The 1112219-nt window shown below is 33.7% G+C and overlaps 19 protein-coding genes, 6 long non-coding RNA genes and 1 pseudogene across 59 annotated transcripts in view; 15 read left to right on the top strand and 11 right to left on the bottom strand.

Annotated features, from left to right (window-relative positions):
- Positions 1–125247, bottom strand: part of LOC141454028 (uncharacterized) — a 772684-nt gene extending 647437 nt beyond the window's left edge. For 4 of the 9 annotated variants that reach the window (XR_012458371.1, XR_012458372.1, XR_012458373.1 and 1 more), the window contains exons 1-2: positions 95075–95838; positions 92545–92841 (exon numbers count right to left, since the gene is read on the bottom strand). Coding sequence is in view for 3 of the 9 variants with exons in the window: in XM_074127800.1 (XP_073983901.1) it covers positions 123411–124035 (625 nt within the window). In the remaining 6 variants the exon portion in view is untranslated. Of the gene's footprint in view, positions 1–57931; positions 59095–92544; positions 92842–93529; positions 95048–95074; positions 95839–123410 lie in introns of those variants that run through there. The other 5 variants (XR_012458375.1, XR_012458374.1, XM_074127800.1 and 2 more) reach the window with 5 other exon arrangements.
- Positions 125248–137304: 12057 nt separating this feature from the next.
- On the top strand, positions 137305–147813 carry LOC141454130 (uncharacterized). The gene is made up of 2 exons (XR_012458454.1): positions 137305–140761; positions 146870–147813. It is a non-coding gene; the product is annotated as an uncharacterized lncRNA (long non-coding RNA).
- Positions 147814–151995: 4182 nt separating this feature from the next.
- LOC141454328 (otoancorin-like) lies at positions 151996–156279 on the bottom strand. Of its 4 annotated transcripts, XM_074128441.1 has the most exons (8): positions 156022–156279; positions 154982–155181; positions 154733–154888; positions 154514–154659; positions 153959–154079; positions 153767–153883; positions 152702–152753; positions 152505–152630 (listed from the first exon to the last, which is right to left on the bottom strand). In XM_074128441.1, the coding sequence occupies exons 1-7, from the start codon at positions 156110–156112 to the stop codon at positions 152727–152729; spliced, it is 858 nt and encodes a 285-aa protein (XP_073984542.1). In that variant the 5' UTR covers positions 156113–156279; the 3' UTR covers positions 152505–152630; positions 152702–152726. The 4 variants fall into 4 exon arrangements, with proteins under 4 accessions (XP_073984539.1, XP_073984543.1, XP_073984540.1 ...); XM_074128438.1 differs by lacking the exon at positions 152702–152753 and having other exon boundaries at positions 151996–152630; XM_074128442.1 differs by lacking the exons at positions 152505–152630; positions 152702–152753 and adding an exon at positions 151996–152202.
- Positions 156280–158259: 1980 nt separating this feature from the next.
- On the bottom strand, positions 158260–165997 carry LOC141454623 (heparanase-like). Of its 5 annotated transcripts, none has more exons than XM_074129063.1 (9): positions 165976–165997; positions 164587–164755; positions 163456–163664; positions 162371–162541; positions 161940–162168; positions 161680–161810; positions 160869–161050; positions 160060–160298; positions 158260–159251 (listed from the first exon to the last, which is right to left on the bottom strand). In XM_074129063.1, the coding sequence occupies exons 2-9, from the start codon at positions 164715–164717 to the stop codon at positions 159095–159097; spliced, it is 1449 nt and encodes a 482-aa protein (XP_073985164.1). In that variant the 5' UTR covers positions 164718–164755; positions 165976–165997; the 3' UTR covers positions 158260–159094. The 5 variants fall into 5 exon arrangements, with proteins under 5 accessions (XP_073985164.1, XP_073985163.1, XP_073985161.1 ...); XM_074129062.1 differs by having other exon boundaries at positions 164587–164758; positions 165976–165993; XM_074129060.1 differs by lacking the exon at positions 165976–165997 and adding an exon at positions 165452–165930 and having other exon boundaries at positions 164587–164758.
- Positions 165998–166034: 37 nt separating this feature from the next.
- On the top strand, positions 166035–168247 carry bigmax (helix-loop-helix-leucine zipper transcription factor bigmax). Its single transcript, XM_074129067.1, has 6 exons — positions 166035–166125; positions 166215–166274; positions 166369–166580; positions 167023–167190; positions 167275–167388; positions 168000–168247. Exons 1-6 carry the CDS (start codon positions 166092–166094, stop codon positions 168072–168074), a joined length of 663 nt encoding a protein of 220 aa, XP_073985168.1. The 5' UTR covers positions 166035–166091; the 3' UTR covers positions 168075–168247.
- Positions 168248–169045: 798 nt separating this feature from the next.
- On the top strand, positions 169046–176636 carry LOC141454621 (E3 ubiquitin-protein ligase UHRF1-like). The gene is made up of 13 exons (XM_074129057.1): positions 169046–170002; positions 170122–170265; positions 171505–171537; positions 171659–171804; positions 171873–172228; positions 172396–172579; positions 172671–172884; positions 173766–173977; positions 174046–174189; positions 174272–174428; positions 174541–174762; positions 175845–175943; positions 176405–176636. Exons 1-13 carry the CDS (start codon positions 169853–169855, stop codon positions 176549–176551), a joined length of 2208 nt encoding a protein of 735 aa, XP_073985158.1. The 5' UTR covers positions 169046–169852; the 3' UTR covers positions 176552–176636.
- A 2234-nt stretch (positions 176637–178870) lies between these two features.
- LOC141454627 (uncharacterized) lies at positions 178871–202612 on the top strand. Its single transcript, XM_074129068.1, has 10 exons — positions 178871–179051; positions 184995–185149; positions 186702–186934; positions 187613–187688; positions 198909–199023; positions 199103–199269; positions 199349–199584; positions 199724–199911; positions 202003–202174; positions 202265–202612. The coding sequence occupies exons 1-10, from the start codon at positions 179020–179022 to the stop codon at positions 202388–202390; spliced, it is 1500 nt and encodes a 499-aa protein (XP_073985169.1). The 5' UTR covers positions 178871–179019; the 3' UTR covers positions 202391–202612.
- On the top strand, positions 191036–194634 carry LOC141454625 (trypsin-like). The gene is made up of 7 exons (XM_074129066.1): positions 191036–191153; positions 191245–191324; positions 192605–192696; positions 192875–193010; positions 193097–193210; positions 193357–193527; positions 194365–194634. Exons 1-7 carry the CDS (start codon positions 191099–191101, stop codon positions 194593–194595), a joined length of 879 nt encoding a protein of 292 aa, XP_073985167.1. The 5' UTR covers positions 191036–191098; the 3' UTR covers positions 194596–194634.
- LOC141454624 (transforming growth factor beta regulator 1) lies at positions 194034–198837 on the bottom strand. 2 transcript variants are annotated; one of them, XM_074129065.1, is made up of 9 exons: positions 198510–198837; positions 198237–198433; positions 198048–198159; positions 197693–197800; positions 197475–197617; positions 196435–196577; positions 195721–195952; positions 194877–195079; positions 194034–194583 (listed from the first exon to the last, which is right to left on the bottom strand). In XM_074129065.1, the coding sequence occupies exons 2-8, from the start codon at positions 198384–198386 to the stop codon at positions 194906–194908; spliced, it is 1062 nt and encodes a 353-aa protein (XP_073985166.1). In that variant the 5' UTR covers positions 198387–198433; positions 198510–198837; the 3' UTR covers positions 194034–194583; positions 194877–194905. The 2 variants fall into 2 exon arrangements, with proteins under 2 accessions (XP_073985166.1, XP_073985165.1); XM_074129064.1 differs by having other exon boundaries at positions 198237–198422.
- On the bottom strand, positions 202606–212128 carry LOC141454622 (glucose dehydrogenase [FAD, quinone]-like). Its single transcript, XM_074129058.1, has 4 exons — positions 211964–212128; positions 206423–206645; positions 205607–205777; positions 202606–205510 (listed from the first exon to the last, which is right to left on the bottom strand). Exons 2-4 carry the CDS (start codon positions 206628–206630, stop codon positions 204021–204023), a joined length of 1869 nt encoding a protein of 622 aa, XP_073985159.1. The 5' UTR covers positions 206631–206645; positions 211964–212128; the 3' UTR covers positions 202606–204020.
- Positions 212129–213791: 1663 nt separating this feature from the next.
- On the bottom strand, positions 213792–237290 carry LOC141454410 (cAMP and cAMP-inhibited cGMP 3',5'-cyclic phosphodiesterase 10A-like). Of its 4 annotated transcripts, XM_074128588.1 has the most exons (15): positions 236896–237288; positions 236008–236103; positions 235824–235928; positions 235397–235506; positions 234299–234472; positions 232092–232228; positions 230990–231153; positions 230776–230909; positions 226220–226332; positions 223711–223954; positions 223105–223260; positions 221390–221556; positions 221168–221291; positions 219935–220083; positions 213792–217315 (listed from the first exon to the last, which is right to left on the bottom strand). In XM_074128588.1, the coding sequence occupies exons 1-15, from the start codon at positions 237131–237133 to the stop codon at positions 217129–217131; spliced, it is 2298 nt and encodes a 765-aa protein (XP_073984689.1). In that variant the 5' UTR covers positions 237134–237288; the 3' UTR covers positions 213792–217128. The 4 variants fall into 4 exon arrangements, 3 of the variants coding, with proteins under 3 accessions (XP_073984689.1, XP_073984690.1, XP_073984691.1); XM_074128590.1 differs by lacking the exon at positions 219935–220083 and having other exon boundaries at positions 217081–217315; positions 236896–237289; XM_074128589.1 differs by lacking the exons at positions 219935–220083; positions 221168–221291 and having other exon boundaries at positions 236896–237290.
- Positions 217391–233533, top strand: LOC141454414 (uncharacterized). The gene is made up of 3 exons (XR_012458710.1): positions 217391–217975; positions 218251–218352; positions 232520–233533. It is a non-coding gene; the product is annotated as an uncharacterized lncRNA (long non-coding RNA).
- Positions 237291–238065: 775 nt separating the features above from the next.
- On the bottom strand, positions 238066–329275 carry LOC141454409 (uncharacterized). Of its 2 annotated transcripts, none has more exons than XM_074128587.1 (20): positions 329024–329275; positions 255524–255785; positions 252972–253098; positions 251774–251939; positions 249959–250205; positions 248886–249006; positions 248627–248764; positions 247609–247820; positions 246433–246599; positions 246220–246348; positions 245855–245962; positions 245615–245779; positions 245331–245537; positions 245069–245236; positions 244804–244980; positions 243269–243379; positions 242969–243175; positions 241443–241610; positions 241178–241306; positions 238066–239559 (listed from the first exon to the last, which is right to left on the bottom strand). In XM_074128587.1, exons 2-20 carry the CDS (start codon positions 255637–255639, stop codon positions 239438–239440), a joined length of 2985 nt encoding a protein of 994 aa, XP_073984688.1. In that variant the 5' UTR covers positions 255640–255785; positions 329024–329275; the 3' UTR covers positions 238066–239437. The 2 variants fall into 2 exon arrangements, with proteins under 2 accessions (XP_073984688.1, XP_073984687.1); XM_074128586.1 differs by having other exon boundaries at positions 245069–245224; positions 329024–329273.
- Positions 329276–331668: 2393 nt separating this feature from the next.
- pHCl-1 (pH-sensitive chloride channel 1) lies at positions 331669–632255 on the bottom strand. 11 transcript variants are annotated; one of them, XM_074128591.1, is made up of 19 exons: positions 631921–632254; positions 520637–520673; positions 439716–439801; positions 425336–425437; positions 416560–416700; positions 410523–410611; positions 408397–408461; positions 406849–407069; positions 404923–405005; positions 402886–403026; positions 394467–394526; positions 390888–391040; positions 390563–390777; positions 380627–380677; positions 372686–372715; positions 370424–370528; positions 347608–347649; positions 346168–346307; positions 331669–344783 (listed from the first exon to the last, which is right to left on the bottom strand). In XM_074128591.1, the coding sequence occupies exons 4-18, from the start codon at positions 425425–425427 to the stop codon at positions 346176–346178; spliced, it is 1620 nt and encodes a 539-aa protein (XP_073984692.1). In that variant the 5' UTR covers positions 425428–425437; positions 439716–439801; positions 520637–520673; positions 631921–632254; the 3' UTR covers positions 331669–344783; positions 346168–346175. The 11 variants fall into 11 exon arrangements, with proteins under 11 accessions (XP_073984692.1, XP_073984694.1, XP_073984693.1 ...); XM_074128593.1 differs by lacking the exon at positions 347608–347649 and having other exon boundaries at positions 331669–346307; positions 631921–632255; XM_074128592.1 differs by lacking the exon at positions 372686–372715 and having other exon boundaries at positions 331669–346307; positions 631921–632250.
- On the bottom strand, positions 393241–393356 carry LOC141454845 (U2 spliceosomal RNA; annotated as a pseudogene).
- Positions 494612–499666, top strand: LOC141454413 (uncharacterized). Its single transcript, XM_074128602.1, has 3 exons — positions 494612–494751; positions 499254–499388; positions 499478–499666. Exons 1-3 carry the CDS (start codon positions 494701–494703, stop codon positions 499628–499630), a joined length of 339 nt encoding a protein of 112 aa, XP_073984703.1. The 5' UTR covers positions 494612–494700; the 3' UTR covers positions 499631–499666.
- Positions 509391–514361, top strand: LOC141454332 (uncharacterized). The gene is made up of 3 exons (XM_074128443.1): positions 509391–509546; positions 511873–512007; positions 512091–514361. Exons 1-3 carry the CDS (start codon positions 509496–509498, stop codon positions 512280–512282), a joined length of 378 nt encoding a protein of 125 aa, XP_073984544.1. The 5' UTR covers positions 509391–509495; the 3' UTR covers positions 512283–514361.
- A 21172-nt stretch (positions 632256–653427) lies between the features above and the next one.
- Positions 653428–676698, top strand: LOC141454451 (fatty acid synthase-like). Its single transcript, XM_074128687.1, has 35 exons — positions 653428–653590; positions 655151–655303; positions 655718–655888; positions 655984–656184; positions 657558–657796; positions 657958–658188; positions 658606–658806; positions 658894–659025; positions 659106–659342; positions 660449–660638; positions 660744–660973; positions 661146–661447; positions 661526–661679; positions 662339–662449; positions 662539–662641; positions 662720–662977; positions 663359–663526; positions 663636–663787; positions 663876–664031; positions 664297–664539; positions 664633–664832; positions 664904–665119; positions 665595–665667; positions 665752–665919; positions 667316–667495; positions 667577–667778; positions 668859–669051; positions 669412–669533; positions 669618–669729; positions 671216–671360; positions 672194–672452; positions 672529–672809; positions 673166–673384; positions 673705–673941; positions 676065–676698. Exons 1-35 carry the CDS (start codon positions 653452–653454, stop codon positions 676266–676268), a joined length of 6582 nt encoding a protein of 2193 aa, XP_073984788.1. The 5' UTR covers positions 653428–653451; the 3' UTR covers positions 676269–676698.
- LOC141453917 (uncharacterized) lies at positions 670019–670570 on the bottom strand. The gene is made up of 2 exons (XR_012458307.1): positions 670456–670570; positions 670019–670380 (listed from the first exon to the last, which is right to left on the bottom strand). It is a non-coding gene; the product is annotated as an uncharacterized lncRNA (long non-coding RNA).
- A 1161-nt stretch (positions 676699–677859) lies between the features above and the next one.
- On the top strand, positions 677860–678586 carry LOC141453918 (uncharacterized). The gene is made up of 3 exons (XR_012458308.1): positions 677860–678028; positions 678113–678215; positions 678314–678586. It is a non-coding gene; the product is annotated as an uncharacterized lncRNA (long non-coding RNA).
- A 5109-nt stretch (positions 678587–683695) lies between these two features.
- Positions 683696–695372, top strand: LOC141453915 (uncharacterized). 2 transcript variants are annotated; one of them, XR_012458306.1, is made up of 17 exons: positions 683696–683940; positions 684024–684223; positions 684313–684522; positions 685431–685503; positions 685580–685747; positions 686733–686912; positions 686992–687193; positions 687887–688079; positions 689036–689148; positions 689225–689336; positions 690069–690207; positions 690377–690635; positions 692056–692336; positions 692413–692631; positions 692919–693155; positions 694390–694592; positions 694951–695372. XR_012458306.1 is itself a non-coding variant. In XM_074127542.1 (16 exons), the coding sequence occupies exons 1-16, from the start codon at positions 683773–683775 to the stop codon at positions 694540–694542; spliced, it is 2907 nt and encodes a 968-aa protein (XP_073983643.1). In that variant the 5' UTR covers positions 683696–683772; the 3' UTR covers positions 694543–694878. The 2 variants fall into 2 exon arrangements, 1 of the variants encoding a protein (XP_073983643.1); XM_074127542.1 differs by lacking the exon at positions 694951–695372 and having other exon boundaries at positions 694390–694878.
- A 595-nt stretch (positions 695373–695967) lies between these two features.
- Positions 695968–700816, top strand: LOC141453916 (tRNA (cytosine(72)-C(5))-methyltransferase NSUN6). Of its 3 annotated transcripts, none has more exons than XM_074127545.1 (9): positions 695968–696123; positions 696436–696573; positions 697364–697470; positions 698457–698661; positions 698774–698930; positions 699740–699938; positions 700020–700310; positions 700414–700572; positions 700688–700816. In XM_074127545.1, exons 2-9 carry the CDS (start codon positions 696501–696503, stop codon positions 700721–700723), a joined length of 1227 nt encoding a protein of 408 aa, XP_073983646.1. In that variant the 5' UTR covers positions 695968–696123; positions 696436–696500; the 3' UTR covers positions 700724–700816. The 3 variants fall into 3 exon arrangements, with proteins under 3 accessions (XP_073983646.1, XP_073983644.1, XP_073983645.1); XM_074127543.1 differs by having other exon boundaries at positions 700675–700816; XM_074127544.1 differs by having other exon boundaries at positions 696061–696220; positions 700675–700816.
- A 1224-nt stretch (positions 700817–702040) lies between these two features.
- Positions 702041–718914, top strand: LOC141454557 (uncharacterized). The gene is made up of 3 exons (XR_012458788.1): positions 702041–702461; positions 717347–717468; positions 718204–718914. It is a non-coding gene; the product is annotated as an uncharacterized lncRNA (long non-coding RNA).
- Positions 718915–932161: 213247 nt separating this feature from the next.
- LOC141454646 (uncharacterized) lies at positions 932162–937440 on the top strand. Its single transcript, XM_074129105.1, has 3 exons — positions 932162–932339; positions 932447–932628; positions 937177–937440. Exons 1-3 carry the CDS (start codon positions 932252–932254, stop codon positions 937399–937401), a joined length of 495 nt encoding a protein of 164 aa, XP_073985206.1. The 5' UTR covers positions 932162–932251; the 3' UTR covers positions 937402–937440.
- A 72218-nt stretch (positions 937441–1009658) lies between these two features.
- On the bottom strand, positions 1009659–1010441 carry LOC141454450 (uncharacterized). The gene has a single exon (XM_074128686.1). It carries the CDS (start codon positions 1010439–1010441, stop codon positions 1009659–1009661), a length of 783 nt encoding a protein of 260 aa, XP_073984787.1.
- A 79533-nt stretch (positions 1010442–1089974) lies between these two features.
- On the top strand, positions 1089975–1099411 carry LOC141454346 (uncharacterized). 2 transcript variants are annotated; one of them, XR_012458643.1, is made up of 3 exons: positions 1089975–1091710; positions 1092588–1092773; positions 1093660–1099411. It is a non-coding gene; the product is annotated as an uncharacterized lncRNA (long non-coding RNA). The 2 variants fall into 2 exon arrangements; XR_012458642.1 differs by having other exon boundaries at positions 1090062–1091710; positions 1092588–1092731.
- Positions 1099412–1112219: the final 12808 nt, after the last annotated feature.

Here is a 1112219-nt window from a genome sequence, read left to right as displayed (position 1 = left end):
TGTAGCTCTAACTTACCACTAGCTCAATTTGTAAAAGAGATATAAGGTGATTAAATTTCCTTGATATTTCTAACAGCTGTAACTCCTGTTCTATTGGTGTAATCTCTGCGAAAATATAGACAATAATAGTACTTAGGTACATCTTCAATTGTGCAGAATTCCTACTTTCTAGCTGTATTTATAAAGGAGATATAAGGTGATAGAATTTTAGTGTTTTACATTTCCTTGATATTTCTAACAGCTGCATCTCCTGTTCTATTGGTGTAATCTCTGCGAAAATATAGGCAATTATAGTACTCATCTATCTCTTCATTAGTGAACAATTCCTACTTTCTAGCTGTATTTATAAAGGAGATATAAGGTGATAGAATTTTAGTGTTTTACATTTCCATCAAATTTCTAACAGCTGTATCTTCTGTTCTATTGGTGTAATCTCTGCGAAAATATAGACAATAATAGTACTTATGTACATCTTCAATTGTGCAGAATTCCTACTTTCTAGCTGTATTCATAAAGGAGATATAAGGTGATAGAATTTTAGTGTTTTACATTTCCATCAAATTTTTAACAGCTGTATCTCCTGTTCTATTGGTGTAATCTCTGCGAAAATATAGACAACAATAGTACTTATGTACATCTTCAATTGTGCAGAATTCCTACTATCTAACTGTATTTATAAAGGAGATATAAGGTGATAAAATTTTAGTGTTTTACATTTCCATCAAATTTCTAACAGCTGTATCTCCTGTTCTATTGGTGTAATCTCTGCGAAAATATAGACAATAATAGTACTTATGTACATCTTCTATTGTGCTGAATTCCTACTTTCTAGCTGTATTTATAAAGGAGATATAAGGTGATAAAATTTTAGTGTTTTACATTTCCATCAAATTTCTAACAGCTGTATCTCCTGTTCTATTGGTGTAATCTCTGCGAAAATATAGACAACAATAGTACTTATGTACATCTTCTATTGTGCTGAATTCCTACTTTCTAGCTGTATTTATAAAGGAGATATAAGGTGATAAACTTTTAGTGTTTTACATTTCCATCAAATTTCTAACAGCTGTATCTCCTGTTCTATTGGTGTAATCTCTGCGAAAATATAGACAATAATAGTACTTATGTACATCTTCTATTGTGCTGAATTCCTACTTTCTAGCTGTATTTATAAAGGAGATATAAGGTGATAAAATTTTAGTGTTTTACATTTCCATCAAATTTCTAACAGCTGTATCTCCTGTTCTATTGGTGTAATCTCTGCGAAAATATAGACAATAATAGTACTTATGTACATCTTCTATTGTGCTGAATTCCTACTTTCTAGCTGTATTTATAAAGGAGATATAAGGTGATAAACTTTTAGTGTTTTACATTTCCATCAAATTTCTAACAGCTCTATCTCCTGTTCTATTGGTGTAATCTCTGCGAAAATATAGACTATAATAGTATTTATGTACATCTTCAATTGTGCAGAATTCCTACTTTCTAGCTGTATTCATAAAGGAGATATAAGGTGATAGAATTTTAGTGTTTTACATTTCCATCAAATTTCTAACAGCTGTATCTCCTGTTCTATTGGTGTAATCTCTGTGAAAATATAGACTATACTAGTACTTATGTACATCTTCAATTGTGCAGAATTCCTACTTTCTAGCTGTATTTATAAAGGAGATATAAGGTAATAAAATTTTAGTGTTTTACATTTCCATCAAATTTCTAACAGCTGTATCTCCTGCTCTATCGGTGTAATCTCTGCGAAAATATAGGCAATAATAGTACTCGTACTTATGTACATCTTCAACTGTGCACAATTCCTACTTTCTAGCTGTATTTATAAAGGAGATATAAGGTAATAAAATTTTAGTGTTTTACATTTCCATCAAATTTCTAACAGCTGTATCTCCTGCTCTATCGGTGTAATCTCAGCGAAAATATAGGCAATTATAGTACACATCTATCTCTTCATTAGTGAACAATTCCTACTTTATAGCTGTAAAAGTAAAGTAAAGTAATCGCCTATTTTTTCAGGCGGGGCTTAACGTCCAACTACCAAATTAGGTGTCGTGGACGGAGGCGACTAGCAAACATACTCTACTGTGAAATCCTTTTATTAAACATTAAATAAAATCCAAGGCCTAAGACCGGGAATCGAACCCAGTACCACAATACACATTAGCTTCGCAGGTCTCGCCTCTAACCGCTCGGCTACCGTGGCGCCTTTTATAGCTGTATTTATAAAGGAGATAAAGTTTGGGTTTGTTACATTTCTACAATATTTCTAACAGCTGTATCTCCTGTTCTATTGGTGTAATCTCTGCGAAAATATAGACAATAATAGAACATATATAAATCTTCAACTGTGCACAATTCCTACTTTCTAGCTGTATTTATAAAGGAGATATAAGGTGATAAAATTTTAGTGTTTTACATTTCCTTCAAATTTCTAACAGCTGTATCTCCTGTTCTATTGGTGTAATCTCTGCAAAAATATAGACAATAATAGTACTTATGTACATCTTCTATTGTGCTGAATTCCTACTTTCTAGCTGTATTTATAAAGGAGATATAAGGTGATAAAATTTTAGTGTTTTACATTTCCTTCAAATTTCTAACAGCTGTATCTCCAGTTCTATTGGTGTAATCTCTGCGAAAATATACACAATAATAGTACTTATGTACATCTTCTATTGTGCTGAATTCCTACTTTCTAGCTGGATTTATAAAGGAGATATAAGGTAATAAAATTTTAGTGTTTTACATTTCCTTCAAATTTCTAACAGCTGTATCTTCTGTTCTATTGGTGTAATCTCTGCGAAAATATAGACAATAATAGTACTTATGTACATCTTCAATTGTGCAGAATTCCTACTTTCTAGCTGTATTTATAAAGGAGATATAAGGTGATAAAATTTTACTGTTTTACATTTCCATCAAATTTCTAACAGCTATATCTCCTGTTCTATTGGTGTAATCTCTGCGAAAATATAGACAATAATAGTACTTATGTACATCTTCAATAGTGCAGAATTCCTACTTTCTAGCTGTATTTATAAAGGAGATATAAGGTGATAAAATTTTAGTGTTTTACATTTCCTTCAAATTTCTAACAGCTGTATCTCCTGTTCTATTGGTGTAATCTCTGCGAAAATATAGACAATAATAGTACTTATGTACATCTTCTATTGTGCTGAATTCCTACTTTCTAGCTGTATTTATAAAGGAGAAATAAGGTGATAAAATTTTAGTGTTTTACATTTCCTTCAAATTTCTAACAGCTGTATCTCCTGTTCTATTGGTGTAATCTCTGCGAAAATATAGACAATAGTAGTACTTATGTACATCTTCAATTGTGCTGAATTCCTACTTTCTAGCTGTATTTATAAAGGAGATATAAGGTGATAAAATTTTAGTGTTTTACAATTCCATCAAATTTCTAACAGCTATATCTCCTGTTCTATTGGTGTAATCTCTGCGAAAATATAGACAATAATAGTACTTATGTACATCTTCAATAGTGCAGAATTCCTACTTTCTAGCTGTATTTATAAAGGAGATATAAGGTGATAAAATTTTAGTGTTTTACATTTCCTTCAAATTTCTAACAGCTGTATCTCCTGTTCTATTGGTGTAATCTCTGCGAAAATATAGACAATAATAGTACTTATGTACATCTTCTATTGTGCTGAATTCCTACTTTCTAGCTGTATTTATAAAGGAGATATAAGGTGATAAAATTTTAGTGTTTTACATTTCCTTCAAATTTCTAACAGCTGTATCTCCTGTTCTATTGGTGTAATCTCTGCGAAAATATAGACAGTAATAGTACATATGTACATCTTCAATTGTGCAGAATTCCTACGTTCTAGCTGTATTTATAAAGGAGATATAAGGTGATAAAATTTTAGTGTTTTACATTTCCATCAAATTTCTAACAGCTATATCTCCTGTTCTATTGGTATATTCTCTGCGAAAATATAGACAATAATAGTACTTATGTACATCTTCAATAGTGCAGAATTCCTACTTTCTAGCTGTATTTATAAAGGAGATATAAAGTGATAAAATTTTAGTGTTTTACATTTCCTTCAAATTTCTAACAGCTGTATCTCCTGTTCTATTGGTGTAATCTCTGCGAAAATATAGACAATAATAGTACTTATGTACATCTTCAATAGTGCAGAATTCCCACTTTCTAGCTGTATTTATAAAGGAGATATAAGGTGATAAAATTTTGGTGTTTTACATTTCCTTCAAATTTCTAACAGCTGTATCTCCTGTTCTATTGGTGTAATCTCTGCGAAAATATAGACAATAATAGTACTTATGTACATCTTCAATTGTGCAGAATTCCTACTTTCTAGCTGTATTTATAAAGGAGATATAAGGTGATAAAATTTTAGTGTTTTACATTTCCATCAAATTTCTAACAGCTATATCTCCTGTTCTATTGGTGTAATCTCTGCGAAAATATAGGCAATTATAGTACTCATCTATCTCTTCATTAGTGAACAATTCCTACTTTCTAGCTGTATTTATAAAGGAGATATAAGGTGATAGAATTTTAGTGTTTTACATTTCCATCAAATTTCTAACAGCTGTATCTCCTGTTCTATTGGTGTAATCTCTGCGAAAATATAGACAATAATAGTACTTATGTACATCTTCAATTGTACAGAATTCCTACTTTCTAGCTGTATTCATAAAGGAGATATAAGGTGATAGAATTTTAGTGTTTTACATTTCCATCAAATTTTTAACAGCTGTATCTCCTGTTCTATTGGTGTAATCTCTGCGAAAATATAGACAATAATAGTACTTATGTACATCTTCAATTGTGCAGAATTCCTACTTTCTAACTGTATTCATAAAGGAGATATAAGGTGATAAAATTTTAGTGTTTTACATTTCCATCAAATTTCTAACAGCTGTATCTCCTGTTCTATTGGTGTAATCTCTGCGAAAATATAGACAATAATAGTACTTATGTACATCTTCAATAGTGCAGAATTCCTACTTTCTAGCTGTATTTATAAAGGAGATATAAGGTGATAAAATTTTAATGTTTTACATTTCCTTCAAATTTCTAACAGCTGTATCTCCTGTTCTATTGGTGTAATCTCTGCGAAAATATAGACAATAATAGTACTTATGTACATCTTCAATTGTGCAGAATTCCTACTTTCTAGCTGTATTTATAAAGGAGATATAAGGTGATAAAATTTTAGTGTTTTACATTTCCATCAAATTTCTAACAGCTGTATCTCCAGTTCTATTGGTGTAATCTCTGCGAAAATATAGACAATAATAGTACTTATGTACATCTTCTATTGTGCTGAATTCCTACTTTCTAGCTGGATTTATAAAGGAGATATAAGGTAATAAAATTTTAGTGTTTTACATTTCCTTCAAATTTCTAACAGCTGTATCTCCTGTTCTATTGGTGTAATCTCTGCGAAAATATAGACAATAATAGTACTTATGTACATCTTCAATTGTGCAGAATTCCTACTTTCTAGCTGTATTTATAAAGGAGATATAAGGTGATAAAATTTTACTGTTTTACATTTCCATCAAATTTCTAACAGCTATATCTCCTGTTCTATTGGTGTAATCTCTGCGAAAATATAGACAATAATAGTACTTATGTACATCTTCAATAGTGCAGAATTCCTACTTTCTAGCTGTATTTATAAAGGAGATATAAGGTGATAAAATTTTAGTGTTTTACATTTCCTTCAAATTTCTAACAGCTGTATCTCCTGTTCTATTGGTGTAATCTCAGCGAAAATATAGACAATAATAGTACTTATGTACATCTTCTATTGTTCTGAATTCCTACTTTCTAGCTGTATTTATAAAGGAGAAATAAGGTGATAAAATTTTAGTGTTTTACATTTCCTTCAAATTTCTAACAGCTGTATCTCCTGTTCTATTGGTGTAATCTCTGCGAAAATATAGACAATAGTAGTACTTATGTACATCTTCAATTGTGCAGAATTCCTACTTTCTAGCTGTATTTATAAAGGAGATATAAGGTGATAAAATTTTAGTGTTTTACAATTCCATCAAATTTCTAACAGCTATATCTCCTGTTCTATTGGTGTAATCTCTGCGAAAATATAGACAATAATAGTACTTATGTACATCTTCAATAGTGCAGAATTCCTACTTTCAAGCTGTATTTATAAAGGAGATATAAGGTGATAAAATTTTAGTGTTTTACATTTCCTTCAAATTTCTAACAGCTGTATCTCCTGTTCTATTGGTGTAATCTCTGCGAAAATATAGACAATAATAGTACTTATGTACATCTTCTATTGTGCTGAATTCCTACTTTCTAGCTGTATTTATAAAGGAGATATAAGGTGATAAAATTTTAGTGTTTTACATTTCCTTCAAATTTCTAACAGCTGTATCTCCTGTTCTATTGGTGTAATCTCTGCGAAAATATAGACAATAATAGTACTTATGTACATCTTCAATTGTGCAGAATTCCTACTTTCTAGCTGTATTTATAAAGGAGATATAAGGTGATAAAATTTTAGTGTTTTACATTTCCATCAAATTTCTAACAGCTATATCTCCTGTTCTATTGGTGTAATCTCGGCGAAAATATAGACAATAATAGTACTTATGTACATCTTCAATAGTGCAGAATTCCTACTTTCTAGCTGTATTTATAAAGGAGATATAAGGTGATAAAATTTTAGTGTTTTACATTTCCATCAAATTTCTAACAGCTATATCTCCTGTTCTATTGGTGTAATCTCTGCGAAAATATAGACAATAATAGTACTTATGTACATCTTCAATTGTGCAGAATTCCTACTTTCTAGCTGTATTTATAAAGGAGATATAAGGTGATAAAATTTTAGTGTTTTACATTTCCTTCAAATTTCTAACAGCTGTATCTCCTGTTCTATTGGTGTAATCTCTGCGAAAATATAGACAATAATAGTACTTATGTACATCTTCAATTGTGCAGAATTCCTACTTTCTAGCTGTATTTATAAAGGAGATATAAGGTGATAAAATTTTAGTGTTTTACATTTCCATCAAATTTCTAACAGCTGTATCTCCAGTTCTATTGGTGTAATCTCTGCGAAAATATAGACAATAATAGTACTTATGTACATCTTCTATTGTGCTGAATTCCTACTTTCTAGCTGGATTTATAAAGGAGATATAAGGTAATAAAATTTTAGTGTTTTACATTCCCTTCAAATTTCTAACAGCTGTATCTCCTGTTCTATTGGTGTAATCTCTGCGAAAATATAGACAATAATAGTACTTATGTACATCTTCAATTGTGCAGAATTCCTACTTTCTAGCTGTATTTATAAAGGAGATATAAGGTGATAAAATTTTAGTGTTTTACATTTCCATCAAATTTCTAACAGCTATATCTCCTGTTCTATTGGTGTAATCTCTGCGAAAATATAGACAATAATAGTACTTATGTACATCTTCAATAGTGCAGAATTCCTACTTTCTAGCTGTATTTATAAAGGAGATATAAGGTGATAAAATTTTAGTGTTTTACATTTCCTTCAAATTTCTAACAGCTGTATCTCCTGTTCTATTGGTGTAATCTCTGCGAAAATATAGACAATAATAGTACTTATGTACATCTTCTATTGTGCTGAATTCCTACTTTCTAGCTGTATTTATAAAGGAGAAATAAGGTGATAAAATTTTAGTGTTTTACATTTCCTTCAAATTTCTAACAGCTGTATCTCCTGTTCTATTGGTGTAATCTCTGCGAAAATATAGACAATAGTAGTACTTATGTACATCTTCAATTGTGCAGAATTCCTACTTTCTAGCTGTATTTATAAAGGAGATATAAGGTGATAAAATTTTAGTGTTTTACAATTCCATCAAATTTCTAACAGCTATATCTCCTGTTCTATTGGTGTAATCTCTGCGAAAATATAGACAATAATAGTACTTATGTACATCTTCAATAGTGCAGAATTCCTACTTTCTAGCTGTATTTATAAAGGAGATATAAGGTGATAAAATTTTAGTGTTTACATTTCCTTCAAATTTCTAACAGCTGTATCTCCTGTTCTATTGGTGTAATCTCTGCGAAAATATAGACAATAATACAACTTATGTACATCTTCTATTGTGCTGAATTCCTACTTTCTAGCTGTATTTATAAAGGAGAAATAAGGTGATAAAATTTTAGTGTTTTACATTTCCTTCAAATTTCTAACAGCTGTATCTCCTGTTCTATTGGTGTAATCTCTGCGAAAATATAGACAATAATAGTACTTATGTACATCTTCAATAGTGCAGAATTCCTACTTTCTAGCTGTATTTATAAAGGAGATATAAGGTGATAAAATTTTAGTGTTTTACATTTCCTTCAAATTTCTAACAGCTGTATCTCCTGTTCTATTGGTGTAATCTCTGCGAAAATATAGACAATAATAGTACTTATGTACATCTTCAATTGTGCAGAATTCCTACTTTCTAGCTGTATTTATAAAGGAGATATAAGGTGATAAAATTTTAGTGTTTTACTTTCCTTCAAATTTTTAACAGCTGTATCTCCTGTTCTATTGGTGTAATCTCTGCGAAAATATAGACAATAATAGTACTTATGTACATCTTCTATTGTGCTGAATTCCTACTTTCTAGCTGTATTTATAAAGGAGAAATAAGGTGATAAAATTTTAGTGTTTTACATTTCCTTCAAATTTCTAACAGCTGTATCTCCTGTTCTATTGGTGTAATCTCTGCGAAAATATAGACAATAATAGTACTTATGTACATCTTCAATAGTGCAGAATTCCTACTTTCTAGCTGTATTTATAAAGGAGATATAAGGTGATAAAATTTTAGTGTTTTACATTTCCTTCAAATTTCTAACAGCTGTATCTCCTGTTCTATTGGTGTAATCTCTGCGAAAATATAGACAATAATAGTACTTATGTACATCTTCAATTGTGCAGAATTCCTACTTTCTAGCTGTATTTATAAAGGAGATATAAGGTGATAAAATTTTAGTGTTTTACATTTCCATCAAATTTCTAACAGCTATATCTCCTGTTCTATTGGTGTAATCTCTGCGAAAATATAGACAATAATAGTACTTATGTACATCTTCAATAGTGCAGAATTCCTACTTTCTAGCTGTATTTATAAAGGAGATATAAGGTGATAAAATTTTAGTGTTTTACATTTCCTTCAAATTTCTAACAGCTGTATCTCCTGTTCTATTGGTGTAATCTCAGCGAAAATATAGACAATAATAGTACTTATGTACATCTTCTATTGTTCTGAATTCCTACTTTCTAGCTGTATTTATAAAGGAGAAATAAGGTGATAAAATTTTAGTGTTTTACATTTCCTTCAAATTTCTAACAGCTGTATCTCCTGTTCTATTGGTGTAATCTCTGCGAAAATATAGACAATAGTAGTACTTATGTACATCTTCAATTGTGCAGAATTCCTACTTTCTAGCTGTATTTATAAAGGAGATATAAAGTGATAAAATTTTAGTGTTTTACATTTCCTTCAAATTTCTAACAGCTGTATCTCCTGTTCTATTGGTGTAATCTCTGCGAAAATATAGACAATAATAGTACTTATGTACATCTTCTATTGTGCTGAATTCCTACTTTCTAGCTGTATTTATAAAGGAGAAATAAGGTGATAAAATTTTAGTGTTTTACATTTCCTTCAAATTTCTAACAGCTGTATCTCCTGTTCTATTGGTGTAATCTCTGCGAAAATATAGACAATAGTAGTACTTATGTACATCTTCAATTGTGCAGAATTCCTACTTTCTAGCTGTATTTATAAAGGAGATATAAGGTGATAAAATTTTAGTGTTTTACAATTCCATCAAATTTCTAACAGCTATATCTCCTGTTCTATTGGTGTAATCTCTGCGAAAATATAGACAATAATAGTACTTATGTACATCTTCAATAGTGCAGAATTCCTACTTTCTAGCTGTATTTATAAAGGAGATATAAGGTGATAAAATTTTAGTGTTTTACATTTCCTTCAAATTTCTAACAGCTGTATCTCCTGTTCTATTGGTGTAATCTCTGCGAAAATATAGACAATAATAGTACTTATGTACATCTTCTATTGTGCTGAATTCCTACTTTCTAGCTGTATTTATAAAGGAGATATAAGGTGATAAAATTTTAGTGTTTTACATTTCCTTCAAATTTCTAACAGCTGTATCTCCTGTTCTATTGGTGTAATCTCTGCGAAAATATAGACAATAATAGTACTTATGCACATCTTCAATAGTGCAGAATTCCTACTTTCTAGCTGTATTTATAAAGGAGATATAAGGTGATAAAATTTTAGTGTTTTACATTTCCTTCGAATTTCTAACAGCTGTATCTCCTGTTCTATTGGTGTAATCTCTGCGAAAATATAGACAATAATAGTACTTATGTACATCTTCAATAGTGCAGAATTCCTACTTTCTAGCTGTATTTATAAAGGAGATATAAGGTGATAAAATTTTAGTGTTTTACATTTCCTTCAAATTTCTAACAGCTGTATCTCCTGTTCTATTGGTGTAATCTCTGCGAAAATATAGACAATAATAGTACTTATGTACATCTTCAATTGTGCAGAATTCCTACTTTCTAGCTGTATTTATAAAGGAGATATAAGGTGATAAAATTTTAGTGTTTTACATTTCCTTCAAATTTCTAACAGCTGTATCTCCTGTTCTATTGGTGTAATCTCTGCGAAAATATAGACAATAATAGTACTTATGTACATCTTCAATTGTGCAGAATTCCTACTTTCTAGCTGTATTTATAAAGGAGATATAAGGTGATAAAATTTTAGTGTTTTACATTTCCATCAAATTTCTAACAGCTATATCTCCTGTTCTATTGGTGTAATCTCGGCGAAAATATAGACAATAATAGTACTTATGTACATCTTCAATAGTGCAGAATTCCTACTTTCTAGCTGTATTTATAATGGAGATATAAGGTGATACAATTTTAGTGTTTTACATTTCCTTCAAATTTTTAACAGCTGTATCTCCTGTTCTATTGGTGTAATCTCTGAGAAAATATAGACAATAATAGTACTTATGTACATCTTCTATTGTGCTGAATTCCTACTTTCTAGCTGCATTTATAAAGGAGAAATAAGGTGATAAAATTTTAGTGTTTTACATTTCCTTCAAATTTCTAACAGCTATATCTCCTGTTCTATTGGTGTAATCTCGGCGAAAATATAGACAATAATAGTACTTATGTACATCTTCAATTGTGCAGAATTCCTACTTTCTAGCTGTATTTATAAAGGAGATATAAGGTGATAAAATTTTAGTGTTTTACATTTCCATCAAATTTCTAACAGCTATATCTCCTGTTCTATTGGTGTAATCTCGGCGAAAATATAGACAATAATAGTACTTATGTACATCTTCAATAGTGCAGAATTCCTACTTTCTAGCTGTATTTATAAAGGAGATATAAGGTGATAAAATTTTAGTGTTTTACATTTCCATCAAATTTCTAACAGCTATATCTCCTGTTCTATTGGTGTAATCTCTGCGAAAATATAGACAATAATAGTACTTATGTACATCTTCAATAGTGCAGAATTCCTACTTTCTAGCTGTATTTATAAAGGAGATATAAGGTGATAAAATTTTAGTGTTTTACATTTCCTTCAAATTTCTAACAGCTGTATCTCCTGTTCTATTGGTGTAATCTCTGCGAAAATATAGACAATAATAGTACTTATGTACATCTTCTATTGTGCTGAATTCCTACTTTCTAGCTGTATTTATAAAGTAGAAATAAGGTGATAAAATTTTAGTGTTTTACATTTCTTCCAAATTTCTAACAGCTGTTTCTTCTGTTCTATTGGTGTAATCTCTGCGAAAATATAGACAATAGTAGTACTTATGTACATCTTCAATTGTGCAGAATTCCTACTTTCTAGCTGTATTTATAAAGGAGATATAAGGTGATAAAATTTTAGTGTTTTACAATTCCATCAAATTTCTAACAGCTATATCTCCTGTTCTATTGGTGTAATCTCTGCGAAAATATAGACAATAATAGTACTTATGTACATCTTCAATAGTGCAGAATTCCTACTTTCTAGCTGTATTTATAAAGGAGATATAAGGTGATAAAATTTTAGTGTTTTACATTTCCTTCAAATTTCTAACAGCTGTATCTCCTGTTCTATTGGTGTAATCTCTGCGAAAATATAGACAATAATAGTACTTATGTACATCTTCTATTGTGCTGAATTCCTACTTTCTAGCTGTATTTATAAAGGAGAAATAAGGTGATAAAATTTTAGTGTTTTACATTTCCTTCAAATTTCTAACAGCTGTATCTCCTGTTCTATTGGTGTAATCTCTGCGAAAATATAGACAATAATAGTACTTATGTACATCTTCAATAGTGCAGAATTCCAACTTTCTAGCTGTATTTATAAAGGAGATATAAGGTGATAAAATTTTAGTGTTTTACATTTCCTTCAAATTTCTAACAGCTGTATCTCCTGTTCTATTGGTGTAATCTCTGCGAAAATATAGACAATAATAGTACTTATGTACATCTTCAATTGTGCAGAATTCCTACTTTGTAGCTGTATTTATAAAGGAGATATAAGGTGATAAAATTTTAGTGTTTTACATTTCCTTCAAATTTTTAACAGCTGTATCTCCTGTTCTATTGGTGTAATCTCTGCGAAAATATAGACAATAATAGTACTTATGTACATCTTCTATTGTGCTGAATTCCTACTTTCTAGCTGTATTTATAAAGGAGAAATAAGGTGATAAAATTTTAGTGTTTTACATTTCCTTCAAATTTCTAACAGCTGTATCTCCTGTTCTATTGGTGTAATCTCTGCGAAAATATAGACATAATAGTACTTATGTACATCTTCAATAGTGCAGAATTCCTACTTTCTAGCTGTATTTATAATGGAGATATAAGGTGATAAAATTTTAGTGTTTTACATTTCCTTCAAATTTCTAACAGCTGTATCTCCTGTTCTATTGGTGTAATCTCTGCGAAAATATAGACAATAATAGTACTTATGTACATCTTCAATTGTGCAGAATTCCTACTTTCTAGCTGTATTTATAAAGGAGATATAAAGTGATAAAATTTTAGTGTTTTACATTTCCTTCAAATTTCTAACAGCTGTATCTCCTGTTCTATTGGTGTAATCTCTGCGAAAATATAGACAATAATAGTACTTATGTACATCTTCAATTGTGCAGAATTCCTACTTTCTAGCTGTATTTATAAAGGAGATATAAGGTGATAAAATTTTAGTGTTTTACATTTCCTTCAAATTTTTAACAGCTGTATCTCCTGTTCTATTGGTGTAATCTCTGCGAAAATATAGACAATAATAGTACTTATGTACATCTTCTATTGTGCTGAATTCCTACTTTCTAGCTGTATTTATAAAGGAGAAATAAGGTGATAAAATTTTAGTGTTTTACATTTCCTTCAAATTTCTAACAGCTGTATCTCCTTTTCTATTCGTGTAATCTCTGCGAAAATATAGACAATAATAGTACTTATGTACATCTTCTATTGTGCTGAATTCCTACTTTCTAGCTGTATTTATAAAGGAGAAATAAGGTGATAAAATTTTAGTGTTTTACATTTCCTTCAAATTTCTAACAGCTATATCTCCTGTTCTATTGGTGTAATCTCGGCGAAAATATAGACAATAATAGTACTTATGTACATCTTCAATAGTGCAGAATTCCTACTTTCTAGCTGTATTTATAATGGAGATATAAGGTGATAAAATTTTAGTGTTTTACATTTCCTTCAAATTTTTAACAGCTGTATCTCCTGTTCTATTGGTGTAATCTCTGAGAAAATATAGACAATAATAGTACTTATGTACATCTTCTATTGTGCTGAATTCCTACTTTCTAGCTGTATTTATAAAGGAGAAATAAGGTGATAAAATTTTAGTGTTTTACACTTCCTTCAAATTTCTAACAGCTATATCTCCTGTTCTATTGGTGTAATCTCGGCGAAAATATAGACAATAATAGTACTTATGTACATCTTCAATTGTGCAGAATTCCTACTTTCTAGCTGTATTTATAAAGGAGATATAAGGTGATAAAATTTTAGTGTTTTACATTTCCATCAAATTTCTAACAGCTATATCTCCTGTTCTATTGGTGTAATCTCGGCGAAAATATAGACAATAATAGTACTTATGTACATCTTCTATTGTGCTGAATTCCTACTTTCTAGCTGTATTTATAAAGGAGAAATAAGGTGATAAAATTTTAGTGTTTTACATTTCCTTCAAATTTCTAACAGCTGTATCTCCTGTTCTATTGGTGTAATCTCTGAGAAAACATAGACAATAATAGTACTTATGTACATCTTCTATTGTGCTGAATTCCTACTTTCTAGCTGCATTTATAAAGGAGAAATAAGGTGATAAAATTTTAGTGTTTTACATTTCCTTCAAATTTCTAACAGCTATATCTCCTGTTCTATTGGTGTAATCTCGGCGAAAATATAGACAATAATAGTACTTATGTACATCTTCAATAGTGCAGAATTCCTACTTTCTAACTGTATTTATAATGGAGATATAAGGTGATAAAATTTTAGTGTTTTACATTTCCTTCAAATTTTTAACAGCTGTATCTCCTGTTCTATTGGTGTAATCTCTGAGAAAATATAGACAATAATAGTACTTATGTACATCTTCTATTGTGCTGAATTCCTACTTTCTAGCTGTATTTATAAAGGAGAAATAAGGTGATAAAATTTTAGTGTTTTACATTTCCATCAAATTTCTAACAGCTATATCTCCTGTTCTATTGGTGTAATCTCGGCGAAAATATAGACAATAATAGTACTTATGTACATCTTCAATAGTGCAGAATTCCTACTTTCTAGCTGTATTTATAAAGGAGATATAAGGTGATAAAATTTTAGTGTTTTACATTTCCTTCAAATTTTTAACAGCTGTATCTCCTGTTCTATTGGTGTAATCTCTGCGAAAATATAGACAATAATAGTACTTATGTACATCTTCTATTGTGCTGAATTCCTACTTTCTAGCTGTATTTATAAAGGAGAAATAAGGTGATAAAATTTTAGTGTTTTACATTTCCTTCAAATTTCTAACAGCTGTATCTCCTGTTCTATTGGTGTAATCTCTGCGAAAATATAGACAATAATAGTACTTATGTACATCTTCAATAGTGCAGAATTCCTACTTTCTAGCTGTATTTATAAAGGAGATATAAGGTGATAAAATTTTAGTGTTTTACATTTCCTTCAAATTTCTAACAGCTGTATCTCCTGTTCTATTGGTGTAATCTCTTCGAAAATATAGACAATAATAGTACTTATGTACATCTTCAATTGTGCAGAATTCCTACTTTCTAGCTGTATTTATAAAGGAGATATAAGGTGATAAAATTTTAGTGTTTTACATTTCCATCAAATTTCTAACAGCTATATCTCCTGTTCTATTGGTGTAATCTCGGCGAAAATATAGACAATAATAGTACTTATGTACATCTTCAATTGTGCAGAATTCCTACTTTCTAGCTGTATTTATAAAGGAGATATAAGGTGATAAAATTTTAGTGTTTTACATTTCCATCAAATTTCTAACAGCTATATCTCCTGTTCTATTGGTGTAATCTCGGCGAAAATATAGACAATAATAGTACTTATGTACATCTTCAATAGTGCAGAATTCCTACTTTCTAGCTGTATTTATAAAGGAGATATAAGGTGATAAAATTTTAGTGTTTTACGTTTCCATCAAATTTCTAACAGCTATATCTCCTGTTCTATTGGTGTAATCTCTGCGAAAATATAGACAATAATAGTACTTATGTACATCTTCAATTGTGCAGAATTCCTACTTTCTAGCTGTATTTATAAAGGAGATATAAGGTGATAAAATTTTAGTGTTTTACATTTCCATCAAATTTCTAACAGCTATATCTCCTGTTCTATTGGTGTAATCTCGGCGAAAATATAGACAATAATAGTACTTTTGTACATCTTCAATAGTGCAGAATTCCTACTTTCTAGCTGTATTTATAAAGGAGATATAAGGTGATAAAATTTTAGTGTTTTACATTTCCTTCAAATTTCTAACAGCTGTATCTCCTGTTCTATTGGTGTAATCTCTGCGAAAATATAGACAATAATAGTACTTATGCACATCTTCAATAGTGCAGAATTCCTACTTTCTAGCTGTATTTATAAAGGAGATATAAGGTGATAAAATTTTAGTGTTTTACATTTCCTTCGAATTTCTAACAGCTGTATCTCCTGTTCTATTGGTGTAATCTCTGCGAAAATATAGACAATAATAGTACTTATGTACATCTTCAATAGTGCAGAATTCCTACTTTCTAGCTGTATTTATAAAGGAGATATAAGGTGATAAAATTTTAGTGTTTTACATTTCCTTCAAATTTCTAACAGCTGTATCTCCTGTTCTATTGGTGTAATCTCTGCGAAAATATAGACAATAATAGTACTTATGTACATCTTCAATTGTGCAGAATTCCTACTTTCTAGCTGTATTTATAAAGGAGATATAAGGTGATAAACTTTTAGTGTTTTACATTTCCATCAAATTTCTAACAGCTGTATCTCCTGTTCTATTGGTGTAATCTCTGCGAAAATATAGACAATAATAGTACTTATGTACATCTTCTATTGTGCTGAATTCCTACTTTCTAGCTGTATTTATAAAGGAGAAATAAGGTGATAAAATTTTAGTGTTTTACATTTCCTTCAAATTTCTAACAGCTGTATCTCCTGTTCTATTGGTGTAATCTCTGCGAAAATATAGACAATAATAGTACTTATGTACATCTTCAATAGTGCAGAATTCCTACTTTCTAGCTGTATTTATAAAGGAGATATAAGGTGATAAAATTTTAGTGTTTTACATTTCCTTCAAATTTCTAACAGCTGTATCTCCTGTTCTATTGGTGTAATCTCTGCGAAAATATAGACAATAATAGTACTTATGTACATCTTCAATAGTGCAGAATTCCTACTTTCTAGCTGTATTTATAAAGGAGATATAAGGTGATAAAATTTTAGTGTTTTACATTTCCTTCAAATTTCTAACAGCTGTATCTCCTGTTCTATTGGTGTAATCTCTGCGAAAATATAGACATAATAGTACTTATGTACATCTTCAATAGTGCAGAATTCCTACTTTCTAGCTGTATTTATAAAGGAGATATAAGGTGATAAAATTTTAGTGTTTTACATTTCCTTCAAATTTCTAACAGCTGTATCTCCTGTTCTATTGGTGTAATCTCTGCGAAAATATAGACAATAATAGTACTTATGTACATCTTCAATTGTGCAGAATTCCTACTTTCTAGCTGTATTTATAAAGGAGATATAAAGTGATAAAATTTTAGTGTTTTACATTTCCTTCAAATTTCTAACAGCTGTATCTCCTGTTCTATTGGTGTAATCTCTGCGAAAATATAGACAATAATAGTACTTATGTACATCTTCAATTGTGCAGAATTCCTACTTTCTAGCTGTATTTATAAAGGAGATATAAGGTGATAAAATTTTAGTGTTTTACATTTCCTTCAAATTTTTAACAGCTGTATCTCCTGTTCTATTGGTGTAATCTCTGCGAAAATATAGACAATAATAGTACTTATGTACATCTTCTATTGTGCTGAATTCCTACTTTCTAGCTGTATTTATAAAGGAGAAATAAGGTGATAAAATTTTAGTGTTTTACATTTCCTTCAAATTTCTAACAGCTGTATCTCCTTTTCTATTCGTGTAATCTCTGCGAAAATATAGACAATAATAGTACTTATGTACATCTTCTATTGTGCTGAATTCCTACTTTCTAGCTGTATTTATAAAGGAGAAATAAGGTGATAAAATTTTAGTGTTTTACATTTCCTTCAAATTTCTAACAGCTATATCTCCTGTTCTATTGGTGTAATCTCGGCGAAAATATAGACAATAATAGTACTTATGTACATCTTCAATAGTGCAGAATTCCTACTTTCTAGCTGTATTTATAATGGAGATATAAGGTGATAAAATTTTAGTGTTTTACATTTCCTTCAAATTTTTAACAGCTGTATCTCCTGTTCTATTGGTGTAATCTCTGAGAAAATATAGACAATAATAGTACTTATGTACATCTTCTATTGTGCTGAATTCCTACTTTCTAGCTGTATTTATAAAGGAGAAATAAGGTGATAAAATTTTAGTGTTTTACATTTCCTTCAAATTTCTAACAGCTATATCTCCTGTTCTATTGGTGTAATCTCGGCGAAAATATAGACAATAATAGTACTTATGTACATCTTCAATTGTGCAGAATTCCTACTTTCTAGCTGTATTTATAAAGGAGATATAAGGTGATAAAATTTTAGTGTTTTACATTTCCATCAAATTTCTAACAGCTATATCTCCTGTTCTATTGGTGTAATCTCGGCGAAAATATAGACAATAATAGTACTTATGTACATCTTCTATTGTGCTGAATTCCTACTTTCTAGCTGTATTTATAAAGGAGAAATAAGGTGATAAAATTTTAGTGTTTTACATTTCCTTCAAATTTCTAACAGCTGTATCTCCTGTTCTATTGGTGTAATCTCTGAGAAAACATAGACAATAATAGTACTTATGTACATCTTCTATTGTGCTGAATTCCTACTTTCTAGCTGCATTTATAAAGGAGAAATAAGGTGATAAAATTTTAGTGTTTTACATTTCCTTCAAATTTCTAACAGCTATATCTCCTGTTCTATTGGTGTAATCTCGGCGAAAATATAGACAATAATAGTACTTATGTACATCTTCAATAGTGCAGAATTCCTACTTTCTAACTGTATTTATAATGGAGATATAAGGTGATAAAATTTTAGTGTTTTACATTTCCTTCAAATTTTTAACAGCTGTATCTCCTGTTCTATTGGTGTAATCTCTGAGAAAATATAGACAATAATAGTACTTATGTACATCTTCTATTGTGCTGAATTCCTACTTTCTAGCTGTATTTATAAAGGAGAAATAAGGTGATAAAATTTTAGTGTTTTACATTTCCATCAAATTTCTAACAGCTATATCTCCTGTTCTATTGGTGTAATCTCGGCGAAAATATAGACAATAATAGTACTTATGTACATCTTCAATAGTGCAGAATTCCTACTTTCTAGCTGTATTTATAAAGGAGATATAAGGTGATAAAATTTTAGTGTTTTACATTTCCTTCAAATTTTTAACAGCTGTATCTCCTGTTCTATTGGTGTAATCTCTGCGAAAATATAGACAATAATAGTACTTATGTACATCTTCTATTGTGCTGAATTCCTACTTTCTAGCTGTATTTATAAAGGAGAAATAAGGTGATAAAATTTTAGTGTTTTACATTTCCTTCAAATTTCTAACAGCTGTATCTCCTGTTCTATTGGTGTAATCTCTGCGAAAATATAGACAATAATAGTACTTATGTACATCTTCAATAGTGCAGAATTCCTACTTTCTAGCTGTATTTATAAAGGAGATATAAGGTGATAAAATTTTAGTGTTTTACATTTCCTTCAAATTTCTAACAGCTGTATCTCCTGTTCTATTGGTGTAATCTCTTCGAAAATATAGACAATAATAGTACTTATGTACATCTTCAATTGTGCAGAATTCCTACTTTCTAGCTGTATTTATAAAGGAGATATAAGGTGATAAAATTTTAGTGTTTTACATTTCCATCAAATTTCTAACAGCTATATCTCCTGTTCTATTGGTGTAATCTCGGCGAAAATATAGACAATAATAGTACTTATGTACATCTTCAATTGTGCAGAATTCCTACTTTCTAGCTGTATTTATAAAGGAGATATAAGGTGATAAAATTTTAGTGTTTTACATTTCCATCAAATTTCTAACAGCTATATCTCCTGTTCTATTGGTGTAATCTCGGCGAAAATATAGACAATAATAGTACTTATGTACATCTTCAATAGTGCAGAATTCCTACTTTCTAGCTGTATTTATAAAGGAGATATAAGGTGATAAAATTTTAGTGTTTTACGTTTCCATCAAATTTCTAACAGCTATATCTCCTGTTCTATTGGTGTAATCTCTGCGAAAATATAGACAATAATAGTACTTATGTACATCTTCAATTGTGCAGAATTCCTACTTTCTAGCTGTATTTATAAAGGAGATATAAGGTGATAAAATTTTAGTGTTTTACATTTCCATCAAATTTCTAACAGCTATATCTCCTGTTCTATTGGTGTAATCTCGGCGAAAATATAGACAATAATAGTACTTTTGTACATCTTCAATAGTGCAGAATTCCTACTTTCTAGCTGTATTTATAAAGGAGATATAAGGTGATAAAATTTTAGTGTTTTACATTTCCATCAAATTTCTAACAGCTATATCTCCTGTTCTATTGGTGTAATCTCTGCGAAAATATAGACAATAATAGTACTTATGTACATCTTCAATTGTGCAGAATTCCTACTTTCTAGCTGTATTTATAAAGGAGATATAAGGTGATAAAATTTTAGTGTTTTACATTTCCTTCAAATTTCTAACAGCTGTATCTCCTGTTCTATTGGTGTAATCTCTGCGAAAATATAGACAATAATAGTACTTATGCACATCTTCAATAGTGCAGAATTCCTACTTTCTAGCTGTATTTATAAAGGAGATATAAGGTGATAAAATTTTAGTGTTTTACATTTCCTTCGAATTTCTAACAGCTGTATCTCCTGTTCTATTGGTGTAATCTCTGCGAAAATATAGACAATAATAGTACTTATGTACATCTTCAATAGTGCAGAATTCCTACTTTCTAGCTGTATTTATAAAGGAGATATAAGGTGATAAAATTTTAGTGTTTTACATTTCCTTCAAATTTCTAACAGCTGTATCTCCTGTTCTATTGGTGTAATCTCTGCGAAAATATAGACAATAATAGTACTTATGTACATCTTCAATTGTGCAGAATTCCTACTTTCTAGCTGTATTTATAAAGGAGATATAAGGTGATAAAATTTTAGTGTTTTACATTTCCTTCAAATTTCTAACAGCTGTATCTCCTGTTCTATTGGTGTAATCTCTGCGAAAATATAGACAATAATAGTACTTATGTACATCTTCAATTGTGCAGAATTCCTACTTTCTAGCTGTATTTATAAAGGAGATATAAGGTGATAAAATTTTAGTGTTTTACATTTCCATCAAATTTCTAACAGCTATATCTCCTGTTCTATTGGTGTAATCTCGGCGAAAATATAGACAATAATAGTACTTATGTACATCTTCAATAGTGCAGAATTCCTACTTTCTAGCTGTATTTATAATGGAGATATAAGGTGATAAAATTTTAGTGTTTTACATTTCCTTCAAATTTTTAACAGCTGTATCTCCTGTTCTATTGGTGTAATCTCTGAGAAAATATAGACAATAATAGTACTTATGTACATCTTCTATTGTGCTGAATTCCTACTTTCTAGCTGCATTTATAAAGGAGAAATAAGGTGATAAAATTTTAGTGTTTTACATTTCCTTCAAATTTCTAACAGCTATATCTCCTGTTCTATTGGTGTAATCTCGGCGAAAATATAGACAATAATAGTACTTATGTACATCTTCAATTGTGCAGAATTCCTACTTTCTAGCTGTATTTATAAAGGAGATATAAGGTGATAAAATTTTAGTGTTTTACATTTCCATCAAATTTCTAACAGCTATATCTCCTGTTCTATTGGTGTAATCTCGGCGAAAATATAGACAATAATAGTACTTATGTACATCTTCAATAGTGCAGAATTCCTACTTTCTAGCTGTATTTATAAAGGAGATATAAGGTGATAAAATTTTAGTGTTTTACATTTCCATCAAATTTCTAACAGCTATATCTCCTGTTCTATTGGTGTAATCTCTGCGAAAATATAGACAATAATAGTACTTATGTACATCTTCAATAGTGCAGAATTCCTACTTTCTAGCTGTATTTATAAAGGAGATATAAGGTGATAAAATTTTAGTGTTTTACATTTCCTTCAAATTTCTAACAGCTGTATCTCCTGTTCTATTGGTGTAATCTCTGCGAAAATATAGACAATAATAGTACTTATGTACATCTTCTATTGTGCTGAATTCCTACTTTCTAGCTGTATTTATAAAGTAGAAATAAGGTGATAAAATTTTAGTGTTTTACATTTCTTCCAAATTTCTAACAGCTGTTTCTTCTGTTCTATTGGTGTAATCTCTGCGAAAATATAGACAATAGTAGTACTTATGTACATCTTCAATTGTGCAGAATTCCTACTTTCTAGCTGTATTTATAAAGGAGATATAAGGTGATAAAATTTTAGTGTTTTACAATTCCATCAAATTTCTAACAGCTATATCTCCTGTTCTATTGGTGTAATCTCTGCGAAAATATAGACAATAATAGTACTTATGTACATCTTCAATAGTGCAGAATTCCTACTTTCTAGCTGTATTTATAAAGGAGATATAAGGTGATAAAATTTTAGTGTTTTACATTTCCTTCAAATTTCTAACAGCTGTATCTCCTGTTCTATTGGTGTAATCTCTGCGAAAATATAGACAATAATAGTACTTATGTACATCTTCTATTGTGCTGAATTCCTACTTTCTAGCTGTATTTATAAAGGAGAAATAAGGTGATAAAATTTTAGTGTTTTACATTTCCTTCAAATTTCTAACAGCTGTATCTCCTGTTCTATTGGTGTAATCTCTGCGAAAATATAGACAATAATAGTACTTATGTACATCTTCAATAGTGCAGAATTCCTACTTTCTAGCTGTATTTATAAAGGAGATATAAGGTGATAAAATTTTAGTGTTTTACATTTCCTTCAAATTTCTAACAGCTGTATCTCCTGTTCTATTGGTGTAATCTCTGCGAAAATATAGACAATAATAGTACTTATGTACATCTTCAATTGTGCAGAATTCCTACTTTGTAGCTGTATTTATAAAGGAGATATAAGGTGATAAAATTTTAGTGTTTTACATTTCCTTCAAATTTTTAACAGCTGTATCTCCTGTTCTATTGGTGTAATCTCTGCGAAAATATAGACAATAATAGTACTTATGTACATCTTCTATTGTGCTGAATTCCTACTTTCTAGCTGTATTTATAAAGGAGAAATAAGGTGATAAAATTTTAGTGTTTTACATTTCCTTCAAATTTCTAACAGCTGTATCTCCTGTTCTATTGGTGTAATCTCTGCGAAAATATAGACATAATAGTACTTATGTACATCTTCAATAGTGCAGAATTCCTACTTTCTAGCTGTATTTATAAAGGAGATATAAGGTGATAAAATTTTAGTGTTTTACATTTCCTTCAAATTTCTAACAGCTGTATCTCCTGTTCTATTGGTGTAATCTCTGCGAAAATATAGACAATAATAGTACTTATGTACATCTTCAATTGTGCAGAATTCCTACTTTCTAGCTGTATTTATAAAGGAGATATAAAGTGATAAAATTTTAGTGTTTTACATTTCCTTCAAATTTCTAACAGCTGTATCTCCTGTTCTATTGGTGTAATCTCTGCGAAAATATAGACAATAATAGTACTTATGTACATCTTCAATTGTGCAGAATTCCTACTTTCTAGCTGTATTTATAAAGGAGATATAAGGTGATAAAATTTTAGTGTTTTACATTTCCTTCAAATTTTTAACAGCTGTATCTCCTGTTCTATTGGTGTAATCTCTGCGAAAATATAGACAATAATAGTACTTATGTACATCTTCTATTGTGCTGAATTCCTACTTTCTAGCTGTATTTATAAAGGAGAAATAAGGTGATAAAATTTTAGTGTTTTACATTTCCTTCAAATTTCTAACAGCTGTATCTCCTTTTCTATTCGTGTAATCTCTGCGAAAATATAGACAATAATAGTACTTATGTACATCTTCTATTGTGCTGAATTCCTACTTTCTAGCTGTATTTATAAAGGAGAAATAAGGTGATAAAATTTTAGTGTTTTACATTTCCTTCAAATTTCTAACAGCTATATCTCCTGTTCTATTGGTGTAATCTCGGCGAAAATATAGACAATAATAGTACTTATGTACATCTTCAATAGTGCAGAATTCCTACTTTCTAGCTGTATTTATAATGGAGATATAAGGTGATAAAATTTTAGTGTTTTACATTTCCTTCAAATTTTTAACAGCTGTATCTCCTGTTCTATTGGTGTAATCTCTGAGAAAATATAGACAATAATAGTACTTATGTACATCTTCTATTGTGCTGAATTCCTACTTTCTAGCTGTATTTATAAAGGAGAAATAAGGTGATAAAATTTTAGTGTTTTACATTTCCTTCAAATTTCTAACAGCTATATCTCCTGTTCTATTGGTGTAATCTCGGCGAAAATATAGACAATAATAGTACTTATGTACATCTTCAATTGTGCAGAATTCCTACTTTCTAGCTGTATTTATAAAGGAGATATAAGGTGATAAAATTTTAGTGTTTTACATTTCCATCAAATTTCTAACAGCTATATCTCCTGTTCTATTGGTGTAATCTCGGCGAAAATATAGACAATAATAGTACTTATGTACATCTTCTATTGTGCTGAATTCCTACTTTCTAGCTGTATTTATAAAGGAGAAATAAGGTGATAAAATTTTAGTGTTTTACATTTCCTTCAAATTTCTAACAGCTGTATCTCCTGTTCTATTGGTGTAATCTCTGAGAAAACATAGACAATAATAGTACTTATGTACATCTTCTATTGTGCTGAATTCCTACTTTCTAGCTGCATTTATTAAGGAGAAATAAGGTGATAAAATTTTAGTGTTTTACATTTCCTTCAAATTTCTAACAGCTATATCTCCTGTTCTATTGGTGTAATCTCGGCGAAAATATAGACAATAATAGTACTTATGTACATCTTCAATAGTGCAGAATTCCTACTTTCTAACTGTATTTATAATGGAGATATAAGGTGATAAAATTTTAGTGTTTTACATTTCCTTCAAATTTTTAACAGCTGTATCTCCTGTTCTATTGGTGTAATCTCTGAGAAAATATAGACAATAATAGTACTTATGTACATCTTCTATTGTGCTGAATTCCTACTTTCTAGCTGTATTTATAAAGGAGAAATAAGGTGATAAAATTTTAGTGTTTTACATTTCCATCAAATTTCTAACAGCTATATCTCCTGTTCTATTGGTGTAATCTCGGCGAAAATATAGACAATAATAGTACTTATGTACATCTTCAATAGTGCAGAATTCCTACTTTCTAGCTGTATTTATAAAGGAGATATAAGGTGATAAAATTTTAGTGTTTTACATTTCCTTCAAATTTTTAACAGCTGTATCTCCTGTTCTATTGGTGTAATCTCTGCGAAAATATAGACAATAATAGTACTTATGTACATCTTCTATTGTGCTGAATTCCTACTTTCTAGCTGTATTTATAAAGGAGAAATAAGGTGATAAAATTTTAGTGTTTTACATTTCCTTCAAATTTCTAACAGCTGTATCTCCTGTTCTATTGGTGTAATCTCTGCGAAAATATAGACAATAATAGTACTTATGTACATCTTCAATAGTGCAGAATTCCTACTTTCTAGCTGTATTTATAAAGGAGATATAAGGTGATAAAATTTTAGTGTTTTACATTTCCTTCAAATTTCTAACAGCTGTATCTCCTGTTCTATTGGTGTAATCTCTTCGAAAATATAGACAATAATAGTACTTATGTACATCTTCAATTGTGCAGAATTCCTACTTTCTAGCTGTATTTATAAAGGAGATATAAGGTGATAAAATTTTAGTGTTTTACATTTCCATCAAATTTCTAACAGCTATATCTCCTGTTCTATTGGTGTAATCTCGGCGAAAATATAGACAATAATAGTACTTATGTACATCTTCAATTGTGCAGAATTCCTACTTTCTAGCTGTATTTATAAAGGAGATATAAGGTGATAAAATTTTAGTGTTTTACATTTCCATCAAATTTCTAACAGCTATATCTCCTGTTCTATTGGTGTAATCTCGGCGAAAATATAGACAATAATAGTACTTATGTACATCTTCAATAGTGCAGAATTCCTACTTTCTAGCTGTATTTATAAAGGAGATATAAGGTGATAAAATTTTAGTGTTTTACGTTTCCATCAAATTTCTAACAGCTATATCTCCTGTTCTATTGGTGTAATCTCTGCGAAAATATAGACAATAATAGTACTTATGTACATCTTCAATTGTGCAGAATTCCTACTTTCTAGCTGTATTTATAAAGGAGATATAAGGTGATAAAATTTTAGTGTTTTACATTTCCATCAAATTTCTAACAGCTATATCTCCTGTTCTATTGGTGTAATCTCGGCGAAAATATAGACAATAATAGTACTTTTGTACATCTTCAATAGTGCAGAATTCCTACTTTCTAGCTGTATTTATAAAGGAGATATAAGGTGATAAAATTTTAGTGTCTTACATTTCCATCAAATTTCTAACAGCTATATCTCCTGTTCTATTGGTGTAATCTCTGCGAAAATATAGACAATAATAGTACTTATGTACATCTTCAATTGTGCAGAATTCCTACTTTCTAGCTGTATTTATAAAGGAGATATAAGGTGATAAAATTTTAGTGTTTTACATTTCCTTCAAATTTCTAACAGCTGTATCTCCTGTTCTATTGGTGTAATCTCTGCGAAAATATAGACAATAATAGTACTTATGCACATCTTCAATAGTGCAGAATTCCTACTTTCTAGCTGTATTTATAAAGGAGATATAAGGTGATAAAATTTTAGTGTTTTACATTTCCTTCGAATTTCTAACAGCTGTATCTCCTGTTCTATTGGTGTAATCTCTGCGAAAATATAGACAATAATAGTACTTATGTACATCTTCAATAGTGCAGAATTCCTACTTTCTAGCTGTATTTATAAAGGAGATATAAGGTGATAAAATTTTAGTGTTTTACATTTCCTTCAAATTTCTAACAGCTGTATCTCCTGTTCTATTGGTGTAATCTCTGCGAAAATATAGACAATAATAGTACTTATGTACATCTTCAATTGTGCAGAATTCCTACTTTCTAGCTGTATTTATAAAGGAGATATAAGGTGATAAAATTTTAGTGTTTTACATTTCCTTCAAATTTCTAACAGCTGTATCTCCTGTTCTATTGGTGTAATCTCTGCGAAAATATAGACAATAATAGTACTTATGTACATCTTCAATTGTGCAGAATTCCTACTTTCTAGCTGTATTTATAAAGGAGATATAAGGTGATAAAATTTTAGTGTTTTACATTTCCATCAAATTTCTAACAGCTATATCTCCTGTTCTATTGGTGTAATCTCGGCGAAAATATAGACAATAATAGTACTTATGTACATCTTCAATAGTGCAGAATTCCTACTTTCTAGCAGTATTTATAATGGAGATATAAGGTGATAAAATTTTAGTGTTTTACATTTCCTTCAAATTTTTAACAGCTGTATCTCCTGTTCTATTGGTGTAATCTCTGAGAAAATATAGACAATAATAGTACTTATGTACATCTTCTATTGTGCTGAATTCCTACTTTCAAGCTGCATTTATAAAGGAGAAATAAGGTGATAAAATTTTAGTGTTTTACATTTCCTTCAAATTTCTAACAGCTATATCTCCTGTTCTATTGGTGTAATCTCGGCGAAAATATAGACAATAATAGTACTTATGTACATCTTCAATTGTGCAGAATTCCTACTTTCTAGCTGTATTTATAAAGGAGATATAAGGTGATAAAATTTTAGTGTTTTACATTTCCATCAAATTTCTAACAGCTATATCTCCTGTTCTATTGGTGTAATCTCGGCGAAAATATAGACAATAATAGTACTTATGTACATCTTCAATAGTGCAGAATTCCTACTTTCTAGCTGTATTTATAAAGGAGATATAAGGTGATAAAATTTTAGTGTTTTACATTTCCATCAAATTTCTAACAGCTATATCTCCTGTTCTATTGGTGTAATCTCTGCGAAAATATAGACAATAATAGTACTTATGTACATCTTCAATAGTGCAGAATTCCTACTTTCTAGCTGTATTTATAAAGGAGATATAAGGTGATAAAATTTTAGTGTTTTACATTTCCTTCAAATTTCTAACAGCTGTATCTCCTGTTCTATTGGTGTAATCTCTGCGAAAATATAGACAATAATAGTACTTATGTACATCTTCTATTGTGCTGAATTCCTACTTTCTAGCTGTATTTATAAAGTAGAAATAAGGTGATAAAATTTTAGTGTTTTACATTTCTTCCAAATTTCTAACAGCTGTTTCTTCTGTTCTATTGGTGTAATCTCTGCGAAAATATAGACAATAGTAGTACTTATGTACATCTTCAATTGTGCAGAATTCCTACTTTCTAGCTGTATTTATAAAGAAGATATAAGGTGATAAAATTTTAGTGTTTTACAATTCCATCAAATTTCTAACAGCTATATCTCCTGTTCTATTGGTGTAATCTCTGCGAAAATATAGACAATAATAGTACTTATGTACATCTTCAATAGTGCAGAATTCCTACTTTCTAGCTGTATTTATAAAGGAGATATAAGGTGATAAAATTTTAGTGTTTTACATTTCCTTCAAATTTCTAACAGCTGTATCTCCTGTTCTATTGGTGTAATCTCTGCGAAAATATAGACAATAATAGTACTTATGTACATCTTCTATTGTGCTGAATTCCTACTTTCTAGCTGTATTTATAAAGGAGAAATAAGGTGATAAAATTTTAGTGTTTTACATTTCCTTCAAATTTCTAACAGCTGTATCTCCTGTTCTATTGGTGTAATCTCTGCGAAAATATAGACAATAATAGTACTTATGTACATCTTCAATAGTGCAGAATTCCTACTTTCTAGCTGTATTTATAAAGGAGATATAAGGTGATAAAATTTTAGTGTTTTACATTTCCTTCAAATTTCTAACAGCTGTATCTCCTGTTCTATTGGTGTAATCTCTGCGAAAATATAGACAATAATAGTACTTATGTACATCTTCAATTGTGCAGAATTCCTACTTTGTAGCTGTATTTATAAAGGAGATATAAGGTGATAAAATTTTAGTGTTTTACATTTCCTTCAAATTTTTAACAGCTGTATCTCCTGTTCTATTGGTGTAATCTCTGCGAAAATATAGACAATAATAGTACTTATGTACATCTTCTATTGTGCTGAATTCCTACTTTCTAGCTGTATTTATAAAGGAGAAATAAGGTGATAAAATTTTAGTGTTTTACATTTCCTTCAAATTTCTAACAGCTGTATCTCCTGTTCTATTGGTGTAATCTCTGCGAAAATATAGACATAATAGTACTTATGTACATCTTCAATAGTGCAGAATTCCTACTTTCTAGCTGTATTTATAAAGGAGATATAAGGTGATAAAATTTTAGTGTTTTACATTTCCTTCAAATTTCTAACAGCTGTATCTCCTGTTCTATTGGTGTAATCTCTGCGAAAATATAGACAATAATAGTACTTATGTACATCTTCAATTGTGCAGAATTCCTACTTTCTAGCTGTATTTATAAAGGAGATATAAAGTGATAAAATTTTAGTGTTTTACATTTCCTTCAAATTTCTAACAGCTGTATCTCCTGTTCTATTGGTGTAATCTCTGCGAAAATATAGACAATAATAGTACTTATGTACATCTTCAATTGTGCAGAATTCCTACTTTCTAGCTGTATTTATAAAGGAGATATAAGGTGATAAAATTTTAGTGTTTTACATTTCCTTCAAATTTTTAACAGCTGTATCTCCTGTTCTATTGGTGTAATCTCTGCGAAAATATAGACAATAATAGTACTTATGTACATCTTCTATTGTGCTGAATTCCTACTTTCTAGCTGTATTTATAAAGGAGAAATAAGGTGATAAAATTTTAGTGTTTTACATTTCCTTCAAATTTCTAACAGCTGTATCTCCTTTTCTATTCGTGTAATCTCTGCGAAAATATAGACAATAATAGTACTTATGTACATCTTCTATTGTGCTGAATTCCTACTTTCTAGCTGTATTTATAAAGGAGAAATAAGGTGATAAAATTTTAGTGTTTTACATTTCCTTCAAATTTCTAACAGCTATATCTCCTGTTCTATTGGTGTAATCTCGGCGAAAATATAGACAATAATAGTACTTATGTACATCTTCAATAGTGCAGAATTCCTACTTTCTAGCTGTATTTATAATGGAGATATAAGGTGATAAAATTTTAGTGTTTTACATTTCCTTCAAATTTTTAACAGCTGTATCTCCTGTTCTATTGGTGTAATCTCTGAGAAAATATAGACAATAATAGTACTTATGTACATCTTCTATTGTGCTGAATTCCTACTTTCTAGCTGTATTTATAAAGGAGAAATAAGGTGATAAAATTTTAGTGTTTTACATTTCCTTCAAATTTCTAACAGCTATATCTCCTGTTCTATTGGTGTAATCTCGGCGAAAATATAGACAATAATAGTACTTATGTACATCTTCAATTGTGCAGAATTCCTACTTTCTAGCTGTATTTATAAAGGAGATATAAGGTGATAAAATTTTAGTGTTTTACATTTCCATCAAATTTCTAACAGCTATATCTCCTGTTCTATTGGTGTAATCTCGGCGAAAATATAGACAATAATAGTACTTATGTACATCTTCTATTGTGCTGAATTCCTACTTTCTAGCTGTATTTATAAAGGAGAAATAAGGTGATAAAATTTTAGTGTTTTACATTTCCTTCAAATTTCTAACAGCTGTATCTCCTGTTCTATTGGTGTAATCTCTGAGAAAACATAGACAATAATAGTACTTATGTACATCTTCTATTGTGCTGAATTCCTACTTTCTAGCTGCATTTATAAAGGAGAAATAAGGTGATAAAATTTTAGTGTTTTACATTTCCTTCAAATTTCTAACAGCTATATCTCCTGTTCTATTGGTGTAATCTCGGCGAAAATATAGACAATAATAGTACTTATGTACATCTTCAATAGTGCAGAATTCCTACTTTCTAACTGTATTTATAATGGAGATATAAGGTGATAAAATTTTAGTGTTTTACATTTCCTTCAAATTTTTAACAGCTGTATCTCCTGTTCTATTGGTGTAATCTCTGAGAAAATATAGACAATAATAGTACTTATGTACATCTTCTATTGTGCTGAATTCCTACTTTCTAGCTGTATTTATAAAGGAGAAATAAGGTGATAAAATTTTAGTGTTTTACATTTCCATCAAATTTCTAACAGCTATATCTCCTGTTCTATTGGTGTAATCTCGGCGAAAATATAGACAATAATAGTACTTATGTACATCTTCAATAGTGCAGAATTCCTACTTTCTAGCTGTATTTATAAAGGAGATATAAGGTGATAAAATTTTAGTGTTTTACATTTCCTTCAAATTTTTAACAGCTGTATCTCCTGTTCTATTGGTGTAATCTCTGCGAAAATATAGACAATAATAGTACTTATGTACATCTTCTATTGTGCTGAATTCCTACTTTCTAGCTGTATTTATAAAGGAGAAATAAGGTGATAAAATTTTAGTGTTTTACATTTCCTTCAAATTTCTAACAGCTGTATCTCCTGTTCTATTGGTGTAATCTCTGCGAAAATATAGACAATAATAGTACTTATGTACATCTTCAATAGTGCAGAATTCCTACTTTCTAGCTGTATTTATAAAGGAGATATAAGGTGATAAAATTTTAGTGTTTTACATTTCCTTCAAATTTCTAACAGCTGTATCTCCTGTTCTATTGGTGTAATCTCTTCGAAAATATAGACAATAATAGTACTTATGTACATCTTCAATTGTGCAGAATTCCCACTTTCTAGCTGTATTTATAAAGGAGATATAAGGTGATAAAATTTTAGTGTTTTACATTTCCATCAAATTTCTAACAGCTATATCTCCTGTTCTATTGGTGTAATCTCGGCGAAAATATAGACAATAATAGTACTTATGTACATCTTCAATAGTGCAGAATTCCTACTTTCTAGCTGTATTTATAAAGGAGATATAAGGTGATAAAATTTTAGTGTTTTACGTTTCCATCAAATTTCTAACAGCTATATCTCCTGTTCTATTGGTGTAATCTCTGCGAAAATATAGACAATAATAGTACTTATGTACATCTTCAATTGTGCAGAATTCCTACTTTCTAGCTGTATTTATAAAGGAGATATAAGGTGATAAAATTTTAGTGTTTTACATTTCCATCAAATTTCTAACAGCTATATCTCCTGTTCTATTGGTGTAATCTCGGCGAAAATATAGACAATAATAGTACTTTTGTACATCTTCAATAGTGCAGAATTCCTACTTTCTAGCTGTATTTATAAAGGAGATATAAGGTGATAAAATTTTAGTGTTTTACATTTCCATCAAATTTCTAACAGCTATATCTCCTGTTCTATTGGTGTAATCTCTGCGAAAATATAGACAATAATAGTACTTATGTACATCTTCAATTGTGCAGAATTCCTACTTTCTAGCTGTATTTATAAAGGAGATATAAGGTGATAAAATTTTAGTGTTTTACATTTCCTTCAAATTTCTAACAGCTGTATCTCCTGTTCTATTGGTGTAATCTCTGCGAAAATATAGACAATAATAGTACTTATGCACATCTTCAATAGTGCAGAATTCCTACTTTCTAGCTGTATTTATAAAGGAGATATAAGGTGATAAAATTTTAGTGTTTTACATTTCCTTCGAATTTCTAACAGCTGTATCTCCTGTTCTATTGGTGTAATCTCTGCGAAAATATAGACAATAATAGTACTTATGTACATCTTCAATAGTGCAGAATTCCTACTTTCTAGCTGTATTTATAAAGGAGATATAAGGTGATAAAATTTTAGTGTTTTACATTTCCTTCAAATTTCTAACAGCTGTATCTCCTGTTCTATTGGTGTAATCTCTGCGAAAATATAGACAATAATAGTACTTATGTACATCTTCAATTGTGCAGAATTCCTACTTTCTAGCTGTATTTATAAAGGAGATATAAGGTGATAAAATTTTAGTGTTTTACATTTCCTTCAAATTTCTAACAGCTGTATCTCCTGTTCTATTGGTGTAATCTCTGCGAAAATATAGACAATAATAGTACTTATGTACATCTTCAATTGTGCAGAATTCCTACTTTCTAGCTGTATTTATAAAGGAGATATAAGGTGATAAAATTTTAGTGTTTTACATTTCCATCAAATTTCTAACAGCTATATCTCCTGTTCTATTGGTGTAATCTCGGCGAAAATATAGACAATAATAGTACTTATGTACATCTTCAATAGTGCAGAATTCCTACTTTCTAGCTGTATTTATAATGGAGATATAAGGTGATAAAATTTTAGTGTTTTACATTTCCTTCAAATTTTTAACAGCTGTATCTCCTGTTCTATTGGTGTAATCTCTGAGAAAATATAGACAATAATAGTACTTATGTACATCTTCTATTGTGCTGAATTCCTACTTTCTAGCTGCATTTATAAAGGAGAAATAAGGTGATAAAATTTTAGTGTTTTACATTTCCTTCAAATTTCTAACAGCTATATCTCCTGTTCTATTGGTGTAATCTCGGCGAAAATATAGACAATAATAGTACTTATGTACATCTTCAATTGTGCAGAATTCCTACTTTCTAGCTGTATTTATAAAGGAGATATAAGGTGATAAAATTTTAGTGTTTTACATTTCCATCAAATTTCTAACAGCTATATCTCCTGTTCTATTGGTGTAATCTCGGCGAAAATATAGACAATAATAGTACTTATGTACATCTTCAATAGTGCAGAATTCCTACTTTCTAGCTGTATTTATAAAGGAGATATAAGGTGATAAAATTTTAGTGTTTTACATTTCCATCAAATTTCTAACAGCTATATCTCCTGTTCTATTGGTGTAATCTCTGCGAAAATATAGACAATAATAGTACTTATGTACATCTTCAATAGTGCAGAATTCCTACTTTCTAGCTGTATTTATAAAGGAGATATAAGGTGATAAAATTTTAGTGTTTTACATTTCCTTCAAATTTCTAACAGCTGTATCTCCTGTTCTATTGGTGTAATCTCTGCGAAAATATAGACAATAATAGTACTTATGTACATCTTCTATTGTGCTGAATTCCTACTTTCTAGCTGTATTTATAAAGTAGAAATAAGGTGATAAAATTTTAGTGTTTTACATTTCTTCCAAATTTCTAACAGCTGTTTCTTCTGTTCTATTGGTGTAATCTCTGCGAAAATATAGACAATAGTAGTACTTATGTACATCTTCAATTGTGCAGAATTCCTACTTTCTAGCTGTATTTATAAAGGAGATATAAGGTGATAAAATTTTAGTGTTTTACAATTCCATCAAATTTCTAACAGCTATATCTCCTGTTCTATTGGTGTAATCTCTGCGAAAATATAGACAATAATAGTACTTATGTACATCTTCAATAGTGCAGAATTCCTACTTTCTAGCTGTATTTATAAAGGAGATATAAGGTGATAAAATTTTAGTGTTTTACATTTCCTTCAAATTTCTAACAGCTGTATCTCCTGTTCTATTGGTGTAATCTCTGCGAAAATATAGACAATAATAGTACTTATGTACATCTTCTATTGTGCTGAATTCCTACTTTCTAGCTGTATTTATAAAGGAGAAATAAGGTGATAAAATTTTAGTGTTTTACATTTCCTTCAAATTTCTAACAGCTGTATCTCCTGTTCTATTGGTGTAATCTCTGCGAAAATATAGACAATAATAGTACTTATGTACATCTTCAATAGTGCAGAATTCCTACTTTCTAGCTGTATTTATAAAGGAGATATAAGGTGATAAAATTTTAGTGTTTTACATTTCCTTCAAATTTCTAACAGCTGTATCTCCTGTTCTATTGGTGTAATCTCTGCGAAAATATAGACAATAATAGTACTTATGTACATCTTCAATTGTGCAGAATTCCTACTTTGTAGCTGTATTTATAAAGGAGATATAAGGTGATAAAATTTTAGTGTTTTACATTTCCTTCAAATTTTTAACAGCTGTATCTCCTGTTCTATTGGTGTAATCTCTGCGAAAATATAGACAATAATAGTACTTATGTACATCTTCTATTGTGCTGAATTCCTACTTTCTAGCTGTATTTATAAAGGAGAAATAAGGTGATAAAATTTTAGTGTTTTACATTTCCTTCAAATTTCTAACAGCTGTATCTCCTGTTCTATTGGTGTAATCTCTGCGAAAATATAGACAATAATTGTACTTATGTACATCTTCAATTGTGCAGAATTTCTACTTTCTAGCTGTATTTATAAAGGAGATATAAGGTGATAAAATTTTAGTGTTTTACATTTCCATCAAATTTCTAACAGCTATATCTCCTGTTCTATTGGTGTAATCTCGGCGAAAATATAGACAATAATAGTACTTATGTACATCTTCAATAGTGCAGAATTCCTACTTTCTAGCTGTATTTATAATGGAGATATAAGGTGATAAAATTTTAGTGTTTTACATTTCCTTCAAATTTTTAACAGCTGTATCTCCTGTTCTATTGGTGTAATCTCTGAGAAAATATAGACAATAATAGTACTTATGTACATCTTCTATTGTGCTGAATTCCTACTTTCTAGCTGCATTTATAAAGGAGAAATAAGGTGATAAAATTTTAGTGTTTTACATTTCCTTCAAATTTCTAACAGCTATATCTCCTGTTCTATTGGTGTAATCTCGGCGAAAATATAGACAATAATAGTACTTATGTACATCTTCAATTGTGCAGAATTCCTACTTTCTAGCTGTATTTATAAAGGAGATATAAGGTGATAAAATTTTAGTGTTTTACATTTCCATCAAATTTCTAACAGCTATATCTCCTGTTCTATTGGTGTAATCTCGGCGAAAATATAGACAATAATAGTACTTATGTACATCTTCAATAGTGCAGAATTCCTACTTTCTAGCTGTATTTATAAAGGAGATATAAGGTGATAAAATTTTAGTGTTTTACATTTCCATCAAATTTCTAACAGCTATATCTCCTGTTCTATTGGTGTAATCTCTGCGAAAATATAGACAATAATAGTACTTATGTACATCTTCAATTGTGCAGAATTCCTACTTTCTAGCTGTATTTATAAAGGAGATATAAGGTGATAAAATTTTAGTGTTTTACATTTCCATCAAATTTCTAACAGCTATATCTCCTGTTCTATTGGTGTAATCTCTGCGAAAATATAGACAATAATAGTACTTATGTACATCTTCAATTGTGCAGAATTCCTACTTTCTAGCTGTATTTATAAAGGAGATATAAGGTGATAAAATTTTAGTGTTTTACATTTCCATCAAATTTCTAACAGCTATATCTCCTGTTCTATTGGTGTAATCTCGGCGAAAATATAGACAATAATAGTACTTATGTACATCTTCAATAGTGCAGAATTCCTACTTTCTAGCTGTATTTATAATGGAGATATAAGGTGATAAAATTTTAGTGTTTTACATTTCCTTCAAATTTTTAACAGCTGTATCTCCTGTTCTATTGGTGTAATCTCTGAGAAAATATAGACAATAATAGTACTTATGTACATCTTCTATTGTGCTGAATTCCTACTTTCTAGCTGCATTTATAAAGGAGAAATAAGGTGATAAAATTTTAGTGTTTTACATTTCCTTCAAATTTCTAACAGCTATATCTCCTGTTCTATTGGTGTAATCTCGGCGAAAATATAGACAATAATAGTACTTATGTACATCTTCAATAGTGCAGAATTCCTACTTTCTAGCTGTATTTATAAAGGAGATATAAGGTGATAAAATTTTAGTGTTTTACATTTCCATCAAATTTCTAACAGCTATATCTCCTGTTCTATTGGTGTAATCTCTGCGAAAATATAGACAATAATAGTACTTATGTACATCTTCAATTGTGCAGAATTCCTACTTTCTAGCTGTATTTATAAAGGAGATATAAGGTGATAAAATTTTAGTGTTTTACATTTCCATCAAATTTCTAACAGCTATATCTCCTGTTCTATTGGTGTAATCTCGGCGAAAATATAGACAATAATAGTACTTATGTACATCTTCAATAGTGCAGAATTCCTACTTTCTAGCTGTATTTATAAAGGAGATATAAGGTGATAAAATTTTAGTGTTTTACATTTCCTTCAAATTTCTAACAGCTGTATCTCCTGTTCTATTGGTGTAATCTCTGCGAAAATATAGACAATAATAGTACTTATGTACATCTTCAATTGTGCAGAATTCCTACTTTCTAGCTGTATTTATAAAGGAGATATAAGTTGATAAAATTTTAGTGTTTTACATTTCCATCAAATTTCTAACAGCTATATCTCCTGTTCTATTGGTGTAATCTCGGCGAAAATATAGACAATAATAGTACTTATGTACATCTTCAATAGTGCAGAATTCCTACTTTCTAGCTGTATTTATAAAGGAGATATAAGGTGATAAAATTTTAGTGTTTTACATTTCCATCAAATTTCTAACAGCTATATCTCCTGTTCTATTGGTGTAATCTCTGCGAAAATATAGACAATAATAGTACTTATGTACATCTTCAATAGTGCAGAATTCCTACTTTCTAGCTGTATTTATAAAGGAGATATAAGGTGATAAAATTTTAGTGTTTTACATTTCCTTCAAATTTCTAACAGCTGTATCTCCTGTTCTATTGGTGTAATCTCTGCGAAAATATAGACAATAATAGTACTTATGTACATCTTCAATTGTGCAGAATTCCTACTTTGTAGCTGTATTTATAAAGGAGATATAAGGTGATAAAATTTTAGTGTTTTACATTTCCTTCAAATTTTTAACAGCTGTATCTCCTGTTCTATTGGTGTAATCTCTGCGAAAATATAGACAATAATAGTACTTATGTACATCTTCTATTGTGCTGAATTCCTACTTTCTAGCTGTATTTATAAAGGAGAAATAAGGTGATAAAATTTTAGTGTTTTACATTTCCTTCAAATTTCTAACAGCTGTATCTCCTGTTCTATTGGTGTAATCTCTGCGAAAATATAGACAATAATTGTACTTATGTACATCTTCAATTGTGCAGAATTTCTACTTTCTAGCTGTATTTATAAAGGAGATATAAGGTGATAAAATTTTAGTGTTTTACATTTCCATCAAATTTCTAACAGCTATATCTCCTGTTCTATTGGTGTAATCTCGGCGAAAATATAGACAATAATAGTACTTATGTACATCTTCAATAGTGCAGAATTCCTACTTTCTAGCTGTATTTATAATGGAGATATAAGGTGATAAAATTTTAGTGTTTTACATTTCCTTCAAATTTTTAACAGCTGTATCTCCTGTTCTATTGGTGTAATCTCTGAGAAAATATAGACAATAATAGTACTTATGTACATCTTCTATTGTGCTGAATTCCTACTTTCTAGCTGCATTTATAAAGGAGAAATAAGGTGATAAAATTTTAGTGTTTTACATTTCCTTCAAATTTCTAACAGCTATATCTCCTGTTCTATTGGTGTAATCTCGGCGAAAATATAGACAATAATAGTACTTATGTACATCTTCAATTGTGCAGAATTCCTACTTTCTAGCTGTATTTATAAAGGAGATATAAGGTGATAAAATTTTAGTGTTTTACATTTCCATCAAATTTCTAACAGCTATATCTCCTGTTCTATTGGTGTAATCTCGGCGAAAATATAGACAATAATAGTACTTATGTACATCTTCAATAGTGCAGAATTCCTACTTTCTAGCTGTATTTATAAAGGAGATATAAGGTGATAAAATTTTAGTGTTTTACATTTCCATCAAATTTCTAACAGCTATATCTCCTGTTCTATTGGTGTAATCTCTGCGAAAATATAGACAATAATAGTACTTATGTACATCTTCAATTGTGCAGAATTCCTACTTTCTAGCTGTATTTATAAAGGAGATATAAGGTGATAAAATTTTAGTGTTTTACATTTCCATCAAATTTCTAACAGCTATATCTCCTGTTCTATTGGTGTAATCTCTGCGAAAATATAGACAATAATAGTACTTATGTACATCTTCAATTGTGCAGAATTCCTACTTTCTAGCTGTATTTATAAAGGAGATATAAGGTGATAAAATTTTAGTGTTTTACATTTCCATCAAATTTCTAACAGCTATATCTCCTGTTCTATTGGTGTAATCTCGGCGAAAATATAGACAATAATAGTACTTATGTACATCTTCAATAGTGCAGAATTCCTACTTTCTAGCTGTATTTATAAAGTAGATATAAGGTGATAAAATTTTAGTGTTTTACATTTCCATCAAATTTCTAACAGCTATATCTCCTGTTCTATTGGTGTAATCTCTGCGAAAATATAGACAATAATAGTACTTATGTACATCTTCAATTGTGCAGAATTCCTACTTTCTAGCTGTATTTTTAAAGGAGATATAAGGTGATAAAATTTTAGTGTTTTACATTTCCATCAAATTTCTAACAGCTATATCTCCTGTTCTATTGGTGTAATCTCGGCGAAAATATAGACAATAATAGTACTTATGTACATCTTCAATAGTGCAGAATTCCTACTTTCTAGCTGTATTTATAAAGGAGATATAAGGTGATAAAATTTTAGTGTTTTACATTTCCATCAAATTTCTAACAGCTATATCTCCTGTTCTATTGGTGTAATCTCTGCGAAAATATAGACAATAATAGTACTTATGTACATCTTCAATTGTGCAGAATTCCTACTTTCTAGCTGTATTTATAAAGGAGATATAAGGTGATAAAATTTTAGTGTTTTACATTTCCATCAAATTTCTAACAGCTATATCTCCTGTTCTATTGGTGTAATCTCGGCGAAAATATAGACAATAATAGTACTTATGTACATCTTCAATAGTGCAGAATTCCTACTTTCTAGCTGTATTTATAAAGGAGATATAAGGTGATAAAATTTTAGTGTTTTACATTTCCTTCAAATTTCTAACAGCTGTATCTCCTGTTCTATTGGTGTAATCTCTGCGAAAATATAGACAATAATAGTACTTATGTACATCTTCAATTGTGCAGAATTCCTACTTTCTAGCTGTATTTATAAAGGAGATATAAGTTGATAAAATTTTAGTGTTTTACATTTCCATCAAATTTCTAACAGCTATATCTCCTGTTCTATTGGTGTAATCTCGGCGAAAATATAGACAATAATAGTACTTATGTACATCTTCAATAGTGCAGAATTCCTACTTTCTAGCTGTATTTATAAAGGAGATATAAGGTGATAAAATTTTAGTGTTTTACATTTCCATCAAATTTCTAACAGCTATATCTCCTGTTCTATTGGTGTAATCTCTGCGAAAATATAGACAATAATAGTACTTATGTACATCTTCAATTGTGCAGAATTCCTACTTTCTAGCTGTATTTATAAAGGAGATATAAGGTGATAAAATTTTAGTGTTTTACATTTCCATCAAATTTCTAACAGCTATATCTCCTGTTCTATTGGTGTAATCTCGGCGAAAATATAGACAATAATAGTACTTATGTACATCTTCAATAGTGCAGAATTCCTACTTTCTAGCTGTATTTATAAAGGAGATATAAGGTGATAAAATTTTAGTGTTTTACATTTCCATCAAATTTCTAACAGCTATATCTCCTGTTCTATTGGTGTAATCTCTGCGAAAATATAGACAATAATAGTACTTATGTACATCTTCAATTGTGCAGAATTCCTACTTTCTAGCTGTATTTATAAAGGAGATATAAGGTGATAAAATTTTAGTGTTTTACATTTCCATCAAATTTCTAACAGCTATATCTCCTGTTCTATTGGTGTAATCTCGGCGAAAATATAGACAATAATAGTACTTATGTACATCTTCAATAGTGCAGAATTCCTACTTTCTAGCTGTATTTATAAAGGAGATATAAGGTGATAAAATTTTAGTGTTTTACATTTCCTTCAAATTTCTAACAGCTGTATCTCCTGTTCTATTGGTGTAATCTCTGCGAAAATATAGACAATAATAGTACTTATGTACATCTTCAATTGTGCAGAATTCCTACTTTCTAGCTGTATTTATAAAGGAGATATAAGGTGATAAAATTTTAGTGTTTTACATTTCCTTCAAATTTCTAACAGCTGTATCTCCTGTTCTATTGGTGTAATCTCTGCGAAAATATAGACAATAATAGTACTTATGTACATCTTCAATTGTGCAGAATTCCTACTTTCTAGCTGTATTTATAAAGGAGATATAAGGTGATAAAATTTTAGTGTTTTACATTTCCATCAAATTTCTAACAGCTATATCTCCTGTTCTATTGGTGTAATCTCGGCGAAAATATAGACAATAATAGTACTTATGTACATCTTCAATAGTGCAGAATTCCTACTTTCTAGCTGTATTTATAATGGAGATATAAGGTGATAAAATTTTAGTGTTTTACATTTCCTTCAAATTTTTAACAGCTGTATCTCCTGTTCTATTGGTGTAATCTCTGAGAAAATATAGACAATAATCGTACTTATGTACATCTTCTATTGTGCTGAATTCCTACTTCCTAGCTGCATTTATAAAGGAGAAATAAGGTGATAAAATTTTAGTGTTTTACATTTCCTTCAAATTTCTAACAGCTATATCTCCTGTTCTATTGGTGTAATCTCGGCGAAAATATAGACAATACTAGTACTTATGTACATCTTCAATTGTGCAGAATTCCTACTTTCTAGCTGTATTTATAAAGGAGATATAAGGTGATAAAATTTTAGTGTTTTACATTTCCATCAAATTTCTAACAGCTATATCTCCTGTTCTATTGGTGTAATCTCGGCGAAAATATAGACAATAATAGTACTTATGTACATCTTCAATAGTGCAGAATTCCTACTTTCTAGCTGTATTTATAAAGGAGATATAAGGTGATAAAATTTTAGTGTTTTACATTTCCATCAAATTTCTAACAGCTATATCTCCTGTTCTATTGGTGTAATCTCTGCGAAAATATAGACAATAATAGTACTTATGTACATCTTCAATTGTGCAGAATTCCTACTTTCTAGCTGTATTTATAAAGGAGATATAAGGTGATAAAATTTTAGTGTTTTACATTTCCATCAAATTTCTAACAGCTATATCTCCTGTTCTATTGGTGTAATCTCTGCGAAAATATAGACAATAATAGTACTTATGTACATCTTCAATTGTGCAGAATTCCTACTTTCTAGCTGTATTTATAAAGGAGATATAAGGTGATAAAATTTTAGTGTTTTACATTTCCATCAAATTTCTAACAGCTATATCTCCTGTTCTATTGGTGTAATCTCTGCGAAAATATAGACATTAATAGTACTTATGTACATCTTCAATTGTGCAGAATTCCTACTTTCTAGCTGCATTTATAAAGGAGATATAAGGTGATAAAATTTTAGTGTTTTACATTTCCATCAAATTTCTAACAGCTGTATCTCCTGTTCTATTGGTGTAATCTCTGCGAAAATATAGACAATAATAGTACTTATGTACATCTTCAATTGTGCAGAATTCCTACTTTCTAGCTGTATTTATAAAGGAGATATAAGGTGATAAAATTTTAGTGTTTTACATTTCCATCAAATTTCTAAAAGCTATATCTCCTGTTCCATTGGTGTAATCTCGGCGAAAATATAGACAATAATAGTACTTATGTACATCTTCAATTGTGCAGAATTCCTACTTTCTAGCTGTATTTATAAAGGAGATATAAGGTGATAAAATTTTAGTGTTTTACATTTCCATCAAATTTCTAACAGCTATATCTCCTGTTCTATTGGTGTAATCTCGGCGAAAATATAGACAATAATAGTACTTATGTACATCTTCTATTGTGCTGAATTCCTACTTTCTAGCTGTATTTATAAAGGAGAAATAAGGTGATAAAATTTTAGTGTTTTACATTTCCTTCAAATTTCTAACAGCTGTATCTCCTGTTCTATTGGTGTAATCTCTGCGAAAATATAGACAATAATAGTACTTATGTACATCTTCAATAGTGCAGAATTCCTACTTTCTAGCTGTATTTATAAAGGAGATATAAGGTGATAAAATTTTAGTGTTTTACATTTCCTTCAAATTTCTAACAGCTGTATCTCCGGTTCTATTGGTGTAATCTCTGCGAAAATATAGACAATAATAGTACTTATGTACATCTTCAATTGTGCAGAATTCCTACTTTCTAGCTGTATTTATAAAGGAGATATAAGGTGATAAAATTTTAGTGTTTTACATTTCCTTCAAATTTCTAACAGCTGTATCTCCTGTTCTATTGGTGTAATCTCTGCGAAAATATAGACAATAATAGTACTTATGTACATCTTCAATTGTGCAGAATTCCTACTTTCTAGCTGTATTTATAAAGGAGATATAAGGTGATAAAATTTTAGTGTTTTACATTTCCATCAAATTTCTAACAGCTATATCTCCTGTTCTATTGGTGTAATCTCGGCGAAAATATAGACAATAATAGTACTTATGTACATCTTCAATTGTGCAGAATTCCTACTTTCTAGCTGTATTTATAAAGGAGATATAAGGTGATAAAATTTTAGTGTTTTACATTTCCATCAAATTTCTAACAGCTATATCTCCTGTTCTATTGGTGTAATCTCTGCGAAAATATAGACAATAATAGTACTTATGTACATCTTCAATTGTGCAGAATTCCTACTTTCTAGCTGTATTTATAAAGGAGATATAAGGTGATAAAATTTTAGTGTTTTACATTTCCATCAAATTTCTAACAGCTATATCTCCTGTTCTATTGGTGTAATCTCTGCGAAAATATAGACATTAATAGTACTTTTGTACATCTTCAATTGTGCAGAATTCCTACTTTCTAGCTGTATTTATAAAGGAGATATAAGGTGATAAAATTTTAGTGTTTTACATTTCCATCAAATTTTTTAACAGCTGTATCTCCTGTTCTATTGGTGTAATCTCTGCGAAAATATAGACAATAATATTACTTATGTACATCTTCAATTGTGCAGAATTCCTACTTTCTAGCTGTATTTATAAAGGAGATATAAGGTGATAAAATTTTAGTGTTTTACATTTCCATCAAATTTCTAAAAGCTATATCTCCTGTTCTATTGGTGTAATCTCGGCGAAAATATAGACAATAATAGTACTTATGTACATCTTCAATTGTGCAGAATTCCTACTTTCTAGCTGTATTTATAAAGGAGATATAAGGTGATAAAATTTTAGTGTTTTACATTTCCATCAAATTTCTAACAGCTATATCTCCTGTTCTATTGGTGTAATCTCGGCGAAAATATAGACAATAATAGTACTTATGTACATCTTCAATAGTGCAGAATTCCTACTTTCTAGCTGTATTTATAAAGGAGATATAAGGTGATAAAATTTTAGTGTTTTACATTTCCTTCAAATTTTTAACAGCTGTATCTCCTGTTCTATTGGTGTAATCTCTGCGAAAATATAGACAATAATAGTACTTATGTACATCTTCAATTGTGCAGAATTCCTACTTTCTAGCTGTATTTATAAAGGAGATATAAGGTGATAAAATTTTAGTGTTTTACATTTCCTTCAAATTTTTAACAGCTGTATCTCCTGTTCTATTGGTGTAATCTCTGCGAAAATATAGACAATAATAGTACTTATGTACATCTTCTATTGTGCTGAATTCCTACTTTCTAGCTGTATTTATAAAGGAGAAATAAGGTGATAAAATTTTAGTGTTTTACATTTCCTTCAAATTTCTAACAGCTGTATCTCCTGTTCTATTGGTGTAATCTCTGCGAAAATATAGACAATAATAGTACTTATGTACATCTTCAATAGTGCAGAATTCCTACTTTCTAGCTGTATTTATAAAGGAGATATAAGGTGATAAAATTTTAGTGTTTTACATTTCCTTCAAATTTCTAACAGCTGTATCTCCGGTTCCATTGGTGTAATCTCTGCGAAAATATAGACAATAATAGTACTTATGTACATCTTCAATTGTGCAGAATTCCTACTTTCTAGCTGTATTTATAAAGGAGATATAAGGTGATAAAATTTTAGTGTTTTACATTTCCTTCAAATTTCTAACAGCTGTATCTCCTGTTCTATTGGTGTAATCTCTGCGAAAATATAGACAATAATAGTACTTATGTACATCTTCAATTGTGCAGAATTCCTACTTTCTAGCTGTATTTATAAAGGAGATATAAGGTGATAAAATTTTAGTGTTTTACATTTCCATCAAATTTCTAACAGCTATATCTCCTGTTCTATTGGTGTAATCTCGGCGAAAATATAGACAATAATAGTACTTATGTACATCTTCAATAGTGCAGAATTCCTACTTTCTAGCTGTATTTATAAAGGAGATATAAGGTGATAAAATTTTAGTGTTTTACATTTCCATCAAATTTCTAACAGCTATATCTCCTGTTCTATTGGTGTAATCTCTGCGAAAATATAGACAATAATAGTACTTATGTACATCTTCAATTGTGCAGAATTCCTAATTTCTAGCTGTATTTATAAAGGAGATATAAGGTGATAAAATTTTAGTGTTTTACATTTCCATCAAATTTCTAACAGCTATATCTCCTGTTCTATTGGTGTAATCTCGGCGAAAATATAGACAATAATAGTACTTATGTACATCTTCAATAGTGCAGAATTCCTACTTTCTAGCTGTATTTATAAAGGAGATATAAGGTGATAAAATTTTAGTGTTTTACATTTCCATCAAATTTCTAACAGCTATATCTCCTGTTCTATTGGTGTAATCTCGGCGAAAATATAGACAATAATAGTACTTATGTACATCTTCTATTGTGCTGAATTCCTAATTTCTAGCTGTATTTATAAAGGAGATATAAGGTGATAAAATTTTAGTGTTTTACATTTCCATCAAATTTCTAACAGCTATATCTCCTGTTCTATTGGTGTAATCTCTGCGAAAATATAGACAATAATAGTACTTATGTACATCTTCAATTGTGCAGAATTCCTACTTTCTAGCTGTATTTATAAAGGAGATATAAGGTGATAAAATTTTAGTGTTTTACATTTCCATCAAATTTCTAAAAGCTATATCTCCTGTTCTATTGGTGTAATCTCGGCGAAAATATAGACAATAATAGTACTTATGTACATCTTCAATAGTGCAGAATTCCTACTTTCTAGCTGTATTTATAAAGGAGATATAAGGTGATAAAACTTTAGTGTTTTACATTTTTATCAAATTTCTAACAGCTATATCTCCTGTTCTATTGGTGTAATCTCTGCGAAAATATAGACAATAATAGTACTTATGTACATCTTCAATTGTGCAGAATTCCTACTTTCTAGCTGTATTTATAAAGGAGATATAAGGTGATAAAATTTTAGTGTTTTACATTTCCATCAAATTTCTAACAGCTATATCTCCTGTTCTATTGGTGTAATCTCGGCGAAAATATAGACAATAATAGTACTTATGTACATCTTCAATAGTGAAGAATTCCTACTTTCTAGCTGTATTTATAAAGGAGATATAAGGTGATAAAATTTTAGTGTTTTACATTTCCTTCAAATTTTTAACAGCTGTATCTCCTGTTCTATTGGTGTAATCTCTGCGAAAATATAGACAATAATAGTACTTATGTACATCTTCTATTGTGCTGAATTCCTACTTTCTAGCTGTATTTATAAAGGAGATATAAGGTGATAAAATTTTAGTGTTTTACATTTCCTTCAAATTTCTAACAGCTGTATCTCCTGTTCTATTGGTGTAATCTCTGCGAAAATATAGACAATAATAGTACTTATGTACATCTTCAATTGTGCAGAATTCCTACTTTCTAGCTGTATTTATAAAGGAGATATAAGGTGATAAAATTTTAGTGTTTTACATTTCCTTCAAATTTTTAACAGCTGTATCTCCTGTTCTATTGGTGTAATCTCTGCGAAAATATAGACAATAATAGTACTTATGTACATCTTCTATTGTGCTGAATTCCTACTTTCTAGCTCTATTTATAAAGGAGAAATAAGGTGATAAAATTTTAATGTTTTACATTTCCTTCAAATTTCTAACAGCTGTATCTCCTGTTCTATTGGTGTAATCTCTGCGAAAATATAGACAATAGTAGTACTTATGTACATCTTCAATTGTGCAGAATTCCTACTTTCTAGCTGTATTTATAAAGTAGATATAAGGTGATAAAATTTTAGTGTTTTACAATTCCATCAAATTTCTAACAGCTATATCTCCTGTTCTATTGGTGTAATCTCTGCGAAAATATAGACAATAATAGTACTTATGTACATCTTCAATAGTGCAGAATTCCTACTTTCTAGCTGTATTTATAAAGGAGATATAAGGTGATAAAATTTTAGTGTTTTACATTTCCTTCAAATTTCTAACAGCTGTATCTCCTGTTCTATTGGTGTAATCTCTGCGAAAATATAGACAATAATAGTACTTATGTACATCTTCTATTGTGCTGAATTCCTACTTTCTAGCTGTATTTATAAAGGAGATATAAGGTGATAAAATTTTAGTGTTTTACATTTCCTTCAAATTTCTAACAGCTGTATCTCCTGTTCTATTGGTGTAATCTCTGCGAAAATATAGACAATAATAGTACTTATGTACATCTTCAATTGTGCAGAATTCCTACGTTCTAGCTGTATTTATAAAGGAGATATAAGGTGATAAAATTTTAGTGTTTTACATTTCCATCAAATTTCTAACAGCTATATCTCCTGTTCTATTGGTGTAATCTCTGCGAAAATATAGACAATAATAGTACTTATGTACATCTTCAATAGTGCAGAATTCCTACTTTCTAGCTGTATTTATAAAGGAGATATAAGGTGATAAAATTTTAGTGTTTTACATTTCCTTCAAATTTCTAACAGCTGTATCTCCTGTTCTATTGGTGTAATCTCTGCGAAAATATAGACAATAATAGTACTTATGTACATCTTCTATTGTGCTGAATTCCTACTTTCTAGCTGTATTTATAAAGGAGATATAAGGTGATAAAATGTTAGTGTTTTACATTTCCTTCAAATTTCTAACAGCTGTATCTCCTGTTCTATTGGTGTAATCTCTGCGAAAATATAGACAATAATAGTACTTATGTACATCTTCAATTGTGCAGAATTCCTACTTTCTAGCTGTATTTATAAAGGAGATATAAGGTGATAAAATTTTAGTGTTTTACATTTCCATCAAATTTCTAACAGCTATATCTCCTGTTCTATTGGTGTAATCTCTGCGAAAATATAGACAATAATAGTACTTATGTACATCTTCAATTGTGCAGAATTCCTACTTTCTAGCTGTATTTATAAAGGAGATATAAGGTGATAAAATTTTAGTGTTTTACATTTCCTTCAAATTTCTAACAGCTGTATCTCCTGTTCTATTGGTGTAATCTCTGCGAAAATATAGACAATAATAGTACTTATGTACATCTTCAATTGTGCAGAATTCCTACTTTCTAGCTGTATTTATAAAGGAGATATAAGGTGATAAAATTTTAGTGTTTTACATTTCCATCAAATTTCTAACAGCTATATCTCCTGTTCTATTGGTGTAATCTCGGCGAAAATATAGACAATAATAGTACTTATGTACATCTTCAATAGTGCAGAATTCCTACTTTCTAGCTGTATTTATAAAGGAGATATAAGGTGATAAAATTTTAGTGTTTTACATTTCCTTCAAATTTTTAACAGCTGTATCTCCTGTTCTATTGGTGTAATCTCTGAGAAAATATAGACAATAATAGTACTTATGTACATCTTCTATTGTGCTGAATTCCTACTTTCTAGCTGTATTTATAAAGGAGAAATAAGGTGATAAAATTTTAGTGTTTTACATTTCCTTCAAATTTCTAACAGCTATATCTCCTGTTCTATTGGTGTAATCTCGGCGAAAATATAGACAATAATAGTACTTATGTACATCTTCAATAGTGCAGAATTCCTACTTTCTAGCTGTATTTATAAAGGAGATATAAGGTGATAAAATTTTAGTGTTTTACATTTCCTTCAAATTTTTAACAGCTGTATCTCCTGTTCTATTGGTGTAATCTCTGCGAAAATATAGACAATAATAGTACTTATGTACATCTTCTATTGTGCTGAATTCCTACTTTCTAGCTGTATTTATAAAGGAGAAATAAGGTGATAAAATTTTAGTGTTTTACATTTCCTTCAAATTTCTAACAGCTGTATCTCCTGTTCTATTGGTGTAATCTCTGCGAAAATATAGACAATAATAGTACTTATGTACATCTTCAATAGTGCAGAATTCCTACTTTCTAGCTGTATTTATAAAGGAGATATAAGGTGATAAAATTTTAGTGTTTTACATTTCCTTCAAATTTCTAACAGCTGTATCTCCGGTTCTATTGGTGTAATCTCTGCGAAAATATAGACAATAATAGTACTTATGTACATCTTCAATTGTGCAGAATTCCTACTTTCTAGCTGTATTTATAAAGGAGATATAAGGTGATAAAATTTTAGTGTTTTACATTTCCTTCAAATTTCTAACAGCTGTATCTCCTGTTCTATTGGTGTAATCTCTGCGAAAATATAGACAATAATAGTACTTATGTACATCTTCAATTGTGCAGAATTCCTACTTTCTAGCTGTATTTATAAAGGAGATATAAGGTGATAAAATTTTATTGTTTTACATTTCCATCAAATTTCTAACAGCTATATCTCCTGTTCTATTGGTGTAATCTCGGCGAAAATATAGACAATAATAGTACTTATGTACATCTTCAATAGTGCAGAATTCCTACTTTCTAGCTGTATTTATAAAGGAGATATAAGGTGATAAAATTTTAGTGTTTTACATTTCCATCAAATTTCTAACAGCTATATCTCCTGTTCTATTGGTGTAATCTCTGCGAAAATATAGACAATAATAGTACTTATGTACATCTTCAATTGTGCAGAATTCCTAATTTCTAGCTGTATTTATAAAGGAGATATAAGGTGATAAAATTTTAGTGTTTTACATTTCCATCAAATTTCTAACAGCTATATCTCCTGTTCTATTGGTGTAATCTCGGCGAAAATATAGACAATAATAGTACTTATGTACATCTTCAATAGTGCAGAATTCCTACTTTCTAGCTGTATTTATAAAGGAGATATAAGGTGATAAAATTTTAGTGTTTTACATTTCCATCAAATTTCTAACAGCTATATCTCCTGTTCTATTGGTGTAATCTCTGCGAAAATATAGACAATAATAGTACTTATGTACATCTTCAATTGTGCAGAATTCCTACTTTCTAGCTGTATTTATAAAGGAGATATAAGGTGATAAAATTTTAGTGTTTTACATTTCCATCAAATTTCTAACAGCTATATCTCCTGTTCTATTGGTGTAATCTCGGCGAAAATATAGACAATAATAGTACTTATGTACATCTTCAATAGTGAAGAATTCCTACTTTCTAGCTGTATTTATAAAGGAGATATAAGGTGATAAAATTTTAGTGTTTTACATTTCCTTCAAATTTTTAACAGCTGTATCTCCTGTTCTATTGGTGTAATCTCTGCGAAAATATAGACAATAATAGTACTTATGTACATCTTCTATTGTGCTGAATTCCTACTTTCTAGCTGTATTTATAAAGGAGATATAAGGTGATAAAATTTTAGTGTTTTACATTTCCTTCAAATTTCTAACAGCTGTATCTCCTGTTCTATTGGTGTAATCTCTGCGAAAATATAGACAATAATAGTACTTATGTACATCTTCAATAGTGCAGAATTCCTACTTTCTAGCTGTATTTATAAAGGAGATATAAGGTGATAAAATTTTAGTGTTTTACATTTCCTTCAAATTTCTAACAGCTGTATCTCCTGTTCTATTGGTGTAATCTCGGCGAAAATATAGACAATAATAGTACTTATGTACATCTTCAATTGTGCAGAATTCCTACTTTCTAGCTGTATTTATAAAGGAGATATAAGGTGATAAAATTTTAGTGTTTTACATTTCCTTCAAATTTCTAACAGCTGTATCTCCTGTTCTATTGGTGTAATCTCTGCGAAAATATAGACAATAATAGTACTTATGTACATCTTCAATTGTGCAGAATTCCTACTTTCTAGCTGTATTTATAAAGGAGATATAAGGTGATAAAATTTTAGTGTTTTACATTTCCATCAAATTTCTAACAGCTATATCTCCTGTTCTATTGGTGTAATCTCGGCGAAAATATAGACAATAATAGTACTTATGTACATCTTCAATAGTGCAGAATTCCTACTTTCTAGCTGTATTTATAAAGGAGATATAAGGTGATAAAATTTTAGTGTTTTACATTTCCTTCAAATTTTTAACAGCTGTATCTCCTGTTCTATTGGTGTAATCTCTGCGAAAATATAGACAATAATAGTACTTATGTACATCTTCTATTGTGCTGAATTCCTACTTTCTAGCTCTATTTATAAAGGAGAAATAAGGTGATAAAATTTTAATGTTTTACATTTCCTTCAAATTTCTAACAGCTGTATCTCCTGTTCTATTGGTGTAATCTCTGCGAAAATATAGACAATAGTAGTACTTATGTACATCTTCAATTGTGCAGAATTCCTACTTTCTAGCTGTATTTATAAAGTAGATATAAGGTGATAAAATTTTAGTGTTTTACAATTCCATCAAATTTCTAACAGCTATATCTCCTGTTCTATTGGTGTAATCTCTGCGAAAATATAGACAATAATAGTACTTATGTACATCTTCAATAGTGCAGAATTCCTACTTTCTAGCTGTATTTATAAAGGAGATATAAGGTGATAAAATTTTAGTGTTTTACATTTCCTTCAAATTTCTAACAGCTGTATCTCCTGTTCTATTGGTGTAATCTCTGCGAAAATATAGACAATAATAGTACTTATGTACATCTTCTATTGTGCTGAATTCCTACTTTCTAGCTGTATTTATAAAGGAGATATAAGGTGATAAAATTTTAGTGTTTTACATTTCCTTCAAATTTCTAACAGCTGTATCTCCTGTTCTATTGGTGTAATCTCTGCGAAAATATAGACAATAATAGTACTTATGTACATCTTCAATTGTGCAGAATTCCTACGTTCTAGCTGTATTTATAAAGGAGATATAAGGTGATAAAATGTTAGTGTTTTACATTTCCTTCAAATTTCTAACAGCTGTATCTCCTGTTCTATTGGTGTAATCTCTGCGAAAATATAGACAATAATAGTACTTATGTACATCTTCAATTGTGCAGAATTCCTACTTTCTAGCTGCATTTATAAAGGAGATATAAGGTGATAAAATTTTAGTGTTTTACATTTCCATCAAATTTCTAACAGCTATATCTCCTGTTCTATTGGTGTAATCTCTGCGAAAATATAGACAATAATAGTACTTATGTACATCTTCAATAGTGCAGAATTCCTACTTTCTAGCTGTATTTATAAAGGAGATATAAGGTGATAAAATTTTAGTGTTTTACATTTCCTTCAAATTTCTAACAGCTGTATCTCCTGTTCTATTGGTGTAATCTCTGCGAAAATATAGACAATAATAGTACTTATGTACATCTTCTATTGTGCTGAATTCCTACTTTCTAGCTGTATTTATAAAGGAGATATAAGGTGATAAAATGTTAGTGTTTTACATTTCCTTCAAATTTCTAACAGCTGTATCTCCTGTTCTATTGGTGTAATCTCTGCGAAAATATAGACAATAATAGTACTTATGTACATCTTCAATTGTGCAGAATTCCTACTTTCTAGCTGTATTTATAAAGGAGATATAAGGTGATAAAATTTTAGTGTTTTACATTTCCATCAAATTTCTAACAGCTATATCTCCTGTTCTATTGGTGTAATCTCTGCGAAAATATAGACAATAATAGTACTTATGTACATCTTCAATTGTGCAGAATTCCTACTTTCTAGCTGTATTTATAAAGGAGATATAAAGTGATAAAATTTTAGTGTTTTACATTTCCATCAAATTTCTAACAGCTATATCTCCTGTTCTATTGGTGTAATCTCGGCGAAAATATAGACAATAATAGTACTTATGTACATCTTCAATAGTGCAGAATTCCTACTTTCTAGCTGTATTTATAAAGGAGATATAAGGTGGTAAAATTTTAGTGTTTTACATTTCCTTCAAATTTTTAACAGCTGTATCTCCTGTTCTATTGGTGTAATCTCTGCGAAAATATAGACAATAATAGTACTTATGTACATCTTCAATTGTGCAGAATTCCTACTTTCTAGCTGTATTTATAAAGGAGATATAAGGTGATAAAATTTTAGTGTTTTACATTTCCTTCAAATTTCTAACAGCTGTATCTCCTGTTCTATTGGTGTAATCTCTGCAAAAATATAGACAATAATAGTACTTATGTACATCTTCAATTGTGCAGAATTCCTACTTTCTAGCTGTATTTATAAAGGAGATATAAGGTGATAAAATTTTAGTGTTTTACATTTCCATCAAATTTCTAACAGCTATATCTCCTGTTCTATTGGTGTAATCTCGGCGAAAATATAGACAATAATAGTACTTATGTACATCTTCAATAGTGCAGAATTCCTACTTTCTAGCTGTATTTATAAAGGAGATATAAGGTGATAAAATTTTAGTGTTTTACATTTCCTTCAAATTTTTAACAGCTGTATCTCCTGTTCTATTGGTGTAATCTCTGAGAAAATATAGACAATAATAGTACTTATGTACATCTTCTATTGTGCTGAATTCCTACTTTCTAGCTGTATTTATAAAGGAGAAATAAGGTGATAAAATTTTAGTGTTTTACATTTCCTTCAAATTTCTAACAGCTATATCTCCTGTTCTATTGGTGTAATCTCGGCGAAAATATAGACAATAATAGTACTTATGTACATCTTCAATAGTGCAGAATTCCTACTTTCTAGCTGTATTTATAAAGGAGATATAAGGTGATAAAATTTTAGTGTTTTACATTTCCTTCAAATTTTTAACAGCTGTATCTCCTGTTCTATTGGTGTAATCTCTGCGAAAATATAGACAATAATAGTACTTATGTACATCTTCTATTGTGCTGAATTCCTACTTTCTAGCTGTATTTATAAAGGAGAAATAAGGTGATAAAATTTTAGTGTTTTACATTTCCTTCAAATTTCTAACAGCTGTATCTCCTGTTCTATTGGTGTAATCTCTGCGAAAATATAGACAATAATAGTACTTATGTACATCTTCAATAGTGCAGAATTCCTACTTTCTAGCTGTATTTATAAAGGAGATATAAGGTGATAAAATTTTAGTGTTTTACATTTCCTTCAAATTTCTAACAGCTGTATCTCCGGTTCTATTGGTGTAATCTCTGCGAAAATATAGACAATAATAGTACTTATGTACATCTTCAATTGTGCAGAATTCCTACTTTCTAGCTGTATTTATAAAGGAGATATAAGGTGATAAAATTTTAGTGTTTTACATTTCCTTCAAATTTCTAACAGCTGTATCTCCTGTTCTATTGGTGTAATCTCTGCGAAAATATAGACAATAATAGTACTTATGTACATCTTCAATTGTGCAGAATTCCTACTTTCTAGCTGTATTTATAAAGGAGATATAAGGTGATAAAATTTTAGTGTTTTACATTTCCATCAAATTTCTAACAGCTATATCTCCTGTTCTATTGGTGTAATCTCGGCGAAAATATAGACAATAATAGTACTTATGTACATCTTCAATAGTGCAGAATTCCTACTTTCTAGCTGTATTTATAAAGGAGATATAAGGTGATAAAATTTTAGTGTTTTACATTTCCATCAAATTTCTAACAGCTATATCTCCTGTTCTATTGGTGTAATCTCTGCGAAAATATAGACAATAATAGTACTTATGTACATCTTCAATTGTGCAGAATTCCTAATTTCTAGCTGTATTTATAAAGGAGATATAAGGTGATAAAATTTTAGTGTTTTACATTTCCATCAAATTTCTAACAGCTATATCTCCTGTTCTATTGGTGTAATCTCGGCGAAAATATAGACAATAATAGTACTTATGTACATCTTCAATAGTGCAGAATTCCTACTTTCTAGCTGTATTTATAAAGGAGATATAAGGTGATAAAATTTTAGTGTTTTACATTTCCATCAAATTTCTAACAGCTATATCTCCTGTTCTATTGGTGTAATCTCTGCGAAAATATAGACAATAATAGTACTTATGTACATCTTCAATTGTGCAGAATTCCTACTTTCTAGCTGTATTTATAAAGGAGATATAAGGTGATAAAATTTTAGTGTTTTACATTTCCATCAAATTTCTAACAGCTATATCTCCTGTTCTATTGGTGTAATCTCTGCGAAAATATAGACAATAATAGTACTTATGTACATCTTCAATTGTGCAGAATTCCTACTTTCTAGCTGTATTTATAAAGGAGATATAAGGTGATAAAATTTTAGTGTTTTACATTTCCATCAAATTTCTAAAAGCTATATCTCCTGTTCTATTGGTGTAATCTCGGCGAAAATATAGACAATAATAGTACTTATGTACATCTTCAATAGTGCAGAATTCCTACTTTCTAGCTGTATTTATAAAGGAGATATAAGGTGATAAAATTTTAGTGTTTTACATTTCCATCAAATTTCTAACAGCTATATCTCCTGTTCTATTGGTGTAATCTCGGCGAAAATATAGACAATAATAGTACTTATGTACATCTTCAATAGTGCAGAATTCCTACTTTCTAGCTGTATTTATAAAGGAGATATAAGGTGATAAAATTTTAGTGTTTTACATTTCCTTCAAATTTTTAACAGCTGTATCTCCTGTTCTATTGGTGTAATCTCTGCGAAAATATAGACAATAATAGTACTTATGTACATCTTCTATTGTGCTGAATTCCTACTTTCTAGCTCTATTTATAAAGGAGAAATAAGGTGATAAAATTTTAGTGTTTTACATTTCCTTCAAATTTCTAACAGCTGTATCTCCTGTTCTATTGGTGTAATCTCTGCGAAAATATAGACAATAGTAGTACTTATGTACATCTTCAATTGTGCAGAATTCCTACTTTCTAGCTGTATTTATAAAGTAGATATAAGGTGATAAAATTTTAGTGTTTTACAATTCCATCAAATTTCTAACAGCTATATCTCCTGTTCTATTGGTGTAATCTCTGCGAAAATATAGACAATAATAGTACTTATGTACATCTTCAATAGTGCAGAATTCCTACTTTCTAGCTGTATTTATAAAGGAGATATAAGGTGATAAAATTTTAGTGTTTTACATTTCCTTCAAATTTCTAACAGCTGTATCTCCTGTTCTATTGGTGTAATCTCTGCGAAAATATAGACAATAATAGTACTTATGTACATCTTCTATTGTGCTGAATTCCTACTTTCTAGCTGTATTTATAAAGGAGATATAAGGTGATAAAATTTTAGTGTTTTACATTTCCTTCAAATTTCTAACAGCTGTATCTCCTGTTCTATTGGTGTAATCTCTGCGAAAATATAGACAATAATAGTACTTATGTACATCTTCAATTGTGCAGAATTCCTACGTTCTAGCTGTATTTATAAAGGAGATATAAGGTGATAAAATTTTAGTGTTTTACATTTCCATCAAATTTCTAACAGCTATATCTCCTGTTCTATTGGTGTAATCTCTGCGAAAATATAGACAATAATAGTACTTATGTACATCTTCAATAGTGCAGAATTCCTACTTTCTAGCTGTATTTATAAAGGAGATATAAGGTGATAAAATTTTAGTGTTTTACATTTCCTTCAAATTTCTAACAGCTGTATCTCCTGTTCTATTGGTGTAATCTCTGCGAAAATATAGACAATAATAGTACTTATGTACATCTTCTATTGTGCTGAATTACTACTTTCTAGCTGTATTTATAAAGGAGATATAAGGTGATAAAATGTTAGTGTTTTACATTTCCTTCAAATTTCTAACAGCTGTATCTCCTGTTCTATTGGTGTAATCTCTGCGAAAATATAGACAATAATAGTACTTATGTACATCTTCAATTGTGCAGAATTCCTACTTTCTAGCTGCATTTATAAAGGAGATATAAGGTGATAAAATTTTAGTGTTTTACATTTCCATCAAATTTCTAACAGCTATATCTCCTGTTCTATTGGTGTAATCTCTGCGAAAATATAGACAATAATAGTACTTATGTACATCTTCAATAGTGCAGAATTCCTACTTTCTAGCTGTATTTATAAAGGAGATATAAGGTGATAAAATTTTAGTGTTTTACATTTCCTTCAAATTTCTAACAGCTGTATCTCCTGTTCTATTGGTGTAATCTCTGCGAAAATATAGACAATAATAGTACTTATGTACATCTTCTATTGTGCTGAATTCCTACTTTCTAGCTGTATTTATAAAGGAGATATAAGGTGATAAAATGTTAGTGTTTTACATTTCCTTCAAATTTCTAACAGCTGTATCTCCTGTTCTATTGGTGTAATCTCTGCGAAAGTATAGACAATAATAGTACTTATGTACATCTTCAATTGTGCAGAATTCCTACTTTCTAGCTGTATTTATAAAGGAGATATAAGGTGATAAAATTTTAGTGTTTTACATTTCCTTCAAATTTCTAACAGCTATATCTCCTGTTCTATTGGTGTAATCTCTGCGAAAATATAGACAATAATAGTACTTATGTACATCTTCAATAGTGCAGAATTCCTACTTTCTAGCTGTATTTATAAAGGAGATATAAGGTGATAAAATTTTAGTGTTTTACATTTCCTTCAAATTTCTAACAGCTGTATCTCCTGTTCTATTGGTGTAATCTCTGCGAAAATATAGACAATAATAATACTTATGTACATCTTCAATTGTGCAGAATTCCTACTTTCTAGCTGTATTTATAAAGGAGATATAAGGTGATAAATTTTTAGTGTTTTACAGTTCCATCAAATTTCTAACAGCTGTATCTCCTGTTCTATTGGTGTAATCTCGGCGAAAATATGGGCAATCACAGCATTCATCTAACTCTTCTTTGTACAGCAACTTGTGGAACGAAAGGAATGTTTCAAATCTGTGTGAATGGTTGAGCCTTTGGATGTTCCCCACAGTTCGATGCAATAGACAGACCCAGAAGGGTTTTAGCACTACCATCTTTTGGTGTCAGAACTTTTATGAAGTTTTCCAAGTAGTTGGCTACTAATCTTTTGAAATTTTAAGACCTGTCTGTTGAGATCTGTTCTTTTAAGTAAGTCTTCTTTGAGGATTCCCAAATGGAGGAAAAGTCCAACCTAAGTAAACTACGATGATTACCGGGAAAGGAATTTGATTGTAGAATTGAGAACTTAGATTGATGAGTAGAAGTATGAAGTTAATGTTGTGGTGTTGACTCGTTCAGTTTTATGACCCATTTTCTGAAGTGGTGAGATGTGACTGAAGGTTTTTATTTGCTACGGTTGGTAGCTTTAACGGCTGCATCATCGGCATAGGTGTCTGCATGAATAGTTTTAGAAAAAATATATATTTTATTTTTGTTTTATCTTCAATTTAGATCAATTCTTTTTTATCTATTCCGCTTTTCCGGATTTAGTATACAAAACTGTCAAATTTCTTCTCTTTTAGAATGTAAGAACAATTGCGATAAGTATTAGAAATTCCAGAAACTCTAAACCCTAAGGAGTGCGCAGAATGACATGGAAGATTGCTATAAAATACGAGCATGTGAAATTTACAGCCATTCCATCCCTCTTTACATTCAACATTCGAATCTTTCTGTTTTGCATCATTTTCCGTAATAATGCTTGAATAGAGTTCTGATTTCTGTATCGCTCTATGGAAACAAAACTTTTGTACATTCTATTATTAATTCTAGGAAAATATATAAATAATTTTGATTTGATCACGTCAATGAATGAATGGAGTAGTGAATAAAATAAAATCTAAAAAAATTAGAAAAGACTCACTTACGATGTCTGTAGTCATCATCAAATTCAAAACGGGCTTACCTGGAACAAAAATAAACAAAAAATGTTAAAGTTAATTTCCATTTTGGATCCACAACTAGAGTTTTGTGGCTTCTGAAATTAATAATTTCAATGACCAAACAAATTTTGTCGTTTAATGGCATTAATCTTTATTATTTGGGAAATTTATAATAAATATAAAAAGCTGAACCAAGGGCTTTGTCACTTAAATTTAAGAAATTTCAAGTGAAAATCGATTTGTGCATTAAACGGCTCATTATATAGACCTACACTTTTTTATTTGAAACTATTTGACCAGGTAATCAGGAATTTAAAGAACAGGAGTGCTAAGATCAAATGTTTTGACAGTAAAATGGGTAAAAGGTTTTATTTATAAAAATCTTTTCAGTCGGTAAAACGCTTTTGAAATCGTGTTGGAAATTTCAATAATATGAAGATTCCAAAATAAAGAGCTAGAGATGAGAGTATTAGAATCAAAAATTTTAAAAATAAAGGAAGTAGAAAGAGAAAGAAGTATGAAAGATTTATTAATAATTCTTTGTTTAATTATTTATTAATATAATTCTACTTTAAATAACAACAAACGTCACTCTGATTGTCTATTCATACGAATAGACTACTAATAGTCTTGCTTTTTCAGACTGTGGCTGCGTGTTTACTCCCCATTTATCTCCAGAGATTAGGATCAGCGGTGACATTACGCGCTCTAAATAAGGGTCACATCCTGTACCTAGTCTTATTTCACTTCAATCAATATGTCCCTTACAGATATGATTTGTTAGTAGATGCCTCGATTTGAAAATAGCCAGATTTGATTTATACCAGCTCTGATTTGGTCTTAATTTCAAGAATGTTTCAACAAAAAAAACTAATCTTACAAACAAATAACGCTACAAGCATTCTAGAATCTGAAATTAGCAGCATTTATTAATAGAATATAATTCTGAGCATTGGAAGTCTGTTTCTGAAATAGTTGTCTTCCGCTTTCACAGCAATCAAAATAAATGAAACAACCAAATTAAAAAATGGGTTAACATTTAATTTCTGCCAGCTAAATCATATTCAAATTATAATAAATTTAACCTTTTCTTTATTACAATAAGAAAATTGTTATTAGATTAAAACATGATGTATGTTGATACAGGTTAGTTAGGAAGGGTCGTATGTTGATGTCAGGAATGGATAGGATAGCGAAAGGAGAAGCGGTTGGTTAGTCAGTGGAGGAGAAAGAGACAAGTGATATGGGAGAGAGGGGGGAAGGAAATGGGCGCAATATTGGAAAGTCTTGGTGGCTGTGGCTGCGGAGAGAGAGTATTCCCGCCTTCCGCTCTAGCAGCAACCGCCCTTTACGACTGTAGCAGTGGGCCGAGTGAAGACCACAAAGGGGCACGTTTCTACAGAGGAATTCTTGATTAAAATTCCACTTCTCTCCATGATTAATGTCTAGCTCTGAAAGGTGGCATCAATCCATCCAGAAAAGGGAAAGGGCTAGAGAAAGATAGATAGTAAAGGGCGCTCAGTGGAAATAGGGGCACTTGCAGCCCTACAACTCATCTCTACTCATCTCTAAGAAGTAGATATTAAAAAAAAAAAAAAAACAACATAAAAACGTAAAGTAAGAATATACCAAAGAGAAAATTACGCTTATTATTAAATTCAGATTAAAATCTGAGACGCAACAGTTCTAAAACCAAACTGAGTGTAAAGAAGATAGATTGATATTTTATACATTTCTGCCACTTTTACCATCATTCCTTTACCCATTTATTTTCATTACCATCTCCTCTCAAAGAAAAAGAAAAAAAAAAGACTTTAACAAAATAATTAATACATTATATATTTATTTTGATTAAAATAATTATTGCTTTCTCCCTGAGGCGAAATATCCTTCCTCTTACCACAACAGATTGTGGTAAGTACCCAGTACTCTTCATGAGCAAACGCGTTACCTGGAATCCTTCAACGGAAAAAACTAAACAGACGATTTAAACTTCTCTCTGGACTTCTCGGCAAACGATCTAAGCTTTCATTAAACAACAAACGAATTATCCACACAATGATAGTCAAACCTGTCTGGACATGCGGAATGGAACTTTGGGGCTTAACCAAAGCTTCCAATATCTACGGAAAGAACCAAACGGACGATTCAAACTTTTCTCTAGACTTCTCGGCAAACGATCTAAGCTTTCACTAAACGACAAACGACTTATCCACACAATGATACTGAAACCTGTCTGGAGTTGCGAAATGGAACTTTGGGGCTCAACCAAAGCTTCCAATGTCTACAGAAAGAACCACACGGACGATTCAGACTTCTCTCTAGACTTATCGGCAAACGATCTAAGCTTTCACTAAACGACAAACGAATTATCCACACAATGATACTCAAACCTGTCTGGACATGCGGAATGGAACTTTGGGGCTCAACCAAAGCTTGCAATATCTACAGAAAGAACCAAACGGACGATTCAAACTTTTCTCTAGACTTCTCGGCAAACGAACTAAGCTTTCACTAAACAACAAACGACTTATCCACACAATGATACTGAAACCTGTCTGGAGTTGCGAAATGGAACTTTGAGGCTAAGCCAAAGCTTCCAATATCTACAGAAAGAACCAAACGGACGATTCAAACTTTTCTCTAGACTTCTCGGCAAACGAACTAAGCTTTCACTAAACAACAAACGACTTATCCACACAATGATACTGAAACCTGTCTGGAGTTGCGAAATGGAACTTTGAGGCTAAGCCAAAGCTTCCAATATCTACAGAAAGAACCAAACGGACGATTCAAACTTTTCTCTAGACTTCTCGGCAAACGAACTAAGCTTTCACTAAACAACAAACGACTTATCCACACAATGATACTGAAACCTGTCTGGAGTTGCGAAATGGAACTTTGAGGCTAAGCCAAAGCTTGCAATATCTACAGATCCAAACTATTCAATCATTAATAGTAAAAGCCCTGAAGCTGGTAGTCCCTAGGACGAAAGATTGACAAAAATTTAAAAGACAATTATGACTGAAATTGGCAACATGCTAAGTAATGTTCATTACAAAAGTTTTATGTTCAAAACAGTAGATCTGATATACCAGCAATAATTAACTTAGTAATTATAAGTGGCTTATACGTACATTTAAATACTAAATGATAAGAAGAGGTAAATTTGGAATATGGTGCCAGGTGAAATAAATTTTGACTTTTATTAAGAAAATTTTGTTTTATATATAAACTACAGACCATATCACTAAATATACCTACTTGATTAACTACACCATTATTAGAAATGTCACGTAGATTTGCGTATATCCTTTAGTAACAACCCGCTCGTTAACTGAACAATATCTTGGCTAAACTGTAGCACAGATACGGATAAATACCCTGAAGCAAGAAAGCGATTGTCGGGCCATCTCCCCTCTGTCTAGTTCGTGACCGCTCGTAAATTTTTATCTTATCTAGAATAAAATCGAACAAGCATAACCAACTTGGAAATAGACCACGTTTTTGAGCATTTAAAAGTGTGGGAACATTCGTTTTCTACCTGGAGTAATTACCAGAATTTCTATGATTTAATGAAAGCGATACGGGAATTTAATGTTTTTTTTTAATTAAATATTTTCTCAAATAATGTAACGATTTAGTTTTTATGAATTATATGTAAGTAAAAAAGGAGTTGTAAAATTTAGAACTTGAATTCAATTATTTACCCTAAAATTTGAAGCTCGCAAAGTTTCATTCCGCAAAAGGCGTTTATAAAGTGAAAATATCATGGAACTTCATCCTCAAGTTAGGCTTAGTTAAGTAGATAATCTATTTGTTCTATCCGAGAGCTTTTATGTGATTTCTTAACCCATTTGTTATTGTGTGGGTGATAAAATCAGTGGGTTTAGCGGTTGGCCGGTAGCCAAACTTGTTTTTGTGTTAACAGTAAGAAAATTGAATCATTAATTCACATTAAATACTGTATTAGGTTAGCCAATGTTTCTAGTTTAATGTGGTGCACTTTTCGTGTTATTTTTAATGAAGTATAAATAAAATTGTCATAGATTATTGTAGACTAATAATCCATCAACAGATGTCTATTTCACAGTTACAGAAGTAAAAAATTATAACATTGTTCTAGACTAGTCTATCTCAGTGAAATCGCCGCTGTTGCCAATTTGTACGATACATCCTACAAAAATTTAGAGAACTAACTTAAATCGCCTGTTGCAGATGGCATTAATGATTTAAACTTTTTAATTTTACTGTACAAATCTTTGATTGAAGTCTTTCTAGTTGAGACCGCCTAGGCTCTGGTAACACAACACTTTAGCTTTCTCCTTTTACTGTAAGATTTTTTCTATTTTTCAAGTACACTCGCTTCTCTAATCCAATCCTCACACCCTGATCTTCTTCAGATCGTCCGCCACATTACTCCTTGCAACTCCCATCACAATGTTCTTCGAGATCATCTCAGGCTTTCCATCTTCTCTAAATATTCCAACCATCTTAGACGATCAGTTTTGACATTAGATCACCAGATCAGGTTGGTTCTCTTAGTTCTTCATTTTTCATTAACTTCACTAGTTTTCGGGTATGAAGCAGTTCACTTGTTTTGTACAATAACAGACCAGTTCTCGGTGACACAAGTAACTATCGGACATTTCATTATCTGACTAGAACCCAAGCACTTCCTGTTCAATTTCTAGAACTTATTGCCTTCTAAAGTGCATAAAAGCATCGATTTTCTGCAGCAATTCTTTCTATAATTACTGTTACTATATTTTTATACCGGTAATCGTAATCTAGTGAATATTTCTACAATCTTATCTCCTCTGATTTGGGGACATTCTCACGTACATTGTCTTGCTACTGTTATTAATGAAGGCCACAACTTCCTAAATTCTTCAAGAGTCCCTGCCAATGCAGGTTGTGTTCTTGCTAAAATGACCACTCAGACGATTATCAAATGGATCAGGAAAGATCTAAGGAAAGTTGTGATGTTGATACCGGGCCAGTGGCTTGCTACTTGTTTAACATGAAGATGATTCGGCAGGTGTAGATTGTATCTTGTATTAAAAGAGCGGTTCCACCAAAAAGGGGAGGGAACGCAGGCAATCCAAAATGCCCATTGTTCCCCGCCCATGAGATGAGAGATATCTGGGTTTCAAGACTGTCTAAGAGTTTCCGGATAGCAGAACAATAAACTAAATAAAGTAGCAATCTGTCTATAGGAAGCATGGCGACTCAATCGTCCAGTGTACTGAATAAACCTAGAAAGTTCGTTAAGATTATCAGATACTACAATCTCCGGTAGGGAAACATTTACCCTCCCGAAGACGAGAAATCTAGTTTTAGAATAAACGGAACACACCTCTACAAAGTGCCGCACAGTCTCATTGGACTTACCACAGCCAGCGCGAATTGGCGACTGGGTAAGGCCGCATTTGAAAAGATGGTACGCTAAATTCGCATGTACAACCTGAACCAACTGGCGGATCCGGGACCTGCTAAAGCCAGCCACAGCCGTTCTAGTCAGGCCAAGAATTTCCTTAGCCTGACGGCAGTCAGCTAGGGATCTCCACCGTTTCCGAAGTTCCATCAAAATCCACTGCTCCAACTCTTTGGCAGGTGTAATGCTAGCAGTCTGAAATTGAAGCCTGGAAAATGAGGCCAATCGCTTACGATTTGAATTTAATGACGTCAGCATCATTCTCCATCTCTGAATTTAAAAACAAATTTAAAATTAAATGATAAAACACGATAAAGCACGTGGGTACCTTGAAAATTCGTAAAACAACGTTATTTAAAAAATAAATGAAATAAAATATAGCTAGGTATTTTGACTTAAATACTAAATTTTATTTAGCCTTGTATATTTATTACATTTAAATTTTATTTAGTGTTGTAGAATACTGGCTCACCGTGGTGTAATTTTGTGACAATTAAATTGTTTGAGACAATATGGTGGTTATTAGAAGGACTAATGTATGCAAAAATTAGCAAAGAATTTTTTTTTGGGGTTCACTTTATTAGTATATTTACAACTGCAACAAATGTTGCATCAAGTAAATATGATGAAACTGGTTAAGTTCTCATGAATGTCATGATTAGAGCAATCACCCATTGGTGGAACTCTTTCTCGGTGGATATTACACTCACATCAGTAGGTCACTAGGCCACTTCCGCTTCAAGCGACGAGGAAGATTGTCTGGAAGGTGTGGCGAGGAGAGCTGCAGTTTAAGAGGTTTAGGATGGAGGTCTAGGAGGCTATGAAAGTTACAGTAGCAAGACTTTATTAGATCGGTGACAAAAGGGTTGTGAAGGTCAGTGTGTATGGTAAGGTTAGAAATGTAGTATGGAGCATTCAGGATTTTCCGTAGGATTTTAGACTGTAGTGTCTGCAGGCGTTTGGAGTTACGAGGGTTTGGTTGAGCCCCACACTTCTGCTCCGTATGTCCATATCGGTCTTAACAGTGCCTAGTAAATTGTCAGTTTCTGATTCAAGTCGAGTTTGGATCTGAGGTCAAGTAGATTGTAGCGTCTGTTCACGTCTTTTCAGTCGAGTATGTGGGGTTCCACGTGAGTCCCTTGTCAATGTACAGCCCTAAGTATCATACTAAGTCAGCTGGAGGAATCGTTACACCGTTCATTTGAACTGGTAGACTCGCAGATTTTCGTAAAGTAAACGTAATGTGTACTGATTTTTGTTCATTAAAAAAAATAATAATAATAACCCCTGGGTGTCTGAACTTTAGAGAGAGAAAATTTTATAATGTGAAATAGAGACCAGTAAAATGGTGTGAAGGGTAATCTAATAGCTTATTTGTTGTGAAAAGAATTGCGAGATTTTTTTTTAAAATTGTTCATCCCTTTTTAATACAGCTTGCAAACAAAATTAATGGGAAGGCTTCTGAACTGTTTGTACAAATATCCCGCTAAATCCTTGTTAAAGCTCTGAAAATGAGAAAGAGAAATAAAATAAAATTATAAACCCTAGAGTCTCTCTACATTAATATGATTTAAACATCACACAGTAATGCGAAGAACTGAGTGGAAACTGTGTGGAATAGAGGGGGCAATGTTTTAGTTAATTCTGGAATGAACTTTGAAATCATCATAATTTAGTTAGCCTGTTGATCAATAGAGGGAGGTTCTGAAACATACAAATACAGCCTTCCAGGGTTGGTTCTAACATTGTACGCGAGTTATTCAACAACAAAAAAATAGAATTACAAGATACACACGCGCATACACTGTTTAGAACTAGCAATCTAATCGAGGAAGCAGTGGAAAAAAAAAAAAAAATCTCTGTGTGTTAATGTGTTGGCAGCATTTGTTGTGGGATGTTATTAGCTGAAATGGAAGAGGGTAAAAAGGCGCGTCTGGCTTGTCCATTGGCCAGCTGAAATGTTAAAAAGAGTAGCGCGCGCCGTTCTGTGCAATAATGATGGCAAAGTTATCGCAGTTGTCGTTGTTAGTTATACACAAGGGTTTGTCGGCAAAATGTCAGCTTTGTTTGTAATTTAACTGTTTCAGGGGTGTTTTTGGCAAGGTTTCGGCCCAACAACTGGCGCGTACATTAAAAACCCAGTTGTCTCACCCATCTCGCGTCCGCCATTAATGTACTATCTTATACGTAATAAAATCTCAAACCCCCTAACGGTATCCTTCTTTTTTTACCCCCCCCCCCCCCCCCCCCCAGTGTATTACACAGAGAATTCATCCCTCATGCCACTTGTTGGTATAGTAATGAGCTGGGCAGGGATTGCTGTGTTCCAGTTCGTTAGCAGTCTCCCTCATCATCGTGAAAAAAAAATCGTATTTTCCTTCCGATCAATTACAGGTCTCTTCTTTTAATCGATTAAAATACAACACGATCCCTTCGATTTCTAAGCATCAAGTTTACTTGTCTGGAATGTTCTTTACAATCATAATGAAAATGATTATTTTGTTGTTTTAAACCAAATTACCGCACACACGACTTAAACGAACTGAATTTAACAGGCGTTATCGACTACTTAAAAGACTACTAGACCAACGTTCAAAAATTTCACTTAGTAACAAACGACTGATCTAGATTATATACTAAAACCCGCCTGGACGTACTGGTATTGAACTGTGGGGTTCAAAGAAACGCTCCAATCTGCAACAAATTCAATCTCTTCAGTCTAAAATTCTCCGCACTATCGTTAACACTACGTTTCAAATCTAACTATCCACACAGACCTGGAAATTCCGTTTGTAGGTCAGTTTGCCTCGAACTCGCTATAAAAGTTTTCATCAGAACTTGCACTCTCATTCCAATCCTCTTGTCCGCCATTTATCATCTTATCACCATCCAGATCATCCTCCCAGACGATTAAAACATCAGTGGCCTCGCGATTTTCTCTCTTCTGAAGAGAGAAGCTAATCCTAGAGACGACTTAGGGAGTGTTATCGCTGGGTAACTTCTCTCCTCAATTAGTGAGTTTGTAGTGGTACCAGCTATTGTCATTGTTACTAATAGTGCATCTAGCGCTGGTTGTAACTCACCAAATAAATTAAAAAAATAAAATAAATTGTTTAGTTTCAGACTGTGCTAGTACTATCTAATCAAAAAACAAAGAATAGTCAGTACAAATGTATCCTTAGATGTCTTAAACTTTAAAGACAAAAAATTAAAATAGAAAAACATTTTGGCCAGTAATGACAGTGGTTAGATTAGGAAATGAAACTGCTGGACAAACTGGCCAGGAATGGAGCTAATACTCCATTTATTGACTCGGAACCTGTCCTTGGAATCGCCAAGGGTGCAGTTCGTGTGGTTATCAGGGATTGGATCGGGAGAGAACAAGAAAAGAACTGGGTGATGTGTCCTGGGGTGAAAAACAGTTAAGAGTAAGGCTGTATAAACAAAGAGACCCTGTACTCTGATTACAGGCCTATTCACGGGGCACTGTAAGTTCAGGAAGCATCTGAACAAGGTAGCTCGAAACCGTTGTGCAGTTTGTCTCAGGAAGAGGAGGAAACGCCTCTAACTTGTTGTACGATTTCGTTACAATCACTCGATTCACTACTCAGTTGCGCTATGAAACCTTTGACTCTTTGAGACCAAAGGAGATAGTAGCGCAAAAAGAACTAGTAGGGAAAGTCCTCAACCTTCTTAGTAGGGGAGGTTTCATCTACTAGATCCAAAGAGGAGGTAATAAGCATCTTTTGGCTGCGGTGCCGCGGGGCATAGGTCTCGACCCGCTTTTTCTTAATCTAATAACAGTGCTTAAAAGGTTTTGTTTTTTGTTTAACCTTTATTTAGATTTTTACAACTGCACAGAAATCAATGCAATAAGTAAAACAGATGGTCGATAATAGAGTGAGCTGATAGGCTAGACCAACAAGCAAACATTGACATGACTAACAGGAACGACGGCCATCCAGCGATAGCAGTCGTAATATGCCATAATAGCAGGAGAATCACGACTGTCACACTAGATAGCCGACGCTACATTCGCAGATGGTCGCGAGGCCACCGACGCCTCAACCGTCGTGGAGGATTAGTTGGGAGGGTGGAGGTTGAGAGGGTTTGGACTAAAGGATTCATGTGAGAGGATAGTTGGGAATGGAATTTCATGTAACGAGATTTGGCGAGGACAGAGACGAAGGGAATTTTTAAGGTCATTGTGGATAGTATGGTTAGAGACGTAGAAAGTAGCATTGACTAGGGTACGAAGGATTTTGGATTGAAGGGATTGGATACGATGAAGGTTCGAGTGTTTGGCTGTCACATATAGTTCTATTCCATATGTCCATATAGGGGCTAGTAATGTGTAGTACAGCTGACTTTTGTTACGTAGCGTCAGTTTTGAACGTTTGTCTAGTAATGTTTTTAATAGTTTATATCTGTTATTTCTCTCTTGAGAATGGACAGTATTGTCCGGGAGTTTTTCTCGACGTTGCTCAAGCTTTCGATCGCGTCTGGCACCGGGGATTGCTTGCCAAACTCAAGAGCATCCTACCAACTACATATTTTCTCACCCTTCAATCTTACCTTACTGGACGCTTATTTAGTGTCGTCTGTGGAAATTCCTACTCTCCTTGTTACCCAGTTCGAGCAGGTGTTCCCCAGGGAAGTGTCCTTGGGCCTGTACTCTACACCATATACACTGCTGATATTCCTACCAATCCTCGTACCTTCCTTTTTACTTATGCCGATGATACGGCCATCCTCTCTCCTCATAAAGACCCGGTCCTTGCCTACCGCTTTCTCCAATCCCATATAGAATCTCTTGAGCCTTGGCTAAAGAAATGGAGAATTAAAATTAATGAAAATAAATGTAATTACATTACATTCTCCCTAAGGCGAACTATCCTTCCACCCGTTTACCTAAACCTCACTCCTCTTCCCACAACAGATTGTGTTAAGTATCTAGGACTCTTCATGGACAAACGCCTAACCTGGAATCCACATACTAGACTCAAACGGAAAGAACTGAACAGACGATACAAACTTCTCTCTAGACTTCTTGACAAGCGATCTAAACTCTCTCTACAGAATAAACGACTTATCTATACTATGATACTAAAACCTGTCTGGACTTACGGAATGGAACTTTGGGGCTCAGCCAAAGCTTCCAATATCTACAGAATCCAATCCTTCCAGTCAAAAACTCTCCGTAGAATCGCTAATGCTCCTTACTTTGTTTCCAGTCATACCTTGCACCGAGATTTCCTTGTTCCCTATGTTTCTGAAGCTGTAAGATCCCGTTGCTTTAAATTCCACACATCAATCACCTCACATCCCAATCCTCTAGTAGCTCAACTTACCACTCTACCAGGAAATCCTCCCAGGCGGTTGAAGCGCAGGTGGCCACGCGATCTTCTAAATGAAGTAAGAGCCAATGTACAATAGTGAACTGTACCACTTTGGGAGTTTCACCAATGGGTGAATTCTCCCCTCATGTATTCATGTATCTATTCCATTATCATGTTGTATCAGCTTCACTTGATGCAGAATTATTCTGCAGTTGTGAAAATAAAAAAAAAATAAAAAAAAAAAATCTGTTATTTAACTTAGTTCGTTTTAGTCGAGTATGAGGATTCCAGGTTAGTCGCTTGTCCAGGTGAAGTCCAAGGTAACGTACTTTTGTAACGGTAGGAAGAGCGATATGGTTGAAATATATGGAAGGGAGGGTTTTACGGTTTAGTGTCAAAACTATAAGTTTGGATTTTTGTTGATTTTCCTTGATTCTCCACTTTCGTAGCCAGGGTTCTAGGTTAAATAATTAAATTAAAATATTAACCAAATAGTTGTTAGAACTGAATAAACAAAATGCATACCATTAAACAGTATTATATATTCATAAAAAACCACAAGAATGGCAATAACTTAGAGAAGATTCTGTCCAGATTTGCGCGCTTGGTTACTGTTTTAAGAATAGAAAAGCATTAAACATCTGCCCGTACAACATTCATGTCATGCACTCTTGCATACTCTGCGCGCCGGTTTATTTAGTGACAAAACGAGAGGAAAATAAGAAATAAAACATCACTTTGTGGTTTAGGTACGAGTATTTTTACACGAGAATGTATGTGGCATAAAAACAAAATGGAAAAATGAACAAAAGATATTAAAAAAGTGAGCTTAACTTCCTGCAAAAACTAGCTATTACGCCACACATTTGGTCTATTAATAGTCTATAATGTTTGTTGTCTTCTATTTGTTTTTTAAAGCAACATCACGAGCTTCTTTTAAAACATTTTATATTTAGATTTTTTTTCCAAACACATTCCCTAAACATTTACACTGATTCTTTGATCTTTTAGATTCATTTAAAATGAGCCAGTTTAGTTAAAGAAGCCAAAAAAAAACTGATAACACTTTTATCTCTCCAAATTTTGTTTAAATCAATCGTTCTCAAAGTGGAAGCGATAACGGCTCCTTGTGGGGCGCTGGAGGCCTGCAGGGAGGCGGTAAAGGGGCTAGTGAAAATTTGGGGGTGTTGAAGCTGTTTAAGGGGGCTTTTGTTTGATTTGTGTTTTTCTAATATTTAAACTATAATCCTACTGTACACTACAGCGATTATTTCGCTGTTTGTTATTTACGTAGTTATTTCTTAATTTTGGCTGCAAAAGCCAATCCCGCAATTGTACCCTGGATATTGGTCAATTTCCGATAGCATTACCATCGTCGTATTTGTGTGTACGTGAATTTAGTGCTGTGGCAACCCTGTTAACTAGAAAGAGAAATAGTTTGCATGTTACCGAATGCGGTGACTTACGGCTGTTTTTTGAGTAAATTTCGAGCCTGATATTAAACAAACGTTAAAAATCATCAGATTCATCCTTCACATTAGGTTAGTTTTAAAATTTAAATTGAAATGTTTGTTTTAATTTGAATAAAAGTTTTTCTAAATATTATTTATACATTTGCATTTTATTGCTCTAATTAGAATAGCCTCATTTAAAAAGATAAGTTCGAACTCACACTATAATTAAATTAAAGTAATAATTTCGATTGTGATTTTTAATTTGTGGTAAAGTTTAAAATTTTATGGGGCGCTAGAATTTTTTGATTCTCAAAATTGACGAAATGAGATTGAGAACCTCTGGTCTAGATAATATTTTGTTTTATCCATTCCCTGTGCGCTCAAGTCGTTTAAATTCATTTCTCTTCTTTTTTTTTCAACTCAATTTAATTTGCAGCTACCCATTGGTAAACAGTAAATATGATTGCGAATTAAACTTATTTTAACTTTACTAATTAATATTTTGTTTTGTTTATCAAATAAGTTCCTGAGATAATTATCAGTGTTTTGCCAATACCTAAAAAACGTAACGTCCTAACAATAATCGAAGTTCAATTAAGGATTCAAAATTGGCGAGGAATCGGTCAAATAAAAACAACAGCTCGTCTTTCTGCAAACGTTTCGACAAAAAATTCATTGTATTTTATATTACTGATTTTCTATGTTACTGATTCTCTAAATTGTTTGTATTTGTGTATTTGTAATATCCAGGCCCTGAATAAGACAATATATTTGTCGAAACGATTCCTCGCCAATTTTGAATCCTTAATTGAATAATTTACGGTCACGAAATCTATATATTCAATAATCGAAGTATTTTGTAGCACTCATTTCTTTAATTGGCTTCGACCAATAAAGCTGATATACACCCAATTGGACAACTTGCTTAGCATTGCATTATATTTGATATAAAACAGAAGCTACAAGCACCGTAGCCACTTGTATGGATACAAGAATTCAGTATCACGATTCAAGAAGATAAACCTCTTAAAATTTTAGAAGGGTACGTATGTCTAGACGGTCGAAGTTTGCTGTTCGCGATAGAAAAACGATGGAATGAAAAATTAATCTGAATTTTATAGAAAAAAGAATTTAAAATTTTTTTTTTATTTATTTATTTATTTATTTATTTGCTACCTGTATAAAAATAAATATAAACCAGGCAAATTGTTAATAGTAGAAGTGCAGTATAGGATGCGAAAACTGCCCGGCATAGCGACGCACACCGCAGCCGTAAGGACGCAGGAAGCGAGAAATCAGCCAGTGCTGACACTCTCGGGAATTCTAGTTGTGGAAAGGTCTAGGTTAGGAGATCACGAGGCCAACGTCGTTTCAGACGTCGTGGGGGATTATCAGGATGGGATGATGAGGAAAGAGATTGAGCTGTTGGATTGGGATGACAGGATAGGCTTTTGTGGAAATTGAGGAATCGTGAATGAATTGTTTCAGTGACAAAAGGAATATTTAGGTCTTTGTGAAGGATGATGTTAGTGACATAATAGGGAGCATTTACAATTCGGCGGAGGACTTTTGATTGGAAGGATTGGATGCGGGAGATATTGGAAGGTTTAGTTGAGCCCCACAGCTCTGATCCGTAAGTCCAGATGGGTTTAAGTAACGTCTTGTAGAGAGTTAGTTTATTAGGTGTGGTTAGTTTAGATTTAGGTCCCATCATGCGTCTTAGTTGTCCGTACCTTTGGTTTAGTTGTAGTCGTTTCAGTCTCGTGTGTGGATTCCACGTGAGTCTACTGTCCAAGTAGAAACCCAGGTAGCGTACTACATTCGAGGTAGGGATGGGATTATTGAGGATGAAAACACTGGGGCACGTTTGACGCCTGAGCGTGAACGTGAAAGTATTATTTTAAAAAAAATAATTCTACTAATACTGGCGCTACAGCCCATTACTGGGCCTTGGCCTCCTCAATCCGCTTCCGCCATTCCTCCCTATCCATTGCAGCAACCTTCCAATTCCTCACTCCTAGCAGGTCTTTGGCATCCACAACTACCCCATCATTCCATCTTAATTTAGGCTTGCCCACTCTCCTGATCCTTCTTGCAGAAGCCGTTTTGGTGTTTCCAAATCAGACATCCTTGCCAGATTGCCCATCTGTGCCTGCCAAGCCTAATTACCTTTACGATGTCTGCTTCCTGGAATAGATGCTGTAGTTCCTGATTCTTTTTTCTTCTCTAAATCGCTCTCTCTTTAATAAAGCCAAAAATTCGTCGAAGAACTTTTCTCTCGAACACTTGCAGCATCCTTTCATCTTTTTTTGAAATTGCCCAAGCTTCAGAACCATAAGTTAATACAGGACGTTTTAAAATAATAAGTGTATTAAAATAAATTTTTAATAATTCATTACTTAATTTGTGTTTGCGGACCACAGTAATATAAGTAATCTCATTTCTAGAAGGATCTATATATATGTACTGCTCTGACTTGATTATTTGAGAAGACCACAAGTTGGTGGAAACTAGAGACAAAATAGTTAACTGAAAAGAAAGAGTATGTAGTCGAAGTTTGTAAAAGAAATAGTACAGACGGTGAGTATTAACGAGTGGTTCGACTTCTTTTCTTTTTTTTTTGTATTTGTTTGTGCCCTTAAGTATGGCTTTTGTGTTGTAAAAGGTAAATAGAATTTAGTTCTGTGTGTGTTGGTTTTTGAAGGAAGAAAGGAGTTTAGCGAACTGAGAGGATTGGCCTGGTACAGAGTATAGGCCTCTGAAGATTAGGGATTGGTTTTTAGTGTGTGCGAGAAGTAGGAGATTTTGGATCCACAGCTCGTGCAGTGACGTCACGCATCCAACTACCCACTGTGAATCACAATCCTCGATGATAAAAACCCTCGCCCACAACAATTAGCCTCTCCCTCTCCACCTCTTTGCCCCTCTAACTTTCCCTCCCCAGAGTATCCCAGTTTATCTCTGTCTCGCTCCTACATATCACACTTCCCATTCGCTATGGGCACCAGTTCTTCTATAAAACTCACCACATACTCTTTCCAGCTAAAGGGTGCTCGGAGCATGCGCACAACTATCTCTATATATATAACACCACGATATACACCAGTTTTACTCTCCATGCATACCTCTCTACAGCCACATTGACATAGAAAGCCCCTAGTTCACACTGGCTTCCACACGTAGAGTGGCTCTATCTTTCGTTACCAAGCACAAGAACCGAAAGCCATCTACCCTCCAACGCTCTTCCACCATCCCCCGTTCACTCCCTAGTGGATTTCATTTTACCTATTAGATTTACTTCCGGACTACCTCTCTCCACGGCCTTCACCAGTTTCTAACCTCTACGCTTTAACCCACTACTTCAATGTTCCTGTTGCAGTAAAATTCATTCACCCCACTCCTATCTCTCCGTCTTCCCACTCATACAGAGCCCTTCATCGCTTCGTTCTCCTACAGCCCACTTCTACATCATCCGGAAATCATTCCGTAATTGAATATTCTCGCAGGGTTAACAAGATATCGACAGTACGAGCTCAGTCTAGCAGCAGAACCATCCACTACCTTCTACTTGTTAAAATTCAATAAACATTTACCCTTGCATCGTTTAACAGATAAATGAGATATTAAAAATAAAACTTACATACGAGGCGTGTTTTTTTTTTAAGTACCGTTTTGAAAAAAAAATAAATAAAAATAACTATGAGGCGTGGCTATTAAATAACGAGACTGATGCTGCTACAGAAAAACTATGCATGCGCCAAATCCTAACGTCCGACAGCTGTACAGCGTAAAGCCTTCTCTTTCGATTGCAGTGTCTCACGTCTTTGTAGAGAAATCTGTCTGACCGGAACCATCGTTTCAGCTACGAATTGTCGTGAAATTTCACATGAAACTGGGTAAAACCGATTCTGAATCTTATCTTTTACTAAAAGAAATTTATGGTGATGAATCTGTATCACGTGCACGAGTTTTTGAGTGGTTCAAGCGTTTCCATAATGGCCGAGAAGACTTCGGAGATGATGACCGCCCGGAGGGTCGCCCTTCCACATCCAAAACTGATGAAAATATCGATTATAATTAATCAACATTACTACCGTGAGGTGCTTGCTCAACTCCGTGAAAGAGTAAGGAAAAAAAAAAACGACCCGATTTGTGGAAGAACAAGTCACCATCAAGACAACACGCCGGCTCACACTGCATTGTCTATACAAGACATTTCTAGCCCAAGTACAACATCCCAGTTTTTGGACATCCGCCTTATTCTCGCCTTTTGTGACTTTTATCTGTTCCCTTAAAAGTCAAATCTGCATTAAAAGGAACACGATTTCAGTCCGTTGAAGCTGTGAAAGAAAAAGCGGCACGCTTCATGCAGGAGCTCACAGAAAAAGACTTCCAGCACTGTTTCGAACAATGGTAAATTCGCATGGAGCGTTGTAGGGATAGTGGAGGGGTGTATATTGAAGGTGATAATAACTAAATATGTATAAATTTAAAATAAAATGTTTTATAGCAATAGTCTCGTTATTTAATAGTCACACCTCGTATACTTTTTCTAACAACTTTATATTTACATGAAAGCCTGGATGTTAATATACTTTTCTGCATAATTGCCACTAATAATAAGTAAAGTAATCGCCTATTTGTTTCAACAACCAATCAGGTGTCGTGGACGGGAGCGTAAGCTCATACTTTACTATACGGGATTCGAACTAGGGATCTCCCAATTACAAAGCCACGTTCATGACCACTAGACCACTTATCGTATCGTACAGCCAGCTTTTTGAATACCATCCTCATGTAAGTCGGCCCCCCCCTGATTTGACAACCACTGGTAAAACGCTCGTTTTGGCCTAATCGTCGTCGTCGTAGCGCTGACCACCCAGATGCATCTTTTAATGCAGTTTATTGGGCGCTTGATCAGGAGGTTAATCAAATTGTTCCTTTTCTCAGCTAACATTAACGTAACCCAATTTTCAATAAAATTTGAGCGTCCGGTCTCAATTTCAGAGAGAATACTTCTTGTTATTTGAAGAAACTCATTTGATAACGTCTGTTCTCTTTCATTTTTTTCGATAACTTACTGCAACAAATCTTCTGTAATGACCAAAGGTCGCCCCAATTTGTAAGTCATCATGAACATCGTGCAGCCATCTTTAAATACTCTAAACCAGTATTAGTCAGAAGAGCCAAATATCAACAGTGATAATAATAGTCTTTATTAGAAAAAAGACTGCCTCCTGGCAACAACCATCGGGGAGTCGGTCATCTCATACATTACTTAGTTTTAATACAATAAAATACAATAAGATAGACATAAACCATTTAAGCAAAAAGTAGTACAAATTGATATCAACAGTAAAACGATTGAAAATTTTTTTGAAACCCAAATTTTTTAATCTTCAACTATATAGGCACTTAATTAAGGTTCTGCTAAACTGGCCTTTGCTGAAAACGCCCTCTACTTGATTTAGGTACATAAGTACGCTGATGTTGTCTCCTTCCAACTGTTCGATCTACCCTCGACTTATATTCTTGTTTAGTCTATCTCCATTCGTTCATCTCTCGTCTATCGACACTTCTTCAAAAAGTAGACTTGCCCAAGCCGAAAAACGACTTTTGCGCATGGGCCACAAAGTTTCAATCGCATGGTACGTGGTATTTTGTGGAAGAGCCATATTCAAAGGGCCAAAGAGCCGCAAGTGGCTAGCGAGCCGCAGATTCCGACCACTACTGTTTCATAATGTTTTCTCCATTAAACACTGATGAATTTTAGCCGCTTTCCCAACTTTAATTACTAAGAAAACGAATCACAGTGTGTATTTCACAGTCAGCGGGATTCTCAGACGTCGGAGACATTTAAAAAACTCAAAAAATAAACTTAATCACTATTGATTTTTTGCGTAATAGTGTCTGTTTTCTAACCTGACAGATCTAGGTACTCAACACGCATGCGCGAAATACCGACCAACAATATTTCAGTGGCCAAATTTTGAAAAAGGTACTACCTAAAAAACACGCCTCATATAATAGAAGAGGGAGGTATTAAAATCATCCTGATTTTCCTTCTAATACCCTTTTGAGGTCCTTTTGTCCGAGATGTTTTTTTTTACTAATTGGTCTCCCTGCGTTGATTTGTGAATGTTAATTGTATATGAAGAACCACCAGAATTTAAAAAGAAAAAAGTTACAGCGAGTTGATGTTCTATAAAGTAAAGTAAAGTAAACTAATCGCCTATTTTTTCAGGCGGGGCTTAACGTCCAACTACCATTTACTAGGTGTCGTGGACGGAGGCGAATAGCAAACATACTTTACTATTTCTTATTTAACCATTAAATAAAATCCAAGGCCAAGACCGGGAATCGAACCCAGGCCTTTCTGTTCTATATTTCGCTCTAAAACCACCAAAAAAATACCATAGTAAGAATTTGGTCTAAATTAGACAGCCAAAAGTACAAATCATACGTCCAGATATTTAAATATTACAAAAAAAAAAAACTCATACTTCGAGGGTTTTGCTGACGTAGGCGACCAGTAAACGTACTAAAACCATTAAATTCTCATAAATACCATTAAATAAAAATCCAAGGCCTAGACCGGTAGAATCAAACCCAGTAACCATAATAAATACTAAATTTGCTGGCCTCGCCACTAACCGTTCGGCTATCATGGCGCCTTCAAATAATCAATTACTTACAACTGTTTTGCAAAAGTGTTCTCATAATAAATTTTTATTTAGATCCAGCGTTTACTGCCGGTACCAAGAATAATGATCACATTTTGAACTGCCTCAGTTGGAAGCTGAATATAATAATTCTAAAGTCGATTTGGGACGAATATATTCTCATACCAGTCTAAAACTGATAGAATAAAAACGACTTAATTCATATCTAAAGAGATAAATAATTATAGTGAATCAGATAAAAATCTGTGCCAAAAATACAAATAAAAGCAAAAAAAAATGTACATTTATTTATCTAGATGGGAGGGGTTGACTTTAGGGGGGGCGAAAGAGAAACAAAGAGAAAGAAAGAAGGCGATATAGATGGCAAAAGCAAAAGGGAAATATATAATACCTTTAAGAAGAAATCGTTTATACTTTTTTGTCTAACTTTACCCATGATTCCTTTATCTCTAAACTCAATTTTATTATTCTTTTTATTCTACTTCTTCCGTCCGTGTATTTATTGTATTTTTATATTTTGTCATTTTTATATTTATCTTATAACCAACATGGGATTGTGCTTGTTTATTCGATCTTTTTTTGTTTTACGCTCTCGAGACATTTACACACTACGGGTTTAAATGTTTTTTCAAATTTTGTACATTAGGAATTTTAAAATAAAAATAAAATAAATCTTATTTGAACAATTACAAATAACTATATCTTAAAATTATCCTACGCAAATGATTGAGGCGGGATAACTACGAGGGTCGTTTGAAAAGTCCGTGCAAAAATAAAAACTACTTAATTTTTTGGGGTAAACCTTTTTTATTTTTCAACATAGTCTCCTTTTAGGCTTATACACTTCGTCCAACGCTGCTCTAGTTTGTTGATCCCTTCCGAATAATAGGATTTGTCCAAGTCTGGAAAATAGCCATTCGTTTCTGCAATCACCTCCTCGTTTGAATAAAATCTTTTTCCCGCCAGCCATTTCTTCATATTGGGGAACAAATAGTAGTCCGAGGGAGCCAAGTCTGGAGAATAGGGGGGATGTGAAACGAGTTGGAACCCTATTTCCATTAATTTTTCGTCCAAAACTGCTGAGGTGTGAGCTGGTGCGTTGTCGTGATGGAAAAGAACTTTTTTGTGAGCCAATCGTGGGCGTTTTTCTTGCAGCTCGGTTTTCAAACGGTCCAATAACGATGAATAATATGCACCTGTAATAGTTTTACCCTTTTCCAGATAGTCGATGAGGATTATTCCTTGCAAATCCCAAAAGACAGTCGCCATAATCTTTCCGGCCGAAGGAACGGTCTTCGCCTTTTTTGGCGCAGATTCCCCCTTGGTAACCAATTGTTTAGATTGTTCTTTGGTCTCAGGAGTGTAGTGATGTATCCATGTTTCATCCACAGTGACGAAACGACGCTTAAAGTCCTGCGGATTCTTCTGGAACAGCTGCAAACCGTCCTTGCAACACTTCACACGATTTCGTTTTTGGTCAAGCGTGAGCGATCGCGGCACCCATCTTGCGGATAGCTTTGTCATGTCCAAATGTTGATGCAAAATATTATGTACCCGTTCCTTCACGCACCTTCACTCTTCTGTCATCCATCACCATATCATGGATTTTATCAATGATTTCTGGAGTAGTAACCTCAACAGGGCGTCCAGAACGTTCAGCGTCACTTGTGCCCATATGGCCACTCCGAAAATTTTGAAACCACTTATAAACTGTTCTAATCGAAGGTGCAGAGTCACCATAATGTTTATCAAGCTTCTCTTTAGTCTCCTCAGGCGTTTTGCCTTTCATAAAGTAGTGTTTAATCAACACACGAAATTCTTTTTCGTCCATTTTTTGAAAATCACTCGACTTCCTCGATTCAATCGAATGCCAAACACAAAGAAATAGACCGATCTGGCTGAAACTTGGTGTGTGTTCTTCCAAGAGATGCTACTAACTAAACATAACCTCGATACGCGCCAGTGGTGCTATCTCTCTGACTTTGCACGGACTTTTCAAACGACCCTCGTAAATATTGTATACAAATTTCTTTTTTACACCGACTTTTCGATAAATTTATAACCTTCTTTAAGGTATTATAAGATTTGTAAAGTTTAATGTTGAGCTATATCATCATAAATGTTGACTGTTATAGCTCAACATTAAACTTCATAAATTTTATAATAAATATCTTGAAGAAAGTAATAAATTTACCAAAACGTCACTGGTGGACAAAAGAATAATTTGTTTACAATATTTACTGACCGCATCTCAATTATTTCCCTGGGATAATCTAATAACAACGGTCGAAAACCAAAACCATATCTCGTAATAATTAACGCTATACAGGGCGTATACGGAGGAGTGGTCGAAACTTCTGGAGGTGATTCAGCAGCTCAAATGCAACCAAAAATATTCTATTCACTTTGGCCCGATTCTCTATAGAGTCGAAGATATTTGCAATTTTAACTTTTCCGTTGATATTCGGCGTTTTTCACCATAAAAACGGCCGTAACTTTTCTATCCTTCGTCCTACAACAAATCTGCTTATTCCCAACGAAAGAGCATTCAATTTCCTATAAATCTGCTTAACTCAGAGTCTCAAAACGTTTCTTATAAACAATGAAATTTTTAGTTTAATGTCTAAAAAATTCGTTCTCGATTGATTTTTGTTAAAATTTTCAACTGCATTTTTTTGCAATGATTAATGAATCAAGGAATCACATAATTTCAGAAAAAGTTGCGCATTTATTGGTGGTAATATGGACTTCTTAGTTTTTGACTTACCTATCCCAAAAATTCCAAAAAATTGTATTGCTTTCTCTGGTAATTATTAGCTTTATACATTGGTCTTGCACTATTGTCTTCAAATTCACTCTCCTCCAACCACCAGATTCAATTTTATGGAAAAAGTGAGAGTGGTGCCTCTGACGAGGTGCGGGTAATATGGAACACCTTAGTATTTTCATTGCAAGTCGCCGTAGAGTGGTTTTTGGTACAATGAATATTTTTGCAGCTTCCTTTTTTATCCCCATTTTAGATTCTTTTTCTGTTTTTTCGCCAGAAAAATAAGTGATTTGCTTGTGATGCTTGCAATATGCAATATATTTTCTACTGCGAGTGTAGAACAGGGTTCCATATTGCAAGCAACGCTATCATGGATTTGATATGTCACCAAAAATGATTGGGAGACATAAGAACTGATTCCCCAATGAAAATCGCTGCGATACTCGCCTTTGAACCAATATATAGTGTGAATAGCTACCACTATTTTGATAACAAAACAAAAATAACAGTTTGAACTTGCCTTCTTGAAGTTTTCGAGAATCGATAAAAACAAAATTGAAAATTTCAAGATGCACATACTTCAACAACTGAAGCAACCACCTGCTTCAGCACACTACCGTTATCTAGCTACAGTTTGGAGCCAGATACTGTTAACACAAGATCACTTCATGTCAAAATATTATTGGGTTCCATAAATACCAGTAGGTTGCCACATTATCACCACTTCCTCTAGAGAATCAGTTTTAAAGCGAAAAGATAAACATAACGTTCAATTGAATCCCTTAGAAATTGTCTGAAAAGTTACATTAAACGAGAAAAAAAAAGAAGTATATTCAGAAATGTTTGTATCTATTTTGTTCATTTTAGCGATATCGATTGAGATCTGTTGAGCATTAAAATATCGCAGGCGATTTCTCTCCAAAATAAACATTTTTAAGGAAATTTTAGCAAAGGCGGCCAAAATCTAATGTTACTATTTCCAGTCTACCTTTGTAATTACACAAAGTCAAATTATATTCCTTACGATAATCGATCTTCTAATTCAATTAAGCGTTCTATCGACTTCAAAACTATTTTTTTGATTATTTTCTTTTTGTGGACAATGAGGACATTTTTATTAGTTACTACAGCTGTGCGCTTTTTAAAAAAATAAATAAATAAAGTCCTATAACTGCTCAATTGACAAACTTTCTGCATCAGTGTAATAATGTATCAATTATTCCTTCAAAATAAGGCCCATTCTCTCTAGTGAGCAAAAAGTTTCTTATTCTCTAGGGGCAAAAAGTAATTTCTGAGCTGTCAATTTTAATTAGTGAAAATGCTCTGTTTAAATAAAATCATTCAAGTTCTAAGTTGAATTACTAGGGTATAAACGATTGAATTAGATTATTTTGTCCTAACTTTTTAATATAATATGAAGCTCTAATCAATTAAGTGCAGTTGCAGCAAATATTATATCGTCTTGCTTTTGAATTATGAAGCTGTAACTTTACTATTTATTAGGGAAGCGCTTTCTTTAATCTTCTACATTATTACTCTCTCGCTTTACAGCATTCTCTGGTGATGGAACTTCTTATCCAGGAGAGGAGAGCGGAGGTAAGAGAAAGTTAGGTATAGCTAGCTACTTCATGGAGCCAACTCATCCCATTCCTCTGGTGCCTTAAATTAAAGAAAAAGAGGATTGTAAGTTAGGGTATATTCCTCTCCAGCACCTGGTAAACTGCACAGGCTCTCCAGGGACACCCTAATCCCCTAAAAAAGTCGGCTATTAAAAGTGCAACACACTGCATCCCAACCCATAGAGATGCTCCTAGCACGTTTCCTCCCAATTAAGGGAATCAAGCCTGCAAAGTACTCCTATGAAAGAGAGAGCAACAGTCCGTCAGAAATTAACTGCTCATTTTGCCAATGAATTCTTCCCCGGTACGCCATCTTAAGTTATTCCTAAGCTCTGTAACATTTATTTTCAATATTTTTGTAATTGACATGGTCTAGACTGAAAAGACAAGAAACTAACCAATGCGATTGAAACTAACCAATTTGACTTTTTTCTCTTCCCAAAGTTGAAAAAACACCTCAAGGGAACTCATTTTGGGACAGTCGAAAACATTCAAACGGCTGTAACCGACCAGCGGAAGGCTATTCCAGTATCGGAGTTCGAGCACTGCTATGAGGAGTGGTAGAAACGTCTCCAGCGCTGTGTGGCTTCAGTAGGAAGTTATTTTGAAGGTGGCAATATAGAATTGTAATTCTTTTTGAATAAAAAAATTTTAAAATGTCAGTCTCATTACTTAATTTACAGACCTCGATTACCTACTGCTACTTGGACCTATTTGGTAATATCTGGGCCTCCAGATATTACAGTCAAAAATACTTCGAAAACTTCTTAACGCTCCGTTCTATGTATCTAACCTCCACCATCCATAATAACCTCAAAATCTCTTTCATTAAAGATCTTACAAAAACTCGTTTCTTCAAATTTCATAGCTCTACAGCAGCTCATCCTAATCCTCTCATAGAACACCTATCTTCCTCCACATTACCAGGTAATCCTCTAAGGAAATTGAAGAGAAGATGGCCCCACTATCTACTCCCATCATAAGAGCAGTATAGCAGGAGCACGTTAATGGTTGCCTTCTCCTATCTTCATTTACGACATTCTTATATTATATCACATTTGATTGTTGCAACAAACGTTGCAGTCGCAAATTTCAATAAAAAATAACAAAAAATTCATTTTTAAAGCGAGAAGGCGAGACTCAACAAGACCATTGCTCTTCAGCAAATGCAGTCCTGTCTGGGTGGGCTTTCCTGGATATTGCTCAAGCATTTGGACAGGTTCAGGTACCACAGCTAGTTGCAGAAACTCGAGGGAGTCCTTCCATTAACATTCTATTCGATCAGCAAATCATATCTTTCAGAACGTTTCTTCTAATTTGCTCTGGTTTATCTAAATCCTCAATTTTGTCAAATCGGGTAAGGTTACTGAAAGGTTTCCCTTCTTTTTGACAGAAGACGTGCTTAAAGTATCCCTATTACATTTCTAAGACTAACAATCATGCACTAAACATTTTCGTGACCCACTGTCACTACTCCTTCATCGTAAAAACAACTTGCTCAATATTTAAACCTGTGTTCTAAAGTAATTTTAGAAAACATGATTTCTTCTAGTTAAAATAAATACGAGGCTCTTTCGAAAAGTCCGTGCAAAGTCAGAGAGATAGCACCACTGGCGCGTATCGAGGTATGTTTAGTTAGTAGCATCTCTTGGAAGAACACACACCAAGTTTCAGCCAGATCGGTCTATTTCTTTGTGTTTGGCATTCGTTTGAATCGAGGAAGTCGAGTGATTTTCAAAAAATGGACGAAAAAGAATTTCGTGTGTTGATTAAACACTACTTTATGAAAGGCAAAACGCCTCAGGAGTCTAAAGAGAAGTTTGATAAACATTATGGTGACTCTACACCTTCGATTAGAACAGTTTATAAGTGGTTTCAAAATTTTCGGTGTGGCCATATGGGCACAAGTGACGCTGAACGTTCTGGACGCCCTGTTGAGGTTACTACTCCAGAAATCATTGATAAAATCCATGATATGGTGATGGATGACAGAAGAGTGAAGGTGCGTGAAGGAACGGGTACATAATATTTTGCATCAACATTTGGACATGACAAAGCTATCCGCAAGATGGGTGCCGCGATTGCTCACGCTTCACCAAAAACGAAATCGTGTGAAGTGTTGCAAGGACGGTTTGCAACTGTTCCAGAAGAATCCGCACGACTTTAAGCGTCGTTTCGTCACTGTGGATGAAACATGGATACATCACTACACTCCTGAGACCAAAGAACAATCTAAACAATGGGTTACCAAGGGGGAATCTGCGCCAAAAAAGGCGAAGACCGTTCCTTCGGCCGGAAAGATTATGGCGACTGTCTTTTGGGATTCGCAAGGAATAATCCTCATCGACTATCTGGAAAAGGGTAAAACTATTACAGGTGCATATTATTCATCGTTATTGGACCGTTTGAAAACCGAGCTGCAAGAAAAACGCCCACGATTGGCTCACAAAAAAAGTCCTCTCCCTCGGACTACTATTTGTTCCCCAATATGAAGAAATGGCTGGCGGGAAAAAGATTTTATTCAAACGAGGTGGTGATTGCAGAAACGAATGGCTATTTTTCAGACTTGGACAAATCCTATTATTCGGAAGGGATCAACAAACTATAGCAGCGTTGGACGAAGTGTGTAAGCCTAAAAGGAGACTATGTTGAAAAATAAACAAGGTTTACCCCAAAAAATTAAGTAGTTTTTATTTTTGCACGGACTTTTCAAACGACCCTCGTAGTGTGTCTGTTGCTTAATTACAACTTTACCCTAATTTATGTCAGTTCATAATCTACAAGTAATTACTAACTTATTTACAAGTCGGCACTCCATTTTCGAAGTAAAACATTTTTTTAAAGCAAAAATGGAGATTTATGAAGGGTCTGTGAATGGCCGATTGCGTGTATTTTTTTCATTTTATTATTGTTATTATTATTTCAACTGGAGCAGTTTTCAGCGGTTATTCATAACAGCAATAAATTATTACCATCTTTATAGCCACATAAAGCTTATTATCAGTTGATTTTATTATCCAAAAAAAATTATAGGCCATAAAAATCATTTACAGCGGCTTAATGCACATTTATATTGGCATAAAATTTTCATAAGATTATAAAAGAAGTGAAATAAAATGTTAAAGGAAAAGAAAATGCAAAAAAGAAAAGTTTCTTTCTAGAAGAAAAGTGAAGTACGAGTACTAACAATAAATTTTAATGAATTCCATTATTACAAGGGAAAACCCAGCTTTTCACGTCACAGCCCTTCACAATCATCGGGGTTAGCGCATCCTACTTTAACCCTAGCACCCGAAAAGCTTGCACCCTCTTTTTGATCCAGTCTCCAGATCCAGGAGTTGGACGAGTTTACGTTTTTAGTCTCCTCTTACTAATAAACTACATCTTCCGCACTTTCCCTAAATTTAGTAACTTAACGGGAAAAAAAAAATCTTTCCCGGAGGTTATTATAATAAATTGAAAATCGACTGTGGGGGGAAGAGTAAATGCTTTTGAAGTTTTTAAGATAACACAAAGGAAAGAATAATTAAAACAGACGTCCCTTATCAACAAAGCGCTACCACCATCTCAGGCAAAGAAAAAGAAAAAGGTTACTTCAAAAAAGGATACTGAAGGATTCACACAAAAAATTAAACAGAGAGAGGAGAGACAAAAATTAACAAAAGCAATGCCCACTTTGTTTCTAGCCCACAATACTCCTTCTAGCAAACAGCACAAAAAAAAATAATAATAATGAAAAATAAGGAGGTTAACAATAGAAAATTCATAACGTTTTCACGGCCAGGTTAGTAGGGCCAGTCTGGTTATGGTAACACCGCCAGAGTACGCGTACAAAGTGAGCCAAGGTAATTTACATTAAATAATTCAATCTACAGGATTTTTTTTTCTTTTTTTTTAGAGAGAGACAGAGAGAGATCCTCCATTTTGGTTATGCTGCAACTAAAACGGAAAATGAAGACCATTTTTTTTGTTTCACTTTTTTTTTAAATGAATAATTGAAAATATTTGAGCGAAAATTAGCCCTTTATGGCACGCCCACTTTTGCTACTCAGTAGTAGAGTTAGGCGTTTAGAACATTAGCGATTAAAGTCCACTTAGTGGAGTTGACTCCCTCGTACAAAAGCTTCTATAATATAAAAAAGAAAAAACTTCTTTTGCCTGTTAGAAAAGCCTCCATTTTTACAGTTCCTTTAATAAATTAAGAAAAAAAACAAAAATCTAATGGGTAAGTAAACCATATGACGTGCTTTGCCAATTTTTAAAATATTTAATTACAAATAATTATTAGATTTTTGCTGGGGCGGGTGTTGGTCTAGTGGTCAAGAAAGTGGCTTTGTGTGTAGGAGGTCGCCAGTTCGAATCCCCGCGTATGACTACTTTTTATTTGTTAGAAAAAAATTGTTTATAGTAAATTGTGAGTTCCTGTCCCCGTCCTCGATACCTGATTGGTATTTGGACGTTAAGCCCCACCTGAGAAAAAATGGGCGATTACTTTACTTTATGTAAGACGGTTTTCAAAAACAGATTTTATTATTCTGTAAAGAATAATTAAATTACTAGCTATATTTCACCGTCGTTAAACACTATGAAAAACTGTAATGTAAACACTCTAAAATGACGCTAAACCTTCCTAGACAATAACCTAACCTTCAGGCTGTGTGGCGTTGTCGGCAGCCCTCTCTGATGGCACTTTTACATTTATTAAATTCTTGTTTTAACTCTTTTAATATAGAACTTTGGGGCTTCAAAAAAAAAAAAAAAAAAACAATCCTTCCAATTAAAAAACGCTCCGTCGAATCTTTGTTTCTAACTCTACCTTGCACCGAGATCTCCTTTGTTTCCCAATGCTTCTGCAGCTACAAGATGCCGTTACGCTAAGTTCTACGAAGGTCGTTTGAAAAGTCCGTGCAAATATAAAAACTACTTATTTTTGGGGGGTAAACCTTTTTTATTTTTCAACATAGTCTCCTTTTAGGCTTATACACTTCATCCAACGCTGCTCTAGTTTGTTGATCCCTTCCGAATAATAGGATTTGTCCAAGTCTGAAAAATAGCCATTCGTTTCTGCAATCACCTCCTCGTTTGAATAAAATCTTTTTCCCGCCAGCCATTTCTTCATATTGGGGAACAAATAGTAGTCCGAGGGAGCCAAGTCTGGAGAATAGGGGGGATGTGAAACGAGTTGGAACCCTATTTCCATTAATTTTGCGACCACAACTGCTGAGGTGTGAGCTGGTGCGTTGTCGTGATGGAAAAGGACTTTTTTTGTGGGCCAATCGTGGGCGTTTTTCTTGCAGCTCGGTTTTCAAACGGTCCAATAACGATGAATAATATGCACATGTAATAGTTTTACCCTTTTCCAGATAGTCGATGAGGATTATTCCTTGCGAATCCCAAAAGACAGTCGCCATAATCTTTCCGGCCGAAGGAACGGTCTTCGCCATTTTTGGCGCAGATTCCCCCTTGGTAACCCATTGTTTAGATTGTTCTTTGGTCTCAGGAGTGCAGTGATGTATCCATGTTTCATCCACAGTGACGAAACGACGCTTAAAGTCCTGCGGATTCTTCTGGAACAGCTGCAAACCGTCCTTGCAACACTTCACACGATTTCGTTTTTGGTCAAGCGTGGGCAATCGCGGCACCCATCTTGCGGATAGCTTTGTCATGTCCAAATGTTGATGCAAAATATTAGGTACCCGTTCATTCGAGATGCCCACAGCACTAGCAATCTCACTCTTCTGTCATCCATCACCATATCATGGATTTTATCAATGATTTCTGGAGTAGTAACCTCAACAGGGCGTCCAGAACGTTCAGCGTCACTTGTGCCCATATGGCCACTCCGAAAATTTTGAAACCACTTATAAACTGTTCTAATCAAAGGTGCAGAGTCACCATAATGTTTATCAAGCTTCTCTTTAGTCTCCTCAGGCGTTTTGCCTTTCATAAAGTAGTGTTTAATCAACACACGAAATTCTTTTTCGTCCATTTTTTGAAAATCACTCGACTTCCTCGATTCAAACGAATGCCAAACACAAAGAAATAGACCGATCTGGCTGAAACTTGGTGTGTGTTCTTCCAAGAGATGCTACTAACTAAACATAACCTCGATACGCGCCAGTTGTGCTATCTCTCTGACTTTGCACGGATTTTTCAAACGACCCTCGTACGTCTCAGTTTCCTCACATCCTAACCGTTTAGTTTCCTGCCATTACCAGTAAATCCTCGCAAGACTTGGTTAAAGCGCCGCCAGTGGCCACGTGATCTTCTTAATGAATTAAGTGCAAGTGCACAATAATGAAATCCTCTTCTTTGGGAGTTTCACCACTGGGTGAATTCTCCACACATGCTGCAAACGAATTTATATGCATCATATTGTATCACTTCTTCAGGAAATATACTGCAATTATGTTTTTTTATTTAATTTACAACCGCCTGTTGGCAACAAGTAAATATGATTGTATAAAATATTTAAACAAAACAAATTGAAAGAACTGAATGAGGGCCATTCAACAATAACCACCAGGAGTTAGCCAGCACAGGGCACCAATGAAGTGAATTCAAAGGATATTCTTTCCTATTAGGTGACCGCGAGGCCATCGACGTTTCAGTCATCGGGAAGGATTTCAGAAAACTATAGTTTGGGACAGATAGTTGTATGAGCAGGAATGAAATGTTGGGACAGTTCAGAATGAAATTCGGCGCAACGGGATTTGGTTATGTCGAGGACAAAAGGGATTTTTAGGACTGTGTGGATAGTTGATTGCTAGCGTAGAAAGGTGCGTTAACGATAGTGCATAGGATTTTTGATTGGAAGGATTCGATGCGCCTAGCTATGGAACCTAAACTGAGAAATAAATTTCAATATTCTACAATTTTTTGCTTTTTAGTTATTCTATCTGACCAAAGACCATTTTTTTGGACTCTAGGCTGCTCAAAATAGTATTTAAGGTGGAAATATCAAATAATTTTTGGCACGATCTGAATACTTTTCTTATCTATAGTTATAATAAATAGTGCCACAATTAGACCAACTAGATGGCTGTGGCGAAGTCTTTCTGCTCAGCCCATTGGAATTTATCTAATTATTTCTATCTAAACAAAAGTTTTGAATTACTCGTAGAAGATGGTGTAAGAAAAAGTAGTGTGAGTTTTTTGGATTTTTGTTTATTTCCTGTACGTGGATAACGTAGTGGGGAAGCCTGAGCATGTTGTAAAACAAGGTAATCATAGTTAGCAGTTTGTACTAATTTATTGTTGACGGCTTGTTAACACAATGAGTCTATTCTCACATATTTATACGATTCTAACATGGCGATCTGTTTCCTTCCTGCACCATATTAAGTATACAACACCTCTGTATTAAATATGCAGTATTAAATCCCCTTACATATATGTATATTAGATGGAAATCTCAGCTTGATTATGTTGTGAGTGTCACTAGAGGAAATATTAAATAAATTTTAATGTAGATTATCATTACATTTGAATACAACTCAACTTAACATTTCTAGGCTGTCTACCTATTAATATAAATTTAATATTATTCGCAGCTAATGCCTTCAAAAGTAGATGCGATACAACAGTAAGTAAAGTAAGTAACTAAAGTAAACGCCTATTTTTTCAGGCGGTGTTTAACGTCCAACTATCCCTTTAGGTATGTGAACCGGGGTGGATACTTTACTGGAAACATTTTTTTTTCTAACAAATAAAAAAGTAGCCATACGCTGGATTCGAACTGGCGATCTCCCACACATAAAGCCACTCTCTTAACCTCTAGACCAGTGGTTCCCAACGGGGGCGCTGAAGAGAATCTGGGGGGGACGTTTTTGGTCAAAGGCAAATTTAGGGGGGCGTTGAGGACTAGCCGACGCCCCGCTAGGGAACAGAAGGAGCCAAAGCATAAGATGTGCGTAAGTCATGACAAGATTGCCAGCATTTGGGAAGCACTTAAAGAAGGTTTTACAAAATAGATTTCTGGATGTCCTCAACATGATCATTCCAGATTGGGTCCTAGAACCTTCCTCAAACCTAACAAACAGCAGAATTATCATTGCAGGAGGAGTTGATAGAACTGTCAACAAACGAAGAGTAAAAAATTTAAATTAAAAACTGGATATCAAGAATTTTGGCTTCAAAGGCAAAGTCCAGTATTATATCCGGCGGTCTGGGCTACAATCAGAAAGTTTTTTATTGCATTTCCATCGTCATATTTAGCCGAAAGAGGATTTAGCGTAGTCTTCAATCTACTCGCAAACAAAAGAATCAGATTGTCAGTAGTGGAAAGCGGCGACTTAAGATTGCAGATGACAAAAATGCCACCAAATATCGAAAAATTAGTGTCATTACACCAGACTCAGCCCTTTCACTAATAATATTATATCTATTTTTTTAGTAATATATATTTCTTAATCAAGTTTTGAACAATACACCAATATTGTTAATATATTCTAATAATTTTTTTTTTTGCGTTTATTTATGCTACAATCAGCGTGTTAGCACTATAAGTAACAGTGAGAACCAAGTAACAAATGAGAAGTTACTCCAGTGGTAACACTCCCAAACATTATATGGTTAGTCACTTTCTTCACTTGAGAGGAGATCACGAGGCCCACTGTCTTTTAAGACGTCTTGTCGGGGTTGTCAGGAAGAGTTCTTGAAGAAAGATTTTGAGCTAGAGGATTTATATGAGATTGCAGGCTGAAGTGGAGTTTTCTGTATCGTGATTTCAGCGACTTGGGTGATAAAATGAATCTAATAAAATCATTTTCAAAATCTTTCTTGCTTCTCACCCAAGACCTGAGCGCTATGGAATCATTCTTTGAAAAAGTTGACTATGACCCAATAAAGTTTGGAAGCTATGGATTTCAGTTAGATTATTGTTTTCAAGAAGGGGAGTTGGTAAGTATATTTTTTTCTGAAAAGGGGGCGGTAAGTATTTTTCTTTTGGTGAGTACCAAAAAAGGTTGGGAATCACTGCACTAGACCAATACTTGCTTTAGTTGTCATGCAATTTTTGGAATTAAATTAGCTTAAAACTTTGTATTTGTTCTATAAATAAAAATAAAAAGATACAGTCGAGCCTCCCATAAAGGGCACTCTCACTAGCAACCACCTCCATTTACGGGCAGTTTTTGGATTTCCCCGTTTTACCCCTATACACTTTCTATATAAAAGAACGTCCTTGTAACGGACACTCTCATAACGACCGCTGGCATTGATTTTGGGGAACGGATTAAATGTTTCACCTCCCACCAACGACCACCTAATTATTAAATGCTCGTTTGACGCGGTGATAAAAAGAATTATCCCCTCTCAAGTTTTTCTTTTTTTTCTGGTTTTTCCTAAAGTTTCCTATATAAGCTCCATACCATTTTAATCATTTTTCAATATTACTTTGGACGAACAATATTATTTTTTCCGATATGTCTCTCAAACGAAAGTGGTTAACTCAAGAAGAGGAAATAAATGTGTAGGAAGATTTTTCAAAAACCAAATCGAGCCATCGTTAACTTGCCCGAATGGTTTGTTCTATTTTTCTAATAATAGATGGATAGTATAATGATAATTTTACCATAAATTATTATTGTTATGAATAAATGTGATGATTATTATAAAAAATATTAATTAAGTCAATAATATGTAGTTTTTTAATAAATTTTTTGGATAATTAAGAAAAACTTGATGCATATCATATAGCTGCAATAATTATGCAATTATGTACGTTTTTAAAATCTATTAATAATAAACAATTTTTAAATAGATGTTTGGAAAAAACCCATATTTTTTCATTATGAAACTTGCCTACCTCCTTCTAACGACCACCTCCAAACAGCGGCCACTTTGCTTTCCCCCGCCAGTGGCCGTTATTGAGAGGTTCGACTGTATTTGCTTTAATATAGTCTATGTTCGCTGCAATAAAACGTTACTTCTGAAGGAAACTTATAGTCAAAACTCCAAAATCAGATCGTGCAGAGGTTTTGTTTACAAAAAGTCCAAAGTAGGAGTTATACAAAACTTTAAAGTAGACCACAATTCTAAACGGTATAGAGGTCGCATAATATTTCTTTTAACAAATACACACAGAATTGCACAATTTAGATATAATTAAGAAACATTTAATGTAATAAAAAGCTTTTAAAAAAAAGTTATATACAAAAGATAAATTAATTACCTTCCGGATCGTAGAGTGGGTCCGACACCCCGGGTCGGATGAAAGCCTCAATGATGGCTGCCGTTTTTGATGCGGTATTTATACGGTTTAAAAAGGGAGTGCTCAAATAGCACCCCACACTAAATTCAAAGTTTTTTTTTTTTTTTTTAAATAACACTAGACACACACTCAGGTTTTTTTGTTTTTTAGTTTGCACGTTATCAGGTTATCAGGGTTATCAGGGTTATCTCTTAATTAAGTTGCCCTGGTTATTGTTTGTGTTTTTAATTTTGAAGCTTTTTTTGTTTAATCACAAACCTATTGAAAGAAAAGGGGAAAATAAATAAATTTAATATTTTTGTTATTAACGTAATGATTATTATTTCATAATAATTTTGTTTTATTTTATTTATTTTTTTGCATTCGTCAGTTGAAAATTATAAAAAAAATAAATAAAAATAATAAAATAATACACAAAATTAATTAAATAAAGCCATTTTTTGATTATATTTTTTTTAATACAAAAAATAAATAAATTTAATATTTTTGTTATTAACGTAATGATTATTATTTCATAATAATTTTGTTTTATTTTATTTATTTTTTTGCATTCGTCAGTTGAAAATTATAAAAAAAAATAAATAAAATAATACACAAAATTAATTAAATAAAGCCATTTTTTGTTTATATTTTTTTTAATACAAAAAATAAATAAATTTAATATTTTTGTTATTAACGTAATGATTATTATTTCATAATAATTTTGTTTTATTTTATTTATTTTTTTGCATTCGTCAGTTGAAAATTATAAAAAAAATAAATAAAATAATACACAAAATTAATTAAATAAAGTCATTTTTTGTTTATATTTTTTTTAATACAAAAAATAAATAAATAAATAAATGAAAGGTAAAAAATATGAAAATAATTTAATGAAAATTATTAGAATAATAAAGAGAATTGTTATTTTATTTTTATTAAGAGACAAAAAAGAAGGGTTATTTACCCCAGACACGCGAGAACTCAAGGTCGAGGTACCCATACTGTAGAAACTCGGTCATTCCCGGCATGTTCGTCAATATCAAGCATTCTAAGAGAATCCCTTTTGCTGGCTATCACACGGTTTATTCAAATTATACTAATTTTCTATAAACAAGGTGAGTTTCACTGGCTACGCCACTTAAAAAAATAAAAATAAAGCAATGTTATAGAAGGAAAACTAGCAATAACTATTTTATTTATTTGTTTAAATCTTCTTATTTACTAGCCTAAAGTTAACAAGGAGAAGTCGTGGCATGTATTTCGGCTAATAAAGAAAATGAATCCTAATTTAGGGGACGAATTAGACAGAAAGAGATTAACTAATTGCAATGCATATTTAAAATGTTAAATAATACCTAAACTCTAAACCAGTTTTACTTTGGATTTGAAACCACTTTGATGTGGTACTCCAACATTGCTAGTTCAGAAATACTGTTTTAGGCAAATAATGGAGGAAGCGGTAAGGCAAACCCTTTAGTTGAAGGTTTTCAGATAGAAAATCTAATGGAAAGATACCACACTAACAACATAAATTTACAATTTTGGGTAGGGCTTTTTCCAAGTGCATGATTGCTTGGAATGAAAAGAGCTGACTTTAACACATTAGTTTATCTTTTGTATAATTAGAGAATAAACGGTTTGGATATTTGGATAAGTCAATTTGAATCTGTTAAAAGGGAATGCTATAGTAGTAAAAAGGGCCTTTGAAAAATATTTTACTCTACTGAAGACAATTTTTTCTTTTTAATGAATTTTAATTAGAAAAACAATTTGAACGAATTTTAAAGCAATTTTACTTAATTTAAACAACTTTATTTTAGATTTTTTTTAAATAGAAAATTAAAGTTCATAAACTCAAAAAATATAATTCGATTTTATTTAACTTTAAAAACAAAAATATTCTCGTTCAAAAAAAAAACAAGCTAAAAACTAAAAAACTAAATTAAAATAAACTATAAACTAGTTCACACTACGCGAATAACACGCTGTTGCTTCCCTATTATAAGTGGGCTTTAAAAGCACATGCTTATTTGGTGCTTTTATCGACTAAAAAGGTAATAAGCATGAAGCCGTTTACATTTAAAACGAAAAAGATTATTATTACAGTTATAAATGAAATTAAAACATTTATACTCTAGATTGACTGTACTTTTACTTTTAAACGTTATATTGTACTCATTTTAAAAGACACGTGGTTTTATAAACGTAAAAAAAAAATAAGTTTGCGTAGAAATTGTTAGATTATGATAAGGGATCTATTTAAAATATTTAAACAAAAATAATAATAATTTTTAGAAGATTAAAAAGCCACATGCTTGGATTAAATGAGAAGAATAAAAATAAAAAAAAATATTACCTGACTTTTTTCTCTTTTTAAAAAAAAACTCATAAAATAAGTTTTTTATCCAAACAATAAATAAACAGATCAACAACACACACACACACACACACAATATCTTTTTAAAAATAACAGTTTTTTTATAAAAATTAAATAAGTACGTCAACTTACAATTTTATTAAAGAATTTCCTCACTCTGTTGATTTTTTCAATTTTATAAAAAATCGTTCTTATTTTTAAATTTAAAAGCAATTTTAATTTTTTAGGATTGTTTCCGCTGTTAAAATTTTTTACTCTTCTGAATTTCTCCTTTAAATATTTTTGTATCCTGAAGATATATATATTTATATTTACTTTTTTAGTGAGTAAACTCAAATCCTTTCTTATTGGAAAATATTTTGATGAATTTTATCTTCCTGTTTTTTTTAAAAAATAATGCACCTCAAAATTCACGAAATATTAAGTACACTTGGTAAAAAAATTTTTTTGTTTATTTGTTATGTTTGATATTTTAGTCTTCTTCGTCTTATTTAATTTAATATTTTTTCTTGAAAATAAAATTAAATAAAAAAGATACTTTTGAATGGATGGTAAAATCGTTGGCTGTGTTTCGTTAAACTGCCACGTAAATTTTGCACTCACACACCAAAAATTTCAAAAAATAAAAAAATAAATAAAAATATCGTAGAAAACTTAAAAATAAAAACGGTCTCTTTTTCTTTTAAAAGAACCTTAAAAAAAAAGAAAAATGGTTATTTAGAAATCTATTTTTATATATTTTTTTAAAATTTTTAAGTAGCGGTCCCTGTTTCTGTTTTGTAATTATTTATTAATTTTTTAAGATAAAAACAAAAGGAACTAAAAAAAGAACTGGGTTTAAAGCTTTAAAGGAAGATGTTCAGACCCAATGTTCCACCCACTAGGTGCACCGCCGCTCGACTGGCCTAACATTCTGCCCCGCCCCCATAACTACCAACACAAACCGCTTGAAAATCCCCTAGTATAGCCACCTCTAGCAGGGAACTTTCCCTTTATAATACTTCCCTGTTTCACTCAACTTTTATCCAAATTTATTTATTTAATCATCTGTATTATTAATTAATTTATTATAATTAATTTATTATTTTAATTCATTAATTATGTTTATATTTATTTAATTTTATTAATTTATTTATTAGTATGAGAAGGGCGGGTGTTGGTCTAATGGTCATGAGCATGGCTTTGTGAGTAGGAGATCGTCAGTTCGAATCTCGCGTATGGCTACTTTTTATTTGTAAGAAAAAATTGTTTATAGTAAAATATGAGCTTCCGCCTCCGTCTGCGATATCTAATTGGTAGCTGGACGTTAAGCCCTGTCAGAAAAACTAGGCGATTAATTGGCTTAATGAAAGGTTTAAGTAGTAATTTGAGGTAAACACAATATAAGGTATTAAAGGCCTGTGGTTTGGTTCGAGAATAGTCATACATTAATTTCCCAAGATTGGGAGTTATCATCCAAAGAGAACTGTAGGAGGTATTCCTGTTCGATGATCGGATGAGGAAAATTGAGGAGAGAGAATAAAATTGATCTACTGGAGCCGGAGGGTGTCTTCTTTTGGCCCCAAAACTTTTCTGTAAAGATCTGTGAAGTGAGACTGGACCATCTCAGGTTTGTACATAACAACCACCTTCAGTAGCGTGATGCTACAAGTCGTATAAAAAGTGGTGACTATTTTGGTTCAGACGGAAGCACATTTACTCGTGATCGTCTCCTGGCAGAATAACATTAATTGAAATTAGATACGACCAATTTTCTTAAAAAAAATTACCAGAATCGTACCCATAAAGAACGCTCGCGAAGTTATAAAGTACAGTTTTTCAAAACTCCAAAATTGAAAACAATCAATTAAAACCAAGATTATCAAAGATACTGCACTGAAATTACACTTCTTTTTGGAAACCTTAATTTCCATCGATCCTCCGAATACCTTAGAATAGATTAAATTATGGCGGCCTCAAGGCCTACACGCTACCGCGACCCCTATGGATCTATTGTGGCTCCCCGACTTTAGAGTTCCCCCCCTCCAGACCCGTACCGCTTAAACAGACTCTTAATTCTGGAGTGTGGCTCCTGGGTAAAGCTCTCAGGCCTTGGTTTTTCCTACCCAAGAAGTAATAACCTCTCACACTGACACAACACGCGCAGTGCCGTTTCTTCTTCTTCCTGACAGAACCTACAAAGCTCCGAATGCCTTAGTTAAAGTTGATTGAAAAAATTATTCCAAATAAATGTATGTAAATGTAACATGTACATTAACAATGGGACCAATTGTCGATGAAATGTTTAAAAAATTTAGTAAAAAATCATTCTACAAACAGGTACTTCAGATAGTTAAATGTTAATTAAACTCAAACTTTTAGCGAAACATTTATTTTTGAGTATAGTTTCTTTCTTTGATGTATTCAAGAAATGCCTGAAAGAGTCACAGCAAGAAAAGAAACAAAAGTGCAATATCTTGATCGCAATACTGACCTAGTACAGGGGTCGGCAACCCACGGCTCGCGAGCCGCATGCGGCTCTTTTATCCAAATTGTGTGGCTCTTCAGCCCGTCCAAAATAAATTGTATATTTTAATTTTATTGGATAAAATGAGAATTTCTTTTATTAAAGTTAAGATATTTTTTCAAAAAGAATTTTAAATGTGATTGGTGTGAAATTGAATAGAATTATATTAAAACAAAGGACGTAATTATTAAGACTGCCGCCATTTTCATTCAAATACTGGTTTACTTATTATTTATTTGTTTATTTACTTAGTAATATGTAAAAATAAATATATATTTTTTTTTTTAATTTATTTAGCCATTTACAATCTGTATAATACACTATACAATAAGTAAATAAGGAGATAGAAGTATAGAGGCGTGAAAGGCAGGAGGAAAGAAACTGCCCAGCGGCAGCACTTTCTACAGGATATTTATTTTAGGCCTTCAGACTGCGAGGAAGTCGCGGGGCCACTGGCGATTCAGTCGGCGAGGAGGATTGTCAGGAATATCAGAGGAGGCGAGAGACTGTACTAGAGAATTGGAGCAAGTGGAGAGAGCACTATGGAATTTTTGATATTTAGTCTTGGCTAACTGGTGTACGAAGGGGATGTTAAGGTCGTTGTGTAGAGTGAGGTTAGTCACGTAGAAAGGAGCGTCAGCTATCTGTCGGAGGAGTTTTGACTGAAATGTTTGTACAGTCCGTACGTTTGTAGGTTTGGCTGAACCCCACAGCTCTAGTCCGTAAGTCCACATTGGTTTGAGGATAGTACTGTATATTAATCGTTTGAGTTCAATAGGTAATTTGGAGCGTCGTCCAAGAAGTCTGTAAAGTAGTTTCGCACGTTTTGTCATAGCTTGTCTTTTAAGTTTAGTGTGTGGGTTCCACGTGAGTCGCTTGTCTATGTAGAGCCCAAGGTAGCGCACCAGATCTGTATGAGGAAGAGGATTGCTGTTGAAGAGGACAGGTGGACAGGAGCCCCGCCGGAGAGTAAACGTGGCATGCTGGCATTTCTGTGGGTTCATTTTAATCCGCCACTTCTTTGCCCAGGATTCTATTTTATGTAAGTGTGTACAGACACATCCTACATCAGCTTCATACAAATTACAGATTTGTATGAAGCTGATGTAGGATGTGTACTTGTGGAAAGTATGGCTGTGTCGTCTGCATATGTACAGAGTAGTGTAGAGGGTTGTACAGGTATGTCTGATGTGTATACTGTGTAGAGAACGGGGCCTAGTATACTCCCCTGCGGCCCTCCCGCCCCCACTGTGGAGAAAGAAGAGATTGCTGAGCCAGTACTAATTTGAAAGAACCTATCTGAAAGATAGAAGTGCAGAATGAGGTAGTACGTTGAGGAAAGATGCTTTTTTAGTTTGAACAGTAATCCAGGATGCCAAACACGGTCGAAAGCCTGGCTTACGTCTAAGAATGCCCCTGAGCAATACTGTTTTCTCTCCAGTGCTGAAGCAATAACATCAACAACCCGGTGACATTGTTGAACAGTACTATGATGACGCCTGAAACCAAATTGGTGGTCTGGTATAACACCAAACTCCGACAATATGGGGTTAATACGCTTAAGTAGCAGTTTTTCAAGAACTTTTCCTAGAGTCGGCAGTAGGCTGATAGGTCTGTAGGATGAGGGAAGGTGAGCAGGTTTTCCAGGTTTCGGAATCATTCGCACTACTGAATACTTCCAGGATAGCGGAAAGTATGTAGTACGAAGGACAGAGTTGTAAATGTAGGTGAGGAAGATGATAGCTTTTTTAGGTAGGTGGCGGAGGATTTCAGAGGTGATGAGGTCATATCCAGGAGACTTTCTAGATGGAAGATTCTTGATAGTGTACTTAACGTCCGAAGGAGTAAAGGCTTTTGGTGGTAGTGAGAGAGGAAGTGGAACGTCCAGTTCTGTTTGTATTTCAGCCGAAAATAAATATATAAAACATTTAAATGTTATTAAATATCATAAAATAATAATTTGTGAATACAAATGATCTGCAGAGTTTTTTACACCATCATCCTTGCGGCTCTTGGTAAGATTTATTAAAATTATTTAAGGAGAAAATGGCTCTCTACTTAAAATAGGTTGCCGACCCCTGACCTAGTATAGTGAGAAAAAGTAAAATAGTAACAATAAGTAATAATTAAAATAATTAAAAAGAACTTATTATAAAAGTAGAATCGTAAAAAATTCTCTTGAGGGAATAATGTCTAAAAGGTGGATAATAAAAGGTAAATCTACCTAAAAACTAAAATAAACAATTAGCGTTCACTTCCACTTTTATTTTATTATTATTATTATTATTAAATAAAGCAATGTTAATATTCACAAATTGTAACAAACAATTATACAGACATAATTGGATATTAAAGGCTTGCTATTGGCTTAGTGAGTAGTTACACTTTGTTAGTAATTGTTTGCCCAGAAATATTTACTTATCCCTAAAAAATATTACTAATTCTGACCTAATTAATATTTTATTAAAAGAGATTTTATTTACATAAAACGGAAAATTTTTCTGTCTCTCAACAAAATTTGAAATCAATATCTCTTACCGCAATTTAGTTAATAAAATAGTTTTTGGAAAAATTTGAGTGAAAAAGAAAAGCACAAAATTTATTGAGAAAAGCCACGCTGCCTCAAAAGGAAATCATTTAAAATTTATTACACTTTTGTATTAAATTCCAATTATTATTACAAATGTAAATGAGGCCTACATTATTTATTTTAATTGAAGAAAACAATTAGGTACGATAAATTTTTCTCTAGAACTCTTTTTTCAAAAGAATTTACCGGACAAAATACCAGATACTGTATTTCAAATGTTCTCTTAGAGTTGATCTTTCGTTATAGACAACACTGTCCCCATCATCGGACCAATGAGCTATAAGAAGCTTCTAGGAAGAGAAATAAATTTAAAACGGCCAGCAGCTGGATTCGAAACCGGCATCTCCGCGTGGGAACCCAATATGCATAGCTAACCAGTTGTAAAAATTCTTTTTACTAACTCCGGGAACCTCAAAAGGGATACTTTTTTATTTTAATTACTTTATTCTTTATTAATAACTTTATTAAAATTTGAAACTCCGGAATTCATTAGCTGACATTAAATACAAAATAATAATTAAATTTTAGGGAAGGGATTAGCTATGCGGTTAGCGTACTGGACTCCCATGCGGAGGTCCCAGGTTCGAATCCAGCTGTTGACCCTTAGATTTTCTCTTCCCAGGAGCTTCTTACAGCTCACTGTCCAGTGATGGACAGTGCTGTCTGTAACGAGAGAACACTGTCCGGAGGCCGGTATGCACTGAATAAAGCTCCGAGCGCCAATAACCTTAGACGTTGACGTGCCTTAAATCATTAAAAAAAAAAAATAATTAAATTTTATTTTAATAATCATTTTTTCAGGATCAGAAATTTCTCTAATGAGTAGCATTTATGGGGCATCAACTAATACTAAAAAATCTTCTCATAGTTTTGCTCTCAACATGCCTTCTAGATAACATAGTCAACAGAACGTTTCATATCTTCCATTTCAAAATGGGTTATATGTCTACATAAAAAGGAAAATACGACTGGTTGTTTACCACTTTCAACGTTCATAACGTATATTTATGTTTTTAATAATGGAGTTGACATTTGGATAGTATTTGGAAATGGTAGATAAAGAAGGGTTGTTGGCGGTACTCGGTATGTCTGTTAGGATAAAGCTGGTTGAGTGGTGGGCTAGCCTGCAAGTTCTATCTGGGGCATTTGCATATCTCTGCATATTCTAAAGATCCTCATAATGTTAACAGATAAACGTTATTGCTCTAAAAATAGAAAATAGAAAAAAAGCCTTTTTAATTGAAAAGAGGTCTTTATTTAATCTTTGAATCATTACTGAGCAAGGTTATTTATTAAATCTACTCTGTCAAAATTATTTTTTCTTGGTGGTTTCAAAGTCCCGAAAGTTTCACCTTAATTATACTTTTTTAATTGCTGCACAAAAGTGCATTCAAACTTTTTTTTTTTTGTGTAATGTCTTTGTATGAAATTTCTCAAAAAGCTTGGAAACAAATTATCATACAAAAAGCACAAACTTCATATGCATAAATAAAACTTTATAGATTTTTTAAACGACAAACGGTACATAAAATTAGCAAGTGCCCAACATTTGTTCTTACTTGTACTATAGCACGTAATTTCAACCATTTAAAAACGTTTGAAAAACAAGACCTATGTGTTTTATTCAAATTTTATAATAATAATATCATTTAAACAATTTTATAGCATAAAACTTTTATTAATATTATTTTGAATTTATTAGATATCACAGACCATTGCTGGCCATTTCAAATGATGGCCAAAATATTTGTTCAGTAAAGTGTAGCACCCATTTAACTTAAATTTATTGTAATAGGAGGTATCAAACTATTTATCAATAAACCTTTAAAAATCGTTAAATAACAGCCCTATTCAAATAAACAACAAAATGATAGGGAAAAGTAGGTGAAACGTGACCCAAAATTTTCTTTTGCCAAATTCACAAGAAAATAACCATTATTCCCAATTTTCTGTTTACCCTTAGCAAGAAAAATCTTTTATTTTTTGAGTTTTTATTGAGAAAATGTTTTATTGTATAATTTGATTCTTCATTAAATACCTACGGAGGAAAAATTAGTAAAAAAAATGAAACTTTTATTTTTCATAGAAATAATTACCAATAAAGAATGGGCCAATCGTAGTGAAGAATGGAAGTGTGAAAAGTAGGTTGGAATGAAGAGCCAATCAGAAGCGAGAACAGTTCATTTAAACCACGCCTACCCATACGTATATCACACCACGCCCTCTTTGGCCCGTAATAAAATGGAAGACCCATATTTTTCATTTTACTACTTTCTATTACTTTTGACGAAAGAAAGTACTAGCCAAATTTTGTTTAAATTAGGAAATTAATAGCTAAAGAGATATGAGATGTTTTATTTATCCTAACAATAACATTTTATTATTATTACAGTAAAAATGAGTACTTACAAAAATGAAACAAAACTAATTTACTTCGGGAATCCATGTATAATAAATATAATATATAATTATATTATTAACCAGAATAAAAAGACCAAAAATTCATTCCACAAGAGGTTTCTTTTTCATAAAAATAATCAAATACTGTATTAATTAAATAGCTCATATAATGAATTATCATTTTTATTAATAATATTTTCCGGAAAAGTTGATTTCATGTGGCATCCCGGAAATGTGTGAATATACTGAAAGCTTAAATATTATAGTTCTGGGCTGAAGTAGCTAGAGAACTCTGTCGTTTTATTTACTAAGTTCTAACTCAAATCCAGCTTTTTCCCCCCACTCCTCTTAGTTACTGTTGCTTTAATAATTGAATCTATAAAAATTTCAAATTCTAAATTGTAATATTGCAATAAAAGAAAGTACTGTATGAGTCTGCTCCTTATTTTCTCTTAATATTGATAAGCCAAGAATTGAAATTATCTCAAATTGTCTATAAGAGATTTTTTCATCATAAATGTCCGCTTTGAGACACTCCTCCAATAGCTCACATTGAAAATACAAATAAAATGAAGGCTAAATTAAACAAAAAGAAAAAAAGATTTATATTCTTTGGAAAAAAAGAGTCAGTCTCCCTACATTAAAAGCGCATACAAGTAAAAAATCAATACGTTGTCGGTCGGTTCGAGGGTGGAAGTATTATAGGGAAACGTTACCCCTGTACCAGAAGAGGAAATAGAGGGTAAGCATATCCACAGCGAAGGGAAATCGGGAGACGGAGGCTTAGACTTAATGAGACATTATCTTTAGTCATTGTACTTTACTAGTCACAGCAATGAAGGTTTAGAAGGTTGGGTGATATAGACGCTATTAGTCTGCCACGTTGATCTCGTATTTATCAACACAATTAACTCAGGATTTGAGTAAAGGTTTTACTTTCACTAAGCCATAAAATTTTAATTAGAAAAGTAGCCTTAAAAAAAAAAGATGTTTTCAGTTGTCAATAAAAGACAATCAGAGAATGCCCTGAGAAATAAAGGAATGTTCTGAGAAAGCCCAGTGACTAAGCAAAGTGAATGGTGCAACATTTCGTAAAGATAGAATAGATCTTTGAAGAGAAAAGAAATCCTTATACATTACTGAATAGAGGCAGGTGTTAGTCTAGTGGTCAAGAGTGTGGCTTAGTGAGACGGAGGTCACCAGTTCGAATCCCGCGTGTGGCTACTTTTTATTTGTTAGAAAAAAATTGTTTCTAGTAAAGTATAAGGCTACAACCTGTCCACGACACCTAATTGGTAGTTTGACGTTAAGCCCCGCCTGAAAAAAAATAGGCGATTACTACTCTTTCTCCCTTAAAATATTTTAGCAATCTAAGGCCACTGCTTAACTGTAAACTAAATGAACCACATGTTCTTTGGACACATCTTCGTTTATAATTTTGAAAATCATACCAATAGAGTGCTGCTTACAGAAATTACTGGAATATTTGGTGCTATTAAACATTCTCACTGCGCCTAGGAACGGTCTACAATTAGAACGATCTGTATAAAGGAAGCACATATACGAAAAAGAAGGTAACATAGAGGTTGTTTGTAGTATGGCCTATATATTAGCTGTTTGTTGGATACGATGATAGTCTGTACTTATGTAGAGGGATAAAGCGTTGACGCCCATGTCCACGATACCTAATTGGTAGTTGGACATTACTGACCCAAGAACTCTAAGGGATATAAACGTAGCTATTTTGAGCCTATCAACCATGTTTAAAATGCGATGGATAATCTCCGCACGGCCAGATATAAAGAAATTTGGCGGTCTAAGGTGGCCAATTAGAAAGGAATCGCAGACTCAGATAAGTTTTAGTTTCTTGACAAAGACACATTATACTTGTTGGAAATGCCACGATAATGCCTTAAAATACAACGCTTCCCTACTTGATGGTCATGGAAGTCAGGGCTGAAGTCTGCAGCATACTTTAGTAATAATAAAAGAAAAGATGGTGGCCTATTTCATAAAATATAATAAAGAATTATTTCCATCCTAAATTAAAAAAATATGGTCCAGAAAGCACCAAAAAAATAGAGAGAAAAAAAATGTAATAATTCATTTTTAATAATATTTACATATTAAATTTTGCCTCATACATTTAAAGGGCCTCTTTTATATTGAGCTAGCAGTTTTTAAAACCTATTTCCACTTTGTTTAACTTCACAGCGGTGAACAGAAGGCAACTTTAAACGTTTGGTTATTATAAATATAACAGTTTTATGTTCAATTCTTTTGTTCGCTCGGATGCGCTAGTTATTTGCTCGCATCGACAACAATAGATAGTAATAAAACTGATCGTAAACCTAAACTAGCAATATGTCCCTGTATCCAACTAGAGAAGGTACGTGCGGCGGTCGTACATGTAGCCTCATATTAATAGAAGATAAATCTACGAAGGTTTCTTTTTAAATGTGAACATAATTGAAGTATTAAAATGAAAATGGTCATTTCTAGAAAACGAAATTAATGCGAAAAGATTTCTGCAAATGTACAGTAAATTAATTATATCAGTAATTGATAGAAGATGAAAGAATTAGGTACGACAAATAATGGTTTTTTGAAAAACAAAATCCTCTAATACCCTTCAATAACACAAACCTATGAAAGCCTAGAATAAATAGTTCTAATAGACTAATTGAAAAACTCTTATGTGAACACCTATTCGACATTCCCTTTCAATGATTTTTTAAGTCTATCTTGCATATTTTTTTTAAAAAAAAAACCTCAAGGAGTCTATAAATGTTACAATCCTTTACAAAAATGGTGTGTAGCTTCAAGAAGACACACTACTGGCCTCACAAATTGTTGATTAAGTAAGGCCCACAATTGTATAAATGGAACGCTAATGTTACAAAAACAACACCTAAACTTTTTTGGAGACCCCGTAGGTTGTTATAAAGCTGGTATCGCTGGCATGACGGCAATCGGGCATGGAAACTTTGTACACAGCAAAAAAAAAAACAAACTGTGGCTGTCATGGACACGGCCGTGTGTTGTACGTGAATACGTTTACGTAACGGGTTATATTTTTTATATAAAATATTTTTATTTAAGTATTTAGGATGAAATCAAGGAAACAAATAATTACTGTGTTACAATATAACTTTATTAATTATAGGTCTGTGATACGAAAAGCAGCGGTAAGTGTTTTTCTTTTGTTAGCTTCAATGGGCCCAGAAACCATAGACGATCACACAAATCACACTTACTATGTCCGAATGGATTGTTGAAAAACGACGTAGTGAAACGTGCACTAGCTGCTGCCCAATGTGTCTTCATAATCGACGATCGAACACAATCTTTGCCTACACAAATACGTTGTCGATGTAGAAGCGATTTCATCATCCATTTGCATAATTTCAACCGCCCAAGCAGCAGATGTACTGACACCGTCGTTGATCCGCTCGGCCGCATTCATTCTTTTACGTTCCCGGCACAGCTTGACTTGGTCATATGGTGTTTTATTATTACCATTCGATTGTTCTTGAGATGCTCTTTCCAACCGTATACCGATCTCTGTATTTGGTTTTGGCTTTTCGACGCGTATAGACCGACATTATATATTTTTGATATTTTTTTTTTATTCTAACACCTTATTATATTCACTGTCACTATTTTACACTAATGTTTTATATACAATCGATAGATTGTGATGACAGCTGACGATTAAAACTTAAACGAACATCGTAGCTTCTCCGAGTCAAAAGTTATACTAATTGCAAATCTCGATACGCAGCAAAATGATCTTAAAATGGCGGCGCTTCCCCGTCCACCGCACGCGATGCGTCACAGTCCTCGCTTATCGTAATGAATTCTTTGATCCTTTAGCTATCCAGTGGTCTAATTTAATTTTGGATGTAGACTATAGATTCGAAACTATAATGCCAAACTGTATCCCCCGATTTTGTTATCAATTAGGTTTTTTGGATTGCCTCCATATGATAGCAAATTTAAACACGTATTCACGTCAAAAACCTTTAGATGGCTCCCAAAAAGTTACGGCTAACTGTAACGACAAAATATGGACCTGTGACATAATGTTAACAGTAAGCATAGAAACACTCACTAACTTTTGATGTTAACAATGTACAAAATTATTATAATTGTTAATAAGCACAAGCCCTGTAGGTGACGTAGTCCCTAGGCAGAAAGCTTGGCTCAAAAACAAAATAAAGGAATAAATTATGACTAAAATTGGCAATAATCTTGTTTCCTTAAAAATAAATTTTGTTGAATGGCGCTAAAAACAGATTTATATTCAGTATAGTTCATTAGATGAATGGCTTTTCATTAAGGAAACTTTATTTCCATCTCAAGTTAATTCAGATGTTGGGGAAGTTACAATATTCTGTAATAAAAATAAACTAATTTTGCTTAAAGATTACATTTGAAGTACCAAAAATACTTTATAAAAGCATCAGAAACTTACCGATATTCATTTTGTAAATATTTATTGTACATTTCACCTAAAATACTATTGTATGATAAAAAATATCGATACATGAAATTCTAATATCCGATTAATTCTTTTCAACATTTTATACGGAAAGAACAAAATTAAGGTCATTTATAAATTCCTAACAATTTCTGGTCGACGAAACAATTAGATAAACATTAATTATTTGGTAACATCAAGGGTTCATATTTTTATTTTAAGAAATTTTGTTTTACTTTGATGAGTGGCTTCGTGCAATTGAAGTCAATTGGAACCCTACTGATGGCTGTTGCTGTTATGGCCATTGCAATATATTTCTATTATATTAATCGGTAATTAATGTAAGTTGTTAATTAGAGGACGAAATTGTGGCTCAAAATTGTCTAAAAATAAAGAATGTACAGCGTAAAACAAAGTAATAATGTAAGAGTCATTCAATTATTTAAAATAATTAATTATTTCCTCTTATAAAGTATAACTAAATATTTCAATTTATGTTTTTAATTGACGTTAATAAGTAACTGAATTTTCTGAAGATTGGACAGAATAATGGAACCATTAGGTAATGGCCAAATTCCCTGCGTTAGGGAGGAACATCTCCCATTGTTCCTAACGATTTATAAGGGCTAAGTTTTCTGAAAAGAAATAGTTTAAAAATATTACAGAGTGATTGGCTGCCCGAAGATAGTCAAAGTTAGGTTATAGAAAAGGGGAGTTTGTTGCCCCAAAATGAGATCGTATTTAAGAACTTGTGTAATAGCTGGTAGATTTGACTATTGTGCTTTAAGTGTTTGAAATGATCTATTTTGAATGACTAAAAGCCCTACTTTCTGTTACAAATTTAAACGTTTGTAATGAAGTAAACCTACCAATAGTAAAACTTAAATAATGCCTATTTTTTTTTAGGCGGGCTTTACGTCCAACTCTAACAAATAGGTATCGCAAACGGAGGCAACCGGCAAACATACTTTACTGTAAATTTCTTTTATTAAACACATCAGGTGAAGTACCTGGGAATTATTGTAGATGGTAAAGTAAAGTTCGATGAGCACTTGAAGCACTCAGCGATAAAAGCAGCCAAGATAACTGCTAATTTAAGTCGACTGATGTCGAATATCGGAGGCCCGGCTCCATGTAAGCGCCGTATGCTGATCTCGGTAACAGAAGCCGTGGTACTGAATGGAGGTGAGATCTGGGCAGATGTACTCAGGAAAGATAAATATAAAAATAGAATAAATATAGAAGGATATTAGCTGCAGTGCATATTTATGGAGACTCACCTAGAGATGATGCTAAACACACACTCTTTGACTGCGTGCGGTGGAAGGTAGATAGGGAAAACATTATGGACGTTACAGGAGTTATTGTCCCTGAAACGCTGATGATGGCAATGCTGTGGCGTAAAGAAAATTGGCATGTCATCGCCTTGAATATTATGAGGATTTTAATGGTAAACAGGAAGGATCTGGAGAGGATCGAAAGATAAGAACTATCTGTTTGTAAAATGTGGCGAATAATATACGAGGTGCCTCCCCGAAGAAATACCTTATGGTGGTGCCGTGGAGGGAACTCACCTGAAAAAAGAGAGGGGTTTTAGTGGGTGAAGCCCCACACACCCGCCTCGGCGGACGGTGCCTGTTGGCATTTTCCCCCTCTTTAAAAAAAAAAAAAAAAAAAAAAAAAAAAAAAAAAAAAAAAAAAAAAAAAAAAAAAAAAAAAAAAAAAAAATCCAAGAGGCCTAATCCAGGAATCGAACACAATACCATAATGTACGAGGTGTAGCTGTTAATATAACGAGACTATTGCTATAAAACATTTTATTTTAAATTTATACATATTTAGTTATTATCACCTTCAATATACACCCCTACCCTATCCCTACAACGCTCCATGCGAATTTACCATAGTTCGAAATAGTGTTGGAAGTCTTTTTCTGTGAGCTCCTGCACGACGCGTGCCGCTTTTTCTTTCACTGGACTGAACTTGACTTTGGGGAACAGATAAAAGTCACATGGGGGCCGGGTCAGGCGAATAAGGCGGTTGGCCTAAAACTGGAATGTTGTACTTGGCTAGAAACGTCTTGACAGACAATGCAGTGTGAGCTGGCGCGTTGGTCTTGATGGAGAACCCCGTGACTTGTTCTTCCACCAATCGGGTCGTTTTTACTCACTTTTTCACGGAGTTGAGCAAGCATCTCACGGTAATAATGTTGGATTAATTATAATCGATATTTTCATCCGTTTTGGACGTGGAAGGGCGACCCGGGCGGTCATCATCTCCGACTTCTTCTCCGGCCATCTTGGAAACGCTTGAACCACTCAAAAACTTGTGCACGTGATAAACATTCATCGCCATAAACTTCTTGTAATAAAAGATGAGTTTCAGTAGCGGTTTTATCAAGTTTTGATGTAAAATTTCCACGACAATTCGTTGCTCTACTTCATGTGTAGTATCATGTTTTCGGGCAAAAGGAAACTAACACCTCTTACACAAACACGTCAGGTTCCGGTCAGACAGATTTCTCTACAAACACGTGAGACGCTGCAATCGAAAGAGTAGGCTTTACGCTGCACAGCTGTCGGTCGATAGGATTAGGCGCATGCATAGTTATTCTGTAGCAGCATCAGTCTCGTTATTTAATAGCCACACCTCGTAATAAAATATATCCTTTCACTACAAAGATTGTACTTTATTCTAATATTTAAACTTGTCTTTGTTGTGTATGCCTCTTTAATGAACAATAACACAAACATTACGAGACCCCTTTTGGAAAGTTACCCAATAATACTGTAAATAATAATACAAAATTATTTTATTTTGGAAAGGAACGATTTTTTTAGCACCATTTTGCGCTTAATATTAGCCGGAAACCAAAACTATCTATTATTATGCACGTCTTCCCTTTTCAAACAAAGATTTTCACATCCTTCTCTTTCCGCAGTTAGTGCATCAATTTTAATAGTAACTTATTTTCATACATTTAATTTTTCAACTAGAAAATATTCAGATATTATTGTAAGTGAAGCAGTTAATATACACAGTATTACAAAATTTATTTCCATAACTTAACAACAAGGGAATAATAAAACTGGGTTATTTTTATTGTTTAATATTATATAAACTGTTGAATTCAAGGGAATTCCATTGGAAGTAAACAATCTTGAATGCACTTAAGGGAGTCGTAAATAAATTTAATTTAATTAAAGAAATTTGATTAAAAAGAAAAAGGAAATCTTGAATTCAATACAATTATGTTTCTCATTTTACTTGTTAGGTTAAACGAGACATTCAATTATACGAGGGTCGTTTGAAAAGTCCGTGCAAAGTCAGAGAGATAGCATCACTGGCGCGTATCGAGGTTATGTTTAGTTAGTAGCATCTCTTGGAAGAACACACACCAAGTTTCAGCCAGATCGGTCTATTTCTTTGTGTTTGGCATACGTTTGAATCGAGGAAGTCGAGTGATTTTCAAAAAATGGACGAAAAAGAATTTCGTGTGTTGATTAAACACTACTTTATGAAAGGCTAAACGCCTCAGGAGTCTAAAGAGAAGTTTGATAAACATTATGGTGACTCTACACCATCGATTAGAACAGTTTATAAGTGGTTTCAAAATTTTCGGAGTGGCCATATGGGCACAAGTGACGCTGAACGATCTAGACGCCCTGTTGAGGTTACTACTCCAGAATTCATTGATAAAATCCATGATATGGGTATGGATGACAGAAGAGTGAAGGTGCGTGAGATTGCTAGTGCTGTGGGCATCTCGAATGAACGGGTACATAATATTTTGCATCAACATTTGGACATGACAAAGCTATCCGCAAGATGGGTGCCGCGATTGCTCACGCTTGACCAAAAACGAAATCGTGTGAAGTGTTGCAAGGACGGTTTGCAGCTGTTCCAGAAGAATCCGCAGGACTTTAAGCGTCGTTTCGTCACTGTGGATGAAACATGGATACATCACTACACTCCTGAGACCAAAGAACAATCTAAACAATGGGTTACCAAGGGGGAATCTGCGCCAAAAAAAGGCGAAGACCGTTCCTCCGGCCGGAAAGATTATGGCGACTCTCTTTTGGGATTCGCAAGAAATAATCCTCATCGACTATCTGGAAAAGGGTAAAACTATTACAGGTGCATATTATTCATCGTTATTGGACCGTTTGAAAACCGAGCTGCAAGAAAAACGCCCACGATTGGCCCACAAAAAAGTCCTTTTCCAACACGACAACGCACCAGCACACACCTCAGCAGTTGTGGTCGCAAAATTAATGGAAATAGGGTTCCAACTCGTTTCACATCCCCCCTATTCTCCAGACTTGGCTCCCTCGGACTACTATTTGTTCCCCAATATGAAGAAATGGCTGGCGGGAAAAAGATTTTATTCAAACGAGGAGGTGATTGCAGAAACGAATGGCTATTTTTCAGACTTGGACAAATCCTATTATTCGGAAGGGATCAACAAACTAGAGCGTTGGACGAAGTGTATAAGCCTAAAAGGAGACTATGTTGAAAAATAAAAAAGGTTTACCCCAAAAAATTAAGTAGTTTTTATTTTTGCACGGACTTTTCAAACGACCCTCGTATTACAAAAAAATATGTAGCAAATGGTAAAGAAGTTTTATAAAACGTTTACAATGTTGTAGTAACAATTGTACAAGGTCAAACGGTTTTAGTGCTACCTCAGAAGTAATTTTTTATTTTAGAGATCTCAAGACAGATTTTTAATGAAGTCACATTGAGAAGCTTTGTTAAATCTAGTCGCGAAATTATTATCAATTATTGTCTTTATAATTAGTTGAATAAGGAGGATATAGAGACTAAATTCTGTAAGTGAAAGAATGATAGGGGTAAAGGATTATATAAATAGTTAAAATAGAACTTGAGCTGATTTGGAAGATGTTCTAGGATTCTTGAATGCATCCTGTATGCCTTGATTAACTAGAAGTAAACCGTTACAAAGGCGTTACAAAAAATTTTGTAGTTTAAGAATTTGTCGCGACCGGTGAAAATTATTATTTATAAAACAATAATAAGGCCGGTAGTGATGTACGGTAGCGATACTTGGGCAATGGCGCAAGAATGTGAGTATATGCTGGAGGATATGGGAGCGAAGAGTGTTGCGAAAAATCTACGGCCCGTTTTACATTGACGGTGAATGGAGGCTCCGAAAGAACGAAGAACTCAAGAGACTATAGGGAGAACCCGACATAGTTTCTTGTATCAAAAAAATGCAGGCTGAGGTGGCTCGGACCATGTTGAACGGATGCTCCATCATCAAGTTCCTAAAAAAGTATTATATGGACACCCGGGTGGCGCAAGACGTAGAGGTCCATCCCAGGATAAGATGGTTAGATGACGCAGAAAGAGATCTGCAAAAGGTGGGTGTTAGAAGATGACGGAAAAGCTGAAGACAGGGAAGAGTGGCATCCTCTCTTGAATGAGGTCCAGGTCCTACTATAGGACTGTAGCACCATGGGAAGAAGAAGAAGAAACCGATAAAGGAAGTTAAAATCTTTTTCGAACATCACGCTACTTTGAAAGCATTGATTGGATCGGAAGATTGATTAAAGTTTGTAAGAGGTGTTACGAAGTGAAGTAGCTGTTTTGGATCACTGGACATGAAGGAATGCTGGGAGTAGAAAGTGGATGAACTAGGAAATTGAAATCATCCTAGTCTTTCGTTGGACCCAGACCAACCTCAGCCATCTCAGAGAAATTTTGGAATTCCAAAATTAAGGAATGAAAAGTAGATGGGATGAACGATGAAGACAGGTGCCTTTTTGCGCTTAATCTAGAGGATTTATGCAGAAAATCAAGCTAAAGGTTTCTTTCGTATAGACTAATTGGAGCAGAATTGAATTGAGGGACATGATTGGACTGATTACTCCATAGTTACAGCTAACAGGACCATACCTGCAAAACATAGAGTACTTCACTGCTTAGGGGTGATTTCCAAGTTTTTATAAACAACTTTCGAACGAACGTTCAGGAATTGGTCTCCACTTGATTTGGGAAGATAAATTCATAAGAGTACCGGTAAGGTTTCGAGTGAATGTTAGCCTCTCGAAGGCTAAGGTTAAGATTTCAGTTCAGATTTTCTTTCGGGAGAGACCGTTTTGAGCCTAGGCTTTTCGGCATCCAATCGAATAATATTTTTATGTGCTCCAAAATGTTGTTTTTACGCATTTATTTTTATTTTTTGTTATTATTGGTTTAGTAATTTCAATTCTAGAAATAAATATTCATAAGAGTTTGAATCATGATTGGAAAACATTAAGAAATATGTGTAATGCGCATTATGACCATGATCTAATTCTGGCGCAGACAATGAGAAAAGCATTGGAGATTTATTCTTACTAGTTCGAGAAGCAAGAAAAGCTCTCAGGACGTAACAATGATACATTAAGGAATTGGAATGTGTGAGATGAGGAAAAAACCAATTAAAGAAAGGTTGAGAATATGGGAACCCATTGTAATCACAGAAAAGTAAAAAAACAAAACGATCTTTCAAAAAAATAAAAGAAGCCTTGGCATTAGATTTGTCTTTGACTTGGTTGAATCAACGATAAAAGGCCCTGTTCGAAATTTTAGCTTAATGACTGAACTAGTTGCGATATGAATGGCAGTGAAATATATTCACTCCTTGTCAGAAAATGAATACTTCGTTATTAGTTATAACCAGATGGCAATACATAAACTAGCTAGCCTAAAATTCACATTATGCTGGCATAAATGAAGTTACCGCAGAATCTATAAAAATGGTAGCCATCTCTAATAAAGAATGGAGTCTTGCTAAAAATGTTCCCAGGGTAATTGCATGGTTAAAGCAAATGAAAGGGTAGACATGCTGACCAAGAAAAGAAATGGAAGATTTTCAGATTACCGGCCCACTTATTTAAAGAGAAAAATTTAAAATACTGACGGTGAAAGGAAAAAATAAAGGTAGACAAAATACAGCAAGAATAGTTACTCCTACCTTAACATAACCCTAAAATTACCAAGGAGACTATAGTTTAAGGGTACCTCCTACTAACAGAAAGCGCCGTCAGGACTTTTATAGGATGGGAGCTAATCACGCAGTTTGTGGAGTATATTTACATAGAACAGGAGAAAGATATTCGCTTCTTTGTTCAGACCGTAATGAAGAGCAAAATTTCAAGCAAATACTAACCTATAAATATGAGATTATTTAAAGTTTTCAAATTTTATACTAATAAGAAAAACGAATAGAATATATCTGTGTATATTACACAATAAGAGCCGACATTGATTGGCCGAATGGCAATAACTAATGCCAACAAGACAAGAAAAGACTCCGAACAAAATTATTATTATATTATTAAATTATAGCCTAATACAACCAAGAATGTCCTTTTTAAAATCTATAAATAACCAGCTGAGATGTGTTAACGTAACGAATAGATTAATTATTGGTGCCAATTGCATAATCCAAAGTATTTGAAATACATAAAAGCATAAACATAAAAGATACGAGGTGTGGCTATTAAATAACGAGACTATTGCTATAAAACATTTTATTTTAAATTTATACATATTTAGTTATTATCACCTTCAATATACACCCCTCCCTATCCCTACAACACTCCATGCGAATTTACCATTGTTCAAAACCGTGCAGGAAGTCTTTTTCTGTGAGCTCCTGTATGAGGCGTGCCGCTTTTTCTTGCACAGCTTCAACGCACTGAAATCGTGTTCCTTTTAATGCGGATTTGACTTTTGGGAACAGATAAAAGTCACATGGGGGCCAGGTCAGGCGAATAAAGCGGTTGGCCTAAAACTGGAAAAAATAGAAACGTCTTGACAGACAATGCTGTGTGAGCTGGCGCGTTGTCTTGATGGAGAACCCCGTGACTTGTTCTTCCACAAATCGGGTCGTTTTTTTTTGCCTTACTCTTTCACGGAGTTGAGCAAACACCTCACGGTAGTAATGTTGATCAATTATAATCGATTTGTTCATCCGTTTTGGACGTGGAAGGGCGACCTGGGCTGTCATCATCTCCGACGTCTTCTCGGCCATCTTGGAACCACTCAAAAACATTCATCGCCACAATTCGTAAATTTCACAATTCGTTGCTCTACCACATTTGTAGTATCATGTTTTCGGCAAAACGAAACTAACACTTCTTACATAAACGACAGTTCCGGTCAGACAGATTTCTCTACAAACACGTGAGACGCTGCAATCGAAAGAGAAGGCTTTACGCTGCACAGCTGTCGGTCGTTAGGATTTGACCAATGAGACATCAGTCTCATTATTTAATAGCCACACCTCGTATATTTAACTAACTGAAAAATTTAAAGCTATGAATAACAGTTTTACTCCATATCCAAATATCAAAACAGAATTTAAACCTACCTTAATTAAAACCTGATTACGTAGGAATATTAAAGGTGTCAATGTTCGAGAATAAGCTATATTAAATTTGAACAAATGAAATAAAACAACTCGCCATGAAATAAACTTGACAGCCAATTCTCATGCAACACGCAACCGTATCTAATTTTATTAGGAAGTTGTAAAGTAGTTCAGGTGTAAGCCCTTCATGTGAAAAGTGGGATAAGTTTACGTTAAACCTAAGAAATTAATATTTCAATTAAACCCAGCCAGCAATATGGAGTTCCTCTTATTCTTCAAGTAAACCACATGGAAACAAAGATGGAAGAATTCGGTACGTGGATACTCCAGGCCTTTCTTGTATACTTGAGAGCAATATTTTGGGTGTTTATTTTCAATTTATTTGAATAGTATAATGGCCGGAATTGGCCGGAAGTTGTACAACTAGTTGTACAATATTATCGATGGATGACACTCCCAAATAGTAGCATCCGTTTAAGAGATTTTAGTCAACTTAAAGCACTGAGACTCATTCAAACAAATCATGAAACCATTGCGATTAAAACGCTTGGGAATATAGACAGGAATAGTTGGGAAGAATTGCATGGACTGTGAGATTACGATCTGCAAATTGTGAGAATTCCTGCAGATGCTTGAGATTACGTCGACTAGTAAAGAATGCTGAGGTCGTTTTGGACTAACCGGTTGGATATATAGCAGGAACCATTGACGATTGTGCAGAGAATTGGATTCTTAGAAGGCAGATCCTCTTCGTAGATCCACCATAGTTCGACTCCATAGATTAGTAAAATAAGTAGCAAAAGATAGTGTCTCTATTGACCTGTTGTCTTAAACAGTCTTCGGAGCTGCCTAAATCGTGGGTTCATTTCTTGTCGATTAAGAAGGGTATGTGTGAACGTATGATGTGCTTTATGATGAGCTTCCCAAGGTAGCGGACGACATCAGAGGTAGTGTATATTGTGTGTTAATCTTCATTTAGAGCAGTGATTCTCAAACTTTTTTTTCTGTCGCGGCGGCACACTTTTAACAATTTCAAAATTTGGCGGTACACTAACAATAAGTTAAGTTTAAAAGTATTTTACTTATCCATAACCCTATCCACCTGTCCTCTTCAACAGCAATCCTCTTCCTTGTACAGATCTGGTGCGCTACCTTGGGCTCTACATAGACAAAAGACTCACGTGGAACCCACACACTGGACTTAAGAGACAAGCAATGACGAAACGTGCGAAACTGCTCTACAGACTACTTGGACGACGCTCCAAATTACCCATTGAACTCAAACGATTATTAAACAGTACTATGCTCAAACCTATGTGGACTTATGGACTAGAGCTGTGGGGTTCAGCCAAACCTACAAACATACGGACTGTACAGACATTTCAATCAAAATTCCTCCGACAGATAGCTGACGCAACTTTCTACGTGACTAATCTCACTTTTCACTACGACCTCATCATCTCGCTAAGACTAAATACCAAAAATTCCACACTATTCTCTCGATTAGCTCTAATCCTCTTGTACAGTCTCTCGCCTTCTCTGACATCCCTAACAATCCTACTTGCCGACTGAATCGCCAGTGGCCCCGCGACTTCCTTACAGTCTGAAGAACTAAACGTCATTATTCTCCTATAGAGCGTGCTACCGCTGGGTAGTTTCTCTCCTCCTGCTCTCCTCCCGCACCAGTTCATCTTATTTACATCCTATTTACTTATTGTATATACTTATACAGATTGTAAATTACAAAATAAATTAAAAAAAAAAAAAATCCATAATACACTGTGTAAAATAGTTTTACTTATCAATATAATCAATCTAAAATAAAGTAATATGTACTACAAAAACAACAGTATATGTTTATTAAGGGATTAATTACAAGTCAATGATAAGAATACTTTTAATGAGAAATTTGAGCTTGAAGTTTTTTGATAATTTCGTTTATATTTGGTCGTACTCGTATAAATGATAATGCTACTCTCATATCGTCTTCTTACATTTAATATATACATATATATATTAAAACCGTGCCAAAGTAAAAACTACTTAATTTTTTGGGGTAAACCTTTTTTATTTTTCAACATAGTCTCCTTTTAGGCTTATACACTTCATCCAACGCTGCTCTAGTTTGTTGATCCCTTCCGGATAATAGGATCTGTCCAAGTCTGAAAAATAGCCATTCGTTTCTGCAATCACCTCCTCGTTTGAATAAAATCTTTTTCCCGCCAGCCATTTCTTCATATTGGGGAACAAATAGTAGTCCGAGGGAGCCAAGTCTGGGAGAATAGGGGGGGATGTGAAACGAGTTGGAACCATTTCCATTAATTTTGCGACCACAACTGCTGAGGTGTGAGCTGGTGCGTTGTCGTGATGGAAAAGGACTTTTTTGTGGGCCAATCGTGGGCGTTTCTCTTGCAGCTCGGTTTTCAAACGGTCCAATAACGATGAATAATATGCACCTGTAATAGTTTTACCCTTTTCCAGATAGTCGATGAGGATTATTCCTTGAGAATCCCGAAAGACAGTCGCCATAATCTTTCCGGCCGAAGGAACGGTCTTCGCCTTTTTTGGCGCAGATTCCCCCTTGGTAACCCATTGTTTAGATTGTTCTTTGGTCTCAGGAATGTAGTGATGTATCCATGTTCCATCCACAGTGACGAAACGACGCTTAAAGTCCTGCGGATTCTTCTGGAACAGCTGCAAACCGTCCTTGCAACACTTTACACGATTTCGTTTTTGGTCAAGCGTGTGCAATCGTGGCACCCATCTTACGGACAGCTTTGTCATGTCCAAATGTTGATGCAAAATATTATGTACCCGTTCATTCGAGATGCCCACAGCACTAGCAATCTCACGCACCTTCACTCTTCTGTCATCCATCACCATATCATGGATTTTATCAATGATTTCTGGAGTAGTAACCTCAACAGGGCGTCCAGAACGTTCAGCGCCACTTGTGCCCATATGGCCACTCCGAAAATTTTGAAACCATTTATAAACTGTTCTAATCGAAGGTGCAGAGTCACCATAATGTTTATCAAGCTTCTCTTTAGTCTCCTGAGGCGTTTTGCCTTTCATAAAGTAGTGTTTAATCAACACACGAAATTCTTTTTCGTCCATTTTTTGAAAATCACTCGACTTCCTCGATTCAAACGAATGCCAAACACAAAGAAATAGACCGATCTGGCTGAAACTTGGTGTGTGTTCTTCCAAGAGATGCTACTAACTAAACATAACCTCGATACGCGCCAGTGGTGCTATCTCTCTGACTTTGCACGGACTTTTCAAACGACCCTCGTATATATATATATATATATATATAAATTATAATTTTTATTGTATGCATTTCTAAAATTTGGTGGCACACTTCAAAACTTTCGCGGCACAGTGGTTGAGAATCACTGATTTAGAGTAATGTCTATTGCCTTCTATGTGGTTATCTATTTAAAATATGAGAGGAAATATTATTTTCTGTTGAATAAATAAGGTAAATAAGTAATGGAGAGATTGCCAAAAAAGGCTAATTAAAAATAAAATAAAATTAATAATAAATAAAGGTTAATAATAATCAAATGTATATAAATACAAAATACAAAATTGAACGGACGGATTTCATACATTGTTTATGTGTATGAAGTATCGATTAGCTTGGGGAGAAAAGATTGATTGGTTTTATTTTGTTTTTGTAGTATTTTTATTTTTGTAAAATTGTTGTCATAAAATATGCACAAAATAAATATTCTTCCTCTTCTTCTTTGAAGTTAGCTCTAATGCTTTTCAGAGTCGAGCTTTAGATATCTTAGGTTAAAGAACTATCGGAAGAACTCTTCTCTATTATTGGCCAATTTTCGGATAGATGACCTTGTCTTAACTCGCTTTTATGCCAATCGTTCGATGTAGTCTAACAAAATAAATTTTAAAAAATAATATTTTGTGTTATCGCCTTGTAATAAGACCTAAATCTGGGACAAAAATTTCCAAATTTGCAAAAAAAAATGGCTCGCCGAAAGTGCAACTTAATGAACAGATTCTTTTATTATTTCGAATGTTTTTTTTTGTACAAAAAAGGCTCCAACGATTTTATTTAAACTTTGTTTAGTGAAAAGATATAAATCTACAAAATTTATTTATAATATTTATCGTGGAAACATTGTTTGAGGTTAATTACCTTAAAAAAGTGACTTTTTCGTGAAATGAACGTTCCCATAACTGGTAAAGTATTAAGAAGTGTTAAATTGTACACAGCAAAAATTACTAGTTAAAAGGAAATCCCGGAAAAGCCTCCTTAATCAATGGATTTTTCATTTTCACATTTCCTTCTTAAATAAAAAAAGAAAAAATTTATATTTATTGGTGATTGACTCATTGATCCAAAAATAAGAAAGATTATTACCGATTTCAGAAATATTGTTTTAAATTAATTTTTGGTAAGCTTTCGACCTACGGACTAGGTCATCTTCAGGGCTTGTAACACATTTATTACGTTAACTGTTTATCAAATTAATGTAACATTGTTCATCGTTTTTGGTAACTGATTCTAAAAAGATAAATCTTTATTCTTTTTAGATCCATGAACCAATCGCCAAAAATGATGAACAATATTTATTGTGTAATCGTAGAAAAATAACTTTTTTCTGCAACCATGTAGGGAAGTTCTCATTACTCAATTAAAATCAGCTGTGTAATGCCCAACTTTACCTCACTAGTGGGGGGAAATTCCCATTAGTGTCACTTTCCGCACAAGTGAGTGGAAAAACTTTATTGTGCTTCCTTGATATAAGAAGTTTTGTTATTAACATAAATATTTTCTGTAAAACTCTAATAAGCTTATATAAATTTATTTTATTTAAATAATTAAAAAACGAATATTAAAAAATAAAATAAAAATTGAAAGGAATATAGAAATAAAAATAATACTTTAATAAATAATTAGATATTTTTAATTATACCAGTTAAAAAGGTTATAGTGTTACCTTATAGAAATTTAAAATGGATTCTAGTGATGCCTGTTTAGAAAACACTCCTCCATCAATAAAAGAAACAGCAGAAAATGTAATAAGTAATGTAAATACGTAAGTAATGTAAATAATTGTAATATAACAATTTATAATAAATTTTATATATATTATAAATATATATAAAAATATAACAGTTCATAATAAATAAATTACTTTTTGTAGACTGTAAAAATGAAATTTTTAATTTTATTAGTTAATAAATGGTTGCAGAAAAAATATAATATTTAACTCTAGTGTAAAGTATTTTCCTCACACTCGGCAATTTGCACTTGCACTCGCATCGCTTCGCTCGCTCGTGCGTGCAAACCCTGCCTCGCGTGAGGAAAAGTACTACTTTCCACACTTGTTAAATAAATAACTATTTTCTGCAACCATGTAGGAATGTTCTCATTACTCAATTAAAATCAGCTGTGTAATGTCCAACTTTACCTCACTAGTGGGGAAAAATTCCCATTAGTGTCACTTTCCTCACTAGTGTGTGGAAAAACTTTATTGTGCTTCCTTGATATAAGAAGTTTTGTTATTAAATATTTTCTGTAAAACTTTAATAAGCTTATTTAAAGTAACTAAATAATTAAAAAACGAATATTAAAAAATAAAATAAAAATTGAAAGGAATATAGAAATAAAAATAATATTTAAATAAATAATTAGATATTTTTAATTATAACAGTTAAAAAGGTTATAGTGTTACCTTATAGAAATTTAAAATGGATTCTAGTGATTCCTGTTTAGTTTTTTTTTTAGTTAATAACCCTAATGGTTGCAGAAAAAATATAATGTAAAGTATTTTCTTCACACTCGGCAATTTGCACTTGCCTTGTTTCGCTCGCTCGTGCGTGCAAACCCTGCCTCGTGTGTGGAAAAGTACTACTTTCCACACTTGTTAAATAAATAACTATTGCTTTAATTATCTTTCTAGAAGTATTAGTTTTAGGTTAGTTTTCTGTTTGCAGTTTGGATAACCTTCCTTTTAAGGTTATATTTCGGTCTAAAAATAGTAATGAGAATAAAGATAGTTGTATGAATGGTCTCGATTAATATTTTTAATTAAATCATTGGAATGCCTTCATTTCATCGGTCCTTTTAATTTTAACGAAAATAATAATTTAGATAACCTTTTTCAAGAACAACCAAAAAATTGAGCGTTGGTTTGTTTTTTTTTGCTCTAAGTAAAATTAACAGAATGAAAAAAATCGATCCTGTGAATCATAATCGTAAAGTCCTGTCACGTGTAGTGGGGGGGAGAGGAGACATGGTCACAGACGTGCAGAAGAACATTGGTGTAGTCGTGACTCATTGGCTACACCCTGCACACGTCCTCAGTTCAAGCCCTTGCTTAACTCTCCCAGAAAACAACTCTTTTGTTTCTTTCTATTCATTTAATTCTTATCAAAGCTACTCCCTAAGGTTTTTTGACTCAACACGTGTTTGGTTTTTAATTGTCTTAGATATTTTTCTAAACATTTCTATTGAGTTTTAGTTTATTTGTAAATTTGGCACACAAAAAATCGAAAGCCCATAAGCGAATGATTGTTTAAGGGTACGCAAAAAAAAAAGTTATTATGGCGGAAGATATAAAAATTATACAGATATATTATTAATGAGAGAAAAAATTATATAATAAATGATTCCTACAACTTAATTACAAAATTATTATAATAAAACTGAATAACATATAAATTGACAAGAATTAAGTACTCATTCGATGCTGCAGTATTTTTTTCGATACCAATATAATATCGAGTGATTCGATACCGATATTCAGATTGTTTTGCTGTTAATTTAAAGTTACAATACGTAAAATCAAGAATACGATTATTTATTTTTTTATTTATATAATATATGTATGTTAGAGGAGGTTCACACTAAGGAAACAATCAGGTAAAGGGGTACACTAATGAAAAAAGATTGGGAACCGCTGATCTAAGGTAACGTTAACGTTTTGACTGTTTTTACCTCATTTAGTACAAAAGATTCCTTCACAAACCAGGAATCATATTTCTGTTCCGTTCACATTATACTTTTTAAATGATATAATTACTTTAATTGTAGAATTTTATTGCAGTTCCTGAAGAAGAAACACTAGAGAAAACACCGAAGATTTAACATTTTATTTTATTTTTTATACTTTAAAAAGAAACATTCAACTTATTCATCAATTTTGAAACAAAAAAATGTTTCACTACAGATGTATATCTTTTTTTGTTTTTTAGTTATAATTAACGTATTTGTTGCGTTATACGCAACAAGCATAAATAATTCAAAATGTCCACAACATACTCAGAGTAGAGAAGTTACCCCAATGGGCTCTCTTTTAAGACTGCTGTACCAGTGGATTGTGATTTAGATTCCATATTAAGATGGAATTTTTCTTGGATTTGAGCAACTAATGTTACGAAAAGAATGTTCTAGTCTGTATGAATGATTTAATTGGTGACATAAAAAAAAAGGAGCATCAACTTATAATTTGAAGAAAACGTGTACTTAAAATCTTTACTTTTATCAGATCTCAAATAACATCTACTCTGTTATTTACTCAGTAATTACCTCTAAGTTAAGACCAAGAAAAACCTGTTTAATTTAAACAAAAAATAAATAGAAAAAGAAGAAATCTGAAAATGTGATCAATGATCAAGTAAGTTCAATTTTGAAAGCAAATTTTGAAAATTTACATCAGTTTATGAAAAATAATTCAAACATCAGTTAACGGTTTAATTCAATTTTCTTTTACTATCGATAATTGAAATTGCTATCGGCCCAGAAACAAAGTAAGTTAGCCGGAAATATTTGTTCTTTTTCCGGTATTATTTAAGCAAATTTTGCTCAGAAATTGTTATCTAAATTTTCTCTCAAGTCAGTTGCTAATCGCATATGATTTACATAATATTTAAATTATGATTCCGTTATCTGTGTTATGTGAATAGTTGGCAAGTTCATTTGCCTTCCATCATTAAAAATATTGGAGAAATTGGTTAACCATCCCACCAAAAACCATTGTCAAACATTTAAACATGATATAAATATTCTTAAATCTAAGTGAAAGGAAAGAAATGAAATCTAAAATCCAAAATTCAAAACTCCACACTAACCTTTATGCATTCCAGTAAATTTATCCTTCAATACAGTAAACTCATAAATCTGTCCAAATTCTTCAAACATTGGCCGAAGATGTTCTTCAGTTAAATGCCTTGGTATTTGCCCCACAAACAATTTCACTGGTTCATTAATACTTGTTTGGATATTTGTATGAACTGTTGATGAATTTATTGTTGCAGTTGATGATGTTGTAGATGATGATGATGATGATAAAGTTGATGATGTTGACAAGGAAGAAGACATTGCTGTGGTTGTCATTGTTGATGGAATAATTGTGGTGATCGTTGTATTAGTATCGCTTGTTGTGGCCATTGTATTTGTTGTACATTGAGATGTTTGGCTGAAATGTTGATGATTTTTTTGATGATAATGTTGTTGTTGTTGGTGGTAATGTTGATGATAATGATGTTGTTGAGTTGTAGTTGGTACTGTAGCTGATGTTACAGTCGCCGATGATGGAGGTATTAACATTCTAGTTGTTTGATTATCTTGTATCGATGTTGACGTTGTTGTCGATATACTCTTTGTATCTGGATCCGTCGAAGGCCACTTTGTGCCGGTTGTAGATAACCTCTCCCTGTACCTAACGTACACTGATTCTACTACGCACTCCAGCATGAATATTTTACAAAAATGTACTAAAAGCACAGGTTTTTTTTTTCCTCACAAATTTTTGTGAGGTTAACTAAGAATGTTTAATTTTAAGAATACTTCTAGGCAGAAAAGTTGAAAATTATACTAGATGTTGGTAAATTTAAAAAGAAAATCCACTCCGAGACACCTGTTAAGCACGATAAAAGCACCAAGTATGGTTTAAACACACTATACACAAAAACAACACTCGCCGGTAGATAGCACTGAGATACAAAATTTTGATGTTTCACCGTTCTCTTAAACAAAACAAAAGATTAAAAAGGAAAACTTTAAAAAGAAAAAGAAAAGAAAAGACAATTTTTTTTTTGTTTAAAAAGGCAAAAAAAAAACATAAACACCTACAAACGCAAAAGAAAAATTTTGTATGAAAAAAAGTAAAAAAAAAAGAGAGAGAATTTGAGTATTTAGCGAAGATAAGTGAAGAACTAGAAGTTGCAGATAGAGGGCACAAGAAACAGAATGCAAGGGATAGAATGGGGATGTTGTATAGGCTGTGGCGACCCTTCCAGTTCACAACAGTCCACCCCCACCATGCTGGCGAACGGCCCCCCTTCAACATCGGCCCCCACGGTTCAATTAAAGCGCCACCATACCGCCGCCTCCATTCACTTATATATACTACCTTGGTAGTAGTCATAGTCATCGTCGTCATCGCCAGCTTTCTCTATGTATATACACACACACACACACATATATACCGAGCTCACGTCGGAGGCGGCCGTTCAGATACTGCACTCCACCTTCCCCTTCTCTTTTACCCAGACACATTCTCCTTGTCATATTGGGGCTGCCTTCGCACAGACCATACTCTCTACTAACTCCTTTGAAAACATACACCTTGTATAAACCACGTGGTCAATTCTCATCTGACATCCCAACCCCTTATATTATATAACAGCATCCTTTGGGATCTTCTACTAATAGAAAGTATATACTACTATAACTCTATCATAATGTTGGAGGCGATTGCATAGCCGAAAATAACTAAACTGAATACACGCATGACCAACTCTTACTACTGGACAAAAATAGCACCATCTTTGTAGTCTAAAGTTTAAAGAAGTATTAAACAAATTAACTAATTTTTTGAAATCTGTGAATGGATTAGCTGGGATTATTGAGAATTTAAGAATTTCATTTACCATTGTTCAATAACTAAGAGGCAATGGATTTTATTTCTCATATTATTAATCCAAAGTAATTCCACTTAAAGACCTTTACAGTGAGTAAAGTAATAATAAGGAAATCAAAACTGTTCCTTTAGACAAAGACACTTTAGTACTCCAAATTCTATAAAAGAATATCAAAAATCCCAAATTTTACTCATATTTACGGACAAGATATTAAAACTATCCATTAGGGCAGAGTATAAGGATGATCGTCAAAAACTATCCTACCCAAAGAAGCCTAATGTTGAGTCTTAACTTTGAAAAGTATTTTTCTTTTAGCCTATTTCAGAAAAAAACAAAAAATCTCCAATTTTCTTTGAAACACAAAACATTTCCTTGTCAACTGCCAGGAATAAGTCAAAAAATATTCTCGAAATTGATTTAAAATTATAGAACTGAATGTACTTATAAACTAGAGCAGGGGTTCTTTAACCTGGGTTCCGCGGACACCCTAGGGTTCCCTAGAACGTTGACAGGGGTTCCGCAAGTGATCACTATTTGTTAAGCCAAAACGCACGTAAAATGGAAATCATCTATACAAGGAATTTTTCATGCAGGAACGAGGTTAGTGGACTGTCTTATTAAAATATTAGATTAATATAATATTTAAGTAAAAACTGCAGTTACTGTGGTAACTACCAACAATAACAAAGCGTTTTTTGAAAATTCAAAAATATTATTAAAAATCACAAATATGCCTACTAAGTCAGTCAAGAAGGTGGTAAACATGACTGGAAACCTTAAGGGACGGAGAGCGGAATGGTCTCTACCGGTAGAAGCATGTTGGGCAAACCGGATATGAAGGTAGCTATGGAAATGACTCAGATAAGCTCTAACCTAGAAGGAAGCAAGGTAAGTGATGATCAAATTTACACAAATGTGCCGAACAATGTGCAAAGGCGTACCATATAAAGATGGAATACCAAAGTGCGGATTTGGGACCCTTTTAAGTTATTGAGGAAAGCACTAATAAGGACAAAAAGGGAATTTCGAGGGTGCACCCAACAATATTAATATAGGTAAATTGGATATAAAAAGGCAGTTGATTGTAAAAATAAATATAAATATATAATTTATAGATTAAATAAAATCTTAAAATTCGGTAAAAGTCACGTGCTTCAAATACACCAATCAAGGCGCATTAATTATAAAATTTAAAAGTTAATTATTCATAAAATGGATTCCAGAAAATAAATAAAATAAAACGTGATTTGCTACCTCACTATTCATTTGTCTTATTAAGAAATTTTGTATTAAGATTAAATAATGATACAAGAATAATTTAGCGAATTTGAGTTGAAAAAAAGCTTTGATAAACTGTTTTATCTGTTACTTAAACATGAGGTTCCTTCAAGAAAGACCATGAGCTCCAAGGGTTTCCTAAAAGGGTAAAAGGTTGAAAACTCCTGAAGTAGAGCATTCCAAATACGAGGGTCGTTTGAAAAGTCCGTGCAAAAATAAAAACGACTTAATTTTTTGGGGTAAACCTTTTTTATTTTTCAACATAGTCTCCTTTTAGGCTTATACACTTCGTCCAACGCTGCTCTAGTTTGTTGATCCCTTCCGAATAATAGGATTTGTCCAAGTCTGAAAAATAGCCATTCGTTTCTGCAATCACCTCCTCGTTTGAATAAAATCTTTTTCCCGCCAGCCATTTCTTCATATTGGGGAACAAATAGTAGTCCGAGGGAGCCAAGTCTGGAGAATAGGGGGGATGTGAAACGAGTTGGAACCCTATTTCCATTAATTTTGCGACCACAACTGCTGAGGTGTGAGCTGGTGCGTTGTCGTGATGGAAAAGGACTTTTTTGTGGGCCAATCGTGGGCGTTTTTCTTGCAGCTCGGTTTTCAAACGGTCCAATAACGATGAATAATATGCATCTGTAATAGTTTTACCCTTTTCCAGATAGTCGATGAGGATTATTCCTTGCGAATCCCAAAAGACAGTAGCCATAATCTTTCCGGCCGAAGGAACGGTCTTCGCCTTTTTTGGCGCAGATTCCCCCGTGGTAACCCATTGTTTAGATTGTTCTTTGGTCTCAGGAGTGTAGTGATGTATCCATGTTTCATCCAAGGTGACGAAACGACGCTTAAAGTCCTGCGGATTCTTCTGGAACAGCTGCAAACCGTCCTTGCAACACTTCACACGATTTCGTTTTTGGTCAAGCGTGAGCAATCGCGGCACCCATCTTGCGGATAGCTTTGTCATGTCCAAATGTTGATGCAAAATATTATGTACCCGTTCATTCGAGATGCCCACAGCACTAGCAATCTCACGCACCTTCACTTTTCTGTCATCCATCACCGTATCATGGATTTTATCAATGATTTCTGGAGTAGTAACCTCAACAGGGCGTCCAGAACGTTCAGCGTCACTTGTGCCCATATGGCCACTCCGAAAATTTTGAAACCACTTATAAACTGTTCTAATCGAAGGTGCAGAGTCACCATAATGTTTATCAAGCTTCTCTTTAGTCTCCTCAGGCGTTTTGCCTTTCATAAAGTAGTGTTTAATCAACACACGAAATTCTTTTTCGTCCATTTTTTGAAAATCACTCGACTTCCTCGATTCAAACGAATGCCAAACACAAAGAAATAGACCGATCTGGCTGAAACTTGGTGTGTGTTCTTCCAAGAGATGCTACTAACTAAACATAACCTCGATACGCGCCAGTGGTGCTATCTCTCTGACTTTGCACGGACTTTTCAAACGACCCTCGTATATCGACCAAGCGTCCATTTAAAATGTGTTAGAAAAGAGATAAAAACAGCAATTCTCTATGCAATTGCAAGGAGTCCTCATTGGCTAAAGGAAGAAGGCAAAGAACATGTAGGGCATTGAAATTATACTTCAACAGTAGGCCGGCGTAAGTTAGACTTGACCCGCATAACTTTCCCGTACTTAGTCTTTTGTTTAAATACAGCTGCTTGAAATTACTGCAACTAAATCTTTAAATTGGGGTAAATAATGTTCAATAAGCGTTGTATAAATTTTACAAGGTACCTAGTCCTGATTTGCTACGTAAGATGTTTTTTAAAGCATTAAAGACCAGAATTAAACAAATTAACGGCCATAATTCCAAATGGGAAACATTACAAGGCTTGGCTAATGGGACGATAGTATTTTTTTGAAATGGAAATCTCTTTTACCTTCAAACGTAAATATTGAATCCGGTTTCAACGAAAATTTTACCCTCTCTCCAAAAGACTAACTCCACTGTCCCAAATATTGAAGATTTCATTTTTTGGTTTCATCTCCCCCCCAAAAAAAATTGATTTTCCTGAAGAGTAAATTTGAGATCTCTCTTTTGTATTGGACAAGAAAATTTGTGACCTATGTTCTGGTTTTCCCAATATTTTAAAGTGAATTATTATTATTATTATTTTAATGATTTAAGGCGCGACAACATCTAAGGTTATTGGCACCCGGAGCTTTTTTCAGTGCACTGCCGGCCTCCGGACAGTGTTCTCTCGTTACAGACAACACTTTCCATCACCGGACAGTGAGCTGTAAGAAGCTGCCTAGGAAGAGAAAAAAATCTAAAAGCCCAGCAGCTAGATTCGAACAAGGGATCTCCGCGTGGGAGTCCAGTATGCTAACCGCATAGCTAATCCCTTCGCTATATTATTATTATTTGTCTTCATATTTTAATAATATTGTAAATAAATAATGGTTAAATTTTCTATTTGAAATAAATGTATAATGATAGCATGAAAAAATAATTACCATTTCAGTCGTGATACATTTATTCTGCCGAGCTTTCGACCTAGGGACACTAGGTCATCTTCAGGGCTGTGGAACATATTTACAGCGTGTTAACAATTATATTACAATGAATATGTATAATGTAACGAAATTTACAAAAATATTTACCTAATTTACAATATACTGTTTAACATCATTAGAGAGTTGATGTGTTTTCTGTCTTGTCTGTTCATGGACTGAGTGTGATCGGTCTGTGTGTAATATGTGTTAGGTTGTGTGGAAGTCAGTGTTACCAATTGTCAAGTATTTGTAGTAAGTTTGCGTATATGTTGTTGAAATTGTTCGCGTTAGTTTAGAAATTTAGACTGTTTTCTGTCTTAGATATATATATATATATCATTTCTAGCACTTTCCTTTTTTGTGTGTTGGTTTCTGATTTAAGTATTTTTTTGGGGGGGAAATCGAAAGTGTGATGATTTTCTGTGCTGGGTAATAGAAATGCTGTTTAATAGAATTATTGTTACCACACTGTACGAGGGTCGTTTGAAAAATCCGTGCAAAGTCAGAGAGATAGCACCACTGGCGCGTATCGAGGTTATGTTTAGTTAGTAGCATCTCTTGGAAGAACACACACCAAGTTTCAGCCAGATCGGTCTATTTCTTTGTGTTTGGCATTCGTTTGAATCGAGGAAGTCGAGTGATTTTCAAAAAATGGACGAAAAAGAATTTCGTGTGTTGATTAAACACTACTTTATGAAAGGCAAGACGCCTCAAGAGACTAAAGAGAAGCTTGATAAACATTATAGTGACTCTGCACCTTCGATTAGAACAGATTATAAGTGGTTTCAAAATTTTCGGAGTGGCCATATGGACACAAGTGACGCTAAACGTTCTGGACGCCCTGTTGAGGTTACTACTCCAGAAATCATTGATAAAATCCATGATATGGTGATGGATGACAGAAGAGTGAAGGTGCGTGAGATTGCTAGTGCTGTGGGCATCTCGAATGAACGGGTACATAATATTTTGCATCAACATTTGGACATGACAAAGCTATCCGCAAGATGGGTGCCGCGATTGCTCACGCTTGACCAAAAACGAAATCGTGTGAAGTGTTGCAAGGACGGTTTGCAGCTGTTCCAGAAGAATCTGCAGGACTTTAAGCGTCGTTTCGTCACTGTGGATGAAACATGGATACATCACTACACTCCTGAGACCAAAGAACAATCTAAACAATGGGTTACCAAGGGGGAATCTGCGCCAAAAAAGGAGAAGAGCGTTCCTTCGGCGGGAAAGATTATGGCGACTGTCTTTTGGGATTCGCAAGGAATAATCCTCATCGACTATCTGGAAAAGGGTAAAACTATTACAGGTGCACATTATTCATCGTTATTGGACTGTTTGAAAACCGTGCTGCAAGAAAAACGCCCACGATTGGCCCACAAAAAAGTCCTTTTCCATCACGACAACGCACCAGCTCACACCTCAGCAGTTGTGGTCGCAAAATTAATGGAAATAGGGTTCCAACTCGTTTCACATCCCCCCTATTCTCCAGACTTGGCTCCCTCGGACTACTATTTGTTCCCCAATATGAAGAAATAACTGGTGGGAAAAAGATTTTATTCAAACGAGGAGGTGATTGCAGAAACGAATGGCTATTTTTCAGACTTGGACAAATCCTTTTATTCGGAAGGGATCAACAAACTAGAGCAGCGTTGGACGAAGTGTATAAGCCTAAAAGGAGACTATGTTGAAAAATAAAAAAGGTTTACCCCCAAAAATTAAGTAGTTTTTATTTTTGCACGGACTTTTCAAACGACCCTCGTAAATATGTTCCATAGCCCTGAAGATGACCTAGTCCCTAGGTCGAAAGCTCGGCAGAATAAATGTATCACGACTGAAATGGCATTTATTTTTTTCATCCTATTGAAACTATGAATCAGTCACCAAAAATAATGAACAGCAATAAATGTTTATTGAATATTTTTGGAGCGCGAGTTAAAGAGTTATACTCCCCAAAAAAATCCATTTTTCCATGTTTTTTTTTGGTATCCACTTTATTCGTGTAATATAATTATACATTTTTGCAAATAAAAGATAAAAAATAAATAATATAAAGTAGAAAATAAATAAGAATTTTGATTGATATTAAATAGCGACATAATGCTAACAATATGGATGCAACAGGTTCTACAGCTACATTGACAGCCTAATAATCTCATATGGATTTTATACAATAATGATAGCTTCCGACAAATACCCTGTTATAGATGGTGAGTGATATGTTTTATTTTTTAACAAATTGAAAAATTTATTTTCCTAATTTATTTATTTATTTTATTGCTGATTGATCTAAAACTGTATTTAAATCTAAACAAACTTTATGAATTTATATAAACGAAAGCAGTTTTAATTAAAGTGTTTATATGTTTTATATTGAACCGTAATAAAGCAGAAAAACGGAAACAAGTATTTTAAACAAAGTTATATTTTCTTGATAAAGACAATTTTCAAAATATGTACTATTTCATTTCCACGTTTAATACAGAAATACTGAAATCAGAAAACAGATATATATACAAACCTCTAGAAGAGGAAGCATCAATCTTAACAGCCGAATTGATTGCTGTTTATTCGAACGTTGTCCTAGAAAAAAATAAAATGTATCATTATTAGACATATACAGTGTGCTCCACAAAAATGATAAAATATATGCATTTACAATCAATAATATCGTATAGCTAGTAAGCACCCTCAAAGTGTAAGGGATCCATATTAGTTTGTTTGGATAAGAGGACAACGTGTAAGGGGAGCCTAAGAAATGGTAGACATGCTTACAAAGGAGTTCACTAACAATATGCGAAATGGAAGATTAACAATCTAGCAGTTACTGATACAAGATCTAAGATTACAGTGCAAGCCTTTGCAGGAATAGCAGGCATACTACAATAACGGCAACAAGGGTGCACTTTATGAAATTATGATGAACCGAATTGCCTCCCAAAAAGAGACCATGGTTCAAAGAACAGGTTTTGAGTAAAAGAGTTGTTCAAGACAATAAGTAGGTTGAGTTCTAATTACATAGTTTGTGGCTTATATCCTGTACAGTATCAATAAGAGATCTTTACTGCTATGTATAGAGTGCAATGAAGAAGTTGAAGAAGAACATAATATGATAAGTGTAATGCCCAAACTAAGCAAGAGAAAGAAAGGAAATGCTCCATACTTTATACAAGCATTTAGAGGCATCCTTTCGTTCCTTGGGTATTATCTTCTCCAGCAATCTTCAATCGATAGTAGAATTTACCAATAAATACGAGCGTTCTTGAATCAGTGTAACCAGAAAAGATAAATCGATGACGAAATCACAAAACAGATATACACTAACCTCTAGAAGAGGAAACATCAATCTTACAGCCGAATTGATTGCTATTTATTCGAACTATCGCTATTACTAGCTATTCGAACTATTTATTGCTATCTATTAGAAAAAATAAAGTATATCATTATTAGACATATAACAGTGTGCTCTACAAAAATTATAAAATACAGTAAAAGCTCCTTATTCGCGCTTCCTTCATTCGCGTTTTCACTATTCGCGGATTAAAAAAATGCTACCCAATTCCTATATTCGCGGATATTCGCGGAAGTACACTATGATAATAAAAGGATTCCAATAGGTATCCAACCCAATATCCTTTGTAAATGCCGTCAAATGGACTAATAAAAAAAGTAAAATAGATCTTATTACAACTTTGCCTAAAGTATGTTGTTAAATGATATCGCCGAGGACTTTGACATAAGCCGCCTTCGCCGCGATCGGTGTTTTTGAGAATGTAAACGCACAGAATGAAAGCAACCTTATTACTCAATGAATAAAGTATATTTTTAAATGTTGCTCTTCCGTTTTATGGTAAAAGCCGCTTTGCGTGTTCTATTGTTTCGTCTTTCACATTCATTACAAAAATTGTGATCGAGTAACACGTATCTACCGCTCTTTTTCTAATTTATGTCAACTAAAAAAAATGAGAAACGAGTTTCGACACGAAAAAAATCTGTGTTACCGCTTAAAGTGAAAATAGAAATGCTTGATCGTTTACGCCTTGGAGAGTCATTTGCATCCGTATCACGGTCATTCAATGTCAACAAATCAACTGTACGATCGATAAAATAAGATCGTCTGTAGCTTCAACTTCACTGTCAGCGAAAATTGTTCGTGATCCAGCAATAGAAAAAAATGGAAGTGGCGTTGTCATTATGGATCGAAGACCGCAACCAAAAAAGGGTGCCCCTGAGTGGTCCAATGGTCCGGGAGAAGGCAAAGGATCTTTACGCTCATTTTAAAGAACCTGATGGTAGTTGTAGTGGCAAGTTCAAATTTTGACTGCAAACAAAAGCTTTTAAAAACTGCCAAGCAAGAGAAAATTACAAAATTCTTCAAACCATTGCCTAAGCCTTAAGATAATTAATCAAAATGTTCAAAAACTTCAATTAAATTGATTTTTTTATATATTGTTTTTTTTTTATTTTGTCAGCTAGGAACGTATCCCCTATAATCCCATATAAATTACCATTCCGTATTCACGGTTTCTGTATTCGCGGCATATTTATGGAACATATACTCCGCGAATAAAGAGCTTTTACTGTATATGCATTTTTCAATCATATCGATTAGCTAGTAAGCACTCTCAAAGAGTAAGAATCCATATTAGTTTGTTTTGATAAGAGGACAATATAAAAACAGGTATTTCAAGGGCAAGAAACATTGCTTTATTCTGCCTGACAGTTTGTTACTGCCGTAAATTTAGAGTACTGCCACCGTTGGGTTATAAAGATGGAGAATACTGCCAATGTTGTAATTGATGCAGAATGATCTTAGTCGTAAGTTGAAGATTTATTAGTGATTTATTGATAAATAGAAGGAAACATAGCCGGCTGGCTGGTGAAAAACGTTGCCAAAGAGCAAAGAATTGAAATAAAAGAAGTTAGATAAGAAGAAAAAAGGTTATTCCTTCCATTTACCCAGTATAACCTTGAAGATTTAAATTTATTAAGTTTCGATTGAAAGGAGAATTTTGACACATTTCTATCAAATATAATTTTAGTTTTAATATAACTCTTTGTAAGTATATATGTGTATATTATATATAAAAGTAGTGTATAATGTTATTATCAAGAGATTAATATTAGACGCCCAGAGAGAGGCAGAAAAGTTGAAGGATTTGTGTTTGGAGAGCGGCGCAGGACCGTCGGTGTTCCAGCCTCATTCCGTGTTGTAGCTACATATATTTTCCAAATGATAACATTGTAAGAAAACATAATTTATCATTAAATACATTTATACATTTTCTTTTACTGTTAAGAAAAACATGTTGAGATAAAATACTTAATGCGATACTCTAATGTGCTATCAGCCATGTTTGTTTTTCCCTCGCCTTTTATAAATAAAAATAAAATCTTTCTACACAAATTATTTAAACATTCTAACTTTGGCAACACTGAGTTATCTAAAAATATATACTTTACTTTTGCCGCTTTAAAATGTTGTTTAATTATTTAATTTATAGTTAACTTCTTAAGAGTAATGCTTAAAGTGAATTTGATAGTTATAACAAAAATAATTACAGGAATTTAAACATTTAAAACATTGTGAGTAATGTGCTGTCGGAGATTTTAAAAGCAATGGAAAATCAAAGCAAAGGCTGGAATTCGAAGTCAGTACCTTTGCTTCTAACCGCTCGGCTATTATGGTATCTGAATTATTCCTGCTATATTATTATAAATAAAAATAGGTATTTCAAGGACCAGAAACATTGCTTTATTCTGTCTGACAGTTTGTTTACTGTCTTAAAGAACAATGCAAACAAACAAAATAATGCAGAAATTATCATTGGCTGTTTGATAAATTGGATATAAATACTTGTTGTAACAGTTTAGGAGGTTTTAGTCGAATTCGGTCTGGTTTTCTTTTCTCCGAAACTATGGTGTTAGCCAGACTGTAAAAATGTATGAGTTGTTCAGCCCATTAAATGGTACTTCACTCTCTCTGTGGACCTTTAATTACTTTATAAACTATATTTTGCAACCCATAGCGATACGTAGACTTTATTTTAGAAAACTAACAGCATATAAATGGCTTATAGCATACCAAAATCATCAGCAAAAGTCTGAATAGTTTACGAGAGTGTAGGGATACAGAAAATATGTACAGAAATGTGGGCGGAGTGAACTATTAGGTCAATTAGGGCAGTTTTTAGGTCTGAGTTGTTAGACTAGCATTGTGAGGTGTTGAGTGAGCCTAGGTTAGAATCGCGTATCAACTTATCAGCCAAGATAAAAGTAATGCCTATTTTTTCAGGCGGGCCTAACGTTCAACTACCAAATTAGGTGTCGTGGACGGAGGCGACTAGCAAACATACTCCTACTGTACTTTTATTAACCATTAAATAAAAAATCCAAGGCCCAAGACCGGGAATCGAACCCCAGCACCACAATACATATTAGCTTAACATAGCAGGTCTTGCCTTTAACCCGCTCGGCTACCCTAGCGCCTCTTATTAGCTAAGATATTTTAAGATTTAGTCTTATGTTCTAGATATTTAGAATGTTCCCTCTTCTTTTATTTAGTCATTTATAGTTCGATCATTTTTATTTAAATTTTGTATAGTAATTAAATCTATAACTATTATATCGAACATGTTCCAGATAAATTTGATTTTAGGATACTTCTGAAAAATTAGATGGATTGAATAATGCTTAAGTATTAAGCATTACTCAAGCGTTCAGAATTTGAAGAACATTAACATTGAGAATTGTAGTTAGAATTTGAGTTTTTGTCTCTTATAAATTTATCTATAACGATGCAGTCTATCATTCCGCATAATTACTTTCTCAGAAATAATGGATATTAAAAGAAAAAAAGAAGAAATTAAAAATGATAAAGGTCACACAAATGACAGAAAACTTTGTTTAATTCCACCATCAATCAAAAAGTAAATAAATACAAAATACATTTTTAGGCCAGCAGCCAAGTCACTTAAGTCTTTTTAAATGCAGACTGTCTTTTAAAGAAAAAGTAAAGAAGTATGAGTAAAAGCAGAAAACTAAATGAAATATAACAAGAAATGAAATAAATCTTATTTTGTGCACTGTTTATTTAATTTTCAAACAGGTTGTTTGAATGTGAAGGTTTAACAAGAAAACGGTTACAACGAGAATATAATTCACCAGCAAAGTGTGGTAAATAAAGGAAGAAATGTAAACAATGGCAACTTGTTACGTTTTGTGTGTGAGTACTTCAACCTCTAACTAACTAAACAAGAATTTTATTTTAAACCAGAAGATTTTAAGCTAACAAAGTTTCTTGTCTTAGTTCCTAATGGCCAAACTCCTAGACCTTACTACAATTTTACAGTTCTACAGATTTATACTACAGTTCAAATGGAATAAAAAATATTTTGTAACATTTGTTGTCGGACATTGTATTTTTCCAAATGTTTACTATCTATTACAACTTATTTTAAACGCTACTAATTTCTTATGTTAAAAAAAGGGTTAGAATCTTAACACTAAATAATATCCTTGATTTTATCGTCATAACACGTCGGATAAACTGAAAGATATGTTTTATGTGCTGAGAAATAGAGCTTATTTTCAGAAAGTCTTTTTTTGCAAACTTCAAGTATTACTTGAAAAAATTTTAAAGATTTGAAAATATTAAAAATTGAAATAGTGAAAAAAGTTTTTACATTTATTGATTTTTTGACGTGAATACGTCTTTAAATTTGCTATCATATGGAGGCAATCCAAAAAACCTAATGATAACAAAATCGGGTGATACAGTATGGCACTATAGTTCCGAATCTATCGTCTACATCCAAAATTAAATTAGACCACTGGATGGATCAAAGAATTCATTACGATAAGCGAGGACTGAGACGCATCGCGTGCGGTGGAGGGGGAAAGGACGCCATTTTGAGATCATTTTGCTGCGTATCGAGATTTGCAATTAGTACAACTTTTGACTCGGAGAAGCTACGATGTTCGTTTAAGTTTTAATCGTCAGCTGTCGTCACAATCTATCGATTGTGTATATAAAACATTAGTGTAAAATAGTGACAGTTAATATAATAAGGTGTTAGAATAAAAATATATTATCAAAAATATAGAATGTCGGCCTAAAGCCAAAACCAAATACAGAGATCGTATACTGTTGGAAAGGGCTTCTCAAGAACAATCGAATGGTAATAATAAAACACCATATGACCGAGTCAAGCTGTGCCGGGAACGTAAAAGAATGAATGCGGCCGAGCGGATCAACGACGGTGTCAGTACATCTGCAGCTGGGGCTGTTGAAATTATGCAAGTGGATGATGAAATCGCTTCTACGTCGACAACGGACTGTATCGCGCCACTGTTGGGTTCTAAATCGCGACTCAATGTGTTTAATTTCATCAACGTCGATAAATAATGACAAATTTGATTTCATCCTAAATACATAAATAAAAATATTTTATATAAAAACTATAACCCGTTACGTAAACGTATTCACGTACAACACACGGCCGTATCCATGACACAGCCACAGTTTTTTTTTTCTATATTATCATAATAATAATAATAATAATAATATTTATTCTTCATATGAAATATTTACAAATTACAAAATTAAAATATTGTACGGCTTGGAAAATCCGTCAGCCGGAGTCGATGTTACTATAATACAAAGAGAAAAGAAAAACAAATAAACCAAAAATTAATAATAGTAATAATAAACAAAAAATATGACTGATCTAGAAATAAAAATAAAACGAAATAACCAATATATAACAGAATTATAAATTAATAATAAAACTCCTGAACCAGCTGATAACGATAAGACCAGGCATGGCGAGCATATTTAACAAGAGGTTGACAATTTCGCGTTCCATTTAGGAAAGAAATCAATTGTTCTCTCGTAAGTACTGAACGTCCGAGATAGAGTCTCCGGATCTCAGAAAGAATTGAGCAGTCACCAGGAAAGTGAACCACGTCCTCAATGCACCTTGAATTACAAAGAGAACAAAGTTCAATCTCCCTAGGCAGCCATGGCGTATGATTCAGGTAGACAAGCTCACATCTTAACTTAAAGATCCAGCGGAGTTCAGTTAGAGTTAGACCCAAGGAATGATCCTCATTCAAGTGACAAAGGTTAAATGAGTGGTCAAGTTCTCTGTATAAAAGGAAGCGGGACGAGAGAGAGAGACGCGGTCCAGAAACTCCCGACGATGAGCTGCTTTCATCTTAATCAACAGGAAGGCAAATTGATCCTTCCACGCAGGTATATTTTCCACAGAGGCCACAAAATCGCAGGAATACTTCTGAGCCAAGTCTATCCAATGTCGAAACCAGAAAATCTTTTTATTGATAATCTCCAACGCTAAGATTCTCGGTAAGCGGCACTGGGGGAGATCTAAGACTCTTAAAATATATTTAAAATGGAGTTTTAAAGTAAATACCTGCAACAGGTCCACAGCGGTCTCAATGTAAAGCATATAATTAGGCGAAGATGAGGGAAGTGCAAATAATTTTTTAATAAAAAATCTTTGGAGACTCTCTACAACATCATACCTTTGAAATCCCCAGACCTGGGCAGCATAACATACCACTGAACGACAAATGGAGTTAAAAACTTGGAATTTAAATGGAAGATGTATAGTACTTTGCGAGAGATAACCAGACCAGATGAGTTTAAGGATTCTCTTCGAGGATGCCACCTTCTCTGCAAGATGGGTATTGAGCGAAAGACGAGGCGTCAGGGTTACACCCAGATATTTATATCTATTAACAATCTCCACTGTATGATTTTTGTAATACCATTTTTCTGATGCGGCCAGTCTGCCTCCCATTCTGAAAATTAAAACCTTAGATTTATTAAGGTTGACACAGAGATTCCATAAGTCACAATAACTTGCTAGAATATTAATATTTCTCTGTAGACTCTTTGGGTTATCGGCAAGAAGGACCACATCATCAGCATACATTAAAATTTTGATTAAAGTGTTAGAAATATGAATGCCGCCCTCAAGTAACGCAGGAAGGTCATCCAGGAAGAGAGAAAAAAGTAAAGGACCCAGAAGGCAGCCCTGCCTTACTCCACTCTGCACTGAAAAGGGATCAGAAATACCATCTTTGCCTCGGACAAAAGCAGTAGCATTAAAGTAAATGGATTTTAGGATCGAAATAAATTTTGAGGAAATGCCCATATTGAATAACTTTTAAAATTTCTATATTATTATTATTTATTTATTTATTTTTGTTTAGGTTTTACTTCATCACATACCATTGCTCCTATTGCAACGAATAGACCGTATGTATAAAATGCAGTGTTCCACCACCCAATGATGGCAACCAGATCTAAAATTTTCGTAGGAACTAATCACTGTTCCTTGTCCACCAATGGACAATATTGTTTTTAATTAGAGAACCGTGAGGACGGCAGCCAATTGGAAAACATACCTCTGCGCGATGATCTCAGAGGTTGACATGCCTCTGAACATCTTCATCTGTCTTTATTTTGGTAAACACAGGTGTTAAAATGAGGATAATAATGATTGAACGCTACAAGACGTAGTATTAATTAAAAATTATTTGGTTAGAATAAAAAAATTTAAAAAAATTGGAAAGGCGCACATTAAAGGAAACATACAATCGATTAGGTATTCCTAATCACAATGCTTAGAACCTTTTAGATTGTTAATATGAATCTAAAAGCCTTTTTAGGTTATATGACTGTACATAATGTCAAAATAGCCCATATGAGGGAAGGTGTCCCACCTTTCTCTCCCAAAAGTGTGGTTAAAAGCAGATTTCGGGATTGAAAAAAAAAAAGTTTATAACAAAATAATAGTAGCATAAAGTAAAAGAATTACGTCGCAATTTGGGGACACACTAACTAACACCAGAGGGAAATTTTTTCTAAACAATTCACATGGAAATATCGTATGATATTGGAACATGCAAAGATAGTCTGTTAATAGCTTCTGAAAAAAACAAAAACCAAAAACAAATAGAGAATGAAATTTCCCGAACAGGAAATAGAGAGAGAAATTTAGCAAAAGTGATACGAGCGTTTCCTGTTTTAAGTTTTTATAAATTTTCACAGCCACCTGTATTGCTAAAGGGGAATATTTACAGTTATAAAATATCCCAGCAAAGTTGGCAGTCCGAATTATTCGATGTGAATAGTAGTTCTTTCAGACAGACTTAGTGAGTGAGTGAACGTAGAGTAATAGTGAGTGAGTTTGTTGGGGTCTGGGGAGGGGCGCGGTGATGGAGATGGTAACCAGTGTGAGAGTGCGTATGTATGTTAGAAGGGCCCTGGAGTGGTGCGTGTTTCGGCCCTTCTGTGAAGGGTGACTCACGTTGAACTACCCTACCACAACTAGCAAACCTACCATTGCTTTGCTGATCGATAGTTCCTCAACCCGACACACTCTCTACCAGTCTTATAGTATGCTGTTCTCATACCTTCATATTCACGCGCACACATTCTCGAAAAGCAATTTCTCTCTTTAAAAACCCGGGCGACTACTCGCTACTCGAGACTTCTCCCCACCTTTATTCGCCTGTTACATTCTTATTTTTATACAAGTTCAAAGGTGTAAACACGATACGGGGAAACAAAAATATTGTTTTCACTCTATTTTTAAGAAGCGTATTCCTCTATATTTATATTTTCTTTTATTATAAAACAAAGCACCTGTGGTACTATCTCAAGATTTTTAACGTTAGATTGCAAGCCTCATTTTGGTGGCCTTCAAAATCTTCGGTCCTTGTAAGTTATTTTATTATTATTATTATTTTAAATGATTTAAGGCGCGTCAACATCTATGGTTATTGGCGCCCGGAGCTTTTTTCAGTGCACTGCCGGCCTCCGGACAGTGTTCTCTCGTTACAGACAACACTGTCCATCACCGGACAATGAGCTGAAAGAAGCTCCAAGAAGAGAAAATCTAAGGGTCAGCAGCTGGATTCGAACCCGGGACTTCCGCGTGGGAGTCCAGTATGCTAACCTCATAGCTAATCCCTTCCCTCCTTCCCTCCCTTATTATTGTTTATTTCATTGAGTTTTACATAATGTTAGGATTATTCCCATAGCATGGAGTTTGACAATTCAGAAACAGTAGGGTAATCAGTTACAAATGCATCTCTCCATTTTCTTCCTTCTAGTAAGAGAAAGAACTGCGATCGTGCCTCATTTTCAAAATTGTTATTCATCAGACGATTAACTATTTGAAGGAACCCAGAATAAAAAAAAAAAGTTTATCAGCACAAATGTTTCTTATCAGAATAACTCAAAAATCAAATATAGCACAGAATAAAACCCTCAAATTTGGTGGTATCCCAGTTTGGAACTAAAGTAGTAGCTTCCAATACCAAGATTTTTAGACACCACGAAAGAGTGGGTTGATGGCGAGGCCCGCGAAAGTAATTTTTTTTTGTGGTACTGTGTTCGATTCCCTGTCTAGTTCTGAGATCTTATTTGTTGGTTAACGTCCACGACACTGGCTCACATTAGGACGTAAAACCCGCCTGAAAAAACTCTACTTTTTGATCTAATTTTTAACCGTAAGCCGTCAACCAAAAGTGTAAATTAACTAATGCAACAATTTAGTTTTTCTTGATTTTTTTCAAAAATGATTTTTCTTTAAACAATTTTACCACCAAAAGATATGTTGTTTATTTAAAATTGTTAATATGCGCAATGAAATCAATTTACCAAAAAGGTTTTTTCAATTAATTGGGGAGTTCTTAGAATCTATGACTATTGCACTACAAGGCAATAAAAAGTACCCCTCTCCGTATTTATTATTAAAACTCCAGTTTATTATTGGGACAGGTGTTGGTCTAGTGGTCAAGAAAGTGGCTTTGTGTGTGGAAGGTCGCCAGTTCGAATCCCGCGTATGACTGCTTTTTATTTGTTAGAAAAAATTGTTTATAGTAAAGTATAAGCTTCCGCCCCCGTCCACGACACCTAAATGGTAGTTGGACGTTAAGCCTCGCCTGAAAAAAATAGGCGATTACTTTACGTTTATTACTAAAAAACACTTGGCGAGTCGAAACAGGCTTATCAGAGGTCTAGTAGTTCACGTGTACCTTCCGTTCGAGGTTTAGGGTTTTAACCACCATGATCTCCAGTTTCGTCGCACTAAGGATCTCAAGTTACAGCTTAGCAGGGAAGCTGTTTCCACCTCTTCCTGATAATGTCTGCTCATGGATTCTAATTAATCAACTTTACTTTGTGATAAGAAGACTATGATAGTGATGGCCCCTTGTAGCTTCTAGGATTTCATACCAGTCACTTTTTTTTCATTATCTCTCTCATCGACATCTTGGAAATCACTTAGGAAATCAGAGGTAACTCCGAGTGTGAAGCTTCAGGAAATGTGATCATCATAGAAGGATACATGAAAGTGCTTGCTGGAACAAAAAAGTTAAATAAACTGTAGAAATGCTTCATCATAGTTTAGTCAAAATAACCCCGGAAATTAACGGTTAAGTGGAGTCAAAACATCAACATTTGATGAGTCAAGCACAAACAATACCATCAGAAAAAGTCAGTAACCCTTACTTTTACCAATTCAACTAGTACTTCAGTTCCACCATCACTCTAGCAGTTGAGTTTCAGCTAGTTAATACGATACCATCAGATAACCATGTAAAGTTCGGTCCAGAAATAACGAATTAGAAATTTCACGAAAATAAGTGCAGAAGTTATTGATTCTAACTACCCATTTCACTCAAATCAAATTGAATACAAATAAATTATTTCTAAATCAGCGTTGCAAACAAACAAGTTAAGAATTATATTAGAATAAACTTTATAATTTAAAAGACATAAATATTTTAATCCAAAGATTGAAAATATATTACTGATTTACGAGTAGAAATTTAGTTTGATTATATTGAATCTTGTTAATTATTACTATATTCCTAGACTACGTAATGAACAAACATAATTTATTATGCTCCAATAATAAACTTGTGTATAACTATGTATAACAACACTTTACTAATTAAATATAAACTATACAAATCTAGGAAATTTAATTAAATTTTCTAATTTCAAATATATTGCGAATGCAAATATTTTTGGAGTAGTTATGTTTAATAAAAAAAATAATGTAATCAGAACAAAATTTTAATTTAAGAAAATATTATGGTTAATTAAAGAATTAGTGAGAAAATGAGAATACATCTAAGTGTAAGAATACAATTTGGTACTGTGACCTATACTGAATGGTAGTTTAAGAGGAGAAAAACTACCAACCAACATGTCACATAATCCATTCCCTCCATAATTCTCCAAAATCCTCCATAATTAAATGTTCCAGGAAAAATGTTACAAAAAGGAGTTTTAGATCGTCATTAGTAAATAATTAAAGACTATTATGAGAAAATTGTCGGAATCATTTCCGAGAAAATCTCGAAAGAATCCATTTGTTTAAAATGGCATTTCTAGGAAATAATTTTGTTCGCTAACTTTACCCATTTCTAAGAACCACTATTTTTGGATTCAGGGAACGTTAAAACCCTTTTTTTACCTTCCTAGTAAGAACTAGAAATCAAATAATTTGGCATGGTGCTTCCCTTTGTCTAATAAAAAGAAATAAAACAATTTGTAGATTAATGGTAACTAGGATTTGATCACTAAAACCAATTCTAAATTTTACTTTGGTTACGACAAATTTATTGTCTTCTTAAAGGGCGCGATGTTACGAGTTAGTTGTCAGTTATAATGTCGAATACTGTACGCCAACAACTATACACAAACACACATATTGTATACACAATTAGCCCGTGGCTGGGGTCCCTTAATTACATTGCATATTTCATTCGCATTCAACAGAGCGTAATCAATCAATATTCCAACAAGTCAAAATAGGCAACAGCCTAACATGTATTAAACCAAATATCCACATGGTCATATTCAACCAAAATATATATGCAAATTTTTAATACACATATAAATACACACAATACATATTAATGCATAATAACTTGCAATTTCCGTTGTTTAAAGTTCCGACAAAGACATGCTGTTTAAATTATTCAATTAATTTCACAGTCATAAAAACAAAAAACTATCACAAAAACAAAACACTAACACAAAAACAAAAAACTATCAAAAAAACAAAACACTATCTCAATACAAAACACTATCACAAAAATAAAACACTATCACAAAAACAAAACACCATCATAAAGACAAAACACTATAACAAAAACAAAACACTATCATAAAAACAAAACACTATCACAAAAATAAAACACTATAACAAAAACAAAACACTATCATAAAAACAAAACACTATCATAAAGACAAAACACTATAAAAAAAACACTATCACAAAAACAAAACCCTATCACAAAATGATTGGGTAATGGACTTGCTATAAATTGGGCTCGCTATTCCTCTCTGTTCACAAGGTGAAGGTTGTTTACCATAACCAATTAGACGATACTTTTCTCAGTTATAAGCTATGCTTCTTTTGTGTACAGATCCAAAATTGAGAAGATATTGAGAGTTGAAATTGCTTTGGGTCATGAAACGCTATGAAATTGGGCTCGCCATACCTCCCTTTGTATAGAATAAATTAGTATGAAATTTTGTTCACTTATAGACGATTCTTTTCTCAGTTACAAGCTATAGTTTTTTTGTGTACAGATCCATAAATTGAAATGATATTGAGAGTTGAAATTTTTTTGGGACATGACACTCTATGAAATTGGGCTCGCTACACCACCCACTGTGAACAACATATTAGTATGACATTTTGTTCTCTTATAGACAATATTTTTCCCGGTTACTAGCTATACATCTTTTGTGTCCAGATCCATAAATTGAGAAGATATTGAGAGTTGAAATTTTATTAGGTCATGACACTCTATGAAATTGGACACTCTATACAGTAATGAACATATTAGTATGAATTTTTTTTCTCTTGTACACTATACTTTTCTCGGTTCAATCACTCTGCCGTGCACATTTACACCATTTTTTCTTACTGATTTTCTAACAAATTGTATGAATGCTCTTCTAACTCCGAACATTTGATTCGTAATTAACTCACTTCACTTTTGATGGAAACTACCCACTTGCAGCCGAACTCCTTACATCTTACATAATCTGTAATGGTTACCTGAACTTGTAATCTACTGTCCTGTAGTTGATATATTGATCAAAGTAAAGGTTTGTTATCTTGGGATTTAATTTTATTTTATCTGTCATCGAGTTTAGAAATTTGTTTGTTTTGCTTTTACAGGCTTGGACAGGTAAAGAAAGTTAGTTATTTCTTTACGTCCACTAACGTATTGTTTCTCATATAATTTTTACTAATCTGCAATGGTTTCAAAAGTTTAAAGAATAAATGAAAACGGTTGTAGATAGAAATGGATATAGAGTCTTAGTAAATCTAATCCGTTGCTAATATTTTCCTATCTTTAATTTAAAGAGAAACAAATTGGTTGACTGTGTCTTGATCAACAGTTTAAATAATTTAAAAATTGAATAAATTAGCCATGTTTTCTTCAATGCTAGTTTTTCTACTTGTTCGTTTTTACTTCTTTCTGAAAGAAAAATTCAATTAATTTACTGTTCTTAGAATTTAATAAAAGTCAGGATGTGGTATGGGGAAGTTGTCGTTTGTCGAGCTAGCCAAGATAGGAGCCGAGAAACATATATTTCAGCTTTAACCTTCATCTAATTCATTCTTGCTACTTTATTTTCTGTCAAATCGTATTTACTTAAACGTTGATTTTTATTTCATCATAATATTTAAATTTAGATAATTTTTATTATTATTATATTGCTGAATAGGTAACAATTTTTAAAAATAAAGTAATCTGTAAAGAAATAAAGTAATTTTTCCAGATATTACTATACATCCAGGTACTAATTAAGTGTCGTGGTCGGAGGCGGAAGCATACTTTATTATCTTTATTTGGAGCATTCAATAAGTGTAGTATAACCTCTTGCAGTATTGCAGTTCGTCTCGACGCCCCAAAAAAAATTGAAGAAAAGTTTGAAAACAAGAATGACAATATAGATAACATATCTAGAAATCAGATTAATACTTGTTTAAACTTTAATTTTTAAAAAATATCAATTTAGGCTAAATTCTGGCCACAGTTTAGTACTTCAATTCGAGAATTAACAGAATAACAACGCGGAAGACAAATTATTTGAAATAGGAACGAAAAGGTACTGGTCATAGTACAGCTTCTAGATTATTTATTACATTAACAAAAGTCATTTTGTATTCCATGAGGTAGATTTTTGCAAAGGTCCAAAATTTTTATCATTTATTATAATCGGTTTTACAAGTTTTACTTTATTACTTCAAAAACTTGAATTTTTTGTAAGCAAAACTAACTTACAATATTAATTTTTTTTTATTAATAACACTGAAGAGGAATTGATCTATCAGGTTAACTTGTATTTTGAGTATTATACTTAACTATAGATTTGATGGTTTATATCTAGGTTTTCGATTTTGATGGTGTGTCACTGAAGTGTGTTTTATTGAGTTCTTACTACAGAGTTTTGAAATTGTGGAAGGTGTTCTTTTAATTTTCAATTAAAGTTGGAAAACTTAATCTGAATATGAGATATACATTCTTAAAATCCTATTTTTGTTTTAAAAACAAGAAAATTGCTAAACTTATTTCTATTAAATTATAAATAAAAAATCCATAAAGTATAACTGCCCTAATAGCGAGTTCATGCATTGGTATAGTAAATGCATATAATCCGAAATCTAATCATGACTTCTGATGACTGAGAAAATTTATTTTCTTTTATTGAAATAAAAAGCACAATTTTTATTGAAAACTATTGTTTTAACGAAGTCAAATTCATTTATCATTGTATTGTTTCTAGGAAGTAATAAGCCTGAATGCAGCACTCAAATTATTCTTATCTCATGGTAGCCACAAAGAAGAAAATAGTTGGAGAGAGCCGCTGTTACCTCATGGATCATGAGGAGAAGAAAGAAGTGAAAGAGGTCACACAGCACTGGCTTTGCCTTGGACTTAGATATGAAGTGGTGATAGATAAAGAAGAACTAACTCTAAGGCCAAAACAGAATTCATGGCGTCCGCCAGGCTCAGGCAAGCAAGCCCTTCAAATTCCGTTGAATGCCATGATCGCCCTCATTTGTGAAGTTTCCTTCAAAAATAAATAAATAAATAACCACCATTTTATGTACTTTACACTGCAGACAATTCGGATGCAGCTGAAAACCCATGTGTTGCTGCCGAAAATAAATTTTTAAATATTTAGGTGATAACGACAGCTTCTTTTACTAAAAGTAAAAGAGGCAATAAAAATGCAAGCTGTAGATTAATTTAAATAAGTACTTATAATCAATATTTAATTTAATGAATAGTAAGTAGTGAGAAAGTATACAGTACTTACTTAGATGTAAGGTTACAAATATGTATGATACGGTGTTATTTGTACGTTGATAAGGGAATACATAGAGACTTGGACTCAGGACGGCCATAAAATGCTGCTTACTGGACCCCCTTAGGGCGTAACCACATCTCTTTCTCTATTACACTCACTCTTTCCATTCCCAAGGGCCATCTCTAGGAAACTTTGCTACATAAAATAAGGACAGTCATAAACATGTTATTTGAGAAGTGAGGGGGGGCTCGTACTTGTGTAGCCTTAGTGAAGAGAAAGAGATGGTAAAGCAAAAAGAAAAGAAAAAGAAAAGCTATCAAGATTTTTATCAGCATAGGAGCAAATAATGTTTACTTTTCGAGAAATTCTCAGAACTTATTGCTAAAACAGTAGCGGTTGTATCATTTTTCCAAAAATTTAGTTTTTAAAGAATAGTTTTCAGATTTCTTTTGTTAAATAACACTGGTCAGTCTAAATACGATCTGTGATTTTGAATGAAATACTGTGTATTCCATTTAGAGCTTATAAAGCAACTGAAGATCTTGGAAAAAATAAACTTAACCTGAAGCACAACTTTTTATTTAATTATTTATTTTTTTTCTGAAATATATTCTTCTTTTAGCTCAGATGTCTTGTGGTTGGCTGCTATTAACTCGCTTGTTCTCACAAAAATAAAACAAACACCTTGAACATTGGTTCAAGGATTTTGTTCATACTATATCTACCCTCTAAAAGCTTGACATTTGAAAAATGTATTTTAGAAAATATTATTACAAAATATCTCCGAAAATTCCCCATTCTTACTATTTAAGTAAATCTTCATTTCAATTATCTGTATAATCTCACTTAATTAGTATTTATTTGCACAGATTTTTTTTTCTAAAGCATGCCTACTACTGCCTACTTAAATCTTACATTTTATTGGGTTTTATTTTTAAGAGAAAATTTTATTTCGGAGATTTCTGCAATGAAAAATTACCAACTAACCTTTATTTCATTGTTATATTTCAATTAGAGAACACACTAATTACTACAGCAATGTAGCAGCTAAGAGATTACTAATTCCGATTCTAAGAAACTGAATTAGAAGTTTAGGGAGCTATTCCAGTTATGGTTTTGTACGGTTTTGTTTGTATTTAGAATGGGAACGAGGATGTGGTTCTGAAATAGAAGCAGCCAGCAGAAAGAAAATGCTATTTAGTTGTATCTGTGGATACGATTTTATTAATTATTTGAAACTATTTCTGGCTGGGGATTAAGTGTTATGGCGTCTTATCTATGTTTTAGACTGTAAAATTTCAAAACTATAATTATTAAAACAAAGTTTACGATTGCTAGTTATTTGAAACTTTAATGTATAATAATAACAACTGCTTATAAATTTACAAAGTTTTAGTAATATTGCGCATAACAGTACAGAACTCAAGAGAATTGTAACAAAATAAAAATAAATTGAGTAATTAAATCATCCAATCATATAAAGTGTTGATGTTCGTGAAAAGTTTAGGAGAGTCATTTCAAGCGAAAAACGTATCATGACTGCTGTAACTACTTTATAGTATCTGTTATAACTACTGAGTTGGTTTAAGTCACTATTTCAACTAATTACATCAACATCAGATGGTAATTGTATTTAGGAAAACATATATTCTATTTATTTAAATTAAAAAAAAAAAATGTTCTAGCAATTATTATTTTGTTTAACATTCCTCTATATATTCTCCATCACATTGAGATATTAAGAGATCTTTGACGTCTGTGCCTTGAAATCAACACTTACCGTCACATTATTGTTGTTAATTTGATAACCATCAATCCTCAAAGTACTGTTTTACGTCTAATTATTTCAAAAATGTCTCTTAGAATATCGAACTAATCGAAGGAAGTGCATGAAGTAAGCTTTGAAGGCAACAGAAAATTCACTTTATTAAGCTGGTTCAACTGGCGACTGTCTTTTTGACTATATAATTGCATAAAATTCGTAAAAGCTGTATTGGAAAAGCGTCTTCTAATTTGTAATTTTGTCAACACATTTGATAATAGTAAATATTGTAGTGTTCGAAGCAAACAATAAGGTAAGAAACTTAAGTAATGTAGAATATACAATTATTATACAATATAGAAACTTAAATGGAGAACTTAACTTTACCCTTTAGAGTTGATGGTAAGAATAGATTGAAAATTGTAACCAATCCTTTCAAGACAGCTCACTGTTTAAGTGAAGATAATTGGCTTAAAAGAATAAAAATAATTATTAGGAGAGTAAATAATTTAAAGCTCTAGCAAGTATCATTAATTTAAATCGCAAAACTGATTGTACATCAAGCGACAAATCACAAGAGATACTATTTTTCGAAGAAGCTTAAGTTTGGTCAGTTTCTAAAGGACACAATTCTGTTTCAAGAAAATGAAAAGTTTCTTTCCAAACTTGAGCAAAATCAAGATTTATTGAAAATAGTATCTATTAACAACAGGACTAAACAGTTTATTTCAAAAACAAATAGATATGAAAAAGTAAAGTTTTTTTCTGAGGCGGACCTTTTCACCCAACTACCGAACTTTATAATGTACATATATTCCTATATTAATTAAAATGCAAGTGTTAGAAGGAGAATCGAATCTAATTATTTATCTTATACACATATAGGTCTTACCTTAGTAATCCATGCCTCTAATCTTTCAACTTAGAACCTGCTTTTTAATACTATTAATTAAGACAAGATTAGTTTTATTTCGTCCAAAGATTTATTCTTATTAAAATAGAGATAGCTTTTCTCTATATCTCAACGTTAATGAGAAATAAAGTAGTTTATAGTGGGTGAAAGGAAAGTAGTGTAGTACAGGATGATGTATTATCTTGGATGATGAGAGATGAGCCTTACCCATGTTGCTATATAACAAACTTGTGCTACATATCAAAGTATATAGCACAGTGCGTGCGTGTAACGAAGGATTTCTCATCTCAGGAACCACTACATTATAGAAAAGACCAGATATTGCTTCTTCTTTTTTTCACCTGTCCGTAACAATATGTTGAATGTTTTTAATAAATTACAATCTTTAATGTTCCAAAATGGTTTACTGTACAATTAATTGTAGTAACTATTAGTACACCTCAAACTGGTGATGGTATTTCAAAAAATAATTTCTGCATAAAATCTTACTTAATTGCTCTTAATTAAAAATGCAGCTCAAACCTTTTAATCCATTTTTAGTAATTTCCAGGAAACCTAAAAGCTCCAAAAAAAAAACCCTTCCATAATTGTGATTTTCAAGTACTCGTTTTTTACATAAATAACTCCATTTTCTTTAACTATAAGAGTATAAATAAAATATTTTTATCGATCCAGCAAGCCGTTTTTCATTTCAGATGTATCCTGGTCTCTGATTTTTGAAAGTTTACTATATTATGCAGCGAGAAAGTCTGTGACAGCATTTAAGATTATTTATTTATTTATTGCCATTTCGAATCATATCAGATCATAGTAGCAATCATCGCGTTATATTCCCCCAAAATTATGACCTTCTAAAGAGCTATTATCACCAAAGCGCTAGTAAAATATTTTCCTCAGTACTCTTTTTTTAAATGCAAATTAAGCTGGAGATAAGAATTTTGTTGGGCTGTTTTGTAGTTAACTGTCGCAGCAGAATTATGATTATTATACAGTACAGGAGACCAAGAAAAATATAAAATTGCCTTATGGCCAGAATCGTTAAGCTAAATATAATCACCAGAATCAATTGACTAGGATTAATATGAGCATTATTAATCAATATGAGCCTTTCTTCCTAGATCCTTTCTAGAAGGGGTAATCTTAAGAATCTTTCTATTTATTAATTCCTGTATTAATTAACAGCATTGATATTTATTTGTCGACTTTTAGGAATTTGTACTCGGGCCTAATCTTATTGATTCTAATTTAACTGGTAGAATTAAGTTTCGTTAGAGAAATAATTAGCTTTAACAAGTCACAAGTAGCAGTTTATTGTTTCTCCAAAATATCCACTGGCTTTCATTATATACGGTTGTAATTGCCTATCTTGGAAAATTTCTTTTGAAAGGCTCTTAGGCAAGCTGCCTTAGCACACTGCAGGAAAAAAGGAAAACCACTAGCGCTAGTTTTTTGGGCCTTAACTCCAAATAAAATTTATCATTAAGATTACCCATTTGTTGAATCTTCAAACTTGTATAAATTCCGTATCTTTTTTAAGCTGCTTTTGGAACCATAAAAGACAGCTAAACCAAAAAATTTAAATAGTTCAATTTGCTGATTATTACAAAGAAAATTAAACAATGTCATAAATAACGTTTTTAAACATCACTACATCTAATTGGGACAGGTATGATAATCATTTAAATTTCACCAGCCTTATTGATTTTGATTAGAAATGCGGTCCGCTGTATATCTAGATACTGTGCCAAATAGATGGTTCCCAAGGGAGATTTAACTCTGAACCTGGGTTCTATTGACAGTAGAGTTATGATTAGATTAGAATATCAATCAGAAAAATACGAGTAATTATAAAAAGAAAAAAAAGATAACACATGATTGTAACTGAAGTTACCTTTTATTTATTTTTAATTACAGAACGTTTCTTACATTTTCTCCCTTTATGAATTAATTTAAATTATTTTTGAAACCAAAGATTCTTTAGTTTTAATTGAATAAGTAAATTGTAAATGAAATACAATTTTCATTGTCTTTTTTGCTGGTCTAAAGAGAAATATGACAATCATATAAAAATTTCGGAAGTACAATTTGGTGTCTTGTAAATGCGATATATTACATATTTTTTTTAACGCTCTATCTTGTGAGTGGCACATGGAAAAAAAAATTAATATCGTATTAGACATATAAAAATTGTTCATATTCTCATATAAACTACCCTATAGCTACAGATCTTGAGTACAATAATCAGTAAAGATCTTTATTTTTTTCGGGCGCATCGACTTCTTGTCCTTCAGCTCTGTAAGTTATAAGTGAGATTTACGGTTCAAAACAGTTAGTAGGAAGGTTTCACTGACCCTTATAATTAGGAAACAAAAATAAATAATAATAGTAGAAGATAACATCAAGCATGCTCCACTTTTTCCATTTTCTCGAGCATTTACACCTGTTATCGCCTGTTGTAGTGCCGATTTCTTATTGTTATCCAATGCAGCTACTTGTTCTTTTGTCAGAGAAAAAGCAGCTGCAGGCGCTAAATTTCTAATTTGTTCTTCTGTCATAGCCTATAGTAACAGAATTTAATTAATATATCATAAATAATGTAATCATAAAAACGTGGTAGCTGGATTCAAACCTTCTCCACGCGGGAATCCAAGACACTAAATCACTAAGCTGATCTTTTCCCTCTGGAAAGTTTACTAATTAAATTTTTATATTTATAAGCTTTTTAATTTCTGTTAATGACTGTAAACATGAAAAAAAAAAAAAAAGTGGTTTGACATTTTATTGTTTATTAATCTTTAGTTAAATCATTAGACTAAATTAATGAGCCCTGATACCATCTACATAATTCTTCCTCTACAATATATTTATAAATCAGATAACCCTGCAAAATTGTTTTTAAATAAAATTCTCCAATTAAGAACTACCTAAAGTTACGGGCTCGAAGGATTTAATCTTAATCTCTTGACCTGATACACGATTTCTAGAAATGTTGCTTTTAAGATTATTGCCAAAAAAAGCTTTTAATTCTGCACTAATTGTAGGCCTACTTTCTACGGTCTTAAACTTGCATTTAAAGTATAATTTTACTGAATTGATTGCAAGGCGATTTATTGAATTCAATTACTTAAATGAATTGTTGAAATTAAGAAGTTAATTATGATATTATATTTGAAAGGGCGTCTTCAAGGAATAGATTTTTAGTTACGTTTTGAAAACTAATTCTATTGCATCTTTTATTTAAAACAAGTGTAGGAGAATCTATATTTAAGATTTACAACATAAAATAAAATTCGTATTCAAGAAAGATTGCCTTACAGAACGGAAAAATGAATAGAGAGTCATGAGTGTTAAATTGATATTTCGAATAAATCCTAATTATTACAGTGAAAAATGAAAAAAAGAAAAAAATCGGATGAGACAGTTGCATCTTGCTCTTAATTAATTATGGTTTGAATACGAGGAGAGAGAGATGTGCTATGTGAAGAACCACTTGTTATGGACAATTTTTCTGTGAGTGAGAGGTACGCTTTTCAGATAGTTTCACATCTGAATCATATGTTTCACATCTAAGCTTTTTGTAAATGGACTCTACAGAGTGATACTAAATAAAATTATAAATCTAGAGTCTCATTACCAGTAAATTGAGTCTTTTTATAATAATAATTGCTAATAAATAATATTACCGAGAAATCACCTTTAAAACATTGGCAGGTAAACATTTTATAATGTCAGGAGTTAATCCTTCCATCGCAATAGCAGGAACCACTGAGACTAAATCTAATCCAGTAATTACACATCCAACATTTGCCAGCTAGAAAAGAAATTATGTGACCTAATTAAATATAAAATGAAATAAAAAAAAAGAAGTTTTTGTTATAATAGATACCTGAATAGACGTCCATGAAGAAGGATTTCCAAATGCATCTTCATCCATAGCTAATCTGGCCAATTCCTTCATTACTTCTTCAGAGCAATTAAACAGAGTTGAAAGTTCTCCAGCTGCTTCTCTGTTCAACAGAAAAACCAATAATGAAAGTTCAAATACATACTGTTTGAAAATTCACTAGTAGTGGTGAAACCTACTTTAATAAATACATTCAATCTATGAAATAACAAAACTTAGCTTTACTTAGCTAAAGAATAATTTTGCTTTTAAATTGGGGTAAAATGTAAAAATTAAGGGCCAAAAATCTAAGCTCTTGTTTGCCGTTAGAACTACAAAGATCTAAATATGTAACCAACCAACACACAAGTTAATTTGTTTAATTAAATCATAATTCTTAAAAGTTTGCTTTTATACCCCAAACAGTAGAATTAGTGGTTTTCAACCTTAAGTTTCATCACGATGCCCAATCAAGTAATCAAATGTTCTTTAACTTCATGTCCTTATTTATTTATTTACTTTTTAAATTTATGAAACATTCAAAGGCAAATAAATTACTTATATGATACTGGATGTATCATTTGTACTGAAGAAGCATTAAAGGCGCAGAGTATCTGCCTAAGGACTGCTAGATCATAGCCAGTAAGATCTTCTTCATTTTTACCGCACCACTGTTCCATTACAGCTTCTTTCAGGTTTACGAGCTGTAAAAGTTATGAACTAAGTAAAAATCCCAATTAAACAAAGAAAAAGAAAAAGATATCTGTTTTAGATAACCTGTTCTTTCGAAAGATGAGTCGCTTTTCCAAAAGCTGCAACAGTATCCACATCAGTATATGATAGATTCATGAATTGTTCAGAAGGAATGCCAGATGAAATCCAACCAAGCTGCTGCAATCTTTCCTCAGGAATATCTTCCGCAGAACCAAACAACTAAAATAAGACAAAAATGTTTTAATGTTTTGAATTGTGACTTTATAATTAAAAACTTTCTTAGATTTCATTACTTTGCTAAAGAAAACTTACATATACAATTGATGCCCATAAAGCGGAAGCTTTTTCAGGTACTAAAGGTTCTTTTCCAAGTAGGACAAAACATTTATTTAGGTCTTCAGGATCTATTTTGGATAATTCTTTCAATTGCTCTAAATCAAAAGCTGCTCCGGAACCTTTCTTTTCGATATCTGAACACGTTAATTGTGAAGTGACCAAATCTCTGACATCTACTGTAAATTATTCTGAATTATATTTACTTATTTTATTATAAGAAGTGCATCTTTTAATTCTTTTATTCTGTCAGTTTTTTAAATTGCTTTTTAAATGAATATTTACTTCTAGATCACCAGAATAATTCTTCTTTTTTGTGGAAACCGAAACAAAACTTACAAATGCCTTAATCGTAACTTAACGAAATCGCCAAATTAAGTGTATTGGACGGAGGCGAAAGCTGCTACTTTACTATTAACATTTTTTTAAACAAAATGTAGCTACACACATATTGGAGATCTCTCCTTGCATATTCACGCTTCATAATCTTGCCGCCAACATCCGCCCCCAAATGTACTATTGACCATAGATATCTGATCCCTGAGTATTTTTGTATGACATCCTAAGAGACATCTTATCCCAAGAACTGAAAATCACTCATTTGACTTTGACAGAAAGCATTTGCCGAACGTCTGAAAAAACGAATACAAACCGCCACTGACTTTCGCATAAGTATAAAAAAATCTCCGGTACTCAAATTAATACATTGAATCGAACTTTCTTTTTCAAAAAATTAAGAATTTAGTTCGTATATTAATTCCCAGAGTTTGTCAATTTTTCAGTTTTTAGAAAGAATTGTAAGAAAAAGTATTCCATCACTTTGATTTCCAACATCGCACATTCTGAATTTGACTTGATAATTCCAATTTTTGATCTTAAATTGGGCTTTGACGAACTTTTTAACATAAAATTGTTTTGAGAATTTTTTTAAATCCAAGACACTATTATTTTCATTTAATAATCAAAACAATTACGTTCATTTATTCTTGCTAAATAGTAAATAATTTGTAAGTACTCACATAACAGCAAGATAACAGCAACAAATAAGAGCATTGTTCTATTCTGACAGCGTACTGTGTTTCTATACAAAGTTAAGGTTGACATTTGCATTCAATCGACGTGACAGTAATGGAATTTTAGAGTAAGTACTATTTTGGTAATAATCCATGAACTTCTAATTTTTATTAAATGATAAATTGATTTTAAAAGAAATCTCATTTTAAAATCATTGTTTTTAAAAGAAAATATTCTGAAAGCTTATTTCAATCAAATTTGAGTTTTAATAATACAAGCATTTGTTTTAAGTAAATGACTTTTCTATATTATACAGGGTGATCCATTTAAAACGCACCAATCGCTAATAACTTTTTAGGAAAGCGGAATTTCGAAAAAACCCTCGAAGTAAACTTCGAAAAACAAAAAATATGTTTTTTTTTGTCTAGTTTTCAAATTTTCCACCCCCGATGCTGTATCTTCATTTTTGGTGGAGTTACGGCTAAAAACCGGTTTGGGGTTTCATAAGGACCACTGGTTTTTACCATGATTATGAAAACTACTTAAAAAACTGTGAAAAATGACGTTAATCTCGTTTTGATATCCCTTATATTTGTTGAGATATTTAAGATCAAAGTTACAATTTTTTCTATTCGCGAACGGTTTTCAATATTAATTTTCCACCAGAAATACACGTTTTGGGAGGTCCTCTGATTGCAAAAAATGTTATTGGTGACGCAAAGTAGAAAAATTTTAATAATTGAAGATGTTAAAACATGTAGTGCAATGTAATGGTTATGGGTGAATCAGGATAAATTGGTTTTATCATCAAATAAAAGCAACCATCACATCATTTTAATGCACCCAGTATGCAAGACTTCTTGACCTATGATTACGGTAAGAATGTCCTGTTAGGAATGGGCGGGTGTTAGCCTAGTGGTCTTGAGCGAGGCTTTGTAAGTGGGAGGTCCCCAGTTCGAATCCCGCGTATGCAGTCCATTCTTATTACTTACTAAATCGTAATACGTTTTTTAATAAAATGTTGTTTTCATAAAATGTTCAGTATTGTATGCAATATTGAAAACCGTTCGCGAATAAAAAAAATGTAAATTTGATCTTAAATATCTCAACAAATATTAGGGATATCAAAACGGGATTAACGTTATTTTTCACAGTTTTTTATGTAGTTTTCATAATCATTGTCAAAACCAGTGGTCCTTATGAAACCTTAAACCGATTTTTAGCCATAACTCCGCCAAAAATGAAGATACAGCATCGGTGGTGGAAAATTTGAAAACTAGACCGAAAAAAACATATAGTTTACTTCGTGGGTTTTTTCGAAATTCCTCTTTCTTAAAAAGTTATTAGCGATTGGTGAGTTTTAAATGGATCACCCTGTATATATCGAGTTGCTCGGGTTGAATGCGAGAAATTTAAGTTATTTATCCACTTCCGAAACTCGATCAATAGTATGAGGAATCCTGAAGCTCTGATTAACTAAAAACTGCTGATACAATTTCTTGTGGAGAAAGATTATAATAAATACTTCTCGGTGCGATTTTCTCTAATCTATTTAACCAATAACATTCAATAGGTATTAGGTATTTTTCATTTGGAATTTTAAAAATGAAAATTTCTGCACTTATCGTTGCATTCATGTAAGAGGCCTCCACCTACTGCTTTTTTGTAAAGATGGAATAAGGTTGAGCAATGAAAATGCTCTGATTCTATTTACTAGGATTCAAAAACTTATTCAGAACATAATTCATCCCACTTTCATTGGCTATTAATTAGGTAAGAATTTTTTTTATTTTAAATTAACTATTGGGTTTCAGTTCAAATCAAAAATTTTTAGAAATGCACTAAGATAGGACATCGAAATTGTAGGAGAGAGGTTTGCCTTTTGTGGACCAGGACAATTAGTGGTTTCAGAAGTTGTTGTGAAGAAGCAATACTTCAAAGGCTCCTGTTATTTTAGCAAAAGCTAATGAAACTTTTAATCATAGAGTTCTCTCCTTTAACATCCCTTCACCTCTGCAAATCATGACTCCAGCGTCTCTAAAGAAGGCGGTTCAGATTTCCTCCCAAACAGTTCAACTTATCCGCCCGCCTCTTCAATACACCTTATTTATCTTTTTTCAAGTGTCAGTAATCTTGATTCTATTAGCTCTATTAGATTGCATAAATATCCTATATAAGTAGAGAACTTGTGCATTGCTCTGTCATATTACGATTACGAAAATAAAATAAAAAAAGCTATTCCATAAAATTTTGACAAAAATTTATTTCATCTGATAAATTTTCAAATCTACATCCGTTAATATATTATAATTTACATAATTATCACACAGAGTTACACATGTACAAAATTGATGTTTTATATGATTACTTGATTGGGGAAGAAATGATCGAGTTACTTGTTTCACTCACTTTTTTCAAGATTCCTTGAAATCTCGAAACCTTGGCTTCAATTTTAGTAGAAAATTGTATAATAAAATTATCTTCCCACACAAACGCACTCACGCATTATATTCATTAGAATGCAAATAATTGCATAAACATAATTATCACAATTTTTAGTTTACTAGGACTGGTAAACTATTTATATTATTTACAATAAAATGGTCCCTAGATTAAAAATATTATTAGCTAGAAATGCTCAATTTCTATTTAAAAATAATAATAATGTAAATATGAAAAAAAAATATTTCAAAAATGCTTTTATTACATAGAAAAAAGTAGTAAAAGATTAACAAATTTCATCTTTAGACAAGTGAACAGAATTTTCAATCACACTTTTGTTCGATTCGTACTTTTGAATTCGTTGCAATTTTTATTTATATACAATATTTCCTCAAAAATCGATTGATTTTTGAAGATATTCTTATATTAAATTTAAACATAATTTGATCAAGGTACAGTAGTTACATTTTTTAAAATAATCTCATAAAATAAAAATTAATGATTTAATCACATAAGCGAATATCTTTTAATCTAAGGCTATCACATGGAAATGTTAAAAAAAATTATTTCTTACATTCCTTCTCTAAACTACTTTAGGAATATAGAAGACTGACGATTACTTTTGTCTTCTAACCTTTACACACATGCTGGAACGACCATATCAACTTCTAGAAAAAATATTGAATGCGGAAGAATAAGAACTGGATTTTCTAATGTTATAACTATTGGTCTGAATTTTGGTAATGAATCAGTAAATGTTAGATATAACTCGTATCCATTTAATTTAACCAATCTGTAAAAAAAAGTAAAAAAATTAATAAATAATAATAGTTAGGGAACAAGAAGACTCAAATCTTACAAATTGAGTGATTATTATTTAGAAATATATTCGTCTCATTCTAAATATATTTTTGTTGCGTTTAATTTTTGTTTTCTTCTTTTCGGTCTTTTTTTACTAATGCAAATTAGACATTATTAATTGTATTAATAATTTTAATTAATTGTTTTTATTTTCACTGATGTAAGTAGTATGGAGTCACAACAGATTTCATTAATTTTTTTTGTTAGTTCATTTTCTTTACACGGTTTTTTAAAGTAGATAAATCGAGTGTACTTCATTCAAATGGATATCATGTGAGTCATGCTGTCATAAATTCCTTGTTTAAGATCGATTATCCCTAACAAAATTCATCCACTGGTGATGAAAGTTTGTAAAGAAGACGGCTCTTTTATCTTCAACAGAGCAGAAGTAGATGGCCGAATCTAAATTGGTGGTATTTCTCTTGAAAATGATCCATCCATATATTGGATGGCCCAAAATTGCAATTACCGATGATAACATCAAGAAGGTGTACAATAATTGTGCGATAGGCAAGATTTTTTAAAAGCTGACCACAACCATTTCTAAATTGAATATCACATCTATGTCTGTTCCAAAATCCAACAGACCTGTGCAACAATTTTATTCCCAATACAAGAAGGTATGTAGATAGATTACATTAAATCATAATGGACAGCAAAGATATTCACAGATATGAGTAGTGGTAAGATAGTAATGCTCATTTTTATTAAAATTGTAAGCGGCAGAAAACAAACCTTACCTTGAAGTTAATGAAGGAGAAGTAAGTGAATACAGTAAGGCCGTAGTGGTTACATTCATTGGCAACGAAAGTCCTAAAGGAACATTATCTAAATTGACACCGTATAATACTATTCTAGGTGATTTCTTCGAACAATGTCCATACACTCTTAAGGCACTAGATATTCCACACGAATCACAGGTAACGTCCAACACTCTCCTACCAACTAACTTTTTGTAAAGTATGCTCACCCAATAATCCTGAAAACATTATAAATTTAAATAAATAAATTAACTAAACGAAATAAGTTATATACACATATAAAGCAGAGTGGATCCTGCTACCCTCAGGTTGAAAAGGCTGTTACCTCACCCTATGCAGGTTATCCTGCATCTAGCTTAATGAAGACGTTGCAAAGTCATGTACTAAAAAATAAACTAATGTAAACTTCACGAATTTCACTTAATGAAAATAATTCAATAGTATTTTTTGTTTTTTTTAATCTTGTGTTTAACCGAGCGGTTAAAGGCGAGACCCGCAAAGGTAAGATGTATTTTTTTGGTACTGGATTCGATTCCCGTTCTAGACCTAAGATTTATTTTGTTTTAATCAATAATATAATAATAATTTTAGTAAAGTATGTTTGGTAGTTATCCCCTTCCACGATACCTATAATTTGGTAGTAAAGCCTGACTGGAAAAAACATTACTCCAATTAATTTATATTTCGTTAAAGATTTCTTTCAAAAATAGAGGAAACTAACAAAATCATAAAGACAATATTATTAATTTGATAACTAAAACTAAATAAATTTTAGATTGAGTACTTACCGGATTAGGAAGCAATGAATAAGAATTAAGTAGCGCATAGCTTGCACGGTACAATGATTGGCGGACAACTAAAGAAATACCCTCCCTGGCAGCTACGCCTAATTTGTCTATCCATAAAAAGCTGGCAACAAAGGTATCTGATAGCTCTTTTACACCTCCACCATAAGCACTTCCAGTTTCAGCTAAAAGAAATCAAAATTTCGTTAATACTTATAAAAGGGTTGAACCATGTGGTTTAAATAAGAAACTTGTAATTTTCTCTACAATTTTTGTAAAAAGTGAACGCGAAAAATGTTAAAAAATACTTTTTTCAGCTTAGTTTTTATAAACAGTTATTGAGCTAAGTAAATCGAAACGCTTAAGCGGTTACTGATGAACCATTTAAGTTTTTTTGAAGTTTATCAGTCATTTGACTATAATGCATTTAGCATGTTGCAACTTAAATAAAAAGCTACTTTAATTGATAATTTTTTCCTTAGTAGAAATTTATTTATTTCTAAGTAAGGGAAAGCCTGCTAACCCTGCTTTTTAAAAAAAAAAAAAAAAAAATAAAATTAAAGTTTTGAAGAATTTCCTGGTTCCAGCAAATTCTAGCTCGGATGAAGCAAACGTTCTTAACTAGGAGTTTCTCATAATAACCATGAACAAAATTTAAAGACTAGACAGGAAATTGAACCCTATACTATACACAACACATCTTAGCTTGTGAGCCTCGCCTCTAAACGCTCAGCTACCGTGGTGCCTTCACTTAAAACAATTTTGTTTCTGATAGCTAGTAAAAATCACGCAATTATAAAAAAAATCAACTTACTTATCCATATGGGCTTCAGAGGAGTATTTTTTTTAGTTATATTTACATATTGTCTACAATTTTCTTTGAATTCATTGTAGAGACTAACATTAAGAAACATTGATAAATTTGCGTTTGGACCGGTATAGTAGCTGGAAAAAATTAAAAAAAATTACTAAAGAAATTAAAAATGTATTGAGTTATTGTTCACAATATAGGGTTTAACAATTACTCAAAAATAAACAAATAAATAAAAAATAAAAATAAATAGAGATTCTTACTGATGCCAAGATACTGCACTAATATCTGGTTTATTTTCTAAAAATTCATTAAGATATCTTCCAGGTCCTTTTTTAGCTTTTGTTGATGGATTCGTTACATCTGGTCCAATTATTTTTGATTTATTATAAATACTATATCTTTCTAACAAACTCTTTAATGTTTTGAAATCATCTGACAAATGTTTTGGTGGTAATTCAACACCAAATACATGAGGAAAAGAATTTGGTTCTGTAAAATAGAAAAATAAATAACTGTAATTATTTTCATTTTTTTTTTTTTTTTTTTCATCTTTCATCCCAAATCAAATTCTTCTTTGTAGATGGTAAGATACAATATTTTGTACTAGGAACTTGAAGTTCTCGATGTATTTATTTTTGTTGAAGTAATTATTTCGTTATATTTAAAAAAATCAACATAATAATGTACTAACCATTGCCTAGTTGCCAATCGATATCATATTGATAGGCGTATGAATAATCAATTAAATATTCAGCATTTGAGAAGTTCCAAGCTTCACGATTTCGTAATAAAACATTCAAATCAAATAGTAATTTAAGTCCAACATTTTGACAAAAATCATTAATGTCATGCCAATCTTCAGCTGAAAAATTTTTTATATTAATACATTTCTTTTTACGAATATTAATAATAAATATTAAATTATACTAAACAAATAAAATTGATTTATATTAATATATTTTTAATTACTTTATTGAAATTTTCAACTGTTGGTGCAATGATTGCTCTTATAAAAGTAAATCAGGTGACTTGCAAGTGATATGTGTTACCACCCAACCATTTGATGGCTCTCTGATGGGTCAACTATGTATTGAACTGCGCTGACGAGTAAAACGCAAGGCTCAGTCGACGATTGGTGTTATCAGGAAGAATAAAAAATAAAAGATGTAGAATCAATGAGAGGGCAGGGATGTGCGGAAAGGTAACAGTGAAACTTCTTTCGGACGATAATTAGGTCTTGAATAGTCCGAGATAACATACAGCGTTACTGTGCAAAGAAGTACCACCTGGTTGAAGTCAACTAGAGGATAGATGGAGTTTATAAGTGTAAAGTTATGTTCTGTCACTTCTGAAAGTTTACGTTTTGATACCATTCTTCTAGAGAATTAAATGTTGTTGTAAGGTACGTGTTAATGGTACTGGATATAAATGAGGAGAAAGGTTGGCTAGGTCGTTTACGTTTGTATTTTTACATTCTCTGCTTGGTTTTTTTTCCCTGCCACCTTTTAACTTTCGGGATTTGGAAGTTTTTTAAACATACGTTGCTTATCATGTAACTTATGAACGTTTTTCGGCTTCCGATTTTTTTATTATTACTTCTTTGTGCGTGTGTATCACTTTTTATTTCATCATATCAGAGTAACCTCCGGCAAACGGATGAACATCTGTATATTTTATTCCTATAATATTGAATCGTTCTAAGCTTAGATTTTGTTTTTTCTGGTTTTTCATTATCATGAAATATAAATGTTATTACTATAATTTTACAGCGATTACCTGACATGGAAAACAAGCGAATATGATTATTAGAAAAAAGCAGTCCGCACTTGATTTGTTCATTAGAGCAAAGACCCCCATCAGGAGGCATTGATCTTTCTTGCTGAACCCTTAAACTTGGTGAGAAAACCAGCATATCAGCAGCAGTTCCACCTACTCTGAGATAACCTCCTCCAAGATGCTTCACACGCTTTCTTAGACTTTTATCTCTTAAAAAAAATAATAATAATAATTAAAATAGATACATTACATATCATTAGTAAATAATAAATTCAGTATTGTTAAAAATACAAAACTAAAGATTCTGTTATCATATTAAGAAATTTAATAAAACAAGCTTTAAGAATCTGCCCTCATAAATCTGCAATTTTCTAATGGAAAATATTTAATAAGAGTAATATAATATTTACTAAGCATTTAAATTCACTCCCTGACAAATTTAAGCAACCTGTACTTCTGTTCTTGTAGAACCGTAATCGGCGAAAAGTGTATGAATTGAATATTTTAAATACTTTTGTTAAGAAGGTAGGTATACTGACAACTTGTATTTTGACCGATTGATTTTATTAAAGAAATGTGAGATCTAAATAATATGTACATAAATATTTGATAGCATTTAGTGTTTTAAACCTATACCATTGATCTTAATAATTTGTACATAGGATAATACTATGTAGCATGCTTTTGACATAGGATAAACTCTATGTAGCAAAGTTATGGTATGAAAAAATATCGTTTTATACACTCAATAATCAATTCCGTTTCCTACGTCTATTGAAAATAAATAAAGCATTATATGTAAACACATGTAAAGTTTTAGCAATTTAAAAAACTTTGTGATATAACAGAACACCAGCAATTCCTTCAAATCAAAAACCAAAAAATATTACTACTGCTCAGCTATCCAAAATTATTGCATTTTAATTCAACTCCTCCTGGTTACTTAGTAAAACAACTTTTATTTAGCAACTGTTCTGGGCCCACGTACCCTTCATTTCTATACGTTCTGTATAGCTCTATTTAAGCAAAGATTAGTTGGCTAAAAAGTCTAGACACGTCAAAATAATAAGATAAATCAATTAAACTAATAACACATTATTATGAAACATACATTAAATAGAAACAAAGTACCTGAGAGAAGGATTCCTCAGCCCTCTATAAATCTGGGATGTATCAATTGAAAAACTAAGAAATCTTTTATCAAGTAGATTAATTACTTTCCAAGTGTCAAATGTAAATTGCAATACTTTGTCAGGTGGCATCTTGAGCCAAGCTACATGAATTGATTTGATATCTGAATCTTCTTCCAAAATCATCATAAAACACAATATTATACAAATAACCAACAGTATCAGAAACATAAGCTTCCTGATTCGAAATAAACCTTCAGCAAAATGTAGTAACATAATTATCAAGAGATATAATTGAAAACAAATTTTGAATAAGTAGGGTTACAAGCAGCATTCAGTGATGTAAATGTGTAAGTAGGTTGCTAACACGAATTTTCTTTTTCTTTAATTCTAATTGAATTTATAATTTTTTCTACTGCTTTGTATTTATTGAACTCTAATATTCTATTTTTATTTTCAAATTAGAACACTTCAATATTTTTAACATTACGGTGTTGATAGATTATTTTTATTATATTTCTACCAACAATCCTTTTAAAACTGTATTTTACGGTTTATCTTACCGATCGGATTTTTACTAATTACAATGGAACGCACATCAAAGAGCGGTAAAGAATATTAAAAGTTATGCAAAAATAAACGAATTAAATGTTGTCATTTTTACCAAACCATCTATAATTAATAACTAATTTATGAAAACGTCTCGCAAAAGAATTAGAACATAAAATTCAAGAAAAATTATTAATTGGATCCAGGTCAGAATAAGCCTTTCCGCCTAGATTCGAAATCTGATTTCTCGATAAATATGTGAAAATGTTTAATCACTAGTTAGCTAAGAAAAAAGATATGTTATCTAAGTTTCTCACCTCATACACTCTAGCTAAAACTGAGGAGACATCGTCCGAAATGAATAGATACAACGATGACAACAATCTATGATCGAAAGAATCACTTTCTTTCGAATTTATGACCTTTTTTTAATTAATATAAGAAATTATTGTGCCTCTGACTTAATGCTGTATTGGATATGTTAAATAGTAGAATTCACTACATTTTATATGATTAGGTACATTATAAATACACTGTACTTCTAGAGTCATTTAAGAAAAATGTAGTGTCTCGTTTCTTTTTTAATACTAGTATAGAATTCAATACGTAAATAAAATTCCTAATTAAAAGATCATAGGTTGAACGAAAGATACATTTTATTGAATAAATTGAGTAATTTTTAACCACAAATTATTAGTTTTAAGATAATTTAATTACAAATAAATTGTAAAGTAATATTCGCGTGAGTGTTCTTTCCACATTTTTACACAATTATGGACAAATTATTAATATACAATTTTCAAATATATCTTTAACGTACAGTTTGAACAACATAACTTACATTCTAATCAAAGTTATCTGTAGAACCCGTTATCACTTTTTTATTTATTTTTTAACTGTTCAGTGTTTACTAGCGGAATTCATTTTTGATTGGCGCATTATCATTTATCATTTGCAATGGCAGCTGGCAATGAGGAAGGTTACCAAAGTGGTATGGTTATAGATAGTTCTTACGAGTTTCGACCTATTTTAGGCTAAATGCTACCAGTGATTTAATTGAATAGTTTTCGATTTTTTTAGGACTTCATTATTACTGCAACAGTTATGTACGTAACAAAATGAGTAGCAGCAGTGGTCATGGTACAATTTGTTATTATTATATTTAAACTTTTTGAATACTTCACCTCACAGTTGCAGTTTTATAACGTGAGTGAATTGAAATGTTTTTTTTTAGATGAGGAAGATGGTGATGATAAAAATTGTATAGTACCTTACAAAGACCGAAGGCGTGAAGCTCACACTCAGGCTGAACAGAAAAGAAGAGATGCGATAAAGAAGGGGTACGACTCTTTGCAAAGTCTACTTCCTACTTGTCAACAGTCAGATATTTCTGGATATAAACTGAGCAAAGCTACTGTGTTACAAAAATCAATAGACTATATTCAGGTAGAAAATTTTACACATCACTCCTGTATCATATTTTAAAAATATTTCTGTGTAATTAAGTTCGTTTTCCCAATTCAATTTGTTAAGGAAAACTCTCTATAAGAAAAATAGTGAAACAGTCCTATGAGTGAAACGAATTTTACATTCTCAAATTGTAACAGCTGTTGCCTTTGTTACTAAAATAGAAAGCTTCTTTTATTATTATTATTAATGCTTGTTTTGTAGGAAATTAGAGAATTATTGAAATTAATTTTGATTTACTTTTACTAATTTTATTCATAAACTAAAATTTTATTCTTATATTGGCTGTCGACCAAACATTGTTTTTTCTTTACATCCAAAGTTGAAATAAAAAACAGAGAGCTGGGTACTAGAAATGCTGCTTGCAAATAAACACACTTAAGCTATCCGCCCTCTTTAAGTAGTCCATTATTATTTTTAGTTTCTTTTGCAACAAAAGAAAAAAGAAGAAGATGAACGTAATGCACTTAGGAAAGAAGTAATCGCCTTAAGAATAATGCAAGTTAATTATGAGCAAATGGTTAAAGCACAAGAAAATCAACCTGGACTAATAGAAAGTAGAGTTTGTGATGAAGTGAAATTTGATGTCGTATGTATTTTACCTGTAAAAGCAACTAATTTCTATTAATTAGTTTATTTCTTATTTTATTAATTAAATTCAAAAATTTTTTAGTTTCAGAATATTTTGGATCAGCTTTTTATTACATTCAATTCAGTGTCAGTAAATAATTTCTCAGAACTTTCAGCTTGTATATTTACATGGCTAGAAGAATACTGTAAACCTCAGGTATTTTTGTTGTATAAAAATATATATTTTGTTTTGTCATCAATTTATTATTGTAAGAACAGTGCACTGCAGTCAATACTTACGAGCAAGTAGCGGCTGTATATTAAGCTTAATTTATCATTAAACGGACTACTGGTATGGTTTTGAGGTTTCCGAGATATTGGCAGTGCGAGATGTTGTGCCAATGCTCATTGGCATGTCTCTATCCGCGCCTCATCGTAGGCTCACACTTCGTCCGATCCACCATTGGTTGTGGCAGAATATCAAAAAACACGAATGCTCAAGCTGTAGCTGTCAAAACAATGATACTTTATTTTATTTAAGAAGCTTAGTTTAATACGCAGGTAATGCTACCAAAATCGAAATCGACTACTTCTCTTTGTTCGTCTCTTTCCAGTCAATATAGCTGCTTGGGCGTTCGTGCATTTTGTTGCTGCCCTAGTTATCCGTCAATATAGTGTATTTATTTTATTTATATTAAGCATTCGCCCATTTATTTTGACAACGCTTTTAATTTCTAATTAGACTCAAATTTAATTGTTTCAGGTGAACTTTATACATTTAATTGCATGATATAACTAACTTGTAATACATTATTTTTTCTTTTTTAGAAACTTCGTGAAATGGTTACGTCAGTACTTCAAAGGGTGTACTCATCTAGAACATTCAGTCGCCCTAATGCCTGATTAATAGACTTAGTGAAGGAAGCCACAACTATATAGTGTACATATGATTTGTAAAAACAGTTGTACATATTGTTTTTTTGATGTACATAATTCTTAGGAAAGTGGTGATATGTTTTTCAATTTTTATTATACATATATATATTTTTTAATAAACTATACCTATAACATTCAAATTGCACTTTTTTTGTTTTTGTTGGATTTTTTTTGTTCTATACAATGAATTGTACTTCAAAAATTACTTAGAGCAACTAAATATTCTAAGAAGAAATAATGATAAATGACGTTAGGAAGTTGATGAATTTGAAATTATCCAGATGAGGCAATGAAAATTTGCTTCCTAAGAAGATGAAGAAAAAAAATACGAGTGGACAAAAAACAGAATCGTTAAAAAAAAAAAATCGATATAATTCTGCTAATCTTTCAAATTAAATAAAATGTGCTCAGGGTCAAGTCGTTCATGTGTTGCATAATAAACAAACATTTCCCTTATTGAAATTAGTTGTCATGTCTACTACATATTGACGCCTCGTTAGTTGAGTTATGTAACATTTTATTACTTTCTGTCTTTTATATACATAAATTCCAGTGATTTAATTTTTCTGTTATTAAATCAGCCAGCCATCTCAAGCGCAACAAACTTAGATTATAAAGGGCATAGGTTCCAAATATGCATTTTGTTTTTAATTTTTTTTTAACAATGACTTCGAAAATTCCTCAACCAAATGTACATTTTTTTATATTACTTTTTATTTTGAAATTTTTAATCACTTAATGAATTTTTTATTAATGGTAAAAGTCACTTATGTTGTAGTCTTATTTCTATTAGCTGATAAATCCATCGTAGGAATAACAATTGCTTAGAGCCATTTTGCAACAGGTCTGACTACATCCTGGAGGTTGATATGAGGTGGTGGTAAACTAAGAAAACTTCCAAGGTAGCTGTGGGTGCGGTCCTCGTTATACCTTTCACCGTAAGCTATCAGTTCTGTGACACCTCTTAATGCTCGCTACCCGTAAATAACTACGAATCTTCGTCTACTCTACTACCTCCATTAAGTTTAAACAAACTGGTAATGATTAACTATGACATCGTAAGGCACGCCCCAACTTTTTCTACACATTCTTTTAGACCTATCTCTGCCAACATTGGCCTTGTTTACGTTTTAGATAGTGATTCCTAGTCAGTTCTTGGAAAAAAATGACCCCTAGATACTTAACCTACACTGTAGAAGGAATTACTTTATTTACTTGGAGCTTAAGGAAATTCAGCAGCATCTTAAGGTGCGCGGATTTTTTCTGGCTGCAGAACAAAGTGGCTCTTTTTAAGGATGGAGTCATTTAACTTAAAAACTGATGGCAGGTGAGGAAGACCAAATTGAAAAGGGATAGCTTCTGAGAAAGACAAATAAATTGAGTTCGTTCGGGAATGAGAGAATCGGGTGAAGAAGCTCTATGATAAGTGAATTCAAGTTCATGTTAAAACTTTCTTGAAATAGGACCTAAAATATTTTTAATGGGGCGGGGAAATGCAACCACGAAAAGTATAAAAATTTGATAATTATTATTAATTATTAGTGTAACTAATAAGTGGTGTAACTTTACTTAAATAAAGCACTTTAATGGTATGTTTACATAAAAAGATATTTTATCCACTCATTGTGGCTACAGTGGTTTCCCGCCATTTTATGATTTCTTGAACACTAATTCCTATTGTTATAAATGAAGAATAGAACTTAAGTAAGATTTAATTTAAGTAAATGACGCTTGTATTTTGAGCTATGTATGTTCAAGTACGTTCAGTAGATGGTAAACGAAATGCCACCATCTCTCTATCAAAGTTTTCAATCGTAAAAGAACTTAAGGAGTTAATTGAAAAAGAATTAAGTGTTCCAGTCGAGAAACAAAGATTGTTTTATAGCGGTAAACAGGTAAATTTTAATTTTAATATTTCTTTCTTCATTATTTTATTTCGTTGTTAAGAGATATACCATTTTGAATCTTAATTTTTACAATATTACGATTTGAAATCGTCTAATCTTGTTTTTAGTTGGAAGATGATCATAATGTATGCGACTACAATGTTAAGGTTAATGATGTTATATTGCTTATGGTTAAACCTGAATCAATAACTGACAATAATGTATCTTGCATCAATTCAGAAACGGTTGTTGTTAGGACTCCTAATAAAGAGGTATGATTTATTTTTTAACTTAAGTAAAATGCTATTCAATGGGCTAAAATAATATCGTCAATTTTATTTCATATTTCGGTTTATTTCTTTCGCCTTCTAGAACTTATTAAGTAATTAAGAACTTCCTGGCCTATGGCAGTCAGCGCTGCTACAAGGGAATGTTAAAATAAAAGAAATGTTTAACTGGATAAAATGACACTAAACCTTAAAAGTGACGCTTTCTATCCAATTTATCTAATATAATTTAGAACTGGTGTCTCCTGAAGGAAGTAGAATATGTACTCAGGTCCACAAGTAATCGTGCCTCTAGTAGAAAACAACTCACATCGCCCTGTACAATTAAGAACGCCTGGGCTGCCAAACGTAAGGAATTATTTTGTGAGAGCAAAGCTAGTATTCTCCAAAAAGGTAGAACCATGTTTCCTTTCCCTAGACAGCAATTCCTACACAGCGGTTCCGATGCTAGACACATCTTTGTAGATGTTTCTTCAAAGAGCCCTAATTGCACATCAGTAAACTTCTTTAACTCGACTCCCGTTCTTCCTAGAAGGTAGGTAAAAGATTTACAATCACAATTTTCCGTCGCAGAAGTCCCAATATATGTTAAACACTTCCTCGATTGTTTTCATTTTGGAGCTGGAAACAATTGTTCGAGTAGTACGCACAATTGCACAATGTCCAAGCTTTTTGATCCCAGCAAACGCAAACGTGTTTATATGAAGACTGCAATCAGAGCTGAAAAATGTAAGGAATAGTGATTCTGGCGGATCATGCCTTCAGAAAGGTGCGAGGCAGTTGTAATATTTAGTTCCCTGGTCATTAAACTGACAAAGATGGGAAACAAACAAGCCACGATAATGAAGGCTTTTTTTTATTCTAAGGAAACCATTTAAGTTAAGAGCACTAACCAAAAAAGCTAAAGTCCTTGTTTTAAAGCAAGCAGTTACATCTGGCGGACCGCATTTGTGTTTTGAAGGAAAATAGGCAAATGAAAATATGTGGTTGGAAAATACTTAGAACTTCTGTGAAATTGAAGTAGAAGATCATGAATCACTAAGAAATAAAAATCTTAGAGCTCACAATGTTTGTAGGTTCGTTCTTCTTTGAGCTCTCGTCTTACCACAATTTGGAAATTGCAAACTCTATTTAATATTGAATAGAAATAAATTTTCGTCTTAATAACTTTTTTCAGTAGTAGTATTGTTTACCAAATGATCAACTTTTATGACTTTTTTTTAGGAAAATGTTGCTAGTGAGAGTAAATATTTTAAGGTAATTTTACATTTTTAAAGCTGTAACTGACTTATTTCATTTTATCACACTAGTGTAAGTTTTATCACAATTATTAACAATTTGTTTTATTATTTCTGGTTTAATTTTTAATTTAAAACAGATTGGAGATATTGTTGATGCAAGGGATATTTGCTACGGAGCTTGGTTTGAAGGTAAAATTACTGGAATTTTCAAAAATCCTGACACTGTAGAAGATACTGAGACGGAAAATGAAGATGGGATTTTATATAAAGTTTTGCTTAATAGGTATATTATGTTTATTACAATCCATCGTTGATTTCCATTCTTTTGCTAAAATTTACGGTCAATTATAGGTATCCCTTCACTAATCCATTATTACTAAGTCTTAAGGATGTAAGACCTCGAGCTCGAAATAAGATTTCAGCTTTAACTGTCAAAGAAGGTCAAATAGTGATGATTAATTATAACATAGAACAGCCAACGCAAAGAGGATTTTGGTATGATTTATTGGTTACGTCAGTTGTCAAAAAGAATCTTGAAAAAACTGCAAAAATTAAAGGCAATCTATTAGTTGGGTATGGGGACAATGTGTTAAATAATTGTAATGTTAAATTTACCGATGACATCATGGAAATAGAAAGGAAGATATTGGTGGCCGATAGATCTAAACAAGAGTTACTGATAATGCAGACAGAAACAGAGAATCCAAGTAAGTTCTAGTTTAGGGAAGAGTTTAACGGAGAAGTCCATCTCCTTACAAATGTAACCTAACTTCCATGCTTGTTTGTCAAAACAGTTAATTTTGGTATTGAAGATTATAATGATTATCATTGCAACTTTTCATTAGTTTTGTTTTAAATTTATTAATATTTACAGGAATTACTTCACCATTTTGTGAAAAATGTGGTGATAAAGCAAAAAGGTGTACCTTCTGCAATTGCCATATTTGTGGCATAAAAACCAATCCAGAAAAACAAGTATTGTGTGATGAATGTAATATGGCCTTTCACATATGGTGTCTCACTCCTCCGCTTGAAAAAGTTCCTGAAGTTGAAGAATGGTAGATATTCCATAAATGTGCTGCATCTAACCGTAAAATGATCTGCATTAATAATTTATATGTATTTTTATTTATATATTATTGGTAATAGGTATTGTCCGGAATGTAAAAATGATGAGAATGAGATTATTAAAGCTGGAGAAAAATTGAAAAAAACTAGAATTAGGACATCAACACGTAGTCGCAATAAAGGTCGAGGGATGGCATGTGTTGGTCGCTCAAAAAATTGCACCCTAGTTCCTCTGCACCATTTTGGGCCGATTCCTGGGATTGAAGTTGGAACTACATGGAAATTTAGGATGCAGGTTATTATTTAATTAATTCTTTCTCGAATAAATAGCTTCTTTAATGTTTCTGAAAATAGACATTGTCAAAAATTTATTAATCAGCCGAGGTGTTCCTCATGACCGAACAATATTCTGCGGTCGTAAATTCCTCTCCTTCGTACCCTTCACAGAACTTTTATTTTAGAAGCTTATACATTTTTGATATCACTTCGAAAACTTTTTAAATGAGTTGCTTCTCTTAGTCCATTTCCTCAGGCTATTCCTCTTCGAAAACTTTCAAAAGTATCATCAGATCTGTAATACGGGCAAGCGTCTCTTTATTATGTCTGAAAACCATCATCAAGAACGCAACATTATCCTGTGTTTGGTGTTAAGTTGGCAGCATGTCACAAGAAGCATATTACTGCCAACTCAGGCATTTATTTATTGTTTTTGTGTTCTTGTTTGCACATTACCCTTTATTATTATTTTTTTTTTTGTGAGGGCTGAAAAGAAACTCAGGCATTCCAATTATTTGTTTCGAGAGTTTCCCCAAAGAATCTATATTAGTCATCTTATAGTCTCTTTGGTGGAGTCATATACTTATTTGGGATCTTTTTTTAAAAAAGTTAAAGAACTTTAACTCTTGTGCTAACTACGCATAAGTTTTTTACTCATTCTAGCATACTGGATGGTCTTAATATAAAGCCTGTTTCCAAACTGTTTCTTTATTATATCTATTAATGAAAGTGTACTATTAGATCAAAACTTTCAATTTCTCTCGATCTTATTTTCGTAATCAAGGCACTTTCTTTGATAGTGTATTTAATGATTAAATTTTTATAATTCCTTAATAAAATTTCCATTACTTTGAAGATTCTTTAAAAGAATTTGTTTTAACCATGCATTCTCTTATTTAGGTAGCCGAGGCAGGTGTTCATCGTCCTCATGTGGCTGGCATCCATGGTAGAGAAACTGATGGTGCTTATAGTATAGTACTAAGTGGAGGATATGAAGATGATGTTGATAACGGAGACGAAATTATTTACACAGGATCTGGTGGAAGAGATCTAACAGGCCGTAGGACTGCTGCACAGCAAAGTTGCGATCAGACACTTACTAGATTAAACAAGTGAGCGTTTATTATCTTTTTAAAGCTTCATTTATCTGATTGTTCACTAATTTATTTGATTGCATTAGAGCTTTGGCTTTGAATTGCAATGCTGCATTCAATCCAATCGATGGGGCAGAAGCAGAAGACTGGCGCCAGGGTAGACCAGTTAGAGTGATTAGGAACTTCAGAGGGGCTAGACACTCGAAATATGCTCCTAAAGAAGGAAACAGGTATTAAATCATCACAGCGAATTTTTTATTTCTTTTATTTTTGTGTACAGTTATCTGAAACAATTGTACAATTCATTGTTAGATACGATGGGCTTTATAAAGTAGTTAAGTACTACCCGGAAAAGGGTAAATCTGGTTTTATAGTTTGGCGTTACCTATTAAGGCGTGATGATAATGTACCAGCGCCTTGGACAAAAGAAGGAAAATTAAGGATAGCATCTTTGGGACTTGAAATCATAGTAAGTTAACACTTCTTGAATAATTTTAACTTTCCTTTAGAATTTTGCTATTGCATGTTTTGATATTGTTGAATATATTGCTTTAAATTCAAACCTATCTTTTCCTTTTAAGTTTCCAGATGGTTATTTAACTGCTATGTCAAAAAATGATAAAGAAAATTCCCCTATCAAAAAAGGTAAAAGAAAACTTCACATACAGGCTCACTTTGTGACAAAACGTCCAAAAATAATTCCGCACGAATTAGAAGAAAATTTAAAAAATGAAATTGAAAATGATAAGGTTAATGCAAAAATTTGGAAATTGATGAAATCTACTTTATCTTTAGGGAAAAAGGTATATTTATTTACTTCATTAGCAGTGCCTTAAATTAATTTTTGTAGTGTTATCCTTTAGTAAAGATTGTCGGCAGGATCTGTTTACGGAGAACAGATTCAGATCAAGTATTTACTATAAGTTATACAATTTTGTTCTCAATTATTATTATTGCGACCTAGTATTCTACTGATTTGCTTTCAAGTCTGTTACAACTGGTCTGCAAGCAGAGAACCTAATTTCAACGTATATAGTTTTGCGTCGCAAAATATACTAGGCTGATAAAATTTCATTCCGTGAAGTCTGATAAAGTAGGAGTCAAGCTCTCTAAACAGACCTGATAAACCTTTAAAACAGAAAGTAAGAAAGCAGTAGAATAATAATTGTAATAAAAAAAATGCTTTGACGAATCATAACAATGTCATTGTACAATAACTAATCATGAATTGAATACAAAAAATTTAAAATCCACTGATAAAATTATACAGAAATAAACGGCTTTAAAAGTCGACAAAACTTCGTGCTTCTTTGGTTATTTCGTAGAAATTTCTCAAAAGTTCTATTTTATATGTCGTAAGATGGAAGAAAATTGTTAAAAAACAGTAGAGAATGTAACAAAAAAACAGAAATAGTGAATTTTTCTCATTTTTTTCCTGTTGCTTTAGCACGAATGCTGAAGGCCGAAATGGTAAAGATTTCAAAATAAGAAGTTTTGGTATTGTTGATTGGGGTGGAAGTATAAAAATACCGTAATCACAATGAAAAATCGCAGTCCTCTTCAACTTTTCTGACTTACCATTTTTGTTTTACCAGAGAACTGACGTAGGGGTTTCGATCGTTATCCCTTAATACCTTTGTTACTTTCAAAGTGACCTTTGGCTATAAATTGAAACATTTTTAAAACTAATCATAGTTAATTTCCTGGCCAAAAGCTAATTAATACATCAGAATTACTTATGTAAATTATGATTTTGATATTAGGAAATGCTTAAAATGTTACAGCCATTTTATTTTTGTTCACGCCTAACTTTTGCCAAATCATCGTTATTGTTGTATTATTTTATTTTTTCTTTTTCTTAAAATTTGTAATTTTTGTTTTAAAGACATTTTTATCTAAAGTTGAAGAACAGTTCACATGTATTTGCTGCCAAGAGTTAATTTTCCAACCAGTAACTTTGAAATGTTATCATAATATTTGTTTGGTAAGTATTTTTAATTTGTTTTAATAAGAAGTATAAAATAAGTAATTTAATTGCGTGACCTTCTTATTATCATTTTTCATATTATCATCAACAGTATCATCTTTTTTACACAAAATGTCAAAATTTAGAATCTGTAAGACAGTATTCATATGCCTAAGAATAGAATTGAACTGCTCACAATATAATTTTGCATAGACTAATTTTTTGTTGACTTATTAAGCAAAATTAATAATGGCTGAACTAATTTCTGGAACTCGAAAGTACGACAGCTTTATGTTATTTATTGGCAAGTTTGAGAATGTGCAGTCAAAAGTTCACTTTATATTTTCTACTTAAAATTGTATGGAAGTGAATCGATCAGAGAAGTGTTTCTCAAGACCTAACAGTGTTTCTTTTGATGTATGAGTTTGAATGTATAAATTAACTGAATATGTGATTTAATAGAAATATCGTATTTACAGGTTTGTCTTCAGCGATCATTTACTGCAAAAATTTTTGAGTGTCCATATTGCAGGACTGCGCTGGGAAAAAATTATAAAATTGTTGAAAATAAATCTCTTCAAAAAATTCTTCTAAATCTTTTCCCAGGATATTCAAGTGGTCGTTAACCTTCTTTTTTTTTTTTAAATCTATTTATTGGTTTTATCTTTTGTTTTGAGCTGAAATAGTGAGCTTATTTATTTAGTTAATTTATTTAAGAAAATAAATAATACAAAGTAATACAAAGTAATTAAAAGTTCCTACAAATGTTCATAATAATGCTATTTATTCATTTTATATTTAATTTGTACAGTTATATATTAATTTTATTATAATTATTTACGCTTGTAGAATTTTGGTATTGATTTGTTGTAGTTTAATTTTAAGAAGCTAATCGCGTTGCATTAAGAGCCAGAAAATTATTTTTTGAATTGTAGTTGTACTTGAAACTGGTTATACTTTGTTTTTCATTACGATATACTTTGGTTTGTTACTAAAGTGAGAAAGAAAAATTTTTTATTAGTTTTTTTTTTAAATACTCTTACATTCTTTTTGAGTTGTATCAATAATCAAAAGCAGGAATTCAAAGAATTCCAACAATAAATTTTTATCCATATTTTAATCGAATTGATGATAAATAAATTTATAGTCTTAAGGCTTATAATTGATATTACAATTTATTTCTTATATTTAATTAGATTAAAATACAAATCTTTTTGCTCTGCTATCCAAAATTTAATAATAAATTTTTAAATTTTTACTAACATTTTTAACAGATAATTTTGTTAATAAATTATCAAAACTTAGTTTAAACTTATAATTTTACAAAGAAAACATGCATATTACATATAATAACAACATAATAGTGATTTTATTAATTAATTCCTAACAAAATTTGTTTATGTTCATTGGATGGATGTTTCACAAATGAAAGTTTCTTAGAGTACTTAACATAAAAATGGAAATTTCTGCATACCAATGCGATCTAGCAGAAGTTCTGAGAGATAATTATTGCTTAGTAGTTAACGATCTTGCCAAAAGAGCGCTCTTAACGACAGAGTTTGTTGCTTTTCTAAGTTGGGATTGTCCACATATTCATATCCCCGCAATTAAAAATGTCATTAATAGTATCTAATTTTCTTCATTTTATGAATATGTATATTAATAAAGGCTTTATCCATTACACAATAAACAATAGTATTAATAAAATATAAAAGGGAATGATTTAAATTATATGAAGAAACAAATTTTTCTATTATTTTGTACGTTTTATATTAGAACATTAGTAGATTTCATTTACTAAATAATTTATTTGTAGCATTTTAATTCACAAGATTGTAATACTATTACAAACTTAAGATTTTTCTGTTAAACTAAACCTTTTTGAAGTAAATTAAACCATTCTACTTTCAACTTCTTGAAAAAAAAATCTAATAAGATTCAAAAAGTTTTCCTATTATCAGAAAAAGATAGATTACTCACACATAATTCTGGAATAAACTTAATGAACGTGGCTGAAATAAATCTACAGAGTTGACATATATTATTGAATAAATTTTTAACAACTTAAACTGAATTTTTTGTAATAAAATGGAATTAAATCTACAAAAATACTTTATTTATTGTCATTGATCAATACAGGAATGGCAGCAACATTACTACTGCATGTTAAACAAGAATATGCACGACACTCAGCGGCTGTTATCAGAAATGTACATGCACAAGTGAAGACAGAATTACACATACAAATAGGAACTACGAATCTAAGACAGAAAATAAAGAATAATTATTATGTATTATTTAAAGCGGACTAAGGTAACTCCAAGGTCCTATTAACACATTTAGACTAAGTTAACGAAACAATAGACTTCAATAAATACGGGACACAGAGGTTAAGTACCACTGAAAACCCTATTCCGACAGCAAGTCTAGATAGCTATATGAACAACCACATTTAAGTAACTTCAGTATCAATTATTTTAATTTTTCTTAATTTTTTGATTTTTAACTCGTTTCACCATTGCATTCGTTCCAGTGGACCGGGTCCGTTCAAATATCCTATCCCTACAAGACCAGCAAAAGTTTTTAGTAATAATTGTACTTTTTAAATAGAAATATTTATTGATTACTTTGAATGTTTGGGAAAATTAATAAATGTATACATTTAAGATTAGACTTAATATTAAAACTATTAGAATATTGCGATTCTGTCGAAAATATTCCCAAAATCGATTTATGGAGGAGGCAACACTGATAAAAGCGCACATGAGTGTAAACGGAAACCTTTCCTCACGCTTTCACTATTCATTGCCGATAAGACCCTCATTCAAACGGGTTCGTAACAGTGGTGTCTCATAATGTTCACTTATTTTTGTTGATGGTGTACAAACGTCCTGGGATTTCTAGTACATTAAGTGAGTGTTGTTCGAATTTGTCAATTTTTTTTTTTAAACATGAAAAAAATCCTAAAATTATATACCTTTCTCTGTATAAACATTTAAAAATGAATGATATTATTCACATTCCTGAAAAGTTGCTGTTTGTGCAGTACTATTATAACATGAATTTCACATTGAACTAAATTATCAGTATCGACATGATGCTTAATCAATTGTCAAAATTAGTAAGGTACTTATCCATACATATTTTCCGCTTGTAATTCCCATTTAACAATTTTTACATACAGTTCTGTACTTCTAGGAGGGGTCACAGTAAGTTTGAACTATAATTGATAAACAACTTTCTTTAATATTTATTTTTAAACAGGATTGTGAAATTATGTTTTAATCAATGTATATATTCAGTAATTGCAAGATTTTGGTGAAAATGGCTGTTATAATTCTCTGTATACTTGATGTGTTATACATACAATATTTCTTGATTCCTTATCATAACATTTTTAACAACTGCAAGGTGTGCCGCTTGCCTTGACCAGCAGAAGTGAGGCAAGAACTTAATGATGCAAGCTGGGGCTATAACTATCTATCCAAAAACACCAGGTGTTAGAAGGAAAGACTTCGCTCGGAATAGCCGCCAGGTCATCGCTACTGGACAGGGAATTTCCTCGCTCAATATATATGCTAAAGACTCTCTAGAGACCCAAAATGAATGAAATAAACTTTACGATCTAGAAATTGCCTTCTCTACATTCTGTTCTTCTTCGTAATACCATCAAAGTCACGGAAATGAAGAGTGAATGACGAACAAAAAGAGTAGGAACTTCCAACCATATAAAAAACTTTATTGGTTGCCTATACACAGATTCAAATACTAATTAAAACAAGAACCTCCAATTTTACATATTATGCCATAGATCAGTAGTTCTCTTAAGTTTCCAAGTACTATCTCCAAATAAAATTTACATCTTATGACTTGCAGGGGTCAGAAAATAACCCAATCCTTTAATGTTCCGTCCACAACACCTAATTGGTAGTTGGACATAAAGCCCGCCTGAAATTAACTCTAATGTTTTAGACTGACTTCGTTCTTCCTGTAACCCATGAGCCTGAATTACTACATTATTTGGCTCCACCCGCTCTACCTTTTTTTTTTTTTTTAAAAAATGTGTGTTCCTTTTCCCTTAAAAAATACTTTAAACTTAAAATTGCATCTATATGTTTATTATAAGTTACAATAAAGTTAAAATCATATTCATTAGTTGAAAGCACAATATTTCAACTTAAGGCTGTATTAAAAGTAATAGATAAATTGCCTTCAGTCGTTTAGTTTCCCCAAATAGAATAAATAGAGGAGGGCTTCTCTCGTAGATAGAGAAGTGTTCTGGATCGGTAAACAGATGCCCTCGCCATCTCCCGGGTTTGTATACATTCTTCATGCTGCATCAGCCAAGTTTTTTATTAAAGGCAATTAAATCTGGCTGGTTGTAGAAATTTTAAGAAGGATTTTTACTTTCTTAAATTTTGAACTATCTTTCATGGCCTTCCCCTAGTCTCACGTATCACTGCTATTGATGACTATCGATCTAATTATGCTTTGATAGATTTGCAGTTTTACTGTTCTTAACGATGATTTGAAACTGAGAACATTCTGAAGAGCTTAGGTGCATCGGTTTCACACTCTCTTTTACTTTTAAATCGTTTAGGCTTCCCAGATATTAAATACCCAGAAAACCGGTTTAACTGCATAATCCTTTGGCCCGAGTTCCTTGATGTAATCATGTACATCGACTTCTCATCATTTGGCCTTGGATTTTATTTAATGTTTAATAAAAGAAAGTTACAGTAAAGTATGTTTGCAGGTCGCCTCCGTCTACTACAACTATTTGGTAATTGGACGTTAAGCCCCGCCTGAAAAAATAGGCGATTACTTTATTTTTTTACTATCCATATAAAAAAAAATCCATACTTATATCCATATTAACTATAAAAAAAAAAAGCTCTAAGTTTCATTCATTGACTTAAAAAGGGCAATCGATTCTGTTGACCATTCCATCTTATGGCGCAAAATTTTCACTAAAGTGAGAATCAAGACTGATGCGAGGGATTCGGAGAGTGATTCGAGTTCAACTTTTGTTATTTTCAGTTTTTATCAATGATTTGGATGGTCTTCTAAAAGAAAATAACTGCCGAGCAGTGGAGTATTGATCAGAGGTCTGAAATATTCTCCTTTATATATGTTGAAGATGCGCGCTAAAAAAACCATCAACCAACTTTGGTTTGCTACTGTTGGTTATCATGTGAAAGTAAACATTAATAAACCAAAGGCTGTAATTTTTCAAGAATGATCGTGGTCTCTTTAGAAAACCAAAAAAAAGAAAAGAAAATAGTGCCTTACTTTTAGCACTGTGCCATTACATGTAATGCAATCCTACAGATATCATGGGATAATAAGGCATATTTAACATAGCTCACAAAGACATGATTGCGAAATCAGTTTTTCTCAATGATGCAGCTAAAATAACCTCATATTATCCCAAATTAAGGTGTATAGTAGAATTGTCCTTTCAGTTTCTATTTATGCCAGTGAACTGTGGTCATTAAGGATTTAATTTCAGTGGGAATAGAAGTAATAAGATATAGATATTTTAATGCTTTGCCTACCATAAAGCGAAAGCCAAATTTTATATTGAGACATGAAATGGGGTCTCGTAATTCTAAAACTTATTGTTTTAACATTTTCTTGCAATTGGCATATCAAAATTGTTAAATATGCCTAGCAACAGACGCCCGAAAAAATATGTTTTGATAAGAAGCACTCGTTGGATCGAAAAAGTAGTAAACTTAGAGTAGTTTGTTAATTAAGGACCTTGCTAAAAATTTTTTTAGTGTCTTATCATTGTAAAATGCGTTTTGTCTTTTACCCATTTCGTTCCTAAGCTACATAAGCGCTCAATTTTCCTGGTCACTATCATTCATTAGCTGTTTGCTAGAAAACAGAAATTGAGGGTGTTGTAGTTGAAAGTAGTAATTCTTATTATGTTTGCCATGACCTTTAAAAACTATTTCTCGATTTTATTTTTATAAACATTTTGTTTAAAAATAATTTTTTGAAGAAGGAGCAGTACGAGAAAGAATGAACAATAATATGAACCAATACAATAAATATTTTGAATCAAAGTTATGCAATAGGAGAATAGTGGAACTCCACTTAAATAACGGACAGAAGGAGACGGCAATAGCGAAGAAGAAATAAGATCATTAAAACGATGACGAATTATTGAAACAAATGTCCAATGGTGATGATGCTAATAACCAAACTAGGAATGACACCGAATTCGAGTGGGAAACAAATATAATAAATTCTACAAACTAAAAATAAATGTTTTTGGCAAAATGAATAAACAGACACAAAAGACTTAGTTATGTTATATAAAAAAAAGAAGAAGCACGCTCTTGAGTTTGCTGAAACGGAAAAACAAGAATCAAATAAATAAATCAAATAACAAATTATCAAGCCTAGTGGTTACTGTAGTGTTAGATTACATTAAAAACATGGAAGGTTTTGACGGAGGTGATCAAATTCTAAGAAAATTCCAAACTATGCGGCTGTATCAGAAAGCATATAAACAAAATTGTTTAATTGCATTGATATGATTCTTTTGAATAGTTGTGTTATTCAAGACTTTTCATAAAAACCTAACATACATATATATATATACGTATATATATGAAGAGAATAAATATATATATAAAAACCTAACATACGTATATATATGAAGAGAAACAATTAATCTGATTTAAAATTATGAAGTGGCTGTATGCATTCAACACTTCAAATATACTGCACAAAATAACTAATCAATATTTCTGCTATATCAATAATTTATATGGGCGTAAATAAGATATTTTCAATAATTTTTTATTATTATTTATTTACATTTTATTCTATTTTTTAATTACAGAATATTGAATTATGAGTTCTCTTAAAAATGTTAGAGAAGATCTCAATCACATCCTCTTGCCTCATAATTCCTTCAGAACAAAATTTAATGAGCACATATTTAGTGCGGTAGAAGAAAATTATTTAATAACCAAATCACAATAACCAATAACCAGTGTTACATTTAGAAACTGCTCAATACTGCTTCGATTTAAAGCAACTATGTTATCTAGATTAATATACAAAAAAAAAAAAAATATTTGCATAAATTATTTAATTTACTTTCATAATTAAAATTTATTTAGATAGTTTGTCAATGTTAGTTTTAAATTTCTATTAATGTTTGTATATAGTTAATATTTTTTTTTATTATTTTCTTATAATGTCACCATAAACAATTACAATATTGAATAATAGATTTCTCGCAACCACTTCCGCCATCTTACTTTAAAAGTTCAGTAGGAATGTATTCTTTTTCTGGTGTTTATAAGTAATTCATAATGAGAAGACTTATGCCACTTTTCTTTTTTTTTCATCTAGTGGGACATCCTCATCATCCCGAAGAGCCACTGTAGACTGATTTACTAGTGTTATCAGAGTACCCCTAAGAGTTTTTTTGGAGAACACGTTTCATATAAAAGGGAATTACATTTAGGTCCTTTGTAGAATACATATGGTATACCAGTTTCAAAATAATCGTAACGGCCATTTCAATTCAAATATTGAAAAAAATCAATTGGAAACTGTGACACGATTGCATACAGTCCATAACTATTTTAATGAATGGTAGTTACAGAATATTTTATATATATATATATATATATATATATTACAGAATTCTATTCGGCGTTCATGATCTGTAGGGCGCAATCCTTGTACGATATGGGCCCTGTAGGGTCGTGTCATAGCATTTTATAATCCTCCAAACAGTACTTTTAGAGATTCTTAACTCGCGACTAATTCTACGTACGGATGTAGAAGGGTTTTCTCGGATCCAGAGAAGTACTTCAAGTTCATTGTCAAACGAACGGACGGGTCTTGAAAAATTCCGATTTTTTAAATTTGGCACAACAGATCCAGATTCCCGAAAAGTATGTGCTATACGTAAAATTGTGCGGTAATCTGGGTGTCTTTCGCGGTCGGGGACCTCTCCGCATACACCTGAGCAGCTCTCAAAGCAATCCTCCCACATTCTAAAAAAACATCATACATATCACGACGTTCAAAAGGTTGAAACACTATTCTAGTCATGTTGAAAGTAGCAATTAATAACGATAACTGTATCATTAGACGTTGAATAAGTAAATTTAAACACTAGTAACTAAACATTATTATTACTAATCGTTCAAAGTGCAAAATATTGGATTTCTTATAAGAATCATGTTTTCATTCATAACTTCTAAAATATCGCTCACAGAAAAAAACCGTTCAAGTAAATTTTTCTTTAAAAAAATAGAGGAATCTATTTCTGAAATAAAAACCCCACCTTCCCATTTGAAAAAATGAAGTTGGTGCCTGTATCTCGCTTCTGGAAGCACCGAAAAAAATTTACAAATTAAATTTGGATTCCCAACAAAAAACTAATGGAACACGTATTTTTTAGTTTTTTTCTAGCTATCTTAGTTTCCGAGAAAAAGTCGTTATCCATATAGCTTGGGACACCCTGTATATACTATATACATATATATATATAGTTCTATATCAGAACATCCAAAACTAGACTAGTCTCTGGCAGATAACGCTTCCTGGGGAGAATGAAGAGCGCAGTAGTGTGCAACATTACCGTGGGATTCCCAGTTTGAGGAAAATGTATGAATTTATAACAATTATCTTTCTTTTTGATATGTAAAAGTGGATGTCTCCCACTATGTATTAGTTTCACTTGGATAGTGCCACTTAGTTTTGTGCTTTCTTACTGACATATAAAGACAGAGAGAATCTCCCCAAGATCAGCTGAATCTTTTCAGTAGTTAAGTAGATTTCAGTAAATTTGTTCAGTTTATACAAAAGTAATGAGCAGTTTATACAAATGACAAGGAAAGGAGCATTCTTTTCCTCTTACAGTTTTACTTAATTGAACTTATTGCCAATTGTCCCAATTGTCGCAATTACTTAATTAGACAAGAATGGGAGATAGATCAATTTTCAGATTGAAGAATAAATTTACTAGTAATTGACCATTTCTCTATTTTTTTGTTTAACTGATAACAATGTTATTATTTTTTTTTGTAGGAGGTCGATTATTACTGGAATAATGGAGTGCTTTTCTTGGTCTCCGTTAGATTTGAGTAAAAAATATCAATTTAATCTAGGAAATTATGCCTTAATAATATTAAATAGACCAATTGTTCTTCCACCGAATGAAATGATGACATTATGGAAAGAAGGTAATAAAATATATATCATTTTATTTTCAATTTTAAAGTGTGTAAGGTTGTAAAAGTAGGATTTTTTCGAGAAATAAAAGGAGTCCTGTTATTTCTACTTTTTTATTGTACTTTAAAGACATTCATTATTTTAATTCTCAAATGAAATAGTGTTGATGTGTGAAATTTATTTTTTTACATACAAAAGTTTTATTGGTATTCCTAATGGTGGTTGGGAATAAGATGATGTAGCGAATCTATGACAATAATGCTTACATTACTTTATATAGCTTTCAGACTAAAAAATAGAGTCCAATCCTGGCATCTACTCTTTATTGGAGACCTTTATCTTTACTTAGAAATTGCAAAAGCAATAAGGAGAAATTTTAATTTCGCCCCTTGATTGAAACAAAAATTGTTAGGTTCAGATATACAAACTCACTTTTCAGTCTTTCACACAAATGTTTTGAAATTGTTGCTTTTAACATATGGACATCCTTCTAGACTTGCCAATGATCTTATATTATTAGTTGGATGCAATTTGTTTGTTATAAACACCTTAAGGGCTAGAAACAGCCTTCAGCTGTACTGGCTTCAAACAGATATGTCTTTTCAGTCCGTAACAGCCAAGCATTGGCTTAGAAATAGAGTCTCATTCAAAACTCTAAACTGATAAATTTCAATATAAATTCTAAATATAAAATTTACAAGATTATATTTTCTCTTTGCTTGTTGTAGAGTAAGAAATATTGTTAGCGATTCTCGTTAATTATTAATATATTGTTAATCTATTTTTCAAGAAATCCTTCTCATTATCTCGTAATTAAAATGAAAATTTCGTTACTTTTAAATCAGTGTAATTTTTATGCAAAAATCATACAGAAAAACTATCTCCAGCATGGGTTAGGAGTTACATTGTTTCAAAACTTGGTTATGACCTTGAGAAGGATTATTTAAAATATTCTAACGCCTAAGCGACTTTCATGGAAAAGTTTATCTAAAAACCTTTGCAAAAGTGAGCAGACGATTCTTTAAATAGATTAAGATTTTTTACAGTAAGAATGCCAGGGAAAACGTTAACTAATGTTGACCATCTTGTTTTTTTATAAAACATATTTTGAACATTTCCATGTAAATTCTTTTCTCTTTTTTCGAGTCATAAATTTTGTGGTGGAATGTTATGTTTAAGAATACTTTTGTGAAGGAATGTATTGATTTAAAAAAAAACCCTTATTATTTATTCTTTTTTCGTATCACTTGTTTTATTTTTTCTTTGTAATGACAACATATTGAAGATTCAAAGTCAAACCTAAGACTGGAATTCACAGAATCTTTGTTGGTTCCTTTTCACAATACATCTAATTTATCTAAAGTCCAAAGCAAAATTTTAAAGCTATTCTTACAGTGATATAGCTTACTAAGTTGCATAACTGCAGCTGTTTAAGATTAGCCACGACTTATACCTCTTCTCTGTCAAGAAATTATTTGTGTAAAAAGTTAAATTCAAGTTAAGCTTTTTAAAAGTTATAGACTATTTTTTTTTTAATATTTAAATTTTATATATTAATTTCAGCTACAATACGTACTACGGTGGATGGAGGTACAACAAGATGGTTTGATTTTTTAAAGCAACATAACATTGACGTTACATTTCCTGATATTGTTTCTGGTGATTTTGATTCAATTTCATCATCATTATTGAATACATGTGAAGAGAATGGTGTTTATGTTGAGAAAACACCAGATCAAAATTATACAGATTTTGAAAAATCTTTATATATTATTAAACAACGTTGTGATAAAAAGGTGTGAAGATTTAATTACAACAACAAAAGCAATTTTTTTTTTTTAAAAAAAAATGCCATTTACTAATTTAAATCTGCCATTGCAATAGTGGAGAATATTATGTTCACGCAATAGCATTAACTATTTAGTTTCAAGAACGATATAACCATTATCGGATGCCCTGTATAATATATAAAAAAGTATAAAATGTTTTACGTTAAATTTCTTGGTGTACGCCAAATTAAAATTTATTTTCTTTTAGTTTAGAGATAGTTTCTGTAGTACTGGACTCTTATTATTATGATACTTTACTTAAATTTGCCTTATGTTGCTCCACAAACGGGGTAATTGCGGCCCTTTGAATTGAGAACAGTGTGTAAATTCGATATTCCCTATTCCTACTGTAGAGAGGGCAGCACTTTGTGAAACTGTGGTTTCGAAATATAATGTAAATTTTTAAAAAGTTTAATCTGAGACCAGTAATGGAGGTTTCCATAACCCCAAAGGAAATCACATATTTGGTGATATAAATAGTCCACTCAGGAATTGTGTCACCAATCTATTTGCCATCTTCGAAAAGAATGATATTTTAAATTTGTTTACCGATCTCCATTGAATACATCGCTTCATGTTATCGTTAGTTAATTATACTTCCTTTTAATTTCATATAAACATTTATGCAAACATGTCTGCTTCCAGTTGGATTCGTTATTAGTGATACTTGACGTTTCCGGTAGATTGGATCATACATTTTCTAATTTAAACACATTACATAGGACAAGAAGTATTTTTTCCGATTATCATACAAAAGCTTATCTATTAACATCAGTATCTTTGACGTGGATTTTAAATCCTGGCCATCATACTATATCCATTCCATCATATATTAGAGATGAAGAAGAATGGTGCGGCATTCTTCCATTTACTCCCGTAAAAAATCACATTACTACAACTGGTTTGAAATGGAATCTGGGTAAATTATTTTACTATTTAATAACAAATGTCGTATTTTTAATGATATAAAATAGTAAGGTTTGATATTTTGTTTGTAGACAAACAAACTGTGGAATTTGGCGGTTTGATTAGCTCATCTAACACCTACGATGGTAGTCCAGAGGTAACTTTGACAACAGATGCTGAAATAATTTGGTGTATGGGTTATAGAAAAGAAACTTAATATCATATGTTTCCCTAATACAAGGTAGTTGTTCTATACCAAAATAAAATTATACTTATTTGTTTCATGTTAAACATACTAAAGATTGATTACTTTATTATGTAAATGAATAAAAACTGCTTACACCAGGAAGTTAGTTATTGTACTTTCATAAATGTTTAATTAAGACTATTGAAGCACATTAAAATATTTGTAATATTATTTGTATTTTACTTAAATGTTTATTTATATATTTAATTAAAAACTTGTTTATAGTAATTAATGTAACGTTTATTTACACGAGTTAAAATTCTTAATATCTGCGAGATCTGACAATGATGGAAGCTCTTTTAGAATTTTTGTACTTTTTGGGACCATCCCCTTTCTCTTTTCAAATCTCTTTTAACTCATCTTATCATCTTTGATTTTTCAACGGATTTATTTTAAAAATTGGATTGATAAATTGAAGCTTAAAAAGGACAGTTCTATTCTTACATATAATGAATATTTATTTCAAGAATCAAAAATGAGCAAGTTAAAAAAATTGGCAAAATAAATAGCAAACCAATAACGTCAGTGGTACACAAGTCGAGAAATACCTGGGATATCTAGTTACAAAATTGACAACAGCTGTTGTATAATCAATTGGTTCGACTGTTGTTTAATTGAAGGTTGAAACGAGAAAACCAAAGAGAAAAATTATGGTAGAAAATATTAGTCCCAGTACGTAAAAATATTAAAAAACTTGAGTTTTTATATTTATAACCTTATTAAAATATAAACAAAAATCATACATAAATAATTAAAAGCAATTTCATCTAGTTATATTTTTTTTTTATTTTATTTTATTTATTTTGCAACTGTATGCAGTACAATAAGCAAAAGTGATGAGTGAAAAGGGATGGCACAAATACACATGCACGCATATGCATATCCATACATATACGCGCACATGCATGTGCGCCAAGGGCGTGATTGGAGTGAACGACGACCATCCAGTGATGGAAGCCGTTAGTTCGCCAGATTGGCAAGCTTACACAGCAACCATCCTAGGAGGTCGGCGTCATCTAGTTATATAACTTGTTTATTCCAGTTTCGATCTTTATTTTTCGATTTTCTATCTGTGATGGAGAACTGACTAATCCTTTTTGAAAAGCAGTTAGCCATTTATACAAAATTGTAATATGTGCAACTGTATACCATAGCTACATGGAGGTTGGTAATTCAATTGTACACATACTAAGTATGCATTCAGCTCGTAAGAATGTAACTTAATTAACTTAGTATTGAGCCAGTAGTGGGTGTGAGAAGAAAAAAGGTGAAGTCGAAACCTCTGATTCCAAAGTGATTAATGAACTCTGATAATGGATGAAAGTACGAAAGCGGTTAGGCTACAATAAACATAAGTGCTCCAATGGATAGAATCAACGATATCTTAAACAATTCAGCCTTCTAATTCTTGGCATATTGTATTTATAAACATCTACAAATACAATACTATATAATATTTCTGGTGGACAAGCCGAAAAAGACCTTCACTCTATATTCCGAGTGAGGGATCATTGCCTAACTAAAAAACCCAAACAATCCTAAAGTTGAGGTTTAACCTTAAATCATCCCAATTCAATCAATAAATTGAATTAAATCCTCCCATCAAACAAAAAAGAACCTAATACATGATTATATCCAACACAAAAACCTACGACTTTTGCCTTAAACCCATTCTGACCTCAATTAGTCTATAAATTATTTCAATTTATAACAAATCACTCATATTTACTTACACAACCCCTCCGCGCCATGAGACGCTTCAATACCGCCTTAAGAATTTCCTATATATACTATACTTCTCATGTTCCAATAACAATTGGAAGGTATGATTAATTAAATCTACATGAAATCGAACCGTATGCCATAAGATCCTTTTACACATCAAATCCAGAATAGTATGCTCCTAGGATTTCTGGAACAACCATCATTTACCAAGCCCACAATAAACCATTTACTGGTAAATATAGTCTTAAAACGCTTCGAGAAGTTTCTTAAAAAAAAAAAATTCTAAAGAAACTGGAATTTCTAAAGTTGAAATAGGGTCAGCTAAAGGTATGTCTTGAATCTATAAAGAATGAATGAATGAATAAATATGTATTCTATAAATATATACATAAAATAAATACAGAAGTGTAATGTATAATACATTTCAACCTTCTTACCAAGTGAGGAACGAGAAGGTTAAATGAGTAGGATAGGAATGCAGGGAAAAAATATAAGGAAAAACCTGCAGCTAATCTATTAAGATGTTGACTGCAATCTCTCATAAAGTTTGAGGTACCCAATTTCGTTTTCAAATACATCGAATAGTGCTTTCTGTAAATGAAAACTATCTAGCATTTAAAAATGTTAATTTTACCAACCGAAATGTACTAATATCGTGTGTATCCCGTGCATCTAAGATTAGTAAAATTAGTATCAGGTTTAACTGTTTTAACATTGTTAATGAAGGACAGAGTTAAGAAGATGAATGAAACGTTTTGACTTTAACGACCTGAGGACGATGAGTAAGGCTGTTACAACTCCTTCTATGACCAGTAATGAATCCAACCATGAATATCTTATGATTAAAGTTATGTTTTGGATGTCCAATATATTTTGGTATTAATTTACCTATCAGTACTTTTCGTTGAGATTTTAAATTAAATATTTTTCTCAATAGTTGTATTAATAATTAATACATTATATTTATTATTTATTCAAGAGAACCATACCGCGGGTTTCTGATAAATCGAAATTTGAACAGTATGCAACACTTATACCGCAACTGAGAAATTCATGCTATCGGCCATTACTAACTCAACGGAATCGGAGTATTTTGACTTAAAATACAGCAAATTAAATTTATTTTATCAACAGGATATAAAGTTACGTTGGGTCTCATATTGTTAATCACTTTTTTTTTTTTTAAATCCTTATCTCACGTTTTAGATAAGATAGCAAATTTCCTTTTTTTATAAAAATATCAGCTTAAAATCATGATTTATAAGTTTGTGTATATTTTATGTATTAATTTTCCAGTCAGAACCTTTGGTGAGGTTTTAAATTAAATACATTGATTAATATAAGTATTTTAGAATTAGTAATTTTTTTGTAAAGTACTTTAAATAAATTTAATAACCAGGTATTTTGGAGCCGAAACTCAGTAGTAATGAGAGAATTGTTGGAGGACAAAATGTCTCTATATCAACCATACCGTATCAGGTTTGTTAATTGTTTTTCAATTCATTGATCTAATGTATGATTAAGTTTAGACTCAAAAGTTTTGCTAAGTTGTGAAATAAGCTTCTCCAAATATTTCAAAGACAAGCCTTATTCAGTAAACTGCCGGCCTCAGAACACTATTCTCTCGTTACAAACAATACTATTACATCAGACAGTGAGTTTTAAGAGGCTCCTAGAAAAAGAATGTCTGAGCAGACAACTGGGCTTCAACCATGGATCACCACGTGAAGTTATTGTGTACTGAGCTAAGAAGCCCTTCCGTTAAATCTTGTTAATTCATTCCCGATCTAGCACATCCGGTTTGATATTGTTTTTAATAGGCATTAGTATGAAAAATTATCCTATAAATTAGATGTGAAGTTTCTTTTCTACGTTTTGACGTTATAAGAGGAAAGTAATAAATTGATTTGATTGTTTAAATTATGGCGCTTACAAATTGTGGTTTCAGAGTACCAAGCCCCGATTCATGACACATTCCCTCGTTTTAGATTTCGCATGATTAAATCAGTCTTTCTTAAATATCTGCAGCAGATCTAAGGATAGCAATCTCAGATGATCTTGAACCCCGGACCTTCACAAGTTTTCTGCTGAGATAAGTTTTTGCTGTTACCTACCAAACTTTATGCACAATATGCAATGTCGCTAATGGGCGAAAAGTATAATTCTCCGGAATAAAAAGTGTTGAAAACTTACCAACACTTGGAATATTTAGATTTAATGGATTAAACATTTATTGAGACGATTTCAGAAACAATTATTATACTTTTTTATTCTAATATAAAGCCAAATATTTTATCCTTTATTTGATTTATTATTTTTCTCTTTTCTAACGCTGGTTCGAGCAGTTCTTTCTCTGTTCTTTTCAATAAGCGTCTTCATGTTTGCCCCTTAAGTTAAAGGCACTCCTCGGAGACCCTTGCTTCAAATGCTCCTCTTCTTCTTAAAAATATTGTAGTCGATAGTGCTACATGAATTTTATTATTTCCTTTAAGAAAACAATATTCGCTTATTAACTCGCCCAGGGCTGCAAGTCGTGTGATGTAACCTCAATTTCAAAAAATGTTTTTTTTTTTTTCTTTTACTTAAATAAAAACTAAGTTCTTCATGCTTAAGCCCTTCTACCAGAGGTCTGAGATAATTTGATGATAAACGAAGAAAAATCTATAGAGATCAATATTTAGGTTTTGATAAAGTAATCTTCAGTTGCATTGCAGAAGCTTGTTTCAATAAAGACCCTAAATTTTATGTATATATTTTAGGTATCGATAAGAGACAAGTACAACAATCACTTTTGCGGTGGCGCAATTATAGACAATTATAATATTTTGACTGCTGCTCACTGTTTTGATAGGTATTTATCCTTATTATTTTGGTTATACATTACTATTTTGATTCACTTTATCGTGGTCTTTGATAAAAATAATTTAAAAAAAAAAGCAATAATACTTTTCAAGACCTACTCTTTCTTCACAAACTTCGATCAATATGTTCAATATGTTTTATAAATTAATTTTCATACATTTACGTAGACACAAGAAAAAAAAACTATTCTGTGCAATAGATGCTACTACGTTGAACGATGGAAACCTTTATGCAGTTAAAGGTGCAACAGTTTATCCCGGCTATGATGCTGAGAAAATTATTAATGATATAGCAATACTTCATGTATGTACAAAATTTAAATAATAATAATAATAGAAACAAAGCTTTGTAACACATTGTTAATAAATCTAATGTTATTTTTCCAATAGATGGCTGAAAGGATGGAAATAAACAATAAAACTTCTAAAGCTGTTCCACTAGCCATAAAAACACCTTCAGTAAACAGTAATTGCACAATTAGTGGTTGGGGAAGTGATGTTCCGGTAAGTGATGCTTTTTTTCACTAAATTTACGTATTACTCCTGTTTTTAATATCATTTTGTATTAGCATATAATAGAGGCTGACACAGTAAAGAGACTTCTGTGAAAGTTCCTCTAATTTCTTGAATTCCTATTTTTTTTTTGACAGCCAATTAGACCAGAAATGGCTTTACCATCATTTTATTTAAGAAGTGCTCAAGTGCCTATCTTTTCGATGAAGAAATGTATCTATAATTATTTAACCATTTTAAATGTCACATTAGACGATGAGGGTATTTTATGTGCAGGATTTGAAGATGGAAAGCAAGATTCTTGTCAGGTTTGAGATCAACTTACTTACTTTTTTACTCTTTTAATTGCAAGTTAGAGTTAATTAAAAAAATTCTATTGTAAAAAAAACATGCGAGCTTGCTCAGACTTTATTCTGTTGCAATTCTTATTAACAAGTTTAAACAAGCTTCTACAAAGTTAAAATTAATACTAAATATACAATTATCCTTATTAAAGGGGAAGTATTTATCAAGAGATTTGCTAGTAAGTCAGCTTCTTTTAAAGAACACATTTGATATGTATTTTTACATAAGAAACGACATGTAATGAGATTTTTACTGTCGTATCCTGGGACAAATGAACAATGGTATAATTAAGGTCAAACGGCATTTTTGGTAGTTGAAACAGAACAATTTTAGGACAATTCTAAAGCTGTGCTATACTCGTATACTGAAACTATAAAGAAACTTGACTTCCAGGAAAAAAAAAATGTATTACGAATTCATTTCCGTTTATGTAAACAGTTCATTAATCTGAATGAAATTAAAAACATAATACTTTTTCGATATTGCCTTTATTGAAACACTTGATACAATTGCTGTTTTTTACTTAGGTTTTGGCCGAAATTTATTTCATTATTTAATTCGTCCATTTAGTTAGAAAATAATAATAATGTCATAATCGGAAAAAAAGATAACTAAGAGATTTCATTAATTTGTAAACTATTGTATATTATTCACTTTTCAGAAAGAATAATGCATGCATATATAAATAGATTTGGTTTTTTTTTTTTATTAAGATATAATTTCTTTGTGTAAGCAGTTTAATTACCAATTAACCCTATAATTCTTTCTGTTATATTAAATGTAATTTATTTTTGTTCTAGGGAGATTCAGGTGGTCCACTAGTTTGCAATGGTAACCTTTCTGGTATAATCTCTTGGGGATTTGGTTGTGCTTTACCAGAAATTCCAGGAATATACACTGACGTTGCTCAATACAGAACTTGGGTGTTAAATAATTTAAGTAAAAGTAGTTCAATAATTATTCGTACATCAGTGATGAAGATTATTACAGTCCCACTGTTATTAATTCTAATAACATTTCTGAAAACGTAATTTATTTTTTAAAATTGAATAATAAATGTCTAAATTAATGATTTTATTTTTTTTCTATACACGGTTTATTGACAATATTGACCTACACCGGACAGTAAATTTCTTTGAAAAAAAAGAAAAACAAAACTTAGGCCAACAGTTCGAACATTCAACACGTTATCACTAGTTAAATATTCGTTAATTAGTATTAACAATAAAAAAAAAAATCTTAATAATAAGAGAAAGCAAAATACAATTTTCATTTGGGCTATTAAAAAAATAAGTTAAATTGCACATCTCACCTGTTAATTTTAAAAATATTGGTTTCTCACTAAGATAGAAGAATATTCAAAGCAGAGACATTATCTTCACCATATTCAACATTCTGTTCGTGTTTTATCATAGATTCCAAATGTGATTTAGAAAATGATATGCTCCTTAATAATGCATTATAGCTAAGAGAAGCCTCCGTGTCGTCGGCTACATACTCATAATTTGGATTTACCTGAAATTATTAGAGGCATTATTTTTAAAATAGTTTGATTTAATAAAATATTCAAAATTAAATAGGAAAGCAGGCATCCTTATTTTTTGATATTTAAAAGTAACACGTAACTGACGCCTGAAGCCTTCTTAGTGCCTAACCGCTCTCCGAAAAGTGTAGCCTCGTTTCAAATAAAGCCTACAGCATGCTGAAAGAGGCTTCTAGGAGCACAAGTCCTACAGGAAAGCTAGACTCGAAAACGTGATTTCCGAATTTGAGTCCAATGCTCCAGTACTTATCTCATTTCTTCCCCCATCCGATAATTTTCCTTAAAAGCTAAGTAGAGAAACGACAGAGAATCTAACAAATCTTTAAGAATTCCTTGTTAACATATTAAATCAACAACCTAAGATCGTTAATTGTATTGCACAATATCGAATAAAAATTCGATCAATTTCTCTTCTTAGCTTTCTCTATTCATCCACAATTATTAGGAATGGTATTTAAGCACAATACGGTTTGGGTAAAATTTGAATACAAAAAAAAGTTGTTTTAAGTTCAGATACGTTTGTAAAATACTGACTTCTTATTATACTGAAATAACTGTTGTCTAATAGAAGAGTATAGCCATTTATTTATAATAAAATCACATCTTTACTAACCTCGAATTTTGTCCAAATATATCCTTTACATTTTCTAACACCAGGCGAAGCTTGTATAAGATGATGTATTGTGGGATGCGAAAGACCAAAGAAATCTGCCCCACGACCTTTAGTATTGACTACTTCAGTTCCAAGGCATGTATTAATTAATGACAATAACATAGAATGGCACTGATCAATAGATGTGCTAACAAGTGGAACATCCAAATCAGTATCAGCGACAATCTCAAACCTAAAATATTAGAAGAAACATATAAATCAGCAGTTACTTGGTGTTTTTGCTAGATTTATTTTAAAAATGGATATATTGTAATGTTAAAAATATGGTAAAATTAACAGATCCCGGGTTCGGATCTAGTACTGATCATTATTAAATTTTCTCTTCTTAGGAGCTTCTTACAGCTCACTATACGGTGATGGACAGTGTTGTTTATAACGAGAAAACATTGTTCGGAGGCCGGCAATGACTGAAAAAAGCTCCCGGCACCAATGACGCGCAAAAAAAAAAAATAGTAATGATAGTAGCTTTAAGAATGTTAAATTAAAAATGAGATTATCATTATTCAAGTGATCTAAATAGTTGAGATACTAAGTAAATTACCGGTATTTTTTAAATATTCAAAATAAACTTTAGCCTTTTAGGCCAATGCACCAGCAAAGAGATGATAAGTGTCATAACTTAAATATATATAAATATAGTATTAATAAGTTTACCTAGGTGCTTGTCCTCCATCCATAACCTTACATGTGTACACACATTGCTTCTCTGGGTCTTTTAAACTTCCATAAATGCGCGTCGAGCAGTAACCGACAGGGTAAATTAGATCTTCTGTGTGGTAATCAGGCTTTTCACATACCTAATAATAACAATTACATGGTTACTGGTGGTTTTATAAGAGATCTGAGTATTTTTACACGAATTTTTAGCTTCGTAGGTGTTTGTGAGACTTTAAGGGCTTTTAAAATTTAATTATTTTTGCTGGCTCAATAAAATTCCCGAATTGGTAATAATTTGTAATTTGGTGAATGATATTCACATTTATTACGTCAACGGGCTCTCTTCTCACACATCAATATCTTAGCAATCCTCTTCAAAGCCAATTCTTGAAATAAGTAATAATTGGGATTCACTCTCAGTAGTAATAAATGAAATATTTTCAAAATGGATCCAAAATTCATCTTTATTTACAAATTTAATTCATAAACAAAGAATGTACTTAATATTGAGTAAAACAATTCTTAATAAGTATGTAAGATTATGCGGGTATGGTTTTCATAATGAATTAGAGGTTAGCTGACTGCATAAATTGTATGCTGACGGAAAGACGAACAGCTTAGACGTTTGAGGCTAACTAAACTTAAGGCGATTTGAGGCCTACAGCACTGGGCGAATTTATACACTCTTTCCCAGTATTAAAATCAGTCGGTTCTTCTATGGGACATCTCTCCACCTAAGGCCCTTCAATTTGAGCTGGAGATATAGTTACTTAGGGCTAGCATGCTATAGATATTCAATCCCATTAGCCTCACTATTATGATGCCTTCTACTCTAAAATGTTGGATGATTTTTTTTGCATCGACTTCTTGCCCATTAGCACTGACATCAGAAATTGACAAAATATTCTTTGTATTTACGGGAAGGATGGACGAAAGAAAATCGTTCATATTTCCCAACAAAAACTAGTATGTAATTCTCATGAAATTTTGTTACATTTTTGTTAAACAAAAAAATTAATAAAAATATATATATGTACCTCGCCTAAACTGTGAACTGTGAAATCTCCTAGAACAATAGGAAATATGGGTTTGCCACAAGTATCCAATGGTATTGATTTTACAATTTTTTTCTTTCTGATGCTTGGCGGTTTCTTGTGTGTTTTTGCTGCTTTGGAGGCCTCTGTAAGTAAGAGTAATAAAGTAAGCTTACTTTCTTTCTGAAGATATTATGAAAGGAAATGTTTGTTACAAATACCTGGAATATTACTTGAGTCTACCATTACTTTTTCACTTTTCTTTTTACTTAATGCCTTCCTACTATCGTTAATAATTAATGGCGTAGAATTTCTATATATTTCTGGCTCTATAATTAGAAAAAAAATTAAAATACAACATGACAATTACTTATTTTAATGTACCTGATCGTCAGGGGCTAACATTATTTCAAGTTTGAAAATTAATAAACCTGAACTATCACAGCTCTATAAAAGCCCTATCTCACAGGGTAAATTTCTTTATAGACTCTTTATCATTTCCATTCACAACAATAAATAAGTTTTAGATTCAAATACCAGAATTGAAAATCAATTGAAAAAGGAACATATACGAACCACTAATTGGCTGGTACTGTTGCAATTTTTTGAAAAGATAATTTCTTTCTTCGATTAGAAGAAGTGTTTTTTCTTGAAGTAAAGCAATTTGATCACTCAAAGCAGCATTTTCCTTAAATTGATTGAGTTCAATCAAATGACATGTTCTTACTTGAAATGAGATTATTTCTAGTAAGCTGTAATACTTACGAAAATTAGTTCCTTAACCAATCTCTTAATTTTTCTGTATTTAATCTTATATTTATCACACTGAACACTATCTTTAGACAATGTGCTAATTTTCGAATCTGCGCTCAATGAAGAAGTTAAACTAAATTTTGAATTTTTTGAAGCCAACATTTCCAATTAGTATAGATAAATTTCAACAATTATAATCTAAAACAAAACTTCAGATTACCAAGAATTGTCTTACTTTTAAATATCCACAATATTATTAAAAAAATATATGTGCTTGATACTCACTAAGCTCTACTTTCACATGTCTTTGCCCTATTCTTTGATTTTATTTGTGACGTTCGAAATAGGTAAATAATTCTCCGAAAATTAAAGAAAAGACCTCGCAATATAGCACGTAACATCCACTGCAGGTTAAGTTTATTTTTATAACCTAATTTTGGAACTACAGAATAAGTACATGTTATGAAACCTACCTATCAGGAAGCTCTTGTTTTGAGTTACTTTTGAGTGTTTGAGTTCCTTAAGAAATTTGGGAAAGTGGATATCCCTATCTGGGCTTTAACTCAATGAACTTGGAAAGGTTTTTTTAACTAAAAATGGTAAGGGTGATATTTTATTTTGATTTTTAGATTACTGACCTTTTGGAGGATCTATAAAACAACCTGTTTAATTTTATTGTTTATTAGTTTACATTACTTCAAAGAAAAGAGTTTGCTCACGAAGATAGCATATGGTGTTGTGGTTGGGGAAGAGTTGTGCATAAGAAAGAAGAACTAAATGGGGAAGGAGATAATTCCAGGTACACTCAATGATTGTCAAATTGCTATTTTGGTTTCCATTTGGAAATGATAATTATTTTAACAGTATTTACATTGTAGAGATTCAATGGAAACGGAAGAAGTTGAAGAATTTATTGTAACCGGTTCAATGGATAACACACTTAAGTTATGGAATATCAATAATGATAATAACTTAGACAAAAAATATCAAATGGAAGGCCATTGCTTCGGAGTTGTTTCGTTGGATGTCAATTCTGATTCAACTAGTAATGCTAAATAATTCTTAAAGATTAATTTATTATGATTTTTTTTTTAAATAATGTTTTTCTTTTTTATAAATTTCAGTGATTGTAAGTAGTTCGTTGGATTCAACAATAAGATTATGGAATGTAGAAGACGGAACCTTAACGAAAAAAATAGAAGCTGGACCATTAGATGTGTGGACCGTAGCATTCTCGCCAGATAGCAAACATGTTATATCTGGGTGTCATTCAGGCAAAATCAACATATATGGTGTGGAATCTGGAAACGCAGAGAGTACTTTGGATTCAAGAGGAAAGTTTATTCTTAGCATAGCCTATGTTAGTTAATTTCATATTGCCTTTTGAGTTTTGTTCGTATTTGTCTTAATATTATTAGTCAAAAAGAGAGAAAGAAAAAATATATTTATTTCAATGAGCATTACATTCCTTTCGTAAAGTATTATATCTAAATTTTTAGAGTCCAAATGGAAAATATATCGCTAGCGGGGCAGTTGATGGTATAATAAATGTATTTGATGTAGCAACTGGCAAATTAGTACATACCCTTGAAGGACATGCTATGCCAATTAGATCACTTTGTTTCTCACCTGATTCAGATCTTCTGCTTACTGCTTCAGATGATAAACATATGAAGCTGTATGATGTGTAAGTATTACTATTTTATTTCTTTTAGCTTGTACATTTGTTGTGTAGATGCACAAGAAAAAGTCGACATCATATGGTGTCATTTGATGATGTCTCATATGGTTTTGACATGGTGTGATTTCAGTTTTTGAGGGCAAAGAGAGTGTTATTAAAAAAAAAAATCTAGCGTTTGCTATCTCATTTGAATTCTTATCTATATCTTTTCTTACCTATATCAAAGAGTCGTTCTGCGCCAGAGTTGGATCGAATTAATTTAGAAATGACGAAAAAAGTGTGTTCAGTTTGCCCTATGGCTTTATAAAAGTACCTGAAACATTTTTCTTTTGGAGGGTTATTTTGCAATCCGTTGGAAGTCTGGAGAATTGAGATGCTGAAAAGCATGGATTGGGCAATGGATGATTCTAAATCGTATCGCCCCGAGTGTTTGTTCTTTGTTTTACCGGACTGTTTAATCTGTATGTGTCTAAAGAGCTTCGTCAGTACTTCAGCTCAATTTGTTTGAAGAAAGTTTCGCCATTTGAAACTGCAATACACAATTTTATTGACTCCGTAAATATAGGTTCTAATTACGTCGCTGATATCTTTATTGATATTTATGGGAGCGTTTGATAATATCTGGAGGGATAGCTTACTCGGAAGCTTAGAGTTATGAAGTGCCAATTTCAATTATCCAGTTAAGCACAACAATATTTCCTTAAGTGGAGGTCGGTGATCATGAAATAAGTCTTTAAAAAGTCAAGTCTTAAAACGAGTATTTCCGGTGAAAGATCAAAATAGAAAAGTGTGGTACGTCACAGAACCTACCTTTATAAAAAATAGAAGTCCTAATTGGGTTGAACAAATTATTAAGTTAAAAGATTTTTCACATTAGAAGAAAGAAGTAAATACTTTCTTTATCTTAAGAATATAACGTTTACTGAATGTACGTAAAGGTAGAAAATGACTACAATTCCCTTCATCGAACCTATAGAACTTTTATGTAAAATATTATTCATAATAAATAAAAAAATATGTGTTTTGTGAACAGTTAATGCGTGAAAAAAAAAAAAACAAAGTTCTTTGAAATTAATTATTTATTGAACATATTTAAAAGATGTAGTACATAATAAATTTAAGATTGATACATTAGAATAATATTGCTGCACCTTTCTGAAGGTAACTTTTAAATAGTTCTTAAAATTATTTATGTATAACAATTCACGCAAATATTTGTATCGCCATTTTATTTTTTGAGGGGAACGTGTAACTGTCGCTGCTTTTATATTGTAGAAAAAACTTAAATTCAGTGTAAAATTACGACTCTTCTCTTTCAAAAAATAAGTCAAGATGTTATCCTCATTTCTTGAAAATTAAATAATCTAAAAAATCCTAACAAGATAAATCTAATAATTTGAGAATTAATTCGGACAGCTTATGAGTTTCAGAAATTTGCCAGTGAAATAATGAAAGGTTTTTGAAATTCAATATATTTATTTATAAGGCATTTTCTGCCTCCAGAACTAATTTCCCTCTTACAAACTCACATTGTGTTTTCGGCTTTGTTGTTTTAAAAGTAAATTTTAATTCTAAGCCCGCCGAGAAAGGTTATCTACGCTTGAAAGTTGGTTCGTTGTTGCAAATAGAGAAGACAACTTTTTAAACTTTGTAGGACTCTAATTTTTAAGGCATTTTAAAGAGAATCTATTTTGATTGGTTCATATAATTTTTTTTTTCTCGAACGAGGGAAGTATCTTTAAGTTTAGATCTCTTTAGCAAGTAGGGCTGAGTTTACTCTTGATATCCTTTCTGTGAGTTGCTGAACCAACTTAAATGCACACATTTAAGTATAACTACTTATAATTATTAGTAATATATAAATAAGTTTATAAGACGTTAAAAATATAAATACAAATTTGTTTTGCAATAAATATATCCACACATGCATAACAAAAAATATAAATATTCTGTTTCTAAGATTTCTTTAATTTTTTTGATAAAAAAAAATACATCACTGATAGTCCTAATACAACAACCAACTAAAAAAAAGAGGATTTCCGGAGCAGGTTAAATATTTGATATGTATGTAAGTATAATTTGTTTTTATTTTTTTAGACACCAAGCTAACGTTGTAGCAACATTATCGGGACATGCTTCCTGGGTTCATAGCGTTGCTTTTTCACCAGATAATACACATTTTGTATCTGGTAGTTCTGATAATACAGTTAAAGTTTGGGAACTAGACACAAGATCCTGTTTGTATACATTTCGAGAACATACTGATCAGGTAAATTTAAATATGTATTTATAATTTTTTATACTATTAATCAGATTACAGTGCTTACAAGCATGAATATTTGTTTAATTGTATTTTTAGGTTTGGCAAGTGAAATACAATCCTGATTCAAATAAAATTGTATCGGTCTCGGATGATCAATCAATCAATATATATTCTCACGCAATTTCAAGAGACAACAGAGATGATGACGAGTATTTATTGTAAATATTAATTATGTATAATGTATTTTATTATAAATAACATAAAGAAAACTTTGCACGGTTTAAGTTACTTTAAGGTAGTTGATTAAAATTAGGTATTTCATGAATTCAAATAATATTATATTAGTTTATTTTAAATATTTTTGTATAGTAATAATAATTTTTGTTATGACCTGCTCAAAATAACTGTACATATATAATTTTTTTTAAATTGATTTTAATATCACTGTTTATTTTTTAATTACCCAGAATTCTTTCTGAATATAGGTTGCGATTTTTATTGCGACTTCTCAAAGTCAGTCATTTTTTAGTAAATTACTACATTTTCTGATACTCTTTTCCACGTTATCTTAAGTGAGACAAATCCCTATAACTGCCAGGCTCAGAAGAAAGGTAAATTAATGACATTAAAATGGTGACCCATTTCTCCAACAATTTTGTTTCTGGTTGCCTTACTCAATTCGTACTACTAACTTGTGCCTTTGATATTCAAGTTTCAACATTATGGGCGTCCTTTCTCTATACTCTAGTTCGAGACGACTAGAATTCAGAAAGAAGTGCTATATAGGGAGGACAATGGTCAGGATATTTACATATACTGACTTCCATGTAAATTTTATTTTGGAGGGGAAGGGGTATTTTAAAGTTAAAAGAGTAAGCTAGGCAACAATCTATCTCTGATGTGATGAGTAACGATTCTTAACAATTAATTCATTTTTATATTCTAAAATAAAAAACAAGAAGTGTCTTTATAGTATAATATTTACTTAAAACGATAGGTAAGATCGCGGTATAAATCTAAACTCTACTTACAAACATAATTCGTTCGCCTCAAGTGATTAACCCGGCATTGTGTTAAAACCTTTCAATTTGCCGAATAATGAATTATTTTGTTAGGCCAGTTTTTAAGAAGAGATTTATATTGAATAGATGACCAGAGGAAAAAAAACCTATTTTTGTACTTTTGTGGTAAATGGCTTTTTTCCAAAAATGATTTATTACAGACTACTCTATACTTTGAAGTATTTAGTAAAACATACAGTGTGCCAAAAGATCTGATATATATGTAAATAATCGTAAGATCTACTTTAGCTTTCTTTGGCCTCATCATTTATTTGTTCAAGAATATAGGTCTTTCTCGAGTATTCAATATTTTAACGTCGAAAATTAGATTCTATATTTAGATATGACAAATCTTGGGAAACGCTGTCTCTTCTGGTTTGGTTGAGCGTTGTAGACTAGTTAGGGTGTTGCTCGTAGCGACGCAAGATCCTCTGTAGAAGCGACTAATCTTCTTGAGAGGAAATATTTTGAAGTAAGAACAGCTAAACTATTTTTCGAGCGAATCCATCTGCGAAAGAGGTCCGAGTAAACACACCTTCAATCATGGATTTACCACTTTGTCCGCTCTAATGGTATATTAACCAATAAGAATTTAGTACAGTAACCGTGGTAATAAGTTTTATATGTTGATAACAGTAATACTCGGTTTAATCACTGCTACAGCTTATCAATAAAAAGGAAATATTTCTCATATGACTAGATTAAATGTTTTTTTTCTTTTCTTTTTTTAATGCAGATTGAGTTTATCTCTAAACTTTTTGGTGTGCATTTGAATACACCTTTATTGTTTCTTATATTCGGTTCCAAAATGCTTTAATCAAATCTGAACCTCTTTCGCCTATCATAATAGTTGGCGCATTGGTATTACCACTTACCAACGTGGGCATAATTGAGGCATCTATCACTCTCAAACCTTTAATACCATAAACTCTAAGTTCAGGATCAACTACAGCATCTTTGTCTGTTGCTGGTCCCATCTTGCATGTTCCTACTGGATGGTATATTGTCACCGAATATTGTCGTATCATACATTCCCAGTAATAGTCCGTATATCTTGGAATACTTTTGCAACTTGGGAATGGTTTATTGTAGAGTTGACTACCATATTTCTGAAATGCTTTAGTTTTGCTCATAGCTAGAACAATCTTGACACCTTCTACTAGAGTTTTCATATCAAATGGATCAAAAAAATAATTTGGATAGATTAATGGGTAATCAAATGGATTTTTACTACGAAGTTTCAAAAAGCCTTTACTCTTTGGTCGCAACAGTACCGGTATTGCGGACCATACGTCTTTATTGTTGATCGGTTCAAAAACTTCTTTATAAAATTGTTCAGTAATACCATGAGCTTTCCAAAGTTGCGCTCCACCATCAGAACTTGTAGAACCAGAAACAAAATGGAATTCTATATCTGGGAAATCCTCAGTTCTGTTAGCGTATTTTGTGTTAACAAAAGCCAGACCTTCCACACCACCTAATACTGTAAGTGGTCCATCACCAAACATGGCGTATCTTATAACGGCAGGAACATTTTCATACCGATTCTGTACTAATGATACTGGCTGATTAACTAGGAATGTTAAACCACCAAGACCTATATGGTCTTGTAAATTGTGTCCAACTTTCAAATCTTGAATTACTGGAATGTTCATTTCTTGGAGATGCTGTTTGGGACCAACTCCAGATAACATCAATAGATGTGGTGATCCTACGGTTCCAGAAGATAATATTATTTCTTTAGATGCATGTACGATATGTTTACCACCATCACGCATGAATTCAACTCCGTGTGCAACTCTTGTATTTGGATTTATGAGAATTTTGGTGACGTGAGAATTCATAGCTATGTGAAGGTTTTTTCTCAACCTGACTGGTCTGAGAAATGCTTTAGCTGTACTACAACGAGCCCCTTTTCTAATTGCACCTTGTGCAATCATAAAGCCACTTTGATAACGGCCATTAATGTCACGGTTTTCATATCCCATTTCAGTTCCCGCCTGAACAAACGCTGCAGCCAATGGTGTGTGCCATGGCGCTTCTTGAATTGTCAAATATCCTCCAGTTGAATGATACGGCGTTCTAGATAAATATGGATTTCTATTATCTTCAGATTTTTTAAAATAGTAAAGAACTTCTTCATATCCCCAGCCTGGATTTCCAAGTGATTCCCAATGGTCATAATCTTTTTTATTCCCTCTAACATAAAGCATATAATTCAGTACACTGGAACCTCCTAGGACTTTACCTCTTGGCCAGTTACAACGTTTGTTACCCATACCTACAAGCAGGCAAAATTATCTGTCAATGAATTTGTCTATGTGATTCGATATAAAAGGTTGGCGAATATGTAAAATAAAGTTCAAAAACATTATACCGAGACAGGCTGTGCCTTGAGGTTCAGATTTATATTGCCAGTCCAATTTTGTTAATTGTAAATATGCTGCCAGTAAGGGTACATCTGATATTTCTGTTTCATCGCCTCCAGCTTCCAAGAGTAACACATTCCAGTTATTTACTTCAGATAGCCTGTTAGCAACTACAGCACCTAGATCATACAAATTTTATGTTAAGCACAATATTTTATATTTCATTATTTAAAATATTTTTAATGCTTCCTTCATTAGCTAGATTTCTGAATTGAATGTACAATCTTTGAGTATATGAGAGATTGATTAACAATATTGGTTTCATGTTTATTTGGAATTTCACATATACTTTAAACTTATCCACCATGTTAAAATGATATACATTTTTTTCTGCAAATGTAATTATTGTAAAATTTAGCACAAAAACTAAAATTACTGCGGCACATTGAAGGATTCTAGTTTCATAGATAATTTAAAATTATAAATTTGAAAGTCCCATAAAACTTTTGAGATATGATAAAAACAACTGAACAACAAAAGAAAAAAAAATCTGTGAAAAATTACTTTATAGACTTGGTAATATTAAAATTAGAAGTCTTCGGCTCTGAAGTTTTTTGCTCAGGTGCTGTAAGTCCTTGTGGATAAAAATAAACCGAGTAGATGCATGATTTAAAAAGATTTGTTCATTATTAATAAAGAACTTCACTAGCAATTTTTTTTTTTAAATTTCAAGCGATGATAATTGAATTGTTGAAACTGAGAGATAGAGGGAGAAAATGGGTTTCTACAAGTATAGCATCATTAAGTAATATGAAATAATTTACCTGCAGAACCTGCTCCAACTATAATAAAATCGTAAACAGAAAAAATTTGCGAAGTTTCAATATTGATTGGCCTTGCTTCAGGATCCATATTATCATATTGAAAATAAGCGATAGCAGCAACTAACATTGGTACAAACCATGCAACATTTGATACTACGTTCGCTGCACCAGCTATGGCCGCAGGAAGACCTCCTATCACGCTACTCATCTTCAAAAAGAATACCTTAAATGAAAGACAGAAAAGTAAATTTTAGATTTAGTAGAATGTTGCAAGTGAGAAAAAAAAAAATAAGTCAACATATTTTCAAATCTACAACTTGTTTCATTTCTTTGTTCAAAATTTTAGAAGCTTCGAATCTTCCAAGACCAACCATCAGTTTTATAAACACAAAACTAAATTATTTCTGTTTTACTAATTCTTTAATTTTATATTAATTAAGAGAGAGAGACTCACCATGTAGAAAGTTAAAAACAATAAGACGAGACAAATTGCATTAAGTCAAAAAATTTCAAGAATTTTCTATAATTCTGATCACTAGCTCGAACAAACTGGTTGTGAAGTATGAGACTTTCTAGATAGTATACATTTGGTTATATTGCTTTTACGATTTTTTTCTATTCTTAGTAATCTCTAGTGCTCTTTATATTTAATCGTTAGTTAAAATCATTATTTATATTATGTTTAATTAGAATAATGCAACTTCCTTATCATCTAAAAGTTATATAAGGAGGTATTTACAAAACAAAAATTAATAAAATAGATTTTCTCCAGCAACTGGTGATTACCCATCCTGATAATGAATACAAAAAATAGCATGAAAGTATTAATTTTTATTACTTCCTTCTAATTGATGCAAAAAAAAAAAAAAAAAAAAAAATAGCATTGTTAGAGCATAAGCTTATAATGACTTCATTCCTAGGGGTATTATTGTAGTATTTATAAGAAAGAAAAGCTTGTGTGGTACACCAACAAGATATTTTGTTTCTTTAAATTATATACTTCTACAAAACGTGCAGTTACTTCGACAAATTCCAGTAGGGGATCCTACTGAAGTTGTAGCCCTGTAGCATACCTGCCTTAAGCTGTAAGGAAAGCCAATTCAAAATATTCTTCAAAAAATAAAACATTGCTTTCAACAGTATTTACTAGAAGGTCATGGAAATAATTTTTATTGTATTATGACATTATTTTGAGTGTTAATGAGTTAGGTGGTCAGTCCTGTTGCTTTTAAATACTTGTTCCTATCTGTGAAAACAGTTGCGTTTCCGTCTGAAATACAATGTGTATTCATTTTATTTTTTAGTTTTGTCTGAAGTTCATTTAGATGAGATGAAGCCATTGCTTTTCATTATTAGAACTGTTATTATAATTTCCCGTCATTGCAATAATCTTTATTCCTATCGAGAAATAAAAATGGTTCGGAAATTTATGTCTTGGCATGATCGTTAAGTATAGTGTGCTGATATCGCTGGCTCAATATTACAAGGTTCTAAGTGACCAGAGGCAGGTTTAGAGAAAATCAAATTTCAAATTTTTATTCTACTATTTTTAGATAAGTTAGCGCCGCAAAATTGAGTCTAACTGTTACTTACTAATGTGTATACTAAAAAACAAAACTGAATAATCCCATTTTCGCCTTACTTAGATTAGATTTAATTAAATATGTTTCATCGTACAACTTTGATTCTGAAAATGTAACATACAACCTTGTAATATTGAGCCAGCGATATTCTAAGAAAATGTTAGGCAATAAAAGCAACCTGTCAAAGGTGTGACAATGTAAGGTTCTTATGGGAATAGAGAATGATGGTTTAGTCATAAAGGAAGTTATAGAATGTTTAGAATTTTTCGCAACAGTCTTAAAATTTGTGTACTAAATATTGTACTAAATATGTACCAATTGTGCACCAGTGCCTGTTTTATATTTTAATAAATATACGAGAAGTTAGTATGTTTAGAAGAATTCTTCTAATAATTACTTACTTAATTAATTACTTAATAAATAATTACTTGCTGCATGTGCTTTAAAGTTTATAATAATGAATTTTTCTTTCTGGACTAAAGATATATACAGGGTGTATACGGAGGAGTGGTCGAAACTTCGGGAGGTGATTCAGCAGCTCAAATGCAACAAAAAATATTCTCTTCACTTTGGCCCGATTCTCAATAGTGTCCAAGATATTTGCATTTTTAACTTTTTTGTCGACATTCGCGTTTTTCGCCATAAAAACGGCCGTAACTTTTCTATCCTTTATCCTACAACAAATCTGCTTATTCCAAACGAAAGAGAATTAAATTTCCTATAAATTTGCTTGGTACAGAGCCTCAAAACGATTCTTATAACAATGCAATTTTTACTTGAATGTCTAAAAATTTCGTTCTCGATGATTTTGGTTAAAATTTTCTACTGCATTTTCTCAATGGTTAATGAATCAAGGAATCACATAATTTCAGAAAAAGTTGCGCATTTACTCGTATTGAGCTTCAAGATCACATGGTTTTTTTTTTGGTTTTTAATAAAACCCTACCCCGAACAGAGGGGTGTAAATGCAGAAAACCCATATGATCTTGAAGCTCAATAAATGCGCAACTTTTTCTGAAATTATGTGATTCCTTGATTCATTAACCATTGAGAAAATGCAGTAGAAAATTTTAACCAAAATCATCGAGAACGAAATTTTTAGACATTCAAGTAAAAATTGCATTGTTATAAGAATCGTTTTGAGGCTCTGTACCAAGCAAATTTATAGGAAATTTAATGCTCTTTCGTTTGGAATAAGCAGATTTGTTGTAGGATAAAGGATAGAAAAGTTAAGGACGTTTTTATGGCGAAAAACGCGAATGTCGGCGGAAAAGTTAAAAATGCAAATATCTTGGACACTATTGAGAATCGGGCCAATGTGAAGAGAATATTTTTTGTTGCATTTGAGCTGTAGAATCACCTCCCGAAGTTTCTACCACTCCTCCGTATACACCCTGTATAGTTATGTAGAATATAAATTGGTAGTTAGACGTTAAGCCCCACCTGAAAAATTAGGTGATTACTTTGTGTTTTTACTTATGTACACATACATAAAGAAAAAAACAATTTAATTCGCAACATTTACTACCAACTTGACAGTTTAACTAACATATATTAAATATGAAGAATGACTCACTATGTGCAGACTAAAAAAAAAAAAAGAATCAGAAGAGAATTGCAGTGAAAGTAGCATTGGACTTCTCCCCAGTTGGGAGCAAGTTTTTAAATAGGTCAAAATTTTCAGTTTCATTTTAGTATTGCAATACTACGTAATGTATTTGTGAGCTGGGGTAAATTTGAGACACTTGCATCCTAAACTAGATTCCTCTTTTACTTAAATTATACTTTCGTTTTCATTTTAACACAAATTAAGTTACTTTCTTAAATAAGAATTTAAGATTGTGAATGACGCATTAGGTCTTTACACACTACACTACAAATAGTGTACGTGACTAACATAAAGCCAATTACAGAAAGTTGTACGACACACTAGCATATCATCATAGTGCTCATACTTTAATCATGAGGCAAACCTTTACTACCAGGCAATAGACCACAAGAAAGTGGCACAGGGTTAATCTTGGAGAGTGAATTATTCCGGACCATACCGGGTAGGTCATCACTGGATGGGTTCTCCATTCAGCCGATCACCGCGCAAGTCAACAGTACTGCATAGTGCTAAATAGACAATATGCAGATATTGTTTCAGTTATATATACATAAAAGGTTTATCATTGAATGGATAATAATTCACAGAATTAATTAATTGGCCATTTTGGTTAAAAGAACCTTTCAAATTGTTGAAATTCACTCAGAAAAATCAAACTTTATTCCCTTACTTTCATTTTTGCAAATGTATCACACAACAACAATTAAAAATTTCAAATACACATCCTCCAAGTGTCCATAAAAATTAGAAAAGATATGGTGAAACTGTGGCCCATTTTGTAATTTCTACAATATAGCAGAGATTTGAAAATATAATATTCTGAAAATTAAGAATACTTGCCAATCATTGTCTTTGTTCACCCTTTTAAAATGATCATGCAAAAAATATAGAACATCAGCTTTGGCTTTCAAAAGAGTTTAAGTATATGCTTTTTGTGGAGGCTTTGAGTACTAATTGGTTTTTGTGAGAAGTCTTCGGGTAAGTTCTTTAGTGCTTTGAAATACCTTAACATCTTAGTCCCACAGAAGGTAATAATTAATGCAATAATTTTTTAATTATTCATATTTTACGTAAATTAAGTTACATTAAGAAGTACGAGTATACATAATACAAATATATATAAATTTAGTTTACGACTACAAAGCAGTAAAGCTTCTTCAAATAAATAGTCTGATACTTGAAACATGAGAGGCGTCTGTCATCTCCTTTTTTTGACTTCCGTTCGCTGAGGGTATCGCGCGGCAAGTTCCGCCTCAGACATGAGCGGGGTTATCAGCAAGTATCAGAGATAGAAGCTGAGGGATTAGTAAGTTAGGAAGACCAGATAAGTGAGAATGAAATGAGAAAAAAAATGATTAAATTCCGTTTAGAAATATTTCAAACACCCTTTTAATTTTTGGCACCTGGCGCATTTGCACGTTGATAAAAATAATTCCTGCGCTACAGAGTGTGAGTTTTTATGTGAATTCGAATAATTTATTTAAAGGAAGGCAGAAGACAAGATTTTATTTGTTGGTTTACATAAAATAAGGGACCATACTTGATTAAATAACTGAAGAAATTCTTGCAGTAAAATCTTTTTATTAATATAACGTGTTAGCCATTTTAATAGAATCCTACTACAAGGTAGACAATTATGTTTTGAAACCGAACGAGGATAAATAGATCATTTTAACACTTTCCCATTGATGAAAGTTGCAAGAGATAAGTTGTTAAGATATGTGCTTTCGTCTAGGTGTGCACTTGTAAAAAAACACGTAATCAAAACAGGATAATTGACTGAAATTATAAACTTTATACCCTTTTAAAAATCAAGAAGGATTTCAACCTGAATGTTTTGAGTACAAAAAAAAAATTCTGAAATAAAGTTTGTTAATTCTTGCCCCAAAAAATTGATTTCTAATTATTAACTATCTATTATTTTAATTTATTTTAGGCTATTGGTATTTAAACAAATTAAAAAAATATATCATAAAAAAAATGTGCTTTATAAATTATAATAAAACTAATCTTCATTATCTCGGTGAGATGAGGTACTGTAATTGGTGTAGAGCAGGTCCTGTCTGTGATAACAGCTATTCAAGGGTAAGTTTAATACCTTTATTCTCGATCGGCTAATGTAATTCAGGAACTACTAAGATGTACATTTTAACCACGATGAAACCTTTTATTATTATTATTTTACTCATTTTCTAAGAGAAATAGATTAAAAGGAGTAACAAGAAGAACAAATAAAAAAGATACTCGAAGGATATTAATAAATTAAATATTAAATGTTAATATTAATACAAATGACAATTAAATAATATTATTTGTAATGATTAAAAAAAAACAAAAAAAATCACTTACTTTTCTTTCAGGAGTTAAAGACGCTAAGTTATAAGAAGACGTAAGTGGTACAAGAATATCATGATGTGTCCAGCACAACTGACTAAACTGGAATGAGCTTTAGGAACAAACTAACGGCTTAACTCGACTAACGGGACTTATCACCATTATTTTTCTGAACGTGTTTTTGTCCACGTTCACTTGCCTTCAGGAGATTTCACTTGACTGGTAAAGTGTGTCTGAATGAAAATAGAAGAAATGTTATTGTTATTATTTTCGATTAAAACATCTTATTTCCCTCTCAAATTGGGGTAATTTTTATAGATAATATCTTTAATTCTCAATGCCATCGTACTCATCATGTCGTGTACGATTTCACAATTAACCCTAATCCATAAAATATTTAAATAGTGTGCCGTAAGGAATAATATTTAAAATAAAATCTAACACTTTTTTTTTTTTGCCAAATATACAGTTTTATTCTTTAATCATTTACGTTCGTTAATGTCAATAAACAAATGTTAGTATGTCAAGCCTTCGTATCCCAGAAAAATGAAAGTGCAAAAAAATGTTAGTTTTGAAACAATCCCCAAACCATTAGAATGTCTTAAGAGACAATTAAAAGATTAATTTTCATAAAATGTAGTCCGAAAATCTCTAAATTTTTTCCTACTTCCCTTCGAGCGACTAATAAATTTAAGGATCTAGAGTATCCATACTCGAGAGAAGGAGGAATGAGAAAGTTGGGGAAGTAATGGATGTAAAGGTTACTATTTTGAGAAAGAAGTAAGAAAAAGAGGCTTGATCGTTTTGTTGTAGGATAGTTCAGGGGAGAGTTAATAAGCAAATTTGGAAATAAGAAAGCGATAAGTAAGAGCCAGGTTGAAAAAAGACTTGGATGGATTGATTGGAATGAAAATGATCTTTGAACGGAAAAGGTGTTTGACAAGAATTTTTGGAGAGACTTCTTGAAAAGGATATTAGTTTGAAAAAACTTTTTGAAGTGAGAAAAATCCTTGAAAAGAAAAAATGTGGGTACTTTGATGAGTTCCATAAAATAATATATGTAGATATTCCAACTTCTTATTAAGAAAGAGTAGATCTATCAAAATTCAATTACAATTCTCAGTTGTCTTTAAATTTCTAAAATTGGTTGAAGATATTATATAATACACAGTCTAATTTTTCTTCTTCAACTACCTGGCAGTTTTGATGTATAGAAAGAATGAGCCACTCAACTTATTCTTCAACAGATAGTTGTTTTTAGGATACCGCTTTTTTTAATTGCAGAGGAATGAATGATGCTAATAATTTCCTTAGATGAGGCTTTTCAATTACAGAGGTTCAATTTATGGGAGCTGATAAACTAATTTTTTATAATAGGCGTTGGATTTTTTTTTTTTTTTTTGGGGTGCCAAACTTGAGAATTCTTGAATCCATCTCTGCCCTATAAATAGTAATAGCCACCCAACATGCCACGCAAACAACACATGGATGTTTACCAGCTCGAATATCTTAAGGTGCCATTTGTAATGGGGGGACATGATAACTATTTCAGAAAAAGAATCTATAATCTTTATTTAGGTTCTACTTCTCTGGCTTCCGAGTCATGTTTCTCCGCCCTTGGTTTTTGTGATTAACATCTTACTTTATTCTTTTCCCTACTCCATTTAAACAGTTAAAAAACTATTTTTAATTAATAAATAAAGGAATAGATTCATCAATGTAAGGTGAATACAAATACCAATACAAAGAAAAAGTGAGAGAGAAATAAATTTGGGAAACACCTATCCCGCGCTAAAAATGTTTTGTTTTAAGGGAATTCAAAAATCAATTCAATACATTAAAATATAAAATAATAAATTTATTTGCTTTTTTAAAAAATACAATTTTTATAAAAGCTGGAGTCCAGCCTAAATTACAGTACTCACTCATCCGATACAAATAAAATACAAACAAGCCACAAATAAACAAATTACTTCTAATATACAAACAAAAGCATTACTTTAATTAGATATCAATTATCGATAAAACACACTATACACAGTACAGTACTTAATGTTGAGTAGATTTACAGCCAACGTTGGATTTCTTCTTTTAATATTATGCATTTTTTTAATGAAAAAAGCTACAGATTTTGTTTTTATATTCACACAATTTAACAGGCAAACAAGCCGGTATAAAGAAGACAGGCAGGCAAAACTGACCAACATATTTTAAGATTACTGAAAAATTTACATTCATTCATGACTGTGTCGCGCAAATTTTCTCGCTTCGGCGATACATATATACTAAAATTGGATCAATTCAATAAATTGCAATTACAAGAAGTATGGAATTATTTTTTTTAAAAAAACTTCACATTACGTTATCATCTATAATCAGAAGTTCACATGAAAGAAAAATTGCAAAATACGAGAACTCTTATTTAAAATTTCCATTTTACAATTACTTTTACCAAGTTCTGTAAGTCCTCAAGAGCAGGCGAGCAAGGATTAACAGACCTTGGGAAACCAAAGGGCTTTAACATTTACATTAAATAAATAAGAATGTAAACAACACCAAGGAGTTACTATTACCGCCTATTTATTGCTCAATTGAATGGAATGTGCCCATTGTCCTTACATTGTACCTTATATATTATTTATAGAGTTTAAATTTCCCATTCATAAATGTTGCGTTATCTTTTTTGGATCAAATTTATAAAACTATTTGCCTTTCACTTGTTAACAGCTTTGTTTGGAAAGTAAGAAAAGGATATTTGTCAATGTGAAGATTTTATTATTTTAGTAATAAGAAATTGCTATTTAAGGGGAGTAAAAAATATTTTTAAATATTTGGTGTGAACTTCCTCTTCTGCAATTCACTTTTTTTTTCTTTTCTTTTTTAATTTCTGTAATAAGAATTTCACCCATCTTAAATAAATCATCATGTCATGAGAATTAAATAAAAGTGGTAACTCTTTCTTGACAGACGGTTTATGAAAAAGAAATCCAAAGATTCATGATTCCGATCGAACTTTTAAACTTGGATGTTGAACAGCAAGATTAATTCTCACTAATACTAAAAAAGTGGTAATTCCGTACAATTTATGAAATAGTACTTCAGAAGGGAGCACTCTTCTGAATAACAGGTCTAATGTTCAATTGTTTAAATTTGGACGCATTTAATCATTACTTTTGAAGAAATCATCTCGTTTTTTAATTAATTAATTTTTATTTATTGAGAAAATGGCAAAAAATTGTAAGACTTTACCGGAAACTGTACTTCTTTTCCCACTTACTTGGAATATTAGATCCCTTTAATGCCTTTTTGACATTAAATAATTGATAGGGCAGTAAATTATATTAAACGTACCTCTAGAAGGGTATGCTCTTTCCTTTCCTGGATAATTCAATTTAATTACAGATCTACTTACATGCAATTAGTAAATTTATTTTAAAGAAAATAAATATCTATTATATGTTCTACTAAAATATCCTTTCAGAAAAATGGTGTTTATAGTTTAGATTAAAAGCTAAAAGAATTGTTTAGAACTTGCATCATAACCGGCTTATTATGCAGTTGCTTTTTCTTATCACAGTAGAAAAAGGAGCAGGGAAAAGTGGGCGTGCCTAAAGAAATTTCCTGGTCTTTTGTTTTCAGCATTAGTGCGAAACGAAATTTTGGGAACTTCAAGATTGCTGACCAAAAACAACTACCTTGCCATCCACCTGGACCACTTAGAAGATGTCGAAAGCCTATTTGCATTTTATGTTCTTCTAGTAATGATGTCAGCTAAGAACTTGGGCTTAATGTCCAGCAATTTAGGCAACAGGGAATCTTCTTCTATGCGTAGCAATTTTGTACTACAAGATGTAAATGGCTAAATGGCCGACAATTTCCAGTAGTTCGGAAAGGAAAAAAGTTTGATTATGAGATTTAGATCGCTAATTGACAATTGTATTAGTTTAGGTTTTCTAAAAGAGAATATAATCTAGCTACAACTTTTCTGCGTTATTTTAAAAAGAGGTACCTTGTTCAAACACACTTACATTGAACAATTTTTTTAGTATAACCTCTTTTTCTGACTTGAGAGACTTCAAATCGTTTACAAACGTTGACAAATAAGTATAAAAAAATTAAACACGATCGCATGAGGGTAAAAAAAAATAAGTGAAAATTTCTTCCAAAAACTGCCCAGCTATTTTTATTGATTTTGATCTTTTTGATTTCTATTAAATCAAATATCAAATTAGAAAGATACTATTATTATGTATAATTATTATATTAGTTGAATAATTCACAATAACATTCGGTCAACATTGTGTACAAATTACATTTTCCATATCAATGATCCTCGACTTATTCTTTCAATGTAATTGAAAAGGAACTTCTGTAGGATTGCAACACTCTCTTCTAAACATTCATTGATGTAAAGATATGAGATTTCCGTAATGATATGATTAATCATTAGATTGAAAATAATTATTTCAACCACAGAGGTAACTCAATTTAAACTTCCATCGAAAATGTAATACTAATAGGAAAGAATCAAACATTTTGACAAAAATATGTTTTAGGCAAAACAGTTTGTTGAGCGTGTGCACCACATTTCAAAAAAAAAAATCGTGTTTTAAAAAAAAAAAGTGTAGAATAAATAGAAAAAATAAAAAGACTTTAATTTTGTCTTGATTATTCTTGAATAGTACTTTAATAATTGTCATTCATGAAAATCGGTTCACGCGTTTAGGCGCTACGTTGTTTACAAAAAAGGTAACAACAAGAACAAGAACAACAACAACAACAACAACAACAACAACAACAAGAACATTTTTTGAAAAAGCCGTTTTTGCTCATTTTCGGCAACTTTTTTCTCGAAACCTATTAGATCTGGGTGGTTGCAAAAAAATTACAGTTATAAAGGAGGGTTTGGAGTAAGATTTAAAGAAAATTTGGGAATTTTATCTTTTATAGAAAAAGAGAAAAAAATTGTCAAAGTTGGGTGTTTTTCAACGTTACGCTTTTTCGTGCAGTTTTTGATGGTCAACCCTTATACAACTGTCCTACCGGACAGTTTTAATTACAAATAAAAATAAATTGTACAATAATTTAAATAATTTGAATGGCTAAAAACAACACAAAAAAAAACATGGAAGCAATTGTAGTAAAAGTTTATTTCCAACAAAGTTGTTTCTATATTTCGTTTAAGTTTCTTCATCATCCAACAGGTATTTAATGAGCTTAAGCGGTTCATCATTTATGCTTCTCGGATCCGTAGTGGCTTTACAAGGCGAAACTAGCGGCTTCTCTCCATATTTCCAGCTTATTGAGTGATTAGGGATCCATATCTTTCTTGAGTTCAATATTTCATTCCACAGCTGCATATTATTTCTATAAAAACATTTATAGTTGATTATAAGTAAATCCTTTAAATAATAATACAGTCGACTCTCGATAATTCGAAACTCGATAATTCGAATTTTTCGATAATTCGAACTCTACAGCTGCTAACTTCGGTAAATCGAAAAAATTCAGTGTATTTAGATACGCTCGATAATTCGAAATCCTTTTCTTAACAACAGGGGGAGAGAAGGCTCTATAATTCGAACGAGGCCGCCCGCCCCTCTTTATAATTCGAATTTTCCCTATTAATGTTTACTTCTCATTTTCCGCTTATTGTTTCATTTCCTACGTAATGTTTCCCTCCTTCCAGCCCAGTTTAACTTTACAATTCTCTTTCTTAGTTTGTCACGATGGGAAGTCCGTCTCCCTTACTGTGTCCCACAAAGAAAACAGTATCGTGGCCGTGAAAAGTGGTTCGAAAAAAAGAAGATATCGCCAAAACTTTCAATATTCCACCATCAACGCTTTCTACAATTCTAAGTCACTTGACTAAGTCAAGCCACATTGAAACAAAAAACTGTTCTTCATTTTTTTAATTAGGTACATATGTATATTATTATTTATTGAAATGTTAATACATATGTAATTTTTTTGTCGTTTTCATTATTTTTACTTTTTTACTTGAGGCTAAACATATCTAAAACTTAGGTAAGCTCATACGTATTTTCAATATACCTATGTACATACATATATACATAATAATAACTCTTAATAATTCGGATTTTTTTTCCCCTTCTTGATAATTCAAACTTCTTGATAATTCGAACTCTCGATAATTCGAATTTTTCTTGTAGTCCCTTGGATTTCGATTTATCGAGAGTCGACTGTACTTTTTTTGTTTTTGTTTCATCGTTGTTTCATTGTTAGTTTATTTATTTATTTTATTTTTGTAATTAAACGTGAATTTGTAATTGTCATTGCAGTGAGGACTTCCCGCGGAAAGACTAGAAGATGATCTATTTAAAATGAGGGTCCGAATTGAGGCGAAAAGCTGAAGACAAGAGATAATTGGAGAGGAATTATCAGTAAGTTCACCTTAGACTGTAGAGCCAATGAAGTAACTAAATAAGTTAGATATTCTGCTCATAGAAAATTAAAAACTTACCCACACACCGATTTCGACCTATTTTATTTAAAATAAATTTAACTAATACTCTTAAATTATAAATTATGATTCTAAAAATATTTGAAAATAAGCATAAATGGTTCTGTAAATTGAAATACTAAAAATAAGAAATTAATAGAATAAGAGATTTCGTGACACATATGACAAGTATGGAAAGATGAAGATAAAATACTGCAAATATGAATCCACCAAATGATACAAATATGACGATAAAACCGTTCAATGGACAATTTAAATGTTTTAAAATTTAAATTTAATATGTTAAAGTCAGAAATGTTATTAACATAATACTTCCAGGAAATGGACAAAATATTGTTTGATCAAATTCTTAGAGACTAATACTATAATTGGTAAATCTTTACAATAGCTCCCCAGAGGCGTGGCCTAATTCGAAGTGATTCTGATTCGCTGTTACTATAGAACCCGCCATATTCAAATATAAATATAAAACTATTTCTTTATTTTATATTTACACTTAAATCTAGCGGGTTATATGGTAACAGCGAATCAGAATAACTTCGAATTCTTTATTTATTTCTTAATGGGGGGCTTCGCCCCCCACACCCCCTGATTTTTCCTTTTCCCCCTCCTAACCTACCTAATCACCCTCAATTTTTTAATTTTTGTCACAAGATTCATTACACTAATTACACAGAACAACACAAAAGAAACTTACCTTATTCCGTGGAGTCCCTTGAATGTAGCAAATTAAGTATGATTGATATATTACTGATGACGGAGTTTTTTCTGTATAAGAGGACGCAGAGTGATGTGTGCTTTGAATTGGGTTTGAGTGAACGTTGTGTGTACAAAATTTTACAACATTCATTACCCCACCCTCACTCACACTACAGCCATCCTTTAATTTAAAAAAAAACCGCAAATTTAAAACGCTCATACTCATACAGTTACAAAAAAACCGCACCTCCGGTCACAAAGAGAGCACTCGCGGGAACTATTAATACATTGAACAGGAAGCACATGCTATGCAGTATGTGTACTGCGCATGCGCGCTAAACAAACGCGCTACAAAATTCGCACCATCCGCCACAGTACTACTTGGCGGGCAGTAGTTTCAATTTTTCCCCGGTAGGTGCTCTGCACTTCCCACACCCTAAAAAAAACAGGCCACGCCTCTGGGGAGCTATTGTAAAGATTAGCCCTATAATTTTCTGCCTATTGGAGCAACTGGGGAATTGAAGTTTAGAAGATATAGAAAATCTGAACCATAATGAATAGGTTTATAAACAAAAATTAACGTCAACCTGTTGTCTAAATTAAAATTAAGAATAAATTCAAAGTAATAAACAAATATGATTATTCAAATCACTGCTGGGTAATAAGAAAAGCTCAATGTAACAGCCTGATAGATTCGCGTTCGCTTCGGTTTCTTGGGTAATACCATTCATTCTGATTAAACTTAAAATTTAATGCTTAAAGTTAATTAATTGTAATTTACAGCCTAAAAAAAAGAAACATACTTCACAATTTCCAGCATCTGTTCTGTTTTGGGAAATATTGTAGTGATTAGATAAACCCACGGCAAAACAACTATTGAGTGATACATTATTTGGTTTTTCAACCAAACTTGTGGATACGGATCTTTAATGCTTAAGAATCTGTTTAAATCCTTCAAACAAAAAAAAAAGTCAATTTTTTAGACTAAAAGGGCTGATTTAAAATGTATACTTTTAGATATTTAAATTTAAAATGTTTTACCAAATTTTGAACTGAGTTCAAATATTTATTTAGTAGAATTAATTGTTTTAATTTTATACTTTATCAATGGCGTCCAAAAATTATTTAAAGAAAACATACAATATGAAAAAGTTAAAAAAAATGGCCAATTTTGTTTAATAGTTTGATAGTTTAACTGCGATTTTATTTTATTTATTATTTAAAAAACAAATGTAATAAACTAAATGCGCATAAAAGGCATAATAATCAAGTGCCTTATTATTATTATTTTTTTTTTTTTGGTACTAATTATCAGCAGCGAATCAAATTCATAAGACTACATAAAACACTATTAGAAATAAAATGACTCATCTAAGATTTCTGTCAGCAGATTATTATTAATTATTTACTTCTTGAAGAGCCTTCGCGTTCCAATATTGAGTTGTGATCCAAAGGTTAAGAAATGCTGCTTTAGAGATGGCTCTAATAACTCTCTTTAAATTTTTCAAATCATTTGAACAAATTTTTGTTTCCTAAGCTGGATTTAGAGCTACAGGGAAGCAACACTTTTACTACAATGAACGGTCTTGACTTTTTCATTTAATTAAGGAGATAGATGTTGCTAAAATTCCGAGATTGTAGAAAAAATTGTAAAATTGAAAGTTTCACTTTACTTTTCTTTTATTTTTTGTTTCCTTTGAATTTTTCTAAGCTTCGGGTATTATCAGTAACTTTAATTAGCACAATTAAATTAGCTAGAAAAAATCGTTTTAACGCATTCTGAAGTTCGAAGATCAATTAAGGTATAACAGAATTTGAATTATGCCATTAAAAAAAAATGATAGATTCTCGAAAATGATACCAAGACAAAGTTATACACACTAACTTGTTTTCCTCCTACTTTGTTCGGGAATATACGATTTTTCTCCAGCAATATGTTTTTTTTTTAACTCTTCATTCTTTACTCAATCAAAGTGCACTGATAGAAATCAATAATCTCTTAAAATAATTGGTAAAAACTATCTGGGATATAATACCTTGACATTACTCAATCGAACGCAGTCATCTTTCAGATTGTAAGGCGAAAAAAGTGCGTCGCACGTTTCGTTAAAACAGTAATGCATACTTGCTACTATTAAAACGCCCATCATAACTAAATTCCTACCAAAATTTGTTTAAATTAAATGGCAAACATAAAATTATTAAATCAATCAAATACTATAATTAAAAATTGATTTTTAATTAATTGTTGTTTGTACCTGTGAAATTTTTTATTCCAATTAAATCTGTCATCCAACAATAATTGACCTAAAACTGATCTCTCTTGAAGATAATACTTAAAAGGGCACAAGGTCATTAACCTGTATACCTTTTCTATTTTAATTCGATATTGCTTCATCTTTTTCCCAATTATCCATCTAGATAGCTAAAAATAATTTTAATAATTTTTAAAATACAAAAACAGACATATTTTCCAAACCTATATATAAATTAATGATATTTTTATTTCATCATTTCACAAATAGTTGGAAAGGGTGACCCAGAAGTAATTCTCAAGACAAATATTTATGACTAAGGTGAAAATTTTAAAACCATTTGCAAATAGTCTGAAGTTTATCTAGTCAAACATCAGGGTTGCTCCAAAAGAAATTTATTTACTTAGACTTTTTTTTTACTTAGTTTGAAAATTATGCTACCAGTTTTCGATTTTATGGATTCATTGGATTATGTAGGATGCAATCAGAGGTATTCAGTTTCTTCAATGGAAGCAACAAAATTTTCATAAGAACTGTAATGCAACAAGGTCTGCTTGGTAAACTCTACAGGACCCTAAGTTCTGCATATTTTCTCATTCTCTAATCTTATCTTTCTGTACACTTTTTTAGTCTCGTCTCTGGAAATTCCTACTCTCCTTGTTTCCCAGTTCGTGCAGGTGTTCCCCAGGAAAGTGTCCTTGGGCCTGTACTCTACACCATATACACCGCTGATATTCCTACCAATTCTCATAATTTTCTTTTTACTTATGCCGATGATACAGCAATTCTCTCCTCATACTCTTGAGCCTTGGCTAAAGAAATTGAGAATTAAAATAAATGAAAGCAAATTTAATTACATTAGATTCTCCCTAAGGCGAACTATTCTTCCATCCATTTACCTAACCTCACTCTTCTTCCCACAACAGATTGTGTTCAGTACCTAGGACTCTTCATGGTCAAACGCTTAACCTGGAAACAGACGATTCAAACTTCTCTCTAGACTTCTTGACAAACAATCTAAACTTTCACTAAACTACAAACGACTTATCTACACAATGATACTAAAACCTAACAGGACTTAAAGAATGGATCTGTGGGGGGTCAACAAAGTTTCAAAAATCTACAGAATCCAATCCTTCCAGTCAAAAACACTCCGTTGAATCGTTAATGCTTTTTCCTTTGTTTCCAACTCTACCTTGCACCAACTCCTTGTTCCAAATATTTCTAAAGCTGCAAGATGCCGCTACGCTAAATAAAAAAATAAATATTTGTAATATTATAGTGATAGAAAGACGTAAGTAGTTTTACTAGCCAGCAACTATTTAATTTAAATCAGAATTATTAGTTTACAAAACTTAATGAATGTGGCCATCTCAAACTCAAAACATTTAGATGGATCTAGTCGAAAAAGTTTCGCCCTACTCGATAACAATCATTATGGCTGTAACAAGGTTGAAACTTGCAAACATAGATTCTTTAGTTGCTAACTTTTAATGATCGGACAATGATATTCCCAAATTGTTTAAGACTGTCTAATAGTTAGGGAATTACGTTTTTTTTTTTGTTTTTTTGTTTAAACGGCTACTACAACTGAAAGATTTTTGAATGAATATGTTGTAGCATTAAAACTGGGTTTATTGTTATTCTATATTTTGATGCTACAAAAAGTGTGTTAGAAAAAAATCTATCACATGTGAAACTTTAAAACTAATACAAACCTTGATAATGTTCTTAAAGAATAACGATGGTTTATTTAAATAAATTTTGTCTTCCTTTTCGTCAAAATATTCTACTACCATATCGTCTTTAAAGTAAGTCCTATAAACAGAATGTGGTATCCCATGACACAGAGCAGCTAACATCATTTCGCTTGTCTATAACAAAACAAAAATATTATTACTTTAAAGGCATGCCTGAATAAGGTATCTGATTAAATAATAGTAATCCCAATTTCTATACTTTTACTTTATCACAAAATTGGTGATAATATTCAGATATTACATGGGAAAAACTAGTGGGGGCTACTAAATTGTACTTTTTCCATGTTATTTTAATTTTTATTTTGATTCCCAACCTATAAAACAAAATTATGAAATTTTTCTTCATTTGGTACATACTATTTATTTTATTTATTTATTTTACAAGTGTATTTATTTTACACTTGGAGAATTTATTTATCTTTAATGAATGAAATTTATATCTAAATGAATTTATTTTTATTTTTTTGTAAATGAATAACTCAGGTCCCAAAGAATGGGATTTTTGAATAGCCTTGCAATTATTCAACATCATTTATATGCTTACTAAAAAAAGTTATTAATTACCTCAATAGGGCTGAAATCCCTGGGATACTTGTTTAGAATGTAGTTAAGTATGTACATGGTACGCACAGTATGCATGAAATTATAAGGCCCTTCAGTCGGTGTATAACGTTGAATTAATAAAATAAAGTAGTTTAATGTTAATATTTTCTTAGGTGCTAATATTTTGGCATGTTTCATAAATATTTCTCGAGCTAAAAAACATAAATAGATTTTATCTTCTTCCTCTAGATATAACTGCACGGTCCTGTAGAAATAAAATTATTAATAAATTATAATCTTATTAGGTAAGTAAATATGCTAGGCCATGATAATGAAAAAAGTATTATTTATTTGTTGCAATTTTCTGCCACAAAATTTGTAATTGCTACATATAATTAAAATACGAGGTCTGTCTAAAAAGTATCCGACCTTTATTTTTCGCTCGCAAAATAAAGAGGATAACGCGGCGCCACTGTTCTCAGTAAAGGAAGACACCTTCATGCGTATGTGTGAATTTTGTCACCGCCTTCCAGTGCGTCAGTCGCTGCTTGTGGGTCGCTGAGTGAGGCGCTACACAACGTGTTCGTCGCATTACCGATTCTCTCAAGATGACTAAAACATCAAATTTTGTCAATTGCTTGGTGATTCTCAAAGCGAAACAATTCGTAAGATTCAGCAGGTGATTGGAGACGAAGCGATGGGTGTAACACAAATTAAGGAGTGGTTCAACCGTTTCAAAAATGGCCACACATCAGCGGAGAGGGAACAGCGTTCTGGCAGGCTCCAGACTGCTCGGAGTGCAGCCATTGTTGAGACTGTGCGAAATTTGGTGATGGCAGATCGTCGCTTAATCGTGCGGGAGATTACCCAAGAGGTTGGAGTTAGTGCAACTTCAAAACGGAGGTGCTTTCGTTCCGGCGACAACAACTTGGTCACTCTCCTCTGATGTGCGGCTACTTTGAAGCGGTTGAACCACTCCTTAATTTGTGTTACACCCATCGCTTCGTCTCCAAACACCTGTCTGTGAATCTTACGAATTGTTTCGCTTTGAGAATCACCATGCTTTTGACAAAATTTGATGCAGTTCCTTTGCTCAACACGTTCAGTCATCTTGAAAGAATCGGATCCGGAAGTCGGAGAATCGGTAATACGACGAACACGTTGTGTAGCACCTCACTCAGCGACCCACAGGCAGCGACTTTCGCGCTGGAAGGCGGTCACAAAATTCACACATGCGCATGAAGGTGTTTTCCTTTACTGAGTACAGTGGCGCCGCGCTATCGTTTTTATTTTGCGAGGAAAAAATATAGGTCGGATACTTTTTAGACAGATCTCGTATATGCACCTCTGTCTATACATAAATTAATTACAGAATCACGTATTACTGCGGCCCATCGTAAGGTACATGTGTAAAAGTTGTTTTGCCCTAATAATAGAAGAAAAGGTGCTCTTTTTTTTTTACTACAAATTATCACAAATTAGTTTATTAAATAATTTTTAAAAAAATGTTGGTCAAGTTACTATTAAGTACTAGCAAGGTCACCCTACGCTTATGGAAACAAGGTCATAACTTCGGGTCTCGCACTTAAAATTTTTTTTTTGTACTTTATTTTATTTTAAATAACTTCAATGAATCAATTTCTGGTTGGGGTTGTCTGGAAATGTCAAAGATGAAAGCAGGTCAATGAGAGGATTAAGTCTTGAATGAAACGTAGTCTTAGATCAAAGTAAATAGTTATTTCAGACATAGTATGGCGCAGAATTTTCAATTATCGTGTTTAGAGTTGGTAGATATTGGAATGCTAAAATTCCAATAATAATAATAATACACTTTATTGATTTTAATTTACAATCTTTATAGTGGAAATAACAAAAGTGTACACGCTGTAATAAGTACTCTGTTGTTTAGCGTCAACAGTGTTCATCTGCCAAGGGTCTTACCCAAATTGGTATATAGCTTTTTTTGAGTTCATGCCTTTAAAGACATGTGTATGGGTTCTATGTTAAACGTTACTCCAAAAAGATGTATATGTTGGTATTTTAATTTTTGAAATAGTATTAACTTTTTAGCCTATTTGTTTTTTTTTAATTATCATCGATAAAATTAATAGAAAACGATTAGATTAAGCAACATTTCAAGTACTTGGGTCTGGAACTAAAATTATGCTAAAAACGGAATAGAATTCACTCGTGTCATTTTTGAAAATTAAAATTAAATATTTTGTTCTTAGACAGCCAGAGCACTGCAAACTGTTAGTTATAATTACTCCTTTAATATTCATATATCTCAGCTTAAGAATTTACTAAAATTTTAGATGCTACGATAGCAAAATTTCCCTGTTGCTGAATACTACTTACTGTTGATTCTGCGAAATTTTAAATCGTTCTGAAAAGCTAACAATGACATTTGCTGCAAAGGTCAATATTTTTATACATATTAAAAAAAAAAAAAAAACTATATGAAGTTAAAATATAATTTTTGGCTTGAAGTGATCTTCAATTAAAAAAAATAAAAAGTCTGCATACTAACTTATCAAAATTTTTTGGAAGTTTAAATCTTTCAGTAGCCATCCTCAAGAGGTCATGAACACAAGGTGCCCCAACCATCTCTATTGTGTGTCGCAATATTTTGGTTAATAACAACTTTAAAAAAATAATAAGAAGAAGAAGGTAATAAATAAATACAAACATGTGTAAGTTAGTGATGGGCAGAACGAGTCCGTCTTTGGACTCGTTGGATTTGAATCAGTTCCAGGGTTGGAATCGATTCCAACAACTCGTTCACCGATTCCGGTCTCTGTACTTACCCTATGCATTAGTAACATTGTCACGCAATTTATTAAAAAATATCATTAAATGTTAGCTTTCCCAGTTAATAACAAAACTATATTTCTTTAACACACATTGAGTACTATCCCTAATTTCCAATTGCACTGATAAATATAAAATTAACAACGTAACACAAAAATTAACATAAAAATAGACTAGTCAATTATAAAAATTAAAGCAATGCTGTTTAGTCATTATCTAGCTTGACCACTGGAAGACTGGAGTTAATGTGCTTCAAGAGGATCCAAGATAGAGAAACGGAAATGGGTAGGAAATTATTCCCATAAAAAAAAATCTAACCCTTCAAGCAAAATGATAATTACTCATAAATAAAGAAATATTTATTTACTAGGACTTGTATATCAAGCTTTAAAAATATTATCTTATTATCTTACGAAAAGAAAAAGCTGTGTGCTTAATCTTTAACATAGCGCTGGACACTCTTATTCTTATCTTCATTGGGTAAGTTTAACCGTGTACATGACCGTGAGACAGTCAAAGTAACACTGAGCCAAAATTTAGTATTACCTAATTGGTTTACTTACAGTATCTTACTTGCAGTATCCCTCCCACTCTATCACCAATTTCACAAACATTCATCGATTGGAAATACTTTTTAGTTAAATATTCGTTTTATTTGAATACAAAAAACATTATAACGCTTTCTTAAGATGATTTTAATTTTTAAAATTTGTTTTTGTCCATTACTCTTATAAAATACGAAGAATTTCAAATAAAATATAATATACAAACACAATGATCTAGTGTGCAGGTGGAGTCAGTCCTCGTTACCATAGCAATGGAACCGTTAAACAACTCCGGTTCCAGCTCCAGCAATTTCTATTGGCTAGATTCAGTGAACGAAAAAATGGAACGAGTCCGGTTTCAAAAGGATTTAAATCACTCCGGATTCGACTCCACCAACTCCAGTGGATTTAACCAATGAAAATGCTAGAGCTGGGCCGGAGTCGTTTAACGGTTCCGTTGTCATGGTAACTACGACTGACTCCACCTGCACACTAGATCATTCTGTGTTTGTATATTATATTTTATTTGAAATTCTTCGTATTTTATAAGAGTAATGGACAAAAACAAATTTTAAAAATTCAAATCATCTTAAGAAAGCGTTATAATGTTTTTTGTATTCCAATGAAACGAATATTTAACTAAAAAATATTTTTAATCGATGAATGTTTGTGAAATAGGTGATAGAGTAGGAGGGATACTACACTAAGTAAACCAGTTAGGTAATACTAAATTTTGGCCCAGTTTTACTTTGACCGTCTAGCTGACATGTACACGTTCAAACTTACGCCAATGAAGATGAGAGTAAGAGTGTCCAGCGCTAAGTTTAAGATTAAGCACACAGCTTTTTCTTTTTGTAAAACAATAAGATAATATTTTAAAAGCTTGATATTCAATTCTTAGTAAATAAATATTATGAGTAATTATAATTTTGAAGGGTTAGAATTTTTATGGAATAATTTCCTACCCATTTCCGTTTTTCTACCTTGAATACTCTTGAAGTAAGTTAACTCCAGTCTTCTAGCGGTCAAGCTAGATAATGACAAAACTGCATTGCTTTAATTTATATTTGACTAGCCTATTTTTGTGTTAATATTTGTATTACGTTGTTAATTTTATATTTATCAGAGCAATTGGAAATTAGGGATAGTACTCAATGTGTGTTAAAGAAATATAGTTTTGTTATTAACTGGGAAAGCTAACATTTAATGATATAATAATATAATAAATTGCGTGACATTTGTTCTTATGTTTAATCGTTCCAAACCTTCTGCTGCCTCATTTTCATTTTTATTTGCCTAAATTTTTTGGGGCGGGGCGGAATCACTTTTTTTAAAAATAGGGATTTGAATCAACTCGTTCCACCATCGGACTCGTTCCAATGGAACGAGTCCGCTCAAATAGCCCATCACTAGTGTAAGTACTTCTTATTACATTAATTACTACTGGTTAGAGGGACTACTACGGAGTTTATTAAACCTAATAAACTTGAAACACACATTTCCAGGTCATTATTTAAAGAACAAAATGTTCTTTACACACGTTTAAATATAATCAGAACAATAAAAAAAGCTTGAAGTTTAAACTTATTATTTCGACTAAGTCTCGTCGCTTCATCTGATAAATAGGTTTTGTTCTAAATCCGATTAGTGGAAAAGGTTTCTAAAAAATATTCTTGTATTTAATAGGCTGTATGAAACAGCTATTGTTTAAAATTTTACTAAACGAAATTGGTTCTAGTTTGCTCTCATACATTATTTATTAATTTAAAATAGTTGACGTTGTTTTTAAAAGAGAATTATTCTTAACTATTGATGAGAACTTAGGATGGAAGATTTGCGAGGAATAGGTCAAATAAAACAACTCCTCTTTTTGCCAACGTTTCGACAAATATATTGTCCTCTTCAGGGCCTGGATATTATAAATACAAAACAATTTACAGAGTCAGTAACATAGTCAGTAACTTACGTGACTATGCGGGTTGATTGAGTTACAGAAACTAAGAGCCTGAAATGGAGAAGCAGGCATATATATACAGATATAGCGGGACTTACACGGGAATTTTGGTAATTACAATTGGACAGATACAATAGACTAATTACAACAAAAGAGTAAATACAATAAATATTGGGAAATTTCTTTAAACAACAAAAACCGTTAAACCCAAAACACAGGAGAAACCAAATAACCCTTATGCACTAAATATTAAATAACCAAAAGATTTGAAGTAAATTTAAAAAAACCCAGCAATAATTATGTACAAAATTTGGATATCTATTTATTTTTTAATGATAAAATTGTAGCAGTTAGCTAAATTCGAGTCCTAAAGTTAACTGTGTTGTTCTGTTTTACTATGTGGCACATTTCAAGAAAATTTCGCTTATACTCGTAATTACCTAAATTCCCGTGTAAGTCCCGCTATATCTATATATATATATACCTGCTTCTCCATTTCTGGCTCTTAGTTTCTGTAACTCAACCAACCCGCAGAGCCACGTAAGTTTCAATACTTATAAAGAATTTAGTGTATTTTACTGTTTATTTTTGTATTACTGATTTTTACTGTTTTTTCTATGTTACTGACTCTGCAAATTGTTTTGTATTTGTAATATCCAGGCCCTGAAGAGGACAATATATTTGTCGAATCGTTGGCAAAAAGACGAGTAGTTTTATTTGACGGATTCCTCGCAAATCTTCCATCCTAAGTTTAACAATTTTCGGTCACGAAATCTATATATTCATTGATTCACGTTCAAGTACTTAATATGATAAAATATGCAAATCCAAGCCTAAGTTGATGAATTCAGATGAGTTCCCAATTCCTTACGTAGAAGAAAAATTAGGCGTACTCATAGCGTTTTGAAGCTTGCGCTTCTATCTGGAACCAAAGAGAATGAAATATGCATCTTCTTTAAATCTACCCTTCACATGACCAAAGGTTGTCATCTTCCATGTTTGCTGTAAAGATGTACGTATTTTGCGCATTACCTTCATGCATGAATAAACCGAATCAATAGCGTGGCGATTGGACCCCATCATGGATTTCTGATGCCAGGCCCATTACATCGGGGACAAAGCATATACCGTTCCGCCAAGGTAGCCAGTTTATGTAGAGGGAATTCAATAAAGCTTTATTCTTTTAATTGGTTCATTTTTAATTCTGTTATAAAAGTTTTATTTTTTAATTGTATGGCTTTAAGTAAAACAAATACGCCGCAACCTAAAATATCTATTCCGACTTCTGTTAGAATCAATAGAATATACGTGCACGTTCATAGAATGTACGTAACCAAAAAGAGTTTAATGTGTACGTATGAACGCTTCGTTGCTGGGCATTGCACACTGATATTATACCTCCAAGGGTACTCTAGGTGTTCAGTGTGAATGTTTGGTAAAAGGGCAGATTTTTGTTAATATCAAAGATCATTTGACCAGAGCCTTCTCGGAGTACTGCCAGCCTCTGGACATTGTTCTCTCTCATAGACAACAATCTAGGAGCAACTAGTTGGACTCGAACCAGGAACGCGAATAAAAATAAATAAAAGTAAATATGCTTAAAAACTATTTATTTACGTCGCAGGAAGACCTTGCTGTGATGCATCTATTACCTAGATAAATGTTAACGATTATATTTGCATTTTAACTATGTTTTTTGTTCATAATGACGCAGAAAGGAGGTAATAGAAAAAAACAAAACAAAAGAAATCTAAAAAATATTTGGTGATTTATTACCTTACTATTCTTCTCTTTTAGAATTGTGTCAAAAGATACGAAATATGCACAATATGCCAGTGATGTTGTACAAAGATATATATCGTCATAATTAAATCCATCCCGATCAACTTTGGTCAGAAATTCTACCACCGCTGAAAATAATACTTTTAATTTAAAAAAAAAGAAAGTACAAATAACAATTTAGATTATTATATATGAAGTCATATGCTACCTTTAGTTACGTCATTAAATTTGACAGGAAGAGAAAGAATGTTGCGGCATACCAGTGGAAAATACTTTGTGGTATCATAGGCATAGACGTCGCTATCTGTCAAGTTTAATACTTGGCCAGTCTTAATCACAGTCCCGGTCACTGTTTTCACCTTTTCTGATTCACTGTGAAGTATAAGTTCATCAATAATTTGATCTACTTTTTCAAATTCCTTTTTGTATTTACTAGTTAGGTCATTATTGATTTAATTTTCCGAAAGATGTGTTCAACATTCACATCTGAAATAGAATAGCTATCAAGTCAAATTTTACATTTTTTGTCGTACCTATCATTAAAAAGCAATATGAAAATATGCAATTATATGTTTGAATTTTCAAAGTAAAAAAACGTACAAAACACCATTTTATACAAATTAAAATAAAGTTCAGACATAACTCTAAGTTAAACATTGAATCGCTTCCATAATGAAACATAGAACTTAAATATTTATCTGAATTTTATTTAGGAATAATTATAACAAGGTATAACTAAGAAGTGAATAACTATTTTATCTTAGTGGCAAAAGTACCAGAATTTTTTTTTAAAATTCTAAATTGGTTCAATATTGTCCAGTTTAATGTTATTGGTGTAATAACGGCCAAGTTATATTGTTGGAATCGCATTCAGGTAATAATATCTTCATGCTTTAGCCTTATTATTCTTATTGAATATTGTAATGGTCAAAGTTACCTATAGGGAAATAAGCATAGAATAGTGTAAACCCCAATTGATGGGGTTAAATTCTCGTACGCGAATAAAAACTCTCGAAATATAAGCCTTACTGAGGATATATTTCGAAATTGATCTGAAGGTTTAAATTCGATTTGCCCTTTTTACAAAATGTTTTGCATTTTTTCTGATAGTTTTTAGGCGACATAATTCGACACCGAATCAAAGACCTTATGTGTTTTTTTCTTTCATCAAACCGACCATGTAACATGTAAAAGGAAAAAATAAATAAATTGGAGTGCACAAAAGAAGTTCAGCCCCTCTCAATTACAATAACTAGCTTAATAAATACAATAATATCATAATATAAAAAATAATAATAAAATAAACATACTCATAGACAGAGGTATTAGAATAGACATTAGTTTTATCACAAGCGGTCATTTGAAAGGAAACTTCACCACTCACTTCATCTTCTTTTACTAAAGATATCGCTAGAGCTGAAGCATTCACTGCTTTCCTCACTAATAACTGATAATTATTTCATATTGTTAAAAAAAAATAAAAGATTAATTCAAGAATTAATATATGTTACAATGGTTGGCGAAAACATAAACTATAGTTCAACGTGTTAGGATTTACTTGAGTCAAAGTTAATAATTGATCTACTTAACAAAAACTTATAGTTTAAGAAGTTAAGTATAATGGGTTGGTCAAAGGACAAAAGGTTCACAAATCAGTAAGTACCCAACTTTTCATTCATACTTCATTGACATCATTCAAATAATTTTACTGCAGTAACTTTTCATTAATATTTTTTAGGATTTATCAGATGTCACATACCCTTATGATGTTGGAAAGTTAGCATCAAATTTTGATGCAGAACTGCACACCATCGCCATAGCGTTGGAAGAGGTAGCTAAAAGGGACTTTCGCAAGACTGCTTTACTTGTGGATTCCCAAGCAGCTATTTCAGCAGTAACCGGCTATGATGATAAAGACGATATCATTATTAAGAAATGCAGGGCTCTCGTAGATAGGTTACTTTCGCAAGGGAAGCAAGTTGTACTGCAGTGGATGTTGGACTCCAGGGCAACGAAGAAGCTGACAGATTGGCAAAAGAGGGGGCGAATCAAGTTCAGTTCAAGGCCCCGCTGTCGCTTAGAACTGCTAAGAGAGAGATCCGAAGATGGCCGAAGAACAAAGGAGAAAAGCACAAGGGAAGCAGTGGGAGGTGTTTGAAAATAACAAAGGAAGACTCCCCACCGATCTGCCTAGATCAACAGCTGTGGCATGCTTTAGATTATTGACGGGGCATGATTACCTTCAGAAGCATCTCCACCGGATTGGCATTAAGGACAGCAGTATCTGTGTGCTTTGTGGTGGAGATGATATGAACGGTCCGCACCTGCTAGCATGCTCCCAACTGCAGGATGTCCGGGACAATATGCCCACGGACCCACACAAAAAAAATAATATTTTATATTGGGATGCCAGTCGTGGCATTGCCGAAGTAGCCATTGACCGTGAAGGCGTAGGATAAAAAAAAAAACATACCCTTGTGCTGGTCTTTTTCTTCAATAAAATATTTTTTGTTTAGTAAAGAGACTCGCTTTAATTATTTTAGATTTATTTTAAAAGAACATATCAAACTATTAATGCACTGGTTTTTAATGAAACGCAGTTTAAATAACGAAAAACAAAATTATGACGCTGAAAGAAGATATTACGGACTAAAGTCTGTGTAATTCACATTTCTATAGAACGAGCTATCCCCTCCTAAGTGTAGAACAGTGAGCTTTAGTAACAGTCATGCTAAACTTTATAAAATAATTTAGGAGACAATATTGAGAATGCTTTACCTATTGTAGACATTGTTTTTCATATCTCTTTAATATTCTTGGCTACAAAATGTGCAGTTGAGCGTTAATTTTTTTGGTATAAGCATATTAAAATGCAACTAGGCATACTGGATATCTTAACTCTTTTGAGAGTAGAAACAGATGTGTTATTTAAGATTGTTTTTGATTAATCTAAGAATTGGCAAATTAAAAAATTGGATAAAAGTTTTCAAAATGAATAAAATAAAAATATACAAAAACAAAACGTTATTTTCATCTCTCATATTGTAGTGAAATGTGGATAATTGTTTGAACAATATTTTATATTAAATATATCTATGAAGAAGCACCAAAATATTTAGTGCTTGGGGTTTCTTATTGCCTTAATTCATTCCTGATTATTAGTACTTTGCTATTATATTTCAGTTCTCCAGGATTTTATATAGTATATACAAATTCACAATTATAACTAAAAAGAGAGCCCTCCACTTTAGAAGCACCTATTTACAAAAAAAAACACTTCCAGTTGTTAATTTAAGGATATCATCCTTATCCTGAGGAATTTGATTAGTATATTCAACTAGATGATGCCTATGGGTCAAAAAAAGTCAGGATTAGCAGGAAATAATAAACAGAATTTAAATTAGTGAAGGGAACAGATGTTTATACTTTGTACTCTTTCAATACTTTGGGTTTATGTTACATTTAAATACAATCGAATGGCTTGTTTTCCTCCATTTAGAAATTACTAATTTCTTACCATCATATCTGACATCAAGGTCAGCGGTGGCGTGTCTGTTTGTAAAAAACCAAGTACCATTTCCAGCAATAAATCTGGTAGATTGGCTTTACGACATCTGCTAAGTTCAAAATAATCTTCTTCTATTGAAGCTACCAACCACATGGCCGAATTTAAAACTCCTTCAACTTCTACCTGGTGAAATTGATTGAATAATAAATCATTGGTGTTATTAATTTCTCTGAATAAATTCTTAATACAATTTTATATCTATACACTGTTTTCAGAATTTTGTTTGTATTTAAATCTTAATAGCATTCTATAAGTTACTCCTAATGTTTAACTTTAACTGCAGGCATAAAACTATGGGATATTAGTAGTTAGAGTTACACATTAGGAGTGACTTAAAGAATTGCATAGGTTTTAGGATAATTTTCGGTTCCGACGATTTTTCTGACCGACAAACAAACTGGGTTTCTTTTGTTACATCCCTACTATTTTATTACGAATCTTCAATGTCGATGTATTGATTAGTATACTTGGAGAATGGGGACATCTCGTGGGAATTTACGCTGGCGATTTGGCTACTAATTGATGATAGCAAATCCGTGGCAATTCAGAAATTCAGCGGACCCAATCTCAAGATCTTTACGGATTCATTCCTTTCAATAGGACTAAACTTTCTGTCTTTTCCTTAGCCAAGAGTCGTCTAAGAGAACTATATAATAAGTTTCTGATGCGCCTTCTTTCTCAAATATAACTGAAAGTTTAAAACTATCCAACTGTAGGACCGAAATACCCATCCAAGTGGTAGCCTAGCTATGAATAGCTCAAATTTACTACTCAGTACCTCCACTAGGGCGAACAAACAATTCATTTATTACTATTTCAATTACAGGACCTTTATTATATAGAAGCCATTTAACATTAATGATATTAAAAGTTGGTAGAAAATTAATTCATAATGAAAGAATCTTGAAAATCGCCATAAAAACAAGCTTGTGGATTTAAAAAAATTAAATTAAAACATTAATTTGTGAAGTGTTAATTTAAGAGTACTGCAAGAAACCTTTCAAATCATTATCTAAATTGATGCCTACAATTAAATTAGGTACCTACTTCGTCGTAAGGCTCTTCGTCGACATCCTTAAATAGTTCAATCACTCCAATCAATTGATTAGACGAGGGTGCAATTAAGGGGAAGCAAAACACGTGTTTATGAAGAGAACCTTTTGAGAGAGAAATAAAAAAATAAGTATTAGACCCAATTATTTTAATTTTGAACTATATATATATGATAAATTGGGGTCAACGTGTAAGAGACACTTTAAAAAAAGAAGTACTCTATAAAAATTTATAAATTATGAAGTATTAAATATAAATTTATAAATAATCGCTAAAAAGTGATACGCTATATAAGTTTAAATTCAATTTAAATAATTGATCAATCAAATGTATAGAAAGACCAAAAATCTGCTGCATTACTCCGCTTTTTTGAAATGTCTTTTTAAAATGACTATTTTATGTATAAAAACCTTTTTATTACCTTTGATATCTGTACCGAAAGGGCAATCTTTCTGTTGGATGATTTCACTAGTTAATACATATTTTCTGGAATATGCAACATAAGCGGCAATTGATGTGCCGGCTTCTAAAAATAGACATAATCTCAATACTCGTAGTATGGAATTGTGAGAAATATTGTAAATAGATTTCTGAACATAACTTACCAATTTTCTGAGTTTTCATATACTTCCAGTTTATTTGTTTCTGAGAACATTGAATTAATTCTTCCTTTAAGTCACTTTTCAAATGTAAAACCACACCTAATTGGTTGGAAATTACAAGTTAAGACAGGTGAAACTATTTTTACGACTATTTAGTATTTGTCATGACAAGTTTCATCATCATGATATAACCATTACATTTATCCACATATATTTCTTAAACATCACAACAACACCCTGATAAGCTAATCCTTTTTTTTAACCCTTGTAACATTAACCATTTGACGCTGCTCTATTATAACGTTGATCTATTGGATTTAGTATTCGGTTGATGTGGTCCTTAGTAGCATGAATAATTATGATCAGCATCCAATACACAAAGAAGACATCCGCATTGAAGATTCAGATATTAGTCCGTGGCCAGCTAGAGGGCGGAATGCAGCAATGATCTGCCAATATTCCTGGGAAAGCTGCATCATTTAATTTCACCCAAGCGTTTTTACATGGCATTTCTAGATGACCACTCAAGGTGAGAACTTGAAGTTGCTTTCAATATTTTCCTTGATGGAAGCAGATCCTACTTACTATGCACTAACACTCTTTTTTTGGCCAATTAAAATACGTTTTCAGACATTCACTTAAATTTTTATTTCAGCTAATTAAAAATAATTTAGTAATAAAGCTTTATTGCAGAGTAGAATTTGTGAAAATTGCATGCGCCGACGACGAACCAGATGCTTACTTTATTGCAAAGCGATTTCTCACTTAACCATAAATCCTTCATAATCAACTCAGAACGATTTAACCTGCCTAAACAAATCGTTGAAATAATCTGAGAATTGAACAAATGCCACTTATAAATTATTAAATTGTTTTGACAAAAAAAATTACCTGATGAATCTGTGTAATCTCGAAGTAAATTGGCTGTATCAAGTAATATTGTTCGCATTTGCAAGGTATTGGTAACATAGCCTAATAAACCAATAAATTCATAGTTTAAATCTTGTAAATCGTCACAAAAGTCAGACATTTTTGCTAGTTTTTTTTGTGATGTTTTTGATATATCAGCCTTTTCTAGGTTAATGTTTGATTTATATTTTAAATACGGATTGATTCTTACGATATTCATATTTAAACTCTTTTTTATCCTTGAAGTTACAAATAAATTTCCAAATATTGTAGTTTAATAAATGCTAGAATATCGTACAATCCATTTTATTTACTTTTAATCTTTTAATATTACCATCTACTTTCAAAAAATAATTATTTTCTATGAATTATTTAAAATATTATTCAAATGGCAAAATAAACCAGCTGAGATATTCAATTAATATTGACAAATTTGTAATCAGAATTCATCCCATCTAATCCTCGATAAAACTAACATCTTTGTTTCGTCTTTATTAATGATACGAAATTATGAGATATGTATACTTACATATTTTTATGCGAATGAAGAAACTGAAGAAATTTGCAAATCGACAATGTTCATATAATATGTCTCTCACATTCACACATTTTCACATTTTTTTTTTTTTTTAAATATCGCTTTCGGAGTTCCCTTTGTCTATAAATTCGATATTAAGAAAAAAGTTAGTGTACTTGTGTGAACATGCATAGCTGCAAAACGAAAACCAACTGAGTTCAGGTCAAGGTGGAATAACAACAGTACACGAAAAATATATTAAAATAAAAAAAAAGAAAAACAAATAGAGCCCTGTTGCGTACTGAAAGAGGTTCTCTGAGTTATTTTAATATACTTTACTAATATGAGAAATTTATAGCAGATAATTCAGTTATTGGCAATACTGACAGTTCTAACCCCGTTCGCACCAGCTAGTTTGGACCGAATCCCGCATGTACATAGGAATTACTTCAAAAAGTTTGACACGGACACTCTCTTTCTATTTTTGAAAATATTTCTTTCGCAGTTCCCTTTGTCCATAAATTTGATTTTTGGAAAAAGGCTAGCGTACTTTTGTGAACATTCGTAAGTGATCTTGGAGTAAGAGGAGATACAAAGTTTGTAATTACTAATACATTTACATGAACTCAGATAAATCACACTTTAAAATATATAATATATATATTTTTATAAAAAGTACAAATTTTATGTATTTTTTAAAATACTTTTTTTTCGGTGGTTATATGCACCTTTTAATGATCGATGAATATAAAATCTATTTTAAATTAACATAACATTTTATATCTTGGCAATGGTTTTTGTGTTACAAATATACAGGCCACTCGAAAATTGGTTATGTACGGATTAAAATTAAATCTTAAAAAAAAAAAGAAAAACTTCCAGAAGTATTTCTAGAACTATACGTATTTATACTATACAATCCATTTCTTTATTTTTTTTTTACTAATGCAAACCTTAAATTATCTGTACAGAGTTATTAACACATTATTCTTAATTGACTTTTTTCTAGTTTATACAAAATTACATTTTTATAATATTTAGAATAATAAAATTGAAACAAAGAAAATAAAATTATTTAAAAATATCATCACATTTACAGTTTTTAGGTAACAATTATTTTACAATTGATTCATTAAAATAATGCCATTTTAGAATTAAAAATTAAAACAAAGGCAAAGTAAACAAAAATAATAATAACGCAATTTGGAAGCCCTGAATTGGTTCATTATTTTTATTTATTTATCTATTTTTTAATTTCAGTTATTAATGATTCATTTTTTCAAATTTTGCTGGTTTTAATTAATTATTGTTATTACAGTATTATTTTATAAACCTGACAGTACAAAACTTAAAACAGATATTTTGGCCGCAAGAAGATAACTTTGTTACTTAATTTAAAAATAAATTTGACAGATTGAGGCTATATTCAAGAATTTGAGATTTAAAAACACAGATTTAAAAAAAAAAATTAAAAAAATAATGTTAATAATAAATTAAATAAAATAAAATACACTAAGGTAGTGACTTTAGCATTTCGGCCTGATTAAAAAAATAATAAATTTCATCTTTCAATTTCGTTTTGGTAAAAAAAAACAACAGAGAAAATATCTTTTACAGCGCAAAGCTTTCCAGAAACACTAACAGTTTTACATAATTTCTATAAGGAACTATAAAATTCCAAGGCATTCTTCATAATTTAACCTAAAATTTCAATTCAAATTCTAGCAATGGTTAATTTCAAAAATGACAAAAATAATTTCGATTTTCTTTCAAACTTTTTTAAATAAAAATTAGATCAGTTTGACAAAATTAAAGGTTTTATTTTTATTTAAAAATGTTTTATCTCTTTAGAAATGGTCACTTAATTTTCTTAATCAATGATTTTCTTTGTACATAATAAAAATCTATCACTAAAAATGCCTAATAAATAAACAAGTAGTCAAGTCTTTCTTTATAGGCAAATGAAATTATTATTAACGCAAATAATTTAAAAACGAAATTGAAACATCACAGGTCATCCTGATTCTGGGGTAGACAGTCTGGTTTCTTTACTCCATTCGACATTCTTTGATAATGTGCTTTCAATGAACTCCCTGGTCGACTGTAATCTAAGTGATCATATTCTTGTTCTGCAATTAATTTGGACTTAATTAATTTTATACGTTTATAGTATAAAGATTACTGCAATATTAATAAAGAAGTTGAATTAGAAGAAAAATTTGTTCAATTAAAATAAAAATTAAGATATTTATATGAAAAAATATTGCAAAACCAAATGTTCCACAACAAATAATGTTTCCTAAAGCAGCTTCAAATTGCAGGGCAACTGATTGTCAAAGGAACGTGATGTTAAGGTCACATTGTAAAGGGCATTTCTGATTAACTATTTTATTTGTATCGTTTTATGAAGATAATGCTATTTGAGAATAGTCTAACAAGTTATATTTGACTTTATACTTTGTAGTTATAGTTGCCTCAAGCAATTATAGAAATTAAGAAGACAATTCTACACTTTAGTTTCCACCTGTTCGCTCTTGAATTCAGTTGGTGATCCAACAAGTAAGTTTGACGGAAAATTAATAACTTTCGAAGTGGCTTAACACTGTAGTCAGTATTCTTTTCGTCTAGTTGTCTTTCGTGGGAGGCAATAATTATTCTCATGTCTGAAACTTAGAGACATGAGAGACACACATTGCCAGCAGAAAATTATTTTATTACCTCCAAATCGTTAACACTTTAACGTGTAGATGTAATGGTTATCCAGTCAGTCGGACAATAACCAATAAAAAGTAGGGCATTCTAGTTAAATAAAAGCACTGTGAATGGAGAACAATGCAAAATTTAAAAAAAAAACAACTCTCAAAAAAGATTAAAGAGGAAATTGACTCAAAATTGAACCCTAACAACTGTGTTACAAGGCCCAGGTATTTAGAAAGAAACAGCTACAGCTATCTCAGCTTGCCGTACTTTGCATTCTGCCTTGCGAAGGAGGCGTTGCACCTTTTCTCATGTTAACTGACTACGACTAGATTAAACGCATTAGCGATTAATGGACGAACGGATGCGGAGAAGATGGATTTTTGTGAGTAAAAATTGGGCAAACCCTTCCTAATCGATCGGCAATAGCATGCACTTTCGTATCGGGAAGTAAGGCGTTTTAGAGCACTATTGCCACAGGTAGGTTAAAAACACAACAAACAAAACAGAAAATAAACAGTGAAAAATGTTTATGCAAAAATAATTTGTATAAAACACTAATAATTTTTGTAAAATTCACTTTCAAATATAATTGGAATTACTTAGATTCGTGACGATAATACCAAAGCATTACACTTAATTGTTCATGTTTTAAAAAAAAATCTCAAAAGTAAAACAAATCCAATCTGTAAAGATATATTAGTTTTTATTTTAAAAAAGAAATCCCCTGTCGGATTTGTCTTTTTTTTTGCGAAAACAAAAAAAAATTACATTTTCACTTCCTACGATTTCTCCAATTTGGGATGAAGTCAATTGAGTAAATAATAAACGAGAGCCAAAGGAATCATTCTGTCATAACAGTTGGCTGAAGGGAATACGGATTAACAAAATGCTATAAAATTCTAGAATATTTCATAAAATAGAGCTTTTGTCGGTTAATGAATCTTCTTAAAAGCCTTTTTTTCTAAATTACAGAAAATAAAAACCTCCTTTTAATGCTACAACTTCTGATATTATTTTCATTACTTCCAATTATTTTAGAAATCTAACCTGCTCCTTTTGCTTCTTTGAGCTCTTCGTAGAAGTGTTCCATTTTAAGATCTTCAATGCTGTGGTATACATTAGGATTTCCAGTTGCTCCTTCTCTGTTCTTAGCCAGCGAAGAAATACCGGGAGCGTCTGATAATGAGCACTTTTTATTAATATTTTCAAAATTTAACAATGAGATGTACAGTTAGACTATTTTAAAGCATTGATGTTAAGCATTTTGTTTTATTTTTATTTTGCAAATTTATAAGTTTAATAAATTTCATACCTCGCATAATATCATCGTCATCATCTCCTACAAAGTAGCTCAATTTTTCTTTGTCCAAATTGGAGCTCTTTAAATTATTTTTAATAAATTTATTATTCAATGGACTTTCCAATTCATCTTTCGACGTTGTACTTAGAGAATAAACTGGATTATGGAAATAATTCGGTTCTAAAAATGCAAAATCATTGTGTTATTTTCAAAAAAGTAATATATAAATCTTAAATATGTTTCTGCAGAACTAGATTATGGCCACAACAGTTGCTTCTAAAATTAAAAGTTTACTTTTATTAACTAGTTTTAAAGTAGAATTTTAATCTGTCCAATATAAGACAAATCAAGTAGTAGTCTAGTGTAAAAATAGTGAGAGAATTTTATTCAAAAATATCTCAAGAGAATAAGGATGAGTAAAAGAGTAAAAATTCTTTATATGTTCTCCAATTTTTTAACTCAGATTTATTCGAGCTAGTAACAACAAAAAATGGCTACCTAATTCAAAAACTTACACATCCTTAAAAACATACAATTTTGAGACATTAGAGAATTGCATAAAAGTTAAATTTGTATCTTTTTTGTTTAACAGTCAGTTATCTCATTTTCAAGGCAACTGTAATCTAATTTAGTTTGGATTTGTAATTCATTGCAACAAATCTTATTAGTTTGTAAACTAATTATTACCCACAATTCTACTTAAGAAGTGTACTACAAATTGTTGGTCCCTAATAACAAAAAGTTTGGTAAATTTTAAAATATGTAAGACGACTGTTTTTCTGAACATAGGCTGTTATCCAGCAATAAATTGGTCAAAAATAATTTACTTTGTCGCTCCCACAAGTAACCAACTAGAGAGTAGATAATGTATTTGGAGTCAAATGCTGAGTAAATTGCTTGAAAAAAAGTAGTGAAAATATCTGTTATAACAAAGTGGGCAGATCTCCGAACGTTTGCGCTATGAAACCTTTGGAACGTTGAGGCCGAAGGAGATAGTAGCGCAAAAAGAACTAGTAGGGAAGGTCCTCAACCTCTTTAGGAGGGGAGGGTTCGCTTACTAGAACTAAGAAGGGGCTGGCACAATAAGTCTTTGTGGCTGCAGTGCCATGGGGCATAGGTCCCGTCCCGTCTACCATCTTATCTTATCTTAAGTGGGCAGATCACTAAAAGGGTTAACAAACACTAAAATATGATAGCAGTAGTTGTTGCTAAACTATTTTAGTTTAATACTGCTCATATGGAGATCTGGGCTTACTAAAAATCAATTTTGGTAATATTATAGACCTTTTTGTTTCTTTTAAATGTCCTATATTCTTACGATTCAGGTATGTTCTAAGTAAAACGTTCTTTTGATGAAACAAATCCTTTTCCTTTCGAAGGTGCCGTGTAAAGAATGGATATTGATATTATGTCAAAGACAAAATAACTTCTTCAACAATCCATTTTCGCTGACACTTCTCTAAGTGTTCTAGGGCAATGGTCTAGTCGTAGCTTTTTCGTAAAGAAACAAATAAATAATAGATGAAGGAGTATACTACCTGAGTCCTGATCAGGATCTGCTATGTAATGAACGTTAGCGATTTCATTTTTTAAACTTTTTACTCTTCTTCGATAGTAAAGTATTATTAATACAACACTAATAATGACAATTAGAGCCACAAATACTCCAGCAACAATGCTTCCAGAAGACGTTTCTTTTACTTCTAAGACACTTCGTTCTATTAATGATGTTGTACAATCATCTCCTGGAAAATTGTAAATATAATTTAAATATTTAGTTGATAACATAAATAAGCAGTTTTTTTTTTTTTTTTTAAATTGTTTTATTAAAAACTAACCACCAAATCCTCGTTTACAACTGCAACCATTGGCTGGGTGGCAGATATAGTTGTCATTTTTACAATCACAAGGCGACATACAATGGTCTCCGTAATAGCCATCTGGACATACTGGACACAAAAAAATTATCTCAGATAAACAAAAAGGTATCTTTCTTTATTAAAATCTTAACTCTAGTCAGCAATATTTCGTGATATTTGATATTTTAGTAAATAAGAGAGAACTAAAGTAAGTACTATTAGATCTACTGCTGCATCAAATTCTGAAAGAAACTGAAATAACCAACGCTAAATATAAGCCTAAACTCTGCAGAAACGAGATTCCAGAAAACTTTTTTCAAGCATAGTTCATTCTAGAACAGTGTTTCCCAACCTTTTTTGTGCCATGACCCACCTTAACCTTTCTAAAATTTTTATGCCCCCCCCCTTTTTTACATACATAATTTTTAACATTAAAAAATTGATTTGTTCACTTAAGAAACATAAATGATAGGTTCTAGGAAGAAATCACTCTGAAATTGTTAACAAAACATAGTAAGTAAAATTTCAAAACATATAATGGAGAACTGAAATTCAAATTCTAAATATATATATATATTTTTTTAATTTGTTTATTTATTTTGCTACTGTATCCTGGTACAATAGGCAAAAGTGATGAGAGATAAGGGATGGCGCGAATACCCATGCACGCATATATATGTGTGTACATGCACACACGCGCACATGAATGTTGCGCCAAGGGCGTGAGTGGAGTGAACGACGACCATCAGTGATGGAAGCCGTTAGTTCGCCAGATTGGCAAGCTTACACAGCAACCATTCTAGGAAGTCGGTTCATGTTTGATTTTTTGGCACTTCCGTAGAGTTGTATTAAATTTAAATAATTTTAATACAGATTTTTCTATATTAATTTATTAATTTAATTTAGTGAGATCCTTGCGCTTGATGCTTGCTGCACAGAGATTTTATATTAGATTCCAATTTGGTTAGCTTCAGTCTCAAGTCTCCACGTTAACGCTCCGCGGTGAACCCCGGACGAAGTTTACTTGACGACGCCAATCACCCAGTTGATATTTGTTAAATTTGGCACCGATATCTAGCATTGCATTTAAATGGCCCGGAGCGAAAGGGTTAAAGTCGTGTCGAGTCCATTTTCGAATTGCCCCCCTTAACTATCAAATTGCCCCCCCTGGGGGGCGTGGGCCCCACGTTGGGAAACACCGTTCTAGAACGTATGTCTGTTAACTTACTTTTTCAATTCAAAACCTTAACAGTGCAATTAATATCAAATGAATTGTCCCACTTTTTGGGCAACATTATTATATTTGCGTTTTGGCAACTACTTTATTATAGCTGTGATTCTAAGTCTGATGGGCTTAAATAACTATTTATTGGTTGTGAAATTACTTTTCCGTATATAAAAAAAGTAACTTTTTAGTTTCATTTCTTTGACTGATGCTCTTTTAACTTTTAATCTCTTTTAACTTTTAATTCTCTTTTATCTTTCAAGTTTCAAGATTAACTCGGATAACTTACTTTCAGTACACTGTTGACCAATCCATCCAGCTTTACACCTACAAACGCCATCATTCATGCGGCATTTTCCACCATTTTGACATTTACAATGCCTAGTACAATTGATACCAAACATGCCCTCTGGGCAAGGTTTAGAACAAGATGAACCAATCCATCCAGGTAAGCATTCACAAACACCTAAAGTTTATAACAAAACATAATTTATTAGGTAATTAATCAGGCTGCGTATAAACAAATAAAGAATCATTTATTTGATTTTCTGCACCTGTTACATGGTGGCAATCAGCTCCATTTTTACAAATACATTGTTTAGAACAATTTCTACCATATGTTCCAATAGGACAAGGGTGTTGACACATAATACTAGTAAATCCAGGGCGACATTGATATTCTCCAGTCACGTGGTCGCAAGTACGGTTGCCTGAAGTTAAAACTGGATTTATTTTAAAAATTTTTACTGCACAGAACTTTTAATTTGTTAATTATTAAATTTTAATTTGGACTAGATTTGGAAAATATGCACATACCATATCCTCTGGTAGGGCAAGTTTGTTTACAGCCGGCACCGTAGAAACCAGGAGCACATGGATGTTCACAAGATTCTCCCGTCCAACCAGGTGAACAAGAGCATACTCCAGTTATAGGATGACATGAACCACTATTCAAACAATCACACCTCTTTGAACAATCTTCTCCATATCGTCCATTTTCACATTGTGATTCGCAGAGAACACCTATAAACAAAGCAAGAAAAGTCAAAAAAATAAATAAAAAGGTTAACTAATAAGTAAAATACTACGTTTTAGCTTACCATTCCACGAATGCTTGCACATACATTCCCCAGTTTCAGCATTACACGCAACAGTGCCTGTTTTATCGCAATCACAATCTTGAGCACAATTACGCCCGAATTTACCGAATGGACAACGTTCATTACAGTATTCTCCGTAATATCCAGGTCCGCATATACATGTACCTAAAATAATAAATAATTTTCTAGTTTGCCTAAATAGGAAATTTAAGAAAATTATTGTATCACAATGTAGTATACCATTTTGTGGTTCACAGGCTGCATTATTCTTACACTGGCAACTTTGAGTGCAATTATTACCATAGAATTGTTCGTTACATGGTCGATCACACTGTTGTCCTGTCCATCCTAAAACATTCAGGATAAAATTTACTCTAAAAATATTGTTTCTTTTTTTTTTTTTGTTTCTTCAATCATGTATTTAAATATTGTATAAATGTTTCAATAAGTTGCTTTCCATGCAAGAAATTCAAGTTGGTACTTGAAAGAAATTTTGACCAGAAACGTATCATCAATCACCACAATGTTCCTGAATTCTAAGGCAACGTTGAACATTTAAAGGCTTTTACAGCAGACTGCTAAAAGTTCAGAAAATATTTATTTACCTGGCGCACAGTAACATCGACCAGTCTCAGTATCGCAAGATGCTCCATTCTTACAAAGGCACATATGGGCGCAATCTTCACCATAATACCCTTTGGGACATGGTTCACTACAATTTGGACCTCGATAACCTAATAGCAAAAATTTTCTTATTTATCTAAAGTTTATTGGATTACAATTTTTTAAAAAAAAATCTAAGACAGTTTGATTTTTACCTGGCGCACAAACACAAATACCATTGATGGGCAAACATTGTGCATTATTGTAACATGTACAAACATTACGACATCCTTTGCCGTAAGTATAGAATGGACATGGCCGAGAACAAGTCGCTCCATCCCATCCGTCCTTACAAATACATTTGCCAGTCCAAGAATGACATCTGCAAATTAAGTAATCAATTATTAAATTCATTCTCTTCCTGAGGCGACTCAGATATAATGATTCTGGAGACTGAAGCTAAATTTTAGAGATATTGTTTTAATACTTAAGTCATTTAAATGAAGAAGCTTTTTTAAAGTAAATATTAGTTTAAATCGTCTAATTTAATAAAAGATGAAAAGACTATTTACATGAAAAGTAAGTAAATTAAGTAAATAAAATAAAATAGTAACATTCACTTTTCATAAAATCACAGAAATAGTATCAAAATCCTCTGCCAGAAATGTGATTTGTTTATATTATTGATTTTATGAAGAGCATGATTTATAGTGAAGTAATCCACACATTTTAATTTATTTTTAAAGAAGTAGATAGTATTTTCATTGCTTAACGAAATAACCATTAGGCATTTTAATAAAATTTAATAAATGTTTCGAGAGAGGAAATTTTGTGTCAAAAATATTGATTAACGTGGTTCGAGGTACATTGAAAAGAACTTGGCGATAATTTACTTTGGCTGTACACATTACATTTAAATGTTTGATGGGAATTGTTAGAACGGGCTAATAAGTATAAATGCCTCCACTCTGTGAAAATCTGTACTCTCAGTGGTTGGAAGAAGCAACTTGATGTTCCAACAGAAAAAAAAAGAAGATATTTCTTATTGTATACAAAGATGTAACTATTTGTTCCATGTTACTTGCCTCTATCTATACCTATTTATTTATTTAATGATTTAAGGCGCGTCAACATCTAAGGTTATTGGCGCCCGGAGCTTTTTTCAGTGCATTGCCGGCCTCCGGACAGTGTTCTCTCGTTACAGACAACACTGTCCATCACCAGACAGTGAGCTGTAAGAAGCTCCTAGGAAGAGAAAATCTAAGGGTCAGCAGCTGGATTCGAACCCGGGGCCTCCGCGTAGGAGTCCAGTACGCTAACCGCATAGCTAATCCCTTCCCTATATAACTATTTATTATTAATTTTTATAAAATAAGGAATAGTTCACGTACAGTTCAGTATTCTCTTCAATACATTCACAAGTCTCTGTACAATTCATCCCGTAAAAACCAAGTGGACATGTTCTCTGCGAACAATCATCTCCAGTCCAACCATTTTGACAGATACACTCTCCAGTTTCTGGATTACATTCTCCATCATTCTTACACTGACAGGTTTCGGAACAGCTTTCACCGTAAGTATTTGATGGACATTTTTCTAAGCACTAAAAACAAAAAAGATTAATTTTATAAACAACATTAAAGAGCTAATTATTAGTTTTAAAACAAAAGGGTTAGTTTTATTTTTTGTACAAGCATTTTGTATAAGCATAAACGTTGTTTGATTGACAAACTGTCTGATTGCCAGCACAATATTCAGAAAAATGTTTCTGTAACCAAAGATTTTCAATTATTTCATTCTTGTGTCATTATTTATTTTAAAGAAATAATAATATTTATTTAAACTACCCAGGCATTCCACAGATAAAAGCAGAGATTATAATCGTTTCAATCTGTTTCTTCCAAATTTTTTTTGTACAATGTTCTTTCGATAAGGACTAAATATTTTGCATTAAAATAGTAATCTCATTAAAAGTGAAATTCTTTGATTTTGCCTCATCCTTGCCTTCCAATACAATACCTAAACGTTTTCATACTTCCAGACAATTAAGCTCACATGATATATGTAGAAGGATAGATACCAAAACTATGGAAGGCAACACAAAAATAATGAACTTGAAGGCGAAATGAAGAACTATAATTTAGAAGATGAAACCTACAGAGAGGACCAGCTCAATATACGTTTGGTCTAAAGTAGTTTGGGTAGCATTTTGAAGTTTCTATGAGACAGGAGACATTTCATCTTGAGATAGAATAATCCTATCTCTTTCTATAGTTAATCAATAGTTAACAATTTTTTAAAGAATACAATGGAGATCAGAAGAAGTAGCTAAACAGATCTGACCGAAAAGATTATTTATAGAAAAATTTTAAAAAAGATATTCTGTGCAAACTTCATGATTTTACTAACCTGTTCTCCTTGATAACCAGGTTTACATTTACACATTCCTGTAAGATGATAACAAGAAGCTCCATTGTAGCAATCGCAAATTTGTTGACACTCCTTTCCCCACAAACCTTCAGGACAAGCATTACCACAAACAGGACCCTGAAATATACAGAATTTATTACATGAATGGACATAAGCTTTAATAAGAAGTAATTTCAGCAGCAATATGTATTCCGATAGCCAACATTTAAAATACACAAAAAGCAAAAAAGGCACTAACCGTCCAGCCTGGAGTACAGGTACATTCACCAGTTACAGGATCGCAGCTTCCTCCATTCTGACAACGACATTCACTTTTACACATGGCTCCATGAGTTCCAGTAGGACATAGTTCTTCACATCTAAACATATAACCAAATTTATAAGCAAAAATTATTTGAATATAAACAATATAATGAAAAAAGCTAGGTCAAGTATCACATCATTGTTACTAAAAGAAAAATGACATTATACGTTAAGGGTAAGTTTTCGAATTTACTACCCTGATCAAGAAATTTAATTTGAAAATAGAATTTTAATGAAGGTATAAATGATGTATAAAAAGTATGTATTTTTACCTTAAGGCATCTATCTACAACATTGCATCGATTTAAACCATCATCATCGATTTATTTATTTATTTTAATTTTTTCTGGAAACTAATAAATACTACATACTGGCTCATAGTCAAATTGTTTACGCCACAGTCACAAGACAGGTCTATTTTTAAAATTAATAATTTATTTATTTTTTATTAATTTTTCTTAATGGTTATATTAACTTCTTTTCGTTATGATAAACAATGTTTCTGTTACAAACATAGTTGGCGCCGGGTTTGACTAGTTAACTAGGAACAATAATTTTAAGTCTTGGCTTGCGCAGGCTTCTTTTTGTCACTTACTATAGTCACTAATCGAAATTTAATTTCAATCCTAATCAATAAATCATAACTGGCACTTGGCATACACACAAAACTTATTTTTTGAAATGAACAATTTCCAAAAAACATTTTTGTTCTACCCAGTGGTACTCAAAATTCTCTCACAAATTTTTCCAACACAAGCTTTATTAAATCCAGTTCTGTTTTTAGGTTATTTTGAGAAGTGGAATGGATTTGTTTACATGAAGCTTTGATTGATGTTTATTTAGAATTCGGCCTAAGGATTTGAACATTATTGCATAGGCTAATGAACCTCGCTAGGCGCTAGAAAATTTTGTCATAAATTCTTAAATAAATAACTATCAAATATATTTAAAGAAATAATTTTTTATTTTAGTTCAGATTATTTTATAAAACTTCCAATGAACACTTACAAAGGACCTCTAAATCCTGGTTTACAAATGCATTCTCCAGAAATGTGATCACATGTAGCTTCATGACGACATCTGCATTCTTCTATACAGTCTTTACCATATCTACCTGGTGGGCATGGTATTGAACAGGTGTCACCAAGCCATCCTCGACCGCATTCACATTTTCCAGTGAAAGGGTCACAAGTTGAATTATTCTTGCATAAACAACGTTTTTCACAATCTTTGCCCCAGCGACCTTTCGGGCATGCTAGGAAATAAACAAAAAAAAATTCAGTTAAATAATAGATGGAAGTTAAATTTTAGTAGAAAATTAGTGTTCAAGCAATTGCAGTAAGCAGTATTACACAAGGGTTAAATGCAGTATTGCACAAAGGGTTAATATAAAAATGAAAATGCTGACCAAAAAAAGTTTAAAATGTTCCTTTAAATAGCATAAGCTAGACCAATTCTTGGTTCGTACATTCTTCTTTTGGAAGGTCGTTTAAAGATAATTCTATGTTCTGGTCGAAGGATTGCAATCTCTAATAAAATAAATAGTTTCGGTAAACTAAATTCCCAAGAAATCACTTTAAAAATCAATACTTGAACAACCCAAAACCTAGTAAAACACTGTTTCATCCTCAAAAGGCAAGTTCAACTTTAAAAATAGAACTTTTATTCTCGAATCCTCTTCTCCATCGAACACTGTATTTTGCCACAGATAAATATGAAAATGGATAATATCCCATTCTTTACTTGGTATATTTCTTTTTTAGTTCCATTCTTAAGAAATCGTACAATCGCGACAGTCACATGTGTAAAGCAAATATACGCTGTACCTTGACAAAACTTTCAAAATGTTTTTGTGAGAAATAAATATAAACGTTCTAACTTAATATTAAGGTTTCATAATGGCAGGTTTTTATAGAATTCAAGGCCATCTGACCTCACTTTATCCCCGTTAATTTAGAAGGTTTAGGATTTTTTAGGGTTTACTCTCTTTGCCTTTGTCAAGTTAACAACTAGGGTGTGTAGTGCTTCAGTTTGTTTATTAAGTGAATAGTGACTGCATGGGAAGCAAGAGAATAATCAAAAGACTTTTTAAGTCATCCCAGCGGAGATAGAAAGTAAAGGTGACGTCGAGTGAGGTCATTGTAGATGAAAAGATGAAGGAATGTTATTGGAGAACCTTTACGTCCTTCATAAGCGACTATCTACAAGAAGAAGAACCTAATATTTTTTTTACGGAAAGAGTCTTACACTCATATAACAGTGGTTTTCAGCCTTTACTAGATCTCATCTTAGGACGCGATAACAATTCAAACCAGAAGCAATTATTCTAAAGGAATTATTCAGTTTTAAACGTTCTTTTGGTAACTCTGGACATCACAGACAATGCTTGGTGCTTTGGTAGACTTCCAAATGTTTGTATACTCTGGTTTTATGATAACAATAACTAATATTGACTCTCCAGAATATACAATTATTTTTAAAATTAATTATAAAAGATGTGTTTGTTCGATAAAATAAATATAAACAAAAAAAAGCGGCTCTATTTGTTTACTAATAGATCTTTAACATAAATTCTTAAAAGTGAATACTTATCATGCGAAAAACTGCTACTCTAGCACTTTTGTACAAATGATGCAACAGTTACTTATTAATGGCATGCAGTGTAGGATACTCAGAAAATGGTTTCGTAGAGAATACTCACATCGATCTATCCCAAAGATAAATTTTAAAAAATAAAAATGAACGACATTAATATCTATGGAACATAATTTTTTTTTTTTTTAAATAATATTAAGAAAACAGAAAAATTAAATAAATACAAACATATGTCGCATGTTGGTCCACCGTAGCCTGGTTCACATTTACATGTATCCGGAGCTATACAAGATCCATGCAAACATTGATCTGTGCATACTGGTGTACACCGGTTTAAAGAATTCTTGGCATATCCACGACAACATTCTTCAATTGGTCTGACTTTTGTTATTACCTGTTCAAGAAGAATTAGTTATTTTTTACTTATGAAGGTTTTAGAACTTTACTTTGAGTTTAGAAAATACAGGTTGAAGAGAAAAAAAAGGTTGCAATTTATGCACTTCCAAAAAACCTTAATTCTAGACAAGTAAATTTCTCTGCACCTAACCTTCCCAGGGTATTATTATTATTAGCACCACATTAATGCGTTCAAACAATGGAGGCCTAAGGGATCAAAAATTTGAGATTACAGAAGTAAGTTAGTTTTTTTTGTTGATAGTTCCCCTAAACGAGTAAACTTTTCACAAAAATTTTAGACTGACATGTTGCTTTGACAAAAAAAATTAGATATGAGGTTATTTTTCAATTGTTAGGACTAATTTTAGGACCGAAGATGCCCTTAAATGAAAAAAATTATAAATTGCAGAGACTGTCTATCTGTTTTGTTAGTCAATAAAAAAAAAAAAATTAAAATAAAGTAATGCTTATTTTTTTCAGGAGGGCTTTAAGTCTAACTACCGATTAGGTGTTGTGGATTAAGGTGACTAGAAAACATTCTCTACAAAAGTTCTCATATTGAACATTAAATTTAAATTCCAAGGTCCTAGACCAGGGGAATCCAACCCACTAACCAACGATACATCTTGCCTCCAACCGCTTGGCTACCGTAGCGCCTCTAGTAGTCAATTTGTGTAATTACTCAATAATTAATGACTATCAAATATTGATTTATAATTTATAGCTTTACTAGATCAAGTTGTCTAAATTATTTAGTAAATAAATATATTTTCAGAAACAGTTTCATTAAAAAAGTGATTGTGCTGTAACATAAGTGATAAAATATTTTTAAAATTACAAAGAAATGCAATTCACTCCTCGAACTAACTACCATCTCACTAAATTCTAGATGCACCCCTGTACCTACATAGCTACATTAACTTTTAAACCATAGCTAAGACAGCAAAATTTTAATAAGTAAAACAATTCTGTCATGAAAATTACAGAATAATAATAAAACTATTATTAGTTTTAATAAAAAATTGTATACCTCATTCTTATAAACTACTTCAAATTCTATTTTATATTTTGAACATCTGGGCGGCATTTTGAGACACCATACGTATTCTCGTACCTGTTTAGGCTTTCTTTCAGACACTCTAACTGTTACGTTATACCTAAAATCAATTCAGAATAAAGTAAAAATGTTATTGATATAAAAATTAAGTAGGATGCCATAAAATACCAGAAATAAAAATGGAAATGAATTCAAAGTAATGATATGCAGAAAGTGTCGTGTATAATTGTTTTGTTCTATTGGAATTCATTACAATATAAACAGTATCAATGACAAAACTAATGTTAAATTAAAAGTTGGGAAGTTTTCTACTTGGTGGTGCACTAATTGTTTTGGTTATCTTATTTTGACCAAGAGAAAGTTAGGTACAGCTGAAGAAATTTTGGGGTTGGCAACTAATCGGAGGGATTATCGGGAATTGGTGAGAGAGGACAGTCTTTGTATAAGTGGTGTTAGTGGAAACGTGGAACTTTATGTAGTGGGATATTAATAGCTGGCCGACTAAGGGGGATTATAAGGTTGATGTGGAAGGTTAGATTTGAATCACAGTAAGAAACATTGGCTATTTTTTCGAAGGATATTTTACCAGAATTATTAGATTTTACGATAGGATATAGAATGCTTGGTTGAACTTCCAGAATTCGCATTAGTAGTCCCGAATAATAATTGTCGGGAGCATAGTCTTTGTTTGATGTTCATAATGCTTACTATTATTATTATTGGATGAGAGAATTGATTAGAACAATAGATATACTGGAATTTTAAGTTCCATATTTGGTTTCTCAGATGCCTAGAAAAGTAAAATAATGGCAAGAAAAATATTTCCCTTTTAATAAAAAGGAAATTCCTTTTCTGAAGAGCCAAACCCTAGCCCATTTCCTTCGCACTGATCCAATACACGTGCAGCCCCTACTTCTTTTTCGCAAGACCGTAGAATATACACAGACTAATAATGCCACAAGTTAATTTGGGCATTTAGCTGTCGATAAACTTTTTCTATAGGGTTTTCTGAACACAAATCATGCACCGATTTATACATCTATCCATAAATAAGTTGGTCATGTTGAAACACGCCCTAATAATTTGTATTAATATGGGGATCAATGATGTACGTAGAAGTAGTAGTGAGTTTTGGAGAAACCATTTTAAATCATTTTTCGAACTAAAAATTTTTTTTATTTTCGGGCTCCTGAGGCCCATTCAAACGAACGAGCCAAAAGAAAAAAGGTTTCGTCCTAGAAAGTAAGTCAACCATTAAACAAAATTAACGTAATTGGACGCACTTACCCATGCCTTCCCGTAGTTTGTTTATATTATAACAAGAAGTTGGGAGTATTTTACATGAGATTTTTTTTTTAAAAAAAAGATTTCACATTCGTCTAGTAATTGTTTTAAACAGTGATAATAGTTATTTATTTAACAAGTGTGGAAAGTAGTGCTTTTCCTCACGCGAGGCAGGGTTTGCACGCACGAGCGAGCGAAGCGAGGCGAGTGCAAGTGCAAATTGCCGAGTGTGAGGAAAATACTTTACACTCGAGTTAAATATTATATTTTTTCTGCAACCATTAGATTTATTAACTAAAAAAATTAAAAATTCCATTTTTACAGCCTACAAAAAGTAATTTATTTATTATAAACATTTATTGTTATATTACAATTATTTACATTAAATACGTATTTACATTACTTATTACATTTTCTGCTGTTTCTTTTATTGATGGAGGAGTGTTTTCTAAACAGGAATCACTAGAATCCATTTTAAATTTCTATAAAACACTATACCTAACCTTTTTAACTGTTATAATTAAAAATATCTAATTATTTATTAAAGTATTATTTTTATTTCTATATTCCTTTCAATTTTTATTTTATTTTTTAATATTCGTTTTTTAATTATTTAGTTACGTCAAATAAACTTATTAAAGTTTTACATAAAATATTTATGTTAATAACAAAACTTCTTATATCAAGGAAGCACAATAAAGTTTTTCCACTCACAAGTGAGGAAAGTGACACTAATGGGAATTTTTCCCCACTAGTGAGGGAAGTTGGGCATTACACAGCTGATTTTAATTGAGTAATGAGAACATTCCTACATGGTTGCAGAAAAAAATATTTTAACGTTAACTGTTGCATAAGAATTTACAATCTTAGCATTGTTATAACAAATTGAAGTTTTTTTCTCTTTTTTTTGCCTTGAAATCATTTTGCACCCAAAATAAATTCTGTAGAAAAAATCTATGTTTACCTTTTAAAGGAATAAAAATAAAAATAGTTCGAAATTAATAAAACTAAATGCGTCATCAAGTAAGATGCGACATTCTATAACTAAATATACAATAAAATGATGTTTATTGTGTACTAATCAGCACTTATAAACAATTTTAATGGACAAAAAATAGACAACAGCCTTTATTTTATACATTGATTTCGCATTTTCCAAATAATTAACAATCTAACTGATTTTTTTCATAAAATAGTTTTAGATTTATTACGTAATTTGATAGTTTTTTTTTAATACTTACGGTTCCTGCTTTGTACAAACGTTTGGTCCTTCTAATGAATCTATTTGTGGAAGAATGATTACACTTAGAAATAAAACTATCACTTGAATAAGCGTCGTCATATTTTTATATAACATAAAACTCAGTCTGATTACTTCCTTTTTTAAGATCTTCTTCTTCCCCCTTGTTGGTTCTTGTTTAGTCTATTATTTTTTTCAGATTTACGCGACTCCTTCGCGATATGAATTTTGTTCAAAGTACATCTTTCCAATATTTTTCGCACCTAAAACAGAAAAACAAGCAGGGTTAATAATCCTATTCATCTAAAACGCTCTAAAAGGTTAAATGATAGGGGAAAAAAATAAACAAACAAACGAATTGTTTATTTTAGATAATTCAACTACTTCTGCAACTTCTCCGACCTATAGTTCGAAATCGTGTTCTCACATGTCTGCTTGAAGATAAGAATGAGGTAAAGTCTGCTATCTTTTCTTCTACTTCTTAAATTACGTACATTAAAAACACTTCTACTGTTGAATGAAGGCAGTTAGTTGAGTGCCACAGGATGTTGGCTCCACTTACAGATAATTGTGATGTCTGATAATATCCGCACGGAGACGCTCCATTTCTTACTGACATGGCTGTTAGAACAGGCAGTAACACTCTGTTAATTATAAGTTTATTTTTTTTATTTATTTTTTTTTTAAATGCTGTTTTACGTAAAAAGTCTGTTGTATGAGTTATTGCTCAAGAAAGAACGCTGTCCGCAAATCGCAGTCATCTTGAACAAAGAGACCTGCCAACACTGAGTGACTTAAATCGGAAGTTAGGGATATTTTAATAAGCACCAGGCTTGCGTAATAAAGGAATGTCTCTTCTAAATCTTTCAAAATAAAGTTTATTCTTCAATTTAAGAATAACAATCCAAAGAAAAGAACATGAACACCATTTGATCAACGTTAATTTTTATGCAGATGAAAGTACCCATTGCGAACGATTTAGGACGGAAGAGAAGCTCTAGAATTGTGTATAGGAGTTTTCGGAAGAAAATTATTCTTTGGACAAAAAGAAGAAATGGAAGTTGGACAGACTATTCTTTATACAGGGTAAAGTCGGGTGAGACGGCCAACAGCCGAAATTTAACCGAAATGTCGTCCGACGGCGCTGTGTGACCTCTCAAGTGATGAACGTTCATTTCTGACTACAGTGAGTATATTTTGGTCTGCGTCTAAGCGTTATTAATTAACTCAGAGAATAAAAACATTATCGCCTCAACAAAAAATTTTATGATAGTTTCATACTGCGTGCTGCAGTGAATGTATGTGTCGAAATTTTAGTGTTGTTTTCTACATATTATGTAAGTAAAATATACATTAATGAATCCTAACCTCTAAAACTGTTAAAAATTATGCGTAGAGTTTTGTTTATCATGATGGCCATCTCTTCCTAGCATTCGGGGCAGATGGCCGTCAAACAGTAGGGATAGATGGCCAATTATTTTTACTTTTTTTCTGTTATAGTTTGGCTCAGTTTCCAATTCACTGCAGAAAAATGCCAACCCAGCATAAAAGACAGAACACTAACCGCGGAAATTATACTGAAGAAAATTTGAGATCGTATTAACCCCACACCCAAACTGTCGTCTCTGCAAGGAAAAGAGCAAAGTTTGTTGTCACTTTATTAACTTCACCCGAGCACATTGCTGTTGTGAAAAACAGAGTATCAAAGAAAGCCAAACCAACAAGAAATACCATCCCCAAAGAGACAGTTTTGAAAGAGAAAGATTGTCTGAAAGAGAAAACGCTCACCTTCCCCAAGTTCCGAGGAATCGAATTTGAAGAGGAAAGTGATGCCATTTCAGAAATCGATGAAACTTAATGTACAGGATATGGGGAAAGCTACAACAAGACCAGAAAGAGAAGATTGGTTGGAATGCATAATATGCCGGAAGTGGTTTCACGAAAATTGCTCTTCTTTTGCATAAGCTTGCCAAAATTGCAGTAAAAGCGCATTTAAAAAGAAGAATAATAAGTAAATATTAAGTAACCATTCATTTTTTTCCCGTTATTTTTACGTTTTACTAGCGCAATTTCATTTACAATAAGTGGCCATCTCTCCCAAGTTACATTGGCCAACTCACCCAACTCAGTGGGGATAGATGGCCAAATGCTATTTTTTTTTTTGTAAGAATAAAAAAATGTTTCCCTTAGCATTTTTTCTGAAATTTTTTCCTTATCTTATGTTTGTGAGCGTATGAGGTTTCCAAAAATAATAATAAAGTAAGCATAGCCCTAGCCAAAATTTTGCACGCACCCTCCAAATAAAATGGTGGCCATCTCACCCTACAAGAAATGTTAACTGGCATCTCCGAAGAAAATTCTAGCTTCTCCATTCACAATCTCTAGCATTACAACAGCAGCTTTGAAATCACTTTTAATCTCTGGTAACTGCAGACGTGTACAGGGATCATTCAATACTCTCCGCTGCATTGTCCAATCAGCCATTATTTGGTGCGTTGGATCTTGGGAAGCACATTTAACCGCTATTTACTGCAGTTAAATGCAGAAAGAAGGAATCGTATTAATTAGAATAGAGGCTTTAAGCTTATGATAATTTTTTAAATGTTTTATTCACGACTAGAAACATAAATTAAGGGTTTTGCTCCAATTTATACTTTGTTTTGAGACTAAATGTTCATAGAATTTTTTTTACAGCCCCAAAGATAAAAGTGCATATTACAGAAAGTGTTTTTATGTTTCATCACAACTTAATACAATTAGTTACTGGAATGAAATTTGCAATTCCCTTTGGAAGTTTTGTTGTCATTGGACAGATAAGTAGTAACATACTGTAAAAAGCTTTGATGATTGACCTCCTTTCAAACAACAATAATAATAATAAATAATAAAGAACACATTAAACTAGTGCTTAAAATTTCCACATGTTTTATGCATGTTGAGGTACTGTTTTTCAGTTTACCACTCTCTGTATAATGGTATCTTCGTAATCGTTTTGCTTAAAAAAAGAAACCGTAATAATGTTGAAACAGAAAGTTGAACGATTAAACCAAGTAGTAATCTAGTTAATTCAGTTCCGGCTGATGAACCAAGTAATAACCACGAGAAACACTTTTGTCAGATAAGTGGTTCAATGAGAAGTAACTTTTAAGTAGGTTATTATTTCTATTGTATGCAGGTATGGGAAGCTTTTTGTTATTTTTAGGTTGAAAGTTGCTGCCAACATTGTGTAGATATGCCGTAAAAAATATGGTGACATAAGTTGTATGGGTACTTATTTTTTTTTCTCTCTTTTCTATGTCTCTTTCATTCTACGTAAATCACCAAAATATTTTTACAATTTCTTCAAAGTAATATTACGAAAAATTTGTATTTCCCAAATTAATGCCATACAAAGAACTTTACTAATCTAATTAAATTTAATTAAAGTAAAATTAATTTAAATCATTTTTTTTTGCGTAGTGACTCCTCTCTGCATATTATATTTAAAATGGTTTTATAATGATGGCAGTGGCAGAAGGTTTCTATAATTAGAAAGTTTAAATGAACATGAGTTTGTCAAAATAATTACATAACAAAGCTTTAAATAATCGGTCAGATGCTTTCGATAGTTTGGTGCCCCTACCGTAAACGTGCTGATCTCTCTCTCCAATATTGCGGGATAAAATTATCTTTTTTTAATTTAAACTGTTTTTTAATTAATTAAATTTTAAATTAATTTGTTTAATTTTATTCTATTGGCGGAAGTTTTTATCTTTACATCTTGTAAACTACTTCTTAATGCAATTTTTATCGCGTTGTTCGTTTCTTGAATTTGTTACAACACTTTTAATCCACCATATTTTTTTTTTCTTTTTTTCTTTTTGGCATTGGCTTCCGCCATACAGCCAGCATCGTCTAGGTGCTTATCACTAGAATATCACTCACTCTCCATTCTTACTTATAAATACATTCGCTTCACACATTCATCCCTCTACTATATACAACTATTTACATAAACTGCTGCTAATGGATGGATCAGTACTCTATATATGCCTGCCATCCTTATAGCTTAACCGAAATTAAAATCACGTAATCCTTCTCTAATCATTTTCTTCCATTCATTCTAATCGGCCATAACTTTTAAATACATTCATATATCATTGCTAGCTCTGCTACAGATTTAAGCAGATAGATGTTGGTGGAGAATGTCTTCGTAGCGAAATGGTGCATCTAAATACCTGTATATATCGTCAAACATTCGTTTCCTTTCTACCACATAACGTGGACATATCATTATTATATGTTTGAAATCCTCCTCCTCATTGCAATCAACACAAAGAGGAGTGAGGACCTTTTGTTGATCCGGTGAAGATACGATTCGCACACCGCGTGGTTCGCTCTCAGCCTGCTTATTGTCGTAACAACCCATTTATTAGTGACAGTTCCCCTTAAACCACGGTTGTCTAGGTAACTGATCTGCCTTAGTTTTATAGAATCTCCCTTGATCCCCATTATTGTAATCTGTCTGCCATTTTTGTAGTGCTGCACACTTAATATTAATTTTTTTTTTTGTAAAATTAATTATTGTAAGTGTCTAACAGTTTACGTGAAAGTATATCAAAAATATTTTTTGAATAAATTAACTCTAAATTTTCAAATTTCAAGAAAAAACTTCCAATTTTTAAAGCGGGACAATGGTTAACATGATTAAAGCATCAGATTTGTAACTCATTAATATCTTTAAAGTTATTACAACCAAGATTTTATATAAAAATTAAAAAAAAACAACTAAATTTGAAGACTGCTTCAATTAGTTAATTCTTACAATGAATTGTAGATGTACTAAGGTTGTTTGCAGATATTTTTTACACTTTGAACAAAATGCTGGACATATTATCATAGTTATTTGATGAATAATGGAGGGGAGACGACCTTTATGAGCAAGAAAAACATATATTATCTTTGGGTAAGTATGGCGAAAGTCCACATGTCAACAAAATACATTATATAAAGCAATAGTTATTTATTTAACAAGTGTGGAAAGTAGTACTTTTCCTCACGCGAGGCAGGGTTTGCACGCACGAGCGAGCGAAGCGATGCGAGTGCAAGTGCAAATTGCCGAGTGTGAGGAAAATACTTTACACTAGAGTTAAATATTATATTTTTTCTGCAACCATTTATTAACTAATAAAATTAAAAATTCCATTTTTACAGTCTACAAAAAGTAATTTATTTATTATAAACATTTATTGTTATATTACAATTATTTACATTACTTACGTATTTACATTACTTATTACATTTTCTGCTGTTTCTTTTATAGATGGAGGAGTGTTTTCTAAACAGGCATCACTAGAATCCATTTTAAATTTCTATAAGGTAACACTATAACCTTTTTAACTGTTATAATTAAAAATATCTAATTATTTATTAAAGTATTATTTTTATTTCTATATTCCTTTCAATTTTTATTTTATTTTTTAATATTCGTTTTTTAATTATTTAAATAAAATAAATTTAAATAAGCTTATTAGAGTTTTACAGAAAATATTTATGTTAATAACAAAACTTCTTATATCAAGGAAGCACAATAAAGTTTTTCCACTCACTTGTGCGGAAAGTGACACTAATGGGAATTTCCCCCCACTAGTGTGGGAAGTTGGGCTGATTTTAATTGAGTAATGAGAACTTCCCTACATGGTTGCAGAAAAAAAATATTAAACAGTTTCGGTTTTAAAGTCATACTTTTTGGAGCAGATTTGAAGCACTTTTACTCGTAAATAAGGTTCGCCCTTACTTATTATTTAGAAATAACAATGAATTTAATCCAGAAAATCAGCTGTAAGGAGAAATGACAATAACAAAACACGAATAAAAGCAATTGTTCTGAGATTGGTAGTTCTCCTTCCTTGGAGACCTTGGAATTCACTTTCTACTGTAGTTTACAACAAGACAGTTGAACATATCAACTCTTCAGCTTTTACGTAAATCAAAATTAGACAAATAAGTAAATTTTAATGGAAAGTTCTTAACAAGAATTATCAACTTATTGTACGAGATACAACAACACCAATTTGTAAAATGAAGTCAACATTTAGATTTTGTTTTTAACGCGTAGTTTTTACAGTAATTTGGTAATATTGTGACTAAATTGAAAATGAATTCTGATATTTAACTTCTCACGTTTAGGAAAATATTTGTTTTTAATATTTCTAAAGTGGTGGCCATCATTTTTAAATCAGAACCAGGTACGTAAGTAAACATGGCTGCTCGATTTAATGGTAAGCTACTCAATATTGCTCCTAAACAGTGGCGTAGCTACAGGGAAGCAACTGGAAGCAACGCTTTCGGGCCCCCTAAAGCCGGGGGCCCCTTTATAAATTTATTTATTTGCTATTTATATTATAAAAAATCATATATTTAATTAACTTTTTTGTTTTGTTTATAAATATTGTTTAGAAGTATTAAAATATCAAATATATTCATTTATTTTTTATTTTTATTTTTTAAAAAATTTATTTGTTAAGTTACACCAGCGCCTAGATACACCATAAGTAACAATGACAATAACTGACACCACTACAAACTTACTAATTGAGGGGAGAAGTTACCCAGTGATAACACTCCCTAAGTCGTCTCCCAGGGTTAGCTACTCTCTTCAGAAGAGAGAAAATCGCGAGGCCACTGGCTGATTTTAATCGTCTGGGAGGATGATCTGGATGGTGATGGAGATGATAAATGGCGGACAAGAGGATTGGTGGAATGAGAGGGCAAGTTCTGATGAAAACTTTTATAGCGAGTTCGAGGCAAACTGTCCTACAAACGGATTTCCAAATCTATGAGGATGGTTAGATTTGAAACGTAAAATGGAGAATTTTAGACAGAAGAGATTGAATTCATTGAAGATTGGATCGTTTCGTTGAACCCCACAGTTCAATACCAGTACATCCAGGCGGGTTTTAGTATAGAAGTGAATATCAGTCGTTTGTTATTAAGTGAAAGATTTGATCGTCGGTCTAGCAGTCTTTTATGAAGTCGATAACGCCTGTTAACTTCAGTTCGCTTAAGTCCGTGTGTGAGGGTTCATTTATTTAAAATTAAATTATAACTACAAAACAATTTTATTAAATAATCATCCACCTAACCTCATCTATTGGTTTCTCGTCTGAAATATTTAGCATTGATAGCTATTAAGAATAAAGAAGCAAGTCAATTTAACACAAAGACTAATTGACAAATTTGCGGCTGCAAAATCTAGACGAAAAATCATTTAGATAACTTTTTATACTTTGTTTATATTCAAATATGTTTTGCTTTTTATTTGTAATCAGTTTTCTTTTAAACGTTAAATCCTTGTATTTAAATGTAATTTAAAATCCTTAAATACGAGGGTCGTTTGAAAAGTCCGTGCAAAGTCAGAGAGATAGCACCACTGGCGCGTATCGAGGTTATGTTTAGTTAGTAGCATCTCTTGGAAGAACACACACCAAGTTTCAGCCAGATCGGTCTATTTCTTTGTGTTTGGCATTCGTTTGAATCGAGGAAGTCGAGTGATTTTCAAAAAATGGACGAAAAAGAATTTCGTGTGTTGATTAAACACTACTTTATGAAAGGCAAAACGCCTCAGGAGACTAAAGAGAAGCTTGATAAACATTATGGTGACTCTGCACCTTCGATTAGAACAGTTTATAAGTGGTTTCAAAATTTTTGGAGTGGCCATATGGGCACAAGTGACGCTGAACGTTCTGGACGCCCTGTTGAGGTTACTACTCCAGAAATCATTGATAAAATCCATGATATGGTGATGGATGACAGAAGAGTGAAGGTGCGTGAGATTGCTAGTGCTGTGGGCATCTCGAATGAACGGGTACATAATATTTTGCATCAACATTTGGACATGACAAAGCTATCCGCAAGATGGGTGCCGCGATTGCTCACGCTTGACCAAAAACGAAATCGTGTGAAGTGTTGCAAGGACGGTTTGCAGCTGTTCCAGAAGAATCCGTAGGACTTTAAGCGTCGTTTCGTCACTGTGAATGAAACATGGATACATCACTACACTCCTGAGACCAAAGAACAATCTAAACAATGGGTTATCAAGGGGGAATCTGCGCCAAAAAAGGCGAAGACCGTTCCTTCGGCCGGAAAGATTATGGCGACTGTCTTTTGGGATTCGCAAGGAATAATCCTCATCGACTATCTGGGAAAGGGTAAAACTATTACAGGTGCATATTATTCATCGTTATTGGACCATTTGAAAACCGAGCTGCAAGAAAAACGCCCACGATTGGCCCACAAAAAAGTCCTTTTCCACCACGACAACGCACCAGCTCACACCTCAGCAGTTGTGGTCGCAAAATTAATGGAAATAGGGTTCCAACTCGTTTCACATCCCCCCCTATTCTCCAGACTTGGCTCCCTCGGACTACTATTTGTTCCCCAATATGAAGAAATGGCTGGCGGGAAAAAGATTTTATTCAAACGAGGAGGTGATTGCAGAAACGAATGGCTATTTTTCAGACTTGGACAAATCCTATTATTCGGAAGGGATCAACAAACTAGAGCAGCGTTGGACGAAGTGTATAAGCCTAAAAGGAGACTATGTTGAAAAATAAAAAAGGTTTACCCCAAAAAATTAAGTAGTTTTTATTTTTGCACGGACTTTTCAAACGACCCTCGTACATATATAAATGTTAAAAAATAATTTTCCTTCGTATAAACAGTTGAAATAAAAGAAATGTTAGAAGGGGCCCCTTAGTTAGAATTTGCTTATGGGCCTAAAAAATCTAGTTACGCCACTGCTCCTAAATATAAATTATTACCTTAGTCTAATCTCTTTCTTACAGATTTTAAATACTAATTTTCATCTTATGTCTTCTATTTATTACATAGTTATTACATAAAGGAACTACGTAATTTTATTTACAAAATTATAAACAGAACAATAGCTTACAGAAGGTCGCTATTTACGAAACAATAATATGTATAAAGTGGACAATAGAACATTAATTTTTTTTTAATTGTTATTTTTTTAAAAATAAAAGTGACTAATAAAATAATAATAAATTAATTAATTGAGAAATAAATTTTGTTGAAATTATTGAATTGAATGAAATGAACAAGTGCAAAATTATCACTTCTTCTTTTTTAATGATAGTGAATCACAAATATGAATCACGAGGAAGATGGAAATGAAGCAAATGACTAAACCGGAAGCCTGTGCCAACTGTATCAGCAATTTGTTTTCTTTTTTTAAGATGGGGAAAGATCTTAGTTACTCTACTTAAAGGAAGTATAGTTTGTTTAGATAATATTGGATAAGACGTTTGTTAGAAATGTGATTGTGATTATTTCTTCTTAACGAGTGTAACTCTACTTCAGTTTCATGTCATAACGGTCCCTAGTTAATTATAACTTTCTCTACTTATTCAAGAACAATATCATACTGTTCGTTTTAAAAGATATTAATAAATATAGACAAGAAATAATGGCTTAAAGGTTTTTGAATTCAGAAAATTCTAGAGTGATTACTCAGATGACTTTCTTACAATTATAATCAAACAATTTAATTGATCAACTCCTTGTTTAAAATTGAATTTTGCTGAACTTATAGTTGCCAATAACAATCAGATGGTGTAAGGTGTAGAAAATTATATCAAATACAAAACTGATGAATTAGTTAAGGTGTATGTAACTACCGCAACACCATTTTGGGCATCGCCATTATCAGCCTGGAAAGTGTGGTTTCAATTTGAAAGTTCATCTATCATTCCTAGACACTCATAGAATTATTATTATTATTTTTTTTTTTTTATGATTTAAGGCGCATCAACATCTAAGGTTATTGGCGCCCAGACAGACAACACTGTCCATCACCATTTCAGTGAGCTGAAAGAAGCTCCTTGGAAGAGAAAATCTAAGGGTCAGCAGCTGGATTCGAACCCGGTACCTCCGTGTGGGAGTCCACCATAGAATTGTTATTATTATTATCATTGTTTTAAGAAAAATGTTCAAATAGAGTTGATTAAGAAAAGGAAATATTTAAGGGAAGCTGTTGAACTGGATGGAAATAGAAAGATGAGTGATGCTTTTTTAAAAAAAAGTGGTAGAAATTACACTGACCGTTTCCCATTTTATCAATTTTTTGAATTTGAAAAAGTTTATTTACAATTTAAATTTTTTTTATACAAATATACAGAAAAGGGGGTTTCAGGCTGCAGTGCCTATATACTCTCCACAACATATTATTAGTTACATATGTCGATATAAGTCGAACTTAATACTAAGGCAAAAAATTTAAAAAAAACCTTACTACTTACAGTTAATTAAAGCAAGATATGTTTAAACCTTCTATGCTTGCATTTTTTATAATTAAGAGAACTTAAGTTGTAGTCAACAATACTCTTTACGTACGGATAGGGACTGTGTGTACAGGTAATTACATATTTGTCCGTAGCGCTATAGATAAATGTAGACACGCTGGCAACATCAAGGGCTACATGCATGTAGTCTATGGGTGTCCACCCCGGGATATGACCCAACTAGTCTTAAGCATTTGTTTTGGACTCTTTGTAACTTCGTAACTTGGTGCAACAAGTATGGGACCACACAGGGGCTGCACGAAGGAGTACGGAACGGATATAAAAATAGTAAATTAGTTTTTTATTAAGAAAATCTATGCTAGAGAAAACACATAAACTCAGTGTGCGATAAAGCGGTAGGAATTATGTGCAGTCTGTTCCCTCTGTTAAACCACAACTCTAGCATTTTATCCATTGAATTTCATTGGATAACTATTAAAATGATTTAAATAACTTCCATTTTATAAAGATCGATCTTTAAAACAAATGGTCAAAAGTTGCTACCCTAGTGTTCTCTACAATTGTATAGATAAAAAGGATGTCTTTTCGTAGCTCTATGCCCAATTTCGATCGAAATCAGGAAGTTCATCTCCAGGTAGACACACTTTAAGATTGACGCATTTTATTAGAATTTTTTTAAACGGCCAAAAACAGCTTCAACTTATAGAAAAGATTAAGTATGTTGTATATTACATAGATCTATTAGATACAAAAGATCATTATGTGCAACAAGGAGATTTAAATAAACTTTAAATCGTGATAAATGAAGAAGATCTCAGACCATGGTGAAGTCACCAATAGAAACCCGTTTACCTTGAGACGCCTACGGAACCTCTTGAAGCAAGTAAATAATGAACAGATACGAGGGTCGTTTGAAAAGTCCGTGCAAAAATAAAAACTACTTAATTTTTTGGGGTAAACCTTTTTTATTTTTCAACATAGTCTCCTTTTAGGCTTATACACTTCGTCCAACGCTGCTCTAGTTTGTTGATCCCTTCCGAATAATAGGATTTGTCCAAGTCTGAAAAATAGCCATTCGTTTCTGCAATCACCTTCTCGTTTGAATAAAATTTTTTTCCCGCCAGCCATTTCTCCATATTGGGGAACAAATAGTAGTCCGAGGGAGCCAAGTCTGGAGAATAGGGGGGATGTGAAACGAGTTGGAACCCTATTTCCATTAATTTTGCGACCACAACTGCTGAGGTGTGAGCTGGTGCGTTGTCGTGATGGAAAAGGACTTTTTTGTGGGCCAATCGTGGGCGTTTTTCTTGCAGCTCGGTTTTCAAACGGCCCAATAACGATGAATAATATGCACCTGTAATAGTTTTACCCTTTTCCAGATAGTCGCTGAGGATTATTCCTTGCGAATCCCAAAAGACAGTCGCCATAATCTTTCCGGCCGAAGGAACGGTCTTCGCCTTTTTTGGCGCAGATTCCCCCTTGGTAACCCATTGTTTAGATTGTTCTTTGGTCTCAGGAGTGTAGTGATGTATCCATGTTTCATCCACAGTGACGAAACGACGCTTAAAGACCTGCGGATTCTTCTGGAACAGCTGCAAACCGTCCTTGCAACACTTCACACGATTTCGTTTTTGGTCAAGCGTGAGCAATCGCGGCACCCATCTTGCGGATAGCTTTGTCATGTCCAAATGTTGATGCAAAATATTATGTACCCGTTCATTCGAGATGCCCACAGCACTAGCAATCTCACGCACCTTCACTCTTCTGTCATCCATCACCATATCATGGATTTTATCAATGATTTCTGGAGTAGTAACCTCAACAGGGCGTCCAGAACGTTTAGCGTCACTTGTGCCCATATGGCCACTCCGAAAATTTTGAAACCACTTATAAACTGTTCTAATCGAAGGTGCAGAGTCACCATAATGTTTATCAAGCTTCTCTTTAGTCTCCTGAGGCGTTTTGCCTTTCATAAAGTAGTGTTTAATCAACACACGAAATTCTTTTTCGTCCATTTTTTGAAAATCACTCGACTTCCTCGATTCAAACAAATGCCAAACACAAAGAAATAGACCGATCTGGCTGAAACTTGGTGTGTGTTCTTCCAAGAGATGCTACTAACTAAACATAACCTTGATACGCGCCAGTGGTGCTATCTCTCTGACTTTGCACGGACTTTTCAAACGACCCTCGTAGTTCTCCTAAATGCATGTACAATGTTAGCCAGGCACAAATGAGGTCTTAATCTTTAACTGACAACAACATTTGATTTTGAAAACAGTACAAATAAAACTGACCAGAATCCTTAATAGAAACTACAGCTACAAAATACAGATTTATTTTTTTAGTAATAGCCGAATATTTTGTTCTTATTTTGTGCTGTAAGTTGTGAACTCATACTTCCTGAAGATGCAGCGAGTGGAAGTCCTTGTACGATCTAACTGTAGTTTGATTGCACACCACTGTTTATCTACAAGGTGGTGTTTTTTCTCTGTTTACTCTGATTTATTTTCATTTTTTTAAGTTTAACTTCACATTATTCTCAAATGATCATTTTAGAAAACCTACCTCCCAATCACTTCTCGAGAACTTTTCTCAAACGCATTTCCAAAACAAAAATTATTTAAAAATTAAAAATAACAGACTTGGAAAACCTAAAAAACAAAAAAATGGGGAAAATCCTATTCTAAGAAGGATATTTCTATTTCAGGAATCTCATTTAAACTCGATATTTTAAGGAAACCAATTTAATCCTTTTTAATAAGACCGTCAAATAGCAAATATACACGCGCATAATCCCTAAAAAGATTTTAAAAGAAAACCTCCTCAAACTTCTTTCAAAATAAAGGATATAAATTTAATTTTACTTAAAAATATACGCAAAACAATGCAGGTCTACACGTGAGCATTTAGTATAATATCGAGTCTGCAGTTAATCGAAAAATCGAAAGAACTATTATCGAGAAAAAGGTAACCAGTAAAATGATTCAAGGGAAGGTGTTATTGGAAGCCAGAACTCTGACAACATATTCGATTATTCTTAATAATAAATAATAAGACTTAAAACTGAAAATTCTACTGTTAACAGCTTTCTGATTGAAAGTCTAAAAAGCGTCTTCAGCAGAGATGAAAATCAATTGAATTCTTCTCGTAAAAGTTTCAAATAAAAGCAATCACCTGTAAATGTGCTTTAAATGATTCTTATTTTGAATAGAGAATCATGAAAGTCATGGAATTGAAAACCTAAAATAAATGAAAAATTCAGTTTAAGTGATATTTCTGGTTCAGAGACTAAGTTCACTAGAGGAAACATCTACCAAAAATCATACTTCCTGAATTAGGGGTCTTAAAATAAAAACAGAAATGGGGCATTTTCTGTGAAAACTCTATATTCTGTGGCGCATGCGCAGTATTTAAATTATAAAGAGAAAATTTGAGAAAACTCCATAAACTTTTACACTTTGTCATTCAGCTGAATGTATATTCAATCTCCCAACTTTGCTAAGTGCAGCATAATACTCTTACATGTAAAATAGAAAATTGATTAAAAATCAAAATAACTAAATAAAAACTTTTATACACAATTTATGCCCATTATTCTGGAAAAAAAAAGTATATACATATAGTTTACCATATATATATATACATACAAAAGTATATACATATAGTTTACCATATATATATATATACATACAAAAGTATATACATATAGTTTACCATATGTATATATATACATACAAAAGTATATACATATAGTTTACCATATGTATATATACATACAAAAGTATATACATATAGTTTACCATATGTATATATACATACAAAAGTATATACATATAGTTTACCATATGTATATATACATACAAAAGTATATACATATAGTAAACATTCATAGCTGTAAAATAAATACAATAATCAGATACATTCTACTAATCAATATTCAAATAACTGTCAAGTTTTTTAGGTTATAGATTAGACAGGCAACAAGAAGTTGTGACATGGTTTATTTATAAGTATAACTAATCGTATCGATGCGAAAATTTAATATTGTAGCAAACGTGCCGAGTTAAAATTAGCTGTTACAGTTCAATAAAGAAAACAGTTACTATGTAGTCATCAACTCAGTATCATTTTGTCTATCAAAAAAATATCCGCTGGTCATTTAAACTGTCTGCAACTGTAACTATTTTTTTAAAGACGTATTTCTTCCATAATAAAGAACTTATCGTGGCTTAAATTAAAAACATGATAGATTAAACTACTAACTTTGTGTTTATCAGTTTGTTTTTACAATTGGTAAGAACAAATGTAAATGTTTTATATTATAAAACAGCGCTCCTATCTAATTTATCTATAAAACTATTTCTAGATTAGAACAAAATATTGTTTTTACATCCGGCATATTGATGCAATATTATCCTTCTTTTCAACTTTCATATTGTTTACAAAATTCTAATAATGCTTTAACGTATTGTTTGTTTTTTAAACAAAAATGTTAACAATTTAAACAAAACTAGTAGACAGTTTGGCTACGCTTTCCTTTTAGCTTTTATTAATGTTTATTCGTGAAAAAGGCCGAACAGAGGTTAGTGGAAACGATCCTTCCATTCCTTGCTAGCACAAAGAAAGGAAAAGCTCTGATAGAGTTTTAAAAATTACAATAATAAATGAGAGGTTCAAGAAAGCGTTATAACTCAGATTTGGAATTTTTCTCCTTTATTTTAATATTTGAACACAAAAAATTGGTTGAGAATAAAATTTGAATGAAGCAGATTTGGTTGGTTGCCTTATTGTTGAGTACCATTTAGTTCTATTTTCAAATAGTACGGGATTAACCATTTGCCAGTAGCTTCATCAAGAATGCCAGGTATTTTGACAGTTATTCTAGTACTACAAAAAACAAAGAACAAATTCAAGTAATAAGCATAAATTCGACGAAAAGAAAAATGCTAAAATATTATTAAATTATTTAGCTTAATAACAAAACTATCACTGTATCAGTACTTAATTCTAAAATTAACTTTTAAACCAGCACGGTTTAAGTTAAGATATTTGGAAGCTAGTTTAAGACGTGTACCGACTAATTCTTAAAAATTTAACAATTAGAATGAGCTCAAAATGATTTATAGAGTCAAAATAAAACTCTCTAGGGATTCAAACAACAATGTTCAGGGAATGATTTACTGAAAATGGTGTAATTAAGTAAATCAATCGATATAATAAAAATTATTTTTCAAATTACGATACAAAAACCGTAAACTACGAGCATCTATGTCTCCTGCTAAAACACTGATGGATAAATTTACTGCTATCTAACTTGTTCTTCTTTTTTTTAAGGATCGTCTTATAACTAGATCTCCAAAAACATAAAACTTCAAACAATAACGTTTGGCTCGTTTTAGTTATATCTCCAAGGTATTTGTTTTTTTACATCTGATTTAAGTGGAAGTTAAGCGCAGCAGAAAGAAGTAAAAATCGTCGGTTTAAGTTCATTGTTCAATTAAACTGATTGGTACTTTACTTTATGCAGTAGTTAAGCATTAATAATAATATTTAGTTAATAATTAATATAGTTTGTTAATATTAAATGTTAATGCAGTTTTCTTCAACTGCATTGTAAATCTAGGTGTTCTCCCCACAATGTGTAATATAAAATAGAAATGCATTTTAAGTTGGTTATAAAACTTCTTTGCAACAAGTGCTTAATTAAAGTGACTTAATTTGAAAAAGGAATGAATTCTAATTGTAAGTACCATTTATTTGTTAATAACTGTGTGTAATTCGTGCTCTCTTAATCTGCTATTAGATCAATTCAAGACTGAAATTTTGTTTTTCTGCAACCATGTAGGGAAGTTCTCATTACTCAATTAAAATCAGCTGTGTAATGCCCAACTTCCCACACTAGTGGGGGGAAATTCCCACTAGTGTCACTTTCCGCACTTGTGTGAGGAAAAACTTTATTGTACTTCCTTGATATAAGAAGTTTTGTTATTAACATAAATATTTTCTGTAAAACTTTAATAAGCTTATTTAACGTAACTAAATAATTAAAAAACGAATATTAAAAAATAAAATAAAAATTGAAAGGAATATAGAAATAAAAATAATACTTTAATAAATAATTAGATATTTTTAATTATAACAGTTAAAAAGGTTATAGTGATACCTTATAGAAATTTAAAATGGATTCTAGTGATTCCTGTTTAGAAAACACTCCTCCATCAATAAAAGAAACAGCAGAAAATGTAATAAGTAATGTAAATACGTAAGTAATGTAAATAATTGTAATATAACAATAAATGTTTATAATAAATAAATTACTTTTTGTAGACTGTAAAAATGAAATTTTTAATTTTTTTAGTTAATAAATGGTTGCAGAAAAAATATAATATTTAACTATAGTGTAAAGTATTTTCCTCACGCTCGGCAATTTGCACTTGCACTCGCATCGCTTCGCTCGCTCGTGCGTGCAAACCCTGCCTCGCGTGAGGAAAAGTACTACTTTCCACACTTGTTAAATAAATAACTATTGCATTCTGTGATTCATATCACTGCAGTAATAGACCAACTATAACTTTCCCTTTCTCTTCCTTAATATGCGAGTGAATGTGATGATTATTCAGAATAAATATAAATCATAAGAATAATTTGGAATAGAGTTAAAATGAAATACCTTTTTAATACTAACTATGATGATGAGATACATCTTTTATTATTCTAACAGAAAAATATTTATGGGTGATAAAAGGCCAGCAGAAGGGTCTGTGACATCTAATACATTCTAAAAAGTGTGATACTAGAAGTATGAATGAAATGTTGGGTACTTGCTGATTTGTGTACCTTTTGGCGTTTAAAGAACCCTTATACTTATCTTTTAAAACTGTAGGGAGATATCTCCAAGGTATCCGGAAAAAGGATTGAACTTACAGGGGGTGGACAAAAAAATGGAAACACCTTGAAAAATCATCAAAATACTTTTGTGGAAACTGAGTTCTGTACATGTCTATTGAGCTCAATAGTGATTTTAGGAGCTGTGGTCTTGCGATCAGCTCTAACAATTCCCTTTAGAGTCCGACGGTCTCTCTCAGACAACTTCGACTTTCGACCAGACCTGTGCTTGGCTGAGGACGTTTTCCCTTCTCTTTCAAAAGCAGTCATTACTTTTGAGACATTACCTCTTGAAACGCCAAATATTCGGGCACATTCTGTTACACTGCCATTCGAGCACCAACAATTTGGCCTCTTTGAAAGTCTGAGAGGTCCGCCATTTCTAGAAGGTTATAAACAATTTCCTTAAATTTCTTTTTTTTTTTTTTTTTTAAAAAAAGGTTGGTTAAAAAACCATATCAAATAACAGAATTTAAAAAAAAAACATTAAAATATGTCAAGTTTTGATTGATTTGAACATGTTCAAACATTATGATGCCAAAAGTCAAGTGTTTCCATTTTTTTGTCCACCTCCTGTATGTAATGCATCTTTCACTTTTGCAATAGAAATTCCAAAGTTGTCACTTAGAATGTTGTAATTTAAACTAATAGAATGCAGGCAACAAAAGAAAATAACTTCTCTGCAATGACGGCTAGCCCATTATCAGAATTATCGTTATCTTCTATACTAACAGTTCTAAGAGTGGATAGATAATAACTCTTCAGTTACTATATTGTTATCATTAAATGTTGTTTTTAAAAATATATATATTTTAAGTGGAAGCAGTATTGCTAACGTGCCTTTCTCGTCATTTATCAAGCTTTTCATGGGGGAAAAAAGGCTTCCGAGTTTGCTGAGAAAGATTAAATGAATTCTTCTTCGTACTTATTAACTCATTCCTCTGTTGCCTCTTTCTGACAGATAGTTCTGTGTTAATGAGGGCTCTACATTCTCTTCTTTTAACTGTGTGGAGGTTGAAGTTCCTCAGGGTAGTTTAATTGGATCTGATTCTCTTACAATTTATTCACACCAGACTTTCCAACACATCCTAACACAATTAGCCAAAGTTATGCAAACATTATAGTTGTAGTCTCTCTTCGTTCTGAATTGCATAACTCAATCGCAGCATGCAGCAGGATTTATTTTATTTTATTTGAAAGATGCGCAACATCATAGGTCCTTTGCGCCTGAACTATAGCGGAGAGTAGACACTATTATATTTTCTATAATTGAGAATACACTTCTCAGTCTCATACCATTTATGTAAATCACACTGCATTTCCTTAATCAGACAGTTGACATTGTGTAAAACTTAGGACTATACATTGACGAAACAAGTGAAGACCCAAGAAGGCTCATGCAACAAGAACTAAAGAAACCATTTACAAGTGCCACCAATTGAAAGACGTTTAGATTAGATTAGATTAAATTAGGGTGGCCTCAAGGCCTGCGCCACCGCGACCCCTATGGATCTATTGTGGCTCCCCGGCTTTAGAGCTCACCCTCCAGACCCGTCCGTTTAATCAGACTCTTAATTCTGGAGAGTGGCTCCTGGGTAAAGCTCTCAGGCCTTGGTTTTTCCTCCCCGAGAAGTAACATCCTTAGCCATACGAGCCCCTCACACTGACACAACACGTGCAGTGCCGTTTCCTCCTCTTCCTGACAGAACCTAAAAAAGGCTATCTTCTGCCAGGCCCATGCGATGCATGTGTTTTCTGAGCCTGCAGTGGCCCGTTAATAGGCCTACGTTTAAAACAAAATAAAATTAAATGAAAATACAGATATACTTCGCAATACTGAAAACAATTAGGACTTTTGGACTTGAATAATTGAATTTAGCGAAGCTTTCCAATATGGACCTTCTCCGGTTATAAAACTAAAAAAAATTCTCTCCCAAATAATCAATGCTCTGTATTAACAACAATACGTAATTACCTTTGCATGCAATGCAATGCAAACTCGGAGAACTGAATAGAATCTATCAGTTGATGACAATAAAAAATATGAATTCAAATAATCAGAAATATACGTTCTGTAATGCGCGAACATATACTGAACAATACGAGGTGTGTTCAAAAAGTATCGGGAATTTTCGTTTTTTGAAAAAAATATTTATTTATTCATCTACATTAATATTGTCGCCTTCAAAGTAGTCCCCTTCGCGTACAATACACTTGTGCCAGCGCTTTTTCCAATCCTCGAAACACTTCTGAAACTCGATCTTTGTGATAGCTTTCAGCTCTTTCAGCGATTCGCTTTTAATGTCATCTATGCTTGTAAAACGACGGCCTTTTAATGTTCTCTTTATGTTTGGAAATAGAAAAAAGTCACATGGAGCCATGTCTGGCGAATATGGAGGCTGGGGCATCGTTAAAGTTTTGTTTTTGGCCAAAAATTCACGAACAAGCAATGAAGTGTGAGCAGGTGCATTATCGTGGTGCAAAATCCATGAATTGTTTTGCCACAAATCCGGGCGTTTTTTTTCGGATTGCTTCACGCAAACGGCGTTGAACTTGTAGGTAGTACTCCTTATTGATTGTTTGACCTTGTGGCAAGAATTCATGATGCACTATGCCATTAAAATCGAAGAACACAGTGAGCATAACCTTCACATTCGACCGCACTTGTCGAGCCTTTTTCGGTCTTGGCGATCCAGAATGCCTCCACTGGGACGATTGAGCCTTAGTTTCGACATCATATCCGTAAACCCATGTTTCGTCACCTGTTATAACACGTTTCAGTAGATCCGCATCGTTGTCGACTTCATTGTGTGACTCTTGAGCAACTTCCATTCTCCGCTGTTTTTGTTCGAAATTCAACAATTTTGGAACAAATTTTGCTGCCACACGTTTCATACCCAAAACATCCGAAAAAATTTCATGGCATGAGCCAATTGATATGGCAACATCATCAGCGACTTCTCTGATTGTGATTCGGCGATCGTTCATAACCATTTCTTTCACTTTTTTCACGTTTTCATCGGTTGTTGATGTGCTTGGACGTCCAGGTCGTTCGTCATCTTCAACGTTTTCGCGGCCATCTTGGAAACGCTTATACCACTCGTAAATCCTTGTTTTACTCATAGCAGACTCACCATATGCCTTTATTAACATTTCACACACTTTATTTCATTTTTTACGCAAAATTTAATACAAATTCTTTGATCCATTTTTTTTAACAAACAAAAATCGCCAAGCTCGAAAAACACGTCTAACCTTAACGGCTGCCACTTAAGAAGTAAACAATGAATATTACTGAAAATTTTATCGTACTTCAGGGGCATGTGTACCAACATAATAAAAAAAAAATTTTACAATCAGACTCTCCAAACCCGCGAAATTTAAAAATTCCCGTTACTTTTTGAACACACCTCGTATGTCTTGCTTAAAACGTTACTTTTTAAAATTTTTTTTTTTTAATAAACTCATGTAGGTCCAAATATGTTTTTTACAGTCGTAGAAAAAACAAATATTTTAAATAAGAAAAGCAAATAATAATTTACAATTCTTTAAAATAAATATTTGATCTTTAACGATGGTTTTAAAGATACCTAAAGGTACTTTAATTGAACAGATAATACAATTGGTATAAATTACACGGCTGCATAAATGTTGCAATTATAAACAGCCTCAGTATTGCAATCGCTACTAAAATTATGCAGGGTGAATTGTGAATGCATCAGATCGTTTACAATTTTATTAATCACATTGCTTTTGAATATTCAACGCTGGATATTAAATCAATAATTGAAACTAAATGTACAAGAAGTTACAATATTAAATATATAGCACTTTATTATTGTAAAATGTTATGACCAAATTATTATTTTTAAATCGAGCAAACAATTTAGCAGATTATACAGTATGATCGTGATTAATGAACACTTGTGATGAAATGACAACAAATTTGTCTGCATTTGGGTATCCCTCATTGTTTCAGTTGATGAAATCTTATTAATCTTATCAATGTACGCCTCAACTTGGACGTTTTGATATGCCAAATCTTTAATTATTACACAAAATTTGTTTCAGCTTAATGAAACTTGTTTTGTGCCCAGGTAAACTTCATTTCTTATCAACAAAAGAACAACGTGAGAATAATTTCTTTTTAGATAAAAAGTAATCAATCCCTAGCTAATAATATCAATGTTAAGACATCTTGTTAATACGTTTTGAATTGCAAAGAATTTAAATTCAATCAATGTAAACCGTAAACAAGCGTCTATTAACGACAATAATTATTCTTTTGCATTTACTCCTGAAGGACAAATTACCAAGGACGAGACATATTTACTATAATAAAAATTCATTTAAAATCACTTTACTTTTGACAAGTATTTTTATGTTCTTGCTATTGCAATTTCAAACAACGGAAATGCATTTCATTAAATCAAAATATAAACTTGAACGGACACTCAACTACCGAGAACATAGAGAATTGTTCTTAAATCTACAATAATTACAACACGTTAAGCATATGGTTGGGTCTATAATATTGAAAAATACGAATATTTCATCCATTAGAGCATGCTTGAAGCCTGAAATTCTGGGCACTTTGGTTTTTCATCCACTTACAGAGGCTGAATCGTCAGGTTTGTCTTTAGTAATTTGACTACCACTTACTAAACTTCTTAATCAGATGGATTGGTGACAAAAACTTTATTAGTGGATAACAAATTTCTGTACGAAAATAACTTGTAAACTAATTACTTGCCCAACAAACCAAAGATGGACGGATAATGAAGATGTTGGCCACAATGAGAGAAATGAACCTCCTGCGATGTACGAAATTGTTGTCTTACAATTTGCAACGCATTTTTTAAAAAAATTACTTGTACTAAAATAGTACTTTAATTAAATATTAATTGATCAACTTAAGTGCATATCATAACATCAAGAATTGGCTCAGAGAAAGAATATTACACGAATCAAGCTTAAAAATAGCATAACTAGTGAACCGTTCGTGCGGATTTTATAGCTCCATCCGCCTTCTAGAAACTGGTCGCATTAATGTGGAGAGGCATTAACCTCTACTACAAAAGGACACAACCACCCACTTGCAAGACGCTTTGATAGACGTTCAAATCTGACTTAAAACAGCAACGTATTTGTAAATAAAGTGTTACTGAAATCTATTTTGGGACTTATGGCCTCGAACTGTTAGATTTAGTCAAGCAATCTAACTAAAGTCGATCAAGCTCAGAACATGATGGGCAAAAATTCTTAATTCACCATAATGTCTAAAATTCACGCTGATATAATAACTTTTATCCAATATTTAATCGCCACGTGGAACAAGATATATCATTATTTGTCACTCTGCTCATAACAGCTTTCCTTTTTAGGTTGAAATGGCTTCCGCTTCTAACAGCTCACTATTTTGAAGGATACATTTATTTCTGATTTTATTCATCAAATCCCGATTTTTGTATTCTTCTATGGTTTCGAAATTCCATCCAACAATACGTCTTACACTACTTAATTGAAGTCTAATTATTGACAACTATCAGATTAATCAGCCGGCCAAGAATACAAAAAACAAGCATGGTGCTTCAACGAATAGAATAACCAATAGAGGCACCACAGTAGCCGAGCGATTAGACGCGAGACCTGCAAAGCTAATATGTATTGTGGTATTGGGTTCGATTCCCGGTCTAGAGGCCTTGGATTTTATTTAAAGGTTAATAAAAGAAATTCACATTAAAGTAAAAAAAGTAAAGTAAAGTAATCGCCTATTTTTTCAGGCGGGGCTTAACGTCCAACTACCAATTAGGTGTCGTGGACGGAGGCGACTAGCAAACATACTTTACTATTTCTTATTTAACCATTAAATAAAATCCAAGGCCAAGACCGGGAATCGAACCCAGTACCACAATGCATATTAGCTTTGCAGGTCTCGCCTCTTAACCCGCTCGGCTACCGTGGCGCCTATCACATTAAAGTATGTTTGCTAGTTGCCTCCGTCCACGACACCTAAATGGTAGTTGCACGTAAAACCTGCCTGAAAAAATAGGCATCTCTTTACTTTACTTACTTTAAAATAACCAATAGTTTCTTAAACTTGAAACGTTTTCTAAATGGTTAACTGCTTGTAGAAAATGCAAGCAATGAATGATATTTTTCGAGATGAGGGTCTGTCGTCCGCGCAGCTCCGGAATCCCTTAACCAAAATAAATCCCCTCAGCCACCACAATAAGATGGTTTGATAATGTATACCAAAGTTAGAACTGTAGTCCTTACTAGGATGTGAGTGGGCCAGCCATTCTTCAGCATTTTTTGCGTCCATGCGGGTGGGTATCCACAGACAAAACTAATTCTGATACCCTTCAAATAAACTCAGGACAATGTAGGGCCTGAGTGGTAGTTAATGTGAGCTACTATTTGGGTTTAAGGAGCAATCAATGAACTATGACCGTTAAGCGAACTACAATAGATTGATCAGTCAGCTTTAAGACTATTCCTGACATTAATGTGCCATTTGGTTAAGTACTAAATTTATAGCAAAATGGTGGAACATTTTTAAGAAAACAGAAAGAGAAAAAGTTGATACAAAAAAATCACTGAATACGCGTTTTTGATGGACAGAATTTGAGCTTAAAACTTTCACATTTAATCTCAGTGAAAGCTTAATTGAGTGTGAAGAGGTAAATGCAGCAAAAAGAGCTGTTACTATCTTATCTCAACAGTCAACACTTCAATAAGTTTTTGGTACCAAGTAGACTAATAAATCTGAAGTAGCCTGGACATAAAGATGGACTAAGTTATAAACTTAGTCAGTATATTTTTTTAACCAAAAATTCGAGTCTAGTTGTCAACAACGTCTTTATAGGCCAGCACTAAATGTTAAAACTGGGGTAGATCTTTTTCAGTACAAAATAAGGAACAGGGAGTTAATTCGTCTAGTTTAGCCCGAATGTCACACTAGATAAAACGCTACAGCTCCATGCTTCTATCAAAATCGAAATCACCATTCTACGTTCAGACTTTTTTTTTTGCGAGGGGGAAAAATGCCAAAGGCACCTTCCGTCGATCTGTCGGGAGTGTGGGGCTCGACCCACTAAAAACCCCCTCCCCTTCAGGCGTAAAATGTCATCCCGGAACCGCCAAACAGCATTACTTCGGGATGGCGCCTCGTAAACTTGGCTTTCCTTCTTTTCACTAGTCTTCAATTGTAACTGTATTCCAGGTCCTTTCTTTTACTTATTAAGATCCTCCTTACCATGGAAGAGACCCTAGCCCAAGCTTCCTCATCTTCCAGCATCCGTCCGACGATGCTGTCCGGAGTTATCGGACCGGTAACCTCCTGCAATCTTCTTCTTTCCTGTACCCCAATGTGTACATTTAAAAAAAAGTGTGCATGGCGTCATCGGAGTCCGAGTCCCCATAAATGCACGCCACAGACGGCCTTTTCCCGATTTTATTAAGGAAACCAGCGAAATATCCGTGGCCAGTAAGGGATTGTGTGAGATAATAATCCACCTCTCCATGTTCTCTATCTGCCCAGGTCACCGGATCAACAATCAACCTTGCAGTCCATCGCCCTTGGTCGTCATTCGCCCAGCAGTCTCTCCATTCTTGGGCCAGCCGAGCAGTCGCCCTCTTTTTGGCGTCGATACTACCCAGAGACTCCTTCAGCAGGTAGGTCCGTCTTCTGGCCATTGCCACTAACGTTCAGAGTTATAAACAGTATTGAAATGTTGCTTAATTACTTATATAATAATTGTATCATTATTTTAATGATGCTGGCTACCATTACATATTTCTGAACATCCTTCCACTATTTGAGTGAACTATTCAGACATCCATAAAACGTTTATTTCACTCAGATATTTTTTTTTGTAATATCCGTCAACATGTTGCCTTTTCCTTCAATTTGAGTTTGGATGGGAGACATGATTAATATGACACAAAACTGCATGAAGTATCTTTAAGCTGGTATTAATTGTCATCCCAAAGTTTGGCCAGGTTTTAATATTAATATTATAACTCGAATATGAATATACAGGGTTTCGTGACCGTAAATTATTCAATTAAAGATTCAAAAAACCAATACAAACGTAATTTTCTAGAAATGTGCCACAAAGTGAAACAAAACAACACAGTAAACTTTAGGACAGACACGTCGAATTTAGCCAACTGCTACAATTTTATCATTAAAAAATAAATAGATATCTAACTTCTGTACATAATTATTGCTGGGTTTTTTTAAATTTGCTAATCATTTGGTTCTTATGTTATTTAGCTCATAAGGGTTTTTCCTGTTTGTTTTTGTATTAAAAGAAAATTCCCAATATCTATTTTATTTAATCTTTTGTCAAAATTGAACATTGTAATTAGTCTATTGTATCTGTCCCATTGACGTTACCAAAATTCCCGTGTAAGTCCCGCTATATCTGTATATATTTACCTGTTCTCCAGTTCTGGCTCTTAGTTTCTGTAACTCAACCAACCCGCATAGCCACTTAAGTTTCAATAATTATAAAGAATTTATTGTATTTTATTTTATTTATTTTTATATTACTGATTTTCTATGTTACTGATTCTCTAAATTGTTTGTATTTTTGTATTTGTAATATCCAGGCCCTGATGAAGACAATATATTGGTCGAAACGTTAGCAAAAAAGACGAGTTGTTTTTATTTGACCGATTCCTCGCCAATTTTTAATCCTTAATTATAACTAAGCAAAAGAGCGTCAATTATGGATAAATTTTATAAAACAAACCTTTGTTGATGTAGTTTATTTGATGGCAACATAACCATACTTCAATCATGTAGCAAAGAATACCATCATAATAAATCTTGAACTAGAAAGCATTAATTAAATTGAAAACACATATGTAACTTCGTGGTGGTAAATTATAGATCAAATGTTTGCATTAAACAGTAATTGCCTTCATGACACAGGAAGTGCAGATGTATACGTCAGCATGCGACAGAGATTTGAAAATGGATTTGAAAATGTTTTTTTGTTTTGTTCATTTAATAATGGCCTGTATAACAGGAAACAAGTTCCGGCGGATGGGTTATCATTTTGTTTTTACGTAATTTTGCAATATCTTACCTGACTATCAACAAAGGGAGATACATTTTTGAAGGATATTTGGTCGGGTTCATGAGAATATTGTGGTTTTGAATATCTAACCAGGTTTTAGGGATTCAAATTCCTTCTCCATCCAAAATACAAACATTTGCATCTTTGAAGTTGATACTGCAATCCTTGCTAGTTGATAAAGATCCAGTCATTGCATACCGATCACTTCAGGTACATCTAATTATACTAAACCCTTGGTACTGTAATTGGAAACAAAACGTTAATGAAAAAAAAATTCCTATTCTTTAGCAGCAGATATGTTCCTTATCTCGGCCTTTTCCTCGACAATTGGCTGAAGTGAAATCCACACACTGCACCCAAAATGACTAGAACTCAACCAGATGTAATAAATGCTTAAGAAATTACTAGACAAATACAAACAAATGCATCTCTATTATTCCCTACACGCTTCTATCTGTATTTAAGGATAAGGACTTGAAACTTATGGAACAACAAAGCGTTTAATCGTAAATCGAATCCAAACGCTCCATTAAAGAATCAGACGAATAATCACTGAGCAATCACACCATATTCACAGAGATCTACGAACTCGGAGAATCTCGAAAAATTAACTTCCAAACCAAAGTTTCGATACATTTTAATCCACTAATCCGTAACTTGTCCACCCTTCTATTGTACGAGTATTCTTCATCTGGAGGTAAAGCACCGATGGCCTTGCGATCACCTGGTTAAAGGACACCCTTCTAGTTCACTTTATTCGGTTAATTGCATAAACAGACGTATGTTAGTCACAGTTTGTGGTCTTTACTGAAACCATTTTAAGTCATTTTTTAAAAAAATTAATTATTGAATTTCTACAAACATTTCAGTCAAAACTACTCCGACAGATAGCTGACGCTCCTTTCTACGGTGACTAACCTCACTCTTCACACCGACCTCAACATTCCCTTTATAGACCAACTCGCCAAGACTAAATACCAAAAATTCCATACTGCTCTCTCGACTAGCTCTAATCCTCTTGTACTGTCTCTCGCTTCTTCTGGCTTCCTAATAATCCTCCTCGCCGACTGAATCGCCAATGGCCCAGTCTGAAGACCTAAACTTTATCCTACTCCTATAGAGAGTGCTACCGCTGGGTAGTTTCTCTCCTCCTGCACCAGTTCATCACTCTCTCCATATTAACTGATTGTATCCATGTATACAGATTGTAAATTACAAAATAAATTATAAAAAACAAAAAGGAAAGTGCGGTGTAAACAGCTCCTAGCTCCAATTATTGAATTTTGTCATTTATATTTGTATTTTTAATTTGCACTTAATATTAGATTCGCTTGTTTTGTGCAAAAGTGAACGTACGAAATGAAGTGGTTGTCATGGTGCAATAAGTCTTTTTAAAGCTGCACTGTCTGGGGGAATAGAATCTGTTCCCTGCTCTAATCTCATTTGAAGCAGTTTAGAGCTAAAAGAGACGCAATGTAAGATTGAAAGGCAGGACATAGTCTTCTGAGATATTGGCCAACCTATCACTTGACCCCATTATTAGTTGAACCAAACAAAAAACTATGTAGATTTAGCGATCAAAGTTGAAAAACTACTAAACACAAAAAAACTTGAGCTTCTGAGTTCTGATACTCGAAATCTGCTTCACTTACTTCCCTCATAGTAAGGTCGCAAAAGAAACTTTTTAAAGAAGCAAATAACATTTACATGAAGAAAACTTTGTAATAATTGTGGTCCATAAAGCCTCCACACTCCTAGCCAATCATTGTCTAAATTAGCCCTCACCTAATTGTTTTCATTAATTAATATTATTAATTTGTTTTTGTTTGTTCGCGTTTTATTATTATTATTTTTCTCCAACACTGATAATAAACATATCTTGCTTCATAGAAAGATATATCTTTAATTGTAAGAAACAGAAAGTCCGACTGATTAATAGAAATTCCATAAATGATAATAGAACAAAGAAATTATCAATTATTAATTATAGAGATACGCTAATTTGATAATAATTTTTGACAAGCAAAGCTTTTTGTATTAGGTTAATTTTAATATCACTTAAAAAGCAATTATGACTCAATCGAAATGACAAATAATGCTATTACGTCAATTTAGTAATTCAAGGCGCTTTGAAAGATCTGTAATTTTTTGTTTCATTACAATGTGGGACGAATAAGTTCTCCAATTTTACAGCATAGTATTTTCAAAATAAATTTATGATCATTATTATTTATTTTATTTTCAATGATTTAAGGCGCGTCAACATCTAAGGTTATTGGCGCCCGGAGCTTTTTCCAGTGCACTGCCAGCCTCCGGAAAGTGTTCTCTCTTACACTGTCCATCACCGGACAGTGAGCTGTAAGAAGCTCCTAGGAAGAGAAAATCTAAGGGTCAGCAGCTGGATTCGAACCCGGGACCTCCGCGTGGGAGTACAGTACGCTACCGCATAGCTAATCCCTTCCCTTATTATTATTATTATTAAGGAATAAGTGGTTTCAACAGATTTATCAGCACCATAGTTTTGACAATATTTAGTATAAATCTTAAACCATTATTACTCGTACAAGCATGGTTACCGATAATGATGCTTCACAAATTATCAGTTTTAATAGAGCATTATGCTGATGAAGAGCAAAATTAGGATTGATGTTGATGAAATCAGGTCATCATAGCTGTTTTATAGAAAGCGGTTATTTTTTGAGAGGAGATAGTAAGCAGTTACTTCCGTACTTACAGCGTAAGAGAAATTAAATTTGTCCGCTATGCAGTTAGTAGTAAATATTAAAGTCTTATCACGAACTGACAAATTATATACTTAAGACAATAAAATTATCACTTTTATGTCATCAAATGTCTTTTCTACTTATAAACAAGTAGTTTTTGTTTTTTATCTTGTATCTCTTTTGTAATGATAAAACCATAATTAAATAATAATAATAATATTATTATTATTATGTATATATATATTATATATACAGGGTGATCCATTTAAAACGCACCAATCGCTAATAACTTTTTAGGAAAGCGAAATTTTGAAAAAACCCATGAAGTAAACTATATGTTTATTTTAGTCTAGTTTTCAAATTTTCTACCCCTGATGCTGTATCATTATTTTTGGCGGAGTTACGGCCAAAAACCTGATCGGGGTTTCATAAAGACCACTACTAAAAAAGCCACGCTCTTGAACACTAGAACAAACACCCTGACAAGATATTCCTAACCGTAATCATAGGTCAAGAAGTCTTGCATACGGGGTACATGCAAAATGATGTGATGATTGCTTTTACTTGATGATAAAACAAGTTTATCCTGATTCTCCCACAACTATTACATTATTCTACATTCTTTAAAATCTTCAATTATTATTATTATTTGTGTTCTTTGCGTCACAAATAACATTTTTTTGCAGTCAGAGGACCTCCCAAAACGTGTATTTCTGGTGGAGAATTAATATTGAAAACCGTTCACGAAAGAATGAAATTGTGATCTTAAATATCTTGATAAATGTTAGGAATATCAAAACAGGGTCAACGTCATTTTTTACAGTTTTTTTATGTAGTTTTCATAATCATTGTCAAAACCAGTGGTCTTTATGAAACCCCGATCAGGTTTTTGGCCGTAACTCCGCCAAAAATGAAGATACAGCATCAGGGGTAGAAAATTTGAAAACTAGACTAAAATAAACATATAGTTTACTTCGTATGTTTTTCTCGGAATTCCGCTTTCCTAAAAAGTTATTAGCGATTGTTGCGTTTTAAATGGATCACCCTGTAATAATAATAATAATAATAATAATAATAATAATAATAATAATAATAATAATAATAATAATAATAATACTTTATTTAACAAATAAAAAAATACAAGAGTATAGTAATGGATCACCCTGTATATTTGCAAATTTACAAAATGCAAGTACGCATAAAAAAAAAAAAAATTGAGTGAAATAAGATGCACACTAACAGTGTGGAGAAACTAACCAATGATTCCTTTCGCTCACTGCCTGTTGTTGAAAGTAGATTACAAGATGGCGGTAAGGGTTTCTCTGTTAGTGAGAGGTAAGAATGGTTTTTGGCTAAAGGATAGATCAGGCTTTATGGAGTTATTCGTATGAAAAGAAATGGGACGTAAAAGTCGTCTTGGATAATAAGATTGAAGACAAAATAATCAGTAGTTAATGATAAACAAGATTTTTGGACTGAAAAGATAAGATTCATTAAAGGTAGGTATTACCTGGTCATTCAGGACATAAGGGTAACGAAGCGGCAGATTTATTGGCCCGGGAAGGCTCTGCGGGATACTTCGTTGGCCCGGAGCCCTGTTTTGGGGTTCCGAAGTGTGTTAAGACTGTGACCATTAACTTATGGTGCAGAGTAGGTCTCAGGAGTGGTGGCTTGCCACCACTGGGCAGAGACAGGCGAAGGAGTTTATTAAAGGCTATTCGCCGAGGCTGACTGCAGAATTAATCCGTCAAGGCCGTGGGGCTATCAGGATGATTGTAGGCCTATTTACTGGCCACTGCAGACTCAGAAAACACATGCATCGCATGGGCCTGGCAGATGATAGCCTCTGTAGGTTCTGTCAGGAAGAGGAGGAAACGGCACTACACGTGTTGTGTCAGTGTTAGGGGCTCGTGTGGCTAAGGATGTTACTTCTCGGGGAGGAAAAACCAAGGCCTGTGAGCTTTACCCAAGAGTCACTCTCCAGCATTAAGAGTCTAATTAAAAGGACAAGTCTGGAGGGTGAGCTTTAAAGTTAGGGGAGCCACAATAGACCCAAAGGGGTCGCAGTGGCGTAGGCCTTGAGACCACCCTAATTTAATCTAATCTAATCTAAAGGTAGGAATGTTTTGCCGCTCCCTTAAGTTCTATTCTACAGACCCAGTTCTGATAAACTAATCGTTTTACTGTTTGGTAATGTCAGTTTCTAAATATTGACAAGAAGTCTTTTGATTAGTTTAAGTCGGTTATTCAGTTCTCGATATTTCTGTCTGATTTGAGGGATTCCACGTCAAGCGTTAGTTTACTGTTGGCCCAAAGTAGAAGATAATATTTACATTGGAAAGTGGAATTCTTTTGTTGTATATCGGAGCGTAGTAGATTATTTTTTATTTTTTTAAATTTTTCGAAAATGAATTGAATTTGAAAAGTTTATTTACAATTTAAGAATTTAAGAACTGCATATTCTCGAGGCGTTTCTTGAGGCCTTTATAAACGTTTGAATAAAGTTTTAACTTATTTTATCTTGTAAAAGATGTAAAAATAACTTACCATTATCTACAAAGTCAGGTCTCGAAAATTATAAGTTGTGTATTTCAATAAGTGGTAACATGATAATCTTTTGGTTTTTTGAAAAGATTATCGAACACCTTGACTTCAAACTTTAAGCTGAACTTAAATTTCTTTATAGAATACCCTAACTATTCTTTCTAAAAATTCATGTCAAATACGCCTCCACTTAAAATATCTTATCAGTTATTTTTAGTTCAGTAAAATCAAATAAAATTTCAAATAGTTTTTTTAAAAAGAACTCGTTGGTTTCTATTTAAATAACAGAACAGTTACGTACCAAGTTATATATAGGTGTTTATAAAATATTTGTTCCATTTCGGTGATACTTTAAACTTTACTACATTTATGTATTACTTACATATGTGTTTCCGGAACATAAAATACAAATTCTTTTTAAATATTTACTTACGAGATTCTCCATTTTTAAATTTCTGAGTAACCAGCTAGTTTTTAGAACTGACATATTTGCACGAAGCATTTTGAGTCATATTTTCGAATGTGTGTGTATTACTCGTATTTTCTGAATATAGTTGAATGGTCTGTTTTCAAATAATGAATAAAGTATGAATAATGTCGGGGTATGCTTAAAAAAATCTGTAACAAAGAAGTGCGAAGGGCATTTTAAATAAAAGCCTACACATCAAGCTTTCTAGTTCAAAGAGCCGTTAGAAATTTATTATTTGAAAAGCAATCAGGCTTTCAAGAGATGAGCATTTTATTCGTGTTTGCACTTCTGTTATGTTACATAAACAAATCACTTAATTTTTATGTTCTTTTTCTAGTTTTTTTTTGCTTTCATTTTAATATCAGCAAAAAAGTCCATCATACTTTAAATATTGATAGTTAACCAGCCAGTTGGTAATTTTAAATATTGATTGCATGTTTGCAAATCAATAGCGCCGTTCTTGACACGATAACATTGTTACTTTAAATGATTGTATGTTATTCAATCACAGATTTTAATTTAATAACTGTGCCTCTTTTTTTTTTTTATTCGTATTTATTTTAATGATCGTAATGAGAATCATGAAAGTTTTTAAGTTGTTCATGAAAGTTAAGCTTTAAACGTAACAGAAAAAACGAATTTTATTTAGGGGTGCCTGAACTATGGGGGAGCTTCTTTTTTTGGACTTTCGAAGGTAGTAAAAATGTTAAAAGAAAGGTAGAATTTCACCGCAAGCCGATGTAATTAAAAAAATTTTACTATTTAGATGGCAGATTACAAGAAAATAATACTCATTGGAATTCCCCAAAAATTGCTGACGGCTTAATGCAGTTACCCACCACAAATAACGACTAGTAAAACTACTTTATATCAAATTAACCACTAGAATAACAAAATCATGTTTTGCTTCAAGAATAACGAATGAACAAATGATGTAAGATTTTTCTTTTTGAGGACATAAAAGGAGGAAAATTAAAAAGGGAAACAAAGTAGATATGGAGGTCTTTTTTTATTTTTTATTATTATTACGTAATTAAAAAGTCCCGCTTTTTGATAGTAATCTTTTTATTTCCTCAATTCAATGATAACATATTAGCAGGGTATTTACGGAAAGGAATTCGGGTAATTCATCAAAATTGAAAGCGTCACAGTTTTATAACAATTAATAACCACGCCCTAATGAATTCTAATACGATCAGATATTGTCAATAAAAATTGCAAAATTTTCTTAGAGGCAGGTATTCGCCTGTCAAAAAAGGGCCAGTAAACAAAACTTTCTACGTTAACGTTAAACGTACACAGCTTTGCTATTCCTAAAAAAGTTCCTAAAGAGCGCAAATGGTATTTCGAAACCATTCGAACCAAGCTCCAATAAAATATAAATGCCAACCATCTCCTCTTATATTTTAAGGCCTGACAAATTGTATACAAATGAGAAATTCTACTTTATCAAAGAGAATCTTTCTCAAAATGAAGAGTATGATAAACTGGTGCGGGAGGAGAGCAGGAGGAGAGAAACTACCCAGCGGTAGCACTCTCTATAGGAGAGAGGAGAATGTGTGGTGGGGAGTGTGAGGAGGAGAAATAGTAGAATAATGGCGTTTAGGTCTTCAGACTGCGAAGAAATAGCAGGGCCACTGGCGATTCAGTCGACGAGGAGGATTGTTAGGGATGTCAGAAGAAGTGAGAGACACTACAAGAGGATTTGAGAGAGAGAGCAGTATGGAAATTTTTGGTATTTAGTCTTAGCGAGTTGGTCTACGAGGGTCGTTTGAAAAGTCCGTGCAAAAATAAAAACTACTTAATTTTTTGGGGTAAACCTTTTTTATTTTTCAACATAGTCTCCTTTTAGGGTTATACACTTCGTCCAACGCTGCTCTAGTTTGTTGATCCCTTCCGAATAATAGGATTTGTCCAAGTCTGAAAAATAGCCATTCGTTTCTGAAATCACCTCCTCGTTTGAATAAAATCTTTTTCCCGCCAGCCATTTCTTCATATTGGGGAACAAATAGTAGTCCGAGGGAGCCAAGTCTGGATAATAGGGGGGATGTGAAACGAGTTGGAACCCTATTTCCATTAATTTTGCGACCACAACTGCTGAGGTGTGAGCTGGTGCGTTGTCGTGATGGAAAAGGCCTTTTTTGTGGGCCAATCGTGGGCGTTTTTCTTGCAGCTCGGTTTTCAAACGGTCCAATAACGATGAATAATATGCACCTGTAATAGTTTTACCCTTTTCCAGATAGTCGATGAGAATTATTCCTTGCGAATCCCAAAAGACAGTCGCCATAATCTTTCCGGCCGAAGGAACGGTCTTCGCCTTGGTAACCCATTGTTTAGATTGTTCTTTGGTCTCAGAAGTGTAGTGATGTATCCATGTTTCATCCACAGTGACGAAACGACGCTTAAAGTCCTGCGGATTCTTCTGGAACAGCTGCAAACCGTCCTTGCAACACTACACACGATTTCGTTTTTGGTCAAGCGTGAGCAATCGCGGCACCCATCTTGCGGATAGCTTTGTCATGTCCAAATGTTGATGCAAAATATTATGTACCCGTTCATTCGAGATGCCCACAGCACTAGCAATCTCACGCACCTTCACTCTTCAGTCATCCATCACCATATCATGGATTTTATCAATGATTTCTGGAGTAGTAACCTCAACAGGGCGTCCAGAACGTTCAGCGTCACTTGTGCCCATATGGCCACTCCGAAAATTTTGAAACCACTTATAAACTGTTCTAATCGAAGGTGCAGAGTCACCATAATGTTTATCAAGCTTCTCTTTAGTCTCCTGAGGCGTTTTGCCTTTCATAAAGTAGTGTTTAATCAACACACGAAATTCTTTTTCGTCCATTTTTTGAAAATCACTCGACTTCCTCGATTCAAACGAATGCCAAACACAAAGAAATAGACCGATCTGGCTGAACCTTGGTGTGTGTTCTTCCAAGAGATGCTACTAACTAAACATAACCTCGATACGCGCCAGTAGTGCTATCTCTCTGACTTTGCACGGACTTTTCAAACGACCCTCGTATGAAGGGATTGTTGAGGTCATTGAGAAGAGTGAAGTTAGTCACCGTAGAAAAGAGCGTCAGCCATCTGTCGGAGGAGTATTGACTGAAATGTCTGCCCAGTCCGTATGTTTGTAGTTTTGGCTAAACCCCACAGCTCTAGTCCGTAAGTCCACATAGGTTTGAGGATAGAGTTGTATATTAAACGTTTGAGTTCAATGGGTAATTTGGAGCGTCGTCCAAGTAGTCTGTAAAGCAGTTTCGCACGTTTCGTCATTGCTTGTCTTTTAAGTCTAGTGTGTCTTGCCCGCAAATAGGAAGAAAATGTTCACCCAGGGTAGTTGTAGAGGCCATGCTTTTCGGGGTCGGCAGCTTCGAGAAGGGTTGGAAACCAAAGAAGAGCAGAAGATAGAAGGAGGCCGAAGGCAACTGGCTTTCCTTTTGCCAATGTCTTTCCAACTCGGTAGGTAAGAAAACAGAAGTAAATAAATGAAGACAGCTGATATAAAACTGCATATCTGTGCCAATTTAACTAAACTTTTCGAAGCAAAACAAAAAATTTATAATCTGTCATCGATTATTGGGAAGGCACAGCTTCCTGATTTTGTGGAAGTGTTCTGAGTCTCCGCTAGGCGCTTTAAGAGTTGGTTTCTGTAAGTTTTTATTCGCCAAGTCTGCTAGATGAAGTTTGGCCGGCCAGTGTTGCCGCTTAAATGTCATTTAAAAGATTTACCAAATATTAAAATTGTCGTATTAAAAATTTCGAAATGCTGGACACCAAAAAAAAAGAGTAAAGAATCAGGTCCATAGAGGAGCTTCATAGTTCTCTGTTCTTACAGCCTTCACGTGACCTTCAGACAGTAATTTTAAGGATAGAGACTCCAAAGTGTGAATGACCCTGGAGAATTGTGAAAGGCGTATGTCTCAATGTTTATAGTACAAATAATTCTTGCATATTATACACAAGGTGCACCATTTAAAACGCACCAATCGCAAATAACTTTTTAGGAAAGCAGAATTTCGAAAAAACCCACGACGTAAACTATATGTTTTTTTTTTGGTCTAGTTTTCAAATTATAATTCCTTGATGCTGTATCTTTATTTTTGGCGGAGTTACGGCTAAAAACCCGATTGGGGTTTCATAAGGACCACTGGTTTTGACAATGATTGTGAAAACTACATAAAAAATTGTGAAAATGACGTTGACGATATCCCTAATATTAGTCGAGATATTTAAGATCAAACTTACAATTTTATCTATTCGTGAACGGTATACACGTTTTGGGAGGCCCACTGACTGCAAAAAATTGTTATTTGCGACGCAAAGAACAAAAATAATAATAATTGAAGATTTTAAAAATGTAGCGCAATATAATGGTTATGGGTGAGTCAGAATAAATTTGTTTTATTTGTTATTTGTGACGCAAAGACTTCTTGAACTGTGATTACGGTAAGAATATCCTGCCAGGTTGTTGGTCTAATGATTAAGAGCGTGGCTTTGTAAGTGAGAGATCACCAGTTCGAATCCCGCGTATGCAGTTATTCATAATACTTAATACATCTAATGCTTTTTTTAAAATAAAATTTAGTCATACGAGGGATTCGAACTGGGGATCTCCCACTTACAAAACCACGCTCTTGACTACTACAACAACACCCGCCCCTCACTGGCAAGATATTCTTACCGCAATCGTAGGTCATGAAGTCTTTCATACTGGGTACATTAAAATGATGTGTTGGTTGCTTTTATTTGATGATAAAACAAATTTATTCTGACTCACCCATAACCATTATATTGCGCTACATTTTTAAAATCTTCAATTATTATTATTTTTGTTCTTTGCGTCGCAAATAAAATTTTTTGCAGTTAGAGGACTTCCAAAATGTGTATTTTTGGTGGAGAATTAATATCGAATACCGTTCACGAATAGATAAAATTGTAACTTTGATCTTAAATATCTCGACTAATATTAGGGATATCTAAACGGGGTTAACGTCATTTTCCACAGTTCCTTATTTAGTTTTCATAATCATTGTCAAAACCAATGAAACCCTAATCAGGTTTATGGCCGTAATTCCGCCAAAAATAAAGATACGGCATCGGGGATGAAAAATTTGAAAACTAGACCAAAAAAACATCTTGTTTACTTCGTGGGTTTTTTCGAAATTCCACTTTCCTAAAAAGTTATTAGCGATTGGTGCGTTTTAAATGGATCACCCTGGATATTCTAAATTTATACAAAATTTTACCAGCTCGCAGTGTTGACAACTTAACATTTTAGTTTGTAATATTGAGATCACTGGAAAAAAGAAGCAGTGTTAGCCGGAGTTAGCAGTTAGCTCTAATAAAAGATAGTAATATCCCTATTAAAGAGTTTAATAGATACGAAGAGGGGTCGAGCGAGACTAGTGGAACAAGTTGTGAGTGACTAGTTCCCTCTACAACTTGTACCAACAATCCCCAATACAGCATCCAATGAACAGAGATGTCATCTAGCTTTCTGAATATATTGATTATTTTAAACAAGAGTCCACGAACCCTAGCATTACTCATCATCACTGCCCATGGGCAATAAATATTGCTACCTCAAGTACATTAGGCAAGATTATGTGATATTCACATAACATTGTAAATCTTTACTTTGTGTTTTAAACTTTATAATCTAACTTTTCAATAATATTCTGTTTTTTCTTTATTAACGTATTTGAAAGTACATATTCAATTCGACAACACAGAAATATACACAGTGCGTACCACGGAAAAATTGACCGCTTTTATATTGCCGATACTAAGTGGACAAACTACGACATGTCCAGAAAGTAAGTGTACTCTCACGGCCGGAGGGATTTTTTTTTTCGACATGCTGGCTACACTGCCGTGTAGCCTGATTCCTCACAGTATGTTGAGAACTGTCGACGCGACAGTAGGTTTCGTGAAAAATGTCAATCTAATCTCCCGCCAAGTTCGAAATACGCGGGTTGTATTTCTCCGCTCCATTGTTACTAGAGATGAAACTTGAGTTGCACACTACACACCTGAAATCAAAAGGCAGTCTCAACAGTGGCGCGAGTTATATACACGAAACCTCGAGAATCAGCATATGCATATTTTCTTCGACATCAGCTATCTTCAAACATATAAATACTGCCACCCCAACCAGGCCAGGCAGTTCTGTCCAACCGCTGCCCGAGCTAAGTTCTGCCCAGTTGCTGCCCGAGATCAGTTCAGTTCCGTTCAACCTATCAATAGTGAAGTTCCCTTCCCTTGATATTTTTGTAACCGTTATATTATATATCAATTAATATAGTAATAAAGAACCTGTGTTTTTAAATAAAAATTATTCTTTTTAAAAAGGCCCCTAACGGTACATATATAACTCGCGTAAGGAGGTTCTACATAAGTCTTGTGAGTCGTGAACATACAAATACAAATACAACGATTGAACAAAGAAAAATTGTAATTTCTTTGCATAAAGACAATAAAAAGTGTTAGAGAGGCAGAAAAACTGATCGGACCTAAAACATCTACTGCGTGGAACATCATTCAGCGTTACCAAAAAGAAAAAAGAATTGTTTCAACCAGACAAAAAGGCCGTCCTCGACTGCTCTCTGAGAGATAGCAGCGTTATATTATTAATTTTTACCCTCCGCCAAAAAGTTCAAAAACCACAAATTCAGCCCTAGAAAATCATGGCATCCGTGTTTTGGGACCGTCAAGGCATAATTTTAATTGAATATATGCCTCAAGGGGAGACCATCAACTGTGCAAGGATACTGGTGAGACCGTATAACTGCTGATTGTTACTTGAAGGTTTTGCACCGTTTATGGGCCAAGATTCGGCGAGGTTTGTCCAGAATATCACTGTGCGACTTCTGGCTATTTCCAAAGTGGAAACTGGCGATGAAAGAAAAGAGTATCGACTCAATTTTGGATATCCAAAAAGCTTCGACGACCATTTTGGACAGCATACCAAGAAATGAGAATATAGAGAGCTTTTTAAAACATTCCACCAAAGGTTGTAGTGATGTATTGACTCAGAAGGAGTATATTTTTAATCAAAATGATTATAAACTAAAAATAAATATAATCGTTTTTTAAAATTTTATATCTTTAACTTTTTCGATGTGACACACTGTATAATATTAAGAATAATGTGCAATCAATATTTAGTAATAAAAATGTTAAATATAATACAAACTATCCTACATTCCCATCAAACATTGTATTATTCAGTAAAAAACCGCTTACAAAATATTTTTGTTTATTTTTACGTTGAATAAATAACAATTAATGCCATTGGTTTATACTTGTTCCTTAGCGGGGGTTTTTTGTTACCGTTATTACATAATTAGTATGACATTTTAGCTTACAAAATTTACATTTTTTTGTTTAGTTTTCTCTTATTTTGCACACAATGAGACCATTTTTTTTTTAGATGTTTATTAATAAAATATTTGAACAGCTGAATTGCATCCGCGATAGTTGTAATTCTGTAGGATTTCACCTTGAAGTGGAGAACTCACAAATATAATGTCTATTACTTTCCTTACCATATGATTAAATAATGCTGGAAGTTACAAATTATTCCAGTTATCTAAGCAGATAAAATTTTATTCGTGAATCTTATACGAGGGTCGTTTAAAAAGTCCGTGCAAAAATAAAAACTACTTAATTTTTTGGAGTAAACCTTTTTTATTTTTCAACATAGTCTCCTTTTAGGCTTATACACTTCGTCCAACGCTGCTCTAGCTTGTTGATCCCTTCCGAATAATAGGATTTGTCCAAGTCTGAAAAATAGCCATTCGTTTCTGCAATCACCTCCTCGTTTGAATAAAATCTTTTTCCCGCCAGCCATTTCTTCATATTGGGGAACAAATAGTAGTCCGAGGGAGCCAAGTTGCCCATCTATCTTAGCTTAACACAGGCATTTACGATATAAGCAGTATTCAGGCGTAGAAAATAAGTTTATTATATTGTCAGAAGAATAGTCGGAGAAACATCTTTTAAAAGAGTCTTTCATCCAGAGCAATGAAAGTTTTTGATGTCTTTCAAGTAGAAGGTTAAAATGTTAAACATTATAAATAAACTCTACTCAAATGTGAACATTGAAAACATTTTTTTGTTAAAAACTGTTCAGACTGTTAAAATAGAAATGAACGATAGCGTTAAATTAATAAAAATCAAATTGAGAAGTAAAAGTTGTAAAAAATACGTATGTGTAACAGACCTTTTAGGGTTATAATTAAGAATTGTAATTTGTGAAATAAAAACTAAAATAATTAATATTGTATTTTAGGAAAACACTAATGGCTAGTTATCTCAAAGTACTATTTGCCAAATATAGTCTGAACAAAACTCGTAGATAAAAAAAATTGCAACGAACAAAATCACTTTATCAATGTCAGATAAATAACAAAGAATAATAATTGTAAGAACTTATTTATTCACTGAAACAATATAAAGGAAGCGAACAAGAAAACTGTTAAACAATAAATAGTATTAAAGAACTATAGTATAATAGTATCGGGCAACCTTCATGGGTGATGACCTCGTTTGGGATGGTTCGGAGGCCTTCCAGCGATCTTGGCAACAATACTATGAAATTACCACTTGCAATGGCTGATTAGTCATCGTGCATTTTCTTGAAATATGATTTGTCACAAATCACTGATCTCATTTCTATAAAGCAATTACTAATTCTAACTAAATAGACATTTCAAAACTAAACCACAATACAATTTTGTACTCCTTTATGCGGTGAGAAGGTCGAAATGTTTGCTTTTAGGCGCATTTTTTACTCACGCTTTCAATGAATCCTGACAACCACCAGCGTTATACAAAATTTGCGATTTTGAAACTACGCTCTTCAACAATAGACTTCAGAATATTGTAAATAAGGGAAGATATTAGCTGAATGGTTAGCATTCTGGACTCCCATACGGAGATACTTGGTTCGAATCCCAGCTACTAGCACCTTAGATTTACCCTAGCTTGGAACTGCTTACACCTCACTGTCCTGTATTGTCTGTAACAAGAGAACACTGTAGCAGAGACCGGGAGGAGAGCAGGAGGAGAGAAGCTACCCAGCGGTAGCACTCCATATAGGAGAGAGGAGGATGTGTGGAGGAGAGTGATGAACTGGTGCGAGAGGAGAGCAGGAGGAGAGAAGCTACCCAGCGGTAGCACTCTATATAGGAGAGAGGAGAATGTGGGGAGGAGAGTGATGAACTGGTGCAGGAGGAGAGCAGGAGGAGAGAAGCTACCCAGCGGTAGTACTCTATATAGGAGAGAGGAGGATGTGTGGAGGAGAGTGATGAACTGGTGCGGGAGGAGAGCAGGAGGAGAGAAGCTACCCAGCGGTAGCACTCCATATAGGAGAGAGGAGGATGTGTGGAGGAGAGTGATGAACTGGTGCGGGAGGAGAGCAGGAGGAGAGAAGCTACCCAGCGGTAGCACTCCATATAGGAGAGAGGAGGATGTGTGGAGGAGAGTGATGAACTGGTGCGGGAGGAGAGCAGGAGGAGAGAAGCTACCCAGCGGTAGCACTCCATATAGGAGAGAGGAGGATGTGTGGAGGAGAGTGATGAACTGGTGCGGGAGGAGAGCAGGAGGAGAGAAGCTACCCAGCGGTAGTACTCTATATAGGAGAGAGGAGGATGTGTGGAGGAGAGTGATGAACTGGTGCGGGAGGAGAGCAGGAGGAGAGAAGCTACCCAGCGGTAGTACTCTATATAGGAGAGAGGAGGATGTGTGGAGGAGAGTGATGAACTGGTGCGGGAGGAGAGCAGGAGGAGAGAAGCTACCCAGCGGTAGCACTCCATATAGGAGAGAGGAGGATGTGTGGAGGAGAGTGATGAACTGGTGCGGGAGGAGAGCAGGAGGAGAGAAGCTACCCAGCGGTAGCACTCCATATAGGAGAGAGGAGGATGTGTGGAGGAGAGTGATGAACTGGTGCGGGAGGAGAGCAGGAGGAGAGAAGCTACCCAGCGGTAGTACTCTATATAGGAGAGAGGAGGATGTGTGGAGGAGAGTGATGAACTGGTGCAGGAGGAGAGCAGGAGGAGAGAAGCTACCCAGCGGTAGTACTCTATATAGGAGAGAGGAGGATGTGTGGAGGAGAGTGATGAACTGGTGCGGGAGGAGAGCAGGAGGAGAGCAGGAGGAGAGAAGCTACCCAGCGGTAGCACTCCATATAGGAGAGAGGAGGATGTGTGGAGGAGAGTGATGAACTGGTGCGGGAGGAGAGCAGGAGGAGAGAAGCTACCCAGCGGTAGCACTCCATATAGGAGAGAGGAGGATGTGTGGAGGAGAGTGATGAACTGGTGCGGGAGGAGAGCAGGAGGAGAGAAGCTACCCAGCGGTAGCACTCCATATAGGAGAGAGGAGGATGTGTGGAGGAGAGTGATGAACTGGTGCGGGAGGAGAGCAGGAGGAGAGAAGCTACCCAGCGGTAGCACTCTATATAGGAGAGAGGAGAATGTGGGGAGGAGAGTGATGAACTGGTGCAGGAGGAGAGCAGGAGGAGAGAAGCTACCCAGCGGTAGTACTCTATATAGGAGAGAGGAGGATGTGTGGAGGAGAGTGATGAACTGGTGCGGGAGGAGAGCAGGAGGAGAGAAGCTACCCAGCGGTAGCACTCCATATAGGAGAGAGGAGGATGTGTGGAGGAGAGTGATGAACTGGTGCGGGAGGAGAGCAGGAGGAGAGAAGCTACCCAGCGGTAGCACTCCATATAGGAGAGAGGAGGATGTGTGGAGGAGAGTGATGAACTGGTGCGGGAGGAGAGCAGGAGGAGAGAAGCTACCCAGCGGTAGCACTCCATATAGGAGAGAGGAGGATGTGTGGAGGAGAGTGATGAACTGGTGCGGGAGGAGAGCAGGAGGAGAGAAGCTACCCAGCGGTAGTACTCTATATAGGAGAGAGGAGGATGTGTGGAGGAGAGTGATGAACTGGTGCGGGAGGAGAGCAGGAGGAGAGAAGCTACCCAGCGGTAGCACTCCATATAGGAGAGAGGAGGATGTGTGGAGGAGAGTGATGAACTGGTGCGGGAGGAGAGCAGGAGGAGAGAAGCTACCCAGCGGTAGCACTCCATATAGGAGAGAGGAGGATGTGTGGAGGAGAGTGATGAACTGGTGCGGGAGGAGAGCAGGAGGAGAGAAGCTACCCAGCGGTAGCACTCTATATAGGAGAGAGGAGAATGTGGGGAGGAGAGTGATGAACTGGTGCAGGAGGAGAGCAGGAGGAGAGAAGCTACCCAGCGGTAGTACTCTATATAGGAGAGAGGAGGATGTGTGGAGGAGAGTGATGAACTGGTGCGGGAGGAGAGCAGGAGGAGAGAAGCTACCCAGCGGTAGCACTCCATATAGGAGAGAGGAGGATGTGTGGAGGAGAGTGATGAACTGGTGCGGGAGGAGAGCAGGAGGAGAGAAGCTACCCAGCGGTAGCACTCCATATAGGAGAGAGGAGGATGTGTGGAGGAGAGTGATGAACTGGTGCGGGAGGAGAGCAGGAGGAGAGAATAATAATAATAATAATAATAATAATATAGTGTGTTTTATTGATTTCATATTTACAAAATTCACATAAACAAGACATTACACAACATAGGCATGGACCAAGGTCCGTTCCGCCAAGTTGACCATCGATAAACAAAACTTATGCTCTGTACTAAATTAAAATAAACACTTCTAAATTAGGAATATACAATAAAAATAATCTAAACAAGAACAAAATACATAGATAAATCAAGACTTTTTCTTCATTTAATAATAACTGATTATAATATATGATTTTAAGGGCAGATTCATAAATCACCAGCCTAATAATTAAACTCATTAATTAAAAATGACCTATATTTCAAAGCAGAGACAGTATATTTATAAAGTTTTTCCCATCCATAAAGACCATTTAAATAATTTATTACTTCTTGTAAGGGGACAAACCGTTCACCGAGCCATCTTAATCGCCATTCCTGTAATACAGGGCACAAACCAACAAAATGTACCACATTTTCTACATCGCCAGTATTACATAGTGCGCACCTGTACTGACTTTCACCCCTACTCACATGAAAATTCAATTTAAGTAGCTGGCCCCTCAATTTCATGATGGTACTAATCAGACCAATTGCGTTACTATCATTAACATAATTATCAGACGCAAGTTCTAAATTTAATTCCTTGTACAACTTATGGAATCTTGAATTTTTCATACCATTAACTAAATTACTTTTAAACTCTATCTGAATAGCGCTTAACAAATTGTCTGCTGAGCCCTCGTAGTTGCCCCTAATTACTTGATCTGAAGAGCTATATCTACTGCACAGATCCGTGTATTCTTTAAACCAATATAATTTCTTACTAATAATTGTATTGGCTAAAATTCTAGGGAGGCGTTGATCCGGCATTGACAATACCTTTTGAACATATTTGTAGTGCAAGTTAAACGTAAATAAAAACAGAGGGTTTGAGCTTGTTTCCGTATATAAAACATAATGCGGGGTGTTCAAAGGCAGTTTGAATAGTTTTTTCAGGAAAAAGGTATTTAATTTTTCAACTTCCTGAATACGAAGAAAACCCCACACTTGGGCAGCGTAACATATTATAGCCCGCATCACGGAATTGAAAATAGTAAACTTAGCGCTCAGAGGTACATCACTATTATTAATCAGATCCGTGTACGTTATCATAATGGCTGACTTAGATAAACTTAACTTCTCTACAAAGTGACGGGTCCAGGATAATTTAGGGGTTAGGCCGACTCCCAGATACTTATAAAAGTTAACAATTTCTAAATTTTCTCCATTTAATCTCCAGGTTTCCTTCCTCGCTAATTTGCCACCATTTCTGAACACCATAACCTTCGATTTATTCTGATTAACGGCTAAATTCCACTTATTAGAATATTCTCCCACGCGATCAATCATTTTCTGAAACACATGCGGGTCCGAAGCCAATAGGACGATATCGTCCGCGTATAGCAGGCATCGTATATTTCCTCGACCGATGTACAATCCACCCCCAATAAAGCCATAAAAATCATTTAAATAAAGTGCGAAAAGCAGGGGGGAGAGCAGACAGCCCTGCCGCAAACCCATCCTAGTAGGGAAGCTCTTAGTCACTCCACCATTCGTCCACACACAACACTCGGTATTCGAGTAAATATTTTGGAGAATATTTATGAATTTATTTGAAACCCCTAGTGAAAATAATTTATAATACAGTGCCTGCCTATCGGGGGAGTCAAACGCTGACTTGAAGTCAATAAAAAACGCGTATACTTTTCTCCTTTTTTGGGCAGTTATAATTTTTATTATATTTGTTAAACAAAATATATTATCTATGGTAGAGTATCCTTTACGGAAACCTGCCTGATACTCGTTTAATATACTGTTCTCATTTACCCACATTTCTAATCTATTTAACAAGAGTCCTGTAAACAATTTGGCTATGGTATCAATAAAGGAAATGCCACGGTAATTGGATACTATATTTTTGTCTCCCTTCTTATGCAAAGGGAAAATAATAGCTTTACTAAAGCTATTGGGGACTTTTACATATTCATAAAGAAAGTTGAAAAAGCTTAATAAATTCTCTAGAAAATTTTCATTACCGTATTTATAAAACTCAAAAGGAATGCCGTCAATGCCAGGAGCTTTACCATTCTTTGTCTTATTTACCACAGCCCGTAATTCATGAAACTCAAATGGTTTATCCAAGCAGTCTACGGCATTAAAAGGTGGAGCATATAAGATAGGAGCTGAATACAACTGTGGGTTAAACAGTCCGTGAAAATGATTTATCCAATCATCCGAAGTTATTGAAGAGCCAGTTAAAAACTTTCTTTTTTTAAAATGTTTAACTATTACCCAGAAATCTTTACTATCTTTTACATTTTTAAATTTTAACAATAATTCAGCGTAATAGTTAAACTTCTTTTGTTTGCATAAAAGTTTGTATTGTTTCAGTTTTGAAATATATTGATCTTTAATCTGACTGGTTGCAGTTTTCCTAAAGATTTTTAATAAAGCAAATGACTGCATTCTATACCTTCTACATTCACTGTCAAACCACTGATTTCTTGAATGAAATGTAAACTTATTACTGTTACTACCACTACTATTACCTAAATGGGCTGCGTTTCTAATTGCTTTCACAAAAAATTTCACACCCTCTTGCGGATCAAGAGGAAACTCTTGTTTTAAAACTAGTTTTTCTTTAAAATATTTTTCATCTTTATCAGTCCAACAGAGTTTAGGGAGAAGGGGCAATATACAGTTCTGTTTCATTTCAATTTTTAACGAAATAAATAGTGCTACAGGCAGGAGGAGAGAAACTACCCAGCGGTAGCACTCTCTATAGGAGAGAGGAGGATGTGTGGAGGAGAGTGTGTTGAACTGGTGCGGGAGGAGAGCAGGAGGAGAGAAGCTACCCAGCGGTAGCACTCTATAAAGGAGAGAGGAGAATGTGGGGAGGAGAGAGGAGAGATAGGAGAGTAATGATTTAGATCTTCAGCCTACAAGGATGTTGCGGGGCCACTGGCGATTCAGTCGGCGAGGAGTATTAGGGATGTCAGAGGAAGCGAGAGACAGTACAAGAGGATTAGAGCTAGTCGAGAGAGTGTAGTATGGAACTTTTGGTATTTAGTCTTGGCGAGTTGGTCTATAAAGGGAATGTTGAGGTCGTAGTGAAGAGTGAGGTTAGTCACCGTAGAAAGGAGCGTCAGCTATCTGTCGAAGGAGTTTTGACTGAAATTTCTTGTACTGTCCGTAAGTTTGTTGGTTTGGCTGAACCCCACAGCTCTAGTCCATAAGTCCACATAGGTTTGAGATTAGTGTTGTATATTAAGCGTTTGAGTTCAATGGGTAATTTAGAGCGTCGTCCAAGTAGTCTGTAAAGCAGTTTCGCACGTTTTGTCATTGCTTGTCTTTTAAGTCTAGTATGTGGGTTCCACGCGAGTCGTCTGTCTGTGAAGAGCCCAAGGTAGCGCACTAGTTCTGTACAAGGAAGAGGATTGCTGTTGAAGAGGACAGGTGGACAGGAACACCGCCGGTCTTAAATACTCGTAAAATAAAAACCAAAAATAGGATAAACGTTCATAAAGAGGAACAAAGACGATATTTACAGCAGTATTTTCGGATGGATGGGTTTTTCTAGAAAGGCATTCCCATTAAAATAATCTCGTTCGAGAAAAAGTTAAACACCAGATTAATCAAAAAGGTCAACCCACATAAGAACTTTCATTTGAATAAATTATTTGACGTCACCACAGAATTTTAAAATTCATTTCCGCAATCAGCTTTTTTTGTCCAGTAAAACTGGAATAATCAAAGATAATATAAGGAAGGGGAAAAAACACAAGGTAGTTATTTTATTAATTTTTACTTTTTTATTTTATAAAACATTATACAATAAACAGGAAAATTTTCCTGAACACAATCACTTGTGAAGGGAAAACCAAATCGCTGCATTTGAAGGCCATTGCATAGCTTTTCATTTGCGTTATTTCTTAGATTCTCATGACATTATTGTATGATTAATTGCAATTAAAAATTTTCTCATTAGATTATCAATTGTCTTTCTTTTCTCATATTGTCATAATCAATGATGATCTCATTTCATACCATTTATTATTTATTGTATTGTTGAGTTCCCACTACTTCGAGGCTGTAATTTATATTGATAAAAACACATAAATAAATACCTACTGTATTGTTGAGTAAAAAAAAAGAGATAAACTTATCTCGCTGAAGCAGTTAAAATAATTGTTTAAAAAATTAACAGTTATATTTAAAGAAAGTAAGTTATAAATTAGGTCGCAAGCTACACACACATGTTCAGCTGGATCATCCAATGAGATCATCATACGCACAATATGATGATTACAGCTACAAAGTTATACTTCTTGTTTTTTTCTTCTTTTTTTTTTTAAAGTTTAATGCGTTGTTAGCCTTCATATTTTTTAATTTAAATCAAATTTGTAAACACATTACTCTGTTCTGAAACTCTTTGTACTAATTTTCAAATCTGAGAAACCGTTTTTTATTTTGTCACCTGCCGCGCGCGTTTTCACTATATTTTCGCAATATCGGTAAAATGATTGGTTAGATTTGAATGGAGTTTTATGTAGCGAGATTGGGCTATTTCAGAAACTAGAGGAATATTTAGATCAGAGTGTATAGTGCGATTGGAGACGTAGAAGGGAGCGTTAACTATTGTTCTCAGGATTTTAGACTATAAGGTTTGAAGTCGGTTGATGTTCGATTTTTTTTGGCGCTTCCGTACGTCCATATTGGGACAAGTAGAGCGGTATACAGGGTGTTCAGCATAAGACTACGGTAACTTAGGGAGGCGATTCTGGGCATCATTTGCAACAAAACGAGTTTAGATCTGTGTGTTATTCTTTAGTTAATTAAAAAAATATTCCAAATAATGTGAATAAATCATCATTTTGAACTACTCAATAAACTCTTGGAATTAACAGGTTGTGAAGAGCTAATGAATAAGCCGAACACAGGAGATTGTGGAGAGCTAATGAATAAGCCAAGAACTTATTACTCGCTCTGATCCCCAAATTAAATAATAGTGGATGGAATACTTCACGGGACCGCCAGTACACCTCCACGATCGTCTTAGCGTTCAGAACACGCTATCTGGAAAACATCTAGCGAATAATAAGTTCTTGGCTTATTCATTAGCCCTTCACAACCTGTTAATTCCAAGAGTTTATTGAGTAGTTCAAAATGATGATTTATTCACATTATTTGGAATATTTCTTTAATTAACTAAAGAATAACACACAGATCTAAACTCGTTAAACGAAAATCCTTTCTTTCGAAATTGGTACCTAACACTCATTTAACATCATATTCATTTCTCTTCTTTCTATTTTATTTTATTATTTTAATGTAAGTTTATATTTTTGAATATAGTTCTTAAATAAATTAATTATTAAGTTACACGTTTGCAAAAAATCGTACTGGATTTGATGATTCTGATCAGTTATATTCTTATGGTAGGTGAATTCCTTTCATAATGCAGACGCTGTTTGGAGGCCTATTTTTTTGCAATTAATCACAGATTTCTGCATCAATTTTTAACATAACCCCAATTATTGTATACCGTTCGAAACGTGATCGTATGTAGATGTTTTTCCTGAATAGTGCACGGTTTTTTCATATAAAACGTTTTTGAGAAAAATGAAGTCAAAGTTTTTGGAAAAAATTAGAAACTTGCTATTTCTTATGTTTGGGCTACAAAGTATAATACTTAATATTATTTTTTTGGAATGCAAATTAGCTTATTTAAAAGGAAATTTAACCTTCTTTCTAATGAGCTTATTAAAATAACTGTAGCTTTAATAGTTTGAGAAATATAGACTACTTTTTGCTAAAAAGTAGTAACACCTTGAAAAAACATAAAATTAAAAATATCTATAAAACGGAGCCGAATCGAGCCATAGTTTATATGGAATTTTTTGTTGCAAATGATGCCCAGAATCGCCTTCCGAAGTTACCGTAGTCTTATGCTGAACACCCTGTATAGTGTTCGTTTGTTCGTCAGGGTCAGTTTTGAACGTTTGTCGAGTAGTCTTTTCAACATTTTATACCTCAGATTGAGGTCAATTCGTTTGAGCCTCATGTAGGGGTTCCAAGTTAGTCGTTTGTCAAGATGTAGTCCGAGATATCGTACTTGGTTAGTAATTGGTGCAGAAGTATTGTGGAAGAAGAGAGGAGGGAGAGTTTCCTTGTTTAGAGTGAATACTATGTATTTAGATTTCAATTCATTCACTTTGATTCTCCACTTTTGCAGCCAAGGCTCGAGAAGATTTAGGTGTAATAGAAGTGCACAGCATGCTGTTACAGGATCTAGATGAGGAGAAAGAATTGCAGTGTCGTCGGCGAATGTGAAAGTAATTGTAGTCGGGCGAGTTGGTAAGTCGGCAGTATAGAGAATATAAAGTAAGGGGGCTAGAATGCTTCCTTGAGGAACTCCAGCGAGTATTGGAAGGATAAGGAGAAGAATAAGAATCTTGTTTGTCTTGGAAGAAACGGTCGGAGAGATAAGACTTAAGAATGAGGTAAAAGGTAGAAGACAGTAGACGTTTCGAGTTTATAAAGCAGTCCCGTGTGCCATACCCTGTCGAATGCCTGATCCACAACATGTCTACTACAACACTTCCTTCAAATCCACAGCGCAGACTAAAGCTGCGGTGGCCCAGGCGATCATCTCAACATATAACGCCGATCTCCTAGGATGGTTGCTGTGTAAGCTTGCCAATCTGGCGAACTAACGGCTGCCATCACTGGATGGTCGTCGTTCACTCCATTCACGCCCTTGGCGCACATGCATATGCGCGTGTATGTATGTACACACATAAGATCCGTGCATGTATATTTACGTATATCCCTTATCACTCATCACTTTTGCCTATTGTACTAGATACAGTAGCAAAATAAATAATTTATTTGTAGCGTATACATTTCAGAACTTGTGACTGCAATTTACACTATACTGGGGTCATCAGAGAGGGCTTCTAATTTTGTATCAATTTTGATGGAATTCGTCCAGTAAGGTAACTGGAATTCCAGTAAAATTTAGGAGTTTTAAGAAAAATGTTTAATAATTACTTTGAGAATTGCATTCTCTGTGCCAGCGTTTCCCAACCTTTTTTGGCACGCGTACCACATGGTAGTACGTCATTGTACCACTTCGTAAAAATGTTTGTATTTCATGAAATTTGTTATTCCGAGTGTGTTATTTGATTTTATTACCCTTATTTGTATAGAGATACAATGTATCTGTTACAAAGGATTTTAAGTTCATGTTCACTTTATAAACTTTGTAAAGTGTAAGATCTTAGTTTTTAAAATCTTTTTTAAATAATTAAAAATTGCGTACATATTTTTCTATTCAAAATTATTAATTAATTTACAAAGTTCTTCTTTAGGATTATTATATTTGCGCCCAAATCTTCTAAATTAATTTCTTTTAAGCATTCAACTACCTTAAGTACCAATTAAATTTAATGTTGCTTGGATAGAGCTTACTCATTACAAAATCAGTCTCTTTAAGCAGATCTTTACACAGTTATCATTTAAGTTCTGTCAAATGATAATTCTATTAAATTTTCTTTATCTTTTATCGATAATGATGTCCCGAGGCGAGTGTAGTCTCCTCTGAAACTGATGATACATAAAATTGAATAATACATTTCTTGTACTATTCGAGGTACAGCTAAAGAAATGTATGCACAGTAACTGATAAAGTAATGGACATTGCTGGCCAATCTCTCTCGATGCTGGCAACGTCTCCATTACTGTATCCGCTAGCAGAAGCTCCCAGATAAGAAAAACATCGGATTAATAGAACTGCACAAGAACTACTGGGCTAAACCATTCTGGCCAGCATTAATTCGAACATTTCAAAAATTTAAGTATATCATACCATAATTAAACAATGAGGACAGAAATCTGAATAAACGCCTAACGCCACTAAAAAAGGTCAAACAAGTTAAGAACGTAGTTCTCCCACGTCTTAAGGTGGGCACAAACTGAATGCGGTTACGCCTTACAGCATACTAAAGAAAATTATATAAGTACTTATGTAGATTCTTTGTTTCATTATAATGTTATAAAGTAAATGCATAAGCAATTTTCTCTTTCAACCTAAATTTCAGACAGATTTTTTGGTATACCTTAGTTTACCAATTTACTGCCAAATTTGTGCAGAAAAATTATCTAATTTGAATCGAAAAGATCAACGTTCTTGACAGTAATAATCACAATTTTGATAGGTCAATTTTCTTTAACCAAATTTTAGACGTTAGGAGCGACTATTTTGAGGTGTAAGTATTCTCAAAGGCGCCTAAGTTTTATAGGATTTATTTTTAAAATACCAATAAATGATTATTTACTTAATCATGCAGAAATTTTGATTAAAACATACAAAACAAAAAATCAATAAATTATAGAGAAAAAGAAAATTATTGTTTTAAAGATTATTGTTGTATTAAAATAGGCGAATTATAATATGCACATTTTAAAATGATAATACTAATAGTATTTGTTTTTATTTTAATAAAAATTGGCATTGTCTAAATTCTTATTTATTTGTACGTTTTTGTAAACAAAAAATTTATGAACAATTGCTTATCGAGGTAAATTGAACCATCCAGACACTTGAGAACAGCATAGCCAACCTCTAGATTTGGAATTCGTTTTACATATACAGGGTGACCACTTTTCACCCACTTTTTTTTTCACGGCGGGAAATTTCGAAAAAATAAAAAACACGTATTTAATCATTTTTAGTCTAGTTTATTTTCAGTGATTGACCCATTTTTTTAAACCCCCGTATCTCGAGATACAGCATCCAACTTTGTCTTTTCAAATGGAACGTTATAGTTTTTGTTGCATATTTTTATAGTATTTCAGCTCCTGAAAAAACACAAAAAAAAAGTTTTGAAATCGGTTAGGTTTTTCAAAAGTTATGGTAATTTAAAATATGAAAAACAAATTTCAGTTTATTGTCAAAATTACGTTATTTTTTTTTTTAAAAAAAAGAATCTGTTCAAACTGGGCACCATCAACGGATAGGCAAGCCAAAACTCTGGACTCCCACGCTTTGCTTGAAACAGCACTGATGGTGGCGAAGTCAAGATCTAGGCAGGCTAGAGTCCAGAGTTTTGGCTTGCCTATCCGTTAATGGTGCCCAGTTTGAACTGATACTTTTAAAAAAAATAACGTAATTTTGACAATAAACTGAAATTTGTTTTTCATTTTTTAAATTACCATAACTTTTGAAAAACCTAACCGATTTCAAAACTTTTTTTTTGTGTTTTTTCAGGAGCTGAAATACTATAAAAATATGCAACAAAAAATATAACGTTCCATTTGAAAAAACAAAAATTTGATGCTGTATCTCGAGATACGGGGGTTTAAAAAAATGGGTCAATCACTGAAAATAAACTAGACTAAAAATGATTAAATAAGTGTTTTTTATTTTTTCGAAATTTCCCGCCGTTAAAAAAAAAGTGGGTGGAACATATAACTCTGGTCACCCTGTATATATATATATTTTTTAATTTTTTTATGGAGTTATTTAAAAATAAACTAACATCTGGCGTCAAAGGTTCTAGAGTGAAATCAGTGATGACAATCTGAAATTACCAACTAAAACAATGATTCACAGAAATCATGGTTGAATGATTTCAAATTTGTCAATTATGACAAAAATGAAGAGTTCAATTAAAGCGGTATGATTCAAACTGTTGAATTCTTCGTTCAACAATAAAATATAATAACTTGAAGGAATTCATTTTGAGGCACGAATATGATTTGCAAAATCATATTCATTAAATAAAATAGTGTATGTGAGCAAACAACATGGTTTCTGTTCTAGGTCATTTAAAGAGAGGATTTAAATGAGAGAGAGCCCTCTTTCAAAATGAGTAACGCCCCAAACTCATAAACGGAAACATTGGCGCGAATGCCCACGCTTAAATGACAACTAAACAAAAATGAATAACGCTCGCCTAACCTATTGACTTAACCTAAAATTACAAAGGTCGAACTTTGTAAACACAACAGTTCTTTAATTATTTATTTCCGTTTTTATAACAAAAAAACAACTAAATAATTAAATAAATGCGTATTAAATTTTTTGTACATGTCAACATTTTGGGAAGAAAAAAATGTTTATCTGAAAACATATTTAGACAAGAAATATGAATCTTTTACTACTAACCAACCTAAATAAGTTTGACTTGAAAGACACGACAATACTACAACTTTACACAACAAACGCCGAGAGGGGAATGCACTTTATGTTGTGCCAGTATGGTTATTACAGCTGACGACATCAGGCCGACATATTGTAATTGGATGAATGCGTACTACCGGCCAACATTGAATAACGGTCAGTAATAATTTATTGTTTTAAAGAACTAACGATCTCTGGGCGGTCTTTAATCATAAACATCACTTATTTTGATTGAATTTGTGTTAATTAGAAATTATTAAAATGAATCTCTAGATGAGTGGTACCCTCCTTATTTTAAAACAGACCAATTCACCATTTGGTAAACTAAATTTTGCCCTTAACTGTGGCTGCTAGGGTCAAAAAAAAGTATTCGTAAGAAAAGATTCCCATAATTTTTCCATGGCTTCCCCTATTGATTCCGAGAGAAATTAAATAGTAGCATTGTGAGATTCCATTTTTTGTGAGTTCAGTACATTTACTCTAAATAAAGAAACAACGAGACGGGATTAGCTTTGTGGTTAGCGTATTCTGGATTATAAACGTGGAGATCAAGGGTTTAAATCCACCTGCTGGGCGTTAGATTGTTTTTTCCTGTAAGCTACTTAAATTTCTTGCCGTAGATGGACAGTGTTGTCTATAACGAGAGAACACAGTCTGGAGGCCAGTGGTGCATTGAAAGAAAAAGCTACGGGCGTCAATGTCCTCAGACGTACCTTAAATAAAAAAAATAAAAGCAATAATAATAATAAAAATAAACATAGTTTAGTTTTCTAATAATCTACGCAGAGCTGGCCATAGTTTCTGTTGGTCAGCATTTTTTTTGTACAGCTCATAGAAACTAAGCATAGTTTTAATTACGACGCAACTAATCAGAGAATCCACCTATTCACTGAACAAAACTCGATCAAAAATTTATTTTAATACAAAAATATCGATCAGAATTTTGTGATTGTTTTTTTTACAGCGCTCTACGAAATTGAGAGCAGAATTTGGTAAAACTTCAATCACGACTAATGTTAATAATGATTATTTTATTTAGTCACGCTTATGACTAATTTAATCATGATTAAATGTGACCATAATTGAATTAGTCATGACTAATTAGTCGTGACTAATTGTTTAATCGCAATTTTAGTCATGATTAAAATTGTTAGTCGTGACTAAAAATTTTTGCCCAACTCTGATTAACACTGCATTGCCAATGCTCGAATTTAGTCAGTTATTGCAAATGTGAAGTCATATTGACTCCATAGTTTATTTATATCTTTTTTTTTTACATTGATTTCAATTTTAATAATAAAATTTGCAATAAAGGATGAGAAAGAATAGGAATTAAGAACGAAAAAACAAATTTTGTCCACAAATCGGCTTTAACATTTCACGCAGAAGGAATTAACTTCAACTTAGGATCGCAGTAATTTCAGTATTTTCTAGAACCCTGATTGGCTGCCTTCTGTTCAGGGACTTTTTCATTTTTTTAATTACATTCACTATTTTTTCAATTACTGTGCGCTGTTGACACGGATCAGGAAATTACCCAATTCGCTGCAAGTTTTTGCTGCAATTCGGACAGAAAATCAATTCTAGAAAGAGGCTTTTTTTTTGTGCCTTGATACTTTCTGTGAAAATTATGTTGATTTTATTAAATAAGCATTTAGGCAATCTGGAGTCAAGTTAATAACAGAAAATCTACTTATATTACCAATCAGGAGTAGAAATGACTCCGATATAGTTACATGTAACGCCAATCTGGAGTCAAAATGACTCTTATGATTCAAGTAAACTAATCTGCAAAAAGAAGAATTCCATGGTCTTCAGCTGGTGACTATCGAATTGTGAAAGAGTGGGGATAGCATATCTAAGAGCATTTCGGGATAGCTATGAGATGTGGGGAAACAGAGACCATTCCTATTTTTTTTTTTGGAGTCAAATTGATTTCGGATTGGCAATGCAGTGTTAAGTATACGTTCTGTTCGCAAAAACGTTTCAAAAACACCTGTAAATTTTTACTTCTACCTAACCTCTTTAGAAGAAATCTTGTAATCGTGAAGTCTATGTTAAGGTTTCACTTGAAATTAATATTGAGGTCCTATGAGTATTGGTACACATCAAACTTCCTTCTGGTTACAAAGATTACAATTTGTATCATTGAATAGTAAAATTAGCGTTCCCTTGAGGATATTGCTATCTCAAGAAACTGGATTCCACATACTTATAATTTGGCATTGCCAACTCGAGCTCCATTGTCTAAAATTGATTTCTTTCGAGAACTCTACAGTAAAATTCATGAATTGTCTGCTTTCTGGATAGATGTGCTATTTCTCAAACATCAACTTCGACGGACCTTTATCAAGGTGTAAGTGTGTTAAGACTGCGACCATTAACTTATGGGTGCAGAGTAGGTCTCAGGAGTGGTGGCTTGCCACCACTGGGCAGAGACAGGCGAAGGAGTTTATTAAAGGGCTATTCGCCGAGGCTGACTGCAGAATTAGTCCGTCAAGGCCGTGGGGCTATCAGGATGATTGTAGGCCTATTAACTGGGCCACTGCAGACTCAGAAAACACATGCATCGCATGGGCCTGGCAGATGATAGCCTCTGTAGGTTCTGTGCAGGAAGAAGAGAAAACGGCACTACACGTGCTGTGTCAGTGTGAGGGGCTCGTGTGGCTAAGGATGTTAATTCTCGGGGAGGAAAAACCAAGGCCTGTGAGCTTTACCCAAGAGTCACTCTTCAGCATTAAGAGTCTAATTAAAAGGACAGGTTTGGAGGGTGAGCTTTAAAGTTAGGGGAGCCACAATAGACCCAAAGGGGTCGCAGTGGCGTAGGCCTTGAGGCCGCCCTAGTCTAATCTAATCTTATCAAGGTGTGTATTTTGTTTTATCTGAATTAATTTTCATCTGCTTGCTAACTGTATTGTACAGGTAGCTTACGCATAATTTAATTCATGTCTTCAAGTACAAACTTGTTTGTTAATACAAATTCACAAAGATACAAACGACTAATATTACTACAAAAAAAAACTCATCAAGCAATCAGTCTTAAAGTATTGTAATGATGAGAATATATTCCCAACAATTTAAGAAAACTAATTTTTAGTTTATCAACAAAAATTGCTGATGAGTAAGACTTTTTATATTTATTTTAATAAAACTGAAAGAAATGTAGACGTGATGAATATTCTTGAATTCACAGAATCTCTATTGAATTAATCACGCAACTCTGCCCACTAAATCTTCTTAGTAGCAGCTACTTACGTGACAATTCCTTCATTAACTTTTTAAAGCGTTCAACACTTTAAAGTTTCTTAAATAACACGTTTAGAAAAACATTCTTGTGTAATTTGCAAGTTCTATTTGCTAGAACGCGAAAATATGTGAATTTTGTTTAACAAAATGAAGTATTTCTCTGATAAATATTAGAAAAATGTGGAGTTAAAAAGTTGTTTTTGGTTTTTAAAAACTTTTTTGATTAAAACATTCAACACTAACATGTGGTGCCCTTTACAAATGAGTGAGCATCCTTCCAATTTCAGTAAATTCCATGTTTGTCTCCTTCTATTTTTTTTTTAAACTTTATTTCCTAAACAGCAGTAAACTTCAGCAAACAAGTAAAGATGATCCATGATACATAAGGTGTGGCTATTAAATAACGAGACTGATGCTGCTACAGAAGAACTATGCATGCGCCAAATCTTAACGACCGACAGCTGTGCAGCGTAAAGCCTTCTCTTTCGATTGCAGCGTCTCACGTGTTTGTAGAGAAATCTGTCTGACCGGAACCGTCGTTTGTGTAAGAGGTGTTTTAGTTTCGTTTTGCCGAAAATATGATACAACACATGTAGTAGAGCAACGAATTGTCGTGAAATTTCACATGAAACTGGGTAAAACTGCTACTGAAACTTATCTTTTATTAAAAGAAGTTTATGGTGATGAATGTTTATCACTTGCGCGAGTTTTTGAATGGTACAAGCGTTTCCAAGATGGCAGAAAAGACGTCGGAGATGATGACTGCCCGGGTCGCCCTTTCACGTCCAAAACGGATGAAAATATCGATTATAATTAATCAACATTACTACCGTGAGGTGCTTGCTCAACTCCGTGAAAGAGTAAGGATAAACGACCCGATTTGTGGAAGAACAAGTCATGGGTTCTCCATCAAGTCAAACGCGCCGGCTCACACTGTATTGTCTGTCAAGACGTTTCTAGCAACCCAGTACAACATCCAAGTTTTAGGCCATCCGCCTTATTCGCCTGACCTGACCCCATGTGACTTTTGTCTGTTCCCCCAAAGTCAAATCTGCATTAAAAGGAACACGATTTCAGTCCGTTGAAGCTGTGAAAGAAAAAGCAGCACGCGTCATGCAGGAGCTGACAGAAAAAGACTTCTAGCACTGTTTCGAACAATGGTAAATTCGCATGGAGCGTTGTAGGGATAGGGGAGGGGTGTATATTGAAGGTGATAATAACTAAATATGTATAAATTTAAAATAAAATGTTTTACAGCAATAGTCTCGTTATTTAATAGCCACACCTCGTATAAAATAAATATGTACTGCGAGGAGATAATGAAACTCCCCTAAAAAAGAGTACAACACCCAATGTTCGTCGGCAATTAGTTCATTAAGAAGATCAAGAAGCCAGCGGTGTTTCAATCCATCATCGGTGGACTCCCTGACAATACTAGGTGACTAGAAGATTAGGATGTAACATAAAGATACTGCAGCGTGAAACTTGGCATAACAAGATTTTTACATCTTCTCGGACATAGGGAACAAGGAGATTTCGGTCTAAGATAGTTTTAGAAATGATTTAAGGAGTATTAACGCTAATTGGAAGGTTGGATCTTGTAGATATTGTAGCTTTGGCTGAGCTCAACAGGTCCATGTCTTGTGTCCAATCAGTTTGAATATCATTAAGTAGATAGTTCGTGAAAGTTTTGATCGTTCGTCGAGAAGTTTAGAATGAAGTTTGAATCGGTGGAAGGATTATTCTCTTAGTGAGTGGAATATAATTAATTTTCTACTTCTCCGTTTAGAATGAAGTTTGAATCGGTGGAAGGATTATTCTCTTAGTGAGAGGAATATAATTAATTTTCTACTTCTCCGTTTAGAATGAAGTTTGAATCGGTGGAAGGATTATTCTCTTAGTGAGAGGAATATAATTAATTTTCTACTTCTCCGTTTAGAATGAAGTTTGAATTGGTGGAAGGATTATTCTCTTAGTGAGAGGAATATAATTAATTTTCTACTTCTCCGTTTAGAATGAAGTTTGAATCGGTGGAAGGATTATTCTCTTAGTGAGTGGAATATAATTAATTTTCTACTTCTCCGTTTAGAATGAAGTTTGAATCGGTGGAAGGATTATTCTCTTAGTGAGAGGAATATAATTAATTTTCTACTTCTCCGTTTAGAATGAAGTTTGAATCGGTGGAAGGATTATTCTCTTAGTGAGAGGAATATAATTAATTTTCTACTTCTCCGTTTAGAATGAAGTTTGAATTGGTGGAAGGATTATTCTCTTAGTGAGAGGAATATAATTAATTTTCTACTTCTCCGTTTAGAATGAAGTTTGAATCGTTGGAAGGATTATTCTCTTAGTGAGAGGAATATAATTAATTTTCTACTCCTCCAAGGCTCAATTGATTCTATTTTTCAATGTTTTAATTTGAATTTTGAATTAGTTTAATTGTGTATTATTATCAACATTTTTTTTCGTTTATGGTTATCTAAAAATAAATACAAATGGTAATCCATTGGTGATATAAGATGGGCAAGAATGGAAGATAAAGAATAATTTGCAATTCTAAATCAATGTACTCATGCTGAAGATAAACTAAGGTCATCGATTCCAGTATAGTTACAGTAAATTTTGTTGTGGTTTAACAGATATGATTAGTCAAAATGTTCACTACCGCAATATAACCTTCAGAAACATTTTTTTTATGATTGGTGGTGCGTCACTAGCAAAAATAGGACACTGGGCATTGGACAATGAGTGGACTGGGAGTTGCAAAATTGTGACAAGATCCTGTTCAAACTTCGTGCTTTTTTTTTTAATGTTGAGCATGATTTAGCTATTTAACGAAGCATGCTTCTTTTGCTGAAACAACTAAAGATATAATTCTAAATGAAACTCTAGTAGCAATTTTTTACCAAAAACCTTCATAATGAACTCGATTTTAATTGACTTTGAACATATATATTAAATCGAGATTTTTATGGTGTTACGCAAAAAATACCGCAATACTTTTGCATTGGATTGATAGAGAGGCTTATTAATTTTATAATCCACGATAAAAGCGTTACATCTTTTAATTTTATTTTTATTACATGTTTTTACGCGAAGTTGGCACGAAATTAACTATAAATACATTTGCGTACATTATCCCAGGAAATTTGGCAACAGTTATATTAGATGCGCTTGTTTCACAACGTTCTCATACTTAAATGATTAAATTTGCATAATACAACCAGCCTAATGTTTTCTAAACAGTGTTCAAAGCCAAATTGACTTAGTTAAGGAAGAGTTCTATTTTGTGATTTAATTTTCAAGAAGCAAACAAAAATGTTAAGGGTGAACAGGCTATTTTGCCCTTTATTTTTCAGATCAATTTCAAAATCAAACTTTAATAAATCAATTTCCAGCTCTTTTATATGGTTTCCGGTTCTCTGTTTGGGACTTAAAATGAATTTATCTTGGAGCTGGTAGTAAAATTCCGTCACCTTTAACAGTATATTTTATGGCAAGTTATGTTTTCGAGAGCATAAGCTTACTAAACAAAAATTTATGTTCAAAGCCAATTTTACCGGTTTTTCAAAACCACTAGTGAATTATATTCTTCAACTTTCGACTTTTTATGTTTTTCGGTTTTGTTTACTAATTTTTTTCAAGCAAAATTTGGTATTAATTTTGACTGAAACTGTTATATAACATTCATTGATCGTCAATTTTATATGAAAGATTTTTTTAAAAAAAATTAATTTCACCTGATTGGCTGTAGATTACGCTCAAAAAAAAGTAATCATTTCAACATAAAAGTTACAAGGCAAGAGTTAATACGAATTTACCATTGTTCGAAACAGTGCTGGAGGTCTTTTTCTGTGAGCTCCTGCATGACGCATGCCGCTTTTTCTTTCACAGCTTCAACGGACTGAAATCGTGTTCCTTTTAATGCATATTTGACTTTGGGGGAACAGATAAAAGTCACATGGGGCCAGGTCAGGCAGAATAAGGCGGATGGCCTAAAACTGGGATGTTGTACTTGGCTAGAAACGTCTTGACAGACAATGCAGTGTGAGCCGGCGCGTTGTCTTGATGGAGAACCCATGACTTGTTCTTTCACAAATCAGGTCGTTTTTTCCTTACTCTTTCCCGGATTTGAGCAAGCACTTCACGGTAGTATTGTTGATTAATTATAATCGATATTTTTATCCGTTTTGGACGTGGAAGGGCGACCCGGGCGATCATCATCTCCGACGTCTTCTCGGCCATCTTGGAAACGCTTGAACCACTCAAAAACTTGCGTACGTGATTAACATTCATCGCCATAAACTTCTTTTAATAGAAGATCAAGTTTCATTAGCGGTTTTACCCAGTTTCATGTGAAATTTCACGACAATTCGTTGCTCTACTATATGTGTAGTATCATGTTTTCGGCAAAACGAAACTAACACCTCTTATACAAACGACGGTTCCGGTCAGACAGATTTCTCTACAAACACGTGAGACGCTGCAATCGAAGGAGAAGGCTTTACGCTGCACAGCTGTCGGTCGTTAGGATTTGGCGCATGCATAGTTCTTCTGTAGCAGCATCAGTCTCGTTATTTAACAGCCACACCTCGTAAATTACTACGTTTTTTTTGAACATTATTCGCACAAAATGAAGCTAACTGTCATTTGTTCTCATGCAGAACAATATAGCTTAGTATTTCTCGACAAAATGGTGTCGTATGTATCTATCTGCAGAAGACCACACGACAACAACTTAGAAACTTATAAATTCCTCTGATCCGACGAGCCTAAGGTTTGAGGAATCATTTTGTATAGATGCCAATCCTGAACAGGTGCTTAGTTAAATAAGTAAATATGTCTCCGACGGCATCTTTAAAAGTGGCAAGCACTTAGAGCAGGGGTCCCCAAACTAGGGCCCGTGGGCCACATGCGGTCCCCCCGAGGACATTTATCCGGCCCCCGCCGCACTTCCGGAAGGGGCATCTCTTTCATTGGTGGTCAGTAAGAGGAGCACACTATATGTGGCGGTGTACAGTACTACTTCCGATGACGCGGAATGCACGCGTCACGGCTCCGAAAACAGTGTAAAATAACAGCAGAAGTAGGAAGAAAGGCAAAGCACTATAACTAAACCGGACATTGACCATCTCATTAGCCAAAAGCAGGTCCATAGTTCCCACAGAAATACTGGGCAGTTTGGTGATTTAAATTTACTTGTTCTTTATTTTAAATATTCTATTTGTTTCCGTTTTGTTTTTTTTTTACTTTAAAATAGTTTGTTTTATAGTCCGGCCCTCCAACGGTCTGAGGAACAGTGAACTGGCCCCCTGTGTTTAAAGTTTGGGGACCCCTGACTCAGAGCCTTGGATAGATTTTCTCGTTCAATAAATAAGGCTCTGTTTATCAAAGTAATTTATTTTTGCGCAGTTCTATAATGATCTTCTTATTTACCCAAAACAGGTTTCTGATCAACTATAAGCAAAGGCTTATTTTGATAATACAGTTCAAGAAATTGCTTAGTAAGATGATTATTCTAGCTACATTCCTACAGTATACGAGAAACCAGTAAGTATTTGATTGGTGGAACTGACATGTCCCAGTCAGTTGGATTCAAGTACGTCTTCAATTTTACAGCTAAACAAATAACTATTAGCGACAAACAGCTGCAATAAATGCTGCTGTATAATTATAAGCAAAAAGTAACTGAAAAAGTTCGCAGTTCCATGAGATTTATTAATTAAAGAAATTTAAAAAAATAAATAAATCAGTATATTAAGTTTGAATAAAACCTTAGTTAAAAAAATGAGGATACGAAAGACTAACGAAATTAAAACAAAATATTGCTAAAAAGTCACACTTTTGTCTTCCTGAAATTTTTGTCACAGCCTTGGAGATATATAAAGATATCGAATATTTTATTTACGCACATACTTCTTTTTACACTCACTCACAAATATACAAACTAGAAATTGTCTGAAAACTTAATATTGTATAATTCTACAAAGATTACATACATACGTTTGCTGTTAAACTTTAGTTTTAAATTTATTCATCGCCATCAGCGTACACGACAAAAGTAATAAAAACATTGCAAACGCCACAGCTAACAAATCTCTGCAGAAATAAATAATGATTTCAGGGTAGGCAACATGTTTTTCAGTGTTACTTCCTTAAACAAAGGAAATAAGAAATTTTTTCATCTAAATAATTAGGAACCATTTATCTAGACTTAGCTGTTTCTAACTCTGTGAATTAACAACAATCAATTTGGCATTTACTCTACATTCGTCATATACGACAATTTTGTTTTTGTAGAAATATGCGTTGGTAGAATACTGAGTGCGAGAGGTTATTATTAATAATAAAAACAATGAAACTAGATGACCTTTGAGTATTTCCTGTTATACATATATATTTATGTTTGAAATATAAACATTACTGGCGACATGCTCAATTAAACGTGAAAATATTACAGTCGTTATTCCGGGCTGTTATGTAGGACATCTGTGTTTTCCAAGTACTCTACCATGCATGTTTTGTGTTCCATGCTTCTCTCCTGGCTGTTGGATAACAACCATTGTATTTCTCGATAACGGCAGTACGTGCTCTTGGAAATAGTTAATCAAATTAACGCAGTGTTCATAAACTGTTGTGTAATTAGTTAACTTTCCCCAAGAACCCTTGGAAGTCACTATTATTACTAGCTCTCCAGTCGTACCAACAAACATTTGGTTTTGTTTTGTACATACAGAGTAATTTTAAAATCTGAGAGGGTTTTGTGGGGGGGAGTATCAGGATACTAAAAACTTCAATCAGGAGGTATATTTCCTGCAACTCCATGGAATCTTCAGATACCATTACGTTTAAGGTCCAACTTCTTCAGGAGCCCGTGAGTAAATCTATCAGCTAGCAAATCTTGTTTCCACTTTTAAATTATTCCAGTTGTACGAGATGTGGCTATTAAATAACGAGATTATTGCTGTAAAACATTTTATTTTAAATTTATACATATCGTATTTAGTTATTATCACCTTGAATATACACCCCTCCCCTATCACTACAACGCTCCATGCGAATTTACCATTGTTCGAAACAGTGCTGGAAGTCTTTCTCTGTCAGCTCCTGCATGACGCGTGCCGCTTTTTCTTTCACAGCTTCAACAGACTGAAATCGTGTTCCTTTTAATGCAGATTTGACTTTAGGGGAACAGATAAAAGTGACATGGGGCCAGGTCAGGCAGAATAAGGCGGATGGCCTAAAACTGGGATGTTGTACTTGGCTAGAAACGTCTTGACAGACAATCCAGTGTGAGTCGGTGCGCTGTCTTGATGGAGAACCCATGACTTGTCCTTCCACAGATCTGGTCGTTTTTTTACTTACTCTTTCACGGAGTTGAGCAAGCACCTCACGGTAGTAATGTTGATTAATTATAATCGATATTTTCATCCGTTTTGGACGTGGAAGGGCGACCCAGGCGGTCGTCTCCGACGTCTTCTTAGCTATCTTGGAAACGCTTGTACCACTCAAAAACTTGCGCAAGTGATAAACATTCATCACCATAAACTTCTTTTAAAAAAAGATAAGTTTCAGTAGCGATTTTACCAAGTATCTTGTGAAATTTCACGACAATTCGTTGCTCTACTACATGTGGAGTATCATGTTTTCGGCAAAACGAAACTAACACCTCTTATACAAACGACGGTTCCGGTGTGACAGATTTCTCTACAAACACGTGAGACGCTGCAATTCGAAAGAGAAGGATTTACGCTGCACAGCGGTCAGTCGTTAGGATTTGGCGTATGCATTCTTCTGTAGCAGCATCAGTCTCGTTATTTAATAGCCACAACTTGTAATTACCCAAAACAGATCTTCGCCTTCTTTATAAACCAGGAAAGTCAGTCTAGAGCTTGGACCACCAGAGACCATTTTCTCCGTCTACCTGAACTCTTTCTAAAGAAAACTAACGCCTATCCCGCAAAAGAATTGTTTCCCTACAAAAGTGGATTTCATTGGTCCATAAAGATGTTTTAAAAAAAACAGAACAATATCAAACTGCAGTTTAATTTTACACATTTAAGTTTTTAATAAATTAGGCTATGCCCTACCTATAATAAAAGACTTTACCAAAAGTTATGGAAACTGCCTCTTATAGTCATTCATGACTTTAAAGGTTGCAACAATTCATTGGTCAATAGGTTGGTAAAAAAACCAGTGATCAAACTGAAACCTTGGCAATTCATTTATAATTTTTTCTTACACATATAAGAGAAAGTATTGGTCGTTTTCTCATGGAAGTACCATACAATATAAATGACTTCAGCTCTTATCTCTAAAAATTCTATATCGAAGATTTTTTTTGTTTAATGCACGATACTGGGCCAAGATACTATGAAATCAGTATTCCAATGCAGAACTATTGCATTCAAATCAGTAAAAAAAAAGAAAAAGTATTTTAAATCAAAAGTAACCTCACCATTCACGTGTTTTAAGTTAAAGACGTTAAATATTGTGTGAAAAACGCAAAATTTATTATAAATATGACTTACTCTGCTAGTCTTCTTAACTGGTGCTACAACTCGCTTGCGCGAATCTTGGCCTCCTCTATCAAAGTTTGCCAGTTGTCCCGGTCCAATGCCCGCCACCATCCAGTTTCAGACACCAAGGAGAGTTCTTGTATCCTTCGAAATACTATCATTCCATCGCAACTTCGTTCTGCCCATTCGTCGCGTGCCATATATATTTTCTTTTATTATCTTGTGTGGTATTTCCTCGGGATTCATTCTGCCTACCTGTCCTGCCCAACGAAGGCGTCCCAAGCTTCACCACACTCACCAAGTCGACGTCCCTGTACAAACTCCTTAGTTCTGCGTTATTTCTCCATCTCCATGTTTTGCCATCCAAAATGGCTCCACAGATCCTTTGAAGAATTTTTCTTTAGAACGTAAGGAGAACAAGCTCGTCATTAACCCAGGTCAGGTGGTGTGACCCAGCACTCTGAGGCGTACGTTAAGACGGGTCGGATAAGGGTCTTATAAAGCCTTATCTTAGTCGACCTGGAGAGTAACTGACTTTTAAAATGATCTTGCAAGCCGAAGTATGACCTGTTAGCCAGCAGTATTCTTCCATTAATTTCACTGTGCACGTTGTTGTCGGAGCTCACCTGCGTGCCTAGATAAATAATATTATTCACCCACTCGAAGGTGTAATTTCCGAATTGCACAGTATATCCCTTTGTTTTTGCTTGATTCACTTCAAGACCTATTTCTGTTGCAGCTCTCTCCAAATCGATGAACGCATTTTCGACCGCACCTCTCGAACGACCAATCAGATCTATATCGTCTGCATACGCCAACAGCTGAATGGTTCACTGTGCTAGTGAATATTACAACAATAGAGTTAGGGGACAATATCGCTGCTGTGCAGGTCTGTGGGTTGTAAAGGTCTCAGATTCGAGCACACCGCTGACTTGCAGCCATTAGATTTACTCTTCGTAGAAGCCACTTCAAGTTTAGAGTCGATAAACTTTGTTTTATAATCCATGTTTTACGCTAGTTGGTAGGGCATTAAACAAAACTGTTGCATCTGTAGAATGTCAGCGCTTTTCAAGTTAAAATAATGCAATATTGTTAGGTCACTTCGAGCGCTTTACGTCAGATTGTTACTGCACTTCTTTGTTCTTTCATTATTATTTTTAATAGTTTATTTCTTCAAGGATTTACATCGGGTGCAAAGCTTTTAATTGCTGATGTCATGGAAATCATAATAGTCAATATTTCTTAACTTGGAGGCAATTTGTTTACCCTTTCATTCGGTGCCTCACTCTAGTATATACTGTTCTACGAGGGTCGTTTGAAAAGTCCGTGCAAAAATAAAAACTACTTAATATTTTGGGGTAAACCTTTTTTATTTTTCAACATAGTCTCCTTTTAGGCTTATACACTTCGTCCCACGCTGCTCTAGTTTGTTGATCCCTTCCGAATAATAGTCCAATAACGATGAATAATATGCACCTGTAATAGTTTTACCCTTTTCCAGATAGTCGATGAGGATTATTCCTTGCGAATCCCAAAAGACAGTCGCCATAATCTTTCCGGCCGAAGGAACGGTCTTCGCCTTTTTTGGCGCAGATTCCCCCTTGGTAACACATTGTTTAGATTGTTCTTTGGTCTCAGGAGTGTAGTGATGTATCCATGTTTCATCCACAGTGACGAAACGACGCCTAAAGTCCTGCGGATTCTTCTGGAACAGCTGCAAACCGTTCTTACACGATTTCGTTTTTGGTCGAGCGTGAGCAATCGCGGCACCCATCTTGCGGATAGCTTTGTCATGTCCAAATGTTGATGCAAAATATTATGTACCCGTTCATTCGAGATGTCCACAGCACTAGCAATCTCACGCACCTTCACTCTTCTGTCATCCATCACCATATCATGGATTTTATCAATGATTTCTGGAGTAGTAACCTCAACAGGGCGTCCAGAACGTTCAGCGTCACTTGTGCCCATATGGCCACTCCGAAAATTTTGAAACCACTTATAAACTGTTCTAATCGAAGGTGCAGAGTCACCATAATGTTTATCAAGCTTCTCTTTAGTCTCCTGAGGCGTTTTGCCTTTCATAAAGTAGTGTTTAATCAACACACGAAATTCTTTTTCGTCCATTTTTTGAAAATCACTCGACTTCCTCGATTCAAACGAATGCCAAACACAAAGAAATAGACCAATCTGGCTGAAACTTGGTGTGTGTTCTTCCAAGAGATGCTACTAACTAAACATATCGATACGCGCCAGTGGTGCTATCTCTCTGACTTTGCACGGACTTTTCAAACGACCCTCGTAAATATTATTTAAAAACCGAGAATTGTTAAGATAATCTTTAGTACAAAACTAAAGGAGGTTATAAACGCTCTTGAACAGGTTTACCCCCACTCCGTCAACTGAGTCTCAAGTAACTGCTTTTGTTCAGCTTTACAAGCACGACAGAGCCTCAGTTATGTAGTATATATTCAAGGAGAGCTTATATTAAGCTGATAATAGAATGTGTGAACTGAATGAATTATTCTTGACTCTACTGTTATTTTTAGAAATTCAATGTTGATTACATAAAATATAGGCCATAAATCAGCGTTTAATTGTTGAACAATTAAGAGGCGTTTATAGCTTATTTCGCAATTTAAATATTTCAATATAAAGATAAAAACTTTTATTTGTTTAATGCTTTTCATTGTTTCGAAATTAATGACTTTTACACGAAGTTTTCAAGCATTTTGAGATAAATTTCGATTGTACTGTACAGAAAGATCATTAAAACTAGAAACTAAGACAAGTGCCGAAGTTTTCTTTACCAAATTTTATTCTTTACATTTAAAAGCGTTTTATTAATTTTAAGTAAATTAATCTTTGTAAAGGAGAGACTTCCAAATCTTAAAAGAACCTAATAATATTCTCTGCCGATTGTTTTTAAAGATAAAAACAATGCTGACTAGATATAAGTTTTGTTTATTTGAAGGAGAAAGTATGCCGCACTGCTAGCAGGGTCAATCTTCCCGAAGACAAGAAATCTGTTAACTAGTACAGTCCCACTAAAAATAGTGGCTCAAACAGTTTTAGGCATCAAGCTTTAGATTATGTTAGAAAGTTTACGCTAAAGTTGGTAGTACTGTAGCATTTTTATTTTATTTGTAATATAGATTAAAGACTATTATTTGAGATTGAGAAATCGCTTTTTCAAAGGTCATTTTCTGTACCAGGATAGATTTAAACAGAAATTTGTTTTAAAAGCTACAATTAATTTGTAACATGCTCTGGTTATTTTAGCGGTTTCTTTATTTGCTTACAACCACATCAAATGATGCCTTCTACTTGTAAAATAATTAATTGTCTTAATATACCAATTTCTGGGACTATTTCATAAATAAACTAGGCATTCACGCCTTGAATAAACGTAGATTTTATCAAAATGCTAACAAAACTAACTGTAGCCTTATCTATGGGCAAACTTTCTCTATAAACAGTTTAGTAGAATAATAAAATGTGTTAGGAGAATATTCAATACGCTTAATTTTTTTCTACGAAGCAGACTAATTGTCAATTGAATTTATTATTATTTGTATTAAATTATTAACTTCAATAATTGAATAAGACTGACTGTAATTCTAATAAATTTTGTGCTTTTAATTAAATAATTTTCGAAAAAAGATGATTAAAAATAATAATAAATTGTTTTGTGGGCCTCGTCATATTAATTACACTACTAGGCGCAATTTAGGACTTTTTAAAGTATAGCCTAGATAGTCATCAAGAAATTTAGTGATTTATTTTGATTAACCCTAGTATACCGGGGTAGACGACAAGATGGTGCCTTAAAATTGTTATTTTATAAAATATAAAGAAGATAGAGGTGCCAAAATTATCGTGTTAGATAGAGGCGAGAACCACAAAGCTGGAGATGTATTATGGTTTTGAGTTCGATTCATATTTTTACTTTTATGTGGATGGTTAATAACAATAAATTTATAGCAAATTCTGTTCAAAAAAACATAATTTAATAGATGAATGTAAAGTCTGCCTCAAAAAAAAATAGGCATTATTTTATTTGTATACATTATAAAAAAAAATATATTATACTCCAGCATGCAGAGATTATAGCCCCCATTATAACAAAATTAATTTGTCAAAAATATTGAGAGAATTCTAACTTCTAAGAAAGAAAAACAAGAACAAAGAAATTATTAAGAAGGCCTTGTTATTCTTAGTAACATATTAATTACAATAATAACGCTGTAGTTTGCAAAATAGTCAACTCAATTATTTCCCTCTTTATTACGTTCTGAGAAAAAATAAATAAATCGTTTACAGATTTACATTACTTTCAATTTCAGTTTAACAATGCTTAAATAACAAATACAGCTGAGATTAGCAATAAGATGAATAATATTTTTTGTAATCTATTTAAATTGATTGACATTTAGTACCTTTTCCGAGATGAAAACGTCGGACCAACGAGCGGTGCTCGCTAGGTCTTTCTGGGAAAGCAGTAATTAAATGTAAATTTCAAATATTTGCTACCGAGTTAGAACAAATTTGAGAAGTGAAAGTGATCTTAACTGAATGGATTTTTCATTTTAAGATTTTCTTTTCTTTTGTTAATGGTTCTTACGATTTTCCTTAATTCTAACATATACAGGGTGTTCATTTTAAGACGGCTCAAATGCATTTCATGCTTAAACGGTTAATCTGAGCAAAAAATGGTAGAGGAAAAATTTGTTGCTTGTCACCTCTAGTTTCAGAATATGTGACTTGATTTTAGATTCCTGCCCGCATACGCGGCTGACGCGCGACCAAAAGTGAGGGTTTGCAGTTGACCCCCATTTTCATATACACTGTTTTAAAGAGTATAAAAAGTAATGAAAGAAACCGGAAACCGCAATTCGATATCTTCAAAATTAAAGCCATTTCAAAATCTGGTATTTTTAATCATATTTCAATTTTTTTAACTTGTTATCAAAGAGAAAGAAGAGCACGCGATAGGTCATTTTTATGTATTTTTTCATCCCCTTTCTACTGAAAATATTGCCAAGGCCGTAAAGCTAGTATTTTTCTTAATATCGGGAAATAAGACGTTTTTCGAGTGATTTTTCTAAGAAAAATCAAAGGTTTAAGAGCTTTAGATGTACTCATACTCAAGCCTACACAAGATGGCTAAATATTAATTTTACATCTGTTACAAACAAGAAGGTTTAATAATTATTTGGTAATTTTGGGAGAGTTGCGTTTAATTACCAAAAATATTGGAAACCCCGTGCCACATATTTAAGTGATCAATATCTTTCATGTAAAGGATCAAACTTATGCCTTAATTTATCAAATAATGCACTTGTGCAGCTTTTGCAGCATGAAATGGGTCTTGAAAGGTGCCTCCTCAGACTCGCAAGCCAGGTTAGCCAGGAGGTTATCAACTGCTCTCTGTATCTGAGGAGGCACCTTTGAAGCCACCGTACATGCTTCACAAGTTGAGTAAAGTGGGGCAAGTCTATTTTTGAAAAAAAATGAAGATAAACAATTTAGAGTAAAAAAATTCAGAATCCTAATATTTGGGAGATGGAGTTTTAGCTCTTAACAATATTGTAAATATGTTTAATTTGAAAATGGTGCACGTCCATCTTAGGTTGAAATTATTTAACCGTACAGCAAAATTTAACTCCGGTTACTGTATGGTGAAGCAAATGTGATGGTTTAACATCATGTCTTATCTATCTATCTTTGATATTGGTAATCGGTGATTGTACAATACTTCATAAAATTTATTATTATTTAATGATAATAAGTGCACCTTAATTTTGTTTTTCGATAATAACACCAACACAGGGAAATCTTAGTACTATTGGCTCTGAAAAACTGTAAATTGTATAACATTCGACTTATATTATCGGCTATCAAGTAAGTTGTGTTGTTTTGTGCTCGGTGTATGAAAAAAGTTTCAATATTTGAAAATTAATAACGGATTTTGGTTTATTTTATAAAAAGAAAAAATGGCTGAAACCGATTACAACGGTAATCATAACTCTGATGCATCTGAAAGTGAATTTGGTAGGTAACAAATATAAAACAAAAATACTTTTCTGGGTAATAACGCCATTTCAATTAAAATCCTCATTTGCAAGTAATTTTATTATGTTTGTAGAAATAAGACTCATGGCAATCGGTAATAAAAGAAGAATCTTGGAATCAGAATCTGAATACGAAGGCAATACGGACCAAAATGATTAAAAAAAAGAAGAAGAATAGTTGAACTATTGATTAGTATTTTGTTTTTATAGTTAAAAAAAAGACTGATCCGACTGAAATATTATCCATTTAAATCAACGATTACAATAATTCATTAATTTTGAAAGTGAGGCAAGTCCATTTAGTTATAATAAAACCTTTATTTTTCTTAGCCAGCACTATAAACACTATTGGATTATAAACTTACTTTATCTAACACCACAAAATACAAAAAATATGTCTATTAATATTTACCAATATTTTTAAATTTTTTGAAATGCAAAACCTTAAATTTCTCGAATTAACAAAAAATGGACTTGCCCCACTTTCAAAATAAACGGCTCATATTTTAAAATAAAATTCTGAAAAATATTTAAGTAACAACCGCGAGAATTGTTCAGGGACAATGAACATATCTTGTTTTGTTTTGTACCTGACAACTGACTTGCATCCTTTGCCTTGATTGTTGGTTTTGTTTCTGGTGATAAAGAGGTCAACCCAGAATTCACAGTAATAAAAACGGCGCCCAAAAATGCAACATTTTTTTTTTTAAATTGGGTCAAAGAATACAGCAAAATTAGTTCTTGTATTTTTGTGTTAAGTCAACTACAAACGCGGTACTCATTCACAAAAGATAAAGCAATTCTTATATCAATTTCTTATACTTTATATTTGCTATCTCATACACCTTTATAAGATGATTAAAGTCTATTAGCGAGGGCGCACCTTTTCGATGTTGTCGTAGCTTATCTATTAGCTTTACTGTATTAAAGATAAATATTTTTAAATGCATGGAGGTATTTCATTTTTTTCTTTCGTAGGTTCTTATGTGTTTCCTAAAATCTGAACTGTATTTCTGCCTAATTTTTTTAGTAAACGAATATTCAAATGTAGAAGATTGTGTTTCAAAGTGCAATATTTCATAATAAAAACATATTACACTCATAAATATAATCTTTGATCTTGTGCTAATGACATTATCAGAGATAACAATTCTTTTAAGGTCACTAATCTTTCTCAAAGCAAATAGAAACAGAGGAAAACCTAAATATTTGCCTTTTTTTTTAGATATATATACAGACTTTTAACATATGTGGGTGGAATGTAGAGAAAAAAATAATAACATGTGAAACACCTGCACAGGATGTGCAGTTAAAGGGACTTTAACAGGTAGTTTGTGAGAAAACGTTACAGTAACCTTCGTAGAGTTTTAAGACGGATTTTTTATTTATAATACATAGAATATTATGTAACACACAGGAGAAGGCATTAAAACAGACGGGAACTAAGAATATTGCTCTAAAAAATATGGATAATTCTTAGCAGAAAAATAAATAGATTCGTTTAATAGTCTTATTGGTTTGTTTTAATTAATCGCGAATTTAAGTTAATATTCTCCTTAAATATTTATTAAAAATTCTATTACAATTTTTAATGAACATAAATAAGAATTTATTGTTTTTTTTAAATTAACTTACGCTTAATATCCATTAATTTGTAATTATGAATGTTCCTAACTGTAATAAATTTTTAATATTTTATGCGAGAAATTTGCGCAATCATAAATATTCTTTAATTATTAAAGCACAATTATTCTTGGAGTAATATATAAGTATTTTGAGGGGTAAAAGAAATTATTAAAAGAAAATTAATAAATTTAAGACATCAATTAATGTTAAACTAATAAGCAATGAAATTGGAACACTTTAAATTACCTGTCAAATACTTTACTACTGTTTTTCTCAATATCTTTTTTTTTGGGCACTAAAAGTTTTCAATTCAAACCAAAATTGAACACTTTAAAATTAATTGTAAACGTAACAAAAGATAAAAAAAAATGATGTATGTTACTAAAAATTATAACAAATTTCAACAAAATTAACACTTTAAACTAACTAAACACTTTCAGCGAAGAGATCACACCACTCTGCACCACTGCCGAACAAAACTAAAACTGAGTAACTGACAACATTCCAACTCCCACCAGAAGTGTTTTTATTTTTGTAAGCGTTACTTGGATGATGTAGATAGCACCACCATCTGGTGGGACATGGAGTGGAAGTTGGATACATCAAACGGTTCTTAAATGAGTCAAATTGGGAAGGTAATGCGTAGAAAATGTATTTTTCAGAAACTTTTTAAGTCAAAGTTTTTATCTCTATATCGAGCCCAACTATTTTATTACAAACAATTTCATAATACAAAAAGCATAGCATAGGTAATGTGATCTGGGTACACTGTACTCCCATGGCGACATTAAATTGCTAGTCTTCTGCTAAACAGACATAGTCATAAACTTTTTCCATTTCCACTGGGGGGAAAAAACCATCATTTAGCCAAGGTTTTCAATTCAAAATAAGAGGAATTTCCGTTACCTGGCTGAATTCCTGTATCAGGCGTGCCTAAGTTTCGTTTCAAATAATTTTAAGTTACCGCTAGCGTCCTTTTCCATTAAATCTTTTTTAAGTACTCCTCTGAGGACTTAAGCATTATCCTTGGAGAATAATGGTACTCTAAACTAGCATTTATTCTTATTGGGTACTTCAGCGAATGCATTATTATCTTGCCGAAATTAGTGTGTTTGTGCATTTTTTTTTTTTATTTATACTGCAATCAACAAATAATTTATTGATTTATTAGAGAATTAAGCATGGACTTTTCAGATTTAGATTGCAGATTATCTATTACATTTGAATATTTACCGGACTAAATAGTACATAAATTTGTAACAATTTGTTCAAAGGAAGTCAAATTATAACTATTTTAAATTACTGTAATTTGTTTACAAATTTGGCTTTATCAATTAAAAAAAAAGTAATTATTTAATAGATATATTCATTTTCTGTTCTTACTAGTATGCTTTTTTACTTGTCTTACTATGCCATCTCGTGGTATAATTATGAACTAATTATAGCATTTTCAAGTAAAATTTTTTTCTGCAACCATGTAGGGAAGTTCTCATTACTCAATTAAAATCAGCTGTGTAATGCCCAACTTCCCACACTAGTGGGGGGAAATTCCCATTAGTGTCACTTTCCGCACAAGTGAGTGGAAAAACTTTATTGTGCTTCCTTGATATGTTTTTTTTTTTTGGCGCATTAACAGCCCGGAGCTTTTTCCAGTGCACTGCCGGCCTCCGGACAGTGTTCTCTCGTTACAGACAACACTGTCCATCACCGGTCAATGAGCTGTAAGAAGCTCCTAGGAAGAGAAAATCTAAGGGTCAGCTGCTGGATTCGAACCCGGGACCTCCGCGTGGGAGTCCAGTATGCTAACCTCATAGCTAATACCTTCCCTTTGTTATTAACATAAATATTTTCTGTAAAACTCTAATAAGCTTATTTAAATTTATTTTATTTAAATAATTAAAAAACGAATATTAAAAAATAAAATAAAAATTGAAAGGAATATAGAAATAAAAATAATACTTTAATAAATAATTAGATATTTTTAATTATAACAGTTAAAAAGGTTATAGTGTTACCTTATAGAAATTTAAAATGGATTCTAGTGATGCCTGTTTAGAAAACACTCCTCCATCAATAAAAGAAACAGCAGAAAATGTAATAAGTAATGTAAATACGTAAGTAATGTAAATAATTGTAATATAACAACAAATGTTTATAATAAATAAATTACTTTTTGTAGACTGTAAAAATGAAATTTTTAATTTTATTAGTTAATAAATGGTTGCAGAAAAAATAAAATATTTAACTCTAGTGTAAAGTATTTTCCTCACACTCGGCAATTTGCACTTGCACTCGCATCGCTTCGCTCGCTCGTGCGTGCAAACCCTGCCTCGCGTGAGGAAAAGTACTACTTTCCACACTTGTTAAATAAATAACTATTCCTTAACAGATTATTTCCTCTTTATCATAATATTAATAATTTTTCTTTTGTTGTAACGCTCGCAAAAATAGTATTATCAAAAACCCATGGACTGGATTTAGTGTAATTCCAAAACAGACTTTGCACTATGATAAAATAAATTTAATAAATTCGAAATTATGCATTTCTCTTTAAAACTTCTCAAATTAAGCAAAAATAAGATTTTAACAAAAAAAAAAAAAAAAAAGCCTGTGATTACTTATTTCAAGTGATCATTTTGATTAGGTAATAGGTTACGACAACCCTCTAAGTCACCTGCTATCCTGTATTCATTACATACTTTAGAAAGATCGTCAAATGCTTTCATTTGTCTGAAATTTAGAAGGTCGTAATGTTCTGAATATCCCACCATTGTCTTTCAACAAATCTTCTTTCCTGCTTAATAGGCCCCCCCATTCATTAAGTAACCAACAATCTCCACCACAATATCAGGAAATATGCTTCGGACATTGAATCTGAGAAACTAAGAAAATTAAACTGAGAAAGGTGTAACAGTTTATTGAAACTTATTTCCATAAATATACAAGAAAAATATTTACATTTTCTGAGTATTTACAGTTTTTTCTCTTTTTTTTTAATTTAAATTACGATAACACCGACATAATAATAATAATTTACTACATAAATTTTAGGTTATATTGTATTTTATTATTTGTTCGTCCACAACCCACATCTTTTGCAATAATGCAATTTTTTTTTTTTAATGAAACTATTTAAAAAAAACAGTAAACTGAACCAATGAAAATAAAAGAGCTTCTTTTATTTAGAAATACTTGAAACTCCAAAGATCGAAGTTAATAAGCAGATAGGAAAAATATATTATAATATTCAAAAAATTAATAATCATAGAGCTGTTTTCTTCATTTCATTTTGAAATAATATACAGGGTGGAACCGGATAAGTGACGAAAATTTTTTTCTGTTAAACTACATTCAAAATGTAGTACAACGCCGCCTGAACGAGTGTCCTATCTCTATCTGTTAGAAAGTTATGATTTTTTCAGGTTTTTTTCGACTAAACCCGACCTTACGTCATAAAAACACTATTTCTTAACTTGTGCCTCACTTATTTACATTTTTCACCTCATTTTCGGATTCAGCATTAAATTTCCTATAATAATAGATCATTTTCGTAGTTATTTAACTTTAATCAGATTCATTTATTACAATAAGAACGTTACTTTTTTTAGGAATTTAGAATTTTCATGAATTTTCAAAAATTAGCCTCTTCGACAAAATTGGTCTTAGAGGCTGTCAAATTTCTCAAAAACTGCTCCTTTTAATACTCTTTCCAATGGTATAATAATCAGTTTCAATAATAGCTGATTTCTTTAGTCTATTACTGAGAAAGTGCTGAAAAACACGGTGTTAGCGAAGGAAGCGTACTCGCATATCAATACTATTATTTATTAACAAAATCATTTCTTTAAGCGTGTAAAATACATAATTACTGAGTAATTATTGATGTATCATGTTCTCAAAATGCCGACCTCGATTCCTGACGCATAACCGAGCGCGTTTTCGCATTACTCCCACTGTTGCTGAAAACGTTCACCGAATAATGAGGTGGATCTCCGTCTTGTTGATAAATTAAATTTCTGCTAACGTGAGAAAGATTCAACAACAGTGGGAGCAATGCGAAAACGCGCTCGGTTATGCGTCAGGAATCGAGGTCGGCATTTTGAGAACATGATACATCAATAATTACTAAGTAATTATGTATTTTACACGCTTAAAGAAATGATTTTGTTAATAAATAATAATTTTGATATGCGAGTACGCTTCCTTCGCTAACACCGTGTTTTTCAGCACTTTCTCAGTAATAGACCAAAGAAAACAGCTATTATTGAAACTGATTATTATACCATTGGAAAGAGTATTAAAAGGAGCAGTTTTTGGGAAATTTGACAGCCTCTAAGACCAATTTTGTCGAGGAGGCTAATTTTTGAAAATTCATGAAAATTCTAAATTCCTAAAAAAATTAACTTTCTTATTGTAATAAATGAATCTGATTAAAGTTAAATAACTACGAAAATGATCTATTATTATAGGAAATTTAATGCTGAATCCGAAAATGAGTTGAAAAATGAAATTAGTGAGACACAAGTTGAGAAATAGTGTGTTTATGACGTAAGGTCGGGTTTAGTCGGAGAAAACCTGAAAAAATCATAACTTTCTAACAGATAGAGATAGAACACTCGTTCAGGCGGCGTTCTACTACATTTTGAATGTTGTTTAACAGAAAAAAATTTTCGTCACTTATCCGGTTCCACCCTGTATTGTTTGAAAAATTAAATTTTTATAAACTGTTATAAATTATAATTAGTTATATATAATATTTTTTTTTTTAATTTAATGTTTGTGTATATATAATATGTAAAGTGCATCTGTGCAGGAACAAATTATAAAAACACGTTATATTTAAGTTTTGTTCTTTTACTTTTTTTAAGTACTTTATCACAAATACATTTAGATTTAAAAAAGATAAAAATTAACTATTTAGCAAATCTAACGATAAAAATTAAAAAACATCTTTGAATTATCATTATTATTATTTTTTTTTTTTTTACAAAAAATGAAGGCATATTATATATTTATACATATTTTAAAAATTTTCTTTCATAACAGCCGCCTTTACAATTCCAAAACAATTTATAATAAGAGACCTGTTTTAAAGCTATATTACTTTTTAAGGTAATTTTTTAATTTTAAAATTTTTATTTTACAAATTCCTAATATTGGTGCACTCTTGTTTTCATTTTAAAAATATTTATTTTCGTAAACTATATTCTTTTAATGTTTTTTATATATATATTTAAATATATTTTTTTCTTTACATAATAATATTGATTATTCTTGGCATATAATGATACACATTTTGAAAATATTTTTTCTCCACAAATATGTGAAATTTCTGTCTTTTTTTAAATATATTTTTGAAAGCACTTATCTTCATTTATAATTTCTTAAACAATAAAAACTCTAAGTTTTTTTGACATATAAACAAATTTAATTTAATACCTCCAAAATTGAATAGTAAAAATTAAAAAAAAAAAAAAAGTAAAGACAAAAATTATTTAAGCTCTAAAAATTTTACTTATGCTAGAGACGCTAGTCTGATTTAAGTAAAAGGGCAATGCAATTTTAAAATTTCGGACAACAAGCATATCTTAAGCTATGCAAATTTATAAATATTTATTAATTATTACTTTTTAATTCCATACGGAGGATCAGATTTTCCTGAATCTTTAGCTTAGAAAATATTGCAAGGAGTAGAATTTACAATGGATAAAAATTCTGAATTCACATTTAATTTCTGTTAACTGGAGATAGTTATAATGTTTAATGAACTGATAATCATTTTTACCAACTTAAATGGCAAAGAAAACTTAAAGGGGCCTATTATAAAAATTCAAAGGAGCAAATTTTAAAAAGATAATTTCAATGGCCTTTTATTTATTTTAAAACACTTAAATTGTAGTAATAAGTAATAAATTGTAGTAATAAGTAATAAATTGTAGTAATAAGTAATAAATTGTAGTAATAAGTAATAAATTGTAGTAATAAGTAATAAATTGTAGTAATAAGTAATAAATTGTAGTAATAAGAAATAAATTGTAGTAATAAGTAATAAATTGTAGTAATAAGTAATAAATTGTAGTAATAAGTAATAAATTGTAGTAATAAGTAATAAATTGTAGTAATAAGTAATAAATTGTAGTAATAAATAAAATCATAATAAGAATATCTCATGCAACACCTAACACTTTAGATTCAGGAAAATGATTAAAAAATGAAAGCTGCAAAGCAAGAATAGCAGCAAATATAAAAATTTTGATTTAATTTCCACTCCATGCTCTCCACAATCTATTTTATTATGTTTTAAAGCACACAATTTTTTAAACCAACTGTGTACATAGTAAGTATTTTTCAATTCTAGATTTATCTTGAACTTAATAATACTGTATACAAAAAAAAAAGAAGAAAAATCTTTAAAATAATTAAGTACCTCTTATTTTTGGTGAAACTGTTTTTACTTTTTTAAGTACACCATGTTTTATTCCTTAATAATCGTTTATGGAACCATGCTTTATTTTTCTGATATTTCTTTATTTAGAGACACTCAAAAGAATTACGGTATAATTACTTATACTTCTTTGCATTAAAATTAATGAATTCATTTTTTATTTATAGCACTATAATTGATTAACTTTACATTTTAAACTTATAACTTTTCCGTGCCAAAATATATTTTCTTATAAAATGTGTGTTCCCCCTTCTTTTCGGTTTAATGCTGTGCAAACTGTGGTTAAAATAAAAGTTCACGCATTTAATTATTATTTTTTTTAATTAAGCAAAAGGCACCAATATTTAGAAGCTTATTTACGAGAGAGATATGATAGCTATACAGCCATAGAATTATTAAGAAATAGATTTTTAATTAGAAAACTTAGTTATGTGTACTTGCCAGAAAGAATTGCCAAAATTGTAAAAACAAATCACGAATTACGCCATTTACCGTCTCAATAAAAAGCGATGGTCAATATTGCACTTTTTTTTATGTAAATATTTTTTTTCAGATTTGCTATTTCAGTAAAAAGATTGACAAAAATAAAAAGTCGAGTGCTTCAGTGGACTCTTTTTGATTCCTAAGTTCATGAGAAATAGATATAGGCAAAGATTTTTTCAGTCAAAACTCTCTTAGTGATTCCTAAGAAATGGAATCTGTTGGTTGCTTTATACTTGATTGATTTTTAAATGTCCGGGAAAACCTCCTCTTGCTTTAACCGTTTAACAGCCGAGGCTATTTTAAAAGTTTAATCTAAAAAGAACTAACGTTCCTTTATTGGTTTTATCACAACAGATGGAGGCATTTATAGTAACTAAGCCAAGGAGGTTGAGGAATTCTCATTGGAATCATATGATCGGTAATTACCATAATCATTCTTTTGTCATCATTGTTAAATGGATCAGGTTGGGTCGGCTTAGATGGGCAGGACACGTGGCCAGAATGAACCATGATGAACTGCCTAAGAAGTTGATGCTGGCGCGACCTGATAGAGTTAGGCGGGTAGGCAAGCCCAGGCTACGATGGGAGGACTGCGTTAGTGAAGATTGTCGAGCCATTCTGCGGGTAGCTAATTACTGCTAATCATGGACGAGACTGATTGAGGAGGCCCAGGACTCAGCAATGAGTTGTAGCGCCCATGATGATGATGATAATTATTATTCTTTTGTCGAGAAAGACACCAGGTTTCCGCAAGCGAATGCAGAATTGCATTCAAAGACGATCAGTTACATCGCCTTAAAAAAATCACGTTATTCTTTATCTATTATTTGATCGGGGTTCACTCAATATCAGACAAGCAAGGAAATACAATGCACTAACAATTTGCACAGTAATGGTAATAAAAATGGAGATTCTATAAAACTATGGCAGATCAGTTGCCTAGACAACCATGGTTTGAGGGGAACTGTCACTAATAAATAGATTGTTACGACAATAAGCAGGCTGAGAGCGAACCACGCGGTGTGTGGATCGTATCTTCAATGGATCAACAAAAAGGTCCTCTCCCCTCTTTGCGTAGATTGCAATGAGGAGGTGGATTTCAAGCATATAATAATGGATATGTCCACGTTATGTAGTAGAAAGGAAACGAATGTTATACAGGTATTTAGATGCACCATTTCGCTACGAAGACATAATATTCTCCACCAACATCTATGTGCTTAAATCTATAGCAGAGCTAGCAATGAAATATGAATGTATTTAAAAGTTATAGCCGATTAGAATGAATGGAAGAAGATGATTAGAGAAGGATTACGGTGATTTTAATTTCGGTTAAGCTATAAGGATGGCAGCAACATAGAGTACTGATCCATCCATTAGCTGTATATAGTTGTATATAGTAGAGGGATGAATGTGTGAAGCGAATGTATTTATAAGTAAGAATGGAGAGTGAGTGATATTCTAGTGATAAGCACCTAGACGATGCTGGCTGTATGGCGAAAGCCAAGGCCAAAAAAAATTATTTCCCTGTGTAGAATACATCCAAAGACTCACTACTTGTCACAAGTGGCTACTGAATGGAACACTTACGCAGAATACTCCTTCTTACACATCAATTCGTCCACATTTCCTCTACAGACACCTTATACAAAACCACTAAGATACCTGCAGTAGACACATACACGACCTATATATCTGGCAAGGGAGTATAACTCACCCGTAACAGCAACAGTCTAATTCCTATCTACCTAAACATTTTAATGATCATAAAGTACGCCTTTCACTAACTAGGTGCTACTAGGTGGTAAAGATAATAATTTTGGAAACCCTAGAAGATTTTGTGCACTTAATTTGGATTGAAAGATCACTTAATGCGGATGGAACATTAATTTCTGTTATCTTCTTGTTGCAACAAAGAGGCATATCTATTATAAGATAATTTCAATGATCCTACATTCTTGATAACAGAAAATGATCACACTTTTTTTTAAATATGTTAATTCTTAATACATAGACTTTTATCAAAAGAAATTAACCTTCAATGAAGCTCGTAAAATTCATTTTTCTTTTAACGCAATATTACGGTGTTGTTTCTTGGGTTATTGGTAATGCAATTAACACATCATGTGTCGAACTACTACAGAATACTCTACCTAGGGAGAAATTTGGGCTAAAAAAAGAATAACATTGTTTACAGATAAATGAATGATGGCATTATATGTTTGGAGTAATAATATTTTATGTTAAAGACCATCCTTAGTAGAGGAAGCGTTTCTAGCTTTGGAAGGCCCAGCTAGAAGGATGGAAAGAAGACCAAGTACATGGTAACAGGTAGGAGTACACCAACCACGAGTCAGGTGACAATTGGCTGCTACAAATTCGAAAATGTGAACGAGTTCGTTTACCTGGGCTCCCTGGTAAACGAAGATAATGACGTGTTAGCCGAAATAAGGCGAAGGATTGTAGCGGCTAATAGATGCTACTTTGGGCTTCGGAAGCATCTGGGAAGTCACCTGATATCAAGGCAGACGAAGCTGCGATTGTACAAGTCCCTGATCCGCCCAATCTTGACATACAGCTCTGAAACCTGGACCACATCTAAAACAGATGAGAGAGGCCTCCTAGTCTTTGAAAGGAAAATACTGCGGCGAATTTTCGGCCCAGTGGGACAGGAATGGAGGCCTCGGACGAATCAGGAGCTGTATGTAATGTATAAAGATATAGATGTGGGTAAATTCATGAAGTTGGCTAGACTACAGTGGGCTGGGCATGTGATTAGAATGAGGGACGAGGACATCCCAAAGAAGGTGATGGATGAGCACCTCTATGGAGTTAGGAGAGTTGGGAGGCCGAAGCTGCGCTGGGCGGACGGTGTTGCAGGTGATGCTAGGTCGCTATTGAATATCCCCAACTGGAGGGCGGCAGCAAAGAGCAGGGCTGACTGGCGGAAACTGGTTGAGGAGGCCAAGACTCAGCAATGAGTTGTAGCGCCGTTGGATGATGAATATTTTATGTTAAACACCATCCTTAGTAAGAGAGCCAAATAAAGCAAGGACTGCAGTTACAAACCAGATAGCTTTAACTGGGGATTAGCTTTTCGTTTAGCATGTTTTCTATCTCAGAAAACCAGTAAAGTTGGACCCATTTGGCAGCTTTGCTTTCCATTATTCACACTTTTCATAATCACTTGATTACCAATAGCTAATATTACAAATGCTTAATTAACTTTTCTAATTATTCTTAAATGTATTCAAGACCAAAAAAATAAAGAATAATAATAAATCTAAGCATCTGAAGAATATTTAGCCATTAATTACTGAAATGATCGAGGAATCGGCAGAAGTATCAATTTCTATTTTGAGAGAAAAATCAGTGGATAGACCCCATGTTAATTATTTGTTACTTCTAAGAACGGACCAATAATATTGCAAGGCCTCTATTCTACAACAGTAAAAATTGCCAGTAAAGTCTGTTGTCCCTGAAAACTAAAATCAATGAATAAAATAATAATACTTAATCTTTCCGCAAGTACACGGCAGTACTATTAAAAAAAAACAAAAAACATTTTTATCTTGATAAGAAGATTTGGCTACATTAATTTAGAAGCAAACGATAAAAAAGAATATAGAAAAAATAAAAAAAAAACAAAGTAAATATGCTTTTTAACTTCTACAATGATTAGTAGTATTAGTAATTCACATAAATGATTAATTTTTCACTTAAGATACCCGTGTAATTTTTTTCCAACAATTTATTTGATGAAAAGTGATTTAGAAAAAATTTCAGTTTATTGCATGTCGTTAAACGATTAAACATGTTCAACTTTATGTATAAAAACAAATGCAACAAAGAAGAAATATAATTTCTTCAAATTTCTTGATGTCTTAATTTGTTAACTTTTACCTCACTCGCGTTTTTTTGAGACCTAATATTCAAAAGCTAATATTGAATTAAAACAAACCATCCAACTTTACAAAAAACATTTTCTGCATTCATTCAAATGATAGCCGGTATATTTAAGATTACAAAATAAATCATAACACATTATTAAGTAAAGGAATGTAGGAAACAAATATAGCAAGAAATCAGAAATTATATATACCAGGGATATTCTTACAAAATATGTATTTAGTAGTATGTCAGTGTTCTGAATTATTCAAGTCCTTTTTTTTTTTTATTTGATTATTTTCTTTTTAAATGAATATCAGCAAACCTGATCAATCATGAAGGCATACAACTAAAAATTAAAGCGTTAACAATTGTTATTCTGTTATTTGTTTTTATTTTTATTTTAACAGACAGTTTAGAATTAAAATTACATTTTAAAAAGAAACGTGAGCAATTATTTTAGTGAAAATGGATTAAAATTTTTAAATACAATACAAATAAATAAATATCATCAATTTTGTTTACAATTTAAATAAAAAAAAAAGTTTTACTGTATATTGCGGTCTACAATTCGGCGAAGCATTAATTCTCTGTTTAATAAAAATGTCAATTTAGAGGCACTTTTCTGGGAAGGTAAGAGCAGCTTAATACTTTTTTTTAATGCCACTAAAATATTCATCTGAACGACTTAGTTTTTTTTTATCAAAAGAAAAATAAGCAAGCTTTCGTCTGAATAAATAATGTTTAGAAAATTATGTAGTATCTTACGTTAAAATCTCTTTAATAGAATTTAAAGGAGTTTTTTTTAAAAAAAGATTATTTTCTAATTTAAAAAATAATAAAGTATTTTGATTGTATATTATATAAGATCCATATATAAGGAGCAACAGTAATTTTTAAATGTATTAATATTTAATTAGGAATTATTAAAAAATAAAAGAGTTGAAATAAATAAAAATAATGACCCTACAAAAAATTATTATAAAAAATAAACTACGTAACAACAAGTGAAATAAAGCTTGCAGATCATTAATAAATGATCCTAGTCAAAGATAAATAATCTATAAAACTATATAAACCTCTAAATTTAATTTTAATGAATAGAGTAAAAGCTTAAAATTTATAAAATAACAACTTAAAGAATACAACTGAATCGTCTGGTCCAGTAAATACGAACTTATTAGTATCTTAGATTTATAGTATATATACCACATTTACCAAGTTGCTTCAGTAAAAACCAGAAAGAAGTCCTTGTTCGTTTCCTTATTTCGCATTTTTGCAGGTTATTGTTAAAGCGCTTAAAGCTTTGAAATATGTTAGGTAAGTAATCGCCTATTTTTTCAGGCGGAGCTTAACGTCCAACTACCATTTACTAGGTGTCGCGGACGGTGGCGAACAGCAAACATATTTTACTATTTCTCATTTAACCATTAAATAAAATCCAAGGCCTAGAGACCGGGAATCGAACCCAGTACCACAATGCACATATTAGCTTTGCAGGTCTCGCCTCTTAACCCGCTCGGCTACCGTGGCGCCTCAAATATGTTAGGTAAAACTGCCATTTAATTATAAAATAAATATTTTGAGTTTAGTACGTTTTTACTTGCTGAATGTTTTTAACATTAACTTTACTTTTTAGAGTTAATTCAAAAGCTAATGTTGAATTAAATAAACCATCTAACTTTACAAAAAAACATTTTCTGCATTCATTTAATGATAAACGGTATATTTAAGATTTCAATAATACACAATTGTGTCTGGTTTTTCCTTCTACAAAACGCTTTTTGGGAAGCCTATTATGCACCCACACCATTCTTATATTAAGCTTGTTAAGGATTTCTAGACGATATTTGCACCTTGAAGACACAAAATCGGATTGGAATTGCGAAACCTTGTAATGAAAGGAACGTACAATTCTATTATATGGTACATGTTATTAAAACTGTCCGGTAGGACAGTTGTATAAGGGTTGATCGTCAAAAAATGCACGAAAAAGCGTAACGTTGAAAAACATTTTAGATTTAAGGAGTGAACTGTTAAAATTTCGTTCAGTTACCAATAAGGTTGTCAAAACGTTCTGAGTTCTGAAACTAAAGATTCTCACTACGAGTTTCAAAACTCTTTTAACAAATTCCTGGACCCTGTATGTTCCAACCATTCAACCTGCGTAAATGGATTTTTGAGGATATCCCACAATTCTTCTTGGGTTGGATGGGTTGTAGTTGTATTAACTGGTTACCCACAATAAAACCAATAAAGTATTTAAAATAATGCGTGTTAACAATTTAATTTTTGGCCCTTTTTTATCAAATATACAACTGCAAATACCTCTTAAGGTTTTATAATTTAGCGAAGGCAGTTTCAAGCTAGAGACTTTCAAACAAGGTACCTCCTAGACTCTTTCTTTTTTTTTCTTTTATTGATTCTTTTATTTATTTCATAGTGTATAATGCAGGATCTGCTTCTAGGCTACCAGTCCTAAAGTAAGGCCATAAGCCTTGGTAAACTCAATTAGGCAAAGTTCCGATTATTTTATAAATACTTTTATTTTTTTCTGTTACCATAGATAACTTGGCAAATGTAATGAATTTACTAGTAAATCTTAAAATTGACTAAAGTTCATTACATTAAAAATTATTATGCATCACAGAAATAACTTGTTTTATTTATAAAAAAAAAATTAAACTAATCTTAAGCAATCATCATTAACCTGAAATTATTCTGAAGTTATTTAAAAGTTAAATTTAACTTTTAATTTAACATCAACATCAGTGATAACGAATCACTTAACAAAATTTTCAAAACAATAACAAAAACAAAAATAATATTAATTATTTAATAAAAATATTAAAATAATTACATAATTAATATTAGTTAATTTTAATTCATGAATCATCAATAAATTTTGTAGTTTCTTTCTTTTACAAATGACAGTTTTATAATTTATCTTTGGGTAAATTACTATTTCGTTATTATTTGTTCAGTTTGTGCTTTAGTTATAGTCTTTTATCAGTAGATTCTTTTTTCTTAATTTTGTACAAGGAAAAAAATAATTATTTGGTCTTAAAAACATTTTTGTTTTTCAATATTATTAATAATATGGGCAGCATCTTTTATAAACAGTGAATTTGCATGAATTGTTTTTGATCAAATAAGTAAAGACACTAGATTGAAAGGAAATACCTGTATTGGAACTCTAGTAATTGTTTGAATTGAAAACGCATCTTGTGATTTAAGTGATTTAAGATATAATCATGTTAGGTTTGTGGTTTCATGAAACGATGAGTAATAGCATTTTTTAGGTACATCCAAATTCTATCTTGAATATAAATAGGTTTTTTTAAAAAAAAACTATGGACTTGTAAGAGTTTTTAGAGGTTAAGAATAATCATTGTGATCTCCAGTAGGCAACCTTTGAAAAAACATCTTATGGATAATTTGTAAGGGGTAGGTTGCAACAAATTTTATGCAGTAAAACAACTAAATTTTTACGCTACAAGAACTACTAAAACTCAATGGGTAAATAAGCTCGTCATGATCGCCGGGATGAAACAGGACACTATTCAATGTAACCTATTTTTGCTGAAGGTTTTAGATTAAAGAAGTCAGAATGCTACTGAGTATTCACTCAGTTCGACACCGAATAACCGTCCCTAAAGTAAATAGAGAGAGAAGTTTTATCTATAAACAAAAAAAATGCACACAAAATATTTGGTAAGAAATATACCCAAAAATGTAATTTTGACCACAACAGTTTCCACATAAAGATGTTTAAAAACTTATAATCTACAGACAATAGTATTAATGTAAGTTTATTATTTTAATCCCAACCAAAAAAAAAAAATTGAGTTTTAATCGAATGAAATGGACCCTTTTTTTCTTCTAAACACTTCAGCCTGGGGGTCCATGAATTAAAGATGCCCGATGGGCAATTGTCCACAACTTTAGCATATCCTCAAATGAAAAATTATGTGTACTTGATTAAGGCTCAATCCGATGAAAACATTTATTACTTTTCTTTTCAAAAAAATGAAAAGTTTTGCACTCAACTTCCAAAAAAATGTTAATAATTTGACTAATCTTCTGCAGAACCTGAGGTGCGATTTGGCAGTCTATTTTTTTGGTACATCTGAAGAGTGACTATTTATTTTCATCAGATAAGTTTCTAGTACTTGAAGTGGTAAAGAATAAAAATAATTCAATAACAAAAAGTAAAGAAATCGCTATTTTTCTGTATACTTGTCAATAAAATGTAAAATTAAATTAAATGTAATTATTGCACAGAACTGAAAATAGTAACTAATTAATTTTTATTTCTTATATCTTCCAATATAAATTTCAAATTGCCCGTATTTATTAGTGTTTATTTAGAGAGGAAATCACTTCATTTCGATTGATTTCTTTCGAAATAAGTTGTATTAGCAACAATCAACAGATGCCACAAATTGTACAATTAAAATAATTTTGTTTTTTCTTTTAAGAAAGAAAATTAATTGTTTATACAATAAATATACTTATGGATAAAATAATAATCATTAGATAAATGAAATAAATGGACTACAAAACGTAGGGTTTCACTTAAAAATTAATAAACATAAACAAAGGTAACTTCAATGGTAACATTATGAATTGAGTTTATCTTTTTTGGAAATAAAATTACATATATTATTATAATAATAACATTATCACATCCGTGCTTTTTCATTGTTTTTTCAATTAATTAAATTAAGCCTTTTCTTTTAATTAGTTTAGAATAATTAACTGTTTTAACGTAGAATTAAACACATTCAGAACAATATTTTGTTGCATTGCTAAAAATATTTACATAAATAACAATTTTTTTTTTTTTTCTGTACTTACGAATGAAACACCATTTATAAATGGGATCTCCAAACTTTTTTCTTTTCTATTTTTAAAGGAAATTTATTGTGAGCTATTTAAACTAAATATAAACACAAATCATAATTGGCGAATATATTTGTCGATAATTTTTAAAAAAATATTAAGAATTGAGAATTAAGAATTATTTGAAATAATTAAGAAAAGTAATTTAAATGTCGGTTCATTCTGAATTTACACTGAGTAGTCACTTATGTCCAACCAGAACAATGGCCATAAATTACTGTTTGTCTTTTAATAGATTCTAGTCCACTAGAATCGATAGATAGCCATCGATTTAAGTTGTGAACTCTGCAATAAAGCAAGTTGAAATAGATATTTAGTCAAATGTAGATAGTTCGAAAACTAATCCAAAATTTATTTTACATAGTCTAGTTTAGATTGAGGAGCTGTGAAAAAAATAATAATAACAAGAATATTTACTTAAAATTCTGAAATGATGTGATCACATGAAATTTAACTGCTTGCTACCAATCACCAAAAAAAAACCTAACTATTGTACGTTAGATTAAAAAATGCTTGCGTTAAGAAAGTATCGAGCCAAAATGTTGAAATTGAAAAAAATCCTGAATAGACTGTAATAAGGATATTAACCAAAAATATGACAGTTTGGAGAACCCTGACTCTAAAAACCTGGTTGCCAGCTGATGTCCCTCTGCTTATTTTTTATTTAATTATTTTTCTTTGAATAAAAAAAGGAAACGGATTTTTTTAAACAAATTTTTAAATTAAAAGAACTACTTTAGTGAAAAAAGATATTAAAAATAATGGTTTAAATTATATTCCTTCAAAAATATTTAAACATTGTTAGCCAGTTATTCTCAAATAAGTTCAACTTTTTTTTTCTAAGGATAATGTTGATGTCAAGACCAGCTTAAGCAATAAAATTTATATAGCGAAAATATTTTTTCCTGTAAAATTCATAATTTCTTGCTTTTAAACACTTTACATATGAAATGAATGTTTTAAACAGGATAAGTATAAGGTTTTTTTTTATATTGAAATTTATTATTATTATTAAAAACTGCTTCTTATAAATCATTTAACTACAAGCACGATTATTTCAATAAATATAACAGTATATTAACAAAATTTCAAAGAAATTTATATGTATATAAAAAAAAATATCATTTAATTCACTTTTCAATAAATATTTACAAAATCACTAGATAATAAATTCGTTGACTTTTTAATTTTTTAATTTTTTTTTTTATGCATTTGATTTTAAAAAACAAATAAATAAATAATTGCTATTTTCAAAGAAAGCAATTCGAATTTGTGGAGGCATTTTTTTTTGTTTTTTTTCGAGTCAAAGCACCTTTTAATTTCTAAAATTAAAGCAAAATATCGTGTGTTTTTTTAAAAAAAATTTCGTCAATATTATAATTAATTGTATTAATTTTATAAATCTATGTAATTTAAAATTGAATTAAAGGAAAAAAATCCACAGTAATTGGCATTACGATCAGTGAATTTATTTTAGAAATAAAATTGTATTTTTTAATTATAAAATTTTATTTCTCTTAATAAAGAGAAGTGTGAATTTTAGCAAAAAATGGTCCATACGATGCAGTTCTTAAAATATGTGAATATGTATACTTAATTTATAATGTATAACATATGTACAAATCCACAACAAAAAAATAAAAATAAATAAAATACAAAGGAGGCAAACCAGGAAAGTTATGAAAATCCTTTATAATGAATGAAGAAAAATATTAAAAATATAGCGTAAGCTGTTGGAAATATAATGCGAGCTATAACATCAATTGTCTTGGCCACTCGTATCGGATGTGGTGGTTCCTTCTTTCTCACCTTAAAAACAAAACAAACATTGAAACAGTAAAGTGAAATGATCTTAATTATTATATACCTAATTTGTGTGTTAAATTTAAAACTACATGTGAAGCCATGCACTTTGTACTAATACAAAAAAATTTGGTGAGCTTTCTTTTGATATTATTGTTCAATAAAAGATTTTTCATTAAAAACACAATAGTATTATGTTTTCTTCTATCTTTAATTGTATTTCGGGACCCTTCATAAATTAAAATGGTTGGAGCTTATGTATCAAGACCATATGAATAACCTTCCTATTTATGTGAATCTCAAAATGTTTGCTTAAATATTCGTTAATTGCTAAGAAAGTTTAATATTCTTAAGATGGAGTACCTGCAGCAAAATTGATAGTTAAAGTAACTTAAGGGTTTAATTCAGGAATGGCGCACCTTTTTGAGACGTGGGTCAAATTTTGTTCATTTTTTTTTTTTTTTTTAGTACTAGCACTTGGGTCACAATGCCCATTTGCATAAGAGCTGAGTTTAAAAATTTTAAACTGAATATTTTCAAAACTAAACATCTTTAAAATTCAGTTGGCTTAACGGGTAAAACGAGACGAAACAAGTGCTATGGAAGTCTCCTTTTTACAAACATAACTGAACAAAACCTTACAAAAGTGTGTTTTATCTGAAGAAAAATCTAAATATGGTTATTTGCTTTGGGTTGTCGATCTTTTTTAACAAACAAATTATCAGTAAAATTATACATTTTATTTGATATTTTGTAAACACTTTTGCTTTATTTCAAATACTAAAAAAGCATTTGTCGTTATTTGCGTTTTAGAACTGTAATGATCAAACTAAAGGTTATAAGATAACATTTAAATTGCTTTTGTGTCAATGCGTGATTGAAAAAAATACAGATAAAATATAAATTATCTACACAATTAGAAAATCTAAATCAACCCGCGTAAACAAACAAATGGTTGCCTAGCAATTGTGTGTCATGGTCATGGGTTCGCCATCACTGGTTTAAGTCAAGATTGACTGACAACTCTTAACAAAAACACGCTTGATCTATTAGATTCTCGGAAAAATCTTTAGCTTTGTATTATCCATAAAATAATGGAATAAGAATCTCTCTGATTTGAATCCAGTTGACAGGTAAACTGATGTCTAACATGTTCAAAGCTAATAAAAAATAAAACATATATCTTTTTTTTTTTATTGAACAATAAATGCGTAAGTCATTCTGCAAAATGTAATTGTAAAATAAAGACACGGCAATTATTATTTTTAAAGATTTATTGTTATTTCTTTTCATCTAATAAACTCACCTCCAATGTAGAATAAGGGCCGGATGTCACTGTCACGCAATTCTGTAATTCAAAATTGTTATTGTTGCCGTAATGACTTTTTGTTTAATGCTTTAATTAATTATCTTTTTTAAGCAATAAATTTCAAATAAATATGAACTTATTTTAATGTGTACAAAACAATAAATTAATATCGACGAGAAAATTACTTTTAATAAAAATTTAAAGAGTGCATGGCTTGTGAAGTATATAAATATGTATATAAAACAGAAGTAAATAAGTAAAACGTAAATATATAGAACATATAAAGTGTATATTATTATGTGCATTAAATTTCTGGATGTGCGTATAATTAAAATAAAACATTTCCACTTCACACTCCAACAAATAAATTGAACATGCAGTAAAAATTAATTAATGCGAATTCTTGAGTTAAGGTAGCCATAGCCAAATGCTAATATTATTTTTTACCATGTCTATTTTTTAACTTAGGACAACATTAGTAACAAAGAAATCACGAACAATCAGGGATTACAATAATATACTATAGTTAAACGTAAATTGTTATTGTGCTAAATTTTAATAGGATTTGTTACCCCTCTGGGATCTATTTTACTCTACAGTTATTTTTCAAAACTAATTCCTGAATTTAAAGTGAGAATCCATTTCGGTTACTCCACAAGATAGAACTAATTTTAATGAAGCTTTTTCTTAACTCTTTTTTAATGTCGATTACACTGATCGCTTTACTAACCATTATTTCTTAACGATATAAGTTAAGTTATTTACAAATAACTTTAACAAATCTTTTGGAATAATATCAGCCTTCAAAATAAAACCTGAGCTACTTAAATCAGTTCACCATTTGCAAACAAGCTCACTTAATAGCCACATAGTTTTGATATTTTGAATTTATAATAGTGGTTACTTTAATTTACAAATCTGAACTGTTTCCATGTTCTCATAATTATGTCATACTATCCAACATAAGAAGCTTCTAGAATAAGTAAATCTACTATCCATTTTTTGCTAGTAGCAAAACGGAGATCACTTTATAACCTTCCTCTCTCTTCGAGAGGAAACAAAATTATGATTAAAATTTATGCATTCAGATCAAACACTGAAATCGATCAGTTAATCGACTCTTCCTTTGAGTCATCAAAATTACCAAATGATAATCCCCAAAAAAAGCAGCTTTACTTTTATTAATCCTTGCACTCCACAAATAAGCGATACACTTAAACATTGTACTTATTTTAGCTATCCAGAAGTAAATAATTAACCACTCTAATAATTAAAGATAGAATTCGGATATTATTTATAAATAAATCCATTGGCATGAAATCTGCTTTTTAGTTCCAAACCTACTTTAAATATAACCAGACTTTTTGCCCTTTCACACCAATTTTCAATTAACGCCTACAACTCCAATTGACGTTGAAGATATTCCCAAATATTTTAAACAGTTTTAGCCAAATATCCTGCACTTTTGAGCTAAATTTGTTTACAGTTTAGTTTTTTGACCTATTCCAAAAAGATAACTGCAATCTTTGATCCTCATCCTCTCTGGATCTTTTCATCCTCATCCTCTGTTTCACAACACACATTTAGAAAGCAGTAAGCTTTGAGAAGACATTGAATCTTCTATGATAGGTGGTACAGTACACAAAGCATAACCTAGTCACTAAGTTAAAACCACAGTTCTTTGATGCTTGAAGTTGCAAAAAAGTGTAATGAGAAATTTAATATTACTACTAATAAATACATCTAAATATCAAAATAAAACAAAACGTTTTTCACATTACAAAATTTTAATGTAAGTAAAAGTAAAATCTTATTTTGTAATGGCTTATTTAATTTTCTAATGATCGACACTTCTTTGACATTCCTCAAATTTATTTCAGGAATTTGAGAAGTTGATTTTCTTGTATAGTTAAGACAGTTTTTCGAAGTAAGAGTCCAAAGGAACGGAATATATTTCAGCTGAGCAGAAATAATGTTTCATAAAATAGCTGATTAAGGAAAGATGTTCTATCATAAGCCTATGGTTAATAAATAGATCTTCTTTAATGTTATTCCAAAAAAAATATTTTTCAAAAATAATAGAAACAAAAATCTACCAACTTTTAGCATAAATATGGATCACATTATGGATTATATATTATTATATTTCATAAACATTATATACATATCAAAGCAGAGTTGGGCAAAAATTTAATCAATTAAAAAACAATTGAATTAAACCGAAATTTAATTTTAATCATGATTAAAATTAAAAAATTTAATCGGCAAAAATTAGTTGATTAAAATTAAATTCACTTTTAATTTAATCGGAATTTAATCAATTAAAATTTTTAATCATAACTAAAGATTAAAATTAAAATTAAATAATCATAATTTTAATTGATTGAATTAAATTCCAAATTTAGTTTTAATCACTTTAGACGATTAAATTTTTTAATTTAATTTAATCAAAATATGAGAGATTAAATTTTTAAAACCAAACATTGCCAATGGTTAAACCACAATCGGATCAATGCATCTTTATTTCGCCTAGCTGGTGCCTCTTCTCTATCAATATTATCCACCTTTCCCAAACTTGGCACCTTCATTCTACCAGTCTGGTGTCTCATCTATACCATGTTGGTGACTCTCAAGACTTAGATAGGACCACCTTACACTCACATTTAACCATGTTTACCACTCACTAGACTTAGATAGGACCACCTTACACTCACATTTAACCATGTTTACCACTCACTATACTTAGATAGGACTACCTTACACTCACATTTAACCTAGTTAGCGACTCAATAGACTTATGAACAGGGTGACCAGAGTTATGTGTTCCACCCACTTTTTTTTTTAAACGGCGGGAAATTTCGAAAAAATAGAAAACACGTATTTAATCAAATCTAGTTTTTTTCAGTAATTGACCCATTTTTTAAACCCCAATTTCCCCAGATACAGTATCTAAGTTTTTTTTCAAATGGAACAAACCAGATCTAGGCAGGCTAGAGCTATTCGATATTCCAGATCTTCGATTGAAGCCAAGGGATTAAGGTTACTGTACACTTTATTTTTTAGAAATCCCCTCTGAAAATAGTCTATTGGGGTTAAATCCGTAGTTCGAGGTCAAAATCGAGCTCTTCTTGAACCGGATGATAACTGGGGACGAAAAGTAGATTACCTACGAAAACATCGTAAGGAAAAGGACATATTGTGAACCCGGAAAACCTAGCCCTTCCACCTGTAAACCTAATTTCACTCTGAATAAGAGAATGTTGTGTATATAGTGGGACATTCGAGGACCTACACATTATGAGCTTTTAAAACCGAACGAAAAGCTAAATTCGAAAAAGTATTGTTAGCAAATGCATAATTTAAAGACAGCAGTCCAAGAAAAAAGGCCGGCGATGTTCAATAGGAAGAACATCATACTGCATCATGATAATGACAGGCCAAATGCTGCTTTAAAGACTCGTCTAAAAATTGCAGAACAAGGCTGGAAAATTCTGTCGCATCCACCATATTCCCCGAACTTAGCACCCTCCGACTATCACTTGTTTTTGTCCTTACAAAATTTGTTGAAGGGCGAAACATTTAAAAATGAAGTAGATATCAAACAAGTACTGGTTCAATTTCTCGCATCAAAAAATAATACATTTTTCAAAAATAAAATACATAAATTGCGCCCACGCTGGTGAGATATCATTAATAATAATGGCAATTATATTATTTAATAAAGTTTATTTATAAAGTTTATTGGCAAGAAAAATTTGTATTTTGTTTTATTCCAAAAACGGACAGAACATTCCGGTAGACCGTATATAAGTCTATTGAGTGGTAAACATGGTTAAATGTGCTTGTAAGGTAGCCCTATATAAGTCTAGTGAGTCGCCAACATGGTTAAATGTTAGTGCAAGGTGGTCCTATCTAAGTCTAGTGAGTGGTAAACATGGTTAAATGTGAATGTAAGGTGGTCTTATATACGTCTAGAGCAGTGGTTCTTACCCGGTGTTCCGCGAATATGGTCCAAGTGTTCCGCGAAATTTCAATTTTAAATGTATTGAAATTTAGAAACTTAGGAAAGATACGAAAACAAAAAATTGTTCCTTTTTTTTTTAATTTGAATTTAATTTTAAGTTCTTGCTAAATACCAAATTCCAAAATATTTCATGTTAGTGTTCCGCGAGAAAAATATATACATATAATTGTGTTCCGCGTCTATGAAATAATTAAGAACCACTGATATAAAGGGTTGAAATTTTTTTGGGTCATGAAATTCTGTAAAATTATGGCCGTTCTACTCGTATATATCTCCACTGTGAACCACGTATTGATATGGAATTATTTTTCTCTTATACACTTTGTTTTTCTCAATTATAAACTATAGTTATTTTGAGCACAGATCTATAAATGTAGAAGATATAAAGGGTTGAAAATTTTTTGGGTCATGAAATTCTGTAAAATTATGGCCGTTCTATATCTCCCACTGTGAACCACGTATTCGTATGAAATTTTGTTCTCTTGTACACTTTGTTTTTCTCAATTATAAACTATAGTTATTTTGTGCACAGATCTATAAATGTAGAAGATATAAAGGGTTGAAAATTTTTTAGGTCATGAAATTTTGTAAAATTATGACCGTTCTATATCTCCCACTGTGAACCACGTATTCGTATGAAATTTTGTTCTCTTGTACACTTTGTTTTTCTCAATTATAAACTATAGTTATTTTGTGCACAGATCTAAAAAGGTAGAAGATATAAAGGGTTGAAAATTTTTTGGGTCATGAAATTCTGTAAAATTATGGCCGTTCTATATCTCCCACTGTGAACCACGTATTCGTATGAAATTTTGTTCTCTTGTACACTTTGTTTTTCCCAATTATAAACTATAGTTATTTTGTGCACAGATCTATAAATGTAGAAGATATAAAGAGTTGAAAATTTTTTGGGTCATGAAATTCTGTAAAATTATGGCCGTTCTATATCTCCCACTGTGAACCACGTATTCGTATGAAATTTTGTTCTCTTGTACACTTTGTTTTTCTCAATTATAAACTATAGTTATTTTGTGCACAGATCTAAAAAGGTAGAAGATATAAAGGGTTGAAAATTTTTTGGGTCATGAAATTCTGTACAATTATGGCCGTTCTAAATCTTCCACGGTGAACCACGTATTGATATGGAATTTTGTTCTCTTGTACACTTTGTTTTTCTCAATTATAAACTATAGTTATTTTGTGCACAGATCTAAAAAGGTAGAAGATAAAGGGTTGAAAATTTTTTGGGTCATAAAATTTTGTAAAATTGTGGCCGTTCTATAACTCCCACTGTGGACCACGTATTGATATGGAATTTTGTTCTCTTATACACTTTGTTTTTCTCAATTTTAAACTATAGTTATTTTGTGCACAGATCTAAAAAGGTAGAAAATATAAAGGGTTGAAAATTTTTTGGGTCATGAAATTTTGTAAAATTGTTGCCGTTCTATATCTCCCACTGTGGACCACGTATTGATATGGAATTTTGTTCTCTTATACACTTTGTTTTTCTTAATTATTAACTAAGTTATTTTGAGCACAGATCTAAAAAGGTAGAAGATATAAAGGGTTGAAAAATTTTTGGGTCATGAAATTCTGTAAAATTATGGCCGTTCTGTATCTCCCACCGTGAACCACGTATTCGTATGAAATTTTGTTCTCGTGTACACTTTGTTTTTCTCAATTATAAACTATAGTTATTTTGTGCACAGATCTATAAATGTAGAAGATATAAAGGGGTGAAAATTTTTTGGGTCATGAAATTCTGTAAAATTATGGCCGTTCTATATCTCCCACTGTGAACCACGTATTCGTATGAAATTTTGTTCTCTTGTACACTTTGTTTTTCTCAATTATAAACTATAGTTATTTTGTGCACAGATCTATAAATGTAGAAGATATAAAGGGTTGAAAATTTTTTGGGTCATGAAATTTTGTAAAATTGTGGCCGTTCTATAACTCCCACTGTGGACCACGTATTGATATGGAATTTTGTTCTCTTATACACTTTGTTTTTCTCAATTTTAAACTATAGTTATTTTGTGCACAGATCTAAAAAGGTAGAAGATATAAAGGGTTGAAAATTTTTTGGGTCTTGAAATTTTGTAAAATTGTTGCCGTTCTATATCTCCCACTGTGGACCACTTATTGATATGGAATTCTGTTCTCTTATACACTTTGTTTTTCTTAATTATAAGCTATAGTTATTTTGTACACAGATCTAAAAAGGTAGAAGATATAAAGGGTTGAAAATTTTTTGGGTCATGAAATCCTGTAAAATTATGGCCGTTCTATATCTCCCACCGTGAACCACGTATACGTATGAAATTTTGTTCTCTTGTACACTTTGTTTTTCTCAATTATAAACTATAGTTATTTTGTGCACAGATCTAAAAAGGTAGAAGATATAAAGGGTTGAAAATTTTTTGGGTCATGAAATTCTGTAAAATTATGGCTGTTCTATATCTTCCACTGTGAACCACGTATTGGTATGGAATTTTGTTCTCTTGTACACTTTGTTTTTCTCAATTATAAACTATAGTCATTTTGTGCACAGATCTAAAAAGGTAGAAGATATTAAGGGTTGAAAATTTTTTGGGTCATGAAATCCTGTAAAATTATGGGCGTTCTATATCTCCCACCGTGAACCACGTATTCGTATGAAATTTTGTTCTCTTGTACACTTTGTTTTTCTCAATTATAAACTATAGTTATTTTGTGCACAGATCTATAAATGTAGAAGATATAAAGGGTTGAAAATTTTTTGGGTCATGAAATTCTGTAACATTATGGCCGTTCTATATCTCCCACCGTGAACCACGTTTTCGTATGAAATTTTGTTCTCTTGTACACTTTGTTTTTCTCAATTATAAACTATAGTTATTTTGTGCACAGATTTAAAAAGGTAGATCATATAAAGGGTTGAAAAATTTTTGGGTCATGAAATTCTGTACAATTATGGCCGTTCTACTCGTATATATCTCCACTGTGAACCACGTATTGATATGGAATTTTTTTTCTCTTATACACTTTGTTTTTCTCAATTATAAACTATAGTTATTTTGTGCACAGATCTATAAATGTAGAAGATATAAAGGGTTGAAAATTTTTTGGGTCATGAAATTCTGTAAAATTATGGCTGTTCTATATCTCCCACTGTGAACCACGTATTCGTATGAAATTTTGTTCTCTTGTACACTTTGTTTTTCTCAATTATAAACTATAGTTATTTTGTGCACAGATCTATAAATGTAGAAGATATAAAGGGTTGAAAATTTTTCGGGTCATGAAATTCTGTAAAATTATGGCCGTTCTATATCTCCCACTGTGAACCACGTATTCGTATGAAATTTTGTTCTCTTGTACACTTTGTTTTTCTCAATTATAAACTATAGTTATTTTGTGCACAGATCTAAAAAGGTAGAAGATATAAAGGGTTGAAAATTTTTTGGGTCATGAAATTCTGTAAAATTATTGCCGTTCTATATCTCCCACTGTGAACCACGTATTCGTATGAAATTTTGTTCTCTTGTACACTTTGTTTTTCTCAATTATAAACTATAGTTATTTTGTGCACAGATCTATAAATGTAGAAGATATAAAGAGTTGAAAATTTTTTGGGTCATGAAATTCTGTAAAATTATGGCCGTTCTATATCTCCCACTGTGAACCACGTATTCGTATGAAATTTTGTTCTCTTGTACACTTTGTTTTTCTCAATTATAAACTATAGTTATTTTGTGCACAGATCTATAAATGTAGAAGATATAAAGGGTTGAAAATTTTTTGGATCATGAAATTCTTTAAAATTATGGCCGTTCTAAATCTTCCACGGTGAACCACGTATTGATATGGAATTTTGTTCCCTTGTACACTTTGTTTTTCTCAATTATAAACTATACTTATTTTGTGCACAGATCTAAAAAGGTAGAAGATAAAGGGTTGAAAATTTTTTGGGTCATGAAATTTTGTAAAATTGTAGCCGTTCTATAACTCCCACTGTGGACCACGTATTGATATGGAATTTTGTTCTTTTATACACTTTGTTTTTCTCAATATTAAACTATAGTTATTTTGTGCACAGATCTAAAAATGTAGAAAATATAAAGGGTTGAAAATTTTTTGGGTCATGAAATTTTGTAAAATTGTTGCCGTTCTATATCTCCCACTGTGGACCACGTATTGATATGGAATTTTGTTCTCTTATACACTTTGTTTTTCTTAATTATTAACTAAGTTATTTTGTGCACAGATCTAAAAAGGTAGAAGATATAAAGGGTTGAAAAATTTTTGGGTCATGAAATTCTGTAAAATTATGGCCGTTCTGTATCTCCCACCGTGAACCACGTATTCGTATGAAATTTTGTTCTCGTGTACATTTTGTTTTTCTCAATTATAAACTATAGTTATTTTGTGCACAGATCTATAAATGTAGAAGATATAAAGGGTTGAAAATTTTTTGGGTCATGAAATTCTGTAAAATTATGGCTGTTCTATATCTTCCACTGTGAACCACGTATTGGTATGGAATTTTGTTCTCTTGTACACTTTGTTTTTCTCAATTATAAACTATAGTCATTTTGTGCACAGATCTAAAAAGGTAGAAGATATTAAGGGTTGAAAATTTTTTGGGTCATGAAATCCTGTAAAATTATGGGCGTTCTATATCTCCCACCGTGAACCACGTATTCGTATGAAATTTTGTTCTCTTGTACACTTTGTTTTTCTCAATTATAAACTATAGTTATTTTGTGCACAGATCTATAAATGTAGAAGATATAAAGGGTTGAAAATTTTTTGGGTCATGAAATTCTGTAACATTATGGCCGTTCTATATCTCCCACCGTGAACCACGTTTTCGTATGAAATTTTGTTCTCTTGTACACTTTGTTTTTCTCAATTATAAACTATAGTTATTTTGTGCACAGATTTAAAAAGGTAGATCATATAAAGGGTTGAAAAATTTTTGGGTCATGAAATTCTGTACAATTATGGCCGTTCTACTCGTATATATCTCCACTGTGAACCACGTATTGATATGGAATTTTTTTTCTCTTATACACTTTGTTTTTCTCAATTATAAACTATAGTTATTTTGTGCACAGATCTATAAATGTAGAAGATATAAAGGGTTGAAAATTTTTTGGGTCATGAAATTCTGTAAAATTATGGCTGTTCTATATCTCCCACTGTGAACCACGTATTCGTATGAAATTTTGTTCTCTTGTACACTTTGTTTTTCTCAATTATAAACTATAGTTATTTTGTGCACAGATCTATAAATGTAGAAGATATAAAGGGTTGAAAATTTTTCGGGTCATGAAATTCTGTAAAATTATGGCCGTTCTATATCTCCCACTGTGAACCACGTATTCGTATGAAATTTTGTTCTCTTGTACACTTTGTTTTTCTCAATTATAAACTATAGTTATTTTGTGCACAGATCTAAAAAGGTAGAAGATATAAAGGGTTGAAAATTTTTTGGGTCATGAAATTCTGTAAAATTATTGCCGTTCTATATCTCCCACTGTGAACCACGTATTCGTATGAAATTTTGTTCTCTTGTACACTTTGTTTTTCTCAATTATAAACTATAGTTATTTTGTGCACAGATCTATAAATGTAGAAGATATAAAGAGTTGAAAATTTTTTGGGTCATGAAATTCTGTAAAATTATGGCCGTTCTATATCTCCCACTGTGAACCACGTATTCGTATGAAATTTTGTTCTCTTGTACACTTTGTTTTTCTCAATTATAAACTATAGTTATTTTGTGCACAGATCTATAAATGTAGAAGATATAAAGGGTTGAAAATTTTTTGGATCATGAAATTCTTTAAAATTATGGCCGTTCTATATCTCCCACTGTGAACCACGTATTCGTATGAAATTTTGTCCTCTTGTACACTTTGTTTTTCTCAATTATAAACTATAGTTATTTTGTGCACAGATCTAAAAAGGTAGAAGATATAAAGGGTTGAAAATTTTTTGGGTCATGAAATTCTGTACAATTATGGCCGTTCTAAATCTTCCACGGTGAACCACGTATTGATATGGAATTTTGTTCCCTTGTACACTTTGTTTTTCTCAATTATAAACTATACTTATTTTGTGCACAGATCTAAAAAGGTAGAAGATAAAGGGTTGAAAATTTTTTGGGTCATGAAATTTTGTAAAATTGTAGCCGTTCTATAACTCCCACTGTGGACCACGTATTGATATGGAATTTTGTTCTTTTATACACTTTGTTTTTCTCAATATTAAACTATAGTTATTTTGTGCACAGATCTAAAAATGTAGAAAATATAAAGGGTTGAAAATTTTTTGGGTCATGAAATTTTGTAAAATTGTTGCCGTTCTATATCTCCCACTGTGGACCACGTATTGATATGGAATTTTGTTCTCTTATACACTTTGTTTTTCTTAATTATTAACTAAGTTATTTTGTGCACAGATCTAAAAAGGTAGAAGATATAAAGGGTTGAAAAATTTTTGGGTCATGAAATTCTGTAAAATTATGGCCGTTCTGTATCTCCCACCGTGAACCACGTATTCGTATGAAATTTTGTTCTCGTGTACATTTTGTTTTTCTCAATTATAAACTATAGTTATTTTGTGCACAGATCTATAAATGTAGAAGATATAAAGGGTTGAAAATTTTTTGGGTCATGAAATTCTGTAAAATAATGGCCGTTCTATATCTCCCACTGTAAACCACGTATTCGTATGAAATTTTGTTCTCTTGTACACTTTGTTTTTCTCAATTATAAACTATAGTTATTTTGTGCACAGATCTAAAAAGGTAGAAGATATAAAGGGTTGAAAATTTTTCGGGTCATGAAATTCTGTAAAATTATGGCCGTTCTATATCTCCCACTGTAAACCACGTATACGTATGAAATTTTGTTCTCTTGTACACTTTGTTTTTCTCAATTATAAACTATAGTTATTTTGTGCACAGATCTAAAAAGGTAGAAGATATAAAGGGTTGAAAATTTTTTGGGTCATGAAATTCTGTAAAATTATGGCCGTTCTATATCTCCCACTGTGAACCACGTATTCGTATGAAATTTTGTTCTCTTGTACACTTTGTTTTTCTCAATTATAAACTATAGTTATTTTGTGCACAGATCTATAAATGTAGAAGATATAAAGGGTTGAAAATTTTTTTGGTCATGAAATTCTGTAAAATTATGACCGTTCTATATCTCCCACTGTGAACCACGTATTCGTATGAAATTTTGTTCTCTTGTTCACTTTGTTTTTCTCAATTATAAACTATAGTTATTTTGTGCACAGATCTAAAAAGGTAGAAGATATAAAGGGTTGAAAATTTTTTGGGTCATGAAATTCTGTAAAATTATGGCCGTTCTATATCTCCCACTGTGAACCACGTATTCGTATGAAATTTTGTTCTCTTGTACACTTTGTTTTTCTCAATTATAAGCTATAGTTATTTTGTGCACAGATCTATAAATGAAGAAGATATAAAGGGTTGAAAATTTTTTGGATCATGAAATTCTGTAAAATTATGACCGTTCTATATCTCCCACTGTGAACCACGTATTCGTATGAAATTTTGTTCTCTTGTACACTATGTTTTTCTCAATTATAAACTATAGTTATTTTGTGCACAGATCTAAAAAGGTAGAAGATATAAAGGGTTGAAAATTTTTTGGGTCATGAAATTCTGTACAATTATAGCCGTTCTAAATCTTCCACGGTGAACCACGTATTGATATGGAATTCTGTTCTCTTGTACACTTTGTTTTTCTCAATTATAAACTATAGTTATTTTGTGCACAGATCTAAAAAGGTAGAAGATAAAGGGTTGAAAATTTTTTGGGTCATGAAATTTTGTAAAATTGTGGCCGTTCTATAACTCCCACTGTGGACCACGTATTGATATGGAATTTTGTTCTCTTATACACTTTGTTTTTCTCAATTTTAATCTATAGTTATTTTGTGCACAGATCTAAAAAGGTAGAAAATATAAAGGTTTGAAAATTTTTTGGGTCATGAAATTTTGTAAAATTATTGCCGTTCTATATCTCCCACTGTGGACCACGTATTGATGTGGAATATTGTTCTCTTATACACTTTGTTTTTCTTAATTATTAACTAAGTTATTTTGTGCACAGATCTAAAAAGGTAGAAGATATAAAAGATTGAAAAATTTTTGGGCTATGAAATTCTGTAAAATTATGGCCGTTCTATATCTCCCACCGTAAACCACGTATTCGTATGAAATTTTGTTCTCTTATACACTTTGTTTTTCTTAATTATAAGCTATAGTTATTTTGTGCATAGATCTATAAAGGTAGAAGATATAAAGGGTTGAAAATTTTTTGGGTCATGAAATCCTGTAAAATTATGGCCGTTCTATATCTCCCACCGTGAACCACGTATACGTATCAAATTTTGTTCTCGTGTACACTTTGTTTTTTAAATTATAAACTATAGTTATTTTGTGCAAACAATTATAAATGTAGAAGATATAAAGGGTGAAAATTTTTTGGGTCATGAAATTCTGTAAAACAGTGGCCGTTCTATATCTCCCACTGTGAACCACGTATTGATATGGAATTATAATCTCTTATACACTTTGTTTTTCTCAATTCTAAACTATAGTTATTTTGTGCACAGATCTAAAAAGGTAGAAGATATACAGGGTTGAAAATTTTTTGGGTCATGAAATTCTGTAAACCTGTGGCCGTTCTATATCTCCCACTGTGAACCACGTATTCGTATAAAATTTTGTTCTCTTGTACACTTTGTTTTTCTCAATTATAAACTATAGTTATTTTGTGCACAGATCTAAAAAGGTAGAAGATAAAGGGTTGAAAATTTTTTGGGTCATGAAATTTTGTAAAATTGTGGCCGTTCTATAACTCCCACTGTGAACCACGTATTGATATGGAATTTTGTTCTCTTATACACTTTGTTTTTCTCAATTTTAATCTATAGTTATTTTGTGCACAGATCTAAAAAGGTAGAAAATATAAAGGTTGAAAATTTTTTGGGTCATGAAATTTTGTAAAATTATTGCCGTTCTATATCTCCCACTGTGGACCACGTATTGATATGGAATTTTGTTCTCTTATACACTTTGTTTTTCTTAATTATTAACTAAGTTATTTTGTGCACAGATCTAAAAAGGTAGAAGATATAAAAGATTGAAAAATTTTTGGGCTATGAAATTCTGTAAAATTATGGCCGTTCTATATCTCCCACCGTAAACCACGTATTCGTATGAAATTTTGTTCTCTTATACACTTTGTTTTTCTTAATTATAAGCTATAGTTATTTTGTGCATAGATCTATAAAGGTAGAAGATATAAAGGGTTGAAAATTTTTTGGGTCATGAAATCCTGTAAAATTATGGCCGTTCTATATCTCCCACCGTGAACCACGTATACGTATCAAATTTTGTTCTCGTGTACACTTTGTTTTTTAAATTATAAACTATAGTTATTTTGTGCAAACAATTATAAATGTAGAAGATATAAAGGGTGAAAATTTTTTGGGTCATGAAATTCTGTAAAACAGTGGCCGTTCTATATCTCCCACTGTGAACCACGTATTGATATGGAATTATAATCTCTTATACACTTTGTTTTTCTCAATTCTAAACTATAGTTATTTTGTGCACAGATCTAAAAAGGTAGAAGATATACAGGGTTGAAAATTTTTTGGGTCATGAAATTCTGTAAACCTGTGGCCGTTCTATATCTCCCACTGTGAACCACGTATTCGTATGAAATTTTGTTCTCTTGTACACTTTGTTTTTCTTAATTATAAACTATAATCATTTTGTGCACAGATCTAAAAAGGTAGGAGATATAAAGGGTTGAAAATTTTTTGGGTCATGAAATTCTGTAAAATTATGGCCGTTCTATATCTCCCACTGTGAACGACGTATTCGTATGAAATTTTGTTCTCTTGTACACTTTGTTTTTCTTAATTATAAACTATAGTCATTTTGTGCACAGATCTAAAAAGGTAGAAGATATAAAGGGTTGAAAATTTTTTGGGTCATGAAATTCTGTAAAATTATGGCCGTTCTATATCTTCCACTGTGAACCACGTATTGATATGGAATTTTGTTCTCTTGTACACTTTGTTTTTCTCAATTATAAACTATAGTTATTTTGTGCACAGATCTATAAATGTAGAAGATATAAAGGGTTGAAAAATTTTTGGGTCATGAAATTCTGTAAAATTATGGCCGTTCTATATCTCCCACCGTGAACCACGTATTCGTATGAAATTTTGTTCTCGTGTACACTTTGTTTTTCTCAATTATAAACTATAGTTATTTTGTGCACAGATCTATAAGTGTAGAAGATATAAAGGGTTGAAAATTTTTAGGGTCATGAAATTCTGTAAAATTATGACCGTTCTATATCTCCCACTGTGAACCACGTATTCGTATGAAATTTTGTTCTCTTGTACACCTTGTTTTTCTCAATTATAAACTATAGTTATTTTGTTCACAGATCTAAAAATGTAGAAGATATAAAGGGTTGAAAATTTTTTGGGTCATGAAATTCTGTAAAATTATGGCCGTTCTATATCTCCCACTGTGAACCACGTATTGATATGGAATTTTGTTCTCTTGTACACTTTGTTTTTCTCAATTATAAACTATAGTTATTTTGTGCACAGATCTATAAATGTAGAAGATATAAAGGGTTGAAAAATTTTTGGGTCATGAAATTCTGTAAAATTATGGCCGTTCTATATCTCCCACCGTGAACCACGTATTCGTATGAAATTTTGTTCTCGTGTACACTTTGTTTTTCTCAATTATAAACTATAGTTATTTTGTGCACAGATCTATAAATGTAGAAGATATAAAGGGTTGAAAATTTTTTGGGTCATGAAATTCTGTAAAATTATGGCCGTTCTATATCTCCCACCGTGAACCACGTATACGTATCAAATTTTGTTCTCGTGTACACTTTGTTTTTTAAATTATAAACTATAGTTATTTTGTGCAAACAATTATAAATGTAGAAGATATAAAGGGTGAAAATTTTTTGGGTCATGAAATTCTGTAAAACAGTGGCCGTTCTATATCTCCCACTGTGAACCACGTATTGATATGGAATTATAATCTCTTATACACTTTGTTTTTCTCAATTCTAAACTATAGTTATTTTGTGCACAGATCTAAAAAGGTAGAAGATATACAGGGTTGAAAATTTTTTGGGTCATGAAATTCTGTAAACCTGTGGCCGTTCTATATCTCCCACTGTGAACCACGTATTCGTATGAAATTTTGTTCTCTTGTACACTTTGTTTTTCTTAATTATAAACTATAATCATTTTGTGCACAGATCTAAAAAGGTAGGAGATATAAAGGGTTGAAAATTTTTTGGGTCATGAAATTCTGTAAAATTATGGCCGTTCTATATCTCCCACTGTGAACGACGTATTCGTATGAAATTTTGTTCTCTTGTACACTTTGTTTTTCTTAATTATAAACTATAGTCATTTTGTGCACAGATCTAAAAAGGTAGAAGATATAAAGGGTTGAAAATTTTTTGGGTCATGAAATTCTGTAAAATTATGGCCGTTCTATATCTTCCACTGTGAACCACGTATTGATATGGAATTTTGTTCTCTTGTACACTTTGTTTTTCTCAATTATAAACTATAGTTATTTTGTGCACAGATCTATAAATGTAGAAGATATAAAGGGTTGAAAAATTTTTGGGTCATGAAATTCTGTAAAATTATGGCCGTTCTATATCTCCCACCGTGAACCACGTATTCGTATGAAATTTTGTTCTCGTGTACACTTTGTTTTTCTCAATTATAAACTATAGTTATTTTGTGCACAGATCTATAAGTGTAGAAGATATAAAGGGTTGAAAATTTTTAGGGTCATGAAATTCTGTAAAATTATGACCGTTCTATATCTCCCACTGTGAACCACGTATTCGTATGAAATTTTGTTCTCTTGTACACTTTGTTTTTCTCAAATATAAACTATAGTTATTTTGTGCACAGATCTAAAAAGTTAGAAGATATAAAGGGTTGAAAATTTTTTGGGTCATGAAATTCTGTAAAATTATGGCCGTTCTATATCTCCCACTGTGAACCACGTATTCGTATGAAATTTTGTTCTCTTGTACACCTTGTTTTTCTCAATTATAAACTATAGTTATTTTGTTCACAGATCTAAAAATGTAGAAGATATAAAGGGTTGAAAATTTTTTGGGTCATGAAATTCTGTAAAATTATGGCCGTTCTATATCTCCCACTGTGAACCACGTATTGATATGGAATTTTGTTCTCTTGTACACTTTGTTTTTCTCAATTATAAACTATAGTTATTTTGTGCACAGATCTATAAATGTAGAAGATATAAAGGGTTGAAAAATTTTTGGGTCATGAAATTCTGTAAAATTATGGCCGTTCTATATCTCCCACCGTGAACCACGTATTCGTATGAAATTTTGTTCTCGTGTACACTTTGTTTTTCTCAATTATAAACTATAGTTATTTTGTGCACAGATCTATAAATGTAGAAGATATAAAGGGTTGAAAATTTTTTGGGTCATGAAATTCTGTAAAATTATGACCGTTCTATATCTCCCACTGTGAACCACGCATTCGTATGAAATTTTGTTCTCTTGTACACTTTGTTTTTCTCAATTATAAACTATAGTTATTTTGTGCACAGATCTATAAATGTAGAAGATATAAAGGGTTGAAAATTTTTTGGGTCATGAAATTCTGTAAAATTATGGCCGTTCTATATCTCCCACTGTGAACCACGTATTCGTATGAAATTTTGTTCTCTTGTACACTTTGTTTTTCTCAATTATAAACTATAGTTATTTTGTGCACAGATCTAAAAATGTAGAAGATATAAAGGGTTGAAAATTTTTTGGGTCATGAAATTCTGTAAAATTATGGCCGTTCTATATCTCCCACTGTGAACGACGTATTCGTATGAAATTTTGTTCTCTTGTACACTTTGTTTTTCTTAATTATAAACTATAGTCATTTTGTGCACAGATCTAAAAAGGTAGAAGATATAAAGGGTTGAAAATTTTTTGGGTCATGAAATTCTGTAAAATTATGGCCGTTCTATATCTTCCACTGTGAACCACGTATTCGTATGAAATTTTGTTCTCGTGTACACTTTGTTTTTCTCAATTATAAACTATAGTTATTTTGTGCACAGATCTATAAATGTAGAAGATATAAAGGGTTGAAAATTTTTTGGGTCATGAAATTCTGTAAAACAGTGGCCGATCTATATCTCCCACTGTGAACCACGTATTGATATGGAATTATATTCTATTATACACTTTGTTTTTCTCAATTCTAAACTATAGTTATTTTGTGCGCAGATCTAAAAAGGTAGAAGATATAAAGGGTTGAAATTTTTTTGGGTCATGAAATTCTGTAAACCTGTGGCCGTTCTATATCACCCACTGTGAACCACGTATTCGTAAGAAATTTTGTTCTCTTGTACACTTTGTTTTTCTCAATTATAAACTATAGTTATTTTGTGCACAGATCTAAAAAGGTAGAAGATATAAAGGGTTGAAAATTTTTTGGGTCATGAAATTCTGTACAATTATGGCCGTTCTATATCTTCCACGGTGAACCACGTATTGATATGGAATTTTGTTCTCTTGTACACTTTGTTTTTCTCAATTATAAACTATAGTTATTTTGTGCACAGATCTAAAAAGGTAGAAGATAAAGGGTTGAAAATTTTTTGGGTCATGAAATTTTGTAAAATTGTGGCCGTTCTATAACTCCCACTGTGGACCACGTATTGATATGGAATTTTGTTCTCTTATACACTTTGTTTTTCTCAATTTTAAACTATAGTTATTTTGTGCACAGATCTAAAAAGGTAGAAAATATAAAGGGTTGAAAATTTTTTGGGTCATGAAATTTTGTAAAATTGTTGCCGTTCTATATCTCCCACTGTGGACCACGTATTGATATGGAATTTTGTTCTCTTATACAATTTGTTTTTCTCAATTTTAAACTATAGTTATTTTGTGCACAGATCTAAAAAGGTAGAAGATATAAAGGGTTGAAAATTTTTTGGGTCATGAAATTTTGTAAAATTGTGGCCGTTCTATATCTCCCACTGTGGACCACTTATTGATATGGAATTTTGTTCTCTTATACACTTTGTTTTTCTTAATTATAAGCTATAGTTATTTTGTGCACAGATCTAAAAAGGTAGAAGATATAAAGGGTTGAAAATTTTTTGGGTCATGAAATTCTGTAAAATTATGGCCGTTCTATATCTTCCACTGTGAACCACGTATTGATATGGAATTTTGTTCTCTTGTACACTTTGTTTTTCTCAATTATAAACTATAGTTATTTTGTGCACAGATCTATAAATGTAGAAGATAAAAGGGTTGAAAAATCTTTGGGTCATGAAATTCTGTAAAATTATGGCCGTTCTATATCTCCCACCGTGAACCACGTATTCGTATGAAATTTTGTTCTCGTGTACACTTTGTTTTTCTAAATTATAAACTATAGTTATTTTGTGCACAGATCTATAAATGTAGAAGATATAAAGGGTGAAAATTTTTTGGGTCATGAAATTCTGTAAAACAGTGGCCGTTCTATATCTCCAACTGTGAACCACGTATTGATATGGAATTATATTCTCTTATACACTTTGTTTTTCTCAATTCTAAACTATAGTTATTTTGTGCACAGATCTAAAAAGGTAGAAGATATAAAGGGTTGAAAATTTTGTGGGTCATGAAATTCTGTAAACCTGTGGCCGTTCTATATCTCCCACTGTGAACCACGTATTCGTATGAAATTTTGTTCTCTTGTACACTTTTTTTTTCTTAATTATAAACTATAGTCATTTTGTGCACAGATCTAAAAAGGTAGAAGATATAAAGGGTTGAAAATTTTTTGGGTCATGAAATTCTGTAAAATTATGGCTGTTCTATATCTTCCACTGTGAACCACGTATTGATATGGAATTTTGTTCTCTTGTACACTTTGTTTTTCTCAATTATAAACTATAGTCATTTTGTGCACAGATCTAGAAAGGTAGAAGATTTAAAGGGTTGAAAATTTTTTGGGTCATGAAATCCTGTAAAATTATGGCCGTTCTATATCTCCCACCGTGAACCACGTATTCGTATGAAATTTTGTTCTCTTGTACACTTTGTTTTTCTCAATTATAAACTATAGTTATTTTGTGCACAGATCTAAAAAGGTAGAAGATATTAAGGGTTGAAAAATTTTTGGGTCATGAAATTCTGTACAATTATGGCCGTTCTATATCTCCCACTGTGAACCACGTATTGATATGGAATTTTATTCTCTTATACACTTTGTTTTTCTCTGTGATAAACTATAGTTATTTTGTGCACAGATCTAAAAAGGTAGAAGATATACAGGGTTGAAAATTTTTTGGGTCATGAAATTTTGGAAAATTGTGGCCGTTCTATATCTCCCACTGTGGACCACGTATTCGTATGAAATTTTGTTCTCTTGTACACTTTGTTTTTCTCAATTCTAAACTATAGTTATTTTGTGCACAGATCTAAAAAGGTAGAAGATATAAAGGGTTGAAAATTTTGTGGGTCATGAAATTCTGTAAACCTGTGGCCGTTCTATATCTCCCACTGTGAACCACGTATTCGTATGAAATTTTGTTCTCTTGTACACTTTTTTTTCTTAATTATAAACTATAGTCATTTTGTGCACAGATCTAAAAAGGTAGAAGATATAAAGGGTTGAAAATTTTTTGGGTCATGAAATTCTGTAAAATTATGGCTGTTCTATATCTTGCACTGTGAACCACGTATTGATATGGAATTTTGTTCTCTTGTACACTTTGTTTTTCTCAATTATAAACTATAGTCATTTTGTGCACAGATCTAGAAAGGTAGAAGATTTAAAGGGTTGAAAATTTTTTGGGTCATGAAATCCTGTAAAATTATGGCCGTTCTATATCTCCCACCGTGAACCACGTATTCGTATGAAATTTTGTTCTCTTGTACACTTTGTTTTTCTCAATTATAAACTATAGTTATTTTGTGCACAGATCTAAAAAGGTAGAAGATATAAAGGGTTGAAAAATTTTTGGGTCATGAAATTCTGTACAATTATGGCCGTTCTATATCTCCCACTGTGAACCACGTATTGATATGGAATTTTATTCTCTTATACACTTTGTTTTTCTCTGTGATAAACTATAGTTATTTTGTGCACAGATCTAAAAAGGTAGAAGATATACAGGGTTGAAAATTTTTTGGGTCATGAAATTTTGGAAAATTCTGGCCGTTCTATATCTCCCACTGTGGACCACGTATTGATATGTAATTTTGTTCTCTTGTTCACTTTGTTTTTCTCAATTATAAACTTTAGTTATTTTGTGCACAGATCTAAAAAGGTAGATGATATAAAGGGTTGAAAATTTTTTGGGTCATGAAATTCTGTAAAATTATGGCCGTTCTATATCTCCCACCGTGAACCACGTATTCGTTTGAAATTTTGTTCTCTTATACACTTTATTTAATTTAAAAAAAAAAATATATATATATACATATAATTGTGTTCCGCGTCTATGAAAAGGTTAAGAACCACTGGTCTAGAGACTCGTGAAGAAGTCCAAGTCTACAAAAATTTACCGAAAAGTATTTACTGAAGACGCTCAGAAAAAGGGCCTCGCCAAAACGTGGTTCGAACCATTGGTTGAAAAGCCATAAAAGTGGATGATTAAATTAGTTTGATTAACGATTGAAATTGAACTAATTCGGTGATTAAAATTAAAGTACAATTTAATTCTCAGATTTAATCATAAGTTTTTTAGTTTGATTAACGATTAAATCTGAAATTTAATTGATTAAATAATTGTCATATGATTAAAATTACCATTAAATTCGGCGATTAAATTCTGATTAAAATTAAAAATAAATTTAATCAATTGAAAAATTTAATCAATTAAATTTAGAATTTAATTTTTTTTTTAATCAGTGCCCAACTCTGTATCAAAGGAGAAGTAATAATTGAATTAAACACACAAGCCATGAAAATGTATTTAAATAAGCTGGGCAGTAAGTTAAAAGCTATTAGAATAATAAATATCAACTAGGTTGAAAAGATAAAATGAAAATAAAACAAAATAATAATCACTACTAATTAAAATGAGTAATAAATTCTGTGTAAGTTACTATAATTTTTCAAAAAAAAATCAAATATTCATACAAAAGTGTGGTTGGGTCCGCAGTGCTAGATAATATCGTTGATTATATTTGTAATAGTACACATGTTTCTATTCTTTCTACCTAGTTTCAAATTTCGTCCATCATTACAATCAATTCATCACTGTAGTGTTGAGAATTTCACTTTCAATAAGTTCCTCTCCTTCAGTACTTTTGCTGATTGAATATAGTGCGTTAACATTTTACCTTATCAGTTACAAAACATGCGATCTACGACAGATATAATCAACGTTATTTTGGAAGCTTTGCCAATTTACTTAAAAATAATGTTATTTAGTTATGGAAAGAAGAAAAGAAGATGTTTTTTAAATTTAATTGCATTTAATATAGAAAGAATGTTCAGTTATTATTCGTAATGATTAATGAATGGTTTAAAAGAAGGTTTCACTAAGTTTACAAGTCACAGGTTGTATTTCTAGACCAAAATCGTATCAACATAACCTGCCATGAATGTGGGTGAGACCACGGTTCATCATTTCGGATAATGTAGAATGGATATAAATGTAACTCTTCTAAAAAATTGGAAACATACTTCAGAATTACGCAATGATGTGATTAGCGATAGAAAGGGAGATTGTAAGGGTTGTGGTAGGCTTCCCTCGTAAAATTTCTCGCAAGTGTAATTTGCGGTATTGAAATAATGATAAAAAAATAAATCTGAATTTAGGATTCCGCAGAAAATAAATCGTTTGCACCATAAGAACTGTAATTAAAGACAGTCGCGTTCCAACCAGATTCTTCCTTTAAAAGTAATTACTAATGAAAAAATAAAATATTAAAGCGAGTATAGAAAAAATAACTTTTTCCTAATTGGCTCGTTATTGCTAGACAGTTTTTCTTGTCCAATAAGCAGTGCTTTTAACGAATACAATATCATACTTTTATTCAATTACATTATTCAGACCACATAGTGCAAGCACTGTACACTTGTCATTACTAGTTTACAATTATCTTATATATAACCTGGTAATTCAGCCCAATAAGAAACTGAGCCTCAATCTGCACAGTATCCAACCTTTAGGTCTGCGCCACCCATCTTTAACCTCGCAGGTCCATTGTCGTAAAATTCTCTTCCGCAGAAAGAAAGTCTTTCTTTTTTCTATCTCTCACTTGGTTTTCTAACTCTATGTTGGGTTAATTAAATAATATCCTATTAAATAAGCCGCAACATATTCCCTAGTCGATCTGTTTTTTTTAAAAGAGGGCTGTTGCCTAACTATGCGACTGTCAGCAAATTAGTTTATTGTTAGGCTACACCACTTAGTAAGTATAACAGAACATATACAGTCAACTTCAGTATCAACTGAAAATTTACCAAGAGGTTTTGTAATAACAGGTTATGGACTAAGTCTTGAGAATGTTAACAGAAGATTCTTGGGAAAGGTGAAGGTAATTTATCTGCTGAATATCAAAAACATCTTTTCTTCCACTTCCCCCAGGCGTGTACAACAGAGTTAAGGGTATCAAAAGAAATATATATAATAACTCAAAAAAAAAAAACAAGCAATTATGAAAAATATTTGCTTGACATTCTTCTTACCTCAGTTGCACAGCCGTTGTTGGCCGTATGTGTACACGGGTTTGGGCCGCAATTCGTGCACGTCACTATTTCATTTGGGGCAGCACCGTCACTCTTTTTATCACCCTACAAAAATTAAATAAAAACAAAAAAGTTTAATAGTTATAAATTTCAACAAAATCTGTATTTATATGTATATAATGTAGGCACGATTTTAATTTAAATTTTCCATTAATAAAAAATATAACTTGATTTAGAATGATTTTCTAATTTCGAAAGGTAATCTAGACATAAAGAAATAACTCGTTCAATATAATTAAATTTTGAAATTTTACAACTCGGTTTACAATTTATTAAAAATTTTCAAGAGTAATGAATCAATTTGTAAAATAAAACGATTTAACCAATTAAATTGTTGAAAACAATTAAAACAGAGAACAAAATTAACAAAAACAAACAAAAGATTACCAACAAAAATATACACATATATTTTATTAATTAAAGTAACACATATTAGTATCTTCTTTTTTTACAAAATAATTAAATCTACAAATAAACTACGTAATATATATGATGTAACTAATTACTAGTGTTTGATATCTACAATGATCATACTCGAGCTACGATTGCCATGCAAGCGTTATTGTGATGTAATCGCAAATCATAATTAAATCACTGATGTACTCACAGATCGTATACAACAGCTTTCAAAAAAAAACTAACTAAATATACATATGAACGATAAAAATAAAAGGGAATATAAATATATAATAAAAATATTGATGTTGCGGGGACAAACACAGAATCATACTGGTATTAACATAAAACAATAACTACTGAGAACGAAGTTCAGTTTGCAAATCTGTTTCGTTTTTTCTTGAATTTACCAAATGCTAAAAAAAGAGGATAAAATAACTGCTTCATTTATAATTTTAGTATTGCTAGGGGGAAAGTTTTCTTGATTAAGTCAACTTGGTTTTGGCGTGTTCTCCAGACATTTCAAACTAATGAATAAAAGAAAATCGTAATATTTTTTACCAAAAGAAAAAATTAAATAAAAAAGTGCTTGTCTGATTGACAAATCAGCGAACCCCTGATCTGAGAAAGATCTGTTCTTACTTTGAGATCAATCTTACAATGTGGAGGCCCTATATCAAATAAAGAAAAAGTGCCATATTCTTAGAAAGACACACACAAATTATTAATTTGAACAAAACTGTTTTGATTACAAAGTGGAAAACTCACAACAATCAACAGTCCGAATCAGAACATTTTCCGCTTAGTTTATATTTTGATGAATTGGAGTAATCTTCAATGAAAATGAAACAGTTCAGGAAACAAGAACAGGCTCAGAGCACTAAAATTACCCATTTAAAACAGATATGTTCTCTCGGTAACCTGTGTAGTGAAAAATTAGCCTTTTCAGACTATAGACATTAAATGTTTAAGTTATCTCGAAAAACTAGAAGAAACACCGTAAACAGCACTGAACCTAGAAGTCTTTAAAAATATAGGTTAGTCTTGTTACGTGCTTCCATTGCAATCACCTGATTGTAACCTCAACAGAGTATAATTTTCACATCAGAAACCTTGTTTTCATCATCAAAACACTTAAGTGGATATAGTATATCCATGTCAATACATTTGGCAATTGTATGAAAGTCCATTTTCGAGATTTGTGCTCAACATCAGAGTGTCCGAAATTGAACACTGTTATAGTACAAACTCAATAGGAATTTTCTTTACATATTATACGAAAATAAAGTACGAAAGGTAAACAATATTTACACTCGTGCAAAAATGGATTACATATGGAATAAGGCCAAAATTCTTTGCCAGATACTTGTGCAAAATAGGGCAGGCTTTTCTGCATCACTTGTATCTAAATGGATGAAGATGTATTATTCTAATTAATCTCCTCTCCTTTTCCAAAACTGGTAATATAACCAATCCATGTTCATCAATCTTACAAAAAAAATGTGCTCAGATTTTTGGTGAACTTACTTAAGAAAGGATTAACAAATTTAATCGGAACATGTTCGTTAAACGCTGTCTACCCGTGACAAAGAAGAACTGAAGGTCACAAATCTAGCCCCTTTTGTATGTTTTAATGTAAAGAAACTTTTTGAATTTAGTAAATAATTTCATTGTAAAGTTGACTTAATTAAGATATACAATTTAGTTAAAAATTGGTGGAACGTTTGTTCTTACTACTAAGCATTTGGGAATTGTATATTTTTTCTTTTCATTTAAACAAAAGACAGAATATAGTACAGAACACACCTGCTTTATTAGATTGCAGACCCTAGATGCCTAGATAGCAGTAAAGATAACAAAAAGAAAGAAAAAAAATGTTTTAACGCACTTTGTACAAATAAACTTCCATATTTTTATCTTTATTTTTTAAATTTGTTTTTTAGTGATTAATATTTTATTTAGTTTTATCCAAGAAAAGAGTTAACTTTATTTATTAATGTGGACTATGAAAGAAAAGCAGAATAGATCAGCTCCATAAATACTTTTTCTATTTTTCATTATCTTATTGTTTTAATTTTAAGACTGTTGCACAGAAGGGTTTAACTATTTATTTTGTAATAATAATACAAAAATATTGTGTACGGGACTATATCTTAAATATGAATCAACAGTTTATCTCTAAATATAATGATTTTAGGTTGGGTTGATGGAGGGATGACGTTAAGACTGATTTTCCGTTCATTGCTCTCACTTGAGGGAAGAAATTACTTGAATCAAGATTACATTAATCACACGTCAGTTGAAAGAAGGTAAAGCTCAAGGACATTAGAAGGTTATTGTAATCTTTTAATATCATTTTCTGTCAGTTTCAATAAACGCATTTTACTTATCACGCATACACACTGTTCGTCACTATTCAAATTATCGCGTATTTTTATTTTTATTTATTTTTGTTGTCAGAGTATAACAGTTTTATGACCTAATGTTACAGATTTCAACCAATATTGAAATCATCTATCTAATAGTATCATATCTTTGAGACGGATTTGAAAAATCTGCACCTAGTGATCCTATTTACTTCCTATAATGGACGGGTTTAAGGCGAGCTAAGACAAGGTTTAAGAAACTGTTATACTTCCATGGATCTTTTGGAATCACTAAGTGCAACGGATTAATTATTGGTAATTTAGGATTATTAAGCATAGTTAATAGTGCAAGGTTCTCATGAACTTCATGTTCTAGATATGCAAGCGGTTTCCAGAAATGGTCCCAAAAAAGGTTGGAACACAACCATGATGATTGGGTTGGTTATTCCCATTACTAGTTTAAGGCAGTTCTTTTTCCTTCTAGAATGTTGTATTGTTTTCCTTCTAGAACAATATCTAAAGTAATGCATATATTTTCAGGTGGGTTTAAAGTCTAAATAACGAAGTGGGTAATACACTATAATTTTCAAGTTTTTTGAAACAATGTTTAGCCAAAGTGCCTTTGAATAAAAATTAGCCAGTTGAATAGTTGCAATTGCTTCTATTTTAGAATTTTCCCCTGTTTCTTTAATTTCCTTTTTTTTAAAAAACTTAATACTAAGAATTTTTCCTTGTTACATTTATAGAACTAATTTGGGGAGAAACGTGGTTAAAAATATTTTCGTACATTTGAAGGACCATAGTTCTTTGCACAGTTTTTAAAATAATTTATTTCTATAAGGGCTTAATTAATACAGTATTTTAGGTTAAATGTATTTAAAACGGGAATGGAACACTCTTTTGTATGCTAAAATAGGATCACTTACAATTCTGAGGGACATAATTATCTATCCACAAAAATTTCATCTGGGAGGAAGGGTTTTAAGGCAAAACTTGACTAGAATAAATCTATTTTGCTATCCAGAAATTATCACATCTCTTAATAGAACTGTTTACAGTTCATTGAGTGAAAATTATTAACCTGAATAAATGAGAACCTATTGGACCTTAAACTGATAAATAGTAACGATATTAATTCAGTTTGAACGGGGTAATGAGGTCTTGTTAGTTTTTATGTGATCATTACTTTGTATTCATATTATGGGCTTGTTTTTGAGATTTACTTCGGAGAATTTGCGAACAATTAGGTCCCCTCATTATATACTTTTAAAGATTAATCATAACAATGATTGTGTATTGGTCCAGATATACTGTCTGAGATTACTCTTTTTATTCTGTGTACAGATCTAACTGTAGAGACAATCAGAAAATTTGGACACTATGTTTCTGGTGGCCCCGCCAGATCACTCTGCCAGAATAGATGGGAATGGTGGCAGGTTACCTTTGCATCTAGCGTAAGGTTTGTTATCATTTGAAAAATTATTTTAAATGCATGTGATGAGAAGATATGTTTTTTTTAAAAATTAAATCGTTAAGTGAATTAATAGAAAAGAATGTTAATTGCAAAAAAAGTACAGTAAATAAAATTAAACTGCTCTGAAATATTTAGAACAGTTTAGTCCTTAAAGAAGTTATGTAGTCTTTCAAAATTAACTCGTTATATTCTGATAACAGAACTGTAATAAATCAAAAGCCATTGATACAATGGTTTCATTGCTGATTAAATGGATCAGAAATTTGAAAAAGATAATTAGTAAGTTAGTTTGAAAATGAAAATGTTTACCAAAATCATTTTGCTATTTCATGAAATTATTATGTTTGCTATGTCATGTGATGTATTCTTACAATTGTTTTCTTAAATAATCATATCTGGGCAAATCATTTCTTTTATAATTAAGAGATAAACAATAATTTACATTTATTAATTAACAAAAGATGATACTTCAAAATGAAACTGCCAGATTCAAAGATAAAATTCCTTGGTTGAAATAAAGATAAACTTTGCCGAACGAATGGCAGGAGAATGGCTCCTTAAAGAGTTCCATTTGATAAAATAAATGTACTCATTTTTTATTTTTAATATGTAAGTTTAAATGACCAGAAAATAAGTTTGTTTCCTACGAAGCAGCCAAAACTGATGGACTTCTACCAATGACTTGTATACATGCCAGCCATTGATAATATCTTTGCATTTTATAATATATCATACTTTATACATGAATTTAAGATAATGTATTTGAAATTTATATGTGATTTACTTCCTTTTTGAGCCCATAACAGCAAAGGCCATGATCGTGTTAGCTTTTAACTTATTTCTGAGGCTGTTGAATTTAAAGGATTCTCTCGAGGTAGTTGGTCACAGCCTATGACTTTCTATTATAGTGAATTTATTCAACTAAAAGTAAAAATTAAGCCAACTGAAATTGAAAACATTTTTTTTATTCATAAAGTTGGAGAATTGTAGAAAAAGAAAAGTGTTACATCGATTTATTCGAATCGAACACTTCTTATAGAACATCTTTTGGAGATGTTATCTATTGATAATGCACTTTATTTGTGGGTGGAAAGAGCAGCTGCATATTACAACCTGCAACTGAGGAATTACTGGCAGTATCAGCAACCCAATAAGCATCACTTTTGGAACGATTCAAGATCTTTTTTTTCACTCTCTTTGGCTTGGACCAAACAAAATAACATTATGTTTAATCTTTCCAAAACCATAGCCATGATTGTTGGAAGTGTCAACAATATAGATATTAATTCAATTTTGAAAAATTTCTTTACATCAGATTTAGATAAAAAATGTTTGTGACCTTTCTAGCAAACTTTCAACGTTATACCAATTAAAATATGATAAAAACATTTTTCTCGTTATATGAATAAAACAGTTTGTCACAAATTTAGTATTTTGCTCTCTGAATTCCTGTTCGTTTTATTTTGAATGTAAGAAGAGATGATCATATAACTCTTCACTTCGTACTTCTTGGTTGGATTAATGTGTAAAGTTCAGAAGGAAGTACTTTCTTGTTAACAACTTGTACATGCTCTTCAAGAATCAGAACCCTCAATATTTATTTGATATGTTTCAGCAGTAAGCTCCAGAAACACCAGAGCAGTCAATACTCAATTCTACTTTTTTTCCATTGAGAACTGTTGCTTTTAAAAATTCATTCCTTATTCAATCCTCTTCATTCTGGGACTCTTTACCTCCATTTTTAATCAATAAAACTAGAATAGTGAAATTTAAAATTGAGTTGGATAATTAATTACTGCAACTACTCAAAGATGGCGCCAATTATATTTAATGGTTGAATTAACCCAATAATTTTGATTGTTACATAACTGGTAAATATTAGTAAAGTTTTTCATTTATTTTAGCATGTTTGTGAAGGTTTACCACTCATTTCAAGATAAATTTCTTTTATTTAATGTACTGTTCTTCCGTTGTCCTTAAGGGATATTGTCCCAAGACAAAATAAAAGTTCCTTTCTTTCTCCTGCATTAGTATAACTTGGCTTTAGGCAGTGTATTTTTAATAATAATATTCATATGTTTAACAAGCTGCCTTTTTATTGCTACATAGCCTTCCAACAACGGTTTCAAAGTATTTCATGATTGTCTGGATTTAGGATGACAATGGGGCGAAAAAGGCATTTTGTTAGAAGTGAATTTAGACTAAATTAGAATTAGTCTAGTAATGTTTACAGGAAATCTGATCATTAAAATGTGCAACATGCCAAAAGTTTTTAAATAAATGTTTTATAAATACGAAAATAAAATAAATAAAAGTATTTTCTTTAATTTTAGCACATTTTCTCTGAAGAGCCATTCTTGAAAGACGTTCAGAAACTTTATTCTTTCATCGATCCATGGAATTCTTCCTAAAAAATGGACATAATAACCTAAAAACTGTATTATTTTTATGTTTAAAAGGTGATTTATAAGATTTGTACCATTCATTATGGGGATTATATAAAAGAAAAAATTCTTCTTTTTATGATAAACATGCCCAATAGAAGAATGTGCCTACAATATTAATTTTTATAAATATTTCATTATATTTTAAACGTGCATCACTATTTTTACAGTATAGCAGAGCCAACCCTAGGCAACAGTGCAATCTATACGAAATTTGGTCTAATTTAATTGAAACTTTTAATTTAATAATCGTTTGAAATGAAGTTTGCAATAAAAAATAATGATTTTATTATCTATATTTTTTTAAACAACATTTTTGTTTTAAGCAAATTAAATACGTGCAAAATTACCTTCTATTTCTTTTTTTTTTAATGATTAAAATTTGGATTACTTTTTGACAGGTTCTTCATCTTATTAAATATGACCACTCTGTTGAAGCAGTTACCTGTAATTTTCTGAAGCTGCTAGTGTGAACATGCACCGACATAAATTTATGAAAAATAAAATACGAACGGGAAATATAAAAGCTTACAGCTAATAAAAAGCTAGGCAATATTTGCTTTAGATAGCGTACAATTTACGCTTATTCATCATTGCTGGGTGATTAAAAATAAATAATAATGTATAGAAAATAATAAAATAGAAAATAAATAACTGAAGATTCTTTTTCTTTTTGGTTCAACAACTGAAAAATCCAAGGAAATGAATGAATAGATTATTATTTCTTGAATGAGAAAATTCATTGAACGAGGTTTTGTAAGAACTATTTTACTTTTTTCTGGTAGTTAATATGTTAACCAGAAAGTTTAAAATTGATTGAATTTCAACAATTATAAATACAGAACTAGATTTTTAGTTTGAAAGAAATAAATAATTTTAAGCAAAACAAATAAAGCGATTTTATCTTACAAAATACCTACTTTCGAATTTTAACTTTGACAAAACTATCTTTTTATAAGTCTTTCGTAATTAATTTACATGTTTTTCATGTAAATTTTTTTGAACTAGTTTATCTTGCGAAATAGCAGTAGCAAAAAAGAAATAGTTAACTTTTAAATAGAATTTGGATGACGAAGCGAATCAAATTATTCAAATTAAACTGAGATCTCTACCTACAATCATAAAATTAACTGTGCGACAGCCATTTTAAATTTAAGCATTTAAAAATACTGGAAAGATTAATTTCTTTTTTTATGTTAATTTTTTACCCCATTCTTTCTCAATACAACTGCTGTTAGATATCGGTAGTAATTCAGGAAATATTGGCGTAGACTGCCGCCAAACACTTTAGAAATTGTCCCTTACATTTTATCTCATTCAAATATCGTTTATTATAATAGCTAATCCTTAAGAATACATCTTAAGAATTGGTTGATTTTTACTGGGAAATTTTTGATACCGTAAATATCCATTTTGTGATCTACGAGTCTCGAAAAGTGTGGTTTTTATAAAAAGGTCTGTAATGTGGATACAGAAAAAAACATATTTAATCTGTTACTTTATTTTTTAGATAAGTACGAGGTCTGTCTAAAAAGTATCCGACCTTTATTTTTCCCTCGCAAAATAAAGACGATAGCGCGGCGCCACTGTGCTCAGTAAAGGAAGACACCTTCATGCGCATGTGTGAATTTTGTGACCGCCTTCCAGCGCGTCAGTCGCTGCCTGTGGGTCGTTGAGTGAGGTGCAATTCAACGTGTTCGTCGCATTACCGATTCTCTCAAGATGATTGAAACATCAAATTTTGCCAAAAGCTTGGTGATTCTCAAAGCGAAACAATTCGTAAGATTCAGCAGGTGTTTGGAGACGAAGCGATGGGTGTAACACAAATTAAGGAGTGGTTCAAAAATCAGCGGAGAGTAACCAGCGTTCTCAGGCAGGCCACAGACTGCTCGTAATGCAGCCGTTGTTGAGACTGTGCGAAATTTGGTGATGGCAGATAGTCGCTTGACCGTGCAGGAGATTGCCCAAGAGGTTGGAGTTAGTGCAACTTCAAAACGGAGGTCCTTTTGTTCCGGCGACAACAACTTAGTCACTCTCCGCTGATGTGCGGCTACTTTGAAGCGGTTAAACCACTCCTTAATTTGTATTTCACCCATCGCTTCGTCTCCAAACACCTGCTGAATCTTACGAATTGGTTTTGCTTTGAGAATCACCAAGCTTTTGACAAAATTTTTTGTTGCAGTGCCTTTGCTCAACACGTTCAGTCACCTTGAGAGAATCGGATCCAGAAGTCGGAGAATCGGTAATGCGACGAACACGTTGAATAGCACCTCACTCAGCTACCCACAGGCAGCGACTGACGCGCTGGAAGGCGGTCACAAAATTCACACATGCGCATGAAGGTGTCTTCCTTTATTGAGTACAATGGCGCCGCGCTATCGTCTTTATTTTGCGAGGAAAAAATAAATGTCGGATACTTTTTAGACAGACCTCGTATATCAATAAATAAGAACACTTAAAAACAGTCTGCTTTTCTTGGTTGAACAGCTAGTTTAATAAAAAAAATTATTTTTTAAAAAGAAGATCCAATTCTAGGATATCAGGAATAGAATGAACTCAAACTTGACAGGACATTAAGGAACTTCAATTAAATATGTATTCAATCTAAGTGAACTTATATAGCAGCGCTTTAATAACAACGTAGAATACACTATGTGCAGTAAAAAAATAAAAATTGTGTCTTTATTTATTTTCCATTTTATTTTGTTTTTATATCCGGGCAAATACATACCAGCAGCCTGCAAGAAGGTAACCTGCTTTTAACAACGTTGGTCCTTACGTATCTTTTCCAGTGGTCAAACACCTAGTCTTCCAAAATGAAATGGACATCAATTTATTTCTAAATTTATATACAATTTATTATAAAATATTATTATATTGCACTTATTATTATTATTTTTTAAGTTTAAGAAATATATATTTTATAGTAAAACAGAGATAAAATAACAATTATGTGATTTGTAAAGAACGATTGTAATTATTTATTTTTTAAAGTAAGAATATAATAATGTTTTTTTTTTTTTTTTTATAAATTTTTCTTTATTAGTGCCATCATAAATTAATTGTATACAGTTCTGTAGCCGAAGCATTAGTAGCAGATTCATAACAAATGCAAATATATTAATGACATCTAAAAATATTTCATACCAAAAAAGCAAGGCTGGCTGTGAGAAATTAAAATCTTCTAATGATTATTCATTAATATACCAAATAAACAAAATAAAAATTTATTAATGGTGAGTTAAAAGGCGTAAAAAAAAAAGAAAGTAAAAATAAATAAATTAAAAAAGGAATAAATAAATTTTTAAAAAATAAAATAAAACAATTAATATTTTGGAAAATAAACAAACTTAAACAGAAATTATTTAAAATAACAAATAAAAACAATTATTATTTTCATATTTTTTTTTACTTTTTTTTTTTGTATTGTTTTGTTTTCTTGTGATAATTTATGGTTTCTTACCAACGGGGTGGCCAATATTATGCCAATTCGGCTGAGCACGGCCGGCAATCGCTGGAACAATAATTTAACATACTCATGCTCTCTTGGACTTTATGGCACGTTGCTACTATGCTAGTATTTTGTTCTAGTTTTTTGCTTTTATACTTTAATAATAATAATACTAATAATAATTTAAAAAAAAAGAAAAGAAAATTCTTAAGATTCAAGTGAATTATTGCAATAAAAGATAATTTATTTGTTTTACGATATAACTTTTTTAGAAAACTTTGGTTTAAAGGAAACAATGAAACATTAGAAAGAGAATCATAGACAACCACACCTACTTCTTCCTTAAATATGTATATTAAATATTAAGAAATTAAAACTACTAACTGCTCCAAAAAAGTTGTACTATCCAACAAAAAAGAATTAAAGTTACAGACTTGAAAATTTCACAGTATAAATGACATTAATTTAAATAGTAGGAGATTTCAACTGGGTTAAAAATTTAACAAAAATTTTTAGGATAATATCGCTGAATTTATCCGTCGAAGAATCGTATTTTTTGTTTTTACAGTATTATTACTAAATTCGGTTTTATCAGAAGTTTATTCATCAGTATGTTGTAGGGGATTTGATTCAACTGTTTTAACAAGTGATGACAGAAACATAGTTGAAATTCTCTGCACTAAATTGAACAATAAACTTTTGATTATGGATTAGAATCTGAAACCAGCCAGAAATAGAAAAAAAAAACCTATGTGCTACGATTTACTGCAACGGATAAAATCAGAGATATTATACAACATTGTAGGCGCCACGGTAGCCGAGCGGGTTAAGTGGTAACCTGTAAAGCTAATATGCATTGTGGTACTGGGTTCGATTCCCGGATCTTGGCCTTAGATTTTATTTAATGGTTAATAAAATAAATTTACAGTAAAGTGTGTTTGCCTAGTCGTCTCCGTCCACGACACCTAGTAAATGGTAGTTGGACGTTAAGCCCGCCTGAAAAAAATAGGCGATTACTTTAAATTGTGGTTCTAATCACATTTTTAATAATTAAAGAATAACCTAACGGGACAAACGTCAAATTGGTCCAATGGACATGCAAGTTTTTGATGAAGGTTGAAAGGTTTTTTTTCCCAATGGCAAAATAGACTTCAAGAAGATTCGAGGGTTAAAAGGCGCAATTAGGGGATTGTTGACCGTGGTCATAGCAGCATTACTCCAACTGTTTATCTTATAGGATAATCCCTTAGGTAATTAGGGATTAGGCTGTATCCAAAGCAGATACTATGCTCAAAGAATAACTGGTGAGATTTTTAATGACCAGTGAATTGAACGATCATGCTCGTGGCCATCTTCTAATAAGTCATTGCCGGACATCATTGAACAAAAATTTGTCACACCTTTCTACAACAAGAACAATTAGAAATCTTTACCCAATTTGATCTTCTGATTTCAAGCAAATTTCTTGGATATAATGGTAGGGGTTTAAAACGTCCTACAATCAACAAACAACTAAAGAGATCTTTAGTTAGCTTGGGGATTAGATATCACAAGAACACGCTAATCATTTCAGCGTGTTTCGACACAGTTTTTAACAATTTTTGGATTTATCATTTTTATGAATTATCATCATGAGGTTCAAGAGGTTAGTACTTCAGTTTAGAGTAGAGATTTTGATTACCACTGATGCTTCAGTAACACATATCACTGAATGGAATCAATAAACGAATTTAGAATGTGTCAAAAGTATAACTATGAAAACAAAATTTCTTACCTAAACTGATGAATCAACCAGAATGAAAATTCAGTCAAAATTAAAAAAATAAAATAAGTGATATAATCCAGCAATGCGGGTCTATCTTTTTTAAAAAAAATAATTGTCATTTTATTCCCCCTTATCGAAATCACTTACTACTGAGATTATTGTATACTGTGAAGCTGTAACCTCTTAGAATGGTACAAATTATCTGGAAGCAGTTGAATTATGAAAAAAATAGTAGAGTTTAGGCTTAGAAATGGAATAAAACAAAATTATGCGGACTTTAGTACAGCTACAAGTATTTATTCGTACATTACAACGTGACTTGAAAACTATCTTTTTAATCCTTGAGATTTTTTTTTAGAACTGCCGGAAGCTGTCGATTGTCGAATTCTTTGGGAAAGCTTATTTATTTATTTTATTTTTCCTTCTGTAAGTTAAAAAAGTTCTTAAATTAGTGAAAAATCGTTGGCAGAAAGTGAAAGATACAGGCGCACCGATGAATTTGGTTCTATAAAAAAACAATCTCTCCACAGTAACAACAAATCAAAAGAGACCCTTGCTTGCCATAACCGGATTTCTATAGCCACGAATAAATATTATTGATGCGAAGGTTTACCACTGTAAATTCTCAAATAATCGGGCATCCTAACAGTAATACTGTAATCAATTGTACTTCTGGAAGAAGATAAGATTCGAATAGGGCGGCCCTTAAGGCCTACGCCACTGCGACCCCTTTGGATCTATTGTGGCTCCTCTTCTCTAGAGATCGCCCTGCAGGCCCGTCCGTTTAATCAGACTCTTAATTCTTGGGTAAAGCTCCTCTAAGCCTTGTTTTTTTTCCTCCCCGAGAAGTAACATTCTTAGCCCCAGACAAGCCCCTCACACTGACACAACACATGCAGTGCCGTTTCCTCTTCTTCCTGACAGAACCTACAAAGGCTATCATCCGCCAGGCCCATGCGATGCATGCGTTTTCTGAGCCTGCAGTGGCCCAGTTAATAGGCCTACAATTATCCTTATAGCCCCACGGCCTTGACGGATTTAATTCTATAAATTTTTATAATTTAATATATTCATCCTTGGCGAATAGTCCGTTATGAACTACTTTGCTTGTACTTCTGGAAGAAAGATGATCTACTTTTAAAATGGACCTAAGGCGTTCATTTGATGGTTGTTTAAACATTTTTGTGCAACATAATTTTTGTTTTCTGCAGCTATGTTGCTGCAAGTTTCTACTGAATTCATTTTCCCAACTAAGTCATCTATTTGTTTATCCTTTGAAAGAACATCGGAAACGGTGGAGATCCCGAACTGACTGCCGCCAGGCTAAGGAAATCCTTGGCCTGTCAAGAACGGATATGGTTGGTTTTAGCAGGTCCCGCATCCGCCAGTTGGTTCAGGTGTCGTGTGGACATGCGAATTTAGCGTATCATCTTTTTAAATGTGGCCTTATCCAGTCGCCAAATTGTGCTGGCTGTGGTGAGTCCGATGAAACTGTGCGGCACTTTGTTGAGGTGTGTCCAGTTTATTCTAAAACTAGATTCCTCGTCTTCGGTAGGGTAAATGTTTCCCTACCGGAGATTGTGGCATCAGGTAATCTTAACGAACTATCTAGGTTTATTCAGTGCTCTGGGCGATTGAGTCGTCATGCTCCCTAGTGCCCTGTTACTACTTTATTAGGTTATTATATTAGCATCTGGCAACTTTTAGTCGGATTTATTTTTAAACCCCGGTATCTCTCATGAGATGAGAGGTGGGCGGGGAACAATGGGCATTAGGATTGCCTGCGTCCCTTCCCCTTTTTGGTGGAACCACCCGTCTCAAGCAATCTAATCTAAGTCATCTATTTGTCGTTCTACGAAAGAAATAATTTCTTGACCGTGTTCCTAGTTTATTTTTAGGGCCTATAAACACCCTACCACTCTTTAAGCCGTAGACTATCGTAAAATTTCTTTAGTCAATACATTTAAACTTATTAAATCTGCTTTAATATTACCATTGTTTAAAAAGACACTTCTCTCTTCAGCCTAAGGCAAACTTAATTTTACAACACACAAGTTGTTTTTTTACTTTGCACATCTTTTAAAAAAAGGAACCACTTATTTGCAATAGATTGCAAATCTTAAGCGATTAATGAACAAATATTTGACCTTAACCTGTCACTCAATGTTTACTATAAAACATTACATTTACTATAAACAACTAATCAGGTATTATCTTAGCTCTTAGATTTAATTTTTAAGATGCACATTTTTTTCTTTTAAAAGTTTAATGTAATTATTCCCTATAATGGTAAAAGGAATGGTCCCTCTGAAATATTAATGACTCAGAATTGTCTTTACATAAAACACAAATTTAATGAAATCGTCAAATAATTTAAGCAGTTATTAATTTCAATACAAAATGAAAACAAACACTGCAGGATTATAGCTCAGAATTAATTCGAAAATCCCGACAAAAAAAGCGAACAATCACTTACTGTCCTAACTTCCACAATAATTTATCTTTTAATTGAACTTTTAAAACCCGGCAAAGATAATAATACGAAATTTTATTTAAAAATTAAAAAAAAACAAAAAACTAAACTTAAAAAAAACAAATAATTTTGGTTAATTTATAATAAAAATATTTCAAAAATAAAATTCATCAAAACTTAAGAAAACAAAGGAAAAAAGAAGTAATTAAAGAAACCTGATTGCAGCCCAATATGTGGCAAAAATAAATGTCTCCTAATTTTGTACTTTGTAATCTGAGAAGGAAATGAAATGTTATGAAATAATTGTCATAATGTAGAATTTAATGAATGAATTTAAAGTAAAATCTATTATTTAATTGGCTATTAACTACTTATTTAAATAAAAGTTATCTCTAAACCTACATGCTCGAATTCACAGAGATATTCGTACTTTTAAAACAAATGATTTTTTCTACGGCTAAAATATTAAATAGCTGATATTATTAATAAATAAGTAAAATAATAAATCATGCTTGTTTACTGCCCTTCAATTATAATATTGCCAGTTTAATAAAAAAGAAAAGAGAGAACGTATTTTCATAATTTATTAACAGAAATTTATTAAGAAATATTTTGAATTAAGATTCTATAGTGTTTGGATGATAAATGTTCTTTGGAGAAATTTGGGGATCATAGTTTCGTGAATAATTCCCTAAAACAGGAGAATAACTTTGACTCTATAAAATTGATCAATTTTATAAAGAGTATTCTATTATGATGGGAGATAAAAGAGGCAATTTCAAATTCTAATAATCAAAAAAGAGAAAAATATAACTCAAAGCAACTGTCTAATATCACGACACAACCACGAAAATCTTTATAAATCTCACAATAATTATTAGTTTCTAAACGAAAACCTCTTTTAAAATACATATAAAAATTTTTACAGCTGATAAATTTACTGCTGTAGAAGAATCAAATCGATCAGCGCTTATATGGGCCATTTTAGTGCTACTTTAAATTCAAGTGCAGTGGTACGAGGGTCGTTTGAAAAGTCCGTGCAAAGTCAGAGAGATAGCACCACTGGCGCGTATCAAGGTTATGTTTAGTTAGTAGCATCTCTTGGAAGAACACACACCAAGTTTCAGCCAGATCGGTCTATTTCTTTGTGTTTGGCATTCGTTTGAATCGAGGAAGTCGAGTGATTTTCAAAAAATGGACGAAAAAGAATTTCGTGTGTTGATTAAACACTACTTTATGAAAGGCAAAACGCCTCAGGAGACTAATGAGAAGCTTGATAAACATTATGGTGACTCTGCACCTTCGATTAGAACAGTTTATAAGTGGTTTCAAAATTTTCGGAGTGGCCATATGGGCACAAGTGACGCTGAACGTTCTGGACGCCCTGTTGAGGTTACTACTCCAGAAATCATTGATAAAATCCATGATATGTTGATGGATGACAGAAGAGTGAAGGTGCGTGAGATTGCTAGTGCTGTGGGCATCTCGAATGAACGGGTACATAATATTTTGCATCAACATTTGGACATGACAAAGCTATCCGCAAGATGGGTGCAGCGATTGCTCACGCTTGACCAAAAACGAAATCGTGTTAAGTGTTGCAAGGACGGTTTGCAGCTGTTCCAGAAGAATCCGCAGGACTTTAAGCGTCGTTTCGTCACTGTGGATGAAACATGGATACATCACTACACTTCTGAGACCAAAGAACAAACTAAACAATGGGTTACCAAGGGGGAATCTGCGCCAAAAAAGGCGAAGACCGTTCCTTCGGCCGGAAAGATTATGGCGACTGTCTTTTGGGATTTGCAAGGAATAATCCTCATCGACTATCTGGAAAAGGTTAAAACTATTACAGGTGCATATTATTCATCGTTATTGGACCGTTTGAAAACAGAGCTGCAAGAAAAACGCCCACGATTGGCCCACAAAAAAGTCCTTTTCCATCACGACAACGCACCAGCTCACACCTCAGCAGTTGTGGTCGCAAAATTAATGGAAATAGGGTTCCAACTCGTTTCACATCCCCCCTATTCTCCAGACTTGGCTCCCTCGGACTACTATTTGTTCCCCAATATGAAGAAATGGCTGGCGGGAAAAAGATTTTATTCAAACGAGGAGGTGATTGCAGAAACGAATGGGTATTTTTCAGACTTGAACAAATCCTATTATTCGGAAGGGATCAACAAACTAGAGCAGCGTTGGACGAAGTGTATAAGCCTAAAAGGAGACTATGTTGAAAAATAAAAAAAGGTTTACCCCAAAAAATTAAGTAGTTTTTATTTTTGCACGGACTTTTCAAACGACCCTCGTACATTTGGGGACCCAAATAACCAAAACTTTTTTAATAGAGAAAAAAAATTGTAAATATTGTTTCGAATAAAAATAAAATATTGCTTACAAAAAAAAAGAAAAAAAAAGTTATATATTTAACAGCACTGCTTGTTACTCATTCTGTAAAAATGTTTTGATATGAGTCCTGAACATATAATTCATGCAAATCGAGCTATTCTGTGTTTTAAGTGTAAGACGCTACAGTTGCCGAGCGATTTGAGGCGCGTCCTGCAAATGATATTGGAAGAATTGAGTGAGTTGGTACTGGGTTTGTTTGCCAGGTTTTGGTTTTGAATTTTATTTTAATATGATAATGTGAGAAAATTTTGGTGAGTTATTTAGCTAGTCTCTATCCAAGATACCTAATCGGTAATTGAAGTTATGTTTACCTGAAAAAAAATGACCAATCTTGTTACGCGTATGGTAAAATTAAGACACAGTAAATAAAGAGAATGTGGTAGTATACGCGACAGGCTTACACTGAAGATGAAGGAGAAATCTTATGATAAAGGAAAGTAACACGATGTATCGAATAAAATCTTAGATAACAAATTTAAATCTTCTTCAATAGATTCAATTAATCAAAAATGGACTTAGCGGTTCGCAGAAAGCTGAAATAGTAGTTTTGTATCAAAGTTCATAGTACAAGTCTGAAATTACTATTAATGTATCAAACATTAAATTACAAACTGTCCAGATCAATGAAATAGGTAAACTTTTTGTTTGTTTTTGGGAAACTTAAAACTATTAGAAGTCTCGTAACCTAAATATGGTTTTTAAAACTAACAGTATCAAAGAACGTTTTATAGATGAATCAAAACAGGAAGAAACTGTTATTGAGAGGGGACATTCAATGTTTGTTTTAATTAGAGTTTACGTATAAACGCAAAATGATGTGCATTGTATGTGCAGTAGTGTGTAGATTGTTTTGTGCAGGTCGGTGCGCAAAAAACAACAACACAAAATAGTTGCACACACATCTAACCTACTACTTATTTAGTTATATATTTATTTTATTTAAGGTGTGTAAAACGTTTTGTGGTCTTTGGGGGCCTGAAATAAACCATCTGGTTATACTTTTTTAGCCGTGTTACTCTGGTTAAAATCGTTAGTGAATGAGCTGGTCAATCCATCCGGTGATGGACAGTGCTGTCTATAAAAAGAGGCCATTAGTTTAATGAAAAGGATCTGAGAGTTAATGATCTTCGAAGCCTTTGAGCTTTAATTAAATAAATAAATAATTATAACGATTGTTTAGTAGCAAAAATACATTCGTAATTTAAATTTACCCCATAAATGGAACAAAAATTACTCCTTCTTTCTATTTTGCTAAGTAATGAGTTATTTATAATTAGGGAACGGATTCGTATGTATTTACATATTTTTTTTCTAGGCAATTTACAGACGTTTTTCAACTAGAAGTATTCATACTGACACTTTTTAAGCCGTTTGAGCCTACTTTTATTTCACATATTTCCACATATTTGGATGTTATCGCATATTTATACATATTTGATTAAAATAAATAAATATTTCTACATATTTAATCAAAATATGTACATATTTTTCGTTTTGGGCATATTTTCATAATTGGGAGGTGGTTGACAGGAACTGTGAACCACAGACTGTGAATCACAGTGGTTAAAAAAGTGTTTTTAAAAGCACCAAGTCGCATTAAAATGCTAAAAGATCTCTATCCAGACTTGTGCCTTCCACCAGAACCAATATTGACAAGATGGGGTACTTGGCTGGAAGCAGCTCAGTATTACTATGAAAACTACAATAAAATCAAGAATGTCCTTTCTCACATCTCGAAGACGAAGCAGTAGCTATAAATACAGCCAAGCCTTTATTCGAGAAACCTAATTTAAGGAACGACCTTGCATTCATTTCTGACAATTGCGTATTTCTTGCACAAGCCATTACCCAACTTGAGTCCCAAAATGTTCGACTGACAGAAAACGTGTCCAACGTTAAAAAAGTCATCGAAAAGGTGGAAGGAATACCTAGGAGTAAGGGAGATCTGATCAGATCAAACCTGGTAGAAGTACTGAGCAAGAACAAAGGGCGGGAGACCATCTGCCAGATTTCTGATATTATCAGTGGAACAGAAGTCACCTCAGAACATCGTGTACCCTTTACAACCAACGAGATAACTTCTTTCAGCAAGGCACCTATCTGTAGATGTTGAACGATCTTTTAGTGGTTACAAGTCCATCTTACGCCCAGATCGTCGTCACTTTACGTTCCAACATTTGAAATTTCATGTGGTTGCAAACAATTTCGAAGAGTGAAGTTTTCAAAATTGAAAATTTAACACATCTTTTTATAAATAGTAAAAATGTTCTTTGTTGTATAAATCATTATAACTTGTAAAGACAAATTATTTTGTTCCTAATAAATTATTATAAATTGTAAAAATATTCTTTTCTTGTATAAATAATTATAACTTGCCCCCCCCCCAATCCATTTTCATAAAAAAAAATGTCCATTTTACTTAAATATTCCAGAAAATATTTTAAGAAAATCACATATTTTCCACATAATTGACGAAAATAAATGCATATTTTAGTTAAATATTTGGCATTTTTAAATACATAAAAATCCGTTCCTCATTTATAATAATAATAAACTCACACAGGAACCGCAATAAATAAATAAAAATATATTTATAAATAAATAGTTAAAAATGATAATAATAATAATAAGACATGTTAGGTATTTGCTGTTAATTAAATACAATAAAAGAAAAAGTGACGGACACTTAACATCAAACTAAAAAAAAAACAAAAACAAAGATGAAACAACTGCTTTTCGAAAAAAGAAAAAAATTATTTAAAAGGCCTTAATTTTTATTCTACTTAAATTTTTCTTATTTCAAATTTTTCTTTTAAACTGATGCCTGCTTTAACGAATTGCGATAGCAATAAGATTGAAACAAATAAAAACTTTGCGCAAAATGTTTTCTTTTATAAATAATGGCTGGCTGCTTAGCAATTATAAAGCAAAATATAAATAAATTTAAATTAAACAGTGAATGAAATTTGAACTGCTACTATTGCAGTCGACACTTTATTGTTAATAAGATTAAATTTTTTACTCGTACTTTTTTACGACTGACTGTTACTTAAAAAAAAAAACAAGAAAAATTACGGGTAAATAAACTGAAATTTTCAAATATAATAATTGAAAATGTAATTGTAATAATGGCTAGAGTTTACTAAGTATAAATAAATAAATAAATAGAATTCTCCTTAAACTAAAGTTACTAATTTTTAAATAACCTTAAAAACTAATTAATTAACAAGTTATTCACTTTTAAATAATTATAGAAATAAAAAAAAATAAATTAATAATTTTATTATGTCTATAGATGTACCTGTGTTACTGGATTTTCTCCAGGTCTGTAGACCACATTGTGCAAAGGCCTTTTACGGCCAACATAATTTACGCAAACAAATTCAAGTAGGCTGGCATATATGAAACACATACAAACGCCGTCCCATACGTTCATAGCAGTCAAATTTGAGACGACTGGCAGTGTTGAACGAAATCCATTGGACGTTGTGAAAAAATTGAGCATTGTGGTCACTCCTGTTATCATATTTATAATAAAATAATTTGTTTTTAAATAAAAGTTTTTAATACAAATTTTTTCAAAAATGTCTAGTTAAAAGATATATATAAAGATAAATAAATATTACCGATCATAACTCTAGCTGGCACAGCATTCCATTCTAACCAGAAGGTGATAAAGGATGATGTCACTAGGATGATCCCTGGGATGAATACCGTAGTGAAATAGAAGGCTCTATCTCTTGTAAATATTAAATCTACTTTTAGACAACTATAATTACCTAAAACATTGATAAACAATAATAAATAAATTATTAATAACAAAAATGTTAAAAACATAGAATTTAAAATCAGTAATCAGTAGGACATTTCTACAATTGTATAACATTTTAGAAATGAATAAATATTCTGCATTAAGAAATGTAAGCATTTGAGTAATAACTAATACCGATCAAAATTATCAGAGCTATGTTACGCATTAATGAAAGCTTTCACAAGTAATAGCGATCCTTCAAGACTCTAACTTAAAAATCCTGGAAGGAATTGAACCCCTACAAACTTATATGCTTTTGAAAATAGGATTAGTACAAGCTAATTGCCTCGCATTTTGATCTTACGTTGTTGCTAATAACGCACAACACGGAAATATCTTCTAAATAAAAGAAATCGTAGTCCAAACTAACAAGAGAGTGAAGTACCGAACATTTTATTGATCACCTTTAAAAGGAGCCTCCATCTCTTATAGACACTTCTTTCCTCAGATTTTTCTTATTTTCCTTGTAGTGATTTTATTAAAGCAGTTAAATAAAACAAGGAAAATTGTTTAGTTTCACTATTGGGAACCTCTAACTAAATGTATAACCTATAACATAACCTTCTTTATGAAACCAATAAGCTCTGAAGCTAACCATCTAATAACTTGGAGGTTAAGGCTGGAAACATAGTGGAGCGGCGAGCAAAGCGGCGATGATAGCGAGGAGCAAAGCAGCGAAATCAAACACAAGTAAACATATGGGACCGCGCATATTGGCGAGCAAAGCGAAGATAGAGCAACTCTATCTATTTCTAGTTTTTGTTTTTGCCGCTTTGCTCTTCGCTATCATCGCCGCTTTGCCCGCCGCTCCACTATGTTTCCAGCCTAAGAGGTCATCTAACGCTTTATTGATAACAGCTGATATCCGATAGAGCCAATAATACAGAAAATTAAGCCATTATGATGAAATTCAATGAGCGGCAACATCTTTTTTCTTTTTTACAGAAAAGAAATTTACAGTAAAGTATGTTTGCTCGCCTCCGTCCACGACACCTAATAGTTGGACGTAAAGCCTGCCTGAAAAAATAGGCAATTACTTTGCTTTACTTTTTTTTTTACCCATAGGATAAGATGGACTGGCTCTTGATCAAAAGTATTAGATAACCATGGCTAACTCTCCAACTCCAAAAAAAAAGACAACAAAATTAAATGTATTGTTTGAAATGTTTCTTAAGTCACTATACGAAACAGCGATTCTCCATAAATCGAACCTTAAAGAACCTGGAACCGAATCGTGCGCTACAGGTACTATCATATTGCCTTACAATCTGATCTAGTTTTCTCTTTGATTTGGCAACTTCTGACACTTTCTTCTACCAGCAGGTTTCTTTGCGGATTGTTGCGGCGCCTGGTTCCACGGAATTTAATTGTACTCAATAGGACCAAACTTCGGAGCTGGTTACTCTAAATGCCACACTCGCTTATCCCAAAACTGCTAATCTGCCAAATCTGCAGCGACTTGATGCACACACTTGAACGGTTACCGTTTCTACATTGCTTGCTAAAAAAACAACTCCACATTTTTAACTTCCGAATTCTTCTGCAACTGAGTGTTAACCATCAATGTCTTTTATGGAACAAAATGTCGCTTTGGCTTGAATAATAGGGAGAGACGATCTGTAGGAAATGTTTGTCGCAAATTGTGTGGAAGAAATCTAAGGACTATTAATAAGCACAAAGCATTTTGCCTCTAAAATTAACATCGGCTGTTTAACTGAAAAGACAGTCCTGGTTATCGTAGAGTCAAAGCCAGTCTATCCCATGCTATGATGCCTTTAAAGAGATCAAAACCTCCGCACCGCTAGACTTCAACTTAATTTCCACCTGAGAAATCGTATCAAAGCAACAACACTTATCTTTACATCAACAAATTACCAGCAACGTTACATTCAACTGGCAAAAAGTAACTGCACATCGTCGTCAATTGATGCTAAGCACCTCACCAAGGAGCAATAGCTCGATTTTGTGCCACCGTCAGAAGTAGCCGGCACTCTTGACAGCTCTTTGGATTATAGCTTCTGGAATTCTACTTTCTCGCTAAAGATTCTTTTCTATGATTGACTACCTGTCATTGCTGCAAGAGGGGAAAACAGACTGGCGCAATGGCATAAATGATCTTGTACAGTCCGTGGCCGTGAAAAACCAAGGCCCACTATAAGTTCAAGTTCGGAGGTTGCGCAGGCTATGGTCTCTTTAAAGGCGTCATTATCCATAGAATGCCAGAGATTAAGCTGATAAAAACAGATACTACACTTTGATCTTAGCCAAAAGGCCGAGAAGTGATTAAGGCGCCACGGTAGCCGAATGGTTAGAGACGAGACCTGCGAAGATAATATGTATTGTGGTACCTGGATTCGATTCCCGGTCTTTAGGCCTTGGATTTTATTTAATGATTAATAAAAGAAATTTACAGTAAAGTATGTTTGCTGGCCGCCTCCGTCCACGACACCTAGTAGTTGGACGTAAAGCCCGCCTGAAAAAATAGGCAATTACTTTGCTTTACTTTTTTTTTTTACCCATAGGATGCGATGGACTGGCTCTTGATCAAAAGTATTAGATAACTATGGCTAACTCTCCAGAATTACTTAGAATTTATTCAGTTGCTCAATCATGAAACAATAATTATTTAAAGCATTAGGAACGCTGAATTCTTAAGTTCAATATCTTTCACAAAATTAATTATCAAGTCTTCTTTATAGTTAGTTAAATTAATTAAAACAAAATTTTGTTCATGCTAGTTGAAACAAAGCTGTAGTTATAAAATTATTAATAAATTTAAAAGACATAAATAAACATGAAAATTATTGGGAACCACCAACTTATCTATTAATAAATAAAACTAAAGGATTTGGATAAAGGATATGGACTAACAGAATCTATTAAAAACAAATATATACATTATAACACTAAAATTATAAGGCATTAAACTGCATCACTTGTGCAGTAGAATGATTTATTACTTACTATTTTTGTTCAAGTTTTTTTTTTCATTAATTTATTAGTTTCCGTTCGGTAAACAATACAATTTAATTTTCATAGCTTTAATTACAGCATTAACTCCTGAATACTAATTTATATATATGCAGGGGACTTCAATAATATTCTATAATATAATGAACCAATTTGAAACTGATTAACAAGTACACTCATGATAATCTTGTTTTGCAAGATTTACTTTTATATTTTCTCCTATTCTGTTCTTTTCTTATTATTAAAAATTAAAAAAAAAGAAAAAGAAAACAGAAAAAAAGCGTCAACAACTGAAACCAGCAAAAAAATAAATGAAAATTAATTTTATCTCCTCCATAACTGGCTAAATACAGATGATATTCGAATTTCTAAAAAAAAAAAGAAAATTTTATTTAATCTAGAACCGGTAGTTTATAATTATTACCTTGCTCTTCAAACCTCCGCTGACAAAGGGAACATTTGGCTGCTTCTTTCGGTTCATCATCTGCCAAAATAAATTTCAGTCACCGGGCAACCAAAGAAATAATTAGAATAAAAACATAATGCTATCTCATTATTATTTTTTTTTTAAATTAAGATTTGAAAAAAAAAAAAAATTAAAGAAAAATAAGAAAGTATGGGGACGCTAAATAAAAGTTAGAATTATAAAAATCAAGACTCGCATCTTATATTTTCAAATCATAGCATTAAAATTATAAATATTTACAGAAATAATAATATTGATCATCCCAAATTGAATGCTGTGTTTTTATTAACATCTACTGGTACGTATTTTAAACCATTTTAATAAAATCGCAAATTATACTAACGAAGTTATTCATTTTTTAAATAATCTACACGAGAACACCAGGGTTACGAATATTACCTATTTTGCACAATGAAATAAGGGAGGTTTCAATCAGTGTCCTTAAGAAGCGAAATTGTCACGGCCAACATTATTAAGGAAATTAATATACGTATAATTTCAAAATTTTACACCGAACAATACTCATTTGCATAGAAAAATCTACAATACAGTACTGTTTACTTCAATGTAAAGTTTTATTTGAGACATTCTTTTAACATTATTAAGGAAATTTTTTCTTTAAATAATTTCCTGATAAAACCTAAGACTAAACATAAGACAGTTATGATGGACTAAGGCTGGAGACAGTAAAAACATGCTGGTTGATTGTGTCTGATTATTGTGGTTTGTGGTACTGGATTCGATTCTCGGTCTAGTCCATGGATTTTATTTAAAGGTTAACAAAACGAATTTATAGTGAAGTATATTTTTCAGTCGTGCCAAATTTTCCGTATCCAATTTTTCACTGTTTTGTAGTTCCCACAGCCTTGTCTATAATTGCTGGATATTGTACTTCATTTTACAGCAAAAATGTGCCATTATTGCCAGAGGAATTTTGTTTTGTTTTTTTGCTGCAAAATTTTATCGTAATTCATATCACACGTTGTCGTGCACAGTCTCTAATAGATTTCATATAAATGCACGCTATTGTGTACGTTGTTTTTGTTTTTTAAACACAAGGTTATTTAAAAAAAAACAAGTGCATACATGAAAAAATACATTACACGACCATTTCGTGAGCAATATAATTTCATTTTATTTAAATAATCAATTATTGATCTTAACCGAGTTTCACGGTAAAAATGTCATGTAATAACTAGAACTTAAATAAAATCCAGAATGTACCAAATAAAACTTTACATTGAAGTAAACAGTACTGTATTGTAGATTTTTCTATACAAATGAGTATTGTTCGGTGTAAAATTTTGAAATTATAAGTATATTAATTCTCGTTGAATAAAGTCTAGATATTCTTAGCTAATTTGTTCAAAAGTTTTATTTTATTAAAAATAGCATTCATTTTGAGACGTCTTTAAAAAAGAAAATCTTAATAATTTTGAAAAATATTTCGTACAAGAATAAATCAGAGAAATTTATATAGTATAATACATATGCAAGTATACAAGAGACATCAAACTTGCGTGAAATTTGTGAGTATTTATTTGAAGCAAACGTTTACAGTATTTTGAATTTTCTTTGCACAACACAACAAATGCATTATTACACAATGAAATATTCTTATTATTTGATTTCTAACAATATGAAGAGTCGGTATTATCCAAATAAATTACTTACGTGACTAGCTTAAATAAACATTAAAGAAAACATCTAAACACCGTTTCTAACATATTTAAAGAAAAATTTATTGATTACATTGGCTGTAAGGCAAAAGCCAATTACAACTTAGTAAAAAACAAGTTTATACTTCTTTTTTTTTTTGTAATTATTATATTAAGTTTTAATTTTGATTCTAATTCTTAAAATATAAATATTTCGATTTATTATTCTGCGATTGTAAGGACTACACCATGGTATATTCTTGGACGGAATATTGATCTATCTTATTTGTATTAAGTAAGAATACTCGGATAAGCTGATAGAAATTAATGAAACACTTTAAATAATTAAGGAAGATTAAATAAGTTTAGTACGAAGGGTGAGTCTGCAGTTCACTGTTCAACTTGTGAAACCTGGAATTTACTAACCTCCCAGTTATTGATTTGTAACACGGTAATCATTATTTTCATGTATTAGCATATTTTGCTAATTGCTCGTAGGACACAGAAAAATCAAAAGCTGTTCAATCAAACACTATAAATACAACTGAAAAATCCAAACCTAAACTTAATATCATCATTATTCATGATAATTTGGAACGAAAATGGATTTATTGGTCAAATCTAAAAAAACCGAAAAGAATGCAAGGATTCTCGTAACAGTTTTCAAGGATTCCTTTAACTTGAAAAAGGGAGAGAAAGGAAAGAATCACTGTTTTAATTTTCCCACTTTCAAATCTTGGATTTATAACAATATGGCAAAAAAATAGCTGTTGAGTGGATGGTTCACTACGCAAAATCTTGCAAAAGAAAGTAAGGGTAGAATAATGTCAGCTAATAATAGTTTTTAGGCTATAAAGAACAATTTAAGTTTCCAAAAACTCCCTAATACACTGAATATAAAACGAACCAAAAACTATATTAAAATATATGGAGTTAAGGATACTAGTCTTGTCACAATTATATGACATGGAATGAAGAAATAATCCAGTTAAATATCAGATTGAGGATGTCCCGACAGAACCCAAAAAAGGAGAGAAAGAAGGAAAAAGTACTTCTGCAACGATTTGCTTCTCTTACTTGCAAGGATATAAGGGATCATGTAAGACGTGAGAAGAGTATGGCCCAGGGAGAGCGAAGAATTTAAGCGTTTTTTGGATTTATGAAGCAAGAAAATAAGAATCCAGAAGAGATCTACATCCCGCGTAAACAGTTTCAGGATTAAAAAAAAAGAAAAGATATTTCTTCAAAACCTACTAATAATAAACAGATTTCAAAATATTCAAAAAGAAAGAGAAACGTTCGACAAATACTCACTTGTATTGAGGTTATTTTAAAGTTTTCGGTGTCGACCATAAAAATAAAAGCATAGTACAAAACAAACATACTTTGCGTTGTAAAATCACTTATTAACTCGCCTAATTAGAATAATTCCCAACAAAAATATGCTTAAAAATTAATTAAGAACTTCGCCATCAAAACTATTATAGTGACAAAACAATCATGTTTAAGATGAGTAAAGATCATTGGCGAATGCTCATGCATCTTTCACTTTTCTTCATGCAATGCGTGAAATAGATAGGAAACTGATAATAAAAACTGGTTGAAGCCAATTCTATTTATAACCTAGGAAAACCTTTTTTCAAAATATTTAAGGAGAAGTCCGCACTCTCTCATTATAAGTGTGCCTTGGATGAAATTCTGTTTTAAAAAATATTCTAAAATGAATAAGATTTAGAAATAAAACAGAAAAATTTGCTCGATTACAGTACTTTTCTTACCTGTAACAATTTATTTATTTATTTATTTTTAATTAACTAAATAATATTTAGAAGTATTTACCGGGTACTTTTGGCTGCTTCGAAGAGTTCAACTTACCCATCAAAGTTATAACCAAACCATGTCAGCTGTATAAACAAGACACATGAAATATGACTAGACCATGAAAATAAATAGCAGCTGAAAAAAGACGCAATATCAAATTTCCAAACTAAGCTTGAGTCAATTTTTTTTTTTAAAGAGAGAAATCTCCAGGTTCGAATTACTGGTAATCTGTTCTCAGTTATTCTGTTTTGAAAGGTTTACTTGCAGTTTTTTTTTTTTTTTTTTTTTTGCCTGCAAAGTACGATATGGTTGTACACTAAGAAGATCCGGACTTCTGAAATCTAGAGCACTTTAATAAAAAATAAAAATAAAATAAACAGTACGAGGGTCGTTTGAAAAGTCCGTGCAAAGTCAGAGAGATAGCACTACTGGCGCGTATTGAGGTTATGTTTAGTTAGTAGCATCTCTTGGAAGAACACACACCAAGTTTCAGCCAGATCGGTCTATTTCTTTGTGTTTGGCATTCGTTTGAATCGAGGAAGTCGAGTGATTTTCAAAAAATGGACGAAAAAGAATTTCGCGTGTTGATTAAACACTACTTTATGAAAGGCAAAACGCCTGAGGAGACTAAAGAGAAGCTTGATAAACATTATGGTGACTCTGCACCTTCGATTAGAACAGTTTTGTAAGTGGTTTCAAAATTTTCGGAGTGGCCATATGGGCACAAGTGACGCTGAACGTTCTGGACGCCCTGTTGAGGTTACTACTCCAGAAATCATTGATAAAATCCATGATATGTTGATGGATGATAGAAGAGTGAAGGTGCGTGAGATTGCTAGTGCTGTGGGCATCTCGAATGAACGGGTACATAATATTTTGCATCAACATTTGGACATGACAAAGCTATCCGCAAGATGGGTGCCGCGATTGACCAAAAACGAAATCGTGTGAAGTGTTGCAAGGACGGTTTGCAGCTGTTCCAGAAGAATCCGCAGGACTTTAAGCGTCGTTTCGTCACTGTGGATGAAACATGGATACATCACTACACTCCTGAGACCAAAGAACAATCTAAACAATGGGTTACCAAGGGGGAATCTGCGCCAAAAAAGGCGAAGACCGTTCCTTCGGCCGGAAAGATTATGGCGACTGTCTTTTGGGATTCGCAAGGAATAATACTCATCGACTATCTGGAAAAGGGTAAAACTATTACAGGTGCATATTATTCATCGTTATTGGACCGTTTGAAAACCGAACTGCAAGAAAAACGCCCACGATTGGCCCACAAAAAAGTCCTTTTCCATCACGACAAAGCAACCAGCTCACACCTCAGCAGTTGTGGTCGCAAAATTAATGGAAATAGGGTTCCAACTCGTTTCACATCCCCCCTGTTCTCCAGACTTGGCTCCCTCGGACTACTATTTGTTCCCTAATATGAAGAAATGGCTGGCGGGAAAACGATTTTATTCAAACGAGGAGGTGATTGCAGAAACGAATGGCTATTTTTCAGACTTGGACAAATCCTACAATTCGGAAGGGATCAACAAACTAGAGCAGCGTTGGACGAAGTGTATAAGCCTAAAAGGAGACTATGTTGAAAAATAAAAAAGGTTTACCCCAAAAAATTAAGTAGTTTTTATTTTTGCACGGACTTTTCAAACGACCCTCGTATGGTGATTCAATATTTTACTGTGTATTCTAAAATGCGATTCGCATTTGCAAATATTACTTAGCGTAACAGATAAATATTAATAATAATAGAACGAAATGAAAAGGCGGATTTAAATTAGTTATTTAAAATTTCGATTTACTTCATTGAATGCTAAGCGCTTGCTTTCAAGCCGACACCGTTGAAAATATGAAGCCTTTAAATGAACTCATAGGCAACTAATCAATTATCTCTTATAAAGCGACAGCAATAGAAATATTATTTAAAATCAATAAGCGTCCCTTATAGAATCTTAATTCTAAAACACGCCATTCTTGTTAGTTGTTAAGCTGTTACAGCTTGAAGTGTTAAATGTATATTTCTTTGAAAGGAAATTCATTGAAATCCATACTGTAATCAAAATAAAATCGACACAAATAGTGATTCATGAAATTTAAAAAAAAAAACAAAAAAATACCCCTGATTTAATGTCCTAATTTTACTTTAATTTAGGATGGGTTGATTGTTAGGTATAGAAAATGTTGAATTTCCATTAATCACACTCCTTTAGCGAATTCTTATTTAAAATTCAATTAACGATTCAACCTATCTGATCACTTTCAAAATTCAGCCTTAAAATTTATGTGATAAAACAAATGCATTTTTTTGAACTTATCTTGTACAGCTTTCATTTTTGTTTTGTTTTAATATGTCCTTAATAAAATGGAGGAAATTGGTTTCGTCCTTTTCTAAGCTTAGTTTAATCAAATTCTCTATTGTAATTTGGTTGAGCAGGTCCGTTAAGTTTAAATTTAAACATCATTAACATGAAAAACAACCTGAGGAGCATTTTCTGGCGTCTAAGATAATTTTTTTATTTTTAATTTTGGTACTTTTCCGTTAGCCGGGCGCAAGCGAAAAACAGTTTTGGGTAAAACTGAACGAATCCGATGATGGAACGAGTTGATTCAAATCCCTATTTAAAAATAAAAAATGATTCCGTCCCGCCACAAAAAATTGAGGCAAATTAAAATTAAAATAATTAATACTGTAGTCGTTTACACTAAAATAAAACTGACTTGAGGCTTCTATGTAGAAGTTCACTGATACATTGCAACTTGTAAGAACAATGACGGTCGAATTCTTCCACAACAGTGGACATTTGGTGGCGTTTGCCGCGAAACGGACGAATGCTTTCTAGTTAAGGTTCCAAACCGTTCTTTACCAGTAATGTTAGATGCGATAACAAACCACATTGAAGAAGGTCTACTCCGATTCCTGGAAGGGCTACAGCACAACTAAAATGGAAGAAGCTGGTCTACAGCATTTCAAAGTCAATCACAGGTACAATTTTGTTGATCCTGACACTGGTGTAAACACTCAGAAAATCGAACGACTTTGGGGCAGTGCCAAATGGAGAAATAAAAAACATCGGGGAACTTCTCGCCATCATTTGGAGTCGTACCTCGCTGAATTTCTGTGGAGACGAGGAGTAAACGATCCATTTGAGCAAATTCTCAAGGACATCATCGTATTCTGGAAAAACCAAAAATTATAAGCATTCTTTTTGGGTAAGCTAACTTTTAATGATTTATTTAATTACAATGCGTGACATTTGTACTACTGCCTAGGGCAGGGGTCGGCAACCCGCGGCTCGCGAGCCGCATGCGGCTCTTTTATCCAAATTTTGTGGCTCTTCAGCCTGTCCAAATTATAAATTGTACGAGTACATTTCAATTTTATTGGAACAAATGGAAATTTCATTTATTAAAGTAAAGATATTTTTTCAAAAAAAGAATTTTAAATGTGATAGGTTTGAAATTGAATAGTATTATTGTATATTAAAATACAGTACGTAATATATAGGACTGCTGCCATTTTCATTCTAACACAGGTTTAGTTATTATTTATTTCTTTATTTACTTTGCAATATGTGAAAATAAATATATAAAATTGTCAAAGTGGGTGTTTTTCAACGTTACCGCTTTTTCATGCAGTTTTTGTCCATCAACCCTTTTACCAGTGTTCTACCGGACAGTTTTAAAACATTCAATTGTTATTGAATATCATAAAATAATAAATTATGAATACAAATGATCTACAGAGTTCTTTACACTATCATTCTTGCGGCTCTTAGTAAGATTTATTAAAATTATTTAAGAAGAAATGGCTCTTAACTTAAAATAGGTTGCCGACCCCTGGCCTAGGGTAAGTACAGACTGGATCAGTGAATGAGTTGTTGGAATCAATTCCAACCCTGGAACTGATTCAAATCTAACGACTCCAAACGGGGACTCATTCTGCCCATCACTAGTTCATTTGCGCCCGGCTAACGGAAAAGTACCTTAATTTTAAAATGAAAAAAAAAAAAAACTTTACAAGCATTGCATAATGTAGTTATAACTATTATTAGTTTTCTTCTTCAATTTTGCTTTTAATGAGAGGCAAAGAATCATTCATAAAGTAAGAAATTGCATTCAATTTTAAATAATTTACAAAATATAAATTCATGCAATTTCTCTGATGATGCAATTATTACTTAATTTTGTCAAAGAAAATAAAAGATGTAACATGTAGTCTGTAGACAGTTTTTCACAAAATATTATTTTTAACTGTAATTAACAACAATCATAACATATACAATATATATATATATATATTTGATGAACCACTTTATATTACCATTTTAAAGTGTCAACCAATTTGAATATTAATAAATTTTGGATCATAATGTCGTAGCCTTATGAAGGAGATAAAATTTTATTTTTTTGATGAGGTAACTACAAAGTGTTTCAAGAGTTAAAATTAATTTTTTATCATCTGTTTTATCCAGGTTAACCACAAAAATTCCTTGAGTGCCTTAATTCTATGGTTGTGTGGTAAATTAACTACTGTATCCATGCACTGATAGGTAATAAGCAAAATCTAATTTGATTCTAGCACGATAGTATTTTTTACTACTAAATTAACAAATAAAATAACAGAATAAGCTACGAATCTGACGTGGACTTGTGTGTTGCACATTTCTTTATATAGTATAAAACTTTGGTTTTTGAATATTGTATTCCTTAAGATAATATTTACTTAAATATCTTTGCCTGTTTACTGCCATTTTATAACAAATTAAAAAAAAAAACTAAGGACAAAATAAAAATAAGAACTTGGGTAATAACAATTCTTACAACTACAGGGACACTTTATGAATTAAATTTAATTAAAAAACACAAAAAAAAGGTTATGAAAATCTTATTACCTCTCCAACTACCCTTTGGCGGACATGGGATAGTTTGATTCTGTATCAAATAAGCATTCAATGTTGTCAACGAAGGCGATTTTCCCAACGTATCTTCATCGTTTTTCCAAACGTAAGTTATAGCTGATTCCTCATACGATACTACATAATGAGCGAAAAAAAAAGAAACAAATATTAATATAAGTTTACACTCTTACTACAAAAATTGATATTTAATTTTTTTTGAAAATTAGAGTAACAGTACGAGGGAAAAATGATTACTTAGTTCAAAGGGAGAAAAATCGGCCAATAGGTTTCGAGAAATCTTGAAAGCATTAATTAGAACGAGTCCACAGTGGTTCGATGAAGAGAGTTCCAAGATGTATCGAAAAAAAAATCGATACTACTTTGATGTAGGATTATTACTAGACCAACCATTAAAAATTGAATTTAATTTATATAACCTGATCTTTCAATTTTTCTGGGAATGGATTTTAAGGGACAGCTTTTAAAGCAGCATTTTTATTAATTTTTTTCTTATTTTTACAAAGAACTTTCATTTGAATAATTTGGAACCGTTGCTTTTAGTTCTTTGCTGCACCTAATATACCCAATGGATTTCTTCTCACTATAAAACTGCATCAGATCATACAGAGATCTGAGTAAATTTTTTTTGATAAGTGATGGTATTGGTAGATTTAATTAGAATAAAAATAGTTTCTTCAGATAATAGTAGAACCATCATTTAGATCAGCGTTTCCCAACCTTTTTTGGTTCGCGTACCATTTGGTAGTGCATCATCATGCAAATTGTACCACTTCGTAAAAATATTTGTATTTCGTGAAATTTGTTATTGCGAGTATGTTATTTTATTATTATTATTATATTTATTTGTATAGAGATAAAATGTGTCTGCTACAAAGGAGTTCATGTTCACTTTATAAACTTTGAAAAGTGTAAGATCTTAGTTTTTAATACTTTTTTTTTTTAAATAATTAAAAATTGCGCACATATTTTTCTCTTCAAAATTATTAATTGATTTACAAAGTTCTTCTTTAGGATTATTATATTTGTGCCCAAATCTTCTAAATTAATTTCTTTAAAGCATTCAACTACCTGTAAGTACCAATTAAATTTAATATTGCTTGGATAGAGCTTACTCATTACAATCAGTCTCTTTAAGCAGATTTTTACATAGTTATTATTTCAGTTCTGTCACATGATAATTCTATTAAATTTTTGTTTATCTTTTATTGATAATGATGTAGCTTTTCCTAAATTTTCTTTATAGGAGGGGTTTGAAATCCAATTATCATTTGTTTTTTCAGGTTTAGGAAAATACTCCTTGAAAGACAATTTTAATCCTGTTAAATGTGCTATTATATTTTCTCGTATATCTTGAGACAGACTATCCTTATTACTGAACATATTGACAATTTTACTGTATAACATTAATAATTAAAATAATTTTTATGAATTACAAGAAAAAACGTTTCTATGATATTTTTATGATTTAATTTATTTTAAAATTTATTATGTCCGTCATTATTGATTATTTTTCGCGTACCACCAACCAGCAACTTGCGTACCACCAGTGGTTGGAAAACGCTGATTTAGATCAAGATCAAAGTGAGCGATGTGAATTTAATATCCTAGGAGTCATGTTCGATTTAAGGCTTGGTCTTAATGGGGTAATGGTACTCCAACTATTTTAAAAGGACCTTTTTAAGGTGTGCAACCACCACATATCTATCAGTACAATAACCTTAAAATTATAGGTCTACTTTGCCAGCACGAACTTGAAAATATTATTATTTGAAGCCACCATTGTTATTTATTGTATAATTATATTTAAATATAATAAATCTAATAAAGAACGAAATAGAAGGATTAAGATTATTGTATTAAAAATTATTTTTAGCTAAAGCCATGATTATCATGAAATCAAACTTATCAACATGGCTAAAACTTTAATCTCAACAATAATTGTCTTTTCTGTTCATGCTGGAAAATTTTTCCTTATCAAATAAATAATATATTTCCTCCATTTTTACTTACTACTTTCCATTGCGAAAGAGCATTGTGGATCATCGAAAGGAAATATATCCAGGGCTCCCTGGCAGGACAGTATAAGATGTCGTCTAAAACATTTCAATTAGTTGATATAATTGATAAAAAGTAGATATGTATTAAAAAATTACACAGTATATGTATTTCTAAAAACAAATAAATAATCAAGCATTTACATTCACGCGTAGATATTGCTTTTCTTGCGAAACAAGAACTAATCCGTTCTATTTTCATTTGTTTAGTTCCTTAATGTACCAAAAAATATTTTATGAAAAATCGATTAGACAACAGATTTTACTATTAGCGATTCTGTTTAAACTGCATGAAATATTATAGTAATAAGAAGTGGGACACGTATAAATTCTGACTACAAAGGTAATGAATAAGTTAGAACATTTCACTAACCTTAGGATGGCAACATCTATGATATTAAGACTTAGAGCCAAATCAGTGGCTATACACTGTTCTCTTGATACAGATAACTACCGATCAGTGAATTGCAATGGTTTCTTGGGAATAAAATTTAAGATCAGCTGATTGGATTTAAACCAGGCAATTCCGCCCAGTCACTAAGCCATTCACATTTTGGTTACTTTAACCAAACGTGTTGGTTGAGTCTACAATGGAGATCTTTTCTACATCATTTTTTGTTTTTGTTTTGGAAACCGATGGTTTAGTTCGTTCGCCAATTTCCCAGATTTGACTAAACAGGGTGACATCACTTACTCTTGTTTGATTACCAAGATATACAGTATTCAACAAACTAACGAAAATGTTTCTAAGCCAAAAAAATTAAGCAGGATATCATGAAATCAAACCTCTATCGACTAAACAAACTTAGAGCGATTGTTCAGAGGGGCAATAACTGTAAGAAAATGTAAAAAAAATCAAAATTAAGAAAATAAAAATTATTGACGTCAGAGATGAGAAACATTGAAATTCTGGGCAAAAAAACAAACTTCATTGACAGACTTAAACCGAAATCTTTAAAGGTACTTCACAAAAAGCAGAAACTCTTAGTATCCTGGAATTGGTGATGATTCAATACTTAAAATGGAGAAAGTGCAAAAGAATGCACTGGAATAGTAGTACAGGCACTGGAAGGAGAAAAGGAGTGTTACGACAAGACCCAGATGGTTAAATTGAACTCGTAGGCATTAGGAGAGCGGCGACAAATTGAGGCAGCTAGAATAAGAGACTCATTGAGAAGGCGAGGCTATACGATAAAATGTTAACATCTCAATGCAGAAGAGAAAACAGAAAGTTAGATTTTACACATAAGTGCTAAAAACTTTTCAGTCATTTTTTTGTTTTCTCACAGGGGGGAACATCGTCTGAACAGAACAAGCAGATTGCTGAGAAATTATCGATTGTTGGACTATAAAATATCGAATAGATATCATTTCTTGTATTAAAGTAAGTAGTTTCTTTAATAAAAACAACTATATTTTGCAGTAATTTTGTCTGCAAATCTTAGGAGAAAAATATTGAAGTGAAAGATTTCGTTTTTACTTTTTAAAGTAGTTTTTAATTATTCCTCTCCAGGAAGAGTGCTTACGATTTTCATTAGGAGAAATTTACTTCAGAATAAAGCTTTTTTCATAAAAGAAGTCTAATTAAAAGTTCAAATTCATTTCTTTAGTTATTTAAAATTAATAGTATTATGAATTAATTACGCAGTTACGAATGATAAAGAAAAACACTCGAAAGTTTAAAAAAGAATTGTTCATCATAATTATTTAAATTACAGTAACAGAAAGCAGGTGAATGTTACTCAAGTTTTTCCAACTTTCCACCCCTCTGTCACTCTTTTTTTTTTAAAAAAAAGTAATTTATGTGGAAACTTAAAAATTAAAAAAATGTTGGCATACAAATTGCCCCCTTTTTCATAAATTCAACCTGTAGCTTACTAACCTCATTAAATAATTAACGGTGCCATTTCTGTAAATGCGTAAGGCAAAATGTACAGGAATGAGTGGATCTTTGAAATCTCCGTGCATTATAAAATATGTATCTGGTAGCCAGACATCTTTGTGATGATGAATAGCGTTTAGAAAATCATACTGGCTCCTATTCCAGTATTGTAGCCGTGGGTCAAACCATTGTTGTTGTAATAAAAATTCTACCTCATATTTCTGTAAAAGAAAAAAGAAATAGAATATTATAAATAATTGTAAGAAATTACCTCACCATGCGTCATCCAATTTATTGAAGAAAATCTTCTTGTTTATTTACGTTTGGAACGTTTAGAAAAAAGGGTTGACGTTCTCACTTGTCCCTTAAAGACTGCACAACATGCCCTCGTTAACAATTTTTTAAGGCTTTATACAAAGTTCTATAAAACACATTTTCAACAGTTCTGCTAAATTCATTCAGGAACCAACAAAGAAACAAAAAGAAATGCGTACAGATGAAATCGACGCCACACAATTACTTCTACAGAGTTCATAACGTTTAAACTGGCAACAAAACTGGTTGCCAATTTCAGAATTAGACACAATTATTATTACTTTCGCACTATAGTTTTAGGTATTCTGCTCTATTCTTAGCTAACCATCTATATCATATCAAAGCCATCTTGTTGATCCTCTCGGAGGTCGTCCAACCACCGCAATCATGATATAAGCCTTGCCTCAACTGGCATACGTTAGATAAACCTTTTAAGAAATCTCTTATTCTCCTTTCTTTCTAGGTACACCTTAATTGCGCTTCCTTCACACTGACACAATATTCCCATCGTCGAAGGTTTCATAATTACTCTATAGAACTATATTCTTCATTTAGCTACCAACTTCTTCCTAAGAACCTTACCGTTGTCATACTCCAAAAACTATTCTTCTCTTAATCACTGTCATCCAAGTTTCATGCATAAGTTATCACCTACTTTACTACCATTTTGTGATACTAAAATGATAAACTTTAGTAAAGCAAACAAGCACTTGTTGCCAGCCACTGTTCTAGCCTTAACCACTTGCTTCAATTTATTCTGTAAAGATTGTTCCCAGTAATTGAATTCATGGCAAGCCAGATTCAAGCATTTGTTGATTAAGTAATCTTTCAGATTTTTTTTTTGACGTTCTACGTGCGTTCGTTTCATTAACATTAATTACCAGTCCATGATTACTAGCTGATCTCTCAAATTCCAGTTCAGTGCAATTATAACGTTCCTTTGGGGTTATATCAATAAGCAAGATTGCCAACCATGGTAACGAAACGCAAAATTAATTATTTTTTTTAATTGTTGCCTCCTTCAACATAGAAATGTATATTTCTTTATGTATACGTTTGATAAAATGGGTAAAATGATAAGCCCTCAACTTTTGTGCTTCTGGTTGGTTCAACGGTTTTAGCAAGCAGTTCACTTCTTCCTATGGTGCTACAATTTCTTGGAACGTGAACTAATAAAAGTTGTATAAATATAAGAAGAAACAAACTAATTATTCATTAAATAATATTACTGACCAAACTGGATTCATCAGGTGAGGCGAGAGATAGAAGTAGCACACTCATATTCACTGTCAGGGTGCCTGAAAGAAAACAAGAGATAGTAAAAATTAAAAAAAAAAAACAAGTCTTCGAGAAACAATATTATTGACAATAAAATGCCCCCCAAAAAAGGATTTTGATAGCTATCATTGAAATATTAATTTATTATTAACAATGATTATCAAAACCAAATGGTTCCAACAGCATTCGTATACTACACTCGATATCCTTCAGAACACTTTTACATGAAATATTTTTACATAGAAATTTATTTTATGCAAATTCCTTTAATATAGATCCCTTTTAAATTTAAGAATTCCAACCTGAGAGAAATCTGTTATCCGAAAATATCTCCTGGTTAAATGATATCTATATTTACAATGTTAAAAGAAGAATAAGCGTTTTTCTTTGGGTAATTCTGTTAAAATATAGGTTGTACAGAACTCACTAAAGGTCACTAGAACCAATTACACGTCAAAGCTGCGCCATTAAGGGTCGAGTCATATATTGCATGCTAAACATAATTATGAATATAAAGTGTTTACGATATTTAGAAACACACTTTGTGTTGAAGAAACACAATCTTTGGAATCAGTATGCAAACCATGTAAACGATTCGAGTGGAAATTTTTTTGAAAATTATAAATAAACAAGTACAATAGTAGACAAGAAGATAAAATTTAGTACATAATTGAAAATGATTTCACCAATATTACTTCTCTTAAATCAATTTCACTCTCTCCACGCTCCAGGCAGGTCGATCAACTACTATATTTCATACTTGTCACAGTGACCAGTCTTTGAAGTTAAGACGAATAGTGGCTGAAGGATTTCAGTAGGAAACTATGGGAAGCAACAGGCGTTTGAAGAAAAAAGGAACCAAAAAGAAATAGACTACTTGATGGAGTTTGGAGTTCAGGGTTAAAAGCATTTTCGCGTTCTGCACACATATTAACACTAAAGCCAGACATATAACCTATATACTGTGTACAAGTATGTCAAACTAGTAGCACTGCTAGAGCCCTGTCATATATCTGGTCTACAATATGGAGTAAAAGTACCTTAACGAAGTGGTATTGAATTGCCTTCTATGAATGTTCTTGAATATACTTCTCCCGACTACTGCTTATTGAATTGTACACAATTCAATTCAATCTTCTGTTTATTAAGAATTGCGCATTGCTTTTGATTACCAAATTTAAAACTGCAATTTAACTTTTTTTAATAATTAATAAAATCAAAGAATTTTTCCATTTCTAGATCAAAATATACTCATTTTGATCAATGTTCCTTTTCTGTTTCTTCCGTTTCTGTAAAAGATCCTTCTACCAATTTCCTTTGGCTTCCAATCTCTAAAATTATGAGACAACTTTTTCTTAAAGCGATCGCAAAGGAAAGCCGCCACAAGTTTCTTCTGTATCTCTAGCAAAGGCTTTTGACAGAGTCATGAGAGAAGACCTATTTAAATCCATGGAAAAGAAAAGGACGAGTCCAGGAGGATCAGTTTAGCAATCAAAAGCTTGAACGCGAGGAATGTTGTAATAACAGATGGTCTCGATTACCCCCAGGTATTTACCAGACTTTAGGATGTAGCTTGAGCACCTTGCACTTCAACTTGGTTTTGGATAAGCTCCAAAAGTAAAAAGGAAAAAAATACTAAGCTAAAGTTTCCCTATCTAGGTGTGACTGGAAAATCAGTCCTGTTCAATATTCATTGCTCACATTCGCCACAAACACATTCCTAGGTGACTAAGCAAAATTATTTAAAAATCTGTTCTACAGGAGATGTTTTGAAAATCTATTTGAAACGGAATGTTTTCAGCAGTAAAGTATACAAATGCGAAAATTATGAATGCGGTAAGCCATCGTGTTTATACTAAATCCAAGAAATTGTTAACATCAACTGTCTTTGCTGGCACTTAATGTTCTGCATGAATGTGCGTGGTACAGTACAGTCGATTGGTTTGTTAGGTTAGGATAACTTTGGAGAGACAAGTTTCTTCAAGAAGTGTCAATTAACTTCCCAATATGGAAGTACTATGTACCTTAGTTGTGCCTCTAAGAATTGAGGTTTTGTGATCAATAAAAAGAACTACAATTACCAGAGACTGGTGGAATAAGCCTCTTATCATATCTGCTGGGAAGTAGAAGATTATCCAAAATCTCCTTATCAGATCGTCCGTCTTCGAATCTGGAACAGCCATAAAAAGTAACATTATAACTTTGTTGGAAAAATTAAGTTTTTGTTTTAAATGAAAGGTTTTCAAGTAGAAATACATGGAACTTTCAAATTCATCCATTGAGTAGCTTTAAGAGTTTATAGGTTAAAATATAGAAGTAGAATGCATTTACTTTCCGAAGAAGCTGAAGATAAACCAGGCAAAGACTAAGTATAAGCCCACTGAAAGAACGGCAATCAAGCCTCTACACAGTCTGTTGCAATAGACGATTACTGTTTTTAGGGACGTGAATTGGTACGCTACTTAGAGTGGAAACATAGTGGGGCGGCGAGCAAAGCGGCGATGATAGTTGCTTCAAAACAAAGAGACCGACGAGCAGCGAGCAAAGAGTCGCATGCATTTAGTGACGAGTTTAGTCGTGTTTCTTCTTTCCTCGAGGCATGATGGAGGAATTATTTCTATACAAAAATTCTTCCTTGAAAATTTGGTATTTACAGCAGCTTAGTAGCAGGAGGCTGCAGTGTTCATGATATAAACATGACTAGAAATGAACATGGTGAATTCCATCACTAGTACTAACATCTTCGGGGGCATCCTAGCAAGTTTCATTCGTATTTTCAAATGTTTATTTCAACATTTCAATGTTAACCCCATTAATCCTGTCCCATTTCTTATCCAACACAAATCCTGATGTAGAAGATCCTTCTTGGTCCCACAGAGGTTTCTTTAAAAAAAAAAACTACACCAATAAATGCAGCAATATCCATTTTCTCCTTTGAAAATTCAGCGCGATGAGAGCGAAGAAATCGAACATGTCATAACGCGTTGCTCTACTCTCTCTCTTGGTAGCGTTGCTCTATCTTCGCTTTGCTCCCCACTATGCGCGGTCCCATACGGTTAACTTGTGTTTGTTTTCGCCGCTTTGCTCGCCGCTCCACTATGTTTCCAGCCTTAGGTTTATAGTTTACTAAAAACAATAAAGTATGAATGTGCGTAAGATAAGGGTCAGAGTAATGGACACGCAGAGCTGCTACTTCGAACTAATCCGCCAAATAAAAGACAACAATTTCACGGAGATCCGGTAGCACAGAAACCTTAATCCTCTAAATGTTTACCTATGTAACTGATACATGGACAACATCCAGGAGAAGCAATGGTTGAAAAAAGAAAATTGAGAAGTTTTGTTAAAAGACGCCAAAAGTGGAATTTAAACTTGGAATTCATTTAACTTCCTAGAATTGAAATAAATAAATTTATTGTCTAATTTTACTCAACTTTTACCTTAAATGTTTAATTTAAAAATAAACTCTCTGAGCTCAACGTAAATAGAATTAAAGGATATGATGTACACTTGGCTGATTGAATTCAAAAGGTCGACTTTATTGCTTAAGGTCCACAGCTTTATCCCTTTATAAATCCAGTTACGCTGAACTGCGATAATATTTTATTATTTCCATTTTTTTTTTCTTTTAAGGTTAAGTAGAATTTTCCTATAGTAAAAATGTGCACTCTTTTAATAAATATAACCACCCAGTGTTTTAATGCACTGTTAATGTTGTAAACATTAGGAGCTGCATTCATGAAGGATACATGACAGACCTTGTTTGAGCTTTTACGAAAGTTAAACTAACTAATAAAGTTTTGGGTTTTAGAAAAAAAATCTAAAATATTTTTGTTAAACAATTTAAAAAAAAATAATTTAGGAACAGATACATAGCAACACAAGAATTAACTATTTGATAAATAGCAATATCTTTCTCACAAAAAAAAAAAATTAATTCTGTCCCCTAGTAGGTTATTAATAATACTTCGTAATAAAGTCCCAAATACAGCCTACATTAACTACTAACAAGTATAGCTTGTCGGGTTGAGAATAAAGGTCAATCCTATCAAAAGCAACCTTTACCCTCAACCGTTATACTTTGTTCCCATTCTACCTTTAAAAACAGCAATATCGGCAATGATCCAGGTTCTGTTATGTAGAAATTTAATACGAGAAACAACTCACTGTTAAAAAAAAAAACATGAAAAGATATAATCAACAGATGATAAAACAGAATCGGTGTTCGAAAACTTAGTTAAATTATTGTGCATAACTTAATGTGAATACAAGAATGAGGGATCAGATTCTATTAATCATTCCTTATTTCCAATCTTAACCAATTCTTTTAATTAAAGTAAAAAAAAAAAAGAGTTACTATAGCCCTCTTCTATTCTAGAACCCAACCCTTCGCATAATATCGTTCCCCTTTCACGAAATTCCCTAATTTCTTTTACCCATCAGCTTAATTAAATATTATACAATATAATTAAACAAACTTAAAGCAGGATGTAATAATTTCATTTCTTTAAATTATCAAACTTTTACAATTTTAAACAATGCTAATTGAATATATGGTTAAATTAATAAAATATTAAGACACAAAACTTATGTATCAATCAAGGAATAAAAAGCAGTATTAAAAATTGTGATGAATAATGCCTTTAGTGAAGTTACACAATTAGGGGAAAAAAAAGTTGTGCAAGAGATATTCGTGTAATATAACTTGTGAATTCGAAGAAAAATCAGAGAAGATATTTTAATATTTATCAATAAAAAAATTATACTTTTGATAAATGAGCAAGTAGAATATGGTTTAACATTGACGGTGCGCATTGCGTTTCATGCAATACTTTGTAGAAATCAAGACTATATTGTATAGTAACGTAATCAATAGTCCCTATTAATGTATAAACTAATAATCCATAAATAGCACTTGCATGAGATTCACTATTATTCCCAGATAGTTTCAACATTTCATCAAACCAAGCGTTATGGTTACTTATTGTCCCGCTAGATAGCACACGCTTACATTTTCTAAGCTTCTCAGATATTACATGTGATTATTTTATTACTTGCAATTTGAAAGTTAGTTAAAATTAGTTCATAAAATCAAATAAAATCATCTTCTACAATAATATAAATATCAATGCTTTCACTAATTTTGCCGTATAAATCTTGTGATTCAAGTTAAATGATTTCCCTTATATGTATATAAATAAATATTGTTATTGTGTTATTTAATGGGCAAGAATAATTGAAATCATTTCTGAATTTAGAAGATTTTTTGTTTTGTTTAGCGTTAATTTGAATAAAAAGGAGAAATCACAGTTCAAAATACGGAGATATAAGAAAAGATAATAATAAAATTTGGCTTTGTTGAATTGCTAAAGCTTACAGTAGCTTTACTTACTAGACAAACTCGCTGAGTAAAGTTACCATAACATTTATGAGAATTTAACCTAATTTATCAGTCAAAAATTAATTTTAAAAAATGTAGCCAACTTAAAACAAAAAAAGTGGAAAATGAGTACAAAAACCGTACAATTCAAGCGTATGTAATTAAATAAAATGTCTACGTCAATTTCTTTATTTAAAGGCAGAGATATGATTATTTAATATTCCCAGTGGCTCTACACTTAAGTGTCTCACTACCATCTTCCTTCATTTTAATGATATTCAAGAACTTCTCAAGAGAGAGAGAGAGAAAAAAGAAACATTTAGTTTTACTGATTCAAGAAAATATGTATCAAGAATTGTAGGATTTAAAAATGAATATCACCTTTTAATTAATTTTATTGTTGATCATTTGAAAATACGAAGTTTTGCATTTGCGTAAAATTTCCTACATTAGCATTCGCTAGAAATGATCGTTTTATTAAATTAAAATGGTCACTAGCGGACCAAGCAATAATTGATGGATCCCCTTGCTTTATGAACCGATACGTTCACTGGTTCCCATCCTGCTACATAACTGGAAATTCCTGCTTCACAAACGTTGCTGCATAACTCCATTTAGTGGTGAGTACCAAAAGAGGCGGACATGATGGTTATACGAGTTGTCAATTGGCTGTGACACTACACAAAGTTATATGCCGATTAAAAACTATGTTCTCAATTACAAATCCTCCACAGCTCGACAAGGTCATAGCTCGATGTTATGTGACAATCTTAAAATGGCTAAACTCCGCTTTCAAAACCAAGCCAGTGCCACTTCGTTTGTCGGATGGGATTGTCTGAAATGGATATGGACAAAAGACTGGGATGTCCAGAAAGGTAATAATGATTGGGAATGTTATATTTTAACATAGGTTGTACAAAGAGTATGTAGCATTGATTTTGCGGAAAAACTTTTTAGAATGTTTGTAAAAGCTCCATCAGGTGTTGACGACAATGCGACACAACCTGAATGTTAGGTTACAGCCTGGGAAGGTTCAGCGTCACTTTAGAGTGTTTACGTTACATAGTGTGTTTTCATAGTGTTAAACGACGGTGACATATAAGCTAGTAATTTAATTATTCTTTACAGAATAATAAAACCTGTTTCAAAAAACCGTCTTACATGTATTAGATTATTTAACTTTAAATTTATCCGAAAAATTATTATAAAATACTACAACGTAAATTCCAGCAACTTATGCACGCAAGGTTAAATTAATCTAAAGTTTTATAAGCATTTAACCTGTCCTATCGTTAATACGACAAATATCTTAACGTTAAACCTGACTGGCTATTTATTTACTTATAAATATCATCTGCTTTAGGAAAACTAAAAGTTGACATTATCTGTCAACATTTCAATAGCCGATTTATTGATAACAGCGATACTAATAATTTTACAATCTTAAAACTAACAATAGCAAAACACAGTAAGTATATAAAACAGAAATTAAAACCAATAAATAAATGAAAAATAGAAGGAAAGTAGATAATATAAACGCGATTAAAAGTTGTGCCACATTTGGTTTTCAGATTATTATTATTTTTTTTAAATTTTTTGAAAATCAGTGCAAGCAGCCAACAGTCAAGTCAAGGGAAGCATATCTGTAGTAGTTGAAGTTAACACAGCTAACACGCACACAAAGATAAACAAACAGCTTAGCATGCTCATTTGATAAGCTTGTTAATTTCTTTTTAGTTTTCACAAAACTATTAATTTTCTTGTTAATATATATATTTTTTTAAATACGACATTATTTTTTTTAAAGCAGTATTTCACCTGTTAATGTACGAGGTCTGTAAATTAAGTAATGAGACTGATTTTTTTAAATTTTTGTATTCAAAAAGAATTACAATTCTATATTGTCACCTTCAAAATAACTTCTTTCTGAAGCCACACAGCGCTGGAGACGTTTCTACCACTCCTCATAGCAGTGCTCGAACTCTGATACTGGAATAGCCTTCAGCTGGCGGTTACAGCCGTTTGAATGTTTTCGACTGTCTCAAAATGAGTTCCCTTGAGGTGATTTTTCAACTTAGGGAAGAGAAAAAAGTCACAAGGACCCAATTCAGGCGAATAAGGAGGCTGAGTAGCCACAGGAATGTTTTTACTGGTCAAAAACTCGTTTATTGAAATTGCTGTGTGACAAGGAGCATTATCGTGATGCAACACCCACCAGTTCTTGATGAAATTCAATAAACGAGTTTTTGGCCAGCAAAAACATTCCTGTCGCTCCTCAGCCTTCTTTTTCGCCTGACTTGAGTCCTTGTGACTTTTTTCTCTTCCCTAAGTTGAAAAATCACCTCAAGGGAACTCATTTTGAGACAGTCGAAAACATTCAAACGGCTGTTACCGACCAGCTGAAGGCTATTCCAGTATCAGAGTTCGAGCACTGCTATGAGGAGTGGAAGAAACGTCTCCAGCGCAGTATGGCTTCAGAAGGAAGTTATTTTGAAGGTGACAATGTGGAATTGTAATTCTTTTTGAATACAAATTTTTTTTAAAAAATCAGTCTCATTGCTTAATTTACAGACCTCGTTTACTTTTTTTTAATATTTGCAAATGTTGTTTTATTTACATGATGTTTTTACTTGAATAAGTGTGAAATACTACTTCATTATTTTGTCAATCCTCTGCCAACGTCCCACCAAAGAATACATTCATACACTCTTGGAGGCGAGCGAAGCAATCGTACTCACATATAATTATCATCATTTTCAAGAGAAGTGACCAAAGCTAAATTTGCTTCATCCTGATCAACTAGAGGAGAAGAAGAAGCGGTAGTGGAATTTGTTAAAGTAATAGAAGGGTTCTCCAAATCTCTTCTTACGTTCGTCTCTCTAGAATAATACAAATATTCTCTAATAATATTAACTCTCTTTTATTAGTGATTGCTTATTTTATTTTGTACTATTTCTTTTACATGTTTTTACAAAATTTATAAATAAGTGTATATATTTATATGTAAAGATAGAATAGTATTAGCGATTAATACGAATGTCTGGGTCAGAGGTTTAAACAGGCGTCGGTATTGTGTTGGGGTTATAAAAAAATGTGAATTTATTATCTTGAAATGGGTAAAAATGATGAACAATATTGTAGATTCATAGCATAGAGGTTTAGTAAATAACTAGACGCTCATAAATATATCAAATATATTTTATGATAAGTAGATGTTTACATCAAATATATTTACAATTTAAAATGAGGTAGACATAAACTATGTATTTGAAATTTAATTTCACACAGAGGAGGAATTTTATCTCTAAAACTAAGAAAAGATTTGTGAATGATGGTTGGGCTTTTGGTTTGTTTCTCTGAGGTTACATTTAATCATTTCATTATTTAAGACTCTGAACTTCATGAGACGGCACATCGGTTCAGTCCTATAAAGATAATCATTGATTTTTATTGGTAGACTCCACTACTTCGGCCAGAGATTTATTTGGATTGAAGAGACTATCGACTGGATCCTGGTACGATTCCAAGCTGATCCGACTGCAGTCTTTTGAATTTAAATCCAGCATTTCTTCTCCTTCAACTTCTTTTTTTACCAATAGCGTCTTGTGTTCATTAAAATTTCGTATTCCATAATCACATTAAACAAAAATAAATAAATAAAATACAAGAATAAACACTGAAAATATGAATATGTTTAATAAACATTTTACGAAAAGTAAAGAATTTAGATAATATAAGAGATAAGTTTTGGTAAAAGTATCCAAAAGTCAAATGGTTATAAATGATAAAAGACTTTTTTTTACACCCTATTTCACTTCCACTTCTGTATAAATTGCAGTCCTACATGGGTCAGATGGCGCTCTTAAACTGAACAAAATAAAGGCAGGATAATTTAGGAGAGAGAAATAAAAAAAAAATGAACATATTATTGCATTCATGTTGTATAGAAAACTTAGCTCTGTTTGAGCTGGGTAACAGGGCCGTCTTGTAACACTGGCATCATTTTATAGATTTTATACCCACAATATATTTAGAAGATTTATTTATTGGTCACATACTAAGGTCACAATTATGATAGTGAATTACGGCTTAAAATAAAACTGATATAATTATGTATACAGGTAAAAAAAAAAAAAAAAACTAACAATGATAAGGTCAGTTAAATCTTGAAACTAGAATTGATTTGAACAATCAAAACGAAAGTAATTTAAGAATAAATTAAAAATTAATGAATACATTACAGTTGATACTGGCGCTGTTTTAAATCAGAAACTACTTCATGCCACTATTTCTTCATTGCTTTAGCAAATTGTCTAAATTACAAGTTAAAAAATCTATATTTTTTACATTACTCGTTAGGCCAAGTCCACAGTCTGCTCAGTAGTGCATTCTGGTGGCGAATACATTTAACACTTTCAATAATAGTTTTCTTTTATTTGACAGAGTGGATGGAACTTGGAAATATTTTTTACTTAAATGTATGTTCTATTTTAACAACTATGAATTCTTACGTGTATTTAGATAATTTATTGACTGATCAAGAGCAAGATGAACTCTTTAAGTCTTTATCCTATTGGCTGATGAAGAAAAGACCAATGTCTTATCTTTTACTTTGGATTTTTTTTAAATACTTGTTTTGGTGTGCAGATGTAGATAATATGAACGAACTGAAGAAACCACTTGGTTCTCTGTACGCCTCCTCAATGCGGATTTTGATGAAACTCTTACAGATGCCTTAATATGTTATGAACAACAAAGATGCCTTTAAGTTTAAGGCAAACGTGCTTAGTCTTCTTTTTTTTTTTGTGGAATAAGGAATCTCTTTTACATTTCATTAGGTATTTTCACTTTCCTAAGAAGTTCATTGAAAAGTTTTGCAAAGATCTTAACAACGCTGCCGTCAACAACAACCTAAGAAGTTCCCTGCTTAGCCCTTCTTTTCTTCTTCTTCATCAAGCTGACTTCTACTTAATCCTTACCCTTTTTTACTCACCGGTTCACTTCAACAATTATTACACGTTTCATTCTCCGCATAATCTTTTCCTCTAGCTTATTTTACTATATTTTTCTTGCTTAAAAGTTCGCGTTCTGTTTAGTTTCACTCTCCTGAAGGTTTTAATTATTACTCAAGTTTTTAGAAGTATTCTTAAAAAGATGCCTTCATGATTCTGAGTAAAAAATGATTTTAAAAATTGTTTTGGGCCCTCAGAAACCTACAAAATTCATATCCCACATCCTTTTCTTATACGCGTCACATCGAACTTGTTATTGTATACACTAATACCTCACTTTGCGTCGTGGTTACGTTCCAAAAAAACACGACACAAATTGAAACGACGCAAAGTGAATTAAGATTTTCTATAGCAAACCATGTAAAGATCGAAGATAGGTTCCTGGGTTACGAAAATACTACTTTTTAAAAAGAAAATTGAACAAAGTAAACTCTAAGTATGGTTCTACACGGAGCAAAAATTTCCGCGTGGAAAAAAATTCCGGCGAGTTGCTATGCCGTTATCAGTTTATGTATTCCATGAAAATATCGTGCGAGTTGCGAACTCGCTGCAAAACCGCTTACCCTTACCCTCCCTTGGGTATAAACTCATGGAATACATAAACTGATAACGGCTGTACATAGTTTTTGCTCTGTGTAGAACCCGACTAAAATTAGCAAAACAAAGTGAAAATAAAACTGCAAATTGCGTTGATTTTTAGTTAGAAAGGGAATCCCCGAGTTTTGATGTCATGGCGCAATTAGAAACAAAAGTGTTACCATCTTTTAGAGAAAAAATGAAAATTTAAATCGAACCCAAAACAGCGCAACTTCGAGAGTGAAAATTAGTACTAATTAAGCAGCGACGCAACTTCGAAAAAACGCAAAACGAAACGACACAAAGCGAGGTATTGGTATATAGATATTTCATGCCTATATCACATCTGTCAGTAATTTGAGTACTGAATAACTTTTCCAAGAAAACATTTGTTAATTTATAGGATGGAATTTAGGATATATTAGTAAATCACAATTTTAGCAAACACGATTCTGTCAATCAAGCTGAAGGGAACCTTAAAGTTTGAAGCTTGAAAACAGATTTATACATTTTATTAATTGCTCTGTAGTTCACACAATTTTAAAACTTTAGCTATTATCAATGTCGGAGTCGGAACGGTACTAAGTGGAACCACATTTTTTAGAGCTTTCATTGGATTGTTGATGTATGTCGACAAATTGTATTTTTCATTTCAATGTCAGGACGATTCAGAAGTGCTCAACAATATTTGATGGTATTGCTTATTTCTTTATTATAGACGCCGTGCCATATGCTGCACGCGTTGGGTTGTACTAACTATTGTATATTATGCTGAGGGCATGGTGGCACAACCAGCATTGGTGCAAAGAACACTAGTGTGGATATATCCTATAAAACATAGCTCTCCAAAATTTTGGGGCATTGCCCTTTAGCCCTTCATTGCATATGGCTACACACCTTTTCTATTTGAATTTTTCTTTACTACTGGCACCCTATCGGTTACTTGATGCATTTAGCCTTTAGGAGAGACGTTTTTGTTTATGTAGGTCAAAGGTTAACCCACAGAATGCACTGGGCAGAGAGACAGTAGTGTTTTTTCCCATTTGATTTTCCCCATCAAATGTTGCTTCAGAAAGGGGTTGGTGGAAATGACATTTCAATTAAGAATTTGGATAAATTACTAGGGTAACCTTATACACCTAGCTAAGTTCTTAAGGAAGATGTACTCAGTTAAAAAAGAATCAATTTATTTTCTTTAAATTTAAGTCTTTAGCCGATTGGCTGCGAGTGAAAAAACCCAAATAAAATCGATTTGAGATGTTCAGAATTTTTTATACTATTTTTCCCATGAAATAGAGGATAAACTGTAATTTTTTGAACGAAAAATAAAAATTCATGCAGTGAAGGGTTAAGATAGCGCGCGACATTAAAAGGGGAACAACATTTCATCAGAAATATTTATTTTTTAATTTTTATGTATTAGCAAAGACATTGGGAGATAAAAGAAATAATAAAGAATACGAGGGTGTTTGAAAAGTCCGAGCAAAAATAAAAACTACTTAATTTTTTGGGGTAAACCTTTTTTATTTTTCAACATAGTTTCCTTTTAGGCTTATACACTTCGTCCAACGCTGCTCTAGTTTGTTGATCCCTTCCGAATAATAGGATTTGTCCAAGTCTGAAAAATAGCCATTCGTTTCTGCAATCACCTCCTCGTTTGAATAAAATCTTTTTCCCGCCAGCCATTTCTTCATATTGGGGAACAAATAATAGTCCGAGGGAGCCAAGTCTGGAGAATAGGGGGGATGTGAAACGAGTTGGAACACTATTTCCATTAATTTTGCGACCACAACTGCTGAGGTGTGAGCTGGTGCGTTGTCGTGATGGAAAAGGACTTTTTTGTGGGCCAATCGTGGGCGTTTTTCTTGCAGCTCGGTTTTCAAACGGTCCAATAACGATGAATAATAGGCACCTGTAATAGTTTTACCCTTTTCCAGATAGTCGATGAGGATTATTCCTTGCGAATCCCAAAAGACAGTTGCCATAATCTTTCCGGCCGAAGGAACGGTCTTCGCCTTTTTTGGCGCAGATTCCTCCTTGGTAACCCATTGTTTAGATTGTTCTTTGGTCTCAGGAGTGTAGTGGTGTATCCATGTTTCATCCACAGTGACGAAACGACGCTTAAAGTCCTGCGGATTCTTCTGGAACAGCTGCAAACCGTCCTTGCAACACTTCACACGATTTCGTTTTTGGTCAAGCGTGAGCAATCGCGGCACCCATCTTGCGGATAGCTTTGTCATGTCCAAATGTTGATGCAAAATATTATGTACCCGTTCATTCGAGATGCCCACAGCACTAGCAAGCTCACGCACCTTCACTCTTCTGTCATCCATCACCATATCATGGATTTTATCAATGATTTCTGGAGTAGTAACCTCAACAGGGCGTCCAGAACGTTCAGCGTCACTTGTGCCCATATGGCCACTCCGAAAATTTTGAAACCACTTATAAACTGTTCTAATCGAAGGTGCAGAGTCACCATAATGTTTATCAAGCTTCTCTTTAGTCTCCTGAGGCGTTTTGCCTTTCATAAAGTAGTGTTTAATCAACACAGGAAATTCTTTTTCGTCCATTTTTTGAAAATCACTCGACTTCCTCGATTCAAACGAATGCCAAACACAAAGAAATAGACCGATCTGGCTGAAACTTGGTGTGTGTTCTTCCAAGAGATGCTACTAACTAAACATAACCTCGATACGCGCCAGCGGTGCTAGCTCTCTGACTTTGCACGGACTTTTCAAACGACCCTCGTATACTGAGAAATTCGTTTTCCTGTAATATTTGGAGACTATATTATACTTTTAAGATCTTCAAAAAATGTAGAATAATTTTATGTGTTCTGTTAAATTGATTATAGGAATTTATAACTTTGAAATGATGGAAAAAAATAAAAAAAATGGAGCTGGAACAATTTATAAAAAACAAGAGAGGGAATGATGGTACAGAAATTTCGGAAACCATTACCCTACAGCGATTATACGTTTAAATAAAAAAAAATTAATATTTGAAGTAAATTTGTTTCTTAAAATTGTACACAAAGCTAATCTTTGGAATTCTTGTACACAGTCCTTGAAGACTGCAAAACTTCTATCCTGTTGGGAATACTCTTTCCAAAGAAACTAAATAAATATCTCGTGAACCATAATGAATCTCCATCAATATTTTATTACTTTCAAAAATCAGTAGGCTTTCAAGAACATTAAATATTTTAACACTCTTAAAAAAAATAGACTTATTTATTTGTTCGTTATTAATAAATATTGAAGGAAATAGCGTGTATTATTCAGGTAAAAGAAAATCTTCAAGAGATGATTTGATGACAACCAATGAAACCAGAAAATGTTCTCTATAATGCACAATTTCTGTTCAAGTTCTTATTCCCAGGTGGTTATTGCATTATAAGTTAGTTCCTCAAACAAAAAAGTATGAAGGACAAGGCGTAATAAAAAATGTAAAAAGTTCAATCTATCTATCAAGGTAAAGTTTTTCTCAATCAGGTTCGTTCTTCGGGAGCAAAAAAAATATTAATAAAATAATAAGGCCTACCATGATTTATTTGCATAAATAAGTAAGCTGTAAGCTTAATAAATAAATAATAAATAAAGTAATAAATAATCTGTAAGTGAAAAAGATTTTTATTAATTTATTTAAAAATATTATGATAGAAAGCTGTTGATCTAAATAAATGAAAAGATATTTATTAATTTATTTAAAAATATTATGATAGAAAGCTGTTGATCTAAATAAATGAAAAGATATTTATTAATTTATTTAAAAATATTATGATAGAAAGCTGTTGATCTAAATAAATGAAAAGATATTTATTAATTTATTTAAAAATATTATGATAGAAAGCTGTTGATCTAAATAAATGAAAAGATATTTATTAATTTATTTAAAAATATTATGATAGAAAGCTGTTGATCTAAATAAATGAAAAGATATTTATTAATTTATTTAAAAATATTATGATAGAAAGCTGTTGATCTAAATAAATGAAAAGATATTTATTAATTTATTTAAAAATATTATGATAGAAAGCTGTTGATCTAAATAAATGAAAAGATATTTATTAATTTATTTAAAAATATTATGATAGAAAGCTGTTGATCTAAACAAATGAAAAGATTTTTATTAATTTATTTAAAAATATTATGATAGAAAGCTGTTGATCTAAATAAATGATACACACTTCTGTTTTTTAAATCTGATAAGTTTAAGCTACAATGGTACCTTTCCGAAATCAGAGGCTTGTGAAGTAAAATTGGCGTACGGGACAAACCAATATTTGACACACCTACTGCGTCATTTTAACATTGTTAAGGAAAATATTCATTTATTTAATTATTTTTGGAAAGGGTGATCTAAATAAATAATTTTTTAAACAAAATGTTACTTCGATCTGATTTCAGCGCCCTTTGAAATTTGACGCACGGGATGACCGTCCCTTTTGCCTACCTTCGCACAGTTGGGCATCAAGAATCTTTATTCTATACACTATACAGCTGAAGATGTACATTAAAGGCTATGAAATTGTATAATGATGAGATCGTTGACTTTAGAAGGTTCAAAAGCAGAATTAAGCCTAGGATTAGTAAAATAATAATGAACCAAAAGATCCAATGGCCTCTCTGGAAAATGCAAAAATATCTACAAGTAGTGAACTTCCAAGAAAAATTAGGAAAACCAGTGTAGGTAAAATTACAAAAGGATATTAAATGAGCGTAGTTGAAGAACCACTTCCCTGTACTTTGTGTATCGAAGCTAAATATCAAACGGTTTGCGTTTCTGCAAGAAGATATTTTACTGGATACGAGGTGTGGCTATTAAATAACGAGACTATTGCTGTAAAACATTTTATTTTAAATTTATACATATTTAGTTATTATCACCTTCAATATACACCCCTCCCCTATCCCTACAACGCTCCATGCGAATTTACCATTGTTCGAAACAGTGCTGGAAGTCTTTTTCTCTGAGCTCCTGCATGACGCGTGACGCTTTTTCTTTCACAACTTCAACGGACTGAAATCGTGTTCCTTTTAATGCAGATTTGACTTTAGGGAGCAGACAAAAGTCATATGGGGTCAGGTCAGGCGAATAAGGCGGTTGCCCAAAACTGGGATGTTGTACTTGGCTAGAAACGTCTTGACAGACAATGCAGTGTGAGACGGTGCGTTGTCTTGATGGAGAACCCATGACTTGTTCTTCCACAAATCGGGTCGTTTTTTTCCTTACTCTTTTACGGAGTTGAGCAAGCACCTCACAGTAGTAATGTTGATTAATTATAATCGATATTTTCTTCCGTTTTGGATGTGGAAGGGCGACCCGGGCGGTCATTATTTTCGACGTCTTCTCGGCCATCTTGGAAACGCTTGAACCACTCAAAAACTCGCGCACGTTATAAACATTCATCACCATAAACTTCTTTTAATAAAATATAAGTTTCAGTAGCGATTTTACCCAGTTTCATGTGAAATTTCACGACAATTCGTTGCTCTACTACATGTGTAGTATCATGTTTTCGGCAAAACGAAACTAACACCTCTTACACAAACAACGGTTCCGGTCAGACAGATTTCTCTACAAACACGTGAGACGCTGCAATCGAAAGAGAAGACTTTACGCTGCACAGCTGTCGGTCGTTAGGATTTGGTACATGCATAGTTCTTCTGTAGTAGCATCAGTCTCGTTATTTAATAGCCACAACTCGTAGTTTAAATAGCGACTATTGTACGACGTACGACCATATATGAGATTTATGAATGAGTTACAATAGATATATCATTGATAATACCGACATATTGATGTAAACGAGTTAAAATATGACACAATCTAAATTAGGTATTTTTTTTAAACATAAATAGAAGCTAAATAATTGATAAATATGACAGCCAAAAATCAAAACTCAAAGATAAATGCTTACATAGCTGCCGAAGATGAAGTCGCTGGAATAACGAAGCAGCAGAGAAGTACATAAGCGACAGCCGCTTCACGCAGCTGCCCGATCACACCCATATTAGGACATCTGCAACATTAGTATTATTTACATCAATGCCAAGTGTATCGTAATTAACAACTAGATAAACAGTTAATTGAAATATTCGTTGGATAGAGTAAATTAGTTGGAAGAAAAGTTTATTTTTCTGGCTAGTTTAACGATCAATGTTGAACGCAGGTAGATCGCAAAAAAATGCAAATCTATTTTCTATCAACTACTTTATAAAAATTACAATAATAAACAAATTTGTGACACCAATTGGTTAATCCATGTTCTCAAATATCCAAGTAGAAAATTTTAGAAAGAAGTCAATTTTATTGAAGAGTTTCTTCAATGGAAATCATTCATGACATATCTACCATTTCTTCCGGCGTCTGTACAATTGGCGTTCTAAACATTTTGAGAAATGTGACAGTACAAAAATGGCTGATATCTCTAATTGAAAGAATTTAGTGCACGAATTTTGTACAAGCTTGTTTCATGACACCAAAAATGTCTGGATCTAGTCTGGTGATTATTTATATCAGATTATTATTCCAGAATATTGCGGTTTAACCATTATTAGGCGTGGAAATAAACAGTTATATTGTACTCTCTAGAATTATTGTCCATAAAGAGAGAGATTGGACAAGAACCTTTGGAAAATATGAAAATCCCGATGAGCTACTTCTAGTAAAGGTAGGACCAATTTTCATTTTGTACTTAAGGCTCTTGGGGTAGAAGATTGTGGGCAACAAAAGCCTTCTATGCACTGCCTGACAGTAATATTGATATTCTTTATTGAAATCAAGGCTGCGTATAAAGCCTTCAGAATTTCGTATCCTTTTTAGACAAGAACGTAAAGTTGTTAGTTTGATTAGGCTTAGTGACTGATTGGTTTACAAGTGCAATATCTGGTGATAGTTTTTTTGGTTTAGGATTTCCGTATTATGAGAGTGTTATCTAGGTTTTGGCAAGTTGAATACAGAGGAACTGTAAGAAAAGTTTTAGCGGTATTAGACGGTTTTTATTGTTCATAATGTAAATATAGACAGGTATCACTATTTTAGATTTAAATTCTCTCTTTTCCACCTGCTATGAGCTAAGTTTATGAATAATAATTAGGTTTTTGTTGGACAGCTTCAGGGATAAACGCAAGCTCCACTACTGCCTTGGATAAACAAATAAAGGTATAATGAAGGTTACAACGTAAGTACATTGATACATCATTATTAAAACTGTCCGGTAGGACAGTTGTATAAGGGTTGATCATCAAAAACTGCACGAAAAAGCGTAACGTTGAAAAACACCCAACTTTGACAATTTTTTTCTATTTTTCTATAAAAGATAAAATTCCCAAATTTTCTTTAAAATATAGGGCAAACCCTCCTTTATAACTGTAATTTTTTTGCAACAACTTTTGTAAAGTAATGTACATTTTTTTATTAAGTTTATAAAAATAAAAGTTAAAAACCGAGTAAAATTTGGGACTACATTTTCAATTTTGTTTACATTTTATTATTACTCATCTTAAAATTTTGAACTGCACAATTAAATGTTTAAAAAGTAAAAATTTAAACTTTCAATATTTGTTTATTTAAAACTTTTAGTCTTAAATGAAAGAATATTGTGAGGTTTTTTACACTAATTTTTTATTAGCAATGAATTATTGTTAACAAATGTCTTATGAAAAAGAAAGATTACCTCTTAGAAAAAATATTTTTATAAATTATATAACAAAGTAGCGCGCACCATAGTTCGCAGTCTATAATGTCAAAATATAATAAATGTATTTGGTGCTCTCAACTTGATAGCAGCAGCTGTGAAATATGGAAGTACAATAGAGGACAACTTTTGGCCGGTTCGATCTGTTTGGAGCATGAGGGTGATTTCTAGCAGCCGCCGTTGAGGAATAATGGCACAAGTATTTGGTATTCTTCTTGCGGGTAAAGTTTACAACAAAGAAGTATTGAAACTTGATATAAAGACATCTGAGATAAGGACATTACATTTCTTTCGTGGCTAGTTAGTGTGTCCTCGAATTACCTTTGTTCACATTTTTATTTTATAAAAATCTTTTCAAAATGAAATTATATTTTTATCTGCCATTTTCAATGGTGTTTTGTGATTATTGTTCCATTCTTCGGTACTTCTTTGTTCAGTACTTCAATGAACTAAACGGTAAATAAGAGATCTAGATTTACTCACCATTATATTATTTGGGGAATAAAATAAAATTTAACTCAATTAATTTTTCAAATATACCTTTCTCCATGGCGCTACGGCCTCCACCTATTTGCCTCAAAACTATCTCTACAATATCCCAACTTTTCAAGGTGTATCTAACACCATCTTTTACTATCAGTTTTAGCTTTATGTCACTGTATACCAAGAGTGTTTAAATCACTACTTTTATGCATACTTGCAATATGTCCAAAACCACCTTAAGTGATTCCGAATTGCAACCCGGACACCAGTTCTGGTTCCTAGAATGATTGCCGAATCTCTTCAATTCTTCATTACTATTTTCAAAGACATGTTATTAGGTATTGTAATTTTCTTCTCTATAAATTGAAAAGTTTTGCACACGCCTTAGTAAAAGAATCCAAATTTTTCACTGTCCATAAAGCTGTCTTGTAAATAAGGACCTTACTTTTGGTTCCTTATCACGGAGTAAGAGATGTTTATTTTTTTAAATAATTATTTATATAATCGTTATTTCTTTAATAAAAATTGTGCTCTTCATTTTATAATTAACTGATCGCCATTTTTTAAAGGATCTTTTTAGGAAAAGTAATAAACTAAAGATACAGATAAAATCTGAATTTTTAGTATTGAATGGTGGATACACAGTAGCGCTATATGTGTCTGCTTGCAGAACTACTTCAAACAAAGAAGAAAAAAAGGTGTAATGGACAGCTCTATTGAAAACTTTTTCTATTTTTTTTCACTGCCAGTTACCAAGGTTACGCCTATCCAACTCCAGATGAACTTTGAGGAATTCTAATTGTAGATAGATATACACGAATTCGGAGGAATTGCACCAAATTATTCTCTTAAAAAAAAGGTTGAAGTGCAGTCTGACTGCATTGATTATTGCTTTGCTACTTTCTCTTATAAGTTAAAGAAAGTACGTTCTATGGCAACACTTGCCTAGGATATAATATTTAAAATTTGGATTTGATATTTTTTTTAAAGAATGGTTAAGATATTTGTTTATTTTAAAATATCTGATTAAAAGAGTGTTATTTCTATTTGGTGTTGACTTTTGCTTTGACTGGGCAAAAGTTTGGACTACAAACAATGTATCTAAAGTTTCAATATTTCATCTCATCAATAATAATTACAAAAAATATACAGCTGATCTGAATATATCATTAATATATCTGCATTTTTAACACCAATGCTTCAATTATACACAGTTGTTAAATCTAAGAAAATACCCCTAATAGGCTAAGTGAGAAGTGTTATCGACTTTACTATTTATAGTCTCAGAACTAGCAAGACTAAGGCAACAATGATAAATCTAACCTTTTGTTGATTCGAAGTTTGGACTCACGATTTACTGTCGTAAAACAAAGGGAGCTTTGGTTTCAAATTACTGTACATCGCAATTATCTTTGGATATATCAGAAATTAGAAATAATAATATATACAGGGTGTTCATTTTAAGACGGATCAAATGCATTTCATGCTTAAACGGTTGATCTGAGCGAAAAAATGGCAGAGGAAAAATTTGTTGCCCGTCACCTCTAGTTTTTAGAAAAAGTGACTTGATTTTAGATTCCTGCCTGCACACGCGGCTGACGCGCGACCAAAAGTGAAGGTTCGCAGTTGACCCCCATTTTCATATACACAGTTTTAAAAACATATAAAAAGTTATGAAAGAAACCGGAAACCGCAATTTGATATCTTGAAAATTAAAGGTGCTAGGCCAGGGGTCGGCAACCTATTTCAAGTAGAGAGCCATTTCTCCTTAAATAATTTTAATAAATCTTACCAAGAGCCACAAGGATGTTAGTGTAAACAGACTCTGTAGATCATTTGTATTCACAATTTATTATTTTATGATATTCAATAACATTTAAATGTTTTAAAACTGTTTCCGGTAGGACAGCTGTATAAGGGTTGATCGTCCAAAAATTGCACGAAAAAGCGTAACGTTGAAAAACACCCAACTTTGACAATTTTATATATCTATTTTCACATATTGCAAAGTAAATAAACGAATAAATAATAACTAAACCTGTATTTGAATGAAAATGGCGGCAGTCTTTTATAATAACGTACTGTATTTTATTATAATTCTATTCAATTTCAAACCTATCGCATTTAAAATTCTTTTTGGAAAAATATCTTTAATAAATGAAATTTTCATTTATTTCAATAAAATTGAAATATACAATATATTTTGGGCAGGCTGAAGAGCCACAAAATTTGGATAAAAGAGCCGCATGCGGCTCGCGAGCCGCGGGTTGCCGACCCCTGTGCTAGGCCATTTCAAAATCTGGTATTATTAATCATATTTCAATTTTTTTAACTTGTTATCAAAGAGAAAGAAGAGCACGCGATAGGTCATTTTTATGTATTTTTTCATCCCCTTTTTACTAAAAATATTGCCAAGGCAGTAAAGCTAGTATTTTTCTGAATATCGGGAAATAAGTCGTTTTCCGAGTGATTTTTCTTTGTATATGAAAATGGGGGTCAACTGCGAACCTTCACTTTTGGTCGCGCGTCTGCCGTGTATGCGAGCAGGAATCTAAAATCAAGTCACATATTCTGAAACTAGTGGTGACGGGCAACAAATTTTTCTTCTACCATTTTTCGCTCAGTTCAACCGTTTAAGCATGAAATTCATTGGAGCCGTCTTAAAATGAACACCCTGTATAATAATATTCCTTTAAATAAATTTTTTGACTTTGTAGGGATTGTGATATAAGATGAATTAATTTGAGTCCTAAGGTTTGACATGTAAGATCAATGCTTTGACTTGGAATGAATAAAGCTTATACGAGTTTACATCTGGTGGAATTGCTTTGACCTCTAAACTAGATTGTATAGCCGAGATGTTCTACGATGTTAGACCTTGTTTTATTTTATTATACTTGGAATTAACAATTTATATGGGTATAGTTCAATTTCCAAGGGAAAGGATCAATCAAAAATTAAATGTATTGTTGCTTTACTGCTTCCAAATAAAAATACAAATTCTGTAAAAAAGTAATTTAAAAAAGTTACACGTATGCACATTGTTAAGAAATATACTGATCTGATAGTGCTGTTGGAATGAGATTTAAATAATAATAATAATAATAATAATAATAATAATAATAATAATAATAATAGAAATTTAAAGAGCAATAACCTTTTTTTATTTCTTCTACCCCAACCCCATAGACCTTTAACAAAACCAGTAAGTGACGATTGTCCTTGTTTGGTGTTACTATTCAAGTTCTTGTTGCAATGAAGGAAATGTTAAATGATTTAAAGCAACATCAAAAAATAATGGTTTAGATAGAATCGGTTTCATATCTGGAGGTAATTTAATAATATTAGCCTGTTTTGATGCAATTTTTGGATCTTCGTAGTATATCTCCAATCGATCGACGACAGGAACTTTTGCAATATAGATGTTAGACCTTTACAATCACTTTATTTAAAATAAAATCAAGTATAAAAGAAATTTATACTTAATTAAAGACAATTCCTTTGGAAAATTCAAGTGCTGTAGACTTATTTAAAAAGGCCATTCGCATTTAAAATTATAATTTTAAATAATTTCTTGATATAAATCCCTGTGTTCAAGTAATTTTCTTTTATGTGTATACAATTTAATACAACTGTCTTATTATGGCTTTGATTTGAAGATAAGTAACATAATATTAAGGGTTAATATTCTGTGAACTAGGGTCTGCTTTTTATGAGGTATGCGTGAGAGCAGTGCGACCTTGTCATGACGAAAGTTTCTACCCTAATGCGGATTGTCGTGACCTTCTTTAGAGTTATACTTGCTGCGTGTTATATACACATAATACTTGATTTCCAAAGTGTTACTAACCCTATATAGAACCAGAGGAATCATAGAGCGTTTTAGCATAAAAGAAATCTTAATTCTTTCAAATATATATTTCTCTGTTTCATTTAAATTATTTGATTTTTTTATAATGCCTTTTGTAGTATGAAAAAGTAGAGTCGTATATTATATCTAAATGGTTATTTTAGAAGAAAGAATAGCTGCAACCTCTACCGAATCTCTTAAAACGAACTGTTCTGAAAAAAGTTCAAAACTTGATAAGTTTGTTTTTTTGGGGGACATAATTTTCACAATTGCAGTACATTTCTGCAACAAGTGTAGTTACTAATATAACATGATGAATATTCATAAATTCACCCAATGGAAAAACTCCCAAAGAAGAGCATCCATTATTATGCACTGGCACTTACTTCATTAAGAAGATCACATGGTCACCGGCGCTTCAACCGTCTTGGAGGATTTCCTGGTAAGGTTGGGAAACTAGAGGATTTGGTTGTAAGGAAATTGAGGCGTGAAACTTATCGTAGCAAGATCTTGCGGCTTCAGAAACTTAGGGATCAAGGAGATCTCGGTGCAAGGTAAATTTAGAAACAAAGTAAGGAGCATTAGCAATTCGACGGAGTGTTTTTGATTGGAAGGATTGGATTCTGTAGACAATGGAAGCTTTGGCTGAGCCCCAAAATTCCATTCTGTAAGTCCAGACAGGTTTGAGTATCATTGTGGAAATAAATCGTTTATTGTTTAGTGAAAGCTTAGATCGTTTGCCGAGAAATCTGCAGAGTAGTTTGAATCGACCGTTTATTTCTCTGCATTTAAGGATCCAGGTCCTTCCAGGTTAGGCGTTTGTCCATGAAGAGTCCTGAGTATTTAACACAATCTGTTGTAGGAATAGGAGTGAGGTTTAGGTAAATGGATGGAAGGATAGTTCGCCTTAGGGAGAATGTACTCGTAATGTAATTACATTTGCTTTAATTTATTTTAATTCTCCATTTCTATAGCTAAAGCTCGAGAGATTCTAAATGGGATTGAAGGGAGCGATAGACAAGGAGCGGGTCTTTGTGAAGAGAGAGGATTGCCTTTTTATCTGTGGTTGTGTAGACGCCACGGTAGTCGAGCGGTTAAGAGGCGAGACCTGTAAAGCTAATATGTATTGTGGTACTGGGTTCGATTCCCGGTCTTAGGCCTTGGATTTTATTTAATGGTTAATAAAAGAAATTTACAGTAAAGTATGTTTGCTAGTCGCCTCCGTCCAAGACACCTAATTGGTAGTTGGACGTTAAGCCCCGCCTGAAAAAATAGGCGATTATTTTACTTTACTTTACTTTTTTATCGGCATAAGCCAAAAAAGAAAAGTATGAGAGTTCCAAAAATAGTAAAGAAGAAAAATAAAAATTTTCTATTTTTAGTTTTTAATGACGAAACGAAATTAAGCGATGAGATATTTTGTAAATGTCACGATATGACTGCGTACTGATGCTAAATCATATTATAAATACATGTGTTATGTTGATGAATATGAGAGAATAACTAATTAACACTTTAGTAAAGATATTGGACCATATTCTAGAATGTAAACACAACCACCGAGACAATATATGCCTTAATAATGAATGTATGATTAAAATATGTATAAATAATTTTAAAGCAAATAATTGACGTAACGAGATTGTTCGTATGGTTGATGACGTATGATTGTGTTGATGGACAGATGTCGCGATGAATTAGTAATTTATGTGTGCGTTCTGCATTCAATTCAATGGGGAGATAGTGACAAAAGTTTGTGTATTTTGTAATTTAATTTAAGCCGCTAATAACTAAGTTCATTAAACACTTAAAACTCTTTCAAAAATTGACCTGGAAAGCTGCAGCAATTGGATAAAATTGAAGTGGTGGATGATTGCCTATATTTCGGCCGAGATTACACCAATACAACAGGAGATACAGTTGTTAGAAATATGAATGAAATGTAACACACCCAAACTTTATCTCCTTCTAAATACAGTTAGAGAACTGGCATTGTGCACTAATGAAGAGGTAGGTGAAGGTGAGAACTATAATATTGCCTACATTTTCGCAAAGATTACACCAATAGAACAGGAGATATAGCTGTTACAAATTTGATGGAAATGTAAAACACTAAAACTTTATCACCTTATATCTCCTTTATAAATACAGCTAGAAAGTAGGAATTCTGCACAATTGAAGATGTACATAAGTACAATTATAGTCTATATTTTCGCTGAGATTACACCAATAGAACATGAGATACAGCTGTTACAAATTTGATGGAAATGTAAAACACTGAAACCTTATCACCTTATATCTCCTTTATAAATACAGCTAGAAAGTAGGAATTCTGCACAATTGAAGATGTACATAAGTACTATAATAGTATATATTTTCGCAGAGATTACACCAATAGAACAGGAGATACAGCTGTTAGAAATTTGATGGAAATGTAAAACACTAAAACTTTATCACCTTATATCTCCTTTATAAATACAGCTAGAAAGTAGGAATTCTGCACAATTGAAGATGTACATAAGTACAATTATAGTCTATATTTTCGCTGAGATTACACCAATAGAACATGAGATACAGCTGTTACAAATTTGATGGAAATGTAAAACACTGAAACCTTATCACCTTATATCTCCTTTATAAATACAGCTAGAAAGTAGGAATTCTGCACAATTGAAGATGTACATAAGTACTATAATAGTATATATTTTCGCAGAGATTACACCAATAGAACAGGAGATACAGCTGTTAGAAATTTGATGGAAATGTAAAACACTAAAACTTTATTACCTTATATCTCCTTTATAAATACAGCTAGAAAGTAGGAATTCCGCACAATTGAAGATGAACATAAGTACTATTATAGTCTATATTTTCGCTGAGATAACACCAATAAAACAGGAGATATAGCTGTTAGAAATTTGATGGAAATGTAAAACACTGAAAATTTATCACCTTATATCTCCTTTATAAATACAGCTAGAAAGCAGGAATTCTGCACAATTGAAGATGTACATAAGTACTATAATAGTCTATATTTTCGCTGAGATTACACCAATAAAACAGGAGATATAGCTGTTAGAAATTTGATGGAAATGTAAAACACTAAAACTTTATTACCTTATATCTCCTTTATAAATACAGCTAGAAAGTAGGAATTCTGCACAATTGAAGATGTACATAAGTACTATTATTGTCTATATTTTCGCAGAGATTACACCAATAGAACAGGAGATACAGCTGTTAGAAATTTGATGGAAATGTAAAACACTAAAAGTTTATCACCTTATATCTCCTTTATAAATACAGCTAGAAAGTAGGAATTCTGCACAATTGAAGATGTACATAAGTACTATTATTGTCTATATTTTCGCAGAGATTACACCAATAGAACAGGAGATACAGCTGTTAGAAATTTGATGGAAATGTAAAACACTAAAAGTTTATCACCTTATATCTCCTTTATAAATACAGCTAGAAAGTAGGAATTCTGCACAATTGAAGATGTACATAAGTACTATTATTGTCTATATTTTCGCAGAGATTACACCAATAGAACAGGAGATACAGCTGTTAGAAATTTGATGGAAATGTAAAACACTAAAAGTTTATCACCTTATATCTCCTTTATAAATACAGCTAGAAAGTAGGAATTCTGCACAATTGAAGATGTACATAAGTACTATTATTGTCTATATTTTCGCAGAGATTACACCAATAGAACAGGAGATACAGCTGTTAGAAATTTGATGGAAATGTAAAACACTAAAAGTTTATCACCTTATATCTCCTTTATAAATACAGCTAGAAAGTAGGAATTCTGCACAATTGAAGATATACATGAGTACAATTATAGTCTATATTTTCGCAGAGATTACACAAATAGAACAGGAGATACAGCTGTTAGAAATTTGATGGAAATGTAAAACACTAAAATTCTATCACCTTATATCTCCTTTATAAATACAGCTAGAAAGTAGGAATTCTGCACAATTGAAGATGTACATAAGTACTATTATAGTCTATATTTTCACAGAGATTACACCAATAGAACAGGAGATACAGCTGTTAGAAATTTGATGGAAATGTAAAACACTAAAAGTTTATCACCTTATATCTCCTTTATAAATACAGCTAGAATGTAGGAATTCTGCACAATTGAAGATATACATGAGTACAATTATAGTCTATATTTTCGCAGAGATTACACCAATAGAACAGGAGATACAGCTGTTAGAAATTTGATGGAAATGTAAAACACTAAAAGTTTATCACCTTGTATCTCCTTTATAAATACAGCTAGAAAGTAGGAATTCTGCACAATTGAAGATGTACATAAGTACTATTATAGTCTATATTTTCTCAGAGATTACACCAGTAGAACAGGAGATACAGTTGTTATAAATATGAAGAAACAAATGGAAATATGAATATAGTATGTTTTAAATTTTTTTTTAAAGTTCATTATTACATTGTAAGTCTATCAGTTCCATTTTGAGGTAATAAACACTTCATAATATTAGGATGAATATCGCGGGCCACTTGGGACCTGAACGCCTCTGGTTGGCCACCCCCGCGTTAGAAAGGCCTTCTGGCATACCTTGTTCCAAAAAGCTGGAATGAAAGCTTCTGAGGAATTTTGGTGAACCCATTAATATACATTTTGAGCGGATGGATTCCATCTGACAAAAAGCTTAATCTTACTGAAGCATCAAGAGGAAACTAAGGTATAAAACCAGCCTTTTTGTTTTATTGTTCCTATTGCGGCAAGGTCAATTGATTCACTGTACATCGAGGAGAGGGAGACAGATCGAAAAATCGATTTGCGATTTGTAGTTATGTCGGTCAGCGACCAGTTCGGGTAAAAACAAAACAATACCCACATACACTTGACCAAGCTATTAAATATTACGGACGATGAGTTAACTATAGTGTAACTTAAGTAACAAGCGTATTACCGCTATTACTCACACATTCTCAATGAGTTAACATCAACACAAATAACGCAGCTTAAATGGTCATTTATTACTAATATTGACGTTCTTGATGATTTACAACCATTAGATTGGTCTTATGGCTTTTAAAAGGAAAAAAAAAAAGTAGAAGAAATATCTTTGAATTGAACCATAAAAGTTATACGATTGCATCTTTTGTTCCTGAAGTTACGGTTATCATTAACTTATCCTCAAAAGTTTTTAATCGCAATTGCAGTTCCTTCCTTAAAATAAATATCATTTTGTCTTACTTTATTAAGATGAGGTCTTAACGAAAAAGTTTTACTTCAAATGTGGAATACGAAGTGTGACTATTAAATAAAGAGACCATTGTTTTAAAACATTTTATTTTAAATTTATACATATTTAGTTATTACCACCTTCAATATACACCCTCCCCTATCTCTACAACGCTCCCTGCGAATTTACCATTGTTCGAAACAGTGCTGGAAGTCTTTTTCTGTGAGCTCCTGCATGACGCTTGTTGCTTTTTCTTTCCCAGCTTCAACGGACTGAAATCGTGTCCCTTTTAATGCAGATTTGGCTTTGGGGAACAGACAAAAGTCATATGGAGTCAGGTCAGGCAAATTAAGGCGGAGGGCCTAAAACTGGGATATTGTACGTGGCTAAAAACGTCTTGACAGACAATGCAGAGTGAGCCGGCGAGTTATCTTGATGGAAAACCCATGACCACAAATCGGGTCGTTTTTTTCCTTACCCTTTCACGGAGTTGAGCAAGCACCTCACGGTAGTAATGTAGATTAATTATAATCGATATTTTCATCCGTTTTGGACGACCCGGGCGGTCATCATCTCCGACGTCTTCTCGGCCATCTTGGAAACGCTTGAACCACTCAAAAACTCGCGCACATGATTAACATTCATCGCCATAAACTTCTTTTAATAAAAGATAAGTTTCAGTAGCGGTTTTACCAAGTTTTGATATGAAATTTTACTACAATTCGTTGCTCTAGTACACGTGTAGTATATCATGTTTTCGGGAAACGAAACTAACACCTCTTACACAAATGACGGTTCCGGTCAGACAGATTTCTGTACAAACACGTGAGACGCTGCAATCGAAAGAGAAGGCTTTACGCTGCACAGCTGTCAGTAGTTAGGATTTGGCGCATGCATAGTTCTTCTGTAGCAGCATCAGTCTCGTTATTTAATAGCCACACCTCGTAGTCCTTGTGTGAGCAACCATTTCCGTCTAGCAAATTAAACAAAACGGCATACAGATCAAGAATGACTGATAAACATCTATCTGCCTTAATGAAGATTGTCTGTTCTCAGTCTCGGCATCCAGATATTGGAATACAAGGAAAAATTTGCAAATATGTTGTGGCCGGCGTGAATCTTGCCTGCTGCACCAAGTGGCCTGTGGTTTAATCGAGTTTGACACCCATGAGCTAAAGTATTCTTCCAATAATCAAATTTTAAGTTGGATGCATCTAATTGAGTGCAATTAATGCAGACATCTTTTAGAAAATAAATATATTTATGAACAAAAATTACCCAAAATTAATGTTGAAAATATAATAGTTTTGAATGTAGTTTATATTTTTAGAATTCGATCGATTACTCGACTGTCCAAAAATAAAACTGAGGAATCATTTTTTTCTAGAAATTATTGATTAGAAGTGAATACGGTAGACATTTTTTTAATTTTAACAACATATGCAAATTACTTAGTGTATGTAAAAAAAGACATGGCGCACCTACAGTTACCGTTTCGTCTCTTCCTGTAATATTAAAACTGTCCGGTAGGACAGTTGTATAAGGGTTGACCATCAAAAACTGCACGAAAAAGTGTAACGTTGAAAAACACCCAACTTTGACAATTTTTTTCTATTTTTCTATAAAAGATAAAATTCCCAAATTTTCTTTAAATCTTACTCCAAACCATCCTTTATAACTGTAATTTTTTTGCAACCACCCAGATCTAATAGGTTTCGAGAAAAAAGTTGCTGAAAATGAGCAAAAACGGCTTTTTCAAAAAATGTTCTTGTTCTTGTTCTTGTTCTTGTTCTTGTTACCTTTTTTGTAAACAACGTAGCGCCTAAACGCGTGAACCGATTTTCATGAATGAGGTGTCATTCGATTCAGAATTTTATGTAGATGTGCCTTTTGGGGGTCTCGGCCCTGTACATCGAATGGGAGAGGAGTTAGCCCCCTTTATGTAAGGCCCCCTCCAAAATTATTATTACTAATTACTCTGTAAATCTTGGCCCGATTTTGATAAAATTTGGTAGGATGATAGGGTTAGGGCTCCCCTACCTAACAATAAAGCGGCGATCTGCTCTTACACTTGTTAAGGGGAAGTATAGCAATCGTTTCAAATTATCGACACGTTAACCGATTTTCATGAATGAAGTGTCATTCGAATCGAAATTTTGTACAGATTTGTACTTTAAAAGTCTCGACACTATGCCTCATAAGGAGGGGAGTTCGCCCCACCCAAATAAGGCCCTTTCTAAAACTATTATTACCAATATTTCTACAAAGCTTAGTCCGATTTTGATAAAATTTATCACGAAGAAATGATTAAAGCTCCTCTACGTGGCTGTGAAGTGCCATCATGCTCTTACACCTACTAAGAGGAAGTACTGCAATCGTTAAAATTATCAATGAGTGAACCGATTTACATCAATTGTCGTTCAATTCAAAATCTTTGCCTTTTAGGGAGAAGTACTGTAATCGCAGTTTATTTTTCTTGCTCCTCTTAAAAGGAAGTACTGAAATCTCAGTTTAATTTTGCTATTTACGTACAAATACCTTCCTATTTATTCAAAACGCTTTCTCAAAAAAATGGTTATTGAAGATGGTTTGGGGACCGCAACTATAACCATTCTTTAAAAAGATCTCTCCAGTGGTAGTTACGTTTCCGATTTAACACCTTATCAGGTTATAATGATAGAATAGCTTATTCCAAATTTTAAAAAAATCTGTAAAGCAGATATGTAACTTTGCAAAACAAACAAAAAGAAAAATCTATCCAAAGGGTACAAAAATCTCCTTAACAAAAACTTACAGTTTAAAAAGTTAAGTATAAGGGTTGATTTGTGTACCTTTTGGCGTTTAATCAACCCTTATACTTAACTTTTTAAACTGTAAGTTTTTGTTAAGGAGTAACTCGTTATGAACTACAACTTGTCTGACTTCCTTCTAATCAAACTCCCTCAAGTTCTGGTTTTTACTTTTATTTTTTAAGTTGGCTTGGGATACTTTTTTTTTGAATAAAATAAAGCCGGTGAAGATAAAAAAAGATACTCACCCTCTTCAGTGGAGCCCAGTCCCTCTAAGGCCTTCCGCAGGCAATGTTTATCAGCATATTATCATCGTCCACCCAGTTCCTTTTATCTGCAACAAATTCAAGTTTTTATTAGATATTAGGGTCCATATATGAATGTTAGTTAACTTATATAAATTTAAATAAATTTCAAAAGTTTTTTAATGCAATGCTGCACAAAATAAGATCTCATTCCGACTGGTACGCAATAAGTTTTAAGCATATTGCAGAACGTGCATTTTCACAACTTTAGGGAGATATTTTTACGTATTGATATAGTTATTTTGGTAATCATAGAATAGAATTCTGTTTTACTAAAGCAAAAATGTCGTCACCACTCTTTTAACAAATTCTCTGCATCAACAATTCTGTTTTTTCTTATTAACATCCACGATTTGGTGGTCGGTCTTTAAGGTCCGCTTTAAAAATAGGTTTTACTTTACTTCGTTCATGTACAACACTACTGGCGATAAAAACAGGTTGATGATTAACTCATTCAGTTGTGTTCTGAAAATAGAAAAATCCACTGGAATTCTAATTAATATCATTCTATCTAGCGTTACGTTAATTGAATTTTATTTGGCAGAAAATTGGACAGAAAAGATTGATCAAAATATAAAGGTTTAAATGCTTATGGAAATAACTGATTACAATCAATAACAGTTTATTGCTATAGAAGGCTTAAATAGAATAACCATTTTCAAAACTATACTCATCACTAGCTACATTCAAGCAAGTTTTTTCTATCACTTTTGTTTAAACGCCCTCTTTAAAGAAACAGAACGCATCGTCTTCCAGGGTACAGAAATCTATTTAGCTAGAAAACCTTAACAAAATTATACTTGTTAAGATGTAACTTCGTTTTTAACGATTTTTGGGGAATATCGTGGTGCGGTCATCAATTTTTTTGCTTTATACCAACGTTTCGGTAATTTTTACTACCTTCTTCAGGGTCTGTACAAAAGGAATATTACACTAATATAGATAAAATTGAAAAAATAAATTAAATAAATAAAAATTATTTCTAAAACATAAAATTAAAAAGATAGATAAATATAATTTGGAAAGACTTACATTATAAAAAAAGTTTGTGAAGTTCAATGTAGAGCTACGAGTATATTCACCTCGATATTCACCAAAAATCAATTTCAACAACGGTCGAAAAAACCAAAACCATCATTGAAATCAGTGGAGGTATTTATAATTCGTTTTTAACGTAAACCAGAAAAAGTGTCGTCACATTTGGAAATAGTCGAGTTAACGAACAGCGTCATTTTTAGCTGTCTATGGTCGATAGTTCTTTTGGAATGGACTGGAGAACATCCGCAAGAATAAGCAGTAAGTTCTCAATTACTCTATAATATCCCAATAAAATATTGTTCCTCTGTGAAAAACCTTGGTATCACTTTTGACCAAAATCTATCTTGAAAAAACCATGTTTCCCAAATCTCTCGTCATTCCATCCATATCCTTAAGCAGTCTAATAGTTTCCGTCACCTTTTTCCAATTAAGGACCCGGTAACTCCTAGTTTCCTCCCTTATTTCCCCCCCATTTCCACTAAGTAGCTCAAACGCCTCCATGAACTGCTTTATAAGATTTATTCTCAGCATTTCCAGAGACTCTCGCATTTCCCTGTCTACAGCCGCCAGTATTTTTTGGCTTCTTTCCTTTTTCAAGTCATCCAGTCTCAAAGGCCATCCTATATTTTCCAATTCTTTAAGTTTAAATCTTCGATCCATTCCCGTAATACCAGATTTCGCACATCTGATCTCTATTTTCCCTCACACCGTACCTCTTCCTTTGACAAATCCTTCCTTATACGTGCTACCTCTCTCTGGAACTCCTTGCCATCATCTGTCCGCCATGCTCCTACCCTTTCTATCTTTAAATCCCGTCTATTCAGTTATCTCCTTTCTATCCAGCTTCCTCCGGAATTTTAATTGCTTTAATTTATTTCCTTAATTTCTATTGTTATTTTCACTTTTTGTAAATACTTACGTATATTTTCTGTTTAATCACAGGCCAAACTATTAAGGCCTCTAATTGTACCTGTTTTTTATTCTTAGGGGACAATTGTTCCAGAATAGTAAATTTATTTTCTATTCTAAGTAAATTTTCTTAATTCCATTACATTTCTTAATTCCATCTTTTCAACCACCATTAAAAGTGGAGTCAAATAAAAAAATTATATTTAATTTCACAATTGGAATCTCAACGATTATTGAAGAAAGTTAATTTAATATTTTTTGAGAAGAATAAAACTTTTAGAATGGCTTTTATCTCGCAAAGCGAATACAACCATATGTTTTTCTTCGCCATAAATTAAGAAGCGACAAGATTTATATTCATTTATATCAGGAGAAAATGGTCAAGTGCCTCAAAATCAGTCTGGCTCTAATTTCTGGTTTGTTTGGATTTCAGGGGAGTAAGGTAATCGGCCTTTCTCGTCCAAGTACGGTCAGGACTTGTTATCTCTGAAGTAGACAGAATTTCACTTAGGGATAGTAGCTCCAAACCACTATATAGGAGATTTCTATTGACACTGTCTTGGTTTTGAATAAGTTATCATGTGTGTTAAGGTGTGTACATGGTTACTGCGTGCTAAATTGAGATCCCTACACTTAAGAGAACTTCATCAACAGCTAACCTTGCAGAAAATTGAAGATCTTCTGGATAGAATTCTCTTTATACCGACAATCTCACCAGAAATTCTTGATATTCCCCATAACATTGACAGAAATTTTATTTTTAGTTATTTATTTAATTGAAATTGCTTCATCTTCTTTTCTTTAATTTATTTTGTAATATATAATCTGTATACATTGTATACAATAAGTAAATATGGAGAGAGTGATGAAATGGTGCAGGAGGAGAGAAACTACTCAGCGGTAGCAGTCTCTGTAGAAGAGAGGAGAATGTGAGGAGGAGAGTGCGAGAAGGAGAGAGGAGAGATAGGAGAATAATGATTTAGGTCTTCAGCCTGCAAGGAAGCCGCGGGGCCACTGGCGATTCAGTCGGCGAGGAGTATTAGGGGCCCAGCGGCTGAAATGTCCGAGGAAAGGATAGCATCAAAGGTGCTAAAAGGAAAGTGGCACGGCTCTCGCCCCCGGGGACGTCCGAAGACCAGGTGGGTGGACAATGTGAGAGCGGATATGAGAAAGATAGGTTTGAGGGCCCACCTGGTGAATGATAGGGTTGAGTGGTCTACCCGCATAGAGCAGGCCATGGACCGTCTCGGTCTGTAGTGCCCATAGAAGAAGAAGAATTAGGGATGTCACAGGAGGCGAGAGACAGTACAAGAGGATTAGAGCTAGTCGAGACAGTAGTATGGAATTTTTGGTATTTAGTCTTGGCGAGTTGGTCAATGAAGAGAATGTTGAGGTCGTTGTGAAGAGTGAGGTTAGTCACGTAGAAAGGAGCGTCAGCTATCTGTCGGAGGAGTTTTGACTGAAATGTATGTACTGTCCGTATGTTTGTAGGTTTGGCTGAACCCCACAGCTCTAGTCCGTAAGTCCACATAGGTTTGGGGATAGTACTGTACATTAAGCGTTTGAGTTCAATGGGTAATTTGGAACGTCGTCCAAGAAGTCTGTAAAGCAGTTTCGCACGTTTTATCATTGCTTGTCTTTTAAGTCTAGTGTGTGGGTTCCACGTGAGTCTTTTGTCCTATAGAGAGCCCAAGGTAGCGCACCAGATCTGTACAAGGAAGAGGATTGCTGTTGAAGAGGACTGGTAGACAGGAGCCCCGCCGGAGTGTAAACGTGGCATGCTGGCATTTCTGATGGTTTCAACATCTAAAATTATTGGCTCCTGAAGCATTCGCAGTACCATCTAGAAGCTACCCCAGCAATAATCCCTCCTCCAAACATGGACAAGAATGTAACCAAAAATGTAATATAAGTTCCGAGTTACTGACGATCTTCCACATTTTCATTTAATATGTCCAATTCTGGGGTTACCAAGTATTTAATAAAATATGTTAGATCTAAATTTAAGTATAATTGATGCTGCATTTTAAAGAACTTTTCATTACAAAAGACATGGAAAAATTTATATTATATTGGGGCTGCTTTTAGAAAAGTTTTCTTATTGATTGGAAAACTCCATTTTTACTGGCCAAACTATTTTATTTTTTAAACAATTTTACTTTAAATTAAACTGTTTGACAAAGTTTGTACTGTGATTGTTTGTTTCTTTTACAATTCAGTTTTATTTACTTTGCTTATTACATTCAATTAACAGTTTTTTAACTTCAAATGTAACAAATAATTAGTTTTACATAAATACCTGTTTTTCGCTTATAGTTTATTGTTTGTATTTGTTACTTTAAGCCAACACTTCGTATAGTAAATTTTCCGAAACCAATAAAGAATCGATTATTATAACTGATTATGTAAATAATTTGTGACTTGCATAAAATGTTCAAGTTAAAAGAAGAAAATTTACAATTGGACAAAATACCAGCGTCTGAAACATCAAATACACTAACACACCATTGAACAAATATAAGCAATTTAGTAAATAAGGTATAGATATTTGTAATACCACTATCATTGCAAATGGTCGCCTGTATACCCGGCTCTTTTCCAAGTGACAAAGTTACAGAAGAGCATCAGGTTTGATTAAAAGATTGAAAAAGAATTGTCTTTTATCGTTCTGTCTTTTCTTGTATAAATTTTAAGGCAGCTTATAATCAAATAGATTGAAATCAATAAGTACAATATTACTAAGAGACTTGGACAGAATACAAACCAATTAATTTCCTTTATTGAATGTTATTATAGTTATAAAGTAACTTACAATTGGGAAAGTATTAAACTCTGGGATCTAAATCTAGAACTATTTACCGAGCGAACCGTTATTATTTAGTTGGAATTCACTGAACTATCTATTTTTAGCGTCAATAAATTAATCTCACAAGAATGTATAAATGTTAGAATTAATTAGTTCGACGATGAACTCTTTAGCTACATACAAATTCTGTAGCAGAACTAGTCCCATTAGATAATAACAGATAACAAATCTTAAATTTTGTAGAATTAATTTGACTAAATGTGGAAATGAAAAATATTGAAGAACGTGGAAGACACAAAAAAATAACTAATTCTTGGTTAGGCGAAGAAAAAATGGAAAAAGGACCAACAAATAGTGACGTAAATGAAAAATTCTTTATTTCCACAATAATTGTTTGCGTAATACATCTGGAAAAAGGAGATTACAGCATAGTTGTAGAAAACTTACAATCATATGTTTAAATTTGATAATAAATAATACACATCTTCATACATAAGTATACTTGCATATGTATGTAATGGGTGTGAGTGTATGCGTTTATATCCTTTTGCTAGTTAAATACACTCAAGAGTATAGTTGGTGAACGCTCCGGGAGATCTTGATAGACCAAGGATTAGGTGACGTTGTATCGACCGACTTGCACCAAGCGATTTAGTGCGCACCGCCAAAGGTCACCTCTTGGCCACCGAAACTTACGAGTCCGGATGTTTATATATAATATATTGTATTTTAAATATAATTACTTAGATAAATAAATTCATTGTTTAAAGTTTTGTTAAATAAAAAAAATTATACAAAACATGTGTATACGAAGTTTTATGTTCGGTAATTTTTTAAGAGAATTGAAAATTTCTTTGAAATAATTTTGTGGGTGTTTGATAGAATATTTCAAAATTGAAAAATAGCAAAAAGCTAAATAGACTGGATCTTCTGATTGGAAATTTTCATCTTTCATCTTAACTAACATTTCGAAATTAAAATCTTTTTCATCCTCGTGACACATTATAGCAGTTATTGTTTAGTACAATGAATTTTACTTCAGTTACAGTTAAAACATCGCCCATCTGAGTAAAGATTTGGTTATGCAAGATTTTGATAACAGTTAATAATATTGTCTTGGCCGATCGTAGTATTACGCCCCTTTTGTGAAGCATTGTTCAATTCCCATATTTGAAATGGCGAATTCAAACCATTGTCTTCCAGTTTGGATATTTGGTAAGTTAATAAACTTATTAACATAGTCCGCAGTCAGAAGTTTTTTTAAAAGCGCTTTTAGACTTCGAATTCGGTTCCAAATGACATTAAAGGGAATTCGTCTAACTAACCTATTGCAAAATTCGTACCACTTATTTGGTTTCTTTTATTTCTATGTACGACAAAAGATTGTTCGTTTTTTTTAATTAAATTAACGTAATTTTACAAAGTACTCTGCAATCGACCCTTGTTTGCCTTTTTTTGCAATATCTTATTTCGTGTATCAAATGGCTAATACCGCTTCCAACTCTAATTAACTTGAAGTGGCTAAAGATAGTTCTTGAAGAATAGCCATGGTCTTCCTTCGCAGTTCCAAAGTAACTCAAATAAGGGTGTTCTTCAACAGAAATCAACCTAAACTTAAGCATAAAGCCTGGCCTTCAAGGTGTTACTAGGCTTGTCCTCCTCAACGTACAAAAGAAAACTGTTCTAAAGAATCAATTCAATTAAGAAATTCCATTCGAACATTTTGACTCCGCAAAACATAGTTTTAACACCACGAAATGGTTTTTTTTTTTTTAAAAAAAAATATTTTTGGTTCGAATAATTCAAGCAAATACAAAGTTGAGGAAGGCGTTAGCTCCTTCATTTCTACCAGTTCATATTGCGTACATGAAGACAAACTTTCGAAATAAATATGTAGTAAGTAGACGGATTCAAATTTGTGTTAGAAAGAACTTGAAAGATCGGCATTCTAAAGATGTACGAGGGGGTACCCAAAAAAAAACCGGAATTATTTTTTAAAAGCTATTTATTTACAATTTTTTTACAGAACAACCTTATCCCCTTCAAAATACTCTCCATTACAACTAATACATTTGTCCCACCGGTGCTTCCACTGTTCGAAACATTTTTTGTAGTCATCTTTAGAAATGGCTGACAGCTCCTTCTTCGTTTTTTTCTTGACCTCTTCAATGTTGTCAAATCGGTGACCTTTCATGCCCTTTTTCATGCGTGGAAATAAGAAAAAGTCGCACGGAGCCAGGTCAGGCGAGTAAGGTGCGTGGGGCAGCGGAACCATGCCATTTTTAGCCAAAAACTGTGTAACAGAGATGGCTGTGTGTGCAGGTGCAATGTCGTGGTGGAAGAACCAGTCTCCTGTTTGCCACAAATCGGGTCTTTTTTGGCGAACACTATTGCGCAATCTTTTCAAAACTTCCAAATACAAGGTTTGATTGACGGTCTGACCTGGGGGGACAAACTCTGAATGGACTACGCCTTTGGCATCAAAAAAGCAAATCAGCATTGTTTTGATGTTTGACTTGACTTGACGACATTTTTTTGGTCGGGGTGAAGATGACGTCTTCCATTGGCTCGACTGTTGCTTTGTTTCTGGGTCATAACCATAGCACCATGACTCATCACCAGTAATGACCTTTGACAGAAAGTCTGGATCAGTTTCAAGCTGTTGTTTCAAAGCACGACATGTTTCAACTCGATGTTCTTTTTGATTGTCAGTCAGAACTCGAGGAACAAACTTGGCAGCAACCCTTTTCATCCCCAAATCTTCCGTTAAAATTCGCTGAACCGAGCTCCAAGATAACCCACTACTCTCTGACAGTTGATCAATTGTCTGTCGACGATCTGTGAACACCAGCTCTCGAATTTTTTTCAACATTTTCGTCGATTCGGGCAGTTGATGGACGTCCAGAACGAGGTTTGTCATCAATCGACATGTCGCCATTTTTAAACCGAGTAAACCACTCGTATACTTGAGTTTTTCCCATAGCGTCATCTTTGTAAGCTGTTTTCAACATTAAAACACTTTCAGCAGCATTTTTGCCGAGTAGAAAACAAAATTTCAGAGCTGCACGTTGTTCACTTAAACTTGCCATCATAAAAAACGAAAAAAGAACAAAACAGCGCTGGTAAAAACAATCACTGCAGATGAACAGAACAAGCCAGGCAGACAACACAGGCAGGACTGAACTGGCAAGGAATTGCGCTATACACGTCTAGCGGCAGAAATGCGTACTACATAAGCTCCATGCGCGGCAACGCAATTCCGGTTATTTTTGGGTACCCCCTCGTACACTCCTCTTTTTCAGGCTCCTCGGCCAAGTAAGAATAAACATTGTACTAAAATCTTATTTTAATAATATTTTTTTGAAGTTTCAAATAATTACTTAATTAATTAATTCAGAAGATAATATTTGATTTCTTTTATTATTTGAGGAGAAGTGACTTCACGCCCACGTTATGGCCGTGTTATTCTCATGTAAAAACAACTTTTTCAGAAATAATGATTCTTAAATTGAATTTCTTTTTAGCTCCTTTTTTTTACTTTAGGCTCTGTTTACCGCAGTCACCAATGCCCATTGTAATGACAGCTCTTTAACTAAGTCACGCTAGCAGCTGGTACCATCTCCCGGCAGCAATTCTTTGCTCTCTTTGTATCATGGTTACAATGGCGCTATTTTTATCCTTTCTTTATTGAAAAATAAAACTTTAAAACAGCTATATGAAAACTGTGAAGTCAAAAAAATGATTGGTAAAATTCGATATTTTTTTTAGGATTTCTAGCTATGCTGAAAAATTTAAGTCCTTTAGACAATTTAAGCAAAGAAATTAGCAGAAAGATATTTGCTACCACTTCTGAGAACATTAGTGCCCGTTTTCAGTTCATTACTAAATATAAAGAAATCCAATTTAATGTAGCTGGTTAGTTAAAACTATAGTTGCTCCTATGATAACCATTTCCTATAATTTTTATCTCCTTAACAAAAACTTATAGTTTTAAAAGTTAAGTATAAGGGTTGATTAAACGCAAAATTGTGTATCTTTTGGCGTTTAATCAACCCTTATACTTTTACTTAACTTTTAAAACTGTAAGTTTTTGTTAATGATTTACAGAGTTATTAGTAATAATAATTTTAGAGGAGGCCTCACATACATGGGGCTAACTCCTCTCCCTCTCGATGTATATCAAAGAGACCCCCAAAAGCCACTTCTACATAAAATTCTGAATCGAATGATACCTCATTCATGAAATTCGGTTCACGCGTTTAGGCGCTACGTTGTTTACAAAAAAGGTTACAAGAACATTTTCTGAAAATGTCATTTTTGCCCATTTTCAGACACTTATTTCTCGAAATCTATTTAATCTATGTTGCAAAAAAAAAAAAAAAAAAAAAAAAAAAATACAGTTATAGACGACGATTTACTCTATATTTTAAAGAAAATTTGGGAATTTTTTCTTTTATAGAAAAAGAGAAAAAAAATTGTCAAAGTTGGGTGTTTTTCAATGTTACGCTTTTTCGTGCAATTTTTGACGATCAACCCTTATACAACTGTCCTACCGGACAGTTTTAATATTTGGAAAAAGAAAAAAAAAATTTTCCAAGACTTAAACGGAGACAGAATTTTAAAATCATATATTTTGGCGAAAATTTTGGTTGATCGCAAGACCTATTTTTACTGAAGTAAGAGTAGAAAATGGAAATAAATATCATTTAAAAAGTAGAAACTGAGACGATCTATTTATAAAAAGAAACGACTACGTAAAAAAAACAAAAAAAAAAACATGGTTTCCGCAGTTAAGAAATAAATGGCAAACCTATAAAAAACAATTCTAAGTAAGAAGTTCTCGATTTAAGCGATAGAAAAGTAATATTATTCCAGTAAGCGGTCGCGAGAAGAAGATAGAACTTTTGTAAATAGTTGGTTATTTAGCTGAAGAAACAATTGTACTCTTTTGCAAACATGCTGAAGTAAAGAAACTTTAGTTATCAACCAAACTAATCCAGTACAATGCTTCGCCTTCAGATCCCTTTAGTAATGTATTCACTAGCTTCCAATTTATAAGTCCAAATTATTAAGAAAAAAAACATCGCTATCACAGAAACAGGACGAGAAAGAAAATAAACTAGTTTGCCAATTAGAATATTTCTTTCGCTAAACTGGTATTCAAAGGAAGAATTTTACTTGTTTCAATTTCCATCTAACAAAAAGAAAAATACTTTGAAGCAGATGTTTGTGGCTATGTACGAGGGTCGTTTGAAAAGTCCGTGCAAAGTCAGAGAGATAGCACCACTACTGGCGCGTATCGAGGTTATGTTTAGTTAGTAGCATCTCTTGGAAGAACACACACCAAGTTTCAGCCAGATCGGTCTATTTCTTTGTGTTTGGCATTCGTTTGAATCGAGGAAGTCGAGTGATTTTCAAAAAATGGACGAAAAAGAATTTCGTGTGTTGATTAAACACTACTTTATGAAAGGCAAAACGCCTCAGGAGACTAAAGAGAAGATTGATAAACATTATGGTGACTCTGCACCTTCGATTAGAACAGTTTATAAGTGGTTTCAAAATTTTCGGAGTGGCCATATGGGCACAAGTGACGCTGAAAGTTCTGGACGCCCTGTTGAGGTTACTACTCCAGAAATCATTGATAAAATCCATGATATGGTGATGGATGATAGAAGAGTGAAGGTGCGTGAGATTGCTAGTGCTGTGGGCATCTCGAATGAACGGGTACATAATATTTTGCATCAACATTTGGACATGACAAAGCTATCCGCAAGATGGGTGCCGCGTTTGCTCACGCTTGACCAAAAACGAAATCGTATGAAGTGTTGCAAGGACGGTTTACAGCTGTTCCAGAAGAATCCGCAGGACTTTAAGCGTCGTTTCGTCACTGTGGATGAAACATGGATACATCACTACACTTCTGAGACCAAAGAACAATCTAAACAATGGGTTACCAATGGGAGAATCTGCGCCAAAAAAGGCGAAGACCGTTCCTTCGGCCGGAAAGATTATGGCGACTGTCTTTTGGGATTCGCAAGGAATAATCCTCATCGACTATCTGGAAAAGGGTAAAACTATTACAGGTGCATATTATTCATCGTTATTGGACCGTTTGAAAACCGAGCTGCAAGAAAAACGCCCACGATTGGCCCACAAAAAAGTCCTTTTCCATCACGGCAACGCACCAGCTCACACCTCAGCAGTTGTGGTCGCAAAATTAATGGAAATAGGGTTCCAACTCGTTTCACATCCCCTCTATTCTCCAGACTTGGCTCCCTCGGACTACTATTTGTTCCCCAATATGAAGAAATGGCTGGTGGGAAAAAGATTTTATTCAAACGAGGAGGTGATTGCAGAAACGAATGGCTATTTTTCAGACTTGGACAAATTCTATTATTCGGAAGGGATCAACAAACTAGAGCAGCGTTGGACGAAGTGTATAAGCCTAAAAGGAGACTATGTTGAAAAATAAAAAAGGTTTACCCCAAAAAATTAAGTAGTTTTTATTTTTGCACGGACTTTTCAAACGACCCTCGTACTCGCTGCTTTTTTTTTCCGGAATGAAAAAATTTACAAATGAAATCGCTTCACTTGAGAAAATTCTGAACTAAATATTAATTACTTTACTTTAGAGTGCGAATTGTTAGAATTTCAAGTTCGAATTCAATCTATAAAAAGTAAATGTGGCGTGTTGCTTGTTCACAATGGAAAATATTCCAATTACTTGATTTTTCTATTCGAATGAAAATGTTTTCTTTCTTTCCACTTCAATAAACATAACCTTGTGGTTGCTTCGTCCTTCTAAACACTAACAGTTTATAGTTTACAATAAAACGCTTACTTTTTTTGTTATTTATAAATTTAAACACATTGTATTTGAAATGATCAACAAAAGTAAAATTCCATGAAAGTTTTAACGAGAGTTTATTTCTAAAATTTAAAGAATTAAACAGAACTAGCATTCAAAAAATACAGTTAAGAAAGGCTACTGAAAACGCTACAAGTGAACATCTAAACTTCTTTCAGTTTTATGGACTCCAAAGAAAAAGACATTTACAATTATTTCAGCATTACCATTACTAAAACAAAGTTTTCAGGCCTTCAAAATTTAATTCACTTATTTTGTCTAACTTAGTAACAATAAATTTTACGTTGTTCATTATTTAGTTAAATAGTGGGCTAACTTTACTTTAACTTTACTAATTTTAAGTTATAATGTTTGTAATAATGATGTTACAATTGCAAAGGTAGCTTCATTCAAATACAGGTATACCTCACATTAAAATGGAGTTACTTTTTCACGAATTAGTACTCGAAGCGGATAACTTGTTCAAACAGGTTTAAACAAAATTTTGAAAACAAAGTTCAACTTATTAAATTTGGATATTATGGTCATTTAACAATGTAAATAATTCAATTAGAATGATTTAAAAGTTTATTGCCTTCCTTTTATGTATTAAGTCATGAAACTATATGGCCAATAACTTCCATTGTTTCAGTGAAATAACAGCAAAATACAGATGAAAATCCGAAAGAATTCCAAATATGAATTTAGAACTTAATAATTCAAAAATCGTAAAAACTCAAATAAGAGTTTTTGTGCGTAGCAGGTAGAAGAAGATCCAGGAAACGTCTATCCACTGTTAACTTTTCTCTTTTCGCCCAGTGGTAACAATATAGGCAAGTTGGATACAAAAAAAAAAAAAAAAATTGCCAGCCAATCTACAGAAAGATGTATAGTCACTTTATTGCGGCAGTTACTCTGCCAATTTGGCTGGCCACGTTTTATAATTGAGTAACCAGTTTTATATTTTTATAATTGTAAATTGGAAGGAAGTTTTAGCGATTCTAGTCGCTAAATTATATTATTTCAAAATGTTCTAAAATTTCTTAGCTTTCAAGTCCTAAATTTAGAAACTATGTATCGGGTTGGCCAATAAGTTCGTTCGGTTTTTATTTTGGTACAGATTCATTCCGATTTTCTTTTTTTGTTTTCGGCGCAAGCGCAGAACTCGATTGTTCATTTGAAAGATTATGTTAAGCTTAACCTTTCTATGGATTTCGGTTTAACAAACATTACTATTGTGCTTGCTGCGTAGCTGTAAAGATGGAAGAAAATAGAGTGCATTTTCGTCATATTTTGCTCTATTATTTTAAAAAGGGCAAACGAGCTGCAGAGGCTCATAAAAAGATATGTTGTGTTTATGGTGATGATGCCCTAACACAGGGGTCGGCAACCTATTTTAAGTAAAGAGTCATTTCTTCTTAAATAATTTTAATAAATCTTACTAAGAGCCGCAAGAATGATAGTGTAAAGAACTCTGTAGATCATTTGTATTCATAATTTATTATTTTATGATATTCAATAACAATTGAATGTTTTAAAACTGTCCGGTAGAACACTGGTAAAAGGGTTGATGGACAAAAACTGCATGAAAAAGCGGTAACGTTGAAAAACACCCACTTTGACAATTTTATATATTTATTTTCACATATTGCAAAGTAAATAAAGAAATAAATAATAACTAAACCTGTGTTAGAATGAAAATGGCAGCAGTCCTATATATTACGTACTGTATTTTAATATACAATAATACTATTCAATTTCAAACCTATCACATTTAAAATTCTTTTTTTGAAAAAATATCTTTACTTTAATAAATGAAATTTTCATTTGTTCCAATAAAATTGAAATGCACAATTTATAATTTGGACAGGCTGAAGAGCCACAAAATTTGGATAAAAGAGCCGCATGCGGCTCGCGAGCCGCGGGTTGCCGACCCCTGCCCTAACAGAACGCGTGTGCCAAAAGTGGTTTGTCAATTTCTGTTCTGGAGATTTTGATATTAATGATGCGCCCCGCTCCGGTCACCCGACCGAGATTAATTCAGATGATGACAAGGGCGTAATCGATAAAGATCCATGCGAATCGGTGAGAGAGATAGCAACAGCACTTAATATATCCTATACGAGCTCCAAAAATCATTTGCGCCGTCTGGGATACGTTTCTCGGCTCAATTTTTGGGGTACTGCATCAATTAACCGACGCCAACTTAGCCACTCGCATATCCATTTGCGATTCGTTGCGGAAACGTCAAAAAAATACCCATTTTTAAAGCGGATGGTTACGGGAGATGAAAAATGGATCGTCTACGATAATGTAGTGTGTAAAAGATCATGGAAGCACCGCAGTGAGCCGCCGCAAACAAGCTCGAAGGCGGAATTGCATCCGAAGAAGATTATGCTCTTCGTATGGTGGGATTATAAAGGTATCATCTATTACGAGCTGTTACCGTCAGCCAAAACAATTGATTCAACTGCATAATGCTAGCAGTTAACCAAACTGGACCATGCAATCCACACAAAACGTCCAGAATTGGCAAATCGCAAAGTGTCGTCTCCTACCACGACAACGCCAGACCACATACGTCATTGACCACTCGGAATAAACTGCTGGGATGTTTTGCCTCATCCTCCGTATTCACCGGACCTGGCACCTTCTAATTATCATTTATTCTGATAGTTGCAGAGCTTCATGAACGGAAAAACTTTCGATAATGAGAAGACTGTCAAAAAACATTTTGATTGGTTTTTCGACGATAAGTCACAGACGTTCTACGAACGTGGTATACTGAAGTTGGTGGAAAGATGGCAAGAGGTCATCAGTAAGAATGGTCAATATATAATTGATTAAAATTTATTCTGTGGATCAAAAAAATTGTTATTTATTCCACCCTCAAAAATCGAACGAACTTATTTGCCAACCCTATATTTAAATAAATCTTTTCATTCTTGATTTAATATACAAGAAAAAAAAGAGGCAAAATACATGTACAGCAGTTTAGTGTTGCATGATGTAAGATATATAAGGCATGTGATAAGTCCCTGGAGTGTATACAAGGAAATTGAAAGACACTATAATGTTATTCACAAATCCCATATGTCCGTCAGGGGCTAGCCCATGAAATATGCATACCATGTTTACAAATTGTATTATAGTTTGGGTAGAATGAAACATTTTCTTTTTTTCTAAGAGGTCAGTAAGATAAAATACGAACTTTGAAGCACAGGTTATGCAATACTTTAGAGATGGTTGACTAACAATTCCTTGCACTGCAAACTGAAAGGGTGCTACAATGGTTCAAATATGAGGGACTAATCTAATTGGATAATCTTCAATTTTATAAAACAATACTTTATATTCTCTTTTCTTTCCTTTCAATCCCAAGCTATTTCCCTCCTTCGATCTCTGACGTGGGTGTGATGGAGTATCAAAAACTTAAGGTCATCTGGGTGGATTATCCAGAAAGAGTAAAAGAGCCCAGCTGGGGGTCTGCTGGTATGTAGATTGTTAATTAAGTCAGGAAGGAAGTAAGTATGAAAATTATTTTGGTACTTATGTAGATTACTATCAATTTCAGAAGTCAATAAAAGTTAACTTAGCCTTTATACAGAGTATCTGTACTTTCATTGAAAGAGCTTAATTATTTCTGAGAAGTTTACGATTTTTGAGTAATTATTGGGATTCAAATACTTAGCAGACACCTGAACTTCAATCTAGCACACGACAATCTGGATTTGCGAATAGAGAATTAAAATCAATCAAGTAAAACAAAGAATAGATCTTACCAGAGAACTTTCTTAACCATATTAGAACAGCCAACTATCATTGCTAAACATTTCAAATAATTTTCCTGTGAAGTATTTTTATGAAAAATATATATTAATATATAAATATATATTTTTAAAATTTACCAAAAAATGTCCAGAGTATTTGAAGATGGTGTAAAGGACAGTATAGGTTAAAACACATGTTATTATTTGTTACCATCTTTAATACGTCATGCAAGTGTCATCTCTTTCCACCCGTATTTGGAGCGTCTAAATAGGATACAGATCTTTAGGACGAACATCTATTCCGGCTTCCGTGCTTACACTTCTTCTCTTGTCTATTCAGATTATAACATATTAATTAATTTGACCTCTTATTTTATTATTTAAACTTTTAATTAATTAAAAATTTGTTAATGGATTAATTATTCATTATTTTATTACGTGTAACCTAGTTTAACTTTAATATTTCAAATCCTAAGCTTATTTAGGCGCCACCGTAGCCGTGCGGTTAGAGGCGAGACCTGCAAAGCTAATATGTATTGGGATACTGGGTTCGCTTCCCGGTCTTGGCCTTGGATTTTATTTGATGTTTAATATGAAAAATTCACTCGAAAGTATGTTTGCTTAATCGCATCTGTCCACGTCATCTAATTGGTAGTTGGACGTTAAGCCCCGCCTGAAAAAGGAGGCATTAGTACTTAAGTTTACTTTAGTTAAATTATTTATATTTTGGTACCTACTCATTCTCAAACTACTCTTCTCACCTATGCTGACAATACTGCCATCTTATCTACTAACAAAGATCCATTAATAGCTCATAGAAACCTTCAGTCTCACCTCACCTCCTTAGAAAAATGGGTTATCAAACTAAACGAGACAAAATCTCAAAACATTACTTTCACTCTTCGACGCATCACTCTTCCTCCTATCTTTTACAATGTAATTCCTTTACCAGAAGTCAACGTAAGTCCGCTACCTTGGGCTTTATCTTGACAGAAGACTTACATGGAACCCTCATACTTGACTTAAGAGAACAGAACTTAACAGACGCTTCCGACAACTGAAAAGACTACTCGTCAACAGATCAAAACTCACTCTGGACAACAAAAGACTTATATATGTAAGTATATTAAAGCCAGTCTGGGCTTATGGCATCGAACTGTGGAGGTTCAACCAAACGCTCAAATCTGTAAAGGATCCCAGTCCTTGCAGTCTAAAACTCTTCGCTCTATAGTAAACGCTCCTTTCTACGGCACCAATCAAACCATTTACACAGACTTCGAACATTCCTTTCGTCACACAAGTTGCAAAAACACGATACAGAAAATTCCATCTTAACATTCAATCTCATCACAATCCACTTGTACACCATCTATCTTCCAGAACATTTCCAGACAACACTTCTAGAAGTCTTAAAAGACAGTGGCCTCGCGATCTCCTCACTGATGAATAGTCAGTAGAATGTAGAATGTTTTTGGAGTGTTACCGCTGGGTAACTTCTCCACTCTGATAAGTGTGAAGGTTATTTATTGTTATCATTGTTGCTTATAAAGCAAAATGCGTTGATTGTAACTAAATAAATGATTAAAAAAAAATATTTTTTGGTAATATTAATTATAAAACTACCTCCTCGTTAAATAAATCTAACTATAATATGTAACCATTATTCTAAAATCCAAGTAATTGGGGTTAAATACTAGGTACTTTGAGGCCAGTTTAAGCTAAATAGACCAACTCTTAGTTTCACTAAGAGTCTATTTTCTATTTTAATGTGCGTGTGATGACTATTCAGAATAAAGAACATAATCAAGATGAATCGCAAGAATAATTTAGAATACAGTTAAAATAAAGTACCTTTTTATCAATAATTATTTTATCAGAAAAACTATTATGAAGGAAGTGGCAAGCATAAATGTCTGTGACGTCTAATAAATTCTAACAAAATATGATTGAAAAGTTAATGTAGTAAAATTATTTAAATGATTTTAATGTAGTATTAATGAAATGTTAGGTACTTGCTGATTTGTGTACCTTTTGGCGTTTAATCAACCCTAATACTTGAATTTACACTTTATACTTGGACGATAAATGAGGACTTCATTAAACGTTTTGAAACTCTTATAGTAGGGCATTACCTTTGTATTAAAAAAAAATACATTATCAGTAAGCTATCATTATTTGCAACGTTAGATAAATTTTCTAAATAAAAAGAGGTACTTACGAGAGGGAACAGCTAAAAGATGCCCTAACTAAAAAGCTGTTGGTAATTTTTCAATATATTTTTATAGCATAATTTGGTACAACATTTTTATACACTTATCACAATATCACTGTACTGTTTTCATAATCAATAAATTTCATTTTTTCACCAATTTAAGCCTTTGCATTATCACCACAACAGGCACAAAGTCACTGATGTTATATACATGCACATTTCTTTTGTATTTCATTCTTCTATTATAGATTTCGCTTTTAGTTTGTAAAGTATATTAGGGCATTTCTAAGGCATCCTTGTTGTGCTTGAAGGTCTAGTTTTTTTTATCTCCTTTTTTCCATTTACTGTCGTTATGTAAGTAAAAGATCGTTTTTTTAAATCGGAGAATATTGGTAAAACAGTTTGAGTTTGCACAATTATACTACTTTTTCTTTATTTTATTTAATTTTACAACTCTGAAAAAAGTTTTGGTAAATTGACTTGTTAAATAGCCGAACTAAAAGATAACCTGAAATTGTGGTTAGATTCCTGCGCTTGGCATTGGTTTTAATGATTAATTACCCCATTTGGTGAAGCTCGCCTTAAAAATTTATACCATAATTCAGAGAGGCGTGGAAAAATATATACATATTTTTTTAAATTTATCAAAAATAGTTCAAAGTACTTCGAAACGGTTTAAGGAACAGTTCGGTGTCAAAACACATGTTGTTAATTCTTACCAACTTCAGTAGGTCACCCTAATCTGTCAACTATTACTACATATCTTTTACTTGGAGGATCCTAGATAGAATGAATATCTAGCAATTTTAGGGAAGATTGAGTTATTGAAGTGATAATACAAGATGGGTGCGATTTCAATCGAACTATCAGAGTCCAGAACCAACTCAGCAAAATGTTTACTACTCAAAAAATCTGGTTAACCTCCTAGTTTTATAAAGTAAACACTTTAATGATAAGTTTTAAAAAACATTTTTTGTAAATTAATCACTCCCTAATTTAGAATTGTATTGAGAAATATTTGGTAGTGAGTTCCATTGCTAACTAGAGTATTGTATTTTATTAAATAGACTAAAACAAAAATTTTGTTAAAGTAAGTTATAAATATGTAGATGGAAAGAAAAACTGTAAGGATGGGTCTGTAAAGGGAGGATGGTTTATAGAAGCGTAAAAGGGTTTATATGGAGAAACTAAAAACCCAAAGACATTTCCCTTGGGAACACTAGCACAAACTGGGAAAGAAGATTAGGAGATATTTCCACAAACGCTGAAACAGTGTAAATATGATTGGAGGATTTGATTAGTTAGAATGCGGTGAAGGTTTAGTTATAAATCCCCGGGAGCCAGAAGCGTTAGAAAACTTATAAATTAATAGTTACTTAAATCTCCTTTTTGAGGCTGTAATTATTATAGCTTTCGATGTCATCTACAGCCAACAACTTAAATGATACTTTGATTTACTTAATTGTTTTTAAAAAAATGTAAATAATGTAAACAGCGGAAAGGAAAATTCAAGTGAATATTTCACACAAGGAATGTAAAAGAAAATTCCTTAATCAAAAAAAGCCCTTAATTGAAAGGATTTTTCACTATTTTTTTCGAGATTTCCTTAGATTTTCTTTAAACTTTAAGCACATCTTACGAATTTGCTTAATTCAGTAAATTTTCTATTATCCCAGTTACTGGGAATAACAAACTATTAAAACTGTCCGGTAGGACAGTTGTACAAAGGTTGAACGTCAAAAACTGCACGAAAAAGCGAAACGTTGAAAAACACTCAACTTTGTCAATTTTTTTCTCTTTTTCTATAAAAGATAAAATGCCCAAATTTTCTTTAAGATTTAGGGCAAATTCTCGCTTATAACTGTAATTTTTTTGCAACAACACAGATTAAATAGATTTCAAGAAATACGTTGTTGAAAATGGGCAAAAACGGCATTTTCAGAAAAATGTTCTTGATCTTGTTCTTGTTGTTACCTTTTATGTAAACAACGTAGCGCCTAAACGCGCGAACCGATTTTCATGAATGAGATGTCATTCGATTCGGAATTTTATGTAGATGTGCCTTTTAGGGGGGTCACGACGCTGTACATCGAATCGGAGAGCAGTTAGCCCTATGTACTATCTGAGGCCCCCTCCAAAATAATTATTACTAATAACTCTTAGCCCGATTTTGATAAAATTTGGTAAGGTTAGTTAGTAACAGGTAAGTATGTTTCCAAAATTGGGAATTTGAAGAAGTTGTATTGAGTTCGAAACATAAAAAATGAAGTTAGAAACTATTATCTATTATAAGAAAATTAGTTACAAATTTTGTAATAATTTCAAAAAAGAAAGTCGGGTAGGTGATCTACACTTAGTTATAAAAAACCTTACTGACTGCTAATAATGTATGCACAATACGTAGACCATTGCTCTTGAGACGGTCTCTTTGGAAGAAACGTGCTGTGTGTTTTGTATAGGAATACAAATATTGAGGATTTAAAAAGAGATAAAGGATGGAAATAATGTAACGAGAGTTCCATGCAGCATTAACCCGCTGTATCATCATGGGTAGCTCAGAAATGTGAAAGAATTCATAGAACTCCACTTTAAATGTGACAATTTTATATTTAAGGTATTCTAAAGCAATCATTTCAATGGCTGTGAACCATCTTTAAGAAGTATCTCTTATCAGCGGAAAGCCTTCTTTCAATAAGACAGGAAATTGTAACCTGCCTAATGCTACTCGTAGAACAAATTTTAGAGATTACGCAGCTAGAAATCCAATCTATTTTGCATATCTTTAAAAAGCGTGTCCTAAAAGAACATTGTCTGGAAGGCCAGCAGTGTACTGGAGGCCCAAGTCTTCAGGTTTTTAAATGAAAGATCAATATATTTGAATTTAACAGCGGCAACAAGTAAAGAAACTCAGAATTACGAGTTTTTATGTATTTAATGTATATCACAAAATTAAATTTTTGGTTAATTTATTTATTAAAATATATTTAGTAATAAAATAATTCTAGTAAATAATAATATATCAACGTCACATGTAAAGCTCAACAACACCATAAATTTATGACGTCAAGGGTGTAGAGAGGGAAAATAAAACATAAAAAGATATAAATCATTCTAGGTACTTCATCTTGTGCTGTAGTTGTTTGTTGAAGTTGTCATATCTCTGGTCCCCATAATACGGTCCACGTCAGTGTGACTGTCCCAGGGTTGCAAATCTACAACACATTACTGTAGAACGTTAACTACAGCCATTAGCTTCTAGCTAGAACGTTGCTCTATTTTACGTCCATAAATATATCCTAAAATAAGTTTACGGAATTTTATCTTCTTCTATTTAAAGTTCATTAAACTGGCATTAGAGAAGAGTAAACATATTTTGTCTAGGTATCTTGCACTTTCGTTAGGTATTTTTTAGCTACTGCTCCAGTATGTGCGTAATCTAGATATGCATAATCCAAGGCCCTATGTTTTCTGTGTCCCAGGAAATTACTGTTTTCCTAATCCCAATGATGGCAATCATAAAATTAAATAAAATTTCAATGTAATGCTAATAAAAAAATAATTATTTCACTATCTGCTTAAAAAGAAGTATTTCGTTCGGGTAATGAGAAGTTTCGATCTAGTCAAATTTAGTTTCAATAATTGTACTTTCATCGGAACTTAAAATGTTTGAAGAGGGATTTTAGGCTATTTTAACAGGGAATAAAATGGTTTTATGTTAATACGAGTATATAGGCTTCGTGGCCTGAAATTATTAAACGTTTAGACAAATATATGGTCTTCTTCACGGCCTGGATATTACAAATCCAAAAATACAAACAATTTAGAGAATCAGTAACATAATACATACCTAAATTCCCGTAAGTCCCGCTATATCTATATATACAATAGATACCTGTTCTCCAGTTCTGGCTCTTAGTTTCTGTAACTCAACCAACCCGCATAGCCACGTAAGTTACAATAATTATAACAAAAATTACTGTATTTTATTTTATTTATTTTTATATTACTGATTTTCTAAGTTACTGATTCTCTAAATTGTTTGTATTTTTGTATTTCTAATATCCTGGCCCTGAAGAAAACAATATATTTGTCGAAACGTTGGCAAATAGACGAGGTGTTTTTATTTGACCGATTCCTCGCCAATCTTGAATCCTTAGTTTTATGTTAGTTTGAACGGAATATCTCCAAAATCTAAAAAAAAAATACAGATCGGCTCAAAGTAGTTACTTCGATAATTCGTACTTTTTTTTTTTTTTAATGATTTAAGGCGCGCCAACATCTAAGGTTATTGGCGCCTGGAGTTTTTTTCAGTGCACTGCCGGCCTCGAGACAGTGTTCTCTCGTTACATACAACACTGTCCATCACCGGACAGTGGGCTGTAAGAAGCTCCTAAGAACAGAGAAAATCTAAGGGACAGCAGCTGGATTCGAACCCGGGACCTCCGTGTGGGAGTCCAGTACGCTAACCGCATAGCTAATTCCTTCCCTTTCGATTCTTTACTATTGTCAATTCGACAACTAGAAAAACAACTTTACGGATGTGATTTTTCTGTTTATCGTGCTTTTATTTGAAAATAATTCTAGCTATTAACTTTAACCTTAATATTGTTTGGGCAATCGATACTTCCTCTCAATCGATTGATTGATTTCTCAATGAGTTGCAACCCTAAACTTCCGTTTTTAAATGCACAATCAAAACAAATCACCTTTCTGCACTTATATAATGTTAAGAGTATGATTATTTGAGTAAGGTTTCCTAAAAAATATGCGAACTAGGCTTAGTACTACGAGTGAACCCTTGTCATACCCGATAAAAAAAAACAAACCCTACCTCTCATCCAATCCAATGAGACCAGTCTCGTTTGCTGAACCTTTCCAAATCCCTCAGAGGCAGGCTTATAAACATATTTCTTTGGATTACCTCCGCTCAAAAACCCTTCAATCTGTATTAAACTAAGCGCGGACATTCCTCAAGATAGAGGTCGCCAATTCTGTACACTCATCAATATCACACTGTTGAAACTGCAACTGCTGAATCTTTTGGTGTATTTCTAGTCAACAGCGCCATTGTTTTTTAAATTTTACCATCTCTGTTTTATATTCTCAACTGAATTCTAAAGTAAAATGTTCTTTATAAATATTTTTGATTGGACGTAAGAGTTAAGTTAGTAACACTTGACTTACAAAGTTACTTTATCTGTTAGTAAAGAAAGTAAAAATGCAATCGACAAACCAAGTAAAAAGAATTTAATATTAATATGACTTAATAGGGAAGGGATTAGCTATGAGGTTAGCATACTGGACTCCCACGCGGAGGTCCCGGGTTCGAATCCAGCTGCTGACCCTTAGATTTTCTCTTCCTAGGAGCTTCTTACAGCTCACTGTCCGGTGATGGACAGTGTTGTCTGTAACGAGAGAACACTGTCCAGAGGCCGGCAGTGCACTGGAAAAAGCTCCGGGTGCCAATAACCTTAGATGTTGACGCGCCTTAAATCATAAAAAAAAAAAATGACTTAATGAAGTGCAGCGTTTTACTTTAGATCGAACAAAACAAATTTGGAATCTAATCCTCCTGAATTATAGAAATAAATAATTAAGAAGTTTATAAGAATGGATTCTCATTGCATTATTCCCATTTTCGTAAACGCAAATTAATTAAATTAGGTTGTTCGGAAGGGAAAAGCCATATTGAATATTAATGCTGAATTTTCAACGGAATGCCTTTGTGTTTGAGTTGAAGAAACTTCAAAGAATGTCTAAATTAAGAAAATGGAAATCTTGAAGGACAATAACCCGCGCACACGATTTAGACAAGAAGGGCATGCGCATCCTGCTCCTGTGCGTCCAGTAGGTAAAGGCTAACTCTCTCCTTCACGTTCCTTCGTCTGGGGGTTCTACACTATAAGGAACCCGTTTCTGGTTACTCTGATTTCCCCTTGACTCGTAAGTCCTAGATAAATACGGAGAATACTGTGAGTACTGTGTTTGCGGTCTGGTGTTCTTTGAAAAATAAAAATCTTCCGCAAGATATTTATGTAAATTCCATTTACATTGGATTAAATATAATTTTGGTGCAGTAAATATGTAAAAAATAAATAATTAACTTGTTTTCTTGAAGTTCGAACATTCATTTCTTTTTTGTTTTCTCCCGTCTTCTTTGTCAATGTATACATAAAAATATGAAATTATATAATATAAAATATGATTATGTTATTTTATATATTCAAGTCTTTACATAAAATTTTTTATTACACATAAATAATTTAATGTAGAGAGACGCAAGTCCTTAAAGTTTTATTATTTAATGAATAGAAGTTATTATTAGTTTGTGTCTGGGTTTTTATTAAATTATATTATTAATCGATTATTGATTGAATTTTCAATTGGCTGTATTGACAATTTTTTTTTTGTATGGGGGATACCGAAAATGTTTCTATATTACTAATATTTTTTTGTCAAACTAAAATTAGTTATGTTTTTTTAAATTTAAATGTGAATAAAATAGTACTTGTTTAATCATAGTTTAGTTTTTTATTTTAATTTTATTAAATCTGAGGAATTAGCATGTAATTTAATGTTAGGACATCCAAAACACTTCATTTTACTACGAGGCTATTTCTCAAAGTCACCTCTTGGAATCGAACTGTTTTCCTCAGCACATCGACTCTTCTCAGCTTCAAGGTGGAAGTGTAACATCCAGGAGAATGGAAAATCATTGAGCGATGGTCCAGTGATTAAGATTAAGATTCACTTAATCGCCACTTCGACCCATTTAGATCTATTATGGCTTCCCTTACTCTTGAGCTAGCCCTCCAGACCCGTCCGTTTAATCAGACTCTTTATTCTGGAGAGCAACTCCTGGGTGAAGCTCTGAGACCTTGGTTTTTCCTCCCCGAGGAGTAACATTCTTATCCAGACAAGCCCCTCACACTAAAACAACACATGCAGAGTGCCGTTTCCTCCTCTTCCTTACAGTACCTACAAAGGCTATCATCTGCCAGGCCCATGCGATGCATGCGTTTTCTAAACCTGAAGTGGCCTACAATTATCCTTACAGCCCCACGGCCTTGACGGATTAATTCTGCAGTCAGCCTAGGCGAATAGCCCGTTATGAACTCCTTCGCCTGTCTCTGCCCTGTGGTGGCAAGTCACCCACTCCTGAGACCTAGTAGGCACCCATAGTTTAATAGCCGCAGTCTTAAGACACTTGGAGACCCCAAAAACAGGGCTCCGGGCCAACGAAGTGTCGTGCAGAGCCTTCACTGGCCAATATATCTGCCGCTTCGTTTCCCTTATGTCCTGAATGATCAGGCACCCACTCTAGAAAGACCTCATTTTGGTCACTAATTTCCTTCAGGGCACCATGGTCCAATGATAAAGTGGTGCCTTCCCATACCCAACTCACCAACCCTAAACTTTCGTAGAGCACAGTACAACGGCTGTCCACGTCTTAGCTTGTAGACAGCTAACAATAGCCACGATATTCAGCCAAGAAAGGACTAAATATCTTGCCAAAATTACCGAGTTTCATGAATAGTTATGATTTCTCACCGGTAAGTGTGAATCTTTAAACAGTTCTTTCAGGATTTGTATTTAGCCAATATAATATCTTTGAAAATGACATACGAGTATGACAAAACATGTCGCTTGCTTTTTTGCCTTAACTAACTGTGCTAGTCTTGTCCTGTTATAACCAGTGTCATTCTATAGTCTATCTTTAAGTCTAATAGTTTCCTGCATTGTATTCTGGATATGAATATTTGAAAATGGCTACTAGGGCTTCAATTAATTGCCTTAAATTTATTCATACACATAGATTTATCTACACATAGATACATCTACTTATCTATTATATTTTAATAATTTTTGTAGAAAAATTTGTAAGTTTACATTTCGGTATAATGTACGCTTACGAACTGTGCAAATGGGTAAAAATGTAAAGCATCCGGATGTATAAAAGAAATTTTTGATTTATATTCCAATGGCTTAGCAGTAACTGAAAGTAATGTAAGGGTTCGCTACAAATTTTTATAGAAATTCGTTCCCAGATCATTGATTTTGTAAGGAGAGGTTCCGTGATGACACGATTCTTTGATTCCAGTGTACCTACACTGCAGTCAACTAACATTTTAGTGGATATTAGAAGTTTCTAGAGAACCATAAGAACTGGAATAAATTGTCTTTTTCCGTCTTATATTCGCCAGTTCGGGAATGAAAGGATGTTATAGTGTGCAGATTAGGAAGGGTTAAAAGAAATGCGTGTTAGTAAATGCATAACTTTGACAAGCCAATTTAGTAAACATTCCTCGCTTAGTGACGTGACAGGTAACAAAACCAAAACTATTACCGCTAGTTTTTTCTTATTTACATTTCCAATTTTCTATATTTAGAAGAGTATACTCAAGCCGTCAACTCACAGAAGACAGACCTTCTGTTCCTTTGTTTAACAAATACCATTGATAATTTTAACTTAAATTACACAAAAATTTAAATTTGTTGAATCAGTGTTAAAAGGTCAAAGTTAAACAGCTGTTAATTTGATTTCTGTTAACACAATCCATCGACCCGCTCATCTTAATAATTCAATCCCTTTCAGCAGACCTGAAATCTGCTGTTATTAATTTGTTATTGGATAAGATGTACAAAACCGCTCTAATCTCTGCATTGTAACATTTAATTAAAGAGCTTGTAAATAATCAAGACAGTGGTGAAATCGTGTGTGATTTACTAACTACTTTATTTTGGGGTACGAATAAAGTCAACGAAGTAGCTCAATAAATATTTATTTATTTGATTTTCCTTCTTTCTTTTTTCTTTCTTACATTTTCCGAGAGGTTTCGAATTTTCTTGTGTTTATATTTTCATTCATCTGTAGTGAACTTGTAGAAGAATTAAAAGTGTCCGGTAGGACAGTTGTATAAGGGTTCATCGTCAAAAAGTGCACGAAAAAACGTAACGTTCAAAAACACCCAACTTTGACAATTTTTTTTCTCTTTTTCTATAAAAGATCAAATTCCCAAATTTTCTTTATAATATAGGCCAAATCCTCCTTTATAACTGTAATTTTTTCGTAATAAAATAGATTAATTAGTTTTTGAGGAAAAAGTTGCTAAAAATGTGCAAAAACGGCATTTTCAAAAATTGTTCTTGTTCTTGTTGTTACCTTTTTTGTAAACAACGTAGCGCCTAAACGCGCGAACCAATTTTCATAAATGAGGTGTTATTTGAATCAGAATTTTATGTAGATGTGCCTTTTGGAGGTCACGACGCCGTACATCGAATGGGAGAGGAGTTAGCCTTATGTATATGGGGCCCCCTCCAAAATTATTACTACTAATCTCCTTAACAAAAACTTACAGTTTAAAATGTTAAGTATAAGGGTTGATTAAACGCCAAAAGGTACACAAATCAGCAAGTACCCAACATTTCATTATTACTTCATTAATATTTAAGTAATTCTACTGCATTAATTTTCATTAATAAGTTATTTTTTAGAATTTATTTGATGTCCCAGATCCTTATGCTGGCCATTTTCGTCTACAAACTATATATTCAATTAGTACTGTAGATTGACTGTAATATCTAGTTATTTATTATAATCAAACTATTAATTACAGGTTAAAAAGAAAAACGTTATAAAAAATAAAATAAAAATATGAGGCTAAAAAATTCAAAACTTTAAAAAAAAAAACACCAACATACATCAATGATTTTGTTTATTTTATTTATTTATTTTTATTTCTTAAATAAAAATCGTCGGTTTAAGTTCATTCTTCGATTAAAGTAATTGTTATTTTATGTAGGAGTCAAACGTTTATAACAATAGGTAATAATTATCTGGCTTTATCGCAAATAAAATAGTTTTCTTCAATTACATTCTCAATCTAGGTATTCATCCCACAATGTTGTAGATATGCAATATAAAGTAAATAAGATATGTATATATTTAGGACAGCTAATTATTCCAGTATTTTACTAAAAGTAAAATTAGGGGGACTAAATTAAATTACAATAGAGAAATCAATAATTGTTGTTGAATAATCTACTTGTTATAACTGTGTGTTATTTGTGCTCACGAATATTTCGGTAAGACGAATTCAAGACAACTTTGTCTTTTTCTACTTTAACATGCATGTACATATATGTGATTTATCATAATTATAACAAAAAAAATATTATAAATGAAGTGGCCAGCATAAGGGTCTGTGACATCTAATAAATTCTAAAAAATAACTTATTAATGAAAATTAATGCAGTAGAATTACTTAAATATTAATGAAGTAATAATGAAATGTTGGGTACTTGCTGATTTGTGTACCTTTTGGCGTTTAATCAGACCTTATACTTAACATTTTAAACTGTAAGTTTTTGTTAGGGAGATTTTTGTACCTTTTGGATAGATTTTCCTTTTTGTCTATTTTACAAAGTTACATATCTGCTTTACAGATTTTTTTAAAATTTGGAATAAGCAATTCTATCATTATAACCTGATAAGGTGTTAAGTCGGAACCGTAACTACCACTGGAGAGATCCTTTTAAAGAGTGATTATAGTTGCGGTCCCCAAACCATCCTCAATTACAATTTTTCTGAAAAAACGTTTTGAATAACATAGGAAGGTATTTGTACGTAAATAGCAAAATTAAACTGCGATTTCAGTACTTCCTTTTAAGAGGAGTAAGAAAAATAAACTACGATTGAGTACTTCTCCGTAAAAGGCAAAGAGGCAAAGATTTTTTAATCGAACGACAATTCATTGATTTAATCGGTTCACTCATTGATAATTTAAACGATTGCAGTACTTCCTCTTAGTAGGAGCAAGAGAATCAGCAACGTAGAGGAGCTTTAACAACTTGTTCGAGCTGAATTTTATCAAAATCGGACTAAGCGTTATAGAAATATTGTAATAATAGTTTTAGAAAGGGCCTTATTTGGGTGGGGCGAACTCCCCTCCTTATGAGGCACAGCGACGAGACTTTTAAAGTAAAAAACTGTACAAAATTTCGATTCGAATGACACTTCATTCATGAAAATCGGTTCACGTGTCGATAATTTGAAACGATTGCTATACTTCCCCTTAACAAGTGTAAGAACTGATCGCCGCTTTAATGTTACGTAGGGGAGCCCTAACTCTATCATCCTACCAAATTTTATCAAAATCGGGCCAAGATTTACAGAGTAATTAGTAATAATAATTTTGGAGGGGGCCTTACATAAAGGAGGCTAACTCCTCTCCCATTCGATGTACAGCGTCGGGACCCCCAAAAGGCACATCTACATAAAATTCCGAATCGAATGACACCTCATTCATGAAAATCGGTTTACGCGTTTAGGCGCTACGTTGTTTACAAAAAAGGTAACAACAAGAACAACAACAACAACAACAACAAGAACAAGAACAAGAACATTTTTTGAAAAAGCCGTTTTTGCTCATTTTCGGCAAAAAAATTAGTCATAAAGGAGGGTTTGCCCTTTATTTTAAAGAAAATTTGGGAATTTTATCTTTTATAGAAATGGAGAAAAAAATTGACAAAGTTGGGTGTTTTTCAACGTTACGCTTTTTCGTGCAGTTTTTGACGATCAACCCTTATACAACTGTCCTACCGGACAGTTTTAATAACTCTGTAAATCTTAGCCCGATTTTAATAAAATTTGGCAGGGTGAAAGGGTTAGGGCTCCCCCACGTACCATTAAAGCGACGTTCTGCTCTTACACCTATTAAGGGGAAGTTTTGCAATCATTTCAAATTATCGTCTCCTGAACCGATTTTCGTGAATGAAGTATCATTTGGTTCAAAAAAGTGATGTAGATTTGCATTTTTAGAGGTCTCGTCGCTGTGTAACTTTAGGAGAGGAGTTTGCCCTACGCAGTACAGGCCCTCTGTAAAATTATTATACCGATTTTCATGAATGAGGTGTCATTCGATTCAGAATTTTATGTAGATGTGCCTTTTGGGGGTCTCGACGTTGTACATCGAATGGGAGAGGAGTTAGCCTCATGTATGTGGAGGCCCCCTCCAAAATTATTACTAACTCCTTAACAAAAGCTTACAGTTTAAAAAGTTAAGTATTATTAAAAAAGCTAAGAAGGTAATGTGATTAACCAAAATTTTAGTTCGTGAAAAAAATTTCACTTTAAATTTTTACATTGACAATGTACCAATTGTGCGATAATTTCAGCATTTTTGCCGCAAAATAATTAAGAATCAACCTGATGAAAACTTATTTAATTTGTAAACAAGTTTTGTTTTTCCTGAAGTTTCCATGTTACAATAAATTTGTATTTAACAAATGCGTTCGTATTAGTTGTAGAACTGGTTTCCTACGTGCGGCTAAAACTTTTTCTAATCTTACCGCTACAAACCTCACACAACTTTGGTCAGTACACATTGTACGAATACAGGATATATGGGGAAAACATATTAAGAACAAGACCACTTGTTAGTTTGGTAAGCCTTTTCAACAATAATAGTCCCAAACTGTTATTTCCGATCAAATAAATTATGTAGAAGACAATTACAATGATTTTGCTTATTATAAATATCTAAAAATACAAAATGCATACATTGCTAGATAATATCCTGTGTCGTAAAAGCCACTTTGACTTGTTTTTGGTTTAGGTCGCTTTAAAAGTAGATGTAGAATTTTCATTCCTTCAAAAATTAATGTAGAGCTAGTTAATCAGTTTCTTTTAACCAGTTAAGCGCGTTTGACGTGAGTAGCCGTCAAACCAAATCTCTATTACGGTGCGTTCGATGTGTATACTCATTGTGAAAAATATAAAATTGCCCTTAAACGATAAAAACTCGAAATTTTAATAAAATACAATAAGAATATTATTTGGTGGGATGTTTCCTTTATCTTACCAATAGAACTGCCAAGTATTTTATACGGAGGGGGTGGAGGGAGTCAGCCAAATGATAAGTGGTTGGTACATGTTTGGTCTCCGCATTAGAGATTGGGGAATTACGCACACAAATAGAAGCTCTCAACCCTTGTGCAATGCCGTTTTTACCTTAAATAGAGATTCAGACCTCAGTAAGAGCATGATTTCATTTTGCACAGAATTCAAAGCTCTTTTCTTCCTTGTCAAAAACTTTTGCGTCCCCTAGTTAACCAGGAGCTATGCATACGTGAAGCGGTGCAAGATTTTGAATGAGCACAGAATGCTCTGTAATCTCAAGCCCCCAGGGAGATTGCAGAAAAAGTCGCTTGCAGTGACTATTACGACTATTGTAAACTTTTGGTTGTTTTGCCCTGTGTTCGACGTGTATACACGTCATTGTCTGATTTTAAACCCGAACACTGTGTTTTTTTTTTTTTTTAACTAAATTCCACGCTTAACTGGTTAATGTTAATTTTGTAGCTAAAAGAGAAAATATTGCCTCAATTGATTTATAAACTTTTCCTCAAAAGTAATGATAAATGACAATAATGTTTTTTAGTGAAAAATTGACGGATTTGTTCCCAGACCAAATCCCTTCGAAAGATATTCTAAAGGTCGCCCATGTTCATGATCACATTACTTTAATTCCGCACATTGTGTTTTTTTTTTTTTTATAACTAATTCCACGCTTAACTGGTTAAGAGTTAAATTCGACGCTACCAACATGAAAACTACACTTCGCTTCTTCTATAGACAGTATTACGAGGGTCGTTTGTAAAGTCCGTGCAAAAATAAAAACTAGTTAATTTTTTGGGGTAAACCTTTTCTATTTTTCAACATAGTCTCCTTTTAGGCTTATACACTTCGTCCAACGCTGCTCTAGTTTGTTGATCCCTTCCGAATAATAGGATTTGTCCAAGTCTGAAAAATAGCCATTCGTTTCTGCAATCACCTCCTCGTTTGAATAAAATCTTTTTCCCGCCAGCCATTTCTTCATATTGGGGAACAAATAGTAGTCCGAGGGAGCCAAGTCTGGAGAATAGGGGGGGATGTGAAACGAGTTGGAACCCTATTTCCATTAATTTTGCGACCTCAACTGCTGAGGTGTGAGCTGGTGCGTTGTCATGATGGAAAAGGACTTTTTTGTGGGCCAATCGTGGGCGTTTTTCTTGCAGCTCGGTTTTCAAACGGTCCAATAACGATGAATAATATGCACCTGTAATAGTTTTACCCTTTTCCAGATAGTCGATGAGGATTATTCCTTGCGAATCCCAAAAGACAGTCGCCATAATCTTTCCGGCCGAAGGAACGGTCTTCGCCTTTTTTGGCGCAGATTCTCCCTTGGTAACCCATTGTTTAGATTGTTCTTTGGTCTCAGGAGTGTAGTGATGTATCCATGTTTCATCCACAGTGACGAAACGACGCTTAAAGTCCTGCGGATTCTTCTGGAACAGCTGCAAACCGTCCTTGCAACACTTCACACGATTTCGTTTTTGGTCAAGCGTGAGCAATCGCGGCACCCATCTTGCGGATAGCTTTGTCATGTCCAAATGTTGATGCAAAATATTATGTTCATTCGAGATGCCCACAGCACTAGCAATCTCACGCACCTTCACTCTTCTGTCATCCATCACCATATCATGGATTTTATCAATGATTTCTGGAGTAGTAACCTCAACAGGGCGTCCAGAACGTTCAGCGTCACTTGTGCCCATATGGCCACTCCGAAAATTTTGAAACCACTTATAAACTGTTCTAATCGAAGGTGCAGAGTCACCATAATGTTTATCAAGCTTCTCTTTAGTCTCCTCAGGCGTTTTGCCTTTCGTAAAGTAGTGTTTAATCAACACACGAAATTCTTTTTCGTCCATTTTTTTGAAAATCACTCTACTTCCTCGATTCAAACGAATGCCAAACACAAAGAAATAGACCGATCTGGCTGAAACTTGGTGTGTGTTCTTCCAAGAGATGCTACTAACTAAACATAACCTCGATACGCGCCAGTAGTGCTATCTCTCTGACTTTGCACGGACTTTTCAAACGACCCTCGTATAACATTTTCGAAATTTAGTCAGTGTTAATAAGTTATATTAAAGATCATGGGCCACGGTAGCCGAGCCATTAAGAGGCGAGATCTGTAAAGCTAATATGCATTGTGCCACTGGGTTCGATTCCCGGTCTTGGCCTTGGATTTTATTTAATGGTTAAATGAGAAATAGTAAAGTAAGTTTGCTAGTTTTCCTCCGTCCACCACATCTAGTAAATGGTAGTTGGACGTTAAGCCTCGCCTAAAAAAATAGGCGATTACTTTTACTACTACTATATTAAAGATCATGGAATTTAAATAGGTCAATGGAAAATGAATCAAAACTAAATAAATTTAAATTGATTAAAACGTAAGCATAAATTCTAAGAAATTGTTCAAGAACGTTTTGTAAAGAAATACATAAAATTTAATGTGAGGTATACTGACATAGAAAATGAATGAAACAAACAAAAGGAAAACTACTAAATAAAATTCCAAAAAATTGTTTCTTTGAAAAGAAAATGTATAAAAAGGAAATTCAACAAGAAAACTCGTAAAACCGTTGGCTACAGGTAGTAAAACAAGGATCTTAAAGTGGTTCTATACACGATGAACGCACTTGAGAGGTGTTGTCCTTAAAGAAGGTACTCTATTCTTATATTGGGTGTCCTAGATATGTATATATATATATGACAGGTTAGTTATGACGTCATTCCGCTTGCTCTTCATCTTAGTATCACTCTCTTACCGTTGGTAAAAGAATTAAACGATCATAAAAGTATTATGGGTATTGAAAAACTGCGTGGCTCGGTCTAGCAGTAATTATTCTCGTTGTTTGTTATAGCTAGAACACTCTAACTTTTTTTACTTAGTAAGAGATATTATGAGAATTTTATGACTCTCATTAGGTGGATAACTTCCGTCTAAATGAGGCTGGAAAATGGCGACGACATGCGAAAGTTGAAGCAGAACGAGAAGAACGCTCTTGTTGCCCATTTGTGCCACAAAAACTTGTGTATTCTTCATGAACACAAAGGGATTCAATGCATGCCATTGTGCCCATTTTATGATTCATTAATTTTGGCCAAAATTACATAGCATTCATTTTCAGGGTAGAATATATTTCATAACGTTCACAATTTGAAAAAATATGGAAATACTTTAAATTTAAATAATGATCGTTGAAGCCAAAGTTAATAAAAATGGAAACACTGTGCCTCAGAATTGTGGTAAAGTCAAACTGTGAGGCCATGTACTATGAACAAAGCTTTAAATTTTGTTTAGGCATCCCCTGTGGGTTCCTAAGCAAAGTATCAAATTTAAACTTTCTGGGTTTATTTTAGGTTTGAGTTAAGGTGGGTACATACGTACAAACAAAGGCATTAAATACACTCACATGTATACGAGGTGTGTTCAAAAAGTAACGGGAATTTTCGTTTTTTGAAAAAAATATTTATTTATTCATCTACATTAATATTGTCGCCTTCAAAGTAGTCCCCTTCGCATACAATACACTTGTGCCAGCGCTTTTTCCAATTCTCGAAACACTTCTGAAACTTGATCTTTGTGATAGCTTTCAGCTCTTTCAGCGATTCGCTTTTAATGTCATCTATGCTTGTAAAACGACGGCCTTTTAATGTTCTCTTTATGTTTGGAAATAGAAAAAAGTCACATGGAGCCATGTCTGGCGAATATGGAGGCTGGGGCATCGTTAAAGTTTTGTTTTTGGCCAAAAATTCACGAACAAGCAATGAAGTGTGAGCAGGTGCATTATCGTGGTACAAAATCTATGAATTGTTTTGCCACAAATCCGGGCGTTTTTTTCGGATTGCTTCACGCAAACGGCGTTGAACTTGTAGGTAGTACTCCTTATTGATTGTTTGACCTTGTGGCAAGAATTCATGATGCACTATGCCATTAAAATCGAAGAACACAGTGAGCATAACCTTCACATTCGACCGCACTTGTCGAGCCTTTTTCGGTCTTGGCGATCCAGAATGCCTCCACTGGGACGATTGAGCCTTAGTTTCGACATCATATCCGTAAACCCATGTTTCGTCACCTGTTATAACACGTTTCAGTAGATCCGCATCGTTGTCGACTTCATTGAGTGACTCTTGAGCAACTTCCATTCTCCGCTGTTTTTGTTCGAAATTCAACAATTTTGGAACAAATTTTGCTGCCACACGTTTCATACCCAAAACATCCGAAAAAATTTCATGGCATGAGCCAATTGATATGGCAACATCATCAGCGACTTCTCTGATTGTGATTCGGCGATCGTTCATAACCATTTCTTTCACTTTTTTCACGTTTTTATCGGTTGTTGATGTGCTTGGACGTCCAGGTCGTTCGTCATCTTCAACGTTTTCGCGGCCATCTTGGAAACGCTTATACCACTCGTAAATCCTTGTTTTACTCATAGCAGACTCACCATATGCCTTTATTAACATTTCACACACTTTATTTCATTTTTTACGCAAAATTTAATACAAATTCTTTGATCCATTTTTTTTAACAAACAAAAATCGCCAAGCTCGAAAAACACGTCTAACCTTAACGGCTGCCACTTAAGAAGTAAACAATGAATATTACTGAAAATTTTATCGTACTTCAGGGGCATGTGTACCAACATAATAAAAAAAATAATTTTACAATCAGACTCTCCAAACCCGCGAAATTTAAAAATTCCCGTTACTTTTTGAACACACCTCGTATATCTAACAGACTAGTAAAGACTACTTTTTCGAATTCAAAGGATCTCAAAATAAAAATTCTGCACGGTTACAATACAATAGTAGGATGAAGGAAAGCCACAATAAACGTTTTTTTGGGCCCTTTACTAAACTGAATGAAAAAGTAGACCTTACAAGATGGAATTCTCATTGTGAACGACAAAAAAGAATCTGAGAAAGACGTAAAGAAATACAGGATTTCAGCCGTTTATGACATCCGTCCACGGCGCAGACTTCACCCAAAGGAAAAAGGAAATTCTCTTCAAGTACAATCTTTTTCCACTATTAAATCTAGAGAGCCAAAAGCCATATTCTTGCTGAACAAAAAAGATGAAAGAGGAACGTGTTTTTTGAAGATTAGAACTTTATACAAGGTGTATGCGGAGAAGTGGTCGAAACTTCGGGAGGTGATTCAGCAGCTCAACTGCTCAAGGAGTCACAAAATTTCATAATTTGAGCTTCAAGACGATATGGATTTTTTGGTTTTTTTTTAATAAAACCCTACCCCGAACAGAGGGGGTGTAAATGTAGAAAACTGGGATTTTGCGTAACCGACTTTTCACTATTAATTTACTCAAATGTCAATTTTTGGAGAAGGAACAATAAGAAAAGAAAACTCAATAAATGCGCAACTTTTTCTGAAAATATGTGACTCCTTGATTCATTAATCATTGAAAAAATGCAGTAGAAAATTTTAACAAAAATCAACGAGAACGAATTTTTTAGACATTAAAGTAAAAATTTCATTGTTATAAGAAACGTTTTAAGGCTCTGTATTGAGCAAATTTATAGGAAATTTAATGCTCTTTCGTTTGGAATAAGCAGATTTGTTGTAAGACAAAGGATAGAAAAGTTACGGCAGTTTTTATGGTGAAAAACGCCGAATATCGACGGAAAAGTTAAAAATGCAAATATCTTGGACACTATTGAGAATCTGGCCAAAGTGAAGAGAATATTTTTTGTTACATTTGAGCTGCTAAATCACCTTCTGAAGTTTCGACCACTCCTCCGCATACACCCTGTATAGGCACATTAAAGTTAAAATAATGAAAGATCTTTGCTTATATTACAATTCTCTTAAGATAAATAGAAAATAATGAAGTTACTCTGGAAATAATTGTTCAAAGATCTGTATGAACGACTTTAAAGTTCAGAAATCAGAAAGCTCTACTTCAAAAATGTAAATTTTAGCCAGATATCTTGTTATTCAATAAGCCCGAAAGATGGAAGATAGATTATCTGCTTTGTTTTCTGAACATCGGGCGATGATAAACTATCACTGAGACTAGATGATGAAACTAAACTTATATTAAACATTAGTTCACTATCTTTTTAAGGACAAAAAACGAATGCATTTTGATTCTTTTTCTACGTTTCGACAACTTTTGACTGTCATCTTCAGGGCATTAATTACAATATTGGCATAAATTGATTGTAAGATGAAATTGGTTTAAAGTTAAAAAAAATAAAACCCAAAATTAACGTTAACATGTTTTGTTTTGACTCTGGAGATAGAAGAAAGGCATTAGTTTTTGTTAATTTTCCCCCCTAAAAGACCGCCAGTATTTAACTAAGATTTAAGAAGATAGAAGCAATCTTAGTTTGACTTTCTCTGTCTAGTGGTAAAGGAGATTATTATACTAAATTATGTTTATTAGAAATAACTTGTTTAAGAATGTAGAAGGAAATAGGGGCAACACTGCATATATCTGCAAGTGGAGTGACTGTTAATGTAGTACAGAAAAGAGTTTGGACTCGTACAAGTGGCAGCCCTGCAGATAAGGGCAGAAATCTTGCCCTTTTTCTTGTCACTACTGTCTTCCACACCTCCACCATAACACGTCTCACTTTCAAACTTTTATGTAAATATAGGTAGGGCACGGCTTCCATACTCCGCACTATGTTAAACTTCTAGCGGAATGTAAAATAAGATCAATATACAGAAGGCGGAACTGCTGTTTTATGCAGATATATAGTTGGATGCAGAGCATTTTTTAACTCCCTATTCCCACATTTTGAAAAAAATTGCCCTTTTTAGGCTGTCAGAATGGTGACTAGAATATTTTAAAAATAAAAGTAATGCCAATTTTTCCAGCCGGGCTTTACCAACTGCCAAATTGGTACCAAATGGTCGGCAACTAGCAAACATATGTTATTGTACTTTATTATAAAATTTCCATATTAACCATTAAATAAAATCCAAGGCCAAGACCGGGAATCGAACCCACTAACCAACAACACATCATAGCTAGCCTTGCCTGTAACCGCTCGGTTACCATAAAAGTAAAGAAATAGCCTATTTATTTATTTTTTTTAGCAGCTCTGAACATTCATTACCAATTGACGGAATAGTAGCGCATACTTTACTACAGTTCAATCTCGATTTACCGGCCCTCGGTTAACCGGAATCATGTTGAGTCATCATAAGAACACCTGGATCGGCGCCGAAATAAAAGTTAATTTTCGGTGGCGACAGGAAAATTTTTTGTCTTCCGATGTAACATAATTGTAGGCGTGGCAGCAACTCTTTTATACCGTGATTTTTTTTTGAAGGGTCATTATGTATGTATTATGTAGATAGATTTAGACGGGCGGGACGGGACCTATACCCCACGGCACCGCAGCCACAAGAGGCTTATTGTGCCTTCCCTCTAAATCTAGTAGGTGAAACCTCCCCTTCTAAGAAGGTTGAGGGCTTTCCCTACCAGTTCCTTCTGCGCTATATACTCCTTTGGTCTCAAAGTCCCAAAGATGTCGTAGCGCAGTCTCTCGATTGCAACGCAATCGAATATGTATGTACGTAAAAACCCAAAATATGGTGCAATTAGTACTGAATTTCTTGGGATTTACCACGGTCTTACAAAAGACCATGGGATTTACGTGACGTAAATGGTTGATTTTCAACTTCACGGTTATATGTAATATTTTTATGGATAATTACCGGCATTATTTTAATCTTCCTAGAGAGCAGCCTAATCTCAAGCTAGTCTTCAGTGTTAATCAGTTCGTCCTACCGAAAACATCTTTCGTTTGGCCCTTTCGATCTAATTTTTATTTCACTTACGCAATGGAATAAACGTAAACGTATTTGTAATAAAGGATTGCCGTCTAAGATAGGAGTTGATCTCTGGGACGAAACAGTAATGTATTATTATGGAATACTGTGTATTCGGTTTAACCGGGATTCCGGGGTGGATATAGCCGGAGGTCAGCCCGGTTAATCGAGGTTGTACTATATTAACATTATTATTATTATTTTAATACAAAGTAGCTACAAGCAAGATTGAATTGGAATTTCCCACTTACTAATCTACACCCCATAACCACTGCACAAACACTCAGCCTTGATTGGAATATTTTTTTTTGTTGAAAAAGAACTGATTTTAGTTGATTTAGAGATTGTAGTAGCGAGTGATTTAGAGGCGAGACGATCTCTTGACTGCTAAACTGAATTGTAAGAGTATTCTAGCAACTAAATCTCAAAACTGGGTTTTATTTTTTGAATTCATAATAAATAATGTGATTCGGGGAGAGACCTCTCCGCTTATTTCAGAAGCCGCTGTATTCTGGAGGATGGGTCTGTGTCCGGAATTGGCACCCCGACATAAGTGTGAATGTTCGCATAAATGTTCTGTAAATAATTACGAGTATGTAAGTATATAAATAAGTTTTTCTCTTAGATTAGGTTATAATATGATGCGAGGAATATCAAGTACTCTATCACAAATCGCGATTAGTGAACGAGAAAATGCATTTAGCTAGATTTAATGTGTGTGACTGTATTTATTTGGATGAATGTATTTATATGCATTGAGTGTTTATTATTAGAATGATCGTTTTAGGTTAGAATGAGCTAGTGTAGTGTCATTCAGCAACATTGTCAGGTGCGAAGGACCTTAGATGTTGAGCACCTTTAAAAAGAATAAAAAATAATAATAATATGATCATGAACATGGGCGACATTTAGAATATCTTTCGAAGGGATTTGCTCTGGGAATAAATCTGCCACTTTTTCACTATAAAACAGTATTGTCATTTATCATTGCTTTTGAGAAAAAGTTTATAAATCAAGAGAGGAAATATTTTCTCTTTCAGCTACAAAATTAACATTAACCAGTTAAGCGTGGAATTTAGTTAAAAAAAACACAGTGTGCGGGTTTAAAATCAGCCAATGACGTGTATACACGTCGAACACAGGGCAAAACAACCAAAAGTTTATAATAGTCGTAATAGTCACTGTGCAAGCGACTTTTTCTGCAATTTCTGGGGCTTGAGATTACAGAGCATTCTGTGCTCATTCAAAATCTTGCACCGCTTTACGTATGCATTGCTCTAGTTAACTAGGGGACGCAAGAGCTTTTTACAAGGAAGAAAAGAGCTTTGAATTCTGTGCTAAATGAAATCATGCTCGTACTGAGGTCTGAATCTCTATCTAAGGTAAAAACGGGCATTGCACAAGGGTTGAGAGCTTCTATTTGTGTGTGTAATTCCCCAATCTCTAATGCGGAGACCAAACATGTACCAACCACTTATCATTTGGCTGACTCCCTTCACCCCCTCCGTATAAAATACTTGGCAGTTCTATTGGTAAGATAAAGGAAACATCCCACCAAATAATATTCTTATTGTATTTTATTAAAATTTCGAGTTTTTATCGTTTAATGGCAATTTTATATTTTTCACAATGAGTATACACGTCGAACGCATCGTAACAGAGATTTGGTTTGACGTGTATACACGCGCTTAACTGTTTAATTGGCACACACTAATCATAACTTAGTATGTGTAATTACTTTATTCTTAGGAATGCTCGTTTTTCGGATGGTTCAAGGTAAAAAGTAAGGGGAGTTAGAAGTGTTAACTCTTTAAGCCTTTCAGCGCTCTGTTGGCTTCCGTATAACTGTTCACTCGAGAACATTGTCAGTGAGCTATAAAGAAGCCTCTAGGAAAAGAAAAAGAACACAGAAATCCAAATTATTATTGAAAATAGTTTATTAAATATAAACTGTACGGGGAAGAAAACAGAATAAATACATTAGGAAATTAAAAAGATGAGATTCTCGCTGTTTAGGATGACAAAGAAGCTGCGGAGGAGGTGCTATTAGAATGTATAAATGTAACCCATACTTGCTTCTCTATGCCTACCTCAGAGCCGCTACACATTGCATTGTTTGGCCACATATGTGCTAGATGTTAAGAAGATTGTATTTTTTCCCCTTTTTTTTATTTGTACAAGCACGTACCTATAACTTTTTTCTTTTTTTACAAAGCATATGTTATACATTGGTTAGGTTTTATTTTTTGTAAATCTAGTTTAAAACATTTCTATCCTAAATTGGATAGAATCCAATTTGGGTTAATTTTTACTTTTGTTAAAGTTAATGCTAGGGGAGGATTTGGTTTAATGGTTACACGGATTCGAGCAAGTAAAGTAAGATCTTCTGAAAACATAAATGGAAAATATTAGCAAAATTTATATTCCTTCATAATAAGGACTCTTACAAATAAAAAACTACTAATGACAAATTTAATCAATTACTGCTTACTTTTTCCTCATTAAACTAGTGTCCTTTATTTACATAATTACTATGATTTTTTAAATCTTTTATTAAAATTTGCGACTGCAACGGTTGTTGCAACAAGCAAATGTGATGTAATATAGTGTCTTGAATGAAGATAGGAGAAGGCACCCAGTGGCGACACTCCATTAACGTGAACAGATGCACTATACTGCTCTAGTGAGGAGAGTAGATCGCGGGGCCATCTTCTCTTCAATCTCCTTGGAGGATTACCTGGTAGTGTGGAAGAAGATAAGTGTTCAATTAAAGGATTAGGATGAGCTGCTGTAAAGGAATGAAATTTTAAGAAACTAGTTTTAGTAAGGTCGTTAATGAAAGGGATTTTGGAATCATTATGAATGGTGGAGGTTAGAAATGTAGAATGGTGCGTTAAGTAGTTTTCGTAGTATTTTTGATTGTAAAGTCAGAATGCGTAGAGAATTGGAACGTTTAGTCGATCCCCATACATTGATGCCGTATGACCAAATAGGTCGCAGTAACAATAGGTATAAGAGTCTTTTGTTTTGTAAGTTGAGTTTAGATCGTTTGTCAAGTAGTCTGGCGAGAAGTTTTGTAGCGTTGGTTAGTTTCTTGTCTTTTCAGTCTAATATGGGGGGATTACATGTCAACCGTTTGTCTAGGTACAGTCCAAGGTAGCGTACTTTGTCCACAGTTGGTATAGGAGTTTGGTTCAAGATGATGGGAGATAGAATTTTCCGTCTAAGAGTAAATACTATATATTTTGATTTCGTAACGTTAGTTTCGATACCCCATTTAAAAAGCCAGTCCTGTTAGTGGTTGATGTTTGAAGAGTTCGTGCAGCAATAAGAGGATCGAAAAGAGGAGATATGATAGCAGTGGAGCAGCAGACTGTGATATCCAACCAGCTCGAGCTGGTGTCCCTCAGGGCAGTGTCCTAGGCCCTCTTCTTTACTCCTTATATACACAGCAGAAATACCTCAACATCCAAATACCATTCTCTCCACCTTTCCTGAAGGTATTATGAATTAGTATTACTTTTTAGTGACCATGAAATATTAATTAATATTTAGAATTAAAATAGCGAAGATTCGGTCAAAATAAAAATCAACAACTCCTTTTTCACGCCAACGTTTCGACAAATTTAAAGAATTTTCTCTGTAACTCAACCAATTCACATATTGAGGAAGACAATAAATTTGTCGAAACGTTGGTGAACGTGGAGTTGATTTTTATTTCGACCGAATCCTATCTCTTTTAATCTTTAATATTACACAATTATTGTTTTTAAAAATGATTGGTGTGAATATTCTAAAAAAAGATTTATTAGTTTTTATTGTTAGCGTATTAAAGGTAGGAGGGTCAGTCAATAAGTAACGAGACAAATTACTACTGCTCAAAAACAGCTAAATTGATCCGTATGAAACTTTTAGGACATAAAGTTGGCAACCTTGCGATGACATCTGATCAGCTGTTCAATTATATTTTGTAAACATAACCTCAAATTTACTCAGTTAACGATGGCGAGTCCGCTCGAGAATTGCACCGTGGAAGAACAACGTGCCGTGATCAGATTTTTAGTCGCGGAAGGTGAGAAAGGTAGTAAAATCCACAAAAGAATGTTAAAAGTGTACGGAGACAATTGTTTGAATCGTTCGAACGTTTACAAATGGGTAGAACTGTTTCAAAGTGGCCGTACAAAAGTTTCTGACGAGCAACGCAGTGGACGACCGATCGAAGTTGGGACTTCCTCTCTCGAATCTCGGATTGACGCGTTAATTTGGGACAATAGGCGTAACACCGTTGAACTGATAAGTGAAAAAGTAAACGCGAGTGTTGGAACTGTCCATAAAATTATTCACAACAAGCTGCAGTACAAGAAAACCTGTGCGAGGGATACATTTTCGATCCAATGAAGAGGTAAAAAATCAGGTGCAAAAGTGGCTTCGAGATCAACCCAAAGAATTTTATGCCAAGGGCATTTACAAATTAGCAGAAAGATGGGACAAGTGTATAAGTGTTGCTGGGGGCTATGTTGAAAAGTAACCAAAGTTTTGTACTAATTCAATTAACCGTTTTTGAGCAATAATAATTTGTCACGTTACTTATTGAATGACCCTCGTATATTAAATTTTGCGAATAACAATTAAAACATGGATTCCATTGCTGTCTGCTTGGATAGTAGTTAATTATTATACAATTTACTATTACTTCACTTTTGTATATACGCAGGATTGCAAGGAATTCCTTGTTAAAAAAAAGGCTTTGGCAATGCTATCTAAATAAAGAGTCCTTTTCTTGAGAAAGAAATACGACTGGATTTTATCTTTAAGTAAGGGATGCGATGAAAAAAGACCTTTTTGGGTACAAGACTTAAGCGTACACTTAACAATGTTGACACATTGTTAAAAATAGCTGCAAACATTTGATTCTGTTTTAAACGCTGCTATCTCCACATTTTTTTTGTAAAAAGCACCAGCCCGCCACTAGTTGTACACATTATTGGTAAAGACTGAAAGTAAACCGCAAAATTTTAACAAATATTTTTTTAGGAGGGGATTCCCGAAACAAAAGCAGTTAAACTTTCTAGATTAATAAAAAATACAAATAACTCTTCAGCTTATAAAACTGCTCATATTATGTAGAAAGTGACGCGTGTATTCCACGTGGATCTGTACGTTTTAAATGTACAAAGTGTACAAAGAACATGTTCATGCGCCGTCCTGTGACCCGAAATATCGATCGTAGTTCCCGCCAATAGCCCTTCTCACACATAATACCTCTTTCATACTAAACAACCTTTGCACTGGCAATTCCCGCCTAAACATTTATGAAATTGATAAATATTTAAATATAATTCTGGTTCAGCAATCATGAAAAATTTAGCTTGGATAAAATTTCTAAGTAAGTCTAAAATTTGAAAGGCTCAACTTTTAGATGTTTGTAATTTATTTATTTAAGCCTCTAGCCTTTAGCTGAATGTTACAATAATAGCAAATGACCCAACAACAAAGCAACAATAAAAATAGAGATTAATTTATTGCAGGAAACACCAAAAATAGACAAACATGACAAAATGCTTCTTCAAAGTTTGAACATAAAACTATACTACACAAGAATGAACAACATCGTTTGCTGGAAATAAAAAAATTGAGAAAAATACTAAAAACTAGCGAATAGGGAAGGATTAAGTTTTACAGCGAACTGGTTATCTTTAAAACAAGACTTCTAATGAGATAGTAACAGATTGATTATCTTCTACACAGTTGAAAATTTAGTTAGGCCCGCAGTGATAGACAATATCTTAGATTTCATCAGTTTTAGCACGAATATACGATACATGGTGAACCAGTAAGTATTGTCCATAGGCCTACAGTGTGTAGTACATCTAAAATGGAGTTCAATGACGTATTGGCCAACTTCATATTTTCCCCTGTTCTTGAGTGACGTCACTTTAATTTTTTTTTAAAAATCATTACTTTTTTGCAATAAAAATGTTATTACTCAGAAAGTTTTAGTCCGAATTCGATTCTGATGACACGGTTAGAAAGACAGATAAATTTCCTAAAAATTGATACCATTTCCAAGCATAAGTTATTCTCCGAACAGCCTCAATCTTCCTCCGGATGCTGGAAAAATAAAAGTAATCGAAAATTAATAGAGAAATTACGTTTGTTTTTACAAGAAAACGTGTTCACCAGCACTCAACAGTGTTAGTTATCGAGTTGTTTAATTCATTGAAAACACTTTTAGATGGGCCAGTTGTCAATTTTTAATGTAGATTGTCTTAAAATAAGGAAATCAAAGGTTACAAATTTCTCATACGAAGATAAAGGAATCCTGGAAAATGATATACCGTTAGAAAGCCCATTAATCAAGGAAACTTTTATAAAAAGTGTCAGCTCCTAGGTCTGATAATGATCCCCATAAGGGCCTAATGAGTTTTCTTAAAAATTTCGATTACTTTTATTTTTCCAGTATCCAGGAGGAAGATTGAGGCTGTTTAGAGAATAACTTATGCTTCAAAATGGTATAAATTTTTAGAAAATTTATCTGTCTTTCTAACCGTGTCATCAGAATCGAATTCGGGCTAAAACTTTCTGAGTAATAACATTTTTATTGAAAAAAAGTAATGATTTTAGAAAAAAAAATTAAAGTGACGTCACTCAAGAACAGGGGAAAATATTAAGTTTGCCAATACGTCATTGAACTCCATTTTAGATGTACTACACACAGTAGGCCTATGGACAATACTTACTGGTTCACCCTGTATATATACCTGACCTGTTTCAGAATTTAATCCATTATCAAAGATAAATTGATCAATTTGGCATAGAGATTTTGACTTCACTTACATTTCAAACTCGCACTTAATTTGGATTTGGGGGAATTTAATGGAATCAGCAAGTGAATTCGAAATGTCTATAACAGTGAAGGCGAACCTTTTGAGCTCGGTGTGTCAAAATTTTGAAAAGTCGAAACATAATTTTCGTGGCGTGTCACACATCACAAAAGTAAAGACTAAAAAAAATTGAAATATTTATAATTTTTTAAAGTTAATTATTTGTTTAATGCCATTTAAAATACAAAAACCAAAATTATGAAACCAATGATTTACATTTAGAGACTTACATTAATATTATTATTAATAACCAACTCTGGCCATTATGAGAGACAAATATTTGAATTATGAAATTTTTTATCTTTGAAGATGCGTGTCACCAAAAATGAGCTCGCGTGTCAGTGACTGACACGCGTGTCATAGGTTCGTCATCACTCTGATCTATAACAAACTAATTATTCTATTAAAAAATTCTAACTTCATTACTAAAATTCCGGATTGCAAGGAAATCCATAGTTCGGAAGTGCAGTTTAACTGAGTATTTTGTAATATTTCAGTTCACACCAATCAACATAATCCAACTCTGGAAATTTTTTTATCACCTCGTATGCCCGGGATCACTAGTTCGGATTCCGAAACTGTCGTTCTGCCATCCAGCTGGCTCACTAGACACTACCACAGTTGACACTGTGCCATCTTTCTTCAGCTGAAGCAATATTACCCCGGGATTCTTTCTGGATGTCTGCCAAGCATTCGAGAAAAAAAAAAAAAAAATCCATCATAACTCTATTCTTCCTACGATCTTGTTGGTCAGATCTAACATATCTATCAAAGTCTCTTCTCCCAACTTATCCAACGTTCCTTTTTCTATTCAACGAATTCTCATAGGAGTTCCTTAAGGGAATATTTTTGCTTCCCTTCTCCAGAACCTGCATTCAGCTAATTTTCTTACATATCAGTTTATTCATACGCTGACGATTCAGCAAGCTATCCCATACTATAGATCCCGTAACTACTATCTGAACCATCCAGTCACATCTTTATATCCAGGAACCGTAAGTTCAAGATTGAAGTTAACGACAGCAAATCCCAAATACTTAACCTAAAACCCACCATCGTAAAGTCCTCCCTGTTAAAAAATTTTTTCCAGAACAAGTCACAGCCCAAGTCATTGTAGTGACAAGCCTAATAGAATTTGTATAATATAGACGCCTACTCATCTAGCTAGAAAATGGGCAAGTTAAAACATGCAGCATTTCATTTGAAAATAGTAATTTTTCAAACCAGTTTCATTTTTAATCGTTTCTTTCCTACTAACACTATAATATCTTTCACTTTAATTAGACTATTTCGCGATAATAATACGTATTAATTGATTAATTGTACAGAAATTTTAAATGCTCTAAAATAGTTGGCTATAACAAGACTTATTTACGATAAGAACTCATCAAATACTATAAAAAAATAGTCTAAAGTATTTAAAAAAAGTAATAAATAAGTTTTATTATTTTCTAGTCCTTTGATCTAATATTAACAATTAATGTTCTTTTATGTAAATAAAATTTGTTGATTATATGGTTGAAATTATTTAAATTGTCAATCTTGGATGTAGCTTGGTATTAACTAGCCACCCCTCATTCGTTCGACAGATCTGTTAGCAGAAAATTGAACAGTGCAAGTGAAGCAAAATGGCATTTATTTAAGATCCTATTTGGTAGAATATCCTCAAGGAAACTAAGCAAGAACATTTACTTTATTTATTGAAACCTAGTAATGTTAATGTTACGAGTAATGTTAACTCGTATGATATAAATGCAAAAAGGTTATTTAAGTGAAGTACAAGTGGTTAATCATTTTAACTCTTTATGTATGTTCCTTATTAAAGAGAAGGAATTTTGAGTAAATGAGATACTCATTCTTGCGCTTATATTTAATAATCTTTTGCTACATTTTACTATGATTATTTTTTCATAGTTTCACTATGCTTTTAAATGATGATTAACTATTAATTTAAAGTCTTCTTTTTAACTTAATTATATATTTACAACACTTTAAAGCGCACAAGCAAATCAGAGTGAAATATTACCCACTAACACCCAATTTTTTCTATACTTGGGAACCTTCAAACAACAATTTACGAACGAAAACAATTTATTTTGAAAATATAATGCGATCTAATTCGAAATTTCTTCCCGAAAGTTATAGTTTCTCTTGTTTAACGTTTAAGTATCACCAAAAAAATTACGAAAGCTTGACAGAATTTTTGGGAAGATACTTAAAGACAAAAGAGAACAGTTAGAAGTTTACTATCTCTTGGTAGAAGATATTTTAGACAACAAAGCTCTAGTAATCGTTTATCATTTCAATCAAACCCATCAACTGGTATTGTCTTCTTACCGTAACTGAAAAGCTGAGTTATCTTTACCTATCTAGAGAACTGTATTAATGCTGCTGAAATCTGGGACATCTCTAGTATGTCCACCCACATAGATGACAGTTAAACTGATGTTGCTGTTAAAACATGGAAGCCCAGTATAAATCGATTCAATATCGAAAGTTGATGGGGGACTCTTTCAAAATACTGTACGCGTAAGACGTTTAATTTTCAATCACAATATTCAAATAAATAGATAATGGCAAACTCACAATACTGTCTCTTATGTAAGGATCTGGGTTTTTGTAAAAAAAGTTACAGTTATAAAGAAGGATTTGCCCTATATTTGAAAGATAATTTAGGAATTTTATCTTTTATAAAATAAGAGAAAAAAATTGTCAAAGTTTGGTGTTTTTTAACGTTATGCTTTTTCGTGCAGTTTTCGACGATCAGTTCTGCCAGACATTTTTAATAAGGTTTCTTATCTTTCTAATAAAAATAGTGACCTAAGATTATTTTACATTTTTGGCCGTAAAATACGAATAAATACCAAAAGTGGGGCTGAATTTCCTGCATAGGTATTTAATAAAGAATGAAATTATGTGAAAACTAACCATCATTTTTTATTCACTGCCACAATACAAAATTGCATAACAGTGGAGCTCGACCCACTATAAATCATACCTTGAGCAATACATTTTAATTAATACGAATTCTTAAAACAAATTATTAAAACTATTTACTTTAACATTAAAATATTTAAATATTTAAAATAGCCAATAAACAAATCTTTAAAGCGGAATGAAAAAACATGCACAAATAGATACAAAACAAACATTTCACAAATATATTATTAATAATCAATTTTTTAAAAAAATAAAATCCCTCAAAAAAAAAAAGGGGTGGAAAAATACCAAATATACAGGTACCAATACTACAGAGCCAGCCCATCATTTACAACAGCAATTCTAATTTCTTTTCCCTCAGACTGAGAGCCTGAATGGTGAAACGAAACAACTCATTTATTTCCTCAATGGTGTTCACATTTAGGAGTGATAACAATGCATCTGGAAGGCCGATAAATCTCTGCAAAAACTTATTTCTCATGGCAGAATACAGAGGGCACACAAGATAGAAGTGCGACAGATCGTCTAGCTCTTTTAAATTACATAACTGGCATACATTTTTAGGGTATACTTCTTCCCTAGGACCCAAAGTGTTGGATATTTCTTAGATGCCAGCCGTAATTGGGAGAGCAATTTAATTTTAGCCAGGAGCACCTTCAGTGAGAGATAAGACCCGTCAATTAACAAGGGGGGCAAAACATGTCTATAGTGTAAATTATAAGCAGCACCGAGAGCAGTATCAAGATCCCGACTTAAACAGTTATTGGTACATTTCTCAAACATATTTTTCATATTTCATTTTAAAAGTTCAGGATTCTGAGCCTGCCATATATCTTGAGCCCCCATAGTAACGAGGGAACTAAATAAATACGTGGCCCAGTTAAAAGGTATCTTTCTATTACCCATAATCTCAATTAATCTTGTGAAGCAAATATTAGGTAAACTATCTTTTGGCATAGTCAGCAATTTATACCACCACTTTATACTTCTTTTAAAAACTGCGACCCCCAAATGTGCTTGACAAGTCTCCACTCGTACATATGAGTCCGGTGTATGTATTGGTAGGCCCAACAATAACTTAAAAAACTTTATCTGTATTTTTTCTACCATTTCAATGTAGGGGAGGGCCCACCCTTCAGAACAATAGTAGAATACTTGAAACCAAAGAATCAAATAAACGAATTCTAGGCTGCCATGTGTCACATTTGGAACTATTTAAAATTTTTAACACCTGAGGAATCGCCAGCTGACTCTTTGCAACGAAATGCTCAGAAGCTTTCCTAAATTTTCCACTAGAGGAAAAAGGGACTCCCAAATAAATGAAATCCGATTTTACTTCAACCACTTCTTTGTTATAATAGAGGGGTTAAATATGTTTTATCGGTCCTGCTTTCTTGAACGGCACTACGACGGCTTTAGCAACATTTACTTCAAGTGAGTTTTCCTTGCAATAATTAGGTATGTGAAAACAAAAATAAATTATTTTGAAAATCTATTTTACAGTTCACCATCAACTAAGGTTTATGAATGATTGTAGAATATCTTTTATTTCGATTATGACGTGCCCAGTTTTGATTTGATTGAAGAATTTTGTCGTAATAAAACAGTTAAGTTAAAAACTTAATTTTTATTGCCTAAGTGGATTCTTTATGAAATATCTAGAAATGGAAAAAAAAGAAAAAAAAATTCTAAACTATAGTTTTAACAGAAATAATTAACATTAAAAAATCCTAATGGCGGATCGAACAAGTGTATAGTGGGCGGGCATACTGACCAATAGAATCGTAAGGGAGGCACGCTCAATTACACGCCCACATACCACTTTTACGTTCCGCCATTAAGACTTTTTAGGTCAATTATTCTTTTAGATAATGTACACTAGAATTTTTTCACTATTTTTCCCTCCATAGGTATTAATAAAGAATGAAATTATGCAATAACAAAAATAAATTATATTGCAGATTTATATTACGGTTCACCACCAACTAAGGTTTATGAATGAATGCAGAATATGTTTTATTTCAATTATGTTGTGCCCAATTTTAATTTGATTGAAGAATTCAGAGTTTATTTAATTATTTCAAAAAAAAACAAGAAAAAAATGAACTAAGTTGTCATCATAAAACAGAAATAAAAGATCTCGTTTGCAGGATGTTACTAGATGGTTGGCAAAGGCGATTTTAGGATCTTCGGGCAAAGTTATATTTGGTTATTTTACGAGAGATTTTTGGCTGGAATAATTCGAAATGGTAGGGAATTGAAAGGCTTTACTGACACCAGTCTTCAACTCCATAGTAAATAGTTGAATAACTTTTATTTATACAAAATCTTTTGCTTTCTATTGAGAGTTTAGAAAGTTGATCAAGCAGTCTAGAGAGAAGTTTGTACCTTTCGTAGAATTCCTCTCTCTCTCTCTCTCTCTCTCATTTCAGAGTTGCTTAGATAGGTAAAGCCTAAGATAACAGACTGTATAACAACAGAATAGAATATGAATTTGCATTTAGCAGTGTTGTCTTTGATTTTCCATCTTGTGAAGCCAGGTTTATACAAGGATGAAACAATTACATTTTCTATAAAGTAAAAAAGTTAAAAGATAAATGGTTGTAAGATAAAAGGTGGCTCAAAAATACTCTATACTCCACTTCTTCGATTGGTTATAGATCGATGTTAGAGAAGGCAATATGAGAGAAATTTTTACACTCAGAGATCTCCTACTAACCTATCTATATACAGTGATGTGAACGCCCAAAAAGACAATAAGTGCCACTCCCAGCTCGAGTGGCTAAGAATTATTCTGTAAACGTGTGAAAGGCGCTAATGGCCCAGCACCCCTAGCCTCCGAAATTCTTTAGGAGACATGACCGCCCCATCGTCCTCCTAAAACCCTCAAATCAATTATCTTGAAGAACGTTTTGAAGTGAGCAGCGTATTAAATTATCAATCTGATAATATTTGCAGATAGAAAAACCGCACAATGCGTAGAAATGGTTTTGTTAGAGGAAATTACGAATTATCAGCTCCGCCGGCTACCATTTCATACAGATGTTCATTCAGAAAAGCGCTCTTTATCAATTCTTTATCACACGAACTTACGAGATCCAGCTGGCTAATTGACACACTAAAATGAATTGATTAATAAAAAATCAATTGGTAATTAAATGTTTGCCAGTGTTACTATAGTAACCACTATTTATTTCAGCTTATATTTACTTATATTTGGAATAATTATAAATATATTTTTTTAATTCTTTTCTTTTTTAACTACAGTCGAGCCTTCCATAAAGGACACTCTCACTAGCGACCACCTCCATTTACGGGCAGTTTTTGGATTTCCCTGTTTTACCCCCTATACACTTTCTATTTAAAAGAACCTCCGTCTAACGGACACTCTACACAACGACCGTGGACATTGATTTTGGGGAACGGATTAAATGTTACACCTCCCACCAACGGCCACCTTATTATTAAAAGTTCGTTTGACGCGGTGATAAAAATAATTATACCCTCTCAAGTTTTTCTTTTTTTCTGGTTTTTCCTAAAGTTTCCTATATAAGCTCCATACATCTTGTACCATTTTAATCATTTTTCAATATTACTTTGGACGAACAATATTATTTTTTCCGATATGTCCCTCAAACGAAAGTGGTTAACTCTAGAAGAGAAAATAAATGTGTTGGAAGATTTTGTAAAAACCAAATCGAGCCATCGTCAACTTGCCGAAAGGTTTGTTCTATTTTTCTAATAATAGATGATAGTATGATGATAACTTTACCATACATTATTATTGTTATGAATAAATGTGATGATTATTATGAAAATTGTTATAAAAATTATTAATTAAGTCAATAATATGTAGTCTTTTGATAAATTTTTTGGATAATTAAGAAAAATTTGATCATGTAGCTAAATAATTACGCAATTATGTACGTTTTTAAATCTGTTAATAATAAACAATTTTTAAATATATGTTTGGAAAAAGACCCATATTTTTTCATTATGAAACTTGCCTACCTCCTTCTAACAATCACCTCCAAACAGCGGCCACTTTGCTATCCCCCGCCAGTGTCCGTTATTGAGAGGTTCGACTGTATATAAAAACCTAGTGAGGGAATGTTGAAAGAACCATTATCCACTTTGACAACTAAAATAACTATTTTGGATAAAAATTATAGCTGCACGAGATATTACGGTACAGAAATTAGAGAAATCAATTGAAGTGATGATGGATTAATACGAGGGTCGTTTGAAAAGTCCGTGCAAAGTCAGAGAGATAGCACCACTGGCGCGTATCGAGGTTATGTTTAGTTAGTAGCATCTCTTGGAAGAACACACACCAAGTTTCAGCCAGATCGGTCTATTTCTTTGTGTTTGGTATTCGTTTGAATCGAGGAAGTCGAGTGATTTTCAAAAAATGGACGAAAAAGAATTTCGTGTGTTGATTAAACACTACTTTATGAAAGGCAAAACGCCTGAGGAGACTAAAGAGAAGCTTGATAAACATTATGGTGACTCTGCACCTTCAATTAGAACAGTTTATAAGTGGTTTCAAAATTTTCAGAGTGGCCATATGGGCACAAGGGACGCTGAACGTTCTGTACGCCCTGTTGAGGTTACTACTCCACAAATCATTGATAAAATCCATGATATGGTGATGGGTGACGGAAGAGTGAAGGTGCGTGAGATTGCTAGTGCTGTGGGCATCTCGAATGAACGGGTACATAATATTTTGCATCAACATTTGGACATGACAAAGCTATCCGCAACATGGGTGCCGCGATTGCTCTTGCTTGACCAAAAACGAAATCGTGTGAAGTGTTGCAAGGACGGTTTGCAGCTGTTCCAGAAGAATCCGCAGGACTTTAAGCGTCGTTTCGTCACTGTGGATGAAACATGGATACATCACTACACTCCTGAGGCCAAAGAACAATCTAAACAATGGGTTACCAAGGGGGAATCTGCGCCAAAAAAGGCGAAGACCGTTCCTTCGGCCGGAAAGATTATGGCGACTGTCTTTTGGGATTCGCAAGGAATAATCCTCATCGACTATCTGGAAAAGGGTAAAACTATTACAGGTGCATATTATTCATCGTTATTGGACCGTTTGAAAACCGAGCTGCAAGAAAAACGCCCACGATTGGCCCACAAAAAAGTCCTTTTCCATCACGACAACGCACCAGCTCACACCTCAGCAGTTGTGGTCGCAAAATTAATGGAAATAGGGTTCCAACTCGTTTCACATCCCCCCTGTTCTCCAGACTTGGCTCCCTCGGACTACTATTTTTTCCCCAATATGAAGAAATGGCTGGCGGGAAAAAGATTTTATTCAAACGAGGAGGTGATTGCAGAAACGAATGGCTATTTTTCAGACTTGGACAAATCCTATTATTCGGAAGGGATAAACAAACTAGAGCAGCGTTGGACGAAGTGTTAAAGCCTAAAAGGAGACTATGTTGAAAAATAAAAAAGGTTTACCCCCAAAAATTAAGTAGTTTTTATTTTTGCACGGACTTTTCAAATGACCCTCGTATATGCGGAACCAAACGTGTTGTTTGCTAATAGAGAAGAGTCTATAACGTACTATATTAGGAGAAACGCCTACATACCACGATGGACCATTACGACATTTTAATCATTAATTTAGTCCATCGTAATAAGCATGTTTATTGTATTCCTGACTAGTTTCAAACATAAATCCATCAATAGAGGTTAATTAATAATTTTAGTAAAGAGATATCGACTTCACTTGTTTCTGTCTGGCACTACACTTTTGACTTGACAGTGTTTTTACTTGGTGTACACATTCTATACATAAAAATGATGGATAACTTTCATTAAAAAAATGTTTACAAGAAATTTACTTAAGCGTACTTTTGAGAAAAAGATGTGAATATCTTACCTTCTTAAATACCATTTCAATGTATTGTACAGATTCATCAGTTGTATAATATTAGTAATAAAATGATAAGAAATAAAATATGTAATAAAACAAACGATCGAATTTGACCAATGAACGAGAGTGTCGACTTAAAAGAATTATCTTTCATTTTTTATATTTATTTGTCCCAATAAAAACCACTTTAAACTTTATGCACATAGATCTAATAATTTCACTTGAATAAAGCATTTTATTTAATTAGGTTATAGAGCAGATGAATAAAGTTGCTTCGTTCCTAATGCGCCAAATTTTGTACTGCTTAATATAAAGGAGACTGAAATTTCTATCAAAAATTTAAAGTCTACCAGAAGAATATCAGTTTTTTTTCAAATTTTCAGACGCTTTCATTTTGAAAAATCGCTAGTGAATTTCAATTCTTATACTTATTGTTAGGTTTTACACTTTAGTTGGAAACTTATTCGCAGGGAATCAGTTACTTAGTCAGCGGTTCTATGACGCTAAGCCTTTCTTCAACAATATCTTTTACTGTACTGAAAAAGTCTGTAACATTGTTTAGTACGATACTAAAATTCAACACATATTTGGGTAGAACTCTAAAATTCAAGAAAATATTAAGATTTTTAATTGACATACCCGATTTTCATTTCCTTTAAATAGTACGATTAATTAATGCAAAATGTTTTATAGATTTTACATAAACGAGACAGCAATTCATATTGTTATTTAAGATAATTGCTTTGCGAGTAGAACAATGTCTATTGTGATTCCTACAGGTAATTCTGCTTTATGAGTTATTCAAACTGAATTAATGTCTTCTAAAACAATTTACTTCTTCATTACCTTTAGACCAATACCAGTATCTGCTCCTACTTAGAGGCGTTCCAAATATATATGGGGCATTTCAAAAATACCTAAAGTACTTTGAGAATGACTTGGAGCATTTTATTTCTTCTGCTAGTGGCCGTGACGATATATGGTGTAAGTTAAACAGTGTTACAGTCTTGTAGTACTATTTACATAACGCTACTTTAATTCTTTTCAACAATATATCTAGTTTATTGCCTGAGTTTATGTTTTAGTTTTTTTAAATTTCTATTAGATTGAAATTCTCGCAATTTCTATACAGATAAACTTTATTAATTAACTCTTTTTATGTTAAATTAGTGGTGCTTCACAAACTTTTGTTATCAGAACTTACGAGTAGAATACAAGACCACATCACACTCCTTTCTGCTTTACGATTATCGTACCATGCAACGCTCAGGGGACGTGCAAAAGTATTTATTGATGTAACTTTCTAAAATTTACGAACAAATCGATTAATAGTCAAGATTGTTACATGATATCCCATATTATTATTATTATTGACTCACGGGGATGATCTTGTTTCCGATGGTACTTTACACTGGTGGCTAATTGTACCAAACCCTGGATTGTCCTGGCAGGTAAATCCCCTTCACTTCTAACAAGAATCCAGGTCTTCACCTTTAGTCTTCATTGCGAAATGATTAGTCATTAAAAACCAAAATATCACAATACAATCAAACAGAAATTTGAGAAACCTTATCACCAACTTGCTCGCAAAGTCAAGATGCTCTTCCAGCATACGTCAGAATTCATCACTCATTCCCTCTTTCTCTTGTTGGCCTTGGATTCAGTTCAAATAACATAATTTTTAAAAAAATTAAACAATTATATCAAAAAATAAACCATTTTCTGGGTAGTGGTAGCGGGGCCCCTTAAATTTGAGGCAAATTAAGCCACTCACTATAGGCAGATGTAGATCGCCTACCACCAAGAAACGGGCCTGGCCCCTTATATCATATTTCAATAGTGTTTTTTAGAGGATAGGTATTATAAGTGGAAAAAAAATTGAAAACATTATTGCTTAACAAGTTATATTAGAAAAAAATTTCGTACACCAACTCGCCAAGACTAAATACCAAAAATTCCATACTACTCTCTCCAGTTGCTCCAATCATCTTGTACAGTCTCTCGCCTCCTCTGAACATCTCTGACAATACTCGCCGTCTGAATCGCCAATGGAACCCGCGACTTCCTTGCAGTCTGAAGACCTAAAGATCATTATATCCTGTAAAAAGTGCTACCACTGGGTAGTTTCTCTCCTCCTGCCTTTCACGCGTCCATTTATCTTCCTACTTACTTGTTGTATACTGGGTGAACCAGTAAGTATTGTCCATAGGCCTACTGTGTGTAGTACATCTAAAGTGGAGTTCAATGACGTATTGGCCAACTTCATATTTTCCACTTTTTGTTGAGTGAAGCCACTTTAAATTTTTTCTCTAATAATAATTACTTTTTTTTTTTTTGCAATAAACTTATATTTCAGAGAGTTTAGAATTTTTTTTTTTTTTAAAGTGCAATTTGTAACCTTTGACTTTCTTATTGTAAGACAATCTACTTTAAAAATTGACTACTGGTCCATCTAAAAGAGTTTTCAATGAATTAAACAACTTGATAAACTAACTCTGTTGAGTGCTCGTGAACACGTTTTCTTGTAAAACAAACGTAATTTCTCATACGAAGATAAAAGGAATCCTGGAAAATGATATACCGTTTAAAAGCCCATTAGACAAGGAAACTTTTATAAAAAGTGCCAGCATCTAGGGCTGATAATGATCACGTAAGGGCCTAATGAGTTTTCTTAAAAATTTCGATTACTTTTATTTTTCCAACATTCGGAGGAAGATTGAGGCTGTTTGGAGAATAATTTATGCTTCAAAATTGTGTCAATTTTTAAAAAATTTATCTGTCTTTCTAACCGTGTCATCAGAATCGAATTCGGACTAAAACTTTCTGAGTAATAACATTTTTTATTGGAAAAAAGTAATGATTTTAGAAAAAAATTTAAAGTGACGTCACTCAAGAACAGTGGAAAATATGAAGTTGGCCAATACGTCATTGAACTCCACTTTAGATGTACTACACACAGTAGGCCTATGGACAATATTTACGGGTTCCCCCTTATGTATAGTACAAGGTGACCAGAGTTATATGCTCCACCCACTTTTTTTTTAACGGCGGGAAATTTCGGAAAAATAAAAAACATAAATACGTGTTTAACGTCTAATAACTCTGGCCTGCCTAGATCTTGACTTCGCCACCATAAGTGCTGCTACAAACAGCGCGTGGGAGTCCAGAGTTTTGGCTTGCCTATCCGTTGATTGTGCCCAGTTTGAACAGATTCTTTAAAAAAAATAACGTAATTTTGTAAATAAACTGAAATTTGTTTTTCATATTTTAAATTACTATAACTTTTGAAAAACCTATCCGATTTCAAAAATTGTTTTTTTGCTTTTTTTAGGAGCTCAAATACTATAAAAATATGCAACAAAAAATATAACGTTCCATTTGAAAAACAAAAGTTGGATGCTGTATCTCGAGATACAAGGGTTTAAAAAAATGGGTCAATCACTGAAAATAAACTAGACTAAAAATGATTAAATACGTGTTTTTTATTTTTTCGAAATTTCCCGCCGTTAAAAAAAAAGTGTGTGGAGCATATAACTCTGGTCACCTTGTATATACGAGTAGATTGTAAATAACGAAATAAATAAAAATATGATAATAATAAAATACCTTTCTGTGTTAAAAAAAGAGGTGTTTTTAAGATTAAATTCTTACAAAAACTTAGGTAAAGAGGGATCTTAAAATCATTAAACAAATTTTCAAGTATTCTCAAGTTTAATGAAGCATCTACTGCCTTTATTTTTCTCTTCCTTTCTGTACATACTTGAGATTGAATCTTCACTGTTAAGACTACCGTATAGTAAGTAAATCATTGAATTAGTCTGGTTGCTCTAAGTTTCGGTTTACCAAGATCCACTTCATTTGGTGGTTCTTTGGATCCGAGAGCTGTAAACGTGGTATCTGAATGTACGATATATTCAGCGCTATGTCAAGTAAAGCTAACATGAATTAGATTAGATTAGATTAGACTAGGGCGGCCTCAGGGCCTACGCCACTGCGACCCCTTTGGGTCTATTGTGGCTCCCCTAACTTTAAAGCTCACCCTCCAGACCTGTCCTTTTAATTAGACTCTTAATGCTGGAGAGTGACTTTTGGGTAAAACTCACAGGCCTTGGTTTTTCCTCCCCGAGAAGTAACATCCTTAGCCACACGAGCCCCTCACACTGACACAACACGTGTAGTGCCGTTTCCTCCTCTTCCTGACAGAACCTACAAAGGCTATCATCTGCCAGGCCCATGCGATGCATGTGTTTTCTGAGTCTGCAGTGGCCAGTTAATAGGCCTACAATCATCCTAATAGCCCCACGGCCTTGACGGATTAATTCTGCAGTCAGCCTCGGCGAATAGCCTTTAATAAACTCCTTCGCCTGTCTCTGCCCAGTGGTGGCAAGCCACCACTCCTGAGACCTACTCTGCACCCATAAGTTAATGGTCGCAGTCTTAACACACTTCGGAACCCCAAAACAGGGCTCCGGGCCAACGAAGTATCCCGCAGAGCCTTCCCGGGCCAATAAATCTGCCGCTTCGTTACCCTTATGTCCTGAATGACCAGGTACCCAGACCAGAAAGACCTTATTTTGGTCACTAATTTCCTTCAGGGCACCCAGACAGTCCCAAACCAGTTTTGAGTTAACCTGATAGGAACTAATTGCCCGTAGAGCAGCCTGACTATCCGAGAAAATTACGACCTTAGAATTAATAATTCCTCGCCCTTCAATCTCGGTAGCACAGAACCTAATTGCAGCTAGCTCAGCCTGAAAAACTGTAGCTAGTTTCCCTAGGCTAACCGAAAAGCTACATTTCGGCTTCACCCCGTACACTCCCGCTCCCACACCCTCCTCCATCTTGGAGCCATCTATGTACCACATTCAATCTCCCAACACTGGGGGTCCACGTCTCCAAGCCTCCCGGTCTCCAATACAGACTTTGAACGGCTTGTCGAAGTTATATTTGGGAGCCATAAAATCCGAAGGCAGGCCCAAAATAGGATCGGCCTCCAGCTCCTCGTATAACTCTTGATATGCTCCTCCATGCCTGACGGTAATAGGAGCTTGTCCTTCCATAAGCCTAACGACAACGGCCCTTGTAACGCCCTGAATGTATATGTGCAGTGGGGGCAGATTTAACAAAACCTCCAAGGCCGCAGTAGGGGAAGTCCTCATGGCACCTGTGACACTCAGGCAAGCTAGCCTTTGAATACCACTGAGCGCCCGGACTCCACCCACCTGCAAGGTTTTTGCCCACCAAGCCACCGCCCCATGTGACACCATGGGTCTTACTACACTCTTGTAAATCCAGAGTGTCATCTTAGGGCTTAGTCCCCAACTTTTCCCAAACAGCCTTTTACAGTATCCTAAGGAAACTTTAGCCTTATGGGAAATCATGTTTAGGTGTAACATGAATGCTTTTGCAAAACTTATTTTTTCTTGGTTGCTGACATAGAAAAACTGTCTATGATTTTTAAGGTATTTCAATTTTATTTTTATTAGACTCAAGAAATATGTTATAATTGCGACGTATTCAAAGAAAATCAGCTACAAATTACAAAGCCGATGGAAGCAATGTTGAAAGCGAATGCTAATTATGATATGGAATTAGAAGAAATTATATCCGGTTACTCAGAGGTTTGTAGCATTAACTATTGTTGTAGTTATAAAAAGTAAAAACTTTTTATACTTTGTGTAAATACTTATTGCCGCCAATTGTTTTGCAGCCAGTCGGAAGTAATACAATGTACGAACTATACTTTCATGCGAGAACGCCTGAAAATACCACAGTATTCTGCGAGACCACATTTTACTATATGCCGCAACAGCAGAATTTTGAAGTGAATTTTATGATTTGTCACGATGTTCCCCAAAAATAATGTTAATAAAGGTTCCTTTGATTTCACACACACACACACACACAAAATAAATAAATAAAAAGGAAAACATCTGATGCATGCTCCGCCCGAACGGGTTTTTCTATTTTTTCAGAGTTGAAATCCAAATTCATTTTCTTTTTCGCATCATTGAATATGGATCTCGCAGTGCATATATATATATATATATATAAAAAAGACTCCTACACTAAAAGTAAAGTTAAGTAAAGTAATTGCCTATTTTTTCAGCCGCGCTTTACGTCCAACTACCAAATTAGGTGTCGTGAACGGAGGCGACTAGCAAACATACTTTACTGTAAATTTCTTTTATTAACCTTTAAATAAAATCCAAGGGCTAGACCGGGAATCGAACCCAATACCACAATACATAAATTAGCTTTACAGGTCTCGCTTCTAACCTATCGGCTAACGTGGCGCCTGAAACTGAGGACAGTTTCTAGATGACGGCTCTGAAGACCAGTTGCCTCTAAAGCTCTCTTACGCCGTTCTTTTTCCAGTTTATGCCTCTTTCTGATCCCTCAGTTCGTCTTATCAGATATTATAAATCTGGTTCTCTTCTCTTTTCTTCTTGTTCAGCAGGAAACCATTCTGTCCACTCTTCCTGTACAGCTGTTGCCGTTCAAATTTGCTAAATGTCACACCCATTTCCTCTTTGTTTTTTTTTTTTAAATTAAGTTTTACAAACCGCTCACACGACTTAAACCAACTGAAGTTAACAGGTGCTATCAACAACTTAAAATACTACTAGACCAACGTTCTAATCTTTCACTTAATAACAATCTTTAAGGCTGTGGGTTCCTTCTTGTGTAATAACACTATGATCGTTGTCGCCTTTCAGTACTTACTCGTAGTTCTTACTACAATATCTTCTACGATTAATTACATTATGCATCCATATATTAATGTATTTCTCAAGATACATATCTTATGAATATTATACATTGTTTACTGAAAGTCTCTGTAAACTTCAAAATGTTAACTTCAATTTAATGTAGATTCATTTTTGACCTGAAATGTAGGCCCAAAAATTTTCTCAAAAAGTGGAGAGCTGCAACATCAATCTTTCTTCCACTTTATTCTTAAAATTTCTTATCCCAGAACAATGTTTTAAATAATAAATGTTTAAATACAATACACCCGCACACACGACTTAAGCGAACTGAAGTTAACAGGCGTTATCAACAACTTAAAATACTACTAGACCAACGTTCTAATCTTTCACTTAATAACAAACGACTGATGTACAATTTATTACTAAAACCCACCTGGATGTACAGGTGTTGAACTGTGGGGTTCAACGAAACGCTTCAATCTTCACAGAACTTCAACCTCTTCAGTCTAAAATTCTCCGTACTATCGTTAACGGCTCCATTTTACGTTTCAAATCAAACTATCCGCACAGACTTGGAAATTCCGTTTGTAGGTCCAGGTTGCACGAACTCGCTATAAAAGTTTTCATCAGAACTTGCACTCTCATTCTACAATCCTCTTGTCCGCCATTTATCATCTCATCACCATCCGGATCATCCTCCCAGACGATTAAAATCAGCCAGTGGCCTCGCGATTTTCTCTCTTCTGAGGAGAGTAGCTAATCCTGGGGAGACGACTTAGGGAGTGTTATCACTGGGTTACTTCTCCCCTCAATTAGTGAGTTGATCGTGGTACCAGTTATTGTCATTGTTAGTAATAGTGCATCTAGCGCTGGTGTAACTTAACAAATAAATTTTTAAAAAAAGTAAGTTTTACAATAGTAAAAACGTCAAATCTCTTCAATTCTTTGTTTCTTATCCAATTATTCCGCGAAAAAAATTCGAGTTACTTCTTTCATTTGCTTTTTTGCGTCACAGTTGCAGACATTAAAACGTTTGTCTTTCAGAGCAAACAAGTTGGAATCCCTAAAGATAAGATACCATACACAATAAATTTGGTAGGACGATATTAGCTTTGAAGGTCTCGCCTCCAACAGCTCGGCTCCTACGTCTGTCTCTTACTAATCCTTAAAATTTCAACCCATACTTCTCTCACAACCCAAAAATTTGAAGGTCTCGCCTCTAACAGCTCGGCTCCTATGTCTATCTCATTACTAATCCTTAAAATTTCAACCCATACTTCTCTCACAACCCAAAAATTTGAAGGTCTCGCCTCTAACAGCTCGGCTCCTATGTCTATCTCATTACTAATCCTTAAAATTTCAACCCATACTTCTCTCACAACCCAAAAATTAGAAGGTCTCGCCTCTAACAGCTCGGCTCCTATGTCTATCTCATTACTAATCCTTAAAATTTCAACCCATACTTCTCTCACAACCCAAAAATTTGAAGGTCTCGCCTCTAACAGCTCGGTTCCTACGTCTGTCTCTTACTAATCCTTAAAATTTCAACCCATACTTCTCTCACAACCCAAAAATTTCAATAATATTCAATTTTTAGTAAATTATGCACTTTGTAAAATCATTGATTGAATCTTTTAAAGAGAAGAGACCTATCCCGAGTCATCTCCAGTGATCCTAAAACGAATTTTTCTTGAATTATGGATCCAAGTGTATTTCTGTAGTGTGCAGAAAATTCTAGGAGTAATTTTTGAGAAATTTCTCAAAAATGAAGTTCCTTTTTCATGAAACAAATTTAAAGGAAACATTTTATTCGTTTCGGAAAATCGAAATCTTAAGGGCAAATTAAATTTTTTTATTTCTTTTTTTTAAGTAGTGCAGGGGTTCTTCAACCTGGGTTCCGCGGAACCGTAGGGTTACCTGGAACGTTGACAGGGGTTCTGCCGAGTGATCACTATATGCTCAGCCAAAACGCACGTAAAGTGGAAATCATATATACAATTGTCTTATTAAGATGTTTGTATTAAAAAATTAAATAAAGATACAAGAACAATTTTGCGAATTTGAGTAGAAAAAAAGTTGTGATAAACTATTTTATCTCCAACTTAAACATGAGGTTCCTTCAAGAAGGACCATGAGCTCCAAGGGTCCCTCACAGTGTTAAAGGTTGAAGACCACTGAAGTAGGTATGTATGGTGTTTCATTCTAACGTTCATAAAATCTAGCTCACCAGTAATCAATGTCTACCAAGAAATTAGCCTCCTGATTGCAGAATGTATAGTTGTACACCAAAGTCAAATACAGAATCGCTTCTTTGAACCTCTGTTATCCGAAAAGCAAATGGCTACTAAAAATGTCTGTACAGTTCACTGCAATATCTCCACGAATGTGATTGATGATTCTAACTGCGAGATATGATCTCAAAATGTGGATAGGATTTGATCAAAATGGCATTCAATATTTTGGGAGATAGCGAGAAATCAGTTGACATGATATGACAGGTTGCAGCATGTCACTTGTACTGTTTAATATTTACAATGATAACATTTGTCCTAGCTTCTTCAATGGAGCAGTGTAATCAAGAATATCTGTTAACCGTGATGTGTCCTGTAATGCGATGCTGCATGCATTTGTGTTACACTGTTGGTAAAATCAGAAGATACACTTTAAAGGTTAGTATTCTCTTTTGGCCTTATAACTAACAATTCAATTCAAATTTGGTAATGGAATTTTGTAGGCAATAATCAGTGACACGGATAATTGTAATTGAACTACGCTAAGAGAACACAACCAGTGGACCGTTGTTAAAATTAATTGTAACCATTTAACATATCTAACAAACAAATACATTTTCTTTAAGCCAGAGTTTTTATCATCCATTTTTCCCCTTCATTACACTTACCAAACCCCATCTTATACGTTTCTGACCTAATAAATTTGGAATTATTTTATTTAAAATCATTCTATGCTCAATTTTTTTAAAGCTGTGCATCCTACTAATCGAAATAAGGGTTATATAGCACTTATTTTAGCCCGCCTGTTGTAAAAGCTGTCTCAGTGGTATTTTGAGTAATTCGTACTACATATTACAAAAAATCCCTTATGGATTGCAAAGGCTGTACTCGGTTAGGATCAATTCCTTCTTAATACATTATACACTAATAAGTTCGGCTACATATTGCATCAGTTTTTAGCTTAAATAAATTTCAATTACGGCAAATACATTATTGATTACATTGTTATCTATTTGTACTTCGAATATAGATGCAAAATGTCAGGAATTTGCTCCAGCTACGTAGAAAATATTAAGAAGAGTAAAGTCTGGCATAATAGCAACTTTATAAGATGTATCTCAAAATGATTCTCAGTCAAGTACGTGAATTAGGAAAGAAGTTGTAAAAAAAGATAGCGTCCCGTAAGGCCAATTCCAGGTAAGTATTCCCCATCAACTACCTTATGAATTTGCCCGTTCAGTGTATAAACCTTCATGAGTCGATATAAGAACTTCAAGTCTGGTATACCCTCCGCAGGGATGACAAGATTCAAGGCAGCAGTGTTCAGCATCCAACTGCCTCAGGTAAGTTTCTTTTTATGCAGAAGTGAACGGTTTTTTGTATTCTTTGTATTTTTATAAATATTTGCAGATCCTCTAAGCTTCTTGGCAACTTATAACATCCAGTCTTTATGATTTTTGGAGTTGTTTGGTAGATAATCAGGATACCTATAAACTGAGAGTTTAATTTCGTATAAGCAATCGCCAATTTTGTTTAATCCAACTACCGATTAGGTTAATTTTCCTATATTCCATGTATAATAAAGTGGGAGATTTATACATTATATCAAGTCAACAATGATAATGTAGAATGAAAATCACCTACTTAAATCAATGCTTAAACAAAAAGTCTGAAGCTATTTTTAAAAAAAAAAAAAATTTACTGTATGAATATCAATTTCAGCACAACTGATCGCGCCACCCTCAATTCTCAAATTGGGAGTTTGGTAAAACAAATGAGAGTGAACGCGAACAATAAGTTTAAAGAACGAGCAAACTCTACTCAATTATAACTATATAAATTATTATATCATGAAGCGAGATCTGCTAATTTACTCGGTGAGATGGTAGTTATTGTCAATGGTTTATCTTCTGTGTACGTTGGACTCTTAAGCTGAGAGGAGAATTGGTGAATCTTAATTATAAGCCCTATGGCCAACAACAATCTGGTGTAGAAGATCCTCTATGTGATCTTAAGGAGAAGGAAGATGCTGTCCATTTTGTTGATACCTGCCCTGTCGCCTATTCGTTTAGCGGTTTTGGGAGAAAGATATCTCTCTCTCTCTCTCTAGAAAGATTTGTAGATTCGATGAACGGTATAGATTGGCCTCAACTGATCCATTAAGCAACTGAATCTTGGGAGTTATTATTATTATTATTATTATTTATTCAAATTTGTACAAAGGTAAAACCTGTTACAAATGGAGTTCTGCTACTTAGTACTATGACAAATATTCCTAATATAATATATTAATCACAACACAAAAAACCAAAAGCCGGAAACTTAAAATAAATTAAATAAAATTAAATAAACAGAAACTTAGACCATATCAAAAAGAAATTATAACTGATCACTCATTTAGAACAAAGGCTCTTAATTTCAATACATTTTCAAGAAACTTATAGATACGATATATTGTATGTTCAAAAGGAGTACTAAAAAACAGATTTGTAAATTCAGAACTGGCATCGTTTTCTGCAGTTATATTTAATTGCTTTCTAAATAGCTTGTATAACGGACACTTTATAAATATATGTGTTAAAGTTTCAGGTTCGTTTAAATTACATAAAAGGCAAAGGTTTTTTGGATTAATTTTATAGGTAATTTTATTAAGTGTAAGTTTGATAAAATAAGGGCCAGAAAGTCTTATTTGGGCGTAAATTTTGATAAATTTGAAAGGAATAGAGCTCTGAAGATATTTCTGAGTTTCATTCAACAATACTGCATTATTCCAAAATATATTAAAAGATGACTTTAAGACTCTTTCTAAATCGGCTTGAATTAAATAATTTTTGTATCTTTCTATAGTTATTTTAATGTTTCTCTTAACTCTGACCAGCTCCTGTAAAGGACCTAAATCGTCTATACTAATGCATTTCAGGCATTCCTCCTTGGCTTGTGAAAACCAATTATATTTGATCTCCCCTGGTTTAAGGACACTATAGTTCACAAGGGTCGCAAAACAGAGATATAGAAAACTATTTTCGGCTGAATTGCTGATCTTAAACATCCAATGAAGAGTTGATTTTAAAATATTAAATGAAAGTTTTAACTGGTCAGTCTCCAATCTAATTAAGTGATTTGGTGTGGTCCGCGGGAGACACAGTAAACGTTTATAATAATTCATTTGTACTTTTTCCAATTGATCGCCATGCCTCAATGCCCATACAGGGCAACAATATACTAAACAGCTTTTCACTAAAGACTGAAATAAATATTCGTTTAGCGGTTTTGGGAGAAAGATATCTCTCTCTCTCTCTCTCTCTCTAGAAAGATTTGTAGATTCGATGAACGGTATAGATTGGCCTCAACTGATCCATTAAGCAACTGAATCTTGGGAGTTTACGAGGAAAATTCCTCAATGAACCTGTTTCTTGATTTTGTGGTCATCACAGAGGAGCCTTTGTATTTGTATAATTTATCATTGATTACCCAATAATACTTAGAAAATAAAAAAATTAATGTATTTTCTCTCTTACCCTCCTTGTTCGTCCTTTCTGTATTTAAAAAGACAGTTCATTGCACTTTGTTTCCTTAATTCTTCTTGAGGGTTTCTTCCCTCCTCTGATTTTAAAAAGTATTATTTTTTATTTTTTCATGTTTTATGTTGCCAAATTTTCAAAATTGTTTCAATTTATATACGAGGGTCGTTTGAAAAGTCCGTGCAAAGTCAGAGACATAGCACCACTGGCGCGTATCGAGGTTATGTTTAGTTAGTAGCATCTCTTGGAAGAACACACACCAAGTTTCAGCCAGATCGGTCTATTTCTTTGTGTTTGGCATTCGTTTGAATCGAGGAAGTCGAGTGATTTTCAAAAAATTGGACGAAAAAGAATTTCGTGTGTTGATTAAACACTACTTTATGAAAGGCAAAACGCCTCAGGAGACTAAAGAGAAGCTTGATAAACATTATGGTGACTCTGCACCTTCGATTAGAACAGTTTATAAGTGGTTTCAAAATTTTCGGAGTGGCCATATGGGCACAAGTGACGCTGAACGTTCTGGGCGCCCTGTTGAAGTTACTACTCCACAAATCATTGATAAAATCCATGATATGGTGATGGATGACAGAAGAGTGGAAGGTGCGTGAGATTGCTAGTGCTGTGGGCATCTCGAATGAACGGGTACATAATATTTTGCATCAACATTTGGACATGACAAAGCTATCCGCAAGATGGGTGCCGCGATTGCTCACGCTAGACCAAAAACGAAATCGTGTGAAGTGTTGCAAGGACGGTTTGCAGCTGTTCCAGAAGAATCCGCAGGACTTTAAGCGTCGTTTCGTCACTGTGGATGAAACATGGATACATCACTACACTCCTGAGACCAAAGAACAATCTAAACAATGGGTTACCAAGGGGGAATCTGCGCCAAAAAAGGCGAAGACCGTTCCTTCGGCCGGAAAGATTATGGCGACTGTCTTTTGGAATTCGCAAGAAATAATCCTCATCGTTTGAAAAGTCCGTGCAAAAATAAAAACTACTTAATTTTTTGGGGTAAACCTTTTTTATTTTTCAACATAGTCTCCTTTTAGGCTTATACACTTCGTCCAACGCTGCTCTAGTTTGTTGATCCCTTCCGAATAATAGGATTTGTCCAAGTCTGAAAAATAGCCATTCGTTTCTGCAATCACCTCCTCGTTTGAATAAAATCTTTTTCCTGCCAGCCATTTCTTCATATTGGGGCACAAATAGTAGTCCGAGGGAGCCAAGTTTGGAGAATAGGGGGGATGTGAAACGAGTTGGAACCCTATTTCCATTAATTTTGCGACCACAACTGCTGAGGAGTGAGCTGGTGCGTTGTCGTGATGGAAAAGGACTTTTTTGTAGGCCAATCGTGGGCGTTTTTCTTGCAGCTCGGTTTTCAAACGGTCCAATAGCGATGAATAATATGCACCTGTAAGAGTTTTACCCTTTTCCAGATAGTCGATGAGGATTATTCCTTGCGAATTCCAAAAGACAGTCTCCATAATCTTTCCGGCCGAAGGAACGGTCTTCGCCTTTTTTGGCGCAGATTCCCCCTTGGTAACCCATTGTTTAGATTGTTCTTTGGTCTCAGTAGTGTAGTGATGTATCCATGTATCATCCACAGTGACGAAACGACGCTTAAAGTCCTGCGGATTCTTCTGGAACAGCTGCAAACCGTCCTTACACGATTTCGTTTTTGGTCAAGCGTGAGCAATCGCGGCACCCATCTTGCGGATAGCTTTGTCATGTCCAAATGTTGATGCAAAATATTATGTACCCGTTCATTCGAGATGCCCACAGCACTAGCAATCTCACGCACCTTCACTCTTCTGTCATCCATCACCATATCATGGATTTTATCAATGATTTCTGGAGTAGTAACCTCAACAGGGCGTCCAGAACGTTCAGCGTCACTTGTGCCCATTTGGCCACTCCGAAAATTTTGAAACCACTTATAAACTGTTCTAATCGAAGGTGCAGAGTCACCATAATGTTTATCAAGCTTCTCTTTAGTCTCCTCAGGCGTTTTGCCTTTCATAAAGTAGTGTTTAATCAACACACGAAATTCTTTTTCGTCCATTTTTTGAAAATCACTCGACTTCCTCGATTCAAACGAATGCCAAACACAAAGAAATAGACCGATCTGGCTGAAACTTGGTGTGTGTTCTTCCAAGAGATGCTACCAACTAAACATAACCTCGATATGCGCCAGTGGTGCTATCTCTCTGACTTTGCACGTCCTTTTCAAACGACCCTCGTATATTACAAAATATTATCCATCTTTGTAAGGTCCTTGTTTTCATAGAGCATATTTCTTCTATTTGTTACATGATTTTGACAAATGATGGTTTCAGAATTCTGTGTACTTACAATTCATTTTTAAAAGCAAGTTTTTTTCTCTTTCAAATTAATTAATTTTTTCATTTCAAGATAATCTATCATAGAAATAGGCAAAATGTTCTGTTACATCACTTCCTATGGCCATTTTGCACAAACAAAATGCTTTTAATAGACGAGCTTTGTTGACAGTATTCTTTGGTTCGTGAATTGACATTTTTGTAACAATTCAAAAATATTCATTCACAATGTTTTTGTATTTTCTTTAAAAGAGTTTTAATTGACCAAACTAATACTCGCTGTTGCTTCTAGTTAGGCGTTTGTCCTAGCCAGTTAACTATGTAGTGTTTCTTTCAAGTTATGACAGACATTTACCGAACGGTCGTTAACGTTTCATTTGAACTCTAGTTGTACTTATTGTTAGGTTAGACACTTTAGTTTGAAACTTATTCACAGGGAATAGTTACTTCATTAGTCTGTTCTATGACATCAAGCCTTTCTTCAACAATATCTTTTACTGTACTGAAAAAGTCTGTAACATTGTTGTCAATTATTCTTTTTAGAACGGTACTAAAATTCGAGACAATTTAAATATTTGGGTAGAACTATAAAATTCAAGAAAATATTAAGATTTTTAATTGACATACCCGATTTTCGTTTCCTTTAAATGAGACGATTAATTAATGTAAAATGTTTTATAGATTTACCATAAACGAGACAGCAATTCATATTGTTATTTAAGATTATTGCTCTGCAAGTAGAACAATGTCTATTGTGATTCCTACAGGTAATTCTGCTTTATGAGTAATTCAAACTGAATTAATGTCTTCTAAAACAATTCACTTCTTCATTACCTTTAGACCAATACCAGTATCTGCTCCTACTTAGAGACGTTCCAAATATATATGGGGCATTTCAAAAATACCTAAAGTACTTTGAGAATGACTTGGAGCATTTTATTTCTTCTGCTAGTGGCCGTGACGATATATGGTGTAAGTTAAACAGTGTTACAGTCTTGTAGTACTATTTACATAACGCTACTTAAATTCTGTTCAATAATATCTATTTTTTAATAATATTTGAGTTTATTTTTATTTTTTAATTTAAGGTTTGTCAATAATTGTGGTCAATGTTGCCTGAAGCTTTTTTTCAGGGCTCTCTAATTATAGTCAACATTGTCCAGCACAGTTTGTGTTGTTTTTAGTGCGTATTTTTTATGTATAAGTCTTAGTTTTATATACGTGAGTGTGCTTAAGTATGTGTGTAATTATGTGCTTAGTATGTTTAAGTATAGTCTTAAAGTATTAAGTATGTCATAAAGGTATTTATTGGGTGGTATTGAGCTAAATTTCTGTAAACTAGAACCATACTACTGTAATATCTGTGTTATCTTTTTAAACGCCTATTATGACATTCTGGACTGTGCTTTTCATTTATAGTGATTTGGTTATTTGGAATATAAAACATTTAGTGCTTCAACTGTAAAGAGAACCAAATTCTACATATTGAGCAACAATAATTATATTTGCGAAACTTTTTCTCTGAACATTTTTGTAAAAATCTGATTAAAATTAAAGGGATAATTTGTAAATATATGTATATATAAGGTAAGTGGGGGGAAGATGCCAACTTAACACTTATTTCCGTTTTGTAGGAAATTGGGTTATCGAAAAACAACACCAAATGTATCAACGTCTAGGTTGTTTTTTATTCTTTAATTACATATATATATATATATATATATATATTAGTATATTTAATTAAATGCAAAACCGATAAAAATGCATTTGAATGAAATTTGGCAAAATTGGCATCTTCCCCCATCATATGGGGAAGATGCCAGTTGATGCGGGGGAAGATGCAACAATATCTTAAGATATAAATTGAGAAAGAAAAAATTACAAATTTAATGTTAGGTAAACAGCAAAATATTCTCATTAAACACTGAGGGGAAGGAACACCGAACAAAAGACATTTTTTGTTTAATTTTTAACATTTTTTGCAATGCAAATTGTCTTTGTTGCAAATTTCATGTAGCCATCTCTTGCATGTTATCCATTGAAGCCAATCGCATTTTGGGCTCTTCCTATCATAAAAATATTCTTTACACTCAATACAAAAATCATGTCACTCTCACCACTGGTCATTACCAAATTATCGGGAGCGGAGGATGCTGAAGATGAACTGTCCTTCCTTTTCTTTTTCTGCAGTACTTTTCCCCCCTTTTTTTTTGTCGGCAGAGTAGCCTTTCTTCTCAATGCCTCCCGTTTCTCCACCGTCGTAAGGACTTCAGCAGTTTGTTTCTTTCTTCGAGTTTGCTTGGGTTTCTGAAATCTGGGGATAGGGGACTAATTTCTTCAAAAGAAGTGATGGCACCGCTGCTGCTTGTTGAAGCTATTGCCAGAGGTGCGTTAACTTCTTGTGTGGCATTCAAATTTTCCTTCATATTGTCAGAAATGGTATAAGCATGTTCTGGAATTTTTTGCGGATCGTATGGATAAATTCCGCATGCAGAAAATCCCACGCTGCCATTTCCAACAGTGGCTGCCCAATTCCACGCGGCGCTCAGCAAAGACCCAAATTGAAGTCTGGTGATTCTGCGTCCCGGGGTAGAATGGATCCGGTTGTTAAGGGCCTGCTGCCAAAAAGTTTTGTCTTTGATTTCTATTCCCTATAACATGCTATTAGTTAGTTTTCCTTTTTATTTAATAGTTTTTAATGCTGGGTCAATATGATGGCACTTCACATGAGGTGACGGCTCAAGGGTTAATAATATTAATGTATTATACAAAAACTATATTTCGATTGTCAGTAATTGTTTTATTTTGATTTTATATTATAAAATATATCATTATAATGTAATAATGAACGAGAATCAATAAGAAATTGAAACAGTTCAATAGGTGGCATCTTACCCCAAGCACTGGAGGAAGACGCTACATAGGTTTATTTTTGTACTAAGGCTTCAATCATGTTGTTTCAAGCTAACACGTACTCACCAAGATGTACACGACACAAATATAACGGAATTATTACGTTTAATCCAGTCAATCCGTCACCAAACCTTAAGTATCGACAACGAAATATTATAACATGGGTACTCACCAAGTTCAAAGAGTTGAATTTTCAGTTTAACGACGATTAAACTAGATATAAATAGAAATACTCACAAGCACGGTATTCACAGTTGTTTACTACACAATATAACGTAGGAATTGCTGTCATCCAGTTGTAGATATGCAAAATCTGACGATACTTGCATCTTCCCCCAACTGGCATCTTCCCCCCACTTACCTTATATTTTTTTTTTTTCATTAGGTTCAAGAGGTATGCTATAATTGCACAGTATACAAAGAGAATGACCTAATGTTTACGAATACGCTGGCCAATATGTTGAATCAGAATAGTCAATATGGTGTGGATTTCTTAGACATCATTTCCGGATATACAGAGGTTTGCAAAGTTTACTATTGTTTTAGTGATTTACAAATTTTAATTTATTTATTTTTATAATACTTTTTGCCTATTGTTTGCAGCCACTAGGAGATTTCACGTTGTATGAAATATTCTTTGAGGGAATAGTGGCAAAATCGATGAATGAAACGTTATTTTGCGAGACTGTATTTGAACACTATCCGAAAATAGGAAAATTTGTTACTTATTTCTTAATTTGTAGCCAACCCATACAACGTTATAATAAGTGGCCCGGAACTCATCCAGAACATTAGGAAGTTTGTTTAGAAAAAAATAAAATCAAAAATTCCAAAGAATTCTCAATCAGCGAAAATCCTCTTTAAGAGTTTTATAAATGACAAAAACCCAAAATGGCATTCGAGAAGACGGAAGTGTCCACGCTATCCTCTCTCATCCTCTCTCTGTTAATTGGCCTTTAACAAACTTCCCGGAAAATTATGTGAAATTTTAGAAAAAAAATCCCCCAAAAAAACAAAAATCTTTTAATTGATTATTCTTGATTATTGATATAACTTAACCCACTCGCTTTAGCTAAACAGTGCAACCTTAATATCAAATTGTAATTTTTCACTTTTTGAGACAACTTTTGCAAGAAGTGATAAAATTACATTGAGCCACATTTTGAGTTTTCTTTCTCTAAATAAAGAAGTTAAAGCTAATAACGCAAATTCGCTTAGCAGGTAAAGAAAATATCTCGCCTATTTCTAATCAAGATAAAGTATGAATTATGGGAAATTAAACCTTGCGAATTCTGTAAATCTGGCGAAGTTGATAATTTACAGCACTTCCTGAGTACTTGCCCTGTTTTTACCTCAATCAGACACCAATATCTCGCTCAAAATACAATGGAATCTTTACTAGTGATCAATCACGAAACTAAATTGAACAGTTCGTATATATTTCCGATTAATTGCTTAAAATTAAAGGAAATTCTTGATCGAATATTGTTCTACTAAGATTTTTGGTACTCGATATTTTTTTTTTTTTTTTTGGCGCATCAACAGCTGAGGTTATTAGCGCCCGGTGCTTTTTCCAGTGCACTGCCGGCCTCCGGACAGTGTTCTCTCGTTACAGACAACACTGTCCATCACCGGACAGTGAGCTGTAAGAAGCTCCTAAGAACAGAGAAAATCTAAATGGGCCAGCAGCAGGATACAAAACCTTGGGACCTCCTCGTGGGAATCCAATACGCTAACCACATATTTTGATAATTGCAATGCTTCTCTATAACATAAGAATAACATGAGGATTGGCGATGTACTTTAAGTGGTAATAGTAATAATAGAGTTTATTGGATATAATTACCTTGCATATCACATATTTTATTCATCTACAAACATAAAGAAGATAGAATAACTATGGTCATAGACCGTCGGTAGAGTGGTTTCATTCATCATTTTGAAATCATTTTGATTCCAATCGATAGTTTGAATAAAACAGAACTAAATGAGAATAAACAATAAACTCACAAACCTCTATAAACTAACATGAGAAATCTACTAAAAGAATAGATAATGTAATCAAATAAATCTTGAACAAAAGTAAGTAAATAAACTCAATTTTAAGACTTACTATTTCTTTATTTGCTACTGCTATCAGGAATATCTATTTTGTTATTCTTTAAATTTAATTGTCTCAGTTAACTTTTTAGATTTTTATAAATAATTGTATAAATTTTTACAATAAAAGATGGCCAATCACTTTTATTCAAAACATTAACCATATCCATTCCTGACAATTCGAGATTTCCAAAATATTTCAACCCTTACGAGTATTTCACTCATTCTAGGACTGACGGTAAAGCAGTGGATATATTCGGTCGATTGTACAGTGTTTAAGAATATAAGCTCTTTCAAGTTTTTCCCTTAAAAAAAAGTTGTTTAATTTTTTAATTATTTTTTTCTGCAACCATGTAGGGAAGTTCTCATTACTCAATTAAAATCAGCTGTGTAATGCCCAACTTCCCACACTAGTGGGGGGAAATTCCCATTAGTGTCACTTTCCGCACAAGTGAGTGGAAAAACTTTATTGTGCTTCCTTGATATAAGAAGTTTTGTTATTAACATAAATATTTTCTGTAAAACTCTAATAAGCTTATTTAAATTTATTTTATTTAAATAATTAAAAAACGAATATTAAAAAATAAAATAAAAATTGAAAGGAATATAGAAATAAAAATAATACTTTAATAAATAATTAGTTATTTTTAATTATAACAGTTAAAAAGGTTATAGTGTTACCTTATAGAAATTTAAAATGGATTCTAGTGATTCCTGTTTAGAAAACACTCCTCCATCAATAAAAGAAACAGCAGAAAATGTAATAAGTAATGTAAATAATTGTAATATAACAATAAATGTTTATAATAAATAAATTACTTTTTGTAGACTGTAAAAATGAAATTTTTAATTTTATTAGTTAATAAATGGTTGCAGAAAAAATATAATATTTAACTCTAGTGTAAAGTATTTTCCTCACACTCGGCAATTTGCACTTGCACTCGCATCGCTTCGCTCGCTCGTGCGTGCAAACCCTGCCTCGCGTGAGGAAAAGTACTACTTTCCACACTTGTTAAATAAATAACTATTGTTTAGCGAATTTTGTTTATTTTTTGTCTTTGCTTGCATTTTGCACAAACTATATTCTGTGTTTAAATAATGTTTTTGTCGATTTCTCGCTATAAGACCAAGTCTTTATCAGCTATAAATTCAATACAATACAATATATTAGCGCTAGAATTTCCGTTGAACATAATTCAACTAGAAGAACAGGTTGTCGTTAACCAATCGTTCTCTCTAATGTGGGCTCAAATTTATAGTTCCTGTAAAACTTGTTAACTCATAATTTATTGGAAGATAAAGTTAATCAAAGCAATAATATCTTCTTTTTTACTAGATGTTATCTGATGTTATATGCCAAACTTTAGCATGTAAAAATTAATAAATCACTTATGACATTGTAATTTTCTGGCTGTTCAGTGATCAGTTTAACAACAGCAGTCTAAATACTAAACATCTTCAGTGTTTGCCTAATTATACGAGGGTCGTTTGAAAAGTCCGTGCAAAAATAAAAACTACTTAATTTTTTGGGGTAAACCTTTTTTATTTTTCAACATAGTCTCCTTTTAGGCTTATACACTTCGTCCAACGATGCTCTAGTTTGTTGATCCCTTCTGAATTATAGGATTTGTCCAAGTCTGAAAAATAGCCATTCGTTTCTGCAATCACCTCCTCGTTTGAATAAAATCTTTTTCCCGCCAGCCATTTCTTCATATTGGGGAAGAAATAGTAGTCCGAGGGAGCCAAGTCTGGAGAATAGGGTGGATGTGAAACGAGTTGGAACCCTATTTCCATTAATTTTGCGACCACAACTGCTGAGGTGTGAGCTGGTGCGTTGTCGTGATGGAACAGGACTTTTTTCTGGGCCAATCGTGGGCGTTTTTCTTGCAGCTCGGTTTTCAAACGGTCCAATAACGATGAAAAATATGCACCTGTAATAGTCTTACTCTTTTCCAGATAGTCGATGAGGATTATTCCTTGCGAATCCCAAAAGACAGTCGCCATAATCTTTCCGGCCGAAGGAACGGTCTTCGCCTTTTTTGGCGCAGAGATTCCCCCTTGGTAACCCATTGTTTAGATTGTTCTTTTGTCTCAGGAGTATAGTGATGTATCCATGTTTCATCCACAGTGACGAAACGACGCTTAAAGTCCTTCGGATTCTTCTGGAACAGCTGCAAACCGTCCTTGCAACACTTCACACTAATTCGTTTTTGGTCAAGCGTGAACAATCGCGGCACCCATCTTGCGGATAGCTTTGTCATGTCCAAATGTTGATGCAAAATATTATGTACCCGTTCATTCGAGATGCCCACAGCACTAGCAATCTCACGCACCTTCACTCTTCTGTCATCCATCACCATATCATGGATTTTATCAATGATTTCTGGAGTAGTAACCTCAACAGGGCGTCCAGAACGTTCAGCGTCACTTGTGCCCATATGGCCACTCCGAAAATTTTGAAACCACTTATAAACTGTTCTAATCGAAGGTGCAGAGTCACCATAATGTTTATCAAGCTTCTCTTTAGTCTTCTGAGGCGTTTTGCCTTTCATAAAGTAGTGTTTAATCAACACACGAAATTCTTTTTCGTCCATTTTTTGAAAATCACTCGACTTCCTCGATTCAAACGAATGCCAAACACAAAGAAATAGACCGATCTGGCTGAAACTTGGTGTGTGTTCTTCCAAGAGATGCTACTAACTAAACATAACCTCGATACGCGCCAGTGGTGCTATCTCTCTGACTTTGCACGGACTTTTCAAACGACCCTCGTACAGCATCTGACGAAAACAGCTATATGGACGTAACTCGAGAAATATTGCCACAGTTTACTTGCTATAAAATATAAATTTGATAATAATATAAAATTAAATAAAACAATAAAATATTTTAAGATGCGAAGAACACATCTTAGAGTAAACATGCGCTTAACTTCTAAGATAACCTTTACCCTCAATCAGAAGGTACTCCCACCAATCTATCTGAACCATATCGCTATTCCTCCGGCAGATAAGGTGCGTTATCTTGGACTTTTCCTTGACAAGCACCTTACTTGGAACTCAAGCGACAGGAACTTTACTTACGTTATTGAATGACCAAAAGACTCCTTGACAGGCGCTCCAAATTGTCTATTGCCAATAAAAAGAAAATCTGCACAGCTCTACTTGCCCCAATCTGGAAATAAGGACTTGGAATTAACTGTACGGCACTGCAAAGCGTTCCAATCTCAACCGCATCCAATCCCTTCAATCGAAAATCCTTAACTCTCCTTTCTACGTAAGCAATCACACCATTCACACTGACCTAAAAATCCTTTTTGTCCGAGACCTAGCCAAATCCCCGTTACACCAAATTTCATTCCAAACTTTCCCAACATTTCAACCCGCTCATAAACAATCTATCCCAAACTAATCTTCCCTCAAATCTTCGCCGAAGACTGAAGCGTCGATGGCCTCGCAATCACCCTGATCGCATGATTAAAAATAGGGCATCCTTCGAATTCACTTCAACGGCATCCTGTGTTAGCCGACTAACGATGGACCATCGTTGGATGGCCCTCATTCAAATCTTTCAAGCCATTTTTATCTATGTATTGTAATCTGATTTACTTGTTGCCAATAGGCAATTGTAAATTAAATAGAGTTGAATAACTTGATAGCAATTTAATGTGGAGCATGTTTTATTCAATTTTTGTATTTAAATATTTTTAATACATAATTATATCCTACTTTGAACAGACATTTTAATCATTATTAAAACTGTCCGGTAGGACAGTTGTATAAGGGTTGACCATCAAAAACTGCACGAAAAAGTGTAACGTTGAAAAACACCCAACTTTGACAATTTTTTTCTATTTTTCTATAAAAGATAAAATTCCCAAATTTTCTTTATAATATAGGGCAAACCCTCCTTTATAACTGTAATTTTTTTGCAACCACCCAGATCTAATAGGTTTCGAGAAAAAAGTTGCCGAAAATGAGCAAAAACGGCTTTTTCAAAAAATGTTCTTGTTCTTGTTCTTCTTCTTCTTCTTCTTCTTCTTGTTGTTCTTGTTGTTACCTTTTTTGTAAACTACCTAATTAAATCAATTAAAAGATTAATTAATTTAATTTGTTTTAGAATAATTAATGCTCCCACACTTTTATATATTTCACTTAAAAGAAATGAGGAGGGAGTTAAATTATGAACTTAACAGCGCAGTTCTTTTGTATCAATTTCTCCACGTAAAATAGAACGTAGCTTCAAAACACAATTAAAAAACTTCGAGACGTAACCTACTTCATTACCAACATTATAAAAAGAAAAAAAGAAAAACAAAATGTTTCTCCAATCATTATCTTCAAGGTAAAGGAAAACTTTATATCCAAGAGAATCACTTGAAAGGTAATAAAAGCGATTTTGTTTTTAATAAAGGAAGCAAGAAGAAAATCAAGGAATATTAGACAAAGATATCAGAGGAAATAGGATTAACTAATTTATTTAATACTCTTAACAGTTTTCTTTAACCTCATAGAGAACAGGTTAAACATTAGATTCATTTAAAAACTGAGATATTGCTTTGTAAGACTTTCTATGAGCGCCATTAAACCCTCAACTGGTATCGTCGGGTCAAATTTGCCCGCGCGTTTTTCTTTTGTAGGAATTAACTATAGCCATCTCTCCTTCTCTGAATTCTCCTCTTTCATCCTCACCAACAATCGACCATACAAATCAGTCGTTCTTGAGCAGTGCAAGTAAATAAAATATAGGTTTTGGGTCAAATTTGACCCGACAATACCATTTACGTTATAACTTTTTTTCTTAATTTTTTTTATTTTTTATGTTTTGGAGTTTGTTTTCTGTTCTATTTTTTTAAATATTAATCTATAATATTAAATATTATATAGTAAATATTACACAATATTTAATATTATTGCTGATAACTGGTTCTGTTCAGTTAAGCTGATCCATGAACTAGGAAAGCTAAATTTGCCTTACTCGGAGACATTACGAAAAAATTAAAAAAGAAAACCCCTCTTATATAATTCCAAATAAAGAAAACTACCGTCGGAACTTCATTGTTTGTCTTTACTGGCAACAAAACGGTGGTGTTTTGTACCAAAACAAAACAAGTATGTTATACTCGCATCATGATAATTCGGTACTTGCGGAATTATGGGAAAACAATTTTTTTTTTCCTTTAGGACTTTTCTTTTCTTGGAATGAACATCTAACTTTAAGAAAATAACGTTTTTCTGTAAATATTATTTTTTGTTTTTCTAAATCTTATGAAACAAAAACAAAATATTCATCATTTTCGTTTGCTAAATAAATTTACTAAGAAAAACTAAATCGACTTTAATTATATGAATGACCTTTTAAAAGTAATGTGCATTTAAAGTTTCGGGTTAAAGCTGATCCGACGTTACCAGTCCCGATGTTGAGATTTTGAGGATACCAGTTAAGGGTTTTAATGGTCTTTTATATAGCAACCATTGAATCGAAACTTTCAGCCTCCAGGATCATCGATAGTGATATAACTTCGTTTTTTTTTGTAGAGTTGAGTGAAATCTTTAAAATTTGTCTCGATAATTCTGATAGAATGTAATTGATTTAAAAATTCAACCCGATATAGAAGAAGAGATAGGTAATGGTTCTAGGAGGGAATTAAGTAAGAAATGATCGGTTTTAGGACTGCCTTTCATCTAAGCAATGCTGCCTAAAGTGTATGTCAAAAACAGGTATTTACTATCACAAAGGGTTAAACTGAATTCAATTTCCAAAGATCACTATCTTAGATGGCCTGCCTTTGTGTATATGAGTGAACCCAGTACAATCCCATTTCACCAAAGTAACCAATCTCTTAACTTCCTTTATCGGAAGAAAGATACTATACTTTGGGGTTAGTCTCCTCAATAGTAAGCCAAACTCTACCAGTATCCCAAAACATTGTTATTTTGATTTCTGTATATTTTGAGTGCATTGTTCATTATTTTTACATTCTACTTTAGGTATTCGTCTGTATTCTTATAGGACATTGCTCACTTCATACCAACATCTGTGCACTTATATTATTATTTACTTCACTACTTCACATCAGCCTTACCCTTAAACAAAAAAGTAAACTTAAAGGATTGATTTCTTTGTTTATAAACTTATAAACTGCAGTATACTTCGACAAGTGAAGCTGATACTATGTACGTGCAGGTATAAGGGAGAGTTCCCCAATAGTAAAGAAGATCCTCATTCTACACTCCCTGAGGCACTTCATTAGGAAAATCGCTTGGCCATCGATGAAGGAGGTTCTTGAGAATGTAGTAAGATCGGGAAACTAGAGGGTTAAAGGGAAACTTGAAGTACTGGGATCTTGCAGCATCGGGAGAAGATCTCGGTACAAATTAGTGTTAGAAACAAGGATAGAGCATTAGCGATTCGAAAGGAGCGTTTTTGATTGGAAGAATTGGATTTTGTAAATATTAGGAAGTTTTCCCTGTACTCCAAAATTCCATTCCCCGTATCCAGACAGTTTGAGTATTATTGTGTAGATTAGTCTTTTATTGTTTTGTACAGGTAGTCTTGTTTAGTGACATTTTTAGAGAAATATAAAAAGAAGTTTATGTCGTTGAGATATCTGAGAATTTCATTTAATCATATATGTTTTCATTTAATTTAAATCTCCTCTTCTTTAGCCAAGACTAGAGTTATCGGACTTTTTATAATTTTTTATAAACAAATATAAAACAAATATATTTTATCGAACTTGTAAAAAACAAAACAAAAACGGATCCGTCTTTTAATGAGTTTTAATTTTATTTAATCCTATAATAAAAGTAAACCAAAATGATAACCTATTTTTAACTCGAGAGTAGAAATTATTAATCAAAAAAGCTAAAATGTTTTAGTTACTACAATATAAGCTTTAAATGATCAAAATATTTTCATAGTAAGGCCAAAATATAAACTAAAAGTGAAGGCAATTAATGTATTAGTTAATGTATCTCCATTGTAAATATGTAAACAGAATATCACTGATTTCTACTTTTTACATCGTAGTTACAGTTATTACTTACCTCAGTCTTAATCCAGTAATGCTAATCCTCAGCCCACCTGGAAAAAGATAAAGAGAGAAATTAGTTTCTAGTTTATTATTTTACCTATTAGGTAATCACACAGATAAGCGATGCTGCAGTTTGTTTAGTGGTAGCCATATTGTGCTCAGGATCCATGTTAAAGGAACATTGGTTTTAAGTTTCTGCAAGCTATTTGAGAATAGATTATTTGATGAAGGTTTTTTATTAAAAAAAGAAAGAAACAAAAAACAAACTAAAGTTGAACGAGTGTTTGAATCAAATTTTTTCACATTTTGATTAACTGATTAAGTTCAGTACGTTCAAATTGTGGATGAGAAGTTCCAATATGGACATTTTCAATTGGGTAAATGGATTTTGTTGAATATTTGGAGAAGAAATATGATGAAATTTAACTCAGAAAAGAGTTTTCTTTAATCAAATAATAAAAGTGAAGACAAAAATATAGAAATATTCCATTAAAATTGAACATAAAAATAAAATAAGTTTAAATAAAGAAAAGAATATTTAATAATAGAGAAGCCTAGGTAGAAACTTCAAGATTTATGGATCTGTAAACCAGATTAATTTATAACGTGCTGCGAGAATTCTGGCAGTCCTGTAAACTTCCTTCTCAAGACCGGGAATATTTCTGGAAGAAGTTGAATTATTTATTATTCTGCAGACAGTCAGTCATGTTCCAAGGTGTGCAGTTGGAGGAGTTACTCTCTTTACAACTCGCTTCTTGTTAACACTTTTCTCATTGAAAAGAAAGCAAAAAAAAAAAAAATACAGGTCTAGAATATTATATACCCCAAACGTAGCGCTATCATCACTATTTTGATAAGGGAAATAGATTTTCAGGAGTTAAACAAATTTCGTTGAAAAAGTAAAGTAATGCCTATTTTTTTCAGGTGGACTTTACGTCCAACCACCAAATTAGGTGTTGTGGAATAAGCAAACTTAATTTACTGTAAATTCATAACATTAACCATTCAATAAAATCCATGGCTGTAGGGGTAGTGAACCCCCCACAACTCATCCACCCTAGCGTAGGGGTAGTGAAACCCCACCACTCATCCCTTCTCTGTGTGCCAAGGGGATGTAGGGGTAGTGAACCCCCCACAACTCATCCACTCTAGCCAGAGGGAGAGGTTCAGCCCCCTTGGCACACAGAGAAGGGATGAGTGGTGGGGTTTCACTACCCCTACGCTAGGGTGGATGAGTTGTGGGGGGTTCACTACCCCTACAATGGCCTAGACCTGGAATTGAACCCAGTACCACAATCATATTAGCTTTGCAGGCTTCGCCTCAGACCGCTCGGCCAGCGTGACTCCTATAAATACCGTTGGGTTACTATTTTGAAACAGCCTTATGTCTGATTCTTCAAAATTTGGGAACCCAGGAGGTATATATTTACTAATAATTAACAATTAAAGAAATTCAATTTCAAAAATAATATTTGTCAGTAACGGATGATAATGTGAAAATTACTAAATCAGATCTATTGAGTAAAAGTACAACTTTTAAAATGTGGTTAGGTCCGCAGTACTGGGATAATATCGTTGATTTCAGCAAGCATGATTGTTTAATCTGAAACCGATCAGGGATTCAATAAATATGCATGTTCTGATGGATAAAATGGATAACATAAATGGTGCAGTTATTAGTTTTAAACACAAGCAAAAGATTATGTTGGAAACAGAGGGCGGGACCTATTTCTGAAGGCACTGCCACAAACTGAGTATAAAGCTTTAGAAGGTGAGTTTCAGCTCCAATATGGAGCTCCCTGTGGAATTGCCAATCGTTATCGTTAAAAAAAAAAACGCCGAAGATATCGGGAGGAATAGATATTTTAAGCCTTATACAGTAAAATGCCCAAGGTGTCTTGGTTAGCCCAGCAAAAACTCTGTTGTACGTAGAAAATCGCCAATATGACATAAATAGTTCAGTAATTGACAGTGTAAGCATTAAATTGGTACTGTATCATCTAAGGCATAGATTATTCTTAAGAAATAGCACATCAGCATCTACTTCATAATTTAAACCAGAGGTTCTCCAAAGATAAACTGCTCTTTCTTTTAACAGTAATTGTCTTAAATATTATGTAAGGGTTGAGATTATACATGACACTAGGAAATGGCATTTCAAAGGGTTGTCTAACCATCCCTCTTCATGTGAACTGCCTTTAAATTTCAGTTGAAAAAAAGAATGTTACAAACTTAAGTTTTCAACATCTGAGGTTATTGGCACCCGGAGCTTTTTTCAGTGCACTGCCGGCTTATGGACAGTGTTCTCTCGTAACAAACAACACTGTCCATCAGCGGACAGTGAGCTGTATGAAGCTCCTAAGAACAGAGAAAATCTAAATGGGCCAGCAGCAGGATTCAAACCATGGGACCTCCTCGTGGGAATCCAATACGCTAACCACATAGCTAATACCTTTCCTAACGTACAACTTGTTTTCAGAAAATCGTAGGAGACATTTTAAAGAAAACTCAGGAAGCAGAAAGGCGAACTCAGTGAAGTGGTATGCCTTATCGGACCTATTTGGTTACACCAAAACAAATACGAAATTTGAAATTTTGAGCGATTTCCCGTTTTAGCGTTATGATGTCCATTCTAATGCACATACGAGGTTATGGCGCGTATCGAGGTTATGTTCAGTTAGTTGCATCTCTTGGAAGAACACACACCAAGTTTCAGCCAGATCGGTCTATTTCTTTGTGTTTGGCATTCGTTTGAATCGAGGAAGTAGAGTGATTTTCAAAAAATGGACCAAAAAGAATTTCGTGTGTTGATTAAACACTACTTTTTTGAAAGGCAAAACGCCTCAGGAGACTAAAGAGAACCTTGATAAACATTATGGTGACTCTGCACCTTCGATTAGAACAGTTTATAAGTGGTTTCAAAATTTTCAGAGTGGCCATATGGGCACAAGTGACGCTGTACGTTCTGGACGCCCTGTTGAGGTTACTACTCCAGAAATCATTGATAAAATCCATGATATGGTGATGGATGACAGAAGAGTGAAGGTGCGTGAGATTGCTAGTGCTGTGGGCATCTCTAATGAACGGGTACATAATATTTTGCATCAACATTTGGACATGACAAAGCTATCCGCAAGATGGGGGTGCCGCGATTGCTCACGCTTGACCAAAAACGAAATCGTGTGAAGTGTTGCAAGGACGGTTTGCAGCTGTTCCAGAAGAATCCGCAGGACTTTAAGCGTCGTTTCGTCACTGTGGATGAAACATGGATACATCACTACACTCCTGAGACCAAAGAACAATCTAAACAATGGGTTATCAAGGGGAAATCTGCGCCAAAAAAGGCGAAGACCGTTCCTTCGGCCGGAAAGATTATGGCGACTGTCTTTTGGGATTCGCAAGGAATAATCCTCATCGACTATCTGGAAAAGGGTAAAACTATTACAGGTGCATATTATTCATCGTTTGAAAACCGAGCTGCAAGAAAAACGCCCACGATTGGCCCACAAAAAAGTCCTTTTCCATCACGACAACGCACCAGCTCACACCTCAGCAGTTGTGGTCGCAAAATTAATGGAAATAGGGTTCCAAGTCGTTTCACATCCCCTCTATTCTCCAGACTTGGCTCCCTCGGACTACTATTTGTTCCCCAATATGAAGAAATGGCTGGCGGGAAAAAGATTTTATTCAAACGAGGAGGTGATTGCAGAAACGAATGGCTATTTTTCAGACTTGGACAAATCCTATTATTCGGAAGGGATCAACAAACTAGAGCAGCGTTGGACGAAGTGTATAAGCCTAAAAGGAGACTATGTTGAAAAATAAAAAAGGTTTACCCCAAAAAATTAAGTAGTTTTTATTTTTGCACGGACTTTTCAAACGACCCTCGTACAAAGCAATTTGAAACAATAACTTTTTACATTTATATTAATATTTAACTAACAAAAAAACGTGCCATTTAGGTTATGTAGCCATTAAATACATTCTAACAAGTAAACCTACTGAAAATTTTCTGAATCTAATCACAAGAAGGAAATTCTAACAATCGATATTCAATGGTATTAAAAGAAATACTGTAATCATGAATAAATATTTTAGTAAATGGTGGTAGCGGTCGAAGAGGGCTGCCATTGCGGCTGAATACGATCTGAAGCATGCGCAAACTGTACAGAAGTCTAGAGTTTGACAGACCGCACTTCTAGATTGTCCCTTAACCTCCTACCAATGTCTTGGCATGTTTGGTTTGGACAGGGTTTCAAAGAGACCTACAGTACTTTGTACAGCTAACTTTGCTCTAGGTAATTACTTACCTCTGTGATATCTATGTTTAAATTATTAGTGTAAAAGAAACTATAAAGTAAGGGATTTGTACAAAATATGCTGATTAACAAAAAAGTTCATTGATTTCCAAAGTAAGAGTTTTTCTCCGCAACAGACGGTGGTATTTTGCTGACATTATCAAAACTCGGAAGATTTATGGAATAAAATGAACACAAAGTTAGATTTGTTCTCGATGTGCAAAGTGATTCTGTAGCTGAGAGTTCGGCAATTTTTTTTATGGCCCGAAGTATTCACGGTTATCAAAAATGTTTCTTAATTAAAACAAAATTATTAAGAAAATTCTCTTACAACGGTAAGAAAAATGTATGGCGCGTAAGAGATTAATTAAGATAAGATTCTAATGAAAAACTGCAGGCCTATATTAATTTTCGCAGACGTCCCTCAATCTTTGATAAAGGTTGCTTTCTACGAGATCAGTAAATTAAGTAATGAGACTGATTTTTTTTAACTTTTTATATTCAAAAAGAATTACAATTCTATATTGTCACCTTCAAAATAACTTCCTTCTGAAGCCACTCAGCGCAGGAGAAGTTTCTTCCACTCCTCATAGCACTGTTCGAACTCCGATACTGGAATAGCCTTCAGCTGGCGGTTACAGCCGTTTGAATGTTTTCGACTGTCCCAAAATGAGTTCCCTTGAGGTGATTTTTCAACTTCGGGAAGAGAAAAAAGTCCACAAGGACTCAAGTCAGACGAATAAGGAAGCTGAGGAGCCAGAGGAATGTTTTTACTGGTCAAAAACTCGTTTATTGAAATTGCTGGGTGACAAGGAGCATTATCATGATGCAACACCCACTTGTTCTTGATCCACGGAATCGTCTACAAAGAGTTTCTACCTCAAGGTCAAACGTTCAATCAACACTTTTACCGAGTGGTTCTTGCGAAAAACTTCGAAAAAGGGTCATTCGTATGAGACTAAACATTAAGAACAAGTGGGTGTTGCATCACGATAATGCTCCTTGTCACACCAGCAATTTCAATAAAACAGAGTTTTTGGCCAGTAAAAACATTCCTTTTTCACTTCCCAACAGTAGTTCTGTGGCTCTTAGCTCACTGGACACAAATTTCCAGACGGATATTATTGACATAGTTTGCCAGTGGTATTTCGAAACTGGTTGCGCAAAAAAAGACACAAGAAAATACAGAATTTGACGGTCAAGTGAGAGTCTTTAAAACGGTGGTTTACTCCGTTTTTTCAATACACATAAATTGGTTGTAATCTCCAGGTAAAATAATGTTTCAAATCTGTATCAAAAATCAACCTAAAATTAAGCACAAAACTTAGAATTGACATAAAACTAGCCGGAAAATTGTCCATAAGTTCAGCATAGGTTTTGCTATGATTAGAGCTAGGTTAAATCTGTGGCCAATATTAACACGGTTAGAATACTAACAAATTAATATTAATTTATAATATTTATATTATATAAGAATGAAATTTACTGCGTTAATTTCAATAAATTAGGAAATAAATAATAAAAAATGTGGCCATTACCATTCTCATTAAAAAAATTCTGAACTTTCTTTTTAACCACTTATTAAGCCATTTGGAGCCAATCCAAAATGAATGTTTGCTACCCAATTGGTGAGTCCTGCCCAGAAGGAGGTCGCCAACTCACTAACAACTCCCTTTCGACCCTTCCTTCATTGAATATACTCTTCACAAACCCCGCAACGACAACTGTGCTCATTAGGCAAAGTACACTGTTATTCTTACATAAATTTTAAATCCGTTTTTTTTTCTTAACTAACTAAAGATTCTAAAATCTTTATTCCTTTTTAGGAAATTTATTAAGAAAAACATGATGATAACGCCAATTGTCAATATTTGGATGTCTTTAATTCATACTTCAACAAAAGTTAACGAAATAAATTAAAAAGCGTATGCGACTGGTTACATTTTGAATCTGTTTTTTTCCCCCCGTTAAACATTTATCCTAATCACTAAAATTGCAAGAGAAATTAACAGAATTAACTGTAAATGAGAAACTTAAATTTAAATTTTGGTACAACTGACCCTGACGAACAAAAGAAAACTACATACCGCCCTACTTGCCCCAATATGGACGTACGGAATATAGCTCTATGGAAGTGCCAAAAAAAATCGAACATCAACCGACTTCAAATCTTACAGTCTAAAATCCTGAGAACAATAGGTTAACGCTCCCTTCTACGTCTCCAGTCACACAATACACTCTGATCTAAATATTCCTCTCGTCTCTGAAAATAGCACCAAACTCGGTACACAAAACTCCACTCAAATCTACACAGTCATTACAACCCTCTGATCCACAACATGTCTCTACTACAAAACTTCCTTCAAATCCACTTCGCAGACTAAAGCGGCGGTGGCCACGCGATCATCTCAACATATAAAGCCCACCTCCTAGATGGTTGCTGCGTAAGCTTGCCAATCTGGCAAACTAACGGCTTCCATTAATGGATGGTCGTCGTTCACTCCACTCACGTCTCTTGGCGCACATGCATGTGCGCGTGTATATATGTAAACGTGCATGTGCATTTGCGCTATCCTTATCACTCATCTCTTTTGCTTATTGCACTGCATACAGTTGCAAAATAAATAAACAAATTAAAAAAAAAAATCTGGTACCAAATTTAAGGCTGCAGAAGTTGGATTCGTATATGAATTCTGTTCTAAATTAAGAACTTAGTCAAAATTTGCTAATGGCTTTTCTTTCAACTAACTCCGTGCAACGTGGATTTAGAGCAGTCACAACTTTATCGACTAAAAAAAGAAGCTAAATAGTTAAACGCGGCGAATTAAGGATTATTGAAGTCCAAAATAGTTCGCGAATTTATATAACTATATCAGGATCATTATTCCCACTAAATTACTTACAATCTTGTTAGATGAAATGAAAACTCTGTTTTGTTACTTCTCAAAATTTTTTTAAAGTTTTTTAAGTCAACTTCGATTGAATTTAATAATTCAGTTATAATAAAAGATCCCAGGTATCTTATTTGCAACAAAACCTTTCAGAGTATTCGTATTTTAGTTAATAAAATAAAATAACTTTGCCTTATGCAAGGTGTGGCAATTAACTTAGGGAATTTATAAGTTTAACTGACTTTTTGTTGAAATAGTCTAATCATTGAAAATATAGCTTTATATTTAGGATATAGCTTTACTGATTTGTTGAATTGACCTTTCTATGATCGTTATCAGTTGCAAGTTATTATATAAACTTGAAGGTTAGTTTTTAGAAGTGGTCATTTATACTGCAAATATAACTCCTGCCTTAAGAAGTATGGTTTTGTAAGTGGGTGATTCCCAGTTCGAATCCTGCGAATGCCTATTTTTTATTTGTTAAAAAAAAAGGTGAAAAGAGTGGGCCCCATGTTGGGGAAACTTTTTAAGCCCCTTCTGGGGGAAAAAATAGGCGATTTCTTTACTTTTATAACGCTTGGGCTTAACTCTAAAAAACATATGAAATTTTACCTGAAGATGCGAACTTATTGGATTTAGAACGCTCTTCTCTTCATCGAAATCTCACCAATTAAATTTGGAGAAAAGTATCTTGGTATTATGTTGGGTTCGAACTCACTTGGTAAAACTTAGGATGAGAATACCACGTATAAAACAAGTACCCTTACTTATTGATATGTAATATAACACTGAAATTGTGGAGAAAAGTGAATAATGCAAGAATTTCATTTTAGAAGAGAATTATTGAAATACAAGTCCCTTTATAGAATAGTTTTCTCATTTGTGGAGCTTTCTAAATGGAATCTAAAAGAAATAGTCAACATATAATGAGTAGCTAGTTAATTGATACGTGAATTGATTCAAACGACAAACATTCCAATCTTCTGGTACAATAGTTTTAACAAGTGTATCCGGTATTTAGTGCGTTAGTATGTGTTATCTTGGTCTGTACCAAGATAAGAGACTTACTTCCTACCTCGTATAAGACTTAAACACATTGATCTTAACACTAGATAAAAACTTCTAAGTAGACTAATCGAGAAACGCTCTAAATTAACATTACAAGAATACGTATATGTTACGTTGGTTTTATCTGGGCCGTTTTTGCAGCGATATGAATACATGGACTCACCTGAATTGTACTGTTCAAGTAAAAGATCCATTATAAACAAGCTTACAAACCTGTTCAAAAATTGTTCATCAAATCGTGAGCGCTCCATATATACATAAATATATATATTTTTGTACACTATTCATGAAGAACTCAATATTCTATTCATATCTGAAACTTTGTTTGATCATTGACTTTATACTGGCATTTTAAAACGTTTGACCAATTATCTTATGATGTACAATTTTAAAAAAACAAATACGAGTTAGTAAATAATAATTTGTATCAGTTACATGCGAGTGTAAGTAGATTTCTTTAAATATGAATTTCGAAAGAACATTTTTGCGATAGAATTTAAAAACTGACAAAGGTTTTTATTTAAAAACTTGCGTAAAAAATATATTGTGCCAGTCCGAAGATTTATCTATAAAATTCATTTTGTATAAATAACCACTCAAAAAATAAAAGGACATTAACTGAAGAAAAGTGGTTAAATTTTGTTCATATCCATAAAGTATTATATAGATAATAAAATTCTTTGAAAGTAATAGCTGGTAATAAAAAGTTCCTGCAATGAAATCCGCAACTGAGACTTTGCTTTAATAATAATTAAAAAAAAATAATAATAAACAAACTAAAAACTGTTTTTATTGTTAAGTTTGAGCCTTAAAAGACATTAAAATTTCAATTTTAAAAGTTTATTTTCAAAGAATTATTAACATCAAGTTGAGGATAAGGTAATTGCTTTTTAACATTTATCTAAATGAGGTTCTCCAGTAACTGCCAATAAAAACCCTTCGACTGTAATCTTTACAGATCTTAGCAAATCGCGGTTGTATTAACGTCAAGAAAAAATACAAAATGAATCTTCTTTTTTTTTGGGAAGTATTCACACAAAGCCATATTAACCTGGATTATCTCTGAAGACATCCTGTAACAAAAGCCACGCAAGTCTTCAGGTAGTGATGATTGCGGACCTATAGTTAACCACATTACAATTTTTGAACGAATCATATTAACTGGAATGAATTACCACATATAAAACAATAATATTATTGAGGGAAAGTAAGTTAAGTCCAGTTCTGGATTGTCCTGATATCTTGAATGGTAAATGACGTGTCTGAAGGTTAAAATTGTCGTAAAAAGATTGGGCTAGTATCGATGGATGTTCAGAAGACTTTTCGACAAACTACTGGCATCTTCGCTTGCATCTTAAATTGCTTGAACATAACTTTCCTCCATACACGATTAAAATTGAGTCCATTAATTTCTCTACTACAGTTTCAAATTTTAATTACATGAACTTTCTGACCCTAACAATAATCGCTGCAGAAGTCATTTCCACTGATGATCTTGCACTAAAATTGTTCGGATGAGTTTTTACACTGTTATGTCCAAGAAAACCGCTTCATGGAGGGTGGATACAAGTATCAATGGACGGTCTGAGGCAATGAAAACAACGGAAAATTCTGTAGCTTTCAGAAGACCAGAATAAACGCCGAGCAAATCGAGACAAATATTTTTTACTAAGCTAGAACCAGGGTTGTACAGACACATTATGATGAAGGAGACAAAATGGTGTCTTTCCGGGTTCCTAAAGGGGATACTGTGGACAGCAAGCAGACCTTCACTGCAACTTGAAGGATAGAAACAACTGCTAGCTGTTTCTTCTCTTCTCCAGGAACTGTTGGAGATGAACTCCTGCTCTAGAATGTGGTGCTACGCACAATACTTCTTTATGCATGTCTAGCAAGCAAATCTAATATTGTCAGTAGCCAGGACACCCAAAATGAGTTTTTTTTACGGAAAACTTCAGTTACGGATATAGTTGGAAAAACGAATACACCGCCTAGCTTGGCAATTCTTCGCTAGTGTTTGGATGTGACAGGAGATGGACAGTACTTTGTAGTTTGTCTTTATGGTAAATCTATTTTAAAGTACATAGTTTAAAAGGCTATGAGGAGTATGAGTTTTTTCAGTTGGCAGTGATCCTTCAAGACGATCGTCTGAACAGCATCCTGGGCTTTCTTAAACTAATACTCTAATACACCTAGGATGGGCTAATAATGAACCATTTTGACTGTCTCTGGGCCCAACAAAGACTTCGCTTCCTATCCCAGGCTTTGTAAACTGTATTACTGTGGCATTTCACAATGTTTTAAATGGACTACGTCCTTTGAACGCTATTTGGCTGGGCCAGGCTAAGTCTCATTGCTTATTCTCAAGAGCATACCTTTGTTGTTCAAGTACACAGTCACTATGTTAATCATGACTTGGTGATCAGAGCTGCCTGAGGGAGCCTCTGGAATTAATTGTTGCTCTTCTCTAAACTAATTAATTGTAATTAGTTCGCTATGAAAACTGCGGCCACTTTTTCCAAGCTTACCAAGATATTATTACATCTAGTTTGCACTCTTTATGTAAGGAAACCATCCGAGAAATCAATAAGTATTAAGTAATTGCTTAATTATTAATGGCATTCTGTCAATAACCTTTCTTTTATAGCCTAAAGAGTTCATGTTACCTAAATTATTTAGTTAATATTATTAGAAACAATCAAATGTTTATAATTATATTGTATCTTCAAAAGGAATGTTTAGTTTTTAAATGAAAAAATAATTATTTATTCTCATACCTCGAACTTAGAATATAAATAGCTCGATTACAATTACTGTAAATAAAAAATAACAATTTAAACAATTGCAACGCACCCAATCTACGACGTAAATCCTAGCTTACACAGACCAACAGATTCAATAGTGCCCAATGGCGTGCAATTATTGCACTGGAAAGATGATGCTTATAATTAAGAAAAACTGCAGTCACATTAAAATTGACTGTTAGGACAGTTGTATAAGGGTTGATCGTCAAAAACTGCAAGAAAAAGCGTAACGTTGAAAAACGCCAAACTTTGACAATTTTTTTCTCTTTTTCTATAAAAGATAAAATTCCCAAATTTTCTTTATAATATAGGTAGGTGTAATTTTTACTTAAAAACTAAATAAATAAAATGAACATATATCGTTTTTCTTTTCAACCTGTGATTAATAGTTTGATTATTACAGATTAATAGATATTACAGTCAATCTAAATTAAATGGCGTGCTAGTTGAACAAATATTTTGTAGATGAAAATGGCCCCAGCATAAGGGTCTGTGACATCTTCTAAAATCTAAAAATTTTTAATGAAAAGTTAATGCTGTAAAATGACTTAAATGAAGTACATATTAATGGAATGATGGGTACTTGCTGATTTGTGTACCTTTTGGCGTTAATCGACCCTTATACAGTAAGACCCCGCTTAACGCTGTTTCGTTTAGCGCTGTTTCGGTTTAGCGCTCTTTTATTTCAACCCGGGGATTCCCAGAAATTGCTCGCAGCACTACGGGGATTCTCCAAAATTGTGCGCTTGATATGGATGAAATAGTGGAATTAGCGAAACAAACCGGTTTAGATGAGGTAAATGTGGAAGATGGCGAAGAAATAGTTCATGTTATATAGTTAGTAGAAACAAGTTAAGAGCGCCTCGTTTAGCGCTCTACTTTGATGGAACGTATCCCCCGCGTTAAGCAGGGTCTTACTGTACTTATAACTATTTAAACCGTAAGTTTTTGTTAAGGAGTCTGAAGTCATTGGAGCCATGAAATTTTTTATTTTCAGAGCAGTTTTCTTTCGTTATACACAAAATTATCCATCACCGGACAGTTAGTTTTATGATTTTTCCGAAGATGAAAAGAGAGAATCTAAATATACGCAAATGGACACGAATCTAGGTTTTCTGCTTGAAATCCATTATACTAAACACTGAGCTTACTCGGGAAAACTATTTGAACTTACGAGGGTCGTTTGAAAAGTCCGTGCAAAAATAAAAACTACTCAATTTTTTGGGGTAAACCTTTTTTATTTTTCAACATAGTCTCCTTTTAGGCTTATACACTTCGTCCAACGCTGCTCTAGTTTGTTGATCCCTTCCGAATAATAGGATTTGTCCAAGTCTGAAAAATAGCCATTCGTTTCTGCAATCACCTCCTCGTTTGAATAAAATCTTTTTCCCGCCAGCCATTTCTTCATATTGGGGATCAAATAGTAGTCCGAGGGAGCCAAGTCTGGAGAATAGGGGGGGATGTGAAACGAGTTGGAACCCTATTTCCATTAATTTTGCGACCACAACTGCTGAGGTGTGAGCTGGTGCGTTGTCGTGATGGAAAAGGACTTTTTTGTGGGCCAATCGTGGGCGTTTTTCTTGCAGCTCGGTTTTCAAAAGGTCCAATAACGATGAATAATATGCACCTGTAATAGTTTTACCCTTTTCCAGATAGTCGATGAGGATTATTCCTTGCGAATCCCAAAAGACAGTCGCCATAATCTTTCCGGCCAAAGGAACGGTCTTCGCCTTTTTTGGCGCAGATTCCCCCTTGGTAACCCATTGTTTAGATTGTTCTTTGGTCTCAGGAGTGTAGTGATGTATCCATGTTTCATCCACAGTGACGAAACGACGCTTAAAGTCCTGCGGATTCTTCTGGAACAGCTGCAAACCGTCCTTGCAACACTTCGCACGATTTCGTTTTTGGTCAAGCGTGAGCAATCGCGGCACCCATCTTGCGGATAGCTTTGTCATGTCCAAATGTTGATGCAAAATATTATGTACCCGTTCATTCGAGATGCCCACAGCACTAGCAATCTCACGCACCTTCACTCTTCTGTCATCCATCACCATATCATGGATTTTATCAATGATTTCTGGAGTAGTAACCTCAACAGGGCGTCCAGAACGTTCAGCGTCACTTGTGCCCATATGGCCACTCCGAAAATTTTGAAACCACTTATAAACTGTTCTAATCGAAGGTGCAGAGTCACCATAATGTTTATCAAGCTTCTCTTTAGTCTCCTCAGGCGTTTTGCCTTTCATAAAGTAGTGTTTAATAACACACGAAATTCTTTTTCGTCCATTTTTTGAAAATCACTCGACTTCCTCGATTCAAACGAATGCCAAACACAAAGAAACAGACCGATCTGGCTGAAACTTGGTGTGTGTTCTTCCAAGAGATGCTACTAACTGAACATAACCTCGATACGCGCCAGTAGTGCTATCTCTCTGACTTTGCACGGACTTTTCAAACGACCCTCGTATATTTGAAAACTAAATTGAGCTAAAAAAAACTATTTAGGAATAGTTTAGAGTTTCAGTTGCTACCGGCAAACAGATGTACATACGACCATAAAACTGATTGAAACGTAACTTCGATAAAGTAATTATAAAGTCAATACAAAAAGAAAAAATATATATAATGAGGAAGAAATCGAAAAATAAAACTTTTACGAACAAGAAAAGTCGTAAATTTATTTTTGAAGGCAGGAACGTAAAGAATAATGAGTGAGTGAAATTTATACGGTCGGCGGGAGTCACGTGACGCCCGCAGTGCGACCGCCCCAAACCGCCTCCAGTACTCTTGTTCTTGCCGTCGATTGCTCTGCTATTCTTGTTCTACTGTTCTTACTTCCCCACCTGAACAACTTGTCCTAACACTCTGCTACACCAAAATACCTGGAATATATTATCTATAAATAGTAGTACAACTTTTGTAAATTCTGGGACTCTTCTTAGCCTAAATCGTTGTAATGAGGTTTTTTGCTTTTTATTAGCATAGAGGTATTATACTTTCTTTCTTTTTTCTTCAGCTTTTGACGAATTTTTATTATTTCTAAGTTTACAATCCTACATTTGCGATATTTCAGATTCTATAAATTCAGATTTCATAAACCGTTCATGTCGTTAAGTACGCTTTATTGTCGATGCAAAAAGACAAAAAAAAAAAAAAGAAGCTGTTCGGATAGTCTGAAAGTTGCAGTGGCTGCACATTAACACATCTTTGAATTCACTGCTAACTCAGAGGCACATTCTCATGGATCGCTAATGAAGCTTTTGCACTGTAATACATCATCGATATCGCTGTTCACGCGATAGACGCCATAGCTGACAGCGAGTTTACGAAAATGACAAGTTCTTTTGCCACTAGTGTTTAAAAAAATATAACCATCGTTCAAAGTTGTTAGCTGATTTGCCTACATGGATGAAGATCTAGAAATCTGAGGCGATGCTTCTCAAATCTGTTCGCGTTTCTGTGACTGATCAATCTAGTGACTGGGATATAGAAATAATATTTAACTTTTGAGTTCTCATTTACTGAACATGAGTCACTGGGTGTACGAGGTGTGGCTATTAAATAACGAGACTATTGATGTAAAACATTTTATTTTAAATTTAAACATATTTAGTTATTATCACCTTCAATATACACCCCTCCACTATCCCTACAACGCTCCATGCGGATTTACCATTGTTCGAAACAGTGCTGGAAGTCTTTTTCTGTCAGCTCCTGCATGACGCGTGCCGCTTTTTCTTTCACAGCTTCAACGGACTGAAATCGTGTCCCTTTTAATGCAGATTTGACTTTGGGGAACAGATAAAATTCAAATGGGTTCAGGTCGGGCGAATAAGGCGGATGGCCTAAAACTGTTGTACTTGGCTAGAAACGTCTTGACAGACAATGCTGTATGAGCCGGCGCGTTGTCTTGTTGGAGAACCCATGACTTGTTCTTTCACAAATCGGGTTGTTTTTTCCTTACTCTTTTACGGAGTTGAGCAAGCACCTCACCGGTAGTAATGTTGATTATTATTATAATCGATATTTTCACCCATTTTGGAAGTGGAAGGGCGACCCGGGCGGTCATCATCTCCGACGTCTTTTCGGCCATTTTGGAAACGCTTGAACCATTCAAAAACTCGCGCAAGTGATTAACATTAATCGCCATAAACTTCTTTTAATAAACGATAAGTTTCAGTAGCGGTTTTACCTAGTTTCATGTGAAATTCCAGGACAATTCGTTGCTCTACTACATGTGTAATATCATGTTTCCGGCAAAACGAAACTAACACCTCTTACACAAACGACGGTTCCGGTCAGACAGATTTCTCTACAAACACTTAGAGACGCTGCAATCGAAGGAGAAGGCTTTACGCTGCACAACTGTCGGACGTTAGGATTTGGCGCATGCACTGTTCGTCTGTGGCAGCTTCAGTCTCGTTATTTAATAGCCACACCTCGTAAAGTTCTTAATCAGCTGGCCCGTATTTAATTTGTAAATCAAGTCCTTTTTCTGAAGGATTATTTTTAGACAATTGTCTGAAAAGCTAACCCACGTTTCCTCCCAGATAAACCCTTGGGCAAGGTACTCGAACATTACTTAGAGTTCCATCCATTTTAAAAAATAAAAATTAAACAGCAGTACGTCGTATTTTGTTATTTATAACAAAGGTTAGGATCGTCAACAGCTAAAAATAGTAAGTATGTTTTGTGTCAAATAAAGCTGTAAAACGTAAAATATTTACTCAAACATCTCCCTTTCAAGGGAGGATCAACAATTTCAAAAGAAGTTTAGACGGTAAAAAAACATATTAATTACCCAGCATGAGTTTCAACTGAAAGAAACCTGCAGACTAACGTAAATGCTGATCAAACGCAGCTTCAGTAAGCATTTCTGATTAGCCGATCTCTTTAATGGTTCACTTAAGCTAATGAGAGGATATTTCCCATCTATTAATTCCAAAAGCGTTTAAATGAAGTAGGAATTAAATTACAGCTTTTCATTTTGGTTCCCCAATTTAGTTATCACTAGAATAATGATATTTATTAATAGTCAAATCTATTCAATCAGATTATAGCTTATAAATTATATTAATGCCTATTTTTTTAGGCGTACATTAAGTCTAATTACTAAATAAGGTGACTAGCAAACATACTGTAAAGTTTTTCCACTTTCTATCTTTCTATTTATTTGAAAGAAAACTTAAACTACAACTAGTGACTGCCACTAGTTAACATATTAAATAAAAGTGGGTTCGTACAGAATAAAACTCGCTAAACTTGTAACAAACCTGATTTATTATCACATTAACATTATTAACATTTACTAGCAACTATTACTATACTATTACTATCACTACCTTTACTATGCCCAACAGTCACAACAGTTTACTGTTACACACTTACTACATGTGTAAATACACAACAAAAACTGTTCAACGACTGACTACTGGTCCGCACTGCACTGAATTGCACTAGACTCGACTGCACTAGCAAAACTCTACTCAGACCACTGCTTACTCACTAACCGCCTAATTGGCTAACTGGCTAACTCTGAGACACTCCCTAGAATACTGACTCTCTCAAACTGTGACTCCCCCAGACTGTGACTGCCTGACTAGGGCCGCTCACATGGCTTTTATGCAGTGGTTGAACGTTCTAGACTTCGGTCACTAAACTCCCAGAACAATCTAGGCCTTTCTTCTCTGGCTCAGGTCAAGTCTGGACTTTTGTTAGCCCCTCCCAGCGGCCTCTCCACGGACAATAGGCTCCATCCCCTCGGCGACAAGATCACTTCGTTACAATACCTTACATAGGCGCTACGGTGGCATCAATAAATCCCCTTGTATTCAGTGCATTAAGATTTTGAACTTCAAATTTGAAAACTAAGGAGGTATACGTAACAACTAATAAAGAACAATAAAAGAAATTAACTTAATTAATAACTTAAATTATGTATACATAATTATTGCTGTGTTTTTTAGATTTACTAATCTATTTATATTTAGTTCATAAGGGTTTTTGGTTTTTCCGGCTTTTTGTATTAAAAGACATTTTCCCAAAATTTATTTTATTGTCAAAATTGAACATTGTAATTACTCTATTGTATTTGCCCCATTGTAATTACCAAAATTCCCGTGTATGTCCCGCTATATCTGTACATATATACCTGTTCTCCAGTTCTGGCTCTTAGTTTTTGTAACTCAACCAACCCGCAGAGCCACGTAAGTTTTCAATAATTATAAAGAGTTTATTGTATTTATTTATTTATTTTTTTATTACTTTGTATTTATTATTTATTTATTTTTATTTATTTATTTATTTTATATTTTTTTATTATTACTGTTTTTTACTGATTTTCTGTATTACTGAATTGTTTGTATTTGTGTATTTGTAATATCCAGGCCCTGAAGAGGACAATATATTTGTGGAAACGTTGGCAAAGAGACGAGTTGTTTTATTTGACCGATTCCTCGCTAATCTTCCATCCTAAATATAATTTTAAAAGCTTGAATTAAATGCCTCAGGAGATGCGTAGACTGATAAAAATCCACCCCTAGCTTCAGATTGATTGAAAATGGCCGTAAGTTGAGGCCTGCAAAATCTAGAATAAATGCAGAGAGATAGTTCAGAAAGAGAATGGCTTTGCAGTTTCTGCGAGAAGACAACGGTCATTTCAAAGGCCTAAAAACTTGACGGTCGTGGGACGGAGTTCTGCATAAAAGACATTTCAGAGGTTACTTTGCACACAATAATCCCCTGAAGAGAAAAAAACAAAGGATGTTATTGATCCTATAACCATAACCTAATCAAACAAAGGAGTTATTATTAAAAACGGATTATAGAAATTGGATGGCTAATTCCTATTTGTAGATGAAAACTTCCATTTTTAGTTCACCGTTTTGTTAAATTATAAAAAAGCAAAATCCTCGCAATTCATGTGTATGATAAAGGATTTTCCACAGTTTTTAAGTTTTTATGTTTTAATTTCCGGTCAGATACGAGTACACTTCTATTTTTTCCTCCCCAGCTTGGTTCCTGAACCTTTTTGACAGGAGAAAATCCGTTAAAATATGGATTTTAGGTCATGTTTCTCTTATCCTCTCTTAAAAAAGCTGGAGGCAAATAATAATTGAACAATTTTAACTACTCAAATAATAGAACAAATTGAACTTCTTTTCTAGAATTTACGAGGTGTGTTCAAAAAGTAACGGGAATTTTTAAATTTCGCGGGTTTGGAGAGTCTGATTGTAAAATTTTTTTTTTTTATTATGTTGGTACACATGCCCCTGAAGTACGATAAAATTTTCAGTAATATTCATTGTTTACTTCTTAAGTGGCAGCCGTTAAGGTTAGACGTGTTTTTCGAGCTTGGCGATTTTTGTTTGTTAAAAAAAGTGGATCAAAGAATTTGTATTAAATTTTGCGTAAAAAATGAAATAAAGTGTGTGAAATGTTAATAAAGGCATATAGTGAGTCTGCTATGAGTAAAACAAGGATTTACGAGTGGTATAAGCGTTTCCAAGATGGCCGCGAAAACGTTGAAGATGACGAACGACCTGGACGTCCAAGCACATCAACAACCGATGAAAACGTGAAAAAAGTGAAAGAAATGGTTATGAACGATCGCCGAATCACAATCAGAGAAGTCGCTGATGATGTTGCCATATCAATTGGCTCATGCCATGAAATTTTTTCGGATGTTTTGGGTATGAAACGTGTGGCAGCAAAATTTGTTCCAAAATTGTTGAATTTCGAACAAAAACAGCGGAGAATGGAAGTTGCTCAAGAGTCACTCAATGAAGTCGACAACGATGCGGATCTACTGAAACGTGTTATAACAGGTGACGAAACATGGGTTTACGGATATGATGTCGAAACTAAGGCTCAATCGTCCCAGTGGAGGCATTCTGGATCGCCAAGACCGAAAAAGGCTCGACAAGTGCGGTCGAATGTGAAGGTTATGCTCACTGTGTTCTTCGATTTTAATGGCATAGTGCATCATGAATTCTTGCCACAAGGTCAAACAATCAATAAGGAGTACTACCTACAAGTTCAACGCCGTTTGCGTGAAGCAATCCGAAAAAAACGCCCGGATTTGTAGCAAAACAATTCATGGATTTTGCACCACGATAATGCACCTGCTCACACTTCATTGCTTGTTCGTGAATTTTTGGCCAAAAACAAAACTTTAACGATGCCCCAGCCTCCATATTCGCCAGACATGGCTCCATGTGACTTTTTTCTATTTCCAAACATAAAGAGAACATTAAAAGGCCGTCGTTTTACAAGCATAGATGACATTAAAAGCGAATCGCTGAAAGAGCTGAAAGCTATCACAAAGATCGAGTTTCAGAAGTGTTTCGAGGATTGGAAAAAGCGCTGGCACAAGTGTATTGTATGCGAAGGGGACTACTTTGAAGGCGACAATATTAATGTAGATGAATAAATAAATATTTTTTTCAAAAAACGAAAATTCCCGTTACTTTTTGAACACACCTCGTATATTCAAATGACACAATATCTGAAATAAACCGTCCTGTGAGACTCATATGTCTTTCTTGTGCAACCATTCTCAAGGTCACTGTTTATAAGTTTTCTTCAAATTCAGTTCGTTTCAGCAACGTTTAATTCTTATCACTATAGAAGGAACTACCCGTCCTCTTGCACAGAAATTCCCGTAATCGGATTTCGGATAGAAATGTTACCCGTAAAAGATATATTCATCGTTTTTGGTGACTGATTTATTCATCAAACAGGAAGAAAAATTGCCATAATTCAGTAATGACCTTTTATTAATTTCTTGCGAAGCATTCGACCTAAAGTCTAGGTTATATTCAGGGCTTGTGCTTTCATTACTATACAGGGTGAACCAGTAAGTAATATCCACAGGCCAACTGTTTGTAGTACAGTGGAACCTCGCATAACGAGCACCTCTCTTAACGAGTAATTCGCATAACGAGTAAAACAAATTGATTCTTATAGCGAGCGATGTTTCGCATAACGATAGTTTTCTAATGACATTTCGCTGACTGCGCAGTTTTCGCTGACTCATCGAAAACTGCGCATTCTTCGATTAGTCATTCCTGTTTACGCATATGCGTTTCATATTCTCCACGTATCTAATGCATTGATACAGTCGAAACCGAACTTCACCGAATGAGTGGTGTATAGGGGAAGTCCATATAATGATATTTGTGTTTAAATATTATTGTGTTTATTTTGTTATCCCTCTAACAAAATGGCTTCGAAAAGAATTAAAATAACGTTAGAATTGAAACGTAAAATCATTGAGAAACGAGAAAATGGTGTAAGTGTGGCTGATCTAGCAATTATCCCCTTTTATTTTAATTTATATAAAAAAATTGTTTCGCTTAACGAGTATTTCGCGTAACGAGTAAGGTTCTGGAACGAATTATGCTCGTTAAGCGAGGTTCGACTGTACATCTAAAATGGAGTTCAATGACGTATTGGCCAAATTCATATTTTCCACTGTTCTTGAGTGACGTCACTTTGAATTTTTTTTTTTAAATCATTACTTTTTTCCAATAAAAATGTTATTACTCAGAAAGTTTTAATCCGAATTTGATTCTGAGGACACGGTTAGAAAGACAGATAAATTTTCTAAAAATTGACAACATTTTGAAGCATAAATTGTTCTCCAAAAAGCCTCAATCTTCCTCCGGCGAGTGGCAAAATAAAATTAATCGAAATTTTTAAGAAAACTCATTAGGCCCTTATGTGATCATTATCCGACCTAGGTGCTGGCACTTTTTATATAAAAGTTTTCTTGTCTAATGGGCTTTCAAACGGTATACAATTTTCCAGGATTCCTGTTATCTTCATATGAGAAATTACGTTTGTTTTACAAGAAAACATGATTACGAGCACTCAAGATTGTGAGCACTCCCCAGAGGAAGATTGAAGCTGTTTGGAGAATGACTTATGCTTCAAAATGGTGTCAATTTTTAGAAAATTTATCTGTCTTTCTAACCGTGTCATCAGAATCGAATTCGCACTAAAATTTTCTGAGTTATAACAATTTTATTGCAAAAAAAGTAATGATTTTAGGAAAAAAAAAAATCAGAACAGTGAAAAATAAGAAGTTGGCCAATACGTCATTGAACTCCACTTTAGATGTATTACACACATTAGTTACTCGTTCGCCCTGTATTTTTACAATTTGAACATCAAAGATCGGAGTTTCTTCTGTGTGTGACTGAAATTGGTGATTATATTTTTTTCTTTTCTTATATTTATCATGTTCAGAAAGTTTAAATAAAATCGTAGTAGCCGTTTGCGAGAAAACCTTAAAATGATTCACTTCATATTAATTCTATTTGCTGGCTCTCCATTACAATTAGAAATAAAATAAAATAAAAAAAAAATTTCCCTGAGCAGTTTATTCTCAAAAAAATGTGTACAATTATTCTAGTGTAGTCACAATTATTGTGTACATTTTGAAGAAATCTTTTATACATTGTCAGGAAGATAGATAGCTCCCAAAAATAATTATTCGCCCATTCCCTATTAGCTACATATGCAGCAGCCATAACATTATTCTTCTCTACATCTTTTACTGATGCTGTAATTCTCCTAAAATACTGGTTAGGTTATTTAAGTGTAATTGTGATTCATTAAGCTTCTCATTTAAACAACCTGTTACCCGACCTGTTGCTATCATGATGGTCTTCTTCACAAAGGCAAACATATTGCAGCTTGGATTCCTATTGCCAAGACTTGAATCCAACAAATTGGCCAAAAAATAATGGAATAAAACGAAGACATGCTTAGTTCACTAGGATTCCCACGCGTAGTTTAGTTGCCCTGGGCGTTTTTACTTGTTACAACACACTACTTCCGCACAAGGGCAGTCTCTGAGACGAGAGAACGTTGTTGGTAGGCCGGCATCGCACTGAGAAAGAAATGGGTGCCAATGATCTCAATTTGATTCGCCAAAAAAAAAAAAAATGAGATTAAATATTAAATGAAAATTATAAAACGAATTTGTATGACATATTGTATTTGGGGATGGTAATGCTTTTATAACCGGCTCTCTACTTAAATATTCATCGATTTCATTTCCCCATAGTCGACTGTATTTTCCATCTGATGAATAAAATAAAACTGCCTTCTGTATTACAGTTGTATATGTTTAAGCCTGCGATATTTAATCAATAATAATTAAATCAACCATAAAACAGGGAATTATTTTTCATTTTATACCAGAAATATATAAAAAGATATTCGTTATGTAGCCTTTATGTTTCAGCTAAATAAATTTTAACATTTAATTTTGTGTAGAAAACTCCGTTTTATCCTGCTATTACAAGCGAATCCTCTAGCTTAAACTCTTTCTTCTAGAACTCTTCCCGACAACCCAACAAGACGTCTTTAATGGCAGTGGCCTCGTGATCTCCTCTCTAGTGAAGAGAGTGACTAATAGTTCAGCGTTTTGGAGTGTAAGCACTCTGTTATCATCGTTACTTATAGCGTAAACTCGCTTATTGTTGCACAAATAATCGCAAAAAGTTTTTGAGTAAGGAGCAAACCAGCTGAATGTTGTCATTTTTCATTTCTAATATTTTAAAAACGAAACGCAATATTTTATTGTACATTTATATAATTTTTTAATTTAAGGCGTATTGAACGAATATTTAATAATTAAAAGTCTTTAAAACAGTTAGTTAGTTGTAGCAATGTTAAGGTATTGACGAGGTGTTCGTGGTTTTGACAGCTGCTATGGGATTGAACGTTCCTCTTGCTGAATATGTTTATTGAGGGCCCTACAGAATGTTTATTCCAAACAACCCCAAATTGAAAACAGTAAAGTTGAAACAAAATAAATAGAGAGGCTAAATAAACGCAAAATTAATATTAATTTACTTTGTTTTAAAATAGAAAATTAATTGAAAATGTGGTTAGTAGTTACGCAGTTTTGGCTAATTTCTTTGATTTTATCCGTTGAAATACGCGTGTTTATTGTATTCCTGATGGTATAGTTTTTGTTGATGGTGAAATGGCTAACTTGATGGCGAATGGGATCACATAATCACTGCTGAAAGAGCCACTTTTTCTGTGCGTTTTCCCTTTCTACTGAAATTGTAGTATTCTTAGGGGGCCAGCCTGAAATTTGATTCAGTTTTGTCTTTTTTTAGAAGCCTGAAATTGATTAAGAGCTCTATGTATAGAGTGAGAGGAACCTAAATTTGATGACAAGTTCATAAAGGAGGAAGTAAATGTCATTTTTGAAGGAAATGAAGAGTATCAAGTCTTTTGGTGTGTGATAAGTGAAGAAATCCTTGCTGTAAGGAAGTTGATGTAAACCTTAAGGGAGATCAAAGGTCCATATTTTCTTCTTCCTCCTTTCTCCGCCGCCTCCACTAACCAAGAACAAAGTAGACCACATTCCACCCCCACATCATTCCATCCACTACCGCCTCTGTCTACAGCTTCACACTGCCTCCATCTTGCAGACTTACTCGCTAAGGCCGTAGTTCAACTTTAGTGCGGTAATTAATGTGGTACGTGCTTGAATCCAAGTGCCGCCATCTTTAAGCTTACTTCTAAGTACAGCTATTTCGCCCAACATATATATACATATATTTTTTTTTTATTTCAACCGAAGGTTTTAAATCAGTATGCAATGACCATTCTGTGTAAACTTTTAGCCATTTTTATTTAATAATAATTTCTCCATTGGATGAAAAATGTGTTTAATAAACTATGAAATGAATTATTAGCCAGTATCTGCTAATTGCAGTTAATTGTGGTTTTTAATGAAAATACGCCAGATATAATGAGTACAACATTGTCTCTTTAAAATTAATGATAGTTTTCGGTTTACGACCGTCGTTAATTGATGATTTTGGAGAATATTGAGAGTTGCGGTCAATAAATACACAAACCAATTTCTTTCTTCATACCAACGGTTTGGTAAATATATTACCTAAAAAATATATTTTTTATTTTACTGTTTGTATCTATATTAGTGTAATATTCCTTTTGTACAGACCCTGAACAAGGTCAGAATATGGGGAATATGTTTACCGAAACGTTGGTATGAAGAAAAAAAAATTTGATTGTGAATTTATTGACCGCACCACAATATTCCCCAAAATTTAAAATTAATATTAAATCTGAATAGACCTTGGCTGTGTAAGCAAAGAATTAAAGAGACCCTGTGCTTGGGTAGAAATCAGATTACTCTGATTACAGGCCTTTTCACAGGGCACGGTAGGTTCAGGAAGCATTTGCACAAGGTAAAGGCTTATTAGCTCGGAACCGTTGTGCAGATTGTGTGAGGAAGAGGAGGAAACGGCCACTGACTTGCTGTGAAATGCTGTTGCGCTATGAAACCTTTGGAACGCTGTGGCCGAAGGAGGTAGTAGCGCAAAAAGAGCTAGTAGGGAAAGACCTCAACCTCTTTAGTAGGGGAGGGTTCGCTTACTAGAACTAAGAAGGGGCTGGCACAATAAGTCTTTTGTGGCTGCGGTGCCGTGGGGCATAGGTCCCGTCCCATCTACTATTCTAATACTAATTCTAATCTGAATAGATAAAACGAATGTTTTACTTTCCTTTTTGAACAACTATGGACAGAATTTTTGGGGGGAAAAAATATTACCAATTATTAAAATGAAGCCTACAAAATTGGCAAGGGCCGAAGACTGAAAGTTATTTTTTTCCAACAAAAGTAGGACTTCGACGTTTGTACCCTTTTGGTGTCATTCCACAGGTACAGACCAACAATTGGTTTCATTTTTATAAACCCTTCTTAGTTCAAAGAAGAAGGACATCAAAATTCTCTCTGAAGTAGAACAATAAAATTTTATTGTAAGTTGAAGAATGTTATTCTTTAGATGGTCCTGGCCATCATTTTTACTTCATTGGAGGGTTTTCCGTTCAAGCCTCCCATATTCCACAAGAAGGTATAGGGAAGTACGAATGAACGGATTTATTACATTGTCTGTCAAAGTTGCGAACAAGAAATTGTAAAAGTGCCAGCGCCAAATCTGTATTCATAAAGACAATTATGACTTAGAAAGATTCAGAAACCACTGGCTGGTAACTAAAAATAAGGTTAATCAAGTTAATAAAATTTAGATTGCTTTCATAAACATCAGATAATTCAAGAAAATTTCATTACTAGAGGTCTTTTTGTATTAGAATTCGTCTAAAACTCTAATTAGAGCTAATATTGGGTACAGTATGATGACCATAAACTTTTAGCAGATTCAATGCAAATACAATTCAGTATGACTAAATACAATTCAGTCATAAAATGAATGTAGATGCAGAAAAGACCAAACCGATTTAGTAGAATCCCCTTAGGCTGGAAACATAGTGGAGCGGCGAGCAAAGCGGCGATGATAGCGGCTGCAGATCAAAGAGACCGACAAGCAGCGAGCAAAGAGTCGCATGCACATAGTGGCGACTTTTAGACGCGTTTCTCCTTTCGACAAAACAAGATGGAGGAACTATTTCTTTATGAAAATTCTTCCTTGAAAATTTGGTAATTACAGCAGCTTAGTAGTAGGAGCTGCAGTGTACATGATAATAAATAAGTCTAGAAATGAACTTGGTGAATTTCATCACTTGTACCAACAACTTCAGGAGCATCGTGGCAAGTTTCATGCGTATTTTCGAATGTCTATATCAACATTTGATTACATACTAGCCCAGTGTAACCCCATTAATCAAAATCAAGTTTTATTGTTTTTGAGTAATACGAGTAATCTCGTACTACTCATAACAAGAGTTAGGCACAATATAGAAAAATTAACTAAATATAAATCTGTGTAACCCCATTAATCCTAGCAGTTACTTTAAGGTTAGAAAAGAATAAATAAAAACAAAATAGAAATACATATATGCAGATAAAAAGAAATAAGTCAATTAAAAAAAAACAATTTTATTAAATCACTACTCCATGATTTGTCGTAAATTAATGTTGTTCATCTGAAAAACTGGAGTAGTACGACGCTACAGAAGAAGGATTGGAGAATTCGTTCTGATCAGAAGTAGGACGTGAAAATGTAATTTAATTTTGCCTAGTATTTAGATGAAAGTTAGCATTAAGGGATTGAGAACCAAATTAAATGTAGCAAAAATTACCTGAATTCTCCATTAACTACTAATTGTTAATTAATTTTAACTATTAATTATTAATTGTTAAAAACTATTGTAGCTTTGCAACATTATGGTCCCACAGAGGTTTCTTTAAACAAACTAAACCAATAAATGTATCAATATCCATAACCTTTGAAAAATAACCTTTACAAATTGAGCGCGTTGAGAGCGAAGAAATCAAACATGTCATAACGCTTTGCTCTCCTCTCTATAGATAGCGTTGCTGAATCTTCGCTTTGCTCTCCACTATGAGCGGTCCCATATGTTAACTTGTGTTTGATTTCGCCGCTTTGCTCTTCGCTATCATCGCCGCTTTGCTCGCCGCTCAACTATGTTTCCAGCCTTAGAAGACCAACTCACGTCAATAATGTAATACCTTAAAACAAAAGCACTAAAACATTTTGAGAACGGGCAACAATTGAGAGATTTTAGAAATAATCAATATCAAAGAATGTTTTCCACTTAAAGAACAACGAAATACAAGCAGTAATTTAATAGAAAAATTTTGTCTAAATTTAAAAAAAATTCGAATTATATTACAAAAAAAGTAATGTATACAATAATATTGGTGAAGTTTGTCACCATAGGTTAAATGTTTCTAAAATAATAACTCTCCCCACCTTACAGCAGACGGCACCTGTCCTGTGCCAACTGGGTCGCCTAAACCCAGAGAATATCCAACATTAATGTAACTGAGAGATTACAGATAATATTGTTCTCTCTTTCTTTCTTTTTTCAAAATTGCTACTAATTTTGAAATAATTGATTATTTTAACTTACTTCGCAAATTAACCCTTAACTTGGCAGAATTTTATTTATTTTTAATATCATAACAATATTCAAACATAAAGTGAAGTTTGACAGCTCATCAGTTTGGCCAACAGAAAAAAAACTAAACGTGCGTTCGAAAGCTAAGAAATTACCTTAACATTCATGTAAAAATATTAAGTTTGCGCTAAAAAAATACGAGGGTCGTTTGAAAAGTCCGTGTAAAAATAAAAACTACTTAATTTTTTGGGGTAAACCTTTTTTATTTTTCAACATAGTCTCCTTTTAGGCTTATACACTTCGTCCAACGCTGCTCTAGTTTGTTGATCCCTTCCGAATAATAGGATTTGTCCAAGTCTGAAAAATAGCCATTCGTTTCTGCAATCACCTCCTCGTTTGAATAAAATCTTTTTCCCGCCAGCCATTTCTTCATATTGGGGAACAAATAGTAGTCCGAGGGAGCCAAGTCTGGAGAATAGGGGGGATGTGAAACGAGTTGGAACCCTATTTCCATTAATTTTGCGACCACAACTGCTGAGGTGTGAGCTGGTGCGTTGTCGTGATGGAAAAGGACTTTTTTGTGGGCCAATCGTGGGCGTTTATCTTGCAGCTCGGTTTTCAAACGGTCTAATAACGATGAATAATATGCACCTGTAATAGTTTTACCCTTTTCCAGATAGTCGATGAGGATTATTCCTTGCGAATCCCAAAAGACAGTCGCCATAATCTTTCCGGCCGAAGGAACGGTCTTCGCCTTTTTTTGGCGCAGATTCCCCCTTGGTAACCAATTGTTTAGATTGTTCTTTGGTCTCAGGAGTGTAGTGATGTATCCATGTTTCATCCACAGTGACGAAACGACGCTTAAAGTCCTGCGGATTCTTCTTGAACAGCTCCAAACCGTCCTTGCAACACTTCACACGATTTTGTTTTTGGTCAAGCGTGAGCAATCGCGGCACCCATCTTGCGGATAGCTTTGTCATGTCCAAATGTTGATGCAAAATATTATGTACCCGTTCATTCGAGATGCCCACAGCACTAGCAATCTCACGCACCTTCACTCTTCTATCATCCATCACCATATCATGGATTTTATCAATGATTTCTGGAGTAGTAACCTCAACAGGGCGTCCAGAACGTTCAGCGTCACTTGTGCCCATATGGCCACTCCGAAAATTTTGAAACCACTTATAAACTGTTCTAATCGAAGGTGCAGAGTCACCATAATGTTCATCAAGCTTCTCTTTAGTCTCCTGAGGCGTTTAGCCTTTCATAAAGTAGTGTAATCAACACACGAAATTCTTTTTCGTCCATTTTTTGAAAATCACTCGACTTCCTCGATTCAAACGAATGCCAAACACAAAGAAATAGACCGATCTGGCTGAAACTTGGTGTGTGTTCTTCCAAGAGATGCTACTAACTGAACATAACCTCGATACGCGCCAGTAGTGCTATCTCTCTGACTTTGCACGGACTTTTCAAACGACCCTCGTAATGGCACTAGATTTTTTTTAAATTTTGATGTATCTCCACAGATACATTATCAAGAAAAGGGTTAAAGTACATCATTAAGAAACAGTAAAATAAACTTGTGATTATCATTCTTCTAAACGATGTTTTTTTTTTTAAATAAATTAAATTTTTACTTAAATTTTAATCGTCCATTGCGCATAAAGAGCAATTTAACCCAAACCTTCATAAAGCATAACTCAGAACAATATTGTAATTAAAGGTTATAAGAGAAGATGAAAATTAAGGAATAAAAATTAATAAAAAAAGCAAAACAAAAATGAACATAGAGGTAGTTGATAAATTTTGAGTTGAAAAGAAAAGAGTTAGTTCAGTCTGATGCACTTTGGGCGCAATATTTGTTAATTTAAGACGCATCAACGTCTCTGAGATCATTTACACCGCAAGCCTTTTTTCTGAGCACTGCTGTAACAGAACTCTATCTGTAACAAGAAAACATATCCATCACCAGGACAGTGTGCTTATATTCCCAGTTAACAGTAAGCAACAAAGTAAACGCAAATTGTACGAGGTGTGGCTATTAAATAAAGAGAGTGATGCTGCTACAGAAGTAGTATGCATGCGCCAAATCATTAAGACCGACAGCTGGTGCAGCGTAAAGCCTTCTCTTTCGATTGCAGCGTCTCACGAGTTTGTAGAGAAATCTGTCTGACCGGAACCGTCAGTTTCTGTAAGAAGTGTTAGTTTCGTTTTGCCGAAAACATGACACTACACATGTAGTAGAGCAACGAATTATCGTAAAATTTCACATGAAACTGGGTAAAACCGCTACTGAAACTTATCTTTTATTAAAAGAAGTTTATGGCGATGAATGTTTTTCACGTGCACAAGTTTTTGAGTTATTCAAGCGTTTCTAAGATGGCTGAGAAGACTTCGGAGATGATGACCGCCCGTCACGTCCCTTCCAAGTCCAAAACGGATGAAAATATCGATTATAATTGATCAGCATTACTACCGTGAGGTACTTGCTCAACTCCGTGAAAGAGTAAGGAAAAAACGACCCCATTTGTGGTAGAACAAGTCATGGGGTTCTCTATCAAGACAAACGCACCGGTTCACACTGCATTGTCCGTCAAGACGTTTCTAGCCAAGTACAATACATCCCAGTTTTAGGCCATCCGCCTTATTCGCCTGTCCTAGCCCCAGGTAACTTTTATCTGTTCCCCAAAGTCAAATCTGCATTAAAAGAAACACGATTTCAGTCGGTTGAAGCTGTGAAAGAAATAGCGGCACGCGTCATGCAGGAGCTCACAGAACAAACTTTCGAATTGTTCCTGTTTGAGAAAATAATGTTTTAGTTAAATCTTTATATTATGCTAAATTATTATGTTTAATACTTCCAGAATCTGGCATAGCATTAAACAAATACTCCGAGTGAAAAATTCAACTTATAACCATTTAGATTTTCACTTGAAAACAGTGCTGGGTATTGAAGAATATTTTTATTTTGTTGTTCCAATTAAGGTAATACGCCTCATCAGTAGAATCTGGCTGATAAACTTTAAATATATAACTTTTTCTATTGATGACATTAATTGTTAATGGAACGCCGAGAATGTTTGTACTTGCTGTAACCTTAATTTACCGGACGATCTATTTCATTTTTTCTTACCTGTCCTTTATTTGAATCTATAAGATTATTACATTTAAATCAGTACTTGATGGCTGGTAATGGCCTGATTGGCCTTCTCAAAATAGATTCTATTAATTAATTATATAATATTTATAACTTTATAATAAAAGCCTTAGAAAGAAAAACTGTTAACAGCAGATACGCTTAAGTATGTTTTATAAATTTATGTTACGATTCTACCATGCCATAAAATGTGTGGAATTTCTTTACTTTTGTATACAGGGTGTTCAGCATAAGACTACGGTAACTTCGAGAGGCGATTCTGGGCATCATTTGCAACAAAAAATTCCATATAAACTATGGGTCGATTCGGCTCCGTTTTATAGATATTTTTAATTTTATGTTTTTTCAAGGTGTTACTACTTTTTAGCAAAAAGTTGTCTATATTTCTCGAACTATTAAAGCTACAGCTATTTTAATAAGCTCATTAGAAAGGAGGTTAAATTTCCTTTTAAATAAGCTAATTTGTATTACAAAATAATAATATTAAGTATTTTACTTTGTGGCCCAAACATAAGAAATAGCAAGTTTCTAAATTTTTCCAAAAACTTTGACTTCATTTTTCTCAAAAACATTTCATATGAAAAAACCGTGCACTATTCAGTAAAAACATCTACATACGATCCCCTTTCGAACGGTATACAATACATTGCGGTTATATTAAAAATTGATGCAGAAATCTGTGATTAATAGCAAAAAAGCAGGCCTCAAAACAGTCGGCATTATGAAAGGAATTCACCTACCATAAGAATATAACTGATTAGAATAATCAAATCCAGTACTAAGCCAAGAACTTATTACTCGCTCTGATCTCCAAATTAAATAATAGTGGATGGAATACTTCACCGGACCGCCAGTACACCTCCACGATCGTCTTAGCGTTTGGAACACCCTATCAGGAAAACATCTCGAATGCTCCCGCCTAGCTTCCCCACTATTCCCATCTACGAAACCGTAGATGTATAACATATCGCGATATTCAATATTCGAATACGTTGGCATAATGATGGCAAAAAGGCAAAATGACAACTAAATATCTAATGAAAATGTAGACTTTAAACTATCTTTTCTTCTTGTTGTATTTATTTGTTTTTATAAGCCGTATTAGGATAAAACATGTCAGTTTTTAACTTGGAGATTAGAGCGATAAGTAAGTTCTCGACTTATTCATTAGCTCTTCACAACCTGTTAATTCCAAAAGTTTATTGAGTAGTTCAAGAAAATCTGTGATTTATTCACATTATTTGGCATATTTCTTTAATTAACTAAAGAACAACACACAGATCTAAACTCGTTAAACGAAAATCCTTTCTTTCGAAATTGGTACCTAACACTCATTTAACATCATATTCATTTTTCTTCTTTTTATTTTATTTTATTATTTATAATGTAAATTTTATATTTTTGAATATAGTTCTTAAATAAATAAATTATTAAATTACACGTTTGCAAAAAATCGTATTGGATTTGTTGATTCTGATCAGTTATATTCTTATGGTAGGTGAATTCCTTTCATAATGCCGACGCTGTTTTGAGGCCTACTTTTTTGCAATTAATCACAGATTTCTGTATCAATTTTAAACATAACCGCAATGTATTGTATACCGTTCGAAAGGTGACCGTATGTAGATGTTTTTCCTGAATAGTGCACGGTTTTTTCATATAAAATGTTTTTGAGAAAAATGAAATCAAAGTTTTTGGAAAAATTTAGAAACTTACTATTTCTTATGTTTGGGCCACAAAATAAAATACTTAATATTATTGTTTTGGAATACCAATTAGCTTATTTAAAAGGAAATTTAACCTTCTTTCTAATGAGCTTATTAAAATAGCTGTAGCTTTAATAGTTCGAGAAATATAGACAACTTTTTGCTAAAAAGTAGTAGCACCTTGAAAAAACATAAAATTAAAAATATCTATAAAGCGGAGCCGAATCGAGCCATAGTTTATATGGAATTTTTTGTTGCAAATGATGCCCAGAATCGCCTCTCGAAGTTACCGTAGTCTTATGCTGAACACCCTGTATATTACTTTATTAATAAAACATTATTATTATATTATTATAAATTTATTTCAGCTCCATATTCCTAATTTTATATACTATTATCAAATTTATAAATTTATTTATTTACCATTTTCTCTCTGTTTCTCTAATCTGTCAGCATTCTATAATGGTTACTTTCTCTTTTAAATTGAACTTATTTTCATGTTTTTATTTACAAATAAATGTAACACTTACTAGCATGTTGGTATACTTTCGTTTGTACTTCTATTTTTCTTTTCTTAGTTCGCCTTGGCTTAATTTCAATTCTTCTACTTGTTTAAGTAATATGACTTCAGCATGAAACTTTGATATCAGTTTTAATTATTGTGCACCAGGTTTAATTTATCTTATTCATTTATTTATTTAGTATAATGATCAGAATTTGTAAACTGTTTTATTTCATTTATCTTTTTTCTTTTATGATTTATTGTACATTTTCAATACGCATGTAGTGAACTCTTCTGTAATGGTTTTAAAACTTATACACAGAATAAAAAAAAATACTCCGAGTGGTACTTTAGATATTGTCATGGCTTCATGACAGAGAAACCTTACATTTTCACAATAATTTTCAACGATTAATATTTGGTGAAAAGATAATTGGAAGTTTTCCTCCATGATGAACGCTTCTTGCCAAAATCATTTTATGCTATTATAGTCAATCTAGCCAGTGTAGCAGGCAGTTATCATTTAGTAAACATATAATGTTTGAGTAATATTGGTTCAATAAAGGTTGTAAAACTTGCAGTAAGCAGAGCCGAGCCGCTGGGCGATTGTAACAAACATCAGATTTACTCTACTTTTATCTACTTAATAATTTTTTATTACTCTATAATGTGGAGAGGGGGGATGTCTTTTAATGCGGTATGTGAGAGAGATAACCATGAAGATAGTGGTGATAGACTGTATATTTGGAGCGCAAAGAACTAAAGTTAACGCTATAAAGGAGGCCGCATAAAAAGAAGCCTGCCGGCGCTGTGGAAGCCCAATCGATCCCTGTCCTGGGTGTCAGTGCACCCCCCACTTTCCAGACACACACTGTCACCCTAACCATGGTTATCTTTAGAGCAGAACTTAAAACAACCAAGAACTTTGTACCAGGTGATGGAGCTTAGCAAAACCGCAACGTCACTGCTGCTATATAGATTCTTCGGTCGGTAATTAAAATTAGCTTCTTACTAAAGTAATAAGTAAATTGCTTTGCAGTTATAAATGAATTGTAGCTCTGAATTAAGAAAAACTGGGCCTAAATTATTTTTACAAGTTTTTTTTTTTTATAGAAACTTTTCAATTTTTTTAAATCTTTTATTGGAATTTACCACTGCAGAAGTTGTTGCAACAAGCAAATATGGTAAAAATAAAGAAATAAAAGAAAATCATGAGTGGCGAAGGCACCTTAGTGGTGTCACTCCAGTAACGTGCTTTGCTCTCACGATAAGAGAAAATCACGAGGCCATCTTCTCTCCAATCTCTTTAGCGGATTACCTGGTAATGTGGAGGAAGATAGGTGTTCTATGAGAGGGTTAGGATGAGCTGCTGTAGAGGAATGAAATTTGATGAAACGAGTGTTAGAAAGATCTGTAATGAAAGGGATTTTGAGGTTATTATGGATGGTAATGTCTGGAGGCGTAGTGAGTTGGTACGCTTTGTCGATCCCTATACTTGCCGTATGATCAAATGGGTCGCAATAACAGTAGATATAAGAGTCTTTTGTTATGTAGGTTAAGTTTCGAACGTTTGTGAAGAAGTCTGGCGAGAAGTTTGTAGCGTTGGTTACTTTGTTGTCTTTTCAGTCTAGTATGGGGATTCCATGTCAACCGTTTGTCTAAGTGCAGTCCAAGGTAGCGTACTTTGTCCACAGTTGGTATAGGAGTTCGGTTCAAGATGATAGAAGGTAGGATTTTCCGTCTGAGAGTAAATACTATATATTTTGATTTCGTAAGGTTGGTTTTGATCTCCATTTGAAAAGCCAGTCCTGTAAGTGGTTGATGTGTGTTTGTAGAGCTCGTGTAGCGATAAGAGGATCGGAATGAGGAGATAAGATTGCAGTATTATCAGCAAAGGTAGAAAGAATGGTATTTGGATGTTGAGGTACGTCTGCTGAATATGAGGAGTAAAGAAGAGGACCTAGGACACTGCCCTGAGGAACACCAGCTCTGGCTAGATGGGTATCAGAGTCTGCTTCTCTACACTTGTCTCTGAAATATCGATATTTTAGGTAGGATTTGAGGATAAGGTAGTAAGTATGAGGAAGAATCTCCCTCAGCTTAAACAGTAGTCCCTCGTGCCACACCCTGTCGAACGCATGAGCGACGTCAAGGAAAACTTTCGGGCAATACTGCTTTCTCTCGAGGGAGGTAGCAATAGTGTCTACAACGCGAAGCACCTGGTGAGAAGTTGAGCGTTGTCTCCGAAATCCGAATTGATGATCCGGAATTATATTAGAATTAAATTACATGTTTTCTACTATAGACCCTTAAAATAGACAGTTAAAATCCAGAGAAGTGATCAGCAACTAACGGTTCCACTATTCTGTTCAACCTTCAAAAATACCACTTATTTATCAACATACATTTAAAACGCATAATCTGATATAATGTATTTTGTTATAAATTACAAAATGAATAAAGTATGTAACTAGAACGAGAATACATTTACAAAACAAATGAAATTAATGAAAAATCACACCAAAGGAAAAGCTTCTAACTAAAATATATAAAGGCCACTCAGAAAGATTTCATACACAGTGAAAATCTGTTATGAGAAAATAATTTAGGAAGTAGAAAAAAGAAAACTTGAGAATCCAGTGGTCATTGTGAAACTGGATGAAACAATTGTTTGTAACAGAGAGAGAAAGAGGAGATTGTAAGCGAGAGAGGGAATGAAGTGGACTACTGTACGAGACAAAAGGCAAATAGCATCAAATGGAATTTTACATAGTTGCAAATGGTGGGTTTATTAAAATGCCAGCTGGCAACAAACTCAGGCTTGCCACAGAAACAAACAAAAAATTAAACTAGACATGGCAATGACGTGAGCTAAACATTTCATACAACCATAATTAATGAATATTATTATTTAATATAATTGTTTTTCTTAATATTTATTTCAATTTATGTTCAAGTTATGCACCATTACAAGCACCAAAAGCATTCTTACAAGAAATTTGTAACTAAAAAGAAAAAGTATAAAATTATAAATTTAATTTATGCAGTATAACATGACTAAATCGATCTGACTATTCAAGGTAATGCTGCATTGCGATCGATTTAAATTCGTATTACGTCACATTTGAATATGTCTTCTGCTATTTTTTATTTATTTTTTAATTTATTTTAAATACCTTAAGCAATGTAAGGAAAGGTTATACAGTTTCAGGCATTTGAACTTCCTTATTTATAAATATTTTTTTAAAAAAAAGTTTGAAATCGACGCCCAAAAATTAAGGGAGCCAGTCTCTTCAGAGGAGGTTTGAGAAAGGTTTATGTAACTCAGTAGCTCTGTTTTCTTCATAGCCACTCCTTGATTATCCACCTTTTGGCCAGGGTACACCTTGGATAAGGCTAAGGAAGTTCTAGGAAAGAATGTCAGCATACCGCCATTGAATATCTCCCCAAAACGTCTGAAATAGAAGTCTTGGAAGATGGCTCTCACTTCTCAACCACAAAAAAAGCTCACTTTTGGTGGTGAGAATAATCCTAATCAGTATCTTTGTTGGCCTTTTTCTAAGAACAGTGATCCGGAGAATAGAGGCTTCCGGAGGATGAGGAGGATTGATTTTATCCCCGATTAGCAAATTCATAAACAATAAAAATAAAAAATAATTTAGTCGCACTTTGCTGAAGGAAGCGATAGCTATATAATCGAAGAGGCGAAGGATCAAAAACACACCTAAGTTCCAGCTTTCTACATTATTCGCTTCAAAGATAAAATGTTCGCACTCTAATCAACAGAACATGCGCTAGAACATTTCGCTGGCTCAATATTACAAGGTTGTACGTTACATTTTCAGTATCAAAGTTGTACGATGAATAGTTATTTATTTAACAAGTGTGGAAAGTAGTACTTTTCCTCACGCGAGGCAGGGTTTGCACGCACGAGCGAGCGAAGCGAGGCGAGAGCAAGTGCAAATTGCCGAGTGTGAGGAAAATACTTTACACTCGAGTTAAATATTATGTTTTTTCTGCAACCATTAGATTTATTAACTAAAAAAATTAAAAATTTCATTTTTACAGTCTACAAACTGTAATTTATTTATTATAAACATTTATTGTTATATTACAATTATTTACATTACTTACGTATTTACATTACTTATTACATTTTCTGCTGTTTCTTTTATTGATAGAGGAGTGTTTTCTAAACAGGAATCACTAGAATCCATTTTAAATTTCTATAAGGTAACACTATAACCTTTTTAACTGTTATAATTAAAAATATTTAATTATTTATTAAAGTATTATTTTTATTTCTATATTCCTTTCAATTTTTATTTTATTTTTAATATTCGTTTTTTAATTATTTAGTTACGTTAAATAAGCTTATTAAAGTTTTACAGAAAATATTTATGTTAATAACAAAACTTCTTATATCAAGGAAGCACAATAAAGTTTTTCCACACACTAGTGCGGAAAGTGACACTAATGGGAATTTCCCCCCACTAGTGTGGGAAGTTGGGCATTACACAGCTGATTTTAATTGAGTAATGAGAACTTCCCTACATGGTTGCAGAAAAACATATTTAATTAAATCTAATCTAAGTAAGGCGAAATTGGGATTATTCAGTTTTGTTTTTTAGTATACACATTAGTAAGTAACAGTTAGACTCAATTTTGCAGCGCTAACTTATCTAAAAATAGTAGAATTAAAATTACAAATTTGATTTTCTCTAAACCTGCCTCTGGTCACATAGAACCTTGTTATATTGAGCCAGCGATTTTATATGATGATGCAGTGAATCGCAAAACATGTAACTCTGGTCGTAGAACTCACTTTCAAAAAGTAACTTCCAACGAAAATACTTCCTCGAACTACTGAGTAAGTTAGAGTAATAAAAAATTATAGATTTATTGTTAAAGAAAGATAAAATATTGTTAATAAAAAACGTTAGTAATATAATTTAAATTTAAGGAAAATAACGGTAACTCATGGAATATAAATCAAAAGTTGTTAGATTTCAGCAATAAAATCTTTTATTCTTTATTTCTACCAAAGGCACATCGTCCTTCTTAGGATTGAAACCGCGGACAAATTGGCTACAAAAGGATAGCCAATAAGTTACAGTAAAGAGACCCTATTTCCTTCGTGGTGTTCGGCTTACATCAATCTTGGTTAAATGAATGTAAACCAGAATTGGCTTCCACGATAAAGGGTGAGAACAGGTGAATAGTGTTACCTCCAGGTATCTCACACACACAGCAATCTCTAAGTAAACCCTTGGAATATATTCTGCTAGAACTGTACAAGCGGTTGAGTTAGTTCGTGCTTAAGCTGCTACAAAGATGTCTAGCAATTCGTCATGTACAACTTTATTCGCATAGAAATTGAGCTTCAAAATATTAGTTACCAGTTAATCTTCAGCCATTTCTTCACAGACTATTTTGTCGCATTTTTCTTTTCTATTTTACAATTTAATAACATTAACATAACAACTTCTTTCTCTTCTTTCACATCTCCATTACCACTTTGGCAAGCCAGAAAATTCAAGAAGACTGAAACCAAAACTATATCAAGATCTTTAAAGAACTGAACTCCATTTAAAATATGGATTAATTAGTACGAGGGTCGTTTGAAAAGTCCGTGCAAAGTCAGTGAGATAGCACTACTGGCGCGTATCGAGGTTATGTTTAGTTAGTAGCATCTCTTGGAAGAACACACACCAAGTTTCAGCCAGATCGGTCTATTTCTTTGTGTTTGGCATTCGTTTGAATCGAGGAAGTCGAGTGATTTTCAAAAAATGGATGAAAAAGAATTTCGTGTGTTGATTAAACACTACTTTATGAAAGGCAAAACGCCTCAGGAGACTAAAGAGAAGCTTGATAAACATTATGGCGACTCTGCACCTTCGATTAGATCAGTTTATAAGTGGTTTCAAAATTTTCGGAGTGGGCATATGGGCACAAGTGACGCTGAACGTTCTGGACGCCCTGTTCAGGTTACTACTCCAGAAATCATTGATAAAATCCATGATATGGTGATGGATGACAGAAGAGTGAAGATGCGTGAGATTGCTAGTGCTGTGGGCATCTCGAATGAACGGGTACATAATATTTTGCATCAACATTTGGACATGACAAAGCTATCCGCAAGATGGGTGCCGCGATTGCTCACGCTTGACCAAAAACGAAATCGTGTGAAGTGTTGCAAGGACGGTTTGCAGCTGTTCCAGAAGAATCCGCAGGACTTTAAGCGTCGTTTCGTCACTGTGGATGAAACATGGATACATCACTACACTCCTGAGACCAAAGAACAATCTAAACAATGGGTTACCAAGGGGGAATCTGCGCCAAAAATGGCGAATACCGTTCCTTCGGCCGGAAAGATTATGGCGACTGTCTTTTGGGATTCGCAAGGAATAATCCTCATCGACTATCTGGAAAAGGGTTAAACTATTACAGGTGCATATTATTCATCGTTATTGGACCGTTTGAAAACCGAGCTGCAAGAAAAACGCCCACGATTGGCCCACAAAAAAGTCCTTTTCCATCACGACAACGCACCAGCTCACACCTCAGCAGTTGTGGTCGCAAAATTAATGGAAATAGGGTTCCAACTCGTTTCACATCCCCCCTATTCTCCAGACTTGGCTCCCTCGGACTACTATTTGTTCCCCAATATGAAGAAATGGCTGGCGGGAAAAAGATTTTATTCAAACGAGGAGGTGATTGCAGAAACGAATGGCTATTTTTCAGACTTGGACAAATCCTATTATTCGGAAGGGATCAACAAACTAGAGCAGCGTTGGACGAAGTGTATAAGCCTAAAAGGAGACTATGTTGAAAAATAAAAAAGGTTTACCCCAAAAAATTAAGTAGTTTTTATTTTTGCACGGACTTTTCAAACGGCCCTCGTAAAAAGCTCTACTGATCTGCCCCATATTTAATTAAATATATATTTGAAATCCAATTTAAATTGTTACTTCATAGAACAAAAGAAACCCACCGAAGCGTCCATCCATTCCAAGGTGGATCTCTAAAGATTCTTTCTGTTCTTTACTTTTTCATTTTGCGACAAAATTTTTGGGTTCTGGGTTCAACAAAGATTTTTCACTAATGGGGTGACTCAGTAAATAGAGTGATTTGGAGCTTGAATTTGTGTTTGAATGAAATCTGTTGATTAGAAGAACAATCTTTTTCTTGTAGTTTCCTTTGCTGTTAATCATTTTCTCTTAAGTTCGTTGCCGATATGTCAAATTCAGAAGTAGATTTTTTACCCTCCCAAAAAATAGCCAACATGATTTTCAAACTAAACTGTGTATTAAAATAATTTTTGGGCGTACCTAACTTAAAAAACCTTTTCAGTATATCATAAATTCCATTTTACTATTTACTAATAATCATGGTTTTGACCGTATGTTGGACTTATGGTCTTGAATTCTTATCGTGAATTTATTATACCTTTAAAGAGTTTTTCATTTTAGAATCACGTATAAATTAAAAGCAGATTTTCTACCGGAAATACACCCTTATAGCCTCTAAGTACACTCTTCCTATCCAGTAAAATCCATCAGTGGCTTGATCCATTCAACATGCCTCCTTGATTGTGTTACTGAATTTTAGAGGAAACACTGCACAACTTAGGGCATACACATCAGTTTTAGATTATACGTATGAAGTTTTAAATTCCAAAATGAACCTTCGCTATACCAAACTTTACCAAATTTTTGGGAAATTGAGAAAAACTGTCTTTCATTATTTTGAAACTGTTCAAGATTTAAGATTTTTCTCATATTATTAAAGTAAAAATTAAGCTTTTTACTTGGATAAGGATTACTTTCTGTCCTTTGAAATCTCTTGTCACATGAACAGAGAAAATATTTTGAAACTAAGGGTACCAAAAGCTCAATTTCGAAACATTAAGAGCGACGATCCTTATGAAACTGGATGCTTCAATTTAAACAAGGAAACAGGTTGTAAATAAATAAAAATAATCATCATCATTCAGATGAAACTAAAGTTGAAAACTTGGGTACGATCACTAGTTATTCCAGAATATGCAAGGGAAAGTAAAAATTTATTATTAATGTAAAATAATTTTGTGGGTTTAGCTTAATATTAAATAACTAAAGAAAATGGGGCCCAAGTTAGGAGAAAGTACAATAAAAAGTAAAGTAATGTTAGTCTAAGTTAAAGAGTAGATAATCAAATGGAGGTATCAAAAGAAATTGGCTAAGCTGGGGGGTAATTATATTTGAGAATCTTCTTACGCTAGCCAGACTGGTTTGTTGGTTCAATTGGTAAGACTGAGAGCTGTTCGTTATTTTATAGAGTCAACAGAAAGCACATTATTTCGGTTCAGTTCCCCTAAAGCTTTACTACAAAAGAATTTTTTAACGAGTTGGTTTTTACTTGTTCAACAAAGCACGAGTATATATGGAAGAGGAGGTTGGTAGTTGGTAGGCAAACACAAGTGAAGAAACAATGTGCTACTGTGTTCTTAACACAATAAGTGGAGAGGCAACGTCGCCTCTCCATTGCAGCAGTAGACCTTTCCTTATTGCTTTTTGTCTCTCTCCCATTGCTTAGCGAACTTGGTGGCAATCCTATAAAACAACCATGTATTAAATTACCCAGAGATTATAGATTAATTAAACATCTGGCAGAAATGAATTCTAATTTGGAAGTTTATGAGTTTTGCTTTCATACGTAGCTCTCTACGCTTGACAGTTAGATTCTTGAAATTGAGTTTGTATATTAGTTTAACTTCAAATTAAGACAGAAAGCTGCTCATGCTCCTTAATTGATTTACTAACAATGTACCATCTAGTTTTTATAGTAGCAGTACACTATTTTCCAGCTTTTAAAATTTCCCATGAATTATTAGTACTCTGCCTCATGGGTACAAGAGACCACGCCTTGCATGATCGAGCCCAAGACCTTTAAGAAGTCTTGACGACCACGAGATAGTGAACTGTCTTTATGGGGTTCTATTCTACCGATTCACTAGCAATGAAAGATGCGATGGTGGTCGAGATGTCGTAGTGATAATCTGTCTGATCGGAACCGTCGTTTGTGTAAGAGGTGTTAGTTTTGTTTTACCGAAAACATGATACTGCACATGTAGTAGAGCAACGAATTGTCGTAAAAATTTCACATGAAACTTGGTGAAACCGCTACTGAAACTTATTTTTTATTAAAAGAAGTTTATGGCGATGAATGTTTTTCACATGCGCAAGTTTTTGAGTGGTACAAGCGTTTCCAAGATAGCTAAGAAGACGTCGGAGTTGATGACTGCCCAGGTCGCCCTTCCACGCCCAAAACGGATGAAAATATCGATTATAATTAATCAACATTACTACCGTGAGGTGCTTGCTCAACTCCGTGAAAGAGTAAGGAAAAAACGACCCGATTTGTGGAAGAACAAGTCACGGGTTCTCCATCAAGAAAGCGCGCCAGCTCACACTGCATTGTCTGTCAAGACATTTCTAGCCAAGTACATCATCCCAGTTTTAGGCCATCCGCCTTATTCGCCTGACCTAGCCCCAGGTAACTTTTATCTGTTCCCCAAAGTCAAATCTGTATTAAATGGAATACGATTTCAGTCTTAATATTATATTATGCAGGAGCTGACAGAAAAAGACTTCCAGCACTGTTTCGAACAATGGTAAATACGAAGGAAGCGTTGTAGGGATAGGGGAGGGGTGTATATTGAAGGTGATAATAACTAAATATGTTTAAATTTAAAATAAAATGTTTTACAGCAATAGTCTCGTTATTTAATAGCCACACCTCGTATTGCCAACTTCACTAATTTGTAGAATAATAGATTGGCCATCTGGTCTTCTGTTGCAAGGAAATACTTCAGGTTTTTTTTTCTAGTTCTTCATTTTTACAGAGAACTGTGGTTATAGTCAGAATGTAATCCAACGAGAACAGTTATTTCTCCCTGAATTCTTTATTTAAACTTCATGTTTACTCCACTTTAACATAATACTTTTTAGCCTTTCAACCACATCTTAAAAAATGAAAATAAACAAAAATTACCTGGAAGTAAATGAAATTGAAGATGATCATCATGAATTAACGAGAAATTATTGAAGCAGTAAAAAGAGAAATTCCTTAAGTTGGATGAATTAAAAAAGTAAAATAAAAGAATATTCAGTTTAGAAAAGGATTAAGTTAAATAAAAAGTTAAGCGGTACCGAAAATACAGAGTGAAAAGTAACTTGGGCTAAACTGAACAGTAAATTAAGAATAAAGTAATTATCAGTACTGTGAAAGACCCGAAGTGAATGAAAATCAGGGCTTTTACGAAGCGAAATAATGGAGTTTGAAATAAACTTTATACAAAAACTAGGTCGTTTGGATCATCTATTAAAATCACCATAAGCCCAGAAATTAGCATCTGCAGACTCTTCTTTAAGTAGGTAACTCGAGATTAAATTAAGCTCTTACAAGAGAATCTTTTCATCTGAGGAATCAGTAATAGAATTGGCAGTAACTGTTGTATAAGACTCATATTTTTCAATTTGTTCTGTATCCCTGCTAAGTGAATTTAATATACTTTAATTATGTACAACTAGTGGTTCAGTCCATGCTGAACAAGGGGTAGTTGAAGCATGGTTCAAGCTACATTTGTTAAATAGAATATAAAAAAAAAAATTTCCAAGTGTGCTTATGCAGTAGTTTTAAGCTTGAATTAAATAATTTAAAAAATAATAACAATTAAAATAATAATTATCCCAATTTAAACAGAAAGCACCCTTTTTTAAATATAATTATATGTCTTTATAAATAAAAAGATGCTCCCGACGTTGATAAAAAATTCATGATAATTTTCATATTGGGTGAATCTCATAGCCACAGTGAATCCTAATCCTAAAGACTCGTAAACTAAACGTACATTGTTTTTCTTAGACAAATAATAATTAAACCCAGACTCTCAGTTAATCTAACTACTGGAATGTATCCTCGAATAAAATTTTAGATCTTGAAAACATAATTTGGGTACCAGTCCTCAGGATCTTCCATCATTCTTCTTTCATGTTTAATTATAGTAATCCTAATAATTCAAAAACAGATTTAATTAAAGAGATCTTTTTAAGCTGAGGGAGATTCTTCCTCATACTTACTACCTTATCCTCAAATCCTACCTAAAATATCGATATTTCAGAGACAAGTGTAGAGAAGCAGACTCTGATATCCATCTAGCCAGAGCTGGTGTTCCTCAGGGCAGTGTCCTAGGTCCTCTTCTTTACTCCTCATATTCAGCAGACGTACCTCAACATCCAAATAACATTTTTTCCACCTTTGCGGATAATACTGCAATCTTATCTCCTCATTCCGATCCTCTTATCGCTACACGAGCTCTACAAACACACATCAACCACTTACAGGACTGGCTTGTCAAATGGAGAATCAAAACCAACGTTACGAAATCAAAATCTATAGTATTTACTCTCAGACGGAAACTCCTACTTCCCATCATCTTGAACCAAACTCCTATACCAACTGTGGACAAAGTACGCTACCTTGGACTGCACCTAGACAAACGGTTGACATAGAATCCCCACACTAGACTGAAAAGACAAGAAACTAACCAACGCTACAAACTTCTCGCGACTACTTCACAAACGTTCGAAACTTAACCTACATAACAAAAGACTCTTATATCTACTGTTATTGCGGCCCATTTGGTCATACGGCAAGTATAGGGATCGACTAAGCGTACCAACTCACTACGCCTCCAGACATTACCATCCATAATGATCTCAAAATCCCTTTCATCAACGACCTTACTAAAACTCGTTTCTTAAAATTTCATTCCTTTACAGCAGCTCATCCTAATCCTTTAATTGAACACCTATCTTCTTCCACATTACCAGGCAATCCTACAAGGTTCACGTTAATGGAGTGTCGCCACTGGATGCCTTCTCCTATCTTCATTCACGACATTATATTACATCACATTTGCTTGTTGTAACAACCGTTGCAGTCGCAAATTTCAATAAAAATTGTTTAAAAAATAATTAAAGAGATTATCATTTAACAACAACTTTGATTATGTTAATGATATTTTTATTTTCTCTTATCTCTCACAAGATAAAGAACTACGATTGTGCAGAAGTAATAATCCGTTTGCGAGGGAAATGAGCAGAATGCGGAGTGAGCAATACTTCATTCTTCAATTTAAAAATTGGATTCTCTTCATTTGAAGAATCCGAGAAATTTAGTTTTTGTCTGATCCTCAGCGATGATAGATCTACCAGTAAGAAAGTACTAGCTGCTTTAATAAGAGATAATCTGTTAGCAAGATTTCTTAGGAGTGCAGAGAATGAGGTAAAATATCGATCTCCAACTAAATCGATTTGTAAAACATCTGGGCAAGCGTTAACATGAGATTGGGAACGCCTTATTAGATCAATTGATTGCGTAATTTCTGATAAATTTTGTCGATTTCTTGACAATATCTCTCTGTATTGAAGGCTATTTATTGGTTTTCAAAAATATATAATAAAGTGACACCAATGTCCATCCAACGCGGTAATTTTTTTATTAGTATTATTATTATTTTTTTGTTGGAGCGACTCAACCCCGTGCAATCAAGTTCCATCACAGTTCGATCACAAAGTAGGTAGATCTTTGTTGTAAATATGCTGTGGAGTACTTAACTCCATTATTTGTCAATTATTCAAATCATGTGATACCCACTGTTTTAAGTTTGTTCACCGAACCAATGCGTTTGAATCTATCCAAACATCTGAATGACCAGTTTTTTGCTCCTCGGCCTCCTGAACCGATTTTAATGGTTCAGATTCCACTATAATCCTTAACGCATCATCTTGCAGCATTCATGCGTGAGCTATATTCCAGATTAGTAACTCCAGATTGAAATTAATGGAAACAATGTTTCACAGTGCTTTAACTAACACGATTGGTACCCGAACACCATTAATCTTTTAAGCCGTTTCAGCACGCTTTGTCCTAGTTTGAATCATAAAAGAAAATCATCTAAAAATTGCTTTCTCGACTAGTCACGGTACATCATTAATGAAAAGAAAATTGGTAATTATAACACATTCTATTAACAACACGTATTTAGTAAATATTCCATTCAAAAAACACCTCGAAAAGTAAGCATGTTAAAACCTGCAAAACTTTTCTATTAAATTAATAACCTCTATTAAACTTTTATAGTTTATACGATTACCTACTAGCTTAAAAGTCACTTCAACGAGTCGTTTTTCTTTCAGTCACTCTACAATTTTGCAGTTTAAAGTAATGTGCTTGGTGCTTTACTAGCAAAATGTGCATTATGTTCATCCTTCCAACATTACAAACTGCAACCTAAAACTCTGGTAAATATCTTGTATAATAGTTGGTTTAATATATATGGAAGCCATTTATACTCAGCGAACTTGTTTGTAAAAGTATTTTAACGTTAAATATTAATTTTAATAATTAACTTTGTTAATTATCACCTGCAGCTGTAGCTAAATGAAATCATTATCTAGAATTTGCTTTTGTCATAGGGTAAAGTAGGGTGAGACGGCCAATAGGGAGAGATGGCCAATAGCCGAAATTTAACCGAAATGTCGTCCGACGGCGCTGCATGATCTCTCCAGTGATGAACCTTCATGTCTGACTACAGTGAGTATATTTTGGTCTGCGTCGAAGCGTTATTAATTAACTCAGAGAATAAAAACATTATCGTCTCAACAAAAAATTTTATGATAGTTACATACTGCGTGCTGCAGTGAATGTATGTGTCGAAATATTTAGTGTTGTTTTCTACATATTAGGTAAGTACAATATACATTAATGAATTCTAACTTCTAAAACTGTCAAAAAGTACGCGTTGAGTTATGTTTATCATGTTGGCCATCTCTCTCTAGCATTCGGGACAGATGGCCATCAAACAGTAGGGATAGATGGCCAATTACTTTTACTTTTTTTCTGTTATAGTTTGGCTCAGTTTCCAATTCACTGCAGAAAAATGCTAACTCAGCATAAAAGACAGAACACTAAGCGCGGAAATTATACTGAAGAAAATTTGAGATCGTATTAACACCACACCCAAACTGTCGTCTCTGCAAGAAAAAGAGCAAAGTTTGTTGCAACTTTATTAACTTCTCTCGAGCACATTGCTGTTGTGAAAAACAGAGTTGCAAAGAAATTCAAACAAAAAAGAGACAATTCTGAAAGAAAGGATTGTCCGAAAAAGAAAACGCTCACCTACTCCAAGTTCCGATGAAGAGGACGGAGCAGAAATCGAATTTGAAGAGGAAAGTGATGCCATTTCAGAAATCGATGAAACTGAATGTACAGGATATGGGGAAAGCTACAACAAGACCAGAAAAAAATGCCGGAAGTGGTTTCACGAAAATTGCTCTTCTTTTGCATACGCTTGCCAAAATTGTAGTAAAAGCGCATTTAAAAAGAAGAATAATAAGTAAATATTAAGTAACCATTCATTTTTTTCTGTTATTTTTACGTTTTACTAGTGCAATTTCATTGACAATCTGTGGCCATCTCTCCCAAGTTACATTGGCCAACTCACCCAACCCAGGGGGATAGATGGCCAATTGCTCTTTTTTTTTTTTTGTAAGAATAAAAAAATGTTTCCCTCAGCATTTTTTCTGAAATTGTTTCCTTATCTTATGTTTGTGGGCGTATGAGGTTTCCAAAAAATAATAATAAAGTAAGCCTAGCCCTTACCACAAATTTGCAGGCACCCTCCAAATAAAATGGTGGCCATCTCATCCTACTTTACCCTACTTATAAAAATTATTATGGAAGCTAAAGAATTGGTCTCCAACTATGAAAAACAAAAAGGCACCAGCCATAAAAAGTTATAAAATTGATGTACGTCATAGTTGGTACGTATGTTAAGCAATAAAATGATTAATTGGCAGACATACAAAACATTAAGTCCTGAGTTATCGCCGCAATAAACAGGACAATATTCTCATATAATGGCGTCCCACCCGCTGAGTTACCCATCTTTTAATAATCGATTCAATGTTATAGTTCTCAAAGATTTTTCCGTTATAAATAAGACATAACTGGGTTCAGCTCAATAACAATTTATACTGTAAAAAGAAACTATTAATGATACAAAGAATTATGAAGATTATTTATATTCAACACATAAGAAATATAGTCTTATTTTTGCAGAAGTAAGGGTAAGATAGTTTTACGCTAGCGATACGTATTTTGGAAATTAAATCAAAATTAATTGCACCTGTTACTCTCAATTATCAGTGCTTTGTTTTGGAGATATTTAAATTGATAAAGTTAGACACCGCTTAATTGGGGATAAAATTTTTACAATAGATATGACTTTGGCAATTCTCTGACAGCAAAAATTGTGGAAATATTTATAAATCGTACGCATAAAGCAGTGAGCATTGTAAGGAAAGAACTAGAGATATTAGTGGTCAAGGTACAAGGAGAATGCATCCTAGTAGCACGTACACAACATCAGCATGGGCAGGATATGAGGTAAGGCAAAATGTGTACTGGTTAATCAATACCTGCAAATTTAGTGAGCTATTTTTACATTCTCAGATAGCAAGGACATGTAAAGAGAATGGCCAGATAGATTACCTAGAGAAGTGATGGCCAACAAATTGGATGGCCAAAGATGTTCCAAGGAAATTGGATAGAAAACCACGTGGGACTTGATAGAAGAGGAAGTGATGTGGTGACAGGAAGTCGACAAGGATCCACCAACATGGAGAACAGCACTATTGAATTATAAAGGCAGTGGCAAGCCTTTCATACTGGTATAAATAAAAAATACTTTTACCAACAAAAATGACATACATTTTATTAAATTTATTAAGTGTACCTTCCCAAAACATTGAATTTTTTTAAATTTTATTGAAACCAATAGAATAAATTGCAGAACAGACAAAAAATAATCTATCCAAAAGGTACAAAAAATCTCTTCAAAAAAACTTACAGTTTAAAAAGTTAAGTATAAGGGTTGATTAAACGCCAAAAGATACACAAATAGCACCTAACATTTCATTAATACTTCATTGATATAATTTAAGTAATTTTACTGTTAATTTTTTCAGGTTTTCATTAACATTTTTTAGAATTTATTAGGCCACCACCATGACCCAAATTTTTATATAGAAAAGATTCGTTCAAGTAGCACGCCATTTAACTTAGACTGAATGTAAAATCTGAATGTAACAGGGAAAGGATTAGCTATGCGGTTAGCGTATTGGATTTCTAGGAACTTCATACAACTGACTGTCTAGTGATACGCAGTGTAGTCTATAAAATCGGTACTACACGAAGAGAGATATAGGAGGTTTGAAATTTGAGCCACAGGCAAAAACATCAAAATTTAACCTTCTATATCTCCATAACTATTATCACTAAAACACTGCTATTTATATCAGTTATAGAGCTTACTTTTCTCTACAATTCGGTAAAGAATTCATTGGAATCGGAATAATACTAAGAGAAATATAGAGATTTGAAATTTAAACCGTTTGCAAAACCTCTAAAATTTCACCTTCTATATCTCAATAACTATTATTACTAAAACATTTCTATTTATATCAGTTATAGAGCTTACTTTTCTCTACAATTTAGTAAACAATTCATTGGAATCGGAATAATACTAAGAGAAATATAGAGATTTGAAATTTGAACCGTTTGCAAAACCTCTAAAATTTCACCTTCTATATCTCAATAACTATTATTACTAAAACATTGCTATTCATATCAGTTATAGAGCTTACTTTTCTCTACAATTTAGTAAACAATTCATTGGAATCGGAATAATACAAAGAGAGATATAGAGATTTGAAATTTGAACCGTTTGTAAAACCTCTAAAATTTAACCTTCTATATCTCAATAAGTATTATGACTAAAACATTGCTATTTGTACCAGCTTTATAGCTAACTTTCCTCTACAATTCGGTGAGGAATTCAATGGAATGGGTGTAGTACAAAGAGAGATATAGAGGTTTGAAATTTGAACCATTTGAAAAACTTCCAAACTTTAATCTTCTATATCTCAATAACTACTCCTTAACAAAAACTTACAGTTTAAAAAGTTAAGTATAAGGGTTGATTAAACGCCAAAAGGTACACAAATCAGCAAGTATCCAACATTTCATTAATGCTGCATTGATATTATTTAAGTAATTTTACTGCATTAATTTTCATTAATATTTTTTAAGAATTTATTAGATGTCACAGACCCTTATGCTGGCCATTTTCATCTACAAAATATTTGTTCAAGTAGCACAGTAGATTGACTGTAATATCTATTTATCTATAATAATCAAACTATTAATTAATAGGTAATAATTAATCTGGCTTTATCGCAAATAATATAGTTTTCTTCAATTACATTCTCAATCTAGGTGTTCTTTCCACAATGTTGTATATATGTGTAATATAAAATAAATAAGATATGCATATTTTTAGGACAGCTAATTATTCCAGTATTTTACCATAAGTAAAATTAGGGGGACTAAATTAAATTACAATTGAGAAATGAATAAATAATGTTGAATAATCTACTTGTAATTAACTGTGTGTTATTTGTGCTCACGAATATTTCGGTAAGACGAATTCAAGACTGAAATGTTGTTTTAAATCCTCGTGATTCAAATTTAAACAGTAGCCGACTCTAACTTGGTCTTTTTCTAATTTAACATGCATGTATATGTGACATTGTCGGAATAAAGGGCACATTAAAGAGAAATCAGGAGAATAATTTGGTATAGAGTTACTCGTAAAATAAAGTACCTATTTATACGAAGATATAATACACATTTTATCACAATTATAACAAAAAAATATTATGAATGAACTGGCCAGCATAAGGGGTTTGTGACATCTAATAAATTCTTAAAAAATATTAATGAAAATTAATGCAGTAAAATTACTTAAATAATATCAATGCAGCATTAATGAAATGTTGGGTACTTGCTGATTTGTGTACCTTTTGGCGTTTAATCAACCCTTATTCTTAACTTTTTAAACTGTAAGTTTTTGTTAAGGAGATTTTTGTACCTTTTGGATAGATTTTCCTTTTTGTCTATTTTGCAAAGTTAAATATCTGCTTTACAGATTTTTTTAAAATTTGGAATAAGCAATTATATGATTATAACCTGATAAGGTGTTAAGTCGGAACCGTAACTACCACTGGAGAGATCTTTTTAAAGAATGATTATAGTTGCGGTCACCAAACCATCCTCAATAACAATGTTTTTGAGAAAGCGTTTTGAATAAAATAGGAAGGTATTTGTACGTAAATAGCAAAATTAAACTGCGATTTCAGTACTTCCTTTTAAGAGGAGCAAGAAAAATAAACTGCGATTACAGTACTTCTCCCTAAAAGAGGCAAAGATTTGGAATCGAACGACAATTCATTGATGTAAATCGGTTCACTCATTGATAATTTTAACGATTGCAGTACTTCCTCTTAGTAGGTGTAAGAGCATGATAGCCCTTCACAGCCACGTAAAGGAGCTTTAATCACTTCTTCGTGCTAAATTTTATCAAAATCGGGCTAAGCGTTATAGAAATATTGGTTATAATAGTTTTAGAAAGGGCCTTATTTGGGTGGGGCAAACCCCTTCCTTATGAGGCATACCGTCGAGACTTTGAAGTGCAAATCTGTACAAAATTTCGATTTGAATGACACTTTTTTCATGAAAATCGGTTCACGTGTCGATCATTTGAAACGATTGCTAGACTTCCCCTTAACAAGTGTAAGAGCAGATCGTCGCTTTATTGTTACGTAGGGGAGCCCTAACCCTATCATCCTACCAATTTTTTTCAAAATCGGGCCAAGATTTACAGAGTAATTAGTAATAATAATTTTGGAGAGGGCCTTACATAAAGGGGGCTAACTTCTCACTCATTCGATGTACAGGGCCGAGACTCCCAAAAGGCACATCTACCTGAAATTCCGAATCGAATGACACCTCATTCATGAAAATCGGTTCACGCGTTTAGGCGCTACGCAGTTTACAAAAAAGGTAAGAACAAGAACAAGACCAATTTTTGAAAAAGCAGTTTTTGCTCATTTTCAGCAACTTTTTTCTCGAAATCTATTAGATCTGGGTTGTTGCAAAAAAATTACAGTCATAAAGGAGGATTTGCCCTTTATTTTAAAGAAAATTTGGGAATTTTATCTTTTATAGAAAAAGAGAAAAAAATTGTCAAAGTTGTGTTTTTCAACGTTACGCTTTTTCGTGCACTTTTTGACGATCAACCCTTATACAAGTGTCCTACCGGACAGTTTTAATTACGACTAAAACATTATTATTGTCATCATTTATGGAGCAGATTTTTCTCTATAGTTCGTTGAGGAATACATTGATTTTTGAACAGTATTTAGATCACAAGTTTTGGAATTTTATGGTACTTAAAAACTTCTAAAGTTTAATCTTCTTTATATCATTATGTATCTCCCTAACAAAGCGTACAGTTTATTAAGTTAAATTAAAGTAAAATGAAGTCTTCTGAATGATTAGACCAGCTCTCTTGCATAGTACGAAGTGTGTTTTTCTTTTTTATGTAAATACAGTTTCGAAATTTGGCCGGAGCGGTGCTACCTCTGTCAGGAAGAAACCAGACGCTATTACGGAAACATTCGACCCTGATTACGTTTGCTTTTTGAGTATTTAAATTGCTGACCATTTTAATAAACTTACAAAACTTAGTACGATAGAGAAAGCGTAAAAAATATTTATTTATTTTATATTATTGTGCCGTTTAAAAATTGATTATTTCCTCCGGTGCCCTTAATGATTTGTAATTAAAACGAGCCAATTTAATTGGAAGTTTTGTCATGCAAATATTGATTTTTACAAGTTCCTATCTTGATATGTTGATTTAAAAAAAAGAAAAAAAAGTGAAAAATACTAGTTAGAAATGTTAAAGTGAGAGAAAACTCCATCCATCTAAATTTGATAGAGTTTATCACTGAGGGATATGGGAGGAACAAATGGGAAAGTTAAAAACAAGCTTTATTATCTGAACACAAACTGGGTATTGTCGAGAAAACTGGGAAGCCAAACATACTGTGTGGGTAAAAAAGGTAAAAGGGACCCACACATTCAGCGGTTTTCCACCAGCGCAATGCGTTTCCATACTCCTTTGACAATATATACACATGCACACTCATTCAGTCGATTATGTCAACTTTTAACTGCAATGTAGGGGTTCTGTTCAGAAAAAAAGGTGCAGGTGGGATGATATTATAGTTTGTGTGTCAGTGGCAGCATATTTTTTTACTGCAAAGAGCATGCAGCGTGCTATACAGATGGCATTGTCAGTTTTTCTCTCTTGTAACATGTCTATGGCAATTTTGGCATTGCCCATACTGTTCAGCGATTCGGCCAAAATTGCTCCTACTTTCCTAATTTTTTTGTTCTGCAATATTTACTTTTTCATAAGGTAACGAATTAATGAAAACAATCACACAAGTGTACCAACAATGCTTTCAATGGATTTAAAAAACAAAAAATTCCCTTTTAAAATCTCTTTTCTACTCGCTGTAATTCCCGATTTACTCAATATACTTTCTAACAAAAAAGGTTCACAGTTGAGTAACGTTCCAAATATGTTCATTATTATTACAAAAAGAAACTAAAAATTCTGTTTAACAGTGAAATTATAAAGAAAAGTCAAACCTTGGAACGTTTCAAAGCTTCTGGCAATACCATTGTTTAAGCGAAAAGCTAACCCTACTTCCATGTAGTGTCCGCCGGAAGCTTAACGCTTAGTCGACGAGGCATTTGGCGAATCGGAGTGTCTTCCTCATCGACTTCCTTTTTAACTTATCTTTTTTTGTTTTACCTTCCTTTTCTCTGTCCTCTCTAGCCAACGCAGGTCTCGTCTGCGTCGAGGACTTCCGATTTTTGCACTTTGGCCTAGTCCCGTCACAAAAACATGGATTTCGCTTCCGCCTGGCAGGGTTTTTAGCTTGCTGTTGAAGGCGAGCTTCGGTGGTGTGTCTCCGTGCTGAGTTTTTACGTGGAAACCGTTTTTCTTGATGCTTGGGTTGCAGCTGTCGAATTTTCTCTTGTACGAGTGCTCGTGAACTCGTAAAACAAACGTAATTTCTCAAACGAAGATAAAAGGAATACTGGAAAATGGTATACCGTTTGAAAGCCCATTAGACAAGGAAACTTTTATAAAAAGTGCCAGCACCTAGGTCTGATAATGATGACGTAAGGGCCTAATGAGTTTTCTTAAAAATTTCGATTACTTTTATTTTTCCCGGATTCGGAGAGAGATTGAGGCTGTTTGGAGAATGACTTATGCTTCGAAATGGTGTCAATTTTTAGGAAATTTATCTGTCTTTCTAACCGTGTCATCAGAATCGAATTCGGACTAAAACTTTCTGAGTAATAACATTTTTATTGAAAAAAGTAATGATTTTAGAAAAAAACTTTAAAGTGACGTCACTCAAGAATAGTGGAAAATATGAAGTTGGCCAATACGTCATTGAACTCCACTTTAGATGTACTACACACAGTAGGCCTATGGACAATACTTACTGGTTTACCCTGTATAGTAGAGGGATGAATGTGTGAAGCGAATGTATTTATAAGTAAGAGTGGAGAGTGAGTGATAATCTAGTGATAAGCCCCTAGACGATGCTGGCTGTATGGCGAAAGCCAATGCCAAAATAAAGGCAAAAAAAAAAAAAAAATGAACAGCAACTGTACTCCGTTCACTTTGTTCTTCACAGGCAGTCTGGCCACCACTAGGACCCTGAAGTCTCCTAGTTACAACCGATTCTTAATTAATACTAGCCATAGTACTCTCAATCTTTTTAGGGACAGGAACCGACTTCCGATTTCCTGGTCTACTGGTTTCCTGAGACTAGGTTGACTCTGATTAGTTTTACCAGATCCAGGATTCACTAGTTATCATCGTTCAGGTGTTTTGCGGACGCGATATCCAAGGGTGCCATTTATTCTAACTTCAGCCCAACCTAAGGCACCTCTTTGCTTGGTTTTTAAGGTGAAACCACGTACCACTTTGTACAGAGTTTATTGTGCTCATATTAGAATCACATTTCTTGTCTTTGGAAAGCTGAGAGTCCGTTTTGTTGAGATTGTTGCGTCTCATATAACAAACAAACCCTTTCGGTTCATACAAAACACTGAAAGACTGGCCATGTCTGCCAATCTACTTTCAAGATTATTATTACTATCAGGTAATTTATAATCCTGCAGCATTTTCCACTGGACGTTTTTTTTTTTTTCACTTAAGAGGTGGACGGGAAACAATGGCCATTTATTGCTTGCGTGCCATCCCTGAAGGATGTCGACTGTTTGTGCAAACCTAACTAATTGCAGTCTTATTTGGCATTTGTTTTGCCAAGCTTCCGACCTAGCCTGGTTAATCAACAAATTGGTTTTGATTATAATTTACATTGTACTTTACCTTTTTTCTTATGTTACGTGGTTTAAAAATTCTACAGAGGTTAACCGTTGACATGCTGTCAGTTTCTTTCTTATTAAACTTCTCCCTCATTCTTAACTAAGCTTCACTCACCTCGCATTCCTCCTCTTTCATTACATTCTTTTATTAAACACAAAGAAATCAATCACCACCAATTCAACCTTTTCTAGGTAGATGGGAATTCTGTAATCTTGAAAGGTAATCTATCAAAAGGAAGCAAACTGCAATCAAGTTGGTTGTTGCACTTTGAGCTCGCTCACCAACTACAGAAAATGCTAAAAAGTATCTAGGAAATCATCGTAAAACTTCCTAAATATTAATTAACAATAATTAATTTTTTTTTTGTTTATTTATTTTGCAAAAGAGATGAATGATAAGGATAGCACAAATACACATGCACGCATATATACGAGGGTCGTTTGAAAAGTCCGTGCAAAAATAAAAACTACTTAATTTTTTGGGGTAAACCTTTTTTATTTTTCAACATAGTCTCCTTTTAGGCTTATACACTTCGTCCAACGCTGCTCTAGTTTGTTGATCCCTTCCGAATAATAGGATTTGTCCAAGTCTGAAAAATAGCCATTCGTTTCTGCAATCACCTCCTCGTTTGAATAAAATCTTTTTCCCGCCAGCCATTTCTTCATATTGGGGAACAAATAGTAGTTCGAGGGAGCCAAGTCTGGAGAATAGGGAAGATGTAAAACGAGTTGGAACCCTATTTCCATTAATTTTGCGACCACAACTGCTAAGATGTGAGCTGGTGCGTTGTCGTGATGGAAAAGGACTTTTTTGTGGGCCAATCGTGGGCGTTTTTCTTGCAGCTCGGTTTTCAAACGGTCCAATGACGATGAATAATATGCACCTGTAATAGTTTTACCCTTTTCCAGATAGTCGATGAGGATTATTCCTTGCGAATCCCAAAAGACAGTCGCCATAATCTTTCCGGCCGAAGGAACGGTCTTCGCCTTTTTTGGCGCAGATTCCCCCTTGGTAACCCATTGTTTAGATTGTTCTTTGGTCTCAGGAGTGTAGTGATGTATCCATGTTTCATCCACAGTGACGAAACGACGCTTAAAGTCCTGCGGATTCTTCTGGAACAGCTGCAAACCGTCCTTGCAACACTTCACACGATTTCGTTTTTGGTCAAGCGTGATCAATCGCGGCACCCAACTTGCGGATAGCTTTGTCATGTCCAAATGTTGATGCAAAATATTATGTACCCGTTCATTCGAGATGCCCACAGCACTAGCAATCTCACGCACCTTCACTCTTCTGTCATCCATCACCATATCATGGATTTTATCAATGATTTCTGGAGTAGTAACCTCAACAGGGAGTCCAGAACGTTCAGCGTCACTTGTGCCCATATGGCCACTCCGAAAATTTTGAAACCACTTATAAACTGTTCTAATCGAAGGTGCAGAGTCACCATAATGTTTATCAAGCTTCTCTTTAATCTCCTGAGGCGTTTTGCCTTTCATAAAGTAGTGTTTAATCAACACACGAAATTCTTTTTCGTCCATTTTTTGAAAATCACTCGACTTCCTCGATTCAAACGAATGCCAAACACAAAGAAATAGACCGATCTGGCTGAAACTTGGTGTGTGTTCTTCCAAGAGATGCTACTAACTAAACATAACCTCGATACGCGCCAGTGGTGCTATCTCTCTGACTTTGCACGGACTTTTCAAACGACCCTCGTATATATATATCCATACATATACGCGCATATGCATGTGAGCCTAGGGCTTGTGTGGAGTGAACGACGACCATCCAGTGATGGAAGCCGTTAGTTCGCCAGATTGGCAAGCTTACGCAACAACCATCCTAGGAGGTCGGCGTTAAATGATGAATTAAATTATTAATATTAACTATTTGCATATTTTTAAAATGTAAATGAAGGACTCGGTATTTTCAGCGAAGGTAATAAAAATCAGGGCGCTGTTTGTAAGTTCGCCGGGTAAAAAACCTAATTAATATTTTTCTTTTCTTTTATTAATCGCTTATTTAAATATAGCACATTATACCATCGAGTGAAAATATAGTCAGTTATAAGAAGAATTAAAAGAGTATTTCATTCAAATTTGCCAGACATGCAATTGAAAATACTGGCTTTATGCAAATAAGTACTTGTGAAGATCATAATGGCTCTTAGAATTTCACTTTAATAATGTGATATTGAATGATATCGCTCAATATGAAGATTTTTTATTGTTTCTTGGATTCGAAAAAAAAACGAGACACACCAATAATTTGAAATAATTTCAATAATTTTGGGATTTGGGAGAGATAAAAGACTTCACTCTTATAATCTCTCGTTATACAGGGTGTCCCAAGTTATATGAATGACGACTTTTTCTCGGAAACTAAGATAGCTAGAAAAAAAACTAAAAAATACGTGTTCCCTTAGTTTTTTGTTAGGAATCCAAATTTACTTTGTAAATTTTTTTCGGTGCTTCCAGAAGCGAGATACAAGCACCAACTTCATTTTTTCAAATGGGAAGGTGCGGTTTTTATTTCAGAAATAGATTCCTCTATTTTTTTTTAAAGAAAAATTTACTTGAACGGATGAAAACATGATTCTTATAAGAAATGTCAAAATGATAACATTATAACGGTTTTTTGATTGAATAAGAAGACAAGTACTGATTTATAATAAATTTTACTCTTCATTAATATTACAAATCATGCTCGAAATGGCCTCCACCATTAGAGATCCATAGACATGCACTTTCCTGCCAATTGTCCCTTACTACCAAAGAAATAGATTCGGCTTTAACCGAGTTACAGGCATCTATTATTCTCTGCTTTAGTTCATCTACAGATGCCAACCCGGCTTGATTCTGGTGCACCTAGATTTAGAAATGCTTTTAGGTAAGCAGAAATAAGGAAAGAAAGAAAAAAGTTATGAATAAGCATTAGGGAACGGATTCGTATGTATTTACATATTTTTTTCTAGGCAATTTACAGACGTTTTTCAACTAGAAGTATTCATACTGACACTTTTTAAGCCGTTTGAGTCTACTTTTATTTCACATATTTCCACATATTTGGATGTTATCGCATATTTATACATATTTGATTAAAATAAATAAATATTTCTACATATTTAATCAAAATATGTACATATTTTTCATTTTGGGCATATTTTCATAATTGGGAGGTGGTTGACAGGAACTGTGAACCACAGACTGTAGGGCTGTGAATCACAGTGGGTACAATGGTTATTGTAATTTACGCAGGTTCTTTGACGTTGTCTGTTCTTTCAGCTCGTTCGTTGAAGTGTCCAATTCATTTCGTTCGGTCACTTAGTGTATTCTTTTTTGGGTGAAATGCCACGAACATCGGCCTAAAACAAACAACTGGTTGCTAAATATCTTCGCGAGTTTCCAGCAGAACTTTTTCGAAGTGATGGAGACATTTTGTACTGCACAGCTTGTGACAAGCGCGTTTCTTGCTCTCAACGTTCCCAAGTCACCCAACATATTGCCACCGGATCGCACATAGAGAATAAAAACAGAAAGAAAGAGAGGACGTCCTATCAAGCCTTCCTTACATCTCCATCATCAAGTAAGTCTACTCTGAGTACAGATCTGTGTCGGGCTTTGGTTAGAGCAGATATCCCTTTCCACAAACTTAAAAACTGGTAGAAGTACTGAGCAAGAACAAAGGGTGGGAGACCATCTGCCAGATTTCTGATATTATCAGTGGAACAGAAGTCACCTCAGAACATCGTGTACCCTTTACAACCAACGAGATAACTTCTTTCAGCAAGGCACCTATAACATCTGTAGATGTTGAACGACCTTTTAGTCGTTACAAGTCCATCTTACGCCCAGATCGTCGTCACTTTACGTTCCAACATTTGAAATTTCATGTGGTTGCAAACAATTTCGAAGAGTGAAGTTTTCAAAATTGAAAATTTAACACATCTTTTTATAAATAGTAAAAATGTTCTTTGTTTTATAAATCATTATAACTTGTAAAAACAAATTATTTTGTTCCTAATAAATTATTATAAATTGTAAAAATGTTCTTTTCTTGTATAAATAATTATAACTTGCCCTCCCCCAAAAAAATTCCATTTTCATAAAAAAAAATGTCCATTTTACTTAAATATTCCAGAAAATATTTTAAGAAAATCACATATTTTCCACATAATTGACGAAAATAAATGCATATTTTAATTAAATATTTGGCATTTTTAAATACATAAAAATCCGTTCCTTAATAATCACCTTGTTTTTCAGGTATCCCCAAAGGAAATAGTCCATAGGTGTAAATCCGGTGAACGAGGTGGTCACTGAATCGCCCCCCCCCCCCGAATCGATACACACCACCAGGCATGTAAAGAGATTTTTCGATAGGCAATTTGATGGGCGTGTTATATCGACACGGTATCCTCAAAATACAGTTACCTCAGTTTTATTCAACTTGAAAAGCTAACATAATTGAATAGATAATATCCAATCAGTGTTTGCTTGAAACTCTAATGTTAATGTTAAGACCAGTTAAATTAGAATCAGAAGATAAAAGATTTTTGTTGGTTTTTTTTAATAAAGAATTATATTTTTCATCATATTTTTAAAAACAAAAACAATTCTATCGCCAGAAATTTGTACATTTTTAAACATTTTCAAGTCAAATAATCGCAGTGCGATAATTAATTAAGTTTAAATGAGTTCATTATATTTTAAATGTATAATGAATTGTTATTCAAACAATAAGCCATTCGGACACTCCATGGCGCTATAACTTTGTTACCATCTCAAGCGTACGATCAGTGCTTGTAATAACTTGTGCTGCGGATGGTGAAAAAGTTATACAATGAACTGTGAATGGCTTTATTGTTCAGAATGTTTTGCTTCAAAACTAATAATTACAACAAAATAACGACAATTCCCAGCAGCCTTGTTATATTTATAAAAACAAAAAACAAAAAAAAAATAACACGTTCATGTTTCCGTACAATTCTATAATTTGGCAAATCCTAAAAATATTTAGTCCCTTAAAACTCAACTATTTATATCAATGTCATGGATTTTGACAATGAATTCAAAAATTGCTGCAAAAAAAAAATAAAATACTTATTCTCTCAGGCGTAGTTTTATTTTTTTGGAGCCCAACTATCCTTGAAATGTTGTACTTGCATAACCAGACGGTATAAACCACCCAAACTGGCCAAACGCCAACCAATTGATTCAAAACAGAATGGTGATTCATTTAGTTTCAATTTTGACAGGCCTGCTTTGACAGCTAGCAAATCAATTGACTGTTTGGAAGAAAGTTTACTAACAGGGTAATAGTTTTAAATTGGTCAGGTTTCTCTAAAATTAAAAAACAAAAATATATAATTAAGAAATTTTAACTTATTCTTGTTATTTGTATCAAATTTACTTAAACATAGAATACAGCAGAAATACATAATACTGTTTCGCCCTTTTATTTCCTACTCACAGTCCACAAAAAATAAAATGTAATTAATGAATTTGATGTAAGAAGTCTTCATGACTGGATCAGCTGCCCATTGGCAACACTCTCACTGGGGTTTCTTACACTATAGTTGGAGATGATCATGAGGCCAACAACATTTCAATCTGGGTGGAAGTCGATCTGGAATCGTTGTAGAGGCAACATTTTGAACCAAGAGGATTTGTGCAAAGAAAGGACCAAAATGTTCTTAACATTTAATCTGTATGTATATTTGTTCACAGAATATCTCCTAATAAAACTAATAGCTTCCTATCTAAGCAATAGACAATTTTTTGTAAATATCAATCAGAAAAATTCTTCCCTAAAACAAGTATATGCCGGTGTACCTCAAGGATCAATTCTTGGCCCCATTCTTTATATCATCTTCTTAAACATGTTACCCAACCCTAAAGATGTAAAGCTTGCTTTATACGCCGATGATATGGCTGTCTACACCTCCTCATGGAGGACGGACACCATCGCAAACAGGCTGTCAAGAGCACTTAATAAGATCAATAGGTTTTGTAACAAATGGAAAATAAGAATCAACGATGGCAAGACTGTGGCCATACTGTTTACAAAGCGGAGACCGGTACTTATTAAATCTGTCACAATTAAAAATCTAACAATTCCCTGGAAGTCAGAGATTAAATATCTAGGTCTAACAATGGATAGGAGGCTGACTTTCACAGCTCACATTAAAGATCGTGTAAATAAAGGGAAAGCGGCTATCAGGAAATTATTTCCTCTGCTATCAAGGGACTCAAACATTGATACCCCAAACAAGCTGCTAATATACCGTGCAATTGTTTGACCAATGTTATTTATATGCCTGCCCTGCATGGAACTTGACCTGTAACACCAACTACAAAAAGCTCCAAATAATTCAAAACAAATTCTTAAGACTGGCCACTGACTCACCCAGATACACATACATCGAGACGCTCCACAAGAATACTGACTCCACTTACATCAAGGACATAGTAAGAAATAGCACACACAGATTTTTCACCAAACTCCATGACACTGACATACCTATTTACAGCCAGACAGGAACATATGACATCAACATCCAGTACAAACATAACAGAGTCAAGCACATACTTAGCATATAATTTAAAACCATAATTAGACTTCAACATTTTATTTTTCCCTTTTGGAGGTTTTTATTTATTTTCCCTCTAATCAAATTTTGACTCTATTACTATCTTGTGCATATATGAGATAACTGTGCAGGAGTTAGAATACACATCATTGGTACTCCTGTAAATATTTTGTACATATTCTGTAAATAAATAAATAAATAAAAAAAAAAAAAAAAAATATCTCCATCTCCAGCTAAACAATCAATCTAAAACTGTCAACTAAAAGTGCATTCTCAAGCGATCCTAAATTGCTTTCAGCTTTTTCTCGACAATAGCTGTGATAATTTTCTTTTAACTTTTGTAACAAAATATTTTTTTCTAAGAATTTTTCTTTTTGTTGGTGGTGAGAGGGAAGAATTCTGATAAAGTGCACACTGATAAGCACTTTCCTTCTAAAATGCACAATGTCAGGACAATATACTTTTTTGTCCGGTGTTCTGTATTTCTATTATTACTTCGTGAACATGAAGAATTTTCAATTCAAAGTTAAGATCAGTATTACACAATTTCGAGTGAAAGTATGTGACTATTTCATCTAAAAAACTAATGTTTACAGGATGCTGACACATTATAATTTGATTAGTGTCCACTGTCAGAAAAACTTAATAGGCAAAATCCATCAAGAGGTTTTATTTTAGAGCATTCTGAGGATGAATCATGGTAAGTTAAAAATGTCATTCCGGTGTAATTTTACAATTTTCAATACCGGATAATGTTAGCAAGAAATTAATTTGTTGAATAAAATCAGTCTAGTATGGGGATTCCATGTCAACCGTTTGTCTAGGTACAGTCCAAGGTAGCGTACTTTGGCCACAGTTGGTATAGGAGTTTGGTTCAAGGTGACAGGAGGTAGGATTTTCCGTCTGAGAGTAAATACTATAAACTTTGATTTCGTAACGTTAGTTTTGATTCGCCATTTGATAAGCCAGTCCTGTAAGTGGTTGATGTGTGTTTGTAGAGTTCGTGTAGCGATAAGAGGATCGGAATGAGGAGATAAGATTGCAGTATCGTCAGCAAAAGTGGAAAGAATATTATTTAGATGTTGAGGTATATCTGCTGTATACATATAAGGAGCAAAGAAGAGGACCTAGGACACTGCCCAGAGGAACACCAGCTCTGGCTAGATGGATATTAGAGTCTGCTGCTCCACAGCTGAAAAGGCAAGAAACTAACCAACGCTACAAACCTCTCGCCAAACTACTTGACAAACGTTCGAAACTTAACCTACAAAACAAAATACTCTTATATCTACTGTTACTGCGACCTATTTGGTATGGGTATCGACTAAACGTTCCAATTCTTTACGCATTCAGGCTTTACATTCAAAAATACTTCTTAACTCTCCATTCTATATTTCTAACCTCACCATTCATAATGATCTCAAAATCCCTTTCATTAAAGACCTTACTAAAACTCGTTTCTTAAAATTTCATTCCTTTACAGCAGCTCATCCAGGTAATCCTCCAAGGAGATTGAAGAGAAGATGGCCCAGCGATTTACTCTCCTCATAAGAGCAGTATAGTGCGTCTGATCACGTTAATGGAGTGTCGGCCACTGGTTGCCTTCTCCAATCTTCATTCAAGACATTATATTACATCACATTTGCTTGTTGCAACAACCGTTGCAGTCGCAAATTTCAATAAAAGATTTAAAAAAAAAAAGAAAATCAGATTTTGGAAAAATTTATAAGTTATCACCTTAACACCAGATTATATTTTTTTGTAATCCGCTATTAACTTGACAAAAAATTACAGTTTAAAATGTTAAGTATAAGGGTTGATTAAACGCCAAAAGGTACACAAATCAGCAAGTACCCAACTTCATTAATTCATTAATATTTACGTAATTTTACTGCATTAATATTCATTAATATTTTTTAAGAATTTATTAGATGTCACAGACCCTTATGCTGGCCATTTTCGTCTACAAAATATAGGTTCAAGTAGCACTGTAGATTGACTGTAATATCTAGTTATTTATAATAATCAAACTGTTAATTACAGGTTAAAAAGAAAAACGTTATAAAAAATTAAAAATAACTGTGAGTTATTTGTGCTCACGAATATTTCGGTAAGACGAATTCAAGACAGTAGCCGACTCTAACTTTGTATTTTTCTACTTTAACATGCATGTATGTATATATGATTTATCATAATTATAAGAAAAAAATATTATAAATGAAGTGGCCAGCATAAGGGTCTGTGACATCTAATAAATTCTAAAAAATATTAATGAATATTAATGCAGTAAAATTACGTAAATATTAATGAATTAATGAAGTTGAAGTACTTGCTGATTTGTGTACCTTTTGGCGTTTAATCAACCCTTATACTTAACATTTTAAACTGTAAGTTTTTGTCAAGGAGATTTTTGTACCTTTTGGATAGATTTTCTTTTTGTCCATTTTGCAAAGTTACATATCTGCTTTACAGATTTTTTTAAATTTGGAATAAGCAATTCTATCATTATAACCTGATAAGGTGTTAAGTCGGAACCGTAACTACCACTGGAGAGATCTTTTTAAAGAATGATTATAGTTGCGGTCCCCCAAACCATGCTCAATAACAATTTTTTTTTGAAAAAGCATTTTGAATAACATAGGAAGGAATTTGTACGTAAATAGCAAAATTAAACTGCGTTTTCAGTACTTCCTTTTAAGAGAAGTAAGAAAAATAAACTGCGATTGCAGTACTTCTAGGCAAAGAGGCAAAGATTTTTTAATCGAACGACAATTCATTGATTTAAATCGGTTCACTCATTGATAATTTAAACGATTGCAGAATTTCCTCTTAGTAGGTGCAAGAGCTTGATGGCACTTCACAGCCAAGTAGAGGAGCTTTAACAACTTATTCGAGCTGAATTTTATCAAAATCGGACTAAGCGTTATGGAAATATTGGTAATAATAGTTTTAGAAAGGGCCTTACTTGGGTGGGGCAAACTCCCCTCCTTATGAGGCACAGCGTTCAGACTTTTAAAGTGCAAATCTGTACAAAATTTCGATTCGAATGACACTTCATTCATGACAATCGGTTCTCGTGTCGATAATTTGAAACGATTGCTATACTTTCCCTTAACAAGTGTAAGAGGTGATCGCCGCTTTAATGTTACGTAGAGGAGCTCTAACTCTATCATCCTACCAATTTTTTTCAAAATCGGGCCAAGATTTTCAGAGTAATTAGTAACAATAATTTTGGAGGGGGCCTTACATAAAGGGGGCTAACTCCTCTCCTATTCGATGTACAGCGTCGAGACCCCCAAAAGGCACATCTACATAAAATTCCGAATCGAATGACACCTCATTCATGAAAATCGGTTCACGCGTTTAGGCGCTACAAAAAAGGTAACAAGAACAACAACAACAACAAGAACAAGAACAAGAACATTTTTTGAAAAAGCCGTTTTTGCTCATTTTCGGCAACTTTTTTCTCGAAACCTATAAGATCTGGGTTGTTGCAAAAAAATTACAGTTATAAAGGAGGATTTGCCCTTTATTTTAAAGAAAATTTGGGAATTTTATCTTTGATAGAAAAAGAGAAAAAAATTGTCAAAGTTGGGTGTTTTTCAACGTTACGCTTTTTCGTGCAGTTTTTGATGATCAACCCTTATACAACTGTCCTACCGGACAGTTTTAATGATGTGAATAAGTTATATTATCATAAATAATAAGCAATAATGGATATTACAGATTATTAACCCAAATAAGTAGGCTTATTTAGAGCGGCTAACGGCAACAATGGAAAGAAAAAACAGCAAAAGCGACAAACCGAAAATAAACGTAACGATAGCATTATAATGATGACGATGCAAGGTGTAATGTTATTGAAAGAGCAATAAAGCAAACGCTGTCATTACAAATGTTATTGTTGCTGACGTTGCAAGGTGAAATTGGTCCAAGATTGTTCTGAAAAGCACTAAGAAGAGTAGCTAAAGTTCAGCGAGACTTGTTCCTACTTGCCCTTAGGGAGTTCATTCATGTTCTCCTTCTAGATAATATTTCAGCCGAGGAAGTTCATATGTACTTTTTCTGTCTTTTCTCCCACCTAGTGGGAGTCATAATTTTGCCGCAGTATTTCCCTTTTTCTTTCCTTCAAATGTAATTTCCATTTTTTGGTTTTATGCAAAATTTATTTGAAATATTCACCACCAGACGCTAGATTAAGGTAATCGCACTTGACTAGCTAGTCCCTCATCATTTTAACAAATCGGGTGCAATATTTTTGTAACACCATAGGGTTACAACTAATCTGTGAGATTAATGACCCAATAGCTGTTAATTTCATCAAAAACGTTTTGGAAACGTATGAAAAATTTCTGTATAAGTTTTTCTTAAAAAAAACAAAAAAAAAACTTGTAATGTGGAACAGAACATTAATGTGATTTTTTTTAATCACATTCATCCCTAATTTCGAGGTGCATATTTATGAATGAATGTGTGAGATGGTTTATTAGCATTATCCAAGAAATTTTTTATGGCATTGATGCCCGCCTATGTTCAGAAGAGCGAAAGAATGACCATGAACCATCTCCGAACGTTTCTGTCGACGTTGTCACCCAACTATACCAGGCAAACGCCATAAAATATTATGGCTCCCTCGTCCTAACACTAGAGGTAGGTTTTTTTATCCGACAATTTGGTTACTTTATCCTGTACATACGCACTCAAAATCATCCACATCATGATCTTCTAAAAATTAAAAGAAAAAAGCTTGTTTAGTGTCCGAATCCCCTTCTCTTTCTTCTATTCAATATTATTCAACAAAAGACACTCGTTGCAAAAATAGTCAATAAGTAGAAAACTGTCTTTTAAATGATAATATGTACTTTGTAACAGTTTTTTGATAAGAAAACTAGAAAAATGTCATTACCCAAAGAATAAGACCGTCGGGCGCAACTAATCTGAGACAGATTACGCGGACGCTAAGTAACACCACATAACTCACGAGTAAAACACCGACAGGCCGTTTGGTTAGAAGAAGGTAAAAGAGGAAGCTACTGAGGGCCATGGCTCCATTCTAAGAAATACCTAAGTTGCTATCAATAAGAAAATGCCCTCTTCATCTCACAGATTAAATGCGCCCAATGGAGGGTTAATATATTTCAAAAATCTAAACATTCTTTTCTTAACTCAACACTACAGCATATCACTGACTTACTTTTTAAATTCTAGGGTAACATGGAGAGTCGATAACTCTGAAAATAAAATTTTTAAAACAACTATGCTATGCACCCAATTCTAAAAACAGTTTAAAAAAGCTTAACCTGTAACTAGGCAGTTTAAAAGCAACTGAGCCACACAGCCTAAGTAAAAAGTAAAGTAATTGCCTATTTTTTCAGCTAGGCTTTACGTCCAATTACCAAATTAGGTGTCGTGGACGGAGGCGACTAGCAAACATACTTCACTGTAAATTTCTTTTGATAAATATTGAATAAAATCTAAGGCCTAAGACCAGGGGAATCGAATCCAGCACCACAATAAATATTAATTTTACAGGTCTCACCTCTAACCGCTCGGCTACCATGGCGCCTACAGAGTCAGAGTATCGCACTCGTTCCAGAAAGGATCACCATAGCAAGACACAATGGCGCCAAAGCAAGGCAAAATTCAAACCGTTGTGCTTGTCCGATGACTACGATTTCTATCCGCATCTTGGTGTCAAGCAGTGACTGTTTTCCGGCGCTATTGAATCCAGTAGCGTATACTGAGTAGAGTTTGTGCGGATTTTGACAAAGTTTCTGACGAAAATATGATCTTTTTTTATTTTTATTTTTTGTAATTTTTCAATAAGTTTTCTGCGTGTCACTATTAAAAAACAGCGGGTTGGCCATCCATGTTCTAAATTAGACATTCTCAAACTTATTTCGTGTACCGCTCCACTTTGAGAATCAATTATTTTTATAGCGCCCCTAAAATTTTGTAACTTTACCACGTTTTAAAAATCACGATCGCAATCATCAGTTTAATTTAATAATAGCGTGCCACATGAGTCTTATCCTGTTTCTGAGTTCGCATTTACTTTTTAAATGAGACTGTTATAATGAAAGCTATAAAAGGCAACTTTATAAATAATATTTAGAAAAACATTTATTCAAATTAAAACAAACATTTCAAATTTTAAAACTTATGTAATGTGAAGGATGAATCTGATGTTTTTTTAACAAGTTTGGTTAATATCAGGCTCGAATTTACTCAAAAAACAGCCGTAAATCACTGTGTTCGGTAACATGTAACATAAACGATTTCTCTTTCTAGTTAACAGTGTTGCCACAGCACTAAATCCACGTTCAACACAAATACGACGATGGAAATGCTACCAAAAATCGTTGAACAAATCGACCACAATTCCGGGATTGGCTTTTGTTACCAAAATTAACGAAAAAATGAAATAAATAACAACTAAATAATCGATTTAGTGTAGTAGGTAGGTTTTGATTTTACTTTACGAGGGTCGTTTGAAAAGTCCGTGCAAAAATAAAAACTACTTAATTTTTTGGGGTAAACCTTTTTTATTTTTCAACATAGTATCCTTTTAGGCTTATACACTTCGTCCAACGCTGCTCTAGTTTGTTGATCCCTTCCGAATAATAAGATCTGTCCAAGTCTGAAAAATAGCCATTCGTTTCTGCAATCACCTCCTCGTTTGAATAAAATCTTTTTCCCGCCAGCCATTTCTTCATATTGGAGAACAAATAGTAGTCCGAGGGAGCCAAGTCTGGAGAATAGGGGGGGATGTGAAACGAGTTGGAACACTATTTCCATTAATTTTGCGACCACAACTGCTGAGGTGTGAGCTGGTGCGTTGTCGTGATGGAAAAGGACTTTTTTGTGGGCCAATCGTGGGCGTTTTTCTTGCAGCTCGGTTTTCAAACGGTCCAATAACGATAAATAATATGCACCTGTAATAGTTTTACCCTTTTCCAGATAGTCGATGAGGATTATTCCTTGCGAATCCCAAAAGACAGTCGCCATAATCTTTCCAGCCGTTGGAACGGTCTTCGCCTTTTTTGGCGCAGATTCTCCCCTTGGTAACCCATTGTTTAGATTGTTCTTTGGTCTCAGGAGTGTAGTGATGTATCCATGTTTCATCCACAGTGACGAAACGACGCTTAAAGTCCTGCGGATTCTTCTGGAACAGCTGCAAACCGTCCTTGCAACACTTCACACGATTTCGTTTTTGGTCAAGCGTTAGCAATGGCGGCACCCATCTTGCGGATAGCTTTGTCATGTCCAAATGTTGATGCAAAATATTATGTACCCGTTCATTCGAGATGCCCACAGCACTAGCAATCTCACGCACCTTCACTCTTCTATCATCCATCACCATATCATGGATTTTATCAATGATTTCTGGAGTAGTAACCTCAACAGGGCGTCCAGAACGTTCAGCGTTACTTGTGCCCATATGGCCACTCCGAAAATTTTGAAACCACTTATAAACTGTTCTAATCGAAGGTGCAGAGTCACCATAATGTTTATCAAGCTTCTCTTTAGTCTCCTGAGGCGTTTAGCCTTCCATAAAGTAGTATTTAATCAACACACGAAATTCTTTTTCGTCCTTTTTTTGAAAATCACTCGACTTCCTCGATTCAAACGAATGCCAAACACAAAGAAATAGACCGATCTGGCTGAAACTTGGTGTGTGTTCTTCCAAGAGATGCTACTAACTAAACATAACCTCGATACGCGCCAGTGGTGCTATCTCTCTGACTTTGCACGGACTTTTCAAACGACCCTCGTAAAATAACATAAAAACATAAATCAGCCGTCCCCCCCCCCCAAACCACTTCAATACCCCCCAATCTTTTCTCTGGACCCTTTACCGCCCCCCTGTAGGCCTCCAGCGCTCACAAAGGAGCGCTACAGCCCCACTCTAAGAAAGATTGTACTAAGTGAAAATTGCAGACAACTTAAAAATTCATATTTCATTTCCCAAATGAACAATTAAACCGAGTATAAACCATTCCCAATTAAAACCAAACATTAATTTAATCCAACGAAAAAACTAAGAAAGAAAGCATGATGAATTGTAAGGTACTAAATTTTTGCAGTAAAATACCAGTGGTACATTAATCATCAGTCTTTTTTCTGACATCAAGACACTTTCCAGCATCCCAGAAATGTGTTCGGTAGTTTGTCATCAAAATAAATTGTGTTTTATTTTGGCTTAATTTTAACGTAAAGCATAATACATCAAATTATTTATTCCATTTGAAGACCACTAATTATTTATGTTCATTTAAAGAAAATTAATGAGCAATTTCCTATCCTCTGAGTTTCCACAATAATTATATCCGAAAAATAAGTTAAAATCGCTGCTGGAACGTAAAAAAAAAGACACGAGAAAATAATCATAACTTTTTCGGTAAAAAAATATTTTTTTTTTTTTGGCGCATCAACAGCTGAGGTCATTAGCGCCCGGAGCTTTTTCCAGTGCACTGCCGGCCTCCGGACAGTGTTCTCTCGTTACAGACAACACTGTCCATCACCGGGCAGTGAGCTGTAAGAAGCTCCTAGGAAGAGAAAATCTAAGGGTCAGCTGCTGGACTCGAACCCGGGACCTCCGCGTGGGAGTCCAGTATGCTAACCTCATAGCTAATCCCTTCCCTAAAAATATTTATTTACATTTACATAAATCGTAACAAGGCGCCACTGTAGCCGAGCGGTTAGAGGCGAGACCTGCGAAGCTAACATGTATTGTGGTACTGGGTTCGATTCCCGGTCTTAGGCCTTGGATTTTATTTAATGGTTAATAAAAGAAATTTACAGTAAAGTATGTTTGCTAGTCGCCTCCGTCCACGACACCTAATTGGTAGTTGGACGTTAAGCCCCGCCTGAAAAAATAGGCGATTACTTTACTACTTACTTTATAAATCGTAACATAAACGATTGTAACTGTGTATTTTTCAATTATTATTATTTTATTTTATTTTTTTAGGTTTGTGATTTAAAAAAAAATATATTGGCGTGCTCTACCGGGCATTCGATTGGATGATAACAATATTATGAATAACTAATCTTTAAATCTGTATATGCTCGACGGAATGGAAACAAAATTTTTTTGCCCTTTTTAAATTTTTAATTAGTGAAGAAGACCCGATATAACTCCTGGGCTTTTAAGATACAATTTTTTGAAGATTTTTATGAATAAAATCACCATAATGATTTATTGCCAAAATTTGCATGAAAAATTCATTGATATTAGCATTTTTATGGATTTAGCGTACCCACTTCGTATCATAATATAGATAGCACAGACCCACTAACTGCACATTCTCCCTGTATTTCTCTCTTGCATGCTACTGGGCTCGTAAGTAAGTACTATGATAAACAGGGCTTTAGAAAGTTGGGTAACGTCTTTGAATTCCTCCATAATACCGTTTTCATGGAAAGAATTTCAGAAGAAAGCGAAGGTTCTCTTTCTGAATGGTTGGGTTTCAGGAAAACTTTTCAATTTTCTTTTGCGTCGTTTGTGCTACAATCTGCGCCGTTAGCGCTATAAGTAACAATGATAAGGTAACGAGTGGAGAAGTTACCCAATGGTAACACTCCAAAACACTGAACTATTAGTGACTCTCTTCACTAGAGAGGAGATCACGAGGACACTGTCTTTAAAGACGTCTTGTTGGGCTACCAAGTAGGGTTGTTGAAGAAACAGTGGACATTAGAAGTAAACGAGTGGAGAAGTTACCCAAAGGTAACACTCCAAAACACTGAACTATTAGTGACTCTCTTCACTAGAGAGGAGATCACGAGGACACTGTCTTTAAAGAGGTCTTGTTGGGCTACCAAGAAGGGTTGTTGAAGAAACAGTGGACATTAGAAGTAAACGAGTGGAGAAGTTACCCAATGGTAACACTCCAAAACACTGAACTATTAGTGACTCTCTTCACTAGAGAGGAGATCACGAGGACACTGTCTTTAAAGAGGTCTTGTTGGGCTACCAAGAAGGGTTGTTGAAGAAACAGTGGACATTAGAAGTAAACGAGTGGAGAAGTTACCCAATGGTAACACTCCAAAACACTGAACTATTAGTGACTCTCTTCACTAGAGAGGAGATCACGAGGACACTGTCTTTAAAGAGGTCTTGTTGGGCTACCAAGTAGGGTTGTTGAAGAAACAGTGGACATTAGAAGTAAACGAGTGGAGAAGTTACCCAAAGGTAACACTCCAAAACACTGAACTATTAGTGACTCTCTTCACTAGAGAGGAGATCACGAGGACACTGTCTTTAAAGAGGTCTTGTTGGGCTACCAAGAAGGGTTGTTGAAGAAACAGTGGACATTAGAAGTAAACGAGTGGAGAAGTTACCCAATGGTAACACTCCAAAACACTGAACTATTAGTGACTCTCTTCACTAGAGAGGAGATCACGAGGACACTGTCTTTAAAGAGGTCTTGTTGGGTTGCCAAGAAGGGTTGTAAAAGAAACAGTGGACAGTAGAAGTAAACGAGTGGAGAAGTTACCCAGTGGTAACACTTCAAAACACTGAACTATTAGTGACTCTCTTCACTAGAGAGGAGATCACGAGGACACTGTCTTTAAAGACGTCTTGTTGGGTTGCCACGAAGGGTTGTAGAAGAAACAGTGGACAGTAGAAGTAAACAAGTGGAGAAGTTACCCAGTGGTAACACTCCTAAACACTGAACTATTTATCACTCTCCCTCCATTAGAGAGGAGATCACGAGGCCATTGTCTTTAAAGAAGTCTTGTTGGGCTACCAAGAAGGGTTGTTGAAGAAACAGTGGACATTAGAAGTAAACGAGTGGAGAAGTTACCCAATGGTAACACTCCAAAACACTGAACTATTAGTGACTCTCTTCACTAGAGAGGAGATCACGAGGACACTGTCTTTAAAGAGGTCTTGTTGGGCTACCAAGTAGGGTTGTTGAAGAAACAGTGGACATTAGAAGTAAACGAGTGGAGAAGTTACCCAAAGGTAACACTCCAAAACACTGAACTATTAGTGACTCTCTTCACTAGAGAGGAGATCACGAGGACACTGTCTTAAAAGACGTCTTGTTGGGTTGCCAAGAAGGGTTGTAAAAGAAACAGTGGACAGTAGAAGTAAACGAGTGGAGAAGTTACCCAGTGGTAACACTCCAAAACACTGAACTGTTAGTGACTCCCTTCACTAGAGAGGAGATCACGAGGACACTGTCGTCTTTAAAGACGCCTTGTCGGGTTGCCAAGAAGGGTTGTAGAAGAAACAGTGGACAGTAGAAGTAAACGAGTGGAGAAGTTACCCAGTGGTAACACTCCAAAACACTGAACTGTTAGTGACTCCCTTCACTAGAGAGGAGATCACGAGGACACTGTCGTCTTTAAAGACGCCTTGTCGGGTTGCCAAGAAGGGTTGTAGAAGAAACAGTGGACAGTAGAAGTAAACGAGTGGAGAAGTTACCCAATGGTAACACTCCAAAACACTGAACTATTAGTGACTCTCTTCACTAGAGAGGAGATCACGAGGACACTGTCTTTAAAGACGTCTTGTTGGGTTGCCAAGAAGGGTTGTAAATGAAACAGTGGACAGTAGAAGTAAACGAGTGGAGAAGTTACCCAGTGGTAACACTCCAAAACACTGAACTATTAGTGACTCTCTTCACTAGAGAGGAGATCACGAGGACACTGTCTTTAAAGAGGTCTTGTTGGGCTACCAAGAAGGGTTGTTGAAGAAACAGTAAATATTAGAAGTAAACGAGTGGAGAAGTTACCCAATGGTACCACTCCAAAACACTGAACTATTAGTGACTCTCTTCACTAGAGAGGAGATCACGAGGACACTGTCTTTAAAGACGTCTTGTTGGGTTGCCAAGAAGGGTTGTAAAAGAAACAGTGGACAGTAGAAGTAAACGAGTGGAGAAGTTACCCAGTGGTAACACTCCAAAACACTGAACTGTTAGTGACTCCCTTCACTAGAGAGGAGATCACGAGGACACTGTCGTCTTTAAAGACGCCTTGTCGGGTTGCCAAGAAGGGTTGTAGAAGAAACAGTGGACAGTAGAAGTAAACGAGTGGAGAAGTTACCCAATGGTAACACTCCAAAACACTGAACTATTAGTGACTCTCTTCACTAGAGAGGAGATCACGAGGACACTGTATTTAAAGACGTCTTGTTGGGTTGCCAAGAAGGGTTGTAAAAGAAACAGTGGACAGTAGAAGTAAACGAGTGGAGAAGTTACCCAATGGTAACACTCCAAAACACTGAACTATTAGTGACTCTCTTCACTAGAGAGGAGATCACGAGGACACTGTCTTTAAAGACGTCTTGTTGGGTTGCCAAGAAGGGTTGTAAAAGAAACAGTGGACAGTAGAAGTAAACGAGTGGAGAAGTTACCCAGTGGTAACACTCCAAAACACTGGACTGTTAGTGACTCCCTTCACTAGAGAGGAGATCACGAGGACACTGTCTTTAAAGACGCTTTGTCGGGTTGCTTGGAAAAGTGCTTGAAGAAAGATTTTTAGCCAGAAGATTTATATGAGATTGAAGTGGAGTTTTTTGTATCGTGTATTAGCAACTTGTGTGGTAAAAGGAATGTTAAGATCAGTGTGTATAGTCAGATTGAAGGCATAAAATGGAACGTTTACAATAATTCGAAGTATGTATTTTAGATTGAAGAGATTGAATTCTTAGGAGATTGGTGCATTTGGTTGAAGCTCACTAGAAAGCCTTGAATCTCGCGAATGCTTAACAAAAATATATTGATGACAATACATTTCAAGTATGTAGATCTATTGGTTTTAATTATGCAATATTCCAAGAGAATGCGCTTTGGAGCACTCGAAGGCGTAGCCTTCACTCTAGCTTTTCTTCGTTCTGCATGTATTAGCGGAAATAGAGTTAAATGTATTTTGAATAAAATTTATCAACTAGAACATTTAGAATTCTTTTTTTATTTGGAGATACAAGTTTGAATCCGAAGACAGGTAAACTCAGAACCAATTAGTATATCAAAGAAACATATTTTAGTATATTAAGAAGCTCAAAACATACATATTTCTAGCAAAAAAATCAAATTATAATATCCGCACAATTGCAATGCTTTTTGCAATGGCAAAATGGAAGAAGCAAATCGACTGAATCTTCCGTGACCCAGCGCATTTGGTTTTTCTAAGTAGCAGATACTCCAGCAACTGTGTTGTAATTTCTTAATGCACTCTCATTCTGAGGTATTGATCTATGATTCTCATCAGTGGAACGCGAGGAAGAAAAAGTAGTTTGAGAATTGCTGGTCTACACTGAAGTTAATTTTTTGCGTATAAAAAACATTATCAAAAATCTTTGTATTGCTTGGTAAAATATCTACTTTATAAAATCTGATAGACGCGATAAAAATGGCAGATTAATCTAGAAGGCCGAGGCTGCGAATTCTCCCGAACAATAAAACTAATCACGTTGTACTAAATGAAGAAGTGTAAATTGGTAAGGTTTATTAAATCCTTGTAAGTATAATACGGCGCACACTGTCCGCAACCCGCATAACAACTATGTCTTGCATATTAGCATGAGCGTCGACCTCAAATATTCAAGTTTACTACAACAAAATGTTTTGTGAATGAACTAATTGTCAAATAAAGGGAAGAAAAACACCAGTAAAAATTCCTAATTACAAACAAATAATTTCAAATTGAAATTTTCTCACCGTATTCAACTTGTCAATTACACTTAATTAGGCAGTAAACAATTCAGTATTAATATTAAGTAAGATTAACAATTGTTCAATTATTATTTTTTTTTTTTTTTAATGATTTAAGGCGCATTAACAGCTGAGGTTATTAGCGCCCGGAGCTTTTTCCAGTGCACTGCTGGCCTCCGGACAGTGTTCTCTCGTTACAGACAACACTGTCCATCACCGGACAGTGAGCTGTAAGAAGCTCCTAGGAAGAGAAAATCTAAGGGTCAGCTGCTGGATTCGAACCCGGGACCTCCGCGTGGGAGTCCAGTATGCTAACCTCATAGCTAATCCCTTCCCTCTTCAATTATTATTATTATTATTATTATTATTATTATTAGGGAAGGGTTTAGCTATGAGGTTAGCATACTGGACTCCCACGCGGAGGTCCCGGGTTCGAATCCAGCAGCTGACCCTTAGATTTTCTCTTCCTAGGAGCTTCTTACAGCCCACTGTCCGGTGATGGACAGTGTTGTCTGTAACGAGAGAACACCGTCCGGAGGCCGGCAGTGCACTGGAAAAAGCTCCGGGCGCTAATAACCTCAGCTGTTGATGCGCCAAAAAAAAAAAAAAAAAAAAAAAAAAAAATTATTATTATTATGATTTAAGAAACTTGTTTAAATAAATTAATTAAAACCCTATTTTTGAGTATTTTGTAGAAATAAAATGGAAACTGAAGTAAAGAAATATACTTTGTACGCTGTAATTAAAGAACTTTCCAATTATAGTTTAAAAGGCAAGCAGCAGCACACCCAAGGGAATTTTGGGCAAACCACTTCTCCACTGTAATCCAAATATGGACTATATACAGTATTTATGAAATTCCATCTCTAAGATAAGATTAACTTGCTAAACTCTCCTACATCTGTATAGAAACATGTGTTCATTGATTTCCACTGTATGGTCTAAACATCTAGCTGTAATCTAAAACACTGAATGTAAGTTTAGATTAGATTCTTGTAGATTGGCCAGACTGTAGATTGACACATCTACACGGCCGTACTTTGACAGAATGCAAGCGACGCAATTGTTTTTCTCAGTTTGCCGGGATCCATCTTCTGACCAATGTATTTCTAACTGTACGAGGTGTGGCTATTAAATAACGAGACTGATGCTACTACAGTAGAACTATGCATGCGCCAAATCATAACGACCGACAGCTGTGCAGCGTAAAGCTTTCTCTTTCGATTGCAGCGTCTCACGTGTTTGTAGAGAAATCTGTCTGGACCGGAACCGTCGTTTGTGTAAGAGGTGTTAGTTTCGTTTTGCCGAAAACATGATACTACACATGTAGTAGAGCAACCAATAGTCGTGAAATTTCACATGATACTGGATGAAACCGCTCCTGAAACTTATCTTTTATTAAAAGAAGTTTATGGCGATGAATGTTAATCACGTGCGCGAGTTTTTGAGTGGTTCAAGCGTTTCCAAGATGGCCGAGAAGACGTCGAAGATGATGACCGCCCGGAGGGTCACCCTTCCACGTCCAAAACGGATGAAAATATCGATTATAATTAATCAACATTACTACCGTGGAGGTGCTTGCTCAACTCCGTGAAAGAGTAAGGAAAAAACGACCCGATTGGTAGAAGAACAAGTCATCATGGGTTCTCCATAAAGACAACGCGCCGGCTCACACTGCATTGTCTGTCAAGACGTTTCTAGCCAAGTACAACATCCCAGTTTTAGGCCATCCGCCTTATTCGCCTAACTTGGCCCCATGTGACTTTTATCTGTACCCCAAAGTCAAATCTGCATTATAGGAAACACGATTTCAGTCCGTTGAAGCTGTGAAAGAAAAAGCGGCACGCTTCATGCAGGAGCTCACAGAGAAAGACTTCCACCACTGTTTCGAACAATGGTAAATTCGCATGGAGCGTTGTAGGGATAGGGGAGGGGTGTATATTGAAGGTGATAATAACTAAATATGTTTAAATTTAAAATAAAATGTTTTATAGCAATAGTCTAGTTATTAACCAGTATTGTCTAGCAGTACTAGTCCCACTCAGTGTTTTTTTTTTTTTTTTTTTTTTTTTTTTTTTTTTTTTTTTTTTTTTTTTTTTTTTTTTTTTTTTTGGCGCATCAACAGCTGAGGTCATTAGCGCCCGGAGCTTTTTCCAGTGCACTGCCGGCCTCCGGACAGTGTTCTCTCGTTACAGACAACACTGTCCATCACCGGACAGTGAGCTGTAAGAAGCTCCTAGGAAGAGAAAATCTAAGGGTCAGCTGCTGGATTCGAACCCGGGACCTCCGCGTGGGAGTCCAGTATGCTAACCTCATAGCTAATCCCTTCCCTCCCCACTCAGTGTTGTTTTTAATTCGTGAAATTAAAAAGCTTATACAATATTTTTATTTCTGTTCTAAAAACCACCAAACTTTTACAGTATTCTCACCAATATTATTAAGATAAATGATTCTTTTGGATCCTAAATGAAAGAATAGTTTTTAAATGAAAAAAATTTATTTCTTAAACCAATCCCACTTCCGAAAAAATTCTAAGTGTTCTTCAGTTTTCAAGAGCATATTTTGTGCTAAGATTTGTAAACAATCAATGTAAATAAAGCGCTGTCAGAGACCTTTAGCCCTTTGAAACCTCCGAGGCCTTTTGCCATAATAATATAGTTAGCGTTTTTTTATCTTCTTGTTTTCTGCAATCATAATTGTAAGCTGTACTTTTATGTACTTGAAGTATCTTTTGAAAGATTTCTTTTATTTAATTAGTTTTTTAAAGCAATAACTTTTATGTTTACTCCTTTAGCTTTCATTTAGATAATTAATAATCCTCTTACATTGTGCTCTGCATGGCATTGATGAGGAATAAATGAAACTCCGCCATAGTGGCATGAGTTTGCTGGATGGATTAAACGGATAACTTTATTTATAAATATTTATCAATTCTTTTGTTTGTTTGATTTTTATTTATTTTTTTGTTCTCCATGGGTTAAATTTTATTTGCCTTCCTTTACGAGGGTCGTTTGAAAAGTCCGTGCAAAGTCAAAGAGATAGCACCACTGGCGCGTATCGAGGTTATGTTTAGTTAGTAGCATCTCTTGGAAGAACACACGCCAAGTTTCAGCCAGATCGGTCTATTTCTTTGTGTTTGGCATTCGTTTGAATCGAGGAAGTCGAGTGATTTTCAAAAAAATGGACGAAAAAGAATTTCGTGTGTTGATTAAACACTACTTTATGAAAGGCAAAACGCCTCAGGAGACTAAAGAGAAGCTTGATAAACATTATGGTGACTCTGCACCTTCGATTAGAACAGTTTATAAGTGGTTTCAAAATTTTCGGAGTGGCCATATGGGCACAAGTGACGCTGAACGTTCTGGACGCCCTGTTGAGGTTACTACTCCAGAAATCATTGATAAAATCCATGATATGGTGATGGATGACAGAAGAGTGAAGGTGCGTGAGATTGCTAGTGCTGTGGGCATCTCGAATGAACGGGTACATAATATTTTGCATCAACATTTGGACATGACAAAGCTATCCGCAATTTGGGTGCCGCGATTGATCACGCTTGACCAAAAACGAAATCGTGTGAAGTGTTGCAAGGACGGTTTGCAGCTGTTCCAGAAGAATCCGCAGGACTTTAAGCGTCGTTTCGTCACTGTGGATGAAACATGGATACATCACTACACTCCTGAGACCAAAGAACAATCTAAACAATGGGTTACCAAGGGGGAATCTGCGCCAAAAAAGGCGAAGACCGTTCCTTCGGCTGGAAAGATTATGGCGACTGTCTTTTGGGATTCGCAAGGAATAATCCTCATCGACTATCTGGAAAAGGGTAAAACTATTACAGGTGCATATTAATCATCGTTATTGGACCGTTTGAAAACCGAGCTGCAAGAAAAGCGCCCACGATTGGCCCACAAAAAAAGTCCTTTTCCATCACGACAACGCACCAGCTCACACCTCAGCAGTTGTGGTCGCAAAATTAATGGAAATAGGGTTCCAACTCGTTTCACATCCCCCCTATTCTCCAGACTTGGCTCCCTCGGACTACTTTTTGTTCCCAAATATGAAGAAATGGCTGGCGGGAAAAAAAAATTATTCAAACGAGGAGGTGATTGCAGAAACGAATGGCTATTTTTCAGACTTGGACAAATCCTATTATTCGGAAGGGATCAACAAACTAGAGCAGCGTTGGACGAAGTGTATAAGCCTAAAAGGAGACTATGTTGAAAAATAAAAAAGGTTTACCCCAAAAAATTAAGTAGTTTTTATTTTTGCACGGACTTTTCAAACGACCCTCGTAGTACACAAAAAAGTATTGTTATTACTTTTTGCATAAAAAGTTATGCATATTTTGTTTTTTTTTTTAAAAATGCAAACATCTATAGCGATCTATATTTAAAGCATAAACCGAATAGTGTAAATAATAGAGGGAACTTTTATAAAAGAGTGAGTTATCGAAGGAAATACGCTTCAAAGGGCTTTTTAGTATATTAAAAATAAAATATATAAGTAGGTAAAAAGATGAATAGAAAAATTACATTTTATCAATATGTATTGGAAAAATTCAAGGAAAAAAAAATTATTAAATTACTAGAAGGCTTAGCTCTATGTAATTAAAGCACTTATAGGGCTTGCAATGCTTATTTTGCAACAATTAATTAGAAGACATCTGCATCATTTTCTTTTCAAATAATCTTAGTCAATTTTCCATTTTCTATTTCTTTACAAGCATTCCTGGTAAGTAATACTAGAATGCTAACCATTAATACTAGCACAGAGTACGCGACATTCAAGGCCAATCTCACTCACATGACCAAACTAACTGTGAAATCATTTTCCTCACCATTCACAAACAGTAGTTAATTTTCGTTAACTAAAAAAAAAAAAATCGGAAAAAAATTAGACAACACCAGATTGTTGTGGAGGTAATTTTTGGTTTTTATATCTGTCACGCAAAATCATTATTAACTTTAAATTTATTTTATTAATGCAATCACGCTATTGAATTTAGAATATGACTGAAAATTATGCAAAGTGAGCTGCATTTAAATTGATAAGAAAACTATTTAATCAACAGTTCAACAGAAGAACACTTTATATTTTTAACTGGTGAAATAGAAATTTGAAAAAAGTAAAGTTTTTGTCTAAAAAAGAAAAGAAAGAAAAAAAATACTGAGCAAAAAGAAATATTTAAGTAAAGTTATTATTTTCGGCTGCAGCAAACCATTTTCCGATATACGCTCGTGGAAAGTTATCTAGTAAAAAACTGCAATTATCTTTAGTAAATTGATTCCATGGTATTACAAATGCATTGAGATAATTCAAAAGATATAATTGATATAAAGCTCTCTATTGCAGAACCTAGAAAACTTAATCGGGAAGCGGCGAATCAGAGAAAGCATAGAGAAATAAGAGTGGTGACTAATACTTTTTTAAAGTACTTGTTCTCAATGCTTCAACAACTTAACTTGGTCGGCTGGAAATAGGGTCTTTCACGTTCTGCAATCATTCTTCTGTACTTTCTGCCTTCACTTTTCCAGCTCTTGTAAATTCTGAAGAAAAATGAGTAGCCCAAATTGCTTTCCAATAAAGTATCAAGCTTATTTACCCAGATTAAAGGCTAAAAGACGGAAAGCAATGTATACAGCCTGCCCTTTACAGAGGGCAGTACATGTCATGAATCTCTAATCAATTGTGACCTAAAAAAGAACAAATTAAGCTCCTGACAAAATTTTTAAAGTTCAACACAGCTGTTACTGAGTTGTCAGTGATTAAACTATGACTTTTGCTGTAACTCTAAAGACTTTAAAACTTTCATTGGACCTACAATCTCTATAGCAACGTCCATCCCCTTTTAAAAAGAGACATTACCTACATTAAAACAATTTACAAACACATCACTACGCCCACCTACTTAAATAAAAATTTGTATGTAACTTTTGTATTCAAAATTCATGGAGGCAGAGAATTCGACAATAATAATTATTGTAGAAGAAAGCACATTCAGTCTCGCCCAAAATTATCGTTAAATGTGATCATTAAAATATATAAAGAAACATATAGCGAAATAAATTCTTCCAGTTCGCTGTGGTAAAGTAACAAATCGGTTCCTTGTATCCTACCTTTTGTATCCTTGATATGTGACAAGATCTTCCTGTTCCTGTTCCTTTTCTAGGTCGTTCCAATTAGCTTCCATTGTGTAGAAGTTTCCGTTATTCTAACAATCATCCCAATACAATTAACAAACCTTGTTAGAGGTATCTCTAATTTCCAAATTTGTATTCTATATTGGTACTTTTGGAATGATAAGAAAGATATCTCAAGTGAAATCTTACTATTCTTACAATTTTGTTTTGTTTAATTCCGAAGATTTGAGTATTAAATAATAACTTAAGTTTTTAATACTGTACATTACATCGAAATATAATCTTTCAGTGAAGCTAACCGCTCTAGCTTCTCTCCAGGAACTACCATAGAAAGAATTTATCTAGAAAAATTTAAATAAAAGTAAAGAAGTCATTTTTCTGATAATTGCTAAGATGTTGAATAGTTTATGAAGTAAAGACTACTTACGAGGGCACTACGAGGGTCGTTTGAAATGTCCGTGCAAAGTCAGAGAGATAGCACCACTGGCGCGTATCGAGGTTATGTTTAGTTAGTAGCATCTCTTGGAAGAACACGCACCAAGTTTCAGCCAGATCGGTCTATTTCTTTGTGTTTGGCATTCGTTTGAATCGAGGAAGTCGAGTGATTTTCAAAAAATGGACGAACAAGAATTTCGTGTGTTGATTAAACACTACTTTATGAAAGGCAAAACGCCTCAGGAGACTAAAGAGAAGTTTGATAAACATTATGGTAACTCCGCACCTTCGATTAGAACAGTTTATAAGTGGTTTCAGAATATTCGGAGTGGCCATATGGGCACAAGTGACGCTGAACGTTCTGGACGCCCTGTTGAGGTTACTACTCCAGAAATCATTGATAAAATCCATGATATGGTGATGGATGACAGAAGAGTGAAGGTGCGTGAGATTGCTAGTGCTGTGGGCATCTCGAATGAACGGGTACATAATATTTTGCATCAACATTTGGAAATGACAAAGCTATCCGCAAGATGGGTGCCGCGATTGCTCACGCCTGACCAAAAACGAAATCGTGTAAAGTGTTGCAAGGACGGTTTGCAGCTGTTCCAGAAGAATCCGCAGGACTTTAAGCGTCGTTTCGTCACTGTGGATACATGGATACATCACTACACTCCTGAGACCAAAGAACAATCTAAACAATGGGTTACCAAGGGGGAATCTGCGCCAAAAAAAGGCGAAGACCGTTCCTTCGGCCGGAAAGATTATGGCGACTGTCTTTTGGGATTCGCAAGGAATAATCCTCATCGACTATCTGGAAAAGGGTAAAACTATTACAGGTGCATATTATTCATCGTTATTGGACCGTTTGAAAACCGAGCTGCAAGAAAAACGCCCACGATTGGCCCACGAAAAAGTCCTTTTCCATCACGACAACGCACCAGCTCACACCTCAGCAGTTGTGGTCGCAAAATTAATGGAAATAGGGTTCCAACTCGTTTCACATCCCCCCTATTCTCCAGACTTGGCTCCCTCGGACTACTATTTGTTCCCCAATATGAAGAAATGGCTGGCCGGAAAAAGATTTTATTCAAACGAGGAGGTGATTGCAGAAACGAATGGCTATTTTTCAGACTTGGACATATCCTATTATTCGGAAGGGATCAACAAACTAGAGCAGCGTTGGACGAAGTGTATAAGCCTAAAAGGAGACTATGTTGAAAAATAAAAAAGGTTTACCCCAAAAAATTAAGTAGTTTTTATTTTTGCACGGACTTTTCAAACGACCCTCGTACTTATATTTTGAGCCTTGGCAACACTGAGTGTTGTCTGGTGCTATCTGACGTTTCTACTTGAAAGTTTGACATTTTTGACCATAACCTTCTTCAAAACGATTTGTAATTTGAGCGCGATTTGTGTTGTTTACAGTCACTTGAAAATTGTGTCTCAGCGAAAAAAAATGGAATTAACTCGTGAAAACTTTCGTGCTATGATTTACGTGGATTATCAAGACAGGAGTGCATCGATCAACTTACTTCCACTTTTGGCGATAAAGCCCCATCCTTTGCCACAGTGAAACGCTGGTATAACGAATTCAATCGTGGACGTCGTTCGCTCACCGACCGAAAGTCGTGAAGGTCGTCCAAAATCAGTTGTTGTGTCAGAAAACATTGATGCTGTGCAAAAACTAATAATGCAAGATCGTCATGTGACATACTGTGAGATTGGGGCAACCTTAGGCATTAGTTCCACCAGTGTATATAAAATATTGCATGATCATTTAGCCGTGAAAAAAGGTTTGTTCTCGTTGGATCCCACATAATCTGACAAAATCTCAAAAAGATGCTCGTGGTCGATTGGTGCAAACAAATGCTTAAGAAATACAATGGCGGTGCTTCAAAAGACGTGTATAAGATTGTAATAGGTGACGAATCATGGATATATGCGTATAAGCCGGAAACTAAACAGCAGTCGACTGTATGGGTGTTTCAAGATGAACCAAATCCAACAAAAGTAGTTCGCGCTCGAAGCACTTCGAAACAAACGGTCGCCTGTTTTTTCGGAAAAACTGGTCATGTGGCAACAGTGTCTTTAGAGGAACATAGAACGGTCAATTCTGAATGGTACACAACCATTTGTTTGCCGGAAGTCTTCGATGAAATAAGGAAAACAAACAAGCGCCGTCGGATCATTCTTCATCAAGACAATGTCAGCTGTCACATCTCGTCTAACAACCGACTATTTGAGCACTCAAAAAATCTAATTAATGGGTCATCCGCCGCCATACAGTCCTGATTTGGCACCAAATGGCTTCTTTTAGTTTCCGAACTTCAAGAATAAATTACTTGGACAACGATTTTCTGTCGGCAGAAGAAGCCGTTGATGCATTCAAAAACCATGTTTTGGAGGTGTCTCAAGCGGAATGGAAAAAAATGCTTTGACAAGTGGTTCGAACGCGTGCAGAAGTGTATAGATCATAAAGGAGAATATTTTGAAAGACAATAAAGTCATTTTCAAATGACAAATTACTAGTTTTTTTATTATTAGGCTCAAAATATAAATAGTGCCCCTAGTACAATAAAAAAGAAAAAAAATAGAGCAAAATAAAATTGTCCATTAACTTAAGGTTTCTAACATTTTTTCCAATATTTAAATTTTGGTGGAGTAACAAATATTTAAAGCGGAATTAAATTGCTTTTTAGCATTTCTGCTTATAAACTGTCGAATGTTTATTTCAATTAAGGTTTGAAAGATTTTATTTTACATTTTTTTTAAATATATTACCCTAAAACTCATCGCCATAAAACAAAATATACTTAAATATGATAGGTTAGTTAGTAGATACAGGTTATTTATAACCAACTATTGTGAAATGTAAGCAAGAAGTGTATTTCAGTCCTGTTTTACAAAACCGTTAAAGAAAACTTGTAAATCAGTTTGGTAACCTTTACAAGAAGTGTAAGTTTTATTGAATGATTCACCCTAAATTTTGTTTATTCAAAAAATTTTAATTTAAAACTTCAAAATCAAAGTGAAAATCAATCCCTAACACATATTAGGTCCCCCCCCCAAAAAAAAACTAAATTTTATTTAGAAAATTCAATGTTCAGAAATAATAAAAGTTGAATGCAAGTATTAGCAAGACCAAATTGAACAAATTAAGGTTGGGTTAAGTAATGGGTATTATTGATTATAATAAAAATGTGTGACCGGAGGCCAAGTCTGGCCCCCACCATATACAAAGAAAACCTTGATATACCGCCAACTGTGCAGTATGATTTTCAATTTTACAATTTGGTACCTAATTGCTTGTAACAATTAAAACAATAAATATTCTAGCTATAAAAAGTGTAAACAATTTCTTTAATTGGTTTCAATAACCTGGGAAGATAGAGCAAAAAATAAAAATAAATAAATTATAGTATTAAGGTGGCATTGGAAAAGAAATAAATCTCTCAAAACCTAGCTACCCGGAAGTACCCCAAATCTATCTGGTATTATTTTTAAGGCTAACTTAATTTCTATAGAAAATTAGAAATCTATATGGCATTGTCGTGTACAGAAACTCGTTTGTGTTCCGCCAAAAAAGTTGTTCTTTTTTTAAATTTTCTTTCTGATATCGCTCTTGATAAACGGAAATGAAACGGTCTTGCCAAATTGTCTAAATTAAGTTTTAAAACAAGAAGTATTCGTTTATAAATTCTCTCTAAATGTTTTGTACTTGTTGTACAGAATCAAAGAAGGCTGTCGTTGTTTGGATAGCATATTGAATACTACGAGGGTCGTTTGAAAAGTCCGTGCAAAGTCAGAGAGATAGCACCACTGGCGCGTATCGAGGTTATGTTTAGTTAGTAGCATCTCTTGGAAGAACACACACCAAGTTTCAGCCAGATCGGTCTATTTCTTTGTGTTTGGCATTCGTTTGAATCGAGGAAGTCGAGTGATTTTCAAAAAATGGACGAAAAAGAATTTCGTGTGTTCATTAAACACTACTTTATGAAAGGCAAAACGCCTCAGGAGACTAAAGAGAAGCTTGATAAACATTATGGTGACTCTGCACTTTCGATTAGAACAGTTTATAAGTGGTTTCAAAATTTTCGGAGTGGCCATATGGGCACAAGTGACGCTGAACGTTCTGGACGCCCTGTTGAGGTTACTACTCCAGAAATCATTGATAAAATCCATGATATGGTGATGGATGACAGAAGAGTGAAGGTGCGTGAGATTGCTAGTGCTGTGGGCATCTCGAATGAACGGGTACATAATATTTTGCATCAACATTTGGACATGACAAAGCTATCCGCAAGATGGGTGCCGCGATTGCTCACGCTTGACCAAAAACGAAATCGTGTAAAGTGTTGCAAGGACGGTTTGCAGCTGTTCCAGAAGAATCCGCAGGACTTTAAGCGTCGTTTCGTCACTGTGGATGAAACATGGATACATCACTACACTCCTGAGACCAAAGAACAATCTAAACAATGGGTTACCAAGGGGGAATCTGCGCGAAAAAAGGCGAAGACCGTTCCTTCGGCTGGAAAGATTATGGCGACTGTCTTTTGGGATTCGCAAGGAATAATCCTCATCGACTATCTGGAAAAGGGTAAAACTATTACAGGTGCATATTAATCATCGTTATTGGACCGTTTGAAAACCGAGCTGCAAGAAAAACGCCCACGATTGGCCCACAAAAAAAGTCCTTTTCCATCACGACAACGCACCAGCTCACACCTCAGCAGTTGTGGTCGCAAAATTAATGGAAATAGGGTTCCAACTCGTTTCACATCCCCCCTATTCTCCAGACTTGGCTCCCTCGGACTACTTTTTGTTCCCAAATATGAAGAAATGGCTGGCGGGAAAAAGAGTTTATTCAAACGAGGAGGTGATTGCAGAAACGAATGGCTATTTTTCAGACTTGGACAAATCCTATTATTCGGAAGGGATCAACAAACTAGAGCAGCGTTGGACGAAGTGTATAAGCCTAAAAGGAGGCTATGTTGAAAAATAAAAAAGGTTTACCCCAAAAAATTAAGTAGTTTTTATTTTTGCACGGACTTTTCAAACGACCCTCGTATGCATCGGAGGAGAATGAAGTATTGTAGAGGTGGGTAAAGAAGGACGGTCAGACAGTATTTTTGGTTTTAAAAAGGAGTAGATATCCTAAGTTTTGGGAGGTGTTTAATCTGATGAAGCTGCCAAAAACAGAGATTGCTCGAAGATAAAAAATAGCTAAGAAAGATGAGTGATTAAAAATGTAGATGAGCTAAATGAAACAGATTGAGGAAGAGATCAGCAACAATAAACTATAAAATTAATATTACAGTCAGAATTAAAGCGCTGTGAATTTACATAAATCGCCAATGACACTTCAGTTTGTTTTTTTAAAACAGACGTCAATATGTTCCAAGGTTTATTCTTTATTTCACAGTTCATTGCAGCAGAAGTACTTTATATAAATATCCTCCTCTTTCTCTGAAATCACCTGTCATTGGCAGACTACACTTCAATCAATCATCCATCATGAATGATTCAATAAAGCGCTTATAATGTGGAGTAAAAAAAAATGAAGGCGAATCAGCAACACGAGAGAAGTACAGAACGAAGATTATAAAGTTTTTTAAAAAAAACTGTGCAAGAATCGGAATAGTATGAAGTCAGTCATGAGTTCTAATGAACATTGAAATACGGAAAAGATGGTGGATGAGACAAAGCCTACTTTTTCATGCAGAAGTATTATGTTGGTGAATTTGGAAAGGCGGCTGAAGCCCCGGCATATCTGAAGTGGTGTTTGAAGCTAACGAGCCTTCTGAAGTGGGTAGGTTGCCATTGTGGGCCTTTGTTTTCTTCTATTTTTTCATATTTACTTCAACTTTTACATCGTACGTCAATATTTTGCGGTGAACTAGCTTGACCCCAAGTTTGGCATTATTTTTAGAAATTATAACATCAGGTAATAGATTAAAAACATATTTTTATTTGTTAATTGTGCCTAGATTACCCCCCCCCCCATCCCTAGGGAGAGGCCGTTCTTTTGGGATACCCTCATCTGTGCAGCATTCCATCCATAAATTCGAACACTTAATACGGACAGCTCTACGGACTTACACAAATTACTTGTAAAGATAATTTTATGTACACAACTGTTTGGGTTAGTCAGTATAAAAAAATTGGTAGGGTAAAGTCGGGTGAAATGGCCACCATTTTATTTGGAGGGTGCCTGCAAAAGTTTGGTAAGGGCTAGGCTTACTTTATTATTATTTTTGGAAACCTCATACGCTCACAAACATAAGATAAGGAAAAAATTTCAGAAAAAATGCTAAGAGAGACATTTTTTTATTCTTACAAATTAATCTTGGCCATCTATCCCCACTGGGTTGGGTGAATTGGCCAATGTAACTTGGGAGAGATGGCCACATATTGTAAATGAAATTGTGCTAGTAAAACGTAAAAATAACAGACAAAAATGAATGGTTACTTAATATTTACTTATTCTTCTTCTTTTTAAACGCGCTTTTACTACAATTTTGGCAAGCGTATGCAAAAGAAGACCAATTTTCGTGGAACCACTTCCGGCATATTACGAGGGTCATTTGAAAAGTCCGTGCAAAGTCAGAGAGATAGCACTACTGGCGAGTATCGAGGTTATGTTTAGTTAGTAGCATCTCTTGGAAGAACACACACCAAGTTTCAGCCAGATCGGTCTATTTCTTTGTGTTTGGCATTCGTTTGAATCGAGGAAGTCGAGTGATTTTCAAAAAATGGACGAAAAAGAATTTCGTGTGTTGATGAAACACTACTTTATGAAAGGCAAAACGCCTCAGGAGAATAAAGAGAAGCTTGATAAACATTATGGTGACTGTACCTTCGATTAGAACAGTTTATAAGTGGTTTCAAAATTTTCGGAGTGGCCATATGGGCACAAGTGACGCTGAACGTTCTGGACGCCCTGTTTAGGTTACTACTCCAGAAATCATTGATAAAATCCATGATATGATGATGGATGACAGAAGAATGCATTCCAACTAATCTTTTTTTCTGGTCTTGTTGTAGCTTTCCCCAAATCCTGTACATTCAGTTTCATCGATTTCTGAAATGGCATCACTTTCCTCTTCAAATTCGATTCCTGTTTCGTCCTCTTAATCGGAACTTGGGAAAGGTGAGCGTTTTCTTTTTTGTACAATCCTTTTATTCAGAATTGTCTCTTTGGGGATGGTATTTCTTGTTGGTTTGGATTTCTTTGCAACTCTGTTTTTTACAACAGCAATGTGCTCGGGAGAAGTTAATAAAGTCGCAACAGACTTGGCTCGTTTTCTTGCAGAGACGACAGTTTGGGTGTGGGGTTAATACGATCTCAAATTTTCTTCAGTATAATTTCTGCGGTTAGTGTTCTGTCTTTTATGCTGAGTTGGCATTTTTCTGCAGTGAATTGGAAATTGAGCCAAACTATAGCAGGAAAAAAGTAAAAATAATTGGCCATCTATCCCTACTGTTTGATGGCCATCTGTCCCGAATGCTAGGGAGAGATGTCCATCATGATAAACATAACACAACACACACTTTTTGACAGTTTTAGAGGTTAGGATTCATTAATGTATATTGTACTTACATAATATGTAGAAAACAACACTAAAATTTCGACACATACTCGTACATTCACTGCAGCTCGCAGTATGCAACTATCATAAAATTTTTTGTTGAGACGATAATGTTTTTATTCTCTGAGTTAATTAATAACGCTTTGACGCAGACCAAAATGTACTCACTGTAGTAAAACATGAAGGTTCATCACTTGAGAGGTCACGTAGCGCCGTCGGACGACGTTTCAGATAAATTTCGACTGTTGGCCATCTCTCCCGATTGGCCATCTCACCCGACTTTAGCCTAGTGCAACCGCATAATTCCGCAACATGGTCACAGGAATACCTCTGGAAGGAATACAGGGACTTCGATGGGAATTATGGGTCCTTCCCAATAATAAATAATAATCGTAACAGAGGACAGCCTAGGTAATAATGCTGTTGAAGGAAGGCTTTCAAAGAACGGCCAATCGTTACGCTAATTTATTAATTTATTTTTATTCTATATGAAGAATATTTAGTCCCTTATCAATGCGTTCGTCCAATTAGCGGTAAAACATTATTTAGGTTGTACAATGAGCTTAAATTCGGCCTTATCCGTTCATTTTGTTGGATATATTCTCTTTCGCAAAATAAGATCATGATGCATTAATTTTATTTTTTTGTAAACTGAATACACAAAAGGAATACTTTCAACCCCACTTACAAAACAAAATAAAAACTTAAATCTACTTAACACTGCATTGCCAATGCTCGAACTTAGTCAGTTATTGCCAATGTGGAGTCATATTGACTCCATAATTTATTTTTATCTTTTTTCATATTGATTTCAATTTTAATAATAAAATTTGCATTAAAGGATGAGAAAGAATAGGAATTAAGGACGAAAAAACAAATTTTGTCCACAAATCGGCTTTAACATTTCACGCAGAAGGAATTAACTTCAACTTAGGATCGCAGTAATTTCAGTATTTTCTAGAACCCTGACTGGACTGCCTTCTGATCAGGGACTTTTTCATTTTTTTAATTATATTCACCGTTTTTTCAATTACTGTGCGCTGTTGACACGGATCAGGAAATTACCCAATTCGCTAAAAGTTTTTGCTGCAATTCGGACAGAAAATCAATTCTAGAAAGAGGCTTTTCTTTTTGTGCCTTGATACTTTCTATGAAAATTATGTAAATTTATCACATAAGCATTTAGGTAATAAATGTTGATCATACTAGAAAAGAAACACAATCACTACCTTCAAGTTTTACGATTAGCACACAAATTTCGATTCACTGCATGTGAAGATGAGTGTACCAAACCAGTTTATTGAGCTTCCCTTTGTACGATACTGCTGTAACATTTAGCTCAAAAAAGAATAGACATGAATGAATCTTGCTTTCGATTTTCATAATCTATGGAAATATAAATTTTATGACACTCAAATTCTTCGCGAGGAAAGCAGAAGAGGGTTTGAAGTAGAAGTAAATTTCCCTGTAAGGGCAGACCAAATTGGTAATCTGGAGTCAAGTTAATGACAGAAAATCACCTCGTATTACCAATCAGGAGTCGAAATGACTCCGATATACAGGGTGACCAGAGTTATATGCTCCACCCCTTTTTTTTTAAACGGCGGGAAATTTCGAAAAAATAAAAAACACGTATTTAATCATTTTTAGTCTAGTTTATTTTAAGTGATTGACCCATTTTGTTAAACCCCTGTATCTCGAGATACAGCATCCAACTTTGTTTTTTCAAATGGAACGTTATATTTTTTTTTGCATATTTTTATAGTATTAGAGCTCCTAAAAAAACACAAAAAAAAGTTTTGAAATCGGTTAGGTTTTTCAAAAGTTATGATAATTTAAAATACGGGAAAAAAACAGTTTATTGTCAAAATTACGTTATTTTTCTTAAAGAATATGTTCAAACTGGGCACAATCAACGGATAGGCAAGCCAAAACTCTAGACTCCCACGCTTTGCTTGTAGCAGCACTTATGGTGGCGAAGTCAAGATCTAGGCAGGCTAGAGTTTTTCGACGTTCAGGTTGTTTATTCAAAAAACGTTTGGTGTGGAGTTTTAGGAAATCAACAAACGGCCCATTCTTCTACAGAGAGAACTTAACTGGAGCAAGTACTTTTTAAGAGACATTTTGCCAGTTCTGCTTGAAGATGTTCTTCTACAACGTCGGCTAGATATGTATTTTCAAAAAGATGGTTGCCCGGCACATAATGCGAGAGTGTTCGACGATACCTGGACAGAAATTTCCGTGAAAAAAGCAATCCAATCGGAGAGTCCGATCCAATGGCCAACTCGATCTCCGGACTTAACCCAAATAGACTTTTTTTTTGTGGGGATATCTAAAAAATAAAGTGTACAGTAACCTTAGTCCCGTGGCTTCAGTCGATGATCTGAAACGCCGAATAACTCTAGCCTGCCTAGATCTTGACTTCGCCACATAAGTGCTGCCTACAAGAAAAGCTTGGGAGTCCAGAGTTTTGGCTAGCCTATCCGTTGATTGTGCCGAATTTGAACAGATTCTTTAAGAAAAATAACGTAATTTTGACAATAAACTGAATTTTTTTCTTTCATATTTTAAATTACCATAACTTTTGAAAAACCTAACCGATTTCAAAAATTTTTTTTGTGTTTTTTTTAGGAGCTCAAATACTATAAAAATATGCAAAAAAAATATAACGTTCCATTTGAAAAACAAAAGTTGGATACTGTATCTCGAGATACAGGGGTTTAACAAAATGGGTCAATCACTTAAAATAAACTAGACTAAAAGTGATTAGATACGTGTTTTTTATTTGTTCGAAATTTCCCGCCGTTAAAAAAAAAGTGGGTGGAGCATATAACTCTGGTCACCCTGTATTTACGTGTAACGCCAATCTGGAGTCAAAGTGACTCCTATGTTTCAAGTAAACTAATCTGTAAAAAGAAACTAACAATTCCATGGTCTTCAGCTCGTGACTATCAAATGGTGAGAGAGTGGGGATAGCATATCTAAGAGCATTTCGGGATAGCCAAGAGATGTGGGGAAACAGAGACCATTCCTATTTTCTTTATGGAGTCAAATTGACTCCAGATTGGCAATGCAGTGTTCATTGTTATTTACCATTGTATTCTTACTGTTGAAAAATTATTATCGTTGAATTGTTATTGTAGCGTATTATTTTAATCTTTGAAATAAAATTTTTCATTTTTTCGTCCAAAATATATGAAAAATTGTAGTTAAACTAATTTTAGAAATCTGTAAATGGAATTATTGGATTAAGGATTGTGTAAAAAGTTAAATAGATATATTTGTAATAAGAATTAAGTAACAAAAATATTGTAAAGTGACTCCTCTACTTTGGTGAAAATATTCGTATACTGTACGATAATGTAGTCCGCAGAAAATCTTGGGGACTAAGAAGTGAGGCACCTAGAAGAACGTCAAAACCCGGATTGCATCCAAAGAAGATTATGCTTTCCATTTGGTGGGATTTCAAGGGTGTTATTTTCTATGAGCTATTGCCATCAGGACAATCAATTGATTCAACTCTATACTGTTCGCAATCAACAGTTGGATCAATCAATTTAAAAAAGCGCCCAGAACTGGCAAATCGAAAGGGTGTTATTTTCCACCAAGACAACGCAAGGCCCCCACACCTCGTTGGTCACTCGCAATAAATTATTAAGCTTTGAATGGGACCTTTTGCCCCATCCTCCGTATTCACCAGACCTAGCTTCAAGTGACTACCACTTATTCCGGTAGTCACTGCAGAACTCCATGGATGGAAAGCAATTCCAAAACGAACAGGACATCAAAAACCACTTGGATCAGTTTTTTGACAATAAACCCCAGACGTTCTATGAACATGGCATTATGCAGATGGTCGAAAGATGGGAACAAGTTATACTAAATAATGGTGAACATATTGTAGATCAAAATAAATTTTATGTCTATTATACACAGAGTTTTATTTCACCCTCAAAAACCGAACGGACTTATTTGCCAACCCTATACTTTTGTGGAATTAATCTATGCCATAAAACGGCGTTAAAATCTAATTGACCTTCAGAAAATTCCTCGTTATAGCTACCAGTTCTTTTTCAAGACAGGATGGAATTATCCATTTAGGATGTGAAAGCTTTCTTGACCAATCTTTTTATTGGTTCAAAACAAAGGTAAAGTAAAACCAACTAATCCGTGAAAATGAATGTTGCAGATGCATCGTGCTTATTCTCTGCCGTCTATGACAAAGGAAGTTTAATTAGGAGTTACAGATTAGTTAGATCATGTTCAGCTCCATTACTCTTTAATCTGTATGTAAATGACATTCAATCTGTTCTCCATGATTTAGAATTTCCACCTATATGCTGATGACATTGAAATATTTAAAGCTATTGGAATGAATATGATATTCTACAACAGAATCTGGCCAATTTGGTTTACATAGTGTGGTAAAAAAAATGCAAAGTAAGTCAGATAAAGTAAAGAGATAGCCTATTTCTTCCTTAAAAACCAACTACGAGGGCGGCAAAAATAAAAAAAATGACAGAAATCTTTGGATCAGACTAAAAGGGAATATAAAATTTCTTCTTTAAACACTTCTTAGCCACTCACAAGATATACACTAATTCGCTCGCAATTAATAAATCAAGAAACCACTGAACTAGGATTTACTGCGTTAGCTCGCTAGAAACAAACTACCAACTTGAAGCATAAACAACAAACTAGGAGCAAGTAAAACCAACATGGTAACTATTGTTAGTAACAACACTTCACCAGCTGATACAGCTTTATTGATTACAGCGTTACGGATGTGTCTGAACGTCTGCCAAGGGAGATTTATTTCAGAATAAGTCTCATTTCAGACAGGCCAATTTTTCTATTTCAGACTTCAGAATAAATATGATTGATTGTTTCTAAAATATTACGCTAAAATATCTTCTCTTCAAACTGTAAGAAGGAGATGAATTTGAAAAACAGAAATGAATAATGATAGTTTTGGATTTCGACTGTGGTTAATTGTTGCCAACATTTAAATGAACCAACAAGTTATGTTGATGTAGCTTAACATTAAACTTCACAAATTTTACAATACCCTGAAGAAGGTAATTGTATATTTATTGAAACGTTTCTGCCTCCTCATACCCCTATCCAATGGCAGCAGGCGTTCCTCAAGGTTCCATCCTAGGTCCTATCCTGTTTATCACCTACATAAATCCTATCCCCAAACCTCCTCATGTCAGCCTTGCCTTGTACGCTGATGACGTGGCCTTTTATACGTCATCTTGGAGAATGGACACCATCACCAACAGACTTACTCTTGCAATAGACAGACTAATAAAATTCTGCAGCAAATGGAAAATTAAAATTAACCACGACAAGACTAACGCTGCTATACTCTTCACCAAACACAGATCCTCTTTTAACCGACAAATCAGACATAATAACACTCTGAATCCGAGGTCTACCCACGTTAAGTACCTAGGCCTAACTTTAGACAACAAAATGACTTTCACTACGCACGTTCAAGACAAAGTAAACTCAGGCAAACTGGACTACACGACTACTATTTCCTCTACTCTCACTTGACTCCAAAATGACTGTGCCTAACAAACTCCTCCTCTACAAAGTAGTCATTAGAACCGATGTTGCTCTACGCCTGCTCCGCCTGGAGCCTGACTTGTAGTAGCGACATCAAGAAACTTCAGATAACCCAGAACAAATTTCTCAGACTCGCAGCAGACTCTCCTCGACGCACTAGAATTGATTCACACCACAGAGACTGCGTCCATTATTCCCCCGGTACACAACTATATCCAAAATCGTCTGCTCAAACTCCTTTCCATCCTAGACTGCCATCCCAATCCACTATGCCGCGACATAGCCTCCTACAGATCCTTCTACAACATACAGACACAGAAGACTAAAACATATCCTACTCTAACTCTACACTAGCTGTAGGTTTTTCCTCTCCTTTTTTCCCCTGCATTCCAATCCTCCTCACCTAACTTTGCTCTTTCTTCACTAGATAAGAAGGTTAAAATGTATAATACATTTACACTTCTGTATTTATTTTATGTATAATATTGTATAATACATATTGTATGGTTTTTGAATTTATTGACCGTACCTCAATATTCTCCAAAATCAACAAATAAATAATTTGGGAAATTAAATAAAATACTAATTCAGTTTTTATTAAATGTTTGTAGACATAGCAAGGCAACCGCAGCTGACTCTATCCACAAAGTAAGCTCTTCATGGAAACGCCCTAGGCGGACGCCATCCTCACCTACAACACTCACGCACAGCATGATCGTCCCAAGCCAGGGCTTGATCAGACTAGGGTTATCATCTGACCACCTCTCCAGGCGAAGCAAAGACTAAAGAGGAGTGTTGGCCACCGAAGCCTTGCAGGTCATCTTTAGCCTCAGCGTCCAGGACTCCCATTTCTGCCACAGCAAACGTGCGGGCTATGAGAACTTACATCCCCACTCTTGAGGTTCCTAGTGTGAAGTCTGATATGTGTGTTTGTGATAGTAGGTATATTTGTATATATGAAATGTGTGCAGATGTAAGTGTGTGTACTAGAACCCATGTGGGCGTTATTCCCCAAGAAGCAGCTAATCAGCTTCCAAAGAAGAACTAGACAGGATAACTAAACAGGATCTTATCTCTCTGCCAACACAATAGTTGAATATCACTCGCATTTTCCACAAACTGATATCCTGTTATTACAAGAACAAGGATAGTTTTCTATTCCCAAAATAAAGTTCCTCGTAAATTCCATTGTCTGTTTCTTTTATTTTTATGACTGTCACATTACATCAGATCTTATCAAGTTATCTGTAACGTTTTTTTTTTTTATTTGGTTTCCTACACTTACTAATAAAATTTGCTTTCCTCATTCGTTTTTATGTCAGAAAAGTTACAGAACCTGAATGTGACTCGTACAAGGGTACAACAATCTTAACCTTACATCACCCACTTTTCTAGAGAAATACGCAAGGTAGGAAAATATTGAATAAAACATGATATAAAGAAATATATCAAATAAATATATACAAATAAAGAAAAAAGATAATATAAAAAATGTAATTGAGATTTTTGCACATACCAGGTGATCCATTTAAAACGCACCAATCGCTAATAACTTTTTAGGAAAGCGGAATTTCGAAAAAACCCACGAAGTAAACTATATATTTTTTTTCGGTCTAGTTTTCAAATTTTTCACCCCCAATGCTGTATCTTTATTTTTGGCGGAGTTACGGCCAAAAACCCGATTGGGGTTTCATAAGGACCACTGGTTTTGACAATAATTATGAAAACTACATAAAAAATTGTGAAGAATGACGTTGACTCCGTTTTGATATGCCTAATATTAGTTGAGATATTTAAGATCAAAGTTACTATTCTATCAACTCGTGAACGGTTTTCAATATTAATTTTCCACCAGAAATACACGTTTTGGGAGGTCCTCTGACTACAAAAATGGTATTTGTGACGCAAAGAACAAAAATAATAAAAATTAAACATTTTAAAAATGTAGTGCAATGTAATGGTTATGGGTGAGTCAGAATAAATTTATCATCAAATAAAAGCAACCAACACATCATTTTAATGCACCCTGTATGCAGGACTACTTGACCTATGATTACGGTAAGAATGTCTTGCCAGGGATGGGTGGGTGTTGGTGTAGTGGCCAAGAGCGTGGCTTTGTAAGTGGGAGATCCCCAGATCGAATCCCGCGAATGCAGTCATTCTCATTACTTAAAAAATCATACTTTTTTTTAATAAAGTGTAGTCATGCGCGGTATTCGAACTGGGAATCTCCCATTTACAAAGCCACGCTCATGACCACTAGAGCAACACCCGCTCATCCCTCCAGAAGTCTTGCATACAGGGTACATAAACATGATGTGGTGGTTGCTTTTACTTGATGATAAAATAAATTTATCCTGATTCACCCACAACCATTACATTACACTACACGTTTTAAAATCTTCAATGATTATTACTTTTTTACTTTGCGTCACCAAAAACATTTTTTGCAGTCAGAGGACCTCCCAAAACGTGTATTTCTGGTGGAAAATTAATATTGAAAACCGTTCACGAATGGATAAAATTGTAACTTTGATCTTAAGTATCTCAACTAATATTAGGGATATCGAAACGGAGTCAACGTCATTTTTCACAATTTTTTATGTAGTTTTCATAATCATTGTCAAAACCAGTGGTCCTTATGAAACCCCAATCAGGTTTTTAATCGTAACTCCGCCAAAAATGAAGATACAGCATCGGGGGTAAAAAATTTGAAAACTAGACCGAAAATAAGTTTACTTCGTGGGTTTTTTCGAAATTCCGCTTTCCTAAAAAGTTATTAGCGATTGGTGCGTTTTAAATGGATCACCCTGTATAAGTATTTTCAATTTTACTTTTTCTTACGCTTCTGTGGTTAAAAGTAGGTAATGTAATCGTGTGTTTTGAGCTTTTAACTGGCAAGTTAGAAATTCAAAACCACAAAATTCAAAAACCCTACAATGGATTAAATCGTAACAGGAGAACAAGAACTGCAAGGCAGTCCTATTTTTTGCAGAGCACTGAATACTTTACATGTAAACTGAAAACAAAAAGTGTCAACAAAAATTATACCAGTGAGGCATGATTTGGTTGGATTAAAAACTTAAAAAATGGATTAAATCGTAACAGGAGAACAAGAACTGGAAGGCAGACCTATTTTTTGCAGAGCACTGAATACTTTACATGTAAACTGAAAACAAAAAGTGTCAACAAAAATTATGCCAGTGAGGCATGATTTGGTTGGATTAAAAACTTAAAAAAATGTTCCTTGCAGTCAGCTAATAAATAGCCGAGAGTTCCTCCAACTCCAATCTAAACTTAAGGGAAATGCAGCTCGTCTCTGTCAGCAGCTAAAAAAAAAAAAAAAACATGATCATTCTATGGGATTGAAAAAATCACTGCCATTTCAGTCGAGTAAAATTTATTTTGCCGAGCTTTCGACCTAGGGACTAGGTCATCTTCAGGGATGTGGAACATATTTACAGTTTGTTAACAATGGTTCTATTGAAATGAATATGTATAATAAAACGAAATTTACAAAATTTATTTACCTAGTTTAGAAAGTAATAGTTTTACATTTCAGGGTTGGTGTGTCTTCTGTCTTGTCTGTTCATGGACTGAGTGTGGATCGGTCTATGTGTAATATGTGTTAGGTTGTATGGAAGTCAGTGTTGCCAATTGACAAGTATTTTGTAGTAAGTTGGCCGTGTATGTTGTTTAAATTGTTCGTGTCTGTTTTGAAGTTTAAACTGTTTTCTGACTTAGATATGTATATCATTTCTAGAACTTTCCTTTTCTGTGTGTTGGTTTCTGATTTAAGTATCTTTGTGTTTGGGAAATCGAAAGTGTGATGATTTCCTGTGATGTGTAAGGAAAGTGCTGTGGTGTTCTTTTTTTAGTTTTGTGTCTTAAGAGTGTTGGTACTGTCTTTTTTTTTTAAATATTGTGATGTTTCGCCTATATATTTTTTGTGACAGTCTTTGCATTCAATTTCGTATATCAGATTTGATTGTTTGTCTTTTTCAGTCTGGTCTTTTAGCTTCGAAAAAAAATTTCTTTTTGAGTTGTTGGTGTTTTTTAGTAGTGATTATTGTGTTTGTCGCGTATACATATCTAAGACAGAAAACAGTTTAAACTTCAAAACAGACACGAACAATTTAAACAACATATACGCAAACTTACTACAAAATACTTTACAACTGGCAACACTGACTTCCAAACAACCTAACACATATTACACAGTCCGATCACACTCAGTCCATGAACAGACAAGACAGAAGACACACTTTCTAAACTAGGTAAATAATTTTTGTAAATTTCGTTTTTATTATACATATTCATTTCAATAGAACCATTGTTAACAAACTGTAAATATGTTCCTCAGCCCTGAAAATGACCTAGCCCCTAGGTCGAAAGCTCGGCAAAATAAATTTTACTAGACTGAAATGGCAGTGATTTTTTTTAATCCCATTGAAACTATGAATCAGTCACCAAAAAGAATGAACAACAATGATCACTCTAATTAGCAATCTCTCGTGTCTAAATTTTAATTCAAAATTATTTTCATTTTTTTATTTTCTTGCAATTGATAAAATGCCTAACTAGAGCAACATTAAGTTGAAATGTCGAGCACAAAATGAATAATGACTGTTTCGTTCTCTTCATAAATGTCACAAATATATTCTGTCTCATTGTTCCAAACAAAGAACAAAAAAGATTAATTGGTCCAGAAAAATATAAGATACTATCACAGTGCAGAAAATATCTATGTTTGATTGTTTATAAGGAACAAAAAAAAGATTTATTTATTTATTTATTTGCACAAAGGCTGTATTACCTTATGAAAACTAAAGCCAAGAAAATAGAAATAAATAAATTAAAAGAAATGACTGCGAAGGGATAACGAAGGGTTTTTATTGTTTAGAGTAGGTTTACCTAAATAGGTTGAGATGGCGCCATATAGTCTGCCAAATAACAAGTCAATACTTTGGCTAAGGGAGGTGTTACAAACGCTAAAGCTGACAGTAGAAATAAATACTTACATTAGCGTTTCCATTAACTCTTCTAGTTCCGAATACCACTCAGAAGGTCTTTAATTTTAGGAATACTGCAATTTATTTTCAGAGATTATAATATACCTAATATTTTTTTTTATATTGCTCTCCAGATCTGAAACCAATGGATTTTTTTTTTACTTGAAAATAGTGAAGTCCGGTGAACGAGGTGGTCACTGAATCGCCCCCCGTGTCAATATAACATGCCCATCAAATTGCCTATCGAGATATCTCTTTACATGCCTGATGATGTTATATCCATCACGAGGGCTATTCAGTGGCCACCTCGTCCACCAGATTTGACACCTATGGACTATTTCCTTTGGGTATCCCTGAAAAACGAGGTGATTATTCATAATTTTTTTCTTTCTTTCCTTATTTCTGCTTACCTAAAAGCATTTCTAAATCTAGGTGTATCAGAATCGAGCCGGACTTGCATCTGTAGATGAACTAAAGCAATGAATAATAGATGCCTGTAACTCGGTTAAATTCGAATCTATTTTTTTTGGCAGTAAGGGACAATTGGCAGGAAAAAGCATGTCAATGCTTACTCTAATGGTGGAGACCATTTCGAGCATGATCTGTAATGTTAATGAGGTGTAAAATTTATAATAAAATAGTACTTTTCTTCTTATTCAATCAAAATACCGTTATAATATTATCATTTTGACATTTCTTATAAGAATCATGTTTTCATTCATAACTTGTAAAATATCGCTCACAGAAAAAAAAAACTGTTAAAAAAATAGAGGAATCTATTTCTGAAATAAAAACCACACCTCCCCCATTTGAAAAAATGAAGTTGGTGCCTGTATCTCGCTTCTGGAAGCACTGAAAAAAATTTAAATATCAAATTTGGATTCCTAACAAAAAAACTAAGGGAACAGGTATTTTTTAGTTTTTTTCTAGATATCTTAGTTTCCGAGAAAAATTCGTTATCCATATAGCTTGGGACACCCTGTATACTCGTATGTATATTATTGTTCAATTACATAACACACTGTGTATGCACAAAACTTCAATATTTGTGTAGTAGAATTATGCCAATCAATCAAGAAGTTCTTTCTTTTTATAAAAAGGGTTGAATAGTTAATTTTCATAGCACTAGCTTTTATTTAATTCGGTGGCCGTGTCAGTTATTCCCAGTTAAGTAAAGTGTACAGGATAAATTAGATTAAGCAGAAACCTTCTAGATGGTTACCCCTAGACAGAGTGAATTTATAATTTATTTAATTTAAAGTTTTCTTTTTCTAATAAAATTTTTTATACAAGCAAACTTTCTGAAGACATTTATTGAAGTAGAAGGATATAAAAAAGAATAAAAACAAAAAGAAGCTGAGTAGCGAAAGAAGACACGGAAGACTTTGTAAAGAGTTTAAGAGTCGTTTGCATTTTATGGATTCCAAATGGCTGCACCCACTATCTCTCTTAAAATACGCCAAGTCAAAATTGTTTCCAGAAATTTAAAAAAAACCTTCATTGTATTAACAGATTTTACGCAGGGAATATTGTAAAACAGGAATTTTGTTCTTATTAGTGAATAAATTTCAACCTATTCCAATAAAAATGAATTAAAATATTAATAATAATTTGTTTTATACATAGAATTTTACATTAAACTGCCCAATTAAAGAATTATACATAATTCTCATTCCATGTTTAGACTATATAAAAATAATTAATTTTTTTTAATCTTTTATTGAAATTTGCGACTGCAACGGTTGTTACAACAAGCAAATGTGATGTAATATAATGTCTTGAATGAAGATTGGAGAAGGCACCCAGTGGCGACACTCCATCAACGTGAACAGATGCACTATACTGTTATGAGGAGAGTAGGTCGCGGGGCTATCTTCTCTTCAATCTCCTTAGTGGATTACCTGGTAATGTGGAAGAAGATAAGTGTTCAATTAAAGGATTAGGATGAGCTGCTGTAAAGGAATGAAATTTTAAGAAACTAGTTTTAGTAAGGTCGTTAATGAAAGGGTGAGGTTAGAAATACAGAATGAAGCGTTAAGTAGTTTTCGTAGTATTTTTGATTGTAAAGTCTGAATTCATAGAAACGTTTAGTCAATCCCCATACTTCAATGCTGTATGAACAAATAGGTACAACAGGTATAAGATTCTTTTCTTTTGTAGGTTAAGTTTAGATCGTTTGTCAAGTAGTCTGGAGAGAAGTTTGTAGCTTTGGTTAGTTTCTTGTCTTTTCAGTCTAGTATGGGGATTCCATGTCAACCGTTTGTCTAGGTGCAGTCCAAGGTAGAGTACTTTGTCCACAGTTAGTATAGGAATTTGGTTCAAGATGATGGGAGGTAGGATTTTTCGTCTTAAAGTAAATACTAAATATTTTGATTTCGTAACGTTAGTTTTGATTCGCCATTTGATAAGCCAGTCCTGTAAGTGGTTGATGTGCGTTTGAAGAGCTCGTGTAGCGATAAGAGGATCGTAATGAGGAGATAAGATTGCAGTATCGTAAGCAAAGGTAGAAAGGATGGTATTTGGATGTTGAAGTATATCTGCTGTATATAAGGAGTAAAGAAGAGGACCTAGGACACTGCCCTGAGGAACACCAGCTCGAGCTGCTCCACAGTTCACTCTGAAATATCGATCTTGTAGGTAGGATTTGAGGATAAGGTAGTATGTATGAGGAAGAATCTCCCTCAGCTTAAACAGTAGCCACTCGTGCCACAGCCTGTCGAACGCCTGTGCAACTTCAAGGAAAACACTCGGGCAATACTGTTTTCGCTCGAAGGAGGTAGCAATAGTGTCTACAACGCGAAGCACTTGGTGAGAAGTTGAGTGATGTCTCCGAAATCCGAATTGATGTTCCGGAATCATATTTTGTTCTGACGCTAAAGGTTAAAGTCTTTTTAAGAAGTTGCTTTTCAAGGATTTTGGAAAGAAATGATAATAAGCTGATTGGTCGGTAGGAATTATAATATAAAATGGAAAAAGAGGATGATCAGAGTACTGGATTCCCCACGAGGAAATCCCGAGTTCGGATTTCCAGCTGCTTTAGATTTTTTTCTTCCAAGAGAGCTTCTTACAGCTCACTGCTCGAAGATTGCCGAGGGAATACTGCCCGAAGATCGACCGTGCACTGAGAAAATGCTCCAAGTGTAGACACGCCTCTAATTAAAAAATAATAACAATATAAATACAAATAAAGTAAGGTTTAATTTAATGAAAGCTAATGAAACATGAAAAATTGAAAAAATATTAACTGTGAGAAAATTTAGGGTTTTTACCATATATGTAAAGACAAAAAAATATTTTTCTTGTTACTTAAAATGTCCTAATCTCACATTGAATAAAAATAATTAACAAAATAGACAATAAAAAACTAACTTTTTCTTTTATAGTAATAAAAAATTACTAATATACCTAAATATTTAAAAATTCATCAAAGTATTGCTTGCACTAAATTAAATTCTGATATCAATTTGTTTAGTACTTCAAAAACATTAAGAGATTTGACTAATTGGTTCCCCTTAGAAGATTAAAATCCTCTTTTTCATTTTTTGTTTATTTTTTTAACCACTTTATCATTTAACTTCTACTCAGAACAGAAAGAGTTATGTATTCCTTCTATCTCTACTATTATAGAGGTCCTGAGTCGAAAATTTAAATTCAAATTTAATGAATCCTAGTTCTAGCTTTAAAAAAAATAAATAAATCCATCTCATTTTACAGAAATGGTTATTATTAAAATGAGAATCGCGCCTCCAGAACAAAGCCTAGCATACATTTCATTACATTATTGACTGAATTTATTTAAAGCTACCTTTTTTTAAAGCCTCAATCACCTTCTGCCTCAAACTTTACAGCTATTGCTTCCAATAATACTGTATACGATGTGGGCAATTCGATAGAATAAGCCTACACCAGTTAACCCTATTTCTTTCATACAATTGTTCGCTATTATCAATTGCCTTCAAAACGTACAGCAAGTTTTAAATATAAAGAAAACATTTTTAAGCAAACTTCTTTACATTATTCTGTATAGCTACGAATTATATATACATTTTACTAAGAATAGATAATTATAAATGCTATTATATTAGTCCGTATTGTTGATATTTAACCGTGTAAGTGAGCAGAAGTGGCTACACATTGTTTGAGCCAACTAAGCTTTGTTGCCAAATCTCTACGGTCCAGATTCAATTTTAATATACATATATAAATACTTCCTTAAATGTTTTGTATATTTTCACTTTTGAAACTAATGTTTATTATTGTCTAACACATACTGCTAGTGTGGTCCTGAATTTGGGTAGGTGACCTTAATTGCTGAACAAAAAGAGAAGTAAATATATCTTCAGCCAGAATTCAACTTTCAAAGAAACAAAACAAATATATTAGATGTTGCTTCTGTTGCATTATGATAGGGTTATATTGGTATCATTTAGATTTTAAGTTCTTAAAAGTTGGGATCTAGAGCATGACTTACCCATTACACCCCCATAGCAAATACTTCTTAAGAACATTGAAAAGAAAGGAATATTCAAGGGTTTGGGGGATCGCCCTTGAATCAAAAAAGAGATAACATATGGAGGAAGGGTTATTTTAAAGTGCTTCTTAAAGTCCAGGAGTGAATCGTGAATCGCACAGTATTTTACGTTAGGTCGCCTTCTTATATCAGCCTCTCAAATAGCAAAATAGAAGTAACGTTCTGCAAGCATTCTATCTAATAAAGAGCGCATAACTATGGTAGAATCATTGTTATACGAAAAGCAAATGGCCTAGGTCTGAAAATTGTATATACAGGGTGACCAAAGTTATATGCTCCACCCACTTTTTTTTAAACGGCGGAAAATTTCGAAAAAATAAAAAACACGTATTTAATCATTTTTAGTCTAGTTTATTTTCAGAGATTGACCCATTTTTTAAACCCCTGTATCTCGAGATACAGCATCCAACTTTGTTTTTTCAAATGGAACGTTTTATTTTTTTGTTGCATATTTTTATAGTATTTGAGCTCCTAAAAAAACAAAAAAACATTTTTTGAAATCGGTTCGGTTTTTCAAAAGTTATGGTATTTAAAATATGAAAAACAAATTTCAGTTTATTGTCCAAATTACGTTATTTTTTTTTAAAGAATCTGTTCAAACTGGGCACAATCAACGGATAGACAAGCCAAAACTCTGGACTCCCACGCTTTGCTTGTAGCAGCACTTATGGTGGCGAAGTCAAGATCTAGGCAGGCTAGAGTTATTTGACGTTCAGGTTGTTTTTTCTCCAAACGTTTGGTGTGGAGTTTTAGGAAATCAACTAATCGGCCCATACTTCTACAGAGAGAACTTAACTGGTGAAAGGTATCCAAGTTTTTTTTAAGAGACATTTTGCCAGTTCTGCTTGAAGATGTTCCTCTACAACGTCGGCTAGATATGAATTTTCAACAAGATGGTTGCCCGGCACATAATGCGAGAGTGGTTCGAGGTTACCTGGACAGAAATTTCCATGAAAAGTGCTTAAGGACTCATTGTTCCATTCAATGGCCTCCTTGATCTCTGGACTTAACCCAAATGGACTATTTTTTGAGGGGATATCTAAAAAATAAAGTGTACAGTATCCTTAATCCCGTGGCTTCAGTCGATGATCGGAAACGTTGAATAACTCTAGCCTGCCTAGATCTAGACTTCGCCACCATAAGTGCTGCTACAAGCTAAACGTGGGAGTCCAGAGTTTTGAATTGCCTATCCGTTGGTTGTGCCCAGTTTGAATAGATTCTTTAAAAAAAATAACGTAATTTTGACAGTAAACTGAATTTTTTTTTTCCATATTTTAAATTATCATAACTTTTGAAAAACCTAACCGATTTCAAAAAAAAATTTGTTGTATTTTTTAGGAGCTCAAATACTATAAAAATATGCAACAAAAAATATAACGTTCCATTTGAAAAACAAAAGTTGGATGCTGTATCTCGAGATACAGGAGTTTAAAAAAATGGGTCAATCACTGAAAATAAACTAGACTAAAGATGATTAAATACGTGTTTTTTATTTTTTCGAAATTTCCCGCCGTTAAAAAAAAAAGTGGGTGGAGCATATAATTCTGGTCACCCTGTATAAATGTGATAAGCACTTCAAACCGGTAGTATATAAAAATCTATAGAGAAACACTGATTGAAATGGCAACTGTTCTTCCAACGTTTAGTTTCCACAAATGAATCTAAGTGTGGAAATATAATCAGTTCTCCTACAATGACTCCTATTTTGGCTGTACAGTAGGTTAGCACTGTGGTTCTGCACAGCTTAAAATCAATTTCAGATGAATATTATTATAGCAAAATTTTTCCAGCTAAACTGATATACACACTGATTTAATGTAAATACTTCTGCGATATTAGTATTTTTTTAAAAGTTTAAGCACGATCTATTAAGTGCACGATCCTTTTAAACACGGTTAGACTCAGCAATTGAAATCATTTAACTCCCAAAAAAAAAAAACTATTAGTTGAAATAAGTACCAATTGGAATCAGCATTGCTTAAGTAAATACTATAACCTTCACTCTATAACCCTCACTAAACCATTCCATTAATTCATTTTAATGTTTTTAAACATTATTTTCGCAACTTTAGCAAATATTTGCAAGAAATTAAACCAACATGATTTGTGTAAGCCAGCATTAACCCGTTTGCAAGAAAGGTTTGCTGACAATGAAGCGAGTTGGGTTATTAAATAGTTAAAAAGACTGTGACATAGTTCTTGGCATAGCAGAAACCTACAGTTTCGAAATCATAAGGAACAAGGATCTCACGGTGTAAGGTAATATTTATTGCTAAGGGAGCAATTCAATAGAATAGAATTTTTGCATGAAAGGATTGGATTTTGTAGAAATTGAAAGGTCTAAACCCTCTAAAACAGGGGAGCCAAACCCCCAAGGTAATTTTTTGTGCCCCACAATGTTCTGAAATAAAGTGAAAATAGAAAAAAATTGTTTTGAAGAAAATAGCGCTTAGGGGACATCGAGACAGTACCGTACACATAATTCTCTCCCTCGTTAACCCTTTAGCTACTGAAGATGAGTATAAACCTAGCCGAATGCCTTAACTGGTGGCCTGCGGACGTGAATAAACGCGCTAACTCAGCTCTGGCGACGTTTAGAAGCGATATGTCTGCCACTCTAAGTGGAATTCTAGAATGATTCGGGTTTTAAAAGACAAAAAGAAGTAGGAATTCCTCAAAAAACATTCTTACGTTCTCAGTCTTTGAATCCAGATATAGCAAAACTTTATTTTGTCTATATCTAAGTGTTTTAATTATTCTATCCACATTCATGAATCCCCACTTCAGTTTATAAATTTAAAAAAAATTGTAAATGTGTTGTGGCCCGCCTGAATCTTGCCTGTAGCACCAATTGGCCCGTGCTTTAATTGAGTTTGGCACCCCTGCTCTAAGACTTCACTCTACAATTCAAGATAGGATTTTAGTATCATTTAGTGGGAAATAAGTCCCCATGCTAAGGGGAACATTGAAAATTTGTCTTGAAATGTCCAAAGAGACGTTGGTACCTTCTGTTTAGTTCTTTCTTTTACATATATGCATGTGAATTCTTGGTTAGACATTTAGTCTAAGAAGATTCTCTAGCATCTCATACAATCTGTGGCCGTATGGAGGGGCAAATCTAGCGGATGAAAAGGAGCTAGACATTTAATTACAATTTGCTTTCATTTATTTTTGTTGTACCCCACAGCTAGCTCTCTAATTTAATAAAAATAAACTTCGACTCCACACCATATTCCATATTCATATATTTACTCTGTAGTTCCTTGAACTTTTCAAGGATTTTGGATAGTGTAAAGATGGATTATTTCGCTTGCCCAAAAGCAATAATCTGATGAGACTGATCAAGAAAAACCTAACAAAACAGTTATAAGAGAACTTTCAAAATATTCATTTTTAGGAGAGGAATCCTTCAAATAAAAGATAAAGGAGCTACAGGGTACAATAAGTAAATGCGATAAGTGTAAATAAATAGCGTGTCAGGCGTGAATGACGGTCATGCAGTGATGGCCGCCATTAGTCACCCAGTTGGTCACGGGGCCAACGGCGCCTCAGCCGTCTTCGAGGATTGGAGGGTAGCGTAGTTGAAGACAAGTTTGCAGCATGGTCGGCTGGTGGGATAGGTGTATGATGTAAGAAGACAGGTGGTGGAGTTTCACGTTTGAGTGTGAAGACTATGTATTTAGACTTAGTTGGGTTAATTTTTATATGCCAGTTTTCTAACCAAGGTTCTATTGAGTGAAGGTGGGACTGCAGTGAGCGTACAGCGAGGATAGGGTCAGAGTGTGTGGAGAGAATGGCAGTGTCGTCAGCGAAGGTGTAAATAGAAGTATTAAGGTTAGAAGGTAAGTCGGCAGTGTAGATTGTGTAAAGTAGAGGAGCTAAGACACTTCCCTGTGGCACACCAGCAAGGACAGGATAGATGGAAGAATGAGTAGTGCCTTGAAGAACTTGAAAGAATCTGTCAGAGAGTTAAGAGCTGAGTATGAGGTAATAAGTGCTAGGAAGGATGCGTTTGAGTTTCCACAGTAGAACTTCGTGCCAGACTCGGTCGAAGGCTTGCAATACATCGAGGAATACTCCAGAGCAGTATTGTTTTCGCTCGAGTTAAGAAGCGATGGTGTCTACAACACGATGGGCTTGCTGGATCGCCGAGTGGCAGCTTCTGAAACCAAACTGATGGTCCGGTATAATTTCGTGGAGGCGTGGTAACAGAAGTCTCTCGAATATTTTGCCCAAGAAAGGCAGTAGGCTTATCGGTCGATAAGAAGAAGGTAGTTGAGTCGGTTTATTGGGCTTAGGTATCATTCGAACTGTAGAAAATTTCCAGAGTATAGGGTAGTAAGTAGTTCTGAGAATAGAGTTGTAAATGGTAGTGAGGAAGACTATTGCTTTTTTGGGTATTTTGGTTATTATTATATTTACAAATTAAATTCAATTTGAGGACAAAGATCGATATTTCAGAGTCAACTGTGGAGCAGCAGACTCTGATATCCGTCTAGCTCGAGCTGGTGTTCCTGAGGGCAGTGTCCTAGGTCCTATTCTTTACTCCTTGTATACATCAGACATACCTCAACATCCAAATACTATCCTCTCCACATTTGCTGACGATACTGCTATCTTATCTTCACATTCCGATCCCCTTATCGCTACACGAACTCTACAAACACACATCAACCACTTACAGGACTGGCTTTTCAAATGGAGAATCAAAACCAATGTTACGAAGTCTAAGTTTATAATATTTACTCTCAGCTGGAAAATCCTACCTCCTGTCATCTTGAACCAAACTCCTATACCAGCTGTGGACAAAGTACGTTACCTTGGACTGCACCTAGACAAAACGGTTGACATGGAATCCCCATACTAGACTGAAAAGACAAGAAACTAACCAACGCTACAAACTTCTCGCCAGACTACTTGACAAACGTTCGAAACTTAACCTACATAACAAAAGACTCTTATATCCAATGTTACTGCGACCCATTTGGTCATACGGCGTCGAAGTATGGGGATCGACTAAGCGTTCCAACTCACTACGCCTCCAGGGCATTACAGTCAAAAATACTTCGAAAACTTCTTAACGCTCCGTTCTATGTATCTAACCTCACACTATCCATAATGACCTCAAAATTCCTTTCATTACAGATCTTGCTAACACTCGTTTCTTCAAATTTCATTCCTCTACAGCAGCTCATCCTAACCCTCTCATAGAACACCTATCTTCCTCCACATTACCAGGTAATCCTCTAAGGAGATTGAAGAGAAGATGGCCTCGTGATCTTCTCTTATCTTAAGCACGTTACTGGAGTGACACCACTGGGTGCCTTCTCCACTCATGATCTCTTCTATTTCTTTTCTCTTTCACCGCATTTGCTTGTTGCAACAACTGTTGCAGTGGTGAATTGCAATAAAAGATTTAAAAAAAAAAAAATTCAATTTATCTTCGCAGTTTTCTCTAATCTCTGTCAACAAAAGAAAAAAAATCCTTTTACATAAATCTAAATGAACCGTTACATCAAAATAATTTTCATTGAAGTCAAAAAGGTGAAATGAAGGTTAAGTACCAGCTGTTGCATGTTTAAGAATGCCTTCTACGAGCTAAAGAGAGAGAATGTGCAATATTGCGGTAGGCTTTTAATACTTCATCGCTAACTACATTTATAGCTCCGATAAAACTGTAGATTTCAATATTTTTTTTTACATCCCCCAATAACTAAAAAGGTATTTCTCTTATTTTGTTTAATGAGGGGGGGGGGGAATTACAGTATCGATTGAAGATCGATAATAGGAATCACAGTTAATCAAATATTTTAACTCGTTATTTGAAATAAAATTTTTAAAAACAGATGAAACCATTAAAGAAAAAAAGAAGCTGTATTTAAATATATGTCTAGTATAAATAGAAACGAGAATTTAAATCAATTTTACTTTTAATACAATTATTTAAAATAAATAATTATTTATTTAAATCCCTGACTTAGTTATCAATCACCATAAATTCCCACGTACGCGCACAAAAAGGAAACAATTTAACCGCGATAATTGTTTTAACATTGATAATTGTACAAATGTTTTGAAGGGGTGAACAAATTGGATGATATACTGAACAATGCCATTAAAGTGGTTAAATTTTAATCAATTTAAATTCCCTTATCCTATCAGTGAAAAACTAATTTAGCAATGCGATACAATCTGTATCAGCTAGAAATTTTACCTCATTGTACAATGTTATATACAGTTTAATATTTTATATTAAGAGAAAAAAGGTAGATAAGTCCTAATAATCCATACAACAAATAAAATATATTCAATTTAAGGAAGCTTGTTCACAATATTTTGTATTTGGTGCAGTAAAAGAAAACTAAACTGCAAAATTAGAATACGATTTTGATGTGTGTGTGTGTTTTGTTTAAGTGCATTTTTTCTCGCGTGCGCAAAACTGTTGTGAGAGAAGCGTGAATTACAGATGCAGGCTGCGGTGGAAGCCTTGCAGGGGGATTTGAGGTCAAAAACGTGCTCCCCCAAGTGCCCTAACACTCTCCCTCCTCTCCAACCGGTACCAGACGTTCCCCCTATCATCCCTCAAAACACTGAACCTGTTATGTATTTGTATTTTTTGAATATATTTTTTTTTGCGTACAATATGATGTTAAATTATATTATAGTTTTTATTTATCAATACATTATTTCTTATACTTCCAAAAAATAAAAAAATCAAGAATCTATCAAAAAGCATAAAATATAATAAAATATTACGGGGATACAATTCTAAATATACAGTATATGTTTTATTCAAACAATATAAAAGTTGAACTAAGAGAATCTGAACTGAACTCCTAAAATATTTATTTCATTTAATTAGGTTTTATTACACCTTTAGTCCAACTGTGAATTGTGATCGGGTTTAAGTATTAGCAAAAGCAATCAGTTAAAATCAATAAAGTAATCAGTATAAATTGAAAATGACAATTCTGATAATTTAAGCCGATTACTTACCTTCTTGTGACTGATAATTTTTTAACTATTCAGCAATAATTTCTTTTATCTCCTATCTGCGGTGCATTGCTGAGTTGACTGTAGATTTAAATTTTGCTCAAGTACTTTTATTTAGTATAGTTAAATTATAAATATAAAAACTTTAAATAAAACAAAAATATAATTTATTTAAACAAAAATAAAATAACATAAACAATATCTATATTTTGAACTATCGAGAAAAATGAAAATGAAAGAAAAATTAAAAAATAATCACACACCCACGATTTTGACACCCGTTATAGACCGTCCAATGTCCTAACTAAGACTGGTATACCAAGATACCCCCACTCTGCATTCACGCAACCTCCCCACTCTACCACACAAACTGTGCAAAATATCGCCGTCTCACTGCCCCCCTTCACGTCAACGGTCCAACACAGCTGCGACCTGCTACTAAAAGCATCGCTAGCCAAAACGTATAAATTGATTAAAAAGTACAGAAATAAAACTAAATAAAACATATTTCACTACATGGAGAATCATTTTCTTTTTAGTGTTAGCAGTTTTGTATGCTTTGCAGTTCAAGGGCCCATGAAAACTTATTTATATTTATGTTTGTAAATAAATTCTTTATATATATGTATACATATGTAAATAAACATAAATATAAATAAGTTTTTATGCCCTTATAAAGTAATACCTATTTTTTAAAAGGATTTTGGCTTTAAATACCATTACCAAATTAGCTGCCGCAGGTAGAGGCGACTAAACAACATACTTTACTATTAAATTTACGTACTCATTATTAAATAAAAAAATCAATGGCCTAAGCTGGGAATCGAACCTAGTAACCACAATACAACTTAGCTTATCAGGCCTCGCCTCTAACCGCTCGGCTACTGTGGCACCTATTCGTACATACATATTTTAATATTTTGGGAAGAACTTCTTAGCAATATTAAAATATAATTATTTTTCTAATTTATTGTTTGCATTACTGGAAACTTCTCTAAATTTGTGTTAAACTTCATTGGAGAGAAGTGAAATAATTAAAAGCATTTTAAAAACTAAATAAGCTTATAATTTAAAATAATAATTAATACCCAATATATCGTTTTTGTCAAATATATATCATTATTAGGAAAGAAATTGTTATATAGAACAGTTACATAAGTTTTTATCTGAAGGTTAAGCTCTAGATAAGCCCATTTGAACAGTTTCAATTTCCCGCTAAATATTTAAAACATTTATGATTGACAATTTTCTCCATATTTTGTGGTAGACCTGTTGTATAATTGACAGAGTTTCCCTTCGTTTTCATTGTTTGGTAAAGTCAGAATTGAGGAATGTTTTTATTTTGTAAGGTGGAAGTAAAATTTTTGTTGCAGCTTTGGAAGTGTATTGTGAAGATTGTAGTGGACAAGGTGTAAGTATTGTTAGTCCATATTAACATTTGGAATTCGTATTTTTAAATCTAGTATTTACAAAAGTCTATTTGCTTGCAAAAAGTGTTGGATATTATATTTTCTTTTATGGAAGAAGAGGGGGCACATTTCAACATCACAGTTACAATGTGCCCTACCGACCTGCAAGTTTGTGACTTTTTTTTTGTTTAATCGCAGAGAAGGGGAAAGTGGTCCGAAGCTACATTAAGAAGCGCAACAAACCGAATATTTGGTTCAAACTTCCTAAACCCATCACTTCGGGTACAACATCCCGAACTGAGACATTCTTGATTTTTGAACTAGATTTCAGTGGTTTAAAAGAGAAAGTAATGTAGTAGTGAGAGAAATAACTGATAGAAAGTAGATTCAGAGTAAAGTATTATCATTTCTTTCTATTTTATATTGTGTTCAAAGCTATCCCACCAGTGGGGCAGATATTAACATTTGACACAACATTTTTAAATTAAAAAAATGCAGATATGTGTGTAAAGTACCAACTTCTTATTGATATAGATCTGTTAAGAAGACTTGAAAGTTGTAGAAAACAAAATAAAAAGGTTCAATAATACGATTCTGTGCACTCTGTAACAGAAAATGTAAATTCTGTTCAAATGTGCCCTACTCTCCCCTACATAATTACAATGTAGGCCATAATCATTATAATTCAAGCGAAGTTAAATGTTGTATAGCATCGTTCGATCTATTCGGCGACGTTCACTGATGGTAGAGGTATTAGGTTATAGAAGACCAGAGAAAGAGTAATAAGACGAAGAGTGAAGGTGATGTTTTGAGACTTAGTTTAATTAATAGTTCATTTCTTGTATTAATATGAGGAGAGGTTTTGATTGCAAATTTCTGTGATTAGCTATTACAAGATCATGTTCAGTGGACAGCAAAGAGGTTGGATGTACTTAAAAGTATTTTTACTCTAGCATCATTCCTGAAGTGAAAAATAAATTGACTTTTAAAGTGAGGAAATAATTTTTAAAATAGACATTTTCATTTTTCTTCTGCTTTATGGACGCCGATGAGATCAAGAGTAAAATTGTTGATGCTTATCAACCAACTGGTAAGGTATTAACCTTGTATGTCATTACCTCCCATTCTCTTCACTAAACCATAGTTAATTAAGTGGAGAATCAGAATAGATAAACCTAGATATTAAATGCCTTAATTGCTTTAATAACTAATTAGCCCTAAATCATAAAACGTATTTGTAGATGTGCTTATCTTGATTACCAGTCAACAAATTTACTGAATAACTCGTACCTTGCAGATTGGCAAATTTTTCTACTTACGTCTATATCCTGTTTTTACAGTGAAAATTTCAGCTGTAAGCCGGTATTTTTTGAAGAAAAAAGACGTATTCTAATAAATTTATTGTTTTCAAATACTTTTCCTTTTCATTTTTGATTCTCCATATCTTTATCTTGAAATTTTAATCCTAAGAATGAATTAGGTTTCAGAAAAAACTAAGATCTTTCCATTAAATACTCGTGCAGTCTTTTTTTCAGCAATCTGTAACAATATAGTGAAGTCACTATTTGGAACACTTTCACCGTCTTTTTAAGCAATTTTTAAAAATTGTTTCCTATGAATGAACTATGAGTATTTTATTATTTTTGCAATAAATTTTTTGTAATTTCATTATTCTAATGCATAGAACTTGGCACTAAAGTAAGCATAAAATAAAACTCATAAGTAAGGAACGGATTTTTATGTATTTAAAAATGCCAAATATTTAATTAAAATATGCATTTATTTTCGTCAATTATGTGGAAAATATGTGATTTTCTTAAAATATTTTCTGGAATATTTAAGTAAAATGGACATTTTTTTTTATGAAAATGGATTTGGGGGGGGGGCAAGTTATACAAGAAAAGAATATTTTTACAATTTATAATAATTTATTAGGAACAAAATAATTTGTTTTTACAAGTTATAATGATTTATACAACAAAGAACATTTTTACTATTTATAAAAAGATGTGTTAAATTTTCAATTTTGAAACTTCACTCTTCGAAATTGTTTGCAACCACATGAAATTTCAAATGTTGGAACGTAAAGTGACGACGATCTGGGCGTAAGATGGACTTGTAATGACTAAAAGATCGTTCAACATCTACAGATGTTATAGGTGCCTTGCTGAAAGAAGTTATCTCGTTGGTTGTAAAGGGTACACGATGTTCTGAGGTGACTTCTGTTCCACTGATTAATATCAGAAATCTGGCAGATGGTCTCCCACCCTTTGTTCTTGCTCAGTACTTCCACCAGTTTTGATCTGATCAGATCTCCCTTACTCCCAGGTATTCCTTCCACCTTTTCGATGACTTTTTTAACGTTGGACACGTTTTCTGTCAGTCGAACATTTTGGGACTCAAGTTGGGTAATGGCTTGTGCAAGAAATACGCAATTGTCAGAAATGAATGCAAGGTCGTTCCTTAAATTAGGTTTCTCGAATAAAGACTTGGCTGTATTTATCGCTACTGCTTCGTCTTCGAGATGTGAAAGGTCATTCTTGATTTTATTGAAGTTTTCATAGTAATACTGAGCTACTTCCAGCCAAGTACCCCATCTTGTCAATATTGGTTCTGGTGGAAGGCACAAGTCTGGATTGAGATCTTTTAGCATTTTAATGCGACTTGGTGCTTTCAAGAACACTTTTTTAACCACTGTGATTCACAGCCCTACAGTCTGTGGTTCACAGTTCCTGTCAACCACCTCCCAATTATGAAAATATGCCCAAAATGAAAAATATGTACATATTTTGATTAAATATGTAGAAATATTTATTTATTTTAATCAAATATGTATAAATATGCGATAACATCCAAATATGTGAAATAAAAGTAGGCTCAAACGGCTTAAAGAGTGTCAGTATGAATACTTCTAGTTGAAAAACGTCTGTAAATTACCTAGAAAAAAATATGTAAATACATACGAATCCGTTCCCTACTCATAAGTAATTGATATTCTACTGATTTGTAATACTTACACAAAAAACACATATAATTAAATATTTATAATAAAATTATTCACTAATATCTAAAAATAGACTTGTCATTCTCCAAATTTGAAATAATTAATAACATTTCTATTCTTAAAACTGAGCCCGAAAAAATTAACATCTCCCAAAATAACAATGTTCTAATTATTAGACATACAGTCAGGAACTTATGTTATTTATATATGTGAAAACAAATAGCAAAATGAATAAAAATAAGTATCACTTGTTAATAGTTACTTAAATATAAACTAGTAATTTAATTATTATTTCTTATTCGTGATGTTTATAGTCAAAAGTACATGTTCTTACCGTACAACGGCAGTACAGCAAACTATTCGGCTGTGTTAACCAGTTGTATTTCTCAATACAGCCACCAGACATCACGAAAATCTACTTTTGCACATGTAAATTTAAATACATGACCAAATATCATTTATTTTATTGGTATAAATTATATTTTACCGAGAAAATTAAACATTTACTAAATAGTTATATCATTTGAGAATTTAAAAAAGTATAAATAGAAACGGTGAAGCTTAAAAAAGTAAAGCGTAAATAATTAAAACTGTCCGGTAGGACAGTTGTATAAGGGTTGACCATCAAAAACTGCACGAAAAAGTGTAACGTTGAAAAACACCCAACTTTGACAATTTTTTTCTATTTTTCTATAAAAGATAAAATTCCCAAATTTTCTTTAAATCTTACTCCAAATTCTCCTTTATAACTATAATTTTTTTGCAACCACCCAGATCTAATAGGTTTCGAGAAAAAAGTTGCCGAAAATGAGCAAAAACGGCTTTTTCAAAAAATGTTCTTGTTCTTGTTCTTCTTCTTCTTGTTCTTGTTGTTCTTGTTGTTCTTGTTGTTACCTTTTTTGTAAACAACGTAGCACCTAAACGCGTGAACCGATTTTCATGAATGAGGTGTCATTCGATTCGGAACTTTATGTAGATGTGCCTTTTGGGGGTCTCGGCCCTGTACATCGAATGGGAGAGGAGTTAGCCCCCTTTATGTAAGGCCCCCTCCAAAATTATTATTACTAATTACTCTGTAAATCTTGGCCCTATTTTGATAAAATTTGGTAGGATGATAGGGTTAGGGCTCCCCTACCTAACAATAAAGCGACGATCTGCTCTTACACTTGTTAAGGGGAAGTATAGCAATCGTTTCAAATTATCGACACGTGAACCGATTTTCATGAATGGAGTGTCAATCGAATCGAAATTTTGTACAGATTTGTACTTTAAAAGTCTCGACGCTATGCCTCATAAGGAGGGGAGTTTGCCCCACCCAAATAAGGCCCTTTCTAAAACTATTATTACCAATATTTCTACAAAGCTTAACCCGATTTTGATAAAATTTAGCACGAAGAAGTGATTAAAGCTCCTCTACGTGGCTGTGAAGTGCCATCATGCTCTTACACCTACTAAGAGGAAGTACTGCAATCGTTAAAATTATCAATGAGTGAACCGATTTACATCAATGAATTGTCGTTCGATTCAAAATCTTTGCCTTTTAGAAAGAAGTACTGTAATCGCAGTTTATTTTTCTTGCTCCTCTTAAAAGGAAGTACTGAAATCGCAGTTTAATTTTGCTATTTACGTACAAATACCTTCCTATTTTATATAAAAAGGCTTTCTCAAAAAAATTGTTATTGAGGATGGTTTGGGGACCGCAACTATAACCATTCTTTAAAAAGATCTCTCCAGTGGTAGTTACGGTTCCGATTTAACACCTTATCAGGTTATAATGATAGAATAGCTTATTCCAAATTTTAAAAAAATCTGTAAAGCAGATATTTAACTTTGCTAATAGACAAAAAGGAAAATCTGTCCAAAAGGTACAAAAATCTCCTTAACAAAAACTTACAGTTTAAAAAGTTAAGTATAAGGGTTGATTAAACGCCAAAAGGTACACAAATCAGCAAGTACCCAACATTTCATTAATACTTCATTGATATTATTTAAGTAATTTTACCGCATTAATTTTCATTAATATTTTTTAAGAATTTATTAGATGTCACATACCCTTATGCTGGCCAGTTCATTCATAATAGTTATAATTGTGATAAAATGTATATGATATCTTCGTATAAATAGGTACTTTATTTTAACTCTATTCCAAATTATTCTTCTGATTCTGAAGTTGTCACATATACATGCATGTTAAATTAGAAAAAGACAAATTTAGAGTCGGCTACTGTTTAAATTTGAATCACGGAGGATTTAAAGCAATATTTCAGTCTTGAATTCGTCTTACCGAAATATTCGTGAGGACAAATAACACACAGTTAATAACAAGTAGATTATTCAACATTATTTATTCATTTCTCAATTGTAATTTAATTTAGTTCCCCTAATTTTACTTATGGTAAAATACTGGAATAATTAGCTGTCCTAAAAATATGCATATCTTATTTATTTTATATTACATATACACAACATTGTGGGAAGAACACCTAGATGGAGAATGTAATTGAAGAAAACTATATTATTTGCGATAAAGCCAGATAATTATTACCTATTATTATAAACGTTTGACTACTACATAAAATAACAATTACTTTATCGAAGAATGAACTTAAACCGACGATTTTTATTTAAAAATAAAAATAAATAAAATCATTGATGTATGTTGGTGTAAGCAATTTTTAAAAAAGTTTATGAATTTTTTAGCCTCATATTTTTTTTTTTTTTATAACGTTTTCTTTTTCACCAGTGATTAATAGTTTGATTATTATAGATAAATAGATATTACAGTCAATCTAAGTTAAATGGTGTGCTACTTGAACAAATATTTTGTAGATGAAAATGGCCAGCATAAGGGTATGTGACATCTAATAAATTCTTAAAAAATATTAATGAAAATTAATGCGGTAAAATTACTTAAATAATATCAATGAAGTATTAATGAAATGTTGGGTACTTGCTGATTTGTGTACCTTTTGGCGTTTAATCAACCCTTATACTTAACTTTTTAAACTGTAAGTTTTTGTTAAGGAGTAAGTTATAATAATTGAGTTTATATCTGAGAAACCAACAGCTACATAAGGATATTCCAAATAAATTTCCGAAAAAATGATATATAAAATAACACTTTTAATTCCAAGAGCTGCCGCAAGAAAGTATAGGATTAAAACTTGTTTTTGATTATTTTTTTCTGAGAAAATAGGAAACTAAGAAGAAATATCCATAAAAGAATCCATATTTTTATTTAATTTTTATTCTCTATTTTGTAAGTAAGAACTACCGCTAAAAATAAAGATGTTTTCTTATCAACTTAATTTTTACTCGTTAAATTTGCAAACCAAAAACAACCTACTGGATTTAGTTTTTAATTGTTATTATTAAAGGCACTCTCGTGCCGAGAGTGTATGCCTATACCATCTAGCGGTAGCTTTAAAAACTAAAATTTTAATTGGAAAAATATTACACTATTTTAATTCCAAGAGCTGCCGCAAGAGAGCATAGGGTGGAACTTTTGCTTACACACTTTTTAATTGGAAAACTTTTAGGTAGTTTTTTGCTTTGTTTTGCTTTGAAAACTAATTAATTGTTATGCGGGTTGCAGTTTTAATTATTATTCCTATGCTATGGTTCATTAGCAATCTGGCATACTTCGGAAGAGTCTTTATTAAATCTAATACTTCTTAACATTCCCAATTTTAGCTTTCATCATTGTTATATTAGACAGTTTTCGGTGGTGATGTAATCAATCATTTAATTTACAATCTCAGGTTTATTTTACATAATAAAAAAAATGAAATAACAATTTAATTTTATATATTGTTAATCAATGTGCCGTTGTAGATTGGTTGTTGAATAAGATAAATAATTCTTTAACCTCACACTGAATTAAGTCAATAATTAATCGTATTAATGTATTCATAACGTCTAATAATAACTTATTAAAATTAAGATCAGCCTGTGAAGGGGTTTTAACCGTTTATAAAATTCAATACAACAATTTTAAATTTAAAGTTTCTTCTTCACTAATACTTGCTCTTGGGATTACCTGATGTGGGAGAGATAGTTATCTAGGATGGTCGTCAGGCTTCCTGCATTGCGCGAGGACATATACAAGAAAGTCCTGTCCGCTTTCCTAAAGGAACACCATCATTTACACGAGCAGCTCTTTGAACTTTTGAGCCAAGGAGGTTATTTAGAGCATACAAAATACAAGTTCATCCCCTGGCGGTCAAGACAAACTTCAAACGATTACGCTGTAATTGGTTAGAGATCTTGACCCATACTAGACTGAATACGCTTGCTGACTTGTCGATTCTAGCGTTATATCTTCTTATAAGGCCTGTAACTCTTATAAGGCAAACATCTCTACAGGGATATTGCCCGCATTGGAGTCCAGCTTTTTATAGAAGAGAGCGAACTTCTCTTTCAACTTATCAGATTTCTCTAGCAATCGCTAGACTACGTTATTTCCTTGGGGTCTAGAGGAGACAAAATCAAAAATGAGGTGAGAAATCCTGTACCTTGTAAATAGGCAATTTTTTTGGGAACTTTCGCACCTTCTATTAGCAAGAGAAGTTATGGTAATCCTCGGTCAACATCCGTGTGAAGTAGAGAGGAAGTGGGGCGCCACGATAGCCGAGCGGTTAGAGGGTGCGGCCTATAAAGCTAATATGAATTGTGGTACTGGGATCGATCCCCGGTCTTAGGCCTTGGATTTTATTTAATGGTTAATAAAAGAAATTTACAGTAAAGTATGTTTGCTAGTCGCCTCCGTCCACGACACCTAATTGGTAGTTGGAGGTTAAGCCTCGCCTGAAAAAAATTGACGATTACTTTACTTAACTTTACTTTTAGAGAGGAAGAGAGCAATATGGCGTTAACTATAATATGCACGCCAAGTTCCGTATATTTGTAGCTGGATGCACCCTTATGGGTCCAGGATTATTTCCTCAGCCAGCTGGTATACTGTCTAAAAATCCGCAACTCTTGGACGCAACTCACTTCCTGCGAATGCACCCCAGCTAGAAAACCTGGTTTTTTAAAGATGTTGTTGATTCGTAATTTTCAATGGTATTTATTCAAGACTGAATTCTATAATCTTAGAAGAACGATAGTATAAACTGTGATGAATTTGGATGTTGCAGGTATCTTGAAGGATATCACTGTGTACAACACCATTTCGGCAATGAAAAGAAAGGTCCTCCTGCCGACAGCTTTTGTGCTCAGCTACATGTTGTTCGCATCTGTGTTAGGTTATCTTGGCCACCGCTACTGTTTCGACGATTTGTCATGGCAATTGGAGTGTTATTGTGGAGTTTTTCCACACTGTTAGGTTCCTTCATGACGGTAAATGATGGTGACAACTGAAAGTACCTCTTTATTGATATTTTAAGTTTTTATGATTTTTACGAGAACGAATCAAACATTTTATTAATTTCTTTTGAGCTCATTGCAGATGTAGTATCTAAAACTTTTTTCTCTATTGCATTTCCATGAAAATGCAGTTCAGGACATTTCTAGGAAAGGGATGTGATTAGACGTCTTCCTAGAATGTCCTTCCAATATAATGTATTGTCTTGCCGCTATATAATAATACGTAATTAAAATCCAATTTATGACTGAATTCCTTGCTAAATTAAGAGAAGATAGTGCAGGCTTCCCTGTAAGGTTACATTTCTGGATATCGTACTATTGTTCAAACTGTGTAATGTTGTAAGAATTAAATATGACTCAAATATTAGATATTTAAGGTAATAGAAGCGGTCGTTACAATAAATAACCTGTAGCATTGAATAACCTGGAGCCTCTGTGAAGACTGTCTCACGATCAGGAGAAAACAGGACTACCTATTAGCCAGCTTAGCAATGCTAAGTGAATGTTGCTAAGGCATGTTGAAACCAGAAATGTCGAGAAAACGATTTATTTAATTGTACATACATTTACCCTTGATATTACCATCTAATCTATTGCAATAAAACTCTTAGTAAATTTGGTAATTCGTTCATCTTTTCCTCAGTATCTAGTGCAGCTATAAAGGCTAGTTTATCTTGAGTATACTTTACGTTACATGCGTTTTAACTGTAAGGGTGTACTGTAATCCATTATACACCATTACCATGTACAACTGTTCCTTTAACCTAAACCAGGATACCTAAATATGAGCCTTTACATAGTCATCTTTTCTTATTCGTTCTGCCCTAGCTCAATTATAAAATTGTAATTATAAAATCTTACGAAGCACTACCCTAATCTCCCAGACTTCTACACAATTTACAATTCTTATTTAACACCGCTTCTTTGCTCAACAAATCCTATCTTACAGCTTATAATATATAATATAAGAGTATTAAAGAGATGCAATAATTTCATTAAAACAATTTGAAACCTTTTATTCCAACGTTGTGTGATGCGACGAGTCCATTGCAGTATTCTCTACTGCACTGTTGGAAGGTGAGAACTGGGCAGCAACTATGATATACGTAACTGACACCTCCAAGTACTGGAAAAATATATTATTCATTAATTGAAAACAAAAAATTACAACAATAAAACAATATAATTCTATTACATTAATTATAATTACAAATAATTGTTTGTAAATGAACCTTTAATAAAAACAAAACACAATTAATTATTAAGATTTTTAGCATTACAATACCTCTGTTAGTAATGAATGCGTTTGATAAATATTTACTCGGTCAGTGCATTAACAAGGAAAATTGACTTTTCTATAAGTAAAATCTTCTCCTATTTTTTCCAGGCGGGTCTTAACGTCCAACTACCAATTAGGTATCGTGGCTGGGGACAGAAGCTCATACTTTACTATAAATAATTTTTTCTAACAAATAAAAAGTAGCCATACGCGGGATTCGAACCGGGGATCTTCCTCTCACAAAGCCACTCTCTTGACCACTAGACCAACACCCGCACCCTATAAGTAAATAAAAGTAATATATTTCATTAATAATTATCCCCAAAAAATTTCAAATTAAAAAAAAAAAAGATAATAAAAGAAGTGGGGAATATTTAAACTTAATAAAGTTTTTTAAAAACTTGTTCGGGTTTCAGTGGTTAGCTTGCCGTTTGAAAAGTCCCTAAAGAAACCCTTATCCCTTCCGATCTACAGCTCACTCTCAATGTTTCTCCACTTGCCATCAGAGGAATTTATTGTGACCTCTCTTTCCTCTGCAAACTTCTCCATTCTCAAATAGACTGTCCTTACCTTCTTTCTCTAATATCTTTTAATATCTCATCCCATACTACGCGACATTCTTCTCCATTCAATGTACCGTACTGCAAGCATAATTACGTTTTTTAACTACCCTATCTTTCGTATGATGCGGATAGACAATCATTTTAACTTAGATTTATTTGGCACAGATATACAAAATTTTGTAAATAAATTCAGATGTCAACCATTTCTTTGAGTTACTTGTATTGTATAAATCTTTATAATAACCTCTAAAAGGTAAAATAAAATGCTAAAGCTTAATTATAAATTAAACCTAAATTATAGACAGAACTGTTTGTATTATTTATGTTATTAAAATTGTTTCTGTAAATTGGATATTGGTCCGTTTTTTATTTAAAAATAAAATAAAGGTTAATGAAAGCAGCAAGCGTTAAATAGGTGCATGTTTAACCCAAGTAACGTTTCAGGCCAATCTACTGTGAGTGTCAAGGTCCTACATGAGACGTTCGGATGGTAATGCGGAGTCCTAACTGCTTGATTCTCGAAAACGGAACCAACAGTATTTGTATTCCAGTCAGATCGTGTTTAGCTTTGGGATAAATATTCAAAATACAGTTTTTCTTCAAAATTGTGCCCTTTAAATGTCCTTTGTAATCATCAACTAAATGTGATAACATAATATACTTTAATTAATATAGTTGGCATAACATTCTTTATTTAATATTGGTTTCTATTTTACATAAACTATTGATATTGTGTATTATGCATTGTATTGTCTGAAAAAAGAAAACCTGCAAGCAGGATTAAACTTATTCCGTTTAGGAATCTGCATTGCAATTAACAAGAAAATATATTTTTTTAATTTCTAGAATGCATACATCAATGATTTCACCTAAGTTGTTGTTTTTTAAAATTCAATCTCTCAGTAAGAGTTGGTCACCACCTCCTTCACTCTGTCAGCAAGTGCAGTGTGAGAAAGAAACATCAGTGAAATCGAATTCTCTAGACCAACTGATTAACTGATCCTTGATGGACGAAAATAGACAAAAATCTAAGATATTCTGCGAGCCTAATCACATTTTCAACTAGTATTTATGTTATTAGAAAATTTTTATTTTTTGATATTCATTTGACAAAATGAATATAGGTACACAAATAAGTATACATATAAGTAACTATATAAATATATATATACTTACGGAACAAAACAAACGCAAATTGAGGTCGAAAATGTTGAAAGGTGTAATTCTTATTTTGGCTAAGCTTAGTTGATTAATGAAGTTGTCGATCTGGGTAAAACAAATAATATTTAAAAACCTTCCTATTTTGAGTTAATTAAATTAAAGTTTTGTTTTATATTTTTACTTTTTTTAGAATTTGTGAATTTGCAGTCCTGTACCATTTCAGCCTTAATTCCAATGCTAAATCCATAGTGTTTTCACTCTGCAAAAAGAAGCTTTTAGATTAATTATTAGCATTAGAAAGAATTAACATAAACTGATATTGCTGACTGTAAATTTATTACAGAATTTCAATTTGTGAAAGAGTGAAATTTATTGAGTATTCATAATGTTCAGTGCCAGAATTGGTCAATTATTAAGATAATGGACTGTAGGATAACCCATTCAATATTATTGCAAATCAAGCAGAGAATATTTTGTACTTTCAATGTACCAATTATTATACAATATTGTAAAAGAGAACTGAGGTCTAGAACGCGATACGGACAGTGAATTAATAGCAATATTATTGATTCTAGCTTTGGACACCTTGACAACAGCTTGATAATTATGTTGAAACGAATCTATTTCTAGAATATTTAATGTCTGAACATTATAGCCATCACTCCATTTTTAAATTATATATTTTAAAAATGTATTTTTCAACAAATTGTATAAGGTTAGTTAAAAAAAAGATTGCATCCTTCAAGTTAAGGACAATTGAAAATGCAAGTAAGCAAGTTTTCCTTTTGACTTTTGCAGGCAAAACATTGCTATCATAAATAGTAAGGACTACCCCTCTATCGTGAGTTCTTCAGCTAGAATTTAGTAGCGTGATCATAGTCACCTAAAGCTGCAAAAATTATGACTTGAAAACCAGGTAAAAAATAAAACATTCATGAGAGTTATTGCTTACAAATCCTCTGTCTAGAGTATATCGCGATCATGTTCCAACAAAGAGCAGCAGGTTCTAAAATGTTTTACCCAATAACATTTTCAACAGAAATGAAGCGCTTGAGATTTTAAATTTTCCTCCATCAACGGTTAGTTGTTTTTTTCTAATATAAACGAAATTAAACTACCCCACAATACGACCAAAATTTATCTATTCATCACAACTCTCATTCTACAACATTCCCTGGTTAACCATTCATCCAGGTTCTCTGGGACAGTTCTAAGAAGAGCGGCAGGAATCATCACTCGCTGAGTTAACTCTTCCATTCCAAGATATTCTGAAGAAGGCTTCTCCAAATTAAAAAGATTGTAAGAAGGAGTTAATGCAAATATAGTTTCTTCTACAAGAAATCCCTAGTAAGGACATGGAGCTGGTACTTGGTTGATAACTATTTCCTGATGCCAACACCCCTTCCAATGCCCCCAAAGAGGATAAAACTTCCTCTATAGCAAAGTGAAAAGTCCATGAATGAAACTATGCTAGAGTCCGCCATGAATTAAGTCATATCAGAAGAGATACCAACCTTTAATGTTTGTTAACATGGTTATGTAAAACGAACTATAGTTGTTAATATATATAAGCCCTGAAGATGACCTAGAACCTGGTCGAAAGCTTGGCAAAAAATAATTTAAAAAATATGAGTAATATTGGTAATAATCTTTCTTCTGTTAAAATTCTGTAGTTTCTAACAATTAAGAGCAATTATTTACTGTATATTGTCAAAATTGTCACTAAAATAGAAAAAAATTAAGTATGAATGTGCTTACCTGTTCGGTTAGAAGTGAAGAACACCAACATGAGTAAAACAATCGCCCAGTTAAAGTTATCGATAAAAACAATACAGAAAACAATGCAAATAAATCCGATAAAATTGCTGGATCTTCATCACTCAACATATCGAGGAATTTTAAACTGATTAGTATCGTTCGAATGCAGCATAAAAGTGGCATTTGAAAGTAAATATATTCATAACATTTATTCAATGCATTTACATTTGACTCAATTTTAAGATATTCATCCATTATAGTTATTAATGATTTCATATTTAAACTATTTTTAATTATCAAAGCAGACAATTTAGTATTAAATTTACGTAAACTTTTTTCAACTATTAAAATGCCTAACGTAGCTAGTAGATCTGAAGAAATAGTTCCCAATCTTATTAGATACGTTAATTGTCTGCCTACATCATCAATATCTACATGCACTCCAGGATAAATTCGGATTATAACTTCTGAACTAAAAAGCAGTAATATCCAACATGATTTGTGCAGAAATATAGAATTATCTTCAATAATAATATGAAGCATTGGGCGAAGTAGTTTTATAAATTTTCTGGTAAAAAATATATAAGAAATGCTAGTCATTAAAGAGCTAATGCCGAAAAATAGTGTCATTATAAACTGTGCAATTCGTTGAGGATTGTAAGAGAAGAATACCAGTTTTAAGTACCAGGTAGTGCCAATCAGTTGACATACATTTATAAGTAAATCTAATGGAAATGAAACAATTCGACCTGGAACAATAATAATAATTTGTACTTCTTTCACTTAATTATTCTACAATTACTTTCATCGTAAATCAAGCAAATAAATGAGCGTTTCAGTTGACACGTTGACTTCCTAAATTTTCTTAAACTTTTTAGAGATTCATTTATTTCACATTTTAATTTTCAGGAGGAATTATTTCTATACCTCCATAAATTCTCGACAAAAAATTGTAAATTTGATTAATGAAATAAATAGAATAAGATATCTATAACTGTAATGGCAATATCAGAACGCAATTACAAGGTAAGCTCCGGCGTCAATAAACTCAGATGTTGACGCGCCTTAAATTTAAAAAAAATCCTGCAAGAACAAGGTGATGGTTTCAAACCATAATTGTACTTATTTTAATCAGATCTCATTTCTTGAATAATATAATCAACTAGAAACACAGAGTTCTTGGTCAAAGTGTCCCTGTAACGCTCTAATAATTTAGCAATTTACCGGCTTTAAACTTCCAAGATTTTGGTAAATTACCAGTTAAATAACCAAATAATTTGATAATCAAATAAACGATTTTATCAAGACTTGTTTCCTTCATGTTGTTCATATTAAAAACTAAGCTCTGTCCTAATATTCCTTGCTATAAGAACTGGAAACTAAATTATGTCCATGTTGATAATAAAATATACTTAGAATATTAATATTGATTTTATAATAAAGGCAATATGTAAGATACTACCAGCGTTGACCTTTTATTGAATATTGTAGCTCAGAATTTAATTTAACGACTACTGAATTAAAAGTACATTGCATTATCATAATTTATAGACAGCTTAAAACATTATATTTAATTTATAAAGTGATTGTAATACCTTAAAAAAATTTATATGAACATTTAGATTAAAACTCTCTCTGGACAACAAAATACTGATTTATATTTCTACCTTGAAACCCATCTGGGCGTATGGAATAGAGCTGTGGGGTTCAACCAAACGCCCCAATCTCCAAAGGATTCAATCGCTACAATCTAAAATACTTTGAACTATCGTAAACGCTCCATTTTATGTCCCCAACCTGATTATACACACTGACCTTAACATTCCTTTTGTCACACAAGTTGCTAAATAAAACACGATACAGAAAACTCACACTTCAGCCTGCAATCTCATATAAATCCTCTAGCTCAAAATCTTTCTTCTAGAACTCTTCCTGACAAACCGACAAGACGTCTTTAAAGACAGTGGCCTCGTGATCACCTCTCAAGTGAAGAGAGTGACTAACCATATAATGTTTTGGAGTGTTACCACTGGGTAACTTCTCCACTCTTTTACCTTATCATTTATTACTCTATTGTATCAGTGCTAACGCGCTGATTGTAGCATAATAAACGCAAAAACAAAAACAAAATATTTAGAGCTCAAAAAAGTAATAATAATTAATAAATAATCTTTCGTTATAGAAATTATAAGATTGAGTTACAACAGGAAATTATCTTAGGATAAGGGCATCATAACCCTTATAATAGTCAGAAATTATGAGCCACCCTAATTCCCTAGAGCTCAGTTAGGAAAGCCTTCCTGAAAGTAAAGAGTAAATGTGCTCAATAGCCGAGCGAAGGAGTAAGTACTCGAAAATGATGTCCAGGTTGGTGTTAGACGAAGGACTAGCAAATAATTTTTTTACCTCAAACAATGAAAATAGTAGGACATGTTTTTAGAATTTTAGAATAGAATGTGAATGTGATGCCTTTATTCAAATTATATGCAAAGGTGCATCACATACTCGTACTATTTTACACAAAGAAGGGACGGGCATAAGGGCATTAATGATCTTAACTGTCAAAGGAAGAGAAAGAAGTTCTTGGCTTTTTGATGAGACAAAATTTGGAAGTAAAAGGCATATGGATGCGCCAAGGATCTACACAATCTTTTCATCGACTTAGCGCAGGACTTGCTTTATCATGAAGATTGAATTCCATGCATGTGGTTACGAAGTAGTTAAGAAGTGGATTGGATTTTCTTGGATCATTCTCGCAAGTGGCTGCTGCCAAGTCAAGGTTCAAGAACTGATGTCGGCCATGTTTCCCGTGACAAGCCATGTTTCCCTTTATTCCCACTAAATTCAATGCCCTCCTAGAGATAGCAATAACTACCATTCGCCCAATTCAGAATGACATACATTTCCTATATTGAGTCAACATTTAGCTTTTTTAAGTTGATGTAGTGCTTTCGGATTAATCTAAACAAGCCCATTAGAAGTTTTTCAAGAGTTCGAAGCGGCTGCAAACAAGCTCCCACTTCATTTAAATAACGAAAAGTCTTTATATTTTAAAAGCTCCAGATAGCATGGATAAGTGGGAACCAATGAGGCTTTCGGAACCATTAGTTTTAGTACCGTAACAGTTTAAATATTTAGGAGCGCAAAGGCACCCGTTTACCTAAACCTCACTCCTCTTCCCACAACAGATTGTGTTAAGTACCTAGGACTCTTCATGGACAAACGCCTAACCTGGAATCCACATACTAGACTCAAACGGAAAGAACTGAACAGACGATACAAACTTCTCTCTAGACTTCTCGACAAGCGATCTAAACTCTCTCTACAGAATAAACGACTTATCTACACTATGATACTGAAACCTGCCTGGACTTACGGAATGGAACTTTGGGGCTCAGCCAAAGCTTCCAATATCTACAGAATCCAATCCTTCCAGTCAAAAACTCTCCGTCGAATCGCTAATGCTCCTTACTTTGTTTCCAATCATACCTTGCACCGAGATTTCCTTGTTCCTTATGTTTCAGAAGCTGTAAGATCCCGTTACTTTAAATTCCACACATCAATCACCTCACATCCCAATCCTCTAGTAGCTCAACTTACCACTCTACCAGGAAATCCTCCCAGGCGGTTGAAGCGCAGGTGGCCACGCGATCTTCTAAATGAAGTAAGAGCCAATGTACAGTAGTGGACTGTACCACTTTGGGAGTTTCACCAATGGGTGAATTCTCCCCTCATGTATTCATGTATCTATTCCACTATCATGTTGTATCAGCTTCACTTGATGCAGAATTATTCTGCAGTTGTGAAAATAATAATAAATTTAAAAAAAAAAAAAAAAAATGAGCGCAAAGGACTGGAAACATGTGAAGTTGTAAAAGACATAAAGTATCAGTAGCGGCAGGTAACGGCTTTACTTCTTTCTCCAGAAGTCTTTGAAATTCAGGAATCTGACAAGCAGTGATCAAGACTTTGTATAAAACTTTACCGGCCAGTAATGACAGTATGGTTGTGAATGTTTGGTGTTTACATACTTCTTTGGTAAACTTATCAATACGCTGGGAAGAAAAGTAATTTAAAGAATATCTGGACCTACCTGTGTAAATGAGCACAGGAGAATAAGAAGAGTTAAAGAGCTTCGGAATCTGGTTCGTTTTTGTAATCCGCAACTAGTTTAATTAACTTGGACAAGTTGTAAGATTCTGGAAGGTAAGGTAGTAGAAGTCTCTAAAATAGACAGATCCAGAGTAAGATGGTATGATTCTTTAAGGGAAGTTTTGAGAAGAATGGGTGCGACAATTTGATAAAGCCGAATATCGAGGAAAATACTAAAGGACAGGTTTTTAGTTTCCGACTTTTTGAAAAAAAAAAAAACCATTCGTTGTCTCCTTCAAGAGAAATCAATGAAAAAAAGTTGTGAATTCAAATAAAACTTGAGGATTTATTATTAATAAAACGGAGTTTTTGTTTTTGTTTTATATGATAGAGTTTAATGTTTGCTGTCAGATATTCTAATATATACAAGTGTGATTTATTAATGATGTATAACGGAATAATAGGTTCATTAAAATATTAATGAATAATAAATTTAGATCTTGAATAATTATTAATAGTGGTAACAATGATTACCCCCTCTTATTAAAATGTATAACTGCCAAATATTTATACAATATAATTTTTCAACTTTAATACCAAATGAACATTTCTCTTCCAGCAGTTAGTGTATTACCTTCTAGAAATTCAAACTGACTGTTTAGTAAGTACCAGACTTTTTTCTCTATGACAACTGGAGAAGTAGTTTTTATTAAAATTACTATTTTATTTTTGCGTTTTCTCGTTATTATGAGATAAGTAGTACATTGTTGGCAGATTTTCTTAACGTTTAGTCTTCCAAGATATTCACATATAGAGTTCTCTCCAGCTTCGAGAAATGTTCTTTAGAAATTAATTTTAAACTCTTTTTGCTTCAATAACCTCTTTTATTAAATTATATATCCTTCACAGAAATCTTGTTAAATATTTCTACCTGTTCTATGGTCCTTGGCCCTATTTGTAAAGCAATTCTAGTAAATCCCAAATTTGGATTTAAGAAGTTTTTAGTCATAACCTCAACCATCTTAAACGAACTTCCAAGAAAAGCCATACTATTCCTTACTCTATCTTTACATCTATGCCCTCAGAACGACGCACTTTCCCACTCTGTGGAAATTCTCAATCATCAAAATGATACTAAAACCGACAAAACCCATCACTAGCGTTACTTCCTACCGACCAATCTGCTTACGACCAGTTCTTTCCAAATTCCTCGAAAAGCTACTTCTTAAAAGACTTTATCCTTTAGCGCCAGAACAAAATAGGATTCCGGATCATCAATTCCGATTTCGGAGACATCACTCAACTTCTCACCAGGTGCTTCGCGTTGTAGACACTATTGCTACCTCCTTCGAGCGAAAGCAGTATTGCCCGAGTGTTTCCTTGACATCGCTCAGGCGTTCGACAGAGTGTGGCACGAGGGACTACTGTTTAAGCTGAGGGAGATTCTTCCTCACACTTACTACCTTATCCTCAAATCCTGACCCAAAGAAAGGATCGATATTTCAGAGTGAACTGTGGAGCAGCAGTCTCTGATATCCATCTAGCTCGAGCTGGTGTTCCTCAGGGCAGTGTTCTAGGTCCTCTTCTTTACCCCTTATATACAACAGACATACCTCAACATCCAAATACCATTCTTTGTATCTTTGCTGACGATACTGCAATCTTATCTCCTCATTCCGATTCTTATCGCTACACGAACTCTACAAACACACATCAACCACTTACAGGATTGGCTTTTCAAATGGAGAATCAAAACCAACGTTACGAAGTCAAAGTTTATAGTATTTACTCTCAGACGGAAAATCCTACCTCCTATCATCTTGAACCAAACTCCTATACCAACTGTGGACAAAGTACGCTACCTTGGACTGCACCTAGACAAACGGTTGACATGGAAAGACAAGAAACTAACCAACGCTACAAAACTTCTCGCCAGACTACTTGACAAACGTTCGAAACTTAACCTACAAAACAAAAGACTCTTATATCTACTGTTACTGCGACCTATCTGGTCATACGGCATCGGAGTATGGGGATCGACTAAGCGTTCAAACTCACTACGCCTCCAGGCATCACAGTCAAAAATACTTCGAAAACTTCTTAACGCTCCGTTCTATGTATCTAACCTCACTATCCATAATGACCTCAAAATCACTTTCATTACAGATCCTTGCTAACACTCGTTTCTTCAAATTTCATTCCATTTTACAGCAGCTCATCCTAACCCTCTCATAGAACACCTATCTTCTTCCACATTACCAGGTAATCCTCTAAGGAGATTGAAGAGAAGATGGCCTCGTGATCTACTCTTATAGTGAGAGCAGAATAGCAAAGCACATTACTGGAGTGACTCCACTGGGTGCCTTCTCCACTCATGATTTTCTTTTATTTCTTTATTTCTTTTACCATATTTGCTTGTTGCAACAACCGTTCCATTGGTAAATTACAATAAGAGATTTTTAAAAAAATATTTGTTTTAAAGAAGGCAGAACGCTCTAGCGGGCAATGTATTCAGTTAAATTTAAAACCCTTTCAATTTTTGTTTTTATTGTATTAAAAAAAACAACAATACGATGGATATTGTTGCTTGCTTAAGTTTCTCTCATAACCGTAATGATTACAGAAAGAGAAATTTCGTTGCAGGATGTTATTAATTCCAGCGGTTTCTCCAAGAAGCTTATTAAGTAATTTGCAGGGTCAAACCTTCTACAATTTACTATAACCTGTACTATCATATTTCTCACTATTACTAAAAATCATTACACATTTTTTTAAATTTATTTTTCTTAATGCTTACAATAATTATTTTGTGTTAATCATTTTTTTAGAGAGAGAGTGAGAGAGAGAGAGTGAGAATATTCTATAAAATTAATTTTCCATTGGAATTAATTCAACAGCATCATGGCAGGCAAAACCTATGAAGTGGTGATATCAGGCATCTCAGGGATATTCCCTGAATGTGAAAGTTTAGACGAACTCGAAGTAAAATTATTGAATAAAGAGAATGTGATCACAAACGATGAGCGCAAATGGACCCCAGGTATATTAAATTAATACAAAAGATTGTTATTAATTCTCCTAATATTTTAGCGTAGATTATTCTTTTAGACAAATATTCTTCAGTATTTTTTGGGTTCAATAAAATGAATCACGTCTTTATCAATAATTAAGTATTTTGGTCAGTGCTGTAAGAAATGTATATGTTACGGTAAATGTACACTCTTGGGAAATGTACACTTTTACCGTAAAATGTGTACATTTCCTAAAAAGTTGGGTATATGTGAACTGAATATAATGTATATGTACATTTCCCGGCAAATGTGTACCCTTGCCTTCACGTTTTGGTAAATGTATACTCTTACCTTCATGTTTTAAGAAAAGTTGGAATACAAATAAATTAAAAATGTTGTTGCAGTAAAAAAATATTTATTTAAATAAACATAATACAAAAGGCTTTAATAACGAAAATTATTTTAATTAAAAAATGTAAATGACAAACAAAACATACTTTTCTTTGCATATTATATAATATGTCGTACGTTATGATCCCAATATTCATAAATACAATTTTCGTCCAATCGTCTAGTTTTTCAGGACCAATACGATGGGAAGCAAACAAATAATAATAATAACATACTTTTCTTTATTATAACTGTGCAAATATTTATCGGGAGTATAACAAAATTTTCACAAAATTTTGTTAAATATTTGCCAGGGGTAAAAGTTTATAAGTTTTTTGAAAATTCCCCTTAAGAAAGTAGAGATGAAGAAAGAAGTGAAGAGCAAAACATTAAATAAAGAATGTAAAACAAGATCATTTTATTGTAAGTTCCTGAAGTATGGCTTGCTGCCTACTTCTCAGGACAATAACAGTTAAATTTTATAAAACTATAAAGGAACATAAGAAATTTCATAATGAAAAAAGTTTTATTTATTTGAGCAAGAATTGCTATTGTGACACTTGGAATTACATAATATTCCAGCATTTTTACAACTGCATTTTTTTGAGGAACATGTTCCTTTACAGATGCATCTTTTAAAACCTTGTCCACCAGTAAGGGACTGCATTCCTATAATTTCTCTTACCGATTTCTCAACATCTTGAGGAACATCTTCGTATGATATAAACTTTTGTTCGCGATTTCGTATTTTGTATGCTCACATTTACCAAAACGACATGGTCATTGTGAATTCAATGTACATTTCCCTTCTTTGAAATTGTAAATGTTAGTTCAATGCACATTACCCAAACGAGGAGGAAAATGTGCACATTTAGCGGAAAATGTGTACATTTGCCGCAATATCTACTTTTACCGTAACACATATAAATTACAATTATCTGGACATTAATAACTACTTGAAGTCTAGTCCCCAATAATTAGAATTCCTACATATTTTCTTCTTTTTATATATGAGTTCAAGTAATTGAAGTCAATTCCAAATTTAATTATAAAAAAGATGGACGAAATTCTTATTGTTGTAAACCAGCACATAAACAAATTAGTCACAAATTGACTCTTCGCTGCAAACTGAAACAACTCTTTTGAAAATATTTGACAATAGTTTTTTACTTAATTTAAATAAAGATTTTATATTACAGGAGAATTAAATGTACCTTCAGCAACTGGAAAATTTAAGAGTGATATTGAATTGGATAATATGTTTTTTGGAGTATTTAAAAGATTGTACGACATTATGGATCCTTTGACCACACTAAGTTTAAAGCATTCCTATCAGGCTATATTTGATGCTGGTAAATATTTTCAAATAAAAAATGATATTTGTGAATGTAAAAAAAATAAGCATATCAAGCTTATTTAAGATTCTCCTATTTATGAAAGATTGAATAGGAAAACATTAGAAATCTCTTCCTTGGAGCTTTTAGTCGAACTTTAAATGGAGGAAAATTTCGCTACACAGTTTTTTGAAATTTGGCGCAATTATTCTTATTGCATTTCATTATTGTAGCAATGTATGCTTCATGAAAGTAAGGCCGCGTTAAATTAAGAAAATCAGTTTTTCCGATACCAGCTTGCTAGCCTTCAAAGTTAAATACCTTCTAGTGCTTTTCACATTCTGGGAGATTCATTTTTTTTAAAAAGAGCTATTTAAACTGATTCTTGTTGTACAATATTGTATTCTTACAATTAGTATATGTATGTTACAGGTGTCAATCCATTTGATCTAAGCGGTACAAATACTGCTGTCCTTATGTCCTCGGTGACTAGTGAAACAGAATATGAATGCGTGATAAATAATAATTATCTAGGTTATGCAATGTTAGGCCACAGCAGGACCATGCAAGCAAATAGAATATCTTATTTCTTAAATGTTAAAGGTACTACAGAAATATTTATTTTTAAAGAGCTAGTTAATATATCAAACATTTGATATTGCTGGGATCTTATTAATTAATATTTTTCTATTTTAAAGGACCCAGTTTAGTTATCGATGCAACTTGGAGCGGAGGAATGCAAGCACTTCAAGAAGCCTATACATTAATATCCAAAGGAATTGCTGACGCAGCTTTAGTTGGAGGTTGTAACTTAATGTTAGGGCCAGAGGTTTCCTTTCACTATAAATCTATGAGAAGGTTAAATGAAGATGGATGCACAAAATGCTTCAGTGCTAATGGTAATTAATTAATAAAAATTTACACAGATAAGTATACGATCTTATTATAAAAAAAAGTAATAATCTTTATTAATTTAATTAATTCAGTAATAATCTTTTGCATTGCTTCAGTTTTTTTATTTTGTTTATTATTAAATGGTTCTTATAAGACCTGCAAACTCACTTATATCTCTTTATAGTCACAGTTGAGTCGCAATGCTTTATGTACTTTTTGACATTCTGTTACTAGGCGATTTTCAGTACCGATTTACAATTAAATTTTAACCGTTTTGTGATTCGCTTTTCTTAAAAGTTTTTTTCTCCATTTGTAGTTTTTCTCAGAAAAAATTAGATTGGCGGTTCCTATTGGCAAGGATGATGTTGGGATTTTTATCTGAAGTCCTATTTTATTGCAATTTATGAACTTGTCATTTATTAAATATTATTACGGTTGAATTGTAACCGTAATTCCCATCTAAGAGCAAAAATTGAAGGAAGCTTCATTGAATAAATTTGTTTAGTTTTACAAAAATACATTATTTCTTTTAAATACAAATATTAACAACTAACATTTCTCTTTATATGTATTTATAAATACAAATATTTCTTTTAATAAAAAATGTTATTAAAGTCAACTAGTTTTTAGTACAAATAGTAAGTTTAAATTACATAATGCGTGGCAAGAGGAATGTATTTAAACCAGAATTTTTGTTTTGTTTTTTTACTGGCTGGAGACGATGTGCTAAAACCTGATGCTTATCAAATAACTTCAATTACACTGTGTCCTTAGACAATTCATGTACCCATATCCTTAGAGAACCGATCTTTATTTAAACTAAAGCTTATATTGATTAAAATAATAAGAACTATTATTGAATAAGTGGTGCGACAACTTATTAAGCCCAGCTAGTTTGAAACATCATGAAAATGGACCATTTAAGTCATCTCAAATTCAGGAGTAAGTTGTGATTACTCCATGAACTTGCCATTGAAAGATTGTTGAAGAAAAGAGGTTAATTGTTCTATTTAAAAACATGTAGGTATATTTAAAAAAAAAAAAATGTGGACGTGATACTTATGGTTATATATTTGAATAAAAATATTTATGCACTAATTTAATATTCATTTTCCTGGTATAAAACTATTAATTGTACAAATACTCTAAAAATTATCTGAGAAACAAAGCATACTTCATTTGAATTAGAGAATATTCTTAAGACATTTACTATTGTACAATTGTCAAATAATTCAAACAATCATTTCTGTGGTTTTTTGATAGTAGTGCTATTGGTAATAATTTTATATGCAATTTAAAGAAAAAATATTATTATTATTTTGTTTGTTACACAATATTTACTAAATTTTAATAGAATATTTCCACTTCTGTTTTGTAGCTGATGGCTATACCCGGTCAGAAGGTTGTGTAGTTTTGTTTTTACAAAGAGCTGAACACGCTAAACGGTCCTATGGTTCTCTCTTGAACGTTATATCAAAGCAGTATGGCTCGCGAGATACACAGTATGCTGATTTTAGTGGAGAATGTTACAAGGCTGTGCTGGAGGAATGTTACAAGAAAGCGAAAATTGATCCATCAGAAGTTTGTTATGTAGAAGCTGATGGCTGTGCTTCAATGGTAAGTTACTCTAGAACAATTGAAGTTATTATTTTCATTGTTATTTTTGTTTATTTACCGTTAGGGCTTCAGCTTTATACATCCGATTGACATTTGTGAAATATTTATATTTCATATACATTAATATTTACATAATTGTATTTGTGTTTTATTTTTTAAAGATAACTGATGCAATGGAATTGAATAGCATATCAGAGGTAATGTGTAAAAACAGAAAGACACCATTACCTATTGGGTGCATTAAGAGCAATATTGGTCACACAGAAGCTGCTTCAAGTTTGGTATCTATTGCAAAAGCAGTAATTGCTTTGCGCAGTGGTATAATTCCGCCAAATATGCATTATGATTCTCCAAATCCAAATGTGCCTGCACTGCTAAATGGCGTGCTTCAAGTAAGTATTTCGTTTTCTACAATTACCCAATTTTAATGAAAAAAAAGATATATATAAGATTATCTGAATGATTATCTGCTATCTGAAGATGAAACAATTCTGCCAAATTTCCTAAATATGATAAATATTCTGATATTGAATGTAACCCAAAATCTGGAATAGTGTTGTCACATATTATTCCAGAGTTTAGGGACCTAGTTGTAGAAAAACCAAAGGGTTCGCTCCCTGTAACTAAACCAGATTACAATCAGAAATGATATTATTCAGATTATACTCCTCTCAGGAAGACCGATGACGCGGACTTCATCTCACTTTCTTGGTTTTAAAGACTTAGAATTCTAAAAAATTAAGGTTGAGCTTAGATTACTTGCTCTATTTTATTGTATTTATTTTTTGATTTCCTTTGCTTGTCCAAAGGTTGTTACAGAGCCAACCCCGTTAACTGGAAACATTGTTGGCGTAAGTTCTATAGGAATGTCTGGCACCTATTGCCATGCTATAATTAAACAAAATCCTAAAGTTAAACCTACCAAAGAACCGGCGTCACCAATAGATTTTCCTTGGTTAGTACCATTATCAGGCAGAGTTGAGCTAGCATTAAACACTGTTTTTGAAAAGGTATTTTTATGTTTTTTAAACTATTTTTGGATTACTCTTTTTTTTACCTGTAAAATGTTTTTATGGATCTATCATTTATTATTTTAGATAGAGGCTATGCCTTTTGATGAAGAATTTATTGCACTCGCACATTCCATTTTTAAGACAGAAATAAAACAACATTTATTCAGAGGCTACACACTTTTGAATGCTGGCCAACAGCGGGTTCATGAAGTCAAAGTAATCAACAGTTTTGTTCACTTAATTTTATCAATGTCATGCAAATCTCAAACATATTACTATCATTATTATTATTACAGCCATACGATGGTGCAGAAAAACGTCCAATTTGGTTCCTTTTCTCTGGAATGGGTTCACAATGGACAAGAATGGGGGTTGATCTTTTGCGTTTACCCACGTTTGCCAAAGCGATTCGTTTATGCCATGATGTTCTATTACCGAAAGGAGTAAATTTATTAGAAATTTTATACTCTGATGATCCAAATGTTTACGCATCTTCTATACTACATTCATTCGTTGGAATTGCAGCAATTCAGGTATGTGTTTTTTTTAAACTCTGCTTTTTAATTAAACAGCCAATTTTTTAAGTCGCGGTTTAAAATGCAGTGCTCAAGTATCTTATTTTAAGCACTGCTTATTAAACAAGTTGTCTAAGCTGACTATAAGTTGACTTATCTAAGCAAATTAATTTCGATTATAAAAATAGCACTTTTTAAAAATATTTCCTACCATTTTCTTAAATATTTCAGAGAGATCAGAATTAAATTTTAAAGTAAAATTTGTAACCTTTTTACAAAGAAATTGACAAAGAAATCTTTAAAATAAAGATTGTCTTTATGATTTCTGGTCCATCTAAAAGAGTTTTCAATGAATTAAACAACATGATAAACTAACACTGTTGAGTGCTCGTATACACATTTTCTTGCAAAACAATCGTAATTTCTCGTATGAAGATAAAAGGAATCCTAGAAAATGATATACCGTTAGAAAGCCCATTAGACAAGGAAACTTTTATAAAAAGCGCCAGCACCTAGGTAGGATAATGATCACATAAGGGCCTAATGAGTTTTCTTAAAAGTTTCGATTACTTTTATTTTCCCGATTTCCGGAGGAACATTAAGGATGATTGGAGGATGACTTATGCTTCAAAATGGTGTCCTTTTTTAGGAAATTTATCTGTTTTTCTAACCGTGTCATCAGAATCGAATTTGGACTAAAACTTTCTGAGTAGTAACATTTTTATTGGCAAAAAAAGTAATGATTTTAGAAAAAAAATTAAAGTGACGTCACTCAAGAACAGTGGAAAATATGAAGTTGGCCAATATGTCATTGAACTCCACTTTAGATGTACTACACACAGTAGGCCTATGAACATTAGTACACTAAAAAGCCATCACTGTGCTTATAGTTCGTGAAATATTATTGCTTTAATGATCACTATGAACTTAAGTCAAATTTTATTAAATTCGTTGTTAAAAATTCAATGTTTTGAAGCACCATCTCATTGTGAATGCAATTTTACCGACTAAATAAGGTATTTTTGATATTTTGTCGAAAACGCCTTCATTGAAATTCATGCTTCGACTAATAATGCTGAACAATAAATGAAATAATTTACATTTTGAGCTGAATCTCTGTTCAGATTGGGCTAGTAGATGTACTAAAGGAATTAGGTGTTGAACCGGACGGTCTCGTAGGACATTCTGTTGGCGAACTTGGCTGTGCATACGCTGATGGATGTTTCACAGCCGAACAAATGATTCTCTCTGCCTACGCCAGAGGAAGAGCGTCTGTGGAAGCCACTCTTATTAAAGGGATGATGGCTGCAGTCGGTAATTGAATTTTTAGCAGTCTCTACTGCTTAATTCACTGGTAATATCTGTTAATTTTATTACCTAATCATCAGTATGTACTTAAGGATGTAATTAACTTTTTAGGCTTAGGTTATAATCAGATTAAAGATCAATTACCCCCTGAAATCGAAGTAGCTTGTCATAATTCTGAATTCAGCTGTACCTTGTCTGGTCCAGTTGAAGACATGAAAAAATATATTGATACTCTGAAACAAAAAGGAATCTTCGCGAAATTGGTGAACGTAGCAAATATTGCTTATCACAGTAAATTTATCAAGCCAGCAGCACCAGCTCTACTCAAATATTTAAAACAGGTAGGTAGTTCCGTATCATCAAACTCCCAAAAAAATTTAAGTGTTTTAAAGACATCAAATATTATACTTTTCTTTTTTGCAATGCATCTTAACAAATCAATAATAATGTTGGTTCCTACTGAAACAATTCTAATTTTATTAAATGACTTCATTTTATTTTATTTTTTTTAAGGTAATACCAGAACCAAAACCACGTTCTAAACGTTGGGTTAGCAGTTCAATACCTGAAGCTTTGTGGGATAGTAAATTAGCGAAGTATAGTTCAGCTGAATATCATACAAACAATTTGTTGAGCTCAGTATTATTTGAGGAAGCATCGGCACACATCCCAGCTAAGGCTATTGTTATTGAAATAGCGCCTCATGGCTTACTTCAATCAATAGTCAAAAAATCCCTTTCAAAATGTACAAACATTCCTTTGATTAATCGTTTTGAAAAAGATACTTTGAAACATTTATTCCAGGCCATTGGCAAGTATGTGTCCTTTCAAAATCTCAGAATAATTTTTTTATTATTTTAAGTTAAACTAATAGAAATTTCAATTCTTTCAAGGATGTATTTGGGAGGGATAGATGTGAATATAGGCAATTTATATCCAAAAGTTGATTATCCTGTTTCAAGGAATGTACCTGCATTACATAACCTGCTCACCTGGGATAATGTTAAAGGAGAATTAATTTCATCTTTCATGAAAAATAAGAAAGAGGTAACTTTTTTGGTTTTTCTTTTTTAAACATTTCAAATAAATAAGATTTCAATTAGATTGGAGGGACACTTTTTTTACTCCATTACTTTGAAGTTTTCGTTCCTCAAGTCATTCTATTCTTTCCTTTGGATTTGCAATAAATTAATCCAACTTATTACCTCATTAGAGACACCGAATAATACGTCAAGCTAGAGGCAATCCCTATTTTAAAAAAATGGTACCTAACCATTATTTACCTACCTAAACAGAAATCTTGTGACCAAGATTTACTATGAAATCGGGGATTAACGGTGACGGAGAGTTTAACGATAATAACGAAGTACTTGCTCATTTTAATCTAAACGAATAATTTAAGCTGAATATGTGTAAACTATTTTTGTCCTAACCCTCCACATCATTCGATGGTTTTAATACTTATGAAAGACAATATATTCTTATAATATTCAGTATATAATAATATATATATATTATTACCGGCTAATCACTTTGGCCAGAGTTTCAAAACTGAAGTAAGTATTTAGTTGAAAAAGTGTACATATCGTTAAAAAGGGTATATTTTCATTTATGCCTGGCATCAATAACAAAGCCAACCTTTGCGATATATTTTACAGTTTATTGTTTTTTCAGTATAATAAGTTAAAATTTAATTCTTATTCTAGGCTTCGGTAATTCCTAGTTGGGATTTCATTAAAATTTCTGACAAACGTATCCAAAACTTTCTAGGGTACAAAATCAATAACATGGAAGTAATACCACCTACAGTGCATTTAGTGAGTTAAACAAAAGATTTGGTTTTATTGATTGCAATAATTATTATATTAAATTTATGATAATTCTTACTTGGTAATACTTATTTCAGTTACTTGTGATTGAAGTTTTCAATAAAACAAATATAGATGCAAATAATCCTATTGCAATGGAAAACTTGAATTTTAAGAATGAACAATGCAACGATAGTAATTGTACGTGTCCAATGCCCTTAATTATCTAACAATATTTAGTCATTATCATTAATTCTTTTCTCTTTCTCTCTTTTCTAGTCCATTCAGATATTTATATTCTTCTACAAAAAGGTCTTGGCGATTTCGAAGTAAATTTAAAATCAAAAACCTTAGCATCTGGCCGAATAAAACTAATTTCTTTTGGTGAAAATATAAACTTTGAACCAATAGAGAGATTTGTTGAACAACCAACAATGGAAATGAATCATGAGGAAGTTTATAAATATTTGGAAACGTTCTCTATTGAATTTGAGAATTCATTTAAATTAATACATAATGTTTCATTCAATGATGCTGGTAATTTATTTGTATATTTATGTTTAGGCTAAAGAGACAATATTCTTGCCGTACTATTTTGGGACCGTGTTCGATGAAACCGTTTTCGGTGGCCACACATTGACAATGCCCTGCAAGGGCAGTAATCTTTACTCGTATTAAAATTAAGCAGTTAATGGACATAAAAAAAATAGGATGGTTCTAATTTATGACTAAGTTGGAGAGCTTTAAATTGAAACAGTTTATTCACACTCAGTGAATAAAACTTGCTCCAAGGCACTAACCATAAAAAAGATTAATTAAGAAATAAAGTAAATTAAGAATTCTGTAGAACACATATTATTTATTTTAAAGAAAAATATAATATATTAATATTTTACATACTTATGATACTAAAAATAGAGCTGCAAGCTACTATACACTGGCAAGAAGAATGGGTTCCGTTTTTGCAAGCCATACTGATGACTCTATCGCTGTATGAAACTGCATTGGGTAATAAACTAAAACTAGTGCAAGAAATTCGGAAATTAGCCATTGATTATTCGTATTTTGAAGGCTACAATTTTAAAGGTTTTTTTTTTTTATTATTATTTAGTAAATCGTAATAAACAGTAAATTTTTTTGAAAATACTTGAAGAGGATTTTTATAGGCAGTTTATTTACATTTGTCTCCTTTCAGAGGTTCATGTTTTTTATGACAGACATGAAGGTGAACTTATGTGTGAAGGATTATACATGCATTTACCAATAACCGAGACCTGCAACATATCACCGTCTATACCAATGTTGATTGAAGAAAGTTGCAAATTTTTACCTTACAGTACCAACAACGTGGGTGACATTTGTTCTTAATTTTCGATTAAACCTTCTTTAACATTCAAAATTCATATTTAAATTGAATACCATTTTTTTTTTTCAGATTAATTGTGGCACTATCGATGACTGCTTGCAAATTGTAATACAAAATGGACTCAACTATGAAATTAAAGCAAATAAATTAATTGTAATTATATTTGAGAATAATAAGGACTTCTGTAATTCTACACGCAAAATTTTATCCAGTTACAGTAATCAGGTTAAAAATACATTAAATTATTAATAGATATTTTATTTAATTAGTAAATAATTAATCTGTAAAATAATATAACTAAAGTATTGTGCTGTATTTAATTTCAAACTACAACTAGTGTACTAGTGGCAAACTGAAACATTTTTAAATCTGGCAATTTACTAAATTACACTTTAGAAAAGCCACGTTTAATCTACTGCAGTATTTGAGAAAAACGTTTTATTTTCGTTAAAGTGTTTAAATAAATGATTTTTTTTATTTTTAATTTAAGGTCGAAATAATAATATCTCCTACAGAAGATACAGTGAATGATCTATATTTAAATTTAGAAGGGAATAATAACTTATTAATCTGTGGTGGAATTTCTACATATAAAAGAACTATTAAATGCCTACAAAGAGTCAAATCTGGATTTTTACTTTTAAAAGAAAGAGAAGTTTTAGAAAATTCCAAACCATTTTTTCCTGTTTATAAATTTAAGTTCTGTGATCAAGTATTTACTTTATATAAGGCGGTAAGTTTTAAGGATAAGACTTCAATGTTTAAAGAAAATTAATATAAAATATACAATAAATTAATATTCACTATAAATATACATTTTTTATAGAATTATTCAGCGAAAACTCCAACAACCATAAGTACCGATAATAAGTACTGGGAAAGTTCGTTGAAATCATTTCTTAGCAAGGAAGTTCCAAACAGAAAATCCAAAGAAACTGTACATATTATAGGAAAAACAAATTCATTAGCAATGGTTTACAATTTACTGAAATATTGTCTCAGTTTGGAAAATTCAGATCTAATCAGGTTGATTATTACTTTTCTAGATTAATACTTCTCTTTTTCTTTCTTTCTTAATAATGAGTTGTGTGCGCTAGATTTATTATCATGGATGATAATTCACCACCATTTACGTTGGATCAACCATTCTACAAGAAGCAGTTGGAGATGGACTTAGTTATGAATATATGTATCGATGGAGTATGGGGATGTCTAGAACTATTAACGAACCATCACAAACCTTTGGCTCCAACTGAACAAGTTAAATCAGCCAACAGAGAAGCGAAATTACTTCATCCTTTATCAACTATCAAGTAACTCTACTTTTCTTTTTTCAACACTGTAATGATTTTTATCCTGAAAAGTATTCCAAAATTGTAGTTCTCTAAAATTCTAGTAAGATAAGACAAGTTGTATGATAGTCGCAGAAATAAAAATTATTCTCCATTTTAATTAATGAACAGTTTTAGTTCCAGAAAAAACATTCCACTACAGGTTAGTTAGCACGACTGGTTGGTCATATATCTGAGAAATAAAACTACCTAAAATATACCAAAATTTTATTACATAATGTAGAGAAAGCATTTGACCCTATCTAGCATGCAATTTTATTAATGGAAGAGCAATCTACGTAAATATTACTTTGATCTCATAACATTCATCCGTATGAATGAATATGTGTACATATACATATACACTTAATGTGATCAGACAGTGATCATATTGTACACTAAGAGTTCTACACATTTTGTTTATTTTAATATTAAGTACGCTAATTATTATTTATAGGAGCGAGAAACTTTCGTTGTTTGCGCTCGGTCTAAACATCGTTGAGTCTATAGATTCTGAGCAAGGGCAACAGGTATTCTTATAGTTTAAATACAAATAATTGTTATAATATTTTGCTTCCATTGGTCTTTTTTCTATTTTCCCCTCATTTTTTAAGATTGGGCCATTGGATTATTGTGGCATAGACAAATCGGGAAGCATAGTGTTTGGTATTGGCAGAATGACTGACAAAAAAACTTTAATTGAAGATGAATATTTATGTTGGAAAAAGCCTGACAATTGGTCCTATGAAGATGCTGCTTCTGTACCTCTATGGTATTCAATTGTAAGTTTTGCTCAATTTAAATTGGCTAAGAAATCATTCATTCATTGTGTAGAGTCTACCACCTTTATTCGCTATTCAAGAATTGTTTGAGTTAATTTTAGTTTTGATAAATACCGCCTTTTTTTAATGATTTTTAAAGCCAAACACATATTTAATAAATTATAAGTTAAATGTTAAACTACATCTTGAACATAAGGCGTCCTGATTTAGCCTTTAGTAAGTGGCCAAAGGCAAAGCTAACAGTTCACTGTCTGGTGATGGACAGTGTTGTCTGTAATAAGAGAATACTGTTCGTAGGCCCTGGAAAAAGCTCCGGGCACCAATAACCTCAGATGTTAACGCGTTTAAATCATTAAAATAATAATAATAATAATAATAAAACAGTTAAGCTGTAATAATGTTGCTTAATCAGCTGGTTTAAGGCTTAAAAACAAGCACAACTGACCTTAAATTTATTTTATTTCTATCTTTTTACCTGTATGGATTGACAATGATGATCCTACTTTGAGCAACACAGATTATTTCGTTCAACTTTACGATTTAAAGCATAAAGATATAATAAGTGTCGATTTTGTTTGTTTTGGGGTTTTGTAAGGTGCGCAACAACAAGGGTCCTTTGCACCTAAACTATACTGTAGAATAGACACTTTACTACACAGCCTAACCTACACCTAGTCAATCTGATCGATACAAACCTAACGGTTGGCCTAACTCCTATTTTCTTCTAACCTAACTAACTAATGTTGGGGTGGAGTACTCGATATTCCTCGCACCCCATAGAGATCTAACCTAAATTTTAAAAAAAACCTATTTACACAAAATTTATGTCGATTTGTTTAAAGCAGAAATTAGACTGTAATTTAAGAAACTAATCAACCTAATTATTTATTTGCCTTCATTTGAATCGTTTAAATAAGTTTAATGTGCATTGCAATACAATTACTGCGTTTTTTTAATTAATTTAATACCTGAGAATAATTCCTGTGTAGATAAATAATTTGCGAATCTCTAAGAAACGCCTCTGACAAATCATAAAATCATAAAAACATTTATGGTTAAGGTTGTATGTGTGTGGTGCCTTTTCTTAGCTGTAAGTGATTTTTTAACGCCCTAAAACTCCCCTAAAGCTCTGAAAAAGTGCAATGAAATAAAAACTTTGCCTTGTATACTAAATAATATTAAAGAAAACTAAAATTCCGTTATTCGAGAAAAATTCAGAAATAAACTCAGAAAAGATGCAGATCCCTTTAACCGAGGACTCTTTAGTCTAGTCTTAAGATGTTCTATTACACTAAATGTTAAAAAAACAAAAACGTAGAGTGAAATATTGAAGGAAAACTTTGAGTGTGAGAGTGTCTGCGGAGTCTGAAATTCGTAAAGTTTGGAATTGTTGCAGGCTTATAACGTGTGGTTAAAAAGGAAATCAATTGATATAGATATTAAATTGTTAGTACACCAAGGATGTTCGCTTTTGTCTCAAGCGATTATTAATATTGCTTTAGCTGATGGATGTGAAATTTTTACTACCTACAAAACTTTTGAAGAGAAACAAGAAATTATTCGTCTATTTCCTACGGTACTTATTGCAAGAACATTACTTAAGGCAATATTTGTACGGAACATTTTTAAAAGTTAACTAATTCGTTTTATTTTATAGATAAATGAGGACCACATACTATTATGCCAATCTGGATATTTTGATACTTCAATAAAAATGTTAACGAAAGGTAAAGGAATCAATCTGATTATTAACACTGTTGGTGAAATATCAATTTTTAAAGCATCATTAGGATGTTTAGCACAATTGGGGCGAATTTTCCAGCTAAATTCAGAAAAATTGAAGAAACAGCAAACATTTGGTAATATTAAATACGTTTTTTGTTTTTTTTAAATATAAGCAGTTAACATCATTTCCAATTTTATTATTAAACTTTCAGTTTTAGCCTGGAATAATTAGGAACAAAAAATTCCACTCAATTCTTAGGGGCAAATAGAAATAACAGACAACTGGAAAAATATTTTGTGTACCTTACATGATAGTTTTTCGTTGATATTGAAAATTAGTCTTGTCATGTGGTTGAAAGTATACTCCCTCGCAATCTTCGCGTAGTTATGAAATAAAGTAAAAAAGAATAAAAAACTTTCTTTTTTTTTTACAGATTATCTAAGAGGAATTCTTGAGAGAAAGATAAAGAGCTTGAGGACTTAGAATGAGTTTCCTTCAGTTGTATGCTCGCCTGGAAGTTTTAAGGAAACATGAATGAATGAAAGTTGTAAGGTTCATGAATGCATGAAAGTCGCCTGGAAGTAGTAAGGTTCATGAATGCATGAAAGTCGCCTGGAAGTAGTAAGGTTCATGAATGCATGAAAGTCGCCTGGAAGTAGTAAGGTTCATGAATGCATGAAAGTCGCCTGGAAGTAGTAAGGTTCATGAATGCATGAAAGTCGCCTGGAAGTTGTAAGGTTCATGAATGCATGAAAGTCGCCTGGATGTTGTAAGATTCATGAATGCATGAAAGTCGCCTGGATGTTGTAAGATTCATGAATGCATAAAAGTCGCCTGGAAGTTGTAAGGTTCATGAATGCATGAAAGTCGCCTGGAAGTAGTAAGGTTCATGAATGCATGAAAGTCGCCTGGAAGTAGTAAGATTCATGAATGCATGGAAGTCCTAGCTTAAAACAAAATTATATTTTTAAGCTTTTTAATATTTTATATTGTATATTTTATATCACAGAAGTTGTAAAATAGCACATCATTTGTTATCTAAGGGAAGGCATTAAAAATTAGACTTGCCTTACTAAAAGCAAGGCGTGGCACGCAATAGAACATATATTTAAGGGTTCAAAGTAATGTGTTTTTATATAAATTTGACTTTTTACCTAAAAATTTACTTTTTAGAAGTAAAATATTATATTACATTCATATCTTTTACAAATAGGTATGAAAGTTTTCTTAAAAGAAGCCGTTATTTTTGGCATAAGTGTTGATACATTTTTGGATTTTCACTCAATCGAAAAAGAAATTATCCAAAAACAGCTGGAGTTTGGCATAAAACAAGGAGTGGTTAAACCTTTACAAATCACTAGAATCCCAGCGGAAACGTTATGTGATGATGCTATTGAAATGCTAAAGTAAATATATCATTATTTTCTTTATTTTTAAATTAAAAAAATCTGAGGCATGTGTAATTTACCTTATTTGTATAAAAGTGCGTTTATACAAATAAAATATATTATACCGCTCAAACAAGATGTTCCTGTATCATTTCTTAGCGGCCTCTCCAGCATTGAGCAGTTTAAGTGGCTCGGTTCTCCCTACTCTTCCTTAGCCTTAGCTTAGATTTATGCATGCTTTCATGAACGGTAAAAATTGGCTAGCCTTTGCCTTCAGATTGAAATTTATTGTCAGTTTTTAAGTTAAAAGTTCATAACTACAAGTAATGATCATTTTCTATTATTTAGAAATTATTAAATTTTTGTTTTTTGTCCTAGAAAAGAATGTAAACAATCAATAAAATTAATAACTAGGATGGACCGAGATCCTGCAGACAACGTTAAGATAAAACCTAGATCAAACCCACAGTTTTCTCCAGAGAAAACCTATGTAATATTTAGTAAGTTTATGTTTCGCTTTAATTTAATCGATTAGATGCGTATTCTTTTGATTTAATCTTTTTTTTCTTCTTTAAATTTTCCAGGTCAAAACCATATTTTCTACATAGATGTATTGAATTGGTTAATAAATAGAGGAGCAAAACGTATCCACCTTTTGGTTGAAGAGAAATGTCTGGTTAAATTAATACAGCAAAGGTAATAAGAGCATAATAAAAGAATGGAGTATAATAGCATTTTATGGATTCAATTGCAGTATTGTGGGAAGGAATTATAGTCAGTTGGCAACGATGGGACTAGCCAGTCGTAGGAGCCATTTTAACTACCCTTATATTGGAGCCTCTAATATTAGCTGTAGATGTCAGTTGAGAGAGAAAATTGTTCGGAGACTGGCTCTGAGATGGTTACGGGTGGAAAAGTCGTTAGATGCTGAAAAAAAAACGCTTTTTTTTTTGCTACGTTGTGGAAATAAAATACCATGTATATGTTACTTGTAAATATAATGTATTATTATGGTAATAGTTCGGTTGGGGAAGAACTAATCTCAGCTCATTTCTCTTCTATAACAATACTGAAGCTTGACATCTGCATAGTTATTTGTTGTTAATATGCTTATATCATTATGATATTGTTTCATGATGTGCATTTCTGTCAGTTTTACTGCTCTATTCAGTTCTGCTTGCTGTTAACTTTACTCCGGTTCCTTTCACTTTTGGAGTCTATTTCATTTAATTGCCTGGCTAATTATTTGATTTCAGAGCAACTATTTTTTTGTATATGTGAGTTCCACCAGTTTCTTTGCTTAAGAATTAAAACCATGTAAAGTCGGTAAACACAGATTTATTTATTCTGTAAAGAATAATACAAATTATTATAATAGTGTTACAAATAAATCCTGCAAAATATAATATAAATAAAACAAACCTGTAAAGAATAATTAAATTACAAGTTGTTTCAACCAACTAAATAAAAATTACACAATGTAAACAATCAAGTCACTAAGCGACGCTCTCTAAGTTTCTAAGAACCTTCACAGTCTTCTAACCTGCACTCGCGTTCATGGTCGGGATCGTGGAGCGCTCTACTGGACAATTACAACCATAGTACCAGATTTAGTGGGTTGGGAATGAACTAAAAAAGGTTTTGACGCAAATGATTTTTTAATAAATAAAATTGCATTTAAGTTGCCTTTTGCCCATAAGCATAGAAACATTTTTAAACCTAATTTCTCTTGACTAAAATTTTAAATGGATGTTCTCAAAAAATCCTAAAGTACATTATTTCTACTTTTCACAGGATCGAAACCTGTTTTCGAAAAACTTGAAAGGCTAAGTTCTGTGCTAGTTCAATGAAAAAAAAAAAAAATTATGATGTCACATTTTTGCTGGCAATATTTTGTTTTATTTTCTTAATAATTATACTACTGAACAGCTTGTGCAATAAATTAAATAGATGAAATGCTTATAAAGTATGTGCAAGAGTTTTAGGCCAGCACAAAAACAGTGGATTTCGCGAACAGAGGCCATCCAACGATGGCATATGTCGTAGGCCATTAAGTTGTTAGGGAAGGCTTTTACCACTCTGAATAAACCATAATATTGAATTGATTATTCGTTATTGGTTTGGTATTGGATTGCTGTAGTTGGGTAATTCCGAAAACTAACTAGTTTTTTTGTTTTTTTAGACTAACTAGTGTTTTAAAGAATCATCCATTAGTGAATGTTGAATTACATCCCTTCAAAGATAATATTGACAGAGATGAAGTTAAAAGATGGCTAGAATTCGCTAATTCTACCGAAGAAATAGCAGAAGTATTTCTTATTGGAAAGGTAGTAAAGTAAAATAGTTTTAATAATTTATTTATATCAACACTTTATACTTATTATTTGAAACTTATTATATCGAAGTTTAAATATGGTAACTCATACTCGACTAAAACGAACTGAGTTAAATAACAGATATAAACTATTAAAAAAATTACTAGACAAACGTTCAAAACTGACGCTACGTAACAAAAGACAGCTGTACTACACATTACTAGCCCCTATATGGACATATGGAATAGAACTGTACGGGACAGCCAAACACTCGAACCTTCATCGTATCCAATCCCTTCAATCCAAAATCCTTCGTACCCTAGTCAATGCTCCTTTCTACGTCTCTAACCATACTATCCACAATGACCTTAAAATTCCCTTCGTCTCTGTCCTCGCCAAATCCCGTTACATAAAATTCCATTCCCAACTATCCTTTCACATGAATCCTTTAGTCCAAGCCCACTCAACCTCCACCCTCCCAACTAATCCTCCACGACGGTTGAGGCGTCGGTGGCCTCGCGACCATCTGCGAATATAGCGTCGGCTGTCTAGTGTGACAGCTATTATGGCATATTACGACTGCTATCGCTGGATGGCCGTCGTTCATGTCAGTCATCTCAATGTGTGCTTGTTGGCCTAACCTATCAGCACACTCTATTATCGACCATCTGTTTTGCTTGTTGCATTGATTTCTGTGCAGTGGTAAAAATCTAAATAAAGGTTAAAAAAAAAAAAGAAAAAAGTATGGTAACTCGCTTTTAGTGTACTTTATACCTTAACTATTAATGGTTTAACAAACCGAACTTAGTTAAATAAATAAATTATTCTAAATAATCTTGTTAAAGGATTTAGATAACGATGCCAAAATATTAGATTCTGTATTAAGAGAAATAAATTGCAAATGTAATTTTGTTTGCATCGGAAATGGCGGAGAGACAACATGTGAATTGAGAAATGCCAATCATTTGCCCACACTTGCTATTTCTGGTGATGTGCTTCAGTTTAATTCGGCCACAATCTTGTTAGAACTTGAACGTTTTAGCAAGGAAAATATGGAAAATGCTGTTATCTTTTTAAAAGAAGATAACAGCATTGTAAGTGCAGGTAATTGTTTATTTGATTAAGGCCGTTCACTTGTTTTCCAAAGAGATTATTATTATAACATTAACCCAATTAACAGGGAACAGAGAGTACATAAATTCACAACAACGGCTGCCAGAGAATGTAGCAGAACTGTTAGAATTAGGTAAACAAACTTTAGAAAAAGCATGCTTTGTAGAGGTAACTTCATCTTGTTCAACTCAAAAATATAATAGAGAAGAATCTCCCGTGTTCGTCATATCCAGTTTAAAACCAAACGAAATGGAAGTATTGACTTCCAGATTATTTCATCCAACATTTGAAGCGAGATTACCATCTAATATAGATGACATTGATGCTGTAGCTAAAGAATTATTTGAAGTGAGTCAACATCAGATAATTTTTTTTTTATTATTTTTTTTTATTATTATTTAAGGCGCGTCAACATCTTAGGTTATTGGCGCCCGGAGCTTTTTTCAGTGCACTGCCGGCCTCCGGACAGTGTTCTCTCGTTACAGACAACACTGTACATCACCGGACAGTGAGCTGTAAGAAGCTCCTAGGAAGAGAAAACCTAAGGGTCAGCTGCTGGATTCGAGCCCGGGACCTCCGCGTGGGAGTCCAGTATGCTAACCTCATAGCTAATCCCTTCCCTTAATTACTTTTATAATACTTAATAATTACTATTATTTTTATTTTAAGTATAATCAGTAATATGTACTACAATAATTTTTCAGGATTTGAGAAAGTTTAATCTGAATATATTTACTTTGATAACCAATGATTGGGGAGGTGCTCTTGGCATAAGTTTGGCCAAGTATTTAGAAGAAAATGGAAAACTGGTATATCTGATAATGCTAGATAGTGCACCAGATTCTGTACAACGTTGGGTCTCGTTCGTGTTACAGCAGGAAGATACTTATCTTATAAATAAATACATTAAACTGCCTTACCAAGTAAGTGAAACTGTTACTTATTTTCAAATAATCTCCAGTACATAATATTCGCAATATAATTTATAAAAAAAGGGTTAATAAAAATTGTAAACTTCAAAATGAAGCAGGGTATCAGCTCAAGCTTAGTTAGGGGTTTCCTGTCCCTGGTTGAAATTAAGCCACGCTCCTCTCACACAGGATGGCTTTCCTGTAACACCAAATTCCTCAGTGAAGTTATCCAGAAAGAATGGATGGCTTAAAGATCGTTGAAAAAGTGGCTAATTCACTTTCCCTTAACGTTGTACCATTCCCTTAATACTTAATACTTTTTCTAATTACAGATAAAAAAGAAATTACCCTCATTAAGAACCTGGGAAGAAAAGCTTGAATTCGCTCTTCAGCATGCTGCAATTGATGATTCATCAAAAGAGAGCGTTGGCAAGGGACTCCATATACTTCGAAATCGTTTAATATCTTTAATGAATTACCGTCCAATTGGTAAAAAGTATCAAGGAAAATACTATATATGCTACTATAACGATGAATCTAATCAAAGTTATTCTAATGACATCATTCAGGTTTGTAATTGTGATTTTAATAAATCATAGCTTAAGGTTATATCTACCTTGAACTTCGTAAGTGATTTTTAAATGCTTTTGAAGTCTAATTGAACCTCTCCTCCGAGTCATTCGAAATTTCATTCTAATTTTTATGAAGACAATTTTTTGGACTAGGGATACAGATAATCGCCTTTTTCCATTCTCGCACATAATTTGGGACAAATACCAATTTCAGTGGGATATTTTTGTTGACGGGTTTATTTTTTAACAGACAGGTAGTTTAATTGTTTGATCTATTCAATATACTTTATATTCTTTATTATAATTATATACTTTACATATTTATTTATATAATTTACTCTTAACTGCATTTAAAATTCCTATGTTTTGCTGGAAGGAGTTTAATTTTATGAATTATTCATTTATATTTTAAACACCCTTTTGTGTAGACAGTCTAGTGCACTCTGTTATAATTAATTATTGTCATTGCTCGTCGTTATGAGTTCGCACTAAAAGAAGTTGCATAGATTATTGACTTTGCTGAATGATTATTGTGTGCTAATGATATAGTATATATATATATACTATATATATATATATATATATATATATATATAGGTTCATTTCCAATTAACAGGTTTTGGATTAGAACCCTCAATTATGGGGAAACTCCTTAAAATATATAAAATATATATATATATATATTTTAAGGAGTTTCCCCATAATTGAGGGTTCTAATCCAAAACCTGTTGGGGCAATCTTTCTGGGGCCTTCTTTTAACATGGCCAAACCACTGGCCAAATACTTTGACCTAGAGCATTATAAATTATTCTTTTGGTGCTGTTAAGAATATTTTTGCTCCACAATATTGGGTTCAGATTAGCCTTCCGACCTTCAGCAACCAATCTGGAAGATCCATTCAGTTCTAGTACCGATCCAAGGTATTTAAAATGATCCACATTTCTTATATTTTCATTTCCAATTATTAAGCATCCTCCATTGCCCAATAAGTCTCTTGTGGCTGCGGTGTGGAGGAGTGTAGGGCCCGTCCCGTTTTATATTTCTATTTCTAAGCATCCTCTATCCGTAGTCATATATTCACTTTTTTGGAAATTCACAAATTGAGTCCCCTCTCTTCGTATTCTTCTACCAATCTGGTACCCTTAAAGGTGGAGTCATGAGTATTTTGCGCGATGGCTACCTGGTCATCGGCAAAGAGAAAACTATGAAGAAAGAAGGTTTTCATTAGCATATTACACTTGTAAATAGTATCCCGATGAATTTAACCTTGTCAATCACATCCAGATGGTACATGCAGACTCGGTCAGAGACAGCCCCTACACCCTGGAGTTACACTCTCAGGTCGTATTACTGTGTAAGTCTGGTTCTCTTATTACCAATAATCCAGTTAATTAAAACTAATTAAACAATAATCGCCGCTTTATCAACAAAAAACATTCCAGAGCCAACTTGTCTCCAGGAAGGATTCTTTATTGCAAGACAGCGCAACGCCTTTTCCTTCGATTTTCTTACATCATAAACGTGTTGGATTGGCATGTGGTGGAAAACCCCTACTGCACTAACATACTATCCTGAGTCCTTAGGCATCCATATGATTAATGGGTCCAAATAAATATCTTGGGGTAGTTTTTCTTTTCCCGTTCCGGATTTTAAAGCTACTTCCACTTATAATCCTCTCTTATGGAAGATAACAAAACATTAAACAACTATAAAAATCCTAGCTAACTGCATTCCAACCAAATACCTGGTGCAGAACTCGGAGCAGGTCCTTGTTGATAACACAACAAAAACAAAAATAATATTTTACTTTAGGAGAAAATGATTATAAATTTAGTGAAATTTCACAGATTTTTTTGAATTCTGCTTTTTTTGTACATGAATATATATTACATTAAGAGTCTGTATTTTTGAGTAGCTCTCTGAAAGATAGGATCTTTTTAAGCGATTTAATTTCACTGTACTGTAATTAACAATATCTATTTTTATGATGAAAATTAATGCAACTCCGTAGGTAAACGTACATATTTATGTGAACATGTCACGTTACATTTTTTTTTCAAGTTATAATCAAAAATAGTCCGTTCCAAATTAACTGTTGCTTCTATATCGTATGTTCACAGTATTGCAAGAGGGATCCAGAAATTTACATAAGCAAGGACAAAAATCATCAAGATATGTTAAACAATATGGATATTGTTAAAAAAATTAGTAATCTCATACCTCATGATTATAAAACTGCTGCGCGTAAAGTCGATAGTGAAATTTTTGGAATAAATATTTCAAAAGATTGGAGATATAGAAGTGGAGGCTTGGAAAGAAACTAAAAAAGTTCCAAATAGTATTTAGTGTAGTATAATTTTTCTCTTAATAAACATACAAAATTTATTTTTATTGGTAAGCCTTGCATTTAGAAACCTTTTTTTAAAGTTAAAATAATGGACTATTTATTTTAAAAGAAAATGTATCCCAAAGCTAGCTGAGAATTACGTTGTTTGCTCGAAAAATCAGCCTAAATTTGTTTAAGTTCGTTCAATCTGTCCATTACTATCGGATTATAAAGCTACTTCCAATGAATGAATAAATATTTATTTCTATAAATATATACATATAAGTTTAAACTAAAATAAGTTTAAACAAATGACCTGCAACCTCTGCTAATACCATCTGATCAAGTGTAACAGTCATGAGTAAAAAACTAAGTTTTTATTTTTATATGTGTTTACTGACTTAATTTGTATTCAATAAATTGTTTTATCTGTCTATGTTGATGCTAATTTTACCGAAGGTTTTTTCATATTTTTTACAGCTAAACAACTGAGGTTTTTATGCCCGAAGCTTGTTTCCCTGCATAAATAAATACTTAGTAATAAACCATACACTACATTAATCATCTTTCCCAAATTAAATAATTTAAAAGGAGTTCTGAAGACTTGTTGAGCTTTTCAAGGTTTATTTCAACTTTTAGTTACAAGTGTAAATGCTGCATAATCACAGGATAAGTTATTCTATCTCCAGTTCTTTAGGAATCCGTCTATAAGTACCCAGCTTAACAATAAAACATAACAAACCCAGGGGCTCAAATAAGGATAGAATTAGCGAACCCACAAGCAAGCACTAGTTCATTACTAAATAAGAGGCTTGATAGATAAATGGACTGATAAATATGCGGAAACCCAAGTCCCTTAGCTGAATTATAATGTTTCCTAGGGCTAGAATTGTGTTTTTGCTTAGTGCATCAGTTATCCGTTCAAGGATTTCTGCAAAAGAAATTGTGTTTTTGCTTAGTGCATCAGTTATCCGTTCAAGGATTTCTGCAAAAGAATATTGTGTGTTTCAAACTAGTATTTTCTCTATAAGATTCCTCCTATAAGTGAATATTTTATTTATTCTCATTATTTATAAATGATCACTTAATAAAATTAAAAAAAATTATTAGGTCTTCGTAGCGAAATGGTGCATCTAAATACCTATATATGTCGTCAAACATTCGTTTCCTTTCTACCACATAACGTGGACATATCATTATTATATGTTTCAAATCCTCCTCCTCATTGCAATCTACGCAGAAAGGAGAGGACCTTTTGTTGATCCTGTGAATATACGTACCGCACACCGTGTGGTTCGCTCTCAGCCTGCTTATTGTCGAAACTTCCCATTTATTAGTGACAGTTCCCTTAAACCATGGTTGTCTTTAGACCTTAATATTTATTGCTATTTTTCTTTTCATAGTTTCTTTTGTAGTCAAAATATCAACTTTTGGCTTGTATTGGTAATAAAGAAAGGTAAATAAAAGATGCGCTATAGGTACTAGCATCCTGTCGTGTCGCAAATTGTTTCTTGATTATGGAGCTACTCTTACAATTTTAATATCAGAAAATCACACGCTGATAGGTTTAAACCCTCATGAAGTGCATCATAACCATTAATTATTCCTGCCTCAAAGTTCTAAATTGAAATAAAGTTCTTATTCTAGTTTTCAGTACATCCAAGTTGGAGTTTCATTAAAATATCAGATAAAGGTTTCCAAAAATTTCTAGGATTCAAAATCAGCAATAAAGTAATAATACCACCATCAGTGTTTTTAGTAAGTTCAACATTAATTTCGTTAAACATTTTTTGATTATATGTGATTCATATATTTCGCTAAATTAAATTGAAATGATTTCAGTTTCTTGTGAAGGAAATTTATAATAATATAAATAAAGATCGTCAACGACCTTTTGTAATGGAAAGTGTGAATTTTAAAACTGAACAAGTGAACGACACTAATTGTATGTGTTTACCTTAGTACCTTATGTTTATAACAATAGATCTTTTGTTACAATTTATTTTTTACAGTTGTTCCACAATAATTATTATTTTATTTCAGTTCATTCAGATATCTACACACTTCTTCAGAAAGGTGTTGGCGAATTCGAAGTAAATTTAGAATCAGTAACTCTAGCATCTGGCCAAATAAAACAAATTCATTTTGGAGAATTGATAAATTTTAAACCAAAAGAAAGATTTGTTGAAGAACCTTCAACAGAAATTAACCACAAAGATATTTATAAATATTTAAAAGAATTCTCCGTTGAATTTGAAGATTCATTTAAATTAATTCAAAAAGTTTCTTTCAATGATGCTGGTAAATTTTGTTATGTGTGTGTTTGTGTGTCTTAGACCAGAAGTCGGCAACGCGGCGCCCGCGGGCGCCACTGCGCCCTTCAATAAATTTTAGTGCGCCCTTAAACTATTGTTAATTTAGACAAGAAATTCAAAACGTAAATTTTAAAATTCCTTGAATCTACTGTACGTCAACGGTGACGCGCTTACGCGTTGAACTGAAATGAACTGAGCAATCATGTCAGTAGTAGTCAGTACACAAGAGAGCATAGATCATGAGAGTTTGTCACAGGTTTATGCCATCCCTATTATGGACTCATCGAAAAGAAAACGTACTTATTATTTCAATGCCGAGTAAAAAAAAGAGTTCCCATATTGCTGATATGATTAGCGCAGTTAATTCTTTCAAATGTAAGTTGGAATTGTTAAAAGCGCATTTGTTGAAAAATTCCTTGTCTCACTTTCAAAATGTCAAACGAATAATTGAAAATTTAAATTTGAGTGTTGATGAATTTGACACTACATCGTACATAAAAACCATTGATACATTAATAATCGAATTTTCGTCGAGATTTCAAGATTTTCTACCGTTAGAATCAGTAATTCCATTTTTCGAAAAATAGTTGGCGCCCGCCATGAATTTTTAATTTAGTATTTCACTCTTTACATTAAAAACGTTGCCGACCTCTGTCTTAGACAACTAATTACCTCAAAGTGTGTGTTAGGCGTGATGACGTGAGCAGCAGTCTTTTCACCACACGTTATTTCAGTTACAAGAGGACAAATTCATGTGTCATTTTTATAATCACTTAAAGCTTAATATTCATTTCTTTCTGCTAACTATACGTGCGACATATTTTATGAAATATGAATAATGAGATTTTCTGTTTCTGATATTTTCTGCTTTAACTTATGTATTTTTGTAGTATTAAAATCGATTACTTTAAAGAGAAGTCGCCTCGGATAATAAGCAACAAAAGGAGAAAATAATACTTTTGGTTTATTTCCCACTAAGAATCTTCACAGCATCATAATAAATAATTTTCTATTAGCAACAGTTTTATTTAAAATGTCGAAAAATTTACAAGGCAGTAAGAGCAAAACTAATGTTAGAATATTTAAAGCGTAAATTTGTTTCTACTAGCTTTATCAATGAAATCAATCCTAATTTATTCATCCAAACGAGATGATTGATTGTTATATTGTGTGGAGTAGTACGATAACAAATCAATTGGTAAATCTTTACAATAGCTCCCCAGAGGCGTGGCCTAATTCGAAGTGATTCTGATTCGCTGTTACTATAGAACCCGCCATATTCAAATATAAATATAAAACTATTTATTTATTTTATATTCACACTTAAATCTAGCGGGTTATATGGTAGCACCGAATCAGAATAACTTCGAATTCTTTATTTATTTCTTAATGGGGGCTTCGCCCCCCACACCCCCTGATTTTTTCTTCCCCCCATACCCCCTCCTAACCTACCTAATCACCCTCAATTTTTTAATTTTTGTCACAACATTCATTACAATAATTACACAGAACAACACAAAAGAAACTACCTTATTCTGTGGAGTCCTTTTCCTGAGGAGGGTATACTTGTCGAACTCCATTCTTACTCACACTACAATCATGCTTTAATTTAAAAAAACCCGCAAATTTAAAACGCTCATACTCATAAAGTTACAAAAAAACGGCACCTCCGGTCACATACAGAACACTCGCGGGAACTATTAATACATTAATCAGGAAGCAGTTGCTATGCAGTATGTGTACTGCGCATGCGCGCTAAACATAAGCGCTACGAAATTCGCACCATCCGCACATTGACGGGAAGTAGTTTTTATTTTCCCCGGTAGGTGCTCTGCACTACCCACACCCTAAAAAAAACAGGCCACGCCTCTGGGGAGCTATTGTAAAGATTAACCCTTAATTTTGTTTACGTGAAACTCTTATGGCACATTGTCGTGTATGTAATTTATTTGGATGTATTAAATGGGCTAATTAACTTCATATCTAATGAGTATCTAAGAAATCAATATTTTGCAACTTCAAGTATATAAAGCAATTTCGGCAACTCCAAAAGCAGTGGAGCTGGAAATCAGTCTCCTTACGCTCATAAAATCGCGTGGTATACGTTTTGTTTTATTTGTCCCTATTGAGAACAAGTAATAAAATAAAGTCAATTTTAAATGGGACAAGATGAATCGTTACTGCATAGATGAATGTATTTCAACTCAAAATAAACTCAATAAAACACAACAAAAAAGTATTAAATTACTTCTCTTTTCCAGCCTGGAATCGCCAAGAGTTTTATAAAAAAAACAACGTTTGCCAGAAACCTGTCCAAAGAATTTGAGCCACATCAGACCCAAGAAAGAATTCAGTGGTTCAAATTTTCAGTGAACCTCGTTACTCCATTATAACTAACTTTTACATCTCGACATTGTAATCCTCCCGATATAAAATGTGCCATCAACAAGTTTCTTCTTCGAAAGTCTCCTGGTTTCGATCTCAAAAAAAAACTGCCATTTTTTCCCGATAATCATTAAACATTTTTACTTATTTCTTCAATACTAAGTCTTGTTTTTCCCCAATTGACGGAAATTCTTCTCAATACTTCTATTCAAAAACCTGGAAAATCTAAACTTTACCATCATCTTGCTGACCTTCTCCTCGGCAAACTATTTTATAAATTACTTCTAATCATACCGTACTAGATTCTCAGATCCTTCCACACCATCAGTTCGATTTTTGCATCTTAAACTTGACTGTACATTATCATAGACTATCGAGATAGCAGTTCTGCGAAGTTTTTAAATGTGACTTGGCTTTGAGTGTCTCCGAGACACTGTCTCGGTCTGAAATCCAGATCACCTTTATAAAGTAAAAAAAAAGTTTCTTCATTTCACGCACTACCTTATCACTCATTTTTACTTACCATTAGTTCTTTTGTGCGAGAGAAAGACGTATTATCCACCAGATATTCTGTAAAGGCTGGCGTCGCGCAAGGGAGTATCTTAGGTTTACTTTTGTACATTTATGACAAACTACTCACCAACTGTGACATTTGCAAACGATACTGCCATCTTATCAAGACAGCGACTACTCATGGACAGATATTGGTGCCACGCAACAAAATAGAAACACGTCGAAAATAGAAAGTCTAAATCAACAGTTAGAAATCTACACCCATGATATTCACTCTACAGAAACGATCATGTCCAATAGTCTACTTTAACCAAATTCAGCTCCGATAGAAGACTGTGACTAGCTACCTAGGACTCTTAGACCGCCGCCTTGCTTGGAACTTCCACATTTTACTTAAAAATAAGCATTAAATTTCAGATTCTGACATCTAAGGCGATTTGTGAACGGAAAAGAAAATGACAAGCTCTCAACGTGTTGTTAATTTACAACCCCGTTATCATACCTATAAAGCCATAAGTTTAGGGTTACATGAAAACTTCTAACTTGAACAGAATATAGTTTTAATATTTACTAATAAGAAACATCTCCAGTTTCTAACCTTGCCCTAAATACTCGTACTAACCTCCCTTTTGATGTACACATATTGAAACAAAATGCAAAAAGTTTCACAAATCATTAGCACAACACTACTACCCTCTCACAGCATATCTAAACACTACCTCAAAACTCCACAAGGAGTCTAATAAGGAAGTGCCCCGATTTAGATTAGATTAGATTAGACTAGGGCTGCCTCAAGGCCTACGCCACTGCGACCCCTTTGGATCTATTGTGGCTCCCCTCACTTTAGAGCTCACCCTCCAGACCTGTCCTTTTAATCAGACTCTTAATGCTGGAAGGCGACTCTTGGGTAAAGCTCACAGGCCTTGGCTTTTCCTCCCCGAGAAGTAACTTCCTTAGCCACACGAGCCCCTCACACTGACACAACACGTGCAGTCCGTTTCCTCCTCTTCGTGACAGAACCTACATAGGCTATCATCTGCCAGGCCCATGCGATGCATGTGTTTTCTGAGTCTGCAGTGGCCAGTTAATAGGCCTACAATCATCCTTATAGCCCCACGGCCTTGACGGATTAATTCTGCAGTCAGCCTCGGCGAATAGCCTTTAATAAACTCCTTCGCCTGTCTCTGCCCAGTGGTGGCAAGCCACCACTCCTTAGACCTACTCTGCATCCATAAGTTAATGGTCGCTGCCTTAACACACTTTGGAACCCCAAAACAGGGCTCCGGGCCAACGAAGCGTCCCGCAGAGCCTTCCCGGGCCAATAAATCTGCCGCTTCGTTTCCCTTATGTCCTGAATTACCAGGTACCCAGACCAGAAAGACCTTATTTTGGTCAATAATTTCCTTCAGGGCACCCAGACAGTCCCAAACCAACCTTGAGTTGACCTGGTAGAAACTAATTGCCCGTAGAGCAGCCTGACTATCCGAGAAAATTACGACCTTGGAATTAATAATTCTTCGCCCTTTAATCTCGGCAGCACAGAACCTAATTGCAGCTAGCTCAGCCTGAAAAACTGTAGCTAGTTTTCATAGGCTAACCGAAAAGCTGCATTTCGGCTTCGCCCCGTACACTCCCGCTCCCACACCCTCCTCCGTCTTGGAGCCATCCGTGTACCACATCGAATCTCCCTCAACTGGGGGTCCACGTGTCCAAGTCTCCCGGTCCCCAATACAGACTTTGAAAGGCTTGTTGAAGTTATATTTGGGAGTCATAAAGTCCGATGGCAGACCCAGAATATCTAAATATGTGGTTAGCGCATTGGATTCCCTCGCGGAGATCCTAGGTACGAATCCAACAACTGGTTATTAGATTTTATCTTTTTGAGGAGCTTCTTACAACTCACTGGCCGGTGATGAACTGTATAATTGAACTAAATAATTTTTTAATTGTATAATCAAAAGCGAAATTTCATAAAATGTACCATCTAAGTCCCCCTCAATCAGGCTAAAGAACTTTATTTTTCTTGTTTAAAATTAAAAACATTGTGACATAAGGTGGATATTGTAATTAGTATGACCGGCTGGTATACGAGTATTATTATTTTTGTGATGAAATCTTTTGAATAATTGAGCTATACCTTATTCTGAATAGGGATGACCACATTTCTGTTTTCTATTATTTTATATACATATTGAAATAATTCTGTTTAAGGTCGAATTCATAGTATCACCCTCGGAAGATACACTGAGTCATGTTTATTTGGAATTGGGAAAGAATAACAACTTACTAATGTTAGGCAGAATTTCTACATGTGAAATAAATTTTAAATGTTTAAAGAAAGTAAACTCAGGGTTTATAATTTTAAAAGATAAAGATGAAGTTTTAGAAAATCCCGAACAATTTTTTCCTTTGTACGAATTTAAATTCAATGAACAACTATTCACCTTATATAAAGCGGTAAGCGCAAAGGATAGACACAGATGTTTTAAAGATAATATTAATTAAGTTTATCAATTCTAATGATTACTTTTCGTTTTTAGAATTATCTAATAAAACGTTCAGATGTAATAGATACTAGTAATAAGCAATGGAAGAATTTGTTAAAAACATTTCTTAGCCAGGAAGATTCTAAAGCAAGTTCTTTAGAAACTGTACATGTTGTGGGAAGAACAAATTCATTGTCAGCGGTTTACAATTTAATGAAATATTGTCTCAGTTTGGAGAATTCAGATCTAATCAGGTTTATTATTATTGTTGCCTAGAACTTTATCCCTTTATTTGTCCCTTTTCTTTCTTTTTGATTTTTTAAATGTCAAGTATCTTTCCTAGATTTGTTTTCTTGGATGAGAAAGCACCACAATTTGCCTTGGACAAACCGTTCTACAAGGAGCAATTGGAGATGGACTTAGTAATGAATATAAATATAGATAGAGAATGGGGATGTCTAAAATTATTAAACAAACCAGTGACTTCAACGGGCCAAGTTCAACCAACTATCAGATTAACGAACAAACTACTTTATCCGTTATCAGCTATCAAGTAATTCATTTCTTTCTTTTCTTTCCTTTTAAAATTAAGACAGAAATAAGTTTTTAGTTTTCTAAGTTAGAAAAATAACAGCTGCCCTTAAAATGCTGCCAATGAAGTACATTAAATATTCCAAATAAAATTCTATTAAAGAATGCAAATAATCTTTCTGAAATATTTTTCCAAATAGTTGATTGTGGTAGGATTTTATCACAGTAGATTTAGTTAATTTAAACTCTTAATGCTAACAATTTGAAAAAAAAAAAACTTCCACATTTGCCAAATGTGTGTGTGTGTGTGTGTGTGTGTGAACATAAGATCTCAAAAAACTGAAATATTTCGATTGGATCCCGAACTCGACTGAAGCTTAGGAATTTTGGCGTATCGTATGGCACATGCTTGTTGGGTTTCTTCTGGGTGTGATCGGCCTGGCAGCATATAAGTAGTTGTGCTTTGTGTGTAGTGGACAGTACAAAATGTTGATTCGGGGCCCAACGGATTCGGATTGTGAGTTGTGGACGAGTCATTCATTGGTATCTCTCAGTATCCTAGTTGGTTCCTCAATGGGCATTTTGATTTACGAATATGTCTCTACATAATAGTGCTCTTTGTCTAATCCCTTCTGTAAAGTTATGAGATGGAGTAGGAAATATCTATCCATATCTCCTATATGGTTTGTGAAGTGTGTGAGAAGGTTAAGTTTAAGATTTTAGGACGGAATAGGTTGACGGTGGAGTAGTTTATTAGGTTACTTCCCCTTATAATCTTAGTAAAAATAAATCTTTTAAAATTGGAAGTTGGAAAAAAAAAACTATAAGCTAAAATTTTTAGAATCGTAATAAGAGAAAGTTGTGTCAAATTGATGTCTCATATCAGACTTTTTTTAATGGTTAAATTATTTATTCTCTTATTACTTTAAGGAGCGAGAAAATTTCGTTGATTGCACTTGGACTGAACATATGTGAGGATAGAGAATCTGAACAAGGACAAAAGGTATTTATTCTATAATTCATAATACAATTTTAACGAGGCTCGCTATAATATTATTTTTCTTTTTCTTTTTTTATAGATTGGACCATTAGATTATTGTGGCGCAGACAAATCGGGAAGCATAGTGTTTGGTATTGGCAGAATGACAGACAAAAAAACTCTAATTGAAGATGAATATTTATGTTGGAAAAAGCCAGACAATTGGTCCTATGAAGATGCTGCTTCTGTACCACTGTGGTATTCAGCTGTGAGTTTTGCTCATTTTAAGTTAGGTTTTAAATCTGCAATTCTGTTTAAACAGTCTGATTTATGAAAGGTGCTACAAATTTGAGCAAATCAAGTATTTACTTTGGAATTTAGTTCAGTTTCATTTGCTAAAAATATAGAAATGATTTTCAAAGCATCGATCTTCTTTGAATGAGTATAGAATTTTATATTCTCTTTATTGAGTATCTGTGTGCAAAGTTTCTAAAAATTCTGCGCAAGAGGGGATATAAATGTAGGAGTTAATTTTTTATTATATTGGTTAAGAGCTACTGCTGTATTGCTGATGATATGTTGTACGGAACTGGTAACGCTTTTAGTAATGATATTAGATGTACGAAGAAAGTTCATTTATCGTTCCGTTATATGTCTTCAGAAGGAGTTCCTAGATCAATTTAAATGGTATTACTATTTTTTCAGGCGGGGCTTAACATCCAAACTACCAATTAGGTGTCGTGGACGGAGGCGACTAGCAAACATACTTTACTGTAAATTTCTTTTATTAACCATTAATTAAAATCCAAGGCCTGAGACCGGGAATCGAACCCAGTACCACAATACATATTAGCTTCGCAGGTCTCGCCTCTAACCGCTCGGCTACCGTGGCGCCTGGTATTGTTATTATCATAATTTTCTTTCGTAACGTGAGACGCAAAAAAGCAGCCAAAAGCAATTAAGTTAGTCTGACCTGCAATAAATTAGCACAATTTTGCTGCTGTTCTCTTACTTGCACACTATCTTTCAATAAGCAATAATATTATTATAATAATAATTTATTAATATTATAATACAATTACTTCAGGAGAAGGTCTTGTGAGAATTCCACCTTTTTTTTTTATTTTTATACACCTCGTTTTCATTTTATATAATATTACTTTTATCTTTGTTAAGTCCTCAACAAGTATTAAGTATTAAACCAATTCATAATTGTAACAATAATGTTAATGAATAATATTGATTTGTTTCAGGCCTATTATATGTGGCTTAAAAGAAAAATCCCTGTAAAGAGCACAATATTATTAGCACATCAAGGATGTTTACTTTTGTCTCAAGCAATAATTAATATTGCGTTAGCTGAAGGTTGTGAGGTTTTTACTACTTATAAGACTGTTGAAGAGAAAAAGCAAATTAATCAATTATTTCCAATGGTATAACAATTACAAATATTATAATTATTTTAACAATTTTAACAATCATTTTCTATTATATGTATTGATTTATGCTTAGATAAACGAAGATCACATATTATTGTATAAACCTGGGCATTTTGATGCATCGATAAACATTTTAACAAAAGGTAGGGGCGTTAACCTAATTGTTAATGCCTCGGGAGAAATATCTACTTGCAAAGCATCTTTAAGATGTATAGGAAATCGCGGAGTACTATACCAGCTGAACGTCGAACAAATGAAGAACCATTCAACAATTGGTAAGCATAATGAGTACTTGAAATTCCATGTTTCCTTGTTTTGAATTCTTTGATCGTCCCTGGGAAAACTCGTCATTAATTCTTATTCATACACTCGTTTAGAAATGATTTCTTGAAAGTATAATACATAATACAAGTATTGTGATTGGACGGTTTTTACTTTTTGGGTTTGAATTGTAATTTTACACTCTAAGAGCTATTGTAAACTTATAAATAAAAATACTGACAAAAGTTATTCTCTTGGGTATTAGTTTTCACTTCCAGTGCATAGAAATGTAATATTCGTTTTATTGTAGGGATCAAGTTCTAAGCTATCCGAGGCTTCTCTAGGCACTAGAGTGTAAAAAGTTTTTTAAATTGAGACTACAACAATCCATACGCGGATTTGAGCCACCTGGGATTCACAGCTGTAAGAACGAATCGAAGAACGATCGTTTTCCTCTAAAGGAAACTTTTTTAAAGCATGAAACGACCCTTTTGCTAGGACTCTCTCCTCTTCAAAGATAGTATATCTTTACTGCAAGCGCTGTTTTTATCCTGCTGACTAGAACAAGAAATACATGTGAGAGAGGATAATTTCCTAGAGGTCCTTTAGTAGTGTACTATCCACAAATTTTCACATTGTAAGAGCCTTAGAACCTATAAATTAAATTCTGAATAATTAAATTAATGAAGAATCTTATACATTTACAGGCATGTCAGTATTCACCAAACAAATTGGTTTGTACGTTTTTCATGTTGATTTACTTTTGGATATTCATCCATCTGAAAAAAAAATTATCCAAAAGCAGCTGGCAGTCGGAATAAAAAAGGGACACGTTAAGCCATTTCAAACCACCAGAATTCCTGTGGAAACTTTTAATGACGAGTTCATTGATATGCTAAAGTAAGTATATCTTTTTTTTTTTAAGAGGAGAAAAAGTCCATTTTAAAGATTTTAATACTTAGTAATGTTGTTATGTAAATAGTAGGTAGGAGGCGCTAACGACCATAGTCGTCGATGCGCCGAAAAAAAAAGAGTAGAAAACAATGCTTTAACAAAAAATTAAGTTCTCTCTCTCGCGCAAGAAACGAACTTCAGTTCTAAGTGGTCAAAGTGATTTATCTCTTAGTTATCGACTTTCTGAAATTTGTTAAATATTGTTCGTGTTATTTTTTTCATGATCTTCCCCTAGTATTTTCCCTTAGTGTTCATGATGTCTACCAACTTTATTACTGTATTAATTCAGTAAAATTATAAGTTCATTAAAAATATGAATTTATTTGTTCATACAAACAAGTCCACTTTCACTAGTTCACTCTTCTTGTATAATCCGTCTCAGTAATATTTCTACTTTTCATTCAACCATTCTAAGATCAGGTTTCATTATACATAAAAAATATATGAACAAAAAAAAAAGGTGAGAAAAGTCTATTGTGTTATTATAGGGCCGGGCATATTACATAATTCTGTAGAATCATCTGAACTAGTGCGCAAATTGAAAAAGTTAAAATTTTGAGAATGTTTGAATTAATTGACTGTAAATTTGTCTTGTGGAACTTTTTGTGTGGTGTAGCAAAAAATTGCAGAATTGCGCGGTCAACTTTATTTTTATATAAATTATGTATTTATTTATTATTATTATTTTTCTTTTAAGAAATAAAAAGGATACTTTTTTATGAGGGGTTTTCTCTTATATATTTACACTATCGGACACCTATCTTTGGAGTAATGCTCTATGCATTTCTAGAAGTTAGTCCTTTATTTGACTGATTTTTTTTTCCGAGAAACTTTCCTGCAATATATGATTGATTGATGTATTATATTGATGACAACCACATTTTTTATATTTTATATTTTAGAAATGAAAGTCTACAATCTGTAAAATGGACAGTAACTACAATGGACAGTAACTGTTTAAACGTTAGGAAAAACGTATTCACATGTATCTCAGAAAGAAGCTACATTATATATTGTAAGATTATGTTTTTTAGTACCTATAATTAAAGTTGATTCTCTTTAATTTAATTCGTATCCTTCGTGTATTACAGGTCAAAACGAAATTTTTTGGTTGGATTTGTTAAATTGGTTAGTAGTAAGAGGAGCACAACATATCCATCTTCTGATTGAAGAGCAAAGTTTAGTTACATCAACACAACACAGGTTATGACCGTTAAAATGTTGAACACTAATTACAATTGCACTAATGCAGGGAAAAAATAATACAATAATTTCTTATTGAGATTTAGTTAAGTAAATCTAGTCATTTTTTGCTCCTGTTCTAATAGTAATCTTTAAAGTGGTTTTGGTAAGTATAAAAGTTTTGTCCGCCTTCATGGACCCATGCTATGTCTACATAAAATTTAAGTAAAAGCCGGACGCTATCTATAAGTGCTGACTTTAGGATATATTAATTATGAACATGCAGATTTAGTAATGAATATGTATAACTTTTGTTTAATAATTAAACAAATCACATATTCATTGTATTCAGTTTTCAGATTTAGGGAAAATTATAAAACACACTTCTGCTTACAAACTTCAAATATAAAACGAACTGATTTCCCTTCGCTTTAACTTTTTCGAGATGCAAGACTAGTGAAAAGAAGAAATCATGTAAATGAAAATTAACATATGATCACAAAAGTTTTCTTTCAATTTATACCAATAAAATTATTATTTTTAAAGTAACAGTTAAGTTACTTTTCATTATTATTTAGAGGGAAGTGTACTAGCTATTTCTTCAGGGAATCGTCAGGACTTCCTACCTAATGACGTGCAACTAGAAATGAATTAATTACTATTCTTGTTTTGTTCGCCAATGCTGCTCCTTTAGAAGACCTTTGATGAAATTAAAAATCTTTCTGAATGTAACTCACAATAACTTTCTTTCAGATTAACTAGTACTTTAAACAACCATCCTTCAGTCAGTGTCAAATTAAACAGTAATCATATTGATAGAAGTTTTGTTAAGAAATGGTTAGAAGAATTGAATTCTACCGAACAAATAGAAGATGTGTACCTTGTTGGGAAGGTAGGAATGAAGAAATAGTTCTATTCCTAGAACCATACATTCAAATCTCTGTTTTGAATTTGTATTATTTTGATGGTAGAATTATTAAGATTCACGCAATTTATATATAAATGCTTCAATAATTTGAACATGTTTAAGAAAATAAATAAATTCAAATCTCTTTTTTAAGGATTTAGATAATGATGCAAGCCTTTTAGATTCTGTATTAAGAGAGATAAACTGCAAATGTAATTTTGTTTGCATCGGAAATGGCGGAGAGACAACATGTGAATTGAGAAATGCCAATCATTTGTCCACACTTGCTATTTCTGGTGATGTGCTTCAGTTTAATTCGGCAACAATCTTGTTAGAACTTGAACGTTTTAGAAATAAAATATTGGAAACTCCTGTGGTTTTTTTAAAAGAAGATGCTAGCATTGTCAGAGCAGGTAATTTTTACTTAAATTATTTTTAGATATTGGGTTTTGGCTGATTTCTTAACATTGCTAATGAAAGTTACAAAAATATTTTTTTAATTTGCAATAATTTAAAAGAAAAAATAATTGATAATAATAATAATCAAAACTGGTACGAACGCTCCCACGATTTCGCTTAATATTCTGATGGTTTTAACTTACTATTTTCTTCTAACGAATATTTGAATCATTTTTCATTCTCACAATGATACACTTACACTAAATTAATATATCTAGATACTAAAATATACATTACATTAAAATGGAACCTTACAATGGAGCCTTCCCCAACCCTGTGTTGATAGTATTATAAGATAACAGAAAACAGAATGCTGTTTTAAAATTTGACAAAACCAGTTTTCAGAATTGATATTGCAAATCATTGTAAAGAACTCTGTCCGTACAGTACTACTCAGTTTTCTTTTGTCTTAGAATTATTTAAAGGGTGCTTATCTATCGTGCAATAAAGATAAATGGTGCCAATTTATATGTATTTAAATAAGACTTTCAATTTTTGATAATCTTATGAAGGTTAATGAAGATGCCTAAAATGTTAGTGAGAGTACACTCCGCAGCACATGCTAAGAATGGATGGTGAATACATGGATAGATGGGTTGGATGTGAGATGAGCGAAGGAGATCGGAAGGTCTGAAGAAAGTTGACAGGAAAAATTTGGGGAATTTTAAGAGAATTATATTAGTTGTTCAAGATGGAAGAATTTTTTGTTGAACATGCACTCCAAGAACAAATATCCTAATTTGGTTCTTTAAGCAATTTTATTATAAAGGAGGAAATTTTTCATTTAATTACAGAATTTCTAATTAAAACTGTCCGGTAGGGCAGTTGTACAAGGGTTGATCATCAAATTTAGATAATATTTTGATTTTTCGAATCGTTCATGGCTAAAGTTTTGCTAGCGAACTTTTCAAATAAAGCTACCAGTTTCTGACAGACTGCACGCCATATTTGATAATGGTCGAGTATAAATCACTATTAATTATTTTAAAATTTTATCAGGGAAGGAATTAAGCTTTTAGTTGCCTCATTCGAAGGTACCGGGTTTGAGTTTACATTTCCATCCTATGATTTTCTCTTCCTGTACCTCATTTTCCGGGGCTTGAAAGTGTTGTCTGTATCCGGATGACAACAGTGCACTCAAAAAGGCTCTGGGCACCAGAGATCTCAGATACTTACGCCCCTTCATATTTTAAGTAAACAAAATTATCAGACGAATTATATAAGAGTGAGTTATACATTTTTTGAAGTATTGCCTAATTTCTTCCATTAAATGACTACTTTGCACTCACTACTTTATCTACATGTTTACTTTCTAATTTTCTTTACTATCAGAAAACATATTACCTTAATGTAAAAATTTTATGCTTTTAACAGGGAACAAAGATTACTTAAATTTACAACAACGGTTACCAAACGATGTAGAAGAATTATTGAAATTATTTAAGAAAGATACGGAAAAAGCATGCTTTGTAGAGGTAACTTCATCTTGTTCATCACATAAATATAATAGAGAAGAATCGCCCGTGTTCGTCATATCCAGTTTAAAACTAAACGAAATGGAAGTATTGACTTCCAGATTATTTCATCCAACATTTGAAGCAAGATTACCATCTAATTTAGAGGACATTGATGCTGTAGCTAAAGAATTATGTGAAGTGAGTCAACTTCAGATCATTAATACTATTTTTATTTTGAACATAATCAGTAATATGCGCTACAATAATTTTTCAGGATTTGAGAAAGTTTAATCTCAATATATTTACTTTGATAACCAATGATTGGGGAGGTGCTCTTGGCATAAGTTTGGCCAAGTATTTAGAAGAAAATGGCAAACAGGTATATCTGATAATGCTAGATAGTGCACCAGATTCTGTACAACGTTGGGTCTCGTTTGTATTACAACAGGAAGATACTTATCTTATAAATAAATACATTAAACTGCCTTACCAAGTAAGTGAAAAAGTCATGGATATTATTTATGAACTATTTTTCTCTTAAAAATAAAAAATGCAGTTTATTAATAAGATTTCATTTGATATTACTTCTAACTGTAATTAAAGAAAATTATAATACAGGAGGTGAAATTTATGAATATTTTTTATAAATCCTGCTCGACATAATTATCGCTAAACAAAATTATAAAACACAATAAAATTAACAATTAATACAAAACAATATTAACAAAGACTACTTTCTAATCGAAAATAGAGAACTAAAATACTTTTTTATAATTACAGATAAAAAAGAAATTACCTTCACTAAATACCTGGGAAGAAAAACTTGAGTTTGCTCTACTAAATGCTGAAATTGATGATTCTTTAAAAGAAAATATTGGCAGTGGATTTAAACTACTCAAAACTTGTTTAATATCGCTAATTAATTATCGTCCAAGTGGTAAAAAGTACCAAGGAAAATACTTTATGTTCTGTCATAACGATGAATCTGATCACAGTTTTTCTAATGACATCATTCAGGTTAGTTGTTTTAATAATTTAATTTTGATAGTTTGAAAATGATTTTTCTTTCTTTCTTTTTTGTTTTTTTTGAAAACTTCGTGCCAATCTTCTTATCTGAGTAATTTGTACCAGGTTGGATTTCTTGTTATTTTCACTTCTGAAGAAAATGTAACTACAATGTAATGTTGTTCATAGCTTTCTAAAACTATTATAATTTGGGTCACTGTTTTCTAATATAATTTATAATCGATAGGGATAATCTTCTTGAAAAAAAAATTATATTCTAATGCATCATTTCGGATTTATTTTCAAAAAGACGTATCAAGTAGTGAGTCATGAGATAAGCTCGAGCAGTGTTAGAGCCTTTGGTGTAATATCTTCTTCCTGAATGGTAATTCAATTCTTGTAGGATCACTTGGTCTCCTCAATAATATTTTCTTACTAATGCGACCTTCGGCTGTCTGGAAGCATTACCTAACTCTCGTCTTTCCCTTCATTCATCCTGTTCAAGAGTTTTCGGATTCTCTAGCAAACTCTTTTACTCAAAACTTACTGTCACCTATTTTTCCTATTTCTTACCAAGTTGGATGAAATCCACAATTCATGTTCTTTAAAGAAGGCCGAAAATAATTCTTCTGACTGTTCAGGTATTTCTTATTTATCTCATAAGTAATTAGATGCACCTCTGTAGACAGTTCTTAGAACTGAAATACCATTAAAAGCGACCAACATAACGATTCCTACTAATGATTCTGGCTCTAATTATTTTTGGATTCTAGAAAAGTCAGTTTTTTTTTAAACGCATCGGCTGCAACATCATTAGCGCAACTAAGGGAGAATTATTTTCTAGTTAAGGCACATTAAGATCTAAGGTCACTGGTGCTCGGGGCGTTTTTCCGAGCACTGCGGGACTCTAGACTGGGCTTTTTCGTTACAGGCAACTTCACCATCACCAGACAGTGAGCCATAAATGGGTCGTAGAAAAAAGGAGTGTTACAATTATTTGTTCCTTTTGTGTAGCTCCTTAGAAACTGACCATTTAAAGGTTCTTAGTTTTTTGCTTATAGATATTAACACAATGCTGATAATATGTTTATATATAAATGAAAAAAGAGTTTCATCAGTCAATAGTGTGAATAATTGTAATTAACATTAAAATATAGATAAAAATCCGATCACTAAATTAAATTAACTCTCGCATTCTAACCCAGCTGAACTTATTAAATTAACATTTCTCTCCTTATCTTTACAGTATTGCAAGAGAACCCCAGAAATGTACATAAGCAGTGATAGTAATCATCAAGATATGTTAAATAATGAAGATATTGCTAAAAAAATTAATACCCTCATACCTCATGATTATAAAACTGCTGCACGTATAAACTGTTTACAGCAAATATTTTAAAAGATTTTAAATCTCATAAATCGTCTAAATTTTAGAACAGCCTTTTAAAGGTTTGATTTTAATCATTATTCTTAACATATTCATATACCACTTATGTAGATGCAGTTCTATAAATGATAACATTATTTAAGTAAAAATGAAAGTTATCTGTAATGTTACAGAACATGTGCACTGATTTGTTTCTATTACTACCATTATATTATTATCATTATTATATTATATCATTATAAATCAATAATTAACTGTGCAGTACTTCAGAGCTATTTCCTCTGTTGCTGTGTTACAATAAATTATAACTCATTAATGGTTTCACTTTATTTTTTCAAAATTCCAAATATCTAGAGATTTATGAAATATTTATCGTAAAACCTGTTGCATAAAAAAAAATAATGTTTGAATACTTCCCAGAAAAATTTGATAAAATAGAAATTATGGAATACATTTTCAACCTGGCGGGCACTTCTACATTCGATGAGAAGGATATTTTTAGTTATGAAAAGGCGTCTCCAGTTTCCAAGCTAGGAGGCAGCCCTCTTAATTATTAAAAAGCTCTCAGTAAAGAAGCAGACTGAACTATGTGAAACATTTGTAATTCTTACTAATAAAAAGAGATAAAGGAACAATAATTTTTTACAATAGATCATGTTTGAACTATGATTTACTCTTACTCTTATCTTTGACAAGATCGTGCAGACTGAATTAGTTTTTCTTCGTTTTATTGTTAATTAATCAAACACCTCTTCCACATAGATCATGTTAACATCACTATGTAGTGGTCCAGGACGATTCTATTTTCACCCAATTAATTAAAGTATTCTATTTTTTTTTTTTTTTTTAATGTCTAATATGATTATTGTTATTATTCTTAGAGAGGAGTGCTCTTAGGCTAGAACCTAAACCAGAGTTGCCCCTGAGCCATTAGAAAAATCTAACTCTCACATTCAATCCTCACATTTTTTCCATCTTAAATCTAGCAACATGTTGCAATACCTTCTCAAATTCTTCAGCGCTAAGTTCATGAACTTGTCCTTCTGTAATACAACCACTCCAAATCCCCTCAATTTATACTGTCAGAAGCGCTGGCATTCACGAAGTAGTGCGCCTCTGCCTCGGTGCACTCTTCAGTTTTAAACTATTAATTCAAAAAGATTGAGTAATAATAAAGCAGGAGTGAACGGAGAGATAAATAGATGAGGATAAACTGAGTTGCCACACATATTACAGTTATTATAGGAACAAGTACCGTTCATAGAAATTTAAAATCTGAAATAAATAAGGACATAACCAAAAATTAACTGAGCATAATGAGCCATAATTAAATCAAACAAATGCAGACATAGAAACTGTCTTTGATTTTCTTATTTTCTTGAAGAAGAAAAATTTAAGCATGTTTAATTTCCCATCAATTGGATGCTGGTGTATTCTGCAGGCGAAATACTGAATTAAGTGGCAATGAACACGTTTCCTACAGATCGGTACCTTCTAAGCTGTTACTTTGTAAATTGTATTTTAACTTAGATGGGCATGAAGGATATTTTTGGTGAATACATTCAAATTCTTCAATTGGAATTCTAAAATCAGGTGACACGAATTTCTATTCTGTCTAATGTTATCATGTTAAACTAATTAGTGTTCTAATAACTGAGCTGAAGCCATTCTCTTCTTCATAATTTCCACTGTACGTTTTCTTGTTCTATAAATTAAAATTAAGTTCCTTAAATGTAGCATTGTTGTTTAAAAACACTGATGGATACTTAGGAGTATTTCTTGCCAAACTGTTATGTAACCAGATTCTTGTTTTTAACATACTTTTTGATTTAGTTGATTTGACACTTTTTATATCTTTTTTTTTTTTTAATTTGTTTAAAAAAGTATATTCTTGATTTCATTTAGTATCCAGACTGGTGCAAAAGTTTGTGATGATCTACTAATGCAGTGCTTGCGCTGTTATTGCTACAATGAGTTTTGAAATAATACCCTTTAGAAATAGTGAAGACGTTTTGTCATGCATTCCTGAGATTTATAAAACAAGTGAGTTTATCTTTATTATTTTCGTAGAACATCTTCCTCAATTGATAACGAAGTCTAGATAGCTGTAGTAATTTAATTCATAATGATGATTTTGGGAATAAGTTTATTGGAGTATTCGCTTCTTCTGCAACTTTTACAAGGTGGTACAAACTTTGTGGGGACTATTTTAAGACTAGAACTTGATGATGAATTTTTGAGGAATTATTACTTTCTGAAAGTTTTATCTTTCCATGGTGTGTTTCGACTGTGTGAAGAGGGTTAGAATTCTGAACCGAAGAAGCGAATTTACATGAATTTAGAAACATTATTTCTTTTTTCGTTCGTCAGCATATTCAGAGTTCTAACCCTCCTCACACAGTCGAAGCACACCATGGAAAGATAAAACTTTCAGAAAGTAACAATTCCTCAAAAATTTATCATCAAGTTCGTCTTAAAATAGTCCCCACAAAGTTTGTACCACCTTGTAAAAGTTGCAGGAGAAGCGAATACTCCAATAAACTTTTCCTAGAATCTTCTAATAATATAGGAATGAGGAAAGCCTTATTTTATATCTACAAGGAATATCTGCAGCAAAGAATAAAAATATCTAGTTTCAAATTGTGTATGGCCGTTATTAGAGAACGATGGAATTCTCTAAAACTGACTTGGATAAGGTGACAAGAGTTAGCGGTGGGCATAAATAGAATATCCCAATCAAAGTGTAGAGGACTTTATTTTATTGCCATATGGCGCATTAAATATTGATTAACATTCTATATTTTAATGTAATAATTCAATAATTATGTTGCAGATTTGCAGTGGTTTACAATTACTCCAAAATTTACCACTGTGAGGGTGAATACGCTTAAATATAATGCAGAAAATGTTGCAGAAAGTATTAGAAGAACTTTATATAAAGTAATACTAGTTAAGCTATTCTGAAGTAATCATAATTAATACTAGTGAAGTGAATATCTATATTGTTACGTGAAATTTAGGTAACTTAGTATTTCTAAGGTTTTGGGTTATATAATCAAAAAGAATCAAGAATAAACAGATAACAGTCTAGGCAATTTTCAATTCCATTCTCATTGTTTTTCGCAGACATCTTTTCAATAGAAGTTAGGTGTGGTGTTACTTAACAAACATCGTTCATCATTAATGAACTTTAATTGAAATGTAAACTTCTGAACATGAAGGTGTTGTTGAGTTTCTAAAGGATCAATTGGGCATAACTTGACTATTTACTTAAAATGCGATGGTGTTTTTAAGCATGAAAGCTCATAAACGATTCATGGCATTCTCGAGCCGCATTAGCTCTTCATCTTTATTTTTTGGTTAAAACCTTTCAGTTTCCAACATAGGTATCTCGCATCCTGAACAGTCCTGTCTGAGGTAGTTTTGGTCTTTCTAAACTTCTGGTTCGGAACAATTTCTTCTCGAATAGTACTTCAGTGACTTTCCACTTTGACGTAGTCCGTCTTTGCTCCATTGGCGTTATGGAAGCGTTAGCCTAACATATATCCTAGAAGATTGTATCCTCTATATGGGGCAATTATTCGTAGAATAATTTAAAAGTAGTAGAGGTCACTATAGATTTTAACCATTATTGATGGGTGAGAAATGGCCTGATCAGTTTCGTGATAAAAAGAACATCTTATTTTCAGTCCACCCACCTACATTGCGTTTTATTTTTCGAGAAGACGCAATTACGACATATTTCTTCAGAAATAAATAAATCAATTAATTTCCCTTCAATTATTCGTTGCAAGTTTTAATCTTTTACATGGAATAATTGCATACATATAAAGCATAATTTCTTATTGTGCTCCTTTAAAGTAACCATACATATTTATTTTTTAGCTAAAAAATTGGTTGATTAAAATCCTAATTTTGTATTGTAGGAATCTTCAATATTAGGTTGCAAACTACAACCCGAAGTGTTTGTCCATCATACCATTAGAGACTGTGTAGTGATTGGCTCTTGGGATTCTTTTTATGTGCCGAATTTAAACAAATGTGGTGAAGTTATCATTGATGTGCCTTGTGGTAACGCTGTTTTGAGGGGTGCTAATATTTTTGCACCAGGAGTGCTATCTCTTTCACCTAGTTAGTAACAAATATTTAAATAACATAAATACAACAAAAGTATATTAAATTTTTTCTAATCAGTGTTATGATGAAAATTTAAAAAAATAGATATTTTGTTCATATTTTCCAGAAACACGTGAAGGTGAAATTGTAGAAATATATGTAGATCTTAGAGGAAAGTGTCGAAGAGGTTATATAAAAAATTTTTGTGGTGATAAAATTTATATTGGCAGTGGTATTGCGAAAATGAACAGAAATATGCTTTTTGCCAACAACGCAAAACTTAAGTAAGTTTTGTTCAAAATAAAATAAAAAGTTAGATTCATATTTAACTACCTGATTTTTTCCAATTTTCATTACTTTCCATCTTCAAATGTCTTTCTAATGCATATCTTTCTCAAAGTCTGTACACTTTTTCTGAACCTACCGAGCCTCCAAGGAGATAAAAAGGCCAGCCACCAGAATAATCTCGTTGCTACCTTTCTTCACGATCTCTTTGTTCATAATTTGTTTTAGATCTGGTCTAAATCTTTTACCGCGTTTGATTTCTGGAACATCTTTTCCGAATATGACGTCCTTTACTTAAACGAAATTGCTTAAGAGCCGTTCCGATCAGTGTCCTTGGTAGCGTGAAGGACTGATTATGAATGGAGTGGATGCATCTTCATTACATCTGTTGCCGGCACCATTGCTACCTTTTTGTGCCGGGCAAGCTCCCAAGACTCAAAACAAGGAATGAGTTTGTTCTACAAGTTGCATGCTCTTTAAGCGACGTCTGGCTATCCGAAATAATTAGAATGTTTTCAGGTTCTTCTCAGCGCAGATTTATTAAAAAGGTTGTGGGTGGGCTAAAATATTTCATTTTAGCTGATAAAAATTCTTATTGACAAGTGGAAATAGTTAACTTAAAAAGAGAGAAGTAGTAAATGAAAGTAATTCTACACTACCAAGCGTTACAAAACCTTTTGTCCATGTATGGCTTAACTTATGTGATGTACAAAATCTTTTGTTAAACTCTTGCTTCAAGAACAGTCTGCAGTTGTATGTATTTCAGTTCTATCGTTAAATTAATATCTGACCCGTTTTTATATTGTAGCGGTGTTGCTGTTGAAGTTATTTACAGAATCAGTAATGTGCCTTCAATTAATATTCAATACGATTGTGGCCTTTTACAAAATCTTCCCTCAATAATATGCAGTTATACATTAGAACTGAGCAGTGATTCAGAAGTGTTGGATATGTGTGCCTCTCCAGGAAATAAAACTACTCATATAGCTATATTAATGGAAAATATGGTCTCTTAAACATGTTAATCTAATGAGTCGCATATTATATTATAGTAATTAAAATAGCATTCATTTTTGTATTTATTTCAGGGACGAATCGTAGCACTAGATAAAAATTTACAAAAAGTGGCAAAGATTATGTCATTAAGTAGTTCGTTTGGTTTAACTAATATTTTTGCCTACATATGGGATTCAACAAAAGCTGTGACCGATGATAGTTCTCAAACGAATGAAGGACCACCATTTAAAACATCAACATTCAATAGAATCTTATTGGACGCCCCTTGCAGTGCCCTTGGTCATAGACCTAACCTTTATAACAAAATTACTCTTCGACAACTGAAATCTTATGTATCTCTTCAGAGAAAATTATTCCACAATGTTAGTGAATTTTTTTTGTGTTTTAAGCTGTAAATGAATGGAATCATGACAATGTGAATTCCAGCATAGTAAATGAACTTTTAAATAGATTTATTCATTTCAGGCAGTTGAATTGTTAAAGCCAGGCGGTATTTTAGTTTACAGTACTTGTACTATTACTGTTGAAGAAAACGAAGGTATGGTAAAATGGGCTTTAAACAAATATAGTGACTTAAAACTCTCAAAATCTGAACCACTTTTTGGGCTTCCTGGGTTAGAGGAGGTGAGACTAAATAATTGTTTTGTTTTTGTTTTTATTGCATTATTGAAATTTATATAATTTTAATTTATAAAAAAATTTAAATAATATTAAAATTCGAATTAGAGTGGCCTTTCAGAGGAAGAAAGAAGTATGGTTCAGCGCTTTGGACTAGCCCCAGGAAATACACCAGAAATGGATACCATTGGATTTTTCATTGCTAAATTTGTTAAAGATAATAAAAATAATACTTGTCTTTATTTATAAATTATGAAATTCATATAAATTAACATATACAAAACTGGACTATTACATGTCATATTGCTACAAAGTGTCTTCTTTATCACATATGTGGCACAGAGGACATGAAATATCAGATTTACTAAAAGGTTTACCATTTAAAGTCAAGAATTCTGTTCTTACTTTAGCCTCTATATTACTGTATATTATTACATCAGCTAATGGCAAACATACACATAACAATCTCTACTTACATATCACAATTTTCCAAATTCCCCGGCCGGTATAACCTAATAAATTGAACGATTATTTTAACAAACGATGTGATCACTACCAAGAATCCCCTTGAACTTTTGTTAATGGTAATTTTAGTAATTTTTAAAATTTATTTTTTATACAATTTTATAACTTTACACTTGATCACATTTTTTATTATTACAATCTCCCCAAAATCCTTATTATTTACCATGTTGGCATATTTTTAGTTATTATAGGATTATTTTACAATATTAATGATGGAGTTAGATGAAAGAGTTCTTTTTTCATCTGGTTCATTTTTATATATTTATTTTTGGCCAAGCTCCTTTGCCTTAGGGCCCTAGCCTTGAAATAATAATAAAAAAAGAATCTCTATGCTTTATGTTTATATGAGAACTAAAGATTCTAATTCTTTTAAAAGAATATGAATAGTGTAACGTGGAGTCCACACTTTTACCAACCAAAATTGACATAGCCACAGCTTAAATTGAAATTAGGAGAATGAAAGAATATTTGATAGAAAGGAAGCTCTAGAAGAATGAGTAAAGTACTGCAGAAATACCCTTAACTTCCTTACAGAAATCTTTAGATCCTTTATTAGATTGACCAGTCAGGTCAATCTAACCTTGACTGATTAATCAAACAGAGTTCTCAAGCTTATGTTGAAAATAAAGAGCCCTAATGACATTTGATTAGATAAATTAATAAGGAATCCAAGATGGTATCTTTATTCTAGTTTGGGAGTTTTCTCGATAATCTTAGAAGCCTGAGTGACTAGGTAAAAGCTAATATAGTACAGCGCAGGCTACGACTGAAGTAGATGTCTTTTAAGTTATTTAAAGTTTATCTGCTCAAAAGATACAAAAGCAAACAGATTGAGATAGTGAAGAGAGAGCGGCAAATAAGGAATTGTACAGCATTACAGGTGCTTTAACCGTTAATGTCTTTCATATAATTCACCGTGGATGGCTAATGGGCTCGGCAGCCAATGCAGAAAAAAGTAATAGGCATTTTAGAGACTTAAAGGCAGGCTGAACTGTAAACGGATGATTATTCTGCTATCGACAATCAGCCTGACCTCCTAGAAGGAACAATTTCTTCAAGTAGAGCCCAGACAAAGAAATATGCACGTTAATGGTAGGCGAAGACAAATGTAAAATCTATTTCTTATGTTTCTTGTTTGATAGTTTTAGACGAGCCTTTGTTAAAGGTTTATTTAAGGTTAGTTCAACGTTAAGTGAAGCACTTTTTTTTTTTATATCTAAGCGAGGTTAATAACTTATTGTGGAAAGCCACAGTTCCTCACATAACCTTAACTTACAATGTTTTGATTGGTTTCTTAGCTTCAAAAAATATCGTTATTTTTCTGTATACTGGGACATCATGAATAGTGATATTTTCTGGAGTTTTATGAGGTAAGTTGTTGCTTAATTAAAAATAGGTAATCTAATCTTTTACAGAAACCAATATTTAATTATTTATTTACACGTAATTACTATACGCGCATAGCTGCCTGCCAGAACTACTGGCTACTGTTAGAAAATTGAATGTTCAATAAATCTAAACTCTTTACTAAACCACTGCTGATTATCTTCTCTTGTAGTTTTATTAGTCTCAGGAGTTGTAACCAATGAAAACTAAGTATCCAACTCACCACATTCTTCTCATTAGGGTTTCATCGTCTCGGTTGATTTACAACTCAAGGGAGAATATTCGTACTAGTTTTACCAATTCTCCAACAGTTTCATTATGGTGACTGAAATATTAGAATACTTACCTCTGATTGTCCCTACTTTTCTTGCTAAAGGCCGATCTCTTGAGATCATCTTGTTTTCTACGAGTGAGGTTGAATTTAATCCACTAGTGTATCTGACGATATCGAAATATTATGTTTAGAAACCAAATCTTCAACGAGATTAATTTCTAGAACCATTTTCAGCTCGCCTTACGTCCACTATAAAAACCTGAACTTCATATTTTGGTCTGGAGCCGTTCCTCAAATTTCATCTTCTATGCTACTGCTCTCCATTGATCATCGTCGAAAATGAATTGGCTCTCCGTTTCTCTTTCTGAAGTCATATTTACATCCAAATAATTTCCAGAATTTAGAAATCTGCCTGCAGTTTCACCTTCGCCATAGCTGTTTTTTTAGTCTAGGAACAAAAAATAAAATCTGAAATAAATCTAAAATCTAAGTGCAGTTGTCACATTTATTATTAGTTTTAAATTATTCTTTTGCTAGATAACAAATAACCGTAAAGCTGCAACATAAATAATATGAAAAAAAACAAAATCAAACTGTAGATGAATTATAAAGTAAGTAATATTGCCTATTTTTTGAGGCGGGTTTTACGTCCAACTACCAATTAGGAGTCATGGATGGAGGCGACTAGCAGCAAACTTACTTTGCTGTAAATCTCTTTTATTAACCATTAAATAAAATCCAAGGCCTAAGATCGGGAATCGAACCCAGCACCACAATACATATTAGCTTTACAGGTCTCGTCTCTAACCGCTCGGCTACAGTGGCGGAAATCGTAGTGATCAATTGTAAAGTATATAATGTTAAAAACAGGGTTTAACTAAAAACTTGATATTAAGTAAAAAAATTGTATTATTAAAAAACAAAATATATGATGCAAAAACATTAAAAGAAACTAAAGTTATTTCGAAGACTTTAAAATTGGAAATAGAATCAACCCATATTTTCTTTAAAATCTGGAGTAATTTTATTATTTATTTTTAATAAAAATGTCTTTTTGAAGATAAATCTTGGTGATAAAAAGACATCAACATCTTAATTAAATTATTATATAGTCTGAGCATTCGTGGTGCCAGTGAAATAGAAACTGAAATATATTTTGCAAAATTTTATAAAAAATAGATTATTTTTTATTCTACCATTAGTACTGTAGGGAATTCTGAAAGTAGTGCACTTAAAATTTTAAGACAGCCAATATGGATTCTTAATACATCTTACAGAAATAAGGATAAAAATTTGAATCTATTTTTTAGTCGAGTTTTTTCTAATATTGCTTCAAATTGAATTGAAATTAGGAACATTGTCAATTATTGACATTATGTTTCTCGTGTAGAGATTTTGTTAAGCAATGAAATATCGCTCTGTTTTGTATATAAGCGAATGTAAATTACAATTCTAACTTGCTAGCTGGTAATTGTCTTAAAGCTCCCACTATGAAGTTTTTGGTAGTTGGTTGAGAATGCAAGAGAACAGATTTGTATTAACATATTCATGTTAAAAGTACTTGATCTTCTAAACTTTGGACAGGCATATGCCATAGTTTAAAGGACTTTTAGAAGTAACTAAAGCTTATTAATATTTATGCATTTAATTATGCACTAGCAAAGAGTTAATGAACTGTTTTTGAAATAGGACCCTTTTTGGATATTCTATTCGTCGCATTCTAAACTTTTTCTGCTGTATTGCTTAATTTAGATTGGAAACAAAAATCTGCAAATTTATTTATTTACGTAAAATAAAATTTTCGATGTTTTTCCGAGAGAAGAAATTGAGTTTGTTTGACAGTACATCGAATACATGAACTCTAAAAATGAATTTAACACATTCGAAAAAGAAATGAATTAGTTTGATTGAATGTAACTTCGATTCATTCTTTTAACATGAAACTTCAATGTTCGATTTTCGCTAAGTTGCTGTAATTCACTTGAGTCAATTGGAGGTTCTTTAGTTGTGTTGGCCTAAGTAAACTCTTGTCACCGTTTAGAGCAGTTAGGCTTCCTTAGGGACGATTCAAAAACCAAATATGATGTAGCGTATGGTGAGTAGCTAATAGTCTATAGATAATCTAAATTTTATCACAGATAAATTGCGTTTTATAGGTTTCAACTGTACTGTTCATGATAATGGCCAAAAACAAGTCCACTTCATGACCAAAAATGCAAGATTAAGTAATTTTGTTGCTATTAAGGCTGTCCAAACATCAAGAGCAGTCACATAGAGTCTAAAATAAAAATTAGACATAGTACTGTCGCTGGTTTTCGGAATCTTCGACGTTTTTTTTACAACAATGCGAACGCGTGGAAATGCTACTGGCAGCAACTCTTTGGAGTTATTTCAATTATAAAATACCAAACCAAACCAAGTTCTTACCGAAATGTTAGTTTTTTAACAACACATTAGTGTGTAATGTGAATCATAGAGTTTAGTTTAAATTACAGAAAATAAACTATTTGCTTCGCAGCTTCCAAATTTAGATTTCGCAGCACGGATTAGTGTTGATTGGCCTTCAGAGGGAGAGGGCAATATTTGAATCCCAAATTTGGGAATGACATGATTTATGGCTTTATTGGGGCAGATTCATGAACTTATTCCCAAAGTTACAATCAATATTTTTACCTAGTTCAAGGTAGGAAGGTATTTAGATTTACATCGACTGTTTCAGTGATAATATGCTCTAGTTTCATGATAAATTATTGCTAGAATTTCCTTTTGTTATTGAATAAGATGCACAAACTGCTGTTGCAATGACTTCCAGGTAACTTATTACTTCCATTTCCATAACAATAAACAAAACCTCAACAAGTTACCAAAACACAAATTAGTACAGTGAACATTGATGTACGTATGTCTGTTATAGATTGTAAATAATATTGTCAGAGAATTGAGCTCTTTGTACTTGGTCCTGCACATAACCGGTCCTAGATAGTACGCCTCTAGCGCTGTTTCTCCCTTTTATCACCCATACTCTCTCGCCTTATTTACAGCTAAACTTGTGCATCTCTTTGCTACTGTTCTCTCACACACACTCTTTGTGCTCTGTGTGTGTGTGCTTCGCTAAAACGCTTGATAATTGGACTGTTAAATTGCTAGGTAAACCGTATAAACAGTTCACAGTAGGTAAATGCTTAACTAACAAACAATAAATTCTCTATGGTTTTCCTGTATTTTCCATCATAGTTTACGTTAGAAATAATTGATATGAAAATATAGAAATAACAATATTTTATTTTATGAATCAATAATTGAAAGAATAATGGTCAACGGTTTTATTTATTTCTATTATAAAAGTTATTATGTATTCTAATATGGTGATCAGCGTTTTCATTTAAGGAACTTAAGTTTACTCAAGTTGATTATGGACCCCGTATTTGTTCTTACATTAACTTGGCTCCAGTCATGAATATAGTGAAATATGTCTGACTATAGTCACATTCCGTTACTCCAGACCCCAAAATTTGGTACGAGACATTCTTTTCTATAGTCATATAATCTTAAATATGGATTTCCTTAAAGATCGATAATATTCATTATCTTTAGGATAGGAGGCAACCTCATTAATCATAATTTCCTTTGCTTGAAAGTTTATGGTGTGCTCTTATTTATTTAATTTCAGAAAAAACATATTAGAAATGTCTAATTAAAGGCATCATATCTATTATTTTAAAAAGTTTCTGTACAGTATGTGATCAGTGTAATGTGTAAATCAGAGTTGGGCATTAATTCAAAGAATTAATAGTTATTTGAAAGAATGGTTTTTAAATAAATTGAAATAAATAATCAAATGGAATAATTTACTTCTTAGATGTATTTAAAATGATCAGACGAAATAATTATTGGGGTGCGTCAAAAAGAAAAAAGAATTCATTTCTTTTCTTACATCAAACTTTCGAAATAGTCCATTATGTTCTATGGTTAGTTGCTATCTAGATATCAGCAGTAAGATCCTCAGCTAAAAATATGCATCTGAAGTAACGAATGGAGGTTAGTTTAATTATGTAGAAGAGGTAGAAGTTTCAATGATTTTTGAAGTTATATCTTCTTCTGTCTCTTCTGAATAGTGGACAATTTTATATTTTTAGAATTCTTTGATTTATTTAGACATCAACAACTATAAAAAAAAAAAAGGAGTGCAACTTGTGAACCTCATCACAATAGACATAGCAAAACACAATTAAGAGATAAATCAATGTGGAGGAACTACCGTTAAAATTTTAATTGAGCTAATATATCTTAAGAACTTTTTTCAATTTTTTGATAGAAATATATTGGACAATTTTTTCAAATAACGTGTAAGTTGCAGATTAAATTCCTTGCCTACTAGCGCTAGATCTTTATTTACAGTTATTCTTCCCAACTTAAGTGAGTGAAGAAAGATGGCGATTCTACTGCAGTAATCTGTTAGAACTGACTGTATCTTAAAACTTGAACCTTAAGGTGTGCAAAAAATTATTTTCAAATACTGTAAGAAAGAATTGTTATGACGAACGAATTTTCTAATTAGGATGATTGTCAATCATAGTTTTCAGTTTAAAATGGGAAGTAAAGTTAACAGAACATTTAACAGAAAAATCTAGAAGATAGACAAATTCATTAGCAATTAACTTATTAAGTTTGTTACAAAATTATCGTAAATCATATTGGACTAGCATTCACACAGATTGACTAATGTGTCATACAGGAATTTGAAGCTAAATACGAGGTTAAGTGATGTGATTTATGTTGATAGATAATTAGTTTGTGTTACGCAATAACCATAACTGGAATACTACTGGCAACGAAGGTTGATGGTTCGTGCTACAATATTAGCTTATCTCTTCGATAAATCCTATAGCAGTATCCAGTGCATATTGTGTTAGTAATGTATTAAGTTTCCTTTTGTTATGTAGACTGCCTACCAGGAATGTGGGACGTTTTCTTCAGTTCAACAGTTATTTCTTAATCTAACATACAAGGCTTATTTCTGACTTACAATCAGTTTTCGATTATTTAAGCACGTAATTCCGGTTACTTATATTATCTAAAAACAAATGCTTTGTGTCTATTTTCACTATTTTATTGCCACAAATAACTACGATCGTACCCCAAAGTTTGCAATTAAACTGAAATTAATTCAACACTCATTGATTTAACCTGTTCTTGTGCAGCGTGTACTGTGCCTTCAAAGGTGCCTCCTCAGATACAGAGAGCAGTTGATAACCACCTGGCTAACCTGGCTTGCGAGTCAGAGGAGGCACCTTTGAAGGCACAGTACATGCTGCGAAAATGCATTATTTGATAAATTAAAGAATAAGTTTGATCCTTTAAGTGAAAGATATTGATCACTTAAATATGTGGCAGTAGGTTTCCAATTTTTTTTGGTAATTAAACGCAACTCTCCCAAAATTACCAAATAATTATTAAACCTTCTTGTTTGTAACAGATGTAAAATTATTTTATGTATGCTCGTGAACATCTAAAGCTCTTAACATTTGATTTTTCTTAGAAAATTCACTTGGAAAACTACTTATTTCCCGATATTATGAAAAATACTAGTTTTACTGCCTTGGCAATATTTTCAGAAGAAAGGGGACGAAAAAATACATAAAAATGACTTATCGCGTGCTCTTCTTTCTCTTTGATAACAAGTTAAAAAATTGAAATATGATTAAAAACATCAGATTTTGAAATGGCCTAGCACCTTTAATTTTGAAGATATCGAATTGCGATTTCCGGTTTCTTTCATAACTTTTTTATACACTTTAAAACGGTTTATATGAAAGTGGGGGTCAACTGCGAACCCTCACTTTTAGCCGCACGTCAGCCGCGTATGCGGACAGGAATCCAAAATCAAGTCACATATTCTGAAACTAGAGGTGACGGGCAACAAATTTTACCTCTACCATTTTTTGCTCAGATCAACCGTTTAAGCATGAAAGGCATTTGAGCCGTCTTAAAATGAACACCCTGTATATTAGGCATACCCAGAAGGGTTTATTAGAGATTTGATTCCCCAAAATATGTCAAAAACAAAGATTGAACTTTGTTAAAGATTTAACTTTACTATTGAATTAGATTCCGCAATGGTTGGCTAGTGTGGCGAATTCTGCCATGACCCAGGGGATCCTGTTGTTGCTTCCTATAGTTCATCTACAGACTCCTATAAAACATCCTTTTTACTTCCTTCGAAGGTAGCGTAGAAATCTTCGGATCTTGCTGGCTGCCGTTTTATTATGATTTTGTCCTGAATGCCCTGGTACCCGGACAATTTATACAAATACTCATTAGTGGGGACGTTCAGTCAAACAGTCTCGTATCTGCCCTGAATTAGAGGACATGACAGTTAGTAATAGAGGTTCAGTATTAAATAATTTAAGTATTTTTTAAATTAGTGCTAGTTAAATTGTTGATTTTCTGAACAGAAATTAAAAAAAAAACAAAAATGATATAGCAACTGCTGGTAGCAAATTTTCTGAAATTAAAACAGCTGAAGGTAGTGAGTGAAGCAAAATTAGAAAATCTGTCAAAAGAAGAATAAATATCGCCCTGATAGATGCTTGAATCCATATTTACAAACTTAATTTACTCAAATTTAAGATACTCATCAATAGTCGGTTTAAGTGTCTTTAATTAGTGAAATTAAGAAAGAAAAACTTGAGATATTTGTAAAATAAACAGGGCAGTAGAGATTGCCTCCAGCTCTGTACAACTGTAGTGAATAGAATGGAAGAAGGATCTGTATGCAGATGGTGTAGGTCAAGAGTGGGCCAGGATCCTCTCTCTCTTCGCCGATACGACCTCCGACCACATTAAAATGGCAAAATTGTAATGGGAATCTCTTGTTTAAGCTCCTCCCTTCGCGTATCGTCCAAAACCACTCTACAAACTCCACGCCTGACTTGCATTCCCACCACTCGTTCTCTGCTCATTTCTAGAGCATCTTCCCCTAGAATAATTCTGCCCCTCTTGCTATCAATTCTATTCACTTTCTGTGATTTTGTTTTTGTATAATAAATGAATGTATTCACACTCTAGATTCTGGGCTTACCACTTTATTTTTTTGTTTTTACTCATTACATATTGAGAATTTCAAAAAAAGTTTATATAATTTTTTATCTTGAGGCTTGGTAATTTTCATGTTACTTTATCTTTCCTAAAGATGAGTGCTACAATTTCACTGATACTTATGTTTTGTTTTGGATATTTCGCTGGAACTACGTACGAGTTTTGAGGTTTTAAAGGTAAGGAAATTGATTTTTACCAGTCGATCCGTACGTAACCTACGTGGGGAATTAGCATAACTCTAAAAACAGGAAATTGCAAAACAAAAACATAAAAACTGCTTTCGTTCAGGAGTTACTAAAGAAAACGTCAACAAGCCTTTCAACCAATTCGATATTCTTAGTGCCACTGTATTGGATCTTTTTCTTTTGAGTTTCCCAGAAACAGCTCTAAGAATATTCGGCAAAGTTTGTAAACCCCAAATATGTACAGTGGTTCAAAAACGTATTGGCACACTACCATTTTTTTTTGACGTGAATACGCCTTTAAATTTGAATCTTATGGTGGCCTAATGATAACAAAATCGGGGGATACAGTTTGGCATTATAGTTTCGAATCTATCGTCTACATCCAAAATTAAATTAGACCACTGTATAGCTAAAGGATCAAAGAATTCATTACGATAAGCGAGGACTGTGATGCATTGCGCGCGGTGGAGGGGGAAGCGCTGCCATTTTGAGATAATTTTGCTACGTATCGAGATTTGCAATTAGTATTACTTTTGACTAGGAGAAGCCACGACGTTCGTTTAAGTTTAAATCGTCAGCTGTCGTCACAATCTATCGATTTTATATAAAACATTAGTGTGAAATAGTGACAGTTAATATAATAAGGCGTTAGAATAAAAAAATATTTAAAATATTTAAAACCAAATACAGAGATCGTATACGGTTGGAAAGGACTTCTCAAGAACAATCGAATGGTAAAAGTCGCAAAGCCGGTGGAGTCGCCATATACCGCAACATCAATAGCTTCACTGATTGTAATAGAGTTAACATTGACATTTCGGAAATTTATTTGGAAATGAAAGACGCAAAAGCTGGTGATGTCTGTCTGGTAAACGAAAAAGGCCAATGGCATCTTCAAATTCGTACTCAGGTGTGTGTATATCAATCCGGGCACAGCATTAGCAGAAATTAAACTCTTTATGTTACGATCGTTGTTAAAATATTCCAAAAACATCGCTAAAATTATACCCGATTAAGAGCCAGATCTTACTATACCAATTATGATAGTTGGAGACTTTAATTTTGATGTCTCAAAAAAACCGCTCATTTCCCGACTTCATGCTCAGCGAGTTCAATTTGTCTTATATTGAAACTTCTCCAACAACGTTAGGTAATACCTATATTGATTTAACGTTTTCCAGAAATCTCGATGTATCTTGTATGCCATTTGTGTCGTACTTTTCGTATCACAGACCTATAATTAATAAAGTTATATTGTAACACAGTAATTATTTGTTTCCTTGATTTCATCCTAAATACATAAATAAAAATATTTTATATAAAAAATATAGCCCGTTACGTAAACGTATTCACGTACAACACGCGGCCGTGTCCATGACACAGTCACAGTTTTTTTTTTTTTAATTTTTTTTTTATCAATAACGCATACTGAAGGATATTTAAATATACAAATTTTATGAAACTAGCGTCTGAATGCAGTATTGTGGTAGCAATTAGAGATGTAAATTTAAAAGCTGATTCAAAGTAAACAAAAAATATGTTAAATCAGGTCAAAAAAGTATTGGCACAGTTTTTAATATTTACTCTTAGCTTCATTCAAAACACATTGATCTTTTTCATTTTAATATTTTTACCATGAGGATTAACAACAATCCAATGAAAACAATAAAAATCATTCTTTTCTTTCTCTTTGCCATAACAATATGGGTAAAAACCTGTGAATATTCTGTAATTTTCAAAAATACAATCATTAAATTACATTTCAAAGGATTTAGCTATCGACAAATAGCGAATAAATTAAACAAACCTCGTTCGGGACAACCATCGAAATTTAGTGTAAGGAAACAAAGGAGTATCCCTGAAATTGTTGAGCGAAGTTTGTGTAGGTCTATAACTTTACATTTGTTAACTTTTTATAAAAAAAAAAAAAAAAAAAATCAGTTGAAGGAGGTTATATAAATGGTTCTTCTCTTAGAGAGCCAATCTATCTGTGCTTTGTTCTGACACTTAACATGGGATGACTATAGAAATATTGAGCTGTAATATATAAACTTCAGTGTGTTTGTGATAAAAATATACCATAACTATCTTGTTGATACAAACACGTATTTGCAGTAAACTTGAAGAAAATGTTTCGAGACATTATTTCATTCTAGCGGTAATTTCTTATTTTATATCAATTTAAGAATTTTAAAATTTAATAATGACCAAGCCAATTATTTTTTTCCACAAATAACCTAACATTGCGGTAAGAATCTCTTGCCAGGGATGGGCAGGTGTTGGTCTAGTAGTCAAGAGCGTGGCTTTGTAAGTGGGAGATCCCCAGTTCGAATGCCGCGTATGCAGTCATTCTTATTACTTAAAAAATAATACCTTTTTAATAAAATGTAGTCATAAGCGGGATTCGATCTGAGGTTTTCCCACTTACAAAGCCACGCTATTGACCACTAGACCAACACCCTGGCAACATATTCTTACCGTAATGTTAGGTCAAGAAGTCTTGCATACTGGGTACATTAAAATGATGTGATGATTGCTTTTATTTGATGATAAAACAAATTTATCCTGATTCACCCACAACCATTACATTACTCTACATTCTTTAAAATCTTCAATTATTATTATTTTTGTTCTTTGCGTCACCAATAACAGTTTTTGCAGTCAGAGGACCTCCCAAAACGTGTATTTCTGGTGGAAAATTAATATTGAAAACCGTTCACGAATAGATAAAATTGTAACTTTGATCTTAAATATCTCGACAAATATAAGGGATATCGAAACGGGGTCAACGTCATTTTTCACAGTTTTTTATATAGTTTTCATATCATAATCATTGTCAAAACCAGTGGTCCTTATGGAACCCCAATCGGGTTTTTGGCCGTAACTCAGCTAAAAATGAAGATACAGCATCGGGGGAGAAAAATTTGAAAACTAGACCAAAAAAAAAATATATAGTTTACTTCATGGGTTTTTCGAAATTCCGCTTTTCTAAAATGTTATTAGCGATTGGTGCGTTTTAAATGGATCACTCTGTATAATAAGTATTTAGTGGATTTTAGAAATCTGAAATCGTTTCTACTAATTATGGATTCCATCCCAAGTGGTGCATCAATCCATTCTAGACATTATTGTGATGAGCAGTGCTGAATGAATGACGATTACTCCTAATTTACAGCTAAACTATGAAATATTCCCATTGCCGACAATACATTGAACCATTATTCAAAAATATAACTTTTTAGAAAACCTGATTATACAGGATGAGGTTCACCTACGTAAAAAAACTAAAAATAACTTGGTAAGTTTATTGACTGAAGTTTAGTAGAAAACTTTCAACCCACTCTAGGTAACCGCATTATTTAAGAGATATTTGTTTTCTGTACCCGTTTTTAAAATTTTATTTCCACATATAAGTTCATTCGGTTTCCTTTTTGAATAATTCGCAATATTGGATCTGACTTGTTTATATTTATAGCTGTAACATTGTGGAGTCTTTGCGCTGAATAACAAATAGATAAAGAAGGTGCAGTATTTTAAGGCAGTGGATCCAATGTCCAGTATTCTAGGTACAATATTGTAAGCGATGCTGGACAAAAAAAAATATGTATCAATTTCTTTTTCTTCGAAGGATCTCTTAATAACCGGACATTTTTGTGAAAAAAAAGAGATATCTGCGTGAAGTTATGCATCCAGAGTTTTTCTGAGGAGGTTCTATTTGAAATTCATTAATAATTAAGTAATTTGTTTTAGCTTGCGACTTGGTGAGATTTTCTAACCACTCCGATATTGAGAGCAAAGGTGTACGGTGCTAATCTAAGTCTAGAAAAAAACGGCAACATTCTTTTAGATAAAGTTAGTTGCAGTACATTTGTGCTGTTGTGAATACATAAGAATTGTAATCAATTCCAAAGCCTTAATTTTCGCAAGACCCTCTTCCTACATAGTTAATTCAATCAAGGGTACACTAAGACTGCGTGGATGGGCAAACTGATGAGTATTGTTATCTATTGCCTGAGTGCCCAAGCCAGAAGGAGACTGCTGTCTGCCTGGATCAAAAGGAATCAGAAAACCTAAGCCATTTACTTAATTCCTAGTTTTCCAACTAGCTAAATGTAGTTGCCTGGCCATTGAATCTAATCTATTCTGTAGCTCCAAACTAAAATCCAGTTTCTAGATTAAAGAATTATTATTATAATGAATGCTTAAAACATACAATTTTAAGTTCATAGAAAGTAAGTTTCCTAAATTGTTCGTAAGTGGCAGGAAAACGGGTAATAACTCATTGCTCGACTATTTTATTATTTACTGCTATTACATAATACAGTCGATCCTCTCAATAACGGACATTGGCGGAGGAAAGCAAAGTGGCCGCTATTTGGAGGTGGCCGTTAGAAGGAGTGTAGGCAAATTTCGTAATGAAAAAATATGGGTTTTTTTTCCCAAACATCTATTTAAAAATTGTTTATTATTAATAGATTTAAAAACGTACATAATTGCATAATTATTTAGCTATATGATATGCATCAAATTTTTCTTAATTATCCAAAAAATTTAACAAAAAACTACATATTATTGACTTATTTAATAATTTTTATAATAATCATCACATTTATTTATAACAATAATAATTTATGGTAAAATTCTCATAAATTTCTCTGATAATTATCATCAAAAAAATCATAAATACAAATAGCAATATAAATTTACATTGCATTGTTTATCCACATTTAACTTTTTTTATTACTTTATGAACGATAAGTTTTTGCTAAACTTAATGGACAGACGCACTTTTACTGTATCACTCCTCAACATTGTAACAATAATCACTAATTTTGTTTTTTCAACGCATATTGTAATTCAAGTTCATATAGCACTTCACTCATTGCTTGGAAAATGGTTGTCTGATTTTCTTTTTTTAATAAATTTTTTTAGCGAACTGAACATTTCAAGAGCTTGATTATCATTTTTTGGGATGTTTTCGTATGTATCATCATTTCCTGAACGTTCACTTTCTGTTTCGTCATCTGAAATGGTTTCTTCTACGTCGGCTAATTTTTTTAGCTATATAATCCTGTACATCTGTCGAGGAATTGCAGAATGGAATTTGATCCTCGATTTGATAAATATTCCTGAACACACATATCACATGTGAATGCGTTCAGCAAGATCCAGCAGTTCTTGTTCAGCAGAATCATCACCTGATGAATGCTCTTCAAAGTCAGACGAAAATCTCCTGCTGTAAAAAAGCATTTACACACAGTGTTGGGTTTGAAAAATAGAACAAACCTTTTGGGCAAGTTGACGATGGCTCGATTTGGTTTTTGCAAAATCTTGTAACACATTTATTTTCTCTTCTAGAGTTAACCACTATCGTTTGAGAGGCATATCGGTAAAAATAATGTTGTTCGTCCAAAGTAATATTGGAAAATGATTAAAATGGTACTAGATGTATGGAGCTTATATAGGAAACTTTAGGAAAAACCAGAAAAAAACAAAAACTTGAGAGGGAATAATTATTTTTATCACCGCGTCAAACGAACTTTTAAGAATAAAGTGGTCGTTAGTGGGAGGTGAAATATTTAATCCGTTCCCCAAAATCAATGTCTGCGGTCGCTATGTAGAGTGTCCGTTAGACGGAGGTTCTTTTATATAGAAAGTATATAAGGGTAAAACGGGGAAATCCAAAAACTGTCCGTAAATAGAGGTGCCTCCTTTATGGGAGGCTCGACTGTGTACAGTTCTTTATTTCGAACTTAACTTTATTAATTAATTTTATTATTTTTAGGGAGTTGTAAAAACTGAGTGACGGGTTTGATAAAATAGCGGAGTTTAAAGATAAGTAACAGTTAGATCCATTCATAAATGTTAGTCACATACTAAAAGTAATCTCCAAGTTAGGTTATTTTTATCCTCTGTATTACCAGTATAGTTCTTTAGTTCTGTTTTACTATTAATTTAAAAAAAAAAAGTTATCAAGTCATTAATTTTTCAATTATGTTAATTACAATAATTTTATTGTAGTAATAAATTATCTAAATTAGAAATAGACTTACTTAGGACCTAGGGATTCGGCTAGAACAGCTTTTCATCACTAAAAGGCAGTCTTGAGTTAAACAAAATGCAAAAGATCTGTAGCACCTGTAAAAAATAACTACAGCAGATAAAAACATTTCCAATGTGCACTTTAATAATATGTCTATAAAGGAAAAGGAAAACACATAAATAAAAGTAATGAATAGTTGTATCTAATGCATTCAATATTCTACTAACTGGATGTCCACATCTATATTAGCATTTAATTCTTAATATTACAATTAATACTTCAAATGAAGTTCCTCCTCATCGGCGTAATTAGTGATGAATCATATTTTTCCTTAGAATACAGAGGTGTGGCTATTCAATAACGAGACTGATGCTGCTACAGAAGAACTATGCATGCGCCAAATCCTAACGGCCGACAGTTGTGCAGCGTAAAGCCTTCTCTTTCGCTTGCACCGTCTCACGTGTTTGTAGAGAAATCTGTCTGACCGGAACCGTCGTTTGTGTAAGAGGTGTTAGTTTTGTTTTACCGAAAACATGATACTACACATGTAATAGAGCAACGAATTGTCGTGAAATTTCGCATGAAACTTGGTAAAACCGCTACTGAAACTGATCTTTTAGTAAAAGAAGTTAATGGCGATGAATGTTAAACACGTGCGCAAGTTTTTGAATGGTTCAAGCGTTTCCAAGATGGCCGAGAAGACGTCGGAGATGATGACCGCCCAGGTCGCCCTTCCACGTCCAAAACAGATGAAAATATCGATTATAATTAATCAACATTACTACCGTGCGGTGCTTGCTCAACTCCGTGAAAGTGTAAGGAAAAAACAACCCGATTTGTGGAAGAACAACTCATGGGTTCTCCATCAAGACACAACCCGCCGGCTCACACTGCATTGTCTGTCAAGACGTTTCTAGCCAAGTACAACATTCCAGTTTTAGGCCATCCACCTTATTCGCCTGACCTGGCCCCATATGACTTTTATCTGTCTAATAACTAAATATGTTTAAATTTAATATAAAATGTTTTACAGCAATAGTCTCTTATTTAACAGCCACACCTCGTATCCCATTTTCTTTAGCTAAAAAGATAAGATTATTTACAAATCTCAATTTCAGAGGCAAGATATCTTACTATTATAAACCCTATTTTACGTTAATGTACATAAACGAATGTAAAAATTGAATATTTACAGAAGTAGTTGCCCAGTGGGATTGAAAAATGCAATTATTGGAAGTTATTTGAGACTACCTCTCTTTTTTGTTGCAGATTTTTGGTGATAAGCTGCTTTTATCTCGTTAAACAGCTGGATTAGTTGGACTAATTAACTTTGTCATCACTCGTTAATCCTCTACATAACAGCAGACTCACATATAAGTGTTGTTGGCAAGGTAAAGCAAGGGAGTTCCTTTAAGATCTTAGTGTTAACTAGTTACAAGAGTTAACAGCTTAACTAGCTGAGATTAATTACTTAAAACTGTTGCTTATTAGAAGTTGTTTCAACTATAATCTAAATTAAAATTATTAAAAATAAAAGTTGGTAATGGCTTTAAGGATTATGAGAATTGGTTGATCATTTCCCGTTGGTCTGAAGAGTAATGGGAAAACAAATTTATGTTGTAAATGCTACGTAAACTGGCATTGATTAATATTCATTACGCTTACTGAAGAGTTGCTGTATTTATACATATATGTATTTCATCGTATTTTAATTAAAGCTAAAATTGCTCGAAGTTTAAGTGGAACATCCAGAATTTTGAGCTAGGGCATGCAATCGAATATTTGACAAACTTCTCATTGGCAAAATTTAAGTCTTATCTTATTAAACGAAATCGGGGGATTTCCGAAGTTTGTACAAAATATTTGTTTACACATTTCCATTACTAGTAAGCCAAAAATGGTCGTCCAATGTTTAATCATCAAACTACGAATTCGGAAAAATTACCAAAACAATATTTGATTACGAATATATACTGGATCATTTTTTTTGTAAAGCCAATATTGCAAAGTTAAGAGGTGACTTTACTACTCTGAATCGATTCATGTAACATACTAAAGATAATTGTTTTATAAAAGTTTTTTATGTTCCCGTTTTGTGTTAACATGATTTTGTTTTTTTATTACAGGTTTTCAGATTTTTTATTGGAGAATGAATGAAACCAGATTGCATAGATTCATTGGTAAATGCCCTGATTGGCTGTACACATACTGCACAATGCCAGCCACTTCAGCTGATTTGAAAATTAAATGGCAAATGTTTAGGCTGGATCAGTTGATTGTATTTAACTATCATATGGAAAATATATACCAATTAAATGTACAACGAATTAAATATAAATACACTAATTATCGCAAAGCTTTATTGCAATTTATGACAATTAAAGAAAGGCTGAAACGAAGATCAGATGATTATTTGGTAAATATATAGAAGCCTCTGTCACGAAAAGACAAGTTTTGTATTAAATATGTTCGGTTGTGTAGAGCAGCGGTTCCCAACCTGGGGTACGCTTACCCCTAGGGGTACGCAAAAAAAAGTTATTATGGCGGAAGATATAAAAATTATACAGATACGAGGGTCGTTTGAAAAGTCCGTGCAAAGTCAGAGAGATACCACCACAGAATCACTCATCTCTTGGAAGAACACACACCAAGTTTCAGCCAGATCGGTCTATTTCTTTGTGTTTGGCATTCGTTTGAATCGAGGAAGTCGAGTGATTTTCAAAAAATGGACGAAAAAGAATTTCGTGTGCTGATTAAACACTACTTTATGAAAGGCAAAACGCCTCAGGAGACTAAAGAGAAGCTTGATAAACATTATGGTGACTCTGCACCTTCGATTAGAACAGTTTATAAGTGGTTTCAAAATTTTCGGAGTGGCCATATGGGCACAAGTGACGCTGAACGTTCTGGACGTCCTGTTGAGGTTACTACTCCAGAAATCATTGATAAAATCCATGATATGGTGATGGATGGCAGAAGAGTGAAGGTGCGTGAGATTGCTAGTGCTGTGGGCATCTCGAATGAACGGATACATAATATTTTGCATCAACATTTGGACATGACAAAGCTATCCGCAAGATGGGTGCCGCGATTGCTCACGCTTGACCAAAAACGAAATCGTGTGAAGTGTTGCAAGGACGGTTTGCAGCTGTTCCAGAAGAATCCGCAGGACTTTAAGCGTCGTTTCGTCACTGTGGATGAAACATGGATACATCACTACACTCCTGAGACCAAAGAACAATCTAAACAATGGGTTACCAAGGGGGAATCTGCGCCAAAAAAGGCGAAGACCGTTCCTTCGGCCGGAAATATTATGGCGACTGTCTTTTGGGATTCGCAAGGAATAATCCTCATCGACTATCTGGAAAAGGGTAAAACTATTACAGGTGCATATTATTCATCGTTATTGGACCGTTTGAAAACCGAGCTGCAAGAAAAACGCCCACGATTGGCCCACAAAAAAGTCATTTTCCATCACGACAACGCACCAGCTCACACCTCAGCAGTTGTGGTCGCAAAATTAATGGAAATAGGGTTCCAACTCGTATCACATCCCCCCTATTCTCCAGACTTGGCTCCCTCGGACTACTATTTGTTCCCCAATATGAAGAAATGGGTGGCGGGAAAAAGATTTTATTCAAACGAGGAGGTGATTGGAGAAACGAATGGCTATTTTTCAGACTTGGACAAATCCTATTATTCGGAAGGGATCAACAAACTAGAGCAGCGTTGGACGAAGTGTATGAGCCTAAAAGGAGATTATGTTGAAAAATAAAAAAGGTTTACCCCAAAAAATTAAGTAGTTTTTATTTTTGCACGGACTTTTCAAACGACCCTCGTATATTATTAATGAGAAAAAAATTATATAATAAATGATTCCTACAACTTAATTACAAAATTATTATAATAAAACTGAATAGCATATAAATTGACAAGAATTAAGTTACTCATTCGATACTGCAGTATTTTTTTAAAAAAGTAAATATATTTGTATATCAAAAATTATTAAATGATTTCTCGAAAATGTAAAAATTCGAAAAAATGCTGCTTCAGTTTTGACTAATATTACACATGGCCCGCATATAATTTACTTCTCCTTTATTAACGCTTTGCTGTTTCAATTTACGACCCCTGCAATAGTTATTGGTTGGAAATGTTTACCTATTCATAGATGATTTTTTTAATAGGAACATATCATATGTATATGTTCTTTACAAGACACATTATATTCAGATTGTTTTGCTGTTAATTTAAAGTTACAATACGTAAAATCAAGAATACGATTATTTATTTTTGTTATTTATATATAAATATATGTTAGGGGTACACACTAAGGAAACAATCAGGTAAAGGGGTACACTAATGAAAAAAGATTGGGAACCGCTGGTGTAGAGAAATAACTTTTTTATTTCCTCTTTCAAAACGTTGAAAATTCTTTCAACTTCAAGTAAAACCTAGCGTTGTCAATTGGAAATTTTGCTTTGTAAAGATGGTTTGATTCATTTTCTGTTTTGTTAAAATAAGATTTTTATTCTATTACTACTATTTATCTATTTTCTGTATTATATCAAACAGAGTAAGTTTATTTTATAATTATTTATTATTATTATATTATTTCGTCTTTTTGTAATTACTGTTATTATCTTGTAAATTGACTCAACCCTTGTTGCAAAATATCTTAAAAACAAATTTTATTCATAAAATAAGATTTTTATAAGTTATTATTGAAAATTTGGCGTTTATAATCTGTCATAGAAAATTTTTCTAAACATAAAGGTTTGCATTGTTTAATTGAGAATTTAGTTTCTTAAATGATTACATTCAAGCTTTTTATTTACAAATATACATAAAAAGCTTTAAGACTGCCCGACTATTGAGAACAACATTGTTTGAAACGTGATTATCATATTTACTTCGTACTCCTTGCAGATCAAATACGAAAGATACTTTGGAGTGTTAGTAAAATAGAAATTATGACAAAATTCTGCATAAAAGATGCTGTTTCCGTGCAGTTTACAAGCGAAAGGAGTCCATGAGAGTCAAAAATAAATTGCAGTTTTGAGAATAAGATGCAAAAGCGAATAAGGCAACTTATTTTTGTGATAAAAAGTTGACTTCATTTTTCTCTCTTTTTGTTAAAAAAAAAACTATAAAAATCCTTACTTTTCATTACTCGCAGCATGAAACAGCAGGAAACAGCCCAGATCCAGTTTTAATAGATAGAAAACTGTTTCAATTATTGAAGATTTATTACATCTGATGAACTAACAGATTTGACTAATATATCCTATTCGGTGAAATAGATGAGTTAGCAGCAACTCAGACTTCATTTAAACAATATTTCATTCTAAAATTAACTTTTTTTTTAAGTTTTCCGTCTTATACCATCTTGCTGGTAAGTGAATTGAATGTTGTGAATCATTTAAATCACCTCTTACATCAACCCTCATACAATTGTACTATCGGGTAGGTTACTTTCAACTGTTATAGCGAATAATGTCGCACATAGTTACCTTTTCTTATTAAGTCATAGTCGCTTCTGAATATCAGCTGAATTATTATACTGAAGGCTACTACTTTCATACTTAACTGCTCTAGATGCTTCTTACGATCAAGTTTAATATCACTGAATTATTGTTCAGCAAGTCTATTGTGTTCTAAACTTAGTGTCTTTCACATTGTGAATACTATGATTCAACCATCATTCTACGCTAGAACCAAAACTTTTAACAGTTCTCTTCATAGTAAAAATAAGTGTCCCCAAACTTAAATAGAGAGCAAGGATGTTCATTGATACGGAAATCTTGAGAGTTCTCTGCTTTGGTACAAAAAGTAAGACTGACGGGCAGTATCCAAAGAGTAGGTTCTTGGATGCAGAATAATTTGTAGTCATAAACATTTATTCTTGATCTCCTTGAATATTAAATGAAAATGAATGTTGTGAAGATGTAAAAACGTGGATACTAATGACACAATTACTAAATTGAGAACAACAGTCTGAAAATGAATCGTTGGATGGCCCTCATTCAATTCTGTCAAGTAATTTTGTTTATAAATTTACATAATCATTTTACTTGTGTCCAATTGTAAATTAAATAAAGAGATTTGAAATAATATAACCCTGAAGATGTTTTTGGATGTTAAGAATGAATCCAAAAAACTCTCTCTTCTCACAGAGGTCGAATTTTCCCTTTGCTTCTGAGCAATACATTTTTTTTTTTGCGTTTATTGTGCTACAATCAGCGCGTCAGCGCTATAAGTAACAATGGTAACAGAGTAACAAATGAAGCAAACGAGTGGAGAAGTTACCCAGCAGTAACACTCTAAAACATTAGACTGTTAGTCATTCTCTTCACTTAAGAGGAGATCACGAGGCCACTGTCTTTTAAGACGTCTTGTCCGGGTTGTCAGGAAGAGTTCTAGAAGAAAGATCTTGGAGCTAGAGGATTTATATGAGATTGCAGGCTGAAGTGGAGTTTTCTATATCTGTTTTTAGTAACTTGGGTGACAAAAGAAATGTTATGATCAGTGTGTATAGTCTCAGGTTGGAGACATAAAATTGAGCGTTTACGATAGTTCGAAGTATTTTAGATTGTAGCGATTGAATCCTTTGGAGATTGGAGCGTTTGGTTGGAACCCACAGCTGTATTCCATGGGTTTCAAAATAGAAGTATAAATCAGTCTTTTGTTGTCCAGAGAGAGTGTTGATCTTTCGTCTAAAAGTCTTTTAAGTAGTCGATAGCGTCTGTTTAGTTCTGTTCTATTAAGTCGGGTGTGAGGAAAAATACATTTAAATTCAAAAATCTACATCATTCATAAATCAAATAAATAATACAATCTAAATAAAGGTTCAAAAATTGTAATTTAAAAATCTAATAGCTCTAAAAATAATGTAATTTCATCTCCTTGAATCCCATTAGGATAATTTTCTACATTCTAAACTAAGTTTGCATTTGAACGATGTTCTTGTTACTGTGGGAAATTCAGGAATTAAAGTGAAACTTAATTAGGAATGTAATTAAGTTTTCTTTTGCTTTTTTTCTATTAAGGAAATCTCAACTTGTCTGTGTCACTACACAATTATACCACAATTGTAAACGTTTTTAATAAAAAAAAAGGGAGTGGGAGTGGACTGTTTTAATAATATTAAAGGCAATTTAATAAAAGTAATTATTTCATGCTTCTTTAATGAAAGAATAATTACTTTTTATACTTTGATAAGCTAAAAAAAGAAATTATACAAGAATGTTTATACTTTATTATTAGAATTCAAGTGAAACCTCTCCTTCGCATTGAAAGAATTTGTTTTTCTGACAGATTTCCCAACTAGAACTTCAAAATAATATGAAAAAATTCTACTAATACTGGTTAAATTATCTAGATATTTTCTCCTTCAGCGAAACTAAGTACGAGGGTCGTTTGAAAAGTGCGTGCAAAAATAAAAACTACTTAATTTTTTGGGGTAAACCTTTTTTATTTTTCAACATAGTCTCCTTTTAGGCTTATACACTTCGTCCAACGCTGCTCTAGGTTGTTGATCCCTTCCGAATAATAGGATTTGTCCAAGTCTGAAAAATAGCCATTCGTTTCTGAAATCACCTCCTCGTTTGAATAAAATCTTTTTCCCGCCAGCCATTTCTTCATATTGGGGAACAAATAGTAGTCCGAGGGAGCCAAATAGTAGTCCGAGGGAGCCAAGTCTGGAGAATAGGGGGGATGTGAAACGAGTTGGAACCCTATTTCCATTAATTTTGCGACCACAACTGCTGAGGTGTGAGCTGGTGCGTTGTCGTGATGGAAAAGGACTTTTTTGTGGGCCAATCGTGGGCGTTTTTCTTGCAGCTCGGTTTTCAAACGGTCCAATAACGATGAATAATATGCACCTGTAATAGTTTTACCCTTTTCCAGATAGTCGATGAGGATTATTCCTTGCGAATCCCAAAAGACAGTCGCCATAATCTTTCCGGCCGAAGGAACGGTCTTCGCCTTTTTTGGCGCAGATTCCCCCTTGGTAACCCATTGTTTAGATTGTTCTTTGGTCTCAGGAGTGTAGTGATGTATCCATGTTTCATCCACAGTGACGAAACGACGCTTAAAGTCCTGCGGATTCTTCTGGAACAGCTGCAAACCGTCCTTACACGATTTCGTTTTTGGTCAAGCGTGAGCAATCGCGGCACCCATCTTGCGGATAGCTTTGTCATGTCCAAATGTTGATGCAAAATATTTTGTACCCGTTCATTCGAGATGCCCACAGCACTAGCAATCTCACGCACCTTCACTCTTCTGTCATCCATCACCATATCATGGATTTTATCAATGATTTCTGGAGTAGTAACCTCAACAGGGCGTCAAGAACGTTCAGCGTCACTTGTGCCCATATGGCCACTCCGAAAATTTTGAAACCACTTATAAACTGTTCTAATCGAAGGTGCAGAGTCACCATAATGTTTATCAAGCTTCTCTTTAGTCTCCTGAGGCGTTTTGCCTTTCATAAAGTAGTGTTTAATCAGCACACGAAATTCTTTTTCGTCCATTTTTTGAAAATCACTCGACTTCCTCGATTCAAACGAATGCCAAACACAAAGACATAGACCGATCTGGCTGAAACTTGGTGTGTGTTCTTCCAAGAGATGCTACTAACTAAACATAACCTCGATACGCGCCAGTGGTGCTATCTCTCTGACTTTGCACGGACTTTTCAAACGACCCTCGTACATGGAGTTTGGGAAACTGGAAAAGGTAAGTGTAGAACAGCGTTTCCCAACCTGTGGTACGCGAGTTGCTGGTGGGTGATACGCAAAAAATAATCAATAATGGCGGACATAAAAAAAAAATTAAATCATAAATTATCATAGAAATGTTTTTCCCTATAATTCATAAAAATTATTTTAATTAATAATATTTTACAGTAAAGTTGTTAATATGTTTAGGAATAAAGTAAGTCTGTCTCAAGATATACGAGAAAATATAATAGCACATTTAACGGGATTAAAATTGTCTTTCATGGTGTATTTCCCAAAACCCGAAAACACAAATGATTATTGGATTTTAAACCCCTTCTATAAAGAAAATTTAGGAAAAGCTACATCATTATCGGATGAAAGATAAAGAAAATTTTATAGAATTATCATGTGACAGAACTTGAATGATAACTATGTAAAGATCTGCTTAAAGAGACTGGCTTGTAATGAGTAAGCTCTATCCAAGTAACATTACATTTAATTGGTACTTACAGGTAGTTGAATGCTTACAAAAAATTAATTTACAAGATTTGGGCACAAATATAATAATCCTAAAGAAGAACTTTGTAAATTAATTAATAATTTTGAAGAGAAAAATATGTGCGCAATTTTTAATTATTTAAAAAAGTTTTAAAACTAAGATTTACACTTTACAAAGTTTATAAAGTGAACATGAACTGTAACAGATACATTGTATCTCTGCACAAATAAAGATAATATTAATAAAATAACACACTCGGCATAACAAATTTCACGAAATACAATCATTTTTACGAAGTGGTACAATTTAGCATGATGTACTACCAAGTGGTACCCGAACCAAAAAAGGTTGGGAAACGCTGGTGTAGGAGAAGAAAGCCTGACAAAGAAGTACTAAAGCGCACATGTGAATTCAATTAGATAGTTGTGATTCATTGTTTCGCATAGTTCTAGTTTATTAGTATTAAAATTTGAAGATTTTTAAAATTACGAAGGTATAAAAATAGTAAGGAGATAAAAAATAAATTATGGTCATAGCATGCATTTTTGAGAATTTAAAGTATTGGTCTTCGAGTTAAATTGTGTCTGATAGCAGTTATAATTGACAGTTATAATGATTTATCTGGTATAATTGAAGAGCTTGTTGCAAAAAGGAGTTATCTACATTTTTTTGCAGAAAATTTGTTTAGTGGCGCCCCCTGTTGTATGTTCAATTCTACATCTTTTGGTGCATAAAGGAGTCTTTATGCAGACTCGTTTATTACCTATTCTCTAACCTAGGTTAGATTTGCGAGCAAAAATGAGTTTTCTGCAGCAGATAACTTTCTTTTGCTCTAAACAGAAAAGATGACGCAATCAATCAAACATGATTTAACTCAGTTGTGAGACGTGCGCTGCAGGCAACAGAAGCTGTACATGTATGTGCTTAGTCTGAGTGTGAGTGTGCTTTTCCTCCCTAATGTAAGTTATTTTGACTCCTTATTAAGTATAATATTAATAGTTTTTTGTGTTTAAAAAGTAGTTAGTAACCCAAGTAGCAAGGAAATAAAATAAAATTATTTTAAAACTAGTTTATCGATACAATTTTTTTATTAGGTTTATTTAATGTTTATATTTTTTGACAGGCATAATAATATATCTAACATTCGCTTCGACAAGACACAAAATGCCACTTAAAAGCTCAAAAACAAGAAATCTGTTGACTAACGTGCTTAATATGTACTCAAGTTTTACTGAAAATTATTATTTTGGTGCAAAAAAAAAGAGTTAGCTGCAAAATAACTTTTGCTTATAGCAAGCTTAAAAAATGCCCTAGAAAGTTCAAATTGAGAGCCCCATCACAATATATTAACTAATTTCTTACGGCAGACACAACATAAGGAATACATCTTAAAGCAGTGGTCGCCAAACAGTCGATCGCGAGCTACCGATAGCTCGCGGGGTAATTTTGGGTAGCTCACGGCCACGCTCGGGTTGGCAACCCTGAGCTGCTTGTGGTCTGGCTGCAACCGCGCAGTACGCAGTCAGTTGTCACTCGTGTAGCCAGAAATTCTTTCAGATTTAAGACAACAATTCGATCAACGATTCCAAGATTTTAAAAGCATATTGATTGTGGCACAATTCGTCAACTCTCCTTTTGTAGAGATCTATGCAGAAGATTTCTCAGCTTGTGTTGTAAAACATTTCGGTGGAGATCAGGCTGCAGTTGAAATAGAATTTGTCGATTTTCAAAATGATCTGTCTCTAAGAACCCTTTCTACCACTGGAAATATTTGGCCTCTAGTCCCCAAAGAAAAATATCCAATTGTTATTCAAGTTGCATTGAGGTTGAAAGCTATGTTCAGCTCTACCTACGAGGGTCGTTTGAAAAGTCCGTGCAAAGTCAGAGAGATAGCACTACTGGCGCGTATCGAGGTTATGTTTAGTTAGTAGCATCTCTTGGAAGAATACACACCAAGTTTCAGCCAGATCGGTCTATTTCTTTGTGTTTGGCATTCGTTTGAATCGAGGAAGTCGAGTGATTTTCAAAAAATGGACGAAAAAGAATTTCGTGTGTTGATTAAACACTACTTTATGAAAGGCAAAACGCCTCAGGAGACTAAAGAGAAGCTTGATAAACATTATGGTGACTCTGCACATTCGATTAGAACAGTTTATAAGTGGTTTCAAAATTTTCGGAGTGGCCATATGGGCACAAGTGACGCTGAACGTTCTGGACGCCCTGTTGAGGTTACTACTCCAGAAACCATTGATAAAATCCATGATATGGTGATGGATGACAGAAGAGTGAAGGTGCGTGAGATTGCTAGTGCTGTGGGCATCTCGAATGAACGGGTACATAATATTTTGCATCAACATTTGGACATGACAAAGCTATCCGCAAGATGGGTGCCGCGATTGCTCACGCTTGACCAAAAACGAAATCGTGTAAGGACGGTTTGCAGCTGTTCCAGAAGAATCCGCAGGACTTTAAGCGTCGTTTCGTCACTGTGGATGAAACATGGATACATCACTACACTCCTGAGACCAAAGAACAATCTAAACAATGGGTTACCAAGGGGGAATCTGCGCCAAAAAAGGCGAAGACCGTTCCTTCGGCCGGAAAGATTATGGCGACTGTCTTTTGGGATTCGCAAGGAATAATCCTCATCGACTATCTGGAAAAGGGTAAAACTATTACAGGTGCATATTATTCATCGTTATTGGACCGTTTGAAAACCGAGCTGCAAGACAAACGCCCACTATTGGCCCACAAGAAAAGTCCTTTTCCATCACGACAACGCACCAGCTCACACCTCAGCAGTTGTGGTCGCAAAATTAATGGAAATAGGGTTCCAACTCGTTTCACATCCCCCTATTCTCCAGACTTGGCTCCCTCGGACTACTATTTGTTCCCCAATATGAAGAAATGGCTGGTGGGAAAAAGATTTTATTCAAACGAGGTGGTGTTTGCAGAAACGAATGGCTATTTTTCAGACTTGGACAAATCCTATTATTCGGAAGGGATCAACAAACTAGAGCAGCGTTGGACGAAGTGTATAAGCCTAAAAGGAGACTATGTTGAAAAATAAAAAAGGTTTACCCCGAAAAATTAAGTAGTTTTTATTTTTGCACGGACTTTTCAAACGACCCTCGTACTTGTGTGAAGCATCTTTTTCAAGTATGAAGTTCATAAAAAGCAAATATAGGATCAGACTGACCGATGAACATTTGGACAACTGCATCAGAATGGCTGCTACAACATACTCTCCAAACTTCAAGAAAATACTTGATGACCAAAAACAGTTTCACTCCTCTCATTGAAATGTACATTTTAACTTTTTGTTACACTTACTGTCAGATATAATTTAAAAAAAACTGTAGATAACTAACTCCTTTTTGCACCAAGCTCTTCAATTTTAGTCCTTTATGAAATCGAGCTTTAAAAATAAACATTTCCTGAAGTAAAGTAAATGTCAGCTAGCAGGAAATAATAATTTTCTTTTAGATTTAATATTCCCTTTCACTTAAAAATGAAAAATAATAAATTAACAGAAAAATTGACACTGTCCCTAGTTATTTTATGTAAACTATACAACCAAAAGGCTGTATATGAAAATCAGCCCAGCATAAAGCCTGTGGACATTGAAAGTGAGGTTTCAAAACAGAGTTACGGTTCACAAGTTGGTTACATAGACAATACCTGACAGTCACTTACAATAGTGGCTACTGATAAGAGGGTCCTGCTGTCAGGACTAGTTCCGTTATCAGCTTGTCTCCGCCTACCAGCAGTAGGACTCATTCCAGCAGAATGTCCTGTCTGTCCAGAGATAATGTTACTCATTTACTCATTTCTCCTTTCTCCACCTCTATTTCCTTCCTTCGCAGCCTGCTTGCCAGTCTCCTGTTGTCGTTCTCAGTCATCTCTAAAATGGCAGAACCCACTTCCCACTCAGTGGAACATTGCTGCCTCACCCCTATGTCCTCTTGCATCTCTTCCTGCACTCTTCAGGAACGTACCTCCCACGCTTTCTATCTATCATCTGTCCATACATTCCAAACAAAAATCACAACTTTCATTGTCTAGTAGAATGCAGTAAAGCCTACATAAAACATGGCGTTACAGTGACTATACCAATGCTGTGTGGTGCGGTTTTATCCTCTTTTTTAAAAAAATAAAATCTGTTCAGTTCGTTTAGTCAAAGTTGTATAACACATTTTTATGGACACTTTGATCTTAATGTCGCACTGCTAACTTCTAAATAATTTTAGCCACTTTTGTTTTTTGAAATATCGTCTTTAAAAAAATATTTCTTATTTCAAAGTCCAGAACTTCATGGTTCTTTGCTGGACTTTAGATTTACGAGGTGTGGCTATTAAATAACGAGACTGTGACTGTAAAACATTTTATTTTAAATTTATACATATTTAGTTATTATCACCTTCAATATACACCCCTCCTAGACGATGCTGGCTGTATGGCGGAAGCCAATGCCAAAAAAAGAAAACAAAAAAAAAAAAAATACACCCCTCCCCTATCCCTACAAAGTTCCATGCGAATTTACCATTGCTCGAAACAGTGCTGGAAGTCTTTTTCTGTGAGCTCCTGCATGAAGCGTACCGCTTTTTCTTTCACAGCTACAACGTATACTGAAATCGTGTTCCTTTTAATGCAGACTTTGACTTTGGGGAACAGATAAAAGTCATATGGGGCCAGGTCAGGCGAATAAGGCGGATGGCCAAAAACTAGGATGTTGTACTTGGCTAGAAACGTCTTGGACAGACAAAGCAGTGTGAGCCGGCGCGTTATCTTGATGGAGAACCCATGACTTGTTCTTCCACAAATCGGGTCGTTTTTTCCTTACTCTTTCACGGAATTAAGCAAGCACCTCACGGTGGTAATGTTGATTAATTATAATCGATATTTTCATCCGTTTTGGACGTGGAAGGGCGACCGAGGCGGTCATCATCTCCGACGTCTTCTCCGGCCATCTTGGAAACGCTTGAACCACTCAAAAACTTGCGCACGTGATTAATATTCATCGCCATAAACTTCTTTTATTAAAAGATTAGTTTCAGTAGCGGTTTTACCCAGTTTCATGTGAAATTTCACAATTCGTTGCTCTACTACGTGTGTAGTATCATGTTTTCGGCAAAACGATACTAACACCTCTTACACAAAAGACGGTTCCGGTCAGACAGATTTCTCTACAAACACGTGAGACGCTGCAATCGAAAGAGAAGGCTTTACACTGCACAGCTTTCGGTCATTAGTATTTGGCGCATGCATAGTTCTTCTGTAGCAGCATCAGTCTCGTTATTTAATAGCCACACCTCGTAATTCATCCTAGCAAGTTTTAAGTTAATCTCAAAGGCTAATTTGTTAATAAAGAATAATTTAGTAAGCATTCAATGTTTTAAAGGATATGTTCGTCAGTTAGGGATTAGATAAAACAAGGAGATCAATCCTGCTTTCCCAGGCAATGCCACCTAAATCTGCACATGCACCATTTTTTACGAGAAACCTCCATCCAGCGTTTTCCCACTGTTCATTCTGGCGCTAATAATCCCTCTGATGTCGAAGGTAAAGGATTATTTCTACCAGAATGAAGAATATTCCATTACTAGGAAATATGGTACTCCGCCTTATTTATTAATCATTTATATAGTAAATACGTAATCAAGAATTTGTTAGAAACTTTTTATTACTCATGTTTTAGAATAATACAACAATCTGGAAACATATGGTCCTCGAAATTTTTAATCATATGTTTCCTTTAAAACTAAATACGACAATATATTTTTATATTTCAATCCCTACATTTCTCCCCGCTTTACTTAGCTATCTACCTCTCCATCTTCAGCTCATCTCTTCCTTCTCTTCCTTTTCTGGTGCAGTAGCACCTATCCTTGCCCTTAATTGGTCCGCATGCTTTCTCTTAAGTTCACCTTCTGACATGACTAGATATGATAACTCTCCAGTCCTGCAGTTAATCATACCCGGTTTCCATCCTTTCCCTAATTCATTCTTTATCCAAACCTCTTGCCCCTCTATAAATTCCCTTTTTTGGATACTTAGATCGTGGTATCTTTTTTGTTTCCAGATCTCCTTTTCCATTTCTTCCTTAGGATCTGGCTTCAACCTATCCAACACAGTAGGGAGTCTTCTTTTCAAAAATAACTCAGCCGGTGATTTATGAGTAGTTCTGTGAGGTGTGTTCCGATAGCTCAGCAACAACCTTGCTACCTTTTCTTGAGGGCTGCCTCCTTCGTCCTTCCCCGCCAGATATCGTTGTTTAAAGGTTCTAATGAATCGCTCCACTAATCCATTAGATTTTGGGTGATATGGAGTGGTTCTGATGTGTTTTATCGCGTTTCTATCACAAAAATTCTTGAACTCTCCGGACCTAAATTGAGGTCCATTATCAGTCACTAATTTTTTTGGTACCCCGTACCTGGAGAACCATTCTCGGAGTCTATTTATTGTCGCTTCCGTGGTTATCTTTCCCATTATGGCTATTTCTGGCCACTTGGAGTAAGCATCCACTCCCACCATCCAGTAGTTACCTTGGAACGGCCCAGCGAAATCCAGGTGAATCCTCTCCCATGGATAGTCTGGTATGTTCCATGAGTAAAGTGGTACTTCAGGCACGTTTGACCTGTTCTCTTGGCAACCTTGACATTTGGCCACATACTGCTCTATATCTTTTTCCATCGCAGGCCACCAAACATAATAACGCGCTATCGACTTCATCGCTATCACACCTGGGTGCCCTTCATGGAGAGTCGCTAGCGTTTTCCCTCTGAGTGTCTGGGGAACTATTATTCTCCCGTTCCACATAAGTATGCCCCCTTCTAAAATTATTTCATTCTTTTTGTCGAAATAGTATTTTATTCCTACCTCTTTGAGTTTCGGCGGCCAGCTGGTGATGACGAAAGTACTCACCTTGCTTAAGATTTGATCCCTCTTAGTCTGAATTTGTAATTCTTCTTTTGTTAATTCCAAATCTTCCAACTTTTTTATTGAAATAAAGCTATCTGCGACATCGATATTATTATCATTATCTTCTGTTTTCAGTGGAAGTCTTGATAATGCATCCGCTACAGAATTATCTGACCCTTTTCGGTATTCTACATCGAAGTTGTAATTATTGAGAACAACCGCCCAGCGGGTTAGTCTGTTGTTAGTCACTTTGGGAAGATCTCTTTTGGGACCAAACAATCTCTCTAAGGGTTTATGATCCGTAACTAGAGTGAATTTGTTCCCATAGAGATATTGGTGGAATTTTCTCACTCCAAATACACATGCTAGTGCTTCTCTGTCAATGGACGCATAATGTTTTTCGGCCGCCGCTAATGTCCTTGAGGCGTATGCCACCGGCCGTTCGGTTCCGTCAGGGAAGTTATGCAACAAAACCGCCCCCAACCCTGATTCAGACGCGTCACACATAAGGGTCATAGGCATTCTTGGGTCATATGGTACAATGCACTCCTTACCCATAAGTAACTGTTTTGTCGCTTGAAACACCTTTTCTTCTTCTTCAGTCCAATTCCATCTCACCTTCGAACTTGTCAAGCGATGTAAACAGGCGCAGAGGCTGTGCAGATGGAGAATAAATTTTTCATAGTAGTTAATTGCCCCTAGAAATGCTCTTAGCTCCCTTTTTGTAGAGGGAGACTTGGCACCACGAATAGCTTCCACCTTTTCCATTGTTGGATGGATACCGTACTGATCAATGCGATGCCCCAGATATGTTACCTCTGGTTGAAGAAACCTACATTTTTCTTTTTTTGCTCTTAATCCTACGGCTCTCATTCTCGCCAGAACTTTTTTCACTGTTGCCAAATGTTGTTCGCGAGTTGGTCCTGTTATTATGATGTCGTCCAGATTAACACCCACATTCGGAATGTCCGCTATTAAATTTTCCATCCAGCGTTGGAATATCGCGGGAGCGGATGATAATCCAAACGGTAATCTGCAATAGCGAAAAAATCCTACGTGAGTGGCAATGACCAACAAATCTCTGAACTGTTCTGCCACCTCCATCTGTAGATAGGCATCCCGGAGATCTATGATTGAAAATTCCACTCCCCCAACTAACTTTGCTGTGAGATCTGCAAAGGTTGGCATTGGATGGATATCTGGGATAATGTACTGGTTTAGAGTGACCCGGAAATCGCCACAAATCCTTACCTTCCCATTGCCTTTGTCTACGTTTACGGTAGGCGTGGCCCAGAGTATTGGCGTCTTTGTAGGGTCCACTTTTTCAATCACTCCAGCTTGGAGCAACCTCTCTAATTCTCGTTCTACTGGTCGTCTCAATGGGAATGGAACCCTTCGAGCCCTGAATGCTATTGGGTTTGCATAAGGTTTTAAATGGACGGCCGCTTGCGTGCCCTTGATGGTGCCTAGGGAATCCTGAAACAATTCTTTGAATTCGTTTATTATGTTTCCTACCTTTACGTTTACATCACTGTGTTTTCCCTGATTTTTCACTTTTTTTATGGACACTTCTTTTGGTAAGTGCAGCCTGAAAGCCTGTATCCAAGGCAGGCCAAACAAGGGAATATCTTCTTCCTTCATTACCGCTACTTTCAGCTTTTTCCGCTCTCCATTCAATTCAACTTCCACTAGAGCCTGCCCCAAAACCTCTAATAAATGTTTCCCATAACCTTGGAGGTTACCAAGAGGCTGTAATGGAGGTTGACCTAATCTTGTCCACCAGGACCGGCTAATTGTAGACACTCGGGCGCCTGAATCGAACTCCATTTCGCAGGAAACTCCATTTAGTACAACCTTGATTTCCGCTCTCCCTACTTTATGCACCCTTGATTTGATGGCTTTTAAGGAGTCGTCCTCACTAAAATCAGTATCGTCGTATTCCTGTTGGTCTTCTTCAATTCTTTTTATCGAACTTTTGCACATACGAGCGAAGTGTCCTTCTTTATCACACCTAAAACATTTTGCTTTCCTCGCAGGGCATTCTTCCCGCTCATGGTTCCTTCTTCCACAATTTTCACATTTCGCTCTATTACCCTTATTTTCTTCACGCATCTCCCTTTCTTTCCTTCGTGCCCTCAAATCTTGCTGTTTAGATTTAAACTTATTCGATTGTCCAACCTTATATATTTCTTCCTGTTTTAATTCCTCAGTTACTCTTTCCATAGCTCTAGCCAACTGGTATACCTGCTCTAATTTTACTGGTTCTCCTGAAGAGTCTTGTCCATCTGGCCACCTCATGCGAGCTTCTTTCTCTAGCTTACTTAGCCTGACACCCCCTAATAATCTGTCTCGTAACCTCTCGTCTAAGCTAGATCCATATTTACAATCTGCACTCAGTGATTTTAACCTGCTTAAGAATGCAGTAAGTGACTCTTCCTCACTTCTAACTGCCTGTTCAAAATCAATCCTAGCTGTAAAAATAGTTTTTTCTGGCTTATACAAAGCTTGCAGTGCACCTAGGATATCTGAATAGTCACAACTATCCAGCTGCCTGGGTATAAGTAAATTTTTTACTGCTCCTAGGCTCTCTGCACCCACATAGGCCAGTAATAATTGTTTTCTTATTTCTCTGCGGGTCATACACGTACCTCCAAGGCCCTTCACCTCGCATCTCCTTTCAAACTGGTCTAAATATTGTTCTAGACTCACCTTCGTCCGGTCAAATGGGTCAAAAGAAAATCTCTCCATTTTCTTCTGCAACTCCCCCATCCCGTCCAATTCCTCCTGCTCCATCAGGTCTCGGCTTTTTCTTGATTTAGGCATTTTGATCCTCGTCGCCAATATAGTAAATACGTAATCAAGAATTTGTTAGAAACTTTTTATTACTCATATTTTAGAATAATACAACAATCTGGAAACATATGGTCCTCGAAATTTTTAATCATATGTTTCCTTTAAAACTAAATACGACAATATATTTTTATATTTCAATCCCTACAATTTACTTCATTGTTCTGGTCACACGTTCGATGAGACCGGAAGCAGAGCCGGATTTTCCTATAGGCTAACTAGGCTTCAGCCTAGGGCCTGAAGATCAAGAGGGGCCTACATTCAAATTGTTAGCAAAATTAAAATTAAATTATTCTAAAAATAGTACCAACATCATGTTTCATTTAACATATTGATATAATATCACAGTAGTGATGTATTTTATTATCTCTCATGTAATCTACAAACTTAAAAATGGTAGGTGAAAGGGCCTAGGGAATAAGTGGATAGCCTAGGGCCTCTTTTCATCTAAATCCGGCCCTGACCGGAAGTGAAAGAAAGAAGATGGCTACTACTAGTGAAATCTTGGATATTATCTAGCGATGTGCTTCTATTCACCTAATACTAAATTTTAGGTTCTAACAAGAACAAAAATGTTTATTGAACTGGAACAGTTTGGTAGGTTACCAACTGAAATTGGTTTTCTTTATTCCAATAAATGAAGGTCTTCCATTCAGTGATTTTTAAAATGTTCTCAAAAGATAAAACAAATTAATACCTAAAGTTGTTTCTTAGAGCGAATGATTACTACAGTAATAGAATTCAGTAAAAAAGACTGATCTTATTTTCAGATTAAACTAGGACGAGTGGTTTAGAGGATTTTTAGTGTATACCAGTGCAGTGAAAAAGAGAGCTAATGAGATGGTATGGATGAAATGCTGAGAGGTAGCTGTTTGTGGTCTTAAGCAGAACATGGTGAGGCGTCCGTGGAGGAGAGAGATAACATTAATCTGTTTGTATACTGAGGGAAATTGGGCCACAAGCTTTTTTTTTTTTAAGTATATAAATTCAGAAAAATAGAGTTTTTTAAAAAATAAATATTCAGTATTTAAAGCTTTTTTAGATCAATATTTAGAGTATCCTAAGTATTTAATTAATTTTCAGTTCCTTTTTTTTAAAAAGATAATTTATCTTTTTTTAATTATTAATAAAAATAAGCTTATTTTATATATCATTATAAAGTTAACTCGAATAACTTAAGATGGCACCTAATTGAACAGTATCACTTTTTTAAAGTGTTAAGCCACAATAAGCTCTGGCAAACGGGGCAATGAAATCCGGCCACTTACTTGAATCGATTATAGGCAATTTAATTTCTGTAAATGTATTTATTATTTAGTTTAATTTTATTTTATAGCTCCAGCGATAGTTAAAACTAAAGAAAGACGATGAAATTAACAAAACAGGATTTGAAACTGGTTATGAGATTAGAGGAAAAACAGACTAGCAGTGATTGACTTGATTGTTACCAATCAGTAGTTACTTCTTCTTGTAAAGTTTAAGATGATGCACTTAATAAAATTTCTCGACTGGTTACTAACGACTTTTAATATAACAAAAGGTTTAGAAATCAATTCCAAATAAAATAATAATAATTGTAAATTAAAAAAAGATCAAATAATACATCAAAAAGACAAATTGGAGAAACAAAGAACGATAATTTTACACTAATCGTCAATAAAACAGAAAAGACCAAAGAATACATGAAAAAGAAATAGAAATCCATTTCAAAAAATTATTTAGGGAAACTAAAACGCTAATTTAGAACTTATAGCCGATTTAAAAGTAAACAATTTGTAGCATTCAAAATTAAAGAATTAACCTACTCTGAACGTAGTCAAAACGTAACATTAATAATTATTTTAAAAAAATCAATAAATGATAACATACTATTCTCATGCTATGATAATAAAAACATAATTTAAATTTGAAAATAAATAATTGATAATAAAGTCTTGCCTTGTTTAAAATATATAAGACCATCAGTACATCAATAAATCATCAATAATTCACAACAGTATTCGCACTAAGAATAACTTAAACACAATTTATAAAATAGAACTTCACTTTAACACGCGCTAATTAATTCACTTTAAAAATCACGTTAATAAAGAGACATCACTAACGTGCTAAAGATGGCCGCCGATAATTGGCCAGGCAGATCAGCTGATAAATTTAGGTTATTTAGGTTAGCGGAGTGACTAAGTTTTTTTTTTTAATTATTATTTTCATTCATAATCTACGAACATAAAAAGTAATTAGTGACTTTTTATTACAAAATTTTAAGTTAAAATAAAATTTAAGTTGTGTGTATGTTCAAACCAAAATTTTGTTTTATATAAATTTAATACTTCGATATTTTAAAGTCGACTTTAAAATAAATCGATGCAATAAAATCGTTAATTCACTAATTACATTTTTGGTTTGTAGATTAAGAATAAAAGCAATAATTATAATAAAAACTTGGCCACTCAGCTTAGATAACCTTAAGTTACCAGCTGATAAATGACCAGTACCGGCGGCCATTTTTTTTTTACTTGTTAGTGATGTCCCTTTATTAATGTGAGTTTTAAAGTGAATATTAGTAAGTGTTACAGTGAAGTTACTGATGAACTTCGATTTAAGAATATTTGTATTAATTAAATTTAAATATATATCAAGTTGTAAAATTAATATAACAACAAAGGATTTTTATAGTAACAAAATTGACGGGAAATTGTGAACATTAAGTGCTGCTTTGTACACGCAAACCGTGGGTATGGGTAATTCATTTTTCTCACATTATAGGTTATCCTCTCGTTCCATCTAGAACACTGGGATGCTACTATCTAGGAAGCCCTACTAAATTCTTGTGTTAGTGCTATGAGAGCCAACTCTAAGTCCCCCTAATTTATCCGCTAAAACATTTTATCACAATTAGATTGCTAATCTTTATAATACACTTTTGTAATTGTTTCTTCATCCTTTACGTAATGTTTTATGATACTAAAATTATTACCTGTGCTATAATATTAGAGGTAACTAAGAAAAAATCACAAATTGCACCCAAATTGGTGATCGATTACTTCCGGAATGAATTCCATTTTATCAATTATATGATGATATCTGGTACAGGAGAATGATTTAAGTGACAAACTATTGCAAGTTATGGTCACCAAGAAAGTTTTACAATCATAAATATTTGTCTATTTTGATTGTAAAAATTTTGAAATTCAATGAATTTGAATAATTGAAATCCGGTGCTAATATTTACACGGTTTCTTTTATTATTCTTCAAATTATAATGAAGAAATGATATTGAAACACCGAACGTTTGATTCACATTCCCTTCAAATAGGAGTTAGGACAGGTTGGCTTAGTCACCCACCTCTTAAACATATGCGACTGTCGGCCGATATCAGGAATAGAAATTCATTTACTCAAACCCCTAACTATCTACAATACATATTACTTTTTGTAACGATTCCAAAATAAAGGTACACTAGATATAACCTAATTTTGAGGTAATAATACAGATAGAGTGCCGGTGTATGTTGGCAACCAGCGCGACAATAGTAAATGGATTGGAGCCTAGCCAGAATTCACTGAACTAAGTGTTATATTTATGATTTAAGAAATAAAAAGTCTTCCTTAATTTTTTGCCTATTAAATTAGAAATTATGAATTGCCTCGTATCCATTATGAGTACTATTAAATGTTTGAAAAAGTAGAAATAACTACTATTTAATTGGCCATAATGTTAAAAAAGAAATATTAATTAAATATACCTCAGTTTATCTTTTCATAATACCTTTTTGGCACCATGATCCGTATTTTTGGTTAATTTACAGTTTGATTTTGATATAACGTCATACAAAAGGCTTTAGAATTCTCGCGCACGTTCTATTTTTTTTTAACTTCATAAAAATTTATTTTTTTATGTATATTACATATATTTTTATACTTTAAGGAGTTATTTCTCGTTATGCCGTCAAAAGTTAATAATATTTTTCTTTTTAACGAGTTCATGGTTTGGAGAATTGTTAATATGAGGATATATGTTTGTATTAAGTACTGCAATGCACTTTTTATTTTAGATCCTAGTGAATTGCAGCTGTTAAACATACGCCTTTTTGTTTATAAAATAAAGTAAAGTAATTGCCTATTTTTTCAGGCTGGCCTTACGTCCAACTACCAATTAGGTGTCGTGGAAGGAGGCGGCTACGAAGTATCTATTAAATAACGAGACTGATGCTGCTACAGAAGAATTATGCATGCGCCAAATCCTAATGACCGACAGCTGTGCAGCGTAAAGCCTTCTTTTTCGATTGCAGCGTCTCACGTGTTTGTAGAGAAATCTGTCCTGACCGGAACCGTCGTTTGTGTAAGAGGTGTTAGTTTAGTTTTGCCGAAAACATGACACTACACACGTAGTAGAGCAACGAATTGTCGTGAAATTTCTCATGAAACTGGGTAAAACCGCTACTGAAACTAATCTTTTATTAAAAGAAGTTTATGGCGATGAATATTAATCACGTGCGCAAGTTTTTGAGTGGTTCAAGCGTTTCCAAGATGGCCGGAAAACGTCGGAGATGATGACCGCCCGGGGCGCCCTTCCACGTCCAAAACGGATGAAAATATCGATTATAATTAATCAACATTACTACCGTTGGGTGCTTGCTCAACTCAGTGAAAGAGTAAGGAAAAAAACGACCCGATTTGTGAAAGAACAAGACATGGGTTCTCCATCAAGACAACGCGCCGGCTCACACCGCATTGTCTGTCAAGACGTTTCTAGCCAAGTACAACATCCCAGTTTTAGGCCATCCGACTTATTCGCCTGACCTGGCTCCATGTGACTTTTATCTGTTGCCCAAATCTGCATTAAAAGGAACACGATTTCAGTCCGTTGAAGCTGCGAAAGAAAAAGCGGCACGCAGCATGCAGGAGCTCACAGAAAAAGACTTCCAGCACTGTTTCGAACAATGGTAAATTCGTGGTTCGTGGTTTCATTATTTTTTATGATTATTGTCTTTATAGTATAAAACAGGTATTAATATATAATTTCTGTTAACAATCCTTATTATTCCACAGTAAATATACAATTAATACATTAACCTTTTTGCAAAAACATTGTACATTAGCTTCAGGCTTTTTAACACATCAATTTAACTGCCATTATTATTAACAAGGAAAAGGAAATAAAGTGAACATTTACCAAATTAGCGCACGTTTCCGGCTTTGATCGGTAAAGTACCATATCTTAACAGGATGGTAAAACAATAGAATAGTTGGCCCAACCAACCTCCTTCGTGGTCTAACGCGGAAATAGTCAACAAACTGTAAAGTCTGGGGTGGAAACTTTGTACAGTAAACCTGCTTCCATTATTCATAGAAGGTAGAGAGAGGGTTGTTGTAAACGCAAGTGGCTGGCTAAGCTGAATCTAGCGCTAGCTGGCTGGCTGGCTGGCCAAGGTAACAATATGCTCCTTTGCCCCGCTAACAACAGCCGCTACAGGCTTTCCTTCTCTATCTGCTACCCATTCACTTTGTTGCTCCAGTGAATTCTCTTTCTCTCTCATCTACTTACCACTTAAAACACTTAATCTTTACAAGACTTAGCTCAGACAGTGTGCAACCAAGTGTAACTCTGCTTACCGTATTGGCCAGGGCTACTTCAGCTACAATCTACGAACAAAATCGTTATTACAGAGCACTTAATTTAGAATTTATACTTTAATTATTCCTCTTTTTAAACGACTCATCCACCAATGATAATTACTCCATAGAAATTCACCTCCTGGCAAAGTTTTCCCACTTTATTTTTGTCATTCATTTTTTTAACAACATTTTTAGATGAATTAATCCAGAAGTAATTAATCCAACTGTTTATTTATGAGTTCTCATAAGCAAAAGATTCAGTCTGGTTAGTTTTTATTTACATAGTACTTAGGCAGTTTGTTCAAGTTACTTTTAGTTTCATACCAAACTTCACTCTCTTAAAGTTAGTAAGTACATAGTTACAAATTCTACCACACTTTTTGGTGCGGTGTATGAATTGGGGTAAATCAAACAAATAAAATATAAAAGTCACCTTTTAAACCACAGTTCATTAGATTAATTCTACTACCAACATGCTTTTTCATGCTTAGAAGAAGAAACATACCTCTATTCACAAATTATACAAATATTAATAAGTAACGAGACTAATGCTGCTACAGAAGAACTATGCATGCGCCAAATCCTAACAACCGACAGCTGTGCAGCGTAAGAGGTGTTAGTTTCATTGTGCCGAAAACATGATACTACTCATGTAGTAGAGCAACGAATAGTCGTGAAATTTCACATGAAACTGGGTAAAACCGCTACTGAAACTTATCTTTGATTAAAAGAAGTTCATGGCGATGAATGTTTATCACGTGCGCAGGTTTTCGAGTGGTTCAAGCGTTTTCAAGATGGCAGAGAAGACGTCGGAGATGAAGACCGCCCAGGTCGCCCTTCCACGTCCAAAACGGATGAAAATATCGATTATAATTAATCAACATCACTACCGTAAGGTACTTGCTCAACTCCGTGAAAGAGTAAGGAAAAAAAATGACCCGATTTGTGGAAGAACAAGTCATGGGTTCTCCATCAAGATAACGCGCCTGGCTCACACTGCATTGTCTGTCCAAGACGTTTCTAGCCAAGTACAACATCCCAGTTTTAGGCCATCCGCCTTATTCGCCAGACCTGGCCCCATGTGACGTTTATCTGTTCCCCAAAGTCAAAGTCTGCATTAAAAGGAACACGATTTCAGTATACGTTGAAGCTGTGAAAGAAAAAGCGGCTCACAGAAAAAGACTTCCAGCACTGTTTCGAACTATGGTAAATTCGCATGGAGCGTTGTAGGGATAGGGCAGTGGTGTATATTGAAGGTGATAATAACTAAATATGTATAAATTTAAAATAAAATGTTTTTTAGCAATTGTCTCGTTATTTAATAGCCACACCTTGTAAAACATAATTGGGTGCACCTAAAACTGTGTTGAACGTAGATTAATATTCAATTTGCTTTAGAATCAAATCGGCAAGGGATTTATTCAATTTACAATTCATTATTATTATTGGCGCATCGACTGCCTTGGCCATTAGCGCCCAATTAATTATTACTATAATAAGAATAATTATTCACTATAAATAAAAAAAAATAGCACCTCAAATGTCGCTATGACTAACGTCTTCCCTCTGAATCCAGTAATACTCATAAATATTCTTAGAAAAAGTTTTGTTTGTAAAGATCTGTTTTATAGTTTAACAATCATTTGGAATATCTTGCAGTTAATGGTAATCTACAAAAAAGTTTTTGTTGTTTTAATTATTAAACGCCAAGTTTAGTGTAGGAATAAAAGATATTTTATTAGCTTTCCAATGTTTATGACATAACCTTAAACATAATATTTTCTGCAAGCATTTTTCATACTTTCTTACATACAGTAATAAAGTAAGAACCCACACCCCTAGGCTAATTCAGTGGAGCTTACACGATCTTTATTTATAAGGAAATGATTTGTGCGATGGAAAACATTTAGGAACACCTGTTACCCAGGTTATGCGGATGTTTCTATTACGTGCATGTAAGGTGTGGAGTTGGTCGTTTTATACAAACTTTTTTTTCCCTACGTCAACAACACAAAGGAAGGTAAAATTGTTGCTAAAACAACTTGATAGACTATAATCCTATTGATAATGTTCAATGATAAGTGAAAACTGAGCATCACCTATTTTCCAGCTAGGGCTTACAATACCGAAGTAAAATCTGAATGCCGGTATTTGATATTTGAAATTTGAAATATCGGGATACCGGTATTAAAACCGGTATTATTAATAAAAAATTTACTAGTTATATTTTTACTTACATCAGATATTATATTGACTTGTTAACAAATAATTGCTGAAATCTAATAAATATTGTTCTGAAATGAGTAGATATTATTAATTTTATTACATAGAGAGTAGGAATAGATAAAAAAATCGTGCAAATAAAAAAAGTACATATTAAATTTTATGTTATATTTTACATATAATTGGCTCGCATGGCGTTATGTAATTAAAGAAGCGAAAAATATAATTAATTGAAAGTATTTATGAAACAATATTAATAACTTGCGTTTTGTTTATTAAAGTATGCTCTTAAAAAACATAAACAATCAATCGTTTCATCATCAAGCGAGGACCGAATTTTCGTACAAATATAACCAGCCGCTGAAAAAGCTCTTTCTGATTCTACACTTGTCGGCACTATTGTCATTAAGAAATCATACACATTTTGTAAATACGTTCCTTTGGTTCCTGTTTTTTCAAAAAAAGTAATTTCATCTTTTATTTTTTGTTCCAGACTTGGAATTTTTTTAAACGCAGGCACGGGTGAAGTATTTAGTGTTTCGTCTATTGCTGCCTGTAATTTTCTCTTTAATGCGTTTACGTTTACCTTGTCAGATTCTAATATTGTTTCGTTACTAATTTGAAAAGATATTGGAAGGGATGTATCTTCTGTATCTTCTAGATTTTCATGTGTGAGCGGTTTTGTTAAGCTTACAATTTTTTTAATGATTGTAAATTTGGATATGCGCTTAAATACTTCTACAACATCTTGTGAGCCTTTTTGCAGATACTGAAGTATTTGTGATAATTCAGTTCGTCGCAGTAAAATTCGAGATTTTAATGCTTCCAATAATTCTAATGCAATTGTAGATTTTTGCTGGGAAAGAATATTTAACATAAATGTCAAAGAAGCGTCAGCCGTCAAAAGATTTGCATCTTTTCGGCATAATGCATCTACTGTTAATTTTACAGGAGTAAGAGCAGCAATAATTGAAGATAATAAATTAAATTCTTTATCTGAAAAATTATAAATTGTGTATAAATTCAATTTTTATCAACCAATGTAATACAAAAATACCGGTATTTTTACATAAATACCGGTTTTTAATTACGGACAAAAATCGTCCGGGATTCCGGTATTCGGGATCCCGAGATCCTGGTATTGTAAGGCCTATTTCCAGCCGAGGTTCCTGTAATAAAAATGAAGGACAGGAAGGTAGGTGGAAAATATGTTGGTAATTCTGAGAACTGACGTCACCACTTCTTCCCAAACTAATTCTTACCAGATATTGAACGCTGTTCCTATTGATGGACGAGGAAAGAGATACATTTCTTGACGTAGAAACTTTAAAAGTAAAGTATTGTACCAAAGTTTATACCATTTACTTCACCTATTGCTCTTAAACTACAATTATAAAGTGAATTATTGTCATTCCAATTACCAATAATTAAATCTGGAATTTTCAGATTTCTTAAACCTTATATTTTATTAACATTTATCAAGGAGCGAGTGCCAAATTATTCTAGAATATTCCGCTACATTGATGCCGTTCTAGAGTTGCAATTTTTGGTTTTGTGATAGGGTTAACTTACATTAGTTTTTAACCGGATCTATGCTCCTTTTATAAGTTTTAATCATCCAGAAAAGATAATAGAAAAGGAGTTTTTCATCACCTCTACTTTGTAGTTCTATTTAATTTTTTAAACTAATGCCAACAACATATTGGAATAACCAATTGGAATAACACAGGACATTCAAGGTAACTAAACTAAATAATTAATGGAGTATTAATGCTAATGAGTTAGTTTGGTTTCAGTAGATGACAGCTGGTTTCGGTTTGACAATTGTAGGGGAGATTGTTGAAGGAATACGGTTGCAAGCAGCCCAATGTTTGGCCGACTAGTGTTTACGTGAACGTACCAAAGACACAGAAGGTAATAAAGTGGTGTATATATGCTAATCTAGTGTGCGGTGAGACATTGTTGTTACGTGGATGATAAGGTTGGTGCACAGGTGCGATCTCTAGCCGCTCTGCACCTGTATGGTATGGTATGTAGTGAACATGCACAAACTATAGTTGCTAGTCTGTGCAACATTGGTGGTAGTTTGCAAAGATACCACAATCACCACCATCTATGGATTGTTACAGCCTACCGGGATCGTCTGCAACATACTCTTGTTCAGTTACTGATGGATCTGAATTATGCTGACGTCATCTCTAGGCACGTCATCAACAGAAATGTTTCCATTCACTAATTTATTTTCTATTCTTTTAATAATAATATTCGACCTTTATGTATTTAATCCCTATTTTATAACAAAAAGGACCAAAAAAACCAAAGATACATAGAAAAAATGTTTCGTAAAGTAAACGCCCATTTTTTCAGGCGGGGCTTATCGTCCATCTACCAATTAGGTATCGTGGACGGGGGCGGAAGCCCATACTTTACTATAAACAATCTTTTTCTAACAAATAAACAGTAGTCATACGTGGGATTCGAACTGGGGATCTTCCACTTACAAAGCCACGCACTTGACCACTAGACCAACTTAGGTTCAAATATTCTATTTATTTATTTTTTAAATAAGCAGATGAATAAAATTTTTCCCAAAGAACAGATCATTTCATCTGCTACGTTTAATACTTCAATTTTTGGTTAAATGGAGGACTGAATTTAAGGGTATGCAAACTCTAGTGGAATATGGCCCAATGCCCAAATAAGCGTCCCAGAACAATTTCAGGCTCTAAAATAGAAGCTTACTTTAATTTGAACAAAACACTGATTTATACTTCTATTTTAGAAACCCATCTGGGCGTATGGAATAGAGCTGTGGGGTTCAACCAAACGCACAAATCTCCAAAGGATTCATTCTCTTCAATCAATAATACTTCGAACTATTGTAAACGCTCCATTTTATGTCTCTAACCTGACTATACACACTCACCATAACATTCCTTTTGTCACACAACTTGCTGAAAACATGATACAGAAAACACCATTTCAGCCTGCAATCTCATTTAACTCCTCTAGTTCAAAACCTTTCTTCAAGAACTCTTCCTAATAACCCGGACAAGACGCCTTAAGAGACAGTGTCCTCGAGATCTCCTCTCTAGTGAAGAGAGTGACTAATAGTCCAATGTTTTCTCCAATCGTTTACTTCTACTGTCCACTGTTTCTTCTACAATCCTTCGTGGCAACCCAACAAGACGTCTTTAAAGCAGTGTCCTCGTGATCTCCTCTCTAGTGAAGAGAGTGACTAATAGTTCAGTGTTTTGGAGTGTTACCACTGAGTAACTTCTCCACTCGTTTACTTCTACTGTCCACTATTTCTTCTACAACCCTTCGTGGCAACCCAACAAGACGTCTTTAAAGACAGTGTCCTCGTGATCTCCTCTCTAGTGAAGAGAGTGACTAATAGTTCAGCGTTTTGGAGTGTTACCACTGGGTAACTTCTCCACTCGTTTACTTCTACTGTCCACTATTTCTTCTACAACCCTTCGTGGCAACCCAACAAGACGTCTTTAAAGCAGTGTCCTCGTGATCTCCTCTCTAATGGAGAGAGTGAAAAATAGTTCAGTGTTTAGGAGTGTTACCACTGGGTAACTTCTCCACTCGTTTACTTCTAATGTCCACTATTTCTTCTACAACCCTTCGTGGCAACCCAACAAGACGTCTTTAAAGCAGTGTCCTCGTGATCTCCTCTCTAGTGAAGAGAGTGATAAATAGTTCAGTGTTTTGGAGTGTTACCACTGAGTAACTTCTCCACTCGTTTACTTCTACTGTCCACTATTTCTTCTACAACCCTTCGTGGCAACCCAACAAGACGTCTTTAAAGACAGTGACCTCGTGATCTTCTCTCTAATGGAGAGAATGAGTAATAGTTCAGTGTTTTGGAGTGTTACCACTGGGTAACTTCTCCACTCGTTTACTTCTAATGTCCACTATTTCTTCTACAACCCTTCGTGGCAACCCAACAAGACGTCTTTAAAGCAGTGTCCTCGTGATCTCCTCTCTAGTGAAGAGAGTGATAAATAGTTCAGTGTTTTGGAGTGTTACCACTGAGTAACTTCTCCACTCGTTTACTTCTACTGTCCACTATTTCTTCTACAACCCTTCGTGGCAACCCAACAAGACGTCTTTAAAGACAGTGTCCTCGTGATCTCCTCTCTAGTGAAGAGAGTGACTAATAGTTCAGCGTTTTGGAGTGTTACCACTGGGTAACTTCTCCACTCGTTTACTTCTACTGTCCACTATTTCTTCTACAACCCTTCGTGGCAACCCAACAAGACGTCTTTAAAGCAGTGTCCTCGTGATCTCCTCGCTAATGGAGAGAGTGATAAATAGTTCAGTGTTTAGGAGTGTTACCACTGGGTAACTTCTCCACTCGTTTACTTCTAATGTCCACTATTTCTTCTACAACCCTTCGTGGCAACCCAACAAGACGTCTTTAAAGCAGTGTCCTCGTGATCTCCTCTCTAGTGAAGAGAGTGATAAATAGTTCAGTGTTTTGGAGTGTTACCACTGAGTAACTTCTCCACTCGTTTACTTCTACTGTCCACTATTTCTTCTACAACCCTTCGTGGCAACCCAACAAGACGTCTTTAAAGCAGTGTCCTCGTGATCTCCTCTCTAGTGAAGAGAATGAGTAATAGTTCAGTGTTTAGGAGTGTTACCACTGAGTAACTTCTCCACTCGTTTACTTCTACTGTCCACTATTTCTTCTACAACCCTTCGTGGCAACCCAACAAGACGTCTTTAAAGACAGTGACCTCGTGATCTTCTCTCTAATGGAGAGAATGAGTAATAGTTCAGTGTTTTGGAGTGTTACCACTGAGTAACTTCTCCACTCGTTTACTTCTACTGTCCACTATTTCTTCTACAACCCTTCGTGGCAACCCAACAAGACGTCTTTAAAGACAGTGACCTCGTGATCTCCTCTCTAGTGAAGAGAATGAGTAATAGTTCAGTGTTTTGGAGTGTTACCACTGAGTAACTTCTCCACTCGTTTACTTCTAATGTCCACTATTTCTTCTACAACCCTTCGTGGCAACCCAACAAGACGTCTTTAAAGATAGTGTCCTCGTGATCTCCTCTCTAGTGAAGAGAATGAGTAATAGTTCAGTGTTTTGGAGTGTTACCACTGAGTAACTTCTCCACTCGTTTACTTCTACTGTCCACTATTTCTTCTACAACCCTTCGTGGCAACCCAACAAGACGTCTTTAAAGACAGTGACCTCGTGATCTCCTCTCTAGTGAAGAGAATGAGTAATAGTTCAGTGTTTTGGAGTGTTACCACTGAGTAACTTCTCCACTCGTTTACTTCTAATGTCCACTATTTCTTCTACAACCCTTCGTGGCAACCCAACAAGACGTCTTTAAAGACAGTGACCTCGTGATCTTCTCTCAAATGGAGAGAATGAGTAATAGTTCAGTGTTTTGGAGTGTTACCACTGAGTAACTTCTCCACTCGTTTACTTCTACTGTCCACTATTTCTTCTACAACCCTTCGTGGCAACCCAACAAGACGTCTTTAAAGACAGTGACCTCGTGATCTTCTCTCTAATGGAGAGAATGAGTAATAGTTCAGTGTTTTGGAGTGTTACCACTGAGTAACTTCTCCACTCGTTTACTTCTACTGTCCACTATTTCTTCTACAACCCTTCGTGGCAACCCAACAAGACGTCTTTAAAGACATTGACCTCGTGATCTCCTCTCTAGTGAAGAGAATGAGTAATAGTTCAGTGTTTTGGAGTGTTACCAATGAGTAACTTCTCCACTCGTTTACTTCTACTGTCCACTATTTCTTCTACAACCCTTCGTGGCAACCCAACAAGACGTCTTTAAAGACAGTGTCCTCGTGATCTCCTCTCTAGTGAAGAGAGTGACTAATAGTTCAGCGTTTTGGAGTGTTACCACTGGGTAACTTCTCCACTCGTTTACTTCTACTGTCCACTATTTCTTCTACAACCCTTCGTGGCAACCCAACAAGACGTCTTTAAAGACAGTGTCCTCGTGATCTCCTCTCTAGTGAAGAGAGTGACTAATAGTTCAGCGTTTTGGAGTGTTACCACTGGGTAACTTCTCCACTCGTTTACTTCTACTGTCCACTGTTTCTTCTACAACCCTTCTTGGTAGCCCAACAAGACCTCTTTAAAGACAGTGACCTCGTGATCTTCTCTCTAGTGAGGAGAGTGACTAATAGTTCAGTGTTTAGGAGTGTTACCACTGGGTAACTTCTCCACTCGTTTACTTCTACTGTCCACTGTTTCTTCAACAACCCTTCGTGGCAACCCAACAAGACGTCTTTAAAGACAGTGTCCTCGTGATCTCCTCTCTAGTGAAGAGAGTCACTAATAGTTCAGTGTTTAGGGGTGTTACCACTGGGTAACTTCTCCACTCGTTTACTTCTAATGTCCACTGTTTCTTCTACAACCCTTCGTGGCAACCCAACAAGACGTCTTTAAAGACAGTGTCCTCGTGATCTCCTCTCTAGTGAAGAGAGTGATAAATAGTTCAGTGTTTAGGAGTGTTACCACTGGGTAACTTCTCCACTCGTTTACTTCTACTGTCCACTGTTTCTTCAACAACCCTTCTTGGTAGCCCAACAAGACCTCTTTAAAGACAGTGACCTCGTGATCTTCTCTCTAGTGAGGAGAGTGACTAATAGTTCAGTGTTTAGGAGTATTACCACTGGGTAACTTCTCCACTCGTTTACTTCTACTGTCCACTGTTTCTTCTACAACCCTTCTTGGTAGCCCAACAAGACCTCTTTAAAGACAGTGACCTCGTGATCTTCTCTCTAGTGAGGAGAGTGACTAATAGTTCAGTGTTTAGGAGTGTTACCACTGAGTAACTTCTCCACTCGTTTACTTCTACTGTCCACTGTTTCTTCTACAACCCTTCTTGGTAGCCCAACAAGACCTCTTTAAAGACAGTGACCTCGTGATCTTCTCTCTAGTGAGGAGAGTGACTAATAGTTCAGTGTTTAGGAGTGTTACCACTGGGTAACTTCTCCACTCGTTTACTTCTACTGTCCACTGTTTCTTCAACAACCCTTCGTGGCAACCCAACAAGACGTCTTTAATGACAGTGTCCTCGTGATCTCCTCTCTAGTGAAGAGAGTGATAAATAGTTCAGTGTTTAGGAGTGTTACCACTGGGTAACTTCTCCACTCGTTTACTTCTACTGTCCACTGTTTCTTCAACAACCCTTCTTGGTAGCCCAACAAGACCTCTTTAAAGACAGTGACCTCGTGATCTTCTCTCTAGTGAGGAGAGTGACTAATAGTTCAGTGTTTAGGAGTGTTACCACTGGGTAACTTCTCCACTCGTTTACTTCTAATGTCCACTGTTTCTTCTACAACCCTTCGTGGCAACCCAACAAGACGTCTTTAAAGACAGTGTCCTCGTGATCTCCTCTCTAGTGAAGAGAGTCACTAATAGTTCAGTGTTTAGGGGTGTTACCACTGGGTAACTTCTCCACTCGTTTACTTCTAATGTCCACTGTTTCTTCTACAACCCTTCGTGGCAACCCAACAAGACGTCTTTAAAGACAGTGTCCTCGTGATCTCCTCTCTAGTGAAGAGAGTGATAAATAGTTCAGTGTTTAGGAGTGTTACCACTGGGTAACTTCTCCACTCGTTTACTTCTACTGTCCACTGTTTCTTCAACAACCCTTCTTGGTAGCCCAACAAGACCTCTTTAAAGACAGTGACCTCGTGATCTTCTCTCTAGTGAGGAGAGTGACTAATAGTTCAGTGTTTAGGAGTATTACCACTGGGTAACTTCTCCACTCGTTTACTTCTACTGTCCACTGTTTCTTCTACAACCCTTCTTGGTAGCCCAACAAGACCTCTTTAAAGACAGTGACCTCGTGATCTTCTCTCTAGTGAGGAGAGTGACTAATAGTTCAGTGTTTAGGAGTGTTACCACTGAGTAACTTCTCCACTCGTTTACTTCTAATGTCCACTGTTTCTTCTACAACCCTTCGTGGCAACCCAACAAGACGTCTTTAAAGACAGTGTCCTCGTGATCTCCTCTCTAGTGAAGAGAGTGATAAATAGTTCAGTGTTTAGGAGTGTTACCACTGAGTAACTTCTCCACTCGTTTACTTCTAATGTCCACTGTTTCTTCAACAACCCTTCTTGGTAGCCCAACAAGACCTCTTTAAAGACAGTGTCCTCGTGATCTCCTCTCTAGTGAAGAGAGTGATAAATAGTTCAGTGTTTAGGAGTGTTACCACTGAGTAACTTCTCCACTCGTTTACTTCTAATGTCCACTGTTTCTTCTGCAACCCTTCGTGGCAACCCAACAAGACGTCTTTAAAGACAGTGTCCTCGTGATCTCCTCTCTAATGGAGAGAGTGACTAACAGTCTAATGTTTTAGAGCGTTACCAATGGGTAACTTCACCACTCGTTTACTTCATTTGTTACTCTGTTATCATTGTTACTGATTAGCGCTGATTGCAGCACAAATAAACGCAAAACAAGAAAGAAATAATAATAATTGAATGCACTAAACTTTGATGAAATCCGGAAACAAAATGTTTCTTCATAAAGAGAGGAACGGAATTAATTTGAAGTTTACAGAAAATATTTGAAGATATTTTCAAGAAAAACTAAGAAATCAAAAGAATGCAGTCTATTTATTTTAATTTATAAGAATAAATCCAAGCATAGGCAGAGTGAAATTTGACACATTATCAGAGAATGAGAAAATAGAAGACAAAAATACGATATTAGGAATTGAGATCTAATGTTGGCCAAAAGAATCAATCAGCTGTAATTGAACCAATCAGAGATATTATTCAAAGTTACCCACTGTATATTAAAGTTAGGTTGGTTGTGAACGGCCATTCAAAATCCTTTACTACCAGCCGATTCTAACCTTTTGAGATATCCGCCTCGATAGGCTTGTAAGCTTAGCGTAAAGGTGAAAGTAGTGTATAAAGCCTAGGCTATGTACTGTGTAAAGCCTGTTACAACTTTTCTATTCTAACTTTTGTTACGCATCGCTATCCCTACTCTTAATCCCAACTTACTTTTGTAGTATTACTTCTTCTTCTTTTTTTTCAGACCCGGCGCGACAGAAGAAGAAGTTTTTTTTTGTACCAATACTTCTCTCCAGGACTCTACCATTCCCTGATGATCATTGTGCAATGTTCATCCTGCTTTTCTATCCTTTCAACAACACAACGATTTCCTTTGTATTGATCAAATAGTTTTTATTTTATTTTTCCCTCTCATGCTCTGGTAACTTTTCTGGTTCATAATTCTTTCAAGAAATGAACCTCTCTGAGGTTTCTTCCTTACCAGACACGAAATATGATGTATTTACATTTTATTTTACACGAATAACGTTGTTTAACTACAAAATATCATGAATTTTAAATCCCTCTTACATATTTACAAACACAGTACTACACCAACATATCGATTATGTTTAGTAGAGTGTTCAGTGTACTTCTATTCAAATTATGACTTATCGAACAAATAGTGTTTGACTTCTATTTTGAGAAAGCCATTTAGATTATGGCTAGTAATTTTTGTCAATAACGCAAAAAAAAGAGTGCTAGACTCTTTATGATAAAATCGAGCATACTGTTCCATCGTTATTTTAATGGTGGTCACTTTAGGTGATTATCGTGTGCAGTGATTTTTTCAAGGCTAAATTGAGGGATATTTTTTGAAAAAACAACCAGTATTTTTAGATTTATTTTATTAGAAGTAAATCTTTTTTCACTCATTATGACAAAATCACTGACTCAAACTTTATTTGATAATCTTATTGATTTACCTATTTAAGAAATCATTTTCTAGGTTGCTTTTATTCCTAGAAACACTGAAGATTTTTTAAAATCATAGTTGGCCCTAAAAACTAGTCCTGTACTGTGAAAAGAAATTCATAATTTGTGCACTTATTTGATGAACTTACAGCCATAAAAGTTCTTCAGATCTGGAAGTCATCCAAAGTTTATGTATTGAAGTTGTTGGACGCACAGAAGAGATTCTGTTATCTTGGCTGATGAGTCTTCTCAATCCATTCATATATTCTTTTAACTTAATCTTCTTTCGTTTCCATTGCACCATCATATTTAATGGGGTCTTCCCCCATGATCCGTTTTACATGGCTTACCGTCAACGTAGGCTGTGGACCAGGGGTCCCCAAACTATGGCCCGCTGAGGACATTTATTGGCCCCCGCCGCACTTCCGGAGCGGGCATCTCTTTCATTGGTGGTCAGCGAGAGGAGCACCAAAATGTGGCGCCGCCGCAAAGCGCTGCGTCTCTTATGTACAGTACTACTTCCGATGACGCGGGATGCACGCGTCACGGGTCTGAAAACAGTGTAAAATAACAGCAGTAGTAGGAAGAAATGCACAGCACTATAACTAAACCGGACATTGACCATCTCATTAGCCAAAAGCAGGCTCATAATTCCCACAGAAATACTGGGCAGTTTTGTGATTTAAATTTACTTGTTCTTTATTTGAAATATTCTATTTGTTCCCGTTTTTTGTTTTTTTTACTTTAAAATAGTTTGTTTTATAGTCCGGCCCTCCAACGGTCTGAGGGACAGTGAACTGGCCCCCTGTGTAAAAAGTTTAGGGACCCCTGCTGTAGACCATTTAGCCACACTCTTGATTCGTTCCCAGGAAACACTATGAAGAAGCGGTCTATTTTGTCCTTCCTCCTGAGAAAAAAATTTGACACAAACTTTGTCTCTTACCTAACTGTATGAGAAATTAAAACTTTTTCTAAGTCCAATGTTGTAATTTGACTTGGCACCAAAATTTTGTTTATTCACTTCTATTTTAATTAACTATACTGCCCTTAGCAAACTCGATACATATTGACATATCGATGTTTATTAAAGTTTGTTGGTAGGTTACTATCTCCAGTATTGCTCTACGCTATACAGTCCAGCGACCCAGAGTAGTTTAATCATACTCCAGTATGACGAGTTAAAATATTCATTAGTTTGCGTTGTTGTATGAGAGAACGGTTTTCGTTGTATGGCAGCTCAGAGAAAGGGTGCGTGAGAGCAAATGATGACGTAATAGAGGAAGGTAGAGTGAGCAAGCTTTTGGTGTGGCAGGGTCCAAGGTTTACTTTTGGCTAATTGGTAACTACGTGGTTACTGCGCACTCGGTTGCTTTCTCACTCTGTCTCTCTCATCGTCAAGTTTCCCTATTGTGCACAGTTAGCATAGGTAACCTGCAAGGGGCGTTTCACAACCACAATTCGTCCAGAGTTGGACTAAAACTGATAGAAAACGTACCGCCATATAAACTGACTCACAAAAACCCACCGAATTTTTGTTACAACAATTAGTTTAAACATTGTGAATGCCATGATTTTTACGAAGTAAAAAGAAATAATGAATTATTATATTTTCATACAATTTTGTTATCGATAAATATTCAAGTTTGTAACTAGTCATTTAGGGATTGTTGTTGTTTTATCCGTAATAGTTCCCTTGTCTTTTTAGAGTTCATCCCTCCAAAAATCCACTTTTTTAGGAAACTAGCTAAAAAAGATAACAACTCTGGAAATAGTTGATTTGCAATCAATCATAGCAGGGATTTTTTTTGTTTTAAATATTTTTTATCGGTTCCGCATTTTCAGCCATTTTTTGAGATATTGATTCATCAGTTTTGGAATGAGTTATAAGAGACAGAGACATAAGTGGAAATCAAATAGTTTAGCCTCAGAAACAGATCAAAAAATTAGGAGGTAAAAAAACATATAGCGACAAATGGACTATGTTATGCAGTATTTCGGACCTAACAGCATTTATAAGTATGTAAATGTAAATGTTCTTAGCTCTGCATTAACTATGTTAGCCTCAAATAGAATGGAAACTCAACATGCCGGGGCTAGTTATAAAGTTTTAGGAAACAAATGACACAAGGCGTCAATTTACAATAAATTGAAACTTAATATACAGGGTGAACCAGTAAGTCATGTCCATAGGCCTACTGTGTGTAGTACTTCTGAAGTGGAGTTCAATGACGTATTGGCCAACTTCATATTTTCCACCATTCTTGAGTGACGTCACATAATTTGTTTTCTAAAAACAGTACTTTTTTGCAATATTTTCTCAAATATTTCAAAGAGATCAGAAGTAAATGTTTAAAGTGCAATTTGTAACCTTTGACTTCCTTATTTTAAGACAGCCTACTTTAAAATTGACTACTGGTCCATCTAAAAGAGTTTTCAATTAAACAACTTAATAAACTAACACTTGAGTGCTCGTGAACACGTTTTCTTGCAAAAACAAACGTAATTTCTCGTATGAAGATAAAAGGAATCCTGGAAAATGATATACCGTTTGAAAGCCCATTAAACAAGGAAACTTTTATAAAAAGTGCCATCACCTAGGTCTGATAATGATCACGTAAGAGCCTAATGAGTTTTCTTAAAAATTTCTATTACTTTTATTTTTCCTGTATTCGGAGAATAACTTAGGCTTCGAAATGGTGTCAATTTTTAGAAAATTTATCTATCTTTCTAACCGTGTCATCAGAATCGAATTCGGACTAAAACTTTCTGAGTAATAACATTTTTATTGCAAAAAAAAGTGATGTTTTTAGAAAAAAATTTAAGTGACGTCACTCAAGAACAGTGGAAAATATGAAGTTGGCCAATACGTCATTGAACTCCACTTCAGATGTACTACACACAGTAGGCCTATGGACATGACTTACTGGTTCACCCTGTATATAATTTGTGCATCTGTGTAAGAAATAATGATGAATTTTCAGTGAGAAATGTGCCCAATCTTCAACCACGACTGTATTGTGTGCGTTGGGCTGTGCTGTGTAGTTAAGGGGGCCATATTTTTGGGGGAAAATTAAGAATATATCGAAGAAAATAAAAAATAACTTATCAAATTCATAATTACGAAAATAGTTTATCTCAAAATCCCCATAAGTGTGTCCACCCACTGGTATTGTCAAAGGGCCGTTGGTTGGCGACGCACTGCACTTCCGCGTACACGAAACTAACTTGTTCAACATACTATAAAAATAAACTTTTTAAACTTTGCATTTACTTTACAAAATAAAATGTTTACAAAAAATAAAGTTAGAGGACAGAGCATTGAAATAAAGGACTGTCTTCTTCAAGTAAAGGATGTATGATCACCGTAAGTATAGGGCACTGCAAGTAACATGGGCATATTGTGCCTTGCACTGCAATTGGCGAGATTTGTTCGCTACAGCACTGCCTCTAATTCAAGATTTCTGAGAAAGCTTATTGCACTATTAGAAGTCTCTTGTCAAACGTCAAAATTATGAATAATCTTTTATCCATATTAAATAAAGTAAGAGGTTACAATTAACAATTAAAACTAGGAAGGAATTAGATTAGATCTAAAAACAGTTCAGCAGCCGGAACCTGTGATTATATACAACAGAATATATCGTTGTCGGACTTAGGGAAGTGTAAAACTTTAGATGAAATACGGACCAGCATTTCTAAAGCAGACCTGCATTTAATAAAGCAGGTGAAGTAGAGAGGAATGGATTCCTTAATTCACATCCATTTTACTGTCTCTATAATACAATTAAATCCGGACAAAAACTAGATTTGTGTCCAGTTTTTTTTTTTTTTAGGAACGAAATGATTGGAATCAGGGAAGGGCTCGCTAACCTGCGCAGCTAACTGACCAAGCCACACCTACTTAATTGGTAACCACTTATTGGCCAACTTTATCGAATATTCCACTGAAAATAGAATTTGATTTTTTGTGTTCTGCATAGATGTAAAATGAGTGATGGCTAAAATAATTAATCCATTGATGAAAATCTAAGGAAATTACAAATTAATTAAAAATTCATTTTTCAAAGTTCTCTAAATTTCATATGTCCTCAACGTAAAATTTGTTATAGATTGTTCAAGAAAAATCTTATGTTCGACGTTTAATGAAATGGAAAAGAAGCAAAGAGGATCTAGCTTTAATGACATAAATTTGTTACCTTCAGCCAATTCGCACTTCGCCGAGCTCCCAATAAATCTTAGCAACGAACCAGACGCAACGATTAAATGATTAAATAAGAAACTTAAAGATGCTGATTTATCTATAAACTCCTACAAGAACGTAATAAACGTTCTACCTTCATTTATTTTTTTAAAAGCCGAACTATATTTTGTATTAAAAGGGAAAACTGCAGTAAATTCCTACTTAGGACAAATTGTCTCCTTTAAAGATAATGTTGCAAAGGCGTTGAACTGGTTGTATAACTTTGGGCAGAAAGAAATTTATCTTCTACAAAAAGCAGTACGCTTATGTATTGAGCTGAAACTAACGTCCTACCCAAATTTATTGTGTATGGTTATCTTATGTTTAGGGATTCCAACTTGTTTGCTCTGAAAGACAAACGTTTTAATGTCTGCAACTGAGACGCAAAAAGCAAATGAAAGAAGTAACTCGAATTTTTTCGCGGAATAATTGGATAAGAAACAAAGAATTGAAGAGATTTGACGTTTTAACTATTGTAAAACTTACTTTTTTCTAAAATTTATTTGTTAAGTTACACCAGCGCTAGATGCACTATTACTAACAATGACAAAACTGACACCACTATGTACTCACTAATTGAGGGGAGAAGTTACCCAGTGGTAACACTCCCTAAGTCGTCTCCCCAGGATTAGCTACTCTCCTCAGAAGAGAGAAAATCGCGAGGCCACTTGATTTACAAACGGAATTTCCAGGTCTGTGTGAATGGTTAGATTTGAAACGTAAAATGGTGTCTTTAACGATGGTGCGGAGAATTTTAGACTGAAGAGATTGAATTCTGTGAAGATTGGAACGTTTCGTTGAACCCCACAGTTCAATACCTTACTTTTTTTAAGGATTATCTTACAAAACAAGGAAATCTCCTGAACGACGCAGAGAATGTGGTAATAACAATTAGTGAAGGGATTTGCTCAGTAGTCAGCGCATTGGATACCCAGGTTCGAGTTCTGCCTGACCTTAATTGTTTTCTTTCACTTACAGCTCACTGCTCGGTGATTATAACTTTCTGGAGATAGGATTCATTTCCAATATCTGAACTTAATAACCACAAGAGTTGACGCGCCTTAAAAAATACATACAGGGTGTTCATTTTAAGACGGCTCAAATGCATTTCTCGCTTACACGGTTAAACTGAGCAAAAAATGGTAGAAAAAAAATTTGTTGTCCGTCACGTCTAGTTTCAGAATATGCGACTTGATTTAGAAAGGTGGCTCCTCTATCTCGTAAGCCAGGTTAGCCAGGAGATTATCAACTGCTCTCTGTATCTGAGGAGGCATCTTTGAAGGCACAGTAAATGCTGCATAAGCTGCATAAAGTGATTATTTGATAAATTAAGGAATAAGTTTGATCCTTTGAATGAAAGATATTGATCACTTAAATATGTGGCAGGAGGTTTCCAATTTTTTTGGTAATTAAACGCAACTCTCCCAAAATTACCAAATAATTATTAAACCTTCTTGTATGTAACAGATGTAAAATTAATTTTTAGCTATTTTGTGCAAGCTTGAGAACATCTAAAGCTCTTAACACTTGATTTTTCTTAGAAAAATCACTCGGAAAACTACTTATTTCCCGATATTAAGAAAAATACTAGCTTTACGGCATTGGCAATATTTTTAGTAGAAAGGGGATAAAAAAAATACATAAAAATGACCTATCACGTGCCCTTCTTTCTCTTTGATAACAAATTAATAACCAGATTTTGAAATGGCCTAGCACCTTTAATTTTGAAGATATCGGATTGCGATTTCCGGTTTCTTTCATAACTTTATATACTCTTTAAAACTGTGTATGTGAAAATGAGGGTCAACAGCAAACTCTCACTTTTTGACGCGCGTCAGCCGCGTATGCGGGCAGGAATCTAAAATCAAGTCACATATTCCGAAACAAGAGGTGACGGGCAACAAATTTTTCCTCTACCATTTTTTGCTCAGATTAACCGTGTAAGCAAGAAATGCTTTTGAGCCATCTTAAAATGAACACCCAGTATTAATACACTGTATATTACATATTAAGTACGAGGGTCGTTTGAAAAGTCCGTGCAAAAATAAAAACTACTTAATTTTTTGGGGTAAACCTTTTTTATTTTTCAACATAGTCTCCTTTTAGGCTTATACACTTCGTCCAACGCTGCTCTAGTTTGTTGATCCCTTCCGAATAATAGGTTTCTCCAAGTCTGAAAAATAGCCATTCGTTTCTGCAATCACCTCCTCGTTTGAATAAAATCTTTTTCCCGCCAGCCATTTCTTCATATTGGGGAACAAATAGTAGTCCGAGCGAGCCAAGTCTGGAGAATAGGGGGGATGTGAAACAAGTTGGAACCCTATTTCCATTAATTTTGCGACCACAACTGCTGAGGTGTGAGCTGGTGCGTTGTCGTGATGGAAAAGGACTTTTTTGTGGACCAATCGTGGGCGTTTTTCTTGCAGCTCGGTTTTCAAACGGTCCAATAACGATGAATAATATGCACCTGTAATAGTTTTACCCTTTTCCAGATAGTCGATGAGGATTATTCCTTGCGAATCCCAAAAGACAGTCGCCATAATCTTTCCGGCCGAAGGAACGGACTTCGCTTTTTTTGGCGCAGATTCCCCCTTGGTAACCCATTGTTTAGATTGTTCTTTGGTCTCAGGAGTGTAGTGATGTATCCATGTTTCATCCACAGTGACGAAACGACGCTTAAAGTCCTGCGGATTCTTCTGGAACAGCTGCAAACCGTCCTTGCAACACTTCACACAATTTCGTTTTTGGTCAAGCGTGAGCAATCGCGGCACCCATCTTGCGGGTAGCTTTGTCATGTCCAAATGTTGATGAAAAATATTATGTACCCGTTCATTCGAGATGCCCACAGCACCAGCAATCTCACGCACCTTCACTCTTCTGTCATCCATCACCATATCATGGATTTTATCAATGATTTCTGGAGTAGTAACCTCAACAGGGCGTCCAGAACGTTCAGCGTCACTTGTGCCCATATGGCCACTCCGAAAATTTTGAAACCACTTATAAACTGTTCTAATCGAAGGTGCAGAGTCACCATAATGTTTATCAAGCTTCTCTTTAGTCTTTCATAAAGTAGTGTTTAATCAACACACGAAATTCTTTTTCGTCCATTTTTTGAAAATCACTCGACTTCCTCGATTCAAACGAATGCCAAACACAAAGAAATAGACCGATCTGGCTGAAACTTGGTGTGTGTTCTTCCAAGAGATGCTACTAACTAAACATAACCTCGATACGCGCCAGTAGTGCTATCTCTCTGACTTTGCACGGACTTTTCAAACGACCCTCGTGTATTCCACAGAAAAATAAAATTTTCCCAGAATACTGTTTTATATAATTTTTGGAAATGTATTGTTAAGTTTAAGATGTTCAATTTTGGCTTTTCCTTAAGATAATAAGGAAGTAAATGTCAAAGAAGTTTATATTCTTTTGAATAAAGTGAGGAATGTAATCAATTACAAAATATTTATTTCTAACATTTACAATATTAATTGCGAAGTATTGCACGGTAAAGAAAAAAAAAAGAATATTTAATAAAACATTCTGGCCATTAAAGGCAAATTTGAGCCACTTAAGAGAATTGTAATAAAAGTGAAGTAGTTCGACTGGTTCAGGTTTGCAACCAAATGAAAAACTCACTTCCTGAATCTATTAATTTTATTTTAATTTAAGGTGCTGTTCATAATTGTTAAATTCAAAAGGACGTTTTTTAGTAATTCATGAAATTGTTTTCTCATCTCCTGTTGAATATTCGACTAGCTCTCCCTTTAAAAACGGGTGGAAGTTAATTTAATATTCAATTGTCCATTTTCATTTCATCCCGTTTTTTGTTTTTCCTTTCTTTTCATTTTTTTTTTTTTTGTTAACCACAGCACAGTGGTACACCTGGACAAAATGGACATACAGTTAAGTTGAAATGAAGATAATGCTCCACATATTGTTATTGCTGTTACTAGGGATCACCACATTTTCTAGCCACTGTGGTTGTGCACCACAATAATTATGTTGTACTGTATCAGTTTTAGAGCAAATCTGAATCGACAAAATAACAGTAAATTATTCGACAGTGTGGTTCAACATGAAATTGGTAACTTCCAGTTTTGGTTTTAATTGCTCGTATTATCTTTAGTTTGGTATTTGGGCTCTTTACTTTCTATTCCCTTGAAAAGAAGGAGTAATCGTGAAAATTTTCTCGATTTTCTGTTTTCTCGGATATGCTTGCATGTTCCTGCAACCAAGGTACATTTTACTTTGCCCCATCCAATGGCCACCTCGATCTCCGGACTTAACCCAAATGGACTATTTTTTGTGGGGATACCAAAAAATAAAGTGTACGGTATCCCTAACCGTGTGGCTTCAGTCGATGATCTGAAACGTCGAATAACTCTAGCCTGCCTAGATCTTGACTTTGCCACCATACCCGTAAGTGCTGCTACAAGCAAAGCGTGGGAGTCCAGAGTTTTGGCTTGCCTATCCGTTGATTGTGCCCAATTTGAACAGATTCTTTTAAAAATAACGTAATTTTGACAGTAAACTGAAATTTGTTTTTCATATTTTAAGTTACCATAACTTTTGAAAAACCTAACCGATTTCAATAAACATTTTTTTGTTATTTTTAGGAGCTCAAATACTACAAAAATATGCAACAAAAAATATAACGTTCCATTTGAAAAACAAAAGTTGGATGCTGTATCTCGAGATACAGAGGTTTAAAAAAAATGGGTCAATCACAGAAAATAAACTAGACTAAAAATGATTAAATACGTGTTTTTTATTTTTTCGAAATTTCCCGCCATTAAAAAAAAAAGTGGGTGGAGCCTGTAACCATGGTCACCCTGTATTGTAACAAGTGGAGCAAGAGATAAATACAATAGTTAATATTCCACGAGTTAAATTGTGGTTGTAGTCTAATTTCCGTGTTATAGAATCTATCAGGCTTACCACCTGAATTCAGAATTGCAAGATAGAGTTTGGTACTACGAAATAGAATTTGGTGGTAAGATCGTTGTATATATATATAGAATGAGACAGAGAAATGAATTTGCAGATTGAATGTTTAATAGCCCGACTGAGACAGTGATTAAATGCTGTTATACCACTTCGGCCGGTTCAACAATAACAATAACACGTCCCATAGTAATACCCAGTTATTGCATTTAAAATTCATTATATTCATGTAAAATATTATTTCATAACATGTTTACTTAGTAATGCACAATGCAGTAATACTTGTCTCCTTAGATAAACCAGAATTATTAGAAATTTTCAATCCAATTAAAAATAATAATAATAATAATAATAATAATTTTTTGTGCGTTTATTTGTGCTACAATCAGTGCGTTGGCGCTATAAGTAACAATGATAACAATAGAGTAACAAATGATAAGGTAACGAGTGGAGAAGTTACCCAGTGGTAACACTCCAAAACATTATATGATTAGTCACTCTCTTCACTTGAGAGGAGATCACCAGGACACTGTCTCTTAAGGCGTCTGGTTGGGTTATCAGGAAGAGTTCTTGAAGAAAGATTTTGAGCAAGAGGATTTATATGAGATTGCAGGCTGAAGTGTAGTTTTCTGTATCGTGTTTTAGCAACTTGGGTGACAAAAGGTCAGTGTGTATATCAGGTTGAAGATATAAAATGGAGCGTTTACAATAGTTCGAAGTATTTTAGTTTGAAGAGATTCAATCCTTTGGAGATTGGTGCATTTGGTTCGACCTCACTGCTCTATTCCATGCGCCCAGATGGGTTTCTAAAATAGAAGTATAAATCAGTCTTTTGTTGTCCGCCCGGGTCGCCCTTCCACGTCTAAAACGGATGAAAATATCGATTATAATTGATCAACATTACTACCGTAAGGTGCTTGCTTAACTCCGTGAAAGAGTAAGGAAAAAACTGACCCGATTTGTGGAAGAACAAGTCACGGGGTTCTCCATCAAGACAACGCGCCGGCTCACACTGCATTGTCTGTTAAGACGTTTCTAGCCACGTACAACAACCCAGTTTTTATGCCATCCGCCTTATTCGCCTGACCTGGCCCCCATGTGACTTTTATCTGTTCCCCAAAGTCAAATCTGCATTAAAAGGAACTCGTGATTTCAGTCCTTTTTAAGCTGTGAAATAAAAAGCGGCACGCGTCATGCAGGAGCTCACAGAAAAAGACTTCCAGCACTGTTTCGAACAATGGTAAATTCGCATGGAGCGTTGTAGGGATAGAGGAGGGGTGTATATTGAAGGTGATAATAACTAAATATGTATAAATTTTAAATAAAATGTTTAAAGCATCAGTCTCGTTATTTAATAGCCATAACTCGTATTAAGTAATGGATGGAAGCAGCTGGAATAATCCATGGTACTTCTCGGCTTGTCCATGCAGATCCATAAAATATTTCTGCTTTGAGCATTATTTGAGGTTTATTCTTCTCAAGGGCAGATATAAGCGTTATTTATTTGACAGCCCTCAGTCGATATTAAAAAAAGGCAAAATAAAATCGTGTATTTCTTTTTAATAGATTCGTTAATCTTTATAATAAATCCCCCAAAATTTTGTGCTGTTTGATAAAATATTGTTTATATATTTCGTTCATTTTATTATAGATTATATAAATGAACTTCCATTCAAATTAAACTCCATTAAAAAAGCAAAATACCATGAAAGTTTAGACCAGGAATTTAAATTTTACAACTTCCAAGTTCCTGTAGAAACCAGTAGGATGTTAATTAAAATGTTAAGCGAAGTTAGAAAAGGGCCCAGACTGTCGTCATTTGTGTTTAGGGTTCTCTCTCATAACTTCACTTTTGCCTTCAGACAAAGTTAATAATTAATAATTAATATGAAAAGGGAAGAGAAGGTCATAAGGTATAGGGCAGCAAAAGTGGTCCTGCTAACATTAATTAACGGCGTACAAGGGAACCTGATCTAAGGGGTTTGGAGGGGGGAGGGTGAGACAGAGTAACTAAGTTTTCTCAATGTGTAGGCGCGCTAGAGTGTGTGTTGTTTAACAAGAAAGGTAATGTTAGTATTAGTGAGGGTAGCTAGAGGAATGATCTAGTTAGCAAAATGTACCCAAGTAATGTTCCAATACTGGGAACTGAAGAGATGGCTGACAGTATGTACTCTCTGACTAGTATCTAGCAATAGACAGGTTGGGGTTTACTCGTATATAGAGACGGAAAAAAAGTTTTCATTGGCTGAGTGATCCATTAAGTGAAATATCGGACATATCCTAGTTGTAAGGCCAGGTACGGAGTTTGTCGTCTGATTATTAAAGACAGGAGAAGAAGTGGTATGATTTGGTGTACGTGGTAGCGCTAGGTTGCTAAAAGCCCGTGCAGGGCAGCACTTAGCTTTACCTCATTATATTAGCTTTACTCCAATTCCCCTTGATAGACTCCACTCCAGAATCTTATTAGATCAATGATCTCCCACTTCTATCCATACAAGAAGAGTCTTCCACCCCTTTCACCACTTCTTCCACCTTGTACGACTTCTCTTCCATTTATTTCCATGATCAGGTTTTTACTCTTCCATCCATCCTGGGATAAAAAAAAGAAGTACCTTTTTCCAGATTTTCCGAACCAGTATTCCACCTATAAACACGCTAAAAGCTTTTCTCCAACCCTATAACCTCAACTTTTCTTGAAAAAAAAAACGTAATCACATCGCCCTTTCAACCATTGGTTTTCTTCAAGAAAAATTCCTCTCGTATTCACTTGTTTGCCATGTTTTTATACATCACTTTTAAACCAAAATAATAATAATATAATAAAGTAATGAAAAATACATCGTAGCAAAGCGTGGAAATACTTTCTAAAAAAATTTAATTTGGTAGACAAATATAAAAAAAATATTTATTTAACAAGTGTGGAAAGTAGTACTTTTCCTCACACGAGGAAAATACTTTACACTCGAGTTAAATATTATATTTTTCTGCAACCATTAGTGTTATTAACTAAAAAAAAAAAAACTAAACAGGAATCACTAGAATCCATTTTACTCGTAAATTTCTATAAGGTAACACTATAACCTTTTCAACTGTTATAATTAAAAATATCTAATTATTTATTAAAATATTATTTTTATTTCTATATTCCTTTCAATTTTTATTTTATGTTTTTAATATTCGTTTTTTAATTATATAGTTACTTTAAATAAGCTTATTAAAGTTTTACAGAAAATATTTAATAACAAAACTTCTTATATCAAGGAAGCACAATAAAGTTTTTTCACTCACTAGTGAGAAAAGTGACACTAATGGGAATTTTTCCTCACTAGTGAGGTAAAGTTGGGCATTACACAGCTGATTTTAATTGAGTAATGAGAACATTCTTACATAGTTGCAGAAAAACATTTTTTCCATTTCTTGTCAGAAATACCCAATATTAAGGGACATTAGAGGGGAAATGAAGAGTTAAGTTCCCATCAGGTGCCTTGGAGGTCCTCCATGGGCATCAAATATTTATATTGACAGGCAGGACTAAATCTGTATTTGAAACGCACAGATATTTATTGATGCCAAATGCAGTTAAAAATTTTAGTTAATTAAAATAAGGGTAATAGTCTGATGGGTGTACATTATTTGTTTTACCATCATCTACACCAAACTACCTGATGTCCATACAGTTTTGTTTGGAACCGCTGGAAGTATATTACATTCAATCTCCATGTAAGATGTTGCCTTAAAGTATTATCTCTTCCTGCACACAGACTATGATAGTTGCCCTTAATATAATTGTGAAGATGAAGGGAAACAATCTTGTAAATAAAGTATTATTATTATTATTACTCCAAAATGTGGACAGTAGCTTTCTGCAAAAGAAGACTCCAAATACAGTTGTAATTTCGCCTTTCATTTTTCTAAGCCTCAGATTTACTGTCCATATAAATATTTTCTCAAGGGAAAGCATATTACTGTGCGGAGCGGAAATCTGAACAATATCCAAAGCTAATGGAAGGAAACTTCTTGCTACGAAGATGGATGTTTCGAGGATGTCGGCAGGGATTTCTTGACTAGAAAGGGGAAGGTACGAAGAAGAAGTAAGGGAGATAATGGAGGTGAGAGGTAACGTATTAATGCGTTTAGAGGAGAGAAAATTGAGATGGTTTGGACATGTGGTGAGGATGGAGAGGGACATAGATGGCAGGTGGTGGTCAGAAGGAAAAGAAGGGAGACCCAAGCTGACATGAAGGGACTTGCTAAACGAGAGCCTACAAGAAAATGGTTTGCGAGAGGAGAATGCTTGGGAGAATGCAAGAGAGATGGAAGGAAAGTCTTAGAGAAAATTTCGATTGAGAAAATACCTATAAAAATAAATGAAAAAATAAATTCTCTCTAAAGAAGCACCAGTAATGGCGCAAGGATGAGGCTTCTGGAGTTGGTGCCGGCAGATAGGGATAATTACTCTCAAATACCAACGCACTCCTCCTCTCAAAGCCCTTCTGAAAGCATAAGTCAACGGTTGTAAAGTCGATCAGATGATCAACACGAAGGAGGACAAGAAAATGAGAGTCATGTCGAAGTCTTCATTGCTGAATGAATTAAACTATTTTCCCTGTCCCCTATTTTTAACTTTACTACTTTTTCAGATTAAAGATTAAATAAAATCCTAGACCTAGAGACCGGGAATCGAACCCAGTACCACAATACATATTAGGTCTCGCCTGTAACCGCTCGGCTACCGTGGTTTTTATTTTTAATCGATAGTTTAACGTAAAGCACGCCTGAAAAAATAGGCATTAATTTACCCTTCTTTTTTTTTACTAACTAGTTTTGAAAATCGTGGTACAGCTTTCTCCCAAAATGACACCGCATGGATGATTAATATTCATTAATTATTGATGAATGTAGATGAATAACAGCAAAACCCTAACAAAGAGCGTTAAAAAAATTATAATAAAACAGAAAAGAATATACAGGTATTTAGATGCACCCTTTCGGTACGAAGACATAATATTCTCCACCAACATCTGTGTGCTTAAATCTTTAGCAGAGCTAGCAAAGAAATATAAATCTATTTAAAAGTTATAGCCGATTAGAATGAATGCAAGAAAATGATTAGAGAAGGATTGCGTGATTTTAATTCAGGTTAAGCTATAAGGATGGCAGCAACATAGAGTACTGATCCATCCATTAGCTGTAGTTTATGTAAATAGTTGTATACAGGGTGTTCAGCATAAGACTACGGTAACTTCAGGAGGCGATTCTGGGCATCATTTGCAACAAAAAATTCCATATAAACTATGGCTCGATTCGGCTCCGTTGTATAGATATTTTTAATTTTATGTTTTTTCAAGGTGTTACTACTTTTTAGCAAAAAGGTTGTCTTTATTTCTCAAACTATTAAAGCTACAGCTATTTTAATAAGCTCATTAGAAAGAAGGTTAAATTTCCTTTTAAATAAGCTAATTTGTATTCCAAAATAATAATATTAAGTATTTTACTTTGTGGCCCAAACATAAGAAATAGCAAGTTTCTAATTTTTTCCAAAAACTTTGACTTCATTTTTCTCAAAAACTTTTTATATGAAAAAACCGTGCACTATTCAGGAAAAACATCTACATATAATCACCTTTCGAACGGTATACAATAATTGGGGGTTTTATTAAAAATTGATGCAGAAATCTGTGATTAATTGCAAAAAAGTAGGCCTCAAAACAGTGTCGGCATTATGAAAGGAATTCACCTACCATAAGAATATAACTGATCAGAATCATCAAATCCAGTACGATTTTTTGCAAACGTGTAATTTAATAATTAATTAATTTAAGAACTATATTCAAAAATATAAAATTTACATTATTAATAATAAAATAAAATAAAAAGAAGAAAAATGAATATGATGTTAAATGAGTGTTAGGTACCAATTTCAAAGAAAGGATTTTCGTTTCACGAGTTTAGATCTGTGTGTTATTCTTTAGTTAATTAAAGAAATATGCTAAATAATTTGAATAAATCATCATTGTGAACTTCTCAATAAACTTTTTGAATTAACAGGTTGTAAAGAGCTAATGAATAAGCGAAGAACTTATTACTCGCTGTGATCCCCAAATTAAATAATAGTGGATGGAATACTTCACCGAACCGCCAGTACATCTCCACGATCGTCTTAGCGTTCGGAACACCCTATCAGGAAAACATCTAGAATACTCCCGCCTACCTTCTCCACTATTCCAATCTACGAAACCGTAGATGTATAACATACCGCGATATTCAATATTCGAATACGCTGGCATAATGATAGCAAAATGACAACTAAATATCTAATGAAAATGTAGACTTTAAACTATCTTTTCTTCTTCTTGTATTTATTTGTTTTTATAAGCCGTATTAGTATAAAACATATCAGTTTTTAACTTGGAGATTAGAGCGATAAGTAAGTTCCTTTCATAATGCCGACACTGTTTTGAGGCCTACCTTTTTGCAATTAATCACAGATTTCTGCATCAATTTTTAACATAACTCTAATTATTGTATACCGTTCGAAAGTTGATCGTATGTAGATGTTTTTCCTGAATAGTGCACGGTTTTTTCACATAAAATGTTTTTGAGAAAAATGAAGTCAAAGTTTTTGGAAAAAATTAGAAACTTGCTATTTCTTATGTTTGGGCCACAAAGTAAAATACTTAATATTATTATTTTGGAATACAAATTAGCTTATTTAAAAGGAAATTTAACCTTCTTTCTAATGAGCTTATTAAAATAGCTGTAGCTTTAATAGTTTGAGAAATATAGACAACTTTTTGCTAAAAAGTAGTAACACCTTGAAAAAACATAAAATTAAAAATATCTATAAAACGGAGCCGAATCGAGCCATAGTTTATATGGAATTTTTTGTTGCAAATGATGCCCAGAATCGCCTCCCGAAGTTACCGTAGTCTTATGCTGATCACCCTGTATAGTAGAGGGATGAATGTGTGAAGCGAATGTATTTATAAGAATGGAGAGTGAGTGATATTCTAGTGATAAGCACCTAGACGATGCTGGCTGTATGGCGGAAGCCAATGCCAAAAAAAAAAAAGAAAAAAAAATGTTTAAAAATCAATCTTTAATGCTAAAAATTACCATATTAAATCATTAAAGAAATATGTGCCTTTTATGAAAATATATATAATTATAAAAAACCTAATTAAACAGGAGAGCTTTGTTAAAGATAATGCAACTTTATTTAACACATAAAGTTTAATTAAACATAGTCTTAAATTAATTTAACAACATTCAACAAGAGAAGAGATCAAATTTCTTGGTTGGAAAATTAAATTTCTTTTAATTAGAAAAAAATCCACACTTTTTTATTTGACTATGTTTCAAAGGATATGAAAGAAAACTTGGTAGGCTAATTATTATTATTAATGAATTCAATAATTAAAAATCTAAAAGGGAAATTATGAGGCCTTTATTTTTTTAACCAGCTGTTTACATTTAACCACCGGTAACGCGTTTTAACCTCTTAAAAAGGAATAACACTGGTTGATTATTATGTGGATTTATACGTGTATTCCCAAATTCTATTATTAATCTCCTCCTCTTTAAGAGTGCTTTAAATAAAAATACAGTCGATAGGTATTCACAGAACAGCAAATAATACGAAGTGTGGCTATTAAATAACGACAATATTGCTGTAAAACATTTTATTTCAAATTTAAACATATTTAGTTATTATCACCTTCAATATACACCCCACCCCTATCCCTACAACGCTCCATGCGGATTTACCATTGTTCGAAACAGTGCTGGAAGTCTTTTTCTGTGAGCCGCTTTTTCTTTCACAGCTTCAACGGACGTGAAATCGTGTCCCTTTTAGTCACATGGGGGCCAGGTTAGGCGAATAAGGCGGATGGCCAAAAACTGGGAAGTTGTACTTGGCTAGAAACGTCTTGACAGACAACGCAGTGTGAGCTGGCGCGTTGTCTTGATGGAGAGAACCCATGACTTGTTCTTCCACAAATCGGGTCATTTTTTTCCTTACTCTTTCAGCAGGAGTTGAGCAAGCACCTCACGGTAGAAATGTTGATTAATTATAATCGATATTTTCATCCGTTTTGGACGTGGAAGGGCGACCCGGGCGGTCATCATCTTCGACGTCTTCTCGGCCATCTTGGAAACGCTTGAACCACTCAAAAACCCGCGCACGTAAAAAAAATATACCACTTTTTTAACCAGTGACTGAAACATTTTTTTTCTGTTTGTACGAGCAGTCATCACTTTACATTAATTGGCTTATTTAGATAAGGTCAAAAAAGTTAACGAAATATTTTCTTAAAGTAATAAAAAGTAAAATCTAGATCATTGAATGAAAGTGAAGAGCACCATTTTATGTGCTGGATAACTGTGCTTTTATTGGTGTGGGAGTGGCTTACGGTGTCACTACGTCATCAGCTAAAGACCGCCTAATTCACACATCCCGTTCGCCAATGAGATTAGCGAATCGTTTTTGGTAATTATTTCTAGGAAAAATACTATTTAAATTTTTTTTACTAAATTTTCTCCCATAGGTATTTGATAAATAATCGAATAATGCAATAAAAATTGATATAGTAAAAATCTCTAAATTAAACATGTTTTTAACATTATATTCCCAGTTTCATACTTCTAATGTAATGCAGAATCAAAAAAGTTAACGAAATATTTTTCAGAAATAAAAGAAAGTAAAATCTAGATCATTGAATGAAAGTGAAGAGCACCATTTTATGTGCTGGATAACTGTGCTTTTATTGGTGAGGGAGTGGCTTACGGTGTCACTACGTCATCAGCTAAAGACCGCCTAATTCACACATCCCGTTCACCAATGAGATTAGCGAATCGTTTTTGGTAATTATTTCTAGGAAAAATACTATTTAAGTTTTTTTTACTAACTTTTCCCAATAGGTATTTGATAAATAATCGAATAACGCAATAAAAATTGATATAGTAAAAATCTCCAAATTAAACATGTTTTCAACATTATATTCCCAGTTTCATACTTCTAATGTAATGCAGAATCAAAAAAGTTAACGAAATATTTTTCAGAAATAAAAGAAAGTAAAATCTAGATCATTGAATGAAAGTGAAGAGCACCATTTTATGTGCTGGATAAATGTGCTTTTATTGGTGAGGGAGTGGCTTACGGTGTCACTACGTCTTCAGCTAAAGACCGCCTAATTCACACATCCCGTTCACCAATGAGATTAGCGAATCGTTTTTGGTAATTATTTCTAGGAAAAATACTATTTAAGTTTTTTTTACTAACTTTTTCCCCATAGGTATTTGATAAATAATCGAAAAATGCAATAAAAATTCATATCATAAAAATCTCCAAATTAAACATGTTTTCAACATTATATTCCCAGTTTCATACTTCTAATGTAATGCAGAATTAAAAAAGTTAACGAAATATTTTTCAGAAATAAAAGAAAGTAAAATCTAGATCATTGAATGAAAGTGAAGAGCACCATTTTATGTGCTGGATAAATGTGCTTTTATTGGTGTGGGAGTGGCTTACAGTGTCACTACATCATCAGCTAAAGACCGCCTAATTCACACATCCCGTTCGCCAATGAGATTAGTGAATCGTTTTTGGTAATTATTTCTAGGAAACATACTATTTAAAGTTTTTTTACTAATTTTTCTCCCATAGGTATTTGATAAATAATCGAATAACGCAATAAAAATTCATATCATAAAAATCTCCAAATTAAACATGTTTTCAACATTATATTCCCAGTTTCATACTTCTAATGTAATGCAGAATCAAAAAAGTTAACGAAATATTTTTCAGAAATAAAAGAAAGTAAAATCTAGATCATTAAATGAAAGTGAAGAGCACCATTTTATGTGCTGGATAAATGTGCTTTTATTGGTGTGGGAGTGGCTTACGGTGTCACTACGTCATCAGCTAAAGACCGCCTAATTCACACATCCCGTTCGCCAATGAGATTAGCGAATCGTTTTTGGTAATTATTTCTAGGAAAAATACTATTTAAGTTTTTTTTACTAACTTTTCCCAATAGGTATTTGATAAATAATCGAATAACGCAATAAAAATTGATATAGTAAAAATCTCCAAATTAAACATGTTTTCAACATTATATTCCCAGTTTCATACTTCTAATGTAATGCAGAATCAAAAAAGTTAACGAAATATTTTTCAGAAATAAAAGAAAGTAAAATCTAGATCATTGAATGAAAGTGAAGAGCACCATTTTATGTGCTGGATAAATGTGCTTTTATTGGTGAGGGAGTGGCTTACGGTGTCACTACGTCATCAGCTAAAGACCGCCTAATTCACACATCCCGTTCGCCAATGAGATTAGCGAATCGTTTTTGGTAATTATTTCTAGGAAAAATACTATTTAAATTTTTTTTACTAACTTTTCCCCCATAGGTATTTGATAAATAATCGAATAACGCAATAAAAATTCATATCATAAAAATCTCCAAATTAAACATGTTTTCAACATTATATTCCCAGCTTCATACTTCTAATGTAATGCAGAATCAAAAAAGTTAACGAAATATTTTTCAGAAATAAAAGAAAGTAAAATCTAGATCATTGAATGAAAGTGAAGAGCACCATTTTATGTGCTGGATAAATTCGCAGATGTTACATAGCAATTAGGATTATCTTACAAAACAAGGAAATCTCCTGAACGACGCAGAGAATGTGGTAATAACAATTAGTGAAGGGATTTGCTCAGTAGTCAGCGCATTGGATACCCAGGTTCGAGTTCTGCCTGACCTTAATTGTTTTCTTTCACTTACAGCTCACTGCTCGGTGATTATAACTTTCTGGAGATAGGATTCATTTCCAATATCTGAACTTAATAACCACAAGAGTTGACGCGCCTTAAAAAATACATACAGGGTGTTCATTTTAAGACGGCTCAAATGCATTTCTCGCTTACACGGTTAAACTGAGCAAAAAATGGTAGAAAAAAAATTTGTTGTCCGTCACGTCTAGTTTCAGAATATGCGACTTGATTTAGAAAGGTGGCTCCTCTATCTCGTAAGCCAGGTTAGCCAGGAGATTATCAACTGCTCTCTGTATCTGAGGAGGCATCTTTGAAGGCACAGTAAATGCTGCATAAGCTGCATAAAGTGATTATTTGATAAATTAAGGAATAAGTTTGATCCTTTGAATGAAAGATATTGATCACTTAAATATGTGGCAGGAGGTTTCCAATTTTTTTGGTAATTAAACGCAACTCTCCCAAAATTACCAAATAATTATTAAACCTTCTTGTATGTAACAGATGTAAAATTAATTTTTAGCTATTTTGTGCAAGCTTGAGAACATCTAAAGCTCTTAACACTTGATTTTTCTTAGAAAAATCACTCGGAAAACTACTTATTTCCCGATATTAAGAAAAATACTAGCTTTACGGCATTGGCAATATTTTTAGTAGAAAGGGGATAAAAAAAATACATAAAAATGACCTATCACGTGCCCTTCTTTCTCTTTGATAACAAATTAATAACCAGATTTTGAAATGGCCTAGCACCTTTAATTTTGAAGATATCGGATTGCGATTTCCGGTTTCTTTCATAACTTTATATACTCTTTAAAACTGTGTATGTGAAAATGAGGGTCAACAGCAAACTCTCACTTTTTGACGCGCGTCAGCCGCGTATGCGGGCAGGAATCTAAAATCAAGTCACATATTCCGAAACAAGAGGTGACGGGCAACAAATTTTTCCTCTACCATTTTTTGCTCAGATTAACCGTGTAAGCAAGAAATGCTTTTGAGCCATCTTAAAATGAACACCCAGTATTAATACACTGTATATTACATATTAAGTACGAGGGTCGTTTGAAAAGTCCGTGCAAAAATAAAAACTACTTAATTTTTTGGGGTAAACCTTTTTTATTTTTCAACATAGTCTCCTTTTAGGCTTATACACTTCGTCCAACGCTGCTCTAGTTTGTTGATCCCTTCCGAATAATAGGTTTCTCCAAGTCTGAAAAATAGCCATTCGTTTCTGCAATCACCTCCTCGTTTGAATAAAATCTTTTTCCCGCCAGCCATTTCTTCATATTGGGGAACAAATAGTAGTCCGAGGGAGCCAAGTCTGGAGAATAGGGGGGATGTGAAACAAGTTGGAACCCTATTTCCATTAATTTTGCGACCACAACTGCTGAGGTGTGAGCTGGTGCGTTGTCGTGATGGAAAAGGACTTTTTTGTGGACCAATCGTGGGCGTTTTTCTTGCAGCTCGGTTTTCAAACGGTCCAATAACGATGAATAATATGCACCTGTAATAGTTTTACCCTTTTCCAGATAGTCGATGAGGATTATTCCTTGCGAATCCCAAAAGACAGTCGCCATAATCTTTCCGGCCGAAGGAACGGACTTCGCTTTTTTTGGCGCAGATTCCCCCTTGGTAACCCATTGTTTAGATTGTTCTTTGGTCTCAGGAGTGTAGTGATGTATCCATGTTTCATCCACAGTGACGAAACGACGCTTAAAGTCCTGCGGATTCTTCTGGAACAGCTGCAAACCGTCCTTGCAACACTTCACACAATTTCGTTTTTGGTCAAGCGTGAGCAATCGCGGCACCCATCTTGCGGATAGCTTTGTCATGTCCAAATGTTGATGAAAAATATTATGTACCCGTTCATTCGAGATGCCCACAGCACCAGCAATCTCACGCACCTTCACTCTTCTGTCATCCATCACCATATCATGGATTTTATCAATGATTTCTGGAGTAGTAACCTCAACAGGGCGTCCAGAACGTTCAGCGTCACTTGTGCCCATATGGCCACTCCGAAAATTTTGAAACCACTTATAAACTGTTCTAATCGAAGGTGCAGAGTCACCATAATGTTTATCAAGCTTCTCTTTAGTCTTTATAAAGTAGTGTTTAATCAACACACGAAATTCTTTTTCGTCCATTTTTTGAAAATCACTCGACTTCCTCGATTCAAACGAATGCCAAACACAAAGAAATAGACCGATCTGGCTGAAACTTGGTGTGTGTTCTTCCAAGAGATGCTACTAACTAAACATAACCTCGATACGCGCCAGTAGTGCTATCTCTCTGACTTTGCACGGACTTTTCAAACGACCCTCGTATATTCCACAGAAAAATAAAATTTTCCCAGAATACTGTTTTATATAATTTTTGGAAATGTATTGTTAAGTTTAAGATGTTCAATTTTGGCTTTTCCTTAAGATAATAAGGAAGTAAATGTCAAAGAAGTTTATATTCTTTTGAATAAAGTGAGGAATGTAATCAATTACAAAATATTTATTTCTAACATTTACAATATTAATTGCGAAGTATTGCACGGTAAAGAAAAAAAAAAGAATATTTAATAAAACATTCTGGCCATTAAAGGCAAATTTGAGCCACTTAAGAGAATTGTAATAAAAGTGAAGTAGTTCGACTGGTTCAGGTTTGCAACCAAATGAAAAACTCACTTCCTGAATCTATTAATTTTATTTTAATTTAAGGTGCTGTTCATAATTGTTAAATTCAAAAGGACGTTTTTTAGTAATTCATGAAATTGTTTTCTCATCTCCTGTTGAATATTCGACTAGCTCTCCCTTTAAAAACGGGTGGAAGTTAATTTAATATTCAATTGTCCATTTTCATTTCATCCCGTTTTTTGTTTTTCCTTTCTTTTCATTTTTTTTTTTTGTTAACCACAGCACAGTGGTACACCTGGACAAAATGGACATACAGTTAAGTTGAAATGAAGATAATGCTCCACATATTGTTATTGCTGTTACTAGGGATCACCACATTTTCTAGCCACTGTGGTTGTGCACCACAATAATTATGTTGTACTGTATCAGTTTTAGAGCAAATCTGAATCGACAAAATAACAGTAAATTATTCGACAGTGTGGTTCAACATGAAATTGGTAACTTCCAGTTTTGGTTTTAATTGCTCGTATTATCTTTAGTTTGGTATTTGGGCTCTTTACTTTCTATTCCCTTGAAAAGAAGGAGTAATCGTGAAAATTTTCTCGATTTTCTGTTTTCTCGGATATGCTTGCATGTTCCTGCAACCAAGGTACATTTTACTTTGCCCCATCCAATGGCCACCTCGATCTCCGGACTTAACCCAAATGGACTATTTTTTGTGGGGATACCAAAAAATAAAGTGTACGGTATCCCTAACCGTGTGGCTTCAGTCGATGATCTGAAACGTCGAATAACTCTAGCCTGCCTAGATCTTGACTTTGCCACCATACCCGTAAGTGCTGCTACAAGCAAAGCGTGGGAGTCCAGAGTTTTGGCTTGCCTATCCGTTGATTGTGCCCAATTTGAACAGATTCTTTTAAAAATAACGTAATTTTGACAGTAAACTGAAATTTGTTTTTCATATTTTAAGTTACCATAACTTTTGAAAAACCTAACCGATTTCAATAAACATTTTTTTGTTATTTTTAGGAGCTCAAATACTACAAAAATATGCAACAAAAAATATAACGTTCCATTTGAAAAACAAAAGTTGGATGCTGTATCTCGAGATACAGAGGTTTAAAAAAAATGGGTCAATCACAGAAAATAAACTAGACTAAAAATGATTAAATACGTGTTTTTTATTTTTTCGAAATTTCCCGCCATTAAAAAAAAAAGTGGGTGGAGCATATAACTCTGGTCACCCTGTATTGTAACAAGTGGAGCAAGAGATAAATACAATAGTTAATATTCCACGAGTTAAATTGTGGTTGTAGTCTAATTTCCGTGTTATAGAATCTATCAGGCTTACCACCTGAATTCAGAATTGCAAGATAGAGTTTGGTACTACGAAATAGAATTTGGTGGTAAGATCGTTGTATATATATATAGAATGAGACAGAGAAATGAATTTGCAGATTGAATGTTTAATAGCCCGACTGAGACAGTGATTAAATGCTGTTATACCACTTCGGCCGGTTCAACAATAACAATAACACGTCCCATAGTAATACCCAGTTATTGCATTTAAAATTCATTATATTCATGTAAAATATTATTTCATAACATGTTTACTTAGTAATGCACAATGCAGTAATACTTGTCTCCTTAGATAAACCAGAATTATTAGAAATTTTCAATCCAATTAAAAATAATAATAATAATAATAATAATAATAATAATTTTTTGTGCGTTTATTTGTGCTACAATCAGTGCGTTGGCGCTATAAGTAACAATGATAACAATAGAGTAACAAATGATAAGGTAACGAGTGGAGAAGTTACCCAGTGGTAACACTCCAAAACATTATATGATTAGTCACTCTCTTCACTTGAGAGGAGATCACCAGGACACTGTCTCTTAAGGCGTCTGGTTGGGTTATCAGGAAGAGTTCTTGAAGAAAGATTTTGAGCAAGAGGATTTATATGAGATTGCAGGCTGAAGTGTAGTTTTCTGTATCGTGTTTTAGCAACTTGGGTGACAAAAGGTCAGTGTGTATATCAGGTTGAAGATATAAAATGGAGCGTTTACAATAGTTCGAAGTATTTTAGTTTGAAGAGATTCAATCCTTTGGAGATTGGTGCATTTGGTTCGACCTCACTGCTCTATTCCATGCGCCCAGATGGGTTTCTAAAATAGAAGTATAAATCAGTCTTTTGTTGTCCGCCCGGGTCGCCCTTCCACGTCTAAAACGGATGAAAATATCGATTATAATTGATCAACATTACTACCGTAAGGTGCTTGCTTAACTCCGTGAAAGAGTAAGGAAAAAACTGACCCGATTTGTGGAAGAACAAGTCACGGGGTTCTCCATCAAGACAACGCGCCGGCTCACACTGCATTGTCTGTTAAGACGTTTCTAGCCACGTACAACAACCCAGTTTTTATGCCATCCGCCTTATTCGCCTGACCTGGCCCCCATGTGACTTTTATCTGTTCCCCAAAGTCAAATCTGCATTAAAAGGAACTCGTGATTTCAGTCCTTTTTAAGCTGTGAAATAAAAAGCGGCACGCGTCATGCAGGAGCTCACAGAAAAAGACTTCCAGCACTGTTTCGAACAATGGTAAATTCGCATGGAGCGTTGTAGGGATAGAGGAGGGGTGTATATTGAAGGTGATAATAACTAAATATGTATAAATTTTAAATAAAATGTTTAAAGCATCAGTCTCGTTATTTAATAGCCATAACTCGTATTAAGTAATGGATGGAAGCAGCTGGAATAATCCATGGTACTTCTCGGCTTGTCCATGCAGATCCATAAAATATTTCTGCTTTGAGCATTATTTGAGGTTTATTCTTCTCAAGGGCAGATATAAGCGTTATTTATTTGACAGCCCTCAGTCGATATTAAAAAAAGGCAAAATAAAATCGTGTATTTCTTTTTAATAGATTCGTTAATCTTTATAATAAATCCCCCAAAATTTTGTGCTGTTTGATAAAATATTGTTTATATATTTCGTTCATTTTATTATAGATTATATAAATGAACTTCCATTCAAATTAAACTCCATTAAAAAAGCAAAATACCATGAAAGTTTAGACCAGGAATTTAAATTTTACAACTTCCAAGTTCCTGTAGAAACCAGTAGGATGTTAATTAAAATGTTAAGCGAAGTTAGAAAAGGGCCCAGACTGTCGTCATTTGTGTTTAGGGTTCTCTCTCATAACTTCACTTTTGCCTTCAGACAAAGTTAATAATTAATAATTAATATGAAAAGGGAAGAGAAGGTCATAAGGTATAGGGCAGCAAAAGTGGTCCTGCTAACATTAATTAACGGCGTACAAGGGAACCTGATCTAAGGGGTTTGGAGGGGGGAGGGTGAGACAGAGTAACTAAGTTTTCTCAATGTGTAGGCGCGCTAGAGTGTGTGTTGTTTAACAAGAAAGGTAATGTTAGTATTAGTGAGGGTAGCTAGAGGAATGATCTAGTTAGCAAAATGTACCCAAGTAATGTTCCAATACTGGGAACTGAAGAGATGGCTGACAGTATGTACTCTCTGACTAGTATCTAGCAATAGACAGGTTGGGGTTTACTCGTATATAGAGACGGAAAAAAAGTTTTCATTGGCTGAGTGATCCATTAAGTGAAATATCGGACATATCCTAGTTGTAAGGCCAGGTACGGAGTTTGTCGTCTGATTATTAAAGACAGGAGAAGAAGTGGTATGATTTGGTGTACGTGGTAGCGCTAGGTTGCTAAAAGCCCGTGCAGGGCAGCACTTAGCTTTACCTCATTATATTAGCTTTACTCCAATTCCCCTTGATAGACTCCACTCCAGAATCTTATTAGATCAATGATCTCCCACTTCTATCCATACAAGAAGAGTCTTCCACCCCTTTCACCACTTCTTCCACCTTCTACGACTTCTCTTCCATTTATTTCCATGATCAGGTTTTTACTCTTCCATCCATCCTGGGATAAAAAAAAGAAGTACCTTTTTCCAGATTTTCCGAACCAGTATTCCACCTATAAACACGCTAAAAGCTTTTCTCCAACCCTATAACCTCAACTTTTCTTGAAAAAAAAAACGTAATCACATCGCCCTTTCAACCATTGGTTTTCTTCAAGAAAAATTCCTCTCGTATTCACTTGTTTGCCATGTTTTTATACATCACTTTTAAACCAAAATAATAATAATATAATAAAGTAATGAAAAATACATCGTAGCAAAGCGTGGAAATACTTTCTAAAAAAATTTAATTTGGTAGACAAATATAAAAAAAATATTTATTTAACAAGTGTGGAAAGTAGTACTTTTCCTCACACGAGGAAAATACTTTACACTCGAGTTAAATATTATATTTTTCTGCAACCATTAGTGTTATTAACTAAAAAAAAAAAAACTAAACAGGAATCACTAGAATCCATTTTACTCGTAAATTTCTATAAGGTAACACTATAACCTTTTCAACTGTTATAATTAAAAATATCTAATTATTTATTAAAATATTATTTTTATTTCTATATTCCTTTCAATTTTTATTTTATGTTTTTAATATTCGTTTTTTAATTATATAGTTACTTTAAATAAGCTTATTAAAGTTTTACAGAAAATATTTAATAACAAAACTTCTTATATCAAGGAAGCACAATAAAGTTTTTTCACTCACTAGTGAGAAAAGTGACACTAATGGGAATTTTTCCTCACTAGTGAGGTAAAGTTGGGCATTACACAGCTGATTTTAATTGAGTAATGAGAACATTCTTACATAGTTGCAGAAAAACATTTTTTCCATTTCTTGTCAGAAATACCCAATATTAAGGGACATTAGAGGGGAAATGAAGAGTTAAGTTCCCATCAGGTGCCTTGGAGGTCCTCCATGGGCATCAAATATTTATATTGACAGGCAGGACTAAATCTGTATTTGAAACGCACAGATATTTATTGATGCCAAATGCAGTTAAAAATTTTAGTTAATTAAAATAAGGGTAATAGTCTGATGGGTGTACATTATTTGTTTTACCATCATCTACACCAAACTACCTGATGTCCATACAGTTTTGTTTGGAACCGCTGGAAGTATATTACATTCAATCTCCATGTAAGATGTTGCCTTAAAGTATTATCTCTTCCTGCACACAGACTATGATAGTTGCCCTTAATATAATTGTGAAGATGAAGGGAAACAATCTTGTAAATAAAGTATTATTATTATTATTACTCCAAAATGTGGACAGTAGCTTTCTGCAAAAGAAGACTCCAAATACAGTTGTAATTTCGCCTTTCATTTTTCTAAGCCTCAGATTTACTGTCCATATAAATATTTTCTCAAGGGAAAGCATATTACTGTGCGGAGCGGAAATCTGAACAATATCCAAAGCTAATGGAAGGAAACTTCTTGCTACGAAGATGGATGTTTCGAGGATGTCGGCAGGGATTTCTTGACTAGAAAGGGGAAGGTACGAAGAAGAAGTAAGGGAGATAATGGAGGTGAGAGGTAACGTATTAATGCGTTTAGAGGAGAGAAAATTGAGATGGTTTGGACATGTGGTGAGGATGGAGAGGGACATAGATGGCAGGTGGTGGTCAGAAGGAAAAGAAGGGAGACCCAAGCTGACATGAAGGGACTTGCTAAACGAGAGCCTACAAGAAAATGGTTTGCGAGAGGAGAATGCTTGGGAGAATGCAAGAGAGATGGAAGGAAAGTCTTAGAGAAAATTTCGATTGAGAAAATACCTATAAAAATAAATGAAAAAATAAATTCTCTCTAAAGAAGCACCAGTAATGGCGCAAGGATGAGGCTTCTGGAGTTGGTGCCGGCAGATAGGGATAATTACTCTCAAATACCAACGCACTCCTCCTCTCAAAGCCCTTCTGAAAGCATAAGTCAACGGTTGTAAAGTCGATCAGATGATCAACACGAAGGAGGACAAGAAAATGAGAGTCATGTCGAAGTCTTCATTGCTGAATGAATTAAACTATTTTCCCTGTCCCCTATTTTTAACTTTACTACTTTTTCAGATTAAAGATTAAATAAAATCCTAGACCTAGAGACCGGGAATCGAACCCAGTACCACAATACATATTAGGTCTCGCCTGTAACCGCTCGGCTACCGTGGTTTTTATTTTTAATCGATAGTTTAACGTAAAGCACGCCTGAAAAAATAGGCATTAATTTACCCTTCTTTTTTTTTACTAACTAGTTTTGAAAATCGTGGTACAGCTTTCTCCCAAAATGACACCGCATGGATGATTAATATTCATTAATTATTGATGAATGTAGATGAATAACAGCAAAACCCTAACAAAGAGCGTTAAAAAAATTATAATAAAACAGAAAAGAATATACAGGTATTTAGATGCACCCTTTCGGTACGAAGACATAATATTCTCCACCAACATCTGTGTGCTTAAATCTTTAGCAGAGCTAGCAAAGAAATATAAATCTATTTAAAAGTTATAGCCGATTAGAATGAATGCAAGAAAATGATTAGAGAAGGATTGCGTGATTTTAATTCAGGTTAAGCTATAAGGATGGCAGCAACATAGAGTACTGATCCATCCATTAGCTGTAGTTTATGTAAATAGTTGTATACAGGGTGTTCAGCATAAGACTACGGTAACTTCAGGAGGCGATTCTGGGCATCATTTGCAACAAAAAATTCCATATAAACTATGGCTCGATTCGGCTCCGTTGTATAGATATTTTTAATTTTATGTTTTTTCAAGGTGTTACTACTTTTTAGCAAAAAGGTTGTCTTTATTTCTCAAACTATTAAAGCTACAGCTATTTTAATAAGGTCATTAGAAAGAAGGTTAAATTTCCTTTTAAATAAGCTAATTTGTATTCCAAAATAATAATATTAAGTATTTTACTTTGTGGCCCAAACATAAGAAATAGCAAGTTTCTAATTTTTTCCAAAAACTTTGACTTCATTTTTCTCAAAAACTTTTTATATGAAAAAACCGTGCACTATTCAGGAAAAACATCTACATATAATCACCTTTCGAACGGTATACAATAATTGGGGGTTTTATTAAAAATTGATGCAGAAATCTGTGATTAATTGCAAAAAAGTAGGCCTCAAAACAGTGTCGGCATTATGAAAGGAATTCACCTACCATAAGAATATAACTGATCAGAATCATCAAATCCAGTACGATTTTTTGCAAACGTGTAATTTAATAATTAATTAATTTAAGAACTATATTCAAAAATATAAAATTTACATTATTAATAATAAAATAAAATAAAAAGAAGAAAAATGAATATGATGTTAAATGAGTGTTAGGTACCAATTTCAAAGAAAGGATTTTCGTTTCACGAGTTTAGATCTGTGTGTTATTCTTTAGTTAATTAAAGAAATATGCTAAATAATTTGAATAAATCATCATTGTGAACTTCTCAATAAACTTTTTGAATTAACAGGTTGTAAAGAGCTAATGAATAAGCGAAGAACTTATTACTCGCTGTGATCCCCAAATTAAATAATAGTGGATGGAATACTTCACCGAACCGCCAGTACATCTCCACGATCGTCTTAGCGTTCGGAACACCCTATCAGGAAAACATCTAGAATACTCCCGCCTACCTTCTCCACTATTCCAATCTACGAAACCGTAGATGTATAACATACCGCGATATTCAATATTCGAATACGCTGGCATAATGATAGCAAAATGACAACTAAATATCTAATGAAAATGTAGACTTTAAACTATCTTTTCTTCTTCTTGTATTTATTTGTTTTTATAAGCCGTATTAGTATAAAACATATCAGTTTTTAACTTGGAGATTAGAGCGATAAGTAAGTTCCTTTCATAATGCCGACACTGTTTTGAGGCCTACCTTTTTGCAATTAATCACAGATTTCTGCATCAATTTTTAACATAACTCTAATTATTGTATACCGTTCGAAAGTTGATCGTATGTAGATGTTTTTCCTGAATAGTGCACGGTTTTTTCACATAAAATGTTTTTGAGAAAAATGAAGTCAAAGTTTTTGGAAAAAATTAGAAACTTGCTATTTCTTATGTTTGGGCCACAAAGTAAAATACTTAATATTATTATTTTGGAATACAAATTAGCTTATTTAAAAGGAAATTTAACCTTCTTTCTAATGAGCTTATTAAAATAGCTGTAGCTTTAATAGTTTGAGAAATATAGACAACTTTTTGCTAAAAAGTAGTAACACCTTGAAAAAACATAAAATTAAAAATATCTATAAAACGGAGCCGAATCGAGCCATAGTTTATATGGAATTTTTTGTTGCAAATGATGCCCAGAATCGCCTCCCGAAGTTACCGTAGTCTTATGCTGATCACCCTGTATAGTAGAGGGATGAATGTGTGAAGCGAATGTATTTATAAGAATGGAGAGTGAGTGATATTCTAGTGATAAGCACCTAGACGATGCTGGCTGTATGGCGGAAGCCAATGCCAAAAAAAAAAAAGAAAAAAAAATGTTTAAAAATCAATCTTTAATGCTAAAAATTACCATATTAAATCATTAAAGAAATATGTGCCTTTTATGAAAATATATATAATTATAAAAAACCTAATTAAACAGGAGAGCTTTGTTAAAGATAATGCAACTTTATTTAACACATAAAGTTTAATTAAACATAGTCTTAAATTAATTTAACAACATTCAACAAGAGAAGAGATCAAATTTCTTGGTTGGAAAATTAAATTTCTTTTAATTAGAAAAAAATCCACACTTTTTTATTTGACTATGTTTCAAAGGATATGAAAGAAAACTTGGTAGGCTAATTATTATTATTAATGAATTCAATAATTAAAAATCTAAAAGGGAAATTATGAGGCCTTTATTTTTTTAACCAGCTGTTTACATTTAACCACCGGTAACGCGTTTTAACCTCTTAAAAAGGAATAACACTGGTTGATTATTATGTGGATTTATACGTGTATTCCCAAATTCTATTATTAATCTCCTCCTCTTTAAGAGTGCTTTAAATAAAAATACAGTCGATAGGTATTCACAGAACAGCAAATAATACGAAGTGTGGCTATTAAATAACGACAATATTGCTGTAAAACATTTTATTTCAAATTTAAACATATTTAGTTATTATCACCTTCAATATACACCCCACCCCTATCCCTACAACGCTCCATGCGGATTTACCATTGTTCGAAACAGTGCTGGAAGTCTTTTTCTGTGAGCCGCTTTTTCTTTCACAGCTTCAACGGACGTGAAATCGTGTCCCTTTTAGTCACATGGGGGCCAGGTTAGGCGAATAAGGCGGATGGCCAAAAACTGGGAAGTTGTACTTGGCTAGAAACGTCTTGACAGACAACGCAGTGTGAGCTGGCGCGTTGTCTTGATGGAGAGAACCCATGACTTGTTCTTCCACAAATCGGGTCATTTTTTTCCTTACTCTTTCAGCAGGAGTTGAGCAAGCACCTCACGGTAGAAATGTTGATTAATTATAATCGATATTTTCATCCGTTTTGGACGTGGAAGGGCGACCCGGGCGGTCATCATCTTCGACGTCTTCTCGGCCATCTTGGAAACGCTTGAACCACTCAAAAACCCGCGCACGTAAAAAAAATATACCACTTTTTTAACCAGTGACTGAAACATTTTTTTTCTGTTTGTACGAGCAGTCATCACTTTACATTAATTGGCTTATTTAGATAAGGTCAAAAAAGTTAACGAAATATTTTCTTAAAGTAATAAAAAGTAAAATCTAGATCATTGAATGAAAGTGAAGAGCACCATTTTATGTGCTGGATAACTGTGCTTTTATTGGTGTGGGAGTGGCTTACGGTGTCACTACGTCATCAGCTAAAGACCGCCTAATTCACACATCCCGTTCGCCAATGAGATTAGCGAATCGTTTTTGGTAATTATTTCTAGGAAAAATACTATTTAAATTTTTTTTACTAAATTTTCTCCCATAGGTATTTGATAAATAATCGAATAATGCAATAAAAATTGATATAGTAAAAATCTCTAAATTAAACATGTTTTTAACATTATATTCCCAGTTTCATACTTCTAATGTAATGCAGAATCAAAAAAGTTAACGAAATATTTTTCAGAAATAAAAGAAAGTAAAATCTAGATCATTGAATGAAAGTGAAGAGCACCATTTTATGTGCTGGATAACTGTGCTTTTATTGGTGAGGGAGTGGCTTACGGTGTCACTACGTCATCAGCTAAAGACCGCCTAATTCACACATCCCGTTCACCAATGAGATTAGCGAATCGTTTTTGGTAATTATTTCTAGGAAAAATACTATTTAAGTTTTTTTTACTAACTTTTCCCAATAGGTATTTGATAAATAATCGAATAACGCAATAAAAATTGATATAGTAAAAATCTCCAAATTAAACATGTTTTCAACATTATATTCCCAGTTTCATACTTCTAATGTAATGCAGAATCAAAAAAGTTAACGAAATATTTTTCAGAAATAAAAGAAAGTAAAATCTAGATCATTGAATGAAAGTGAAGAGCACCATTTTATGTGCTGGATAAATGTGCTTTTATTGGTGAGGGAGTGGCTTACGGTGTCACTACGTCTTCAGCTAAAGACCGCCTAATTCACACATCCCGTTCACCAATGAGATTAGCGAATCGTTTTTGGTAATTATTTCTAGGAAAAATACTATTTAAGTTTTTTTTACTAACTTTTTCCCCATAGGTATTTGATAAATAATCGAAAAATGCAATAAAAATTCATATCATAAAAATCTCCAAATTAAACATGTTTTCAACATTATATTCCCAGTTTCATACTTCTAATGTAATGCAGAATTAAAAAAGTTAACGAAATATTTTTCAGAAATAAAAGAAAGTAAAATCTAGATCATTGAATGAAAGTGAAGAGCACCATTTTATGTGCTGGATAAATGTGCTTTTATTGGTGTGGGAGTGGCTTACAGTGTCACTACATCATCAGCTAAAGACCGCCTAATTCACACATCCCGTTCGCCAATGAGATTAGTGAATCGTTTTTGGTAATTATTTCTAGGAAACATACTATTTAAAGTTTTTTTACTAATTTTTCTCCCATAGGTATTTGATAAATAATCGAATAACGCAATAAAAATTCATATCATAAAAATCTCCAAATTAAACATGTTTTCAACATTATATTCCCAGTTTCATACTTCTAATGTAATGCAGAATCAAAAAAGTTAACGAAATATTTTTCAGAAATAAAAGAAAGTAAAATCTAGATCATTAAATGAAAGTGAAGAGCACCATTTTATGTGCTGGATAAATGTGCTTTTATTGGTGTGGGAGTGGCTTACGGTGTCACTACGTCATCAGCTAAAGACCGCCTAATTCACACATCCCGTTCGCCAATGAGATTAGCGAATCGTTTTTGGTAATTATTTCTAGGAAAAATACTATTTAAGTTTTTTTTACTAACTTTTCCCAATAGGTATTTGATAAATAATCGAATAACGCAATAAAAATTGATATAGTAAAAATCTCCAAATTAAACATGTTTTCAACATTATATTCCCAGCTTCATACTTCTAATGTAATGCAGAATCAAAAAAGTTAACGAAATATTTTTCAGAAATAAAAGAAAGTAAAATCTAGATCATTGAATGAAAGTGAAGAGCACCATTTTATGTGCTGGATAAATTCGCAGATGTTACATAGCAATTAGGATTATCTTACAAAACAAGGAAATCTCCTGAACGACGCAGAGAATGTGGTAATAACAATTAGTGAAGGGATTTGCTCAGTAGTCAGCGCATTGGATACCCAGGTTCGAGTTCTGCCTGACCTTAATTGTTTTCTTTCACTTACAGCTCACTGCTCGGTGATTATAACTTTCTGGAGATAGGATTCATTTCCAATATCTGAACTTAATAACCACAAGAGTTGACGCGCCTTAAAAAATACATACAGGGTGTTCATTTTAAGACGGCTCAAATGCATTTCTCGCTTACACGGTTAAACTGAGCAAAAAATGGTAGAAAAAAAATTTGTTGTCCGTCACGTCTAGTTTCAGAATATGCGACTTGATTTAGAAAGGTGGCTCCTCTATCTCGTAAGCCAGGTTAGCCAGGAGATTATCAACTGCTCTCTGTATCTGAGGAGGCATCTTTGAAGGCACAGTAAATGCTGCATAAGCTGCATAAAGTGATTATTTGATAAATTAAGGAATAAGTTTGATCCTTTGAATGAAAGATATTGATCACTTAAATATGTGGCAGGAGGTTTCCAATTTTTTTGGTAATTAAACGCAACTCTCCCAAAATTACCAAATAATTATTAAACCTTCTTGTATGTAACAGATGTAAAATTAATTTTTAGCTATTTTGTGCAAGCTTGAGAACATCTAAAGCTCTTAACACTTGATTTTTCTTAGAAAAATCACTCGGAAAACTACTTATTTCCCGATATTAAGAAAAATACTAGCTTTACGGCATTGGCAATATTTTTAGTAGAAAGGGGATAAAAAAAATACATAAAAATGACCTATCACGTGCCCTTCTTTCTCTTTGATAACAAATTAATAACCAGATTTTGAAATGGCCTAGCACCTTTAATTTTGAAGATATCGGATTGCGATTTCCGGTTTCTTTCATAACTTTATATACTCTTTAAAACTGTGTATGTGAAAATGAGGGTCAACAGCAAACTCTCACTTTTTGACGCGCGTCAGCCGCGTATGCGGGCAGGAATCTAAAATCAAGTCACATATTCCGAAACAAGAGGTGACGGGCAACAAATTTTTCCTCTACCATTTTTTGCTCAGATTAACCGTGTAAGCAAGAAATGCTTTTGAGCCATCTTAAAATGAACACCCAGTATTAATACACTGTATATTACATATTAAGTACGAGGGTCGTTTGAAAAGTCCGTGCAAAAATAAAAACTACTTAATTTTTTGGGGTAAACCTTTTTTATTTTTCAACATAGTCTCCTTTTAGGCTTATACACTTCGTCCAACGCTGCTCTAGTTTGTTGATCCCTTCCGAATAATAGGTTTCTCCAAGTCTGAAAAATAGCCATTCGTTTCTGCAATCACCTCCTCGTTTGAATAAAATCTTTTTCCCGCCAGCCATTTCTTCATATTGGGGAACAAATAGTAGTCCGAGGGAGCCAAGTCTGGAGAATAGGGGGGATGTGAAACAAGTTGGAACCCTATTTCCATTAATTTTGCGACCACAACTGCTGAGGTGTGAGCTGGTGCGTTGTCGTGATGGAAAAGGACTTTTTTGTGGACCAATCGTGGGCGTTTTTCTTGCAGCTCGGTTTTCAAACGGTCCAATAACGATGAATAATATGCACCTGTAATAGTTTTACCCTTTTCCAGATAGTCGATGAGGATTATTCCTTGCGAATCCCAAAAGACAGTCGCCATAATCTTTCCGGCCGAAGGAACGGACTTCGCTTTTTTTGGCGCAGATTCCCCCTTGGTAACCCATTGTTTAGATTGTTCTTTGGTCTCAGGAGTGTAGTGATGTATCCATGTTTCATCCACAGTGACGAAACGACGCTTAAAGTCCTGCGGATTCTTCTGGAACAGCTGCAAACCGTCCTTGCAACACTTCACACAATTTCGTTTTTGGTCAAGCGTGAGCAATCGCGGCACCCATCTTGCGGATAGCTTTGTCATGTCCAAATGTTGATGAAAAATATTATGTACCCGTTCATTCGAGATGCCCACAGCACCAGCAATCTCACGCACCTTCACTCTTCTGTCATCCATCACCATATCATGGATTTTATCAATGATTTCTGGAGTAGTAACCTCAACAGGGCGTCCAGAACGTTCAGCGTCACTTGTGCCCATATGGCCACTCCGAAAATTTTGAAACCACTTATAAACTGTTCTAATCGAAGGTGCAGAGTCACCATAATGTTTATCAAGCTTCTCTTTAGTCTTTATAAAGTAGTGTTTAATCAACACACGAAATTCTTTTTCGTCCATTTTTTGAAAATCACTCGACTTCCTCGATTCAAACGAATGCCAAACACAAAGAAATAGACCGATCTGGCTGAAACTTGGTGTGTGTTCTTCCAAGAGATGCTACTAACTAAACATAACCTCGATACGCGCCAGTAGTGCTATCTCTCTGACTTTGCACGGACTTTTCAAACGACCCTCGTATATTCCACAGAAAAATAAAATTTTCCCAGAATACTGTTTTATATAATTTTTGGAAATGTATTGTTAAGTTTAAGATGTTCAATTTTGGCTTTTCCTTAAGATAATAAGGAAGTAAATGTCAAAGAAGTTTATATTCTTTTGAATAAAGTGAGGAATGTAATCAATTACAAAATATTTATTTCTAACATTTACAATATTAATTGCGAAGTATTGCACGGTAAAGAAAAAAAAAAGAATATTTAATAAAACATTCTGGCCATTAAAGGCAAATTTGAGCCACTTAAGAGAATTGTAATAAAAGTGAAGTAGTTCGACTGGTTCAGGTTTGCAACCAAATGAAAAACTCACTTCCTGAATCTATTAATTTTATTTTAATTTAAGGTGCTGTTCATAATTGTTAAATTCAAAAGGACGTTTTTTAGTAATTCATGAAATTGTTTTCTCATCTCCTGTTGAATATTCGACTAGCTCTCCCTTTAAAAACGGGTGGAAGTTAATTTAATATTCAATTGTCCATTTTCATTTCATCCCGTTTTTTGTTTTTCCTTTCTTTTCATTTTTTTTTTTTGTTAACCACAGCACAGTGGTACACCTGGACAAAATGGACATACAGTTAAGTTGAAATGAAGATAATGCTCCACATATTGTTATTGCTGTTACTAGGGATCACCACATTTTCTAGCCACTGTGGTTGTGCACCACAATAATTATGTTGTACTGTATCAGTTTTAGAGCAAATCTGAATCGACAAAATAACAGTAAATTATTCGACAGTGTGGTTCAACATGAAATTGGTAACTTCCAGTTTTGGTTTTAATTGCTCGTATTATCTTTAGTTTGGTATTTGGGCTCTTTACTTTCTATTCCCTTGAAAAGAAGGAGTAATCGTGAAAATTTTCTCGATTTTCTGTTTTCTCGGATATGCTTGCATGTTCCTGCAACCAAGGTACATTTTACTTTGCCCCATCCAATGGCCACCTCGATCTCCGGACTTAACCCAAATGGACTATTTTTTGTGGGGATACCAAAAAATAAAGTGTACGGTATCCCTAACCGTGTGGCTTCAGTCGATGATCTGAAACGTCGAATAACTCTAGCCTGCCTAGATCTTGACTTTGCCACCATACCCGTAAGTGCTGCTACAAGCAAAGCGTGGGAGTCCAGAGTTTTGGCTTGCCTATCCGTTGATTGTGCCCAATTTGAACAGATTCTTTTAAAAATAACGTAATTTTGACAGTAAACTGAAATTTGTTTTTCATATTTTAAGTTACCATAACTTTTGAAAAACCTAACCGATTTCAATAAACATTTTTTTGTTATTTTTAGGAGCTCAAATACTACAAAAATATGCAACAAAAAATATAACGTTCCATTTGAAAAACAAAAGTTGGATGCTGTATCTCGAGATACAGAGGTTTAAAAAAAATGGGTCAATCACAGAAAATAAACTAGACTAAAAATGATTAAATACGTGTTTTTTATTTTTTCGAAATTTCCCGCCATTAAAAAAAAAAGTGGGTGGAGCATATAACTCTGGTCACCCTGTATTGTAACAAGTGGAGCAAGAGATAAATACAATAGTTAATATTCCACGAGTTAAATTGTGGTTGTAGTCTAATTTCCGTGTTATAGAATCTATCAGGCTTACCACCTGAATTCAGAATTGCAAGATAGAGTTTGGTACTACGAAATAGAATTTGGTGGTAAGATCGTTGTATATATATATAGAATGAGACAGAGAAATGAATTTGCAGATTGAATGTTTAATAGCCCGACTGAGACAGTGATTAAATGCTGTTATACCACTTCGGCCGGTTCAACAATAACAATAACACGTCCCATAGTAATACCCAGTTATTGCATTTAAAATTCATTATATTCATGTAAAATATTATTTCATAACATGTTTACTTAGTAATGCACAATGCAGTAATACTTGTCTCCTTAGATAAACCAGAATTATTAGAAATTTTCAATCCAATTAAAAATAATAATAATAATAATAATAATAATAATAATTTTTTGTGCGTTTATTTGTGCTACAATCAGTGCGTTGGCGCTATAAGTAACAATGATAACAATAGAGTAACAAATGATAAGGTAACGAGTGGAGAAGTTACCCAGTGGTAACACTCCAAAACATTATATGATTAGTCACTCTCTTCACTTGAGAGGAGATCACCAGGACACTGTCTCTTAAGGCGTCTGGTTGGGTTATCAGGAAGAGTTCTTGAAGAAAGATTTTGAGCAAGAGGATTTATATGAGATTGCAGGCTGAAGTGTAGTTTTCTGTATCGTGTTTTAGCAACTTGGGTGACAAAAGGTCAGTGTGTATATCAGGTTGAAGATATAAAATGGAGCGTTTACAATAGTTCGAAGTATTTTAGTTTGAAGAGATTCAATCCTTTGGAGATTGGTGCATTTGGTTCGACCTCACTGCTCTATTCCATGCGCCCAGATGGGTTTCTAAAATAGAAGTATAAATCAGTCTTTTGTTGTCCGCCCGGGTCGCCCTTCCACGTCTAAAACGGATGAAAATATCGATTATAATTGATCAACATTACTACCGTAAGGTGCTTGCTTAACTCCGTGAAAGAGTAAGGAAAAAACTGACCCGATTTGTGGAAGAACAAGTCACGGGGTTCTCCATCAAGACAACGCGCCGGCTCACACTGCATTGTCTGTTAAGACGTTTCTAGCCACGTACAACAACCCAGTTTTTATGCCATCCGCCTTATTCGCCTGACCTGGCCCCCATGTGACTTTTATCTGTTCCCCAAAGTCAAATCTGCATTAAAAGGAACTCGTGATTTCAGTCCTTTTTAAGCTGTGAAATAAAAAGCGGCACGCGTCATGCAGGAGCTCACAGAAAAAGACTTCCAGCACTGTTTCGAACAATGGTAAATTCGCATGGAGCGTTGTAGGGATAGAGGAGGGGTGTATATTGAAGGTGATAATAACTAAATATGTATAAATTTTAAATAAAATGTTTAAAGCATCAGTCTCGTTATTTAATAGCCATAACTCGTATTAAGTAATGGATGGAAGCAGCTGGAATAATCCATGGTACTTCTCGGCTTGTCCATGCAGATCCATAAAATATTTCTGCTTTGAGCATTATTTGAGGTTTATTCTTCTCAAGGGCAGATATAAGCGTTATTTATTTGACAGCCCTCAGTCGATATTAAAAAAAGGCAAAATAAAATCGTGTATTTCTTTTTAATAGATTCGTTAATCTTTATAATAAATCCCCCAAAATTTTGTGCTGTTTGATAAAATATTGTTTATATATTTCGTTCATTTTATTATAGATTATATAAATGAACTTCCATTCAAATTAAACTCCATTAAAAAAGCAAAATACCATGAAAGTTTAGACCAGGAATTTAAATTTTACAACTTCCAAGTTCCTGTAGAAACCAGTAGGATGTTAATTAAAATGTTAAGCGAAGTTAGAAAAGGGCCCAGACTGTCGTCATTTGTGTTTAGGGTTCTCTCTCATAACTTCACTTTTGCCTTCAGACAAAGTTAATAATTAATAATTAATATGAAAAGGGAAGAGAAGGTCATAAGGTATAGGGCAGCAAAAGTGGTCCTGCTAACATTAATTAACGGCGTACAAGGGAACCTGATCTAAGGGGTTTGGAGGGGGGAGGGTGAGACAGAGTAACTAAGTTTTCTCAATGTGTAGGCGCGCTAGAGTGTGTGTTGTTTAACAAGAAAGGTAATGTTAGTATTAGTGAGGGTAGCTAGAGGAATGATCTAGTTAGCAAAATGTACCCAAGTAATGTTCCAATACTGGGAACTGAAGAGATGGCTGACAGTATGTACTCTCTGACTAGTATCTAGCAATAGACAGGTTGGGGTTTACTCGTATATAGAGACGGAAAAAAAGTTTTCATTGGCTGAGTGATCCATTAAGTGAAATATCGGACATATCCTAGTTGTAAGGCCAGGTACGGAGTTTGTCGTCTGATTATTAAAGACAGGAGAAGAAGTGGTATGATTTGGTGTACGTGGTAGCGCTAGGTTGCTAAAAGCCCGTGCAGGGCAGCACTTAGCTTTACCTCATTATATTAGCTTTACTCCAATTCCCCTTGATAGACTCCACTCCAGAATCTTATTAGATCAATGATCTCCCACTTCTATCCATACAAGAAGAGTCTTCCACCCCTTTCACCACTTCTTCCACCTTGTACGACTTCTCTTCCATTTATTTCCATGATCAGGTTTTTACTCTTCCATCCATCCTGGGATAAAAAAAAGAAGTACCTTTTTCCAGATTTTCCGAACCAGTATTCCACCTATAAACACGCTAAAAGCTTTTCTCCAACCCTATAACCTCAACTTTTCTTGAAAAAAAAAACGTAATCACATCGCCCTTTCAACCATTGGTTTTCTTCAAGAAAAATTCCTCTCGTATTCACTTGTTTGCCATGTTTTTATACATCACTTTTAAACCAAAATAATAATAATATAATAAAGTAATGAAAAATACATCGTAGCAAAGCGTGGAAATACTTTCTAAAAAAATTTAATTTGGTAGACAAATATAAAAAAAATATTTATTTAACAAGTGTGGAAAGTAGTACTTTTCCTCACACGAGGAAAATACTTTACACTCGAGTTAAATATTATATTTTTCTGCAACCATTAGTGTTATTAACTAAAAAAAAAAAAACTAAACAGGAATCACTAGAATCCATTTTACTCGTAAATTTCTATAAGGTAACACTATAACCTTTTCAACTGTTATAATTAAAAATATCTAATTATTTATTAAAATATTATTTTTATTTCTATATTCCTTTCAATTTTTATTTTATGTTTTTAATATTCGTTTTTTAATTATATAGTTACTTTAAATAAGCTTATTAAAGTTTTACAGAAAATATTTAATAACAAAACTTCTTATATCAAGGAAGCACAATAAAGTTTTTTCACTCACTAGTGAGAAAAGTGACACTAATGGGAATTTTTCCTCACTAGTGAGGTAAAGTTGGGCATTACACAGCTGATTTTAATTGAGTAATGAGAACATTCTTACATAGTTGCAGAAAAACATTTTTTCCATTTCTTGTCAGAAATACCCAATATTAAGGGACATTAGAGGGGAAATGAAGAGTTAAGTTCCCATCAGGTGCCTTGGAGGTCCTCCATGGGCATCAAATATTTATATTGACAGGCAGGACTAAATCTGTATTTGAAACGCACAGATATTTATTGATGCCAAATGCAGTTAAAAATTTTAGTTAATTAAAATAAGGGTAATAGTCTGATGGGTGTACATTATTTGTTTTACCATCATCTACACCAAACTACCTGATGTCCATACAGTTTTGTTTGGAACCGCTGGAAGTATATTACATTCAATCTCCATGTAAGATGTTGCCTTAAAGTATTATCTCTTCCTGCACACAGACTATGATAGTTGCCCTTAATATAATTGTGAAGATGAAGGGAAACAATCTTGTAAATAAAGTATTATTATTATTATTACTCCAAAATGTGGACAGTAGCTTTCTGCAAAAGAAGACTCCAAATACAGTTGTAATTTCGCCTTTCATTTTTCTAAGCCTCAGATTTACTGTCCATATAAATATTTTCTCAAGGGAAAGCATATTACTGTGCGGAGCGGAAATCTGAACAATATCCAAAGCTAATGGAAGGAAACTTCTTGCTACGAAGATGGATGTTTCGAGGATGTCGGCAGGGATTTCTTGACTAGAAAGGGGAAGGTACGAAGAAGAAGTAAGGGAGATAATGGAGGTGAGAGGTAACGTATTAATGCGTTTAGAGGAGAGAAAATTGAGATGGTTTGGACATGTGGTGAGGATGGAGAGGGACATAGATGGCAGGTGGTGGTCAGAAGGAAAAGAAGGGAGACCCAAGCTGACATGAAGGGACTTGCTAAACGAGAGCCTACAAGAAAATGGTTTGCGAGAGGAGAATGCTTGGGAGAATGCAAGAGAGATGGAAGGAAAGTCTTAGAGAAAATTTCGATTGAGAAAATACCTATAAAAATAAATGAAAAAATAAATTCTCTCTAAAGAAGCACCAGTAATGGCGCAAGGATGAGGCTTCTGGAGTTGGTGCCGGCAGATAGGGATAATTACTCTCAAATACCAACGCACTCCTCCTCTCAAAGCCCTTCTGAAAGCATAAGTCAACGGTTGTAAAGTCGATCAGATGATCAACACGAAGGAGGACAAGAAAATGAGAGTCATGTCGAAGTCTTCATTGCTGAATGAATTAAACTATTTTCCCTGTCCCCTATTTTTAACTTTACTACTTTTTCAGATTAAAGATTAAATAAAATCCTAGACCTAGAGACCGGGAATCGAACCCAGTACCACAATACATATTAGGTCTCGCCTGTAACCGCTCGGCTACCGTGGTTTTTATTTTTAATCGATAGTTTAACGTAAAGCACGCCTGAAAAAATAGGCATTAATTTACCCTTCTTTTTTTTTACTAACTAGTTTTGAAAATCGTGGTACAGCTTTCTCCCAAAATGACACCGCATGGATGATTAATATTCATTAATTATTGATGAATGTAGATGAATAACAGCAAAACCCTAACAAAGAGCGTTAAAAAAATTATAATAAAACAGAAAAGAATATACAGGTATTTAGATGCACCCTTTCGGTACGAAGACATAATATTCTCCACCAACATCTGTGTGCTTAAATCTTTAGCAGAGCTAGCAAAGAAATATAAATCTATTTAAAAGTTATAGCCGATTAGAATGAATGCAAGAAAATGATTAGAGAAGGATTGCGTGATTTTAATTCAGGTTAAGCTATAAGGATGGCAGCAACATAGAGTACTGATCCATCCATTAGCTGTAGTTTATGTAAATAGTTGTATACAGGGTGTTCAGCATAAGACTACGGTAACTTCAGGAGGCGATTCTGGGCATCATTTGCAACAAAAAATTCCATATAAACTATGGCTCGATTCGGCTCCGTTGTATAGATATTTTTAATTTTATGTTTTTTCAAGGTGTTACTACTTTTTAGCAAAAAGGTTGTCTTTATTTCTCAAACTATTAAAGCTACAGCTATTTTAATAAGGTCATTAGAAAGAAGGTTAAATTTCCTTTTAAATAAGCTAATTTGTATTCCAAAATAATAATATTAAGTATTTTACTTTGTGGCCCAAACATAAGAAATAGCAAGTTTCTAATTTTTTCCAAAAACTTTGACTTCATTTTTCTCAAAAACTTTTTATATGAAAAAACCGTGCACTATTCAGGAAAAACATCTACATATAATCACCTTTCGAACGGTATACAATAATTGGGGGTTTTATTAAAAATTGATGCAGAAATCTGTGATTAATTGCAAAAAAGTAGGCCTCAAAACAGTGTCGGCATTATGAAAGGAATTCACCTACCATAAGAATATAACTGATCAGAATCATCAAATCCAGTACGATTTTTTGCAAACGTGTAATTTAATAATTAATTAATTTAAGAACTATATTCAAAAATATAAAATTTACATTATTAATAATAAAATAAAATAAAAAGAAGAAAAATGAATATGATGTTAAATGAGTGTTAGGTACCAATTTCAAAGAAAGGATTTTCGTTTCACGAGTTTAGATCTGTGTGTTATTCTTTAGTTAATTAAAGAAATATGCTAAATAATTTGAATAAATCATCATTGTGAACTTCTCAATAAACTTTTTGAATTAACAGGTTGTAAAGAGCTAATGAATAAGCGAAGAACTTATTACTCGCTGTGATCCCCAAATTAAATAATAGTGGATGGAATACTTCACCGAACCGCCAGTACATCTCCACGATCGTCTTAGCGTTCGGAACACCCTATCAGGAAAACATCTAGAATACTCCCGCCTACCTTCTCCACTATTCCAATCTACGAAACCGTAGATGTATAACATACCGCGATATTCAATATTCGAATACGCTGGCATAATGATAGCAAAATGACAACTAAATATCTAATGAAAATGTAGACTTTAAACTATCTTTTCTTCTTCTTGTATTTATTTGTTTTTATAAGCCGTATTAGTATAAAACATATCAGTTTTTAACTTGGAGATTAGAGCGATAAGTAAGTTCCTTTCATAATGCCGACACTGTTTTGAGGCCTACCTTTTTGCAATTAATCACAGATTTCTGCATCAATTTTTAACATAACTCTAATTATTGTATACCGTTCGAAAGTTGATCGTATGTAGATGTTTTTCCTGAATAGTGCACGGTTTTTTCACATAAAATGTTTTTGAGAAAAATGAAGTCAAAGTTTTTGGAAAAAATTAGAAACTTGCTATTTCTTATGTTTGGGCCACAAAGTAAAATACTTAATATTATTATTTTGGAATACAAATTAGCTTATTTAAAAGGAAATTTAACCTTCTTTCTAATGAGCTTATTAAAATAGCTGTAGCTTTAATAGTTTGAGAAATATAGACAACTTTTTGCTAAAAAGTAGTAACACCTTGAAAAAACATAAAATTAAAAATATCTATAAAACGGAGCCGAATCGAGCCATAGTTTATATGGAATTTTTTGTTGCAAATGATGCCCAGAATCGCCTCCCGAAGTTACCGTAGTCTTATGCTGATCACCCTGTATAGTAGAGGGATGAATGTGTGAAGCGAATGTATTTATAAGAATGGAGAGTGAGTGATATTCTAGTGATAAGCACCTAGACGATGCTGGCTGTATGGCGGAAGCCAATGCCAAAAAAAAAAAAGAAAAAAAAATGTTTAAAAATCAATCTTTAATGCTAAAAATTACCATATTAAATCATTAAAGAAATATGTGCCTTTTATGAAAATATATATAATTATAAAAAACCTAATTAAACAGGAGAGCTTTGTTAAAGATAATGCAACTTTATTTAACACATAAAGTTTAATTAAACATAGTCTTAAATTAATTTAACAACATTCAACAAGAGAAGAGATCAAATTTCTTGGTTGGAAAATTAAATTTCTTTTAATTAGAAAAAAATCCACACTTTTTTATTTGACTATGTTTCAAAGGATATGAAAGAAAACTTGGTAGGCTAATTATTATTATTAATGAATTCAATAATTAAAAATCTAAAAGGGAAATTATGAGGCCTTTATTTTTTTAACCAGCTGTTTACATTTAACCACCGGTAACGCGTTTTAACCTCTTAAAAAGGAATAACACTGGTTGATTATTATGTGGATTTATACGTGTATTCCCAAATTCTATTATTAATCTCCTCCTCTTTAAGAGTGCTTTAAATAAAAATACAGTCGATAGGTATTCACAGAACAGCAAATAATACGAAGTGTGGCTATTAAATAACGACAATATTGCTGTAAAACATTTTATTTCAAATTTAAACATATTTAGTTATTATCACCTTCAATATACACCCCACCCCTATCCCTACAACGCTCCATGCGGATTTACCATTGTTCGAAACAGTGCTGGAAGTCTTTTTCTGTGAGCCGCTTTTTCTTTCACAGCTTCAACGGACGTGAAATCGTGTCCCTTTTAGTCACATGGGGGCCAGGTTAGGCGAATAAGGCGGATGGCCAAAAACTGGGAAGTTGTACTTGGCTAGAAACGTCTTGACAGACAACGCAGTGTGAGCTGGCGCGTTGTCTTGATGGAGAGAACCCATGACTTGTTCTTCCACAAATCGGGTCATTTTTTTCCTTACTCTTTCAGCAGGAGTTGAGCAAGCACCTCACGGTAGAAATGTTGATTAATTATAATCGATATTTTCATCCGTTTTGGACGTGGAAGGGCGACCCGGGCGGTCATCATCTTCGACGTCTTCTCGGCCATCTTGGAAACGCTTGAACCACTCAAAAACCCGCGCACGTAAAAAAAATATACCACTTTTTTAACCAGTGACTGAAACATTTTTTTTCTGTTTGTACGAGCAGTCATCACTTTACATTAATTGGCTTATTTAGATAAGGTCAAAAAAGTTAACGAAATATTTTCTTAAAGTAATAAAAAGTAAAATCTAGATCATTGAATGAAAGTGAAGAGCACCATTTTATGTGCTGGATAACTGTGCTTTTATTGGTGTGGGAGTGGCTTACGGTGTCACTACGTCATCAGCTAAAGACCGCCTAATTCACACATCCCGTTCGCCAATGAGATTAGCGAATCGTTTTTGGTAATTATTTCTAGGAAAAATACTATTTAAATTTTTTTTACTAAATTTTCTCCCATAGGTATTTGATAAATAATCGAATAATGCAATAAAAATTGATATAGTAAAAATCTCTAAATTAAACATGTTTTTAACATTATATTCCCAGTTTCATACTTCTAATGTAATGCAGAATCAAAAAAGTTAACGAAATATTTTTCAGAAATAAAAGAAAGTAAAATCTAGATCATTGAATGAAAGTGAAGAGCACCATTTTATGTGCTGGATAACTGTGCTTTTATTGGTGAGGGAGTGGCTTACGGTGTCACTACGTCATCAGCTAAAGACCGCCTAATTCACACATCCCGTTCACCAATGAGATTAGCGAATCGTTTTTGGTAATTATTTCTAGGAAAAATACTATTTAAGTTTTTTTTACTAACTTTTCCCAATAGGTATTTGATAAATAATCGAATAACGCAATAAAAATTGATATAGTAAAAATCTCCAAATTAAACATGTTTTCAACATTATATTCCCAGTTTCATACTTCTAATGTAATGCAGAATCAAAAAAGTTAACGAAATATTTTTCAGAAATAAAAGAAAGTAAAATCTAGATCATTGAATGAAAGTGAAGAGCACCATTTTATGTGCTGGATAAATGTGCTTTTATTGGTGAGGGAGTGGCTTACGGTGTCACTACGTCTTCAGCTAAAGACCGCCTAATTCACACATCCCGTTCACCAATGAGATTAGCGAATCGTTTTTGGTAATTATTTCTAGGAAAAATACTATTTAAGTTTTTTTTACTAACTTTTTCCCCATAGGTATTTGATAAATAATCGAAAAATGCAATAAAAATTCATATCATAAAAATCTCCAAATTAAACATGTTTTCAACATTATATTCCCAGTTTCATACTTCTAATGTAATGCAGAATTAAAAAAGTTAACGAAATATTTTTCAGAAATAAAAGAAAGTAAAATCTAGATCATTGAATGAAAGTGAAGAGCACCATTTTATGTGCTGGATAAATGTGCTTTTATTGGTGTGGGAGTGGCTTACAGTGTCACTACATCATCAGCTAAAGACCGCCTAATTCACACATCCCGTTCGCCAATGAGATTAGTGAATCGTTTTTGGTAATTATTTCTAGGAAACATACTATTTAAAGTTTTTTTACTAATTTTTCTCCCATAGGTATTTGATAAATAATCGAATAACGCAATAAAAATTCATATCATAAAAATCTCCAAATTAAACATGTTTTCAACATTATATTCCCAGTTTCATACTTCTAATGTAATGCAGAATCAAAAAAGTTAACGAAATATTTTTCAGAAATAAAAGAAAGTAAAATCTAGATCATTAAATGAAAGTGAAGAGCACCATTTTATGTGCTGGATAAATGTGCTTTTATTGGTGTGGGAGTGGCTTACGGTGTCACTACGTCATCAGCTAAAGACCGCCTAATTCACACATCCCGTTCGCCAATGAGATTAGCGAATCGTTTTTGGTAATTATTTCTAGGAAAAATACTATTTAAGTTTTTTTTACTAACTTTTCCCAATAGGTATTTGATAAATAATCGAATAACGCAATAAAAATTGATATAGTAAAAATCTCCAAATTAAACATGTTTTCAACATTATATTCCCAGTTTCATACTTCTAATGTAATGCAGAATCAAAAAAGTTAACGAAATATTTTTCAGAAATAAAAGAAAGTAAAATCTAGATCATTGAATGAAAGTGAAGAGCACCATTTTATGTGCTGGATAAATGTGCTTTTATTGGTGAGGGAGTGGCTTACGGTGTCACTACGTCATCAGCTAAAGACCGCCTAATTCACACATCCCGTTCGCCAATGAGATTAGCGAATCGTTTTTGGTAATTATTTCTAGGAAAAATACTATTTAAATTTTTTTTACTAACTTTTCCCCCATAGGTATTTGATAAATAATCGAATAACGCAATAAAAATTCATATCATAAAAATCTCCAAATTAAACATGTTTTCAACATTATATTCCCAGCTTCATACTTCTAATGTAATGCAGAATCAAAAAAGTTAACGAAATATTTTTCAGAAATAAAAGAAAGTAAAATCTAGATCATTGAATGAAAGTGAAGAGCACCATTTTATGTGCTGGATAAATTCGCAGATGTTACATAGCAATTAGGATTATCTTACAAAACAAGGAAATCTCCTGAACGACGCAGAGAATGTGGTAATAACAATTAGTGAAGGGATTTGCTCAGTAGTCAGCGCATTGGATACCCAGGTTCGAGTTCTGCCTGACCTTAATTGTTTTCTTTCACTTACAGCTCACTGCTCGGTGATTATAACTTTCTGGAGATAGGATTCATTTCCAATATCTGAACTTAATAACCACAAGAGTTGACGCGCCTTAAAAAATACATACAGGGTGTTCATTTTAAGACGGCTCAAATGCATTTCTCGCTTACACGGTTAAACTGAGCAAAAAATGGTAGAAAAAAAATTTGTTGTCCGTCACGTCTAGTTTCAGAATATGCGACTTGATTTAGAAAGGTGGCTCCTCTATCTCGTAAGCCAGGTTAGCCAGGAGATTATCAACTGCTCTCTGTATCTGAGGAGGCATCTTTGAAGGCACAGTAAATGCTGCATAAGCTGCATAAAGTGATTATTTGATAAATTAAGGAATAAGTTTGATCCTTTGAATGAAAGATATTGATCACTTAAATATGTGGCAGGAGGTTTCCAATTTTTTTGGTAATTAAACGCAACTCTCCCAAAATTACCAAATAATTATTAAACCTTCTTGTATGTAACAGATGTAAAATTAATTTTTAGCTATTTTGTGCAAGCTTGAGAACATCTAAAGCTCTTAACACTTGATTTTTCTTAGAAAAATCACTCGGAAAACTACTTATTTCCCGATATTAAGAAAAATACTAGCTTTACGGCATTGGCAATATTTTTAGTAGAAAGGGGATAAAAAAAATACATAAAAATGACCTATCACGTGCCCTTCTTTCTCTTTGATAACAAATTAATAACCAGATTTTGAAATGGCCTAGCACCTTTAATTTTGAAGATATCGGATTGCGATTTCCGGTTTCTTTCATAACTTTATATACTCTTTAAAACTGTGTATGTGAAAATGAGGGTCAACAGCAAACTCTCACTTTTTGACGCGCGTCAGCCGCGTATGCGGGCAGGAATCTAAAATCAAGTCACATATTCCGAAACAAGAGGTGACGGGCAACAAATTTTTCCTCTACCATTTTTTGCTCAGATTAACCGTGTAAGCAAGAAATGCTTTTGAGCCATCTTAAAATGAACACCCAGTATTAATACACTGTATATTACATATTAAGTACGAGGGTCGTTTGAAAAGTCCGTGCAAAAATAAAAACTACTTAATTTTTTGGGGTAAACCTTTTTTATTTTTCAACATAGTCTCCTTTTAGGCTTATACACTTCGTCCAACGCTGCTCTAGTTTGTTGATCCCTTCCGAATAATAGGTTTCTCCAAGTCTGAAAAATAGCCATTCGTTTCTGCAATCACCTCCTCGTTTGAATAAAATCTTTTTCCCGCCAGCCATTTCTTCATATTGGGGAACAAATAGTAGTCCGAGGGAGCCAAGTCTGGAGAATAGGGGGGATGTGAAACAAGTTGGAACCCTATTTCCATTAATTTTGCGACCACAACTGCTGAGGTGTGAGCTGGTGCGTTGTCGTGATGGAAAAGGACTTTTTTGTGGACCAATCGTGGGCGTTTTTCTTGCAGCTCGGTTTTCAAACGGTCCAATAACGATGAATAATATGCACCTGTAATAGTTTTACCCTTTTCCAGATAGTCGATGAGGATTATTCCTTGCGAATCCCAAAAGACAGTCGCCATAATCTTTCCGGCCGAAGGAACGGACTTCGCTTTTTTTGGCGCAGATTCCCCCTTGGTAACCCATTGTTTAGATTGTTCTTTGGTCTCAGGAGTGTAGTGATGTATCCATGTTTCATCCACAGTGACGAAACGACGCTTAAAGTCCTGCGGATTCTTCTGGAACAGCTGCAAACCGTCCTTGCAACACTTCACACAATTTCGTTTTTGGTCAAGCGTGAGCAATCGCGGCACCCATCTTGCGGATAGCTTTGTCATGTCCAAATGTTGATGAAAAATATTATGTACCCGTTCATTCGAGATGCCCACAGCACCAGCAATCTCACGCACCTTCACTCTTCTGTCATCCATCACCATATCATGGATTTTATCAATGATTTCTGGAGTAGTAACCTCAACAGGGCGTCCAGAACGTTCAGCGTCACTTGTGCCCATATGGCCACTCCGAAAATTTTGAAACCACTTATAAACTGTTCTAATCGAAGGTGCAGAGTCACCATAATGTTTATCAAGCTTCTCTTTAGTCTTTATAAAGTAGTGTTTAATCAACACACGAAATTCTTTTTCGTCCATTTTTTGAAAATCACTCGACTTCCTCGATTCAAACGAATGCCAAACACAAAGAAATAGACCGATCTGGCTGAAACTTGGTGTGTGTTCTTCCAAGAGATGCTACTAACTAAACATAACCTCGATACGCGCCAGTAGTGCTATCTCTCTGACTTTGCACGGACTTTTCAAACGACCCTCGTATATTCCACAGAAAAATAAAATTTTCCCAGAATACTGTTTTATATAATTTTTGGAAATGTATTGTTAAGTTTAAGATGTTCAATTTTGGCTTTTCCTTAAGATAATAAGGAAGTAAATGTCAAAGAAGTTTATATTCTTTTGAATAAAGTGAGGAATGTAATCAATTACAAAATATTTATTTCTAACATTTACAATATTAATTGCGAAGTATTGCACGGTAAAGAAAAAAAAAAGAATATTTAATAAAACATTCTGGCCATTAAAGGCAAATTTGAGCCACTTAAGAGAATTGTAATAAAAGTGAAGTAGTTCGACTGGTTCAGGTTTGCAACCAAATGAAAAACTCACTTCCTGAATCTATTAATTTTATTTTAATTTAAGGTGCTGTTCATAATTGTTAAATTCAAAAGGACGTTTTTTAGTAATTCATGAAATTGTTTTCTCATCTCCTGTTGAATATTCGACTAGCTCTCCCTTTAAAAACGGGTGGAAGTTAATTTAATATTCAATTGTCCATTTTCATTTCATCCCGTTTTTTGTTTTTCCTTTCTTTTCATTTTTTTTTTTTGTTAACCACAGCACAGTGGTACACCTGGACAAAATGGACATACAGTTAAGTTGAAATGAAGATAATGCTCCACATATTGTTATTGCTGTTACTAGGGATCACCACATTTTCTAGCCACTGTGGTTGTGCACCACAATAATTATGTTGTACTGTATCAGTTTTAGAGCAAATCTGAATCGACAAAATAACAGTAAATTATTCGACAGTGTGGTTCAACATGAAATTGGTAACTTCCAGTTTTGGTTTTAATTGCTCGTATTATCTTTAGTTTGGTATTTGGGCTCTTTACTTTCTATTCCCTTGAAAAGAAGGAGTAATCGTGAAAATTTTCTCGATTTTCTGTTTTCTCGGATATGCTTGCATGTTCCTGCAACCAAGGTACATTTTACTTTGCCCCATCCAATGGCCACCTCGATCTCCGGACTTAACCCAAATGGACTATTTTTTGTGGGGATACCAAAAAATAAAGTGTACGGTATCCCTAACCGTGTGGCTTCAGTCGATGATCTGAAACGTCGAATAACTCTAGCCTGCCTAGATCTTGACTTTGCCACCATACCCGTAAGTGCTGCTACAAGCAAAGCGTGGGAGTCCAGAGTTTTGGCTTGCCTATCCGTTGATTGTGCCCAATTTGAACAGATTCTTTTAAAAATAACGTAATTTTGACAGTAAACTGAAATTTGTTTTTCATATTTTAAGTTACCATAACTTTTGAAAAACCTAACCGATTTCAATAAACATTTTTTTGTTATTTTTAGGAGCTCAAATACTACAAAAATATGCAACAAAAAATATAACGTTCCATTTGAAAAACAAAAGTTGGATGCTGTATCTCGAGATACAGAGGTTTAAAAAAAATGGGTCAATCACAGAAAATAAACTAGACTAAAAATGATTAAATACGTGTTTTTTATTTTTTCGAAATTTCCCGCCATTAAAAAAAAAAGTGGGTGGAGCATATAACTCTGGTCACCCTGTATTGTAACAAGTGGAGCAAGAGATAAATACAATAGTTAATATTCCACGAGTTAAATTGTGGTTGTAGTCTAATTTCCGTGTTATAGAATCTATCAGGCTTACCACCTGAATTCAGAATTGCAAGATAGAGTTTGGTACTACGAAATAGAATTTGGTGGTAAGATCGTTGTATATATATATAGAATGAGACAGAGAAATGAATTTGCAGATTGAATGTTTAATAGCCCGACTGAGACAGTGATTAAATGCTGTTATACCACTTCGGCCGGTTCAACAATAACAATAACACGTCCCATAGTAATACCCAGTTATTGCATTTAAAATTCATTATATTCATGTAAAATATTATTTCATAACATGTTTACTTAGTAATGCACAATGCAGTAATACTTGTCTCCTTAGATAAACCAGAATTATTAGAAATTTTCAATCCAATTAAAAATAATAATAATAATAATAATAATAATAATAATTTTTTGTGCGTTTATTTGTGCTACAATCAGTGCGTTGGCGCTATAAGTAACAATGATAACAATAGAGTAACAAATGATAAGGTAACGAGTGGAGAAGTTACCCAGTGGTAACACTCCAAAACATTATATGATTAGTCACTCTCTTCACTTGAGAGGAGATCACCAGGACACTGTCTCTTAAGGCGTCTGGTTGGGTTATCAGGAAGAGTTCTTGAAGAAAGATTTTGAGCAAGAGGATTTATATGAGATTGCAGGCTGAAGTGTAGTTTTCTGTATCGTGTTTTAGCAACTTGGGTGACAAAAGGTCAGTGTGTATATCAGGTTGAAGATATAAAATGGAGCGTTTACAATAGTTCGAAGTATTTTAGTTTGAAGAGATTCAATCCTTTGGAGATTGGTGCATTTGGTTCGACCTCACTGCTCTATTCCATGCGCCCAGATGGGTTTCTAAAATAGAAGTATAAATCAGTCTTTTGTTGTCCGCCCGGGTCGCCCTTCCACGTCTAAAACGGATGAAAATATCGATTATAATTGATCAACATTACTACCGTAAGGTGCTTGCTTAACTCCGTGAAAGAGTAAGGAAAAAACTGACCCGATTTGTGGAAGAACAAGTCACGGGGTTCTCCATCAAGACAACGCGCCGGCTCACACTGCATTGTCTGTTAAGACGTTTCTAGCCACGTACAACAACCCAGTTTTTATGCCATCCGCCTTATTCGCCTGACCTGGCCCCCATGTGACTTTTATCTGTTCCCCAAAGTCAAATCTGCATTAAAAGGAACTCGTGATTTCAGTCCTTTTTAAGCTGTGAAATAAAAAGCGGCACGCGTCATGCAGGAGCTCACAGAAAAAGACTTCCAGCACTGTTTCGAACAATGGTAAATTCGCATGGAGCGTTGTAGGGATAGAGGAGGGGTGTATATTGAAGGTGATAATAACTAAATATGTATAAATTTTAAATAAAATGTTTAAAGCATCAGTCTCGTTATTTAATAGCCATAACTCGTATTAAGTAATGGATGGAAGCAGCTGGAATAATCCATGGTACTTCTCGGCTTGTCCATGCAGATCCATAAAATATTTCTGCTTTGAGCATTATTTGAGGTTTATTCTTCTCAAGGGCAGATATAAGCGTTATTTATTTGACAGCCCTCAGTCGATATTAAAAAAAGGCAAAATAAAATCGTGTATTTCTTTTTAATAGATTCGTTAATCTTTATAATAAATCCCCCAAAATTTTGTGCTGTTTGATAAAATATTGTTTATATATTTCGTTCATTTTATTATAGATTATATAAATGAACTTCCATTCAAATTAAACTCCATTAAAAAAGCAAAATACCATGAAAGTTTAGACCAGGAATTTAAATTTTACAACTTCCAAGTTCCTGTAGAAACCAGTAGGATGTTAATTAAAATGTTAAGCGAAGTTAGAAAAGGGCCCAGACTGTCGTCATTTGTGTTTAGGGTTCTCTCTCATAACTTCACTTTTGCCTTCAGACAAAGTTAATAATTAATAATTAATATGAAAAGGGAAGAGAAGGTCATAAGGTATAGGGCAGCAAAAGTGGTCCTGCTAACATTAATTAACGGCGTACAAGGGAACCTGATCTAAGGGGTTTGGAGGGGGGAGGGTGAGACAGAGTAACTAAGTTTTCTCAATGTGTAGGCGCGCTAGAGTGTGTGTTGTTTAACAAGAAAGGTAATGTTAGTATTAGTGAGGGTAGCTAGAGGAATGATCTAGTTAGCAAAATGTACCCAAGTAATGTTCCAATACTGGGAACTGAAGAGATGGCTGACAGTATGTACTCTCTGACTAGTATCTAGCAATAGACAGGTTGGGGTTTACTCGTATATAGAGACGGAAAAAAAGTTTTCATTGGCTGAGTGATCCATTAAGTGAAATATCGGACATATCCTAGTTGTAAGGCCAGGTACGGAGTTTGTCGTCTGATTATTAAAGACAGGAGAAGAAGTGGTATGATTTGGTGTACGTGGTAGCGCTAGGTTGCTAAAAGCCCGTGCAGGGCAGCACTTAGCTTTACCTCATTATATTAGCTTTACTCCAATTCCCCTTGATAGACTCCACTCCAGAATCTTATTAGATCAATGATCTCCCACTTCTATCCATACAAGAAGAGTCTTCCACCCCTTTCACCACTTCTTCCACCTTGTACGACTTCTCTTCCATTTATTTCCATGATCAGGTTTTTACTCTTCCATCCATCCTGGGATAAAAAAAAGAAGTACCTTTTTCCAGATTTTCCGAACCAGTATTCCACCTATAAACACGCTAAAAGCTTTTCTCCAACCCTATAACCTCAACTTTTCTTGAAAAAAAAAACGTAATCACATCGCCCTTTCAACCATTGGTTTTCTTCAAGAAAAATTCCTCTCGTATTCACTTGTTTGCCATGTTTTTATACATCACTTTTAAACCAAAATAATAATAATATAATAAAGTAATGAAAAATACATCGTAGCAAAGCGTGGAAATACTTTCTAAAAAAATTTAATTTGGTAGACAAATATAAAAAAAATATTTATTTAACAAGTGTGGAAAGTAGTACTTTTCCTCACACGAGGAAAATACTTTACACTCGAGTTAAATATTATATTTTTCTGCAACCATTAGTGTTATTAACTAAAAAAAAAAAAACTAAACAGGAATCACTAGAATCCATTTTACTCGTAAATTTCTATAAGGTAACACTATAACCTTTTCAACTGTTATAATTAAAAATATCTAATTATTTATTAAAATATTATTTTTATTTCTATATTCCTTTCAATTTTTATTTTATGTTTTTAATATTCGTTTTTTAATTATATAGTTACTTTAAATAAGCTTATTAAAGTTTTACAGAAAATATTTAATAACAAAACTTCTTATATCAAGGAAGCACAATAAAGTTTTTTCACTCACTAGTGAGAAAAGTGACACTAATGGGAATTTTTCCTCACTAGTGAGGTAAAGTTGGGCATTACACAGCTGATTTTAATTGAGTAATGAGAACATTCTTACATAGTTGCAGAAAAACATTTTTTCCATTTCTTGTCAGAAATACCCAATATTAAGGGACATTAGAGGGGAAATGAAGAGTTAAGTTCCCATCAGGTGCCTTGGAGGTCCTCCATGGGCATCAAATATTTATATTGACAGGCAGGACTAAATCTGTATTTGAAACGCACAGATATTTATTGATGCCAAATGCAGTTAAAAATTTTAGTTAATTAAAATAAGGGTAATAGTCTGATGGGTGTACATTATTTGTTTTACCATCATCTACACCAAACTACCTGATGTCCATACAGTTTTGTTTGGAACCGCTGGAAGTATATTACATTCAATCTCCATGTAAGATGTTGCCTTAAAGTATTATCTCTTCCTGCACACAGACTATGATAGTTGCCCTTAATATAATTGTGAAGATGAAGGGAAACAATCTTGTAAATAAAGTATTATTATTATTATTACTCCAAAATGTGGACAGTAGCTTTCTGCAAAAGAAGACTCCAAATACAGTTGTAATTTCGCCTTTCATTTTTCTAAGCCTCAGATTTACTGTCCATATAAATATTTTCTCAAGGGAAAGCATATTACTGTGCGGAGCGGAAATCTGAACAATATCCAAAGCTAATGGAAGGAAACTTCTTGCTACGAAGATGGATGTTTCGAGGATGTCGGCAGGGATTTCTTGACTAGAAAGGGGAAGGTACGAAGAAGAAGTAAGGGAGATAATGGAGGTGAGAGGTAACGTATTAATGCGTTTAGAGGAGAGAAAATTGAGATGGTTTGGACATGTGGTGAGGATGGAGAGGGACATAGATGGCAGGTGGTGGTCAGAAGGAAAAGAAGGGAGACCCAAGCTGACATGAAGGGACTTGCTAAACGAGAGCCTACAAGAAAATGGTTTGCGAGAGGAGAATGCTTGGGAGAATGCAAGAGAGATGGAAGGAAAGTCTTAGAGAAAATTTCGATTGAGAAAATACCTATAAAAATAAATGAAAAAATAAATTCTCTCTAAAGAAGCACCAGTAATGGCGCAAGGATGAGGCTTCTGGAGTTGGTGCCGGCAGATAGGGATAATTACTCTCAAATACCAACGCACTCCTCCTCTCAAAGCCCTTCTGAAAGCATAAGTCAACGGTTGTAAAGTCGATCAGATGATCAACACGAAGGAGGACAAGAAAATGAGAGTCATGTCGAAGTCTTCATTGCTGAATGAATTAAACTATTTTCCCTGTCCCCTATTTTTAACTTTACTACTTTTTCAGATTAAAGATTAAATAAAATCCTAGACCTAGAGACCGGGAATCGAACCCAGTACCACAATACATATTAGGTCTCGCCTGTAACCGCTCGGCTACCGTGGTTTTTATTTTTAATCGATAGTTTAACGTAAAGCACGCCTGAAAAAATAGGCATTAATTTACCCTTCTTTTTTTTTACTAACTAGTTTTGAAAATCGTGGTACAGCTTTCTCCCAAAATGACACCGCATGGATGATTAATATTCATTAATTATTGATGAATGTAGATGAATAACAGCAAAACCCTAACAAAGAGCGTTAAAAAAATTATAATAAAACAGAAAAGAATATACAGGTATTTAGATGCACCCTTTCGGTACGAAGACATAATATTCTCCACCAACATCTGTGTGCTTAAATCTTTAGCAGAGCTAGCAAAGAAATATAAATCTATTTAAAAGTTATAGCCGATTAGAATGAATGCAAGAAAATGATTAGAGAAGGATTGCGTGATTTTAATTCAGGTTAAGCTATAAGGATGGCAGCAACATAGAGTACTGATCCATCCATTAGCTGTAGTTTATGTAAATAGTTGTATACAGGGTGTTCAGCATAAGACTACGGTAACTTCAGGAGGCGATTCTGGGCATCATTTGCAACAAAAAATTCCATATAAACTATGGCTCGATTCGGCTCCGTTGTATAGATATTTTTAATTTTATGTTTTTTCAAGGTGTTACTACTTTTTAGCAAAAAGGTTGTCTTTATTTCTCAAACTATTAAAGCTACAGCTATTTTAATAAGCTCATTAGAAAGAAGGTTAAATTTCCTTTTAAATAAGCTAATTTGTATTCCAAAATAATAATATTAAGTATTTTACTTTGTGGCCCAAACATAAGAAATAGCAAGTTTCTAATTTTTTCCAAAAACTTTGACTTCATTTTTCTCAAAAACTTTTTATATGAAAAAACCGTGCACTATTCAGGAAAAACATCTACATATAATCACCTTTCGAACGGTATACAATAATTGGGGGTTTTATTAAAAATTGATGCAGAAATCTGTGATTAATTGCAAAAAAGTAGGCCTCAAAACAGTGTCGGCATTATGAAAGGAATTCACCTACCATAAGAATATAACTGATCAGAATCATCAAATCCAGTACGATTTTTTGCAAACGTGTAATTTAATAATTAATTAATTTAAGAACTATATTCAAAAATATAAAATTTACATTATTAATAATAAAATAAAATAAAAAGAAGAAAAATGAATATGATGTTAAATGAGTGTTAGGTACCAATTTCAAAGAAAGGATTTTCGTTTCACGAGTTTAGATCTGTGTGTTATTCTTTAGTTAATTAAAGAAATATGCTAAATAATTTGAATAAATCATCATTGTGAACTTCTCAATAAACTTTTTGAATTAACAGGTTGTAAAGAGCTAATGAATAAGCGAAGAACTTATTACTCGCTGTGATCCCCAAATTAAATAATAGTGGATGGAATACTTCACCGAACCGCCAGTACATCTCCACGATCGTCTTAGCGTTCGGAACACCCTATCAGGAAAACATCTAGAATACTCCCGCCTACCTTCTCCACTATTCCAATCTACGAAACCGTAGATGTATAACATACCGCGATATTCAATATTCGAATACGCTGGCATAATGATAGCAAAATGACAACTAAATATCTAATGAAAATGTAGACTTTAAACTATCTTTTCTTCTTCTTGTATTTATTTGTTTTTATAAGCCGTATTAGTATAAAACATATCAGTTTTTAACTTGGAGATTAGAGCGATAAGTAAGTTCCTTTCATAATGCCGACACTGTTTTGAGGCCTACCTTTTTGCAATTAATCACAGATTTCTGCATCAATTTTTAACATAACTCTAATTATTGTATACCGTTCGAAAGTTGATCGTATGTAGATGTTTTTCCTGAATAGTGCACGGTTTTTTCACATAAAATGTTTTTGAGAAAAATGAAGTCAAAGTTTTTGGAAAAAATTAGAAACTTGCTATTTCTTATGTTTGGGCCACAAAGTAAAATACTTAATATTATTATTTTGGAATACAAATTAGCTTATTTAAAAGGAAATTTAACCTTCTTTCTAATGAGCTTATTAAAATAGCTGTAGCTTTAATAGTTTGAGAAATATAGACAACTTTTTGCTAAAAAGTAGTAACACCTTGAAAAAACATAAAATTAAAAATATCTATAAAACGGAGCCGAATCGAGCCATAGTTTATATGGAATTTTTTGTTGCAAATGATGCCCAGAATCGCCTCCCGAAGTTACCGTAGTCTTATGCTGATCACCCTGTATAGTAGAGGGATGAATGTGTGAAGCGAATGTATTTATAAGAATGGAGAGTGAGTGATATTCTAGTGATAAGCACCTAGACGATGCTGGCTGTATGGCGGAAGCCAATGCCAAAAAAAAAAAAGAAAAAAAAATGTTTAAAAATCAATCTTTAATGCTAAAAATTACCATATTAAATCATTAAAGAAATATGTGCCTTTTATGAAAATATATATAATTATAAAAAACCTAATTAAACAGGAGAGCTTTGTTAAAGATAATGCAACTTTATTTAACACATAAAGTTTAATTAAACATAGTCTTAAATTAATTTAACAACATTCAACAAGAGAAGAGATCAAATTTCTTGGTTGGAAAATTAAATTTCTTTTAATTAGAAAAAAATCCACACTTTTTTATTTGACTATGTTTCAAAGGATATGAAAGAAAACTTGGTAGGCTAATTATTATTATTAATGAATTCAATAATTAAAAATCTAAAAGGGAAATTATGAGGCCTTTATTTTTTTAACCAGCTGTTTACATTTAACCACCGGTAACGCGTTTTAACCTCTTAAAAAGGAATAACACTGGTTGATTATTATGTGGATTTATACGTGTATTCCCAAATTCTATTATTAATCTCCTCCTCTTTAAGAGTGCTTTAAATAAAAATACAGTCGATAGGTATTCACAGAACAGCAAATAATACGAAGTGTGGCTATTAAATAACGACAATATTGCTGTAAAACATTTTATTTCAAATTTAAACATATTTAGTTATTATCACCTTCAATATACACCCCACCCCTATCCCTACAACGCTCCATGCGGATTTACCATTGTTCGAAACAGTGCTGGAAGTCTTTTTCTGTGAGCCGCTTTTTCTTTCACAGCTTCAACGGACGTGAAATCGTGTCCCTTTTAGTCACATGGGGGCCAGGTTAGGCGAATAAGGCGGATGGCCAAAAACTGGGAAGTTGTACTTGGCTAGAAACGTCTTGACAGACAACGCAGTGTGAGCTGGCGCGTTGTCTTGATGGAGAGAACCCATGACTTGTTCTTCCACAAATCGGGTCATTTTTTTCCTTACTCTTTCAGCAGGAGTTGAGCAAGCACCTCACGGTAGAAATGTTGATTAATTATAATCGATATTTTCATCCGTTTTGGACGTGGAAGGGCGACCCGGGCGGTCATCATCTTCGACGTCTTCTCGGCCATCTTGGAAACGCTTGAACCACTCAAAAACCCGCGCACGTAAAAAAAATATACCACTTTTTTAACCAGTGACTGAAACATTTTTTTTCTGTTTGTACGAGCAGTCATCACTTTACATTAATTGGCTTATTTAGATAAGGTCAAAAAAGTTAACGAAATATTTTCTTAAAGTAATAAAAAGTAAAATCTAGATCATTGAATGAAAGTGAAGAGCACCATTTTATGTGCTGGATAACTGTGCTTTTATTGGTGTGGGAGTGGCTTACGGTGTCACTACGTCATCAGCTAAAGACCGCCTAATTCACACATCCCGTTCGCCAATGAGATTAGCGAATCGTTTTTGGTAATTATTTCTAGGAAAAATACTATTTAAATTTTTTTTACTAAATTTTCTCCCATAGGTATTTGATAAATAATCGAATAATGCAATAAAAATTGATATAGTAAAAATCTCTAAATTAAACATGTTTTTAACATTATATTCCCAGTTTCATACTTCTAATGTAATGCAGAATCAAAAAAGTTAACGAAATATTTTTCAGAAATAAAAGAAAGTAAAATCTAGATCATTGAATGAAAGTGAAGAGCACCATTTTATGTGCTGGATAACTGTGCTTTTATTGGTGAGGGAGTGGCTTACGGTGTCACTACGTCATCAGCTAAAGACCGCCTAATTCACACATCCCGTTCACCAATGAGATTAGCGAATCGTTTTTGGTAATTATTTCTAGGAAAAATACTATTTAAGTTTTTTTTACTAACTTTTCCCAATAGGTATTTGATAAATAATCGAATAACGCAATAAAAATTGATATAGTAAAAATCTCCAAATTAAACATGTTTTCAACATTATATTCCCAGTTTCATACTTCTAATGTAATGCAGAATCAAAAAAGTTAACGAAATATTTTTCAGAAATAAAAGAAAGTAAAATCTAGATCATTGAATGAAAGTGAAGAGCACCATTTTATGTGCTGGATAAATGTGCTTTTATTGGTGAGGGAGTGGCTTACGGTGTCACTACGTCTTCAGCTAAAGACCGCCTAATTCACACATCCCGTTCACCAATGAGATTAGCGAATCGTTTTTGGTAATTATTTCTAGGAAAAATACTATTTAAGTTTTTTTTACTAACTTTTTCCCCATAGGTATTTGATAAATAATCGAAAAATGCAATAAAAATTCATATCATAAAAATCTCCAAATTAAACATGTTTTCAACATTATATTCCCAGTTTCATACTTCTAATGTAATGCAGAATTAAAAAAGTTAACGAAATATTTTTCAGAAATAAAAGAAAGTAAAATCTAGATCATTGAATGAAAGTGAAGAGCACCATTTTATGTGCTGGATAAATGTGCTTTTATTGGTGTGGGAGTGGCTTACAGTGTCACTACATCATCAGCTAAAGACCGCCTAATTCACACATCCCGTTCGCCAATGAGATTAGTGAATCGTTTTTGGTAATTATTTCTAGGAAACATACTATTTAAAGTTTTTTTACTAATTTTTCTCCCATAGGTATTTGATAAATAATCGAATAACGCAATAAAAATTCATATCATAAAAATCTCCAAATTAAACATGTTTTCAACATTATATTCCCAGTTTCATACTTCTAATGTAATGCAGAATCAAAAAAGTTAACGAAATATTTTTCAGAAATAAAAGAAAGTAAAATCTAGATCATTAAATGAAAGTGAAGAGCACCATTTTATGTGCTGGATAAATGTGCTTTTATTGGTGTGGGAGTGGCTTACGGTGTCACTACGTCATCAGCTAAAGACCGCCTAATTCACACATCCCGTTCGCCAATGAGATTAGCGAATCGTTTTTGGTAATTATTTCTAGGAAAAATACTATTTAAGTTTTTTTTACTAACTTTTCCCAATAGGTATTTGATAAATAATCGAATAACGCAATAAAAATTCATATCATAAAAATCTCCAAATTAAACATGTTTTCAACATTATATTCCCAGTTTCATACTTCTAATGTAATGCAGAATCAAAAAAGTTAACGAAATATTTTTCAGAAATAAAAGAAAGTAAAATCTAGATCATTGAATGAAAGTGAAGAGCACCATTTTATGTGCTGGATAAATGTGCTTTTATTGGTGAGGGAGTGGCTTACGGTGTCACTACGTCATCAGCTAAAGACCGCCTAATTCACACATCCCGTTCGCCAATGAGATTAGCGAATCGTTTTTGGTAATTATTTCTAGGAAAAATACTATTTAAATTTTTTTTACTAACTTTTCCCCCATAGGTATTTGATAAATAATCGAATAACGCAATAAAAATTCATATCATAAAAATCTCCAAATTAAACATGTTTTCAACATTATATTCCCAGCTTCATACTTCTAATGTAATGCAGAATCAAAAAAGTTAACGAAATATTTTTCAGAAATAAAAGAAAGTAAAATCTAGATCATTGAATGAAAGTGAAGAGCACCATTTTATGTGCTGGATAAATTCGCAGATGTTACATAGCAATTAGGATTATCTTACAAAACAAGGAAATCTCCTGAACGACGCAGAGAATGTGGTAATAACAATTAGTGAAGGGATTTGCTCAGTAGTCAGCGCATTGGATACCCAGGTTCGAGTTCTGCCTGACCTTAATTGTTTTCTTTCACTTACAGCTCACTGCTCGGTGATTATAACTTTCTGGAGATAGGATTCATTTCCAATATCTGAACTTAATAACCACAAGAGTTGACGCGCCTTAAAAAATACATACAGGGTGTTCATTTTAAGACGGCTCAAATGCATTTCTCGCTTACACGGTTAAACTGAGCAAAAAATGGTAGAAAAAAAATTTGTTGTCCGTCACGTCTAGTTTCAGAATATGCGACTTGATTTAGAAAGGTGGCTCCTCTATCTCGTAAGCCAGGTTAGCCAGGAGATTATCAACTGCTCTCTGTATCTGAGGAGGCATCTTTGAAGGCACAGTAAATGCTGCATAAGCTGCATAAAGTGATTATTTGATAAATTAAGGAATAAGTTTGATCCTTTGAATGAAAGATATTGATCACTTAAATATGTGGCAGGAGGTTTCCAATTTTTTTGGTAATTAAACGCAACTCTCCCAAAATTACCAAATAATTATTAAACCTTCTTGTATGTAACAGATGTAAAATTAATTTTTAGCTATTTTGTGCAAGCTTGAGAACATCTAAAGCTCTTAACACTTGATTTTTCTTAGAAAAATCACTCGGAAAACTACTTATTTCCCGATATTAAGAAAAATACTAGCTTTACGGCATTGGCAATATTTTTAGTAGAAAGGGGATAAAAAAAATACATAAAAATGACCTATCACGTGCCCTTCTTTCTCTTTGATAACAAATTAATAACCAGATTTTGAAATGGCCTAGCACCTTTAATTTTGAAGATATCGGATTGCGATTTCCGGTTTCTTTCATAACTTTATATACTCTTTAAAACTGTGTATGTGAAAATGAGGGTCAACAGCAAACTCTCACTTTTTGACGCGCGTCAGCCGCGTATGCGGGCAGGAATCTAAAATCAAGTCACATATTCCGAAACAAGAGGTGACGGGCAACAAATTTTTCCTCTACCATTTTTTGCTCAGATTAACCGTGTAAGCAAGAAATGCTTTTGAGCCATCTTAAAATGAACACCCAGTATTAATACACTGTATATTACATATTAAGTACGAGGGTCGTTTGAAAAGTCCGTGCAAAAATAAAAACTACTTAATTTTTTGGGGTAAACCTTTTTTATTTTTCAACATAGTCTCCTTTTAGGCTTATACACTTCGTCCAACGCTGCTCTAGTTTGTTGATCCCTTCCGAATAATAGGTTTCTCCAAGTCTGAAAAATAGCCATTCGTTTCTGCAATCACCTCCTCGTTTGAATAAAATCTTTTTCCCGCCAGCCATTTCTTCATATTGGGGAACAAATAGTAGTCCGAGGGAGCCAAGTCTGGAGAATAGGGGGGATGTGAAACAAGTTGGAACCCTATTTCCATTAATTTTGCGACCACAACTGCTGAGGTGTGAGCTGGTGCGTTGTCGTGATGGAAAAGGACTTTTTTGTGGACCAATCGTGGGCGTTTTTCTTGCAGCTCGGTTTTCAAACGGTCCAATAACGATGAATAATATGCACCTGTAATAGTTTTACCCTTTTCCAGATAGTCGATGAGGATTATTCCTTGCGAATCCCAAAAGACAGTCGCCATAATCTTTCCGGCCGAAGGAACGGACTTCGCTTTTTTTGGCGCAGATTCCCCCTTGGTAACCCATTGTTTAGATTGTTCTTTGGTCTCAGGAGTGTAGTGATGTATCCATGTTTCATCCACAGTGACGAAACGACGCTTAAAGTCCTGCGGATTCTTCTGGAACAGCTGCAAACCGTCCTTGCAACACTTCACACAATTTCGTTTTTGGTCAAGCGTGAGCAATCGCGGCACCCATCTTGCGGATAGCTTTGTCATGTCCAAATGTTGATGAAAAATATTATGTACCCGTTCATTCGAGATGCCCACAGCACCAGCAATCTCACGCACCTTCACTCTTCTGTCATCCATCACCATATCATGGATTTTATCAATGATTTCTGGAGTAGTAACCTCAACAGGGCGTCCAGAACGTTCAGCGTCACTTGTGCCCATATGGCCACTCCGAAAATTTTGAAACCACTTATAAACTGTTCTAATCGAAGGTGCAGAGTCACCATAATGTTTATCAAGCTTCTCTTTAGTCTTTATAAAGTAGTGTTTAATCAACACACGAAATTCTTTTTCGTCCATTTTTTGAAAATCACTCGACTTCCTCGATTCAAACGAATGCCAAACACAAAGAAATAGACCGATCTGGCTGAAACTTGGTGTGTGTTCTTCCAAGAGATGCTACTAACTAAACATAACCTCGATACGCGCCAGTAGTGCTATCTCTCTGACTTTGCACGGACTTTTCAAACGACCCTCGTATATTCCACAGAAAAATAAAATTTTCCCAGAATACTGTTTTATATAATTTTTGGAAATGTATTGTTAAGTTTAAGATGTTCAATTTTGGCTTTTCCTTAAGATAATAAGGAAGTAAATGTCAAAGAAGTTTATATTCTTTTGAATAAAGTGAGGAATGTAATCAATTACAAAATATTTATTTCTAACATTTACAATATTAATTGCGAAGTATTGCACGGTAAAGAAAAAAAAAAGAATATTTAATAAAACATTCTGGCCATTAAAGGCAAATTTGAGCCACTTAAGAGAATTGTAATAAAAGTGAAGTAGTTCGACTGGTTCAGGTTTGCAACCAAATGAAAAACTCACTTCCTGAATCTATTAATTTTATTTTAATTTAAGGTGCTGTTCATAATTGTTAAATTCAAAAGGACGTTTTTTAGTAATTCATGAAATTGTTTTCTCATCTCCTGTTGAATATTCGACTAGCTCTCCCTTTAAAAACGGGTGGAAGTTAATTTAATATTCAATTGTCCATTTTCATTTCATCCCGTTTTTTGTTTTTCCTTTCTTTTCATTTTTTTTTTTTGTTAACCACAGCACAGTGGTACACCTGGACAAAATGGACATACAGTTAAGTTGAAATGAAGATAATGCTCCACATATTGTTATTGCTGTTACTAGGGATCACCACATTTTCTAGCCACTGTGGTTGTGCACCACAATAATTATGTTGTACTGTATCAGTTTTAGAGCAAATCTGAATCGACAAAATAACAGTAAATTATTCGACAGTGTGGTTCAACATGAAATTGGTAACTTCCAGTTTTGGTTTTAATTGCTCGTATTATCTTTAGTTTGGTATTTGGGCTCTTTACTTTCTATTCCCTTGAAAAGAAGGAGTAATCGTGAAAATTTTCTCGATTTTCTGTTTTCTCGGATATGCTTGCATGTTCCTGCAACCAAGGTACATTTTACTTTGCCCCATCCAATGGCCACCTCGATCTCCGGACTTAACCCAAATGGACTATTTTTTGTGGGGATACCAAAAAATAAAGTGTACGGTATCCCTAACCGTGTGGCTTCAGTCGATGATCTGAAACGTCGAATAACTCTAGCCTGCCTAGATCTTGACTTTGCCACCATACCCGTAAGTGCTGCTACAAGCAAAGCGTGGGAGTCCAGAGTTTTGGCTTGCCTATCCGTTGATTGTGCCCAATTTGAACAGATTCTTTTAAAAATAACGTAATTTTGACAGTAAACTGAAATTTGTTTTTCATATTTTAAGTTACCATAACTTTTGAAAAACCTAACCGATTTCAATAAACATTTTTTTGTTATTTTTAGGAGCTCAAATACTACAAAAATATGCAACAAAAAATATAACGTTCCATTTGAAAAACAAAAGTTGGATGCTGTATCTCGAGATACAGAGGTTTAAAAAAAATGGGTCAATCACAGAAAATAAACTAGACTAAAAATGATTAAATACGTGTTTTTTATTTTTTCGAAATTTCCCGCCATTAAAAAAAAAAGTGGGTGGAGCATATAACTCTGGTCACCCTGTATTGTAACAAGTGGAGCAAGAGATAAATACAATAGTTAATATTCCACGAGTTAAATTGTGGTTGTAGTCTAATTTCCGTGTTATAGAATCTATCAGGCTTACCACCTGAATTCAGAATTGCAAGATAGAGTTTGGTACTACGAAATAGAATTTGGTGGTAAGATCGTTGTATATATATATAGAATGAGACAGAGAAATGAATTTGCAGATTGAATGTTTAATAGCCCGACTGAGACAGTGATTAAATGCTGTTATACCACTTCGGCCGGTTCAACAATAACAATAACACGTCCCATAGTAATACCCAGTTATTGCATTTAAAATTCATTATATTCATGTAAAATATTATTTCATAACATGTTTACTTAGTAATGCACAATGCAGTAATACTTGTCTCCTTAGATAAACCAGAATTATTAGAAATTTTCAATCCAATTAAAAATAATAATAATAATAATAATAATAATAATAATTTTTTGTGCGTTTATTTGTGCTACAATCAGTGCGTTGGCGCTATAAGTAACAATGATAACAATAGAGTAACAAATGATAAGGTAACGAGTGGAGAAGTTACCCAGTGGTAACACTCCAAAACATTATATGATTAGTCACTCTCTTCACTTGAGAGGAGATCACCAGGACACTGTCTCTTAAGGCGTCTGGTTGGGTTATCAGGAAGAGTTCTTGAAGAAAGATTTTGAGCAAGAGGATTTATATGAGATTGCAGGCTGAAGTGTAGTTTTCTGTATCGTGTTTTAGCAACTTGGGTGACAAAAGGTCAGTGTGTATATCAGGTTGAAGATATAAAATGGAGCGTTTACAATAGTTCGAAGTATTTTAGTTTGAAGAGATTCAATCCTTTGGAGATTAGTGCATTTGGTTCGACCTCACTGCTCTATTCCATGCGCCCAGATGGGTTTCTAAAATAGAAGTATAAATCAGTCTTTTGTTGTCCGCCCGGGTCGCCCTTCCACGTCTAAAACGGATGAAAATATCGATTATAATTGATCAACATTACTACCGTAAGGTGCTTGCTTAACTCCGTGAAAGAGTAAGGAAAAAACTGACCCGATTTGTGGAAGAACAAGTCACGGGGTTCTCCATCAAGACAACGCGCCGGCTCACACTGCATTGTCTGTTAAGACGTTTCTAGCCACGTACAACAACCCAGTTTTTATGCCATCCGCCTTATTCGCCTGACCTGGCCCCCATGTGACTTTTATCTGTTCCCCAAAGTCAAATCTGCATTAAAAGGAACTCGTGATTTCAGTCCTTTTTAAGCTGTGAAATAAAAAGCGGCACGCGTCATGCAGGAGCTCACAGAAAAAGACTTCCAGCACTGTTTCGAACAATGGTAAATTCGCATGGAGCGTTGTAGGGATAGAGGAGGGGTGTATATTGAAGGTGATAATAACTAAATATGTATAAATTTTAAATAAAATGTTTAAAGCATCAGTCTCGTTATTTAATAGCCATAACTCGTATTAAGTAATGGATGGAAGCAGCTGGAATAATCCATGGTACTTCTCGGCTTGTCCATGCAGATCCATAAAATATTTCTGCTTTGAGCATTATTTGAGGTTTATTCTTCTCAAGGGCAGATATAAGCGTTATTTATTTGACAGCCCTCAGTCGATATTAAAAAAAGGCAAAATAAAATCGTGTATTTCTTTTTAATAGATTCGTTAATCTTTATAATAAATCCCCCAAAATTTTGTGCTGTTTGATAAAATATTGTTTATATATTTCGTTCATTTTATTATAGATTATATAAATGAACTTCCATTCAAATTAAACTCCATTAAAAAAGCAAAATACCATGAAAGTTTAGACCAGGAATTTAAATTTTACAACTTCCAAGTTCCTGTAGAAACCAGTAGGATGTTAATTAAAATGTTAAGCGAAGTTAGAAAAGGGCCCAGACTGTCGTCATTTGTGTTTAGGGTTCTCTCTCATAACTTCACTTTTGCCTTCAGACAAAGTTAATAATTAATAATTAATATGAAAAGGGAAGAGAAGGTCATAAGGTATAGGGCAGCAAAAGTGGTCCTGCTAACATTAATTAACGGCGTACAAGGGAACCTGATCTAAGGGGTTTGGAGGGGGGAGGGTGAGACAGAGTAACTAAGTTTTCTCAATGTGTAGGCGCGCTAGAGTGTGTGTTGTTTAACAAGAAAGGTAATGTTAGTATTAGTGAGGGTAGCTAGAGGAATGATCTAGTTAGCAAAATGTACCCAAGTAATGTTCCAATACTGGGAACTGAAGAGATGGCTGACAGTATGTACTCTCTGACTAGTATCTAGCAATAGACAGGTTGGGGTTTACTCGTATATAGAGACGGAAAAAAAGTTTTCATTGGCTGAGTGATCCATTAAGTGAAATATCGGACATATCCTAGTTGTAAGGCCAGGTACGGAGTTTGTCGTCTGATTATTAAAGACAGGAGAAGAAGTGGTATGATTTGGTGTACGTGGTAGCGCTAGGTTGCTAAAAGCCCGTGCAGGGCAGCACTTAGCTTTACCTCATTATATTAGCTTTACTCCAATTCCCCTTGATAGACTCCACTCCAGAATCTTATTAGATCAATGATCTCCCACTTCTATCCATACAAGAAGAGTCTTCCACCCCTTTCACCACTTCTTCCACCTTCTACGACTTCTCTTCCATTTATTTCCATGATCAGGTTTTTACTCTTCCATCCATCCTGGGATAAAAAAAAGAAGTACCTTTTTCCAGATTTTCCGAACCAGTATTCCACCTATAAACACGCTAAAAGCTTTTCTCCAACCCTATAACCTCAACTTTTCTTGAAAAAAAAAACGTAATCACATCGCCCTTTCAACCATTGGTTTTCTTCAAGAAAAATTCCTCTCGTATTCACTTGTTTGCCATGTTTTTATACATCACTTTTAAACCAAAATAATAATAATATAATAAAGTAATGAAAAATACATCGTAGCAAAGCGTGGAAATACTTTCTAAAAAAATTTAATTTGGTAGACAAATATAAAAAAAATATTTATTTAACAAGTGTGGAAAGTAGTACTTTTCCTCACACGAGGAAAATACTTTACACTCGAGTTAAATATTATATTTTTCTGCAACCATTAGTGTTATTAACTAAAAAAAAAAAAACTAAACAGGAATCACTAGAATCCATTTTACTCGTAAATTTCTATAAGGTAACACTATAACCTTTTCAACTGTTATAATTAAAAATATCTAATTATTTATTAAAATATTATTTTTATTTCTATATTCCTTTCAATTTTTATTTTATGTTTTTAATATTCGTTTTTTAATTATATAGTTACTTTAAATAAGCTTATTAAAGTTTTACAGAAAATATTTAATAACAAAACTTCTTATATCAAGGAAGCACAATAAAGTTTTTTCACTCACTAGTGAGAAAAGTGACACTAATGGGAATTTTTCCTCACTAGTGAGGTAAAGTTGGGCATTACACAGCTGATTTTAATTGAGTAATGAGAACATTCTTACATAGTTGCAGAAAAACATTTTTTCCATTTCTTGTCAGAAATACCCAATATTAAGGGACATTAGAGGGGAAATGAAGAGTTAAGTTCCCATCAGGTGCCTTGGAGGTCCTCCATGGGCATCAAATATTTATATTGACAGGCAGGACTAAATCTGTATTTGAAACGCACAGATATTTATTGATGCCAAATGCAGTTAAAAATTTTAGTTAATTAAAATAAGGGTAATAGTCTGATGGGTGTACATTATTTGTTTTACCATCATCTACACCAAACTACCTGATGTCCATACAGTTTTGTTTGGAACCGCTGGAAGTATATTACATTCAATCTCCATGTAAGATGTTGCCTTAAAGTATTATCTCTTCCTGCACACAGACTATGATAGTTGCCCTTAATATAATTGTGAAGATGAAGGGAAACAATCTTGTAAATAAAGTATTATTATTATTATTACTCCAAAATGTGGACAGTAGCTTTCTGCAAAAGAAGACTCCAAATACAGTTGTAATTTCGCCTTTCATTTTTCTAAGCCTCAGATTTACTGTCCATATAAATATTTTCTCAAGGGAAAGCATATTACTGTGCGGAGCGGAAATCTGAACAATATCCAAAGCTAATGGAAGGAAACTTCTTGCTACGAAGATGGATGTTTCGAGGATGTCGGCAGGGATTTCTTGACTAGAAAGGGGAAGGTACGAAGAAGAAGTAAGGGAGATAATGGAGGTGAGAGGTAACGTATTAATGCGTTTAGAGGAGAGAAAATTGAGATGGTTTGGACATGTGGTGAGGATGGAGAGGGACATAGATGGCAGGTGGTGGTCAGAAGGAAAAGAAGGGAGACCCAAGCTGACATGAAGGGACTTGCTAAACGAGAGCCTACAAGAAAATGGTTTGCGAGAGGAGAATGCTTGGGAGAATGCAAGAGAGATGGAAGGAAAGTCTTAGAGAAAATTTCGATTGAGAAAATACCTATAAAAATAAATGAAAAAATAAATTCTCTCTAAAGAAGCACCAGTAATGGCGCAAGGATGAGGCTTCTGGAGTTGGTGCCGGCAGATAGGGATAATTACTCTCAAATACCAACGCACTCCTCCTCTCAAAGCCCTTCTGAAAGCATAAGTCAACGGTTGTAAAGTCGATCAGATGATCAACACGAAGGAGGACAAGAAAATGAGAGTCATGTCGAAGTCTTCATTGCTGAATGAATTAAACTATTTTCCCTGTCCCCTATTTTTAACTTTACTACTTTTTCAGATTAAAGATTAAATAAAATCCTAGACCTAGAGACCGGGAATCGAACCCAGTACCACAATACATATTAGGTCTCGCCTGTAACCGCTCGGCTACCGTGGTTTTTATTTTTAATCGATAGTTTAACGTAAAGCACGCCTGAAAAAATAGGCATTAATTTACCCTTCTTTTTTTTTACTAACTAGTTTTGAAAATCGTGGTACAGCTTTCTCCCAAAATGACACCGCATGGATGATTAATATTCATTAATTATTGATGAATGTAGATGAATAACAGCAAAACCCTAACAAAGAGCGTTAAAAAAATTATAATAAAACAGAAAAGAATATACAGGTATTTAGATGCACCCTTTCGGTACGAAGACATAATATTCTCCACCAACATCTGTGTGCTTAAATCTTTAGCAGAGCTAGCAAAGAAATATAAATCTATTTAAAAGTTATAGCCGATTAGAATGAATGCAAGAAAATGATTAGAGAAGGATTGCGTGATTTTAATTCAGGTTAAGCTATAAGGATGGCAGCAACATAGAGTACTGATCCATCCATTAGCTGTAGTTTATGTAAATAGTTGTATACAGGGTGTTCAGCATAAGACTACGGTAACTTCAGGAGGCGATTCTGGGCATCATTTGCAACAAAAAATTCCATATAAACTATGGCTCGATTCGGCTCCGTTGTATAGATATTTTTAATTTTATGTTTTTTCAAGGTGTTACTACTTTTTAGCAAAAAGGTTGTCTTTATTTCTCAAACTATTAAAGCTACAGCTATTTTAATAAGCTCATTAGAAAGAAGGTTAAATTTCCTTTTAAATAAGCTAATTTGTATTCCAAAATAATAATATTAAGTATTTTACTTTGTGGCCCAAACATAAGAAATAGCAAGTTTCTAATTTTTTCCAAAAACTTTGACTTCATTTTTCTCAAAAACTTTTTATATGAAAAAACCGTGCACTATTCAGGAAAAACATCTACATATAATCACCTTTCGAACGGTATACAATAATTGGGGGTTTTATTAAAAATTGATGCAGAAATCTGTGATTAATTGCAAAAAAGTAGGCCTCAAAACAGTGTCGGCATTATGAAAGGAATTCACCTACCATAAGAATATAACTGATCAGAATCATCAAATCCAGTACGATTTTTTGCAAACGTGTAATTTAATAATTAATTAATTTAAGAACTATATTCAAAAATATAAAATTTACATTATTAATAATAAAATAAAATAAAAAGAAGAAAAATGAATATGATGTTAAATGAGTGTTAGGTACCAATTTCAAAGAAAGGATTTTCGTTTCACGAGTTTAGATCTGTGTGTTATTCTTTAGTTAATTAAAGAAATATGCTAAATAATTTGAATAAATCATCATTGTGAACTTCTCAATAAACTTTTTGAATTAACAGGTTGTAAAGAGCTAATGAATAAGCGAAGAACTTATTACTCGCTGTGATCCCCAAATTAAATAATAGTGGATGGAATACTTCACCGAACCGCCAGTACATCTCCACGATCGTCTTAGCGTTCGGAACACCCTATCAGGAAAACATCTAGAATACTCCCGCCTACCTTCTCCACTATTCCAATCTACGAAACCGTAGATGTATAACATACCGCGATATTCAATATTCGAATACGCTGGCATAATGATAGCAAAATGACAACTAAATATCTAATGAAAATGTAGACTTTAAACTATCTTTTCTTCTTCTTGTATTTATTTGTTTTTATAAGCCGTATTAGTATAAAACATATCAGTTTTTAACTTGGAGATTAGAGCGATAAGTAAGTTCCTTTCATAATGCCGACACTGTTTTGAGGCCTACCTTTTTGCAATTAATCACAGATTTCTGCATCAATTTTTAACATAACTCTAATTATTGTATACCGTTCGAAAGTTGATCGTATGTAGATGTTTTTCCTGAATAGTGCACGGTTTTTTCACATAAAATGTTTTTGAGAAAAATGAAGTCAAAGTTTTTGGAAAAAATTAGAAACTTGCTATTTCTTATGTTTGGGCCACAAAGTAAAATACTTAATATTATTATTTTGGAATACAAATTAGCTTATTTAAAAGGAAATTTAACCTTCTTTCTAATGAGCTTATTAAAATAGCTGTAGCTTTAATAGTTTGAGAAATATAGACAACTTTTTGCTAAAAAGTAGTAACACCTTGAAAAAACATAAAATTAAAAATATCTATAAAACGGAGCCGAATCGAGCCATAGTTTATATGGAATTTTTTGTTGCAAATGATGCCCAGAATCGCCTCCCGAAGTTACCGTAGTCTTATGCTGATCACCCTGTATAGTAGAGGGATGAATGTGTGAAGCGAATGTATTTATAAGAATGGAGAGTGAGTGATATTCTAGTGATAAGCACCTAGACGATGCTGGCTGTATGGCGGAAGCCAATGCCAAAAAAAAAAAAGAAAAAAAAATGTTTAAAAATCAATCTTTAATGCTAAAAATTACCATATTAAATCATTAAAGAAATATGTGCCTTTTATGAAAATATATATAATTATAAAAAACCTAATTAAACAGGAGAGCTTTGTTAAAGATAATGCAACTTTATTTAACACATAAAGTTTAATTAAACATAGTCTTAAATTAATTTAACAACATTCAACAAGAGAAGAGATCAAATTTCTTGGTTGGAAAATTAAATTTCTTTTAATTAGAAAAAAATCCACACTTTTTTATTTGACTATGTTTCAAAGGATATGAAAGAAAACTTGGTAGGCTAATTATTATTATTAATGAATTCAATAATTAAAAATCTAAAAGGGAAATTATGAGGCCTTTATTTTTTTAACCAGCTGTTTACATTTAACCACCGGTAACGCGTTTTAACCTCTTAAAAAGGAATAACACTGGTTGATTATTATGTGGATTTATACGTGTATTCCCAAATTCTATTATTAATCTCCTCCTCTTTAAGAGTGCTTTAAATAAAAATACAGTCGATAGGTATTCACAGAACAGCAAATAATACGAAGTGTGGCTATTAAATAACGACAATATTGCTGTAAAACATTTTATTTCAAATTTAAACATATTTAGTTATTATCACCTTCAATATACACCCCACCCCTATCCCTACAACGCTCCATGCGGATTTACCATTGTTCGAAACAGTGCTGGAAGTCTTTTTCTGTGAGCCGCTTTTTCTTTCACAGCTTCAACGGACGTGAAATCGTGTCCCTTTTAGTCACATGGGGGCCAGGTTAGGCGAATAAGGCGGATGGCCAAAAACTGGGAAGTTGTACTTGGCTAGAAACGTCTTGACAGACAACGCAGTGTGAGCTGGCGCGTTGTCTTGATGGAGAGAACCCATGACTTGTTCTTCCACAAATCGGGTCATTTTTTTCCTTACTCTTTCAGCAGGAGTTGAGCAAGCACCTCACGGTAGAAATGTTGATTAATTATAATCGATATTTTCATCCGTTTTGGACGTGGAAGGGCGACCCGGGCGGTCATCATCTTCGACGTCTTCTCGGCCATCTTGGAAACGCTTGAACCACTCAAAAACCCGCGCACGTAAAAAAAATATACCACTTTTTTAACCAGTGACTGAAACATTTTTTTTCTGTTTGTACGAGCAGTCATCACTTTACATTAATTGGCTTATTTAGATAAGGTCAAAAAAGTTAACGAAATATTTTCTTAAAGTAATAAAAAGTAAAATCTAGATCATTGAATGAAAGTGAAGAGCACCATTTTATGTGCTGGATAACTGTGCTTTTATTGGTGTGGGAGTGGCTTACGGTGTCACTACGTCATCAGCTAAAGACCGCCTAATTCACACATCCCGTTCGCCAATGAGATTAGCGAATCGTTTTTGGTAATTATTTCTAGGAAAAATACTATTTAAATTTTTTTTACTAAATTTTCTCCCATAGGTATTTGATAAATAATCGAATAATGCAATAAAAATTGATATAGTAAAAATCTCTAAATTAAACATGTTTTTAACATTATATTCCCAGTTTCATACTTCTAATGTAATGCAGAATCAAAAAAGTTAACGAAATATTTTTCAGAAATAAAAGAAAGTAAAATCTAGATCATTGAATGAAAGTGAAGAGCACCATTTTATGTGCTGGATAACTGTGCTTTTATTGGTGAGGGAGTGGCTTACGGTGTCACTACGTCATCAGCTAAAGACCGCCTAATTCACACATCCCGTTCACCAATGAGATTAGCGAATCGTTTTTGGTAATTATTTCTAGGAAAAATACTATTTAAGTTTTTTTTACTAACTTTTCCCAATAGGTATTTGATAAATAATCGAATAACGCAATAAAAATTGATATAGTAAAAATCTCCAAATTAAACATGTTTTCAACATTATATTCCCAGTTTCATACTTCTAATGTAATGCAGAATCAAAAAAGTTAACGAAATATTTTTCAGAAATAAAAGAAAGTAAAATCTAGATCATTGAATGAAAGTGAAGAGCACCATTTTATGTGCTGGATAAATGTGCTTTTATTGGTGAGGGAGTGGCTTACGGTGTCACTACGTCTTCAGCTAAAGACCGCCTAATTCACACATCCCGTTCACCAATGAGATTAGCGAATCGTTTTTGGTAATTATTTCTAGGAAAAATACTATTTAAGTTTTTTTTACTAACTTTTTCCCCATAGGTATTTGATAAATAATCGAAAAATGCAATAAAAATTCATATCATAAAAATCTCCAAATTAAACATGTTTTCAACATTATATTCCCAGTTTCATACTTCTAATGTAATGCAGAATTAAAAAAGTTAACGAAATATTTTTCAGAAATAAAAGAAAGTAAAATCTAGATCATTGAATGAAAGTGAAGAGCACCATTTTATGTGCTGGATAAATGTGCTTTTATTGGTGTGGGAGTGGCTTACAGTGTCACTACATCATCAGCTAAAGACCGCCTAATTCACACATCCCGTTCGCCAATGAGATTAGTGAATCGTTTTTGGTAATTATTTCTAGGAAACATACTATTTAAAGTTTTTTTACTAATTTTTCTCCCATAGGTATTTGATAAATAATCGAATAACGCAATAAAAATTCATATCATAAAAATCTCCAAATTAAACATGTTTTCAACATTATATTCCCAGTTTCATACTTCTAATGTAATGCAGAATCAAAAAAGTTAACGAAATATTTTTCAGAAATAAAAGAAAGTAAAATCTAGATCATTAAATGAAAGTGAAGAGCACCATTTTATGTGCTGGATAAATGTGCTTTTATTGGTGTGGGAGTGGCTTACGGTGTCACTACGTCATCAGCTAAAGACCGCCTAATTCACACATCCCGTTCGCCAATGAGATTAGCGAATCGTTTTTGGTAATTATTTCTAGGAAAAATACTATTTAAGTTTTTTTTACTAACTTTTCCCAATAGGTATTTGATAAATAATCGAATAACGCAATAAAAATTGATATAGTAAAAATCTCCAAATTAAACATGTTTTCAACATTATATTCCCAGTTTCATACTTCTAATGTAATGCAGAATCAAAAAAGTTAACGAAATATTTTTCAGAAATAAAAGAAAGTAAAATCTAGATCATTGAATGAAAGTGAAGAGCACCATTTTATGTGCTGGATAAATGTGCTTTTATTGGTGAGGGAGTGGCTTACGGTGTCACTACGTCATCAGCTAAAGACCGCCTAATTCACACATCCCGTTCGCCAATGAGATTAGCGAATCGTTTTTGGTAATTATTTCTAGGAAAAATACTATTTAAATTTTTTTTACTAACTTTTCCCCCATAGGTATTTGATAAATAATCGAATAACGCAATAAAAATTCATATCATAAAAATCTCCAAATTAAACATGTTTTCAACATTATATTCCCAGCTTCATACTTCTAATGTAATGCAGAATCAAAAAAGTTAACGAAATATTTTTCAGAAATAAAAGAAAGTAAAATCTAGATCATTGAATGAAAGTGAAGAGCACCATTTTATGTGCTGGATAAATTCGCAGATGTTACATAGCAATTAGGATTATCTTACAAAACAAGGAAATCTCCTGAACGACGCAGAGAATGTGGTAATAACAATTAGTGAAGGGATTTGCTCAGTAGTCAGCGCATTGGATACCCAGGTTCGAGTTCTGCCTGACCTTAATTGTTTTCTTTCACTTACAGCTCACTGCTCGGTGATTATAACTTTCTGGAGATAGGATTCATTTCCAATATCTGAACTTAATAACCACAAGAGTTGACGCGCCTTAAAAAATACATACAGGGTGTTCATTTTAAGACGGCTCAAATGCATTTCTCGCTTACACGGTTAAACTGAGCAAAAAATGGTAGAAAAAAAATTTGTTGTCCGTCACGTCTAGTTTCAGAATATGCGACTTGATTTAGAAAGGTGGCTCCTCTATCTCGTAAGCCAGGTTAGCCAGGAGATTATCAACTGCTCTCTGTATCTGAGGAGGCATCTTTGAAGGCACAGTAAATGCTGCATAAGCTGCATAAAGTGATTATTTGATAAATTAAGGAATAAGTTTGATCCTTTGAATGAAAGATATTGATCACTTAAATATGTGGCAGGAGGTTTCCAATTTTTTTGGTAATTAAACGCAACTCTCCCAAAATTACCAAATAATTATTAAACCTTCTTGTATGTAACAGATGTAAAATTAATTTTTAGCTATTTTGTGCAAGCTTGAGAACATCTAAAGCTCTTAACACTTGATTTTTCTTAGAAAAATCACTCGGAAAACTACTTATTTCCCGATATTAAGAAAAATACTAGCTTTACGGCATTGGCAATATTTTTAGTAGAAAGGGGATAAAAAAAATACATAAAAATGACCTATCACGTGCCCTTCTTTCTCTTTGATAACAAATTAATAACCAGATTTTGAAATGGCCTAGCACCTTTAATTTTGAAGATATCGGATTGCGATTTCCGGTTTCTTTCATAACTTTATATACTCTTTAAAACTGTGTATGTGAAAATGAGGGTCAACAGCAAACTCTCACTTTTTGACGCGCGTCAGCCGCGTATGCGGGCAGGAATCTAAAATCAAGTCACATATTCCGAAACAAGAGGTGACGGGCAACAAATTTTTCCTCTACCATTTTTTGCTCAGATTAACCGTGTAAGCAAGAAATGCTTTTGAGCCATCTTAAAATGAACACCCAGTATTAATACACTGTATATTACATATTAAGTACGAGGGTCGTTTGAAAAGTCCGTGCAAAAATAAAAACTACTTAATTTTTTGGGGTAAACCTTTTTTATTTTTCAACATAGTCTCCTTTTAGGCTTATACACTTCGTCCAACGCTGCTCTAGTTTGTTGATCCCTTCCGAATAATAGGTTTCTCCAAGTCTGAAAAATAGCCATTCGTTTCTGCAATCACCTCCTCGTTTGAATAAAATCTTTTTCCCGCCAGCCATTTCTTCATATTGGGGAACAAATAGTAGTCCGAGGGAGCCAAGTCTGGAGAATAGGGGGGATGTGAAACAAGTTGGAACCCTATTTCCATTAATTTTGCGACCACAACTGCTGAGGTGTGAGCTGGTGCGTTGTCGTGATGGAAAAGGACTTTTTTGTGGACCAATCGTGGGCGTTTTTCTTGCAGCTCGGTTTTCAAACGGTCCAATAACGATGAATAATATGCACCTGTAATAGTTTTACCCTTTTCCAGATAGTCGATGAGGATTATTCCTTGCGAATCCCAAAAGACAGTCGCCATAATCTTTCCGGCCGAAGGAACGGACTTCGCTTTTTTTGGCGCAGATTCCCCCTTGGTAACCCATTGTTTAGATTGTTCTTTGGTCTCAGGAGTGTAGTGATGTATCCATGTTTCATCCACAGTGACGAAACGACGCTTAAAGTCCTGCGGATTCTTCTGGAACAGCTGCAAACCGTCCTTGCAACACTTCACACAATTTCGTTTTTGGTCAAGCGTGAGCAATCGCGGCACCCATCTTGCGGATAGCTTTGTCATGTCCAAATGTTGATGAAAAATATTATGTACCCGTTCATTCGAGATGCCCACAGCACCAGCAATCTCACGCACCTTCACTCTTCTGTCATCCATCACCATATCATGGATTTTATCAATGATTTCTGGAGTAGTAACCTCAACAGGGCGTCCAGAACGTTCAGCGTCACTTGTGCCCATATGGCCACTCCGAAAATTTTGAAACCACTTATAAACTGTTCTAATCGAAGGTGCAGAGTCACCATAATGTTTATCAAGCTTCTCTTTAGTCTTTATAAAGTAGTGTTTAATCAACACACGAAATTCTTTTTCGTCCATTTTTTGAAAATCACTCGACTTCCTCGATTCAAACGAATGCCAAACACAAAGAAATAGACCGATCTGGCTGAAACTTGGTGTGTGTTCTTCCAAGAGATGCTACTAACTAAACATAACCTCGATACGCGCCAGTAGTGCTATCTCTCTGACTTTGCACGGACTTTTCAAACGACCCTCGTATATTCCACAGAAAAATAAAATTTTCCCAGAATACTGTTTTATATAATTTTTGGAAATGTATTGTTAAGTTTAAGATGTTCAATTTTGGCTTTTCCTTAAGATAATAAGGAAGTAAATGTCAAAGAAGTTTATATTCTTTTGAATAAAGTGAGGAATGTAATCAATTACAAAATATTTATTTCTAACATTTACAATATTAATTGCGAAGTATTGCACGGTAAAGAAAAAAAAAAGAATATTTAATAAAACATTCTGGCCATTAAAGGCAAATTTGAGCCACTTAAGAGAATTGTAATAAAAGTGAAGTAGTTCGACTGGTTCAGGTTTGCAACCAAATGAAAAACTCACTTCCTGAATCTATTAATTTTATTTTAATTTAAGGTGCTGTTCATAATTGTTAAATTCAAAAGGACGTTTTTTAGTAATTCATGAAATTGTTTTCTCATCTCCTGTTGAATATTCGACTAGCTCTCCCTTTAAAAACGGGTGGAAGTTAATTTAATATTCAATTGTCCATTTTCATTTCATCCCGTTTTTTGTTTTTCCTTTCTTTTCATTTTTTTTTTTTGTTAACCACAGCACAGTGGTACACCTGGACAAAATGGACATACAGTTAAGTTGAAATGAAGATAATGCTCCACATATTGTTATTGCTGTTACTAGGGATCACCACATTTTCTAGCCACTGTGGTTGTGCACCACAATAATTATGTTGTACTGTATCAGTTTTAGAGCAAATCTGAATCGACAAAATAACAGTAAATTATTCGACAGTGTGGTTCAACATGAAATTGGTAACTTCCAGTTTTGGTTTTAATTGCTCGTATTATCTTTAGTTTGGTATTTGGGCTCTTTACTTTCTATTCCCTTGAAAAGAAGGAGTAATCGTGAAAATTTTCTCGATTTTCTGTTTTCTCGGATATGCTTGCATGTTCCTGCAACCAAGGTACATTTTACTTTGCCCCATCCAATGGCCACCTCGATCTCCGGACTTAACCCAAATGGACTATTTTTTGTGGGGATACCAAAAAATAAAGTGTACGGTATCCCTAACCGTGTGGCTTCAGTCGATGATCTGAAACGTCGAATAACTCTAGCCTGCCTAGATCTTGACTTTGCCACCATACCCGTAAGTGCTGCTACAAGCAAAGCGTGGGAGTCCAGAGTTTTGGCTTGCCTATCCGTTGATTGTGCCCAATTTGAACAGATTCTTTTAAAAATAACGTAATTTTGACAGTAAACTGAAATTTGTTTTTCATATTTTAAGTTACCATAACTTTTGAAAAACCTAACCGATTTCAATAAACATTTTTTTGTTATTTTTAGGAGCTCAAATACTACAAAAATATGCAACAAAAAATATAACGTTCCATTTGAAAAACAAAAGTTGGATGCTGTATCTCGAGATACAGAGGTTTAAAAAAAATGGGTCAATCACAGAAAATAAACTAGACTAAAAATGATTAAATACGTGTTTTTTATTTTTTCGAAATTTCCCGCCATTAAAAAAAAAAGTGGGTGGAGCATATAACTCTGGTCACCCTGTATTGTAACAAGTGGAGCAAGAGATAAATACAATAGTTAATATTCCACGAGTTAAATTGTGGTTGTAGTCTAATTTCCGTGTTATAGAATCTATCAGGCTTACCACCTGAATTCAGAATTGCAAGATAGAGTTTGGTACTACGAAATAGAATTTGGTGGTAAGATCGTTGTATATATATATAGAATGAGACAGAGAAATGAATTTGCAGATTGAATGTTTAATAGCCCGACTGAGACAGTGATTAAATGCTGTTATACCACTTCGGCCGGTTCAACAATAACAATAACACGTCCCATAGTAATACCCAGTTATTGCATTTAAAATTCATTATATTCATGTAAAATATTATTTCATAACATGTTTACTTAGTAATGCACAATGCAGTAATACTTGTCTCCTTAGATAAACCAGAATTATTAGAAATTTTCAATCCAATTAAAAATAATAATAATAATAATAATAATAATAATAATTTTTTGTGCGTTTATTTGTGCTACAATCAGTGCGTTGGCGCTATAAGTAACAATGATAACAATAGAGTAACAAATGATAAGGTAACGAGTGGAGAAGTTACCCAGTGGTAACACTCCAAAACATTATATGATTAGTCACTCTCTTCACTTGAGAGGAGATCACCAGGACACTGTCTCTTAAGGCGTCTGGTTGGGTTATCAGGAAGAGTTCTTGAAGAAAGATTTTGAGCAAGAGGATTTATATGAGATTGCAGGCTGAAGTGTAGTTTTCTGTATCGTGTTTTAGCAACTTGGGTGACAAAAGGTCAGTGTGTATATCAGGTTGAAGATATAAAATGGAGCGTTTACAATAGTTCGAAGTATTTTAGTTTGAAGAGATTCAATCCTTTGGAGATTGGTGCATTTGGTTCGACCTCACTGCTCTATTCCATGCGCCCAGATGGGTTTCTAAAATAGAAGTATAAATCAGTCTTTTGTTGTCCGCCCGGGTCGCCCTTCCACGTCTAAAACGGATGAAAATATCGATTATAATTGATCAACATTACTACCGTAAGGTGCTTGCTTAACTCCGTGAAAGAGTAAGGAAAAAACTGACCCGATTTGTGGAAGAACAAGTCACGGGGTTCTCCATCAAGACAACGCGCCGGCTCACACTGCATTGTCTGTTAAGACGTTTCTAGCCACGTACAACAACCCAGTTTTTATGCCATCCGCCTTATTCGCCTGACCTGGCCCCCATGTGACTTTTATCTGTTCCCCAAAGTCAAATCTGCATTAAAAGGAACTCGTGATTTCAGTCCTTTTTAAGCTGTGAAATAAAAAGCGGCACGCGTCATGCAGGAGCTCACAGAAAAAGACTTCCAGCACTGTTTCGAACAATGGTAAATTCGCATGGAGCGTTGTAGGGATAGAGGAGGGGTGTATATTGAAGGTGATAATAACTAAATATGTATAAATTTTAAATAAAATGTTTAAAGCATCAGTCTCGTTATTTAATAGCCATAACTCGTATTAAGTAATGGATGGAAGCAGCTGGAATAATCCATGGTACTTCTCGGCTTGTCCATGCAGATCCATAAAATATTTCTGCTTTGAGCATTATTTGAGGTTTATTCTTCTCAAGGGCAGATATAAGCGTTATTTATTTGACAGCCCTCAGTCGATATTAAAAAAAGGCAAAATAAAATCGTGTATTTCTTTTTAATAGATTCGTTAATCTTTATAATAAATCCCCCAAAATTTTGTGCTGTTTGATAAAATATTGTTTATATATTTCGTTCATTTTATTATAGATTATATAAATGAACTTCCATTCAAATTAAACTCCATTAAAAAAGCAAAATACCATGAAAGTTTAGACCAGGAATTTAAATTTTACAACTTCCAAGTTCCTGTAGAAACCAGTAGGATGTTAATTAAAATGTTAAGCGAAGTTAGAAAAGGGCCCAGACTGTCGTCATTTGTGTTTAGGGTTCTCTCTCATAACTTCACTTTTGCCTTCAGACAAAGTTAATAATTAATAATTAATATGAAAAGGGAAGAGAAGGTCATAAGGTATAGGGCAGCAAAAGTGGTCCTGCTAACATTAATTAACGGCGTACAAGGGAACCTGATCTAAGGGGTTTGGAGGGGGGAGGGTGAGACAGAGTAACTAAGTTTTCTCAATGTGTAGGCGCGCTAGAGTGTGTGTTGTTTAACAAGAAAGGTAATGTTAGTATTAGTGAGGGTAGCTAGAGGAATGATCTAGTTAGCAAAATGTACCCAAGTAATGTTCCAATACTGGGAACTGAAGAGATGGCTGACAGTATGTACTCTCTGACTAGTATCTAGCAATAGACAGGTTGGGGTTTACTCGTATATAGAGACGGAAAAAAAGTTTTCATTGGCTGAGTGATCCATTAAGTGAAATATCGGACATATCCTAGTTGTAAGGCCAGGTACGGAGTTTGTCGTCTGATTATTAAAGACAGGAGAAGAAGTGGTATGATTTGGTGTACGTGGTAGCGCTAGGTTGCTAAAAGCCCGTGCAGGGCAGCACTTAGCTTTACCTCATTATATTAGCTTTACTCCAATTCCCCTTGATAGACTCCACTCCAGAATCTTATTAGATCAATGATCTCCCACTTCTATCCATACAAGAAGAGTCTTCCACCCCTTTCACCACTTCTTCCACCTTCTACGACTTCTCTTCCATTTATTTCCATGATCAGGTTTTTACTCTTCCATCCATCCTGGGATAAAAAAAAGAAGTACCTTTTTCCAGATTTTCCGAACCAGTATTCCACCTATAAACACGCTAAAAGCTTTTCTCCAACCCTATAACCTCAACTTTTCTTGAAAAAAAAAACGTAATCACATCGCCCTTTCAACCATTGGTTTTCTTCAAGAAAAATTCCTCTCGTATTCACTTGTTTGCCATGTTTTTATACATCACTTTTAAACCAAAATAATAATAATATAATAAAGTAATGAAAAATACATCGTAGCAAAGCGTGGAAATACTTTCTAAAAAAATTTAATTTGGTAGACAAATATAAAAAAAATATTTATTTAACAAGTGTGGAAAGTAGTACTTTTCCTCACACGAGGAAAATACTTTACACTCGAGTTAAATATTATATTTTTCTGCAACCATTAGTGTTATTAACTAAAAAAAAAAAAACTAAACAGGAATCACTAGAATCCATTTTACTCGTAAATTTCTATAAGGTAACACTATAACCTTTTCAACTGTTATAATTAAAAATATCTAATTATTTATTAAAATATTATTTTTATTTCTATATTCCTTTCAATTTTTATTTTATGTTTTTAATATTCGTTTTTTAATTATATAGTTACTTTAAATAAGCTTATTAAAGTTTTACAGAAAATATTTAATAACAAAACTTCTTATATCAAGGAAGCACAATAAAGTTTTTTCACTCACTAGTGAGAAAAGTGACACTAATGGGAATTTTTCCTCACTAGTGAGGTAAAGTTGGGCATTACACAGCTGATTTTAATTGAGTAATGAGAACATTCTTACATAGTTGCAGAAAAACATTTTTTCCATTTCTTGTCAGAAATACCCAATATTAAGGGACATTAGAGGGGAAATGAAGAGTTAAGTTCCCATCAGGTGCCTTGGAGGTCCTCCATGGGCATCAAATATTTATATTGACAGGCAGGACTAAATCTGTATTTGAAACGCACAGATATTTATTGATGCCAAATGCAGTTAAAAATTTTAGTTAATTAAAATAAGGGTAATAGTCTGATGGGTGTACATTATTTGTTTTACCATCATCTACACCAAACTACCTGATGTCCATACAGTTTTGTTTGGAACCGCTGGAAGTATATTACATTCAATCTCCATGTAAGATGTTGCCTTAAAGTATTATCTCTTCCTGCACACAGACTATGATAGTTGCCCTTAATATAATTGTGAAGATGAAGGGAAACAATCTTGTAAATAAAGTATTATTATTATTATTACTCCAAAATGTGGACAGTAGCTTTCTGCAAAAGAAGACTCCAAATACAGTTGTAATTTCGCCTTTCATTTTTCTAAGCCTCAGATTTACTGTCCATATAAATATTTTCTCAAGGGAAAGCATATTACTGTGCGGAGCGGAAATCTGAACAATATCCAAAGCTAATGGAAGGAAACTTCTTGCTACGAAGATGGATGTTTCGAGGATGTCGGCAGGGATTTCTTGACTAGAAAGGGGAAGGTACGAAGAAGAAGTAAGGGAGATAATGGAGGTGAGAGGTAACGTATTAATGCGTTTAGAGGAGAGAAAATTGAGATGGTTTGGACATGTGGTGAGGATGGAGAGGGACATAGATGGCAGGTGGTGGTCAGAAGGAAAAGAAGGGAGACCCAAGCTGACATGAAGGGACTTGCTAAACGAGAGCCTACAAGAAAATGGTTTGCGAGAGGAGAATGCTTGGGAGAATGCAAGAGAGATGGAAGGAAAGTCTTAGAGAAAATTTCGATTGAGAAAATACCTATAAAAATAAATGAAAAAATAAATTCTCTCTAAAGAAGCACCAGTAATGGCGCAAGGATGAGGCTTCTGGAGTTGGTGCCGGCAGATAGGGATAATTACTCTCAAATACCAACGCACTCCTCCTCTCAAAGCCCTTCTGAAAGCATAAGTCAACGGTTGTAAAGTCGATCAGATGATCAACACGAAGGAGGACAAGAAAATGAGAGTCATGTCGAAGTCTTCATTGCTGAATGAATTAAACTATTTTCCCTGTCCCCTATTTTTAACTTTACTACTTTTTCAGATTAAAGATTAAATAAAATCCTAGACCTAGAGACCGGGAATCGAACCCAGTACCACAATACATATTAGGTCTCGCCTGTAACCGCTCGGCTACCGTGGTTTTTATTTTTAATCGATAGTTTAACGTAAAGCACGCCTGAAAAAATAGGCATTAATTTACCCTTCTTTTTTTTTACTAACTAGTTTTGAAAATCGTGGTACAGCTTTCTCCCAAAATGACACCGCATGGATGATTAATATTCATTAATTATTGATGAATGTAGATGAATAACAGCAAAACCCTAACAAAGAGCGTTAAAAAAATTATAATAAAACAGAAAAGAATATACAGGTATTTAGATGCACCCTTTCGGTACGAAGACATAATATTCTCCACCAACATCTGTGTGCTTAAATCTTTAGCAGAGCTAGCAAAGAAATATAAATCTATTTAAAAGTTATAGCCGATTAGAATGAATGCAAGAAAATGATTAGAGAAGGATTGCGTGATTTTAATTCAGGTTAAGCTATAAGGATGGCAGCAACATAGAGTACTGATCCATCCATTAGCTGTAGTTTATGTAAATAGTTGTATACAGGGTGTTCAGCATAAGACTACGGTAACTTCAGGAGGCGATTCTGGGCATCATTTGCAACAAAAAATTCCATATAAACTATGGCTCGATTCGGCTCCGTTGTATAGATATTTTTAATTTTATGTTTTTTCAAGGTGTTACTACTTTTTAGCAAAAAGGTTGTCTTTATTTCTCAAACTATTAAAGCTACAGCTATTTTAATAAGGTCATTAGAAAGAAGGTTAAATTTCCTTTTAAATAAGCTAATTTGTATTCCAAAATAATAATATTAAGTATTTTACTTTGTGGCCCAAACATAAGAAATAGCAAGTTTCTAATTTTTTCCAAAAACTTTGACTTCATTTTTCTCAAAAACTTTTTATATGAAAAAACCGTGCACTATTCAGGAAAAACATCTACATATAATCACCTTTCGAACGGTATACAATAATTGGGGGTTTTATTAAAAATTGATGCAGAAATCTGTGATTAATTGCAAAAAAGTAGGCCTCAAAACAGTGTCGGCATTATGAAAGGAATTCACCTACCATAAGAATATAACTGATCAGAATCATCAAATCCAGTACGATTTTTTGCAAACGTGTAATTTAATAATTAATTAATTTAAGAACTATATTCAAAAATATAAAATTTACATTATTAATAATAAAATAAAATAAAAAGAAGAAAAATGAATATGATGTTAAATGAGTGTTAGGTACCAATTTCAAAGAAAGGATTTTCGTTTCACGAGTTTAGATCTGTGTGTTATTCTTTAGTTAATTAAAGAAATATGCTAAATAATTTGAATAAATCATCATTGTGAACTTCTCAATAAACTTTTTGAATTAACAGGTTGTAAAGAGCTAATGAATAAGCGAAGAACTTATTACTCGCTGTGATCCCCAAATTAAATAATAGTGGATGGAATACTTCACCGAACCGCCAGTACATCTCCACGATCGTCTTAGCGTTCGGAACACCCTATCAGGAAAACATCTAGAATACTCCCGCCTACCTTCTCCACTATTCCAATCTACGAAACCGTAGATGTATAACATACCGCGATATTCAATATTCGAATACGCTGGCATAATGATAGCAAAATGACAACTAAATATCTAATGAAAATGTAGACTTTAAACTATCTTTTCTTCTTCTTGTATTTATTTGTTTTTATAAGCCGTATTAGTATAAAACATATCAGTTTTTAACTTGGAGATTAGAGCGATAAGTAAGTTCCTTTCATAATGCCGACACTGTTTTGAGGCCTACCTTTTTGCAATTAATCACAGATTTCTGCATCAATTTTTAACATAACTCTAATTATTGTATACCGTTCGAAAGTTGATCGTATGTAGATGTTTTTCCTGAATAGTGCACGGTTTTTTCACATAAAATGTTTTTGAGAAAAATGAAGTCAAAGTTTTTGGAAAAAATTAGAAACTTGCTATTTCTTATGTTTGGGCCACAAAGTAAAATACTTAATATTATTATTTTGGAATACAAATTAGCTTATTTAAAAGGAAATTTAACCTTCTTTCTAATGAGCTTATTAAAATAGCTGTAGCTTTAATAGTTTGAGAAATATAGACAACTTTTTGCTAAAAAGTAGTAACACCTTGAAAAAACATAAAATTAAAAATATCTATAAAACGGAGCCGAATCGAGCCATAGTTTATATGGAATTTTTTGTTGCAAATGATGCCCAGAATCGCCTCCCGAAGTTACCGTAGTCTTATGCTGATCACCCTGTATAGTAGAGGGATGAATGTGTGAAGCGAATGTATTTATAAGAATGGAGAGTGAGTGATATTCTAGTGATAAGCACCTAGACGATGCTGGCTGTATGGCGGAAGCCAATGCCAAAAAAAAAAAAGAAAAAAAAATGTTTAAAAATCAATCTTTAATGCTAAAAATTACCATATTAAATCATTAAAGAAATATGTGCCTTTTATGAAAATATATATAATTATAAAAAACCTAATTAAACAGGAGAGCTTTGTTAAAGATAATGCAACTTTATTTAACACATAAAGTTTAATTAAACATAGTCTTAAATTAATTTAACAACATTCAACAAGAGAAGAGATCAAATTTCTTGGTTGGAAAATTAAATTTCTTTTAATTAGAAAAAAATCCACACTTTTTTATTTGACTATGTTTCAAAGGATATGAAAGAAAACTTGGTAGGCTAATTATTATTATTAATGAATTCAATAATTAAAAATCTAAAAGGGAAATTATGAGGCCTTTATTTTTTTAACCAGCTGTTTACATTTAACCACCGGTAACGCGTTTTAACCTCTTAAAAAGGAATAACACTGGTTGATTATTATGTGGATTTATACGTGTATTCCCAAATTCTATTATTAATCTCCTCCTCTTTAAGAGTGCTTTAAATAAAAATACAGTCGATAGGTATTCACAGAACAGCAAATAATACGAAGTGTGGCTATTAAATAACGACAATATTGCTGTAAAACATTTTATTTCAAATTTAAACATATTTAGTTATTATCACCTTCAATATACACCCCACCCCTATCCCTACAACGCTCCATGCGGATTTACCATTGTTCGAAACAGTGCTGGAAGTCTTTTTCTGTGAGCCGCTTTTTCTTTCACAGCTTCAACGGACGTGAAATCGTGTCCCTTTTAGTCACATGGGGGCCAGGTTAGGCGAATAAGGCGGATGGCCAAAAACTGGGAAGTTGTACTTGGCTAGAAACGTCTTGACAGACAACGCAGTGTGAGCTGGCGCGTTGTCTTGATGGAGAGAACCCATGACTTGTTCTTCCACAAATCGGGTCATTTTTTTCCTTACTCTTTCAGCAGGAGTTGAGCAAGCACCTCACGGTAGAAATGTTGATTAATTATAATCGATATTTTCATCCGTTTTGGACGTGGAAGGGCGACCCGGGCGGTCATCATCTTCGACGTCTTCTCGGCCATCTTGGAAACGCTTGAACCACTCAAAAACCCGCGCACGTAAAAAAAATATACCACTTTTTTAACCAGTGACTGAAACATTTTTTTTCTGTTTGTACGAGCAGTCATCACTTTACATTAATTGGCTTATTTAGATAAGGTCAAAAAAGTTAACGAAATATTTTCTTAAAGTAATAAAAAGTAAAATCTAGATCATTGAATGAAAGTGAAGAGCACCATTTTATGTGCTGGATAACTGTGCTTTTATTGGTGTGGGAGTGGCTTACGGTGTCACTACGTCATCAGCTAAAGACCGCCTAATTCACACATCCCGTTCGCCAATGAGATTAGCGAATCGTTTTTGGTAATTATTTCTAGGAAAAATACTATTTAAATTTTTTTTACTAAATTTTCTCCCATAGGTATTTGATAAATAATCGAATAATGCAATAAAAATTGATATAGTAAAAATCTCTAAATTAAACATGTTTTTAACATTATATTCCCAGTTTCATACTTCTAATGTAATGCAGAATCAAAAAAGTTAACGAAATATTTTTCAGAAATAAAAGAAAGTAAAATCTAGATCATTGAATGAAAGTGAAGAGCACCATTTTATGTGCTGGATAACTGTGCTTTTATTGGTGAGGGAGTGGCTTACGGTGTCACTACGTCATCAGCTAAAGACCGCCTAATTCACACATCCCGTTCACCAATGAGATTAGCGAATCGTTTTTGGTAATTATTTCTAGGAAAAATACTATTTAAGTTTTTTTTACTAACTTTTCCCAATAGGTATTTGATAAATAATCGAATAACGCAATAAAAATTGATATAGTAAAAATCTCCAAATTAAACATGTTTTCAACATTATATTCCCAGTTTCATACTTCTAATGTAATGCAGAATCAAAAAAGTTAACGAAATATTTTTCAGAAATAAAAGAAAGTAAAATCTAGATCATTGAATGAAAGTGAAGAGCACCATTTTATGTGCTGGATAAATGTGCTTTTATTGGTGAGGGAGTGGCTTACGGTGTCACTACGTCTTCAGCTAAAGACCGCCTAATTCACACATCCCGTTCACCAATGAGATTAGCGAATCGTTTTTGGTAATTATTTCTAGGAAAAATACTATTTAAGTTTTTTTTACTAACTTTTTCCCCATAGGTATTTGATAAATAATCGAAAAATGCAATAAAAATTCATATCATAAAAATCTCCAAATTAAACATGTTTTCAACATTATATTCCCAGTTTCATACTTCTAATGTAATGCAGAATTAAAAAAGTTAACGAAATATTTTTCAGAAATAAAAGAAAGTAAAATCTAGATCATTGAATGAAAGTGAAGAGCACCATTTTATGTGCTGGATAAATGTGCTTTTATTGGTGTGGGAGTGGCTTACAGTGTCACTACATCATCAGCTAAAGACCGCCTAATTCACACATCCCGTTCGCCAATGAGATTAGTGAATCGTTTTTGGTAATTATTTCTAGGAAACATACTATTTAAAGTTTTTTTACTAATTTTTCTCCCATAGGTATTTGATAAATAATCGAATAACGCAATAAAAATTCATATCATAAAAATCTCCAAATTAAACATGTTTTCAACATTATATTCCCAGTTTCATACTTCTAATGTAATGCAGAATCAAAAAAGTTAACGAAATATTTTTCAGAAATAAAAGAAAGTAAAATCTAGATCATTAAATGAAAGTGAAGAGCACCATTTTATGTGCTGGATAAATGTGCTTTTATTGGTGTGGGAGTGGCTTACGGTGTCACTACGTCATCAGCTAAAGACCGCCTAATTCACACATCCCGTTCGCCAATGAGATTAGCGAATCGTTTTTGGTAATTATTTCTAGGAAAAATACTATTTAAGTTTTTTTTACTAACTTTTCCCAATAGGTATTTGATAAATAATCGAATAACGCAATAAAAATTGATATAGTAAAAATCTCCAAATTAAACATGTTTTCAACATTATATTCCCAGTTTCATACTTCTAATGTAATGCAGAATCAAAAAAGTTAACGAAATATTTTTCAGAAATAAAAGAAAGTAAAATCTAGATCATTGAATGAAAGTGAAGAGCACCATTTTATGTGCTGGATAAATGTGCTTTTATTGGTGAGGGAGTGGCTTACGGTGTCACTACGTCATCAGCTAAAGACCGCCTAATTCACACATCCCGTTCGCCAATGAGATTAGCGAATCGTTTTTGGTAATTATTTCTAGGAAAAATACTATTTAAATTTTTTTTACTAACTTTTCCCCCATAGGTATTTGATAAATAATCGAATAACGCAATAAAAATTCATATCATAAAAATCTCCAAATTAAACATGTTTTCAACATTATATTCCCAGCTTCATACTTCTAATGTAATGCAGAATCAAAAAAGTTAACGAAATATTTTTCAGAAATAAAAGAAAGTAAAATCTAGATCATTGAATGAAAGTGAAGAGCACCATTTTATGTGCTGGATAAATTCGCAGATGTTACATAGCAATTAGGATTATCTTACAAAACAAGGAAATCTCCTGAACGACGCAGAGAATGTGGTAATAACAATTAGTGAAGGGATTTGCTCAGTAGTCAGCGCATTGGATACCCAGGTTCGAGTTCTGCCTGACCTTAATTGTTTTCTTTCACTTACAGCTCACTGCTCGGTGATTATAACTTTCTGGAGATAGGATTCATTTCCAATATCTGAACTTAATAACCACAAGAGTTGACGCGCCTTAAAAAATACATACAGGGTGTTCATTTTAAGACGGCTCAAATGCATTTCTCGCTTACACGGTTAAACTGAGCAAAAAATGGTAGAAAAAAAATTTGTTGTCCGTCACGTCTAGTTTCAGAATATGCGACTTGATTTAGAAAGGTGGCTCCTCTATCTCGTAAGCCAGGTTAGCCAGGAGATTATCAACTGCTCTCTGTATCTGAGGAGGCATCTTTGAAGGCACAGTAAATGCTGCATAAGCTGCATAAAGTGATTATTTGATAAATTAAGGAATAAGTTTGATCCTTTGAATGAAAGATATTGATCACTTAAATATGTGGCAGGAGGTTTCCAATTTTTTTGGTAATTAAACGCAACTCTCCCAAAATTACCAAATAATTATTAAACCTTCTTGTATGTAACAGATGTAAAATTAATTTTTAGCTATTTTGTGCAAGCTTGAGAACATCTAAAGCTCTTAACACTTGATTTTTCTTAGAAAAATCACTCGGAAAACTACTTATTTCCCGATATTAAGAAAAATACTAGCTTTACGGCATTGGCAATATTTTTAGTAGAAAGGGGATAAAAAAAATACATAAAAATGACCTATCACGTGCCCTTCTTTCTCTTTGATAACAAATTAATAACCAGATTTTGAAATGGCCTAGCACCTTTAATTTTGAAGATATCGGATTGCGATTTCCGGTTTCTTTCATAACTTTATATACTCTTTAAAACTGTGTATGTGAAAATGAGGGTCAACAGCAAACTCTCACTTTTTGACGCGCGTCAGCCGCGTATGCGGGCAGGAATCTAAAATCAAGTCACATATTCCGAAACAAGAGGTGACGGGCAACAAATTTTTCCTCTACCATTTTTTGCTCAGATTAACCGTGTAAGCAAGAAATGCTTTTGAGCCATCTTAAAATGAACACCCAGTATTAATACACTGTATATTACATATTAAGTACGAGGGTCGTTTGAAAAGTCCGTGCAAAAATAAAAACTACTTAATTTTTTGGGGTAAACCTTTTTTATTTTTCAACATAGTCTCCTTTTAGGCTTATACACTTCGTCCAACGCTGCTCTAGTTTGTTGATCCCTTCCGAATAATAGGTTTCTCCAAGTCTGAAAAATAGCCATTCGTTTCTGCAATCACCTCCTCGTTTGAATAAAATCTTTTTCCCGCCAGCCATTTCTTCATATTGGGGAACAAATAGTAGTCCGAGGGAGCCAAGTCTGGAGAATAGGGGGGATGTGAAACAAGTTGGAACCCTATTTCCATTAATTTTGCGACCACAACTGCTGAGGTGTGAGCTGGTGCGTTGTCGTGATGGAAAAGGACTTTTTTGTGGACCAATCGTGGGCGTTTTTCTTGCAGCTCGGTTTTCAAACGGTCCAATAACGATGAATAATATGCACCTGTAATAGTTTTACCCTTTTCCAGATAGTCGATGAGGATTATTCCTTGCGAATCCCAAAAGACAGTCGCCATAATCTTTCCGGCCGAAGGAACGGACTTCGCTTTTTTTGGCGCAGATTCCCCCTTGGTAACCCATTGTTTAGATTGTTCTTTGGTCTCAGGAGTGTAGTGATGTATCCATGTTTCATCCACAGTGACGAAACGACGCTTAAAGTCCTGCGGATTCTTCTGGAACAGCTGCAAACCGTCCTTGCAACACTTCACACAATTTCGTTTTTGGTCAAGCGTGAGCAATCGCGGCACCCATCTTGCGGATAGCTTTGTCATGTCCAAATGTTGATGAAAAATATTATGTACCCGTTCATTCGAGATGCCCACAGCACCAGCAATCTCACGCACCTTCACTCTTCTGTCATCCATCACCATATCATGGATTTTATCAATGATTTCTGGAGTAGTAACCTCAACAGGGCGTCCAGAACGTTCAGCGTCACTTGTGCCCATATGGCCACTCCGAAAATTTTGAAACCACTTATAAACTGTTCTAATCGAAGGTGCAGAGTCACCATAATGTTTATCAAGCTTCTCTTTAGTCTTTATAAAGTAGTGTTTAATCAACACACGAAATTCTTTTTCGTCCATTTTTTGAAAATCACTCGACTTCCTCGATTCAAACGAATGCCAAACACAAAGAAATAGACCGATCTGGCTGAAACTTGGTGTGTGTTCTTCCAAGAGATGCTACTAACTAAACATAACCTCGATACGCGCCAGTAGTGCTATCTCTCTGACTTTGCACGGACTTTTCAAACGACCCTCGTATATTCCACAGAAAAATAAAATTTTCCCAGAATACTGTTTTATATAATTTTTGGAAATGTATTGTTAAGTTTAAGATGTTCAATTTTGGCTTTTCCTTAAGATAATAAGGAAGTAAATGTCAAAGAAGTTTATATTCTTTTGAATAAAGTGAGGAATGTAATCAATTACAAAATATTTATTTCTAACATTTACAATATTAATTGCGAAGTATTGCACGGTAAAGAAAAAAAAAAGAATATTTAATAAAACATTCTGGCCATTAAAGGCAAATTTGAGCCACTTAAGAGAATTGTAATAAAAGTGAAGTAGTTCGACTGGTTCAGGTTTGCAACCAAATGAAAAACTCACTTCCTGAATCTATTAATTTTATTTTAATTTAAGGTGCTGTTCATAATTGTTAAATTCAAAAGGACGTTTTTTAGTAATTCATGAAATTGTTTTCTCATCTCCTGTTGAATATTCGACTAGCTCTCCCTTTAAAAACGGGTGGAAGTTAATTTAATATTCAATTGTCCATTTTCATTTCATCCCGTTTTTTGTTTTTCCTTTCTTTTCATTTTTTTTTTTTGTTAACCACAGCACAGTGGTACACCTGGACAAAATGGACATACAGTTAAGTTGAAATGAAGATAATGCTCCACATATTGTTATTGCTGTTACTAGGGATCACCACATTTTCTAGCCACTGTGGTTGTGCACCACAATAATTATGTTGTACTGTATCAGTTTTAGAGCAAATCTGAATCGACAAAATAACAGTAAATTATTCGACAGTGTGGTTCAACATGAAATTGGTAACTTCCAGTTTTGGTTTTAATTGCTCGTATTATCTTTAGTTTGGTATTTGGGCTCTTTACTTTCTATTCCCTTGAAAAGAAGGAGTAATCGTGAAAATTTTCTCGATTTTCTGTTTTCTCGGATATGCTTGCATGTTCCTGCAACCAAGGTACATTTTACTTTGCCCCATCCAATGGCCACCTCGATCTCCGGACTTAACCCAAATGGACTATTTTTTGTGGGGATACCAAAAAATAAAGTGTACGGTATCCCTAACCGTGTGGCTTCAGTCGATGATCTGAAACGTCGAATAACTCTAGCCTGCCTAGATCTTGACTTTGCCACCATACCCGTAAGTGCTGCTACAAGCAAAGCGTGGGAGTCCAGAGTTTTGGCTTGCCTATCCGTTGATTGTGCCCAATTTGAACAGATTCTTTTAAAAATAACGTAATTTTGACAGTAAACTGAAATTTGTTTTTCATATTTTAAATTACCATAACTTTTGAAAAACCTAACCGATTTCAATAAACATTTTTTTGTTATTTTTAGGAGCTCAAATACTACAAAAATATGCAACAAAAAATATAACGTTCCATTTGAAAAACAAAAGTTGGATGCTGTATCTCGAGATACAGAGGTTTAAAAAAAATGGGTCAATCACAGAAAATAAACTAGACTAAAAATGATTAAATACGTGTTTTTTATTTTTTCGAAATTTCCCGCCATTAAAAAAAAAAGTGGGTGGAGCATATAACTCTGGTCACCCTGTATTGTAACAAGTGGAGCAAGAGATAAATACAATAGTTAATATTCCACGAGTTAAATTGTGGTTGTAGTCTAATTTCCGTGTTATAGAATCTATCAGGCTTACCACCTGAATTCAGAATTGCAAGATAGAGTTTGGTACTACGAAATAGAATTTGGTGGTAAGATCGTTGTATATATATATAGAATGAGACAGAGAAATGAATTTGCAGATTGAATGTTTAATAGCCCGACTGAGACAGTGATTAAATGCTGTTATACCACTTCGGCCGGTTCAACAATAACAATAACACGTCCCATAGTAATACCCAGTTATTGCATTTAAAATTCATTATATTCATGTAAAATATTATTTCATAACATGTTTACTTAGTAATGCACAATGCAGTAATACTTGTCTCCTTAGATAAACCAGAATTATTAGAAATTTTCAATCCAATTAAAAATAATAATAATAATAATAATAATAATTTTTTGTGCGTTTATTTGTGCTACAATCAGTGCGTTGGCGCTATAAGTAACAATGATAACAATAGAGTAACAAATGATAAGGTAACGAGTGGAGAAGTTACCCAGTGGTAACACTCCAAAACATTATATGATTAGTCACTCTCTTCACTTGAGAGGAGATCACCAGGACACTGTCTCTTAAGGCGTCTGGTTGGGTTATCAGGAAGAGTTCTTGAAGAAAGATTTTGAGCAAGAGGATTTATATGAGATTGCAGGCTGAAGTGTAGTTTTCTGTATCGTGTTTTAGCAACTTGGGTGACAAAAGGTCAGTGTGTATATCAGGTTGAAGATATAAAATGGAGCGTTTACAATAGTTCGAAGTATTTTAGTTTGAAGAGATTCAATCCTTTGGAGATTGGTGCATTTGGTTCGACCTCACTGCTCTATTCCATGCGCCCAGATGGGTTTCTAAAATAGAAGTATAAATCAGTCTTTTGTTGTCCGCCCGGGTCGCCCTTCCACGTCTAAAACGGATGAAAATATCGATTATAATTGATCAACATTACTACCGTAAGGTGCTTGCTTAACTCCGTGAAAGAGTAAGGAAAAAACTGACCCGATTTGTGGAAGAACAAGTCACGGGGTTCTCCATCAAGACAACGCGCCGGCTCACACTGCATTGTCTGTTAAGACGTTTCTAGCCACGTACAACAACCCAGTTTTTATGCCATCCGCCTTATTCGCCTGACCTGGCCCCCATGTGACTTTTATCTGTTCCCCAAAGTCAAATCTGCATTAAAAGGAACTCGTGATTTCAGTCCTTTTTAAGCTGTGAAATAAAAAGCGGCACGCGTCATGCAGGAGCTCACAGAAAAAGACTTCCAGCACTGTTTCGAACAATGGTAAATTCGCATGGAGCGTTGTAGGGATAGAGGAGGGGTGTATATTGAAGGTGATAATAACTAAATATGTATAAATTTTAAATAAAATGTTTAAAGCATCAGTCTCGTTATTTAATAGCCATAACTCGTATTAAGTAATGGATGGAAGCAGCTGGAATAATCCATGGTACTTCTCGGCTTGTCCATGCAGATCCATAAAATATTTCTGCTTTGAGCATTATTTGAGGTTTATTCTTCTCAAGGGCAGATATAAGCGTTATTTATTTGACAGCCCTCAGTCGATATTAAAAAAAGGCAAAATAAAATCGTGTATTTCTTTTTAATAGATTCGTTAATCTTTATAATAAATCCCCCAAAATTTTGTGCTGTTTGATAAAATATTGTTTATATATTTCGTTCATTTTATTATAGATTATATAAATGAACTTCCATTCAAATTAAACTCCATTAAAAAAGCAAAATACCATGAAAGTTTAGACCAGGAATTTAAATTTTACAACTTCCAAGTTCCTGTAGAAACCAGTAGGATGTTAATTAAAATGTTAAGCGAAGTTAGAAAAGGGCCCAGACTGTCGTCATTTGTGTTTAGGGTTCTCTCTCATAACTTCACTTTTGCCTTCAGACAAAGTTAATAATTAATAATTAATATGAAAAGGGAAGAGAAGGTCATAAGGTATAGGGCAGCAAAAGTGGTCCTGCTAACATTAATTAACGGCGTACAAGGGAACCTGATCTAAGGGGTTTGGAGGGGGGAGGGTGAGACAGAGTAACTAAGTTTTCTCAATGTGTAGGCGCGCTAGAGTGTGTGTTGTTTAACAAGAAAGGTAATGTTAGTATTAGTGAGGGTAGCTAGAGGAATGATCTAGTTAGCAAAATGTACCCAAGTAATGTTCCAATACTGGGAACTGAAGAGATGGCTGACAGTATGTACTCTCTGACTAGTATCTAGCAATAGACAGGTTGGGGTTTACTCGTATATAGAGACGGAAAAAAAGTTTTCATTGGCTGAGTGATCCATTAAGTGAAATATCGGACATATCCTAGTTGTAAGGCCAGGTACGGAGTTTGTCGTCTGATTATTAAAGACAGGAGAAGAAGTGGTATGATTTGGTGTACGTGGTAGCGCTAGGTTGCTAAAAGCCCGTGCAGGGCAGCACTTAGCTTTACCTCATTATATTAGCTTTACTCCAATTCCCCTTGATAGACTCCACTCCAGAATCTTATTAGATCAATGATCTCCCACTTCTATCCATACAAGAAGAGTCTTCCACCCCTTTCACCACTTCTTCCACCTTGTACGACTTCTCTTCCATTTATTTCCATGATCAGGTTTTTACTCTTCCATCCATCCTGGGATAAAAAAAAGAAGTACCTTTTTCCAGATTTTCCGAACCAGTATTCCACCTATAAACACGCTAAAAGCTTTTCTCCAACCCTATAACCTCAACTTTTCTTGAAAAAAAAAACGTAATCACATCGCCCTTTCAACCATTGGTTTTCTTCAAGAAAAATTCCTCTCGTATTCACTTGTTTGCCATGTTTTTATACATCACTTTTAAACCAAAATAATAATAATATAATAAAGTAATGAAAAATACATCGTAGCAAAGCGTGGAAATACTTTCTAAAAAAATTTAATTTGGTAGACAAATATAAAAAAAATATTTATTTAACAAGTGTGGAAAGTAGTACTTTTCCTCACACGAGGAAAATACTTTACACTCGAGTTAAATATTATATTTTTCTGCAACCATTAGTGTTATTAACTAAAAAAAAAAAAACTAAACAGGAATCACTAGAATCCATTTTACTCGTAAATTTCTATAAGGTAACACTATAACCTTTTCAACTGTTATAATTAAAAATATCTAATTATTTATTAAAATATTATTTTTATTTCTATATTCCTTTCAATTTTTATTTTATGTTTTTAATATTCGTTTTTTAATTATATAGTTACTTTAAATAAGCTTATTAAAGTTTTACAGAAAATATTTAATAACAAAACTTCTTATATCAAGGAAGCACAATAAAGTTTTTTCACTCACTAGTGAGAAAAGTGACACTAATGGGAATTTTTCCTCACTAGTGAGGTAAAGTTGGGCATTACACAGCTGATTTTAATTGAGTAATGAGAACATTCTTACATAGTTGCAGAAAAACATTTTTTCCATTTCTTGTCAGAAATACCCAATATTAAGGGACATTAGAGGGGAAATGAAGAGTTAAGTTCCCATCAGGTGCCTTGGAGGTCCTCCATGGGCATCAAATATTTATATTGACAGGCAGGACTAAATCTGTATTTGAAACGCACAGATATTTATTGATGCCAAATGCAGTTAAAAATTTTAGTTAATTAAAATAAGGGTAATAGTCTGATGGGTGTACATTATTTGTTTTACCATCATCTACACCAAACTACCTGATGTCCATACAGTTTTGTTTGGAACCGCTGGAAGTATATTACATTCAATCTCCATGTAAGATGTTGCCTTAAAGTATTATCTCTTCCTGCACACAGACTATGATAGTTGCCCTTAATATAATTGTGAAGATGAAGGGAAACAATCTTGTAAATAAAGTATTATTATTATTATTACTCCAAAATGTGGACAGTAGCTTTCTGCAAAAGAAGACTCCAAATACAGTTGTAATTTCGCCTTTCATTTTTCTAAGCCTCAGATTTACTGTCCATATAAATATTTTCTCAAGGGAAAGCATATTACTGTGCGGAGCGGAAATCTGAACAATATCCAAAGCTAATGGAAGGAAACTTCTTGCTACGAAGATGGATGTTTCGAGGATGTCGGCAGGGATTTCTTGACTAGAAAGGGGAAGGTACGAAGAAGAAGTAAGGGAGATAATGGAGGTGAGAGGTAACGTATTAATGCGTTTAGAGGAGAGAAAATTGAGATGGTTTGGACATGTGGTGAGGATGGAGAGGGACATAGATGGCAGGTGGTGGTCAGAAGGAAAAGAAGGGAGACCCAAGCTGACATGAAGGGACTTGCTAAACGAGAGCCTACAAGAAAATGGTTTGCGAGAGGAGAATGCTTGGGAGAATGCAAGAGAGATGGAAGGAAAGTCTTAGAGAAAATTTCGATTGAGAAAATACCTATAAAAATAAATGAAAAAATAAATTCTCTCTAAAGAAGCACCAGTAATGGCGCAAGGATGAGGCTTCTGGAGTTGGTGCCGGCAGATAGGGATAATTACTCTCAAATACCAACGCACTCCTCCTCTCAAAGCCCTTCTGAAAGCATAAGTCAACGGTTGTAAAGTCGATCAGATGATCAACACGAAGGAGGACAAGAAAATGAGAGTCATGTCGAAGTCTTCATTGCTGAATGAATTAAACTATTTTCCCTGTCCCCTATTTTTAACTTTACTACTTTTTCAGATTAAAGATTAAATAAAATCCTAGACCTAGAGACCGGGAATCGAACCCAGTACCACAATACATATTAGGTCTCGCCTGTAACCGCTCGGCTACCGTGGTTTTTATTTTTAATCGATAGTTTAACGTAAAGCACGCCTGAAAAAATAGGCATTAATTTACCCTTCTTTTTTTTTACTAACTAGTTTTGAAAATCGTGGTACAGCTTTCTCCCAAAATGACACCGCATGGATGATTAATATTCATTAATTATTGATGAATGTAGATGAATAACAGCAAAACCCTAACAAAGAGCGTTAAAAAAATTATAATAAAACAGAAAAGAATATACAGGTATTTAGATGCACCCTTTCGGTACGAAGACATAATATTCTCCACCAACATCTGTGTGCTTAAATCTTTAGCAGAGCTAGCAAAGAAATATAAATCTATTTAAAAGTTATAGCCGATTAGAATGAATGCAAGAAAATGATTAGAGAAGGATTGCGTGATTTTAATTCAGGTTAAGCTATAAGGATGGCAGCAACATAGAGTACTGATCCATCCATTAGCTGTAGTTTATGTAAATAGTTGTATACAGGGTGTTCAGCATAAGACTACGGTAACTTCAGGAGGCGATTCTGGGCATCATTTGCAACAAAAAATTCCATATAAACTATGGCTCGATTCGGCTCCGTTGTATAGATATTTTTAATTTTATGTTTTTTCAAGGTGTTACTACTTTTTAGCAAAAAGGTTGTCTTTATTTCTCAAACTATTAAAGCTACAGCTATTTTAATAAGCTCATTAGAAAGAAGGTTAAATTTCCTTTTAAATAAGCTAATTTGTATTCCAAAATAATAATATTAAGTATTTTACTTTGTGGCCCAAACATAAGAAATAGCAAGTTTCTAATTTTTTCCAAAAACTTTGACTTCATTTTTCTCAAAAACTTTTTATATGAAAAAACCGTGCACTATTCAGGAAAAACATCTACATATAATCACCTTTCGAACGGTATACAATAATTGGGGGTTTTATTAAAAATTGATGCAGAAATCTGTGATTAATTGCAAAAAAGTAGGCCTCAAAACAGTGTCGGCATTATGAAAGGAATTCACCTACCATAAGAATATAACTGATCAGAATCATCAAATCCAGTACGATTTTTTGCAAACGTGTAATTTAATAATTAATTAATTTAAGAACTATATTCAAAAATATAAAATTTACATTATTAATAATAAAATAAAATAAAAAGAAGAAAAATGAATATGATGTTAAATGAGTGTTAGGTACCAATTTCAAAGAAAGGATTTTCGTTTCACGAGTTTAGATCTGTGTGTTATTCTTTAGTTAATTAAAGAAATATGCTAAATAATTTGAATAAATCATCATTGTGAACTTCTCAATAAACTTTTTGAATTAACAGGTTGTAAAGAGCTAATGAATAAGCGAAGAACTTATTACTCGCTGTGATCCCCAAATTAAATAATAGTGGATGGAATACTTCACCGAACCGCCAGTACATCTCCACGATCGTCTTAGCGTTCGGAACACCCTATCAGGAAAACATCTAGAATACTCCCGCCTACCTTCTCCACTATTCCAATCTACGAAACCGTAGATGTATAACATACCGCGATATTCAATATTCGAATACGCTGGCATAATGATAGCAAAATGACAACTAAATATCTAATGAAAATGTAGACTTTAAACTATCTTTTCTTCTTCTTGTATTTATTTGTTTTTATAAGCCGTATTAGTATAAAACATATCAGTTTTTAACTTGGAGATTAGAGCGATAAGTAAGTTCCTTTCATAATGCCGACACTGTTTTGAGGCCTACCTTTTTGCAATTAATCACAGATTTCTGCATCAATTTTTAACATAACTCTAATTATTGTATACCGTTCGAAAGTTGATCGTATGTAGATGTTTTTCCTGAATAGTGCACGGTTTTTTCACATAAAATGTTTTTGAGAAAAATGAAGTCAAAGTTTTTGGAAAAAATTAGAAACTTGCTATTTCTTATGTTTGGGCCACAAAGTAAAATACTTAATATTATTATTTTGGAATACAAATTAGCTTATTTAAAAGGAAATTTAACCTTCTTTCTAATGAGCTTATTAAAATAGCTGTAGCTTTAATAGTTTGAGAAATATAGACAACTTTTTGCTAAAAAGTAGTAACACCTTGAAAAAACATAAAATTAAAAATATCTATAAAACGGAGCCGAATCGAGCCATAGTTTATATGGAATTTTTTGTTGCAAATGATGCCCAGAATCGCCTCCCGAAGTTACCGTAGTCTTATGCTGATCACCCTGTATAGTAGAGGGATGAATGTGTGAAGCGAATGTATTTATAAGAATGGAGAGTGAGTGATATTCTAGTGATAAGCACCTAGACGATGCTGGCTGTATGGCGGAAGCCAATGCCAAAAAAAAAAAAGAAAAAAAAATGTTTAAAAATCAATCTTTAATGCTAAAAATTACCATATTAAATCATTAAAGAAATATGTGCCTTTTATGAAAATATATATAATTATAAAAAACCTAATTAAACAGGAGAGCTTTGTTAAAGATAATGCAACTTTATTTAACACATAAAGTTTAATTAAACATAGTCTTAAATTAATTTAACAACATTCAACAAGAGAAGAGATCAAATTTCTTGGTTGGAAAATTAAATTTCTTTTAATTAGAAAAAAATCCACACTTTTTTATTTGACTATGTTTCAAAGGATATGAAAGAAAACTTGGTAGGCTAATTATTATTATTAATGAATTCAATAATTAAAAATCTAAAAGGGAAATTATGAGGCCTTTATTTTTTTAACCAGCTGTTTACATTTAACCACCGGTAACGCGTTTTAACCTCTTAAAAAGGAATAACACTGGTTGATTATTATGTGGATTTATACGTGTATTCCCAAATTCTATTATTAATCTCCTCCTCTTTAAGAGTGCTTTAAATAAAAATACAGTCGATAGGTATTCACAGAACAGCAAATAATACGAAGTGTGGCTATTAAATAACGACAATATTGCTGTAAAACATTTTATTTCAAATTTAAACATATTTAGTTATTATCACCTTCAATATACACCCCACCCCTATCCCTACAACGCTCCATGCGGATTTACCATTGTTCGAAACAGTGCTGGAAGTCTTTTTCTGTGAGCCTCTTTTTCTTTCACAGCTTCAACGGACGTGAAATCGTGTCCCTTTTAGTCACATGGGGGCCAGGTTAGGCGAATAAGGCGGATGGCCAAAAACTGGGAAGTTGTACTTGGCTAGAAACGTCTTGACAGACAACGCAGTGTGAGCTGGCGCGTTGTCTTGATGGAGAGAACCCATGACTTGTTCTTCCACAAATCGGGTCATTTTTTTCCTTACTCTTTCAGCAGGAGTTGAGCAAGCACCTCACGGTAGAAATGTTGATTAATTATAATCGATATTTTCATCCGTTTTGGACGTGGAAGGGCGACCCGGGCGGTCATCATCTTCGACGTCTTCTCGGCCATCTTGGAAACGCTTGAACCACTCAAAAACCCGCGCACGTAAAAAAAATATACCACTTTTTTAACCAGTGACTGAAACATTTTTTTTCTGTTTGTACGAGCAGTCATCACTTTACATTAATTGGCTTATTTAGATAAGGTCAAAAAAGTTAACGAAATATTTTCTTAAAGTAATAAAAAGTAAAATCTAGATCATTGAATGAAAGTGAAGAGCACCATTTTATGTGCTGGATAACTGTGCTTTTATTGGTGTGGGAGTGGCTTACGGTGTCACTACGTCATCAGCTAAAGACCGCCTAATTCACACATCCCGTTCGCCAATGAGATTAGCGAATCGTTTTTGGTAATTATTTCTAGGAAAAATACTATTTAAATTTTTTTTACTAAATTTTCTCCCATAGGTATTTGATAAATAATCGAATAATGCAATAAAAATTGATATAGTAAAAATCTCTAAATTAAACATGTTTTTAACATTATATTCCCAGTTTCATACTTCTAATGTAATGCAGAATCAAAAAAGTTAACGAAATATTTTTCAGAAATAAAAGAAAGTAAAATCTAGATCATTGAATGAAAGTGAAGAGCACCATTTTATGTGCTGGATAACTGTGCTTTTATTGGTGAGGGAGTGGCTTACGGTGTCACTACGTCATCAGCTAAAGACCGCCTAATTCACACATCCCGTTCACCAATGAGATTAGCGAATCGTTTTTGGTAATTATTTCTAGGAAAAATACTATTTAAGTTTTTTTTACTAACTTTTCCCAATAGGTATTTGATAAATAATCGAATAACGCAATAAAAATTGATATAGTAAAAATCTCCAAATTAAACATGTTTTCAACATTATATTCCCAGTTTCATACTTCTAATGTAATGCAGAATCAAAAAAGTTAACGAAATATTTTTCAGAAATAAAAGAAAGTAAAATCTAGATCATTGAATGAAAGTGAAGAGCACCATTTTATGTGCTGGATAAATGTGCTTTTATTGGTGAGGGAGTGGCTTACGGTGTCACTACGTCTTCAGCTAAAGACCGCCTAATTCACACATCCCGTTCACCAATGAGATTAGCGAATCGTTTTTGGTAATTATTTCTAGGAAAAATACTATTTAAGTTTTTTTTACTAACTTTTTCCCCATAGGTATTTGATAAATAATCGAAAAATGCAATAAAAATTCATATCATAAAAATCTCCAAATTAAACATGTTTTCAACATTATATTCCCAGTTTCATACTTCTAATGTAATGCAGAATTAAAAAAGTTAACGAAATATTTTTCAGAAATAAAAGAAAGTAAAATCTAGATCATTGAATGAAAGTGAAGAGCACCATTTTATGTGCTGGATAAATGTGCTTTTATTGGTGTGGGAGTGGCTTACAGTGTCACTACATCATCAGCTAAAGACCGCCTAATTCACACATCCCGTTCGCCAATGAGATTAGTGAATCGTTTTTGGTAATTATTTCTAGGAAACATACTATTTAAAGTTTTTTTACTAATTTTTCTCCCATAGGTATTTGATAAATAATCGAATAACGCAATAAAAATTCATATCATAAAAATCTCCAAATTAAACATGTTTTCAACATTATATTCCCAGTTTCATACTTCTAATGTAATGCAGAATCAAAAAAGTTAACGAAATATTTTTCAGAAATAAAAGAAAGTAAAATCTAGATCATTAAATGAAAGTGAAGAGCACCATTTTATGTGCTGGATAAATGTGCTTTTATTGGTGTGGGAGTGGCTTACGGTGTCACTACGTCATCAGCTAAAGACCGCCTAATTCACACATCCCGTTCGCCAATGAGATTAGCGAATCGTTTTTGGTAATTATTTCTAGGAAAAATACTATTTAAGTTTTTTTTACTAACTTTTCCCAATAGGTATTTGATAAATAATCGAATAACGCAATAAAAATTGATATAGTAAAAATCTCCAAATTAAACATGTTTTCAACATTATATTCCCAGTTTCATACTTCTAATGTAATGCAGAATCAAAAAAGTTAACGAAATATTTTTCAGAAATAAAAGAAAGTAAAATCTAGATCATTGAATGAAAGTGAAGAGCACCATTTTATGTGCTGGATAAATGTGCTTTTATTGGTGAGGGAGTGGCTTACGGTGTCACTACGTCATCAGCTAAAGACCGCCTAATTCACACATCCCGTTCGCCAATGAGATTAGCGAATCGTTTTTGGTAATTATTTCTAGGAAAAATACTATTTAAATTTTTTTTACTAACTTTTCCCCCATAGGTATTTGATAAATAATCGAATAACGCAATAAAAATTCATATCATAAAAATCTCCAAATTAAACATGTTTTCAACATTATATTCCCAGCTTCATACTTCTAATGTAATGCAGAATCAAAAAAGTTAACGAAATATTTTTCAGAAATAAAAGAAAGTAAAATCTAGATCATTGAATGAAAGTGAAGAGCACCATTTTATGTGCTGGATAAATTCGCAGATGTTACATAGCAATTAGGATTATCTTACAAAACAAGGAAATCTCCTGAACGACGCAGAGAATGTGGTAATAACAATTAGTGAAGGGATTTGCTCAGTAGTCAGCGCATTGGATACCCAGGTTCGAGTTCTGCCTGACCTTAATTGTTTTCTTTCACTTACAGCTCACTGCTCGGTGATTATAACTTTCTGGAGATAGGATTCATTTCCAATATCTGAACTTAATAACCACAAGAGTTGACGCGCCTTAAAAAATACATACAGGGTGTTCATTTTAAGACGGCTCAAATGCATTTCTCGCTTACACGGTTAAACTGAGCAAAAAATGGTAGAAAAAAAATTTGTTGTCCGTCACGTCTAGTTTCAGAATATGCGACTTGATTTAGAAAGGTGGCTCCTCTATCTCGTAAGCCAGGTTAGCCAGGAGATTATCAACTGCTCTCTGTATCTGAGGAGGCATCTTTGAAGGCACAGTAAATGCTGCATAAGCTGCATAAAGTGATTATTTGATAAATTAAGGAATAAGTTTGATCCTTTGAATGAAAGATATTGATCACTTAAATATGTGGCAGGAGGTTTCCAATTTTTTTGGTAATTAAACGCAACTCTCCCAAAATTACCAAATAATTATTAAACCTTCTTGTATGTAACAGATGTAAAATTAATTTTTAGCTATTTTGTGCAAGCTTGAGAACATCTAAAGCTCTTAACACTTGATTTTTCTTAGAAAAATCACTCGGAAAACTACTTATTTCCCGATATTAAGAAAAATACTAGCTTTACGGCATTGGCAATATTTTTAGTAGAAAGGGGATAAAAAAAATACATAAAAATGACCTATCACGTGCCCTTCTTTCTCTTTGATAACAAATTAATAACCAGATTTTGAAATGGCCTAGCACCTTTAATTTTGAAGATATCGGATTGCGATTTCCGGTTTCTTTCATAACTTTATATACTCTTTAAAACTGTGTATGTGAAAATGAGGGTCAACAGCAAACTCTCACTTTTTGACGCGCGTCAGCCGCGTATGCGGGCAGGAATCTAAAATCAAGTCACATATTCCGAAACAAGAGGTGACGGGCAACAAATTTTTCCTCTACCATTTTTTGCTCAGATTAACCGTGTAAGCAAGAAATGCTTTTGAGCCATCTTAAAATGAACACCCAGTATTAATACACTGTATATTACATATTAAGTACGAGGGTCGTTTGAAAAGTCCGTGCAAAAATAAAAACTACTTAATTTTTTGGGGTAAACCTTTTTTATTTTTCAACATAGTCTCCTTTTAGGCTTATACACTTCGTCCAACGCTGCTCTAGTTTGTTGATCCCTTCCGAATAATAGGTTTCTCCAAGTCTGAAAAATAGCCATTCGTTTCTGCAATCACCTCCTCGTTTGAATAAAATCTTTTTCCCGCCAGCCATTTCTTCATATTGGGGAACAAATAGTAGTCCGAGGGAGCCAAGTCTGGAGAATAGGGGGGATGTGAAACAAGTTGGAACCCTATTTCCATTAATTTTGCGACCACAACTGCTGAGGTGTGAGCTGGTGCGTTGTCGTGATGGAAAAGGACTTTTTTGTGGACCAATCGTGGGCGTTTTTCTTGCAGCTCGGTTTTCAAACGGTCCAATAACGATGAATAATATGCACCTGTAATAGTTTTACCCTTTTCCAGATAGTCGATGAGGATTATTCCTTGCGAATCCCAAAAGACAGTCGCCATAATCTTTCCGGCCGAAGGAACGGACTTCGCTTTTTTTGGCGCAGATTCCCCCTTGGTAACCCATTGTTTAGATTGTTCTTTGGTCTCAGGAGTGTAGTGATGTATCCATGTTTCATCCACAGTGACGAAACGACGCTTAAAGTCCTGCGGATTCTTCTGGAACAGCTGCAAACCGTCCTTGCAACACTTCACACAATTTCGTTTTTGGTCAAGCGTGAGCAATCGCGGCACCCATCTTGCGGATAGCTTTGTCATGTCCAAATGTTGATGAAAAATATTATGTACCCGTTCATTCGAGATGCCCACAGCACCAGCAATCTCACGCACCTTCACTCTTCTGTCATCCATCACCATATCATGGATTTTATCAATGATTTCTGGAGTAGTAACCTCAACAGGGCGTCCAGAACGTTCAGCGTCACTTGTGCCCATATGGCCACTCCGAAAATTTTGAAACCACTTATAAACTGTTCTAATCGAAGGTGCAGAGTCACCATAATGTTTATCAAGCTTCTCTTTAGTCTTTATAAAGTAGTGTTTAATCAACACACGAAATTCTTTTTCGTCCATTTTTTGAAAATCACTCGACTTCCTCGATTCAAACGAATGCCAAACACAAAGAAATAGACCGATCTGGCTGAAACTTGGTGTGTGTTCTTCCAAGAGATGCTACTAACTAAACATAACCTCGATACGCGCCAGTAGTGCTATCTCTCTGACTTTGCACGGACTTTTCAAACGACCCTCGTATATTCCACAGAAAAATAAAATTTTCCCAGAATACTGTTTTATATAATTTTTGGAAATGTATTGTTAAGTTTAAGATGTTCAATTTTGGCTTTTCCTTAAGATAATAAGGAAGTAAATGTCAAAGAAGTTTATATTCTTTTGAATAAAGTGAGGAATGTAATCAATTACAAAATATTTATTTCTAACATTTACAATATTAATTGCGAAGTATTGCACGGTAAAGAAAAAAAAAAGAATATTTAATAAAACATTCTGGCCATTAAAGGCAAATTTGAGCCACTTAAGAGAATTGTAATAAAAGTGAAGTAGTTCGACTGGTTCAGGTTTGCAACCAAATGAAAAACTCACTTCCTGAATCTATTAATTTTATTTTAATTTAAGGTGCTGTTCATAATTGTTAAATTCAAAAGGACGTTTTTTAGTAATTCATGAAATTGTTTTCTCATCTCCTGTTGAATATTCGACTAGCTCTCCCTTTAAAAACGGGTGGAAGTTAATTTAATATTCAATTGTCCATTTTCATTTCATCCCGTTTTTTGTTTTTCCTTTCTTTTCATTTTTTTTTTTTGTTAACCACAGCACAGTGGTACACCTGGACAAAATGGACATACAGTTAAGTTGAAATGAAGATAATGCTCCACATATTGTTATTGCTGTTACTAGGGATCACCACATTTTCTAGCCACTGTGGTTGTGCACCACAATAATTATGTTGTACTGTATCAGTTTTAGAGCAAATCTGAATCGACAAAATAACAGTAAATTATTCGACAGTGTGGTTCAACATGAAATTGGTAACTTCCAGTTTTGGTTTTAATTGCTCGTATTATCTTTAGTTTGGTATTTGGGCTCTTTACTTTCTATTCCCTTGAAAAGAAGGAGTAATCGTGAAAATTTTCTCGATTTTCTGTTTTCTCGGATATGCTTGCATGTTCCTGCAACCAAGGTACATTTTACTTTGCCCCATCCAATGGCCACCTCGATCTCCGGACTTAACCCAAATGGACTATTTTTTGTGGGGATACCAAAAAATAAAGTGTACGGTATCCCTAACCGTGTGGCTTCAGTCGATGATCTGAAACGTCGAATAACTCTAGCCTGCCTAGATCTTGACTTTGCCACCATACCCGTAAGTGCTGCTACAAGCAAAGCGTGGGAGTCCAGAGTTTTGGCTTGCCTATCCGTTGGTTGTGTCCAGTTTGAACAGATTCTTTTAAAAATAACGTAATTTTGACAGTAAACTGAAATTTGTTTTTCATATTTTAAATTACCATAACTTTTGAAAAACCTAACCGATTTCAATAAACATTTTTTTGTTATTTTTAGGAGCTCAAATACTACAAAAATATGCAACAAAAAATATAACGTTCCATTTGAAAAACAAAAGTTGGATGCTGTATCTCGAGATACAGAGGTTTAAAAAAAATGGGTCAATCACAGAAAATAAACTAGACTAAAAATGATTAAATACGTGTTTTTTATTTTTTCGAAATTTCCCGCCATTAAAAAAAAAAGTGGGTGGAGCATATAACTCTGGTCACCCTGTATTGTAACAAGTGGAGCAAGAGATAAATACAATAGTTAATATTCCACGAGTTAAATTGTGGTTGTAGTCTAATTTCCGTGTTATAGAATCTATCAGGCTTACCACCTGAATTCAGAATTGCAAGATAGAGTTTGGTACTACGAAATAGAATTTGGTGGTAAGATCGTTGTATATATATATAGAATGAGACAGAGAAATGAATTTGCAGATTGAATGTTTAATAGCCCGACTGAGACAGTGATTAAATGCTGTTATACCACTTCGGCCGGTTCAACAATAACAATAACACGTCCCATAGTAATACCCAGTTATTGCATTTAAAATTCATTATATTCATGTAAAATATTATTTCATAACATGTTTACTTAGTAATGCACAATGCAGTAATACTTGTCTCCTTAGATAAACCAGAATTATTAGAAATTTTCAATCCAATTAAAAATAATAATAATAATAATAATAATAATAATAATTTTTTGTGCGTTTATTTGTGCTACAATCAGTGCGTTGGCGCTATAAGTAACAATGATAACAATAGAGTAACAAATGATAAGGTAACGAGTGGAGAAGTTACCCAGTGGTAACACTCCAAAACATTATATGATTAGTCACTCTCTTCACTTGAGAGGAGATCACCAGGACACTGTCTCTTAAGGCGTCTGGTTGGGTTATCAGGAAGAGTTCTTGAAGAAAGATTTTGAGCAAGAGGATTTATATGAGATTGCAGGCTGAAGTGTAGTTTTCTGTATCGTGTTTTAGCAACTTGGGTGACAAAAGGTCAGTGTGTATATCAGGTTGAAGATATAAAATGGAGCGTTTACAATAGTTCGAAGTATTTTAGTTTGAAGAGATTCAATCCTTTGGAGATTGGTGCATTTGGTTCGACCTCACTGCTCTATTCCATGCGCCCAGATGGGTTTCTAAAATAGAAGTATAAATCAGTCTTTTGTTGTCCGCCCGGGTCGCCCTTCCACGTCTAAAACGGATGAAAATATCGATTATAATTGATCAACATTACTACCGTAAGGTGCTTGCTTAACTCCGTGAAAGAGTAAGGAAAAAACTGACCCGATTTGTGGAAGAACAAGTCACGGGGTTCTCCATCAAGACAACGCGCCGGCTCACACTGCATTGTCTGTTAAGACGTTTCTAGCCACGTACAACAACCCAGTTTTTATGCCATCCGCCTTATTCGCCTGACCTGGCCCCCATGTGACTTTTATCTGTTCCCCAAAGTCAAATCTGCATTAAAAGGAACTCGTGATTTCAGTCCTTTTTAAGCTGTGAAATAAAAAGCGGCACGCGTCATGCAGGAGCTCACAGAAAAAGACTTCCAGCACTGTTTCGAACAATGGTAAATTCGCATGGAGCGTTGTAGGGATAGAGGAGGGGTGTATATTGAAGGTGATAATAACTAAATATGTATAAATTTTAAATAAAATGTTTAAAGCATCAGTCTCGTTATTTAATAGCCATAACTCGTATTAAGTAATGGATGGAAGCAGCTGGAATAATCCATGGTACTTCTCGGCTTGTCCATGCAGATCCATAAAATATTTCTGCTTTGAGCATTATTTGAGGTTTATTCTTCTCAAGGGCAGATATAAGCGTTATTTATTTGACAGCCCTCAGTCGATATTAAAAAAAGGCAAAATAAAATCGTGTATTTCTTTTTAATAGATTCGTTAATCTTTATAATAAATCCCCCAAAATTTTGTGCTGTTTGATAAAATATTGTTTATATATTTCGTTCATTTTATTATAGATTATATAAATGAACTTCCATTCAAATTAAACTCCATTAAAAAAGCAAAATACCATGAAAGTTTAGACCAGGAATTTAAATTTTACAACTTCCAAGTTCCTGTAGAAACCAGTAGGATGTTAATTAAAATGTTAAGCGAAGTTAGAAAAGGGCCCAGACTGTCGTCATTTGTGTTTAGGGTTCTCTCTCATAACTTCACTTTTGCCTTCAGACAAAGTTAATAATTAATAATTAATATGAAAAGGGAAGAGAAGGTCATAAGGTATAGGGCAGCAAAAGTGGTCCTGCTAACATTAATTAACGGCGTACAAGGGAACCTGATCTAAGGGGTTTGGAGGGGGGAGGGTGAGACAGAGTAACTAAGTTTTCTCAATGTGTAGGCGCGCTAGAGTGTGTGTTGTTTAACAAGAAAGGTAATGTTAGTATTAGTGAGGGTAGCTAGAGGAATGATCTAGTTAGCAAAATGTACCCAAGTAATGTTCCAATACTGGGAACTGAAGAGATGGCTGACAGTATGTACTCTCTGACTAGTATCTAGCAATAGACAGGTTGGGGTTTACTCGTATATAGAGACGGAAAAAAAGTTTTCATTGGCTGAGTGATCCATTAAGTGAAATATCGGACATATCCTAGTTGTAAGGCCAGGTACGGAGTTTGTCGTCTGATTATTAAAGACAGGAGAAGAAGTGGTATGATTTGGTGTACGTGGTAGCGCTAGGTTGCTAAAAGCCCGTGCAGGGCAGCACTTAGCTTTACCTCATTATATTAGCTTTACTCCAATTCCCCTTGATAGACTCCACTCCAGAATCTTATTAGATCAATGATCTCCCACTTCTATCCATACAAGAAGAGTCTTCCACCCCTTTCACCACTTCTTCCACCTTGTACGACTTCTCTTCCATTTATTTCCATGATCAGGTTTTTACTCTTCCATCCATCCTGGGATAAAAAAAAGAAGTACCTTTTTCCAGATTTTCCGAACCAGTATTCCACCTATAAACACGCTAAAAGCTTTTCTCCAACCCTATAACCTCAACTTTTCTTGAAAAAAAAAACGTAATCACATCGCCCTTTCAACCATTGGTTTTCTTCAAGAAAAATTCCTCTCGTATTCACTTGTTTGCCATGTTTTTATACATCACTTTTAAACCAAAATAATAATAATATAATAAAGTAATGAAAAATACATCGTAGCAAAGCGTGGAAATACTTTCTAAAAAAATTTAATTTGGTAGACAAATATAAAAAAAATATTTATTTAACAAGTGTGGAAAGTAGTACTTTTCCTCACACGAGGAAAATACTTTACACTCGAGTTAAATATTATATTTTTCTGCAACCATTAGTGTTATTAACTAAAAAAAAAAAAACTAAACAGGAATCACTAGAATCCATTTTACTCGTAAATTTCTATAAGGTAACACTATAACCTTTTCAACTGTTATAATTAAAAATATCTAATTATTTATTAAAATATTATTTTTATTTCTATATTCCTTTCAATTTTTATTTTATGTTTTTAATATTCGTTTTTTAATTATATAGTTACTTTAAATAAGCTTATTAAAGTTTTACAGAAAATATTTAATAACAAAACTTCTTATATCAAGGAAGCACAATAAAGTTTTTTCACTCACTAGTGAGAAAAGTGACACTAATGGGAATTTTTCCTCACTAGTGAGGTAAAGTTGGGCATTACACAGCTGATTTTAATTGAGTAATGAGAACATTCTTACATAGTTGCAGAAAAACATTTTTTCCATTTCTTGTCAGAAATACCCAATATTAAGGGACATTAGAGGGGAAATGAAGAGTTAAGTTCCCATCAGGTGCCTTGGAGGTCCTCCATGGGCATCAAATATTTATATTGACAGGCAGGACTAAATCTGTATTTGAAACGCACAGATATTTATTGATGCCAAATGCAGTTAAAAATTTTAGTTAATTAAAATAAGGGTAATAGTCTGATGGGTGTACATTATTTGTTTTACCATCATCTACACCAAACTACCTGATGTCCATACAGTTTTGTTTGGAACCGCTGGAAGTATATTACATTCAATCTCCATGTAAGATGTTGCCTTAAAGTATTATCTCTTCCTGCACACAGACTATGATAGTTGCCCTTAATATAATTGTGAAGATGAAGGGAAACAATCTTGTAAATAAAGTATTATTATTATTATTACTCCAAAATGTGGACAGTAGCTTTCTGCAAAAGAAGACTCCAAATACAGTTGTAATTTCGCCTTTCATTTTTCTAAGCCTCAGATTTACTGTCCATATAAATATTTTCTCAAGGGAAAGCATATTACTGTGCGGAGCGGAAATCTGAACAATATCCAAAGCTAATGGAAGGAAACTTCTTGCTACGAAGATGGATGTTTCGAGGATGTCGGCAGGGATTTCTTGACTAGAAAGGGGAAGGTACGAAGAAGAAGTAAGGGAGATAATGGAGGTGAGAGGTAACGTATTAATGCGTTTAGAGGAGAGAAAATTGAGATGGTTTGGACATGTGGTGAGGATGGAGAGGGACATAGATGGCAGGTGGTGGTCAGAAGGAAAAGAAGGGAGACCCAAGCTGACATGAAGGGACTTGCTAAACGAGAGCCTACAAGAAAATGGTTTGCGAGAGGAGAATGCTTGGGAGAATGCAAGAGAGATGGAAGGAAAGTCTTAGAGAAAATTTCGATTGAGAAAATACCTATAAAAATAAATGAAAAAATAAATTCTCTCTAAAGAAGCACCAGTAATGGCGCAAGGATGAGGCTTCTGGAGTTGGTGCCGGCAGATAGGGATAATTACTCTCAAATACCAACGCACTCCTCCTCTCAAAGCCCTTCTGAAAGCATAAGTCAACGGTTGTAAAGTCGATCAGATGATCAACACGAAGGAGGACAAGAAAATGAGAGTCATGTCGAAGTCTTCATTGCTGAATGAATTAAACTATTTTCCCTGTCCCCTATTTTTAACTTTACTACTTTTTCAGATTAAAGATTAAATAAAATCCTAGACCTAGAGACCGGGAATCGAACCCAGTACCACAATACATATTAGGTCTCGCCTGTAACCGCTCGGCTACCGTGGTTTTTATTTTTAATCGATAGTTTAACGTAAAGCACGCCTGAAAAAATAGGCATTAATTTACCCTTCTTTTTTTTTACTAACTAGTTTTGAAAATCGTGGTACAGCTTTCTCCCAAAATGACACCGCATGGATGATTAATATTCATTAATTATTGATGAATGTAGATGAATAACAGCAAAACCCTAACAAAGAGCGTTAAAAAAATTATAATAAAACAGAAAAGAATATACAGGTATTTAGATGCACCCTTTCGGTACGAAGACATAATATTCTCCACCAACATCTGTGTGCTTAAATCTTTAGCAGAGCTAGCAAAGAAATATAAATCTATTTAAAAGTTATAGCCGATTAGAATGAATGCAAGAAAATGATTAGAGAAGGATTGCGTGATTTTAATTCAGGTTAAGCTATAAGGATGGCAGCAACATAGAGTACTGATCCATCCATTAGCTGTAGTTTATGTAAATAGTTGTATACAGGGTGTTCAGCATAAGACTACGGTAACTTCAGGAGGCGATTCTGGGCATCATTTGCAACAAAAAATTCCATATAAACTATGGCTCGATTCGGCTCCGTTGTATAGATATTTTTAATTTTATGTTTTTTCAAGGTGTTACTACTTTTTAGCAAAAAGGTTGTCTTTATTTCTCAAACTATTAAAGCTACAGCTATTTTAATAAGCTCATTAGAAAGAAGGTTAAATTTCCTTTTAAATAAGCTAATTTGTATTCCAAAATAATAATATTAAGTATTTTACTTTGTGGCCCAAACATAAGAAATAGCAAGTTTCTAATTTTTTCCAAAAACTTTGACTTCATTTTTCTCAAAAACTTTTTATATGAAAAAACCGTGCACTATTCAGGAAAAACATCTACATATAATCACCTTTCGAACGGTATACAATAATTGGGGGTTTTATTAAAAATTGATGCAGAAATCTGTGATTAATTGCAAAAAAGTAGGCCTCAAAACAGTGTCGGCATTATGAAAGGAATTCACCTACCATAAGAATATAACTGATCAGAATCATCAAATCCAGTACGATTTTTTGCAAACGTGTAATTTAATAATTAATTAATTTAAGAACTATATTCAAAAATATAAAATTTACATTATTAATAATAAAATAAAATAAAAAGAAGAAAAATGAATATGATGTTAAATGAGTGTTAGGTACCAATTTCAAAGAAAGGATTTTCGTTTCACGAGTTTAGATCTGTGTGTTATTCTTTAGTTAATTAAAGAAATATGCTAAATAATTTGAATAAATCATCATTGTGAACTTCTCAATAAACTTTTTGAATTAACAGGTTGTAAAGAGCTAATGAATAAGCGAAGAACTTATTACTCGCTGTGATCCCCAAATTAAATAATAGTGGATGGAATACTTCACCGAACCGCCAGTACATCTCCACGATCGTCTTAGCGTTCGGAACACCCTATCAGGAAAACATCTAGAATACTCCCGCCTACCTTCTCCACTATTCCAATCTACGAAACCGTAGATGTATAACATACCGCGATATTCAATATTCGAATACGCTGGCATAATGATAGCAAAATGACAACTAAATATCTAATGAAAATGTAGACTTTAAACTATCTTTTCTTCTTCTTGTATTTATTTGTTTTTATAAGCCGTATTAGTATAAAACATATCAGTTTTTAACTTGGAGATTAGAGCGATAAGTAAGTTCCTTTCATAATGCCGACACTGTTTTGAGGCCTACCTTTTTGCAATTAATCACAGATTTCTGCATCAATTTTTAACATAACTCTAATTATTGTATACCGTTCGAAAGTTGATCGTATGTAGATGTTTTTCCTGAATAGTGCACGGTTTTTTCACATAAAATGTTTTTGAGAAAAATGAAGTCAAAGTTTTTGGAAAAAATTAGAAACTTGCTATTTCTTATGTTTGGGCCACAAAGTAAAATACTTAATATTATTATTTTGGAATACAAATTAGCTTATTTAAAAGGAAATTTAACCTTCTTTCTAATGAGCTTATTAAAATAGCTGTAGCTTTAATAGTTTGAGAAATATAGACAACTTTTTGCTAAAAAGTAGTAACACCTTGAAAAAACATAAAATTAAAAATATCTATAAAACGGAGCCGAATCGAGCCATAGTTTATATGGAATTTTTTGTTGCAAATGATGCCCAGAATCGCCTCCCGAAGTTACCGTAGTCTTATGCTGATCACCCTGTATAGTAGAGGGATGAATGTGTGAAGCGAATGTATTTATAAGAATGGAGAGTGAGTGATATTCTAGTGATAAGCACCTAGACGATGCTGGCTGTATGGCGGAAGCCAATGCCAAAAAAAAAAAAGAAAAAAAAATGTTTAAAAATCAATCTTTAATGCTAAAAATTACCATATTAAATCATTAAAGAAATATGTGCCTTTTATGAAAATATATATAATTATAAAAAACCTAATTAAACAGGAGAGCTTTGTTAAAGATAATGCAACTTTATTTAACACATAAAGTTTAATTAAACATAGTCTTAAATTAATTTAACAACATTCAACAAGAGAAGAGATCAAATTTCTTGGTTGGAAAATTAAATTTCTTTTAATTAGAAAAAAATCCACACTTTTTTATTTGACTATGTTTCAAAGGATATGAAAGAAAACTTGGTAGGCTAATTATTATTATTAATGAATTCAATAATTAAAAATCTAAAAGGGAAATTATGAGGCCTTTATTTTTTTAACCAGCTGTTTACATTTAACCACCGGTAACGCGTTTTAACCTCTTAAAAAGGAATAACACTGGTTGATTATTATGTGGATTTATACGTGTATTCCCAAATTCTATTATTAATCTCCTCCTCTTTAAGAGTGCTTTAAATAAAAATACAGTCGATAGGTATTCACAGAACAGCAAATAATACGAAGTGTGGCTATTAAATAACGACAATATTGCTGTAAAACATTTTATTTCAAATTTAAACATATTTAGTTATTATCACCTTCAATATACACCCCACCCCTATCCCTACAACGCTCCATGCGGATTTACCATTGTTCGAAACAGTGCTGGAAGTCTTTTTCTGTGAGCCTCTTTTTCTTTCACAGCTTCAACGGACGTGAAATCGTGTCCCTTTTAGTCACATGGGGGCCAGGTTAGGCGAATAAGGCGGATGGCCAAAAACTGGGAAGTTGTACTTGGCTAGAAACGTCTTGACAGACAACGCAGTGTGAGCTGGCGCGTTGTCTTGATGGAGAGAACCCATGACTTGTTCTTCCACAAATCGGGTCATTTTTTTCCTTACTCTTTCAGCAGGAGTTGAGCAAGCACCTCACGGTAGAAATGTTGATTAATTATAATCGATATTTTCATCCGTTTTGGACGTGGAAGGGCGACCCGGGCGGTCATCATCTTCGACGTCTTCTCGGCCATCTTGGAAACGCTTGAACCACTCAAAAACCCGCGCACGTAAAAAAAATATACCACTTTTTTAACCAGTGACTGAAACATTTTTTTTCTGTTTGTACGAGCAGTCATCACTTTACATTAATTGGCTTATTTAGATAAGGTCAAAAAAGTTAACGAAATATTTTCTTAAAGTAATAAAAAGTAAAATCTAGATCATTGAATGAAAGTGAAGAGCACCATTTTATGTGCTGGATAACTGTGCTTTTATTGGTGTGGGAGTGGCTTACGGTGTCACTACGTCATCAGCTAAAGACCGCCTAATTCACACATCCCGTTCGCCAATGAGATTAGCGAATCGTTTTTGGTAATTATTTCTAGGAAAAATACTATTTAAATTTTTTTTACTAAATTTTCTCCCATAGGTATTTGATAAATAATCGAATAATGCAATAAAAATTGATATAGTAAAAATCTCTAAATTAAACATGTTTTTAACATTATATTCCCAGTTTCATACTTCTAATGTAATGCAGAATCAAAAAAGTTAACGAAATATTTTTCAGAAATAAAAGAAAGTAAAATCTAGATCATTGAATGAAAGTGAAGAGCACCATTTTATGTGCTGGATAACTGTGCTTTTATTGGTGAGGGAGTGGCTTACGGTGTCACTACGTCATCAGCTAAAGACCGCCTAATTCACACATCCCGTTCACCAATGAGATTAGCGAATCGTTTTTGGTAATTATTTCTAGGAAAAATACTATTTAAGTTTTTTTTACTAACTTTTCCCAATAGGTATTTGATAAATAATCGAATAACGCAATAAAAATTGATATAGTAAAAATCTCCAAATTAAACATGTTTTCAACATTATATTCCCAGTTTCATACTTCTAATGTAATGCAGAATCAAAAAAGTTAACGAAATATTTTTCAGAAATAAAAGAAAGTAAAATCTAGATCATTGAATGAAAGTGAAGAGCACCATTTTATGTGCTGGATAAATGTGCTTTTATTGGTGAGGGAGTGGCTTACGGTGTCACTACGTCTTCAGCTAAAGACCGCCTAATTCACACATCCCGTTCACCAATGAGATTAGCGAATCGTTTTTGGTAATTATTTCTAGGAAAAATACTATTTAAGTTTTTTTTACTAACTTTTTCCCCATAGGTATTTGATAAATAATCGAAAAATGCAATAAAAATTCATATCATAAAAATCTCCAAATTAAACATGTTTTCAACATTATATTCCCAGTTTCATACTTCTAATGTAATGCAGAATTAAAAAAGTTAACGAAATATTTTTCAGAAATAAAAGAAAGTAAAATCTAGATCATTGAATGAAAGTGAAGAGCACCATTTTATGTGCTGGATAAATGTGCTTTTATTGGTGTGGGAGTGGCTTACAGTGTCACTACATCATCAGCTAAAGACCGCCTAATTCACACATCCCGTTCGCCAATGAGATTAGTGAATCGTTTTTGGTAATTATTTCTAGGAAACATACTATTTAAAGTTTTTTTACTAATTTTTCTCCCATAGGTATTTGATAAATAATCGAATAACGCAATAAAAATTCATATCATAAAAATCTCCAAATTAAACATGTTTTCAACATTATATTCCCAGTTTCATACTTCTAATGTAATGCAGAATCAAAAAAGTTAACGAAATATTTTTCAGAAATAAAAGAAAGTAAAATCTAGATCATTAAATGAAAGTGAAGAGCACCATTTTATGTGCTGGATAAATGTGCTTTTATTGGTGTGGGAGTGGCTTACGGTGTCACTACGTCATCAGCTAAAGACCGCCTAATTCACACATCCCGTTCGCCAATGAGATTAGCGAATCGTTTTTGGTAATTATTTCTAGGAAAAATACTATTTAAGTTTTTTTTACTAACTTTTCCCAATAGGTATTTGATAAATAATCGAATAACGCAATAAAAATTGATATAGTAAAAATCTCCAAATTAAACATGTTTTCAACATTATATTCCCAGTTTCATACTTCTAATGTAATGCAGAATCAAAAAAGTTAACGAAATATTTTTCAGAAATAAAAGAAAGTAAAATCTAGATCATTGAATGAAAGTGAAGAGCACCATTTTATGTGCTGGATAAATGTGCTTTTATTGGTGAGGGAGTGGCTTACGGTGTCACTACGTCATCAGCTAAAGACCGCCTAATTCACACATCCCGTTCGCCAATGAGATTAGCGAATCGTTTTTGGTAATTATTTCTAGGAAAAATACTATTTAAATTTTTTTTACTAACTTTTCCCCCATAGGTATTTGATAAATAATCGAATAACGCAATAAAAATTCATATCATAAAAATCTCCAAATTAAACATGTTTTCAACATTATATTCCCAGCTTCATACTTCTAATGTAATGCAGAATCAAAAAAGTTAACGAAATATTTTTCAGAAATAAAAGAAAGTAAAATCTAGATCATTGAATGAAAGTGAAGAGCACCATTTTATGTGCTGGATAAATTCGCAGATGTTACATAGCAATTAGGATTATCTTACAAAACAAGGAAATCTCCTGAACGACGCAGAGAATGTGGTAATAACAATTAGTGAAGGGATTTGCTCAGTAGTCAGCGCATTGGATACCCAGGTTCGAGTTCTGCCTGACCTTAATTGTTTTCTTTCACTTACAGCTCACTGCTCGGTGATTATAACTTTCTGGAGATAGGATTCATTTCCAATATCTGAACTTAATAACCACAAGAGTTGACGCGCCTTAAAAAATACATACAGGGTGTTCATTTTAAGACGGCTCAAATGCATTTCTCGCTTACACGGTTAAACTGAGCAAAAAATGGTAGAAAAAAAATTTGTTGTCCGTCACGTCTAGTTTCAGAATATGCGACTTGATTTAGAAAGGTGGCTCCTCTATCTCGTAAGCCAGGTTAGCCAGGAGATTATCAACTGCTCTCTGTATCTGAGGAGGCATCTTTGAAGGCACAGTAAATGCTGCATAAGCTGCATAAAGTGATTATTTGATAAATTAAGGAATAAGTTTGATCCTTTGAATGAAAGATATTGATCACTTAAATATGTGGCAGGAGGTTTCCAATTTTTTTGGTAATTAAACGCAACTCTCCCAAAATTACCAAATAATTATTAAACCTTCTTGTATGTAACAGATGTAAAATTAATTTTTAGCTATTTTGTGCAAGCTTGAGAACATCTAAAGCTCTTAACACTTGATTTTTCTTAGAAAAATCACTCGGAAAACTACTTATTTCCCGATATTAAGAAAAATACTAGCTTTACGGCATTGGCAATATTTTTAGTAGAAAGGGGATAAAAAAAATACATAAAAATGACCTATCACGTGCCCTTCTTTCTCTTTGATAACAAATTAATAACCAGATTTTGAAATGGCCTAGCACCTTTAATTTTGAAGATATCGGATTGCGATTTCCGGTTTCTTTCATAACTTTATATACTCTTTAAAACTGTGTATGTGAAAATGAGGGTCAACAGCAAACTCTCACTTTTTGACGCGCGTCAGCCGCGTATGCGGGCAGGAATCTAAAATCAAGTCACATATTCCGAAACAAGAGGTGACGGGCAACAAATTTTTCCTCTACCATTTTTTGCTCAGATTAACCGTGTAAGCAAGAAATGCTTTTGAGCCATCTTAAAATGAACACCCAGTATTAATACACTGTATATTACATATTAAGTACGAGGGTCGTTTGAAAAGTCCGTGCAAAAATAAAAACTACTTAATTTTTTGGGGTAAACCTTTTTTATTTTTCAACATAGTCTCCTTTTAGGCTTATACACTTCGTCCAACGCTGCTCTAGTTTGTTGATCCCTTCCGAATAATAGGTTTCTCCAAGTCTGAAAAATAGCCATTCGTTTCTGCAATCACCTCCTCGTTTGAATAAAATCTTTTTCCCGCCAGCCATTTCTTCATATTGGGGAACAAATAGTAGTCCGAGGGAGCCAAGTCTGGAGAATAGGGGGGATGTGAAACAAGTTGGAACCCTATTTCCATTAATTTTGCGACCACAACTGCTGAGGTGTGAGCTGGTGCGTTGTCGTGATGGAAAAGGACTTTTTTGTGGACCAATCGTGGGCGTTTTTCTTGCAGCTCGGTTTTCAAACGGTCCAATAACGATGAATAATATGCACCTGTAATAGTTTTACCCTTTTCCAGATAGTCGATGAGGATTATTCCTTGCGAATCCCAAAAGACAGTCGCCATAATCTTTCCGGCCGAAGGAACGGACTTCGCTTTTTTTGGCGCAGATTCCCCCTTGGTAACCCATTGTTTAGATTGTTCTTTGGTCTCAGGAGTGTAGTGATGTATCCATGTTTCATCCACAGTGACGAAACGACGCTTAAAGTCCTGCGGATTCTTCTGGAACAGCTGCAAACCGTCCTTGCAACACTTCACACAATTTCGTTTTTGGTCAAGCGTGAGCAATCGCGGCACCCATCTTGCGGATAGCTTTGTCATGTCCAAATGTTGATGAAAAATATTATGTACCCGTTCATTCGAGATGCCCACAGCACCAGCAATCTCACGCACCTTCACTCTTCTGTCATCCATCACCATATCATGGATTTTATCAATGATTTCTGGAGTAGTAACCTCAACAGGGCGTCCAGAACGTTCAGCGTCACTTGTGCCCATATGGCCACTCCGAAAATTTTGAAACCACTTATAAACTGTTCTAATCGAAGGTGCAGAGTCACCATAATGTTTATCAAGCTTCTCTTTAGTCTTTATAAAGTAGTGTTTAATCAACACACGAAATTCTTTTTCGTCCATTTTTTGAAAATCACTCGACTTCCTCGATTCAAACGAATGCCAAACACAAAGAAATAGACCGATCTGGCTGAAACTTGGTGTGTGTTCTTCCAAGAGATGCTACTAACTAAACATAACCTCGATACGCGCCAGTAGTGCTATCTCTCTGACTTTGCACGGACTTTTCAAACGACCCTCGTATATTCCACAGAAAAATAAAATTTTCCCAGAATACTGTTTTATATAATTTTTGGAAATGTATTGTTAAGTTTAAGATGTTCAATTTTGGCTTTTCCTTAAGATAATAAGGAAGTAAATGTCAAAGAAGTTTATATTCTTTTGAATAAAGTGAGGAATGTAATCAATTACAAAATATTTATTTCTAACATTTACAATATTAATTGCGAAGTATTGCACGGTAAAGAAAAAAAAAAGAATATTTAATAAAACATTCTGGCCATTAAAGGCAAATTTGAGCCACTTAAGAGAATTGTAATAAAAGTGAAGTAGTTCGACTGGTTCAGGTTTGCAACCAAATGAAAAACTCACTTCCTGAATCTATTAATTTTATTTTAATTTAAGGTGCTGTTCATAATTGTTAAATTCAAAAGGACGTTTTTTAGTAATTCATGAAATTGTTTTCTCATCTCCTGTTGAATATTCGACTAGCTCTCCCTTTAAAAACGGGTGGAAGTTAATTTAATATTCAATTGTCCATTTTCATTTCATCCCGTTTTTTGTTTTTCCTTTCTTTTCATTTTTTTTTTTTGTTAACCACAGCACAGTGGTACACCTGGACAAAATGGACATACAGTTAAGTTGAAATGAAGATAATGCTCCACATATTGTTATTGCTGTTACTAGGGATCACCACATTTTCTAGCCACTGTGGTTGTGCACCACAATAATTATGTTGTACTGTATCAGTTTTAGAGCAAATCTGAATCGACAAAATAACAGTAAATTATTCGACAGTGTGGTTCAACATGAAATTGGTAACTTCCAGTTTTGGTTTTAATTGCTCGTATTATCTTTAGTTTGGTATTTGGGCTCTTTACTTTCTATTCCCTTGAAAAGAAGGAGTAATCGTGAAAATTTTCTCGATTTTCTGTTTTCTCGGATATGCTTGCATGTTCCTGCAACCAAGGTACATTTTACTTTGCCCCATCCAATGGCCACCTCGATCTCCGGACTTAACCCAAATGGACTATTTTTTGTGGGGATACCAAAAAATAAAGTGTACGGTATCCCTAACCGTGTGGCTTCAGTCGATGATCTGAAACGTCGAATAACTCTAGCCTGCCTAGATCTTGACTTTGCCACCATACCCGTAAGTGCTGCTACAAGCAAAGCGTGGGAGTCCAGAGTTTTGGCTTGCCTATCCGTTGATTGTGCCCAATTTGAACAGATTCTTTTAAAAATAACGTAATTTTGACAGTAAACTGAAATTTGTTTTTCATATTTTAAGTTACCATAACTTTTGAAAAACCTAACCGATTTCAATAAACATTTTTTTGTTATTTTTAGGAGCTCAAATACTACAAAAATATGCAACAAAAAATATAACGTTCCATTTGAAAAACAAAAGTTGGATGCTGTATCTCGAGATACAGAGGTTTAAAAAAAATGGGTCAATCACAGAAAATAAACTAGACTAAAAATGATTAAATACGTGTTTTTTATTTTTTCGAAATTTCCCGCCATTAAAAAAAAAAGTGGGTGGAGCATATAACTCTGGTCACCCTGTATTGTAACAAGTGGAGCAAGAGATAAATACAATAGTTAATATTCCACGAGTTAAATTGTGGTTGTAGTCTAATTTCCGTGTTATAGAATCTATCAGGCTTACCACCTGAATTCAGAATTGCAAGATAGAGTTTGGTACTACGAAATAGAATTTGGTGGTAAGATCGTTGTATATATATATAGAATGAGACAGAGAAATGAATTTGCAGATTGAATGTTTAATAGCCCGACTGAGACAGTGATTAAATGCTGTTATACCACTTCGGCCGGTTCAACAATAACAATAACACGTCCCATAGTAATACCCAGTTATTGCATTTAAAATTCATTATATTCATGTAAAATATTATTTCATAACATGTTTACTTAGTAATGCACAATGCAGTAATACTTGTCTCCTTAGATAAACCAGAATTATTAGAAATTTTCAATCCAATTAAAAATAATAATAATAATAATAATAATAATAATAATTTTTTGTGCGTTTATTTGTGCTACAATCAGTGCGTTGGCGCTATAAGTAACAATGATAACAATAGAGTAACAAATGATAAGGTAACGAGTGGAGAAGTTACCCAGTGGTAACACTCCAAAACATTATATGATTAGTCACTCTCTTCACTTGAGAGGAGATCACCAGGACACTGTCTCTTAAGGCGTCTGGTTGGGTTATCAGGAAGAGTTCTTGAAGAAAGATTTTGAGCAAGAGGATTTATATGAGATTGCAGGCTGAAGTGTAGTTTTCTGTATCGTGTTTTAGCAACTTGGGTGACAAAAGGTCAGTGTGTATATCAGGTTGAAGATATAAAATGGAGCGTTTACAATAGTTCGAAGTATTTTAGTTTGAAGAGATTCAATCCTTTGGAGATTGGTGCATTTGGTTCGACCTCACTGCTCTATTCCATGCGCCCAGATGGGTTTCTAAAATAGAAGTATAAATCAGTCTTTTGTTGTCCGCCCGGGTCGCCCTTCCACGTCTAAAACGGATGAAAATATCGATTATAATTGATCAACATTACTACCGTAAGGTGCTTGCTTAACTCCGTGAAAGAGTAAGGAAAAAACTGACCCGATTTGTGGAAGAACAAGTCACGGGGTTCTCCATCAAGACAACGCGCCGGCTCACACTGCATTGTCTGTTAAGACGTTTCTAGCCACGTACAACAACCCAGTTTTTATGCCATCCGCCTTATTCGCCTGACCTGGCCCCCATGTGACTTTTATCTGTTCCCCAAAGTCAAATCTGCATTAAAAGGAACTCGTGATTTCAGTCCTTTTTAAGCTGTGAAATAAAAAGCGGCACGCGTCATGCAGGAGCTCACAGAAAAAGACTTCCAGCACTGTTTCGAACAATGGTAAATTCGCATGGAGCGTTGTAGGGATAGAGGAGGGGTGTATATTGAAGGTGATAATAACTAAATATGTATAAATTTTAAATAAAATGTTTAAAGCATCAGTCTCGTTATTTAATAGCCATAACTCGTATTAAGTAATGGATGGAAGCAGCTGGAATAATCCATGGTACTTCTCGGCTTGTCCATGCAGATCCATAAAATATTTCTGCTTTGAGCATTATTTGAGGTTTATTCTTCTCAAGGGCAGATATAAGCGTTATTTATTTGACAGCCCTCAGTCGATATTAAAAAAAGGCAAAATAAAATCGTGTATTTCTTTTTAATAGATTCGTTAATCTTTATAATAAATCCCCCAAAATTTTGTGCTGTTTGATAAAATATTGTTTATATATTTCGTTCATTTTATTATAGATTATATAAATGAACTTCCATTCAAATTAAACTCCATTAAAAAAGCAAAATACCATGAAAGTTTAGACCAGGAATTTAAATTTTACAACTTCCAAGTTCCTGTAGAAACCAGTAGGATGTTAATTAAAATGTTAAGCGAAGTTAGAAAAGGGCCCAGACTGTCGTCATTTGTGTTTAGGGTTCTCTCTCATAACTTCACTTTTGCCTTCAGACAAAGTTAATAATTAATAATTAATATGAAAAGGGAAGAGAAGGTCATAAGGTATAGGGCAGCAAAAGTGGTCCTGCTAACATTAATTAACGGCGTACAAGGGAACCTGATCTAAGGGGTTTGGAGGGGGGAGGGTGAGACAGAGTAACTAAGTTTTCTCAATGTGTAGGCGCGCTAGAGTGTGTGTTGTTTAACAAGAAAGGTAATGTTAGTATTAGTGAGGGTAGCTAGAGGAATGATCTAGTTAGCAAAATGTACCCAAGTAATGTTCCAATACTGGGAACTGAAGAGATGGCTGACAGTATGTACTCTCTGACTAGTATCTAGCAATAGACAGGTTGGGGTTTACTCGTATATAGAGACGGAAAAAAAGTTTTCATTGGCTGAGTGATCCATTAAGTGAAATATCGGACATATCCTAGTTGTAAGGCCAGGTACGGAGTTTGTCGTCTGATTATTAAAGACAGGAGAAGAAGTGGTATGATTTGGTGTACGTGGTAGCGCTAGGTTGCTAAAAGCCCGTGCAGGGCAGCACTTAGCTTTACCTCATTATATTAGCTTTACTCCAATTCCCCTTGATAGACTCCACTCCAGAATCTTATTAGATCAATGATCTCCCACTTCTATCCATACAAGAAGAGTCTTCCACCCCTTTCACCACTTCTTCCACCTTGTACGACTTCTCTTCCATTTATTTCCATGATCAGGTTTTTACTCTTCCATCCATCCTGGGATAAAAAAAAGAAGTACCTTTTTCCAGATTTTCCGAACCAGTATTCCACCTATAAACACGCTAAAAGCTTTTCTCCAACCCTATAACCTCAACTTTTCTTGAAAAAAAAAACGTAATCACATCGCCCTTTCAACCATTGGTTTTCTTCAAGAAAAATTCCTCTCGTATTCACTTGTTTGCCATGTTTTTATACATCACTTTTAAACCAAAATAATAATAATATAATAAAGTAATGAAAAATACATCGTAGCAAAGCGTGGAAATACTTTCTAAAAAAATTTAATTTGGTAGACAAATATAAAAAAAATATTTATTTAACAAGTGTGGAAAGTAGTACTTTTCCTCACACGAGGAAAATACTTTACACTCGAGTTAAATATTATATTTTTCTGCAACCATTAGTGTTATTAACTAAAAAAAAAAAAACTAAACAGGAATCACTAGAATCCATTTTACTCGTAAATTTCTATAAGGTAACACTATAACCTTTTCAACTGTTATAATTAAAAATATCTAATTATTTATTAAAATATTATTTTTATTTCTATATTCCTTTCAATTTTTATTTTATGTTTTTAATATTCGTTTTTTAATTATATAGTTACTTTAAATAAGCTTATTAAAGTTTTACAGAAAATATTTAATAACAAAACTTCTTATATCAAGGAAGCACAATAAAGTTTTTTCACTCACTAGTGAGAAAAGTGACACTAATGGGAATTTTTCCTCACTAGTGAGGTAAAGTTGGGCATTACACAGCTGATTTTAATTGAGTAATGAGAACATTCTTACATAGTTGCAGAAAAACATTTTTTCCATTTCTTGTCAGAAATACCCAATATTAAGGGACATTAGAGGGGAAATGAAGAGTTAAGTTCCCATCAGGTGCCTTGGAGGTCCTCCATGGGCATCAAATATTTATATTGACAGGCAGGACTAAATCTGTATTTGAAACGCACAGATATTTATTGATGCCAAATGCAGTTAAAAATTTTAGTTAATTAAAATAAGGGTAATAGTCTGATGGGTGTACATTATTTGTTTTACCATCATCTACACCAAACTACCTGATGTCCATACAGTTTTGTTTGGAACCGCTGGAAGTATATTACATTCAATCTCCATGTAAGATGTTGCCTTAAAGTATTATCTCTTCCTGCACACAGACTATGATAGTTGCCCTTAATATAATTGTGAAGATGAAGGGAAACAATCTTGTAAATAAAGTATTATTATTATTATTACTCCAAAATGTGGACAGTAGCTTTCTGCAAAAGAAGACTCCAAATACAGTTGTAATTTCGCCTTTCATTTTTCTAAGCCTCAGATTTACTGTCCATATAAATATTTTCTCAAGGGAAAGCATATTACTGTGCGGAGCGGAAATCTGAACAATATCCAAAGCTAATGGAAGGAAACTTCTTGCTACGAAGATGGATGTTTCGAGGATGTCGGCAGGGATTTCTTGACTAGAAAGGGGAAGGTACGAAGAAGAAGTAAGGGAGATAATGGAGGTGAGAGGTAACGTATTAATGCGTTTAGAGGAGAGAAAATTGAGATGGTTTGGACATGTGGTGAGGATGGAGAGGGACATAGATGGCAGGTGGTGGTCAGAAGGAAAAGAAGGGAGACCCAAGCTGACATGAAGGGACTTGCTAAACGAGAGCCTACAAGAAAATGGTTTGCGAGAGGAGAATGCTTGGGAGAATGCAAGAGAGATGGAAGGAAAGTCTTAGAGAAAATTTCGATTGAGAAAATACCTATAAAAATAAATGAAAAAATAAATTCTCTCTAAAGAAGCACCAGTAATGGCGCAAGGATGAGGCTTCTGGAGTTGGTGCCGGCAGATAGGGATAATTACTCTCAAATACCAACGCACTCCTCCTCTCAAAGCCCTTCTGAAAGCATAAGTCAACGGTTGTAAAGTCGATCAGATGATCAACACGAAGGAGGACAAGAAAATGAGAGTCATGTCGAAGTCTTCATTGCTGAATGAATTAAACTATTTTCCCTGTCCCCTATTTTTAACTTTACTACTTTTTCAGATTAAAGATTAAATAAAATCCTAGACCTAGAGACCGGGAATCGAACCCAGTACCACAATACATATTAGGTCTCGCCTGTAACCGCTCGGCTACCGTGGTTTTTATTTTTAATCGATAGTTTAACGTAAAGCACGCCTGAAAAAATAGGCATTAATTTACCCTTCTTTTTTTTTACTAACTAGTTTTGAAAATCGTGGTACAGCTTTCTCCCAAAATGACACCGCATGGATGATTAATATTCATTAATTATTGATGAATGTAGATGAATAACAGCAAAACCCTAACAAAGAGCGTTAAAAAAATTATAATAAAACAGAAAAGAATATACAGGTATTTAGATGCACCCTTTCGGTACGAAGACATAATATTCTCCACCAACATCTGTGTGCTTAAATCTTTAGCAGAGCTAGCAAAGAAATATAAATCTATTTAAAAGTTATAGCCGATTAGAATGAATGCAAGAAAATGATTAGAGAAGGATTGCGTGATTTTAATTCAGGTTAAGCTATAAGGATGGCAGCAACATAGAGTACTGATCCATCCATTAGCTGTAGTTTATGTAAATAGTTGTATACAGGGTGTTCAGCATAAGACTACGGTAACTTCAGGAGGCGATTCTGGGCATCATTTGCAACAAAAAATTCCATATAAACTATGGCTCGATTCGGCTCCGTTGTATAGATATTTTTAATTTTATGTTTTTTCAAGGTGTTACTACTTTTTAGCAAAAAGGTTGTCTTTATTTCTCAAACTATTAAAGCTACAGCTATTTTAATAAGCTCATTAGAAAGAAGGTTAAATTTCCTTTTAAATAAGCTAATTTGTATTCCAAAATAATAATATTAAGTATTTTACTTTGTGGCCCAAACATAAGAAATAGCAAGTTTCTAATTTTTTCCAAAAACTTTGACTTCATTTTTCTCAAAAACTTTTTATATGAAAAAACCGTGCACTATTCAGGAAAAACATCTACATATAATCACCTTTCGAACGGTATACAATAATTGGGGGTTTTATTAAAAATTGATGCAGAAATCTGTGATTAATTGCAAAAAAGTAGGCCTCAAAACAGTGTCGGCATTATGAAAGGAATTCACCTACCATAAGAATATAACTGATCAGAATCATCAAATCCAGTACGATTTTTTGCAAACGTGTAATTTAATAATTAATTAATTTAAGAACTATATTCAAAAATATAAAATTTACATTATTAATAATAAAATAAAATAAAAAGAAGAAAAATGAATATGATGTTAAATGAGTGTTAGGTACCAATTTCAAAGAAAGGATTTTCGTTTCACGAGTTTAGATCTGTGTGTTATTCTTTAGTTAATTAAAGAAATATGCTAAATAATTTGAATAAATCATCATTGTGAACTTCTCAATAAACTTTTTGAATTAACAGGTTGTAAAGAGCTAATGAATAAGCGAAGAACTTATTACTCGCTGTGATCCCCAAATTAAATAATAGTGGATGGAATACTTCACCGAACCGCCAGTACATCTCCACGATCGTCTTAGCGTTCGGAACACCCTATCAGGAAAACATCTAGAATACTCCCGCCTACCTTCTCCACTATTCCAATCTACGAAACCGTAGATGTATAACATACCGCGATATTCAATATTCGAATACGCTGGCATAATGATAGCAAAATGACAACTAAATATCTAATGAAAATGTAGACTTTAAACTATCTTTTCTTCTTCTTGTATTTATTTGTTTTTATAAGCCGTATTAGTATAAAACATATCAGTTTTTAACTTGGAGATTAGAGCGATAAGTAAGTTCCTTTCATAATGCCGACACTGTTTTGAGGCCTACCTTTTTGCAATTAATCACAGATTTCTGCATCAATTTTTAACATAACTCTAATTATTGTATACCGTTCGAAAGTTGATCGTATGTAGATGTTTTTCCTGAATAGTGCACGGTTTTTTCACATAAAATGTTTTTGAGAAAAATGAAGTCAAAGTTTTTGGAAAAAATTAGAAACTTGCTATTTCTTATGTTTGGGCCACAAAGTAAAATACTTAATATTATTATTTTGGAATACAAATTAGCTTATTTAAAAGGAAATTTAACCTTCTTTCTAATGAGCTTATTAAAATAGCTGTAGCTTTAATAGTTTGAGAAATATAGACAACTTTTTGCTAAAAAGTAGTAACACCTTGAAAAAACATAAAATTAAAAATATCTATAAAACGGAGCCGAATCGAGCCATAGTTTATATGGAATTTTTTGTTGCAAATGATGCCCAGAATCGCCTCCCGAAGTTACCGTAGTCTTATGCTGATCACCCTGTATAGTAGAGGGATGAATGTGTGAAGCGAATGTATTTATAAGAATGGAGAGTGAGTGATATTCTAGTGATAAGCACCTAGACGATGCTGGCTGTATGGCGGAAGCCAATGCCAAAAAAAAAAAAGAAAAAAAAATGTTTAAAAATCAATCTTTAATGCTAAAAATTACCATATTAAATCATTAAAGAAATATGTGCCTTTTATGAAAATATATATAATTATAAAAAACCTAATTAAACAGGAGAGCTTTGTTAAAGATAATGCAACTTTATTTAACACATAAAGTTTAATTAAACATAGTCTTAAATTAATTTAACAACATTCAACAAGAGAAGAGATCAAATTTCTTGGTTGGAAAATTAAATTTCTTTTAATTAGAAAAAAATCCACACTTTTTTATTTGACTATGTTTCAAAGGATATGAAAGAAAACTTGGTAGGCTAATTATTATTATTAATGAATTCAATAATTAAAAATCTAAAAGGGAAATTATGAGGCCTTTATTTTTTTAACCAGCTGTTTACATTTAACCACCGGTAACGCGTTTTAACCTCTTAAAAAGGAATAACACTGGTTGATTATTATGTGGATTTATACGTGTATTCCCAAATTCTATTATTAATCTCCTCCTCTTTAAGAGTGCTTTAAATAAAAATACAGTCGATAGGTATTCACAGAACAGCAAATAATACGAAGTGTGGCTATTAAATAACGACAATATTGCTGTAAAACATTTTATTTCAAATTTAAACATATTTAGTTATTATCACCTTCAATATACACCCCACCCCTATCCCTACAACGCTCCATGCGGATTTACCATTGTTCGAAACAGTGCTGGAAGTCTTTTTCTGTGAGCCGCTTTTTCTTTCACAGCTTCAACGGACGTGAAATCGTGTCCCTTTTAGTCACATGGGGGCCAGGTTAGGCGAATAAGGCGGATGGCCAAAAACTGGGAAGTTGTACTTGGCTAGAAACGTCTTGACAGACAACGCAGTGTGAGCTGGCGCGTTGTCTTGATGGAGAGAACCCATGACTTGTTCTTCCACAAATCGGGTCATTTTTTTCCTTACTCTTTCAGCAGGAGTTGAGCAAGCACCTCACGGTAGAAATGTTGATTAATTATAATCGATATTTTCATCCGTTTTGGACGTGGAAGGGCGACCCGGGCGGTCATCATCTTCGACGTCTTCTCGGCCATCTTGGAAACGCTTGAACCACTCAAAAACCCGCGCACGTAAAAAAAATATACCACTTTTTTAACCAGTGACTGAAACATTTTTTTTCTGTTTGTACGAGCAGTCATCACTTTACATTAATTGGCTTATTTAGATAAGGTCAAAAAAGTTAACGAAATATTTTCTTAAAGTAATAAAAAGTAAAATCTAGATCATTGAATGAAAGTGAAGAGCACCATTTTATGTGCTGGATAACTGTGCTTTTATTGGTGTGGGAGTGGCTTACGGTGTCACTACGTCATCAGCTAAAGACCGCCTAATTCACACATCCCGTTCGCCAATGAGATTAGCGAATCGTTTTTGGTAATTATTTCTAGGAAAAATACTATTTAAATTTTTTTTACTAAATTTTCTCCCATAGGTATTTGATAAATAATCGAATAATGCAATAAAAATTGATATAGTAAAAATCTCTAAATTAAACATGTTTTTAACATTATATTCCCAGTTTCATACTTCTAATGTAATGCAGAATCAAAAAAGTTAACGAAATATTTTTCAGAAATAAAAGAAAGTAAAATCTAGATCATTGAATGAAAGTGAAGAGCACCATTTTATGTGCTGGATAACTGTGCTTTTATTGGTGAGGGAGTGGCTTACGGTGTCACTACGTCATCAGCTAAAGACCGCCTAATTCACACATCCCGTTCACCAATGAGATTAGCGAATCGTTTTTGGTAATTATTTCTAGGAAAAATACTATTTAAGTTTTTTTTACTAACTTTTCCCAATAGGTATTTGATAAATAATCGAATAACGCAATAAAAATTGATATAGTAAAAATCTCCAAATTAAACATGTTTTCAACATTATATTCCCAGTTTCATACTTCTAATGTAATGCAGAATCAAAAAAGTTAACGAAATATTTTTCAGAAATAAAAGAAAGTAAAATCTAGATCATTGAATGAAAGTGAAGAGCACCATTTTATGTGCTGGATAAATGTGCTTTTATTGGTGAGGGAGTGGCTTACGGTGTCACTACGTCTTCAGCTAAAGACCGCCTAATTCACACATCCCGTTCACCAATGAGATTAGCGAATCGTTTTTGGTAATTATTTCTAGGAAAAATACTATTTAAGTTTTTTTTACTATCTTTTTCCCCATAGGTATTTGATAAATAATCGAAAAATGCAATAAAAATTCATATCATAAAAATCTCCAAATTAAACATGTTTTCAACATTATATTCCCAGTTTCATACTTCTAATGTAATGCAGAATTAAAAAAGTTAACGAAATATTTTTCAGAAATAAAAGAAAGTAAAATCTAGATCATTGAATGAAAGTGAAGAGCACCATTTTATGTGCTGGATAAATGTGCTTTTATTGGTGTGGGAGTGGCTTACAGTGTCACTACATCATCAGCTAAAGACCGCCTAATTCACACATCCCGTTCGCCAATGAGATTAGTGAATCGTTTTTGGTAATTATTTCTAGGAAACATACTATTTAAAGTTTTTTTACTAATTTTTCTCCCATAGGTATTTGATAAATAATCGAATAACGCAATAAAAATTCATATCATAAAAATCTCCAAATTAAACATGTTTTCAACATTATATTCCCAGTTTCATACTTCTAATGTAATGCAGAATCAAAAAAGTTAACGAAATATTTTTCAGAAATAAAAGAAAGTAAAATCTAGATCATTAAATGAAAGTGAAGAGCACCATTTTATGTGCTGGATAAATGTGCTTTTATTGGTGTGGGAGTGGCTTACGGTGTCACTACGTCATCAGCTAAAGACCGCCTAATTCACACATCCCGTTCGCCAATGAGATTAGCGAATCGTTTTTGGTAATTATTTCTAGGAAAAATACTATTTAAGTTTTTTTTACTAACTTTTCCCAATAGGTATTTGATAAATAATCGAATAACGCAATAAAAATTGATATAGTAAAAATCTCCAAATTAAACATGTTTTCAACATTATATTCCCAGTTTCATACTTCTAATGTAATGCAGAATCAAAAAAGTTAACGAAATATTTTTCAGAAATAAAAGAAAGTAAAATCTAGATCATTGAATGAAAGTGAAGAGCACCATTTTATGTGCTGGATAAATGTGCTTTTATTGGTGAGGGAGTGGCTTACGGTGTCACTACGTCATCAGCTAAAGACCGCCTAATTCACACATCCCGTTCGCCAATGAGATTAGCGAATCGTTTTTGGTAATTATTTCTAGGAAAAATACTATTTAAATTTTTTTTACTAACTTTTCCCCCATAGGTATTTGATAAATAATCGAATAACGCAATAAAAATTCATATCATAAAAATCTCCAAATTAAACATGTTTTCAACATTATATTCCCAGCTTCATACTTCTAATGTAATGCAGAATCAAAAAAGTTAACGAAATATTTTTCAGAAATAAAAGAAAGTAAAATCTAGATCATTGAATGAAAGTGAAGAGCACCATTTTATGTGCTGGATAAATTCGCAGATGTTACATAGCAATTAGGATTATCTTACAAAACAAGGAAATCTCCTGAACGACGCAGAGAATGTGGTAATAACAATTAGTGAAGGGATTTGCTCAGTAGTCAGCGCATTGGATACCCAGGTTCGAGTTCTGCCTGACCTTAATTGTTTTCTTTCACTTACAGCTCACTGCTCGGTGATTATAACTTTCTGGAGATAGGATTCATTTCCAATATCTGAACTTAATAACCACAAGAGTTGACGCGCCTTAAAAAATACATACAGGGTGTTCATTTTAAGACGGCTCAAATGCATTTCTCGCTTACACGGTTAAACTGAGCAAAAAATGGTAGAAAAAAAATTTGTTGTCCGTCACGTCTAGTTTCAGAATATGCGACTTGATTTAGAAAGGTGGCTCCTCTATCTCGTAAGCCAGGTTAGCCAGGAGATTATCAACTGCTCTCTGTATCTGAGGAGGCATCTTTGAAGGCACAGTAAATGCTGCATAAGCTGCATAAAGTGATTATTTGATAAATTAAGGAATAAGTTTGATCCTTTGAATGAAAGATATTGATCACTTAAATATGTGGCAGGAGGTTTCCAATTTTTTTGGTAATTAAACGCAACTCTCCCAAAATTACCAAATAATTATTAAACCTTCTTGTATGTAACAGATGTAAAATTAATTTTTAGCTATTTTGTGCAAGCTTGAGAACATCTAAAGCTCTTAACACTTGATTTTTCTTAGAAAAATCACTCGGAAAACTACTTATTTCCCGATATTAAGAAAAATACTAGCTTTACGGCATTGGCAATATTTTTAGTAGAAAGGGGATAAAAAAAATACATAAAAATGACCTATCACGTGCCCTTCTTTCTCTTTGATAACAAATTAATAACCAGATTTTGAAATGGCCTAGCACCTTTAATTTTGAAGATATCGGATTGCGATTTCCGGTTTCTTTCATAACTTTATATACTCTTTAAAACTGTGTATGTGAAAATGAGGGTCAACAGCAAACTCTCACTTTTTGACGCGCGTCAGCCGCGTATGCGGGCAGGAATCTAAAATCAAGTCACATATTCCGAAACAAGAGGTGACGGGCAACAAATTTTTCCTCTACCATTTTTTGCTCAGATTAACCGTGTAAGCAAGAAATGCTTTTGAGCCATCTTAAAATGAACACCCAGTATTAATACACTGTATATTACATATTAAGTACGAGGGTCGTTTGAAAAGTCCGTGCAAAAATAAAAACTACTTAATTTTTTGGGGTAAACCTTTTTTATTTTTCAACATAGTCTCCTTTTAGGCTTATACACTTCGTCCAACGCTGCTCTAGTTTGTTGATCCCTTCCGAATAATAGGTTTCTCCAAGTCTGAAAAATAGCCATTCGTTTCTGCAATCACCTCCTCGTTTGAATAAAATCTTTTTCCCGCCAGCCATTTCTTCATATTGGGGAACAAATAGTAGTCCGAGGGAGCCAAGTCTGGAGAATAGGGGGGATGTGAAACAAGTTGGAACCCTATTTCCATTAATTTTGCGACCACAACTGCTGAGGTGTGAGCTGGTGCGTTGTCGTGATGGAAAAGGACTTTTTTGTGGACCAATCGTGGGCGTTTTTCTTGCAGCTCGGTTTTCAAACGGTCCAATAACGATGAATAATATGCACCTGTAATAGTTTTACCCTTTTCCAGATAGTCGATGAGGATTATTCCTTGCGAATCCCAAAAGACAGTCGCCATAATCTTTCCGGCCGAAGGAACGGACTTCGCTTTTTTTGGCGCAGATTCCCCCTTGGTAACCCATTGTTTAGATTGTTCTTTGGTCTCAGGAGTGTAGTGATGTATCCATGTTTCATCCACAGTGACGAAACGACGCTTAAAGTCCTGCGGATTCTTCTGGAACAGCTGCAAACCGTCCTTGCAACACTTCACACAATTTCGTTTTTGGTCAAGCGTGAGCAATCGCGGCACCCATCTTGCGGATAGCTTTGTCATGTCCAAATGTTGATGAAAAATATTATGTACCCGTTCATTCGAGATGCCCACAGCACCAGCAATCTCACGCACCTTCACTCTTCTGTCATCCATCACCATATCATGGATTTTATCAATGATTTCTGGAGTAGTAACCTCAACAGGGCGTCCAGAACGTTCAGCGTCACTTGTGCCCATATGGCCACTCCGAAAATTTTGAAACCACTTATAAACTGTTCTAATCGAAGGTGCAGAGTCACCATAATGTTTATCAAGCTTCTCTTTAGTCTTTATAAAGTAGTGTTTAATCAACACACGAAATTCTTTTTCGTCCATTTTTTGAAAATCACTCGACTTCCTCGATTCAAACGAATGCCAAACACAAAGAAATAGACCGATCTGGCTGAAACTTGGTGTGTGTTCTTCCAAGAGATGCTACTAACTAAACATAACCTCGATACGCGCCAGTAGTGCTATCTCTCTGACTTTGCACGGACTTTTCAAACGACCCTCGTATATTCCACAGAAAAATAAAATTTTCCCAGAATACTGTTTTATATAATTTTTGGAAATGTATTGTTAAGTTTAAGATGTTCAATTTTGGCTTTTCCTTAAGATAATAAGGAAGTAAATGTCAAAGAAGTTTATATTCTTTTGAATAAAGTGAGGAATGTAATCAATTACAAAATATTTATTTCTAACATTTACAATATTAATTGCGAAGTATTGCACGGTAAAGAAAAAAAAAAGAATATTTAATAAAACATTCTGGCCATTAAAGGCAAATTTGAGCCACTTAAGAGAATTGTAATAAAAGTGAAGTAGTTCGACTGGTTCAGGTTTGCAACCAAATGAAAAACTCACTTCCTGAATCTATTAATTTTATTTTAATTTAAGGTGCTGTTCATAATTGTTAAATTCAAAAGGACGTTTTTTAGTAATTCATGAAATTGTTTTCTCATCTCCTGTTGAATATTCGACTAGCTCTCCCTTTAAAAACGGGTGGAAGTTAATTTAATATTCAATTGTCCATTTTCATTTCATCCCGTTTTTTGTTTTTCCTTTCTTTTCATTTTTTTTTTTTGTTAACCACAGCACAGTGGTACACCTGGACAAAATGGACATACAGTTAAGTTGAAATGAAGATAATGCTCCACATATTGTTATTGCTGTTACTAGGGATCACCACATTTTCTAGCCACTGTGGTTGTGCACCACAATAATTATGTTGTACTGTATCAGTTTTAGAGCAAATCTGAATCGACAAAATAACAGTAAATTATTCGACAGTGTGGTTCAACATGAAATTGGTAACTTCCAGTTTTGGTTTTAATTGCTCGTATTATCTTTAGTTTGGTATTTGGGCTCTTTACTTTCTATTCCCTTGAAAAGAAGGAGTAATCGTGAAAATTTTCTCGATTTTCTGTTTTCTCGGATATGCTTGCATGTTCCTGCAACCAAGGTACATTTTACTTTGCCCCATCCAATGGCCACCTCGATCTCCGGACTTAACCCAAATGGACTATTTTTTGTGGGGATACCAAAAAATAAAGTGTACGGTATCCCTAACCGTGTGGCTTCAGTCGATGATCTGAAACGTCGAATAACTCTAGCCTGCCTAGATCTTGACTTTGCCACCATACCCGTAAGTGCTGCTACAAGCAAAGCGTGGGAGTCCAGAGTTTTGGCTTGCCTATCCGTTGATTGTGCCCAATTTGAACAGATTCTTTTAAAAATAACGTAATTTTGACAGTAAACTGAAATTTGTTTTTCATATTTTAAATTACCATAACTTTTGAAAAACCTAACCGATTTCAATAAACATTTTTTTGTTATTTTTAGGAGCTCAAATACTACAAAAATATGCAACAAAAAATATAACGTTCCATTTGAAAAACAAAAGTTGGATGCTGTATCTCGAGATACAGAGGTTTAAAAAAAATGGGTCAATCACAGAAAATAAACTAGACTAAAAATGATTAAATACGTGTTTTTTATTTTTTCGAAATTTCCCGCCATTAAAAAAAAAAGTGGGTGGAGCATATAACTCTGGTCACCCTGTATTGTAACAAGTGGAGCAAGAGATAAATACAATAGTTAATATTCCACGAGTTAAATTGTGGTTGTAGTCTAATTTCCGTGTTATAGAATCTATCAGGCTTACCACCTGAATTCAGAATTGCAAGATAGAGTTTGGTACTACGAAATAGAATTTGGTGGTAAGATCGTTGTATATATATATAGAATGAGACAGAGAAATGAATTTGCAGATTGAATGTTTAATAGCCCGACTGAGACAGTGATTAAATGCTGTTATACCACTTCGGCCGGTTCAACAATAACAATAACACGTCCCATAGTAATACCCAGTTATTGCATTTAAAATTCATTATATTCATGTAAAATATTATTTCATAACATGTTTACTTAGTAATGCACAATGCAGTAATACTTGTCTCCTTAGATAAACCAGAATTATTAGAAATTTTCAATCCAATTAAAAATAATAATAATAATAATAATAATAATAATAATAATTTTTTGTGCGTTTATTTGTGCTACAATCAGTGCGTTGGCGCTATAAGTAACAATGATAACAATAGAGTAACAAATGATAAGGTAACGAGTGGAGAAGTTACCCAGTGGTAACACTCCAAAACATTATATGATTAGTCACTCTCTTCACTTGAGAGGAGATCACCAGGACACTGTCTCTTAAGGCGTCTGGTTGGGTTATCAGGAAGAGTTCTTGAAGAAAGATTTTGAGCAAGAGGATTTATATGAGATTGCAGGCTGAAGTGTAGTTTTCTGTATCGTGTTTTAGCAACTTGGGTGACAAAAGGTCAGTGTGTATATCAGGTTGAAGATATAAAATGGAGCGTTTACAATAGTTCGAAGTATTTTAGTTTGAAGAGATTCAATCCTTTGGAGATTGGTGCATTTGGTTCGACCTCACTGCTCTATTCCATGCGCCCAGATGGGTTTCTAAAATAGAAGTATAAATCAGTCTTTTGTTGTCCGCCCGGGTCGCCCTTCCACGTCTAAAACGGATGAAAATATCGATTATAATTGATCAACATTACTACCGTAAGGTGCTTGCTTAACTCCGTGAAAGAGTAAGGAAAAAACTGACCCGATTTGTGGAAGAACAAGTCACGGGGTTCTCCATCAAGACAACGCGCCGGCTCACACTGCATTGTCTGTTAAGACGTTTCTAGCCACGTACAACAACCCAGTTTTTATGCCATCCGCCTTATTCGCCTGACCTGGCCCCCATGTGACTTTTATCTGTTCCCCAAAGTCAAATCTGCATTAAAAGGAACTCGTGATTTCAGTCCTTTTTAAGCTGTGAAATAAAAAGCGGCACGCGTCATGCAGGAGCTCACAGAAAAAGACTTCCAGCACTGTTTCGAACAATGGTAAATTCGCATGGAGCGTTGTAGGGATAGAGGAGGGGTGTATATTGAAGGTGATAATAACTAAATATGTATAAATTTTAAATAAAATGTTTAAAGCATCAGTCTCGTTATTTAATAGCCATAACTCGTATTAAGTAATGGATGGAAGCAGCTGGAATAATCCATGGTACTTCTCGGCTTGTCCATGCAGATCCATAAAATATTTCTGCTTTGAGCATTATTTGAGGTTTATTCTTCTCAAGGGCAGATATAAGCGTTATTTATTTGACAGCCCTCAGTCGATATTAAAAAAAGGCAAAATAAAATCGTGTATTTCTTTTTAATAGATTCGTTAATCTTTATAATAAATCCCCCAAAATTTTGTGCTGTTTGATAAAATATTGTTTATATATTTCGTTCATTTTATTATAGATTATATAAATGAACTTCCATTCAAATTAAACTCCATTAAAAAAGCAAAATACCATGAAAGTTTAGACCAGGAATTTAAATTTTACAACTTCCAAGTTCCTGTAGAAACCAGTAGGATGTTAATTAAAATGTTAAGCGAAGTTAGAAAAGGGCCCAGACTGTCGTCATTTGTGTTTAGGGTTCTCTCTCATAACTTCACTTTTGCCTTCAGACAAAGTTAATAATTAATAATTAATATGAAAAGGGAAGAGAAGGTCATAAGGTATAGGGCAGCAAAAGTGGTCCTGCTAACATTAATTAACGGCGTACAAGGGAACCTGATCTAAGGGGTTTGGAGGGGGGAGGGTGAGACAGAGTAACTAAGTTTTCTCAATGTGTAGGCGCGCTAGAGTGTGTGTTGTTTAACAAGAAAGGTAATGTTAGTATTAGTGAGGGTAGCTAGAGGAATGATCTAGTTAGCAAAATGTACCCAAGTAATGTTCCAATACTGGGAACTGAAGAGATGGCTGACAGTATGTACTCTCTGACTAGTATCTAGCAATAGACAGGTTGGGGTTTACTCGTATATAGAGACGGAAAAAAAGTTTTCATTGGCTGAGTGATCCATTAAGTGAAATATCGGACATATCCTAGTTGTAAGGCCAGGTACGGAGTTTGTCGTCTGATTATTAAAGACAGGAGAAGAAGTGGTATGATTTGGTGTACGTGGTAGCGCTAGGTTGCTAAAAGCCCGTGCAGGGCAGCACTTAGCTTTACCTCATTATATTAGCTTTACTCCAATTCCCCTTGATAGACTCCACTCCAGAATCTTATTAGATCAATGATCTCCCACTTCTATCCATACAAGAAGAGTCTTCCACCCCTTTCACCACTTCTTCCACCTTCTACGACTTCTCTTCCATTTATTTCCATGATCAGGTTTTTACTCTTCCATCCATCCTGGGATAAAAAAAAGAAGTACCTTTTTCCAGATTTTCCGAACCAGTATTCCACCTATAAACACGCTAAAAGCTTTTCTCCAACCCTATAACCTCAACTTTTCTTGAAAAAAAAAACGTAATCACATCGCCCTTTCAACCATTGGTTTTCTTCAAGAAAAATTCCTCTCGTATTCACTTGTTTGCCATGTTTTTATACATCACTTTTAAACCAAAATAATAATAATATAATAAAGTAATGAAAAATACATCGTAGCAAAGCGTGGAAATACTTTCTAAAAAAATTTAATTTGGTAGACAAATATAAAAAAAATATTTATTTAACAAGTGTGGAAAGTAGTACTTTTCCTCACACGAGGAAAATACTTTACACTCGAGTTAAATATTATATTTTTCTGCAACCATTAGTGTTATTAACTAAAAAAAAAAAAACTAAACAGGAATCACTAGAATCCATTTTACTCGTAAATTTCTATAAGGTAACACTATAACCTTTTCAACTGTTATAATTAAAAATATCTAATTATTTATTAAAATATTATTTTTATTTCTATATTCCTTTCAATTTTTATTTTATGTTTTTAATATTCGTTTTTTAATTATATAGTTACTTTAAATAAGCTTATTAAAGTTTTACAGAAAATATTTAATAACAAAACTTCTTATATCAAGGAAGCACAATAAAGTTTTTTCACTCACTAGTGAGAAAAGTGACACTAATGGGAATTTTTCCTCACTAGTGAGGTAAAGTTGGGCATTACACAGCTGATTTTAATTGAGTAATGAGAACATTCTTACATAGTTGCAGAAAAACATTTTTTCCATTTCTTGTCAGAAATACCCAATATTAAGGGACATTAGAGGGGAAATGAAGAGTTAAGTTCCCATCAGGTGCCTTGGAGGTCCTCCATGGGCATCAAATATTTATATTGACAGGCAGGACTAAATCTGTATTTGAAACGCACAGATATTTATTGATGCCAAATGCAGTTAAAAATTTTAGTTAATTAAAATAAGGGTAATAGTCTGATGGGTGTACATTATTTGTTTTACCATCATCTACACCAAACTACCTGATGTCCATACAGTTTTGTTTGGAACCGCTGGAAGTATATTACATTCAATCTCCATGTAAGATGTTGCCTTAAAGTATTATCTCTTCCTGCACACAGACTATGATAGTTGCCCTTAATATAATTGTGAAGATGAAGGGAAACAATCTTGTAAATAAAGTATTATTATTATTATTACTCCAAAATGTGGACAGTAGCTTTCTGCAAAAGAAGACTCCAAATACAGTTGTAATTTCGCCTTTCATTTTTCTAAGCCTCAGATTTACTGTCCATATAAATATTTTCTCAAGGGAAAGCATATTACTGTGCGGAGCGGAAATCTGAACAATATCCAAAGCTAATGGAAGGAAACTTCTTGCTACGAAGATGGATGTTTCGAGGATGTCGGCAGGGATTTCTTGACTAGAAAGGGGAAGGTACGAAGAAGAAGTAAGGGAGATAATGGAGGTGAGAGGTAACGTATTAATGCGTTTAGAGGAGAGAAAATTGAGATGGTTTGGACATGTGGTGAGGATGGAGAGGGACATAGATGGCAGGTGGTGGTCAGAAGGAAAAGAAGGGAGACCCAAGCTGACATGAAGGGACTTGCTAAACGAGAGCCTACAAGAAAATGGTTTGCGAGAGGAGAATGCTTGGGAGAATGCAAGAGAGATGGAAGGAAAGTCTTAGAGAAAATTTCGATTGAGAAAATACCTATAAAAATAAATGAAAAAATAAATTCTCTCTAAAGAAGCACCAGTAATGGCGCAAGGATGAGGCTTCTGGAGTTGGTGCCGGCAGATAGGGATAATTACTCTCAAATACCAACGCACTCCTCCTCTCAAAGCCCTTCTGAAAGCATAAGTCAACGGTTGTAAAGTCGATCAGATGATCAACACGAAGGAGGACAAGAAAATGAGAGTCATGTCGAAGTCTTCATTGCTGAATGAATTAAACTATTTTCCCTGTCCCCTATTTTTAACTTTACTACTTTTTCAGATTAAAGATTAAATAAAATCCTAGACCTAGAGACCGGGAATCGAACCCAGTACCACAATACATATTAGGTCTCGCCTGTAACCGCTCGGCTACCGTGGTTTTTATTTTTAATCGATAGTTTAACGTAAAGCACGCCTGAAAAAATAGGCATTAATTTACCCTTCTTTTTTTTTACTAACTAGTTTTGAAAATCGTGGTACAGCTTTCTCCCAAAATGACACCGCATGGATGATTAATATTCATTAATTATTGATGAATGTAGATGAATAACAGCAAAACCCTAACAAAGAGCGTTAAAAAAATTATAATAAAACAGAAAAGAATATACAGGTATTTAGATGCACCCTTTCGGTACGAAGACATAATATTCTCCACCAACATCTGTGTGCTTAAATCTTTAGCAGAGCTAGCAAAGAAATATAAATCTATTTAAAAGTTATAGCCGATTAGAATGAATGCAAGAAAATGATTAGAGAAGGATTGCGTGATTTTAATTCAGGTTAAGCTATAAGGATGGCAGCAACATAGAGTACTGATCCATCCATTAGCTGTAGTTTATGTAAATAGTTGTATACAGGGTGTTCAGCATAAGACTACGGTAACTTCAGGAGGCGATTCTGGGCATCATTTGCAACAAAAAATTCCATATAAACTATGGCTCGATTCGGCTCCGTTGTATAGATATTTTTAATTTTATGTTTTTTCAAGGTGTTACTACTTTTTAGCAAAAAGGTTGTCTTTATTTCTCAAACTATTAAAGCTACAGCTATTTTAATAAGGTCATTAGAAAGAAGGTTAAATTTCCTTTTAAATAAGCTAATTTGTATTCCAAAATAATAATATTAAGTATTTTACTTTGTGGCCCAAACATAAGAAATAGCAAGTTTCTAATTTTTTCCAAAAACTTTGACTTCATTTTTCTCAAAAACTTTTTATATGAAAAAACCGTGCACTATTCAGGAAAAACATCTACATATAATCACCTTTCGAACGGTATACAATAATTGGGGGTTTTATTAAAAATTGATGCAGAAATCTGTGATTAATTGCAAAAAAGTAGGCCTCAAAACAGTGTCGGCATTATGAAAGGAATTCACCTACCATAAGAATATAACTGATCAGAATCATCAAATCCAGTACGATTTTTTGCAAACGTGTAATTTAATAATTAATTAATTTAAGAACTATATTCAAAAATATAAAATTTACATTATTAATAATAAAATAAAATAAAAAGAAGAAAAATGAATATGATGTTAAATGAGTGTTAGGTACCAATTTCAAAGAAAGGATTTTCGTTTCACGAGTTTAGATCTGTGTGTTATTCTTTAGTTAATTAAAGAAATATGCTAAATAATTTGAATAAATCATCATTGTGAACTTCTCAATAAACTTTTTGAATTAACAGGTTGTAAAGAGCTAATGAATAAGCGAAGAACTTATTACTCGCTGTGATCCCCAAATTAAATAATAGTGGATGGAATACTTCACCGAACCGCCAGTACATCTCCACGATCGTCTTAGCGTTCGGAACACCCTATCAGGAAAACATCTAGAATACTCCCGCCTACCTTCTCCACTATTCCAATCTACGAAACCGTAGATGTATAACATACCGCGATATTCAATATTCGAATACGCTGGCATAATGATAGCAAAATGACAACTAAATATCTAATGAAAATGTAGACTTTAAACTATCTTTTCTTCTTCTTGTATTTATTTGTTTTTATAAGCCGTATTAGTATAAAACATATCAGTTTTTAACTTGGAGATTAGAGCGATAAGTAAGTTCCTTTCATAATGCCGACACTGTTTTGAGGCCTACCTTTTTGCAATTAATCACAGATTTCTGCATCAATTTTTAACATAACTCTAATTATTGTATACCGTTCGAAAGTTGATCGTATGTAGATGTTTTTCCTGAATAGTGCACGGTTTTTTCACATAAAATGTTTTTGAGAAAAATGAAGTCAAAGTTTTTGGAAAAAATTAGAAACTTGCTATTTCTTATGTTTGGGCCACAAAGTAAAATACTTAATATTATTATTTTGGAATACAAATTAGCTTATTTAAAAGGAAATTTAACCTTCTTTCTAATGAGCTTATTAAAATAGCTGTAGCTTTAATAGTTTGAGAAATATAGACAACTTTTTGCTAAAAAGTAGTAACACCTTGAAAAAACATAAAATTAAAAATATCTATAAAACGGAGCCGAATCGAGCCATAGTTTATATGGAATTTTTTGTTGCAAATGATGCCCAGAATCGCCTCCCGAAGTTACCGTAGTCTTATGCTGATCACCCTGTATAGTAGAGGGATGAATGTGTGAAGCGAATGTATTTATAAGAATGGAGAGTGAGTGATATTCTAGTGATAAGCACCTAGACGATGCTGGCTGTATGGCGGAAGCCAATGCCAAAAAAAAAAAAGAAAAAAAAATGTTTAAAAATCAATCTTTAATGCTAAAAATTACCATATTAAATCATTAAAGAAATATGTGCCTTTTATGAAAATATATATAATTATAAAAAACCTAATTAAACAGGAGAGCTTTGTTAAAGATAATGCAACTTTATTTAACACATAAAGTTTAATTAAACATAGTCTTAAATTAATTTAACAACATTCAACAAGAGAAGAGATCAAATTTCTTGGTTGGAAAATTAAATTTCTTTTAATTAGAAAAAAATCCACACTTTTTTATTTGACTATGTTTCAAAGGATATGAAAGAAAACTTGGTAGGCTAATTATTATTATTAATGAATTCAATAATTAAAAATCTAAAAGGGAAATTATGAGGCCTTTATTTTTTTAACCAGCTGTTTACATTTAACCACCGGTAACGCGTTTTAACCTCTTAAAAAGGAATAACACTGGTTGATTATTATGTGGATTTATACGTGTATTCCCAAATTCTATTATTAATCTCCTCCTCTTTAAGAGTGCTTTAAATAAAAATACAGTCGATAGGTATTCACAGAACAGCAAATAATACGAAGTGTGGCTATTAAATAACGACAATATTGCTGTAAAACATTTTATTTCAAATTTAAACATATTTAGTTATTATCACCTTCAATATACACCCCACCCCTATCCCTACAACGCTCCATGCGGATTTACCATTGTTCGAAACAGTGCTGGAAGTCTTTTTCTGTGAGCCGCTTTTTCTTTCACAGCTTCAACGGACGTGAAATCGTGTCCCTTTTAGTCACATGGGGGCCAGGTTAGGCGAATAAGGCGGATGGCCAAAAACTGGGAAGTTGTACTTGGCTAGAAACGTCTTGACAGACAACGCAGTGTGAGCTGGCGCGTTGTCTTGATGGAGAGAACCCATGACTTGTTCTTCCACAAATCGGGTCATTTTTTTCCTTACTCTTTCAGCAGGAGTTGAGCAAGCACCTCACGGTAGAAATGTTGATTAATTATAATCGATATTTTCATCCGTTTTGGACGTGGAAGGGCGACCCGGGCGGTCATCATCTTCGACGTCTTCTCGGCCATCTTGGAAACGCTTGAACCACTCAAAAACCCGCGCACGTAAAAAAAATATACCACTTTTTTAACCAGTGACTGAAACATTTTTTTTCTGTTTGTACGAGCAGTCATCACTTTACATTAATTGGCTTATTTAGATAAGGTCAAAAAAGTTAACGAAATATTTTCTTAAAGTAATAAAAAGTAAAATCTAGATCATTGAATGAAAGTGAAGAGCACCATTTTATGTGCTGGATAACTGTGCTTTTATTGGTGTGGGAGTGGCTTACGGTGTCACTACGTCATCAGCTAAAGACCGCCTAATTCACACATCCCGTTCGCCAATGAGATTAGCGAATCGTTTTTGGTAATTATTTCTAGGAAAAATACTATTTAAATTTTTTTTACTAAATTTTCTCCCATAGGTATTTGATAAATAATCGAATAATGCAATAAAAATTGATATAGTAAAAATCTCTAAATTAAACATGTTTTTAACATTATATTCCCAGTTTCATACTTCTAATGTAATGCAGAATCAAAAAAGTTAACGAAATATTTTTCAGAAATAAAAGAAAGTAAAATCTAGATCATTGAATGAAAGTGAAGAGCACCATTTTATGTGCTGGATAACTGTGCTTTTATTGGTGAGGGAGTGGCTTACGGTGTCACTACGTCATCAGCTAAAGACCGCCTAATTCACACATCCCGTTCACCAATGAGATTAGCGAATCGTTTTTGGTAATTATTTCTAGGAAAAATACTATTTAAGTTTTTTTTACTAACTTTTCCCAATAGGTATTTGATAAATAATCGAATAACGCAATAAAAATTGATATAGTAAAAATCTCCAAATTAAACATGTTTTCAACATTATATTCCCAGTTTCATACTTCTAATGTAATGCAGAATCAAAAAAGTTAACGAAATATTTTTCAGAAATAAAAGAAAGTAAAATCTAGATCATTGAATGAAAGTGAAGAGCACCATTTTATGTGCTGGATAAATGTGCTTTTATTGGTGAGGGAGTGGCTTACGGTGTCACTACGTCTTCAGCTAAAGACCGCCTAATTCACACATCCCGTTCACCAATGAGATTAGCGAATCGTTTTTGGTAATTATTTCTAGGAAAAATACTATTTAAGTTTTTTTTACTAACTTTTTCCCCATAGGTATTTGATAAATAATCGAAAAATGCAATAAAAATTCATATCATAAAAATCTCCAAATTAAACATGTTTTCAACATTATATTCCCAGTTTCATACTTCTAATGTAATGCAGAATTAAAAAAGTTAACGAAATATTTTTCAGAAATAAAAGAAAGTAAAATCTAGATCATTGAATGAAAGTGAAGAGCACCATTTTATGTGCTGGATAAATGTGCTTTTATTGGTGTGGGAGTGGCTTACAGTGTCACTACATCATCAGCTAAAGACCGCCTAATTCACACATCCCGTTCGCCAATGAGATTAGTGAATCGTTTTTGGTAATTATTTCTAGGAAACATACTATTTAAAGTTTTTTTACTAATTTTTCTCCCATAGGTATTTGATAAATAATCGAATAACGCAATAAAAATTCATATCATAAAAATCTCCAAATTAAACATGTTTTCAACATTATATTCCCAGTTTCATACTTCTAATGTAATGCAGAATCAAAAAAGTTAACGAAATATTTTTCAGAAATAAAAGAAAGTAAAATCTAGATCATTAAATGAAAGTGAAGAGCACCATTTTATGTGCTGGATAAATGTGCTTTTATTGGTGTGGGAGTGGCTTACGGTGTCACTACGTCATCAGCTAAAGACCGCCTAATTCACACATCCCGTTCGCCAATGAGATTAGCGAATCGTTTTTGGTAATTATTTCTAGGAAAAATACTATTTAAGTTTTTTTTACTAACTTTTCCCAATAGGTATTTGATAAATAATCGAATAACGCAATAAAAATTGATATAGTAAAAATCTCCAAATTAAACATGTTTTCAACATTATATTCCCAGTTTCATACCTCTAATGTAATGCAGAATCAAAAAAGTTAACGAAATATTTTTCAGAAATAAAAGAAAGTAAAATCTAGATCATTGAATGAAAGTGAAGAGCACCATTTTATGTGCTGGATAAATGTGCTTTTATTGGTGAGGGAGTGGCTTACGGTGTCACTACGTCATCAGCTAAAGACCGCCTAATTCACACATCCCGTTCGCCAATGAGATTAGCGAATCGTTTTTGGTAATTATTTCTAGGAAAAATACTATTTAAATTTTTTTTACTAACTTTTCCCCCATAGGTATTTGATAAATAATCGAATAACGCAATAAAAATTCATATCATAAAAATCTCCAAATTAAACATGTTTTCAACATTATATTCCCAGCTTCATACTTCTAATGTAATGCAGAATCAAAAAAGTTAACGAAATATTTTTCAGAAATAAAAGAAAGTAAAATCTAGATCATTGAATGAAAGTGAAGAGCACCATTTTATGTGCTGGATAAATTCGCAGATGTTACATAGCAATTAGGATTATCTTACAAAACAAGGAAATCTCCTGAACGACGCAGAGAATGTGGTAATAACAATTAGTGAAGGGATTTGCTCAGTAGTCAGCGCATTGGATACCCAGGTTCGAGTTCTGCCTGACCTTAATTGTTTTCTTTCACTTACAGCTCACTGCTCGGTGATTATAACTTTCTGGAGATAGGATTCATTTCCAATATCTGAACTTAATAACCACAAGAGTTGACGCGCCTTAAAAAATACATACAGGGTGTTCATTTTAAGACGGCTCAAATGCATTTCTCGCTTACACGGTTAAACTGAGCAAAAAATGGTAGAAAAAAAATTTGTTGTCCGTCACGTCTAGTTTCAGAATATGCGACTTGATTTAGAAAGGTGGCTCCTCTATCTCGTAAGCCAGGTTAGCCAGGAGATTATCAACTGCTCTCTGTATCTGAGGAGGCATCTTTGAAGGCACAGTAAATGCTGCATAAGCTGCATAAAGTGATTATTTGATAAATTAAGGAATAAGTTTGATCCTTTGAATGAAAGATATTGATCACTTAAATATGTGGCAGGAGGTTTCCAATTTTTTTGGTAATTAAACGCAACTCTCCCAAAATTACCAAATAATTATTAAACCTTCTTGTATGTAACAGATGTAAAATTAATTTTTAGCTATTTTGTGCAAGCTTGAGAACATCTAAAGCTCTTAACACTTGATTTTTCTTAGAAAAATCACTCGGAAAACTACTTATTTCCCGATATTAAGAAAAATACTAGCTTTACGGCATTGGCAATATTTTTAGTAGAAAGGGGATAAAAAAAATACATAAAAATGACCTATCACGTGCCCTTCTTTCTCTTTGATAACAAATTAATAACCAGATTTTGAAATGGCCTAGCACCTTTAATTTTGAAGATATCGGATTGCGATTTCCGGTTTCTTTCATAACTTTATATACTCTTTAAAACTGTGTATGTGAAAATGAGGGTCAACAGCAAACTCTCACTTTTTGACGCGCGTCAGCCGCGTATGCGGGCAGGAATCTAAAATCAAGTCACATATTCCGAAACAAGAGGTGACGGGCAACAAATTTTTCCTCTACCATTTTTTGCTCAGATTAACCGTGTAAGCAAGAAATGCTTTTGAGCCATCTTAAAATGAACACCCAGTATTAATACACTGTATATTACATATTAAGTACGAGGGTCGTTTGAAAAGTCCGTGCAAAAATAAAAACTACTTAATTTTTTGGGGTAAACCTTTTTTATTTTTCAACATAGTCTCCTTTTAGGCTTATACACTTCGTCCAACGCTGCTCTAGTTTGTTGATCCCTTCCGAATAATAGGTTTCTCCAAGTCTGAAAAATAGCCATTCGTTTCTGCAATCACCTCCTCGTTTGAATAAAATCTTTTTCCCGCCAGCCATTTCTTCATATTGGGGAACAAATAGTAGTCCGAGGGAGCCAAGTCTGGAGAATAGGGGGGATGTGAAACAAGTTGGAACCCTATTTCCATTAATTTTGCGACCACAACTGCTGAGGTGTGAGCTGGTGCGTTGTCGTGATGGAAAAGGACTTTTTTGTGGACCAATCGTGGGCGTTTTTCTTGCAGCTCGGTTTTCAAACGGTCCAATAACGATGAATAATATGCACCTGTAATAGTTTTACCCTTTTCCAGATAGTCGATGAGGATTATTCCTTGCGAATCCCAAAAGACAGTCGCCATAATCTTTCCGGCCGAAGGAACGGACTTCGCTTTTTTTGGCGCAGATTCCCCCTTGGTAACCCATTGTTTAGATTGTTCTTTGGTCTCAGGAGTGTAGTGATGTATCCATGTTTCATCCACAGTGACGAAACGACGCTTAAAGTCCTGCGGATTCTTCTGGAACAGCTGCAAACCGTCCTTGCAACACTTCACACAATTTCGTTTTTGGTCAAGCGTGAGCAATCGCGGCACCCATCTTGCGGATAGCTTTGTCATGTCCAAATGTTGATGAAAAATATTATGTACCCGTTCATTCGAGATGCCCACAGCACCAGCAATCTCACGCACCTTCACTCTTCTGTCATCCATCACCATATCATGGATTTTATCAATGATTTCTGGAGTAGTAACCTCAACAGGGCGTCCAGAACGTTCAGCGTCACTTGTGCCCATATGGCCACTCCGAAAATTTTGAAACCACTTATAAACTGTTCTAATCGAAGGTGCAGAGTCACCATAATGTTTATCAAGCTTCTCTTTAGTCTTTATAAAGTAGTGTTTAATCAACACACGAAATTCTTTTTCGTCCATTTTTTGAAAATCACTCGACTTCCTCGATTCAAACGAATGCCAAACACAAAGAAATAGACCGATCTGGCTGAAACTTGGTGTGTGTTCTTCCAAGAGATGCTACTAACTAAACATAACCTCGATACGCGCCAGTAGTGCTATCTCTCTGACTTTGCACGGACTTTTCAAACGACCCTCGTATATTCCACAGAAAAATAAAATTTTCCCAGAATACTGTTTTATATAATTTTTGGAAATGTATTGTTAAGTTTAAGATGTTCAATTTTGGCTTTTCCTTAAGATAATAAGGAAGTAAATGTCAAAGAAGTTTATATTCTTTTGAATAAAGTGAGGAATGTAATCAATTACAAAATATTTATTTCTAACATTTACAATATTAATTGCGAAGTATTGCACGGTAAAGAAAAAAAAAAGAATATTTAATAAAACATTCTGGCCATTAAAGGCAAATTTGAGCCACTTAAGAGAATTGTAATAAAAGTGAAGTAGTTCGACTGGTTCAGGTTTGCAACCAAATGAAAAACTCACTTCCTGAATCTATTAATTTTATTTTAATTTAAGGTGCTGTTCATAATTGTTAAATTCAAAAGGACGTTTTTTAGTAATTCATGAAATTGTTTTCTCATCTCCTGTTGAATATTCGACTAGCTCTCCCTTTAAAAACGGGTGGAAGTTAATTTAATATTCAATTGTCCATTTTCATTTCATCCCGTTTTTTGTTTTTCCTTTCTTTTCATTTTTTTTTTTTGTTAACCACAGCACAGTGGTACACCTGGACAAAATGGACATACAGTTAAGTTGAAATGAAGATAATGCTCCACATATTGTTATTGCTGTTACTAGGGATCACCACATTTTCTAGCCACTGTGGTTGTGCACCACAATAATTATGTTGTACTGTATCAGTTTTAGAGCAAATCTGAATCGACAAAATAACAGTAAATTATTCGACAGTGTGGTTCAACATGAAATTGGTAACTTCCAGTTTTGGTTTTAATTGCTCGTATTATCTTTAGTTTGGTATTTGGGCTCTTTACTTTCTATTCCCTTGAAAAGAAGGAGTAATCGTGAAAATTTTCTCGATTTTCTGTTTTCTCGGATATGCTTGCATGTTCCTGCAACCAAGGTACATTTTACTTTGCCCCATCCAATGGCCACCTCGATCTCCGGACTTAACCCAAATGGACTATTTTTTGTGGGGATACCAAAAAATAAAGTGTACGGTATCCCTAACCGTGTGGCTTCAGTCGATGATCTGAAACGTCGAATAACTCTAGCCTGCCTAGATCTTGACTTTGCCACCATACCCGTAAGTGCTGCTACAAGCAAAGCGTGGGAGTCCAGAGTTTTGGCTTGCCTATCCGTTGATTGTGCCCAATTTGAACAGATTCTTTTAAAAATAACGTAATTTTGACAGTAAACTGAAATTTGTTTTTCATATTTTAAATTACCATAACTTTTGAAAAACCTAACCGATTTCAATAAACATTTTTTTGTTATTTTTAGGAGCTCAAATACTACAAAAATATGCAACAAAAAATATAACGTTCCATTTGAAAAACAAAAGTTGGATGCTGTATCTCGAGATACAGAGGTTTAAAAAAAATGGGTCAATCACAGAAAATAAACTAGACTAAAAATGATTAAATACGTGTTTTTTATTTTTTCGAAATTTCCCGCCATTAAAAAAAAAAGTGGGTGGAGCATATAACTCTGGTCACCCTGTATTGTAACAAGTGGAGCAAGAGATAAATACAATAGTTAATATTCCACGAGTTAAATTGTGGTTGTAGTCTAATTTCCGTGTTATAGAATCTATCAGGCTTACCACCTGAATTCAGAATTGCAAGATAGAGTTTGGTACTACGAAATAGAATTTGGTGGTAAGATCGTTGTATATATATATAGAATGAGACAGAGAAATGAATTTGCAGATTGAATGTTTAATAGCCCGACTGAGACAGTGATTAAATGCTGTTATACCACTTCGGCCGGTTCAACAATAACAATAACACGTCCCATAGTAATACCCAGTTATTGCATTTAAAATTCATTATATTCATGTAAAATATTATTTCATAACATGTTTACTTAGTAATGCACAATGCAGTAATACTTGTCTCCTTAGATAAACCAGAATTATTAGAAATTTTCAATCCAATTAAAAATAATAATAATAATAATAATAATAATAATAATAATTTTTTGTGCGTTTATTTGTGCTACAATCAGTGCGTTGGCGCTATAAGTAACAATGATAACAATAGAGTAACAAATGATAAGGTAACGAGTGGAGAAGTTACCCAGTGGTAACACTCCAAAACATTATATGATTAGTCACTCTCTTCACTTGAGAGGAGATCACCAGGACACTGTCTCTTAAGGCGTCTGGTTGGGTTATCAGGAAGAGTTCTTGAAGAAAGATTTTGAGCAAGAGGATTTATATGAGATTGCAGGCTGAAGTGTAGTTTTCTGTATCGTGTTTTAGCAACTTGGGTGACAAAAGGTCAGTGTGTATATCAGGTTGAAGATATAAAATGGAGCGTTTACAATAGTTCGAAGTATTTTAGTTTGAAGAGATTCAATCCTTTGGAGATTAGTGCATTTGGTTCGACCTCACTGCTCTATTCCATGCGCCCAGATGGGTTTCTAAAATAGAAGTATAAATCAGTCTTTTGTTGTCCGCCCGGGTCGCCCTTCCACGTCTAAAACGGATGAAAATATCGATTATAATTGATCAACATTACTACCGTAAGGTGCTTGCTTAACTCCGTGAAAGAGTAAGGAAAAAACTGACCCGATTTGTGGAAGAACAAGTCACGGGGTTCTCCATCAAGACAACGCGCCGGCTCACACTGCATTGTCTGTTAAGACGTTTCTAGCCACGTACAACAACCCAGTTTTTATGCCATCCGCCTTATTCGCCTGACCTGGCCCCCATGTGACTTTTATCTGTTCCCCAAAGTCAAATCTGCATTAAAAGGAACTCGTGATTTCAGTCCTTTTTAAGCTGTGAAATAAAAAGCGGCACGCGTCATGCAGGAGCTCACAGAAAAAGACTTCCAGCACTGTTTCGAACAATGGTAAATTCGCATGGAGCGTTGTAGGGATAGAGGAGGGGTGTATATTGAAGGTGATAATAACTAAATATGTATAAATTTTAAATAAAATGTTTAAAGCATCAGTCTCGTCATTTAATAGCCATAACTCGTATTAAGTAATGGATGGAAGCAGCTGGAATAATCCATGGTACTTCTCGGCTTGTCCATGCAGATCCATAAAATATTTCTGCTTTGAGCATTATTTGAGGTTTATTCTTCTCAAGGGCAGATATAAGCGTTATTTATTTGACAGCCCTCAGTCGATATTAAAAAAAGGCAAAATAAAATCGTGTATTTCTTTTTAATAGATTCGTTAATCTTTATAATAAATCCCCCAAAATTTTGTGCTGTTTGATAAAATATTGTTTATATATTTCGTTCATTTTATTATAGATTATATAAATGAACTTCCATTCAAATTAAACTCCATTAAAAAAGCAAAATACCATGAAAGTTTAGACCAGGAATTTAAATTTTACAACTTCCAAGTTCCTGTAGAAACCAGTAGGATGTTAATTAAAATGTTAAGCGAAGTTAGAAAAGGGCCCAGACTGTCGTCATTTGTGTTTAGGGTTCTCTCTCATAACTTCACTTTTGCCTTCAGACAAAGTTAATAATTAATAATTAATATGAAAAGGGAAGAGAAGGTCATAAGGTATAGGGCAGCAAAAGTGGTCCTGCTAACATTAATTAACGGCGTACAAGGGAACCTGATCTAAGGGGTTTGGAGGGGGGAGGGTGAGACAGAGTAACTAAGTTTTCTCAATGTGTAGGCGCGCTAGAGTGTGTGTTGTTTAACAAGAAAGGTAATGTTAGTATTAGTGAGGGTAGCTAGAGGAATGATCTAGTTAGCAAAATGTACCCAAGTAATGTTCCAATACTGGGAACTGAAGAGATGGCTGACAGTATGTACTCTCTGACTAGTATCTAGCAATAGACAGGTTGGGGTTTACTCGTATATAGAGACGGAAAAAAAGTTTTCATTGGCTGAGTGATCCATTAAGTGAAATATCGGACATATCCTAGTTGTAAGGCCAGGTACGGAGTTTGTCGTCTGATTATTAAAGATAGGAGAAGAAGTGGTATGATTTGGTGTACTTGGTAGCGCTAGGTTGCTAAAAGCCCGTGCAGGGCAGCACTTAGCTTTACCTCATTATATTAGCTTTACTCCAATTCCCCTTGATAGACTCCACTCCAGAATCTTATTAGATCAATGATCTCCCACTTCTATCCATACAAGAAGAGTCTTCCACCCCTTTCACCACTTCTTCCACCTTGTACGACTTCTCTTCCATTTATTTCCATGATCAGGTTTTTACTCTTCCATCCATCCTGGGATAAAAAAAAGAAGTACCTTTTTCCAGATTTTCCGAACCAGTATTCCACCTATAAACACGCTAAAAGCTTTTCTCCAACCCTATAACCTCAACTTTTCTTGAAAAAAAACCGTAATCACATCGCCCTTTCAACCATTGGTTTTCTTCAAGAAAAATTCCTCTCGTATGCACTTGTTTACCATGTTTTTATACATTACTTTTAAACCAAAATAATAATAATATAATAAAGTAGGGAAGGGATTAGCTATGAGGTTAGCATACTGGACTCCCACGCGGAGGTACCGGGTTCGAATCCAGCAGCTGACCCTTAGATTTTCTCTTCCTAGGAGCTTCTTACAGCTCACTGCCCGGTGATGGACAGTGTTGTCTGTAACGAGAGAACACTGTCCGGAGGCCGGCAGTGCACTGGAAAAAGCTCCGAGCGCTAATAACCTGAACTGTTGATGCGCCAAAAAAAAAAAAAAAAAAAATATATAATAAAGTAATGAAAAATACATCGTAGCAAAGCGTGGAAATACTTTCTAAAAAAATTTAATTTGGTAGACAAATATAAAAAAAATAGTTATTTATTTAGCAAGTGTGGAAAGTAGTACTTTTCCTCACACGAGGAAAATACTTGACACTCGAGTTAAATATTATATTATTTCTGCAACCATTAGGGTTATTAACTAAAAAAAAAACTAAACAGGAATCACTAGAATCCATTTTAAATTTCTATAAGGTAACACTATAACCTTTTTAACTGTTATAATTAAAAATATCTAATTATTTATTAAAATATTATTTTTATTTCTATATTCCTTTCAATTTTTATTTTATGTTTTTAATATTCGTTTTTTAATTATTCAGTTACGTTAAATAAGCTTATTAAAGTTTTACAGAAAATATTTAATAACAAAACTTCTTATATCAAGGAAGCACAATAAAGTTTTTTCACTCACTAGTGAGAAAAGTGACACTAATGGGAATTTTTCCTCACTAGTGAGGTAAAGTTGGGCATTACACAGCTGATTTTAATTGAGTAATGAGAACATTCTTACATAGTTGCAGAAAAACATTTTTTCCATTTCTTGTCAGAAATACCCAATATTAAGGGACATGAGAGGGGAAATGAAGAGTTAAGTTTCCATCAGGTGCCTTGGAGGTCCTCCATGGGCATCAAATATTTATATTGACAGACAGGACTAGCACAGATATTTATTGATGCCAAATGCAATTAAAAATTTTAGTTAATTAAAATAAGGGTAATAGTCTGATGGGTGTACATTATTTGCTTTACCATCATCTACACCAAACTACCTGATGTCCATACAGTTTTGTTTGGAACCGCTGGAAGTATATTACATTCAAGCTCCATGTAAGATGTTGCCTTAAAGTATTATCTCTTCCTGCACACAGACTATGATAGTTGCCCTTAAGATAATTGTGAAGATGAAGGGAAACAATCTTGTAAATAAAGTATTATTATTATTATTACTCCAAAATGTGGACAGTAGCTTTCTGCAAAAGAAGACTCCAAATACAGTTGTAATTTCGCCTTTCATTTTTCTAAGCCTCAGATTTACTGTCCATAAATATTTTCTCAAGGGAAAGCATATTACTGTGCGGAGCGGAAATCTGAACAATATCCAAAGCTAATGGAAGGAAACTTCTTGCTACGAAGATGGATGTTTCGAGGATGTCGGCAGGGATTTCTTGACTAGAAAGGGGAAGGTACGAAGAAGAAGTAAGGGAGATAATGGAGGTGAGAGGTAACGTATTAATGCGTTTAGAGGAGAGAAAATTGAGATGGTTTGGACATGTGGTGAGGATGGAGAGGGACATAGATGGCAGGTGGTGGTCAGAAGGAAAAGAAGGGAGACCCAAGCTGACATGAAGGGACTTGCTAAACGAGAGCCTACAAGAAAATGGTTTGCGAGAGGAGAATGCTTGGGAGAATGCAAGAGAGATGGAAGGAAAGTCTTAGAGAAAATTTCGATTGAGAAAATACCTATAAAAATAAATGAAAAAATAAATTCTCTCTAAAGAAGCACCAGTAATGGCGCAAGGATGAGGCTTCTGGAGTTGGTGCCGGCAGATAGGGATAATTACTCTCAAATACCAACGCACTCCTCCTCTCAAAGCCCTTCTGAAAGCATAAGTCAACGGTTGTAAAGTCGATCAGATGATCAACACGAAGGAGGACAAGAAAATGAGAGTCATGTCGAAGTCTTCATTGCTGAATGAATTAAACTATTTTCCCTGTCCCCTATTTTTAACTTTACTACTTTTTCAGATTAAAGATTAAATAAAATCCTAGACCTAGAGACCGGGAATCGAACCCAGTACCACAATACATATTAGGTCTCGCCTGTAACCGCTCGGCTACCGTGGTTTTTATTTTTAATCGATAGTTTAACGTAAAGCACGCCTGAAAAAATAGGCATTAATTTACCCTTCTTTTTTTTTACTAACTAGTTTTGAAAATCGTGGAACAGCTTTCTCCCAAAATGACACCGCATGGATGATTAATATTCATTAATTATTGATGAATGTAGATGAATAACAGCAAAACCCTAACAAAGAGCGTTAAAAAAATTATAATAAAACAGAAAAGAATATACAGGTATTTAGATGCACCCTTTCGGTACGAAGACATAATATTCTCCACCAACATCTGTGTGCTTAAATCTTTAGCAGAGCTAGCAAAGAAATATAAATCTATTTAAAAGTTATAGCCGATTAGAATGAATGCAAGAAAATGATTAGAGAAGGATTGCGTGATTTTAATTCAGGTTAAGCTATAAGGATGGCAGCAACATAGAGTACTGATCCATCCATTAGCTGTAGTTTATGTAAATAGTTGTATACAGGGTGTTCAGCATAAGACTACGGTAACTTCAGGAGGCGATTCTGGGCATCATTTGCAACAAAAAATTCCATATAAACTATGGCTCGATTCGGCTCCGTTGTATAGATATTTTTAATTTTATGTTTTTTCAAGGTGTTACTACTTTTTAGCAAAAAGGTTGTCTTTATTTCTCAAACTATTAAAGCTACAGCTATTTTAATAAGCTCATTAGAAAGAAGGTTAAATTTCCTTTTAAATAAGCTAATTTGTATTCCAAAATAATAATATTAAGTATTTTACTTTGTGGCCCAAACATAAGAAATAGCAAGTTTCTAATTTTTTCCAAAAACTTTGACTTCATTTTTCTCAAAAACTTTATATATGAAAAAACCGTGCACTATTCAGGAAAAACATCTACATACAATCACCTTTCGAACGGTATACAATAATTGGGGGTTTTATTAAAAATTGATGCAGAAATCTGTGATTAATTGCAAAAAAGTAGGCCTCAAAACAGTGTCGGCATTATGAAAGGAATTCACCTACCATAAGAATATAACTGATCAGAATCATCAAATCCAGTACGATTTTTTGCAAACGTGTAATTTAATAATTAATTAATTTAAGAACTATATTCAAAAATATAAAATTTACATTATTAATAATAAAACAAAATAAAAAGAAGAAAAATGAATATGATGTTAAATGAGTGTTAGGTACCAATTTCAAAGAAAGGATTTTCGTTTCACGAGTTTAGATCTGTGTGTTATTCTTTAGTTAATTAAAGAAATATGCTAAATAATTTGAATAAATCATCATTGTGAACTTCTCAATAAACTTTTTGAATTAACAGGTTGTAAAGAGCTAATGAATAAGCGAAGAACTTATTACTCGCTGTGATCCCCAAATTAAATAATAGTGGATGGAATACTTCACCGAACCGCCAGTACATCTCCACGATCGTCTTAGCGTTCGGAACACCCTATCAGGAAAACATCTAGAATACTCCCGCCTACCTTCTCCACTATTCCAATCTACGAAACCGTAGATGTATAACATACCGCGATATTCAATATTCGAATACGCTGGCATAATGATAGCAAAATGACAACTAAATATCTAATGAAAATGTAGACTTTAAACTATCTTTTCTTCTTCTTGTATTTATTTGTTTTTATAAGCCGTATTAGTATAAAACATATCAGTTTTTAACTTGGAGATTAGAGCGATAAGTAAGTTCCTTTCATAATGCCGACACTGTTTTGAGGCCTACCTTTTTGCAATTAATCACAGATTTCTGCATCAATTTTTAACATAACTCTAATTATTGTATACCGTTCGAAAGTTGATCGTATGTAGATGTTTTTCCTGAATAGTGCACGGTTTTTTCACATAAAATGTTTTTGAGAAAAATGAAGTCAAAGTTTTTGGAAAAAATTAGAAACTTGCTATTTCTTATGTTTGGGCCACAAAGTAAAATACTTAATATTATTATTTTGGAATACAAATTAGCTTATTTAAAAGGAAATTTAACCTTCTTTCTAATGAGCTTATTAAAATAGCTGTAGCTTTAATAGTTTGAGAAATATAGACAACTTTTTGCTAAAAAGTAGTAACACCTTGAAAAAACATAAAATTAAAAATATCTATAAAACGGAGCCGAATCGAGCCATAGTTTATATGGAATTTTTTGTTGCAAATGATGCCCAGAATCGCCTCCCGAAGTTACCGTAGTCTTATGCTGATCACCCTGTATAGTAGAGGGATGAATGTGTGAAGCGAATGTATTTATAAGAATGGAGAGTGAGTGATATTCTAGTGATAAGCACCTAGACGATGCTGGCTGTATGGCGGAAGCCAATGCCAAAAAAAAAAAAGAAAAAAAAATGTTTAAAAATCAATCTTTAATGCTAAAAATTACCATATTAAATCATTAAAGAAATATGTGCCTTTTATGAAAATATATATAATTATAAAAAACCTAATTAAACAGGAGAGCTTTGTTAAAGATAATGCAACTTTATTTAACACATAAAGTTTAATTAAACATAGTCTTAAATTAATTTAACAACATTCAACAAGAGAAGAGATCAAATTTCTTGGTTGGAAAATTAAATTTCTTTTAATTAGAAAAAAATCCACACTTTTTTATTTGACTATGTTTCAAAGGATATGAAAGAAAACTTGGTAGGCTAATTATTATTATTAATGAATTCAATAATTAAAAATCTAAAAGGGAAATTATGAGGCCTTTATTTTTTTAACCAGCTGTTTACATTTAACCACCGGTAACGCGTTTTAACCTCTTAAAAAGGAATAACACTGGTTGATTATTATGTGGATTTATACGTGTATTCCCAAATTCTATTATTAATCTCCTCCTCTTTAAGAGTGCTTTAAATAAAAATACAGTCGATAGGTATTCACAGAACAGCAAATAATACGAAGTGTGGCTATTAAATAACGACAATATTGCTGTAAAACATTTTATTTCAAATTTAAACATATTTAGTTATTATCACCTTCAATATACACCCCACCCCTATCCCTACAACGCTCCATGCGGATTTACCATTGTTCGAAACAGTGCTGGAAGTCTTTTTCTGTGAGCCGCTTTTTCTTTCACAGCTTCAACGGACGTGAAATCGTGTCCCTTTTAGTCACATGGGGGCCAGGTTAGGCGAATAAGGCGGATGGCCAAAAACTGGGAAGTTGTACTTGGCTAGAAACGTCTTGACAGACAACGCAGTGTGAGCTGGCGCGTTGTCTTGATGGAGAGAACCCATGACTTGTTCTTCCACAAATCGGGTCATTTTTTTCCTTACTCTTTCAGCAGGAGTTGAGCAAGCACCTCACGGTAGTAATGTTGATTAATTATAATCGATATTTTCATCCGTTTTGGACGTGGAAGGGCGACCCGGGCGGTCATCATCTTCGACGTCTTCTCGGCCATCTTGGAAACGCTTGAACCACTCAAAAACCCGCGCACGTAAAAAAAATATACCACTTTTTTAACCAGTGACTGAAACATTTTTTTTCTGTTTGTACGAGCAGTCATCACTTTACATTAATTGGCTTATTTAGATAAGGTCAAAAAAGTTAACGAAATATTTTCTTGAAGTAATAAAAAGTAAAATCTAGATCATTGAATGAAAGTGAAGAGCACCATTTTATGTGCTGGATAACTGTGCTTTTATTGGTGTGGGAGTGGCTTACGGTGTCACTACGTCATCAGCTAAAGACCGCCTAATTCACACATCCCGTTCGCCAATGAGATTAGCGAACCGTTTTTGGTAATTATTTCTAGGAAAAATACTATTTAAATTTTTTTTACTAATTTTTCTCCCATAGGTATTTGATAAATAATCGAATAATGCAATAAAAATTGATATAGTAAAAATCTCTAAATTAAACATGTTTTTAACATTATATTCCCAGTTTCATACTTCTAATGTAATGCAGAGTCAAAAAAGTTAACGAAATATTTTTCAGAAATAAAAGAAAGTAAAATCTAGATCGTTGAACGAAAGTGAAAGAGCACCATTTTATGTATTAGATAACTGTGCTTTTATTGGTGAGGGAGTGGCTTACGGTGTCACTACGTCATCAGCTAAAGACCGCCTAATTCACACATCCCGTTCGCCAATGAGATTAGTGAATCGTTTTTGGTAATTATTTCTAGGAAACATGCTATTTAAAGTTTTTTTACTAATTTTTCTCCCATAGGTATTTGATAAATAATCGAATAATGCAATAAAAATTGATATAGTAAAAATCTCTAAATTAAACATGTTTTTAACATTATATTCCCAGTTTCATACTTCTAATGTAATGCAGAATCAAAAAAGTTAATGAAATATTTTTCAGAAATAAAAGAAAGTAAAATCTAGATCATTGAATGAAAGTGAAGAGCACCATTTTATGTGCTGGATAAATGTGCTTTTATTGGTGAGGGAGTGGCTTACGGTGTCACTACGTCATCAGCTAAAGACCGCCTAATTCACACATCCCGTTCACCAATGAGATTAGCGAATCGTTTTTGGTAATTATTTCTAGGAAAAATACTATTTAAATTTTTTTTACTAACTTTTCCCCCATAGGTATTTGATAAATAATCGAAAAATGCAATAAAAATTGATATAGTAAAAATCTCCAAATTAAACATGTTTTCAACATTATATTCCCAGTTTCATACTTCTAATGTAATGCAGAATCAAAAAAGTTAACGAAATATTTTTCAGAAATAAAAGAAAGTAAAATCTAGATCATTGAATGAAAGTGAAGAGCACCATTTTATGTGCTGGATAACTGTGCTTTTATTGGTGAGGGAGTGGCTTACGGTGTCACTACGTCATCAGCTAAAGACCGCCTAATTCACACATCCCGTTCGCCAATGAGATTAGTGAATCGTTTTTGGTAATTATTTCTAGGAAAAATACTATTTAAATTTTTTTTACTAACTTTTCCCCCATAGGTATTTGATAAATAATCGAATAATGCAATAAAAATTCATATCATAAAAATCTCCAAATTAAACATGTTTTCAACATTATATTCCCAGTTTCATACTTCTAATGTAATGCAGAATCAAAAAAGTTAACGAAATATTTTTCAGAAATAAAAGAAAGTAAAATCTAGATCATTGAATGAAAGTGAAGAGCACCATTTTATGTGCTGGATAAATGTGCTTTTATTGGTGAGGGAGTGGCTTACGGTGTCACTACGTCATCAGCTAAAGACCGCCTAATTCACACATCCCGTTCGCCAATGAGATTAGCGAATCGTTTTTGGTAATTATTTCTAGGAAAAATACTATTTAAATTTTTTTTACTAACTTTTCCCCCATAGGTATTTGATACGTAATCGAATAATGCAATAAAAATTAATATAGTAAAAATCTCCAAATTAAACATGTTTTCAACATTATATTCCTAGTTTCATACTTCTAATGTAATGCAGAATCAAAAAAGTTAACGAAATATTTTTCAGAAATAAAAGAAAGTAAAATCTAGATCATTGAATGAAAGTGAAGAGCACCATTTTATGTACTGGATAGCTGTGCTTTTATTGGTGTGGGAGTGGCTTACAGTGTCACTACGTCATCAGCTAAAGACCGCCTAATTCACACATCCCGTTCGCCAATGAGATTAGTGAATCGTTTTTGGTAATTATTTCTAGGAAACATACTATTTAAAGTTTTTTTACTAATTTTTCTCCCATAGGTATTTGATAAATAATCGAATAATGCAATAAAAATTCATATCATAAAAATCTCAAGGTTAAATTATTAGCCTTATATATAATAAAAGAAATATTCAAGCGTATCAAACAGGTTTAAGTGTACAACTAAACATCAAAAAGTGAAATCCTAGCCTGAAACCTGTCTACCAGCAACCATAATAGCCAGTATCATGTCTGTCAAGTTGGGAGTGATTTAACCTAATTAATGTCTAAGTATCTTATAAGTTTTATTTGGAATTTTTTTTTGTCTAAAGTAATTAATGTTGATTTACTGTTATTTCTTGTATCTCATCAGAGGCAAATAAAGTTATCTATCATAATTATTAATGGTACAAATTAAAAAAGTGGAAAATTACACAATTTTAAAGAAAACAGTTTTTTGTTTTTTTAATTCGCGTTGAAAATGTCAATTGGTTGAAATTTAATTTAAGCTTTCAAAACTTCTCCATTTTAATTATGTCCTTTTGAAAAAGAATTCAACTCAAGAGTTAATCATTACTCTGAATACAACGCCAGAACATACACAGAATGTATAAAGAAAACATACACAAACTGTAAATGGCAGTGTATAGTGTAAGTACAGTATGTCTGAAGGAATGAAACGGCAAGGACCTGAGCACGTACAATAGTTGAATTGTGGAAGGTTTAGCAAGCAAGGTCCCCTGGTAAAGCAGCAGTTAAATAGAAAGGAGAGTAACTAAATGGGCCAAGTCTTTGGCGCTGGTCGAGTTGCTGGTTGGGGGTGGCAGTTTGGTTTATACTGGAGGCGGTAGAGTTTGCCTCCATCTCGTCTATTTTAATGGAGGTTTGCTTTTTTTATCTCCCCCTTTTTTTATTTCTTTTTTTCTTTGTACACAGCCGTTTTACTGTAATGGTAGCAGACCACGAGGTAACTACCTCTTCTGGTACCTCCTCACTTTCCCGACCACGAGGTAACTACCTCTTCGAGTACCTCCTCACTTTCCATTCCACCCTTCAATAAAAATTGTTTTATTTAATCTGTTAAGGAAGAGAGTTTAGTGGAGTTAAATAAAGCCCGCCTATATTTCAGCTACATCCGACTGACTCTCTGGCGGGAACAAGTTCTTTCACATACATATTACATGGGTGCACTTATTTACATGGTTGTTTGGAAATCGGGACTATATTTCTTTTACACTGACTTTTGCCTTTTTCACTGTTTGTCTTTAGTTTAACGTAGAAAACTAACATTTTGTCAAGTTATTTAAAACCAGTTCTTAAATTGACAACTGACACAATTATGGTGTTCTTGTTTTTACAACAAAATAAATTATTTTTAGTGTTTTTACAAGGAGATCATTTTAAGACGGCTCAAATGCCAAAAATTGACATTTTAGTATATTAGTAATGAAAAGTCAGTTCGCAAAATCCCAGTTTTCTGCATTTACACCCCGCTGTTCGGGGTAGGGTTTTATTAAAAACCAAAAAAAATCCATATGATCTTGAAGCTCAATAAATGCGCAACTTTTTCTGTTATTATGTGATTCCTTGATTCATTAATAATTGAAAAAAATGCAATTGAAAATTTTAACAGAAATCATCGAGAACGAATTTTTGAGACATTAAAGTAAAAATTTCATTGTTATAAGAATCGTTTTGAGGCTCTGTACCAAACAGATTTATAGGAAATTTAATGCTCTCTCGTTTGGAATAAGCAGATTTGTTGTAGGATAAGGGATAGAAAAGTTACGGCCGTTTTTATGGCGAAAAATGCGAATATCGGCTGAAAAGTTAAAAATGCAAATATCTTGGACACTATTGAGAATCGGGCCAAAGTGAAGAGGATATTTTTTGTTGCATTTGAGCTGCTGAATCACCTCCCGAAGTTTCGACCACTCCTCCGTATACACCCTGTTTATACAGGGTGTTCATTTTAAGACGGCTCAAATGCATTTCATGCTTAAACGGTTGAACTGAGCGAAAAATGGTATAGGAAAAATTTGTAGCCCGACACCTTCCTTCCTTCCCGCACACGGGGCAGACACGCGTCTTAAAGTAAGAGCTAGCAGTTGACCCCCATTTTCAAATATACAGTTTTAAAGAGTATAAAAGTTATGAAAGAAACCGGAAACCGTAATTCGGTACCTTTAAAATTAAAGATGCTAGGCCATTTCAAAATCTGGATATTTATTAATCATATTTTAATTTTTTAACTTGTTATCAAAGAGAAAGAAAAGCACGCGATAGGTCATTTTTATGTATTTTTTTATCCCCTATCTACTGAAAATATTGCCAAGGCAGTAAAGCTAGTATTTTTCTTAATACCGGGAAATAAGGTAGTTTTCCGAGTGATTTTTCTAAGAAAAATCAAATGTTAAGAGCTTTAGATGTTCTCAAGCATACACAAAATGGCTAAAAATTAATTTTAAATCTGTTACAAACAAGAATGTTTAATAATTATTTGGTAATTTTGGGAGAGTTGCGTTTAATTACCAAAAAAATTGGAAACCTCCTGCCACATATTTAAGTGATCAATATCTTTCATGTAAAGGATCAAACTTATTCCTTAATTTAAACAAATAATGCACTTTACGCAGTTTGTGCAGCATGTGCTTTCAAAGGTGGCTTCTCAGATAAAGAGAGCAGTTTGATAAGCTCCTAGCTAACCTGTCTTGCGAGCCAGAGAAGGCACCGTTGAAGGCACAGTACAGACATTTGAATCAAATTTGCCCTGTCTATAGAAGGTTGTTGCAAAGATTGTTGCTTTATAATTGTACACAAATATAAGTAATTGCCTACTTTTTTTAAGGCGGGGTTTAACTTCCCAACTACCAATTAGGTGTCGCGGACGGGGGCGGAAGCTCATACTTTACTATAAACAATTTTTTCTAACAAATAAAAAGTAGCTTTACGTGGGATTCGAACTGGTGATCTCCTAATTATAAAGCCACGCTCTTGACCACTAGACCAACCCCTGCCACTCGCAGATATAAGTTAAGGAACATACAGTTTAATTTTATAAAGTCCAATTTCGAAGAGCCTATTATGGTAAAGTTATATTTTACTTTGAAGTTTTATATTCGCATACGTTTTTATATACGCATACTAAGTTAGTATCTTTATCCGGACTGATGGACCCATGAATATAACCAACAAAATTTATTTCTGATTAAAAACAGACTGCACTAAGAAAAGATGAAATAGTTTTCTAATAAACTGAATTAAATAAAATCAATATCAGTGTGAAGGCCCTCTCGCCCATTATAATAGGCGGACAATAACAAATTAAACATTCATATAGCTGACCTCGGTTAAATTCAACCCTTCCTATTTCATCCCTACAGAATGGGTTAGCTTGAAAAGCACCTCTATATTGATGTTGAACTGGTTTAGAGCATGCGCTTTATATTTTCAGAATTTAGAAATGTGCAAATAAAATTAAACATTAAAAAAGAGAAACTAGAAAAAGAAATTCCCAGGGCGAATATAGGTCATCCATTATTAAATAATTCATTTCGTATCTTTGTTTAAACAACTGCAAAAAAGTGATTTTTTATTTTTTTAAATAAAACTTATGATTTCAAAATAATTTTACATGAAAAAGATATTTAAAAAATAAGTATTCATCTAGTGAATATTCTAAAACAAAGTTATTTATTCACTTCTTTTTAGATATTTTAGTCACCCATGGACTACGAGGGTCGTTTGAAAAGTCCGTGCAAAAATAAAAACTCCTTAATTTTTTGGGGTAAACCTTTTTTATTTTTCAACATAGTCTCCTTTTAGGCTTATACACTTCGTCCAACGCTGCTCTAGTTTGTTGATCCCTTCCGAATAATAGGATTTGTCCAAGTCTGAAAAATAGCCATTCGTTTCTGCAATCACCTCCTCGTTTGAATAAAATCTTTTTCCCGCCAGCCATTTCTTCATATTGGGGAACAAATAGTAGTCCGAGGGAGCCAAGTCTGGAGAATAGGGGGGATGTGAAACGAGTTGGAACCCTATTTCCATTAATTTTGCGACCACAACTGCTGAGGTGTGAGCTGGTGCGTTGTCGTGATGGAAAAGGACTTTTTTGTGGGCCAATCGTGAGCGTTTTTCTTGCAGCTCGGTTTTCAAACGGTCCAATAACGGTGAATAATATGCAGCTGTAATAGTTTTACCCTTTTCCACATAGTCGATGAGGATTATACCTTGCGAATCCCAAAAGACAGTCGCCATAATCTTTCCGGCCGAAGGAACGGTCTTCGCCTTTTTTGGCGCAGATTCCCCCTTGGTAACCCATTGTTTAGATTGTTCTTTGGTCTCAGGAGTGTAGTGATGTATCCATGTTTCATCCACAGTGACGAAACGACGCTTAAAGTCCTGCGGATTCTTCAGGAACAGCTGCAAACCGTCCTTGCAACACTTCACACGATTTCGTTTTTGGTCAAGCGTGAGCAATCGCGGCACCCATCTTGCGGATAGCTTTGTCATGTCCAAATGTTGATGCAAAATATTATGTACCCGTTCATTCGAGATGCCCACAGCACTAGCAATCTCACGCACCTTCACTCTTCTGTCATCCATCACCATATCATGGATTTTATCAATGATTTCTGGAGTAGTAACCTCAACATGGCGTCCAGAACGTTCATCGTCACTTTTGCCCATATGGCCACTCCGAAAATTTTGAAACCACTTATAAACTGTTCTAATCGAAGGTGCAGAGTCACCATAATGTTTATCAAGCTTCTCTTTAGTCTCCTGAGGCGTTTTGCCTTTCATAAAGTAGTGTTTAATCAACACACGAAATTCTTTTTTCGTCCATTTTTTGAAAATCACTCGACTTCCTCGATTCAAACGAATGCCAAACACAAAGAAATAGACCGATCTGGCTGAAACTTGGTGTGTGTTCTTCCAAGAGATGCTACTAACTAAACATAACCTCGATACGCGCCAGTGGTGCTATCTATCTGACTTTGCACGGACTTTTCAAACGACCCTCGTATAAGCAGTTCCCGTTGGGTTTTCTTTTAAAAACAAACCGGTAGCACTGAACTCAGCTTCACATGCTATTAGCAGTCCAAAATATTTGGAAAATATACTTCGACCATTGAACAAGAGTGGAACTGAACGAACCAGTATGGCAGCAACTTCTAACTCAAAAACATTAATATACTAACTCAGTGAGGTTGTTTTGGGCTTGTAAGCTTTACCTGGAGGGAATCTACAGTATTGTAACAGTAAAACTCCTAACGAACTCCTGTTCTGCTTTATACATTTAATTATATTACTAAGCCAGAGGTGGAATGTACCCACGGTATAGCTTGAATTTGAAGTTACGATTGCAAAATTAATGGAAAAATAGGTAATTCTCGTCTAGTTTTACTAAAATGATTGTGATTTCTGCTTTGTAAATATAATTACTAAGCCAGAGGTAAAATCTATACACATGGTAAGCCGAATTTGAAGTTTCGATTGCAAATTAATGAAAACATAAGGAATTCTCCTCTAGTTTGATTGATAAGATGGTGATCTCACCTTCATACAACTGAGGCAAAGGTGGATTGTACACATTAGATTAGATTAGGGTGGCCTCAAGGCCTACGCCCCCGCGACCCCTATGGATCTATTGTGGCTTCCCGACTTAAGAGCTCACCCTCCAGACCCGTCCGCTTAATCAGACTCTTAATTCTGGAGTGTGGCTCCTGGGTAAAGCTCTCAGGCCTTGGTTTTTCCTCCCCTAGAAATAACATCCTTAACCATAGAAGCCCCTCACACTGACACAACACGTGCAGTGCCGTTTCCACTTCTTCCTGACAGAACCTACAAAGGCTAGCCATCTGCCAGGCCCATGCGATGCATGTGTTTCCTGAGCCTGCAGTGGCCAGTTAATAGGCCTACAATCATCCTTATAACCCTACGGCCTTGCCGGATTAATTCTGCGGTCAGCCTCGGCGAATAGCCTCTGATGAACTCCTTCGCCTGTCTCTGCCACCACTCCTGAGCCGTACTCTGCACCCATAAGTTAGTGGCCGCAGACTTAACACATTTCGAAACCCCAAAGCAGGGCTCCGGGCCAACGAAGTGTCCCGCAGAGCCTTCCCGGGCCAATAAATCCGCCACTTCGTTTCCCTTGTGTCCTGAAAGACCAGGTACCCAAACCAGAAAGACCTTATTCTGGTCACTAATTTCCTTCAGGGCACCCAGACAGTCCCAACCAGTCTTGAGTTGACCTGGTAGGAACTAATTGCTCGTAGAGCAGCCTGACTATTCGAGAAAATTACGACCTTAGAATTAATAATTCCTCACCCATTAATCTCGGCAGCACAGAGCCTAATTGCAGCTAGCTCAGCCTGAAAAACTGTAGCTAGTTTCCCTAGGCTAACCGAAAAGCTACATTTCGGTTTCGCCCCATACACTCCCGCTCCCACACCCTCCTCGATCTTGGAGCCATTGAGATTGTACACATAGAGTAGCCTAAATTTAGAATCACCAATGCAAAAATTAATGGGGAAATGTGTAATTAATTAGTTGTTCTCTGCTTTTGAACAAAAGAATGAGATTTTTTCATTAGTGTATTAATTACTGAGTCAAAAGAGGATTGTACATACAGATTAGTCGGCATTAGGGATTACTATTGCTAAATTAAAAGAAAATAAGTAATTCTAGTTTTTGTTTGACTGGAAAGATTAAGATTTCTGCTTTAAAGCCACAGGTGGATTATACAAACAGGGTGCCCTGAATTGCAGTTGCGATTGCAAAATTAATGGAAAAATAAAGAATTCTCGTCTAGTTTGACTGGAAAAATTGAGATTCCGTTCTTCATTCTTTTGCAATCTTTCTTCTTCATTTGTTCAAAACTAGAAGAGAATTTCTAATTTTTCCAATCAATTTTCAGACGTAATTTGAAATTCGGCAACCGTGTGTATATGGTGCATTCTATCTCTGGCTTAATTATTGTTACACTGAAGCAGTAATCCTAATATTTCCGGACAAAATAGACAAGAATTCCTTATTTTTTTTTTATTAATTTTGCAATGTTAACTCGAAATTCAGGCTACCCTGTGTATCAGGGCCGGCCACAGGTTTTTGAGGGTCCTTGGACGTCAGAGCCTCAGCGAGCCCCCTTTTTGGAGGAAATTATGTGGCCACAGCCAACTAGATTAAAAACTGTACGATCCACCTACTGTTTTGTAAATATTAGCCTTCGCCTTCTTTGGCAGTCATTCTGTTTAAAATCATGTATCTTGTACTTCCTTGATTCAGATTCTTGGTCCGTTTTAATCGCTCCTGCAAGGTCCCCGATCTTGTGAGGGGACAAATGCCTGGGGGGCCCCCTAAAAGAGATGTGTGCTCCGGCCGTTGGCCGGGTAAGCCAGGTGCCCTGAAGCCGGCCCTGTTTATTGTAAAGCAAATAATGGCTATAAGAAATGGAGTTCTTAATTTAGAATTCTGGGTTGAACAGGTAAAAACATTTCGTAGGGCCCTTTTTTCTCTCTAACATTGAAGAGGTATTATATTCATGTAATATTTTTTGCTGGCTTAGGCCCATATTTTGACCATAATATTTATATTCTATTAGAATCTGTTTGCTCGTGGAAAAGAATAGTTTTTTGGAAGGTATTATTAGACTCATATTTTTTCAAAAAGTCTACAGTACTTTTTGTTCTGCAATAAAAAACTTTATTACGTTGAGATTTTCGTAATAATCTTTATTGTATTCCTAAATCCAGAGAATTCTTCTTTATTTTTTTTTAGCTGGTACCAACAGTTTCCTTCGAAGGAAGTTATCCAATTAGCTTTCTTTTGTGAAAGTCTTTTTCTCTCCCTCTTTGTATTGAAAAGGTATTACTTGATCAGTAGAGGAATGAATGAGGTACAGCCTAATTATAAAATAAGAAATGCTCTAAAATCTACAGTGAAAGTTTAACGTCTTAATTTACTACAGTTTCATGTTCTTATTTTCAATGTTATAATTATCTTCAATATTATGTGAAAAGATTGCAGATTAAAAGTTTGCTTGTAACAAATTCTTCGAGAGTCCCTACTAAGTCAAAGTTCTTTATTTGGGTATGACGTTTTTAAATAAAAGCTAAAAGCTAGTGTTACGCCTATTGTAAAATCGAGAAAATTCAGTTTTAATTGATGACCATAAACTGGTAAAGATGAGGAGACTTTAACAGAAAAATTCCTTATTTTTTCTTCTTTTTTCCGATCGCAACATCGACATGATCTCAAAGTTCAATTTTGGTAAAACTTATTGAACTATAATGTTGATGCTTTTTTGAACGATTACTTTACAGAAAACTTACAAAATTAAGGAGAATTTGCTGCCTATAATGGATCATTCCATTGAAATGAAAAGTTTTTTTAGTTCGCGATTATTGAAAATAAACTATGGAATATAATCATGATCAGGTGGGAGGAGCTTAGAAAACAATGGAGGTGATTTCTGGAGGAAAAGCTTTAATCTAGAGAGAAAGTGAAGGTGAAAAAGGGAAAATTAGAAGAAAAACGAGTAAGAGAGAAGCGACAGAAATGGACGCTAAAAAAAAAAGAATATTTAAAGTAGTCCTAATCTTCTGAATTTCGATTAGAAAAATGGCTTTAAAGAGCTTTCCAATTGGTTAGAATCCATTTAAAAGAAGAGAAGACAGATCAAGGTAGTCGTGGACTGCAGTAGCAGGAACTAATGACCGAGAAAAGATCCTGCTCCCTCGACATCTAACGATTATAGGTTAGAAAAGTTAGAGTAGTTTCATTTAGTCAACGATCTATCGCCCGTAAAGTTAAGTTCATCGTAAAATACCAATTGGTAACTTATCTTCATCTCAACATGTTAAATATTATTGTAAGTATAAACGAACTCAAACTATTAATATCATGCCCTCTAACTATAAAAAGTATAAATTTCATCCCTTTATTACCATTACTGTAATCTGTCTGTCATTTTTGTAGTGCTGCTTTTGCAATTATGCACTTGATATCGGTGTGTGGAAATTTATAACTAGCCATTTACCCACTATTGATGGCTTCTTTCGCAAGTTTATCAACAATTCTATAAAACTATGGCAGGTCAGTTACCTAGACAACCATGGTTTAAGGGAACTGTCACTAATAAATGGGTTGTTACGACAATAAGCAGGCTGAGAGCGAACCACGGATAGTATCTTCACAGGATCAAACAAAAGGTCCTCTTCTCTTTGCTTAGATTGCAATGAGGAGGAGGATTTCAAACATACAATAATATGTCCACGTTATTATGTAGTAGAAAGGAAACGAATGTTTGACGACATATACGGGTATTTAGATGCACCATTTCGCTACGAAGACATAATATTCTCCAGCAACATCTATGGGCTTAAATCTTTAGCAGAGCTAGCAAAGAAATATGAATGTATTTAAAAGTTATAGCCGATTACAATGAATGGAAGAAAATGATTAGAGAAGGATTACGGTTATTTTAATTTCGGTTAAGCTATAAGGATGGCAGGAATATAGAGTACTGATCCATCCATTAGTTGTAAGGTTTATGTAAACAGTTGTGTATAGTGGAGGGATGAATGTGTGAAGCGACTGTATTTATAAGTAAGAATGGAGAGTGAGTGATATTCTAGTGATAAGCACCTAGACGATGGTGTGGCGAAAGCCAAGGCCAAAAAAAGCCAAAAAAATAAAATAAATAAATTTTATAGACAAACCATTTTTTTGGGGGGGCTTTTTTATACAACTTTATTACAAACAAAATGGCCTAGGTAAGCACTTCATTTTGTGATCATCAATCACTTCAGGCGCTTGCCAACGTCAGCTACTGTTTATTTACCTGCAGTCTTAAAAATAAATACAATTTAAGGAAACCTACGTCAAGATATAACTTGAATCAGGGTAACTGTTTAAAATAAAATGGCTTCAAAAAACATTTTGGTAAAAGATATACGTGCGGAGAACTGCATAAGATTAATATGCAATAACTCAAGATATTATGCAGCATTATTTCAAACATTTGATATTCTCCAGAACATCATTTCACCGTAAGAACTTTCTTAAAAAACATGGACAAATTTTATTGAATAGAAGTTATAAAAGCGCAATATGCATTCAAACTTTAAAGTAAATCCGTTTTTTAAGTTATACTTCTCACACACATTCACACTGAAACAGGAAGCCTCAAATCGGCTGTTTCCGGTGAGAACTTGAAACCAGAAATCTGCTCAATCGCAATTCCTTCATTTAAGGGTAAAATAAGTGAAAATAATAACAACAATACACTTCATTTTACAATTTAAAATTAAATGTATAGAATTTTATTTATTTTATGACTGTGAAGCTTGGAATGCCTAGTTTATAGAACATTACTGGAACAAGGGAAGGGATTAGCTATGAGGTTAGCATACTGGACTCCCACGCGGAGGTCCCGGGTTCGAATCCAGCTGCTGACCCTTAGATTTTCTCTTCCTAGGAGCTTCTTACAGCTCACTGTCCGGTGATGGACAGTGTTGTCTGTAACGAGAGAACACTGTCCGGAGGCCGGCAGTGCACTGGAAAAAGCTCCGGGCGCTAATAACCTCAGCTGTTGATGCGCCAAAAAAAAAAAATTACTGGAACATTTTAATAAAGAAATATACTATGTAAACATTTTGCAATTAAAACTGACGCGTACTTTAATCAAGATACCCTTGCGAATTAGGTATGACAGTGGCGTGAAAGAGGAAAGATCTATAAGATCGTAGTAAACAATAGACAATGTAGAGGATCAACTATTACAAGCGATAGTTACAAAAAATTTTTAGAAATTAAGTGTCAAGTTATGTAATAAAATATTTAAATACAAACAAAGAAAATAAAACAAAAGCGCAGTAAAGATAAAAAAGAGATTTCATTACGTTGAACATATTTCCCAGAGGTGACATCTACATGAAGAAATGGAGGACATCCGGTTCTCGACAACCATCTACTTTCTAGATATATTTTTATACTCTTATTTCTCTAGAGTAATCTTTTATAAAATGTTCGTAATTTTTATTTAAAATATTAAAAATTACACTCTTAGTTCAAGAATATTATTTTAACAATAACAGGATACTGTTTTTGGTTGAAATACTGGGTTAAAGAATTTTGTGATAGAAAATGGACAGTGCCCAATGTATCACAAGCAATGCCAAGACAGTTTGACTGGGTAAATAACTGTCCAAGGTGTCATATTTTTGCCACAAACCTCTTTGCGATTGACGTAAAACTAATTAAGATCGGGTTATTTGTTAATACATCCTACCTAGTTGCCAAAATTCATGAAGAATTATCCCTTTTTTTAGTTCAGGAAAACACAATGCGGTCAATGTTGCGGTTTCTGTAGACATTCCGTAGTGATTGAACAAAGATTGTGCTGGTGAATAGCGAAACTATTAGGGAAAGGATATTTGCCACCTGTAAGGAGAAAAGATTGCTAAAACTATAGTTTTAGTAAAAGAGAAATCTTAAAACTAACAATTCGATTTCATAAATTTAGTTTGCTACTGTAAAATCTGGTAGATCGCGATGGCTGGCACAACATCGGAGGAAGTTGATAAGAGGTCACAGGAAAACTATCCTGATGGAAAAAGAGGATGGTCAAAAGATGATGTCCTTGGTAAATAGGGTGGCAGAAATAGGATGGAAATATGTTGAAAACAGAGGTGGCTGAAGATCTGATCCATCAGGGCAATTTTTTTCACGTCCTTTTTTCTAACGAGACTACACAGGTTCCCGTAGACGGTTTATCAGATGCAGTAGATAGCTAGTAATGGTTAAAGATGTGCAATTGCATGTGCAACCTCATGGCTAAGTTCCCAAGGAGAGTTAATCCAAAGATATTTAAATGAATTCCCAAATTTATCGTGTCTACATTTGAAAAAGACCAAATCTCCTCACTTCCAATGGAACTAAATTAAGAGCAAGCAAACGAAAGTACTTCATGACATCAATTCTTCCCAGGGAAAGGATTAGCTATGTGGTTAGAGCTCTGGACTTCCATTGCGGAGATACTGGTCCTGCCTGGCCAAAGATTTTCTTTTCTTAAGGACCTCCTGTAATGGTTCCCTGTAAAAGAATACTATTCCTGGGGCTGGCATTTGTCTGGTTTGTCTTCGGGCACTAATTATCTTAGTTGTTCGTGCTTAAAGTCCGAAAACAATAAGAAGCCATCTTGCCTAAGATAGCTAAAGAATAAATTACTTCCAAAATTATAGAATCATACTTCAGAATCCATTTAATAAAACTAATTGCTTTTTTTAAAAAAAATAAAACAAATTATTGAAAATATACCATAGAATGATATTAGTTGCTTTTAAAATTTTCATGCTAGTATTGTTTTGCAGAGAAACTGCTGATCTGTGAAATGGAAATAAGTATTTCCAAAAATTAAATATCTTAGTAACCGCAGTAACATAAAAATTCCCAAATTTTGAGCGCAATGTTTTTTTTTGCCCAATAAGAAAATAAACCAAAAAAAAAATAGTGAAAATGCCGAATCCATATAAAATATTACGAGAAGCATTTGAATTCAATGTACTATTGGTCCGAGCACTTCTCCACTTGGTACAGCAGGCTGGTAATTCTAGATCGTTATTATATTTTAATTTAAAAACTAAATTATAAACTTGAATTTCTTTGTGATTTTTTACCTAGTTAGTTAATATTTATATTTTATTTTTCAAGAACGTCATACACTGGCATTATGGATGAAAAAACTTACCACACAATGCGATACTCCAGAAGAAATGTCATTAAGAAATGAATACGTTTGGTATTTGTTAGTAATGCTCCAAAGTGGTGCCATCGGTACTCCATTTAATAAACCACCACCTGGTGGAAGGTTACAAGATCTAGCAAGTGTTATCGTGAGTAGATCAATGCAGGGATTTGAGATCATTATTTATAATTTATGTCGAAAATATGGTTTACGAGGGTCGTTTGAAAAGTCCGTGCAAAGTCAGAGAGATAGCACCACTGGCGCGTATCAAGGTTATGTTTAGTTAGTAGCATCTCTTGGAAGAACACACACCAAGTTTCAGCCAGATCGGTCTATTTCTTTGTGTTTGGCATTCGTTTGAATCGAGGAAGTCGAGTGATTTTCAAAAAATGGAAGAAAAAGAATTTCGTGTGTTGATTAAACACTACTTTATGAAAGGCAAAACGCCTCAGGAGACTAAAGAGAAGCTTGATAAACATTATGGTGACTCTGCACCTTCGATTAGAACAGTTTATAAGTGGTTTCAAAATTTTCGGAGTGGCCATATGGGCACAAGTGACGCTGAACGTTCTGGACGCCCTGTTGAGGTTACTACTTCAGAAATCATTGATAAAATCCATGATATGGTGATGGATGACAGAAGAGTGAAGGTGCGTGAGATTGCTAGTGCTGTGGGCATCTCGAATGAACGGGTACATAATATTTTGCATCAACATTTGGACATGACAAAGCTATCCGCAAGATGGGTGCCGCGATTGCTCACGCTTGACCAAAAACGAAATCGTGTGAAGTGTTGCAAGGACGGTTTCCAGCTGTTCCAGAAGAATCCGCAGGACTTTAAGCGTCGTTTCGTCACTGTGGATGAAACATGGATACATCACTACACTCCTGAGACCAAAGAACAATCTAAACAATGGGTTACCAAGGGGAAATCTGCGCTAAAAAAGGCGAAGACCGTTCCTACGGTCGGAAAGATTATGGCGACTGTCTTTTGGGATTCGCAAGGAATAATCCTCATCGACTATCTGGAAAAGGGTAAAACTATTACTGGTGCATATTATTCATCGTTATTGGACCGTTTGAAAACCGAGCTGCAAGAAAAACGCCCACGATTGGCCCACAAAAAAGTCCTTTTCCATCACGACAACGCACCAGCTCACACCTCAGCAGTTGTGGTCGCAAAATTAATGGAAATAGGGTTCCAACTCGTTTCACACATCCCCCCTATTCTCCAGACTTGGCTCCCTCGGACTACTATTTGTTCCCCAATATGAAGAAATGGCTGGCGGGAAAAAGATTTTATTCAAACGAGGAGGTGATTGCAGAAACGAATGACTATTTTTCAGACTTGGACAAATCCTATTATTCGGAAGTGATCAACAAACTAGAGCAGCGTTGGACGAAGTGTATAAGCCTAAAAGGAGACTATGTTGAAAAATAAAAAAGGTTTACCCCAAAAAAGTAAGTAGTTTTTATTTTTGCACGCACTTTTCAAACGACCCTCGTATTATCAAGGCGCCACGGTAGCCGAGCGGATTTAGACTAGACCCGCAAAGCTAAGATGTATTGCGGTGCTAGTCTATATATATCCCCTGGTCTAGACCTTGGATTTTATTTAATGGTTAATATGAGAATGAATATTAGTAAAGTATGTTTGCTAGTCGCCTCCGTTCATCGACGGTACTTAATTTGGTATTTAGTATTAAAGTTCGCCTGAAAAAGTAGCCATTACTTTATTTCTTACTTGTTATAGTTTATTATCGCTGTTGTGTTTATCTATGAATTTTACTTCAGTTATGAATTCGTCACTCCTTTAATAGTCAGCAAATTTTGGGTGTGACGTAATTAAAAGTCTAATTTTCTACATCTAACTATAAAATAATTTAGGTTTATTTATTTTGTAACTGTCCCACAAGTCTCGTGTCATTTTCAACTCTTTACAATTTTAACTCTGTAATCGATTATTACTAAATATTACTTTTTGGTTAAAATTATTTGAGTAAATCATTTTGAGTTGTGGTTTATTTCAACTACAAAAACAAAAGTTAATTCTAAAATCTATTACTAAGGTGTCTTTTTTCTAACAATGAGCGAATGACGAAATTGGGTTAAATCTCTTTAGTTCAATAAAAGTGAAAATGAAGGTGGAAGTTTTGTGAATATTTGTTGAAGAGTTGATTGGATGCAAACGATGTGCCTGCTTTGATATTGGGCTTTAACTGCGACAGTGCCTTCTAGATTCTATAATAGGCTTTAAAAATATTTTCAATCCCACAGCTATTATAATCTTTTTCTACTTTTCTAATCTTACTAAATTCTTTGCTCTTCTCATTTCACAAGGAGATAACGAATACAAAATGTATTTTTTCATTAAACAATAATTATAAACTGGTATTCTGAACTTTTCCAGATTGTAACACTAGTATTATTTTATTTGTTTCCCTTTTCCTAACTAGGTAAGAAAAGTATTACGACAATCCCAAATTTTTGAAGGTAGATTTTCAAAGGAAATGCCCGTTTTTTAGATCGCTTGAGTCAAAAAAGAGTTTTTTTTTTAGAAATTTTACGCGTTTATAAAATATTTAAGTGAAAAGAAAAATTACTGGAATGTCTGTCCAGAGCTTTAAGTAGAAATACCACATTACTTTGAAAATATGATTAGGTTAGCAGCGCTGGATAATATCTTTGAATTTATCTGCCAGATAGTACGCATTTTGATTGCATCCCTGACCAAGTTTAGGACTTTAATCGATCATCTGACGTACAATACATTAATCAGTTTGTTGCAGAGATTTCGATTTTAATTACGCTGAATAGTGTAGTGAGACAGTAACGTAGATGAAGTTACACCAAACTGAGCTACCTCTAATGGTCAATGAAAGATTTACAATAAACATGCGTGCTGCTATGAATAAAATCAAAGATACCTCTCAACTTTTTTGAGATTTTTTCATAAATGGTCCATTTTCTTGAAACTAGCTACGAATATTGTACATGGGCAGGTTTTATACACTTTAATTGAAAGGAAAAGTTCGACTTCGGCAGAATAGTTCTTGTAAAGAGGTGTTTGTAGGCTTCCTCCTAATGTAAATTGAACGGGTCCGACTTCATTATTATGAATTAAGAAAGATCGTATGAGATTCTAAAAATCCAAGTTCCAGAAAAATACCTCAACCAAATCCTTCACTGATCGGAATCACTTGGATGATTTACAAGTGCTACCATGATTATACAAGTAATCATACCTTTTGTTTAAATAGATTTCCAAGGAGAATTCGGGATATAGAGGGGAGTTTAGGAGATTGATTGTGCTAGTTCACCCTCTAGTGCAGCGGTTCTCAACCTGTAAGGTCGCGACCCCGGCGGAGGGGCAAACGACCAAAACACAGGGGTCACCTAAAACCATCTAGGAAATTACATATTTCTTAATTCAAAGCGATAAAACTGAGCTGCAGAAAATAGCTTAGTTGGTGGACATCTTTGTCATCTTGAATGACTTAAAGTTATCACTGCAAGGTCCAAATGCAACGTGCCTCGATTTGTCTGAAAAAAAATTAGATCATTCCAAAAGAAACTTCAGCGTTTGCCTTCTTTGAGGAACATGACATTGAGCCAGCCAAAAAAATTATGATGATAACTTCTGTGAAAGAACATTTGCACATGCTTGCTGACGAAATTTCCTCATACTTTCCTAATCTACCTGACACCCCAATTTTGCACTTGCCAGAAGTCCATTCACAGTGAAAGTTGAAGATGTTCCGGAGAAAGCGCAAGAAGAGTTCATTGACCTAATTAACAATGATGCAGCGAGAACAGATTTCTCTACGATGCCACTGACAAAATTCTGGATTAAGTGTTTACAGTTAGATCCTATTCTGTCTTGAGGCTGTGCTGCGCCTTCTTCTTCCTTTTCCAACAATATATCTTTGCGAACCAGGGTTTTCCAGCTTGCTGGTAATCAAGTCTAAATACTGAAGTAGACTTGTTGTGGAAAAATGATCTTCGCTGTGCCCTTGCAATGACTACCCCGAGAATTTCTGAATTGGTAAGCAAGAAGCAACCACAACCATCTCACTGAATTTGGCAGCATACTGTTGCAAAATATTGCACTGTTTTTTACTGTCGTATATTACTGTTGTTATATTGAAACCCATACTATGCCATGGTGAGATGTTATTTATTTGGAATTATTAATAAATATTTCTCAATATATATAATTAAATATTGTTTTTGTGATTAATCACTATGTTTAAATTATGTTCGATTTGTAGCAATGAGAATACATAATGCAATCAGGTATTTTCGTTCCGAGTCCTAACTGTAGCAAAATTACAGTTATGAAGTAGCCACCAAAATTATTTTTTGGTTTGGGGTCACCGCTACATGAGGAACTGTATTGCGGGGTCAGGGGATTAGAAAGGTTGAGAACCACTGCTCTAGTGCCTCTTAATTATAATGAACAGACTTCGCAGACTGGAAGAAACAGTTAAAAAAAGGTTTGACATTCCTAGTTTAAAGGTAAAGTACACATTGGAACTTTGGGGCTTACAGTAGGGAAAAGTTTTGTAAGTGATAATGCCAGATGAAAAGGCATTGAACTCAATAACTAAAACGTTTTTTCAAACAGAATAAAAAAAAAATATGTTATGTCACCTGCATCCTCGATAACAGCATTTTCATTGTTTATTTTTTGTAGCCAAGAAATGTATACAAAGAAATAATGGAAATGTCTTTAGACAGCAATGAAAAATCAGATGAACAGATACAATTAGAAGCAGAAGATGATGAAAATGAAGAACAAAGTAAGGAGCAAAAATGTACAGGAGTTTGCTTAGATCCAGCTGAATTTTTTGATTGGCAACCAAAACCAAATGATGGTTCATTTTGTTATGCTTGTGTATTTAGTAATTACGATTGTTAATAATGTATTGATCTTCACCAATTAAATAAATTTTATCTCAATGTATTTGTGATTTAAATTTTACTGCTCTCTTTTGTACTTTATTTAGTGTAAAAGAACCTTCTTGTAACGGACACTCTACATAGCGACCGTGGACATTGATTTTGGGGAACGGATTATATGTTTCACCTCCCACCAATGACCACCTTATTATTAAAAGTTCGTTTGACGCGGTGATCAAAATAATTATCCCCTCTCAAGTTTTTATTTTTTTCTGGTTTTTCCTAAAGATTCCTATATAAGCTCATATACATCTTGTACCATTTTAATCATTTTTCAATTATAACTTTGGACGAACAATATTATTTTTTCCGATATGTCTATCAAACGAATGTGGTAAACTCTAAAAGAGAGAATAAATGTGTTGGAAGATTTTGCAAAAACTAAATCGAGCCATCGTCAACTTGCCGAAAGGTTTGTTCTATTTTTCTAATAATAGATGATAGTATGATGGTAATTTTACCACCTCAAACCTATTTCTTTTGGTTTTCCTCTTATAAGAGATGGTAGACGCGAATGGCCTATTATCGTTACCTACGAGTATATTTAGTAAGGGGAATTCTTTTAGACTATCTAAAGTGGGGGCTAGTTTTTCCGCTAAGGCGGCAAACGAGTTACTGGATAGAAATCTTTTTGCGTCCAGGTATGAGATATTCTTCTCGCCCATTAATTGCTTTAGAGTTTTCTCTTTCTTATATTGGGGACACATATTCACGTTAGTTGCCAAATGGCTAGCACTGCCGCAATTCACACATTTAGGTGTGTTATCTTTACATTGAGATGCTTCATGATTCTCCCCACATTTCCCACATCTTACATTCCCTTTACATTGGTCTTTAAAGTGACCAAATCGTAAACACTGTTTACATTGTATAACATTTTGAACGTAATTGTGCACTTCGCATCTTACGTAATGTATATAAACGTATTGTGGTAACTGCTGTCCCCTAACCGAGAACAAAACCGACTGAGTGGGAACGAATTTTGTCTCTTTCGTATCCCTGTCTATAACTTTTCGCTTTAATCGTCTGATTTCTATTATGTGGTATTCAGCCCCTAATGAGCCCCTCATAACCTCCTTTATCTCCTCTTCTGCCAGATCCGTGTCTACATCCCTAATTACTCCCCTTCTCTGCAATAAATATCTGGGTATGTATACTCGGAACCCCTTTTCCTTTAGAATTGCGGAACTCACTAATCTGTTGGCCGCTACCCCATTGTTCATCTCAACTCTCATTCTATTTATGCCAAGCTTTTTAATTCCGTCGATACTTTTGGCAATGTCTATGTGTTTTTCGTAAAATAGTTTCCCAACTGACATTGGGTGCACCCTCGAAAGCCCCTTTTTGTCCTTGTTAGTGCTTTCCACTATAACATAAAAGGGTCCTAAATCCGTACTTTGATATGCCATATTTGTGTATCCATTTGTACTTTTGTTCGCCTTGGTGTAAATTTGTTCATCACTTGCCTTGTTTGCTTCTTGGTTGGTGCTTACCTCAGTCAGTTCCATAGCTACCTTCATATCCGGCGGTTCGCCCAACATGCTTCTAGTGGTAGGGACCGATCCACTCCCCGAACCTTTACGCTTTCCAGCCACGTTCACCACCTTCTTGACTGGCTTAGTAGGCATATTTGAGATTTTTATTAATATTTTTGAATTTTCAAAAAACGCTTTGTTATTAAAACTGTCCGGTAGGACAGTTGTATAAGGGTTGACCATCAAAAACTGCACGAAAAAGTGTAACGTTGAAAAACACCCAACTTTGACAATTTTTTTCTATTTTTCTATAAAAGATAAAATTCCCAAATTTTCTTTATAATATAGGGCAAATCCTCCTTTATAACTGTAATTTTTTTGCAACCACCCAGATCTAATAGGTTTCGAGAAAAAAGTTGCCGAAAATGAGCAAAAACGGCTTTTTCAAAAAATGTTCTTGTTCTTCTTCTTCTTCTTCTTCTTCTTCTTCTTGTTGTTCTTGTTACCTTTTTTGTAAACAACGTAGCGCCCAAACGCGTGAACCGATTTTCATGAATGAGGTGTCATTCGATTCGGAATTTTATGTAGATGTGCCTTTTGGGGGTCTCGGCCCTGTACATCGAATGGGAGAGGAGTTAGCCCCCTTTATGTAAGGCCCCCTCCAAAATTATTATTACTAATTACTCTGTAAATCTTGGCCCGATTTTGATAAAATTTGGTAGGATGATAGGGTTAGGGCTCCCCTACCTAACAATAAAGCGACGATCTGCTCTTACACTTGTTAAGGGGAAGTATAGCAATCGTTTCAAATTATCGACACGTGAACCGATTTTCATGAATGAAGTGTCATTCGAATCGAAATTTTGTACAGATTTGTACTTTAAAAGTCTCGACGCTATGCCTCATAAGGAGGGGAGTTCGCCCCACCCAAATAAGGCCCTTTCTAAAACTATTATTACCAATATTTCTACAAAGCTTAGTCCGATTTTGATAAAATTTAGCTCAAATAAGTGGTTAAAGCTCCTCTACGTGGCTGTGAAGTGCCATCATGCTCTTACACCTACTAAGAGGAAGTACTGCAATCGTTAAAATTATCAATGAGTGAACCTATTTACATCAATGAATTGTCGTTCGATTCAAAATCTTTGCCTTTTAGGGAGAAGTACTGTAATCGCAGTTTATTTTTCTTGCTCCTCTTAAAAGGAAGTACTGAAATCGCAGTTTAATTTTGCTATTTACGTACAAATACCTTCCTATGTTATTCAAAACGCTTTCTCAAAAAAATGGTTATTGAGGATGGTTTGGAGACCGCAACTATAATCATTCTTTGAAAAGATCTCTCCAGTGGTAGTTACGGTTCCGATTTAACACCTTATCAGATTATAATGATAGAATAGCTTATTCCAAATTTTAAAAAAGTCTGTAAAGATTGCCAAATAGACAAAAAGGAAAATCTATCCAAAAGGTACAAAAATCTCCTTAACAAAAACTTACAGTTTAAAATGTTAAGTATAAGGGTTGATTAAACGCCAAAAGGTACACAAATCAGCGAGTACCCAACATTTCATTAATACTTCATTAATAGTTAAGTAATTCTACTGCATTAATTTTCATTAATAAGTTATTTTTTAGAATTTATTAGATGTCACAGACCCTTATGCTGGCCACTTCATTTATAATATTTTTTTGTTATAATTATGATAAGTCACATATATATGTACATGCATGTTAAAGTAGAAAAAGACAAAGTTAGAGTAGGCTACTGTCTTGAATTCGTCTTACCGAAATATTCGTGAGCACAAATAACACACAGTTAATAACAAGTAGATTATTCAACAAAAATTATTCATTTCTCAATTGTAATTTAATTTAGTTCCCCTAATTTTACTTATAATCAAATACTGGAATAATTAGCTGTCCTAAAAATATGCATATCTTATTCATTTTATATTACATATATACAACATTGTGGGATGAATACCTAGATTGAGAATGTAATTGAAGAAAACTATATTATTTGCGATAAAGCCAGATAATTATTACCTATTATTATAAACGTTTGACTACTACATAAAATAACAATTACTTTAATCGAAGAATGAACTTAAACCGACGATTTTTATTTAAAAATAAAAATAAATAAATAAAATAAACAAAATCATTGATGTAAGTTTTTTATAAAAAGAAGTTTTGAATTTTTTAGCCTCATAAATTTTTTATATTTTTTATAACGTTTTTCTTTTTAACCTGTAATTAACAGTTTGATTATTATAAATAACTAGATATTACAGCCAATCTACAGTGCTACTTGAACATATATTTTGTAGACGAAAATGGCCAGCTTAAGGGTCTGTGACATCTAATAAATTCTAAAAAATAACTTATTAATGAAAATTAATGCAGTAGAATTACTTAACTATTAATGAAGTATTAATGAAATGTTGGGTACTCGCTGATTTGTGTACCTTTTGGCGTTTAATCAACCCTTATACTTAACATTTTAAACTGTAAGTTTTTGTTAAGTTGTTGCTAGTGTTTCCACATAACTGACCATAAATTATTATTGTTATGAATAAATGTGATGATTATTATAAAAATTATTAATTAAGTCAATATGTAGTTTTTTGATAAATTTTTTAGATAATTAAGAAACATTTGATGCATATCATACGAGTATAGCTAAATAATTATGCAATTATGTACGTTTTTAAATCTATGAATAATAAACAATTTTTAAATAGATGTTTGGAAAAAGAACCCATATTTTTTCATTATGAAACTTGCCTACCTCCTTCTAACGGCCACCTCCAAACAGCGGCCACTTTGCTTTCCCCCGTTATGTGTCCGTTATTGAGAGGATCGACTGCACTATATTCCTAATTTTTAAGGTTGCTCTTCTGCTCTCTTTGGAGCGCTGCAATAATATTTAATCCTCAAGTGCGGAAGAAATCCACTCTGGACTTATATTGTTGCACTAAATAATAACTAAGACAGCAGCGGACCGAAGGAAACGATTAGTTCAGTGTTTAGCGTGCTAGGAACCCACGCGAAGATCCCAGGTTCGAATCCAGCTGCTGGCCCTTAGATTTTTTTCTGGCTAGAAGTTGACTGTCCGACAACAGACTTGCATCCGCAGAACTCTGTCATGAGCAAATTACAAGGTGTACAAGATGTACGGAGGTGGAGCCAATCTCTCCAGGTGCACTCACCCGCAGGTGTGGGCAGTTTGCAAGCAAGTTAATCGAAAATTGTTGCAGCTATTGATATTAAGAGTCGTGCGAGTAATTCACAGCTGATTTTTTAAAACAATATCTCCATAATTCCAAAATGTTTCACACGGAGGGTGGAAAGTATACAGTAAATTGATTTTATTCCGATTTTTGTATTTTATTAAATTGAAGCACGGCAACAATAGAGAAGATACTAGAGTAACCAGAAATCAAAACCGGAGCAATCATTTGCATTTTTCCTCTTGATTTCCTTCTACGTTATTCAAGATTTAAGTAATTTAAAAAGATTTTCTTTCAATGAGAAAGGAGAGCTTATTAAGAGCAAAACAAAATACAAACTAACTTCGTGAAGAAACGTAAAGATGAGTATTAAATTGTTATAAAAAATTAAAATAAACCCTTTCAAAAGCAATAATCTGCTCTTCCCTATATTTTATAACAACTTAAATTCCACCTACATTTCTCTTTTATACTGAACATTCTTCTCGTTAGAGAATATAACCAGATTTGTACCTCTTAGCCTGTATCTCGTTTAAAGGTTATTTTCCTTTCTTTCTTCCTCTGGGTATATTATGTATATATATAGATTTCTTTCTATCTTTATATATACATAAGAGCCTTAACGTTAGTAATTGCACAAAGGATAGAAATTTCAAGTATCTTTCAGCTCAATTCAAATTTAGTTTCCTCAACGTCCAATCTTACTTAGCCTCCTCAAAGGAACTGTGTACGTTTTTCCCTCTGTACCCATTATTTGTTAAACAAACCTTCTTTTATTAAAAGTAAAAATATTATATAAATCTAGCCCTTGGGAACTTTAATAAGATAATATTCATAGTGTTTCCATTTCTCTAGCGTTTTACTTGAAAACGGAAATAAAAAAAGGATTTCCTGAGGATTCTGTTCAATTTTCATGCTTTAAAACAAAATAGATGTAGTTGGAGGTTATATAAGGGCCATATTGTAAACTTGATAACGGAACAAACTTATTTGTTCAAAGCAACCGGTTTTTAGAACAACTGGTACATCCTCATAGAAAAATCAATCTTGGTTATCCTAAAGAACATTTCCTGGTAACTGCTCTTCTCCTTCTATAATATAAAACAGAAACTTGTTTCAGAAACATACTTTCTGCCTGAGCACTAATTAACTGCATTTTGAAACTCTTCTAGGCATGCAGTTTCGAACTCAAGAGGATTAGCCATGGATTTGAAACTTTCTGAAATCAAAGTTCGCGTCACCAATTTTATTTATTAAAGTTAAACCATCCCAATTGTCTGGACCACTACTGAGCTAGAGAATTAAAAGTTCTATTATCTTCCGATTCTTCTTCTTCTTCTTCTAATGCTATCGCCTTTGTGCTGTGAGTAGAATCGGCTGTTTAAAGGACCCGTTCTATCCTTCTCATAGCCGCAAGAGATCCCATTCTTCTCTAACCCATTGTTTCGATGTGTTCTCTAAATAATACTTTATCCTTACTGTCTTGGCAATAAGTCTTTTGTCTGCTTTATACTGTCGCAAGTATTTACCAACTTCTGTGTCGTTATTCAAGAATTTGCCGTTAATACAAGATACTCTCTAATTACATATTGCAACAGAATCTTTACTAGGTTTTCCTTCTTGTCTCTGAAACGTTTCATATTACTTCATGAATGTCCTAATATCGTCCAACTTTCAGATTCTTAAATTCCAACTTATTAGGCTCCAGTTTAGCATTGAGATTAACTCGTGATCAGTTTAAATATAAAATGCATCGTTGGTCTTTTTTAACCTTACTGATAACTTTTCCCAAGTAATTTAATATTAAATTTAATTTTAATAATCGGGTGTGGAAACTCAAGGGCATTCTTCCGTTCACTCACTTCCTCATCTTAAAGTCCTATTTGTCAGATCGTTATTTTCAAACTCAAATCGGAACATCGTATTCAGCTAAACATTGTATTGAAGCGGGTGTTCCTCAAGGAAGCATCTTAGGGCCTATCCTGTATGTTGTATACACAGCAGACATACCAATCCATCCTGAAACTGTCCTCCTAACTTATGAAGATGATATCGCTATACTTTATCCTCACATTGATCCGGTAACTTCACACAGAAACCTTCAAACTCATCTCTTTTCTCTTAAGGAATTGGTTTAAAAAATGAATAATCAAGTTAAATGAAACAAAATCTCTAAATATTATTTTCCACTCTCCTCTGCCAATGTAGTCCGTTATCTAGGGCTTTATTTAGACAAAAGACTGACTTGGAACCCGCACATACGACTTAAACGAACTGAAGTTAACAGGCGTTATCGACTACTTAAAAGACTACTAGACCAAGGTTCAAAACTTTCACTTAATAACAAACGACTGATTTACAATTCTATACTGAAACCCGCCTGGACGTACGGAATTGAACTGTGTGGTTCAACGAAACGCTCCAATCTTCACAGAATTCAATCTCTACAGTCTAAAATTCTCTGCGCTATCGTTAACGCTCCATTTTACGATTCAAATCTAACTATCCACACAGACCTGGAAATCCCGTTTGTTGGTTAGGTTACCCGAACTCCCTATAAAAGTTTTCATCAGAACTTGCACTCTCCAATCCTCTTGTCTGCCATTTATCATCTCATCACCATCCAGATGATCTTCCCAGACGATTAAAACGCCAGTAGACTCGCGATTTTCTCTCTTCTGAGGAGAGTAGCTAATCCTCGGAGACGACTTAGGGAGTGTTATCACTGGGTAACTTCTCCCCTCAATTAGTGAGTTTGTAGTGGTTCAGTTACATTCATTGATTCTAATGGTGTATCTAGCGCTGGTGTAATTAACAAATAAAATTTTAAAAAATAATAATAGTAATTGATATTATTAAGAACAACTTTGCATATAATTTGCAGGATGATACTTTATGGATCTTGATGCACAAAGTCTTGATACATCATGTCTTTACACACTGCTACCTACAAATTTCTATCTAATATCTAGAATTTACTCCTATAAATACTTATCAGCATAAATCTCTGCTTTTATCGGTATTATTTGTCGCTAATCAAGCAGACCTCTAGAAGACTGAAGATACCTGCAGAAATCATAACTTACGATCCTTTTCTACAGATAATACTGAAAGAAAAGCAAAACAATTACTTCTAAGTGGGATGAAAGAGCCACAAAATCTAATTAACGCTTCTGGCGACCCTATGGGCTTTACGTGGAGAATTTAGCGTAAAAATCTGGAATCACTAAACCCGAAATTGTTGGTGATTATGAAACATCTGGGATTTTTTTGGTTCACCATTGACATGGGCAGTAGTCTTGAGAAGTTTCATTCTCTTTTGATTCCCAGGACTCCAACATTTGTCTTTTTCCTGAACATTCTACAAACAGTGAAGAGGCAATTGGAGTGTGATTTCTCAACCAACAGAGATCTGTAAATAACATTATATTGAAAGAGTGGACATCAGAGAATGGCTCAATTCGTCTTTCATACTATTTAATAGAAATTTTATTGCATGGCATGAATATTTCTAAATCCTTGCAGTAGTAAGATTGTTAAAAGCCAGTGGAAGAAAAAGAAAGAAAGAAAATCCGGACTTAAGGAGGCAGACGGTACGGTTTTAATTCTCTACTTAATTATGTAAACAAGCATTAGGTTATATTCTGGGTAGTACTCAACGCAACTTTATTTGTACACCCAGCTTGCTGTGCCATCTTACCTTGTACCTCCTTTATTAAAAGTTCTATTTCGGAAACCTTAATAATACAGATGGTAAAATTCATTTCAATTCTTACATTTACGCAATGTTTGCTCCCTCTTTTAATTTTAATTAAAACATTATTGCACAATTTTCTTATTGTTTAATTCTGTACAATTCCATTTCAGATTGTAATTTTATTATAATTATGTTGGTTTATTATATTTGAACAATTATGTGCTAAGATTAAGACAGGCCCTTAAGGTTTTTTGGCATTCTAAGCAAATATCACGTTCAGCTCCCTTAAAAAAAGGAATATGGCACGGAAACTCTCACTATTTGCCCTTATTATAATGCTCATGGTTTTAACTTTATATGTATTTTCTTCAAATTCGAATATTTAAAATTCAAACCAAATCTTTGTTACGATGCGTTCGACGTGTATACTCGTAGTGAAAAATAAAATAAAATTGCCATTAACTATAAAAACTCGAAATTTTAATAAAATACAATAAGAATATTATTTGGTAGGATGTTTCCTTTATCTTACCAATAGAACTGCCAAGTATTAAATACGGAGGGAGGTGGAAGGAGCCAGCCAAATGATAAGTGGTTGGTACATGTTTGGTCTCCGCATTTTGGGAATTACCTCACACAAATAGAAGCTCTCAACCCTTGTGCAATGCCGTTTTTACCTTAGATAGAGGTTCAGATCTCATTTCGAGCATGATTTCATTTTGCATAGAATTCAAAGCTCTTTTCTTCCTTCGTCCCTAGTAAACTAGAGCAATGCATACGTGAAGCGGTGCAAGATTTTTGAAAGAGCACAGAATGCTCTGTAATCTCAAGCCCCCCCAGAGAGATTGCAGAAAAAGTCGCTTGCAGTGACTATTACGACTATTGTAAACTTTTGGTTGTTTTGCCCTGCGTTCGACGTGTATACACGTCATTGTCTGATTTTAATTCCGCACACTGTGGGTTTTTTTTTAAAAAAAAACTAAATTCCACGCTTAACTGGTTAATTGTGTAATTCTTCAGCCCTTAAAAACTGTGGGTATTTCTGCATGAAAGTTTAATAAGCTTTCAAAAATTAAAAAATGTTTTGCCATATTTGAATTCATTATTCAAGGCTCTCCTAATACGGCGAATTTTAATTAAAAGAAAACATTTTCGAATCTCTCGGTTGAGGTAAACAATGCCTGTTACTTTTGCCAGGCTTATCAAACCAATCTCCAAAATTAAAAATGTTGCAAGCAAATACATTAAAAAAAAAAAGAAAAAGTGCATCTGGAACCCTAGCTCTTCCCTCTTATAAGTTCACGCTCAAAAACACTATAACAAACCAGCCCCAAAAATTATAGCCAACAGCAACAGCAGGTGGTGTTTACCAGCTAGACCATCCATAGTATAGAACCATCCATTATCCACTGCCTGACATGCTTAACTTGCTTGATAGAATGAGAACAGGTGTGTTCAATAAGGAAGTCTGCAAAAATGAAAGTAGAACTTGATCAAAAAAATAAATAACTCTAACCTTCAATTATCAGATTCCTCTGAGGTTCATTAAGTAAAAATTAAATAAAAAAATCTTGTCCAATTTCAAAGAGCTTTTAAGATGATCTTCAACTACTTTTGGATCGCTACATTATCATAAGAAACCATAAAAATTTCCCTCTAGGACAGGGGTGGCCAACAAGTCGATCACGAGGCCAGTTTTGGTCGATCGTCGATCACTCGCATTGTCTGGGGTGGAATTCCGCTGTACCATGGACTTCGAAGCGATTGTAGAAGGCAAAACTTTCTAGCAATAGTTTAATGCATTCTGGATATTTGCCAAGGTCATAAATTCCTAAAATTCTGACAGCCTGACACTACTCATCTACGTAGGTAGATAAGCCGTACATCTATATTTCAGTACGTGGTGTACTCAGCGAGCTATTGATAGATTAGCAAAAAGTAAGTCATATTATTCTTTCACGATAAATTTTCCTGGCCCAAAAAAAACGCGAAAGTGAAATATTGAAATCAAATTATCAGCCATACTGTGCATTTTCATAACTTTTTCATATTTACGAACAAATAGTACAACAACTTATACATTGCAGTTGATAAAAAAAATTAAATTGCATTTTAAGTTAGTGAAAATCTATCTTGGAAAAAGTGACGGAAAATAGAATATTTTAGGTACCGCATGAACGGAATGCTGCTACCAAAAATTGGGTCTGGAAATTTATTTTCTTCATGAGCCTGTATCTCGAAAACTTAAAAAGTGATTTAAAAAATAATATATTTTACTTATCTACCCATATCTCGCTGGAATGCACCTTATTCTGAAACACAGTGTATAAACATAGTATGCATTTCACACCCCTTCTTCCCCCTTAGAGTACGCCTATGACAACAAGTCGATCGCGACACACTTTTAAGATAAAAAGTAGATCTTATATACAGAAAAGTTGGCCACCCCTGATCTAGGATGTTAGATAGATAGATTGTACAAAACGGGCGGTTCCACCAAAAAAGGGGAAGGAACGCAGGCAATCCTGATGCCCATTGTTCCCCGCCCACCCCTCATCTCATGAGAGATACCGGGGTTTAAAAACAAATCCGGCTAAAAATTACCAGATGCTAATATAATAACCTAACAAAGTAGCAACAGGACACTAGGGAGCTTGACGACTCAATCGCCCAGTGCACTGAATAAACCTAGAAAGTTCATTAAGATTACCAGATGCTACAATCTCCGGTATGGAGACATTTGACCTTCCGAAGACGAGGAATCTAGTTTTAGAATAAACTGGGCACACCTCAACAAAGTGCCTCACAGTTTCATCGGACTCACCACAGCCAGCACAATTTGGCGACTGGATTAGGCCACATTTAAAAAGATGATATGCTAAATTTGCATGTCCACTCAACACCTGAACCAACTGGCGGATCCGGGACCTGCTAAAACCAACCATATCCGTTCTTGACAGGCCAAGGATTTCCTTAGCCTGGCGGCAGTCAGTTCGGGATCTAGGATGTTAGATCAAGATAAGAAAAAACATTTTTTTTTCTGTATTTGAACAATTTAAATAGCACGACATTCTACCTGCAAATCCTCTTCAGCCCGACATTGGTAAAAAAATGTATTTTTGGTATACTCGTATTTGATAGCAAGGTCATCATTGCACGCCTAAATGGGTTATTAATAAGTTCTTAATGGACTGTGGGTGTGATCTGAAGGCGTTTTTGAGAACTCGTAAGTCAGACAATGTCCATCAGGGTCAAAATTTTGAGTTATCTTCTCTGTAAACTTATAGTTTTGGCAGCAATGATATTTAGCTGGTAAATTGTCGTAGAGCTGCTATCACAATTAAATATTTCAGACTTATTGTAGTCTTATAATTAAAAAATAAATTAAAAAAAAAAAACACAACTTGCAAAAGACAAATACTACCAACTTGTCGAATTATAAAAGTTAAGAATTGTTGCCACCTATTTCTTGATTTGTAGATATTAATATGGACTCTTCTAGGATACGAATAACGGAGTTATAGCATCATTCTTTCAAATAAATTTAAACATTACCCAAAATACTGGTGTGTTTGAGGGAGCCAAGCTTACAAAACAGGTTCCAAAGCCCTAACAAAAACCTTAAAAACTACTTTAAAGGAAAGAAAAAAAAGAAATACTTTTTCTGAAATTGAATTTCTTGATTGTTCATCCTAAAACTGAAAGATCCATTTCCATCGTTTGTAATTTTAATTAATTTCTTTCACTTAAACTTTTCAATTTCACCCATTTCAGTAAGAAATTTTGCTATTAACGTTTAACATTCATTAATGAGATTGTAAAGAGTGTATACATATACATAATTCTTTCACTTAAACTTTTCAATTTCACCCATTTCAGTAAGAAATTTTGCTATTAACGTTTAACATTCATTAATGAGATTGTAAAGAGTGTATACATATACATAATTCTTTCACTTAAACTTTTCAATTTCACCCATTTCAGTAAGAAATTTTGCTATTAACGTTTAACATTCATTAATGAGATTGTAAAGAGTGTATACATATACATAATTTGCAAAAAAAAACGAAAAAAAACCCCTAGCGGGTTAAAGCTTATTTAGAATTCAGACCACTGGGGAGAATTCCAGAGGATTGGAGAACGAGGCTAAGGGATGTAAACTACAGCAGTTCCACTTCTTATTTCGCTGTATTATGTAAGGCCGCACTACCACAACAAAATATTTTTCATTTTAATATCCAGAGAATGAATTATTTTTTAATAAATGTTTAACAACCGTAATAATGTGTTTTCACTCTTTGAGAAACACCAATACGTTTGACTTTTTCACTCACTGCAAATTCTGTTGGCTGTTAGTAACTAAATTTCTTTACACTTTAAATTAATTTTGCACTCTATCAACAATTTCATACAGTGCTGAGCAATTTTATTTGTAATAAAAGTACATATTTACTTGTCAAAGACGGCTGTTACTGAAACTTTAATATTTATTTTGTGAATTTATAATTTTTTTAAATTTCTGCCTAATTTGAATCGAAGTAATTGTTTACTATGAAACTGATAAGCGATAATTCATTTCGTAAATTATATCTTACTCTGAAAGAAACTAAAAATGTTAGTAACTATTCATTATTTTTGGTGGCTGAATCATAGTTTCAATTGGATGAAAAATTAATACCAGTTTCAGTCATTATAAACTTTATTATGCCGAGCTTTCGACCTAGGGACTAGGTCATCTTCAGGGCTAATTTACAATATACTGTTTTACATCATTAAAGGGGTTGGTATGTCTTCTGTCTTGTCTGTTCATAAACTGAATGTCATTCAGTCGAAAGCTCGGCATAATAAAGTTTATAATGACTGAAACTGGCATTAATTTTTCATCCTATTAAAAATTTTGGGGTGACGCAGTTAATTAATTATTGTTTAATCGTTTATTTAGTTACAATAAACGCATTTTATTGCGTTATAAGCCACAATAATAACAATGGTATCACACTCAGAGTGGAGAAGTTACCCAGCGGTAACACAATAACATTCTAAATTCTACTGACTCTCCGTCATCAGAGAGAAGATCGCCAAGCCACTCTCTTTTAAGACGTTTAGAAGTGTTGTCTGGAGATGTTCTGGAAGATAGATGTTGTACAAGTGGATTGTGATGAGATGGAATTTTCTGTAACGTGTTTTCAGCAACTTGTGTGACGAAAGGAACGTTCAAGTCTGTGTGAATGGTTTGATTGGTGACGTAGAAAGGAGCGTTTACTATAGAGCGAAGAATTTTGGAACTGCAAGGACTGGATCCTTTGGAGGTTTTGAGCGTTTGGTTGAACCCTACAGTTCGATGCCATAAGCTAAGACTAGCTTTAACATACTTACATAAAAAAGTCTTTTGTTGTTCAGAGTGAGTTTTGATCTGTTGTCTAACAGTCTTTTCAGTGGTCGGAAGCGTCTGTTGAGTTCTGTTCTCTTAAGTCTTGTAAGAGGATTCCAAGTAAGTCTTTTGTCAGATTAAATTTTTAAAAAGTTACATCAAAATATAAGAAATTGTTACATAAAAATCTGGTAAAAATTAATCAAGCGAAAAGAGTTACTTTCAACTATATATACAGGTTTTTTCTTGACAGACCTTGTTATGAAAGTGATCCTGAATACACAAGACTTATAAACAAGGACCCACATATATCTCTGGACTAAATAAAACAAGGTCCTGAAGATGAACAAGGTAAACTTTATTTCCTTGTATTGGAACAAGCCAGAGAATAGACTACAGGTATACAACGTAGTCCTGCAAGCTACCCATCTCCCAGTGTTTGTAGTCAAAACACTCCACTGTATAGCACAATATTTGTTTTGTAAGTGCTACTCTTTGATACGCATTAAAATTACATTTAACCAATAGTGGTTGATAATTTGGTTTTCTGGAAGTTAATTTAGTTAACTTCCACAATGTTGTCAATTCTCTGTATTTTCTTCTTGCTTTTATGAGGCTCTTTTTTTGTAACTTTACCTTCCTTTTTTGATGTTGTTCTGTCCATATTCTCTGAAGCTCTGTACGTTCTAGAGTTACCTCAGCACAGAATGTTATTAAGTTAAAATGAAAATTAAATTAATTTCAAAAATTGGTTTAGCCGTCGAGTCCAGAATTTTTTCATCTCATTTGTACCTGGTAAATGAGTTAAAACTAATTTAGAACAAATTTTCTGATTTCTTCGAATAAATAAAGTCTTGATAGAAATAGAGTTGACCGATGCAGTGTGAACCGGTGATGGAGAACCCTTGACTTGTTCTTTCACAAATCGGGTCATTTTTTTCCTTACTCTTTCACGGAGTTGAGCAAGCACCTCACGGTAGTAAAGTTTGATTAATTATAATCGATATTTTCATCCGTTTTGTACGTGGAAGGGCGACCCGGGCGGTCATCATCTCCGACGTCTTCTCGGCCATCTTGGAAACGCTTGAACCACTCGAAAACCTGCGCACGTGATAAACATTCATCGCCATAAACTTCCTTTAATAAAACATAAGTTTCAGTAGCGGTTTTACCCAGTTTCATGTGAAATTTCACGACAATTCGTTGCTCTACTAAACGTGTAGTACCTTAGTATCATGTTTTCGGCAAAACGAAGCTAACACCTCTTACACAAACGATGGTTCCGGTCAGACAGATTTCTCTACAAACACTTGTGTCGCTGCAATCGAAAGAAAAGGCTTTACGCTGCATAGCTGTCGGTCGTTAGGATTTGGCGCATGCATAGTTCTTCTTTTACAGCATCAGTCTCGTTATTTAATAGCCACACCTCGTATACCTTAAATGTTACCTCAATTATGATTGACAATATCTGGTGGTGGACCTTAGCTTACATTCAAGCTGTTCAGTATCACTTCCTTCAAATCCTAACTCTTCTGTTTATAGATTCAAAAAATGACTTAAGTATCGGACGGAGAGTACAGAAATCTCAAAATCTTCATCTACTGCTTCAGTTATTAATTAAATTCATTGAAATCGCAGTAGTGTTTAGCTCCAGAAAAGTACCATGACGTAAAATAGCTGAGGAAACGTTTGCAGTTACCAAATTTAATGTATTAGTGAGAATTATTATGACAGTAAATTGCTTATTAAACTAAAGAGAATCCATTTTGTGCTTGAAACATCTTCATGATTTAATTTGTACCAGTTATTGGCGAGGCAAGGTGGAGAATGAGCGCTTAGAGTGGGCTGTACTAAGCATGCTCACAGTCTCACTACTAAGTGATACAGAGGGATCTTGCAGCTTATAATCCCAGGTAATCTGTCATAGAGATGGCCCAATTTTCACTTAATGCCAGGAAAGTTATGTATAATAGATAAGCTTAATAAGAAAGGAATATTGTCTTTCATTTAATTCTATTAACTGCTGTTTGAATAGATTCCTTTTAAGATTGGCTATAAAATAACAGGATGCCAAACTGAAAACTCAGATTTTTCTGTTGCAATAAGTAAAAATACAAAGTAACCAGAAGAAAATCCATTGTTATATTCCGTAAAACAATGATATTATTGTTTGTGTGAACAGAATGCTGATCCCATTTTGCTCGCGCAATCCACCTTTCTACTCAGTCAAGGTAAATCACCCTACTCGCCATTTAAGACAACCATTTTGAAAAGCTAGAAACTTGCTACATCTTTGATGAATTCTATTGGTCACAGCCTTCTGGATTCCTTTAATTCCATTCAGTATCCCGTGATAAACCATCATCAGTGCTTGTTCTTTAAGTTGGTGTAAAAAAAAAATGATGTTAGATCTACAGAGCTGGTTAATATGGCTGATTTTATCCTTCATACAAGCATCCACCATCAGATGTGTCAGTAAGAAAAATGAGAGATGCAAACAGAAGTGAAGTCTAATTCTCTACAACAAACTAATTAAAATGAACTGATTTTTGGGAATTAAAAAACTTAATATTATTGCCAACGTTTTTACAAATCGTTGAGTAATGGTAAATTTGAACAGGGGCACCTTTGAACAGTATTAATTTCCCACCAAATATTTAAAACATTTATGATTGGTAATTTTCTCCATATATTGTGGTAGACCTGTTGTATAATTGGACAGAGTTTCCCTTCGTTTTCATTGTTCGGTAAAGTCAGAATTGAGGAATGTTATATTTTGTAAGGTGGAAGTAAAATGTTTGTTACATCTTTGGGAAGTGTATTGTGAAGATTGTAGTGGACAAGGTAGTAAGTATTGTTAGTCCATATTACCATTTTGAATTCGTATATTTAAACCTAGTATTTACAAAAGTCTATTTGCTTGCAAAAAGTGTTGGATATTATATTTTCTTTTATGGAAGGAGAGGAGGCACATTTCAACATCTCAGTTAAAATGTGTCCTACCGACCTGCAAGTTTGTGACTTTTTTTTTGTTTAATCGCAGAGAAGGGGAAAGTGGTCCGAACCTACATTAAGAAGCGCAACAAACCGAATATTTTGTTCAAACTTCCTAAACCCATCACACTTCGGGGACAACATCCCGAACTGAGTCATTCTTGATTTTTGAACTAGATTCCAGTGGTTTAAAAGAGAAAGTAATGTAGTAGTGAGAGAAATAACTGATAGAAGGTAGATTCAGAGTAAAGTAAGATCATTTCTTTCTATTTTATATTGTGTTCAAAGCTACCCCACCAGTGGGGCAGATATTAACATTTGACACAAAATGTTTAGATTAAAAAAACATAGATATGTATGTAAAGTACCAACTGTTTATTGATATAGATCTGTTAAGAAGCCTTGAAAGTTGTAGAAAACAAAATAAAATGTAAATTCTGTACAAATGTGCCCCCCCCCCTCTTCCCAAATTAATAAAGCGAAAGGATTTTGCATTGGAAATAATAAATTTATTTAATAAATTAAAATTTTTGTATTGCATAAACAATACATTCATGATTCAGTTTCAAACTGACCTTTCTGCAAACATCAGTTTTATGGATATCTAACAAAATATGGTGTCCATATTCTCTTTCAACTGACTTTTGAAGTACTTCCTCCTGAAAATATTTCAAACTTAATTAAAATACGAGGGTCGTTTGAAAAGTCCGTGCAAAGTCAGACAGATAGCACCACTGGCGCGTATCGAGGTTATGTTTAGTTAGTAGCATCTCTTGGAAGAACACACACCAAGTTTCAGCCAGATCGGTCTATTTCTTTGTGTTTGGCATTCGTTCGAATCGAGGAAGTCGAGTGATTTTCAAAAAATGGACGAAAAAGAATTTCGTGTGTTGATTAAACACTACTTTATGAAAGGCAAAACGCCTCAGGAGACTAAAGAGAAGCTTGATATATGGTGACTCTGCACCATCGATTAGAACAGTTTATAAGTGGTTTCAAAATTTTCGGAGTAGCCATATGGGCACAAGTGACGCTGAACGTTCTGGACGCCCTGTTGAGGTTACTACTCCAGAAATCATTGATAAAATCCATGATATGGTGATGGATGACAGAAGAGTGAAGGTGCGTGAGATTGCTAGTGCTGTGGGCATCTCGAATGAACGGGTACATAATATTTTGCATCAACATTTGGACATGACAAAGCTATCCGCAAGATGGGTGCCGCGATTGCTCACGCTTGACCAAAAACGAAATCGTGTAAGGACGGTTTGCAGCTGTTCCAGAAGAATCCGCAGGACTTTAAGCGTCGTTTCGTCACTGTGGATGAAACATGGATACATCACTACACTCCTGAGACCAAAGAACAATCTAAACAATGGATTACCAAGGGGGAATCTGCGCCAAAAAAGGCGAAGACCGTTCCTTCGGCCGGAAAGATTATGGCGACCGTCTTTTGGGATTCGCAAGGAATAATCCTCATCGACTATCTGGAAAAGGGTAAAACTATTACAAGTGCATATTATTCATCGTTATTGGACCGTTTGAAAACCGAGCTGCAAGAAAAACGCCCACGATTGGCCCACAAAAAAGTCCTTTTCCATCACGACAACGCACCAGCTCACACCTCAGCAGTTGTGGTCGCAAAATTAATGAAAATAGGGTTCCAACTCGTTTCACATCCCCCCTATTCTCCAGACTTGGCTCCCTCGGACTACTATTTGTTCCCCTATATGAAGAAATGGCTGGCGGGAAAAAGATTTTATTCAAACGAGGAGATGATTGCAGAAACGAATGGCTATTTTTCAGACTTGGACAAATCCTATTATTCGGAAGGGATCAACAAACTAGAGCAGCGTTGGACGAAGTGTATAAGCCTAAAAGGAGACTATGTTGAAAAATAAAAAAGGTTTACCCCAAAAAATTAAGTAGTTTTTATTTTTGCACGGACTTTTCAAACGACCCTCGTATTTTGGTTATATTCAAAGAATTTAGAATTCTGCCAGAAATTTTTTCTGAAGAAATGAAATTAGAAAAGTAGTTTAAGCTGTTGAATTTTAATTCAAAATAAATATGTCGTCACAAATGCTAAGTGTCGTGCCACGTATTTCATTTATTTATATCCTTTTAACTTCTTTTTCATCCAATGATCGTTGAATATTTGAAGATGCGAACAGTACTGTGAACAGCTAATGGAAAAAGGTGTTTATACAATACGTTTTCCAAGTGAACTGATTCGTTGATTACTGAATAGCACCACCCGGCAGTACTCAACATCATGTCATTTGCACTCACATGACACATCATTCTACATTTGTGCCTTTTCCAACATGGTAGTTCCACCAATCACATTTCTATTTCCATGTGGTGTATTAATTTAATAAAATAAATCAATTATTTATCATACATGAGTAGTGGTTCGATCGACTGTCCAAATACTACAGTGGGAGTTTCATCTTATCGTCATTTCCTACCCTAGAAGAAGGTCACTGACAGCAGCCGAAGACTTGCAAGCAAGGCCCAGTAAGCTTCACCTATACTTCGGCACTCGACATTAAGTAGTAGTCTTTAATTAAGTTAGCTCGGTAATTATAAATTAATATTAATTAGAAATAGTCTGGTGAGGATACATTTACGTTTTTATTAATTATTCTTTTAAATTATTATTAATCATCTCAACTCATTCATTCTCGCTCATCTCTCATCCACAAAACTGATCCATTACGTTTGAATTTTGATTCATTAAGTTAAATAATTTACAGAAATGATTTCCATAGTTTCGCTACCCTGCATCGGAAATTTTTACTTAATAGCATTTCCCGACTAAATGAGTTCCTTCTCTGTTCATGTTCGCCAAGATTGGTCGAACTAAAACATTGTTTTTAGTGCACTTTTCCTAGTTTTCCTCCAGAGAATCTCATTCGATCTTCATCCTAAATATAGATAAGTTTGTTCTTTAATGGTCATTCATCATTTTCTAGCGGAAATCTTGTATTTTTTGTCTTTTCTTTACATCACAACGTTCACCAAATCTGGGTAATTTTCTAAGTTTATTTTTAGAGATATTATCTAGATGCCAATTTTTTTAAATTAAATTCTTTTCGCCTATTAATACGAGCTAGAAGATAAGGTAGTAGGTCAAAATTAAAAGAAAAATTTGCTTGCAGTGCCACATCAATATTGTTATTTTTACTGTTATTTTTTCCTAACCTTCTTTCTCCTAAAGGTAAAGCCATCCTTATAATTGTTTATTCCTGTAAAGCTAATAAACAAATTTATAATTTAGTATCGCATTTTGTATTCATTTTTATGAAAACAAAGTTAAAAATAAATTATCTCCATGAGTGTAATCATTACTGCTTGAATCAGCCATAATTTTTGTTGGTTACTTGTCTTAATAAAGAAATAGTACTATTTGTTTTTTAATCTTTATTGAAATTTGCGACTGCAAAGGTTGTTGCAACAAGCAAATGCGATGTAATATAGTGTCTTGATAGAATATTGTAGAAGGCACCCAGTGGCGACACTCCATGAACGTGAACGGATGCACTATACTGCTCTTATGAGGAGAGTAGGTAGCGGGGCCATCTTCTCTTCAATCTCCTTGGAGGATTACCTGGTAATGTGGAAGAAGATAAGTGTTCAATTAAAAGATTAGGATGAGCTGCTGTAATGGAATGAAATTTTAGTTAATGAAAGGGATTTTGAGGTCATTATGAATGGTGAGGTTAGAAATATAGAATTGTGCGTTAAGTAGTTTTCGTAGTATTTTTGACTCTAATGTCTGGAGGCGTAGAGAGTTGGAACGTTTAGTCGATCCCCATACTTCGATGCCGTATGACCAAATAGGTCGCAGAAACAGTAGATATAAGAGTCTTTTGTTATGTAGGTTGAGTTTAGATCGTTTGTCAAATAGTCTGGCGAGAAGTTTTGTATCGTTGATTTGTTTCTTGTCTTTTCAGTCCAGTCTGGTGGATTGCATGTCAACCGTTCGTCTAGGTGCAGTCCAAGGTAGCGTACTTTGTCCACAGTTGGTATAGGAGTTTGGTTCAAGATGATAGGAGGTAGGATTTTTCGTCTGAGAGTAAATACTATAAATTTTGATTTCGTAACGTTAGTTTTGATTTGCCATTTAAAAAGCCAGACCTGTAAGTGGTTGATGCGTGTTTGTAGAGCTCCTGTAGCGATAAGAGGATCGGAATGAGGAGATAAGATAGCAGTATCGTCAGCAAAGGTGGAGAGGATGGTATTTGGGTGTTGAGGTATATCTGCTGTATATGTCCTCCTAGTCTTTTCTCCTAAGAAGCAGCAGAAGAAGCAGTCTAAGTATTTTTTAAAAGTTATTTAAAGTAAAAACTTCTAGTTGTCATATTAGCATGTCCGATGTGCCACCCTGATCAAAAGAACGAACAAAATAATTTGAAATCGTTCAACTTGAACTTACTAAGTTAATCTCAGGGCTTGGAAAAGTGTTGACTGTTTCCAATACTTCCTGCTCCCTTCTTCTTGTCTGCTCTTTTCCATTTCCCCATCCCCACTCCTACACTTCTCAATTCCAGATTGTTCGTTTTTCCCTTCTCCAGAGTACTTTTGCCAGACTTGTGCAAACTCATTCTTCTCTTCAATCTTAGCCTCGATCTATGGTTGATTTGCACTGTTCTTTCGTTTTCACTATCGTCTCCACCATTGGGAATATAGTGGCGTTCCTTTCTCTTCATTCCATTTACTTCGGGCATTAAATTGGTTCGCTAGCTAAGGTCTGATTGCCCCTTGCACCTCCTTATTTTAAATTAACAAAGCTAGTTATTGCCAGAAAACTTGAAATCAGCAAAGAGTGGGACTAATGAAGGTTTATGAACGCGTACAGATAACTGGAGGTCCTCACAGTTCGAGACCCGCTTATAATAACATTTATGTTAATAGTAAACTTTTAACCTTTGGCTTCCTTATTTTAAGACAGCCTACTTTAAAATTGACTATTGGTCCATCTAAAAGAGTTTTCAATGAATTAAACAACTTGATAAACTAACACTGTTGAGTGCTCGTGAACACGTTTTCTTGCAAAACAAACGTAATTGCTCATACGAAGATAAAAGGAATCCTAGAAAATGATATACCATTTGAAAGCCCATTAAACAAGGAAACTTTTATAAAAAGTGCCAGCACCTAGGTCGGATAATGATCACATAAGGGCCTAATGAGTTTTCTTAAAAATTTCTATTACTTTTATTTTTCCAGCATCCGGAGGAAGATTGAGGCTGTTTGGAGAATAATTTATGCTTCTAAATGGTATCGATTTTTAGAAAATTTATCTGTCTTTCTAACCGTGTCATCAGAATTGAATTCGGACTAAAACTTTCTGAGTAATAACATTTTTATTGGAAAAAAGTAATGATTTTTTTAAAAAAAATTAAAGTGACGTCACTCAAGAACAGTGGAAAATATGAAGTTGGCCAATACGTCATTGAACTCTACTTTAGATGTACTGCACACAGTAGGCCTATGGACTTATTTACTAGTTCACTCTGTATATATCATAGAAGATATTTAAACACTTAAAAAATCCAATGTATTTTTGAAAACTTAATAACCAATGGATATCATTTAAATAATTTTACTGCATTACATTGTCATTAAATGTTTTTTAGAATTAGCCAGACTCACAAGCAAGTTTGGCTGGCCAATTTCATCTATAAAATATTTTTCTTCAGTAAAGAGTAACACTCGATATTTAACTTGAGGTTGTTTCTAATAAAAAGTATCAAAAAATGATGCGCAAGTATTAAATGCAGTGTGCTATTAAACACTTTAAAAATAATGAATTGTTGAAAAGAATATGAATGCGTTCATAATCAGATTATACATATGTATACACTATATTATAAACTATGTAATAGTTTAATATATAGTATTTTATAATAATATAGATATTTGTATCTAAGACCAAAAAAGTATAGAAGATAACGAGGAGGCAAATCCCTTACGAAAAGGTCCACTTCTCCGTACAGAAAGTTTTTGATGATTATTTCGACAGAAATAATGTAATGTTGGCAGAACTTGGCTCGCTTTGGAAGGACAACATTGCAAAGATGGCACGAATTAAATATTTTGAAGGCGGTCAATAAAGTTCATTATTTATTTATAACTTTAATTTTTCTAATTGCAATGACTCTGCCTGAGTCATTTTCACAGCTCGTTTTGTATATTCCTTGATTACATTATCTAGATGTCATTTTTTCAAATAAATTAATGTTCAGTCTGTTTTATTGTATAGCAACCAATATTCGTATTGTTTTATGAAGTCTGGATGAAGAAAGTGTCTAATTAAAATATCTGTAGGATTGTTTCAAATTGTGAATCTTGCGAAATGAATACAGGACTAACTCCATGCAAAATTTAATAAAATACAATTGGGATTAAGAGATGCAGAACATATCTTCCATTCACAGCTTATATGCTGATAGTAACAGAGAATATAGTTTGAAGTAACTCTTTGGTATTGATAAGGCACTGAAAAAAGTACCAGTCGCCATTTTCTTCTGATACTGCTGACACAACACGCCTTTATTATATATTAAAAAAATGGTAAAAAATAACAATAAATAATTATAATAGAAGGCACATAATAAATATGCATTCTTAGCCATTCATTGTGGCAAAATTGTGCAACAGCTGGCCGCCACAAGATTTTCCTTTCTTTAAAGTGTTTGTTGTGCAAAGTCTGGTTTTTTTACTCTCCCTTCTTTTATCATATTAAATATTTTTAAGGTAAAAAGATCGTTCTGTTCATCAATCATACTGTTAGTGAACAGGGTGTAGTGTGTTATTGAAACGGATTTTCATACCGAGAGAATGGTGTTTTGATTGATGTTTTCTAGCTAAACATTTCACCATTTTTTTTCTTGGTTCGTTTAAAAATCAACATTCTTCTTGCTTATTTTACTTTTATTTTGTGGAGAAGGCAGGGAAGAAGGATTAATAGAAGAACCAGTGCTTTTGCGCAAATATTTTGCAGTTTTAATTTCTGCAGAGGTACAGTTTGGTCCACATCTGTGATAATAATCATCCGGAAAATTCTTAGTTTCCTCTGAATTGTGTTCTCTCTTTACATGCCACAAAAAAAAAAAGTCAATCAACTAGTCTCGAACCGAGTTCTGCGCCCAGAGCACTCCTGATAAACATTATGGTGACTCTGCACCTTCGATTAGAACAGTTTATAAGTGGTTTCAAAATTTTCGGAGTGGCCATATGGGCACAAGTGACGCTGAACGTTCTGGACGCCCTGTTGAGGTTACTACTCCAGAAATCATTGATAAAATCCATGATATGGTGATGGATGACAGAAGAGTGAAGGTGCGTGAGATTGCTAGTGCTGTGGGCATCTCGAATGAACGGGTACATAATATTTTGCATCAACATTTGGACATGACAAAGCTATCCGCAAGATGGGTGCCGCGATTGCTCACGCTTGACCAAAAACGAAATCGTGTAAGGACGGTTTGCAGCTGTTCCAGAAGAATCCGCAGGACTTTAAGCGTCGTTTCGTCACTGTGGATGAAACATGGATACATCACTACACTCCTGAGACCAAAGAAAAATCTAAACAATGGGTTACCAAGGAGGAATCTGCGCCAAGAAAGGCGAAGACCGTTCCTTCGGCTGGAAAGATTATGGCGACTGTCTTTTGGGATTCGGAAGGAATAATCCTCATCGACTATCTGGAAAAGGGTAAAACTATTACAGGTGCATATTATTCATCGTTATTGGACCGTTTGAAAACCGAGCTGCAAGAAAAACGCCCACGATTGGCCCACAAAAAAGTCCTTTTCCATCACGACAACGTACCAGCTCACACCTCAGCAGTTGTGGTCGCAAAATTAATGGAAATAGGGTTCCAACTCGTTTCACATCCCCCCTATTCTCCAGACTTGGCTCCCTCGGACTACTATTTGTTCCCCAAAATGAAGAAATGGCTGGCGGGAAAAAGATTTTATTCAAACGAGGAGATGATTGCAGAAACGAATGGCTATTTTTCAGACTTGGACAAATCCTATTATTCGGAAGGGATCAACAAACTAGAGCAGCGTTGGACGAAGTGTCTAAGCCTAAAAGGAGACTATGTTGAAAAATAAAAAAGGTTTACCCCAAAAAATTAAGTAGTTTTTATTTTTGCACGGACTTTTCAAACGACCCTCGTATATGTTCACTGTTCAGGCAATATTCTATTCTATTCTGATCGCACAAATTTCGAATTATAGACTAGAACTTCAAAGAAATCCAAAAGAACATCTCCCAGAAGTTTTCAATCCAATATTTTTCGATGCATCGCCGAATCAGGCCATCTCTATTGGCCTAGAAAAATCCAAAGTTATAAAACATTACAGAAAACACTTTTATTTAGAGCAACCATCATTATTGACAATGTAATAACAATAGAATCAGGCGAAAAGCTGACGAAATGGCAATCAAGAAATCAAATTAACGCTATCTATGAGGTTAGTACAAATACAAAAAGCAATCAAACACAAACGCAGCTTGCAAATTCTCTGCCAGCTAAACCTTAGAAACGACTGAATCACATTGTTGGATGAGCAAGATTGGGTTAAATACATCCCTCACTTGGGTGATCCATTACATTTATTATTTTCAAATAAATTCATTTAAACTAAATATAAAAAAACTTCTATTAATCCAAATGTAGATGATAAAAAAGGTGATAGAAATTTCTCGCATGCCGCAATTTGTAAATTATAGAAGAGAGCATTACATGGTTTACAGAGTGGTTAAATTGACTGATTAATTTATGTAATTTAATGCACTAACTATGCACGTTAATGGCTGTGCACTAAACTAAAGCTAGTATTTGATCTGGTTAATAACATATTGATACAGCCATTTAAGCACTATTGACCAGGTCAATAAGAGTTAAACATATCACCACTAACAATTGTAAATATACATTGCAAATGTAATTTTAAAAAAAATTCATGTGCGTTTTAACATTCTAGTGTGTTGAAAATATTCTAGTGGGAGGAACTATTCTTTCTCCGTTTAGTCATGCTGATGCTGGAGTTCTAGATCCCGTCCTGTACACAATCTACTCTTAACACTCACCATCTCATCCTGAGACTACTGTACTATATCATCTATCACCTATATTGATGATACTGCCATCTTATCTATCTATTATTAGCATTCGATGTCTTGATGGAGAACCCATGACTTGTTCTTCGTTTTTTTTCCTTACTCTTTCACGGAGATGAGCAAGCACCTCACGGTAGTAATGTTGATTAATTATAATCGATATTTTCATCCGTTTTGGACGTGGAAGGGCGACCTGGGCGGTCTTCATCTCCGACGTCTTCTCGGCCATCTTGGAAACGCTTGAACCACTTAAAAAACTCGCGCACGTGATTAACATTCATCACCATAAACTTCTTTTAATAACAGATAAGTTTCAGTAGCGGTTTTACCTAGTTTTGATGTGAAATTTCACGTCAATTCGTAGCTCTACTACATGTGTAGTATCATGTTTTCGGCAAAACAAAACTAAAACACCTCTTACACAAACTGTCGGTTCCGGTCAGACAGATTTCTCTATAAACACGTGAGACGCTGTAATCGAAAGAGAAGGCTTTACAGCTGCACAGCTGTCGGTCGTTAGGATTTGACGCATGCATAGTTTTTCTGTAGCAGCATCAGTCTCGTTATTTAATAGTCACACTTCGTAGATCCATTAACAGTCTCACCTCTGCTCCGTAAAAGAATGGTTCCAAAAAATGGGCTATAAAACTGAACGTGGCAAAATTTCGAAAACATTATCCTTTCTTCTGTCTTTTAAACTCGAATTCCTTTACCATTGGTCAACGAAGTCTTCTACCTTCAGCTTTATCTCTGCAGAAGACTTGGAATCCTCATGCACGATGTAAGAAAATAAAACTAAACAGACGCTTCCGGCAACTGAAAAGACCATGTTTATTTTTTATAATTTATTCTTTAGCTTTTATTTTCGTTACAAAACTCTAGACGGCGTCAGCCATGTGTTCTGTTAGTTGTAAAATAAATTAATTTTGTAAACATTAATTTTTGAAATAAAAGTATAAAGTCAATCATAATTCTCTTTAAAAAAAGGTATAATTCAGAACCTCGAAAGGTGTGATGAGAAAAAGGTTCTGAACTTTCATAGCTGACTTTTTTATTTGTAATATCAACAAGAATTAATGATTAACACGATAATGTTAACGAGATGATAGCGGACGATGCTGCCTTGGAATGGTATGAATGTGAACTGTAAGTAGTTGAACGCATATTCATTAGGGATTCAATGATGAAGTGGGGTCCTGAACGTCTGGCTGGATGTGACACCTACAATGCTATAAGCTATGCAATCAATACTCCAGGTTGCTAACTTCTCTCGACCTCTGCGGTGACACTATTTTAGCCAATACGCACGATTATTAATATTATCGATTACCATGTTATAATAATAACTCCTTAACAAAAACTTACAGTTTTAAAAGTTAAGTATAAGGGTTGATTAAACGCCAAAAGGTACACAAATCAGCAGTTCCCAACATTTCATTAATACTTCATTGATATAATTTAAGTAATTTTACTGCATTAACTTTTCCTTCACATTTTTTAGAATTTATTAGATGTCACAGACCCTTATGCTGGCCATTTTCGTCTACAAAATATTTACTCAAGTAGCACACCATTTAACTTAGATTGACTGTAATATCTATTTATCTATAATAATCAAACTATTAATCACAGGTGAAAAAGAAAACGTTATAAAAAATATAAAAAAAATAAGAGGCTAAAAAATTCATAAACTTTTTTTACATCAATGATTTTATGCATTTATTTTTATTTTTAAATAAAAATCATTGGTTTAAGTTCATTCTTTGATTAAAGTAATTGTTATTTTATGTTGTAGTCAAACGTTTGTAATAATAAGTAATAAATAATCTGGCTTTATCGCAAATAATATAGTTTTCTTCAATTACATTCTCAATCTAGGTGTTCTTCCCACAATGTTATATATATGTAATATAAAATAAAGAAAATAAAGATATGCATATTTTTAGGACAGCTAATTATTCCAGTATTTTACCATAAGTAAAATTAGGGGGACTAAATTAAATTACAATTGAGAAATGAGTAAATATTGTTGAATAATCTACTTGTTATTAAATGTATGTTATTTGTGCTCACGAATATTTCGGTAAGACGAATTTAAGACTGAAATATTGTTTTGAATCCTCCGTGATTGAAATTTAAAAAGTGGCCGACTCTAACTTTGTTTTTTTCTACTTTAACATGCATGTATATGTGACTACTCAGAATAATTCATCACTCATTTTATCATAATTATAATAAAAAAATATTATGAATGAACTGGCCAGCATAAGGGTCTGTGACATCTAATAAATTCTAAAAAATGTGAAGGAAAAGTTAATGCAGTAAAATTACTTAAATTATATCAATGAAGTATTAATGAAATGTTGGGAACTGCTGATTTGTGTACCTTTTGGCGTTTAATCAACCCTTATACTTAACTTTTAAAACTGTAAGTTTTTGTTAAGGAGATTTTTGTACCTTTTGGATAGATTTTCCTTTTTGTCTATTTGCAAAGTTACGTCTGCTTTACAGATTTTTTAAAATTTGGAATAAGCTATTCTATCATTATAACCTGATAAGGTGTTAAATCGGAACCGTAACTACCACTGGAGAGATCTTTTTAAAGAATGATTATAGTTGCGGTCCCCAAACCATCCTCAATAACCATTTTTTTGAGAAAGCGTTTTGAATAAAATAGGAAGGTATTTGTACGTAAATAGCAAAATTAAACTGCGATTTCAGTACTTCCTTTTAAGAGGAGCAAGAAAAATAAACTGCGATTACAGTACTTCTCCCTAAAAGGCAAAGATTTTGAATCGAACGACAATTCATTGATGTAAATCGGTTCACTCATTGATAATTTTAACGATTGCAGTACTTCCTCTTAGTAGGTGTAAGAGCATGATAGCACTTCACAGCCACATAGAGGAGCTTTAATCACTTCTTCGTGCTAAATTTTATCAAAATCGGACTAAGCTTTGTAGAAATATTGGTAATAATAGTTTTAGAAAGGGCCTTATTTGGGTGGGGCGAACTCCCCTCCTTATGAGGCATAGCGTCGAGACTTTTAAAGTACAAATCTGTACAAAATTTCGATTCGAATGACACTTCATTCATGAAAATCGGTTCACGTGTCGATAATTTGAAACGATTGCTATACTTCCCCTTAACAAGTGTAAGAGCAGATCGTCGCTTTATTGTTAGGTAGGGGAGCCCTAACCCTATCATCCTACCAAATTTTATCAAAATCGGGCCAAGATTTACAGAGTAATTAGTAATAATAATTTTGGAGGGGGCCTTACATAAAGGGGGCTAACTCCTCTCCCATTCGATGTACAGGGCCGAGACCCCCAAAAGGCACATCTACATAAAATTCCGAATCGAACGACACCTCATTCATGAAAATCGGTTTGCGCGTTTAGGCGCTACGTTGTTTACAAAAAAGGTAACAACAACAAGAAGAAGAAGAAGAACAACAAGAACAAGAACAACAACAATTTTTGAAAAAGCCGTTTTTGCTCATTTTCAGCAACTTTTTTCTCGAAACCTATTAGATCTGGGTGGTTGCAAAAAAATTACAGTTATAAAGGATGGTTTGGAGTTAGATTTAAAGAAAATTTGGGAATTTTATCTTTTATAGAAAAAGAGAAAAAAATTGTCAAAGTTGGGTGTTTTTCAACGTTACACTTTTTCGTGCAGTTTTTGATGGTCAACCCTTATACAACTGTCCTACCGGACAGTTTTAATAATTTATTATATTTTATATATAAATTGTTTAGAGATAGATTTTTAACTAACTATTCTTGCTAATGTTGGCGTATTATTCTTAGGAAGCAAGCAAAATATTGCAGGATTTGTTATTAGTATAAAACTATAGTACGGGCTATATCCTAAATTGAACACACTTTAAACAATCGTACTCTTTGTTAGGCAATATTTTTATTAAATTTTCTGCCTTATGAGTTATTTCAGATTCAAGCAGTTCATTGTTTGATCTTTGCAAACAAAAGCAGTAAGTGGACTGTATAAAATAGGGTGTAGTTCTTAATGCGGGCAATCAAATGAAATTATACAAATAAAATGAAATAATAAAGCTTACCTTCAAGATGTGGACACTGGCGTGACAAAGCTCTAAGGAAATGGAAACCCCAAAGGGAAAAGAGAGTCGACTCCCCCACCCCCTGGCACCAGATACCTTTATGAGCGTAGATTATGTCCTCTTGACTAAAGGCGAGCTGATTGAAGGCCAAATAGGCGTAAATATTCTTTATAGCGGTGAACATGCGGTGTAGCGAGAATAGCGGAAAACTGCGTACCCGTGAACATGCGGTGTAACGAATAGAAGTGAACACGGGTTAACACTAGAAATTGCGGTGTAACGAGAAGAGTAGTAACTGAACACTCGTACACGTTATAGCGGTGAACATGCGGTGTAGCGAGAATAGCGGAAAACGGAAAGCACTTCCGTACGAGTGCCAGTGTACAAACTTTACGAACAGGCGGCGGAGAGCGATTCGGACGCCAAACTTGAACAGACAAACTTGAACTGAAGGTTGAAACGGAGCAATGAGCCGTCGGAGGTTGTCGTAAGTACGACAACTGCCAAGGTCGATGCGTGCGATGCGATTAGCCTACATTGGGGGACAGAAAGGAGTTAAAACTGAGACGAAACAGTTATATTATTTTGTACTTCTAATAATCAGTTTTAATCAATATTGCAACAAAATTAAAAGTAACCTCGTCTCTGTAAGATTACATTGTGCCACAATGCCAAAGAAGTTGTAGAAACAAATTACCAAAAAGTAGGTAGTAGTTCTCGCTGAATTTAATCTCTTTTTTTGGAAGGATTCGTAATTTTTTGTTATTACTTTGATTACCCAATTCCAAAAACTCATTGTTCTTTTTCACCTGGCTATTAAATTCCGAACATCTGTCATTAACACATAATAACACTTTGATGATTCTTTACATAAGTTTAAGCCAGCAACTGCATTCTTCTTCAGGATAGTTTTCACTTTGATAGTTGTAAGGGAATGCTTTTTTATTTAACGTTGCAATTGATCATACCAATCAGCATCTACGTTTCTGACTTGTTTTTTTATTTAACCAATAATTTTCATAATCACACCAATTTGGCAGAAGTACTAAATTGGTTTGTTATTCCTTCTTAAAAGTTTTATAAACTCACAAAGATAAAACAAAAGGGAGTGTCTGGGAGGCGTAGTGGTTAAAAAAAATAACCATTTTCAATCAAATTAAATGTTTTTGCAAACAACGTTTTTATTTATTTTTTTTTAATTTTTTTTAAAAGTACAAAAATTTACTTACTTAAGTTTTAGAAATTCTCAATTGCTACCGGCATTATTGGCAATGATCTCTTTTACCTGCATTAAAATTTCTTCTCCAAATTTTTCTCTCAAAAAGTTGGGAACCTAAATTCTTGCCCTAAAGTAAGAAAATGCTTTTTACACAAATATCTTTAGACAGTTCTCGATTACACTTTACTGGACAATCATATTGACAATCATATCTGTGGTGGCCACATCCCTTGTAGAGTTCTGGCCGCCTCAATGAATCTTTTTCCACCAGTTTTGTAGCAGATTGTAAGTTCCCAGGAAATTCGTCTAGCCGTTGGTCATCCAGCCAACTGAATCTGGGGTCCCACCAACCTACCTGGTTATGTCCATCTTTATTCCTTCTGAATCCTCCTTAGCACCTCATCTTTCTCCATTCTAACAGCACGGCTCACCGCTCAATCATCTCAGTCTAATCTTCTACACTACATCAGCTTTTCCGATCAGTTCATTCACTACCTTGTTCGTTTTCCTTACTCTACAAAGGACATTCTTTTCACTTCAGATTCTGAGATGCTTTCCTCAACAAAATATTTACCACTCGAAGGAGCTGGACGCTTTAAGAAAAATAATAACTTCTCGTTCAAGATCAATAGTTCCAGTTGCATCTGAAAATACAAACATATTATAAAACTTCCATTTAACGTTCTCTGTGTAATTTAAAGGAAGAAGCGAACGGGATACACTTTATTGCAATATGTCCTAAAGTTAAGTGAGTTCAGATTGATGTTTATGAGAAAAAGAATGATTACACAGGCAAAATTAACAGAATACCTTAATGGTAAAGTAAACATAAGATGGCCGCAGATATAGGCACTTATTGCTCTCTGAACTTAAGTATTAATAACGAGGTTTTCCTTTTTCCTTTCAGTATTTGCAAAATATTTGTTTTATATCCTTATAGTTAATATTTATATTCAGTTTTCAGCAATAAAATGTAGGAAAAAATTATTTTATGTAAGATTTTATTAATATAAATAATATATTCTTTATGTTCATATTGTATTTTAAATACATAAGTTTAAATTTTAGCTTTATACTATACTTTGGGAGGCCAGTAATAAACGATTGTCTTTAGTTGGAGAATTGTTATAAGATATACAGAAAAAGTGTGACCAATTTTATTGTTGTGAAGGCGAATATCAAGTTTTTTAAATCAAGAAATATTATTTTTTTAATTTGGGACCCAATCGTTTACTACATTAAACGTTCATAGCTCGATTTCGTCGCTTTAACCCTCCATCGGGCGCATTTAATCTGTGAGATTAAGAGGGCATTTTCTTATTGATAGCAACTCAGGTATTTCTTAGAATGGAGCCATGGCCCTCAGTAGCTTCCTCTTTTACCTTCTTCTAACCGAACGGCCTGTCGGTGTTTTACTCTGAGTTATGTGGGGTGTTACTTAGCGTCCGCGTGATCTGTCTCAGATTAGTTGCGCCCGATGGTCTTATTCTTTGTGGGTATTGAAATTTTTCAAGTTTTCTTATCAAAAACTGTTACAAAGTACATATTATCAATTAAAAGACAGTTTTCTACTTATTGACTATTTTTGCAACGAGTGTCTTTTGTTGAATAATATTGAATAGAAGAAATAGAAGGGGATTCGGACACTGAACAAGCTTTTTTTTAATTTTTAGAAGATCAAGATGCGGATGATTTTGAGTGTGTATGTACAGGATAAAGTAACCAAATTGTCGGATAAAAAAAACCTACTTCTAGTGTTAGGACGAGGGAGCCATAATATTTTATGGCATTTACCTGGTATACGTAGTTGGTGGTCGACAGAAACGTTCGGAGATGGTTCATGGTCATTCTTTCGCTCTTCTGATCATAGCGGGCATCAATGCGTAAAACATTTCTTGGATAATGCTAATAAACCATCTCACACACCCAATCATAAATGTGCACCTCAAAATTAGGGATGAATGTGATTTTTCTATTCACATTAATGTTCTGTTTCACTTTACGAGTTATTTTTTTTAAAGAAAAACTTAAACTGAAATTTTTCATACTTTTGCAAAACATTTTTGATGAAATTAACAGCTATTGGGTCATTAATCTCACAGATTAGTAGCGCCCTATGGTGTTACGTACAAACATATCACCGCCTGATGGAAGGTTAATACTCGTACGATATCCTAACCTTTACGCTTACAACGCTAGAGATGGTAAATTATCAAATTTTCTTCATTACGAATTCTATTTGGTGGGAAATTGAGATATATTCGAAAGAATTCTTTCCCTTAAATTCACGTAAATAACAAATTTGAAAAGTCAGATTTATTAGCACTTTACACGGATTTACCAAGCCAAATTCTTCGCCTGCGGATGTAAAATTAGCTTGAATATACCTCAGTAGTTTTAGAAGGCAGGAATTAAGAGAGATGTAAATACAGTAGCGTGTGCCGGTAGTAAAATAGGTGAAAAGTGTATGGAAGTCCGTAGGTACATCGTGATGGAGAAGGGCTACTGTATACTATAAACTGTGTTTGTTGTGTGAAACACTGGGTTCGATCCATCTCAAATATGCAACAAGCCCTAGGACAGGGCGGGCCACTCCCAGTTACCTTCTGCTACTGCCAGAAGTATACCTTCAACTATCTTACTCCAGAGTAGCCTGAAACATCCCCGGAGGGACTGAGCAAATATATATCAATATATGTATATATATATATATATATATATATATATATATATATATATAAAACTACCTCTCCCATCCGTTTTGGACCAGCTTCAACGGCAGAGGAGAATGTTTACCGTTTGACCTTTAAATAACTTCTCTTCTATATGCATGTGTGTCTATGTGTTTTTTTATATTTATTTCATGCAACGTTGCACTGCTACAAACGCATAAATTTTTGATCTATTATGGATTATATTTATTGATTCTTCTGCGCCTGTCTGTAAACTTAACTTAGGAAAGTATCAGATGGATCTTGGAAGACAGATATACGACAAGTTCCGGCATATTTCTTTTCTAAATATAATAAAATGTGGGCTCGTTTCAAGATAAATATTGAGTTACTCAATTACAGTAAAGTCTACTATTTCTGGTGGGCTTTAGTGCAATTACCGTCGTGGACGGAGGCGGATAGGTAACATACTTTTAATAAACAGATTTTATTTGCCATAAGGGCTAATGTTTATTTAAAAGAGAAGGACGTTAGGGTTAATCTTTTATTCTAGGATTCAGGATTAATCAACACATAAAAAACTTACGGATTTGTGAATATTCAGTAAATATTAAAGTTATGTAAGTGATTAGTTTTATTTGTATTGCACACTAATGGCAATTTTAAGAAAGCTACATTGAGGCAGCAGTAATCGTTTGGAAACGTCAACTCGGGGTACGGTTCATGTCCAGCCGAGTTTTGAACTATTATATTTTGTCATAATAAGTTGTTATATTTGGCAGTGTTTCAAAACTCCAGTATTCCAGTCTTTTATAGGTTCGTTAAAATATTGATGTTGCTTAGGGCATGTCACATATTGTCTTTATATTGAAATTCTACAACGAAACGCCAGTTCATTCATGTGTTGTTTCTATAGTGGTAGCCATCTTTAAAAATGTAATTGTTCCTAATTCCGTCCCCTTAAGTAGGGAAGAAATTTATAACATTATTTTTATTTCATATTTGAAAAAGTTACAGTAAACAGTTCGATTATTTGCTTTCGATTCAGATGGCAAAACGTAAGCAATGGAATCCTAAGACAATGGTAGAAGCAGTGAAGGCGGGTGAGAAAAAAAGAAATGGGCAACAAAACGGCAGCAAAGACATTCCAAGTTCCAAGAGGATTATGTCCAATCCTCATTAGAACCAGAGGATATGGTCAATAGAAATATTGGCCGACCAACAGTTCTGCCCAAAGTCATCGAGCTTGCAGAATACTTTTAGTTTCAGTTAGCTAAGAAGTACAATTTGCCTCACTTTTTTTCTGCGACAAATCAAAAAGCGGGTTGAAAATGAGTACGGCTATTTCTCAAACAAAAGACATGCCAGTTTTTTCACAAACAAACAAAAATTTGTGAAATTTGTTCAGAGTTTTGACTTTTCATCTTATTTGAGATTTGTGCATCAATATACAGGGTGTTCATTTTAAGACGGCTCAAATGCATTTCATGCTTAAACGGTTGATCTGAGCGAAAAATAATAGAGGAAAAATTTGTTGCCCGTCACCTCTAGTTTTAGAATATGTGACTTAATTTTAAATTCCTGCCCGCATACGCGGCTGACGCGCGACCAAAAGTGAGGGTATGCAGTTGACCCCCATTTTTATATACACAGTTTTAAAGAGTATAAAAAGTAATGAAAGAAACCGGAAACCGCAATTCGATATTTTTAAAATTAAAGGTGCTAGGCCATTTCAAAATCTGATATTTATTAATCATATTTCAATTTTTTTAACTTGTTATCAAAGAGAAAGAAGAGCACGCGATAGGTCATTTTTATGTATTTTTTCATCCCCTTTCCACTAAAAATATTGCCAAGGCCGTAAAGCTAGTATTTTTCTTAATATCGGGAAATAAGTCGTTTTCCGCGTGATTTTTCTAAGAAAAATCAAATGTTAAGAGCTTTAGATGTTCTCAAACATACCCAAAATGGCTAAAAAATAATTTTACATCTGTTACAAACAAGAAAGTTTAATAATTATTTAGTAATTTTGGGAGAGTTGCGTTTAATTACCAAAAAAATTGGAAACTCCTGCCACATATTTAAGTGATCAATATCTTTCATGTAAAGGATCAATCTTATTCCTTAATTTATCAAATAATGCACTTTTGCAGCATGAACTGTGTCTTGAAAGGTGCCTCCTCAGACTCGCAAGCCAGGTTAGCCAGGAGGTTATCAACTGCTCTCTGTATCTTGATATTATATATATAATACTATATTATAAGAAAACACAATATTCCTTATTACCCAATATTTTATTTTTTTTTTACTTGTGGCCGAGGGGACGAAATTAAAATCACTTTTTTTAAACAACTAAAAGTGTACTTTTCTAATTATATTTTTTGCGTTTCTTGTCTGAATTTTTTTAACAATATTATTGCAAAAATCAGTAACTGAATCTCCAAGGTAACAACAGAAATTTCGTCACAGTTATTATTATTTTTTATTTTACAATAAAATTCAATATACTTAAGGGGGTCGCAATTTGGGCACTTTACCCTAAATCAGATCCCCAGGACATAATACGATCTGCGACTGACTTGAGAGATTAAGATGGGTCTTTTGCTGTCACTTTGATAATCCACCTTTGTGACGGATGAGACAGAATCTTTAGGTGATCAGAATTATCGGTTTAAAAAATCACCGTCATTTTGAGAAATTGTAATTATTTATTTTTTTTTTTTTGTATTAAATATAACTTACTGGATATGAATTATTTAGCATGTGAACGCGCGTGTATATACTATCTACCGTGTAGGCCGTAGTCAGGGCCTCTACGAGCTATACAGGATGAGGTGAATATAAAACAGGTCGAGCTAAAAACTTCAAAGGGTATTTTGTATAAGTGAGCCAAAGCCCTGCTTGGATAACTCTTCTGCTTCCATGATCCTGTTTAACAGTGTCCCTTTCTGCTTGAAATCGACTGGAAAAATATACAACCCAGAATCAATACACTTAAATGTCAAGTCTAATACTCAATATATAGGACTTCATGTAATCGAAGTTTATATATTACTTCAAGCAATCATTGTTCATAAAAAATACATAAGTATTTAATGCAAACGTAGTTGCTTACCAGAGTAAGTGAGTTTATTTAGTTGTTATTACTTTAACTAAGCACATTAACATTTGAAGTTATTGGGGTCCGGTGTATTTTTTAATGCACTGCTTCTTTACAGACAGTGTTTTCTACTTACAGAGTATCACTATTAGATAGATAGATAGATTAAACTAGGGCGGCCTCAAGGCCTACGCCACCGCGACCCCTATGGATCTATAGTGGTCTCCCGACTTTAGAGCTCACCCTCCAGACCCTTCCGCTTAACCAGACTCTTAATTCTGGAGTGTGGCTCCTGGGTTTTCCTGACACAACACGTGCAATGCCGTTTCCTCCTCTTCCTGACAGAACCTGCAAAGGGTATCATCTGGCAGGCCCATGCGATGCATATGCTTCCTGAGCCTGCAGTGGCCAGTTAATAGGCCTACAATCAGCCTTATAGCCCCCACGGCCTTCACGGATTAATTGTGCAGTCAGCCTCGGCGAATAGCCTTTAATGAACTCCTTCGCCTGTCTCTGCCCAGTGGTGTTGAGCCACTACTCCTGAGACCTATTCTGCACCCATAAATTAATGGCCGCAGACTTCACACACTTCGGAACCCCAAAACAGGGTTCCGAGCCAACGAAGCATCCCGCAGAGTCTTCCCGGGCCAGTAAATCTGCCGCTTTGTTTTCCTTATGTCCTGAATGACCAGGTACCCAAACCAGAAAGACCTTATTATGGTCACTAATTTCCTTCTGGGCACCCAGACAGTCCCAAACCAGTCTTGAGTTGACCTGGTAATAGCTCGTAGCAGACTGACTATCCGAGAAAATTACAAAATTGGTTGCACCAATCCATCCAGATTCTTCTTCCTTGTGAAAGGGACAACCCCAGTCTTATGTGGATTGATGGAGAGACCTTCCGCTCTACTCCATCTATCCACAATATTAAGCGCTCTCTGCATGCGCTTCGAAACCGTATAAGCGAATCGTCCTTTTAATAACCACTGTCAGGTCATCCGCAAAACCTAGGCAGTAAAAACTCTCCGCCGTCATTTTCACCAAGAGGTCATCGACCAGAATCGTCCACAGAAGGGAAGACAAAACTCCCCCTTCCGGGCAACCCCGTGTCACCCTTACCTCCACCGAGCAATTGTCTAAAGTGGCCGAGTATCACTATTAGAAAGGAATGACTCTCACCAGAAGGTGAGTTATAGCAAGCTTCTATTGACATTATTGTTATTATTATTTTTTAATATGAGATAAATTCTTTGAGAAATACATAAAGTTGCTTACTTTTACATTTTATCCTTTTTCTTTTACATTGTGAACTCTCGTTTGTTGGGCTTGATACTTCGTTCTCTGCGAATTGCTAAAACTATCAGCGTGGATATGTGCCAGCATTACTGGATATACTGTAACCGATAAAAGACTTGCCGTCAGTGTTCATCCAAGATAATCTACAAACTTCTTGTGTTTAATATCTTACAAAATACATATTATTTGATTAGAAAAAGACCCGAGAGGAGCCTACCAAAAAAGAGGTTAATTTAATAAAGGTTTTTTTTCCCCATTGTGTAGTCTTCCCTTTTGGATACAACTCACATTTATGCGCCGTTCATTTTAAGATGCACCTTAAATTTTTGATTAATATTGCCTGCAGACATTAATATTCCAAAAGTACCATTTCGCTGGCATACTTCCCTTCATTTATTTAACAGTTTTAGTAGATGAAGGTTTTGCTGAATACGTTCTGTACTGTTCAAAATTTGAGAAGGTTACACCAATTTATTATTTAACCCTGTAAAGATTTATGTTGTTGTCTGCTTCACGCCTTTAACATTACCACCTAAACAGAAACATATCGAAAGAGAATTCAAGTTTAAATAAATATAAGGATAAACTTGTCAAGATAGACTAAAATAGTATCACACGCTTAAGTTGAGCATCTTGTACAATATTAGTAACACCTGACAAAATTAATAGGGTCTAGATGAGAATTGATAATTCAACTGTAAAGGGGTGAAGTTAGTTATCTAAAGTTCTTCCTTCCTTATTTAATCTTAAGATAACTTTGCTGAGATCTTATCATTTCTGTTACAACCATGGTTGTAACAAAACTTAGGCAAATACGTAATCGCTTTATTGTCTTAAAAAACTAAATATAATATATTAGGTATTAACAAATATTGCCTAACTAATTTGCCTATTTATCAAATTATAATCATCTATGAATATAAAATTCTATGTGGGTTATAATAATACATTTTATTGAAAAAAAAAATACAGTAATGAGTAACAATATATCTAAGAATCTAAAGCAGGGCATAACCCGTCTGCTTAATTTCACTGCAATGCCAAACTGTAAGAAATAATTTATTGTAATAATAATAATACAAGTAATAATTAGTTTTTATTAGAATAGAAATGCTTTATTAACAAAAATAAACTTCAAAGCTATTTGGCGTGGTGCTTAACAGAGCTGTCATCTATTATGAACTTTGGTATTTACAAAAAACTAAACAAAGTAAATGAAACTTCAATAATTAAATAATCAAACCAATAAAATAAATACCTGTGAAAATAAAGCAAAAGAAATACTTGTATATACGAGGGTCGTTTGAAAAGTCCGTGCAAAGTCAGAGAGATAACACTGGCGCGTATCGAGGTTATGTTTAGTTAGTAGCATCTCTTGGAAGAACACACACCAAGTTTCAGCCAGATCGGTCTATTTCTTTGTGTTTGGCATTCGTTTGAATCGAGGAAGTCGAGTGATTTTCAAAAAAAGGACCATATCCATGATATGGTGATGGATGACAGAAGAGTGAAGGTGCGTGAGATTGCTAGTGCTGTGGGCATCTCGAATGAACGGGTACATAATATTTTGTATCAACATTTGGACATGACAAAGCTATCCGCAAGATGGGTGCCGCGATTGCTCACGCTTTGACCAAAAACGAAATCGTGTGAAGTGTTGCAAGGACGGTTTGCAGCTGTTCCAGAAGAATCCGCACGACTTTAAGCGTCGTTTCGTCACTGTGTATGAAACATGGATACATCACTACACTCCTGAGACCAAAGAACAATCTAAACAATGGGTTACCAAGGGGGAATCTGCGCCAAAAAAGGCGAGAAGACCGTTCCTTCGGCCGGAAAGATTATAGCGACTGTCTTTTGGGATTCGCAAGGAATAATCCTCATCGACTATCTGGAAAAGCGTAAAACTATTACAGGTGCATATTATTCATCGATATTGGACCGTTTGAAAACCGAGCTGCAAGAAAAACGCCCACGATTGGCCCACAAAAAAGTCCTTTTCCATCACGACAACGCACCAGCTCACACCTCAGCAGTTGTGGTCGCAAAATTAATGGAAATAGGGTTCCAACTCGTTTCACATCCCCCCTATTCTCCAGACTTGGCTCCCTCGGACTACTATTTGTTCCCCAATATGAAGAAATGGCTGGCGGGAAAAAGATTTTATTCAAACGAGGAGGTGATTGCAGAAACGAATGGCTATTTTTCAGACTTGGACAAATCCTATTATTCGGAAGGGACCAACAAACTAGAGCAGCGTTGGACGAAGTGTATAAGCCTAAAAGGAGACTATGTTGAAAAATAAAAAAGGTTTACCCCAAAAAATTAAGTAGTTTTTATTTTTGCACGGACTTTTCAAACGACCCTCGTAAAAATAATAATGATATATACAATAGTAACAGTGAGATTCCCTTTGTGCTCAGTAGTTGAACTCCTGCACAAGTAGGCTTCTATATTCATAAGCACATGTATGAAAATTTATTAAGTTTCTCCAATTATCACCATTCAATTGGTTTATCACTTCATTCAGTGTTAGACACTTCTTACCAAACCACTTCACTCGCCATTCCAGTAAGATAGTGCATACATCCAAATAGTGATAAACATCCTCCATTTCATTACTATTACAAAGGGAACACCTTCTTTGTTCCTCGGATCTACAAATACTGAAATTGAGCTTAATTAGCTAATTAGTTTTTTAGTAATAATTTCTAAAACGTAATTAAGTCATGCCTGGTTTTTAGGTTTCCTTTCCTAAATTTCTCATTTCATTTTTGTGTTAGCAACACAAAGAAGTGTTAGTTACAAAAAAAAAATCTACTGGACTTCACAAAAACAGTAGGAACTTTTTTCTTGTTCTACAATTATTTCAAATCTTGGCCTGTAATAAAACCTTTGTAGAAACCAGCATCACTTAAAATAATTGGGAAATTCATTGATTAACTCCTGATAGAGAAGAAAACGGTCAGAAATAGCAGCCCTACTTACAGTTTCCGCACCAGCTTCAATTTGAGAAGAAAATTCAAAGGGATGAATGGACCAAGAATCAACTAAATCAAGTGTTTTAAAACAAAAAAGAAACTGTGGCTCTGTCATGGACACGGCCGTGAGTTGTACGTGAATACGTTTACGTAACGGGTTATATTTTTTATATAAAATATTTTTATTTAAGTATTTAGGATGAAATCAAGGAAACAAATAATTACTGTGTTACAATATAACTTTATTAATTATAGGTCTGTGATACGAAAAGTACGACACAAATGGCATACAAGAAACATCGAGATTTCTGGTAAACGTTAACGTTGTTGGAGAAGTTTCAATATAAGACAAGTTGAACTCGCTGAGCATGAAGTCGGGCAATGAGCGGTTTTGTGAGACATCAACATTAAAGTCTCCAACTATCATAATTGGTGTAGTAAGATCAGGCTCGTAATTGGGTATAATTTTAGAGATGATTTTGGAATATTTTAACAACGACCGTAACATAAAGAGTTTTATTTCTGCTAACGCTGTGCCCGGATGGATATACACACACCCGAGTACGAATTTGAAGATGCCATTGGCCTTTACTTTTACTAGGCAGACATCACCAGCTTTTGCGTCTTTCATTTCCAAATAAATTTCCGAAATGTCAATGTTAACTCTATTACAATCAATGAAGCTATTGATGTTGCGATATATGGCGACTCCACCGGCTTTGCGACTTTTTCCATTCGATTGTTCTGGAGAAGCCCTTTTCAGATCTCTGTATTTGGTTTTGGCTTTTCGACGCGTATAGGCCGACATTATATATTTTTGATTATATTTTTTTATTCTAACACCTTATTATATTAACTGTCATTGATTTACCCTAATGATTTTACACAATCGATAGATTGAGACGAGCTAACGATTAAAACTTAAACGAACATCATGGCTTCTCTAAGTCAAAAGTTATACTAATTGCAAATCTCGATACACAGCAAAATGATCTCAAAATGGCGACGCTTCCCCCTCCACGGCGCGCGATGCGTCACAGTCCTCGTTTATCGTAATGAATTCTTTGATCCTTTAGCTATACAGTGGTCTAATTTAATTTTGGATGTAGACGATAGATTCGAAACTATATTGCCAAACTGTATTCCCCGATTTCGTTATCAATTAAGTTTTGTGGATTGCCACCATATGATTCAAATTTAAAGACGTATTCACGTCAAAAAAAAAAAAAACTAACTCGTGGTAAGTGGAAACGATTTTAATAAGACGGTGGCATTGTCTAGACAAAATTTAAACCCAGTGCTTTAGATGGTGCTTAGTAGCACCATCTATGAAAATCTATGAAAAACCTATGAAATTCCATAGTACGATAGTTTCTATAAAAATAAAAGAAAAATTGACATACAAAATAAGTTTTCATTTTTCCTCTGTAACTGCTCTAGGTAACTTCCTTTTTCTCGAATGAAAAGTTTACTTCTTAACACACAGAATAATTAAACAATTATTTTCTCTGATTCTGAAGAACCAATAAAAGAAGCGACTGTGCACGGTTGGTTTGGACACTTGACTCGATATTAATGGCTCACCAGACACGACTTGAAACGGAAATATCCACGAAGCTGAGCACTGAAAATGCCCAGATAGATACACGGCAACCCCTTTATGTTAGCGATAAGGTCAAGGTGTTCTCACTGCCAAGAAGCAACAGGCCTGACGGCTGTTTTATTAGTACGGACTAATATTAGGAGGCTAGTAGTTTTTCTGAAAATTATAAATGTTTCTGATAAAATTTATGTTAGTCGCCAAAACGTTGTGCCTAAATATTATTATTTTTTATTTAATGTCTTTTGCTTTTCCTCTTATTTAATGCGACTTGATAGATTTCTCCATTTTCATTACAGTACACCTGAGTCCAGGTGAATTCAAACAAAATTTAGTTTTTTAGCCTTTTGATTTTCACATAGAAATTAAGAGATATAAACCACTTTCAGATCAGTAAACCAAGAAGGGTTGAATGGCCAATCGCATTTTCCAAAATCGGTGCTCCATCCTACCATAGCCATAGCAGATTTATGTGGAATCATTACCCTACCTCAGATGGAGTTACCCACAGATTTAGAGGGGGAAAAAAATAACAAAACTATAGATACGCTAAAGACTTTTGCAACCAATACGCAAACATTTTTTGGGGGGAAAAAAATATCGCTGTTTCGGCGAATTGAATGCATCAGTGATCCTCTTACTTGAGCTTATCCGCGCCATGCTCTCTCAGTCGCCATTTCATTTCATCCAAACATCTGTATCATAAACCAAAAATGTTTATCTCTACCATAAAAGAGCCTAACTGAGTAAAACTTCCAAAAATGTTTTTTGATTACATTTATTCCATAAAAGAAAAATATCGCTGTTTCATTTTTGGTTATTAGTTTTTGTCTTTGGTTCTATCAAACAGATTATGTTCCTTACAAAAATGTTAGATTCTCTTAGCATTGTTTTTCTGCTGTTTAATTTGCTGTTACGGAGTTGACAACGGCTACGAGTGTAAAGAGTGTTGGACAGTTTTAAAGACGGGTTGAAGTGATTTAACATCTTAATTAACGGAAATTATGTTCAACATTTATATTTTGTAGGCGCCACGGTAGACAAGCGGTTAGAGGCGAGACCTGCGAAGCTAATATGTATTGTGGTACTGGGTTCGATTCCCGGTCTTAGGCCTTGGATTTTATTTAATGGTTAATAAAAGAAATTTACACTAAAGTATGTTTGCTAGTTGTCTCCGTCCACCGACACCTAATTGGTAGTTGGACGTAAAACCCGCCTGAAAAAATTGGCAATTACTTTACTTTTTACTTACTTTACACTCTTTAAGAGAAAAACCCTCTCATTTTGGAGGATTATGAGTTCGAATTGTTCTATTTTGCAAAATTCAAAAGAATGCAAAATAATAAGGAAAACAGCAAGCAATTAAAATAAATTAAATGAACAGTTACCTAAATAAGCAAAAATTAGAATGAAACATACTGAAAATAAAATAGGCTACATAATTTACGCCAAAAAAATAACTAAAATATTATTTTTTTGTACATAGAATAAAGGTAAATTCTTCATTAGTAAATTATAACTTCAACAACTCAAAATAATTTTTCATAACTTTACTCCATACACTTCTACCTTTTATCCTCCATTCGAGCCACCTGACCTGCCCATTTCCACTTTAATCGATGGGCCTCCAATTCTAAATCCTGCATTTTCCCAAATTTTCTTTGTACTTCTTAATAAATTTTAATTTTCAAGTATTAATTATACTGTAATAATTGATACTTAATGGGCTTGCATTAAATAATAGACAAAAAAAAATTGCCTTTTTTTCTACGAAGTTCATGACTTCAAGTAGCTTAAAGTAGAGGCGTCACATTAATATATTAACTTGGATGAGCGTTTCTAAACATGTTATATCCGCTTTAAATTGACATGTTAGGGATTTCTAGTAAACTTTGGCATTGTGTCACTCATTGTTAGTATCTAAAACTCAAGAGTGAATAAAATGAATTTTGATTAAAAATTTTGGTAATAAAATTGAAGAAAAGCACTTACCAAATCGTTGGGGATGGTTTGTTAGTTTTTGGAAGCGATTTAAATCTAGACGAAAGTACAGTACAACCTCGGTTAACCGGGATTTGGATTAACCGGGATCATGTTGAGTCATCATAAGAACACCTGGATCGCCGCCGAAACAAAAGTTAATTTTCGGTGGCGACAGGAAAATTTTTTTGTCTTCCGATGTAACATAACTGTAGGCGAGGCAGCAACTCTTTTATACCGTGATTTTCTTGAAGGGTCTTTATGTATGTACGTATGTATGTAAAAACCCAAAAAATATGGTGCAATTAGTACTGAATTTCTTGAGATTTACCCAGTTTGCATGCCTTAGTCCTGAAGAAATCGTCCAGAACATCCGAAAAAGACGAACCGGAAGAAGGAAATGAAATCGATGAAGAAGAGAATGATCACCCAGGAATATCCCCTGGATGCACCATCGAATTCAGTTGCTGAATTGATTGAATTTTTTCACGATAAGGACATTCCAACCAGTGACAAAGTTGTGCTTTTTAAATTGTGACCACGCTCATCAGAGAGTGGTCGTTTGATAAAAAAAGAAAAAGCAAACAACACTTGAAAAGTATTTTTCAAAAAGTTGAACGGCAAAAAAAATAAATAAAAAAACTGTATATAAAAAATAAAAAAGAAGGATCGCCGTCTAAGATAGGAGTTGATCTCTGGGACGAAACAATAATGTATTACTATGGAATACTGTGTGCATTCGGTTTAACCGGGATTTCAGTTTTCCGGGGTGGTTATAGCCGGAGGTCAGCCCGGTTTATCGAGCTTGTATAACATCATTTTCAATGAGTACAGCAACTCTAGTTTTCTATCGTTCAGTAGAAGTTTCAGCTTTGCAAGAGTTGAGTATTAGAGCTTTGAAACACATTCAATAAAGAGCGAGCAAGTAAAGTGGCCTTCGGGCCCAGTCCTAAGACAGAGCCAAGGAGAATGGCGCAGGTGACTGGTAGAGGGAAGAGCGCCGAACAATATCAACCTCCCCATTCGGAGCAGCGACCCATGCCAGCCCTTACATTGCAGCGGACATCCATCGAAATTTCAGTGTACATTAATGTTACTACTGTTACTATAGCCCGGTTGTAACAGCTGCCACAGAGACGTCGCATCGCACTTACGATGACAACGTACTTCTCGTGAAGTTACTCGTACTCAGCTCACTGCCATCAAACTACTAACAGGCAGACTGACTCGAGGATGACAGGAGGCTCTTGCTGTGGGGTGGGGGGATTACGAGCTAATCCGTTGCAACTTCGGTCTAGTACTTGGAATCTGTCATGCTGGCCGAAGAAGCCCAGTTATTCCAGGTGCAGATTACAATGGATGTTGCGAAATATATTATACATTTAACTAGTATCCTCAAAATCTCAACTTCAACTGGTATCGTCGGGTCAGCTTTGACAATGCTTATTACTTTTAAAAGTTCATTGATATAATTAAAGCTGATTTAGTATTTCTTAGAAAATTTATTTAGCAAACGAAAATGATGAATATTACATAAATTTGTTTCATAAGATTAAGAAAAAAAAAGTTAAAAAATGCAAAATTTTTTTTACATTATTTTGAAGTTACAAAAATAGAAAAACAAAAAATAAGATTTACAGAAAAACGTTATTTTCTTAAAGTTAGATGTTCATTCCAAGAAAAGAAAAGTCTTAAACCATAATTCTGCAAGTACTGAACCTTAACAAAAACTTACAGTTTAAAATGTTAAGTATAAGGATTGATTAAACGCCAAAAGGTACACAAATCAGCAAGAAGGAGATTTTTGTGCCTTTTGGACAGATTTTCCTTTTTGTCTATTAGCAAAGTTACATATCTGCTTTACACACTTTTTTAAACTTTGGAACAAGCAATTCTATCATTATAACCTGATAAGGTGTTAAGTCGCAACCGTAACTACCACTGGAGAGATCTTTTTAAACAATGGTTATACTTGCGGTCCATAAAACATCCTCAATAACAATTTTTTGAGAAAGCGTTTTGAATAAAATAGCAAGGTATTTGTACGTAAATAGCAAAATTAAACTGCCATTTCACGACTTCCTTTTAAGAGGAGCAAGAAAAATAAACTCCCATTACAGTACTTCTCCCTAAAAGGCAAAGAGGCAAAGATTTTCAAAAGAACCACAATTCATTAATGTAAATCGCTTCACTCATTCATAATTTTAGCGATTGTAGTACTTCCTCTTAGCAGGTGTAAGAGCATGTTGGCACTTCACAGCCACGTACAGGAGCTTTAATCACTTCTTCCTGCTAAATTTTATCAAAATCGGACGAACGGTTATAGAAATATTGGTAATATTAGTTTTAGAAAGGGCCTTATTTGGGTGGGGCGAACTCCCCTCCTTATGAGGCACAGCGTTGAGGCTTTTAAAGTGCAAATCTGTACAAAATTTCGATTCGAATGACACTTCATTCATGAAAATCGGTTCACGTTTCGATAATTTGAAACGATTGCTATACTTTCCCTTAACAAGTGTAAGAGCAGATTGCCGCTTTATTATTACGTAGGGGAGCCCTAACTCTATCATCCTACCAAATTTTATCAAAATCAGGCCAAGATTTACAGAGTAATTAGTAATAATAATTTTGGAGGGGGCTTTACATAAAGGGAGCTAACTCCTCTCCCATTCGATGTACAGCGTCGAGACCCCCAAAAGGCACATCTACATAAAATTCTGAATCGAATGATACCTCATTCATGAAAATCGGTTCACGAGTTTAGGCGCTACGTTGTTTACAAAAAAGGTAACAAGAAGAAGAAGAAGAACAACAAGAACAAGAACATTTTTTGAAAAAGCCGTTTTTGCTCATTTTCGGCAACTTTTTTCTCGAAACCTATTAGATCTGGGTGGTTGCAAAAAAATTACAGATATAAAGGAGGATTTGCCCTTTATTATGAAGAAAATTTGGGAATTTTATCTTTTATAGAAAAAGAGAAAAAAATTGTCAAAGTTGGGTGTTTTTCAACGTTACGCTTTTTCGTGCACTTTTTGATGATCAACCCTTATACAATTGTCCTACCGGACAGTTTTAATTATCATGATGCGAGTATAACATACTTGTCTTGTTTTGGTTCAAAACACCACCGTTTTGTTGCCAGTAAAGACAAACAATGAAGTTCCGACGGTAGTTTTTCTTTATTTGGAATTATATAAGAGGGGTTTTCTTTTTTATTTTTTTCGTAATGTCCCCGAATAAGACAAATTTAGCTTTCCTAGTTCCTGGACCAGCTTAACTGAACAGAACCAGTTATCAGCAATAATATTAAATATTGTATAATGTTTGCTATATAATATTTATTTAATATTATAGATTAATATTTAAAAAAATAGAACAGAAAACAAACTCTAAAACATAAAAATAAAAAATATTAAGAAAAAAAGTTATAACGTAAGTGGTATTGTCGGGTCAAATTTGACCCAAAACCTATATTTTATTTTCTTGCACTGCTCAAGAACGACTGATTTGTTCTGGTCGATTGTTGGTGAGGATGAAAGAGGAGAATTCAGAGAAGGGGAGATGTTTACAGTTAATTTCTACAAAATGCCACACAAAATGAAAACGCGAGGGTCAAATTTGACCCGAAGATACCAGTTGAGGGTTAATTTACTTTTTATTAGTTAATGAACATTTATTAACAAGGTTTTTAATTTAAGATATTGCGGTTTTTGTTCAAGATAAGAAGCAAACAATTCCATCAACAAACACTAATTCCATGAGCATTAATAACATAAGGAAAACATAACTTGTCCGAAGCCTTTATTGCAATATGCAGTCGACATGGCAACCCGAGAGATATATTCGAGAACGAAAGATTAAAAGGCAAGAAGATTGCTTGTGGTAGATCTGCCTTTCATAAACCCGTGTTCATTTGGAGTTATTATTTGTTTGAAACTAAGTAAAATCTAGTCTTATCTCTAACACTGGCAATATTACTCTCGAAATTAGCTTTATTGCTGCTGCTTATATTTTGTACTACCATTTTGGGAAATCTGAACGCAGTAACTTAAATTAAATTTATTTATAAGACATATTCATACCCAAGTAAAATATATAATAATAAAATGTTACGCATTAATATAGTTGGGCATCGCAACAGAGGTAATATTTGTGGTTGGAGGACTGGCAACACTGGGGTTTCCATCAAGACACGTCATATCCATCATAAATTTATAGACACCACCGGCAAAACATATTTGTGCGCGTTGCTACCCCGAGGTTCAGTAGAATTCAGTAGCAGATATACAGCACTAAAACCTTCACACAAACACAATCACGTCCTGTATGTACACGGTAACACCAAGTAATTTTCTCTCTCTGTCAGTTACTCCTACATTCCCATCCCAAAATATATTACTACCATGCACATGTGTGAGTGTACGAGTAAACTGAGAATATGCAGGAGCCAAGTGAGTTAGTGCTCTATCTGAAGCAATGCTCTTCTACATTGCTGTCTCTTTTTGACTCAGTAGCTCCACCACTAACTGTCTGTTTCACACACTTATACACTTGTATCAGTCCGTGTATGTACATTGCATAGCAGCCCCATTCTATCACTATTTATTATTAATAATTCCGACCCTTCACCCTTGCTTTAACCTTCCTTTCTGTTATACCAAATATTTATAAACATGTCTCTTAGAGAAATCAACTCTTGACGAAGGATGACAAATACAATACAGAACATTGTATATTATGTATATAAACAGTATCCAACATTCAAAAGTATGAAGGATAGAAACATAGAAAAGAAAAACTTGCTGAACAATAAAGAGAAAACTTTTTACTTTCAAAATTTAATAAGTATTCCTTTTGTTGTTGTTTTTCTAAAATTTTATTAACAATAAATTACGTCAGAAAAAAATCTCCTTACTTTATGTACTTTACTCAACTTGTGAAGCATGTACGGTACCTCCTCTGGTTCGCAAGCCAGGTTAGCCAGGAGGTTATATCAACTGCTCTCAGTATCTGAGGATCTGAGGAGGCACCTTTGAAGGCACAGTACGTGCTGCCCAAGTTGCGTAAAGTGCATTATTTGATAAATTAAGGAATAAGTTTGATCCTTTACATGAAAGATATTGATCACTTAAATATGTGGCAGGAGGTTTCCAATTTTTTTGGTAATTAAACGCAACTCTCCCGAAATTACCAAATAATTATTAAAACTTCTTGTTTGTAACAGATGTAAAATTAATTTTTAGCCATTTTGTGTATCCTTGAGAACATCTAAAGCTCTTAACATTTGATTTTTCCTAGAAAAATCACTTGGAAAACCACTTATTTCCCGATATTAGGAAAAATACTAGCTTTACTGCCTTGGCAATATTTTTAGTAGAAAGGGGATGAAAAAATACATAAAAATGACCTATCGCGTGCTCTTCTTTCTCTTTGATAACAAGTTAAAAAATTGAAATATGATTAAAAAAATACCAGATTTTGAAATGGCCTAGCACCTTTAATTTTGAAGATATCGAATTGCGGTTTCCGGTTTCTTTCATAACTTTTTATACTCTTTAAAACTGTGTATATGAAAATGGGGTCAACCGCAAACCCTCACTTTTGGTCGCGTATGAGAGCAGGAATCTAAAATCTAATCACATATTCTGTAACTAGAGGTGACGGGCAACAAATTTTTCCTCTACAATTTTTTTGCTCAGATTAACCCTTTAAGCATGAAATGCATTTGAGCCGTCTTAAAATGAACACCCTATATATAATTGAACAAAAACAGAAAAACAATATAAAATTTATAAGAAAAATTAGTGACTTTTTTGGTGCTGAAGTTTGTCTGGTAAATCTTCTATTTCGGGTTTATACTTGGTACATTTCAAAGCCAAGCAAGCGCCACTGACCTTCATCTGTTAACCGATTCCGTTTGTTTGTCCTTAATATTGTTTGAATTGTGAAATTTTTTATCTGTCAGCACTGAAGGCAAAAATCAGCCACGGAAACACACGACTTTTTTCTTATCGTAACTTGACGCAATGAAGTTTTCTTAAAGCTAAAAAAAAAGAACTGCCTCCTACAGCTGAACATTAACGGATATTCATGCTTATTTCTGTTTTCAACCAGAAAGGAAACAATCATTGTCAGGGCTCATTGCACAGCATTACCTACCAGCAAGATTCTGTTCAAAAAAAATTTAATTCAAAAGATCAAATCAAAGATATCTGAATGTAAATTACAATATTCCACTACTGCACTCGCATATTGATCATTATAGGATATACTCGTACACAAAGCGCTGGTGTTTTGGGAAATTCCTGTTAACAATAGGATTTTCTTTAAACTCGACAAAAACATTTTTAGCTAGCAATTGCTGTTGCACAAAAAAAAAAGGTTTGTCACAGCATTGTTTGCTTAAAGTTTGTTTGAGTTTGTAACATGTGTTTTCATTTGCACAAGGAAAACAAAACAAATATAAGCGGATATTTGTTTTAAACGATTGGTTAGCAAAAGTTTTTAATCAGGTTTTTTACACTAGATTTTATCCTAGATTTCTTCAGTTTGCTAACTTCTTTAACTTGAATTACACATCCATTCTCTTCTATATTTAATTACTTTTTATGATGGGAATTTTTCCTTCTTTTGTGTATATTTTGTTAGACCAGGAACTGTATGAATGCAATTTTTAATTAAAAAACCTTTTATTAGTCTGGACTGATTAAAAATGAATAAGTTTTTACTTATTAAATTATAATATCCACATAAAATTTCGATTTGTAATGTCAATTCATTCATGTAAATTGATCGGTTCACTCGTCAATAATTTTAACGATTGCAGCGCTTCCTCTTATTGGGTGTAAGAGCATGATGGCGCTTTAAAGTCAAGTAGGGAAGCTTTAACCATTTCTTCGTGTTTAATTTTATCAAAATCGGACTAAGCGTTAAAGAAATATTAGTAAAAATAGTATTCCCTCTCTACCCCTTCCTCCCCTCCTGAAGTGGCACAACGTCGAGACTTCTATAATGCAAATCTGTACAAGATATAGGATTCGAATGACGCTTTATTCATGAAAATTAGTTCATGCGTCGATCATTTGAAACGATTGCCACACGTCCCCCTAATAAGGGTAAGAGCAGAACGTCGTTTAAATGTTACATAGGAGAGCCCTAAACCTTTCATCCTGCCAAATTTTATCAAAATCGGGTTAACATTTACAGTGTTATTAGTTAACTCCTTAACAAAAACTTACAGTTTAAAAAGTTACGTATAAGGGTTGATTAAACGCCAAAAGGTACACAAATCAGCAAGTACCCAACATTTCATTAATACTTCATTGATATTATTTAAGTAATTTTACCGCATTAATTTTCATTAATATTTGTTAAGAATTTATTAGATGTCACATACCCTTATGCTGGCCATTTTCATCTACAAAATATTTGTTGAAGTAGCACACCGTTTAACTTAGATTGACTGTAATATCTATTTATCTATAATAATCAAACTATTAATTACAGGTGAAAAAGAAAACGTTATAAAAAATAAAAAAATATGAGGCTAAAAAATTCATAAACGTTTTTTAAAAATTGCTCACACCAACATACATCAATGATTTTATTTATTTATTTTTATTTTTAAATAAAAATCGTCGGTTTAAGTTCATTCTTCGATTAAAGTAATTGTTATTTTATGTAGCAGTCAATCTGGCTTTATCGTAAATAATATAGTTTTCTTCAATTACATTCTCCATCTAGGTATTCATCCCACAATGTTATATATATGTAATATAAAATAAATAAGATATGCATATTTTTAGGGCAGCTAATTATTCCAGTATTTTACTATAAGTAAAATTAGGGGAACTAAATTAAATTACAATTGAGAAATGAATAATTATTGTTGAATAATCTACTTGTTATTAACTGTGTGTTATTTGTCCTCACGAATATTTCGGTAAGACGAATTCAAGACTGAAATATTGTTTTAAATCCTCCGTGATTCAAATTTAAACAGTAGCCGACTCTAAATTTGTCTTTTTCTAATTTAACATGCATGTATATGTGACATCTTCAGAATAAAGGGCACATTAAAGAGAAATCAGAAGATAATTTGGAATAGAGTTAAAATAAAGTACCTATTTATACGAAGATATAATATACATTTTATCACAATTATAACTATTATGAATGAACTAGCCAGCATAAGGGTATGTGACATCTAATAAATTCTTAACAAATATTAATGAAAATTAATGCGGTAAAATTACTTAAATAATATCAATGAAGTATTAATGAAATGTTGGGTACTTGCTGATTTGTGTACCTTTTGGCGTTTAATCAACCCTTATACTTAACTTTTTAAACTGTAAGTTTTTGTTAAGGAGATTTTTGTACCTTTTGGATAGATTTTCCTTTTTGTCTATTAGCAAAGTTACGTCTGCTTTACAGATTTTTTTAAAATTTGGAATAAGCTATTCTATCATTATAACCTGATAAGGTGTTAAATCGGAACCGTAACTACCACTGGAGAGATCTTTTTAAAGAATGGTTATAGTTGCGGTCCCCAAACCATCCTCAATAACCATTTTTTTTTTAGAAAGCGTTTTGAATAAAATAGGAAGGTATTTGTACGTAAATAGCAAAATTAAACTGCGATTTCAGTACTTCCTTTTAAGGGGAGCAAGAAAAATAAACTGCGATTACAGTACTTCTCCCTAAAAGGCAAAGATTTTGTATCGAACGACAATTCATTGATGTAAATCGGTTCACTCATTGATAATTTTAACGATTGCAGTACTTCCTCTTAGTAGGTGTAAGAGCATGATGGCACTTCACAGCCACGTAGAGGAGCTTTAATCACTTCTTCGTGCTAAATTTTATCAAAATCGGACTAAGCTTTGTAGAAATATTGGTAATAATAGTTTTAGAAAGGGCCTTATTTGGGTGGGGCAAACTTCCCTCCTTATGAGGCATAGCGTCGAGACTTTTAAAGTGCAAATCTGTACAAAATTTCGATTCGAATGACACTTCATTCATGAAAATCGGTTCACGTGTCGATAATTTGAAACGATTGCTATACTTCCCCTTAACAAGTGTAAGAGCTGATCGCCGCTTTAATGTTACGTAGGGGAGCCCTAACCCTATCATCCTACCAAATTTTATCAAAATCGGGCCAAGATTTATAGAGTAATTAGTAATAATAATTTTGGAGGGGGCCTTACATAAAGGGGGCTAACTCCTCTCCCATTCGATGTACAGGGCCGAGACCCCCAAAAGGCACATCTACATAAAATTCCGAATCGAATGACACCTCATTCATGAAAATCGGTTCACGCGTTTAGGCGCTACGTTGTTTACAAAAAAGGTAACAAGAACAAGAACAACAACAACAACAACAACAACAAGAACAAGAACATTTTTTGAAAAAGCCGTTTTTGCTCATTTTCGGCAACTTTTCTCTCGAAACCTATTAGATCTGGGTGGTTGCAAAAAAATTACAGTTATAAAGGAGGGTTCGGAGTAAGATTTAAAGAAAATTTGGGAATTTTATCTTTTATAGAAAAATAGAAAAAAATTGTCAAAGTTGGGTGTTTTTCAACGTTACACTTTTTCGTGCAGTTTTTGATGGTCAACCCTTATACAACTGTCCTACCGGACAGTTTTAATAATAATTTTGAGAAGGGGCCTCACATATATGGGGCTAACTCCTCCCCCATCTGACGTATAGCGTCGAGACCCCCAAAAGGCACATCTACATAAAATTCCGAATCGTATGACTCCTCATTCTCAAAAATCGGTCGGCGCGTTTAAGCGCTACGTTGTTTACAAAAAAGGTAACAAGAAGAAGAAGAAGAAGAAGAAGAAGATTTTCTGAAAAAGCTGTTTTTGCTCATTTTCGGCAACATTTTTCTCAAAATCTACTAAATCTGGGTTGTTGCAAAAAATTACAGTCAAAAAGGAGGGTTTGCCCTACATTTTAAAGAAAATTTGGGAATTTTATCTTTTATAGAAAAAGAGAAAAAAATTGTCAAAGTTGGGTGTTTTTTAACGTTACGCTATTTCGTGCAGTTTTTGACGATCAACCCTTATACAACTGTCCTACCGGACAGTTTTAATTAATCTGGAATATTAAAAAAACCGGTTTGGACTCACTTGTATATTCCTCTCGATGCCATGATTAGATTCAATGTATGGATTTATTACTGTATTATTTTTAGTCTCAAACTGGCTAATTGAAAGATATAACTCGATTTTTATTAAAGGATAATAAGGATATTGTTTAGTTTTATTCTTAACAAGGACGGAGTGAAATTGCCGGCTCAAAAACTTTCCAACTTTATCAAAATTAGCTATCGATTTAACGATTTTTAAATTGTAAGGTACCTACTTCATCCACCCTTACTGGTGATTTCGTCGGATTCGTTGGACCTTTTTTTATGAATAAGGATTTCCGCGAGCATTATTTAATAGACTTTAATGTACTTTAAAAGGAGATTGGTAGTTCAGTATTCCATCTGTACAATAACGAATGATTCGGAAGGTAACTTTGTGGGAAAGCATAGCGTAAGCGTACGAAGGCGCATACACCTTGATGTGGAGGGGAGAAGATGACGCAAACGCAAATTCCCTTAAAAGATATGTGCCCAAGGGGGCACCGTAATCGATAAAACGGTCAAGAAAACACTTACCATTGACGTTCCGGAAATGAGTGTACTCAGCATCCGCCAGGCGGTGCAGGATCTCTAAATAAGCGGTAGAAAGGAATAGGAACTGTTAAGGAACTTAGGTATATGTTACAATTGTGTAGAGATGTGTGCGTGTGTAATGTGTAGTTGAACTCCTCGAAAGGTAGGAAATATTTGGGCTTAGGCCCAAAGAGGCGTATCAGAATTGGATAGCGGGCTAAGCGGAAGAATGAAGGGTAATAGAGCTCTAAGTGCACTAGATGCGGATGTGGGAGCGGTAATAGTACAATCAATGCACTAGATGCGGATGAAGCGAAGTGCTAGATATCAGCGGAAGTTAATCGTAGCAGATTGAGATGCGGTAAGAAGTGTGACGTAGTGCCGGAAGCAGCCAAAGATGAAGCGTCGCGGAAGTACGAAGAAGCACTGGAAGCGGTGCGTTATGAATACGAAGCGTGTACTAGGTTTGAAGCGGATCAGAGCCAACAGTCGATTAACTATGAAGCGGTATGTACAGCGGACGCATGCTATACGAGGTGTGGCTATTAAATAATCAGACTGATGCTGCTACATAAGAACTATGCATGCGCCAAATCCTAACGACCGACAGCTGTGCAGCTCTTTCGATTGCAGCGTCTCACGTGTTTGTAGAGCAATCTGTCTGACCGGAACCGTCATTTGTGTAAGAGGGCTTAGTTTCATTTTGCCGAAAACATGATACTACACATGTAGTAGAGCAACGAATTGTCATGAAATTTCACTTGAAACTTGGTAAAACCGCTACTGAAACTTATCTTTTATTAAAAGACGTTTATTGTGATGTATGATAATCACGAGTTTTTGAGAGGTTCAAGCGTTTCCAAGATGGCCGAGAAGACGTCGGAGACGATGACCGCCCAAGTCGCCCTTCCACGTCTAAAACGGATGAAAATATCGATTATAATTGATCAACATTACTACCGTGAGGTGCTTGCTCAACTCCCATGAAAGAGTAAGGAAAAAAACGACCCGATTTGTTAAAGAACAATTCACGGGTTCTCCATCAAGACAACGCGCCGGCTCACACTGAATTGTCTGTCAAGACGTTTCTAGCCAAGTACAACATCCCAGTTTTAGGCCATCCGCCTTATTCGCCTGACCTGACCTCTTATGACTTTTATCTGTTCCCCTAAGTCAAATCTGCATTAAAAGGGACACGATTTCAGTCCGTTGAAGCTGTGAAAGAAAAAGCGGCTCGCGTCATGCAGGAGCTCACAGAAAAAGACTTCCAGCACTGTTTCGAACAATGGTAAATCCGCATGGAGCGTTTGTAGGGATAGGGGAGGGGTGTGTATTGAAGGTGATAATAACTAAATATGTATAAATTTAAAATAAAATGTTTTACAGCAATAGTCTCGTTATTTTTAATAGCCACACCTCGTATCTGAAGCAGAACAGGGCCGGACGTGAACTAACTAACAAACGGATATGATAACTCCGTCTAGTAGAGGAGAGGAAGGGTTTGATAGCGCGGGAACTGGGAAATAAATACACCAGTTGAAGAAAAATACAATAATTGGTGGCAACAAGAAAGGAAAGAATTATCGCGAGTGCGAGGAAAGCGTAGTGCGAGAAAGGGAAAAATGAGAAAGAGACAGAGACAGAAAAATGGTGAAAGGGAGAACCGCCAAACGGTACCGCCAAGAAAGGACGGTACGCGCCTTAACACATAGTTAAACAGCTTGTCAAGGACTATAGACCTTGAACGTGATCTTTACATATCCCGATTAGACAGAGATCAATTTTTTGGTAACCTTTTCCTCGTCACAGGCTCAACTAAAAAAAAAAGGGCCCCATTATTCAGAAATATCATGTGAAACCGCAGTTCTCAGCCTTGCAATCCAACCAGGAATATGAGAGGTGCAAGTCTTTGAAGCATCAATTCTTTTATACTGTATAAATAACAACACTTTATGATGTTTTTGCCAATTTTTCCAAAAGGGCACCAATGGATTTGGATTAATAATTCCTACAACACCCTTAGCTAGAACAGCTAGCTTATTTTTAGTACCATTTTTATATCGTGAGAAATCCATTAAAGATATTAACCCTTCAGCCGTCACGTCGGGTCATATTGACCCAGTTCATACTTTCAAGTCTTCTATTTTAATATCTATAAGGGCTGGGCTCGCGAAATTTTTATTTATCTCTTTTTGACGTATTTTGAATGAGATGACAGGATTTTTTCTCGCGGCCTGCTGCACGGGCGCTAACCAGCAATTTTGCCCTGAGGTGACAGTGTGTGCCGTTCATTTCTTAGTCTTAGTTCATTTCTTAACCCTTGTTGGGACTCTTAGAACAAATAAGCCAGAAATCCCCACTATATTTCTGCCACACAAGTCAAGGGAAGCGAACAGCTACCTTTTTGGGTTCACAAAGAAAATTTCTATGGTACCCAAAAAAATCAAGAGCAGTAATTTTGTTACCTACAATGCACAGCGATAGATCCATTGACAGCGGAACAGGGAACAAAAATAAACCCGAAATTATAACTTTTTACAATGCTACCAAAGGAGGGGTACACACTGATGACCAACTTTGTGCAAATTATTCTGTAGGAAGAAAAACAAATAGATGGTCCATGGCCATTTTTTACCACTTACTTAATGTGACAGACATTAATGCGTATATCACATATAAAAATAATGCTCAACGTAAAAATATAAACTTCAAAATGGACCGACGCACCTTCCTCAAAAGTTTGGGGCATCAATTATTGCGAAACGTCATTATCAGAAGATCGCTGAGCACCGTGATCCCACGGAATTTGAAGGTGAGGATCGATATTTATCTGCAAGAAGAAAGCGCAACAATTCTTCCGATTACAACAAATGGAGAAGACATTCCTAACCATAAAAAACGAAGAAGATGCCACATATGCCCTAATACAAGGGACAATAAATATCCTACTTTTTGCAGTAACTGTAAAAATTACATATGTAAGATACACTTAGTAACTATTTGCACTAACTGTAGAAATAATTGAAATTTATTAACTGTTTTAATTTTAATTGTAAACTGTAAATATTTTCTCTGTTTTTCATTACACGCTTAGCAGCACCTCATTTAGAAATTACATCTTTATGTTATTGATTTTTTTTTTAATTTGTATTTCTGTTTTATTAAAGTATAAATAAATGTTTTGTCTTCGATTTCTATTCCCTATAACATGATATTAGTTAGTTTTTCCTTTTTACTTAATAGTTTTTAATGCTGGGTCAATATGACCCGAGGTGACAGATTATACTTTACGAAAGGTGACGGCTCAAGGATTAAGTAAATTATTCTACCATTAATACTTTAATTATAGTAATCAAGGTTTTCAGAGGAATAGACAAATATTAGAATCCTTTTATCAATACATAAGTATAAATTCTGATCCTCAATCTTTATAAGGTATAAACTTCTTGGCTATCAAACGGACTGTTTTCAGTAAATACAGATTATAAATACTTTTTCAATAAATATTGTCAAATATTTTCTTAGCAATACAAACGTTTCATCTTTGTACTGACTGCTCCCTTCCTAGTATATAAGATTACCCAGAAATATTGGACTTGGTATTTACCATCTAAACTACTGTTTATATTAAATAAAAATGTATCTTCGCGCAATGGCCATCTCTTAACCAATGACAGTCTCTTGTGGAGCGATAATTAACTAAACTGTATTACTGTTTGAAAGGTGAAATAATTTGCAAACTAATGAATGAAATGCAAGGTCAGAAAAATCATAACTATAAATGTTGTTAATTATTTTGAATTCTATGCAAAGTTATAATTAATAAGCTCTCTAATTAATAATGGCTTCGACTGCGTGTTGTATAAACCACTTTCATTTATTCGACGCCAAACAGAAATAAATTAATTAAATATTAATTATTTATTTTTTCCTCAATCATAAATAAATAATATATTTTTACTACTATTGGGTGAAATTAAAAACGTACAATATTAAAATATTTTTGAATCGAAATGAATCTTCCATCTTTGTTTTAGCTCTGACCTTTTGACCTGACCTTATACGGGTCAAATTCAAATTTAGCTCGCATTATTGTTCTCTAATATAAAGTCTTCAACAGAAATAATTATTGTAGTTTCAGTCTTTACTATTTAATTTTAATTTTATGAATAACTTTTCCTAACGATATGTACAGAAAGTACCAAGAATAATTCGCAATAAGCTGGCCAGAATTTCACGTTCTCCTCTGTTATTACAACAGAAAAAAATTCAATTTATTATTTAAAGGCACTTCTGTTATCAATAATTGTAGGAGCTAAATTAAATATTTTGGGAATCAACGATGTGTGAGCTGAGTAATAAATGTGGCGATAAAATTGCGAACTAAAAACCAAAGGATTTGACCAAAGGACGCCAAGGGCAAGAAAAGGAGAAGAGCGTTAATGGCAAGGTAAGGAGAAGGACGTCAAGGGCAAGATAAGGAGAAGAGCGTCAATGGCAAGGTAAGAAGAAGGACGTCAATGGCAAGGTAAGAAGAAGGACGTCAAGGGCAAGATAAGGAGAAGAGCGTCAATGGCAAGGTAAGGAGAAGGGTGTCAACGGCAAGGTAAGGAGAAGGGCGTCAATGGCAAGGTAAGGAGAAGGGTGTCAACGGCAAGGTAAGAAGAAGGGCGTCAATGGCAAGGTAAGGAGAAGGGTGTCAACGGCAAGGTAAGGAGAAGAGCGTCAATGGCAAGGTAAGGAGAAGGGTGTCAACGGCAAGGTAAGGAGAAGGGCGTCAATGGCAAGGTAAGGAGAAGGGTGTCAACGGCAAGGTAAGGAGAAGACCGTCAATGGCAAGGTAAGGAGAAGGGTGTCAACGGCAAGGTAAGGAGAAGAGCGTCAATGGCAAGGTAAGGAGAAGGGTGTCAACGGCAAGGTAAGGAGAAGAGCGTCAATGGCAAGGTAAGGAGAAGGGTGTCAACGGCAAGGTAAGGAGAAGAGCGTCAATGGCAAGGTAAGGAGAAGGGTGTCAACGGCAAGGTAAGGAGAAGAGCGTCAATGGCAAGGTAAGGAGAAGGGTGTCAACGGCAAGGTAAGGAGAAGGGCGTCAATGGCAAGGTAAGGAGAAGGGTGTCAACGGCAAGGTAAGAAGAAGGGCGTCAATGGCAAGGTAAGGAGAAGGGTGTCAACGGCAAGGTAAGGAGAAGAGCGTCAATGGCAAGGTAAGGAGAAGGGTGTCAACGGCAAGGTAAGGAGAAGGGCGTCAATGGCAAGGTAAGGAGAAGGGTGTCAACGGCAAGGTAAGGAGAAGAGCGTCAATGGCAAGGTAAGGAGAAGGGTGTCAACGGCAAGGTAAGGAGAAGAGCGTCAATGGCAAGGTAAGGAGAAGGGTGTCAACGGCAAGGTAAGGAGAAGAGCGTCAATGGCAAGGTAAGGAGAAGGGTGTCAACGGCAAGGTAAGGAGAAGAGCGTCAATGGCAAGGTAAGGAGAAGGGTGTCAACGGCAAGGTAAGGAGAAGAGCGTCAATGGCAAGGTAAGGAGAAGGGTGTCAACGGCAAGGTAAGGAGAAGGGCGTCAATGGCAAGGTCAGGTCTTTTAAAAAACTTTATTGTTTTTTACCCTTATCAGGTGACTCTTTCGAATTTAAACATTCATTTGGTATGTAAGTTATTCTCCATTATTGATTCCATTCTAGGCTTTACAGATTACATAGCTATTTAAACCCCAAAAATGGGCCGAAAAAAGAAACGTGAAGCTACAATAATAGTTGTTTTTTAAATGACTTCCACCTCTGGCCATTGCTGAAGCACCTAATTCTCATCGGCGAATTAAAAACCTGATTTGAAGAAAGTTATACAAGGTCTGTCTAAAAAGTATCCGACCTTTATTTTTCCCTCGCAAAATAAAGGACGATAGCGCGGCGCCACTGTACTCAGTAAAGGAAGACACCTTCATGCGCATGTGTGAATTTTGTCACCGCCTTCCAGCGCGTCAGTCGCTGCCTGTGGGTCGCTGAGTGAGGTGCTACACAACGTGTTCGTCGCATTACCGATTTTCCGACTTCCGGATCCGATTCTCTCAAGATGACTGAACGTGTTGAGCAAAGGCACTGCATCAAATTTTGTCAAAAGCTTGGTGATTCTCAAAGCGAAACAATTCGTAAGATTCAGCAGGTATTTGGAGACGAAGCGATGGGTGAAACACAAATTAAGGAGTGGTTCAACCGCTTCAAAGTAGCCGCACATCAGCGGAGAGTGACCAAATTGTTGTCGCCGGAACGAAAGGACCTCCGTTTTGAAGTTGCACTAACTCCAACCTCTTGGGCAATCTCCCGCACGGTCAAGCGACGATCTGCCATCATCAAATTTCGCACAGTCTCAACAACGGCTGCACTCCGAGCAGTCTGGGGCCTGCCAGAACGCTGGTCACTCTCTGCTGATGTGCGGCCATTTTTGAAACGGTTGAACCACTCCTTAATTTGTCTTACACCCATCGCTTCGTCTCCAAACACCTGCTGAATCTTACGAATTGTTTCGCTTTGAGAATCACCAAGCTTTTGACAAAATTTGGTGTTTCAGTCATCTTGAGAGAATAGGTAATGCGACGAACACGTTGTGTAGCACCTCACTCAGCGACCCACAAGCAGTGATTGACGCGCTGGAAGGCGGTGACAAAATTCACACATACGTACGCATGAAGGTGTCTTCCTTTACTGAGTACAGTGGTGCCGCGCTATCGTCTTTATTTTGCGAGGGAAAAATAAAGGTCGGATACTTTTTAGACAGACCTCGTATCATTGTAAAACGTATTTTGCTATTACAGAAGGCACTTTCAATTATCATGCTTCCTTCTTCGGCTTTCTTTAAGACATGGAGTCTCAGGAGTCACCTCGATATTCCAGGCGGTAGCCTCTTTTACTAGCAAACTCCATCCAGTTGCAAATTGGAATGTTATTCCTCTTATCTTCAATTATTTTTGGCTAAACCGGAGTGCCTACAAACAGGTTATACCATGATTTCAGAGTTATTAGGGTTGGTTAGGCGTGCGTTAGAAAGTCGCTGAAGATTAGATGAACTACACATCACATTGTGGCTGGTTTAAACCTGTTCGTTTTTCTGATGTTTTGAATGTGAGAGGTTTTAAGGTTTCTATTTATTAGTTTGGGATGCAACATCAACACCCATCTACCAGTTTTACCCTGATTTAATTGAAAGCAAGTTTAACTGGGCATGAAGAACAAAGATGACATTGTATAAATATGCATTTGCATGTTTCAGAGTAATGTAAAACTAATATCTGATCCTAAAATTTCGAATGATGTACAAAATAAAATTTCAATTCTGCTTTAATAGCATTTAATTTCTAAATAACTATTTTAAAACCGCTGTTATTTTCTGTAAATGAAATTGCAAAATTAAGATAACTGTCTGACTTTTTATTAGGGGAAAGTGGGGTAACTGTGCGCATTTTCCCCCCAAAAATAATAAAAAATTCAGCGAACATGTAAAAACATCCAGGATTTTTTTGTGAGTTGAGAAAAGCTTTGTTTATATTGTCTGAGGAGTAAGACTATCAAAAGTAAGTTAATAAAGACCTATATTTTTTTCGCCTAAAAGCTGCACTGCGCACCCTTACCCATCCTATATGGGGTAACTGTACGCAGAAGTCGGGTAACTGTACGCATTACTGTGGCATTTGTATGAAAGGAAAAACAATGAAAAAACAATACCTTGAACAAGTAATTATATTATATACAAGTAATGAATCATATTTTTAGTGGTCACAAAAATCGCACACATAATTTTCAGGTGTATCCCAACCAGAACATAGAGCATGTGCCCAACGAGAACATTGTGTGCATCTATACCATAACTCATTTTTTCGAGAAAAATCGTCACATATTACACACTTCTCGTTATCCTCTGACGGCAAATCGTCCAGTTCATCATCATCGCATAGTTGATTCACATCAACTTCTTCTTCTGATGAACTGTCGCTGTTTAAAATCTTCTTGAGCCTATAACGTTTTTTTTGTCAAGGATGCTTTTGATTTCACTTTTTTTAATCGTTCTTCAACCGCATGACGTCTTCTGTTTTTTTTTAATCTCAGGTTTGCGGAGACTTATTTCTGGATGTCGTTTTAAAAACTGATAGTACCAGTCTTTGCCGGCCATTTTTCTGTTTATATTAAAACTGTGTTTAATGTTGTTAGCCTCAGCGTAGGCAAAAGCCAGTTTACGGAACTGAAAGTCATTCCATAAAACATTTTAGCAAGATTCAGCACATGTTCGGATAATTCCTTTTCTTGCTGCTCAGAAAAAATAGGAGATTTTCCCATATTGGGACCCTTTGTTGATTCTTCAGCATCCCCAAGCTTCATTCTCTTCCTTATGGTAGCTTCAGGAATACCATATTCCCTACCTGCTTCTCTAATTGCAATACCCCTCTTTACCGCTGAGATCGCTTGAAGTAACTGGTCAGCGGTCCAGTTACCAATATTGGTACTTGCGTGGCATCTAATAGAAGCAAAATAATTTATATTACTTATTGTTTAAAGAAATGTTGTCGGGGTAGTCGTACGCGCGCAAGGTCACCCCTACAATATTGCGCACAGTTACCCCGATAGCATAACCTATACAATTAACAGTGAAGAAATATGTTTAAAAAGAGATAATGGAATTTAACAAAGATGGATCACAGACCCTAGAGTGTATCTTTTCAATGACATATACTTTAAATAATAATAATTATATAATTCCAACTTACGGCTTAACTTTGCACAGGAAGAACTTAGACGTAACCAACACAAAACCTTTGCGCGCCAATAATTCATGTGTTAAATGCGCTACCTGTACTGCTTGTCATATTTATGTTTCCAAGACTAAAGGATAGAGAATAGCACCGACATTATTAGCCAAAATCAGTCTTATTGTTGCATATCTCAATGCGCACGATTACCCATCGCGTACGATTACCCCACTCTCCCCTAAGTTCCCTTTCTGATAAAGTAAAATAAACACGAAGAAATGAAAGTGAAATTAGTACTTCAATACAAAAATTTAAATAATGTGTTTCAAATTAGAAATTTATAATTTTCAAAAATTTGAGCTTGGGCATTTAAAACATCTTGTCAGTTCAATCATTCAATCTATTTGTTTAAATAAAGTGAAATTAGAGAAACAATGTTAAAAATTATAATTATTCCATTCTTTAAAATGAATCAAAATAATCGTTATTGATTGGTTCATGACCTTTTATGACCTAATGTCATATAATTTGAACATCCATTAGTATCTATGCTTAAAAAGAGACATCTATTTTGAGATGGTTCCTCTCAATTTTTCCATTTTGAGATTTACAAGTATTCACCTACGTATCTACGAGGGTCGTTTGAAAAGTCCGTGCAAAGTCAGAGAGATAGCACCACTGGCGCGTATGGAGGTTATGTTTAGTTAGTAGCATCTCTTGGAAGAACACACACCAAGTTTCAGCCAGATCGGTCTATTTCTTTGTGTTTGGCATTTGTTTGAATCGAGGAAGTCGAGTGATTTTCAAAAAATGGACGAAAAACGAAAAAAAATTTCGTGTGTTGATTAAACACTACTTTATGAAAGGCAAAACGCCTGAGGAGACTAAAGAGAAGCTTGATAAACATTATGGTGACTCTGCACCTTCGATTAGAACAGTTTATAAGTGGTTTCAAAATTTTCGGAGTGGCCATATGGGCACAAGTGACGCTGAACGTTCTGGACGCCCTGTTGAGGTTACTACTCCAGAAATCATTGATAAAATCCATGATATGGTGATGGATGACAGAAGAGTGAAGGTGCGTGAGATTGCTAGTGCTGTGGGTACATAATATTTTGCATCAACATTTGGACATGACAAAGCTATCCGCAAGATGGGTGCCGCGATTGCTCACGCTTGACCAAAAACGAAATCGTGTGAAATGTTGCAAGGACGGTTTGCAGCTGTTCCAGAAGAATTCGCAGGACTTTAAGCGTCGTTTCGTCACTGTGGGTGAAACATGGATACATCACTACACTCCTGAGAGTAAAGAACAATCTAAACAATTGGTTACCAAGGGGGAATCTGCGCCAAAAAAGGCGATGACCGTTCCTTCGGCCGGAAAGATTATGGCGACTGTCTTTTGGGATTCGCAAGGAATAGTCCTCATCGACTATCTGGAAAAGGGTAAAACTATTACAGGTGCATATTATTCATCGTTATTGGACCGTTTGAAAACCGAGCTGCAAGAAAAACGCCCACGATTGGCCCACAAAAAAGTCCTTTTTTATCACGACATCGCACCAGCTCACACCTCAGCAGTTGTGGTCGCAAAATTAATGGAAATAGGGTTCCAACTCGTTTCACATCCCCCCTATTCTCCAGACTTGGCTCTCTCGGACTACTATTTGTTCCTCAATATGAAGAAATGGCTGGCGGGAAAAAGATTTTATTCAAACGAGGAGGTGATTGCAGAAACGAATGGCTATTTTTCAGACTTGGACAAATCCTATTATTCGGAAGGGATCAACAAACTAGAGCAGCGTTGGACGAAGTGTATAAGCCTAAAAGGAGACTATGTTGAAAAATAAAAAAGGTTTACCCCAAAAAATTACGGACTTTTTAAACGACCATCGTATTTTCCTTCAAATGAAGGCGATGAAAATCGTTTTTTGGGCCTATCTTCGGCAAAACTATAAAGCAATATATTAACAAACTATAAAATATGTAGTGCTGCGTAATATTGTTTATTTTAGCAAGTATAATTATTGAATCTGAAACCGATCAGGGATACGAAAAAGCATGCTACGATCGATAAAATCAGCACAATGTTTTTATCAACTATTAGATTTATAACGTTTTACGCGCATGTAAGATGTATAATTATTTGTATAAATTTTGTATGAATTATAATTATGATAAATCTTGTTGTTTCTGTGATATTTAGCAGGATATAATAGTTTGCCATTGTTGTTCAAATTGTCACTGCCAGAACATTTCGTTCCTAACAACAACCTAACCACTCAATCATTCACATTTACCATGGTAATTATTATGGTGAAACATGATTAACTATGATCTAATTAATGGCCATACTAACCAATATATTATACAGTATACGTTGTGCATTAATATACACATATGTACACAGTTATAAATACAGTTAGCACTCAGGATAACATGAGATCTAATAGTCGTTCGAAGCTTTGCTTTTATTTCTGTACATATATTTTGCATTTCACAATGTTATTTTATTACAGAAATCATCTTAAAATTTTAGAACATTTATTCTATTCATGTTATTCTACGCGCAAATAATTGTGTTACAAGATAATTTAAATCTCGTGCAAATTAGAATAACAGTTTAGACATAGCTATTTATTGTAGTACGCCCGTCGCAGACGAAGAACTGTTGCTACATTGTTAAGGATATAAAATATTATTGTCGCCTTGAAGGGCGTGGCATTTCTCAAGGAGTGTGGCACCCTTTGGCCAATCCTCAGGCATGCAATTATCTACTTTTCAACATTTGTTGCTACTTCTTGTTCAGTTTTTTTTTACAGCGATACTTATTTTAATGGTGACACTCTTCTTTACGTAATGATAACTCAGGCCGGCGTACTGAATAGCACACAAGTAAAATAATCTTAGGAAAAATATGGTTGAATTTAGTATGGGACAAAGAAAACATATCATTTTTCACATTATACGAGGGGCACTATTAATATTTTGAGCCTAATAAAAAAACAGTAATTTGTCATTGAAAATGACTTTATTATTTTCCAAAATATTCTCCTTTATGATCTATACACTTCTGCATGCGTTCGAACCACTTGTCAAAGCATTTTTTTCCATTCCGCTTGAGGCACCTCCAAAACATGGTTTTTGAATGCATCAACGGCTTCTTCTGCCGACGGAAATCGTTGTCCACGTAATTTATTCTTGACGTTCAGAAACAAAAAGAAGTCATTTGGTGCCAAATCAGGACTGTATGGCGGATGGCCCATTAATTCGATTTTTTGAGTGCTCTAATAGTCTGTTGTTAAACGAGATGTGTGACAGCTGGCATTGTCTTGATGAAGAATGATCCGACGGCGCTTGTTTGTTTTCCTTATTTCATCGAAGACTTCCGGCAAACAAATGGTTGTGTACCATTCAGAATTGACCGTTCTACGTTCCTTTAAAGGCACTGTTGCCACATGACCAGTTTTTCCGAAAAAAACAGGCGACCATTTGTTTCGAAGTGCTTCGAGCGCGAACAAGTAGTAGTAGACTTTATTTAACAAATAAATTACAATAATTAAAATAAATATACATTATATAATGTAATAATAAAGATTTTATCTCTGATCAATTGATCGTCGGAGGAGTCTATGTAGCGGACATTAATAATAATAATAATAATAATAAAGTTTTATTGAAAAACTCAAAATACATAATACATTTTAATTTATAAAAATAAAATAAAAACTTATTACGGCATGGAAATCCGTCTGCCGGGGTTTGGTTTTGAATATAAATAAAATTATATACGTAAGTACAAATAAACTAAAATTATACATTTTTAATAATTGTAATTGTAAACAATTTTGTGTTGTTGTGAATATGAAATAAACAGACCTCTTTCTTTTCTTTTCTTTTTTCTTTAAACTAGAGAGAATAAAAAATAATAATTTTAAAAATTAATGAATAGCCAAAGAATACCTAATAATAATAATAATAAATAATCAACAAATCAGCAGGTCATTCAGAATTCAATATCCTAACTTATAAATAAATAGTTTAGAAAGCAATACACAATACTCTCTAAAATAATGCTGACTTTACTGGGAAATTGGAAAAAATTAAATTGAACATCAAAAATAAAATCAGAAATTATAAATAATTAGAAATTATGAAACTGAGGTTTTCAAAGATCAGACCATCATTTTATATCAACAGCAGCTGTATTCACTATTGAGCATCCTCCTGTACTTCCATGCACCAACCACATATTTAATCAGATTATTCCAGTCTGGGCCATTTAAGAGAGTTATAAAAAAGTCAAATGAGAGAAATCTTTCGCCAAAAACTTCTAGACGATAAGAGGCGAGGATAGGACAGACCGCTACAAAGTGGAAAGTATCCTCCTGAACCCTATAATTACAGAGGGAACATTCTCCCTGACCATCAGGGTTATAAGGTTTATAGTTGAGATTCAGCAGTTCTCCCCTCAGCCTGATCACCCACCGCACCACTTCAATACTACTGCACACCTCACCACTATCGCTCAAATCCGCGCACCTAACTTCATGATTTAACAGCTTGTAAGTAGTGTAACGATGTGAAGCCTGCGCCCTTTCAATTTGCTTAAGATTAAAATTCTCTTTTAGGCGAGCCACGATAGATTGGAGTTTTAAATTAAGAACTTCTCTTTCAGACCTATCAAAACTAAGGGCAACTCCAGTCTGTGCAGCTAAAGTGATCCAGTCCCCAGCCCAAGATACTCCCAGCCTTAGAACTTCTTCCGCGATTACTCGGGGAAATCTTGAATGGTCCATATTTAATACCTTCACTAAATAGCGACTATTTAACGTTAAGGTATAATGGAAAATAGGCTCTAGACCAGTCTCTAAGTGAAGAATGTAAGTTGGGGTGAAATTTGGCAGGGCGAATAACTTTCTAATGAAAAACCAAAGAACTTTCTACTGCATAAAAATACTCTGACCCCCACACTTGCGCTGCATAGCAGAGAATGGCTCGCGACACGGCATTAAATATATGAAGTTTCGACTTAAGTGGAATATGTGGTTGCATTATCGCTCTTCTCCAGACAAAGTTTATCGCAAATTTAGCTGCCGAAGACTTCTCTAAAAAGTGCGGTCTCAAGGACAACCGAGAGGTGAGTAAAACGCCTAGATACATGTATCGATCTACCACTTCAATTTCCCGAGCCTTGTATGTCCAACGCTCCCTAACCCCAAGTCTACCACCACGACGAAAAACGACCACCTTAGATTTTTCAAGGTTCACCTCGAGATTCCACCTCTCGCAATATCCCTCCAGCCTCAAAATATTTTTTTTTAGAATATACGGCTGATCAGTAATTAATACTATATCGTCCGCGTATAGCAAAGTTTTAATTGCGTGACTTCCCACCTTAACTCCTCTTTCAAATTCATCCTCTAAATCGTTTATAAATAATGCGAAAAGAAGAGGACTAAGTAGACAGCCTTGCCGTACTCCACTAAACACGGGGAATGTTTCAGTTTTACCCGACGGAGTCCAGATCGAAGAAACTGATCCATTGTACATATTCTTTAGAACATTTATGAAACGTGAGGAGATCCCAGCATTAAATAATTTCAAGTAAAGTGCATCCCTGTCAACGGTGTCAAATGCTGCCTTGAGATCCACAAAGAAGGCATATAGTTTATTTCCTTTTCTCTGCAACCGCATCTTAATAATGTTGACCAAAACAAATATGCAATCGACTGTGGAGTAACCCTTCCTGAAACCAGCCTGGCACTCTCTAAGTATATTATTTGTGCGGACAAATACCTCCAACCTGTTCAAAAGGAGTCCACAAAACAATTTACCAATACAATTCAAAAATGATAATCCACGATAGTTTTTAACATCAGATACAGACCCCCTCTTAAACAATGGAAATATTATGGATTCCTTAAAATTGAGAGGGACATTGCCCACAAAATAAATTTCATTAAAAACAAGGAGGAGCTGTTCAAGATAACCTGTGGGTGCGTTTTTAAAGAACTCATAACTCACTCTATCAACTCCAGGCGCTTTGTTGTTTTTGGCTTTATCCAAAACCACATATAACTCCTCCAAAGTAAAACCAACGTCTAACTCTGGAGAAACGTTTAGTGGGGGAGCATAATAATGGAGAGTACACAAGGAGCGAGATGGACACAGTAACGTCTTAAAATGATTAACCCACTCAACTGGGGAAATGCCATTATCAACCCTATGCTCAGATATTCTAAAAGATTTCGCCAGAGCCCAAAAATCTTTACTTAGCTTAACGTTTTTAAATTTTTCCAGTAAATTCTGATAGTACACCGACTTTCTTGCCGCCATTAAACATTTATAGTTTCTGTCCGCTTCGAAGTAGGCTTTTTTAACAATTTGAGAGGAACTTTTACGACATAGATTAAGTAATTTGCGCGATTTTTTCCTAGCCTTGTAACAACTCCAATCAAACCAGGGTTGCCTGAATAGCTTTTTTTGGTTATAACTAGGCCGATGCCAATAGGCAGCTTTCTGAATACATTCAACCAGCTGAGTCAATGCATATTCTGGATCACATTTTCCAAGATCACTAAACTGCTGAATCTCCCTAACTAACAGCTCCTGGTATAAACATTTATTATCATTAACCCACCTTATTTGAGGAAGTAAGGGAAAAACTGGTTCATCTAAGCTGCATGATTTTACAGAAAATGTAATTGGGAGATGATCAGAGAACGATTGGCATTCCACTGAGAAATCGCTTATAAACGGTAGGACATTAAGCGAAGCACAACACAGGTCTATGACGGAACTACCACGAGCTCCTATATATGTGAAGTGGCCTTCAGCATCACTTTTAGAACGCCCATTCAATATAACTAGGCCGTACTCATCACATAAATTTAAAAATTTATTCCCTCTTACATTCACCACATTATCTCTAGAACATCTGAAATAGTCCCATCTCTCTAAATCAAAAGGCAGCTCAACACTGATTTCCTGAAGTGATCCAATCCTGGAGTTCATGTCACCCACCAGAATGAAATCAACATCAACACATTCTGAGATAAAATCTACAATGCCGTTAAAGTGGCATTAAAAATGAATGCAATTTAACTTCTAACATTTAAAAAAAATGAAAAAGAAAGAGAAATAATAATACAATAAAATTAAAATAAATGAAATAACGAAATAATGAAATCTGTATACATATTACAAAATGAAAACAATTTAATTACATTATAAAAAGTGAAAAAGAAAGAAAAACCAAAAAATAATTATAATAATATAATAAAATAAATGAAATAAATAACTAATACTTTTAGAAGATGAATACAACATAGATTTTTTAAATATTTCCTAAATTTCTTAGAAGAGTAAAAGAGAAGGAAAAATAATAATACAATAAAATAAATATCTGTGTTCATGTTAAAAAATAAAAGAGATTAATTTCATTACAAAAAGCGATAAAAGAAAGAAAAATAATAATATAATGAAAATAATTGAAATAAACATCTGTAATATAAACCAGAAAATGAAATTAAGGAAAATAACAATAGTAATAATAATATATATATATAAATAATATAATAAAAGTACACCATACACTACCAATATTGTGTGATGGAAGGCCTTCAACCGATCGGACTATTTTAGAGGAAACTGCTAGATTAAGAAGTTTGCAAATAAGGGAATGCCTATCAATAGTATCGAAGGCAGCCGAGAAATCCACAACATAGTGTATAGACCTTCTGTTTTTGTTTTTTTTTTTACTAAGTTTATATTTAATTACGTTTAAAAGAGTGAATACATTATCTGTTGTGGAATAATTGCTCCTGAAACCTGCCTGGAATTTACAAAGTCTACCATCATTATTAGCCCAATCCGGCAGCCTATAAGATATAGAATTCCTTGTAGAAGCTCTTTTTAATCCTGCCACATTATACACCAAAATGTCCAATCGCTTACCATTAGCATACGGTAATTGCTACTTAACAGAAGAAGGAGTGTCCGTAGTCATCGATTCCTGATCATCACGCTGACTCAAAGAAGAATCAGAACGAGGTCGGAACGCGAAACGCTCTAAAGTAGTCTTAACACTCTTTACATCAGTATCCGTTTTGTTCTTCTTGCTTAGCGTCTTTTTCTCTTTTCTCACTTCCTGTTCAGGAGCCGTGGGCGGTGAATCAGAGAGCAGCCGTTTTTTGTTTGAAGCGAGCCGAGTATCATACTCCTTTATTATTAATTTATCGTATTTTAATATAGCAAATTTACCATCCTTCCGGGCATCCCTAAACTGTGACATCAGTTTCTTGCGTATTTCAAGCACCTCCTTTGGAAAATCATCTACTATAACCATGTTTGTTTCTTTTAACTTGAAGGCATTTTTCATTACCAACAGTTTCATACGAAATGTTGTGAAACCTACAATTATCGGCCTATCCTTATTGCCTATCTTTCCAATTCGTCTGACAAAATCTAAGTCAGAAATAGCTAAACTGGGCTCCAATTTTTCTTTTAGGAAATCAAAGACAAAACCTTCCAACTCCCAGTAAGTAGAATATTCTTGCGAGACTCCGAATAAAACCACATTCCTTTTCCTTATCTCACGATCAAGTTGCTTTACTTTTGTTTCGACAACTTTAACTCTACTGTCAATAACATTAAAGTGTTCTTTAATTTCTTCAACCGTCTTCAGACGGGAATCTTCCAAGTCATTTTTCAATTCCAAGCGCAATTTTTTAAAAAGTTCCACTAAATCACCACTCATTTTAAATAAATTTACGCTTAGTGAATTGAAAAAGTAAAAGATCGAAACAGTAAAGTAAGTTTCAGTTAAAAACTCTGTTCTGATGCAGATCAAGGTCGTGTTTGTAAATAAATCGACAAACAAGTAGAGATCGGCGTATGAAGAAGGCAGGTATGATAACACAGCTAGCTCTCCCCTCCAGATGGCTTCTTACCTAGTGTTCCTCACCTACTCACCCTCAGTCCACAATCTTCTTATTAATTACTTCTTTAATTACTCAGCTATTAAAAGTCCTATGTTTCTAAAAATTATATTTCATTAACAAGAAGTCTCGAGAATATCACACTGAAAATTTGAAGCAATTTGGATAAACTATGCGTAATCGACCAGTTTGTGCACAATTTTGCAAAACGATTTCCACGAAAACCGCTCGTTAAATTTCAGTCAAAATCCAAATAATAAATGACAGCTAAACATATCACATAATGACAACCTCAATTTGTTAAATTATCAACTAATGTAGAAGTTATTTAACTCCAAATCAAGAAACAGAAATCAAAAAACTTTCAAAAGAGCGTGCATGCCACAATTATTTCCGGAAAATTATGAAAATTGGAGTAAGACACAGTTCGTAGCTCAACTATTACCTGCCTCTGGCGTTTTAAATTACACTAGATAGAAATAGCAAAAACACTTTGAGGAATCGGCACTCACAAAGTTTGGAATTAAATTTTCCGTGAGAATGTGGCTTTAAATTCAGTACTTTGAATATCTTGCGAATGTTAATTCTGTACACTAAGTTTCAACATTACCACTTTTATAGACTCCTCAAAAAGGAAACTGCAATCTCGGCTCTGAAACTGGCTCACAAAAAAGTTATTCCCAAGATACAAATACGTTTTCCTAACATATAGGCACTCAATGTAACCAATAGAACACAAAAAAATTAAAATCAAAAACTAATAAATAGGTAAAATACAAGCAAATATTAAGAGAACTCTTAAAACCATGTGCACACTATGCCTGTCCGCGCAAGACTCGGAGCGCGAACAACTTTTGTTTGATTTGGTTCATCTTGAAACACCCATACAGTCGACTGCTGTTTAGTTTCCGGCTCACACGCATATATCCATGATTCGTCACCTGTTACAATCTTATACACGTCTTTTGAAGCGCCGCCATTGTATTTCTTAAGCATTTGTTTGCACCAATCGACACTAGCATCTTTTTTTAGAGATTTTGTCTGATTATGTGGGGATCCAACGAGAACAAATCTTTTTCACGGCTAAATGGTCATGCAATATTTTGTATATGCTGGTGGAACTAATGCCTAAGGTTGCCTCACTCTCACAGTATGTCACATGACGATCTTGCATTATTAGTTTTTGCACAGCATCAATGTTTTCTGACACAACAACTGATTTTGGACGATCTTCACGACTTTCGTCGGTGAGCGAACGACGACCAAGATTGAATTCGTTATACCAGCGTTTCATAGTGGCAAAGGATGGGGCTTTATCGCCAAAAGTGGAAGTAAGTTGATCGATGCACTCCTGTCTTGATGATCCACGTCGAAAGTCGTAATAAATCATTGCACTAAAATGTTCAAGAGTTAAGAACACATATCGCGCTTAAATAACAAAACGTTCTGAAGAAGGTTATAGTCAAAAATGTCAAACTTTCAAAAACGTCAAATAGCACCTGACAACACTTAGTGTTGCCAAGGCTCAAAATATAAGTAGTGCCCCTCGAAGGAATACGGAATAGTTTTTAAATAATTGATCAATTAGGCCTTCACATTCATCATAAATGTATGAATAATATAGCATTAATCCAATACATGCAACATGCATCTTGATAGCTTCATCAGGAAGAAGAAGAAACAGCACCAGTATTTCCTGTTTGTATAAAGTATGGCTAAGAGATCAGCACTTTGAATAGGAGTAATTCGTGCCGTCAAGATTTACCTAGGAGTTTCTTTCCAGACGGTCATGTCTAATCAAACAGACAGGACTGAAAGGCCATCCTAAGGAGCCGTTACAGAACTTGCAGTTCCCGATGGCTGCCCAGATTTTTACGGAATCTAAACTACCCTAAACTTGAGTCCAATTTTTGAGATTAGAGATTGGAATGCAGCCAACAAATGGCACACATAGTTCAACTACCGATTAACTCCATCGTAATACATGGAGCGTCGCGTGAAAGAGATTAACTTCACCTTTCTGGCATCAACTACAGACTGAAGGATGCTGACTGGTTACTGGTTTCTTCGATGGATTGCAAGTAATTGTGGTTCAGAGGGCCGACTATTTGCTCATAAATATGGAAGCCTGGTGTATGGCAAAAACCCTTTTTAAAAAAACCTATTTACCAGAACCTACGTAGGTGGTATTCAACAGAAACCCACGCAATTTTTGTTACATAATAGAAAACACGATGCTGCCGGAAGGTCAGTATTTTAATTAATTTATTTTTGCACTTATTATATTTGTTTCAATTTCTTAAATGTTCGAAAGACTTTCTTTTCTTCAAGATGTCTAACCGAATTTTATTTCACTAAATTACTTGCGTTTAAAGTAATTTCTCAAAACTTAATATTCTAGTTGATTAATTCTAAACGAAACAACAATTTTAACCCTTGAGCCGTCACCTTATACGAAGTGCCATAAGCCGTCACCTCGGGTCATATTGACCCAGCATTAAAAACTATTAAGTAAAAAGGAAAAACTAACTAATATCATGTTATAGGGAATAGAAATCGAAGACAAAACATTTATTTATACTTTAATAAAACGGAGTCTTGCTGTAGAGCTCGTACAGTTAACATCTAATAAAGTGCTCTGTGTTTTTTTTTTGAAAAAAAACAGTTTGTAGTGAGTTTTGGATTGTGAAAATCGACTCGTATTTGGTTTAAAGTATAAACTTCAAGTTGGCAAAGTTTTAAGAAATTCTACCGAAAGGATTCAGAAAATTCTCAAATTGAAAACTCTAAAAATTGTTTAAATCACTTCTATCAGGTTAGTGAATTTATGTGGTGGGAGATGTGTAGTGGGGATAGTTACTTTGGTCGCTACTCTGCCTAAATATTTACCTCTTATTTAGAACTAACAAATAAATATTAAACATTTCATAAATAACATTACGAATAGGGATATATATTTGTCTTTGTATCAGATTGAATTTGTTTATTTCCACAAAAATATTTCTTTCTTTTATTATTTTTTGTTATTATACTCTGTATTGGTGATTATTTGTTTGGAGAAATAATAACGTACTATTTGAAAATTTTGTTTTTTCATTTATAGAGAAATTTATATAAATTTCTTAATTCAAATTACTACATTTTCTTACGGTTGTTGTAATAGTAATAGAAACACATAATGACTGATACAGATAAAATTCTCGAGGCGATTAATTCTTTAAAAATAGTTATTAACAATAATGAGAGTAAAATAGATGATGTTAAAAAAATAGTTACTGAAACAAATAACAAAATTGAAATCATGAGAAGTGAAATTGATTCACTAAAAAAGGTAGATAGTGAATTAAAAAGTAGCTATAAGGAACAGAATACAAAAATTAAAATCTTAGAAAAACAAGTTAGATGTAGAAATCTTGTTTTGTGCGGCATGGAGACCAATTCTAATGATAATTTGGTAATTTTGCAGGAAGTATTAAAAATAATAAACACTAATCTGAATGTAATATGCACTGAAAATGATTTGGTTTATGTTAGAAAACTTGGTAGAACTTCCGCCAAACAGCCCGTTTTGCTTAAATTTGAGTCCGAGAGGAAACGTAACGATATACTATTTAAAAGAGCACATTTAAAAGGTTCTAATTTATTTTTAATGGAGGATTATCCAAAAGATATTAGAGAGGAAAGAAAAATTCTCAATAAATTTTACAAACAAGCTAGGGAGGAAAACAGAGACGTAAAATTTGGTTATAATTATTTAGTTTTAAATGGAAAAAGGGTATACTGCGAGAATTTACTGAATGGTGGAACTGCAAAGTCAAAGAAGAGAAGTACACCTAGAAGAGGAGCAGTACGTAGGCGCACCAGTGCAAGGGATTCCGATGATGCTGTCATACCAACTGAGGACTCTAGTCGTCCGTCTACGCCACTAGGAACACAGCTGGAGCAATGGCTTGGTACTACTGAAAGAAAGAAAACTCAACAAGTATTAAAAAAGAAGAAAACCTCTTCTTGTGAGTCAGCTGTTGAATAGCAACTAAGGAATCGTGTAAATAAAGCTAAGGTTTTATTTTGGAATTTAAAAGGCTTTAAAAATATTCAGGATTTTTCTCATTGTTATGATCAGTATGAGATTATGGGTTTCTCTGAGACATGGTTGGAAAAAAATATTAATATTAATTATAAATTCTTCGATGGGTTTAATTTTGTATTTTCAAATGCCTTAAGAGAAAAAAGTGTAGGTCGGGCAAGCGGTGGTTTACTTCTTGCAATAAAAAATTATTATAGTTATGATATAATAAATATTTCTAATTACTGGATTTTTGTTAAAATTCATCTTCGAGACATTCAATTTATCGTGGGGTTAATTTATTTTAAACCAAGTATTGATTTAATATATTTGTTAGATTGTTTGGATTTGTTAATAAAGGATCTTGTTTCTGATTACTATTACTGTCCGATTCTGTTTTGTGGCGATTTTAATTGCCGTATTGGTAATCTGGCTGGTTGTTCTGAAGAAGTTTTTGATGAATGCAATTTCTCAGGAGCACGAATGAGTCTAGATACTTGTGTCAATACTAAAGGGAAAAAATTAATAGAATTCTTAGAGGAGTCATCTTTTGCAGTATTAAACGGAAGAGCGGCAAGTGATTCTCCCGGTCAGTTTACCTTTATCGGAACACAGGGTAGCAGCGTTATTGATATTGCATGTTGCGATACTAAACATATGGATTTTTGTTTAGATTTTAAGGTGAATAACAACTTCGTAACTGCTTCCGATCATTTCCCTTTAACAATCATACTTGATTATTCAGTTAAAACCAATAATTTTGACCGTCAAACAGTACAGAAGGAATTTATTACATGGAATAACGATATAGCTGTAAACTTTAACAATGAAATGTTTCTCTCCCCCAAAGTGGCAATAGATTTTACACTTCCGAATACACTTTTATATAATAACTTACTGGATGCTATGAACAAAGTCTTTAATGAATTAAATTTGATTAAATCTGTGTCTTTTAGTAACAAAACTAAACCAAATAAACCATGGTTCGATATTGATTGCGTACATGCTAAACTTGCTGTAAAGCAGAGTTTAAAGATATGTAAAATTAGTAACTTTACAGAAGAGCACAGAGCAAATTATATAAAGATAAAGAAAAACTTTATAAATCTTTTAAAAAGAAAGAAGAAAATGTATGAATCTGATTGTTTGTTGAAGCTGTCTGATTGTTTGTTGAAGCTGTCTGATTGTAAAAACACTCAGTTGTTCTGGCAAACAATTAATACATTTCGGTCAAGACCTAAAACAGAACAGCTACCAGTTGATGTTTGGGCCCAATATTTAACAGAACGGTACCAAACCGAACCATGTGAGTTCACACCTTACTTTTTCGGAGCAGGCCATCCTTTTCTTGATACAGAAATAACGTTTAGTGAACTTACTGGTGCAATAATGTCCAGTAAAAATGGAAAAACTCCTGGTAATGATAATGTAAAATACGAAATGTTTAAAAATCTCCCTCAAAACTGGCTTTTGTATTTGAACGTTTTATTCAATAAAGTACTAGAAAGAGAAACTGTACCTCAGCGTTGGGGTGAAATTACTTTAACAATGATACACAAAAAAGGCCCCAAGGACAACCCTGACAATTATCGAGGGATAGCAATTATAAACTGTATAATTTATAACTATTATAACTTTACGCAGATTATTAAGAACAGATTAGAGGAATGGGTTGAGAACTTGGGTATATTGCCTGAATGCCAGTCTGGCTTCCGTAAGGGTCGCGGATGTACTGATAATCTGTTTTCACTTGCTGCACTTATTGGAGTTCATCTCCGGCTACCAGGAAGGAAACTATTTGTGTGCTTTGTTGACTTTCGGCAGGCTTTTGATTCTCTTCAACATCTCTTAATTTGGCAGAAGTTGTATGATCTGGGAGTCAGTGCCAAACTAGTTAGAATCTTAAAGGATCTCTACTCTAAAGCTTGCGTCAAGATTTGTACTGCTGACGGTTGTACGCCAGAAATGTGTGTGTCAAAAGGAGTATTACAGGGTGAGACCCTCAGCCCCCTTCTTTTTAACATTTTCCTAAGTGATTTTGAATGTTTTTTCAGAAATGAAGGTTGTTTGGGGGTGAATATTGACGATAAATCTGACGTTTTAAGCCTGTTTTATGCGGATGATCTCATTTTAATGGCGGAGAGTAAGAGAGATTTGAACAAAAAAATTGCAGTATTGTCTAAATATTGCACCTTAAATCAATTGGAGGTAAATATTGGTAAGACTAAGATTATTATATTTAATAAAGGGGGAAGAACTAAGAGACATGAATTTAGATATAACAATAAGCAACTGGAAATTGTTAAAACATTTCAATATCTAGGTGTCAATTTTTCTAAGTCGGGGCTGTTTTTAGAGGCAGCCAAGAATGCAGTTATAAAAACAAACGCAGCGTGTGGTGCCGTGTTTAGATTATTTACAAACGCCAAGCTCCATTCCTGGGATTCCCGAATGCGACTGTATGAGTCTATTGTTCTAAGCACCCTGTTATATGGAGCTGCAGACTGGTCATTACGTTATGTGGACAGATTAGAAATGTGCCAGTTGAATTTCTTTAAAAGATTACTATCTCTCGGTCGTACCACCCCTAATTTTGCAGTAAGGTTGGAAAGTGGAATTTGTAATTTGAAAGTACAAGTAGCAAAACTAACTATTAGATGGTTGTGTAGACTATTAGAAATGGATAGAACTAGACTGCCAAGAATCTGTTATGAACGTTTGAAGAAGTTGGATACCAGTCTGCTGAATAAAACAGAATATAACTGGGTCTCTCAATGCAAGCAATTTTTTGTCGATTATGATTTTTACCATTTATGGGAGAGCCAAGACCCTACACTTATAAAACGAAACTTAATAGGAATGTTGGGCACGATGAGCCAGAAATTAAGAGAAGAAGATTTAGCAAATTGTAATCGTTCACAATTTAGTACTATATACTCTTCATTATCGAATAATTTTAATACAGAAGCCCAACCTTATTTAAAACTAAATCTTCCAATAGAAATTGTTAGGACGATAGCACAGTTAAGAGTAAGTAATAAATACTTTACAGTATTAAATATTAATAGGTCTAAATATACCATCACACCAGCCGAGCTGTGTACTATCTGCAATCTGAACCAGCCCGAAGATCTCCATCATATTTTTTTCGTTTGTCCAGTACATAACGGTTTGAGGAATAAAATATTATTAGGTGACCAGAATTTAATTAGTTTATTACGGGACAGCAATAAGTCTAAATCATTTCAGATTTATACATTTCTCAAAAACGCTATGGAGATAAGATCCTTTATTATTAATGAATAATAGACAGTAAATGATAAATGATGGAAGGGGAATAAAAATGTATATAAATATATAAAAGTATGTACAAATATTGTATCTCTGTTGAAGTTATATGTATGATTTTGTACAATTTTCCTAATTCTCTTTGCTTCACCTTATTAAGTATATACGTATGTAAATTTAGGTTAAAAGTCATTTTTCTTGGTGTAATTTCAATGTACGAGGTGTGTTCAAAAAGTAACGGGAATTTTTAAATTTCGCGGGTTTGGAGAGTCTGATTGTAATTTTTTTTTTTTTATTATGTTGGTACACATGCCCCTGAAGTACGATAAAATTTTCAGTAATATTCATTGTTTACTTCTTAAGTGGCAGCCGTTAAGGTTAGACGTGTTTTTCGAGCTTGGCGATTTTTGTTTGTTAAAAAAAATGGATCAAAGAATTTGTATTATATTTTGCGTAAAAAATGAAATAAAGTGTAATAAAGTGTGTGAAATGTTAATAAAGACATATGGTGAGTCTGCTATGAGTAAAACAAGGATTTACGAGTGGTATAAGCGTTTCCAAGATGGCCGCGAAAACGTTGAAGATGACGAACGACCTGGACGTCCAAGCACATCAACAACCGATGAAAACGTGAAAAAAGTGAAAGAAATGGTTATGAACGATCGCCGAATCACAATCAGAGAAGTCGCTGATGATGTTGCCATATCAATTGGCTCATGCCATGAAATTTTTTCGGATGTTTTGGGTATGAAACGTGTGGCAGCAAAATTTGTTCCAAAATTGTTGAATTTCGAACAAAAACAGCGGAGAATGGAAGTTGATCAAGAGTCACTCAATGAAGTCGACAACGATGCGGATCTACTGAAACGTGTTATAACAGGTGACGAAACATGGGTTTACGGATATGATGTCGAAACTAAGGCTCAATCGTCCCAGTGGAGGCATTCTGGATCGCCAAGACCGAAAAAGGCTCGACAAGTGCGGTCGAATGTGAAGGTTATGCTCACTGTGTTCTTCGATTTTAATGGCATAGTGCATCATGAATTCTTGCCACAAGGTCAAACAATCAATAAGGAGTACTACCTACAAGTTCAACGCCGTTTGCGTGAAGCAATCCGAAAAAAACGCCCGGATTTGTGGCAAAACAATTCATGGATTTTGCACCACGATAGTGCACCTGCTCACACTTCATTGCTTGTTCGTGAATTTTTGGCCAAAAACAAAACTTTAACGATGCCCCAGCCTCCATATTCGCCAGACATGGCTCCATGTGACTTTTTTCTATTTCCAAACATAAAGAGAACATTAAAAGCCCGTCGTTTTACAAGCATAGATGACATTAAAAGCGAATCGCTGAAAGAGCTGAAAGCTATCACAAAGATCGAGTTTCAGAAGTGTTTCGAGGATTGGAAAAAGCGCTGGCACAAGTGTATTGTATGCGAAGGGGACTACTTTGAAGGCGACAATATTAATGTAGATGAATAAATAAATATTTTTTTCAAAAAACGAAAATTCCCGTTACTTTTTGAACACACCTCGTATAGTATGTCCAAGTTGTGTATACTCTTTCTTTTGTTTATATTTTTGTTTATCTGTAAGGCAAGACTTCTTTGTATAGGGGAAACCCTAAAGACAAATAAATAAAATAATAAATAATAATACTTTAATAAAACAGAAATACAAATTTAAAAAAAAATCAATAACATAAAGATGTAATTTCTAAATGAGGTGCTGCTTAGCATGTAATGAAAAACAGAGAAAATATTTACAGTTTACAATTAAAATTAAAACAGTTAATTAATTACAATTATTTCTACAGTTAGTGCAAATAGTTACTGAGTGTATCTTACATATGTAATTTTTACAGTTACTGCAAAAAGTAGGATATTTATTGTCCCTTGTATTAGGGCTTATGTGGCATCTTCTTCGTTTTTTAGGGTTAGGAATGTCTTCTTCATTAGTTGCAATCGGAAGAATTGTTGCGCTTTCTTCTTGCAGATAAATATTGATCCTCACTTTCAAATCCCGTGAGATCACGGTGCTCAGCGACCTTCTGATAAAGAAGTTTCGCAATAATTGATGCCCCAAACTTTTGAGGAAGGTGCGTCGGTCCATTTTGAAGTTTATATTTTTACGTTGAGCATTATTTTTGTATGTGATTTACGCATTAATGTCTGTCACATTAAGTAAGTGGTAAAAAATGGCCAGGGGCCATCTATTTGTTTTTCTTCCTACAGAATAATTTGCACAAAGTTGGTCATCAGTGTGTACCCCTCCTTTGGTAGCATTGTAAAAAGTTATAATTTCGGGTTTATTTTTGTTCCCTGTTCCGCTGTCAATGGATCTATCGCTGTGCATTGTAGATAACAAAAGTACTGCTCTTGATTTTTTGGGTACATAAGACACCACAGATAGACTTCGGTCGCTCAACTCCCAGAACAATCTCCACGGACAACAGCTATATCCTCCCTCGGCGGTAAGGCAATTTTGATACTTGTACAATATTATTAGTAGCAATAACAATAAAAAAAATTCCTTTTATTGAAAAAATAAAGAATTACTTGCTTCGGAAACAGTTTTATTGGAGGAGAAAAATATTACTCATGGAATCACCTCTGGTCAAAACACTAAGAAATGAACGGCACAAACTGTCACCTCGGGTCAAAATTGCTGGTTCGAGCCCGTACAGTAGGCGGCGGGAAAAAATCCCATGCCATCTCAATCAAAATACGTTAAAAAGAGATAAATAAAAATTTCGCGAACCCAGCCCTTATAGATATTAAAATAGAAGACTTGAAAGTATGAGTCGGGTCAATATGACCCGACGTGACGGCTGAAGGGTTAAGTATATGGACCGGTCTTTGAAAACACTGTTCTCAATTTTACAGATCTACAGTGAGAAATATTCGTATGTTAAGAAACGCTGTTCCAGACAAAATCTCACATTAACTTTGTCACAGTAATGAAAGCCAAGGATGAAGACAAGAAATACTACTTTGATTTAAAATTTTCACAAGAATTTAAATAACATGTTGAAAACCACATTCCGCACCAGGGTAGATCTAGGTACATAATTATGTAGATTTATTTCTGTGCAGGTTAAAACGCTCCGCTACACAGACAGTAACTCTCCTTGCTCTCAATCTTCCGCTCCTGCCAGGAAGGTTCGCTGAGCACAAGAATAATAGGAGTTCCATAAACAACCTTGGGGGATTACCTGTGTTCCAGACTTGGTATCACTTGGAGTATACGGTCGTATATACTTTAAATTGTGACTGCCGTCTCATAAATCTTGAAATGGAAATGTCACTAGAAACGCTTCGATCTATGTGTTTCTAAAGAACGAGCGATTTGGTGGAGTGAAACTTGCTGCTCTCTCAGATATAAAAAGGGTTTGTCTTGTATTTTATTAGTCGTGAAATGCATTTAAGCATTTTTTTTCTTTTTTTTGGAAGAAAATATTAATATACATCTTCATTAAAATATAGTGAGTGAAATTACGCAAATTTCAAGTCAATTTCCATTTTTATGAACTTGAACTTCCATAATTGGCCAACCTTATTTCTAATAAATACCCCTAGCCTAGAAGTAGCATTTGAAAGCGAGAAAATTCACTAATAGGGGTCTTAACTAAATGGAATTTCTTATTGTTATCCGTTTTTCTGTTCTTGTACTTCCAACACTTGCCAACCTTACTTCTAATAAATACCCCTAGCCTAGAAGTAGCATTTGAAAGCAAGAAAATTCACTGAAGGAAATTTCTTATTTGTAAACCGTTTTTCTGAACTTTTACTTCCAAAATTTGCCAACCTTTCTAGGATCAACTACCTGTAGTCTAGAAATAGAATGTAGAAGAGAGAACATTCACTATTCATGGTCAAACTAAAGAGAATTTCCTATTTTTAAACCCTTTTTCTGAACTTGTACTTCCAAAACTGATTAGGCATTAGGAATCAAAATCTCTCTTTCTCCTTTTGGTAAGATTTAATACGTTCATTGGCGATTACAGTGTACAATGAGACTAGGGGTGGACTTATGAATAAAATTACTTAAAAAATAATTTCACTTTTACGCTACGTCGGCCACAATGTCCTTTTAAACTCTTTACGACGTCGTTGATCTTCTTTTTGTCAGACCAAAGAAACATTAATTTTCACATCCTGTAAATTACTCCAGATCTTAAGAAGATGTTCTTAATTTTGTCTATAGTAAATTTCTCCAACCAAAAATACTCCAAGAAGATTTCTTCTGTAAATAAAAGAATCTATAACAGTTTAGTAACCTTCGATATTGTAATTTTGTATTTCTCTTCATGATCTCATTAAAACGAACAACCGCCCTAATCAAGATGATTACAAAATATAAAATACAAGAGATGTTCTTCTTTTATTTTCAAGTTTGCCTCTTTCATTGTACTGTTGTGCCCCTCCATCCGCAGACCCAGCTTTTCATTCGTTGATAAAGCAAAGTTTACAGCGTGAAAATAATTAATAGAATAAACTTTGTCCAACTAGAGTAGTAGAGTTTGATAAACTTTTTATCGAAGTAATACTCATTAAGGGCTACTCAGTCAGGGGATGGTGGAGATGGCGCGATAACACCACTAATATTATAGGGGTTCATTGTTGCTGTGCGCCAATCCTCAGTTGACCGATTTGGCGGAGATTTTTTAATTAAATTAATTTTGTTATAATTATGAGCAATCGAGTGGTTACCTTTGGATCATTAAAACCATAGGAAATAGTAGCGCAAAAAGAACTAGTAGGGAAAGTCCTCAACCTCATTAGTAGGGGAGGTTTCGACTACTAGCTCCAAAGGGAGAAGGCACAATAAGCCTCTTCTGGCTGCGGTGCCGTGGGACATAAGTCCCGTCCCGCTGATTTAATCTCTTAATCTCTTATTATTATATTATTACTCTATTTTTAGTTTAAGCCACTTAGTACTGACAGGATGTTGGCCAATTACTCGTAGCTATTTTTCAAAGCACTTCCGGCCACCATAAATAGGATACTGGGACTCGTCATATACTTTAGAAACTTCAAATCCAAATAATATACAAGTTTTGAGTACAGTTAAATAAGAAACAGGTTTTTTTTTGTACATTATTCGAAATTTTAAGATCAGATATTTGTTTTACATTACCTTGAAACGTCCAAAAGCATTTTTATACAATATCAATAATAAAAGTGTAATTATGATGAGAATATGAATGTTTCCCCTTATATTTGCTTTAGAAAACGAAAAATCACATGAACTCAAATTGCTCGATACATTTTTAATGATTATTAGTAGTTCTGTAGAGATGATGGATACAAGAATTTGTCGTTTAAAAGTGAAGACGAAGTAAGCCAGCAAATCAATCGTCGATGACTATCTTAAGGCGATTGGGAAGGTGAAAAAGCTGGAAAGTTGGGTTCCTCCACACATTAAACGACCTCCAAAAAAGATCAGCGATATGAAATTTGTGCTACACTTCTTTCCGAAACAACAGCGATCCTTTTCTGTCCAGAATTGTGACTGGCGATGAAAAGTGGATCCTCTACGACAACAGTAGACACTTTGGAAAGTGGAGCTTGACAAAGAAGAAGCAGCACGACATTTTCCAAAGCTCCCAAATCATCAAAAAAAAAGGTGATGGTTACTGTTTGGTGGGCTTCATTTGGTCTGATTCATTACAGCTTCTTCTGAATCCTGGCGAAACCATCAATGCCGAATCGTATTGTAACCAAATTGATCAAGAAATCAAGAAATTGGCAATAATGAAGCCATCTTTAGTCAATCGAAAGGGGCCCATTCTGTTGCATGACAACGCTCGGCCACATATCTCTCCGTTTGACTTCCCGAAAATTGTTGGAGCTTGGCTATGAGACTCTGCCACACCCGCCCAACTCACCGGACCTCTCGCCTACTGATAATTTTTCTAGACACCTGGACCGCTATTTACAAAATAAAAAATTTATTGACTAAAAACATTAGAAATTGCGTTTTCTGAATTTATAAATTCTAAGGATTCCCAATTCTATACCAGAGGGTATGAGAAAAGTTACCCACACGTTGGCAGAAATGTGTGGAAAGTAATGGAGACTATTTTGATTAATGAAAACAGAAGTATACGAGTGGAGAAGTTACCCAGTGGTAACACTCCCAAATATTAGATGGTTAGTCACTCTCTTCACGGGAGAGATGACCACGAGGCTTCTGTCTTTTAAGGCGTCTTGCCGGGTTGTCAGGAAGAGTTCTAGAACAAAGATTTTGAGCTAGAGGATTTGTATGAGATTGCAGGCTGAAGTGGAGTTTTCTGTATCTTGTTTTAGCAACTTGTGTGACAAAAGGAATGTTAAGGTCAGTGTGTATACTCAGGTTGGAGACATAAAAAGGAGCGTGTACAATAGTTCGAAGTATTTTAGATTGTAGAGATTGAATCCTTTGGAGACTGGAACGTTTGGTTGAACCCCACAGCTCTATTCCATACGCCCAGATGGGTTTTAAAATAGAAGTATAAATCAGTCTTTTGTTGTCCAGAGAGAGTTTTGATCTATCGTCTAAGAGTCTTTTAAGTAGTCGATAGCGTCTGTTTAGTTCTGTTCTTTTAAGTCTAGTGTGGGGGTTCCAAGAAAGCCTTCAGTCTAACTAAGTAAAGCCCAAGGTAGCGGGCAACGTTCACTACTGGGTAGAGGTGTTAGGTTATAGAAGACTGGAGAAAGAGTAATGCGACGAAGAGTGAAGGTGATATTTTGGGACTTGGTTTCATTAATAAGTTTAATAGCCCATCTCTTGAACCACTGTTCTAATGAGGAGAGATGGGACTGTACATTTCTGTGAGCAAGTACAGGATCATGATTAGTGGACAGTAAACCGGTGTCTCTGGTCTCTCTTCAAAACGCATAAATCTTTCGCCTTTCTTTCTTTTAAAAACCATAATCCAGCATTATTTTCCGGAAACCCAATAGAAATAAATGTTAATTTTAATTGGCCATTATCGTAGCCGAAATTCCAGATAGTGGAGAGTACGCAAGTATCATAATGTGTGGAGAAAATGGCCGAGTCTTCAGCGAAGATGTAGAATGAATTTTAAAAATTTATAGATTGAAACCTTCTGATCTACGAGGGTCGTTTGAAAAGTCCGTGCAAAAATAAAAACTACTTAATTTTTTGGGGTAAACCTTTTTTATTTTTCAACAGTCTCCTTTTAGGCTTAGACACTTCGTCCAACGCTGCTCTAGTTTGTTGATCCCTTCCGAATAATAGGATTTGTCCAAGTCTGAAAAATAGCCATTCGTTTCTGCAATCACCTCCTCGTTTGAATAAAATCTTTTTCCCGCCAGCCATTTCTTCATTTTGGGGAATAAATAGTAGTCCGAGGGAGCCAAGTCTGGAGAATAGGGGGATGTGAAACGAGTTGGAACCCTATTTCCATTAATTTTGCGACCACAACTGCTGAGGTGTGAGCTGGTGCGTTGTCGTGATGGAAAAGGACTTTTTTGTGGGCCAATCGTGGGCGTTTTTCTTGCAGCTCGGTTTTCAAACGGTCCAATAACGATGAATAATATGCACCTGTAATAGTTTTACCCTTTTCCAGATAGTAGATGAGGATTATTCCTTGCGAATCCCAAAAGACAGTCGCCATAATCTTTCCGGCCGAAAGAACGGTCTTCGCCTTTTTTGGCGCAGATTCCCCCTTGGTAACCCATTGTTTAGATTGTTCTTTGATCTCAGGAGTGTAGTGATGTATCCATGTATCATCCACAGTGACGAAACGACGCTTAAAGTCCTGCGGATTCTTCTGGAACAGCTGCAAACCGTCCTTGCAACACTTCACACGATTTCGTTTTTGGTCAAGCGTGAGCAATTGCGGCACCAATCTTGCGGATAGCTTTGTCATGTCCAAATGTTGATGCAAAATATTATGTACCCGTTCATTCGAGATGCCCACAGCACTAGCAATCTCACGCACCTTCACTCTTCTGTCACCCATCACCATATCATGGATTTTATCAATGATTTCTGGAGTAGTAACCTCAACAGGGCGTCCAGAACGTTCAGCGTCACTTGTGCCCATATGGCCCTAATCGAAAGCGCAGAGTCACCATAATGTTTATCAAGCTTCTCTTTAGTCTCCTGAGGCGTTTTGCCTTTCATAAAGTAGTGTTTAATCAACACACGAAATTCTTTTTCGTCCATTTTTTGAAAATCACTCGACTTCCTCGATTCAAACGAATGCCAAACACAAAGAAATAGACCGATCTGGCTGAAACTTGGTGTGTGTTCTTCCATGAGATGCTACTAACTAAACATAACCTCCATACGCGCCAGTGGTGCTATCTCTCTGACTTTGCACGGACTTTTCAAACGACCCTCGTACAAAACCTGAAGAAACTTATACCAACTTTAAATCCAGACAAATATTTGTTCGCTTTTGGTGAAAATAATTGTAATGGAATTCATCAAAAAAATGAACTAGATAGGTTACAAAAATGTAGATGTAATTCCCTAGGTATTAAAGAAGAGAGTTAGGCGAAGAAAGGTAATATCTTTAACTTTCTTTAACTTTAGTTATAAAACAAAATGTTTTTATTTGAATTGGTCATACACGATTCCTTTGAGCAAGATTAAATGTCAAAAACAAACTATTTATTTATTTTCTTAAACGATCCTAACCTATTTCTTGTTGGAAGGAATTGTTTCAGACATCCGAACTTTTTACGTTTACGTTACAATTTTTGTCATTGTTTTTTTTACTTAAAATTTATCTATCAACATGTCAGTTCAGATTTATACCTGAAGTACGTCTTTTAAAGTAAATTCTTCTTCTGTCTTTTTCTAGAAAACATTGAAGTGAATTCTGTTTAATAAAAGAAGACAACACAATGTCACATTGTATTAGACAAAATTTTATATTTCACACTTTATTGCATTCTAGGACTACAATAAATATATGTGAAGCAGATCACAAAGGAGTAAAAATGGGAAACAATAAGTCTTCTTTTTTTTATTCTTCCTTTATCATGTTTATAATATTTTTTCGGATGGAAAATTCTACAATGTTTTTGCCGGTATACCTGTCTATCTTGAAAGAGAACAGGTAGATAGAGTTACAATCGTACGTTATATGGCAAAATCCACTTTTCCCTTACTGCTTTGATAATATTTCATCTTGCATATTCATAAGTGGCTGTACTGTTCTAGCACTCCTGTACCGTCTGTCTGTTCAGTACCACTCATATCCGCTCCCTTCGCATACAGTGTTCCTCTGTATATTGATTTATACACTCAAATAAGGTTTATAATGGTATATTGGGGACACGGTATGGTGGTTTGGGTGTGTTTGTGTTGGAATGTACGTTGCTCTTTGATGCGCGTACAACGTTGAAGCGTTGAACAGACGGGCGGTATTCAGAAACACTCCCAATATTGAAGAGAGACAGAGACAGAGAGATATACCCTGAGAGTGTTACTTCCATATTTACTACCAAAATGTACAGTGCGACATACAAACACACTTACAAATAGATAGGGCTACACACGAATAACTTCTCTCCATGGAGTTTAGTTACAGGTCGTGCGGCAGAATATACTGCAGTCCCTCCAAAATATACTACTAGCCGAACTCAGTGAACGTTACCAATCCCGTACACGTGCTCATCGCAATACCATACACACAGTGAAAGTGGCAAAACTCGTAGGGGGAGCACTGCCCATAGCCCCATGTTACGCTAATGATTCATTAGAACTGATTATAGTGCATGTCCGTTCATGTCACTCTCATTAGGATATTCCTAAAACCATTTATATAGAGATACATCACCCTACACAGCTAAAAGGTACCAAAAAACACTATTTTTCCTGCTTCAGCGCATGATTCACCTCTTCTATAATATTTAGGGAACGGGTTTCATAGAAAGCAGCACACCCTAGCAGTCTTCGTGGACTTTAAAAATGCATTTGACCGTGTATGGAGGAAAGAAGCTAGGGTTCTTTAAAACAACTTCATTATGTGTCTAACTGTGTTGTCACAATTTACATATGTAACTTTTGCTAATCACATTTTTTTAATACTTCTCTGGAAGCTCAAGACCATTCTTCCAGCCACCTATTTCCTCATTTTGAAATCATACTTGACTGACAGACATTTTAGAGGGAAGGTAGGGAACTATTCTTTCTCCATTCAGCCATGAAGACGCTGGAGTTCCGCAAGGCAGCATACTAGGCCCCATTCTGTACACAATCTACTCCTCAGACATACCTATTCAACCTCAAACTACTCTTCTCACCTATGCTGACGATACTGCCATCTTATCTACTAACAAAGATCCAATAATAGCTCATAGGAACCTTCAGTCTCACCTCACCTCCTTAGAAAATTGGTTCAAAAAACGGGGCTATCAAACTGAACGAAACAAAATCTCAAAATATTACCTTCACTCTTCGACGCATCACTCTTCCTCCTGTCTTTTACAATCTTATTCCTTTACCAGTAGTCAACGTAGTCCGCTACCTTGAGCTTTACCTTGCCAGAAGACTTAAATGGAACCCTCATACTCGATTTAAGAGAACAGAACTCAACAGACGCTTCCCACAACTGAAAATACTACTCGACAACAGATCTAAACTCACTCTGGGCAACAAAAGACTTATATATGTAATAGGGTGTTTCAAAAAATGTTGACTTTTAAATTTTAAAGAGCGTCGGGCAATTTCAAATTATAACAATAAATGCCAAATATTCCATAATTTAGACGTTTTAGTAACCAAAATTATTTGTTTTTTAAATTCTGTACGAAACACGTAAAAAATGAAGTGATTTTAACGTTAATTAATCGAAATTTTTCAAAAATGTATATTTTTTTTAATATATATATATTTTTTTAAATACAGCTTCTTTAATTATTCATAACTTTGAAAGTAAAATGGCCAATAATAAAATGATTCCAACTGCATTGTCTTTATAGCAAATTATATTTAAATAAACTTTGTACAATTACATGTTTTGCTAATAATTTGAAAAGATACAAAACATTTAATAAGGATTTTTTATAAAAAAGAAAAAGCAAAACAAAAATCTTTTGATCAATGGTATCGACCTCTAAATATTAATCGATTTCGCTCTACTACGGACGAAACTTTTTGTTTTTAAATGAACTTTGATTTTCCGCCCGGCGCTATTTAAAATTTAAAAGTCAACATTTTTTGAAACACCCTAATATGTAAGTATATTAAAGCCAGTCTGGGCTTATGGCATCGAACTGTGGAGGTTCAACCAAACGCTCAAAACCTCCAAAGGATCCAGTCCTTGCAGTCTAAAATTCTTCGCTCTATAGTAAACGCTCCATTCTACGTCACCAATCAAACCATTCACACAGACTTGAACATTCCTTTCGTCACACAAGTTGCTAAAACCTGTTACAGAAAACCCAATCTCAATCCCAGTCTCATCATAATCCACTCATACAACATCTATCTTCCAGAACATTTCCAAACTATACTTAAAGACGTCTTAAAAGACAGTGGCCTCGCGATCTCCTCTCTGACGAAGAGAGTCAGTAGAATTTAGAATGTTATTGGAGTGTTACCGCTGGGTAACTTCTCCACTCTGATATGTTGCTTATTGTTACCCTTGTTGCTTATATATAACGCAAATTGCGTTGATTGTAACTAAATAAACGATTAATACAAAAAAAATGTAACAAGTTTGAATTTAGTGTAAATATATAATTTAAAAAAAAAAAAAAAACACTTAATCTCAGTCACAGAATCCTAATTTTGTGACCTGGATTCATTTTATTCCACAAAAAACACTAATGTACTTTCCCTTATTAGCGTGAGGTTCTGCGGCACAATCTATCGAGAGCCGGCCGTATTACACACTTATTGCAAAGGACGTAATCACTACCTTAAGTTTTTATTATTGAAAATATCACCGCTCTCAAGGAACGTATATCTGGTTTTTCAGCAAGGAGATTCAATAGCTAAGGGCTCAACGATTCTAACGCCTGTAGCTTCTATTCTTCGCTGATTTTAAAACAAAAGTCCTTGAACAGTTTCGTTCAGTGGTTTTCAATCATTAGACACAAGCCGAACGGTAATAATTAAGGAATTATGTAATGGACCGGCGAACTATCAAGACTGAAGTAAAAAAGGTAAAATTAAATAATATTTTTAAGCATTTTTTTTATAAATATAAATACAAATTTAAGTACTTGTATGATATTATTTAGAGTCCTCGTTTGCTGTTGTTTCTTTGGTAGCAAATCAGTTATTTGTGTTGGGAATTTTGCTTCTGAGAGAAGAAGTGCAGCATTTATATCCATTTCTCACGTACTGACAGAAAGATCCACAGACCAGTGGTTGAAAAACATTGGTTCAGTTCGGTTTTATAGAAGCTGTGTACACACAATGAATTATAATTTTAGTAACAGTCTGTCATCTTTTATTTATTCTACTTTTATAGATTTATTTTATCCATATTTTTTTTAGAATTCCACTTTATTCTCCTAAAACATGAGCATTTTTATACTTGGAATGCCTAAAAGTGGGGAAAAAATGCTGTCCGATATAGTGCTGCACGAGAAACGAGACAAATCTCGGTCTCGGTACTTGAGCGGTCTCGGACGAGACTTGAGCAACCGAGACCGAGATCGAGACATGATATATATCTCGTCGAGAAATCTCGGTCTCGTCTCGGTTTTTCAAATATTAATTTTTAGCTACAAAATTATAAAATTGTGTTCTTTATTAATAAATAATCATAACGGGTATTGAATTAATTATTAAAAGTTACGATTTTATTATATATGTTCAATATTACTACATCTATTTGACTTCGAATTACATAAGTAAAGTATCAAAGTAAAGTAATCGCCTATTTTTTCAGGCGGGGCTTTACGTCCAACTACCAATTAGGTGTCGCGGACGGAGGCGACTAGCAAACATACTTTACTGTAAATTTCTTCTACTAACCATTAAATAAAATCCAAGGCCTAAGACCGGGAATCGAACCCAGTACCACAATACATATTAGCTTCGCAGGTCTCGCTTCTAACCGATCTTCTATTGGTCATTATCACCGCAACTTGCGAAAATAATCTTTAAGATGGCAATGAAGTTGCACAGTACTAAAAATATCTTTCGCCATTCTAGACAAATTTTTGAAGGAATTCTCAAGTGTTTTCCACCATTCTAAAATGTCAACGTCTACTGGTGCTTGGTCTAATTTGGTATAATTAATTATTTCTGTCTTCCATGCTTCGGTGATATTTGCTAATTTTTGAGCAAATGGTGCAAAAATATTGATGCAATCGTCGTCGTCGTTGTCAAAAGGTGAATCATCAGATTCTTTATCTTCGCCAACAGCTATAACTAATAGAGCGGGAAGTTTGTTGGGAGGTGTATTTTTTATTTCACGAATCGACTTGTTATGGCAGGCAGATATGTTATTTGGGTCTTTCATTTGGCGCGTTTTTAACATCTTTTTTGAAATTATATAAAGATATATAACAGTAATAGTAACATATGATGCATTGAAGTGTAAGTAGTTGTCTTCTTTTACACACATTTTCATTACCAATATATAAATTAAAATAATTATTAGAAAATAATAACATTTTTTGAAAAGATTATTAATAGCAAACCACTTTTAATACTTAAACAAAAATTTAAAAAAACTGAGACCGAGACCGAGATATCTCGACGAGACCGAGACTGCATAAAGTCTCGCCTCGTCACGGTCTCGTGCAGCACTAGTCCGATAGCAAACCCCATGAAGAAACCAACAGATAACTGAAGAATTTAAGTCAATTATTTCCAAATAGATATGGTGCTAATAATGTAAGAAGTATTTCTTTATAAAATAACAACAATTTCTATAAAATTAGAACAATTGTGATTGGTTGCAAAAAGAGAAAAGTGGAAGAAGTAATTGGGATACCATTTCCCATGATCCTTTAACTTTAAGGATGATACTTGGGATTGACGGACATCAGCATAGAAACAAAATCACGATTTACCACTCATCGAAAAATATCACTGGGCGAATACCAATCCGGTCGTCGACGCACTAGTCATGCGCAATCCTTAATTTATATTAATCTTACACTAATTATTGATCATAAATTAAGTTTACATAGTTATATTTATTTAATATTTTATATTAGTGTATAGTCTATTGTAGTTACCTTTATAGCTGTTACATTTCATGTCTTATTGATCTTTGCATCACATTCATTCCCGTTAATTGTAAAGTTTGTTTATTCTTTTTATAAATCAAATTGATACATCAATACTTGCGATATTAATGATTCGAAGCAATGAGGGAATTAAAAAATAGACTTTGAGTTTGCTTTAAAGAGTTTTGTGTTTTTATAATAACTATTATTATCATTATTGTTGTTGTTGTTCTTATAAGATGGTTGTTATGCGTTGTATAATGATCCAAAGTAGGCGAACTGAGAAGCTGAAAATCAATTTTCTATGATGCGGACCAACGGTCAAAGTATGTTACGGTTGAAAGGAGGTATTTGTAGATGGTTGGCCGCCGCGTAGTTGTGGAGAAGTGGATGTGCCATCAGTGTTGTCGGTCGATGTCTCAGGGATATGAAGGGTTTACATGGTTGAATGGTTGAACTGTGGTGACAGGGAGTGTTCAGCGTAGGCCACGTTTTCTCTCCCCCACTCCCCTGCTATGTGTTTGAAAGTTGTCTGAGTGGAAAACTCTTCAGACCCCCCCCCCCCCAACCATTCTAACACGAGTGAGCGCCCGCATAGGACTGACTGACAAGCGGCGAGGAAAGGAATACAGTCTGCTTTAGAAGACGTAAGGATTTCTGGGAGTTGCTAAATCTAAGCAACACTCTGGTACTATTTTCTCTTCTCTTTCGATCTGCTTAAAAGACTTAATCTTTCTAAAGAGATTTCACTATAATCCCAGCTCCTAACTGCGATTAAATAGTAGTATTTAAGTTATTATAATTATTTATCAGAAACTAATATTGTTAAATTCTTGATTATGTTAATATAGATTATTTAAAAAGGAAAATGCATTAAATTAAATCAGTTCTGTATTTCTGACGATAAATACAAAAGCTCTCTGTTAGACAGTTATAACTAGTAAATTAAATCTAAAATAGAAATTAAAAGAGGTTAGCTTTATTTACATTCGTTCTTTTTAAATTTTCGTTTTGTTTATACAGTTTTGTTGATCCAGTGCAAATAATTCTTAATTATTAATTTGAAAATTGTTGCTTTTATAAAACATGTACACAGAATATGTGCAACTCTGTCCATGCAAGCATGTTTTGATTTATTAATTTTATTTTTTGTTCTTATTATATAAATATTAGTTAATAATAAACAATATTATTATTCGAATAACTACTATTAATTAATGTACAAGTTTCACGAGCCAACTGTATACAGGGTGTACATTTTAAGACGGCTCAAATGCATTTCATGCTTAAACGGTTGATCTGAACGAAAAACGGTAGAGGAAAAATTTGTTGCCCATCACATTTAGTATCAGAATATGTGACTTGATTTTAGATTCCTACCCGCATACGCGGCTGACGCGCGACAAAAAGTAAGGGTTTGCAGTTGACCCCATTTTCATATACACAGTTTTAAAGAGTATAAAAAGTTATGAAAGAAACCGGAAACCACAATTCGATATCTTCAAAATTAAAGGTGCTAGGCCATTTCAAAATCTGATATTTATTAATCATATTTCAATTTTTTAACTTGTTGTCAAAGAGAAAGAAGAGCACGCGATAGGTCATTTTTATGTATTTATCATCCCCTTTCTACTAAAAATATTGCCAAGGCAGAAAAGCTAGTACTTTTCTTAATATCTGGAAATAAGTCGTTTTCCGAGTGATTTTTCTAAGAAAAAACAAATGTTAAGAGTTTTAGATGTTCTCAAGCATACACAAAATGGCTAAAAATAAATTTTACATCTTTTACAAACAAGAAGGTTTAATAATTATTTGGCAATTTTGGGAGAGTTCCGTTTAATTACCGAAAACATTGGAAACCTTCAGTTACATATTTAAGTGATCAATATCTTTCATGTAAAGGATCAAACTTATTCCTTAATTTATCGAATAATGCACTTTACTCAACTTGTGAAGCATATACTGTGCCTTCAAAGGTGCCTCCTTAGATACAGAGAGCAATTGATAACCTCCTGGCTAACCTGACTTGCGAGTCAGAAGAGGCACCTTTGAGGTCACAGCACCTGCTTCACAAGTTGAGTAAAGTGCATTATTCGATAAATTAAGAAATAAGTTTGATCCTTTACATGAAAGATATTGATCACTTAAATATGTGGCAGCAGGTTTCCAATTTTTTTGGTAATTAAACGCAACTCTCCCAAAATTACCAAATAATTATTTAACCTTCTTGTTTGTAACAGATGTAAAATTAATTTTTAGCCATTTTGTGTATCCTTGAGAACATCTAAAGCTCTTAAGATTTGATTTTTCCTAGAAAAATCACTTGGAAAACCAGCTGCTCAGAATATATAGTGTGTAAGAGCACAAAATTTCATACGAATAATCTGTTGTTTACTGTGGGAATTATAAGGGCCCACTTTACAGCAAAACCATGACCCAAAAAGATTTCAACTCTCAATTTTTTCTCAACTAATGCTCCTGTACTCAAGAAAACTATAGCATAATACTCAGTAAAACAGAGTGTGTATGAGCACAAAATTTCATACGAATAATCTGTTGTTTACTGTGGGAGTTATTGGGGCCCCATTTCACAGCAAAACCATGACTCAAAAAGTTTCAACTCTGTAATCTTATCAATTATAGGTTTTGTACACAAGAAAATATTAGCATACTACTCAGTAAAACCGAGTGTGTAAGAGCACAAAATTTCATACGAATAATCTGTTGTTTACTGTGGGTGTTATAAGGTCCCAATTTCACAGCAAAACCATGACCCAAAAGAATTTCAACACTCAATATATTCTCAACTAATAGATCTGTACTCAAGAAAACTATAGTATACTACTCAGTAAAACCGAGTGTGTAAGAGCACAAAATTTCATACGAATAATCTGTTGTTTTCAGTGGGAGTTATATGGGCCCCATTTCACTGCAAAACCATGACCCAAAAAAATTTCAACTCTCAATAACTTCTCAACTAATGGAACTGTACTCAAGAAAACTATAGCATACTACTCAGTAAAACCGATTGTGTAAGAGCACAAAATTTCATACGAATAATCTGTTGTTTTCAGTGGGAGTTATAAGGGCCCCATTTCACAGAAAAACCACGACCCAAAAAAATTTCAACTTTCAATATCTTCTTAACTAATAGATCTGTACTCAAAAAAACTATAGCATACTACTCAGTAAAACCGAGTGTGTAAGAGCACAAAATTTCATACGGATTATCTGTTGTTTACTGTGGGTGTTATAAGGGCCCAATTTCACAGCAAAACCATGACCCAAAAGAATTTCAACTCTCAATATATTCTCAACTAATAGATCTGTACTCAAGAAAACTATAGTATACTACTCAGTAAAACCGAGTGTGTAAGAGCACAAAATTTCATACGAATAATCTGTTGTTTTCAGTGGGAGTTATAAGGGCCCCATTTCACTGCAAAACCATGACCCAAAAAAATTTCAACTCTCAATATCTTCTCAACTAATGGATCTGTACTCAAGAAAACTATAGCATACTACTCAGTAAAACGGACTGTGAAAGAGCACAAAATTTCATACGAATAATCTGTTGTTTTCAGTGGGAGTTATAAGGGCCCCATTTCACTGTAAAATTATGACCCAACAAAATTTCAACTCTCAATATCTTCTCATCTAATGGATCTGTACTCAAGAAAACTATAGTATACTACTCAGTAAAACAGAGTGTGTAAGAGCAGAAAATTTCATACGAATAATCTGTTGTTTACTGTGGGAATTATAAGGGCCCCATTTCACTGCAAAATTATGACCCAACAAAATTTCAACTCTCAATATCTTCTCATCTAATGGATCTGTACTCAAGAAAACTATAGTATACTACTCAGTAAAACAGAGTGTGTAAGAGCAGAAAATTTCATACGAATAATCTGTTGTTTTCAGTGGGAGTTATAAGGGCCCCATTTCACTGCAAAACCATGACCCAAAAAAATTTCAACTCTCAATATCTTCTCAACTAATGGATCTGTACTCAAGAAAACTATAGCATACTACTCAGTAAAACGGACTGTGAAAGAGCACAAAATTTCATACGAATAATCTGTTGTTTTCAGTGGGAGTTATAAGGGCCCCATTTCACTGCAAAATTATGACCCAACAAAATTTCAACTCTCAATATCTTCTCATCTAATGGATCTGTACTCAAGAAAACTATAGTATACTACTCAGTAAAACAGAGTGTGTAAGAGCAGAAAATTTCATACGAATAATCTGTTGTTTACTGTGGGAATTATAAGGGCCCCATTTCACTGCAAAATTATGACCCAACAAAATTTCAACTCTCAATATCTTCTCATCTAATGGATCTGTACTCAAGAAAACTATAGTATACTACTCAGTAAAACAGAGTGTGTAAGAGCAGAAAATTTCATACGAATAATCTGTTGTTTTCAGTGGGAGTTATAAGGGCCCAATTTCACTGCAAAACCATGACCCATAAAAATTTCAACTCTCAATATCTTCTCAACTAATGGATCTGTACTCAAGAAAACTATAGCATACTACTCAGTAAAACGGACTGTGAAAGAGCACAAAATTTCATACGAATAATCTGTTGTTTTCAGTGGGAGTTATAAGGGCCCCATTTCACTGCAAAATTATGACCCAACAAAATTTCAACTCTCAATATCTTCTCATCTAATGGATCTGTACTCAAGAAAACTATAGTATACTACTCAGTAAAACAGAGTGTGTAAGAGCAGAAAATTTCATACGAATAATCTGTTGTTTACTGTGGGAATTATAAGGGCCCCATTTCACTGCAAAATTATGACCCAACAAAATTTCAACTCTCAATATCTTCTCATCTAATGGATCTGTACTCAAGAAAACTATAGTATACTACTCAGTAAAACAGAGTGTGTAAGAGCAGAAAATTTCATACGAATAATCTGTTGTTTACTGTGGGAGTTATAAGGGCCCCATTTCACTGCAAAACCATGACCCAAATAAATTTCAACTGTCAATATCTTCTCAACTAATGGATCTGTACTCAAGAAAACTATAGCATACTACTCAGTAAAACCGAGTGTGTAAGAGCACAAAATTTCATACGAATAATCTGTTGTTTACTGTGGGAATTATAAGGGCCAATTTCACAGAAAAACCATGACCCAAAAAAATTTCAACTCTCAATATCATCTCAACTAATGGATCTGTACACAAGAAAACTATAGCCTACTACTCAGTAAAACCGAGTGTGTTAGAGCACAAAATTTCATACGAATAATCTGTTGTTTTACTGCGGGAGATAGTTGTAGGTCAAGGAACATCAATTAGTAATGCTGCTAAAAAGGACCCAGTCGCTCGAGTTACCCTTCTGTACAAAGTGAAAGGTAAATCTACAGTCAGCAGACGAATGGAGCCAAGTACAGTACTCTCCTCTGCGGAAGAGGATTTTTTTTTAGTTTTGTGGATCACATCCGTTGCCAGAGCTGGGTTTCCCATCACTAATAGCCATCTACTGTTGAGTGTGTGGCAACTTATTAAAAAACTAGATATACCGAGCCCTTTCAATAATAACCTACCAGGTAAATCTTGGTAGAATGAATTCCGGAACCGTCATCCTATCATTGCAAGAAGGATAAGCGAATTGTTTCTTGAGCCAAAGTAACCAGTACTAGTTTGAACGTTTTGTATAATGATGTTTCTCGATAATATAGTTGAAATCCTAAGAAAAAACAAGTATACTATCACAAATATTTTGCTCTTTATGTTGTCAAGTATGGAGATTAAGATTCGCCAATGAGCTAAAAAAAAAATGGGACACTTTTAAGTTCTTAAAGAAAATAAGCATCTAAAGCGTGCAAAATGGCCTCAAGTTTTAATGATATTAGAAAATATTTTTTTTACATAGCGACCGATTTGACTGGTATTATCCCATTTTATAGGTGGAATCCCAAGGTATCCGGCTAATGTATTATTTTGCCACCTTTATTTGATAAAATTTTGTAAAAAAAACCTAAATTTATGCTGAAAACTGATATCATAGATCATAGATTGATTTTCAGTCTCCTAGCACGTCTGTACCCGTTCATGGCAGGTTTATTTATTTACAAACCGAGGTAGCTACACCCAGCATGCTAATTTTCAATAATAAAAGTAATTTTATTATTGAAGAAAGGGGTAGAATATAAGAATCCACGGTAGAATCTTCTTTTTTAGCGCTTTCAAAATTTTAAGATGCACTTTAAATTACCAAACAAAATTCATGCTAGTGATAAATATTATTGTCTTTCTTATCACCTATAATGTTCATCTTAAGAGTAATAAACAACAAGTATTTTGTAAGGCAGTGACAAACTGTTGAAGAAATAAATAACTTTTTGTTCTTTTTCTGTTACCACAAAGTGGTAACCAAAAAGTATGGTCTAGAAGCTTGGTGAATTCACCAAAATCAAACTATATAATTACAATATATTTTCTGGGTGTTCTTAAAATGAAAATCTTTCATAGTCTGATAAGATATTCTAATCTGGTTTGGAGAAGCCATCAAGAACCAATTTAAAAATGGGTCAGCAACTAGAACAAGAGATTTGTAAAGATACAATCTCAAGCAGGGGTAGTCAATCTACTGCTCAACTTTGTATCTTTATTGATGGTAAAATTTTCTTACTAGCCGGCAATTCATCACTAACTTAATTTTCTAGCTGCAGGTTTTTCTATCCTTTTTCTTTGCATATTTTAACCTTGTCCCATCATAAGGGTCCCCGAAACTATGAAGGTTATTATATAAATTAACATTTGTAATTTCTTGCGTATATTTTGTAATAAAGTTTATCTATCTAATTTAATTTAGCGTACTGCAAATTACTTGTACGTAATTTTAGAGTGATCAGTTTCGTGAAAATAAATGTTTAAATTTAACAATTTCTTTTTTTAAACTTCGCGTGCGTTTATAATACAAAGCAAATTTGATTTTGATGCAACATTTCTGCATGTCCACTGACATAGTGCATATTAATTCGGTAGCCAATTAAATTGCGTAAAAGAAAATTAAATATAAAACAAACTATAAAGTCTCATTTATTGGTAACGATATCTTTAAGCATAATGGTGCAAGACTAAATATTTTTTTTACAACTGGTTCAATTTTCATAAGGTCAGCGCTTTTGAAATATTTTCAGATCCTCTTCCGGTCTAGTGAAAATACGATTAACAGCACTAAAGCTTGATTCTACAAGATATTGTATTGAAGAAGCTGTATTGCAAGATATTGAATTGTATTGGCTTTGTTGTGATTTGAGAAATATTGTTGTAGATAGAAGTAGCTATCTCTTTCTCTTTTTAAAAATTGATAGAGTTTAGATGTGGATGTGTAAAGACTGGGATAGTTTCAAGAATAAGCACTTAGTATGTATGGGTTGTAAAAATTTAATGAATGGTTCAGGCAAGCGTGCTGAGAACAGAACTGTCAAGGATTTTATTTATTTATTTGTTAATGCATCCATTTTATAAAACGGATGAGACAACATGATCTCTAGACATTATTAACAGAAAACACAACTATAGTGCTCTTTCAGAGCAACAAAAAACTGGACAAAAAAATAAAATAAAAGACCTATACTGGGTCCAAAAAACCATCCATGGGATTGTTGCTTACAATAATATACTTACATCTCAAAAATTGCTTTAAACTTTAATTACAATTACAAAAAAAAAAACACAAAAATATTACTGAATCTATTATATCATAGCATTGTTTATTAGAATTTAATTGAATCAGATAATTGTAACGAAAATTTCATGCATATTTACAAAAAATTTTAATTGGTTTCCATTTAGATATGTTATTAGCTGCTCTTTTGTGAGACTCTCCTTTTCAAAAAAGCGACTGCATAACTCTTTAAAACCAGTTAATCGTGGAATTTAGTTTAAAAATTTCCACACAGAAGTGTGCGGAATTAAAATCAGACATTGACGTGTATACACGCCGAACGCAGGGCAAAACAACCAAAAGTTTACAATAGTCGTAATAGTCACTGCAAGCGACTTTTTCTGCAATCTCTCTGGGGCATTAGATTCTGTGCTCATTCAAAAATCTTGCGCCGCTTCAAGTATGCATTGCTCTAGTTAACTAGGGGACGCAAGAGCTTTTTACAAGGAAGAAAAGAGCTTTGAATTCTGTGCAAAATGAAATCATGCTCGTACTGAGGTCTGAATCTCTATCTAAGGTAAAAACGGCATTGCACAAGGGTTGAGAGCTCTTATCTGTGTTCGTAATTCCCAATCTCTAATGCGGAGACCAAACATGTACCAACCACTTATCATTTGGCTGACTCCCTCCACCCCCCCCCCTCCGTATAAAATACTTGGCAGTTCTGTTGGTAAGATAAAGGAAACATCCCACAAAATCATATTCTTATAGTATTTTATTAAAATTTCGAGTTTTTATAGTTAATGGCAATTTTATATTTTTCACAACGAGTATACACGTCGAACGCACCGTAAAAGAGATTTGGTTTGACGTGTATACATGTCAAACACGCTTAACTGGTTAAGTGCCGGACACTCAGCGACAAAATTAAAAGTATTCTCTGGCAAGGACATATCGCACAAAGAACAGAGGGAAACCTTCACCATCTCTAAAGAAATCTATAATTAAGATACATAATTTTGCCTCTCGCTTTGATAAGCCAGGAGATCTGATCAAGAGAGTATTTATTTTTCATATAATTATTTTCTTGTAAATCATAGCTTTGTACAGTCTTACAGAAGAGGAGTTTCTAGCATTAATAACAAAATTCTGTTTAAAATTATAGTGCAATTTATCATAAATTTTATTAAATCTACGATTCAAATTAATTTTGCTTTCTAAATCAAAATTAGTTAAATTAAAATTGAGATCATATTTCTGGAAAAGTATTTTCAAATTTTTAACCCAAGACAGGTTTCTTTTTAAACAATTCATTCGACAGCATTTTGGGATATCTATGATTTTTCCATTGTTGCTATTTTCCTAATATATTTAAAATGCTGTCTAAATGTTTGCAAAAAAGAAGATTCGGAATCTATTTCTAAGCCTAATATGTAAGTTGGAGTATTCTGATGCAAACTAAGTTATAAACATTTATAAACCTTATCAGATTCTCTAGAAACAGTATTTACGGGCATAATGCTCGCTGAAAGATTCGCCTAAAGATCCCTGAATTAAAGAACATTCTATGAGACCCCTAACACAAAGATCTCCGGCTAACAGAACACTGTTAGCATTATTTAGTTAAAATTTATAGATATAATCCGAATATAGACAATTCTTGTTATATTGTTATTCTAGTATTAATTGTTTGTAATAATAACAGGTTTATTCAAATAGAGACCTAGTTTATTAGTATTTATTAGTAAACAAGAGCGTGGTGAGCGTTTCCTTTAAAACGGATTACATTAAGGACCTAGAGTGCAGTACAGCATAGCAATGCAGTTAGTGCGCTGGTAGAGGAGGAATGCTAAAACATTAGCGTTTGGGGGAAATTTGCATTGGTATACCATTAGATAGCGGTGTGCAGCGAACCCATTGAAACCACTACGGTCAACAACGGATGGACCTTTACTACTAAAACTCCTATACTTCTCCATTGTGATCAAATGAAACATGAAATTTTAACTACTGCAGTTAGTGTATATATGCATATATGTCGCAGGTTTCTTGAATATGAAAATTATTATTTCTTTCACAAAATAATGAGAAATAGAGTATTATACAGATTATTATGCTCATTGTGCAATATTACTGAAAGGACAGGTCATTCTTCTAAATTTCTAACCAAGTTTCCTAGCAGAAAAGAGCTATTTATTTAATCTTAGTGTACACTTCTTAGTAATTTAATAAAATTTTCCAATTCACTTTAATAACTATGACGAGAATTTTAATTTTGGTTTTTTTCCAAATGTTCAATTTTATGAATTTTATCATAGATTTGTGTTTAGGATTACAAAAATAAGGAACAACGAAGTTAAAATTATTTAGATCAATTTAACTTATAAAATTATTATAATTATTAAATATTATTTATTTTTTAATTCATCTTTAGTTTTAACAACTTGGTTGTAGATTCACAGAGTTTAGACCTAATTCAGGATCTTCTACAAATGATACGAAATGCGGGGAGTGTTTTATCGTGCTAAGATGAGATGATTTCTTTTCCACTTCTTGACAAAGTAACAACCAATGGACCAATTACTATCCAGACGCTTCTATATCCTGGATCTAATAACTAAGAGGTTGAGAAAACGCTGAAAGCCTGGATAATAGATAGCACTCTAATAATTGGTCTATTAGCTACTACTTTGTCAAGAAGTACACAAGAAAAAATCCTCTCACCTTAGGGTGGGTAGCGTAGGTGACTTGTTGTGCTTGTTTAGGCGAATGTAGCGTTAAGTTTATAGTGAAAGTGCATAGAGTACTGCGCTAGGAACCCATGGGTTTGCAAAACCCAGGAAGCTACCGCGACAGCGACCCTCTGAGAGAATTGTGCTTAGTTGATCATTATTTTCTAATCTTCAATACAAATAAAATATGTTGACACTTTTACAAGATTACTAACTTGGTTGGAAATTTCGCAGATTTAGGTTTTCTTTTTATAACATTTACAATCAATAATTACACTTTTCTAATTTCTCGGTGTTTTATGCTAATTAAAAAACTATTAATGTATTTGTATTATTCCTCCTCTCTCTCGCAAGCCAGGTTAGGCAGCAGGTTATCAACTGCTCTCTGTATCCGAGGAGGCACCTTTCAAGGGACAGTACATGCTTCACAAGCTGAGTAAAGTGCATTATTTGATAAATTAAGGAATAAGTTTGATCCTTTACATGAAAGATATTGATCACTTAAATATGTGGCAGGAGGTTTCCAATTTTTTTTTTTTTTTGTTATTAAACGCAAATCTCCCAAAATTACCAAATAATTATTAATCCTTCTTGTTTGTAACAGATGTAAAATTAATTTTTACCCATTTTGTATATGCTTGAGAACATCTAAAGCTCTTAATATTTGATTTTTCTTAGAAAAATCACTAGGAAAACAACTTATTTCCCGATAATAAGAAAAATACTCGCTTTACTGCCTTGGCAATATTTTTATTAGAAAGGGGATGAAAAAATACATAAAAATGACCTATCGCGTGCTCTTCTTTCTTTTTGATAACAAGTTAAAAAAATTGAAATATGATTAAAAATACCAGATTTTGAAATGGCCTAGCATCTTTAATTTTGCAGATATCGAATTGAGGTTTCCGGTTTCCTCCATAACTTTTTATACTCTTTAGAAGTGTGTATATGAAAATGGGGGTCAACTGCAAACCCTCACTTTTGGTCGCGCGTCAGCCGCGTAATCGGGCAGGAATCTAAAATCAAGTCACATATTCTGAAACTAGAGGTGACGAGTAACAAATTTTTCCTGTACCATTTTTTGCTCAGATCAACCGTTTAAGCATGAAATGCATTTGAGCCGTCTTAAAATGAACACCCTGTATAATTGAATAAAGTAGGAATGTTTGTTCCTTAATACCTGATTTCTTAGGATTGGGGCTCATTTCAATAAAAACCCAAGAATTGAGTTATTAGAAAAACCAAAACAAAAAATCTGTAAAATAAAGTAGGTTTTTTGCCTTCTGTATGTGCAGGTTAGCCAACTTTGAACGGTTTGAACATCAAACAACCACTATTTTAATAAACAGTGTTTCGCTAACTTTTTTTGACCTCAATTTCATTTATACGTTTTGACTCTTGGTTTGTTGGGTAGTTGGTAGACCTATAAGGTAACTAATCTTTTAAGATCTAGTTGTCTGGAGCAGTCGTTATTACAAGTGAAGCAGTTATACAGGAGAAGATCTGTTAACTGCTTTAGAATATTTTTCTCGCTCAACATTGTTCTTAAATTCTATAAAAAGAAATAATAAATGATTTTAATCAAAGAGAAAAGACAAGACGCGCTTATAATTTTGAGATAAATAATTAATAATATTTCGCATAATAATTGCACAAACTTTCTCTTTCGAATGCAAACCTCCAAAAAAAATTATTAATGCAATGAGATTTTGAAAGAAACAAAAGCAATTAACAATAAAGACGAGGAAAGATTATTCAACAATAATGCTCACTACTGGGAAGTCAGGCCCTTTCTAATTACAAATTCATATTAATATTAAAACATCTCAAACAAGTTTAATTTCAGCTACCTAATTAAACTTTGAACAGGTTTGTAGCATTGCAGATCGAAGCAGATATCTCCAACTTTATGTATTAAAGGTAATGCATTAATAATTAATGGAATAATTAATTTGTCTTTGACCTAGTAGTTCAAGGGCAATAATTTTATAATAATCAAGGAACTGCAGAATTTTGTAGGGTATGTTCAAAAATCTGATCTTACAAAAATGGAATCATGGATCTACTGAGATGTCCAAGTGAATCATGTAATTCTATGTATGTAACTACATGTGAACAAGCAAAAACAATGTTTTTCCCCCATTCTGAGATTTTTAAAGTTAAATATTTAACACCATAAGGCGCTTCGCGTTGTAGACACTATCGCTATTTCCCTCGAGCGAAAGCATTCGACAGGGTGTGGCACGAGGGACTACTGTTTAAGCTGAGGGAGATTCTTCCTCATACATACTACCTCATCCTCAAATCCTACCTAAAAGATCGATATTTCAGAGTCAACTGTGGAGCAGCAGACTCTGATATCCGTCTAGCTCGAGCTGGTGTTCCTCAGGGCAGTGTCCTAGGTACTCATCTTTACTCCTTATATACAGCAGACATACCTCAACACCCAATTACTCTCTACCTTTGCTGACGATACTGCAATCTTATCTCTTCATTACGATCCTCTTATTGCTACACGAACTCTTCAAACGCACATCAACCACTTACAGGACTGGCTTATCAAATGGCGAATCAAAGCTAACGTTACGAAATCAAAATATATAGTATTTACTCTAAGACGAAAAATCCTACCTCCTATCATCTTGAACCAAACTCCTATACCAACTGTGGACAAAGTACGCTACCTTGGATTGCACCTAGACAAACGGTTGACATGGAATCCCCAAACTAGACTGAAAAGACAAGAAATTGACCAACGCTACAAACTTCTCTCCAGACTACTTGACAAACGATCGAAACTCAACCTACAAAACAAAAGAATCTTATATCTACTGTTACTGCGACCTATTTGGAGCGTTCCAACTCTCTACGCCTCCAGGCATTATAATCAAAAATACTTCGAAAACTCGTACTTTTCATTCTACATTTCTAACCTCACCATTCATAATGATCTCAAAATCTCTTTCATTTACGACCTTACTAAAACTCGTTTCTCAAAATTTCATTCCTTTACAGCAGCTCATCCAAAACCTTTAATTGAACACTTATCTTCTTCCACATTACCAGGCAATCCTCCAAGGAGATTGAAGAGAAGATACTACTCTCCTCATAAGAGCAGTATAGTGCATCTGTTCACGTTCATGGAGTGTCGCCACTGGGTGCCTTCTCCAATCTTCTGTCAAGACACTATATTACATCACATTTGCTTGTTGCAACAACCTTTGCAGTCGCAAATTTCAATAAAAGATTTAAAAAAATAAATATTTAATATACGATTCTTCTACTTTTGTTTCCAGAACTAAAATATATCTTTGTAAGAGCAGAAAATAATTTAAAAATATAATTAATAAAATAATTCATTATAAAAAAGAAGAAGTTATGAGTAAATCTAAATTCTTTAAACAAATAAAGGTTTCTATATCGTTGCAAATTTGCTACAGTTTGCCATTTAGAAATGGATTTAGTGGGGAATTGTAATGTTGACAATTTGTGGTTAAACATCCTTAATTAGACTATAATTACATCCGCAGTTTGTGGTTTTGGCGCTGCAGTTACAGTATGGTGGTGGAAGATTTAAGAGAGGAAGTAACGGATCACCACTAGTTATGTCATCATTACATCTGACGTCATTATCATTCTAAATCTAACAACACCTGCGCGGAGGAGTTTGTAAATTATTTTAGTTGTCAGTTTCGTGATATTTTAGAAATTAAATCAATGATATATTATATTTTTAATTTTTTGGGATCTTCTAAAGAAATAAGTAGCTTCTAAACTATTGGTTGGATGTATTTCTTTTTTATTGTTATTATTATTGTTTATTTTTGCTATAATCAGCATGTTGGCGCTATAAGTAACAATGATAACACTGAACAGAAGAAGTAAACGAGTAGAGAAGTTACCCAGAGGTAGCACTTCAAAACACTGAACTATTGGTCATTCTCTTCACTAGAGAGGAGATCACGAGGACACTGTCTTTTAGGACGTCTTGTTGGGATGCTAAGAAGGGTTGTAGAAGAAACAGTGGACAGTAGAAGTAAACGAGTGGAGAAGTTACCCAGTAGTAACTCTCCAAAACACTGAACTATTAGTCACTCTCCTCACTAGAGAGAAGATCACGAGGTCACTGTCTTTTAGGGCGTCTTTTCGGGTTGCCAAGAAGGGTTGTAGAAGAAACAGTGGACATTAGAAGTTAACGATTGGAGAGGTTACCCAGTGGTAACACTCCAAAACACTGAACTGTTAGTCACTCTCTTTACTGGCGAGATCACAAGGCCACTGTCTTTTAAGACGTCCTGTTGGGTACAAGGAAGAGTTCTAGAAGAAAGAGTTTAAGCTGGAGGATTCGCTTGTGGTTACAGGTTAAAATGGAGTTTCCTTCAACGGGTTTCGGCAACTTGAGTGATAAAAGGAATGTTAAGATCTGTATATATAGTCTGGTTAAAGACATAAAATGGAGTGTTTACAATAGTTCGAAGTATTATTGATTGAAGAGATTGAATCCTGTGGAGATTGGAGCGTTTGGTTGGAACCCCACAGCTTCATTTCATACACTACCCAGTTGGGTTTCAAAATAGAAGTATAAATCAGTCTTTTGTTGTTCTGAAAGAGTTTAGATCTATCGTCTAACAGTCTTTTAAGTTGTAGATAGCGTCTGTTCAGTTCTGTTCTTTTAAGTCTAGTGCAGGGATTCCAAGAAAGTCTTCGGCCTAAGTAAGGTCCAAGGTAGTGGGCTACCTTCACTATTGCAGGAAGAGTAATAAGTCGAAGAGTGAAGGTGATGTTTTGAGACTTAGTTTAATTAATAGCCCATTTCTTAAAGCACTGTACAGAGGAGAGGTGTGATTGCAAATTTCTGTGATTAGTTATTTACAAGATCATGTTCAGTGGACAGCAAAGCGGTTGGATGTAATTAAAGTATTTTTACTCTAGCATCATTCCTAAAGTGAAAATTCTTTTTGAAGAAGAATTATAATTATTTTAAGAAATGAAAATGTATGAGTTATCATATATTTTAGATTCTGAATAGAACAACTTGAGTTATTGTCAACACACTCTGGAGGTAGTTACTCTTTTGCTTTGTCCAAAATCTCAACACTGCCGTCGCAATCAATAATCCGAACGACGATGACTCTAATTGCAGTCCAATAGTTGTTTCATTTACAAACACTTCGCTTAGCTTCTAAATCATTTGTGAGTTTTTTTTATTGATCTGAAAGACTTCGACTTCATCTTAAAGTCAAGTAGAAGCTCGAAGAAGAACATTATGGAAGCTGAAAGAAGAGCTGTCAGAGTAGAATAATATAGCGAGCATATATCGTATATTGAATTTAAAATGCCACTTTCTTAACTTTATAAAAACGCAGGATCTAGAGTACAAATTTTATAAAATAATTGTTCGCTTCATCAGGTTGTACGGTTCAATAGATATTATTATATTGAAAAATAAATTACCGGCTTCAAAGGAAGATTTTTTTTTTTTTTAAATAAGGTAAGTGGGGGGAAGATGCCACACTTAACACTTATTTCCGTTTTGTAGGAAACTGGGTTATCGAAAAACAACACCAAATGTATCAACGTCTAGGTTGTTTTTTATTCTTTAATTACATATATTTATTAGTATATTTAATTAAATGCAAAACCATTAAAAATGCATTTGAATGAAATTTGTCAAAACTGGCATCTTCCCCCATCATATGGGGAAGATGCCAGTTGATGCGGGGGAAGATGCAACAATATCTTAAGATATAAATTGAGAAAGAAAAAATTACAAATTTAATGTTAGGTAACCAGCAAAATATTCTCATTAAACACTGAGGGGAAGGAACACCGAACAAAAGACATTTTTTGTTTAATTTTTAACATTTTTTGCAATGCAAATTGTCTTTGCTGCAAATTTCATGTAGCCATTTCTTGCATGTTATGCATTGAAGCCAATCGCATTTTGGGCCCTTCCTATCACAAAAATATCCTTTACACTCAATACAAAAATCATCGTCCTCCTCTTCAATGTCACTCTCACGACTGGTCATTACCAAATTATCGGGAGCGGAGGATGATGAAGATGAACTGTCCTTCCTTTTCTTTTTCTGCAGTACTTTTCTCCTTTTTTTTTTCACTTCAGTGTTCTAGACCAGTGTTTCTCGACTTTCGGTACGCTAAATTTTTGGACTTGATAACAATAATTTGTATTTAAATATTTTTCAATAACAATTAAATGAGACGAAGTATTTTATTTGGATTGAACCACTAAGTTCTAAGCTATAAAACACTTTTCTACATATTTTCATTCATTCTTGAGCCCTATATATGTAAAACTAAAATTGTTTGTTTTTAAGCACAAAGATTACTTTTAAGAACAAACTGATGGGAATCATTTAATTACAGAATATTCTACTGTAGAGTGTACAGAGCATGAATATTTCGAATCACACCTACCATAAAATAGAAATTAACCTCAAATTATTCAGAAAGAACAGTAAAAGCAAAGAGAATTTGAGAAAGTCATCAATCCTATGCAAACCAAATTTTATATTCTCTTTACAGTTACTTGCAAATACCTTATTCTAACAATTTGTTGTTTTTTCCACTCTGACCTTTTACTATTTCTTAAGTCTTTATTTTCGTGTTACTTAGAGAGTGAAGAAGGCAAACTAGAGGAGCGAAAGCACACAGTTCTACCAAGAAGGATAAATAAATGCAGGATAAACAAGTGAAATAGGTTGGAAAAAGGCGGGGCTTCTCTTTCTCTTTAAACTCTGAATGTGGAAAAACTATGGGGGGTTTTTTCCTGCTTTCATTTTCTCTTTTTCCTTGTGTGTGTTGTGTTCGCTTCTTTTCCATTCATTTCATGGCTTTTTTTTTCTTTCTCTCGTCTTCATTTGGATGATGTGGCATTTCTCTGTCCTTTTCTGCTTACATTTGAAAGTAGATAAATAACAATATTTGAAATGTAATGAATTATTAATAGATTCGAATTTTAAGTCCAGGAATGACTCGGTATGAAAAAGAATCCTGAATTAGTAGAAATTATGTACTTCTCTTAGATATTGGGATTTCACAATTTTAATACATCTTACTTCCAAGTCAAACAGTGTTCTTCTTCTTCTCTTATCCTTCCAATACTCGCTGGAGTTCCTCAAGGAAGCATTCTAGCCCCCTTCCTTTATATTCTCTATACTGCCGACTTACCAACTCACCCGACTACAATTACTTTCACATTCGCCAACGACACTGCAATCCTTTCTCCTCATCTAGATCCTGTAATAGCATGCCGTGCACTCCAATCACACCTAAATCTTCTCCAGCCTTGGTTGCAAAAAGTGGAGAATCAAAGTGAATGAATTGAAATCTAAATACATAGTATTCACTCTGAACAAGGGAACTCTCCCTCCTCTCTCCTTCCACAATACTTCTATACCAATTACTAACCAAGTACGATATCTCGGACTACATCTTGACAAACGACTAACATGGAACCCTCACACGAGACTCAAACCAACTGTCCTTAATCTGAGGTATAAAATGTTAAAAAGACTACTCGACAAACGATCAAAACTGACCCTGACAAACAAACGAACACTATATACCGCTCTACTTGCCCCAATATGGACGTACGGAATACAACTCTACGGAAGCGCCAAAAAATCGAACATCAACCGACTTCAAACCTTACAGTCTAAAATTCTAAGAACAATAATTAAGACACCCTGCTACGTCTCCAATCTTGTTGAATTAGCCCAATATTGTTACACAAAACTCCATTCAAATCTACATAGTCACTACAACCCTCTGATCCACAACATGTCTACCACAACACTTCCTTCTAATCCTCAACGCAGACTAAAGCGGCGGTGTCCACGCGATCATCTCAACATATAACGCCGACCTCCTAGGATGGTTGCTGTGTAAGCTTGCCAACGTGGCGAACTAACGGCTTCCATCATTTGATGGTCGTCGTTCACTCCAATCACGCCCTTGGCGCACATGCATGTGCGCGGATGTATATGGATATATACATGCGTGCATGTGTATTTGTGCTATCCCTTATCACTCATCTCTTTTGCTTATTGTACTAGATACAGTTGCAAAATAAATAAACAAATACAAAATAAAAAAATAATAATAATACATCTTAGATTTTAATTTTTAGTTAGGTTAATTTTTATTCTTCAGCTGACAAGTCACTCTCGCAAATATTGTTATTTTTTTACAGGGCAAAGGTTGCAAGTAAGGACCAGAGGTAGAAGTAATAATACAGGCAACGTAAGCGAAGGGGTTGAGAACTGCTCTGGATGAGAAGGAAAGTCTGCAATGTTAAAGGTGTTTAGGGAGAAGTGCGCGGGTATCGCCTGCAAAAATTGGTAAAGTCGAGGATCTAGAGAAGCTGGAGCGTCCCTGAAGAAATGGTCCAGATAGAGAAATGATTTGATGATCAAATAGTACGATAATGGAAGTATGCTTCCAAACCGGGTGCCAAACATGGTCATACGCCTAAGCAATGTCCAGGAAGACTTCCGACATTTCTGCCTCTGTTAAGAGCGGATGAACTAAATCACTTTCACCCTCCACATGCGTCTCATCTCTCCAGTTCTCCTCCTTGTTGACCGAAAGTTAACCCAGTAAAATACCTAGGACTTAATCTTGACAAAAGACTAACTTAAAATCCACGCAGAAGATCAAGAATGACTTGAACTTAACAGACGATATATGCAGATCAGTATCTTTAAATAATAATAAAATAAAGAATTATAGATGTAAGTTACAGTGGTCAAAAAAAGTATTCATACACTAAGTTTTCTTACTTTATCTACTGAACTTTTGTTTCTAGGATGACTATCTCTTCAGCACTGAAATCGAAGATAGTAACAATGAATTTAACAATAAACCCTATTGAAAATTTATGGTCTTATTTGGAGAGGAAAATTCGAAAATTGAAATGTTCTTCCAGAAAAGAGCTCATAACCAGTTTAAAGCAATCATGGGCAGAAATCACATCTCAAGAGACACTAAACCTGGTGGAATCTATGCCAAGGCGGCTTCAGGTAATAATAAATGCAAAGGGATTGCTTACAAAATATTAGGTCTTTAGTTTTGCGATATTTATAACATTCAGACTGAGAGTATGAATACTTATTTTGCATACAATAAATTATTTTTCTGCTTTTTAATCAATTCTTTATGTTTACAAAAGAAAATGAGAGCATTAAATTCATTGTTACTATCTTCGATTTCAGTGCTGAAGAAATAGTCATCCTAGAAACAAAAGTTCAGTGGATAAAGTAAAAAAACTTAGTGTATGAATACTTTTTTTGACCACTGTATATTTAAAATTTGAATCCCCAGGTTTTTAGTCAATTTGGACCGCTAAAAGAGTCTATCGTCCAATTTCACCAAATGGGCAGAAAGAAATGGAACTGAATCGACTCTTAAATGTTAGTTTTTTTAAAAAAAATACCAGATATTCAGCAGGAGAAGGTAAGTCAATCTTTGAGGAGCAGCCTACGCTGGGGGGATCCTCTTCTCCAATTGTTGATATTATACTTGAAGCTATCAGCAGACCACAGAGCACAAATGCCCTCCAATTATATTGGGAATTGAACTGCTTCAGACAGTTGTTAACTAGCATCTTCCTACCCACACCATTATCAGTTTCCCTTGGCTCTAGGACCCATCAAGACCTCGGCCATCTCTATTCGGTCCATTCTATTCTGAGACTGCCTTCCTACTTCTCTTATCCATTTATCTCGGTGAATTCTACACCCTTAATCGGGTATTTCCTTTGCTATATCTTCCGTTGGGCCTTCCTCCTTTTTCTCTTTTTCGAGGAATTGATTTTACTGATTCTTTTTTATGGATCTGGAACTTGGCCATCTTCTAGATAATCTCATGGTTTTAATCCTCTCAGCGATATCAAATAATTGAAGATAATATTTATTGAAAATCCAAAACAGGAGAAAATAAATTTTAAAAGACCGTGGATCTGAAGTATGAAAAATAATCTATCGATGGTTGCAGATAATTTTTTGTTTGTTTTTTTTACATTTAACCAAAACACCTTTTAACGATGGCGATCCAAAGAAGTTTTTTTAAAGAGAATTTTCGTTGCCAGTCTAAAATAAGAAAATCCAAACTCTTTGATGAGCTTTCTTTAAATCCTTCAAAGAAAGGTATAAAACTTTCCCAAGTTAAGCCAAGCGCAAAGTTGCTTGGTCTAACTTTTAAGTATTATAGATTCTACAACTTTTAGTAAGTTTTTCTTCCTTGACTTAAAAAAAAATGAAAAAAAAGAGAAAACAATCTAATTCTAAAAGAAACTTTAAGAATGAATAGCCCATAAACTAGTTTTCATCACTTACTATATTTGTTCTCTTTGGAAGTGCTAAGATTATTTAGAAGAAGGAAGATAAGATGAAGTTGGAACAGCGGTAGTTATTACAGACATATTTAAAAAAGTTTGCAATAACTTCTTCCCTTAAAGTTAGGTAGTAAAAAAGCTAGTATTTGCAAACCAATTAAAAATGTAACACTCTAAATTATTGGTCTTTTCTGGTTGTTAAGATCAATCAGGCTTCAACGTACTATTATTATTAAAGATCAATCAGGCTTCAACGTACTATTATTATTATTACTATTATTATTATTACTATTATTATTATTACTATTATTATTATTACTATTATCCTATCGAACGGTCTCGGAGCCTGCGGCACTGGTGGTGGCTGGAGTGATCCCCATCAATTTGATGGCCCAGGAACGTAAGATGGCTTACGATTTAAGGGAAGTCCTCGGAAGATCGGAGGCGAAAGTGGTGGCCAGGGATCGCTGAATTCGGTTCTGGCATGAGAGGTGGCGGATGGACTGCACGGCTCATTGGCAACCCTTCTGCGTGGGCCGGAAGAGAGCATGGCGAGGTCAACTACTATCTCACCCAGTTTCTTACTGGGTACGGGTGTTTCACCTGTACAGGATGGGGAATATATCTTCGGAGACACATTCTTTCTGTGTGATAGATGGTTGCCGGAAAGAGAGAGCTTAGAGCAAGAGATCGGGCGAATCACGCCCGAAAATATATTAGTGATTATGCTCTCCCACAGAGTCGGTTGAGATAAGGTGGCTACCTTTGTCAAAGTAACATAATATTAAAAAGAAAGAAGCAGGAGCTGGACTTCCGTTTACTCCTGTCGTAATAGGGAGCCGAATGAACATGTAGGAGCTCATATGAGCTATTGTGAGGCACCACTTTGAAGTAATGCGTAAGTGGTTTCAAGGTGGGTTTCAATGCCTCTAGAGGAGGTGGGTTTTTTAGCGGGTGAGTGTCCCACATACCGTGGGCATTTCTCCCACGATGATGCATAATGCATTTTTTCCCCTCCATTAAAAAAAAAAATTACTATTATTATTTTTGTGTCAAAATCTTTTTGGATTCACGGAAAAACCTAAGATAAATGAAAGATCAGTAACTTTATATCAATATTCTTTAATTTTAAGTAGTTTTTCACGATTCTTACAAACTTTAAGAAGGCAAGTTCAAACTGTTATTTTTGCTTAGTTATCAAAAGAGTGGTAGTTATCCGCACTATATATTGGTTCAAAGGGATGTATTGCAGCGATTTTCATTTGTGAATCAATTCTTATGTCTCCCAATTTTTGGTGAAGACATATCAAATCCAAGATAGCGATGCTTGTAATATAACCCCATGGGTGCTGTATAATATGGAACCCTATTCTACACTCGCAGTAGAAACATTCCATGGGGTTCCATATTGCAAGCATTACAGCAAATCACTTATATTTCTGGGGAAAAACAGAAAAAGAATCTAAAATGGGGCTAAAAAAAAGCTGCAAAAATGTTTATTGTACCTAAACCCACTCTACAGCGACTTGCAATGAAAATACTAAGGTATTCCATACTACCAGCACCACAAGTCAGAGGCACCACTTTCCACTTTTTCCATAAAATTGAAGGTTGCTCATCTGGTGGTTGGAGGAGAGTAAATTTGAAGACAATAGTGCAAGACTAGGGAAGGGATTAGCTATGCGGTTAGCGTATTGGATTCCCACGCGGAGGTCCCGGGTTCGAATCCAGCTGCTGACCCTTAGATTTTCTCTTCTTATGAGCTTCTTACAGCTCACTGTAAAGTGATGGACAGTGTTGTCTGTAACGTGCGAACGCTGTCCGGAGGCCGGCAGTGCACTAGGACAAATCTCCGGGTGCCAATAACCTTAGATGTTGACGCGCCTTAAATCATTACAAAAAAAAATAGTGCAAGACAAATATATAAAGCTAATAATTACCAGAGAAAGCAGTACCAATTTTTGGATTGTCTAGCATTGGTAAGTCAAAAACCCAGATTGGTTCCATATTACCACCAATTCCTCTAATTATAAATTACCAGAAGAAAAACTGTAGATGTGTTTCTCACTGAATTTTAGATTGGAAAATGGACACTTCGCCTAAGTAAAGCGCTACCATTAACTTCAGATCAATTAGACTGTTAGAAGAAGATTTAGAGTTTGGTTCAAATATCGAGTGATGTAACCTCCCACTTGACCAATGATTTACGAGCGTAACTTTAGCCTGCCTTGTTATCTCTCTTTAATAAGTTTTCATTTTAAATGAGTTTTTATCTTAATTAGACTTTTAAGACTACAACATGGTGCACCAAATGATGGAGATTGGCCATGTTTTTCTTACCTTTACTTAAATGTGGACAAAAAATACAAAAATCTTTTAATTACAATCAGTTCGTGATTAATTGTAGCCCAATCACACGGCCACACGGCAACCATGAGCTGAGACAAATTAAGTCTACACATCCTTCAGTTTAAATGTTTATTTCGTATTTGCTACTTTTTTCAATATTTGCTGCTACCCAATAAATTAGACCAAGCCTTTCTCATAAAATTAGACGGCATAATTATTTTATAAAATAAAATACTGTTTTAGGTATCTTTTTTTTTTCCTACTCTCCTTGTTACCCAGTTCGAGCAGGTGTTCCCCAGGGAAGTGTCCTTGGGCCTGTACTCTACACCATATACACTGCTGATATTCCTACCAATCCTCGTACCTTCCTTTTTACTTATGCCGATGATACGGCCATCCTCTCTCCTCATAATGACCCGGTCCTTGCCTACCGCTTCCTCCAATCCCATATAGAATCTCTTGAGCCTTGGCTAAAGAAATGGAGAATTAAAATTACAGACAAATAAATGTAATTACATTACATTCTCCCTAAGGCGAACTATCCTTCCCCCGTTTACCTAAACCTCACTCCTCTTCCCACAACAGATTGTGTTAAGTACCTAGGACTCTTCATGGACAAACGCCTAACCTGGAATCCACATACTAGACTCAAACGGAAAGAACTGAACAGACGATACAAACTTCTCTCTAGACTTCTTGACAAGCGATCTAAACTCTCTCTACAGAATAAACGACTTATCTACACTATGATACTCGCCGTTTCTAGGGAAACATTTTGACAACAATTTCACTTTTTAGCTCCACAAAGTTTGTAGTTTTTTGTTGGACGAAAAGAATTTTAACTTTAAAATTATTTAGAATAAGGAACTTTGTGGGGTTAAGGAGCTGTTTTAAAAAAAAATTCTCGTTTTTCCGCTCAAAAAAAGAGTTTTTTTACACTTGAAATTTTTACAATAACAAAGGACTAAACCCAACAGCAAAACTAAAATGGAGGAGAGTAGCGATGGGCTGCCACATGACAGAGGACCACCACCGATACCCTACATCCAAGCGGATAAGTATACTACTAATAATAGTAATACTGACAGTAGCAATAACTCCAATAGTTCGCCTACAGAAAACATTAGCGTAATTCCTAATGCAGGCAAATCAAATAAAAGGTCGCTGGTTCGGGAGGGAACCCCCTTGGACCTAATTCGGGCTCCCAAATTGGGTAAAAATGACGACATGACGAAAAATAGTGGTCATGTTGCCATAGAAACATTACAATTACCGGCTGGAAATAAATTCAAGCCAAATGATAAAGGTCCCTACTTCATCTTTGTTGAGGGAAATGAGGGTAACCTGGGAAGTATCCATCGGGTTACTTTTGGCAAATGGATTTACACCGAGGATAATAAACATTCCCATGATATCCTGGATATAAGGTCAGTTGGGAAGAATAGAATGAAAATTGAAACAAGTACCCCCGAGGCAGCAAATTATTTGACAAATAATAATTGTTTTTTAAAAAAAAAATTGAAAGCCTACATTCCGGACCACCTTATTTTTTCAAAAGGTGTCATAAAAGGGATGGAGTCTTCAATATCTGAACAAGAGATTTTGGAGAATATTCAAAGTCAAATACGAGTAGTTAATGTAAAAAGAATATTCAGAAGGGTAGAAAACAGGCCACTCGAGACCTGCTTTCTGACGTTTGATAGTCAGAGCTTACCGAGATACGTTTCAATGTATGGTGCCAGGTTTAAAGTGGAACCATATGTACCAAATAGAAGACCGTGCGTCAACTGTCTTCGATACGGGCACTCCAGCTCACAATGCAAAGGGCAACCGAGGTGCAGTAAATGTTCTGGTGCTCATAGCATCGAACAATGTGAAATAAACAAAACGGAATGCATTCACTGCCGAGGTAATCATTTGGCTACGGATGCGGCGTGTCCAAAATATAAAGAAGAAAACAAATTGATTAAAGAAAAAGTTACATATGGTACTACATATCTAGGAGGTACCACCTTCGTAGAGGTAGCCAAAAGGAACAGATTCGAGTGCTTGTCGGAGGAAGAATTTCCCCCCCTTCCAGATCCCTTACTCCACCCCATAAAACAACAACGGCCACGAAAACAAAAGAGGCGGTCAGAGAAGAAAACGCCGATTTTGGGCGAACATCGGGATGTTCCTGATGGGCCTATTGTGGAAATCGAAGAAGTCAGCCAAAAAAAAGACAAGGATAAAATCAGTATCAAGGATATCCGAAAAACTTTTGCCGCAGTAGATCACCCAGTGGTGGATGTAATCATTGGAGTGATCGATTCACTGAGTAAGGGAGATATTGGTGAAACTACCAAATCCCTAGCACTACTTGCATCCCAATTCTATAAAGGGGAAAAAACTGAGAGTGCTACTCCTTCAAAAGGAGCGCATTCTGCGGGTAACGCGAGAATGCTCACCAAAGAACGAAGGAGTAGTCTGCGGTCTAGTTCGGAGAGAAATGAGAATAGTAAAACAAAAGCATATAACCTTGAACATATGAAGGATATTCCAAAAGTGCCTTTAGGCTGTAAATCTAAGATAATCACACAAAAACATTCTCAATCCTAATGAAAATTTTACAAATAAATATAAGATCGTACTTAGCCAATAGGGACAGTCTTGATGTCCTGCTGCGCGAGAGGTGCGTCGATGTGGCCATCTTAAGTGAAACATGGTTTAAGTATAACCTAAAATTAGAGTTGCGAAGATATCACGTTGTCAGAGACGATCGTGAGGATGGATATGGTGGAAGTGCCATATTTATCAGTAAAAAATTGCCTTTCGACCCAATAGTGCTGAATAATCCATTAAGGGGCAGAGTTCAGATATGTGGGGCTAAAATCCTATTTAGGAGCGTCAGTATTACGGTCCTTGGCACTTACTGCCGTCCTGGGCATAAAGCCTCAGTAGAGGAATGGAGTAATGTACTAAATCAGGTTTCAGGTCCTCTTATTCTTGGTGGAGACTTTAATGCGCTTCATCCAATGTGGGGGGGACATCGGGAAAACCTAGAAGGACGAGCTCTAGCAGAGTTAATAGATTCGTACAATCTGTGTACATTAAATGATGGGTCACCCACTATGATTCCCCGACCGGGGGCTCGAGCTCAACCTGTGGACATAACTTTATGTTCTCCAGATCTGATGTCTGAGCTCAGTTGGGAAGTAATACAAGAGCCCTTGGGTTCGGATCACCTGGGAATTCTGGTGAAGTCATTTAATGGGCGGCAGGCAACCTCTGGTGCACGCATTAGGCACCCTAAGGCAGGAGGTTGGAATCTCAGTAAGGCGGATTGGGAAAAGTATCGGATGGTACTGGATTTAAAATTCAGTACATCGGAATCCACCAGCTGCACTTATGATTATTTGACTCAAGAAATAAGATCAGCGGCCTTAGGATCCATTCCTAGATTCCCACAATGGCTTTATTTAAACCCAAATCGAGCAATCAAGCCATGGTGGGATGATGATTGCAATAGAGTCAAGCAAGAGTCAATAATAGCCTACGAAAGCTATAAGAGAGCACCCACCTTGGAAAATTACGTCAATTTAAACAGAAAACTAGCAATCAGTCGTCGGACGTACAAAGAAAAAAAACGAATAATGTGGTACGAATTTTGCAATAGTTTAGATAGACAAACTCCCTCTAACGTCATTTGGAAGCGAATTCGAAGTCTAAAAAAAGGTTACTCTCCCCAAGTAGAAGTCACTGATGATGGCCATTGGGTTGAAGAATTCCATAAATCTCTGACTCCGGACTATGCTAGCCAGTTTATCGACCTATCAAATATCCCAATTGGTGATGAGGACTTGAATCTGCCATTCCAATTGTGGGAATTGAAGTATGCTCTAAAAAAAGGAGGTAGTACATCGCCCGGCCAAGACGGTATTCACTATCAAATGCTACAAAACCTTCCATTTCCGGCCCTTTTATCGCTTCTTAGAATTATGAACGAAATGTGGGTTGGGGGAACTATGATTGAAAGTTGGAGAACCCATTTAATATTTCCTCTCTTAAAGCCTGGTAAAGATCCCAACTCGTACCAGTCGTATCGGCCAATTGCTTTATCGTCCTGTGTGTGCAAAACGTATGAACGGATGATAAAGCATAGGTTGGATTGGTGGGTGGAGGAATATAATAAGCTGGCCCCACATCAGCTGGGTTTTAGAAGGCACCGTGGCACATTAGATTGTCTGGCAGCGTTTGTTAATGAAGTGCACTTAAATAGAACGGAAAACAAACCCTTATTAGCGGCTTTCGTAGATATTCATAAAGCATATGATAACGTAAATATCGCAATACTAAAGGATAAAATGTTGGTAATGCAAGTACCTGGCAGGGTAATAGTAAATATAATTAATATGTTACAACAAAGACAATTAATTATTAGAAGGGGAGTTTTGGTAACGGGTCCCAGAACAACAGGCATTGGTCTCCCCCAAGGTGCCGTGCTTAGCCCTTTGCTATTTAATATATATACATCTGATTTGAGAGACTGGCTCGTTCCGGAAATCAGGATAGTCCAGTTTGCTGATGATTTCACTGTATACACTGGAGGAAAATCCGAAGAAAATTTGGTAGAAATAATGGGACAGGCCTTGCATGATCTCAATGCATGGTGCAACCACTTGGGTTTTCGCATTTCTGGAAATAAGAGCTCAGTCACCATGTTTAGTAGAAAGCGTCAGAATATTCTTGCTGGCACTATACAGCTAGGGCCGTTTAAAGTTTCGCAATCGCCAATAGTTAAGGTCTTAGGACTTTATGTAGACCACAAATTAACTTGGAGACCTCACATTAAGAGAATAATCCAAAGTTGTGAAAAAGCATTGAATGTGCTTAGATATGTTGCACATGTCACATATGGTACCGACCCAAAAATAGCCCTTCTGCTTTACCGAAATTTAATTTTATCTAAAATAGATTATGGTTGCGGTATTTACGGAGATGCCTGCCAAACTTCACTATCTGGGCTGGACAAGGTCCAGTACAAAGCAATACGCATTTGTCTGGGAGCTATGAGATCAACTCCCACAAATGTTCTCCTGGTGGAGGCTAAAATTATGCCTCTACAGATACGTCGAGAATTATTGTTGGGAAAGTTCTTAAGCAAAAGGCTAATTAAGTTTAAGGAAGTTTCCTTGATGAGAGTCTCAGAGCTCTCAGATGTGGTTCGCTCACACAGGTTTTGGTTAAAAAAGAAAACGCCATTAATGTGTGAAATGTTTAGAGTAACGGAGAAATTATACTCTGGCCTAGAGGTGTTGCACGCGTCTCCTCGCAGATCTCTTCACTATGAAGTATCTTGTAAAGAATCTCCGTACGTCCATTTAGATTTATATGATAAGGTGAAAGAAGAATGGGGGGATTTAACATACCTAGCTTTTATAGCGCGCATGAGGGAAATCATAATCAACCCTTATTTACTATTTACGGACGGATCAAAATCGGAGCAGGGAGTAGGTTGTGCTGTACTTGACCCGCAAACGGGAAGTTTTCGCCTATACAAGCTCCCTAATAATGCCTCAATATTTACCGCAGAAATCGTAGCGATTTGGAATGCGGTAATCCTGGCGGAACAAATACAAAGTAATGACATAATAGTCATTCTTAGTGATTCTAAAAGTGCACTCCAAAAAATAAAACGTCCGGGCGATGTTTTTGATCCCATAATTATAGAAATTATAAGTCATTTGATTAATGCAATGGGTAGGTTGCATCTGGTTTGGCTGAAAGGGCATGCTGGGATAGTTGATAACGAGAAAGTCGACGTGCTAGCAAAAAGAGCGATCTTATTAGGGGAACATACTCCAGTGCTCAATTTAGCGGATTTCGAAGGTGCTTTAAGAAAGCGTTGTTATGACGCATGGCAAAAGCTCTACGATCTGGAAAAAGAAATTAAGGGTAAATATTACGCTGATTTACAGCCTAGGATTCCCAACAAGCCATGGTTTGTAGAAGTACTGGAGGGGGAAAGGCAATTTTACACAACAATAATGCGACTGAGGTTCAACCATAATCTCACAAATCCGCATCTGCATAAAATTAAGTTATTAGATAGTCCCAAATGTGATTGCGATAGCGGGGAGGATGGGGACATCGATCACCTCCTCTTCAGATGCAGCAGATATAATAAAAATAGAGACAAGTTCCTAAAGGAATTGGCAACACATGTACGATTTCCCTGTAGCGCTAAAAGTATTTTAGCTATAATGAATCCTGATGCGCTACGAATTATTTACAAATTCATTAGAGAGAATAAAATAAAAATATAGGATGCAGCTAAACTCCATAGTTGCGATTTTAGTTCTTAATTACTCAAACAAGTACTATCATAACTACACTACTAATTACACCACTCTAAGCTCACATCAAATAACGAAGTCACATTCAGAGACCATTGTGTTGTTCTAGGAAGGAATGTCAGTACGCAGCGCTCAAGATATCCTTATCTCATGGAAGCCACGACGCAGAATGTAGTAGAAGAGTGGCTGGCATGACGAAGAAAGAAGGGAAAGAGGCTGCGCTATTCCTCAAATTGAATATTGGAAAAGATAGGGCTGGTTTTTTTCCACCAACATATTGGTAAATTGAGGCGCTGGAAGCCAACTGTAATTGTTCATGCCAATATGTTGGTTTTTTCCAGCCCTCATATAAAGTAATGGTTAATGTGCAAACAAGACCACTATAACAATAAATAAATAAATAAATAAATAAATACACTATGATACTGAAACCTGCCTGGACTTACGGAATGGAACTTTGGGGCTCAGCCAAAGCTTCCAATATCTACAGAATCCAATCCTTCCAGTCAAAAACTCTCCGTCGAATCGCTAATGCTCCTTACTTTGTTTCCAATCATACCTTGCACCGAAATTTCCTTGTTCCTTATGTTTCAGAAGCTGTAAGATCCCGTTACTTTAAATTCCACACATCAATCACCTCACATCCCAATCCTCTAGTAGCTCAACTTACCACTCTACCAGGAAATACTCCCAGGCGGTTGAAGCGCAGGTGGCCACGCGATCTTCTAAATGAAGTAAGAGCCAATGTACAGTAGTGTACTGTACCACTTTGGGAGTTTCACCAATGGGTGAATTCTCCCCTCATGTATTCATGTATCTATTCCATTATCATGTTGTATCAGCTTCACTTGATGCAGAATTATTCTGCAGTTGTGAAAATAAATAAATTTAAAAAAATAAATAAATAATAAATAAATAAAAATTGTGAGTTGGACTTTTATCCTCTCTTATATTACAGAAAACTACGAGTGGAGCATTCATAAAGGGAGCCAGAGCTGTACCCTATATAATACCGACATGGTGGTGAGCCCAACATTCCATTTATAAATTATATATAGGTCCAATCAATAACTTTTGAATTAACCTCAACTCATGGTACTCCACCATATTGTGGCACTACCAACCAATATATTCTTGATGTCTCTCTCTTAAATTATGGTGCCAAAAAAAAAAACATTTACATAAAATAGGTTTATTAAATGTGCATTATTCTTTGCTAATGGTGTTTATAAATAATTTTTGAATTCATATTCATCTGCAGTGTTACCTATTTCCTTAAAATCTGGAATTTTAGTTACATAATTAATTTCTACGAATATTGTGCAGGCGATTATATCGTGCAGCATTTTTAAGAGAAAGGTTAACACAATTTCTCCATCTGAACGTACCTAAAAATGGATTTTTCTAGTTCAAATGTTTTTTTTTTTTAAATTATAGTTCTACATGTAAGTATTTCTAGATATTGTGGTTCTTGAAAATCCATTTTGTAAAGAGTGGTACTTCTAGTCGAAGGATTTTGAGGAAAACCTTATTGTCTTGCTCCGTGGTGGTTTCTAAACTTTTTTTAAAAAAAATTTTATTGTAATTTACCACTGCAACGGTTGTCGCAACATGCGAATATGGTAAAAATAAGATAAAAAATCTCGATTGGAGAAGGCACCCAGTGGTGTCACTCCAGTAATGTGCTTTGCTCTCACGATAAGAGTAGATCACGAGGCCATCTACTCTTCAATCTCCTTAGAGGATTACCCGGTAATGTGGAGGAAGATAGGTGTTCTATTAGAGGGTTAGGATGAGATGCTGTAGAGAAATGAAATTTGAGAAAACGCGTGTTAGCAAGATTTGTAATGAAAGTGATTTTGAGGTCATTATGGATAGTGAGGTTAGTTACATAAAAAGTTTTTGAAGTATTTTTGACTGTATTAATGTCTGGAGGCGTAGTGAGTTGGAACGCTTAGTCGATCCCCATACTTCGACGCCGTATGACCAAATGGGTCGCAATAACAGTAGATATAAGAGTCTTTTGTTATGTAGGTTAAGTTTCGAACGTTTGTCAAGTAGTCTGGCGAGAAGTTTTGTTGCGTTGGTTAGTTTCTTGTCTTTTCAGTCTAGTATGGGGATTCCATGTCAATAGTTTGGTCTAGGTGCAGTTCAAGGTAGCGTACTTTGTCCTCAGTTGGTACAGGAGTTCGGTTCAAGATGACAGGAGGTAGGATTTTCCGTTTAAGAGTAAATAAATTTCAACTTAATATCAAAATTTCAAGGTTCGCGATTATCAGGTTTTACTTGAGGAATGGTAGGATTCCTGCGACCTTTCTGCGTTCAATTGGTTTTACCCCTTTTCAAATGCTAAGTGGCCATTAATTGCTGCAGAAGCTTTAGCGCCGAATAGGTATTTGCGGAGAGGCACCTTGTTGAACCTAGAATGTTATGACAAGAAAGTATTTAATTAATTGAGTGATATTGCTAAATCTATTGATAAATTTAGAAGCGAACGCTATTCTGTATCGGGTTGCCAAAAAATTGATCATAAGACTTTTTTTTTAAATTTATTTGTTATTCACAATCTTCAACAAGAATAAAATGCAATATGATAAAAGAAGACTTCATGACCAGTCATGCAGACTGATCCAGATCAGCTTGAGGAGAGAAGCTGCCCACCGGCAACAATCTCGCTGGAGTTTCTTACATTACTGGAGCTGGTCACGGGGCCAACAGCGTTTCAATCGTCGTGGAGGACTATCTGGAATCCTTTTGGAGGCAAGATTTTGAACAAGAGGATTGGTGCAGAATGGAAGAGAGTCAAAGAATTTTCTATATTTAGATTTAGACTCGTCAGTTACGGATGAGATCTAGAGGTCGTTATGGAGGGTGGAGTTAGAGACATAAAATGGAGAATTCGTAATCTGACGGAGTATTTTGGATTGGAAGGACTGGATCTTTTGTGAATTGGAAAGTTTGGCTGAACCCCACAGTTCAAGTCCGTAAGTCCAGATCGGTTTAAGTACGCTGTTGTGTATTAGTCGTTTATGTTCCAGTGGTAGCTATGATTGTCTGCCAATTAGTGGTAACAGTAATTTGTCCAGTCGGTTGAGTTCAAATCTTTTCAGTTTAGTGTGCGGATTCCACGTTAATATTTTGTCGATGTACATCCCAAGGTAGCGAACTAAATTAGCAGAAGGAAGAGGAATTGAGTTAAAACTTATAGAGGGGACAAGAATGACGACGCAGAGTAAAAGTTATCTGTTCGCACTTTTGAGTATTGAATTTAACTCTCCACTTTTTGGCCCAGGGTTCTAGTTTGTGTAGATGAGATTGTAGATGAGAAGAAGCTGTAGTGGCGTCTGAGTTAGAAGATAGAATAGCAGTATCGTCAGCGTAAGTGCAGAGTGTTTGAGTCAGTTGGTAGGTCAGATGTGTACACAGTATAGAGAAGCGGTCCGGAGAATACTACCTTGAGGTACACCACCCCGTGCCAAAGAGTAGTCGGAAGAGGCAGATCCACAACTTATCTTAAAGAAGCGGTCGTTAAGAAATGATAGTATAATTAAGTAATAAGTTGATGGAACAGCTCTCTTTAACTTCCACAATAGTCCTGGGTGACAGACTCGATCAAAGGCCTGAACCACGTCGAGAAAGGCTCTACAGCATCGTAAGACTAAATGTATGTTATGTTTTCTCGTATTATAAAAGAAAGGTACAGTAAATGATCGCCCATTTTCTTCAGGGAAGTCTTGAAGTAGTTGACATATAACTAATTACGTCTCGAGAACGAAAACCGCGTTATACCAGAGTTCTGCAACCGGCGTGCCGTTATTTTTTTTTATAATTAGGAAATGGATTAAACAGGAAATCTATTTTCCTTTCCAACGAACGTAAATTGGCGACTACCGCATGATTTGATGAGCGTTGGCTATCTGACTGATTTGTTGGTGGAGGATTACTTTCTTTCTAGTGGCACTAAGGGAAAGGGATGCTATTCCCGCGCTGCTGTATCTCTGTTTTTCCTATGGCTTCCTGGAATCTGGCTGTATCCATCAGAATATCTGGGAGGAAAAGCTTATTTTGTGCAGATCGAAGAAGTGGCTCTTGATGGCTGGTTTCTGGTGTTCTACCCTCGATCTTTCCTAGAAAACCGGGGTTAATAGCTTCATCACCAGGATAAGTAGTGGTATAAGTGTCCATTTTGGTTGTACTGTAATACTCTCGTTCATAAAAATACAACTATTTGTGAAGGGAAACCCGAAGTTTGGGTACAAAACCTGTGCTTTAAGGAAAACAAAAAAAATATACGAAAAGAAAAAATAATTACATTAGTGCAAAAAGTCGCCCAATTTTTTTGTAAAAGCATGTTCAAAATAAAATGAAAACTTTGTGGCAAGCAATAAGGGGTGAAATATAGAATTTTAGGATGCCGCAGGTGGTTAGTGGTTATAAAATTACTAGATTATACTACAGCGCATGAAATAACTCTCTCCTCCTTTACGGTTACTTTAGAAGGGCGAAAAAAAGAATTTATAAAAACCCTTTTTTTATAACGGATTCAGTGACTTCAAACGGAAGTTCCCGCCCAAAATCGAAAAATGGCGCGATCGCAAAAAAAAGGGCGCGAGAATTCGATAAGTAAAAGGATTTCTCACATTAAATTAATAAATATTTCATTCACTAAATTTGCTTTAATAAATGCCATTTCATTAAACAGTTGAAAAACAATATTTATTATTTCCTCGGTGATAAAAAGGGCCATGGTGCCTAGCCCGCAACCCTTGCGGAAGTCCCATTATCTAATAATTACTTTTGCCGAAGAAATAGTTTACACGATTGGGCATCAGAAAATAAGAAATTAGCCAATTAAATTGTAGCCACAGACAACCAACTGTTTGCAAAACTAACTTCAAGCCCATATGAAGTACCAAGTACCATAGTATTCACAAACTGTCATAAATCCTAATGTACGATACTGGGGTAGCCCACAGTTTTAGCTTGTTCTATTTTCCTTGGCAACTCGTAAATAATACTTTTCCCTTTTATATATATATATATATATATATATATATATATATATATATATATATACTTTGTATTTTCCTGCTTCATTTTTCATTTTTATTTTTTACTTTTCTACAATGAACATTGTACTAATTGAAATATATTCTCACATTTATTTTACAATTTCCGCTGCATTAATTAAAGCAGGCATAAATAGAGGAAGAAATGGAATTACCCAGCTCGTATATTGGTTACGGTTTTTTTTAATAATACGAATTATAATAATAATAATAATAATAATAAATTGTTTATTAATCTTTAAATTATAAAATTTACATAATGAACAAAAAATAAACCTTAAACAGACGAAGTGCATGGACATAGTCCATCTGCAGAGTTGCACTAATTATGAGTCATACAATCTATTGAATTTCACAAAATACATTATAAAAAATAAAATGTAAAATTAATACAAATTATAAATTCTGTTTGTACAAAAATAGTGAAGAAAGAAAAATAAAATAAAAATACCCTTTTTTACATACACACCCAATTAATAATTGAATTGTTGGATTAACATTTTTCTATAATTACCAGCTGAACGGATAAATTTATTTAACAATAGCCAATCTTTTCCATTTAATTGATCTATTAGTTCTGCCATGCTTAATTCTACTTTGCCAAAACACCTGACTCTAAATTCCCTCATAATTGGGCAAACCGCTATAAAGTGATAAACATTCTCCACAGCCCCCAAATTACACATGGAACAGTAATGCTGTGCCTCTGTACGCGTTATGTTGTAATTTAATTTAAGAAGCTGCCCTCTTGCTTTAAAAATATTACTCATTAGATAAAAATTATTGTCATCAGATATATAATGCTTATCCAAACTTAATTTAAGCTCTTTGTACAGAGAGTGAAAGGTTGAATGGAAAGCTTTTTTTAGACATTCATCTTTAAACTCTTGATTTATTTTCTCAAACAATCCATTCAACGAATCGACCCCATCTTTCCCAGTAATATATTTGTCAAAGTCAAAATTAAATTTAGCAAAAAGAGAAGAGCAAGCATCATACCAATAAATTTTCTTCTTGACGATTTCTTTCACAAGCAATTTAGGCAGCCTTTGGTCCGGCAGTGACAGAACGCTTTTAATATTCTTCTTTTAATACGAATTATAAATTTATGTTTTATGAAAAAAAAAATTAATTAATCCCAAAATGGATTTTCTGGAAATAGGAGTAATTTCCTGGGAAGAATGAAGTAAAAACGAATATCAAATTACGAATAAGTATTACTACTGCCTATCTCCAAGTATAAAACATAATTTGGGATATTTTGTGGCAAGACTAATATTTCAAAAATATAATTACTTATTTCTTTCCCTCGAGCGAAAGCAGTATTGCCCGAGTGTTTTCCTTGACGTCGCTCAGGCGTTCGATAGGGTGTGGCACGACTACTCTGTTTAAGCTGAGGGAGATTCTTCCTCGTAATTACTACCTCATCCTCAGATCCTACCTAAAAGATCGATATTTCAGAGTGAACTGTGGAGCAGCAGACTCTGATATCCATCTAGCTCGAGCTGGTGTCCCTCAGGGCAGTGTCCTAGTCCTCTTCTTTACTCCTTATATACAGCAGACATACCTCAACATCCAAATACCATCCTTTCCACCTTTGCTGACGATACTGCAATCTTATCTCCTAATTCCGATCCTCTTATCGCTACAAGAACTCTACAAACACACATCAACCACTTACAGGACTGGCTTTACAAATAGAGAATCAAAACCAATGTTACGAAGTCAAAGTTTATAGTATTTATTCTCAGACGGAAAATCCTACCTCCTATCATCTTGAACCAAACTCCTATACCAACTGTGGACAAAGTACGCTACCTTGGATTGCACCTAGACAAACGGTTGACATGGAATCCCCAAACTAGACTGAAAAGACAAGAAATTGACCAACGCTACAAACTTCTCTCCAGACTACTTGACAAACGATCGAAACTCAACCTACAAAACAAAAGAATCTTATATCTACTGTTACTGCGACCTATTTGGAGCGTTCCAACTCTCTACGCCTCCAGGCATTATAATCAAAAATACTTCGATAACTCGTACTTTTCATTCTACATTTCTAACCTCACCATTCATAATGATCTCAAAATCTCTTTCATTTACGACCTTACTAAAACTCGTTTCTCAAAATTTCATTCCTTTACAGCAGCTCATCCAAAACCTTTAATTGAACACTTATCTTCTTCCACATTACCAGGAAATCCTCCAAGGAGATTGAAGAGAAGATGGCCCGGTGATCTACTCTCCTCATAAGAGCAGTATAGTGCATCTGTTCACGTTCATGGAGTGTCGCCACTGGGTACCTTTTCCAATCTTCTGTCAAGACACTATATTACATCACATTTGCTTGTTGCAACAACCGTAGCAGTCGCAAATTTCAATAAAAGATTAAAAAAAATAAATATTTAATACACGATTCTTCTACTTTTGTTTCCAGAACTAAAATATATCTTTGTAAGAGCAGAAAATAATTTAAAAATATAATTAATAAAATAATTCATTATAAAAAAGAAGAAGTCATGGAATCCCCATACTAGACTGAAAAGACAAGAAACGCTACAAAACTTCTCGCCAGACTACTTGACAAACGTTCGAAACTTAACCTACAAAACAAAAGACTCGTATATCTACTGTTACTGCGACCCATTTGGTCATACGGCGTCGAAGTATGGGGATCGACTAAGCGTTCTGACTCACTACGCCTACAGGCATTACAGTCAAAAAATACTTCGAAAACTTTTTATGTAACTAACCTCACTATCCATAATGACCTCAAAATCACTTTCATTACAGATCCTTGCTAAAACTCGTTTTCTCAAATTTCTTTCCTCTACAGCAGCTCATCCTAACCCACTCATAGAAACACCTATCTTCCTCCACATTACCAGGTAATCCTCTGAGGAGATTGAAGAGAAGATGGCCTCGTGATCTTCTCTTATCGTGAGAGCAAAGCACGTTACTGGAGTGGCACCACTGGGTGCCTTCTCCACTCATGATTTTCATCTATTTCTTTTATTTACCAAATTTGCTTGTTGCAACAACTGTTGCAGTGGTAAATTACAGTAAAAGATATGACAATAAAATAACAAACTTATTTCTTTATTTTTTGGTCATTTCCAGACAAACTGAGTTAGAATTCATAATTCATGTAACAAACCTATTTTTATTGACTGTTGAAAAATGAAGGAAAAAATGTTACAGAATTACAAAGTTGTATAAAATACAAGTAAATTGAAAAACAAAGCAGTAAGCAATAACGAAGAAGGAATGAAATTATATTTTTCATAAAGTAAAAAGAATGGGAAAATAAGGTCCAAAAAGTTCTTGAGGCTGTTGATAATATAATGGGATAACTTTTGTTTATGTTTTTTTATCTCGATCTGCAGTATTTCTAGAAAATTGTTTTGTACCCAAAGAATATGATTGAAGTTAAAGTGTGGATAAATTGGGCACTGAAAAAAACTGTGGCTCTGTCATGGATACGGCCGTGTGTTGTACGTGAATACGTTTACGTAACGGGTTATATTTTTTATATAAAATATTTTTATTTATGTATTTAGGATGAAATCAAGGAAACAAATAATTACTGTGTTACAATATAACTTTATTAATTATAGGTCTGTGATACGAAGAATGGATTGTTGAAAAACGTCGTAGTGAAACGTGCACTAGCTGCTGCCTAATGTGTCTTCATAATCGACGATCGAACACTATCTATGCCTATACAGTCCGTTGTCGATGTAGAAGCGATTTCATCATCCACTTGCATAATTTCAACCGGCCCCAGCTGCAGTTGTACTGACACCGTCGTTGATCCGCTCGGCCGCATTCATTCTTTTACGTTCCCGGCACAGCTTGACTCGGTCATATGGTGTTTTATTATTACCATTCGATTGTTCTTGAGAAGCCCTTTCCAACCGTATACGATCTCTGTGTTTGGTTTTGACTTTTCGACGCGTATAGGCCGACATTATATATTTTTGATATTTTTTTATTCTAACACCTTATTATATTCACTGTCACTATTTTACACTAATGTTTTATATACAATCGATAGATTGTGACGACAGCTGACGATTAAAACTTAAACGAACATCGTAGCTTCTTCGAGTCAAAAGTTATACTAATTGCAAATCTCGATACTCAGCAAAATGATCGCAAAATGGAGGCGCTTCTCCCTCCATCGTGCGCGATGCGTAACAGTCCTCGCTTATCGTAATGAATTCTTTCATCCTTTAGCTATCCAGTGGTCTAATTTAATTTTGGATGTAGACGATAGATTGTAGACGATTGGATGTAGTGCCTATTTATTTTTATAATTGTTATTACTAGCAGAGGCCAAACTCTTGCTATTGAAATGTATCATTTCTTATAAGCAATAAAACAAATAAAATAATAATTTAATTTGATTTTTCGTTTCCCTGATAGACTGATTTGAAATAAAATTTTGTTGAATAAAGCGCTTAAATACACCAATAATTGTAATCGTTTGTGGACACAAGATGTCGAAGGATAGCGCCTTCAACTGCAGTGTATCCTATTGATATTCCCACAGGATTGACGCCAACATGATGTAAAATATTACACGATAATTCTGTTTGTCAGTCATTCTGGCAGATTGGATTTCAAAATATCATAAAAATATAAGGTCAATCTGAAATCTGAGATTTCTTGGTTTGACTGCCAGTACGTTTGACAGAGTAAAGCATTCTTTAGAATTTCTAAGAAGGAGTCCTGTCATGGATAATGTTGTATGCAAGAGAAATGGTAGGATACATTTAGTTGAAACTCTTAGAACTTAGATGTCACTGGGACTGAAATTTGTAAACACAAAAAAGTCTGATAAATAATTGAAAATGCTTGATAAGTATTTAGTGATAATGAACAGAGTGTGATATCGTAAATTAGTGTGATGAGAGACAGTTTGTGTTAGTGCAGTTTATTGTTATTATTGCTACGAAAGACCTAGTAATGGCAACAATTTTAGAAGTTGGACGGGGCATATTGTCTAAGGAATGTAATAAAGATAAGGGATAAGTCGGCCCACAGGACTGGTATGATTTACTAGTCTGGAGAAGAGGATGAAAAGAAGGAGAGACAGCAGACAGATCCCTCGGTTGAGGCTTACCAGGGTGGGAGATGCGAGGTATTTAGTGTTGGTAATTGAAAGTAGGTATGTAGGGATAGACAGAGGGCAGAGTGTGCAGGGAAGCTGGCTTGCTCTCGGCGGTGGTTCGCTACTGTGCCGTTGGTAGATCAATAGTGGCGAGTCCTCTTCCTTCTCTCCACGACAGTTCCACGACCTTCTTCCTTATACCACTGCCACATTAATCGTAAGACGGCTCTGTGCTTCCTCCCCTCGTATCCATTCCAATGTATCTCACTTGCACTGCTAGTCTCTCAAGAGACTTGTCACCTTTTGTTTTTTTAATAACGTTTCTTCTTCTTATTCTTCGTGCTGTATACACTAACCAAGCTTGCACAGTCTTCAGCGCATTGCTTTACGTTTTAATCTCGCTCAATCAACCCTTTGCTTATACCATGAAGAAGTATGAAAGACAAACGTCCACTGTATCCTCATTAAAGTCAATTTTTCTCCTTCCACGTAACTGTTAACTCTTAAGATCCTTCTTTATACCTTGATTTGTTGATTTACTTAGATTTACACTAGATAAGCTCATTAATTTAATTTCTTACGAGTAGTAAAGAAATTACTGAATCAGTGTTAGATTAACAAAATTCAGAACGCCCTCATAAAAATTGTTTGTCTTCTAGAGATCTACGTATCATCTACTTTTTTTTTGACGTGTATACGTCTTTAAATTTGAATCATATGGTGGCAATCCAAAAAATCTAATGCTAACAAAATCGGGGGATACAGTTTGGCATTATAGTTTCGAATCTATCGTCTACATCCAAAATTAAATTAGACCACTGGATAGCTAAAGGATCAAAGAATTCATTACGATAAGTGAGGACTGTGACACATCGCGCGCGGTGGAGGGGGAAGCGCCGCCATTTTGAGATAATTTTGCTGCGTATCGAGATTTGCAAATAGTATAACTTTTGACTCGGAGAAGCTACGATGTTCGTTTAAGTTTTAATCGTCAGCTGTCGTCAAAATCTATCGATTGTATATAAAACATTAGTGTAAAATAGTGACAGTGAATAAAATAAAGGTGTTAGAATAAAAAAATATATAATGTCGGCCTATACGCGTCGAAAAGCCAAAACCAAATACGGTTGAAAAGGGCTTCTCAAGAACAATCGAATGGTAAAAGTCGCAAAGCCGGTGGAGTCGCCATATATCGCAACATCAATAGCTTCACTGATTGTAATAGAGTTAACATTGACATTTCGGAAATTTATTTGGAATATTTTAATTGCAAAAGCTGGTGATGTCTGTCTAGTAAACGAAAAAGGCCAATAGCATCTTCAAATTCGTACTCAGGTGTGTGTATATCCATCCGGGCACAGCGTTAGCAGAAATTAAACTCTTTATGTTACGATCGTTGTTAAAATATTCCAAAATCATCTCTAAAATTATACCCGATTACGAGCCTGATCTTACTACACCAATTATGATAGTTGGAGACTTTAATGATGATGTCTCGCAAAACCGCTCATTGCCCGACTTCATGCTCAGCGAGTTCAATTTGTCTAATATTGAAACTTCTCCAACAACGTTAGATAATACATATATTGATTTAACGTTTACCAGAAATCTCGAAGTATCTTGTATGCCATTTGTGTCGTACATTTCGTATCACAGACCTATAATTAATAAAGTTATATTGTAACACAGTGATTATTTGTTTCCTTGATTTCATCCTAAATACTTAAATAAAAATATTTTATATAAAAAATATAACCCATTACCTAAACGTATTCACGTACAACACACGGCCGTGTCCATGACACAGCCACAGTAGAGCTTCTTTTTTTTTTTTGTGCGTTTATTTTTGCTACAATCAGCGCGTTGGCGCTATAAGTAACAGTGATACAATAGAGTAATAAATGATTAGGTAACGAGTGGAGAAGTTACCCAGTGGTAACACTCCAAAACATTAGGGTATTAGTCGCTCTCTTCACTTGAGAGGAGATCATGAGGCCACTGTCTCTTAAGGCGTCTCATCGGGTTGTCAGGAAGAGTTCTAGAAGAAAGATTTTGGAGTTAGAGGATTTATATGAGATTGCAGGTTGAAGTGGAGTTTTCTGTTTTAGCAACTTGGGTGACAAAAGGAATGTTAAGGTCAGTGTGTATAGTCTGGACTCCAACCTGGGTTGGAGACATAAAATGGAGCGTTTACGATAGTTCGAAGTATTTTAGATTGTAGCGATTGAATCCTTTGGAGATTGGAGCGTTTGGTTGGAACCCCACAGCTCTATTCCATACGCCCAGATGGGTTTTAAAATAGAAGTATAAATCCGTCTTTTGTTGTCCAGAGAGAGTTTTGATCTTTCGTCTAAAAGTCTTTTAAGTAGTCGATAGCGTCTGTTTAGTTCTGTTCTAAGTCTAGCTGGGGGGGGGGGGTGATGACACAATTAAAATATATTTTAATTATTATTATTTTTTTATTTGAAGTTTCTTAATTTTACAGCTCACGGTTTATCCGAAATATTGTCTTAACTTTGTGGTAGATCCTAGAAGTCTTGTTTAGAAAATTTATCTTCTAAATTATTATTAAAACTGACGTAAATTCTACGTGATTTATATGTCAGGCACTCACAGAAAATGGTGTTTAATAAGAAATGTGCGAATTGTGTCAATTTAAATTGTTTCAGTTGTTAGTTAGATTGACAAATAAGAGAGAATTCCTCGTACCATCACTTATCCGTGTTCAGTCATGGATGTCCAATTTGTCCATTCTTATTTGAGTGATCGTGTATCGTGTTTGTATGAAGTGGTGAGCAGTTATTATTGCAAATGATCAGTACCTTTTCTGCTTTCATTAGGATTGTAAGGTTGAAGGAACAATATTTATTAAATAAAGTGCACTATTTAGATTTTGTTATGATGTATAAAACTGGAAACAAGGTTGATTCTGGTTGTTGACCTCGTTTACCGCTTTGCTGTCGACAAAACATGGAAAAAGTAGTGAGTGAAGGGGCGCCAAATTCAGGCTTAGCCCCGACCTAGATTCCTTTCTGCCCGAGAACAGTTGGGATATCCACAATTATGGTACATACTGAACATAGTTATAATTTTCAGTTTATTCCCGCCAAAAAAAAAAAAAATACCACAAATAAGATCCTGTATGAGGACCCTTGTAAGAGTGAAGATTTCTTATCTTTGTTACTTCTTTGGGAACTAGTTGCCACTCTATCCTTATTATCGCCTGCATTCCCAACGGAAACCCACTTGACATTACTTGATGATTCTTGACTATACCACCATCCAATTAGTAAGCAGCTTCCCAAGATGGCGTACTGAAAATAAGCAGCCATCCTCAGAATGTTCGCTATCTCTTGGGGTCATCATTATATTTGCATTTCTCTAGATGGTCGTCATATTAAGTTTACTAGCAACTTATTCCCTTATCTGAGTACAACTAATTTTTAATTTGTAGAAGAAATTTAGATTTTCTTCTTACAAAGAGGAGGCTATTTATATGTTCACTACCAATGAAGAGAAAACAAACTCATTGTCACTTTTGCTTGTTAACAAAAGAGACGTCTGCTTTATTTTTTATTCCAACGGTAGCTGTATCATTTGCAATTGACTGCCCCAGCCATGTGATCTTGGCTCGTCATGCGGAATTAGGAAAAAAGTATCATGCTCAGATGGCGAGGAACACTCCGTCTGAGGGTGTGCCAAAGTTAATATGTTAGTTTAATAGAATTAAACTTAAATTTCTCAATAATTAAATATTTTCTTTCTATTTCTAATAATTAGGAAATGCGGTCGACAAGAACTTATTGAAGCAGAAATAAGTAATTTAAGCAGTATAAAGTCGGTTTCAATGTTTTATGCCCCCCTGGGGAAGCGCGCTTTTCATTTAAGAAACCTGTGGTTATAAAATGAAAAGGTTGTTCTATACAAAGGTACATCTTTCCTAGTTGTTTTTCAAACAAAGTTTACATCTTCGCTATACATATTCCTGCACAAAATTACCACACAAATTTACTTCTTAAACAAATGTTGCTTTTTAACATTTGAAAACTGGTTGAATGAATGAATAATCTTTATTTCACATATGTACATAAGGAGTTCCAGTATAATACTATAACCTCCAAAATATCTATTGTTACAAAATAAAATATAAAATAAAAGTACAAGTAAATAATGAGGGGAAAAACGATGAAAAACTCTCAGCCTCCTAAAAACTGGTTAAGCAAACATTGAATAGAGATGTTGTTGAAAAGGTGAATAGTAGTGTAGACCATAATCAGACAACTCTGTACATTACAGAAACTGGGTTGATTATGAAGCTAGAGCCTTGATATAAACAAAATATTATTGACAAATACGAGGTGTTGCTATTAAATAACGAGACTGATGCTGCTACAGAAGAACTATGCATGCGCCAAATCTTAACGACCGGCAGCTCTTCAGCGTAAAGCCTTCTCTTTCGATTGCAGCGTCTGACGTGTTTGTAAAGAAATCTGTCTGACCGAAACCGTTGATTTGGGTAAGAGGTGTTAGTTTCGTTTTGCCGAAAACATGATACTACACATATAGTAGAGCAATGAATTGTCGTGTAATTCACATCAAAACTTGATAAAACCGCTACTGAAACTTATCTTTTATTAAAAGAAGTTTATGGTGATGAATTTTAATCACGTGCGCGAGTTTTTGAGTGGTTCAAGTGTTTCCAAGATGGCCGAGAAAACGTTGGCGATGATGACCGCCCAGGTCGCCCTTCCACGTACAAAACGGATGAAAATATCGATTATAATTAATCAACATTACTACCGCGAGGTGCTTGCTCAACTCCGTGAAAGAGAAAGGAAAATACGACCTGATTTGTGAAAGAACAAGTCATGGGTTCTCCATCAAGACAGCGCGCCGGCTCACACTGCATTGTCTGACAAGACGTTTCTAGCAAAGTACAACATCCCAGTTTTAGGCCATCCGCCTTATTAGCCTGACCTGGCCCCATGTGACTTTTATCTGTTCCCCCAAAGTCAAATCTGCATTAAAAGGAACTCGATTTCAGTCCTTTGAAGCTGTGAAAGAAAAAGCGGCACGGGTCATGCAGGAGCTGACAGAGAAAGACTTCCAGCACTGTTTCGAACAATGGTAAATTCGCATGGAGCGTTGTAGGGATAGAGGAGAGGGGTATATTGAAGGTGATAGTAAATAAATATGTATAAATTTAAAATAAAATGTTTTACAGCAATAGTCTCGTTATTTAATTGAGATCTGTCGTGTCTCTTTACACATTTACTTCGGCAACAGAACAACGCCACAATTTGATAATAAATTTTAGCAGTTTGTTGTTAAATTATTTAAAATTGTTTTTTAATGCTTTTAATTAAGTTAATAACTCTTCCGCTTGACTGAATTAGTTTCAATGTCACCGAAAAGTGACGCATTTAATTTTGCACCTTAGTAATTATTTTTGTACACCATAACGACATTGTGCAAAGATTTGTGTATTTCTGGTACAATTTACCTGGTAGTGGAGTCGTGAATGTTAAGAAAACGAGTTGATGAAGTGAGTAAATTTGCATTCAAAGTGGCATGGCCCGGGTGTATCATGAACCCAATTAACACATTTAATACTATAGTGAAGGTACTTGTTTATGTAGATGTGTGTTAGAGTTTTGTGGGTGTGTGCGTGTTTATATATATATGTCGTATGCATTACAGTAGATGGTACCAGTGCCACAAAATTTGCTAAGCCCTTTTGACATGCTAATTCCCTTGACTTAACTATTCGCTCTAAACCCCTTGTAAGTTTTCGTGAGCAACAACACTATTTTACCTTTCTATTTAATTGTATACCAAACTCGGGTGCGAACTAGTACAGTTTTCTCACTAAATTAATGAATTATACATAAGATATGTAAATAAGATTTCACCATTCACTTCAGATATATCTGTTGTTCTAATAACCATCTCCATCACATCTTATAAACAGCATATTTACTTTAGATTATATCAGTAAATAGTTTTATTAAACTGTTAATTAGTAACTAACGACTTTAACTCATCCGGGCGTAAAGCGAATATTTAGTCGCTCTAGAATTGAAGAGCTTGGTGCAAAAAGGAGTTATCTAAAGTTTTTTAAAATTTTTAGAAGGGACAAAAAACTAAATATGCTTTAAGATGTATTCCTTATGTTGTGTCTGCTGTAAGAGAATAGTTAATATATTGTGATGGGGTCATTTGGGGCCCAATTTGAACTTTATAGGGCATTTTTTAAGCTTGCTATAAGCAAAAGTTATTTTGCAGCTAACTCTTTTTTTGCACCAAAATCATAATTTTCAGTAAAACTTGAGTACATATTAAGTACTTTAGTCAACAGATTTCTTGTTTTTGAGCTTTTAAGTGGCATTTTGTGTCTTGTCGAAGCGAATTTTAGATATATTATTATGCCTGTCAAAAAATATAAACATTAAATAAACCTAATAAAAAAATTGTTTTCGATAAACTTGTTTTAAACTAGTTTTAAAATAATTTTATATTATTTCCTTGCTACTTGGATTACTAACTACTTTTTAAACACAAAAAACTATTAATATTATTCTTAATAAGGAGTCAAAATAACTTACATTAGGAGGGGAAAAGCACACACAGACAGACTAAGCAGATACAGCTTCTGTTGCCTGCAGCGCACGCCTCACAACTGAGTTAAATCATGTTTGATTGAGTGCGTCATCTTTTCTGTTTGGAGCAAAAGAAAGTTATCTGCAGTAGAAAACTCATTTTTGCTCCTAATCTAACCTAGGTTAGAGAATAAGTAATAATAAAGACTCGTTTATGCACCAAAAGATGTAGAATTGAACATACAATAGGGGGGCGCCACTAAACACCTTTTCTGAAAAAAAATGTAGATAACACCTTTTTTCACCAAGCTCTTCAATTGTCTATCCATATTTATAAATATATTTAATGATACTTAAGTATGAATTTGAAGGCAATAAAGAGACAGTCGACCGAATTCCGCAACTGGGTGTACCATATTTATTGATGAAAGATGTGAAGCGATTTTGTTTTTGATAGCAATTTATTTAACAGAAAGAATATTTTAATTTAAAAGGTACTGAAGGTCTTTCATTCCTTGTCTCTTTTCAATTTGACAACCTGAGCGATTTAATAAAGGAGTTTGTATCCTCTCTGGCTGCAACCATATTCATAATATCTTTAAATGCACTGGAGTGGAAATGTTTGGTGTCACAGCAAGAAGAAATCCTTGTCTGACGGCTCCCTTCATTCTTCAGGAGAGACTGTCTCTGTCCACCTAGCGAAGACATCCTCAGAACATCTGAGGGTATTGTGGAGAAGGATTGTTATCTTCAGGATGTTCCTCCAATGGATTACTTAAAGAGCCTGGGGCAGTTGCCCCTTCAACAACTGGTAACACCTTATCTAGTATCCTTTCAGTTTCTTTTATTTGGGGGGGTAGTCTTCTTCAGATTATCTTGGAGGGGCACTGTAGAGGAAGGGATATTTAAACTCATCGAACGATGATCCCTGACTGAGCCGGCTCTACCTGGAATTTCCCTAATGAAGCTGAGAGAGTGGATTCATCACTAGAGTGGGCTTCACGATTAGTGGGGTTTCACGCGTGTCGGCGTGAATAGATCTATTTCGGAAGTAATTCAATAAGATCTTCTTAATAAAAACAAACACCATGATAGAGGGAATTCAAATGCAAAGATACACCCACTCTGCTTTAATAAAACAGAAGAATCCTATTCTCTAATACGAAAATGACAGCATTAATGCATAAAAACGTATTTACGTTTGTACTAAAGTGAATACTTTGTGGCGTACCAGAAGGAATAAAATGTAGTATTTGGTGTGCCGTTGCTTGGAGAAGTTTGTGGCACGCTGGTTTAAACCCTCACCAACTGACTATTAAAAGAAAATAAAACAAAAGTTTTACAAAATGAATTGGGACAAAAATTTATCATTTTACTTTAGGAATTAAAGCAAGAGAGATTTTTAAGACTTTTTATCAAAAAATCAATTTGAAGATAGTCTTTTTGTTATTATTATTACGATCTTCATAAAGAAAGATAATGGAGCTTTTAGCATTTTTTTAAAAAGCTGTAGATTACTTGGCAATGTAGTGCTGAATTATCTTCACTTTCTAGTGGGTGTATTTCGACGGGGATAAAAATGAGAAATGAAATGAAAGAAGAAGAGTGATGACCATGGTTGAATTGTCGCAGAGATAAATGCTGGCTTGAATAGGATTCCAGACATCGTACATTTCGCTTTAGGGAATCTTTTCTTGAATTCTGCTATTCGAGTACTATTTCCGCTGTTATGCAGGGACTCTAAACTGTCTCCAGAAAATAAACTCCTCCTGTACAAGGCCTATGTAGCTTTATGCTTGTCCTTCTTGGAGTTTAGCCTGTCAATGCAATATCGCCTCGCTGCAGATCATGGAAAATAAATTCCTCAGACTGGTCACAACTTCCCCCCCCGCTGCACCCGTATTATAGACCTACACTCCAACACTAATATGGACTATGTAGAAAGCTAAATCAAGTACCTAGCTACTAGTTTCTTCAGTAAGTGCGTATTAAGACACAACCACCTATGCCAGGGGTCGGTAACCTATTTTAAGTAGAGAGCCATTTCTCCTTAAATAATTTTAATAAATCTGACCAAGAGCCGCAAGGATGATAGTGTAAAGAAACTCTGCAGATCATTTGTATTCACAAATTATTATTTTATGATATTCAATAACATTTAAATGTTTTATATATTTATTTTCACATATTTCAAAGTAAATAAACGAATAAATAATAACTAAACCTGTATTTGAATGGAAATGGCGGCAGTCTTTTATAATTACGTACTTTATTTTAATATAATTCTATTCAATTTCAAACCAAATCTCATTTAAAATTCTTTTTGGAAAAATATCTTTAATAAATGAAATTTTCATTTGTTTCAATAAAATTGAAATATACAATATTTTTGGCAGGCTGAAGAGCCACACAATTTGGATAAAAGAGCCGCATGCGGCTCGCGAGCCGCGGGTTGCCGACCCCTGGTCTATACAGACAAAAAGGGGACTATAGTTTGGACACGGTGCACAGGCACAGGAGAGTTAAGGACTCCCTGAAGTCAAACTTTCCTTGGAGGCTGAGGGTTTTTCATGTGTTTTTCCACTCATTATTTACTTTTATATTTTGTCCAATTTCTGTAATTTATTATTATAGTATTTATTACTGGCATTCCAATGTATGTATGCATATACGAGGGTCGTTTGAAAAGTCCATGCAAAAATAAAAACTACTTAATTTTTTGGGGTAAACCTTTTTTATTTTTCAACATAGTATCCTTTTAGGCTTATACACTTCGTCCAACGCTGCTCTAGTTTGTTGATCCCTTCCGAATAATAGGATTTGTCCAAGTCTGAAAAATAGCCATTCGTTTCTGCAATCACCTCCTCGTTTGAATAAAATCTTTTTCCCGCCAGCCATTTCTTCATATTGGGGAACAAATAGTAGTCCGATGGAGCCAAGTCTGGAGAATAGGGGGGATGTGAAACGAGTTGGAACCGTATTTCCATTAATTTTGCGACCACAACTGCTGAGGTGTGAGCCTGGTGCGTTGTCGTGATGGAAAAGGACTTTTTTGTGGGCCAATCGTGGGCGTTTTTCTTGCAGCTCGGTTTTCAAACGGTCCAATAACGATGAATAATATGCACCTGTAATAGTTTTACCCTTTTCCAGATAGTCGATGAGGATTATTCCTTGCGAATCCCAAAAGACAGTCGCCATAATCTTGCCGGCCGAAGGAACGGTCTTCGCCTTTTTTGGCGCAGATTCCCCCTTGGTAACCCATTGTTTAGATTGTTCTTTGGTCTCAGGAGTGTAGTGATGTATCCATGTTTCATCCACAGTGACGAAACGACGCTTAAAGTTCTGCGGATTCTTCTGAAACAGCTGCAAACCGTCCTTGCAACACTTCACACGATTTCGTTTTTGGTCAGGCGTGAGCAATCGCGGCACCCATCTTGCGGATAGCTTTGTCATGTCCAAATGTTGATGCAAAATATTATGTACCCGTTCATTCGAGATGCCCACAGCACTAGCAATCTCACGCACCTTCACTCTTCTGTCATCCATCACCATATCATGGATTTTATCAATGATTTCTGGATTAGTAACCTCAACAGGGCGTCCAGAACGTTCAGCGTCACTTGTGCCCATATGGCCACTCCGAAAATTTTGAAACCACTTATAAACTGTTCTAATCGAAGGTGCAGAGTCACCATAATGTTTATCAAGCTTCTCTTTAGTCTCCTGGAGCGTTTTGCCTTTCATAAAGTAGTGTTTAATCAACACACGAAATTCTTTTTCGTCCATTTTTTGAAAATCACTCGACTTCCTCGATTCAAACGAATGCCAAACACAAAGAAATAGACCGATCTGGCTGAAACTTGGTGTGTGTTCTTCCAAGAGATGCTACTAACTAAACATAACCTCGATACGCGCCAGTGGTGCTATCTCTCTGACTTTGCACGGACTTTTCAAACGACCCTCGTATTTTCATTTAATAAATAAAAATCTACGTTCTAAATTACCAATAAACACATTCCCAGTCTAATATTTTACCAATTTAGAACACTAAATCAATTTACGTATGTCAAATATTTTATTTTTCCAAAAATCTAGGAAGAGAAGGATGAAGAAAGAAGAAAGAATGAATTATATTCTGGAATTGCTATGCCCTGAGGATAAATAAGATGTACGAGTATTCAGAAAATTAATAAAAATCAAAATATTGTAACATTCTAATCAAAACCTAAATCAAATGAAAACAGTATTTATTGATCTGTTATGAATAAAAATATTTCCATAATTATAATTGAAATAAAAATTAAATTTTACTCAAAAATAAGAAAATAACAAGAAAAAGAATACTACCATATAAATACGAGGGTCGTTTGAAAAGTCCGTGCAAAGTCAGAGAGATAGCACTACTGGCGCGTATCGAGGTTATGTTTAGTTAGTAGCATCTCTTGGAAGAACACACATCAAGTTTCAGCCAGATCGGTCTATTTCTTTGTGTTTGGCATTCGTTTGAATCGAGGAAGTCGAGTGATTTTCAAAAAATGGACGAAAAAGAATTTCGTGTATTGATTAAACACTACATTATGAAAGGCAAAACGCCTCAGGAGACTAAAGAGAAGCTTGATAAACATTATGGTGAGACTCTGCACCTTCGATTAGAACAGTTTATAAGTGGTTTCAAAATTTTCGGAGTGGCCATATGGGCACAAGTGACGCTGAACGTTCTGGACGCCCTGTTGAGGTTACTACTCCAGAAATCATTGATAAAATCCATGATATGGTGATGGATGACAGAAGAGTGAAGGTGCGTGAGATTGCTAGTGCTGGGGGCCTCTCGAATGAACGGGTACATAATATTTTGCATCAACATTTGGACATGACAAAGCTATCCGCAAGATGGGTGCCGCGATTGCTCACGCTTGACCAAAAACGAAATCGTGTAAGGACGGTTTGCAGCTGTTCCAGAAGAATCCGCAGGACTTTAAGCGTCGTTTCGTCACTGTGGATGAAACATGGATACATCACTACACTCCTGAGACCAAAGAACAATCTAAACAATGGGTTACCAAGGGGGAATCTGCGCCAAAAAAGGTGAAGACCGTTCCTTTGGCCGGAAAGATTATGGCGACTGTCTTTTGGGATTCGCAAGGAATAATCCTCATCGACTATCTGGAAAAGGGTAAAAATATTACAGGTGCATATTATTCATCGTTATTGGACCGTTTGAAAACCGAGCTGCAAGAAAAACGCCCACGATTGGCCCACAAAAAAGTCCTTTACCATCACGACAACGCACCAGCTCACACCTCAGCAGTTGTGGTCGCAAAATTAATGGAAATAGGGTTCCAACTCGTTTCAAATCCCCCCTATTCTCCAGACTTGCGATAATTTTGTTACCACACAACTATTTTACTTTAATTTTCATTCAACCTTTTTGTAAACTGTTTTGTTTTTATTGAAACAAAGTTCTTTTTTCAAGTTCATTTCTTCACTTATTAGTCCATTCTAAATAGACTAATGCCATAAAATTACACAATTTATTAAAAAATTTATACATTTTATATAGAAATAAATGTGTTATTTTGAGTTATATTTGAGTTTTTCACTGTAAGCAAGAAAATATAGTATCGGGTCGGATCCGACCCTACCTTGGTGTTCGTGTCGGGAAAATTCATCTTGTGGTTTGAGGGTTAATAAATATTCTAATAAATTGAGAACTCAATTATTTTTTTCATCATATTCTTGATTTACATAAACCATGAGCTTGAATCATAGAATTCAAATACATTTTAATCCTTACATTTCTTCCTGGTTTAAGTGGTTACCCATTCCTTCTTCCCCTCGACTCCTTCATTCTCTTAATTTTCTGGCGTAAAGGCAACTATCCTCGCCCTTAATATTGGTCTGCTGCTTTTTCTTTAGCAGAACTTGACTTCTGCTGTAACTATATTAATTATTTTTATTTAAGTAAAGAGATTGCCATTTCATTGTTAGGTAACATTATTTATTTATTAAGTTATTTGTCTTTAAGGCCTAAGCCTTATTCAAATGGAGTGTCAATAAGCTAATTTCATACATACTACAATAATTAACATAATAAAATTAAAATAAACAAACAAAAAAGTAATAAAAATAGTAAAATAATATTTATAGATGCTGTCTAAAGGAAACAAAAAATATAAAACCTTTTTAAAAACACAAAAACAAAACTTTAACAACTGAAATTATTCGTTTAGTAAAAAAGACCTTAACTTTAATATATTAAACGCGTAATTATAAACAATAAGTAATTTAACTTTTTCGCTACTATACATTAATTCTAATAAATCTCTTTGTACATCAGAGGGCAGATTACTATTGAAATAACGAATCCTTATTGAGACATACAACAAACAGATGCAAGAAATGCAATATGCATATCACAAACTGTAGACAACAATTTACAATACACTGGTCTCTCTTCAAAACGCATACATCTTTCGCCTTTTGGTTAGGTACCATTAATCAATGAAATTCAGGAAGCTCTCTTTATCTGAAAATGATTGCTTGAATATACGAGTATATCCTCCAACGTGGTAGATTTGCATTACTTTCTAGTGTTTAGTTCAGTAGCACTAACTTTATCAACATTTTATTTTGTTTAACAAGAAGTTTTTGAATCTCTTTTTTCGCGCATTTGTAAAGCTAGTGTCCTTGGTCGCTTCACTATCTGACTTCTTTAGTTTGCCATACATACGAGGTCTGTAAATTAAGTAATGAGACTGATTTTTTTAATTTTTTTTTTTTTCAAAAAGAAGTACTGTTCTATATTGTCACCTTCAAAATAACTTCCTTCTGAAGCCACACAGCGCTGGAGACGTTTCTTCCACTCCTCATAGCAGTGCTCGAACTCCAATACTGGAATAGCCTTCAGCTGGTCGGTTACAGCCGTTTGAATGTTTTCGACTGTCCCAAAATGGGTTCCCTTGAGGTGATTTTTTCAACTTCGGGAAGAGAAAAAAAGTCACAAGGACTCAAGTCAGGCGAATAAGGAGGCTGAGGAGCCACAGGAATGTTTTTACTGGTCAAAAACTCGTTTATTTAAAATTGCTGTGTGACAAGGAGCATTATCGTGATGCAACACCCACTTGTTCTTGATGTTTGGTCTCTCAGGAATGACCCTTTTTCGAAGTTTTTCAAGAACCTCTCGGTAAAAGTGTAGATTGATCGTTTGACTTTGTGGTAGAAACTCTTTGTGGACGATTCCGTGGAAATCAGCATGCATTTGATCTTCGACTTCGCCATCCTTGCTTTTTTGGGCCTTGGAGAGGTTGAAGTGTGGCCACTCCATGCTCTGGCGCTTGGTTTCTAGGTCGTACTCAAACCCACCTGTGGCGGCAGCACTCTAAAGAATTCAACTTCCATATGGGACTATATATTTTTCTTCTATTAATACATATGATTATTATTATTATTTCTGTTGATAATAATGTTAAATAAATAAAATTTGGGCAGTTCTATTCAGCACTTGAAAGAAGTAACGCCTTGTTTTATTTAGTGTAATTACTTCCTATAAACTGTAGCATAGAGACACTACACACCTCACTTGAGTCCTTGTGACTTTTTTCTCTTCCCGAAGTTGAAAAATCACCTCAAGGGAACTCATTTTGGGACAGACGAAAACATTCAAACGGCTGTAACCGACCAGCTGAAGGCTATTCCAGTATCGGAGTTCGAGCACTGCTACGAGGAGTGGAAGAAACGTCTCCAGCGCTGTGTGGCTTCAGAAGGAAGTTATTTTGAAGGTGACAATATAGAATTGTAATTCTTTTTGAATAAACAAATTTTAAAAAATCAGTCTTATTACTTAATTTACAGACCTCGTACACATCAATTCAGGCAATTTGTATACTTCGATGGATATCACTGATCTTATATACAGTTTTATTGACTCTGACCGAGTAAATAAAAATCATTTACTAAAAGAGAGATGACTTGATTTGTTATCCCAGCTTATGTTAGATTACTTTGTAAAGCAAGGCTAGTACAAATTGTGCATATGGAGATATAATAAGAAAGTTGGATGGTTCCAATACAAGAAGTGAAATGTGTAACAGTATTTCTTTCTATATATATATTTGCATTAGAATGATTTTTATTTTTTTCCGAGAAGTATAAGATTGGAACAGAATAGAAGTGGAAAACGCAGAAGATGAGGAAGTAAAGGGAGGGACTATAAGTTGTGATTGAACGTGTTGTATTCACTAGAGTTGAAAGCTTAGAGAGTGTGTTACTGGGTTGGAGACGGAGGAAAGACGGTAACAGTCGCAGAAGAGAAGCATGTTCAGGCATGCATAGTGTGCGACAGAGAGAGAGGATGAAAGAAGGACGGGTAGAGAAGGAAGAAAGACTTTCAGTCTGAAGGGTGCAAGGCAGGAGGTATGCTGCCACTCGCCTACACTGGCCCAATACTCAACATAGTCCTGGGTAAGTACACCTACATAATAATACTCCCTTTATATATGCCAACCACGCCTTCCAATTGAATCATCACTCCTTTCTCTGCCATTACAAAGCATCATCATCTCAATTACAGATCACATTTATCCGCTTTTTAACACATAATTCATGAAATTAATAACAATTTAATCGATTCTTGGCACACATCGATTTAAAAAAAAAAGTTAATTAATGCTGAAGGAAGTTCAATTGTTATTAACCAGTTAAGCGTGGAATTTAGTTTAAAAAAAAAAAAACCACAGTGTTCGGAATTAAAATGAGACAATGACGTGTATACAAGTCGAACGCAGGGCAAAAACAACCAAAAGTTTACAAAAGTCGTTATAGTCACTGCTTCACTGCGACTTTTTCTGCAATCTCCTGGGGGCTTGAGATTACAGAGCATTCTGTGCTCATTCAAAAATTTTTCACCGCTTCACTCTATGCATTGCTCTAGTTAACTAGAGACACAAGAGCTTTTACAAGGAAGAAAAGAGCTTTGAATTCTGTGCAAAATGAAATCATGCTCGTACTGAGAGGTCTGAATCTCTATCTAAGGTAAACGGCATTGCCCAAGGGTTGAGAGCTTCTATTTGTGTGCGTAATTCCCAATCTCTAATGCGGAGACCAAAAATATACCAACCACTTATCATTTGGCTGACTCCGTATAAAATACTTGGCAGTTCTATTGGTAAGATAAAGGAAACATCCCCACCAAATAATATTCTTATTATATGTTATTAAATTTCAAGTTTTTTATAGTTAATGGCAATTTCATATTTTTCACAACGAGTTTACACGTCGAACGGCGCTTAACTGGTTAAGGGGCTAGATCATCTTCAGGGTTTATGGACAATATAATATTTTTTTACATTGTTATTGTAAAGTTGATGTGTCTTCTGTCCTGTCTGCTTATAATTCTTCTTTCTCTTGATTAATGATCCGGCCACCAAAAACAATGAACAATGAATTAATGCCCCCCTTTTTTTTTTAGGTGGGCTTTACCTCCAACAACGCTGTCATGGACATGGACATGAACAATTAGGTGTCGTGGACGGAGGCGGATAGCAAACATACTTTACAACAAAGTTCTCACATTAACCATGAAATAAAATCCAAGGCATAGACCTGGAATCGAATCCAGTAACCACAATACATATTTGTTTTGAGGGCCTTACCTCTAACTGCTCGGCCACAGTGGCGTCTCGAGGTCCATTGAATATAATCGCAAAAGCATTGAGCCAGAAGCAATCAATGAACAAAAATTATGTAAAGTTGTACTTCTCGTTTTCCAATATGCTTTAAATTTGAAATTTCAGTTTTTCTTTTAAAGTCTCATAATATCTGCTGTCTAATTAGAGGTAAAAATTTATTTGTAATTGTAAAATCAAATGAAAAAGTGAGACTTTAAACTAGGAATTCAGTAATTGGAAATAAACATTGTAAAAACTTATGTTAGATGGAACCTAGTACTCTTAGTAGATAATTAAGTTCAAGATACACTAAAGAGATTTGCCCAAGCAGCATTAGGGGTTTTCCCATGGGTTAGCCACACAAGCTAGACAACCAGCTTGTATAAATACCAAAGACTTTGCCTTCGGAAAGTCGATTCCCAGATGTGCCTCTCTTTACCACCACTGTTTTTCCATCACTCATTCCCTCTTCTTTATCGTAGCTAGCAGCCATTTCTGGTGAAAATTACTCAATCCTCAACTTGTGGGCACGCATGGCAGCAAGGGATACAGTTGGGAAGTGTTCCCCACTGCTAGAAAATTGAAAATTTGAATGGTCGCAATTCATTCTCATACAAAAGACAAGTAGTAATATGAATTGAGTGTACCGTTATATTAAGTATACAAGAATGGCGTCTTTGTAAATATTTAATGTCTACTTATAAAAGGATGCTTTTAGAAGATAGTTTGCTAAATTCAAGTCCAGATAGCGCAGGCAGTCGAGACGTGAACCTCTTAAATATTCTATACTGAAAAGTTTGTCACTGTTTACCCAAGACTAAGAAGGGTAAATATTACTGCAAAAAAAATACCTTCTTTTAGGTAGGTAACTCCAGCTTGCCCTTTCACTTGGCCGATTTAAATATTTTGCCATAAACGGCAACCTATTTGGTATCGAAAGGTTTTATCAAGGCTAACTTTAATTTCTGGTTAACAGTATTCTGGCATTTTTTTTTTTTATTAGAAATTTGAAAGTAAATGAATTTTTTTAAAAAGAACATAAATTTTCATGACTACCTAAAAATTCTGAAAATGAGCAAAGATACTTTAAATATTCTAAAACTAAATGGTATTCACAGAAAAATCCATACTTATTTATCTACAATACTCTTTTGATGACAATAATTATAAGGAACTGAAAATGTAACCTTCAATTCCATTTAAGAAGTGAGAACCACAACAAAAAGCAAAAATCAAACACAGCTGCTAGAAATTTAACAATTGGTTTACAGTAAAGAAATGCAAGATTTTGTTGTAATAAGAAACTTGTAGATTAAGGCACTAAGGTTTGTTGGGAAAATCTCAGAACTTGAAGAATGATGTGCGTCAATATTTTTTTTAAATATAATAATTATGGGCTTCTTGTTGAATAAATAGAAAATATTGTATGTGAAGGGGGGAAAAAAGTATGTCATCATCTGCGCTAAATTTGCCCTTAATACGTAGTTGAATGTTCAAATATTGACAGGAGAATGGAAACCAATCCATTTGAGTGTAACTCCTAATGATATACGATTCGCCTAATATATATATAGTCAGAGAGTAAGAGTAAGGGGTTGAGAGGAATTGAAGTCGCAGAGATTCTGATATCAAGTCAAGTGTGAAACGTACTGATTGCCATCTCGTAGGGATTGGATCTACAGTTCTAAGCTCAACTGTAAGCTTGAACTGTGCATTCATCAATCAGTAACAATATTTATTGAGAATAAAAAATGGACTAATATTTATTTCTTTTTCTACCAACGGGAGCTTGCAAATATACTTTAGTTCCTTTTCGTTTCTCTTCAGTCTGTAAATGTGATTTCCAATTTAAATTTCAGCATGAATTTTGTATTATTTTTAATTTGCCTTCTGATTGATAGTGGATTTATTGAATTCTCATCTATTTCTATTTTCTCTTACTTCTAGTTAAAGGAGGGTTGCGGTTATTTTCGTTATTGAATGTTCAAAAGAAGTAATTGTTTAAAGATTTAAAGAATAAAAGATTGGAACTTTTGTCCTCGCTGATAACGTGGCCTTTTATGACACGTCATCTTGGAGAATGGACACCATCACCAACAGACTTACTCTTGCAATAGAAAGACTTACAAAATTCTGCAGCAAATGGAAAATTAAAATTAACCACGACAAGAAAAAACGCTATACTCTTCACCAAACGCAGACCCACTTTTAACCGACAAATCAGATGTAATAACACTCTCATTCCGTGGCCTACCCATGTGAAGTACTTAGGGCTAACTTTAGACAACAAACTGACTTTCACTACACACGTTCAGGACAAAGTAAACGCAGGCAAACTGGTTATACGACTCTCAAGTGACTCTAAAATGACTGTGACTTACAAACTACTCCTTTACAAAGTAGTCATTAGGCCGATGTTGCTCTACGCCTGCTTCGCCTGGAGTCTGACTTGTAGTAGCAACATCAAGCAACTTCAGATAACCCAGAACAAATTTCTCAGACTCGCAACAGACTCTCCATGACGCACTAGAATTGACTCACTCCACGAGACTGCGTCCACTATCCTCCGGTACACTCCTTTATCCAAAATCGTCTGCTGAAACTCTTTTCCATCCTAGACTGCCATCCCAATCCACTATGCCGCGACATAGCCTCCTACAGATCCTTCTACAACATACAGACACAGAAGAATAAAACATATCCTACTCTAACTTTCTACACTAGCTACAGGTTTTTCCTCCTTTTTCCCTGCATTCCAATCCTCCTCACCTAACTTTTCTCTTACTTCACTTAGTTAAGAAGGTTGAAATGTATTATACATTTATACTTCTATATTTATTTTATTATAATAAATATTTATTCTATTCTATTCTAGGAACTTTTGTCAAATACATATATTTTTGCTATAGTTTCTCTTTGGGGTAGCTATTAGTTTCTCTTTGGAAAGCCCCTTAAGATTTTCCTTTTCCAACTACAAATAATTAAAGAAATAAAAATATTAATCAGTAGGGAACGGATTCGTATGTATTTACATACTTTTTTCTAGGCAATTTACAGACGTTTTTCAACTAGAAGTATTCATACTGACACTTTTTAAGCCGTTTGAGTCTACTTTTATTTCACATATTTCCACATATTTGGATGTTATCGCATATTTATACATATTTGATTAAAATAAATAAATATTTCTACATATTTAATCAAAATATGTACATATTTTTTCATATTTTTCATTTTGGGCATATTTTCATAATTGGGAGGTGGTTGACAGGAACTGTGAACCACAGACTGTAGGGCTGTGAATCACAGTGGGTACAATGGTTATTGTAATTTACACAGAATGCTGCTAAACAGTGACGGGCACTTGTTAGTTCTTTGAAGTTGTCTGATGTTGTCTGTTCTTTCAGCTCGTTCGTTGAAGTGTCCAATTCATTTCGTTCGGTCACTTAGTGTATTCTTTTTTGGGTGAAATGCGACGTACATCGGCCTCAAACAAACAACTGGTTGTTGCTAAATATCTTCGCGAGTTTCCAGCAGAACTTTTTCGAAGTGATGGAGACATTTTGTACTGCACAGCTTGTGACAAGCGCGTTTCTTGCTCTCAACGTTTCCAAGTCACCCAACATATTGCCACCGGATCGCACATAGAGAATAAAAACAGAAAGAAAGAGAGGACGTCCTATCAAGTCTTCCTTACATCTCCATCATCAAGTAAGTCTACTCTGAGTACAGATCTGTGTCAGGCTTTGGTTAGAGCAGATATCCCTTTCCACAAACTTAAAAATCCTCATTTCAAAGGATTTTAGTCGTTACAAGTCCATCTTACGCCCAGATCGTCGTCTCTTTACGTTCCAACATTTGAAATTTCATGTGGTTGCAAACAATTTCGAAGAGTGAAGTTTTCAAAATTGAAAATATAACACATCTTTTTATAAATAGTAAAAATGTTCTTTGTTGTATAAATCATTATAACTTGTAAAAACAAATTATTTTGTTCCTAATAAATTATTATAAATTGTAAAAATGTTCTTTTCTTGTATAAATAATTATAACTTGCCCCCCCCCAAAAAAAATTCCATTTTCATAAAAAAAATGTCCATTTTACTTAAATATTCAAGAAAATATTTTAAGAAAATCACATATTTTCCACATAATTGACGAAAATAAATGCATATTTTAATTAAATATTTGGCATTTTTAAATACATAAAAATCCGTTCCTTATTAATCAGTAATCAGTTTGAGCTGGATGCTGGTTGGAATTGGCTTCCTTGCTAAGTGACATTTTTGTCTGATTCTAAAAAGTTTAGGCTGTAAATATAGGTTCAAAAATTGGTGTTAAAAAAAGGAGTAGAAATTAAAACCTTGACAGCTGTAGCTTAAGAAAATCGAATGGAATAGTGTTGATGTTAGCTATTTTAGTAAAAGTAGAACAATATCTTTAATCACTTACCCAACTCGAGAATTGTTAAGGTCGAATTATTCTGATCAAATGTAATTATTTCAGTTAGAATTTGTTACTTAAGACATATACAACATAATTACACTACAGTAACCTTTTTTCTTTTCTTTTCCTTCTTCTATTAAAGGTAAACACAGGCCATCAACAGTTTAATCACGTGGTTTCTCATCTTCTCTTCAGATCACATCTTACCCAGTACGTAGCAAAACCTCCCAAGAGAATACTATCTCAACACTTTCATGGAATTAGTAATGTGCACAACACTGGAGAGGCGAGTATAAACCTAGAGTTTACTTTGTGCGCACGTAATATGGTATGTGTACATTTGTGTTTATTTTGGTTTTCCTTTACTAATCAATTTTATTTGCTTTATATTTCAAAGTTATTTAACTTAGAAGTGTCCAGGTATATTGTGTTTTTTAACTTTATATTTTGGAATGTTTGCTTGTTCTTTAACATTGCACTATTAACGTTTTTCCTTCTAACTTCGTTAGGAACCAAAAGTAGGATCACCAAATTTAGGGATTTATTCAGTAAATTGATTTTATTTAGTAAATTGGTTAGAGCTGAGAATGGAATCTACAGTAAATAGTTTTGGCCAGGGAATTCATAAACAGAACATTGATATCTGCACAGTAATCCTCCTGGATACATAGAATGGGAATTTAGTAATATGTTTAGTAAAGTAATAGTTAGTAATATGGATGTAGTTCACTTTAGAACGCATAAACTGTACAGAGCAGTACCTACGTCCACAATGGTCTCAACAAGGAGATGTAAATAGTGTTTAATTAACAAGTAATAATTTTGTACGATCACCAAGCAGTCTAAAGAAGTCAGAAACTGGAATTGATCTCAGTACGTTAGAGTCGAGAATGAGGGTTGTTTTGAGCCCTTGTTTAGGTATAATTCAACATAATGCACAAGATTAATAAAATTCGCGTAGAATTGGTTTTTTATTGCGGTGAATGTTAAGCTAAATAGCGTTTTACTTGGTAAGCTAAATAGCGTTTTACTTGGTAAGCTAAATAGCGTTTTACTTGGTAAGCTAAATAGCGTTTTACTTGGTAAGCTAAATAGCGTTTTACTTGGTAAGCTAAATAGCGTTTTACTATTTAAAGAAAATTCTACAAATACTATTTTTATTTTACATATATATTTTATATTACTATTTACCTACTATTACTTTTCTGTTCCAGTTTATGAACCAGGACACAAGATAAGTGATGTGAGCTTAGAAAGTAAGGAATACTGTTATAGGATCGAGGTTTGTGAGAGAATGGCGATATTACCAGCTAAGATGTTAACTGAAGTATTCGGTTGAATTGGAATAAAAGCTGTATATAATAGACAGGAGAAAATTAGCTAGGATACTTCCTTGGGGATCTTCTGTATTAATGGACAAGGATTAAGTAGAGGAGTAGGTGGTACCTTAACAAAATAATTGGTAACTAACTTCCATCTTAAGGATGAGATGGAAAGTCCTTGAGAGGATGTCAATGAGCTTACCTTCGTGCCATACTTTGTCATAAGTTTTCCTTACTAGAGCAGAAAGAAAAGAAAATTCTGAAAAAGGTGTAGGAAACTTATTACAAAATAGAATGACATCAGAACTATACATATAATGATCAGAAAAATTAAAAACGTTTCTAATAATTAAGGCGTATGAGTTCAAATTTTTTGCTTTTTTCTGTTTTTATACCTGAAATTAATATATGAGCCGTTCAAACTACTTAAATTGTTTTTTTGAAATTCCGTTTATAATATAAATTCAAATAGATTTACCGTTATCATTCAGCGCCTGCTACTGAATTTGAGTTGAATTATTGTAACGATTTATGTTAGAGCACTGAGTTAATCAAAATGCCGTCTGAAATAAATTATTTATTATATTAATGACCAACAATTTTTTGCCGTTTAATGGTGTTAATCTTTATTATTTAGAAAATTTATTCTTAATATAAAGTTCCGACCTAACTACCAGCTGTAGACACTTACATTTAAGATAATTAAAAAAGTGGAGGTCAACGATTTTTGTAGTGAAAAGCTCATATAAAACAAAATTAAATATTCACTAACATACGAGAGTCGTTTGAAAAGTCCGTGCAAAGTCAGAGAGATAGCACCACTGGCGCGTATCGAGGTTATGTTTAGTTAGTAGCATCTCTTGGAAGAACACACACCAAGTTTCAGCCAGATCGGTCTATTTCTTTGTGTTTGGCATTCGTTTGAATCGAGGAAGTCGAGTGATTTTCAAAAAATGGACGAAAAAGAATTTCGTGTGTTGATTAAACACTACTTTATGAAAGGCAAAACACCTCAGGAGACTAAAGAGAAGCTTGATAAACATTATGGTGACTCTGCACCTTCGATTAGAACAGTTTATAAGTGGTTTCAAAATTTTCGGAGTGGCCATATGGGCACAAGTGACGTTGAACGTTCTGGACGCCCTGTTGAGGTTACTACTCCAGAAATCATTGATAAAATCCATGAATGGTGATGGATAACAGAAGAGTGAAAGTGCGTGAGATTGCTAGTGCTGTGGGCATCTCGAATGAACGGGTACATAATATTTTGCATCAACATTTGGACATGACAAAGCTATCCGCAAGATGGGTGCCGCGATTGCTCACGCTTGACCAAAAACGAAATCGTGTGAAGTGTTGCAAGGACGGTTTGCAGCTGTTCCAGAAGAATGCGCAGGACTTTAAGCGTCGTTTCATCACTGTGGATGAAACATGGATACATCACTACACTCCTGAGACCAAAGAACAATCTAAACAATGGGTTACCAAGGGGGAATCTGCGCCAAAAAAAGGCGAAGACCGTTTCTTCAGCCGGAAAGATTATGGCGACTGTCTTTTGGGATTCGCAAGGAATAATCCTCATCGACTATCTGGAAAAGGGTAAAACTATTACAGGTGCATATTATTCATCGTTATTGGACCGTTTGAAAACCGAGCTGCAAGAAAAACGCCCACGATTGGCCCACAAAAAAGTCCTTTTCCATCACGACAATGCACCAGCTCACATCCCCCCTATTCTCCAGACTTGGCTCCCTCGGACTACTATTTGTTCCGCCATATGAAGAAATGGCTGGCGGGAAAAAAATTTATTCAAACGAGGAGGTGATTGCAGAAACGAATGGCTATTTTTCAGACTTGGACAAATCCTATTATTCGGAAGGGATTAACAAACTAGAGCAGCGTTGGACGAAGTGTATAAGCCTAAAAGGAGACTATGTTGAAAAATAAAAAAGGTTTACCCCAAAAAATTAAGTAGTTTTTATTTTTGCACAGACTTTTCAAACGACCCTCTTAATGCATTTAAAAATAGCAGTCAGAGGCCAATACTAGTGCAGCTGACACATAAAATTAACAAATTTTAAACATTTATGCAAATGTAATCAACATATTAATAAATTGATAACAGCTAGTAACTAGCCTAATTGGAACATGTAGTATAAGGAGTTGCAGTTAGTCATGTACTGTTTGTAGTATGTATGCGAAATGTGTTTACTTAGCCTGATTGAATATCCTCCTCTAGCTAGCACCAAGTTTACTGCCTCATGGGTCCCAGGCTAAAAGCCATTTTCTGCCCTACACCTAGCCACACCCACAACGTCGTTATATTTAATTGTGAATTTCATGCTCCAAATTATAATTTGTGTTGCATATAAATTTAAATATTATTTACTACATTAATGGAAAGGTTATTTGGTATTGATTTTTTTGCCCTGATTTGTGTTTTCCTCCACAGAGATGTGACATAAGTACTATGATATGAGCCGTTTATTTTTGAAGCAAGTCCATTTTTGATAAAAATGAAGATAATGGTAATTATAGATAAAACTATGATCTTTTTATCTGTAAACAATTTAGAGTCAAAAAAATATTCAGATTCCTAATATTTGGGAGATGGAAGTTTTAGCCCTTAACAATATTGTAAATATGTTTAATTTGAAAATGGTGCAAGTCCATCTTAGGTTGCAATTATTTAACCGTACAGCAAAATTTAACTCCGGTTGCTGTATGGTGAAGTAAATGTGATGGTTTAACATCATGTCTTATCGTATCTATCTTTGATATTGGTAACCGGTGATTGTACAATATTTCATAATTTTGTGTTTAGATAATAACACCAACATCGGGAAATTTTAGTACTATTGGCTCTGAAAAACTGTAAATTGTATAACATTCGACTTACATTATCGGCTATCAAGGAAGTTGTGTTGTTTTGTGCTCGGTGTACGAAAAAAGTTTCATTATTTGAAAATTAATTACGGATTGTGGTTTATATTATAAAAAGAAAAAAATGGCTGAAACCGATTACAACGGTAATTATAACTCTGATGCGTCTGAAAGTGAATTTGGTAGGTAACAAAAATAAAATAGAAATACTTTTCTGGGTAATAACGCCATTTCAATAAAATCCTCATTCGCAAGTAATTTTATTATGTTTGTAGAAATAAGACCCATGACAATCGGTAATAAAAGAAGAATCTTGGAATCAGAATCTGAATACGAAGGCAATTCGGACCAAAATGATTCAAAAAAAGAAGAAGAATAGTTGATTAGTATTTTGTTAAATATGAAATATTATCCATTTAAATCAACGATTACAATAATTCATTAATTTTGAAAGTGAGGCAAGTCCATTTAGTTACAATAAAACCTTTATTTTTCTTAGCCAGCACTATAAACACTATTGGATTATAAACTTCATTATCTAATACCACAAAATACAAAAAATATGTCTATTAATATTTACCAATATTTTTAAATTTATTGAACCACAAAACCTTAAATATCTCGCAATAACAAAAAATGGACTTGCCCCCACTTTCAAAATAAACGGCACATACGTATTTACTTTTTAAATTTGTGACACTCTTATTTCAAACACTGAGTCAACATTTCATTAGCGATGCACTATTAGATGCAATAAAAACTTGGTATGAATAAATGATAAGAAAAATTAAGGAACAATTCGGACATTCCAGATGAGTAATGATGCTACAAGTTCCTAGAGAATCCTGGTCGCATTTTCTCGAGAAAATCTCAACAAAAAACTGCGATATCGGATCCTTTTTTTTTTTTTAACTACAAATAGTGAAATTAAGTTGGACTTCCTTCTGACAGAGGAGAGTAAGGTATTCACTAAGTTAGTGGAGGAGAATCCAAGTCAAATATGTCTTAAAAGTTTTGCATCAAGTCTGAGGAGATTCTCAGGAAGGTTAATATTGCCCAAGTCCAAATGAGTTTGCAACATAGTAAACTGAGGAAAGTTAAAGTAGGTATTCTAAAAGGATTTGCAAACTGATAGAGAGAGAGAGATATGGCGTACAGGCTTTCAATGAGTATAATCAATAACAACTTCAGTTGGTTCTAAAGGAACTAACTTTGAAGGGAAAGTTAGATATCATATCTTTGGCTCTTGACCAGCTTACATCAGCGCTTAACTACCATGGGGTAACCATCCTTTCAAGACAAAAAATTGTGTTACAACAAAAATAAATGGATGAACATCAAATAATCTGAAAAATTGTTCTCACAATCAGATCCTGGCTGTACTGTGTACATTAACATAAATATTATATTGCTTTCCCTTACATTAACACTTTGTCCTAAAAATAAACAAACTCCTTCACAGCTATAACATAATCCCCGCATGGAAATCGGGGAACACCATCAAACAATTTTTCACCAAAACAAAGAGCAAAATTCAAACAGACAAACTATCCAATATCATTTACAAAATAAATTGCCAAGACTGTGACAGTTGTTATGTAGGCCAGACAAGTCAGTATCTTAAGACAAGGTTGAACCAGCATCAATATGATTGTAAGACGAAAAAAGACGACAGGCGCTACTTAGACACCATATTGAAAATAAACACAATTTTTGACTTCCAGAATGTGGCAGTACTCGATAGGGAAAAGAACCAATACAAACGTAACTTTCTAGAAATGTGCCACATAGTGAAACAGAACAGAGACGTCGAATTTAGCCAACTGCTACAATTTTGTCATTAAAAAATAAATAGATATCCAAATTTTGTACATAATTATTGCTGGGTTTTTTTAAATTTGCTTCAAATCTTTTGGTTCTTATGTTATTTAGTTCATAAGGGTTTTTTGGTTTTTCCTGTTTGTTTTTTATTAAAAGAAATTTCCCAATAACTGTTTCATTTAATCTTTTGTCAAAATGGAACATTGTAATTACTCTATTGTATCTGTCCCATTGACGTTACCAAAATTCCCGTGTAAGTCCCGCTATATCTGTATAATATCTGTTCTCCAGTTCTGGCTCTTAGTTTCTGTAACTCAACCAACTCGCATAGCCACTTCTCATTCTATTTATGCCAAGCTTTTTAATTCCGTCGATACTTTTGGCAATGTCTATGTGTTTTTCGTAAAATAGTTTCCCAACTGACATTGGGTGCACCCTCGAAAGCCCCTTTTTGTCTTTGTTAGTGCTTTCCACTATAACATAAAAGGGTCCTAAATCCGTACTTTGATATGCCATATTTGTGTATGCATTTGTACTTTTGTTCGCCTTGGTGTAAATTTGTTCATCACTTACCTTGTTTGCTTCTTGGTTGGTGCTTACCTCAGTCAGTTCCATAGCTACCTTCACATCCGGTTGGCGCAACATGCTTCTAGTGGTAGGGACCGATCCACTCTCCGTCCCTTTACGTTTTCCAGCCACGTTCACCACCTTCTTGACTGACTTAGTTAGGCATATTTGAGATTTTCATTAATATTTTTGAATTTTCAAAAAACGCTTTGTTATTGTTGCTAGTGTTTCCGACGTAAGTTTTCAATAATTATAAAGAATTTATTGTATTTTATTTTTTATTTCATTTTATTATTATATTACTGTTTTTTTACTGATTTTCCGTATTACTTAATTGTTTGTATTTGTGTATTTGTAATATCCAGGCCCTGAAGAGGACAATATATTTGTCGAAACGTTGGCAAAAAGACGAGTTGTTTTTTATTTGACCGATTCCTCGCCAATCTTGAATCCTTATTTTACGGTCACGAAGCCTATATATTCATAAATATTAGCAAGACATAAATTATTAGCAATTTTAGATGTTATTTTGCTGAGTAACCGGAATAATTAAAACTTACAAGAAACCTGGCCAAAAAGAAAAGTGTAAACTATTTCTCGAAACATTGCATTTTCTTCATCCCAATAGTGTAACTCTAAGGCTGGAAACATAGTGGAGCGGCGAGCAAAGCGGTGATGATAGCGAAGAGCAAAGCGGCGAAAACAAACACAAGTAAACATATGGGACCGCGCATAGTGGCGAGCAAAGCGAAGATAGAGCAACTCTATCTATTTCTAGTGTTTGTTTTTGCCGCTTTGCTCTTCGCTATCATCGCAGCTTTGCTCGCCGCTCCACTATGTTTCCAGCCTAAAGCGCCCAATATAAGAGCCTAGCACCATTTGCTATCTAGGTGGGATTCTGTGGCTGTTAAGTGGTGAAATGTGGACATATACTACCATTAAAATGGTCATTTCATTGTAATATGCGGTTTTACAAACTGTGTAATGAGAGTTAATTTAGTTTTGGAATTATGATTATCAATAAAATACATTGTTTTAGATTAGTAACAGAAGGGATTGATTTTTTAGTTGACTTTTAGCACATAATTACTTTAAGAAAAAATTGCCTTCACACCAGAAATCTAATTTTTCCCCAAAGTGATAACTGTTTTTTATTTATATTTTAGATAATGCTCAACCTATTTTATAATTAAATTAAAGTTATGTAATGCTTAGGTTATCCAATTGAATTAGTAATTCACTTTTCAGAACAAGGCTTCCTTTTATTAAAGAATACCAGTTATTTATTTATTTAAAATATAAAGTTTGATTAGTGAATTTTATTTTAGACATTGATTTCTTTTCAATACTTTGCTTTATTACGTGACTTGCTCACCTTAATTTCAGCATCATTAAAACTGTCCGGTAGGACAGTTGTATAAGGGTTGATCATCAAAAACTGCACGAAAAAGCGTAACTTTGAAAAACTCCCAACTTTGACAATTTTTTTCTCTTTTTCTATAAAAGATAAAATTCCCAAATTTTCTTTAAAATGTAGGGCAAATCCTCCTTTACAACTGTAATTTTTTTGCAACAACATAGATATAATAGATTTCGAGAAAAAAGTTGCTAAAAATGAGCAAAAACGGCATTTTCAAAAATGGTTGTTGTTGTTGTTGTTGTTGTTGTTGTTACCTTTTTTGTAAACTGCGTAGCGCCTAAACGCGTGAACCGATTTTCATGAATGAGGTGTCATTCGATTCGGAATTTTATGTAGATGTGCCTTTTGGGGGTCTCGACGCTGTACATCGAATGGGAGAGGAGTTAGCCCCCTTTATGTAAGGCCCCCTCCAAAATTATTATTTCTAATTTCTCTGTAAATCTTGGCCCGATTTTGATAAAATTTGGTAGGATCATAGGGTTATGGCTTCCCTACGTAACATTAAAACGACATTCTGCTCTTACACTTGTTAAGAGGAAGTATAGCAATCGTTTCAAATTATCGAGACGTGAACCGATTTTCATGAATGAAGTGTCATTCGAATCGAAATTTTGTTCAGACTTGTATTTTAAAAGTCTCGACGCTATGCCTCATAAGGAGGGGAGTTTGCCCCACCCAAATAATAGACAAAAAAAAAATCTATCCAAAAGGTACAAAAATCTCTTTAACAAAAACTTACAGTTTAAAATGTTAAGTATAAGGGTTGATTAAACGCCAAAATGCACACAAATCAGCAGGTAACCATTTCATTCATACTTCATTGATATTATTTAAGTAATTTTACTGCATTAACTTTTTATTAAATTTTTTAGAATTTATTAGATGTCACATAACAATAAGACTTGTTATGGAATGCTAAATTGCTTCTTTTATTATTTTTGAAACTATTAAAATAATAGAAAAGAGAATAATAAAGAAATTATTATTTAAAAATAAAATTCTATTCGCTTCGATGATTGCAATCCCCTAAAATCTATTGTGCAAAATATTGTTTTCAATAAATATATATTTATTTATAAAATATGTCGGCAACATATTTTCTATCTCTTTTACTTCTCTCGCTCCTAGATTTACGTATTTACACATCAACGGTATTACTCGTTGTTATACGAATAGATTAGTTTGGGGATAAGCTGAGATCAGCTTTATCATAAATAACGCTTTGCCACGATTGAGGCTTTTCTGTTTTTACCCTGAATGCTCTATTATCAGTTATGCTATTTATTTTTCTAATTTTAACATTTGCGACAGCACACCACCATACAGCAGTGCCATCGATGTAGATGTAATCTCCACCTCCCTTGAGAAGAAGGAGTGTTGTTCTGGGGTGTTCCTTGATGTGAAGCAGGCTTTCGATCGGGTGTGGCACACTGGACTTCTCTGGAAGCTCAAGACCATCCTTCCAGCCACCAATTTCCTCATTTTGAAATCTTACTTGACTGACAAGACATTTTAGAGTGAAGGTAGGGAACTATTCTTTCTCCATTCAGCCATGCTGACGCTGGAGTTCCGCAAGGCAGCATACTAGGGCCCCATTCTGTACACAATCTACTCCTCAGACGTACCTACTCATCCTCAAACTACTCTTCTCACCTATGCCGACGATACTGCCATCTTATCTACTGACAAAGACCCAATAATAGCTCATAGAAACCTTCAGTCTCACCGCACCTCCTTAAAAAATTGGTTCCAAAAATGGGCTATCAAACTGAACGAAACTAAATCTCAAAATATTGCCTTCACTCTTCGACGCATCACTCTTCCTCCTGTCTTTTACAATCTTATTCCTTTACCAGCTGTCAACGTTGTCCGCTACCTTGGGCTTTACCTTGACAGAAGACTCACATGGAACCCTCATACTCGACTTAACAGAACAGAACTCAACAGACGCTTCCGACAACTGAAAAGACTACTCGACAACAGATCAAAACTCACTCTGGACAACAAAAGACTAATATATGTAAGTATATTAAAGCCAGTCTGGGCTTATGGCATCGAACTGTGGGGTTCAACCAAACGCTCAAATCTGCAAAGGATCCAGTCCTTGTAGTCTAAAACACTTCGCTCTATAGTTAGACGCTCCTTTCTACGTCACCAATCAAACCATTCACACAGACTTGAACATTCCTTTCGTGCAACACAAGTTGCTGAAAACACGATACAGAAAATTCCATCTTAACATTCAAATACATCACAATCCACTTGTACAACTACTATCTTCCAGAACATCTCCAGACAACACTTCCAGACGTCTTAAAAGACAGTGGCCTCGCGATCTCCTCTCTGATGACGAGAGTTAGTAGAATGTTTTTTGGAGTATTACTGCTGGGTAACTTCTTCACTCTGTTATTCTGTTATTTATTGTTATCATTGTTGCTTATAATGCAAAATGCGTTGATTGTAACTAAATAAATGATTAAAAAAAAAAATTAACATTTCATTAAAAGAGACAATAATACATTAGGTTTAGATTCGCACACTGTACTTTGAAGCTAACATTAATTATGAATAAATGCTAGTCAAATTTTATGATTTAATGAATAGTTCTAGAATTTACTAAGAGTCTGATTTTGTGAAATTGATTTTTAAACGAATAATTTATAGTATTTGACCCAGCTAGAATGCAACATCTGGTGTAAAGTGGCAATAAATCAACCAGTGGTAAATTTAGTGAATTTATATTGCTAAAATGGCGAATTCTATGTTGTTCTTAGAAGCTAAATTGAGGAAAATCTTAACGGTACAAGTAATCCCCAAACGCCATCGGTATTTTCAACCAAAAAGAAAAAAAAACATTGTAGATTTATTACGTATGAAGCTGTTACGTTTAGAGAGAATATTGATGTTAAAAATTGAAAAACGTAAGTATTGTAAGTAAAAGGAAATAATAAAAGTATACGAGGGTCGTTTGAAAAGTCCGCGCAAAAATAAAAACTACTTAATTTTTGGGGGTAAACCTTTTTTATTTTTCAACATAGTCTCCTTTTAGGCTTATACACTTCGTCCAACGCTGCTCTAGTTTGTTGATCCCTTCCGAATAATAGGATTTGTCCAAGTCTGAAAAATAGCCATTCGTTTCTGCAATCACCTCCTCGTTTGAATAAAATCTTTTTCCCGCCAGCCATTTCTTCATATTGGGGAAGAAATAGTAGTCCGAGGGAGCCAAGTCTGGAGAATAGGGGGGATGTGAAACGAGTTGGAACCCTATTTCCATTAATTTTGCGACCACAACTGCTGAGGTGTTAGCTGGTTGCTTTGTCGTGATGGAAAAGGACTTTTTTGTGGGCCAATCGTGGGCGCTTTTCTTGCAGCTCGGTTTTCAAACGGTCCAATAACGATGAATAATATGCACCTGTAATAGTTTTACCCTTTTCCAGATAGTCGATGAGGATTATTCCTTGCGAATCCCAAAAGACAGTCGCCATAATCTTTCCGGCCGAAGGAACGGTCTTCGCCTTTTTTGGCGCAGATTCCCCCTTGGTAACCCATTGTTTAGATTGTTATTTGGTCTCAGGAGTGTAGTGATGTATCCATGTTTCATCCACAGTGACGAAACGAAGCTTAAAGTCCTGCGGATTCTTCTGGAAAAGCTGCAAACCGTCCTTGCAACACTTCACACGATTTCGTTTTTGGTCAAGCGTGAGCAATCGCGGCACCCATCTTACGGATAGCTTTGTCATGTCCAAATGTTGATGCAAAATATTATGTACCCGTTCATTCGAGATGCCCACAGCACTAGCAATCTCACGCACCTTCACTCTTCTGTCATCCATCACCATAACATGGATTTTATCAATGATTTCTCGATTAGTAACCTCAACAGGGCGTCCAGAACGTTCAGCGTCACTTGTGCCCATATGGCCACTCCGAAAATTTTGAAACCACTTATAAACTGTTCTAATCGAAGGTGCAGAGTCACCATAATGTTTATCAAGCTTCTCTTTAGTCTCCTGAGGCGTTTTGCCTTCCATAAAGTAGTGTTTAATCAACACACGAAATTCTTTTTCGTCCATTTTTTGAAAATCACTCGACTTCCTCGATTCAAACGAATGCCAAACACAAAGAAATAGACCGATCTGGCTGAAACTTGGTGTGTGTTCTTCCAAGAGATGCTACTAACTAAACATAACCTCGATACGCGCCAGTAGTGCTATCTCTCTGACTTTGCACGGACTTTTCAAACGACCCTTGTATTTTACAAATTATGATTTGTTTGTTATTGTTCCGCAATTTTTTTTGGTCTGGCACACCATAAAGTTTTAAGTTATTCAAGAACATGCAATTTCAGATATATTTTACGCACTTACAGAGTTTTTTATTAATTTAATTTAATTTTTATTATTTTTACTGTCGTAGAATCCCATATAGAAACCCAACAACTGAGTGCTTCAGTATTCGCTTCATCAACAGTTTTCAATTAGAGGCCCAAATATTACTGTTACTTTATACTGGGACCAAACCAGATAGAGCCTTCTTACTCTCTTTCTATCCAAAGAGATCAAAATATAATAGGTTACATCTAATTTTTAAAAGACAACTCAGATCGAATAATCTTAAGTCTAACGAATATCTGCCCTTAAAAGAGCAAGGCGAAAACTGTGGAATACTTTTCTTAAAATCAAAAATGATTTGAAAATGTATCAAGAGTTCACGACTGAAAAAAAAAAAAACCATATTCCTTCAAAATCCAGAAATCCTGATCCAAAAATCACGAGAAACTGAATGATGAATTTTGTGACTTAATCATTTGTTTTACTCAGATGAACCAAAAATCAGTCTTTTTTTACTGATTACGATTAAAGTAATAAGTGAAATAAAATAGCTATTCAATAATTATTACAACATTCTGATGTTGAAATAGGAGATACTGGATTTTGTATGAGGCTATTTCTAGTATAAATGATACAATCTTGTTCGGCTGTGTTGATTAAATGTAGGAGAAATGTTTGGGCAAGATGGCGAATGAGCAGTTATTGTAGGAGCTAAAAAAAAAAAAAAAAAAAAAAATAGGATAACAGAAAGCAAGAATGAAGCCCGTGTAAAGTCCCCTAGAATACATTTGAAGCACTATAAAAGCTCCATTTCGCCTAATACTCTTTACACATACAGGGCTCTCGTAATGCCTGGACGGCGCGCGACAAGCTTTAGTTCTGTTTCAGTCACATTTATTTACATACCTTGCTATCCAGATTTTACTGAAGGAAAATAAAATTAATGTTTTTTTTAAAAAACCCATGATCCAGTATAAACAGAATTGTTTCAAGTATCAGCCTCAATAATTATTTAAACAGAAATCATTTTTATTTTTACTATCTATTTCAGTTAAATAAACACATTGTGCAAACTTTTTATTTTATAGAATATTTATATTAAAATGTTTGTCATGAAGTATTGGTAACTTGCTGTTGCACTAGCCAACCATTGTAACGAAGAGGTCAACAAAGGTTGGTAAAAGATAAGACTTCCTGGATTTACTTTGGCTCCGATGGTGTGGTAGCAGCTTCCTTTAGAGGAATTGAAGAGAGTTCCTCTAGGAAACGCATTTTAATTGAGGTTAAAAACTGGAAGATTTCCAATAACTTTTTGGAAGTTCTTATAAAGGTAGGCACAATCAAAGATTTGTACAATGTACAACAGCTTGGAAGGACAAATTTTCTGTAAAAAGATCAGAGTAACAGGGCATTGTCTAAAAGACATTTTCGTAGGATAAGACTAGCTCAGGAAACGCAAACGGTTGAATTAATGGCTTTCAGGCGAGGCTGAATGGACCAACACTATAGCCTTATTTAAATTCTTCTCAACTAAGAACACCATTCTGGAACAAGAAGCGTTGTGATAAAAGACCAACAAAACAGGTTGCTGACCATTTAAGCTTTCTATACTAAGGTCATGCTTATTCTTAACTGTATTACTCTTACTATCTTTATTTTGAAATAGAAGTTCTATTCGATTTGGTTTATAAAAGCTGTGTTTTGACGCAAAATTTGCAGAATGATTTATCTACCTAAGATTTCCGAGAGTACAATGAGGCAATGAACTGTACCTTTTATTATTTTATTATTATTATTATATTTATTTGTTTTATAGGTTTTAAACCTATAACAAAAGGAGTTGGTATTATCCTTATCATTATCTATCATATATAGTACATAAAAACACATACAACTTGGTGCAAAAAAAAAAAAAAAAACAAAATAATAACGATCTAACGTACAATGAAATTCAAACATTACTCATTTAACAGAAATGACCGTAAAATTAGTATATTTTTAACATATTTGTATACTCTGTGAATGTTTCTATGAAAGTAATCATTAGCTTTTCAATGTACGAGGGTCATTTGAAAAGTCCGTGCAAAGTCAGAGAGATAGCACTACTGGCGCGTATCGAGGTTATGTTTAGTTAGTAGCATCTCTTGGAAGAACACACACCAAGTTTCAGCCAGATCCGTCTATTTCTTTGTGTTTGGCATTCGTTTGAATCGAGGAAGTCGAGTGATTTTCAAAAAATGGACGAAAAAGAATTTCGTGTGTTGATTAAACACTACTTTATGAAAGGCAAAACGCCTCAGGAGGCTAAAGAGAAGCTTGATAAACATTATGGTGACTCTGCACCTTCGATTAGAACAGTTTATAAGTGGTTTCAAAATTTTCGGAGTGGCCATATGGGCACAAGTGACGCTGAACGTTCTGGACACCCTGTTGAGGTTACTACTCCAGAAATCATTGATAAAAATCCATGATATGGTGATGGATGACAGAAGACTGAAGGTGCGTGAGATTGCTAGTGTTGTGGGCTTCTCGAATGAACGAGTACATAATATTTTGCATCAACATTTGGACATGACAAAGCTATCCGCAAGATGGGTGCCGCGATTGCTCACGCTTGACCAAAAACGAAATCGTGTGAAGTGTTGCAAGGACGGTTTGCAGCTGTTCCAGAAGAATGCGCAGGACTTTAAGCGTCGTTTCGTCACTGTGGATGAAAGATGGATACATCACTACACTCCTGAGACCAAAGAACAATCTAAACAATGGGTTACCAAGGGGGAATCTGCGCCAAAAAAAGGCGAAGACCGTTCCTTCGGCCGGAAAGATTATGGCGACTGTCTTTTGGGATTCGCAAAGAATAATCCTCATCGACTATCTGGAAAAGGGTAAAACTATTACAGGTGCATATTGGACCGTTTGAAAACGGAGCTGCAAGAAAAACGCCCACGATTGGCCCACAAAAAAGTCCTTTTCCATCACGACAACGCACCAGCTCACACCTCAGCAGTTGTGGTCACAAAATTAATGGAAATAGGGTTCCAACTCGTATCACATCCCCCCTATTCTCCAGACTTGGCTCCCTCGGACTACTATTTGTTCCCCAATATGAAGAAATGGCTGGCGGGAAAAAGATTTTATTCAAACGAGGAGGTGATTGCAGAAACGAATGGCTATTTTTCAGACTTGGACAAATCCTATTATTCGGAAGGGATCAACAAACTAGAGCAGCGTTGGACGAAGTGTATAAGCCTAAAAGGAGACTATGTTGAAAAATAAAAAAGGTTTACCCCAAAAAATTAAGTAATTTTTATTCTTGCACGGACTTTTCAAACGACCCTCGTACTTTGCCTATAAATGCTATATGCAAGACATTCTAAAAACAAATGAACGATATTTTCACGCTGACCTCCATTACAAACCATACAAAATTTATTTGAATCTATTTTATATATAGTATTTTTTAACAGTAAACTTCAGTGCATAAGGTCCTGACATTCTGAACGAAAGAATAATCTAATTGTATAAAATGATAATTTGTTACTAAGATATGGTTGTATGTTGCTTTTTATTATAAAGTAATTAACGAAGTTCACTGTAAAATATTTGGTACCCTTTTGAACTATAATCGCCTTATTTTTAGAGTTACTTAAAGGAGTTCCTCTACTTCTTTTTGATTCAAAAGTACATTAAGAATAAATTAAAACTGTCCGGTAGGACAGTTGTATAAGGGTTGACCATCAAAAACTGCACGAAAAAGTGTAACGTTGAAAAACACCCAACTTTGACAATTTTTTTCTATTTTTCTATAAAAGATAAAATTCCCAAATTTTCTTTATAATATAGGGCAAATCCTCCTTTATAACTGTAATTTTTTTGCAACCACCCAGATCTAATAGGTTTCGAGAAAAAAGTTGCCGAAAATGAGCAAAAACGGCTTTTTCAAAAAATGTTCTTGTTCTTGTTCTTCTTGTTGTTGTTGTTCTTCTTGTTCTTCTTGTTACCTTTTTTGTAAACAACGTAGTGCCTAAACGCGTGAACCGATTTTCATGAATGAGGTGTCATTCGATTCGGAATTTTATGTAGATGTGCCTTTTGGGGGTCTCCACGCTGTACATCTAATGGGAGAGGAGTTAGCCCCCTTTATGTAAGGCCCCCTCCAAAATTATTATTACTAATTACTCTGTAAATCTTGGCCCGATTTTGATAAAATTTGGTAGGATGATAGGGTTAGGGCTCCCCTACGTAACAATAAAGCGACGATCTGCTCTTACACTTGTTAAGGGGAAGTATAGCAGTCGTTTCAAATTATCGACACGTGAACCGATTTTCATGAATGAAGTGTCATTCGAATCGAAATTTTGTACAGATTTGTACTTTAAAAGTCTCGACGCTATGCCTCATAAGGAGGGGAGTTCGCCCCACCCAAATAAGGCCCTTTCTAAAACTATTATTACCAATATTTCTACAAAGCTTAGTCCGATTTTGATAAAATTTAGCTCAAATAAGTGGTTAAAGCTCCTCTACGTGGCTGTGAAGTGCCATCATGCTCTTACACCTACTAAGAGGAAGTACTGCAATCGTTAAAATTATCAATGAGTGAACCGATTTACATCAATGAATTGTCGTTCGATTCAAAATCTTTGCCTTTTAAGGAGAAGTACTGTAATCGCAGTTTATTTTTCTTGCTCCTCTTAAAAGGAAGTACTGAAATCGCAGTTTAATTTTGCTATTTACGTACAAATACCTTCCTATTTTATTCAAAACGCTTTCTCAAAAAAATGGTTATTGAGGATGGTTTGGGGACCGCAACTATAATCATTCTTTAAAAAGATCTCTCCAGTGGTAGTTACGGTTCCGATTTAACACCTTATCAGGTTATAATGATAGAATAGCTTATTCCAAATTTTAAAAAATCTGTAAAGCAGACGTAACTTTGCAAATAGACAAAAAGGAAAATCTATCCAAAAGGTACAAAAATCTCCTTAACAAAAACTTACAGTTTTAAAAGTTAAGTATAAGGGTTGATTAAACGCCAAAAGGTACACAAATCAGCAGTTTCCAACATTTCATTAATACTTCATTGATATAATTTAAGTAATTTTACTGCATTAACTTTTCCTTCACATTTTTTAGAATTTATTAGATGTCACAGACCCTTATGCTGGCCAGTTCATTCATAATATTTTTTTATTATAATTATGATAAAATGAGTGATGAATTATTCTGAGTAGTCACATATACATGCATGTTAAAGTAGAAAAAAACAAAGTTAGAGTCGGCCACTTTTTAAATTTCAATCACGGAGGATTCAAAACAATATTTCAGTCTTAAATTCGTCTTACCGAAATATTCGTGAGCACAAATAACATACATTTAATAACAAGTAGATTATTCAACAATATTTACTCATTTCTCAATTGTAATTTAATTTAGTCCCCCTAATTTTACTTATGGTAAAATACTGGAATAATTAGCTGTCCTAAAAATATGCATATCTTTATTTTCTTTATTTTATATTACATATATATAACATTGTGGGAAGAACACCTAGATTGAGAATGTAATTGAAGAAAACTATATTATTTGCGATAAAGCCAGATTATTTATTACTTATTATTACAAACGTTTGACTACAACATAAAATAACAATTACTTTAATCGAAGAATGAACTTAAACCAATGATTTTTATTTAAAAATAAAAATAAATGCATAAAATCATTGATGTAAAAAAAGTTTATGAATTTTTTAGCCTCTTATTTTTTTTATATTTTTTATAACGTTTTCTTTTTCACCTGTGATTAATAGTTTGATTATTATAGATAAATAGATATTACAGTCAATCTAAGTTAAATGGTGTGCTACTTGAGTAAATATTTTGTAGACGAAAATGGCCAGCATAAGGGTCTGTGACATCTAATAAATTCTAAAAAATGTGAAGGAAAAGTTAATGCAGTAAAATTACTTAAATTATATCAATGAAGTATTAATGAAATGTTGGAAACTGCTGATTTGTGTACCTTTTGGCGTTTAATCAACCCTTATACTTAACTTTTAAAACTGTAAGTTTTTGTTAAGGAGTTGTAAATAGGAATTCAAGTTTTCACTAAGTACTAGTAAGTCTTTTCTAAAAAGTTTTCTGAAATTGAAACAGATCTTACAAGACTATTGTGTTATAAAATTATGTTATATTTTTCTAAACCTATTATTATGATCCCCAAAATGTTAATCGAGATATACGAGTATAATCATTACAGTACCTTCAGCTCAAATTGTAAAATTCAAGGTGGAAAGGGTCCAAATGAATTTTTGAAGCATCAGATGGCAGAATATGGAGAACTCTTTAATTATTCACTAAGTATAAGAAGAATATTCACTTTTTTAATTCTCATTCAAATTTGTATTTCATAAAATAGAAATTGCATACAGAAATTTTGATTTACTTACGAAAAACCACTCTTTTAATTTGTATATTTACCATTACATGAATAAAAAGATCAAAGGAAACGAAAAATAATATAAAATATAGTTTTTAATTTAGTTAAGTGCTAGCTCTAACATTTCTACTTTTCTGAATTGCCATATTTTTGCTTTTACAGGTTAACATTAGTTTTAATTTATCTTACACTTTGTAATTAGTACTATGCAATCATGCTATTTTCGAAATTGAATTTTGGCATTTTCCATTTTTAAATCGACTGTGTGAACAGGATATCTCAAAAACACAATAAATTCAAACTTAGAATTTAGTTTAGTTAGTTAAGTTCATTCAACTCTTCAACTTCTGCTACTTTGATATTATTGATTCAGGATTTCTTAGAAAATTTCTAGAATAATTGTAAATTAGGAATGTAAATAATTCATATAATTGTAATATTTCTAATTGTACCACGTCTGTTTTCAAATCAGAGTTTATTATGTTAGGAACAAATTAACTAAAAAATTATTTTAATCAAATGGTTCAAACATTATTCATCACCTTTTATTTTCCAAACATTTTTTAAATAATAATCGTGACAAGTTATGACTGCAGTGGAATAGAATGCTGAAATTGTGTTTGTACATTGCAATTTAGTCCAGATGGCCGGAATTCTATTCACCACATTCGCCTGTAATAGTATTAATGTATACGTCATAGTTCACTATTGATTATTAACTTCAATACGAAGGTAAACCTCACTGTTTACTGATGTTATTAGTAATCCATATTAGTATCCAGTCACGTAGAATGTTTCTATTAACAAATATTCAAAATGCTATTTCAACTTGATGCATTCCTGTGTTTTAGGCGTTCAACAAAAATACAAATTTGGTCTGGCGCTTTAGTCAATAGACATGAACTAAAAATTTGTTCAAAAAAAGAAATTACTAATATTCTAGAAGCTACTACTGGACAGAAGAAGGTTTTTGGATAGGAGGTGAGAATATTGAA

Source organism: Rhodnius prolixus, unplaced genomic scaffold (genome assembly GCF_049639745.1).
Source record: "Rhodnius prolixus isolate KJV_2025 unplaced genomic scaffold, Rpr scaffold_9, whole genome shotgun sequence".
Lineage (NCBI taxonomy): Eukaryota > Metazoa > Arthropoda > Insecta > Hemiptera > Reduviidae > Rhodnius > Rhodnius prolixus.
This window is presented reverse-complemented; position numbering and strand designations above follow the sequence as displayed.

Coding starts and splice junctions, on each gene's coding strand:
- LOC141454624 (XM_074129065.1), bottom strand. CDS start 198,386: ATGTTGGCTTCAAAAAATTCAAAATTTAGTTTAACTTCTTCATTGAGC. Junction 198,160..198,236: donor TGGTTAAGGAACTAATTTTC/GTAAGTATTACA, acceptor AATCAATTTAAG/GAAAATGCTGCTTTGAGTGA. Junction 196,578..197,474: donor CAGTTCACAGTTTAGGCGAG/GTACATATATAT, acceptor TGTTATTATTAG/GTATGTGAAAAGCCTGATTA.
- bigmax (XM_074129067.1), top strand. CDS start 166,092: ATGGCAGCTGGCAATGAGGAAGGTTACCAAAGTG. Junction 166,275..166,368: donor GAGTAGCAGCAGTGGTCATG/GTACAATTTGTT, acceptor GTTTTTTTTTAG/ATGAGGAAGATGGTGATGAT. Junction 167,191..167,274: donor ATGAAGTGAAATTTGATGTC/GTATGTATTTTA, acceptor AAAATTTTTTAG/TTTCAGAATATTTTGGATCA.
- LOC141454646 (XM_074129105.1), top strand. CDS start 932,252: ATGCCGAATCCATATAAAATATTACGAGAAGCATTTGAATTCAATGTA. Junction 932,340..932,446: donor CCACTTGGTACAGCAGGCTG/GTAATTCTAGAT, acceptor TTATTTTTCAAG/AACGTCATACACTGGCATTA. Junction 932,629..937,176: donor AAGATCTAGCAAGTGTTATC/GTGAGTAGATCA, acceptor TATTTTTTGTAG/CCAAGAAATGTATACAAAGA.
- LOC141454622 (XM_074129058.1), bottom strand. CDS start 206,630: ATGAGTAGCGTGATAGGAGGTCTTCCTGCGGCCATAGCTGGTGCAGCG. Junction 205,778..206,422: donor AGTTGGAGCAGGTTCTGCAG/GTAAATTATTTC, acceptor TGTATGATCTAG/GTGCTGTAGTTGCTAACAGG. Junction 205,511..205,606: donor TCAAGGCACAGCCTGTCTCG/GTATAATGTTTT, acceptor GCCTGCTTGTAG/GTATGGGTAACAAACGTTGT.
- LOC141454450 (XM_074128686.1), bottom strand. CDS start 1,010,441: ATGAGTGGTGATTTAGTGGAACTTTTTAAAAAATTGCGCTTGGAATTG.
- LOC141454410 (XM_074128588.1), bottom strand. CDS start 237,133: ATGAATATCGTAAGAATCAATCCGTATTTAAAATATAAATCAAACATT. Junction 231,154..232,091: donor TCTAATACCTCTGTCTATGA/GTATGTTTATTT, acceptor TATACTTCACAG/TGAATCAGAAAAGGTGAAAA. Junction 220,084..221,167: donor TTCGATTGAGTAATGTCAAG/GTATTATATCCC, acceptor TTTTGTTTGAAG/GATTTAAACAGATTCTTAAG.
- LOC141454621 (XM_074129057.1), top strand. CDS start 169,853: ATGTATGTTCAAGTACGTTCAGTAGATGGTAAACGAAATGCCACCATC. Junction 172,580..172,670: donor GTTCCTGAAGTTGAAGAATG/GTAGATATTCCA, acceptor TATTGGTAATAG/GTATTGTCCGGAATGTAAAA. Junction 174,429..174,540: donor CTTTGGGACTTGAAATCATA/GTAAGTTAACAC, acceptor TTTCCTTTTAAG/TTTCCAGATGGTTATTTAAC.
- LOC141454623 (XM_074129059.1), bottom strand. CDS start 164,861: ATGTTACTACATTTTGCTGAAGGTTTATTTCGAATCAGGAAGCTTATG. Junction 163,665..164,586: donor CTGAGGAATCCTTCTCTCAG/GTACTTTGTTTC, acceptor ATTTTTTTTAAG/AGATAAAAGTCTAAGAAAGC. Junction 159,252..160,059: donor TCTCCTTCATTAACTTCAAG/GTAAGGTTTGTT, acceptor TTTTTTTTACAG/ATTGGTTAAATTAAATGGAT.
- LOC141454332 (XM_074128443.1), top strand. CDS start 509,496: ATGACTTGGAGCATTTTATTTCTTCTGCTAGTGGCCGTGACGATATAT. Junction 509,547..511,872: donor TGGCCGTGACGATATATGGT/GTAAGTTAAACA, acceptor TTTTTTCATTAG/GTTCAAGAGGTATGCTATAA. Junction 512,008..512,090: donor TCATTTCCGGATATACAGAG/GTTTGCAAAGTT, acceptor TATTGTTTGCAG/CCACTAGGAGATTTCACGTT.
- LOC141454627 (XM_074129068.1), top strand. CDS start 179,020: ATGATGCTTAATCAATTGTCAAAATTAGTAAG. Junction 199,024..199,102: donor GGGGAAGGAGATAATTCCAG/GTACACTCAATG, acceptor TTTACATTGTAG/AGATTCAATGGAAACGGAAG. Junction 199,270..199,348: donor TGTCAATTCTGATTCAACTA/GTAATGCTAAAT, acceptor TATAAATTTCAG/TGATTGTAAGTAGTTCGTTG.
- LOC141454328 (XM_074128438.1), bottom strand. CDS start 156,112: ATGCAAATGTCAACCTTAACTTTGTATAGAAACACAGTACGCTGTCAG. Junction 153,884..153,958: donor CTTCATGGACGTCTATTCAG/GTATCTATTATA, acceptor TTTCTTTTCTAG/CTGGCAAATGTTGGATGTGT. Junction 152,631..153,766: donor TACCTGCCAATGTTTTAAAG/GTGATTTCTCGG, acceptor CTGTTACTATAG/GCTATGACAGAAGAACAAAT.
- LOC141454625 (XM_074129066.1), top strand. CDS start 191,099: ATGATTTATAAGTTTGTGTATATTTTATGTATTAATTTTCCAGTCAGA. Junction 191,154..191,244: donor TTTTCCAGTCAGAACCTTTG/GTGAGGTTTTAA, acceptor TTTAATAACCAG/GTATTTTGGAGCCGAAACTC. Junction 193,211..193,356: donor GTTGGGGAAGTGATGTTCCG/GTAAGTGATGCT, acceptor TTTTTTTGACAG/CCAATTAGACCAGAAATGGC.
- LOC141453915 (XM_074127542.1), top strand. CDS start 683,773: ATGTTAGGCAGAATTTCTACATGTGAAATAAATTTTAAATGTTTAAAG. Junction 685,504..685,579: donor AATCTGAACAAGGACAAAAG/GTATTTATTCTA, acceptor CTTTTTTTATAG/ATTGGACCATTAGATTATTG. Junction 688,080..689,035: donor GAGTTCATTGATATGCTAAA/GTAAGTATATCT, acceptor TTTATATTTTAG/AAATGAAAGTCTACAATCTG.
- LOC141454409 (XM_074128587.1), bottom strand. CDS start 255,639: ATGTTATATAAAAATATGACGACGCTTATTCAAGTGATAGTTTTATTT. Junction 253,099..255,523: donor GTTTGTACAAAGCAGGAACC/GTAAGTATTAAA, acceptor AATTGATTTTAG/GTATAACGTAACAGTTAGAG. Junction 241,307..241,442: donor TGACGATGATATTATGCGAG/GTATGAAATTTA, acceptor GCTCATTATCAG/ACGCTCCCGGTATTTCTTCG.
- LOC141454451 (XM_074128687.1), top strand. CDS start 653,452: ATGGCAGGCAAAACCTATGAAGTGGTGATATCAGGCATCTCAGGGATA. Junction 659,343..660,448: donor TTGGAATTGCAGCAATTCAG/GTATGTGTTTTT, acceptor ATCTCTGTTCAG/ATTGGGCTAGTAGATGTACT. Junction 669,052..669,411: donor GATGCTATTGAAATGCTAAA/GTAAATATATCA, acceptor TTTTTGTCCTAG/AAAAGAATGTAAACAATCAA.
- pHCl-1 (XM_074128591.1), bottom strand. CDS start 425,427: ATGGGTGTGATCGGGCAGCTGCGTGAAGCGGCTGTCGCTTATGTACTT. Junction 408,462..410,522: donor GCTTATTCCACCAGTCTCTG/GTAATTGTAGTT, acceptor GTTTTCTTTCAG/GCACCCTGACAGTGAATATG. Junction 390,778..390,887: donor GCCAGCTAGAGTTATGATCG/GTAATATTTATT, acceptor ATATGATAACAG/GAGTGACCACAATGCTCAAT.
- LOC141453916 (XM_074127543.1), top strand. CDS start 696,501: ATGAGTTTTGAAATAATACCCTTTAGAAATAGTGAAGACGTTTTGTCA. Junction 697,471..698,456: donor TTAGAAGAACTTTATATAAA/GTAATACTAGTT, acceptor TTTGTATTGTAG/GAATCTTCAATATTAGGTTG. Junction 698,662..698,773: donor AGTGCTATCTCTTTCACCTA/GTTAGTAACAAA, acceptor CATATTTTCCAG/AAACACGTGAAGGTGAAATT.
- LOC141454413 (XM_074128602.1), top strand. CDS start 494,701: ATGACTTGGAGCATTTTATTTCTTCTGCTAGTGGCCGTGACGATATAT. Junction 494,752..499,253: donor TGGCCGTGACGATATATGGT/GTAAGTTAAACA, acceptor TATTTTTATTAG/ACTCAAGAAATATGTTATAA. Junction 499,389..499,477: donor TTATATCCGGTTACTCAGAG/GTTTGTAGCATT, acceptor ATTGTTTTGCAG/CCAGTCGGAAGTAATACAAT.